Source organism: Vipera ursinii (assembly GCF_947247035.1).
Source record: "Vipera ursinii genome assembly, chromosome: 2".
Classification (NCBI taxonomy): Eukaryota; Metazoa; Chordata; class Lepidosauria; order Squamata; family Viperidae; genus Vipera; species Vipera ursinii.
In genome coordinates, this window is record NC_139513.1 from 119088455 (window position 1) to 120202377 (window position 1113923).

At 40.9% G+C, this 1113923-nt stretch overlaps 22 protein-coding genes, 2 long non-coding RNA genes and 1 pseudogene across 51 annotated transcripts; 13 read left to right on the top strand and 12 right to left on the bottom strand.

Annotated features, from left to right (window-relative positions):
- The first annotated feature begins 10987 nt into the window (after positions 1 to 10987).
- Positions 10988 to 20856, top strand: LOC310634087. The gene is made up of 3 exons (XR_014491153.1): positions 10988 to 11049; positions 13620 to 13762; positions 20795 to 20856. It is a non-coding gene; the product is annotated as an uncharacterized lncRNA (long non-coding RNA).
- A 30939-nt stretch (positions 20857 to 51795) lies between these two features.
- On the bottom strand, positions 51796 to 52852 carry LOC310634022 (small ribosomal subunit protein uS10-like; annotated as a pseudogene). Its single transcript, XR_014494480.1, has 2 exons — positions 52725 to 52852; positions 51796 to 52166 (listed from the first exon to the last, which is right to left on the bottom strand). The product of XR_014494480.1 is annotated as a small ribosomal subunit protein uS10-like (transcript).
- Positions 52853 to 59427: 6575 nt separating this feature from the next.
- GALR2 (galanin receptor 2) lies at positions 59428 to 64021 on the bottom strand (the record flags this gene model as incomplete). Its single annotated transcript, XM_083356587.1, has 2 exons — positions 63657 to 64021; positions 59428 to 60208 (listed from the first exon to the last, which is right to left on the bottom strand). Exons 1-2 carry the CDS (start codon positions 64016 to 64018, stop codon positions 59428 to 59430), a joined length of 1143 nt encoding a protein of 380 aa, XP_083212713.1. The 5' UTR covers positions 64019 to 64021.
- A 9134-nt stretch (positions 64022 to 73155) lies between these two features.
- On the top strand, positions 73156 to 90730 carry SRP68 (signal recognition particle 68). 2 transcript variants are annotated; one of them, XM_083356160.1, is made up of 16 exons: positions 73156 to 73342; positions 74539 to 74605; positions 75509 to 75622; positions 76713 to 76908; positions 77731 to 77813; positions 78064 to 78173; positions 78934 to 79016; positions 80437 to 80577; positions 82701 to 82799; positions 83273 to 83337; positions 83449 to 83608; positions 84158 to 84252; positions 84872 to 85001; positions 85887 to 85962; positions 86843 to 86895; positions 88884 to 90730. In XM_083356160.1, the coding sequence occupies exons 1-16, from the start codon at positions 73189 to 73191 to the stop codon at positions 89109 to 89111; spliced, it is 1854 nt and encodes a 617-aa protein (XP_083212286.1). In that variant the 5' UTR covers positions 73156 to 73188; the 3' UTR covers positions 89112 to 90730. The 2 variants fall into 2 exon arrangements, with proteins under 2 accessions (XP_083212286.1, XP_083212285.1); XM_083356159.1 differs by having other exon boundaries at positions 73181 to 73342; positions 74547 to 74605.
- A 26344-nt stretch (positions 90731 to 117074) lies between these two features.
- On the top strand, positions 117075 to 180376 carry EVPL (envoplakin). Its single transcript, XM_083355401.1, has 22 exons — positions 117075 to 117481; positions 142325 to 142427; positions 145694 to 145848; positions 146007 to 146130; positions 148628 to 148753; positions 150222 to 150260; positions 151445 to 151606; positions 152376 to 152483; positions 160251 to 160346; positions 162231 to 162356; positions 163135 to 163281; positions 163969 to 164123; positions 166356 to 166453; positions 166928 to 167109; positions 168225 to 168403; positions 168587 to 168725; positions 170388 to 170581; positions 172296 to 172446; positions 172992 to 173075; positions 173172 to 173282; positions 174066 to 174158; positions 176581 to 180376. Exons 1-22 carry the CDS (start codon positions 117414 to 117416, stop codon positions 180004 to 180006), a joined length of 6066 nt encoding a protein of 2021 aa, XP_083211527.1. The 5' UTR covers positions 117075 to 117413; the 3' UTR covers positions 180007 to 180376.
- A 2569-nt stretch (positions 180377 to 182945) lies between these two features.
- On the bottom strand, positions 182946 to 200170 carry CDK3 (cyclin dependent kinase 3). The gene is made up of 7 exons (XM_083354943.1): positions 200028 to 200170; positions 198577 to 198654; positions 197799 to 197919; positions 191103 to 191273; positions 188325 to 188426; positions 184735 to 184938; positions 182946 to 184327 (listed from the first exon to the last, which is right to left on the bottom strand). The coding sequence occupies exons 1-7, from the start codon at positions 200153 to 200155 to the stop codon at positions 184208 to 184210; spliced, it is 924 nt and encodes a 307-aa protein (XP_083211069.1). The 5' UTR covers positions 200156 to 200170; the 3' UTR covers positions 182946 to 184207.
- Positions 200171 to 206359: 6189 nt separating this feature from the next.
- On the bottom strand, positions 206360 to 214606 carry TEN1 (TEN1 subunit of CST complex). The gene is made up of 4 exons (XM_083356887.1): positions 214469 to 214606; positions 212822 to 212938; positions 210265 to 210422; positions 206360 to 206598 (listed from the first exon to the last, which is right to left on the bottom strand). Exons 2-4 carry the CDS (start codon positions 212908 to 212910, stop codon positions 206468 to 206470), a joined length of 378 nt encoding a protein of 125 aa, XP_083213013.1. The 5' UTR covers positions 212911 to 212938; positions 214469 to 214606; the 3' UTR covers positions 206360 to 206467.
- Positions 214607 to 214745: 139 nt separating this feature from the next.
- ACOX1 (acyl-CoA oxidase 1) lies at positions 214746 to 254733 on the top strand. Of its 2 annotated transcripts, XR_014491256.1 has the most exons (15): positions 214746 to 214918; positions 216748 to 216904; positions 235262 to 235422; positions 236884 to 236991; positions 237481 to 237600; positions 239235 to 239350; positions 240495 to 240664; positions 241868 to 242030; positions 242892 to 243082; positions 246503 to 246682; positions 250195 to 250300; positions 250396 to 250539; positions 251694 to 251900; positions 253343 to 254169; positions 254201 to 254733. XR_014491256.1 is itself a non-coding variant. In XM_083352985.1 (14 exons), exons 1-14 carry the CDS (start codon positions 214810 to 214812, stop codon positions 253391 to 253393), a joined length of 1983 nt encoding a protein of 660 aa, XP_083209111.1. In that variant the 5' UTR covers positions 214746 to 214809; the 3' UTR covers positions 253394 to 254730. The 2 variants fall into 2 exon arrangements, 1 of the variants encoding a protein (XP_083209111.1); XM_083352985.1 differs by having other exon boundaries at positions 253343 to 254730.
- A 1068-nt stretch (positions 254734 to 255801) lies between these two features.
- Positions 255802 to 306191, top strand: FBF1 (Fas binding factor 1). The gene is made up of 30 exons (XM_083354995.1): positions 255802 to 256189; positions 257803 to 257903; positions 263569 to 263596; positions 265383 to 265424; positions 267367 to 267454; positions 267786 to 267846; positions 268043 to 268093; positions 268575 to 268716; positions 270167 to 270250; positions 272183 to 272299; positions 272397 to 272532; positions 273806 to 273939; positions 275141 to 275243; positions 275327 to 275776; positions 276151 to 276228; positions 277031 to 277128; positions 283191 to 283249; positions 284494 to 284649; positions 286871 to 286971; positions 290675 to 290881; positions 291089 to 291196; positions 291730 to 291869; positions 293299 to 293417; positions 294270 to 294392; positions 297241 to 297426; positions 297845 to 298021; positions 298838 to 298975; positions 300082 to 300220; positions 305133 to 305263; positions 305581 to 306191. Exons 2-30 carry the CDS (start codon positions 257901 to 257903, stop codon positions 305662 to 305664), a joined length of 3483 nt encoding a protein of 1160 aa, XP_083211121.1. The 5' UTR covers positions 255802 to 256189; positions 257803 to 257900; the 3' UTR covers positions 305665 to 306191.
- Positions 306192 to 330160: 23969 nt separating this feature from the next.
- Positions 330161 to 341490, top strand: MRPL38 (mitochondrial ribosomal protein L38). The gene is made up of 9 exons (XM_083353915.1): positions 330161 to 330247; positions 331617 to 331796; positions 332360 to 332494; positions 332589 to 332797; positions 334706 to 334778; positions 336784 to 336829; positions 338738 to 338896; positions 339600 to 339736; positions 341081 to 341490. The coding sequence occupies exons 1-9, from the start codon at positions 330181 to 330183 to the stop codon at positions 341215 to 341217; spliced, it is 1143 nt and encodes a 380-aa protein (XP_083210041.1). The 5' UTR covers positions 330161 to 330180; the 3' UTR covers positions 341218 to 341490.
- A 10054-nt stretch (positions 341491 to 351544) lies between these two features.
- TRIM65 (tripartite motif containing 65) lies at positions 351545 to 372933 on the top strand (the record flags this gene model as incomplete). Its single annotated transcript, XM_083355727.1, has 6 exons — positions 351545 to 352000; positions 354559 to 354654; positions 354901 to 355134; positions 357197 to 357362; positions 358786 to 358869; positions 372038 to 372933. The coding sequence occupies 6 exons, from the start codon at positions 351545 to 351547 to the stop codon at positions 372613 to 372615; spliced, it is 1614 nt and encodes a 537-aa protein (XP_083211853.1). The 3' UTR covers positions 372616 to 372933.
- A 3027-nt stretch (positions 372934 to 375960) lies between these two features.
- Positions 375961 to 400412, top strand: TRIM47 (tripartite motif containing 47). The gene is made up of 7 exons (XM_083356651.1): positions 375961 to 376061; positions 376567 to 377732; positions 387692 to 387787; positions 389601 to 389831; positions 390901 to 391096; positions 395224 to 395298; positions 395783 to 400412. The coding sequence occupies exons 2-7, from the start codon at positions 377067 to 377069 to the stop codon at positions 396406 to 396408; spliced, it is 1890 nt and encodes a 629-aa protein (XP_083212777.1). The 5' UTR covers positions 375961 to 376061; positions 376567 to 377066; the 3' UTR covers positions 396409 to 400412.
- Positions 400413 to 402124: 1712 nt separating this feature from the next.
- WBP2 (WW domain binding protein 2) lies at positions 402125 to 421156 on the top strand. Its single transcript, XM_083353916.1, has 8 exons — positions 402125 to 402523; positions 406177 to 406285; positions 407589 to 407724; positions 412141 to 412233; positions 414030 to 414167; positions 414707 to 414826; positions 417652 to 417728; positions 419079 to 421156. The coding sequence occupies exons 1-8, from the start codon at positions 402465 to 402467 to the stop codon at positions 419130 to 419132; spliced, it is 786 nt and encodes a 261-aa protein (XP_083210042.1). The 5' UTR covers positions 402125 to 402464; the 3' UTR covers positions 419133 to 421156.
- A 22421-nt stretch (positions 421157 to 443577) lies between these two features.
- Positions 443578 to 505907, top strand: UNC13D (unc-13 homolog D; the record flags this gene model as incomplete). Of its 2 annotated transcripts, XM_083353911.1 has the most annotated exons (33): positions 443578 to 443679; positions 456878 to 456910; positions 458812 to 458919; positions 459540 to 459599; positions 462158 to 462224; positions 463260 to 463449; positions 465091 to 465135; positions 466187 to 466255; positions 466420 to 466489; positions 468299 to 468403; positions 469338 to 469430; positions 471289 to 471392; positions 472144 to 472261; positions 472861 to 472985; positions 474913 to 475003; positions 475484 to 475540; positions 476577 to 476674; positions 478681 to 478732; positions 479199 to 479329; positions 479794 to 479914; positions 481225 to 481368; positions 483566 to 483664; positions 483750 to 483956; positions 485281 to 485349; positions 485966 to 486045; positions 490647 to 490752; positions 490854 to 490925; positions 493717 to 493800; positions 496136 to 496256; positions 501501 to 501624; positions 501900 to 502105; positions 504679 to 504826; positions 505078 to 505907. In XM_083353911.1, 32 exons carry the CDS (start codon positions 443578 to 443580, stop codon positions 504783 to 504785), a joined length of 3258 nt encoding a protein of 1085 aa, XP_083210037.1. In that variant the 3' UTR covers positions 504786 to 504826; positions 505078 to 505907. The 2 variants fall into 2 exon arrangements, with proteins under 2 accessions (XP_083210037.1, XP_083210036.1); XM_083353910.1 differs by having other exon boundaries at positions 504679 to 505907.
- On the bottom strand, positions 495364 to 585554 carry UNK (unk zinc finger). 3 transcript variants are annotated; one of them, XM_083353912.1, is made up of 20 exons: positions 585133 to 585554; positions 551395 to 551604; positions 549137 to 549313; positions 547237 to 547367; positions 546985 to 547120; positions 545367 to 545484; positions 543186 to 543270; positions 538755 to 538897; positions 537967 to 538014; positions 537207 to 537407; positions 534793 to 534861; positions 533859 to 534033; positions 531617 to 531718; positions 529257 to 529445; positions 522505 to 522686; positions 520318 to 520575; positions 515365 to 516945; positions 514974 to 515056; positions 500270 to 500427; positions 495364 to 496148 (listed from the first exon to the last, which is right to left on the bottom strand). In XM_083353912.1, the coding sequence occupies exons 1-17, from the start codon at positions 585228 to 585230 to the stop codon at positions 516790 to 516792; spliced, it is 2478 nt and encodes an 825-aa protein (XP_083210038.1). In that variant the 5' UTR covers positions 585231 to 585554; the 3' UTR covers positions 495364 to 496148; positions 500270 to 500427; positions 514974 to 515056; positions 515365 to 516789. The 3 variants fall into 3 exon arrangements, with proteins under 3 accessions (XP_083210038.1, XP_083210039.1, XP_083210040.1); XM_083353913.1 differs by lacking the exon at positions 531617 to 531718 and having other exon boundaries at positions 514974 to 516945; XM_083353914.1 differs by lacking the exons at positions 529257 to 529445; positions 531617 to 531718 and having other exon boundaries at positions 514974 to 516945; positions 522505 to 522602.
- A 4935-nt stretch (positions 585555 to 590489) lies between these two features.
- Positions 590490 to 592533, top strand: H3-3B (H3.3 histone B). Its single transcript, XM_083355728.1, has 4 exons — positions 590490 to 590659; positions 591141 to 591282; positions 591581 to 591734; positions 591834 to 592533. Exons 2-4 carry the CDS (start codon positions 591155 to 591157, stop codon positions 591960 to 591962), a joined length of 411 nt encoding a protein of 136 aa, XP_083211854.1. The 5' UTR covers positions 590490 to 590659; positions 591141 to 591154; the 3' UTR covers positions 591963 to 592533.
- A 514-nt stretch (positions 592534 to 593047) lies between these two features.
- LOC310633584 (uncharacterized protein) lies at positions 593048 to 629800 on the bottom strand. Of its 4 annotated transcripts, none has more exons than XM_083351362.1 (16): positions 629685 to 629800; positions 620782 to 620889; positions 619680 to 619755; positions 618590 to 618743; positions 617325 to 617370; positions 612538 to 612596; positions 612363 to 612398; positions 610397 to 610449; positions 608746 to 608878; positions 606311 to 606507; positions 604175 to 604220; positions 604008 to 604073; positions 596038 to 596097; positions 595783 to 595865; positions 595217 to 595311; positions 593048 to 593306 (listed from the first exon to the last, which is right to left on the bottom strand). In XM_083351362.1, exons 1-16 carry the CDS (start codon positions 629719 to 629721, stop codon positions 593272 to 593274), a joined length of 1284 nt encoding a protein of 427 aa, XP_083207488.1. In that variant the 5' UTR covers positions 629722 to 629800; the 3' UTR covers positions 593048 to 593271. The 4 variants fall into 4 exon arrangements, with proteins under 4 accessions (XP_083207488.1, XP_083207487.1, XP_083207490.1 ...); XM_083351361.1 differs by having other exon boundaries at positions 618590 to 618746; XM_083351364.1 differs by having other exon boundaries at positions 618590 to 618746; positions 620782 to 620827; positions 629685 to 629769.
- Positions 629801 to 632675: 2875 nt separating this feature from the next.
- On the top strand, positions 632676 to 648626 carry GALK1 (galactokinase 1). The gene is made up of 8 exons (XM_083351365.1): positions 632676 to 632953; positions 634897 to 635086; positions 635612 to 635731; positions 638448 to 638583; positions 639600 to 639781; positions 640268 to 640418; positions 641812 to 641974; positions 646969 to 648626. Exons 1-8 carry the CDS (start codon positions 632783 to 632785, stop codon positions 647041 to 647043), a joined length of 1188 nt encoding a protein of 395 aa, XP_083207491.1. The 5' UTR covers positions 632676 to 632782; the 3' UTR covers positions 647044 to 648626.
- Positions 648627 to 648765: 139 nt separating this feature from the next.
- Positions 648766 to 732602, bottom strand: ITGB4 (integrin subunit beta 4). 4 transcript variants are annotated; one of them, XM_083351351.1, is made up of 40 exons: positions 731549 to 732602; positions 704554 to 704726; positions 702968 to 703050; positions 702139 to 702237; positions 701238 to 701442; positions 698665 to 698761; positions 696883 to 697054; positions 695704 to 695967; positions 692844 to 692933; positions 691909 to 692034; positions 690644 to 690808; positions 690383 to 690459; positions 688899 to 689110; positions 687399 to 687502; positions 686735 to 686830; positions 685419 to 685551; positions 683733 to 683843; positions 682257 to 682363; positions 681419 to 681452; positions 679776 to 679961; positions 678105 to 678208; positions 677011 to 677069; positions 676666 to 676689; positions 675475 to 675623; positions 674220 to 674399; positions 673188 to 673336; positions 671414 to 671618; positions 670419 to 670570; positions 668915 to 669095; positions 668027 to 668164; positions 666415 to 666597; positions 665779 to 665910; positions 659909 to 660058; positions 659486 to 659656; positions 657392 to 657544; positions 656278 to 656466; positions 655452 to 655607; positions 655075 to 655239; positions 652267 to 652383; positions 648766 to 650931 (listed from the first exon to the last, which is right to left on the bottom strand). In XM_083351351.1, the coding sequence occupies exons 2-40, from the start codon at positions 704630 to 704632 to the stop codon at positions 650789 to 650791; spliced, it is 5340 nt and encodes a 1779-aa protein (XP_083207477.1). In that variant the 5' UTR covers positions 704633 to 704726; positions 731549 to 732602; the 3' UTR covers positions 648766 to 650788. The 4 variants fall into 4 exon arrangements, with proteins under 4 accessions (XP_083207477.1, XP_083207478.1, XP_083207480.1 ...); XM_083351352.1 differs by having other exon boundaries at positions 731155 to 732602; XM_083351354.1 differs by lacking the exon at positions 659486 to 659656.
- Positions 732603 to 742253: 9651 nt separating this feature from the next.
- SAP30BP (SAP30 binding protein) lies at positions 742254 to 781336 on the bottom strand. Its single transcript, XM_083354134.1, has 11 exons — positions 780407 to 781336; positions 777894 to 778003; positions 775243 to 775290; positions 755157 to 755199; positions 749176 to 749264; positions 748113 to 748204; positions 747066 to 747126; positions 746506 to 746557; positions 746114 to 746172; positions 744764 to 744845; positions 742254 to 743473 (listed from the first exon to the last, which is right to left on the bottom strand). Exons 1-11 carry the CDS (start codon positions 780522 to 780524, stop codon positions 743292 to 743294), a joined length of 936 nt encoding a protein of 311 aa, XP_083210260.1. The 5' UTR covers positions 780525 to 781336; the 3' UTR covers positions 742254 to 743291.
- On the top strand, positions 780804 to 860995 carry RECQL5 (RecQ like helicase 5). 6 transcript variants are annotated; one of them, XM_083354129.1, is made up of 20 exons: positions 780804 to 780994; positions 781790 to 781924; positions 784241 to 784362; positions 784917 to 785435; positions 787870 to 787975; positions 790815 to 790926; positions 791154 to 791316; positions 796535 to 796617; positions 831038 to 831265; positions 832457 to 832553; positions 839524 to 839560; positions 842353 to 842411; positions 846663 to 846736; positions 847815 to 847908; positions 849628 to 849768; positions 850786 to 851432; positions 851774 to 851849; positions 854665 to 854916; positions 856953 to 857025; positions 858812 to 859482. In XM_083354129.1, exons 2-20 carry the CDS (start codon positions 781804 to 781806, stop codon positions 858910 to 858912), a joined length of 3105 nt encoding a protein of 1034 aa, XP_083210255.1. In that variant the 5' UTR covers positions 780804 to 780994; positions 781790 to 781803; the 3' UTR covers positions 858913 to 859482. The 6 variants fall into 6 exon arrangements, 5 of the variants coding, with proteins under 5 accessions (XP_083210255.1, XP_083210254.1, XP_083210253.1 ...); XM_083354128.1 differs by lacking the exon at positions 780804 to 780994 and adding an exon at positions 781302 to 781487; XM_083354127.1 differs by lacking the exon at positions 780804 to 780994 and adding an exon at positions 781457 to 781487 and having other exon boundaries at positions 781718 to 781924.
- Positions 816264 to 828063, bottom strand: LOC310635320. Its single transcript, XR_014491383.1, has 4 exons — positions 827880 to 828063; positions 819554 to 819643; positions 817126 to 817186; positions 816264 to 816481 (listed from the first exon to the last, which is right to left on the bottom strand). It is a non-coding gene; the product is annotated as an uncharacterized lncRNA (long non-coding RNA).
- A 5021-nt stretch (positions 860996 to 866016) lies between the features above and the next one.
- Positions 866017 to 973540, bottom strand: MYO15B (myosin XVB; the record flags this gene model as incomplete). Its single annotated transcript, XM_083351115.1, has 66 exons — positions 866017 to 866426; positions 867231 to 867371; positions 869010 to 869143; positions 872158 to 872288; positions 873114 to 873235; positions 873817 to 873965; positions 875394 to 875484; positions 876245 to 876417; positions 877998 to 878092; positions 878353 to 878520; positions 880023 to 880099; positions 881307 to 881413; positions 882932 to 883004; positions 888368 to 888428; positions 888721 to 888842; positions 889054 to 889214; positions 891113 to 891224; positions 891751 to 891892; positions 892762 to 892880; positions 894141 to 894259; positions 896361 to 896436; positions 897687 to 897746; positions 898822 to 898937; positions 900943 to 901138; positions 902122 to 902194; positions 902542 to 902695; positions 903741 to 903842; positions 904756 to 904852; positions 906706 to 907188; positions 908106 to 908321; positions 910577 to 910638; positions 911076 to 911157; positions 911346 to 911443; positions 911693 to 911787; positions 911887 to 912084; positions 912731 to 912803; positions 913845 to 914023; positions 914618 to 914853; positions 918518 to 918613; positions 919196 to 919326; positions 924162 to 924219; positions 929517 to 929591; positions 938620 to 938713; positions 938907 to 939082; positions 939745 to 939862; positions 940697 to 940821; positions 942210 to 942255; positions 943590 to 943738; positions 944591 to 944668; positions 945895 to 946020; positions 949826 to 949957; positions 950505 to 950600; positions 951523 to 951646; positions 951746 to 951804; positions 954248 to 954361; positions 955844 to 956005; positions 959508 to 959621; positions 960163 to 960226; positions 961652 to 961755; positions 962999 to 963095; positions 966418 to 966492; positions 968206 to 968315; positions 968778 to 968841; positions 969112 to 969173; positions 969720 to 970039; positions 971122 to 973540. 66 exons carry the CDS (start codon positions 973538 to 973540, stop codon positions 866367 to 866369), a joined length of 10341 nt encoding a protein of 3446 aa, XP_083207241.1. The 3' UTR covers positions 866017 to 866366.
- A 19463-nt stretch (positions 973541 to 993003) lies between these two features.
- On the bottom strand, positions 993004 to 1064382 carry LLGL2 (LLGL scribble cell polarity complex component 2). Of its 4 annotated transcripts, XM_083351359.1 has the most exons (27): positions 1064340 to 1064358; positions 1061857 to 1061877; positions 1049189 to 1049292; positions 1037756 to 1037853; positions 1036309 to 1036390; positions 1030516 to 1030634; positions 1029682 to 1029840; positions 1028628 to 1028790; positions 1026566 to 1026698; positions 1023913 to 1023967; positions 1022135 to 1022289; positions 1015831 to 1016048; positions 1013697 to 1013764; positions 1010763 to 1010916; positions 1010527 to 1010631; positions 1007951 to 1008243; positions 1006148 to 1006286; positions 1005766 to 1005910; positions 1004544 to 1004660; positions 1002594 to 1002760; positions 1001411 to 1001672; positions 1000670 to 1000823; positions 999360 to 999406; positions 998339 to 998386; positions 997067 to 997109; positions 996175 to 996236; positions 993004 to 993296 (listed from the first exon to the last, which is right to left on the bottom strand). In XM_083351359.1, the coding sequence occupies exons 3-27, from the start codon at positions 1049261 to 1049263 to the stop codon at positions 993292 to 993294; spliced, it is 3066 nt and encodes a 1021-aa protein (XP_083207485.1). In that variant the 5' UTR covers positions 1049264 to 1049292; positions 1061857 to 1061877; positions 1064340 to 1064358; the 3' UTR covers positions 993004 to 993291. The 4 variants fall into 4 exon arrangements, with proteins under 4 accessions (XP_083207485.1, XP_083207483.1, XP_083207484.1 ...); XM_083351357.1 differs by lacking the exon at positions 1061857 to 1061877 and having other exon boundaries at positions 1064340 to 1064382; XM_083351358.1 differs by lacking the exons at positions 1061857 to 1061877; positions 1064340 to 1064358 and adding an exon at positions 1064088 to 1064159.
- Positions 1064383 to 1072960: 8578 nt separating this feature from the next.
- Positions 1072961 to 1088436, bottom strand: TSEN54 (tRNA splicing endonuclease subunit 54). Of its 8 annotated transcripts, none has more exons than XM_083355402.1 (12): positions 1088337 to 1088436; positions 1086448 to 1086612; positions 1083400 to 1083463; positions 1082559 to 1082642; positions 1080991 to 1081089; positions 1079515 to 1079567; positions 1079179 to 1079274; positions 1076869 to 1077473; positions 1076635 to 1076695; positions 1074734 to 1074859; positions 1073838 to 1074027; positions 1072967 to 1073154 (listed from the first exon to the last, which is right to left on the bottom strand). In XM_083355402.1, exons 1-11 carry the CDS (start codon positions 1088378 to 1088380, stop codon positions 1073877 to 1073879), a joined length of 1548 nt encoding a protein of 515 aa, XP_083211528.1. In that variant the 5' UTR covers positions 1088381 to 1088436; the 3' UTR covers positions 1072967 to 1073154; positions 1073838 to 1073876. The 8 variants fall into 8 exon arrangements, 5 of the variants coding, with proteins under 5 accessions (XP_083211531.1, XP_083211530.1, XP_083211528.1 ...); XM_083355403.1 differs by having other exon boundaries at positions 1072969 to 1073154; positions 1074734 to 1074850; XM_083355405.1 differs by lacking the exon at positions 1074734 to 1074859 and having other exon boundaries at positions 1072961 to 1073154; positions 1073838 to 1073909.
- Between the last annotated feature and the right edge of the window lie 25487 nt (positions 1088437 to 1113923).

Sequence of the window (1113923 nt, forward strand, 5' to 3'; positions counted from 1 at the left end):
AACTGCCGACCTTCTGATCGACAAGCTCAGCGTCCTAACCCACTGAGCCACCGCCACCCAAACTAGGTAGCATCATCAATTGGCTTTTTTTTGATCTGCTCTTTATTCATGTGAAGTTTTATATGGCTTGGACTCAAGATATATGATTGCTCAGACCACTAAGTGCTCATAAAAATGCTTGCTGTAAATATGCCATAAACTGGAACCAACAGTTCTAAATAGTAATTTATATTATTATATATTTTAGTATCTTTATAGGGAAACTATATGTGTTTCTGGTTTGATTGAAACTCCTTGATCCAAGGAATAGGAGATAACAGAGTCAACAGTACTCCTTTTAAAGTTCTCCATTCCCAGATGTTCAAGAGATTCAAAAATAAATATTATGTTAGGTTATTTAATAGCATTCATTGAAGAGATAAAATGTTTCCTAGATATTTCCTATAATGTGGAGTGTTCTCATTTATTTTATTTATTTATTTATTTTATTATATTTGTATACCGCCCTTCTCCCGAAGGACTCAGGGCACATATAAAAATACAGAGTACAAAAATTAAAAAAGAATTAAATAGGAGCCCGAGCTAAAACAATAGAATAATATAAAAATCCACAATAAAAACCCCAACACATCCCCCATCTGGCCAGGCCGGCTTGTTCAAATAGATAGGTCTTCAGACCACGTCGGAAGGAGCGAAGGTCAGATGCCATCCGGAGCTCAACCGGCAGCTGATTCCATAAAGCCGGGGCGCCCACAGAGAAGGCCCTCCCCCTGGGGGCCACCAGCCGACATTCTCTGACCGGTGGCACCCTGAGGAGGCCCTCTCTGTGGGAACGCACAGGGCGGAGGGAAGTTGACGCCGGCAGCAGGTGATCCCCGAGGTACTCTGGATCCATGCCATGTAGGGCCTTGAAAACCATTACCAAAACCTTGAATCTCACCCGGAAGACAACTGGTAGCCAATGCAGCTCACGGAGCAAAGGCGTAACATGGGAGTACCGGGAAACTCCCAAGACAACTCTCGCGGCTGCACTCTGTACCAGCTGGAGCCTCCGAGTGGTCTTCAAGGGAAGCCCCATGTAGAGAGCGTTGCAGTAGTCCAGTCGAGAGGCCACGAGCGCATGAGTGACCGTACACAAGGCATCCCGGTCTAGATAGGGCTGCAACTGCCATACCAGGCGAACCTGGGCGAAAGCCCCCCTAGTCACAGCCACTATATGATCTTCCAAAGTAAGCCGCGAATCTAGGAGGACTCCCAAGTTGCGAGCCCTATCTACGCGGGGTAAAATTGAAAATGGAAATATATCTTCAAGTGGCAAGCTCATATAAGCAGGGCTTTTTTTCTCATAGAACGCTCAGAACGGAGTTCCGGCACCTTTTTTGGATAGAACCTTGTAGGGTAGGCAAGGCATTTTGTATGACATGTATGAGTTCCGGCACCTTTTTCTTTTACAAAAAAAGCACTGCATATAAGTATGGGGAATGTATAGAATCATGCTGGATTCTGAAAACCTGCTTTTAGAAGAACAATCCAGTCAATTGATTTCTCCAAATGGCATCAATGAACACTACTCAGATTGAAGGGGATTTCTAACAGTAAAGTCATCTTATAACCTGAATTTAAGTAAAGAATGTCACATTCTTTTATTTCCTACAGGACACAGAAGGTTCAAACAGTACAAATCAATTGAACCATTTTTATCCTACCTTGTGGCATTAATCTCCCTTGATGATAATCTCCATAAACTGTAATTGGGCTCTTTCAGATACCCAGAATTTTCTCACAAAATAGGCTTTAAAAACACCATCTGGAATTGCTCCCAGTTATCTCCACTTCTTGCAAATTTATCCCTGCATTCAAGTGCTATATTAGTTATATGTAGGGCCATTTCCAGAGAGGGGTAGATGATTCACAGATCAAAGTAAATCAGTCACCAAGCACATGGTGCCATTATCTAATACTATTCTGATAAATCGTAAACGTTCTTGGTCAAAGAAGTTTTCTTTTGTTTCTTGAGAAATCCCATTGTCATAGTAGCAAGTGTCACTGCAGGGGTGTCTGTGTTACCTGTTCTATTGTAGTGGCTAGATATGATAAACGGGACCAAATAAATTACAGCTTAAGGAGTTTTCTTGATTTATCATCACCACAAGCACTCTCATTACTGAAGGTGTGTGCATTTAATGGTCCAGAATGAAGACTAATCGGTTGAAATGTTTCTGTGTTAATCTGTTGTCAAGGAAGAACAAGTTCTGATTGGCTGCAGGCTCAGAAACAAGTAAGCAGCCAATTCACATCTAAGGTCCAGGGATGGTCCAGATCCAAAGCAGCATTCACTCGTGTCAATTCCAGTTGGAAAAGGGTTTTATTAAAAAAGCTTTTGCTACAAAAGAAATACAACCTAACACTTTCTAATTTACGTTTAATATAATTATCCTCTGTCTATCATTTCTATAGGCTATTTCAATCTTCTAAGACAGGGGTGTCAAACTGCTGGCCCGCGGGCCAGACGGGTCATCCAGAAGCCGCGCCCACCCCATTGCCGGCAATGGCAAAACTGTCCCGATACGTTGCGTGACGTCATGTGACGTCACGAGCTTGACATGTCTGTTCTAAGATCTATTTCTAGTCTAGCTTCTTTTTTATAGTTATTTCTTTGGTCTTTTAAGTTCTAACACATGACTTCTAGTTTTTATTGTCTATCTCTGGTTCACTAATATTGTTACTTCATTTTTACTAGTTTCAGCCCTACTTTTTTATTTATTGTCCTAATCTATCAATTCACTCTTCTTATTCCTATAGCTTTCTTGTTTCATGCTCTTTTCTGTCAGTTCTTTTCCCCCCATTTTCTGATGCTTGGAAATGCAGCTCCACTCCTCAGCAGAACTGAAAAGTGAGTGCCCTCCTAAGCATACCCATGAGCCCCAAATCCATTGACGATGTCCATTTTGGTCTCTGAATTCACGGAGATCTAATCCTAACCCTAATTTTTTTTTAAATCCCATTTATATCCCGCCCTTCTCCGAAGACTCAGGGCGGCTTACAATTTAAGCACAAACCAATGTGCTTAGCAATAGCCTTCATTCTATTATATGCCTGCTTATTAGGGCTTTTGCCCCCCCCCAAGCGGCATTATTACAGAGTCAGCTTATTGCCCCCAACAATCTGGGTCCTCAATCTGGTGTAAATGGATTTACACCAATGGAATTTTCCCATGTATTTACCAGGAAATATATATAAGGCACAGTGAAAAAGTGAGTGCCCTAAGCATACCCATGCGCTCCAAATCTGTTGACAATCTCCATATTGGTCTTTGAATGCATGGAGATCTAACCCTAAGGGGATTTGCCACCAATGGGATGTTCCCATGTATTTACCAGGAAATATATGTAAGGCACGATCAAAAAGTGAGTGCCCTAAGCATATCCATGCGCTCCAAATCTGTTGACAATCTCCATATTGGTCTTTGAATGCATGGAGATCTAACCCTAAGGGGATTTGCCACCAATGGGATGTTCCCATGTATTTACCAGGAAATATATGTAAGGCACGATCAAAAAGTGAGTGCCCTAAGCATATCCATGCGCTCCAAATCTGTTGACAATCTCCATATTGGTCTTTGAATTCATGGAGATCTAACGCTAACCCTAAGGGGATTTGCCGCCAATGGGATGTTCCCATGTATTTTCCCAGGAAATGTAGATAAGGGATGTTCGAAAAGTCAGGGCCCTCCTGAGCATATCCATGCCTCCAAGTCCATTAGTGAGGTCCATTTTGCTTTCCAAACTCATGGTGGCATAACCCTAACCCTAAAGTTTTTCCTCCAAGTGGTTTTCCCAATGTATTTTACCAGGAAATGCAGTTAAAGCAGGCTCAAAAAGTCAGTACCCTCCTAAGCATAACCATGCGCTCTGAATCTGTTGACAAGGTACATTTTGCACTCTGAATTCATGGAGATGTACCCCTAACCCTATGCAGTTTTGTCCCCCAATGAGATTTCCCCATGTATTTTATCAGGAAAAGCAGAAAACGCAGGCTCAAAGATTGAGTGACCTCCTAAGCATACCCATGCACTCCAAAACTCTTGGTGGTGTCCATTTCGCTCTACAAATTCAAAGAAACCTAACCTTAAGTGGGTTTTCCCCGCAATGGGATTTTCCCATTTATATTACCAGGAAAGGTAGATAAGGTGGGCTTAAAAGAAATGCACGCTCCTAACCTTTCCAATGGACTCTGAATTTGTTGGTGGTATTCACTTTGCTCTATGAATTCATGGAGATGTAACCCTAACCCTAAGTGGGTTTTCCTGCAAATAGGATTATCCAATGTATTTCACCAGAAAACCTAGATAAGGTAGGCTTGGAAAGTATGTGCCCTCCTAAACATATGCACGAGCTCCGAATCGATTGGTGTTGTCCGTTTTGCTCTACAAATTCAAAGAAACCTAACACTAACCCTCAGTGGCTTTTTCCACCAATGGGATTTTCCCATATACATCACCAGGAATCATAGATAAGGGAAGTTTTAAAAAGTGCACTCTCCTAACCATATATTTCACCAAGAAATGAACAAACGGCAGCGTCAAAAAGATTGCACTCTCCTATTCATACCCATTGGATCCGCATCTGTTTTTTCATCTCCATTTTGCTCTACAAATTCAACAAGACCTAACAACCCTGTGGGTTTTCTCGCCAATGGGATTTTCCCATGTATTTCACCTGGAAACATACAGTAGATAAGGCTGACATAAAAGAGATGCAATCTCCTAACCATTCCTTTGGGCTCCAAATCCGTTGGTGGTATACATTTCACTCAATGAACTCACCAAGAGGTAACCCTAACCCTAAGTGGGTTTTCCCGTCAATGCGATTTTTCCATGTATTTCACCAGGAAACAGAAAAGTCAGGCTAAAAAGAAATTCATGTTCCTAAGCGTTGCCATATGCTCGGAATCGATTGGTGGTGTCCATTTGGCTCTGAATTCACAGAAACCTAACCCAGGTGTTGGCAACTTTAAAGAGCCACTTGGACCCGTTTCCCACTGAAAAGAAAACACTGGAAGCCGCAAAACTCGCTCACAGGGGGAGCTTGATTGAAGAGTTTAATTAAAAAGAAATAGAGGCTGCTGTGCATGAGTTCTCTCTCCCCTCCCTCCCCCTCTCCCTCTCTCTCCCTCCCCCCCTCCCTCTGATCTTCTCACCTGGCAAGATGGCTTCACGCTTTTCTCCAATAAGCTGACACACATTCTTATTGGGGTGGCTCTCTCCTGCCCTTGGTCTGCCAGTCCTCTTCCCCCACTCAGTGTGTGTGTGTGTGTGTGTGTGTGTGTGTGTGAGAGAGAGAGAGAGAGAGAGAGAGAGAGAGAGAGAGAGAGAGAGAGAGAGAGAGAGAGAGAGAGAGAGAGAGAGAGAGAGCTGCTGCTTTCTGCTGCTTCCTGCGGAGACGCAGCAAAGGCAGGAGCCCCGCCAAATAAGCTTGTCAGCTTGTCGGAGAACAGCATAAGGCCACTCTCTTTTTTACACACATACACACGCACACACACACACTCAGAGAGAGAGAGAGAGAGAGAGAGAGAAGGGAAGAATAAGTGCGGAGGAGGACTGGGAGCTGCAGTAGAAGGCTCAAAGAGCCACATGCGGCTCTGGAGCCACAGGTTGCCAACCCATGACCTAACCCTAAACCTAAGTGGGTTTTCCCGCCAATGTGATCTTCCCAGGTATTTCTCCAGGAAACATAGATAAGGCTGACATTAAACAGATGCACGCTTTTAACCATTGCCCTGCGCTCTGAATCCGTTGATGGTGTCCATTTTGCTCTACAAATTCAAGGAGACCTAACCCTAACTCTAAGTGGGTTTTCCCGCCAATGGGATTTACCCATGTATTTTACCAGGAAACGTAGTCAACTCAGACGAAAAAGAAATGCACACTCCTAACCATTGCCCTGCACTCCGAATCCATTGGTCGTGTCCATTTCACTCTATGAATTCAAGGAGACCTAACCGTAACCCTAAGTAGGTTTTCCCGCCAATGCGATTTTCCCCTGTATTTCACCAGGAAACATAGATAAGGCTGACATAAAAGACATGCACTCTCCTAATCATTCCCTTGGGCTCTGAATCCATTGGTGGTGTCCATTTCACTATGAATTCAAGGAGACCTAACCCTAACCCTAAGTGGGTTTTCCCACCAATGGGATTTACCCATGTATTTTACCAGGAAACATAGTCAAGTCAGGGCAATGGTTAGGAGCGTGCATTTCTTTTTAGCCTGACTTGACTATATTTCCTGGTAAAATACATGGGTAAATCCCATTGGTGGAAAAACCCACTGAGGGTTAGGGTTACCTCTCAGTGAGTTCGTAGAGTAAAATGGATACCACCAATGGATTCAGAGCACAGGGCAATGGTTAGGAGCCTGCATCTCTTTAATGTCAGCCTGATTTATATTTCTTGGAGAAATACATGGGAAAATCCCATTGGTGGGAAAACCCACTTAGGTTTAGGGTTAGGTTTCTGTGAATTCACAGAGCCAAATGGACACCACCAATCGATTCGGAGCACAGGGCAATGGTTAGGAACGTGAATTTCTTGTTAGCCTGACTTTTCTATGTTTCCTGGTGAAGTACATGGAAAAATCGCATTGGCGGGAAAACCCACTTAGGGTTAGGGTTAGGTCTCCTTGAATTTTTAGAGCAAAATGGACATCACCAATGGATTCGGAGTGCAGGGCAATGGTTAGGAGCGTGCATTTCTTTTTAGCCTGACTTGACTACATTTCCTGGTAAAATACATGGGTAAAATCCATTGGTGGGAAAACCCACTTAGCGTTAGGGTTACCTCTCAGTGAGTTCATAGAGGGAAATGGATACTGCCCAGGGATTCGGAGCCCAAAGGAATGGTTAGGAGAGTGCATCTCTTCTATGTCAGCCTTATCTATGTTTCCTGGTGAAATACATGGGAAAATCACATTGGCGGGAAAACCCACTTAGGGTTAGGGTTAGGTTTCTGTGAATTCATAGAGCAAAATGGACACCACCAATGGATTCAAAGTGCATGGGTATGTTTAGGAGGGTGCATGTTTTCCGAGGCTGCCTTATCTATGTTTCCTGGTAAAATACATGGGAAAATCCCATTGGCGGGAAAACCCACTTAGGTTAGGGTTAGGTCTCCTTGAGTTCGTAGAGTGAAATGGACACTACATCAATATGTTTTGGAGGGAGAACACTTTCTGAGCCTGCCTTATCTACATTTTCTGGTGAAATACATGGGAAAATCCCTTTGGCAGGAAAACCCTTCTAGGGTTAGGGTTATGTCTGTGTGAATTCATAGAGCGAAGGGGACACCACCAATGGTTTCAGAGCTCATGGGTATGGTTAGGTGGGTGCATACTTTCTGAGTCTGCCTTATCTACATGCCCTGATGAAATTCTTGAGAAAATCCCATTGACAGGAAAACCCACTTAGGGTTAGGGTTAGGTTTCCTTGAATTCATAGAGTGAAATGGACAGCAGCAATGGATTCAGAGTGCATTGGTATGTTTAGGAGGGCACACACTTTCCAAGCCTACCTTATGTACATTTCCTGGTGAAATACATGGGAAAATCCCACTTAGAGGAAAACCCACTTAGGGTTAGGTCTCTGTGAATTTGTATAATGAAATGGAGACCACCAATGGATTCAGAGCACATAAGTATGTTTAGATATGTACATAGTTTCCATGCCTGCCTTATGTACATTTCCTGGCAAAATATATGGGGAAATCCCAGTGGCGGGAAAACCCACTTAGGGTTTAAGGTTATTTCTCTGTGAATTCAAAGATCAAAATGGACAACACCAATAGATTTGGAGTGCATGGGTATGTTTAAGTGGGCACATACTTTCTGATCCTGACTTATCTATGTTTCCTGGTGAAATACATGGGAAAATCCCATTGGCAGGAAAAAAACCACTTAGGGTTAGGGTTAGGTCTCTGTGAATTCGAGGAGTGAAATGCATGAGTATTTTTAGGAGGGCCCATTCTTTCTAAGCCTGCTTTATCTACTTTTCTTGGTGAAATACATGGAAAATCCCTTTGGCGGGAAAAACCCACTTAGGGTTAGGGTTAGGTCTCTGTTAATTTGTAGAGTGTCATGGAAACCACCAAAAGATTCAGAGCCCATGGGAATAGTTAGGGGTGTGCATTTTTTTAAAGCCTTCCTTATCTACGTTTCCTGGTGAAATACATGGGAAAATCCCATTGACGGGAAAACCCACTTACTGTTAGGGTTGCGTGTCCTTGAATTCGTAGAGTGAAATGGACACCGCCAATGGATTTGGAATGCATGACTATGTAACAGAGTGTGCTGACTTTTCAAACTTGCCTTATCTACATTTCTTGGTAAGATACATGGATGAACTCTCCCATTTTCAATTTTTTTGGAAAAACTTCATCTTTATTTCTTAATAAGAATATCCTGTCTCTCTCATTATCTTTATTTCTATTTGTAAATGTGATGCTGTAGGCCTGCTGATACATTTCCTCCTCATCTTTGCTATACTCAACAAAGAATGACTGAAAGCTGAAGTAAAAATAAATTCTGTTGTATAGACCCTCCATAGAAACAATCATATTAAGTCCTCTCTGACATGACAAACCCAATTTATTGACTCAGACAATTTTGCTAAAGTCAACGAGTGCAGTAAATTAACATCTATATAGACCTTGCAGATAATTGAGACTTGTTATACAGTAGTTCTAGCTTTCAACCTGTATACGACCTCTAGCTTTATGCTTTGCTTTATATATTTATTCCAGCCAACTCCTGAATCATAGCTTTGAATATCCTTTTGGACAGGTGAATGCTGATCAAATTGTATGCCCATAATCCCTTTATTGATTCATTACCTGAGTCAATAAAAGTTACCACGGGTATTCTTTTTCTCTCTTTCTTTTAATATATTAGCACTGACCTTTTATTTAAAAAAATAGGTGGAAAGAAGACAAAAGTAAATATAGTACATGGAATTTAATCTAACTATAATTTAGAAGCCAGAAATAGATTTGTAGTGTTGAAATAGATTTGTAGTGTTGTTTGCTTGTTATTTTCAAATATGGTAATACAAACTGCCCAAGCAGTTTACTCTGGGTACAAAATAGTGTTTGGATCCTTTAAACAAAATGATCATGGCCTCTGGAGAGCTAGTTTTGCATTAAATTTTTAAAAAGTTTCTTGCTTTGGCATGAAAGGTTTCTCTGTGAAAAAAAGGACACGAATGGCTGATTCCTAAAGTCAACATTGTATTCCTTACACCAATGTAAGTCTTTTTTTTACAATTTTTAATAGCTTCTAATATCACCTAGATGTAAATAAATCTACTAGCAGAAGATACAGAAGCATTCCCCATGTATGTAAGGGAAAGATTTGATAGATGGAAAAACATGCCAAATTCAATCTGAACATCTGGTTGACTATGCAACAAACCATAATATTATATTCATATGCCACCCAACTCCCAATGATTCTGACCAGTTAATAATAATAATAAATAAATGATGATATAATGGCTGGAAGCATTTATGTACAACATTTACACTTTATGTTCCTATAGAAAATTCTTTAAAAATTTACAAGTTAAAGCTACAATTAAGCATCAAATCAACACTCTATAAAAATAATAACTATGAAATGAATACAAAGCTACCTCCTAGTCTCCAAATAGTTTGGAACAGAGGGAAGAGAAATTATTTAACATATTGGTGAGAAAAAAATATGAGAAACATTTGCTCTTAAACAGACATGACCAGGACACCAGTTCCACGCTGGTAGAGAAGAATGGCCTCATCACATCAAAATAGAACAATGTAACTAGTTCATAAAGCAATCTAGCTTTAACTTGAAAACTAGATTGAAGATGATTTGATGTAGCAAAAGTGCTTTGGAGATATTACTAGTATTACTGGCGTGTTGTTGTTAGTTGCGAAGTCGTGTCCGACCCATCGCGACCCTATGGACAATGTTCCTCCAGGCTTTCCTGTCCTCTACCATCTTCTGGAGTTCATTTAAGCTCACGCCTACTGCTTCAGTGACTCCATCCAGCCACCTCATTCTCTGTAGTCCCCTTCTTCTATTGCCCTGAATCTTTCCCAGCATTAGGCTCTTCTCCAGTGAGTCCTTCCTCCTCATTAGGTGGCCAAAGTATTTGAGTTTTAGCTTCAGGATCTGGGCTTCTAAAGAGCAGTCAGGGTTGATCTCCTCTAGGACTGACCGGTTTGATCGCCTTGCAGTCCAAGGGACTCGCAGGAGTCTTCTCCAGCACCACAGTTCAAAGGCCTCAATTCTTTGGCGCTCAGCCTTTCTTATGGTCCAACTTTCACTGCCATACATTGCAACTGGGAAGACCATAGCCTTGACTGGCGTACTAGATCTCTATTAAATTGGTTTAAATAATTAGCAGTAACTTGTAAAGTATACCAGATGTGAGCCATTGGAAAGTAAAAGCTATTTTTATGTAAAACAAGCAAATTGTGTACATGTAGATGTATAACATTTCAGCTGGATATTAAGCATAAAGGGCATGTTATTCTCCATGGTCCCACTTGATTCCATCTAGATAACTTTCTCCAAGAGGCCTCTTGGGTGCACATGTCGATAGGTACCAGAGTCCTGCTAACAGGAGATGAAACAGAAGAACCAGGCCTAAGAAGATGAAGCAGAAGAGGCTGTCCAAAGTGCTAGAAACAGGTTTGAGTTGTGGTGACTCTTCATCGGTTCCACAGCCTGTTGGCCAAAAGAGAAAAAGGTACCAGGTGAATTTGTGGTTGGCCAAGTCAAAATCGAAGAAGCAGAATTTGAAATCCAGTCAAAACTTACTTGAAGTATTTTGAACTATCATGAGAGAATATTCCACTGCTCCTTGATGAACAGGATTAAAACACATGTTGCATATATTTCATTGCACTGTATGTCATTTCTAATATTTAGATCTGAAAGCTAAGACATTTGGGTCCGATGAACAAAAATAAAAGAAGAGTTGGTTTTGCAAAATTCTTGGTCTAGGAGTTATCCACTTGGTGAGATTGCTTTTGTTTGCTGTTTCTTAGGGTGACTCTCCCACTTATTTTGAAGTTTAAAGAATACAGTATTCTGGCTGGGAACAAGCTGCTAGAGTTACCAGTGCTTTTTTTGTAAAAGAAAAAGGTGCCGGAACTCACACATGTCATACAACCCGCTTTGCCTACCCTACAAGGTTCCATCCAAAAAATGGTGCCGGAACTCCGTTCTGAGCGTTCTATGAGAAAAAAAGCCCTGATAGTTACTATCTTTGCATTTATTGGTGCACCCTGCCTTGTATCATCATAGCGAAGTCTGAGGGAAAGGAATGGACTATCTATTGCTGCCCTATTATTCCAACTACAGCTTCATGGCTCAATTTTAAAGCACCAAATATTAAAATAATTATTCTTAGTTTAAATAATTAAAATAGCCTAAAAACACTTGGTAACTTTCAGGTTTTAAAAAGTCTTTTGATGGTAGACTAATCTCCCACGGGTTTTCATTACAGCCAAGATTTATGTCATTATGCTGAAGCTTCCTCATCACCTTTTTAATGAAATGTTACAGTTTTTTCCCCTTGTAACTTGCCTTTTGTCTTAGGATCCTTTGTATCTTCTAATTGGTAATTTGATGCTGTAGAAGGTGCCTTCTTTTTTGCTTTAAATCCATAATTCAAACAAAGATTTGCATGACCAGCGACCAGCTTCTGCACCAAGATAGTTTCAGTTGTGCTAAGGAATACTAATATGAGAAGGCCAGTGTAGTAATAACCTAAGACATTATTGGAAGAAGGAAGAAGTTAAAGGCATTACTGATGGGTCCTCTCGGCCTTTGCTTTATGTTACTGTGAGAAGTGTGTGCTGAAATTAGGTTAGTACCAATATATAAATGAGCCTTGGTGGAGCAGTGGGCTAATGCCTCCTTAAGTAACACCAGCTGCCTGCAATTAGTGCAGGTTCGCATCCCACCAGGCTCAAGGTTGACTCAGCCTTCCATCCTTCCGAGGTAGGTAAAATGAGGACCCAGATTGTTGGGGGCAATTAAGCTGACTTTGTAATAATGCCGCTTGGGCGGGGGTGTATGAAAGCCCTAATAAGCAGGCATATACATAGAATGAAGGCTACTGCTAAGCTTGTAAGCCGCCCTGAGTCTTCGGAGAAGGGCGGGATATAAATGGAATTAAAATAAAATAAAAATAAATAAATAAAATTCAGATTAGGATGAATGTTAGGGTTCAGGTAAGGGTTCCTTGAGATCTATACTACAGTTAAGTGTGGTGAACAGTAAGAGTTATTTATTTATGAAATTTGTTTGCCATTCATCTCACTGCAAGGTGACTCTGGGCAGCTTACAACATCAAAATAAAATCATGAATATCTGTATACAAATGTGTAAAATCATAGTAAAATACAAATTATGAGTAAAATTAAAGAATGGTGAGGAAAGGAGCAGAATGTACTGCGGGAGAAGGTGGGAATGGTATTAGTCGATCAACCACCTCCAGTGTGATACTTCCCCATTGAGGCACCAATCCAATTGGCCGAGTGAGGTCTTCAGGCTCTTGCGGAAGGTCAGGAGGGTGGGAGACAATTTCACTTCAGAGGGCAAGATGTTCCAAAGGGCCAGGACCACAGCAGAGAAAGCTCTTCTCTTGGACCCCACCAGTTGGGATTCTTTGACTGACAGGATCTGCAGCATGGGGCTGGGTGGGGCAGGCCTGTCCCATAGGGGCAAGATGGTTCCTCAAATAACCTTGACTCTTGCCATGCAGGGCTTTATAGATAATAATCAATAACTTGACTTGCACCTAGAAGCAAACTGGCAGCCAGTGCAGCTCGCAGAACAGTGATATAACATGAGCCATTCTAGGGGTCCCATGCTGCCACATTCTGCGCCAATTGAAGCTTCAGAAGGGCAGCCCCATGGAGAGCACATTGCAGTAGTCCAAGCAGGAGATGACCAGGTCTTGAATCACTCCTGAAACTCCTGATACAGGAAAGGCTATAAGTGTCACACAACCCAAAGTTGTGCAAAAGCTCTTCTAGCTGAGACTCCCACTTGCTCTTCAAGCAAGAGTTTCCCCCAAGTTGCATACCACGTTTGTCTGGGGTAGTGACATCCCTTCCAGAACTGAAGATGTCAAAATCCTGGATCTTGACGCTCCATGCACCCACAGCCATTTAGTCTTCACCCCAATCCAGGCTCCCACAGCCTCCAAGCACCGTGAGAGGGCAAACGACAGCAACACTTGGCTCACCAGGGATGGAGACAAACGTTGAATATCATCTGTATACTGATGATACCTCAACCCATGGGGATAGATGATGTCACCCAGCAGCTTCATGTAGATGTTAAAAAGGAGTGGAGAGAACACCACAGAAAAACGGTCTTGGGCTGGGTCTCCCAATCCCTATTAACACTGATTGGGACCAGCCTTGGATAAAAGAGCCACCCCAGTGCAGGCTGTGCAGGCCAGCCCCAGACCCCATAGTGGGCCAAAAGGATATCATGGTGAACAGTATCGAAGGCTGCTGAGAGGTCAAGGAGAGAAAGGATGATTGCACTTCTTGCATTCTGCTCTTGCCAGAAATCTTCAACAAGCACGACCAATGCTGTTTCCATCCCATAACCGGGTCTGAATCCTGACTGAAAGGGATCCAGATAATCCATTTCATCCAGGCCCTCCTGAAGCTGCCAAGCAACCACCTTTTTATCACCTTCCCTAAAAAGGTATTGCTGTTATCATTAATCTTATCTTTAGATGAATATATTGTCTGGATGTCATTTTAATCTAACTAGACAAAGTGGACAAAACTTTCTGTTTGACATATTTGGGTGAATGGTTTTGGCTTGTTACTTGACAATCTTTTCTGCTCATACAACTTACTGAGCAGAGGATTACAGGAGGATGATTCTGGTAGGGAACCAATGAAAGAAGAATAGAAGACTAGATATGCCAGAAGCAAAGTGATCATGTATGACAGTCTGTCTTGGAGACGGATGAAGAAGCCACAGAGATCCGCTATCTCAACTGCAAGGCTTGGCAATATTGAGGAAAGGAAGACTCGTATTCCTGTATTTTTTAGATTTATCTGAAAAAGAAGCCAGACGTCAGGGTAAAAGGAAGAAATAATTCAAGTTACACCAAAAGTTCATTTGTGGGGCATTGATAAAGCACAGTGCTAAGCCTAAATGTGCTTTGTTTGCTTTGGTTAAACACAGCATGCGAATTCAGCCACTATGGTTGTAAATCATGGATTATGGTTTTGTATGAAATGTACCCACCCAACTATAGTGTTCCTATTTTTATGAGGGTGGGAGGGAGGGAGACTCCCAAGAAATATTCCCATTGTTATTATCCATTTCAAAGGCAAATAGAACCCCTATACGCATCATCAGTCCAATCAGCTAGAAGAAAGAGATCCTAACTGAGATGCCACCAAGGTACTTTTAAAAAATTACAATGCAAGTGATTATTCTTACCATGACCACAAAATAAGGCTTTGCCATATTTCTTCGGCTTGTAATGTTCACATTTGTGATGAGATATTCACGGTTTAAATTCAGAATTTCATTTGCAATGGAGGTGCTGAATTCCAGCTCACTGACTTGAAAGAATAATTTAAAAGAATTTGAAGAAATCACAATCTTATTCATCGTAAGTAAAAAGCTGATATAGTATCTACTAAGTCAACGGTCTGCAACATTGACAACTTTAAGACTTGTGGACTTCAGCTCCCAGAATTCCTCAGCCAGCAATGCTGGTGCCAACTTCTTCCCTAAAAGTTTTTTCTGATACCTTTTTCTGTCTGTTTTTTCTTCCTTTCATTAAGAACAGATATATAGATGAGCTGAGTAAGTTCCAAATATTATAGGTAGAACGATTCAACTCTTTCTAGCTATCTTCTTGCCTGAATACAGGTAGTCCTCAACTTACGACCACAACTGAGCCCAGAATTTATGTTGCTAAGTGAGAAATTTGTTAAATGCATTTTGGCCCATTTTGCAACTTTTCTTGCCGCATTTGTTAAGTGAATCGCTCCAGTTGTTAAATTAGTTACACAGTTGTTAAGCAAATCTGGCTTCCCCATTGACTTTGTTTGTCAGAAAGTCACAAAACGGGATCGCATGACCCTGGGACACTGCAGCTGTCATAAATATGAATCGGTTGACAAGCAGCTGAATTTTGATCATGTGACCCTAGGGGTGCTGAAATGGTCATAAGTCACTTTTTTCAGTGCTGTTGTAACTTCAAACAATTGCTAAACAAACTGTTGTAAGTCAAGGACTACCTGTATAAACCTTGTGCTCAATATCCTGTCAGTGGTGATTGTGCATAAACAGATAAGGTGAACTGGACATTTTGTACAGCAGCTCCATGTAATGATGTTGACAGTGTGGCTAAGTGGACAATATCAGATGGTTTTCATTCACTGGCTTATATATTCAGATTTTTGCATAAATAAATATTACTTTAATATTGCTTATTAAAATTATATGCTTTAATGTGGAAACTGTGCAAATTGACTGAGGAATGTTTATCATCCCCTGTTTTTATACTCAGTGGCAATTGGCAATATTAAGCAGGTCATATCATGAATAATCCTATCAATGTTATCCATAGGGGTACATTGTGCCTTCACAACCAGCCATATCACATTCACCTAAATCAACAACCATCATCCCTAAAAGCTTTAATGTGCAGTGCCAGCAGGAATAAAACATGCAGTCTGTAAAGGACTTTGCTAAATATATCCAAAATTAATTTAAGAAGAAACCATTTGACTTGAGGTTTGAATGGAATTCCGTACAGTGCATGCCAACCAATTTCCTTCTGTTATTTATGTATGAGGACTTTTGCCTACCTTTGCTGTTCAGTGAGAAAAAGCTCAAAAAGCATTGGCTGCTATCTAATGGGTAATAGAAGAGGTCAAAGTTGCAGTTGCTGTCAATGCGAAGAGCAAGTTGAAATTCTGTTTTCCCATCACTGTGAAGAACCACATTAGGGGATTCTACTCTCCATGTTACATCAAACCTTTAAAGAAACATGACAGGAGCAAAAGCTAATGTTCCTTTTCACAATTTTGTGGTTCTCTAAAATGTTAAGAAACATTTTTTCACTTTCAAATGAGAAAACGTGCACTTATTTTCTCATTAAAATTCTCAAACTTCCATTGTTTATTATAGAAAGGTTGGGATTATGTGACTTATAGAAACCAGTTTGGTCTAGTGGTTAGGGTACCAGACTAGAAATCTGGAGACCAGGAGTTCTAATCTGGAGTCCGGACTGGAGGCTAAAACATATGGACAGTATTTCTCTGCCAAGAACAGTTACAAAGAATTACAAGTTATTTAAATCTTGCATAATCCACTGTTATTTTGAAAAGGGGGAAGCTGTGTTAGTAGGAATTGATATAGAGTACCCTTCTGATCCAGAGGCATCCCACAGGGCTGTTCAAAATCTTCTTAATACATTTTAATCCTGAAAGAGACCTATATACAGTAGGAAGCACCATCCTTTATTGCAAATGACAGCTGAGTGGTAATATTGAATAGATTCCTGATTTTAGTCTTCAGGAAACATGTGCCAGATTGTGCCCCTATAGTTGTGGTTTCCTTTATGAGCCATATATGGAGTTTCATGCAATGGAGGCTACTGGCAGATTCAAATGTGAGCTAGATTTAGTCCCAACTAAATCCAACATTCAGTTTTAATAAAGTATAATAAAAATGATCGTGCTTATTACACTCTAAAGTCCTTTCTTCCCTACACTTAGTTTATTTATTTTGTCTCTTAGTGATTCTTGTAAATATGCATTCAAAAGTTAGGAGAGAAAGTGACAATGTATAATATCCTATCCAAATATAAAGGTGAGATTGGATTGGATGAGGTCAACTTTACTAAAACATTAGACACATGGTTCTTGTGATCAAATGCTTACTATTAGCTGCAGTATCATCAGCTGGCTCTTTTACAGGTTGAGTGTTGAAATAGATGTGTCTCTTGTCTAAGTCATCCTACTATGGTATATTATTCCAATGTGTCTGTTATGTTCTCGGTTCAGTGAGACATTGACGAGGCAGAATGGTGAAACAGCAACACGTTTATTCAGTAACAACAGAAGAAGCTCCAACTGCTGCTTAGCTTCTATTTATCCAGTCTGCCGCTAGTCGGTAGCCAATGAGATTAAACGGTAATATGCAAAGTAACGACTCCGGAGACAAGCTGTCTGGAGTTTAACTGTAACGGCTGTTAACCGTTGCACACAGTTTACAAGCAACTTATCTCAATACATAACAGTGTCTTATTATGGACACTGTTATTTTAATGCTACTTACGCTTCTTGAACTGTATAGGATGGAGTCCAGACTGAATTCCAAGGGACAGTGATGGTGCTGAAGGGGAATTCCTGCTCATCCCAAGCCAGCCTTTCATTATACCATGACTGAAAGATTCATTAAGAGAAAATGTTAGTCTTCATTCTCACATTTCCCATTCCCAGCATTGATGATGTTAAAATTTAAGCCACCCTTTTCCAGCTTGGCCACCCTGCAGACATTAGGAAAATCACTTTGTAGCCATTATGTTGAAGTTAGGCCCATAATTAGGATTAAGGTTGAAGGTACGAATGGGGATCAGTTTGTATGGGCAATGAGCGCTCTCTATTCATATTTTAGTAGTTAGCAATGTATGATGGATAAACAGTCATGGACAATCTTTTCAAGGGTGTTAGGATGAAGTTAGTGTTAAGAGAAGAAAAAGTTGAGCAGAAGTCTAAATGCATGATAGATATTGCCTAAGAATCTTAGGCAAGCTTAGTTGCCATGGTTACTTCTCCCATTTCCCAAGGCTAGTGATTTGTGGACCTAAGAGTTTTCTGTAATGAGTTTTCTGCCCATTTTCTCTGCCCAAAATACAGCTCCTAGAATACCCCAGGGGAAAATAAATTATTATTGAACCAGATTGTTTTCAATATACTCTGAAGGAAAGTCGCCAGCATTTTTAATACAGTATTAACCTTGTACAGTATTAACCTTGTGAACTCTAAAGCTTCCTTATTCCATTATATATTCAAGATGGACAGTGATTAATATGTATATGTTACTTATATGGAAAGGTGTAGGTCTATATATATGTTGTATATAGTATGTTTAAATGTGTGTTATGTATATGTACACTTTGAGAGCAAGCAACTAAATTTCATTTTTAATGTGTGCCATTGTGCCCACAGTAACAAATGACAATAAAGGTTATCTACACAAGCTGTTTGAAGATGAGATTTTTAAGAAAGTTGACTATCTGATGGTTAGATAGGAATGAATTCACCTAGAAATGGATGCTGGAAAAAATGCATGGAGTGCACCAAAAATAAATAAATAATTTAAAAACCCAAACATTTAATTCACATTTTTCAGGCTACACTGTCCAGACTACATAAATTAATTTAATTTAATTTAATTTAATTTAATAATTTGATTTCTATACCGCCCTTCTCCCGAAGGACTCAGGGCGGTGAACAGGGCAATACACAATAAAAATCGAATACAAAAATTAAAAAGCCATTAAACATCATGCCCATAAAATCAATACATATTAAAGTTAAAACTAGTTTTAAAAACCCAACCCCATCCCGTCAGACCAGGCCAGCTTGTTCAAAAAAGAATGTTTTGAGATCGCGCCGGAAGGACCGAAGGTCGGGGGCCATCCGGAGCTCAATGGTTCCAAAGGTCTGGCGCGCCCACAGAGAACGCCCTCCCCCTGGGGGCCGCCAATCGGCATTCTTTGATCGGCGGCACCCTGAGGAGGCCCTCTCTGTGGGAGCGCACTGGACGGAGGGACATTGACGCCGGCCGCAGGTGTTGCCATAGGTAATCCGGACCCATGCCATGAAGGGCTTTGTAAGTCATAACTAACACCTTGAACCTCACCCGGAGAGCAACCGGTAGCCAATGCAGCTCACGGAGCAAAGGTGTAACATGGGAGTATCGGGAAACTCCCAAGACAACTCGCGCGGCTGCATTCTGCACCAGTTGGAGTCTCTGAGTGGACCTCAAGGGCAGCCCCATGTAGAGGGCATTACAGTAGTCTAGACGAGAGGTCACGAGCGCATGAGTGACTGTGCGCAAGGCATCCCGGTCTAGATAGGGCCGCAACTGGCGCACCAGGCGAACCTGGGCAAAGGCCACCCTAGTCACAGCTCCAATATGCTCTTCCAAAGAGAGCTGTGAGTCTAGAAGGACCCCCAAGTTGCGGGCCCTATCTACGGGGGGGTAATAGCTCACCCCCCATGGCCAATGATGGAATAATTGGAATTTCCCAGGATGCCGGCACGAACAGCCACTCAGTCTTGTCAGGGTTGAGTCGAAGCCTGTTCCTCCCCATCCAGACCCGGACCGCCTCCAGGCAACGGGACATCATGTCGAGGGCATCGCTGGGGTGGTTTGGGGTCGAAATAAAAAGCTGGGTATCATCAGCATATTGGTGATACCCAACTCCAAAACCACGAATGATCTCACCCAGCGGCTTCATATAGATGTTGAACAGGAGAGGCGAGAGAACCGATCCCTGAGGGACTCCACAAATGAGAGGTCTGAAGGTCGATCTCTGCCCCCCTGCCAACACTGACTGCGAACGTCCCAGAAGGTAAGAGGAGAACCACTGGAGAACTGTGCCTCCCACTCCTAACCCTCTGAGACGTCGCAGCAGGATACCATGGTCGATGGTATCAAAAGCCGCTGAGAGGTCTAAAAGGACTAGGACAGAGGAGCAACCTCTGTCCCGAGCCCGCCAGAGATCATTCACCAGCGCGACCAATGCCGTCTCTGTGCTGTACCCGGGCCTGAAACCCGATTGGTATGGGTCTAGGTAATCAGCTTCATCCAAGAACAAAGGGAGCTGCTGCGCCACCACGCTCTCAACAACCTCAACAATTAGAATGTAGTTACTTTTCAAATTATGCATTTTTCTGAATAATGTGAAGTAATTTTGGGCTAAAAACTGTACACTGCAGGAAAATGTGCTCTTGGTACTTATTATTAGATACATATAAAATTTATCCCAAATGGTTTCTACATCTTCATTTACTCTTTTGTTTATATCTTACATTCCATTGCAATTAGTGATTTGCACATTTACCACGATGCAAGAAAAGAGAAGTAGGATTATCTTTTGTTCAAAGCAGACTTGTACAACATTTTCAAGTTCAAGGTTGCCTGTGGCTTGTGAGCACTGTGCCAAGGACTGGACACAAAAGTGACTGATTCCAAAATAAAGAAGTGGGTGGAGTCAGGACAAAAAACTGTTTCACTTTGCATCCACTCCTCATTTAGAACCTATCTTGATTAGCAACCATTTGCAAATACAACGATAATGAAAAATAGATTGGGCAACCAATGTGTGCACTTATGATCAAATTTTGTGTGTTTGACAACAATGCATGTTGTAGTAAAAGCAACACCGGCATAACTGTTCTAGAAAACTGTATCTGAATGAGACAGCAGCAACCAGGGATCTTCACAGTGACTCTCTCCCCTCTCAGTCATGGGTTCACATAGTGACCATTTCACTTAATGAACTAATTGTGAGGATGGAACAGTTGCTAAATGAGGAGTGGGTGTAATCTAAATGAAATTGACATGAATATAGTTTATCATGCATGGTGTAATTTTTCCTTTCTGTCATATTAAAATTAACAATTTCACAACAACATTTCATGGTTTTTAAACAAATTTTGGATTTTCATGCTGCACACTCTGCTTTAGACCTTCCTTGTATTACTACTACTACTATTACTACAATGACGATGATGACGACAACGATGATGATGCCTTGATTACAAAGAAATAAGCTTTACCTGATTCACAACCAGAACAGATGTGATGGTGTATTTCAAGATGTCCTATTGGAAGAATAATCCATGGTCATTTTACTTCCATTTGTTTATACAAACACATTGCATTTTCTTTTGGAAAATCCATAATAAAATTCAAAATGGAATTGAATGGAATGAAACAGAATGGAATGGAATAATTTTCAAAGACTATGGCTCCAAAAAGAAAAAAAAGCTATTTTTTTAAAAAAAATATTGGCCAAGGTATTGGGTTGTTCAGACATGGTTTTTATTCAGCCAGCAGAAGGTCTTATTTATTCACAATGTGTGTGAACCAGAGTTCATTGCCTGTGTGGCTGCTTCCTTCCCTCAGCAACTGCTCAAAGCAAGAAAAGCCATTTTCCTTTGAAATCTGTGAAATTACTGACATTATTAGGTTTTGGGGAACCTCAGCTGCACTTCTGCAGCTAATACATGTGTTCAAGTTGTTCATTTATATTTCTTCCAAACATATTCCTTGCCACCAATTCTCACAGGTCATATCTCACTATGAAAGTAATATTGCAAAATGTAAGGAATGCAGGAAGGGACATGGCAGTAACCTATCTCTTTGTAGAGTGGGATGAAGGGCTTATTTGACTTCACAGTTGAGGGAGCAGAGAAACTCCAGGGAACTGGGAACAAAGTGCAAACTCAATACCTACCAGCCAGCTTGAAGGCAGTAAAGCCTTCCATTGATGATATATTTATGCTCTTTGCAAGTTATAATATTGACATCACCAAGTTAATTGGGCTAATAATCTCAGAGATCAATAAAAGTATTACATGGATGAGATTTAGGAAATCAATGAGCTGGTAGTCTCTCATAATGCTTTAGCTGTCGAGAGAGAGAGTTTGAGAATGAGAGATACAGACACACACAGAGACACACACAGAGAGAGACAGATATACGGGGGGGGGAGGGAGGAAGGGAGAAGGAGAGATGCAGACAAAACACTCTTTAATTCCCCATTGGAACTAGGAGCAATTTAAACCTATAGTAATCTTGCCCCTATTTCTTTTGGAGCAGATTGCTTAGTTAATGACAATTTACAAACATTTAAATTTTACGATAACATACCACATTTAGCACATTGGACACCACCACTGTGATATTCACTAGAAGGGGCCCATTTCCATTTCTGTGGATCTGATATACAGCATTTGTACCAAATAGTGATTTAAATAGTTTTTCTTCCAAAGAGGCAGAGGAATCTTGCCAGGTTATCTGAACTGAGGCTGCTATAAGCAAAGCACAAAGTGTCCATTTTAGATCAAAGGTCCATACAGTATACTGCAATTCAAACCAATATTAACAGTCGTGTTGAAACTGAGAAAGACTTTCATGTTTAGTTCTCATTAAATCCCATCTCTAAACCAAGTATGGTGGAGGAGGATGGTCACCTTAATACCTAAATAAAATTCAAGAGCCAGTTTGGTTTAGTGGTTAATGCATCAGGCTAGAAACCAAGATACTGTGAATTCTATTCCTACCTCAGGCATGACAGTCATCTAGGTCAGGGGTCCTCAACCCCCAGGCTACAGACCCCTCCCAGTCCAGGGCCTTTTAGGAACCATGGCCACACAGCTGGAGATGAACAAGGGGCAAGTGAGTGAAACCGAAATCATTACACACACACACACACACACACACACACACACACACACACACACACTGTCCATGGAAAAATGATCTTCTATGAAACTGATCCCTGGTGCCAAAAGGTTGGGAACTGCTGATCTAGATAACTTTGGGCCAGTCACTCTCTCTCAGCCCAATCTACCACACAGTATTGTATCTGTGGGGAAAATAGGGAGGAGGGAGGAGAATTAAGTATGACTGCCACCTTGAATTAATTATAAAATTAAAAAGGCAGTAATAAACATACATTCTGGTCAACTGCTATAAAGGAGGGTAAGGCATGTGAGCTCTTTCTCTCTACCTTGATTATCAGAACCATCTGTGACATCAAATGAACTATGTTTAGGATCCAGTAGGGGTTTCATTCCCATCAGAGATATTCTTTTTTTCCCCGTGACCTCATTAATTCTTCATCAAGAGAAAGAATAAATGCTGATTCCAATTCTTCAAACCACAAGTAATTGTATGTACAACTTTGAGGTTTCTGTAGAAACTCCTCCACATTTCTTTTTACTTGCATGTATTCTCTAGGTCCAAATGAGATCATTTTTATTGACCATTCCAAAGTTAAATTTTGCACATTCCTATAAGTTATATAAATGGACAAGAAATCAAACACCTATTATTCTCAAAATAAGGAAAGATATACCCTACCTAGCAACAGGAAAAGATGGGTCATGTTGTTTCTTGCTCCCTTCATTTCTTTTTGCCAGGAGAACAGGCTTTAATGTAATTCCAGATCTTGATGTAAAAATGTTACTGATTTCATTCAGGATTATGAGAATTGTATTCCAGTACACCTTGAAAGCACCAGGTTAGGAATGGATGTTGTAAAATTAGTATGAATTCACAGATCTTTCAGGAAATTTGGATTATCCTTCTCTATGGCATTCCTAGTATGTAAAGGCATGCTCTACATAATAAACATAATAATATGATTATAATATCCATATTATACCCGTATATGCAATTGGCCTAAGATAATCTTGCAAACTGATTGTTACTGATGGTAGAAAATAAGTATATTGCTAAATGTACTAGTAATATGAAGATTCACAGATTAGTTTTACAATTTATTCTGTTCTTTTGGGTAATGAGGTGATAATCTAATAATTGCCTTTCTACTAAAAAAAGTTCCATTTCATACTACATGACCAATTTTAAATCTTAAATTAGTAATACAAAATAGTTTCTGAAGAAGAATGAAATACTTTAAAAGTATGCAGTAAGTCATCAAGAATGCTTATAGCAAAAAATAATTTAGCAGTCAAATAAAGCACCTAATAATTAGCTACAAACATCTCTGAAAAGAATTTTTTAAAAAGGAAAAAAAGGTGAATAAAACATAGATGTTGTATCAATACATTGGAAAGCACAGTAAGCAACTGTAGAATTTTCACTTCGACTTTCTCTATAAAATAAAACTTGAGATATAAACGATCTCATAAGAATATAGCGTAATCAAATGCTTAATCTGTTCCAAGCCTTTCTACCCATAGCAAAGGACACTTCCTAAGTGTGTGGAAAACATTTCAAATTTAACCACTTTACATAAAAATACACAGGTAATTTTTAAAATCTATTTTCACATTGCAAAGTACTTTCTCCACACCACCCTCTAGATAGGTTTTTGTTATTTATATCTGTTTTTTAGTTAACTTCTTATGGACCATCCTCATGCCCAGTTCAAACTTCTGTCATTTGGACAGGCTATCAATCAGTCAGAATAGAGCTGGAAGGGACCTTGGAGGTCTTCTAGTCCAACCCCATGCTCAAGCAAAAGACTCTATACCATTTCAGGTAGGTGGCTGTCCAGTCTTTTCTTTAAAACTTCTAGTGAAGCACTCACAACTTCTGAAGGCAAGCTGTTCCACTGGTTGATTGTTCTCACTGTTAGGAAGTTTCTCCTTAATTTTAGGCCCCTGCACAGTCTTCATGCTCATTTTTGTAACTTTTTATTGCCTTGTTATATAGACAACAAAAGCTGTCGCATTCTGTACATGTGGAATTTCACAGCTAGGAGCCACCAAGGATAACTTGGAATCAATATTGACTGACCAAACCTACCTGGAAAAGATGCCACTATTCGGTGTGGACAGATGGGCAGCTAACAGTTGAATGAAGAGACATTGTGAAAATTACCTATATAGTCTGCCAGGGGTGCCCTTTCAAGGGTGGATTCCAAATCTATCCAATACCCTGGATGTTGTTTTTTTATACCAACAGCTGCCACATTGGTTATTTATTATGAAAAAGACAATGGATGAATCCATGTTTGTTTACTGCAACACCCCCCTCATGATTTGAATTCTCAGCAACACTAACCAAATAAGCCTCATGTTATTGTTTTAAAAATGAAGTCATATATATAGTCAGAAAACATTATATATATATATATATATATATATATATATATATATATATATATATGTATATATATATATGCTACATAAGGAATTCTTTAATTAAAATAATTTGTTTAGTCAAAGCAAAAGGATTCTAGTGAGAAGTAACTGGACCATCAAAATACTTAATCGGTTTGTTTCTTTTCTTTTTTTTTAATGTACAATATTTCTAACTGTTTTTCAAAAAGTCAAAGTGATTCAAAATCAAACAAATCTAACACTCATAAATATTAATAATAGCAACAAAACCAACAGCAGCATTATAACACAGGATGAAGACCCAGAACTAGCAAATTCTTGCTAAGAAAATAGTTTCCATTTAGGAAGGCTGTTGACACCTGTTATTCTGATTAATCAGGATTGTTCTTTTAAACAGAAGACTACTATGTTTACATTCACTGTGCTAAGTTATATTTGTATCTCCAGGTTTACTTCCAAAAAGTTCAAGGCGGTAAAGATAATTCTCACCCACCCATTTTCATAACAACCCTGAGATTAATGGCCCTAAAATCACCAAAGGAATAATATAGATGAACTGAAGTCAATATTTCCCTAGTCTGGTCTGATATTCTAAAAACTATCATATATTGGCTTTGCACACAGCCCAGATCATCTCAGCCTTGACTGATGATGTCCAAACTCGAGCACAGGGAATGTGTCCTGCAAAAAGCTTAGTACAAGCCAAGCACTAACAAGTTAGTACTACTCATTATACTGAATATAACTCAAAGATGTGGTACTGTGTCTCATATCACTGGGAAATAATTGGCAGGATATTCTGCTGCTTTCTTTGTCACAGGAGGCCAATGATAGTTTGCAGTCTAAATGGAACAAATTTCACTGCAAGCTGGCCTACTGTTATTTAGGTCTGGACACTTAAAAGAAAGAATGCTTCCAAATAACCTATGATGCTATTGTATTTCTCACTGTTCAAGGTTTCATCAGATGCCTTTCTAATTATTTAGGAGAGACACAAAGCAGAGTTCATGTATTTGTATTAAATCATCACCTGCAAGCAGGAGAACATCTAAATCATGGGTGTCAAACTTGCCATGTCACGTGACACGTCGCAACGTATCGTGACTTTTTTTTGCATTGTGGGCATGGCCTCCATATGATGCAACCAGCCCATGGGCCGGCAGTTTGACACACCTGATCTAAATAGTTTGCCTTCTTCAAAGAAGTCCTTTCTGGCTTTCTCCGTATTAATACTATCAATTGATATGTCTGTTCGTGGCCTGTTTTTTTAATTAACAACATGAAAAAAAGTTTACAGTAGTTTACTTGGGTTGCTATATCAGTGCTGGAATTATAGCCATTCTCTGTGAGATTTCTATTTCTCCTGCAGTCATTACCACTTAGAGCTAATTTAGTTCTCTCCATCCATCATGAACAAATGGAATTAAGATCAAAGGTAGAAGCAAGAGTTCATCCATTTGCAGGCCTGGCAATTATATTTATGTTCCCGAACACTATGTTGATCTTCCTGAATGCAACCTCCTTGTATGCTTGATAGCAACCTTTCTTTATGGAATATGAAATAGAATGCATTGATGTGGTGTGTTAAATAGCGGGTTCTTTGGTGCAGGAATGATGACGAGTACAGGATAACTCATTGTTTATTATTTGCTGGAACTGCACTGAGGCAAAGGCTGCAACCAGCCGCAATATATAGTCTAGCCCCTAGGCAGCAGCCAATAGGTTTGAATCAACCATTGCTGCCTGGGGATAGCCAATTGCAGCACAGGAGACTGGTAGTCTGGGTTGCTGGACAGCTGTTAGTTGCTCCAGCAACCCACGTAGTGTATCACAAAAGCCCAGTACATAACAAGGTGAACAATTGTTTCATTACAAGGATGGGCATTCTACAGATATAGGTATATAAAGAAACTATAAGACTTTATTTTCTTTTTGTCAAAACTCACCACCACCACCACCACCACCCCTTGTCTATTTCTCAGTCCTTTTACAAATACTTTTGCTGGAACTGATTAGCTGGACAAACAAGAGAACAATCTATGCAGGAAGAGCAGAAAGTTCCTTGGATAGCTCATTTTCTGATTAATCAAGATCTAAACTTCATTGAAAAGAAGTTTTGATGGGGCAAAATATAAAGAGATACAGCTCACCATCTTAAGGGCAAAACAGTTGTTGAAGAACCGTCCATAAATCATTTTGATGTTGTTATCCACAGTGAGGGGTTGGCATTGATTGGAAACACTCCTGAGGAAATGACCTGGGATGGACATTTACTTAGAAGCCATGTGCAATGCAACTTCCCTTATTTTATCATCATGTGTCTGCCATAGAGAAGGGAGGCTTTTAATCTAAACAACCAAACTATTGAGAATCTTTCTTTCTTCCAAGAAGAAATAATTTTTCTCCTGAATAGACATTTAATTAGAGCTCTTTGTGACTTGAAATTTAGTGGAGGTTAGGATTTGATAAGACTCGAAACAGTCAACATAGATCCATTAAAGGTCACCAGTTTTTAAAACATAATCATTAGCATTGTGTTAATTTCCTTTTTTCCCTATTACCTAAGTTATTCTTAACCCAATTTTGAATAATGTTATTACACCACCAAAAACAAACAATCAAACAAATAAAGCAAAAAATAAAAAAATCAGACTCCTGTGTTATACAGATGTCTTGGCAGCAACAGATCCAAACTGGGTCCTTGCCTCACAAACAAGCAATTACAAATTGCTCCATTACTGCCAGGATATGCCCAAAGTACTCCTTGGGATAATTACCACCACTTTGACAACTACTGTCTTACCTCCTACCTTTTTGCTTATTACTTTATTGATCCTTTTTTGAGTTTTCTATGGCATTTCCTGTCCCCAAATGAAGCAGTATGATGGGAATGACCTGAACATTAGCACTCAGTGCAAAGTTAAGCAGAGAGCAATGCATTAACCTCGTTCATTATAGGCAGGCTTATTTCAATAAGTTTGGCTCAGTTTTAGAGAATTCAGCTTCTTTTAAAAAATTATGGGAGGAAAAGGATTTTGGATTGCCAGATACCCACTATTTAAAGGGTTCCCTTTTCCAGAATAGTCTTAAAGATATCCAAATTCTCTCTCTCTCTCTCTCTCTCTCTCTCTCTCTCTCTCTCTCTCTCTCTCTCTCTCTCTCTCTCACACACACACACACACACACACACACACACACACACACACAGACACACACCTCATCTATCATCCATCTAGCTAATCTTATTTCTTTAGGATTCCTTTCTAATCCAGTTTTCTATTCTGTCAGGTACTCAAGATAGCAATTCAAAATAGGATATGATGACTTAACACATTCAGAAAGGGATTTTTTCTGAAAAATATCTCCAATAGCTTGGCAGTCCCAGTTGTAAAAGTATAAAATTTTAATGCATGGGGAATTATCAATCTACATCGAACTTTTCAGCTCACTGACTACCTTTGGAAGTTTCAGATGGTTCATCGGCTCCCAAACATTTATTATATGAAGTTAATTAATAAATACTACAGTACTTTATCTAGGAATACAATGAATAGCAACAATTACAACAAGCAACAATAATGGAAAGTCCCATTCAATTTTCACTTTGGGGAACTCTGATCTATATCAACTTGGCAACTTTTATGTAGAAACCTGATTGTGTGATTTTATTAATCCTCCAGCCCAAAATGCAGATCTAAAATATAACTTGTAATATAAAAAGTGTCTTTTAAAATTGCTTTTACTAGACAACACTGCCACCATCTCATTGGGAGACAAAGTTGTTCTTGAGAGACATGCTTTGAAACTTACACAGGACCGTAGTATAAGAATAAACGAGTATATTCATCGTAAGCCTAAAACTGAGTGACTGTTACCATATTGTCTTCTAATCTAAACCCAGCCTAAAACATAAAATTAGAATGAGGTAGTGTAAAGCCAAGGGCTCTAGGCAAAAGGGGGCAAAACTTGTCCAATGTCTCCTTTTTTAAACACATTGAGATTGCATTTCTGTTATGCAGAACCCTAAACAAATGACAATACAGAACTGAACATAAAACATACACGCTTTTGGACAGGAACATTTTGATCACCAGGAACCAAACTTGTGAATAACCAAAATAAACCTTTTACTATATAAAATTATTTTACATTGCCAGAGTGAGAGATAATTTGATGGCTATAGGTTTTTAAAATTGATTGATTGATTGATTGAAGTTCCCACAGTCACTTGTCCTCTTGGCTGCAGCAGATGGAAACTGATGTCTAAAACAAGGGGAGCCCTCCCCCCAGGTCTTCACACTTGCTCTAGACAGTTCTGAGCAAAGCCCCAGTGCAGAAAGCAGTGGACAAAGACCCTATCTGTGAATGCATCAGGAAAAAAAAATGATTTTCCTACAATTCAGGATGAAAGGTATAGCAGGAAGCAGCAGGTGGGCCAGTGATCCTCCTTCAATCCTAGTATTTTGCTCTGTGTTCAAGAGAAAAGTATGCCTATTAAACTCCAAGGGGGAAGGCATAGTAATTTGGCAGTGAGCCTGTGCAGCTTGATTCTCCACCACCTGTAATTGGATATTAAGCAATGGAGAGAGCATTGATGGCTGGGCTGGTGAGCTGCATTTCAATGCTGTTGTTTTGTGATGGCTTGGTATCCATTGTCCCTATTTCTCCCCAGATTAGCTGAAACTGTTTATCCTAAGAAACAGCTGAGCTCTGGGAAACGTATTCATTTTCCTTAGAGGATGAAAATATGGAAAGAGCTTATGCTGGTTAATGTATTTCCAGTGTCACAAATTACTGTTTCTCAGTACTTAACTGTATCTTAGGTTCAGACACTAATCATTCCTGGATTTGAATGAATAGCCTTAAAGTAGATAGTTCTGTTTTCTGGTCTAGACAGAGTGAGGCTGCTTGGGTCCAAGTTCTGTGTGATGGCAGAAGGTCAGTAAAGAGAGGCTTATTAGAAATGCACTTATTATATATGAAATATTAAAGATTTTGGTTTGCTCCTCATCTTAAGTATTTCATAGATGAATGAATATTCATTTATTCATAACACCTTGTTATGGGTGTTTCCTTCTTCTTTTAAACCCCCTTCTTTATTGTATCCGCAAAAGGACATTATGCTCAGTTCATGCCTTTACATTTTTTACTTGCTGTCAACACAGCCAACAAAATTGGATGTCAGAAGACAAATTAAATATATACTGTAACCATATCTGGGCTGCAAAAATCTGGATGACTGTTAGTGATTCAGAATATTAGAACTTTTTAATGCCAACATTTTCTCTGCCTAGATATGGTTGCCCTACAAATAATAGATGACAACCTCATTTAGGGCTGAAAGCCAACTGTTTTACCTCAGCCAAGACTTTAACATCTTTTTTCCAACTTGGGAATGAAGACAGTTCCAGGAGAAAATCCAAACAACTGATCCAGGCAGGCTGTAGTATATGGAAACAGATGGCTCTTTTTCAAAAGAGGGCAAAACTTGACTTCTAGTGAGGATTCACAGTGAAGTAGATGTCTCTGAAGGAGCGGGGATGACATTACAGTCATACTGATAGCCAGATGGTGACTTCTGGTCATTAAAAATCTCTCCAGAAAAAAGGAAAGATTGCAAGATCATCAACAAGTACTCTGGGCATCTGTTTTTCATGAGTAAACTGCAGGAATAACGATTTTGCAGTTGGCTTGTGAGGTGAGCAGCTGGAAGTCAAGACAGTTCAACTAAGCTCACAGCCACAATGTAGCTTGTATGGACAAAAAGTTTGAAGAGTCTCATTTCTTAATCGCTTTTGGAAATTGTTAATTACTTTTTAGTTGTTAAGAACTTTTGTAATGGCAGGTTTTAGAGCACAGGATGTGTTTTCTTCAATCCTTAGTGAAAAAAGTTTTAAATACAGATTTAAATATTTATTTAAAGATGTTCTTTTTGGAATAAACATCAAAAGCATGATTAAAAATGTTGATTTTGGAAAGCTATAAATGGACTAAGGATCCAGAAGGATTTGAAATAAGATTTTGAAATTAATTGTAATAATCCTTCCCATGGGAAAATGTTTTCAATTCTTTTTTTTAAAAAATGAAGACTTTGAAGGATAGACATTAGATGGAACCAAAAGAAACTAAGATTACAATTAAAAAAAGAAAAAACACTTAAATAGGACCTACTAATACAGAATAAAGCAAAAAAATATTTTAACATTTGAGATACTGAAGGATAGAGGCAGAAGTGCCATTATAGATAGAATTTATTTTAAAAAAGTATTATGGAAGAGGAATAAGTGTTACCGTACAAGACTGAGTCTGCTCTAAATCTGGATTTCAAAATGACAGGCTACAAGAATGACTACTGTATTTTAGAATTGGTTTGTTCTAGACTGCTTTAACTCTCTCAGGTCTATGTTCTGCTCAGAAAATTATCTTCAAACTTACCAAATTTCTTCATTCTTTGCATAGGAGCATCTAGGAACATATTCACATTCTGGTATTACAACAAACATGATAAATTTATTGAAATTTCAGAATGCTTACCTTCAAGTTTGATCATTTATCTTTACCCCCTATTTGTCACTGAGGCATATTTCACTCTTGTTTCAAACTTTTTGTTCCTTAGAACCAGTAACTTCTCCTCTACCAGCATCTATTGATATGGGTTTGTTTGCATGGACAACCTGAAGAAAAAGAGAGCTTCTTCTCCCCTCTTCATCACCAAAGGCTACTTCTGACTTCAATAAAAGGATGCTTCTTTCAAATCAAACACAAATTCTAACTTCATGGAGATGTCCATGCTATTTTTATGTCAACAGTATGGAAATGATTGCCTTCTTCTATAATTTTTTTTAAAAAATTCTCACCATAACTTGCAACCCAGCATAGTCCCTTATTCTACTGTTAGGCACACTGATCTCTGCTCAACTTTTCAACATTAGCTAAGGTGGGATATAGTTAATGGATGCCAAGAAGACATAAGTGCCATTTCAGATTGGGAAATTCCAATGTGGGTTTTTAAAAGGTGGTGTTTCACAATGAAATGCATCTTCTGCTTTTTAAGAAACAAAGTCTGTATAATTTGATAAATCTCTTCAACAGTGCACATCAGTGTTGTGCAACTCCCACAATAAGCACAAATATAAACCCAATGCTTGTATTTCTATCTAATGAAATTCTTATTGTGTAGGTTAATCTTGATGTGTAATTAGCAAATGAATGCCATTGCAGTAGACAGCCAAGATAATCTACAATTTGCTTTTTGTTGAAACAATCAGATTAACAAATCTACATTTGTTGACAAAAGCATCTTGAAGATTTGGAGGGCCTTTCAAGAGTAAGGAGTCAGTCCCCTCCTCTTGCTTCTAGAAAATGAGATTTTCAGCATAAATACAGCTATTTAGCAGAGAGAGAGAGAGAGAGAGAGAGAGAGAGAGAGAGAGAGAGAGAGAGTGAGAGAGAGAGAGAGAGAGAGAGAGAGAGAGAGAGACTAGAGCTTCTCAAAATATTTGAGAATTGTTTTCCATGTATTAATAATAGTGGCTCATTTTTGAGCTATTTCTACCAGGTTATAACTCTGAAAGGGTTATTCATTCCTACTGGAAGCACTGAAAATGATTGTGTGTGGGAGTGTGTGTGTGTGTGTGTGTGTGTGTGTGTGTGTTTATGTATATGTATAATCTCCAGAGTTGTATCTACAGTTAGATGGAAATACGCACACATACACTCACTTCTAGTTTGCCAAAGTAGAACTCAAAATTATAGAAATGTAGAAAGCTGAATATAAAAATACAGCTTTAGAATAGTTACTATAGAGAAATACAGCCAATTATCTGCTTTATTTTATTTAAAATAATTGCATAGTGGCTTTTATTTGCATTCCCATGGCTCTTGTTTGGTTCTCTTTTCTGATACTAGATAGAACAGGAATAGAGACGCATAAAATGGAAAAACTGTGAGAGGGCAGGCAAAGGACCAGGATGGGGAGGGCTTTGAATGAGATGCATCTTAAACCTTCCAGCCTCCTGCTACTTTCCTAACAGAAAAAGGAATCTGTAGGAGCTGCTTGTTGCAATGAGAGGAAGGCAAAAGCCAGCAGGAGAAAGGAAAATGCATTTTTTCCCCTCAGTTCCCATTTCTATCCTGATAGACTGCAGCTCCTGGTGATTATGTGGACTTGTCCTCATAGTTTGCTTGCCATTGCCCTTCAACTTCCCAGTCAAGCCAAGGGCCCTGGGATTTGCCAAATCCTTCTATCTAAGTACAAACAATTCTTCTTTGATCAAAAAAGGAGTTAGCTTTCTTTCTCTGAACCTCCTCATCAAAGAGAATACTAATACTAATACTAATACTAATACTAATACTAATAATAATAATAATAATAATAATAATAATAATAATAATGTTGGAAGGGACCTTGGAGGTCATCTAGTCCAACCCCCTGCTCAGGCAGGAAACCCTATACCATTTCAGACAAGTGGCTGGCCAGTCTCTTCTTAAAAACTTCCAATGTTGGAGCATTCACCGCTTCTGGAGGCAGGTTGTTCCACTGGTTAATTGTTCTAACCGTCAGGAAGTTTCTCCTTAGTTCTAGGTTGCTTCTCTCCTTGATTAGTTTCCAGCCGTTGCTTCTTGTCCTGCTTTCAGGTGCCCTTGGAGAATAGCTTGACTCCCTCTTCTTTGTGGCAGCCCCTGAGATATTGGAACACTGCTATCATGTCACCCCTCGCCCTTCTCTTCGTTAAACTAGACATACACAATTCCAGCAACCGTTCCCTATATGTTTTAGCCTCCAGTCCCCCAATCATCTTTGTTGCTCTTCTCTGTACTCTTTCTAGAGTCTTGAGATCTTTTTTACATCGTGGTGACCAAAACTGGATGCAGTGACTTTCACCTGCCCATGGCCTTAAAACTGCAGAGCTAAACTGCTACTCTGACTTTTGTTGGTCATCAGCCATAGACTGAAAGACACACTTGATGGCTCCAACCCTCTACCTCTCTCCATAATGAGACTGGTTTCTCTTTCATTAGTATACGGTTAATATTAGTAGGAATATGTGGATTCCACAGGATTAACTTGTCAGGATCTTTTAAATGAACTGAAGAATTTATAGGCAAAAGAAAGAGAAGTTAATACAGGTAGTCCTCACTTAACAACCAGTCATTTTAGAACTGTTCGAAAGCTACAATGGCCATGGAATGGGGACTTTATGCTCTGTAAAGTGACCTCAGCAGTCATAAATTGTCAGTGCCCCACCCCCAGTCACATAACTGCATTTTGGGCAGTCAGTTTTATGACTAGTTGTAATGTTCTGTGGTCACATGCTATTTTCTGGCAAAAAAACAGCCATTCAAATGAATGGCTTCACCAAATGACCATAGGGTTCACTTAATGACTTCTGCATTTGCTTAATGACTGCTGTGAAAAAGATCAGAAAATACTTCAGGTCACTTGGGTGTCTTGAATTACAACCTCAATGATGAATCTAGTCTCTACAATAGGAATGAATTATAGCCACCATGGAAGTAGATATAATGTGGATGATTTGGCTAATATATAAAAATACTAATCCTTACTTAAGCTGATTCTCTGGAAGTTGCCAGGAAAGAAGGCTACTACTAAGAGCTGCATATGCTTATCGTGATTTGCTTGTCAGAAACATCTGGAACTGTTGAAGGTTCTACCAGAGAGAAAGGGAAATATACAACTTCAGAAAGAAATTCTCCTTGAAATAGCCTAGAGTGCTACCTTGGACATGTGGCTTGGCATTGTGAAAAATTAATGACAACCTTGATATCTGACTCCATCTTTTTGCCACAGCTGTCTCTTTGTTTTTCATTACTGAGATAAGAAAGACTAGTCAACAGTAGTAAATCAACTATGTGATAGAAGAGATCATGTTTCCTTTGTCTTATTGCTAAACACTGCCAGGCGATTAGAGTAAATTTCCATAAAAATATTTATTGGTGAAAACCTCTCCTGATAGTCTCTATCTGTTTTGCTGGCACTTAAATGCATGTCTGGTCATTGTGCCTGCCCCAAGGGAGGCAAACTAGAACTCAGGAGGAGTTAGTTGAGTCCAAAGGAGCTCAGTTGACTTGTTCCTCTACTAGTTCAATTAGTGGAACTACTAGTTGAGTTCCAGCATTTGTTCCCAAGCAGAACTCCTGAGTCTTGTTCAGCTAGATGCAAACCGTTAGTTACAACTTTGTTTTGACTGTGTCAAGCTGATTGTCTAGCTTCCCCCGCACCCCCGCCCCATCCCCCTTGCACTTCTACTCTTTTTTGCCAGGCTAAAAGCACAGTTCCCCCCATTCCCGGTAATTGATGGGAGCTAGTTCTGCAAAAAAATAGTTGAATAAAGGTATAATAAAAAAAATAAAGTTGGCAGTGAAATTATGGTAAGGCTGTTACAGCTCCGCATCATTCTTAGCAATCTTCTTTTTCAAGCCTTTTGCCATCAAGATCAATGTGAAAGACTTCTCTCAGTGTTATTCAGGGTGATTTTGGTGGTGGCGGCTACCATTTCAAAATGCTCTCCTGCTGATATTTGACAGATTCTTTCTTTTGCCAGAAAAATGAAAGCTTTTGTATTATGGCAGGCTTTTCAGAAGCAACCCTGGTCTTCTTTCTGCCATGTCTAATATGAAAGAAATTTGCTTTTGATTACTTTAGCTAAGTTCACTAGGTTTTCTTTTTTTACTAGTGAACTAATAGTATATTATTCTTGCTTTTAAAAGTGATTTGACATTGTGCTTGTCACAATTTAGTTTTTTCTTGTATTATAGTTGGTCTGACATTCAGCCAGATGTTCAGACTGGATTTGGCATTTTTATCCATTTATCAAGTCCTTCCCAAGAATCTGGGATAGGCAGTTGTTTGAAGGTGTTAAAAATATTGTTGCAGGATGAAAGCTATTCTATGACTTCTAAAGCTGCCTTTTGCAATTGACTGACAGTGATTTTGTCAATGCCGGTGGTATTCAAGTGGTGCACCAGATGTTTTGGAATTGCACCCAAGGTGCCTATTACTATTGGTATTATCTTTGCTTTCTTTTGCCAGATTCTACTTCTATCTGCAGCTCTTTGCATTTTGTGATTTTCTCCAGTTCTTTCTCTTCTATCCTGCTATCTCCAGGTATTGCAACATCCACTAGCAAGACATTTTTGTCATTCTTATCAACAATTGTTAAGGCAGATGTGTTATGTGGCAGCTACTTGTCTGTTTTAATTCTAAAGTCCCAGAGTACCTTAGCTGCTTCATTTTCTATTACATATTCTATTACATATTCTATTATTGCTGCTATATGGATTTCATTGATTGCCAATCAGCTTTTGGCTGCAATTCAAGGTGCTGGTCATCACCTATAAAATTCTTCATGGTGTATGGCCAACGTATCTATGGGGTCACCCATTTCCATTGTTTGTACCCACACAGTATGTCCAGGTAGAGTAGGTGTGTAGAGATGGAGGTCAAGGATATGAAAGTACCGTGGGCAGAAAACTGCCTGCCTTCGTAACTTGTTATCCACATGTCTATGAGGTCATTCCAATTAGCCTTGCCAAGGACTGCAAAGAACTAGTTAGATAAGAGAGACTCTGCCCTGGCTTGGATGTTTCCGATGTTCTCTAAGATTGACTAGGGAGTATACCAATAAACAATGCTTTTGCTGTGCATAATTTCCTGCTTGTTAAAACTGTATAAATACAATAAACTGTGCGTAGGCAGACAGACATATTTGGGACACCCTGCGTTGACTGGTCTCTGAATCCCACATTTGGCGCCCTGAACAGGGACAATAAATCTTTAAAAACAAATCAATAGGGACCTCCCTCCGGGAGAGCAACTTTCAACATATTTACCTTCGTCTGTAATAGACCCCAAGGTGCACCTTTGTCCTATGGGACCTCTCAGAGGTAAGTATGGGTTGCAATCTATCTCAGCAGCAGCAGCAGCAGCAGCAGCATGTAGAGGAACTTACCTTCCTGTTATAAAAGTCAGGGCTTAAAGCACCTGTGGCAGAGATAAAGAAGCTCATAGGACAGATAGGGAAACATTGTCCTTGGTATCCGGAGCGTGGGACGCTCCGTTTACAGGACTGGGTAAAGATAGGGCATACTTTACATCTTGAACCCCGGGCTCCAGTTGAGATATTACATCTATGGCTTCAATGCTGTCAAGCAGTGGAAAAATTTGGCTTTGATACTTTGGCAGGACAGCAATTGATCACAACACCTCCACCTAATTATGATCAAATAAAAATTTTTCCTCCAAAGTTATCTTTAATTGAACCTTCAGCTCCTCATCAAGAGGTTAATTCTTCTGCTTCTTCACAGCCATTGTATACCCCCATGAAGCAAATTTTAGAGGAACAATTAGCAAAAGTGGTGGGGAATGTAGAAGAAATTGCTGACGGGTCTGGTCCCTTTGTTCCAGTTGATGTTCAGATGGTTTTACCAGCTGCTACTTTACAAGGTTCTTACCAAGCATTTGGAAAAGTACCTGTTTCTGGCAAACCTCATCAAACCTTCTCTAACATCAGGCAGAAGGCTACTGAGCCATATCCTGATTTTGTTAACAGATTACAGGATATAGGAACAGCCTTTTATCAAACCAATTTATTTGCAATTTTGTACAACCTGGAATATTGTTCTTACTCATGGGTTACCCTACAATTCCACAGGTCAAGCCATCATGGAACATGCTAATTGGTCCTTTAAGGACTGTTTTCACAAACAAATAAAAAAGGAGGGATCTCGGGTGCCCAATTTGTCGTGGGTAACACAACAGGTTAAAAAAGTTTTATTTATCTTAAATCAGTTGAATGTCTCTATTCATAATTCAACCGCTTATCAGAGACATTTTCAACAGAAAACAAGTTTGCCTCCCCCTCTAGTATATTATTGGGCATTGCCAGACAAAACATGGTTAGGGCCAGTCCCTCTAATTACTTGGGGACAAGGATACGCTGCTGTGCTTGCTCCTACAGGACCTTTGTGGATTCCAGCACATTGCGTCCGCCCAGCTAAGGATGTCGTGGCACCAGTCCCCAAATCTGGTTCCAGAAATGGCCAAAATGACTTTACAGACGGCACAGCGGTCAATACGATCTTGCCAGACCAGCCATCCAGTAACGTGGGGAGATCAAACCCCCGAGAATTTATGCGCTGCCATTTTTGCGGTTTTAACTGTCAATTTCTTAGCCATTATTTGTTTATGCTTGATTATTAATTGTTGCCCTTTAGTGTCAGCAGCTGTCATCTCACCCAAACATTCACTTGAGCAGCGAATGAAGCAAAACCTATGGGTGCAGCTAGCTAACATCACACAAAATGAAGTCTTTTGTTTATCTGAATCATATGACATGGAAAATTTGCTTTCTACATGTCTAATCCCTGTCTGTACTCCTGCAGTAATTCAAAACTTTACTGGCTTGAGCAAATTTCTATTGTATAAAAACTTTAACTATGGGACTATATCTAGTTGGGGGTTGACTGCCTATGATTTACCCCCTGATGTAATTGTTTTGCACACCCCGATAGTAGCAATCCCTGAGAATATAACATGCGCTAAAATAGTTAATTGTACATCTTCAAGTAAAAAAACTCACTATTTTCATATTAGTTCACCTGTTTTAAATTGTACAGCTTTTGAGGAAACTTCCTTTAATTTTGCTCATGTTTGGCTCCTGCAAGGATGGTTTTTTACATGTGGTCAAGAAACTTTTAATTACATTCCTGCTAATATTAGTGAAGCACAGTGTTGTCTCAGCCGGTTGATTCCTGTTTTGCTTTCCAAACAGCAAATTCACTCAAATCGTTTTCGACGAGGAGTCACGCTAGATAGCACCTGTGATTCTGAACCAGCTTTACTTAGTAAAGCAGAATATGTAGCTTTGGCTATATCTATACTGGGTGTGCCAGCGCTTGCTGCTCGCTCTCATCTTAACATTAACGCTGTTGCGTGTAATTTAACAAAAACAATTAATGCTACTTATATAGCTATTTCAGCAATCAACTATGAGCTGCAAGCTTTGCGTAAAGGTATTTTGCAAAATCTTGCTGCTATTGATTATTTGCTTATACGTCAGCATTTGGGGTTGTGAAAGTTTTGAAGGAATGTGTTGTTTCAATCTTTCAGATTAATCATGAACCATACAACACCAGCTCAATATTTTACACAATTTGGCTTCTGATTTGAAAATTGACCCTTTAAAATCTTAGTGGGAGAGCCTTTGGACCTGGCTACCCACAAATTTATTGGGGAATATCCTACGCTATTTAGTCATTATTTGTGCTATTTTGATTGGTGGATGCTGCTTTGTTCAGTGTCTCCCTTCCTTTTGCAGTATATGTATCACAGCATTTTGCCCTAAACCCCCTCCCACACTGCCTCAAAGTCAGGTATATGCCTTGTATAAGCAATTGCAAGGATATTTCTCTCCTGATTATGACTCATCCATTAACCCTTTTTGCAAGTCCTTGGCAAACTAAAAAGAAAAGAGTGAGATGGAGAGATGGAGGTCAAGGATATGAAAGGACCGTGGGCAGAAAACTGCCTGCCTTAGTATCTTGTTATCCACATGTCTATGAGGTCATTCCACTTAGCCTTGCCAAGGACTGCAAAGAACTAGCTAGATAAGAGAGACTCTGCCCTGGCTTGGATGTTTCGGATGTTCTCTAAGATTGACTAGGGAGTACACCAATAAACAATGCTTTTGCTGTGCGTAATTTCCTGCTTGTTAAAACTGTATAAATACAATAAACTGTGCGTAGGCAGACAGACATATTTGGGACACCCTGCATTGACTGGTCTCTGAATCCCACATAGGTGCACTAAAGGTTCTCTCAATTAAATATAACCATCTTGTGGAAGCAAGGAAGCTTGGCTCTTCTGTTGTAGCTACTACAGCATTTCCCCTTCACCACAAGATATGACTGGCACCTAGTCTATGGAATTCCAGAAGGTTTAAGACCTGGATCCATTCCCAGGTCTGGGTTTAATGTGTTAGTGAAGCCCCTGGCATGTTTTTATCACTATGGTTGTAATGTATTGGGATTTTTACTTGAACTGATTCACGTGTCTGTTTGAATGCTGCTTAAGGTTGCTCAATGGTGTATCTGTGTAACGATCACTGACTAAGCCAGACTTGTTGTCTCCAAGAAGATGATTGGATGATTTGGGGTGGGAATGGGTTCCTTTAAACCTATTGGCTGCTACCTAGTGGCCGACTGTATAAGTAGCTGCGCAGCAGCCTCTGTTTCAGTTCTGTTCCTGTTCACCTTAATAAAGCATGTTCCTGTTTGCAACCTTCCGTGTTGCTTATTGACTGCAAAGAACCGGCTACACAACAATGGTTGCTTCTCTTCAGAGGTCTATCCTTTGTTATGCTCTGTTGTTATATTTTTAATTGTATGTTGAAAGTTGTAAGCCTCCCAGAGTCTTGTGGAGTGGGATGGCTACAATGAATTTAAATGATAATAATAATAACCAAAACAACTGGAGTACTACTTGAACATGTTCAGCACTGACAAATTCACCATCAGTCAGTTGCAAAAGCCAGCTTTACTCAGAACAGTTTAAAACATTTGACAATATCTGTAACACCACAAAACATCAACATCTGTCTATCCCAGATCCTTGGGAAGTACTTAATAGCATAAAAATGTCCAGTCTGAACATCTGACTGACTGTGCTATGAACAAAATAACAAGAATACACATGGATATCACAGAAACCTGGCCATAACTTGTGGTATTTCCATCTATACCCTAGGGAGGAAAAATGTTCCAACAATTTCCAAAGATCATTGGAAATCTTCTTGTGCAACACTAATTGACAGCACAGTTGTTGCCACTCAGAGTTTCCTCTGTTGAGATAAGCAACTATAAAAAATAGATAAATAATGTTTCTTGCATGAACAATTGACTGCATGGTTTAACAATAAATGTCTATGAATGTACTGTGTGGCTAACATATGCAGATGAGGAGGATGTGTTTATGAAATGTAGTTGTATTGCCTTGTCTTGAATCATAATTATGGTGGGTTATGTTCAGTTAGAAAAATTAGGACAACTGCACATGTGCTAAGTATATAAGATATGTGATCTTCTAGCCTAGTTCTGTTATACAAATATGCAGATTTTATGCAAAGGTTGGCAGTTGTTGCCAAAATATGGATTATGTCCCTTTGCTATGCATGCTGGGAAGTGCCATTTGTGAGGGAGAAATGAGATAAAAAAATATGTTAATAGTAAGAGAGGACTGTATGCAATTCAAGGGTGACGATGGCAAGAAAGAGACAGCAGGAAAGCAGGTGGTCAGCAAAAGAGAAATCTATTTTAAAATACCTTTATAGACGCTGCTCTGAAGCTAGCACTCTCTTTAAGGTAGTTGTTTCCCTGGATACTAAGAATCAGTACAGGGCCCACTTGTCACCAATTTACCTCAGACTTTCTATTGGCTGCTGATTCCTTTTTATTTAAACCTTAAAGGACTTTAATCAATAGCCTTGGCTTCTGTGTTGCACCCACTTAATACAACTTGGGCTTTGGGTCCTGTTGAGCATGCTTTCTTGCCATCAGGACCTTGATTCTAAATTGATGTATTTTCTGTGAAGTCACAACTAGCCCCCAATTTCCTTCTTTCTGCCATGGTTTATGAGTCAATCTATCTCTGATTCACATGGGGGAAGGGAGCAGGCTAAATGAGACCACGATCCCCTTGACAGATGGCAAAAATCTGCATTGTATATTGGGCCCAGCACCAGTGTGAACCATCCAAATTATCAGAAACACATTTGTATCTCCTTGCCACTTTACTTTAAAAAAATATAAATCAGTATAGTTACAAGGATGAACCCAAAGAGTGAGAAGTGGGGTGGGGGGGAACGGACAGTGTGTCTAGATCTTCCTACACTGGTTTCTGTGGAATTTACACATCTTGCCCATGCTGTCTCACCTTGCAATGGCTATTTGGTAGTTAATCCTGCCACCACTTGCAATCCAGAAAGATCTGCACTATCTGTTGGGCCCATCACCAGTGTGGGCCAACCAGTGCTTCCTAAGTGCAGGAATGGGTGGTATTATGTTGTGGGCTCTGATGAGCAGGAACGAAGACACACAGCTGAGTACAAAGAACTCATTCTTTTATTAAGCTGGAACTGTACTGAGAACTTGAGTGCATCCCACCACAATATATAGCCAGACCCTCTGGAAACAGCCGATCGGATTGAACCCATGCTTACCGCCCAAAGTTGACCAATTGCAGGACCGGAGATGTCCTGTCTGGGTTGCTGGAGAACCATTAGTTCTCCAGCAACACACATGGTGAGGTACCAACAAGCCCAGTACATAACACCCCTCCCCCCTAAGATCAGGCTATAATACCCTTATTAACTTGACAACAGTCAGGGCTTATGAATCACCCCCACAACCAAAATACTAAATACTAATAATAATGCTTGTTAAGCCAAAGCAGTTAGAATGACATTATGCAACCTTTACAGACATGCCTTGTAGTATGGACTACAATGAGATTAAACAATGGGTGAAATAGCTGGTCAATGCAGAATAACTATAAAGAGATAAAACAATGTCTCAGTGAACATGCTAGACCAGGGGTCAGCAACCTGAAACAGTGAAAGAGCCACTCAGAACCGGTTCCCTCACAAAAGGAAAAACTGGGAGCCGCAAAAAAATGTGTGCACATGCGCATACATGCGTGCATGCGCAGAACAGGGTTTGACTGAAGAGTGGAGCCAAGGCGAGATATGCACCTACCCTGCATATTTGAATTGATTGTTTGAACTTTTTTAGTCCCATTTTTTTTTGGACTGCACGTGGCAGAGGACTGGGAGCTGCAGGAGACGGCTGAAAGAGCCGCATGCGGCTCTGGAGCCGCAGGTTGCAGACCTGTGTGCTAGACAGCAGTTACAATTTACCCCCAATTTCTGTAGGTAGTGGTACAATGTCACAGCATTACACATCACTTTATTTTACAATATAGTCCGTAAGATATGCTGGGGGTTTGCGAGGTCTGGAGGAACGCTGTGGAGTTCCAGTCACTTTGTGGTCCACCAGCTTACCCAGTGGGCTGGGTAGACCCATTTCCCCTTGTGCTCCGTTGTCCAGGGGAATGGGAATGCTCTGGCTGGCCTCTCCAGGTTGGCCCACCACAGAGTCAGACTGTTTTGCAGTATAGGCACAGCGGTCACTGAGATTCGGCTGGTTCACCTGGTCAGGGGTCCCATGTTGCACTTCTGAGCTGCCATGTTCCTCCTTGGAATCAAGTTCCACTGAGAGAGGAAAACCCTGGTGGTTCTGGTGTGGGCTGGCTTGGGTGCCAGCCTGAGGACTTCGGGAGGGACTTGTGCCATAGACCTCACTTAGTGACCATTCTGGGAACCTCTTCCTCAGTTGGTCAATGTGTCTTCTGACCAGTTGCCCTCCCTCCAACCCCACTTTGTAAGATAGGGGTCCAGATGGTGAGGTACCAACAAGCCCAGTACATAACAGGTGGCATTATCTTCCAGCCCATTGCAAATACATCCTGCACCTGTGTTTTCTAGTTTCAATTCAAAACAACTGTTTTGTTTTTTCTTTTTGACCTAGGTCATCCCACGCCCTTCAGAGCAGATGGTCTCCAATGCTTTGTTCCATTCTAGGAGCAGCCCCAGCTCTGATTGGCGGCAGTGAATGCCGTGCCCCACTCACCTACAGCAGCTAGTCACTGCCTGGGCAGCCACTAAATTCTGGGCTGCGGGATTGCTGTGTTCTCTGATAGCTGGCCAAGATAAGGAAACATAATGGCAGGGGGGGGAAGGAAGAAGAAAGGATGTGTGTCAGTGTCAAAGCAGAGAATGTGGGAAGGGAACATGAGGGCAGCCATGTGTGCAAACATGGGGAAAGCAAAGGGAATGAAGAAGGACTAGGAAGGAAGGAATAGTTCCTAAAAGAAAAAAGTAGGCATTGGGAGACTTAATCACACTGGCCCTCCCTGTTTGGATGAGAATGGCGTGAAGAAGGAAAACCCAGTCAGTTCTTATGGGAGGTCATGGTCCAGAGTGAGCAGCCTGGTCTCATTGCCAACCTGCTGCAATCTGGACTGAATTTTTTGCGACAGGTTTATGAAACAGCTTGGGAGAAAAGTTGCTGAGGCTTTTGTCTCTGATCTCTTCAAGGAGTGCTACTGAGAAGAAGTTGCATTGCCTTCCCTAACTTTCAATTAAATCCAACTCAAGGTACTGGCTACAATCTTTACATTCTTATTGAATGTAGTATACCTAAAGACCTATTGTAAACAGAAGCTAGCCTATAATTCCTACTAAAATTATAGGGAAAAAATGGGGGATTTCTCTATAGCTGTATGTAAGTTCTAGGAATCCATAGTTAGGGAACCTACCATGTTCCAGTGGTGATGGCCTTCTGCTATATTATAAAAATCTATAATGCTATAGCTGTACTACTGCGAGGAATAATCTTTAAACATCTTTGTGTTAACCAATTGTCCACTTTTGGGGCAAAGGAATGCTTGGATTGTTGGTGTTCAGCTTGCCTTTTTAATATGTTGATATTATTTTTGTACCCTTTTCCCTGCCAAAATAATATCCAAGATAGAAAATAAGCTGTAGGATGTTTACATTAATTTCTTAAGCTAAAGCTTCTATAAATCTCATAAATAACAGTTCTAAATAGAGAAAATTTATTTGGAGAACACCAAGGTTAAAAGCTTCTGACAGACTGAAGTACATAGCCTGAAAAGTAGAAAAATTATCAGAAATACATTTGCAACACTTTGCTCCTTTACTTTTTTTTTTTAATCCCCTAGCTTCAGGGATGAACCCAAAGAGTGAGGTGGTTGATTTCTGTGGAATTTATACACGTTTCCCCTGCCATCACTTACAATCCAGGGAGATGGCACTCTCTCATTTAAACCCAATATATGTGAGAGATAGAACACTTATAATTCAAGCCTTTATTTGCAAGTACAAAGAAAAAAATGTGATAAAAATGGCATTCTATAGTAACAGCTTCTACACCTGGCACTAAGAGAATCCAGGAGACAGGTTTGTTGCCTTTTATTTATGTAAAAATAAGAGTGCAAAGAATTATTATTATTATTATTATTATTATTATTATTATTATTATTATTATTATTATTATTATTAAATAAAAATAAAAAAACTTGGAAGGGACCTTGGAGGTCATCTAGTCCAACCCCCTGCTCAGGCAGGAAACCCTATATCAATGGCTGTCCAGTCTCTTCTTAAAAACTTCCAGTGTTGTAGCATCCACAACTTCTGGAGGCAGGTTGTTCCACTGGTTAATTGTTCTAACTGTAAGGTACACACCTGTCCGGTCACCTGATTGGCCAAGCCGCGCGGCGGGAATTCCTGGACACCGGGTTGGGTGGCCAGGGGCAGCGCGGGAAACCTGAGCCTGCGGGTTGGACAGCGCCGGGCACGCCGGGCATATAAATACCAGCGACGGGGCAGGTAGGGCCAGTTCGGCCACGTGTACTTCAATAAACAAGTTAACAGCAGTCCGTTTCAGCGTGTTCACTCGCCTAACCGACCAGACACAACACTAACTGTCAGGAAGTTTGTCCTTAGTTCTAGGTTGCTTCTCTCCTTGACTAGTTTCCACCCTTTGTTTCTTGCCCTGCCTTTGGGTGCTTTGGAGAATAGCTTGACTCCCTCTTCTTTGTGGCAGCCCCTGAGATATTGGAACACTGCTATCATGTCACCCCTCATCCTTCTCTTCATTAAACTAGACATACCCAATTCCAGCAACCGTTCCCTATATGTTTTAGCCTCCAGTCCCCTAATCATCTTTGTTGCTCTTCTCTGTACTCTTTCTAGAGTCTTAAAAAGACTCTAGAGTCTTTTTTATATCGTGGTGACCAAAACTGGATGCAGTATTCCAAGTGTGGCCTTACCAAAGCATTGTAAAGTGGTATTAATACTTCACGTGATCTTGATTCTATCCCTCTGTTAATGCAGCCCAGCACTGTGTTGGCTTTTTTGGCAGCTGCAGCACACTGCTGGCTCATATTTAAGTGATTATCCACTAGGACTCTGAGATCCCTCTCATAGTTACTACTATTGAGCAAGGTACCCCCTTTAATATACCAGTACATTTGGTTTTTCTTGCCTAAACGTAGAACTTTTTTCACCATTGAATTTCATTTTGTTAGATAGTACCCAGTGTTCAAGTCTGTCCAGATCCTCCTGTATCTTAAGCCTGTCTTCTGGAGTGTTGGCTATTCCTGCCAGCTTGGTGTCATCTGAAAATTTGATGAGTTCCCCATCTATCCCCTCATCCAAACCGTTGATGAAGATGTTGAAGAGCACTGGGCCCAGAACAGAGCCCTGGGGCACCCCACTAGACACTTCCCTCCATGTAGATGCAGTTCCATTGAGGACCACACGCTGAGTACGGCCGGTCAGCCAGGTATGAATCCATCCGGTGATGATGCTGTCTAACCCACATTTTTGTCTTATCAAGTAGTAGGTTGTGATCTACTTTATCAAATGCCTTACTGAAGTCCAAGTAAATTATATCCACAGCATTCCTCTGGTCCACTAATTTTGTCACTTGGTCAAAGAATGCAATAAGATATGATCTGTTTTTGACAAACCCATGTTGGCTTTTGGTAATGACTTTGTTTGCCTCTAGGTGTTTGCTGATTTGTCGCTTGATTATCTTTTCCAGGTATTGAGGTCAGGCTGATAGGTCTATACTTTCCTGGATCCATTTTTTTTCCTTTTTTGAAGATGGGAACTACATCAGCTCTTTTTCAGTGCTCTGGTAGTTCCCTAGTGCTCCAGGATCTTTGAAAAATATAATTCCATGGTTCTGAGATCACATCTGCCAGTTGCTTGAGAACTTTGGGGTGTAATCCATCTGGTCCTGGTGATCTGAACTCATCTAGGCTGGACAGGTTCTCACTTATCATTTTCTTGCCTGTCTTAACTTGTTTTTCTATTCTGTTTTTACAGCACTATTTTTGATAGGTTGGTCTGTTTTTTCCCTTTGTCTAAAGACAGATGCAAAAAACGAGTTAAATATTTCTGCTTTCTCCCTGTTGCTTCTCACCTTCTTGCCACTTTCCCTCACTAATGGACCAATCATTTCCTTAACTTTTTCCTTTTTTTTACATGTTGAAAGAAACTTTTTTGTTATTGTTAACTTTGGTCGCAAGTCTTAGTTCATTTTGAGCCTTAGCTTTCTTCACTTCATCTTTGCAGGCTCGGGCTATTTGCTGATATTCTGACTTAGTTATGTGCCCCTCTTTCCACTTTCTATACTTGTCCTTTTTATCTTTCAATTTGTTAGAGAGTTCTTTATGCAGCCATGGTGATTTCTTTTGAGAGCTGTTATTTTTCCTCTTCGTTGGTATTGTGCTAGACTGGGCTTTTATTATCTCACTTTTCAAAATTTCCCAAGCTTCTTGAGTTGTTTTCCCCTTGAGGATTCTCATCCATGGAATCCTTCTCAAGCCCTCTCTAAGTTTATTGAAATTAGCTCTCTTAAAGTCCAAGACTCTAGTTTGACTGTATTCTATTGCTCGTGCTTCCATAATGTTGAATTCCAATATTGCATAATCACTTCCTCCCAAGGTTCCTGTGGCTTCAACACCTTCTATCATTTCATCTCTGTTAGTGAGAATTAAATCCAATATGGCTAATCCCCTAGTTCCCTTCTCTACCTTTTGGGAGAGAAAGTTGTCTGCTAGGTTTGTCAGGAATCTGTTTGATCTTCCACTTGGTGCAGAGTTTGTCTCCCAGTTTATGTCAGGGTAGTTAAAGTCCCCCATTACTATTGTGATGTGTTTCCTACATACCTTAGTTAGCTGACTAGCAAAAAGTTCATCTACCCCCCCACTTTTATATTGACCCAAATACATTGAAGTTTACAGTTTTCATCATTGTTGTGCTCTATTTCTGTAGAATAAAATAAAAATACAGGATGTTGAACAAGGAGAAGGAGGAGAAGCTTCCCTTCTGCAGAAGAGAGAGTGAGAAGGTGTCTCTTTGTATTACAGGCAGAGGTAAGCATTCTTCCTCAGGAGTATGTGGTTTGTGATAGATGGAGGTGTACTTCTGCCTGACCAATTATTTACTTATGAAATTCTTCATTAGCAGCATTGGTGTGCTGCCAACTCAAGTGACTTTAAGTAATTTACAATATAGAGGATTATACTAAGAGTGCTATCCAAAGCTTTGGAGCCACATGTGCGGCCTTTCTTGTATCCCTCTGTCACCAACCAAATCTCATGAGATAAGTCCATCTTTAGTACCATCAAATGAACATACCCAGAAAGTACCAAAACCAGCATCAAACTGGCAATCTGACTTTAGCAAAATGATATGGAAGGATCCCTTCATTAATGGTATCAAAAGCCCCTCAGGCCATCAGAAAAACCAAACGGTAAAATAAAACTGCCTTTGTTATTTTCCAAGGTCAGCCATTCATCAGGAAAGCTACTGCTCTTTCAACTAGAAATCTGATTGGAAAGCAATAGTAATAATAGCAATAGCACTTAGACTTATATACTGCTTCACAGTACTTTATAGCCCTCTCTACAGAATCAGCATATTGCCCCCAACAATCTGGGTCCTCATTTTACCAACCTCGGAAGGATGGAAGGCTGAATCAAGGGCATTTTTAAAAAAAAGAGATTTATTTTAGACTGCCTTAGATTTGGGATGTCACCATTCTGGATCAGTTTTTATAAAAATGGAATGATGCAAATTGAGTGTTATTTATGCCCCAAAGTGCAGAGTGAATGGTAGAGGATGTGAGGAGCTGAGCTGTTTCTTTCTTTTTTTTATTGAAAAGTTTTACAGTACATTTTAAAACATAAATTGACCCCACCTCCCCCAAAAGCCCACCCTTCCCACCCCCTCCCCCCAACTTCCCCCCACCTCCCGCCCCCAAAAACCCCGCCCTCCCCGCCCCTTCCCCCCTGCCCTGACTTCCCAGAGCTGAATACAGGGTATTGCATCTAACAAACGTAAGCTAGAATATGCTAACTATCTATGAATACACTTTAAGTCCTGTCGCACTTTAACTCCCATTAAGCATAACCAAGTAATAGTACATCTTATTAAATTCTAATACTCACTCATATGCTAAATAAAACTCAGTCCCATATTTATTCTGAATATAATCAATCCATCTTCTCCATTCCGAAATGTATCTTTGTTGCGATTGATCTTTCAAATATGCTGAAATTTTTGCCATTTCTGCCAGGTTCGAAACTTTTAGAGTCCACACTTCCATAGTAGGCAGATCCTCCTTCTTCCAATATTGCGATACCAAAAGTCTCGCTGCCGTTATTAAATTCAACATCACTTTAGTTTCTATAACAGTACAATCTGTAATAATACCCAAGAGAAATAACTGTGGGGAAAGAGCTGAGCTGTTTCTTATGAGCCTTTGTTTTAGGTTTCCCGTGTTTCTATTCCTGCTACTTTTATTTCTGTTCAATTAGTTTACTGACTGATTTGCCCACTATCAAGCTACTTACTCAGCTCGCTGGTCTGGAATGTTCACGGATACCATCTGTATTTAAGGTTCTACATCAGAGATGAGAAATTGGTGTCCCTTCAAAAATAGCTAAACTGGAACTCCCAGCCTTTTTCACCACTGACTATGTGGTTGAGGATTGCTGGTCTAATGTTTCAGCAATTGCTGAAAGACCACTGTTTGCTCATTCCTTTGCTGCATGTTTTTCATATTTCCACACCATACAATTGTCCTGGCTTTTTGCAGGATATTGCTTGCCTTTTAGCTGCCATATCTTTGCTGCTATTTCATCCCAGATGTAGCCAAAGATGCGAACAAAATACAAGACGTATGATCTTTAGACTCTGGGTATAAATTGTATGCAAGGGATTATTTCATTCCAGTTTTATGTAGGCATTGTCCCTTTCAAGCTAACCAAAATGCTTTAGTTCTTGGATCTTTTTAAAATAATTTGCTTTTTTCCATACTGGCTACCATTTCCTGCTTTTATCAAGCAGAGCTGCTTTTAAGCCATAATATACTTGCATTCTGTAAAATAATTTTTAGACTATGAAAAAAACAACCAGATAATATGGTGTGGGTGAAAAAAACAAATTAAGTAATACGTCCTAAACAAACATTTTTTTAATGAGGCAGCAGGAAGAGAGGAAATGTTATTTTCAGTGAGCTGAATATTATGTCAGGATGCTCGAAATAAAATTGTTTCTTTTGAAATGGCTCTGAGCAGCCTAATAGCTAGACAGACATTACAATGATAAAATGGGGACTAATTGGTTATCAGGACTGCAAGCTGGACCAGGTCGACACATTACCCATTCTATTTACACGTGAGCATATTACCCTATGTATTTCAAGAAGACTGGATACAACATAATAATAGATCCATTTTTGTAGGCAACGGGTATGCTTTTCCTCAGTTTTTGCCTTCTTTGCAAACATTACTTAATAATAGAGAACTAGTATGCTCCTCCTGTTATCTGGAAGATCTGATTACAGTATAAGCCCGAACCTCACTGCATTCTGTGGAGCCTTTGGCACTAATTCCATCAACCAGGAGAGTTTACAAAACCCAGAGGGGATGGTCATAAGTCAAGCAGGTTGAAACAGCTTTTAAATATTGACTTCTACTGTAGAACATTTGGTCCAGACAGATAAACATGGAGATCTGTAATGGAACTATTTATGCAATAATAAGGTACGAATCATTCCAGAAGAATGAAGTGGTAGGATTCAGCTGGTTCGCACCAGTTCGGCAGAACCAGTAGGCTAATTTTTTGTTGCCCAGAACCAGAACGGACTTCTGGAAGCAGCATCCACACAGAGAACCAGTTGTTCACATATTTGAATCCCACCACTGTTTAATGTGGAGCATGTGTGCATAGGGGGTACATTTTGAAACTATTGGGCTTTTACGTATGTTGTTTCAAGCAACCAAAACAGGCTTCTTGGACTCAGCTGCAAAACTAGTCCTGCATAAAATAGTCCAGAAGAAATCACTACTAAGGCAAGTGGTGCCTCAAGATAGTGCTGAAGGTCTTGGTCTACGATTGAGGAGATCCAGGTTCTAGCTCCACTATCATCCACAAAAGCACATTGGGTGACTTTGGGCCTGTCACTCTCTCAACCCAGCATGATCAAATAGTAAGAAGGCAAAGTTCCTGAACAAAATAGGGGAATACAGATGTAATGAACACAATAAACAAATATGTGTTCTGATGTAGAAGAACAGGCAGAGGGGTGAGATGGTGACCCTTATCAGACGCCAATATAGTACTGAACTTTAGTTGACTAGATTCTTGAGCAATACATTTTTTGAACTGCATCCTAATATGTGGTCCTGATCACTTGCGCCTGGCCTCTGAACAGACTGTCTACATCACTATAATCTGTCAGGATGATACATACCATGAAAAGATTCATTTTCATGCATTAAAAATATAGAACATAAATGTAATATATTGGCCTTATCTGCTTAAATCATTTGCTTTATGTCTAACTGCTTGCTTAATGGCTGACCTACTTTTATATGTTAGGTAACAGTTGCTGGCTGAGCTAGACTTGCTGTTTCCAGTCTGTTAAGTAGGTTTGGGGCGGGAAATTGCTACTTTAAATCTATTGGTCACCACCTAGAGGCCAACTGTATAAATAGCTGCACAGCAGTTATTAGCTTGCTTCTGTTCTGTTCTGACTCTGAATAAACTTGTTGCTGTTTGAACATCTTGTCTCACTTAATGCCTGCAAGAACCGAATATTTAACAATAAACCAACAATATAACAAAAATATCATACTATTAATTTATTAGATTTTTTATCCCACTTTTATTATTTTTATAAAAAAAAACTTAAACAGCTTTTATTGATAAACATAACAATCATTTAAGCATCAGCAATAGTAACTTCAACTTTCACCCCAGGCTCAATGCTGATAGAAGTTATTTGTTTGACAATCTCTGAAGGCGCTTATGTATACGCATTTGGAAACGATCCCAAGTTTTGGAACCTTCACCACATGGTGTTTTTCTCGTAGTGATTCGCAGAGTCTTAGTAGGCATGCGAACAGGGCCTTTCACTTTTAGTTTTTTTTCTTTAGCACCTCTGATGAGATCTGCACAAACCTTTTCAAGAGACTTCACATTGCGACTTGTCAAAGTAATTCTTATTCGATGAATTGCTACTTCTTGTTCCACAGGGGCCTTCCCAGTATCTTTAAATGCCTTATACTTGGGACAGGAGAGATGCACAGGAAACGCCTAGCTCTGGAAATAAACTTAGCCAGCTTTGGCAGAATTCTAGCATTAGTACGTCTCCAATCTTGGCTATGTTTCAAGACCTCTTGGAAACAGGAAGACATTCAAAAAACTATGAGAAAAAGGTTGAGCTCTAAATTTCCTTTGTACTCCGTCCTCCTTTGTCCGCTTAGTAGTCCGAACCGCCGTATTAGTAAGTACTTATGTAGCCCCTTACTGGATACACTCACAGGGATCTTTCCGTCTGCGCGGAATGGTTGCCTCGGGCAACAAAAGGCAAATATGAATAGCGAACAGAAGACCACTCCCCTCGGCCCTCTCTCTTCCCAAAGAACAGACTGAGCTCTTTCAGTTTCTATCCAGTCAGGAAGCGCCTTTGGGCTGCCAGAGAAAGGCACGAGCCGCCATCGAGCACGACGCAGAGGCGGGCAGGAAAGGAGGAACGTGGCCTAAGAGCTCTCACGGTGCTCGAGTTCGTACATTCCCCCCGCCCCTGTCTCGGCGAGAGGCTCCCTTCCTCCTCACCATAGCTGCCGCGAAGCTTTCCTGACCGACTTAATCCCGGCCGAAGTGAGCACTAGAGGCCGAAGGAACAGCGGTGAGCCAGGAAACAAAGGACAAAACAGCAACAATGACACTCGCCCAAAAGGAAGCATTATTTTTATAAATAATTCAAGGTGCTCCTCCTATTTTCTCCACAACAACTCTGTGAGGTGGGTTGGGATGAGAGAGAGTGACTGGCCCAGCTAGTCACCCAGTCCTAGCTAGCTTTCATGCCTAAGGGGGGACTAAAACTCACAGTCTCCTGTGTTTTAATTAATTTAAAATTATATGCTCTCTACCTTTCAGTGGCTCTGGGTGGTTCAGCAGAATAAAGCAAATAAATTATAATAAAACCAATAAAAGATGACAAGCAAGATGAAGCGAGTGATCTCCCTCTGCCTTTCCAAAGGCCTAGGTGTAAAGCAGTATCTTCCGTTTTGCCACTCCCCGTCGTGGGGTTACGGAACCAACAAGATGGTTCCACCCTAGGCACTTAATGGACCCTGAGTGGTTCCAGGCGGCGCTTGGGTCCCCACCTGCTGCCTTCACTCACAGCTCGGCCGATGCCCTAGTGGAAGCCTGGGAAAAGGCAGCCACAGAGGCACTTGACCGAGTTGTACCCATGCAGCCCCTGACCCGGTGCAGATCCCAGTGGGCTCCATGGTTCTCCACAGAGCTCCGGGAGATGAAGCATCGGAGACGGGGCCTAGAGAGCTGTTGGAGATCCAGCCGGTCTGAATCTGACCGATTGCAACTAAGGTCCTCTATGAGGTCTTATCTCATGGCGATGAGGACGGCAAGATCTAATTACTTTGCTACCCTCATCGCGTCCGCAGATAATCGCTCAGCCGCCCTGTTTAGGGTGACCCGCTCCCTCCTTAATCAGGAGGTGAGGGAGGAACCCTTGCAGGGTCGTGCCAAGGAGTTTAGCCAACATCTGTCGGACAAAATTGCTCGGATCCGGACCAGTTTGGACTCCAACTGGGCAGAGTCTGATGGTGAGGACATGGGCGGTCTTGGTGGTGTTATCTGGGAAGAGTTCGATCCTGTGACTCCGGAAGATGTGGACAGGATCATGGGGAGGCTGAGCTCCACCATGTGTTTATTGGACCCGTGCCCCTCCTGGCTGGTTTATGCAGCTCGGAAGGGGACATGAGGCTGGCTCCAGGCAGTGATAACTGCTTCTTTGAGTGAGGGTAGTTTTCCCGCCGCCTTGAAGGAGGTGGTGGTGAGACCCCTCCTCAAGAAGCCTGCCCTGGACTCGGCTGCTTTAAACAACTATAGACCGGTCTCCCACCTTCGCTTTCTTGCGAAGGTTGTTGAGAGCGTGGTGGCACATCAGCTCCCTTTGTTCCTGGAGGAAGCTGATTATCTGGACCCGTACCAATCGGGCTTCAGGCCTGGGTACAGCATGGAGACGGCATTGGTCGCGCTGGTGAATGATCTTTGGCGGGCTCGGGACAGGGGTTGCTCCTCTGTCCTAGTCCTTTTAGATCTCTCAGCGGCTTTCGATACCATCGACCATGGTATCTTACTGCGGCGTCTCAGGGGGATGGGAGTGGGAGGCACTGTTTCGCAGTGGTTCTCCTCCTACCTCCTGGGACATTCGCAGTCGGTGTTGGCAGGAGGGCAGAGGTTGGCCTCGAGGCCTCTCGTTTGTGGAGTTCCTCAGGGGTCAGTCCTCTCGCCTCTCCTGTTCAACATCTATATGAAGCCACTGGGTGAGATCATTTGTGGTTTTGGGGTCGGGTATCATCAGTATGCTGATGATACCCAGCTTTTCATCTCCACCCCAAACCACCCCAGTGACGCTCTCGATGTGATGTCCCGTTGCCTGGAGGCAGTTCGGGTCTGGATGGGGAGGAACAGGCTTCGGCTCAATCCAGACAAGACTGAGTGGTTGTACGTGCCGGCATCTTGGGAAATTCAGGTTATTCCATCTTTAACCATGGGGGGGGGGTGAGGTATTAACCCCCCCCCCCGTAGATAGGGCTCGCAACGTGCCGGCATCTCGGGAAATTCAGGTTATTCCATCTTTAACCATGGGGGGGGTTGAGGTATTCCCCCCCCCGTAGATAGGGCTCGCAACTTGGGTGTCCTCCTGGATTCACAGCTCTCCCTGGAAGATCATATAGGAGCGGTGACTAGGGGGGGGCTTTGTCCAGGTTCTCCTGGTGCACCAGTTGCGACCCTATCTGGACCAGGATGCCTTGCATACAATCTCTCATGTGCTCATGACCTCTCGTTTAGACTACTGCAATGCTCTCTACATGGGGCTGCCCTTGAGGACCACTCGAAGGCTTCAACTGGTGCAGAATGCGGCCGCGCGAGTTGTGTTGGGGGTCTCCCGATACTCCCATGTAACACCTCTACTCCGCGAGCTGCATTGGCTTCCAGTTGCCCTCTGGGTAAGATTCAAGGTGCTGGTGATGACCTATAAAGCCCTAAATGGCATGGGTCCGGATTACTTACGGGAGCACCTGCTGCCGGCATCAACTTCCCTTCGTCCAGTGCGATCCCACAGAGAGGGCCTCCTCAGGGTGCCGTCGGTCAGAGAGTGTCGGCTGGTGACCCCCAGGGGGAGGGCATTCTCTGTGGGCACGCCAGACCTTTGGAATCATTTACCGCTTGATCTCCGGACGGCTCCTGACCTTTGCTCCTTCCACCGTGACCTGAAAACTCACCTATTTAAACAAGCCGGCCTGGTCTGATGGGTTTGGGGTATTTTAATAGTAATTTTAATTAACTTTTATTGCAATTGGGCTTTTTTATTTAATTCTTATCTTAACTTTTGTATATTGTATTTTTATTGCATTTTATTGCCCTGTACACCGCCCTGAGTCCTTCGGGAGAAGGGCGGTATAGAAATTAAATAAATAAATAAATAAATAAATAAATAAATAAATAAATAAATAAATAAATAATGTAATGTATTGGCTTTAATTGCTGCAATCAGGTGAATGATTGCTTAACTGCTGTATTGTTTGAAATCCAGACTGTTTGTCTCCAGGACTGTTAATGGTGTTTTGGGCGGGAATTGTTACTTTAAATCTATTGGTTGCTGCCTAAAGGCGATCTGTATATATAGCTGTTCAGCAGCCGTTAAGGCTGCTTCTGTTGTTACGAATAAACGTGTTTGCTGTTTCACCACTCTGCCTCGTCAATGCCTAACCGAACCAAGAACCAGTGGCAACGAAGGTGGGACGTGCTGCTTAATGAAGAGAGCCAGAAGTCACTAGGGGGTGAGGCCAGCACCAGAGCCTGGCAGGAACTACATTCTGCAAGCCACGCTGGAGACCACCACGCCCTAAGGATCCGTCCTAGGGCCTGCACAGAAGCCTAGCAGCACAAGGCATTGCGAGCAAGAAACAACTCACCATGGCCAAAGTCAGCAAATTGGAGGAATTTGACATGGTGCATCTTGAGAGGTGGAGTTCTTACATCTTTCATGTCAAGAATTATCTGCTAGCTAACCAGGTTAGCGAAGACGGTTTGAAGGCTGTGACACTCCTGTGCATTTGTGGCCCCACTACGTTCAACATAACTGAGAACCTGGTCGCCCCTGCTCTACTCAAGTCAGCCACCAATGCAGACCTCAAAAAGAAGCTCAAGGACCACTTCAAGCCAAAACTCTCCATCATAGCTTGGAGACATGCATTTGAGCAGCAGGAGCAATAGCCTGGTGAGTCTGCAACTGAGTTCATAGCCACCCTCCAACGGGCGTCTCAGCTTTGCAACTTTGCAGACCTCGAGGAAAGACTGAAGGACTGTTTAGTTTGCGGACTGAGAAACTGAGAGCTCCACCAGAAGCTATTTGTGAAGGATGCTGTCTCTCTCCAAGATGCCTTGAAGGAGGTGATGGCTGCCAAAGCCACCGGAGGGGCTGTTAAAGCCTTGCGGCCCTCCAAGAGCACCCCCAATCCAGAGACCGTCCACCATGAGGACGCAGAATGAGCGGAAGATTCTGACATGGACCTCGAGGTCGATCAGATGCGGAAGCAACCGGAGAGGGGACAGAGGCCAGCTGACAAGGCAGTTTCCTTCCCTCAATGCATGGGCTGCGGAGGCCGTCATAGATGCTCGGAGTGCCAGTTCGAAGCAGCAATGTGCCGGGCATGTGACAAACCAAGCCACATTGCCACCATCTGCAGAGGTCGCCAGAGGGACGGTCCACAAGAAGAAGCATTCAGGAGAGGTACCGGGGCCCCGGGGCAACACAGAGTAGGCTTTTACTCCAGCCAGAGGAGCGTGTTCAGGACTGGTGCCCATCGCCCCCTTAAAGAGAAGCTTAGGCTCAAGGTCAAGCTTCAGGGAGTTCCATGCAACATGGAACTGGACACAGGGGCTGCCCTATCCATAATTTCCCAAGGGACTTTCAAGCACATTTGCAGTCGCAGCGGCAGACAAGTTAAACTCAGACTGGCTAACCTTCTCCTGATGGATTTCCAAAACTCCCGTGTAGCAGTCAAGGGAGAAGCTATGCTCAACATACAGTTCAAGGAGTTTGAGGGTCCACTGGATGTCGTAGTAGTGGAAGGCCAATGCACAAGCCTCATTGGTCTTGACTGGTTTGATGCCTTGGGCATCCAAGTAACTGGCATTCACAGAACACAAGCGGCAGACCTGTCTGCAGTTTGCCAAGAGTTTGCTGATGTCTTCAGCTCAAGTTTAGGGATGTACAAGGATCCTCCTATTGCCCTTCATCTTGATCCTACAGTAGCCCCAATACGGATCAAGCCTCGTAGAGTGCCTTTCGCCCTCTTTCACCTCTATGGGGTGTGGGAGACCCCATAGTCACGCCACTTAAGGCCAATGGTGAGGTGTGCATATGCGTGGATTATAAGTGCACTGTCAACAGGGCACTTTAACAACACCCATATCCAATGCCTGTAGTCAGCCATATCTTGGCGTCACTACAGGAAGGTCGCGTATTCACCAAATTTGATTTGGCACAAGTCTACCACCAACTGCCCGTGGACGAGGCCATGGCAGAAGCTCAGACCATTGTCACCCACAGGGGGGCTTTCAGGGTTAAGCGCCTACAGTTCAGGGTTAGTGTAGCCCCAGGGCTCTTTCAGGAATGATGGAGCACACACTCAAGGGCATTCCAGGGATGCACCCCTATTTCAATGATGTCCTCATAGCAGGGGAGTCAGTGGAGATTTTGGCAGAATGGCTCAAAGCAGTCCTTCAGTGTTTCTGTGAAGCGGGGCTGAAACTAAAAATGGAGAAATGCAAGATTGGGGTAGATTCAACTGAGTTCCTTGGTTTCCGCATTGTTCTGCAACATTGGTCTAAGAGGGATGGAGGAAGAAAATCAGACACAGAAACTTTGATGCCAAACTTGGGTTTAATTGACAAAAACTCAACAAACAGCACTGGCTACAGTGCAACACAATGCCAGAACAGATTATTATGATTGGCTCCAAGGTGTCCAAAGTGACAAGAGGATATCTGAATTTCAGTTTACTGTGCACCAAAGTATACTGAAAATTACCTTGTGTTGAATTGGTGCAAATGACTTTAGAATATTTGCCAGATAATCTGTAATGATGTCTTTATTTAAAAAAATCATCCAGACGTTATGCTGTAGAAGAACCCATTCTTATCCAAACTTGTACTATAAAAATGGGACATGTTAAACAAAATGCCATATAGCATATATAGATATGTATAATGCAATTGTGTATAATTCCAGCTTTGTTTTGTTTTTGCAATCACCAGATGGTCAAAATGCCTTTGTGAATTGCCTTGGTAATTTGAATTTCAGGAAATAAGTATCACAAATGAGTATCATTTTTTAGACAGAATTTTTAAAAAGCACGTTCTCTCCAGTGTTCTTCTTTCAGTCCTTGCCATCAGAACAAAATTGATTTCTTGTAGCCATTACAACAGAAATAGGCCCTGTGGAGAAAATAATCCAGTGCCCCAGGGAAGCCAATTCAACCAACAACAAAGCACATGCTGTACATTGAGAGGCTGTTCTTGTTCTTATTTTACAATGGGTGGGAGGTATATCACCTTACATCATAAATGCTCTTGCGAAATCTAACATGATTAACAGTTCATTTATGTGTACATAAATTTTAATGAGTCCGTGTTGCATGTTCCTAAGAATATTTTATTCTGAGCCTGAGTTTAAGGCCTGAGTACAAACAATATAAGTGTCCATGATAGCTCACCCCACTGTTTCAAAGTCCCTGACCCAAACAGCTTCAATCTCTGGCATAGTTACCTTCCTTGTCTGAAACTCCCAGCATCAAAGATTGAAAAAGATCTGAGAGCCATTTAATCTAATCCCATTCATAGATATAGAATGCTATTATCAGTAACACAGAGTATGCTTGTAGCACTCTGTTAGTCCATATTCCATATTAGGTGGCTGGCTAATCTCTTTAATTAAACACACTGCCAAAAATGTACAAAGCATTCCCTTCAAGTAGCTCCCTACCCATCACTCTTGTGGTCACCTTGGCCACACTATTGCTATTATAGATCTTTTTACAATAGATTAATTATGGCACAGACTTATTTTTGGAACAATAACTAATAACTATATGGAGCATTGGTTGAGCCATCTGTCAATTCTAGGGTTTTTAAATCCCATGTTTTGAAAAATAATCTTTACATTTAAACAATTATAGCAATTATACTTTGATTGGAAGCCACTACTGCAAGAACTATCTTAAGTAATATTGGAAGTGATGAAAGAATTGGTAGGTTTCTCTTGATGACTCAGCTGTTCTGCCTCATTCCATGTCTGAACTGGGATGTGATAGCAGGTGGAAGCTCCTGTATGTACAGGCTCATTGACATCCATTACCTCTGTCAAGTCTGCCTCCAAAGTACTAACAGTGTGGGTCACCTGTGCTACATGAACTTTGTTGGCTACTCTTTTATGCAGAAGGCAACTGAAGATCTTCTTGAATCCCTTCCGGAAATGCTTCGATACCAGGGCATAGACAATAGGATTGACACAGGAATTGGCGTATGAGATTAGGTGAGAGAGGACCCTGAGCACAAAGGTAACATTGTTGAGGGGAAAATAGCCAAACCAAAAGCAAAGGATGACCAAGTGATGGGGCAGCCAACAAAGGCAGAAGAGAACAGTCACAATAATGATCATTCGAGTGACTTTGCGTTTACCTTTCTTACAATCAGACATGATTTTCATGGGATCCACAGATGTCCAGAGATAGCGAATGGTCCTTAAATAGGTGAAGCTGAGAATCAATACTGGGATGACATAGCTGAAGACAAATGTGCAGAGATCCATAATCTTGCGCTGTGACATTTTCCAGATGGGATGACAGACAGTAATGTTGGCAATCTGATACTCCTGGAAGTAGCTGACATATGGTCCAGAGAAGATGAATGAAAGACCCCAGATGAAGCAAATTGCTGTGACAGCATTCCTAGGTGTTCTTAGTTCTCTCGAATGCAAAGGATACCTTATAGCCAAATACCTAGGTAGACAAAAGGAAAGCAAGGAAAAGCTACAATATTGAGGTATGCCAATAGGTGAAGAAAATTCAGAGTTGTAGGCTGCAACTACTTAGATGAGTACAATAGTATTCTGTGAGTATAGAGCCATGGCTGCAGAGCATTTCTCCTGGGAACTGAAAGATGTTCATGTTAGGAGAGATGGTAGCCACATGCATGGAAGGGCAGAGAGTATTAGGGCAAAAAGAAAGGAGGAGGAGACAACTGGGAAGCCTCTTTGCCACTGACACTTCAGGAGTGCTCCATTTTGCTGTATACAAAACAAGTCACAATGATGAATAGATTTCTGGGGGACCATTTCACACAGTGGAAAGGATTTTAACCACTTCTTCAAGCTGGGATCAGGGGAAGCTCTGTCTAGCTAAGTTGCCAATGTTTGGTGATGGAATGTTTTGCAAAGATTTGGCCCAGTCATTGAGAATTAAGCTGAAAAGCATTACACATTCTTCTCCCAACATAGACATACTGTAGATATAGACATTTTCAAGTATAGTTTTTAATATACAGTATTTGGTAGGGAGTTTTGGTTGAAAAGGCTCTCAGCATTAAAAAGAAAAATGGATAATAGCCCACGACCAAGAAACCAAAAGTCACAGAATCTTGTTAATTGAGTTCATTGTTAGGAAAAGAGGTTATAGACTGTTAGAAACTGGATAAATTAGATAACCACATGTTAGCACATACATTGAAATGGAAACTCTGAGATTTGTTTGAATTTCTGTATTACAAAAATTCCTAACAACAACCTAACACCTTTCTCGAGACAGAAGGCTGAATCCGGCTTCCCTATGGGCTTTGCTTGTCAGAAGGTCGCAAAAGGAGATCTCATGACCCCAGACAACTGCAACTGTCATAAATATGAGTCAGTTGCCAAGCATCCAAATTTTGATCATGTGACCATGGGGATGCTGCAATGTTGTAAGTGTGAAAAACAGTTATATCAGTTATAAGTTTTTTTTCAGTACCGTTGTAACTGGGAAAGGTCACTAAATGAACTGCTGTTAGTCAAGGACTAGGTGTGTACGTGTGTGTGAGTGTGTGTGTGTGTGTGTGTGTGTGTAATATCTTGCTCCCTGACAAAACGTATGTGTACACAAATTCATATATCCTAGTACTATTAGCACTGGCCGAGTACCGTGGTACAGAACTATTATGTTCTAGAAAAGAAAGTCCAAAGATCTGAAGGATACCAGAATTGAAGGATGCCAAGAATGAGAAAGCCTACATAGTTGCAGAAACAGCTTGCACTGCCTTCTCCCAGGGTTTTTAATTCTCCAGTCTAATCTACAGTTCTGGGATTTCTTAATGATCTTCCATCAAAGTACTAAAATATGCAACATTACTTAGTCTGTTTGTTTTTTAGATTAGCAAGGTGCTGCCACCAGCTGTGACTTCCATTATTTATATAAAACTATGCTTTCTATTCCATGTGGGGCAGAAACCTCTCAAACTTCCTTAGATATATATATAGCTTCTCGACATTTCTTTTCCTTGCCTTCCTTATTTGGTAAGCATTAGTGTACCCTGCCTAATGTTTGGCAATGTTAGAATTAGTGCCCTGGTCCACATACTAGAAAATTGGTAAATGTAAAAGGCTGTTGAAGTAATCACTTGTGCCCTGTATGTGTGTTTTAAAAATATTTGGTATTTGATTTGGAATAATGGTTTGAATTAACTCTCTGTTCTTTAAAAAAAAAACAACAGTTTTCCGATTATGTTGAAACACAGGCTGTATGCACGTCATTTCCCCAAAAAAGTTTTCTTCATTCTTGAAATCATCTTGACATAATGCATATCCAGAGATATTACATTCACAGGAGAATGGAAAACTCACAACAGTATATAAAAGTATTAGGAAACAACCACAAGTATAAGCAGCATCATAAGCAGTTGAAGAATAATGCAAAATATGGTTTGTCTTCTGTTGCAGACTAACTTGTGTTCTGTTCAGCAATGTGTGTTCTGGTTTAGTGATATGGAATCATGTTATTCTTTAAAAAGAATAAAAAGAATGCATGTTATTCTTTAAAAAGAGCACACTATGATCCTATATCATATTAATTTTACATTCTATTATATTAAATGACTAAGATGCAGCAGTAAAAAACCCAAATAATTTATAGAAGAACTTTTTTCAATTTTCATGGGAATATTTTTAACAATCTGTGAGTAATTTACATATCAAAGAATAAATATATATCACCAGATATATATAAAATCCCTTACTGGAATAAACACTGTCTGTGGAGGTTGCCTGTACCTACATATCTACGTTACACCCCAATAAAGTCAAATGGGACCGGAGCCTAGCAGATGATAGACATTTCATTGTCTACCTTTTCCCAGATATTGAAAACCTTCCCAGAACTCTAATGCTATGTTTTTACTGCATCCGAAAAAATGTCAATATCATTGCTTTTCCATGCCTGACTATGGGGTGCTGAGATTTAGAGAAAGCAGTTTTCCTTAAGGCCAGCAGATGTATTTATAGTCGAGATAAGGCAGAAAGCCAGGATATTATTATACTATATTACTATTATGATATTTATAGTCTATATATACATACTGTACATTTATAATCTATAGAGAGTATTATATTGTGTGTATACACACACATACATGTATACATACACACATACTATAGTACTGTTTGTATTATATTACTATGCTGCAATAGTGAATGAAGTTGAAAAAAATTGGAAGGAGTGAAGAGAGCTGATCTATAAAGTCTCTGAAAGTTGGATGTAATTGAACATATGAATAAGAGAGAGAGCACTATATTTTTCATCAGTTTCCCCACTCAATAGAGGCAGAGATAAAGCTACTCTGTAAATGTTAAGGTCATTTATTCCATATGCATTTTGGTGCTTTGATTTAATGTGTGTAATTTATTTCATCTACTCCATCAGCAAGAAACTGCCTGGATGGTCACACTAGATTGCAAGATTTTACACTAGATGACTGTTAGAATATCATGCTGTTGTTACCTCTTCTGTATAAATGCAGAAAAATAAATTTTAATGAAATAGTTAAACTATTGGGTGTTGTTGATATCATAACTCTACCAATGCACCTGACATTTTGCAAATTAGAGATAACCCCTTCCAAACAAAAATATTGCTTTTGTATAAGAGAGGCACAACATTACAATGTTCCAATAGCCGTCTAATCGCAAAACCTTGCAATATAGTATGGCTGTCCACTTAAACTCATTTAAATTTAAACTCATTTTAAACTGAGCTTTTCAACAGATGCATGTTCTCCCTGCAGGTTACGAGACAAAGTGGGGGAGGTGTTCAGGGAGTCTGGAAAGTTATAATTGTTTGAAAGTTAAAATCGTATAGTAGTTTCCAAAACTACTCCATGACTTTCAAAATTCAGACCTTCTCCCCAGCCCTTCAGTTTACTCACCTGTCTAAGGATACAGTTGTGAGAGTGAAACTGCTGGCATACATGGTCAGATAGATGAAGAAATGCACGGCTTTACACATGAAGGGGCCAAAGATCCAATCATCCAGGCTATAGATGGTGGCCTGGAAGGGCACACAGAAGACAATGAAGCAGAGGTCAGCCACACCTAGATTAAGGATGAAGAGGTTGGTGGTACTGGTCACTTGCCCGTTCCTCAGCAGCACTGCAAGGACTAGAGAGTTGCCCACGGTGCCTATTAGGAAAATCAAAGAGTATACCAAGGGAATGATTACAGAGATCAGCTGCCAAGTGTTGCTCTCACTAACCCAGGAAGAGTTTAGCAGGTTCAGTGATCTGTTCATCTTGGAAGCAAAGTGTCCTCTGGTAGGGAAGAAATGGAATCAAGATGCTTCGGTCTCTGGATCTGCCAGAAATGCTCGAATCACTTACAGCTGCAGACTGCTTTCAGTCAAAACTTGGAAAAGAAAATAACAATTTTCTTCTTAGCAGATATTTTCTGCATGTACTTTTCCATTTATAATCCTGCAGATCAGAGGAACTTCCATTCACTGATGCCAGACCTCTGTCTGCCATCACATATTGTGAAAGCTGTACTTTTTCTTGAAAGCGGATTTCCACTTTGTGCAGTGCTGAAACGCTTTTTAGTTGTCTGCCGTGTCTCTCACAGGAAACCATTCACTGGCAGCCACTCTTGTAGGTGTGCAAGCTAAGACCAAACTTCATGACAGTCGTGCTCACTGCCCATGTTATATTCCCCTCCGAGCCTGTTATATTCAGCCTGTGCTGAATCCTCCTTCATCATATTCATGGGGACAACTAATATATTCAAGACATCCCCTTGTTTCCAGGGAGACAAACAGCCAAAATAAAAGTAATGGTGTCTATGGAAATAGAAGCCCCCCTCCTCTCTCACACACACACAAACGCACACACATCCTCTCTGATCATTTAGGTAGTTGCCCATGTGCTTTAGTTGGAAGGTTTCAGGAAGTTTCCACTGAGAACTTAAAATGCAGTTGAATGAACAGCACAGTCTGGGTAGGTCAGAAACAGAACCTCTTGTGCTGCAAGTTCTCGTCAAAAACATTTCAAGCACCTACTGGGAATGCGATAGTACATTCACTGACAGCTGCCATATAAGGCCAATGTAAATGTTTTGCATACTGTTTTCCTCCAATTCTGACAAATGTTATCGCCAGGGCTTTTTTTCTCATAGAACGCTCAGAACGGAGTTCCGGCACCTTTTTTGGATGGAACCTTGTAGGGTAGGCAAGGTGGGTTGTATGACATGTGTGAGTTCCGGCACCTTTTTCTTTTACAAAAAAAGCACTGGTTATCGCTAAAAACGTGCCTGCACTAACATCAGCAACCAGGAAGCAAGGGATGTATATGCTCAGGACACTGGGTCTGGAGTTCAGAGTTTGAGGAAGGAGCAGGGGCAGTGGAGTAGGCTCAATGTGGAGGGATTCACAGAACTCATAAATTTGCTTGTTTGGTTTTGGCTTAGAGGAATGTGTGAACTTGGCCAATATGATTTGCAGACTAGTAGTCGATTGTGGATGTTGGCTACGGCAAAGAGTTGACTGGAATATAGTTCAGGAGCAGGGAAGCGAGGCGGAAGCTATGAGTGCAGGATTTAGAAGGCAATAGATCTGCATCAGTTTTGCCAGCTCAGAATGTACTTTCCTCCTTGCAGTTTTGTGACCAGGGATATCAGAAATCTACTAGGTTATTCTGTGAAAGGAACTTAAGGATGCTTTAAATTTTGAGACCCCTTCATGGATTACTGCCTTGTCGTGGCGAAGAGGCTTGCGTAATTCAGTGAAGCTATGAGCTATGCCGTGCAGGGCCACCCAAGACGGACAGGTCATAGCAGAGAGTTCTGACAAAACGTGATCCACTGGAGAAGGAAATGGCAACCCACTCCAGTATCTTTGCCATGAAAACCCCATGGACAGTACCAAAAGGCAAAACGATATGACGCTGGAAGATGAGCCCCTCAGGTCGGAAGGCGTCCAATATGCTACTGGGGAAGAGCAGAGGGCTAGTACTAGTAGCGCCAGAAAGAATGAAGCGACTGGGCCAAAGCCGAAAGGACGCTCAGCTGTGGATACGTCTGGTGGTGAAAGGAAAGTCCGATGCTGTAAAGATTTTTTCTCCATAGGAACCTGGAATGTAAGATCCATGAATCAAGGAAAGCTGGACGTGGTCAAACAAGAGATGACAAGACTAAACATCGACATCTTAGGTATCAGTGAACTAAAATGGACAGGAATGGGTGAATTTAATTCAGATGACCATCAGGTATACTACTGCGGGCAAGAATCCCTCAGAAGAAATGGAGTAGCCTTCATAGTCAATAAAAGAGTAGGAAAAGCAATACTGGGATACAATCCTGAAAATGACAGAATGATGTCAGTTCGAATCCAAGGCAAACCATTCAATATCACAGTAGTCCAAGTCTATGCCCCAACCACCGGTGCTGAAGAGGATGAAATTGACCGGTTCTATGAAGCCCTACAGCACCTTATAGAACTAAAACCAAAAAATGATGTCCTTATCATCATGGGGGATTGGAATGCTAAAGTAGGAAGCCAAAAGATAACTGGAATAACAGGCAAGTTTGGCCTTGGAGTACAAAATGAAGCAGGGCACAGGCTGATAGAATTTTGTCAAGAGAATACGATGGTCATAGCAAACACTCTTTTCCAACAACCCAAGAGACGGCTCTACACATGGACATCACCAGACGGTCAACACAGAAATCAGATTGACTATATGCTCTGCAGCCAAAGATGGAGAAGCTCTATACAGTCAGTAAAAACAAGACCAGGAGCTGACTGTGGCTCAGACCATGAGCTTCTCCTTGCAAAGTTTAGGCTTAAATTAAAGAAAGTAGGGAAAAGCGCTAGGCCAGTCAGGTATGAATTAAATCATATCCCTGTTGAATATACAGTAGAGGTGACAAATAGATTTAAGGAATTAGATCTGATAGACAGAATGCTTGAAGAACTATGGACAGAGGTTCGCAACATTGTACAACAGGTAACAACCAAAACCATCCCAAAGAAAAAGAAATGCAAGAAAGCAAAATGGCTGTCTGAGGAAGCTTTGCAAATAGCTGAGGAAAGGAGGGAAGCGAAAGGCAAGGGAGAAAAAGAAAGATACGCCCAATTAAATGCAGAATTCCAAAGAATAGCTAGAAGAGATAAGAATGCCTTCTTAAATGAACAATGCAAAGAAATAGAAGAAAACAATAGAATAGGGAGGACCAGAGATCTTTTCAAGAAAATTGGAGAGATGAAAAGAACGTTTCATGCAAAAATGGGCATGATAAAGGACCAAAATGGCAGGGACCTAACAGAGGCAGAAGAGATTAATAAGAGGTGGCAAAATTACACAGAAGAACTATACAAGAATGAGCTTAACGTCCCTGATAATCACAATGAGGTGGTCACTGACCTCGAGCCAGACATCCTAGAATGTGAAGTGAAGTGGGCCTTAGAAAAGCTGAGCAACAACAAAGCTAGTGGAGGTGACAGTATTCCAGCTGAGCTATTCAAAATCTTAAAAGACGATGCAGTAAAAGTGCCACACTCAATTTGACAGCAAATTTGGAAAACTCAACAGTGGCCACAGGATTGGAAAAGATCAGTTTACATTCCAATTCCAAAGAAAGGCAGTGCCAAAGAATGTTCAAACTATTGCACCATTGCACTCATTTCTCATGCTAGTAAAGTTATGCTTAAAATCCTACAAGCTAGACTCCAGCAGTATGTGGATCGAGAACTACCAGAAGTACAGGCAGGATTTCGAAGAGGCAGAGGAACTAGAGATCAAATTGCTAACATACACTGGATCATGGAGAAAGCTACAGAGTTCCAGAAAAACATCTACTTCTGCTTCATTGACTATGCTAAAGCCTTTGATTGTGTGGATCATAACAAACTGTGGCAAGTCCTTAAAGAGATGGGCATACCAGACCATCTTATTTGTCTCTTGAGAAACGTATATGCGGGCCAAGAAGCAACAGTGAGAACTGGACACGGAACCACTGATTGGTTCAAAATTGGGAAAGGAGTCCGGCAAGGCTGTATACTGTCGCCTTGCCTATTTAACTTATATGCAGAGCACATCATGAGAAAGGCAGGGCTAGATGAATCAAAAGTTGGAATTAAGATTGCCGGAAGAAACATCAACAACCTAAGATATGCAGATGATACCACTCTAATGGCAGAAAGTGAAGAGGAACTAAAGAGCCTCTTGTTGCGAGTGAAGAAGGAGAGTGCAAAACTTGGGTTGAAACTAAACATTCAGAAAACCAAGATCATGGCATCCGGCCCTCTCAATTCCTGGCAAAAAGATGGGGAAGAAATGGAGGTAGTGACAGATTTTATTTTCCTGGGCTCCAAGATCACTGCAGATGGGGACTGTAGCCAAGAAATTAAAAGACGCTTGCTCCTTGGGAGGAAAGCCATGGCAAATCTAGACAGCACACTAAAAAGCAGAGACATCACCCTGTCAACAAAAGTGCGTATAGTCTTCCCAGTTGCAGTGTATGGCAGTGAAAGCTGGACCATAAGAAAGGCTGAGCGCCAAAGAATTGAAGCCTTTGAACTATGGTGCTGGAGAAGACTCCTGCGAGTTCTTTGGACCGCAAGGCGATCAAACCGGTGAGTCCTAGAGGAGATCAACCCTGACTGCTCTTTAGAAGGCCAGATCTTGAAGCTAAAACTCAAATACTTTGGCCACCTAATGAGAAGGAAGGACTCACTGGAGAAGAGCCTAATGCTGGGAAAGATTGAGGGCAACAGAAGAACGGGACGACAGAGAATGAGGTGGCTGGACGGAGTCACTGAAGCAGTAGGCGTGAGCTTAAATGGACTCCAGAAGATGGTAGAGGATAAAAAGGCCTGGAGGAACATTGTCCATAGGGTCGCGATGGGTCGGACACGACTTCACAACTAACAACAACAACAAAATTTTGAGACACTTCAATGTCTCTTTTGGAAGAAGATTCTGACCATTTCTTCCACATATAGTCACTTTTTAAATCCATTTTATGAGTAAGTCTATCTGAGCAACTTGGTGTATCATTAAGGAAGCTTAAATACATCTACAAACTTACTTCAAGGGGATTCTGGTTCATACAGAAAGCAGATTAGGATATTGGTGGAATTGTGGGTAGCATTTTAAAAATTATACTTGTTTTGTATGCATAAAAATAAGTATAATTTTAAACATACAAACCATAGCTCCAGCAATCACTATAATATGTGGAATATCTCCTCCCCGAAGACTCTTTGAAAAGGGCAGGTTTTGATGGCCCTCTGGAATATGGTAGAGATGGAACCTCTTATATCCGTGGAGCAGGATAATCTCCCACAAGAAACCCATGGGGAGTCTGATAATGTTCCCTTTGGGTCGGAGAGTGCAACAAGCCTAGATCTTATCATGATGAAAGAGTCTTAAAGATAACCTATGACGAAGAAGAACTGCTCCGTGGAGCAATTAAGACAGCCTCAAATAAGGCAATATTTCAGTATGCAGGAGTACATGAAACCACACCCCCTCCGCTCCACGGAAAAACCTCTCTCCATGGAACTGGCCCCTGGTGCCCAAAAGATTGGTGACCTCTGCAATAGACTGGCCAGATAACGTCTTGAGAGAGAATGGTTCTGGTTCAGATTTTTGCTTTGGCCATGACACAGATGTATATTACTAGCTCTTATTTCTCTTTATGTCATTCTTTTTACTAAAAGTTTAGTGAAGCCTTTCCCAAGCTAATGTCCTCCAGGTGTACTTACAACAGTATTCAAAATCTCTCTGTTGGCCAGGGATAATGGTAATTATAGATCCAAACATCTAGAAGGCGACATGTTGAGAAAACTGAATAACAATTCCAATTATATTTGATGCTCCTGGAACCCAGCAGGAAAATATGTACCTGCCTTTCGATATAGACACTGTAAAACGTGAAACATGACTAGGAAGGGAGCCATCAGATAAGAAGCATCTCTTTACTCTCATTATCCCAGCAACACAACACTGAGGCTTTGAAGTGATCCACTATGCAGTAAATCATTGGCTTTCTTATTAAAAAGTTCACAATCCAAAAGGTGCTGAATAGCTCATGTATCCTTTCAGGTTAGAGGAAACGGCGTAGGAACCACAGAGGCAGTGTGAGAAAAAAAAGAGAAACAGCATTTTAACAACTTTGATTCATATTATGATGTCCTTCCACAGGCAGAAGAGATGCAAGTGTGCTACCAAGCTCATTTTAAAGAGAAATATCATCCTCCTCCAAATGGGAAATATATCACAGAAAGCAGCGGTTATAACAGAGCAGAAAGTACCATTGAAAGCTGATGTGTGAATGTATTTTACAAGGCAAGACAATATCCCTCCTATCGGCTCAAAAATGATTAAAAATGCTCAGAGAAAGAATATAATCTATAGATGGAAGGGTGAAGAAAATGAACTCGTTGGAGACTGTCTATTTCCCTTCCCATTGTGATCAGCACTGGAGGAAAAAAAGAATTAAGTATCCTTTGGAAAGAAGAGTTGAACTCCAATGGATTAAGCAAGTACACATCCAGTAGCCCAATTCCAAGACTGGTGCATAGTTTCAAATACATCACTTGAAAAGGAGTTTGTGCAAGGAAAGAGCAACCAAAATTATAGGAAATTACAACAGCTGCTTTAAAAGGAATGGGGGGCTTTTTAATTTAGCTGCTTTAGAAGGAAAGGGGGGCTTTTTAACTTAGAACAAAAACAAAGAATATGTGATTCAATACAAATATATTAAACATGTTAGGAACAAAGGGGAGAGAAAACATTTTTCACATTCAGAGTATTAGAATTGGAGATCATTGACTGAAGCTAAATTTTGGGAGATTCAAGCCCAATTGAAAAAAATGTTTTATATAAAGTACAGTTATGCAGTAGAATGACTAGAATTTAATAAAATTAAATTTTAATTAAACAAATCAAGCTTCTTCCCATTCCCTCTTTATTCCATATAAACAAAATCAAAGAAATGAAAGGGTTCCTTAAGGCTATGGAATTCAATCTGCAACTTCATCTTGATGCCCCTCCCTAATACATTTAATAGAGCCCATTATTTTTTAATCTTTAACTGGAATCTGTTCTTTATTACTCCATAGCCTCCTCTCTGCCAGATCAACTTCCTTCTCTGTGTTACATTTTCAGGCACTCAGAAGAATGCTACGATATGTAACTATGCTCACTTTAACTAAGTTAGAAAGCATTGGTTGATGCTGACCTGACCTGAAGGAGAATGCAAAGTTATGCTCTTGGGAATGAAAATTCAAATGAGGAGGTACAGATAGTCTTCGACTTTTGACCCTTGATCAAATAGAAGAAATAGAATAGAAATAGAAAATTCAGGGGCTGTTATGACAGCACTGAACAAGTGGCATCTGTGACCAGTCCTTGGAGTTCCAGTCATCCAACCACCTCCATGACCATGTGATCGTGACATGGGTACAACCTGTTTGCACTTACAACCTACTGCTCTGTCCCGCATCTGTATGATTATCATTTTCAACATTCTCTGCTAGCTTCCATAAAAAGGTAGTGGGGAAGCTGGCAGAAAAGGTCACAAGTCAAAAGTCTCCCATCCCTGTGCATCCTCCTCCAGCTGCTCTGAGCCCCTCTGCACCAGCCACTCACACACCCTCATTGACCCTCACATCTCCCTCACACCTTCATGCATTTTCCACAACCCATGCCTCTTACACACACCCTCACACCCTCCCTGATCCACAGCTCTCATCCACACTTTTGCACCTTCCCCAATTTGCACCTCATGCCCCCTTGAAGACCCCCTCTCACACCCTTATGTACCCCTTTGCTTCCCCCCACCCAATCTGGCAGTAGCCACTTATCTGCCTGCCAGCCTAGAACTTGCAACTTCCTTCTGGTTTCCCCACTGGCTTTGACCATGGAAAGCCAGCAGGAAGTTGCCTCACCTAACACATGTGGCATTCAGTTAACAATAGCAACCAGAACTGCAGGGATTGCCATCTCTAAGCAATACAGTTACAACTGCATCAATTAGCACCAATTAGCAACAGAAATTCCAGGCCCAATTGCCATTGAAATTGGGACTAACAATTGATAAAAAAGACTAACAATTGATTAAAAAGACTATCTGTCTGCTGGGCTTGTCTACTACAAGAGGCTTAGGTTGTTTCAGGAAACATTAACAATTCAATTGTATAATTAAGTTTTAATACAATTTTTATTTGCAGTCTCAGAATTTAGTTTCCTTTTTAATTGGTTAATAACCATAACAAAGTTATTGCATTGTAATATAGCAATTCGATCAGATGTTCTGTTATAAATTAATAAAACAGATGCTTTTGCAGCTGTAATTTTCCAGTGCGAGAACCTCTTTTTGCTACTCTGAGCACCAGGATACAGTATGCAAAAAAATTAATTCCTTCTTTCGGAAAGAATAGAGAACATAAATGAACACAATGCACTAATATCAATTTATTGTATCAGTTTGTACAGCCAGCCCCTCACCAGTTATGTGGCATCAGTGGCTTAACTATTTCACAAATCCTTCACGAAATAAAATGATCGCATCAGTTTTCTTTAAAAATGGAAGAAGCCAACATCTACAGCTAAATCAAATTGATGTGATTTATTAAATAACTCAGACCAAGCATAACTGCTTTGATATTATGATGCATTATTTCAATTTCGAGGCTGTAGACTCCATGGCAATTCTGCTCAGTTTAACAACCACAAAAAAAAAAGCTAAGTCTCGTGCACCTTTACAAGGTTCAACAGGCAAAAAACCTAAGAGCAGTTTTCCATAGGGGAAAAAAAATGAATGGAAAAAAAAATGCAGCGCTGATTTCTTGAATTCCCACCTCCATCAGCCTTATCCTGGTCTGCATGGCTAGTAATTCAACACCTGAAAAACCATAAGCGGCCCAACCCTAATATAAAAGCATTTGCCTCGTTAAAAAAAAACCCAAGTAAGGCGCTCCTTTCAATGGCCGGACTTTTACAGACACTCATTATCTCCGTCTTCCGCGACCCCGGAGCATATCCAGCCTGCGCACGGCCCTCACAAGCATAATTGATGTGTTGCCTTGAAAACAGGGATCTTCAAACTGGGCCTTTTTGTGACTTGTGGACTTCAACTCCCAGAATTCCTCAGCCAGGCACACTGGCTGAGGAATTCTGGGAGTTGAAGTCCACAGGTCAAAATAAGGCCAAGTTTGGAGACCCCTGCTTTAAAACCTCCAATTTATATTCCCTTGCATTTAAACCGGGAGGGGGCCAGGAAGCAAGCCAAATGACGGCACCTACTCCAGAAGCCGATTTTTGAAGCGCATGCGCGGGTCCTCCACCGTCCCGTCAGCCTCAGTGTGTGTGTGGGGGGGGGGGGGGAACTCGTGAGCGTGGCGCTTTCAACACTTTCTATTTCCTGTCCCGTGATGCTTCGTGTCCCAAGCGGAATAGGCGCAAGATGGCGGCTGAGCGGCAGGTGGCCGGGAGCGGTGGCGGCCGTGGTAGCGGTAGTGCTGGTGGCGGCGGCGCTACTTCCATGGCGGCCCTGGAGGATAACAAGGAGAATGAAAAGCCCAAGTCCGGTGACCTCGGAGATAGCCTGGGCCTGGAGAGTATCCTACCGGCGCGCTGGAGGGGAGAGCGCTAATGGGGACGTGTCACTTAAGCCAAAGGGCGAGCCCTTCCCGGGCTTCTGCACAGAGAAATTTCCGAGTTTCGCTTATAATTTCTAACTGGTTTGTCTTCCCGAATTTCGGGTAGTGACGAACGATGTATTTAGCTGACTTTCAAGTGGAGACCTCCCCTTGAAAGTAACGTTGAGGAAATATTAGTCCAGACATATTGGAGGGTAGAGACTTCCCCTGGCTGTGATGTATTACAATTCATTAGTTACAGTGGGAAACTGCATTTCTTTTCTTTCTTTTTCTGTTTTGCAAAACATTGCATGGAATAACTCATTAGCCAAGTTCGGGATATTATAGGTAATAGCTATGCAGACTGTCTCTGATTAGTAAAACAAAGCAACTGGATTTTTAAACAAAACCCATAACTGAAAAGTTACGCTTTGTGTAGGTAGGTTTGTGGAGGAGGCGATATATCAGTTTTTTTGCATGCAGCATGTCAGAAACTTGATGAGTAAGCAATCATATTTCTGTTTATAGATCTTTCATGATAATGTAAAATTTATATAACGGATAAAAGTTTCAAAATCTTATTCACATTTTAGCAGGTGATACAGTTAAATTATGCTGTCCAATTGTAAAATAAAATGCTACACAGAAATAATGTGAACCCGAAATGTAAATTTTGTAAATTTTGTGAATATTCTAATGACAATTAATGTACATCTTTAATTAGTGGACACAGCAATGATAATGTTAATCTGTAATTCTAATTTTTTTTGACTCCCTCAGTGTATAGCTTATCTTTGGATGGTGATTTTGAAGCCAAAATTAGAAATGCATTTATATTAGCTTACCACTGAATTACAGCATGCAATAATTCTGTTAATTTCCAAATCCAGAAGTAAATTATTTTAAAATTGCATCTGGTTTTAAATAACATATCTCAGGGTTGGTAAAATTGTAGCCCTTTTATTCCAAAGCCAAACAGACAACAGAAGCTTGTAGGCTTAGAATATGAATGCAGGAAAACTTTTGTCATCCAGCCAGTTTTCCATTATAATCACGCCCAGAAACAGTTAACTTTTTATGTTTGAACTTCATAAAATAATAAAATTTACAGTATATTTTATGTGATTTAACTGTATAAGATATATTATTGGAAATTTCTTTGACAAGTCTTTTAGTTCTTCAGATTGTTAAAGAATCACAGCAGCAACATGGCCTACGTCATGGTGATTTTCAGAGATACAGGTTAGTATGCAAGAATAATCATGGAAGGTAACAGCTGAACATGAAATGCCTTTGTTTTTATTAATAAAAATGAATACTTATTTCAGTAGTTATAAATGATGCAGCTGATTTTAGAGAAAAAATTAGAAGTAGAATGAGTTAGATACCAATGCTAACTTTTTGGTCTTTAATATCACTCAATCAGGCACACATGAATTTAATAAATAATGGGGTATACTTTTAAATTAAACACGGCTTGGTTGTAGGAAAGTTCTGACCATGTGTTTTGGTTTGGTTTATTTTATTTTTAATTTTTTGTGCCACCCATCTCATTATCAACCAATTTTGTATGTATGTATGACTTGATGTATATGCTCTACATATTTTCTGGTACACAATCATTGGATAAAAGTATATAATTTAGAACATTGTATCCAAGTAGGCTGAGATTTTTTTTTGTAATTCAGGCTTTACCTCATAAATCACTTCCCTGAAAAACCACCTCACCATGTAAGTTGCACCTCTGGCACATGTGCAGTGGTGAAAATTAATGTTCTTCATAAGTCCATATAACTTTGAAGATAAATTTTCTGTAGGTATCATTTCACAATCAATCGAGTAGAATTTAGCTTACAAATTTTTGAAATTTCCAATTTGTCAGTTTTTTCTGTGTCTGCATATTTTACTTTAAGAATTCATATATGACTTGACTTATTTTGCTGTGGTATCTGTCTTCTATGATCGTATCATTTCTGAATAATTTCCTTTTAAGTTTTCTGTTGTTATTTACATTGTCTTATATTTTATAGATTGCAGCAGTGTTTTCCCTGAGACATTTCTTATGGGAGGGTAGGGAAAGTAGATTGGAAGCAAGTATTACTCTGAATAAGAATTAACCATTTATTTTCTCTTCACTCCTTGAAGAGGTTATTGCTCCCGTCGACTAAGGAGGCTCAGAAAAACTCTTAACTTCAAGATGGGAAATAGGCACAAGTTCATGGGGAAAAAAATAACAGAAGAGCTGTTATCTGACAACAGGTACTTGAAGGGTCCATAACTGCAAGATATAAAGGGCTGTATCTAGTACCCTCTTTTTAACCCAGCAGAATGGGTCATGCTGGTTTATCAAATTTCCTTTGCAAATGCCCATTGCCTCTCATATTCCATGAACAGAAAGATCTCTTCCATTCCTTTGCATTGATATCCAACTGTTTAGTTTGTATAGGCTTTTGTTGCCTGAGGAAAACGTAGAACTGTAACAAGCCTCAATTTCTCAGTATAAATTTGGAATGCTAAGATGTAGTCAGGAGGCCTAGCCTCTATTTCTCCTTGAAACTCAACACAGACTTTGTGTTATGCTTGGAGGTCAAGCAAGCTAACCTATTTCTGCTTTCTATTTCTGAGTTGGAGATGGGAATCAGGTCTCTTTTATCTTCTGTCCTCATAGAAAAAGATGAAAGCATCCTGAACAAAAGAGATTAATCAAATTCCAAAATGATATTAAAAATATGAAATGTTGTTAAAATAGTCCAGTGTTCTTGAACACTTGCAGATACAGAAAAGTACAGTTATTTTACAAAGAAAACTATTTTTGTGTTCCTGAAGCAAATCTTAGAAATGATGTTGGTATTTTAAAACATTTTAGTGTGTTTTGAAGTTGCTTTGATTTTATATAATGAGTGTTTCAGTGTCTGTGCTAGTGTGTTAGAATGAAGTATTGAGACTGGTAAATTTTGCCTTTGCAATTAGTGCTACACTATTGTCCAGAATGCATGTCATCTAGATATAGTATCAGAAATACTTTACTTCTAGAATGTTACTGAGGTACATATAAATGTACTGTCAAAATCTTCTATCAACATAATAGATGAGGAAAAGCAAAGTTGATCTTTCCAGGATTGTAAGGATAAAAGACGGCCTATGGAAATGTCTTTCACCAGGAATTCTGAAGAGAGGGTGTGATGTAAATATAATTAATCAGTTGCTAGAAAAGGATTTTGAGATTGGCTTTAAACAAGATGCCGGATTGGGGCAGAAGTACAGGAACAAATATGTCTGTTTGGTAGTTCTGTTGAAATTCTCAAGAGAAATTATAAGTGAATCATTTTTAATTGATCTTATGCCATAGATATTTACTCCTGATTCTTATGGATGCTGAAAGAGCCTGGAGTTATGCAATGCAGCTTAAGCAAGAAGCCAATACAGAACCACGCAAACGTTTTCATTTATTATCTCGCCTACGCAAAGCAGTAAAATATGCTGAGGAACTAGAACACCTCTGTGAAAGTAGCCGGGTAGATGCCAAGACAAAGCTGGAAGCTCAGGTTAGTACTAGCTTTTAAAACCTTCCTAGAAAGGCAGAGAAAATATGCTGTAGTTAGTTTTTTAGTGGACAATTGAATCTAAATTGTAGATGATAAAAGCGCCAATGAAGAATACAGAAAAAATAAAAGACAGGATATACATCAGACCAAGCGTATGAAAAAGGAAAAAATATATAAAAGCAGTGGTTTCTCTTTAAAATACTTTTGGATCCAGTTGACAGTAACATCCACATACACCATATTTTCTTCTTCATCCAATGTTTAATAGCAGGCTCCAGTTAGAGTGCCAGCATCTTTAAAATCAAACAAGAACAATGTAAAACAAGATGGAGCAATGACAAATGTGAAAACACCAGGATGCCCAGAATATTTTTTAAAAAAATAATAATTTAAAAAACTTTTTTTTCTCTCTGTAAGGTACAGAGTAAAAACCAGAAGGGAATAAAATAATGTACCACTCTCCATTTATCTGAAAGGCTCCTCTGTTTTTATAGTGAAGTAAATTTGCCCAGTTGTCATTTATTTCTTTAACAGAATAACTGAAAAGGATATATTCCACCACTACCATTTCCTGTGGAAAAACAATTCATGTAATCTCCATACATTTTCATTTTAGACAGTTTCTGGGGGAAAAATTGTCCAGGTAGTAATAAAATAATTTGAACTCCATGGCACACCTATTTTATGAAAATAAATAGTATACTTATTTGTATTTGATGACGGTATATTTCCTGGTATTTACGGATGGCTATGAGAAAATCCAGATTCAGCAGGCTACCATACAGTTGCACTGCCTATCATCCACCTTCATTTGTCTTATAGGCATATACAGCTTACCTCACAGGTATGCTACGATTTGAGCATCAGGAATGGAAGGCAGCAATGGAGGCTTTCAACAAGTGCAAGTGAGTTTCAATTTTTTTTTAAATTTCTGTGTCCATTGTCTTTTAAATGAACAGATTTTTCCCATTCAGATTCTTCTGGATGTAGATTTTTTTTCTCTTGAACATTTTTAAATCCATGTAATATATTTTGCTTCTGCACAGCCTAATGATGAAGCTTAAATGCTCAGTATTGTTACAGTTACCCCTCAAATAGAAATTGTTTTTAATACCATAAATTACTGACTATTTAGTTTTTACCTTCCTTTTTCAGAACCATTTATGAAAAGCTGGCTAGCGCATTCACAGAGGAGCAGGCAATATTATATAATCAGCGAGTGGAAGAAATCTCTCCAAATATTCGTTATTGTGCTTATAATATTGGTATGTAAATCAAGAAGAAAAATATATTTAAAGAATTTAATAATTATTCTCGTACACACACCCCTATTGGGTAAGCTTCGTATAGCAAACCCCGCTTCTTTCTAGCACTAAAGATACCTAGCTGGGTAATGAAATTTTGTGAAATTCCTGTGAAATTAATGCATTAATTAGACTGAATGCAAAACATTTTTCAGTGTGATATTTATATTAATTTAAGTTCAAGCTTTTTCATACTTTTTGAGAAGAGCATCCAAATGGTGGCAGTTATTAATGGGATTCTTAACATTTTCTCTTCATTTATCCTAAATAAAAAACAACAACACCTTCTTACAAAAGAAAAAAAAACTTTTACGGAAGACTGCTAGGAAACCTTTGTTCACATGTTGGTCTTTTGCTGTAGATTATAGTTTTATTGATTGATTAAATTTGTATGCCAATCCATCTCCCCAAGGTGATTCTTTGATTTGCAGAACCATGTGCAAATGTTTTTAATATACATTGTGGACCAAAACGTTAATACTTGTTTAGATATGCAGCCTTAAATGCATCAATTTGGGTATGCTTTGGCATGAAGTGTAGAGAGCAGCAAACTTCATACTGATACTCTTAATTTCTTGCATATTTCTGCCTGTTTACATATATGCCTTGTGATGCTGCCACCCACTGTGTTGTGAGTTTTCTTGAAGCTTTGCAGTGTGTGTTTATTGTGACAAATTGTGATGGATGACAAGCTAATTTAATTATGCCACTTGTTTCTTAGGTGACCAGTCTGCTATTAGTGAGCTAATGCAAATGAGGCTGAGGACTGGAGGCACTGAAGGGCTTCTTGCTGAAAAACTAGAGGTAATTAATCCTCACACTTTTCCCTTTTGAAAGAATGGCTACGACTGCCCGTTTTTAACTGATATGTCATTTTTCTTTTAAGTAATCTAAAATACAGTGTGAAAAGGTAAAATTTGTCTTACAAAATGATATTTTGAAATTATTTTAAAAATACAGATCTGTTGCAATAGCTAAACTATAACTGGATAGTAAGAGACAAGAAACCTGCAACTCTCAACTGTCACATCAGCAATAGTCAGAGGTGACTAGAATTACAGTTTGGGGAAAAAAATCTACAAGACCACAGATTCTGGTTCTGTGAAGAACAACAAGGAGATGGGAAACCAATAATTACACAATTAATGTTTTCAACCTCTCCTGTAAATCAAATACCATTTATTTAAAACAGTGTTTGGTCTCCCTTGTGGGTGGTTCCACAAACAATATTTCCTTTGTTTCCCCTGATTAATTCATTTGTTTAATCTTAAGAAATCATTTTTTATGTTTAAATGCTATCATTTGTGTGATTTTGCCGTTTTGCACATTATACAAATTTGTAGCAGAAATTTATGCAAACACTGTTGCGTTGGTTTCCAGTGAAGTTTAAAAAGAGGAAGTATTTGGGCTGCAATTGAAAAAGCCAGGTGCTGTACAGTTTAATGTCGCCTTCACATGAGATACAATTTGAGCTAGTGTTCTATCTGCTTGTTGCAACTGCTTATAGAATAGTTTGTCATTTTAAAACTTGTACTGTTGTGAATAATGCATTTTTTATTTTCCACTGCAGTTTCTTGCCAAAAATGTTTTGATAGTGCCCTTCTTAAATTTATTTGTGAGGTTTACACACTCTTGATAGTAATAGTCTCTCCTAGGAGTTTGTCCTGGAAATGCTTTGTAGGTTTGAATGTAGATTGGAGTTGCAAAAAAAAATTGCACTCCACTAAGTATTTTGGGACCATGCTTAAAACTTTTCACTTAAATTCTACATTAGAACTTTGTTTCAAGTAGACACCACCACATGCTTGCAAACTTGCCTTTTTTGTATCTGAGAACACCCAAAGCAAACTTCCAATCCTTCCTCCACTTCAGTGATCATGTTTGCCAAGACGTACCCTGTTGGAAATCTTTGAACGATGTGACTGTGTCCCCCAAGACCTTATGCTTCCCAACAACTCTGACTGATCTTTTCATATTTGCCAAAGTTTTCTTTTTTAATTTTGTATGTGTAAAATCCCTGCGAGTACATGTTTTCCGGTTATTCCCTGTCTCCGTGGTAAGGCTGGCTATGAAATAATCATGATTTGCGATTGCAATAACTTTTAAAGTTAAACTTTCATAGTTTATGGTTGTATATTACTTACTGCATACAGTAGGAAACATGTATTGTGAGAAAAAAATGATTCCCATTAGAGCACCAACCCAAAATTTCCCTGTTTTCTAGTCATTAATCACACAGACTCGAGCAAAGCAGGCAGCCACTATGAGTGAGGTGGAATGGAGGGGAAGAACGGTGCCTGTGAAAATAGACAAAGTGAGAATCTTTCTGTTGGGGTTGGCAGATACTGAAGCAGCTATAACTCAAGTAAGTAAACTCGCCTGAAACTGTGATTTTTTACTCTTAAGCAGGGTCCTGTGGCCATGTGAACTTGGTAGCTAAACCATTATATTCCGATTTCTATACACATATAATTGGTTATATATTTAAATTCATTTATCACTGAATATGGGCAAGAAATCAAGCCAGTTCAGTTTATTTTATTGCTATCATAGAATAGTTGAAAATTAATTCAATTTTTTTTAAAAAAAAAAAACCCTAAATAGGGTGTTGTGAAAACGAGCAGTTTAACAAAAGAAAAAAAAGAACTTGGCTTGTTTGTGTAAAAGACTTTTTAGAAGCTGCTTATTACAGTGACTGCTCCAGGTAACAAAAGTAGTATTAGCTTCATTTAGTGAGAGAGTCAGATTGGTCAAATAGGTAGATAAAATGAATCCAGGCAACTAAAACCTTTGTCTGAAAAGGTGGGTAATGGTTCATGGCAAGAAATAACACAATCAGAATGCAGCTGTCACTTGGCTATACTGTAATGCAGAAAGACTGGAGCATGTCTTACTCCTGTTTTACAGGGACGAGAATAATTGTGAACATCACCCTGGGACATGTGAAAAAAAAAGATTGCTTTTGTGTTTTTCCAAGCAGAAAATTGAAATTCATAAATTCCATATTTAAAAGTATAACAGCTTAAGTTATTTGTTGAAACTCTTAATCTTGTCCAGGAACATTGTACTCAATTCGGATTATTGAGTAATATGCTGTTATTTAATTCTTCTGATATTGTAACTTTTTCGAAGTCTTAATTCATGTACAGTGGTGCAGTTTCTTGCCTGTGACTTGGGAATGAATGAATCAGCAGCATATGCCACAAACTCCTGAATATTTGCTAACTTCCTCGTTCCCTTCAAGATACCTTATGAATAACTACCTTAGAAAAGGAAGATAAATTCATTTTTATATAAGTAAAATAATAAATCTCTACCTCATTTCCGTTTGTTTCAGCATTACTATTCTGGCATTTCCCCTTTACAGTATGAAGTTGAAATGGCCTCACAGGTGGAGCAGTTAAACTAGTCTGACCTGTCTCTGATTATTCAAATTTAGAAAATGTAACCTCCCCTGAGTTCTTTGAAAATTAAGAGACTTATTTTTTAAATGTATTGATCCAGTTAACATTGGAAGGATAACGGTTATACATTAAAAGAATGCTCTTTAAAGCAATTTTTAAAAATAAAATCTATTCTAAAATTGTGAATCTCGTATTTCAGAGTGTTTTCTGGTGATCTGCTCAAAGTAATCAAAATTCTAAATAACTGAACTGTGGAATATATCCAAACACATAATCTTTAAACAGTGGATCTTAAGTAATTTTAATTTGACCAAGTGTTAACGTATTATAAAATGCTAATGAATAGTTAAGGCTGTTCTAACTTTGGGAATGTTTCTTCCCAATCCTAGATTACTAAGCAGAAAAACTATCCACAGAGATCAGTTTCCAGTCTTTAGTCTGTCAAAGAAAATAGCACTGCTGACTTTGAAGGATTGTGGGTTTTTTTTCCCCTGTGGGAGAAAGGAGGGCAAATAAAACTATAGGTTATCAACAACAAAAAGATTCCTGACGGTCTGGTGGAATAAGTTACAGTTTAAGCATTAGAATAGGAACTACATTTCAGAAAATTCCAAAATAAAATGGAATTGAACCAAAATAGAGGGAATTCATAGCGTAACTTATTGAGAGAGAATATGAGATGGGAACACTTTACCCAATAATATATGGTTTTGGGTGTTCTTGGCAATATTCTCCCTGCGCTATTTTATGCCATGATTTTATGAAGTCAAAAGAGGTTGGTTTGTTTATTGGTTCACATTGTTTTAATTTTAGGAAATACTAACAGAATCACTGTGGAAAGGTTTTCTTTTGTCTTTTTGGTAATCTGAAGAGCTCAGTTGTGCCTCTTCTGTTATATCATAGATAAAATGGTAGACTTAATCTCCACCTAGGTAATAAACGTTTCACTGATATTGCATGTAATGCCACATATTTGTAAGGCTCAGATTGCAATTGTTAAAGTAAGTTTTAGCCTCTCTTGATTTCAGGAGAAATGTAGCAGTGATTGAAAAGATTGTATATGTTTCTGTGCTACTTTATTTAGGCAGAAGAAGAAGAGACTAAAGAACATTTGTTTGAGTCTTTACTGAGTGAGTGTCGGGATGCAATTCAAGCTGTTCGCGAAGAGCTGAAGCCAGATCAGGTGGGCCATAAAGTAGAAGGTTTGTGCATATATTTTTTTAAATTCCATTTATATCCTGCCCTTCTCCGAAGACTCAGGGCGGCTTACAAGCTTAGCAGTAGCCTTCATTCTATGTATATGCCTGCTTATTAGGGCTTTCACACACACACCCTAAGCGGCATTATTACAAAGTCAGCTTAATTGCCCCCAACAATCTGGGTCCTCATTTTACCTACCTTGGAAGGATGGAAGGCTGAGTCAACCTTGAGCCTGGTGGGATGCGAACCTGCACTAATTGCAGGCAGCTGGTGTTACTTAAGGAGGCATTAGCCCACTGCTCCCCTTTGGCTAGAAAGGCAGGATATAAATAAAACCATTGCTGAGTCTACCTGAAGAATTATTTGATGGCAGGTCCTACAGGTATCCCACAGTTTTGATTGGATCCAAACATTCTTTTCTAAAATAAATTACACCTAATGTTTTGTTTCCTACAGAAGCAGCGGGATCACTCTTTGGAAATAGACTCTGGAAAAGCCACTAATATTCAGTATCTACACAGGTAAGAGCCTTTCCAGAAATGCATACAAGGCTATTAGCAGCTCTGTATGCATTCAAATGATTTTGAAAGGACTTTTAATAATAATGTGGTTTTTAATACTCTGCTTTCTAGTTACTTGACTTACATCAAGCTGTCTACAGCAATCAAGCGCAATGAGAGCATGGCAAAGGCGCTACAGAAGGCGCTCCTTCGTCAGCAGGGGCCCGAGGAAGATGGCAAGCGTGTTCCTCGACCTCAGGACTTGATACGCCTTTATGACATCATCTTACAGGTAATCATATAAGGAGTGCTTTAGTGGAGAGGAGGGGCTTATGGTTCCAGTTTTATCTTTTACTGGGGGACTGCAAAGTATAGTAGATGGGGGAAAGGTGTGCCATTAAATTGGAGATCAGAGAGGGTGTGCAAATTGGTAGCATCAGAACTTATTTCTCCATTAAAAATACACTGGAGAAGTATTGAAAATAAAGAGGTTTTCTGAAATTTTTGTGACTACTAAATATAATAAGCGTATGCCTTATTTTTAAGAATCACACAGACAGTTGTTTCCTAAATAATTTTAATAATTACAGGTTATTTTTTTGGACAGAGTGTAAAGGGTGTTAACCTTGAAACAAAATTACAGTGTTTAAAAAACACTGTATTTAAAAAATACTCTGGTCATTTCTGTACTATTGTATCAGTTTATAATAATGCTCATTGAAGTAAATGAAATTATTTTTTCACCACTGTCAAATTTATTTCATTGGATAAATATACTGTTAGTGCTTATTTACATTCAAGGGCTTTTTTTTTTGGTCTTCCCATTTTGATCACACTGAAGAATCTGGCAGAATTGCAACAACTTCCTGGCCTAGAAGAAGATAAAAGCTACCTGAAGGAAATAGGAATAAAGACCTTGGTGTATAAGGCTTACCGGTAATTCCCAAACAAACAAATTTACTTGTTCAGTCACAGTTAAGCAATCACAGTCATATAGTGGCTTGGATCCGAACAATACTGTAATGAGTGGCAAGATAAAAGATATTTGTGATATTCCGTGAATGTTTGTCACAGTGCTAGAAGATAGCTCTGCTAATTTTCATTGCCCTGGAGGTGTCATTACAATACATGTACCATAAATAAGGAAGACAGATTCCAGATCATAAAAAAGGAATTTCATAGAAATATATACAAGTATGAAAAACTCTGAATTTCGAGCCACTTTTCTCATTCTGATTTCTTTTTCTAAGCCAGAATTATATGACTTGAAAAGTCCTTTGGCTATTATAATGGATCCAAGATGGAGAACTGAGGAGATAGCAGGACAAGAAACCTAGTAGTGAGTTCAGAATTATAGGAAATGTCCCAATTATTTCTGTAGAAACAACCATTTCATTGTCTCTCCCCTTCCTTGACATAGTTCCTCTAGGCAGTTCAGAGAACAGAATGTAAAGTGAAAAGACTGGATGTGAATAGTTTCAAGAAAATTGTGCTACTTGAGTTAATTGAGCCATAATTTACCAATCTACTTGGTATGGTCTTTTGTTCCTCCTAGGTGCTTTTTCATTGCACAATCATATGTCCTGGTGAAAAAATGGAGTGAAGCTCTTGTTTTGTATGATCGAGTGCTGAAATATGCCACTGAAGTTCAGGCTCAAGCTGGGACTAACAAAAACAATTTAAAGGTAGGAAACCAATTATGAAGTCTGCATTAACATAGTTTTAAAGTGATGTAATAGAGGGCATACAAATAATATAACAACAACAATAAAAAGCTGGAGGGGACCTTGGAGGTCTTCTAGTCCAACCCCCTGCTCAGGCAGGAAACCCTATACCATTTCAGACAAATGGTTGTCCAGTCTCTTCTTAAAAACTTCCAGTGTTGAAGTATTCACAACTTCTGGAGGCAGGTTGTTCCACTGATTAATTGTTCTGACAGTCAGGTAATTTCTCCTTGGTTCTAGGTTGCTTCTCTCCTTGACTAGTTTCCATCCATTGCTTCTTGTCCTGCCTTCAGGTGCTTTGGAGAATAGCTTGGCTCCCTCTTCTTTGTGGCAACCCCTGAGATATTGGAACAGTGCTATCATGTCACCCCTAGTCCTCTTCATTAAATTAGACATACCCAATTCCAGCAACCATTCTTTATATGTCTTAGCCTCCAATCCCCTAATCATATTTGTTGCTCTTCACTGTACTCTTTCTAGAGTCTCAACATCTTTTTTTAAATTGATTATATTCTGCTAACTGTAGTATGTAGTTCTGATTCATTTGTTGAAACAAATAATGACTGATTTGCCTATATAAAATCAAATCATTTGGGTTTGTCTCTAATTAGACAATGTACTTGTGTGTGTGTGAGAGAGAGAGAGAGAGAGAGAATGAGAGAGTAGTTAGTATACCACATATATATGGCAACACAAAATGCCATATGTGTTCAATATTCCTGTCTTTTTATTTTCCCAACAATGAAAAGAAACATTAGCAAATCTAGTTCTGGGAAAAAATGAAAATGAAGGAAAGATGAAACTAATAAGTATATGTCTTTTGTGGAATCGGTCTGAATTATATAGGAGCTACCTGATGTTGAGGATCTGATTACTCAAGTAAATGCAGAAAAATACTCCTTGCAAGCAGCTGCCATATTAGGTGAGTGTGGCTTTCCAAACTCCCACATACACAGTATTCATGGGGAAATGCTTTCAAGATTCAAGAGGCAAGGTGTCCCAACACTTCAGAATGGAAGGCAGGAGTGACTATGAAGGACTTCACTTTTTTTTACATGTAGTTGTATAAAGTCTTTTCCCTTTGACTTTTTAAAGACAATATTGGTTCATAATCTGTTCATCTGTTGCTTTGCTGCATATTCTGTCCATTTCTGTTCATCCTTTCACATCTAAAACTCCTCCTTTCTAACCAGAATTCTGCCACCAAGACAATTAATTTCTGATATTTTTCAGGGTCATAAATACCTCAGACTGAAGGCAAGCTCTTTTTGAAGTCTGACCTTTTCAATCCTTTAATATGTTGCTCCCTGTAAATTTCACCATCGTCAGCCATTCAGAAATTCTGTTTACTCAAATAGGTTGTTTTTTTTACTTTGATGCCAATAGCTTTTTCTCTATAACTTTCCTTTTATCTAAATTAGCATAAGCCTATGCACCTCTTAACATAAGTATGTACAACATACTCAGCCCTGTGTCAGACTTAAATTGTAACCATCCATTCCTTGACCCTTCTCTATAATGTTATACTGTATAGTCTGTCTGTCTAATTTATATGTCCACCTATCTCACAAGAAGCAACCCTGTGTGACATACAACAATATTAAGGAGTGGTTATACAGTTAGATTTCAAATCAAGACAGGGTAAAAATGGGTATTATTACATCATTCACATTTTAAGGAGAAAGATTAAATATAAGTGTTATATAGATAATTTCATTGATTCACACTTTAAAATGTAGCCTTGTTCTGGTTTAATTCCTAATAAATACATTTTCCTCAAGTATTACCTCTGATTCTTTCAGATGCCAGTGACATTCATGAGGCAGAATCTCCATCCCAGGTCAAAGATGGCAAGGTAAGCTAGTTTCTGTATAAGCAAAAAAGCACAATTTCAGAAGAAGCCTAATTTCTTTCTTATGTTATAGTGCATCAACATATAATTTTAATTATGTATATTAGAAATAGGATGACAGAAATCTGTAATTGTTCCTGTTTATTTAGAAAGGTTTCTGGTTTGTTTATTTTTTTGGCATTATTTAATTTTAATTTAATTTATTAATATTTCTATACCGCCCTTCTCCCGAAGGACTCAGGGCGGTGTACAGGGCAAGAATAAAACACAAAGCTACAAAAATTAAAAAGTAATTAAATACATGCCCATAAAAAACAATAAATACATTAATAAAACCCCAATAAAATGATAGTAAAAACCCCACCAATCCCCCCTCAGGCCAGGCCGGCTTGTTCGAACAGGTATGTTTTCAGATCGCGGCGAAAGGAGCGAAGATCAGGCGCCGTCCGGAGCTCAACCGGTAACTGGTTCCATAGCTCCGGGGCGCCCACAGAGAAAGACCTCCCCCTGGGGGCCACCAATCTACATTCTCTGACCGGTGGCACCCTGAGGAGGCCCTCTCTCTGGGAACGCACAGGGCGGAGGGAAGTTGACACCGGCAGCAGGTGTTCCCTGAGGTACTCCGGACCCCTGCCATGTAGGGCTTTAAACACCATGACATAAGATATGAAAGCATGAGTTTGATGGAAAAGAGGCTCAAGAGCAATCAAGAATGAAGAACATTCAGAAGAAGGCAACATAATGCCTGCTTAATTATGCTGCTTTGTTTTTGCAAAGCTAACATTACAGTAATGAAGAAGTAAAAAAATACCCAGAAATGTAGAAAACATTCCTAAACATTAGAGACATCCATGTTTCATGATACGAATCACGAGAGTGTTCTATCTGTGCATTTTCTTTCCTATGCATAGCATAATTTCAGAGAAAAGATTTACAGCATGAGCTTAGCAAAAATCTAGGAGATTTTTTGAATATTGAAGATTTAGGCACATGATATTATAAAAATACTGCATGCAGTGGCTTTTCTATTTTTCCTTTAAGCTAATTGAAGCTGGGGGCAGTCTTGATCAAGACTACTATATGGGGCATGGGAGACTGAAGTTTTCCATCTCCCAGCAATTTCGTTGTGGGGGAGGATGCGCAAGAGAATGGTGCCATGTAGGTTGGCAGGTGCAAAGGGGGCTTGGACAGAGTTATGAAGGTGCATGGCGGTGTGCAAGGGGTATGCCAGTAGCGGGTGCAACAGAAAAACAAAGGGGCAAAGGTGTGTGTGTGTGTAGGTGGAGAAGACTTACTTGCAACTTTCCCTTCAAGCTTTCCCACTGACTTTATAGGGAAGCCGGTAAGGAGGGTTGCAAATGGCAATCGTGATTGTGGGGCGCTCGTAAGTGCAAAAGAGTTGCCAAGCACTCAAATCACAATCACGTATTTGCCAGGCTACTAGGATGGGTGGAGGTCCGAGGACCAGTCATAACCATCATTCGTTCGGTGCCTTTGCAACTTGGAATGATGCTGAACAAATGGTCATAGATTGGGCACCACCTTAATCAGAATTGGGTTTCTTCTTATTTAAAAAAAGAGCAGCTTTGCGGTAGTATTAAATGTATCATATTGCTTATTCCTAATATTAACCGGGTATTAGAAAAGCTTTATATTTACATTTGCTAGCATAATATTTCCACGACAGATTTATTCATATATCCATATTTCAAGGAACTTCATTTCCTTGAATGCATTATCCAGAAAGTGTAAATATTAAATTTCTGTCATTAGACTAGACCTGGGTTTTCCAGCAGTGGCAAGTTCCAGACGTATGGATTTCAACTCTCAGAATTCTCAACTGTAGCCATGCTGGCTGGGGAGTTTAGGAAGTTGAAGTTCATTTATTAGGGAAATGTACAGATTGAGAAACTTTAAACTAGAATGTCAAGTAGCAGACATTGTCCAAATAAACTAATTTTTGTTTCTGTTTACCTCTCTTTTATATCAAGCCACTTTCTGAACGATTTGAGGTTTTCTGCTTGGATCCTTCTCTTGTCAGCAAGCAAGCAAGTCTGGTGCATTTCCCTCCAGAATTCCAGCCAATTCCATGCAAACCTTTATTTTTTGATCTGGCTCTCAACCACGTCACTTTCCCACCCCTGGAAGATAAAGTAGAGCAGAAAGCAAAGAGTGGTCTTACAGGATATATCAAAGGCATCTTTGGATTCCGGAGTTAACCGGGTCTCTTTTCAAGGAGAATGTTTCCTTTGTATTGGGAAATCTGCAACAGGTTCAGACCTTATCTGCTTGAGTCTAAAATCCACATGGGAGGTTTTCAATATTTTTCCAGTATTCTGTCTGTCCATCTGATTAATTAGAAACATTTCAATCTGAGAACATAAAAAATGTGCTCCGTCTCCGGCCTTATCTCACACTGAAGAAAACACCTGGGGTCTGAATTCACTCACGTCTAGTGCCTCAGGCAGGAATAAGTATCCATTTTGTAAGGGTCATTTCTTTTTGTGGCTGATACCACAAATTTAATTTTTAAAAAGCTAACTCAGTCGTCTGGACAAGACACAGCAGAGGGAAACCAAAGGCACAGATTTTTATAGGATTGAACTGCTTCAACCAGAATCTGAAAACTCAGTTAAATTGATCCTTATACTGCCTGCTGGGTTTAATTTTCACTTCTAGCTATGGATTGAAGATCAGAGTTGATAGTTGATAATCCTTATAGTAGATTATACTACAGGTTTTAAAAAATATCCTTATATAATCTTTCCTTTCAAAGGCACCACTTCTCAGGTTCTTAGAGGATCTCCTTTGGACTCTAAAGAGCCTCATTTCAGAAAGTTATTCTCTATTTTTGCATTAATAGCCCCTTTGGTTTTATTTTTCCTCATTCAGTTTATCTGAATTGGCAAATTGGAGAGAGTGCTTATTTTGTATTTTCCACCCTTTCTGAAAATTACACATGGTAGTAATAGTCCACTTTGTGAAAAATTAATAAATGAAGCCACTGGAATCTTAAGCAATAAAGATTTTAGTCAGATATTATGGGGCACTTTTTGTGAGAGCATTTACATGTGCTGTAAGAATTCCAATATCTTAATATCTTTTCCCAAAATAAAACAGAAAAATATCTAGATGCATCTTTCAAACGTGTTCTGTTTCCATGAGCTATATTATTAGTCTTAAAAGTAATTAGTTAGTCTGAAATATTACTTGGATCAGCTAATGTTTAGCTATCTTTTTAGTATTCATACAGCGCTACATTTTTGTCATGCTCCATTCCAGTTTTGCTCTGCTGCTTCTTCGCTTTGTTAAAAACAGTATTAAAATTGGATTATTCAGTTAAGAATGTTCCACAAAAACAGTTTCTCGAGCATTGTGCTAATACACTAGAGAATTATAATTTCCAAACCAAATTGGGTGTAATTATACCAGAATTATTGGAACTGTTTATCTTGTATGAAAAGCTATCACCATTCTCGTTAGGACTTAATTGTGCCACTTCTGTTTTAAAATATGTGTGTGAAATGGAGCCTCTGGTCTGTTGGATGAGTAGAATTTTATAGAAAAAATTTATTGTGGAGGAAAAAGGAAGCAAAAAATATTTTTTACTGTATCAAGTGATTAAATCTGAGATTGAGATGGGGCAGGATAAACTGATAATTTGTCAGTTCTCCTAAAAACTTAAATGGAAATAACAGATTTGACCCAAGTAACTATGGCCCAGTATCATTTTTGGCAATACATCTGTTAGGGTTTTGTTTTGTTTTTTGGTGGATTGTATTTTGATTCAAACTTCCTGTCCTGTTTTTGAATTAAATCCAAGAATTGTATTCTTAAAGGTGCAATCCAATTACTTTTTGTTTACCTCCCACCTCCAAACCTTTGGGTAACTAGTACTCCATTTGTCTCTGCTGCCTTAATTAGTTACAAAATATTTGTTAAGATGTAGCACAAAGTATACTAGAAAGATAGAAAAGAAACTTCCAAACAATAAAGACATATTCTTGCTACAACCCAGTTTTAAACAATTTAAACGGTTCAACTGCATGCTCAGCTTTAATTTGAAGTTTCCTTACTGAAACATTTGAAGAACACCTTTGCGAGTAGTGGATTTTTCCCAGAGAAGTAAACATATGACTGGATTGTTACAATAAAAATGTTTACAGTTACCACGGATGTTGACACCATCCCCACCATCCCCGGCCACATAGCACTCCTCATTAGCACATTGTAGTATGTTATTTCATGTACCTGCCAATAATAGATTGAATCTGGTGTTCTTGAAATATCTGGAATTTTTCCTCGGTGCCTTACATTTGTTGAAGGTCTTCTGCAGGTAGTCCTTGACTTACAACCACAATGGAGCCCAAAATTTCTGTTGCTAAGTGAGAAAGTTGTTAAATTTGCCCAATTTTATAACCCTTCTTGCCACAGTGGTTAAGTGAATAACTGCAGTTCTTAAGTTAGTAACACAGTTCTAAAGTGAATTTGGCTTCCCCATTAACTTTGCTTATCAGGTACAAAAGATGACCCCAGAACACTGCAACTATCATCAATATGTGCCAGTTGCCAAGTGTGAATTTTGGTCATGTGACCATGGGGATACTACAACAGTGATAAGTGTGTAAAATGATCATAGGTCACTTTTTTTCAGTGCTGTTATAACTTCAAGGTGTCACTAAACAAAAAATGGTAAGTCAACTTCCTGTATTTAATTGTCCTGAACTAATATGCTTGCTTACAAGTCCTCACTATAAAACATCTAAGCTCTGTATATATGTAGTGATGAAGAAATGAGGGTTTTTAATGTAGTCTTGTTGAAGGTTGGGATTGGGGGCAGGAAGACTCTCCAAACAGCAATTAACACCCAGAAAGGCAACAATCATATTTATTTGAACATACCACAGTATGAAAGAAAAAAGGGTTACTGTAAAGTGCTTAAAAACCCACACAATAATAAATACTAGAGATTCTATGGAGGAACTACAAGTGTCTAATAAAAGATTTTGTAAAATTATTGATTTTTCCATTGGAAGCTGCAGCTTTAGATCCTTCCAGATAATAGTGGATTCTAGAATTATATGCATTTTTCAGAATTAAATTACCGAATTTGGTCAACAAGCAAATTCCTGGAAATCATAAATTTACTTGCACATCCAGGGTGGCAAATTGAAGTTCAGCTTTTGATATAAAATATCTTGAGTGAAATGTAATCAAAATAATGTCCATGTATACAAATCCTTAGTTGCTAAAATAAACTATTAGCAGGTTGCGTGTGTATGTTAAACAGAATGGGGGAGGGTATCAAGCCCTGGGGCACACCACAGTGGAGCAACTCTAGGCCAGACTTCTGCATTCAACCTCTGCTTCTCCTGCTTAAAGCAGACAGGAAGAACCAGGGAGGTTGATCTTCATAATCAATGCTTCTTTTTAAGAGGGGAGATTGCCACCAGCCTTGAAAGAAGCACTGGTTCACCCACTTCTCAAGGGGTATGCCCTTGGCACACAGACAACAATATTATCTCCTTTATGAAGAAGGTTGTAAAGAACGGGGCAACAATTAAAGAAGTAAATTAATTGGACCGTTAAAGGTAAAGGTTCCCCCGCACATGTGTGCTAGTCGTTTCCGACTCTAGGGGCCGGTGCTCATCTACGTTTCAAAGCTGAAGAGCCAGCGCTTGTCCAAGGACGTCTCTGGTCATGTGGCCGGCATGACTAGACACCAAAGGCGCACGGAACGCTGTTATTTATTTATTTATTTATTGAATTTATATACCGCCCTATTCCCGAAGGACTCAGGGCAGTTCACAGGGCAAGTTAAAAACAATACAAAATGAGAGAATAAAATACAATTAAATTAATACAAGCCCACAAAATTAAGATTGAAATTTAAAATTACTTTAATTTAATTTAATATAATTTAAAATCCCTCAGTCCAGGCCAGACAATTCAAACAACCAAGTTTTTAAGTCCCGGCGAAACGAGCGAAGGTCGGGGGCAGTCCAAAGTTCCATCGGCAGTTCATTCCAAAGGGCGGGCACACCCACAGAGAACGCCCTCCCACTGGGAATGACCCGCTGGCAATCTAACCGGCAGAACCCTAAGGAGGCCCTCCCTGTGGACGCGCACAGGACGATGGGAAGTTGATGCTGGCAGCAGGTGCTCCCTAAGGTAATCCGGACCCATGCCATTTAGGGCTTTATAAGTCATCACCAGCACCTTGAATTGTTACCTTCTCACCGTAGTGGTCCCTATTTTTCTACTTGCATTTTTACGTGCTTTCGAACTGCTAGATTGGCAGAAGCTGGGACGAGTAACAGGCGCTCACTCTGTTACGTGGCACTTGGGATTCAACCCGCCAAACTGCCGACCATTAGCGGGACTAAAATCACACTGATTGCCCTCATAGGTACTTTAAGAAAGTATAGGCCAAGCATAGCATCCTTCAAGCTGCCTATAGGGCAGACATGTCAAACACAAGGCCCGGGGCCCGAATCCGGCCCGCGAAGTGGTTTCATGTGGCCCGCAAAGCCTTCCTGGAAACAGTGAGGGAACGGCCCCCACTGCCTTGGCCCTGGCCCAGAGACCCTCCTTCTGCCAGAGACCTTCAGATCGGTCCCACTCCTGCCCAGGCCCCCATAGGCACCCTTGATGCGAACGATGTAGAGCTGGCCATGCCCACCCAGTAGGCCATAGGCACTCTAGCCATGCCCACCCAGTAGGCCACGCCCACCCTGGCCATACCCACCCGGCCCCTTGAGGGCAACCGCAATACTGATGCGGCCCTCAGTGAAATTGAGTTTGACACCCCTGCTATAGGGCAACGAATTGGAAGGATTGATTTGTGATATGTTTCACTTGATAGAGAGCCTCTAGCCTAGAGAAATATGAAACACTCTTTCAAACTTCAAAACTTACTGAGTGCAGAATGTCAATCTAAAATATTTCAGATAAAAACATGGAATCTAGTTGCTAACAAAACTGCCTGAGTCTATTCCAAACATTTTAGTTGTGCCATGTTATTTCCAGGGGTGGTGGTGGTGGTGATGGGTCTCTTTTTCATCTGTAGTTTAGTAATAAAGCATAGATTCTGATCCTGATCTAAAATTTGAACAGCAAGTTCAGCAAGCTGATATTTAAAGAGATATAAACTTTTTAACTTTTACTGCTTGAAGCATCATTCTTAATGAAAAGTGTTTTTTTTTTACATCTCCCCTGAGTCTTCCGTTCAGTTTTAGAACAGCATCATTACTCACTGCATAGTTCATCTTAACTGTAGTTTTAAATCACTTTTAAAAGTAGCTGTTTTAATAATAAATAACTGATAGTCCAGGGATCTGCAACCTTGACAACTTTAAGACTTGTGGACTTCAGCTCCCAGAATTCCTCAGCCGGCTGAGGAATTCTGGGAGCTGAAGCCCACAAGTCTTAAAGTTGTCAAGGTTGCAGATCCCTGGACTCGGCTATGGTGGTCTGGTTCACACATCACACTAAACGTTAAGAGAAATTAAATGGAACAAAACATCAAATAGCTGGAATGCTGAAAATTCAGCAGGCTATATTTTAGGATAAAATTGCAATAGAATCATCATCTCGGAGTCAAAACTGATATACCACAAAGTCAAACCTGGAAAGCCTGTTTGCTGTGTTGTTATAATTAGAGGCTTACATTTCATTGTGCTTTTTTTCCTGTAAATAATGTTGAGATAAAAGGCTGGATAAATAATTAGCCCTTAGCCCTATTTATATAGCTTTAGTAAATTGGAGGTGTTCTTGTCTCTTCAGATGGCATTTCATACCAAATTATACCTACTGTATTCAGCTTGAATGCATTGCAAAGTCTCATCCTGTTTGGTGTTGGTTATTTAGCTTGGATTAACTAAAATATGCTTCCTACACAATTAAAAGGATACATCAGGAAATTCAGCTTTCTCTGACATTTCTGAGAGCAGCTTAGAGATAATTGCCTACTAGCTACTTGTCTTTTATTTCATATAACAGATAGTCATCCTAGTATTAAGATCTAGCTGAGTATTAAGATCTAGCTGTCCATTTTACTGGAATAATAGTATATCTGTCAATCACAGATACCATTAATAGCAAAGTAATACATATCCACAATAGTTAAGGTTCTGAATACTTTCTCTGCTCCTTATATTAGCTTTTGCTAGATAGCCTAGATAATATAGAGAGAATCTGAACTCTCCATATTTCCATTTAGAAGTGTGGGAGGGATACATATACAGTACTTTGTATATAATAAGACTAGCCCATAATATTTTGCTGCCTGGGCTAAAGAATAAGATGGTTCTCTGTCCTATTCTATGTCTCAGAGTTAAGTTTCTCGGTATTTTTTTCACTGCTAACAATGCAATTTGACCCTTCATGGCACCCTTTCTTTGCCTCATCTATGTGGTGAACTGACTAGATTTCAACCCAACAAAGAGTTGATTCTTCCACTTTGAGTTTATATGGCACCTTCAATAAATGAACTAATAGTGTGCATTCCTCTTTAATCTAATTTCCCTTCAGACTTCTATCTCCCTTTCTTCTCTCAGTTTTTGTATCCATGAAAGGTTCCTGAAGTTTCACACCAAAAAGGAAGGAAAGGCCTGCACAAAACCTAAATTTCTTCTTAACTGAATTAAAACTAATGATGTGCAATTCATCAATACATAATTAATTAATTTGCCTCTTCAGTGGAATTAAAAATGGCACTTTGGCAGGCACTTGTGTAAAACTCAGATGCCAAAGTAAACATTTTTGTAGGAATTGCATTCCACAGAAAGAAGAAGAAGAAGAAGAAGAAGAAGAAGAAGAAGAAGAAGAAGAAGAAGAAGAAGAAGAAGAAGAAGAAGAAGAAGAAGAAGAAGAAGAAGAAGAAGAAGAAGAAGAAGAAGAAGTAGTAGTTGGAAGGGACCTTGGCGGTTATCTAGTCCAACCCTCTGCTCAGGCAGGAAATGCTATACCATTTCAGGTAAATGGCTGTCCAGTCTCCTCTTAAAAACTTCCAGTGTTGGAGCATTCACCACTTCTGGAGGCCGGTTGTTCCACTGGTTAATTGTTGTAACTGTCAGGAAGTTTCTCCTTAGTTCTAGGTTGCTTCTCTCCTTGACTAGTTTCCATCCGTTGCTTCTTCTCCTGCTTTCAGGTGCTTTGGAGAATAGCTTGACTCCCTCTTCTTTGTGGCAGCCCCTGAGATATTGGAACACTGCTATCATGTCACCCCTAGTCCTTCTCTTCGTTAAACTACACATACCCAAATCCAGCAGCCGTTCCTTATATGTTTCAGCCTCCAGTCCCCCAATCATCTTTGTTGCCCTTCTCTGTATTCTTTCTAGAGTCTCAACATCTTTTTTACATCGTGGTGACCAAAAATGGATGCAGTATTCCAGGTGTGGCCTTACCAAGGCATTGTAAAGTGGTATGAGTACTTCACGTGATCTTGATTCTATCCGTCTGTTAATGCAGCCCAGCACTGTGTTGGCTTTTTTGGCAGCTGCAGCACACTGCTGGCTCATATTGAAGTGATTGTCTACTAGGACTCCGAGATCCCTCTCACAGTTACTACTATTGAGCAAGGTACCACCTATACTATACCTGTGCATTTGATTTTTCCTGCCTAAGTGTAGAACCTTACTTTTTTCACCATTGAATTTCATTTTGTTTCATAGCGCCCAGTATTCGAGTCTGTCCAGATCCTCCTGTATTTTAAGCCTATCTTGTGGAATATTAGCTGTTCCTGCCAGCTTGGAGTCGTCTGGAAATTTGATGAGTTCCCCATCTATTCCCATCATCTAAATTGTTGATGAAGATGTTGAAGAGCACTGGGCTCAGAACAGAGCCCTGGGGCACCCCACTACACACTTCCTTCCATGTAGATGCAGTTCCATTGAGGACCACACGCTGAGTACGGCCTGTCAGCCAGCTACGAATCCATCTGGTGGTGATGCTATCTAACCCACATTTTTCTATCTTATCAAGTAGTAGGTTGTGATCTACTTTATCAAATGCCTTACTGAAGTCCAAGTAAATTATATCTACAGAATTCCTCTGGTCCACTAATTTTGTCACTTGGTCAAAGAATGCAATAAGATTTGTCTGGCATAATCTGTTTTTGACAAACCCATGTTGACTTTTACTGATGACTTTGTTCGCATCAAGGTGTTCTCTGATTTGTTGTTTGATTATCTTTTCCAGAATCTTCCCAGGTATTGAGGTCAGGCTGATAGGTCTGTAGTTTCCTGGATCTATTTTTTTCCCTTTTTTGAAGATGGGAACTACATCAGCTCTCTTCCAGTCCTCTGGTAGTTCCCCAGTGCTCCAGGATCTTTGAAAAATATAGTTCAGTGGTTCTGAGATCACGTCTGCCACTTCCTTGTTAATTTATTGCAGGTCCACATTAAAACAGAAAGTTTGCCTGTCTGTGTCTATCTGTCTGTTGCATATGTAGGGCCTGAGTTCATTTTCACTGCTGCTTTCCAGAAAAAAAGGATTCCTCTCAAGTTGGAATAATCAGGAGATGTGAAGACTGCCATTGGAATTTCTCAACACTTGTCCTGCTCTCTCCCTTTCTATTATTTTTACAGTTTTGACATTTGTTCTGGTGTACAAATGTCATGAGGGATGTTCTGCCACCCCACCCCACCTCACCCCACCCCACCTGGGGAAAAGCCCTGCGCCACTTGGGTCAACAGAGGATTGTAGCACTAATTATAGAATGCAACCACCTTCCTTAATTATTTTTTCAAGTAATAAAGTCAGGAAAACAGATTGTATGGAAAAGTACAAAAGAGCAATATATGCCATACAACATGCCCAAACCTCCCCTAAATACATGTAATAGGATGGTTTGTTTTATTTTTATTACATTTATGTCCTGCCTTTCCCCTGGGGACTGAAAGTGACACCCAGATGGGACACCTTCCATTTTAACCTCCACAACAAATCCTCATAAGACAGGCTAGGTTGAGAGGCTGCAATGGGCAAAAGTTACTCAGAGAACACCTTAGACCAATGGAGGGTTTCTGTTCCTTTGTTTTGCCCACCATTAGTCTTAAATTTTCATGCTTAAAATGTTTGTGCTCACCAGATACATAATTGATTGGTCCAGTTTGGCCTAGTGGTTAAGGCACCAGGTTGGAAAGCAGGAGACCATGAATTCAGGTCCCACCTTAGGCATAAAAGCCAGCTGGGTGACATAGAGCCAGTCACTCATTCTCAGCCCATCCTACCTCAAAGGGTTATTACTGTGAGGAAAATAGGAGGAGGAAGGTGGTGTTGGATGTTTGCTGCCTTGAATTTTTTGTAAAAATAATACAGGTGGAATACCAAATCAGTAAGTAAATAAATATCTCTGTGACGATTAAGCCAGAAGTGCATAGATTCATAGAGGTAATCACTGTTCCTAAGCCCAACTTACCTCACAAGGTGGTGGTTGTGGGGAAAACAGGAGGAAGCCATATTAGTAATGTTTGCCACTTTGAGTTACTTATAAAGAAATAAGTAAAGGTAAAGGTTCCCCCGCACATGCGTGCTAGTCGTTTCCGACTCTAGGGGCCGGTGCTCATCTCCGTTTCAAAGCCGAAGAGCCAGCACTTGTCCAAGGACGTCTCCGTGGTCATGTGGCCGGCATGACTAGACGCCAAAGGCGCATGGAACGCTGTTACCTTCCCACCGGAGTGGTCCCTATTTTTCTACTTGCATTTTTACGTGCTTTCGAACTGCTAGGTTGGCAGAAGCTGGGACGAGTAACAGGCGCTCACTCTGTTACGCAGCACTCGGGATTCGACCCGCCAAACTGCCGACCTTCTGATCGACAAGCTCGGGGTCCTAACCCACTGAGCCACCGCGTCCCTAAAGAAATAAAGGCGGGATAAAAATTAAATAAATCAAACTGTCAACCATTAATTGAATGCTCCTGCTCTAAACCTAACCCATTTAATGGGAATAAAAGTATGAAGCAAATTAAATAAGTGGGCAAAAATCAAATTGTGTACAAAATTCACTGGCGGGCAAAAACGTTTTGATGAGGAAAAAAGAAACAACCCAGTTTAGGTGTAAACAAGATCCCAACCAAGCCTCTCGATGACTTCACCACACTAGTTCTTACTCAGTGCAGAAAAAGCCTTGCCAGGGCACGCCCATGGAGGCACTGAGGCTGGGCCTGCTCCTTTTGGTTCTGAAGCATTAGAACGGGAGAAAAATATGTGGCTCACATCCAACGTGTACCTATATTTTTTTCCTGTGTCTACACACAACAGCACCTTCTCTTTGTTGTTTTAGAGAGGGTAAATCACTAGGCATTAAAGACCTTACTCAAAGGGTAGAGCTAGGAGGGTGCAACTGAGGAAAATAAATCATGTTAATATGTCACCAAAGCATCACGATAAAGTTGAATCTTAGATTAATTTACTTGAGAATAAGCAATGACAAACACGGATGGCCTGATTTCTGAATAATACAAAATACGTGATTGAGCTGCAAACAGGCTTGATTTTGACGGAAGGAAATGGAAATTCTAACTTGGGTATTAAGCATCTGCCTTGTTAAAGGGTGTTGGTAAGTTTCACCTCCTTTCTCTTTGTTTCTATTCTGTCGCTCTCATATGGCTCAAAGACAGAGAGATGGAAAGGGTTTGTTGTAATCAATTATTCTTGTGCCTGTTATATTTGTGGATCAATTGTTGCTCCTTATCCCTCCAAAATCCCTCTGGGTTAGTTTTCTCATATTTTGGTAGTGGCAGTGTATGTTGGTGTGTGCGCGCGCACTTATTCTCACTGTTTTGTGCTGATGAATCTTATTTAAGCCAAGAGGGGACCATAAAGTCAAAGAAGAACAGAGATTATTTCTACCTTGGTTGAATCATAATTTTACTGGTCTTGCTGCATATCTTGCACTTTCCGATCTCTATTAACTAATGAACTGATAAAGCATTTATTGAACATTTAGATTTTCTTCTTTGTTAAAAGCCCTCACTTTTTAAAGTTATTTCAGGAAATGCTTCCTACAGCCAGATCCCTAACATTTGAAATATTCAAATGAGACCCTGATTGCTGTTCCACTTTATGGAGAAGCACGGTTGACCTGAACTGGGAGCACAGCCTTTTGTATACTGTAGTAGCTTCCTCTCAGCAACTTTCTCCTGCTGTTTTTCTGAAGGCAATGGAACAATAAAGGAGAATATTTGTAGCTCAGGGTTGAAATGAAGGGTCCTTGGTGCTCTCTGAGCTTGGTTGTTTTCTTGCAGATGTTTCATTACCCAAACTAGGTGACATCATCAATGCTAGATTGAATGGATTTGCTTCAATGAAATCTTCACAGCTTCTGCCTCACCAGATATTGTTCAGGTCCTCCTGTGGCATCCATTGGGACTGCCAGCCAAGCAGAATCTCACATGGCCTTCACCAGACTCACTGCCATACCAGAGGTTTGTGGTCATGGTTATTTGTTTAGATCAAAAATAAATACACAAGGGTCTAATGTCTTTTAAGGTTAAATGGCAGCCTCCAGTATCTTATTTTTGTTTCCTGTAACTTTTGTAGGACCCACATAGATTCTGTTAGCATTCTGAGAAAATAAACATGTTGAGTGACTGTAGTTGAGAACTTGGTTTAGAAATGGCTCTTCCCAGGTAGAAAAAAAAAGCCAGTAATGATAGACACCATTTTGGTGTACTGGAGGAAGAGGTGTGGAGCAAGCTCACCGGCTTGTTTCTCGGTAAATGATTGTTTTCTACAATAATCAAAAATAAAACTGGTCTCCTTTTGCAGAATATAAACATGAACATCCTAGTTTTTATTCATTACCAAGGATTGCCATTCTGGTTTCTTTTAAATAGTGTAATAGGAGGAAGATTCATAAATACCTGAATAGCATTACATTTTGCTTTGTCTTGTGGGAAAATTGCCTCTCATTCTATGCTAGTATAGGAAACTATAATAGATTTCCCATATGATAACATTCTCATTAGTTGTTGTCAGACTTGGTTAAGAAGGAGACTGCATAATTTCTTTTACTTTCTTTTTAATAAGGTTTTTTTTCCATTTTTATATGAAACTGAAAAACAAAATCATTCATGAATCTTACGCTCTCATCAGTAAAACGTACACCACTATTATAACAAAACCTTCACTCTTTGCTGAAGTGTTAATAAGGAAATAGAGAGCTTAGGCCAGCATCACTATTAGAATACTAGCTTCTTTCATTGTTATTGTATTTTTACTGAGAACAAAAAATGAGCTTATGAAGTATTCCTTCCTGTTGCGCTGAGCGACCGATCAGGGTTCCGGCCTCAACTCTTAGAGCCCCGTAACAGGGGTGAGAATTTAGAGGGACCCTCGCAAGGGTGAACACCTTGAATATGGAAGGATTTTGCCCTTTGCCACCGACCCAGTGTGCCGGACGTTCCAACGGTCACACTTGGGAACTGCAATAGCGCAGGAACAGGATCCTAGGACAAACTGAGGCACCAACACAAGTTTGTTCAAGGTGAGAGAGCACAGAGTGCCCGGGGTGGATGGTGTTGCCCCCGAACAGCTTTGCACAGCACTCTTTTATTGAGCCGTTTCATCAGGGAGGGGGAAGTACACTCATGAGGGAGCAACATATGGAAGGTCATAGGAAAACATAACTCATTGCATACAACTGCTAATGAAGAGAGCAAAAGTCATTACATGAAACAATAAAGCATAGCTTATCATATACAAATGCTAACAGAGAAGACAAGAGTTATCACAGGAAGGCATAACTTGAAAGACATAACTTGAAAGGCATAACTTGAAAGGCATAACTTGAAAGGCATAACTTGAAGCAAGGACAATTACAAAAGACAAGTCTTGTTATATACAATTATAAATGAAGCAGGGGACAAAGGTTTATCACTAAAGACAGGACTGTATAACCTTGTATATAATTATAAATGGAGCAGGCAGAGGTTTATCACAGGAATGCAGAACTTTGTAACTTTTAATATAGGAATCAAAAAGGTCTTTTGGGAGTAACTACACCTTCCCTCCACACTTCAATTGTTAAATTAAGACTTCTGGTCCTGAGTACTGTGTAACATGCCTGCCCCCGCTCCAGTGTGTTAAATTGTTATCTAAGGAATCCATGTTTTCTCATTGAGGATAATAATCTTTCCATAGATTTTCTACATATATTAGCCAAAGAAATCCAATTATTTCTAATGTGGGGTTTTTGCACAGCTCTGGGTGAGAGAAAATGAAAGGAGGAAGTAGGCATTAATAAAAGTTCTCATGTTATAAGTTAGCTATTTCGGTGTAGCAAAGTTGGCAAAGGGAATTTGCATCTAATGATTGAAATATGTATTTCAGTTCCATTAAATAATGTTGAAAGAGACATAAAAAATACAATAAAGACTTGTATTCTATCTTCCAAAATATAATAATTCTGATAATAAGAGAGGTATTTAAGGTAAACCACAGTAAACTTTAATCATCTTCCATTTGTTCTGTGGAAAAGCAAGGAACTGGTGGTAGATTGTTAAAGTGTCTTCTCTCTTTTATGGTCCAAATATTTTATAATATCTTATAAAGAGGATTGAACCAGAGACACATTTTGGACCATAAAAATACTAACTAGAACATTTTAAATATTGTACAATTTCATTTTAATTCATATAAACTTTGCTTTGATTAATTGATTCACTTGTTTCTGTGATTTAGAAACTATCCAACTTAGTAAGATTCAGGTAAGTTTACAATGTTAACAACAATGACAATTAACCAGTGGAACAGCTTGCCTCCAGAAATTGTGGGCGCTCCATCACTGGAGATTTTTAAGAAAAGGCTAGAGGGGTAGGCAACCTTGGCTCTTCTATGACAAGTGGACTTCAGGAATTCTGGGAGTTGAAGTCCACGAGTCATAAAAGAGCCAAGGTTGCCTACCTCACAGTCACTTGTCTGAGATGGTATAGGTCAGGGGTAGGCAACCTCGGCTCTTTTATGACTCATGGACTTCAACTCCCAGAATTCCTGAGCCAGCCAGTCATAAAAGAGCCGAGGTTGCCTACCCCTGGTATAGGTTCTCCTGTTTGAGCAGGGGGGCTGGACTAGAATGCCTCCAAGGTCCCTTCCAGCTGTATTCTATTCTGTTCAATAAACACAAAGACTATGTATATCTGGAAAAAACGTACTTTTTCAAATAAAATTCTACAGGGTTCTGAATTCACCTAACTCAAGGCCAGGTGGACTGAACTGAATGTAGTTCATAAGATAGTGCTTTGTGCATTTAATAATTTTGTCTTTAATCACACTGAAAACTGCAATTCAGTGTTATTTTTTAGGTACCTTCTGACACCTATGCTTTTGGGAATTTTAAGCTTTTGGGAATTTTAAGCTGCCAATCTTCTTATTAAACAAAATTCTTACTCCAGAAAACCATATAAAAGCACATTATTATCTGAAGGAAAATGTTCCTAATTGCATATTAGGAGAAACTGCTTCTTAATGTGTGTGGATTTTTACATAAAACTAAATGGATTCCACAGACATCCCTTCCTCCAACTGAACAGATTTTTGTAAGTTAAATTTTGAAAGGCTGATGATAAAAGATTGAATAGATGCAATAAGCAAAATTACTTTATGAATAAATCCTATATTAGGTATTACACATGCAGAAATGTTACAGATTTCCTTATACTGTATATGCAGTGAAATAAGCAGAAGTATGATCTTGATTGATTGCTGAGCCAAACACAAATACATCTGCTGGCCATGCCTTCTAACAACTGAGCATTCAAGATTTAGTGGGAAAAATGCCTCCCAACTCAGAATTTTGTATGACTGTACTTTTGTAATACTTTGGTGGATTTGATAACCCATTGCAACTAGGAAAATATTATAACATATGTTTAGGAAAACATATATAATTTAATTTAATTTAATTTATTAATATTTCTATACCGCCCTTCTCCCGAAGGACTCAGGGCGGTGTACAGGGCAAGAATAAAACACAGAGATTTACAAAAGATAAAAGGTAATTAAATACATGCCCAATTAAAAATACAGTTAATACATACTAAAAAACCCCCAATAAAAATAGTAAAAAACCCCATCAATCCCCCCTCAGGCCAGGCCGGCTTGCTCGAACAAGTAAGTTCTGAATATTTTTTTAATTTTTGGTGCTCAATCTATGAAGAATTTATGGATGCTTTTGCTGATGGGCATCTCTCTCTTTTCAAATCATACTAAACGTTTTTGTGAAAGTAAATACAGAATTTGCTTAGTCTAAAATTGTATAAATATATAGTGTATACTATAGGCAGTAATATCTGAATCTGCTTTTATTTTTCATAAGCTTTTACCTTCTGAAAATGGCCTAAAATTCCCAAACCATCTTAGATTCACTATTATTATTATGCTTCTGCCCATTATATAAAAATATGAAAAAGTGATAGAACAACTGTTAATTTGCTTTTCATTTGAATCAATTTTATTGATTCTTTATTCCCAGCAAACATTCATTAGGAATGTAGAATTTGTTGGAACTAGTCCATACAGGTAGTGTTCAACGTACGGCCACAATTGAGCTCAAAATTTCTATTGATAAACCAGATAGCTGTTAAGTGAATTTTGCCCCATTTTACCACCTTTTTTGCCATAGTTGTTAAGTGAATCACTGCAGTTGTTCAATTAATAACACGGTTGGTAAGTGAAGCTGGCTTCCCCATTGACTTTCCTTGTCAGAGGGTCACCAAACGAGATCACATGACCCCAGGACACTGGAACCATCATAAATATGAGTCAGTTGCCAAGCATCTGAATCTTGATCATGTGACCATGTGGATGCTACAATGTTATGTGTAAAAATGTCCATAAGTCACTTTTTTCAGTGCCGTTGTAACTTCAAACAGTCACTAAATGAACTGCTGTAAGTCAAGGACTACCAGTATTTTCCAAACAAGTTAGCCGTGTGGCTGTAGTTGGAGAGCACTAGGCTGGCAAAAGTCAATTTAGCTAGAACCCAATGTGTACATCTGTAACTCACTCCAACTTTCCACTGCATAGTTAAACAGGATGGAGAAAAGTATTGAACGAGGGAAGTGTATACTTAAGCCATAATATCCTATTCTATAATGTACTGTAGTGTGATTATTGCTTAGTGTTATATAAAAACTAGGCTGCTGTACTTTGAAAACCATGCAGTAGAGCCAAAGTTATGTATTTATTTATTTATTTATTTAGTTATATTTATATACCGCCCTATTCCCTGAGGACTCAGGGCGGTTTACAGGGAATTAAAAATCCAAAATACAAAAATTAAGAACAAATTAAAAAGTATTAAATTAACCCTGTAGTCAGTTAAAAAACCCCAAATTAAAAATTCTTCCTCAGTCTGGGCCCGAGAGCTGAAAAAGCCAGGTCTTCAGGCCCCGGCGGAATGATCGGAGGTCGGGGGCAGTCCTCAGCTCCACCGGCAGCTGGTTCCAGAGGGCAGGCGCTCCCACTGAGAAGGCCCTATGAACTAGGTGACTGCAATTCTCTAGTCTACTGTGTCTATTTCATCTTAAAACATACCATTTTGTTTAATGTATAAATTCAGTCAGTGCTTTGCTTTATTTTTTTAGTTCTACTTTCTTGAGCATCCTGCCTACCTCAATATTAAATACTCAATGTATCAAAACTTTAGGTTTGTGGTAGCCCAGAGGGTACTAACTATAACATTGACAGTCCATGTCATAATGTAACAATGTTAGTTGATCAATGAATCAATTCTCTATTTTAGCAGACGAGAATAAAAACAAGAGCAAAAATTAAAATAAAAACACACAAAGCCAAACAGAAGCAATATAGCAACAGTACCATACATAAAACAGTATGGACAGATAGAAGGTAAGTAGATGGCTGCCAGCATGTACATTGTGAAAGAAGAGAACAGTTGGAAAATTTAGGAGAAATAGCCCAGGACACAGGTCGGCAACCTGCGGCTCCGGAGCCGCATGCGGCTCTTTGAGCCGTCTCTTGCGGCTCCCAGCCGCCCGGTGCGCGCGCACCTCTCCCAACGGGCAGTGGTGCGCGGCTCCCAGCCGCCCGGTGCACGCGCACCTCTTCCAACGGGCAGTGGTGCGCGCGCACCTCTCCAAATGGAGAGTGGCACCGCCCATTTGGAGAGGTGCATGCGCACCTCCCCGAATGGGCGGAGGTGCGCGCGCACCTCCCCAAACCTTTGGAGAGGTGCGCGCGTACCTCCGCGCGAATGGGCAGCGGTGCCGCTCTTTCAGGAAGCCCGCCGCGGCCCGTCTGAAGCTGCCGAAAGCGGCAGCTTAGCAGACGGGCCGCGGCAGCTTCCGCAAAGAGCGGCGCCCCTGCCCATTCCGAGAGGTGCGCGCGCACCTCTCCGAACGACCGGAGGTGCGCGCGTACCTCCGCGCGAATGGGCAGCGGTGCCGCTCTTTCAGGAAGCCCGCCGCGGCCCGTCTGTGAAGCTGCCGAAAGCGGCAGCTTAGCAGACGGGCCGCGGCAGCTTCCGCAAAGAGCGGCGCCCCTGCCCATTCCGAGAGGTGCGCGCGCACCTCTCCGAACGACCGGAGTTGCGCGCGCACCTCCCCAAACCTTTGGGGAGGTGCGCGTGTACCTCCGCGCGAACGGGCAGCGGTGCCGGTTTGGGGAGGTGCGCGCGCACCTCCGGTCGTTCGGAGAGGTGCGCGCGCACCTCTCGGAATGGGCAGGGGCGCCGCTCTTTGCGGAAGCTGCCGCGGCCCGTCTCCTAAGCTGCCGCTTTTGGCAGCTTCACAGACGGGCCGCGGCGGGCTTCCTGAAAGAGCGGCACCGCTGCCCATTCGCGCGGAGGTACGCGCGCACCTCCGGTCGTTCGGAGAGGTGCGCGCGCACGTCTCGGAATGGGCAGGGGCGCCGCTCTTTGAGGAAGCTGCCACGGCCCGTCTGCAAAGCTGCCGAAAGCGGCAGCTTTGCAGACGGGCCGTCGCCATCGGGCAACCGGGAACCGGTTCCATCTCATTTTTTAAAAAATGGCAGCCGCGTGCGTCCGCGCATGCGCAAAAAACCTTTTTGCGCATGCGCGTGCATGGACACACGCACGCGGCTCCCTCTTTTTTTAATTTGTGATGGAACCGGTTCCCAGTGGCTCTTTTTCTTTTTTAGGTTGCCGACCCCTGGCCCAGGAGAACCATCTGCCACTTAAAGCAGCCATTTTCTCCTTCCGTGTGTGTGTGTGTGTGTGTGTGTGTGTGTGTGTGTACACACACATATATATATATAATTGATTTTTATAAAATAACATTCTTTAGCATTTAGCAATAATAACATTGACTCTCACGCTGCTCATGGCATCCCCTCCCCCAGAGCCCACCAAGTCGGATATGTGAAGTTGGCGAGGGTCATGTGCTGGCCACTTCCAGGCGATGGTGCATTTCTTCATTCCTCACAAAGGATGACACTTCCCCAGCTGCGTTTCTTGCCTGTTTTTCTCCCACCACTCTTAAGGAGGAAGAAAGGAAAGAACGAAAGGAAGGAAGAGACAGGGAGGCTCTGAGGGAAGTCCTGCCTTAGTCCTTCCCTGCTGCCCTTTCACCATCCCCTTGCCCCCTCCTCCTGGCCTATCCTATAGCTAAGGAAGCTTTAGATACAAAGCCGGGTCTCCTCACATGGAGAGGGAGTGGGCCTCCCTCTGACTTTGCCCTCATACCCATCATGAGCAACCTGGCTAAGGAGAGCAAGCACAGCAGCAGCAACCTTCAGGAGGCTGGCTCAGGAATTCTGAGAGTTGAAGTCCATGAGTCATAAAAGAGCCGAGGTTGCTGACCCCTGCCCTTGGGGAAGTGGGGCTGGGCTTAGTGCCACGGGTACTTCAAGGCTGGGCTGGGCATTTGACCTCCGTGCCACCGTCCAGCCCCCCCCCCCCCCCCGGCATGGCCTGAGAGGAACAGTGAGGCTCCTCCAGTGGACCATGCCTTGGCACTTGCCCCAGTCCCATCTCCTGCCAGAGACTGTCAGATCTGTCCCATCTCCTGCCCGGGCCCCCATAGGCACCCTTGACACGAACGATGTAGAGCTGGCCATGCCCACCCAGTAGGCCACATGCACTCCAGCCGCGACCACCCAGTAGGCCGCGCCCACCCTGGCCAGATACACCCGGCCACCCGAGGGTAACCGCAATGCTGATGCGGCCTCAATGACATTGAGTTTGACAGCCCTGGTGTACTACATGATTCTATGAAATAGAGTCGTGGTGGCACTATGGTTAGAATGCAGCATTGAGGCTAACTCTGCGTTCCACTGCCAGGAGTTCGATCCTGACCAGCTCAAGGTTGACTCAGTCTTCCATCTTTCAGAAGTTGGTAAAATAATAATAATAATAACAATAATAATAATAATAATAATAATAATAATAATTAGTAGTAGTAGTAGTGGTAGTAGTAGTAGTAGTAGTAGTTGGAAGGGATCTTGGCAGGCACTTGTGTAAAACTCAGATGCCAAAGTAAACATTTTTGTGGGAATCTGCATTCCAGGGAACTTGTGTTAATATAATTAATAATTAATAATAAATAAATAATAATAATAGTAATAATAATAATAATAATAATAATAATAATAACAACAACAACAACAATAACAACAACAACAACCATTTCTGGAGGCTGGTTGTTCCACTGGTTAATTGTTCTAACTGTCAGGAAGTTTCTCCTTAGTTCTAGGTTGCTTCTCTCCTTGACTAGTTTCCATCCGTTGCTTCTTCTCCTGCTTTCAGCTGCTTTGGAGAATAGCTTGACTCCCTCTTCTTTGTGGCAGCCCCTGAGATATTGGAACACTGCTATCATGACACTCCTAGTCCTTCTCTTCGTTAAACCACACATACCGAATCCAGCAGCCGTTCCTTATATGTTTCAGCCTCCAGTCCCCCAATCTTCTTTGTTGCCCTTCTCTGTACTCTTTCTAGAGTCTCAACATCTTTTTTACATCATGGTGACCAAAACTGGATGCAGTATTCCAGGTGTGGCCTTACCAAGGCATTGTAAAGTGGTATTAGTACTTCATGTGATCTTGATTCTATCCCTCTGTTAATGCAGCCTAGCACTGCATTGGCTTTTTTGGCAGCTGCAGCACACTGCTGGCTCATATTGAAGTGATTGTCTACTAGAACACCGAGATCCCTCTCACAGTTACTACTATTGAGCAAGGTACCACCTATACTATACCTGTGCATTTGATTTTTCCTGCCTAATTGTAGAACTTTTTTCACCATTGAATTTCATTTTGTTACATAGCGCCCACACCCAGTATTTGAGTCTATCCAGATCCTCCTGTATTTTAAGCCTATCTTATGGAGTATTGGTGTCATCTGCAAATTTGATGAGTTCCCCATCTATCCCCTCATCCAAATCGTTGATGAAGATGTTGAAGAGCACTGGGCCCAGAACAGAGCCCTGGGGCACCCCACTACACACTTCCTTCCATGTAGATGCAGTTCCATTGAGGACCACATGCTGAGTACGGCCTGTCAGCCAGCTACGAATCCATCTGGTGGTGATGCTATCTAACCCACATTTTTCTATCTTATCAAGTAGTAGGTTGTGATCTACTTTATCAAATGCCTTACTGAAGTCCAAGTAAATTATATCTACAGCATTCCTCTGGTCCACTAATTTTGTCACTTGGTCAAAGAATGCAATAAAGTTTGTCTGGCATGATCTGTTTTTGACAAACCCATGTTGGCTTTTAGTAATGACTTTGTTTGCCTGTTGGTGTTCACTGATTCGTTGTTTGATTATCTTTTCCAGAATCTTCCCAGGTATTGAGGTCAGGCTGATAGGTTTGTAGTTTCCTGGATCTATTTTTTCCCCTTTTTTGAAGATGGGAACTACGTCAGGTCTCTTCCAGTCCTCTGGTAGTTCCCCAGTGCTCCAGGATCTTTGAAAAATATAGTTCAGTGGTTCTGAGATCACGTCTGCCAGTTCCTTGAGAACTTTGGGGTGTAATCCATCTGGTCCTGGTGATTTGAACTCGTCTAGGCTGGACAGGTGCTTGCTTACCATTTTCTTGCCTATCTTAACTTGCGTTTCTATTCTGATTTTTACAGCACTGGTTTTGGTAGGTTGGACTGTTTTTTCCCTTTGTGTAACGACAGATGCAAAAAATGAGTTAAATAGTTTTGCTTTCTCCCTGTTGCTTCTCACCTTCTTGCCACTTTCCCCCACTAATGGACCAATCATTTCCTTAACTTTTTTCTTCTTTTTTATATGTTGAAAGAAGCTTTTTTTGTTATTTTTGACTTTGGTCGCAAGTCTTAGTTCATTTTGAGCCTTAGCTTCCCTCACTTCATCTTTGCAGGCACAGGCTATTTGCTGATATTCTGCCTTAGTTATGTGCCCCACTTTCCACTTCTTATACTTGTCCTTTTTATCTTTCAATTTATCAGAGAGTTCTTTATGCAGCCATGCTGGTTTCTTTTGAGAGCTGTTATTTTTCTTCTTTGTTGGTATTGTGCTAGACTGGGACTTTATTATCTCACTTTTCAAAATTTCCCAACCTTCTTGAGTTGTTTTCCACTTTAGCATTCTCATCCATGGAATTCTTCCCAAGGTCTCTCTAAGTTTATTGAAATTAGCTCTTTTAAAGTCCAAGACTCTAGTTTGGCTGTGTTCTATTGCTTGTGCCTCCAGAATGTTGAATTCCAATATTGCATGATCACTTCCCCCCAAGATTCCTGTGGCTTCGACACTTTCTATCATTTCATCTCTGTTAGTGAGAATTAAATCCAATATGGCTAATCCCCTAGTTCCCTTCTCTACTTTTTGGGAGAGAAAGTTGTCTGCTAGGTTTGTCAGGAATCTTTGATCTTCCACTTGGTGCAGAGTTTGTCTCCCAGTTGATATCAGGGTAATTAAAGTCCCCCATTACTATTGTGATGTGCTTCCTACATACCTACATCTGCATGTTGTCTGGATTCATGTGTTTAAAAAACAATCAGCAATAATTAGTTTCTATTGCTTCCTAATGGTAGCTCTTGCTAGTCATATAAGCTGCAAGGTATAACTTCATTTTACAAAATTTGGCAAGGATCAAAAGAATTGAGTAGAAAGTTATAACCTTTTTCTGGTATCCCACTCTCTAACCAATGAGTTATTTGTAAAAAGAATAAATCCAGAATATAAATAAATAATAAAAGTCTCCTACGGGTTGATGTTAACTTGAAGATGTTGAACTCCTTTAGCCAGGAGTTAAAAGACTTGGTTAAGCTACCATAGGTTATTGGATTAATTTCTTTCTTTCATTAAACCCAGTAAGGGACACCTTCCAATAAGCATGGTCCTAACAAAATGATCCTGCTTTATTTCTTTTATTTTCTTCTTCATCTGTAGGGTTTCCCACTAAAAATGCAAGCCTACAGTTCTCGAAAGGCATTGATTGAATTTGAGAAGACATTCAGAGTACAGCAAATTTAGGTAGACATATCCACTAAGACAGAGGTCTTCAAACTTGGCCCTTTTGTGACTTGCAGACTTCAACTCTGCACGCTGGCTGAGAAATTCTGGGAGTTGAAGTCCACAAGTCATAAAAGGGCCAAGTTTGAAGACCTCTGCACTTAGCAAACTGCTTTCTGATTCTTACATGCCACTAATAAAAACAAGTAAAAATTTATGAAATTATATTTAGACTTGCCCTTTTTTAAAGCAAAACATTTCAGAATATTGCAGTATTTCCTTATCTTTTGCAATAACTAAGTTTAAATACATAGAATGAAGGCTACTGCTAAGCTTGTAAGCCGCCCTGAGTCTTCGGAGAAGGGCGGGATATAAATGGAATTAAAATAAAAAAAAATAATGAAGCTGATAACCAATGTTTATGATTGTTCTTGCTTTTAATCTCTTCCTTTCAAAACCTTCCAATGTTCCTATGTAGATGTATCTACCAGAAATAGACTGTATAGGACCAAGAACTCTTAAAGGCAGGGCATCATATTATGCCGAGAATGGGTAAACAACTGTACTATTCTTGTAAAAACCATAGGTATTCTTTATCCCTTTGTGAGATTTTGAACAGCTTTGCAAAAGGTTTATAATTATAACCACCAAATACAATTGCTACTGGAAACATCATTTCTTATTCCTTTACCAGAAGCCTTCTGTCTTCTTTTGTTCTGCACAATATTTTGTTGCGCTCAGTAGGTGCCTAAAGGGTTTATTTGCAACACCCTCTGTTATTTTTGCCAGATCCTGCTCAACAAGCACAATATAGAATGTTTTCTGCCTAGTATGCATAGAAACTCACTGACATTGCAGTCCTTCCAGTTAGACTACTTGCCCAAATTCCATCAGTAGGTCACTTTTCTTGCCTTTGAAAAGATTCTCTCAGACACTCGTCCCTAAACTGGCACACTGCAGATATGTTGGGCTTGCAAGTATCAGCTGGAAAGAATTTCTGAGCGCCACAGTCTCAACATGCCTGCAAGTGTCAGTTTGGAAAAGGCTGTTGTTGAGTATATTATGTGACTGGCAAATTCTTAGAAATGCCCATTCTGAGCTGTATGCCCACAAAACCCCAGCACTGTTTTTGTATTATCACGCAAGTGTTCTCACTATCATCTTTGCTGCACTCCTACTTTCCCTGAATCCAGACTGTTCTCCATCCAGCTAGCTAATAAAAGGTAAAGGTTCCCCCGCACGTGTGTGCTAGTTGTTTCCGACTCTAGGGGCCGGTGCTCATCTCTGTTTCAAAGCCAAAGAGCCAGCGCTTGTCCGAGGACGTCTCTGTGGTCATGTGGCTGGCATGACTAGACGCCAAAGGCGCACGGAACGCTGTTACCTTCCCACCGGAGTGGTCCCTATTTTTCTACTTGCATTTTTACGTGCTTTCGAACTGCTAGGTTGGCAGAAGCTGGGACGAGTAACAGGCGCTCACTCTGTTACGCGGCACTCGGGATTCAACCCGCCAAACTGTCGACCTTCTGATCGACAAGCTCAGCATCCTAACGCACTGAGCCACCGTGTCCCTTTTAGCTAGCTAATAGTGGGACACAAAAACAATAACTAACTGGTTCCCTGTCCTGTTCATCATTCTTCCCATGATGCATTGGCTTTTTATGGTATGGAAAAGAAAATCACCTCAGTTACTGTGAGGGAGAAATAGAAAACTCTCCCCTCCCCCTCCACACAGTGAAACCAGAAATGACAGAAAAATGAGGGCAATGTGCTATGGGGCCTTGTCTTCAGGGATGGGGACTCTGAGTTGGGAGTGGAACTAAGCAGGAATTATCCCATTGCCTTACATTATATTTGAGGTGTTAACATTCATATCTTAACCATCTCTATGTGGAAAGGCTTCTTCAAGCCCCATGGCGTGAGAAGGAGGTGGGGGAAAATAGATTTTATTTAGGTATTATTTAGTCTCCAGTTTATTGTCTTCTATTGGTTTTTTGGACTATATTGGATCTGGTGCTCTAAGTTGGGCAGTCACTTAGGTGAGAAATGTAATAAATAAATAAAAGCAAGGGAGAAAAGAAAACATTATGAGGAAACAGGGATGCAGGACTGAACCTGGACTGACCCAGCCCTAATGTACCAAAATCCCAACACACTTGAATAAAAAGTGAGTGGTCACAAGCATCATAGCATTTATGGACAGACATTTGTCCAGGATGCAATAAGGTCTCCGAGGGGTTGTATTAGAAGACCTCTATGGTCCCTTCCAGCGCTATGATTCTATGCTCTCACATGCTTTTTAGAAGTATCTTGTTTAAAAAAAAGTTGGAGTAGATTCTATAACTATGAAAGTAGCTTCTTCAGAAACAGATGGGAACAGGCAGCTATATTCAAAATGGATTCTGGCCCTGGTATTAGGTGGGTGTTAATTGTCAGTTCATAAAATACGTTTAAATTTAGCTGACAATCTGAGCCAGTGTGATACAATGAGGTGCAATGAGTTCCCTTTCCCATTGTCTACTCTTTAATAATGTAATCTTCACATTAGTAGTAGGAGTATTTAATGATCACTTCTATGAAACAAAGGTTTAATGTTACAGACGGGATTTTCACTGAATCTGTTCTTTCTTCTAATAAAAGCTAATGCAGACTTTCTAGAGTAGGAACGATTGAATACTCAGGTCAGAAGATGCAATGTATGCCCATGTAGGAACTGGTCCAAGAAAAACTAAAGATTTCTTCATTTTCATTTCATATGCCTATTAGCATCATCTACTAATGGCTGGTTTTCTCTTAAATTGGCATGTAAAAATTGGTTTTGATATCCAAAAATATTGTTAGATCAAGACATAATCACTTCCTATGTTTGTGCTTGTACTGTTCTCCGATGATGAGAAAATTGGAAAAATAATCAAAGAAATATTTGGGAACATTTAACATCATTGAACCATTAAAGCATCTGGTACCCTTCCTCTGGTCTCCAGCTGTGGCCAGATCAGATGGCAAAGAGAAATGCAAAATACATGATATAGGATTTTGTACCTCTCCAACACGTTATTTAAAAAAAATCCTAAGATATGGATGCTTATCATATAATACTGTATCTCATCCTTCTGTAACACAACAAACACAATCTCAATGGCTTTCAGCTACATAGTATTTACTGGAAACTATGGGAACTGAGCCCTAATCTCTAAAAGGCATCAGGTTGGGGTATTATGTTGTATCTGATCTTAAAGAGATGCACTAATACAACATAACTTAAATTTCAAATTTCTCTCTAGTTGTGCCCCAGAAAATGACCCAAAACACACACAAAAACCATTTGAGTTCTATGTTTATTTTTCCTGTGAACGAGGGTCATGCTCTGATATTATTTCTGGCAGGACTTTTCTTTCTACTCAGATTCTTGGCATGTCTTGAATTCAGATGAAAAATGAATTACATTTTTCCTGCACACCCATATCAGTTGTATCACAGATGGCATTGATCACCAAAGCCAAAAGGGGCTTAGCAAACCACTAATGCCAGGGTTGACTAAACTTGCTCCACCTGGAAGGCGGAAAGAAATAGCTAATACAGTTTGCTCACATAGTTGTAAAGAGGAGTGTTAAATCCGTTGAAACCAAAAAGTAGGTCATTGATGGACCTATCTACTATCATATGAAAGTATCATAGGATGCTCTCTCTCTCTCTCTCTCTCTCTCTCTCTCTCTCTCTCTCTCTCTCTCTCTCTCTCTCTCTCTCTCTCTCTCTCTCCCCCCCTCCGTGTGTGTGTGTGTGTGTGTGTGTGTGTGTGTGTGTATTTGGGGAACTTTAGAATGAAGACACTTCAAATCTGGTATCTATGGAGTGAATTCAATATCACTGAATCATTGCTTCTAGCAATCTGTGAAGAAGGCTGCAAGTTGCCAACTCATCTTACTATTGTGCTGTGGGCTGGGGCTGTGTATTCTACAAAACTAGCTTTTCTTTAGATAACACAGGAAGGTCCACAAATGAATGCCCAGCCTCAGTGAATATACTAAATATGTTGGTCTTCCAAATGCATATATTTGGAAGATCAGCAGTAGAAACAATAAATATAAAATAAGATGTCTGACTCCAATGGGATAGATTTGATAAATAGTAATAAATACTATAATGCTATAATGCTGGCCAATATATTTGTTTTATTCTTTATTACCTTCCTATCTCACAACATCCCTGTAAGGCAAATTAAGCTGCTTCACCAAGTGAGTTTTGTGTCTGGGTGAAGACGGGAACTTGACAGCTGCAGAAAGTTTTTGTTTGTTTGTAATTGGACAGACTCTTTTCTGTTACAGAAAGTCAGTAGAAAAAGGATAAATAGTAAAAGAAATCAAGGCATCAATGCTTTTTGCCTGCTGCTCCATAAGAAATCTCAGGGTATATTGTGTTGTTGATGTAATCTAGGCCTGCCTGGGCAATGAATGGTGAAAGTCAACCCCTTTGGCAGACGTGAGTTTGGGAAAGACCAGTCAGGGATGTTACGTGGTGTGTCAGGAGAATGGAGGCAAAGAATATACCTAAGTCAGGAATAAATTCTGTTTAGAGACATCCAAATAATGCAACTGGGGCCACGTAGTCTGTAGAACTCAATTTCCAGTTGTTTCCACATTGCTTCCTTGTGCTGAGCTTTTTGTTAGAGTATAATATGCAGTATGTAGTATGTGTGTGTGTGTGTGTGTGTGTGTTGTGTATTAGTCTATAAAAACTATGCATATACTGTGTATTGCTCTTCAGCCCATTTTAGATTGAAACCAAATAAAGTTTGTTCATAACACACTGAATTCAACTAGTTTGTTGAGGCATTCCATTTCTGAAATTCCTATTGTTGAGCACCATATTTATGTAGAATTCCCTTGGGGCTTGCCAGGAGCTGTGTCTCACCTTTTCAAATATTTTGATAGATGTTCAAAGACCATTAAGTAGGAAGTTGGAATGCTGCAAAACTAAAATCCAATCTCAACATTATAATTTCCAAAAATGTTCCTGAGTTCTATATGGGCCCCATAAATTTTTGTTTACTATATAAAAATGTGGATGGCTACATAAATACTGGAGGGATGACAAGGAGGCCAGAGCCAATAGGGAGCCTCTTTTGCTAATCTGACTTTAGATAAATTCATGTTTGTGACTGGTAATGCCCAGAACTACCAACTTGAGGCTGCAGAAATATGAATGACTCTCAGTAGATAGCAAAGAGACACAGAAAAATATATATATATTGGCACCATATTACCATCTAGTCATCTTCCAAAAATTTATAGCCAAGAGCTGGTAGCTTTACCAACACGGCAGTCACCTTATCAATGAACATGAACAGCCAGTTGGTATGCTATGATCTTCACATTCCTGACAGAGATCATGGTCTAACATAATGTTAAAGGAATATTCCTATCGGGCACTCTAGTAGAACTAAAATATAACCTTTCATTACAACCATAGGTTTCCAATGTGGCTGATATTGTAGCAAATAGATTTATTTCCAAGGCACTGGCTCTTAATTAAGCCTGCTTTATGGAATACTTGCTCCCTATAGGAAAATATTTCCATAATAGATAGCCAAGTATATAATAATGTAGAATATCTCCCTCAACATGATTATATTGCTTGGATAACAAGTGTGTAGGTGGGCTATTCTGTGCATTAGGTATGAGCAGAGCTGCACTTTATTCTTTACTATAGACAAATATCATTTACAATGAGATTAGCCTTTGCAGGCAAAGAAAGGTATTGCAGGAAATGGCTGCTGAAAACCGTGTGAACGTAGCTAGGGAAGTCTCTGCTTGTACAGAGGTACATTTTTCTGAGTACCAGGGTGGGGTCTCCCACTCTCCCTCTGGCTTTTACTCATTCAGTCATAAACTGGTTTTTCTAGTCTTTTTTTTTAGCAAGTTTTCATCACTGCTGTTGAACACCTGCACTCTGGGGAGGAGCCTTCCAGATTCCGCTTTTAACAACGTGCACACCTTCTCAACCTTTCCTGTCAGATCATCTGAACAGGAGCAGCAGGCAGAAAGAGCGACAGCGCACTCAGGCCTCCCGTCGAGACCCTTCCCAATATCAGCTGCAGGGAGTTTCCCAGGATAACGCCGAGATGTTCAAAGGGGCGGGCAAAGGCTCGCCAAGCTCCCCAAACAAAGGGTCCCCCACCAAGCAGTTCAAGTAAGTTGTTGATTCTGGTCATTTTCTTTTTTTGCAGAATTGAATAAGAACCGGTGTTAATATAGTAAACCTAAAGGGAAAACAAGAACTGCAATTGCCTACATATATATCTTCTTTTTTTAAAAAAAACAAAAACAAAAACAAAACTTAAATAATATACTGTAAGGGCTAAGGATTCAGTCTTCTGTCTACTTGTGGGGCATAACCCCACTGAATTCAGTGGGGTTTAGTTATGAAGAGGCATACATAGGATTACATGGAAAGATAGTCACCAAGAGGCTAAGGAAAATCATTTTTCCTGTTTAATAAAAAACAATCCAGGTTGCTTAGATAGATTACAAGGAACAAGTGAAAGTATTATTTGTCTAACAGGACGCCTGAAAACTAAAATCTGTTTTTGCCACTGGTGCAAATAGGCCAAAGTTAAACGAGAATTCTCTTTCTCTCATATCCCCCCATCAGCTTTTCCCAATCCAGTATCCATGCTGGATGGGAATTCTAGGGCTTTAAGACTGGACAACCTTATCGTTTTTTTTCTTTTTCCCATAGAGAAGCTTGTAAAGCAGTCAAGATCTCTAAAGCAAGGAAATCTTAAAAGTGGTACTATGTAACAATGACTGTCCTATGTAGTGGAAGAAAATACGTACAATGGACATACACTAGTTCTATTTTGAAAAGGTTTCCAGACTCCTTATTGTTTGAAATTATATTGGTTACATTTGTTTAATGGCCAGACATTTTTTAAAAAAGGATGTGCATATAGACAGCATGGATTTGGCATTTCAAACACATTTACCCTCTTTTCTATTTTCCATTACTTTAATTCCTACCAATATTTTGTACTAGACATGCACTTTGGAAATATAATCCATCTTTTGGTCATCAGCTAGATTTGGCTGCTTTTTGTTTAGAGAGAGACTAAGAATATTCCAAAAATCATATTGGGAGCTATCAGTGGAATATTGTATTGCCTTTTTACTGGCATCGCTACAACTCTGAGAAGCATGTAATTCTTTTTGCATCATACTAACAGAATAAGTACCTGAAAAAGTGAGGAAAAAATATATTGTCAGAGAGCTATTAATTTGTTAATTTCTCACTTTTCCTTTGGGAGCTCAAATCTTCCTATTTCCACCTCCCCCAACAACAACCTTGTGATGTTGGCTGGACCAAGAGAGAATGAATGAGTCAAAATCACTCAGGATAGTCAACAGTTGGATGTTGGTTAATTGTTTTCGTCTCTACCCAATTGTTCTCTCCATTTTGTCCCTGGTCTGGTGAAAGGTGGCAACTTTATGAGGAACTTAATTGGACCCCAGAAGAAAATTTCATAATGCTAAAAAGTCTAGTAAAAAGTAAAATCTGTCAAATTTAATAATTTTTGATCTTAGATAAATGCATAAGTAACGTTGCACTTTGTGTCTACTGCTTCTTTATGTAGATAGATAATATACCTGAATCTGAAATGTTGTGCAATATCCAGCCTGCTATTTCATATATAGTACAAACACAGTTGATAAAGTATATTATAATTAGCATTAGAATGATTAACTCTCATATTTTTAAAGCAAAAAAACTATGAGAGTTGCAAAGGAAATAGCCAACAGCCAGGAAGTGATTCAGCAATAGGCTAAATCCTGGAATGGGCGAAGTTTAATATGAAAATCTGGTTTTGTTATATCTTCTGAAATGTTGAGAGGAATGGGTATGCTCAATTTACTGAGACCTATTTCCTTTTTGAGAAGAAAAAAATGTTACTTTTGGAAGACACGGCTGCTGAATTCCCAGATGGAGCTGTGCTCATGAAAAGATGTGATTTGTAATCTTGATTGCTTGTACAGTAGATACAGCTGCAAACAGTGTATCCAGGGCTTTTTTCCTCATAGAACGCTCAGAACGGAGTTCCGGCACCTTTTTTGGATGGAACCTTGTAGGGTAGGCAAGGCGGGTTGTATGACATGTGTGAGTTCCGGCACCTTTTTCTTTTACAAAAAAAGCACTGAGTGTATCCATCCCAGATATCAATTCTCAGATATCAATTATCACAGATATCAATTCTCCGTGCTATGGTAGCTTCAGGGTTTGGAGGGGGATTCTGTTTATTTTCTTTCTTAACTATTTTACATTTTTCAAAAATTATGCCTCCCCTGAATTTTTAGATCCCTCCATCTTGTTGAAAGGGAAGTCATTTGGACACAACAGAAGAAGCAGCACTTATAGAAATGACTTTCCTATTATTATGAACATCTTAGACTAGCAACAAAATATTGCAATGATTAGAACATTGCTTGGTTCCATCAGCCACACAGTCTTCCAGGAGATTCTATTCCTCGTTCCCGCCACTCCAGTTTTTGAACTCTTCTCCAAATCATTAAACCCAGAATGTTCAGTCCTTGATGGCTGTACTGTATTAGGAGTTCATTCCTCTGATTTTTGTCCTCTTTAAATTTTCTCATCCATCTGAATTTTGCTTCTTTTCTTCTGAAGTTTGGGGGGAGCAAGAGAAAATGGTGGAAATACTTTGTGACAAAGGAAAACATTTACTGCAGTCTTTCCATTCATTGCCAGCATCTATTTTGCCCTCTTATTATATTGCCTAACTATGGATTTGCTGAATATATTTGCAGCCTAATAATACTTTGAGCTAGTGAAAAGCCTAGAGAAAAGGTTTCCATTCAAATGACAACTGAGAAGAGAGAGAATTCATTAGGTTCTGCTCCAAGGTAGCAGAACTGAGAAATAATTTTGGCTACAGGATTTTGCTTTAATTCTCAAATTATACAATTGAATTCACTGATGTTATGGTATATGGCACCTGCTGCATTTTTATTGGTAGTTTATCCAGAGCATTATGAAGAATGTAATTGTTTACGTGACTTTCTTGAAGCTAATCAGGCGGCTTATCTTGAAGCTAGTTGCAGGTGCAATATTGTTTCTTTACTTTTCTAGATTATACCTCATTTCTGCAATAAATATGCAATATGAAGTATGTAGCCAAAGTGAATGTACAACGTTAGTACTTTGTCAAAAATTAAAACTCTCTCAGCTAAGAGAGTTCCTGAATGTAAATTATGTGGGACTGTTTCATTGCATACTCCTTGTGCAGCATTCTTACATACAGTATTTATCTGAGAATTAGTCCTAGACAGCGTTAACATGGTACTGTGGGCTTCTCAGGAAAAGATATACAGGGGATAAAGAAATCCATGGTGATATTATAAAAACCATGCACCTGAACTAGAAATGTTTCAAGAATTCCACTGATTTGCAGTATATATGCTTGTAATAAACACTGAAAAGGATATGGTTTGTAATCCTGGCTGATGTATGCACGATGTGGGCAAGGGTGTAGCCTTAATGTGCACAATACTTCTGTGCTGCATACTTTCACTAGGAGAGAGTTCTACCATATAGATGGAGGAAGCTGTCTTGTACTTACTGACACTATGGTTATATTCCCTAATCATGTTAATCATACTTGGTTCTCCTTATTGCACAATGTGAATGCAGTAATTGTGGCTTTTAAACCATTATTTTATCACAAAAACTGAGTCAATTAAGAAGAAGAAGCTGCCCAGGATTTCAGCTTGTGAGAAATACTTTTACTAATGATGCTAAGTAGTAAGATTTCATTTTTTTTAACATGTAAAGCACATTCTATTCTAAACTAAAATACAATGGTCCTCAAGAACAGCTATGATAAATTTTATCCACTTTCCTTTATGGACTGTCCTTGAGATGTGGGCTTTCTGATAAAGATCAGCAACGTGGCTTTGTTTTGATAATTTTCTCAGGTAATTTCAATAAACCTGACCCAGATTGAAGAAAGATGTAGAATCATAATCATAATCATCATCATAATAAAGTTTCAAGGGACCTTGGAGGTCATCTAGTCCAACCCCTTGCTCGGGCGGGAAACCCTATACCATTTCAGACAAATGGCTGTCCAGTCTCTTCTTAAAAACATCCAGTGTTGGAGCATTCACCGCTTCTGGAGGCAGGTTGTTCCACTGATTAATTGTTCTGTCAGGAAGTTTTTCCTTAGTTCTAGGTTGCTTCTCTCCTTGATCTCCATCCGTTGCTTCTTGTCCTGCCTTCAGGTGCTTTGGAGAATAGCTTGACTCCCTCTTCTTTGTGGCAGCCCCTGAGTTATTGGAACACTGCTATCATGTCCCCCCTTATTCTTCTCTTCATTAAACTAGACATACCCAATTCCAGCAACCTTTCCTTATATGTTTTAGCCTCCAGTCCTTCTAATCATCTTTGTTGCTCTTTGTACTCTTTCTAGTCTCAACATCTTTTTTACATTGTAGTGACCAAAACTGGATGCAGTATTCCTAGTGTGGCCTTACCAAGGCATCGTAAACTGGTATTAACACTTCAGGTGATCTTGATTCTATCCCTCTGTTAATGCAGCCTAGCACTGTGTTGGCTTTTTTGGCAGCTGCAGCACACAGCTGGCTCATATTTAAGTGATTGTCCACTAGGATTCCAAGATCCCTCTCACAGTAACTACTATTGAGCAAGGTACCACCTATACTATACCTGTGCATTTGGTTTTTCTTGCCTAAATGTAGAACCTTACTTTTTTAACCATTGAAAAAAGTGGCTCTGAGATCACATCTGCCAGTTCCTTAAGAACCTTGGGGTGTAATCCATCTGGTCCTGGTGATTTGAACGGTGCTCACTTACCATTTTCTTGCCTATCTTAACTTGCGTTTCTAATCTGTTTTTTATGGTACTGTTTTTGATAGGTTGGACTGTTTTTTCCCTTTGTGTAACGACAGATGCAAAAAACGAGTTAAATAGTTTTGCTTTCTCTCTGTTGCTTCTCACCTTCTTGCCACTTTCCCCCACTAATGGACCAATCATTTCCTTAACTTTTTTCTTGTTTTTTACATGTTGAAAGAAGCTTTTTTTGTAATTTTTGACTTTGGTCGCAAGCCTTAGTTCATTCTGAGCCTTAACTTTCCTCACTTCATCTTTGTAGGCACAGGCTATTTGCTGATATTCTGCCTTAGTTATGTGCCACTCTTTCCAATTCTTATACTTGTCCTTTTTATCTATCAATTTATCTGAGAGTTATTTATGCAGCCATGCTGGTTTCTTTTGAGAGCTATTATTTTTCTTCTTTGTTGGTATTGTACTAGACTGGGCTTTTATTATCTCATTGAGCTACGATGTAAAGAAACACCTTTGAAAATGTAGAATATCTATATTAACCTGACAATATATTCTTCCTCCTTTACATCTAGATCATCCATAGTTAGATGCTTATGACTTTATATTCAGCTGAGTCTGTATATTCTAAATCTGTTATTTGCTCTTTTGTGTTGTCAGTTGTGTTTTCTTCACCAAAACAAAAGGCAACTAACATGGGTCATGTAGACCAGTGTTTCTCAACCTCAGCAACTATACGATGTGTGGACTTCAACTCTCAGCATTCTGGCTGGGGAATTCTGGGATGTGACTTCCAGGAATCTTAAGGTTGTTGAGGTTGAGAAACACCAGTTTAGATTAACTGGGATTGCCTTCCCAAAACTCCTGTCAAATGTGAGTAAATTCCCAACATATGCAGTGGGCTTTCTGGGAAAATCTGGTTTTTCCTGTTTTACAGTCTATGTAACATGGCTGGGCAGTGCTCTGAATTTATCCACTGTTTTTATTTATTATGCCTGCCTGCTTGCCATGCAGCTCAGGGCAATAAACAAAACAGCCAAGACAGCAAATAAGCTAAAAATGTAGTTTATGCATTCAAACAATTAAGATGGGTTTCTGATTCAGTACCTGATCCTCAAGGCTTTTTAAAAGATCCTCAAGCCTTTTTAAAAGGCAGGCAGGATCAAAGCCAGGGATGTCAGGAAGAATGCTGTTCTGAAAAGTGGCAGAGGAGGCACATTGGCTTGTCCAACAAGATAGAACTGTACTTGAATGATAGAACCCGGAGAAGGTCAACTCAATCAGGTCTTATTGGATGGGCAGAAGAAATAGGAGACCTGTGTTATGAAGAACTTTATAAATGAGAAGCAGCACCTTGGAAGCCCATTGGCAACTAGTGCTGCTTGTATAATAGTGGTATTCCATCAGTGTATGGAAAGGGATATCCATAACTACTCATGCTGCTGCATTCTAGCTATAGCTTGAGTTGTGTTTGAAGGCAGCCCCAGATAGACCACACATCCCAATGGTCCAAAGACAAAAGAGGTGGGTTTGGAGCACACAGGGGGATGCAACTAGTATCTCTTTGCCTCTCTTTAATCTAAGGACATCTTTTCCTAGGATAAAGAGATGAAGGATGACCTCAGGAGATCCTGCTGCTTTAAGGAGCTGCAGAGCAGAGGTCGGTTTGTCCTCTGCATGCTCCGAAATAATGTTTTGCCTTTGAATTTAGGAATGCTGCTCAGATACACTATATGTAATAAGTGAGCCTTGGAGCCTTGGTGGAGCAGTGGGCTAATGCCTCCTTAAGTAACACCAGCTGCCTGCAATTAGTGCAGGTTCGAGTCCAACCAGGCTCAAGGTTGACTCAGCCTTCCATCCTTCCGAGGTAGGTAAAATGAGGACCCAGATTGTTGGGGGCAATTAAGCTGACTTTGTAATAATGCCGCTTAGGGTGTGTGTGAAAGCCGTAATAAGCAGGCATATACATAGAATGAAGGCTATTGCTAAGCACATTGGTTTGTGCTTTAAATTGTAAGCCGCCCTGAGTCTTCGGAGAAGGGCAGGATATAAATGGGATTAAAATAAAATAAAAAAGCCCTTATGCTATATTATGTTTTCTGTGTCCCAATCTTTATGTTCCTGAGATCAGATTTGTTTTAGGAAACTTATTAAGCTCCTCCATATGCAGTCTGATGTGCGAAACATCCTCAGTATGCTTTATTTCTATAGTGTTTACTGTATTACCACCCTCAAGCCCCACCCCACCCCAGCTCAGCATTCATTCAGTAGTTGAGTGTAGAGAATAGGCAGCCCAGCCTGAGATATCAGCTAATCAGCATTCAGTTTCTCTGTTCAAACATGCCACAGTTTACAGTTTCACTCCCTGGCTCTGTTTCTAGAGCTCCGTGAATTCATAAACAGCACAAAGGAAGCAAAGATTTATAAAGAAGCAAAATAGAAAAGTTTCAAGCATCTTCTCCATATGCACAGTCCATGAATTTGTCTTCATGAATTTCAGTCCATTCTTCTATTCATTCACTAAGGTAGTCAGCTATGTGGGAGATGGGACAGGCAAATTGTTTAGAAGACCTGTAGCAAAAGCAGAGAATCCAAACATGGCTTTTTGGCTCATGGTAATCAGAGTTATTGACAGACTGCATTTTTGCTACAAATCTTTCAGGTGTGACACTTAGGTAAGTGTCCCCACTTGGCAGGAGAAACATGAGCTGGTTGACAGGGACCGCAGTGAGTGGTCTGTCCATATATCTGGCATAATACATGTTCAACCACAGCAGAACCAGAGAGAGGATGAAAAAGATATAATTGTATTAGGGTGTTAAAATAAGCATATTTATGATTTCACAGTATGTCGCCACAGCTTTGCAACTGGAGAGATGTGATTGACTTGGGACGGGGTATTTCAAACCATCCATAATAGTTACCAACTGACAGTTATGAACAGAGCACTTTTCCTAAAGCTTAACTCTTTGGGGAGGACAAAACTCCTTGATACAAAAAACAATTGTATAACTAATTGGCATGGAAGCCTTTGTATTGGCTGAAAACATTTAGGAGTAGAGGTGAGAATAAGTACTAATTTGGAAGAAAATAGAAGATTGTAGATAATCTGACATAGGCTGGGCTGATATTGGCTGGCTGCGGTTATTTTACCTTGGTAAGGAAATATAAACAAACAAACATGGTCACTCTTTTAGAAAAACACTGTCCTGAATCCAGTTGGTAGTCATTTCTGCATTTGTTATTCCGGAGAGATGCTTTGAAGCTGTCCTGGCTTGATTTCCTTGTAAGCTCTGGGGAGAGCAAGCATCAGCTTTGTCATGTGCACCAAACAGGAAACATGACCAGATAAGCTAATTCTACTTTATGGTAAAGCTACATTAACCAAACTTTGCAAGTCTGAAAGTACAAATTTCCCATCATTTTCTTCACAGCTTAAAAAACTAGTGAAGGTCTCTTATCTGACCATGCCCTAGGCCAGGGGTAGGCAACCTTGGCTCTTTTATGTCACTTGGACTTCAACTCCCAGCATTCCTGAGCCAGCTATGGAATTGGGAGTTGAAGTCCAAGAGTCATAAAAGAGCCAAGGTTGCCTACCCCTGCCCTAGGCAGCATCACTTTTCTCTATCTCCCAAGGACTTTCCTGCCTACCATTATAGGGAGTGCTTGGGATGGTAGGGAGGATCCAAAGGAGAGGAACCTGAACTTTCCAATTCAGATAGAATAACAAAATAACAGAGTTAGAAGGGACCTTGGAGATCTTCTAGTCCAACCCCCTGCTCAAGTAGGAAACCCTATACCATTCCATACAAATGGTTATCCAATTTCTTCTTTAAAATCTTCAGTGATGGAGCATTCAGATCTTCTAAAAGCAAGCTGTTCCACAGATTGATTGTTCTAACTCTCAGGAGATTTCTACTTAGTTCTAGGTTGCTTTGGTTAGTTTCAAGCCATTGCTTCTTGTCCTGCCTTCAGGTGCTTTGGAGAATAGGTTGACCCCCTCTTCTTTATGACAAACCCGTAGATATTGGAACACTGCTATTATATCACCCCTAGTCCTTCTTTTCATTAAACCTTGTTTCCTAGTTTGATTTCCATTCGGGAACTCCCACAACCAGAAAATGTGTCTCCAGAGGACATGTGGATGGGTTAAATGGTAGGAAACACATGGAGTTGAGGAAGCAGCTATTTTGATAGATTAAAAATATCTAATGCAAATAGACAGGACGAATTATTTAAATAAGAGGAAGAGCTAGCATAAATCCTGCAGAAGAGAGCCCTGCCTCATCAACTATTTAGAACCTTTTGAAATATAAGCCAGCAATATCAGTTGTCTTTATGAATAGTTGGTCTTCCAGACAAGTGATGGTTGTTAGCTCCTGTACCAGAGACTCCTAAGTAAGGAGTGTATGTGACTTCAATTCACTGTACCTTTTCTTCAGTGAGTTCATGAGGACAGATGTGATTTCTTTTGCCCAGATGTTTTTCTTGGAAAGCTAAGTCTGAGGCCTCTCCCTCTAGCATTTGAAATTTCCATAGTGTCCTAGAACAGGGGTCTCCAACCTTTTTCCATGGACCAGCACCGGGCCGTGGCGTGCCAGAAACCAGGCCATGCAAACAAGTGAAGTGGGATGCAGGCAGCATATGAAACTACATCCCCCTCCAGTCTGTGGAAAAACCTTCCTACACGATACTGCTCCCTGGTGCCCAAAAGGTTGGGAGGGTGCTGTCCTAGAACATCCGATATGGCATATGATTTGCTGAGAAATATTGCAGAAACATTTGGATGATGGGCAGCATCCCAGACTCATCAACTGCTGCCAGTTAAATCCAGTGATTTGTAAAAACAGGTAGACTAGCCAAAATAAGTGAGACAGTAATGGCATGTTACTAAATGCTGGACACTATCATAGTTCTGCCTGGCCATCTTAAAAGAAGCACATAGAACTTGTCAATCCTGTGCATTTAGACAGGACTTTTGGTGATGGGGACAGGCCAAAGCCACGAGAACAAGGTTTCTGTGTGAACACAAATTGTTCACTCCCCTCTAATTCCTGTATAGGTTTCTTTTATTAAAAAAAAAAGGTGGGTCAACATAACACAAGGTGACAAGGTGTTATGGTTTCTTGCATACCGTGCCAGGAACAGCAAAGTGTGAACAAGTGTCTTGAAACTGTGACTTTCCTTTGGTTGGTCTATAGAAAGGGACTTCACGAAAGCAAATACCTTTATAGGTTTGTCTCAACATGCCTAAGAAGCAATGTAGAATGACTCATATTCCTTCTAGTTTGGCAGGAAATAACACTGGAATTCTGGGTGGTGCTCAAGTATTTGTTACGATGTCTCCTCCTCATTCCTGGGAGGGGAAAGCTATGAAGCTGAGCAGGAGACAAGCATATTGTGCAATTGACTGAAAAAATGACAAACTAGTTTCTGTTTCCAGGCTGCGGGGGGGCCAATGACCTCGGAGGAGTGGGGTGGGAGAAAAAAAAATCATTACACAGGTGTATAATTTTTTCCCAGCTACCATGTTCCTGTAGTTATTTAAGTGCTAACATTGGATACAAGAAATTGCAGTAATGCAGAAGAAGGAGCAACCTTATGCTCTGGCACTCCAAAGGGTGGAGTGGTAATTGTAGGGTGAAAAATTTCAGTAGTAGAAAGTTTTGAATGTTAATCTTTTTCCACGGTAAAAACAAATCTGCTTTAGGAGGCGGTGTACTCTCTTTTGCCTGACCCATTTGAGCAATGGCTGGGAAGCTATTTTTCAACAGTGTTTTTGCTGCATTCTGCACTATGAATTTGGTATCCAATAGGAGCTGGCCTCCCCTGCCTCCCAAAAAATCTTCCAAAATTATAGCTACCTTTGTATGATATGCTAAAGCATGCCAAGGTTAGGCTTAATATGCTGCCCAAACTTGCAGTCCCAACTTGCCGTAATCACAGTCTGGAATCATAGTTTAGAGCAATGTTTCTCAACATTGGCAAGTTTAAGGTGGGTGGACTTCAACTCCCAGAATTCCTCAACCAGCTTGGGAAAATCCAGTCATCTTAAACTTGCCAAGATTGAGAAAACACTGCATTAGAGTATATTTCTTTTTCTTGACTGTGCTCTCAAAACTGCAATACCAGAAATTAACCCCATAGCTAATCCCATCCCTTCATCCTCTGGAACAGTGGCTCCTAACCTTTTCTATACCCCGCACCCCTAGAACGTTTCTGGTATATTCTCATGCCCCTTACAAAAGTTCGAAATAACGGCAACAAATTATGCACATACACTATAATTTTGAAATTTCTAAATATCGTCTTGCACCCCCGGTTCAGAACCCCTGCTCTAGAAAAGAGGGCTAGATAGCAAGAACAGACCAAATGTGCTGCTATGGTACGTGTAGCTCAAGTAGAACCCTCACCTGTATGGGGTTTTTTTAGGGTGTTCTTGGAAGAGTAAGAAAAAAAAAGTGGGAGACTGCCCAAGAAAGAGTGACATTGTTTACTCATGTATGGGCCTGTTCTGCAAACAAAGTTTATGCATCTATGAACATATGATGTTCCTGAAACATAAAATCTTCCTTTGAAGAACAACATCTAGATTGAATAAAATTAATTAAATAGCATTTTGTTGCAGTATCAACCAATTTTTCTGGAAGGGCTGGTTCATTTCCCTACATATTGCCAACAGTGTTATTTTCACATAATGATTATGTATCAATATCCCTCCTTTCTTTGGAGGATCGTCACACACTTTTCATTCCATAATATTAATTTATTCTAGGATTTGCCATTGCTCTGGTAATGTATGATTAACAAATGAGAGGGCTTAAATTGAATTTTAATTTGAAAGACCAGTCAGCATTTTAGTTGTAATGCCATGAAACTCTTGGTGAATCTCCTGAAGGTTTTGAGCTCTAACTATTTACGATCCCACTGATTTTGAAATGATAGGATGTGTTTTAAGACCTACAACCCCGATATATTGAAAGCTTTTGGTTATTTTCTGGTCTACTTAGAAAGGCTGTGAGTAGAAGGTGCTTCCAGATAACCAGCCTCTTTGTTGACTTAAGGGCCAAACTGGATTTTGCATAGCAAATTAAAGAAAATGCTCCATTGTAGGAAGAATTAAGATTCCTTCTGTAAACTGTATTATGCTATAATATTATGCTATAATTGTGTGGACAAAAAGGACAAGATGGCAGTAGGATCAAAGTTCCACCCATTTTTTATGTGCATCATGGAGCTTCAGTTGTATTATTGTAACTACCATCTTAAGGATTTTTTTGACCACATCCTGTGGAAAGCCCAGTTTCTTATACTTTGTTTTCCATTTTATTATTATGTTATTTATGTTGCAATTAATATCTCCTCAACCTGTAAGTTGCTCTTTTCACATGCTTACACAAGGCTTTTGTAGAATGCCTGGTTCCCAAATGGTTTTAATACACCTGGTGTACGACATTTTACAATTGAGGGTGACAATGGGCACCACTAATATTGATATTAACATGTATTAGTTAATATAAACGGGTATATTTTATCTTACAGTAGTTAAGAGGTTGTACTGTGTGCCTCTGATCTTTAGTTAGTGTTAAAATTTGATGGAAAAAATGCAGTAATAATTAAAATATGGGACTTAACTGTCAGTGAGTCCAGAGTTTTTGAGTTTGTTTGTTTATATTATATCATTCCTGCTCAAAATACAAGTTCACTTTGTTATTGAAAAGTTAATGAAGAAAATGAATGCTGAGGACTTCTAGAGGAGGTATCATGAACAGAAGGTGGCTGGGCAAATGTGGAGTCAACAACCACAGTAAAGGCCAAGGAACTAATGAGTAGACTGGCTCCTTGGAACCTCTCCAGATAAAGAGAGAATGGGAGATCATCCACATGTGCTCTGGACAGCTGCTCCTCATAAGGAGACCATGGGACCATGTTTTCTGAGATACGTAGCACTGGAAAACAGTGCTTGTGACCACAGCAGAAATTTTTAAAGAACACTAAGCTTGCAAACCTCACTTTCTATCCACTTTCAGAAATTGACTATGAATTATCTTAAAACTATTAGAGACCTTTGGAACAACAAGTTTGAAAAATCTTAATTGTGTGAGATTATCTTCAATCATGAACAAAAGAATAATTAATTAAAAGCTTAAGAACTTACAGAATTTGAAATAAATAGAAGAAAATTAAACAAGATTTTGATCTAAGAAATTTGCAAATGAATCCAGATAAATTTGGAATATTGTGTTTTATTGTAAAATAAACACAATATTGTAAAATTTCTTATGAGGGAAAATTATTTTGTCTATCCTGGTAGTTGCAAGTTAATAACAAAAGATAATTGATTGGACTTCTGGTTTGCCGACAGCCGTAAACGGATGCCTGGAGGACAGCTCCTGTCTTCCACGTCCAGATTCGCATCACTGGGGGTCCTAAAAGGACTGAAGAGTCGCCCTTGAGGGGTGTCCAGACAGAAGGGGCTTTTGCAGAAATGTGGGGGGGGCAGCAACCTCCTTGTTAGTGCCTGCATTCCCTTTGCACCAGCGGACGAAAGACTGACCATAGGACCAGCCAGCTCTTAGGCTGCAGACAGCTGAAGTCAAAGCTACCATCAGGCAACATTAAAGCAGCGTGGAAGAGACGAGGGTACGATTCCTCTCTTGTACCTTAATCATCTTCTTTTCACCTAATTAAGCTGCTAAGTACTTTCCCCCCTGTGAAGAGGGAGGGGGAATTTAACGCTCCCTTCAGAAGGCGGTGAACAAACTCAGGGCTGTTTTTTTGGAAACAAAGAAGTTTAAGAAAGAAATAACAAAAGTAAAGAACTCTTAAAGTACTTGGGGGACACCCAGTGGCTAAATTTGAAATTGCAATTCTGACTTTCTCTTTAAAAAAAACAAGAAAATATTTAAGAAAATAAGATAAAGAGTAACTTTGAACATCAGATGTGAAAGCTTACAATGGAAGAGTTTCAAAAACAAATTCATGCTCTGTGGGAAATATCTTACCAAACTTATCAGCTCCTTTCTACAGCTGGCGATGAAATAAGAGCTTTTGGAAAAGAATTAGAAAGTATCTCGATGAAACAAACTCAAATTCAAACTGTGACTACAACTAATATTTTACTGGGACAGAACTTAATAGAAGAAATTGAACAATTAAATACACTGACAGAAGAATTAAATAGTCAACAAATACAGGTTTTTGAAGATGGTGATGGAGAAAATATGAAAGGAAGTTTATTTGAACCAGGACAATTGTACCAAGAGGTGAAAATAATAAGATTTGGTGCTGTTGGCAGATTCTTTAATTCTTCAGTGGTGGAGTTGGGGCGTCCACTTCAATATGAAATAGTAATACAAGAATGCTTTGATGATCCTGAGGCAAAGAAGCATAAAATGGCTTGGCAAAGGAAGAAAGCAAGAATACGATTGAAGAAATATGAACATTTTTAGGAGGCCAAATAGATAATATTAAAGTAGACAGGATGGTACTGGGATTACGAGAATGTTTTGATGAGTAGATAAAAATATTGATTAACTAATAAAAAAATACAAGTGTATGAATATTAACATTGAAATATTGAGTTTTTCTAAATGTTATGGGTTAAGATGTATATATGCTAAAAATGATAGAATATAACTAATATATTTGGATGCAGAGACATGAAGGATGTATTGAATGTTAAAATAGAACAAATTTTGGTTAATTTTTAATATGTGGAAACTATAAATGAGAAATAAGAATATCTTATTGCCCTTCCTCTTTTCTTTTTCTTTTTTCTTTCCTTTTTCCTTTTTTGTTTTTTTTCTTTCTTTTCTTTTTTCTTTTTTTTCTCCTCCTTGTGATTACTATTTTAAATATTGTATAATTGTTATAGATATGGAAATGAGCCCCTTCATGGATTACTGCCTTGTCGTGGCGAAGGGGCTTGCGTAATTCAATGAAGCTATGAGCTATGCCGTGCAGGGCCACCCAAGACGGAAAGGTCATAGCAGAGAGTTCTGACAAAACGTGATCCACTGGAGAAGGAAATGGCAAACCACTCCAGTATCTTTGCCATGAAAACCCTATGGACAGTACCAAAAGGCAAAACGATATGACGCTGGAAGATGAGCCCCTCAGGTCGGAAGGCGTCAAATATGCTACTGGGGAAGAGCAGAGGGCTAGTACTAGTAGCGCCAGAAAGAATGAAGCGACTTGGCCAAAGCCAAAAGGACGCTCAGCTGTGGATATGTCTGGTGGTGAAAGGAAAGTCCGATGCTGTAAAGATTTTTTCTCCATAGGAACCTGGAATGTAAGATCCATGAATCAAGGAAAGCTGGACATGGTCAAACAAGAGATGACAAGACTAAACATCGACATCTTAGGTATCAGCGAACTAAAATGGACAGGAATGGGTGAATTTAATTCAGATGACCATCAGGTATACTACTGCGGGCAAGAATCCCTCAGAAGAAATGGAGTAGCCTTCATAGTCAATAAAAAAATAGGAAAAGCAATACTGGGATACAATCCTCAAAATGACAGAATGATCTCAGTTCGAATCCAAGGCAAACCATTCAATATCACAGTAGTCCAAGTCTATGCCCCAACCACCGATGCTGAAGAGGATGAAATTGACCGGTTCTATGAAGCCCTACAGCACCTTATAGAACTAACATCCAAAAATGATGTCCTTATCATCATGGGGGATTGGAATGCTAAAGTAGGAAGCCAAAAGATAACTGGAATAACAGGCAAGTTTGGCCTTGGAGTACAAAATGAAGCAGGGCACAGGCTGATAGAATTTTGTCAAGAGAATACGATGGTTATAGCAAACACTCTTTTCCAACAACCCAAGAGACGGCTTTACACATGGACATCACCAGACGGTCAACACAGAAATCAGATTGACTATATGCTCTGCAGCCAAAGATGGAGAAGCTCTATACAGTCAGTAAAAACAAGACCAGGAGCTGACTGTGGCTCAGACCATGAGCTTCTTGTTGCAAAGTTTAGGCTTAAATTAAAGAAAGTAGGGAAAAGCGCTAGGCCAGTCAGGTATGAATTAAATCATATCCCTGTTGAATATACAGTAGAGGTGACAAATAGATTTAAGGAATTAGATCTGATAGACAGAGTGCCTGAAGAACTATGGACAGAGGTTCGCAACATTGTACAACAGGTAGCATCCAAAACTATCCCAAAGAAAAAGAAATGCAAGAAAGCAAAATGGCTGTCTGAGGAAGCTTTGCAAATAGCTGAGGAAAGGAGGGAAGTGAAAGGCAAGGGAGAAAAAGAAAGATATGCCCAATTAAATGCAGAATTCCAAAGAATAGCTAGAAGAGATAAGAATGCCTTCTTAAATGAACAATGCAAAAAATAGAAGAAAACAATAGAATAGGGAGGACCAGAGATCTTTTCAAGAAAATTGGAGAGATGAAAGGAACGTTTCATGCAAAAATGGGCATGATAAAGGACCAAAATGGCAGGGACCTAACAGAGGCAGAAGAGATTAAGAAGAGGTGGCAAAATTACACAGAAGAACTATACAAGAATGAGCTTAAAGTCCCTGATAATCACAATGACGTGGTCACTGACCTCGAGCCAGACATCCTAGAATGTGAAGTGAAGTGGGCCTTAGAAAAGCTGAGCAACAACAAAGCTAGTGGAGGTGACAGAATTCCAGCTGAGCTATTCAAAATCTTAAAAGACGATGCAGTAAAAGTGCTACACTCAATTTGCCAGCAAATTTGGAAAACTCAACAGTGGCCACAGGATTGGAAAAGATCAGTTTACATTCCAATTCCAAAGAAAGGCAGTGCCAAAGACTATTCAAACTATCGCACCATTGCACTCATTTCACATGCTAGTAAAGTTATGCTTAAAATTCTACAAGCTAGACTCCAGCCATATGTGGATCGAGAACTACCAGAAGTACAGGCAGGATTTCGAAGAGGTAGAGGAACTAGAGATCAAATTGCTAACATACGCTGGATCATGGAGAAAGCTAGAGAGTTCCAGAAAAACATCTACTTCTGCTTCATTGACTATGCTAAAGCCTTTGATTGTGTGGATCATAACAAACTGTGGCAAGTCCTTAAAGAGATGGGCATACCAGACCATCTTATTTGTCTCTTGAGAAATCTATATGCGGGCCAAGAAGCAACAGTGAGAACTGGACACGGAACCACTGATTGGTTCAAAATTGGGAAAGGAGTCCGGCAAGGCTGTATACTGTCGCCTTGCCTATTTAACTTATATGCAGAGCACATCATGAGAAAGGCAGGGCTAGATGAATCAAAAGTTGGAATTAAGATTGCCGGAAGAAACATCAACAACCTAAGATATGCAGATGATACCACTCTAATGGCAGAAAGTGAAGAGGAACTAAAGAGCCTATTGTTACGAGTGAAGAAGGACAGTGCAAAACTTGGGTTGAAACTAAACATTAAGAAAACCAAGATCATGGCATCCGGCCCTCTCAATTCCTGGCAAAAAGATGGGGAAGAAATGGAGGTAGTGACAGATTTTATTTTCCTGGGCTCCAAGATCACTGCAGATGGGGACTGTAGCCAAGAAATTAAAAGACGCTTGCTCCTTGGGAGGAAAGGCATGGCAAATCTAGACAGCACACTAAAAAGCAGAGACATTACCCTGTCAACAAAAGTGCGTATAGTCAAGGCTATGGTCTTCCCAGTTGCAATGTATGGCAGTGAAAGCTGGACCATAAGAAAGGCTGAGCGCCAAAGAATTGAAGCCTTTTATTGTGTAGTGGGTCCGACGCAAGAGAGACGCCAGCCGGTGTGTGAGTTCAGCTCTTTATTGGAAGGGGAAGTGAACTGAGGAATGAGGGCTACCTGGCCTCCTTATATACCTGGCCAGGTAAGCTAACAGCCAATGGGGTTGGCCCTAGGTTTCCCGCCGAAAGTGTCCAGGCCAATGCCCCCTGAGGGCTGTTGCTATGCAGATGCCTGCATACATAACACCCCTCCCCCCTTAAAGAAGACCCACATAACTATATATATATAACTATAAATATAACTAAATAAATAACAACAACAACACGCAACTACTATAACTATGAGTATATATATAAAAAAAACAGTGGTGTCCTTGTGTGAGGGTCACTTGCACACATAGTCCGACAGGTAGGCTGGTGTCCTGTGTGGACGGGTGGATCGTCTGGGTGTGCTTGGCCCCTGGGCTTGGACCGTGGGTTCCTGAGGCCTTTGTGCAGGGCTGCAAGGAGCCGGCATCAGGAAGTCCTCCTCCTCTGGTCCCTGCCCTGTGACGTCCTCAGCTGGGTTGACCCCTCCTGGAGTGTGGTCCTCCTGTTGATCGTGTGCGTTGAGTTCAGGGACGTGTGTGACGTGCTCAGGGGCATGTGTGACGTGCTCAGGGACTCTTCCTCTGAGCTGATCGATGTGTCGCCTTATGCGTCTGTCCCCCTCCACCCCTACAATGTACGAAAGGGGTCCTGTTTTCCCGACCACTGTCCCCGGAACCCAAGGATGTCCAGCCCCATAGTTCCTTGCCCAGACCAGGTCCCCCAGGTTGAGGACCCTGTGTGTGGATGATGATGGCAATGGTGATGGTAGTGATGCTGGTGGTGATGGTGATGATGGTGATGATGGTGATGTTGCCCTACCGGTTTCGGCTGCTACCCGGTCTGGGTGTAGACGGTCCAGCTTGGTGATGAGGCGCCGTCCCCATCGCAGTTCTGCTGGGCTCTTGCCGGTAGCCACGCATGGTGTTGTGTGTTGGGCTAGTAAAAATTTGGCCAGTCTGTGGTGCCAGTCCCCGCTGATGATGCGCCGGAGTGCGTCTTTGGTCGTCCTTACCATCCGTTCGGCCTGCCCGTTGGTAGATGGATGGAAAGGCGCGGAGGTGGCGTGCCTAATCCAGTTCGCCTTCAAGAACGCCTGGAAATCAGCAGCAGTAAACTGAGGCCCATTATCAGACACAATTACGTCGGGGAGGCCGTGTGTGGCAAAGAGAGCTCTGAGCACCTGGATTGTCCTCCCCGAGGTCATGTTGGGGACAGGGACTACCTCTAACCACTTGGAGTGACTGTCCACCACTACTAAAAATAGTTGACCCTGGAATGGCCCCGCATAGTCAATGTGAATGCGCGACCATGGCGTGTGTGTGGCCTCCCACCGGTGTACTGGTGCATGTGGCACTTCTGGCCTGGATCTCTGGCACGTATAACAGGCCTTGACCCGATCCTCAACCTCCTTGTCCAACCCGGGCCACCAGAGGTAGCTCCTAGCTAGTGCCTTCATCCTGACCACCCCCGGGTGCCCTTCGTGTAAGGAGTCCAATACCCTGGTGCGTAGTGCGGGTGGAATGATGACCCTGCTACCCCAAAGGAGGCACCCTTTGTGTGTGGAGATTTCATCGCGTCTAATGAAATAGGCCTGAAACTCTGGTCCCGGGGATTTGTCCTGCCACCCTGTGCAAACCCATGAGTGCACCCTGCCCATGATGTTGTCTGTGGCTGTGTGGCTGGCAATGTCCTTGGCAAGAACTGGGCACTCGGGTAGTTCCTGCAGGGCTAGGATCTGTGTGGCTGGTGCTGGGTCTGGGTCGTGTGTGTCTAGGGGGAGCCTACTTAGACCGTCTGCGTGGCCCATCTCCTTCCCTGGCTTGTGTACCAGCTTGCAATTGTATGCTGCAAGGAAGATGGACCACCGGAGCATCCTGGGGGACAGAATCTGGGGGGTTTGCCTGTCTGTGGTGAACAGGCCCAGGAGTGGTTTGTGGTCCGTGAAGACAGTGAACTCCCTGCCATATAAGTAATCGTGGAATTTCTTGATTCCTGCCACGATTGCCAGGGCTTCTTTGTCTATTTGGGCGTAGTTTCTTTCTGCTCCAGACAGTGTCCTAGAATAGTATGCTATGGGGACTTGTGCCCCGTTGGGCTCAAGGTGGCTTAGGACAGCGCCCACACCATAAGGGGATGCATCGCAGGCGATACAAATGGGCTTGGACTCGATGAAATGGGTTACTGTGGACTTGTCCGACAGCAATGCCTTCAGGGCCTTGAAGCTCTGATCATGGGTGGCCGTCCAGGCCCATGTTGCCTGTTTGTCTAGCAGCCTGTGGAGCGGTTCAGCGATGGCTGCCTTGTGTGGGAGGAATGTATGGTAGAAATTCAGCAGACCCAGGAATGCCTGAAGCTCTGCTTTGTTCTTGGGTGTGGGTGCTAGTTTGATGGCCCTCACCTTGGATTCTGTGGGGTGGATTCCCCTGGCGTCTACTCTGAACCCCAAAAATTCTGTGGAAGGAACGCCTATGCTGCATTTTTCCTTTTTGAGTTTGACGCCAGCTGTGCGCAGCCTTGCCAGCACTTCCCTAAGCCTCCCTGCCAGTTCCTCTGCTGATGCTCCTGCGATCAGGATGTCATCAAAATAGGGGCAGACTCCTGGAATGCCCTTGAGTGTCTTTTCCATAACCTCCTGGAAAATGCCGGGAGCAACGCTGACTCCAAACTGCAGCCTGTTCACCCGGAACGCCCCCCTATGGGTTACTATGGTTTGGATGTCAGCTGTTTCCCTAGTGACCGTGAGTTGCTGGTACGCCTGTGCAAGATCGAGCCTTGCAAAGATGGCGCCGCCTTGGAGGGAAGCGAGAACGTGGCTGACCGTGGGAACCGGGTAAGCGTGCGGGTTTAGGGCGCGGTTCACCGAGCACTTATAGTAGGCGCAGATCCTTATTTCCCCGTTGGATTTGAGGGGGGTCATGATGGGGGTTTCCCACTCCCCTCCATCTACAGGTTCTAAGATTCCCTGGGCCACCAACTTGTCTAGTTCGCGCTCGATTTTGTGTTTGAGTGCAAACGGGACTCGCCGCGGCCGGACCCTAACGGGGGAGACGTTCGAGTTAAGCTTGAACGATATGGGGGCCCCGGTGTACTTGCCTAATGACCCGTCGAAGACGTCGGCGAACTCCCGGCAAACGGCCTCAACGGAGTCCCCCTGGATCCGATGGATCCCGGATACTGAGATTCCCAGGGCCTCAAACCAGTCCAGCCCGACCAGGCTGGCTCTGCGGCCCTCTACCACTACAACGTCCAGGTGCCCTTCGTGACCCTTAAACCCCACTGAAATGGTGGCCTCCCCCTTCACCTTGACCGGCGAATTCTGAAAATCGGTCAGGGTTAATTTAGTAGGCCGTAATTTAATCCGTTGCTTGGTCCGGCTAATTATGTGGTTAAGGGTCTCATCTGAAATAATCGAGACCGCTGATCCGGAGTCAAGCTCCATGCTACAAGGGACACCTTGCAAACGGATTGTTAATCTAATTTTGGGTTTGAGCAGCCGGTGGCTACCCGTGTGGTTAATGGCCAGCCGGCTCTCGACATAGCCAATTTTTGTTTTGGTGGGGGCCCCAGTACCTTTGAACGGCGGTTCCTCCGGATGCAGCTCGTGGATCTCCTCTCGGGGGCGGCGGCTACGGCAGACGGCGGCTATGTGGCCTGTTTTCTTGCAGGCCCGGCACGTGGCGGACTGGAACTTGCAGAGGCTGCACATGTGGTTCCCACCACACCCTGCGCACCTCTGGGGAACGGCAGTGTTGCTGGGAGGCCTGGGCCTGTCTGGGCGTCTGGCTCACTGGTCGGGGGTCGACTTCCGCTGGAGGTCGATGCTCAGGTCGTCCTCCTCTGTGGCCCCTTGCCGGTGGACGCTGGTTGCCTGGTTGCCGGGCCGGGTTCCCTGGCAGGCTTGGACGGCCCCGCAGGCCGCTTCGTGGGCTAGGATGGCGTCCTCGGCTTCCTGGAGAGAGACCTCCTCTCTTTCGAACAGGCGCTCCTGCAACCGCCTATCGCGTAGGCCGCAAATCAGCCGGTCCCGTAGTCGCTCCTCCAAATTTGTGAACCTGCAAGCGACGGCAGCTTCCCATAGGGCGGCAAGGAAGTCGGCGCCGGTCTTGTCGGGGCGCTGGTCCCTTTTCTCGAATTGTGACCGTGCGGCCACCTTGGAGCGCCGGGGCCTGAAATGTGCGTTGAGCCTGGCCACGAGGTCTCGGTACGCGACGGTGTTGATGGCCTCCTGGGGGAACAGGTTCGCGGCAACTTCCAGCAGCGCTGGTCCCCCAAGGCAGAGCAGGGCGGCCGCCTTTGCACCGTCCTCCGATATCTGATTGAACCGCATGTACAGTTCAACGTGAGCCAGGTAACGGGTCCAGGTTTCGGGGCGGCGGGTCTCGAATTCGCGGGGTTGTCCGGCTCTAGCCATGGCAGCAGTTGGTCGTGGATGTGGCGCTTGGCGTTGCCGGTTCAGCTGGCGGTCGTGGGGGAAAGAAGGAAAAATGCCTTTCCCTTCAGCTCGCGGAGCGTTTCCCCAGTGACTTCAGCTCTTGGTCGGCAGCAATCCCACCTTCGTCGCCACTATTGTGTAGTGGGTCCGACGCAAGAGAGACGCCAGCCGGTGTGTGAGTTCAGCTCTTTATTGGAAGGGGAAGTGAACTGAGGAATGAGGGCTACCTGGCCTCCTTATATACCTGGCCAGGAAAGCTAACAGCCAATGGGGTTGGCCCTAGGTTTCCCACCGAAACTGTCCAGGCCAACGCCCCCTGAGGGCTGTTGCTATGCAGATGCCTGCATACATAACACTTTGAACTATGGTGCTGGAGAAGACTCCTGCGAGTTCCTTGGACTGCAAGGCGATCAAACCGGTCAGTCCTAGAGGAGATCAACCCTGACTGCTCTTTAGAAGGCCAGATCCTGAAGCTAAAACTCAAATACTTTGGCCACCTAATGAGAAGGAAGGACTCACTGGAGAAGAGTCTAATGCTGGGAAAGATTGAGGGCAATAGAAGAAGGGGACGACAGAGAATGAGGTGGCTGGATGGAGTCACTGAAGCAGTAGGCGTGAGCCTAGATGGACTCCAGAAGATGGTAGAGGACAGGAAGGCCTGGAGGAACATTGTCCATAGGGTCGCGATGGGTCGGACATGACTTCGCAACTAACAACAACAATGGAAATGAGATAAATGAGAACTGGATTACACTACTAGATATTGAAGAGAATTGTGTAAAGGAAAAAGAGATTTTTTAGTGATATGAAATTGAGAAATCTTAAAAGTTTTAATTTTTAATATCAATGTAAAATTAAGCTAGAAAAAATAGATAAGGTGTTTGATGTTTTAAAGATGGAATGTTAAAATATGAAATATTAAAAGATTGATGGATATATATTCAAAAAATAAAATAAACTATTAAATGTTTGATGGATAGCAATAAGAAATATGTTAATTTAGATAAGAGATAGTATATATCGAAGAAAAACGAGAGAGGAAGTATTGGTTATAATAATGTGGAGATCCGTAATAATATGTATTTGTTTGAAATGGAAATATTGTAGCTCGGATACCATGTTGCTTCTTAAAGATATTATTGTAAATGTTGGAAAACTAATAAAATATTATAAAAAAAACAACACAAAAGATAATTGATTTTAGGAACTGGACACTAAAAGATTTTAAGCAAACCCCCCCCCCCCAAAAAAAAAACAAGCCGGATGAAAGTTCATACTGTGACTTACAAAACTTACATTGGAGAAACAAAACAAATCACTTCACAAATGTATGGCTCCACATAGGAAAACAAACCCATCAGGACGAGATTCAGCAGTCCATCTGCCTTTGAAAGACAAAGGTCACTCTTTTGAAGACAGCAAAGTCCACATTCTGTACAGAGAGGACTCCTGGTTTGAAAGAGGGGTCAAAGAGGCCATCTACATTAACACTGAACAGTCCTCTCTCAACAGAGGGGGAGGGATATGACACTACCTATCTTCGGTTTACAACACAGTCTTTTCAGCAGTTCCACACCCATTTGCACTATGATGGTACAGATAAGTCCCCAAGTGACCTCAACAACTCTCAGAAAGAGTGCTAATAACCAGATGACTGCAAGGAATCTAAATCCTTCCATCCTCCACCATTCAGTCAAAACTGAAGAAGCTTCTTGGATGAGAAGTGAAGCGTCTTTAAGGAAAAACAAAGTCCAATTGCCTTTGGGGGGGGAAGCAAGTTTGGGTTAATTTAAGGTCACTAACCCTCATAGCTATTTACAAAATTCAATAAGCTCCAACTTTTAACACTATCTCGATCCACCTTAAGTTGCCAACCATTCACCTTCTTGATCAAAGTTCTTCTTTTCAGAGTTCTGGATTTTTAAGACTCCAGTTTCCTTTGCTAGTTCATTAGCCCCTTTGCTAACTCCAGCTTCCTTTGCTAACTCATTTCCACAAGGGAAAGTCATCCTTTGGGAAACAGAGCTGATTCTAACTTTCAGTTTTTATTTATCTCCTTTCTAAAATAGTTTGTTTTGTGGTCTAGATTGTCTTTGTGTCTCTGTGACATGTTCACAGAGAGGCATGGCATCCTGTAACTTATCACAGAGATCATTAGACAAACGTCAGAACATTCTAATTTGAGTTATTAGATTAGACGTCAGGTTTTGGAAGTGGATGTACAGTATCTGTTTGAATAATGTGCATATTAAGGACATAAGAGTGTTAAACATTCTTTCTCTCAAAAGATTTGTGTCTTATTTGTTACTTATTATTTAGTATTTACAGATAGTCCTCAGCTTACAACCACAATTGAAGCCAAAATTTCTGTTGCTAAGCAAGATGTTTATTAAGTGAATTTTGCTCCATTTTACAACTTTTTTGTCACACCTGTTAAGTGAATCACTGCAGTAACACAGTTGTTAAGTGAATCTGGCTTCCCCGTTGACTTTGCTTGTCAGAAGGTCACAAAAGGTGATCACATGACCCCAAGACACTGCAGCCGTCATAAATATGAGTCAGTTGCCAAGTATCCAAATTTAGATTATGTGACCATGGGGATGCTGTAAGGTTGTAAGAGTGAAAAATGGTCATAAGTCACTTTTTTCAGCGCCGTTGTAAATTTTAATGGTCACTAAATGAACTATTTTAAGTCAAAGACTACCTATATTATCAAGTGGTTCATAGGTGAATCTGTACTTCACCACAATATAATTATTAATTGTGGTGATTTTTAATGGAGTCTAATTTTCCAATTCGGGTTCTAATTCTATGGTATACTGAGCAAAATAATTATCAAAAAGAATGTAGCTTCAGTATGAAATTCTGAGTGAAAAATCTGGATCTTTAATCTACCTGATTTCTATATTCTTGTCTGCAGATCATCAAGCAGCAATGATCTAGCAGTGCTCATCTCTCGCATGCAAAAAAATGCTGACCAGGTGGAAAAGGACATCCTCGAAACACAGTCCAAACTTAAGAAGGTAAAATTGGAACTTGAATACAAAAAACATGCTGTAAATTGGCTCAAATGTTTACTGGAGAAAGCTCCAAATAGAGAAGTAAGATCTCATATGCTAGTTGGGCAAATACATAAAATAAATCTAATCAGATACAAGGGGAATATCTGTGTCCTTTATTTTGAAATGACAGAAAATCTGAGTTTCCTGATTAAAATAAAAAATAAAATTAAAAAAAACTAAATTGAACTCATGAAATAGTTTCTTGCAATAAAATGGTCCTATCTTCATTAGAAACTCAAAGAGATCTCCTCTTTGAAACTTCTTTAGTTTTTTCATATTAAACACATTTTTTCATTTTTTATTTATTTGAATTAATTAGCCACCTGTCTTCAGTGGATGCAATAAATGAATGATGTTAAAGAAAGAAAAATAGATACTTTGTGCTTTTTAAAAACTATGTGGAAACCTTTAAGAGATCTGAATGGAGGTGGTCTAATCTTGTGGAGAGGAGTTGATTAATACATATATGAAAGTGAGGGTTGGAGTTAATTGTGAATGAAATGTGTGCCAGAAAGAATGACTTACTTTATCTTTTAAATCAGGGGAAATCAGGGTTTTTCAGAATGTGTTACACAGAATCCTACTGGCCAACCATAGATTCATATATGGAATGCTACCACATGAGAGCTTGATGGGGTTCCATGAGAGACTAAGAGAAAAAAAAACACTTGACCACAGCATTGCTTCTTGATCAAGGATTCTGGGAGTGGAATAAAAAGCTAGAGTTTCCTATATTGTATAGATAATGGAAGAGTATCCTCTATAATGAGTGTGTCAATGGACCTCAAATTACAAATTATGCAACAAAAAATAATATTTATAATGTATTGGACTTCATTATGTTTGTATAGAAAAGAACTGTAAAAAACCCACTTTGTTGAAGATGTAACAAGGATAATGCTTCTTTAAAACATATGTTTCTGCAGTGTCCTACATTTAGACCATGGGGCCTGACTTTGGGTATACCTGGGAGGGGGGGCTATATGCCTATTTGTGTATGTGTCAACGGTGTTAACATTGGATGTTCTTGCTTTGACAACAGATGGAAATGCAGCCATTTTCTCTATGCTTTTAGAATTAGTCGATGCTGGGAGGGGGAATAGGGATGAGAGTCCAGCTAGTCTTAACAATAAAAACTCAGCCGTGGGAACCCAAGGACATTGGGCCCAGAGCTGATAGTGTTTTGGCGGGCTGGAGAGCTGGAGAGAATGCCTGCACTTCAAGCTAATTGGGGAATGTGATTTATGACTGTTTATTGGAGGAGGGAATTATGCTTTGTTACTTTGTATCCAGGGAAGGGTAATTTAGTTCAACTATGTAGTGCCAATACTTTGTTTCTTGAATAAAAGATTCTTTAAGGTAAACAATGCCTCAAAGTTCTTTTGAAGGGTTTCATCTGTTGGAACCATGACATTATGCATATGGAGCAAAAGAGAGTTCAAAATATATATCAAAGGGTAGGGAAATAGTTAAAATTAAAAGAGGGAAGGGCAATCAAAGCAATCTTGATGAAAGTGTTCTGTTGTATGTGAAAAGGACCAAAGAACAACCTTTGTAGAAGGACTGGCAGAGCTTGAGGGCAGAGTGAAAAGGGGGATCAGCCTAGAATTTTTATGTAGCCACAAACAAGCTTAGTCCAACCCTTGAGTGCCATTGACCCTTATCTAACCCCAGACAGGTGCTGTTAGCTGAGAAGATTGCTGTGTATAGGCTTTACCAATAAATCATGTTAATTGAACCTTCATGTGAGGACCTGATATTTCACAGACCTGATCTTTCATACCTGACAGCCTTTGGCAGAGTGAACAGAATTAAACATAAAAATAATTAATTTGGGAAGAAACATTGGAAAGATTATAAGAAACATTTCTTTGATTTCTTTCAACCTGCTTTAAAAAAATTCTATTTCTATTTTATTTTATTTATATTTGTCAATGCTAGTGGGATGTTAGAAAGTGAAACTAAAATGAGTGCTCACACTCACTAGCACTGATGATGTTACCTAGTCAGGTAATGAAACATCTGAAAGCAAACAACCAAGCTCAGAAAGCATCAAGGAGAGCTGACATATTGAATGAGTAAAGTCAGTATTTGGACTTAAGGGAAGCAAGAATGTTTTGCAAGGACAGAGAACTATAATTATGGCTGTTGGAGGAAATTAGAATTACTTTTCCTTTCCTTCTCTCTTATTTCCTGCCCTTAATTTCTTTTGCTGATTACTTTGTGCTGCCTTTTTGCATTTTATATAATGCTGCTATCTGAAAAGGGATATAGTGATGGGTATGTTTGAATGTATGATAACTCTGAGCTTGGAACCAAAATGACTATGACTACCTCATGAAAAAGGGACGCGGTGGCTCAGTGGGTTAGGACGCTGAGCTTGTCGATCAGATGGTCGGGAGTTTGGCGGGTCGAATCCCGAGTGCCGCGTAACAGAGTGAGCGCCTGTTACTCGTCCCAGCTTCTGCCAACCTAGCAGTTCAAAAACACGTAAAAATGCAAGTAGAAAAATAGGGACCACTACGGTGGGAAGGTAACAGCGTTCCGTGCGCCTTTGGCGTCTAGTCATGCCGGCCACATGACCACGGAGATGTCCTCGGACAAGCGCTGGCTCTTCGGCTTTGAAACGGAGATGAGCACCGGCCCCTAGAGTCGGAAACGACTAGCACGCATGTGTGGGGGAAACTTTACCTTTTTAACTCATGAAAATAATTTGTATTTTTTATCTTAAGAGTGTGGGGACAGAAGCTCTATGTTTCATGATGAATGTTGACTTGGTATACTGTATCTCAGTTGCTAATCTAGTTTTACTTGAACCTCTCCCTCCATGTTTCATAGGGGATAACCAAGCACTAGGGAAATACATGCAAGAGTATTCCTAGGTACTTTCCTGAGTATTATCAGGGAACTGAGAATATATGAAACAAGGTTTGCCAAATCAAAACAAGAAATATCTAATTCGGTGTTCAGCCAAAGTTCTTTTTGCCTTAATCTAAGACATTTATTCCATGTGATGAATTCTGTAAATTAATTGTATACTATCTGATAAAAATTGACACGATAAACTATCAGATAAAAGTTATTTACCTGCATTTGTGGAATTAATATCAGAATCAAGAATCACATGCTCAGAATACAGCCTAAAATATCTGCCTTCTAGATGTACAACCACAACTTCCTCTCTTCTGGGAATGAGACTTCTGCACATTACACTTTTCTTGTTGTAGGATGCTATTAATCAACAGCAGAACAAGCCTTTGGAGTTCCAGCAGATAAATGGCAAAAACTTGAAAGAGGCAGAGACACTTTTGAAAGACCTTTTCCTAGATGTAGACAAAGTCAAGCATTTGAAACACCCTCAAGCCTTTGAAATTGAGAAAGAGTAAGTAATGATCTATATTCCATGCAGCTCTCTGAGAAATATTTAGTAAATGCATGGAGACACACTTACATGACAAGCTTCAGATCAAATCTGGACAATTTTTCCTCGAGGAATCCCATTTTCTAATGAAGAAATTCCCTTTTTTCTCTCCTCCCAAGTATTAAGCAGCTCCATGTCCGAATGACACATCAATGTGCAGAATATCGAGAGCTCTATGAAAAATTTACACTTTCTGAAGTTGGTTCCAAAGTGGACTGGGCAAAAATTCTAGAACAAAAACAGGTAAGAATTGTTGCTTGGGTGTGTGGCTTTTCATTTGATCAAGTCAATTTCTTGATTAACAAAATTAATAAAGTTGAATGTGAATTCCAGCTTTACTTGGAGATCACAGCAGAAGAACAAAACCTTTTTATCCTTGCAAGACAAAGATTGTAGTTCATAATACTGGCTTAATAAAAAAATAACCTCAACCAATGCTTATCAGGGCATATGCGCCTTTGACAATGGCACTGATTTGCCCTGGAAATACAATATTTTTTCCAATAATCTTTTATCCAAATTCATGATTAAACCAGGAAATTTGCTTTGTCATAGACAAATCTTTAAGGTAGACCAAGTCATATTGGCCAACTTTACACATTATGGTGGTTTGTTTGATCTTAACTTACTATGTTATATAAACATAGCCAACTGCAGCTTATGAATGAACCACAGTTATGCAAACTATAGTTTAGCTCAATGGGTAAAACAAGTTGTCCTCAAATACTGAAAAACTATTACTAAGCAAAATAAAAATAACCCTGGTTTAATAATTCATGCCAGACCAGGCAGTTGAGGAAATATTATCAAGAACATGCAACTTGACTAGTAATGCAACCTAGCAATTATATTTCAGCCCCCGTGTCTCACCCGTGTCTCACCATCACTGAATGAACTGCAGAAATAGAGATTGTGTATTGTTGTTCAATGCAATTTCTCAGCAAACAAAGTTTTTAAAAGTACAGTAAGAATATCCTTGTTTTTACTTGCTTTCCTATAGCAAAACCTCAGTATCACAGAATCTAGTAACTATTGAGTAATATTGCCTGAAACCCAGAGAAACATCTCAAACCCAGAGCAAGTGAGTGCTCAAAGTGCTTTAACCACAAGCACTAAAAGGCCCTTCCATCTTCATAGCCTAGGGTGGCCTAGAACAGGGGTCCCCAACCCCCAGTCCATGGACCAGTACTGGGCTGTGGCATGCCAGCAACCGGTCCACACAAACAAGCAAAGCCCCATCCGCGGGATGCAGGCAGCACACAAAACCAGTCCCCGGAAAAACCTCTCTCCACAGAATCAGTCCTTGGTGCCCAAAAGGTTGGGGACCTCTGGCATAGAACAGTCACTCTGAGAGTGAGATCGGGGTACCTAAATTTAAGATGCAAGGGACGCGGTGGCTCAGTGGGTTAGGACGCTGAGCTTGTCGATCAGAAGGTCGGCAGTTTGGCGGGTCGAATCCCGAGTGCCGCGTAGCAGAGTGAGCGCCTGTTACTCGTCCCAGCTTCTGCCAACCTAGCAGTTCGAAAGCACGTAAAAATGCAAGTAGAAAAATAGGGACTGCTACGGTGGGAAGGTAACAGCGTTCCGTGCGCCTTTGGCGTCCAGTCATGCCGGCCACGTGACCACGGAGACGTCCTCGGACAAGCGCTGGCTCTTCGGCTTTGAAACGGAGATGAGCACCGGCCCCTAGAGTTGGAAACGACTAGCACGCATGTGCGGGGGAACCTTTACCTTTACCTTTTTTAAATTTAAGATAAAATTAAATTGTTACTCTTTAATTGGAAACAGATCTTTGAAGAGCTATTTGATTTATGTCTTGTTAAAAGATTAAACAACTTAAGGGATGGTACTGTCCCCAAGAGTGCCAATCAACTTTTGTATTAATCATGAATTACTTTTATATGCAGAACTTAACACAATGATTGGGAGAGGGGTAGAGTTCTCCTTTGGTGACTCATAAGTGAGCAGAGAAATAATGTGTTGTTACGAATTCCCTTCCCTTCCCTTCTTCCCAGTGCAACACGAAGTCAAACTTGCTTTCATGATGTTCCTTTCCTAGGTTCTCTAAAAAGGAATAAAATGCATATCGATGGTTCTCTTTTCTAGTGGCCTGAATATTTCTAGTTTTTATTCTGCAGATACCTTTCTTCAAATGTACAGTTTTATAGAGCTCCATATAACATCATCTCCCATTTGTATTAGTATGTTAGTAGGTTATCAGCACAGCTATATTAAGGCCAGGAGGGTTTGCATGTAGCCTCATATTGTTGCTGCCTTGGATATAAACATACTCAACAACTTTATTTGTGTAAGCTTTTAAAATACCAGATTTTCTTCAATACTCATGTCTTTCTTAGAATGTTTTTCTGCCTGTGTTTTCACAGAAATATAATACCGTTGTATCAAATGGGCCAGTTCTGCAAGGTACAGGTTTATCAATAAGAGGAGCTTTTTGGTGAGACAACTACAAAACCTTTCAAAATGGTCCCGTCAGTCTTTGCCTGTCTCACTTCTTCCTATAACCATTTTTCCTGCATCTTTTTCTGGTTTTAAGTGACTTCACTCTCTAACATTTCAGAATAATTTGGCTTGAGTGCTAGCAGCCGCCACAAGTATTAGGAACAACATGGCAATCACTGGGACAAGAGATCAAAGAAATGAGATAGTTTTTTTCTTCTTCTTGCAATTGGATAACTCTAGATATATACAGTGTGATGACTTACTGGTGGGTTTGTTGCAGAAACAAGTCAGTGGAGGGAAATATGGACCTACAATGCCTGAGCTGGAAAAACAAATTGCAGAACACAACATTCTTCAAAAGGAGATAGAAGCATATGGTCTCCAGATCAAAAATCTTCACAGTCTGGTAAGATGGCATATGGTCAGTCTTTTCACTGCAGAGATGAATTATAGTACACGTCTTCCCAATGCTGTGTGGTTGGAGAGTGAGGAATAATTAATGTGATCATTTTAAGCAATATCCAACTTGGAATTCACACACCTTGAAAAATGAACCATTACACGTTTACAAGACTTGTTTAAACAAACCAAATTCTTAACTCCCAGTGGATTTCAGTATTCTAGAATTGATAGTTTTTATGAAGGGGTGAAGTTCCTGTTCTCATTAAATTCACAAGTCTTAATTTGCTAACCTTTAAGGTTAAATACAGTATTTCTCTTGAAAAGTAAATTTCAGAAAGTGAATATTATAATACTATATTATTGTACTCTAGGAGGCAGAACTACACTTGAGAAGGAAAATATATGAAAACATCAGAAGTCTAAGACAACAGACTTGGAACTTGATTCTGCATGCAGAGATATGGTTTTTGTAGCCCAGTAATATGACTGTATTTATTGTGAGCATTTTTATGTTGCATAATCTGGGTGTATTAACAGCAATGATGAAAAAAGAAAAACAAGAAATAAAGCCATAATGGACCACAAGTCCCATCACCACTAGCTAACCCAGTAATTGTCCAAAGCTCAGTAGGGACACTTTGAACTGTAATCTAACACATATGAGAGCATTGGATTTGTGAAGACAAAAGAGGCAGACAATCTGATGCCCTTCAGATGTTTACAGCTCTAAAAGTCTTCATCTTTGGCTCTTTGAAACAAAGTTGAAATTCAAACCATCAGCATTTAAATGGAAATGACTACTTTTTCTTCTTATCCAGCAATACATTCTGAAGTTGCAAGATAAGAAAAATAGGGAACTTTCAAATGATTAATGTTTTAATGTTGTAAGCTGCCAGGAGTCAGTTGTGTGTAAGATGGACAGCCATATAAATTGTTTAACAAAATAAGTAAATAAAATTTGCAGAACTTACGTAGCTGAAAAGGTTTGTTAGAAACTTAGCATGCTGTGAGTCCAGTGCTAAAATGTTCCATTACTGTAATGAATGTTTACATAAAAAGATCTCTGTAATCTTATTGCAATTACAGGCCCTTTAACGATACTTGTACTGCTGCTGTCAGTGAATTATCAGGCAATTGCAGTTTACAGAGTCATAACTAGATTTTAAAAAATGAAATATCTATTCATAGTACTCACTGACAGTCAAATGAAAATTTGATTTTTTTTAGTTAACAGTTCAATTCCTTCAATATATACATGGTAAATATAGACTAAAATATTGACTACATTATAAAGGGATCAGTTTGCTCATGGAAATTTTTTTTAATGAAAAGGTCATACTAAATCCAAATATTATAGTATAAAATTTAATTTAACAGTATGATAAAGCAACATGGTATATTTTTAACACATTATGTAAACCATTAGTATTGGCCCTTTTAAGAATAAAATTGCTTTCACTCTCTCCAAACAGGAAACTGCAGATTTGAAGACTCAATATAAGGACTTGCTGGTAAGAATTTTATTCACTATTATAGGCTATAACTTTTTAAAATTATTGTTAATCTGCTATATCAGATTCCTGCAAGCTATGATTAGAAAATCTGGCTATTAAAGATAGGAGTCATTTGGTTTCGAGACAATGTGATGGACACCTTCCCCAAATGAGTACCGTGATAGACACACCTATATACAAAATGGCTGCCACAGTGGTTATGATTATTTACAATACCTCCATTTAATGGAATATGAACTAACTCATAGGTGCCCTCTTCTATTTCATTGGGACCTTAATCCAAAGAATTTCTGCCAAACAAATGTGATGTTAGAGGCTGCGATTGTGCTTTGCTGTTTCCAGCTTGTTTAATTTAGTAAAATTGAGACAGGAGAGAGAATCTGGTGGATACTAACAGAGGTATCCTGAAAGTATATTGGTGTTTCATCATACAGTATTGCCTACTTCTGATTTGAGGGTTCTTTACAAGAACAAAAAATAAATACAAGCACCAAAGCTGTTGAGTGTTTTCCTGTCCTACACATCCGACACAAAGTTTTGGAGTTGCATCCATTCTAACTAGAGACATGACTTACTGAGAACAGGCCAATCTTATCTCCTGCCCTCACCAAGCAGAGGATCATGAGGTAGCTTGTGTGTGATGCAGGAGAGAATTATTGGACTGTTAGCATAAGAGATCCCAAGAGAGAATTCTTGTAATGGCATGGCTGTTACCTTAGATAGCATTTCCAAAGCTAAAAGCCAGCATGGTGCAGTGTGGGCACAATGTTGGACAAGGAGTAGGGAGACTCAAGTTCTAGTCCACCCTCAGCCATAGAAGCAGGTGGTTGTGGGGAAAATAGGAGGAAGAAATACTTGTCTGCCATCTTGAGTTTCTGAATGAAAATCAGGATAGAAATCTAATTAAATACTAAACATTCAATGGCAGCTGTTCTAGCATTCTCAATAAGGATGTTCTGATATTAAATTAGATGGAAATAATAAAAAAAATACGGCACCCTTTCCCAATGTGGCGTCCTCCAATCTTATTGGACTACCATTCATGAAAACCTCAGACCATAATACCAAGGGCTGTAATGCTTGAGAATGCTAGGACTTCTCATTACAATATCCGGTTGGTGACAACTGGACAACAACAATTAAATGAAATGACAATATTTTTCCTCCCCTCAATCTGACAGAAAGCCTCTATCTGGCGAGGCCAGAGCTTGAATAGCCTCTATACACACCTCCAAGGCTGCATGAAAGAGTTGGCGTATCTCTCAGAACAACAGCAAAAGATCCTGAAGCAGGACTGGAGTGATCAAATGATTGATCCCCAGTCAGTCCGGCGTGAGTATGAGGTAAATGAGAAGTTAGATGTCAAACTCTATTTCTAGATGTGGGAATTCTTAGTTCATGAAATCTGTTAGGAAACATGACATTGCTGCAACATCAATTTCAGATGTGCCCATGGCACATCCCTGCAGATAAACTATGTACGCTTTTGTAGGGAAACCCAGGCAACATTTTCCTCCAGTCATACTGATTTCAACAAAACTTACACATTGTTGAATGTAGAGGAGGTCCTCAGTTAACATCCATTCTTTTAGTGACCAAATTTGTGATGGCACTGAATAAGTGGTACTTATGACTGGTCCTTGAAGCTCCAGCTATTGCAGTGCTTCCAGGTGCTCAGCAGCTGACCCAGATTTCTGTCAGTTGCACCATCATCAGTCACATGTTTGTGATTTACCATGTTCCATGCCACTTTCCTACAAGCAAAGTCAATGGAGAATCTGGCAGGAAGTTAGAAGTCATAGGTGAAAACTGTGATGATTCACTTAACAGCAGTAACCAGGAACAGTCAGAACTACCATCTCCAAGCAGTGTGGTCATGTGACATCATGCTTTATAACCACATTGCTTAGCAATGGAAATTACCATCATGAAGACCATCTATACTTGAATTTCATAGATAAACTGCTACTCTCCTGGCAGGGCTGGGTGGCTTCCAAAGAGGTAAATTGCCGGTCCCCAGTAGTCCATTTGTTTCATGTGGATCATTTGTATCATTCAACTCATTCATTGTGGCCATTTATATTGTATTAACTCTTTCTTCCTTCTCTGCAGGAGTTCAGAAACAATGAGCTTCTTAACCAGGAAGGGTATGTGAATATGCTTCAGGATGATGGAGAACGGATGATTGAACTGAAGCATCCAGCAGTGACCCCAATCCAGGTAAATATCAGAATTCTGAAATCTAAATGACCAGATTCTTTTCATTAATTTGATTATCTGAAGAATATTTGCCCTAACAAAGCTTTTTTTAAAAAAAAAAGAAAAGTAATTTCCTGTTTTCAGATTAAGAAAATTAGATTGGGACCAAAAAATTAATAGCAAAAGGAAAACAAATGCTGCCACCTGTTCTTAATTACAAACATCTTCTAATGAGCAACTGATTTGGGAAAAGATCAAAGGCAAAGAGGAGACACAAATGACTGGCCTCTCAACAGAGCCAATCATATGGACTTTTCTTTTTTCTCCCTCACTTTGTCCTGAGGGAGTGAATGCTGCCAGGCAACAGAGAAAAAGATGCTTCTGAATGAGGGTATAATTGGGGGATTTCTATGAGATGTCCAAATACATTTTTTATCCTTTTTGTAAACCTCTTGGCTTTTTCATTACTAGTTCCACCATTATTCTTTTCAGAGAAATTGAGTGGCTGAATAACTTTATTTTTTTTTACTAATAGCCTAAAATCCATTTGTCTGGAAGAGAGGGAATTTTCCCCCATTGACTCTGTGCAATCAGTATAGAAACTGAAGTTGAAAAGAGGTATTTAGGTATTTCAGCAAGACAATGATCTGAAACAATCTTCCAAATCAAACTATTTGCAGAAAGGAAGATAAAGGATTTTGGAATAGCCTTTCCTATCTCCAGCTTTGAATAGCATTGAAAATCTATGGGGAGATATCAAAGATATAGAACATGCAAGAAGAACTAAAATATTTCTGAGCTAGAAAAGATAAGTTACAAGGAAATTTGGAGAAGAAACAAGGATAGATGGCTAAAGGAAGTGTCTGTAACACCTGCCATGTTATAAAATATTGTTTTAATTCCATATAGGGGTGGTTTCAGCTTTTGTTGATTTATGAACTGAAACATATAATTTGACCAGGGGTGTCTAAACATTATCTGCAATTGTCTCTAATGCTGAAGTACCAAGGAATGCACAGCTAACTATAGAGCTTCCAGAAACACCTGTTAAAGGTGGAGAGGCATTTTGGAATATTAGACAGGACTTAGATATGTTGTGTATGTAAATAGTTAGCAATAAGCCATAGAAGATATTGCAAACACTGTGCAGCTTTGCAAGGTTTAAAGCGGGAAAATAAGGTGCAATCATTGGACGCCACAACCAAGGAGCGGGAAAACAGACAGTTTGTATTGGTTACAGTTCAAACGCTTTCTCTATAAAAGGGTTGCAACATTTGACATTTGACAGTTGACTTTGTGTATTCAATAAACTCGTTCAGTGTTAACCACTCTGAGTCCTCGTCAATTCGAACCAAACAACTGGCGACGAAGGTGGGATTGACAGAAGACCAGAGATTAGGAAGAATTGTCGTGAAGGCGGCAAAGTCTGAGCGAGTCACAGTCAACCGAGCGGCCGCGGCAGAATAGGAAAAAAATTCTCCGAATGGCGCAAATCGGGTCATTGAAGGAATTTGACCCTAACTTCCCCGAAGATTGGGAAGAATATATTGGTCAGGTCGAAGGATTCCTGTTAGTGAACGGAATCACCGACGACCGAAAAAAAGCGGCGGCACTTTTGACAATTTGCGGCACACCGGTCTACAGAGTCGCTGTCGGGCTGTGCCAGCCACAACCAGTCTCCAGCGTGCCCTATGCCGACCTCCTTGCAAAACTAAAGGTGCACTTTACTCCCCGAAGGTCCGAACTTTTTTGGCGGCGCATCTTCGAGAAGAGAAATCAGAGACCGGGGGAATCCATACAGAAATTCGTCGCTGCCGTTAGGGAAGCCGCAGTTCGTTGCAAATACGATAATTTAGAAATTAGGATTCGGGACAGAGTTGTGCTAGGCTTACGCGATGAACAATTACAAAACAGAATAATCGCCAAACCTACTGGCGATTTACAGGAAGTGCTCGACGAACTCCTAACGTATGAGTCTACCGGGTATCGCGACCCCCCCCCGCAGTAGCATGGCGACAGCACCTGAAATTAACCAAGAGGGCTATGTGGACTGCGGGGAGGTGGATCAGCAGTGGGAGGAAGAGATCGCCGAAGTCTCCAGGCGATTTGGGAAGATGGCACCCAGACAACTTAGAAGCGAAGGGCCCGAACCCGGCCGCCGGCAACAACCCGCAACACCGCAGAGACCACCGACCGGGGCACAACGACCGTGGCGGGACACCGCAACCAGACCGCGCGACAACGACACCCAGAACCGATGCGGCAGCTGTGGCGGCAACCATCCCCGCGCTTCCTGCCGATTCCGCACCGCCAAGTGCAGGGCTTGTGGCAAGACCGGCCACATCCAGGCCATCTGCAGAAACCGCGTCCGGGACTCCCGTCTGAATGAAGTCGATGTGTGGCCAGAGGGTAAGGTAACCCCCAATGCTAGTGGCAAGGAGACCCCTAGATCCCGGGCGAAATTTTCAAACCCAGGGGAGGTGGCCCGAGTCAATCGGAAAAGGCAGGGAAGGGGGCACAATTTTCCGGACGGAAAATTAAAAATCACAGTCCTTCTGCAAGGGGTTCCTTGCAGAATGGAAATCGACTCTGGGGCTTCAGTGTCGATAATTTCCACTGAAACCCTGAAAAAAATTGAACAACTAAGTGGAAAAAGAATTCCACTTAGCCCAACAAATATTCAATTAATGGACTTCCAAAAAAGTCCAATAATCGTAAAGGGAAAGACCAGCCTTAGAGTTAATTTTAAGGGATTTAAGGGGGTCTTAGATGTGGTAGTTACGGAGGGGAATAGGACTAGCTTAATAGGGCTTAATTGGTTTCCTGCCCTGGGAATTTGGATAGGGGGAATAAATTCTGTGATTAAAAATAAGACCCTCGAATCCGTCTGCAAAGAATTTGCAGACGTATTCGATGGATCTTTAGGCAAGTACAAAGGGCCCCCCATTAATTTTAACCTAGACCCCTCAGTAAATCCAATCAGGCTAAAGGCCCGGAGGGTACCTTTTGCCTTAAAAGAAAAAATCGAGGCCGAGCTCGACCGGCTTGTAGGCCTCGGAGTTTTAGAACCCGTTGAGGGCGGTTTATGGGAGACGCCGATCGTCACACCCCTCAAACCCAATGGGGATGTGAGGATCTGCGCCGACTATAAAGCGACCCTCAACATTGGAATGAAAAAGCATGCTTACCCGGTCCCGACGGTGAAGCAGGTCCTCGCCACGATCCAGGACGCCGCCATCTTCGCCAAGCTCGACTTGGCGCATGCGTACTTACAGTTGACTGTTTCCAAAGAGGCTGCAGAGGCGCAAACAATTGTTACCCACAAGGGGGCGTTCCGAGTCCACAGACTGCAATTTGGGATTGCAGCTGCTCCAGGCATCTTCCAAGAAGTGATGGAGAGGACCTTAAAGGGCATACCTGGAGTATGCCCTTACTTTGATGATGTCCTAATAGCTGGAAAAGATGAAGGAATGTTAGTAGAGCGGCTGGAACAGGTACTGGGTAGATTTAGAAAGGCTGGATTAAAATTAAAAAAGGAAAAATGTAGCATAGGGGTTAAATCCACTGATTTTTTGGGGTTCAGGATTGACAAAAGCGGGGTCCACCCTACCCCTGAAAAAATTAAAGCAATAAAAGGGGCTCCTGAACCAAGGAACAAGGCTGAGCTACAGGCCTTCCTAGGCTTGGTAAATTTTTATCACACTTTTGTGCCACATAAGGCTGCCATTGCAGAACCACTGCACAGGCTTTTAGATAAGAAGACCCCTTGGCATTGGCAAGACAAGCACAAAGTGAGTTTCCAGACCTTAAAAGATATCCTTTCCAGTAGCTCAACTGTAACCCACTTTATAGAAAATAGACCAATCTACCTGGCGTGCGATGCTTCGCCTTATGGCGTCGGGGCAGTAATCAGCCATTTAGACACCCAGGGAATGCAAAGACCCATTGCTTACTACTCCCGCACACTAACCAAGGCAGAGCGGAACTATGCTCAAATTGACCGGGAAGCTTTAGCCATAGTGGCAGGAGTTAAAAAGTTCCACGACTACCTGTATGGCAGGAACTTTACAATTCTGACAGACCACAAACCCCTGCTGGGACTGTTTACCACAGATAAACAGACTCCCCAAATTATGTCTCCCAGGATGCTGAGATGGTCCATTTTCCTCTCAGCATATTCATTTTCCCTCCAATACCGACCAGGTAAAGACATGGGTCATGCAGACGCTCTTAGCAGATTGCCCCTTAGCACAACAGAGGAGGACCCTGCCCCAGTGGGACAAGTAATGTCCCTACAAGATATTCCTGATCTGCCCCTAACTGCTAAAGACATAGCGGAGGCAACCAATAAGGACCCCATCTTAAGGAGAGTAATGGCCTGGGTCATGAGCGGTTGGCCCAACGCCAACCCAGACGTAAAATACAGTCCATTTTTCCGAAGGAAGGATGAACTATCAGTTCATATGGGTTGCTTACTTTGGGGAACTCGTGTAGTAATCCCAGGAATCCACAAATCAGCTATTCTATTTGAATTGCATGAAGGACACCCTGGAATAGTAAGGATGAAGGCCTTAGCTAGGAGTCACTTGTGGTGGCCAGGATTGGACCAAGACATTGAGGAATGCGTTGCCAATTGCCATCTGTGCCAACGTTCCAGGCCTGAACAACAACACATCCGCACACATAAATGGGAGCTAGCTAGGAATCCTTGGTCCAGGATTCATATTGACTTCGCTGGACCTTTCCAGGGGTTAACGTTCCTTGTAGTGGTCGACAGCTACTCTAGATGGCTAGAAGTAGTACCGGTCAGTTCAGTAACGGCAGGCAGAACAATACAGGCATTAAGGGGCCTCTTTGCCACTCATGGGTTGCCGGATTTAATAGTGTCGGATAACGGGCCACAATTCACATCTATTGAATTTCAGGATTTCCTCAAGGCCAACTCGATTAAGCATAAGACTTCTGCACCCTTCCACCCCTCCACCAACGGATTGGCTGAAAGGAACGTGAGGACCACGAAGGACGCGCTTAAAAGAATTATTCGAGGTGACTGGCATCAGAGACTAGCTGAGTTCTTGTTGGCCCAACACACAACCCCTTGTTCGGCTACAGGGAAAAGTCCAGCTGAAATGAGGTGGGGAAGAAAAATCTTGACCAAGTTGGACAGACTACACCCCGACCGACTCCAACCAAACATTGAATTTGACATTCCTAACAGAACATTTGAAGTGGGGGACTTGATTTGGGCCAGGAACTACGCCCAAGGGGATAAGTGGATTCCTGGGGTGGTAACTGAAATCTTAGGTCCCTTATCATACATCATTGAGGGGGAAGGGAATAGGGTCTGTAAAAGACACATAGACCAGCTGAGGAAAAGATCTAGTGGGTGTGTGCCAGCTGAGGGGGACCAAAGCTCAGTTAGGGCAAACAGTACAGATAACATTAGGCCTGAAAGTGGTGTAGTGGTGGGGCAAGATGACATATTTCCAGATGCCCATCAACAACAATTCAGTCCAATTGATTGGGAAATACCCCTGCGAAGTAGGCCAGTGACAACTGAATCCCAAACACAACCTAATACACAAGGCAGTACATCTGAAGCCAGTAACCCTGAGCCCAGGTCCAGTAGTAACCAGCATAGTAACCAGCAGCCAAGCAGTCAACCAGGAAAAAGGGTCCCTAGCAGCCAAAGTAACAGATACCCTTCTAGAATACATAGGCCACCAAAATACCTAATGGACTTTGTAAAGAAATGACACCAACTGGGGGGTAAGGGGTGTTGTGTATGTAAATAGTTAGCAATAAGCCATAGAAGATATTGCAAACACTGTGCAGCTTTGCAAGGTTTAAAGCGGGAAAATAAGGTGCAATCATTGGACGCCACAACCAAGGAGCGGGAAAACAGACAGTTTGTATTGGTTACAGTTCAAACGCTTTCTCTATAAAAGGGTTGCAACATTTGACATTTGACAGTTGACTTTGTGTATTCAATAAACTCGTTCAGTGTTAACCACTCTGAGTCCTCGTCAATTCGAACCAAACAGATATGTTTTAAATGTTCATACAGAAAAGGGTAAGCAAGCATAAAACTTCTCTCTAGAACTAAATTAAGGAATTTAAGAAATGTTTAACCATAGATGTTGCTTTTAGACATTGAATGTCTCAATGAATTTCTAGATTGAAACAGTATGATCCCCTTCCTTTCCAAAAGATTTGTTTCCAGAAAACTAGAAAGGCTAGATAAGCAATCAAAATGACCAAATAACAACATTCTAACTAGGTTATATAATAAGATCTGAATTTGCCTCAAATCTAAGTTAGTATGCATTCATATGTATTTATGAGCTGTGGTGGCACAGTTGTTAGAATGCAGTATTGCAGTTAATTCTGCCGACTGCCAGCAGTTCAGTCTTGACCAGCTCAAGTTTGATTCACTCTTCCATTCTTCTGAGGTTGGTAAAATGAGGATCCAGATTGTTGATGGCAATATGCTGACTCGGTAAACCGCTTAGAGAGTGCTATAAAGCACTATGAAGCAGTATATACTATAAATCTAAGTGCTATTGCTATCTATTTATTGCTAGTAGCCACCAGGATATAATATTATCTGGTAAATCAGATAATGTAATATAACATACTCTCCCTGAATATCTGTGGACTGTAGGTCTGCTGTACAATTAATGTAACTACTACTGATGAAAATGAAAGAACATACTGTTTGATGTAGAAATAAGGCTAATGGCACACTTTATTAATGACACAGTACTACTGAACAGGTAAGGAATAATAATCTTAAAATTATCCTCTTTATTCATATTTCCAAGTATACAAATTAATACAAATGCACATCAAATAGAGTATCTGTACAGTATTTCCTGGTAATGAAAATCTGAGGTATAATTATTAACAGAATAGGTACAGTATTGGTATTAAACTAATCACAACTTACCATAATTTGAAGAGAATAATCACAGAAAAAGCTAACTATGTCTCCGCACTGTAATTACAGATGAGCATTGAGATTTGTTGCAACAGACTCCTCTTGTTTTTATTATTAATTTATGTTCTGCCTTTATAATTTTTACAAATAACTCAAGGTAGCAAACATATCCAACACACCTTCCTCCTCCTATTTTCCCCATAACAACCCTGTGAGTTGGTCTGAGAGACAGTTACTGACTCAAGGCCACCCAGCTGACTTTCATGGCTAAAGCAGTCTCCTGTTTCTAGCCTGATGCCTTAACCATTAGACTGAATATTGTTCCAAATAAGCAATCTGAGCTTCAATGGGCAAACTATGCTTAAGGAAAAAGATTCCACAGCATTGTAACTATCCCAGTAAAACAGAAATCCTCATAAGAATTTTTGAAAGAATATTGTGTAAACAGAGTCTTGGAAAACGCCATACTTTAGACTGCTATGCAATCTATGGCCCAAGAATGGCTGTAAAAGCAAACAAAGCTTTGGTGGTTGTCTAGGCATGTCACCATCCATCCAGAAGAAAATATTTATATAGATACCTGAGGGTACCTGAGGGTATATTCTTTGCAGACAACAAAATGAAGTGTGCTCCAAAATAGATATTTTGAATATGGCCTTGAATATAGCCAAATTTGAGAGAAAATTTGATAGATGTGTTTTATATTTGATCAGCTATGGTTGTCTGTTGCTGTTAGTCTTTGGAGAAGAAATTAAATTAAAAAATAACAGATATGAGAATTCTATCTATCTATTTATCTACCTACCTACCTACCAACTTATGTATTTATCTATTGTCTATCACTGCAGGCCCATCAGGAAGCCCTGAAGAATGAATGGCAAAATTTTCTCAACTTGTGCATTTGTCAGGAGCACCATCTGAAGAGCATAGAGAATTATAGAAAGGTAAATGGACTTGATGCAAAAGAAGAAAATCAAACACAGCTTGTTTTTTAGTTTGTCAATATCTTTCCTAGAATCCAGTGTCCAGAAATGGACACAATATTCTAGGTTTGGTCTGGAAGAGAGGGGCATTATAACCTCTCTGGCTTAGGCCCGGGGTACTTGCGAGACCACCTGCTGCCAATGTCAACCTCCCATCGCCCAGTTCGCTCCCACAGAGTCGGCCTCCTCAGGGTTCCGTTGGACAGGCAATGCCGGCTGGCAACCCCCAGGGGGAGAGCCTTCTCTGTGGGCGCACCGACCATCTGGAATGAACTGCCTCCGGAGCTGCGGACAGCCCCTGACCTTCGATCCTTCCACCGTGACTTGAAGACATGGTTGTTCCAACAAGTGGGCCCGGACTGACTATGGTTTTTAATTTGGTTTTTATTGTGTCAAATTGTCCCGTATTTCTTATATTCATTGTTTAATTCTTTTTTAATTTTTGTATTTTATGTCTCTTAATTTTTATTGTTGTGAGCCGCCCTGAGTCCTTAGGGAGAAGTGCAGCATATAAATTTAATAAATTCTAATCCTAATCTTGAGTTTGACATAATCCTTCTTTTGAATTTCCCTTTTTTAACAGCTGCATCACACTGCTGTCTCATGTTCAGCTTGTGATCCAACCAGATACCCAGATTATTTTTGTACGAGTTACTGCCCAATATGATACCCTCCATCATATAATGCTACTGTTTCTACCCAAAAGAAGGTCCTTAAATGTATTTGTGTTGAAATTCAGCTTTTTTTGTTTTCTACTTACTATTCAAGCTTGTCAAGATCCTCATAAATATTAATACTTTACATTTGCTATTTCCTCTTTGTCTCATCTGCAAATATTGTCATAGTTTCTAATCCCTTATTTCTGCCATTCTGTCACAGGGTCTACAATAGAACTCTGCAGTATGCTACATAGTAGAGCGACTGAGTTTTGCTCAGTGGTTACTACTGTTCCAAGCCACTTTTTGTATGATGGCAACATTTTGCATTGGATCTCACAGGAGAGTTTGTGAAGGGTTTGCTGAAGTCACAGTATACTTTCCATCATATTCCCATGGTTATCTAAACCAGACATGTCAAACACAAGGCCCGGGGGCCAGATCCGGCCCGTGAAGTGGTTTCATGCGGTCCGCGAAGCCATTCTGGAAACAGTGAGGGAACGGCCCCCACTGCCTTGGCCCTGGCCCAGAGACCCTCCTTCTGCCAGAGACCCACAGATCTGTCCCATTCCTGCCCAGGCCCCCATAGGCACCCTTGATGAGAACGATGCCCACCCAGTAGGCCATACGCACTTTAGCCATGCCCACCCACTAGGCCACGCCCACCCAGGCCACACCCAACCGGCCCCCTGAGGGCAACCGCAATGCTGATGCGGCCCTCAATGAAATTGAGTTTGACACCCCTGATCTAAACTAATCGACCTCAGATAACCTCTCCAGAAGAGCATGCCAAAGAATGGTACTGAGATGTCCAGATAAAAATCAAAATGTTTCACTCTCCCTTTTTTCTTTCTCAATTCTTCCCAAATGACAAATTCAGTTTAAATTCTAAACTCCGGTTGAATTGAGAAGTAACTCGTTTAAAACCAAAACGAACAGATATGCAAAATAACAAGCATGCAACATTGAATTCTTAGAATTGCTAGTACTGATTTAATGATACAGATATCAGACATCTAGTTATGCATTGTAAGTAAAATTAAATAATTCCAACAGGGACTGATATCATGAAGATTATTGGTTTGTTATAATGAGACAAAATGTCTCTGTCCCTGCAAGTCTTCATGGTTAAAGAAGCACTTCTTGATCTGTCTGTTCTTTTGTGTTTTTTTGTTTCTTCTCTCTTTAGTTCTATGATGATGTTGATGCGATGAACCATTTCTTAAACAAAATGAACAATGACCTTGATAACAAATACAGCAAGTTCAATAAAGACAGACTGGGAATAGTGTCTGACTTAATGTGCCATCTGGAGGTGAGAACCCAAGGGAGAACTGAAAGATATCAAGCTCTCATCTTAATAACCTGGAATGAACATGGTTTTGCTGAATTACTATGGCAGGCAAACCCATTTATTTTTTATGGTTTCATCTAAGCTCAGTTAAGTGTAACTCTGCAGGACCAGGAATTATTAACAAAACAAACCCCAAGGAAGGGAAAGGTGGCACCAAGAAAAATTATACCCTATTCAATGGTTGCAGCTGGATCTGCAACACAAAATGGAACAGCGCTTTCACTTCAACTGGTTTGCCCAGTCTTAGCCACTCTACCACGATGCAGAATTATATATAAATTACCATAGGGCCTTGATATATTCACAGCCACATATAAGACAGAAATAGGAATAATATGTGTCTCCCATGCATTTGTTTGAATATGGTAATATGCTTTAAGTAATTAACCCACTAATATTCTCAACATAAGGATTGATCCTTTTATTACTTCAACATATATCAAAGATAATATAACTGGTGTTTCACCAAACCCAACCCACATTCAGCGGCCAGTAAGGCAGCCCTTCATAGAACATCGATTCAAAGGGCTGAAGGGAACTTCAGAGATCCTCTAGTCCAACCCCCTGACCAAGGCTTGCAGAATAAAAGTTTTTTTTTCTATATATAAACTATGGCTGTTGAATTATATTCTCAAAAAAATGTAAAGTATTTTCCCATTATTGGAGAAAAATAACTCTGGCTGCGTACTTTTTCTCAGGTACATACCAGCTCTAATTCTCCACTCTCTTTCTTTTTTAGAATGATGAGAAGACTGTGAAAGAAGTTGAAAAGACCATTGCAGAACTAAAACGAAGGAGTAAAGAGATCAGTCCATTAAAACTGCGAAGAGTCCAATGTTCCCAGCCAATTATAATAGATGCCATTTGTGATTGGGATTTGGGTGAGGTATGAAACATTTTATAATGGGTGATAGAAATTGTTCCATCTGCAACTCTGCTTTGCTAATACATATCTCACTATGTTTTTTTTTAATTCTTGCTTACGACACTTTGGTGGTGGTGCTTTTCAAAAACAGAAGGAGCTGTGAAATACTTTAAAAGGGATACAGTATCATGTGAAATTACAGCATAATGACCTGTCCCTCTGCAAAATATTTAATACAATAATGTCATTCCTTTTTTAGTTTCCATACACTGAAGACTTACCGGTATATAAAGTTAACCAATGGTTACAAAATCGACCTTATAGATTTCCTGGTGGGGTTTGGTTTATTGTTTTTTGTTTTTGGCAGAACAAACTCTTAAATACGGATTAATTAACTAATCTCAGGTTTATTATATAGAAGAACATAGAAACTTGGAAGACCTTAGAACTTTGATTTCTTGCACTGAGATGGATAGCTCTAGGCCCTGAAATAACTCACAAAATAACAATACAGATATAGTGTGCTACAACAGCAAACAGACATGGGTGCACAAAATACTTGTCTTCTAAGAAGATATAAGAGCTCCCCCCCCCCATTCCTGTGATCAAGAGAACAATTCATCTGAAAAAAGTTGAATTTGTACTGCTGCAAAAGTTGAAATCCATCAGAAACCAAAACCCTTTTTTTTTCTACCTCCATTCTTCTAGGTACGGCTCGAAAGAGGTGAAAAGTATACTTTGAACAATAACAGCAAACAAGAAAACTGGGTAGTGCAGAATGCCAAAGAAGAGAGTAAGGTAGCACCTGCTGTTTGTTTCTCCATTCCGCCTCCAGACTTAGAGGCCATAGACAGAATTAATAGGTTAGTACAAAGCTTCTTTGCTCTTTTTTCCTGCAAACATACGGTCTTCCAATGCTTTTTATGAGCAATATAAAGAGCTTCTTTCCTGCATCTTTTTCCTATCCACTCGTTAATTAAAAAAAAAAATTCAAAGATATCCAACAGTACCAAATACTGCTGGTGAATGCAGATATTAAATCTGCATTTGGGAGTTTACCTTGGCTATAGAATGGGAGATTGGGATTAAAAAAAAACCCAGAACTTGGAGTTTCCCAAAGATGCTTTTTCACAAAGCAACTGGACTTTCTTGTTTTTCTTTGCAGACGTTTCGCTTCTCATCCAAGACGTTTATTCAGATCTGACTGGATGGTGGGGTCAGAGCTGAAGAAGCTTCTTGGATGAGAAGCAAAACGTCTGCAAATTAAAAACAAGAAAGTCCAGTTGCCTCGTGAAAAAGCATCTTTGGTGACCTGGATGACTGAGAGTCTCCATAGACAGAACTAGGATATGGAACTGAGTTAGAATATTCCCATCGTAGCATTCTGTTTCATGGCATCTGTGTAATAATAAAGGTAAAGGTAAAGTTTCCCCCGCACATGCGTGCTAGTCGTTTTCAACTCTAGGGTCCGGTGCTCATCTCCGTTTCAAAGCCGAAGAGCCAGCGCTTGTCTGAGGATGTCTCTGTGGTCATGTGGCCGGCATGACTAGACGCCAAAGGCGCACGGAACGCTGTTACCTTCCCACCGTAGTGGTCCCTATTTTTCTACTTGCATTTTTACGTGCTTTCGAACTGCTAGGTTGGCAGAAGCTGGGACAAGTAACAGGCGCTCACTCTGTTACGCGGCATTCGGGATTTGACCCGCCAAACTGCCGACCTTCTGATCGACAAGCTCAGCGTCCTAACCCACTGAGCCACCGCGTCCCTTGTGTAATAATATGCACCCTGAAATATAACCTTGGGCATTTCGCACATGTATAATTTTTTAAATTAAAAAACAACCTGTATTTTTCTCCTTCCTGTTCCCTAAGCACACAAGTATACAAATATCCAAGTAGCAATTAGTGGCTGAGAAAAAAAAATAAGGGAGAAAGTGAAGGGTGCTACCAAAGTGGCGTATATGTATGTGTATGTGTGTGTGTGTGTGTGTGTGTGTGTGTGTGTGTGTTTTACACACATTGTAAAACTGACTACTGTAGTAAGTATTAAGATCAGGTGGGCTGAACTTCTGTCCCATCATCTTGAAAGCTCACAATTTAGCAAACAGAGAAGGAAGAGGAGACATCTCAATCTCTGCTTCCCCTACCCGTCCATCATGCCAAAAGATTAATAATCAATAAAGCATGGCTACCAAGGCAGGTTATCTGGCAGGCTCTGTCCTCTGTGCATCCAGCCGTTCCCACCAATAAACCCTGTAATATCAGGGAATTTGATATACTTTACTCAAAAGCACATGGAAATCATAATCACCCCAAAACACCCTGAAGAATAAAAGCAGTTAGGTGGCCAAAAATAATAATAAAAATCCCCAGAATACAGGTAGTTCTCAGTTTACAATCATTCATTTAATGACCATTCAAGATTAAAACACACGTGGAAAAAAAAGTAATTTATGATCAATCCTAGCATTTACAACTGTTGCAGTAGCCTCAGGGTCCTGTGATTCGCCACTGACCACTTTCCTGGAGGGCTTGCAAGAAACAAAGTTAACGGGGGATTTTCTTAATTACTGCAGTGATTTGCTTAATGACCACAGCATAAAAAAAGTCATAAAAGCGGGCACGACTCACTGAACAACCCCATTGCTTAGCGATAGAGGTTCCAATCCCAAATGTGGTTGCAAATCAAGAACTACCTGTACTGAGTAAAAGTAATATCACACATAAGACATGATAAAGAGTGTGGTGCATTTTATGCTTGAATTGAGATAAGGACTGGTGTAATTTGGCAAAGTAAACAACAATATTGTTTATTTATAAATGATTCTGGAATAGTATGGGAAGAATCTGTTAAAAAAAGGCATTTCTTACAGGGTTCATCAATGCATAAATAGGCCTGTGTCATAAATAGTATGCACTTCCAATTATGGTTGTAATCCATGTACTTCATTATTGGGATGAAAATAGATTCTATTTATTCTTAATCTGTAAGTAGAACCTCTGATTGTGTAGCTTTTCTGACAAGTATCTCCTCTACACAAGTGCTGTAGGAATTCTCTGTGCTGTGAACACTCTTGACCCCTTTGTTGCGCTTAGGCTAGAAGATGAACTGAACACAGTAAAACAGAAGAGAGCTTCAATCCAGGCCACCCTAAAAAGCAGCAACAAGGAATCGGTGAAACCCAGCCATCAAGGTATGGCAGTATTTTAACTGGTTTCTGTTAGGAATATATCACTGTGTAATGATACAGTGTTTATTGGGGTTATTATTTTATTATTTATTATTATGATTTTTATTTCTTTTATGTTATGTTTTTATGTCCTGTAAGCTGCATTGAGTCGCCGTGAGAGAGTAGGCGGCAATATAAATTGTCCAGATAAACAAACAAACAAACAAATAAGAATGCTAAAGTACTCAGGCGTTGCCCCAAAGTCTTCAACCTGACCAGACTGTGTGATGATAGGCTTCTTATAAGGTCACTACTGGAGCAAAAATTCAGAATTTCAGACCTCCCGTGGAAGGATTGATTTTTAAACTGGAGGTGAACATGAAAGAGTTTAGACGCAGCAGTTATTCTGATGGATGAATACGTATGTGATTGAGAAATTCTGCTTAATGTGGAAATTTGATTTAATTTGGACCATACCAACGTTATTTGTCATTCCAGCAGCAATCAGAACCTTCACTGCAATCCAGGATGACTCTGAAGCTGACCATTTGCTCCATAAGCTGAATAAAATTGATAACGATTTGGGGCAAATTAAGATGGACATTTTTAGCCGCACAAGATCTCCACTAAATCACAGTGACCCTATAGAAGATGTTACTCAACGGATCAAACATCAGGAGGCAAGTACTGAAGGAGTTTGACTGCTTACTTGTCTGTGATAGCTCATACTCTCATATTTGTCTAGATACTACCCAAAGCTAAAATATTTATATATTAGGTAAAGGTAAAGGTTCCCCGCACATGCGTGCTAGTTGTTTCCGACTCTAGGGGCCGGTGCTCATCTCCGTTTCAAAGCTGAAGAGCCAGCACTTGTCCAAGGAGATCTCCGTGGTCATGTGGCCGGCATGACCAGATGCCAAAGGCATACAGAACACTGTTACCTTCCCACTATAGTGGTCCCTATTTTTCTACTTGCATTTTTACGTGCTTTCAAACTGCTAGGTTGGCAGAAGCTGAGACGAGTATCAGGCGCTCACTCTGCTACGCGGCACTCGGGATTCGACCTGTCAAACTGCCAACCTTCTGATTGACAAGCTCAGCGTCTTAACCCACTGAGCCACTGCGTCCCTATAACATATTGCATATGTCAAAAAGGAAAGGAGTGCAAGAATTAATGCTCACTGACATGATTGAGTAATAAAGAACAGAGAGAGGCCTTATAATCCAATATTTTTAGTTGTTTGGTTAAGATTAGATTCACATTCTATCGGTTCCCCTACTATTTTGTAGAAGGGATCTTTTCCTGTCTTTTTCTGTTTTTGAATGCTTTAATCAAATGTGTGATTAGCTATACTGTTCATCAGTATCTGTAAATATTATTTTATAGGAAATATTTGCCTTAAACTCTCTTGAACGTGATCAGGAGCCTATTTCTACTAAGTTGGAAAAGTCAAAAGAAGTATAAAAGAAATACAAAAATCAGCATAGATTACCCAGTACTAGAAGGACACACAAAATACAGAATACATTTTGTTTTGTCTTGAGTTGGGAATAAACTACTGCACTGTTGGACTATTTTGGATCAGCTATCATTCTGAAAAACAAAATCCAGAATATACTGATTGTTCCAGGTTTCAGACAAAACATAATATGGAGGCATCCAGGATAGATATTATAAAATAAGACAAAACCGGTGAAGATCATCCCTGTTTCCATCACCTTGCCATACATATAATCATTGCATTCCATTCAATTGAAATGATAGTTCTTCTAAAAAAAATCTTCATTTTATCAGGGAACAAACAGGAGAATTCAGATTATAGGAACAGAGAAAGAAGCTGCTCAGAAAGCATGTGAGACCTATCTTTCAAAGAAGCCTGCTGGTACCTCTGCCTCTCAAATTCCTGTGATGCTCAACAACATCAAGAATAAATACAATGATGTTAAAGTACTCTCCAGGTTATACGATGAAAAGTAAGTAACATCAACAGTATCTTTGGGCCAAGAATCTTTAGCGGTAAAGAAGCAGTATTCTGCAAAATGTTTCTGTACATTTTAGAGTATTACAATTTGGAAGATATAAGGGGAAGAATGTTTTGGTTTATTGCGCTACTGAAGAAAACAGTCTTAAGAGTGAAATTGTCTCCCGCTCCTCAGAGCCAAAGCAAGTATAAACTTGGAAACTCAGATAGAAAACACGGACAGGATCATCAGCACCTTGGAGGCCAAATTATCTCATGATGGTACCGTTCCAGCTTCACCTAATGCACTGCAAGATCGTGCTAATGAACTTCAGGTAAGAGTTGTCTGAAGTCATGGATACCCCATGTGATGATGCTCGTCCATCCCTCCATCCAACCAGTCTCACACTCTTACACTAACAGAATTAGAGCTGATCAACTAAAAGCCCAAATAAAGATCAAACCATTAAGATAAGCTTACTTGTTTGCTTCCTTGCTTGTTTTTCACATTTTTGAACCATCCACCTCCAACAGAGAGGGACTCTGGATGGTATACAATAAAATTATGGAAGAATGTTTTAGGTATGCCACTGTAAGCTCCTGGAGGAAAGATAGGATAGAAATGTTCCTGTTCAATTTGTATGAATAAATTGTAGTTATATGAATAAATTGTAGTTAATGTTGTTATTGCCCAACCCTGTTGTTAATCATTTTCTCCTTTAGTTATGTTCAAAATTAAAATTCTGTATTTAAATTTAAGGGATATTTAGTAGGTCACATACATTCATAAATGATTAAAATGGTATACTGGTTGAGTCTCTTTGCAGTAAGGTTCTTGTGGGAAAGAGTTCTTGATTTGCCAATAGGAGAAACTAGACACAGGCAGAGGGACTGTGCTTGGAGACATTCCCATGGATACCCTGCAATCTCCTGCATCTAATTTTTTAAAGAGTCACTTAAATACATGAATAATATATTAAAAAGAGTAGAATTGGGAAATGAGGATACTGCAAAGAACTGTGTCGTAGCATTTTCTTTTTGTTTACAGATGTACATTTGAGGCCCGGGAAAATCCCAAAGGTATATCTGGCTGCAAAGTGCGTTACAGTTCAGGAAAAAATAAGTTGCCTTCACAAACAGAACCCATCTAGATGGGAGAAGGAAGAAAAGGCGTTGCCAATCATCTTCTGATAAATGGCTGTTTTATGAGCAGCATAACTACCATCATTTATGAAAGACAAGCTCTCCTCCCTCGCCCCACTTGACAGTCATTTAATGAGAACATGCAGATGTGCTCTCAATATTCCAAATATGTCCTTGGCTCAAAAAAAAAACCAAAACAGGTTACTCCTGAGGCGAGGCATTTAGTTCCAGCATCCTGATTATAAACAAAGGAAATTATTATTTTCTCCCACAGAGCCTCTTCCTTATCTCTTTCCGCACTTCATTTTTTAATTCTTCCTTTAGCCTTAGCCACTTTTCTAGGCCGTTTCTCCCCCCACCCGCAACTGAATTTACAGCTGTTTTCTTTTCTTAAAATCCAGTTATTTGTCTAGGCTCTCTTTCCTCTAATAAACCGATTGAAAAGGAAAGCAGGATTGGTTTATTTTATATAAGCTAGAGAGTGATGGATTTTAGAGTTTATAGTTGTTAGTATATGATTGTTTATGATTGTTTTTTTTAGATATATACCTTGTATTTAGCTCTGGGAAGTCAGGGGGGGGGTAGGGGGGAGGGGGGGAAGGAGGGGGGAAGGAGGGTGGGAAGGGGGGGAGTTGGGGGGGGAGGGGGAGGGGGGAGGTGGGGGGGAGGAGGGCAGGGGAAGGGGGGTTTTTTAAAGGAAAACTGTATTTTAAAACTTTTCAATAAAAAAAAAAAAAAGGAAAGCAGATACGATACTTTTGAAGATCAGATGATATGAGTAGTAAACAGTTGCACAAGCATGTATTTATGCCATGTGTAAGTCTCCGTGACACGTGTATCTCTTCCCTTTTTAGACACTGAAACGTGATTTAGTGAAACAGGAGAATTCCTTGCTCAAGTTAAACCGAAGCCTGAAGGATGCAGAGCATAGCTGCAGTGCAGTGCAGAACAATTTTCAAGAATACTGTCCAGATCTGCCCAGGCAGAAAAAGGAGGTCCAGCTTATTAACGATCGGTATCATATCGTTGCTGACCAGCTGGATCAACGGTGAGAAACCCCGCTGACTCTAGTGGTGGAAATGATTAGTATGAATAGTCATCGTTTCATAATTAGCTTTTGTGATACAACATATCTAAAGTTCAGATATGGAATTATGTTTCCCAGAATCTTCTTTTCCCCCAAGACCTCAATCAGCAAAAGGAAATACTGTAAGTATAGCAAATTATTTCCCCCTTTCTGGAGCAAAAGAAAAATGTGAATGGCTAGCAATATGCAACACATTTGGTTTTCGGTCTCTCCCATCTTTTTGGTAACCTGTGCACTGTTAGGAAAGGATGTGTCTGTTTTATTGCTCTACAGCTTCCTCCGTTTCAAAGCAAAATCTTGTTTTAACAATAGAAACAAATACCCCAGCCTCTCATAGATGGACAAAAAGACGTTGTGGCCTGAAATCTGGTGCATCACTGCTGATGAAATGCAAAGATTTAATAGCAACTTACTCTCATAAATTCAAAGAGGAAGATTTTGGAAGCACAAGGCACATTTATCTGAAGCATATGTCTCAATTAGGAGGATAGCTGCTAAATTCACTTAGAAACCTGGACCACCAATCTGCCCATTTCATCAGGTTGGATAGGGTGGGTGCAATCCAGGTCCTTTCCCTCAAATCTAGTGGGACCCAAGAAACATGCCTTTTTAATAGCAGTCCCTGACCTTCAAGACACCTTCCCCTACAAGATCTGGGCTCCAGGTTCCAACCATTTTAGCCTTCCCAAAAGCTGTAAAGAGCTGGCAGTTCCCCCAATCATTGGCATATGGTGAAGTTGGAGCCTGGGTATGTATCACTGTATGTACTGGAGAAGGTTGGTTGAAGCACCAGGCTTTGGCTTTATGGGCAGTCCTCGACTTATGACCACAATAGAGCCCAAAATTTCTGTGGCTAAATGAGACATTTGTTTAAGTGAATTTTGCCCCATTTTACAACCTTTCTTGCCACAGTTGTTAAGTGAATCATTGCAGTGGTTAAGTTACTAACATGGTTGTTAAGTGAATTTGTTTTCCCCATTGCTTGTGATCACAGAATCCCAGCATACTGCAACCATCATAAATATGAGTCAATAACCAAACGTCTGAATTTTGATCACACAACCATACAATGGTCATGTATGAGAAATGGTCGTAAGTCACTTTTTTCAGTGCTATTGTAACTTCAAACAATCACTAAATGAACTGTTGTAAGTCAAGGACTACCTGTACTGTTTTTTGGGTTTTAATTCTTTTAAGCTACAAAGAGTCATGTTACATAATATAGTAGCCTTGTAAGCCTTTTAAATAAAGAAACAAACAAATATATTTGTAAGACAAGCAGATGGTCTTAGCAATATAGAGCTGATAGTTTTTAAGAAACTCCCTTTTCATATTCTCAAGAGATTTCAAAGCTGGATAGGAAATTCTTTTGCAGTTTTTGCTCTTTCTTGAATATTCATACATTGCAAACCATCAGCACCGCCATTAAATAATTTAAAGCAAGAGTTATATACTTCTTCAAGATATTTCCAATAGGGAAATTGATATAAAGATATCAACTGATTACAAAAAATAATCTGTTTTAAAAGCCTTTCTCCATGTATTGTAAAGGCTGAGTTGATGAGTCTCCTATCTTTACTTTTCTGACAATTTCTGGACTTTATTTTTGTAAGTTCTTTTTCTTGAAGTCATCCAAAGAAGTTTGCTACTTAATCTCAGCCCTCTTGCTGTGCAGGGAGAAGACACTTTGGGATACCAGCCTCATTTACCAGCAGTTCCAAAATGCCAATGAGAATTTGATATTCTGGCTCAACAATCTTCCAAAGCACAAGATCAAGACCACAGATGGACTGAGCCAGATTAACTACAAGCTTGAGGCCCAGAAGGTATGAGAACACTGCCCTGTGCTCAAATATAAGGATGGAAGGCACATTCCCATGAGTCATCTTTCCTGGAGGAATTGATGAAAGAGAGATATATATACTTGCGTGCAACATTCACATATGCTTGTTCTTTACTGAGTGACTGCAACAGTAAGCGATAATAGCAATAGCACTTAGACTTATATACTGCTTCAGAGTGTTTTACAGCCCTCTCTAAGCAGTTTACGGAGTCAGAATATGGCCCCCAATAATCTGGGTTCTCATTTTACCCACTGTGGAAGGATGGAAGGCTGAGTCAACATTGAGCCAGTCAGAACCGAACTGCTGGCAATCGGCAGAGCTAGCCTGCAATACTGCATTCTAACCATTGCACCGCCACAGCTCTTGTACTGTAATGTACATGTCTGAAAAATTCACAAGAGCATGGCTATTATAATATATATTGCTTAAAAAGCAATAACCATAGAATTAGTGCTTCAAAAATAGGCAAAAATCTAATTAAGCAATAATCCAACTTATCCTAACTCTCTGTCTCTACTTCTCTACAGAGGCTGGCAGATGAAATCCAGAGTAAAGAATCTGACAAAAATGCAGTGATCAACTTGTCCCGTAATCTGCAGTCTGCCCTCAATGTATGTTTGCGTGGTTCTAAAGTTTCGATTTCCAATTAGCAAACCCATCTATCCTCCTCCAATTATATGACTGGTTGGTATTTATTTAAAAAACAGGATTATGAACTTCAGGCAGGAAAATATCGATCGTCTCTCGATCCTACTTTGACTGCTTCATCGGCCAAGCGTCTCCGGGTGACTCCACTCCAAGAGAGCATTCAGACTCAGGTAAATGACTAAGCCCAAAGCCTGGATTTACTTATAAACAAAAAATACGCTCTTCCTAAATTACCACTTCATGCTCAGGAAACAGTTTTCATAGCGTCAAAGAAGCAGAAGTCCTTATAAGTCACAACTATTTTGAAAAACTATAAACAATTTAGAACATTCAATCTAATATCTGGCAGTTTAAAATATACAATTCAGTGAAATCTGTAATATGCTATTTGAAAAAAGAAAAACGTTTGATAAATTAATGAGGGAAGAATTCAAAACTGGTGTAATTAAATAGGCAAAGTTTATCAGGGAAAATTGGTGGCTAAGACAGTTAGAATTCCATAGTAATAATGTTGTATGTGCTGAAAAATCCTCTGCACCTACATTTTTCTGACACTCACATAAACCACATCTAACATATTGCCAACAAACAGCAGGAAGGCCAAGACATGAAAGATTGGTTGCAGCCTAAATATATTTTGTCATATACTTACCTGGCAGGAAAAAACCTCGTGACCGTGTTGAAATTTATTTCTGAATAAACATGTAAAGGGCTGCATTTTCTGATGTTTCAAAATAAGTAGTTCCTCTCCTGATGAAATAGCATTTTTCTCCAGATTAAATAGCATTTTCTCCACGTTTAATAGCATTTTGCTAACTCCACAGAAAGCTGTTTGCTCAACACTGTGGCCTAGTATTAATATTTAGAAATAAATATTGTACTTTTCTGGGTGTTAGTTATCTTGATACAGGTAATGCGATATCTGAATAATATTTTTGGTTAATTGGCTTTAGGAAAATGATATGACAAAGCTCTATGCAGAGACTATTGCTGAAAACAAACAACAAATCTGCTGGTTGGAATTTGCCAAGAAACTTATGAATAAGGTATGCCTAAATCATTTGAGATGACATCTATAATTCTTAAATATTAGAGCATCTCTTATAAACTAGTGAAAAGAAAGTTCCTTGGTTTCTTTTTTTCTTCAGGATGACAACAGGAAAAGATTGTTATTTTGAATTGCTCTTGCCTCTCTCTATGGAAATGATACAGGAACTATAATTTCCTAATATACTTTACCAAAAAAGGACAGCAACGTTTATATTTTATTTCTTTGAATTCCTAATCACAGTTTCAACATTAATAATAATATCCCATATCTCATTCACCATAACTTTGCTTTTTAATATTTGATCCAGTTTGAAAATGGTTTCTACTTTCAAATAACTTCAGAAAGCAAAACTGCACTTTTTAAAAAGTAATTTAAAAATGGAAACAAATTTCAATTCTACATTTAGTAAGTATAAAAAGCCAAAACATTTTTGAGGACTGGTTTTTTCCAATGAAATAAAATTCACAACCTTCAGGATTTCATCCCATTTGTAGTTCTTCGGTATAACAGTTCATATTTACCATTGCCAGCATATTTTTGTCATTGCCCAAGAATGTTGAAATAAAACTGTGAATAATATTTGGGCAGCACTTTTTCTTAAAAGTTCAAAGTGCTTTGTATTAATAATTTCAGTCATTAAGCCAGTACTGGTATCCCTATGTTATAGGAAAGGGGAGAAGGTCTGAGACATGATTTACCTAAGCTGTATTGACCTTCTGGAAAAGAATGTTAAAACTTCTAAAGTTGCACATTTTATCTTATTGACCATTAGAAATAGGTAGGAAAAACAAGAGACATCTTTGTTTCTCTGATTTTTTTCTGCTCCCTTTTCCCTGATTGGAAGCCTAATACTTAAGAGGGTTTTATTTTGCTTGCTTCCTATTAAAAGAACAGAACAGCCTCCTTTTCCTTACCCCTGTCATATATACAAAAAGGTGTATACGTGATGCAGGCTTTATATCAGAGGATATAATATTTTATAATATTAATATTTTTAATAAGATTCATTTTTTTTAGTACTTAAGTATATGTCCCTATATATTCTTAGATATACTGTATGTTTTGCTAAATACAGACTCCAGTAAATAATCTGAAGGATTCCGTGTAGGGTTTTTTTTAAAGTTTGCTACAAGGGTCTAAAAGGGACGCGGTGGCTCAGTGGGTTAGGACGCTGAGCTTGTCAATCAGATGGTCGGCAGTTTGGCGGGTTGAATCCCGAGTGCTGTGTAACCTGTTACCAGCGCCTGTTACTCATCCCAGCTTCTGCCAACCTAGCAGTTCAAAAGCACATAAAAATGCAAGTAGAAAAATAGGGACCACTACGGTGGGAAGGTAACAGCGTTCCATGCACCTTTGGCGTCTAGTCATGCCAGGCACATGACCATGGAGACGTCCTCAGACAAGCGCTGGCTCTTCGGCTTTGAAACGGAGATGAGCACCACCCCTAGAGTCAGAAATGACTAGCACGCATGTGCGGGGGAACCTTTACCTTTACCTAGAAGGGTCTAGTGAGTTCATGGCTCAGTTAAGCTTTGATTCTTTTTTTTAAATAATATTTTATTAATTTTCCAATTTTACATTTAAGTATTTAAAAAGCAACCTGGTGACTGGGTTAAACAATTGTTCGATAACAAAATCTTTAGTGTAAATCTCAGGTTATAACATCAGATATTTCTTCTTTTTCCAATTTTATTTCTTTTTTGTAGATAAAAACAAGAATTTCCAGTAAAAATAGGAAAACCTTTGGTCCCAAGTTTCAGGAGCATATAAATCCAATTAGATTAAAATTGTTCTTAATGCTCTGATTCCCCTGGGTAGTCAGACGCCGCTATTCTTAGAGGGTAGAAGTTCCCTTCCCTCTCTCCTCACAGAGGGATAGATATTTCAAGTAGCTTTTGCAGGAAAAGAAGATACTTAGGGTAAAGAGAAGATCACATCTCACCCAATTTCATCCACGTTGCTTTCGAAGTACTTGATGGTAAGTTTGACTTTGGCTGTCTGCAGCCTAATGACGGGCCATATTGCTATGGCCGGTCTTTCCTCCGCCAGTTTGGAGGGCTGCCCCAGATCAAGCGGAAGGGCTGCTGCCCTCCCACGATCAAGTGGGGGTCCCCTCCTTGCTCATTGCCCCTTCAGGGCAAGTTTCGACCCTTTCCAGGGTCCCCCAACGAAGGGAAATTGGACGTGGAAGACGGAGCTCGCCTTCCAAGCGGCTGCAGCGGCAAAACAGAAGTCAGTTAAGCTTTGATTCTTAATCCCAGTTTAATCTCACTTTTTGTGGGTTCACTAAATGTTGCCACATACTCCAAGGACCCAGTCATATAGAAGTTTAGGACTGGACATAAATTTCATAGTATTAAGAGTCAAAAATACTTTTTTTTTTGCTTTCTTTCCCCCCCCCTCCTTTCTTTCTGCAGAAAGAAGTAAGTGATGCAGTGCAGGAAATGCATGAACAAACCCAGCAGTCCGAAAACATAGATGAATCAGAAATCCTGAAGTCTCAGCTTAAAGAGGAACAGAGCAAGAAAGCCAATGCGCAGCAAGAACTGGAGGAGCAGAGGAATAAACTTCTGACACTGAAAACCCAACGGCCCATTGAAAGAATTGAGGAGAAAGAAGTAATAGATTATTATAGAGATCCGGTCCTGGAGAGTGATCTTGCTAAAATCTCTAATCAAATTGAGAATGAAAAGAAGAAAAGAGCAGACTTACAGGCAGATATTGAAAAAGTGAATAATACATTCCTTGAAATGGAAAAAGATAGAAGGGTTGTGAAAAGCCAGCTGCTTACAAAAGAAGTTACAAAAACAGAGAAAGATCCAAATCTAAATGCCCAAGCAGCAAGACTCCAAGAAGAAATTAGGTATTTGCGTGATAATTCAACTTCTTCTTCTGAAATTGAACGGCTCCGGAAAGAGTTGTACCTCCTGGAGCAAAAGCAGCAAAACATCCGAGAGAAAGTGGTCGTAAAAGAGGTGGTGACGTTAGAGAAGGATCCAGAAATGCTGAAAGCAATCAGATCACTGCAAATGCAAATTGATGAAGATAGTTTCAAGAAGAAGTCTGTAATGGATACAATAGCAAAAATGAAAAGCAAAATTGAGGAACTTGAGAAGCTGATTGAAGCAACTGAACCCAAAGTCATTGTGAGAGAAATAAAACAAGTGGAACAAGATCCAGAGCTCCTAAAAGAGTCTTCCAGGCTTCAAAAGCTTATCGAAGAGGAGAGGAACAAGAACGTTTCACTGTCAAGTGAACTGACACAGCTGCAGAGCCAATACAGCGCTATGGAGAAACTAAAGCCTAGGGTGGAGATAAAAGAGAGAGTCAATGAGATTTTTCACCTAGACCCAGAAACAGAGGAAGAGATAGCACGCTTGAAGAGAGAAATCCAAGAAATTTCAAGGAAAAGAAAAAGAGTTGATCAGGAGGTAGAGACGGCCTTGACCGAACTGAAAGTCCTTAGATCCCAAGCACCTACTGTGGAGTTTAAAGAAGTCATCCAAGAGGTGTTGAAAACAGAAAGGAGCCCAGAGGTATTGAGAGAAATAGACCGGTTGAAAGAACAGCTAAACAATCTCGTGAATGCAAATGGTCGGTTCCAAGAACAGCTAATCAGATTAGAAGGAGAAAGGGATGAGTGGAAAAGAGAGAGAGCCAAAGTGGAAACCAAGGTTGTTACTAAGGAGGTTGTCCGATATGAGAACGACCCTCTGTTAGAAAAAGAGGCGGAATGTCTTCACCAAGAAGTGCGTAATATATTACAAAAGAGAAGGGCAACTGAAGATGCCATCTACGATCTGCGGAATAAGTACATTCTTCTGGAGAGAAGGAAGCCTGAGGAAAAAGTGGTGGTACAGGAAGTCGTAGTTACTCAGAAAGATGTGAAGCTTAGGGAGGAGCACAACAGGCTGAGCAGGAGTTTAGACGAACAAGTAAGCAACCGGCGAAGGATGGATCATGAGGTCCAATTGCTTCGGGCAGCAGTGGAGGACAAAGAAAAATTGCTGAACTTCCAAGACGACAGAAACAAAAGGCTTGCTCTGGAAAAGGAGATGCGGCAGATCACCTTGAGGATAAAAGAAATTGAAGAAAGCCCAGTTCCGCTTCAAGAAAAAATAATCATGGAGGAAGTAATCAAGGTAGAGAAAGATCCAGTACTTGAGCAATCGAGCACCAATTTGCGAACTGAACTAGATAAGGAGAAAGTTCAAGTACTGAGCCTCCAGAGGGAATGCAAGAACCTTCAAGCCCAGACTGATGTTCTACAAAAGACAAAGTCCCAGGAAAAGACAATATATAAGGAAGTAATCAGAGTAGAAAAAGACAAGGTGCTTGAAAATGAACGAACACGTCTTTGGGATCTGCTAAGCAAAGAACGAGCTGCTCGGCAAAATGCAGAAGAAAGTGTCAGACATCTGAAAGAGAAGATTGAGAGAGCGGAAGGCATGCAATGCACATGGACCAGAGAAGAAGCTGACCTCCAGAAAACTCGGAATGTGACGATGCAAGAAAAAGCCAGTCTTGAAGATGAATTAAGGGAACTAGAAAAACAAAAGCAACAAAAAGCCCTTTTCCTTAGAGAACAGACCAAACTCTTGAGCCAAAGGACCGAAAGTGACAGGCAAAAGAAGATCCAATTTGGCCAGGAGGTTTCTCGTCTGGAATCAGATATACTTATGGAGAAGGATAAAATTTATGAAAAAGAGAGGACTATCCGGGAACTCCAATCCAGAATCAACAGAGAAGAACTGAACAATGAGACTCAGATGAGAGAGACAAACCTCTCTACCAAGATATCTATTCTGGATCCAGAGACTGGTAAAGATATGTCACCCTATGAGGCTTATAAGAGAGGCATGATAGACAGATGTCAGTACATCCATTTGCAAGAACTGGAATGTGATTGGGAAGAAATCACAACTCTGGGGACCAAAGGGGATGTTTCTGTTCTTCTTGACAAAAAGAGTGGAAAACAGTACTCCATTGATGATGCTCTGCAGTTCAAAAGGATTACGAAAGAAGAATACCAACTCTACAAGGAAGGCAAAATCCCTATCTCTGAGTTTGCTCTACTTGTAGCAGGAGAAAGTAAGCAGAATGCATCCCTTTCCATAGGTTCAATCATTTCCAAGTCTCCAATTTCATCTCCTGTTTTTCAACAAAGGCAAAGCTTCTTCTCTTCTGGTCCACAGATGGCTTTCTGTGATGATACTTTTCCTATTGCTGGAGTGTATGACACAACCTATGACAACAAGTACAACATTAAGTCTGCACTTAGCAAGAAATTGGTGGATCCAATGACAGCCCAAAAGCTTTTAGAGGCACAAGCTGCTACTGGAGGCATCGTTGATCTTATCTCAAGAGATCGCTACTCTGTTCACAAAGCCCTTGAGAAAGGGCTGGTTGATAATACTTATATGCAGAGGTTGTTGAATGCTCAGAAGGCTTTCACAGGGATTGAAGACCCTGTCACCAAGAGAAGACTGGCTGTAGGAGAAGCGGTTCAGAAAGGATGGATAACTCTAGATAATGCCTTTCCTTATTTGCAAGTACAACACCTAACTGGAGGACTAATAGATCCTAAGAAAACAGGCCGTATCCCAATATCAGAAGCCATCCAGACAGGCCTGATTAGTAGTGACCTGGCTACATTGCTACAAGATGAATCGAATTATGAAAAAGACCTTGTTGATCCTATCAGCAAAGAGAAGATTCATTATAAGGAGGCCATGGTTCGTTGCCAGAAAGATCCTTCAAGTGGGCTCCTCCTCCTCCCAGCTACCTCTGAAGGATATCAGTCAACAATCCATTCAGCTACTTTGCCCCGCTTCAGGCACTAAGCAAGGCAGTATTATTTTAAATTTGTAAAAAGTCTGAAATGCTTTTAATCCACAAGAGAATTCACTCACTGCCATGTTCAGATGAACCAAGTGTCTGGCAATTATAAATAGCTGTGTACTATATTATACAGCTGGACTTAATTCGTTATACCAAGTTAGCAGCACTTCATAAAGAAGCATTTCCCAAAGTAGAAGGGATCTAATATGGGAGTAGGTACAGAATCTATTTTAGGGAACAAAGGGGTTTTTGAAATAGAAAAAATTTCAAAATGCTTAGGAAATAGCTCCTTCCTGTATAAAGTCTAAAGGGATGTAAGTCACAATACTTGAAGTTTAAAGATCATGCATGCAATAAAAGTTAAAAGACTGACTGCTATCCTGTTATTTTTTTTAAAGAGTTAACAATCCCCTTTCCTATGAAGTATACAGTATAATGCTTCACATATTCCTGAGTCCCTAGCTGGGAACTAGAATTCAGCAACATCTAGAGAACCTTAGATTCTCAATCCTAAAATAACCATAAACTATAGAACTCAAAAAGTAGCAGTGCCAAACATTACATGGAAACATACAGAGAGAATGCACTCTAAGTCTAAGGCAAAACTGTGATAAAAAACAAAACAAATAGCAAATATATTACTATAGAACACACACCAGACATTTGTTCTAACCTTTAGGGTTAGGGTTAGGGTTAGGAAACAGGAAATAAGATTTGTCCCGTGTTTGGGGCCTAGCAAGGTGTTCTAAGTACTTAACAAACACTTAATACATATCTCCCTTGCTTCTCAGCTAACAAAGCGAGAAAGAGCCAGTGGCCTAAAGGTTAGAATAATTGCCTAATGTACAATCGTCCCAGGTTCGAATCTCAGAAGGGTATGGCTGACTGATGAGAACAAATAAGTTTGAAATGATCATATCTGTCTCCAAATTTACATTATATATATATATACATATATACATATATATATATAAACAGCCACATGCTTCTCCCAGAAGAACGAAGCTAAAGCCTGATGATGACGGATGGGATTCCGTCGAAACGTTGCGCCTACACCTTTAGTTCTACGCGGGGAAAAACCCGAAAAACCAAGGATCCATATATATATACATATATACATATATACATATATACATATATACATACATACATACATACATACATACATACATATATATATATACATTATATATATATATATATATATATACATTTTATATATATATATATATATATATATATATATATATATATATATATATATATATATATATATATATATATATATATATATATATAAAATCTTAAGTACTAACTAGTTCTGATCCTATTTAGCCTTTTGAGATTAGCCACACATGGCTAGGTACTGCCACTTACCTGGGCAACAGTCAAGGTTGACTCAGCCTTCCATCCTTCCGAGGTAGGTAAAATGAGGACCCAGATTGTTGGGGGCAATTAAGCTGACTTTGTAATAATGCCGCTTGGGGGTGTGTGTGAAAGCCCTAATAAGAAGGCATATACATAGAATGAAGGCTATTGCTAAGCACATTTGATTTGTGCTTCTTAGATTGTAAGCAACCCTGAGTCTTCGGAGAAGGGCGGGATATAAATGGGATTAATAATAATAAAATAATAATAACTAGACACTGTGCTATGACGTTTTTCACTGCTTTGTTATAGTATATAGTAGTTCACATTCAAAAGAGGGATACTGATTATAATTGCCTTCAAAGTGCCCCTTTTACAGCTATCTTTGATGGTGAGGGTTCTTGGTGCTCACTGAGCTTGCTTGTTTTCTTGCAGACGTTTCATTATCCTAACTAGGTTACATCATCAGTGCTAGTAAGGAGTGCTGTTTGCTGTCAGTTTATATTCTGTTGTCTTGCCTGTCTGTGTGGGTGGGGGCTGTCTTAGGAATTCTTTGGTTGGGCTATTTACTAATGGGTCTGTGGCAGTTTCTTGATTGGGGAATTGCTCACTTGATTGTTGGTCTGAAGTTGGCCTTGGAGTTAATCTATGCTGATCTGATGCTGATTACTGGTGGAGAGGTGCTGGAGTCTTTTTCTCTTTGGGGCTGGTTGATTGTCTCTTTTGCGTGGTCTATAGCAGGGCTTTTCAACCTTTTCACCCATTGTACCACTTTTAGGATATGGCAACATCCGAGTACCACTAGTCGCCTAGCAAGGTGTCAAAACATTTGATGGCCAAAAGAAAAAAAAAAGAAAAAAGTGAAGTACAGGTAGTCCTCGACTTACAACAATTCGCTTAGTGACTGTTCAAACTAACAATGGCACTGGAAAAAGTGCCCCCCCAAGCCACAGCCAAGCAAGACACAGCCGAGCTCTTCCTCCTGTCCAAGGTTTTCATTCTTGTGAGCATTTCTGTTGAGGATTGGCAGTGGGGGAGGGGTGGGGGTGTTTGGTTTTTATTTTCTCCCCCCCCCCCTCTGCTGTGTGCTTGCAGCAGGTTTGGGTCACTTCACATGACCCTGGGACACTGTGACCATCATAAATATGAAGCAGTCCCCAAGCATCTGAATGTAAATCACAAGACCCTGGAGATGCTGCAACATTCCAGCTGATTGGCGCTTCTTCTGGGCTCAGCAGAAGCGCCAGGATCAGCACCGAGCTCCAGCTGGAGCCTTGCGCTGATCCTGGCGCTTCCGCTGAGCTCTGACAGATCCAAAGAAGCACTGATCCTGGCACTTCTGCTGAGCCCTGATAACCCTGCAGCTCTAGCCGTCTCTCACTCAGGCTTGTGGGGTGCTGCCACCGGTTCAGCTCATTCCCCCCCCTGCTACCGCCTTTCTAGGATCATTGCATACCACCTGCCAGGTGCCAATGTACCACAGGTGGTACCCGTACCACTGGTTGAAAAGCCCTGGTCGATAGATGCTATTAATTTTACAACCAATCAAAACTCATTAATGCAAAAGTTACTGAAGCACTTTTTATTTATGTAAACAGGAATATTAACAGCAACATCAGCAATTAATGATAAAATTTCTTAAGCATTAACAGCAATTTTAAAATATAGAAAAGAACTACTGTTGGATGCTAGGTTGCCTTTCTACAAACGCAAAAATAATAATAATAATTACAGTATTTGCATAATGGAACAGAGACGTCTCACTGACTTCTTCCAGATTTTCTTTATCTACTGTAATTTCCTATACTGCTCTCTAAAGTACATTTTAGGGGGCACAAGGGACCATAAGAGGAAACCTGAATCAGTGTAGGGCTTCCCTCTTTCCATCTATATATTGTCAAGGTTCCATCAGAAACCAGAGATTTCAAAGTCTCTACCTTCAACCCATATATTTGGCTAAAATCAACAAATAAAATTTTTCAAGTGTTTATTTATTCGTTTATTTTATATCACACACTAATTCAGATTTTGGCATATGGATTATCAGATTTTGATATTTTTATTTAATTAGAAACTAAAATTCTAATATTACTGAAAACCCAAACTGCAGCTAAAGAAGCCTCTTAATTATTTAATAGTCTAGATCAGGGGTGCCAAACTTGCAACATCACATCACACTTCGCAGCGTATCTTGACTTTTTTGCCATTGCCGGCAATGGGGTGGGTGTGGCAGTTTGACACCCCTGGTCTAGATGACACAAAGTTCTTGTTTTTATGATGGATACACACAGAAAGACACTCAAGCATATCATACTTCAGTGTGTCTCTGTGATATCTAGTTCCCACACACACAAACATACATTTTTTTTAGCATGGTTAATTTTCAATAGTGTTGTGAAATACAGCATGAGTTCATATTAAAAAAAGAAAAATCAACATCACCTAGGCTACTGTAGGATGTGCTAGTCTAATCTAAATAATAATAACCATATCTTGTAACGCTAGTACTTGAACTACAGTAAAGAGTGAATAATATATTACAGAAACTGGATTTAGTTACAACTTTTTTCTCATTCTACTTCTCAGATAGCAAATCATACTGCTCCTTTTCATATACTAAAAACATTAAGCTTTTTCACCTGTTAAAGAAGAACTATCAGTCCTTAGAAGGATCTGTACCATTTACAATTGTCAAAATGTTTGCGTGAATATTAAACTGGGCAAAAGGCCAAGAACATTTTTAATGGTAGTTACAGCTGCTCCTTTGCTGTGTTGTTTAGAATGAGACAATCCCATAGCTATTTCCAGCAAAGCATTAACCAGAACTTCTTGATCTCATGACCCATACTGTTCTACCACACACTGTTTAGCATCCCGTGGAGCTTGCCAGAAATACTGGTGGTTCAAAGCAGCTTTGGCTGAGATTCGCTTGTTGGGATCATACATCAGTAGTTGCTGTAATTTAGAAAAAGAGAAATATGAGCATGCCTCAATCTTTAAATCCTGCCCTTCAATGAAAATTCAAGTAGTCCTGAAACAATCCTTTGCAATCCTCATTTTTGACAAAAAGAACAAAGAGGTTTAAGCTAGTCCATTTCTGCCCTGCTAATTACGGTTATACTTGACTAAATGGGACTTTGGCTCGATCTAGCAAGCTGCCTCGCATATTCTTGTTCATACAAAAGTGAGATCATTTGTCAATGCATGCAGAGAGGTCATAATTCATAGAAATTAGAAATTGCCTTCCTTTGAATTTCAAAAACGTATGTTGGGCACATTTCAATTCTTCTAGTGGACACTTTCCAGTTCTTACCCCCATTATTAAAAAACAACCCTAACCCCTTTACAAGTCTTCTACTCACCAGCAGTAAGTCTCGTCCGTCTTGATCCAAGGTTGGAATGATCACCTTCATGTCTTTCCTTGGCCATTTGGGGAAATTTCCTTTATAGTCAGGAAGATTTGTGACTCCTGGCCACAGTGACTCAGTGGGAGTACCAAGTGTGCGGAAAATCCGGAATAGTTGGTCAATTTCAGAGTCTCCAGGAAACAAGGCTTTTCTAGTCACCTGGACCAAGAAGAAAAAGGTTCATTCACCTGGATCCTTATACATATATGATCTTCATTCTGGGTAACATTACTCTCACCAAATAAAATGTTTCCATTATAAAAAGTCTGGTATATCAGGACAGACCTATCTAATAGCCTATCAAGTATCAATGGGAAAAGAGCAACAGACCTCTACGAGTCTACAACTCTTCCAGTACACTGTTTACAAAATATTCATAAAATTCTTAATTATCAGTTTGATATTCTCTGTCTCTCCTCTGCTCCCTCCACCATCAACTTTGTGACACCACAGCTAGATTTTTTCTAGAAAGACCAAAAGCATTACAGGTGATAAAATTCTGAAAATACTTTAGGATTCTACATTTCAAGAGGAATATCTTAACCCAACACCTATTCTATTCATCGGGACATGTATATTAATACATGAAACTGAATTATACTGAGCTTTTGTAAGCTTTTAGACCTCAGTGTTTTGCATCACAATGGCTGTTTTTGGGGAAGTCAGTCTATCAGTTTCTGAAGCTGCTCTGATTTATTACAAACCAGAGCAGTTAATACTTCCTCTGAACTGAAGTGGTTTTGTAGATCGTGTGTGCAACGTACATGTGAGCCCTTTTGCCTCACATGCCCTGGGCTCAGGTTAGGCATTATTCTTTCCGTGCCTGCATAATGTACTTTGGAGCTAGTCTAATCTAATCCTGCCTCCACTTAGAATTAATTTCCCTCTCCGAAATCCATCCACTATGGCAACATGCAGCTACTGTCAGAGCTATTGGGAAAAGGCCCCACGTGATATAATTGCACTTTCATAATTCATATCGGTTTATAAGTGCAACAGAGGAACAATGGCAAGAGGATCAGAAAACCTTTGAAGAATTTCAGTGGGTTTGTTTAGACTTCTTAGAACCGACCTTCAGTTACAAAGCTCCCGAGATATTTTTGCAAACTAACAAGTGTAACAAATGCATGTGCTGAAAAACACACAGGAGGGATTGTCTCCATTTCAGTAGCTCGGTTTGGGGGAGTGAAATTTAAACAACCTCCTGGGCAAAAATTATGCAGTTTCCCATTGTTCTTTAGTTGGAAATGAGCCATTCAAATAACTTTTTTTTTTAAATTCTGGTTCTATCATTTTCCTGGTTCCGACCACCCAGAAAGAGCCTAGAGCTCTTTTGCCTAAAGCTCTAACTGACCCCTTGTAGAGAGAAGTTTAGAAATTAGATTAAATTATCTTTGGAAACTAATATTTAAGCATAGGCTACATTTATGAACTCCTGCCATTTCAAAATACAGCACTGGAAAAGATGCCAGGAGAAGGACTCTATACACGTTTATTTTGGTATTTAGTAAAATCAAGCTTGTTCTCTTAGACACCAGCAACCTCCAGTGGCTGCTTCTGTACTGTACTCCAGCCTTACGAACGGATGAACAGTGTAGGTAGGCAAAAAGCAAAGAGAAAGATTATGTATGAAGCTTGAGGGAATTTAGTTAGATGCTGAGACTTAAGACTAATGAAGTAAACTAAAGCGTAAACTTTTAATGGTATGCTGGCACATGATACTGAAACATAAGGATTTAGCAGCCGTGGTGATGCAGTGGTTAGAATGAAGTACTGCAGGCAAACTCTGCCCATAACCAGGAGTTCGATCCTGACCAGCTCAAGGTTGACTCAGCCTTCCATCCTTCTGAGGTCAGTAAAATGAGGACCCAGATTGTTGGGGGCAATAGGCTGACTCTGTAAAACCACTGAGTGTGCTATAAAGCACTATGGAGCAGTATATAAGTCTAAGTGCTATTGTTATTGCTTTTGCTGAATTTCCTTTAAATCTTCCTCACCCTTCCTTTTAGCAGTTTACAACTGCTAAAACTAACCACCTCTCTAGGATAGGCGAAGGCAATCCAAAGGCTACTTGTAGTCCCACTGCCATCCTGAAGCTATCCTTGTATTGTTCCATTAGGCTTAATGCATATTGTTTTTCTTTAACTCCTCCAACTAAAGAAAAAAGAAATTCTTCAGTAATACCATGACATCCCTTCGTCCTGTGCACTCCCACAGGGAGGGTCTTCTCAGGGTACCGCCAGTAAAAGATTGCGGGCGGACAACACCCAGGGGGAGGGAATTCTCTGTGGGTGTGCCTGCCCTTTGGAACCAGCTGCCCGTAGAGCTTAGGACTGCCCCTGACCTTCGCTTATTCTGCCGGGACCTGAAGACTTGGCTCTTTGAGCTTTCTGGCCTGGACTGAGAGTATTAATTGGGGTTTTAATTGGATTTTAATTGGGGTTTTATATTTATTCAAGGTCTAAATGTAATTATTTTAACTGTTCTTAATTTTTGTAATTGTTGTATTGTTATTTTAAAAACCTTGTGAACCGCCCTGAGTCCTACGGGAGAAGGGCGGTATATAAGTCTAATAAAGACAAAGATAAGATAAAGATCATCAGACATGGCCTCTGCAACTGCCAGAAGAAAACTGTCCAACCTCAAATTAGGGTTTTAACAATTAGAAACAATAGGAAGAGAAAGCAAGATATGTTTCATGATATCTTTTAGGATGTGCAGTGATGAGGAAAAGGGCATTTTAAAAAAAACACATGGACACTCACAAAGCACTTCTTTGCATATGTATTTTTCATCATTTACCGTATTTTCCAGCGTATAAGATGACTTTTTAACCCATGAAAATCTTCTCAAAAGTTGGGGGGTCGTCTTATACGCCCAGTCGTCTTATACGCCGGAAAATAGTACATAAATCAATCAAGCGCCCCCGTTCTTGCAAAGCAACTTCAAGCCTCCTTAGTCCAGTCCCCCCTCCAACGTGACTCTCCCTTCCCACCCCCAAGAGCCTCTAAGCCCCTTCCCCTCCCCCATGCAAACACCAGACCCCGGGAGCTCTTGCGTTTATTCCAAAGGGTGGGTGGAAGGAAAAGCCCCTTTCGGCTCCGGTGTGGCTGCAAGTCGACGAGCCCGGGAAGGCACGCCCTCCCCTCTCACTGTGGAGGAAACAGGGCAGGCTGGCGTTGGGCGGGAGCCGGCAGGGCAGTCCTGTGCACACGCGCGCTCCCCGGCTGCTAAGGAGTCCTCGGGGAGCCGTGGCAGGCGCCTCACGCCCTTCCCTCTTGAGGCGGCACCGGCGGAGCCATCCGGCGTCAGGCGGGAACCGGCAGGGCTTTGCACCATCTGTATCAGACGGGTCTGAATCGGGCTTGTGTCAGACACTTCGCAACTGGCATGTAAGTATTTTCCGGCGTATAAGACGAAAAATCTTGAAAATCTTCTCAAAAGTCGGGGGTCGTCTTATACGCCCAGTCGTCTTATATGCCGGAAAATACAGTATATTGTGATTATAATGTTTCTCTGAAACAGAAAAAAATGAAGAAAGTTACCATTTCTGCAAAAATACAGCCAATACTCCAGATATCCACAGCTGTTGAGTAATATTTACAACCCAGTAAAATTTCAGGAGCCCGATACCATAAGGTTACCACCTAAAAGGAATCAAATTTAATGGTTTGTTTGATTTATAAGACCTTCTCAGGTTTAATTAAAAATGTTTATTACTGTTGAGCCGTAAGTCCAAAGCACACTGAGTTCTCCAAGTCATTTACTACAAGCTACTTCTATGCAACCTGCTGGAATTTAACATCCTCTATTACTGGTGGTCAGAGAAGCTTTGTATGCCTTGATATTCTCTCTCTTCTACTTTCCCCCTTTACTGCAAAGCACTGCACCTCACAGTAGGAGAAAAAGCAGTATAATGTGGGAGATGGACAGAAACACAGGCCAAAGATCTGGTGGAGGAATAGCCTCAAAAGCCAAAAAAGAAAAAGAAAAAAAACTCTGTCCTGGATCAACCATGTTAGGTGGCTTCAACAGAGATTTCTATCAAATTGATAGATATATTGGGACACACATTTTTTATAACCAAAAATCCAGGAAAGTTCACATCCCAGTTCATATGAAAGTCTTAGAGGCTGCATAGAGCAGGGGTGTCAAACTCAATTTCATTGAGGGCCGCATCAGCATTGCGGTTGCCCTCAGGGGGCCGGGTGGGTATGGCCGGGTGGGCGTGGCCTACTGGGTGGGCGTGGCTAGAGTGCCTATGGCCTACTGGGTGGGCGTGGCCAGTTCTACATCGTTCGCCTCAAGGGTGCCTATGGAGGCCTGGGCAGGAGTGGGACAGATCTGAAGGTCTCTGGCAGAAGGAGGGTCTCTGGGCCAGGGCCAAGGCAGTGGGGGCTGTTCCCTCTCTGTTTCCAGGATGGCTTCGCGGGACACATGAAACCACTTTGCAGGCCGGATCCGGCCCCCGGGCCTTGTGTTTGACATGTCTGGCATAGAGAGTGTAAAAAGACATAAATCATTTCTCTAATTTAACACCTTCCCATTCTAGACTGGTGGAGATTGGCTGTTTTACAAAATTTACCTTTACCCTCCTCCATTTGCAAAATAAGCTTGTCTGCTCTACTCCCTGAAAGGACCCTTGCCTCCTTCATGGTTGCCAAATAACATAATGCAAGTGGTTGAGAAGAATAATGGCCATAACGATCCCAAGGGAATTACTTTTTATTCTTTCCAACCCAATTGAATGTTCGAAGATATTCCACAAAAGAGCTCAGGATCCATCTTCAGGATAACCCTGAAAACAGACTAGAATGGATCCATATTTAATGGAAGGGAAGCCCCCAAAGAAAGATCAAACTCAAAAATCAGCAGAATCTGACCGGAAGCTACACTGGAAAAAAAAAAACAACCATCCCCAGTCCTCCAATGCTGCCAACTGTTCCATTTAACACACTAACACACACACAGAAAGATACACACACACACACACTTCCTTCCCAGTCATAAGATCCAGAGTAGAGGTGCTATAAGGGGTTAGAAAAAACATTCCAGAAGCTGTGCTCTGCACGTTTTCCCTACCTAGCTTATATGAATCTTGATCTAAAATCTCAACTAGGTTGATAGAGCACAATGCAGTTACTTTTGATATGACTTATAAACCATGTTATAAACCATGATTAGTCAAATTCTGGGCTTTTCTCCACTTGTACTTGAACAAAGCATGATGTTGCCTTCATTTCATCCCCAAACCAAACCTGAGACAGTTTAAAATCCCCTTCTAGCATTATTGTTTTTCTCTGCAAGCAGGCAGCAGTTTTACCCTGGGTGAACTCTAACGTACTGCAACAACCATTCTATCTGTTGCACTCAGGTGATCCTTATGGGGCGAGATTATTGCCCTTTCTATACTGGCAGGGGTCCACCCTTTGTCTTATGGCCCCTATACACATCTTCTAGCATCAGTCTGCTTTGGGCAATAGAAGAGCCCAAATCTTTTAAACAGACCTCTCTCTTGTATTCCTCTGGTCTCTGAAATTATTATTATTATTATTATTATTATTATTTATTTAATTTATATACCGCCCTTCTCTCAAGAGACTCAGGGCGGTTAACAGGGCAATACATAAAAAACAGATACAAAAGTTAAAATTAATTAAAACATGATTAAACAATGCCCATAGTACAGATTTAAAATTAACGTCATAATAACAAAACCCACCCCGTCCCATCAGGCCAGGCCCGCTTCCTTAAAAAGATGGGTTTTAAGGTCGCGCCGGAAGGAGCGGAGGTCGGGCGCCATCCGGAGCTCTACCGGAAGATGATTCCATAAGTCCGGTGCGCCCACAGAGAACGCTCTCCCCCTGGGGGCCACCAGTCGGCATTGTCACAACCCTAACATAATTTACTCCTTATGTGTTTAACAAATTCCCCTTTTGTCATACTTAAAAATGAAAAATTAATGGTAAATTTCAAGAGATCCCACCAGGCTCAAGGTTGACTCAGCCTTCCATCCTTCCGAGGTAGGTAAAATGAGGACCCAGATTGTTGGGGGCAATAAGCTGACTTTGTAATAATGCCGCTTGGGGGGGGAAGCCCTAATAAAGCAGGCGTATACATAGAATGAAGGCTATTGCTAAACACATTGATTTGTGCTTCTTAGATTGTAAGCCGCCCTGAGTCTTCGGAGAAGGGCGGGATATAAATGGGATTAAAATAAAAATAAAATAAATAACTCCCACTTTCTTACAAGTACACTTGTCTCTGTGATTTTTTTTCAAGGGCTGACCCAGCAACCTACATAACTGAGAGACAGACATTACCTCATGTGTGTAGGTACGTAGGGGAACTCCAAAAGCTCTAGCTAGGCCAAAATCAGCTAGTTTGATGGCTCCCATTTCATTTATGAGCAAATTCTGTGGCTTCAGGTCTCTGTGGATAACTCTGTGAGAATGGCAGAAGCTTACACCTTGTAACAGTTGGTAAAGATAGCTCTAGAAAGAAAAAAAAAGTTCAGAGAACACATATGAAGAAACTATAAGGGTGACACATCATTTCCTAAGCGAAATATGATGTATCTCAACATTCTGCTACCATATATGTGCTTCCAAAATAGTGACAGCTACTAAGTAATAGCAAAAGGTTAGAATAGAATATATATTTTAAACGTCATGTAATGATTGTCTACGTTTTTGCTAACTAGATATCTTAACCTTAACTAGCAAACAAAATAAACAGATTCCAGGTTAGTACCTTTTTTAGCCCTGGAGAACGACACTATTCCCCTTTTTTAAAAAAAACAACAATTTGGGTGATCTGGAGAAGCACGGTGGACTTGGGCACTGTAATTCTGGGAGGAGGGACTGGAACAAAGCTTTTCCCTCAGTAATCCTATTCAAGCAGAAGAACTGTAATCTTGAATCTTCTCATATGCATCCAGAACAAATGGCAGGTGTTACAACTGCCACATGTATAATACATAAACATTGATCAAATAACTGGTCCAAAGCCTAGGTGCTACAAGCAGAATGTATGTACAAACAAAGGTAAATATACACATCCCAGGATAATGTTGCAGGATCTAATCTGAATCGGTCACCGGGACCAGAGGTTTAGTCTTCCAAGCTTTCAGACTCAGGCTGGAGAGAGACAGAGTTCCCTGAGATGGGCTCCAGCATGAATTTGAAAATTTGGAAAGCTAAAGAGCCTTGGTGGAGCAGTGGGCTAATGCCCACCAAGAGCTTTGGTGGAGCAGTGGGTTAATGCCTCCTTAAGTAACACCAGCTGCCTGCAATTAGTGCAGGTTCGCATCCCACCAGGCTCAAGGTTGACTCAGCCTTCCATCCTTCCAAGGTAGGTAAACCCAGATTGTTGGGGGCAATTAAGCAGACTTTGTAATAATGCCGCTTGGGGTGTGTGTGTGAAAGCCCTAATAAGCAGGTATATACATAGAATGAAGGCTACTGCTAAGCTTGTAAGCCGCCTGAGTCTTCAGAGAAGGGCGGGATATAAATGGAATTAAAATAAAATAAAAAAATAAATAAATATCTGGTCCTGGTGAATGGCTCAGATTGGATCCTGCATTATATGTGTACCTTTGCATCAGAGCCGACTACCGGCAACTGCCTGGACAAATCTCTGCGGTTTTCTTGGCAAGATTTTGGAAGTGGTTTGCTGTTGCCTGCTTCCTAGTGCAGAGTGAGAGGGATGGCTCAAGATCATGAATCTGACTTTAGGCAGGACTAGAATTCACCATCTCCTAGTTTTTAACTTAGTGCTTCTGTACCAAGATATAATATTCCACATTGAGAATTACGTATAATTTGAATGAAGACCATGTTATAGGCTTTTCAAATATTATATGAATATCAACATTCTAGGGCCCTTTTCCTTTAATAACAGCTTCAAGGTAACATTTTGTATTTAAAAACAACAACAACAGTATGAGATAAAACTGTTTAATACTTTTGCCCAGCTGCTACTTTTGCAATGCCAGATCATTTCCTGAAATCTTTTTTTCCCTTCACAGTTAAAAATGAATTTCTAAACATGGGTTGAGAAATCCATGTAGATTTGAAAGGAGATGTAATTGGAAGAGCAATCTCAGCAGGAAGGATAAAGATTAAGTATTTAATTCTTCCCATAACAACCTCATAACTGCTACCAAAGCTAGGTTTTCTATCAAGAGCCAGAGCAAAAAAGAATAAATTATATGTCAAAGATTTTGCAACACTTCAGGTAAGAGGAAGTGGGAACCTTTTTGACCACAAGAATCACATAGTCAGTTAGGAGCCACAAGCAACCAGGGGCACATAGTCAACTCTATGAGGTAGATCAAATCAGAAAAATAAAACCATAGGCATACTAGAACTATACTTTATTGAGCCAGGCTATGGTAACAGAATCTTGCAAGTCCACCTGTGTTTTCCCTCCCCTCCCCAGGGCACGGATCGGCAACCCGCGGCTCTGGAGCCGCATGTGGCTCTTTCAGCCTTCTACTGCGGTTCCCAGTTCTCCGCCATTTGCAGAGAGAGAGAGACAGAGACAGAGGCACTTGCGCCTCCCTTCTCTCTCTCTCTCTTTCTCTCTCTCTTTCTCTCTCCGATCTTCTGCTCACCTGGCCAGCTGGCCTCACACTGTTCTCCGATAAGTTGACAAGCTTATTGGGCGGACTCCCTGCCCTTGCTGTGTCTCCGCAGGAAGCAGCAGAAATCAGAAAGCAGCAGCTCTCTCTTCTCTCTCTCTCTCTCTCTCTCTCTCTCTCTCTCTCTCTCTCTCTCTCTCTCTCTCTCTCTCTCTCTCTCTCTCTCTCTCTCACACACACACACACACACAAAAAAAAACACACTTTTACTTAGTTAGTGGGCTAAGAGGACTGGGCAGACCAAGGGCAGGAGAGAGCCAGCCCAATAAGAACGTGTGTCAGCTTGTCGGAGAACAGTGTGAGGCCAGCTGGCCAGGTGAGCAGAAGATCGGAGAGAGGGAGAGGGGGTGGAGAGGAACGAGAGAGAGGGAGAGGAAAGAGAAGAGAGAAAGAGAGGGAGAGAAACGGAAAGGAAAGAGAAAGAGAGAGGGGGAGAGAGAGAAAAAGAGAGAGAGGAGAGGGGGAGAGGAAAGAGAAGAGAGAAAGAGAAAGAGAAAGGGGGAGAGAGAGAGAAAAAGAGGGAGAGAGGGGGACAGGAAACAGAGAAAGAGAGGAAACAGAAAGAGAAAGAGAGAGGGGGAGAGGAAAGAGAGAGAGAAAGAGACAGAGGGAGAGGGAGAAAGAAAGAGAGGGAGGAAGGGAGAGGAAAGAGAGAGAGAAAGGAAGAGAGAAGGAGAGGGGGAGAGGAAAGAGAAGAGAGGGAGAGGGAGAGGAAAGAGAGGGGGAGAGAGAGAAAGAGAGAGGGAGAGAAAGAGAGAGAAAGAGGAAGAGGAAGAGGAAGAAAAAGAGGGAGAGGAGAGAGAGAAAGAAAAGGGGGGAGAGAGAAACAGAGATGGGGAGAGAGAGAAAAAGAGAGGGAGAGAGAGGGAGAGAAAGAGAGGTGGGACAGGAAAGAGAGAGAGAGAGGAAACAGAAAGAGAAAGAGAGAGGGGGAGATGAAAGAGAGAGAGAAAGAGACAGAGGGAGAGGGAGAGGGAGAAAGAAAGAGAGAGAGGAAAGAGAGAGAAAAGGGGAGAGAAGGAGAGGGGGAGAGGAAAGAAGAAAGAGAGGGAGAGGAAAAGAGGGAGAGGAAAGAGAGAGAGAAGGATGGGGAGAGGAAAGAAGAGAGAAAGGGAGAGGGAGAGAAAGAGAGAGAGGGAGAGGAAAGAAAAAGAGGGGGGGGAGAGAGAAAAAGAGAGAGGGAGAGGGGGGACAGGAAAGAGAGAGAGAAAGAGACAGAGAGGGAGAAAGAGAAAGAGGGAGAGGAAAGAAAGAGAGAAAGAGAGAGAGGAGAGGGGGAGAGAGAGAAAAAGAAAGAGAGAGGGAGGGAGAGAAAGAGAAAGAAAGGGGGAGAGAGAAAAAGAGAGAGGGAGAGAGAGGGGGGACAGGAAAGAGAGAGAAAGAGAGAGAGGAAACAAAGAGAAAGAGAGAGGGGAGAGGAAAGAGAGAGAAAGAGACACAGAGAGAGGGAGAAAGAAAGAGAGGGAGAGGAAAGAGAAAGGGGGGGAGAGAAGGAGAGGGGAGGAAAGAGAAGAGATAAAGAGAGAGGGAGAGAAAGAGAAAGAGGGAGAGGAAAGAGAGAGAGAGAGAGAAGGAGAGGGGAGAGGAAAGAAAAGAAAGAGGGAGAGAAAGAGGGAGAGGGAGAGGAAAGAGAGAGAGAGAGAAAGAGAGAGAGGGAGAGAAAGAGAAAAAGAGAGAAAGAGAGAGAGGAAGAGAAAGAGGGAAAGGGAGAGGAAAGAGAAAGAGAGAGGGAGAGAAAGAAAAAGAGAGGAAGAGAGAGGAAGAGAAAGAGGGAGAGGAAAGAGAAAGAGAGGGGGGAGAGAAAAGAGAGATGGGGAGAGAGAAAAAAAGAGGGAGAGGGGGGACAGGAAAGAGAGAAAGAAAGAGGGAGAGGGAGAGAGAAAGAGAGAGAGGGAAAGGAAAGAGAGAGAGAGAGAGAGAAAGAGATAGAGGGAGAGGAAAGAGAGAAAAAGAGAGAGAGAGAATATGAATATATGTTGTCCTTACCGGACTTTTAGTAAAGAATGTTTAATGATATATACCGTATTTTTCGGACCATAAGACGCACCGGACCATAAGACGCACCCAGTTTTTAGAGCAGGAAAACAAGAAAAAAAAATATTCTGAACCAAATAGTACCAATATACTAAAACAGGGCTTTTCAACCTTTTCATCCATTGTACCACTTTTAGGACAAGGCAATGTCCAAGTACCACCAGTCACCCAGCAAGGTGTCAAAAACCTGACACCCCCCCCCAAAAAAAGGAAAAAAAATGATACAGGTAGTCCTTGACTTACAATGATTCACTTAATGACTGTTCAAAGTTACGACAGCACTGAAAAAAGTGACTTATGACCATTTTTCACACTTATGACCGTTGCAGCATCCCCAGGGTCATGTGATTTACATTCGGATGCTTGGCAATTTATTCATATTTATGATGGTCACATTGTTCCAGGGTCATGTGATCGCCTTTTGCAACCTTCTGAGAAGCAAAGTTAGTGGGGAAACCAGATACACTTAACAATCATGTTACTAATTTAATTTCTCTCTCTCCTTCTCTTTCTCTCCCTCTCTATTTTTCTCTTTCCCTCTATTTCTCCCTTTCTCTCTCTCCCTCTATTTCCCTCCCTTTCTTTCTCCTTCTCTCTCCCTTTCTCTCTTTCTCTCCCTCTTTCCCTCTCCCTCTATTTCTCTCCCTCTCTCTCTCTTTCTCTCCCTCCCTATTTCTTTCTCCTTCTCTCTCTCCCTTTCTCTCTCTTTCTCTCTCTTCCTCCCTGTCCCATTGTCCCTTCTGTCTTTCCTTCCTTCCTTTCTTCCTTCCCTCCCTCTTTGTCCTTCCCTCTCCGTGTTAGAGCAGTACCCGCAGAGGCGGCCCTGCAGCCCGGCTTTCTCTTCCAGAAAGCAAGCTGAAACAGAGCTAGGGAGATTGCCAGAAATGCGAATCGGCCGATCTCGCGCTCCTGCAAACTCCCTCGCTCGGTTTCAGCTTCCCTTGCTACAAGAGAAAGCAGGCTGAAACGAGGCAGATTGCAGCAGCGCGAGATCAGCCGATTCGCATTCCTGGCAATCTCCCTCACTCCGTTTCAGCCTGCTTTCTCTTGTAGCAAGGGAAGCTGAAACCGAGCGACGGAGAATGCAGGAGCGTGAGATCGGCGTTTCTCAGCACGTGCCGATTCGTGCTCCTGACAATCTCCCTTGCTTTCCACTTGCGGAGGTTGGGGCTGGCCATACGGATCACCTTCGGAAGATAAGATGCACCCTCGTTTCCCCCCCCCCACTTTGGGGGGGAAAAAGTGCGTCTTATGGTCCGAAAAATACGGTATATTGATTTTTTTAATTAAGAGATAAGGTATGGGGATAATTATGCTGTATATAAAGATGGTAGATAAGCTAATAAAATTGTTTTCACCTGTTGGGATGAAGGAGAAAGGTTTTTTCCCCCTCTTTCTCCTGCATAAAAAATTGTTTTCTTTGTAGTAGTTCATTGATTTCATAAATGCAACACACTATAGTTTTTTTACACATAGCATAAAGGTAAAAAAAAGGATATATGCAGTGTTATCTTCATTTTAGATGTCAAAAGGGTTTTTTGGCTCCCAATGTTTTCTTTTCTGTGAGAAACGGGTCCAAGTGGCTCTTTGAGTGTTTAAGGTTGCCAACCCCTGCCCCAGGAGTTGTGCGGGGTGTGTGTCAGCCAGTCTGTCTTTTTTTAACATTTTCCTGCCTCCCTGAGCACAATGCACAGGTCTGTACCTGTTGTTGTCTTAATGGCTTCTGGGTGGTTTCTCCAAGATTATCTCCCTTCCTACAACCATATATATATATATATATATATATATATATATATATATATATATATATATATATATATATATATACCTAAACATACACATACACATACATATACATAATCACCACCACCCCTCCCATCTTCTTTTTTCTCTTCCTTAGCTGAACAGCTTTCCTGCAGCTTCCAAGACATCTAATTATATAGCTGGCAGGGTGCTATGACATTCCTAGGAACGTGACAATCATTTTATTTTTGGCAGGCAGACAGAAAGTACTGTTGACTGCAATGGGCCAGAGAGAAGATTGTTGGTGTATATGAGTTGTAAACTGAACATCCATGTTGCAAAGGAACAATCTGAAAATAGTTTGAAAATGTGCTAGCCAGTGGTGGGATTCAAACGTGTGAACAACCGGTTCTCTGCGTGGATGCCACTTCTGGAAGTCCGTTCTGGGCCTGGGCAACAAAAAATTAGTTACCGGTTCTGCCGAACTGGTGTGAACTGTCTGAATCCCACCACTGGTGCTAGCTAATTGTCAGAGAGCGATAAAGGATAGTTCTTCAGGTTGGAGCCTGTGAGGGAGGGTATTTGAGTCACTTGCTACCTTGACTAAGCTTAGAGAAAGCTCTCCTGTACGTGATGAATCCATGTACTTTTTAAGATCTTGATTCAAATATTCAAAGACTAAGTATAGTTTCTTCTGATTATGTACTACATCAAGGAGCCTGAAAAAAAAATTAAACCCAGTGACTTCAGTATTTAGATTTAGATAAAATATGTAAGCATGATTATTGCAAGCTCTTCAATGCAGCAGCAGCAGAAGAATCAGTGTAGTAGGGTGCCTTAAGATTAGGGAAAATCCAATTTGATATCTTTATATGAAACTCACTGGGTGACATGTGTCAATTCTCCCACCTCTCAAAGAGTTTTTATCATTGATGTTACGATTGCTTGCCACCTAGAGTCACTTTTTTGAGATGAACAGCTATAGAAATTGAACAAATAAATATAGATAAACAAATAACAACAAAGGAAAATTGTGCAAGCCAATCTGAATTCTTTGGAGGCAGGGGATAATATCGCAATACACAAACTATTGAGTTAAACTTCTAAGGGCTAGGCTAGGGTCAGTGGTGGGATTCAAATAGGTGAACAACCGGTTCTCTGTGTGGATGCCGCTTCCGGAAGTCCATTCAGGGCCCGGGCAACAAAAAAATTAGCTACCAGTTCTGCCGAAGTGGTGCGAACCAGCTGAATCCCACCACTGGTTAGGGTCTGTATTTATATATGAATAAATACAATATAGGAATTGTTATCTGTGAAAATACTTGATATTCATAGAATATATCCTGGCAGATATAAAGACCAGTAGCTTTTCTTACCTCACTATATTTGGGTGTTTCAATTCTTTTAACAGTGAGATTTCTCTGATTGCCGTACTAGGTACTCCTTCTGTCTCCCTGTGGGGAAAAAACATCTTATGATGAAGCAATCCCAATTTTTCCAAGGAATGTTTTGGGCAGGATAGTTCATCATCATTATCTTCTATGAATTGCTTATGGGGATTGTCACATAATCACAATTCTATTTATGAATTTAATTAAAGCTATAACTACTCTCAATCTACAAATTCCCACCTGTCAAGATGAACCATCACCCCGTAAGTTTAAAAACCAGGGGACCTAGCAAGTAATGGATTACTTCTGTGGATGCACAGAGCTGTTATTGAGGGGCTTAGAAGCCAAAGCAAGATAGAATTTAATTTTGCAAACTTCAGAAGCTTTTGAAGTCCCTGTCACATATTAAGAGTGATTATGGTCAGGTTATTAATTATCAATTATTGATGCATTGCTTGAAGCAGCCATACTTTTATAAAATTAATGTCAGGGATGAGAAACATTTTTCAAGTTTAACATTTGGCATTACTGTGCACATCCTGATAGAGAATATTTGTTCCCTAACTGAAATGATCCAGAGAGACCGTTCCTTCAGATAGGTATCCCATTTATTCCACTACTATGAATCTGACATACAGGACATGGTATAAGAGAATATAATACAGTTCCTCACTGAAAATAAATAAGCCCAAATATGTCTAGTGCCTGGATAGGATATTTGGGGACCTTTCTAACAAAAGATAGGATATCAATAGTGTTATGTATATATAGTATGTACATAAACGATGTTACACAGAGATAGCCACTGACACCACCAGGTGGCAGGGCAGTCTTTGGCGGGAAATCCGGACAATGGGATTGGTTCCAAGTATACCTGGCTGGGTATATAAGAGAGGCAGTTGCCCCTTTGTTTGCCAAGTCTGTGCTTCATCAATAAAGAATGTTATGCTGAACCCTGTTGTCCTGCGTCGTCCATCTTGGCCATGCGGTCCAGAGCCCACTACTTAACAAATAGTTTGAGATGCTCCTGGTTTCTGATACAATTTCTCTATCTGGCCACGTTGTTTCTCAAAGGGAAAAGTGAGCATGCAGAGCTGCCACTTTGAAAATTGTGAAAACCAAATGATTATATTCATATATCCAGTTTGAGCCTAAATTCATCATAGCTTATGCTCCTGAGATACTTGTTATTATATTGTTAGGGATACCTTAAAATATACTTGATCTGGAATCTGTTAGGAAAGTCATATTATCACTATGGAAAAAATTCTAACCAAGGTCTTCAAGAAGAGTTTTTAGAAATCCACATTTCCCTCATCCCGAACATGTTTCAAGAAACACCAAAACATTTTCCAAAATGCTATTTGAAAATCAGTTTAAGAGTAGCAGATTTAGGAGTAACCTCATGAACTAATAGTTTAGGATTTAGTACTTACGAATCAAGTCGGATCTTCTTCAGAGCAACTAATTGGCCTGTTTGCTTGTTTCTTGCTTTATACACAACTCCATAGGTGCCCTCCCCAATCTTCTCTACTTTCTGGAATACATCTTGGAATGTGTCCATTTTTTGCTTTCTGACTTGGTGCTATAAAATTTACTCAGATGTTTAGCAATAATACAACTTACCATTTTTATACATCTCAATATTATACATGCTGTTATTATTTTTTATCTCCTACAAAACCAACTTTGTAAATTTGCATGAACGTTATTTAAAAGCCTCTCTTAACAACATCTTTAGAATAGACTACCATATTTTTTCTTACATTTTAGCTTCTTTTAGTAAAGTTGGTTTGTACAATGTTTAATTTCTGCAACATTTATTGTGTCATTTGAACTTGTTTTTTGTTCACCAAAATTTTTTTGCCTGCCAGTAAGTTTCATGCACCAATTCATTATGTCCATTTATTTTGGCTGTCTTGCACTCTTTCCGCCCTCACAAATAGGTTAGGGTTAATGAATGATGATTGACCTCTGCCAATTTATGTACTCACATCATGATCATAACTAACGATTACATCCATGATGGGAAAAACATTTTCAGATATGAAATTTTAACACCAAAGTGAACAAGAACTACCCACATTGAATTACTTTAATAAAGGTGGGATAAAAATCTAACAGATAAATTTGTACTAACCAGTCCAACTCCAACAAAATATCTTGATTCTATATAATTAACAAAGACCTATTCAGGCCAAAACATTTAGCACAGCTTATGTCTCTTTCTATTTCCCTCTCACTTCCCATCCACCTGAGTCTAGGTGCCCAAAGCTAGATAAGTTACTCTGGAACACGAGACAGAAAATCTAACTTCTCTGACAATAAAAATAAAATTAGCAATTGAGTGTCTCATAGTGGCCTCCACATTCTGCCTACAGTAATTGGCTGGCCTATCTTTAGGTGGGCCACCTAATGGATATACTGAACTTGCTCCAAAGCTTTCAAGAAGAGTTATGACTCATTCTAATAAAATAAGCAAGACTAAAAGACAATAATTTGTATAAGCAAACTAGGTGAATTTCATCAGCTAGCTTCTCCCAAACCATAGGGGTTTCTAGGTTTCAAGTATTCATTCCCTCTCAGTCTGCTAGTAAAGAACCAATGTTCCACTAATATGTCGGGGGGAAAGAGTCATGAGTTTGTCTATGGACCTGGCCATCCTTTTAGGCAAGAACACAGCATCTGAAAGTTATCGCTCCTGAATTCCCTAAAGATTCCCCACTGTTGGCTGGCTGGGGAACTCTAATCCAGCATATATACACAACAAGAGGCTGGGGAGTAATCCTCTGAAGATGGTAGAAAACATTATCTCATCACCAGTAGGAGAGTAAAACACCCTTCCCACAGATTCTACATAAGAATTGGAAGGTGATGGAGAAAAATCTGCAAGAGACAACTTCTAAATTTACTTTCATTCTGTTTATATTTTCCTCTCCCTTCGCACTTGCCCTTCAGAGACAAGATGAGATTTATTTTTTCTATTCAGGTGTGATGACACAGACTACATCTGTCTCTGAAACCTATTATAGGTTTCCAAGGTCAGGTCAAGCATGCATGGACATGTCCAATAGCATTCCATGGGCAAGATCCTGAACAGAGAAAATAGGGTGCAATTATAATTGAGCAACAAGGAATTAAAGGAGTATAAGGTGTTAGGTTACAAATCAATTATAAAAAAGCTAAAGTTTAAAATAGACTTTCTATGTACCTGTTAAATGAACCATGACTTCAGCTTGCTCCAAATGCTGAACTTCCTCTAATAGAGATTATTTATTTATTTATTTATTTATTTATTTATTTATTTATTTGATTTATATACCGTCCTTCTCCCGAAGGACTCAGGGATACATTAGTTAAATAATTTTAAAACCCAAATCCATCAGGCCAGGCCGGCTTGTTCGAATAGATAAGTTTTTAGATCACGCCGGAAGGAGCGAAGGTCGGGGGCCATCCGGAGTTCAGCTGGTAAGCGGTTCCAAAGGATTGGTGCACCCACAGAGATTAGATGTTATTATGTACAGGTAGTTCTCGACTTACAACCATTCATTCTGTGATGGTTCGAATTTACAACAGCACTGAAAAGAGTGACTTGTGACAAGTTTTTCACACTTACAAATGTTGCAGCGTTCCTATGGTCACATGATCAAAATTTGAATAAAGAACTTGAAAAAAATTGGAATTTGATATTATGCTGAGAGCAGCAAGAATACGCACAAAAATAGAAGGATATTTTGATTCCCACAATGGACAAATAGCTGCAAAAATTGAGTTAGCAGAGATGGCTAAATTGCCACCTTTGATTAAAGAATACAATTAATTTTATTGATATTTAACTTTTGGACTTTGTGACTGAAGTGAAAAAAATGAAACTTTGACTTTGAGTTTTGCTGATTAGATAGATCTGTTATAGAAATGGCTTGTATATATTATCATTTAAAAGTTGAGGCTGTACATTATTATCTTATTTTACTGGGCCAAAGAGTCAATGCCTTTTCTTTTCTCCCTTATCTTATACTTTTTCCTCTTCCCATTTTTCTCCCGTTTTTTGCATTTCATTTATCTTCATATTTCTGTATTTTATATTATGATAAATACATAATAAAAATATGAATATTCAGAAAAGCTTTTTGGACATAATAAGGTCACATGAATGAGACAGGATGAAATACACTAGAAAAGGAATTGCTTTCTCATGGTATTCCAAACACATAATACCATGTAACATGTACTAGAATTCTAGATTGCCATATATAGTTATTTCACTCTGCATGCTGTATCTTTCCCTTCTTCCTTTCATATTATACAATAAAAATACAAAATGATTTTAAAATGATCAAAATGTGAACACCTGGCAACTGGCATGTATTTATGATGGTTGCAGGGTCCCGGAGTCATGTCACCACAAGCAAAGTCAGCGGGGAAGCCAAATCCACTTAACAAACTATCTTAAGAACTGCCGCGATTTACTTAACAACTGTGGTAAAAAAAGATCATAAAATGAGGCAAAGCTCACTTAACAACTATCTTGTTTAGCAATAGAAATTTGGGGCTTAATTGTGGTCGTAAGTCGAGGATTACCTATACTTGCTAATTAATAGCTGCTATATTTAAAACTGGCTATGCTCAGCAGAATTGTTTAATTCTTCTATAAAACCACATGCCACTTCCTCTTTCCTTGGGTTGCAAAATGGCCTGCCCAGCCCCACCCCCAAGGCTGATTTGCAACCAAGACAGGCATGAAAAAATCCTCTTTATCCCAAAAGGAGGGACCTCATGGCCAAAAGATAGGACGATGGTTGTTTGAGGAGAAATCTTCAGGGAAAGCTACTATTTTCAAGCCTCTTTGAAAGCTTTCAAGAGGCACTTCCTCTTAAGAGAAGGAACACCTAAACCCGATTGATTTCTCTCCTCAGCGGTTCAAAGCTACAGCTACCCTCAAGTTTCCTGACACAAACTACAGTTGATACTTCCAAGAATTAGCTTTATGAGAGTTCTCTGGAATGTAGTTTTGAAAGAGACGCATTTATCTCCTAATCCGAGAAGGCCTCAGGCCAAACCTTGAACAACAAAAACTAGAATAGTCGCCACTGGCCAACCAGTCACACCTTCGCACACACCCGTGTGCTCTGATGAATCACCGTTGCTAAAACTGGTCATTCCTGTGTAAAAGTCCTGCTCTCCTCGAGAGGCCTCTCACCTGTTGATCCAACCTCCCATTAGCCTCCATGACCTCCTTCTTGCTGAACCACGGACTACCCAAAGGATCAAAACTCACCCTGCTTCTGCACCACCAGAGGGAGACAAGAGAGTGTGAATTGACACCAGGCTAGGCTGGGGAGGCCCTTGATTCTGAACCTTCCCCTCAAATAGCCTTCTCTGTGGGCGCCCCGGCTTTATGGAATCAGCTGCCGGTTGAGCTCCGGATGGCACCTGACCTTCGCTCCTTCCGAAGCGGTCTGAAGACCTACCTATTTGAGCAAGCCAGCCTGGCCTGATGGGGGATGTGCTGGGGTTTTTATTGGGGATTTTTGTATTATTCTACTGTTTTTAGCTCGGGCTCTTATTTAATTCTTTTTTAATTTTTGTATTCTGTATTTTTTATGTGCCCTGTTCACCGCCCTGAGTCCTTCGGGAGAAGGGCGGTATACAAATATAATAAATGAAATGAAATAGCAGACTTTAAACACCCTCTGAAGCAGAATGTAGAAAGTCAGGGGGAACACTAAGTACAGGGCGAACTTTATGATGCTTGGAATATACCGTAAGTCATGAAGCATTTCCGTGTATAGACTGTAAATTTCTCAGAGACAAAAACAGAGATGGTATCCTTGCCTCACCAGAGTTCTAGTTGATCTAGTTCTCCTGATTTATTTTTTCCCCTTCAGCTATATAAACTAAAAAAAGAAAGAAAAAGAAAACAACCAGTCCTGTGAAGAGAGAATTATACATCAAGGTAGGTCTGGTGCAGGATGCAGGCTAAATAAGCAACGCATTTCTCCCAGCACGTTCCTATGCCCAAACAGTTTACATTTTGGGGAAAAAATATTATTATTTTGTATATATAAAATGGCATGCCAGGCAGGAAAAGCAAGCATATCCCTCCAAACCAAGATCGTTTTTGAAGTTGTAGGAGTTCTTTCGGGCAGGGAAACAGTTTATGCTACTATAATTAATTCAGTATTTGAATCATTTCAACCAACCAACTTCAGACTATATTTATCAACTATTTTTATATCCCACAATGACACATCTCAAGAGATGAGCCATTCAACATAAGCAGCACTTGTTAAAGTTAACTGTTATAACTTTTTCATGATTTATTTAATTACATCAAACTAGTTAACAGAAAAGTAAGTCTACACACAATGTTAACAATATAAGGTAGCTTCAAGATAAAAAAAATAAATAGGAAAAAGCCTTTGTGTGGTAAATCTGCCAGACCAGATACTAATTGGTTAATTTCTTAATTGTTGTTAAACTATGCATTTCAACAATATATTATTAACAATAAGATGTAGATTTTGAGTAATGATTCTTTTAACTATCCTATGTGATAGGTAACTAGATAGTGAGACATTTAGGACTTGTGTATTTAGCCAAGAGGCAAGCAGTGCTGCTTCTAACAACATCTGATATTATGAAGTCTTGTCTTATCAAACCAACCCCCTAGTCATTCTCAAGGGCACTCTCATAAAGCATACATTTAAAAACTCTACCTTGGAGTTTATTAGAGCATGAGTTATTATGGACAAGTTAACTCTATCCAGATATAAACATAGTTGGAAAATTCAGCTACAGATGTGGAAACGTATTCAATAGAAACGAGACCCTTCACACTATGAGTCTGCTTTCTCATGATCAATGTCCAGCTCATATAAAGGACCAATATCACTGATTCAAGATCCAGGCATCATTTCTGACCAACAAATTGGATTTTATTCAACCTGTTTTTCTACCTGCAAACACATACTGTACAGTTCCATCTGATCCTCATGAAAATGTTAAAGTAGATGCCATTAGCACATTGATAGCAGCTACCTAAAGCCTAATGATCACATCTACAGTATGACATAAATATAAACCCAGGCAACAAGACAGATCTTACTAGGAATCTATAATACAAATTGAAGACCAAAGAAAAGGTTCCTTTTATTACTTTCTAGAATCAGCATTTTAAGTTTTATTTCAGGCTGAAATTAAGCTGCTCTTTAAAACAGACTTACATGGAATTGATAAGGGGGGAGGTTGGTTCTGCAGAAATTTTTCAAATCCAGACAGACAGACAGACAGATATTCATCAGGCATTTTATTCGATAGCCTTTATTTCACAGTTGTGATATATTCTGAAATTTGTACAATGGAAGATTAAGGTGTTCAATAACTTCAGGAAAGCAAGGAAGTTGTATTGTTACAAAGGGAAATGGAAAAGGGGGGCATTCCAAGCCTGCAAAAACACTTATTTCTATCAACAAAATTAGAAGTAAAAGCCATTTCCCTCACAAGCCACCAACTGTTGGTTTCTTTGGCATATTAAGAAAATTCTTTGCTTTCAGACAAGCTGAAGAATCAAGCTTTTGTAATTTCCAAAAATCATCTTCCAAAATAAAGATTTCTATTAGTCCTTTCCATGCTGTATTGTTTGTATAGGTTTCTAAATAGAGTTATGTATAAGATTCACAGTCTAATACAGAGATCACTTCTGGAACACAAGATATAAACTGCATCCTCAGAGTCTAAAACTTTGTATCAAACCAATTTTAAGTAAGTATTCACAAAGCAATATAATCTCCAACAAAACCAGGAGTAAAGGCAAGAATATATAGAACAGCAAATTTTCTGCTCAAAAATAAATTCTGCCTGGAGCATAGTACTATCATATGCTTCCTTCCTGATCTTTCCTTCTCTCCTGAAAATATTTTCTCTGTTCCTCAATGGCTTTTTCCAACAATTGAAGATTTATTCCTTCTACACATGTAAATACACGAGCCTTTAGAATCATTTCACCTGCAATAGAAAAATGAATAAGTAAATAAATCACCACTTTTTGAATTAAAGGATCTCTTTAAAAAATTCCATAGTTGATAATGCAATTAAAACAAAATGTTCCCCCAAATCATACAATGTGGCAGTCGCACTCTTTATTACTTAAAGCACTTTATTTTGTAATATATATTTTATACAGCTTCTTCTTAAAAACCATCTCTAAGTGGTTTACCAAATGAAAAATACACAATTAGACCCAATTAATTGAAAGCAATAGGTGGTTAAAAAAGGTGGTGGGAGAGAAAATTCATATGTACAAGACCTAGATGATGAGACAAGTCTTCAAAGGGGGCCTAACAACTACTATTTTGCAAAGTGCAGGTGACAGTGATTTCAGAGTGCATAAACAGTGAGGAATAAACTTTTAAAGTGGAGAGTAGATCCAAAGAGATCTAAACCTATGCCATATACACCAGTCATTCTGTTTTCTCTGTTCTTTTCTCCTCTTTGGGAAACTATATTCAAAGCAATATATGCAATTCTTTCTGCATCCATGCAAATATTCATGGAGTTCATAGAAGAAACTTAACCAACAATGTGCATATAGTGGAAAGCCTCACCCAACTAGAATATGTACACAATCAGAACCGCAAATGACAAATATGCCTGTACTACTTGTTCCAAGTTACAATAAATCAGTTTTATACTCATACGGGATATTTCTCATTTGACCTTTGAGCAGACATTCAGTGTCACAAGATATGTGAAAAGCAGTGACTTTTCTTCTTCTTTTTTAATCCTCCAAATTAAGCTCTTCAATAACAATTGACATAATATGAGGCTATGTACAGCAAGTAGAAAGGCACTGTTCATTTTTGAAAACTTATTATTTATAAAATTTATTGGCCAGCCCATCTGTAGCATAGATATTATATTTTTCCAGCATTCCAAAGAACTTCCTAATATGCCATTAACCAAATTGTATACCTGCTGCTTTTACATTGAATAGTGGTGCTGGACTTCCAGGGAAGAAATGGTGGACCAAAGAGAGCTCCATGAAAAGTAGAGCTGATAATCTCAGTAAAATGAAGAGCTGGCAAGTAGACCTGCTCTTTGATAATTCCTCTCCAAACAAGGAAATCACCCACAAGCGCTCAAGACATTTGCTTGTCTTGAGGGGACTGCAAGACAGCAGTTTCCAGCAGGTTTAATTCCTTGAAAGACTAGGGCCGGGGCAGGCAACGTCGGCTCTTTTATGACTCATGGACTTCAACTCCCAGAATTCCCAAGCCAGCCAAGCTGGCTCAGGAATTCTGGGAGTTGAAGTCCATGAGTCATAAAAGAGCCGAGGTTGCCTACCCCTGGACTAGAGAATAGCCATCTTCTTCAAATCACACTTGGAACTTTCCAAAGGATACTGTTTCGCATATTTCTTTTTCTAATCACTTTCAGAAATTGCTTGTCAACTGCTTTGGACTGACAACTCTGAATGCATTGGGTGAGTTTCCATCAATCATTTATGGAAGAAGTTTTAAATACAAGTTTAAGCACCGAAAGTGGTTTTTTTTAATAATAAAGGGTGAGTAGAACTTTGATTTTAAAAAGTCACAAAAGAAACTAAGGGCCCAGAGAAATTTAAAACAAGATCTTTTGAAATTTCTTTTTCCTTGTGGAAAAATGCTTTTGTTTTGAAATTTTTTTTTAAAAAAAATGATAGAATGGGATTTTGAAGTAGGACATTAGAGTGAATTAGAAAGAACTAAATATTATAATTAAAGAACATTGATACTTAACTTACAAATACAGAATGAAGCAAAATACTTTAATTTGGATAAATATAATTTGTTATATTTTAAGAGGTAGTAAATTTCCTTTGTATATTTTTTTATTTTTCTTTCTTTTCTTTCTATTTTTTCTCCTTCTTTAGTTTTATTAGTTTTTATTATCACATTTTAATAAAATTACTGTATAAAGAAGAAAGTGGCATGGAAGAAGCCCTTTGCAGGACAGGCAAAATATTTTAACCTTTCCCATCTTTTTCTTTCCATATTTCCCTCTGATTCTCCCACCTGAGTTTTTAAAACAGGTCTACAAAAGAAAGGTCTCAAATCCCAATCAGAACAGAAATAAGCAAGTAGGGCAGGGGTAGGCAACCTCGGCAATTTTATGACTCATGGAGTTGAAGTCCATGAGTCATAAAAGAGCCGAGGTTGCCTACCCCTGAAGTAGGGGAAATAAAGAAAAAATTCAGGTGCTTTGCCTAAACATTGTCTATTGAAAGTCACACTGTTAAACGTAATCATACAATCCCCCAGGAAGAAAGGGGAATTATTCAGATCAACATCAATATCTCACCAGCAGAACAAGGTAGGACATACCTGGCAGATATAATCTGTGTGAGTTGAAAGTATTGTAATCATGAATACGCTTCCACTATTAATATATGAAGATGTGCCCTTCCCGAGGCTCAGAAGAACTTTGCTACTCAACCATGAACATATGAAGATATACCTTGCCCCTGAGACCTCAGAAGCAGAACTCTGCTACTCAACAATTCTCCTCTAAAGTATTTGGTGCTACTGCAACCTTCCAATTTCACAGAAAAATATTGAAATCTTTGTTGCTCATGTTTCTGGGCAGATGATAGTGTGATGAAGCCCAGCTTTGTTTAGCCCAATCTTTTTAAAATCTCCTGAGCTTTCCAAGGTAGCTATCTATTCCTACCTCAGTATTTCCCTACCAGCACCCTTTTGTGAATAAAGAAAAGATGTCTTAGTAGGAACTCCGACATTAACTGTTGCACTAATGGTTCTTCTCTTAGAATTCCTGGCTTAGGAAGGAGTAGAACTACCATAGCACAATGCCCTCCATTCCCAAAACAGTATTATTCTGGATTACCTGCAAGTTTTGGGAATGGAGGGCATTGTGCTATGGTAGTTCTACTCCTTCCTAAGCCAGGGATTCTAATTGGCGATTATGAAGAAGTCCAGTCCTTGGGCACTCCAGTATGGGTTGCCCTCAATCTCATTTCTCTGGATAGGGAGAAACAGACTGACACAACCACAGTAAGACTGAGAAACTTAATAGCCTAGTAATTCTGGGATTATCTCAACATTATCTCTGGCTGGGGTAGGGCCTCTACTACAATGGCAGACCCAGAATCTGCATCTTTTTTCCTTATTATAAAGAACCTATCACAGTAGCATCCTTTACGTTTAGCTACCCTTAAGTATAAATTAGGGATGCGGTGGCTCAGTGGGTTAGGACACTGAGCTTGTTGATCAGATGGTTGGCAGTTTGGCGGGTCGAATCCCAAGTGCCGCGTAGCAAAGTGAGCGCCTGTTACTCGTCCCAGCTTCTGCCAACCTAGCAGTTAGAAAGCACGTAGGGACCACTACGGTGGGAAGGTAACAGTGTTCCATGCGCCTTTGGCGTCTAGTCATGCCGGCCACATGACCACGGAGATGTCCTCGGACAAGCGCTGGCTCTTCGGCTTTGAAACGGAGATGAGCACCGGCCCCTAGAGTTGAAAACTACTAGCACGCATATGCGGGGGAACCTTTACCTTCACCTTAAGTATAAATTGGCTTATTTTTTGCTCTCTGAAACCTTAAGAATGGTTCTATTTGTTCATATTTATTTGGAGACCTTTTGGTCCCATAGAATTAAAAAATCAGATATCCTTACCGTCCTTGAATTCAGTTTCCCCCAGAACAATATACAAAGACCCAAGCTGAGCCTGAAAGGGTTCTACAAACTTTGTGCAAACTTGAATACAGTGCTGATCAGATGCATGCTGAGCTGTTAAGATGGCTTGGGAAATGGCCATATCATAAGAGTGAAGTCTGAAAGAAAGTTTCAGATATTGATAATAATTAAGATACACATATTCATTTCCAGAATACTGATAATATCATGTACATATCATGGAGTTGGGGGCAGAAATATTAATTCATAACAAATAATATAGTAGTTAAAAAGATGTTTTAGGCATTTTTTTATTACAGTAAGACAAACAGAAAGGTCAAACAATGTATGACAGAAATAGAATATGTAAAACAACCTACATAATATTTGGAAAAAGGTTTATTTGCAAGTTATTGGTCTAAACTGAAGACAAGTTTATTGGTCTAAATTTGAAAGGGAATGCAGTCCAAATGCAATAACATTTTTTGCTGTTGTTGTCACTACGTTGTGTCCGACTCTTCGCAACCCCATGGACCTTAGCACACCATAGGCCAATAACATTGCAATAACACTGACTAGAATTAAATCTCTAAGCTAAATCCGTACCATGTGCTAAATAAAATTGAATCATGCCACTGTTGTGGCCCCGACCCCCGCACCTGTCTTAACCGAGGATGAGGACTCTGAGGACGTTGGGGAGGAACTGGCAAGGCCTCTCTCTCTGGGGCCCTCCTCTCTGGCAAGGCCTCCGTCTCCATCGGGAGGCCGAGAGGAGCAACCGGTGCTTGAACAGCTGCAGCAGTCTAGCGAAGATGAGTCATGGCTAGACCCTCGAGAAAGACGCAGGGCCAAGCGTCTTTAGCAATGTAGGTTGGGAAGGAGGGTTCAGGGAGTAGCTGAGTCATTGAGCCACACCCATTGAGCCACACCCCATAAGGTATATAGGGGGTGTGGCTGCGCTCAGAACTTTGTGACAAACAATAGTTTCAACAACTTCAGGTCATGTCTTTGGGAACTCTGCTTCTTGTTTGAAATCTTGGTCTGCATTCTTGGCAACGCTTCTGTACATCTGCTAATGAACTCTTTGCTTGGACGTTATTTCATTTCAGTTGAGGTTTGAGGTAACCAGCTTATGTTGCTGCTAAGACCTTATCAGTAGGCAATTCATTAAAGCCTGTAGCATTAACTCTTGCCAGTCGTGCCTGCTTGTCTGTCTGTGCTCCGGGAGGGGGGAACAGAACAGCCACATTATAGCTCAGTGTAAACTACAAACCCAGCTGAGTACAGTATAGTTATTAACCTATGTTAAAGAAAATACCGGTCTAATGTTTTGGCCATTACAAAGAATGCCATTCTTTTAAATGGTCTTTATTTCTTTCCTTTCAAATCCCTATTCAGAAAAGGAAGAGTCAACTCTTCAATTGTTTAAGATAAGAGAATCTATTTTTTCTAATTTACCAACACCTAACATACTGATAACTCCACAATATTAGCCCAACAACACTAAGGCATACACACACCCATGCATGCACAAACACACACACACACACAAACACAGTCTGCTAAAATGTAAAAATTCCCTTCTCACCCTTATGGGTGGTATCCATCTTCCTCAATCTCAGGAGTTTGGGGGTTCTGGGCAATGTCTTAGCTGTTTGCCGCACTGCACTTTTCTGGACAGAGAGTTCTAATGTCATTCCTGGGATCTTTTGGAGTACTCACAATTCTGAGTACTCCCACCACCACTGGGACCACTTTATTTTTCAGTTCCTCCTTCAGGCCCTGGCACTTCTCCAGTTTCTCAAACTCTTTCTTCCTGATGTTGCTGACCCTTGGCACTTCTATGTCTAACACCACTGCTGTCTTCTGGTCCTTCCTCTACAATGTCTGGATGATTGGCCAGTACCTGCCTGTCTGTCTAAACCTGGAAGTCCCATAGGATCTTATCTTTCTTATTCTCTGCAACTTTTTGTGGGATCTCCCATCTAGACTTATGAGGGTCTGACCCATATTTTGTACAGATGTTCTTGTACACAATGCCAGTGTCAAGCCTGATTTGCTCTCACTTTTCGCTCGCAGCCAGACAACGGAAATTAGGAATAATTGGAATGTATGGATGGCTGGGAGGAAGTTAAGCAATTCATGTGCACCCTCTGTGGCCTGGAGTATCTAGACACCTCAAGGTTGAACAATGAGAGCCTTCTGAGCAGAGCAGACTGGATATCCAATCATCTTTGATTTGGACTCTCTACCACAAGTAGAGAAGATGGTAGAGGACAGGAAAGCCTGGAGGAACATTGTCCATAGGGTCACGATGGGTCGGACACGACTTCGCAACTAACAACAACAACAACCACAAGTTATCTATTAATTGAAAGGAAAAAACCAACCATTTCCCAATGATGGCAGGAAATCAGATCAATGACATTGTCTCAGATAGTAATTACAGAGAGCACAAACAGATGTCACAATTATGGAGTATATAAGCAGATACTGTATTGATCAAATTAAAGAAAAACAGATGATCAAATTAAAAAAAATAGACCTACACACTGACCTGCCATATGTTCTCAAGGCTTTCCCTTCTGGTACTGAAGTAGAGTTTATTTCCCAAGGAAAGTGATATGTTCCAGCATCTGGAAGCATTGTGTAGAATGGCTTGCAAAAGCAGATCCTATTGTCAAATAAGATTAAGATTAAAGAACTTTCTATTTTCAGAGATCTCAAATATTTTTCTGCTCTGAATATTTATCCTGCTGTAAAGCACCTTTCCGTTCCATTATGCTAGACAGCTAAGCATCCCCTTTACTAAAATATCAGTTTAATCACAAACTATAATTTAATAACCCTAATCAACCATTATGGACTTTCTGCTACTTTTCTGGGGCTACTGGATTCCATTACTTTTTGATTTTCCCCGATTCCCAGTTTTCTTGTTCTCCTCGGCTTTTCCTTTTCCAAGTCTGGCTGGCTAAGAAAAGAGAATCCTGCTTGATATGCCATAAATTCTAACAATAGCCAGCCTGAAACCTAATTGTACTCTTAACTTTAAGAACCAGTTTGGTCTAATAGTTAAGGCACCAGGCTAGAAAACAGGAAACCAAGAGTTCGAGTCCAGCCTTAGCCATGAAAGCCAGCTGGGTGACTTTGGTTCAGTCACTCTCTCAGCCCAACCCAAGTCACAGGGTTGTTGCTGTGGGGAAAATAGGAAGCTGTGTTAGATACGTTCACCTCCTTTGAGATATCTGTAAAAATAATAAAGGCAGGATACAAATAAATAACTAAGTAAACAAACGCATACCAGCGGCGGGGAAGTTTAACTTTAGTTCCCCCGAGTTAATCTTTTGTTTACAATCTGGAAAGTTACAAATACTCTTCCCACAGATATTTTTCTGTAAATAATAATAATAATAATGATGATGATGATGATGGAAGGGACCTTGGAGGTCATCTAGTCCAACCCCCTGCTAAGGCAGGAAACCCTATACCATTTCAGACAAATGGCTGGCCAGTCTCTTAAAAACTTCCAGTGTTGGAGCATTCACCACTTCTGGAAGCAGGTTGTTCCACTGGTTAATTGTTCTAACTGTCAGGAAGTTTCTTCTTAGTTCTAGGTTGCTTCTTTACTTGACTAGTTTCCATCCGTTGCTTCTTGTCCTGCTTTCAGGTGCTTTGGAGAATAGCTTGACTCCCTCTTCTTTGTGGCAGCCCTTGAGGTATTGGAACACTGCTGTCATGTCACCCCTCACCCTTCTCTTCATTAAACTACACATACCCAATTCCAGCAACCGTTCCCTATATGTTTTAGCCTCCAGTCCCCCAATCATCTCTGTTGCTCTTCTCTGTACTCTTTCTAGAGCACAGGTAGGCAACCTCGGCTCTTTTATGACTCATGGACTTCAACTCCCAGAATTCCTGAGCCAGCCAAGCTGGCTCAGGAATTCTGGGAGTTGAAGTCCATGAGTCATAAAAGAGCCGAGGTTGCCTACCCCTGTTCTAGAGTCTCGACATCTTTTTTTTTTACATCGTGGTGACCAAAACTGGCTAACCAGCAGGTACACAACGCGATGCGCGCACCAAGCGAAACTTTCGGGTGGCAATCCTGACTAGCTCAGATTGCGCGCCAACAGATACCTGGCCTGAAAACAACGTGCCAAATCCAGCAACCAATGCCCTGGTTTCACAAGGACGCCCGGATGCATACCTCTAGGACATGGAACGTCGATGGTTGCAAATGAAATATCTGCATAAAACCGAATGGCTTCTTACCCCCTCCCCCACCCGACCCCGCGCCACCCCAGTTTCCTCCTAGCGATGGAAAAACCTCCCGGCTCGACCCGACGCCTCCCTACTGGAAGCGCCGCATGCAAGAGGGAAGCCTCCGTCGAGTCACGCGGATTGCTAAGCGGTCTCCTATTGGGCTTCCGAGTCGTCACGGGGCGGGGCGGCGGGGCGGCGGGGCGGGGCTAGGCTACCTTTCGCCTGGAGCGGAGTCAGCCGGCGGTTGTGTCCTGGGCTGGCAGCGGAGGGGTCGCGGCCGTGAAGATGAACGCGGATCTGCGGAAGGAGCGAGCGGCGGCTTCTTTCAAGACGGAGCTGCTAACCAACCTCTTGGACGGGGATGCCGAGCGGACCCTGCGCCGCAAGAAAATCGGTGAGAGCGGGCGGGTTGGGACGCGGAGACAGCCGCAGCCCTTGTGGAGGCGGCAGCTGCAAATGCGGCTCGTCGCCCTTCGACTACTTTACCGTCCTGTTACCCATGAAAAAGTGTACGTTTGCATCTGGACAAACATCGCCTTGAAAGGGGGGGGAGCGCCTTCTTTCCCCCCCCAATTTTGGGATGGCGCTCGCAAGCGGTGTCTCGGGAGGGCATTTTAGAAAGAGGCATTCCCACCCAGGTAGCAAAAAGGAAAAAAAAAAAGTTACACAAGATGTGTTGGTATGCCTAAAGCCTCTATTTACTTGATGCCTATTTAATGCCTTAAATTTAGGATTAATCTAACTAGGACGCAAGTAGATGTTTGGCTTTAGGCTTCACTCCACACTCATGGTGAGATCAGATTTCAACCATAAATCTTCCCTAAGCAGTACCAAGTTTTTTTTAAAATAGGAAAGCTAAAGGGATTAACATAGCACAGGGAATTCCACAGCTGAAAGATGCTGTGAGAAGAGATGGCTTTTAAGAATAAAGTAGTTGCTATATCCTGCTGTCAGACTTTCCTTTTTTGTACTCAATTAATCAATCTGTATCGTCTTAAATATGAGAAACAATGACATGCTTGAAATCCTCACCAAATAAAAGCATAGGCATTTTTTTTCTATGGCAATCTTCATTTCCCCCTCTACAGATAGGAAAGTAACTGATTTGTACTAGTTGTGCTTTTGTAGATTTTGTGAATACAGCTTTATGTTAATTATGATCTGGATTAAATTATAAAAGTGGTTACCAGAATGATAACTGCAGCTAAGAATATTAAAATGTATTTCTAACAGATTTGTTTAAATAAGAAATATCATCTTATTTAGCAGGATATATTCTTTTTTTTTTAATTGAAAAGTTTTAAGATACAATTTTCCTTTAAAAAACCCCCCTTCCCCCTCCCTCCTCCCCCCCTACCTCCCCCCCTCCCTCCTCCCCCCCTACCTCCCCCCCTCCCCCCCCACTTCCCAGAGCTAAATACAAGGTATATATATATAAAAAAAGCAAACATAAACAACCATATACTAACAACTATAAATTCTAAAATCCATCACTCTCTAGCTTATATAGGATAAAACAAACCTTAGCAATATTAAATATGTATAAAAAACTAAAATAAAAAAAGAAACACTATCTAGCTTATATAGGATAAAACAAACCTTAATAGTATTAAATATATATTAAAAACAAAAAGAAAAAAAGAAAAAAAAACCCCAAGATAGAAAGAGAAAAAGAAAAAGAAAAAAAAGGAAAAAAGAGTTATTCAAATACTACATAATACTTCTCAACCCTATACTTATCCTAAATAGACTCCATCCATTTTGTCCATTCCATGATATAACGTTCTTACAGATAATCTTTCAAATTAACCAAAATCTTCGCCACCTCAACCAGATCAGAAAACTTTAAAGTCAACTCTTCTATAATCGGCCGTTCCTCTTCCAGTGCCACATCTATAATTATTCCAAACAAAAAAAAAGATTGCGAACAAAACTTTAACCTCCATTTGAGAATCTTCTGTATATTCCACCAAACTTTAATCCAAAAAAAGCTCACCCTTTCCACAAAACCACCACATATAAAAATATATTGCGTCTACACCCAAACCTTTTCCCACCTCCCATACTTGACTATAAATACGTCGTAGAAATTCCATAGACTTCTGCAAATCCTGCTATTTTCTCTTCTTAGATCGTTTTGCAGCAGCACGTGTCACCCTCTGTTCTATAGATATATTCTTATATCTTTTTGAAAATAACAATAAATATTTCTTCTTCCCATAGAAGCTATTGTTGAAAAGGAAAGCTTCAACCATGAAGATGTAAATTTCCTCTCTCGCAGCCAACGCTATGAAGTAGCTATCAAAAAGAGTGCTTTTATGGTGGTGAAATTGAGAGAATTGGGGATTGCAGACCCCGAGGAGATCTACTGGTTTAAAAGGTACTTGTGTTCATTATTGGGTACATAAAAGGCTTAATATTCGTCCTATAAAACTAAGGGATGGTCATGCTTAATTTCAAAAGACCCTTACATGGGACTTTTAAATATACTCACTAGAAGGACCCAGATTGTTGGGGGCAATAAGCTGACTTTGTAATAATGCCGCTGGGGGGGAGAGAAAGCCCTAATAAGCAGGCATATACATAGAATGAAGGCTACTGCTAAGCACATTGATTTGTGCTTTAGATTGTAAGCCGCCCTGAGTCTTCGGAGAAGGGCGGGATATAAATGGGATTAAAAAAAAAAGTCTTCAATTAGCAAAGCTTCCCTAAACATAGTTTTCTGGATAGCCTATGCAATCTCAGTTCCCTTTATTGTAACAGTGGGAACTAGATATATATACTGTAGCATTCATGAAGGCTAGGAACATTGTTGCATTTTAACCAGGCAAGATAATGTTTTCTCTTAAAGTACTTATGTCAGCTAAGGACATGATACATTCACATTAACAGTTTTCTAGCTTGTTTTCTTTCGTTTTTGTTTGCTTCCCTTTATGTGGTGTCACAGAAAACATCCAATGTTGAAATAGTCTTGCTACTTCAAGCTTGTTGATTTTCCATTCCTCTCTGGTAGAGAGCCAGTAAAAGTAACCACTGAAATGAGATAATGGAGAGATCATGTTGGAAACTTTTCATCCGGTTCTGAACTTAGCCCTAACTGCTGATGTTTGAACCCTTGGTTTAATAATTATTTGAAAAAAGTCATTGCATTGCATTCAGCCATGTTCAAGAACAAACATTTTTCAATGGGTGAAGCACTTCTTTCACTGAAATTGCAGCAGTCATACTATATGTACGTGATAGACAGATAGTGAGTTTTCCCCTCTATAAATTTGGGGCAGGAAACTTCTGTATACCAGAAAATGCTGTTGGAAATAAAGTTCTGCTACTTAAAGCATGACTACTGGAAGCATGAATGCCTTTGAATGCTGGCATGATATGGAAGGAGGGGGATCCATTTTCCAGCTGGCAGGATTAATTAATTCTTCTCTGTAGTGCTTGTACTGGTTTATTGCAGATGCTGATTCCTCTTGCAGAAGTGAACAAGAGGAAAGTGACTTTAAAGAGAAAAATATTGATAATCCCCTATTTTCTCTATAGGTAATCTCAACTGAAAGCCACTTGTTTAGTGACTGTTTTAAATTACAAAGACATTGAAAAAGAGACTTACAATCAATCTTCTCTCTTATGACTGTGACAATAACTCTCTAGTCACATGATCAGAATTTGGCTGCTGGGCAATTGGCCTGTATTTGCAAATGTAGCAGAGGCCTGAGGTAGTGTGATCTTGCCAGCCAATTTCCAACAAGCAAAGTCAATGGGGGGAGCCAGATATGCTTAACGACCACATGATTCACTTAGCAACCACAGTGATTCACTTAACCATGGCAAAAAAGAGATGATAAAATCTGGCGTGACTCATTTAAGCACCTTGCTTAGAAATAGAAATTCTGGTCCCATTTATGATTATAAGTTAGGGATTACCTCTATGGCTTACCCAGTGTTGGCTGGGCTGAACAGATCTATCCCCAGATAACAGTAGTCTATGTGGATTTTTTCTGGGAATAATTTACAGGTGTTCCTCGAATTATGACCACAATCAAGCCCAAAATTTCTGTTGCTAAGCAAGACAGTTAAGTGAGTTTTGCCCCCATTTTGTGACCTTTCTTGCCATAGTCGTTAAGTGAATTAGTGCAATTAATTGAGTAACACGGTTGTTAAGTGAATCTGGCTTCCCCATTGACTTTGCTTGTCAGAAGGTTGCAAAAAAAGTGATCACCTAACCCTGGGACACTGCAACCGTCATAAATATGAACCATTTGCCAAGTGTCTGAATTTTGTTCACATGACCATGGGGATACTGCAATGGTTTTAAATGTGAAAAGTGGTCACCTTTTTCAGGGCCGTGAAACTTTGAATGGTCACTAAATGAACTGTCGAGGACTACTTGTACTTTAGCTGAGTTTACTGCAAGTTGTATGCATGCTGAGTCAATATTTTGTCTCTGTTGATTGTATGTACATTCAAGAAGTGGGGGGGGGGCAATATGTGCAAATGGGATAAATTTACAAAATTATTTTACAAACAATCTTGTTAGTATTTTTTTAGTACATATACTGTTACTAATATCACTTTTTATGTTTTTATTTTTATTGAAAAGTTTTAAAATACATTTTATAATAACATAAACTCCCTCCCCTCCCCTTACCCTCCCTTACCCTCCCCTCCCCCCCACTTCCCAGAGAGTATTAAACTTTACATACTTAAGCTAAAATATGCTACCTAACTAAAAAAAACATATTAAATTCTATCGCGCTTTAACTCCCCTTAAACATAACTAAATTACTAACCAATAATGAATAATAATACAGCGTATAAAACTAATGCTTATTCAAATACTAAATGAAACTTTTTAGTCCCATATTTATTCTGAATATATTCAATCCATCTTCTCCATTCCACAATATATCTCTGTTGCGATTGTTCTTTCAAATATGCTGAAATCTTTGCCATTTCCCGCCAGGTTGGAAATCACTTATTTTTATTTTGTGTTGCCTTTTTTTTGTTATGTTCCCCCTGATTAATGCTTGTGTTCACATAATGCACAGTGACCTAAAGGTCAGTGCACACATTTATTGTCGGAAGAAAAACAGTTTTTAAGGTTGGTTTCGGTGAGAGCTTTCTCCCGTTTATAACAAGGATGAAAAGATGGGTGTCATCTTGGATTCTTCCTCTGTTTATAATCTTTCTTTTTGTGAAGGGATAGGTTTGTTATTATGTTGCAATGCAATCATAACTCAGTTCTTTGATGCAACTACTAGTTTCCAAAAGGCAAACAGCTCTTTTGATATCAAGCAGCAATCTTTGTAGCGAGCAGTACTGTTCCAAAGGATTAAATAGTTTCATTTTGTGCCTATTGGGGTTCTCATAAAATGCCAGGTTGCTGAGCAGTGCAAAACATAGGAATCATATGATTCTACAGAAAGATCTGCACTGACTGTGAATTGCCTTCTGGGCACAATTTATATCCTGATATTGATCTTTAAATCCTTAAATGGTTTCATTATTTGGGGAACTGGCTTGTCTACTAAGAAACTGCCTGGTTATTTGGATCAGCAGGAGAAGCCCTGTTGAACATAACTTGCTGTCAGAGGATAATCTGTCTGCTGGGAGGGGGGGAGGGGGAAGAACTTTCTTCTGTATGGTTCTCAGGCTAATGAATGTTACTGTAGGATAGTGTGTTTGGCTCCCACTTTTCTGGTTTAAAGAAAAATAACAAAGCCATATTTCTTTCAATCCTTAATTGACTTTAATTGAATTAGTGGTCTTGTTAATTTTCCAAAGCTGCCTTGTGAACTTATACGAAGAAAGATGGGACATGAGCAAGACAAAGGAGGAGTGTTCTGTTTATCTGTCTATTGAGCAAATTCTGTTGCTGGCATAGCTGTCAACTTTTTAGTGCCAGCAAAACTGAGTGCGGCATTTAGTGAGCTCCATTCTTTTAGCATTCATAGCCTTCTGATCTAGACTATCACTCTATTTCTTAATTTCACATTTAGGTTTACCTTACACCAGACATGTCAAACACAAGGCCCGGGGGCCGGATCCGGCCCGCAAAGTGGTTTCATGCGGCCCGCAAAGCCATCCTGGAAACAGTGAGGGAACCGCCCCCACTGCCTTGGACCTGGCCCAGAGACCCTCCTCCTGCCAGAGACCCCCAGATCTGTCCCACTCCTGCCCAGGCCCCCATAGGCACCCTCGATGCAAACGATGTAGAGCTGGCCATGCTCACCCAGTAGGCCATACGCACTTTAGCCACGCCCACCCAGTAGGCCACGCCCACCCAGGCCACACCCACCTGGCCCCCTGAGGGCAACCGCAATGCTGATGCGGCCCTCAGTGAAACTGAGTTTGACACCCCTGCCTTACACTCTCCTACATTTTTCTAAATGTAAGGTGGAAGCTAATTAGTTGAAGGAGTGAGATGCTATTCCTTTTATCTGTGGGTTGAAATGGCATAATAAACAGGCTCTTGTTGAAAGATAAGTAGAATATGAATAGATAACCGGGTTATCTTTTCTTGGGTAAAAAAAAATTTTCTTACGAATAGACAAATCTTGTTGCTATTTATTTTTATGCAGGGCATGTCCCTGGAAATTTGTGGCAGGGGCTCAGGATTTAGGTTTTGATGCTAGAATTATTTTGCCTTATAGAAATGGCTTGAAATATGAACTGTAAAGCAAAAAAATTTTTTTTTTGTCTTTACTGCACTGAAAAAAGTAGGAAACCACTTTCTCTCTCTCTCTCTCATTGCGCTTCTTTCTGTCTTTTCATTTTTGAATTTTTGTTTTTTCTTGTATTTTTATCTCACAGTGAAACATAACAAAAAAATTTTTTTTTAAAAAAAAAAAAAAGAATTATTTGCCAATTAGTTGTTAATTGCCCTGTGTTCCTGGAGTAGAAGTGTTGCTGCACATTAATAGTTTCTTCCGTATTTTACCGTGGTGTTCCTTAATAACAAATACTGATAGGATAGAACAGGAGCAAAGTTTGTCAATACTGTGGGTCCTTCTGGCACTGGACCTGCCCATGTACTGTTGGTAACAGGAAATTGGATTACATCCAGCAAAGTAGTAATTACTGTGTTTTTAAGGAAAAAAATTTTGTAAATTTTGTAAACTTTTTTGTTCCAGCAGGCTGGCCTGGCATGATAGCGTTAATTGGGGTCCCAGTTTGTGTTCATTAGTGTTTCTTATTATTTTATTGTTCGGTCTGTATACTTCTTCCTTCCTCTGTACACCGCCCCGAGTCCCTCGGGAGAAGGGCGGTTTATAAAAACTAATAAATAAATAAATAAATAAATAAATAAATAAATAAATAAATAAATAAATAAAATCATGTTATTCTGTCTGTAAAAGGGATGCTCAATTTCATCATCTTTAAGATCCATGGGTTTCAACTCAGAATTCCCCAGCTATCATGCAGAAGCTCCTACAACTTCAAGCTAATCAGATTGAGAAACACTGGCGTACAAGTACACGTATACACACACACACACACACACACACACGCCACGTGATCATGTGTACAGCTAGCCTAACAGGTTTTGTGATCAGAAGCTATATTAAGAGAATTACTAGTTAAATGGCTCCAGTGTTGCAGCACAATATAGAGCAGATATGATTTTTAAAATCTGTACAAAGGTTGTGTGGCTAAGTCCCATGTTGAGCCCACTGATTTAGGAAATTAGTACACAGCTTCTCAGGAGATTATATACCTGCGCCCTTTCACACCAAGATAAAGTGGATGGCTAGTAAATGACTTTGCAGGCTTTGTTGTTACAGTCATCTGTTGTTACATATGAGGCAAAAAAAAAAGATTTTGGCTATCGCATTACAAGATCTTCAAGTTATTCCCACAGAAGCTAAACTACCACGCTGGTTTTGTACAAAGCATTGTAAATGAGTGGGTGGCTTGATTTTTTAAAAAAAAGTTCTGTTCGATCAGAATAAGTGAGAAAGAAATATATTCGTAACAAACTTATGTGTGCATGAATACACTTTCTTGCAATGAAAATTCATCTTAGAAAAATTTAAAGAAACAGCAAGTGGAAAGAAAAGTCCCCAGTTTTACAAAATTGTGACAGTTGTTTTAATTGCCTGCAAGAGTTCTTGATTCCCTTCAGAAAAACCTCAGTACTGAATGTCAAGAGCTGCTCAGCAGAATAAGTGAAATGCCGATAATTATTCTGATAATTGGTCCAAATGCCAACTGTGAATTTGATGTTGTCCAGTGCTGTTCTTAATTCCATTTGTTCTTGCAACTGTTGGAAAGTACTCACACTTTAATATTCTTGCTGGATATTTGAATTTAACCAGGGTCCTTGTTAAAGGCTGTGCTTCTGAGCATATGCAGAGCACTACAAGTGATTACCCTTGTAATCAAGTGATTAAGTCGCAATAGAACCTATTCCAAAACGTACAGATATCCTCAACTTACAATTGAGCCCAAAATTTCAGTTACTAAGTGAATTTTGCCCCATTTTATGACCTTTCTTGCCACAGTTGTTAATCACTGTAGTTTTTAAGTTAGTAACACACTTGTTAAGAGAATCTGGCTTCCCCATTGACTTCACCTGTCAGAAGGTTGCAAAAGGAGATCACCTGACCCCAGGACACTGCAACCATCATAAATATGAGTCAGTTGCCAATTGTCTGAATTTTGATCATGTGGCCCCAGGGAAGCTGCAATGGTCATAAGATTGAAAAATGGTCATAAGTCACTTTTTCAGTACTGTTGTAACTTTGAATGGTCACTAAATGAACTGTTGCAAGTCGAAGACACAATTGTCTTGGATGCGTATACAGCTTAGCCCAGACATGTCAAACACAAGGCCCGGGGGCCGGATCCGGCCGGTGAAGTGGTTTCATGAGGCCCGCGAAGCCATCCTGGAAACAGTGAGGGAACGGCCCCTGCTGCCTTGGCCCTGACCCAGAGACCCTCCTTCCGCCAGAGACCCTCAAATCAGTCCCACTCCTGCCCAGGCCCCCATAGGCACCCTCGATGCAAACGATGTAGAGCTGGCCACGCCCACCCAGTAGGCCATATGCACTCTAGCCATGCCCACCCAGTAGGCCACGCCCACCCTGGCTACACCCACCCGGCCCCCTGAGGGCAACCGCAATGCTGATGCGGCCCTCAATGAAATTGAGTTTGACACCCCTGGAGCCTTAGCCCAACAATCAACAAATGCTAATTGACATTAATTACAATTTATCAAAAAATATAATAGGAAAGCCTCACTTCTAATTAAACCATATCTCGAAGAGAGAGAAAGACTAGAAAGAGAGGAAAAGGACATTTCCTGCCTCTTAAATCCATAATAGGCCAGGTAGATACAGGGCCAATATCTAAAGAATATTCTCCTTTATCTAATTCTTAACCTTGTCAAAAGGCTCATAGGTACAAAAGATGATACAAGCTCCAGCCATTCTAATCAAGATGGACTGAAGATGATTTACATATATGTAATAAACAGGAAAAAAGTAATCTTGAAAAATGTAGTGGTAACTCTTGCTGGTTCCTCAAGAAGGCTAAACATAATAGATTTGCATCAAATCATTTTTAAAAAAAATTGGGGAATGGCTTGAACACAATGGGATTTGTATTGAGTTAGTTGTAATTATGGAAGACATCCAAATTGGCACTCCTATTTTTGTAGGTCATAAGTATAAACACCTCTCTAGACGTGTATATGCATGTGCATATTTATTGAAGCTGTTAAAAAACATGTTTGATATACTTTCCACCCATCACTTGAATATGTTGTTTATCTGATTAAATCCAGAATTTAATTTGACACCTTAATCTTGAATTCCATGCCTCTTTCTCCAAGGATTTAGAAACCACTTAGGAACTGTATGTACCTCCTGAACAAACCAAAAGTGTCCAAGCTATATTATGCAACAAAAATGATTCCATGGCTGCTATAAGTCACGATACGGAATTTACAACAACCTGTTGAAATGTGCCCATTCCCCACTTTCGTCAATCTTGTCCTCATCTACACTACTGCATTTTACTAGCCCTCCTGCTCAGTTTTCTCCGCTCACCAAGGATTCTCAGTTCTCACTTGTCTGTTTTGGGGCATCTCCCTTTTGTGATTCATCAAGGCCTGGAGAAACCTTGTAGAGAAACCTATTTGTTTATGTACAGGCAATGTTGTTTTGAAATCCTGTATTCATGACTTACCAGTATTCATGGTTACTTAAACATCCTTCTTTCCTTCTCTCAGAAACTACACAGTTGACAAAGCTTAGTTGAAATTATCATAACAGTGGCTGCATCATGTTGCAGCATATCCTTTATTTTGACCCACTATGTGGGTCAACTGTGGTGAATGGCTTTGTTTTGTGTATAATTGAGGTCATTGCAAGTATTTAAATGATATGGCTGTCCATAGCTTACTGGGAGTAACAGAAACAGCTTAAATACTGTTTTTGGGAATTCTGATTAGGATTTGGATAAGATGGTTGTCAGGAAATAGGCTGTAGACTAGGTTGAGAAGAGGGCTGAGGCAGTACCCAGAAAACTACATGGATGTGATGCTTTCCTAGCATCATTTCTAGTATCAAAACTGAAAGAATTAAAAGAAGCAACATCCACCTACTTGTCTGTATACAATTGGAGCAAGGGCCCTTTGGCCCTTGGAGTAATGGATGTGTCCTGATCTGCCATCTCTCTCTCCTCCCCCAGAACAGCCATGGACAAATACATGGCACCCATTGATGTGCACTTCGTCATGTTTATGCCTACTTTACAGAGCCAGTGCACAGATGCTCAGAAAAAGAAGTGGCTGCCCCTGGCCTCCCGCTTCCAGATAATCAGCACCTACATTCAGATGGAATTGGGGCACGGTTAGTTCTTTTCAGAAATATATGGGTATTCCAATACAGTATTATTCAACAACAACAACTTTATTGATTAGCCCTTGGGCCATATCAAAGTGCAAAGTTCCAGCAACAAACCATCACCAAAACCTGATAAAAGCAATCCAAAATGGAATTTGATAAAATACAATTTAAAATGGAATTAAAATAAAATACAATTTAAGATGAAATAGTAATAAAATACAAATTTAATATATAGATAAAATATGATAACATTATATTTCGGAGTCGCCCTTGCAATCTACCCCAATCAGTCCCACATATGTAGATCTTAAACGGATCATTTTGTTTAAATACTGTGCTATGTTAAATGTTATTTTCAAGTTCTGACTGGACATAAGATAAGTTATTTTGATATGGGGATCCCAATGGGTCATTCGTTTGGTATATAGACCAAGATACCTGTCTCTCACCCTCTTATACAGACAACAGTCAAATAGGATGTGAGCCAGGTCCTCTACCTCTACCGCTCCGCAAATGCAGAGACGCTCATTGTACGGTATAGCATGAAATCTCCCATATCTGACCATTGTATCAAGCTGTTCAAATCTCGCTCTCGTAAATATCTCCCTAAGATGTTTTGGGAGTTGTAACTTCAAATAACTGTCCACTTGAAAAGTACATTTGTATTTACTCAGCCATTTCAAGTTACCCACCTTACTAAGGATAGCTATATCAGTTTGTGCTTCTATATCCTTAATTCTTTGGGCAACTCTTTTTTTAGATTGTTCTCCTGTTACGCAAGAAACAGGAAGGCCACAGCTTCTTACAAAATTTGTTAGTTTGGTGATCCAGGAGATTTGTGATTGTAGTTTTATTTGTTCTAGTAGGCATAATTTGGGGAGTCTATCAGTCTCCATTTCATTAACTTTGCACCAGTAGTTATAAGCTCTAATTTTAGATAATGCCTGAATTGTATGAATTCCCAATTCAGCTCTAACTGCTGCAGCAGATGTTCTTGGATCTACACCCAAAATACATCTCAGATGCTGGGACTGTGTTTGTTCTAAAACTGTGGTTGAATAAAGACCCCAAATTTCTGCTCCATACAAGAGCATTGTTGTAACCTTAGCCTTATAAACCTTGAGTAATGGAGCTAGGGACCCTGGGTAACTATGGTTCTTTAGTTTGAGCAATAAGTTCAAATGGGCTTTTGCTCTAAATGTACTCCGTTGATGATGGCAGGCCCAAGATCCAGTCTTGGAAAAAGTTACTCCCAAATATACAAAGGTATTAACCTGCTCAATTGGTTCACCATCTAATTGCCACATGTCTCTGATGGTTTCTTCCAAACACCATTATTTTCGATTTGGATTTGCTAATGATTAGGGAGTTATCCTGGCAATAAGAGTTGAATCTTCTTAATAGCCTACGTAATCCTACTTGTGAGTATGATAATAAAATCATATCATCAGCATAAAGCAAGCTGTTACAGTAAGTGTTTAGGATCATCGGCATGTGTACCATGGTATCCTTCATTAACCCTGGCAAGTCATTGATGTATAAATTAAATAATAATGGGGCCAGGATACACCCTTGCCTTATCCCTTTATTTGTGTGAATCCTGTTAGTCAGGGCCCCATTAACCCCATACCGCACCCTCAAACAGGTACTTGTGTAAAGGGCTTTAATCAAGGCCAGGAGTCTGGGTTCTATTTTAAGAGATGTCAATTTACTCCATAGTACGTCTCTATTTACCATATCAAATGCTGCTGTAAGGTCTATAAAAGCAGCAAACAGGGGTCTCCTCTTATAGGCATATTTGGCAATTAGATGGTTCAAGACAAAGCAGTTATCAATAGTAGATCTGTTTTGTCTAAAACCTGCTTGTTCCTCTGTGAGGATGTTGTTTTCCTCTACCCAGATTTCAATTCTGTTCAAAAGGTACCTAGCATATATTTTTGCTACAATGTCAATCAGGCTGATAGGCCTATAATTACTAGGATCCTTTTTATTCCCTTTTTTATATATGGGGACAACTATTGCCATCTTCCACCCATCTGGTATATGGCAGGTGTTATTTATGTGTGTAAAAAGACCTGCTAATACAGGGCCCCACCAGTTGGGAAATTTCTTAAATAATTCTGCTGGTAAAAAAATCCTCGCCTGGGGCTTTATTGCTCTTTAAGCTTTTAATGATGGATTGTATCTCATTTTCTGAGACTGGTGGCCAAGGGGGGAGAGTTCTAGGATTTACCAAATCACTGTTTAAAAATAATTTCTTTACCGGTTCGGTGGGGGCAAACAAGCACTGATAATAATTCTCCCAGTCCGCAGCAGAGATTGGTATGTCAAATACAAATCTCCGTTCCTTCAGGATATCTGCTACAGAGTGCCAAAATAATACTGAATTATGACTTCTGGCAGCCAACTCAAGTTCTGACCAGATTGAAATGGCAAAATGTTTTTTATTTAATGTTATAGTTTTATTATATTCCCTTCTTGTGTGCAGCATCTTAGCTTGTATATGGGCAGTAGGATTTCTCTGGGCAAGCCTCATGGCTGCCTTCAATTTCTTTTTCTGTCGCTGGCAATCAGGATCAAACCAGCAAGGTCTACCCACTTGGGCTCTTTTTGTAGTAGGTTTAGCTATTAGGTGCTTCTTCAGTATGTTACAAAGATTGGAGAATGCATTGAAGGCTGACATCCAGTCAGTAGTAGATGACTGTATTGTTCTAGCCCACTTAGTAGCATTCTCTGTTTTAAGGCATTCTAATATTGCCTTAGTATCAACTTTGGCCCAAATTAACCTTTTATTTTGGGTCACCTCTACCTTTTTGGTGAGCCATCTGTCAGCCATGTTATATGGTCTTAAATCTGAGCGGCCTCGCAATGTCACACTTACAGGCTGATGGTCGCTATTGTCGCTAAGGTGTACTGTGACCTCTGAGAAGAGGTCAGCCTTATCTCTAGACACACAAAAGAGATCCAGTACACTACTTGAATTGGCTGAGTGGTATGTATAAGGGTATGTATAATTCTTGTCCTTACCTCCCAAAATTTGGAGATTACCCTTAAAAATTAAGGAGACTAGGAGCAGGCCAGCGGCATTACTTTTACAGTCTCTTGAGAGCCACTGAGGATGGTTATCAAAGAACTCCCCTGGGATTCCCTTCTTCTGGGCAAGCTCATACAGAGAGGACCCAGTCTAGCGTTCAGATCTCCTAATAATACCACTATGGACTGAGGGTACAGTATAGATATATCTTCTAAGATAACTTCCAAGCCCATCCAACATTCCAAATTATAGTGCTGGGATGTGCTTGGAGGAATGTACACATTTACCAATATTAACTCAAACTGGTCATATTCAAATTTGACAGCTAGAAAGTATGGATACTTATCTTCATTATATAATTTCTCCCCTTGCCATTGCAACTCTTGCTTTATAAGAATGCATAGCCCACCAGAGGGTCTCCCTTTGTTCTTTGTTTTTAGGGCTGGGGAGGCCCATCCCTGAAAGCCTGGCAATTGTACTGGTTCATCCACTTCGGTTAGCCAGGTTTCTTGAAAGGCTATTACGTCAAATCTAGAGAGAAAGCTCATTAGTCCACTATCAACCATCCCTTTCCAGCCAGCTATGTTCCAGGTCATCAACTGTATGGGGTTCTCAGAGGCAAGGTGGTCTGACTTGGTTGATTGGCTAGATGGTAGAAATTCCAGATGTCAACTTGGCATTGGAGCTGGGTCAATATCATCTAAGCTTCCCATATAAACACAGTTGTTGTGAGGTTCGATATTTCTCCTCATGGGTTGCAGAACTTGCTGTTGCTCCTCTACATCTCGGCCGCCAGCGTGCCTCTGCTCTTGCTCCAAGAATGATCCTTTTTCCAATGGGCAGGTACTCTGGCTTAAGTCTATAAATGTAGATTTATGTCCATTTTTGGAGGGGCAGCTCTGAACTCTCCTGAATGCAGCGTCCAAGGCGTCTCTGGGGAGGGAGTCTAGGATGATGCTGTAGGAAAAGCCACTTGTTTTACTTTCTGGTGTGCAGTCAGCTCGCTCTCCTACGGCACACCTTGGGAAGTGCCCAATTTTTCACACAACATTTTTAGTGTAATTCTCAGCCATCAAAATTTGCTTGTCTGGGCTATAAATTATCACACTGAGCATTTCTACCTAAAATTGATTTCATTCTTTTCTCCTATTTGTAGATGACAAGTATCCGATCATGCTATTTTCTTGTCTTTTTAATACTATTTTAAAATTGTTTATCACCGTTCTACAAAACTGCTACAGATATTTGAAAATTATATATGGTTTTGGCTTTAGTGCAAATGCCATACAGTCTCTTGGTAACCTAATACCAATGATTTATATACATAGTTGTTCCACATTCATTAGTAACGAGGACACCTTAGTTGCCATTTTATACATCCTGAGATAATTATAATAAAGAATAATTTGGAATTTTGGTTAAACAGTGGTCTTTGCTACTGTACAATATTGGTAGCAAGCATAATAATATTTCCACAGTAAGTTTGCTATTTTATATTTAATAAGTGCAATATTTTATCATGGGCCTTAGAATTATGGACACCTGGGATAAACATTTTATTCGTTTACTGATAACCTTTTCCATCTCCTTATTATAAAATGAGCTGGATGCAAAAGTTTGCAAATCCACTGGTTGCTCTCGAGTCCCTTTCAACATCTACTGTCACACCAGCTCAAAACGGGGGAGATTTCAGCATCTCTGTCTCTCTTTTGTTTCATACCACTACTTTTGTGAGCAAAGATTTTGTCAGCAAAGGGCTGTGTACTGCTTCACAACTGAAGAGCATAAAGCCTGTGAAGATAAATAACTCCTCAGTTATTTGGATTACTTTGGATTACAATTAATTATTTCAGTCCACATGACAATAAACCTATAAACCAGGCCATTATTATCCCCATGTTGCTGATGGCATGCTTAAGAGACCATCTGGAGACTTCATGATAGATTTCCATCAAGGATGACTTGGCACAGTAATCCATATAGTACAAGTACTGTAACAAGTTAAAGATGCCCCATACTGAAGGCTATCTTGAAAAGGATGCTGGCTTAAGAATACCATAATACACTGTAAAATGTAATCACCTTGATTATATATATTTAAAAAGCCCATTGTACTTGAATGTGCTTATTGGATTATGATTAGGAAGCATGTTTTGCTGACTTGGGGAGCTTTTGGTAATGGTTTTTCTCTTTATAAACATTTGTACAAACGTTGCTGATTCAAAGCACCTGTCAGGACCCACCCCAAACCACGTCTTAGGAAGACAAAATTTTTGGAGTCAAATCTATTCCAAAAAGAATCTTTACTATGACATGCTTGGTTGTAGGAATACGAGACAGGACTTAATATTATTCCACGAACTAAACCCTTATGAAGAGTTCCCGGTTTAACCCCCCTTAGCCCCATTTGGTCAGTCCCCCATCCTTTATCTCGTATCATCCCTCTCGTGGGAAAAAGGAACTTAGGACCTTTCATGTTTATTGCTCTCTTCCATGACACAAGCCAGATGCTAGCCCCCCCCTTTTGTTTCCCCAGTTCAAAAGGCTTCTCCTTTCCTTTGAAGTGCCTAATACTGGCTCAATACACATCCAGTCTCTTCTCTTCGGGAGATGGCAGAATCCATGGAAAAATGTTTGAAACATTCCATTTATGAATATGATATAAATGGATTCTGACAGTCCGCTCTCCTTAGAAAAAAGATGTGTCCATCTGTAGGGGAAGAAAAGAAAAGAAAAGAAAAAAAACATATGTAAATGTTAACTCGGTTTGTTTGGATATTCTGTATGAAATCTCTTAAGCAGCTTTGGTGCTTTAACGTGGCGTTTGCTGACCCATTCATTTTCTGAGGAGGGGAGGTGTTTCCAAGCCACTAAATATTGGGTTGTTCCATGATGTTTCCTGGAATCCAGAATTTCTTTCACCTCAAAATGTTGTTCCCCTTCCACCATGATGGGAGGTGATGGTGATAGAATTTTTGTTCGTAGGGGAGATTGTTGTTCTCTCTTTATTAGACTGCAGTGAAAGATTGGGTGTATTCATCTAAGATTTTTAGGCAGTCCTAATTCAACTGTTACTGGGTTTATGATTCTTTTAATTGGAAAAGGTCCAATGTATTTTGGTCCTAGTTTTTTACAGGGTTGGAGAGACTTAAAGTATTTTGTAGACAGATATACCATCTCTCCCACCTTGAACGGTGTGGGATCGGCCCTTTTCTTGTCTGCCTGTGTCTTGTGTGCTAATCTAGCCTCTGTTAATGCTATTCTGACAATAAGCCAGGTGTATTGTAACTGAGCAATCCATTCCTTTAGTTCTGGAATTACCGGTTCTTTTGGGGTTAGATCAGGTATGGGGTTGAAGCTCTGGCCTGTGGCTACTTGAAAAGGAGTGTAACCTGTGCTGGAGTGAATTGCGTTGTTATATGTCACTTCTGCAAAAGGCACTAGGTCCGACCAGTCCGACTGTTGGAAACTTATATAACATCTTAAATATTGTTCAAGTACTGTGTTAGACTGTTCCGATTGGCCATTCCCCTGAGGATAATGACTAGATGTCAGTCCTTGTGTAGTTCCTAACAGAAACTTTGCAACGCCCCCTCATCATTTTCCTGTAGTAATACGGCTCCGACTGCTACGTCGCTCGCATCTGCCTGTATTACAAAAGGTTTGTTGGGATCTGGGTGTTTAAGTACAGGTTCCGCAGAAAAGAGTCTCTTTAGCCTCTCAAATGCTGCTTGACATTCCATTGACCATTTTAGAGGCTGGCTGGGTTTCACGGGTGACCCCCCCCCTTCGTTTTCAACAAATGTGTGAGGGGCATGGCTATTTGGCCAAATGCGGGGATGAATTGGCGGTAGAAATTTGCAAACCCCAGGAAACTTTGCAATTGCTTCCGTGTGCAGGGGGGTGCCCACTCTAGTACTGCCCTGACCTTCTCAGGGTCCATTTCGATGCCCTCTGGAGATATGCGATATCCCAGGTAGTCGTTTTTTTCCTGATGGAATTCACACTTCGATAATTTAGCATATAAATGGGCAGCTCGCAACTTTTTCAGCACTCCTCTGACTAGTTTGATATGTTCCTCTTTGGTTTCTGTGAAGATAAGGATGTCATCGAGGTAAACCAGGACCCCCTTATATAGGTGCTCTCTTAGCACGTCATTAATTGCCTAAAGACTGCGGGGGGGCCTTGCAGTCCGAATGGCAATACTTTGAATTGATAGCACCCCATTGGGCAGTTGAATGCAGTCTTCCATTCGTCTCCTTCCTTAATCCTAATATGGTATTATGCTTCCCTCAGGTCTGGTTTGGTAAAAATCCTTCCTTTCGATAGGTGGGATAGCATATCCTTCATTAGGGGAAGGGGGTACAGATTACATTCACTAATTGTATTCAGATTCCGGTAATCCACGCACAAGTGGAAAGAACCATCTTTCTTCTCCCTGAATAGAACCGGGGCGGCCACTTTGGGTTTGGCAGGCTCAATAAATCCTCTTTCTAAGTTTTTCTTTATGAATCTTTCCATTTCTGCCACTTCCCTTGTGCTCGTGGCATACATCCTGGGTTTTGGGAGTTTTTCCCCAGGTTTGAATTCTATGGTGCAGTCTGTGGGGCAGTGGGGGGGAAGCTCATCTGCTCTTTCCTCACTGAAAACCTCAGCCAGGTCCCTGTATTCCTCCGGTATCTCTGGTAACCCCGTCTCTTTCCCCACTGCTGCTGTTTCCTCCCTCTGGGTTGGGGGGGTGTTTGGGGGTTTTACATTTTCTTGTTCCCCTTTTGGGAAGTTGAGTTCTGCTGTCGTCCAGTTTATCCCGGGTTCCATTTCTTCAGCCATTCCAGTCCTAAAATCATTGGGCATTCCATGCCTGGGGCCACTATAAACGTTATGTCTTCCTCATGAGATCCCAGGGACATGTGGAGTGGTAGAGTGGCTAAGGTAGCTGGTCCCCCCCTGCTATAGACCCATCTAATTGACTGAAGGAGATTGGTTGTTTTAGCCTTCTCACTGGGATGCTCAGTTCCTCCACCAGTGTTGGGCTGATGAGGCAGCGGATGCAGCCAGAGTCTATCAGAGCCTTTATTTCAATGGTTTTAGGTACAGAAGAAGCTAATATAGTCACTGTCTTAAGTATGGGTGGAAGAGGTCCACTTACCAATGGTTCTCCCTCTGAGTTGTCTTCCGAGGTGTCCACCGCCCCTGCGGTGTAGGCCGGAGTCCAATCCCAGGTTTTGGCAGGAATTGTGGACTCTACAGCCTCTGTCCCCTTCATGGAAGATTCTTTTGGGTTGCCTTGAGACTTCCCCAGCTTTTTGGAAGATGATGCCTCTGTTTTGCGTGGAGGGGCTTTCGAACGACATTCTGCAGCACGGTGGCCCTCTCTCCTGCAATTGAAACATCCCTTTGATTTTTTAGCCGTGGCCGGTGGGTTTTCCCCCTCACATGTTTGCTCGAGTGGCAGGCGGCCCCATGGTTTTCCTCTGTGTTGTCTCTTTAATAGGTCTATTTCCACTTCCTCTGCCAGGACATACCAGTCATCGAGATGGTAGGGGTCTTGTCGAGGCAGGCAAGCGTCATACAGATCGTAGTTTAGACCGTCTTTGAAATGGCTGAGGAGGATGTCTTCTGGCCAGTTCAGCTTGCTGGCGATGGCTCGGAATTCTTGGGTATATTCGGCCACTGTTCTCCTGCCCTGCCTCACCGTTTTGATTCTCTCCCGGGCCTTCCGGTCAGCCAAAGGGTCCTCGAATCGTCGCCTCAAGGATGACATGAATCGGTTGAAGTCGTTGAGTTCTGGGGCGTTGGAGTCATGCAGGTTCACCACCCAGTCTGCAGCCGTCTCGTCCAGGGCAGATTGCACAATTCGGATGCGCGTTTTGTCACTGGGGATGTCCCGTCCGTACTCTTCCATGTAGCTGAGGACTTGGGTTAGGAAAAATCCCAGTCGTGATGGCTCCCCCTTGAACTTTGCTTCCAGGGGCGGGAATCTTTGACTGGAGCGTTGTCTGCGCCGCAGAGTGTATCGCTCCTCATCTCGATCCCCGTCTGTGGTCTGGGGGTTGTACCACTGAGTCAGCGACTCTTGTTCCATTGGACAGCCCTGGGGTTTCAGGTGTTGGATCCCTTCCGTTACCCCTCCAGTTGCGACCCCAGGTGTTGTGTCGGTTGCGGTTTCCAGCTCTCTCCTCCCTTAGTGAGCTCAGGGTTGTTTTCATCAAATCAATAGCTTTTTCCAAAATCCGCTCTTCCTCACTGGCGTGCAGGGAGTTCTCCATCTCTTGTTTCCATTCCGGTTGGTGGTCGCTCCGTCTCAGGGTCACTTCTCCCAAAGCCTTTTCCCACTCACTTTTCCTTCCAACGCCCATCGACCACCGGGGTTTTCGTTCGTGCTGCTCTGCCATTTGTAATGTAGACTGGCTTTGAATAAAAGCTTTTGAGTAATTTCCCTCCAAATTTGAATTGGATAAAGTTTTATTGCTTTGATTTTATTGTGGAACATGGTTAACTGATTTGTTCCTTTTTCAATTTTATGTACAGAAGCTAATATTTATATTCTCTGTTTATTTTCAATATGTTTCCAGGGAACACAAGAACTCACTAGAATTTCTAGAATAATATTGCTTTTTATTAATCACCTGAAACCAGTCCTCCTTTTGTGATCAAACAGAGTATCCTCTGTCCTTTGGATTGATGTAGGGTTCTGTAACTCTGGGAAAAGAAAGGTGCTTTGATAAATATGCTTGCTTCATTCTGATTTATCACATTTATGTCTTCCCTCTCCGATCTGCACCTCTAATCTCACCTGCTTCCATCTAAAATACCCGTTCACATTCCCTTCCCTGGCATTTCTTTACAGCTGCCTTCATCAAGGACGGCCTGAGCCTTTGGACCTCCACCTGGGCATGTTCCTGACCACATTACTAACCCAGGCAACCGAAGAACAGCAGAATCGCTTCTTCATGCCTGCTTGGAACTTGGAGATCATTGGCACATATGCCCAGACAGAAATGGGACATGGTACAGTACTTTCCAGTCTTATATCACAGGGTAGAGTAGCTTTTGCAAAAGGTATAGGCTCTGTTTCTTGATAGCCCCTAGGACCTAGGTCATTTTGGCTGTTCAGTTGACAGCAAGACATGCTTCCCCTCCTAAGAAAAAGAAGCTTGACAGATAGATAGAGAGGCAGAGGTTTCTGATGATACAAAGACAGCTTATTTGTTTAAAAAATGCCATTGCCAAAGAGTCAAAGCACATCTTCCCTTGGTTTCTGAATGCCTTATGGTTGGCATACATGAAAACATCATTCTAATTACACAAAAATGTTTTTGTGCTTTGGAAAGAAAGTAAACCCAAAGAACAATTAGCAAATGCTCCTGAGCAAGAGTTATGTAACTTCTGTCAAGTTAAAGTACCTTTTAAAAACAACTTCAGCAGAAGTATCTTTCCTACTGGCCCTCACTAATTCGGTCATTAATTTTTACATTCATAAATTTTCTGGGAAACATCTTGGCTTCTCAGTCATTTTTATTACCTTTAAATAAAAAAATACCTTTTACAGGACCACTTGGAATAATTTCTCTTCCATAGCCTTTTCTGCACCTTCTGATGTACTTCTGAAGTTAACAGTTCTGTCAATTTTATGAAAGGGAGACACTGAAGATGAATATGATAGACCAGCAACATGTCTAAATCTAACTTTTGCAATAGAGCCATACTTGTACATTCAAGAGAAGGATACACTACAATCAGGGCTTTTTTTCTCATAGAATGCTCAGAACGGAGTTCCGGCACCTTTTTTGGATGGAACCTTGTAGGGTAGGCAAGGCTGGTTATATGACATGTGTGAGTTCTGGCACCTTTTTCTTTTACAAAAAAAGCACTGACTACAATCAAAAGAAGGATATCCTGGGAGCTTCCCATCTTGCTCCAGAACTGGTTCATGTTTTGAAAAAAATGCTGAAGACACATTAAATGTCTTTCATTCTAAAAAAAAAAAAGGGACTCGGTGGCTCAGTGGGTTAGGACACTGAGCTTGTCAATCAGAAGGTCAGCTGTTTGGCGGGTCGAATCCCGAGTGCCGCGTAACAGAGTGAGCGCCTGTTACTCGTCCCAGCTTCTGCCAACCTAGCAGTTCGAAAGCACGTAAAAATGCAAGTAGAAAAATAGGGACCACTACGGTGGGAAGGTAACAGCGTTCTGTGCCCCTTTGGCGTCTAGTCATGCTGGCCACATGACCACGGAGACGTCCTCGGACAAGCGCTGGCTCTTCGGCTTTGAAACGGAGATGAACACCGGCCCCTAGAGTCAGAACGACTAGCACGCATGTGTGGGGGAACCTTTACCTTTTAAATGTACATTTGCAGGCAGTTTTCTTATTTGCACTGCTCAGCTTTGCATTGCTAATGAAATTTGTTGAAATAAATCTAATTATGTACATTATGTGCAACTGTTGAAATAAGATTTGCTACCTGCCTACAGGAACCCATCTCCGAGGACTGGAAACCACAGCCACCTATGATCCTGCTACCCAGGAATTCATCCTTAACAGCCCAACTGTGACTTCTATTAAGTGGTGGCCAGGTGGATGTAAGTGAATTATTACACGATTAAAGTTAAAGGAAGAGCTGTTTTTTCCTGCAGACTTTTAAAATGTGGAGTCAATTAACTCTTGATATGTTTTGAAATATAACTTTGGCTGTGTAATATTTTTGACCATTCTATACTATAGACATATGAGTAAAAAAAAATCTGGTTTCTGTTTTAGAGCTAAGCCTTACATTCAACAGAATAAAATGTAACATTGGTTTTATTAGCCTTATATAATATAAATAGAGAGAAGTAAATGTTTCCGTTTCACTAGTTCTACATATTCCTTATTTAGCGATTCTGCATATTCTTTATTCCTTCTATTTCATTTCAGTTTGGGAGTAAAAGGAAGTGCTTTTACATTATAAAACCTACAACAGTCTATTTTCTGTATTATTATTTTAGTGGTCAAACATGTGCACAGTATGCTTCTTGGACTGTACAAATAAGCTTCCATTTGCTAAGTTGTCTTTTTTCCCCTTCTTGCAGTGGGCAAGACATCAAACTATGCCATTGTTTTGGCTCAGCTTTATACGCAAAACAAATGTCATGGGTTACACGCTTTCATTGTGCCTCTACGCCAGTTGGGAACCCATGAACCACTGCCAGGTACTGTATTAAGTCTGTCACCTACTAGGTTGCTACCCTTTCTCAACTAGAGTTGTGTGACAGACTGGTAGGGATTCCTTGAGAGATTGTGATTTTAAAGACAATGTTTTCTTTTTTAACTTTGTGCTTACAGTTGTGAGAATTTTTACACATCATGATTCACCTGCTGGCCTTGCTGTTGTAACCCTTGCAGATTGTGTAGCTTAGAAGTGAATAGCATTTAAAAGTTTTCATGGTTTTTGCCATTCTTATACAGAGGTTCCCTGAGATCTGAAAAATATTTCAAGGGTTCCTCCCGGGTTAAAAAAAAAAGGTGGAGAAAGTCTGCTCAAGTGAATATTTAGCATATTAGCCGCCATATTAATGAATCACAAACTCCATATTGAAACAATATGAGATGTCCACCTGGAAACATTTGGCACCACAAATCTTCAAGGCCTACATCATGTTGGGAAAAACTCAATGTAAGGAAGTAATTGCAGTCCTCACCTTAGTGAGATAAAAGAAGCAGTGTTCATAAGAAAGCAAAATACACATATAGTGCTATAGTTTTTCAATTCCATCTTAAAGCATACCAGGAAACAAGGAAAATTGTTTTTTCTAGTTAAAATGATTAATTGTACATAGTAAAATGCTTTAAAAACTCTGACTTATAATTAATGATGTTACCAAGTTAGATATACTTTTTTAAGAGCAACACAAAATTTTCCTTAAAGCATGTTATTAGCATTACAAGAATACCGGTAGTAGTTTGTAAAGAATATGGAACTTGAAACTACCATGTTATTATTTTTAAAAGGGGGAAATGTTGCTAAACAGAATCCATTTTTACAAATATATTAATTTTTGTTCCAAAAGACGCATTAGGGCTTATTTTTCAGCTAGGTCTTATTTTCGGGGACATAGGGACATGTGTCTGTCTGGCTCATGATCTTAACGGGGACTTATTTTTGGGATGGGACTTATATCACGAGCTTCCTGAAAAACCATGCTACGGCTTATTTCCCAGTTGGGTCTTATTTTCGGGGAAACATAATTAGATTTAATTTCTCATAATTCAAGTAACATTAAAATTCCCTAAATGTGTGTATTAGCCGATGCTGTAGTGATATAAAGTTGTAGGTCCTTTTGCATTTGATGTCAAGAACTTTGAATCTAAGTGCATTATGTTGGAACTCATAGCAGATGCATCTGGATAGAATGGAAGTCTTCCTCTACATTGATGAATGGGCAAAGTTTGAACTCACCCCTAATTGAAAAATCACAGCCAAAACAACTTATTTAAATATTGCCAGAGTAAAAAAGAACATTATTAAAATTTGTGAACTTAATATCACTTTGTTTTCAAGATGGGAACAAAATGGGAACACCAATGCTTTAGCGAAAAAAAGAAAATAAAGCTATATCTATGTATCACTACAAAGGAAATGAACATTTTTGCAACTGTGGCCTTAAAGTCTTAGTTTCACTTCACAGTTTTGGAATTTGCATCTTTGGTGCTCCCACCATTTAGCACTTTGAACTACTAGATGTTGGAAAAAAGGATACTTTATGAACATCCCCCCACCATTCAGTTACATATTAAAAATATTATTAAGAACCAGGCAAATGTCTTTGGCTTATTCTGTTTGTAGGCATCACCATTGGTGACATTGGCCCAAAATTTGGTTATGATGAAATGGATAATGGCTACTTAAAAATGGATAACTTCCGTATCCCCCGGGAAAATATGCTAATGAAATATGCCAAGGTAAACAGTGGATCTTGTTTTGTTTTTGCTATTTATCTATGCCAGCTGTTCAGACAGCTTGAGAGAGAAACTATTCAAAGTCAAGGCTTCACATTCTCAGGAGGTAATTGATCATCTAATAGTCAAAAGCAATCCCCAAGTTTGTGTTAAAGCAGACATGTCAAACACAAGGCCCGGGGGCCGGATCCGGCCCGCAAAGTGGTTTCATGCGGCCCGCGAAGCCATCCTGGAAACAGTGAGGGAACCGCCCCCACTGCCTTGGCCCTGGCCCAGAGACCCTCCTCCTGCCAGAGACCCTCAGATCTGTCCCACTCCTGCCCAGGCCCCCATAGGCACCCTCGATGCAAACGATGTAGAGCTGGCCATGCTCACCCAGTAGGCCATACGCACTTTAGCCACGCCCACCCAGTAGGCCACGCCCACCCAGGCCACACCCACCTGGCCCCCTGAGGGCAACCGCAATGCTGATGCGGCCCTCAATGAAACTGAGTTTGACACCCCTGTGTTAAAGAAAGAACCATCAGAGGTAAAATCCAGCTGTATCTCATTTGTCTGGGAGTTCTGTTGGCTCTCTCACTACCAGCTCTTGAATTCAGCTTCTGGAAGTGTGTTCAAGAATGTTTGTTGCAGTTTATGGTAATAGAGGAGGAAGAATCTTTGTCAAATGAAGGCAGTAAATGGGCCGGCAGGGTGACTGTTAATGTCATCCACATAAGGAATGTTAATAACATGTTAACTATCTGGTCTTCCTTTTCATAAATTTACTAGCCATCTCTATTATTTAACTACCTTACTGTTGTTTATTAATTTTGTATATGAAACTGCTTAGATAATATGACCTAGTTAGCTGGAGAATGATGTCATTGGCTTCACAACATGTGCCAAGCAAGAGACAATTAGGGAAATAGATTTATGGAAGTTTGTTAATTTTAAATTACTTACCTGTTGCTTCATGTCAGTGATGTCCAAAACATTCATTTGTAACACCAATGAGTAGAAATAATTGTAAAATGCTAATATTTTTGAATAGGGGACCTAACAAGAAATTTTTAGTGGATCCAGTGACACAGTACAATCTTGGTTTTTATCATCTTACAAACTTTGTGGACAAACCCTTTCCACCTTCACTGCTTTATTTTACTAGGTTGAGCCCGATGGCACATATGTGAAGCCTCTCAATGCCAAGCTGACGTATGGGACCATGGTATTCATCCGTTCAATTATCGTTGGAGACGCCGCTCACAGTTTAGCCAGAGCTTGTACAATTGCCATCCGCTATAGTGCTGTGAGACATCAGTCTGAGTTAAAGCCCGGGTAAGAAGCTTGTAATAATATCCCCAAGGTCAGTTTTCGTAATGCCATAACAATTGGCAAATCTCTCTGCCACCTTGCCTGGAGCAGTTTTGCCCATGAAAAAAAAATCTGTGTGTGCATGACCTCTTTTAAAAAAAAAAGTTTGACTTACAAAACAAGTTTTCTTGGGAAGTGCCGTTGACAAGAACAGTGTAGAAAAGCCCAGCAATGACCTTGGAGAAGATGTGCGGGATCCGTTAGCAAAATTTGAGCTCGAGGAAAACCATTTAAGCACAAGAAACAGACTTGTCTTGCCTTTGGTGTAATAGGAAGGAGGGAGAAAACCCAGTCAGACCTCCAAGGGTCCTAGTATATCTTCTCGGGTCTATTTCTTGACCTGACTTACCTCGAACATCTAACAAGCAGAATTTGCTGGCAAATTTTGCAAACCAATTTTAACATCCAATGTGAATTTTGTGAGTCAGAAAAATAGTTACTTTGTAAAAAGAAAATACTAATTTCTCTCTCTCCCCCCCGAAAAAAATCTACTACCTCCCGCTCATTTGTGTCATTTTGACTACACGCAGTTGAATCAGAGCTGTCGTCAGGACTAGCCCTATATTTGGAACCATTGTTATTGGGGATCTGCCAATTTGTGATGATGCAAAATGGGCCAGGAGATGGTAAACAGTTGCAACCATAGTATAAACTGTAATTCTTGAGCCAGGAATAAGATTGTCCCAGAACTGCAGTCATTTGTTCACAATTGCCATTAAATTAATGTCCTAAACTATTTCACTATTTATATATTTTTTCCCATTCCCTCCCCCTTTTGGACTTCTCTCCTGTATTTTGCTAGTTACTTAACCTCTTTCGTATTTTGAAAAAATAAGAAATAATTTTATTGGCCACGTATTGGACCAAGCCAAGATCACTTTTACAAGTAAATATGTTTGTACTTTGAATGTACAGAATATACCCTTAGGATAGTGTAAGTCTTTGGGTTTTCCCCCCTTTTCTAAGGTATTAAATCATAGTGTTATAGTCAGTGCTTTTTTTGTAAAAGAAAAAGGTGCCGGAACTCACACATGTCATACAACCCGCCTTGCCTACTCTACAAGGTTCCATCCAAAAAAGGTGACGGAACTCCGTTCTGAGCGTTCTATGAGAAAAAAAGCCCTGGTTATAGTGCTTTAGTCCTCTCTTTTATTTGCTTTGTTCCAGGGAACCAGAACCTCAGATTTTGGATTATCAGACCCAGCAGTACAAGCTCTTTCCTCTCCTAGCAACAGCATATGCTTTCCATTTTGTGGGTTCATATATGAGAGATACATATCATCGCATCTCTGGGAACATCCAGGATGGAGACTTGAGTGAACTGCCAGAGGTGGGGCTCATGGTCTTACAGAACACTGAATCTTGCCATTGACAACTATATGGCTTAGTTCGTTCTTTCAAGACAATGGAATAAAGATAATTCCTGGGAAGAAACAGAATCAGAAAAAAGGGAGAGGGGGGCTATAAGTATCACAGATAAATTCTTAGAAGTGACTGATACTGTCTCAATTTAAATCCCTTTTTCTTCCTCACCTATTTAGAACACCTTTGTGGAATGTTTTCGTAATGAGAATGAATGAGATGGATAAGCTCACAACTGGGATTAGGGCCACAAGATGACTTTTGTAACCTCACTGTTTAGACCAGCAAATCAAATCATTAAAAATATGTATTGGGTTCCACTTCTGGTATTCTAGTCATTTAAGTTATTATTATTTACAAAAGCTTGATAATGGCACCTAAATTCTGATTTGGACTGCCCTGCAAATTTTTGTAAGCCTTTGTCCTTTGTGAATGTTACATGCATACATATGTACATACAAAGCTCAGTGTCATGCATTCCGAGTTCGGCAGCTATAAAAATGATTTAATAAATGTAACACTGGTGTAAATCGAAAAGTAGACATGACAGACTATGGGATGGAATTCTTATGATTTGCTATGCTGACTTGAGGTTCGAAGATTTTAAAAAATCTAGATAGAACAGTGTGCTTTACGACTTGACAGAATGTCCCCTCTTCCTGGAGTTTTAAAATCTCTAGGAAGAATTTTGATCTTGAAGATAATCTGGATGACCATTCTTAACTTCTTCTCTCTTCCATCCCCACCAAAAATTCAGGAAGATAGAATGTAGTGACAGGACAAATCTGGAAGAAATAATTACTTTGTTCTTAATTACTTTCTTTCTCAGTTGCATGCACTGTCTGCAGGGCTCAAGGCATTCAGTTCCTGGACTGCCAACGCTGGCATTGAGGAATGTCGAATGGCATGTGGGGGACATGGCTACTCCCGCTGCAGTGGTTTGCCTGATATTTATGTCAACTTCACTCCTGCTTGCACTTATGAAGGGGAGAACACTGTGATGATGTTGCAAACTGCCCGGTGAGTCTTACCACTTATTGTTAAGTGGTCTTTTTGCATGTCTTTTTGCATGTCTTTCTATCATCTTTGTCATTTTTTTCATGTCTCTTAGTGAATGACTGAATCTCATCACTGGTGCTTATCACCCTTCAACAGCCCTGGGTGGCATTTATTATTAATTAATCAAAGTTAATGTACCTTGCTAATTAACTCTTTCATTCCTGTTTTGGCCTGACTCAACGCTTATCCACAGGATATAGTCAACTTATGACAGCTCATTATTTGTGCAAATTATTCAAATTGCTAATAAAGAATTTTGGGAGGCTGAGATGATCATTTCGAACTCTTTATGTTCTCATCAGTCAGTCATACCCTTTATCTGAGATTCAGGAAGTTAAAACAACTGCCTAATATATAATCAGCCCAGGTTCGAATCTCAGATAAAGGGTATGACTGACTGATGAGAACATAAAGAGTTCGAAATGATCATCTCAGCCTCCCAAAATTCTTTATTAGCAATTTGAATTTGGGAAGAATACTGCTCCAGAGACCAGGTGCAATGATATAAACACATCTGGCATCTATAGTAGTGGCCAAAATTATGGAAACTGTTTGGAAAAAGTGTATAGTAGAAATGCCACCTTTGGTTAAGTTTCCACCAATTTTTCTTCTAATTTCTTTATAACTGTAGCCTTGTGCACTTAATAATACTATTTTACATCACTTTCTGGGCAACCAGTCAACTCTCTGCACCATTACTTTAATTTTATTACGTTTTACAAGCTCACTAAATGAAAGGGGAAAAAACCCCAACCAACTTAATAGCGATCACATAACACACTGACAAATGTCCTCCTCTCAGCTTCAGTACATGACATCAATAACTGAATCCTACTGTGATCTGCTTGGCTCTCTAAACACTCATGCTCATTGGCTACAATCAGATGAAGGAAAGCTACCTGATATCAACCTAAGCAAGTTGTGCTTCCTTTTTCTGGTTATTTGGCTATAACTTTTCACAGAATACAGTACAGATAATTGAACAAACTATGTTGTGTTACATTCTTGATGAAATTATCTTTCCATTGATATATAATTTTATGGTACTACTCCCCCCAAAAAGTGGTGTTATTAGCCATCAAACCTCAAAAATACACTTTTCCCAAAAGGTTTCCACAATTTTGGCCACTACTATAAATATGAACAACATATGGAATTTATTCTTATGTTGTCTTAATAAGAGATAACTCAAAGTCCATTTTTAAAAATCTTGAAACTCAAGCAGTAAAGTAAAACAAAATATCTCCACCTACACCAGATGGAGTCAGGTGGATGAGTCTGTCTAGAGCAGACATGTCAAACACAAGGCCAGTGGGCCACATCTGGCCCATGATTGGCCGATATTTGGCCCCCAGGGAATGCCCTGGAGATAGTGAGGGAATGGCCTTCACCTCCCTGGCCCCAGCCCCGCCCAGCCTGGCAGACCCCAAGGCTTGCACATAGGCGGTGAGTGCATCCAGCAGCAGGGGCTGCATAGCCCGCTGTGAATACCAGACCAGCGCTCCAGCAGCAGCGCTGCAGTGGCACCGGCAGTAGTGTTGGGGGGGCATGTGATGCGGACCACCGGACATGCCTACTCTGTCCCATCTTTTTGTTTGGAGAGCAGGTCGCCACTGGTCATCTCCTCAGCCCCCTCGAGGGTCTTGCCCTTGGCCCACAGATGGAGCACATTCCCCTCATGCACCTTGGTACCTGCCACGGCCACCAGCCACTCGCACAGGTCCATTAGGCCGCCACTCAGAGCTTTAGGCCCACCCAGCATGAAAGAGGCAAAGCGGTCGGCTAGGAAGCCCCGAGTAGAGATGGTAGAGCATGCCCAGGGCCTGCAGGCAAAAGGCCACCCCAAGCGGGAAAGCTCGATCGCCATCGGTGCCATGGCCACCCAGGCCCAGCACAGATGGAGAGGCACACCATCCTACTGGGACTGGGAGGCCATGGCACTGATGGGGATACAACTTTCCCCGCTCAGGGTGGCCTTTTGCTTGCTGGGCATGCTCTACCATCTCTACTTGCAGCTTCCTAGCTGGCTGTTTCATCTCCTTTGTGCTGGGCGGGCCTGCTGCTCCAGGTAGCAGCAACAGACTAACAGACCTGCACGAGCTGGCGGCGGCGGCCTGAGGCAGGGCCAAGGTGCGTCAGGTGCATGAGGGGAACAGGCTCCATGCACGGGCCAAGGGCAAGATCTGCCAGGGGGCCGAGGAGATCACCAGCAATGACCTGCTCTCCAACCGCAAGCAAAAACAGATGGGACTGCGGAACATCAGAGTGTGCCGATCGACGGGCCGGCAGGCTGTGGCTGCTGACGGACACCATTGGCCTCCATGTGCTTGCTGGCCTCTGTGTGTGGGGGCCGATGGTGTCAAGCTGCAAGAAGGAAGAAACATAGTAACTTGAGCCTCTGCTGAAGATACTATTTTAATAGCCCAAAATGCAAAGGATATGCAAGATGTACTAATAAAAAGTCAAGGAACATGGTGGAAAAAAAACCAGGACTACAATTATATGAAAGAAGACCAAACTAATGACAACAGGCTGAACAACCGCTCTTAGAATGATAATCAAGATATCAAAATGGTACACAGCTTCTGTCTTTTAGGGTCAACCATCAACAGTAAAGGAACAAGCAATCAAGAAGTATGCCCCAGATTAGCACATGGTAGAGCAGTCATTAAAGGCTTGGAAAAGATATTCAGATGCATGTCTATATCTACAAAGATCAGAATTGTGCAAGCAGGGGTATTCCCTGTCACACCCTATGGAAGTGAAAGTTGGACTTTTGCTTGAAGCAGGTTGGGAAAAATGTTGAAGTTTTTAAATGTTGGTGTTGGAGAGGATTCCTGAGAACACCATGGACAGCCAAGAAAATAAACATGTGGATCATGAACAAATGAACCCAGAGTTCTCATTTGAGAAACTAATTATCAGGCTCAAATTACCCTAATTCAGATATATTATGTGAAGACCCAGTTCTCTAGAGTAGGCTCTAATTCTAGGTGGGAGATGAAAGAAAAGAGAAGAGTGTGACCAGCAGCAAAGCAGATGGGCTTATAGTGGCAATGCATGCATTATTGGAAGATCCGAAAGGAGGAGGTTGGGGCATAATGTCATGGGGGGAAAAATATGTGGTCACTAAAAATCGACACAGATTTGATGGCACATAAATCAGTCAATGTATGAAATATTCTGGTTAAGTGTAGCTGTCTGATCCTGTCGTGTGTTTTATAGTCTGAACTGACACAAGCTACATTAGTTATTGACACCTTTTTTACCTTCCTAAATTTATCCCATATGTGTTCTTTGAAATAATAGTGCAGCTGTTGATGAAAATTATAAGGTGATTTACTGCCTTATGACATGAAATCATTTTGTTTTGCATTTTAGATTCCTTGTCAAAAGTTATACCCAAGTTAGTTCTGGACAATTAGTTAGTGGCATCATGTCTTACCTGAATGACCTATCAGGACAGCATATTCAGCCCCAGCACGTGGCTGCTAGACCCACGACTCTGCATATCAACAATCCTTCCAGTTTCGTGGAGGCATATAAATTGAGAGCTTCAAGGTAAGTCATTATAAAAGGTTATAAAATTTCTCAGCATAATTTCAGACTGCTCACCTTGTCTAATTTTTATTAACCAAACCGCTCCCTTGGCTACTTCATTCCAACCATTTCATATCCAGCTGATTTGATCTGGATGGGATTTGGCAATTGCCGCTAATGTGGTCTTACATGGTTCAAATAATGGACCTGGCTCTAACTGACGAATGCGAGATGCTAATTGACAACTACCAGAAATATGTATCGGGGTGTAGCAACCGTATGTTGCTACGGCAGAACCTGCCAGAACATTGCAGGTTTGAGAGGAAGACAAGGCAGAAGGCAGCCATAAGTATTAATGAAGTGCCAGACTGCTCAGTAATTAATCTTTCATGGAACGGTTTGAAATGGACCCTACAGTAGATGGAACACTGTTAAGAAAGATTTGATTAGAAGAGCATGATTTGGAGCTCGGTTATCTCAAAAATTGATCAACGGAAAATCTCTTTAAACACACTACTACTGACCCAGAAAATAAGAGTCAAATCCTTTTTTCATAGTCTTCTAAAAAAAGGGGGGGGGCAGTGCTGCCTAATAGATTCCAGCATTCCTGCTTTTGTTTCAGAGCAATGGGACTAAGACTACTTGTGTACAGTTATATCCTGGGATCACTTTTGACCAAGGTCAAATGCAATGGCTTCCGTACTGTGAACTAATATGTAGCTGAAATTGCGAAGGGAGAAAGTATTATTATGTTCAATCAAGTTGTAACACAAATTAAATTAATACTGTATCACCCTTTGACTTTGGATTTTGCTGATTAGATAAGTTTGTTATAGAAACAAATTTATCTAATCCCCACCTGCCTCCTCTGCTCACAGCTCGGCAGATGCCTTAGTGGAAGCCTGGGAAAGGACGGCCACGGAGGCACTTGACCGAGTTGTACCCTTGCGGCCCCTGACCCGGCGCAGATCCCAGTGGGCTCCATGGTTCCCCCCGGAACTCTGGGAGATGAAGCGTCGGAGACGGGGCCTAGAGAGCGGTTGGAGGTCCAGCCGATCTGAATCCGACCGATTGCGACTAAGAACCCATATTAGGTCTTATCTCGCAGCGATAAAGGTGGCGAGGTCTAACTACTTCGCTGCCCTCATCACGTCCGCAGATAATCGCCCGGCCGCCCTGTTTAGGGTGACCCGCTCCCTCCTTAATCAGGAGGTGAGTGAGGAACCCTTGCAGGGGCGTGCCAAGTTTAGTCAACATCTGTCGGACAAAATCACTCGGATTCGGACCGGTCTGGATTCCGACTGGGCAGAGTCGGACGATCAGGACACGGGTGGTCTTGTCAATGTTACCTGGGAGGAGTTCGATCCTGTAACTCTGGAGGAAGTGGACAGGATTATGGGGAGGCTGAGCTCCACCACATGTTTATTGGACCCGTGCCCTTCCTGGCTGGTTTATGCAGCCCGGGAGGGAACACGAGGCTGGTTCCAGGCGGTTATCTCTGCCTCTTTGAGTGAGGGTAGTTTCCCCACCACCTTGAAAGAGGCAGTGGTGAGACCTCTCCTCAAGAAGCTTGCCTTGGACCCGGCTGTGTTAAATAACTTTCGTCCGGTCTCCAACCTTCGCTTTCTTGCGAAGGTTGTTGAGAGTGTGGTGGCGCATCAGCTCCCTCTGGTCCTGGATGAAGCGGATTATCTAGACCCGTACCAATCGGGCTTCAGGCCCGGGTACAGCACGGAGACGGCATTGGTCGTGCTGGTGAATGATCTCTGGAGGGCTCGGGACAGGGGATATTCCTCTGTCCTAGTCCTATTAGACCTCTCAGCGGCTTTCGATACCATCGACCATGGTATCCTGCTGCGGTGCCTCAGGGGATTGGGAGTGGGAGGCACAGTTCTTCAGTGGTTCTCCTATCTCCTGGGACGCTCGCAGTCGGTGTTGGCAGGGGGGCAGAGGTCGACCGCGAGGCCTCTCGTTTGTGGAGCTCCTCAGGGGTCGGTCCTCTCGCCTTTCCTGTTCAACATCTACATGAAACCGCTGGGTGAGATCATTCGTGGCTTTGGAGTTGGGTATCATCAGTATGCTGATGATACCCAGCTTTTCATTTTGACCCCAAACCACCCCAGTGATGCCCTCGACGTGATGTCCCGTTGCCTGGAGGCGGTCCGGGTCTGGATGGGGAGGAACAGGCTTCGACTCAACCCTGACAAGACTGAGTGGCTGTGCGTACCGGCATCTCGGGATATTCAGGATATCCCACCCCTCTCTATGGGGGGTGAGTTATTACCCCCTGTAGATAGGGCTCACAACTTGGGAGTCCTCCTAGATTCACAGCTTTCCCTAGAAGACCATATAGTAGCTGTGACTAGGGGGGCCTTCACCCAGGTCCGCCTGGTGCGCCAGTTGCGGCCCTATCTAGACCGGGATGCCTTACGTACGGTCACTCATGCGCTCGTGACCTCTTATCTTGACTACTGCAACGCTCTCTACATGGGGCTACCCTTGAAGACCACTCGGAGGCTCCAACTGGTACAGAATGCAGCCGCAAGAGTTGTGTTGGGAGTTTCCCGACACTCCCATGTCACACCTTTGCTCCGCGTGCTGCATTGGCTTCCAGTTGTCTTCCGGGTGAGGTTCAAGGTGTTAGTAATGACCTACAAAGCCCTACATGGCATGGGTCCGGAATACCTTGGGGAGCACCTGCGGCTGGCGTCAACTTCCCTCCGCCCAGTACGCTCCCACAGAGAGGGCCTCCTCAGGGTGCCACCGGTCAAAGAATGCCGACTGGTGGCCCCCAGGGGAGGGCGTTCTCTGTGGGCGCACCGGATTTATGGAACCATCTTCCAGTCGAGCTCCGGATGGTGCCTGATCTCTGCTCCTTCCGGCGCGATCTTAAAACCCACCTTTTTGAACAAGCTGGCCTGGCCTGATGGGATGGGGTTGGGTTTTATAAATTGGTCTTAACTTTTAATCTGTACTAATTTATTACGGGCATTGCTGTTTAATTACTTTTTAATAATTTTTAATTTTTGTATCTTGTTTTTATTATGTATTGCCCTGTTCACCGCCCTGAGTCCTTCGGGAGAAGGGCGGTATACAAATTAAATAAATAATAAATAAATAAATAAATAAATAAATAAATAAATAAATAAATAAATAAACTTCAAAGGCCTTGGTTTCATTCATTAGGATCAACTGACAGCAATATTAAAAGTGGTATCTTGGCCAAAATAATGAGACTGTCTTTCATTTAACGATATTTGAAAATATGGGGCAAAACCTACATTGACCGCTTTGTGAGAGAATGGAAATTATTATTGTTCATCTTACAGAGTAGGAATAAAGGCCAAAGATCACTAGGAGTAAAAGCTGAATTGAGTTTAGATTTTAAATCTTCGGCTTTGTCAACCATCAGAAATTTGAGGCTATGGCTATTTATCACTGCCATATCAATTTTCAGATGTTACTACCCGAGTGTGATTTATGGCCTCAATTCCAAGTATAATAAATTGTGCTCCTGTTTTTCTACAATACAGGATGGTTGAATTTGCAGCAAAAAATTTACAGGCTGAACTGACCCGTTGGAAAAGCAAAGAAGATGCTTGGAACCGGACTTCAATTGATCTAGTACGAGCATCTGAGGTCAGTGGCACCATAGAATATGGTAGATACTCTTGGATTGTTGTTGGATTTTACGACACTTGAAGTCACTTCAGTCTGTCATCTAACTTTTTCAGGCACACTGTCATTATGTGGTGGTCAAACTGTTTACAGCGAAGCTGTCAGAAATTGGCGACCCAGATGTCCATGCTGTCATGAACAATTTGTGTTTACTGTATGCTCTGTGTGGGATTATAAAGAACTCTGGAGACTTTCTACAGGTGGGTAAATAATTTCTACTTTGAACTGAATGGTTCTGTGAGAAAGAGAATCTAGTTGAGATCTGAATTAATCAGACCTGGAAGGAAAAAGTGAGAAATCTTGTGATATTTATTTATTTATTTTATTTAATACTATTTCTATACCGCCCTTCTCCCGAAGGACTCAGGGCGGTGAACAGGGCAAGAATAAAAATACAGATTACAAAAGTTAAAACAAGATTAAATAAATGCCCACATACTAAAATACATCTTTAAAACTCAATAAAATAACCATAACAAACCCCCCCCCCCAATCCCTTCATCAGGCCAGGCGGGCTTGTTCAAAAAAGTATGTTTTTAGCTCGCGGCGAAAGGAGCGAAGGTCGGGCGCCGTCCGGAGCTCAACCGGTAGCTGATTCCATAGCTCCGGGGCGCCCACAGAGAAGGCTCTCCCCCTGGGGGCCACCAGTCAACATTCTCTGACCGGTGGCACCCTGAGGAGGCCCTCTCTGTGGGAACGCACAGGGCGGAGGGAAGTCGATGCCGGCAGCAGGTGTTCCCTCAGGTACTCCGGATAGTATAATTTGACAACAAAGATAAAGTTAGATTAGCATGGATAAAACACAGACATTCTAAGTTGGGTTTGGAGTATATTTTTGCCATACAAAGCAAGCATTTATGGAATGTAAATAAACATTGTAGGCAGTATTTTACCCTTTGGGAATTGCAGTGTCTAAATTGAAAATATTGTGCTGAAATGACATGTTCAGCCCTCCAAAATTAAATTAAAATGACATAAAAACTGTAAATGATTGAATTCTTACCATTTCTTACCAAAGCTCATAGGATAACTGCCAAACATTTCACAGTGATATCACTGATGCTTTGCTAAATCTGGATCTTCTTAAAATTGGGAGCAGGAAGGTATTTTATGTGAGATCATGCTAAAAGGTTTGGTAGATGAACATTAACCACAATAATAGTAATTTTATTCTTAAGAAAAGCAATACCATTTTTTTAATACAGGCAATACCCATTTGCAATCTTAATTGTTCATCTAGAATTAAAGTCCAGGTCAGATTTGTTTACTGGAAATATCAGCTTTTATATTAATTCTCCCTAAACACTCGTGAGATGTAGAACTCTGACTGTTCTGAACTTTTCTTTTTGCTTAGGGAGGCATTTTGACAGAGGCCCAGCTAATTCAAGTGAACATGCGTATAAAAGAACTCTTGGCTCTTATCCGTCCTAATGCAGTAGCTCTGGTGGATTCCTTTGATTTCTCTGATTCTATGCTTGGATCTGTGCTTGGCCGATATGATGGTAACATATATGAAAATATGTTTGAATGGTCAAAGAAGTCACCATTAAATAAAACACAGGTAAGTAATTGCTTTTGTCAACCAGATACTAAAGGCTCATAAGACATATTTTAAGTATTCAATCTATGAGTATTCTGTCAGCTACAGCCTGACGTGTACAAAGGTGCTGAATGAATAGTGGTAATGGCTGGTCCTCAAAGTTCCAGCCATCCAAGAACCCCCTCGGCAGCCAGCTCGCACTTACGACCAGTTGCAGTATCCCGTGATCACATGATCGCCATTTTCAACCTTCTCTGCCAGCTTCCTCAGAAAGTCAATGGGGAAGCTGGCAGGGAAGCTTGCAAACCACTGGGGTAAGTCTTCCCAGTCATATACTCTCCTCCAACATCTCTGACTCCACACCGGCCATTCCCACAGACCTGCCCTAAGCATCACTGCCTCTTCCCTGACACTCATGCACTTTCTGCATTCTCTCCAAACCTTGCCCCACCTCCCTCGCACCCTCCTCCACCCAGCAGCATCCATTTACCTGCCTGCCAGGCTTCGTGTAAGCCACCTGGGACTTGCAACTTCTTGCTGGTTTCCCCACTGACTTATAGCTGTGGGAAGCCAGCAGGAACTTGCCTTGCCTAATAACCATGAAATTCAGTTAACCATAATAACAGGACTATAGGAATTTGCCATCTCTAAACAATGCAATTGTATTTTAATGTATTTTACAACTGCATTGCTTAATGCCAGAAATTCCAGTCTCAATAGATGTTGCAAGTCAAGGATTACCTGTAGCATTAAAAAGCGATTATTGGCTAATATTTTTAAAATGCATAGATTTAAAAATCAGTTCAGAAATATGTATAGTTTATGAACCTGTAGATGTATAGAAATGATCATCTGCAGAATCATAAACTATTATTTTATGAAGTTATGGAAATATATTATGATTCTGTGCTCTTTCCTTAGGAGGAATTCCTGTTGTAACTTATTTTGCTCTAATGGGGAACTAGTTTGCAGAAGCCAGGATTGCTATATCGAAAATGATGGCAAAGAGAATACGTGCTTATACTGATCTATAACTTCATAAACTGATCATCCAAGAATAGCAATAAAAATTACTATATGCTCTTTTCGCCAATGATAAAAACAGTTCATTTTATGTAATTTTTGAATACTGGTATAATTTTTCCTGGTTATGGGATACTTAATAGCAACTAAAGCTATCTTAATAAGGAAGCTACTATACTACTATAGTCTACTACTACTATAATCTACTTTTTCTGCCAAAATATTAGAGAATGCTAGACATTATTCTTTCTGTTAGTAGAAATTGATTTGATGCTATTATTTTTCACTAGATATGGTGTTATTCTTAATGGCAATTGCACATGTATAGCTGAACTCACTAAAGTAGCAGTCCAGTGTGCAATTGGGAAATACATTGTCCTAGTAAGGTGAGGTATGGTTTGTCTTTAAAATTAATGTCCCCTCTTATTTTTTTCCTCTAGGTCCATGAATCTTTCCACAAACACCTGAAGCCATTGCAAGCTAAACTGTGATAATATTTGTTTGGTTTTGAATGTACTTTAGTTTCTTGAAATAACATAATTTGCCCTGTGAACATCTGAAGCACTTGGCAAATCCAAATAGCCATGATATAGTAATTGTAGACTTCTCACTTTTTTAAAAAAACAAAACAATTAAATATTGAATGAATTAGAGCAAGGAAACAGTGATAAAAATGCAATTTTAATTATGTTCAGAAACTATCCTTTTTAATGAATCAGAAAAGCTTTATAGATTGGTGTAAAAGGATCAGTCTGAGCCTTTTAAGCATCTGCAGAAACTGTATTATCTATAGCAGGTTTTTCACTACTAAGTAGTTCTAGAAGGCAGTTGTTGAGTAGAAGCAACATCTCTGGAAGCTCTTTTAAAAATGGTCTTGCACATTTTTTAAGCATTAATGCCATCTTAAGAGGTGGTTGGTGTCAAATGGATGATTGCCTTATGGGTACAATCTGTCCTAATAAGTGTCATTCTTAATGTTTGTGTACAGTTTCACTTTCTGCATTCCAAATGGCATGCACATACTCTATATTACATTTCCAATAAAACTGTCTGTAGCACACAGGCAAGATCTCTCTCAAGCCGGAAAATTGAATGGGAAAATGTCAGAAGACCCATTCCATAGCACTATTGTCATTTGCAAAGCCGCTGGGGATGGAATATCTTTGTTCCACACAAACTGTAAAGAATATTTAAGATTCCTATGCCTGGTTTTGCTCATAAGCTTTTTAAATGGTGGAACATGGATGAGAAGAGTCCAGACTGATGGGCCCATCAGCCTACAGTCTGGCTCTCAGAAGGCTACAGAGAACAGGTTACCATATTAAAGGATCTCAGCTCTAGATTACTGTTAGCAGGCTAACATTTTAGCATTGTGTAGAATTTTATTGTGTGAAATTACCATGACAAAATTGCAGCAGATAGGATGGATTCAGCTTCAGTAACAAATCAAGACTTGGATCACAAACCAAGGAATTTCATAACATTGGAGAGTTGATTTCTTAGATATGTATCCCTGTTCAAGAGCTAAAGGTGCTCTAATACTGCAAATGTTGAGCAAGAAAAATATTACATATTACAACTGAAATAAAAACTTTATAATTTAAATGTGCTAACTATTGATATATCTAATATAGCTGTACTTAATAGACTGGATTTCTGTATACAATACTGACTGGAAATGAAAAACTGCAATAAAAGACTATTTGGCATCTTGTGAAGAATATGTGGTGTACTTAATAAACTAATTTTCAAACAGTAAAATGTACTTTTCTGAGTGTTTGCTAAGCCATCTGCTCATTCCTACTAATAGTTTTTGATGTGTAATTTTCATTAAGCTAAAGATCACAGGAAAAATGGCTTCTCAGAAACAAGCCTGCAAAGAAGGCAGGCCTGGGGACATGATAAAAAATTAATTTTAAGTGGAAGGTTTTTCCCTGGAGGTGAATGAGGTCCTATGGAAGTTGCAAGAGATAACCGTATGAGGCTTTCTAATTTGGGAAGAAAAGGATAAGTAGATGAAGCAACGGACGTTGGATACAGATATGGCACATAATTTTCACAGATTTTTTTTAAAATTCCATTTATATCCCGCCCTTCTCCGAAGACTCAGGGCGGCTTACAAGCTTAGCAGTAGCCTTCATTCTATGTATATGCCTGCTTATTAGGGCTTTCACACACACCCCAAGCGGAAAGTGTCGCCACCAGCTTCACTTATTTAGGGAAATTCAGCAACTGGGCAATATTAGAAGCTGCAAGAAAGAAAATTGTGGTACTGATTCTTTTAGCTTTCTTTTGAAGGGGTTAATGGCATTTGGAATAATTTGCAAAAATTGCCTGTATGAAAGGCCGGGATGTAAGAAAGGCCAGCGTCTAACTGGCCATCGCCGTCATCCTTCGCCTCTCCTTGGGGGGGAAAAAAAGGCGCAGTCAGAGGCGTGTAGTTTTTGCCCTGGATCACCAGTCCTCACGGGCCCTTCTGAAAGCCGATCCTGCACCCGTCAATTAAGTATAACAGCAACTTAGCGACATGTCGCCGACAGGCGGTGAGAAGGATGAAACTGCCTACGGTTCGGCTCTTGCTGACCACTGGATTATCCAGGAATAACAACCTCGCAAATTTTAGGCAAGTTACGTTTTCCAGAAACACCATCCCGCAATAGCCCGGCATATCCAGCTCTGCGCATAGTTCCCGGGGAGAAGCCCGGTGTTTCCTGTTTCGTCAGTGCCGGAAAGCACACGGACGGACTGAGTTAGGCGGGAGTCGGTCAATCTGCGTTTCCTAAAATGCTTTGCAGCAGTTGTGGGGGAAGAGCGAGGAATTCCGTGGTTTGATAAGTTGATGGCCAGCCTGGGAGACACGTGGTAGGCTGTTCCTTCCTTTTCAAAGGAGAAGATGGGAAACTGCATAGGGGAAACCGGGTGTGTGTGTGTGTGTTATTGTCTAAGAAGCTCTAAGTGGCTCGTAACCAGAGGACTAGAAAGTTGATTCTTCTCTGTGCCGGGAGAGTGTGTGTAGCGGATGCTGATTGGCTACTATGGTAACTGAGTTGCGTTCCAGTAAACAACAGTGAAGGCGGTCGGTAGAAGGGGAGCGTTAAGTGGATCACAACGCCTTGATTCTGTACACATTGTGGCTTCCGGCATCTTGAGTGGAGACGTAACTAAGAACCTTAATCAGCATGAATGGCTTGACATACAGCCTGCTACACAACCTGCTAATTTGCAGTGTGGTTGGTTAGGATGGAATTGTGTGAATCCCGTTAGTGAATCGCTTTCTGCAAACGCAGGTAATTGGATTCATTTAGTAAGCCACCGGTTAGGGTGTTGAGTATATACAGCTACAGTGAACTCTTTGTGGTTCTGTGTTTATATTGTGGGTTACTTAAGATGTAGGTAAGATCTTCTTGACAAAATTCAGTTTCTGATGATTTCTTCGACACATCCATGTGGATTTCTTGGCAACAATTAGGATGAGATTTGTCCCTGTTATGTCTTGGACTTTCTGGCCTGGTTCTGTGATCATTAATTTTGTTAACAGATTCCTAGTGTTCCTCACTGATAGATCTCTCTGATTAAAGAGATTTACATAATATAACTGCCCAGAGTCCCGGAAGAAATATATGCATTTCATGAAATAGTAAAATAGTGTAAGATAATTTTATATTTAGGAATAATTCCTTCTCCCAACTCCACTTTCAGAGATTGAAAGCAGGGCCACACTTCTATTGGCAATATCTATGCTCTCAATTTCAGTGGTCTGTTTTGTTCATAATTGTACATTAGCCTTCCCCAAACTGGAGCCTCTAAGTGGCTGGATGATTGTAAGGACTGAGGTCCCACACACTTGGAGGTCACTAATTAAGAAAAATTGTGACAAACTGTCAGAATGAAATAAAACATCAGAGGCAACTTGCTGATCTGATGATAGTCACATGCTGTTAGAGATTTATGTAGTATATTAGCTAAGGAAGCTCTCTTTGCTCTAGTGTAGTTGGACTAGATGATGGGAATTTGTAGAGCTTAAAATTTTGGACCCTAATCTATTGGATTTAAAAGCTCTGAAGTTTGTATAAACTATGTGAAACTGGGTGCTAGTGGGAAGCTCACAAGCTGAGTTTGCACAACAAACAGAACTGTAAACAACATAGCCACATTTTAGCCTGTTGTGTTATCCAAACCCAATAAGTTAGGGTAGTTTATGACTGATGCAAAGTCAGGATTAATTAAATTATTAATCATTAAATTATTAATCACATTGAATGTTATGCAAATAGCCATTGTGGGATCTCACAATGAAGTTGGAAGGGACCTTGGAGGTCATCTAGTCCAACCCCCTGCTCGGGCAGGAAACCCTATACCATTTCAGACAAATGGCTGTCCAGTCTCTTCTTAAAAACTTCCAGTGTTGGAGCATTCACCACTTCTGGAGGCAGGTTGTTCCACTGGTTAGTTGTTCTAACTGTCAGGAAGTTTCTCCTTAGTTTTAGGTTGCTTCTCTCCTTGACTAGTTTCTATCCATTGCTTCTTGTCCTGCTTTCAGGTGCTTTGGAGAATAGCCTGACTCCCTCTTCCTTGTGGCAGCCCCTGAGATATTGGAACACTGCTATCACACTACCAGGGGTAGGCAACATTGGCTCTTTCATGACTCGTGGACTTCAACTCCCAGAATTCCTGAGTCAACTATGCTCAGGAATTCTGGGAGTTGAAATCCACAAGTCATGAAAGAGCCAAGGTTGCCTACCCCTGTTAGGCTATAATGTGGTCAGTTGTTTAATGGATCAGTGTGTCTAACAAATACATAGGGCCTGCTGCAAGACTGAAATGTTGCTATATGGTTATAAATATCAGTTAAGATTTTTTAAAATTCTGAATAAATTGTATCTTTATTTTGCATATTAAGAAAGGCTGGAGAAATTGTTGATCAATATATGTCTATACATGAAGAAAACGTGAGAAAATCACTTGCAAGAGATACAGCATGCCACTGGAGACCATGAAATGGTAAGAATGATCATAGTGTTCATTTTCGTTTGTGGAGTCCCTCACGGGTCGGTCCTCTCTCCCCTCTTGTTCAACATATATATGAAGCCGCTGGGCGAGATCATTCGTGATTTCGGGGTGGGGTATCATCAGTATGCTAATGATACCCAACTTTTTCTTTCCACCCCGAACCACCCCAGTGATGCCCTCGACGTGATGTCCTGTTGCCTGGAGGCGGTCTGGGTTTGGATGGGGAGAAACAGGCTTCGTCTCAATCCTGCCAAGACTGAGTGGCTGTTCATACCGGCATCTCGGGTTAACCAGTTTGTTCCATGGTTAATGATGGGGGGTGAGGTGTTACCCCCCGTTGATAGGGCTCGCAACTTGGGCGTCCTCCTGGATTCATGGCTCAGTTTTGAAGATCATATAGGAGCCGTGGTCAGGGGGGCTTTTGCCCAGGTTCGCCTGGTGCGCCAGTTGCGGCCCTGTCTGGACCGAGATGCCCTACACACAGTCACCCATGCGCTCCTGACCTCCCAGCTAGACTACTGCAACGCTCTCTACATGGGGCTGCCCTTGAGGACCACTCGGAGGCTTCAGCTGGTGCAGAATACAGCCGCGCGAGTTGTGATGGGAGTTCCCCGATACTCCTGTGTAACACCTCTTCTCCGCGAGCTGCATTGGCTTCCAGTTGCCCTCCGGGTGAGATTCAAGGTGCTGGTGATGACCTATAAAGCCCTAAATGGCTTGGGTCCGGATTATCTGAGGGAACACCTGCTGCCGACATTAACTCCCCATCATCCGGTGTGCTCCCACAGGGAGGGCCTTCTTAGGGTACCGCCGGTGAAGGATTGCTGGCGGGTGACTCCCAGAGGGAGGGCCTTCTCTGTGGGTGCGCCTGCCCTTTGGAACCAACTTCCTATGGAACGTAGGACTGTCCCCGACGTCCGTTCATTTCGCCGGGACCTAAAAACTTGGCTCTTTGAGCTGTCAGGCCTAGACTGAGGGGTTTTTAATTGGGTTTTAAAGTTTTAACTTTTGGGCTTAAATTTAATTAATTGTTTTAAATTTATTTTAACTTTTGTATTGTATGGTTTTAATTGCCCTGTAAACCACCCTGAGTCCTATGGGAATAGCACGGTATATACGTCAGATAGATAGATAGATAGATAGATAGATAGATAGATAGATAGATAGATAGATAGATAGATAGATAGATAGATAGATTCTGTTGGATCATAGGCATACAGGTCCTTGTATAGCAGCTACCCCTTCAGTGACTGTTCAGAGTTGCGACAGCCCTGAAGAAATGGTGCTTACAATCACTCCTGGAAATTCTGGCGGTCACAGTACCCCACGATCACATGATTGTGATATGGGTACTTGGCTGCACTGCCCTTCAGTTACATGAGGTCGCTATTTGTGATCCTTCCACAAGCAAAGTCCATGGGGAAGCTGGCAGGAAAGGCTGCAAGTCTCTTCTGCCCAGCAGCAGCTACCCCTAGGCCCAAAATTGCTCCCATGCACCACTGCTACTATCTGTACACCCCTTCCACTTGGCACTTGCCTGCTTGCCAGCCTGCTTGCCAAGTGCCTGAAACTTCCGTTTCAACATTAATACATCCTCTCATGTCACTACATTCAAGTATATTAGTTACATTCTATCATTCTTAACATATATACGTCTTAATCCATATCATTTAAAGAACTCAATATTTCAATGTTAGTATTCATACATCTGTGTTTTATTTTTATTTTTTTAATTAGTATTTTTATCTACTCATCAAAACAATCTCTCGTAATCCAAGTACAATCCTGTCTATTTTGGTATTATCTATTTCAGGCCTCTTAAAAATGTCCATATTTCTTCAATCTTATTCTTGCTTTCTTCCTTTGCCATGTCATTTTTTGCTTCTTTGCCTCAGGGTCATCAAAGCATTCTTGTGTTGTTATATCATATTGAAGTGGCCCTCCAGTCTCCACTTTTGAAGGATTAAGGAGTCTGTTAACAGCACCAAATCATCTCATTATTTTCACCTCTTGATATAATTGTCCTGATCTGAATAAATTTTTTCCACCTGTTTCCCATTATAATCTTCAAAAGTCTGTATTTGTTGAATATTTAATTCTTCTGCCAATGTATTTGATTGTTCAATTTCTTCTGTTAAGTTCTGTCCCAATAAAATATTAGTTGTAGTCACAGTTTGAGTTTGTTTCTTCCAGATGCTTTCTAATTCTTTCCCAAAAGCTCCTATTTCATTGCCAGCTGTAGAAAGGAACTGATAAGTTTGGTAAGATATTTCCCACATAGCATAGATTTGTTTTTGAAACTCTTCCATAGTGAAGTTTCACATCTGGTGTTCAAGGTTAATCTTATCTTGTTTTTCTTAAATATTTTCTTGATTTTTTTTAAAGAGAAAGTCAGATTGCAATTTCAGGTTTAGCCACTGGGTGTCTCCCAAGTACTTTGAAAGTTCTTTCTTTTAGTCCATTTCTTTTTTCAACTTTTTTTAAAAAACACCCCTGGGCTTGCTCGTCACTTATTTGAAGGGAGGGTTGAATTGCCCCCTCCCTCTCCACAGGGGGGAAGGTACTTAGCAGCTTATTTAGGTGAAAAGTAGAAGATTAAGGTATAAGAGAGGAATCTTACCCCCGTCTCTTCCACGCTGCTTTAATGTTGCCTGATGGTAAGTTTGACTTTGGCTGTCTGCAGCCTAGTGTTCTGTACCAGCCTACTACCGGCCCTGCAGATAAGGCAGGGACAACCCCTTTACAAGAAGGCAAGAGGCTGGAACTAAGCCTGCCAAATTTATGGACACAAAAGCAAACAGAACAAAAACAAGACACGAACCATGAAACAGGAGCTATTCAAACAGTTGCCTTCAGCAAACCAGCCCTCCCACGCATTCCCCTTTTAAACAGTTCAGGGTGTGGCTTCTCTCTGCCTCCTTCCGAGGTGCCCCATTGCCTTCCTCTGTTTACTCCTGATTGACTGCCTCCTGCATCAGGCGTCCTTGAACAGGGCCAGCTGTTGGTCATCTTCATCCACGCTGTCAGGCTCACACAGCTGGGTCTGCGTTGTAACCAGGTGGGACAGGCCTGGCTGAGGGCTCTCATCAGCAACCTCTCCAACACCGTCAGCAACCTCTCCAACACCCCCCTCCTCCTCCTCTGAATCGTCTGACCCAACTGCCGAACCCACAGGCTGACCCTGAATCACAACACCTAGTAACTGGCCATATTACTATGGCCAGTCTTTCGTTTGCCAGTATGAAGGGAATGCAGACACTAGCGGGGGGGGGGGGTTTGTGGCTCCCCCACGTTTCTGCAAAAGCCCCTTCTATCTGGTCACCCCTCCAAGGCAGCTCTTCGGCCCTTTTAGGACCCCCCAGCAATGCGAAACTGGTCATGGAAGACGAGAGCCATCCTCCAGACGTCTATGTCAGCTGGTTTGGCAAACCGGAAGTTGCCAAGTGCCTGAAACTTATAGTACCTGTTGGCTTCCCTGCTGACTTTGGTTGTTGGAATCTGGCAGAAAGTTGTAAGGAGATACTTGTTGAACAATCCATGATCCTTACTTAATGATGGCAGTGGGACTTGCCAGGATTGCCAATGTTAAACAATGCAGTCACACTGCATTTTAGAAATCAAGCATGATGTAATGTGACTACGTCACTTAGCGTTCCCAATACAAATTACTGTTATTAAGTGAGGACTACTCGTAATGTAGAATGGCCTACTTTATGTTTCAGCCAATTTAACCATCAAGAAAACAGGAACTCCAAGTATCTATCCAAGCATGTCTCTTTAGGGCAAATTGGGTAATACAAACTTTCCCAGAGGTTATTAGACTACACATATCGTATTAAACTGTTTGTTAGAACTGATAAGATATCAAATTCAGCAATTGTTGGTGGGTCTCATACTGTCCATTCAGAGGGAGGTGACCTCATGTGCTCAGAAAGAGTCTAATTAAGAGGTATCATACTTGGAGTTCATCCTGCATTTTCACCCCTCATTCTAACTCTCTTCCCATGAAATCCTTACTCAGCTTAGGCTCAAATCCTTACTCAAAATCCCTACTCAACCCAACTCATGAGCAACTGAAGCTCACGAATACTTCAGTGAAATTGTTCATATCAGTTTTTTAAATCAATATAACTAATAACCATGCTTTCCTCTATATTCCCCATTAGAGTACAGTAAGTCAAGAGATAAGAGGATGAAATATGTGGAAAATATATTCAATAGGTGAACAAACAGATCCCTTAGATTGCATCAGTTCTTAATTGTTTTGAAATCAAATTCACTGTAGTCTCTTTTTTTCAGCAATATCTTGGAATCAATCCATCAAACATTTTCCTGTTTATCCATTACAAGGATCACTGTATTTGTGTAGCATAGAATTTCTCATGAATCAAAATGATTTGTTAGCTATCTTGTTAGCAATTGTCAGGGGTAGGCAACCTCAACTCTTTTATGACTCATGGACTTCAACTCCCAGAATTCCTGAGTCAACATAGCTGACTCAGGAATTCTGGGAGTTGAAGTCCATGAGTCATAAAAGAGCCGAGGTTGCCTACCTGTGGCAATTGTCATGGTACATGACAATGACCTTGAGGGGCGAGGGGGACTGATGTTGCCTAGAAAATGAGTAGACAAAAGACAGAGGAATCCCCTCAGGCTTAACAGTCAGAAGATGAAATTCTCTTATCTGATCATTTCCCAGGTAGCATCTCTTCCCCTCATCCCTCAAGGTCATTGTTAGATACCTTTACAACAATAGATGGAATTTGGAACTCCATATTTGATTGAATTTATCTTATAAAAGTTGTTCACTGATGCCAGAAGAAACAAAAATTGGAAGGTAGAAAAAAGACTAAACTTCAGACATGCTGACAATATCATTTCGGTTGCTGGAAATGAGGAAGACTTAAGGAATCTGTTGTTAAAGTGAAAGTAAGCTGTCCTATTGCTCAACACTGAAAAAAATTGTACAAATCTGCTAACCGCTTGTATTAAGTAATGCAAGCTGCTGAAAAAGCTAGCCAAAGCAATAACACACATTATCTTCCTAGATTCAAGAATCTACAGGGGTGGTGACTGTCTCCATGAAATAGGGACACCTGCTTCTTGGAGGAAATGCTGACAAATCTAGGCAAAATTTTAAAGTATAGATCGTCCATTTGGTCACGAAGAGTTGGAAGCAAGAGAACAATATCAAAAGTAGCCTTTTGGGCAACCTCCAGATGTCTTGGCCATCAAATAGCCATTGTGGGATCTCACAATGAAGTTGAAAGGGACCTTGGAGGTCATCTAGTCCAACCCCCTGCTCAGGCAGGAAACCCTATACCATTTCAGACAGAAGAGTATCTTGATGTTTTTGGAAAGTACCAGAGTGAGATACTTTCATTGGTGAAGCAGAATTGTATATTGTATCTTTTTTCAAGGTAAAATGTATTCACATTAGAATAAATAAAATCTAATGTAAATGTAGGTAAACTGATCTGGATTAAATACAAATTACTATAAAGTAGAAGTCAGTTCAAGGTTTGTAAGAGGGAAAACCAAAGGTACATAATTCTTCATTCTTGTATATGTTTACTTCCAAACATAATCCAAGTTTGGCAATTTGCTCTCTTTGCTTTCATTTTTTTAACCAAATATTTATCATTTTTTTCTTTAGGCAACAAAACACAAGAAAAGTTTAAGAAGTAAGTGCATTTGTGTTTCTATTTTCTTAGGATCCATTAGATATTAACCTCACAGGTTGCTCCAATGGGTCCTGCACTATTTGAAGCCAGTTTCAAGAGATCATTTCAAGAGTAGCTTTGAGGCTCCCATTCCTGTGCCTCCCAGTAAGATCAATTGGGTTAACTGGATGAAAGATAGCCATTTCTCAATAGTAATTACGTAATAAAAATAGCACTATCTTCCTGGTGAGTTGTGTTTCCAAATAGACTAATAAAACATGCAACGTTTTTTTGTTTCTTAGCAATATTTTAACCGATGCATTTAATTAAATTCTTCTAGTTATCATTAAGATCAAAGGTGATCCATAGGAGACGCTGTACTAAATCATTTTTGAGAAATGAAAGCCACAGTAGGCAGGACCATATTATGCTTATGAGCAGGGATAGATGGCAAAAACTGTGGACTTTCTTTGCTTTTTTTTTTAAAAAAACCTAAATTAAACTAAATTTAGGACTTGCGCTACAATGTTCAAATGTTTCGTGCCTCAAAATGTCAGAAAATGGTGCCACCAATTTGTAGCAGTTGTGCTTGGAAGAGACTCTAGCTCCAGAAGGGGCTTTGAAGGATATGGGGCAGTAATTGCTCTCTTGTTATTTTCATCTCTATGGCAAAGTGCTTGTTGTGCCATGTTTTGATTTGATGAGTCTTATGGAATTACATGAGAGCTAGTTTAGTGATTAAAGCACTACGCTGTCGTGAGTTCTAGTCCCACCAGTCTCTCTTTGCCAGCCGTAGCAAGAAGGCAAAGGCAAACCACTTCCCAAAATGCTGCCATAAGAACTATACAGACAGTCCTCGACTTACAACAGTTTATTTAGTAATCATTCAAAGCTACAACCGCATTGAAAAAAATGACTTATGACCATTTTTCATACTTACGACTGTTGCAGCATCCCCATGGTCACATGATCAAAATTCAGATGCTTGGCAACTGACTCATGATGGTCAATGTGTCCCAGTGTCACGTGATCAACTTTTGCAATCTTCTGACAAGCAATGTCAATGGGGAAGCCAGATTCAGTTAACAACCATGTTACTAACTGAACATCTTCACTTAACAATTGTGGCAAGAAAGGTCATACAATGGAGCAAAACTCACTTAACTGTCTTGCTTAGCAACAGAAATGTTGGGCTCAATTGTGGTCATAAGTCAAGGACTACCTGTGTTGACTTCTCTAGGCACTTGCCTGGAGTGAAAACTTGACTCAAAGGCACAAAAGAAAGCACTTTCTATTATGTATGCTTTGTTATAAACAGTGCTTTTTTTGTAAAAAAAAAAAAAAAAGGTGCCGGAACTCACACACGTCATACAACCCACCTTGCCTACCCTACAAGGTTCCATCCAAAAAAGGTGCCGGAACTCCGTTCTGGGCGTTCTATGAGGAAAAAAGCCCTGGTTATAAACATTTTGATTTGAACAGCATCCTATAGTATACTTATTTTAGATATGTGACATAAAACAAGAGAGTTGAAAAAGAAGCTGAGGGCTTAAATTTATGCTCTCTAGGACACATTTTCCTTATGAGAGCCTTGTTTTTCAGCACTTCCTTGCCAAATCCAGTTGGAACCATTGGAACATTCTGTAATGTACTCTGTAGTTATTTCATTTGGCTCCATTCTCTCTAAATGATTTCCATGTGACTTATTCACAACTGCTGTCTGGGATCTTCCTTAAAGATACAATTTTGAACTTGCTTCAGCTGTTGCAGAAATTTTTGACTCATTCCTTTGTACTGTTTGTTCTAGGTTCCATTGATGATGTCCTTGGTGATCTCCTTGGTGATGATGGTAAAGTGGAAGAAAAATATATAATAGGAGCTTGTGCACGAAGAAGTAGTTTCAAATGCTCTGTTCCATATGCCTTCCCCTCTTTCTTTAGAGTTTGGGTGGAGGCTAGTGGAAAGCATGCCATGTCTACATTGATTTATCAGAGGAATTCTGTGTTTTGATAATGACTTTCTCAGTCTTGTCTGCTTTCACAAATAATTTTGTACAAGTGGTATAAAATCCAATTCCATTTCTAATTTGGAGATTTCAGTTTCACACAGCTCCAATCAGCATGGCTACGAAGTTATAATTCAGGGGTGTCAAACTCAATTTCATTGAGGGCCGCATCAGCATTGCGGTTGCCCTCAGGGGGCCTGGTGGGTATGGCCTGGGTGGGCATGGCCTACTGGGTGGGTGTGGCTAGAGTGCATATGGCCTACTGGGTGGGCATGGCCAGCTCTACATCGTTCGCATCAAGGGTGCCTATGGGGGCCTGGGCAGGAGTGGGACAGATCTGAGGGTCTCTGGCAGAAGGAGGGTCTCTGGGCCAGGGCCAAGGCAGTGGGGGCCATTCCTTCACTGTTTCCAGGATGGCTTCGCGGGCCACATGAAACCACTTCGCGGGCTGCATCCGGCTGCCGGGCCTTGTGTTTGACATGTCTGTTATAATTTATTCATTAATTTAAAAGATTTATATTGTCACCCACCTCATGCACCATAACTCTGGGTGGCTTTCAGTAACATTCAAAAATATCAAAACACAAAATAAAGCCATATCACACAACCAAGCCACCATAACATTCTGATCCCAAATATACATGTGCTGGGCTCAGTTCCCATCTTCGTCCGATACCTGGTCCAAATCCATGTCTTAAGTGCATTATAACATTTGGCTTTGTAATCAAGAGTTGAAACCACATCATTTAAAAACGATGCTACCTTTGTGCTAAACCAAAATTTAACACTATCTACATCGGGAAAAGAAGCTTTTGCAAAACCACACACTCCCACTTTTTCTCACTATTTTACTACAGACAAGAGGAAGAATAAACCAGGACTTGGTTTCACTCTTTGGATTGTTATGTGCAAACATGATATGTAATTTAAAATGAAGTGTCTTGTTCAGATGACCCTTATTTAATAATCGAATGGGTCATTTAAGCTGTAGTCCACATAACCATAAATGTCTGCTGTCATAAATTGCTTCGGGAAAAGGAAAGAAGAGAGGGGCTATATAACTCCAGGGTTTCTCATAAACTTCTATTTATGCATGAATTCTAAATCAGCATATAGGATTATATGCATAGTTTTTGACTGGCTGAGTTCATACAACAGGCTGAATCCTAATGTGGTTTATTTGGTTCTGGCTTATTGTGATGAATTTGATGGCTATGACATGTTCAAACCATGGTTAAAAATACATTTTGTATGATGGGACCCAAATTGTGTTCTTTTTGTTCCAGCAGTTACTGTGTTACCAGCGTTGTTTTTAATATGGTCTGTTAATATAGTTCTATGGGCATACTGTCTTTAATTTTGTAAACTATCTTGAGTGCTATTCTAGGGAAAACATGTAGTTTACATGTTTCTGAATGTACATTTGTACATCACCTACTTAATAGCAGCTATGCAATGAGACAAATATTGAGGTATAGCTAGGGGTACTTATGAACTCCTTCCTTACCTTTTTGGAGCCCAATAATTTACTAATTAACATATTAGAATAATTCCTCTACTTGCTGTTCTTCAGTTTTTCATCTTGAGAAGTAGTTTGGTCTATGACTAAAATTTCATAGGAACAAGTCATCTCGAAACAGTTCTCTCCATACTGAGTCTGTTTTTAAATCATGTAAGTTTACTCTGTCTCTACTTTGCTGAGAATACCCATTGACTAAAATGCATCTCTTAGAGCAAAGGATACAACCTGTACTTAAATGTCTACATCTTCATCTCTCATTTTAAGATGATATTCCTGCTAATTCAGGCAAACCTGCATCCTTTGGCAGAACAGATGGGAAAGCCAGAGAAATGGTGCCACGGGTCAGCAGAAAGTACGTAATGGCATTGTACTTTGATATTGAGCATATCCAGGTTACAGAATGATGGTGGGACTGACTAAAGGAGTCTTTTGAACTTATTACTACTACCAGAATTATTATTTTTCTCTCCTCTTTAACATTTCTTGGCTGTGAACTGCAAATGTTCCTGGATCTTTCCTAAGCTGAACTGCTTATAAAATTCTTCTAAGCTGAAATGAATTTTGGTAACTCCTCCTTGGTCAAAATGTCTGAGTGATCTAGGGACTTTTGATAAAACTTTTAACAAGTGGCGTTTTGAGGCAGGATCCATTCTTCCCCTCAATCTTTTCCTCTGTATTTTCAGGAGCCTTCTGGATGATGATTTCTTTAGCAAAATGGCTATGGAGGAAGGGGCAGATGTAGAGGTGAGAATATATAACAGTCCAGGTTCTTTGTTTGGTAAATCTGTGCCTGATGGATTACTAGTTGTAGCTAGTAATGATGAGCAATGAATTCTGCTCAGTATGCCCAGATTATTGTCTTAAATGATTGTTGCAGTATTTATTTATTTAACATTTTTCCATTGAAGCCTCATCTATTACTTATTTGTTCATTTCTCAGGAGCCTGATATCTCAGATGTGGATCCAGAAGCTCTTCTAGAGACCTTGAAGGTAAACTAAAGGATATATCTTACAGTGTATAACACCCCTCCCCCCCCCCCCCCGATTTTACTATGTCTTGCAAATGATGCAAAAACGCTGAGTGCACTCATCAAGAAATGGTTTGTTTGTTTTCAGTTTAGCATTATGTGCAAATGGGAGGTAGGAGTGGGATGGGATAGGAAACCATGATTTGCTGGTATAATGAGCACAGCTCTTGCACAGCATGCTTTGTGAATATTTGCTTATTGTTTGCTGAAATGTTTTTAGTTTAGCTTTGTGTCTCTTTCATGTTTTTGAACCAGTTAACAAAGGTGCAAAAGATATGCAGCTAAAAATGGACGTAATAGAATCTGTCTTGCCCAAAGAAGCCATAGTCATTGTATTCATCAGAAAGCCAGACCCTAACATATTTCTGACATGTTAAGTGAGCTATTGTTAAATCATGAACTAGCATACACAAAACATCAATTTAGGTTTTCTCTCTTGTCAGGATATGGATGAGATGGAAGCTGATATTTTGGGCATTAAAAAAAAAAGCGCCAAGTCTCCTCAGAAAGCTGCTAAAGGTATAGGAACAGCAGAGCCTTCGGCTGAGGCAGCAAAAACTAAGACAACAACCAACATAGAAAGAGGTGAGTGTTCTTGCCTTTTGAATCAGTTTTCAAAATGACCGTGATGTCCCGGGACACAATTGTTAATGTATAGACACTATTTTAGATTTAGATTTTATTAGATTTATATACCGCCCTTTTCCCGTAGGACTCAGGGCGGTTTACAGGTATTTAAAACATCAATACAAAAATTAAAAAACAATTAAAAAAGATTAAACTCAGTCCCCGAATAGAAATATAAAAACCCCAATTAAAACTCTCAGCCTGGGCCGGAAAGCTCAAAGAGCCAGGTCTTCAGGTCCCGGCAAAATGAATGAAGGTCGGGGGCAGTCCTAAGCTCCACGGGCAGCTGGTTCCAAAGGGCAGGCGCCCCCACAGAGAAGGCCCTCCCCCTGGGTGTTGTCTGCCGGCAGTCTTTTACCGGCGGCACCCTGAGAAGGCCCTCCCTGTGGGAGCGCACAGGATGAAGGGAACCTGATGCCGTTTCCAGTCTGAACTATTAAAATAGGTATTTTTAGTGGTACTTCTTTTTCCATCTTTTTGTCCTTGATGCAATACGTGTGATAAACATTTTACCCTCATACATTCAACACTAATGCATAAAACCCAGCTGGCACTGTGAAACTGAAATGGGAATACCTTAAAGCTCACCAGGCTGAACTCCTTGAGCAAAATCTGGACATAAATGAGACAAAACTGAATAACATGAGTTTATTGTCTCCTGTTAGTTCCGTAGAGACTGCTAAGGGGCTCTTGATATTTAAAGGGCACTTCTGTGCTATACCCTGGCACCAAGAAAGGTGACCCTCAAAAAAAAAAAAGGCCTTGTATCGATCTAGAAAAGGATCATAGTAGAAAAGCTGCTGCACCTGTGAGGACTATGGCGTGCTTTGGAATAAAACAAAAAGTTGCATAAGAGCACGCAGAGGCTCTCGTATAGCACCTCTCCGCAAATCTATAAAGAGGGTCTGTCTTTTCCTGAGATGGTGTGGCTGTGATTGTCTTCTGCATTTGTAGCTTGATACTGGAAACACGTTTGGTTTAAGGCAGCAGTCCTCAAACTTTGCAGCTTGGTGGCCTAGCTTGGGGGTGGGGAAAGGGGAAACGGACGCTGTGCATGTGAGTGCTCACTGGCCCACTGCTGGTGCAAGTCAAGCTGCAGGCGCACATGTATGCAGAATTATCGCAACATTGTGAATTCTGTAGATTTGCCTTGCCAAGTTTGTGTTGGACTCCATTGGCCATGGCAGCTTGGAATAAAATATCTGAAAGGTATTGAGTTCCTTTATATAGTTCATAAATCTCCGATTAAATCAGCTGTTCTTTAATCAGTGATTCTTTAAATCAGAAAGATTTATATTGATTCAGGGCTTCTTGTTATGTAAGACCTGAAAATTGGTGACAATATCTATTATGCCTTTATTTTATATATTTTTTTTAAAAAAAACAACCCTATAATCTTTATATTCAGGAGACCCTGTAAGTGAAGTCAGTAAGGTTCTTGGTTCTGTTCCCTCTGCTTCCAAACAACTGAAACAACGGCTCTCCCTTGAAGGTAGGAGTCTGCATAGAATATATTTCTAAATTTAATTTGAACACAAAGTGAATTTGGAAACACCAGACCTTTATGTGGCAATATTTATATCTGACCAACAACCAGCCCAACTCTGAACTTTTGTTGCTATAAATGTCTATTAAATTCAGAAAGCATAGATAATATTACCCCAATACGAACATTCTCTGCCTGGGGCTTTCTAAATATATTGAATTGCAATCTCACATATTGATTCTGTTCTTTCTTCATTTTCCACCTCCCCCCTCTATTAAATGTGGTGCAGTCCATGAAATCTCCTCCCCCCCTTCTCTCTCTCCCTTTCTCAAATGCCCCCTATACACACACCAATACACATCCATGCACAGACACTATCTAGCACAGGAGCAGTACAGGTAGTCCTTAACTTTCAACAGTTCATTTAGTAACCATTCAAAGTTAACAACAGCACTGAAAAAAGTGACTTATGAATTACCATTTTTCACACTTCGGGCCATGGCAGCATCCCTGTGATCACATGATCAAAATTCAGACACTTGGCAACTGACTCATGCAGTGACCATTGCAGTGTCCCAGCGTCAGATGATTCCCCTTTTGTAACCTTCTCACAAACAAAGTCAACGGAGAAGACAGATTCACTTAACCACCGTGTTACTAACTGAATAACTGCAGTGATTCACTTAACAACTGTGGCCAGAAAGGTCGTAAAATGGGGCAAAACTCACTTAAGAAATGTTTTGCTTAGCACCAGAAATTTTGGGCTCAATTGTGGTTGTAAGTCGAGGACTACCTGTACTGTGTTCTGGAAAGCATAGAATAAAACAGAAGGTCACAGATTGCCCACCCCAGTTGCAAATGAAAGGGGCACCCTTCCTCTGATGGGTGATGATAATTGGTGATTTATCATGGTGATGAAAGCAAGAAGGATTTGTACTTTGCTTTAATATCTCTTGCAGAAGGATAGAATGAATTGCTTGTGTATAAAATCATGATCTCCCCATAATATAGTGGGGGGGAAACCTGAATTTTATTGTGGTACATTACAGATAGTTTTTGGTTAATGACTACTTGTTCAGCGGCTATTTGAAGTTATAATGAGTAATACTTAAGACCAGTCATCAAAGTTCTGGCGATTCCAGTTCCTCTGCGGTCACATAATTACAATCTGGGCATTTGGGGATAAATCTCCCCTGCCCTGCCACAGCCATTCCCAATCCAGCTACACTCCTGCCACACCTCACCAGCCTCTCCTACACCTTGCAGCAGCCATCCCAAGTCCTCACTGAGGTCCTGCACTCTGCAGCAGTCACCCCAAGCCCCATCAGCCTTGTGTTGTGCCAGCCCCTTGCACACCTTCCTGCAATAGCCACACTAAACTACACTGATGCCATGCCACACCGGCCCTTCAAGCACACTTCTGCACACAGCAGCAGCCACTTGCCAGCACACTAGTTTATCTTCTTAAGATTTAGAACTTCCTTCCAATTTCCTTTCTGATTTTGCTTGTTGGAAGCCAGCAGGAAGTTGTGAGGAGGTCCTTGCTTAATAACCCGTGATCCTTGCTTACTGGCAATACGGTGTGCCAGGATTCCTGTGGCTAAGCAAAGCAGTTGTGTGACATCACACTGTAAATTGCTTTACTGAGCAATAGAGATTCCTGTCCCAATTGCAAATGTTAACCAAGGACTACTGTATTTTACTAAAAATCATTTTGTAGTAGCTTCCTTAAACTAGTGAATTGTCTTAATGTATAAGTACCCTAAGAGTATTATGCTGAGTTAACCCTCAAGGTGGTTTGAATTTGGGCCTAATAAATAGGGAAATTTCTGGACTATAAAATCTCCTAATCATAAACCAGCTATTTTCATTTTCTTCAGCTCTGCTTATTCTGAAATTATTGCTCTCCTGAAGTTCATCGATATGTCCTTCTTCTAGATGTAGATGATCCTTTGGCTGGCCTTCTGTCTGAGGACGAAGAGACCCCAGTGAAACAAGCGCATTCCTCTGTCACCAAAACTACTCCACAAAACAGTGGAACCCCTAATGAGAAAGGTAAAATATGGTTCCAGAACGGTGTTGCTTGAGACTTCTTTGTCTTCTATAAACTGTGGGAAACTTGTCCATGTATTGGATACATCTCTACCCACAGTTCATGGCCACGCTGTTGCTCCTGACCAAAAACGAGAGGAATTAACGTTTGAAGATGATGGAGATGATCTTATGGATGCTCTGGGGTTTGGTGAAACCTCGAAGGCAGAAGTGAAATCTGGCAGGAGGAGTGAAGAGTAAGCTAGACCATTAGGCTTAGATTAAATAGAATTTGCCGCTTTTTAATGAGCTTTACATGTTTGTTTTTAATTGTTAACCACCTTGAATGCCTTGTACGTAGAAAAGGAAAGCAGGCATTTAAAAAACTAAGGAGTCTCTGTTCAAAATATTTTGTAGAGCATTTTTAATTGCTAGTTTTATTGCACGTCATCCAAAATCACTTTGTGTGAAGTGGGTGGTCATTTGCATTTGACAAATGATAAAATAAAATGAGCTGCTAATATCTTGATATTACTGGATATGCAAAATGCTACAATAGTTTCACAGTAGGAGTAAATTAAAATATCTTTCTCTAATTGGCATGGCCAAAAGCCTGGGAAATCTGCCAACTGCATTTCCATTAAATATGAAGGTCAGCTGAATGAAAAAGGATGAATTACAAGCCAATTCATACTATTACCATTGATTTTATTGTACTATCTGCAGCATAACAGAAGGACCAATTAATTAAGAATTAACTAACCTCCTTAAGAAAATTCCAATTGTTGATTATATCACTTAACAACCATTTGTTTAGAGACTGTTCAAAGTTAGTGCTGAAAAAAGTGGCTTATAACTAGTCCTTCTATATACAACCATCCCAGCATCTTTGCAGTCACTTGGTTGCCACTTGGGCTCTTGGCAACCATGTCACATTTATAATAGTCACAGCATCCCATAGTCACATGACTGCCATCAATGACTTTCCCAGCTGGCTTCTGATGAGCAACATCAATGGGGAAACTGGCGGGAAGTTGTAAGTTGTCACATGATGTCTCACTCAATGACTGCTGGTGATTTACTTAACAGCTGCAACTGGGGCTGCTAGAACTACCATTGCTAAGTGGGTCAATCATGATGTTCTGCTTAACAACTGATTCGCTTAGTGACAAGAGTTGCCAGTTCCAATTAAAGTCATACACTACCTGTATACCAAACAATGCCACAGATCAGTCCTACTTAGGAGGAAAAAGAAGAAAATTTTCCAGTGTAGTCTGTAGATTGCCTCTAACCTCTTATTTGGTATAGAGGGATCAAGACAGACTTTTATGGATTTCTGGAAACTGCCACCAAGTGTTCTAGTTTCTTAGCATCAAGCAGAAAGCACCTACTGTATTCGTTTTCAGTCTGCTGTTTGTCAGCCATGAAGTAAAAGCTGGGATACAAAGTACAAATGCTGAGAAAAGCCATTCTCCTTCTGTCATCCTCACTTTAATTCATAATCAAGTTTGGTTATGATTTTTATTAAAGAAAAGAATCTCGTCCTGCACAAGCAAGGCAAGATGAATTGCTGGATCTAGGAACAGCAAAAAAACTGCTAGAGCGACCAAGAACAGGGGAACCCAAAGAATTCAGGCTGGATAAGAAATATCAGAAGCAGACAGGTAAGAGTGATAGAGACCACCATTATACAAACAGTAGTCTTACTTTTTTGTGGAAGTATTTACGGTGTTATTTATCTGCATAAGAAATCTGGAGGAGTGTCTTTTGTTTGAAAAAAGGGGGAAATGATTACCTCATGTGTTTGCTTGATGTTTTACTGGGAGCTCATACATAATGCAAAAAACATTTAGCTGTTTTGGTGGATCAAGAACATTGAAGAACTTCTCCTTGATTCAGATTGAAAAATAATTCTGTGTTTTGCCCTCTTTCCCTTTTTGTTTTGTTTTTGTTCCCAACCTTTGGATGGTTTTATAGAGAACTTTAAAAATGAATTTTTCTCTGACTCTGAAATAAAAATAGGAGATCATAGGGCTAGAAGGGACCTTGGAGGACTTCCAGTCCAACCCGCTACCCAAGGCAGGACCTTATTTTTTTTTTAAAATTCCATTTATATCCCGCCCTTCTCCGAAGACTCAGGGCGGCTTACAAGCTTAGCAGTAGCTATAGTTTTAGTTTTGCTTATATCTTGCATAGTTGTCATTGAAAGATCCATTTTCTGGGTATGAGTTTCTACTTCTAGAAATTGCCATAAGGGATATGGTTGAACAAATCTGGTACTCTTCTGCTATATAATGCCTGTGACATGAGTGAAAGGCCTAACTGATGTACTACCTTGCAACTTGAATACTAAATTTTACTTAACATAAAGCCAGCTATATTACATAAGGCAGAAAATCTGATGCCATCTGAAATATTACCCTCAAGAGTTAGCCTTTTAAAATCATTAGAAATCTTAAGATTCATCTGTTCATTTGAATGTCGTGTTTTTGTCATTTATGATTTCCAAGCCCCCAAGGCACATGCTTAGGTTATGAATAAGTAATTATCTTCTACTAAAAGTTTTAAATCAGGATTAAACCTCCAAGATTTTAGAGATGTCTAATCCTACCCGGAAAAGTTTCCAAAGATTGAATCTGAGACCTTTTACCCCAAATGTATGAGCTCTTCTTTTTATCCCCTTATTTAAGAATTGGACTGATATCCCAGTGGGGGATTTACAATCTCCACATTATATTTTATCTTCTGTTTAGACCTGTGTTTGTTTGGGCTTCAGTCTGGAGACTCTAAAATTTACAACAACAGCATGAAAGTGGTGTGGTTTCTTTCTTTTCTTTTTTTAAATATCTTAATGCCATTATATAGATAAGGAAGATGCTCTGGGAGATGACTTCACCTTTGGTGCCTACCAGCCTACTATGGCCTCAACTCCAGAGGGACAGAAGTTGAGACGACGGCAGTCTGTCCGGTAATAGTAGGCCAGGTTACCTTTTGATTTTGATCCCCATAAGGCTCTCTTTAAATTTATTTGACCTGGCAAAACTCTTGTAGGTTTTCCTCTGAGAACCTCAGTGACCTGCAAACAGAACAGAGATCAAAGCCTTCCCCTTCAGCATCTAACAGTCCCATACGCAACAAGTCCGGGGCTGACTGGCTGGGGCTGAAAGATGAAGATAGTGACTTGCTACCATCATTCCCACTCAAAGAACCTAGCAAAAGCAGTGCAAAAGGAACCACACCGGATATGCCATCATTTCCTTCAGAAGCTAAGTCTCCTCCTCCTCCTCCTTCTCCTCCTCCTCCTCCACCTACCACTACCCAGGGTCATTTGAGAACCAAACAAGTTATTGAAGAAGTCATTCAGAAGAAAAAAACAGCCGAGGATGATGCCGATACTTGGCTGAATAATGTGTTGTCTAAAAAAAAATCTCAGGCACAGGAGAAAATGAAGAAGAGATCCAGTTCCTTAGATGTTCAGACACATGGGGATCATCCCACCAGGTAAGAGTAGAGAGCTTTTCATTCGTCCGCTTAACATTTTTCAAATCCTGTAAATGAAAAATCTCATTTGCTGTCAAAGGCTGTCAATTACTTTCACAGTCTAAAATAGATTCAATATATCAAGTTGTATATTCCATGTGGGTACTTATGGGAAATCAACCATTAGTGTTTGACGTGTGGTTCTCCTTCATGACAAATCTTGTAGCTTATACTGGAGGAGTAAAAAAAATAGTTTCTTTAATGCAGGTTTCCACATCTTGGTGCTCTCCACATGTATTAGACTGATTTATGGAATTCCCATTCAAGGTAGCCAGATCTTTGCTTTAATTAACACATGAAAATTTCATTTCTCTTTTTTTTTCTTTTTTTATCAGCCAACAGGTAATCTCCACTCAAGAACAACATCGATCTGCTGCCACATCAGATAAACCTGCCAGATTGGAAGAACTGGAGTAAGAACTTGCATGATAGTTTTTCAAAGACACCTGATTCAGTGTTTCTCAACCTCAGCAACTTGAAAAAAAAAATTTTTTTAATTCCATTTATATTCCGCCCTTCTCCGAAGACTCAGGGCGGCTTACAAGCTTAGCAGTAGCCTTCATTCTATGTATATGCCTGCTTATTAGGGCTTTCACACACACACACACACCCCAAGCGGCATTATTACAAAGTCAGCTTAATTGCCCCCAACAATCTGGGTCCTCATTTTACCTACCTCGGAAGGATGGAAGGCTGAGTCAACCTTGAGCCTGGTGGGATGCGAACCTGCACTAACTGCAGGCAGCAGGTGTTACTTAAGGAGGCATTAGCCCACTGCTCCACCAAGGCTTCAACTCCCAGAATTCTGCAGTATATTGGTGGAAGGGAGCCTTCACACTAGGGCATACTGGGAGTTGAAGTATACACATCTTAATGTTGCTGAGGTTGAGAAATGCTGATCTAACTGACCAAGTGGGAAACAGAATGCTGGATCAAATACGTATCAGATGTTTGGCTAAATCTGGCAGAACCGTCATTATTTAGCCTTCACCTTTATCGGAGCACTGATGGTGGAAGGGCAAAGACAGGAATACTTTCCCCTCTTTACCCAAAAGGCATTTGGCTCTGGCATCAAAATCATAGGGAACTCCACCACCTGTCGACTACATTATTTTCATGGGCTTCAGATGATTATTTTCACAGCCCTTATTCCAAAAATGAGAAGCTGCATTTGATTCCTGCCTAATTAACCTTACCATCCTCTGCTTATTTCAGGTCCTTTGTTCCTTGGGAAAGAGCTCAGCAACAAAGTGCTCCTACTTTTCCATCTGATTCCAGGAAAGGGACTCCCTTTGGAGATACAATTTCAAGAGGTAAGATTCAAGCTCCAGCCAAACTACCCAAGAAATGTGCATTCACATTACAGCGGAGTTATCGCTGATAGCGGCATCTAATAATTTTATAACTTGGTCTGTTCTACAGGCTTGTTTTCAAGGCAAGCTGCTTAATTTTCATTGTGGGGGGAAGGGGGGGGGAAACAATGGTAGAAACATTTCAAGCTTGGGCTGCCCAAAACAACACAATATGAGAACTGTTAGATTCTGTAACAGAGCGAGATGCAAACATCCTGATTTTATCTTCATTTCTTTCTTTGTTACTAATCAGTTCCTTTGGGTTAGAAGTGCATAATCTATTCCACCCCTCCATTCCCCAGTTATTTATTTATTTATTTGATTTGATTTGTATACCGCCCTTCTCCCTAAGGACTCAGGGCGGTGAACAGTGACATAAATATCAAAAATGTACAAATATAGAAATTGAAAATAAGTTAAACCCTAATGCCCAAATGCAGAAGTTCCTGAAAATCTTACGATTAGTCCCCAAATTCTCTCTAAATTTTGCCAAAAAATTGTACATTTAAGTGAAACATGATTAAACACAGGGAAACTAGATTACATTTGCAGTTAAATCTTTATTTTTTAATCCTCCATTTCCTATTATTGGAACAGAGCCTCGTTTAGTATAATGACACTTGGCTCGAAAACTTATCTCTGCTTTAGATCTACTTCAGACTCATTCCAGCCATTCTCTTTGAACTCTGTCATTCAGGGTGTGTCACTGTACTATTGTACCTGGCCTTTCCAATAATCCTCATTCCTTCCTGCTTTTAGAAAAACTTTGGAAGGCATTCTTGGTTCAGTATAACAGGGAAGAGGGAGTTTTTATACTGCCAAGAGTTTTTATACTGCCAAGAGAGCTGCAGGAGGAGGAGCTATGATCCAGGGATGTTGCTGAAGGGAGCAGGCCAAATCTTACAGCCTCTTTAAAATGCATTGATGTACAGGTAGTCCTCAACTTACAACAATTTGTTTAGTGACCGCTCAAACTTATAATGGCACTGCAAAAAATGTGATTTATGCATTTTTCAGAGTTACGAGCTTTGCGGCATCCCCACGATCACATGATCAAAATTCAGACACTTGACAACTGACTCACGCTGTGACAACTGTAGTGTCCCGGTGTTAGATTCAGATGCTGGGCATCTGGTTCACTTGACAACCGGGTTACTACCTTATCAGCTGCAATGATTCACTTAACAGCTACGTCAAGAAAAGTCATAACATGGGACAAAACTCACTTATCAAATGTCTCGCGTAACAACAGAAGTTTGGGGGGGGGTCAGTACTGGTCGTTAAGCTGAGGACTGTAGTAGCATTTAAGCAAAATAGATGTGTTAAGCACGTTGGAGGATTGATGCACCTCTTACTTGAGAGCTTTGTTTTACAAAAAAAGTAGCCTTTGTTGTTGTTGACTTGCTGCCAAATAGGTTGCTCAATCTTAGCTGGTCCACAATTGGAAGATGGAATGAGAAGGTCCATGCATGGTATATTGATTGTCCTGCCCCCGCCCCCGCTCTGCAGTACAAGAAAACAGTGTTTTTTAGTTTCTTCCATCTGTTACTCATCTGTTAAGTTCTCTTCTCCATTCCATGCATCTATTGCCTAATTTAGAACTTATAGGTTGAATATCGAAGAGGGTGTACACAGGAAAAGATGCCAGGATGGCTATCATTTATAAATGTTTCTTAACATGATCCCTATGATTACAGCATCAGAGTGATTTCTTCTATAGCTCCAGTGGTGAGCCAAAACAGTAGGGGGGAAATTCCATGGAACTGATTCAGAAAGTGTTTACTGAGCATGTCTTTTAGCCCTTCAGCTTCTCCCTCTCCCTCAATTGCTTGTTTTAGTCACCAGCAAAGACAGGTTACTTACTTACTTACTTACTTACTTACTTACTCACTCACTTACTCACTCATTCATTCATTCATTCATTTATTGAATTTCTATACCGCCCTTCTCCTGAAGGACTCAGGGCGGTGTATAGGGCAATAAAAGCATTACATACAAAAGTTAAAATAAAATTAAATTAATTAAGCCCTAACAATAAATAATTAAAAATACCCCAAACCCTTAAACCAGGCCGGCCTGTTCAAATAAATAGGTTTTCAGATCACGGCGGAAAGAGCGAAGGTCGGGAGCCATCCGGAGCTCAACCGGTAATTGATTCCACAGGGCAGGCGCGCCCACAGAGAATGCTCTCCCCCTGGGGGCCGCAAGCCGACACTCTCTGATCGGAGGCACCCTGAGGAGGCCCTCTCTGTGGGAGCGCACAGGACTAAGGGAAGATGACGCCAGCAGCAGGTGCTCCTGTAAGTAATCCAGACCCATGCCATTTAGGGCTTTATACGTAATCACCATATTCATGAGGATTAAGTGTCTCTTGCACTGAGTACCTAGCTAAGACAAAAGAGGGAAATAATTATCTAATTGTGCTTAGAGCAGGAAGTTTGTGATCTCACAACTTGTTATTGTAATGTTATTAAAAATTACAATTACAATGATAAAAAATAATACGTACCCCCACAAAAAATAAAAGAATGGTAGGAAAAAATAGGAGGTGCAGAAAAAGGAAAAGCAGAAGGAAAAGTAGAAAAGAAAAAAAGAAAAGAAAAATATAGGAAAATAAATAAATGATCTCTTCTTCCCATGTCTCATATTTTAGCTATAATCAAATCTTTAAAGCCTTGACATTTAAGTCCTGATGTCAACAGAATTCCGTCAAGGACTAGCAGATATCTCTTTTAACCTTGATCAAATGCAGGTAGTTCTCAACTTACAACCATTCATTTAGTGACTGTTCAAAGTTACAGTAGCAGTGAAAAAAGTGCCTTATCACTGTTTTTCACCCTTGCGACCATTGCAGCATCCCTATGTTCATATGATCAAACATTGGATGCTTGGCAGCTGACACATATTTATGATGGTTGCTGTGTTCTGGGATCATGTGATCACTTTTTGTGACCTTCTGACAAGCAAAGTTAATGAGGAAGGCAGATTCACTTAACTGTGTTACTAACTTAACAATTGTAGTCTTTCTTTTAAACATAGTCTATTCATAGAGGCAGATAACTCTTAAAATTGTTCATTGTTCAAAAATGTCCTTCATTATGTCCAATGTTAAGATATCTTACTCCATTCTGTATTGGTAAGTTAAAACTAAGCATTTTTCTCCTTTTAATTGAAATCTTTAGTTCCTTCTAGTGTCGCACCCTGTTTTTTTTAAGAATTCAAAACAAAAGCATTTTCCCAAGGGAAGGATTGTTATAATTTAATATAAATTTAATAAACCTGAACCTATAATTTGATAAATTAGACCACAACCTACTGCTTGATAAGATAGAAAAATGTGATTTAGACAGCACCACCACCAGATGGATTCGTAGCTGGCTGACCGGCCATACTCAGTGTGTAATCCTCAATGGAACTGCATTTACATGGAGTTCTAGGCCCAGTGCTCTTCAACATCTTCATCAATGATTTAGATGAAGGGATAGATGGGGAACTCATCAAATGTGCAGACACCAAGCTGGCAGGAATAGTCAACACTCCAGAAGATAGGCTTAAGATACAGAAAGATCTTGACAGACTTGAACATTGGATGCTATCTAACAAAATGAAATTCAATGGTGAAAAAGTAAGGCTCTACATTTAGGCAAAAAAACCCACATGCACAGATATAGTATAGGTGGTACCTTGCTCAATAGTAGCAACTGTGAGAGGGATCTCGGAGTCCTAGTGGACAATCACTTAACTATGAGCCAGCAGTGTGCTGCAGCTGCCAAAAAAGCCAACACAGTTCTAGCCTGCATGAACAGAGGGATAGAATCAAGATCACATGAAGTGTTAATACCAGTTTACAATGCCTTGTAAGGCATGCTTGGAATACTGCATCCAATTTTGGTCACCACGAAGTAAAAAAGACGTTGAGACTCTAGAAAGAGTACAGAGAAGAGCAACAAAGATGATTGGGGGACTGGAGGCTAAAACACAGGGAATGGTTACTGGAATTGGATATGTCTAGTTTAATGAAAAGAAGGATGAGGGGGGACATGATAGCAGTGTTCCAATATCTCAGGGGTTGTCACAAAGAAGAGGGAGTCAAGCTATTCTCCAAAGCACCTGAAGGCAGGTCAAGAAGCAGTGGATGGAAACTAATCAAAGAGAGAAGCAACCTAGAACTAAGGAGAAATTTCATGACAGTACAGAACAATTAATCAGTGAAACAACTTACATCCATAAGTTGTGAATGCTCCAACACTGGAAGTTTTTAAGAAGAGACTGGACAGCCATTTGTCTGAAATGGTATAGGGCAGGGGTGTTAAACTCACAACATCATGTGACGTGTTGTGACATATCGTTTTTTCCATTAGGATAGGTGCGGTTTCAGCATGACGCATCCGGCCCATGGACCGGCAGTTTGACACCCCTGGTATAGGGTTTCCTGCCTGAGCAGGGGGTTGGACTAGATCAGGGCTTTTTAACCAGTGGTATGGGTACCACCTGTGGTACATTGGCACCTGGCAGGTGGTACACGACCATCCTAGAAAAGTAGTAGCGGGGGAGGGGAATGAGCTGAACCGGTGGCAGCACTGCACAAGCCTGAGCAAGAGATGGCTAGAGCTGCAGGGCTGTCAGGGCTCAGCAGAAGTGCCAGGATCAGCGATTATTCGGGGCTATTAGGGCTCAGTGAAAGTACCAGGATCAGCGCCAGGCTCCAGCTAGAGCTCGGCACTGATCCCGGTGCTTCTGCTGAGCCCAGAAAAAGCAGTGATCAGCCGGAATGTTGCAGCATCTCCAGGGTCTTGTGATTTACATTCAGATGCTTGGCAACTGATTCATATTTATGACGGTCACAGTGTCCCAGGGTCATGTGAAGTGACCAAAACCTGCTGCAACCACCTAGCAGATGGGGGGAATAAAAACCAACCACCCCACCCCACCCCCGCTGCCAATCCTCAACAGAAATGCTCACAACAATGAAAACCTTGGACAGGAGGAAGAGCACCGCCGGGCAGGCAGGCAGGTGTCTTGCTCAGCTGTGGCTTGGGGGGGGGGAATTTTTTCAGTAACATTGTAACTTCGAACAGTCATTAAGCGAACTGTTGTAAGTCAAGGACTACCTGTACTTCATCACTTTTTTCCTTTTTTTTTGTTATCAAGTTTTTGACACCTTGCTAGACAACTGGTGGTACTTGGATGTTGCCATATCCTAAAAGTGGTACAATGGGTGAAAAGGTTGAAAAGCCCTGGACTAGATGACCTCCAAGATCCCTTCCAACTTTATTATTAATTAAATCCAAAATGAAATCCATCTGGATTTTTAGTCTATTTATAACTTTCCAAAAACAAAGTTCTATTCAACCTTTTGCTATTTATTAAAAAAAAACAACCAGTCCTTAAACTTGTACTTAAAGCTTGTTTTGCTAAGGATTGAAGATTCCTTCAGTGTTCTCAGACTTGATGTTGCCAAGATTCCTAATAGCTAAAAAGCAATTAACAAGCAATTTCCAAAGGTGATTAGAAAACAAGTACGTTAATCCAGTGTCTTTTTGATGGCTGAATGTCTATTCCCTCAACTCCCAGAACTCTAAAGCTGCCTCGGAGTACAGTCTTGCATTCTCCTTGCAAGGTGCAACCATCTAGAAAACCTGTGGGCAATCTTAAATCTTTTCCTTATCCAGGGAGGAATTACAAAGAGCTGCACTATTGGCTCCACTTTTAGCAAAGCTGTTATCTCACAATTTTGCAACAGTAAACAGGAAGAACTAGCTAGCTTGTCAAAGCAGCCTCTCTTTTAGGTGTTAATCCCAAAATGCAAGTCAATTACAGGATACCAGACACAGTGGTTGCTATGCAGGAACTGCAGGAAATAGTATGAAGTCCACAGGTAACTACAGTGTCTTAGTTCTTAAATCTGAGAAATAACAGTGGGTGTTATGGGCACTTAAGATCAATATTTTCTCCCTTCTTCTCTGAAATGGTAAACCTAAATTGGTTACTACAGCTGATTTTTTTTGTGTCTTGGATTTCAGCATCTGCAACTTTTTGGCAAGGACATCAAGAAACCCCTAAGGTTCCTATTCATTCCCAGGTGGGTGTGGAGTAATACACTCATTTTAAATAAGGAATATCAGCAGGAATGATAAATTAGTATATCTATTTAGCATCTGGTTATCTGGAGCAGGTAGATAATGGTGCTTCCTGGACTTTGTGAATTCATTCTTTTTTTTCTTTTTCTTTTTTTTGCCTATGTTGAAGAAGAAACATTTGTCCAGAGTCCAAATAATAACTTAAAAGGGGTGTTTTTTTTCTCTTCCACTTATAAGAATCAGTTGAAGCATATGTTTGTATTAATAAATGCTCTCAATTTTTTTTTCTAGCCCAGTGGGAACTTTCGTAGCTTCCTGACTGAAATAATTTCACACAGTAATCTACCTGTGGTGATTATATGTATCCAGGAAAAGGAATTCCTATTTTTCTCGTATAATTCACTACTTGAACTGTTTTATGTAGATCAGATGTGTCAAACACAAGGCCCGGGGGCCGGATCCGGCCCGCGAAGTGGTTTCATGCGGCCCCCAAAGCCATCCTGGAAAGAGTGAGGGAACGGCCCCCACTGCCTTGGCCCTGGCCCAGAGACCCTCCTCCTGCCAGAGACCCTCAGATCTGTCCCACTCCTGCCCAGGCCCCCATAGGCACCCTTGATGCCAACAATGTAGAGCTGGCCACGCCCACCCAGTAGGCCATACGCACTCTAGCCACGCCCACCCAGTAGGCCACGCCCACCCAGGCCATACCCACCCAGCCCCCTGAGGGCAACCGCAATGCTGATGCGGCCCTCAATGAAATTGAGTTTGACACCCCTGATGTAGATGAAGATTTACTGCTGTGTATGTTTATTTAGGATGCACAGCTCTGTGGATTAGTGGGCAGAAAGGTGCTTTGGAATGATAGGTACTCACATCAAGCCAGCACCTGCATCAAGCCAATACCCAAGCAGCTACAGGTGTGGACAAAGGTGCACTAGGTTTAAAGCTGCAGACCCATTCACTGTTTTGCTTGTGAATGCGCAATGCTATACAGCCCTTCAGTTTATGGTCTTGAAGTATTTACGTTGCTTATAAAAAGGTATCATAGCACTTGGTACCCAAGATGCCACACCCAACTTCCCTTTATTAAAACCCGTGAAATGAGTAAAGAACTTTGTGCAAGTTTTCAGATTTTCCAGAAACCTTTATGAAATTGGTAATTGATAAAGCTGAATGGAGAAGGACGCATACCTTTTAAAAAGTACGCTGGCTATTTAAAGCTATGACATTCTTCATTCTTTCTTAGGCTCTGATCTCGGAGCCCCATCTCCTGAGCTCAGCTAATAATGCTGACTATGAAAAAAGAATGGCAGGAGTGCAGGTGCAGTTCCGAGAGACCCTGGAAACCTATCAGGCTGAGCTTCTGAGTGCCCAGACTCGCCTCATTGAGCTTGAAATTCAGGTAAGGGCATTGTGCAAATAACAGAGTAAGAGACTTGAAGGGACCTTGGAGGTTTTCTACCAACCCTCTCCTCAAGCAGAAAACCCTATACCATTTCAGACAAATTGTTGTCCAGTCTTCTTCTTAAAAACTTCCAGTGTTGGAGCATTCACAACTTCTGGAGGCAGGTTGTTCCACTGATTAATTGTTCTGACTGTCAGGAAATTTCTCCTTAGTTCTATTTTATTTGATTGGATAAAGGACTAGACCTATAATTGAGAAGCTCTTCCAATAGTTAAGAGTAATAGAGAGCAAGGACAGGACTCTCATGCACACATACCACATTCTTCCTACAACCAGACTTCCATTCTCACGTATGCCTCCATAACCATAATGCTATGCATGGTCACAACTACGTAAAGGTAAAGGTTCCCCCGCACATGCGTGCTAGTCGTTTCCGACTCTAGGGGCCGGTGCTCATCTTTGTTTCAAAGCCGAAGAGCCAGCGCTTGTCCGAAGAAGTCTCCGTGGTCATGTGGCCGGCATGACTAGACGCCAAAGGCGCACGGAATGCTGTTACCTTCCCACTGTAGTGGTCCCTATTTTTCTACTTGCATTTTTACGTGCTTTTGAACTGCTAGGTTGGCAGAAGCTGGGATGAGTAACAGGCACTCACTCTGTTACTTGGCACTCGGGATTCGACCTGCCAAACTGCCGACCTTCTGATCGACAAGCTTAGCGTCCTCTTTTTTCAAGTATCTACGCATATACATATCTCACACTTGTCTGCAAGAAGAGATTTTAATTACCTCCCTTAGAATGATATGGTAGGGAAATGTCTATGGAGATTCTCAGTCATCCAGGTCATAGTTATCCTAATGGTGCTTTTTCACAAGGCAACTGGACTGTCTTATTTTTCTTTCAAGACGTTTCACTTCTCATCCAAGAAGCTTCTTCAGCTCTAACTGGATGTGGGGAATGGAAGGATTTATACTCCTTGCAGACAGCTGGTCATTTGCATTCTTTTAGAGAATTGTTGAGGCCACCTGGAGGTTTATTTATGTCATCAGGGTCATCTGAGTAGTGCAAATGGGTGTGGAGCCTTCTTGGAACTGCTGAAAGGACTGTGTTGTAAACTGGGATAGATGATGTTGTATCCCTTTTGAGAGAGGGCTGTTCAGTTTTGACATAGATGGCCTCTTTGACCCCTCTTTCAAACCCACAGTCCTCTGTCCAAAATGTGGACTTTGCTGTCTTCGAAAGCGTGGCCTTTATCTTTTAAATGAGAACAAACACATGAGGACAAGCAGTCCATCTACATTTAAAAGACAAAGTCCACTCTTTCGAAAACTGGAAAGTCCACATTTTGGACAGAAAGGACCGCTGGTTTGAAAGAGGGGTCAAAGAGGCCATTTATGTCAAAATTGAACAGCTCTCTGTCAACAGAGGAGGAGGGATATGGCATCATCCATCTCCAGTCCACAACACAGTCCTTTCAGCAGTTCCAAAATGGCTCCACACCCATGTTTATTTATTTATTTATTTCGATTTATATACCTCCCTTTTCCCGAGGGACTCAGGGCGGTTTACAGGGCAAATTAAAACAGTACAATATATACAAGTTAAAATAAAATTAAATAGTGGTCTGTCAGCTGCCAGCAGAGGTAGCAGCAGAGTCAGATGAGGAGAGGGAGCGGGAGGGGGAGCCTGGGTCAACTTCGGAGCCTTTGGAAGGCTCTGAAGAGGAATCAGAATCAGAGGCAGATGCAGAGCCGGGGCCCTCTGTCTGCTCCCAGGCATAGAGGCCGTTGTCTTTGGGGCCTGAGCTGAGTGAAGGGGAGGAAGAGATGGGGCCCGTCCCAGATGCGCGCACACATAGAGAGGAGAAGAGAGAAACAGAAGGCAAGTTGGCTTTCAGGAAAAAGAAGAAGTAGACGCTAGCCAGCCTCTCCCTGGCTGGGAAATAAATAGTAGGGGTTTGGGAGTGGATGAGAAATGAAATGTCTCCAAAGAAAAACAAGAAAGTTCACTTGCCTCATGAAAAAGCACCTTCGGGATTAGATAGGGAACAGGTTTTGCCTCCTCCTCTTTTCACAGTTCTTATCAAGAATATGTTATACTACAATTGTGTTTATTCCACATTGTGACCTTCCTTCCTTCCTTCCTTCCTTCCTTCCTTCCTTCCTTCCTTCCTTCCTTCTTTCCCTTTAAAAATAACTTTATTAAAAAAAAAACATTTCAGGTAAGGCGACTTGAACTGGAGAAGAATCAGCACAAACTCTTGCTGGAAAGTCTGCAACAGCGTCACCAGGAGGACTTGGAACTTATTGAGAATGCACACAGGTAGAAATAGGGGAACCACTGGAGGTTCCGGTTTCAGACCAGGTTACAGCACAGAAATGGCATTGGTTGCACTGGTAGATGATCTCTGGCGGACCCAGGACAGGGGTTGCCCCTCTGTCCTGGTCCTACTTGACCTCTCAGCGGCTTTTGATACCATCGACCATGGTATCCTGCTGCGACGGCTCGAGGCGTTGGGAGTGGGAGGCACTGTTTTACGGTGGTTCTCCTCCTACCTCTTCAGCCGTTCGTAGTGGCAGGGGGGGCAGAGATCTACCCCGAGGCCCCTTGTGGGATACCCCAGGGGTCGGTTCTCTCCCCCCTCCTTTTTAACATCTATATGAAGCCGCTGGGTGAGATCATCCGTGGCTTTGGGGTGAGATATCACCAATATGCCGATGATACCCAGTTGTTTATCTCCACCCCGAGCCAATCCAGTGATGCCCTTGACGTGATGTCCCGGTGCCTGGAGGCGGTGCGGGTCTGGATGGGAAGGAACAGGCTCAGGCTAAACTCCTCCAAGACCGAGTGGCTGTGGATACCGGCATCTTGTATTGTCCAACATGTTCCATCTCTTTTGATGGGGGGGGAGCTATTGCCCTCCTCAGAAAGGGCCTGCAACTTGGGTGTCCTCCTGGATTCACGGCTTAGTTTGGAGGATCATCTAACTGCTGTGACCAGGGGGGCCTTTGCACAGTTTCGCCTGGTGCGCCAGTTGTGCCCCTTTTTGGACCGAAATGCCCTATGCACGGTCAACCACGCCCTTGTCACTTCTCGCCTGGATTACTGCAATGCTCTCTACATTGGGCTGCCCTTGAAGTGCACCCGGAGGCTTCAACTGGTGCAAAATGTGGCCACGTGGGTGCTTATCGAGATACTCCCATGTTACACCACTCCTGCGCGAGCTGCATTGGCTTCCAGTTGCCCTCCGGGTGCGATTCAAGGTGCTGGCAATTACCTTTAAAGCCCTACATGGCTTAGGCCCGGGGTACTTGCGAGACCACCTGCTGCCAATGTCAGCCTCCCATCGCCCGGTTCGCTCCCACAGAGTCGGCCTCCTCAGGGTTCCGTCGGCCAGGCAATGCCGGCTGGCGACCCCGAGGGGGAGAGCTTTCTCTGTGGGCGCGCCAACCATCTGGAATGAACTGCCTCCGGAACTGCAGACGGCCCCTGATCTTCGATCCTTCCGCCGTGACCTCAAGACATGGCTGTTCCAACAAGCAGGCCTGGACTGATCATGGTTTTTAAATTTGGTTTTTATCGGCTTAAATTGTCCTTTATTTCTTTGTTTTGTTTAATTCTTTTTTAATCTTTGTATTCTATGTTTTTTAGTTTTTTATTGTTGTGAGCCGCCCTGAGACCTTAGGGAGAAGGGCGGCATGTTTTTTTTAATCCCATTTATATCCCGCCCTTCTCCGAAGACTCAGGGCGGCTTACAATCTAAGCACAAAATAATAATAATAATAATAATAATAATAATAATAATAATAATAATAATAATAATAATAATAATAATAATAATAATAATAATAATACAGGGAGTGCAGAATTATTAGGCAAGTTGTATTTTTGAGGATTAATTTTATTATTGAACAACAACCATGTTCTCAATGAACCCAAAAAACTCATTAATATCAAAGCTGAATATTTTTGGAAGTAGTTTTTAGTTTGTTTTTAGTTATAGCTATTTTAGGGGGATATCTGTGTGTGCAGGTGACTATTACTGTGCATAATTATTAGGCAACTTAACAAAAAACAAATATATACCCATTTCAATTATTTATTTTTACCAGTGAAACCAATATAACATCTCAACATTCACAAATATACATTTCTGACATTCAAAAACATAACAAAAACAAATCAGTGACCAATATAGCCACCTTTCTTTGCAAGGACACTCAAAAGCCTGCCATCCATGGATTCTGTCAGTGTTTTGATCTGTTCACCATCAACATTGCGTGCAGCAGCAACCACAGCCTCCCAGACACTGTTCAGAGAGGTGTACTGTTTTCCCTCCTTGTAAATCTCACATTTGATGATGGACCACAGGTTCTCAATGGGGTTCAGATCAGGTGAACAAGGAGGCCATGTCATTAGATTTCCTTCTTTTATACCCTTTCTTGCCAGCCACGCTGTGGAGTACTTGGACGCGTGTGATGGAGCATTGTCCTGCATGAAAATCATGTTTTTCTTGAAGGATGCAGACTTCTTCCTGTACCACTGCTTGAAGAAGGTGTCTTCCAGAAACTGGCAGTAGGACTGGGAGTTGAGCTTGACTCCATCCTCAACCTGAAAAGGCCCCACAAGCTCATCTTTGATGATACCAGCCCAAACCAGTACTCCACCTCCACCTTGCTGGCGTCTGAGTCGGACTGGAGCTCTCTGCCCTTTACCAATCCAGCCACGGGCCCATCCATCTGGCCCATCAAGACTCACTCTCATTTCATCAGTCCATAAAACCTTAGAAAAATCAGTCTTGAGATATTTCTTGGCCCAGTCTTGACATTTCAGCTTGTGTGTCTTGTTCAGTGGTGGTCGTCTTTCAGCCTTTCTTACCTTGGCCATGTCTCTGAGTATTGCACACCTTGTGCTTTTGGGCACTCCAGTGATGTTGCAGCTCTGAAATATGGCCAAACTGGTGGCAAGTGGCATCTTGGCAGCTGCACGCTTGACTTTTCTCAGTTCATGGGCAGTTATTTTGCGCCTTGGTTTCTCCACACGCTTCTTGCAACCCTGTTGACTATTTTGAATGAAACGCTTGATTGTTCGATGATCACGCTTCAGAAGCTTTGCAATTTTAAGAGTGCTGCATCCCTCTGCAAGATATCTCACTATTTTTGACTTTTCTGAGCCTGTCAAGTCCTTCTTTTGACCCATTTTGCCAAAGGAAAGGAAGTTGCCTAATAATTATGCACACCTGATACAGGGTGTTGATGTCATTAGACCACACCCCTTCTCATTACAGAGATGCACATCACCTAATATGCTTAATTGGTAGTAGGCTTTCGAGCCTATACAGCTTGGAGTAAGACAACATGCATAAAGAGGATGATGTGGTCAAAATACTCATTTGCCTAATAATTCTGCACTCCCTGTAATAATAATAATACTCTGAATTTCAGTATTATCTGACTCAGCTAAGGTTATATTGATCTGGATTCCTGCTTCCAAATTCTCAGGGATATTTAGGGAATTCTGTCTGCGTCTTATTTCCTAGGGTCAGGGTTCTTTATTGAAATGCTTTAATTATATCCTTTCATTGTTGTTTCCAAACAGCATGGGTATTTTGGAGCAAGTGGAAAAGCTAACATGAAAATTTGTAAAACTACAGCATTAAGAGAGAAACAGCAGCAGATAAAATATACATAAAATATACATAAAAAGTTATTTCTTTTACTCTCTTTATCTTCATTTTCCAACCTGGTACCATCTTAATCTATTCAGGCTCAATTCCTGAAATTTTCTGCTAGCTTAGGCAAAGAAATTGTGGTTTACATATGTTTAGATAATACCACTTTTGGGAAGGGCAAGGGAAACACAAATGTAAACTAACATGAAGAGCACAGTTTTCAAAAATGAAACCAGCTCCTAGATCATACCAGCTGCTTTTACCTGTAGATATGATAATCAGAAAATATTTCCGGCTGCCCAAAAATATGTTGCATTCTTCCCCTCTCCCCAACTCTGCCAACTGGGGAGCTAGGAACCGTGTGAAGGTGGTTGAGGACTCATATCGTCAGCGTGAGGATCGTCTCCGGCAAGAAAATCAAGAGTTGGCTGCACAATATCTGTCTCGCTGTCAGGGTGCAGAGCAGGCGAAATCAGAGATGTTAGCCCAGCATCAGCGTCGACTGACTGAGCTAGAGCAGGAAAAGGCCAAGGAAATTGATCGCCTACAGGAGCTTCAGCGGTAACATTGTGGGGAAGATGATGAAAGAAATTTTCTTAGACTTTGAAACTGATGGTGCTTTTCAGAAGCATAAGTCAAACATGTAAGCTTGTTTTGTTTGACAGATCTGAAGCCGACTCTCCACAGATGTAGGCAAGCTTTGTGTCCATACTGAAATAAATTGAGAAACAATGTTTTCTTTTTTTATGGCCCTTTTGACTTTTGCAGTATGTCCATCCTGGAAATGCGCAAGGATTATGGAGAGCAATTACAACGGTTGAAACAACTGAAGACTCAGGAGATTGATGCAGTGACCAGTGCCACTTCTTACACCAGGTAGCAGGAGCTAATTGCCCTAAAGAATTAGAGCATTGGAACTTTTATTCAGTAGTAAGGAGCATAAATAGCTGTACTGAGTAGTCAAAGCACATTTGGTAAGCAGAATCAACTCCACAGTTCGCTTCTCTGGTTTACAGTGCTGCTATGAAAGAAAAAGGATGAGGTGTGCCTATAGCTCCATCCACGGACATGTGCAGTCCATATTAGAGGTCTGAGCAAAATACTAGAGTTTTAAGGCTGTATTAAAAGGGATTCAAATTAATAGTCTGGCAACAATGGCCAGAAATGCCATATGGGCAACTTGGATACAGAAAACTGCAGATAGATGAATCACTAAAATGCAGAGGCCTACAGCTCAAAAATAGAGTCATGTATGAGTCCAGGTCACCAGTAGGGATTTGGTCCATATCCAGTGGAATAAAATAATGTATACATCTTATTAATGTTGAAGGTAACTTTAGATTTCCATCTTTTGTTATAAGAAGTCAGTAAAAAAAACATGGAAATGATTGTCTGGTTGTCTCTTGCAGGTCTTTGAATGGCATTATAGACCAAATGGAGAAGTTCTCCAGCAACCTGAATGATCTTGCCAGTAAGGTGGAAGCCACTCACCATACTACCCACCAAGGTCTTGAGATGGGAGCTCGCCAAAGAGATGAACGGCTTAGAGGTATGTGCCTTTTGATGCTTGGGACCCACATACAACTTGCTCTAGAATAAAACCTGTTCTTGGACAGCCTACTTCCATCATGTAATTGCAATACAAAAGAAAATATTTATTGTCTGTATTGTAGATAAATGATGGATTTTTTAATGTCATAGACTAGGTTATAGTGTTTTAATACACCATTACTTAGTTGTAAATAGTTTTAAATTTAAGCAGGAAATGGAGCAGCAGAATATAAATCACCAAATGGTGCAGTAAATTCATGGTGCAGTAATTACAAAGCGCAGTAAATTCAGTTCACATTACTAAAAATCTAATCTATATAATGCATAAACAAACCCAAATTTTGGATGTGGTGCCAATCCATATATTAAATTGTAGTTTTAAGAGTCGTGTCCAGTCTGAGTTGATACTTGTGTCGGATTTGCTTTTAAGCTATCAAGTTATTCCAAACACTGAAGAATCTTTCCACATCTTGGTCAGCCATTCTTCTTTTGAAGGGATGAGGCCACCTTTTTAGTAAGGTGACATCACTTCAAGGGGAATAAAGCTCCATTCCCCAAGCCCGGTTTCTATCAGCTGGGGGGGGTCCAATAGGACCGAAAGTTGTCCCGTAGAGGCGACTGGCCAAAGCGTGAAACTTTGTAGATTGCGGGCCAGCAGTAGCTGACTCGCTTGATCCAAAGTAGCTCTCGGGATCGGCAGCAAAAAAGGCTGACTGCACCCATGTGGTCAGCCAGAAGCAGCTGCTCATTGGAGACAACTAATACTAACAAGCGGAAAGCAAAACAGCTGATCCGGGTGAGAGTACTTTCCTTACCTTTCTACAAGCAAAAAATACTGCTTCTGGAAAAAAGCACTCAAAAGCAAGAAATCCACAAGCTTTAGGGAGGGGGGATTTTTTGCTCTACCCCTCCCTCCTGGACTATAAGCGGCGGTTTAAGCTTTGGGGAAATTAAAACTGACTTAATATTGTGAAGTTAATTGAGGGGGGAAAAGAAGGATAATTTGGGAAACTTGCATTTATAAACCTTTTTTTTTATTATTCCTTGTTTGGAAACCATTGCATTTTAACTTTTTAAAGTTTGGTGGGAATGGACTTCTAGTGCATGTAGTGGCAAAAAGAAGAACTACATTTAACCTTTTTTAAAAAAATCTTACTAAGTTGTTTTGACTGGAGTAGCGTAGGGGTATTATGGGTTAAGAAGGGTGGGATAGGGTAGGGTAGGGTAGGATAAGGGCTATTCTCTAGAAATGCCTCATGGTTTGTCTAGCCTCCACAGATGATCGTGACAACTTTTTTGAAAATCAGTGCAGATGTCTTACTTCAAAAATTGGGCAATTTTGAGTTTGATCCAAAAAAAAAAGTTCTGCCTACTACCCCCTGTGGCTGAAAAACGGTACTACTTCTTTCCTTGTCCTAATCTGACAGTTTTGCAAGACTGTTTGAACCGGCAGCAGAGAGACATGGAAGGTGAACGAGGCCGGCTACAAGAGGTTATTTCTAAGATGGAGGCCAGGCTAAACGAGCAAACCCGGCTTTTGGAACAGGTGAGCTGGTGCTAAACCGATCCATGGTTGGTATCAGTGGTGAGAATGTGAGAATTGAGTTGGAAGAGAGAGAAAAAGGGGATGTATATTTTCATTCCCCAAATAACATATGCATTGAAGGAACCTTTTAGGACTGCTCAGACTTAGCATTTCAATTTTTTAAAAATATTTACTGTGACAGAGATCAGAAACAGAGATTGACTAGTTGCCATATCTGGTCACTGTCCCTTCAAGATAAGAGTCAGAATGGAATTAGGTGAAGTGAAATTTCTCTCTAAGGACTGGCAGGTCTCTTCCCCTCAGTCAGGGAATCTGAATACTTCCTGGGAAGATCAATATAGGGAAAGGACAGATGACGTGCAGCTAAGTTTGTGTATTGGGAACACTGGTGTTTGCAGATCTGCCCAGACTGTGCAAGCTAATGTTACTCTTGACCAAGAGAACATTGATAAGGAAGGTTATCTTCTTAGTATTAAGGTCAAGGTTTTTTATTATTAATATTATTACAGGTCATCAAGTTGTTTTCGACTCCTAACATCCATATAAACAGATTTTCTCAATTGCACATGCTGGGTTTAAACAGTATATCTTGCAGTTTTAAATGGTGTTTCCAGTAGCAGAATAAATTTAGACTGGAGATAATTCAGAACAATTAATTAGACACATAGGAAATGTTTCTCTTTTGGATAAGTACTGCCTCTGTGACACAGAAGGGCTTCAAAAGGAAATCCCAGTTGGGTTTGGGGTGACTTAGCCTAATTGTGCTTGCCTTTCCTACTTGTTTCACAAGCTATCTTGCTTGGAGGTGGATTAAGCCTTTCAGGAGCTGATGAGTGTCTTCTTCTGCCTTAGGAACGTTGGAGGGTCACCACTGAACAAGCCAAAGTGGAATCTTTGCAGCACTCACTCGAGGAACAGAGAAGAGTCATGACCCAGCAACTAACCATGGAGAGGGAAGAGTTAGAGAGGGCAAAGGTTAGAAGTGCTCGTGTTGTTTGAGTGATTAATGAGCATGTTGTGAAGTGAGGACTAAATGCAACTGGGTATATGCCATTTACTGAATTATACTAAAAGGAGGAATCTGATGATCTCATCTACTTTTTATTCTCCTATACAGTTGCAAAAAAAAGTATGTGAACCCTTTGGGATTATGTGGAGTTTTGCATGAATTGGCCATAAAATGTGCTCTAAACGTCATGTAAGTCACAACAATAGAAAAACACAGTCTGCTTAAAATAATACTACACAAACATTAGCTGTTATCATGTTTTAATTGAACATAAGATGGAAACATTCACAGTGCAGGGTGGAAAAAGTATGTGAACCCCTAGCCTAATGACTTCTCCAAGAGCTAATTGGAGCCAGGAGTGAGCCAACCTTGACTCCAACCAGCGTGATGATATTGGATGTGTTGCTGACAGCTGTCCTGCCCTTTAAAAACACACACCTGTTTTGGGTTTACTGGTCTCAAGAAGCACTGTCTGATGTGAACCATGCCTCCCAGAAAAGAGCTCTCAGAAGACCTACGATCAAGAATTGTTGACTTGCATGAAGCTGGAAAGGGCTACAAAAGTATCTCCAAAAGCCTTGATGTTCATGTGTCCGTGGCAAGACAGACTGTCTACAAATGGAGAAAGTTTAGCACTGTTGCTACTCTCCCTAGGCGTGGTCGTCCTGTAAAAATGACTGCAAGAGCACAGCGCATAATGCTTAATGAGGTAAAGAAGAATCCTAGAGTGTCAGCTAAAGACCTACAGAAATCTCTGGCACATGCTAACATTTTTGTTGACACATCTACAATAAGGAAAACATTAAACAAGAATGGAATACATGGGAGGACACCACGGAGGAAGCTATTGCTGTCCAAAAAAAATATTGCAGCACGTTTGAAGTTTGCAAAAGAGCACCTGGATGTTCCACAGCACTACTGGCAAAATATACTGTGGACAGATGAAACCAAAATTGAGTTGTTTGGGAAAAACACACAACACTATGTGTGGAGAAAAAAAGGCACAGCACACCAACATCAAAACCTTATACCCACTGTAAAACATGGCGGAGGGAGCATCATGGTTTGGGGCTGCTTTGCTGCCTCAGGGCCTGGACGGATTGTTGTCATTGATGGGAAAATGAATTCCAGAGTTTATCAGGACATTTTGCAGGAAAACGTACGACCATCTGTCCGCCAACTGAAGCTCCGCAGAGGATGGGTGATGCAACAGGACAATGACCCACAGCATACAAGTAATTCAACAAAACAATGGCTTCAACGGAACAGAATAGGCCTTCTGGAGTGGCCCAGTCAGAGTCCTGACCTCAACCCGATTGAAATGCTGTGGCATGACCTTAAGAGAGTGATTCACACCAGACATCCCAAGAATATTGCTACACTGAAACAGTTTTGTGCAGAGGAGTGGTCCAAAATTACTCCAGATCGTTGTGCAGGTCTGATCTGCAACTACAGGAAACGTTTGGTTGAGGTTATTGCTGCCAAAGGAGGGTCAACCTGTTATTAAGTCCAAAGGTTCACATACTTTTTTCACCCTGCACTGTTAATGTTTCCATCTTATGTTCAATTAAAACATGACAACAGCTAATGTTTGTGTAGTATTATTTTAAGCAGACTGTGTTTTTCTATTGTTGTGACTTACATGACGTTTAGAGCGCATTTTATGGTCAATTCATGCAAAACTCCATGTAATCCCAAAGGGTTCACATACTTTTTCTTGCAACTGTATTTTCCTCACTGCTTTTCTGATTTTTTCTTAATTGCTTTTACTGCATAAGGAAAAACTGACTAATTCTACAATAACTTTTATAATGCTTTATAATACTAGAATCCATCCATCTGTAACCATATTGTAAATGCATATATTCTGTACAGGAACTCAGAAGAGCAATAGCTATGTTTCCATGTACTTCCATTTATATTTTAGCTATTCCTCCACTTATAAGAGACATTTTATAATGGAAGCAGAGAAGATTTCAAATAGAATTCATATTCTGTTTCAAGGACAAAAAAGTACTTTGCTTTCAAAGGCACTATGAGGAAAAATTCAAGATATATCAACTAAACCAAGTTAAGCAGGGGTGTCAAACTGCCGGCCCATGGGCCAGATGCGCCATGCAAAAGCCGCGCCGACCCCATTGCCAGCAATGGCAAAACCGTCCTGATACTTTGCGGGATATCACGTGACATCGCGAGTTTGACATGTCTGAAGAAGACCAACAATCTTTTTAAAGTGGCTATAACAAGCCTATGGTGAGCTGCCCATGGGAAGAGGGGGTTGATTTATTCTCCATAGCACCTTAGGTCAGGATAAGAAGCAATGGGAGAAAGCTAATCAGAGGGAGATCCAATGTGGAAATTAGGATAAATTTGCTGACAGTGAGAACTATTAGTTAGTGAAATGGCTTGCTTCCTGCAATAATGCTCCATTGCTGGGGGGTTTTGGAAAAACTTTGGACAACCATTTGTCCAGAATGGAATAACGACTTCTGCCTTTCAGCAGGGGGTTGGACTAGAACAGCAGCCTCCAACCTTTTGGGCACCCGGGACTGGTTCCATGGAGAGAGGCTTTTCCACAGACCAGAAGGGGCGTGGTTTTGTGTGCTGCCTGCATCCCAGATGAGGCCCTGCTTGTTTGCACAGCCCAGTTTCTGGCATGCCACAGCCCGGTTTTCGGTCCATGCACCGGGGGTTGGGGACCCCTGGAGTAGAAGGTCCATCCAGCCTTATGATTCTATGATGTTTGCTTTGATTTTCCTTTTAGTGCTGTCAAAACAACACTGATTTCCTTGTCTTCCTGTTCCTTGTTCCCAGAATGCTTTGCTTGAGGAACAGAAAGCAGTCATGCAGAAATGTGCCGAGGAGCGCCGTAAACTGGCGGCAGAATGGTCAGAGCTGCACATCCAACAGAGGCTGAGCAAAGAACGCTCAGAGAGGGAGGTTGACCGGGCTCTGCAAATTGACTCCCAGAGAGAAGGGGCCATCATGAGCCTAGCAAAGGTAAAGGGCTAGAGTCTTGGTTCTTTTAGTTCTTGGCTGTCTTTTTACTGGGCAATCTGGGAAGAGTCTAGAAGAATATCTGGTCACTGAACCAGTGGTTAGATTGCAGTTATAACCATTTATGATTGTCATGGAAATGGAAACAAAGGGTTAAGTAAAAAGGTCAATTCTCAAAAAAGACCTTTTCTTATATGATGTAGGTCAGGGATAGGCAACCTTGGCTCTTTTATGACTCGTGGACTTCAACTCCCAGAGTCAGCCATGCTGACTCAGGAATTCTGGGAGTTGAAGTCCACGAGTCATAAAAGAGCCAAGGTTGCCTACCCCTGATATACAGTAGGTGAATTAAATATAGAATTAAAAACAGAAATATAAAATAGCAAATCTGTAAGACTACTTTTCCCCCTCCTCCTCTTAGGAACAAGCAGACCTGAAGATCAAATCCAGTGAGTTGAGGACCAGGGAGGAGCAGCTGGTGAGGGATCGAGAGCTTCTAGAGCAGGAGAAGCAGGAGCTGAGACTGGAGAAGGAAAGAGTTAATGCTGCAGCTTTGCATGTCAAACAGAGGGCAGACGAAATCAATAGCATGAGCAAGGTAGAGAAACTGCCTTCCTACATCTGCTATTCAAGGTAGAAAAGCTGATATAACTGAATAAAGTCTAGACTAGATATCCTGGAAATTTCATATCCTGGCACTTCTGGATGGTATCAGATAAAAGAAGGCTGGACTGTGTCACAGAAGCCAAAAAAAGCCCTTGGGCAGCAGAAAGTCTTTAAAGAATATGTAACATGCTCCTCCGGTCACAACTTGCCGCTGGTTTCTTACATTCCAGCTCCATTTTTAACAATAATTTGTAGACTAATACATAATGGCAGGTTCATACTCAGTTAAGCAATTCTGTGTGGCTATATAGACGCGGTGGCTCAGTGGGTTAGGATGCTGAGCTTGTCGATCAGAAGGTCGGCAGTTTGGCGGGTCGAATCCCGAGTGCTGCGTAACAGAGTGAGCGCCTGTTACTCGTCCCAGCTTCTGCCAACCTAGCAGTTCGAAAGCACGTAAAAATACAAGTAGAAAAATAGGGACCACTACAGTGTGAAGGTAACAGCGTTCCGTGCGCCTTTGGCGTCTAGTCATGCCGGCCACATGACCACAGAGACGTCCTCGGACAAGCGCTGGCTCTTCGGCTTTGAAACGGAGATGAGCACCGGCCCCTAGAGTCGGAAACGACTAGCACGCATGTGCGGGGGAACCTTTACCTTTACCTTTATATAGCACACACCAAACCACAAGCGATCAATTATTTAGCATACTGCGTTAATGCAATTATATCGGGTTAAATTCTAAGGCAGAAACAGGTTTTAAGACTGTAGCTGAGATCAAATCCTGAGTCTTCCTCCTTATGCCGTAAAGCTATCCTCCCACAAGTACGAAGAAGGAGAGAAAGCCCTGATGGAGGCAAAGAAGGTGGAATCTGAACATCAGGCCAGACTCCAGACTTTGCAGCAGCAAATGGAACGGCTCAGACAGCAGGAGGAACATTTGCATCAGGTCATCTTTCGTAACCTAGGGAAATGTCTTGTTCCTATGTACTATTTTTTTACTATTTATTAATGTTTATTTTTTAATTTTTAATTCTGCTATTATTTATCTGGTCATCTAAAAGAAGAAATTTTTAAAGTAGAGCAATCTTTATTAAGGCTTCTTTTAGATGACCAAATACTTAAAAACAATTAAAAATACAATTAGCATATTAAACCAATGTTTGAAAATAAAGGATATCCAAATATTGACATGTGTGCCTCAGAGTACAAAAATCAGATAATCTAGTTTTATTGAATGGAAATAGTTCGCGCTGTTTTAGTTTGTGTTGCATTTCAGTTGCATGGCTATATAAATTGATTTAATAAAATAATAATAAAACAGATCAGCTCATTGTAAAATTGTAGCGTGCATGAAATCAAGATAAGCAACAGTATGCCTAGATTTAAGAGGTATATAGGCACAGTATTTTTAAAATCCTTTTCTTACTTCACAAATTAATTTGCCTCCAGTTTTAACAAGTGTGCTGTCATCAGAATGGAGTTGAGGTGTCCTCCAAATGCTTTTATTAAAAAAAATGTGTACCTGAATTATTACGAGTATATCACATAATTTACGTTCTGTGGAACTCTGAATGCTTAGAGAAGTAAGGTGAGATCAGAAGGCTTCCTCCCAAAATTAGAAGTGATGAATAGCAAACAGAAGACACCATATATACCTGGTCTCAAGTTATGATGGGTTTTAATAGTTGATACCAGCCTCTTAAACTGCCTAGAAAGTCAATAGATCATCAGCGCAAAGAGCAGTAGCTTTTAATAACTTCTAGTTCACAGTCTGAAACATAATCTCACCAAAAAGGGCTTAAGGTTTCAGAAGTATAGATACTGCTGGTCACACTGCAGCTTTCCAAAATGGACCATCTTGCACATCTGAATAAATTGTCCTTGAGCAAGAGTGGACTCCAGAGCTCTTCCCAAATTAGAAGATTTCAGTCTATTTTGATAATCTAGGAAATTATGGCAAATTTAAAAATGGTCTGCTCAGCCTGAGATGGTTGAGGTATGATACATCAGTATTTACTGCTACAATATTTTTCTTCCTTCGCGATGAGTCAGGACCGCCTCAGTTTGTCGCATCAGAGAAGGCAGCTTGAACAGCTCCGGATGGAACTTCCAAGCAACCCATGGGCATTTCATAATATGCCTCAGGTGCCATTACCAGGAACTCCTGACAAAATAAACTCCAGTGTACATTGTAAGTACCTGCAGAGCCATTTGGGGTGGGTGGGCATTCTTGATAGGCAAAATAAAGGAAAAGGATAAAATTCTAGTCTCTGTATTTTCAAGTGCTTTAATATGTAAATTAACTGAAAGGACAGAGGGCATTAATTCATGCATTATTTAAATAGTAGATCTTGGAGCACAGATTTGAGTTTCTTCCACACAAAGTGGTCCTGGCACTCCGTAACACTGGCCCTCAAAATACAGAGGAGTGTCTGACAGTAAGCTGATAGGAAAAATTTAGTTAAATGTTGCTTCATTATATTTTTTTAAAAAGTAACCAAAGAGCAAAATAAAAAGAAACAGAGTTCCACAACTTGTTTCATTGTTCCATTGCCCCTTTGATCTATACCAGGGCTTTTCAACCAGTGGTACGGATACCACCTGTGGTACATTGGCACCTGGCAAGTGGTACATGATCATCGTAGAAAAGTGGTAGCAGGGGAGGGGAATGAGCTGAACCGGTGGCAGCACTGCACAAGCCTGAGCAAGAGATGGCTGGAGCTGCAGGGCTGTCAGGGCTCAGCAAAAGCGCCAGGATCAGCACCAGGCTCCAGCTGGAGCTCGGCGCTGATCGTGGCACTTCTGCTAAGCCCAGAAGAAGCGCCGATCAGCTAGAATGTTGCAGCATCTCCAGGGTCTTGTGATTTACATTCAGATGCTTGGCAATTGATTCATATTTATGACGGTCACAGTGTCCCAGGGTCATGTGAAGTGACCAAAACCTGCTGCAACCACGCAGCATATGGGGGGGGGAATAGAAACCAAACACCCCCCACCCCACCCCCACTGCCAATCCTCAATAGAAATGCTCACAACAATGAAAACCTCTGACAGGAGGAAGAGCGCCGCCGGCTGGGCAGGCAGGTGTCTTGCTCGGCTGTGGCTTGGGGGGCACTTTTTTCAGTGTCATTGTAACTTCGAACAGTTATTAAGCGAACTGTTGTAAGTCGAGGACTACCTGTATTTCATCACTTTTTTCCTTTTTTTTTTTTTTGGTCATCAAGTTTTTGACACCTTGCTAGGCGACTGGTGGTACTCGGATGTTGCCATATCCTAAAAGTGGTACCATGGGTGAAAAGGTTGAAAAGCTCTGATCTATATAAGCATCTGGGACAGGACCGTTGTGAGAGGACGGCCCTGGACTGGCTACTAACCCCCTGCTGGTGTGAGAGACCAGCAGAGGAGATTCCTGTTTACCCAGCAATACTGCCCTTATCCATCCCAGGCTGGATCTCATGGCTAAGGGAGAGGACAGTCATGGGCTCTTGCCTGGACCGGCTCAGGTGAGAGCAGAGCCAAATCGGCAGACTACTGGATGAAGACATGTTCCGGATTAAATGTTTTACCATCTTAATTAACACTTTAACATCTTATTAACATCTGTCCCCATTTGTGAATAACGGCTTACACGGACATGATTATTATTTTATGGCTCGACTACAATACTCCAGATTGGACTTGTACGCCCTCAGGGGGGCTTTCCCCTCCTGCATACGACCAGCCTCCTTTTCTATCATTTCCCTTGATGACGGGCCCAATTGTTGGGACCCCGAGAGGTGGCTGGGCTTAACTAGGGGCCTCTGGTGGAAATGCATTAAGAGGCCCCTGATACATTTTTTAGCTGGGTATTTTAAGGGATTAGGGAAGGGAAAGAATAGGATGGGGAGAGAATTTTTAATTAGTACTCAGTCTGGGCCTAAGACGGGTCCCGGCGGGATAGGGTTGAGGGGAGAAGCTGCTGGTTCTGTGTGTACTGGGGTGGGGCTTCAAATCCCCACAACGATAGGGAATGGCAGCAGATGTGTGCACGGAGGGCCGTATCGACATCCGGGATCGCACCCCCGCTGCTTGCGAGCGGTGACATGCTCCCACCCTCCAATTAGCACCCTTTTGCCCGGTGGTGAGGGTGATCAGGCCCCTGAGCTCAGGCTGGTTTACCTTAATGCCAGGTCCGTTGTCAATAAGGCTCCCCTCATTCGAGACTTGATCGAGGAGGAACGCACGGATCTGGCATGCATTACGGAAACCTGGTTGGGCTCAGAGGAAGGAGTCCCTCTGATTGAGTTATGCCCCCCAGGTTTCCGTGTGCTACACCAACCACGGGCTCAGGGTAGGGGCAGTGGGGTGGCGGTGGTTATCAGGGAGACTTTATGTCCGCGGGAGACCACTATTGTCTAGATTGGTGGGAGTGAGTCCCTCCTCCTGAGATGTGGTTCTTGGGTTCAGATGGGCTTGTTGCTTACATACCTGGCGCCCAGCTGTGTGGCAACAGCTCTGCCCGAGCTGCTTGGGGTTGGCGGTGGAGTTCCCCAGACTCATAGTGCTGGGTGACTTCAACCTACCTTCCCTGGGAGGGTCATCGGAGCTAGCCCGGGAGTTCATGGCCTCCATGACGACCATGGACCTGACCCAGGTAATTCAAGGCCCGACTCATATGGGGGGGTCACACTCTCGACCTGGTGTTCCTGTCTGGACAATGGTTGGATGATTTGGGAGGGGGTTTACCGGTTGTTACTCCCCTGTCATGGTCCGACCATCATCTCCTACGACTGGTCTTCCATTATGCCACCCCCCGCTGCTGGGCGGCGGAACCAACAAGATGGTTCCGCCCCAGGTGCCTAATGGACCCTGAACGGTTCCAGATGGCACTTGGGTCTATACCTATCGCCCTCACTCACAGCCCAGCTGATGTCTTGGTGGATGCCTGGGAAAGGGCGGCCACTGAGGCACTCAACTGTGTTGTACCCTTGCGACCTCTGACCCGACGCAGATCCCGTTGGGCTCCATGGTTTTCTGTGGAGCTCCGGGAGATGAAACGTCGGAGACGGGGTCTAGAGAGCAGTTGGAGGTCCAGCCGTTCCGAATCTGACTGATTGCAGTTAAGAACCTTTATAAGGTCTTATCTTGCTGCGATGAGGACGGCGAGGGCTAACTACTTCGCCACCCTCATCGCATCTGCAGATAATCGCCCGGCCGCCTTGTTTAGGGTGACTCGCTCCCTTCTTAACCAGGAGATGAGGGAGGATCCCTTACAGGGACGGGCCAAGGAGTTTAGTCATCATCTGACGGACAAAATTGCTCAGATCCGGGCCGGTTTGGACTCTGACTGGGTAGAGTCTGACGTAGAGGAATCGGACGGTCTTGAGCATGTTATCTGGACTGAGTTTGATCCTGTTTCCCCTGATGATGTGGACAGGATCATGGGGACGCTGAGCCCCACCACTTGTTTGTTGGATCCATGCCCCTCCTGGCTGGTTTATGCGGCTCGGGAGAGGACATGAGACTGGTTCCAGGCAGTAATAACTGCTTCTTTGAAGGAGGGTGTCTTCCCCGCCTTGAAGGAGGCAGTGGTGAGACCACTCCTCAAAAAGCCTGCCCTGGACCCAGCTGTTTTAAATAACTATCGTCCAGTCTCCAACCTTCGCTTTTTGGCGAAGGTTGTTGAGAGCGTGGTGGCACATCAGCTTCCTCTGTTCCTGGAGGAAACTGATTATCTGGACCTGTACCAATCGGGTTTCAGGCCCGGGCACAGCATGGAGACGGCACTGGTCGCGCTGGTGAATGATCTCTGGCGGGCTCGGGACAGGGGTTGCTCCTCTGTCCTAGTCCTATTAGATCTCTCAGCGGCTTTCGATACCATCGACCATGGTATCCTACTGCAACGTCTCAGGGGGCTGGGAGTGGGAGGCACCGTTTTACGGTGGTTCTCCTATCTCCTGGGCTGCTCGCAGTCGGTGTTGACGGGAGGGCAGAGATCCACCCCAAGGCCTCTCGCTTGTGGAGTCCCTCAGGGGTCGGTTCTCTCGCCCCTCCTGTTCAACATCTATATGAAGCCGCTGGACAAGGTCATTCGTGGTTTCAGGGTGGGGTATCATCAGTACGCTGATGATACCCAACTTTTTTTCTCCACCCCAAACCAACCCAGCGATGCCCTCGCCGTGATGTCCCGTTGCCTGGAGGCGGTCCAGGTCTGGATGGGGAGAAACAGGCTTCGTCTCAATCCTGCCAAGACTGAGTGGCTTTGCGTACCGGCATCTCGGGCTAACCAAACTATTCCACCTTTAATGATAGGGGGTGAGGTGTTACACCCCGTTGATAAGGCTCGCAACTTAGGCATCCTCCTGGACTCACGGCTCAATTTTGAAGATCATATACGAACCGTGACCAGGGGAGCTTTTGCCCAGGTTCGCCTGGTCCACCAGTTGCGACCCTACCTGGACCGAGATGCCCTACGCACAGTCACTCATGCGCTCATGACCTCCCGTTTAGACTATTGCAATGCTCTCTACATGGGGCTGCCCTTGAGAACCATTCGGAGACTACAACTGGTGCAGAATGCGGCCGCACAAGTTGTGATGGGGGTTTCCCGATACTCCCATGTAACACCTCTACTCCGTGAGCTGCATTGGCTTCCGGTTGCCCTCCGGGTGAGATTCAAAGTACTGGTGATGACCTATAAAGCCCTAAATGGCTTGGGTCCGGGATATTTGAGGGAACACCTGCTGCCAGCATCAAGTTCCCTTCGTCCAGTGCGCTCGCAGAGGGAGGGTCTTCTCAGGGTGACACCCAGGGAGAGTGCCTTTTCTGTGGGTGCGCCTACCATCTGGAACCAGCTGCCTGTGGAGCTCAGGACTGCCCCTGACCTACGCTCATTCCGCCGGGACCTGAAGACTTGGCTCTTTGAGCTCTCTGACCCAGGCTGAAAATTTTAACTGGGGTTTTATTTTCAGGGATAATTTAATCTTTTAATTCTCTTTTAACTTTGTATTTTATATTGATATGATTTTAAAATGCCCTGTAAACCGCCCTGAGTCCTTCGGAAAAGGGCGGTATATAAATCTAATAAAATCTAAATACCATATCTAACTTGTTTTTCTTCCCAGATTTGCCTCTTCCAGTTACTGTTCCACCTAAAGTCAACCCTGAAAACACCAGAGCTACTCAAGGATTTCCAAGATCAGACCCAGCAGATTTATATGCCAAATTGGTGCTGCACAAAATTACAGCTGAACGAGTAAGATTACATTGTCCAGCTTTCAGTCTACTATGAATTGAGAATATTAACATCTGTCCTGAGGTTATAATTTTACAGTTATGCAACATTATTGTTCTCTTTAGCTTTAATTTCATCTAATTTTATTTAACTCTTTTTCGGGTAAAATTATTATCTGAAGAAGAGCTCAGTGTAATTCAAAGTTTGCATGAAACTTCAAGTTAAGGAAATGGGAAGGACAGTGAAATTCTGATGCCTGGTCATGAAGCTTACATGTTTTTGGTTCACTTTTGAACCTTTTCTCCATTTTCATTCCTGTTTTTGTTTTTTTCTAACAGGATCATGATTTCTTGGAAGAAGAGCAGTTCTTTTTAGAAACTTTGAAGACAACTTCCTGTAAGACTTCCTTTCAATCAGCATGAGAGAGGATCAGTCCTAAAGATAGCTGTGCCAAGATTCACACTTACTCCAAATAAAACTGTTAACACTTTGAATGGCTGGCTTGAAATCAAGCATATAAATAACTGCGAAATTCAACTTTGGCAGGAGCTACAGTTTGTCAGGGACGCGGTGGCTCAGTGGGTTAGGACACTGAGCTTGTCGATCAGAAGGCCGGCAGTTTGGCGGGTTGAAACCCGAGTGCTGCGTGACAGAGTGAGCGCCTGTTACTCGTCCCAGCTTCTGCCAACCTAGCAGTTCGAAAGCACGTAAAAATGCAAGTAGAAAAATAGGGACCACTACGGTGGGAAGGTAACGGCGTTCCATGCGCCTTTGGCGTCTAGTCATGCCGGCCACATGACCACGGAGACGTCCTCGGACAAGCGCTGGCTCTTCGGCTTTGAAACAGAGATGAGCACCGGCCCCTAGAGTCGAAAACGACTAGCACGCATGTGCAGGGGAACCTTTACCTTTACCTTTACAGTTTGTAAAATAAATATTTTTAAATGTTTCCTTACACTACCACTATTGGTAGATCAACAGTTTTGTGTTTGGCTGAAACTCTTTGAAGAATGGTCCTTCAGAGCAGTGGTCTGCCTTTGATCACATTGCATATCCCCAATGTATTTTCACATCACCTTTGTCTCTTGTAATAATTTATTTGTTTATTGCATATATATCCTGCCACAATGTGATACCTTTCAGCAGCTCACATAATGTAAGACACTGAGATTGCTCCAAAGTACTACAACTACTACTGAGAAGACTTGAGAAGCAGTGTCTCCTGGTTTCTACTCCCCTCCTATCCCAGAATCATGGGACTACAAGGATTTTCTTCGTACATGATCTAGCAGGTCAGGCTGATTCAGGTTGGAGTAGGCAATCCAGAGTGTAGAGACGTATGGAGTTTAACCGTGAAGGAGCACTACAAGAACCTTTATTTAAATATTTAGCCCCAGGAAAGAAGAGAGTCTCAGAAAAACTGCAGGATAACTCTGACTTGATTCTCTTTACTATTAGACAAATTAGTGGGAAACTCAAGCTTTTGATGTTCTGTTGTTATACCCTGCAACAAAAGAATTCTAATAGTCCTTGTGATGTCTGTTTCCTCACCTGCCCTATCTTGATGGACTGACATCCATCTTCAAAACTTCTCCACACTTTCAGAGAAACATCAAACTTTGCCTTGGATTGTGGGATGGCATTCTCAGGGCACCCCTTTATCTGCAGAACAACTTACTGAAGCCTTATTACAACCAATAAAGGAGAATATTTGAGCTCAGGGTTGAAATGAGAGGTCCTTGGTGTTCTCGGAGTTGGTTGTTTTCTTACAAACATTTCATTACCCACTCTGATGATGTTACCTAGTTTAGGTAATGAAATTTCTGCAAGAAAACAACCAAGCTCAGAGAGCACCAAGCACTATTACAACATTAATAAGGGGATATACAAATATCTCTGAATGATGCCACGGTTCAGTTGGCATATTTGTGACAATGCTTACTTCAATCAAAAGCAGTTCAGCCCAACTAATATTTCTTCACTCATAGGAGTTTGCTGATGCTGAGAAGCCTGGAAAGTTTACGGAAGATCAACCAGCAGAATTTCCTGTAGATCATTCCAGGGTGACCTTTGTTCCAAGTCTCCTGAAATGAAGAGCTGTGTGTCTCATTGAAGGCTGTGATACTTTGCTGGATAATTACCAGAACTTCCTGCAAAGATTGACTTGCATCTCACAATCTGATTAGGAGAGCAATAGCAAATGAAGAGATGCACAAACTGAAGTAGAGCAAGTGCTGACTTCATGAATCTACATTGGATTTTTAATTGTATGCCAGATATGAGGGATGGACTGATCTTGCTATGCCCAGTTTCAAGAAGCATTTGCTGATGAACTGAATGATGAATTATTGAGACAAGACATGCAAGAACTGTTCTTATGTGTATCAATCAGTGGGTGATTATGGGAGTTGAGGTGTGGGGAAAATAAGGGAGGAGGAATTTACCATTTCTCTTCACCCCCTACTCCACCTTATGGCCTCCTTGGGCGTCAAGATTGAAGAACCATGCAAATAGGAATAGTAAATAGTCTGCATCAAAGAAACAGAAGAGATTTTGGTTTGTGTTTCTGTGGTAGAAACTCAGGACACCTCAGGAACCGTAGGCCATATAGCAAGCAAGTGCCCAAATCACTCCAGAGCATCTTATTCAGGAAACTGCCATTCTCAAGAGATTGATGGGGGTCCTCAGACAATTAAAAATTGCTGAGGCATCTGAGAAAAGGGAGATGCTTTTATCACACTTTCAGGCACAGAAATAAAAATTCCTGTTCGCTGAGATTTGGGCTCAATTGTTTAAATAGCTGAGACATTCCTTAGCAACTGATAATAAACCATATAGAATTATTTGCACTTAATGATGTTGCAGCTTTTTTCATCTGCCTGGGCATTGATTGAAAACTCATTATCCAAATGTCTCCTGGGAACAACAATTTCTGTACCATTTCAAAAATTCTCTCTCTCTCTCTCTCTCTCTCTCCAGCACAAAACTTTTAATTGCCCCTCTCCACCCCACCCCCAGAAAAACACAGAATATTCCGATGTTTTTGCAGAGGAAGAAGCAGCTGCATTTCCCTCATCATACTACAATCTGAAGAATTCACCCTTCCTCCTCACTTGCATCTGTGTCCTTTATTTTTTGTCACAAAAAAGAAAAAAATATTTGAGACCTGCTCCTGATTATACATAAGGTGACCAATCATCCTCCTTTAGGGAGGACAGTCCTTTTGTAAGTTCTGTCCTCTCTCAAAAAGTGTCCTCCTACATGTCCTCCTTTTCGATATTTGAAGACTAATCTGTAAATCCCCTTCATGGATTACTGCCTTGTCGTGGTGAAGGGGCTTGCGTAATTCAATGAAGCAATGAGCTATGCCGTGCAGGGCCACCCAAGATGGAAAGGTCATAGCAGACAGTTCTGACAAAACGTGATCCACTGGAGAAGGAAATGGCAACCCACTCCAGTATCTTTGCCATGAAAACCCCATGGACAGTACCAAAAGGCAAAAAGATATAACGCTGGAAGATGAGCCCCTCAGGTCGGAAGGCGTCCAATATGCTACTGGGGAAGAGCAGAGGGCTAGTACTAGTAGCACCAGAAAGAATGAAGCGACTGGGCCAAAGCAAAAGGACGCTCAGCTGTGGATGTGTTTGGTGGTGAAAGGAAAGTCCGATGCTGTAAAGATTTTTTCTCCATAGGAACCTGGAATGTAAGATCCATGAATCAAGGAAAGCTGGACGTGGTCAAAAAAGAAATGACAAGACTGAATATCGACATGCAAGTGCTTGAAAGGCTTCAGCGGTCTCTATAGCCCCCACCCCTCTCCCGGCTGCCCTCCAGTTCCTCTGAGCATATGCAGAGTGGCTTTGCTTTCCGGCCCTGTCACTTCCGTGGAGCTGAGCGACAATATTGTTTCCTTTTTTTTTCCAAGATGGCGGCGGCTGCAGCCTGAGCTCTGTGTGCTCTGCAACAGGCTTCACATGGGTCGGTCGGGGATGACATGGTAGGCCGATTTAAGGGGGAGTTGGACACAGAGACAATCTGCCAGGCGCTGTTTTTGGTGGCGCTGAGCCTTCCCTCCCCCTTTGGATAGCGGCGCCTGCCTACCGGCCTGGAGATCAATCGTGGTTAGGCCTTGTTATCTGGGATTTGCAGATGGACGCTGAAGTTGCTGCAGCCTCCCTCCATTTATTGCAGGCTCCCTTCGCTGTTTTCTCGCCGTGGACACTCCCCGCTTGTCGGAGGGGCGGCGGCGATGATAGGACGAGCCAGGGATTCGGTCTGGAGTCAGGATTAATATCAGCTGGCAGGCGCCATTTTCGGCGGCGCAGAGCCCTCCCTCTCCCCCTGAATGGCGGCGGTGGTTTCCCAGCCTGGAAATTGGCCATGGCTTTGCCCTGCCGCCGTGGATTTGTTGGTGGATGCCTGGATTTGGGGATGGAAATGCCTTCTTCTCGCCGTTGTACTGTGGGCCCCCTCCCTCTGTTTGGAGGAATAGGGATGACCCGACTCGTAAGATCTGATGGGAGTAAAACAACTTGAAGGCCGTCTGCAGCCTGAACTATCGTTAGATCAGCTGCCGGGTGTTTGTAGGTGGGGATGCCTTTGCCCCCCCCGGAATGGCAGTAGTGGCCAGCGGCCCGAAGATCGGCCGTGGCCTGGCCCTCCTCCTTGTGCTGGTTGGCAGGTACTACTATGGCCCGAAGATAGGTTACGCTTTAATGCCCGGTTGGGGTTAACACTTCCCATTAATATTCCGGATTGGACCTGGGACTGGACCGTGGTGGGAGGACGGTCTTGGATTGGTCATCGACCACCCCACTGGTGTGGGAGACCAGTTGGGGTAGGCTTGCCCCGGGATTCCTTACTCTGTCCACGCCAAGCTGGATTCCTCAACCGTAGTGAGAGGACGGTTGGGGTTTCTTTTCTGATTACCACCTCAGGTGAGAGCTGAGCTGGACTAGTGGACTGAGGTACACTTACCGGACCTAATATCATTGATCCACCCATTATTAATATTAGCCCTATGTGGACATTCTTATTATTGTATGGTTCGCCTGCATTACTCTGGAGCCGATTTGTATGCCCTCAGAGGGGTTCCTCCCTCCTGGGTTCAACCTGCTACCTTTTTCTGCACTCCCCTTAATGACGGGCCCAATTGTTGGGACCCCGAGAGGTGGCTGGGCTTAGACAGGGGCCTCGGGTGGAGATGTATTAAGAGGCCCCTGATATATTTTAGCCAGTTATTTTAAAAGGTTAGGGAGGGTGAGGGTGGGGAGGGAATTATTAACCGGCACTCAGTCTGGGCCGGTTAGGGGTCCTGGCGGCACGGGGTTTGGGATGGAGGCTGCTGGTTCTGGATGTGTTGGGGTGGGGTTTCAAATCCCCATGACGATAGGGAATGGCAGCAGGTGTTTGCACGGAGGGCCGTATCAACATCTGGGATCGCACCCCCACTGTCTCCGAGCGGTGGCACGCTCCGACCCTCCGGTTAGCACCCTTTTGCCCGGGGGTGAGGGTGTTCAGGCCCCTGAGCTCAGGCTGGTTTACCTTAATGCCAGATCCATTGTTAATAAGGCTCCCCTCGTTCGTGACTTGATCGAGGAGGAACGCGCGGATCTGGCATGCATTACGGAAACTTGGTTGGGCTCAGAGGGAGGGGTCTTTCTGATCGAGTTATGCCCCCCAGGTTTCTGTGTGCTACACCGGCCACAGGCTCAGGGTAGGGGTGGTGGGGTGGCGGTGGTTATTAGGGAGACTTTATGTCCGCGGGAGACCACCATTGTCCAGATTGGCGGGAGTGAGTCCCTCCTCCTGAGATGTGGCCCTCGGGTTCAGATGGGTTTGTTGCTCACATACTGTTGTGATTCAGGGTCAGCCTGTGGGTTCAGCAGTTGGGTCGGACGATTCAGAGGAGGAGGAGGGGGGTGTTGGAGAGTGAGGGAGATAGGTATAGACCCAAGCGCCATCTGGAACCGTTCAGGGTTCATTAGGCGCCTGGGGCAGAACCATCTGGTCAGTTCCGCAGCCCAGCGGTAGGGGGTGGCATAATGGAAGACCAGCCGCAGGAGATGATGATCGGATCATGACAGGGGAACAACGACCGGTGAACCCCCTCCCAAATCATCCAACCACTGTCCAGACAGGAACACCAGGTCGAGAGTGTGACCCCCCCCATGAGTCGGGCCTTGAATTACCTGGGTCAGGTCCATGGCCGTCATAGAAGCTATGAACTCCCGGGCTAACTCCGACGACCCTCCCAGGGAAGGCAGGTTGTGATTCAGGGTCAGCCTGTGGGTTCAGCAGTTGGGTCGGACGATTCAGAGGAGGAGGAGGGGGGTGTTGGAGAGGTTGCTAAGGGTGTTGGAGAGCTTGCTGATGAGAGCCCTCAGCCAGGCCCCTCCCACCTGGTTACGATGCAGACCCAGCTGTGTGAGCCTGACAGCATGGATGAAGATGACCCACAGCTGGCCCTGTTCAAGGACGCCTGATGCAGGAGGCAGTCAATCAGGAGTAAACAGAGGAAGGCAATGGGGCACCTCGGAAGGAGGCAGAGAGAAGCCACGCCCTGAACTGTTTAAAAGGGGAATGCGTGGGAGGGCTGGTTTGCTGAAGGCAACTGTTTGAATAGCTCCTGTTTCATGGTTCGTGTTTGCTCTCTTTGCTCTGTTTGCTCTGTTTTATGTTAATAAATTTGGCAGGCTTAGTTCCAGCCTCTTGCCTTCTTGTAAAAGGGGTTGTCCCTGCCTTTTCTGCAGGGCCTGTAGCAGGCTGGTACAGAACACATACCTGACGCCCAGCTGTGTGGCAACAGCTCTGCCTGAGCTGCTCGACACCCTCTCAGGGTTGGCGGTGGAGTTCCCCAGGCTGATAGTACTGGGTGACTTCAACCTGCCTTCCCTGGGAGGGTCGTCGGAGTTAGCCTGGGAGTTCATAGCTTCTATGACGGCCATGGACCTGACCCAGGTAATTCAAGGCCCGATTCGTCGGGGGTCACACTCTCGACCTGGTGTTCCTGTCTGGACAGTGGTTGGATGATTTGGGAGGGGGTTCACCGGTCGTTGTTCCCCTGTCATGATCCGATCATCATCTCCTGCGGCTGGTCTTCCATTATGCCACCCCCCACCGCTGGGCTACGGAACCAACCAGATGGTTCTGCCCCAGGCGCCTAATGGACCCTGAACGGTTCCAGATGGCGCTTGGGTCTATACCAGGGGTCGGCAACCGGAAAAAGGCAAAGAGCCACTCAGAACCGGTTCCGTCACAAACACAAAAAAGTGGGAGCCGCAAAATGTGCGTGCGCGTGCATGCACGCACGCGCATGCGCAAAACAAGGCAAAACGTGCACCAGCCCTGCCCCCCATCCACCTCCAGTATGGATGGCTCTGCCAAAAGAAAAGCAGCCGAAGCAAGCCTCCCATTGAGAGAATGGGGCGGCGGAGGCTTGCAAAACGGCGGATCCAGCCTCTGCCGGCGGCTTGCAAAACGGCGGATTGAGCCTCTGCCGGCAGACACGCTTGCAGAATGGCGGATCGAGCCTCCGCCGTTCTGCAAGCCTCCGCCGCCGGCAGAGGCTCGATCCGCCGTTCTGCAAGCCTCCGCTGCCGGCAGAGGCTGGATCCGCCGTTTTGCAAGCCTCCACCGCCCCATTCTCTCAATGGGAGGCTTGCTTCGGCTGCTTTTCTTTTGGCAGAGCCATCCATACTGGAGGTGGATGGGGGCAGGGCTGTGCGCGCTTCCCCCCCTTCCCTCTCGTCGCCGGGGCTGTGCGCGCTTCCCCCCCTTCCCTCTCGTCGCCGGGGCTGTGCGCGCTTCCCCACCTTCCCTCTCGTCGCCGGGGCTGTTCGCGCTTCCCCCCCTTCCCTCTCGTCGCCGGGGCTGTGCGCGCTTCCCCACCTTCCCTCTCGTCGCCGGGGCTTGCAAAACGGCGGATCGAGCCTCTGCCGGCAGACACGCTTGCAGAACGGCGGATCGAGCCTCTGCCTTCTATTCAGCTCTGGGAAGTGAGGGGGAGGGAGGGGGAGTTTGGGGGGGAGGGGGAGCTCCACGGTGCAAAAATAAAGCCCTGCCGCTCTTTGCGTTGCTTGCCCGACTGGCTGTCACGGGACCACACGGATCGCCTCGCTCCCACCGGCAGCTGATTCCTTCGAGTTTGGTCTCGAGCGATTTTGCATTTTCTCCAGTGCTGAAAGCCACTCGGGGAACTTGAGTTACCAGCTCCCCGATCGCTCCACCCTCATCTTCTCTTCGTTCCCGCTTCCCCTTCCGAAGGTTCCTCTCGCCGTCCGTGACTAAAGTCCCACTCCCACGCCCCGCGGCAGGTTGGATCCCCCCCAACTATCTTGAGTACCTACAGCCCCGCGCTGCCCTCCCCCGGGCCACCGCAGCTGGAGAGGATGGCTCTGAAGTTAGATATTTCGCCCGTAAGTCGCAGAGGGACCCCGGGTGTTCATAATTGATCCATAAAAACCTAATACCAAATAAAAGTAGGATACATCAATAAAAAGATCCAATTTGATTTTCCCCCCGCCACACACACACACACACACACACACACACACGTTGGAGATCCTCCGGCGTGGCTTGGGCACCCAGAGGCTCCCGCTGCCCCCTTTTCTCCACCGGGCGAGAGAGGCAAAACGTGCACCAGCGGATCCAGCCTCTGCCGGCGGCTTGCAAAACGGCGGATCGAGCCTCTGCCGGCAGACACGCTTGGAGAATGGCGGATCGAGCCTCTGCTGGCGGCAGAGGCTCGATCCGCCGTTCTGCAAGCGTGTCTGCCGGCAGAGGCTGGATCCGCCGTTTTGCAAGCCGCCGGCAGAGGCTGGATCCACCGTTTTGCAAGCCGCCGGCAGAGGCTGGATCCGCCGTTTTGCAAGCCCCGGCGACGAGAGGGAAGGTGGGGAAGCGCGCACAGCCCCGGCGACGAGGAGCCAACGGGGGGCGGGCGGGCGAAGCGCGGCTTTCGCTCAGCGGGGCTCTCAGCCCCGGCGACGAGGAGCCAACGGGGAGGGCGGGCGGGCGAAGTGCGGCTTTCGCTCGGCGGGGCTCTCAGCCCCGGCGACGAGGAGCCAACGGGGGAGGCGGGCGGGCGGGCGAAGCGCGGCTTTCGCTCGGCGGGGCTCTCAGCCCCGGCGATGAGGAGCCAAAGGGGGAGGCGGGCGGGCGGGCGAAGCGCGGCTTTCGCTTGCCGGGGCTCTCAGCCCCGGCGACGAGGAGCCAACGGGGGAGGCGGGCGGGCGAAGCGTGGCTTTCGCTTGCCGGGGCTCTCAGCCCCGGCGACGAGGAGCCAACGGGGAGGGCGGGCGGGCGAAGTGCGGCTTTCGCTCGGCGGGGCTCTCAGCCCCGGCGACGAGGAGCCAAAGGGGGAGGCGGGCGGGCGGGCGAAGTGCGGCTTTCGCTTGCCGGGGCTCTCAGCCCCGGCGATGAGGAGCCAATGGGGGAGGCGGGCCGGCGGGCGAAGCGCGGCTTTCGCTCGGCGGGGCTCTCAGCCCCGGCGACGAGGAGCCAACGGGGAGGGCGGGCGGGCGAAGTGCGGCTTTCGCTCGGCGGGGCTCTCAGCCCCGGCGACGAGGAGCCAACGGGGGAGGCGGGCGGGTGGGCGAAGCGCGGCTTTCGCTCGGCGGGGCTCTCAGCCCCGGCGACGAGCCAACGGGGAGGGCGGGCGGGCGAAATGCGGCTTTCGCTCGGCGGGGCTCTCAGCCCCGGCGACGAGGAGCCAAAGGGGGAGGCGGGCGGGCGGGCGAAGTGCGGCTTTCGCTTGCCGGGGCTCTCAGCCCCGGCGACGAGGAGCCAACGGGGGGGCGGGCGGGCGAAGCGTGCCTTCTTGCTCGTCGGGGCTGCTAGCCCCGGCGACGAGAGGGAACGGGGGGGGAAAGAAGCAGATCTACTTACGTTTTACTTCTTCCTCTCTTCCTCCACTCTGCCAGTAAAAAAACAAAGGTTTGTGGGCGGTCCCACAAACCAACCAATCAATTTAAACTTTTCAAGTTTTTTTGTGAGAAGTTTAAATTGATTAAGTTTTTTTAGTACCATTTTTTTTTCAAGAGGGAGGAGGCCTGGGAGCCGCATGGGCTGGCTCAAAGAGCCGCATGCGGCTCCGGAGCCGCGGGTTGCCGACCTGTGGTCTATACCTATCTCCCTCACTCACAGTCCACTTGATGCCTTGGTTGATGCCTGGGAAAGGGCGGTCACTGAGGCACTCAACTGTGTTGTACCCTTGTGACCTCTGACCTGGCGCAGATCCCGTTCGGCTCTATGGTTTTCTGCAGAGCTCTGGGTGATGAAGCGTCGGAGACGGGGTCTAGAGAGCGGTTGGAGGTCCAGCTGTTCCAAATCTGAGCGATTGCAGCTAAGAACCTTTATAAGGTCTTATCTTGCTGCGATGAGGACTGCGAGGGCTAACTACTTCACCGTCCTCATCGCATCTGCAGATAATTGCCCAGCCGCCCTGTTTAGGGTGACTCGCTCCCTCCTTAATCAGGAGGTGAGAGAGGAGCCCTTGCAGGGGCAGGCCGAGGAGTTTAGTCATCATCTGACGGACAAAACCGCTCAGATCCGGGCCAGTTTGGACTCTAACTGGGCAGAGTCTGATGTGGAGGAATTGGATGGTCTTGAGCATGTTATCTGGACTGAGTTCAACCCTGTTTCCCCTGATGATGTGGACAGGATTATGGGGAGGCTGAGTTCCACCACCTGTTTATTGGACCCATGTCCCTCTTGGCTGATTTATGCGGCTCGGGAGGAAACACGAAGCTGGTTCCAGGCAGTCTGCCTCTCTCTATCTGCCTCTCTGAGTGAGGGTGTCTTCCCCGCCGCTTTGAAGGAGGCGGTGGTGAGGCCCCTTCTCAAGAAGCCTGCCCTGGACCCAGCGATTTTAAAGAACTATCGTCCTGTCTCCAACCTTCGCTTTTTGGCGAAGGTTGTTGAGAGCGTGGTGTTCTGTACCAGCCTGCTACCGGCCTTGCAGAAAAGGGAACCCCTTTACAGACGGCAAGAGGCTGGAATACGTCTGCCAAATTTATTACAAAAACAAACAAAACATGACCAAGATACCGGAGCTTTGAAACACTATCTGAGCGGTTGCTTTCAGCAAACCAGCCCTCCCCACACAAGTCCTTTATAAAGAGTTCAGGGCGTGGCTTCTCTATCCCTCCCGAGAAGCCCCATTGCCTTCCTCTGTTTACTCCTACTTGACTGCCTCCTGCGTCGGGCGTCCTTGAACAGGGCCAGCTGTGGGTCATCTTCATCCACGCTGTCAGGCTCACACAGCTGGGTCTCCACCAGGTGAGAGGGGCCTGGCTGGGGGCTCTGCGGAGCCTCAAAGCCATCATCAGCAAGTTCTTCAACACCCCCCTCCTCCCCCTCATCTGAGTCATCCGACCCAACTGCCGAACCCACAGGCTGACCCTGAATCACAACACGTGGTGGCGCATCAGCTTCCTCTGTTCCTGGAGGAAACTGATTATCTAGACCCATACCAATCGAGTTTCAGGCCCGGGTACAGCATGGAGACGGCATTGGTCGCACTGGTGAATGATCTCTGGCAGGCTTGGGACAGGAGTTGCTCCTCTGTCCTAGTTCTATTAGATCTCTCAGCGTCTTTTGATACCATCGACCATGGTATCCTATTGCGGCGTCTCAGGGGGTTGGGAGTGGGAGACACTGTCTTGCAGTGGTTCTCCTCCTATCTCCTGGGCCATTCGCAATTGGTGTTGATGGGAGGGCAGAGGTCTGCCCTGAGGCCTCTCATTTGTGGAGTTCCTCAGGGGTCGGTTCTCTCTCCCCTCCTGTTCAACATCTATATGAAGCCGCTGGGTGAGATCATTCATGGTTGTGGGGTGGGGTATCATCAGTATGCTGATGATACCCAACTTTTTCTCTCCAACTCAAACCAACCCAGTGATGCCCTCGCCGTGATGTCCCGTTGCCTGGAGGTGGTCCAGGTCTGGATGGGGAGAAACAGGCTTCGTCTCAATCCTGCCAAGACTGAGTGGCTGTGCATACCGGTATCTCGGACTAACCAGTCTATTCCACTTTTAATGATGGGGGGTGAGGTGTTACCCCCCTGTCGATAGGGCTCACAACTTGGGCGTCCTCCTGGATTCATGGCTCAGTTTTGAAGACCATATAGGAGCTGTGACCAGGGGGGCCTTTGCCCAGGTTCGCCTGGTGTGCCAGTTGCGGCCCTACCTGGACCGAGATGCCCTATGCACAGTCACTCATGCGCTCGTGACCTCCTGATTGGACTACTGCAACGCTCTCTACATGGGGCTGCCCTTGGGGACCACCCAGAGGCTTCAGCTGGTGCAGAATGCAGCCGCGCGGGTTGTGATGGGGGTTTCCCGATACTCCCATGTAACACCTCTGCTCCGCGAGCTGCATTGGTTTCCGGTTGCCCTCCGGGTGAGATTCAAGGTGCTGGTGATGACCTATAAAGCCCTAAATGGCTTGGGTCCGGGATATCTGTGGGAACACCTGCTGCCGGCATCAAGCTCCCTTCGTCCTGTGCACTCCCACAGGGAGGGTCTTCTCAGGGTACCTCTGTTAAAAGATTGCCGGCGGACAATACCCAGGGGGAGGGCCTTCTCTGTGGGTGCGCCTGCCCTTTGGAATCAGCTGCCTGTAGAGCTTAGGACTGCCCCTGACCTTTGCTCATTCCGCCGGGACCTGAAGACCTGGCTCTTTGAGCTCTCTGACCTGGACTGAGAATATTAATTGGGATTTTAATTGTATTTTAACTGGGGTTTTATTTCAAGGTCAATATAATCTTTTTTATTGATTTTAAGTTTTGTAATTTGTTGTATTGTTTTTAAAAACCTTGTGAACCGCCCTGAGTCCTACGGGAGAAGGGCGGTATATAAATCGAATAAATAAATAAATAAATAAATAAATAAATAAATAAATCTTAGGTATCAGCGAACTAAAATGGACAGGAATGGGTGAATATAATTCAGATGACCATCAGGTATACTACTGCGAGCAAGAATCCCTCAGAAGAAATGGAGTAGCCTTCATAGTCAATAAAAGAGTAGGAAAAGCAATACTGGGATACAATTCTCATAATGACAGAATGATCTCAGTTCGAATCCAAGGCAAACCATTCAATATCACAGTAGTCCAAGTCTGTGCCCCAACCACTGGTGCTGAAGAGGATGAAATTGACCAGTTCTATGATGTCCTTATCATCATGGTGGATTTGAATGCTAAAGTAGGAAGCCAAAAGATAACTGGAATGATGTTATATACTTAGTGTTATAGGTTAACCTGACAGATCAGCCAGGCATCAGCTGTGTAACGCCCGGCAACAACAGGTGGCATCAAACTCCCATCCTATTGGTCAGGCCATTCTGGCAGGACCCTTTAAGGATGTGGATTGGCCGCCGGTTTGCTGGCAACAGTATTTAAAGGAGCTTAGCTGTGGAGAGTCTGTCTGTTCCAACCACAAATAAAGCTGAGTTGCTGACCCGCTGTCCTGTCATCTGTTCCTGATCGGTCTAACTACGATACATAACAGTGGCGACGAGGGTGGGATCCTGCTTTTAGAGCTGAAGCACTAGCTGAGTCACTAGAGCTGAAGCGCGAGCGAACCGCGGGAAAGGAGGGGAAGAGAAAATTCTCCCAACTAATTCCTTCCCGTCAAAAGCAGTAACCGGACCAGAACAGAATGACCCAAATCGGACACATCCGTGAGTTTGATGTCCGCTACCTGGGACACTGGGAGTCACACCTGGGACAAGTCAAGGGGTATCTCCTAGTGAATCAAATCATGGAAGATAAGTTGAAGGCAGCGGCGTTGCTATGCATCAGCGGGCCAGCCGTGTATGACGTGGCTGTCGGGCTATGCATCCCAGATCCTGTCACAGCACTACCCTACGCTGACCTCGTCAGCAAATTGAGTCAGCATTTCATGCCGAAGAAATCCGAAATTTATTGGCGACTTAAATTTATCCAGAGGAACCAGCTCCCCAGAGAATCAGCAATGGATTTCGTAGCTGCTGTTCGACAAGCCGCCCAAATGTGCAGATTCCCCGACCTGGAAGATCGGATTCGGAACAGAATCGTGTTCAGCCTGAGTGACAATCACCTCCAACAAAAAATAATCACGAAACCAACCCTGAGCATGTCAGAAGTCATCAACAAAATAATGGCTCAAGAGGCGAATAATGAAAAGAACGCGCTCCGACACAGTAATAATCCGAGTGGCTCCGTGCATCAGGAGAATGTTGCGGACAGTGGAGAGGGAGAACCAGCCAACGAGGCAGAGATCGATGCCATTCTCCAGAGGCTGGAGAAATTCATGAACCGTTGTGACCACGTCCCGACGCAGAAGAAGCCGGTAGGGGCCAACAAAAACCCGAGAGTCCTGAGCCGCAATCCAAGTGGAAACAGCCAAAATTGTGCCAGCTGCAGGGGCAACCACCCCAGAGCATCCTGCCGGTTCCGCGGTGCCAGATTCCACGCATGTGGTAAAACCGGCCACATCCAAACCGTATGCTGAGCCTGAAACCGTGACAACTTAAATGATATTGATGAGCAGCCTGCAGGTACCAGTAACCCCCTTGAGCCCCCAGGGACCCAGGCACCCTCAGTCATAGAAAATTTGGAAGTGGCATGCCAGTCAGCAATCCACCCCCTGCTCAAACCAAAAATCCAAATTACAGTCAGTGTGGAAGGAATCCCTTGCCAAATGGAAGTGGATTCTGGATCACCTGTTTCCTTAATCTCATTAGAGACCTATTCGTTAATTTGCTGTAAGAGCAGGCGGCGGATTTGCATAAAACCAACCAAAATGAGACTAACGGACTTCCAACATTCCCCGATAAAATTAAGAGGACAGGCCACTGTGTTAGTCAAGTATAAGGGATTCCAGGGTCAGCTAGAAGTACTGATCACAGAGGGAAAAAGGACTAATTTAGTAGGCCTAGATTGGTTCGAGGCCCTGGGCATATGGCTGGGGGGAGTAAACAGTGTCCAAACGAGTAGCCTAGAATCCATCTGTAGCGAATTCACAGACGTGTTCAGGTTGGGTGGGAAAATACACGGGCCCCCCGATAAAATTAAGACTAAATCCTGAAGTCCTGCCCATTAGGATTAAAGCTAGGAGGGTCCCGTTCGCTTTAAAAGAAAAAAATTGAAAGCAAACTAGATAAATTAGTTAGTCAGGGAATTCTGGAACCCGTAGAAGGGGGGGAATGGGAAACTCCTATTGTCACCCCCCTCAAACCTAATGGTAAAATAAGAATTTGTGTGGATTATAAGGCCTTGGTAAACCGGGCCTTGAATCTGCATGCTTACCCAGTCCCCTCGGTGAAACACGTCCTCTCAGCAATACAGTCCGGCGCCATCTTTGCGAAGCTCGATTTGGTGCAGGCGTACCAGCAAATTCCGGTTACCCACGAAACAGCTGAAATTCAAACTATTGTCACACACAAGGGAGCCTTTCGAGTGAATCGTTTACAATTTGGAATCGCTGTAGCTCCTGGAATATTCCAGGAGATAATGGAAAAAACACTCAAAGGTATCCCTAGTGTGTGCCCTTACTTTGATGACGTGCTTATAGCCGGAGAATCAGAGACAGAGTTAGCTGACAGGTTGAGAGCAGTATTAAACAGATTCCGGAAGGCCGGTTTGAAATTGCAGAAAGAAAAGTGCTGTATTGGGGTAACCTCAACAGAATTTTTAGGTTTCAGAATAGATGCACAGGGCATCCACCCCACTGACTCTAAAGTTAGAGCTATTAAGATGGCCCCAACCCCTAAGAACAGGGCAGAATTACAGGCATTCCTAGGATTGATTAATTTCTACCTCTCATTTTTACCCCACAAGGCAACTATTGCAGAACCTTTGCATAGGTTGCTGGACAAAAACGCCCCTTGGAAATGGTCCACAATGCATAACAATAGTTTCAAAACCCTGAAGCTGTTGCTCTCTAGGAATTCAGCTGTTACACATTTTATAGAAAGGAAACCCTTATGCCTAGCGTGCGATGCCTCACCTTATGGCGTGGGCACGGTACTCAGTCATTTGGAAGAGACAGGGGAGCAAAAGCCAATTGCTTTTTACTTCATGACACTTACACAAGCAGAGAGGAACTATGCTCAGATTGATAAGGAGGCGTTAGCCCTCGTGGCAGGGGTTAAAAAGTTCCACGACTACCTGTATGGTAGGAAATTCACCATCTTTACTGATCACAAACCCCTGTTGGGATTATTCACAACCAACAAAGCAACACCACAAATCCTATCCCCCAGGGTTTTACGATGGTCTGTATTCCTGTCTGTCTATTCATATGACTTGAGATATAAACCTGGGAAGGAGATGGGCCATGCGGACACATTAAGCAGACTGCCCCTGTCAGTTATTGAGCCAGCCCCAGCCCCGGCCAGTAACGTCATTGCCATTCAGGAGCTCCCTGACTCCCCGCTCCAAGCTAAGGATATAGCAAGCAGCACAGCTGTTGATAAAATTTTGAGCAGGGTATCAGCATGGGTAGCCTCTGGGTGGCAAGCACAAAGCCCAGGGAAGGACTTCCAACCATACTTTGCCAGGAGAAACGAACTGTCTTCACATAAAGGGTGTCTCTTATGGGGTAGTAGGGTCATAGTCCCTGACAAACTAAGAACTAAAGTTCTAGAGGCGTTACATGAAGGGCACCCCGGTATTGTCAGGATGAAAGCCCTGGCCCATAGCTATGTCTGGTGGGCGGGCCTCGACAAGGAAATTGAATGGCAGGTTGCAGGATGCTATCAGTGTCAAAAATCCAGACCCGAACAACCTCACTCCCCTGTGCATAAATGGGAACCAACATATGCACCATGGTCAAGAATCCATATTGACTATGCAGGCCCCTTCCAGGGTCACCTTTTTCTCATAGGGGTGGACAGTTATTCTAAATGGTTGGAGGTAGTGCCTGTGTCTAGCATGACCACGTCCAAAACTATGCAGGTGCTTAGGGGGCTCTTTGCAACGCATGGCCTACCTGATGTCATTGTGTCAGACAATGGCCCACAATTTAAATCTGCTGATTTTCAGGCTTTCATCAGGGCCAACTTGATTAGGCACATCACATCTGCCCCTTTCCACCCGGAGACTAACGGCCTTGCTGAACGAATGGTAAGATCAACAAAAGACGCCCTGAAGCGAATTATCATCGGGGACTGGCACCAGAGACTGGCACAATTCCTACTGAGTCAACATACCACTCCGTCCACAGCCACCGGCAAAAGCCCAGCTTTTGGGGCCGACGCCTCATTACTAAACTGGACAGACTGCACCCTGACCGTGTGGCGGCGGAAGGGGGGGGCAGCACAAGACCGTGAGGGAGCTGGCAGTGGGGGACCATGTGTGGGCCAGGAATTACGCCACAGGGGACTTCTGGGTACAAGGGGTGGTGATTGATAAAACAGGGCCATTGTCTTATATCAGGGGTCGGCAACCTAAAAAAGAAAAAGAGCCACTGGGAACCGGTTCCATCACAAATTAAAAAAAGAGGGAGCCGCGTGCGTGTGTCCATGCACGCGCATGCGCAAAAAGGTTTTTTGCGCATGCGCGGACGCACGCGGCTGCCATTTTTAAAAAAATGAGATGGAACCGGTTCCCGGTTGCCCGATGACGACGGCCCGTCTGCAAAGCTGCCGCTTTCGGCAGCTTTGCAGACGGGCCGTGGCAGCTTCCGCAAAGAGCGGCGCCCCTGCCCATTCCGAGAGGTGCGCGCGCACCTCTCCGAACGACCGGAGGTGCGCGCGTACCTCCGCGCGAATGGGCAGCGGTGCCGCTCTTTCAGGAAGCCCGCCGCGGCCCGTCTGTGAAGCTGCCGAAAGCGGCAGCTTAGCAAACGGGCCGCGGCAGCTTCCGCAAAGAGCGGCACCCCTGCCCATTCCGAGAGGTGCGCGCGCACCTCTCCGAACGACCGGAGTTGCGCGCGCACCTCCCCAAACCTTTGGGGAGGTGCGCGCGTACCTCCGTGCGAAGGGGCAGCAGCGCCGCTCTTTCAGGAAGCTGCCGAAAGCGAAGGGGCAGCGGCGCCGCTCTTTCAGGAAGCTGCCGAAAGCGGCAGCTTCCTGAAAGAGCGGCACCGCTGCCCGTTCGCGCGGAGGTACGCGCGCACCTCCCCAAAGGTTTGGGGAGGTGCGCGCGCACCTCCGGTCGTTCAACGGGCAGTGGTGCGCGCGCACCGGGCGGCTGGGAGCCGCAAGAGACGGCTCAAAGAGCCGCATGCGGCTCCGGAGCCGCAGGTTGCCGACCTGTGTCTTATATCATTGAGGGGGAAGGGGGCCGACAGGTTAGAAGGCACTTAGATCAGTTGAGGAAACAGGCCCCAGAAAACCAACAAGGGGAAGTGACCAGTGACAGATGGTCAACATCATGCCCTGCAGTCACCCTATCACCTGAAAGACCCCCATATGTGCATATGCCAACCACGCTTATCAGGGAGAGGCCAGAGACCTTTTCGGCATCACAGAACCCGGGGAACCAGCTGAGGGACTCCAATCCCAGACAGGGGGATGGAGGGGAAGAACCTAGCCGGTCTCCAGACAGGGTGGAGCTGCCATTAAGACGTTCCAGCAGAACTCGCAAGCCCCCAGCGTATCTGCAAGACTTCGTAAGGTCATAGGTCACCTACAGTGGCAAGACTGTGAGCCAAGTTGAATATTGTTATTGTTCTTGTTTGGGTGGGGAAAGGGGTGTTATATACTTAGTGTTATATGTTAACCTGACAGATCAGCCAGGCATCAGCTGTGTAACACCCAGCAACAACAGGTGGCATCAAACTCCCATCCTATTGGTCAGGCCGTTCTGGCGGGACCCTTTAAAGATGTGGATTGGCCGCCGGTTTGCTGGCAACAGTATTTAAAGGAGCTGAGCTGTGGAGAGTCTGTCTGTTCCAACCACAAATAAAGCTGAGTTGCTGACCCGCTGTCCTGTCATCTGTTCCTGATCGGTCTAACTACGATACATAACACTTATCATCATGGGGGATTGGAATGCTAAAGTAGGAAGCCAAAAGATAACTGGAATAACAGGCAAGTTTGGCCTTGGAGTACAAAATGAAGCAGGGCACAGGCTGATAGAATTTTGTCAAGAGAATACAATGGTGATAGTAAGCACTCTTTTCCAACAACCCAAGAGACAGCTCTACACATGGACATCACCAGACGGTCAACACAGAAATCAGATTGACTATGTGCTCTGCAGCCAAAGATGGAGAAGCTCTATACAGTCAGTAAAAACAAGACCAGGAGCTGACTGTGGCTCAGACCATGAGCTTCTCATTGTAAAGTTTAGGCTTAAACTGAAGACAGCAGGGAAAAGCACTAGACCACTCAGGTATGAATTAAATCATATCCCTGTTGAATATACAGTAAGAGGTGACAAATACATTTAAGGAATTAGATCTGATAGACAGAGTGCCTGAAGAACTATGGACAGGGGTTCGCCACATTGTACAAGAGGTAGCAACTAAAACCATCCCAAAGAAAAAGAAATGCAAGAAAGCAAAATGGCTGTCTGAGGAAGCTTTGCAAATAGCTGAGGAAAGGAGGGAAGTGAAAGGCAAGGGAGAAAAAGAAAGATACACCCAACTGAATGCAGAATTCCAGAGAATAGCTAGAAGAGATAAGAATGCCTTCTTAAATGAACAGTGCAAAGAAATAGAAGAAAACAATAGAATAGGGAGGACCAGAGATCTCTTCAAGAAAATTGGAGAGATGAAGGGAACGTTTGATGCAAAAATGGGCATGATAAAGGACCAAAATGGCAGGGACCTAACAGAAGCAGAAGAGATTAAGAAGAGGTGGCAAAATTACACAGAAGAACTATACAAGAACGAGCTTAACATCCCTGATAACCACGATGAGGTGGTCACTGACCTCGAGCCAGACATCCTAGAATGTGAAGTGGACCTTAGAAAAACTGAGCAACAACAAAGCTAGTGGAGGTGACAGTATTCCAGCTGAGCTATTCAAAATCTTAAAAGACGATGCAATAAAAGTGCTACATTCAATTTGCCAGCAAATTTGGAAAACTCAACAGTGGAAAAGATCAGTTTACATTCCAATTCCAAAGAAAGGCAGTGCCAAAGAATGTTCAAACTATCGCACCATTGCACTCATTTCTCATGCTAGCTGTTCTGTACCAGCCTGCTACCGGCCCTGCAGAAAAGGCAGGGACAACCCCTTTTACAAGAAGGCAAGAGGCTGGAATTACGCCTGCCAAATTTATTGCTACAAAAACAAATAGAACAAAACACGAACCAAGAAACAGGAGCTTTTCAAGCGGTTGCCTTCAGCAAACCAGACCTCCCACACATTCCCCCTTAAATACAGTTCAGGGCATGGCTTCTCTCTGCCTCCTTCCGAGGAGCCCCATTGCCTTCCTCTGTTTACTCCTGATTGACTGCCTCCTGCGTCGGGCGCCCTTGAACAGGGCCAGCTGTGGGTCATCTTCATCCACGCTGTCAGGCTCACACAGCTGGGTCTGCGTCGTGACCAGGTGAGAGGGGCCTGGCTGAGGGCTCTCATCAAGCTGTCCAACCCCCTCAGCAAGCTCTTCAACACCCCCCTCCTCCTCCTCCTCTGAGTCATCCGACCCAACTGCCGAACCCACAGGCTGACCCTGAATCACAACACTAGCAAAGTTATGCTTAAAATCCTACAAGCTAGACTCCAGCAGTATGTGGATCAAGAACTACCAGAAGTACAGGCAGGATTTCGAAGAGGCAGAGGAACTAGAGATCAAATTGCCAACATATGCTGGATCATGGAGAAAGCTAGGGAGTTCCAGAAAAACATCTACTTTTGCTTCATTGACTATGCTAAAGCCTTTGATTGTGTGGATCACAACCAACTGTGGCAAGTTCTTAAAGAGATGGGCATACCAGACCATCTTATTTGTCTCTTGAGAAACCTATATGCAGGTCAAGAAGCAACAGTGAGAACTGGACACAGAACCACTGATTGGTTCAAAATTGGGAAAGGAGTCCGGCAAGGCTGTATACTGTCGCCCTACCTATTTAACTTATATGCAGAGCACATCATGAGAAAGGCAGGGCTAGATGAATCAAAAGTTGGAATTAAGATTGCCGGGAGAAATATCAACAATCTAAGATATGCAGATGATACCACTCTAATGACAGAAAGTGAAGAGGAACTAAAGAGCCTCTTGTTGCAGGTGAAGAAGGAGAGTGCAAAAGTTGGGTTGAAACTTAACATTAAGAAAACCAAGATCATGGCATCTGGCCCTCTCAATTCCTGGCAAATAGATGGGGGAAAAATGGAGGTAGTGACAGATTTTATTTTCCTGGGCTCCAAGATCACTGCAGATGGGGACTGTAGCCAAAATATTAAAAGACGCTTGCTCCTAGGGAGGAAAGCCATGGCAAATCTAGACAGCACACTAAAAAGCAGAGACATCACCCTGTCAACAAAAGTGCGTATAGTCAAGGCTATGGTCTTCCCAGTTGCAATGTATGGCAGTGAAAGCTGGACCATAAGAAAGGCTGAGCGCCAAAGAATTGAGGCCGTTGAACTATGGTGCTGGAGAAGACTCCTGCGAGTCCCTTGGACTGCAAGGCGATCAAACTGGTCAGTCCTAGAGGAGATCAACCCTGACTGCTCTTTAGTAGGCCAGATCCTGAAGCTAAAACTCAAATACTTTGGCCACCTAATGAGAAGGAAAGGCTCACTGGAGAAGAGCCTAATGCTGGGAAAAATCGAGGGCAATAGAAGAAGGGGATGACAGAGAATGAGGTGGCTGGATGGAGTCACTGAAGCAGTAGGCGTGAGCTTAACTAGACTCCAGAAAATGGTAGAGGACAGGAAGGTCTGGAGGAACATTGTCCATGGGGTCGTGATGGGTCGGACATGACTTTGCAGCTAATCTCTGTATTCGATCGATGCCGATCTGATCCGTTGCGTGTGATGTGACGTATTTGTATTTGACATGATGATTCGTCAAGGATCGGTACAGTGCAGCGAGACACGATTATGAGACGTATGCACTCTGCACAGGAGAATTGTTTTGAGAGAGTGCGCAATGTGCAAGTGGCTTTGTTTACTTCTTACCAAAACATGACACGGCACACATGCACGCATTAGACTCACTTCTTTCTCAGTGAATATTCAATCATACACAGGTGAGCACAATAATTCACATTTTATTAATTCATTATCTATTTAATAATTTCCAAATATGTATAATTTTATTTACAAGTTTATTCGCTTATGTTATTGTTTCAGTTTTAATAATTAATTTTATTTATTCATAATGAATGTGCTTGCAACGTTCGTGTAGCTCTATATTTTATTTTTAATTTTAAATTTCATTTAGGGATGGAAAAATCAAAAAAGAGGAAATGCCATTTCAATAATAAATTGAATAAGGAAGTTGTTGCACTAACAGCTGATAATACAAACCCAAATTTTGGTGGGCGAAGATGCAAAGGGGTGAATAATGTATATGTAAAATTACAAGATTTACTCCAAAAGAAAATACTAGGAATAGGTTGTAATGCACATATTTTGTCAAATTCAATCAACACGGCATCATGTGCCATGCCAATTGATGTAGAAGTAATAATAACCACAATTTATTTGTATTTTAGACATTTTACCATTTGTGTGGCTATTTTAAAACAATTTTGTGAAGAAGCGAATGTTCAATACAAAAAACTTTTAGGATATTCAGAGGTTAGATGGCTTGCTCTAACACCTGCTATAGAGCATGTTCTACAATTATTTGAGCCTCTTTGTTCATATTTTTTAAGTTTAGACAAATGTCCTAAAATCCTGGAATCGTTTTTCAATAATGAAATATCTGAGATATTAATGTATTTTGTACATAATCAAGCATCTATTTTTCACAAAGCGATTCAAAGGATTGAAGGTGAACACATTTCAGCTACAGAAGTTAGTCTTATTTTGAATGACTTTATCCTTCAATTTAAAACTTGATTTGAAGAAAAATTTCTTCCTTTAGTTATAAAAAGAAAATTGTCAGACTTAGAGGAATCAAATCCAGGCATAACGGAAAAGTTTATCAATGAAGCGCAGAATTTTTACCAAATATGTTTTCAATATATCGAAGAATGGTCTGAAACAAACATCACAGGAAATAACAGTTTTCAATTGTGTTTTTTGACTTCATCGCAAGTATATTGGACAGATATTGAATCTTGTGTTGAGTTTTTATCTAAAGAAATGCCAGACATTAAAATAGACAATTGTCTCTTTGAAGAAATTAGAAGACTGAATGTATTTTTAAATTCTGAAAAATTAATACAATGGGAAAGTAAACACATTGAAATTGATTAAAGATGAGTGGAAATAGTCAGCCATTTCAAAAATGAACATATTCCATGTGAAAATTTATTTATTCTTGTTCAATTTACCTTGTGCTGCCCTGGAACTAATGCAGCAGTTGAAAGGGTTTTTCCAATTGCTAATGATTTTTGGAAAAGTCAGAAATCAAGATTGAATGTTGATACTCTAGCTGCAGCACTTGCCATAAAATTCAATATGAAGGATATTTCTGGTTCAGATATTTCCAATATATTGTTAGAAGATGATAAATTGACAAAAATATTCATTCAATGGAAAACTACTCATTTAAATAATTAATAGGCATGTAAGCATAATTACAATGAAGGGATTTTATTATACTTAAGGTTGATGTTAGTAATATTGATATTAGTAGTGATACTTTCTAATCATCTTTGTTTATGTGCAAGCAGCTTTGTAGGTGCTTTATATTGGGAAATTAGTTATATAAAAGCAAATGTTTCATGCTTTAGGTACAGGTGATTGCTTACATGAAAAGAGCATGGTAAGAGGAGGGGGGAAAAGGAGTTATGGTGGAACCTGAGTTGTTGTATATGAGTCATCATCTTGGAATTATTTTTCTGTACCTTTTGGTTCCTAGTACCAAACCAGATCTCTTTGTTCTGGAAAGGTATAAAAGGTGGAAGACATCTTTCCTGGTTGTTGCCTTCATCTCTCTACCAGCCACTAAGAGAGATGTGGCCACCCAACTCTATTTTGATGAAAATAAAAGTTGTTTGCTTGCTGAAACCTCAGCTCAGGAGTTTCTTTTGGCTCTTTTAAATTCCTGAGTAATGCTGGGGCAATTGTGAGGCTAAGTGTAAAACCTTACACAATATAAAATGTTATTGTTACAAATGTTTTTATTATGCATTTATCATATTATAATGTATTCTGTATTATTGTTGCAATAAATGTTTCTTTTATTTACGATATTTTTTCTTCTTCTATTTATTTGTGTCCTCCTTCGCATTGTAAAAAACCTTATTATACATAGACTTATTAACTATGTATTGACCATTCAGGATGTTTCCCACTGTTTTTATTTCAGATCTGCTGAATTACCTTCAGAAGGCAGGTTTTTTTTTAAATTGTAGACGAGTCTACAATTTAATCAGAATGAAAGAGGACCGTGGATATTTAACTGCCTTGTTTAGCGCCACCGAGGGCGTCAGTTTGACTTGTTCATTACATTATAATTATAAAAGTTATACTCTTATCGTGGTCCTTACCTCTCCAACAAAGTAACAAAGTTGTCATATAAAAATTATAAAAGAATAAAACTAATTATTACAGGGGGTTTTCTGTATGTGTTTATACATTTGTTCATTTTGCTCGACTGGCAATCTTCATTTTAATCAAGTGATCATGTACATTTACTGTATTATAGTCTCAGTGAAAAGTCAGCTAATTTTAAAGAAATTAAACACGACTTATTATACTATACGCTTTTATGAATCGAGAAATGAAGCGAGCGCTGAGAAGAATTCTTGAAAGAATTAAAATATTTTTTAAAAGCCTTTGCGGGCACTCGAAGAAACAACTTCACCATGACGTCATTCCTATGCGCCGAAAGTGCGCTGATGGACCCTTTCCAAGAGAGGGAACCTGAGAACTTGCACAAAAATGGCGGCGCCCGTTCTAAACGCCGCCCTGCGCAGATTCCGGAGGAGCAGAGGGTTTAGTACTACTGGTGGGTGACGCTAGAACGGAAGGGGAAATTGAGATATTTTTTCGGTGATCTTTCAGCGCCTGGTGGAACTGGCTTCCCCACGTTCATTTTGCATTTTAGAAGTCCACGTTTGACCATTCCTCCTGTTAAGTTTGGTTTCGTTATATTCCAGTGCATCCCTGTGTCTGGAATATTGCTATCACCTTTATGGGTGTTTTGTTGAAAGACCCCAGGAATGGTGGTTTCTTCATTTAGAATTTATAAAGGATGGATTTAAGTTTTTCTGCAAGTATAGTATGCATCTTAACTTGTAAAGTTCTGCTAAGTTTTCGTTCTCTGGGCTGCAGATAACCGGACAATCATACAATAATAGACTATCGAGACTGAAAATATTTTGGTAGATGGGGTTAAACTGTGCACCAGCGGTGCACATCTCTGCTGTTCATTTGTTGATCATTTTTCATGTTTCTGTGCAAGAAATTTGCTTTCGAAGGTGGATCCTTAAAACTGTAGCATTTTTTAAAATGCAGTCAGTTTAATAAAGGCTAGAGAGGTGTTGGATACATGAGGGCCAAGGCATTTCTTCAAAATCACAAGAACATTGCTCTCAACTTGTATAAAGAGATTGGTTATGCATGTATCACTTTTTCATTCTGTAAAATGTTTATGAACAATACCCACAAAGGACTGATCCCAGTTTGAAGGGAACACTAGTTATTTGTGCTCATTTATGGTATTAATAATTGTGCATTTGTTTTGCATTCAGTATTTGGAAGCTAACATAAAACAGGTTATTAACATTGGCCAGTAGTATTGGTGCCCTTTTATGTGTGTAAGCATTGTATTGATTTTGATTGCAGCTAAAATACTTCGTTTTGAGTAGTTAAAATTACTTATTCTGTGATCACTCATTGTGTAAATTTCCAATAAACTAAATGTAGATACAGATATAAATGTATCTAATCTTCATTTTAGAAGAAGAGTGCAGTTGCTAACTGTTCTGTTTTTAAAAGTCATCTTGGAAATAGCTTTTATACTTTTGCAAATGGAGAGATAGAAAAACTGATGGTATGTTTTGGTGCTATATTCTATTTATTTCATACAATTCACAGATAAATGTAGAAATGAGTGTCATGATCCAGTGTTTGATTCTTTCACTTTTTTTCATACTGTGTTTAGGTCTAACAATTTAAACATGTAAATTAAATGTAAATTTTAATTTAATTATCTGGTTTTGCAGTCTTTTCTTCATTTTGCTCCTGTTTCCATTCTGGGATGGTTACATTTGAATAGGAGAAGCCCAAATAAAGATCTAGCCTACTGTGTTTTGATCCAACAAGATAATTTGTTACACAAATACAATTTATTTTGTTTTGTGTTTTTGTTTTAGCTGTCCTCTGCAAACTGGGTGTACCTCTGGGACCAATGCCTAATGAAGATATTGATGTTAGTAACTTGGAAGCACTGGAAAAGTATCGTGTTTTCACTCGTTATTTCAAGGTAGCAGAAAAAGAGAATAAAAAAACTCCTTGGTGGCGAACATATAAGAAACACATCACTCCAGAGGAAGGTATTAACCACGGAGGAGCACAAAAGCCTAGCCCAGTTTTTTTTCCCCCTCCAGTAGCTTTGATTAAATAGTTTAACATTTTTCCCAAGGGCATAATGCATTTTGTATACTTATAAATTTTATTGACCATGATAAAACATATTTTTGAATAAACATAATGAATTGGATGGTAACATTCAATTCTATTAAGAAAGTGATCAGGAAAGTATAAACAAAATAAAGTTGATGATTTGGCTTTTGTAATTATATCTTAAAAGTAAAACAGAACAATTGTTTCAGTTCAAAGAGCAAAGCATCTTTACTGGAAAAATGCACCAATTTGTTCCCTCTTTAACTTGTAATGAATTCTGCTACTATTAAGAGTTCTGTAAATCAGAGATTCCAAGTCTACAACAGCCACTTTCTACATAAGATAGAAAATAGTTATTTTCACTTTTAAGGTATGCTATTTAAACAAGTTTGATTCTGCCCAATTTTTCAAATAGTTGTGGATTGTCCATCAGTAAACTGTATAGAAAACTGCAAGATTTATTTTCCATAATCTCTTTTCTTTTAAATCTTAGATGAAGAGGCAAAGATCGACATTGGTCTGCCCAGTCTTGCATTATCACGGAAAAATATATATAAAGAGAGAAAGGCTTTTAGGAAGCAAAATTTAACTAATCCAGAACTGGAAAAGGCATCCTGGCTCAAAACATGTATGTTAGTAACCGTTCTCCCAACATTTATTTCCTTTGCATTCACAAGAGTTTATCCACTTTGTTTACCTAACTATTTTGTTTCTGCTTGCAGTGCAGATTCCTCTAGATGATGTCAGAGCTGAATGGGAAAGAACCAGTGGCCCATATCACAAGCAACGATTAGCAGAACACTATGGACTGTACCGGGACTTGTTTGATAATGCCCTGTTTGTTCCTAGAGTGCTTCTAAAAGTGGAATATAACCAGGATGAGGATTATGTTATGCCAGTTTATTATGGAAATGTGGTTACTCCCACAGAGGTATTATACCAAAAGTAGGAGCTTTGAGATAAAGTACATGCTTTTTTGGTTTTGGTTTATCTGCTGCTCATGTATTAGGTATAAGACACTAAAGTAATTTTCCTGGAACGTTTCACAAAATTGTGTCATTACTGTAAACATGTGAATAGTTATATGTTCTCTATGTATTAATATAGTGCTCTGCCAGCAGAATACCCACCTTGCAGGGCTACAGCTGTTAGGGTTAACCTGAATGAAATCAGATTCACTATAAGTTAATTCTACAATATAACATCTAGTAAATAGGAATAATTATAATCAAAGATACCTCTAGTGCTCTCTTTGTCAGATTAACTACAGGTAATCCTTACTTAGACAGCACACTAAAAAGCAGAGACATCACCCTGTCAACAAAAGTGCGTATAGTCAAGGCTATGGTCTTCCCAGTTGCAATGTATGGCAGTGAAAGCTGGACCATAAGAAAGGCTGAGCGCCAAAGAATTGAAGCCTTTGAACTATGGTGCTGGAAAAGACTCCTGTGAGTCCCTTGGACTGCAAGGCAATCAAACCGGTCAGTCCTAGAGGAGATCAACCCTGACTGCTCTTTAGAAGGCCAGATCCTGAAGCTAAAACTCAAATACTTTGGCCACCTAATGAGAAGGAAGGACTCACTGGACAAGAGCCTAATGCTGGGAAAGATTGAGGGCAATAGAAGAAGGGGACGACAGAGAATGAGGTGGCTGGATGGAGTCACTGAAGCAGTAGGCGTGAGCTTAAATGGACTCCAGAAGATGGTAGAGGACAGGAAAGCCTGGAGGAACATTGTCCATAGGGTCGCGATGGGTGGGACGACTTCGCAACTAACAACAACAACAAATCCTTACTTAATGACCACTTGTTCAGCAACTGTTCAAAGTTACAACAATGCTGAGAAAGGGGACTTATAACTGATCCTAGAGGATGTGGCTGCCACAATTACATAATCACAATTTGGGCACTTGGCAACCATCATTGATTTACAATAGTCACTATGTCCTGCAGGCATGTGTTCACCTGGAGCAGTTTTCAACTAAAATGCTGAAAATCAGCAATGAATTATTTTGTGCAGGAAAAAAAGTATCAGTTGCACCAGAAAAGCATGAGTAAGGCAGAAACTACCATCATCTATTAAATGTCTGGGACCATAAGATGCTCTTAACCTATCACATAATCATGGCAAAAGATGCTTCAACTACTGACCCTCAACCTTACTTGTAAATTTTGCATGGGCTAGACTAATCTTACAGAATTAGATAGCTTTTTGCAATACTATAGGTGTTTGGGTGAGATTTATGTTACCAGTTAACAGCAGTATGATCTTTTTTATTGTCCACAGTGTCCCCCAAATTCATGCAGTAAGGAAATTTGTCTTTGGACCAGTTATTTTCTCCTATTTGTAACCTAAAATGGAAGAAAAGGAGTGTGTAAATCATCAGGATTGTTATTGTATACATCCTGGGTTGAAAATAATCAAATTCCCCAAACAACTTGAAATATACTTTCTATCCACTTGCGTGATATAATGGGGACGTCACTACATTTCCTTGTGCAATTCATGGCTCCCAAAATTTGTCCCCACTCCCTATTTTTTTCACTATCGCATCTTCCTTTTAACTCCCAAGGTTCCTTGAGAATGTTAGTTTTGATTGTCCATGCTGCAGTCATCAAGAAATGACATAAATGTCCGTTGACTGATGTGAAAGTTGTGAACAGCCAGGAGAGCAAGTATAATTTAAGAACACAAATTATTGTTATTTCAACTACGAAACCACTCAACTCCTCAGCGACTCTGGATAGCTTACAATTAAAGTTGTAATTCTTTATTCAGGACTATGGTGGGGAGTGGGAGAATAAGCTATTTAATACTCATTTTCATATTTTCCTGTTTAGGCTTTTAATCCTCCTGAAATCTCATTTGAAGCAGATGAAGGAACACTTTGGACTTTGTTGCTCACCAATCTAGGTAAGTGCCATTATGATAGGAATACTTTCTTAGTATGATAGGATTTCATAACAGTTGGAAAAGATTTTCCATTGCATATTTTGAACTTCTGAATAAAATCCAGTTGCTGCAGCAGAAGCAGACACTTTAAGTGAAAACGTCTGTAGAGAAAAAAATCAGAAATCTTGTAAGTAAGAAAAACTTCCTAGATCGGGGTTCCTCAAAGTGGCTAATATTGACCCACAGAGTCAATGGGACTATTCAGAGAGTTGATAAATGGCTGGGGATCAATAGCAGATTAAATGGTCAAAGATCAATTGGGGGTCAATCTTTTGAGGTTTCTGTAGAGTTCCATTCCAGTCTCTAGTCCTGAATTTGAGGTGCAGCAAGACAATGTTACCCAGGGTTGAATGGTAAGTTGCTGGCGAGAGCAACCATGAGTTGTCTCTTCTACTATGGTTCATTGCATAGTCAGCTAGATGTTTAGACTGGATTTGGTATGCAAATGGTGGCGAATATCTGTAGCTCAGGTGTAGAATGAAGGTGAAGGTTCATTCTCCGAACTTGTGGGTTGGTTTCTGAATGTTTCATTACAGGCTAGGTAACATCTTCAGTGGAGTTTAGGGGATGTTGGTGTCAGTGTTCTGTTTATAAGGGCTTCAGGTGTGGGTGTGTCAAGTGAGGGTCTTGGGATAGGTCAGGTATGAGTCATCAGTGAGAGGCTTGTGATAGGGAGGTTACTTCAGGTCAGGGTCATTGGAAGGTGAATTGCTGACGGGAAGGGGAGGCTGGTTGAGGATTGGTTGAGGGTTGGTACCGTCTCTGGTTGGCTATGTGGTTGATTTGGATTCTGAGGAGTTTGTAGGCTGGTTGTAGGTTGATGTATCTGTTGTTGGAATTGCTTGTGGAGTGCCAGTACATTGACAGAACACTGACACTGACATCCCCTAAACTCTGCTGAAGATGTTACCTAGCTTGGTAACAAAACGTTTGGAAACCAACCCACAAGCTTGGATTTGGTATTTTTATCCACCTATCGAGACCTTCGCAAGGACCTGGGATAGGCAGATGTTGTTTGATGGTGTTAAATGTGTCTATTATTATTGTTTGTAGTATTAAAGTACCTATTAATTTATTTTTATATAATGTTTGGGAGTCGATGAACAATTTTGAAAATGTATGAAGGGTTGTTGAGGTGAAGCGTTTGGGGATCCCTGGCCTAGATCTTTGTTCAATTTAATTTAGATAATTCTTGCTTTTGTAAGGTAGACTGGGCATTTAAAAGGAAGATTTTGCAAGTTCTAGATGGCTTTTTTTGTCCCTAGCCTTTATTTAAGGCTTGTAGATGTTGTGAGCAACATAAAAGAAGGCTGCAATTTTTTTCCCAAAGCTGATAAAAGTTCCACTACTATCCAAACTCAATTGCTGCTTTGCCTGTCCAGGTCCATTGTAGGCTTTTGCTGAAATATTGCCTGCCAGATCTGGCAACCCCAATGAGTTATAGATTAAAATAAAAATGTTCACAGTAAATAGCTATATTCATTTAATTAATTAATCTATATGTCACCCATCCCACTATCTTAGTGATTCTGGGAAGTTTATAATCTAGTCTAACCTCAACCCCATTTTCTAGTCATTTTTGGCATCAGAATATGAGGACTCCTCATTAAAGAGATCAAGCAATAGTTAGAAAAGTTTTGCTATTTTTAAATATTTTATTATAATTTAATTGTAGTTTTGAAATTGGTAAGTGACTTAAGGATTAAAATGTGGCACAGATGTATCAGAACTGGAGGAGGGTTATTTTGTCAAATGTTCTTTATATAATATTGTGCAACTTTTATCACTAAGTTTTTTTAAAAAAAGCCATTGTAAAACTTTGCTATAGTAGCATGAAAAATGGAACTGTTGTAATAAAAAAGAAAAAAAAACCCTGAATATGCTACAGCCAAAACAGTACAATAAAGACAAACTTTGTAAGATGAGTTGTATATTCACTGGGTTTTTGTATACCTTGTTTGTACAGATGGACACCTGTTTGATGGCAATTTGGAGTATGTCCATTGGCTGGTGTGAGTATTAGCACTGTACAGAATACAGAATAACAGAGTTGAAAGGGACCTTGGAGGTCTTCTATTCCAACCCCCTGCACTGTGGGTATCATTTTCATATTCAAAGGAAATCTGGAACAAAACCTCAAAATTTAGCTACCAATATAATATCACGCTAATTTTCCTGATCCACCCATAATGATAGAATCATAGAATGTATGGATTAGATGGGATCTTAGTCTAGCCCAGGGGTAGGCAACCTTGGCCCTTTTATGACTCGTGGACTTCAACTCCCAGAAGTCATAAAAGAGCCAAGGGTGCCTACCCCTGGGCTAGCCTATTCTACTGCTCAGTGTACAGTCTACTACTGTTATGGCAACCCCAATAGATGGCCTTCAAGCCAACAGACTCCACTGTCTTCTGTTGATGGAACAGCTTATGCTATTAGAAATGTGCCCTTGATGACCATCTGAAATGTACTCCTTTTTCATTTAAAATTATTCTTTCTTGCCCTGGAACATGTTTGACCACCTCTGCTCTGTGTTCTATAAGGCAAGTACTTGGAGCCATTAGTTTTTAAATAAATGTCTTATGATCTCAATGGTCCAAAGCTAAGAAAAGAGTGGATATTGGTTCTTTGGCTGTTTCTACTTTTGACAAGCCAGTATATTTGCCAAATGTGATAATAACTGGACCATTCTAACCAGCCAAGGAAGATACAACTGAAATCCCCTATTGTCTCTTTCATCTATTTAATTTCTATCCAATATTCTACTTAGTATAAGGCAATTATAAATTATTTACTACAATACCAAAGTAACACCTAATTCAATAATGCCACAAGATTATATATGAGTGATTTATTTTCCCTCAAGGCAAAAGGGGGACAAGAATATATGGAACTAGAAAACTAAAAAGATGGTGTGTATTGCAAACGTATTAGAAGGAACGAAGCCCAGTGCCTTCCAAATTCTTAAACTCAGCCTTCCCCAGACAGGATACTTTCTGAATCTGAGGCTTTCAAATCTCAGAATTCTTTGCCCAGTGTGGCCACAGCAAAGAATTTAGGGCCATGGTGGCAAACCTATGGCACGCGTGCCAGAGGTGGCACACAGAGCCCTTTCTGTGGGCACATGCACCATTGCCCCAGTCCTAGGCCTTCAGCTGGGTTTTATAAAATCTTTTCGCCTTAGGCTTCTGCCGCCATGAGCAAAAAAAAAAAAAGATTCAATCAATCAATTTCAACTTCTCACAGGAAAAAAAAAAGATCTCGCAAAGTTGGAATTGATTGATTGAACTTTTTAATCCCAACCAGTCTGCCATTACCACCGCAGCCATGCCCACCCAATGGGCCACGCCCACCCAATGGGCCACGCCCACCCGGCACCCGATGATACATAATTGGGTTTTGGGTTGTAGTTTGGGCACTCGGTCTCTAAAAGGTTCGCCATCACTGATCTAGGGAATTTAAAGCCATACATCTTAAAAGTTGGTGGAAAGCTGTCTGACCTTCAGTAAACTTTATAGTTTTGAATTGTCTAATCAGGAATTCTTGTGAATTTGACAGAACCCTGAGGATTGCACTGATTTCTGAGACATGTCCTGTAATGTAATACTGGTTAGATCAGAGATGAGATCCTTGGAATCCAACAGCAGTCTACCTGGTAAACTTAAAAGACCTTGAGGGATGTGCTCAGGGTTTCCCCAGGGCTGTACACTGCCCAGATAAATCGCTAGCAGCTTTTGCCAACTAGCAAGCCAGTTTTGCAAGGGAGCTTGCTAACCTTTATTACTACCCTCATTGGAATAGCTCCAACTTCCCCAAGATAAACACTAGTTCTATCCTTTGGTGGCTGTTGAACGAATTCCTTGTTTGTTCAGGGGAATAATGTCAGGCAAACATGTTTGGATCCTGTTTTCTATCAACAGGGGAAACATTCCAGGCAACCAAATAGAGGCAGGGCAAGAAATCTGCCATTATTTCCCTGCATTTCCAGCCAGAGGAACGGGATACCATCGCTACGTCTTCCTTCTATTCCAACAGAACCAGCCAATTGATTTTACTGAAGATGTGCGGCCAACACCATGGTAACTCTTCATATTTTCCATATAATGATGAAAGAAGATTGCACTGGGATATTACCTCTTATCTCGGGTGATGGCAGATTTATGAAGGAAAACTGAACAGTTGAAGATATTTTTAATATTAAAAATAAACAGTTAATATTTCAGCAGGCAAACCAAAAAAACTTGAAAACAAGCACAACTAGCTAAATGGCTTTAAATGTTGAAACCTTTTTATTGGACAGTAGTCTGTACATACAACTTGTTGGGCTGCTGCTTTGGGTAGAAATCAGCATATGGCCTATAGTATTAAGTAACTCTGGGGTCTTGCAGTGAGATGCCCACAGATAGAGTGGGGTAGAGGTGTTGGGTGTCCACTAAGCTCTATTTTTTCAAATGGCTGCACAATGAATGTACAATGGAAGGCAGAGGGAACACAGTCAAAATATATCTGCTTATGGGAGGCTGATGAATAGGAGAACTGGATACAATTCTCTCATTCCAGAAACCTCATGTTCAATATTTAAACCAGTTTTAAATTGTTTTTTTTTTTCACTTTCACTCACATTAAATTATAATTACTAGGGGGAAAACATAGTACTCAACACATAGCACATCTATATTGTCATTTTAAGAGTTCAGAAATTGATGTTTGAACAGGGGGATAGTAATAGATGAAGAGATTACAAAAGGCAAACCCACTGCATTTGCATTTCCGTCTCTTCAGTCACAGCCTCAAGATGAGAACCTTCAAAACATTTGACTTCTACAAGAAGCATCAGAGTGATATGACACCAGCAGGACTGGTGTTTTTCCAATGCGAGTGGGATACTTCTGTCACAAACGTCTTTTATGAGCTTCTTAGTAAGTAATGGACCACATGTAAAATATCTACAATTTTGCATTTTTTTAGGGTTGAAATGAAATATTGGGACAGGCTTAAACTTTGTTATCCCAAAAAAACAAAACAAAACCCATTATATGAGGTGGGGGTGGAATGTAAGCTGTAGTTTAAACCCAAAATTGATAGAAACCGGAACCTTCCTCTTCAAAAATTCCTTGATAAGTCATTTTTATAGAGCCTGTTTCTTGTAATTGTCACTGACATAGTATGGATTTTTCCACCTGGGTTAAGTCATACTTCTTTCTATTGTTAGGTTTCATCTTTAAATCTCTTTCCTCTGGTTTATGTTCAGTTGTCTGTTTTATCTGCTCGCTCTCTATTTTTATTTTCTGAGAGTTTTTTTGTTGTAAAGTTAAATTGGAGATGTATTCATTTATATTTTCAAAGTTATTTTTAATTTCCTCGTGGTTTGAGATCATTGTTCTTTGAATTAGTTGCAACATAGCATACATCTCCTTCTGGAGAGTATTTGTTTTTTTCTTGGTATATTCTTTCTGCAAATCTCTGGTTTCCCATGATAGCCAAAAATTAGGGTTTTCCTTTCTCTGCAAACAGCTTTAGAGTCACAGTTCAGTAGATATTTATAATCCAGAAAGGTCAATTTTTTTCTAAAGGCTATAATTCTTGCTTTGTAGGTAACCCAAAATGTTTTTTTATCACAGCTGTTCTCTGTTACTAAAGCATTGAAGGTCACAAAGACAAGTTATCTTTTCCTGGGCTTTGCCAGTTCCTGTATTGGAGCAACCACTATTGTATATTTTCATCCACCACTAGATGTCAGCACCAATTCGTTTTTCAGTTTTCAAAAAAACACAGTTGTCTTCTGTTTTCATGATTTAAAAAGAAAATCTTAACAAATTCCACCAATTTCAAACTTATCCAGATTTAGGTCTTATATTCATTTCATTTCAGTATATTTCTGTCCCCCATAAAAAGTTTTAATTCACCGCTTCCTCCTGTAGGAGAGTAGGGCAAAGATCCCCCTCCTTCTCACTTTCGGAGGCTTTTTGATTCTTAGGTTGTTTTTTCCCCCAGGAAATCAATTATCAAGTAGAAGAGAGAAAATTAACCACAATCTGGACATAGATTTATAATTATTGAATTCACTTGTTTTCACTTCACTAGGAAGGGAAGGAAGCATATGCTTTTTCGGGCCACAGTGAAAATACTGCAAATCATGACAGATAAAAGATAGAAAAATGATGAACCGTTAATTGGTCAACCTTGATATAAGAATCTAAAAATCAGAACTTGTTTTGTTTGTAATTTTTGAGAAGTGCTAACGTTCTCTTTTCTTTTTAAAGACATGAAGGAACCAGTGTTTGACTTTGTTCGGCCACCCAAATATCATCCCCCCCAGAAGAAATATCCACACCGTCAACCTCTGAGGTACCTGGACAGGTACAGGGACAGTGATGAACCCACCTACGGCATTTACTGAAGAAACAGGCTTCTTTCCATAGGAGACCTGAACAGAATAATTTGTGTGTCTGGTCCAAAAAACAGAAGTCCATAAAATATAATTGAAAGTGACCCAGCTTACCTTATTCTTATCACCTATTTGGAAGAAAACCCAGTTTCCATCTCTCTTGTGTATGTGTGTCACAGACTTTGTTATTATTATTTTTCCAGTATTTGATCAAATATTTTCATTTGAATAAAATCAGGCAATACATTACACGTTACAAAGTGTTCGATTGCCACAGAACCTGGACTATGCATTCTCTTTCATATTAAAAAAGAAAAGCATGATTTCAAAATATTTGAAACCAGTTTCATGGGAAGAAGCACATGGAATTCACTTGCAGACTAAGGTTGCTGGGATTGTCTTGCATAGATGCAGGCAGCACAAATCCTCTATTTCCAGTGTGCTTGCATTGAAGCCTCCAACTAAGAGTGTTGTCCTCTGAGCCAGTCTTGACTACTGATGACTAAACAAGTCCCTGCAGTTTTCTTGACAAGATTTTCAGAATTGGTTTATCACTGCCTTTTCCCCAATATTAAGCGTGACCTAACTGACTTTGGGCCTACGACAGGATGAAAAAACAGTCTTCGGGTTTCTAGCCAAATGCCTTAACCACCATACCAGACTGTCCCTCAGGTCCTAACTATGATTACAATTGATAATTTTTCAGGCAATCTTCAAGGGTGGCGAGTTACGTTTTTTGATTGTTTTTATATTGGGTTTTTATTCCTTGTAACCACCTGGAGTCACTGAGTGAGTTGGGCAGCCATATAGAGCCATTAAAAATAACTACTAACATGTTTCTGAATGTAAATGCTATTGGAAACTTACTTGAAATCATACCCTTAGAATTTAATTAAGGATGAGACATATCGCAGGAACAGCTTTACACAGCAATTCTAAGAAAATATATGGCAATATTTGGAGGAAAATGTATTCCATTATTTACTTTTAACTTAAATTTGTAAAATGTTACACTTACGTATTTATACTTTTTAAAAAGTCCTTAATGATTTTGTTACTCTCCTAGCAGTTAACAAATAAATAAGATGACTTGGAATGCGCTTAAAAGCTCCAGCCTTATCCATCTGTACATCCATAACACCATTCCAGTCCCCCATAAAAATAAAAGATTTATAATCCAACTGGGTAAGCTTTGTATAAAGTAAACTAAAAAAGTCAGCCTGTTGTTGTTGTTGATTAGGGGCATACAGTCCAACTAGAAGCGTCTTTTTGCCTTCTAGCAACAAGTCTATCAGTACGTATCTTCCATGCTTATCTGCTTCAATTAAATCCGCTGTTATGGCACTTTTAATATAAACAACCACTCCATTTTTCTTATTCATTGCAGAGGCAACAAAATGCGTACCCAGTCTTGAGTTCAATAAAAACTTTTGGTCCATAGCCCTAATATGCGTTTCTTGCAAACATATAACATCTATCTTAAATTGTTTTAAATATTGAAAAACCTTCTTTCTCTTCTGTGGTGAATTTAGTCCATTAACGTTCCAAGTCAAAAATTTAGTTGCCATGCATATCCTCCCAAAGCTCTTGAAGCACTGCTTTAATAGGACTATCTTCTTTAGGCCGTGCTCCTCCCACTGCTTTGCTATGAGTACGTTGTGAAGATTCTGAAGACTTTTGCTGGTCTTGTTCTTTTATTTTCTTTGCTCTTTTTAAAGCAGCACGCGTTACCCTTTGCTCTCTAGGATCATCCAAAGAGGTTGTAGCTTGATCTCCTCCAGCACCATTTTCCTCAGTTTCATCCTCTTGATGTTCTCCTTCTCCTCCTTCTCCAGATCCCTTTGCAGCTTCCAGAAGTGTTAATGGGGTTGCTTTTAAAACAGTATTGTAGAAATCACGCGCTTGCTTCACAGTAATCAACCGGTACCTTTTGCCTTCATACATCACCATCAGCCCGTCTGGAATCTCCCATCTGAACCTTATGTCTCGCTGCTTGAGCTCTTGCACAAGAAATGTAAAGTCCTTCCTTCTCCTCAAAATCTTTGGAGGGATCTCTTTTAAAACCAAGACTTCTTGATCAGCAATCACAACTTTAGCATCATAGGCAGCTTGTATAACTTCATCTCTGATTTCTCTTTTTGTGAAGTAAACCACCACATCTCTAGGCAACTTTCTCTGTCTGGCAATCCATGAGTTTACACGGAACACTTTATCCATAGCTGCGCTTATTTCAGATGCTGGCTGATTCAATACCACTTCAAAAGCCTCAGAAACCAGCTGCTTTAAATCTTCCTTAATGTTCTCTTTTAAACCTCTGATTCTAACAGCAAACTGCATCTGGTAATATTGGGCAAGGCTTAACTCCCTTTCCATTTTGTCTCTTAAATTTTCATTCTCCCGTACTTTAACTTCTAATATTTCATTCTTTTGAGTCAAATCATGCAATTTTTCATCTAAATCTTCCACACATTCCGCCACTTTATGCACTGAGGACAAAATGTCTACCTTCATCACGCTGAGCTTCTGTTCCATCCTCTCTTCCATTCTCTCCTCCAGTTTCTCCAATTTCTCCTCCATCTGTGCAAATTTATCAGCCATTGATTGATTAATTGACTCCAAAAGTACCTGGGCATGTTTATCCAAAGCATCTCGTAAGTCCTTCGGTGTCAGTACATCAGGAGGGTGCAACGCCTGTAATGATGATTGTTGCACCGGAGAAGATCCACCACTCCGAAGAGTTTTAGGGGGAGGTTTAGCCGCCATCTTTTACTTTTCAATTATGACGCACTTTCACTTAAAGTTTAAAAAGTCCATCAAGCTCGAGAGTATAATAAAATAATCCTCTTCACCTTTTCCTCTTGTACCGCTCTGCCTGCTCCTTTAATCCATAGTCCTTTCTTCAGGCAGGGGTGGTCGCAGACGCCTGGCTCTGCTCCAAGAAGTCCGGAGCAGAGACGCCAGCCAGCTGGGAGCAACCCAGGCTTCGGGGGAGTTCAATCCTTCAGCCGCCCAAGCTCCAAGCTCAGGCAGCCCCGGAGAACTCTACCCCTACCTGGGGCCTCACCCCCTCCTCTTCTCCCGAGGAGGGGGCTTCAAATTCGCCCGAACAGCTGATCGGCGCTGTTTCGGGCGAAAAAACAACAGCTGAGCCGCGGGCAGCCCGGGAAGGCTGTCTCCGTCGCCGCGGAGCCACCGGAATCTTTTTTTGAAATGAAGGATGACTTGGAATTGCGAGATATCTGGCGCGAGAGACACTTGCAGGAAAAGGATTATACTTTTTATTCTGATAGACATAAATCTTTTTCGAGGATTGATTTTATTTTGGTGACTAATGACTTTTTTTTGAGGACTAAAAAGGTGAAGATTTGTGCAAGAACTATCTCTGATCATAGTCCAGTGTGGTTAGAGATTGATAAGGAGAAAAGAGACAGGCGCTCGTGGCGCGTAAATGAGAATTTGTTTAGAAATCAGAGAAATGTGGAAGAAAGCAAACAGCGGATGAAGGATTTTTTTGAAACTAATATGAACAAAGGTACTTCTATGGACATGGTGTGGGATGCTAGCAAGGCATACATGAGAGGGGTGTTGATATATATGAACAACAAACATAGACGTGCTGTGGAAGCTAGGAGGAAAGAACTGGAGAATGAAATAAAGGAAAAAGAAAAGGCTTTGATTTTGAATTCAGAGGATGTGAAGACTAAGGAGGCTATTAAATTGTTAAGAGGACAATTTGATAAATTAATGGCTGACCAAGTGGCAACCAATCTGCGGTTTGCCAGGCATAACACTTTTTGTAACGCTAATAAACCAGGCAGATGGTTAGCTTATAGATTGAGGAAAAAACAAAGGGCTTCTAATATAGACAAGATTGAGCATAAAGGAAGGGTTGTGTTTCAACAGGACCTTATCAAGGACGCTTTTGTGGATTTTTATTCTAAATTATATGCTAAGGAGAAAATTAATGAAAAAGACATTGATATATATTTGGAAAATGCTAGCATCCCGGTTCTTACGCAAGTACAAAAAGAAGGGATTAATCAACTGATCACAGAAGAAGAAATTTTTACAGCAATTAAGGAATTGAAGGTGGATAAAGCACCAGGTACGGATGGCTTGACTGCGGCCTATTATAAAAATTTACAATTAGAAATGATAAAACCGTTAAAGGAACTGTTCCAGACAATCCAGAGGGGGGGAAAGGTGCCACCGTCTTGGAGAACAGCTTTTATCTCTTTGATTCCGAAGGAAGACCAAGATGCTACTCAAGTTAAAAATTATAGACCGATATCGCTTTTAAACACAGATTACAAGATATTTGCTAAGGTTTTGGCTAATAGACTGATGAGGGTTCTGCAACAGGTGATTCATGGGGATCAAACAGGGTTTATTAGTGGTAGGCAAATGAAAAATAATGTGAGGCATATAGAGTTAGAGTTTTTGGAAAGGAACAACCAGATTGCTGCGGTGCTAATTGTTTTAGATGCTGAAAAAGCTTTTGATCAATTGAATTGGAAATTTTTGTTGAAAGTTTTAGATAAAATGGATTTTGGGGAAAATTTTTTACAACCGATTAGGGCATTATATCAAAAACAAACTGCCCGAATTATAGTTAATAATAGCTTGACAGAAGCATGTAATATTGAGAAGGGCACAAGGCAAGGGTGTCCGTTATCGCCCTTGTTATTTGTGTTAACATTAGAGATATTATTGGTTAAAATTCGGAATTCGGAAAAAATTAAGGGGATTCAAATTGGAGATCAGGACTACAGATTGAGAGCATTCGCAGACGATCTGGTTGTTACAGTGACCCAGCCAGAGAACTCTGTTGTGGACCTGATGGAGATAATAACACAATATGGGAAGGTTTCTGGATTTAAGGTTAATGTACAAAAAACAAAAATTTTGGCCAAAAATATGACAACATCGCAAAAGGCCCTTTTAGAAGGATTAACTGGATTTGAGATTGTTAAAAGGGTTAAATATTTGGGGGTGATTTTGTCGCCCTCTAATACAAAGCTATATAAAAATAATTATGAAAAATTATGGGGGAAAATTCAAAAAGAATTGGAGAGCTGGAAAAAATTGCAATTGTCTTTGTTGGGACGGATTGCAGCAGTAAAAATGAATGTCCTGCCTAAATTTTTATTTTTATTTCAAATGATACCGATTCTTAAGAAAGATTCTAATCTGGAGGAATGGCAGCGAGGTATCAATAAATTTGTGTGGGCAGGGAAAAAACCACGAGTTAAACTTAAGATTATGCAGGATACTCGTGAGAGAGGTGGCCTTAAATTGCCTAATTTTAAATTATATTATGAAGCTGCTGCATTAGTAGGAATAAGTGACTGGATTAATTTGACGCAAGGGAGGTTATTAAATCTTGAGGGCCACGATTTGTTGTTTGGCTGGCATGCATATTTGTTGTATGATAAGAAGGTAGACAACGTGTTTAGGGTGCATATTTTAAGACAGGCATTGCTGAGAGTTTGGAAGAAGTATAGACATAAGTTAAGTTGCAAGATACCATTGTGGGCAATTCCAAAACACGCAATAGAAAATATACATGCTGGCTTCAAACATGATTTGACTACGTACAAGGAGATTCTCAGTTTGGAAAGAAACGTTTGGTGTTTGAAATCATATAGCCTCTTGCGAGAAGAGAAGGTTGTTCAAAATTGGTTTCAATATACTCAGTTACGGGCCAGGTGGAAAGAAGACCAGAAAAATGGATTTACAATGACTGATGAAAATTTGATAAAGCAAATTAGGAATCAGGGACCAGCACATATCAAACGGATATATCTTGCATTGATAGAGATTGACTCAGAAACAGAGCTTGTTAAGGATTGTATGATAAAATGGGCCCAAAATATCCAGGAAGTCATCACAATGGACACGTGGGAAAAGATTTGGGTGAGGAACGTAAAATTTACACAAGCTCAAAATTTAAGAGAGAATTTTTACAAAATGTTTTATAGATGGCATTTACATCCTAAAAAGCTTGCAAGTATGTATCCGAATTATCAGCCTAAATGTTGGAGGTGCGGTGATGAAGATGCAACATATTTTCACATATGGTGGACTTGTAAAAAGGTTAAGGCTTTTTGGATAAAAGTCTGGTGGAACATGCAGAAGATTTTTAAACAGAGGTTAAAGTTTTGTCCGCAATTTTTTTTGTTGGGAATAATTACAGATGCCACAGTTGTGGACACCAAGTTGATGTTGAATTTAATTACGGCGGCAAGACTTTTGATAGGCCAATATTGGAAGAAAGAGGAACTGCCGACCATAGAGGAGTGGACTTTAAAGGTTTCCGACCTGGCAGAGATGGCGAAGATTTCGGCCTATTTGAAAGATCATTCGCAAGAACGCTATATTATGGAATGGAGAAAATGGATTGATTTTATCCAGAACAAGTATAGGGTTAAGAAGTTTTATGTAGCATTTGAATAAGTCCTCTTTCGTTTTTTTTTTCTTTTATTATCTTAGTTTCTTTTTATATATATTCAATATTATTATTATTTGTTTTATCTTATATAAGCTAGAGAGTGATGGATTTTAGAGTTTATAATTGTTAGTATATGATTGTTTATGATTGCTTTTTATATATATACCTTGTATTTAGCTCTGGAAAGTCGGGGGGGGGGAGGGGGGAGGGGGGGAGGTAGGGAGGGGGGAGGAGGGAGGGGGAAGGGGGGATTCTTAAAGGAAAACTGTATTTTAAAACTTTTCAATAAAAAAACACAAATAAATAAGATGTATTGTGTTAGTCTTTTCTCTTTTTTATAAGTTCTAGTGACCTTTTCTAACTTAGGACTGATGAACTATGAAGCCCAAAATTTAAATAATTTTCAAAAAGTTAGCCAAGGTCTCTGAGAGAAGAATACTGAGGATCCTTTGTAGGAGTTTTTTTATTTTTTATTGATTTTTTAATCCCATTTATATTTTTTATATTTTTTTAATTCCATTTATATCCCGCCCGTCTCCGAAGACTCAGGGTGGCTTACAATTTAAGCACAAACCAATGTGCTTAGCAATAGCCAGGGCTTTTTTTCTCATAGAACGCTCAGAACGGAGTTCCGGCACCTTTTTTGGATGGAACCTTGTAGGGTAGGCAAGGCGGGTTGTATGACACGTGAGTTCCGGCACCTTTTTCTTTTACAAAAAAAGCACTGGCAATAGCCTTCATTCTATGTATATGCCTGCTTATTAGGGCTTTCGCCCCCCCCCCAAGCAGCATTATTACAAAGTCAGCTTATTGCCCTCAACAATCTGGGTCCTCATTTTACCTACCTCGGAAGGATGGAAGGCTGAGTCAACCTTGAACCTGCACTAATTTAATTTAATTTATTAATATTTGCAGGCAGCTGGTGTTACTTAAGGAGGCATTAGCCCACTGCTCCACCAAGAGTAATTTTTTAAAATTATCTTTTGATACTTGCAAAAGTTACTGCCTCTAAACTACTGTTCTAGTAAGTTCAGGGGCTAAGCAAGCATTGCCGTTTTTTCTGCTTCTACAGGGGATTAGAATTGTGATATCTTGAACTTTTTATTCAATGGGGTATGGATAGACCTGTGGTTTAATTATGAGAAAAATGAAAAACACCTATTTTTGTAGCCAATCTGTGTTTGACCCACACTAAAGGATAAAACAGCAACCAAGTAAATACTATGTATTGCCATTATTTCTCATTTGTGCTTGTGTCTGCTTAAGTATCCCAGAATTGTAAAAATGGGGAAGATTTAGTTTCTGATCTGGCCATTCTTGTTGGAACTCAGTGATTCAGATGCTATTGCCATCACTACATTGAAGTCAGCTCAGTTCTAGGAAAGACTTAAACCAGAAGTCTTCAGCAAAGTTTTAACTCATGGAGATTAGTCCAAATGATCACTATGGGTCGGGTGTTGATCTTTGGAAACTTATACAGATAACTGCTACAGAAACAAACAAGCCTTTACATAATAGCCAACAAAACATACTGGCAAAGGTTCTAGCTAAAAAATTCCATTGGATTAACATGTTTAAGACTGGGCAGGACCTGGACCACGAAAACGTATTTAGGAAAATTGTCCCATAGTCCAGTCATCACAACTGAACAGTCGTACTGGGATCAAACCCTGAATAATGAACATAATGTAGCTTGTTTGATTTTGGTTTAAGGTATTATGAGGCCAGCCATTCTGGTTTATGTGCCTGGGATTATGGTTTAGCACAATGTGTGATCCCAGCCAATTATGGATGATTCAACAAATCATAGTTAGAAATCATGACTTAGCCTCTGTGGGACAAGAATCAAGGAATGACTTGTGGTCAGAGCCATGGGGAATTGACTAGTGCAGTGATGGCGAACCTTTTAGACACAAAAATGCCCAAAAACTGCCCTGCCCCACCACCCACCTGGCTGCAGGGCCACCTACCGCCTCCACAGCCTGCTGCAAATTGCCCAGGCAGCCCTGCAGTGTCGTGGCGGCCATGCTCTCCGCCCACGCCCCGCAGCATCATCTGCGTGTGACGGGGTGCAAGGGTGGAGTCTTGGCCCGGCTGCCCGGCTGCCATGCCCTTGGCTGTGCTGCTCTGCATGGGCCATGTTCGGGGTGACTCTCCTCCAGGGGGGCTGCTGGTGCGGAGGGGGCCCGGGGGGGAGGCGGGGCTGGGGTGACAGTGCACATGCCCACAGAGAGGGCTCTGAGTGCCGCCTCTGGCACATATGCCATAGGTTCACCACCACTGGACTAGCCTGTAACTGAAAGCAAGTGTTGGACTCCAGAAATGTAGAAATGCGTTTAAAGTTTATTCTCCCCTTTAGCATTCTGGGACAGGTTAGGCCAGGGGTAGGCAACCTTGGCTCTTTTATGACTCATGGACTTCAACTCCCAGAATTCCTGAGCCAGCTGGCTCAGGAATTCTGGGAGTTGAAGTCCATGAGTCATAAAAGAGCCAAGGTTGCCTACCCCTGGGTTAGGCAAACAAAATCTGACTCTTCGGAAATTTAGCCAGGCAGACGTAAGAACGCAGAAAAACATTCAAAATGTCATGCCAAACTCCGGAGCTTTCTCTGTTTTCTTTCTAGCAGCACCTTCCTTGGCTAGGCTCTGGTTCCCTTTTGCCTCTCTTGACTGCAGCTTGAGGCACCAGCTCTCTTCTCTGGGAAAGCAGTGACTTTTGCCAAAAGCAAGCAGTGTAAAAAGGTTTTGTGTGTGCCTGCAAAATGCCTGCAAAAGATGAACATCCACCTTTTCCCATCTCCTCTACATCTTCTGCTTCATCAGAGTGGCCTTTATGCTCAGCAGGCATTGAGTCTGCCAAAACTTTCCAATCTGAGATTAGGAGGTTTAATCACAAGGAGGCTGGAGCCCCCCCCACCTCCCCAGTACGGTTTTTGAGCTAATTTGATTTTGAAAAGACTTTGAAAGACATTGATCCTGAGCCATCTCTGGTTGTAACTCGGAAGCCTGCAGGTTTGTTTTTTTTCCAGATCAAGGGCTACTTGTACTATAAAAAGCAATAAAAAGGCCTGGGTGATAACTAGAGTTGGTGTTTCATTTACGCTTAGTTAAAAAATACAGTTAACATTATGCTCCAATCATGTATTTCCTCTTATGACCATTAAAGATTACAATTTGTTATCAACATTTAGAAGCCTCATGAGTTCAGCCAAGCCTTTAGAACAGACATGTCAAACACAAGGCCCCGGGGGCCAGATCCAGCCTGCGAAGTGGTTTCATGTGGCCCACAAAGCCATCCTGGAAACAGTGAGGGAATGGCCCCCACTGCCTTGGCATTTACTCTGGTCCCATCTCCTTCTTCCAGAGACCCTCAGATCTATCCCACTCCTGCCCAGGCCCCCCATAGGCATCCTTGATGCAACGATGTTGAGCTGGCCACGCCCACCCAGTAGGCCATACGCACTCTAGCCACGCCCACCCAGTCCCCTGAGGGCAACTGCAATGCTGATGTGGCCCTCAATGAAATTGAGTTTGACACCCCTGCTTTAGAAGCTGTAGGTGACCTCAGATGGTGCACCTTCAGAGTAAATAATAAAGCTCAAGTTAACTAATGAAACATCAAAATTGATAGCACTGGCCTAAAGGTTGTTTGAAATAAGGAGAAAATTCAAACCCAAAGCTTGGGGTTTTTTCACTTAGAAAAAGGCTAATGCATTTAATATTAGGGCATCTGTGATTACCTTAAATGCTGTATTGTACTGTGTAAACTACAAATACCTTCTGTCCCTTTAAGGCTTACTCTTTCTACATTCAGGACCGCCCCTTAGGGAGCATTTTGGGTTGTGAGTGTATTAGTTTCTCTTTCTCTTTATGTGCTTCCTGGGGGGAAATGGCTTCCTCTGGATCTCAGAAGCTGGAAGAAAAGTTAATATGTTGCATTTGTCTGGAGATGTTTACCACCCCTGTGACTGTGCCTTGTGGACACAGTTTTTGTGAGAAGTGCATCAGCAGCCACTGGGACAACGAAGAACAAGGATTAAATGGTGAGAAGACTTGCACTTGCCCTGAATGCAGAACATGCTTTACAGAGAGACCCAAACTTAGCAAAACTGTCCAGCTTGAAAGCCTGGTAGAGCTGCTGAAACTGGAAGAAGTGTCCCCAGGGATCCCAGAAGCGGAGATGAGGAAGGCAGCTGATTCTCCAGCAAGGAAATGCCACGGCCATGGCCGGCCCTTGGAGCTTTACTGTGTAACTGAGAAGCGCTGCATCTGCTGTGTGTGCACCGTAAGAAGCTGCCAAAAGCACAAGAGGGCTCTCTTCGAAGAGGGACGGAAAGCTCAAGAAGTAAGCAGGGTGGCAGAATCAAAACTAGCGGCTGGTGGGCTAATAGAATTCATCCTATAGCTTATACAGCCCAAATTTACAGAGGCTAAGACGTGTCTAGTGCTAAATGGAACTGGGCATGGTTTTCTCTGAACAGATAGTCCTCAACTTATGACCATTTGTTCAGCAAATGTACAAGTTACGGTGGTGTGGAACAAAGGGACTTGGGACTGGTGGCTAAAGTTACAATGCAGTGCTCCCAAGGTCACGTGATCAAAATTGGGTGCTTGGCAGTGTGCCCACATTTACAACCATAAGGACACTTCAACTTCCCCGTCTATCTCCCCTCCCCCATGCTTTTTTGGCTCCCTGTACTTTATGGCAGGGGTCCCCAACCTGTAGGCTGCAGCCCACTACTGGGCCGTGGCCTAATCGCCACCAGGCCGCATGAGTGGCTGGTCAGTGCGCACATCTGTGCGCACACTACCCCCTCACGAGAGGGTCATCGCATGCATTGCGGGCGATCACAGCCCCACTCAAACAAGAATTGTGGACGGTTGCGGCCCCACTTGGGTCAATGTTGTGGGCACTTGTCTCACTTGCACGAACCTCATTGTGGGCACTTGCAGTTGCACAAGTGTCATCGCAGTCATTCAAGGTCCCACTCACGTAAGCGTTGTTACGAGCAGTCTTGACCTGACTCGCGTAAGCCTCATTGTGGGTGCTTTCAGCCTCACTTGCACAAGTGTTGTTGCATGTGTTCAAGGTCCCACTCACGCAAGCATTACCACGAACAAAATCATCCCCTCTTTCCCTCCTCTCACCCCCGTTCTTGGCTGCCAACCCGGAAAGATTGAGAAACTCTGCTCTATGGCTCCTGCTACCTTAGCTGACCTTCACATCTTCTTGGCCGTGCTGTTAAGCAAGTGTGCACACCCTGTCCCTTTTGCTGGCTACACAAGACTTTCTTCCCCAGGTTGCACACAGTGATTTCCTCTCAAGAACTGGGGAAAATGATCTCACGTGGCAATAGCGAACAGCCAGCATGAACATGCCTTGTCAGCATCAGGAGTAAGATGATGGCGAAGGTCCATGGGACAGCAGAGTGCACTGTGGCATGGGCAACTGTGGCTCAGCTTGGGCTGGGCTTCATGCTGCAAAAAGGCTGGGGCTGAGGTTCCCATTGCACTGTGGGTCAGGAGCTGCAGGGAGCCACAGCATGCATGGTTCTAGAGTTGCTTGCTGCCTTACAAGATAGGGCCAGGGCAACCACAAGGGCAGAGATGTGGGGGGGATAGGTAGATGGGGGTAATTGAAGGGGAGGCGGTCCCTTATCTTGAATGAACACAGATCAGGGCTGGGAGAGACCAAATCCTAAATGGCTTGGATAGGGGTAGGTCGTTGGTTAACAACCAATGGAATTTAGTTGATGATGATAATAATGCCAGGACTACTGTTGCTAAGCAACATAGTCATATAATATAAATCAAGGACTATATGTATATATGCATATATTTGTATGAACCAGAGCATGTTGGCATGCTCTGATTTTCAAATATAGTCACCCATTGCACCTCCAATTAAGATTTCTAAACTGGGATATGTCCATAGATCCCACTATGGTAAGAATGCATATTGGTCTTCTTAGGTATAGGTTTCCCTTCTTTTCTGCCCAGTAACACTAAGGTTCCATATTGGTGTTATAGTAAAGAGAATAACGTCCCTGCTAAATGCCACATTTGCCTCAAATGCAACCAAGCAATTATACTAATGTAACAGAACTAATAAGCTTAACAGTTAATAGTTTCTGATGTGCCTTAAGGTACAAGTCCAACATCTCATGAAATTATATTTCCTATATACCGGTATATATTTACTTCAAAGTATTGATAATCTATTCTGGCCCCAAAACACGCTGCAAGCTAACAACAAAACAGGGTTAAAAATCAAAATATAAGGAATAAGAATAAATAATACAACAGCCAAATCTGATCACTGTCCACAGTCAACTCAGGCCAAAGGCACATTGGAATAATACTGTACTGCTTTACAGTAATTGTTTTCCGAGATTGAATAATAGGGCTCTTGGGCCTCTGAGGAAGAGGATTCTACATTGCAGGGGTAACCACAGAGAAGGTCTGTTGTCTGGTCCACAAATCATGTACAATTTGAAATGGGTAATGGTTATGCTTTGATGCTATCTCACAAGAGAGATGATGCTGAAGGTCTTGCTAAATCCAAACTATTACCATGGTTCAATATAAATGTGAGCGAACCCAATTGGCCCATATACCATCACATTTTTCTTGAGCCCATTGCTCTTTCTGAAGCGGATAAGCAGTTCCAGGATCTTGGTCATCTTGTTTCAACAATGGCAGCAAGGTGATATTATTAGCGTAGAGCTGTGGGACCTTTGCAAAGGATTACGTGGGTAATACTTTGGTGTATTTCCTTAGTTATTCCTTCCAATGTGAATAGACCAACGTGAATATGCCAAGTGAAGTATTCTCTATAGGGCTGGAAGGATCAAGGAAAGTATGAAACAATTGCCCATTTGAACTTCTAGTCTCCTTTGACAGGAGTCAATCAAGGAAACCTTGGAAGAAAAACGGAAAGCGGCAGAAAGCATTGCAGCAGAAATACAGAAACTGGAGCAGCAGATGAACCATGTTAAAGTGAGTCCTGTGGAAATAGTTTGTGCTTCGGCAGTGTTTAATCGCTCTTGTGGCAGCTGCTGAATAAACAGAGGTGGTCATTTCCTCCTCATTACTAGCTTGTGTCCACAAAGTAAAGGTCAGTACCCCTTCCATTGTCTTCCCTCCGCATTTTATTTTATTGCCATATGGTGCTTTAAGAAAAGTGGAGAGAGACATTAACTGCTATGAGGATAACTTGATGTTTTGAATGTTGGCTTCCTACAGGTTTTCTCAATGAAGTTCAAATCAGGAATTTTGCAAAAGTTTGATCATCTCGTGGAAACCCTAGAAGAATGCAAGAAGAAGGTGCTGAAGAAGGCAACAAGTGAGCATGCTGCTTTGCTAAAGCAAATGCAGGAGAACCAGAATTGCCTACAGCATCATTTGGAGACTGTCACACAATACAGCAGGACAGCGGAAAGGCTGCTGAGCTGTGCGGATGATATCGTGTTTCTTGAAGTGGGTAAAAAAAAAAATGTGTCTCTGTGCATTGGGAGAACATTGCTATCATTGTATGCTTAATACAGTTTCTTTGCCAGAACGTACAATTAGGATCAGAGTATCAAAAGCCAGAGGCCCCCAGTGTGCAACCAGATATTTCGAAATAGAGGACAGATCAGGAATGTGGAGAAGTAATAGACAGAATTCTTCCTGACATGTGAGGTTGCTCCAAATCCTTAAGAAAATGAAACTTTATTAATAAATCTCCCAACACTGTTGGAAGGGTTAGACTAAAGTAAAATGGTAGCAACTGAATAATGGTTTATCCTCCTACAGAAACTTTTGCATGAGCCTTCCTTCCTTCCTTCCTTCCTTCCTTCCTTCCTTCCTTCCTTCCTTCCTTCCTTCCCTTCCCTTCCCTCCCTCCCTCCCTCCCTCCCTCCCCCCCCCTCTTTCTTTTCCATTGGGACCACCACTGCTAGTTTATGCAATATTCTTTCAACTTCGATTTTTAGATTTTAATCATTTTGTGATCTTCTCCAATTAGGGTAGGATAGGATAGGATAGGATAGAATAGAATAGAATAGAATAGAATAGAATAGAATAGAATAGAATAGAATAGAATAGAATAGAATAGAATAGAATAGAATAGAATAGAATAGAATAGAATAGAATTGCAAGGTCTTCTAATCCAGCTCCTTGCTCAAGAAGGAGAACCTATACCATCTCAAGACAGGTGATTGTCTAGTCTCTTCTTAAAAATCTCCAGTGATGGAGTGCTCACAATTTCTTTGCCTTCTGTTCTTCTATCTTCTGGTATTGCCATATCAATTATCCATATGTCTTTTTTTTCAACCACATTAAATCTGGTGTGTTATGCACCAAGATTTTATCAGTTTGTATTTAGAAATCCCACAATGTTTTAACCTGCTCATTTTTGGCTATTTTTTTTCAACTATATGTTCCCACCAATTTTTTTATTGCTGGCAAGTGATAATTTTTACAGATGTTCCAGTGAATCATTTTGGCGACTGTGTTATGTAATTTATAGCCAGCTTGCGTGTTCTTTTTGCACAGCTGAGTATATGATCTACTATTGGTTGGTCACCAGAGGTTTACATTGGATTTGGCAATTTTGTCCACGTATTGAGGATCTGAGATAGGCAGATTTGTTGTTTAATAATGTTATAGGTGTCATCACAGGATGTAAGTTGTTCTAAGTGAAGATGCCTTTTGCAATTGACTGATGAAGATTTGTCAATGCTGCTGGTGTTTAGTGGTGTTCCAGATGTTTTAGAATTGCGCCCAAGGTTTCTATTCCTATTAGTATTATTTTACTTTCTTTTGCCACAGTTGTTCTACTCCTATTTACAGATCTTTATATTTTATGATTTTCTCCAGTTCTTTCTCTTCTATTCTGCTATTACTTTGTCTGTTTCATAATCACACCAGTTCTTATTTACAGGCAAATTTATTTTATTTTTCATTTTATTTATTAAACTTATATGCTGCCCATCTTGCCAGAGGCAGCTTACAAACATTGGATAAAATGCAGAATAAGATATTTTTTTTAAAAAATGAATTAAAATGAAACTAAGATATTGTTGCTACATTGTTGTGCTGTGGTTTATAGTCAATCTGTGAGATCCTCTTACAGCTGCTAACCAGGTGATCCATGGTTTATTCAATTTCTTTGCAAAGTTGGCATTTGCTATCTGTTGCTGTCTTCTCAATTCTGGTTTTATATGCATTTGTTCTTAAGGCTTGATCTTGTGTAGCCAGAATTACGTAGATTCTATCTTTTGCTTCAAATTTCCTGCTCCTAGGTATTACCAGATCTTGTTTTATCTGCTTTGACTGTAAGGATGTTTTTGTTTTATGTACTGGCTGTGTAATACTTTGCCTTGCCATATCTCTTTTCTATTCTTCGTTTGGTCTTTCTTGTAAAGTAGTTTGTTTTCCTTAATATTCAATAAGCCTTCATGGTGTAGCTTCAATGCATCTTCTTCACTGTGCTCTTGCTATTTTTTAAATTATCCATCTTTGCACTAGCAGAATAATTATTTTCTATTTTTTGCAGGAGCAACATCTCCTCTCTCCACCTAGTAAATTGGAAGGTCCTCCAGTCATTCAATTTGATTTGGATAACAGTGAAGATACCGTCACCAAGTTCTTCACTGAATTCTTCAGGGTTCTGGAGGAACTTCAGTCAAATCTTTTGAATCCACAAATGGCTGGCAGAAAAAGTAATTATCAAGCTGTTTTATGGGCAATGAAAAAATCGGGTCACACTTGACAGGTCAATTTCCTAGCAGATATATATAAGAATCTGGTAGCACTTTTTTTAAAAATTTCAGTCTAGCCATACTATGCATCCAATGAAGTGATTTGTGGCTCAGAAAAGCTCATGCCTTTGAATAAAATGTGTTAGCTGGAAAAGGTTAGCTACCAGATTTCTCCTTATTTTGTGCTGCTTTAGACTAACATGGCTTTCCTCCAAAGTCTGGCAGGTGCACGAAGTATATTACAATAAAGTAATATACTTTAAAGTAATATACTTTACAAAGATGTAAAGAGGTTGGGTGAATTCAAGGAGTGGAATGTGTGCCTTACATGTGACTTAAGCATCTTTTCCCCTTTACGTTTCATTGAAAAAGAAAACACTGGACATTTTGATATGTTTGGATTGGTAAAGGAGAGAAATGAGCACCTTTACTCCTAAACTCTTTATGTCTTCACCCTACAAGAACAGAATATGATTTTTTAGCTCTGCTCATTTAGTTCTCTCCAGCTCTATACTGGAGGCTGCAAAGGGAGCATCAGAAGAGCTGCATAGGGCACATGCACTACAGCTGTGAAAAAACGAATTTTGAATATAATTGTTTGCGTTAGAGGATAATACTGTAAGAATAATAGGGAAATTATTCTTGTTTCAATTAGCCTATTCAAAGAAAGTCAATTTTGTATAGTAAGAATGATTTAAATGGATGCCCACTCCCCACAATAGTCTGCAAAGTCCAGATCGCCTAAAAGATTTTTAAAATGTGTTTTCACAAAGAAGATGTAATTCAGAGATAGCAACTCACCAAGATTTGTCACTTTAAAAAAAATCTGTAGTAACTTTCAAATTCATACATTTCTTCCCTTTTCATTTTCAGTATCAAACAGATCAACGTTTCTGTTCTTTTTCTTGAGTGATTAATATAATCAAAGATGGGATATTCCTGAGTGTCCTTATTTATTTCAAGTTGGTTGCTGTTCAAAGCTACAAGCATGTATATAGGGCTGAATGGCTTTTACAGGTGTTATTTAATCATTAGAATTTTTTTTACTTTTTTTTCCCTTCTAACTATTTTCCCACAAGTGCAGGGTCTACTTTTTTTCCCCCTGGATCAACCAAGCGTTGATCCAATGGTCGCAACAGAAATTAACTAACCAACTTGTTGCCCGAGCCTGATGTTGTGGGCTGAGAAAGAGTGACTGGGCCAAAGTTGCCCATTTTTCTTTCATGTCTAGGGTAGGACTTGAACTCGCAGTCTTCTGGGGTCTAGTCTTAACTACCAGGCCAAACAGTCTTTTCTGTTATTTTGAATAGTTATAGATAGAAATTTTTTGAAGTTTGCTTTCTTCGTGCTGTTGAATTTTTCTTCTCTGTATTGCATTCTGCAGTCAGACGTGAGCCCAAAGTATTTGTGAAGAGGACGCCTGGGCTTTGTCTTTCAGAGAATGAATTAAGGACAAAGCTTCTAAAGGGTAAGAAAATGGGCTAATAAGTGGGGTCTCATTCTTCAATGTACACAAAGATGTCTCCTACTGATCCTGCTTCAACAGCGAATGCACTCTTTTCTTCCAGTAATTTTAGTTACGTTCCTAAAAGGAATTTATATAGTTCCCAAAAGATTTAAGAGTGGGACAGCAATAAAATGTTATACAAGATACAGCCCCCTCTCTTTTGAAAGAAGAAAAACAAACTCTTTATTTACTCCACGTGGTAGAATGGTGACCACAGTGGCTGAATTTGCTGCTCCCTGTTCATGGAAGAGGTTACTTATGCGAATAAGGCTCTTCTTTGTATGTGTAAAGCATGTTAATTCTGGGGGGAAAAAACCTCGGAAAAAGATCTCACACTCCTTTCCTACGGGAAAACCTGCTCCCTCAATACAAAAAGGCTGCTTGTCTCAGTGATAACGAGACCGCACAAAATAGATGACAAACAGCAACCTAGTGGAGGAACAAAATGTTTTCACAATAACAGGTCAAGAACATATTACTAACTACCAGGAGGTTTTAGGTCCCCTATTCTGTTTTCTCTTGGCTTCACTCTTTGAATATATTCTCTGTGCTTATATATCTTTTTGTATGAGTGTGAAATAAACTCCACAATTTCCCTATAAACTCTCTGTTGCCCAAGCATTATCTGGGTCAGTTGCCTTAATAGTTATTCGAGATAAGAGTTCAAAGGTGCTCAAGACGGATGGGACAAGTACCATGGAGGACACTTTTGCATCACTCCCTGCTCCCTTATTCTGGATGGAAGAGTTTGCAATCTACCCAGCCCTTAGCCATGAAAGCCAGCTGAGTGACCTTGAGCCAGTCACTCACTCGTTACAGCCCATCTCATGTTGTTGTTGTGGGGAAAAATAGGACAAGGGTGTCTTGAATATGTTTGCTGCTTTGAGTTATTTGTAAAAATAATAAAGGGAGATATAAATAATCAAATAAATAAAATTCCTAGACCTGGGAGCCAAACTTTACTGAACAGCCCTGATACAAGTAAATATATATCTGTGGGTTTCTCTCTTCCATGTGTTTACAACATTTCCCTGCTTACGGATATTGTATGAGGGTTAGATATTTTTCTATAAATTGGAAAAATGGAAAATCACTTATTTCTTTGATAGCTGAATCCTATACAGGCAGTTCTCAACTTCATTGACTCCAGAATTATGGTTCTAAGTCGTGCCAGTCATTAAGCAGGTCATGTGGCAGTAGTTGTTAAGCAAACCCATTGTCCATATTGGGCATTTTTGCAGGAAACTGGAAGTAAATATTGTAAATAGCAGTCAGGTGACTACAGAATGCTGCAAACAGCCATAAATGTGGGCCAATTGTTGAATGCCTGAAATGCAATCATGTGACCATAGGTGGGTGGGATGTCCAACAGGACTTTGAATCCAGGTCATAGCACCATTTTTTTTGCTCCATCGTAACTTCTAATGGTTGTCAAGGAACCGGTCATAAGTCGAGGACTACCTGTACGTAAGTTGTGATGAATTCAGTGGGACTTCCCAGTGAAGAATGGCCTGCAGAGTGAAGAATGTGATAAAAAAGAATGTTTGGGATAAATTCCCTAGGCTTGATAAGAGATGTTTTTGAAATCTGTTCTTAATGACATCCTCTTCTTTATCAAAAGGACACAAGTTTATCTTTTTATTTTTCACTTGTTATTAAGGAAAGAGCCAGAGCATAGTCTTGTTGCTCAATATATTACCCAACAAATTCCACATGAAGAAAACCTATTTACTTTATCCACTTTTATCAGTCACTATAATTAAATTTGTGTGAACTGCCAATTGCATAATTCTTCTGAATGCAGTATTGTACAATATGCTGATTTTCAGGATACAAGTTTCATACAAATAAGTTTCAGAAAGAGAGGACATGAGTCAGCAGGTGTTGCAGAAAATACCACAGGCAACAAGAGAAACAGGAAAAACTGCAGAATACCAGTAGGCAACTGAAAAGCTGTACAAATGCTGGTCTTCATTCACACAATATGCTAAGATGGACTATATTTGGCCAGTTAGTGCAGCATGTGTTGTAAACTCAGTTAGCATGTTCAGTTTATGGCTTACTGTGTTGGGTACTCCCATGCAATTAGGTTAATTCAAAAAACTACTGAATTCTGTTAACTACGAATTAGCAGCCCAAAGTTTGGATTTAAATATTCTGTTGCACAAACAGAATGCAACTTCAACATAACGCTAGTTATAACATGTCCACTGTAAAAACATTTGGAGGGCCTCACATTTGTCTGAAGCAAATTTCTCAAAATTAGTTTGGGGTAGGAATTCTTCCTTTTAACAGTGTCATTTTATGATCCAAACTCTAATCTTTAATTTCTGCATTTTCAATGACAATATTCTTTTGGGTCTGATGCTTTTAAAATCAATTTTTTTCAATTTAGTAGGCATATGAAAAAAGCACTGTAATCTATAAGCTATGTTGCCTTGTTTTGAAGATGAAACAATATTTGGAAGAGTTTGCCTGTTCTAGAAAAAATAAATTTGCCTGTTCTTGGATGAAATGAAACATGTAATAGTTTTAAATGTTCTGGACATAGAAAAAAGAAGGATCCAAGAAAAGCTTTCTTGTCTGTAACAGTCAGGACTAGATGGCAGCAGAAAACACAATACACTCTAAAATGTTGCTGCCATCTAGTTGTAATGCAGGGTTTTGCAATCCAGATCTTGTAGCCTTGGCCCTAGTGTTCCTGAAATTTGCCTTGGAAGTAGAGGTGTTCTAAGTAAAGATTCAGGCTGTCTTTGTTAACCTCTCACAGCAAACAACAAACCATTCAGTCAATTACTTTCTGTGGTATCGGAGGATATTCTGAGAGAACAGAACAGAAATAGATCCACTGTCCAGAAGAGGGACTCCTTCCTAGAAAATGCAAAAAGTTTTCCTCTGCCGCAGAAATCAGAAATGCATATTGAATGTACATTAGGGTTAGAGTTACTTTTATAATACTGTATCAAGTAGTGCAGAGAACAAAAAATATGCTTATGAGTCATGCACACACCGCCGACAATAACCAATGGCGTACTGACGAACATCCTATTCCCAGGATGGTGGGGAACGGCAGAAGGTGCACAAACAGAGGGCCGTATCGTCACCGGGAGTGTCATCTCCGCTCTGTACAAACGGTGAGACGCTCCGACCCTCTGTACTTCCCCGGAGGACCCGGGAGCGAAGGTGTGCAGCCTCCTATGCTAAGGCTGGTCTACCTGAATGCCAGGTCCGTAGCTAACAAGGCACACCTTGTTCGTGACCTAGTGGAGAGCGAGCACGCGGACCTGGCTTGCATCACGGAAACCTGGCTGGGCCAAGAGGGTGGTGTCCCTCTGGTTGACCTCTGCCCGCCAGGTTTCCAGGTGCTGCACCAGCCTCGGACCCATGGGAGGGGCGGGGGAGTGGCAGTTATCATCAGGGAATCCCTTAGCCCGCGAGAGACCACCGTCCCTCAGATGGTCGGGTGTGAGTCTCTCCTACTGAGATATGGCCCGGGGGCACAGTTGGGCCTGCTGCTGGCATACCTACCACCTAATCGTGCAGCAGCAGCCCTGCCCGAGCTACTCAATGTCCTCTCAGGGTTAGTGGTTGAATTCCCAAAACTCATGGTCTTGGGCGACTTTAACCTACCGTCCCTGGGAGGATCGTCCGATCTGGCTCGGGAGTTCATGGCTTCCATGGCGGCCATGGACCTGTCGCAAATAATTTCTGGACTGACTCATGAGAGAGGCCACACCCCAGACTTGGTGTTCTTGTCTGGACGGTGGCGCGATGATATCGGTGGGGGTGCCACGACTGTCACGCCCCTGTCATGGACCGATCATCACCTCCTGCGGCTAGACTTCCCCTTTGCCACCCCCCGCCGTGGATGCGCGGTGCCAACCAGATGGTACCGCCCTAGGCGCCTAATGGACCCTGATAGGTTCCAGGCAGCGCTTGGGGACGCACATGCACTCCCTGCTCACAGCTCGGCGGATGCCTTAGTGGAAGCCTGGGAAAAGGCAGCCACGGAGGCTCTGGACCGAGTTGTACCCTTGTGGCCTCTGACCCGGCGCAGATCCCAGCGAGCCCCATGGTTCACCGCGGAGCTCCGGGAGATGAAGCGTCGGAGACGGGGCCTAGAGAGCCGTTGGAAATCCAGTCGATCCGAATCCGACCGATTGCGATTAAGAAGCCTCACCAGGTCTTATCTCGCTGCGATAAGGGTGGCAAAATCCAACTACTTTTCCACCCTCATCGCGTCCGCAGATAATCGCCCGGCTGCCTTGTTCAGGGTGACTCGCTCCCTACTGAACCAAGAGGTGAGGGAGGAACCCTTGCAGGGTCGAGCCGAGGAATTCGGTCAATATCTGCTGGATAAAATTGCTCGGATTCGAACCGGCCTGGACTCCAACTGGGCTGAGCTGGAAGAACAAGGCATGGACAGTCTTGTCGACGTCATCTGGGAGGAATTTGATCCTGTGACTCCTAAGGAAGTGGACAGGATTATGAGGAGGTTGAGCTCCTCCACATGCTTACTGGACCCGTGCCCTTCCTGGCTGGCATATGCAGCTCGAGAGGGGACACGAGGCTGGTTCCTGGTGGTCATCTCCGCTTCTCTGAGTGAGGGTCACTTCCCCACCGCCTTGAAGGAGGCGGTGGTGAGACCTCTCCTCAAGAAGCCCACCTTGGACCCATCCTCATTGAATAACTTTCGTCCAGTCTCCAATCTTCGCTTCCTTGCGAAGGTTGTTGAGAGCGTGGTGGCGCACCAACTCCCTCAGATCCTGGATGAAGCGGTTTATCTAGACCCGTACCAATCGGGCTTCAGGCCGGGCTACAGCACGGAGACGGCATTGGTCGCTCTGATAAATGATCTCTGGAGAGCCCGGGACAGGGGCCATTCCTCTGTCCTAGTCTTATTAGACCTCTCGGCGGCTTTCGATACCATCGACCATGGTATCTTGCTGCGACGCCTCAGGGGACTGGGAGTGGGAGGCACGGTTCTGCGTTGGTTCTCCTCCTTTCTCCAGGGTCGCTCGCAGTCGGTGCTGGCAGGGGGACAGAGGTCGACCCCGAGGCCTCTCGCTTGCGGAGTCCCTCAGGGGTCGGTCCTCTCGCCTCTCCTGTTCAACATCTACATGAAGCCGCTGGGCGAGATCATTCGCAGCTTTGGAGTAGGGTACCATCAGTATGCTGATGACACCCAGCTTTTCATCTCAACTCCAAACAACATCAGTGATGCCCTCGACGTGATGTCCCGCTGCCTGAAAGCGGTCCGGGAATGGATGGGGAGGAACAGGCTTCAACTGAACCCGGACAAGACTGAATGGCTGTACGTACCGGCAAGCCAGGATACTCAGAACATCCCATCCCTTAACATCGGGGACAAGTTACTACCCCCTGTTGATAGGGCCCGCAACCTGGGTGTCCTCCTCGACTCGCAGCTCTCCCTGGAAGATCACATAGGAGCTGTGACCAAGGGGGCCTTCTCCCGGGTTCGACTAGTTCGCCAATTACGGCCTTATCTGGACCTGGATGCCTTACGTACAGTCACCCATGCTCTTGTGACCTCTCGCCTAGACTACTGTAACGCTCTCTACATGGGGCTGCCCTTGAGATCCACTCGGAAGCTTCAACTGGTGCAAAGTGCAGGGGCACGGACACTCTTGGGAGCCTCCCGATACTCCCATATCACACCTCTCCTCCGTGCGCTGCACTGGCTTCCAGTTGCCTTCCGTGTGAAGTTCAAGGTGCTAACAATGACATACAAAGCCCTACATGGCATGGGTCCGGACTACCTACGGGAGCACCTTCTGCCAATGTCAGCACCCCACCGTCCTGTGCGCTCCCACAGAGAGGGCCTCCTCAGGGTGCCACCGCTCAAGGAATGTCGGCTGGTGGCCCCCAGGGGGAGGGCATTCTCAGTGGGTGCGCCAGCCCTCTGGAACAGCTTACCAACCGAAATCCGGATGGCCCCCGACCTCCGCACCTTCCGGCGCGACTTAAAAACTTACCTGTTCCAGCAGTCCGGCCTGGCCTGATAGCTCGAATTGGGGTCCCAGTTTGTTTTTTACTATTGTTTTTTCACTATTGTTCATTCTGTATACCTACCTTATTCTGTACACCGCCCCGAGTCCCTCAGGAGAAGGGCGGTTTATAAAAACAAACAAATAAATAAATAAATAAATATTAAACCTACAGAACTACAGATGATCTCTAGCAAAAAGGTTGAAACAAGCAAGTTCAATCACACCTTTGTAACAAATGCACCATAGATTGCACTATCTTTGCATAAGAGCACTTTTAAAATGTATTTATCTTAACAAATTTTAGAAATATAGAAATAAATACAATACCACTGGCCACACATGAAAGTTTGTTGGCTATGGCAGTGGGTTTAAGGGAAGATAAGGAACTATGGGAGAAATGTCCCAAAGGTGCTTTTCTAAAGGCAAACTTGTTTTTTTTCCTTGAAAATGTTTCACTTCTCCTCCAAGAAGCTTCTGAGTGAATAGTGAATAGTCAGAACTGAAGAAACCTTTTGGGTGAAAAGTGAAACATTTTCAAGGGGAAAAAAAATCAAGAAAGTCCAATTGCCTTTTGAAAAGCACCTTTGGGACAACTGTGACCTAGTCTAGAGCAGACATGTCAAACTTGCAACGTCACATGACATTGTGTGACGTATCGGGACAGTTTTGCCATTGCCAGCAATGGGGTGGGTGCGGCTTCCGGATGATGCATCCGGCCTACAGGCCGTCAGTTTGACACCCCTGCTCTAGAGAATGGGGCAAGGGACTAATCCTTCACCTCCCTCATGTAGCAGGTCAGAAAAGTCCAATATGCGGGGGGGATGACTTAAATAAAATGGATTATTTCACCAGGACAGTGTTCAAGAGTGAGTGACAGTTTGTCATCATGTCCCTTGTCCTGTAGAACACTCATTCAGGACATTGATTGATGAGTAAAAGACTTATAATCAAGTACCAAGCCTTGGCAGACCTTGGCCATTGCCTCAAATAGTAGTAGACCCATTCCCTCACTTTCCTCTGAGAAGCTTGGTTGATATAGGACACAGCCTTGTGCACTACTCTTTGAACCAATAGGCACTCATCCCGGAAAGACAAAGCGCAAAGCATACTGTCTCAAATTAAGATTGGAGCATTTGGGCCTACTAAGAAAAATCCTAGGCCAGTTACTGCTGTTACAGGAGTGGGTGTGTGTGTGGGGGGTGTTCAATGGATGGCCCTAGTCCTGTCCTCCATTTGGGCTATTTACACTGTCAGTGGCCCTCTGTACCAGAAGAGATTGTCAGTTATGAACAATAATTCCCTACACCTTTGGGTCACAGAGAGAGAGAGAGAGAGAAAAGAAATGATTCTTTGGAACTTAACAGTTCAGCCCAGGGGTCGGCAACCTAAAAAAGAAAAAGAGCCACTGGGAACCGGTTCCATCACAAATTAAAAAAAGAGGGAGCCGCGTGCGTGTGTCCATGCACGCGCATGCGCAAAAAGGTTTTTTGCGCATGCGCGGACGCACGCGGCTGCCATTTTTTAAAAAATGAGATGGAACCGGTTCCCGGTTGCCTGATGGCGACGGCCCGTCTGCAAAGCTGCCGCTTTCGGCAGCTTTGCAGACGGGCCGTGGCAGCTTCCGCAAAGAGCGGCGCCCCTGCCCATTCCGAGAGGTGCGCGCGCACCTCTCCGAACGACCGGAGGTGCGCGTGTACCTCCGCGCGAATGGGCAGCGGTGCCGCTCTTTCAGGAAGCCCGCCGCGGCCCGTCTGTGAAGCTGCCGAAAGCGGCAGCTTAGCAGACGGGCCGCGGCAGCTTCCGCAAAGAGCGGCGCCCCTGCCCATTCCGAGAGGTGCGTGCGCACCTCTCCGAACGACCGGAGTTGCGCGCGCACCTCCCCAAAGGTTTGGGGAGGTGCGCGCGCACCTCCGGTCGTTCGGAGAGGTGCGCGCGCACCTCTCGGAATGGGCAGGGGCGCCGCTCTTTGCGGAAGCTGCCGCGGCCCGTCTGCTAAGCTGCCGCTTTCGGCAGCTTCACAGACGGGCCGCGGCGGGCTTCCTGAAAGAGCGGCACCGCTGCCCATTCGCGCGGAGGTACGCGCGCACCTCCGGTCGTTCGGAGAGGTGCGCGCGCACCTCTCGGAATGGGCAGGGGCGCCGCTCTTTGCGGAAGCTGCCGCGGCCCTTCTGCTAAGCTGCCGCTTTCGGCAGCTTCACAGACGGGCCGCGGCGGGCTTCCTGAAAGAGCGGCACCGCTGCCCATTCGCGCAGAGGTACGCGCGCACCTCTCCAAAGGTTTGGGGAGGTGCGCGCGCACCTCCGCCCATTCGGGGAGGTGCGCGTGCACCTCTCCAAACGGGCGGTGCCACTCTCCATTTGGAGAGGTGCGCGCGCACCACTGCCCGTTGGAAGAGGTGCGCGCGCACCGGGCGGCTGGGAGCCGCAAGAGACGGCTCAAAGAGCCGCATGCGGCTCCGGAGCCGCAGGTTGCCGACCTGTGGTTCAGCCCCTCAAGTCCAATGTAAAGTTGGATGGCTGTTTCTGCCATCCTTGGAGTGCAGCTGCTCCTGGAGGTAGCAAAGGACTCCTCCAAGAAAGAAATCGGGGAGGAACTTGGTTCAACATACAGCTGTTTCTGAGCTTGATGTTTTTTGCAAAGATGAAAACAAGTCACGTCTTATCCTTTGTAACTGAATGGGAAGATCTTGGTATGTAGGTAGGAATACAGTGGCTTTGAAGGGGCAATGCTGCATCACGCTTTCCAGATTTCCTTAGTTTATGTAATTTATTCCCATCTTTTTTAAAAAAATCAAAGTCTGTATCATTAAGTTAAAAAAATGTAGTTGTATCTCCCTGACTGCAGAGATGTGTGTACATTACATAACCCAGCAAATAGATTGCCCTACAATAATGTTGTCTATGGTACATCCAGCCAAAGTTATTTTACTGAACGTTGATTGCACACTCACCATTCTTGGTTGTTTCTAGTTCACCTGGTTGATAAGGCTCCATTTACAGTATAGGCCCCTCTCATAGTTGATAGAGACAATTGTGACATCAGTGTAGGTAGGCTGAAATATGTTTATATTTCTTTTTTTATTTTCTCATTCTAATTTTAAAGTTCCTGCTTTTAATGAGACTGTATGCAGATTAACACACAAGGAACCAGTTAATTAAATCTCTAATTTATAAGTTGAATCTAATTTTCCATAATATAGAGGCAGTCATTCATCTTCTTTGGCAAAATGAAAACTAATCAAAATGGAAAGCCATAGCTGTTTCTCACAGAGGTGTTTGTTTTCAGTAACTAACAACAATGAATACAGGATAATCTGTGATGTGTATATGTCTATTTCCTGGGTTTGGGCTTCTGGTTTGTATCTCTAGGGAAATAATTATCTCATAAATCATATTTAGGCAGAATGCTAAGCAAAGGAATCCTGAATTGCCAGCAAGAACAGACACCCTTTATCATGGCATAGATTTCAAAAAGACTATGGTGAGCTCTTCAGCTAGGAATAATCCTTGGCCCTGAAGCTAGTTTTCAGTTTTCATTAACCATATCCTGGGAACCAAGAGACTATCTGAGTTCTGCCTTAGGCACAAAATCAACTGGGTGACCTTGGGCCAGTCCCTTTCTCTTAGCCCTAGGGAAAAAGCAGGGACAAACTACTTCTAAAAAGGTTGCCAAGGAAACTTATCCAGGAGTGAAGATTGATAGGAACTTATCCAGGAGGGACTCATCCAGGAGTCAAGATTGAGCAAAAGATGTAAAATTATTATTATTATTATTATTATTATTATTATTATTATTATTATTATTATTATTATTATTATTATTACTTTCCTACTTATTACAGCATGTAATGGGTTTAGTATTTTCCAACCCTAAAAAGTTATTTTTTCCTAGAATCCAGATTAAAGACTCCACATCTAAAAACAATGGTAACTTGTGACACTAATAAACATGAAGCAAAATTACATTACATCAGGGGTGTCAAACTGCCGGCCCGTGGGCCGGACGCATCATCCGGAAGCCGCACCTACCCCATTGCCAGCAATGGCAAAACTTCCGATACATTGTGCAACGTCACGTGACGTCTTTTTTTTTATTGAAAAGTTTTATCATACATTTTATCTTTAACAACCCCCCCTACCCCTCCCCTATCCTCCCTCCTTACCCCTCCCCCCTCCCCCCCCACTTCCCAGAGCTAAGTACAAGGTATAAAAGACAAAAAAAAGAATCATAAACAACCATATGCTAACAACCGTAAACTCTAAAATCTATCACTCTCTAGCTCATATAGGATAACTACAAACACTATTAATATAAAATATATAAAAAAGAGAAAAAAAAAGAGAAAAGAAGGGAAGGCTTATTCAAATGCTACATGAAACTTTTTAGTCCCATATTTGTTCTGGATATACTCAATCCATTTGTCCCATATTTGTTCTGGATATACTCAATCCATTCCTCTTAACAGTTTAATTTCATTCTCCAATTCTTTCCTCCTAGCTTCCACAGCACATCTATGTTTATTATTCATATATATCAACACCCCTCTCATATAGGCCTTGCTAGCATCCCAAACCATGTCCATAGAGGTGCCCTTATTCATATTAATTTCTAAAAAAAAAAACCCTTCATCCGCTGTTTACATTCTTCCACATTTCTCTAGTTTCTAAACAAATTCTCATTTACGCGCCACGAGCGCCTATCTCTATTCTCCTTATTAATCTCTAGCCAAACTGGGCTATAATCAAAAATAGTTCTTGCACATATCTTCACCTTCTTAATCCTTGAGAAAAAGTCATTAGTCAACAAAATAAAATCGATCCGGAAAAAAGATTGATGTCTGTCAGAAAAAAAAAAAGTATAATCCTTTTCATGCGAATGTCTTTCACGCCAAATATCTCACAGTTCCAAGTCATCCTTCATTTCAAAAAAAGATTTAGGCAGTCTAACATGACTTGGGACGCGCTTAAAAGCTCCAGCCTTGTCCATCTGTACATCCAAAACACCATTCCAATCCCCCATAAAAATAAAAAATTTATAATCCAACTGGGTATACTTTGTATGAAATAAACTAAAAAAGTCAGCTTGTTGTTGATTAGCACTCCATTAATATTGAAAAACTTTCTTCCTCTTCTGTGGTAAATTTAATCCATTAACGTTCCAAGTTAAAAATTTAATTGCCATGCATATCATCCCAAAGCTCTTGAAGCACTGCTTAAATAGGACTATCTTTTTTAGGCCGTACTCCTCCCACTGCTTGGCTGTGAGTACATTTTGGAAATTCCATAGACTTCTGCTGACCTTATTCTTTTAATTTTTTTTTGATCGTTTTAAAGCAGCACGCGTCTCCCTCTGCTCTCTAAAATCATCCAAAGAAGTTGTGGCTTGATCTCCTCCAGCACCATTCTCCTCTGTCTGTCCATCTTCAGCCTCTTGGTGTTCTCCTTCTCCAGATCCCTTTGCAGCTTCCAGAAGTGATAGTGGGGTTGCTTTTAAAACGTTATTATAAAAATCACGCGCCTGCATCACAGTGGCCAAACGGTGCCTTTTACCTTCATGCATCACCATCAACCCAACTGGAATCTCCCATCTGAACCTTATATCTCGTTGCTTGAGCTCTTGCACTAAAAATGTAAAATCCTTCCTTCTCCTTAAAATCTTTGGAGGAATTTCTTTTAGAACCAAAACTTCTTGATCAGCAATCACAACTTTAGTACCATAGGCAGCTTGAATAACTTCATCTCTAATTTCCCTCTTTGCAAAATAAACCACCACATCTCTAGGTAACTTTCTCTGTCTAGCAATCCATGAATTCACACGAAACACTTTATCCATGCCTCCCTTTATTTCAGATGCTGGCTGAGTCAATACTACTTCCAGAGCCTTAGAAATCAGCTGCTTTAGGTCTTCCTTAATATTCTCTTTTAAACCTCTGATTCTAACAGCATACTGCATCTGGAAATATTGAGCAAGACTCAGTTCTCTGTCCATTTTGTCTCTTAAATCTTCATTCTCCAGTACTTTTGCTTCTAATATGGCATTCTTTTGAGTCAAATCTTCCACTTTTTCATCCAAATCTTCCACACATTCAGCCACTCTATACACTGAAGACAAAATGTCTACCTTCATCACTCTGAACTTCTCTTCCATCCTCTCTTCTATTCTCTCCTCCAATTTCTCCAATTTCTCCTCCATCTTTGCAAATTTATCACCCATTGTTTCCAGAATTACCTGGGCATATTTTTCAAGAGCATCTTGTAAATCCTTCGGTGTCAATACATCAGGAAGAAGCAACGCTTGCAATGATGACTGTTGCATCGGAGAAGTTCCAGCACTCCAAAGAGCTTTTGGGGGAGGTTTAACCGCCATCTTTACTTTCACTTACTACGCACTTTCACTTTTAAATTTATAAAATCCATTAAGCTAGAAAGCAGCAATAAAAGTCCTCTTCACCTTTTCCTCCTGTACCGCTCTGCCTGCTCCTTTTATTCCATGGTCTTTCCTTCTGGCAGGGGTGGTCGCAAACGCCTGGCTCCGCTCCAGAAATCGCGGAGCAGAGACGCTGACCAGCTGGGAGCAACCCAGGCTACGGGGGAGTTCGATCCTTCAGCCGCCCAAGCTTTAAGCTCAGGCAGCCCCGGAGAACTCAACCCCTACCTGGGGGCTCACCCCCTCCTCTTCTCCCGAGGAGGGGGCTTCAAATCCACCCGAACAGCTGATCGACGCTGTTTCGGGTGGAAATAACACAGCTGAGCCGCGGGCAGCCCGCAAGGGCTGTCTCCGGCGCCGCGCCGCCACCGGAAGTCAATGGCAAAACTTCCGATACATTGTGCGACGTCACGTGACGTCTTGAGTTTGATATGTCTGCATTACATCTAGAGTTTAGAAAATACAGAATAACGAAAAAGGATCTGTTCAACAACACAACTCCTGACTTTTAAAATTAACCATTACTTTAATAATATATCATCCTGCTGTATAACATGTTTTGATGTGTAACGTGCTTTCCTTCAATGAACGTGCAGAATGGAAAATATTCCAGAAAGGAGGTAAATTGGTGCTTAAAGATTCTTGAGTTTTGCTTTTTTTTTCCTAATATGTTACCATTGTCACTCCCGCAGATCAGCAGAATTTGACATTTGATCCGGTCACAGCCAACAAATACCTGCAGATATCTGATAATAATCAGAAGGCAAGTCATCCCCAAGGTTTTCAAAAGCCAAAGCCAAATGACCCTCAAAGGTTTGAGCCATGGCAAGTCTTGTGTACTCAGAACTTCAGCCAAGGCAGTCACTACTGGGAAGTAGAGTTATCTGACCACTCCGTCATTGTTGGCGTAGCTTGCCAAACATTCACCAGATTGAAACAGGCTCATCAGAAGTTTACCATTGGGTTGGATAAACTCTCCTGGGGCCTGCATATCCAAGAAGACAGCTACGTGGCTTGGTACAACAACAAGTCTACGAAGATAAAAGAACCTCTGTGCAAATTCATTGGAGTTCTATTGGAGTGCGATCAAGGAACGATATCCTTTTACAGCATAGACAATAATATGAAATGCCTTCATGTTTTTCATGCCACCTTTACAGAGCCTCTGGTTCCAATTTTCTGGCTTTGTGAAGGTACAGCCCTGACTCTTTGCCAAAGGCCACCCAACCAGATTGTAACTGTTGAGAAGTCACCTGATTTACAAGTATAGGCAAAGACTGCCGCTATGGAAAAACTTTGAGTAAGCAAATAATTCTGGAACATTGAAAAAAAAAATTAAGCTACTTGGCTGTAGAAGAGACAATTCTTTTCTGTTTTTATTCTCTTGTGAATTCTAGGTACAGATGTAATTACTGTAGATGTTTATACAACAAGGTATCTGATGCATGTGTTTTTGAAGCTGCATAAAGCTTCTGACAAGCTACAAAATTAAGAAATGAATAGCAATAAAGAAGTAGTGTAAACATAATTAACTTTTAATTGGGAAATTGTCATAGCCAACAAAGAATCAAGTTGGGCAGAAAGAAAATGTACAGTAGTGTTTGCCCTGGACAGATCACTATTCACAAGCATTCTGCAGTCACTTCATTGTGAAGGTATATTGTGAAACAGTTAAGTACATATATAGTTTCTCATATGGGTAACCGGATAATAACAAGTTCTTCAGAATTCATATTCCGGAAAGCAATTTTTAAAATTTATTTTTGTAACCTTTTTCCTATTAGAAGAGACTACAGTCTTTAAAAAGATCAACAAGATCTTTGAATGGAAAACAGAATTATAAAAATGCAAGCATTAATGTTTTATTTTTTTTAAAAAAAGCAGCTTAAAGGAAATCTAGATCTAAAGCAGGTTTTATTCCATTTTTCTAAGTTTGTGAAAATTTGCAGGGAAAGAAAGCTTATTTTTCAGTGGAGAAAATTATGACATAAGTATAACTAGCATTACAGGTTCTTGTTATGTTTATTATCTGTGCATACAAAAGGAAAGTTGGAATGATGTTATGTAATGATCCTCAGAACTGTCCATTACCACCCCAAACCATGTCTTAGGAAAACAAAAACTCTTGGAGTCAGTTCTAGTCCAAAAGGAATTTTTACTAGGACATGCTTCGTTGTGGAAATACAAGACAGGACTTAGTATTGTTTTACAAATTGAAACTCTATAAAGGGATCCCGGTTCAACCCCCCCTTCCCTCAACCCCATTTGGTCAGCCCCCGTCATTTTACTTCGTGTCATCCCTTTCCTGGGAAAAAAGGAACTTTGAATCTTTATGGTTATTGCCTTCTTCCTCTACAGAATAAACGAAGACACAGGCCAGTGCCTTCTTCTCTAACCCTCCCTTTTGTTCCCCCAGTTCAGGGGTCGGCAACCTAAAAAAGAAAAAGAGCCACTGGGAACCGGTTCCATCACAAATTAAAAAAAGAGGGAGCCGCGTGCGTGTGTCCATGCACGCGCATGCGCAAAAAGGTTTTTTTGCGCATGCGCGGACGCACGCGGCTGCCATTTTTTTAAAAATGAGATGGAACCGGTTCCCGGTTGCCCGATGGCGACGGCCCGTCTGCAAAGCTGCCGCTTTCGGCAGCTTTGCAGACGGGCCGTGGCAGCTTCCTCAAAGAGCGGCGCCCCTGCCCATTCCGAGAGGTGCGCGCGCACCTCTCCGAACGACCGGAGGTGCGCGTGTACCTCCGCGCGAATGGGCAGCGGTGCCGCTCTTTCAGGAAGCCCGCCGCGGCCCGTCTGTGAAGCTGCCGAAAGCGGCAGCTTAGCAGACGGGCCGCGGCAGCTTCCTCAAAGAGCGGCGCCCCTGCCCATTCCGAGAGGTGCGCGCGCACCTCTCCGAACGACCAGAGGTGCGCGCGTACCTCCGCGCGAATTGGCAGCGGTGCCGCTCTTTCAGGAAGCCCGCCACGGCCCGTCTGTGAAGCTGCCGAAAGCGGCAGCTTAGCAGACGGGCCGCGGCAGCTTCCTCAAAGAGTGGCGCCCCTGCCCATTCCGAGAGGTGCGCACGCACCTCTCCGAACGACCGGAGGTGCGCGCGTACCTCCGCGCGAATGGGCAGCGGTGCCGCTCTTTCAGGAAGCCCGCCGCGGCCCGTCTGTGAGGCTGCCGAAAGCGGCAGCTTAGCAGACGGGCCGCGGCAGCTTCCTCAAAGAGCGGCGCCCCTGCCCATTCCGAGAGGTGCGCGCGCACCTCTCCGAACGACCGGAGGTGCGCGCGTACCTCCGCGCGAACGGGCAGCGGTGCCGCTCTTTCAGGAAGCTGCCACTTTCGGCAGCTTCCTCAAAGAGCGGCGCCGCTGCCCCTTCGCACGGAGGTATGCGCGCACCTCCCTCAAAGAGTGGCACCGCTGCCCATTCGCGCGGAGGTACGCGCGCACCTCTCCAAAGGTTTGGGGAGGTGCGCGCGCACCTCCGCCCATTCGGGGAGGTGCGCGTGCACCTCTCCAAACGGGCGGTGCCACTCTCCATTTGGAGAGGTGCGCGCGCACCACTGCCCGTTGGAAGAGGTGCGCGCGCACCGGGCGGCTGGTTCCCTTGGTCTTTGAAATAACCTAAGGCAGGCTGAATCCACATGCGTTCCTCCTTCCTGGGGAGATGACAGAATCCATGGGGGGGGGAAACAATGTTTTAAACATACATTTATGAATGTGATATAAATGGATTCTGACATATATCTTAGAAAATTGAACAGGATAGGACCATATTTGGTATGTGTCTGTGGGAGGGAGATGAGGGCTGAAGAGAAACTGGAAAAAGAAAGATCAAAGTTGAAACTGAGTCAGATCTGGCTAGAGATTTGGGGGAAAAGATCCAGGAAAAATAATTCTTTCAGTCAATCTGTATGGGAATGGCAGGAGGCAGTTGCTCAGCTTGCTGTCAATTCCTCCATTCTAAGCACCTCTCCATGCAATTCAAGAAGAGGCCATTAGTAGAGAGTTAGGAAGAATTCCAGAAATCATGCTATGTATTCTTCCTCTACCTAGTAGTCTTTAAGTCATGCCTCCTGCAAGTTGCTACCTCTCAAATACCCTAATAATGAAGCCATCTGTCCATTCATTAGCATGGAAAAGGAACAGCATCATTGGAACTGAAGGATCTTCCACCAACAGCCATTTTGCTACAGAGCTCTTGATGACATATGCTAATTTCTTGGCAGTGTGGTTTTAAATGTCAACAGGTATCTCCACTATTACAAACCCATCCAATTATGCAAAATCCAATGTTACCAGCTTGTAAAAGACTTACTACTGAGGAGTGGCTCCAAATATTTATTCCTGCCCTCAGTTTAATAATAGTGGTCACAGATTGCTTAAAAACAGAAGGGAAAGAATAATGCATTTCAGCTTTGTTTTGAGAAACCAGCACTAGGTGACGCTGGCCAGATGACAGAAACTGCCTTTTCAAGCTTTCACCTGTGCATCTTCTTTCCCAGGGAATAAAATCAATTCATGGGCGCTTTGAAGAAATTAAGAACACCTAATTTGCGCAGCAATTGGATGGCTGAACATGTCAGTTGTATAAATATGGTCCAAAATAGCCAGGTTTCGTGTTTTAAAAAAACACACGTTAAAACAGAAATTTAACTGCAGGAAAACCGGGAGCGGAAGGGGAGGAATCTGTCAGCAATTCATTACTCCTAATACCCCTGCTAAGTGTTATGTTGTTGTTAGTTGCGAAGTCGTGTCTGACCCATTGCGACCCTATGGACAATGTTCCTCCAGGCTTTCCTGTCCTCTACCATCTTCTGGAGTCCATTTAAGCTCACACCTACTGCTTCAGTGACTCCATCCAGCCACCTCATTCTCTGTCCCATTCTTCTATTTCCCTCAATCTTTCCCAGCATTAGGCTCTTCTCCAGTGAGTCCTTCCTTCTCATTAGATGGCCAAAGTATTTGAGTTTGAGCTTCAGGATCTGGCCTTCTAAAGAGCAGTCAGGGTTGATCTCCTGTAGGACTGACCGGTTTGATCGCCTTGCAGTCCAAGGGACTCACAGGAGTCTTCTCCAGCACCATAGTTCAAAGGCCTCAATTCTTTGGCGCTCAGCCTTTCTTATGGTCCAGCTTTCACTGCCATACATTGCAACTGGGAAGACCATAGCCTTGACTATACGCACTTTTGTTGACAGGGTGATGTCTCTGCTTTTTAGTGTCCTGTCTAAGTGTTATATCACCCGGCTATCAGCTGCTGCAATGGACGGGACTCGAGGGGAGTAAAATGACGCGATGGCGTCCCGTTTGGAAAATTCGACGGCGGCGCGGAGGCGGGAACGGTCGGCTTCCCAAGTTCCGAAACCCCCCGGGGATTGTTTCACAATTACTCCCACATTTTTAACTATAGAGTACGAAGGGCGGGGGGAAAAGAAAAAAAAAATTGGCGCGCACCTCGAGGAGCGGCGCTTTTATTTTTCCTTCTCACCGAGGCGGGCGAATAAAAGCCGGCGCTGCTGCCTCTGGTCTCGAGTCGCCCCTTTATAGAGAAACTCCGCGCACGGAAGCGGGCCCCTCGCCAGCCTTTTGGGGGCTGGCCGCGGCTGCCCGTCGTCGCCCCGAGCTCCCGATGGGCGGAGTTGGCGCTTCCAGCCCCCCAGCCCTGCCCTGCCTCGGGGGAAAGAGGCCAAGCCAGCGTCGCGCTCTTCGTCTGCTAGCCTGACTTCAGCAGCATGGACGCGGGCTCTGGCCCCATTAGCTTCTCTCCCAACTTCCAGGAAGGTCCTTTCGCTTGCCCCATTTGCCTAGACGCTCTGAAGGACCCGGTCACCACTCCTTGCGGCCACAACTTCTGCTTGGAGTGCATCGGGGCTCACAGGCATCACCCCGGGGCCGTTCCAGGAGCCGGAGGACCGAGTGCCTCCCGCTGCCCCCTCTGCCAGGAATCTTTCCCAGCCGACCTCCCGCTCCGTAAGAACCACACCCTGGCGGAATTGTTGCAGCTCCGACAGCCCTCGCCGAGCAATCCGGGCCTGGCTATGGCACCCGAGGAAACGCCGGAGCCGTGCGCTCCGGGCAACGGCGATGGCCAGATCGAGGAGGTGCTTTGCGACTTCTGCACCGATGGCGAGAGGGCTGAAGCGGCCAAGTCGTGCTTGGTGTGCTTGGCGTCCTTCTGCACCCCGCACTTGCAGCCTCATCTGAAAAGCCCGGCTTTCCAAAGCCACCGGCTGGTTCCGCCCTTGCGGCGCATCGAGGAGAGCCTCTGTAAGTTGCACCTCAAGCCCTTGGAGAGCTTTTGCCGGACCGACCGCAGCTGCATCTGCCAGCTCTGCAGGACCCAGGAGCATCGGAGCCACGAGGTGGTGGCCGTGGAGGTGGAGCAGGAACACGTGGAGGTGGGTAGGGCTGCCGTCGAGGTACAAAGGGGCTGCTTTGTGCACTCTTGAGTCCAGAGGAGCGACGAAGGGCGCAACCTGGACGGGGCCGGTGGAACAAAGCCTAAGTCAGGGGTCTTCAAACTTGGCCCTTTTATGACTTGTGGACTTCAACTCCCAGAATTCCTCAGCCAGCTTTGCTGGCTGAGGAATTCTGGGAGTTGAAGTCCACAAGTCATAAAAGGGCCAAGTTTGAAGACCCCTGCTAAGCTTTCGCTCGCAATTTCCAGCCTCAGAATAAACACGCTGGCGGCGTGTTGAACGTGTTAGGATTTAGAGGAAAGGAGTGGGGACAGGGGGAAAAAAATACAGATTGGAAAGCAGGAGTTGGGGAAGGCGAGAATCCGCAGTGGAAGGGGACTGCAAAAAACAACCTGCCTCGAAGTCCACCTGATGCTCGTTCAGCCAAAGAGGAACGAAAGGTAGTTTGCAGATGGTCAGAAGCGCATTTCTGCTGCTTAGTTTTTAAGCGAAGAAACGTTTAACGATTAATGTTTTACCTACCAAAGTTTAGGGATTTTGAGGAAGGCTGTAGTTGTTCTAGGAGAGATGGTTGGGAGAAGTTTGTGGTTAAGTGTGTGAAAAAGAGGGATGGGGTTCCTGGCTGCTTGGGAGCTTTTCTGTTGGATAAAAAAATGGGAAAGCATTCTGCTCAGTTTTGGAACCCAAACAGGTCCTGGATGAAATTGACCCCGTCCCTTTATTTTTCATTATATAAGGCTGACCAGACAGAGAATCTTTTATCCAATAGATAATGGGATAGAGTTAGATTTAGATACTGAGACTAATATTGGGTGCAGGATCCTGCTTAATGTAGGCAGCTGATTTAATTAAGGTAAAGATTCTCTTCAACCTGATTTCCAAGTGTGCTCGGTCCAAACCCACCAGAATGGAAATCCTGGGAATAGCAATTCCCACTTGAATGCAGGGCTCCAAATTAGGGAAATCTGGTTTACAAAATTGACTGTTACCAAGGAACCACAAGTTGAACAGAGTAAAAGAGAAAGGGGAAGGGAGAAATCAAAGGACATTTTATATTTTTGGGGCTCACCAAAAATCTGCTACGACATATGGCATCCCTTTTGCTGGTCTGAGACAACTGTAAATGGGAATGAATGAGCTTCATGAGAACCATAATTCCACTCATTGCAAATTAATTCTTGGAGTGACTATCACATGATTCTTGATAGTCATTATATACATAACTTAAGAGAGAAGTAAGGTTTGGGGTAAAAGTTCTGGGGAATTACATATCTGGCATGTTGAAAGGGGTACAAGGAACATTTGGCATCATGAAGGAACTATCTCAAATTAGAGCAGATTTTTTGTTTTTATTTTAATTTGAAATGGTCAAATGAGTAATCCTTGATTTATGACCAATCACTTAATGACCATTTGAAGTTACAGCACACCCCCGAAAAGCTACCTATAATCTGGTTTTGAAATTAAAGTCATTGCAGAATCCCCACGGTTCCTTGAACAAAATTTTGGGCGGATTCTCTCTTATGTCCAACTACAGAGATACTGCATTGCCCCTTCATCCATCTTTCCCTTCTCCCCCCCATCCTATTTAGCACATTCATTAAAAAAAACTCCCAGCTCTTTAGATTAACCAAGAATGTAGCTTTATTGAAAAATCCATCTAGGTACTGCAGAAGCAAAGTCAGTTCTGGGATTTTTCCCATGAAAACCCACATAGGTAACTCCCTTTTTCCCTCCGGGCCACCCACAGTTCATAGTTCACCAATTGAGTTCAGTTTTTTTGCTCTGGGAAAAGCTGTCTGTTTCGGTCAAAACATGCTTCATCACTTGGCCTCATTAGATAACATCTTCCGGCAACAGACAGTTCACTTGCATTCCATAGCTTCCCTCTACTCTTAGGTATTCCCTTCTCTGTTTGGCAAAGCTGCGGGCAAAAGCAGCTACAGGCAACTATGGAGTCAAATCAGGTTTGACATACACCCCAATCCTGCCCCTATCCTCCAGCTCCCTGCAGGCCTTGAGCCTGCTTCCCACCACACTGAGTCCCATACCACTCCTGTCACTGATTGCTCACTTCTGTACAGTATATTGGTTAATAGTTGATATTCAGATGGCTTGTCTAAATGTTTTATAATTGCAAGATTGAGTATGGGTCAGTCAGTTTATAATTTTTCAATTTTCTGTTTTGCTTATTGCTATTTATGCTTTTCTGGGGCAGGGTTTGTAAATTATTTCAATATATTTTTAATAACTTAAAATAAATGAAAGTGGTTAAACTTTTAAGGCAAAGTGTAAACTAAAGAAGGAAGCAGGTGCTCTCATCATCCCCCCCTGCCCCCAACATGCTGCCCAAGGATAGTGAGCTGTAATGCAACAAACTGGGAGGTCATCCATGAAGGAATTCTGCTATGAAGGCATAGGAGAAGCATGATGGTAGGCACAAAATATGATGGAAGACTCTCTTGCTCACCTGTGCATGGGAAGTACAGCATGATGTTAAAGTTGTTGTAGATTACCTGTGTATGACAACGGAGCGCAGGTGACCTAAACAGTTGCTAGTAGAATGGCCAAAGCTAATTATGAAAGAGGTGGAGTGCAGCTAGGGATTTGCAAAGAAAAACAGTTTTGTGAGCTACTGGGCCCACTTGGAATTTTGAGAATGTCATGGCTATCCCTGTAAAAATGCCCAAGCAGGGTAAGGGGAGCTAATTCACAAAATAATTCCTATTAGAGTCATGAATAGTTACTATATATACTGCAAATTATTCTTGCTTACCTTAGATTTGTTCCTTGGCATATTTCCAAAAAAACCAAAACCCTAGACTCTGGGCATTGAGCTGCAGTATTTTATTTTCTAAGAAAAGAACAAGGTATGTATAGCCTAAAAAAGAGAAGGCCAATGGAAGAAATGACAGCAGTCTTCTAATGCAAAAAAGGCTGTCACAAGGAATAGGGGGTAGCTGTGTTCTCCATAGAGTCCAATGATAGGGCAGAACTAATGTCCAAACAATTTAATTTAATTTAATTTAATTTATTAATATTTCTATACCGCCCTTCTCCCGAAGGACTCAGGGCAGTGTACAGGGCAAGAATAAAACACAGAAATTTACAAAAAAAAAAGATATGCCCAATTAAAAAGACATGCCCAATTAAAAATACAATTAATACATAGTAAAAAACCCCCAATAAAAATAATAAAAAACCCCACCAATCCCCCCTCAGGCCAGGCCAGCTTGCTCGAACAAGTATGTTTTCAGATCATTTACAAATAAAGATCCAAACTCAACATAAGGGTTTTCCTAACTTGAAGAGTGATTAATCAATATAAAAGCGTGCTTCCTGAAGTCAAGGGATGGGGATCCACCATGGAGTTTTTCAGGCAAAGGTTGGACATCTGTTTGATTGGGATGGTCTGAGGGTTCTTGCTTCCAAGCTGCAGTTTAGACTCAAGAATGCCCGGGTCCATTCCAACCCTACATGGCTTTCAAAGTTTATGGTGCCTTTGAAGGGCCTGAAAGCGTTCTTGGGAATCAGTATGCTGCTGGAGACTTTTGCTTTGCAGCATGTGGGCTTCCCATTTTAAAATTAAAATGAGTTTTTTTTAAAAAAAATACCTAGCAAGCACCCAGGGGGACTTAGATACCTGTGATCACATGTTTTAAGACTGCAGTCTTTGGGGATTTTTATTAGATTATTCAGTGGCAGGAATAATTTTTGTGTAGGGCAAAAGCAACTGCACGCTAACTTATATGGAAATATTTGCAGTCACAGAGCCTTGGGTTTGGCCCTGTGCAAGGTAGTTAATGATGAATGGGAAAACCATGTTTGGGAGGGAAAAGCCTCTGAGTTCTGAACTGCAGCCAGACAAGTAAATACAAAAGTCACAATGACTGGAACAAATTGGGGGGGGGGGGAATTGGGTGTAGTCAATTTTCCTCTGAAGTGAAATTTTGCAGTATTATTTTCCATTTAAAATAGTGCTGAATTTACTAACCTGTAAGGGAATAAATAGGATTCTAAGACCGGGCTGTGAATGGATTTGTAAAGATACGCATCCATTTATATACATTGAAAAAATATGAATAAAAATTCCAAAACTGACTTGACATAGAAAAGAAATATTACACATAGGAACTAGCCATCTGATGTCAGTCACAACCATTGTAGTGTTTTTTTTTATTATGCTGCTAATTCCATTAAACTTTTCCCCAGCTGTGCAAGCAATTCTGTACAGATCAACCTGTTGAATTTCAATTTAGAGAAAAGGCATGCTTGGTGGATATTTGCATTAAACTAGGGAAATAATATCTATTTCACACAGACTAATCTTGAATCACATGTCTGTTTTATTAGAAAGTAGGGGATGTTGCAAAAGAATATCACCTTAATGCAGAAAGAATTCGATTAGGTGATAAAGGTGTGAAAATGGCTTCTAGAGAGAGGGTGGGGAAGAGCTTCAAAATCTAAAAAGTGTTAGAATATTGTCTAAAACGTTTGGAATGTATATAACTGGATTAAGCCATACAAGGGACAGGAACAATTTGGAAAAGGAAGGACTTCCCAGGAGGTAACGACTACCAAGTTAATCAGGGAAAAGAACTGTTAGGATTGTAGTACCATAAGAACTGCAGTTTTAAATATCATATTGATCACCTTAAGCCAGACCTGTCAAACACAAGGCCCGGGGGGGCAGATCCGGCCCGCGAAGTGGTTTTATGCGGCCCACGAAGCCATCCTGGAAACAGTGAGGGAACGGCCCGCACTGCCTTGGTCCTGGCCCAGAGACCCTCCTCCTGCCAGAGACCCTCAGATCTGTCCCACTCCTGCCCAGGCCCCCATAGGCACCCTTGATGCGAACGATGTAGAGCTGGCCACGCCCACCCAGTAGGCCACACCCACCCAGGCCATGCCCACACAGTAGGCCACGCCCACCCTGGCCATACCCACCCGGCCCCCTGAGGGCAACCGCAATGCTGATGTGGCCCTCAATGAAATTGAGTTTGACACCCCTGCCTTAAGCGGTAATCTATGGCTTTTGGTTATTTCCAAGAATAAATCATTAGATGCAAGTTTAGATGATAGTCTGCGTTATGCTAGTTAAGCCACCCACAATCAAGTTTGTTTAGCATCCTGTGAATACCCAGCCATGAAATGATAAAGAGATCAGTCCAGAGCGCCTTTTTGAGGTCACATCCTAGTTTTGGGGTGGATTTGGTGGAGAACAATCAGGAAAAGCATACAAAGGTGATCTTCCTCAGGAAGGAAAAAGAGAGGTTGATTACTTAGCTTTCAGCAGTCCTCGGTAGAAAGAATTGTTTGGGGATTAAGAGAAGCCAGAAATTAGTGTTTCAAACTATCAGAAAGGTCTTTCTAGTGCAAAGACTGATGTTTATTTGAATTTCTGGTGATTTGTGCCTGGCTTGCCAAACCATACACATAAAAGTAATCTATGTTGCTTGGATTTGGAAAGAAAGTGAAGAAAACAAGGAGCAGGGAAGCCACAGCTTGTGATTAATTCCATCTGATGCTAATTGGGTCCAGCCTAGTCTGATAGCTTTACTTCAGTGTGATGGCAGTAGGAGTTTATTCCTTCCCTTGTAGCTCTTTCCCACAGTGTTTCAATCCAGGTCCTTTATTTCCGTTGGCTTTTCTCCCAGATTCCAGTCCTTGGTCCGTTTGTCTTTCAGATTGCACTACTGGCGTTATTTTTTTCAGACACTCCCCGTCCCAGATGGCTCTGACTAAACTCCTGTCGGTTTTAGTTTAAATCATTCTAAAGTGTTACTCGGGAAATCCCATTTCCAAACATTCTGTGGGTGTGCTGGACTACTTTGGAAGGATTGCTAAACTTGGAAAGGTTTTTAGGGAGTAATTTCACAAGTCATTAAAACAAAGAATGCACTAAGAGGGAATCAGGGAATCAAGTGTTGGTGAATTTCTCAATTGGCCACACCTAGGTACCAGTATGGTGTAGTGGTTAAGTATTGGATTAGGAGTGGAGAGACCCAGTTCATCATCAGCCACAGAAACTGGGTGATTTGGGGTTAGTCATGCTCTCGGCCCAACCTACCTCCTAATGGAGGAGAAGGATACCTCCACTAGTGTATTTGTTGTTGTTGTTGTTAGTTGCGAAGTCGTGTCCGACCCATCACAACCTCATGGACAATGTTCCTCCAGGCCTTCCTGTCCTCTACCACCTTCTGGAGTCCATTTAAGCTCACACCTACTGCTTCAGTGACTCCATCCAGCCACCTCATTCTCTGTCGTCCCCTTCTTCTGTTGCCCTCAATCTTTCCCAGCATTAGGCTCTTCTCCAGTGAGTCATTCCTTCTCATTAGGTGGCCAAAGTATTTGAGTTTCAACTTCAGGGTCTGGCCTTCTAAAGAGCAGTCAGGGTTGATCTCTAGGACAGACCGGTTTGAACCTCTTGCAGTCCAAGGGACTCGCGGGAATCTTCTCCAGCACCATAGTTTGAAGGCCTCAATTCTTTGGCGCTCAGCCTTTCTTATGGTCCAACTTTCACTGCCATACATTGCAACTGGGAAGACCATAGCCTTGACTATACGCACTTTTGTTGGCAGGGTGATGTGTCTGCTTTTTAGTATGCTGTCTAGATTTTCCATAGGTTTCCTCCCCAGGAGCAAGTGTCTTTTAATTTCTTGGCTGTAGTCCCCATCTACAGTGATCTTGGAGCCCAGGAAAATAAAATCTGTCACTACCTCCATTTCTTCCCCATCTATTTGCCAGGAATTGAGAGGGCCGGATGCCATGATCTTATATATATTACGCTGAGCTTTTGTACAAAAGGCAGGATTGTAAAAGTGATTAATATAATTTCAAGGGGTTATATTATACACACTGACACCTTCCAGCATCCTTGGAAGGTGAAAGTATTCCTGCACAGAGACGGAAATCACTATAACCTTTATAATAGAAACAGGCAGTCATAGATATAGAGAGAAGAACATTTGTTTCATCGCTTCTAATGTATGTCATTGCCTTCTACTTTATTGGATGCCCAGATGAATTTGCTCATCCGGCAGACTAGCTCAAACGTTGGGAATTGTGCTCCAAAAATGTAAGGACATGATAGGAAGGGTATGATACCAGATTGAGAACCCAGATTGTTGGGGGCAATATGCTGACTCTGTAAACCACTTAGAGAGGGCTGTAAAGCACTGTAAAGCAATATATATATAAGTCCAAGTGCTATTGATATACTTGAAAAATCAATCATCAGCGCTTTTTTTATAATAAGCTTATAGCTGAAGAGATTGCTGAAGGCTGTAGCAAATGCCTGTGGTTATCATAGTATTGGTGAAAAAGAACCCCAGTGGGTAATGCCATGACACAAATTATACAGCTATGATATGTACTACTATGATAACTAGGATTTTCCAGGGCCCAGGGTTTTTTCTAGTTTTTTGGGAAGATTGAGAATTTTAAACTCTGTTTAAAATCTTCATTTTATACTTCATTTCCACTTCAGATAAAAGAAACTTGCAAGAAGGCAGGCAAAGGGAGAGAATTCAGGTGTGATGTGGTTAGTACTTCTGCTACTGCTTGGCTACCACTGAGACAAACATGACTAGATTATTACTCTAATGGTATCTAGAAACTGAATAGTTGATTGTCCTTGAACAAGGAGGAACAGTAATTCAGAATTTATATTTGGTTAACTCTCAGACACTGTATAATCTCTTGCTATGCTGCCTTCTCAGAAGAGATTTTTTCTTTGTTTTTGATTCTCATATTTGTCTGATAAATTGCCTACTTATATTTTCTGCATCCCTGATTCCGTTCAGATAAATTTTCCAAAAGAGGCTGGATTCTTCCAGCCTACCCTGAGCAAGCTAATAGTTCAGTGGTATTGTATATCTTTGACATGTAGACGTTCTTGGGTTCATTAACCAGCAGCTCTAATTATAGAAACATGAGTTGCAATGCATGGAAAGTCTTTGGCATGAGGTTATGAAAAGCCATTTTTAATCATGGTAGGCATTACTGGAGTAGGTGGACCATTTCTTAGTTAAAATAAAATAGTCTTTTGTATCCTAGACATCAATTCTTTTTCCTAAGCCAGCGAGCCATAAATTGCCTCCAGCTCTGAAACCAAAGCATTCTGAAGCTGATGAATGAAAAGGAACATATCTATTAATTGTTTTCTCGCGGGAATAAAATGTTATCGCTCCTGGTGGAACAGACGAAGCAAAGGTCTTCCTGTTTGGCAAAAATAGATGGCTTTTGGCTCAAAATCAGAGATGACTGCATTTGGAAAGGCTTAAATAAGTTGTCTTAGTTTAAACATAAATCTGAAATAGAATTTGGTAGTTTATGAGTGAGTATAAGATACATATAAAACATACAGAATTCTCCCTAAGAGAACTGCTACCTGTTTGGCTACCCACTACAGGTGGCAGCACCTGCTAATCCTGGCTGATGTTGAAAAGTAAAACAAGGGACAGATTTAGGATTTGGATGGGAAATCACCAGGAAATCCCAGGACTGAACAGAAAATCCAGTGGCAAGATACAGTCCTTGTTATTTCCAAGAAATGCATAATTGAATTTGATCCCCAGGAAGTTTTATCTTCATGCAAGACCAGTATCAAGCAAACATGACCTTTTCCCCTGCACTGTTTTAATGATAGCAGCAAAATATTTTCTAGGCATTGTAGTTAGCATATATCACTAAGGAGCACATTGGTCACCGATCTGGGAAACAGTTGTGTTTTCAGAATCTGTTTAAGAAAAGGGCAGCCTGGGGTGCTTTACCATTTAATCTCTTTCTTTTCCTCTCCTGGCTTTGTTTTAAGAGATCAGTGGGTTATTATGGCATCAGCAGATAAGCTTTCTTCCTACCACTCTAATTTCCTTGTTTTTTAAATAAGAAAAAGGGTGTTGATTCATTCTGACCTGGTTCTTTCTTGATAATGCAACAATTGTTCTTTTCAGGGCAGCCCACTCCGTCTGGTCTTTATCTCTGTCCAGGTCTGGTGTTTATCTCAGTCTAGCACATGGTCTCATGGAGTAGAAGAGGTCTAAATGCAGCACTTGTTCCTTTCAATTCCAATCAGAATATAACAAATACTGAGTGATAAAGAAAGAGGAAATGTAGCCTGGTTTACAGGCCTTGTAAGGGACGTGGTGGCTCAGTGGGTTAGGACGCTGAGCTTGTCGATCAGAAGATTGGCAGTTTGGCGGGTCGAATCCCGAGTGCCACGTAGCAGAGTGAGCGCCTGTTACTCATCCCAGCTTCTGCCAACTTAGCAGTTCGAAAGCACGTAAAAATGCAAGTAGAAAAATAGGGACCACTACGGTGGGAAGGTAACAGCGTTCCATGTGCCTTTGGCGTCTAGTCATGCCGGCCACATGACCATGGAGACGTCCTCGGACAAGCGCTGGCTCTTCAGCTTTGAAACAGAGATGAGCACCAGCCCCTAGAGTTGGAAGCGACTAGCACACATATGCGGGGGGGGGGACCTTTACAGGCCTTGTAGGGAGGAGAGCGATGCTTTTTGCCCAAGTAATTCATGACGATCACGATTCCAACTCTAAATCGACTCCATGTATTTTGAGTTGCTTACCAGGCAGAGGGTTTGTTTTATGTTTGTATTAAAAACAAATGAAGATTGAGAAAGAGAGCTTTAGAGCACTTGGTTGTGTATATAAGCAATAATAAGGGCTTTAGAAAGAGAAAAGGATGAGACACAATGGAAAATGCAATCCTACATCTGATCTCTGACTGCATCTTGCACCTCCAGGTAAATGGATTTATTTTAATCTTTAGAAAAACAGGACAGTTATAAAATATATGTGTGTAGTTGTGATGATTGAACTATAAATGTCAATTTCTATACAAATTGTGGAAAAATAATTGTGAAATGTAAATTTCTATAAAGTTGAGATTCTGACTCTCCTTTTTTTCCTGCCTGAAAGGCTCAGAGGCCAAAAATCCTGAACAATATTGAAAATCAGCTGGATGAACTGGGAGCCGCAATAGCGCAGATGAAGAGGATGGTGGACCTCATCAAAGTATTTCACCATATTTATTTTATCCCCAGTAAAAAGCAAAATGTTGAACCTTCCTCTGAAACCTTTCCCTTCCACAGGCTTTCTTCCCTTTATTGTCTGTTGTTAAGAGGTAACAAAAATAGGCCATCCTTCCCCTCAGGAAGGGGGCAACTATCAGGATGCTAGAGACCAAAGTCCCAACATATCTGGAAAATCTGAGGGATGTTGTCTTTAAGAAGTATCCACTTGGGGATTATATGTCTCTTCTATAATTTTCTGTATTAACTAATTTGCATATTAATAAACAACAATTGTACTGCTCCACCATTTCTTATGCAAATGTTTTCCTGAGAACTAAATTACAAATGCAACAGAATCACATGAGGTTTCTTTCCCTGAATAACAGATAGTGACAATGTTTAATGTTTGATCCCTGGAGTTGGGACCCCATATCCATAGAAAAGTAGTAGTACTGTAGGGCAAAGATAAAGTTCATGGATAACTTTCATGACAGGGAAAAAGCTTCCTTATTTTATGAAATGTAGTAAGAAATGTACTGTGCCTTAGAAATTGCAAAACGCTACAATTTTGTGAAAATTCCCTCAATTTGGGAATTGAATGTTCCTGATAATTCCAGAACATTCCATTCCCAAATTGCTACTTTTTGCAGTATTTTTAGAACAGCCATGGTTGGGTTTTTTTATTTCTTCCAGTTTCTTAGTCATAATTAAGACATGGGGAGTACTCTCTTATCCCTCTCTTCTTTTTTCAGCATTTACATTCCACTTTAATGCTAGTTTTAAGTTTTCTGCAGCAATATGATCAGCCTGTAAAGAGAACAGCACAGTAAATTGAATTAGGAAAAATGATTAAAATGAGTGATGGAAAAGAAGTGTGTGAGTCTGAAGGACAAGGAAAGAAATGAAACACACAAAGACCTTAGCTGAACTCAGTTTGCCAAGAGATACAGCCCTAAATGAATTTTTAGAAAACTTTTAAGGAGCAGCTTTTATTACAAAAATTCGGAGACAAGCAGCTTATGTTTTTCTTTTCCAGCATGTTCTCATGAAACCCCCCTGTTTTAGGGGAAAAAAACTCCTTCATCCAATAGGTATCTTTTTAAGAACCAAGTTAGTGGGTGAGATTGGAAAAGCAAAGGTGACTTCATGGGTTACATACAACCCTCCGTCACTCCATCTGCTGCTAATGGCATCTGAAGATCATTTGTCTTACATTTGGCAGCAGAATAGCTGAATTTCAACTGTTTGTCTCCCCTCTCCCTTTTTCCCTGTTCAGGAAATGTGCCCTCATTCCTACCCACATAAACTTCCCCAAATGAACCACATGTATAAAAATTGGCAATTTTGCCATACTTTTCTCTGATTAGGAAAGCTGAATAAGGATAGGAAGCTTTCTGTTCCCATTCCCGTCTTTAACTTGCTTGAAAGCTCTAAAAAAACAGTCACCAAATCTTCAGCCCTGCTTCTCCTGGATCATTGCTGTACCAGTGGAAGGCCTTTTGGAACCTTCAGCTACTGGAAGGCTGAATTACTTCCCCTGATTCTTTGTAATAACCAAACCTGAGTGCAGAGTTTGGGAGGAAGGATAAAACTTGTTGGTTGCCTACTCGCCCCATAGTTGTTAGTAAAAAAAAAAAGATTCTTTCTTTTGATGGTTTCCATATTGTATTTTCTCAGGCTATTTCTTGAATGTAGGGTTGACGTGATAATCCATTTGTTCTTGTTTCGGAAAGGAGCTTGGTTTATTTACATTTTAGGCAATGATAATATGACAAAAGATTTTTATTGGAATAAATCCCTCTTTATTTTTTAAGGCTACTGCTCAGAAGGAGAAGGAAAAGGTCAGCAGTCTCTTTGCTGAGGCCACCAAGGTCCTGGCAACATTTAAGAAGGAAGTGCTTAGTTTCATTGAGGTAGATGAAAGAGCTATGCTGGGCAGAGCGAGGGAGGAACTGCAGCATAAAGAAGAGCGACGTGCCCTGCTGATGGAACACAAGCGGAACCTGGAGAAAGTCTCCAGCATGGACACCATCACTTTCCTGCAGGTGTGCTCCAAGAATTATTGTTGTAGGTGAATCAGCTGCCAGCAGAGAGACAGAATAGGCTTCATTATCTCTTCTCCACCTGGGCAAGACTACAAACATCCAGGATCCAGTAGCTCTCCCTAGAGAAGGTCAGCAGTAACTTTGGAGCTCCTGCTCAAGCGCCAGCTCCATATCCCTATCTATCTGCACAGTACAAATGTGTTTGGTTGGTACCTAAAAAGATCATTGTGTGAAATAGCATCCAAGTGTCTCCATCAATATAGTCATAGGGCAGCAACAGCTGTGTGCATTTGTCTTATATAAAGGGCTAGTGAAAAAGGATGCTACCATGTTTTCCCAAAAATAAGACCCAATCTTATATATTTTTTTGCCTCCAAAAGAGGCATTAGGTCTTATTTCGGGGGATATATTATTTTTTTCTCAATACCTGTCAACGCCTCGCGGTGGTGGCACAAACAGCCCCGTCCAGGAGCTGTGTTGTGGCTGCTGCCCTATGTGGGCGGCGGCCACACAGCTTCTGGATGGGGCTGTCAATGCCACCATTATGAGGCACGACAGGTGTCGGGCGTCATAGTCCTGGCTACGGGGTTTCTTCGCACAGTAAGTGATGGTGGGGTGTGTGGGACAGTTCCCCCTGCCTCCCCCCACCTTGTGTCTAGCAACTGGGCAGTCAGCTCCTCAGGCTCTTAAGTAGAGCTTCTGTTTGGGGTAGGGCTTACATTAGGCCCATCCCCCAAAATCAAATTAGGTCATATTTTTGGGGAAATACAGTGTGCTTAATAATTTGCATCTACCAGGGGGTGGTTCCATACGAGTGCATGAGTGTGCCCCTGCATTGGCGTTTGCTTTATTGTCCCACCACTTGTCTGCTTTTTATTCATCCAAGATCACATGATCTGTCCCATCAAGATCTGTGCCAGTAGTTACAGCCAGTAGAGCTGTGTATACTTCTTCTTCCCTCCACTCTAACTCCTGTCACACTTTATTGAGTGTTAGTGACTTGAGAAGAGCTGCATCTGCTGCATAGACCTTGTAGTCAAACAATTGCTTGTTTGTTTTTCTTGACCAGGAATTCCAGGCATTAAAAATAGCAGCTGAGGAAAAAAACTGTGCATGTACAGACTTCCCCAGAGAGCTCAGTTTTATTAAATCCAGTCAGGCCGTGTTTGCTATGAAGGAGCTGCTGGGAAATATTTGCAAGAACCAATGGGACCAACTGTCAGGGAAGAGTGAGAATGGACCTTTTCTTCATGGGATACCAGAAGGTTTGTAATTTATTGGTTTATTGAATATTTATAATCACCTATCTTATAGTGGAAGAAGCCCTCCCTTTGTGTTCCATGCTGAGATCTAGACAGAATTCTTATCCTTCAAGAGTTGCCCTTCAACTGAAGTATCAGATCTTTATGTGGCTGTGGAATAGGAGCTCTGTGTCAGCAGTGGAGCCTGGCATCCATTCACTGAGTCTGTCCATTATGCTAAGCCAGCGGTCACCAACCTTTGTGGTTTGGCGGCCTGGCTGCGGGGGTGGGAGGGGAATTGGGTCGCGTGAGCAGTGGCCCGGTGCACATGCATGAGTAGCTTGAGTTTCATGAATGGTAGGCCAGCCTTCATGTGCTGGCCTGCTGCTCATGCACAGAGCTGTGCATGTGTGTGCCAGCCCGCCACTCACATGGCCAGTTCCAAATAGGCCAAGGCCCAGAGGTTGAAGACCCCTGTGCTAAGCCACAGTATGGTTTGTTCAATTTATTTATTTTATTTTATTATTTATTAATTTAATTTATATACCGCCCTTCTCCCAGGGGACTCAGGGCGGTGAACAGGGCAATACATAAAAACTAATTACAAAAATTAAAATTATTAAAACGTGATTAAACAATGCCCATAGAATTAATACAATTTAAAATTGAAGTTCATTTATAAAAATCCCACCCCGTCCCATCAGGCCAGGCCAGCTTGTTTAAAGAGATGGGTTTTAAGATCACGCCGGAAGGAGCGGAGATCGGGCGCCATCCGGAGCTCGACAGGAAGATGGTTCCATAAATCCGGTGCACCCACAGAGAACGCCCTCCCCCTGGGGGCCACCAGTCGGCATTCTTTGACCGGTGGCACCCTGAGGAGGCCCTCTCTGTGGGAGCGTACTGGGCGGAGGGAAGTTGACGCCGGCTGCAGGTGCTCCCCAAGGTATTCCGGACCCATGCCATGAAGGGCTTTGTAGGTCATTACCAACACCTTGAACCTCACCTGGAAGACAACTGGAAGCCAATGCAGCTCGCGGAGCAAAGGTGTGACATGGGAGTATCGGGAAACTCCCAGTACAACTCTCGCGGCTGCATTCTGTACCAGTTGGAGCCTCCGAGTGGTCTTCAAGGGTAGCCCCATGTAGAGAGCGTTGCAGTAATCAAGACGAGAGGTCACGAGCGCATGAGTGACCGTACGTAAGGCATCCCGGTCTAGATAGGGCCGCAACTGGCGCACCAGGCGAACCTGGGCGAAGGCCCCCCTAGTCACAGCTACAATATGGTCTTCTAAGGAGAGCTGTGAATCTAGGAGGACTCCCAAGTTGCGAGCCCTATCTACAGGAGGTAATGACTCACCCCCCATAGTGAGGGGTGGGATATCCTGAATATCCCGAGATGCCGGTACGCACAGCCACTCAGTCTTGTCAGGGTTGAGTCGAAGCCTGTTCCTCCCCATCCAGACCCGGACCGCCTCCAGGCACCGGGACATCACGTCGAGGGCATCACTGGGGTGGTTTGGGGTCGAAATGAAAATTTGGCTTAGTTCATTGGGTTTGCCTGTTTAATTCATGGCTTATTCAGCACACTATGATAAAGTATTAATAATACTTGACCTAAGATGTCAGTTTTGTTGTTCTCTACATGTAAGCCTTAGAAGGTCTGTAAACTGTTGTCACTGTGAGGTTTTTGTTTCTTTCCTTTCATGCAAGTTTTCAGAGTTTCATATTTATAGCTTTCATATTACTCTGATTTTTTTCCAAAAGTACTAATTCTTTTTCATGTGCAACAGAGGCATGCAAGCTTTGCTTTTTATGGTAAACCATTCTGTGGAGTTTTGATAAGTCTTTATTTTAGAACTTAGATGGAGGAGGATAGTCAAATCCATTGGGAGCAATTTATCTTTCTAAGTCCCTTGTGGCACTATAGAAGGGGCACAAAAACAGTTTTGAGTTAGCATTTGTGATTAGCAGATCAAAATTGCTGACTTTTCAAAGTGAAAAGAAGCAAGAACAGGCACCATTTAAAAGTGTTGTGAAGAGGTGCAACTGACAAAATTGCAAGATAGGAAGAATCTAAGTGGCCTTAGTTATTTAGGCTTTTAATAGCACTCATCTGTTTCAAAAATGACGCAAATATATAAACAGGCAACAAACAGACATCACTAGGTGTGGTTACTGGTGGTTTGGGAACCATATCCAAAGCTGGTGTCCTTGAATAACAGAATAGAGAAAGCTTTTTTATTTGTTAGGGTTTTTTTTTATTTTGAGACTCTTATCCTGACAGATTCAAAGCTCATGTTGCTTGTTCAGTTGAAGATAAAGATTGCTGGCTCATTTCTAAGTTTGAAATCTCAGTTGTTTGTGTTTTCTTTCTACAGCTCTTTAAAACATTATTAAATTAGAGCTGTTCCACATCTTTCAGCCACTGGCAGGGAAGTTTGGATTTTAATTGTAATTAATGAATGCTTATCTTCTGTAGGGAATTAAATAGAAATACCTAAAAGAACTGCCAGAGCTTTTTACGGTATATATTGTCACCTCGCCATCTTGACAGCATTATTACATTTCCCCCTTCCTTTAGGTAGAACTGCAGATAGTCCTCAAGTTACAACCACAGTTGACCATAAAATTTATGCTGATAAGTAAAACATTTGTTAAGTGAGGTTTGCCCATTTTTATGACATTTTTTTGCCACAGTTGTTAAGTGAATCACTGCAGGGTTTAAGTTAGTAACACGGTTGTTAAGTAAATCTGTCTTCCTGATTGACTTTGCTTGTCAGAAGGTCTCAAGAGGGGATCATGTGACCCCAGAACACTGCAACTGTCATAAATATGAACCAGTTGCCAAGAATCTGAATTTTGATCACATGACCATGTAATCACCCACATTCCATGAAGAAGGAAAATAAAATGTTTGCATTCCTCTCCCCACCCCACCCATATCTTTACATCATGTTTTGTACATTTGTTTGATCACATGCAAAACAAAAATGGAAATGGATTTTATGAAAAATCATTTTTCTCTTTGAGAGATCTGCTTGGGCCAATAAGCAAAAAGCAGGGTGAGGCAGTTTGTTTTCTGCAAATGGTAAAAACAGTTTCCATGCAAACTCCACAGAGCCTGTGTCAGCCCTTGGATGTAGGCCAAGTCAGGAAATAGCAGCACAAGAAATAAGTAGCTCTCCACTCTATTGGTAAACTGTAGGCTATATTAATAGACACTTGAAAACCTGACATTTCTCATCCCCTCTCCCTTATACCAAAGAGAGTCAAAGTGGGACCGTGTTGCATTTTTCTCTTGTCTTTCCCAGGGTAAGGTCATGCTTACCTAATACTTGCCACATATCTTATTCAAGACCTCCCCATACTCCTCTATACTTGTTAGTTCTCAAAAAACAAACCAGGTTCGCAATTCTTTTAGCTGCTAGAGATCACATGGAACATGGAATATGGAGATTTTCCTATAAATACTCTAGAGTTTTTTTGATTCTGCCAAAGTCTTGGCAGTGACCCACAGAGTCCTTTGAAAATTGGCTCCACGCTTATTCCCAGTCCAAAAAAGTTGTGGATTTTATATAGAAAGGGACAAGTGCTTATAGAATCAAGGAAAACTTGCCAGCTTAACTTGAGTTTCCTGCTGGTGTCCCTGACTGTAGTATGTGAGTTATACAGAGTTCACAATACAGTGTTAGAATTGGGATCTCATGTTAACTTATATGACTGTTCTCCTCTGATGCTTTATCAGCTTAAAAATGTTTCAGGATCCAATCTGGGTCAGTCACCGGGACCAGAGGTTTAGTCTTCCGAGCTTTCGGATTCATGCTGGAGCCCATCTTCAGGGAACTTCTATCTCACCAGAAAGTGAATTTCACTGACCCAGATTACATCTTGCAACGTTATCCTGGGACACGTATATTTGCCTTCATTTATGTGTTTTATGTAGCAGGAGATTTTTAAGCCTATATATGTTCTGTGAAGATCACAAAATGTAAGGCATAAGGTATGCCATCTGGCTGAATATCAATTTGCCTTCCTCTAAAACCAGGAAGTAGTTACTGCTTTGGGACAAAAGGCTTCTTTATGGTGATGATATTTTCAATTCTGTCTGCAATGTTGACAGTATATATTGATGACAAATTCTTCTTTTCACAGTGACAATTGAACCACAGGTTTCAGAAAGGAGGATCAATCCTGCCAGTTTGGAATCACGAGATTATTTTCTCAAATGTAAGGACATTCTATTTTCTGAATTGTTCTTGGTTTCGTGCATTTTTTGTTGGCTGATAGATTGAAACATCATACAAAACTCTAAGCAGAGGTGTCTGCAGAGATATATCTTTATTTAACTTTTTGGCATTATAGCTTTTATATAATGTTTAAAGGTACCGGTATGTTTTTAATTGTTACCTAGTTTTGTTTTATTTGCTGATTTTTAGTGTAAACCGCTTTGAGATGTCTAAATGGGAAGTAGTATATGAATATTTTAAATACAGTAACTAGCATTTTAAAATAAATGCTCCTGCCACTCTGAAAATGCAACATCCTCTTCAAATATTAAATATGGATTCCTAAACATCCCTTTGGTAATTCAAGATTAATCAAGCCATGGCTTAGTATGAGAACACTGCTTTTTTTGGGGGAGGGCGTATGCTTATGCCATGTGTCTTGCTTGTTTATCATTTTCAAGCTTTATATATTTGCTTTTGTACAGCTGCATTCATCATTGACTTGGACAGTGATACTGCTGACAAGTTCATCCAACTCTTTGGGACAAAGGGGGCTAAGCGTGTGCTGAATCCCATTGCTTATCCTGAGACTTCAACCAGGTTCATCAACTGTGAGCAAGTCCTGGGCGAGAATCTGATAAACCGTGGCAACTATTACTGGGAAGTGGAGATCATAGATGGTTGGGTGAGCATTGGAGTAATCACTGAAGACTTCAATCCCCAGGAGTCGTATGACCAGGGCCGCCTAGGCAGGAATGAGAAGTCATGCTGTCTGCAGTGGAACGGCCAGAATTATGTTGCGTGGTTTGGCGGATTTGACTGTGTTATACAGCAGCCATTTTTTCATACTATTGGGGTGTACTTGGAGTATTCAGAGAAAGTGCTGACGTTCTATGGAGTCAAAGATTCTAAGATGACTTGTCTCCAGCAGTTCAAAGTGGCTCGTTTCAAAAAGGGACATTTTGACCCTTTCCAGAATAAGATCAACCACCAGTTTCCAGCACTGTTCACGCACAACCTCAAGCCAGCCTTTTTTCTCGAAAGCGTAGATGCTCACATGCAGCTCGGGCCTTTGAAGAAAGACTGTGTTTCAGTACTTAAGCGGCGATAATTTGGTCTATGCATGACCAAGAATAAAGAATTTGACAAGTAGAAATTTTGTGACATGTCTGCTGGAGCACTGTGTCATCTTTCTGAGTTAGTGTTGACGAATTAATCATACTTGTTACTGCACTTTTTTACTTATTTGATAAGTATCAAAGCTTAAAAAAGCACTTTCCAGCAAAACATTTTTTTTCTCTTGGACATAATTAGGGATCATTTACAAAGGGCTTGATCTAAAGCAAAAGGCATCTCCATTTCATCTATATGAACCAGTGGTATCTCCAGAGACTGCTGTGTCACAAGAAATACATGGATAAATAATCAACAAAATCATGGAAACCCATCTTCACAATGTGTCTCTAGGTGAATACTGCTCTTCCACTGCATTTGGAAAAAAAAACTGGAGAAAACAGTGGTCAACTGTTACATCATAGCAAATGAGATATATAAACAAATATATCTTTGTTTTGGATTATAATAGCAAGAAAAATATTACGGGGCTGTGGGGAGCTTTAGTTGACTCTTAGCTTAAATCTAAATTCTAGTCTAAATATTAGAAATATAACTTTGAAATTAAATGGAGCATCTGTGGCTGTGTGTCAGCCCCAGTAGTTAGACCAGTTCAAGAAATGAACTCCAAAGGAAGGATAAATTTTTTACTGAGATCGGCTACAATAATTGAGGCAAGTTTGATTGTAATATACCATCACCTCTTTGTAGTTCAGTGAATTAGGGTGCCATTTGCCTGAGCAGCTTCCAAATGTTATTTCCTTGTTTTGGATGTTCCTGTCACTTTTGTTTAGATAATACTGTGTATATTGTGCTTTAATGCTATATATGCCTGTTTATTAATATTGGGTTAAAAAGTGTACAAAGTAAAAACCGAGTTGCAAATCTGAACATGAGGTACTAAAGAGATGAGTACCTGCACAAGAGAGCAGAACGTTTAAACACTGGGTTGCAAGTTTTCTTTACAAGCATCTTACAAGCACAGAAATATTATAAAAATGGAGATTCAGTGGCTCTCTAGAGTCACTGGCTCGTTGAATCTGATGGGAACTGAGACTTATCAGCCTCTGAAGGACTGTGGGTTCCTACTTCTATGATATATTCTGCTTTTCTTAGCTGTATTTTGAATACAGATCCATGGAAGTACAATGGAAGATAGACCCTTGGTTAAGATGGAGAATGGGGATTGAACTTTCATGTATAACAAGGATACAAGTGTATAAAATCCATTCTTTCCAAATATACTAAGAGGACACTGTAAACATTTATAAATTTATAATTTAGTCATGCTGATAGAATACAGGTGTGGTGAGGAAATTCTAGCTGCTATTGTTAAAAAAATATTTCAAGTTAACCTATGGGGAGACCCAAGTTTTTCCTTAGGCTTAGGCTTTTTAAAAATAGTTTTATGGCTTTTTAAAGATTGTTTTGTTTAGAATGAGATTGACAGTTGAGTCTGAATAAACCATCCATTGGATTCCTTTCTTTCTAGAAGATTATAGGCTGTGAGTATAATGTAAATTATGACTGAACAGGGAGAAAAATTAGAGACAGATTTTATTTTGCAGTCACAGCATAATTTTGTTCTTCAAAGCATTAATCCAATGCTAGTCCACTTCAATAATTTCATGATCTCAGGATTACATTGTTACAACAGGGTTTCGCAGTATTAATCAGAACATTATTTGTCTCCCAAATGTGTTTTGTTTACAAAATACATTCCATTATATTCTGTATCTAAGGTGGAAGTATAGTAGATTTGATTAATTATGAAATTAATTTAATAAGAGCATTTTCTTTGCTGCTGGTCCTTACTGAAATATTCTTGCCTTTCATTAAAAAAAATGTGAGGCCTTATAGTTTGTGTGTCCTACTGAAAGCCCTGGAACAGTCCTGAAATACACATGTTCTTTTTTTTTCAAAGAAAGTTTTCATCTTTCTGTAAAGGAAAAATGATACATATATGATGTACGTATTGAATTACACGCTGGAATTTAGTATCTTAAATTTATACCCAATTAATTAGTGTTAGGAAGGTTACAGGGATTAATAAAATACATCACTGGTGTTGGAATTTGTAAGATGTAATTTACTCTACTTTGAAATTAGGGCTTCTAAAGTATTTAAAGATGGTTAGTTAATAAAATAGATGGAACCATCACTGCAGGATTGAGAAAGGGGTACTCAGGATGGTTGAGAAGATCTCATTGTCCCTAACAGGATAGAAGGCACAGTTCTGTGAGGAGAGGATCTACATGCAGATGATCCCAGCTAGGGAAGGTAGACACGTTCCTTCATTTTTATAATGCAGCTATTGTAAGGGGGGGAGGGACTATAGTTTGTGATTTACTGAACAACTGGTTGAAGGCAGCAATGCACACTTAATTTTTTGGGAGAAGTAGTTTGTTCAATTGGATTCAAACACTACCAAAATGTAGAATTGTGTCATGTGTATGACTGGGACAGGATTTTCTTTTTTCAAAAACATTCAGGATGAGAATTGAATTTTTTTAATGCATTAAGGTGATTTAAAGTGTAGGGGTTTTTTTGAGTCATCTGTTTCAGCTTCTCAGGAAACTACATCATATTTTATCAGTCATGCTGCCAAGTTTGATAATATAGAGGGAGCTTCAAATGTTATGAAAAGGAAATATGGAAGCTAGACACCAGGGAGAGGCTGCAGACTGGAAATTCCTTTATATTCCTGTTTAAAGATTAACAATACAAAACTTTAAGGCATGGAAGCATTTATGATCACATGATAATTATTCTTACACCATCAAATACAGCAGGTATTCTAAGTTTTCAGAACGATCCAGCATAAATCTTGTTAGAATCTGGTTAAAAATTATTTCTAGCTCTCATTTATTACATTCTGGTCTTGCCTAATTATTCTTCCACATCTAATAAGGTTTCATTTGTACACAAGGTTCTCAGAGCATTTAGTTTGGAAGAAAGCTTTGGAAAAAATGTGTTTTATCCACCGCTGGGCCAGCCAGGAAATTTTGTTATAAAAATCTATGGCATAAACCACAATAAACTGGAATTAAAAATAGTTCACAAAACCACAAAAAGATCTTTTTATTTATTTTGTTTTGGCAGTATATGTGCCTGTTCTGTGTGGCAAAGACTAAAAGTCAAGCTTGTCTAACAGTTCCATGTGCTTTCTGCTACCTTTATGTGGCCTTCAGATTTAATCCATTTTATTGGAAAAAAACACATACTGTAATGTTGAAGGAGGATGAAATGAAACACTGAGCGAGTTAATTCTGGTGTTTGAGAAAACAAAATCTGGTTAATGATATCTGATGGTTCAAAATCACACAGATAGCTAAAAGGGCAGACTCAAAATCATAAGTTGTTCTCTTTCCATTCACACTAATAATTAATGGTTAACTTAATGCCCTCCCCAAAGCATTGTAGCAGCAAATGGGAGAGGAGGACATTATTTGATTATTCTTGTTGGCATCATGACAAGAGTAAAGCCGAATGGATTCTCTGTATATGCTCTTGAGCTTCTCGTATAAGCACGTATGTTTTATACACAATGAGAACAGCAGAGAAGTTATGTTCCCATTATATAATGCATTTTTTTAAGAATTGGAGAGATCCATAGGAGTGGAGTAATGGCAAATGACAAAACGTATAATTTGCAGATGCCATGAGTTACCTTCAGATATTAGAAGCTGATTTAGGTTAACACTTGCATAATATAACCAGGTACATTGGTCATCATCACTTTCACTGATAATCACTATTGGTTCTTGAATTTGCTTGTTTTTTCCTTCACTATTCAATCATTTTCCCACTTTTCAGCTGAAAACCTATTTTTTAATGTATCTAGGAAAATTAAGTTGCATTATTGTATAACCATTTAGTAAAGAGTGATAATTTGGAAATGGTTTGGAAAGTGCAAAAAGTGCAAACTTATTTTAATATATTAAAATATATTTTAATAATATATTTAATATTGAGGTTTTATTGTATTTTATAAACAATAAAATGTACATAAAATAGATTTTATGTATGTAAATCTTCCCTTGAATTACTGAATGAAATTCAAAATAGACTAGAAGGCTTATACAATAATTGTTAAGCCTTTAAGGTACCACAAATTAGTTTTCACTGTGAGCTGCCCCACTAAGAATAATAGGAACTTCCTGACAATGGGAAAATTATCTGCCTCCACATTCTTTCTGTTAAGTGTCAGAAAGATAACAGACTTTTTGCCTCTTGCCTGCTCGTTATAGACAAGTCAGAAGAAAGTCAACCTGGTTGTATAAAAAGAAGGATGTGGCATCAATGCCAAATTATTGTTCATATGGATGGAGGGCCCCTTTAAGGAAGAGCACAAATATGTATAAGAGTTAAAGTGAAAATCATTATTCATGTGACTAAGCAAATATGTATGAGTGACAAACTACACAGTATTATATAAACCACAGAATAGGTTCTGAAATGAAATAGAACAAGCAAAGCTGAAATAAATACACATTTTTACTTGAGCCCTGAGAGCATCTGGCAATTAAAAAAAATACAAAACAAAAATTAAAAGGTATACATTAAAATTAAAAAAGCATTAATTAGAAGAGTTTGGTTAGAGATGCATTTGGGCAGGGGTAGCCAATTAATTTTCCCAAGAGATATTGTAAGAAACAGACTGTTGTGGATGGCTGAATTAATATGGCTCTGAAGATGTGTGGGTATGCATGCACACACGTTAAAAAGTCACCTTCAAAATGGTGGCACTTATATTTGATCTCTAATTTTTGACTGACCTCATGCAGGCTGGAAAGGAGCAGCCAAAGGGGAGGATGTGGTCCAGGGGCCTTAAAATGATCTGAGCTGCTTTTATAATGGAAGAAAAAAGGCATTTTACTGCCTAGGAGCAACACAAGAATAAACCCTCTTCTATATGTCGGATACTGTTGAATGAGACTCAGACAAAAGGACATCAGAAAATTTCTCTTGCAGCTCTTACTGGCTAGAGCTAAACGTCCTAGCACAAGGGTAGGCAACCTCGGCTCTTTTATGACTCATGGACTTCAACTCCCAGAATTCCTGAGTCAGCATAGCTGACTCAGGAATTCTGGGAGTTGAAGTCCATGAGTCATAAGAGCCGAGGTTGCCTATCCCTGTCCTAGCATAATCAGCAGTCTCTGAGAATCAGATTGCAAGCCATTTAACCTTCAACTGTGCCTGTGTAACAGAAATACGTTTAGTACTCACTCAATATTCTCCAGAAGGAACAGGAGTTGCAAGGCGACCTATCTTTATAAATGTGTCTAGAAACAAGTTGCCTTCAGGCAACTTCCATTATGTCCCTACGTTCTTGACTTTTATTTTTGCAAGTTCTTATGAGAGTTGCCATTAATACTTTTCTGCAGAAATCCAAGAAGGACCCACGCAGCAAAACAGGCAAGAGTGGCCCCAAGTGCACCAGGGATAGGTTTAATGAATAGAAATAAGTAGTATGTGAAGTTAGCACTATCAGAATCTGAAACTTATATCTAATTAGCAAAACCTTAAGAGACTAGCATTTTGTAACTTTAAACTTTATTCCAACATTACACTTTTGCGTTTAACTAAAGCAGGGGTAGGCAACCTCGGCTCTTTTATGACTCATGGACTTCAACTCCCAGAATTCCTGAGCCAGCCAAGCTGGCTCAGGAATTCTGGGAGTGGAAGTCCATGAGTCATAAAAGAGCCGAGGTTGCCTACCCCTGAACTAAAGCATCAACTATTATGAACAGAATCCAGTGTTTTTATCCAATGTCATATATACAGACAAGAACTTCACCCTTCCCACTTTTCCGCAAGTTTTAGCGGTCGAAAGCAACCTTTCCACCAACGAACTACATTTCCCATCATGCCTTGGCATCGCCCCGTTGCTTTACTCCTCTTCCGGTTTGGTTCGTTGCCTAGACTAGAGCTCCTCTAAGCCGGAAGTCGCTCGCAGAACTTGCGTAGAGCCGCTTTACTAACGGCTAGCTTCTGAGCATCTCAGTCCAGCGGGTGCCAGGTGAAAAAGTCAGCAGCAGTTGCTTACCGGCCATGGCGCTGAACAGGAACCATTCGGAGGGAGGCGGCGTCATTGTCAATAACAGCGAAAGGTACTGGGGGGCGGTGTTTGCAGCTCGTGGGGTCCGGTCTGAGCGTACTGCGTCAGCGGCTCTTCCCCCTGTTACCCCCCCCCCCGATTCCCGGGGCCCCGCCCTTTCGCAGATGCCCCGCCTCCAGGGGCGGAGAGAGAAAGTTCGTCGTCGCAGTCCGCCCGCTCAGCGCTCTCTTCTTTTCTTGCCTTTTCTACGTCGGGCGTCTCGTTCGATCCTTGCTGTCATAAATAATCTTTAGCGTACTATCCTCTTTTTTTTATTAAAGAGTTTTACAAAAACAAAATTTTACAATATATCCCCAAATCCCTCCCACCCCAAACCCACCCACTTCCCCCCCACACTTCCCCGAGCTAAATACAGGCGTACTATCCTCTTTTTTTTTGTTATGCTGCAATATGGTCATTTTCCTGGAAATTTCTTAGCTTTGGTGCGGCTGAAGGCATAGTAAGATGAAAACAAAATTAGCTAGCTAAGAGTGGAAAAAAAACGACTAAGAATTGTGTGTAATAGAACTTGTCCTGAGCTTAACATATTTTCCTAAATATCCCCAGCTTGTAAGATTTCGAAAAGAGCGTTTCTTTTTTGTTTCCAAGGATTTTAATTTATTGCCTCATTTAATAATAATAATAATAATAATAATAATAATAATAATAATAATAATAATAATAATAATAATAATAATAATAATAATAATTTTATTTATATACCACCCTTCTCCCGAAGGACTCAGGGCGGTGAACAGGGCAGATATATCAAAAATACAAAAATACAAAAGTTAAAAGAAAATTAAACATATGCCCAGCTAAAAACAATAAATACAAATATTAAAAATGAGATAAAAACCCAACCCATCCCCCTTCAGGCCAGGCCGGCTTGTTCAAATAAGAATGTCTTCAGATCGCGATGGAAGATGAAGATACTTTGAAATAACTAAGATTTCTTTCTTCTTCCCTGTGGCTTAGCAGGATGATATTACTGGTAATAAATATCAATAATATCGATACCTTTTTTCCATGGTTGTCAGTATGCTCAAATCTGAGCAGTTGGCAAGTCAATAGATGCAAGCCAGCTCAAGAATAAGCTTAAAAATCACAGTTTCCACACACTCTTTGTAGAAAGAAGCTGGAAGGAATAACAGTTGGGGCCAACAAGGACAGATTTGGGAGAATAAATAGTAAAATTCAGAAAACAAATGAGAATAAAAGTTGGAACATTGCAAGTGGACGTAGGTGGCAATACTCCATTTGTAAATGTAACATTAAGGGGAACAGGAATTACAGGTAGTCCTCGACTTACATCAGTTCATTTAGTGATCATTCAAAGTTACGACAGCCCTGAAAAAAGTGACTTATGACCATTTTTCACACTTATGACCATGGCAGCATCGCCATGGTCATGTGATTTACATTTGGATGCTTAACTGGTACATATTTATGACTCTTGCAGTGTCCCGGGGTCAGGTGATCAACTTTTGTTACCTTCTGACCAACAAGGTCAATGGAGAAGCCAGTTTCAATTAACAACAGCATTACTAATTTAACTGCAGTGATTTATTAATAAGCATGGCAAGAAAAGTTGTAAAATGGGGAAAAACTCACTTAACAAATTTCTCACTTAGCATCATAAATCTTGGGCTCAGTTGTGTTGGTAAGTCAAGGACTACCTGTACAGAATATATAGCAGTTCCGTATTTCAGATTTGGAAAGTTGCCACAGGTAAATAATCCAAATTACTTAGTAATTTCTCCTTTATTCCAGCCTGTCATAGCTACTTCTTATATATTTATAACTTTATTTATTGTACTTATATATTGCTGAATCAGCACAGACTCGTGGAATTTTATAAAACAATCAACAAATACATCCATAACAGAAAAGAAATTCCATATTTATGCAAATAAATCGAAACAACCAATATACAAACGAAAGTATAAATTATGATAAATGCAAAAAATCCAAACAAAATCAAATTAATAGCAACAATAACTCAAAATAATATAACTATAGATGGAAATTTTGGCAAAGTTCCAATTTTGGTAGCTTCCTAAAGGTCAGAAGAAATGAAAGAAGCTTTAATTCAAAGGGGAGGGTATTTCATAAGGCTGCATCATCAGCTGAGAAACTGTGACACTTGGCTTCCATTCCCTTTTCTTCACAAAATAAATAAGATGATTTCTCCACTTCTACATGCTTCAGTGGCTTTTTACATTCCATATGGCATTTGTTGAATTTTCCCAAGGACTTAAATTGATACTGGGTTCTTATCTCGTCAGACTGAAAATTAATTTCCAGTACTACTTTTGTTATTTGCAGTTTATATATTGCGAATGTTAATGTTGGAAAGAATATCCTCAAAAAGAGCATCATATATATTTCCACAATAGGAGAGAACTTATGCCGTAAGTGTCTTCTAATAATTTTGCCCAGTGCAAACTATCAGAAGGCTTCTTGATGTCATGTTAGTATTATGAAACAATATAATCTACCACCATGTCAACTCTTCTCATCTGAATATGCTTTTGCCACTTCTTGTTCTTCCTTTGTCGAAAAAGCAGTTGCATTTAGAAGTGGCAGGCTATATTGAAATCCGTCACATTGCAAAGTTTTCTATATTTGTTTCTTCACTGGAAGTAGTGAAAGAGCATATAAAAATGAAAATATGACTTCAGCATTAAAAGATAATAAATGCTCAGGCTGAGGTCTGATTTTAACACCAGCGAAGATTATAGAGTGATGGTACACGAAGAGAGTACCAGTTTTGTTGCTGCAGAGCTTAGGAACATGTACTGAGGAAGGCTGATAGGAACTTTTTCTGTCCATCCTGTGGAAAAGTAGAAGACTAGGAGAACTGACAACGTGTCTCAGTTCAGGATGCACAAAATACATGCATTGAAGTAACAGTCCTATCCAAGTGGCAGATGGAATAGTTTGATATTGCTGCCACAGTATTAAAACTGGGTGGAATAAATAAAGTAGTCATTTTACTGAATTATGCCATTTCATATATAGTAGCTTGAGCTGTGTTAAGAATGCTGCCTTTGGCAACCCTCGTGCTGAGTAAAGTTGGCTCATTTTTTTGGTGATGGTTTTCATGTACATGTTTTTCAACCAAATGGGTTGCTGACAACCTCACTGATAATCATTGTGTGCCTGTTTGTATTTAGTAATCTACAGGTTGCCTTTGTTGAAATATTGTGCCAGTGATGTTAAAGCTTATATTATCCGTCTTAGATGTAAAACAGGGGTGTCAAACTCAATTTCATTGAGGGCCGCATCAGCATTGCGGTTGCCCTTAGGGGGCCGGGTGGGTGTGGCCAGGGTGGGCGTGGCCTACTGGGTGGGTGTGGCTAGAGTGCGTATGGCCTACTGGATGGGCATGGCCAGCTCTACATTGTTGGCATCAAGGCTGCCTATGGGGGCCTGGGCAGGAGTGGGACAGATCTGGGGGTCTCTGGAGGAAGGAGGGTCTCTGGGCCAGGGCCAAGGCAGTGGGGGCCGTTCCCTCACTGTTTCCAGGATGGCTTTGCGGGCCGCATAAAACCACTTCGCGGGCCGGATCCGGTCCCCAGGCCTTGTGTTTGACATGTCTGATGTAAAAGAATTTCTAGGAAGTAAATCTTAGTATCTGTTGTCTGTTTTCTTTGAGTATAGCATCTTGATGAATTACGAGCACATTGAAATGACATTCCATGATATGGAACATACGCCAGAGGCATTTAAAGGGACCAAGAAAGGCAGTGTCTTCATGACTCCGTATCGAGTAAGTCAGCAATGTGTATTTGTTTACATGCCCGCTTGGAAAGAGAAAAAGATCCTAAAACTCCTGATAGTTATCTCTTTCTATCTATACCTTCTTTATTCTGGTTTAGCTATATTGAGGTGGGAGAATACATATGGATGTAGTCCCTTCTGGGTCATTGCATTTAATCTTTGTATTAATGTGGCTGACATTTGGAATTAGCATTTTTATGCTTGGTAAGTCCAAAAGCCAAATGAAAAGGAGCATAAAATGAGTTGAACTGTAAAATAGGAGCGGCAAAGGTGGTAACTGTAAGGCCGGCCTTATCCTTTCTTCTCCTTTTCTGTCCCATAATTTGAAGTTCAGATCTTCTAGACAACATGAAGCAATGGCTGAGGGCTTACAAAAAAGATTTGGGCTTGTAACAGATGGCATGATTTTGCAGTGCCCTTATCCCTTGAAGCTTTATGATGAGTTGAGTTTTCATTTCCAGTGGCTAGTTTTGAGTATTCTCAGTTGCAGTATGGAGCAATAGTAGAATTATGATGGTGGAGCAAGCTGGAGCTAATAAAAAGAGGTGATAAAATAGCTGAATTGCTTCAGTAACTTGAAAGTACATGGGCAGTGGGTATTTCAAGCACTTTGGATAAGAGCTCAGGTGGTATAGTGGTTAAGTACAGTATTGCAGGCAAACTCTGCTCACAGCCAGAAGTTCACCCTGATGGGGCTCAAGGTTGACTCAACCTTCCATCCTTCCCAGGTTGGTAAAATGAGGACCCAGATTGTAGGGAGCAATATGCAAATAATGCTTCAATGTTGTAAACTTCCCATAGAGTGCTATAAAGCAGAGGTCCCCATTTGAGCACCAAGGACCGGTTCCGTGGAGAGAGGTTTTTCTGTGGAGCGGAGCGGTTGTGGTTTCATGTACTGCCTGCATCTTGTGGATGGGGCTTTGCTTCTTTGCGTGGCCCGGTTTCTGGCATGCCGCAGCCCGGTGCCAGTCCATGAAACAGGGTTTAGGGACCCCTGCTATAAAGCAGTATGGGCAGTATATAAGCCTAAATGCTATTGCTATTGCTATTTGATTAATACTGTACATCAATTGAGCATCTTGAGAATTTAAAAGCTATCTAGAAATAGATTAATATTGCTGCTTCATAGTATCAATCGAATAAATTGTTGGTTCCTATTTTCCTAAGATTTTGGAAGCACTAACTGAAACATTAGTTATATCATTTGAGATTAGTTAGTGTGTAGCAATGAAATCTAGTGTTTTGTTTTTCTGATTCTAAGCATTAAAAATCTGTATTCATTTTGCCTGCAGGTTATTTTTGTATCTAAGGGAAAAGATGCAATGCAGTCTTTCATGATGCCCTTTTATTTAATGAAAGAATGTGAAATTAAGCAACCCGTGTTTGGAGCAAATTATATCAAAGGCGTCATAAAAGCAGAGGCAGGAGGTAAGTACCCCTATGTTTTTGGCATTTGATTTATGTTGTTCTTACAAAAATCAATCCACAAATCATTGGGATTATTCTGCTCCGTCATCTTTGCAATGAACTCTGAATTCATCTTAATTTACTTACAAAAAATAACAAATGAGTTGTGAGTACTGTAATTAATTTATTCTAGTGAAATGTTTAGAATCATTATGCATTGTAATAACAGATGTGGGTGACATATTCAGAGGGCGAACATAGAGAACATGGAGGGTGAACATGCTGTGGACATAGTATACTTGGACTTCAGTAAGGTATTTGACAAAGTAGAGCATAACTTACTTGGTAAGATAGAAAAATGTGGGATAGACAGCATCACCACCAGATGGATTCATATCTGGATTCATTCAAAGTGCAGTCCTCAATGGAACTTACATGGAGGTGTGTAGTGGGGTACCCCAAGTTTCTGTCTTAAACCCAGTATTCTTCAACATCTTCATAAACTATTTAGAAGAGGATATAGAAGAGGAATGGATCACATTTGCAGGCAACACCAAGCTAGGAAGAATAGCCAATACTTTAGAAGATAGGCTCAAGAGCTAGAAAGATCCTGACAGATTTGAACACTGTGCCCTATCAAAAAAAATGCAGATAACTAGTGAGAAAATTAAGGTTTTGTACTTAGGCAACAAAAATCAAATGCACAGGTATAGAATAGGTTGTACATGGCTCAACAGTATTAATTGTGAGACAGAACTAGGAGTCCTAGTGGACACTCACTTAAATATGAGCCATAGGAACTGGGTATGTCTAGTCCAGGGGCAGGCAACCTCGGCTCTTTTATGACTCATGGACTTCAACTCCCAGAATTCCTGAGTCAGCATAGCTGACTCAGGAATTCTGGGAGTTGAAGTCCATGAGTCATAAAAGAGCCGAGGTTGCCTACCCCTGGTCTAGTCTAACAAAAGGACTAGAGGTATGATAGCAAGCTTCCAAAATTTGAGAGGCTGCTACAAAGAAGAGGGGGGGGCAACCTATTACCAAAGCACCTGAGACAAGAAGTAATGGATGGAAACTTATCAAAGAGAGAAGCAACCTAGAACCAAGGAAAACTTTCCTGACAGTGAGAACAATTAATCAATGAAACGGCTTGCCTTCAGAAGTTCTGGGTGCTCCATTATTAGATTTTAAGAAGAGGTTGGACAGCCATGTGTCTGGAATGCTATAGGATCTTCTGTTTGGGCAAGGGGCTGTACTAGAAGACATCCAAGGTCCCTTCCAACTCTTATTATTCTGAATATTCGTCTTGATACTTTACTTATAATGAAAGACCAAATAAGCATGTTTGTCTCGAGTCATGATGAAACCAAATCATCTATGCCAGCGGCTCCCAACCTTTTCTATACCCCACACCCCTGGAGTGCTTCTGATACATTCTCGCACCCCTTACAAAAGTCTGAAATAACGGCAACAAATTATGCATATACACTTTAATTTTGAAAAGCCTAGTTTTCGCAACCCCTGGAATTTCATCTCGCACCCCCAGGGGATGCGAGCACCCCTGGTTGGGAACCCCTGTTCTGTGCTAAAGAAGAGAATGGTTTTCCATAGTACCTGAGTTGATGGGAGGGATACCTCCAAGATCAGCAGTATTGTTCCCATTCAATTCCCTGACTCTGGTCTCATCCTGCTAATAATAATAATAATTTTGGGAAACTCCAGTACTCCTTGCTTACACAAAGTATAAGATATGCATTCTTATTTTATATTTCAAATTTTGTTTTATTTTAATTTTGACCTTTTTAATTTTGACTTTTACCTTAAATCAGGCATGTCAAACTCATGACGTCATCTGACGTCGCAGGACGTATTGGAACTTTTCCCCCATTCCCGGCAATGGGGTGGGCGGGGTTTCAGCATGAGACATCCGGCCCGCGGGCCAGCAGTTTGACCTGCCTGTCTTAAATCGAGAATGGATTTCCCTTCCATGATCTGTTTTCCCCTCCTCCCCCCACCCCACCCCCTCACTATTGCTCAACTAGAAGCTCAACTAGAAGTATTAGGAAAAAAATCATAATACAGAGCATGGAAACTTTTAAAGAGTTTAATAAAAACTGATGAAAACATCAACCACCTCACTGTCTATTTTCATTAAGTATGGTGAAGCAAGATGTCACAAAAATGGATCTCGACTTTTTTATTTCTTATAGTAAAGCTAAATCAGACACTATTTCATCTGTTTAGGTAAAATGGCTTTTGACAAGCAGCATTCTGAGATCCCACAGTGGTCAGTTAATCTATAGCAGGATTCTTATCTCGGTTGCTTTTTGATGGCTGTGCATTTCTGTTTGATTGCAGGTTTCATATTTAATTGACTTGAAAGCTCTTGAGCAGTTTTTTCCCTCTATGAAGTATGTCTTAGCAGAAGAATGGAATATGACAGTGTCCATTTCTGCCATTTTATATTGTATTAAAAGAGCCGAGAGCCTTACGTCTGAGTGATGCTCAGTATCTGTCTGCTTCAAATATCCAATCTGTCAATCTAGCTGGGAGATAAAGGATCTTTTAAAGTGTCTGATTATATTGATTATATCTTTTCAGTATTTTACTTTTAGGATGGTGTTTTGGCAATGATTTGGGGCTGGTGAGCACATTTGGATTTTTGAAAACATACTATAAGTGTATACTGTTAGAAAATGGCTACAATAGAGGAGATATGGCTACTGAAAACTGGCTGTCTGTGTGGTTGTGACTACTCACATACACCTGTTTACCAGGAGGCAAAATAATTCATTGTATCAGCATATTTCTTATCCCCCCGATACACTTGTGCCTTTTTATGGACAGGTAGGCATACTTCCAAACCCAGCACTTGGCCTCAGTTACTACCCCTTTATATATGGAATACAAAGATGTTGTTAATAATGATAACAGCAGAAACTGAAGTTTTGCTCTTCAGTATGCGCACTTCCCATTTAGTTTCTTTTAACTGAAATGCACATTGGATGTTTGGATATGTGGATATCCAGGATATGTGCACATGGTCCTCCGTGGGTATCACACTGTTTTCCATATATAGGGGTTGAAGTCAACTAAATAATTCAGAAACGTACTTTTACCATGATTTTTACGTGATCAAGGGCTGAAACATAGTCGCCTTTTCTGGAAGTTCCCAAATTTAAACGACTACAGCCATGTTGATGATATGTTTTAGTGGTCTGTTTCCAGTCCTGCAACTCTAAATTGTTCCTATATAATCCATATAATTTTTAGCCCAGATACAATCCTATTTCTTATTTAATTTCACTTCATATGGTTGCCATTCTAGATTGATTTATGGTTATCTGAAGAGTAGTTGTAAAGATGTTTTAACAAATCAAATTTGCCCTGGCTTGCTCAGAACAAATTTAATCTGTGTAATGTTATTGTTTGCAAATTGTTGTTGTTGTTTTTCTTTCCTGGCCTTTGATGACTCTTGAAGGCACAGATCTTTTTTGTTGTTTAAAATCCATCTCCTTGTAACATTAGTGTCACACCACTTTGCACATATATAGTATTCAATTACACTTTCACACTTTGCTCAACCATTATAGAAAAAAGATTTCAATTTTCCCTGCCATTAAACATATATTTATTATATTTATATTTATTAAATTTTTATACCGCCTTTCTCCCGAAGGACTCAGGGCGGTGTACAGGGCAATAAATATTAAAAAACAAAGTACAAAAGTTAAAAAACAATTACATAATTATGCCTGATATATACAATAATAAAACCATGTTAAAAACCCAACCCCAAACCCATCAAACCAGGCCGGATTGCTCAAATAAGTAAGTTTTTAGATCCCGCCGGAAGGAGCGAAGGTCGGGGGCCATCCGGAGCTCAACCAGCAAGCGGTTCCACAGGTCAGAGATAAGAACAATTATATTCACAAATGATTAGAATCAGCTAGGTCTCAGATTTTATTATCTAAATAAAAAATATATATATTTCTGGCTCCACAGTTTGAAAGTGTGTATCTGCTCTTAAAAGTAGCAACACGCAGAGAGCATGTTGGTGCAGTGATTAAATGCTGGCCTTGAAAGCAGGAAAATTCTCTCTTCTAGTCCCACCTTAGCCATGAAAGCCGGTTGGGGTGATTTTGGACCAACTCACCTCACTGGATTGTTATTATGAAGAAAATACAGGAGTATTAGGTAGATGCACCACCTTGAGCTCTATATTGTCTAAAACAAAACTGGGCTAAAATGAGGAGAAAAAGAGAACATGGCCCTCATTTTCTAAAGCTGCTTTTTACTCTAAAAGACTTAGGCTGAAACGTAATGGAAAGATGATAGAGGAAGAGCCTTATAAGGATTTCAGGAACCTTACAAGATAAACCTGGTAGTAGACAAACTTATTTTGCTTTTTCCACCTATCTGATCTTATTTTACTAGGTGGTTGGGAAGGATCCACAACGTTCAAAATGACATTCTCAGCTGGAGGTGCCATTGAGTTTGGACAGCGTATGTTGCAAGTAGCATCTCAAGGTATTTATAACAGAAGTAGAACTGCTAAGGGCTGGTGAGAGAGAAATCTGGGTGTGCCTTGGTGAAGAGTTGAAAATGTGTTTCAGATTAGGATACGTACCTGGATTACTTAAAATAGTTGAGGGAATTTAAAACTCATTACAAAATAAAGGCTTATTTTGGTATTCCTATCTCACAATTACTCTTTTCATCACGAGAACACCAATAGATACATTTACTCTTGGCTTAGCACTTAACAACGGAAGTCTTATTGAGTGCTGTTAATGCAGGTGGTCCTCACTTAAAAGAGGCAATTCTCATTCAGTGACTATTTGAAGTTGTGATGGCCTTTAAAAAAGCTACTTACCCATCTTCCAAGTTATGACTGTGGTACCCCACCTCCCTTTCCACTTCCATCACGTAAATTTCATTTTGTGTGCTTGGCAACTGGCTCACATTTACGATTAGTTGCAGCATCCTGTGGCCCTGCGACTGTGAAGTTGCAATGTTTTATTTTTCTGTTTTTCAGCAAAAAAACCCCCAGCCATTGGGTTCATTTAATGACCACATACAGTAGTTTGCTTATCAGCTGTAGTGATATAATGGTTTTATAATGACCATCATAAAAATGGTTGTAAAATCGAGCCAGGTCATGTGATGACCCACTTAACAACTGCAACAACTTATGACCAAAATTCCAGGCTCAGCTGTGGTCAGAAGTCAAGGACCACCTGTGTCTGTTATTCCATAAGCCTATGGATCATCAGTTGGGGGTTCTGTTTTCAGATCTCCTTTATGCTAAGGCAGGGGTGTCAAGCTGCCGGCCCACGGGCCAAATGCGTCACACGGAAGCCGTGCCCACCCCAGCTCCGGCAAGGAGAAAAAGTAACCGTTCGTCGCGACACGTCATGCGACGTGAGTTTGACACCCCTGTGCTTAAGGGAAGAATTATAGCCTTCCTTTTCACTCACCTTTGCAATGAACCCCTCCTTTCCCCTGGCCTCTCCTGCTGCCTCTGAACTCTTTCTAGTACCAAATTGACTTTCATGAGACAGAGAAAAGTTTCATTTCTCCGGTGTCCTGTTTTCCTCCACTAACTAGTTCAATGCTGGACTTAGGCAGTTCTGCTTGGCCTATTTTTCTGCATTTGTAGTCTGGTTTTATCTGTTAGAGCCTTTAAACGGAAGGCCAGAACCGTGTTACGCTGCTATCAGCTTCATTTTTTGTTGCTGTACCAGGCTTCACAAATTCAGTTGTCAACATGGAAAAAGAAGTGAAAGAACTAAAGAATATAGCATAACTATGGGTAATCCTTGATTTAACAACTACAATTGAGACCACAGTTTAGATTACTAAACAAGGCAGGTGCATGACCTTCTTTTGCAGTGAATCATGCAGTCATTAAGTGAGTCCAGTTTTCCTCATTGACTTTGCTTGTCAGAAGCCAGCTGAGAAGGTTGCAAACGGTGATTACATCACCGCAGGATGATAAATACATGTCAGTTGCCAAGCGCCCACAGGATGCTGTGACGGTCGTAAGTGTCAGGATTGGTTGTAAGTCACTTTTGTCAGTGCCATTGTGACTTCAAACGACCTCTAAATGAATGGTTGTAAGTTCAGGACTATCTGCGTAAGAGTTCTAGAGGAGACTCAAGACCTGTAATTACTGATATTGCTAATTGTTGATTTAATTGGCACTGTAATCTCAGTGAGCTTCATGTGTGCCATTGTCCTGTGGAAGTGGGTTCTGGCTGTTGTATTCCTGAAACGCTTCCTGTCAGCTTGGTTGAATTAACTCACTCATCTTTGTTTTCTAGCTTCAAGAGGGGAAGTTCCCAATGGAGCCTATGGTTACTCATACATGCCGAATGGGGGCTATACCTTCCCACCACTTGCTACCAATGGGATGTATCCTCCTCCTCCTTCAGGATACCCTTATCCACCACCACCACTTGGTGAGTTTTGAAAGTAAATGAAGGCAGCTTTTAATTAATGTTTTATTTAGAAATATGGTAGGGAAAGGCAATAAGATTCACTTTTTCATCCTGTTTTCATCCTATTTTCAATGGTCACCCAAATGGGCAACTCCCTTGTTAAGTGTAAGCAAGTCTTGTTTTGTGTATACAAGAACTTACTTTCAGTTATTGCAAAGTTTCTACTGAGGAATATATGGTTCATTCTCATCTCAATACTTCTCCATACCTTTTATAGGTTGATTAAAGTTTTCAGATCCACGTCATCACAAGGGAGCCAATCTGGATAAGCTGGAAGCAGTTGTCATGGTCAGAAATATTTCTGAAATAGCTCTGATTGCATCATGAGCTATATTGTGATATAACCTATCAGTTTCTGAATTCCTCTTTTTTAAAAATAAATCGGGCTCTTTAAAATACCTAAAAAGGTCAGTTTGAGAACAAGCATTCCAGTGATTCTCTGGTTTGACTCAGCTAATTGTTTTTGCAGTGCTTTACTCTGTCTTTTTCCATTGTCCTAGAATTGTATCCTGGTCCACCAATGGATGGTGCTATGGGATACATGCAGCTTCCTCCTCCTCCCTATCCTGGGCCTATGGAACCACCTGCTGCTGGCCCAGATCTTCCCACCACTCCGGCAGGTAAAGATGCTTGCCCAAAGGCCAAGATAGGAAATTTTCTGAAAAATGATAAAATGGCCCAAAGCCTTTGAATCAGGGTTCACATATGTAACCTTTCTGACTTGTGCCTGGCCAGAATGTTGGTATACTATTTCAGCGTTTCCCAACCTTAGGAACTTGAAGATGCGTGGACTTCAACTCCCAGAATTCCCCAGCCAGCTATGCTGGCTGGGGAATTCTGGGAGTTGAAGTCCACGCATCTTCAAGTTCCTAAGGTTGGGAAACGCTGTACTATTTGTTATTCCCAACCAGCACGTTTTGAAGGCATCAGATTGGGAAAGGCTGTGCTAGGCTTAGCAAACCGTATTAGCATTTGTTTTGTTTATAAAACCCATTTAAAAGAAAATATATTTTGGAAAGCCACTCTGTAGAGATCTAATTTTAACTCAGGTGGCTAATTTCTAACAATGGCTCAGTTGAAGCTCTATTAATCTCCTTTGTAGGACCTCAAACTAATTCTGTTTATAAAGGAATTGCCTTTTGTTATTGCCAAGCTTTGCAAATCCAGTTCATAAAGTTAGTGATACCCCATGTATCACTAACAAAAAGGTAAAACATCCAGCAAATTTCACCATACATAAACCCAGGAAGGGCTGAGTTTTCAGTAGAGATGGCAGGCAATTAGTTTCTACATAGACAGAATAACAGCACAAGTTTTATTTACATGACTTTTTAAACATGTTTTTAATTAATTGATATAAAATAAAAATAATAAACCACATAGTTATCAAAAAGAAAGAATAAGAAAAAAATATACAAGAAAAAGAAATTCATGCAGGGCATATATTCCTATGTATATATGTATATAAAGTGTGCCAAAAGTCATGCCTCCATGACAGTTTATTATATAAATTACATTACATGCTTGAATTGGTTCCTTTTTCTCCTAAACTGTTCCTTATTCATTTGACACCATATTATAATCTTGTCCAACAGCACAGACTAGGAATTTTTAACGAATATTACAAATCAAAGAGGAAACTTTCACTATATAATGTTTATTATTAGCAAAGAACTAGAGAGAGAAAATTTTAGAGGCAAATCCAGTACCTGGTGCTGGAGTCAGTGTTTGGCCACAGACATGTTATTGTTGTAGAGTGACAGTATGTCAGAGGGTATAATCTTCCTCTTGTGCACACAAACTTGAGATCTGCCTGGAGAAGAAGGGAATCAGGAAAGACTTCAGCTTTTTATCCTGCCTATAGCTTTTTAAAATGTCTAGTTTTTTAGAATAGTAAGCATCACAGTTCTGGCAACATACCCCTGCAGTAGGTCTGAGTTGAATACTGAGCAGGACTATATAACGAAATATAGAATAGTGCTCTGTTTGCTATTGGAAGTAGGTAGAAACAAGCTCTTTTTAGCTAAACAGAATAATCCTATTATGTGATTAAGGGACAGTAGACTTTCTGTTCTTATGCTGCATTTAGGGAAGAATTGAGAATTGAGTTAAATACTGTAAGTGGATGACTTAAATACTGTAAGTGGTGCTAAAGTAATATTCCATCTTTGAAGCAAGAATTGGATGAGACAAACTGCTGCCTTGTTTTAGCCTTGTCCTTTGAATAACTGTTCTGTTCCAGCCTACTACCAGCCCTGCAGAAAAGGCAGGGACAACCCCTTTACAAAAGGCAAAAGGCTGGAAGTAAGCCCGCCAAATTTATTTACACAAAACAGATCCAAAACAGAGCAAACTGAGCAAAACAAAATACGAACCACTAAAACAGGAGCTATTCAAACGGTTGCCTTCAGCAAACCAGCCCTCCCACACATTCCCCTTTTAAACAGTTCAAGGCGTGGCTTCTCTCTGCCTCCTTCCGAGGTGCCCCATTGCCTTCCTCTGTTTACTCCTGATTGACTGCCTCCTGCGTCGGGCGTCTTTGAACAGGGCCAGCTGTGGGTCATGTTCATCCACGCTGTCAGGCTCACACAGCTGGGTCTGCGTAGTAACCAGATGGGAGGGGCCTGGCTGAGAGCTCTGCGAAGCCTCAGAACTGTCCTCTGCAGGCTCTCCAAACCCCTCCTCCTCCTCCTCCTCCTCTGAATCGTCCGACCCAACTGCCGAACCCATAGGCTGACCCTGAATCACAACAGCCAGGGGTGTCAAACTCGCAACATCACGTGATGTGTTGCCACGTATTGCAGCTTTTCCCCCATTGCCAGAGCTAGGTTGGGCGTGCAGTTTGACACCCCTGCTTTAGCGGATTTCACAGAATTTGAATAGCTGATTGCATTCCTCTAGGAAAGAACATATGGCAGCTTTGGGTGAAAATGGTAAAGAGAATTACAACAGGGATTATACATTGTATTAAACAACGGTGTGATCTGTTTGGTTTGATCTAGCACAGCATAATGACAATGATTTGTACATTCAGATTGAATGCTAATTTCCAGTTTAATAGTTATCAATCAGAGATACATACGATATATAAGGTTTTTTTCTTGAATAAACCAGAACTACTTAGATTCCTACCACGTGCTAAGCGTAAATTACGGTTTACAAGTCATAATATGCATAATATTCAGGCAATAGGTTAAACCAAAAGAAAACAAATCATTTTATTCAGCAGCTGAATACAATATGCATACCCAACTCTTATTTCCTATTTGAATCTATGCAACCCATCCTTACACAATTGTAGGATGCTCGGGTGCCATGTGTTTTTAATTGGTATACTGTATGTTTTATCTGTTTTTATTGTAAGCCACCCAGGAGTCACAAGTGTGAGATGGGCAGCTATATAAATCGATTAAATAATAAACACCAGTACTTTTTTTTTTTGCAGCTGAAGCTAAGGCTGCAGAAGCTGCTGCCAGTGCATATTACAACCCAGGGAACCCTCATAATGTCTACATGCCCATGGTAACTTTCAAAAATATATTTAGAGCAAGTGTTAAGCAAGCGTGTCTCTTGGTTGCAGCTCAAAACTTCCACATGTCCTTTCTCTGAAAGCACCTAACACACGCTGCTTTCTCTTTTCTTCTTTTTTCGTTCTGCCTTTAACCTTGGCGGGTTATTGTTTTGGGGGGCTTTTTGCATTTCCCCATCCCAATGATAGTTCCTCTTCTCTGTAAATTTTTCTAGATGTTTGCCTATGTATCCCCCACTTCTTCTTTTCTGTATTCCAGCCTTCTCTACTTCCTTCTTTCCGATTTCTCAGCTGCAGCTTCGTTGGCTTTCTGCCCAATCTACTGTCTATATTTGTTTGTGGAGGACATAAATATATATTTGCTCAGATCTTTAAAGAAAGGGCTGGGGAATGAGGGAGATACAGGTGGTGATTAGGCGTATATAGTTTTAACAGGTGGATGTTTTACAGAAATTATATTTTTCCCGTAATTTATCTACTTAATTTTAATAAATAAGATTATATCGCAGAGACTTTATAAGGGGAATTGATTTGCTTTTGGGAAAAATCCAGTGCCACAATGCTTTTGCCTTTGCTGTACCTCTCGTGGACATGAACAGCCCTTAACACAAACTTGATTGACAGTGTTTGTGGGTGCCATCTTTTCTTTCATCAAGGAACTCACAGCAACTTTGAAAGGATTCCCAAGGGCTCTTCTACCCAGGCACTAACTCAACCTAAATTTCTTAGTTGGCTGCAATGTATCCCCTCAGACCATATCCAAGGGCCCTTTATCATGTATGTCCATATTGCCTCGCACGTGCGTGCTAGTTGTTTCCAACTCTAGGGGCCGGTGCTCATCTCCGTTTCAAAGCCGAAGAGCCAGCGCTCATCCGAGGATGTCTCCGTGGTCATGTGGCCGGCATGACTAGACGCCAAAGGCGCACGGAACGCTGTTACCTTCCCACCGTAGTGGTCCCTATTTTTCTACTTGCATTTTTTACGTGCTTTCGAACTGCTAGGTTGGCAGAAGCTGGGACAAGTATATTGCTGTCTATTACAAGAACACTTAGCACCTGAGCCTAATTATTAGGGAGCCATATTTATTTATTTAACACTGCCCGACTCCAGTAAGGCAAGAATACATGGCATAAAAAGTGCCTCAGATATGACAAAAAACAAGCTTTTTAAAATTACATGATAGTACAAGAGAAATCTCCCTGTCAGTTCAAGAACATGCTTCATGCAGCATAGGTCTAATTTATATATTGTTATATATATAAAGCTTACAACAGTGTTCTGCAATTGAAATATGTGTAATAATAAACTGAAGTTGTTGTTTTTTCCCCTCTCAAACATTTTAGGACCAGCCTCCTCCACCTCCTTACTTTCCTCCAGAGGACAAGAAAACCCAGTAGAAAAACATCATCACATGTTGCATCTTTTATTGCCATATGGCTAAATATTGATTAGGGATATGACAATATTGTCTCCCCCCCAGTACATGTATCTGTCATGGACCAAAATGATAGATATATGTGCCAGTAGGAAAGTGTTTCTAACATTTTTCTGGATTGGTAATGCTCAGACACTAAATATTTTGTTCTCCTCTGTATGATATAACAAAGAATTCTTTTCCCCATCCCACATTTTAATTGTCCCAGAGAACATTCTTTCTCGAAGAAAGACTACTTCAGCTGAAACTCATCAACAACTATTGAATTTGGTAGATGTTGATATTTTAGGTGCTGCCCAGCTCATTCACCGTGAAGCTTCAGAAGAACATTATCTCTGTGATCTTTTGATTGGTTCTTCGTTGCATGAACCCTGCCATCCTATGATTAAGGACGTTCACTGATCTTCTGACAAATTTAACGGCATGTATTAGACATTTGATTCTACTTGGACAATGGAATTTTCTGCCATTTCTTCTACAAGGTGCATGGCACAAACACTTCACACTACGGACAGTCTTGTCTATCCCTTTAATACCTTGGCTCTTTCAGTTTTACAGTGACAAAGTGGTGGCTGTGTAGTTTTAGCCAGGAAAGCATCTTTACCTCTATAGTTGAACAGGGTAGTTGATTTGACCAAATGGCTGATCATCCTAGTAGTAGGCGATATGGTTTCTAAGAAAGAAGATAGTCATATATAAGCCTATTTATGTGTTTAATTATTGCCTAGATATTATTCCTTTTATTTTGAGTGTATTGCAGCTTGAAGGAACAGATTTTTTTTATTGTTTTCAGCCATCACTCACTATGTGTGGTGAACATCAGATTATCTCTCAGTTCAATAACTCTTTGCTTTAACTTGACAAATTCAAAGGCTTTGCTAAAAAAAGAAAGGTCAAAGATCAAAGGGTTTGTGCATTTTCTCTTTCCTCAAGTACAATTCTTATCGCAAAATATCATACACAAATCACAATAAAGCAAAATTCTTTTCTGGAAACAAAATGGGGGAGGGGGAGGTAAGCGGTAGGATTTTAGGAATTTTCTATGGCAGTAGGTCTAGATGTATGGCTTCCGAACATTCTGGAAACTTACCAGAACACTTGAAATCCTAGTGCTGGCATCCCCTCATCTGTCTGAATCATGAGAATCTACTCTTAATTCTTTAACATTGAATCTGATTTAATGCTGAAATGAAATAGATGCAAAACTATTTAAAACTACTGTCCTTGATAATAAAAATACTTGAAATTGCCATTTCCAGTACTACTTTGGACCTTCTTTCACTGTTGGCTTCAGTCCAAGTTCTATGTAGTGCTTGAAACAACGCCCGTTATTTCCAACTCTGCTCTCTCCCGCTTGACAGTAGATACAAATTGCTTCCTGACTTTTGCTACAGATTGTCCTGGGGCAAAACACAGCATCTGGTAAAGAGAGCACAGCCGAATAGGATGGTCTTTCTGCATGCTTCTGCAATGCTTAGTTTTTGCTTCCCTGACTTAGCACAAATATTTTGCTATTACTAAAATTTGTGAACAAGCAAGCTTATTTATGACCCATTTGCATTACTCTGAACACGGCTACATGTCTGTAGACTTGAGAAACAGCCATCTCAGTTCAGGTTGGAAGTATTGCAGCATAAAAATTCAGATGCTTTTTCAGCAAAAGTGTTCCAGCGCTCTTTCCTCTAGAAACTGAAACACCGTTTAACTGATAACTAGGTTTGCAGACTGACTATAGCCTATTATAGGTTTCTTTGGTACAGTATGGTTTTTGCAAATGGTTTCTAACTGACCTATAATATACTTAAAAAGCCATGCATTTTTTCCCTAGATTTGCTATTTAAATGAAAGTGATGTAACAAAATTGTTATATTAAAAATCAGTATGTATTTTGGAAATTTTTTTGTTAAATTGGATGTGAAATGGCTCTCTTGAATGTGAGGCTGTCTTTTGATTTGCTGAGACTATGAAATAAAATACATGACATCACATTGCTTTGGTTCAGTGGGTCAACATATTGAAAAAAGTGCTTTATGAACTGTTTCAACACTTACGACTGTTGTAGCATCCCCCTGGTCACTTCATCAAAATTCATTTGGCAACTGGCGTGTATTTATGATAGTTGCACTGTCCTAGGATTGTGTGATCACCAATTGCAACCTTCTCAACCAGCTTCTGACAAGTCAATGGAGGAAGCCAGATTTGCTTAACAACTGCATGATTCGCTTAGCGAAAGCAAAAAAGGTTGTAAAATGGTGCAAAAGTTACTTAACAGCTGCTTTGCTTATCAACAGAAGCAACTTTAAGATGGGTGAATTTCAATTCTTTGAATGTTTAGCAATGGCCATGCTTAGGAAATTCTGGGACTTTATTTTTAATCTTTATCAGATGCCACTCATCTCAGAGTTCGAGGTGGTTCTGAGTGGCTTATAATAAAATATATGGAAGCAACAATTATATTAAAAAATAATTAAAATTACAGAAGATTAAAACAAGCTGAAAACTATGGGTTTAGACTGGAGAGGTGGGTGTTGGCTTGTCTTCTAGTCGAATTAAAGTTGCTGAGGTTGGAAAATACTGACCTTTGGTTATCCTCTCCATGAAGGAAGGGAACTTGTGGCAATAAATGTTGCTGAATTACAGTCCTCAAGTTTCCCTTACTATTAGCCATGTTGGCTGTGAGGATTTGGAGAATCACAGGATCCCTGCCCTTGTGTCTAGCAGACATAAATGCAATTATTTTATAGTAGGCTTTGCTTATAAATAGTCACATGATCAACTTACTCTCCACTTGCCTTGCTGCTTGTCACTTTCACAGCAATTATGTTGGTTCTTCCTAAAACATCACTGCAGGAGGAAAGGTGTGTTAGTTTTTGGTGGCAAAAAATGTAGAGGAGCCTGATAGCACTTTTTCCAACAAACCCATTTTATTGAAAGGCATAGGCCAGGGGTCTTCAAACTTGGCCCTTTTATGACTTGTGGACTTCAACTCCCAGAATTCCTCAGCCAGGCATGCTGGCTGAGGAATTCCACAAGTTATAAAAGGGCCAAGTTTGAAGACCCCTGGCGCACATTTTCATGAGCTTGTAGTTCCCTTCTTTGGGAACCATGGGACCAACTTGGCACCTCCTAGGTACTGGTTTCATCCGTCTGGTTTGCACAGTGACCATAGAGTGACCTCTGCATTTGCTTCAGAGAAAGGAAAGGGTTCCTGTTGATAATGCTCACAGAGGGGGCTACGCACTGCCCATAAAGCACTTAACCTGAAGCCGTGCGTTGGCCAAACATTTCCATGGCATGGCTCTTTGAATTCATTCCCTGGTATGAGTCATGTGACATTTGCTGCAGTACACTTTAGGGTTGGTGGCCTATAAGCCTATGTAAGCACTAGTAAAGCCAAATTGTTCCTCCTGAGGCTGCTGATTGCCAACACTAACAACTGTTGTTACTGGTTCTGCCATCATGTAAGTGGGATAAGCAATGGCATACACACCCAAGGAGATGAGAAGCATCAGCAATACATCCAGAAAGATAATGTCAAGATTGTACAAGACTCTTACCTCTAGTTAATTTTAAGATAAGATAATGTTTATTGTCATTTTTTTTACTGTGGGCACAATGGCACACATCAAAAATGAAATTTAGTTGCCCGCTCTCAAAGTGAAACACATGACACACACCTAAAACATACTATAAACAACATATGTATAGACCCACACCCCTACATATACATAACAATAAATATTAAATGCTGTCCATCTTGAAGGAGGAAGCCTGAGAGTTCACAAAGTTAATGCAGTATGGAATGAAACTATGGTTGAATCTGGGTGTTCTGCTACGAATACCATGAAGTCTCCTCCCTGAATGTAACAAGGAAAACAGGTTGTGAAGAAGATGAGTAGTGTCCCAGATAATCTTACGGACCCTGTTCAAACAACGCTTCTGTGCTATGTCCTGGATGGGAGGGAGGGAACTGCCAAAGATCTTTTCAGCCATCCTCACACTCTCTGCACCGCCTTCCTGTCTGAAGCAGTGATGCTTCCAAACCAGACAATGATGCTGTATGACAGGATGCTCTCGATCGTCCCCCTGTAGAAAGTGGTCAGAACGGGAAGGAAGATGATAATTGATCCATAATTAATTCAGTTTTGGGGGTTCACATAATAATTAAATAATTCCATAACTTGCATTCATACAAGCTAGGCTGAAATGTAGTGCAACTACAGACACTGAATTTGCGTAACATTAAATGTGCACTTATGAGACACAAACTAGGCAACTACCGTATGTATTAACCTAGTTAATTGTGCAAACCTAGACAATTTTTGGAATCTGGCATCAGTTGTATTTTGAAAAGCGATGGCTTTGGTAGCAGTGTTTTCACTGCTGGGACCTTTTGCAAAACTTGTATGGCTAAAAGAAACACCTTCTCAATGCAAAGTAAAGAAACTTGCAGTTTACTTGGGGTATTTAGAGCCAAGTTTAGACGATTCCACAAGTTTTATTTACATACACACGCAACACGAACATGTCTCCTCCCTACCAATAATCTCAGAGGGATTTTTATTGGTGTAGGTAGGGTTGCCTTTGTTCTTCCCTCATAGCATTTTGCCCAACCCTTTACAATAAAACAAGTCAATAAAGATCTACAGCTGTCAACCTCTCCTGCTTAAGAGGGAAAGGCACTTGATGCAGAACGAAGGTGAGTTTTGTCTTTCCCTTTCTTTCTACCCTGCCTGCTTCTGTTACTAAGAGCGCAGACTTTAAGCAGGGAGATTGTCCCTAACGGGCGGATGCAGTGAAAAGAGAGCAGAGCTTATGGGCACAGGCTGCTTGGGTGAGGCAGCTAGAGAAGGGCGGGATGCGTTTCAGTTTGACGAGCAAAGAGAAGATTACTTAACCCAGATGGTCAGATTAAATCAGCATGTGCCCTAGGTTTCCACAGAAATGCTAGTGCTTGGGGGCGGGGGTGGGGACAGCATGATGCCAGCCTCTCTAGGCAAATGAGTTTATATACGTTTTAGTCCTCTTCAGAAGTATCTCAAAATGTACTTTTAAAAGCAGGTTGCTTCAGTGTATCAAATGATAGAACGTTATAGACACATTTCTAAACATATTTCTTGTCAAATAAGACATGATATTAATATTTCCTTATGACAGATTGATTATGACCGTTTAATGGTTTTGTTTTGTTTTTTTTAGAAAATTGTTCCTGGACATCCCTTTATTTCCTGTGGCTTGAATAGGGGACAAAGGCTTTTAACATACATTGTGCGATAAAATCAGTGCACTCGTACATCGTATTGTGGCGTAGTTCACAGAATATGCTAAGCCATAAACGGACAAACTACATTTGGCTAAGTTGGTCATTTATATACATGCAGCCTGTAAACTGAATGTTTACAGTTAATAATTGGTCTCTTTCTTGCTATCTTTCATTTCTCTTTGATATTATTGCTGTGTCAAATTCACCTCAACCAAGGCTATGTCTGTATTACTATAAATTAATAAGTAGTATTAATATTATAAATGCTGTGAATACAAAACTATTATATTTAATGCTAACACAGGATAAATTTTCCTTTATAGACTGTGGTCCATGAAAGTTTACAGATTAATCCAATCCAGACCTGGTTTATATAATGCATTAAACCTTAATGTACCTAGTTTGTTTTCTGTTCTTGACCTTGAAGTCAGTGAAATAATCAAATTATTGGTACTTAGTCTTCATATAAAAGTCCATATCTGAGAATGACTGGTTGCAATCAGTATTATTTTCCCTTTATAGCAGAGAGGGAAATTAATTGACAGAACTGAATATTCTTCCATGCTATAGGATGTATCTTACTTTTGATTATACTCTTGCATGGGTATGATACCGTATATCCCAAGCTTATGATCATCTTGGATACCAGCTTAATTTTCTATTAGGAAGTTCTACATTTTTATTTGGTTCATGATTAGATTAGATTTCACCAAAAGTGATTTTTATTGTGGTGTGAACTACAAATTATAAGCCTCTTTCTGCCATGTTAAAAGTACAGAACCCCTCTCTGGAAAAATACTGATAACCAGAGAGCAGTCCTTCCCCCCCCCCCAACAGCCACTGGCAGCTATTTTTCCTGTGAATAATGGAGCTTCCACAGTTACAAATTCTCAATCTGTGAAAACATAAAACTTCTTGGGACTTGCTGTTTTTGGATTTTGAAAATACTAATTCTAATAAAAAAGTTTGCTAACCACCAAGAAAAAAAAACCTTGTGGGTATTTTAAAATGGATGAATTTACCTGAAATTGTTTACTTTGACTGATAGTGGCTTTCCAGAGGGTTATTTCCCCCCCCCGAAATGGAAAATACCAGAAATTTGGGTAGAGAGTTATCTAAGTGCAGTGGAATCAAAGGTTTCACAATTAAACATATGGATTTTCCCCTGTTGTTCTTTAAATAAGACTTCTGTAATACATTTTTGATAACCCTTTGTTTCAACATTTTCATCTGGAAAAATCTTGACTGAATTTTGAGTAAGAATTGAATTACTGAATTCATGTGACCCTGACTTGAACGCTAGTGTTTTATTTCAGCAGAGCTACCATATTTGCACTTTACATTTTGGTATATCTTTGTTGCCATCTAGCTCCCACCTGGATTTTTACCACCAAGATATTAGCTCTAATTTTAGCTCTAATTTTAGCTAAATTAGCTCTAATTTTAGATATACCAGTCCTCAAAGCAGGACCAGACAGAACCAAGAAAAGCCTGAAATTGTTGAGACAAAAAAAAAAGAAAATTAGAAATAGGCATGTTTGTTGGAATTATGGATTTGGAGCTGATCATATTGTTATTTATTGTTGCAGATCTTTAAAAATTATTTTCATGTGCTGTAGGTCACCCAGAGTCACTATGGAGAGGTAGGTGGCCATACGAATTGAATGAATGAATGAATAAATAAATACTGTACATTCTGAATCAGTAGGCAACTATACATTAGATTTGATTAGCAAATCACATCCCAGTTTTGGTTACTGGTTATCATCAGGTATTTGGGATGCACGCTGTGGGTATTTACAAGTGAATGTGTGTGTGGGGGGGTTGCCCATTGATCACAGGGTTGCCAATTGGGACATAATCTCTAAATGGAGAAGTCAGTGTGGCATCCCTCAGGCTGAGGGGTATAGTCCTAGACAGCTGCCCGTTTGCTTTCATAAAATGGGAAAGCTTCCTCTTTGAAAACCAGAAAAGACCTGATCAGCCTCTGCCCGGGAAATGTATTTTGATATAAACAGTACGGGGCCAATAAAATTAAGCATCCTTCTGGCAACAGGACAAGCTGTTATTTGCTTGGTTTTGGTCACATGAATGTAGCTGCCGGTGCTTGCTTTTTTTTGCAAACTCATACTTTGAATTTGGAGGTCTAATCTCCAATTTCTCCCAAAAACATTAAAGCACTCAACGATTTGGAAAATGCGCCAGGCAGCTACCTTAAATTAACGTTTTAAGTTTCTTTTTCTTTCTCTTTATTTCCCCCCCCCCTCTTTTGCTAGGATTCAAGAGGAGACCAAATGACGGACAACTGATTTGCATTAGTTCATTTCTTGGCTTCTAGCAGTAACCGAAACTGCACAGGATCGTAATTGGTGGGCTGCTGGCAAAATCCGAGGGCAAACTTCCTGACAAGAAAGATGACTAGCTGTCTGTTTTATAATAATCAACTGATAACAAAATAAGCAACTGATGTATGTTTCCGCCTTCCACAGAATGGGATTATATGATCTTTAGCGAGCCGCCAACCAGTCCTACCAGTCCTGCAGGCAAACGGGCAGCGCTTAGTTTAATGTGTCAGAGAAGCGGTTGCTGCTTGCAAAAATGCTTGGATAGATCCCTGTAATTTTTTTTTAGGTAAGTATCAACTAACTTGGTAATTGGAGAGGATTATTTTTGTGGGTTACTTTTGTAATTACTCAACTTATTTGGATATTTCTAGAGAGATGGATGAATGCCTGGAAAGAGGGGAGAAAAACTTTCTCCTATTACGTGAGCTAATAACGGTCAGAGTTGTAGAATCAAGTTCCGAATAGAATAGAGCTGGAAGGGACCTCGGAGGTCTTCTATTCCAGCCCCCTGCTCAAGCAGGAGACCCTGGCCTATATCATTTCAGATAAGTGGCTGTCCGGTCTAGGTGATGCATTAGTTAGAATCCTCTTTCACATATACCTTGCATGTATCACCTGAGGGAAAAGAGAATCAGGCAGCTTATCATGGGTAACAAATCACTTTCACATAGTAGCAACTGCAGCGGTAACAAGTTAAACCTGTTGACTGATCTGGTCTGGGAAAATGTGCATTCCTAGAGTATTTGTCTTGGGTGGGGGGGTCTCTCTAGAACAACTACAGAATGGTCAGTTTCAGAAGGTGGGCAGGGAATGAACAGAGCAACCCTTTTCCCCTGGCTTTCCAGAAGTCAGAGTACAAACCAATCTTCTGCAGTCACATGCAGTTTAGCAGCTGTACGGCTTCTCTGGCTCTCATGGAGATGGAAGATCTTGAGCACAATGGTAACTGAAAGCTAGTCTACTGTGTCGGGGCAAAAGCCTGAGGTTTGGAAGATGTATGGTCTTCAAGAATTGGAGGAAGAGTCTCTGGATCCTTAAGGATTATGTGCAAGAACAAGCTAAAGGGAAGCCAAATATTCTGTTATATATGGAAAGAGTTCTACTGTTGTTGTCAAGTTTCCGACGTATGGGTATTGAATGTTATTGCTTGACAGTTGTTCTATAATGATGATGATGATGATGATGATGATGATGATGATGATGATGATGATGATGATATGTCAGAAGGGATCTTGGAGGTCTTCTAGTCCAAACCCCTGCTCAGGCAGGAAAACCCATACCATTTCAGACAAATGGTTTTCCAGTTTCCTGTGAACGTTGGTGCATTCACAGCTTCTGGAGGCAGGTTGTTCCACTGATTAATTGTTCTAACTGTCAGGAAATTTCTCCTTAGTTCTAGGTTGCTTCTCTCTTTGGTTAGTTTCCATCCGTTGCTTCTGCAGGATTGGTAGCAACTAAAATACAATTGCCATCTGTTTTGTTTCAACATGGTTGCTTACGCTACATAATGGCTGCAATTTGGTTTTTACAGACTATTCAACCAAGAAAGGAGGGTAGTACTAAGCAATATCTTATAGGCCTGGCTTGTGTGTGTGCACGCGCTCGTACATACACACACACACACACACACACACACACACACACACATTTTTAAATTGATCTTGACTCTTGGTGACTACATGGAGAAGTCCCTGCAGCTTTCTTCACAACATTTGCAGAAGTGGTTTGCCCTCCCTTCCTTCCTGGGGTTGAGAGAGAGTGACTGGCCCAAGGTTACCCTGCTGGCTTTGTGCCCAAGACGGGACTAGAACTCACAGTCTCTTACCATAGTTTCTACTCAGTGTCAGTAACTGCTATACCAGTCTGGCTCTGTACAGGTTAGATAATGTCTAAAGAAATAATTACACATCTTCACATTCCGGGGCTTTTGAGAGAAGATTCGGGGGAGATTTGCCTATCACTCTTCCTATTTTCTCATCTGCAAGAGAGGTCTGTCCATATGATGTTTTGGGAAGCTATCACTCTGATTTTCTGTTCTGTATTCCTGCAAATGGGCAGGATGAATAATAGCGCTGTATTGTGAAAGCATGGAGATTCTAAGTAGGCAAGGAATTAATTAGCCCAGCCTTCTGTCTCAATCATACTCAATCCTAGTATTAGGTTTTTTCTCTCTTTTTTTTTTGGGGGGGGGGGAGAGCATAATTTAAACTGTTTTAAATCTGCCTAGAAATCATGCATTGTGATTTTTTTAGCAGTATAAGTTTGGAAACTGCCAATGGATTAATTACATATTTCCAATCCCATTTTTTACTCCTGTATTTATCTTTGGCAAGCCTTGTTCTAAGTGAATTGGGCCAGGTGCAATCTATCAAATAACAGACAAAATAGTTTTCCCAAGGCTCAAAAAAACAAAGGTAGAACATTATATATTTTTTTCTAGACTTCTTTTTGATCCAATGTTCCAAGCTGAATAATGCTGTTTTATTCCAGCTAAAATTTAGCATAGAAATAGTTTTTCTCCAGTTTTCTCAGACCAAACCTCCTAATTGGTCCTCTTTACACCAAATTAAGTGTTCAGATAGGATCAGTCCTTCCCCCAATCTTTGAAGGAGACCAGTTGGCTCCTGGATCTTCATAAAAGAAGAAATTGAAATTGGCTTAAAGAAGAAAGCCATTCCAATAAATGTATTTTAATTTAAATACAAATATGCATCAGATCCACGAGTCTGAAACAGGGCAAAAACTGAGTTATAGGTGACAAATACGGTGTGGAGAAAAATTCAGGCTTACTTATCTTCCTCTTCATTGACACTTTAGCATTTTCATACACTTTAATATTATAGTATATTTTATATCATTTTATTGTAGCATTGTTTTTTTGTGCTGTTAAATTATGTTACCATAACTTAGTAGAATAGTCTCCCTGAACTATATGATTAGCAGCTGTTAGCTTGGTTTAAAGATGGTAGAGGACAGGAAGGCCTGGAGGAACGTCGTCCATAGGGTCGCAATGGGTCGGACACGACTTCGCACCTAACAACAACAGCTTGGTTTACTGTTATTATTAGTCAGTGATCTGCAAACTGAACTTTCCATACACACACAACAAACAAACGGGCTATGATGTAAATAAGCTTGGGAGACAGAAGAGCAGCAACCTGAGTAATGGTCTGACAAAGTAGTTTCTCAGCCCACAGAAGGAATGGGGGGATGGAAAAAGCATCTCAAGGGACCTTCCTCAATTCTCTGAAAAATAAAGGTAAGGGAGGAGAGAAACACTTTCAAACTTGCATGATTCTGTTCCTGTGGCCTTGCAATAAAGGTATTGTTTGTATTTCTATTTTAGTTTTCTGTTTAGACTACCTTGAAGGGTGGGCATCCAGACCCAGAAATTAGAACAGCTGGCTAGCTATTGTAAATATGTTTATTGGATACATATGTTAAACACTGTTTTATTCTTCATTTTTTTGTTTCTTCTTCTCAAAGTCATACTTCCTTCAAATGGAAAGAATTTTAAGCCAAGTTTCCAGCTCTTGAAAGTAGCGGTTTCACCTGAGCCTCTATATTTACAATGAACGACCACCATAAAGGTGGCTAATAATATATAAATCAACCCAATTCATTTCAAAATTAGACATACCCTGAAATTATACACTGTTTGGTTTTATAGTAATGAGTAATATGGCTTTCAGGAGATGGGATATACTGTAGCTCCCTTTGAAGATGTAGTGAAGCAGTGAAAAACGTTTTGATTTCTTATAAATGGCTTTTCTTCAACAACTGCTGTTTATTGTGAAATGAGGTGATTTTGGTTTTTACACTGCAAAGTTTTTCCTTGAGTATCATTGACATTTGCGTAATTATCACATTTAACTCACCGCCCCCACACCAGCCCTCTAGCTTTGGGCTATAAAGAAGTGAATCATTTTGAAAAATTTCCCATGACTGAGAATATACAAAGCCAAATTCTTCTATTTCTAGGTAACTATTTTTAGAAAAATCTTAAGAAAATTCAGATCTTCAGGACAATCAACACAAGCGAGGTAAGCCAAATTTTGTGTAAACCCCATAAGTTTTTCAAAAAATCAGGTTATTGTAGTATAAAAAAGGATTCTTCTTAATAGTGCATATAAGAGGTTCCAAAATCTATGCAGGGTGTTATAACAATAATTATGCCAGCAAGGAAATATTATTAATGGATGGTAGAATTATAAAAAAATGTCAAAGCTCTTGGCTCTGTCAGGTAGAGATGGGGCTTTTCAGCAGCGGATTGATGAATTTAGGAAAGGTATCATAGTACCCATGTTCAAATGTCTTTAAACTCATTTGCATATTTTTGCTAATCCCACATGTGAGCAGGAATCTGCCCTGAGCAATGATTAATAAAGTATCATAGGTAATATATAGTAACTACAGTATAACAGGTTTATATGCAGGAAATGCATGATGGAGATGAGCAAAGCCAATCAACTAGCTAGCTACAGATAATCCTAAATTTTTGACCACAATTAAGCCCAAAATTTCTGTTGTTAAGCAAGACAGTTGTTAAATGAGTTTTGCTCCGTTTTACAACCTTTTCTGCCATTGTTGTTAAGTGAATCACTGCAGTTGTTAAATTAGTAACATAGTTGTTAAGTGAATCTGGTTTCCCAATTGACTTTGTTTGTAAGAAGGTCACAAAAAGTGATCATGTGGCCCTAGGATGCTGCAACTGTCATAAATGGGAGTCAGTTGCCAAGCGTCTGAAAATTTGGTCATGTGATACTGCAACGGTTATAAGTGTGAAAAATGGTCTTAAGTCACTTTTTCAGTGCCATTGTAATTTGAATGGTCACTAGACAAACTGTTATAAGTCGAGGACTACCTGTACATTAGGAAGAGAATCTGAGAGCATGTGTTCTGTAATTATGTAAGCCTGGGAGAAAAAAAAAGAAGGAATTGACTTGAGATTAGCACTCTTTTGGACAAAAAGCAGACAAAGTGACAAAATGAGTCCCAGAGGAAATCTTTAACTCTCTATATCACATTGTCCCCTTGTGGTCAGTAAATCATGTAGTGCTAAAGCGTCATTGCCAACAGATTCCTCCCTGCAATCAGTGCAGTGCAATATAATGAAGGTGTATATAATAGTTCGGTCAGCAGTTTGGCGGGTCGAATCCCGAGTGCCGCGTAACAGTGTGAGTGCTGGTTACTCATCCCAGCTTCTGCCAACCTAGCAGTTCGAAAGCACGTAAAAATGCAAGTAGGAAAATAGGGACCACTACAGTGGGAAGGTAACAGCGTTCTGTGCACCTTTGGCATCTAGTCATGCCGGCCACATGACCACGGAGACGTCCTCGGACAAGCGCTGGCTCTTCGGCTTTGAAACGGAGATGAGCACCGGAAACAACTAGCACGCATGTGCGGGGGAACCTTTACCTTTACCTTTATATAATAGTTGGCTCAACATATCTCCAGGGAACACAAGTTTAGGCCTAATCTTTGTCCCTAGGCAGACAAATCAGAATGAGTGAGCACTCTTCAGCAGCTGAATGCCTTTTATTCACTTTTGTTGCTCATTTGCATGTGTCTTTGGTCAGTGGGGCACTCGAGTGAGAAAACAGAAGCTGCAAAAGCCAAGGGGCTACAGTAAAGCCTGAGCTGGTAGCGGAAAATGTGTTGACTTGTGACATGGTCTGTGCCTAGACAAACTAGCACCTGGTGTTAATGTTTAATATGAACATGTGTCCAACAGACACCATATTGCAAAGGCAATGTATAAATGCACACCAGAAATATTGACGCCAGAAACAAAGGGATGCAAAGAAGCTAAAGAACACTAATCCAGTCTCCAGATGTTAAAGACAGAGAGAAAGCTTCTCATAAACAGAGGTTGTGCCACAGATTTGAGAGAAATGGTGCTCAGATATCCTGAAAGGAAGTGGATGAAAGAGATTAACTGCCTCCAAATAAGCACGCAAACAGATTCTGTTTGTATACAGAAGGTTGTAAGAATTAGTATCAAATATGTTCTCTGGATACTTGATGGCTTGCTATTTATTGTTTGGAAACTTGTGCATAATGAGACCAGCATCATTTGTTTTGCTTATGCATGCACACATGGGTGTGTGTGTGTGTGTGTGTGTGTGTGTGTGTGTGCGTGTGTGTGTGTAGGAATGCATCTATGTACATATTGCAATTGTTTTTCCTCAAAAGGAATCAGACCTATGTCCACTGGATGACAAGCTGTGGATGCAAATGTGAGAAAATGTTTTGCCTCTCTTACCAACATGGTGTAGGTCTGATCCTGGGGCACATACATGGGCTTGGTTAAACTGTTGTTCCCGAACTACCAAACCATCATTTCTGATGTTTCATGTCCCAGAGAAGTGGTTCTTAAACTGGGGTAATTTGGGCATATCCTGGAGGTAATGAAGCAATTGCAATTGCTTGTTTGGGAGTAAAGGATCCAGTTTAGGATTGCTGCTGCTGAAACAGTTTTTCAATAACCAAGTCTGGTTGTTGTTTGTGTGTGTGTGTGTGTGTGTGTGTGTGTGTGTGTGTGTGTGTGTGTAGGTAATGATATTATTTGAGACTGAGAAAAGGGTTCTTAGTTCAAACAATTTATCCTAGAAAACCTCAGGAAATCATAGACACCCTCCCCCCCCCCAAAGTGGCCAAAAATTGGCCAGTTGCAAGCCAGCTTCTTGATGGACATGCCTGTCAGATTGTGAGGAAAAACCTCAAGAACCTGGTTGAAATCATCTGGATCCAGAGGCCCAGCCCTGTGGAGATCATGGATGATCATCACTCACATTTGGACCATGAAATGCTCTGACCATGACAAAGGGATGGTGATAGTATTCTCACATTGAGATCATACAGCAACTACTCTGAAGTGGAAATAGGGTCTAATCTCTGTGTATCAGATCAGTGATTATCTTAATAGGCTCATGGTTATCATGGAGACCATAAACTCTTGTACTCTACTAAACTGAGCCCCCAAAGTATGGAGGTTGAAGTCATTCAACACCAACAAACAGGGATTTGACCACCAACCCAGTGACCAGATGCAGGAATGGTGTGTCAATTATCCTCATAACCATATATACCATGTATTAAGAGATGAACTGAAGACCATATGGCCCTAATAGAGATAGGTTACTGCCTTGTTCTAATATACTGATTTTTATATGCTTTCATCCCAGGAGAAATAAAAGATCATATAAGGTTGCTTAATCATACAAAGATCTAAATTTCACAGGCCCATTTTAATTTGCCAATTGCATATTGCCTCAATAACACATTCCTGTAGATTTTTATTGTTAGTTTCATGCAGAGGTCCTCTGAGAGCTACAGAGCTGTAGATCATTACTAAGAAAGGAGGAAATAAAAAGGGAAACAAAGAAATTCCTTTGCCCAGTGTGATCAAGAACATCAAAGCATGTTTAATGTTTAATTAATGTTTAAAAGAAAAGTTGGTGCTACAGTATGTTCTAAATAACTTTGAAGGGAAAGGAGGTGTATACTGGATATTTGAAACAATATTAATTACAGGGTATGTGTTTCTTTTTCAAAGATAAACCAAGATGGTAACAACTAGAATTTCCAAATGCAATGCTTTAAATTGCTTTAAATTGTATTAACAACTTAAAGCACTGCATTAAGGCAAAAGCCTAATAGGTCTCCAACCTTTTGAGCACCAGGGACCGGTTCCATGGAGAGAGGTTTTTCTGTGGATCAGAGGAGTCCTGGTTTCATGTACTGCCTGCACCCTGCGGATGTGGCTTTGCTTGTTTGCAGGGACCGGTTCCTGGCATGCCGCGGCACAGTGCTGATCCATGGACCGGAGATTGGGGACCCCTAGTATAGTTGACTCATGTCGAGCAAGGAAGTCCCAGTTTGTTCTGGCTCAGGTAGGCAGCCTCTAGAACTTGAAAGAAGAGCCCTTTGGGGTTACAGGAGCCTTCTCAGTTCTTGTCTCATGTTTCCTACTTTTTGAACAGAGAATGAGTTCATTCTTAACTGATAACATGTTAAATCTACTATTCTATGGGTGGTTGTTATTTTCTTCTTCTCTCTCTGCTCTTTGATATCCTATCATGCATGTGGAAGTCCTATATTGCAAAATCCACAGGAGAGGAAATGGAGGTAGCTCACCTGCCAAAGTCAGGATGGTCATAGAGTTGAGATGCCTCAAGCAGGACATGTTTATTCACTTGCCTTTTGCAGGTGCTTGATTGCTGTTATGTGATGGTAGATGATGCCAATGTGCACACACCACCAATGCTTAGCTTTAATTACCTGCCCCGAGGCCTCCAGTCAGCTGACTTTCCAGATTTGCATGAACATCTTCTCTTTTTTTCAGTCCTCTTTATTTATTGTTGCATGTATTATTGTGGCCCAGAGTCCCTCAGTAGTGATGTCCTATACATTTAATAAATTTGTTTTCTCTTGAGAGCTGAAGGCCATTTACATGGATCTTCCTTTCATACTCTGCAATGACACTGGATGTAGGTTGGACTGAGAGAGTCACCTTGTAAGCTTTATAATTGAGTAAAAAGTTGAACCTGGATTGTCTGGGTCCAAATGCCCTCATTACCAAACTACACGTCACTCTTATTTCTCCCAGACTTTCACAGCATTTGTTTTTGGCTATATTCTAGTGGCCACCACCACCAAGGACCCCTGTTCATCTTTGGCAAGGTTTGCTAGTTGTTTGTTGAGGTTGTAGGAATTGTGTACTTAAGGAGAAAAAAGAGCTCTAGCAGTCAGCAAGACAAAATAGAAAGAAGAAATCCCAAGCCAAACAAATAATGAGAGGAATAGCAGCAGCCTTCTCAATCTGTCTAGATGATTACGAGTCCCAGCATTCTTAGCTAGAATGACTGGAGTTGTTTAGTTAGTAGTGAACCTTGTTTGAGAAAAAAAAATAGCAGTGTTAAAAGATTTTAGAGAACAGGAGGGGGAAGTTTGCACTGCTGACAGTACAAATAGATCTTTCTTTCCCTTTTTGCAGCCCTCAAAGGTCTGCTCACTATGGAGGCTAAAAACCGACAACTCCATTTCTTTTCATTTTGAGAGGAGAAAGGAATGAAAATTGTGGTGGTCACCTTAAAATATGTGCCAGTTAAGAAAAACAAATATTCCCTCCCCAGTTCCCCCCAAATTCAGTGTACGTTGTATGTGTGATAAGGCCGCATCTATTATTCAGCCTTTTTCTCCATGTTAAGGCTGCCTCTTGACCACCCAAAGCCTCTTCACATGTTTTAGCAAGACAAAAATCAGATTTGAGATCTAAGCCAAAACATGTTGTTTTTCTTTCTTGGTGAAGAAAAGACAGGCATGTTTGACCCTATCTTCATCTGTTTCAATTTCTGAGAGAATGTGCTGGTTTGGGACAGAGTAGGCCTTTCTCTTCTTGTAGGTCTGTATCACCTCAGTGCTTATCAGCGAAGCCTTTTCATGCCACAAGCAAATTGCATCATGTCAAGCCTGTCTGGAAAATAACTAGTCAGTTTTGCAATTGCCAGGTTTCCTCTGGGAAAACTGTTATGTACTGGGCTTTTGGTACCACACCACGTGCGTTGCAGGAGAACTAACGGGCCTGCAATTGGTCAGCCTCAGGCAGCAAGCGCGGGTTCAATCTTATTGGTTGCTACCATAGGGCTTGGCTATATATTGGGGCTGGGAGCAGCCCAAACCCTTGTACAGTTCCAGCTTGAATAAAAGAATGAGTTTCTCTGTACTTAGCTGTGTGTCTTCATTCCTGCTCACCAGAGCCCACGACTTAACAGTGGCGACGAGGATGGGATCCTGCTTCACCGCCTAAAGGGCTGAAATTCATGAGGGGTTGGCATTACACACTGGAGGGAAGAGGCATCTTCCCTCCCCCTCTCTAGGCCGGCTAGTAAAGCTACACTAGCGGCCGTGTGCTCAGCGGACGCATTCCCTGAGCCTAAGCAGGATCCAAGAATGCAGGAATCGAGGAAGATGCCGAAGGTCAGCAAACTCACAGAGTTCAATGTAAAGCATCCAGAAGAATGGCCGTCTTACCTCTCGCAAGTGGAGAACTATCTATGAGCAAACCAGATTACAGAGGAAGGCCTAAAAGCTGCCACGTTGCTGTGCATGTGTGGGCCAGTGACTTTTGACCTAGCAGAAAATCTTTTCGTGCCAACGCCCATTGAAGCGGTATCGTTTGCAGACCTTAAAAAGCAGCTGACCGGGCATTTTCAGCCCAAGATGTTGAAGATGGCGTGGCATTTTAAATTTGACCAAAGAGTGCAACTTCCCGGAGAGACAGCTTCAGAGTTTATCGCGGGCCTAAGGCAGGCCACACGCCTTTCCAAGTTCTCGAATTTAGAGGAACGACTGAGAGACCGACTCGTCTGTGGCCTTAGAGACAGAACCCTACAGCAGAGACTGTTTGCCAGACCCAATCTCACATTCGCCGAGGCACAGGATGAGGTCATGGCTGACGAAGCAGCCGGAGGTGCAGTGCAAACAGTGCAGCCCACCAAATCTTCAAAAGTAGAAGATTCCGTCCATCTCGAGGTCACCAAATGCATTGTAGAATTGTCAGAAGACCAAGAACTCGAAATAAACAAGCTCCAAAGGCAGCCAAACGCGCAAAACCGCAGCAACCACCAACGAGAGAACGATTACAAGGCAATTCTCTTACCTAGATGTAAGGGGTGCGGAGGCAACCATTTCCGTGCCAATTGCAGTGCCCGACAGAGAGACAGACCACCGAAACACCAGTCAGAGGAACCGACTAGGAGAGGTACTGGGGCCCAGGGTCCAGTTAGTGTGGGGTTCTTCAGAAGCCAGAGAAGCATTTGCCTCACCAGAGCTCATCGCCCCCTTAAGCCTAAACTCAAGCTCTCGGTAGAGGTACAAGGAGTTCCATGGAGAGCCTTGGTGGAGCAGTGGGCTAATGCCTCCTTAAGTAACACCAGCTGCCTGCAATTAGTGCAGGTTCAAGGTTGACTCAGCCTTCCATCCTTCCGAGGTAGGTAAAATGAGGACCCAGATTGTTGGGGGCAATTAAGCTGACTTTGTAATAATGCCGCTTGGGGTGTGTGTGAAAGCCCTAATAAGCAGGCATATACATAGAATGAAGGCTACTGCTAAGCTTGTAAGCCGCCCTGAGTCTTCGGAGAAGGGCGGGATATAAATGGAATTAAAAATAATAAAAAAAATGTAAGATGGAGTTGGACTCCGGCTCGGCGGTATCGATCATCTCGCATGACACGTTCAACTTTGTGTGCAGACGCAGTAACCATTGGGCTAAACTAAGGCCCTCAGATATTATTTTAACAGATTTTCAGAATGCTCACGTTAAAGTTAAGGGTGAAGCCACCTTATTGGTAAAATTTAAAGGGTTTTGGGTGCACCTGGATGCCATAGTAGTAGAGGGCCAAAGAACAAGTCTTATTGGACTTGATTGGTTTGAGGCTTTGGGCATTCAAATTACAGGCATTAACCGGACACAGACAGCAGACCTCATGACTGTTTGCAAGGAATATGCGGATGTTTTTGAGTCAAAACTGGGAACTTATACTGGCCCGCCAATTTCTTTTAAATTAGATCCAAACGTTGTACCAATTAGGGTTAAGCCTCGCAGGGTCCCCTTTGCCCTAAAACACAAAATCGATTCCAAAATCGATAAGTTGGTATAACAGGGCGTATTGCAGCCTGTTGATGGGGGGAAGTGGGAAACTCCTATTGTCACCCCACTAAAGTCCAATGGGGAAGTTTGCATTTGCGCAGACTATAAATGCACATTAAATAAGGCCCTCAATCAACATGCGTACCCGCTTCCTGTAGTCAGCCATATTCTAGCCTCCTTGCAAGGGGGAACCATTTTTGCTAAACTTGATTTAGCACAGGCCTATCAGCAATTGCCGGTTGACGAGGCCACAGCCGTGGCTCAAACAATAGTAACTCACAGAGGGGCATTCAAAGTCAAACACTTGCAGTTTGGAGTCAGTGTTGCACTGGGTATTTTCCAAGAGATTATGGAAGGCACACTTAAGGATATTCAGGATGTCTGCCCCTATTTTGATGATGTTCTCATTGACAGGGAATCCCCAGAAGTATTGGCCAATAGGCTCAGGGCTGTTTTGCAAAGGCTCCATGATGCGGGCCTCAAATTAAAGAAAAACAAATGTATTGGGGTCTCATCAATGGAATTCTTGGGGTTCCGTATCGATGCTAGTGGAATTCAAAAGTGAAGGCCATCAAAATGGCTCCTAGGCCAAAATCAAAAGGAGAGCTGCAAGCATTTTTGGGCCTCATGAATTTTTATCACACATTCCTACCTCATAAGGCTGCAATAGCAGAGCCCCTCCACAGGCTACTTGATAAAAAAGCCCCTTGGAAATGGACTAACTTACATGAAAAAAGTTTCCAGGATCTCAAAGCCCTTCTTTCAGAAAAGTCCACTGTAACTCATTACATTGAGTCTAAACCTGTATGTCTTGCATGTGATGTATCTCCCTATGGGTGGGGGCAGTCTTAAGCCACATAGAGAAGAATGGGAAACAGGTTCCTATTGTGTTTTATTCTAGGACTTTATCTTCTGCTGAGCGCAATTATGCACAGATTGATAAAGAAACCTTGGCCATAGTGGCTGGAGTTAAGAAATTTCATGATTATTTATATGGCAGGGATTTCACTGTTTACACTGACCACAAACCCCTTTTGGGGTTATTCACAACAGATAAGCAAACTCCCCACATACTATCTCCAAGAATGCTGAGATGGTCTATATTTTTGTCTGCATACAATTTTAAGTTAATTCACAAACCTGGGAAGGAAATGGGCCATGTAGATGGCCTCAGCAGACTACCACTGCCACTAATGGATCCTGATCCAGCTCCTGCTGCTAAAATATTGTCCATTCAGGACTTACCTGAGTATCCCCTCCACGCAGGGGATATTGCTGCTGAAACTGCCACAGATAAAATTCTGAGCAGAGTACTGTCATGGGTATACACGGGCTGGTTGGAAAAAAGTCCAGGCTCTGAATTTCAAAGTTATTTTGTCAGGAGACATGAGTTGTCTGCACACAAGGGCTGCATTTTATGGGGCAACAGAGTCATTATCCCCACTTCATTGAGGGGCAGAGTCTTACAATCTTTACATGAAGGCCATCCAAGCATTGTGCGAATGAAAGCCTTAGCTAGAAGCTACCTTTGGTGGCCTGGCCTGGATAAGGCTGTAGAAGATCAAGTTCATGGTTGCTATACCTGCCAGCAATCTAGGCCTGAAATGCCTCAGGCCCCAGTTCACAGGTGGGAAGAAACACATACTCCCTGGTCCAGGGTTCATATAGACTACGCTGGGCCTTTTCAAGGACAGCTTTTCATGGTAGTAGTGGATAGCCAGTCAAAATGGCTGGAAGTAGTTCCAGTCCCTAATATGACTACTGCTAGGACCATCCAGGTGCTGAGAAAACTCTTTGCTACATATGGGTTGCCTGATGTTTTGGTTTCTGATAATGGGGCTCAATTCACTGCTGCTGAGTTTTGGGCTTTTCTGAGAGCTAACCTCATCAGACATGCTATGTCTGCACCATTTCACCCTTCTTCGAATGGACAAGCCGAACGCATGGTGAGGACAACAAAAGAGGCACTCAAGCGCATTATCACAGGTGACTGGCATCATAGATTGGCAGATTTTTTGCTCTGTCAGCATTCTACACCCTGCACGGCTACAGGTAAAAGTCCTGCTGAGCTTCGTTGGGGAAGGCGTTTAATTACTAAACTGGACAGGTTGCATCCAGACAGAGTGGCATCCAAAGCCTCTAGACCAGAGGTGTCAAGCTCAGTTTCATTAAGGGCCACATCAGCATTGTGGTTGCCCTCAGGGGGCCGGGTGGGTATGGCCAGGGTGGGCATGGCCTACTGGGTGGGCGTGGCTAGAGTGTGTGTGGCCTACTGGGTGGGCATGGCCAGCTCTACATTGTTCGCATCAAGGGTGCCTATGGGGGCCTGGGCAGGAGTGGGACAGATCTGAGGGTCTCTGGCAGAAGGAGGGTCTCTGGGACAGGGCCAAGGCAGAGGGGGCCGTTCCCTCACTGTTTCCAGGATGGCTTCGCGAGACACATGAAACCACTTCGCGGGCCGGATCCGGCCCCCGGGCCTTGTGTTTGACATGTCTGCTCTAGACCAAAACCCCCGTGGGGGCTGCAAATGGGTGATTGGGTTTGGGACAGAAACTATGGGCCTGGAAATTTGTGGGTTCCTGGTCAGGTGACCAAGGCATCCGGACCCCTATCTTACGAAGTGGGGTTGGAGGGAGGGCGACTGGTCAGAAGACACATCGATCAACTTAGGAAGAGGTTTCCAGAATGGTCACTAAGTGAGGACTATGGCATAGGTCCCTCCTGAAGTCCTCAAACTGGCACCCAAGCCAGCCCACACCAGAACCACCAGGGTTTTCCCTTCTCAGCTGAAGTTGATTCCGAGGAAGAACCAGGAAGCTCGGAAATGAAACATCGGACCCCTGACCAGGCAAACCAACCGAATCTCAGCAACCGTTGTGCCTACTCTGCAGAACAGACTGACTCTGGGGTGGGCCAACCTGGTGAGGCCAGCCAGAGTGTTTCAATTCCCCTGGAAGATGAAGCACAAAGGGACATGGATCTACCCAGCCCACCAGGTAAGCTGGTAGACCACAAAGTGAGTGGAACTCCAAGGCATTCCTCCAGGCCACACAAACCTCCAGCATATCTTACAGACTATATTGTAAAATAAAGTGATGTATAGTGTTGTGACAATTGTAGCACTACCTACAGAAATTGGGGGCATTTTGTAACTGTTGGCAAGCATGTTCATTGAGACGTTTTCACCTCTTTGTAGTCCTTACTGCATTGACAAGCCATTTAGCTGTTGTTAAATCTTATTGTAGTCCATACTACAAGGGAACGTCTGTAAAGGTCACGTAATGTCATTCTAACTACCTTGAATTAACAAGCATTATTTTTTTATTTTTTGTTTTGTTATTATGTATTTTGGTTGTTGGGAGTGAATCATAAGTCTTGACTATTGTCAAGTTATTTAAGGGGATTATAGCCTGATCTTAGGAGGGAGGGGTGTGTTATGTACTGGGCTTTTGGTACCACACCACGTGCGTTGCTGGAGAACTAATGGTTCTCCAGCAACCCAGACAGGCCATCTCCAGGCCTGCAATTGGTCAGCCTCAGGCGGCAAGCGCGGGTTCAATCTTATTGGTTGCTACCATAGGGCTTGGCTATATATTGGGGCTGGGAGCGGCCCAAGCCCTTGTACAGTTCCAGCTTGAATAAAAGAATGAGTTTCTCTGTACTCAGCTGTGTGTCTTCATTCCTGCTCACCAGAGCCCACGACTTAACAGAAACCACCACAAAAAAAAAGAATGATCATTACTTCAACCTGATGTCGAAAGAAAAATCTTCATCAGGGTCCAGTCCAAGCTGGGAATAAACAAAATGGAGACTGCTTTAGAAAGAAGGTTGCAGTTTATTGAAGAGGAGAGCCAGACAGAAAGATGGCTCTGGGAAAAACTGACTATATGTAGTTGGGAGTGGTGGGTTTTTCTACCTTCTGGGGCTTTTGAAGTTGTTTCCTGTTCCTGTTTGAGGCTTTGTATTTCCTGTGTCACGCACTTTGACCTGAATCTGATTGTGTGCTTTTGATACTTGTGGATTAATCCTATTATGTTTCCTGTCCTTAGAATTTGGGTGGGGGTATGTATATTTTAGGTGTCTATGTCTTCCTAATCTTCAATTTCTAGCTGGAAGGCTCCAACCTTTCTGAAAGGATTATTGAATTTGCATTTCTAAAAGCTGGCCTCTGCCTAGTTTCTGCTTGGGGGAGGGGGCTAGGGCTGGTTTCTGGGGGCTGGTTTCTATCTTTTTTAAGATCTTCTCCATTATTCCTTTGGGGAAATATCTTCTGCCTTTTTAATATTTCCCAAAATATTTCTTTCTTTGGATTCTTCCCACATGATCTCGAGAAGACCACCATTTATGGAACTTGCTCTGCTCCTGAACTTTATTTCAAAGCTGAAGTTTTCTGTGGATTACATATGCTGGAGAATTAGTTTCAAGATAACATAACAGTATTACATCACCCAGGTATAAAAGGTGCTTGGTCTGGTTAGACTCTGGCACTGCTCTCTTAGAAACCATAGTTGTCCTTTCTACTTGGGGCAATGTGAGTTGCAAATTTATATTAATCTGTTTAGAGCAGTGTTTCTCAACCTGGGAAACTTTAAGGTGTGTAGACTTCAGCTCCCAGAATTACCAAGCTAGCATGGATGGTTAGGGAATCCTGGGAGTTGAAGTCCATCTTAAAGTTGCCAAGGTTGAGAAACATTGGTCTAGAGCAAGGGTCTTCAAACTTGGCCCTTTTATGACTTGTGGACTTCAACTCCCAGAATTCCTCAGCCAGGCATGCTAGCTGAGGAATTCTGGGACTTGAAGTCCACAGATCATAAAAGGGCCAAGTTTGAAGACCCCTGCTCTAGAGAGTTTGCATCCAGATTTAGCTCCAAGGAATTGTGACTACCGAGAAGCCATCAGAGGAGGACAAGTAATTTTTTAGGGTATATTCAGCATTGGGTAGAGGACTCCATGTTTAGAGAATTGCAAGGTATGAGCTGAGAAACAGAGCCCTGCTTCAATTTCCGTTTGTTGCTACAATGGTCAGAGTGATAAAAGAGTGTGGTTTCCTCTTCAGCATGTGAGAGCCAAGGGGAGCCTCAAGCTAGGAAAGGCAGATTTCTGACTTTGTGGGTCAGTCTCTGCCTGAAAACATGACCATGTTCTGATGGCATCCTCCACTCAGCTTATCCCTTCCCCAGTCCATCCCAGCATGGAGCCTGAGAGTGAGACCCCAATGATGGGAATACCCCAAGAAGACAGCAGAAACGTAGGTGGTGCTGCTTAACTCTGACCGGCCTTTTTTTTCTTTCTTTCTTTCTCTTTCACATTCTGCTTTAATTTGAAAATAAGCTGAAACCTTTTGGAGTGCATTAGATACCATAATGATTTTAAGCTGCTTTCTTGGTTTGACCTCTGAAATAGTATACAACAGTCTGCGGAGGTGGCTATGCTCTTGACTTGCCAAACACTACTTAGTAAGGCTCAGAACAGAATGAGGACCTGCTCCTATACTGTAGCCTTGCTGGTTCCTATCGAGAGAGGGACTTAATTATTTTTTCTTTTTGCAAAAAGAAACAACATGCAAACCTGAATGTTGAAAATGTGATCAATCCAGACAACTATGGAAAAGAATAACAGAGCTGGAAGTGACTTTGGAGGTCTTTTAGCTTAACCTCTTGCTCAAGCAGGAGACCCTATACCAGGGGTAGGCAACCTCGGCTCTTTTATGACTCATGGACTTCAACTCCCAGAATTCCTGAGCCAGCCAAGCTGGCTCAGGAATTCTGGGAGTTGAAGTCCATGAGTCATAAAAGAGCCGAGGTTGCCTACCCCTGCCCTATACCATTCAGACAAATAGTTGTCCAGTCTCTTCTTAAAAATGTACAGTGTTGGAGCTCCCACAACTTCTAGAAGCAAGTTATTCCACTGATTAATTGTTCTGTCTCCTTAATTCTAGGTAAGTTCTCTCCTTGATTAGTTTCCGTCCGTTGCTTCTTATTCTGCCTTCAGGTGCTTTGGAGAATAGGTTGATCCCTTAGATATTGGAACACTGCTATCCTGTCCTGAAAATGTTGGCTAAGTAGATTCACACTCCATTGTATTTTGTATTTATATTGTTAACCATTATTAAACATTTTCTGAGTATGGAATTCCTCTCACTAGCTAACTTCCTCAATGACTCTGATAAATAAATAGTGACTAACTTGCCCAGGGCCTTGCTAGTTACTCTCATCTTAGTTTGCACATTGCTCTACATTATGGTTTAACTGTGATGTATCATGTAAACCATAAAGGGATTAGAGAGCATGGCTCTTAAGCAGTAAGCCATAATTTGCAAGCCACAGTAGTCAATTCACACAAAATAGTAACTATAATCAAACCACATTCTATATTTGTATGACATCTGAACTCTGTGTTCATCAAACAATTTTATGGTCAGCCTATCTGATCATCATTCCTTTAAACTACTGATTTCTGAGGTGGGAAAGATAGAAATTGGAAGACTAGCTTTAATTCAAAATTGGGCTTTTACGGTAACTATTATTCAGAAAGTAAAACATAATCTGGTAGGGCACTAAGAGTCCATAATCTTCTTCTCAGTCTCCCTCATTGTCTTAATTACAGAAGTAGCAAATGTATTGCTGCACTTTCTATCTTTTGCATAATGTAGGGCAAAGCCAAAATCTCCTTCCCATTTTCAAGCTATTTTTTCCCAACCTCGTGATAGCAATAGCCTTGCTCATATTTTCTTGCAACAAACTCAACTGTGTAAGTTTGCTTAAAATAAATCTTCACTCATTGTGGAGGTGTTAAGGCACTTCTGCTTCTAAATAAAACCACACTTAAATTCACACTTCAGTAGATTCCATGGAATGCCTCAAGAGCCTTATAATAATATTGATTGTTAAAGAAACATGCTTGAAAACATTAAAAAGTTTTGGAGAAGGTAAGGAGCATACAGGGATGATGAAGCCATTTTTTTGTAGTTCTGTCTCTTAAACTGGAGGTAGAATTAAGAGACAGCTTCATCTCTTGATCGCAATTGTAGAGAAGTAGAATTAGACACCACCCCCCTTAGTTGGTTCTTAAACCTGACTAATATGAACATATAGTGTGAGATGCTGGAAAATGTAGTTCAGTTGCATCTGATGGGACGCAGGTTCCACTTCCTACTTTAGCGTGGAGTTTAAAGGAACAAACTAGGGTAATTTTTGATAGATGGAGTATACAGGTTAGATGTAAGAAGACATTGCACAGCCCTGTTGTTGTCTTTCAGTGGCAGTATTAATCCTGGCTTGATTTGTAGAGGAAGAAAGTTGTCTGATTTGACTTGTGAGTGCAAATCCTGAAGAATGTGAATAGGGGCAAATTGCTCATCACAGATGACAGCATCTAACTGATATCAACTGATTCAGAAAAAAAACAACACCAAATCGGAGTCTGAGATGGTGAATACTTGAATGGGAGATGTTTTAAGAGATTGCCTAGACTGGGAGATTAATGCATCCCAAAAGAAAGCCCAGGCAACCCACTTGTTACCAAGACAACCATGCGGCTTTATCCATGTGGTCACCAAGAGTTAAGCTAGAAGTACTCTACCTTTTTGAATTCTCCTCACTCAGTCAAACCTCATCCCCACCTTGTTTTGTAAATTTGGTGGGGTCAGTGTATTACAGATAGTCCTCACTTAATGGTGATAATTAGAATGAAGGTAATTGGGACCAGAATTTCCATTGGTAAGTGATGTGGGGGGTAAAGTGCAACATCATGTGACCACCTCACTTAGCAATGGCAATCCCAGGTGTCCTCTGTTGCCATTATAAAGCAAATCACCACAGGGCATTAAGTGAGGCTCACATGTGATCACCACCTTTGACTTCCTGCTGGCTTCTTTATTGACTTTGGTTATGGGAAGCTTACACAGAAGAACTATACAAGAATGAGCTTAATGTCCCAGATAATCACAATGAGGTGGTCACTGACCTCGAGCCAGACATCCTAGAATGTGAGGTGAAGTGGGCCTTAGAAAAGCTGAGCAACAACAAAGCTAGTGGAGGTGACAGTATTCCAGCTGAGCTATTCAAAATCTTAAAAGACAGTGCAGTAAAAGTGCTACACTCAATTTGCCAGCAAATTTGGAAAACTCAACAGTGGCCACAGGATTGGAAAAGATCAGTTTACATTCCAATTCCAAAGAAAGGCAGTGCCAAAGAATGTTCAAACTATCGCACCATTGCACTCATTTCTCATGCTAGTAAAGTCATGCTTAAAATCCTACAAGCTAGACTTCAGCAGTATGTGGATCGAGAACTACCAGAAGTACAGGCAGGATTTCGAAGAGGCAGAGGAACCAGAGATCAAATTGCCAACATACGCTGGATCATGGAGAAAGCTAGGGAGTTCCAGAAAAACATCTACTTCTGCTTCATTGACTATGCTAAAGCCTTTGATTGTGTGGATCATAACAAACTGTGGCAAGTTCTTAAAGAGATGGGAGTACCAGACCATCTTATTTGTCTCTTGAGAAACCTATATGCGGGTCAAGAAGCAACAGTGAGAACTGGACACGGAACCACTGATTGGTTCAAAATTGGGAAAGGAGTCCGACAAGGCTGTATACTGTCGCCCTGCCTATTTAACTTATATGCAGAGCACATCATGAGAAAGGCAGGGCTAGATGAATCAAAAGTTGGAATTAAGATTGCCGGAAGAAATATCAACAACCTAAGATACGCAGATGATACCACTCTAATGGCAGAAAGTGAAGAAGAACTAAAGAGCCTCTTGTTGCGGGTGAAGAAGGAGAGTGCAAAAGTTGGGTTGAAACTTAACATTAAGAAAACCAAGATCATGGCATCTGGCCCTCTCAATTCTTGGCAAATAGATGGGGAAGAAATGGAGGTAGTGACAGATTTTATTTTCCTGGGCTCCAAGATCACTGCAGATGGGGACTGTAGCCAAGAAATTAAAAGACGCTTGCTCCTGGGGAGGAAAGCCATGGCAAATCTAGACAGCACACTAAAAAGCAGAGACATCACCCTGTCAACAAAAGTGCGTATAGTCAAGGCTATGGTCTTCCCAGTTGCAATGTATGGCAGTGAAAGTTGGACCATAAGAAAGGCTGAGCGCCAAAGAATTGAGGCCTTTGAACTATGGTGCTGGAGAAGACTCCTGCGAGTCCCTTGGACTGCAAGGCGATCAAACCGGTCAGTCCTAGAGGAGATCAATCCTGACTGCTCTTTAGAAGGCCAGATCCTTAAGCTAAAACTCAAATACTTTGGCCACCTAATGAGAAGGAAGGACTCACTGGAGAAGAGCCTAATGCTGGGAAAGATCGAGGGCAATAGAAGAAGGGGACGACAGAGAATGAGGTGGCTGGATGGAGTCACTGAAGCAGTAGGTGTGAGCTTAAATGGACTCCAGAAGATGGTAGAAGACAGGAAGGCCTGGAGGAATGTTGTCCATAGGGTCGCGATGGGTCGGACACGACTTCGCAGCTAACAACAACAACAACAACAACAATGGGAAGCTCTCATGATGCTGTGACACAGGAAATGCTGTGACAATAGTAATTTTGAGGACCAGTCATAACAACTTATGTATAATGCTGTTATAATTTTAAATGGTCACTGAATGGTCACTAAGCAAGGACTACCTATAATAGTTACAAAATAAATTCTAATACTTACTGTGGCAAGTAGAGTGGGAGGTTTCTGCTTTTTCAGGGGTGGGGTGGACAAATTTAGTTAAAATAGGGCTTGGGTTATTTGGCTATAAAAGAATGCAAAATCCAGTATTATTTGCAGGACCCATTTTTGGAGGGACCCATGTGCAGCTAATAGCAATATTTATAGGAGAGGTTTGAACTATGAGGGGAGGCACACACCAAACATGTTTTGTCCTATTAATTCACAGAATTTCTTTTTTATTAGTCTTCATGACTAAATATCAGCTCTTAAAGCTGCTTGTTGTAGCTGACGATTCTTGTAGCTAAATGTAACTCCTGTCCTGAGTTTTTGTGTGTTTATTTTTTGCCCAACAACTTTACTCTGCAAGTTGTAGAATGCAGTGCAATGGATTATATTTGTAAATTCCCCATCTTGTGGGCCCTCTGGGCAATTTTTCCAGTACCTGCAGATGAATGCCTTAAGACTGTCTGCAATAAATATTTATTTCTAGAATTTCTTGTCTGGTGATTTATAAAAAATAAAAGTATTCTTTTGTCTTACATATTATGTCTCAAAACCTTGTAGCTCTGACAGCAGATGAGGTACAAGTTAACCCAATCCAATTTTAACGTGATTCTGATATACAGTTACTAACTCTAGATCTGTCTTGGAATATAACCTCTGGTTTTAACTGTCTGCTAAATATGCCCAAGATATCCCATATTTGGTTCTGCACATGGAGCCCCACTCTTAAGGACCAGGATGCAACCTCAGAAAATGAGGTCACATTTAACATCCCAGCAAACCAAGTGCTGGTAGAAAGTAGCGAATAGTATGTTTTGAGAATAAGTGTTTCTCAAAATATAAAAAATGTCTATAAAAGTAGGCTTTTGCACACTGTTTTATATGGAAATGAAAGTTGAATATGTTAGAACACAGGTCGGCAACCCGCGGCTCCGGAGCCGCATGTGGCTCTTTGAGCCGGCCCATGCGGCTCCCAGGCCTCCTCCCTCTTGAAAAAAAAAATGGTACTAAAAAAACTTAATCAATTTAAACTTCTCACAAAAAAACTTGAAAAGTTTAAATTGATTGGTTGGTTTGTGGGACCACCCACAAACCATTTGTGGGCTACCCACAAACCTTTGTTTTTTTACTGGCAGAGTGGAGGAAGAGAGGAAGAAGTAAAACGTAAGTAGATCTGCTTCTTCCCCCCCCCCCCGTTCCCTCTCGTCGCCGGGGCTAGCAGCCCCGACGAGCAAGAAGGCGCGCTTCGCCCCCCCCGCCCCCCCCGTTGGCTCCTCGTCGCTGGGGCTGAGAGCCCCGGCAAGCGAAAGCCGCGCTTCGCCCGCCCGCCCGCCCCCCCGTTGGCTCCTCGTCGGCAGTGCTGAGAGCCCCGCCAAGTGAAAGCCGCGCTTCGCCCGCCCGCCCCCCATTGGCTCCTCTTCGGCGGTGCTGAGAGCCCCGCCGAGTGAAAGCCGCGCTTTGCCCGCCCGCCCCCTCCCCGTTGGCTCCTCTTCGGCGGTGCTGAGAGCCCCGCCGAGCGAAAGCCGCGCTTCGCCCGCCCGCCCCCCGTTGGCTCCTCTTCGGCGGTGCTGAGAGCCCCGGCAAGCGAAAGCCGCGCTTCGCCCGCCCGCCCCCTCCCCGTTGGCTCCTCTTCGGCGGTGCTGAGAGCCCCGCCGAGCGAAAGCCGCGCTTCGCCCGCCCGCCCCCTCCCCGTTGGCTCCTCGTCGCCGGGGCTGAGAGCCCCGCCAAGTGAAAGCCGCGCTTCGCCCGCCCCCTCCCCGTTGGCTCCTCGTCGCCGGGGCTGAGAGCCCCGCCAAGTGAAAGCCGCGCTTCGCCCGCCCCCCCGTTGGCTCCTCGTCGCCGGGGCTGAGAGCCCCGCCAAGTGAAAGCCGCGCTTCACCCGCCCCCTACCCACAAACCTTTGTTTTTTTACTGGCAGAGTGGAGGAAGAGAGGAAGAAGTAAAACGTAAGTAGATCTGCTTCTTCCCCCCCCCCCCCGTTCCCTCTCGTCGCCGGGGCTAGCAGCCCCGACGAGCAAGAAGGCGCGCTTCGCCCCCCCGCCCCCCCGTTGGCTCCTCGTCGCTGGGGCTGAGAGCCCCGGCAAGCGAAAGCCGCGCTTCGCCCGCCCGCCCGCCCCCCCGTTGGCTCCTCGTCGGCAGTGCTGAGAGCCCCGCCAAGTGAAAGCCGCGCTTCGCCCGCCCGCCCCCCATTGGCTCCTCTTCGGCGGTGCTGAGAGCCCCGCCGAGTGAAAGCCGCGCTTTGCCCGCCCGCCCCCTCCCCGTTGGCTCCTCTTCGGCGGTGCTGAGAGCCCCGCCGAGTGAAAGCCGCGCTTCGCCCGCCCGCCCCCCGTTGGCTCCTCTTCGGCGGTGCTGAGAGCCCCGGCAAGCGAAAGCCGCGCTTCGCCCGCCCGCCCCCTCCCCGTTGGCTCCTCTTCGGCGGTGCTGAGAGCCCCGCCGAGCGAAAGCCGCGCTTCGCCCGCCCGCCCCCTCCCCGTTGGCTCCTCGTCGCCGGGGCTGAGAGCCCCGCCAAGTGAAAGCCGCGCTTCGCCCGCCCCCTCCCCGTTGGCTCCTCGTCGCCGGGGCTGAGAGCCCCGCCAAGTGAAAGCCGCGCTTCGCCCGCCCCCCCGTTGGCTCCTCGTCGCCGGGGCTGAGAGCCCCGCCAAGTGAAAGCCGCGCTTCACCCGCCCCCTCCCCGTTGGCTCCTCGTCGCTGGGGCTGAGAGCCCCGGCAAGCGAAAGCCGCGCTTCGCCCGCCCGCCCGCCCCCCCCGTTGGCTCCTCGTCGGCAGTGCTGAGAGCCCCGCCAAGTGAAAGCCGCGCTTCGCCCGCCCGCCCCCCATTGGCTCCTCTTCGGCGGTGCTGAGAGCCCCGCCGAGTGAAAGCCGCGCTTTGCCCGCCCGCCCCCTCCCCGTTGGCTCCTCTTCGGCGGTGCTGAGAGCCCCGCCGAGTGAAAGCCGCGCTTCGCCCGCCCGCCCCCCGTTGGCTCCTCTTCGGCGGTGCTGAGCCCCGGCAAGCGAAAGCCGCGCTTTGCCCGCCCGCCCCCTCCCCGTTGGCTCCTCTTCGGCGGTGCTGAGAGCCCCGGCAAGCGAAAGCCGCGCTTCGCCCGCCCCCCCGTTGGCTCCTCGTCGCCGGGGCTGAGAGCCCCGCCAAGTGAAAGCCGCGCTTCGCCCGCCCCCTCCCCGTTGGCTCCTCGTCGCCGGGGCTGAGAGCCCCGGCAAGCGAAAGCCGCGCTTCGCCCGCCCGCCCGCCCCCCCGTTGGCTCCTCGTCGGCGGTGCTGAGAGCCCCGCCGAGCGAAAGCCGCGCTTCGCCCGCCCGCCCCCTCCCCGTTGGCTCCTCGTCGCCGGGGCTGAGAGCCCCGCCGAGCGAAAGCCGCGCTTCGCCCGCCCGCCCCCTCCCCGTTGGCTCCTCGTCGCCGGGGCTGAGAGCCCCGCCGAGCGAAAGCCGCGCTTCGCCCGCCCGCCCCCTCCCCGTTGGCTCCTCGTCGCCGGGGCTGAGAGCCCCGCCAAGTGAAAGCTGCGCTTCACCCGCCCCCTCCCCGTTGGCTCCTCGTCGCCGGGGCTGAGAGCCCCGCCAAGTGAAAGCTGCGCTTCACCCGCCCCCTCCCCGTTGGCTCCTCGTCGCCGGGGCTGAGAGCCCCGCCAAGTGAAAGCCACGCTTCGCCCGCCCCCTCCCCGTTGGCTCCTCGTCGCCGGGGCTGAGAGCCCCGCCAAGTGAAAGCCGCGCTTCGCCCGCCCCCTCCCCGTTGGCTCCTCGTCGCCGGGGCTGAGAGCCCCGCCAAGTGAAAGCCGCGCTTCGCCCGCCCCCTCCCCGTTGGCTCCTCGTCGCCGGGGCTGAGAGCCCCGCCAAGCGAAAGCCGCACTTCGCCCGCCCCCTCCCCGTTGGCTCCTCGTCGCCGGGGCTGAGAGCCCCGGCAAGCGAAAGCCGCGCTTCGCCCGCCCCCCCCGTTGGCTCCTCGTCGCCGGGGCTGAGAGCCCCGCCAAGTGAAAGCCGCGCTTCGCCCGCCCCCTCCCCGTTGGCTCCTCGTCGACGGGGCTGAGAGCCCCGGCAAGCGAAAGCCGCGCTTCGCCCGCCCGCCCGCCCCCCCGTTGGCTCCTCGTCGGCGGTGCTGAGAGCCCCGCCGAGCGAAAGCCGCGCTTCGCCCGCTTGCCCCCTCCCCGTTGGCTCCTCGTCGCCGGGGCTGAGAGCCCCGGCAAGCGAAAGCTGCGCTTCGCCCGCCCGCCCCCTCCCCGTTGGCTCCTCGTCGCCGGGGCTGAGAGCCCCGGCAAGCGAAAGCCGCGCTTCGCCCGCCCGCCCCCTCCCCGTTGGCTCCTCTTCGGCGGTGCTGAGAGCCCCGGCAAGCGAAAGCCGCGCTTCACCCGCCCCCCCCGTTGGCTCCTCATCGCCGGGGCTGAGAGCCCCACCGAGCGAAAGCCGCGCTTCGCCCGCCCGCCCCCCCGTTGCCTCCTCGTTGCCGGGGCTGTGCGCGCTTCCCCACCTTCCCTCTCGGCGCCAGGGCTGTGCGCACTTCCGCACCTTCCCTCTCGTCGCCGGGGCTTGCAAAACGGCGGATCGAGCCTCTGCCGGCAGACACGCTTGCAGAACGGCGGATCGAGCCTCTGCCGCCAGCAGAGGCTCGATCCGCCATTCTCCAAGCGTGTCTGCCGGCAGAGGCTCGATCCGCCGTTTTGCAAGCCGCCGGCAGAGGCTGGATCCGCCGTTTTGCAAGCCCCGGCGACGAGAGGGAAGGTGGGGAAGCGCGCACAGCCCCGGCGACGAGAGGGAAGGTGGGGAAGCGCGCACAGCCCCGGCGACGAGAGGGAAGGGGGGGAAGCGCGCACAGCCCCGGCGACGAGAGGGAAGGGGGGGAAGCGCGCACAGCCCCGGCGACGAGAGGGAAGGGGGGGAAGCGCGCACAGCCCCGGCGACGAGAGGGAAGGGGGGGAAGCGCGCACAGCCCCGGCGACGAGAGGGAAGGGGGGGAAGCGCGCACAGCCCCGGCGACGAGAGGGAAGGGGGGGAAGCGCGCACAGCCCTGCCCCCATCCACCTCCAGTATGGATGGCTCTGCCAAAAGAAAAGCAGCCGAAGCAAGCCTCCCATTGAGAGAATGGGGCGGCGGAGGCTTGCAAAACGGCGGATCCAGCCTCTGCCGGCAGCGGAGGCTTGCAGAACGGCGGATCGGGCCTCTGCCGGCGGCGGAAGCTTGCAGAACGGCGGATCGAGCCTCTGCCGGCGGCGGAGGCTTGCAGAACGGCGGATCGAGCCTCTGCCAGCGGCAGAGGCTGGATCCGCGCTCTGCAAGCCTCTGCCGCCGGCAGAGGCTCGATCCGCCATTCTGCAAGCGTGTCTGCCGGCAGAGGCTCGATCCGCCGTTTTGCAAGCCGCCGGCAGAGGCTGGATCCGCCGTTTTGCAAGCCTCCGCCGCCCCATTCTCTCAATGGGAGGCTTGCTTCGGCTGCTTTTCTTTTGGCAGAGCCATCCATACTGGAGGTGGATGGGGGCAGGGCTTGTGCACGTTTTGCCTTGTTTTGCGCATGCGCGTGCCTGCATGCACGCGCGCGCACATTTTGCGGCTCCCACTTTTTTGTGTTTGTGACGGAACCGGTTCTGAGTGGCTCTTTGCCTTTTTCCGGTTGCCGACCCCTGTGTTAGAAGAAACAGAAAAATGAGCTGAGCACATGGTGTGACCAGCTTCATCCATATCAGGACTTCAGATACAGATAGAGAGAAAGTACTCAATGGAGCTCAAACTTAGAATTTCAACTCAGAGTTCTACACTTTAAATCAGACATGTCAAACACAAGGCCCGGGGGCTGGATCCGGCCCACGAAGTGGTTTTATGCGGCCTGCGAAGCCATCCTGGAAACAGTGAGGGAACGGCCCCCACTGCCTTGGCCCTGGCCCAGAGACCCTCCTTCCTCCAGAGACCCCCAGATCTGTCCCACTCCTGCCCAGGCCCCCATAGGCACCCTTGATGCCAACAATGTAGAGCTGGCGATGCCCATCCAGTAGGCCATACGCACTCTAGCCACACCCACCCAGTAGGCCACGCCCACCCTGGCCACACCCACCCGGCCCCCTAAGGGCAACCGCAATGCTGATGCAGCCCTCAATGAAATTGAGTTTGACACCCCTGCTTTAAATGATTATATACATATGCTTTCATTTAACAAGCAATACAAGTCCTTTGCAGCTGCAGGAAGGGATATTTAGAAATTACTATCAGAATAGTCAATCTACTTTCCTTTAAGTTCCTATATTATGACATTCCACCATGTCTGAGTCCCAATAAAGGGTGTAGAAGTCATATGAAACCCTGTACAGGGAGACATGCTATAATGTCACACCTGTATCTCTATTCTCTGAAACTTTAAAGGAAGGTGGACTATACTATTCTGATAACACTTAAGACATACAAGACAGTGGTTAGGAATAATGGGGCATTAAATGAAAGTGGACTGAAGGCAAAAGAATGAAGGGAGTATGTGGAGATGGTTTGTTCAAAATAGTTAGTGATCTTTTCTATTATGTAATTAAGAATTGGTGCATTGAAAGTTTAATTTAATTTAATTTAATAATATTTCTATACCGCCCTTCTCCCTGAGGACTCAGGGCGGTTCACAGGGCAAAAGTGAGATACAAAATACAAACATTAAAAAGAAATTAAATAATTGCCCAAGTTAAAACAATTAATATACAATTATAAAACCCCAAAGATAAAATTAAGAATGCAAAAAATAAAAAACCCCACCAATCCCCATCAGGCTAGGCCGGCTTGTACAAACAAAAACGTCTTGAGATCGCGACGAAAGGAGCGAAGATTGGGCGCCATCCGGAGCGCTACCGGTAACTGATTCCACAGCTCCGGAGCGCCCACAGAGAAGGATCTCCCCCTGGGGGCCACCAATCGACATTCTCTGATCGGTGGCACCCTGAGGAGGCCCTCTCTGTGGGAACGCACAGGGCGCAGGGAGCTTGATGCCGGCAGCAGATGTTCCCTGAGGTACTCCGGCCCCATGCCATGGAGGGTACCTTGAATCTCACCCGGAAGGCAACCGGTAACCAATGCAGCTCACGGAGCAAAGGTGTAACGTGGGAGTATCGGGAGACTCCCAACACAACTCTCGCGGCTGCATTCTGTACCAGTTGGAGCTTCCGGGTGGTCCTCAAGGGCAGCCCCATGTAGAGAGCGTTGCAATAGTCCAGACGAGAGGCCACGAGTGCATGAGTGACCGTGCATAAATCATCCCGGCTAAGATAGGGCCGCAACTGGCGCACCAGGCGAACCTGGGCGAAAGCCCCCCTAGTCACAGCTCCTATATGGTCTTCCAAGGTGAGCCGTGAATCTAGGAGGACTCCCAAGTTGCGAGCCCTATCTACGGGGGGTAATAATTCACCCCCCATAGCAAGAGGTGGAATGTCCGAATAAACCAAGCCACTCAGTCTTGTCGGGGTTGAGTTGAAGTCTGTTCCTCCCCATCCAGTTGTGGTTGATTTCATCAAAAACAGAGAAATTTAATAAAAGGCAATATAGGGTGATACTGTATGGAGAGGTATAATAAATGAAGTGAGTTTAAAATAAAGTTAGCCACTTTTTCTATTATGTATTTAAATTTCTTTGCTTGCTAGTTCTGAATCCTCTTCTGAACATTATATAATGCTGTTTATTTGGTCATGGAATATGATGATTATGTATGTATTTTTAATGTATGTATTCAAAACATTTTTATGTTACTTTTCATTATGAACAGTCCTAAGCCATACATTTGGGGTGTGAAATTCCAGAAGATTCAATTATTGAATCATATTGTTTACATTAAATTAGCGTAAAGAAAGTATCAGTTTATCTGTTAGCAATAGCTAAAATAGCTATGTGTTCACAGCTGTTGAATTAGGTATGTATAAAGGATATATAGTATATATAACATGGTGTTCCTGAGGAGAAAGTTGTGTAGAATATGTTCCCCTAAGATAGATATTTGTAGTACTTAAGCAGTACCAAGCCTAATGCATTTGCTTCAATAATTTAATATAAAATGTATAAAGTGAGCCTTTGCTATTTTTGGTATATCAGTGTTAAAAATTAGTAAATGCAAAACTAAATTTCAAGAAAACTTGAGGGATTGATTTAAAATAATGCTAATATCCATCATTAAATCAGGCTTCTTGGTGATATAAAGTAAACTGTTCTACATCTATATCAGGGGTGTCAAACTCAATTTCATTGAGGGCCACATCAGCATTGCGGTTGCCCTCAGGGGGCTGGGGGAGGTATGGCCAGGGTGGGCGTGGCCTACTGGGTGGGCGTGGCCAGCTCTACATCGTTCGCATCAAGGGTGCCTATGGGGGCCTGGGCAGGAGTGGGACAGATCTGAGGGTCTCTGGCAGAAGGAGGGTCTCTGGGCCAGGGCCAAGGCAGTGGGGGCCGTTCCCTCACTGTTTCCAGGATGGCTTCGTGGGCCACATGAAACCACTTCGCGGGCCGCATCCGGCCCCCGGGCCTTGTGTTTGACATGTCTGATCTATATGATAGATATAACAAATAAATAAAACCACCAATATTTTAAAATGTATGGTAAATAAGCAATGCCTTAACCTGGTATCTGAAAGCCAGCAATTGATTCCGGTGTACAATTCGGATGTAAAAGACTTCTCATTTACACCCACAAGATGTGCTACTGATAAAGGAGTATGAACAGGTTGGTAATGGGAAGTGGCATTTCTTCCTTTGCACCAAAAAACTATTACACTATAGGCGTGTTAAAAACTGAATTTACAGCAGATCAAGTGAAATTGTTTTTTTTCCCTTTCTGTAGATGGATCTCTCCCATAAATTATCGAAGAGACAGGTGAGAATCTCATTCATTAATGAACATAAGATGTATTCTGCGGAATCAGAGAAAAGATCAAAAGTAGCCCTTGGCCTACAGACAAACTGGGCCCCAAATTTCCCTGGCTAAGCAAGGCAGTTGTTAACTGAGCTTTGCTTTTTAAATGAATCTGGCTTCCCTCACTGACTTTACTTGTTGGAAGTCAGCTGGGAAGGTTACAAATGGTGGTCACACATGGGACACAAATGGGACACCGCAACTGTCATAAATACATACCTGTTGCCGAATACCTGAAATTTGATTATGTGACCATGGGGATGCTGCAATGGTTATAAGTGTGAAAAGCAGTCAAAAGTCCTTTTTCTTCAGTGCCGTTATAATTTTGAATGGTCACTAAATCATGCTGACCTTTTTCAGTTCAGGCTGTCCTGCCAGTTTCAGCTCCTAATGAAAACATTTGATTAGAATTATTTGCTCCTTTAGAAAAGAAAGGCTGTACTGTATTCGAATCTCTAGAGTCTAAATGTTCTGTGCAAGCACCTAGTTTCCACTGTGTGAAATGCAATATAAAGCAAACCAGCATTATTATAAAATTAGTCTGGTTCAATAAGCAGCCGCCCCACCCCAAAACAATTTGGCAGGTTTAAATGAAAGAATGCCTAGCAAGTACCATATTAAATATAGGCGATCTGGCCTCTCAGTCACTGTCCTCCCACTCCCTTCTGCCTAATGACCTCATATGGTATTTCTCCACTCTGCTTGCTGCTGGGGATTTAGAAAGCATGTGGGGTTGGCTTGCGATGGTAACCTTTGGGAGGGGCGAACCTAGAGAATTTTTTTTATTTTTTATTTATTTTAATTCCATTTATATCCCGCCCTTCTCCGAAGACTCAGGGCGGCTTACAAGCTTAGCAGTAGCCTTCATTCTATGTATATGCCTGCTTATTAGGGCTTTCACACCTCCCCCAAGCGGCATTATTACAAAGTCAGCTTAATTGCCCCCAACAATCTGGGTCCTCATTTTACCTACCTCGGAAGGATGGAAGGCTGAGTCAATCTTGAGCCTCCCCTTATGTCCCCTTATGTCCTCCCCTTATGTCCTCCCCTACATCCCTGGTGGGCACAATCAGCACAGAAGGCAACAATGCACGCTGCAATTGTATCAACGGAATCAAAAGCTCTTTAGTACGTTCCTTCTTTTCAGCACAACTAATTAGAGATACCCATCACTGATGAACACAGTTCTTCCCAACAAATGAACAAAGGCAGGTTATCTTGTTAGTAATTCAGTTCATGATTTATTAATCAAGTAGGTACCAAAAGTTGCCTTGTAGTGCCTTGATTCAGGAAAGATTTCCTAATGTGGAAAAGATAGTAAAAGGAGCAGCAGACAAAGAGGGGCAAATAAAATAGTTAACTATAGAAGAGAGAATCTCTTCCAGTCTACCTACCTATTGTTACACACTTCTCATGATTTTCTCTCCCACTCCCCACCCCTTTCATTTCCTAATCTAAGTGTATTGGATTCTGATCAGCTAGTTTTCGTCCATCTTGCCACAGACTATTGCTACAATTTAGAAGACAAATAGAGGAGTCTAGTTTTCCCTGGGCGGCTCTTATATTTTTATTCGTCAGGCATGTTTTGAATTTCTGCTGGACTTTGACACATCATTGTTTTAGTAGTCTGTTTAGCCTGCTGTTGTACTCCCACATGCTCATGCTTTTAGATGGACTCTTTAATTTTTTTTTCTTGTTTACTTATCTCTTTACTTTCCTTCTTTTTTTTCTTCCTAAATTTGTATTGCTTTTAAATTGTACAAAATATTTGCAAACTGTAAAATAGTTTGCAACCCTGCTAATCCAAATTATGCTGATTTGATTCTGATCTGTTTTTAATTTTTGTTTAATCGTTGTTGCAGCTCACCCTGCTGTACGAAGAGGTCCTTTACACCATTCTCCATCGTGTGGGCCAAGTGGAACAGAATCATGTTTCTGATTCAGATGAGCTCTATGAATATGTGCAAAAGGTTGGGTTAAAGAAACAAATTCATGTATCTTCTTATTCAGTGCTTTTTTTGTAAAAGAAAAAGGTGCCAGAAGTCACATGTGTCATATAACCCACCTTGCCTAGCCTACAAGGTTCCATCCAAAAAAGGTGCCGGAACTCCGTTCTGAGCGTCCTATGAGAAAAAAAGCCCTGTAATCTTATTCATCTTCAAGGCTTTAGGCTGCACTTAAGACTACATTCTTTTCTTTCTTCTTCAGTGTATGTGTTTTCTCTCTCTCCAAGTGCTAATGAAACAAATAGCTGCTCTCTGCAGTATGGTACTGTAACTATGTTGGTAGGCAGGATGCTCCATGGCTCTGTTTTTCTCCCTTCCTGTCTTCCTCTCCCCCCCCCCCCCGCCCCCCACGCACCCATCACCCTGTCTTTGGGCTTCTTGCCAAAGGTTTGAATAGATTAGAAACCAAGGGCTTTTAAAATTACGAGGAAGATATGACTTCAGGATACAGAATATTAATCCCCTGTTAAAAGAAACTCATGTTCTATTGTGTGTTTGATTTTACTTTGGGGGGCTTTCCTATTTTGGGTAATATTGAAATCATACTCTCACTCTGAAAATTTTGTTTCTGACATCCAAATCAGGCCTTCAGTATTGATCCAGGAGAGCATCAAATTATATTACAGAGGGTCAAAGAGCTAGAGGTAAGATCTAACTCCAATTTTCCATTCACTCGTTGGTTGTTATTATGGAATTGTTCTATTTATTTAGTTGCAAAGTGTTTTCAAGTATGTTTTGTTGTTTAAATTCCAGATTAGTTTTAATTATTCATGTTATGATTATTCATCATTAGACTTTCTCATTTTAATGATTATATCAACTTTGACATTCCAGATCTTATTCCCATGGTGGTGAACCTGTGGCACGCGTGCCACAGATGGCACACAGAGCTGTCTCTGTTAGCATGCATGACGTCGCCCCAATTCTAGGCCTTCAGCTGGGTTTTATAAAACCTTTTTGTTTTAGGCCTCCGTCATCGTGTGCATAAAAAAATGGCGACGTCCATGTTGCTCTATGAGTTCATGATGACCTAACCCTAACCCTAAGTGGAATTTTCCTCTAATGGGATTTTCCCATGTATTTTACCAGGAAACATAGGGCAGGCTAGAAAAGTTAGTGCCCTCCTAAACATACCAAAGAACTCCGAGCTTGTTGGCAATGTCCATTTTGCTCCCTGAGTTCATGGTGACCTAACCCTCACCCTAAGTGGAATTTTCCTCCAATGAGATTTTCCCATGTATTTTGCCAGGAAACATAGATAGGGCAGCCGAGAAAAGTAAGTGCCCTCCTAACCATACCCAAGCACTCTGAGTTTGCTGGCAATGTCCATTTTCCTCTATGAGTTCATGGTGACCTAACCCTAAGTGGAATTTTCCTCCAATGGGATTTCCCCATGTATTTTACCAGGAAACATAGATAGGGCAGCCTAGAAAAATAAGTGCCCTCCTAACCATACCCAAGCACTCCGAGTTTGTTGGCAATGTACATTTTGCTGTATGAGTTCATAGTGACCTAACCCTACCCTAAAGAGCCTCTTGTTGCGAGTGAAGAAGGAGAGTGCAAAAGTTTGGTTGAAACTAAACATTAAGAAAACCAAGATCATGGCATCTGGCCCTCTTTATTCCTGTCAAATAGATGGGGAAGAAAGGGAGGTAGTGACAGATTTTATTTTCCTGGACTCCAAGATCACCACAGACAGGGACTGCAGCCAAGAAATTAAAAGACACTTGCTCCTGGGGAGGAAAGCCATGGCAAATCTAGACAGCACACTAAAAAGCAGAGACATCACCCTGCCAACAAAAGTGTGTATAGTCAAGGCTATGGTCTTCCCAGTTGCACTGTATGGCTGTGAAAGTTGGACCATAAGAAAGGCTGAGCACCAAAGAATTGAAGTCTTTAAATTATGGTGCTGGAGAAGACTCCTGTGAGTCCCTTGGACTGCAAGGCGATCAAACCGGTCAATACTAGAGGAGATCAACCCTGACTGCTTTTTAAAAGGCTAGATCCTGAAGTTGAAACTCAAATACTTTGGCCACTGAATAAGAAGGAAGGACTCACTGGAGAAGAGCCTAATGCTGGGAAAGGTTGAGGGCAAGAGAAGAAGGGGATGACAGAGAATGAGGTGGCTGAATGGAGTCACTGAAGCAGTAGGTGTGAGCCTAAATGGACTCCAGAAGATGGTAGAGGACAGGAAGGCATGGAGGAATGTTGTACATGGGGTCACGATGGGTCAGACACGATTTCGCAACTAACAACAACAACCCTAACCCTAAGTGGAATTTTCCACCTAGGGGATTTTCCCATGTATTTTACCAGGAAACATAGATAGGGCAGCCTAGAAAGGTAAGTGCCCTCCTAACCATACCCAAGCACTCCAAGTTTGTTGGCAATGTCCATTTTGCTGTATGAGTTCATGGTGACCTAACTCTAACCCTAAGTGGAATTTTCATCCAATGGGATTTTCCCATGTATTTTACCAGGAAACATAGGGCAGCCTAGAAAAGTAAGTGTTTAGTTAATTTATTTTGGGGCTGTTTATTTAATTTTTTAAACTTTTGTATTGTTGTTTTTATTGTTGTTAGCCGCCCTGAGTCCTTCGGGAGATAGGGCGGCATATAAGTCCCAAAAATAAACAAACAAACAAACAAATAAATAAATAAATAAGTGCGCTCCTAACCATACCCAAGCACTCTGAGTTTGTTGGCAATATCCATTTTGCTGTATGAGTTCATGGTGATCTAACCCTAACCCTAAGTCCATGGTGGCGAACCTATGGGACGCATGGCACAGGTCGCATGCAAGCCCTCTCTGTGGGCATCTGCACCGTCGCCCCAGTTCTAGGCCTTCAGCTGGCTTTTATAAAACCTTTTCGCTTTAGGTCTCTGCCGCTGTGTGCAAAAAAAAAGTTTCAATCAATCAATCAATTTCAACTTCTTGCAGGAAAAAAAAAGATCTCGCAAAGTTGGAATTAATTGATTGAACATTTTAGTTTCACCCAGTCTGCCGTTACCACTGCAGCTACACCCACCCAATGGGCCACATCCACCCAGTGGGCCACGCTCACCTGGCACCCAATGATATATAAGTGAGTTTTGGGTCGCAGTTTGGGCACTCGGTCTCTAAAAGCTTCGCCATGATTGTCCTATTGTGTTCACCTGCTAACTAGTTCCTCATGTTAAGATCTTCTCTTTTTGTTTTTCAGAGGCCAATTTTTTGTCTGAAAGCCACGGTGAAGCAAGCCAAAAATATTCTGGGTAAAGATGTCAGTGGTGAGTTGAAAAAAATATACCACAGCTCAAAAGAGAGAGAGAGGGGGGAGAATTCAACTGTCCATTTAGTTTCAACATTTTGAAGGAACTTGTTGAGGGAAGATACTACCGTACATGAGCTGTCTGCTAGGAAGGGAAATTTAAATCCTTTTGTTTCTTGCATGTTCATGGACATTTTCTGCCTTCTGACAAGTTGAGTTAAGATGTGGCCACTAATCTTAAGGAATCGTTGACATGTATCAGGCATATTCCTAAATGGAACGCAGTACAAAATTTCATATAATGCCACTTGGGAGAAACAAATTCAGAGAGACAGAGACAGAGACAGAGAGAGAGAGAGAGACTACAGATGACAGAGAGACAGAGAGAGAGAGAGAGACACAAACAGAGAGATATAGTACTATGCTATTAAAACAATACTAACGAATATAAAATTTCAAGTCTGGAGGAAGGATGCTTTTCTGCCTGTACTGTTATATCACCTTCTACAAATTGTTCCCCGCAAGGCAGCCTACTATTTTAGTTGGAGAGCATAAGGGAAAGGCTTATGCTTTGGACAGTTTGCTTATAGTTCTCAAGGTAATCCTAAACAACACTTTGATTGGGTTGATATCTGTTAAGCCTTGCCTTGTTTGAATCATGGTTCCTGAACTTAGTTCACACACAGCACAATTAAGCCATAATATAACAGTGGGCCATCTTTTGTTGCCTGAAATATTTAGAGGAGGCTGAGTGTAATTATCAGAAGAAAGAGGAAGCAGACGATGATCCCTCCGATTAAAAGAAGTTGCCTGCGTGGTGTAAATTAATTGACGGTGGAAAATGAATGAAGCAAAGTAATGCAACATTTTCCACCCCACCCCCCTTGGATTTCCAGGGATAGTGGAAAATAATGATCACGAACAATATCAAGACTAATAGTGGAATGGGGAAAGAAAAGTTTAGAGGACTTCTGCCATAGTTCTGCTACTCATTATAAAACCTTAACATAGCACATGACCCCTGCGCATTTTAAAATTCCTTCTTTGTTTTCAGGACTAAGTGACCCATACTGCCTCCTAGGGATAGAAAAGAAAATCCAGGGCCCTTCAGGCCTTGTTTCTCCTCATCAGAACAAAAGGCGATCTAAGGGTGTGGTGAAGCACCTGCTGCCAGAGGACCAGACCCATCGCACGCAAGTCATCCATCAGACATTAAATCCAGTGTGGGATGAAACCTTCATTCTGTATGTCCCATCTCTTTAGCGTATTTAATTTGTGTTGGCCTTAACAGAAAATTGGACTTATTAGAAAATGAAACTTAAAGATAATTTCTAAAGCTGGAAAATGGTGTAATACTATATCCAGGAAATGGTCTTGATTGACTATTGGGGGGGAAAAAAATCAGGTGAGAGAGATGAACAGGTGGTTGTTTGAAGCTAAAAACCCAGCAAGAGTTTGCCATAAGGCAAATAGCATCTGATAGCTTTTTTTATGGCCAAGGCCTGAGAGAGGTGAGGCCTTGGTGGGTTACAGTACAGATATTGGAAAGGTGTAATCACACTGCTAGACCTCTTCCTGTACAATAGCCATTGATTTTAAGCTAGTAGCATAGGGTGGCCCGTAAGCCTTCGGATCAGTGTTTTTCAATCCTGGCAACTTTAACTTCTCCATGCTAGCTGGAGAATTCTGGGAGTTGAAGTCCACATATCTTAAAGTTGCCATGGGTGAAAAATACTGCTCCAGATGGATTGGACTCCATTTTCTGGGAGTCATAATTTGAGGTATCTTAGAGAACGTAGGTTGGGAAAGTTTGGTATGGTTGGTTTTTAAGATCAGTTGCTAACCTTTCATTTCTATCATTAGCTACGAAAGAGGTTGGTGAACTGAATCTATGCTTCTCATTCATTTTTTGTTCATATAATTATGTTCATATTTGCTGACCATCATCTCTATATGCCTATTCATCTACTAGTAAAAGTAAAGGTTCCCCCGCACATGCGTGCTAGTTGTTTCCGACTCTAGGGGCTGGTGCTCATCTCTGTTTCAAAGCCAAAGAGCCAGCACTTGTCCAAGGACGTCTCCGTGGTCATGTGGCCTGCATGACTAGACGCCAAAGGTGCACGGAACGCTGTTACCTTCCCACCGTAGTGGTCCCTATTTTTCTACTTGCATTTTTTATGCGCTTTCGAACTGCTAGGTTGGCAGAAGCTGGGACGAGTAACAGGCGCTCACTCTGTTACGCGGCACTCGGGACTCGACCCTCCAAACTGCCGACCTTCTAATCGACAAGCTCAGCGTCCTAACGCACTGAGCCACCGCGTCCCTATTCATCTACTAGCTCCACCCAAATGCACTTTTCTTATCACTTAGCGGAAAAGGACCCTGATGTACATCTATATGCGGATGTAGTCCTTTTACATTGGCTCAGTGAATGGATAATTGTTCCTGCTGGCATGTGAGAGTGGGTGGGTCTAGCTCACGGGTCAGCAACCTGAAACAGTGAAAGAGCCACTCGGAACCGGTTACCTCACAAAAGGAAAAACTGGGAGCCGCAAAAAATGTGTGCACATGCGCATACATGCGTGCATGTGCAGAACAGGGTTTGACTGAAGAGTGGAGCCAAGGCGAGATATGCACCTACCCTGCATATTTGAATTGATTGGTTGAACTTTTTTAGTCCCACTTTTTTTTTTTTTGGACTGCACATGGCAGAGGACTGGGAGCCACAAGTGATGGCTGAAAGAGCCGCATGCGGCTCCGGAGCCGCGGGTTGCAGACCTGTGGTCTAGCTCTATTTTATCTATCCTTGCAGGTAAGGGGATTGTGTACACCTTCCCACTCCAGTGTTCCTTTGTATTGGTCATGTTTTTAACTGTTTCTTTCAGGGAGTTTGAAGATATAGAAAACACTGAATTCCAGCTAGATATCTGGTAAGCAGAACTGGCTCTTCATCCCTACTGAATTGCACTGTATCTCATTGAAATTTGAGGACAAGTGTTCCAAAGGAAGCCAGAAAGGTGATAGATTCATCAGGCAAACTCAGTCCAACATAATGAGGGGGTAGCAGCAGACCACGTAGGGATGACCAGAGTGGAGCATATGCAGCCTGACTGAGCTTCCAGTGCATGTGTGCATCCACGAGCATAAGGCCACGGTTCATGAAGGGGTTGGGAAGGATTTTATCAACCAGGCAGGCTCTTCATTCTTTCTCTGGTTATTTAATGATTTGCACAAGATAAAAGTATATAAACATACTTTTCAGATAACAGTGATTGGTTTGATATTTCATCCTGTGTCAGACTCAAAGCAAACACTATAGTGCCCCAGAACTGTCAGTCATCTAAAAAAAATGCTTAATGTGAATAAATCCTTTTCTGAGTAAGCGGAACCTCTCACTACATTTCTTTCATGCTATGTCTCAAACAAGGAAATTCTTAAGGGAACTAAGAATTGTGCCTAGATGAACATTTACCGTAATATTCCTGTAGGCTAAGAGCCATAAAGTGAGCGAGGCTATCACAGATGTCAGTAAAGTAATAGTTGTGGAGGAGGGGCTCTCTTTATTTTTCTTATATGTCAACTATAGTTTGTTTCCCATCTGAAAATACCAACTGTGCTGTCGTTTTTCAAAAATTACTCAGAAGAGGTTCTAAGGTCTTCAAAAAGGGGCAGGGGATTATTATGGGCTGCAAACTGTTCACTTTTAAACATCTCTGAGGGGTTGGAACCTCCCCTAAGTAAGCAAAATAAGAGCAGGTTATTTTAAGTCCAGATATTGCTCTTCTCCACCTTTAGAAGAAGTGCCAGCTCGGGGACAGATCATTTTGGAGAAAGTAGATATCTAGGTGGCTTCTGAGAGTCAACCCCCACTTGATGGCATATAATCAAACAATTGCTCTTTTTGCTTGATTTTTTTTCTTTCTGTTTCCTGGAGGTCTTGAAAAGGAGTATCATGGCATATTTTTATTTGCTTTCTTTTAGGGATTTTGATGCTGTTGAACCTGTACGGCAGAAACTGGAAGAACTGAGTGACCTCCGTGGCCTGAAGAGGTTTGGGCTGATAATGAGCTTTTTGTATACAAAATTCTGTTAATTACATAATTCAGCTGATAAGACTAAACAAAACATTTAAATAAGGCAGCATATTTTGTTTCTCTTTGGTACAAGAGAAATGTTCCATCATCTTTGTCCTTGTTTTGCTTTTTCCTACTCAGAATTATTAAGGACGCTCGTAAAAATAAAGGACAAGATGATTTCCTGGGGAATGTGGTCATTCGTCTGCAGGTAAGAAAGGGAATAGCATGTTGCCAGAATAATGCTGGGACACACACACACACACACACACACACACACACACCACCTTGATCTTGGACAGATAAGTATTTCTTTAGCTCTGATCTATCTAAGCCCTTAGACAGCAACATAAATGCCATTAAATAAAAAGGTAAACTGAAATGTCAAGTGAAGTGTGGCTTTTATGTGACATGAAACAAGTTGGTAGCGGAATATGTCACCTTGCTCTAAATAAATCTGAGACTCCTTTTACAAACACTAGACCTGATGAAAATGCTGTAAGAAAACAATAGATTTTGCTGGAATAATCAGAAAAAATATTGTAAAGGCCTATATTGCAGCCCTCGGTGTCAATTTCTATTTGGTCCCTGGATAGTATATGACCAGGGTTTATGAGAATTTGAGTGGCTCTATAAAGATCTTCAGCTATGCCAACTACAACTTAATTCAAGAACAGATTTATCTTTCCTAGCTAGATGCCATACAGATGTCCCAGCTAGCATCAGAATTGTGGAGTTGGTTCAATATATCTGGAGTGCAATAAATTGGGGAGGCAGGAAACCAAAATGTGTGCTTGTTACCAGGGAATATTCCTGAAGAACCTTCTCAGGGTCTGTACTCATGAATCAGTTGAAGCCATTAATTCTTGCACTGAAATTCAATTACAATACAATGAGGTAAAATAGGTGGATCCATTTGAGTGATTCCTCTTGCTTGCTCAATTTCTTAATTTCTAAATTAATTGAGACACTGCATTTCCTGATGAAAGTAAGGTAGTCCTCAACTTACAACAGTTCATTTAAAGTTACCATTAAAAGTTACGACAGCACTGAAAAAAGCGACATGATCATTTTTCACATTTACAATCTTTGAAGCATCCCCGTGATCATTTATTTATTTATTTGATTTATATACCGCCCTTCTCCCGAAGGACTCAGGGCGGTGTACAGGGCAATAAATATCAAAAATACAAGATACAAAAGTTAAAAAAAATTAAATAATTGTGCCCGATGCAATAAATTAATTAAAATCAATATTAAAACCCCAAACCCATCAGACCAGGCCGACTTGTTCGAATAAATAAGTTTTTAGATCACAGGGGAAGGAGCGGAGGTCGGGAGCCATCCGGAGCTCAACCAGTAAGCGGTTCCAAAGGTCTGGCGCGCCCACAGAGAGCGCCCTCCCCCTGGGGGTCACCAGTCGACATTCTCTGACCGGTGGCACCCTGAGGAGGCCCTCTCTGTGGGAGCGCACAGGACGAAGGGAAGTTGACGCTGGCAGCAGGTGCTCCCGTAGGTAATCTGGACCCATGCCATGTAGGGCTTTATAGGTCATCACCCGCACCTTGAATCTCACCCGGAGGGCAACTGGAAGCCAATGCAGCTCACAGAGCAGAGGTGAAACATGGGAGTATCGGGAGACCCCCAACAAATCTCGCGCGGCTGCATGTGATCAAAATTCAGATGCTTGGCAACTGGTTCATGCCTATGACCGTTGCTGTGTCCCAAGGTCACGTGATTCCCTTTGGCAACCTTTTTCACAAGCAAAAATCAATGGGGAAGTCAGATGCACATAATTTGTCAGCTGCAGTGATTCACTTAATAACTGTGGCAACAAAGGTCGTAAAATGGGGGCAAAACTCACTTAACAAATATCTCAACAACAGAGATTTTTTTTGCTCAGTTGTGGTCATAAGTTGAGGACTGCATGTAGAACCATTTTATGGAAAAGCAGTAGAAATGGAGAAACTGCACTTTTAAGAAGTAATGTGGTTCCTGACTTTTCACCTCACTTGTGTAGGACCTGCGTTGCCGGGAGGATTGCTGGTACAGGCTGGAACCTCGCACTGATACTTACCCCAACCGAGGACATTGCCACCTGCAGTTTCTTTTGGTACATAAGAAGGTAGGAATGAGAGGAATCAATTTCCCATTACGGAAAGAAAGTGTACTTCATAAATTTTTATTTAAACAGTTTTGACTCATTTAAATTTTAAGACCTGTTCAATACAGTTGCCTTCGTTTGCTGCAATCTTTGAGACAAGGTTGGCCTGTCATTGAGATAGGACGGGATCTTTTTTTCCTTGTAGGGAACTGGTTGGGAAACACTTCCCCCCCTTCTTCACAAAGAGAGAAGACACTCAGATACTGTATTCTAAATTGCTGTTCTGATGTGACGTTTTATGACTTTAAGGGCCAATTAAAACTGTATTGATGAAAGATTGATTTATGGATTTGGAGCCTGCTTTAGCTTATGTTTTGGAGAAAGATAAATACATCGTACACTAATTTATTTATATTTATATTTATATTTATATTTATATTTATATTTATATTTATATTTATATTTATATTTATATTTATATTTATATTTATATTTATATTTATATTTATATTTATATTTATATTTATATTTATATTTATATTCCGCCCTTTCCCGAAGGACTCAGGGCGGTTTACAGGGTATTTAAAAGAAAATCCAAACAAAAGTTAAAACAATTTAAAAAGATTAAATGAAACCCTGAGAGAAAATAAAAACCCCAGTTAAAATTAAAAATTCTCAGCCTGGGCCAGAGAGCTCGAAGAGCCAGGTCTTCAGGTCCCGGCGGAATGAACGGAGGTCGGGGGCGGTCCTCAGCTCCGCTGGCAGCTGGTTCCAAAGGGCAGGCGCACCCACTGAGAAGGCCCTATCCCTGGGTGTTACCCGCCGGCAATCTTTAATGCATCAAGGACTTATTGTTACCATCTTTAAATTTTCAATGATATGTGTTTTCTGTATATGTAAGTATTCTAATATCTTCTAAGAGCTGGATCCGTGTATTTTTTTTAAAAAAAATCAGAGAGCTACTTCGGCCAGCAAGACACTACCAAATCACACAGTTCATCGGCAACTTCTTCAGCAGATTGTTTCATATGAGATTCTTCAGTACCAGGTAAATAGATATACAAGAAACTGTTAAGTGGAATATGACAGAGTGACATATAATCAGCTGTTCTCTGTAAGACGTGGACTCCACATAGCAGTCAGTTCATCTGACTTGTTTGCTCTTTTCAGCTCTTCTCTGAAGTCAAGACTCAAATTTGGTTTGAAGCCCAAGCTCTGCCCTCAGTTGAAATCTCAAGAAAACTTATGGCAAAATTTCAGGACTGTAAATTGATTCATACACCTGAAAGATATTGTAGAAACTTTACTCTGAGTTGATGAAGTTGTATCCGTTCCATGGATGACCAATTGCAAAGCAGATTCCTACAATCTTGGAATGGCACGATAGATCTTTCCTATTTGAATCCTAGCGGCTTTCTCGAGAGTGATTAAATTGCTGTTATGCAGAGGGCATGTATTACTTGCTCTCCCATTTTTGGAGCCAAAGATTCAGAGTTGGAAGGTATCTTACAAACTATCTAGTCCAACATGCTGCTCAATGCAAGATCCACTAGAACATTTCTAACAGATGACCACCCACCCTTTGTAAGAAGGCCTTCAGAGAATGAGAATTCACCACTTCATGTGGCAGTCTGTTCCAGACATTTAGCTTGAATCTACTTCCCATGTAGTTTTAACCTGTTGGTTCTGGTCCTGTTTTCTGGGGCAGTAGGAAAATAAGGCCACTTCTTCTTTGTCGACCATTAAGTTATTTGAAAATATTTTTCGTGACTCATTTCAGGAGTTTCTTCTATGGGCTAAATAGACTCAGATCCTTGTTCTGGACCTGCTCCCTTGGGGGGAAAATAGGTTTACTCCCCTTGCTTTGTTACGACAGATGATTCCTGTCATATCTCCCCCTTAGCTATCTTTTCTGTAGGCTAAATATTTTTTATTTTTTATTTATTTTAATTCCATTTATATCCCGCCCTTCTCCGAAGGCTCAGGGTGGCTTACAAGCTTAGCAGTAGCCTTCATTCAATGTATATGCCTGCTTATTAGGGCTTTCACACACACCCCAAGCGGCATTATTACAAAGTCAGCTTAATTGCCCCCAACAATCTGGGTCCTCATTTTACCTACCTCGGAAGGATGGAAGGCTGAGTCAACCTTGAGCCTGGTGCGATGCGAACCTGCACTAATTGCAGGCAGCTGGTGTTACTTAAGGAGGCATTAGCCCACTGCTCCACCAAGGCTCTTTTAAATATACTCTGATCCTTTATCTGTTCCTCTTAGGGCTTGGTTCCAGACCCTTCACCATTTGAGTCACTCTCCTGTGAACTTGCTCCTGTTTATTGATATTCTTTTTTGGTGCAGAGAACTGGACACACTATTCCAAGTGTAATCAGTGTGGAATGAATTACATCCTGTAAGCTCACGTCTATTCTCCTGTTAATGCACCCTGCATAGCAGTTGCCTCAAAGTGCTGGCTCATGTTTAACTGTAATACTGCCAGTCCAGTTCTCTCCTATCCTATCCCTGTGCCTTTCATTTCTCCTGCAGAGATGCCAGATTTTACACGTCTACCTGTTACATTGCATCCCATTCATTTCTGTCCACTATACTAGCCTATCCACATCCTGTTGAATCTTCTCCCTTTCCGCTAAAATATCAGTCGCTCCCCCCCCCGCCAGCTATCTATCTATCCTGATCATTTCCTCCAAGCTGAAATGGAGCCGTTTACTCTTTAGTCAATTAAAAATGATAGGTAAATGGGGATTGCATTGAACTAAGTTTCAGAAGAAAGAAAGACCTGGACATAATACGGGTAATTGTTGTATTTGCAAAACTGTGAAGCAATGGATATGCTGCCTTTCCGCCCCCATCTGATGTCATAGAGAGCCGTTCATTGTTCTCTTTCACTGCAGGCTGGCAGCACTTCCTGGGATGGAGAGTTAAGCAAATATGCCAGTACTATCCTGTATCTACATGCTACTCAAAAAGACATTTCGGATTTCCACCAAGACTTGGTGTAAATATCACCTGCATGCTTCCTTCCCCCCCCCCCCCAGGGAACATTCTGGAAACCAAAAGTTCCTGGCACGTTCTGTCCACCCACCCCCTTAAAAAAAGGTTGGGAGGGTTGCGAAGTGAATCTGTCTTCCCCTTTGTCCTTGCTTGTCAGAAGACTGCACGAGGTGATCACAGGACCTCGGGACACTGCAACCGTTATAAATGTGAACCCGTTGTCAAGCATCCAAATGTAAATCAGGTGACCACTGGGGATGCTGCAACAGTCATTTTTTTATTTTTATTTTTATTTTAATTCCATTTATATCCCGCCCTTCTCCGAAGACTCAGGGCGGCTTACAAGCTTAGCAGTAGCCTTCATTCTATGTATATGCCTGCTTATTAGGGCTTTCACACACACCCCAAGCGGCATTATTACAAAGTCAGCTTAATTGCCCCCAACAATCTGGGTCCTCATTTTACCTACCTCGGAAGGATGGAAGGCTGAGTCAACCTTGAGCCTGGTGGGACTCGAACCTGCACTAATTGCAGGCAGCTGGTGTTACTTAAGGAGGCATTAGCTGAAAAAGGGTCATAAGTTTTCAGTGCCATTGTAACTTTGAACGGGCATTAAAGGAAACTGTTGCAAGTCAGGGGCTACCTGTAGTTTGTTTAGGCCACTTAATATGAGATTCTTTTGTTTCTAATTGTAATTTTAGCAGGTTTTTTTCCCTTGGGCATTCAATGCTGCTTTCCTTCCCTTGTTAACCTAGGCATTGGCTGGCTTACAGCAAGCTCTATCAGTTCTTGGAGTTCAACAGCAGCTGCCTGCTCCACCAGATTACCAGCATAGAATATCAATGGTTTCAAGGCCGATTACGATCTGAGCAGGTAAGAAAGGAAGAGCTGGGGAGCTACAGACAGTCCTCGACTTATAACAGTTCACTTAGTGACTGTTTGAAGTTGCAACGGCACTGGAAAAAGTGACTTATGACCATTTCCCACACTTAAGACTGTGTTGCAGCATCCCCGCTGGTCATATGATTTACATGATCACCTTTTTCGACCTTCTTGTAAGAAAAGTCAGTGGGCAAACCAGATTCGCTTAACAACCATGTTACAAACTCAACAACTGCAACGATTCGCTTAACAAATGTGGCAAGAAAAGTCATAAAATAGGGCAAAACTCACCGAACAAGTTTCTCGCTTAGCAGCATAAATTTTGGGCTCAATTGTGGTCGTAAGTCGAGGACTACCTCTTATAGGGCTGGTGGAACATTCCCTGTCCAGCTAAAGACATCCTTGGTTCTAACATCAGACACGTATCCATTATGTGAGTTGTATAGTTTTGCAGTGCCCGTCCAAGAAACAGGATTGAAATAGATCTCTCTTAGCATAATATTAGTAGATCATGATCTTGAAATGATACAGATATTGCCAAGCAGAACTAAGTCTTCTTACATCTACGGCATGTTGATTACTTCCTGCAGACAGCTGAACTGGCAGACTCTTTCCAGTCCTTACTCAACTATGGGATTTCTCTGCTTCAAAGGTTCCGGATCGTCTTCCCACTCTCCTCACCCAAATCGACACAGAGACTGCAGTCACTGCTTAGGTGAGCTATTAGAAACCTTCCGGGATCCACATAGTCAGAAGGAAAACTACCAATATTTTTCAAGCATGGATATTCTCTCACTAGCATTACTGTTTAGTTGACATAAATCACGAATCATGATTTACATTCGATATACTGATACTATATTTCAGACATGTCAAACACAAGGCCCGGGGGCCGGATCCGGCCCGCGAAGTGGTTTCATGTGGCCCGCGAAGCCATCTTGGAAACATTGAGGGAACGGCCCCCACTGCCTTGGCCCTGGCCCAGAGACCCTCCTCCTGCCAGAGACCCTCAGATCTGTCCCACTCCTGCCCAGGCCCCCATAGGCACCCTTCATGCGAACGATGTAGAGCTGGCCATGCCCACCCATTAGGCCATACGCACTCTAGCCATGCCCACCCAGTAGGCCACGCCCACCCTAGCCATACCCACCCGGCCCCCTGAGGGCAACCGCAGTGCTGATGCGGCCCTCAATGAAATTGAGTTTGACACCCCTGCTATATTTCCTTCACATAACACCTAAGACTTTGTAAACCTAATGCATTTATTATGATAGAAGCTTTCACAAACCAAAGCTTGTGACTTATGGACTGATTCCCCCAAATAGTACCAAGAGATAGAAACGTATCCATCGCTTGGCACTTGTCAAGACCCCTGCAGGGACTACTTTTTTATTATATTAGTGGAAATAGTGAACGGAAAGCAAGCATGAAACAAAACAAAGCATCGGTCTCATTGGTCTGGATTTTGGTATTCTGTGCAAGATCAGTTCTAAACCTCCAGTCATATTAGCAGTCTTCCCTACCTCTGTCTTGTCTGAATGAAAGTCACGTTTGGTGATCCCTGTCTTCCAAGAACCACTTTAAAATATGTGTTCAACAGTTCTGCCAGTTCTGCCAGTGAGACTAGAAGATGGAAAGAGAAAGAGCCTGATCTCTCCTTGAGCATCAGGAAAAGAGAGAAGGCTGAAACACATAAGAAGTAGAGCAAAAGTCTCTCCACAGCGCTTCCTGGAAGTGTTTACTACAGAAAAGATGAGACCTATTATAATGATGTAGACTAAAGGGTAGAGAGAATGGCCTTGAAGGACAGAAGGAAGAACCTCAGGCAGGCAGGCAATGATCAGATAAGAGAGTCTTGAGCCTGGATAAAGATAATAACTTAAGAAAATCTCTCAGATAAACGTCTATGAAGATTCTCAGACATCCAGGTCATGGTTGTCCCAAAGGTGCTTTTTTCACGAGGCAACTGGACTTTTTTGGGTTTTTTTGAAGATGTTTTGCTTCTCATCCAAGAAGCTTCTTCAGGTCTCCACCATCCAGCCAGAGCTGAAGAAGCTTCTTAGATGAGAAGTGAAACGTCTTCAAAGAAAAACAAGAAAGTCCAGTTGCCTTGTGAAAAAAAGCACCTTTGGAACTCTGAGATAAACTCATCCCAGTTTACACGGAGATAAAGTAAGGGAGAGAGGAACTACAGTCAGACTTTCACTGTCAGATTCTGTTACTGTAGTTATTACAATAAAAGTAGTCTTGGCCTACCTGTCATTAGTTTCTTAGTTTGGTCTATGTTGTAAGGGCTGACAAATATTCACCTCCATGTCATTGGAAATCAGGCTGCTGTTTGATCTCTTTATAATATATCCTAAAGAAAGGGATTGAACAACAATGTTGGGGTCAACAGGAATATAGGAAGCTGCTTTATATGGGGACACTGATATTTCTTAGTATTGTTCTGTGCTGTTTATCAACAAATGTTTGGGTCTTTAGCTCTCCCTACAGTTGTCAGTGAATGGATTCAGGATCTTTGCATTTGAGACTGATTAAAAAAAAATGGTGGCATCTTTTTCATGTGGGACGTGAAAAAGAGAAACAAAACTTTTCTCTGAATTGCATTGGATTTCAGCCATGATTTTTCATCTTCACAGGGTTTTGGTCCAAATGTGTAAAATGAAAGCCTTCAAAGAACTTTGTACTCCGACTCCTGATCTTGAAGAAATGGTAACAGAGGCACTTAAGGTAAAAAGCCATCTTGTTATCTTTGTGCTGTTTTTTCTCAGCCCTACAGTTTTGCTCTTAGTGCTTTTTGAGATCTCGAAGGGACAGGTAAAAAGAAACAGTTTTAAATTTTGTTTCTTTGTCAAAATCCATCACCTGGGTTTACACATGGTTCTCTTTATGGAGAAATGCACAGTTCTATTTTTCTTCAGCTACAGTTTATATTTCGCAGAATGCTCAAAATCTAGCTGTGATCTCAGACCCTCTATTCTTGGACCTCTGTCAAGTTACACAGTGTGTGTGTGTGTGTGTGTGTGTGTACACACACACACACACACACACACAGAGAGAGAGAGAGAGAGAGAGAGAGAGAGAGAGAGAGAGAGAGAGAGAGAGAGAGAGAGATGTCTAATGTCTGCCTTTGTGTGTGTGTTTGTTTTAATATGCAGACAAGCATAGGGAGGGCTATTGTGGAACTTATTCTCTTGTTTATTTTCTCAGGCTGGAACAGCAGAGTGGTTTTACATGAAGAAGCAACACTTGAAGCCAATGATAAAGGTAGGTCTTCATGACATTCTAGTAGAGTTTATGTTAGAATCTTCTAGGGATTGTTGAATTGTGTTTCCTATTGATTCTAGAAAGGCATACCATTAGCATTTGCAAAATGTCTGCTAGCCCAGCCAGGATAAAAATGCTCCTGTATTATATTATGTATAATATGCACAATCTATATGCACAATCTATCGTATTAATTTTTACAACAATTTTGGATAAAGACCATGGCAACATTTTCCTCCCAAACACCCAGATATGGCTGCTGTAGCTTGACCTTAGATAAGGAATTAAGTTTGTCAAAATCAAGACATAACTGCTACTTGTGTCCCCCTCATACATGTACATGAGCACATGTTATCATGAATATGCAACTGTATAGATATTTCCTAGAGTTATGAAGCATACTTAGCAGTCCTGAACTATATTCTCACTGAAAGGGGAGAAAAACCATAGTTGTTTTAACAGTTAGTTGGAAAGCAACTCTGCAGAGTAAATGACAGAAACTTTATTTTACAGCACTGTGTTACAAAAGAATAAAAAGACTAATAAGAGTATCAATCCCTTGTATGTGAAATGGCATATAATTCCTAATGTCAATAACAGAGAAAAAGCTTGGTCGAACTAGCATTTCTTGCTCACTTAATTAGAAGAGGATCCAGGTACCGTAATTTGGCTCTAATCCCCACCCTCCATTGCCATTTAAGCCTCTTGATAGCCTTTAGTATTCTTGCTCTTCCTACTTTTCTCAGAACATGAAGCTTGAAGTTATGTCAGAATGATGTCACCTGAAATCGAGAACTCCATTTTTGGACCAGGCCTTTCTGTAACATGGAAAATCAGTTTGTACTTGCTCAGGACGCCACTGAGTAAATTAAACCAACTTCTCTAACACCAAGAATTACTAACAGCCTCTTCTTGCCCTGGAGAAATAGTATACAAATCTAGGAGAAGTTCATTAGTCTGAAAGTGTCTTTGTTCTGGGGAAAAACAAATGTCATTATAGCTCTCTGCTCGTGTTTCTCTTTTTTTCTATCCATAGACTATGGAGGAATGTGGCAAAGCTCTGGTCTGTCTTCTTCTGGAGGTGAATGCAGATCTCCAAGAGTGTCACAAAACCTGGAACAAATATTTCATCAGGCAAGTCCCTGAAGGAAATTTTTCCTTCATTCCCAGCTTTGGCCAATTGGTCCCAAACTGCTTCTTCAAATGTTTATGTAGCTTCTAAAGCCACAGAGAGTTGCTACCAAAGTGAGTGGCTGAATCCAGATCACAGAAGTGATAAAAGAACAAGCTTGTGTTGCTAGCTGCGAAGTCGTGTCTGACCCATCGTGACCCCATGGACAATGTTCCTCCAGGCCTTCCTGTCCTCTACCATCTTCTGGAGTCCATTTAAGCTCACGCCTACTGCTTCAGTGCCTCCATCCATCTATCTCATTCTCTGTTGTCCCCTTCTTCTATTGCCCTCAATTTTCCCCAGCATTAGGCTCTTCTTCCTTCTCATTAGGTGGCCAAAGTATTTGAGTTTTAGCTTAAGGATCTGGCCTTCTAAAGAGCAGTCAGGGTTGATCTCCTCTAGGACTGACTGGTTTGTTTGCCTTGCAGTCCAAGGGACTCACAGGAGTCTTCTCCAGCACCAGAGTTCAAAGGCCTCAATTCTAAGAACAAGCTTAGCAAGTAAAAAATTCCATTCTAGTGATATGGTTGCTTGCTAGTTCTTCCCAGAGGATCTGGATGCTGTGAATTTCGGTTATTTAAATGAATGCAGGTTTTAATACATGTGCCTGTTGGGCTTAAAGAAAGGAAGAAATAATAAAACTGGTTAGGTCAGACCTCTGTGCAGTATTTACTGTACTAGAAATTTTCTTGTGGTTGGTTAGAGTATTTCCCTGCTTAGCAACTATTTTTTATGGGTGGATTATTTTAATGCTGGCATTGAGAAGACAAACCTCTAGGTCTCTTCTTATCCTCCCAAGTAGGCTTGTCAGCAAGTCAAAGTTTCAACTTCCTGGTTGTCTTCATTGTTGCCAGTTATGAGAGTTCAGCTAACAATACTGAGAATGCTGGTTCTGGGTTGCCTCTGGGCTGTTATAGTAACTAATCTGTTATATGTGGATGCATCAAGTAAATTATTTATTATTTATTTATTTATTTATTAATTTAATTTATATACCGCCCTTCTCCCAGGGGACTCAGGGCGGTGAACAGGGCAATACATAAAAACTAGATACAAAAATTAAAATTGTTAAAACATGATTAAACAATGCCCATAAAATTAATACAAATTTAAAATTAAAGTCGTTTATAAAAATCCCACCCCGTCCCATCAGGCCAGGCCAGCTTGTTTAAAATTAGTGCTGTTAGCTTTAAATACGAGGGCAATTCTGAAATAAGACTGTTTGGTTATCAATGAAAGACACTCGCAGATACAGAATTTTTATTATACACATTAGAATACTACAACATTGCATTACTTGTCATAATGTCTTACAAGGTTTGAAATTCCTTAGTAATAGTTGCTCGGTGCCAGATCTGGGCTATGGGGAAGGGTGATCAAAAACATTGCAGATACAGAAATTTATTATACACATTAGAAAACTATAACATTACATTACTTTTCAACATAATCGCCATTCAGATTGAGGCACTTGTCATCAAGTCTTGCAAGAATTGAAATTCCTTAGTAGCAGTCACTCGGCGTCAAATCTGTAGGGGGGCTGATCAAAAACATCCCAACGGAACTGCTTCAAAAGTTCTTGGGTGCGTCTAGTGGTGCGCAGGCAAGCATTATCCTGAACCAACATCACACTGGAAGTGGTGCCATAGAAAATCCTGCCAAATGTGAAGATGCCAAAGGAGTACTGCTAGTGAAGTTCATGGAGAGTGGTTTGACCATCAGTTCAGATGTCTACTGTGAAATGTTATGAAAACTCAGACTAGCCATCCATAGCAAGCGTTGGGGCATGCTAACTTTTGGTGTGGTGTTGGCATAATGTGTATAATAAAAGTTCTGTATCTGCGAGTGTCTGTCATTGATAACCAAACGGAGGTTTATTTCCAAATTGCTTTCGTACATAATGATAAACCTAGCAGATAAAACCCATGAGCAGATTTCTGACCGTGTCTTCCTCCTTCCGTCAATACAGCACCATGAGGCTAGATCTCTTCTCAATTGCATATCTTAAAATGCAGGAACTGGTGAGTAGTTGTTTCACTGCTTTGTGTCAAAGAGGACCTCAGGCTTATATCCTATAGCAAGTTCAGAAGATACTGTGGTAAATGACTAGTGGAAGAATAAGCCAATTACTTTAGAATGTCTGAGGCAGCTTTCTCCAATAGTGATGCCGTGTGGGCTTACAGAATTCTCAGCAATGGTTATATATTGGCTGGAGAATTCTAGAAGCTAAATCTATATATCTGGAGTACACCCGGAGTGAGGGAAAGAACAGGAACTCGTCTTTGAATTAGCCACTCTAATCAGTGGTGAGGATTCATCAGTTTCACTTTGATGATGAAACTAATTCCTGAGCCAGTTTTTGCAGATTTCTACTCAGGACCGACTAGTGGTATCTTTCTGGTTCAGTTTCAGTGTATCAACTCAAAATGTGTAATGTCCAATCCAAAAACCTGATCCATTATACTTTTTTTTTTAACGCTCCTGCAGGTTTCTTGTTATGTCAAAGAGCAGCTGAGCAAGATTGACAGCGGCATGTCCCAAATAACAGCAGAAAGCCTTTTCCAACTTTATCTCAGCATGAAGGAGTTCTATCACATGAAGGATTTTGTGTGCAGCAGGTGTTTATCTCCGCAGAGAGCAACACTTGGCCTTCAGTCTTTAGGCTGTTTTATACATTATGGCGGTTGTTCTGAGATTCCTCTTATAATGTATTGTTATCACTGAATCATCAGTGCCAAAACTAGGGCTTGATTTGAGTGCTTCACTAAAAAAATGTGGTTTGTTTGGGTTTGAGTTAGCGTGAGTTGCAAGCCCAGATTAAGCATAGTGCGCTGTATAGACTAAGTAATTATGATTCATTTGGTAAAATACTGTTAAACAAGCAAAGGTTTAGCATGTTGTATGAACAATTCTGTAGATGAATTGATGACTGTTTATAAGCAATGCTGGTTTATTGAGACAGGTTTGTGATTGGTCACCACCACAAAAATATCCTCTAGAATAAAACTAAGTCAAATGTTTGGGTAATAAGAAGGACTAGTTCCTCATGAGATTTCAATCCTCTTCTGTTTTGTATTTCCAGGGATACCCCTCTTGCATTGACTGGGTTCCACCTATGGTTTAAAGAAGCCATTCCCTTGTGGCTACAGAAGACCTACACAATAGCTCTAGAAAGGACCCAAAGAGCCACCCAAGTGGACCAGGTAATCCCACCCAGAAAGGAAAGCTTTGCTCAATTGTTTTTATTTCCTTGTTTTTCCTGGATAAGGTTTTTCTACTTTCATACACTTAATTGTTGATGGATAATATGTAGCACTTTCATATCAGCCCCTGATACTACCATCACTTAATTTTGTTTGTGGATTAACAAATGAAAGTTGTGAACTACATTGTGTGTATAATTTTTGGCAAATAAGCAGGTATCTTAATATGAATTATTTGCTAACATACCTTAATCCAGTCTGACACCTGTGGTTGGCAATTATGGAATTATCTGAATCTGAGTAATTATCCAGCAATGAATTCAGCAATTTGAGTTTACATCAGATCCATGTAAGATTCATTGAGCTTATATCAGGTCCCTTGAACTAGTTGCTGTTCACATAGGTGGCACAAGCTAATAATTTTATAATGCTTTCACAATGCCTATGTTGTTCAGATAAAGACACACTGCTACTTTGGTTAAGAGAACAGATGTTCATTCTTATGAGATATTTTTAAAATTTTTTTTTGCTTAACTCAGATAATTGTCAATGATTGTTTCTATTCTTTTATCTTGGGGATTTTCAAATGACAAAAGAAAAGATGACATGTTGTTTAATACAATGTATATTAGTAGAAGGTAAAAAAAGTGTAGAGAGAAATCTTAAGATCTTGGGGAAAAGACAAAATGCACAACTTTAACAATGGGCAGTGCAGGATATAAGAAAGAGACAGAAACAAGGAATCAGAAATGGCCAACATTTTCTAGAATGTCTTGAAAATTTATTTCCTTTATCTTTTTCATCCCATTGAAACCCACTGAGAAGAAAACCAATAGTACTAGCTCCAGGCTAGGACACTCTGGGATCTACAACTGCCTCCAACACACTTCCACAACACCATTTTGGGAGTTCTTACTACTCATGAAAATACTGTAGGTGTAGGAGGTATCCCTAGATCCCAGAATGCTTTTCCCATGAACATACCAGAGGCCTTTGCAGCAGAGATGTTATCCTTTCAGGCATCTCTGCACAGAATTGCTATACAACATTTCTAAAAACAAAACAAAACACTCCAAAAGTTTGATTGCTCCAGACTTACTCCAGATGTACTGAGCAAATTGTAGATACGATGTTCTGGGTCAAGTAATTGGAAGAAATTTGGGTGTTAAAATCCCATTGTCTGACTCTAGGATATTCAGGGTCCAAAAAACTCCAATCCAAGCCAAAAGCTCATCCTGTAACATTCCAGATTAAATTCTGACCCTAATAATCTGATGTTGTTCCCTTTCTCTGGTTTCATTTCTGTTCAGTTGACACCACTGGGAGACCTGAATAAACACAGTACATCCATTGTTGACCTGTCCACTTGTTATGCTCAGATGGTGAAGACCTGGCAACAGCTGGATTGGCCTGATCCTGAGGAGGCCTTTATGATCATGGTGAAATTTGTCGAGGTATGTGTAGAATAAGGAAGCTCAGATCATTCTAATCCGTGCCAGAAATCACTTCTATCTCACTGTTTATTAATCTGCAGTGGTTTAAAGAAAAATCGGTGTAAAAATCACACTGGAAAGTTGCAGATTGTACAAATACAATGTGCCATACAACTTTTAAAGCAATTTGGATAAATGAGATCACCTTGAAAAGTTTAAGGCTGAAGACTATATGGGAAGTTGAAAAGATTACTGTAAGTGTGACCCCCTCTGTGTCAAATTCATGTCTCTCCTATTAGTCAAGATTCTCCCATGAGAGAATGTGCAGTTTGATCCAGATGGTGATAAATTTATCCATGAGTGAGAGGATGAACTTGCCTGCACTTAAGGAGACAGTGGTGGTCCCTTCCTTTAGAAATCATCACTGGGTCCAATGATATTGAACAATTATCAGCCTGTCTTCAGTAGGAGGAAGGTGGTTGGACTGAAGGTACAGAAGGCTCTGGACCATGTGGATTATCTGTATCCTTTTCTGTCAGGTTTCAAATCTGGTTATAGTGCTGAAGCATCATTGATACTGCTTGTGGATTATCCCTGGCAAAAGTGAATTGTAGTAGTTGGACTGCCCTTTATCTGTGTTCAACTTTCAGTACTATCAATCATGGTATCCTTCTTCATTGGCTCATTGCGGTGGTTCTTTCTTTCGAGTCACTTGCAATTAGTATTGGAGGGAGAGGTTTTGGTCCAAAGCCTCTGCTTTGTGGGATTCCTCAGGTGGTACTCATTTCCCTTCTATTTAACACTTACGTGAAGCTGCTGTGTGAGATCCTCCATTGGCACAGGATTAGTTTGCTGATGATGCCTAGTTATAGATCTCTGCCCCTGACTGATTATCTGAGACCACTAAGATTCTTCCTCTGTATTTGGAAGCTGTGGGAATTGGAAGAGGAGAACAGGTTTAAGCTCAATGTAACGAAGCCTAATGGTTGTGGGTTTTAGATCTGGGTACTTGAGATCTAGGTACTTGCCATCATTGTTTCTGAATGGGGTGGAATTGGTTGCAATTGGAGCAACTTCTGGACTCTCAACGTGTCCAAAGAACAGATTAAATCTGTGATTAGGAGTGTCTTTGCAGAAAACCAGTCTGTGTGCCAATTGCACCTCTTCCTAGATTGGGAGGCCTTGTTCATGGTCACTTACACCTTAGTCATCTCTTCTCCAAATTACTGCAATATGCTGTACGTAGGGTTTGCTTTTGAAAACTTCTTGGAATTTGCAGCTGTTCCTGAATACAATGGCAGAAGTAGTTATGGGTGCAATTCAGTATGACCCTGTAATACCACTACGTTGTGAGCTATGTTGGCTCTGTCAAAGGCTTCTGGGTGCATTTCAAAGTGTAGGTTTTTACCTACAAAACTTTTCACGGTACAGAGTTGAGTTATTTGCAGAATTGCTTGTCTTCAGTTATTTCTGCTTGTCTCACAAGAGACAGCAGAGTAGGATTAGATGACCATTAGATATTAGAAAGAAGGAAGAATTGGTTTTGCAATCAAGATGTCATTAATATGCCTTTTACCATGCTTTCCAAAAAATTGTATTATTCTACTGAATATTATGATTGTGCTCAAAATCTTCTAAAATACTAGTAATAAGTTTTCCTTCCAGGGCCCATGTACTGCACAGGGAAGAGATCATTGGAATTATATTTAATTAAAGACTCTTAATATATTCAGGGAATGTGCCGATGAAGCAATGACAAAAAAGTTATGTTATTTGTCCTTCACTTTGCTTCCTTTTTCACTGAAGAACAAAAGGCAAATTTGTTTTCTTAGAGGAAAAAAAAGACTCTGTGCAGTTGCAGCATTAGAAGATTAGAACCTCTGAATTTAGAACCTGCTACATTCCAGTTGTATGACTCAGTCATCACTGATGCTTCCTTACAGTAGAGTCAATTGTGCTTGATTACACTGTACATTGTAGGACCAAAGACAGTCAAGTGTCCTTGAAGGATGCAGCGAAGCCTACCTACGGCATTGACTGATCAGCAGTGCTTTTTTTGTAAAAGAAAAAGGTGCCGGAACTCACACATGTCATACAACCCACTTTGCCTACCCTACAAGGTTCCATCCCAAAAAGGTGCCAGAACTCCGTTCTGAGCGTTCTATGAGAAAAAAAGCCCTGCTGATCAGTAACAGTTTTCTCTTTTCTGACTTCTTAGGACGTGTGTAAAATTGCTCTGATGTACTGTCAGATGATCAAAGGAAGGGCAGAGGCATTGTCTTCCAATCAAAGTGAGGCAGGACAAGCAGCAAACAGGGTAAGTGGTAGAGCCAGATTTGGGCTACAAGAAACAAGGCTGGACGCAAGGATTGACCAGATTCTACCTTCCTCCCATCCTTCAGCTCTGTGTTGTGGTGAACAACATTGAACAGCTCCGTATGATGATCCTGAAGCTGCCCAAACAGCTGGACTGGGCACGCTTGGAACAGAACGCCGGACCTGTCATTACCCCCGAGCAGATCCAGCACACGCTTCATCATCAGCTTCAGGCTTCTATTTCCTGCCTCAACAATGAGATCCGAGGAGTGGTGCAGACTCTGGCAATCAAAGTAACCTCACAGGCTCAGGGTTCCTCTTTTCCTCCAGCAGCATTAAGGGGTCAGGGGACGAGCGTGACTAGAACGGTGAAAGTCCAGTGGCAAAGTGTCATCCCGCATTTGTTTGGTCTGCTTCATAATCGGGAACCACTGGCTCTTCAGAGACAAAACTCACTGAGTTTTTATGCCTCTGAGAAGCAGGGGTCGGTGCTATCGGAATGACAGACGGTGGGAAAAACATGAATGCCAAAACCAAAGGCACTTACTTGCGTAAAAAAACCAAAACACAGCATGATTGCTTCATTTTGGGGGTCGGGAGGAGGGAATTAATGGCCAGAGCTGGTCATTGTTAGCATTCTCTGCGTGCTAAATGTTCAAGGAGCCCATCAGCCACTGATGCCCTTTCCTACCTTATTCCATTCCCTCCTTTACCCATTACAGATCTTTAGGCTTTTACACTACAGGTAGTCCTTGACTTATAACCATTTGTTTAGTGACCGTTCGAAGTTACAGCGGCACTGAAAAAAGTGACTTATGACCATTGATCACGCTTATGACCGTTGCAGCAACCCTATGGTCACTTGATCAAAATTTGGGTGCTTAGCGACTGGCATATATTTAGGATGGTTGCACTAGTCTGGAGTCACCTGATCACCCTTTGTAACTTTCCCAAATGCCATCTGACAAGCAAAGTCAATGGGGAAAGGCAGATTTGCCCAATGAACGCATGATTCATTTAACAGCTGCAGTGATTTGCTTAACAACTGTGGCAAAAAGAAGGCATAAAATGGGGCAAAACTGTTTGCTTAGCAACAGAAATTTTGGGCTCCGTTGTGATTGCAATTCGAGGACTATCTGTACGAGAATGTTTCATACAAGTTTCTGAATTCCCCAGCCTGTTGTACACGAAACTCAGTCCTATAGAAGAAATTCTGTCTGTCAAGGTATATGTGATGTGTGACAATGGCATTGGTCAGAACAGAGAGAAAACCCATATCTTCTATCTTAAATGTTCAAGGAGTTTAAATGTGTAAAATATGAATGGCCCAGCCTTAGGTTGTTCCCACAAAAATCTCTAAGATGCAGTATGGAATGCCTGAAATGATGTAGATATGAATGGCCTAGATTACAGGGGTAGGCAACCTCGGCTCTTTTATGACTCGTGGACTTCAACTCCCAGAATTCCTGGCTCAGGAATTCTGGGAGTTGAAGTCCACGAGTCATAAAAGAGCCGAGGTTGCCTACCCCTGGCCTAGAACTTTTAATATTTATACAGTATTATGTTTCCCCTTAATGGCATTAAAAGCATGGGGTTTTTTTCCTTTTTTCTTGACAGATGGATGCTAGAATTGCTCAACATATCCAGGAACTATCTGTTTGCAGTGACACTAATAACCCAGAAGATGTGAGTATTTAATTGATCGCTAAATACTGTATGTATCACTTTTTTCCTCTTGGTTTCTTCCTATATTAACTATTTTGGGGTGATTCACAAAAAGCCATAACTGTAACCAATATGCTACTCACATCTGTATCTACTTCTCTGTTCTCTCTCCACAAAATATTATTATTTTAAAGATATCCCATATTGACCCTCTTTTATCTTCCTGGCTTTCAATCAGGTTACATATGGGGGAGAATCTGGTAATGCACTGCTAAGAATCCAGACTTGGAAAACCTATATATTCCACCTATATATTCTGTGAAAAGGAGTTAAACAGTGTTCTACACTGCAACCATTTAAAAATGGTTTAAAAATATTTGTTGGAAGTTTCCCCAAAATTCTAGACTTTCATAACAGGATAATTGCACAATAAATATCTCGATCTGAAAGCATCCTGGATGAATTTGGGTCAGTAATCAGCATAGAATCAACTTAAAATGTTATGCTGGTGATGTTGTACTTTGTATTTCTTGTGTCATGTTCCTTGAAAGTTTCATATGTAACAATTTAGTTTCATAGCTGATAAATGTTATTTCCCGTCACTTAATTTTTGTATATCTTTTTCTGCCTCTTCTAGTGCATCACACCTTTAATGAGATTCTTGGAGTATGAGCTTCAGTATCTAAACATGAACCTTGTCCAGGAAAATTTTAACAGGTAAAGCAGGATGCTGGCATGGTGAGAATCTTTTATTCAACTACATAAAAAGCAATGTGTGGTTGCCCAGCTATTGGTGAACTCCTACTCCAATCAGCCACAGACAACATGGTGGTGTTAAGGAATGATGAGAGCTATATTCCAGCAATACAATCAGAACCACATGTTATGTGTTCTTAGACTAAAAGGATTTCACATAAGGAGGAAAATGGCTTTTGCAGAGATGTCTTGCCATGTTCTGAATTAGGGATCATAGTTGGCACTAGCTAGGGATCTGCAGAAGGAAGAGCAAGGCTCTTATCTCTCTTAAGCCACAGTTTGGTGTAATTGGTCTACTATTCAAAAATAACAAATGTTGGGGAAAAGGGAGAAGGAAAGCATCTGAACAAGCCATAACAATTGAGGTCATCCAACCGAAGAAAGAGCCAGCTTGTGGAAATCAGGGTAAAGCACAGGAGGAATAGGATCAAAGGATAAGAGAGGAAAAAAAAGAGAACTCTGATTTCTAAATTGATAGATAGTACATTAGGAAATCATTGGTAGGATCCAAAAACCATCGTAGATGAAGAAGGCATTAACTGTGTTTATTTAGGACATGATGGCCATTCTCCACATGTTCTGATGTTCCCTTCTTTATCTATGCATCCTTGTCTCTGGGGCTTTTTAGGATGCGATGGGCATGAGAAACAAAATTAGGCAAAATGGAAAAGACATAAAGCTTCCTTGAGTCAAGACCAGCTCTTGGTGACCCCCTTAGCAACAATGTCTTTGGATGCATGTGTTTCTTTTCCTTTTCTTTCTCTGGTTCCTTCTTCTAATGTAAGTTTACCAAGTCAGTCACCCAGAATTGTTGGGAGTTGGGCATCCCTTAAATTCAATAAAGACTTTAATTAAATAAAAGAGTGCTTTTGAATTCTTCGGTGTAAATTCTCAGTGTAACCTAAAGCCATTGTATGTCTTAATGGTGTCCTGTTGAAAGGGACAACTACTAACCAAGTCTAGCCTTGTTTGGTTTTTTGAGATGAGCAAATGTTGGCTAGGTACTAGCATTTGCTGTGAATGGAATACAGGAAAAGAGAAGTATAAATATTGTAAATGGTTAAAACAAAGTACTGGCATCTTATTTTGTCCTTTGAATATTAATGTCCCTTTTCTGTGATTACTTTTCCTCTGGGTTTAGAATAATTGATACTCTTTCATGGCCCACTAAATATCTGCATGTTTTATTTTTAATATCAGTCTTTTGGTTGTCTTATGCAGTGGCGTAGCGTGGGTTGTCAGCACCCGGGGCAAGGCAAGTAATTTGCGCCCCCTAACCTGTGGATTTTAGCACTCGAGTCTCTTCCACTAGCTCAGGAATTCTGGGAGTTGAAGTCCATGAGTCATAAAAGAGCCAAGGTTGCCTACCCCTGAGTTAGGTTCAAGGCAAAAAAGGGTCTCTGGAGAAGAGGGAAAATGCTAGTTTAAAACTGAAACAAGGCAACTTTAAGGTGCCTCAGCTGTGATTTAGGATGAGACAAAGAGAGGACATGGCGTTGAAAATGGTTAATGGGGCATGTTTGTTCCACTCTTAGTGGACGTCAGGATAAACCCCACGAGAGAATGACCTTACAACAGATGTGAATAGGCTTGGACTACGTTTGTAGATTGAGTGCATACATCACATGGAGCGATGATGGGCTTCATCAAGATTTATGATCCCACAATTTGCTAGTTTTCTCCATCTTGTCCTAAACCCTGGATACCAACCACGGTTTATGGCTTAGCATGTGGCGTGGGGTTGACCCAACATGTTAGGCGACAAACAATGACTTCCAACTTACAATGCCTCAGCTTCCCAAGGTTATTCCAAAGCCGGAAAAGCCAACCAACCCACCCTGCAGCTTTGCCTGCTTAGGCTGAACCCCAGGAATTCATACTTGCTGCGGCGCCCGACCTATTTTCTGCCCAGACGCTGCTTATCCAAGCCAAGCCGCCTCCTTCTCTTTGGCACCTCACCCCAAAGATTCGCCGGCCTGGCTGGAAACTCTCGCTGCTGGCGACGTGTGTGTGGGGGGGCGGTCCCGATCGCCTCCTGCAGGGGGAACCGAGTGGCCGCAGAGAGTCAATACAGCAGGAGGAGGAGGAGGAGCAGCAGCAGCAAGCAGCCGCAGGTGCGGCGGCTGCAGTTGTTACCTGACTGCCAGTCAGTCTGACGTAAGGGAATTGAGCTTTACCTGTTGGTTTAGCATCCTGCCAGCAAAAGTTTCAGTCATTCAAAGTCAGCGGACCAGGCTGGGTGCCGAAGACTTAGGAGCAGACAGAAGGGAGAAAGTTGGGAACTTTAACTGAGTTTCCGAGTGAGGTACTATCATTCCTTCTCTTTGTACCTTTATCCACATCCATAACAATAAGAGAGTTGGAAGGGACCTTGGAGGTCTTCTAGTCCAACCCCCTGCTCAAGCAGGAGACCCTATACAATTTGAGTAGTCTCCTCTTAAAAACTTCCAGTGATGGAGCAGCCACGATTTCTGGTGGCAAGCTGTTCCACTGGTTAATTAATTGTCCTCACTGTCAGGAAGTTTCTCCTTAATTCCAGGATGTTTCTCTCCTTGATTAGTTTCCATCTATTGTTTCTTGTCCTGCCTTCTGGTGCTTTGGATGTATAAGTTCACACACACACACACACACACCATTCTTTGCTGTCATGTCACCCCAATGATACGTTTTGTTTGCCATTAGGGTGCTGTGTGAATGTGGTCTTTAAATAAACCGCTGTTTATTAAATAAAACAGTTTTTTTAAAAAAAAAACAAAACAAACCCCCTTTAAATAAAAGGGAAAGTCTGTAGCTTGGGAGTTTGGAAAGAGAAATGTTTTGACACAGTTAATGTGTGTTTCTGTGATGTTCACGAAGCCCCGGTTGAATGACATGAAACGAATCCCAGTTTATGGCCAATTTGGGGAAGGTGGCATCTGAGCGCTCGTTTTCCCCGCACCGGGTCCGGTCAAATTCACACACTCTTGAGCCAATCGAACGCATCCTTGTCTTTTAATCCAGTTCGCGCTCCAGAAACTGAGATTGAAGGCAGAAGAAGAGTTCAAGCTTTTAATGGGGGGGGGGCGAGGGCTGCTTTTCTGCATTCCAGCAGGACAGGATTTATTTTTATTTTTATTTTTTTATTTTTTTTAAAAAGCGCCTTTTGCAGAACAGAGACAGCACGGGCGCGCCCACAAACACACACACACACGCACACGCACCCGACCACGTCCTCTCGCCCCCAAAGTCTGCATGCATGGTTGGATCGGCAACCTGCCGACGCAGCTTTCGTTCCAGAGCAGGGACCCCCGGAGAGACGCTGCAGCGATCCTCCCCCCGCGTGAAATCCACCCTCTTTCAAGCCCCGCCGCGCCCCCCCCACCTTTGGCAACCCCGGGAGCGCCTTGGGAGAGCCTCCGCAGCGGAGCCCCGGGCTTGCAGGAGGGCCGCGCTCTGTGCACGCTCAAGAGCCGCCTTCTCCTTTGCGGGGGGGGGGAGGAGGGAGAGAAGGCTTCCGTCCAGCGCCGGAGCGAAGGCGGAGCGGCCCGAAGGAGGAGTCACGCTGTGTGGTTGTGTGTTTGTGTGTGTGTGTGTGTGTGGCGCGCCGTGGGGCATCAGGCCCTTCCCGGCTGGGGCTCCGGTGCCTTCGCCCTGCCGGATCCCGGCGCCGTCGAGCGCGCCCCCCCCGAAGTTGCGGCCGGTGCAGCCGGCCCCCCCTGCACCCCCCACGCTATGCCACTGGTCTTATGTTGTATTCCTGTGGAATATTTCTTAAACCTCTATGAATTAGAAACTTGGTAAACTGTTGGTTTGCTGCCTTATCTTCTTTAGTATCCATTTGCCCCCAATTAATCCTTCTTGAGACCGTGTGTGTGTGTGTGTGTGTGTGTGTGTGTGTGTGTTAGAATATAGGTGGATCAATGGGTGTGAATTAGGGAGGAGGGATGTAATTTAATTACTGTAGTTTTTTTTTAAATGCAAACTTTTGATATCACGTTTGAACCAACGCACACTGACATTTAGCTATCTTTCCAAAGTCATTCTTTAAATTTTGCAGAGCAATTTATTTATGAAAATGTTCTGCAGAAATGAGAACACTGGTTGCAAAATCTGCCCTCATTAGATAAAACTGTAAACCAAAGTCATGCGTTTGAAGAAATGGATCCTGCCAAAATTATACACTTCTCAACACAAAGTGAAGAAAATAGTTCAAATAGAGTGGGATAAATGGAACTTTAAAATGCGATGAAGATAAAACAATGTAGACAGATCTTTAAATATTAGAAATTGAGAAAAAGTTAAATTTATAATCCACTCATCCTTAATTTGAGCAGCTTCGGTCTGGCTCCAGAGTCAAATGTATTAGGCCAGGGGTAGACAACCTTGGCTCTTTTATGACTTGTGGACTTCAACTCCCAGAATTCCTGAGTCAGCATGGCTGACTCGGGAATTCTGGGAGTTGAAGTCCACAAGTCATAAAAGAGCCAAGGTTGCTTACCCCGATACTCAGCAAAGCCTTAGTAAAAATGCCTTGTCTAGCAATCTGTTGTACAACTCTACTTCTTGTGGTTCTTCCCAAACAGTCTTCTGGAGCTTCTGTGGAATCACACCTTGGACTTGCTAAAAGATGCTACAAAACACCAAGTTGGAAAATTGGACTACTTTAGGAAATTCCAATTTGCCCTCCAGGTACTTAGGGGGTGTAAAGTGAAACTAAGGAGGGAGGGCGTGACTGATGCTGTGCTCCAGCGTCCTGCCGCTTTCTCTCTTTCTCTCCGTCTCTCCCACAGAGCTTGGAATTTTGCTTTCACGGAGAAGGCTGTGGACTATCCAAAGAGGCCCTTCGCACGCCAGCTTTTATAGTAAGCTGCTGCAACCCTTGCTACCCTTATAACGAGCCTGTACAACTTGCATCAGGAGAAAGAGCCACATCGATAGATTTAAAATCTTTCTGGCCCCCAAACAGTGGTGGGATTCAGCCGGTTCGCATCACTTCAGCACAACCGGTAGCTAGTTGTTTTTTTTTTTTGCCCAGGCTCAGAATGGACTTCTGGAAGCAGCACCCACACAGAGAACTGGTTGTTCTCATATTTGAATCCCACCACTGCCCCCAAAGTAATGCGGTAGCCGGCATGCCGACCAGCTGTTTGGTGGCTTAGCGAAACAGGGGCAACCCTGGAACTGGCAGCAGCAATGAGACTTGGAGGCGTTCTGCAGTGTGCCTTTCAATCCAGCAAAGTGGTGGTGGTGAATTTATTACTTTAAAAAAAAAAACGCCAATGAGCCATATGGGCACAGGTCGGCAACCTGCGGCTCCCAGCCGCCCAGTGCGCGCGCACCTCTTCCAACGGGCAGTGGTGCGCGCGCACCTCTCCAAATGGAGAGTGGCACCGCCCGTTTGGAGAGGTGCACGCGCACCTCCCCGAATGGGCGGAGGTGTGCGCGCACCTCCCCAAACCTTTGGGGAGGTGCGCGCGTACCTCCGCGCGAAGGGGCAGCGGTGCCGCTCTTTCAGGAAGCTGCCGCAGCCCGTCTGTGAAGCTGCCGAAAGCGGCAGCTTAGCAGACGGGCCGCGGCAGCTTCCTCAAAGAGCGGCGCCCCTGCCCATTCCGAGAGGTGCGCGCGCACCTCTCCGAACGACCGGAGGTGCGTGCGTACCTCCGCGCGAATGGGCAGCGGTGCCGCTCTTTCAGGAAGCTGCCGCGGCCCGTCTGTGAAGCTGCCGAAAGCGGCAGCTTAGCAGACGGGCTGCGGCAGCTTCCTCAAAGAGCGGCGCCCCTGCCCATTCCGAGAGGTGCGCGCGCACCTCTCGGAATGGGCAGGGGCGCCTCTCTTTTTGAGGAAGCTGAGACGGGCCGCGGCAGCTTCCTCAAAGAGCGGCACCGCTGCCCATTCGCGCGGAGGTACGCGCGCACCTCCGGTCGTTCGGAGAGGTGCGCGCGCACCTCTCGGAATGGGCAGGGGCGCCGCTCTTTGAGGAAGCTGCCACGGCCCGACTGCAAAGCTGCCGAAAGCGGCAGCTTTGCAGACGGGCCGTCGCCATCGGGCAACCGGGAACCGGTTTCATCTCATTTTTTTAAAAATGGCAGCCGTGTGCGTCCGCGCATGCGCAAAAAACCTTTTTGCGCATGCGCGTGCATGGACACACGCACGCGGCTCCCTCTTTTTTAAATTTGTGATGGAACCGGTTCCCAGTGGCTCTTTTTCTTTTTTAGGTTGCCGACCCCTGCATATGGGGCTGCTTGGCCGGCCACATGTTGTACAGGCCTGCTTTACAGAAAAAACTTCAGAGCCATAGGTACTCTAAGCATGCACAAACATGGCTTTACATATCTAAATACATTAAGAAAATAGCACATAACCTACCTTTTCTATCCATTCCTGCATCAACCTACCTTTGCCTACAAAACCCCTGCATGAACGTCCCATATGTTTCCCTGCTGACTCACATAACATTAGCGTCTAAGAACCACAAATACTGCATCTGTTAGCCAGACATAAACAGGTTTTGTGGTTTTTTTTAAATGCAGATTATGACTGATGCAAATGTTGCCCACCTGTGTTGTGGTATCATATGTGCTGCCCCGTCAGAATATCCATCCTGTTCAAACTAAGGGCCTAGTTCACATGTGAAGTGGAAGGAAAGCTTTTGTGCGTTTTGAAGAGGCCACTTCATTTTAAATAGTGTTTAAGCCAGCGGTAATCATCTGTGAATGGAGCAGGGAGGTCATTTGTACTGTTCTCTTGTAGCCGTTGGTTGAAATTATCAAAATCACTGAGTGAAAGTATTCTCTTCACTCTGACGTTAAACATAAACATGCTGATAAAATTGGCTCTAGATCAGGGGGTCCCAAACTCTTCAGCTCATTGACCTCTTCATGAAGTTTCAGATTGTCCATCAAACCCCCAAAGATTTACTATATGAAAATAATTTAATAAACTCTACTTTAACTAATAGGGTACCTGTCTGGTATAGTAGTTAAGACAGGGGTATCAAACTCAATTTCATTGAGGGCCGCATCAGCATTGTGGTTGCCCTCAGGGGGCCAGGTGGGTGTGGCCAGGGTGGGCGTGGCCTACTGCATGGGCGTGGCTAGAGTGCAAATGGCCTACTGGGTGGGCATGGCCAGCTCCACATCATTCGCATCAAGGGTGCCTATGGGGGGCTGGGCAGGAGTGGGACAGATCTGAGGGTCTCTGGCAGGAGGAGGGTCTCTGGGCCAGGGCCAAGGCAGTGGGGGCCGTTCCCTCACTGTTTCCAGGATGGCTTCGCGGGCCACATGAAACCACTTCGTGGGCCGGATCTGGCCCCCGGGCCTTGTGTTTGACATGTCTGAGTTAAGACATCAGGGTAGAGACTGGGAGATTATAAATTCTAGTCCAGCCTTAGGCATGAAGCCAGCTGGGGCCAGACCTTGGGCCAATCATTCTATCTCAGCCCTAGGAAGAAGGAATTACTAAAAGGGCTATGCATTCAACTGCAATTTTGTGTGTGGCCTGACATTGGACAAACAAGATCACAGTGTCAAAAGTGTCTAGTGTAGCAGCACTTCCTATCTGGGAAAGCTTCCATTTTTATTTCTCTCTCTTACTCATGTATTAATTATTTTATTCATAGTCTGGTGTTTCTGCTGAAACTAATTTCTCTCACAGGCTCTGGAGAAAGAGTTGGATCTTTGCTCCTCCACCAGCAGAAAACTTATTGAAAAGTATTTCAGTGCTCGAATCCAGCAGCAGGTGAGGCCAATCCTAGCTCCTGTTTAATAATATGATAATAGCAATAATAATAGCACTTAGATTTACAGCACTCTCTGAGCTGTTTACAGAGTCAGTATATTGCCCCTGACAATTTGGGTCCTCATTTTCCTGGCCTCGGAAGGATGGGAGGCCGAGTCAACCTTGAGCCGGTCAGGATCGAACTCCTGGTGTGTGGGCAGAATTAGTCTGCAATATTCCATTCTAACCACTGCACCATTATAGGTCCTTTTTATTTGTTCTTTCCTTTTGCTCATCTTATTGAGTTCAGTTGTTGATACAGCCATGACTATTGACTTACAGCATGGTAAACGATCTTTTGATAAATGGGGCAGCACTTACTTTTTTTTTTAGAAAGTGGGAGGACTGCACTTATAGAAACTGGGGCAGGAGTTGTTGCTTTCTCTGGGTTTGGCAAGGTAGGCTGGGAGTAGTTTGTTTTTAAAACATGCTGAAAATTCTTGTAGAGTTTATACATTAGTTGTTATTGATGTCTTACCTTTAACTAGTGGTAAGCCATACCTAAGGGATGCGGTGGCTCAGTGGGTTAGGACACTGAGCTTGTCGATCAGAAGGTCGGCAGTTTGGCGGGTCGAATCCCGAGTGCCGCGTAACAGAGTGAGCGTCTGTTACTCGTCCCAGCTTCTGCCAACCTAGCAGTTCGAAAGCACGCGAAAATGCAAGTAGAAAAATAGGGACCACTACGGTGGGAAGGTAACAGCGTTCTGTGCGCCTTTGGCGTCTAGTCATGCTGGCCACATGACCACGGAGACGTCTTCGGACAAGTGCTGGCTCTTCGGTTTTGAAACGGAGATGAGCACCGGCCCCTAGAGTCGGAAACGACTAGCACGCACGTGCGGGGGAACCTTTACCTTTACCTTTACCTAAGCCATACCTCCAATTTTCAGAATGATGTGCAGCAGACTCACACACAAGCAGAGACAAAAGTTAAGGTAACCACAATTGATGTTGGAACTTCAGGCTATCTACCACTGATTTACAGCTTCAAATTTGAAGTGTTAGAATTGGCCAGAATCACCAAGGGACAGAGCTGGTATTTGAAATTTCCATGAGAATTTCTTTCTTTCTTTTAGTTGTATTGTTTCCTATTCAAGCTTAGTATACTGAAGCATCACAATCAGAGTGATAAAAATTCTGCCATGATACTGGTAGAAACAATTTAGGCATTTGCTCCTGCTATATTTCCCAGTGAAGAAAATACTAACATTGAACAAAGTCCACTAGCACAGGGGTCCCCAACCCCTGGTCCGTGGACCAGTACCGGGCCGCAGCATGCCAGCAAACAAGCAAAGCCCCATCCGTGGGATGCAGGCAGCACACAAAACCACACACTCTCTGGTCCGTGGAAAAACCTCTCTCCATGGAACCGGTCCCTAGTGCCAAAAAGGTTGGAGACCTCTGCACTAGCATACGTTTTCCCACCCTTGTTAGTTTAACTTTGGGGGGGAAACTAAGTAAAATTATATGAAAGTGGTGATTGTTGTGTTAGAAAATATCTTATCAGGAAGACATGCTTAACAAGACTGTCAACAAAATGAAATTTATTTGCAATTTAAAAATTGTTATTGGGCAGTTTCTGTTAATGTGTAAATTAAGAGAAGATGCACACATTTTCAAATATATATGAAAAAACTGCACTTTTTTATGCAATTAGTTGCATAGATCAGAAGAAACTACTATCAAACAGTATTTACAATCTGAGATACAGCAGTGGTTCAGGCTTCTTAAAATGTGATCACTATATTTAAAAACCACAGCGCTGTTTGATTTTTAAAAAACACCCACATGATCAGTGGCAGATGTTAAATATTTTTGTAGAAAATACATTATTTTTTTATTACTATTCAGGATGGAATTAAAATCTACCCACCACAATTGATAATGGTCTGAAAGAAAAACATGCACACATTGCTATATAGAAAAGGGAAAATACCTATTTAAGCAAAATGAAGTTTGGACAATGTGACCTTCCAGATATCACATTCCCTCATCGTAGTCCCTGCTGGCTATAAATAATGGATGCTGGAATTTAACCCTTTGATAATCAGCTAGCCAGAGAGGAATTAAGCCACCCAATGATCAATCATTTTAATATGGGAAATTATGCAGTTTAATTATTTTATTCATTATTTAGGAACAGGTAATATGAGTTATAAAACTGTATAATGCAATGGTATCAGACTTTCTGATTTTGGATAGATGGTTTATCTTCTGGCTTCCTTAATACTTTGGCCTTTTTATCTTTGACAGCACATCATCATTTTCTCTGACAGTTTTTCTCTTGTTCTTCTCTTAGGAAGAGGCCACTCCTGAAAAATATGGTGCTGTGACTATCAAAGCTTTTTACCGTCATTCAGAACAAAAACTGTACATTGAAGTACTCAATGCGGTTAATCTTCTTCCCATGGACTCGAATGGTAAGAGAACTTTTGGGCTAAATTGCTGAATAATTTGAAATATATTGTTAGCCTCATTAGTGTGGGGCATGAAATTGATCCTTGCTTGCACTGTTGAGTTTGTTGTTGTTAGCTGCGAAGTCGTGTCCGACTCATCGCGACCCTATGGACAACGTTCCTCCAGGCCTTCCTGTCTTCCACCATCTTCTGGAGTCCATTTAAACTCACGCCTACTGCTTCAGTGACTCCATCCAGCCACCTCATTCTCTGTTGTCCCCTTCTTCTATTGCCCTCAATCTTTCCCAGCATTAGGCTCTTCTCCAGTGAGTCCTTCTTTCTCATTAGGTGGCCAAAGTATTTGAGTTTTAGCTTCAAGATCTGGCCTTCTAAAGAGCAGTCAGGGTTGATCTCCTCTAGTACTGACCGGTTTGATCGCCTTGCAGTCCAAGGGACTCGCAGGAGTCTTCTCCTGCACCACAGTTCAAAGGCCTCAATTCTTTGGCGCTCAGGCTTTCTTATGGTCCAACTTTCACTGCCATACATTGCAACTGGGAAGACCATAGCCTTGACTATACGCACTTTTGTCGACAGGGTGATGTCTCTGCTTTTTAGTGTGCTGTCTAGATTTGCCATGGCTTTCCTCCCCAGGAGCAAGCGTCTTTTAATTTCTTGGCTACAGTCCCCATCTGCAGTGATCTTGGAGCCCAGGAAAACAAAATATGTCACTACCTCCATTTCTTCCCCATCTATTTGCCAGGAATTGAGAGGGCCAGATGCCATGATCTTGGTTTTCTTAATGTTAAGTTTCAACCCAACTTTTGCACTCTCCTTCTTCACCCGCAACAAGAGGCTCTTTAGTTCTTCTTCACTTTCTGCCATTAGAGTAGTATCATCTGCGTATCTTAGGTTGTTGATATTTCTTCCAGCAATCTTAATTCCAACTATTGATTCATCTAGCCCTGCCTTTCTCATGATGTGCTCTGCATATAAGTTAAATAGGCACGGCGACAGTATACAGCCTTGCCAGTCTCCTTTCCCAATTTTGAACCAATCAGTGGTTCCGTGTCCAGTTCTCACTGTTGCTTCTTGACCCGCATATAGGTTTCTCAAGAGACAAATAAGATGGTCTGGTACTCCCATCTCTTTAAGAACTTGCCACAGTTTGTTATGATCCACACAATCAAAGGCTTTAGCATAGTCAATGAAGCAGAATTAGATGTTTTTCTGGAACTCCCTAGCTTTCTCCATGATCCAGTGTATGTTGGCAATTTGATCTCTAGTTCCTCTGCCTCTTCGAAATCCTGCCTGTACTTCTGGTAGTTCTCGATCCACATACTGCTGAAGTCTAGCTTGTAGGATTTTAAGCATGACTTTACTAGCATGAGAAATGAGTGCAATGGTGCGATAGTTTGAACATTCTTTGGCACTGCCTTTCTTTGGAATTGGAATGTAAACTGATCTTTTCCAATCCTGTGGCCACTGTTGAGTTTTCCAAATTTGCTGGCAAATTGAGTGTAGCACTTTTACTGCACTGTCTTTTAAGATTTTGAATAGCTCAGCTGAAATACTGTCACCTCCACTAGCTTTGTTGTTGCTCAGCTTTTCTAAGGCCCACTTCACTTCACATTCTAGGATGTCTGGCTCGAGGTCAGTGACCACCTCATTGTGATTATCAGGGACGTTAAGCTCATTCTTGTATAGTTCTTCTGTGTAATTTTGCCACCTCTTCTTAATCTCTTCACCCTCTGTTAGGTCCCTGCCATTTTGGTCCTTTATCATGCCCATTTTTGCATGGAATGTTCCCTTCATCTCTCCAATTTTCTTGAAAAGATCTCTGGTCCTCCCTATTCTATTGTTTTCTTCTATTTCTTTGCACTGTTCATTTAAGAAGGCATTCTTATCTCTTCTAGCTATTCTCTGGAATTCTGCATTCAATTGGGCATATCTATGTTTTTCTCCCTTGTCTTTCGCTTTCCTCCTTTCCTCAGCTATTTGCAAAGCTTCCTCAGACAGCCATTTTGCTTTCTTGCATTTCTTTTTCTTTGGGATGGTTTTGGTTGCTACCTGTTGTACAATGTCGCGAACCTCTGTCCATAGTTCTTCAGGCACTCTGTCTATCAGATCTAATTCCTTAAATCTATTTGTCACCTCTACTGTATATTCAACAGGGATATGATTTAATTCATACCTGAGTGGCCTAGTGCTTTTCCCTACTTTCTTCAGTTTAAGCCTAAACTTTGCAAGGAGAAGCTCATGGTCTGAGCCACAGTCAGCTCCTGGTCTTGTTTTTACCGACTGTATAGAGCTTCTCCATCTTTGGCTGCAGAGCATATAGTCAATCTGATTTCTGTGTTGACCGTCTGGTGATGTCCATGTGTAGAGCCGTCTCTTGGGTTGTTGGAAAAGAGTGTTTGCTATGACCATCGTATTCTCTTGACAAAATTCTATCAGCCTGTGCCCTGCTTCATTTTGTACTCCAAGGCCAAACTTGCCTGTTATTCCAGTTATCTTTTGGCTTCCTACTTTAGCATTCCAATCCCCCATGATGATAAGGACATCATTTTTTGGTGTTAGTTCTATAAGGTGCTGTAGGGCTTCATAGAACCGGTCAATTTCATCCTCTTCAGCACTGGTGGTTGGGGCATAGACTTGGACTACTGTGATATTGAATGGTTTCCCTTGGATTCGAACTGAGATCATTCTGTCATTTTGAGGATTGTATCCCAGTATTGATTTTCCTACTCTTTTATTGACTATGAAGGCTACTCCATTTCTTCTGAGGGATTCTTGCCCGCAGTAGTATACCTGATGGTCATCTGAATTAAATTCACCCATTCCTGTCCATTTTAGTTCGCTAATACCTAAGATGTCGATGTTCAGTCTTGACATCTCTTGTTTGACCACGTCCAGCTTTCCTTGATTCATGGATCTTACATTCCAGGTTCCTATGGAGAAAAAATCTTTACAGCATCGGACTTTCCTTTCACCACCAGACACATCCACAGCTGAGCGTCCTTTCGGCTTTGGCCCAGTCACTTCATTCTTTCTGGCGCTACTAGTACTAGCCCTCTGCTCTTCCCCAGTAGCATATTGGACGCCTTCCGACCTGAGGGGCTCATCTTCCAGCATCATATCGTTTTGCCTTTTGGTACTGTCCATAGGGTTTTCATGGCAAAGATACTGGAGTGGGTTGCCATTTCCTTCTCCAGTGGATCACGTTTTGTCAGAACTCTCAGCTATGACCTGTCCGTCTTGGGTGGCCCTGCACGGCATAGCTCATAGCTTCATTGAATTACGCAAGCCCCTTCGCCACGACAAGGCAGTAATCCATGAAGGGGATGAGTTTAGAGATACACTTATCTAGCATATTGCTGTTTAGTTTTGAGTGTAGCCACCTATTGACATTTATGGACAGACTTGATTCAAATGGAACTGATTTTACTGTAGAATCTAGCCACAGGCTAAGAATTCAAAGACAGCAAAACTAGCTTTTAATTTTCTAGGATCACGTTAATCTGTTCTGCAGAGAATACCCCCACTCAGTCTAGACCATATATTTTATGAATGAACTGTCACATCCTTCTGTACTGTTATGTTTTGTTATATAGAAATAATAAAAAATGGTTATTACAAGGGTGCATGTGTGGTGGAGGTTGGTATACTATTCCTAGGTTTTTTGTCAGTGTCAATTTGCACAGCATATTGCTCTGTGCAAACACATACTGTAGATTTTCTCCTCTGCTGTGGCATTCTAGCCAGCAAGGAGCTGGATGTGTTAGCCATTGTCAGAGCACAAATGCAGTATTTTACCTTTCCCAATAAAATCAGTACTGGAGAAAATCAAGGAAAGTTTTAAAAATGAATGTTCAACGCATCCCTATCTCAGTCAATCTTAGCCACTAAAAATCAAAGGCGGTTCTATCTGATAAGCCACCTCCAACATTTTATTTCTTAACTGTAGATGTGTCTATTCTAAGGATGTCAATACACACAGTTAGGGAACGATGCCAAGATGTCAAAAGTCCTGTTGGTGCCTTCTTAAGTGGAGAAAAGAATGGGCTGCCTGCATTTCATTTAGCTCTCCAGAAGAGGAGGATGTTGACCGAGTGATGCTGAAACTCTGCAAATAGTACAGTGGCTGTGCTTGTCTTTTTAAAAAGCTGCTATGAATCACACTTTGTGCTCCAGGAGCCTGGAATAATAATAATAATAAATAATAATAATAATAATAATAATAATAATAATAATTAATAATGAAAAAGATCAAAAGGGGAAAAAAAGATCATGAAGGAAAAGAGGATTCGGTTATTTGAAAATACAGAGTTTAGCAATACAGCACATACAAGTTTCCCCAACCTCACATCCAGATATCTTGGCACTGCAATGAAGATAATTTTCCCCTGGCATAGCAGAAGACAGGAAATTGCAGTTCTCAATATTTGGGGAACATCAGGTTGTGAAGTATGTATGTAACGTTCAGGACTGTCATTATTAGTTAACAGGAGTGAGAAAGAACTTCCCCCGAATCCTTGATTTAGATGTTAGAGGATTGTTGCATATCAACAGTCAGCCCTACTCAAGAGTGACCAATAGAATGACTCAGAAAACAGTAGCTCCATCTACTCCATATCATACAGGAAAGGACTGGAAAAGAAAGTGATGCTTGATATCTGCAGATCCCTCACATCCTGTCATAAACTGTTTCAACTTCTCCCCTCAGGGTGCCAGTACAGGGCATTGCATGCCAAAACAACTAGACACAAAGACAGTTTTTTCCCCCCATGCCATCACTCTGCTAAAATATAGTTCCCATAGCACTGTCTATGCCTACAGATATCTAACCATGTACTAGGATTGTATTACTACCGGTATTATCCTTCTCTTCTTTCCTATTACCTACTCCTGTTGATATCTTATGACTATAACTTTGTTGGTTGTGTTTTATGATGTATTATTTATCACTTGTTGCTTGTGTGTATGCTGAAAGCATATGCTCCAGAAACAAATTCCTTGGTTGTCCAATCATATTTGACCAATAAAGAACTATTCCATTCCATTGAACTCAGTTTACAAACATTCTAATAAAACTGAACAATATAAGAACTTCACCTACTTATGTCCTAACCTTGTGTATTACAAGATGTTGAATACTAAGTGAATGTGGCTTACTTTGGAGGCTTTTTTGAGAAACAAATGTTCATGATAGATGAATAGATTTTGAATTATTTTCCTGTTACTTCTACACCTTCTCCTCCCCCAATATAGGCTTAAGTGACCCCTTCATCGAACTCACTCTGGAGCCACATCATGAGTTCCCTGAGATTGCAACACGGACAACTGAGTGCATAAAGAACAATCTCAACCCTTTGTTTGATGAAGCCTTTGAGTTGTATGTATGAAGAGCCACTCCTCTTTCCTGTACTATAGCCATCTTCCAAGATTACACAGCTATCCTACTTAGAGCATGAATTTAATATGTTCCTCATCTTCCTTTGGGTGACATGTTGTAGAGATCACGGTTGTATTGTAAGAAAACTGCCTATGAGGTTGACCTCTGTTCCCCATTGGGGGTGGAGGTGGTGATAATATATTAAGTTGTCTTATTTCTATTTGAAGACTTGAGGTATCATGACTTCACCATTGGCACATGGGTTTTCCCTACAGTTTGGTTCCTCCAGAAAAATGCCAGCAAGATGGAGCATGTCTGCTGCTTACAGTGTTTGACTATGACACCTTGGGAAAAAATGACCTGGAAGGAGAAGCTTTCCTCCCACTCTGCAGGGTCTTGGGAGTGAATGAGCCTGAAGAGTCAATCAACCCATCCAGAGTACCACAGATCCGTTTATCTTTAATTCATCCGGGAACTGCTGGTAACTATCTCTCTCGTCCTTCACGCTATCCTCTGGAACAAAAACATTCTGCTTAAGAATCCATCTCAAACAGGATCAAAGAACAATTTTATTTATTCTGTTGCACAAACCAGAATATTCATTATATTATTTATGTTTTGCTACAGAAAGGGAGAGAAGGTCGTGAATTAAAATAGAAGTTATAGCATGTTAAATTGAGGAATTAATTCATTAGTCATTTTAATCTAGCTGGTGGCTCTTTTACCTTTGTCAGGCAATGATATAGATTTGCATGAAATATCTTTTGTTTTGAAAATTCCATTAAAAAATGGGTAAGGTAAATGTCCTTCTAAAATCATATAGGATGCTACATTTATAACTATAAAATGTAGAATAGCAATTGGAGATGTACACTATCAAAAAAAGAAGAAATATCAGATGAATTTCTTGCCCACAAACATCTTACTGTACCACTTCTCTCAAGTAATTGTGAAGGTGGAAAAGAAACTGGCTGTAATATTTCAATATACTTCCAGGATTTTTTATACTACTACTAAATATTGAAATACTGAAATATTGAAAAGTGACATAGCATCAAGAGCCGCATGTGTTTTGTATGTTCTGAGTAACCTGTTGCAATGATGAGATGAAACCTTAGAAAAGTTTGGCTTATAATGTCTTTAAGGAAGGTAGAGTTAAGAAAATTCTGTTGGCCTGCTTTTAATCTGTTTTGCTGAAAATGGACTTATTTGCTCTTGTTCTTCTTCCATCCACAGGGAAATTACCAGTACATGCAATTCTCTTTTCATTAATGGGTTAAAACTTGATTTAAGCTTTGCATTATTAAACTGAGAGTGGATATTTTCTGAAGATTTCAGTAGATACCAGGTTTTAAATTCTTAGCACACCATGGGCTTGGAAAGATAAGCTGATTACCTATTGCCTCAGCAATTGCAAAAACAGTTTAGTAGCAGATAAAGTGATTTCCCATTGGTAGGGATCGGGATTTCATCTCTCCCTACTCCTCTGGCCATGCTTTGTGAGTCTTGTGCCCACCACCTACTTCTCCTCAATTGCTCTAGGGGGTCAGTTTTGCTGCTCTTTCTATATAGCGAGCACATTTTCTTCTGTTGGCTGAGCACTGAAGATGTGCTGAGTAGTGTAAGGATGAAGCACATGATGAAATGAAGTGAGGATTAAGGCTTCCACTGGCATTTAGGGAAAGATAAACTCGGGGCATTTTGCAAAAACGATTCCAAATTGCTGATTACTGTATTTTTTTTCTTTCTTAGCTCTTTCCTTCTTATCCAAGTGACTGTTACAAATCCCAGCCGGTATCACTGGTTGCTTTTGAATTTTCTTAAGGTTCATAGAAAAAGTACAGATTTCCTATGGTTCTTGATTCTATGCATTTTAAGTTCCTTGCACTAAAGACATTAGATTAGCAATGAAATCTCACTTTATCCACTCCTTTAAAAATGTACTTTAAGATTCTCCCAAGCTGAAACATAGATTAATTCAAGACTAAAGGGGATCAGAAGAAAATGTTTAGGGCTAGAGGAGGAAATCAAAACAACTTCTTTTAAAGAAAACTGTGCCTTGTTTGTTATATGTATTATTCACTAATGTCCATTATTTTAATACACTTTTTTCCACCACTAAGTATTTCTAGTTTTTACTTCTACAGAAGTTTTTTCCCCAAATTATACCTCTCAATTTTTGTGATTGATAACCATGTAGCATATATGCTTTCACAAGGAACCGAGCATCCCCAATCAAAACAAATTGCACAAAAGTTATATTACTTTCAAAGACTTTTCCATAGGAAGTAGAGAAAAAGCAGGCAAACAGATACAGTACACATACAAATAGAAATTTGTAGTGAGTTAGGCATAATACCGAAGACCAAATTGAGCAATGTCCTCCTCTTGGGAATGCACGGAAGAAGCCAAGTCATTTTTGCACACAGAATCATAGGGCTGGCAGAGACCTTGGAGGTCTTCTTCTCCAACCCAAGGCAGGAAACCTTATACCATTCCAGATAAATGGTTGTCCAATTTTTTTCTTGAAAACCTCCAGGAATGGTACACGGACAATTCCGTGAGACAAGCTGTTGCATTGACTAGTTCTTCTCACTGCCAGGAAATTCCTCTGATGAGCTTTCACACAGTTTCTTGTCCTGCCTCAGGCACTTCGGAAAGTATACCCCCTTTTCCCCAGGACAACCCTTCAAGGTACTGAAAGGGGACTATCATGTCAGACCTAAGTGTTCTCTTCATTAGGGAAGACATACCTAGTTCCCTTAGATGTTCATTGTACAGTTTAGCCTCCGGGCCCTTTTTCATCTTCGTTGCTCTACTCTGCCCTTTTTCTAAGGCCTCAGCATCTTTTTTTATCATGGTATACAATAAAAATTCTATTGTGAAAGCCTTGCTCAGAAGCATCTAGACAGCTTCTCTGTTGACAGCTGGGTAATGAACAATGGAACTTTGTTTGGCAGGAAACTGACTTTGTACTAATTTTCTGAGAAAAGCATACTAATATAGCAGTACTGCTGTACCTCCATGAAATGCATATCATCTGTTCTCTCTTAGGCAATGATATCCTGAAGCTCCTGGGGACCCGGAAAGGAGACAAGGAAGCACAGGCCTTTGTGAAGCTACGCAGACAAAGAGCAAAGTATTCCAAGGAGCTGGCATGATGCAGTCAAGCAAAATGGGTTAAAGCACAGGTTGAAGCAAGGTACAGCAGAAGTTCTGCTACCATGGCAACAGCTGATCATACGGGAGTGTAGGAAGCCATGAGGCTCTTGTTCTTCCTCCTGTTGGCTTTGATGCAACAAACCAGACACTGGAGGCTCTTTTATCTGTGCAGATTGAAACTGCCGGTTGTGTATCAATGAACAACTGATGTATTTTCATCTAAGAGACAATAATAGGAAGGAGCCATGCCACCCAGCCCACTCCCCACTCCATGTTCTTTCTTTGCTGCAGGAGTTTGGAAAGTACGAAAAGATGGGGAATGTCGGAACCCGCTGCAGGCTGTCGTAAGCTGATCTATGCTCGTCATTATGTGTGCAATGCAGCTCTGCTGGGAAGAACCAGGCTGCTTGAGTAGTGAAGCTTGTGACGAGCCTCTTGAGGACCTTCTGCAGGAAATTTTTATTCTGGGCTCCAGATGGCATGGGAAAGGGGCTCACGAGGGAAAGAAAATAAACATTTTGGAGGAAGAAAAAAAATGGGTGTGTTATCTATCCTGTTACAAAATCTGGGACTGCCTTCTGCTAAAGCAGCTTGATTTAAAAAAAAACCACCTGAAAAACTGCTGGTAACAGTTCCCAGGTCTCTTTATATCCAGGGTACCGTTTTCATAATTGCAGAGGCAACTCAGCAAAGTCTGAAAAACCCTTGCGGTTGGTTGAAAGCAATGGATGAATTAATAATCATTGTACAATCCTCTCCTCTACCAACTGTGCTGTTCTTGCTATAGCTGTAAGCTAGTTTTCTCTTAGGGGATCACTGAGGCCGGAGATGACATGTGTTACAAAAGCAGAATTTCGGAGGACGAGGGCAACAAAATGTCTTTGCTTCCACAGCATGAAGAAAAAGTCATGCTGCTGTGAATTAGTCTCAGGTAAATAAATTCAGGGGCATGAAAGAAAACAAGTAATGTTTCAGAAATACATTTCAGTTTTTTCAAAGTTTATAATTTTTCTGTGCCAGGACCCGTGTTTCCATGACAATATTACAGCTTCATGTGCTCTTCCTTCTGAGAGATCCCATTTTCATGCCCCAGTGTCCAAAGTTAAACAAGGTTTCCATTTTTTTAAAAAAAGAAAATTACTAAATAGACTAAGGTTCTCAGCTGTTTTTTCCCCTCTCCCATCAGAAACAGCAAGACTACAAAATGATTAAATAAAACTAGGGCACACTGTTTCACCATGTGAGAAAGGAATCTTTAGGAAGAAGCGGGGGAAGGGAGAGTTCAAAGCCTCATGATGGCTGCTTCAAGTATGTTAAAGCCCTCATACTTCAAAGATTTTTCACAGGATTAGAAAACAGCATTGCATATTTGTAGCCTTAGGTCCACTTCTCTTTATTCTCTCCACAAGAGTGTAGATGTGGCTACTCAGACCTGAAATGCATTTAAGGGTATTTAAACATTCCTACCTATAATTAGAGCACATTTTTCACTAATAAGATTCAGGCAGGTTAAAATGTATTGCTCTAAACCACTTATCTATGAAGTCACAGAAAGGCACTGGAGGCAGATTTGCTTCCAGAAAGACTTGCTGCCTAAATCGCTACAGATGCAACCAGAGCAGATGTTACTATTTTTCTGGGAATTGGCATAGCCTAGCAGGCCTCTTCTGATTCGCAGGCGAGCATAAGTGTAGAGAGCACAGCTGGGCCTCAGGGTTCATACCGCTTAAGAGTCAACCCCTTACTTGCTAAATCTGCTCCTCATAAATAAATCTGCTTTCAAGCTAGTCACAGCTGTGCATTGCAGATGTGCCTTCCATAACTCATATGCTGTGTGAAATGCTTACCTTTAGCTGGTCACTATCCCAAGTTTACCTGTAAATATAGCGTGTTCCTGCTACTTAGTATTTTTCTGCCATCGGTAAGACAGTGATTGTACTGATAGTATTTTTGCCAACTGGGACATCCTTACTTAAAAGTTCAATCAGCATCAATAGCTCTAAAACAAGTGTTATCATACCAGGGGTTTTATTTTCCATTTCCTTTTAAAATATAAGACATGTACCCCAGGGGATCATTGTTTCAGAGAGATTTCCTTATTTAAATGAGAAACAGATTACCAAGGGTGGGCAAAAAAGCAGTGGGAGCAGCAGCAACTTCTGATTTCTGCCAGCTTCCCCACTGAGTCTCTTGAGGAAATCTGGCAGAGAGCAGAGAGCACCAGAAATCTTTAATCTCTTCCCTACCTAGTAGGCAGATAATGGCTGTTGCTGGGTGGAGGAGGGAGTGAGGGATTGTGAGATTGGCTGGGAAACTGTCACAGAATATTGGAAATGAAGATCGCATGACCACAGTAGCAACCAGTAGCACTGGAACAGCCAAAACTTCCCCAAATTTCATTCCCTTAGAAGTCATGGGTCCCAGATTTTGGATGCATTCTGTAAGTAAGCTCATTTGGGGTATCTTGGTTCAAGAATTGCCCAAAATGCACCATTTTGCCCAGTTAAACATATAATGGATTTTAGTAGGATATAGATGGATTCATTGAATTGCAACCCATTGCATTATCAACTTTGGCATGCCTTTCACTGCTGCAGACCTATTTCCAAGAGACTTGCTATTATTTATTATATGTGTCGTATGAAAAGTTAGGAATCTCCCTAGCCTTGATGTGATTCAACTTAAGCTTAATATGATTTCATTTCAATTCAGCTGTCTGTTTACCTTGCATAGAGAAATCAATTTCAGGCTGCTTTGATTTAAACCACCATTCTGAATAATTCGGTGTCCTCCAAAACAATGGTGCATTCCAGATAATTTAAGAATAAATTAAATCAGCTGTCAAATATAGTACTGTACCTCTTACTGACTGAAAATATTATCAATATGTGTAACTGCTATGTCATCTTTAAACAATTACCGATTCCTAAGAAAGACAGCTTTCTAATTCATGAATGCTTGGTTTATACAGGAGTCCTTACAGGGCAAAAAGGTCAAAAATATTTTGAAAAGCCAATTGTTAGATGTCTAAATGGGGAGAAAAATTCTAATGAACAGAAATTTTCCTAAGTCAAAGAAGTGATGCTAATAATATGGTTCCATCTATAGATTGACCTGCCATGGATTTAATCCTAGCTGACTTTTAGGCTATCAAGCTGATCATTTGTCCTCTCTGCAGCAATTCCTTTAAAAAATTAATGCAACACCCAGTGCAGGTGATTTTAGGAATAAACGATTTTTGCCAAAACATCAGCATTTTCAGCTTAGTTTTGGAAGGGGAAAGCATGGGAGAGATGGAAAATTTCCTTCTCTTCTGCTCCCCCCACCAAGAATTTGCCAGAGTTTTGGGAAGACTTGAAATAAGAACTTTGCTCCTCTAAGAGCTTGACTATCTCATTTTCACAACCACTTTGAACCAATGATTTCCCTTTTTTTAAAGGTCAGTTGAATTTCTTTTCCTCAGCCTTATAACCTCCAGAGTGTTGGGATTACAAGTTCCAGAAACATCAGGAAACACAATCATGCCAGATGGGTGTAGTGGTTAAGGCAGTAGGCTAGAAATCAGGAGACTGTAAGTTCTAGTCCTGCCTTAGGCATTAAAGTCAACTGGCTGACTTTGGGACAGTACTTGCTGTCAGACCAACCTGCTTCACAAGATTGCTGTTGTGGGAAAAAGGAGGAAGGAATATTAGGTATGTTTGCCACCTCAAGTTACTTATAAAGTAATAAAGGCAGAAGAAATAGAAATCTAATAAATGAATGAATTCTCCCTATCATTTGCAATGGCACTAAGCAAAGGTTAAGGACCAAAAAGATTGATATCCAGCTTCTTAAGAAATGGAGTCAATACAGTCCTGCTTCTTTCACCTTGAGAATTTACTTTAAAAATTGCAATTGCTCAGTAGGAAATAAAGCAAAGTCATGGTACTCTGACCTGCTGTAGTCCTAGCTCTGAGAATGTGAAACTACTATAGAAACAACTCAATAATTTCATGCTAATTCTATAGTGTCTTGTGGTATTTTTGATTGGCCCTCTCCTGAGCTATCCACCTTACAAACCCTATTCCATGAGCTATATTTACTAATGCAGAGTGAACATCCCACAGTCCAATTAGCCACCATCTATTCTTAGCCTTGTATGAAATGGGACCATATTGAGCCAAAGATGAGCACCTTAAAATATCATCACACCAAGGAAGACAAACCAGAGTCATTACAGACAGAAATAAAATACAATCTGCAAATACAAATATCATTATGGACTGTATTTCAATCCAAATGACTGTACTGCACCTAATTTACTGACTCGGAAGTTACCTACGATTTATCCTGCTATCAATAAATCTCAGTATGATTAAATTTATGATTGCTGAATTTCCATGATGGTGCCTCCAGTTTTAAATCGCCAATCTTAAAATTAGCAGAATTATTTAAGTAAGAATTGTCCAGCTCATATGAAGAGACAGATATTACAGTACAGTAATCGGTTTATTAAACAGACCTGCCTTTTTTTTTTCAAAAGTGATGGGAAGATAGATGGGATACCAGTTTGGAATGAAGAAATGTGAAAAATTCCTAGCTAATATTATTAGCAGACTTCTCCACTATTTACAGTTGGATGTTGAAAAGCTGCTTGAGTAAACTTCCAGAAAGCCAGCATCTCCACTCACCATTCTGAGTCCTTCATGCTAAGTCTTCAACAGCCGGCAATTGTGTCATCTTCAGCCATTACAAAGATTCACTAGAGTCAACTAGTGAATGGGAGTGCCAAAATTGCTGCCCCTATCCATACTCTCATTTTATGGCAGGGCAAAAAATGGGGAAAAAGCCAAAGCCATTGCTATTGGACCAATTTCAACCAAAGACCTGCCTGAAGGCACGAAGCTGCTACAATGAAGCCCAAAACCAACCCACTCCTAAACCTAAATAACTTCTAATGTCTCAAACAGCAAAATTTAAATGTGTAATTTGAGATTTTAGGCAGTTGGATGAAAGAAAATCAGTTTGCCTACTTATTACTGAATCTGCTGCACTCTGGGTGCAGTACCAAAGTTATTACTGTGTGAAGAAAACAAAAGAGGTACTCACTACAAAGCACCAAGGAGGAAGACTTTTTTAGATCTAGAATTGTTTTCCCTGTGGACTCTTTAGAAATGGGAATACTGGCAGTAACGACTATTTTTTTTTTAGAATGAGAATTTAGGATTTGAGAAAAAGCCCAAGTCTCTTTTAATTTTGTATTTATACCATAAACATATTTTTTAGAAAACATCCTAAAATCCTATCGTCTGTATTATACAGAATGGGGAATGAATTATAGAATACAATATTAACTCATTTTAGCATATGAATACAATATTAACTCATTTTACTGTACACTGTCTTCAGAATTCTCCAAAACCGTATTATGGTTTCCATAGTATCAAAAACTAAAAAGGTGATAGGTAGGTTTCTTAGCATACAACCCACAAAATACTCTTCAGCCACAAGCTCTGTCAGGCTTTGCCATCACTTACTATCTTTTTACTTCTGTGAAGTTTGAATAGAAAAAAATCGTTCTAGTGAGATACTTTATCAATGATGTGCAGGGAATTGTTCCTTACTTCCCTAACCCTTCTAAACATGAAGTAAATATTCTCTTAAAATCCAAGTGACACCACAAGTACATTCTAATACAGACGAACATGTGCACAAACAAAATGGCTACCTTTTTTTTCTTAGCAAAAAAATAAAAAAATTTATTGTCTTCTAAAAAATCCATCCTGCCTTTGGAAATTGTGACATAAGATTGCATTTTGTTTCAGCTCCACATGCAAATTCACTTTGCCAAGAAAGTGTGTCTAAAATTAGGTTTCTGGACAGCCAAACACACATATATACAGAGTACGAGAAAGAACAATAGCTGAAATCACAGTTCCGCATTACAGTCTATAATAATGTAATGAAACACCACATTGTACACACCATCTATTATTATTATCTTTTGGCTGATTTTTACACAGATAGGAATGGCTCTCCATCCACCAGCCACCCTCCCAGCCATGGAAAATCCAAGGAAAGAGACTGGTCAAGAAGCGCCACCAAAAATACTGCAGTGTGTAGTTTTTAAGAATTTATATTGTATTATTTACATTCTGTTTAAAACACTGGAAGCTACAAAGTGGGGAAGCCCCATAGAGATTTTTGATCCATAGTTACCATATTTGAGGAACACTTCACTTATAATACTTTTCACCAGAAACATCTATGTTCTCATTGCATTACTCCAAAGGTTGATATATTGGGGGGGGGGAGGGAATTAAAAGACTCCCTCACGCACACTGGTCATAAAAAGAAGAAATGTATTTCCTATATTTAGGAAATAGTTGCAAGACTTCTATGTGGAATCTTTCTTCTGCTCTGTCTTTATGAATTAACTGTGATTTAATAAAACAAGGTGACCCACATTAGCTTTGAGCTTGTGTGTTTCTCTTCTACTTTTGAGTTTTGACTAATTACATTTTTGTATTATGTCTAAATACGAATCTGCAGTTAACCTTAGTGAAAAAAATAACTAGTTTCTCAAACTATGTTTTAATGATGGTTTGTTTCCATTAATCACAATTAACACTAAAGGTAGTTGTAGAAGTTCAAACAGCACAGCAAGCTGTTGAGTGTTTCAAACGGATGTAGATGAGTTCAACTTCCTTTTCATAGTTGCGCTGGACAAGAGGAAGAGGAGAGGGTATGCACCCCCTGGATTTATTAAACCATGGATGAATTGCAACATTGAACATGGGCAAGGGGACCACTATTTCTTCTTTTGGAGCCCAGCAGATGGGGAGCAATGCTTGACTGAAAGGTGCAATCCCTCACCCTCACGAAACGATTCATCTTGAAAGGAAGAAACACATGTGGGCACTTAGAGGCTTCCCTTCAATTAATCAATTACCCTCTACCTCCTATAGTAGGTTTACTGATCTCTCTGAATAATACAATATTCATTTTTCTCATATCCAGAGCAAGACAAAAATGTCTAGTTTGGATTGGTGAATAGTATTAATAGCTGGACCTCCAACTCCATAAGACCTTTGGAGAGCGGAAATGCATTACATTTTTCTAGTAAAGACTTTGCTCAAAAAACCAGAGTTGGGAGACGAGAGGCTTTATGCTCAACTGTGTGGGGAATTCCATAATCCAAACACAATTCCTTCAGCATTTTATTAGGGTTGATTTACTCACGAACCCAATTTTTGACAGGCAGAAACTATAGAATCTGTTGGTTTAAAAGAGAGGAACTGCGCAGATCCTCTAATGGACAATTGCTGGCAGGATAGAGCAGAATTGCTCTCAAGCACCCCAGTAAACAAAACTGCCTATACAGAAATTTAATACAGAATTAAATCTTTAAAAAACAGAGAAGCCATTTTTGCTTTTCCACTTGATAACTAATAAAACATTCACATTTCAGGTATTTCATTTTCAATATTAAAATTCATAGAAATCTAGCATCTTATTTTAAAAAAGTGCTTTTTAAAAGAGTGGGATAGAGATATATTTGTCCTTCTGATTCCCGGGTTTAGATAAAACCAATCTACTGTTATATTCTCTTGCCCATGTATAATACTGATATCTATGAGGCAGGTGAAAGGGACATAATTGGATAAGAATCTGTTAAGCTATTTATAAGAATGGGGAAATTTTCAAATTTTCTTGTATTCTTTGGTCCTTCAAAATAAGACAGACAGAGTAGGTTGTGGCATGCATGTAAATAGCCAGCTTCACACACAATTTCTTTTTCACATTTCACCAGCAATTTGCTAATGGAGTTGGGGATAGGAATTGGGTAATCAATAATATTGTATAGAGTTGTCAGTTCTTGGGAAAAGATTTTTTTTAAAAAAAAAAACACCTAAATTTAAGTGACACCAAGTGTATTGGTGATACATTTCCCAAAGGATTCTGCTAAATTTAATAAAGCTATGGCAATTCAGGGTAAATCAGATCATCCCACAAAGTCAACAATTCACTATGGACAATCACATAGAAAGGCAGAGGAAGCAATAAAACACAATGTTTACAAAAGTAAGTGTTACAAATCAGTCACCACCAGAGCATCTGCAAATGGCTGCAATTCTGTATAAACACTATAGACCCGATTCAAAGATTTTATTTCCTATTATTTTTAAATTAGTTACCAAAATAGTTTAGTACATTTCCAGCAGAGTATTATTCCCCATAATTTAAATGTATGTGTATCTGTATGTATTTTTTTTAAAAAAATGTTCACATATTTTAAACAAACAAGCTTTCTTTAAGACTGAAGCATGTTTCCTGACCAGGGAGACCAGGGATGCCTCATGGCACAGACATTCAAAGGCTATAACCAAAAACAACACAGCTACAAGAATCAGCCAGCAGTGTCTCTCCATACATAAAAAAGCCAATTAAGTGTTTTTTTTTAAAAAATGAAGAAAACAACAGATACTAGTACAACATACACATTGAAAAAAGCAGTTTTATCAAACATAAAAGTTAATTAAAAAAACCTAACCAGAGCTGCACTTTTGAGATTATCTGGGAATGCATATTTAACCCCCCCAAATATAGAAGGGCGGAATTAAGGAAGCAAATCTAATGTACTTGAATTACATATGGAAAAACTATCTTGATGGTGAATGGCTGGATCCCTCTTATGAAGACAAGAGTTTCCAGTGCTTTTTCAGGTTAGGGAAAAGTGGGTCAACTACTGCAAACAAAGCAAAGACTGGTGAGCAAGGGAGTAAGATTAAAATCTAAATATTACACTTTTACACATTAAACAACTCCCAGTGCAAAGTGGCAGATTAGAGTCCTTCTAGACTGGACTGTTGCTTTTTATTGTCTGGAAGCTGTCGCGCTGTCTGAATAAGAACAAACTGCAGTGAGAGCTCTACCACTCAGGGACAGTAGGACAACACATTCACTGGATACAAGTTTTAAAACAGAAATATTCCAAACCATAAATTTCAATGAAAGTCAGTTGGATTTAGGCCCCAATAGCATTATTTAGAACTTAACACACATAATTGAACTATCAACATAATCAGTGAGTTGATGCTCCTTTGTGAAACACTCTGGGGAGAGTGCAAAGGAATTCTCAAAGGAAGTGATTCGCTGGTGCTGCAATCTGAAGCACATTTACTAAGAAGCAAGTTCCAGTGAGTTCAGTTGGGCTAAATTCTGTGTAAACATGCTTAGAATTACTCCATGGTTGTTTTTTTTTTAAAAAAAACTGATTTTAATAAGTTTTTAACTCATGCTGGCCCACAAAAGCATGAGAAATAAATGACTACACCTGCAAACCCAGCTGACTGTTGCCTGGGACTCAAGACAGTTAGTTACTGTCCATCTGTTTTAACAACAAGCCAAACTTACCTATTCCTCTGGACTGGATGCACTGCATCCAGAAAGTGGATGATAAGAATGGTCATTTCAGTCTAAGACAAAGGATTGCCCATATTGTCTGCTTTATATAGTTCTCTAGTAAGTCCATGCCAAGCAACATGCTTAGAGATTCAGACATTTTAGTCATTTGGGGATGATATACACCATCTTCATTGAAGTTGTTGGATGGCAGGTACTCAGCCAAGAAGGGAATTTGCACTTACATCAAGTTAACCAGGGAAGTTAATGATGATGCTAAACAAGAGCAAAGTTAGGAGAAACTTTGTGAAGAAAAGCAGAGCAGTAGGAAGGAAAACATTTCTCATTGGCGGTATAAATGCCAAAATAGAAGTGCAGGAGAGTAAAGAACCATCTCCTCTCCTCTCTGGAATCATTCTTTGGATTCTCCAAACACAGGGTATCTCCTGTGCAGGCTCAACAAATATTCCCATCCCCAAGAAAATGGTCACAAGAAGGTGACTAAGTGAAGCATGGGGTTAACATAATTGATCCCTGAAGAACACCTAATGTAGATGCTCAAGGAAAGCTTAGAAACTTCAAAGAAATAAGAAAATTTCCTAGTAATAAGGAAAAAGGAATGTATTTTGGAACTGAAGCAGTGTGGATTCTGAGCACAACTTTCCCTTCTCTTTCTCTTACATGTGGTGAAATGTGGCCTTGTGGTATTCATGATAAATCTATCACAAGAAATTAAAGTGGATTAAGAACTTTAACTCCTAAACAGCTAACTAATCTCAAGGGAGGATATTATGACATCTTACATTCTTCATCAATTTTTATCCCGCACTGTTGTATTCATCACTTCTAGCTATTTTCAGTATGAAACATTTTGAGAACTTGCATCCTGCAACCAAACACATACAAGGGCTTCTAAGCATTTGCAAAACTGTCTTTTTTCTGTTCCCCCCCCCCACTACAATCTCTGTATTTCTGCAGAAATTATTAGTTTAACGAATCCAAGTTTAGTTCATTTTGCAACTCTTAACAAGTCCTCAGCTATGCTATGTAAACTTTATCAGATGCTTTCTTGTATTAAATGTGGATAAAGATAGGAAAAGAAACCACTTTGCCTTATGATAGGCAGATATAAATATAGAAAGTAACTATCTTCTCTATGACATTCTGCCTATGTTTGTGTTGGTGATAACTTACCAACAATATGAAGTGCTGCACAGTTCAGGAAAGGTGATTTTGTGCTGCAAATCTGCATATTCCCGATTTCTGAATGCACGAAGAGCCATCCTTCTCTGAACTATAGAATAGTTTGCTTTTAAATACAACACTTGTAAGGGCATCATTCATAGATAAGAATGATAAAGGAAATGTGTTGACTTGTTTCTTTCTACTGACAAGAAACACCAAGTATTCAATACTAAACAAGTTGGATAACCAAGCCAAGCACAGCCCACTATGTATTGCAATCTGTAATTTGATTTTTTTTAACCAGAATGCTCAATTTCTGCAGGTAAGCAAAAGCTAGGAAATTTAATGGGTTGTAATTTGTTTGGTGAGTTACAAACGTCTTAGACAGACCAAAAAGAACTCTGATTCTGAAGCGCTTCTCCACTTCCATGATAATGCAGATTACAAATTAGAACTTTACTCTTTACAAAGTCCCACTCAAACGTTTCTCAAAGTCTTACTGCAGAGTAATGGTGATGACAAAAAGTATCTTAACATTGGCCTTACCTCTACAGTGTTTTTTTGTGTTTTTATTCCTTGGACAGGATTAAAGAAGTATGCAAAATGACTTTCAAAAAAGGAACCTTTGGTTTTCCAAGAGACAAGTCAAGAAACTTTCACAATACTGGAGGCCACAAGAATGCAGAATAATTGAGGCTCATAAGCAGGGACTACTGACGGGCACGGGTAAGGTTATTATGGCTGCACAGAGCCTGTGAAAGCAGCGTTTCGGAAAGCACACCGCAAGAAGAAAGCACTGCTCTTCCAATTGTTAAAGCAAATTAATCTTTTGCAAGATTTACCCAGAAGCTTTGAAAGCCATTCCTGAAGTGAACATTGCAAAAGCTGCTTTAGCAATTCAAAGAAAGATGTCTTGCCTTTTGGGGGCATTGCAAAAGAGTTGCTTCAAAGGCTTTGCACACCTGTAATGGTTGTGATACAAATAAAAATACTAAATACTATAAGATGAAATGAAGACATGAATTGAAAATTGATTTCTATCTTTTCTCTTCCCCAAAGTCCAATCCTTCATCCGCCCTCTAAATATCTCTCCAGAAAAGGTTAAAAAAAGATTACTTCCTAAATAAAAAAGGGCGGGAGGAGAAACAGATTTTGCAAATGGCTCTTTGATCTATATTAAAAAACTGCTCTAAAAGTCCCTAATGAGTTAGAATTAATGGGACTGTGGGGATGGGGAGCAGGGATCCTTTAAATGGGAGATGCAAAGTATTTAAAAAGTGCTCTGCAACTAATATTTTGTTTTTATGTGTGTGTGTGTGCATACGTACATATATACACACACTTTCACACACAGATATATATAGACATATATATATATATCTGAGAAAAGTTTAAAAATTCTATGTGATATGCTAAACAAATGTCCTAGTACAGTCACGATTGGAGAGCAAGTGGCCTGTTGGGATGGCAGATGGGACATTCACCCTCCTCGGCACAGGTTTCACACAGCACAGTGTGTTGGCATGGTAGTACCACCCGGTTTTCTTCCTGGCACTTGAGGCATTTCACCGACTGCATTTGAAACACTGCCTGAAAAGAGAAGAAGCGGGGTGGGAGAAAGGAGAAGCAAGGGGGATTGTTAGTAAAACAGAATGGACCTCAAGGACAACTGTTCTACGCTCAATAGGCAACTACTGAAGGAGCAGTCCAAGGGGCTGGGGGAGGGGGATTTAAAAGAGAAGGACATTTCATTAGCCCATTCTTCTATGTACCAGTCCAGTCTCGTACTCCTCTAACTGAAGTAGATACCGTATTTTCCGGCGTATAAGATAACTTTTTAACCCATGAAAATCACCTCAAAAGTTGGGGGGTCGTCTTATACGCCCAGTCGTCTTATACGTCGGAAAATCAGTGGGTGGCGTCTGGTGGGAGCTGGCAGGGCAGTCCTGCGCACACGCGCACTCCCCGGCTGCCTCAAGAGGGAAGAGCGTAGGACGGGAGCCGGCAGGGAAGTCCTGCACACGCGCGCGCACGCAGGACTTCCCTGCCGGCTCCCGTCCGACGCTGTTCCCTCTTGAGGCAGCTGCTGCCTCAAGAGGGAAGAGCGTCGGATGGGAGCCGGCAGGGAAGTCCTGCACACGCGCGCGCACGCAGGACTTCCCTGCCGGCTCCCGTCCGACGCTGTTCCCTCTTGAGGCAGCTGCTGCCTCAAGAGGGAAGAGATGCTCTTCCCTCTTGAGGCAGCAGCTGCCTCAGAGGGAAGAGCGTCGGACGGGAGCCGGCAGGGAAGTCCTGCTCCTGTCCGATGCTGCGCTTCTGCCGGGCGGTGCTGGCCGAGATGAGCCAGCAGGCAGCCGCTGTGAGCGCGGCGCTGAGGGGCAGCGGCAGGACGGCCTAGCGCCTGCAGGACGGCCAGCAGCCCCATGCGCAGCAGCAGCCACTGGCTCAGTAACAGGTCCGAGCGCAGGAGCCGCACCGCCAGGCTGCCCAGGAAAAGCAGCCACACCGAGAGGCTACACGCCCAGTCCAGCTCCATGAGGGGCAGGGCGGGAAGCCGGCTGGGAAGAGGGACTGAGAGCCCGAGCCGAGCGCGCCTCGGCTGACGGTGAGAGGGAAGCGGCACATGAAAAAGAGGCTGCGGGCGGAGCTGCCCCGCCCTGCGCCGAATGGGAGAAGTTCAAGGCCTGGGGGGGGGGAAGCAGGAGGGGCGCTGGCCGTGGCGGGGTGGCGGTTGCCCTCCGGCGCTGCCTGCCGCCCAGGAAACGCTGCGCCTCGGGCCAGTCGGGCCTTCGCCTCCTCTACGATGGACAGGGAGGGCAGGGCATGTAAGTATTTTCCGGCGTATAAGACAAAAAACCTTGAAAAACTTCTTAAAAGTAGGGGGGTCGTCTTATACACCGGGTCATCTTATATGCCGGAAAATACGGTAACCTTCTTCTTCATCTTCCTTCTTCTCTATCCTCTTTCAAGAATTTATTTTGCAGCTTAGCAGAGCTGTCAAATAAATGGGACTAACCCCTTTATCCAGGAAACTGTTAGATGAAAAATGGTCCGGTCTGGAACCATAAAGAATATGAGGGATGGGCAATCCATAGCCACTTTGGCAATCCATCATAACCCCTAAAATAAGGTAAAAATGGCTGGGTTTGTATGATGCAGTTTTTGCTTCATTTGGGGAGCTTTCTGCTGTCTGAGTGAAAGCGCGCACGCGCGTGCACACACACGGTTAAATGTCACCACTGGAAAGCCACCAGCAGCTTGGGAGACTGAGTTACTACTCCATGATGCAGAATAGGTTACCAACTACTGCCAAGCATAAAAGCAGACTGGCAGACTGTTTTTAATCAACAGATGACTGAATTTATCCTCATCCTCCTCAACTCCAAACAAAATGAACTAAAGGCTGAGGGGAAGCTCATGCAAAAAAAATGTATAATGTATCTTTTGACTATTTACAGTTTGGGGTGAAAGAGGTTCATAACTTTTCCCATGATTTTCCTACAGTATTTGCATTAACTAGACACTACACATTACTAAAATATAATATAACTGGAGAATTTTTTTGTAAGGATAATATTTTTTCCTTTTTAAACTATTATGACCAAATTTCCTTTTTTTGCCTTTAGTCTCTTAAAATAATGGCAGAGAGAAACCAAATAATTGGTTTCTCTCTGCCATTAGAGAGAAGATTTTAATCATTGCAGGTAGTCCTTGACTTATGACCATAATTGAACCTGGAATTAGAGACTTAAGTTGTTGCAGTTGTAAGTCGAGGCATCATGGGACTGTTCTTTTTACAAGGGTTGTAAGCAAACACTGCCATTATGAAATGAACATGGTGATTGTTAAGTGAATCCATTTTCTCCAATAAGCATTTTCGTTGGCACCAAGAAGTCAGAAACCAACCAAAAATGGCATAAAGGCGAACCAGTTGCCAAGTGCCCAAAATGCAATCAGGTTGTAACTCCAGAAATGTGTTGTAAGTAGTTTACAGGAGGTCCATCTTAACTTTGAACAATAGTTAAATAACATGTCATAAACTGAGGACTTCCTGTACTTGAGCCTGTTTTCAAGGTAAAAGGACTTTGATCTGAAGAGCAACTTCCTTGTATTTTGTTATGCCTGAAGAAAACCCCACCCCCAATTCTCTCTTCTGCTGAGAAGAGCTGCCTCCTGATAAAAAATCTTCTACTACCGTGTTTCCCCGAAAGTAAGGCCTACCCTGAAAATAAGCCTTAGCTTGATTTTGTGGGTGGGGGTGGGCCTAATATAAGCCCTACCCCCAAAATAAGTGTTTTGCGGAGAGGCACACACCTAAAAATCAAGCTAGGATGGGGGTAGAGGTGTGGAGCTGCTCCACACACCCCACACTCACTTACCTTGCAGCCAGGCCTCTCCTCACTGGTCCACTTCTTCCGCAGCATCTTTTGCAGCCAGGCCTGCATTTTTCAGTCACAGGCCTTTCCAGAAGGCCACTGCAGCTGAGAACCAAATGGTTCACCTGGTTCACCTTTATGCCATTTCCAGCCTTCCACAGTCACATCAACCATGATTGAATCCATAGCTCAGTTCTGCAAGACCTCCGCAGCCAAGAACTGAACTATGGATTGAATCCATAGCTCGGTACTCGGCTGCAGTGGCCTTCTGGAAAGGCCTGACTGCAAAATGCAGGCTGGAATGCAGCTGCAGAATGAAGCTGCTCCTTCGGTCAGAAGTGGACTGGCTGGGAGGGACTGTCCGTGCCGGAGGTGAGTATAAAAGACATCCCCTGAAAATAAGACCTTGTGCCTCTTTTGGAGGCAAAAAAAAAGGAAGAAGACCCAGTCTTATTTTTGGGGAAACATGTATTCCTTCCAGAAAAATATGGCCCAACATTTAAACTTCATTGTTTATTTGACTTATTAAAAATCCATCACGAGTTAAATGTGAAGTAAAACCTCCATACCTCCATTTCAAACTCACCTTATCAACTCTTTCTAAATTGGCACGCAACTGTTTTTGGAGATTATAGAGTATGGACAAGGAGAGATTATCTAAATCAGAGAATGAGCGCAGAAATTGGGGGTCCTGGCCAGTATGGATCTGCTCGATTTCTTCCTGGAGTTTCTTGACTTGCAGTTCCAAGTTCTCTCTCTGCTCCCGGGCAAGCTCACATTCTAGGGTTGCTGTACTAGCACGATCATTAGCTTCCTCTGCTTCTTTTTTCCATGCATCACAGGCCTGTGCACCCAAAGTAAAATAATATTAGTAGCTTCTCTTAATCATTTCACATGAGAAAAAAAATAGCTATTTCTAGCCATTTGTACGCTGGGGACAGAATTCTGTCACATCCTATGCCTATCCTTTCTGAAATATCCTTTCAAATACCTTGTATGCAGATCAATTTTCCTATCTGTACAAATTCCTGCAAAGCAAACCCATTCAGACGTGAACATTATCAGATAAATACAGGGCATGTTTCTAAGAAAATCTGCTGAGCAAAATATCAGCAGGAGAAGCACATTTAAGTCTGCTTTTTTTGTCTTACAAGTGTAGACACATCAATTGGTTTTGAGCTTGGCCAGCACTTCAAACCACTTTTAGAATAAGTGCTCCATTTGCGTCTGCTCATTAGGGGGATAGTAATTGCTCAGAGGTGAGCAGATTCAGATCTTTTTCTGAATCTATGTATTGTTCAAGTGTTACCCTTTATTTGGGTAACACAAAACAATAAATTAAAGGCACTTCAGTTCAAAATTGCAGTTGATTACTTCCAGGACTTAGTGGAAGTAAGGTAGTCCTCAATTTATGACTGCCATTGGGACCAGAAATTTGATCACTATGGGGTCGTTAAGCAAGTCATCACATGACCAGACCATTTTCACTGTGCATTAAGCAAATCACCTGATCATTAAATGAATCATGCTGTTCTTAAATGAATCTGGCTTCCCCCACTGATTTGGTTGTCAGAAGCTGGCTGAGAAGGTCACCAACCACTATTATGAGAACACAGGATGTTGCAACAGTCATAAATGTCATTCAGTTATCAAGTGCCCAAATTCTGATTATGTGATAGTAGTGGTGGTGTGGTAGTAGTAATTTTGAAGATGGGTCGTAAGTCACTTTTTTCAGAGCCATCGTAACTCTGAACCATCATTAAACAAATGGTTAAGGACTACCTGTATGACTATATATCTATATCTCACTTAAAGAACTGGTCAGACTCCTGTAATGCTAAATTAAGACTACCTTACAACACCTTCTGGAAATAATCTAACAACAGGATATGACTTTGAGGATGCAACTCCACTATGCTGCAACTATGGTTTGACAATTCCAAGAGAATCAATGGTGCTATACTCTCTGCATCCAGTTCCCCAAAAGGTTATCTACCAAAATTAGCAAAGCAGCCTTAGTTTCATCACCTATCTATAAGCCAAATAATTCAAATAATCAATATTAGCTGATGTTTCTAGAGGAGTTGCAACCTCATACCCTCTTATTCCCCTAGGTCAAGAATAGTAATATCACTCGCTGCATCAGTGAGATGGGCAGCATAAGAATTTAACAAATAAATAAAATAAATAGTATATTGGAGACTGTGAAGGAAAAGAGAATATCATTTTAGAGATGATATTCTATCATTTTAGTTAAGCTGCATGAAACCTTTAGGCAGATGAATCCAAATTCAGATTAGAAAAGCAACCCGCAGCCCACTACTGGGCTTTGAGCCATTCAGAACTGGGTTGCGGAAGTGGCGGGTGAGTGTGCATGCACACCCCCACTTGCGCAAGCAGCAGGCAAATGTGTCCATGCATGCTCCATTTACGGAACCATCCCCTCTCCCCCTCCCCCATCAGTCCGCAAAGCTGGAAATGTTGGGGAACTCTGTCACAGAGGAACTCAAGAATGTTTGTGCTGAGCATCACAACTTGAAATCTACTCCTCTGCACACCTAAGATATCCGTCTTTTTCTTTGTCCATCAGTGAAAAGATCTGTGGCGAGTTTACATTACAAAATCAATTAGGCCAGCTGAGCTTCTGTCTACTATCTTAGATCCCAAATTACTCATTACTCTACGGTTGCCATCAATGCTTTAGGAAACCAACAAACCAAACACACACAAACACACATACACACACACGCATACACCCTGCCAACCACACTACCTGTTTGGCTTGTTTCCAAGAATCTTCCCACTGTTTTATCGTGGTGTTAGCTTCGTCTAATTCTTGCCGCAACCTGGCCAGCTCAGCAGCACCTGGACCTGACAGAAATGCAGGTGAAGTACTGGGTGAAAAACTTCCTGAAGCAAAATGCTCCCATATGCTGCTGTTCATTCCATTTAAACCTGTTTCATGTGGAGATAAGAAAAACATGTTATTTCACATTTCTTTTTCTTGTCCCAAACTATTTTTTTTGAAAACTAGAATAAAATGCTGCCAGTTTTTACTGGGCAATACTGCATTTGAAAACCGTTTGGAGGGATATGCACTGTCAGTCTGCATGTATTTGCACTGATAGCAAAAAAGAACGGCAGCTGACAATCTTGTGCAAATGATGCGCAGAAGCAGTTTTGTAGCACACTTAATCCACAAATGTAGTGTAGATAGATACAGGATGCATTACCTAGTGCAGATTCACACAGAGCACGTGAGGAACGAATATACCATAAACTCTCGGTAAAGGCTTAGGTTTCAAGGAATAGCATAGATGCTTAAGAACAAAATGAAACAGTCACCCACTATTTCATACTTTGTTAATATCTTTAGGACGACATTTGATGTCATATTAAGATAGATATCTTTAGAATTCTGGCATGATCTGCTGTCTTTTACCTGGCCACTCCTAATTGGCTACTCTTGCTAGTAGGAACAGTTAAAGAAAGTCACTGAGATCCATCCATTAAATTCCAATTGAAAATTCTGACTTGTTTAGCTGTAAAGAAGCCAGAATCATAACATATAACAAACTATGGTTGATAACTCTGTCTTATTAGGAAAGAAATAAAGACACCTCAGATCACACATTAAGGAAATGAGAGATGGAAGAATCAGAGTTTGTTTAGCTGCTCCTAAGGGCAGAAGCCAAGTTAAAGTAGAAAGCATCAGCATACGGTTAGTTCATGATGCAACCAGAAGTCTAAAAATTTGAATCTGAATATGTGTTGGCACTTATTCAAATTTTCTCTACCCATTTAATTTTGAAAATACACTCAACACACTCTTCTTAGTATTACATCCACTATATCACAGTATCTTCCTTTTCAGTTCAAATACACAATTGCTAATAGACCAAAGTTCCCTCTGGATATTTCATGGAAAAATTATAATAGAGTATATTAAACTATAGTAATGTTATTTCTGTTGTGTTGTTATTTAGCATCAGTCAATTTAAAATAATGTACAGAGTGCCCTAAACTAGATCCTCAAATGTTAATTTGAGAAATCTTTTCATCACAACAGACCAATGTGTCTTTAGATAAAGCACTGGAATGAGGCACAGAATCTGCTATTAAGGGAAAAAGATACACCACCCACTATATTTTATAGTATTTAAAGTGTGACTGTAAAAATCCATTATCACACAGAGATACTTCTGAGAGAGCAAGGACTGGCTAATTTGCTCTGCTGAGAGACATTGGTTTGTTGTTGAAAATGATATAAAGTAGGCTTCTGGATCTATTCCATTTAAGTCACAGCATACAACCATTCTGTATCTGGTGGAGATATAATGAGGGGAAAAATTATTTGAACCCCTGTTGATTTTGTACGCTTGCCCACTGACAAAGAAATCATCAGTCTATAATTTTAATGGTAGGTTTATTTTAACAGTGAGAGACAGAATAACAACAAAAAATCCAGAAAAAACATTTCAAAAAAGTTATAAATTGATTTGCATTTTAAAGAGTGAAATAAGTATTTGATCCCCTATCAACCAAGTCAGATTTTTGCCTCCCAGGTGTCTTTTATACAGGTAACTCCCTCTTAAAGGGAGTGCTCTAATCTCAGCTTGTTACCTGTATAAAAGACACCTGTCCACAGAAGCAATCAATCAATCACATTCCAAACTCTCCACCATGGCCAAGACCAAAGAGCTGTCCAAGGATGTCAGGGACCAACACAAGGCTGGAATGGGCTAGAAGACTATTGCCAAGCAACTTGGTTAGGAGGTGACAACAGTTGGTGCGATTATTCGCAAATAGAAGAAACACAAAATAACTGTCGATCTCCCTCAGTCTGGGGCTCCATGCAAGATCTCACCTCGTGGAGTTTCAATGATCACATGATTGGTGAGGAATCAGCCCAGAACTACATGGGAGGATCTTGTCAATGATCATAAGGCAGCTGGGACCATACTCATCAAGAAAACAATTGGTAACACATTACGCCATGAAGGACTGAAATCCTGCAGCATCCGCAAGGTCCCCTTGCTCAAGAAAGCACATGTATAGGCCCAGCTGAAGTTTGCCAATGAACATCTGAATGATTCAGAGGAGAACTGGGTGAAGTGTTGTGGTCAGGTGAGATCAAAATTGAGCTCTTTGGCATCAACTCAACTCACTGTGTTTGGAGGAGGAGGAATGCTGCCTATGACCCCAAGAACACCATCCCCACCGTCAAACATGGAGGTAGCAACATTATGCTTTGGGGGGGTGTTTTCTGCTAAGGGGACAGGACAACTTCACCGCATCAAAGCGAGGATGGATGGGGTCATGCACTTGTCAAATTCTGGGCAAGAACCTTCTTCCTTCAGCCAGGGCATTGAAAATGGGTCATGGTTAGGTATTCCAGCATGGCAATGACCCAAAGCACACGGCCAAGGCAACAAAGGAGTGGCTCAAGAAGAAGCACATTAAGGTCCTGGAGTGGCCTAGCCAGACATTAATCCCATAGAAAATCTGTGGAGGGAGCTGAAGGCTCAAGCTGTCAAACATCAGCCTCAATATCTTAATGACTTGGAGAGGATCTGCAAAGAGGAGTGGGACAAAATCCCTCCTGAGATGGGTTCAAACGTGGTGGCCAACTACAAGAAACATCTGACCTCTGTGATTGCCAACAAGGGTTTTGCCATCAAGTACTAAGTCATGTTGTGCGAAGGGGTCAAATACTTATTTCACTCATTAAAATGCAAATCAATTTATAACTTTTTTGAAATGAGTTTTTCTGGATTTTTTTGTTGTTATTCTGTCTCTCACTGTTAAAATTAACCTACCATTAAAATTATAGACTGATCATTTCTTTGTCAGTGGGCAAACGTACAAAATCAGCAGGGGATCAAATATTTTCCCCATCACTGTGAACTAATTCTCTTCTGCTATCTGCCAGAGATCACGCAGGAAAATGGAAGGTTACGAGTGAAGTATTTAGCTTTAGAAAATAAGGGTGATCCAGCAAGTATGCAGAACCACGGAGACCCCTTCCTCTAATAAGGAAGAATCTATTTCTTACCAAACATTTGCTCTGATAAGGAAACATGCTGTAAATCAAATGAGTTTTTGTAGGTATCTCTCTGCGTTAGGCATCATATGAAAATGTTTTTTCCCCACACAGAATTTAAATTATTGTTTACTTTTAATTTAAGTCTGCTGAAGCTGCACTATAAAAAGCATGGCTATAGTTTTGTAATAAAAAGGCCACAACAGAATTGCCAAATCCAAGGCACACAACATTGCAGAACTCAAGAACCCAAAGCATAAAGAAATATGCTTTATAACAAAATTTCCTTCTTAAAAGTCTACATATTTTAGGACATTCATCATGTTGATTTGCTATCATGTTACTGCTGACACTGAATTTGTAAGCATGAAAGCTGTTTATGTTTTTGGCAGGAACAAAAATTCTAGAGTAAAATTAATCATTGAAGATAATCTTTTCCTCTGTCCGTTAGCTTTATGCAGCCCCATTCATGAGATGCCTCTTACAGTGCAATCCTTACATGTCAGTTTAGAATTCAATTCCATTTTAATTAAATTAGGACCTACCTCAGGTCAGTGTGTATACAACTGCAATAAGAATAGCTCATATGCTCATTGCTGGAGATCCCTGCATGTATGCAATAACGGATGATGCAAACTGAGCACAGATATATGATATATACGTGCACCCCTTTCATGGAAAAGTGTTTTTCTGAACTGGGTATAATGACCTTATAGCAAAATGAATGCAGTTGCATTACTGTATAAGGAATTCTGGGAAATGAATGTTTGAGTATTGATTTCAGAGAAATACATTTGTTTAGTAATATATTTGTTCAATCATATCCTAAATTTTCTGTCTTTTCTTAAACAATGGGGTGCATCTGTCTTTTCTGCATCATCTCTTATAATCTGCCTGATCTGCCATCCCTAGTTACTAAAGTGTGTAAATTGTACGGTGCTGAAAATCAAGTGTTGCAATATATGGAGCATGAGTTTGTTCGAAGTAAATGATTACAAATGTGACAGACATGTATGACTGAACATGTGAAAACATATGACAGATTTTAAGGTCTCTTCACCCCACCCTCAAAACAACATTCCTGCCTTATTCCTTTATCAATTCTTAATTTTTAATCAATTCTTAATCTTTAATTCATATATCTTACCTATTGTGGAATAAAAATCGGTCACGTAGAGGACATTAGGTAAATATTGGTTTGTGGATATAAAACATTAGACTAATTTAGTAAACTGAAACCAATAAGCTATCCACAACTCCTTTGCTGATTTTAATGAATGGGTTTACAGAATGACTACATCTGACTCTGATTGATTAAATAGAATTAAAAAGATATAGTTCCCATCAAATCAAACTCAGTTCCTGGTGATTATATGGATATGCCTGTGTTGTCTCCTTGGTAACATAAAGAACTGGTTTACTATTGTTTTCTTCTGGGATGTTTCTTCAATTTCTCAGTCTAACATACATAGTATATATAATTGTAATAGAAGCAACACGTCGCTCAAATTTGCAAAGCACGCTACAGTTATTAGCACTTCCTTCATTAAACACAAAACGTGTCCCAAGGCCTCATTTTAATGCCAGAGTTCAGTGTTAGAACATCTGATCAAATAATGAATGCTTCTATGCATACTTATGTAAGATAAACACAAAAATAATACAGATGCTGCTTTGAAATTGACATATAAAGAGAAATATTTTGTTCAGGTGCTGTCAGAATACCGTATTTGCTTATAGGAATCATATTTGTAAATGAAAGCAATGTAGCTTTCACAAGTTTATTCTGAGTGAATTAAAAGCTGATAGCTAATGACATTTCATATTTGTACAGTTTTTTTTAATAAATTATTAATATACATATCAGTAACCAATTTCACCCTGTTTGGGACTCATTAAATATATATTGCCCCAGATCTTCCTATGGAGTTCAAACACTCAGTCAAGAATTGAAGTATGGAATTCAGGGGAACTGAACTGCTGTTCACATACTTGCTGAACTTTTATATTCAGTCTGTGGAATACTGTAGGTCTACTTGCATATCTGAAATTTACTTTTGTTGCAATCTGAAATCACCGATCCCAGTTAAATCAGAAGTGAGTTCACAGGCTCAGCCTTTTCTCTGAAATCCATGCCCAATTAGTAATTATCCTTTATTATTAGTCTCCTACAGTACAGGCCATGCTTGACTTTCAACAATTGGGATCAGAATTTAGGTTGCTAAGCGAGGCAATTGTTAAGTGAATCATTTATTTATTTATTTATTTTATTACATTTATATACCGCCCTTTCCCGAAGGACTCAGGGCAGTTTACAGGGTGATTAAAAAACAAAGATACAAAAGTTAAAAACAGATTTAAAAAAATTATATTTGTCCCTGCATAAGTAAAACCCCAGTTAAAATTAAGATTAAAGCTAAAATTAGAATTCTCAGCCTGGGTCAGAGAGCTCGAAGAGCCAGGTCTTCAGGTCCCGGCGGAATGAACGGAGGTCGGGGGCAGTCCTCAGCTCCACTGGCAGCTGGTTCCAAAGGGCAGGCGCACCCACTGAGAAGGCCCTATCCCTGGGTGTCGTCCGCCGGCAATCTCTTACCGGTGGCACCCTGAGAAGACCCTCCCTGTGGGAGCGCACTGGACAAAGGGAACTTGATGCCGGCAGCAGGTGTTCCCTCAGATATCCCGGACCCAAGCCACCAGCACCTTGAATCTCACCCGGAGGGCAACCGGGAGCCAATGCAGCTCGCGGAGTAGAGGTGTTACATGGGAGTATCGGGAAACCCCCATCACAACTCGCGCGGCCGCATTCTGCACCAGCTGAAGCCTCCGAGTGGTCCTCAAGGGCAGCCCCATGTAGAGAGCGTTGCAGTAGTCTAAACGGGAGGTCACGAGCGCATGCCAGACTTTATGACCTTTTTTGCACAAACATTAAGTGAATCACAGCAGTGGTTGTGTGAACCATGTCATCGTTAAGGGAATCCAGCTTCCCGCCCTGACTTTGCTTATTAGAAGCCAGCTGGGAAGATTGCAAATGGCAATCACACGACCCTGGGACAATGCAGTCATCACAGAACAGGTCAGTTGCCAATTGCCCACATTTTGATTACGTGACGGGAGGAGAGGCTGCAATAGTTCTAAGTATGAGGACTGCTTGTAAGTCACTTTTTTTCAGTGCCATTATAACTCTGAACGTAGGTTAAACGAATTGTTGTTAAGTCGAGGATTACCTGTACTAAATTTATTTGATTCATTCTTCCTCTGCAACACAGTCCTGTTCAAAAAAGTCAAATCCTTATAACTGACCTTAGATCTAATGAATCTTTTCTGATTTTACAGAGACTGGGCAAATACATTATGTTAGATGGCAACAAAAAACGTGAACATTCAAATGAAAGTTAATTTTTTTAAAAAAGGAAAATACTTACATGGCATAAGACAGTGAACATGTTAACAGATATACTCTCATGCTTACATTGGGCATTTACCTAATGATCCATGAGAAGCTGATGTCCCCAGGAAAGTATTTTCTGATTGGCTTAAGTGTCCCTGGGACTGATGGAGGAAATGCGATGATAAGCTGACCGGTGGAGAAGGAGAGGCAGAGTGAAAGGAGGCAGAACTTCCAAGGGACCCAGGGATATTTACAGGAGCAGAACTTTGCAGCAAACTCCCACCTGGACAAAGAACACACAGAAAGTATGGGAATGCAGAAGCCATGAATTATGAGTGGAAGCACAGCACAGGAATTTGAACAGCAGGTGTTTGCTTCACTCTCTGCACCAGTAAAAGGATGGGTGAATCCAGAATATTCCTCTAATCTATACCTTTCTACGCCTTCAGAGCTGGTATTATAAGAATTGTCCCTATGGCCAAGGAAGGTTAAAAAGTTAACTACTGAATGTTAGCTGCAAAACACTGGGAGCCAGGGTTAGGATTAGAGTTAAGAATCAGAAGTTCTCCAGTACACAAAGGACAGCTTTCAATCTAAGAGAGAGTTAAGATAGCTGGTTTTCAATGCTGGTAGCTCCATAATAACACTATTTATATACATGTTTAAATTAATTTTCTACTATCCCCATTATTTGTTAGTGCAAGAAACTACATTTCTACGACAACTATAGTATCTAGTAATGATTATCATGATTGTATATAATAATGAGAATATAATTATGATTTATACTTTTTTCCCCAGAAGATATGTGTTCATCAAATCATATAAGATTAAGAAGTACATTTTTCAAGGACAGTCATTTGAATTAAATGGCGTCTCCACTTTTTACAGACTGTGCCAAAGATATTCTGGCAAGCTGAACCTCCCATTCCATAGTAAGGATAAAAGTTTGTTAAGAGACAGCAAATGGGACAGAGTTCTGTATTCAGGCACTGTGCCAAAGGGAAAAAAATGGAGCTTAATTTCTACATGCAGAAACACACTCATTAAGATGTTGTAGCAGAAGAGATCAGTAAACTGGTGGCACAGCAATTATTTATGCTTCATCTACAAGAAAGGGAGCAGGGTAAATCACCTTCTCATTTAGCTAGAGGACTCCCAGTTGCATGGCACAGAAAAGAAATCAGACTCACTAGTCCATGAAAGTTGTTAGTGTTGCAAGAATATTTTTTTCTCAGTTTTAATAATGTTTGAGAACACATAGCACTGCCTGTGAAAGCTTCAAATTAAAGGGACTCCTACGTGGCACAGAACTTCCCATCCTTCTTTTACCCTAAAAGTTGCAACTATAGATCAACCAACATGTTCTTCCGGCCATGGTATACTGAGCTGGCTTGCATGACAACAGAGTTTTCTGATAATCTGAAAAACCAATTTCTCAGTCATATATATGAGACTAAAGAAGATGCTGCTTATGGGAACAAGGCCTAACCGTAAAGGAAAAACAGCACTGGGCCACATTCTCCATATTTATTTCCAAACTGATCTTAGCCCAAACCAATATGGGCATAGTAGCATTTCTGCCCAATGGTTTTATGTTGAATACTGTCTCCTCAAAGTAGAATCAATTGTTGAGAAAGCAGACCTGAAAATATGCTGGGTACATGGTAGGCTAATTCTAATTTGCACAGCTACTCAAATCGGAAGCAACAACACTAAAAACAGGATATGCTGAAATAAAACTATGCGTTGATGAAAGACAGTTGCAAACTGTTTTGCAATAGAAAAAACATCTGATACCAAGGTGGTTTAAGCTAATGGATGTGCCTTTAAAAAAAGTGTAGTGGCAGCAGTGAGCAAGGCACTTACCAATTTGCACACAGTTTCAGTTCACAAAGAAAAGTTTTGTCAATTACTAATGGGGTATGTACACTTAGAATATAGCAAGGTTGCATAGACTATATTCACTTGAAAACAAGACATGGGGCAAAAAAAAAAGAAGACACTGGTTTGAAATGACCACATACAAGGGATGAGATACACAAGCGGTAGTTTGTCAATGTGTGGCGACATGCCTTGCCATGATCCTGTGACAGCAGAACAGTGATACCAATCCAATTTGTTTCCTACTGTTTAAACCGATTCCCCCCCCCTTCTTCCATGATAGTCTTGTGTCAGAATTTTGTGAACGTTTAGTGTGCCACTGTTAAGATATTGTAAAGCAAAATAAGCCATGCCTATCTCGTAAACATAATTGGGACATCAGAAACCAGTGAAAGATATTTCCAATTTGCTAACCAATGAGGGTCCTTTGGCTCTAAGGTCTCCCATTGGCTGTTAACCAATATGTCATGTAAGGGCTGGTTCTGAGAGCTTGCTAGGCTGCTTCAGCCAGCTGATAGGGCAAACCCTGCTTGGCAGAAGATCAAAGAAAGCTCTGTTGCTTTCATGTACCTATCATGATGCCACTCGTGTGGGGCACCGAGCTGCTGTCAAATGTCTTCTCCAGGGCAGCCACTCCGAATTCGTTCAGGTCCAGGTCATCCAAGGCAGACTCTGCCAGACAGAGGCACCAATTATATATTACAAAAAGGACCAACAACTTCAAGGAAAAGGGAAGTCCAAAGAGTTCACAAAGAGATGTCACTGCTCTGGACTGGAGAATCGACAATGCAAGGCTGCCATTAGTTGTTTAAATGAATCAGCTTTCAATATTGTTTCCTATTGCCTGATTTGAATCCTAGGTCTTTCAGCATCAGGCTGATCCCATAGATTGACACTGGAAATAACAGCAATGCAAAACAGATCTCCCTGCACACCTGCTGTACAGCTTGACCTTGGGTAGAAGTACATCCAGGGTTGGCTTTAATAACAGGTGCCCGTCCCAGTCACCTGGCAACCTAGGTGTCCATGATGCATAGTGGTTGGAATTCACTATTCCCATAGTTAGGAATTCCACTGTGGAGAGCAACTTGGATTGCAATTAATGACAGAGGAGATGACAATAGGAATGAGGTGCAAGTATGACAGTGCAAAGAAGGGAAGTGTGTATGGCAGTAATATAAGAGGTTGTGTGTAGGGGGGGGAAGGGGAAAATGAATGAGCATATCCCATGAAACAGGCTGTAGCCAGCAGTGGCCCAATAATGAGCCAGCCATGTAGCACGGACACTGCCAGTTGGGGATGAGATGGAGCAAACCTGCACAGGATCATCCCTGGGGGTATTCCTAGCCAATGTATTATGTCTTGTCAAGTGTTGTCTCATAAAGCATCACATGGGTTGTGCTCTATTCATGACATTCTTGTGGTTTCAGAAAGGTAAGACTATAATATAAATAATAAACAATTTTAGATGCTGAAAATGGATGTTCCCCTCACCCTCCTGCATAGTTTATCTTCAGTTTCGAAGTATTGCCTAGAACAGACATGTCAAACTTGTGACGTCGCGCAACATATTGGGACGGTTTTGCCATTGCCGGCAATGGGGTGGGCGCGGCTTCCGCATGACGCATCCGGCCTCTGGGCCGGCAGTTTGACACCCCTGGCCTAGAAGGTTACTTCTTGAGCATTTAGAAAGCAATAAAAGAATTTCAGATTTCCTCAGCAATTTCCTATTAGAAAATGTAAGAAAGTACCCATCTAGAATTAAGAAACATATCCCCCCACCCCAACAGATCCTTCATAAGTGTTTTAATTTAGTGGCAAGAGTTGTCTCTTTTATTTGTATCATTCCAGGCCTGTAACAGAACATCAACAGTTAATAAAAATGGTAACAGATTACCTGGAAAATAAGAGACGTGTATCAAACAATGCTAAATATCAATAATAATAATAGTCAATTGCAAAAGGCTTTACTCAGAACAGCATACATCCTGCAATGATATCTTTAATATTATAAAATAATATTTGCCTCTCCTAGGTCCTTGGGAAGGACTCAATGGGCAAAAATGCCAAATCCACTTTAAAAATCTGGTTGACTGTGCAATCAACCATAAAAATAACAATAATACATTAAAAAAGAGAGAAATGCCCATCCTTGTACAATCCGCACTTGTAAAAACCTGCATTTGAAATGTTTTGTTATTGCTATCATGAATGGAAATGTTCATCTTTTTAATATTTATAAAACAGCTGCTCAGTAACAGATTATACATGCCACATGACTGAATTTTTAGTGGATTGGCCCACACAAAGGTACACTGAGCCAATTGGGTGACTTATGAGTTTAGAAAATATAGGATAAGATGAAGAACATCAAACAAGATCTACACACACAGAAACACAGAGATTTAGGAGCAATCATGATCTTTCATTGACTATCCTGCTGCATTGTCTGCTCTAGCAAAAACAGCAGAGCCATGTCACAATCCAATAAGTTTATTGTGGTATAAAAACTTATACCACAATAAATTTATTAGCCTTTAAGAAAATAAAGGACTCCATTCCTTGTGGTTTTTGCCATATTTTTTTTTACAGAATTCAGCTATGGGAGCTGTTATGTAAGATTGTTCTATAATTTAATTTATGAAATATGAAAGAGTTCCTATTAAATGCAAGTCATCAGCCAAGTCACAAAGCAATAAAGCATAATTTCTACTGTAAGTCCTCTAAATAAAACAACCAAAAGGCCTCCCACCCATAATGGATATTCTTCTTCTGGATTCCCTGCACCATCAATGTGCATAGGCAGTATTACCTATCACGGATTCCACAGTGTCACTAGTTGGGTAGAAAGGAAGGGCATTGGCATTCATGCCTGGTACACTGCTGGTGCCTGCTGGGCTTGGTGGTGTTGCTGCCAAACTAGAAGTAATGCTAGAGGAGATGCTAGATGTCAGTGGGCTGCCAACTGGAAGAATCCCTAATATATCCTGAAAGAGGAAAATACATTCATGTATTGATTATTGAAAATACACTTATGTCTTCCTATGATGCAACAGAATGTTCGAAAAGAAGTAATGATCTATTGTCATAAATAAGTATTTCTTCCTAACATTTATATCTCACCCTTCAATTCTAAGGTACACTCATTGGTTCTTAGCATTTAATACAACACAACACAACACAACACAATAAAGAAAGACTCTTTGGGACTCTTTTAGAACAGAATAACAGAGTTGGAAGGGACCTTGGGTGTCTTCTAGTCCAATCTCCTGCTCAAGCAGGAAACCACGTAACATTTCAAAGGGTTGTCCAATCTTGTTAAAAACCTCTAGTGTCGGAGCCCCCACAACTTCTGGAGGCAAATCGTTCCACTGATTAACTGTTAATAGTTCCTGTATATTGTCAGCTGCGTCACATCACCAAGTTATGTAATTCATGATGACTGTGTGTAATCTTGCCATTGAAAAATCAAAGGAGGCTTAAACTAAAGAAGATTTGTAAGCTGCAGTGAACCTTCCTCTAATAATTTATCTAGTTCAAAAAATTCTGGCTTTATACTTTTCTATTCACACCAACTTCAATTTTTTTTTAAATCTGAAAGATACCAGACTGATTCTTAAACACTTAGGAGAGTGTCAATATCCTTTCAACTCCAGTTAGCTTTCCACATATTCCACCAATTGAAATCTACACATGAGACTATATGAACCTCTAGAAACTAAACAGCATCCTCTGGAGTAACATACCTGCTTGGGTTGTAACAGAGGTTGTTCTTGGGTTCTGTGTTCCATGGAATGGGATTTGATTTTTGCCTGCTGCAGTAAGAAGAAGGGGGAAAAAACCCAATAAATATTACAGAAATTATCAACTTCTTCAGATGTTTACAGCACTTCCTCTCTTATTTTGTCACTTTTGGTAACTTCAGGTTCCACAAAGAAAAGGGCTAGAGTGCTTCATGTAAGGGACTCCTGAAACTAGCAATTGAAAGATATTGTACCAACATTTTCTCTTTTCTTTAACATCTATTTTTTAAAAAAAAAAACTAGAAGAGATGGGATAAATGATAGGAAAATACAAGGGGATAACAAGTTGAAAACAATGTTGTTTGTATACTTTAAAACATTCTGTAAAGGAGAAGGAAAATCTGGATATGCTATGCATAAAGATACAAATTACTTTAGAAACAGTATGATTTACTTCAAAGTAAACAGTGTTTCCTTTGCATGGATAATACAGGCTAATACTACTGTATTATCAATGAAATGGCTTGAGGTATGGCCATAATTGTTGAAGAAAAAACAGTTCATTTAATTGAAAACAATTAATAGGAACCACTGAGTCATTATTATAATCTGGTGTAGCGCTGATAACTATATATCAACAGAAGTACAAAGAGGATTTGCCTGCAGCAGGAGTCTTCAAACTTGGCCATTTTATGACTTGTGGACTTCAACCCCCTGAATTCCTCAGCCAGGCATGCTGTCATAAAAGGGCCAGGTTTGAAGACCCGTGCTATATGCCATATGTTGCTTTGAATTTCTGACAAAATAATTTAACTGAAATAATTGACACATGCTGGATAGAATAAAGTCTTTAATTCTGTAACATTGGGTTTAGTGTACACGTAAAATCAAAGACAAGTCTCAGGACAAAAAAAAAGAACTTTTAAGGAAATACTGAATCTACAGGTAGTCCTTGTTTAGTGACCTTAGGACTGGCAATTCTGACACTAAGTATAACTTCATGTGACTGCAACAAGCTTATAATCTCACTTTGCTAAGTGAATAAACATGGTTATTAAGTAAAACATTACATAACTGCAGCTTACAATTTTATTTCCACCTTCTCTATGACATTTACTTGTTGCAAGTCAGTTAGGAAGCTCACAAATAGCACTGTGATTATCATAAATGCGAGGACTGGTTGCAAAGCTATTTTTTTCACCATTGTAACTTCAAATGGTCATTAAATGAGGCAGTCAGTAAGCAAGAATTATCTATATTATGAATAAATTCTCATTTGCTTATCTAAGAAATTAATTTATATTTCCATAATTTTTACTTTGGTACAGTTTATGAATCATTTCTGAAGCTTCCAAGTCTAACTCACACTAAATAGAGCAAATATAATATTTATTCTGAGTGTCTCCTATCCCAGACTTCCAATTCTTCTGAGATTTGTTTTTCTCTAAAATACAAAACCTTTCCAGCAGTGTCATTATCTCTTCCTCAAAAGCCTCTTTATACTTGCTTGTATTTACTTATGTTTTCATGACCTGCACCTCTTGGATTCCCACAATACTATACAGAGATCCATGAGACGAACTTTGCAACAATTATATATGCATTACTTGACTGCATGTCAGCTCTAAAACCAATCTACATAAGTTAGTACTGTTATAGCAATCAGCAATGCAGAGGCAGGGAGGTGTTTGCCACACCACTTTCTCAATGCCTGGATACACTTCAAAGGAATGTATGCCTTTCAATTCATTCATCATAGTCATTTTCTAACAATGACGATACTACGCTTATGTGGAATGTAAAGGCTTTCTATTTATGGAATACAAGAGGTATTCCAAGGAAGTAAAAAGCATTCTGTAAGACATCTCTTCATTTTGCAGTGCATCCAACTTGCAATAGAACAAAAACTAATATTAATGTACCTTTATAAAATTAGGATGGATATCAGAATAAATATGGTACTAAAAAGTTCCATTTAGCTTATGAGTAGATTTTAGAGGGATATTGTTATTGGTACTTTGTATGTAGTTATGTTAAAGGGGAGTTAAAGCACATTATGAATTTGGTTAATTGTATATTATGCATAATTTTTATTTAGAATATGATTATTATAACTATAATCCTGTATTTAGCTCTGGGAAGTGGGGGGGAAGTGGGTGGGTTTGGGGTGGGGGGGATTTGGGGATATATTGTAAAATCTTGTTTTTGTAAAACTCTTTAATAAAAAAAAATAGGATGGATAGGCAGATCCCAAGGGATTTATTGGCAGATGTTAAGGCACCCACAGGCACTACACATCTAGCATGAAGTATCAACAATTGGTTCCAGAGCTAATATATTGTTGATATATCATATCATTAATGATAACAATTCATCATACATACATCTGATATCCTTTTCTAGTATTTTAGACCTACCTGGCATTTGAAATTCTTTAGGTACTCTGCTCCAACCAGGTCTTCCCGCTCAAATCCAGGTGCCTTCTTATAGCTACTTGCACTAGTTACTGAATCTGTGGGAAAACCAATGCTTTCCAAACTATGGGGTTTTCCAATTGCACCAGGAGGGGATCCACATAAATTAGATGGGCTTCCAAGACTGCTATTTCTACAGAGAATCTAACAGAAACAGGAAGAAAAGAAGATAACTTGTGTATCAGATTATAACACTCTCTACCTATGTACCACACCTGGTAGTACACTTCTAAAATCTAAGTTGTTAAATTCAACCAGGTGATTGAAATATACAAAGCCACAATTGAATAAAAGTCAGAATAATTATATTTTGCCTCAGTCTTAGAAATATTGAGCATTTCTTTTTCAACATAGCCATATTGTTAAAGATGAGAATATCTTCACTGCAGTTTTGATTGTTCTCCGTAGTTCATATGCCGTAACAGCTTTCTGTGACTTTCAGAGATCCAAATACTGCATCAACTGCCACAATCTCAATATATCATACGAATTTCTAATGCAAAATCAAGTACATTTCTTACTGTAAATTGATGCTTTCATATTTAAAGTAGTTTGGAATTCTCACAGCGGAAAAAGTAAACCCACGAAATATGTCCTGCTTCTGCTTCAGAGAACAGGCAATTTGGAGATGCTTATCACAATAATGGAGCGAACACGTTCCCCAATTCAAAATAATGCCTCTTCCCCTAGAGAGAATACTTACTGTAGCAGAAGTAGGGCTAGTTGGTAGAGTTCCTGGTTTATTCCATACCTACAGTGCAAAGATAAGTGAAACATATCATATGTGACATGGGCTACAGATTTCTGGGAGACACACAGGTTTACTTGCTTGGACATATTTTTAATTAAAATAAGCTTTATTTTTTTCTGTCAGCTATATTACATATACAGTATGTGTCACATTACAATACAAATTTGGACTGAGATAGGTGTAAGATCTCATGCAGTATTATAACCTACTCTTCAAAATCCCCCAAAGTGAAAACTTATGCTTGGTAGTAGCAATTCCGCTTCTAAGAATTGGTTGGATTTATTAAATTGAAAAGTGGCAAGATTCTGTTGAACTAGAACTAACGTATAATTTGTGCAATTTAAATGCTACAAAGATGCTGAAGCTAGCTCTGAACCTGTAATCCTAAACTTTATCTATGACAGGTGTATCCAACTTGTGGGCCATGAGCCACATGCAGCTCTAGACAGCTAATAATGCGGCCTCACAAGATCATAAACTTTTAAGATTGTGTGCTATTTATATACAGTACTATATTATATGTTTCATTTGCATCCCAAGATAATTCCGCTTCACTCAGTGTGGCCCAGGCAAGCCAAAAGGTTGGACACCCATGATGTAGGAGCAGTTGCCATTATTCACAAAGACAAGCTCAAGCTTTTGGGATCAAAAAAAGGGTCAGCAATGTTCTTTAAGAACTTATTTAGAGAGAACTGCAGTATCACATGCTCAGTGAGGAATTATGTAACAATTTCACATACATTGCTAAGGTCTGGGGCTTGTGGACTAGAAGGGCTGACAGGAACAGAATCGCCTGCTGCTGAGGGCATGTACATTACAGGGCCAGTTTGCGTTGGGCTAGAGACAGCAGATGTTGGCTGTAAATCTTCACTAAGTGGAGGTTCTATAAGAAACAGAACAAAACAAACCACACGATAAATGCAGTTACAAAAATGGTTTCACAAACAACCCTATAAGAGCAAAGGTTAAACAATGTCCAGCACCAGTTCTAAGGGCTAATCTTCCAGCTGCAGCAATCTACAAACCACTATGGAAAAACAAGAAGGCATCGTAAGACTAAGGCAGAGAATGGAACAGCTTCCTTTGTTTCTATACCGCCAGTCTTAAAGAATAGCAGATACATATTCATAGTAGCTGTTTCAATTAGGCTTTATTGCTGCCCTAGTTTATTACACTTAAGATTATTTATTCAACTACCGTATATACTTGAGTATAAGCCGACTCGAGTATAAGCCGAGACCCCTAATTTTACCCCCAAAAACTGGAAAAAGTTCTTGACTCAAGTATAAGCCGAGGCTGGGATCCGCCCGAGTGGCTTTCAGCACTGGAGAAAATGCAAAATCGCTCGAGACCAAACTCGAAGGAATCAGCTGCCGGTGGGAGCGAGGCGATCCGTGCGGTCCCGTGACAGCCAGTCGGGCAAGCAACGTGAAGAGCGGCAGGGCTTTATTTTTGCACCGTGGAGCTCCCCCTCCCCCTCCCCCTCCTCCCAAACTCCCCCTCTCTCCCCCTTCCCCCCACTTCCCAGAGCTGAATACAGGGTATTAACCGGCGGCGGAGGCTTGCAGAATGGTGGATCGAGCCTCTGTTGCCGGCGGCTGGATCCGCGCTCCGCAAGCCTCTGCTGCCGGTGGAGGCTGGATCCGTGCTCCACAAGCCTCTGCCGCCGGCTGGATTCGCGCTCCGCAAGCCTCTGCCGCCGGCGGAGGCTGGATCCGCGCTCCACAAGCCTCTGCCACCGGCGGAGGCTGGATCCGTGCTCCACAAGCCTCTGCCGCCGGCTGGATCCGCGCCCTGCCACCGGCAGAGGCTTGCGGAGCGCGGATCCAGCCTCCGCCGGCGGCAGAGGCTTGCGGAGCGCGGATCCAGTGGGGGGGAAAAGCCCTTTAGCAGGATTTGCCTGCATGCCGGCGGAGGCTGGATCCGCGCTCCGCAAGCCTCTGCCGCCGGCGGAGGCTGGATCCGTGCTCCACAAGCCTCTGCCGCCGGCTGGATCCGCGCCCTGCCGCCGGCAGAGGCTTGCGGAGCGCGGATCCAGCCTCCGCCGGCGGCAGAGGCTTGCGGAGCGCGGATCCAGCCTCTGCCGCCGGCGGAGGTCTAGGGGTAGTAGGGGGGGGCTCGTGGACATAGATGGGCTCACGTGGAAGCCAAGCAGCCCTCCCAAATCTGGGCTTCTGGACGGAGCAGCCGGTGGTGCGTTTCAAAAAGCAGAAAAGTTGGATTTTGAACATTTCAGAGGCCGTGGGTCAAGCAGGCTACGCTTCCCCGGGCGCTGCAATGGCACCCGTATTCCCCGGCGAGTTTTCCCTACCTGGCCCCTGCAGAATCGTGGCGGCGCCCCTGGAGAAGCCTACCCCGAGGCTGCGGCCGATTTTTACTTCTCCAGGCCTCTGCCGCCCGTTTCTGTCTGACACACACACACACACACGCACGCACGAGGGGGAGAAACAACGCTCTAGGCGGCAGAGGCCTGGAGAAGGAAAAATCGGCCGCAGCCTCGGGTAGGCTTCTCCAGGGGCGCCGCCGCGATTCTGCAGGGGCCAGGTAGGGAAAACTCGGCGGGGAAAACGAGTGCCGTTGCAGCGCCCAGCGAGTTTAAAAGCAGCGGGTGCAGATGCCTGAACAAAAGAGGAAACTCGGTTGAACTCTTCATCTCCCTGTCTGCCTTATCTGGTCTTTCAAGAGGAGGGTATTCCTTTCACTTCTTGAACTTTCCCAAAGACTTGCAAACTTTTCCAACCATTATTTCCAAGGATCTTTGATTTTTATTTTTCCCCTTGCAACCTAGAGGAAAAGGAAGGTGAGCTGTTGATCTAAGTTTCTCTCTTCTTCCTTTGTAATTAAACTGGAAGTTTTACGTGTGGAAGGGGTAATCTGATTTTTCCTTCTCCAGGCCTCTGCCGCCCAGAGCGTTGTTTCTCCCCCTCGTGCATGCGTGTGTGTGTGTGTGTCAGACAGAAACGGGCGGCAGAGGCCTGGAGAAGGAAAAATCGTCCGCAGCCTCGGGGTAGGCTTCTCCAGGGGCGCCGCCACGATTCTGCGGGGGCCAGGTAGGGAAAACTCGCCGGGGAAAACGGGTGCCGTTGCAGCGCCCGGGGAAGCGTAGCCTGCTTGACCCATGGCCTCTGAAATGTTCAAAATCCAACTTTTCTGCTTTTTGAAACGCACCACCGGCTGCTCCGTCCAGAAGCCCAGATTCGGGAGGGCTGCTTGGCTTCCACTTGAGCCCATCTATGTCCGCGAGCCCCCCCCCCACTACCCCTAGACCTCAGCCTCGGTCCCCTGTCTGACCCGGAGGAGTATTTTTTTAAAAAAAACTTCCATCGGGATTTGTTCCTGGAGTTTAAATCCTTGCAGTCCGAAGCAAGAGAGAAAGCCGCGACCTCCTCCTGCGGGAGATTCTCTGCCGGCTCCGAAGAGCTCGACCACCAACGCCGGGGCGGCAGAGGCTTGCAGGGCTGGCAGAGGTGGCGGCAGTCCAGCGTTGTTTCTCCCCCTCGTGCTCCCCCTCGTGCGTGTGTGTGTGTGTGTGTGTGTGTGTGTGTGTGTCAGACCCGCAGGAATGGCTAGTAAAGGTGGCGGCAGTCCGGCATTTGCGTTTCTCTGTGTGTCAAGCCCCGTGGGCTCGACACACAGGAAGGGGGGGAATGCCGGAATGCCGCTTCCCTACCAGCAATTCCCGTGGGTCTGACACACACACGCACGCACGAGGGGGAGAAACAACGCTGGACTGCCGCCAGCTCTGCAAGGCTCTGCCGCTCCCTTCTCTCAGCAGCCTGTTCCGAACGAAGGGACAGTTCTTTTTTTTTTGTTCACTGGAGTATAAGCCGAAGTGGGTTTTTTCAGCCCGAAAAGTGGGCTGAAAAATTCGGCTTATACTCAAGTATATACGGTATATTCCACCTTTCTCACTAAATGGCCTTCAAGACGACTACTAATAAAATGTAAACATTTTAAATAATCATTAACTAAATCAGATTGAAAAGGTCTGACTTTAATATAAAAACAGCTTCATACTGAAATAAAAAGGTAATCAACCCTGAAATTATGTATGTTTTCAAAAATTAGACAGTTTTATTTATGACCAAATAATAATTGATCTTTCAATGGGGACATAACATGACCACAGAACTGGTTACCAGTTAGTAAACTGTTTATTTCTTTTTGAGTTTAAAAATAGTTGAAACCTCAAAACACAAGCCCTATCTGTCGTTCTTTCATGAGACCTTGGCTTTGCATATATTACACCATAGCTTGTTTGAAAAGGCCGACAAACTTTATCCTACTCTCAGTACAAAAGGTTGACAGGAAGAGGCCTAATCTGAAAATCATGGATGTACAATATTTTGAAATTCTGGCATATGGGGTGTACAAAAAGCGATGCACATTTAGGAGTGGAAAAAAAAACATCCATGTCTATGATGGCAAGTAGGTGTTCAGGGAGTAACCTCTTGAAGGTTTGTGCTTCTGTTCCAGGTTTTTCTGTCTCAAGCGATTATCCTTGTTAAAAAGGAAAGAAAAAAAACCCAGACAATATAAACAGTGACTGAATAATAATATCTGGATGCTCTAGGCCAGGGGTAGGCAACCTCAGCTCTTTTATGACTGTTGAAGTCCATGAGTCATAAAAGAGTCGAGGTTGCCTACCCCTGCTCTAGGCATTTCTAAAAGCAACTGTGGATATGTTCATTGTGGGGAAGCAGTCAGTGTCAAAAGTTTTTTTAAAAAATTGCACTTTTTTCTTCATCATGCCCTTGTTTTATAGTTGAAGGAAGAGCATGACAAACAATATAGCAAAAAAAACTGTCCCCTTTTGTTCCATCAGAATTAGATCATACCAATAGCAAATTACAACTTGAAAATAAGTAGTACACAGTAGCATTCACAGTATCTTTAACTAAGCCACTGGGTGTCACTTCTGCTTTGAGAACAAAGCGCAGGGCTATCAACCATTTCTAAAAAAATATATGCAGTTTGACATAAAATTCACTATATATTATTTTCGGGGGTTTCCCCCCCCCTATGTGACTAATTATGGGGGAGGAAGGAAGTTTGGTTGCTTAAAATTCTACTTGCCTTGTTTAATACAACAAGCAATGTTGTACTCTAAACAACACTCAGAATAACATTCAGTAGACAGATTATTGCTACATAAAGAGAAGACCACCTACGTTCTACATGTGCAAAGGCACAAAAGGGTCCCCTGGGACAGCTGCCAGACTGCTGCATATCATTACATTTTGTTGATTTGTAGATCTGGGAAAAATACAAATAAAAAGAAAGTTGGGACAAGATGAAGCTGCTCAAACTCAGCTGCTTATGATGTTAGAAAGAGAGAAATGTATTAAGAAGTACAATAGATAGTTTGACGTTTCGGTTGCACATTAAATGTAGACTGAATAAATCTGTGGAGATTGAGGCTACGTTGGGTCTTTGAAGAGCATGCTGGGATGGGCAGCATCCCCCCCCAAAAAATAGTTAGATCTAAAACAAATATAATTTTAATTTCATATAATTTAATTAACTCAGTCAGTTAGATATGGATAATATGACTCCAATAATTTGTCCTGCCTGCCGTTCCAAAAAAGAACCAGTAGTAGTGTAATGGTTTAAGGCCCCAGGCTAGAAACTGAATGACTGTGAGTTCTAGTCTAATTAGTTCTAGCTAATTGGGTGATCGTGGAGCAGTCACTCTCCCTCAGCTCTAAGAAGCTGGCAATGGCAAACTACTTCTAAAAATATTGCTAGGAAAATTGCAGGGATTTATCCAGGCAGTCTCCAGGAACCAAAGACTAATTTGGAGGCAAAAAAAAAAATCATTCTAAAAATAGAAATTCGAGGATTCCGGTGGACTGAGGGCTGCATCTAATCCTGAACCTCAGCCTATGCTTGGAATTAATATCTGCAGAATTGTACTTTAGATCTTTAAAGAACTATTTCCAGTGAGGCACACATATACATAACAAATGGGCAGAATTATAGCATAATCTATTCTTATTCACACAGAACCTCTAACGGCTTACCCTTAAATGTGCATATAGGACTGTAGTATTAATTATCTTTGCAATTTACTCAAAGATTCTCCCATCAAATGGAGCTATCCAGGAACCCTACTTCAGTTTAGGCAATGCATTTTCAGCAAAAGAAGTAATTCGGAAGAAAACGTTTCAACTACATGGAAATCAATCCAGAGGCACTGCCCCACCAATTGCTAGCCACATCCTCCTGGCACTTCCACATATGGCTTTGGCACAGTTCCTATACGTCACTATGATCCCATGCCATCTTCCTTCCGGGACAGCTGAGCGGATTATTTTTTGACTCCTTGTGAGACATTTCACACCACAAACTTTGTTTTCAATTGCTGGAATTTTGTGGCCTTTGGAAAGCTGTTTTCCATCAGCCAAACTTTGCTTCAATCTGCCTTGTCCTCCTTAACTTGGAATCCTCTAGTACATTTCAGAAGCCCCCTGATCAGAAAGCCCAATCTTAAATCTTTCTAGTGAGTTTCTAAGCAATTTCACAATCTCTAAACAACAGAAAGGCTTGTAAACAAGATGCACTAGATTTGCATTTTATATATTATTGCATCTATACATTATAATTCCAAACACACAATAAAACATTCATATATAAAACAGAACAAAATTAAAATCAAAACCCAACTCATTGTAGGGGGCCTCATTTCATAGCCTGGGAAGCACACAAGAGAAAACTTTTCCCTGACAGTAAAGCCTCTGTATCTTCATGAGGTTACAGAACACCTCAGTCTCGGAGTCTAGCTTTCTTCTCCTTAACCAAAGTGTTTCCTTATTAAGAGCGCCTCCGTCTTCTGGATTTAACTTCAGTTTGTTCTCTGTCATCATGCAGTCTATTATCAAAATGAGCAAACTTCAAAGAGACCGACTGCATCTTGGAATTAGAAGGTAGAGAGCAATTGAGCAGGTTGTCATCAGTGGAGCAAGTTGTCATCCACACATTCCTGCTGTGATGAGTTCCTTCTGGAGTTTCGTGTAGCTTTAAACAGCACAGGAGGACAAGCCAAGTCCTATGGGGCACTATACACCAGCATCCTAGGAGGTCAACCCATAGTTCCCCCCCGCTGCACCTTCTGGCAAGAAGGACCAAAACTGCTGCAGAGCAGTGTTTCCAAGGCCCAATTTTGCCAGGTGCTATCCAAAGCCATCAAGAAGACAGACAGATGTATTCCCTCAACTAGTTTCTGGTGTAAATCATCTTCCGAGACAACCAAAACAGTAATTAGCCTGAGTATTGTGTAGTTTATCATCTTCAGTAAATTGTGTCATCTCTGCATTTATCTATGTAGATGACCAACAAGGAAGAGTCTTTACCTCTGGGTGAAACTGTTGCTCTGTGCGGGTGTGACAGTACTGGCATGCATCTCCATTGTCACACTTACTAGGATCTCCCCACTCATCTCCATGTTTCACGCTAGGGCATGGGGAGGATCTGTAGCGATAAGTAGAAAAAGAACGAGTTAGAAAGTCATATAATTTTTGAGCCAAACAGAGAAACCGTATCTACAATAGTTGTATAGCTTAATTTCTGACACTGAGTACCTTTAATGTTTGCTAGTCTTCCTCAAGAAGGACAAATTGCATTTTATCAAACAACGCTAATACAAATCACTTCTATTTAATTCAAATTGGTCAAGGACAAGTAGATTATAGTGCTTAACGTTTAGAAAAGGAAAGCTTGTGGCAGCAGGAACATAAGCAGAGGAGATAAATAACTGCTAATCAGCATATGATTAGAAAATATGTTTTTTCTTGAAATACACTTCTCAGAAAGGTGCTGCTTCAAAAAGTCTTCACTCTGAGGCCATTCGGTTTCCAGTATTCATGAGGAAACAATATTCTGAACATCATAACAGAACAGCTGCATCTCAGTAAGTATTCCCTGATTAATTCTTAGAATATAACTCCATTTTTTTAAAAAAAAATTCCATTTATATCCCGCCCTTCTCCGAAGACTCAGGGTGGCTTACAAGCTTAGCAGTAGCCTTCATTCTATGTATATGCCTGCTTATTAGGGCTTTCACACCCCCCCCAAGTGGCATTATTACAAAGTCAGCTTAATTGCCCCCAACAATCTGGGTCCTCATTTTACCTACCTCCGAAGGATGGAAGGCTGAGTCAATGTGGCAATAGGCTGAAAACTACAATATGAGAAATCCCCTCATACTACAGAAAGCCACCAACTTATATGCAAACTTATTTTGCAACAAGGATTACCGTATATACTTGAGTATAAGCCGACTCGAGTATAAGCCGAGACCCCCAATTTCACCCCCAAAAACTGGGAAAAATTGTTGACTCAAGTATAAGCCGATCCGCCGTTCTGCAAGCCTCCGCCACCGGCGGAGGCTGGATCCGCGCTCTGCAAGGCTGCTTCTTTCCGCAGCGGAAAGAAGCAGGCAGGCTGCTTCTTTCCGCTGCGGAAAGAAGCAGGCAGGCAGGGTGCGGAGGTCCGGAGACCTGCCGACGTTTGGGGAGGTTTGCGCGCGCACCTCCCCAAACTTCGTCAGGTCTCCGGACGGCGGTGGCTTGGGAGAGGTGCGCGCGATCCCGGAAGCACCAAAGCCTCGGCCGCGCACAAGTCCTCGGTAAGTTTTTTTTGTTGACTGGAGTATAAGCCAAAGTGGAATTTTTCAGCCCAAAAAGTGGGCTGAAAAATTCGGCTTATACTCAAGTATATACGGTATTTTCTTTTTCATGCTGACATCGTAATAGAGCGCAACAGGCTTAAAGCACACGCACCCTAACCCTTACTTATGGTAGCATTTACACCGATGTAATTCTGATCTCGTGAATTAACTACTTAATGTGAAATACTATCTTCCCACCATGATTGATGTATTTATTACACTGAGATTAGAGTAAAGTTACTATCCAAACGAAGGAAACGTCAAGTCTTGGCCCTTTAGAACCAGGTTTTGAAGCACTGTACCTGTATTTGTGTTTTCTAGGGCTCCTTCTTCTATCTTTGCTATTATGATAATAAGGGCAGGCATAACCTTGGCGACAGAGGCGTGGGGGCTTCTTACATTGTTCTGTTTTGTAGTTTCCCAAAACGTAAGTTGTGTCTGTGAATATAAGTATGATTAATTAATTAAAATCCTAAGCACACTTATTTCTATGCAAGGCTGCTTTTTTTAAGCCTAATTGGATTCAGTTCTGTGTCAAACCCCAAGGAACTTACCTTGCCACCTTGGCTCTTCACTGAGTATTTTCTCTATCATAGCATGGCTAGCGGCAACTGCAGACTGACCTTCTATGCCACTTTCTGATGTGGTCTGACCATTCTGCAAAGCTTCCATGGCCTGAAGCTCCCTTAGGGAACATAGATAAATTAGCAATATGCAGGTACAGATACTTAAAGAAAAACATATGTGCCTATCGGCTTTTTGAAAAAAAAATCTTTCTAATAATATTGAGAATCCTACTAAAAGCTGGGATAAAAGGCAGCCCAGGGGGAAAAAAAACCCCACCATCACCAAAATTTCAATGGAAAAGGGTGTGATTTGCAGAGCTTATAGTTCTTAACTGTTTCCCCTGATTTTATTTTCTCCCCTTGGGTATCTCCTCTCCCTCAGATCCCAGATGTCTGTTGGCTGCATCATGGAAGAAACAGTTGGATGAAGAGAATGAAAAAGGGTTAAGCATTTCTTCACAGATTAGAGATGCATGGGGGAGAAATGCTTAACCCTTTGGTTATTTGGTAATTTGGCTTCATTTACACATCTGCCTCAACCTAGTGCCAAAATGGTGTGCTGTTTGTTGAGTGTACTGTATATTCTTACCATGGAGCTTCTCTCTCAATGCGAACCTGTTGTTCTGGGGGGAAAAATGATGTTTTCCAATGGAAAACACATTACAATTTCCTACACATGCCTTAGGGCAGGGGTCCACAACCCCCGGTCCGTGGACCAGTACCGGGCCGCGGCATGCCAGCAACGGGTCTGCACAAACGAGCAAAGCCCCATCCACAGGATGCAGGCATCACACAAAACCACACCCCCTCCGGTCCACGGAAAAACCTCTCTCCACATAACTGGTCCCTGGTGTCCAAAAGGTTTGGGACCTCTGCCTTAGAGGTCTATAGCTCCATGGCCATTTTAAATTCGGCTGTTAAGAGAAAACAAAACAGGCGAAGCAATCAAAGCTGTTTTTTTCTTTTTTTAGGCTCAGGTAGTAACATATTCCATGAAGTTGCTATTCCTACTAGTAACCTCCACTGCTTAGTTTTTCTCCTCTCCAGTATCCAAGAGAAGAGGAAAAACTGCAGACAGTATGTCTCTTCCAGTAGGTGTAAAGACCTCTTGGAAAGGAAAAAAATCTAGAGAGACAGAGTTCCTCTGCCCTCTCTGCTCCACTCCCCTTTCCTGCACTCTCTCTTACCTCCAAGCTGCTTTTTATAGCAGTCCGCAACAGCCACAGAACTCCCTTCATGAGGGCAGAAACTTTGCTGCTCTCATTTTGAAGGTGCAGCAAGAAGGAAGCAGTGGTTTCTTGATCTGTATGTGTTCTTTCCCATCTCGAGAATGCGAGGAAAGCACACCAGGGGTGTGGGAAAAGCCCTACAACTCCCAGACCAGCACCTACTATGAGTTATCTAATTTGGCCATTACATATACTTTAGGTTGCTTACATTGTTTTTACAAATCCACCATTGCTTTTACTTTCTTTTGGTTGAAAGTTGATTCTTGTCAGGCATCTACAAAAGTATTTGCCTCAGAAAGAGGCTCAATATCTCTCTAGCTAACTTGCTATCACACCTATAGTCAGTGGAATGGTTGGATTTTATCTAAATTCTGTGATGTGGCACACCTTGGTTTGTATTAATTCCATTCACAATAGCCATTTTCATAAGGGTCTTTACCTAAAGTAATGGCCAAAGTCACCTTTCAATGCATAACAGTCCAAAAAGCACCTTTATTAGAATACTTGGATTAAACATCTTTTCTTAAAGAGACAGAGAAAAAAATCTAACGCAATCAATCTTCTAATGTTGACAAACTTCCAATTGATTAGCATTTTACATTCCAGGATTTCCATTTAGATTCAGCAAGTAAATATCACAGAATTTATTCCCTACCAACCTAATATCATAAACTGGAGAACGTAGGTCATGTGGCCCATGAGCAAAAGCACAATGAAGGCCATTCTTGGTGCAATTCCCTTTTGAATCCGTCTCATGGATGCAGATTCCAGTTTTGTAGTAGCGCAGATGATATCTCCGTTCTGTATCACCGGTAGTTCTATGCAGGAATGGACACCTAAGGGGGGGGGGGGAAGAAAGAGGTCACAGAAATTTAAAATCTCAAACATGCTTTCTAACAAAAAAAAATTCAAAATCCTTTTAGATGAACAGTCAACAGGGTTGAGAAATCCAGCATTTTTCCTTCTGAAAATAATTCCATTTGTAAATTAAGGACATGCAGTAAAACCTCGATAGTTGACCACCTCGTTACATTGACCACCTCCCTAAGTTAACCTAATTTTCATACACCAGACACACACTATATGTACACAATAGAAAGCCAATCTTCCTATATTGACCACCTCTGTAAGTTGTATCTTGGCAATCTGGACCTTGATAAATTACTCTCTATAACTTGACCAGCTGAGTCCGGTCTGCACCAAGGGCAAGAAAAGTGAAATGCAGAATTGGTAATAATGAATCTCTTTCAAGACGATTATCAAAGAATACAATATTTTTGACTTTGATTCGGCAGTAAAGACGATGACATCTTTAACGCTGACGAGTGTGGACTCTTTTTCAAGGCGATGCCTGACAGGAGCCTCATTGGGAGGGGTGACAAATGTAGGAGTGGAAAATTTTCTAAAGAACTTTTTAAGAGTTCTGCTGTGTGCTAGCTTAACTGGAGAGAAGCTCTATTTAAGGAGTGGACTGAGAAATGAAGAAGAAGAAATGGTCCATTCTCCTTGTAGTGGGCAATTGTCCTAGCCATCCCAAAGTGAACCATCTTACAAACATGAAACTGAATTTTTTTCCTCGAAACACTTCATCAAAAATTCAGCTGTTTGACCAAGGCATAATCAAAACATTCAAAATGCATTACTGAACCTAGCTTCTGCAGTGGGTCACTGCTAAAACACAAACCTATGGTCTGTTTGCTGAAGCAAAACCCTGACCCAGAAGCAATTTTCCAATCAGTATTGACTGAGGTACAACACCATGGAAAAGTGCTGGAAGCAACTGACAAACAGAAGAATTAAGTGAGGAGGACACAGAAATTGCAGATTCTGGGTATCCCCGAAAATAAGACCGGACTTTTTTTTTTCCCCTCCAAGAGGCACCAGGTCTTATTTTCGGGGTAGGCACTAACAGACTCAGCTGGTCCACTTCTTCTGGGGTTGAAGTTCTGCAGCTGCATTCGGGGCTGCATTTTGCAGTCAGGCCTTTCCAGAAGGCCTAAGCAGCTGAGTACCGAGCTATGGATTCAATCCATACCTTGGTACTCGGCTGCTGAGGTCTTGAAGAACCGAGGTATGGATTGAATCCATAGCTCAATTCTTGGCTGCACAGGCCTTCCGGAAAGCCCTGTGACTGAGAAATATAGGCCTGGCTGCAAAAGAGACCTCAGAAGAAGACGTGGCCTGGCAAGGAGAGGCCTGGCTATAAAGTAAGTGGGTGCAGGGCAGGTGGGGCAGCTCCACACCCCCATCCCTGCCCTAGCTTGATTTTTAGTTGTGTGCTTCGCCCCAAAACTAGGGCTTATTTTTGGGATAGGGCTTATATTAGGCCCAGTCCCCAAAATCAAACTAGGGCTTATTGTTGGTGTAGGCCTTACTTTCACGAAAACATGGTAGTCATTTTCCGCAGAAAAATGCCCAGGTATGCTGAGTGGTATAGAGAGAAACAGACTAAAATTGACTTTTTTTTTCCAGAAAAAATGATCACACTTTTATTTTGTGTAATACAGTATTGTATGAATGATTTTCCTGTACTTTCATTATGTATGTTTCTGTATGATATTCTATAATAAAAGCTATACAATAAAATGAGGCATGTATACATATTAGTATAGTTGTTCCATATGTTGACCACTTTCATTTAGTCTCTTGAGTGGTCAACTTTCAGAGGTTTTACTGTATATAAGGATACAATCCTCTAAACAATTACTTTATGATAAATCTCATTAATTTTTCTAGAATTACTCCAGAGCACAAAACTTTGAAATAAAGCCTTGACTTTGGGAGGAATCACAGCTTTTCCCATATTCTTGATAAGCTCTTCTGCAAGATTTTAAAAGCTGAATTGATGAATTTTCCTCTGTTAATGCAGGCTGGACTTTCCATCAGGTCAAATAAGAGACAGCCTTGAGTAACTTACTCATCTCCTTCAGGGCAGATCCCTGTGGTCTCATCATATTTGGTGCAGTAAATGTCAGGACTGTAGTTAAAGGTGCCATCCCGACGGCGGATAGATCGGCGGCGACGCTGGTTAACAAAGTGCCAATGGAAACACGTATAGGGCCTGTGCTGAGTACATTTGTGCTGCACAAACAGGGGACACTGCTCTGTGCGGAATTCCTTCAGGTATCTGCAAAGAGAAAGAGACTGGTTTGAGTTACAGCCAGAGAGCTCAACTGAATCCCACAACAGATTCACACCAAATCATTCTGCCCTTCTTGTTTTAAGTTTGAAATTTAAATATATTCACAAAAAAGCTGGGCAAACATATGGCAGGTGTGAATAAATTATTTATTCTCTTCTTAGCAATCAAAACTTCTTCCCCAATTTGGTGTATTTCCATTTGCCTTTTACTTCCCACAAGGAAACCAGTTGAGTTGAGCAACAAAACACTCAATTTAATTTCTACATTCTTGGATCTTGTTTCAAATGAGTTAAATTAGATTACCATCTTTGTGGCAGCTGCATGCTGTCAAATGGATATCAGAGCAAAAGAATCAAGAGATAAAGAAAAGGCAGATAGTTTATACAAACTTTCTGCATTAATTACTAATAAGTCTACAGTCTAAAGAAGTGGGAACTTTCACTGTATGAGAAGTGTAAGGAAAGGCATCAAGTATTTCTATCAGTTGAAGTTCTCACTGTCCTCCTAATGCTCAGGAGTATATTTTGCAGGTGCAGAAAAGAAGATGCCAGCAATGTAAACGCTGAGCATTTACTTTGGTGCCAGTGTTGAGTAGGGCATTCTGCAAACTGCCTGCCCTACCCTAGCTCAAGAATATGAAATGAGATTCAGAAGAAAGCAAGAAGATATTTTGATTTATTATAAGGAAAGGTAGATTAATTTTTAAAAACTACATGATAATGCTAGAAAAGGAAACTTCTGTGCCTGCTTTCATATTTCATTTGATATTCGTTTGTTAACCCCTGTTGCTTTCAGGCCTTTCCACTTACATTATGTAGTTTTGCTGGAAGGCAGTGAAGAAACTAGAGAAGTAAGAACTGATCCGAATGAGGTAGATGGCCCATAGCCTGAAATTCCATCTTATTTTAAGCCTCACAGGGAATCCCACACTTTTAGCAGAATGCCCGTATTTTAGACACAGTTCTATACAATTTTGCTTTGACAGGAATACATCTTTGTTCACTCAAAAACATTTTGATTTTCTTAGGAAACTGGGCAGGTTATTTAAAAAAAACAAAGTGTAAAACAATTGAAGAGGAGGCATTGCTTCAATGTTTATTAACATAACGTAAACTGAAGAATGTAAAAGCTCGAGTCCGTCTGCACTATTCTGATTCAATAATTCTGGATTCTCAAACACTTCTTATTAACACATGGCTTTTAAATGAATACAATTTAATTGCAAGCACTAAAAGGTTACAGATAGTCCTCGACTTAAGTCTATTCATTCAACGACAGGTCAAAGTTACAGCAGTACTGAAAAAGTGGGCTTAATGACTATTCCTTGAAATTCCAGCCATCACAAGTCATGCGATTGCGCACTCAGATGCTTGGCTCACGATTACATCGCAGCGAGCCACATCGTGTGATTGCCATTTGCCATCTTCCCATCTAGCTTCCCACAAGCAAAATCAATGGGAAAGCCAGCAGGGTAGTTTGCAAGTTGCCCTAGCAAGTTGCTCCCGCTGCTTTCTCTCCTGGTACTTCATAGCAACCCCGTCCATCCACACTCCATAGTGTACGTGTGCCTGCAGCACCACCTTGCTCTCCTGAATCCTTTGCTGACCCACGTGAGGTCACACCCAGCAGACTCTGCTGTCCCACCTGAGCCTCTGCCAGCCCCCCCCTGCAGCTTCTGCTGACCTGCCCGTGCTCTCTAGGGCCTGCCTGCAGCACCTCCACCTCTCCCATGGCACCTGCACCCTACCGCTGCTTTTTCCCCCACTAAACGGAGACGAGGTCTAGAGAGTGGTTGGAGATCCAGCCGATCCGAATCCGACCGATTGCAGTTAAGAACCTTTATAAGGTCTTATCTTGCGGCGATAAGAACGGCGAAGTCTAACTACTTTGCCGCCCTTGTCGCATCCGCAGATAATCGCCCAGCTGCCCTGTTTAGGGTGACTCGCTCCCTCCTTAACCAGGAGGTGAGAGAGGATCCCTTGCAGGGACGAGCCGAGGAGTTTAGTCATCATCTGGCGGACAAAATCGCTCGGATCCGGACCGGCCTGGACTCTGACTGGGCAGAGTCAGATGTGGAGGAATCAGGCGGTCTTGAGCATGTTATCTGGACTGAGTTCGACCCTGTTTCCCCTGATGATGTGGACAGGATCATGGGGAGACTGAGCTCCACCACCTGTTTGTTGGATCCGTGCCCCTCCTGGCTAGCTTATGCGGCTCGGGAGGGAACACGAGGCTGGTTCCATGCAGTAATAACTGCTTCTTTGAAGGAGGGTGTCTTCCCTGCCGCCCTGAAGGAGGCGGTGGTGAGACCCCTCCTCAAGAAGCCTGCTTTGGACCCGGCTGTTTTAAACAACTATCGTCCAGTCTCCAACCTTCGCTTTCTGGCGAAGGTTGTTGAGAGTGTGGTGGCGCATCAGCTCCCTCTGTTCCTGGAGGAAACTGATTATCTGGACCCGTACCAATCGGGTTTCAGGCCCGGACACAGCACGGAGACGGCATTGGTCGCGCTGGTGAATGATCTCTGGAGGGCTAGGGACAGGGGTTGCTCCTCTGTCCTGGTCCTATTAGATCTCTCAGCGGCTTTCGATACCATCGACCATGGTATCCTGCTGCGGCGTCTCAGGGGGTTGGGAGTGGGAGGCACCGTTCTACGGTGGTTCTCCTCCTACCTCCAGGGCCGCTCGCAGTCGGTGTTGACAGGAGGGCAGAGATCCGCCCCGAGGTCTCTCATTTGTGGAGTTCCTCAGGGGTCGGTTCTCTCGCCTCTCCTGTTCAACATCTACATGAAGCCGCTGGGCGAGATCATTCGTGGTTTTGGGGTGGGGTATCACCAGTACGCTGATGATACCCAACTTTTTCTTTCCACCCCGAACCAACCCAGTGATGCCCTCTCCGTGATGTCCCGGTGCCTGGAGGCGGTTCAGGTCTGGATGGGGAGAAACAGGCTTCGTCTCAATCCCGCCAAGACTGAGTGGCTGTGCATATCGGCGTCTCGGGTTAACCATGTTATTCCACCTCTAACGATGGGGGGTGAGGTGTTGCCCCCCGTTGATAGGGCTCGCAACTTGGGCGTCCTCCTGGATTCACGGCTCAATTTTGAAGATCATATAGGAGCCGTGACCAGGGGGGCTTTTGCACAGGTTCGCCTGGTGCGCCAGTTGCGTCCCTATTTGGACCGAGACGCCCTACGCACAGTCACTCATGCGCTTGTGACCTCCCGTTTGGACTACTGTAACGCTCTGTACATGGGGCTGCCCTTGAAGACCACTCGGAGGCTTCAACTGGTGCAGAATGCGGCCGCGCGAGTTGTAATGGGGGTTTCCCGATACTCCCATGTAACACCTCTACTCCGCGAGCTGCATTGGCTTCCGGTTGCCCTCCGGGTGAAATTCAAGGTGCTGGTTATCACCTATAAAGCCCTACATGGCCTGGGTCCGGGTTATTTGAGGGAACACCTGCTGCCGGCATCAAACGCCATTCGCCCAGTGCGCTCCCACAGGGAGGGTCTGCTCAGGGTTCCGCCGGTGAGAGATTGCCGGCGGGTGACACCCAGGGATAGGGCCTTCTCGGTGGGAGCGCCTGCCCTCTGGAACCAGCTGCCGGTGGAGCTGAGGACTGCCCCCGACCTCCAATCATTCCGCCGGGGCCTGAAGACCTGGCTCTTCGAGCTCTCGGGCCCAGACTGAGGAGGAAATTTTAATTTGGGGTTTTTTAACTGACTACAGGGTTAATTTAATATTTTTTAATTGGGTTTTTAATTTTTGTATTTTGGATTTTTAATTCCCTGTAAACCGCCCTGAGTCCTCAGGGAATAGGGCGGTATATAAATATATAACTAAATAAACAACCCACACAAGCTGGGGTTATGACAGCAACTGGGAGTGCCAGGATTGCTGTCATTAAGCGATGCAGTCACATGATGTTGTGCTTTACAACTGCTGTTGTAACTCAAGGATTACCTGTACTGTCAAAAATCAAGGGCTTTCTGAATGTACAGAGTTCTATAAACAGTTTTGTCTGCTCAACACAAGGGAACAGTTTTGTTTTTGAACATTTGGCTGCAGTCTGATATTCCACATTCATTATTCACCACCAGAATTAGAACATCTTTATTTGCAATGGTTTTTTATCAATACTAAATACATGTTTTTTTTAAAAGCATCTAAAATATTGCTTGAACTAAAGTAGGGAAACAAGCAAGCATATTGCAGTATTTACATCATGTAATAATTTATACTACCTTTATTGCAAATGAAAAATAATTCTTACATCAGCAACCTATTCCCAAAGGATTAACAAACTTTACATAGGAACAGCCAGTCAATAAAGCTCAACAGTGCAAATTAAGCTTGGACATCATCATCATGATCCAGGTCTAAATTTAAATAAGAAATAATGTATGTGTAAATATGGACATAACTAGAGGCATTACAAGATATGTTCACGGATGAGCTACTTCGTCCTAGAGTAAATAAATTAGTTAGTAAGGCTCCAAACCCCACCCAAATAAGACAACTTCCTTTAGACTCTTGATATGATTAAACATAACCAAATTATAAATCACAAAGCTAGTATGCCATTTCATATAATCAAATGACATAGCTTTAGCAAATGTGAACAGGAAAAAGGAAAATAATGTCAAACTATGTATCAGGTAAACTGCTTTCTATAGAAATCTAAACAAGATGTATGCAGTATTTGCAGAACTGTTCCATGTTTCTATATTCTAGTAGAACTATAGAGGCTCTTTGTTACAGGAGATTCATGGCAGAAGTAAGCAAGTGAGGAAAATAAGATCTCAGATTATAATGTTTTCCTTGCTGGTGCGCATATCTGGTTACAAATCTTTGTTCATTATTTATTCCATTATTTTAAAGTAGTAGATAAATATTTCAGTATGTTGTTTCTGAAGATACATGGCTTTATTAATTATTACATTTATATCCCTTACAATATATTAACGTTGGTGTTTAATGTCTGGGTTTTCATACTGCACTAGACCATGGTTTGTTAAGCTAGCTGAAGTGGCCTGAATTGCAAATAAACTTAGAAAATAAACTAGGAATGCATAACATATAGCTATCTGGGGACAACACTTAATTAACTTCTGAGGCAAAGCTGCAGTAAGATAGTTATATAAAGAAAGCAGAACCGCTTTCTGAATGAGAGTAGAAACGGGATTATTATTTTTTTGCCTGGAATTGGGATGGGGGTAATTGTAAAGCTTCTACTACAGTTCTTGCATACTTTTTGCCTCAAAATAGAGTGAGCTACCAATTTTTTGCAATTAAAGAGGGAAAAGAGTTTTCAGGACCACAAAGTAACAGCATTTCCAAATTGTATAAAGGCCTCATATTGTACTTTATGACAGGAATAAACATACCAGTGGCCGGGTCTACCCATTACTCTTAACCAAACAAAACAAACTTCATTATGGCTTAGTGCAATATACCACAACATTTAAAACAAGACTGTGGTCCTGCCTTTGATTTGGAAATGCAACTTCTGCTTGTTTGACTCAACAGTTTGAATACGGTATATTACCGTATATACTTGAGTATGAGCCGAATTTTTCAGCCCACTTTTTGGGCTGAAAAATTCCACTTCGGCTTATACTCCAGTCAACAAAAAAACTTACCGAGGACTTGTGCGCGGCCGAGGCTTTGGTGCTTCCGGGATCGCGCGCACCTCTCCCAAGCCACCGCCGTCCGAGACCTGCCGAAGTTTGGGGAGGTTTGGGGAGGTGCGCGCGCACCTCCCCAAACCTCGGCAGGTCTCCGTTCCTCCGCGCCCTGCCTGCCTGCTTCTTTCCGCAGCGGAAAGAAGCAGGCAGGCAGGGCGCAGAGGAACGGAGACCTGCCGACGTTTGGGGAGGTTTGGGCGCCTCCCCAAACCTCCCCAAACGTTGGCAGGTCTCCGTTCCTCCTGCAGACGTTTGGGGAGGTTTGGGCGCCTCCCCAAACCTCCCCAGGTCTCCGTTCCTCCTGCCGACGTTTGGGGAGGTTTGGGCGCCTCCCCAAACCTCCCCAGGTCTCCGTTCCTCCGCGCAGCCCTGCTGACGTTTGGGGAGGTTTGGGCGCCTCCCCAAACCTCCCCAGGTCTCCGTTCCTCCTGCCGACGTTTGGGGAGGTTTGGGCGCCTCCCCAAACCTCCCCAGGTCTCCGTTCCTCCTGCCGACGTTTGGGGAGGTTTGGGGAGGCGCCCAAACCTCCCCAAACGTCGGCAGGTCTGCGCGGAGGAACGGAGACCTGGGGAGGTTTGGGGAGGCGCCCAAACCTCCCCAAACTTCGGCAGGAGGAACGGAGACCTGGGGAGGTTTGGGGAGGCGCCCAAACCTCCCCAAACGTCGGCAGGAGGAACGGAGACCTGCCGACGTTTGGGGAGGTTTGGGGAGGCGCCCAAACCTCCCCAAACTTCGGAAGGAGGAACGGAGACCTGGGGAGGTTTGGGGAGGCGCCCAAACCTCCCCAAACATCGGCAGGTCTGCGCGGAGGAACGGAGACCTGGGGAGGTTTGGGGAGGCGCCCAAACCTCCCCAAACTTCGGCAGGTCTGCGCGGAGGAACGGAGACCTGGGGAGGTTTGGGGAGGCGCCCAAACCTCCCCAAACGTCGGCAGGAGGAACGGAGACCTGGGGAGGTTTGGGGAGGCGCCCAAACCTCCCCAAACTTCGGCAGGAGGAACGGAGACCTGGGGAGGTTTGGGGAGGCGCGCAAACCTCCCCAAACGTCGGCAGGTCTGCGCGGAGGAACGGAGACCTGGGGAGGTTTGGGGAAGCGCCCAAACCTCCCCAAACGTCGGCAGGTCTGCGCGGAGGAACGGAGACCTGGGGAGGTTTGGGGAGGCGCCCAAACCTCCCCAAACGTCGGCAGGTCTGCACGGAGGAACGGAGACCTGCCGACGTTTGGGGAGGTTTGGGGAGGCGCCCAAACCTCCCCAAACGTCGGCAGGAGGAACGGAGACCACGCGCAAGTCCTCGGTAAGCTCCGGGCGGTCACTTGCTTCGCGTCTCCTGAGGGAAGGGGGGGCGACTGGAACGGGCGTGTTTCCTCGCCTGCTGGGCGCCGCGATTTGCCCGGGGAACGCGCGGGCCCCGAATGGCAGCGTGGAGTGAGGAAGCGGACAGCCAGGGCTTCCCCGAGAGCCGCGGCCACACAGGGTATTCCTGTGTATTCAGGCTTGCAAAATGGCGGATCCAGCCTCCGCCGGCGGCGGAGGCTTGCAGAATGGCGGATCGGCTTATACTCGAGTCAACAACTTTTCCCAGTTTTTGGGGGTGAAATTGGGGTCTCGGCTTATACTCGAGTCGGCTTATACTCAAGTATATACGGTAATTTATTTTTAATTCAGGTAACTGAGCAATCTCTCTATTTAAGATTTATCTCCCAGTCTGATGGTCTAGTACTGGAATTCTAGAGTCTGGAATATGGAAATTTTCAGTCTGTATTTTAAGTAACTGAAAGTGAAATGAGTTTGATTTTCTTCATTTTCATATTTTGTGAATGCACCTGTGGGTGCACTTCATTTCTCCCTTAAAAATAATAACCAAACAAAGTGACAAGGCCTAGAATCACTAAGAGTTGTGTAATAATTTGTGTAATAATTTCAAGTGTAAAAGATTGTCCCCAAAGTAGCTATTTCTTCATCACAGTTTAAAGCTGCCATCAGGATGAATGTGTAATAGAATGTGTTATAGAAGTATCATGATAATTTGTTACAAGTCTATGTGTAAACCTGAAATTTATTTATATATGGGAAGAATCTACATTACATTTCTCAATATATTTCTAAGGCTTTTTCATACATATACATTTTACACAACTTTTTTTTCTTAAACTACAACTTGATCATATAAAAGGTAAAGGTAAAGTTTCCCCCGCACATGTGTGCTAGTCATTTCCGACTCTAGGGGCTGGTGCTCATCTCTGTTTCAAAGCCAAAGAGCCAGCGCTTGTCCGAGGACGTCTCCGTGGTCATGTGGCCGCCATGACTAGACGCCAAAGGTGCACGGAAGGCTGTAGTGGTCCCTATTTTTCTACTTGCATTTTTACGTGCTTTCGAACTGCTAGGTTGGCAGAAGCTGGGACAAGTAACAGGCGCTCACTCTGTTACGTGGCACTCGGGATTCGACCCGCCAAACTGCCGACCTTCTGATCGACAAGCTTAGCATCCTAACCCACTGAGCCACTGCGTCCCTCCTTGATCATATAAGCACGGTATAAAATATTTATACTACGTTTGCTCAGAATCAATTTAAGCAGTTTTTAAAAGCATCGTGGATACATAAAATGTAGCTTCTAATAGAAGAAGAAATGATATCATTTTTAATTGTCCCATCTTGCTAAATTAGTCATAAATAGTAAAACTTGCATAGCAATTTCAGGTCAGTAACTGCTTTTTTAAGTAGCCCGGGAGAGAAAAACCTGAACTGTGGGTCTGCCTCAGAGAATAAATCATAAAAGTCATCAAGTCTTCTACAGGAGGACTTGGGTCTTGTGCTTGACTTTTTATCAAAATCTTTCTAGTAATTTGCTTTATCTAACAAGCAAATATGTAGGTTAGGAAGAAAAAAGAATAAGTCTTCTGATGGCATGAAGACTGCTGAAAACAGACAAATCTCTAACAAGGTAGGAAAACGCCTAGATAGCAGCTCAAGGACAGCTTGAGACATTTGCTTTCAGTAAGAACCAAAATATTTTACTTTTTTGTAGAACATGGTGATAAGGAGAAACAAGTACATTCACTTGGTTGTGTGACCAACTTCAAAGAAAATACAGTAACTGGAAGTACCCTTTTACAAGGCGAACATTACTTGTGAATATGACAAGAGTGAAATACAACCTTGACAAGAGGATCATTAACATGCACCTTTATAGTAGTAACCAATGGCCATATCCATTCTCAACAAAATATAAATCTACCGTAACTAAAATACCAGACTAGGAAGATAAAATTCCAAGTGTTAATTGCTTCTGAACCAATGTTAAGTCTTATAAAAAAACAATTCAGAAGGCTGAAAAATCTACCCTTAATACCTCTTTCATTAGAAAAATTGATTCTAAGTTTTCAATGTGCAAATAGCCACAATAATCTAATTCTACTCCTTTATGTTTGAGATTCTAGTATCTTGGTTAAATGGAAATGTCAATATTAGCTACCCTTCTGAAGCCTGGCTTAGTACTGATAATCTGCCGAAACAACATATTGACCAAATTCCTCTTCATCAATGCATTTCATTCAGCTTTAACTTCCATTAGTAATAATGGAATGTCACTATAATGTAATAGTTAGTGTTGGATTAGAACTACTGAGATCCAGACTCAAATCCACTTTTACAAAAGGGAAATTCACTGTGTGATTTTAGGTCTGTCAGTCTCAGCCCAACATACTGCAGAAGCTTGCTTTCGTGAAGATAAATGGAGTTCCCCATGTAAGCTGTTTTAAGATCTTGAAAGAAAGGTAAGATATAAAAATGTTAGTGCCTTTGAGTTAGACTGGACTTTTATGATTGCCTGAAATGAGTCTCTACATTTTTATTGCAAAATTTTCAGAAGTGATTTGCCACTGCCTTCTACTTAGGGCTGAAAAAGAATAAGTGGCTCAAGGTCATCCAGTTGACTTTGTGCCCAAAGGAGGACTAGAATTCACAGTTCCACAGCTCCAGTTTTCAAACTGGGTCTCCAAAAATAAAAATATAACAAGGCAAAATACAACAAGAACAAGCAGATTCCAATTTCCCATTGGTTGAACCTTTCAGCTTGGAAAGTATGAATCTGTATTAAGCTTCGGCATCTTCCTCTTACTTTTTCTGATATATAATTTCATAAAAAATACTATTCTCATATTCTGTTCCACCTAAGTAAACATCTGTGAACTAAGCACCCAAAGCAAATTGGCATCTTCATCTAAGTAACTGAATGCTAATTCTTCCACCTCCCTTTTTGTATTAAAAAATCATCTTGCCTAGCACTGATTACAAGCCATTATTTTATTCCCAAAGAAAAGGCCTTTTTAAATAGCTATCTGAACCATTCAAAGCTTCACAACTTAATTTTGTGGAAACCCAAACCAACAAATGACTAGGTAAGACAAAAGTTGAAATAATACAAATATTCCATTCTAGAATAACTAGATAAAGAGAACCCAATTAAACAAGTGAGTCAAAAATATTATACTTGTTCATTTATTGGCTGGAGGAAAATGATCCAAAGTTACATATCTGTGTGTGGAAAAGTATGTAAATTCAAAGCTTATCAGTTCATTTGAAGGGAAAATTAAAGTCAGGGGCTTCAACCAATGAGATTATAATCAGGAATGTGGGAAGTCCTGCCTTATTTAAAGAACAGAGTTCTGGGTATTCACTACCAAAGTCTGATCTTCACAACACAGCTATGCGATAGTTTGTCATAGCTTCTACAACGGAGGTTTCTGAGGATCCTTGAAAGATAGTTGTCCTTAAATTATGGACTAAAAATATATTAATTCAAAATTTTTTAAAAAACTAAACTACAACTGAAAGGTACAATTGAGGTTTTTCTTTGGGGACTCACAGAGTAGAACTAGAAGTCATGGAATATAGTTTTAAATATGACAACTGCACCATGATTATCATAATCTCATAATGGAAAGTTTTAACATTACCCACAAGGAAGAATGGTTGGTAAAAATTATGGAACTTGCAGAGATGGCTAAATTAACTTCTTAATTATGAAACAAAAAAATGCATTTATGAATTGTGGTTTTGATATATAGAAAAAATGTATAATAGAAAAAAGTGAGCTTTTTTGTAATCATTGAATAAGAGATAACTTTGTAATCATACATCTATTTGCTGCAAAGGAAATGAGAAGATTCTTTTATTTCTTTTTATCATTTCTTTCTGCACATTTATCCTTTCTTCTCTTAGTTCTCTTTATTCTGTATTTGAGTTACTTTTTGCATAACCTTTAAAATTTTAATAAAATTTATATGAAGACAAAAGACAATTGTTGATGCTTACCAGGCTGGACAAGATTACAAAATTATTTCCAAAGATTTTGAACCACATCAACCCTGTCGAGCAGTTGCATATAAATGGAGGCAATTCAATACCATTATTATCTTTCTCAGGAATGGTCAACCAATCAAAATCACATCAAGAGCAAGTTCTATAATGTTCTGGGAAGTCTCAAAGAACCTCAGAGTAATGTCTAAAGAACTAAAGGCCTTAGTGGCGAATGTCGGTGTTCATGACACCACCATCATGAGAAAACTGAATTAACAACTTATTGCCTAGGAGGATTGCAGGAGAAAGTCACTACTTTCCAAAAACAGACCACTGTTGCCTGCCTACAGTTCATGAAACATCACATGATGTCAGAAAGCTATTGGAAGAATGTTCTATGGATGGATGAAACCAAAACAGAACTTTTTGGTTTGAATGAATTCATACATATGCATTCTTACTAAAAAAAACTTTATCCCATCTGTGAAACATGGGGGTGGCAATACCATGGTTTGTCCTGCTTTGCTGCCTCTGTACCAGGACAGGTTGCCATTATTGTTGGAACAATGAATTCAGAATTGTATCAACAAATTCTACAGGAATATATCAGGGTATCTGTTCAAAGAGCTGAAGCTCAAGAGAAAAGAGGTCAAGCAACAAAGCAATCATCCAAAGCACACGTCACATGACCAAAGAATGATTAAAGCAAAAGAAAGTTAATGTTTTGAAAAAGTCCAAACCCTATAGAAATGTTGTGGAAGGACCAGAAGACTATAGTGCTATGGCCAAGTTCTAAAAGCAGCATCCCACACCATAGCCCACACTGCCTACCAGTTTAACGCTAATAGCAAATGCCTATATGGAAAACCAAAACAAAGCTGGCAGGACAAATTAACTGGGACATGAAAATTATCCAGTTGAACCTGGTTGCTACACCTGATCTTGTGAAATGGCATTTGTTGATCCACAAAGCAGACCTGAGGAACGCTAGAATGAAGATTGTACTGAAGTGGTAGAAATATGTAGGTTAGTGATATGTTTTTGCAGCTAGCCAGCAATACTAAAATCATAGTTCTATTTTTCTCTACGTTTGCTTTATGTTTGCCTAATTCCTGGTCTTTCTACCCCAAAGGTCAATGCCTTAAATTTTAGAGAACTCAGAATTTTATGTTCTATATTTCAAAGGATTGGCAGTCACTTATCCTCTTAGATACTTCTCCCTTTCTGTCCACAGAATCTCACTCTGTATGTAACCCTAATTTTAGACACAGATGGCCTTTTATCTGAATTCCACTGGAATGAGACCACTTCCAGTGATGCAAATCAGAATCAAGAGAGCAAATTCTTAGCTAACAAAAATTCTATATAAAACTACATACAAAGAACATGGGTCAGCTACAATCTTCCAACTGATGTTTTTTTTTAAATTCTATCTTAAGCTTTATTTCAAATGTATTTCAATGTTATCTTTATTTACCAATTTAAGAAATGTACTTCACCAATGTTTCCTTGACATATCATCGTAAGAACAATTATTATAATATTTAGCATGTAACATTTCAGTTTAAGGTGGCAATTAAGGTAATGTAATTACCTACATTTCATTTTAGAAGTGTTTTAATATAAAATCCAAGATAGATGTTTGTCACTTGAGAGCAACTGTTTTTAGGGTGGTAACTATAAAAGTGATAGAAAATAATTCTTTTATATCTTAAAGGATCTTTTCAATCTACTAGATAGTTTGAGAAAATACAGATACAGCATAAAGTTGATGTTAAAATTAGAACTGTTAATATAACAACTTAGAAAATTTTTGGTAAAACCATATTTGAACTACTGCATTCAGTTCTGTATATTTTTTATTGGTATTGTAGAGTTCAAAAAGATGCAAAAATGAATAAAGATAATCAAAGGGCTCTTATATTACAAAAGGTTATAACACTGAGGGATGCTTTAAAAGAAAAGGAATTATATGTTAAATAAAATTATATATGCATTTTCTTTTCTTTTCCTAGAATCTGGTGCATACGGTTAAATACAATAGTAGTTTTAGATCACAATAAAGGGAGCACTGCATCATGCTCCTTCAACTACTGAATTTTGTACAAGACAGAGTGATGGCTTTAAAGATCATGAGACAAAATTGTGGAAGACTATTAATGGTTTAGTAGCTACCATTCAAGTAGGTATATAGTCTTCGGAGAAGGGCGGGATATAAATGGAATAAAATAAAATAAATGGAATTAAAATAAAAAATATATTAATTTCAGTTTTGAAGATACTACTTCTCTCTGCTCATGAACATGTGAAGAATGTTTTTGTGTTCATACCCACAGGCTTCTAATTAGTCTGCAAATACTTTGTTGGTCCCAGCTGAAAAAGATCACTACAGTTTCACATTATGTACTCAACCTTTTCTTCACCGTGAACCCCTTTTAAATACCTTTTGTGGCCACAAACTATGGCCAACGACTCCCAAGACTTAACTGAAGATTTAAATTATAACATTTCTTCAAGCCTTTGCAGACCCCCTGTGACGATGGACCACAGGTTGAGAACCAGTGACTTAGAACAGGGGTGTCAAACTCAATTTCATTGAGGGCCGCATCAGCATTGCAGTTGCCCTCAGGGGGCCGGGTGGGTATGGCCTGGGTGGGCGTGGCCTACTGGGTGGGCATGGCTAGAGTGCGTATGGCCTACTGGGTGGGCGTGGCCAGCTCTACATCGTTCGCATCGAGGGTGCCTATGGGGGCCTGGGCAGGAGTGGGACAGATCTGGGGGTCTCTGGCAGAAGGAGGTTCTCTGGGCCAGGACCAAGGCAGCGGGGGCCGTTCCCTCACTGTTTCCAGGATGGCTTCGCGGGCCACATGAAACCACTTCGCGGGCCGCATCTGGCCCCCGGGCCTTGTGTTTGACATGCCTGACTTAGAATATTGGAATTTGACCTTATTGGTACTCAATGACTTTCATAACAATGACTTAAATAGCAAAAATGATCTATAATAAAAATTCGGCTTAGCAGGGTTCTCTAACGCTTCAACAGTCACTAAACAAGCGAGATTTGTACTAATAATGCCTCTTCTGAGAAGCAAATTCCAAACTACTAGGCCACCATCAAAAGAACATGCCTCTTACTGAATGTCAGACCCTCTTGCAATTCTGGGAAGAATTCCATTTAATAAACAAAGAAATAAATAAATGTGGGCATTATTCAAAACAAACAAACAAAGGCATTATTCATCTGTTTAGCCAGGGAGCTGTTATTATTTTAAAATAAATTCTTAAAATATAACACTATCCATCTTTTAAGTAACCTGACATTCTAGCCATCCTGCCCTAATTTCAAGTTAATATTGAAACGCCTCTGTTAACATTACACCTGCATTTACTTTTTTATTGGTGCAGGAACAAAAGAGGGAAAAATACCCCTATGATTATTTCAAGCAATACCAAATGGTATTCTGAATATTAGTTATCTCCAGAAAACAGAAGAATTTGCTTCGATCATAATACAATACTACAAGATTGGTATGGAAAATTATATGACAGACTCATGTAACAATTACCTGACAAGTTTTGCAATGAAAAATTCACCAGAATACCTGTATCTCCCCCAGCAAAAAGACATTTGAAAAGTGATGTTTTAAGCAGCCTTCTCTTACCTCTACCACAGCTTCACTCACAGCTTTCAGTGGTTGCTCTTCAAAAAACAAAAGCAAAGACAAGTCAGGATCCTGACAGAGACACTTCATGTGGTGTTCCTCATTTGGCCATAGTTCTGAATTTTTATCTCCTCCCTACTTTGTTGGTTCAGATTTCAAGAGAAAAAAATTCAGGAAACTGAAATACCTAGTAATAACTAACTGAAGGGAAGAGCTGGTATTTAACAGAAACTCTTAGTAATACAGAGCTCGCTGCTACCTCAGTAACATGAAGTGTAATACTTTTCTTTCAAGCATCTCAGAAGTATTTGCCCTAAGAACACATAGTTCAAATGATGTATTTTTTGACTGGATTAATAAATTGCCTGTCTTAATCTTGGATTTGATTATTTAAAATTATGACTTTAACATTTACAATTTTAAGAAGTGGATAGTCTTCAGCTACTTAGTAGAATATGCCCAGTAAGTATATATTTACAAACAACAAAGTATAAAATATATCGAATAATTTTACCAATTTAGGAGACAAGAAACAATATTAAAAATGTGGCAATGAAAAAAAATTGTATTTTACTTTAATTTAATATCTACAACAATTTTATCCTATGGTTTAGGTATCTATGTAGCTTTCAGGGAAGTGTTTTGTAAGCAAGTCCGGTTGAAAAATAGAAGTATATAGAGATCTCAAGATAAGCCCCAAAACATATTTTCAGTACCAGGACATAATTCAGAGCTTCAAAACAATAATGAGGAACAACTCATAGATACAATACTAAAACACATGTGCATTACTCAAAATAAAAAAAATATATATTTAAAGTTAATGTTCTTCTTAGTAAAGCAAGTTTCTGTCCATTCATGCAAAACATTTTCAGGTTCGGCATCCAGGAGCAGCAACCTTTAAGTGGCAAGTGCTTTCAAAGGATAGCATGAGTAATAAAAATAAAAATGTTTAAACATCAAAGACTTAAAGTAGCATATAAAGTACACATAAAGTTCTAAAGCTGTTCAGTCATTGGGAGGTATATACATTTATATTCTACTAAATGGGTGAAACAGTGAACCATAGGGCAACACTTTTTGAACTTTTGATTCATCAAATGTAGCAATGCATTCAAAATCTGGGAATCATGACTGTTGTGCAACTGACATTTGGCAAATTTTTATAAAACATTTTATAATATAAATATGATCATGGAGCAGTTTATCACATAGAGGTAATCTTCGACTTACAACCATTCATTTTACTGACCATTCAAAGTTACAATAGCACTGAAAAAAGTGATTGATGACAATTTTCAGACTTATGACCATTGCATTTAACTTCTCCAGTGATTCGATTAACAACTGTGGCAAAAAAGATCATAAAATAAGATGCAAGTCAACAACTGCCTCGCTTAGCAATATAAATTTTGGGCTCAATTGTGGGCATAAGCCAAGGACTACCTGTAAAGCAAAACAAAATAAAATGATTCCTGTGCTGATGTTTCACTGTTCAACATGGGCTATTTTCAAGGTAGATACATCTCTGAATCTATCCCAGTTTTTCCAATGAAGGTAGTACATTAGAAACTCTGTCAATGCCTTCAACAATGACAGAGCTTCCAATGTACTGCTTCGGATAAAGAAATATCTCTGAAAGGATGATCCAACAACAACAACAAAACAGGACAATAAAAGAAGCAGCATGAAGAATATATTTTTAAGTTATTGTAATTCATGACAGAAAAACATTCAATTCACACTAGAAAATCTCCTGGAAATTTAGCACATTAATTGCATTTAATGAAAATGTTTTAGTGCAAATTGTTTTGGGAAAACCCACATCAGTGGTTGATAGTTTACCCTCTTAACCTTCTTAATACGGTAGTAGCAATATTAGTAATACTGCAACTGGGAATAGAAAAAATGTTTTGATACCCTGGTCTGCTAATTACTAGAAAAACAGCTATAATAAAAAAAGAGCAGGCGGTAATGCAATTCTATCAGAAAACTAGAAATAAACATATTAAATGCAGAACATAACATGTGCTAAAATGAGGGAGATAGGCTGTTCAGAAATGTGAAAAATAAAAATAAAACTATATGCATGTGTATGTATGTGTGTATGTGTGTGTATATATATATATATATATATATAATGTTTTCTGAGGTTTTCGTGGGTGCTTGTATGTAGATCTTTGGTCATTCGGGTTTTTCCCCACGTAGAATTGGAGGTATCAGGGCAACGTTTCGACGAAATCTCATCCGTCATCCTCAGGCTGGTGGCTTCAGCTTCGTTCTTCTGGGAGAAGTGTGCCCTGATACCTCCAATTCTACGTGGAGAAAAAACCCGAATGACCAAAGATCGATCGATCGATCGATCTATCTATCTATCTATCTATCTATCTATCTATCTATCTATCTATCTATCTATCTATCCATCTACACATACACACATACAGTATAATGAACTGCATTTTCTTCTCACAGAATTCCATTTAATTATGCATCTTCTTAATGTTATTCTAAAGATACATACAGTTAAGTAAATAACTCACATTTGAATTGCAATTGAAAAAACCATTGTTTTCACTCTCATTGAAACAATCTCTTTGTAGTTCTGAAACACAAAACCAACTGCTGTTTAACTAACATCCAAGTCCGAATCAAAGTCTTCACAATTACAACATATGTTTGTAATCACCTCAATTATCAGAAAGACTGAATGAAGAAGAAACAATGTCTTATAATAGTGGTACCGAAGAGAATTTTTGAGACTACTTTGGATGGCAAGTACAAATCATTCAATATTAGGTGAAGTAAAACCAGACCAGTCACTGAAAGGAGTAATAACGAAGCTAAAGCTTAACTATTTCAGACCCATAATGCAGAAGCAAGAGTTAATGGAGAAGAATCTGAGTTTGGAAAAATCTAAAGCAATCAAAAACAAGGCCAGTAGAATATATGATCGCTGAATAGTATCACTGATATCATTAGCATATATTTACAAGAACTCAAAGCAGAGGTTACTGACAGATAATCCTGGTGAACTGCTTTCATGAAGAATAAGAAAGGAGTAAACAACAGCCTTCAACTTAATTCATTATATGCCTTTAGTCTAAAACTTTACTTTCCTCTACAATGTGAGGCAGGCACATATATGTACACAGAACTACTTTATGTGTAAGATAAAGCAAATTGCCTTATTGACAGAGAAGTAATTTTTGCAGACAGCACATAATTTTCTTCAGTTCTGCATTCACAAAACGAGTCTATCAGTTTCACAATGTTTAATGAAGGTAGACATTTCATAGCAAGTTGATGCTCAGCAAATTTCTTCTAAAAAAAAACAACTTGCTGGCAAGCACTTGGGAACTACTTTTCTAACAGCGTTAACTATAAGGTACCTGTAACCATTGGCAAAATACCCCAGGATAACACAATCTTTTATCCACTGAACAGAGGACCTAGAGACTTGCTTCCCAGCACTGCCAAACATAATATGTGATTTTAAAAAGCTCTTTATCCCTTTATAGTTAAGAGTTGTTTATGTTTAAGATTCAGTTAAATAAACATTGTGATGCACATTTCACTTATTTCAAAATCTCTCCTTAGGATGATGGGGATTTGCTCAGAAAACCAGATAAAACTCTTTTTTCTTTTTCTGGCTCATGTGACAATTATCTTAGAGAGGAAAAAAGGGCCAGGTCTTAGTAGTACTTGTCTATAAATTAAAGCCACAAAAGCTTTTCCTGATAGATGGAACTGAGAGTTCCCCTACTCTTCTTGCTTAAGTAACCACTAAGAAAGCAAGTCACTATTTTAACAAGAGCTTCCTATTAAAGGAAGCCAAAAGGAAGCCACAGGTAGTCCTCACTTAATAACCTTTCATTCAGTAACTGTTTGAAGTTGATCAGTCTGCAAAGATATGGCTATTGTAGCATCCACACAGTTACATGATCAAAATACAGGCATCTGCCTGTATTTATAACTACAGTGTGCACTTCAACTCCCCCCATTCACCTAACTTCCCCTTAATCTCTGCCACTACCTACTACTGCCTTCCCCAGCTAACTTTTACTGTAATTTCTTCTTACCACTGGCCCGGGATAAAGGAATTGAGTGAGGGCACAGCCTCAGGATACAAGCCCTGATCACGGCTGAGTAGTGGAGCTCATCTGCCACTGAGAACTTGCTGGGCCAAGTCAGGGAGTAGGCAGCAGGATGGAGCCAGTAAAGTTGGCAGGTAACAGTATCAGGCTAGAAAATATTAGAAAACTATTTCTAAAGAGTTTGAACTCTATCACTCCACCATCAGTTAGATTATGTACAAATGGAGAAAATTCAACACCATTGGTACCCTTTTTAGAATGACTGACCAACCAAGCTCACACAAACAGCCTGACATGCAATACTCCAGCAGGTCTCAAGAATCCCAGTGTAATATGTCAGCACTAATTCACCATCAGGAGAACCCTGTATAACAATGGTATATGTAGCATGGTTCCAAGGAGAAAGACACTACAGGTAGTCTTCAACTTATAAGCATTTATTTAATGAACATTCTAAGTTACACTGGAAAAAGTAACTAACAACTGGTCATTTGTTGCAGCATCCCCATGGTCATGTGTTTAAAATTCAGGCACTTGGCAACTGGCCTGTATTTATGATAATTTCATTGTCCTGGAATCATGTATTGGCTTTTTGCGAACTTCTCAGCCAGTTTCTGACAAGCAAAGTTAATGGGGGGTAGCTGGATTCACTTAATGACCACATGATTCACTTCCTAATTGCAGTGATTCACCTAACCATAGCAAAAAGGGCCATAAAATAGGATGCAACTCAATTAACTGCCTTGAGTAGAAACTGAAGTTCTGATCCGAATTGTGTCGTAAGACGAGAGCTACTACGTATGCAAAGTGCAGGGCAATGCCTCTCTCATCAGCAAAGACCAGTGGAATACCAGATGAATTTTCGCTGATCCTGGCAATTGCAAGTGGAAAGCCACAGGCTTTAATTTGTTTAATCTCTGGGAAGGGGCCAGTAAACTTTGAATCAATTTTTGGGAGCTCTTGCAGATGTAAAAAAAAAAACCTGTAGAAAGTTACACCAAATCCTTCTGCAATTTTAGCCCCCTCTTATCTGTGTGCATCTGCTACATTTTAGTGGACAGTCATGCTATTTCTAGTTGCTCCTTTAAGAGGCATTGGACCACTTGCCTGTTATGCAGAAATCCAAGATGTGGGGAATTGCATTTATGAGTGGTAGAGGGGAACGGAAAGTTGTCTTAAATGGGGACATACTGGAAAAAATGTACTGTTGTAAGCAAATTCTGCAAGGGATAGAATTTCAATCCAGTTGTGTTGTTGATAGGAAATGTAGCATCTTAAAATATTGCTGCAACAATGGGGTAATTTTCTCAGTTTCTCCATTTAATGCATGTATGGCAAATAAAGGTTAATATTTAATGTGGAAAAGGTCCTTCCAAAATTTGGATGTCAACTGACTTCCTCTGTCCAAAATGATGTGATTGACCAGTCCTCTATACCTAAACCTATGGTTCAAAACAAGCTAAACTATTTCCTGGGTTGGTTGAAGGCTCTTGAAAGGAATGAAATAGGTCACTTTCATAACTACCAAATTGTTGGTCAGTACCTGCATTGGGGTAAGTTGGTAATAAAATCTAGTGATCTGTTGTTCCAGGGCCATGACAGAATCTTTCAAAGTTGCAGCATGCCAGATGGCTTTCTAGGGATTGGTTTTGCTCTACAGCAGATATGACAAGAAGAAACACAATGCTTAACATCTGCTATTACCCTTAGACACAAGAAGCCCCTAAGGACTTGATGGAGTTTTAAACACCTCCCTCCCATTGTCCTGCTGTTTTGTTGTTGTGACAGTGTTGTAGTACTTGTTGTCTTAGAGGAAGGGGAGTGTACAAACAACCGTTGTGTAACAGCTGCCCTTCCCATGCAGTAAAAGATGAAAAACTGTCAAGGTTGTCCATTCAAGCCCTAACATATAGAACCTGCTGCTGCTATGCTCTAATTCAGACATGTCAAACACAAGGCCCGGGGGCCAGATCCGGCCCGCGAAGTGGTTTCATGCGGCCCGCAAAGCCATCCTGGAAACAGTGAGGGAACGGCCCCCACTGCCTTGGCCCTGGTCCAGAGACCCTCCTTCTGCCAGAGACCCTCAGACCTGTCCCACTCCTGCCCAGGCACCCATAGGCACCCTTGATGCAAACGATGTAGAGCTGGCCATGCCCACCCAGTAGGCCATATGCACTCTAGCCACGCCCACCCAGTAGGCCACGCCCACCCAGGCCATGCCCACCTGGCCCCCTGAGGACAACTGCAATGCTGATGCGGCCCTCAATGAAATTGAGTTTGACACCCCTGCTCTAATCTGTCTTAAGAGATCAAAAGTCTATTTGATATAGACTTCTATTTGAAGTCTATATTTCCAGAAGCCATCTCCATTGTGGGAAATCAGTTTTCACTGCAACCAATTCCTTGTTGAAAATATCATGGTTCATTTCTGCTGGGAGAAGAATCCCACAGAAAAGGCACCCGGCAGTAGATTTGACCCCCACCCCACTTTTTTCCTCTCTTTGAAGTGTATCTGCTCCTATTATCACATCTGAAGTGACAGTCTGAACTATGAATGGATGAATAAGATCTGGGTGCCTTATAACAGAGGTCCCCAACCTTTTGGGCACCAGGGACCAGTTCTGTGAAGAAAGGTTTTTCCATGGACTGGAGAGTGCTTGGTTTTGTGTGCTGCCTGCATACCATGGATGGGGCTTTGCTTGTTTTGTGTGGACCGGTTGCTGGCATGTCGTGGCCTGGTACCAGTCCACAGACTGGGGGTTGAGGACCCCTACCTTAGAAGAAGCTGTGAAACAAAAAGTTCTTTTAACTCTTGAAATGCCTTCTGTTCTCGAATAGTTTACAAGAATTCCCAACCCCTTTTAAAAAGTTGAGATAGTGGTTTTATATAGTCAGCAAAATTAGGAATGAACTTCCAGTATAAATTAGCAAAGCCCAGAAAACACTGCACATCTATTCTATATTTATACATGTGTTGTACCTTTACAAGATCCATTTCTATGCTTTCAGTTGAGATCCTATACCCCAAATATTCTAATTGAGGCAGGTCAAATGCACACCAACTTGGCAAAAAGCTTGTTCTCACAGAGCCTTTGTAGGATGTTTCGACATGCAACTCCTGCGAGGGATTTTCAGAATAAACCAAGATCCTTATGGTTTCTTCCCTGTTTCAAATGTTCCAGCTTGCTATCATTACACAATATTGAACCAAGTCTTCCAAATTATCTGAGGTGTCTTGCCCATCAGTTCATTTCTCAGGTCTTCAGCAAGCCCTTCTCTAAACTGGTCTCTCAGAGAGAAAGAGCTTTCCATCCCATGTCGTTGCATCCCACATCTCTGGCAAATAATTTAAAATCTAAAACGAATAAACTCATTCTCCTCTGTCCTTTCTTAATTCGCTGTGAGTCTTCATACTGGATCTTCAAAGTACGAGGGCAATTCGGAAATAAAACTCTGTTTGAGCATGTACAAGAAACAAGTGGGTATAGCAACACCCGTCCTATGGCGCCATGTGCAGTTCAGTAGGCAGTGAGGAGTGGAAGAAGGTTGTGTTGCAGCTGACTCAGCCGCTAGGTCAATTGAAAATGAATCCTGCTATAGAAAATCCCACCAAATGTGAAGTGCATGCAATACGATTCCTGTGTGCGAAAAAATGTTCGGCAGTGCGAGTCATCACGAACTGTGTAATGTTTATGGATCAAACATGATGAATGATGTTGTACGCCAATCATGTCATATGTTTAAAGATGGATGTACTGACGTGCACAATGAGGGAAGAAGTGGCTGCCCGTCTATATTCAGCGATGAACTCGTGCAGGAAATTGACAAAAAGGTCCGTGAAGTCTGTCGGTTCACGATATCTGCACTTTCTTTTCGCTTTCCCAAAATTTCTCAGACTATTTTGTATGACAGTGACTTAAAAAAATTGGGATACCACAAGTTCTGTGCCGAGCGACTACCACTTCTTCAGGAACCTGAAACAGTGGCTTGTGTCACACCGTTTGACGATGACAGCGCGCTTCATGATGGTGTTTCAGGGTAGTTTCATTCCCAGGCAGGAGATTTTTTTGCAGAAGTAATTTCAAACCTTGTAAGACATTATGATAAGGGCCTCAATTTGAATGGCGATTATGTCAAAAATTAATGTAATGTTGTAGTTTTCTAATGTGTATAATAAAAGTTCTGTATCTGCGAGTGTCTGTCACTGGTAACCAAATGGAGATTTATTTTCAAATTACCCTTGTATCTTTTGAACTTTTGCATGAAGTCTTGGTAATTGTCCAGCAGCAGGTTGTTGCCCTTCAATGATCAGTATGGCTCATTTAGCTGCTCCTTCCATTAGCAAACTTAGCACAAAAGTTATCTTGCTCCAATTTGTGGGAAATTCCGCTGGTTCTGCCAACCACAAACAGTTCATACTGAGTAAATTTGGTTCTAGCTGTTGTTAGCTGCATCATAGCACTATGTAAATTGGTAATTTGTATATCCACTTGCTGCTGATGTTGTAACAGAATTCAGCTAAACAATGTGCTTGGCAGATTACTAAAGACCAAAGTGTCTCTCTCTCTCTCTGTGTGTGTGTGTGTGTGTGTGTGTGTGTGGTCTTCTGTCTCTAAAAAGAGAGGAGGGGATCTGCAAGACTGATATCAAACCTTCAAGGTAGCCCAGACAAGAAATCAAAACCATGACTATGAATACTACCTTTACTACAGGTAGTTCATGACTTAATTAAGCCCAACATGTCTGTCGTTAAGCAAGACACTGTTAAGTGAATTTTGCCCCATTTTATGACCTTTTATGATACTGCAATGCTCATAAGTGTGAAAAACGGTCATAAGTCACTTTTTTCAGTGCCGCTGCATCTTCAACAGTTACAACAGTTTTGTAAATAACTTCTTTATTCACTCCTACTTCCGCATACATTTATAGCAGAAAAGCAGAATTTACACCACTGTATTTCTTTCTCTTATAAGCCAGTTGTTTAAATGAGAAGTTCTGCTGGGTCTAGCACAATGATCCATTTCAATTCACAAGAAATATGTATTTCTACTTCCAATCTCAGCCAATGTCAATGTATACATGGTTGTACTTTGACAATAAAGGTTCATTCTACATTCATTCAACATAATATTGAAGAATGCTTCTATATATTAGTCAAAATTGCACTAAACAAATGTCAATACTACCTTAGTCTCAAGATATAATATGTAAACAATGTTGACTTAATATAAAACTTAACTATTACAGAATAGTACATACCGGCATGTCAGGATATTCAGAGTATCCCATCCCTTAATATTGGGGGCGAGTTACTGCCCCCCGTAGATAGGGCTCGCAACCTGGGTGTCCTCCTAGATTCACAGCTCTCCTTAGAAGATCACATAGGAGCTGTGACTAGGGGGGCTTTCACTCAGGTTCGTCCTTTGCGCCAGCTACGACCCTATCTGGACCTGGATGCCTTACATACAATCACCCATGCACTTGTGACCTCTCGTCTTGACTACTGCAACGCTCTTTACATGGGGCTGCCCTTGAGAATCACTCGGAAGCTTCAGCTGGTACAGAGTGCAGCTGCACGGACGCTTTTGGGGGCTCCCCGATACTCCCATATTACACCTCTGCTTCGTGAGCTGCACTGGCTTCCAGTTGCCTTCCGGGTGAAATTCAAGGTGCTAGTGATGACATACAAAGCCCTACATGGCATGGGTCCGGATTACCTACGGGAGCACCTACTGCCAGCGTCAACACCCCTCCGTCCGGTGCGCTCTCACAGAGAGGGCCTCCTCAGGGTGCCACTGGTCAGAGAATGCCGGCTGGTGACCCCCAGGGGGAGAGCATTCTCGGTGGGTGCGCCAATCCTCTGGAACTGCTTACCAGCCGAAATCCGGATGGCCCCCGACCTTCGCACCTTTCGGCGAGATTTAAAAACCTATCTATTCCAGCAAGCCGGCCTGGCCTGATAGATTTGGGGTTTTATTTGTAGATCTGGGGTTTTATTTGTTTTATTGTTGGTTTATTGTATACTTACTTTGCTCTGTACACCGCCCTGAGTCCTCCGGGAGAAGGGCGGTATATAAAACGAATAAATAAATAAATAAATAAATAATTCCAATAGTTTACGGTAACTAAAATCTAAGTCTGAGTCCTGCAGTCTAAAATGCAATCGAGATAATTAAAACAAAAGGATCTCGCAGGAAAACGTCTATTGGACAGTAATCTTGAAATACGTAATTTGAATATAATTATTTTATTCCAGTGCCAGCAAAACCATGCATATGAAGCATTTTGACCTACATGTACAATGGGAAAATTAAACCTATGTGCAGAAATGGGACTAAATGTGTAAGATTGTCACTGTCATCCCTTGTAGATAATAATATAAATATTATATTTACTCTGACCAGCTGCGCTCATTATTTCCTAGATAAAGGGAAATATATTAAGGTCAAAATCTGAAAGGAAACCATGCTGAATTAATAATTCCTACCTAAACATCATTGTTTGGTGACCCTAATGTTTTGCTAGTAGACTTTTTATTCATGGGGCTTTGGAGTCACTAGAAATAGGAGCCCAGCAACATTCCAATATTCATAAATAATTCAGTTTATCTTAATTTGAATGCAATCTTTGCCAGACTAAGGATGTGGCCCATCCCCTCCTCCCATCCCCATTGTTTGGAAATTTCCATAGTTTCTGGGATTATCCAGTAACATAGGAACCTCAGATTTCAGAAATTGTTGGGGGGGATGTCTTTTAATCCAAACCTAACAGTAAGCAACATACACTAAGGTAACCACCTGCTTCTTCTAGTTTAAGATTATAGTTAAACTTAGACAATTGGTGAAACAATAGAGCTAGTACAGAGGATTATCTCAGTTTCCTACACTGAGCTATCCAAAATTCTGATGTGCTTTATTTTGCAACTAGGCAGTAGTTCCGGCCTTCATTTCAAGTTACCTTCCTTGAGATACTTGTAGTGTACCAATACTTGGTACTGTACTATACCAAGTCAGACATGGGTCATTCCTATTTATATAGAGAGGTTGCATTTTTGTTTTCTCCTATCTCCATGCACCAAAAATAATAACTTTACCTTAATGATTATCAGGGTATCAACAATACATCAAAATAGCCCTTACAGAATCCCCCTAACATTAGGGGGAAAATATCTACTTTTTATATGGCTAAAAAATTGCATACAATTTCAGTGTTCTTGTATGAGATCTCAGGAGATCTTACAGGAAAAAATATAACCAAACTTGGTGATCTCGTGATATTTCACACATTTAAATAGAGACAATTTTTAAGAACTCAAAGCCTGAAAATATTCCAAGATCTTGCTTTGCATCCTTGAAAATCTGCTCCATAAGACTAGAAATTAAGGTTGACTAGAACAGCGTAAGTCTTAAAAAGTAACAAAGAAAGCTCCAGAGCGAAGATAAATCTATGAACATTGCCTCACACCTTGCACCTCTTTGCAGAAAGCCTTTTCTGGTGGAATGAGCTCTTTTTTTCACAAAATACTAAGTAGGACTCAAGCCATTAGCAGAAATCTAGCTAAAGTAGTAGTGAAATCTTTAGTTGCTTACGTTGTTAAATCTCTGTGCTACTAAGTGTTTAGATATAAAGTGAAATTTTCTTTTGACTGTATCACCAGGAAGCATACATATCATGTCAGTAAATCTTTAACACAATAAGAATTTTATTTAAAAAACCCCAAAAACAAATACTGTTACTACATTAAACAAAATTATTTGTTGGCTAATTCATTAATAGCTTCCTTATGATCAACCAAACTACCACAATAAGCATGCCCACTTTCAAATTCTCCACAATTCAGTACAGTATTTGTACTTTACTACAGTAAAGACAATTATTCTGTCTGGTTTTTGTTTGTTTTTAGAAAAAAAGTTGGGGAACTATACACTGCACAGAGTAATAAGTAAATATACAACCTACCCAGGAGAAAGAAAGCAGAAAGGATTTTATCAAATATATCATTTTGCCTGAGGAAATGTTCTGAAGAACATAAACTCTGAGCACTCTTGCACAGTATTTTGGTTCATCCCACTATAACTCTTTTGTAACTATAGACTTCAAATACATAATGAAAATATCATCATTTTCATCTTGCTACCATTTATAGTTTATCCCATCAAAAGTTTTTCCAGTCTCCATTCTTTGATAAAAGTGACTAAGCTAGCAGACCAGCAAAATGCTGTGGACGTAGTATACTTAGATTTCAGTAAGGCATTTGATAAAGTAGACCACAACCTACTCCTTGGTAAGCTAGAAAAAGGTGGAATAGACATCATCACCAGATGGATCTGTAGCTGGCTGGCAAACCGTACTCAATGAGTAATCCTCAATGGCACCACATCCACATGGACAGAAGCAAGCAGTGGGGTACCACAAGGCTCCATCTTAGGCCCAGTACTCTTCAATATCTTCATCAATGACACAGATGAGGTAATTGAAGGAGAACTCATCAAATTTGCAGATGACACCAAACTGACAGGAGTAGGCAATACCCCAGAAGACAAACTCAGGATCCAAAAAGATCTTGACCAACTTGAACAATGGGCCCTATCCAACAAAATGAGTTTCAATGTAGAAAAAAGCAAAGTTTTACATTTAGGCAGGAAAAATCAAAGGTACAAGTGCAGATTGGGCGAGACCTGGCTCAAAAACAGTAACTGTGAAAGGGACCTTGGAGTCCTAGTGGACGATCACTTCACTATGAGCCAGCAGTGTACAGCAGCAACCCAAAAAGCTAATACAATCCTGGGTTGTATAAACAGAGGCATAGAATCAAGATCATGCAAAGTATTAGTACCGCTTTATAAAACCCTAGTAAGACCACAGCTGGAATACTGCAGCCAATTTTGGTCACCATATCCCAAAAAAGATGTTGAGAGTTTGGAAAAAATTCAGAGAAGAGCAACTAAGATGGTTAAAGGCCTGGAGACTAAAACATATGAAGAACGGCTGCGGGACTTGGGTTTCGCTAGTCTAAAGAAAAAAAGAAAGAGGGGAGACATGATAGCAGTATTCCAGTATTTCAGGGGCTGCCACAAGGAAGAGGGGGGGTGACATTGTTCACCAGAGCACCAGAGGGAAGGAGGAGAAACAATGGATGGAAACTCATCAAAGAGAGACGCAACCTGGAATTAAGGAGAAACTTCCTGACAGAGAGGACAATCAACCAGTGGAACAGCTTGCCTCCAGAAATTGTGGGCGCTCCATCACTGGAGATTTTTAAGAAGAGGCCAGACAATCACTTGTCTTGAGATGGAATAGGGGGTGGACTAGAAGACCTTCAAGGTCCCTTCCATCTCTATTCTATTCTTATACAAACTTTTTTTTACATAAACCTGCTCTGTGGATTACAAATGAGTCAATGGCCAACTGATGCACAGATTCCATTTCACAACTATGCAGAATACACCATGATTGTTGGATCATCATAAAGCTGCATGTACCCTTCTGGTTTAAATGTTGTGATCTCTTTAAAGTACAGTTCACAATGGAATAGCTGTTTCTGATTCTCTACAAACTAGTATATCACAATAAGAACATGCAATCCACAACCATTTCTTAGCTAATAAACTATAGTTTAATGAATCATGAAGTGTATATTAGACCACATGACATTATAGCAGAATTCAATTTCCTACGAAGCTTAACATTTATGTAAAGAGAGGAAAAAAGCTATTTCTAATACTTGCAATGTGAAGGTGCTCTTGAAAATAGGCAGCTAAAATTCAAGAAAACTCAGATTCAAAATAGGAACTATGACCCTATTTACAAGTGGCTAGGACATAAGTGCATTCCAGTACTCTGTTTTTCTCCACAATCTGGAACAGTAAAACTACTTTTTCAATAGCAAACAAGATAAAATTATGTTAAATAAAATCAGTTTAATTATTGGTTTCTTTTTCAAAACACTTAACATTCATAATATCCTACCCTTACTTTCAGGAAAAAAAATTGAGATGAAAAAGGAGCTTTCTTTATACTCACCAAAAGACCTTTATATACAAGTAAGATCTACATTAAACAGGAACACTGTTTTATCATAAGAAGTCTAGTCCAGGTAAAAATAAGAACCCATGACATTACATTAACAATCATTGACAGCAGGGGTACCAAACTGCTGGCCCACAGGCTGGATGCATCACGCCAAAACCGCACCTACCCAACTGCCGGCAATGGAAAAAAAAGTTGCAATATGTCGCAACACATCACATGACATCATGAGTTTGACACCCGTGATTTACAGCATTTCATTTGTGTGCACTATTGGCTTCCTTCTTGATTAGAAGTGTGGTTTGAACCTGGTTTCCAATTATTTTATGTATTTAGTATGCTTTGCAAAATAGCACAATTATCTTGTAATTACAAATAAGATACGATTTGCCTAAAGTCAGAAAGAAAAAAAGCCAACTACACATAAAAAAGGAGTCTGAATCTTGACTTAGTGGACTTATGCACTGTAAGTTTAAATTTATGACTTAAAGGTTCATAGCTCAGAAGTATTTTTCGTACAAGAAACACCACTGTCTACATATTTAAATTACATGTATACACAGTTTCAGCATTACTAGATCCTTCATGACTGTTCCCCCCCCATTCTCACTATTTCAATACAGTATTAAAATTCTTAAAAAAAGAAAAGTCCTTTTTTTTTTGTCTAGTTAAAATCAGTCCAAGGAGGATAGTAGCTATGGGCAGCATTCTACTTACATTATCTTGTTTTTAAATACAGTAAACTACAAATAAAACAATTCCACACATTTTCTTATTTTGAAATCTAAAATCCTTTCAATTTTCACCTCTGAAAGCCTTAACGAAATATGCAACAGCCTGACAGTTAAATGCAAATTATACTGAAGCTGTAGATCAGCATATTTGCACTCAACTTTAAATATAATCTTAATCAAAATACTGCATTAGGTATGTAGATATCAGGCTAGCTAGCTATTATCTTGTATCTGGCTTGAGGAAAACAAGTTTTGAAGTTTTTCTTTATAAGGACATTCTTCCCTCAATAGTATGCATCTTGCATATTCATAATTATTTCACAACTGAAAGTTTCTACTTTAAAAATATAGAGAATAACAAAAATTAGAAATCAGTAATAGTCTTAAGTAAATGGCATATGACAGCCAGTTCCGTAATTTGATTAAGGCACCAGGCTATAAACTTGAAGACTGTGAATCCAAGTATCACAAAAACAGCTGGGTGACCAGCCACTCTCTCTCATCCTAGGAAGCAGGCAATTCAAAACCATTTTCAAAAAAACAAAAACCCTTTCTAAAAAACCCTGAAGGGACTAGGTCAGGCAGTCACCAGGAATCAGCACACAGCTACACGCACAAATTTGGTACATTAACTGAATTTCTTATTTAAGATTGGTATCATTCACACTGTAATGCTGTATGTAATAATTCATAAATATTCCTATAAGAAACACTGTCAAAACAAGTATCCCACACACACGGACATATTTTATGCCTATAATAATATGCCTCAGCAGCATTTGGACAGAAGCATAAGGGAAAAATTGCAGCAACACTACATTGGTATGGTATGGAAGGGACAGAAGACACATCCTGTGTTTGCAAAAACACAAGCAAAATATAAATTGTTACATTTGTGAAAGCAAATACATCTGCTGCATCAAAGCCAGAATCTGTTGCATTTGAAAGTGTGATCCATATGTATATAAATATCTGAAAAAGCTACCTAAAACTATTAATTACACACTTTCCATACATGTGTCCAATTGGTTATATATTAGTCTCCCACCCTCCTGCTCTTAATCCTGAAGTTCCTTATATACTTCCAACATTTGCTATAGATTTTCTCCCAAATTTCTAGAACTCTTCTGGAAGACACTGGGATGAATAAGAACCCATTATGATACACATGTTATTCCACTAGAAGATCCACATAATTGGATTTAGTGCTATGAGCTCCTTACAACATCACACAATTTGTCAAAGCTAATTTTAACAAAAAGTTCAGTTTTAATTTGTACATTTGCAAACAGTACATTAAATAACAGTAACAGAATCCAGCAGAGACATCACCCTGTCAACAAAAGTGTGTATAGTCAAGGCTATGGTCTTCCCAGTTGCAATGTATGGCAGTGAAAGCTGGACCATAAGAAAGGCTGAGCGCCAAAGCATTGAGGCCTTTGAACTATGGTGCTGGAGAAGACTCCTGCGAGTTCCTTGGACTGCAAGGCGATCAAACCGGTCAGTCCTAGAGGAGATCAACCCTGACTGCTCTTTAGAAGGCCAGATCCTGAAGCTAAAACTCAAATACTTTGGCCACCTAATGAGAAGGAAGGACTCACTGGAGAAGAGCCTAATGCTGGGAAAGATTGAGGGCAATAGAAGAAGGGGACGACAGAGAATGAGGTGGCTGGATGGAGTCACTGAAGCAGTAGGCGTGAGCTTAGATGGACTCCAGAAGATGGTAGAGGACAGGAAGGCCTGGAGGAACATTGTCCATAGGGTCGCGATGGGTCGGACACGACTTCGCAACTAACAACAACAACAGAATCCAGCATAAACACATTAAAAATAAAATAAATATTCATTGCTGTGAACCAGATTGTTACCAGCTCATGGCTATTCTTTTTTGTTTTCTTAAACATATTTACTTCACTGTTTATGGTATTTTTGTGAAATAAACTGAGTGAAATTCAATCAGATTTTTTCATTGATATTTTAATTAGTGAAAGCAAGGAGAGTTTTTCTTTTTTATAGCTCCTCATATATACCAGTGTCATCTCTGTGTAATTCTCCCAATATCCCAATACATTTTGAGAATACAAAGGAAAGTGATGGGAACCAGGAAAAAAACCTGCTAACACAATATTTACTTTTATTATAAATCCAATTTGCATGCTGTCTGATAATCACATGCATGATCTCTATTAACAATTCAAAATTGTGATTATGTACAGCAGGTACATGAGATTAATTATAGAAAGACTTCCTGTTTTGCAATTAAGGACAATCTCAATCATTTATACAGCCTGAAACTAAGTAATTATTGCATCATCCTGTTACACACACAGTATTGCATGTATTTAAGTTTTCTATTATGCTTTTACTAGGTTTGAGACATTAGCAGCACAACTGACCTGAATAACCCTGCACAATTAGGCTAAGACCCATTTTAGTCTACTTTCTGCTTCTCACAGCCTCCAACCAGAAGCCTTTAGGATGCTCACAATTATGACATGGAGTTCTTCATATTCTTTTTCCATCACATCCAGCTGTTATTTGGTGGCATGGTGCCCTCATGGAGATAACATTATAAATAGCTTTTGAACGTCCCTCATAAATTTATTTACTCCTTTCAAAGCCATCTGAATCAGTGGCCATCACATAGTAATGAATTCCTCAGATTAATGTGGAACAGGTTATATATGATCAATTCCTTGCAAAACAAGTTTTGCCTGATACAATAAAATAGATGTAGGAATAGGTGTTGCTAGTACAGTAATTATTTTAATTATTAATTATTATTAATTATTCCAATTATTATTCTAATTACTACAGTAATTATTGTCACTAATAATGTATTTACAAGGTCCCAAAGTAGCACAGTATTTACCAACAGATCTAAAATACCTGTACCTGCTACAGCAACTGCTCTCAGATATACGAAATTATTAGGAATTCTGAACAGAAGAGGGCAACCTATAAATATAAGAGACAACTTATTCTAATACTCAATGAAACTCTTTATATTGTTGCTATTAAAATATTTTCTATGAACAGTATTTATTTATGCTTGTTACTTTGCAAAGACCATCTATTTTAACAAGCTGAATTATTCCTCATGATATGCCATGGGATTCAGAATTCCTTAAGGAACTACCGTTCCAGTGGATTCAAACCAAAAAAAAAAAACAAAAGACAAAACCCACCTCAGTGCAGTTCCATTTATACTTTAAGTTTTAATTTGTAGGCTTGGCCAGAAACACCACCCCCTCTAATGACAACCATCAGCAAGAGAAAATGGCGAGGAAAAAGTCACAGTACTTTTGTATAGTGTTTCACTTAGGATGCTCTTGATTCCACGAGACAGACCATTAGTACAGAAAAGACCCGTTATTAAGATTGGTGACAGACATCCCAATTTTCCCCACCAGGACCCTCGGGATCATGAACTTTCTGACTAGCCGAGAATTTCATTTTACAAAAATGACTTTTGTTAACCGTTCGGCCATAAAAGCGTCCCCTTTGGCTAACGTGAGGCAGTGGATTAGCCAATTAGAGAGGGGGAAAAAAAAGAGGGTGACGGCGAAAAAGAAGGGGATTCTCAAGGGGCAGAAACGAGACGGACACCCCCCCCCCCGCCACCCAAAGACCAACGGAGGAGCAGAGGACCCGTAGGGCGAACGCATCGCAACGCATCATGGGCACTGCGCGCCTCTGCCTGTGGGGTGTGTTTGTGTTTATGGGGCGGTTAGGTGCGCGCGCCCGCGCGCGCCCGCCAGCACCAAAAGCGCGATGGGGTGTCCGCTCCTTCCCCGCCCCCTCCCACAGCCGAAATTCCTCCGGCCCAGGCCGACCACAACCGGTTTCAGCCGGTTCCGGGCGGGCCGTTTGTTTCCGTGCGCGCGTGCCGCACGCTGCCCGCTGACGTCAGGCGTGTGTGGCGCGCGGGCGGGCGCCGGGGTGCGGCGGCGGCGGGAGCGGCGGGAGCAGCAGCAGTAAGAAGCGGCTGCGGGTGTTCTCGCTACGTACGTGTAGTGCTGCGGCTTCTCGGGCTGCGCTTGGAGGGCGCTGGCCGGCGCCACCGGCCCGGTCGCAGGAGGCCCGGTCCCTACCGGGCCCTTCGACATGCTCCTGCCCTCTGCTCCCTCCTCCGCCGCCCGCTACCACCGAGGAGGAGAGCTTTATTATTCACTCTGCGCGGTCCGCACGGAGACCGCAATGCGCAGGCGCTGCCGCCGCCATTACCGCCCCGGGTTACCCAAAGCATGCTGGGGCTTGTAGTCCCGGTGATGGCGGGAAATCCCCCTTTTCTTCTACTAGGCTTCCGGCCCTTGAAACTACAAGTACAGAGGGGCTCTGCGCTTGCTGTCCCGGATATTGTAATAGCGCAGGGATTTATAGGAGTAGTAGTTAGAAGCAATCGGTCCATGGATTGCTCTCGAGAAAATGTAAGCAGGGTTGCTGTTTCGTCAGCTACGGATCGTTTAATTGCATCTTCCCACCCCACCCCACCCCAATTATTTCCATTTCTCGATGTTAGCATTATTAATTTGGAAGTAAATGTCGCTAGATGCTGTAAGGTTTCCTACTGAGTGTGAATTAAGAGTGCAATGTACCGTAGGTGGTTATGTTAAATGATGATGGATAGGCTGTCATACTAAAATTATTGCAAATTCGTTAGGGATTATTAAGGACCAGTCCAATTTATTAAAAAAAACAGGCTAGGTATTATCTTTTCTTTGGATAATACATTGGTATTCCAACACAGAGACAGCGCCCTCAAAATTATCTCACGTCTACAAATTATGTATGTTACAATAAAAACAAGAGGGATTGTTGATCCTAAAGCAATAGTTTAATTTGATAAACTTGAGTTGTTAAAGTAGATAACTCTAATACTGTATTCTGATCTATCAAGTATTTTGCCATAACAAAAGTATCACAAGACTTGCTGATAATATAAGTTAGCCATACCTTGACAAATTTCTGCCACAACAATATTTCATCTTTGTTGTAACATGTCATGACAGTATTTGATTACTCATATGGTTATTCACAGAAAAATCTATGTGGTTGCAGAGTAAACAATGACTTGATGGCATTTAATCATATGGTTATACTTTACGTATCAAATTCTTTACAATTCTTACTTTGTCCCTATAGTTCAGGCATGAGTCAAAACATTTTCCAATAAGCATGTAATACCATGTTATTTGTATACTACCACGGTCCATCCGTGTTTTTTGAAAGTAAGTCCTGGCATATGCATTGAGTTTAAATTATGCATTTATTTGAGATCTCAGACAGATATTTTGTTTCATGGACATTGATGTATTTTTCCCTTAAATAGATATTTTGTTTGGTTTGTTTCTAAAGCATACATTTTTAGGATTAAACCATTTTCTAACATCTAAGCAAGACTTTTGATATTCTTTCTTAGTTCTTTAGCATCTTTAGTAATTTAAACTGTATTCTTTAAGTTAATTATCACAGTCAAGCTTTCTTTAGTGTATTTCTCCAGATCATTAGGTTAAGGAAAGCTGATCATCATACTTAATCTCATCCTATTTAATCTTTATTGGAGTTGGAGAAATTAATTGTTCACATATAATGCTAAACCATAGTATTTGTTTGGAGCCAGCCACTATTGTTTGTAAACTACTTTTGGCCATTATGTATAAATCAGTATTATTCTTAGCAAGTTATATATAATGTAAAACAATTGTAGTTTATTTGATAAGTAAACCTAGGCAATAGTGCTGTTATCTAGGATAACTATTATCTAGGATCATGGAAATATTGTAGATATTTATTTACTGAATTTCTATTCTATACTGATGAATTGTACACTTACTGTGGTTTATAATGTAATTAGAACAATACATTCAAGGTGCTGGTAATGACCTATAAAGCTCTAAATGGCTTGGGTCTGGATTATCTAAGGCAGGGGTGTCAAACTCAATTTCATTGAGGGCCGCATCAGCATTGTGGTTGCCCTCAGGGGGCCGGGTGGGCGTGGCCTACTGGGTGGGCGTGGCTAGAGTGCGTATGGCCTACTGGGTGGGCATGGCCAGCTCTACATCGTTCGCATCAAGGGTGCCTGGGCAGGAGTGGGACAGATCTGAGGGTCTCTGGCAGGAGGAGGGTCTCTGGGCCAGGGCCAAGGCAGAGGGGGCCGTTCCCTCACTGTTTCCAGGATGGCTTCGCGGGCCGCATGAAACCACTTTGCGGGCCGGATCCGGCCCCCGGGCCTTGTGTTTGACATGTCTGATCTAAGGGAACACCTGCTGCCGGCATCAACTTCCCATCGTCCTGTGCGCTCCCACAGGGAGGGCCTTCTTAGGGTACCGCCGGTCAAGGAATGCCGGCGGGTTATTCCCAGGGGAAGGGCGTTCTCTGTGGGCGCGCCGGCCCTTTGGAACCAACTTCCCACGGAGCTTAGGACTGCCCCCGACCTTCGCTCATTTCTCAGGGACTTGAAAACTTGGTTTTTTGAGCTGTCTGGCCCAGACTGAGGGGTTTTAATTATTTATTAATGGGGTTTTAGTTTAAATTCAGGGACTTAATTTAATCTTAGTTTTAATCGATTTTAACTTTGTATGTTATGTATTTTTAATTTTTCTCTGTAAACCGCCCTGAGTCCTACGGGAATAGGGTGGTATACAAGTTTAAATAATAAATAAATAAATACATAGTAAGAAGCCAATAATTAATAAATCCAAATGAGAAAAAAGTAAGAAACATTGTCATACAGTATTTAAAAAGATAAAACACGTTGGATACTATCAACATAGGTAGCTTAAGTACCAAAGGACCCTTGATTCCATGTTTATTGCTTTACAGAACAATGCTAATGTTTTTGTCAGTCTGTAACTAAGAAATGTTGCCTGTGAGCCTCTAGTTATCTCATCTTTCGTGGTGGAGATAAATAATTTTTGCTGTTGAAATGAGTACGTTGGCTGCAATGGATTCCGCCTAGAGAAATCAATTCTGAATGCACCTATGAGCCAAACTGTAGAAGATTTCAAAGGTCAAATGAACTGCATTTGGAAATCTATTGGCAACCAGTGCAGCATTTACATTATTGATGTGATATGTTTGAAGCAGTTCTTGACTGCCAGGTACATAGCTAGCTGGATTTTGCAGTAATTTCAGTTTTCAGAGATAGTCCCAGGCAGAAGATATTGCAGTATCTTATGATGATGATGAGAGCATGAGTACCATTTCCAGGTTCTTTCATCATAAATATGAACACGGCACACCAGTCAAATCTAGTCGAACAATAATTCCTGATATAGATAGAACATAACAACTACCATCACATCAACTAGTAAGCTCTCTGTTAGCTTCTTATTTATTATATTTGTGGAACAACCAAAGTACAAATTCATAACAGCTACCAAGGTATTTCGTGAAACAGCAGAAGGGCATGCATAATTATTTGAAGCCAATACGGGACATCACAAACTGATTAGTACTCTTCTCCATGATGATTATCTCATTATTTTAAAAAATCAAATTATTTTCTATTGTACTCAAATATTAGTGGTAGAGGATGAATGAAGCAGGCATGTAACATTCTTTTGTTGAATGTTGTTGGGATCTATGAGCATAGGGTTATGGTTTGGCTGGATAGAATTGTTTTATCCGAATAAGAATTTTAATGTTACAAATTAAATTGGTATAGTGGAAAACCTCATCTCTTTCTCACAAACATTGCCCAGATGTTCCACTATTTAATTCACCTGTTGCTAAAGTCACATTTAATCGAAAAACACTGCAGAAATGGCAAGGGTTTAAAATTTTAATTAGATGGGATAAAGAACTATTCATTATATATCTTACATTACACTGATTGATCAGATTTATCACAACAAAATGAAAAATTAAAATGGTCCTATAAATAAAGAATAGATAATTCATAAGAGCATCTGGAAGGTTATAGGTTGCCTGTGCTGGTTCTATAATAATGTATGTTGCTTAAAACGAATTAATTGTATTTATCTACAATTAAAAATGTAATTATGGTTGATATTGTTTTATCCCATATCTAGTACTTTGTAAACTGACAGTATATTGTCAGTATACTTATATTCTGTATGTGAATGGAAATAAGATTGTTAATTATATCCATTTTTTTTCTAACTTCAAATCTGATTGTACAAGAGTACCTATTCTTTTTTTAAAAAAATCTGGCTGATTGTGCATTACAAATATGTTTTGTGGAGAGGCATTCTCACTTTAGTAATAATTCCAAAACAAATAAAATTGTGAATTCATTGACAGGATACCAGTAATTTCTTTTCTGCTTTGTTAACCTAATTTAAAAATAACATAATTATTAATTTGTACCCAGGTCCTTTTACGTGGTTAGAAATTAGCCATAGGATCCATAAATGCTACATAATTACATTTCTAAAAATATAGTTTTGAGTTCTAATAGTTACATGCATGTATTTATGTATGACAGGTCCAAAATCATCCAGAAAGCTTTCATGGTTAAGGTAGAACTAGAATCCATGGTCTCCCGGTTTCTAGCTGGTGCCTTACCCGCGGCTAGACCAAACTTGTCAAATTTAACTTGGTGTGCATTTTATATCTAAAATACACTATCAACGTTGTACTTTACATGCAACGGCCAACTGTCATTCTAGAATCTAGATTCTTTGTAATCAAATTGACATCAGTTTTTTTGTCATTTTACATTTTGTAAATATACAGCATGCCATTATACATGGTTATTTGATCATGAAAACTAGACAATAGTCTGTTAGTTTTGCTAATAGAATATATCATATAAACCAGTTCTATGTTTCATGTTATTTCTTTAAGAATGAATTAAGAAACTTTGGTATATGTTATTATGTTAAAAGTATTAGGTAAATGAAATGAAAAATTGTGGTTTGTGTACTGCTTATAACTGAACTTTATGAATGTTCCTTATTTATTGGTAACATAAACTTTGAAAAATGAAATTTGATATGGCAAATGAACGTCAAGTATAGTCAACTACGTCCTCCTACCTCTGCTACCATTTCACATTCCCTTCGTATTTGCCAGGCTGTGTTGTCTCTAATTTGCCCTCCCCATTGAGTCCAGGACACTCAGAACGGGCTGCTTTTCTTCTCCCATTGACTTTCCATTGTAGAGCTTTGCAACAAAAAGTAGGATCCAAACCATGTTTTCTACTGTCCAATCAGAATCACCAGCTTCACGGCAGTTGTAATTGGTTTGCTCCAGCCCACGATAGCCAATCGGCGCGCACCTTTAACAACCAATCGGGTTTCGAGCTTTTATCCAATCGCGTGTGGGATGCGGGGAAACAGCCTTTGTATCAGTTAACGTCATGGCGCCGGCGAAAGTAGATGCCAATAGCCCCGCGCGTTGCGTGTGTGTATTGTGACGTCGTGACGTTTAAGGTTCCCTCCCTCTATAAAGGCAGCATCCCAGCAGAGGGAGGAGACAGTTAAGGTTTCTTCGAAGGGGGGTGCAGCGCGTACCGTTCGTGTACTTACAGCGGAAGTGTTTTTTCGAAAAGGATTCGTTCCTGAAAGAGGTGAGTTTCGGCTGGGAGCGAGAGGGGACAATGAGACCGGGGAAAAGAAAGAGGGTTCCCGTGCTTTGGGGGAGCAAATTTTGCGACAAATGGGGGGAGGAAGATGTGGAAGGCCGCTTTGTTCTGGGTCCTCTGCTAAGGGAGGGCCGGAGGCTTAATGTCGGCGGGTAGTTATCGGTGCTGGGAACGAAGTCGGGCTTCCTCTCCGGCGTCGCGCGTGGGCAAACAGGAGAGAGAGCAGCTCCTGGCGTTGCGCCGCGCGGGCTGAACCGCCTTGGCCCTGTGCCCGCACGGAGGACGACTCCGACATCTGCCGCTGCCCTTCCCCTCCCGCCAAGGCGCTTCCGTCTCGGGGAAGATGAGCGCGAATAAGATGGGTGGACGTTGAAGTGCCGGAAAGCCTACTTAAGTCCGGATCGACGTTCGGGAATCTTGAGAAAGCTGCCGTGTCACCCATCGCGTTTATTATTTTCCCTTGCAGAAGAGTAAAGAAAAATGGCCCGTACCAAGCAGACTGCCCGTAAATCCACTGGTGGCAAAGCTCCACGTAAACAGCTGGCTACTAAAGCTGCTCGAAAAAGCGCCCCCTCTACTGGTGGAGTCAAGAAACCTCATCGCTACAGGTAATAAGACAAAACAATCCTGGAACGTGTATTTTAGGACAACAGCCAAAACTGATCTGTGGAAATAAAAGGATTGGAAGGGAGTGGTGCATGTTGTAACAAAGTTAGCTTCGGTTACTGTGATTTTTGCGTTAAGCCTTGCTTTAACTATAAATGTCAGGCTGTTGGTGCCCAGTCTGTAGTGTATTTTTGCGTATTTTTACTTTGTCGAAACTATTTTGAAAGACATCTACTTAGAAACTTCCTGGAATTGTTATATTCTATGAACAGATTGCCTTACTTTTTCTTTCATCTTCAGACCTGGTACTGTGGCACTGCGTGAGATTCGCCGTTACCAAAAGTCAACAGAACTTTTGATTCGCAAACTTCCATTTCAGAGGCTCGTAAGGGAGATTGCCCAAGATTTCAAGACAGACTTAAGGTTCCAGAGTGCAGCCATTGGTGCACTGCAGGTATGAACCTATTTGAGTACTGCTATTGTATGTGGGGAAAGGAATAATGTGTCCCTATAGGCTAATGTCTAACCAATATCTTTTTTATCTTTCATGTAGGAGGCTAGTGAAGCCTATCTGGTGGGTCTGTTTGAAGACACAAATCTCTGTGCCATCCATGCCAAGAGAGTTACCATTATGCCCAAAGACATCCAGTTGGCTCGTAGGATACGGGGAGAGAGGGCTTAAAAAGGAAGCAGTTTTTATGGTGTTTTGTAGTAAATTCTGTAAAATACTTTGGTTTCAATTTGTGACTTTTTTTGTATGAAATTGTTTATAATATGTTACATTTGTACTTAAAGTCATTCCATCTTTCACTCAGGATGAATGCTAACAGTGACTGTTCACATAAAACTCAGTGATGTGAGCCCTGTTGCTCAATAGTGACAAGTTGCTAATATGCAGAAGGGATGGGTGATCTTTCTTGCTTTTCATGCATGTTTCTGTATGTTAATGACTTGTTGGGTAGCTAAAATTGTAAGGTACTAGAATTGATATAAATGTGTACAGGGTCCTTTTGCAATAAAACTGGTTATAACTTGATTCAAGTGTTTAACAATTGGGGCTGTTAAGTCTGACCATACATCACTGTGACAGAATGTGGACTTTCTGAGGGATAAAATACAAATCTTAACCACAGTGTAACTTACAGTTTCCTAAAAACGTAAACCTGGCAGCTATAGAATACACTATGTGCATTTATAATAGCTATTTTATATATTGTAGTGTCAACATTTTTAAATTAAATGTTTTACATTCACATGAGTCCTGTCATTGTTGTGGAAAAATAGCATTTCTACTTGGGTTTATGCTTAAATCAAGTTGAGCATGTTTATGCTTTGTATTTATCCCCAATTGCAGTAAGTTTCCAGCAATTATGTAACAAGTCATGAATAATCTTTCTGATATGTTTTCAGAATAATATAGGAACTAGGAAATGCTACTCAAGCTCTTAGCTCACAAAATTATTTCAGCCTTGTTTCTAGACTAATTAGGTGATTCATGGAAATGAAACCAGGTAGGAGGAGTCCAGCTTTCTGTGCTGCCTCTTAAAAAAATAAGCTGTTCCAGGTATTTCAACCCATATGAAAATATAAATTTACAGATTGTTTTAAGAATTTGCCCTACTTGTTGGGTAACCCATAATGGGTATTTTAAATTTAATGAAAATTGCAAAGTTGTCTGCTGAGAAACTGCCGAGTTATTTGACTTGTTCCATCAAACTGGTCTTGTTTTCGGCGTAGATATGCTACCTTATGCAAATGACATATTGCTTCAGCTTGATTTTATTCCACTTTGAAAATTGACACGTAAACATTTGAAAAAAGCATTTCCATTTATGTAGAACAATTACATCTGGACAGAATTTTAATCTGTACCAAGTGACTCCATAATCCAAGAGTTGACCCATCAAGATACCACTGATTGATATTAGACTTTAGCAGGCCATTGAGGCTCCAAAAGTAGATAGAAGCCCAGCGGCAGAGCATCACATCTGTCAGACAAACCACTCTGTATGTTTAAATCCAGCAGCTAAAGAAACAAACACAGTTTGTAATGTCCTGAATATTTTTTTGATACATCACAGATAGCTTATTGCTATATTCATAAATACTTTCATGCTAGATGTGTAGTTGATAGCATTGTGTGTGGTGGCACAGTGGTTAGAATGCAGTACTGCAGCTACTTCTGGCTGCCAGCATTTTGATTCTCACTGGCTCAAGGTTGACTCAGCCTTACATCCTTCATAGGTCAGTAAAATGAGGACCCAGATTGTTGGGGACAATAGGCTGACTAAACCACTGTGAAGCGGCATATAAGTCATGCTAAGTGCTATTGCTGAAGAACCTTATCTAAAATATATTTTGGATTTTAGTTCTAGGGATGTTTAGTCCAAAAATGAATGAAACAAATGGGATACAAGTTTGGAAATCCTCAGACATCAAATATTACAAGACTATATTATGTTACTATGCTGCCTTGGTCTACTTTTTTATTTCTTAAGCCATTACCCCTTTATTGATATCAAAGTAACACCAGCTGCCTGCAATTATTGCAGGTTCGCATCCCACCAGGCTCAAGGTTGACTCAGCCTTCCATCCTTCTGAGGTAGGTAAAACGAGGACCCAGATTTTTTGGGGCAATAAGCTGACTTTGTAATAATGCCGCTTGGGGGTGGGGGGCGAAAACCCTAATAAGCAGGCATATACATAGAATGAAGGCTATTGCTAAGCACATTTGATTTGTGCTTAGATTGTAAGCCGCCATGAGTCTTCGGAGAAGGGCGGGATATAAGTACGCTCACACAGAGAAGGCCTCCTCAGGGTACCGTCAGCTAGGCAATGTCGGTTGGCGACCCCCAGGGGGAAGGCCTTCTCTGTGGGAGTGCCAGCCCTATGGAATCAGCTCCCCCCTGAGCTTCGGATGGCCCAAAACCTCCAATTTATTTATTTATTTATTTATTAGTTTTTATAAACCGCCCTTCTCCCGAGGGACTCGGGGCGGTGTACAGAGGAAGGAAGGTATACAGATCGAACAATAAAGATAATAAGAAACACTAATGAACACAAACTGGGACCCCAATTAACGCTATCATGCCAGGCCAGCCTGCTGAAACAGGAAAGTTTTTAAGTCGCGACGGAAGGTACGGAGGTCAGGGGCCATCCGGATTTCTGTTGGTAAGGTGTTCCAGAGGGCTGGCGCACCCACTGAGAATGCCCTCCCCCTGGGGGCCACCAGCCGACATTCCTTGAGCGGTGGCACCCTGAGGAGGCCCTCTCTGTGGGAGCGCACAGGACGGTGGGGTGCTGACATCGGCAGAAGGTGCTCCCGAAGGTAGTCCGGACCCATGCCATGTAGGGCTTTGTAAGTCATCGTTAGCACCTTGAACTTCACACGGAAGGCAGCCGGAAGCCAGTGCAGCGCACGGAGGAGAGGCCTCAAAACACTCCTGTTCCACCAGGCTGACCTGGACTGACAGGCATTTTAATTAATTTATATTTAGAATTTTTAATTTATTTTTTAAATTCTCTAATTTTAATTTATTGCACAGAAGTTCTCAATTTTATTTTTATCTTGATTTCTGTACTTATTATATGTTTTGTTGTTAGCCACCCTGAGTCCTTCGGGAGATAGGGCGGGATATAAATCCCATCAATAAATAAATAAATAAATATAAATGGGATTAAAATAAAAAATAAAAATAAAGTGATATCAAAGAACTATGAGCTTTATACTGTATATACTTGGGACATAACTGGGTCGCCTTAGCAGAATTTCATTAATACAACAGGACTCTGCCCATCCCAACCCATGTATTCTGGAGATAAGTGGAAGGAAAATGCTAAGAGGTAAAGCTATACTTCAGTATAGAGTAATACAGAAACCTTAATAGAATACAATAGTCTTTACTACAACACGTATTCCAAAATAATATTCCTTACCAATCCGTTTGATGATTTCCTCACTTTCCTCTTCAGAATTTGATTCAAAAACTAGGCAATCAAAAGTGCAATCTTCTCGAGAGTCAGGTGAAGCTCTATAAAGTAAAGATGGTAACTTTAGATATGCAATACTTTAAAGATAGCATATGACTAATCACCCATATATATATAGCATTCCTCTAATGGTCTAAGTGACAAACCAGGCTATCAATAAAATGAATTACTTGGTTCTTTCATGTAGGTAACCCAATTCATCTTGGATATAAGCTAGTTTATCAACAATCCAATGTATTGAAGATAACATTCTATGTGGAAGGGAATATTTAATCACACAAACTTTGGTAGAACATGCTAATCAGCATGATTCACAAAGTCTAATAAGGAATTCCTTAAGATTCCTATATTGTTAGTAAAGGACACACTGAAGCATTTGAATTTAATTGACGGATACTCCCTACACTAAAAATTACTACCACCACCACTACTACTATATAATTAATGGGACTGGTAAATATGGTCCTGAAATGTCACCATGTGTATAGAAGGTTTTTCAAAATAAAACTTACAAGCTACAAAAAGCAAATAAATTATTGCTATCCAGACGGCGTCCCACGCAGGAAATGTCTCTATAAGAATAACGGAAAAGAACCTGAAAATGGCAACAATTCTCAGTTAAGACAAAATAAAGATTAGATCTACAATTAAAAATAACAAACATTTCCAGTGTCTATTTTAAGTGTATTGCCCTGATTATAAAAAGTAAATGCAATAAATTATTGAGAGGGCATGATCAAGCACAATCAGCAAACAAACATTCTAACCTTTGAAGTTGTTTTGTGTTGAACAATTACTTCAGTTTCTTTGACATCAAATAAGATTTCCTGAGGAAATAATATTACAACTGTTAATAATGGTATTAAATGACAAAGTGTCCCTAACAGAAACTTAAAATTGGACCTGCTATGTTTACAATTTTCTTTTCCTGTTTTTTCCTTCCACCCAGACAACATCATAGCAACATAGCTTCACTTTACAGATCAGTGAATTTACCACTTAGAGAGCCAATGCAATCATTTCTGCAGGTATCTGAAAAAACCAATGAAAACCAATCCTTTCAACGTTTCATTAATGTAGCAGTACGACTTTAAACAGTTCTATCTACCGGTATATGTAATGTATAGCAGTTTCAGTTATTACATATTAAACCGTGGCAACCTTAGTCAAAGATAGTGATGAAGTTCAACCTATTGGCTTCACTTTACCTTTCGACCGGATATAGAGCAAAATGTTCTCATTAGGCCTTTAAAAACCATCCTGATGCACCCGAGAGAGCTATTATTTATTAATATTTCAGCTAAACAACAGCAACACGTAGACTGGAAAAATGTCTTTTTATGCCTGCTCAGTGGTATTAATAGGCACCTGATCACATTTCTGCCATATCTCTAAGATGGCAGAGCAAGAATTGAATGTTTGTGTTGCATTTGTTATTTAGATCATTAAAAAAACACACAGGCAAGTGAGCAACTTGCATTGCCATAGCTATAATATTTGGGTGAGACAAGTTGAACAAGCCAGTCCAGATTAACACTGGCTGCCAAAGCCAGCCATAACTTAAATTACAAGTAAACCAGGAACAGGCAATTTAGCATCTTTAGATGTTTGGGGTACATTTCCACCATGATAAACACTGGCTGGGATAATATAAACATATTCTACTTATTAAAGTTCCGCAGTTCTTTCTGATAGCAGAAAAATCTTCAAGATTACATATATTTGATGGATTTGGCCATGTAGCACTGCCAGACTAATCTAATTTATGTTTCTTAGAACATTTCAAAACCAGGGAAAAAAGGAATACTGAATGAAAACAGGGATACAGTTAGTCCTCAACTTGCGATGGGTCTCTTAGCAATATTTCAAATCATGACAGACACCTCCCCCCCGAAAATACTTACAATCCAGTTCCAAAGTTCTAATGGCAGTCTTCTCCAACCCCGTCAAATAACTGCATTTTGAGAGCTTGGTAACCAGCCTGCATTTATGTCTGCAGCATCCCATGGTCACATAACCACAATTTACAACATGTTTGGCCAAAATTGGTGTTTATTTCTAATTTCGGGCAAAAAAATATCCCATAGTGAACAATGGGCTCATTTAACAACCACAGCATTTGCTTTATGACTGCAACATCCACTTTAGGACTGAGGAATTCACTTTATGACCACTGTGTTCACTTAACAACTGCTGGGTTCTCTTAGTGACCACCACAAAAAAGGCTGTAAAATTGGGCTTGGTCACATGATGATTCATTTTAAGACCATCACAACTTACAGCCGTAATGGGTAGGCGCCATCACAGTTGTGATTTGAGAGCTTGTTGTTAGCTGCAAAATCGTGTCCGACCTATCGCGACCCCATGGACAACGTTCCTCCAGGCCTTCCTGTCCTCTACCATCTTCTGAAGTCCATTTAGGCTCACGCCTACTGCTTCAGTGACTCCATCCAGCCACCTCATTCTCTGTCGTCCCATTCTTCTCTTGCCCTCAATCTTTCCCAGCATTAGGCGCTTCTCCAGTGAGTCCTTCCTTCTCATTAGGTGGCCAAAGTATTTGAGTTTCAACTTCAGGATCTGGCATTTAAAGAGCAGTCAGGGTTGATCTCCTCTAGAACTGACTGGTTTGATTACCTTGCAGTCTAAGGGACTCGTAGGAGACTTCTCCAGCATCATAGTTCAAAGGCCTAAATTCTTTGGCTCTCAGCCTTTCTTATGGTCCAGCTTTCACAGCCATACAACTGGTAAGACCATAACCTTGACTATACACACTTTTGTTGACAGGGTGATGTCTCTGCTTTTTAGTGTGCTGTCTAGATTTGCCATGGCTTTCCTCCCCAGGAGCAAGTGTCTTTTAATTTCTTGGCTACAGTCCCCATCTGCAGTGATCTTGGAGTCCAGGAAAATAAAATCTGTCACTACCTCCATTTCTTCCCCATCTATTTGCCAGGAATTGAGAGGGATGGATGCCATGATCTTGGGTTTCTTAATGTAAAGTTTCAACCCAACTTTTACACTCTCCTTCTTCACCCGCAACAAGAGGCTCTTTAGTTCCTCTTCACTTTCTGCCATTAGAGTGGTATCATCTGCATATCTTAGATTGTTGGTATTTCTCCCAGCAATCTTAATTCCAACTTTTGATTCATCTAGCCCTGCCTTTCTCATGATGTGCTCTGCATATACAGTATGTTTATTTAGCGTATGGCTGGTCACACACAGTATGATAAACAGGCAGGGTGAGAGTATACAGCCTTGCTGTACTCTTCCCAATTTTGAACCAGTCAGTGGTTCCGTGTCCAGTTCTCACTGTTGCTTCTTGGCCTGCATATAGGTTTCTCAAGAGACAAATAAGATGGTCTGGTACTCCCATCTCTTTAAGAACCTGCCACAGTTGGTTGTGATCCACACAATCAAAGGCTTTAGCATAGTCAATGAAGCAGAAGTAGATGTTTTTCTGGAACTCTCTAGCTTTCTCCATGATCCAGCTTATGTTGGCAATTTGATCTCTAGTTCCTCTGCCTCTTCGAAATCCTGCCTGTACTTCTGGTAGTTTTCGATCCACATACTGCTGGAGTCTAGCTTGTAGGATTTTAAGCATAACTTTACTAGCATGTGAAATGAGTGCAATGGTGCGATAGTTTGAACATTCTTTGGCACTGCCTTTCTTTGGAATTGGAATGTAAACTGATCTTTTCCAATCCCGTGGCCACTTTTGAGCTTTCCAAATTTGCTGGCAAATTGAGTGTAGCACTTTTACTGCATCATCTTTTAAGATTTTGAATAGCTCAGCTAGAATACTGTCACCTCCACTGGCTTTATTGTTGCTCAGTTTTTCTAAGGCCCACTTCACATTCTAGGATGTCTGGCTCGAGGTCAGTGACCTCCTCATTGTGGTTATCAGGGTCATTAAGCTCGTTCTTGTATAGTTCTTCTGTGTAATTTTGCCACCTCTTTTTAATCTCTTCTGCCTGTTAGGTCCCTGCCATTGTGGTCCTTTATCATGCCCATTTTTGCATGAAACGTTCCCTTCATCTCTCCGATTTTCTTGGAAGAGATCTCTGGTCCTCCCTATTCTATTGTTTTCTTCTATTTGTTTGCACTGTTCATTTAAGAAGGCATTCTTATCTCTTCTAGCTATTCTCTGGAATTCTGCATTCAATTGGGTGTATTTTTCTTTTTCTCGCTTGCCTTTCGCTTCCCTCCTTTCCTCAGCTATTTGCAAAGCTTCCTCAGACAGACATTTTGCTTTCTTGCATTTCTTCTTCTTTGGGGTGGTTTTAGTTGCTACCTCTTGTACAATGTTGCGAACCTCCGTCCATAATTCTTCAGGCACTCTGTCTATCAGATATAATTCCTTAAATCTATTTGTCGCCTCTACTGTATATTCATCAGGGATATGATTTAGTTCATACATTAGGGGGCTAGTGCTTTTCCCTACTTTCTTCAGTTTAAGCCTAAATTTTGCAACGAGAAGCTCATGGTCTGAGCCACACTCAGCTCCTGGTCTTGTTTTTACTGACTGTATAGAGCTTCTCCATCTTTGGCTGCACAGCACATAGTCAATCTGATTTCTGTGTTGACCGTCCATGTGTAGAGCCATCTCTTGGGTTGTTGGAAAAGAGTGTTTGCTATGAGCATCGTATTCTCTTGACAAAATTCTGTCAGCCTGTGTCCTGCTTCATTTTGTACTCCAAGGCCAAATTTGCCTGTTATTCCGTTCTGTTATTCTGTTATCTTTTGGCTTCCTACTTTAACATTCCAATCCCCCATGATGATAAGGATATCATTTTTTGGTGTTAGTTCTATAAGGTGCTGTAGGGCTTCATGGAAAAGGTCAATTTCATCCTCTTCAGCACCGGTGGTTGGGGCATAGACTTGGACTATTGTGATATTGAATGGTTTGCCTTGGATTTGAACTGAGATCATTCTGTCATTTTGGGGATTGTATCCCAGTATTGCTTTTCCTACTCTTTTACTGACTATGAAGGCTACTCCATTTCTTCTGAGGGATTCTTGCCCGCAGTAGTATACCTGATGGTCATCTGAATTAAATTCACCCATTCCTTTCCATTTTAGTTTGCTGATTCCTAAGATGTCGATGTTCAGTCTTGTCATCTCTTGTTTGACCAGCTTGCCTTGATTCATGGATCTTACATTCCAGGTTCCTATGTTGAAAAAAATCTTTGCAGCATCGGACTTTCCTTTCAGCACCAAATACATCCACAGCTGAACGTCCTTTCGGCTTTGGCCCAGTCGCTTCATTCTTTCTGGCGCTACTAGTACTAGCCCTCTGCTCTTCCCCAGTAGCATATTGGACGCCTTCCGACCTGAGGGGCTCATCTTCCAGCGTCATATCGTTTTGCCTTTTGGTACTGTCCATAGGGTTTTCATGGCAAAGATACTGAAGTAGTAGTAGTAGCCATTTCCTTCTCCAGTGGATCACGTTTTGTCAGAACTCTCTGCTATGACCTGTCCATCTTGGGTGGCCCTGCACGGCATAGCTCATAGCTTCACTGAATTACGCAAGCCCCTTCGCCACGACAAGGCAGTAATCCATGAAGGAGGATTTGAGAGCTAGCTCTATGAAAATCATTCCATGCATGTACTGCCCTAGACCAGCCAGAGGTGAGCAGTCTGTGCCCTGTCTCAAGCCCAGATGTTTTTTTCCAGGCATGAACCTGATAACATGCACATTCTGGAAGATGTGTTCAGGGATGAAAGCAGCAGGAAAGGAAAGATAAGGTGCTGGGAAGATTATGGAAAAGAGGGGCAGCTGGATGACAGTGTCTAATGGTAAAGAAAAAAGAGAGAGGGGCAAAGTGCACAGTGAAGAAAGTCAGGTGAAGATGGGGAGAGGGGCAGGTTGGGTATGCTGTACTGGATTCAAATATGGCAGCAGCTGCATGGTTATAAAGGGAGGAAAGAAATTGGAAATATCAGCAGATGGGAGATTGCACAGTTTGTAAGAGAAGAGAGGAGAGGGACATCAGGTTTCTCCTATTCATCTCATAGGACCTTTTTATTTTCTCGGACTTCTGGGAGAAGTATGGCAAACTGAAGACAGCTCTGCAAAAGTAGAACAGATGATCATGGCAAAGATCAAACAAATTGTGACTAGACTGGTTCCTGAGAACCTCCTCTTCCTCCTCCTCCAGATAAAGAGCAGATGAGCAATCGCCACATGTGTTCCTGATGGCTGTAACCTGTGTGAGAGATCACAGGGCAGCAATTTTCTGCAGGTTTGAGCATTGGGAGATGAGGGGATTAGCCATCTTGCTTGCAACCATGTCAGAGGCTTTTAAAGTATACAGTCAGGCTCATGGGGTAAACCAAGTAAGACTCGCAACCTGATGAGCTAATTCTATTTTATTGTGCAGGTGGTCCTCGACTTATAATGTTTCATTCAGCGACTGTATGACATTACATCATTGCTGAATGAAAAGACTTCATGACACCTGTCCAAAGTTATGGCACCCCCAAGGTCACATGAACTAAATTTGGGAATTTGGCAATCTGCCTGCCCTTACCAAGTGACAGCAGGGACGCCCACTGGGTCCCACACCCTACTCTTCACCTCCACCACCCCATCACAGCTCATTTACCTTTTCCATAGATCCCCTATGGAGATCATATTTGAGAAGAGATCCAACTGCTCTGCCCTTCAGCCTCTCTATAAAGTAGGGAGGCCACATGGCACTGTCCTGGGATCAGGCACCATTTCAGAGCAGGCATAGTTCATTGTGACCACTCCCAAAATGGCGCCTGCTTCTGGGATGGTGCCACACAGCATCTGTGTTGGAGGTTCACACTGTGGATTGATTGCTTCCAGAAGATACACAGAAAAGGTGACTGAGCTATGACAGGAGTGTGGGGAGGCAAGTGTGGAACCCAGCAGAATGCCAAAGCCTGTGGCAACCCAGTGGGGCAGGAAGCAGAGCATGGAGTTCCTCAGGGGATGGAAAAGGCCTTGGGAGGCCCAGGGCAAGCCATGCCTGAGCTGGGGAGGTGCTGCAGTGTAGGCTTGGGCCTGTGATAGGTCACCCAGGGCCTTCCCCATCCCTGAAGCCCCCCAAACTACTTAATGACCACAACTGACATAGCAGGAATTGGGGTCATTAAGCAAGGCAATCACATGGGCAACTCACTTAATTACCATCATAACTTGCTAATAGGCAAGGTCTATTACAGTCGTAAGTCGAGTACTACTTCTAAAGCTACATTAACAGACTCTTGCAAGTACAATCTTCCCCACCATCTCCTTTACAGCCAAAGACAGTAGGAAGGGTCTCTTCTGAAGCTCTTACCCCACCCACTATCCAGTTGCAGGCTGTCTCTTATTTGACTGTTCCCTTAGCAGCATCCCTTGGCACAATCTCCAAAGGTCTTTTCCACCATGCCTTCACATCGCCCTCCCTTCAGACTCCTCACCTTTTCATAACTTCACAGAGGAAACTGATTGTGAGCTGTGAGTTGGGTCACTCCCCTCTTCTGCTGGTAATTCCCAACAGTTCACATGATCTCCTGAAACTCATCTGTGCTTGTAGAGGTGATTGCTACCCCTCCACAAGGAATCTATTGGACTCCCCGTCTCACATCTGGTATGCCTGATGAGGAAGGAGCTGTATCATTTCCCACGTTCCCTACTTGGGTCACTCACTCACTCATTCATATATTTCACACTACTTAACTGACCATCTTCATTCCTCCCTTTTGCTATCCCTGAGGCACCCACCACCTCATAGAAAAATCTACTGTTCCTCTTGGTTAGTGGCAAATTCCTGCAAGGACAGTAGTTGTGAAAGATAGTACTTGTTAGAGAATTGGTAATGAAAGCAGTGTACCAATTGAGGCACCTCCATGTCCACTGTTGCCTCCCATGATTTCCTAATGTGAAATTACCTACAATATAAAGGCCTGGCAATAGAGGATGAAGTATGGGGGTCACCTTAATCCATTATAACTTTCATTCTTTTTTAAAAAATGATATGTGGAAGAAAATCGGCCTTTGTGAACTGTCTATCTGCAGAATAGAAATAATTGATTACTGTAACAAATCCGTTCCAGAAGATGAAGAGAGCTGAAGTCAATTGGAAAAGTATGGATGATCAAGAAGAAATTCACTTACATGAAGATGAGTTGCTAAAAGTATTGGGCTGAACTCACCATCATGCAACAGAATAGAATCCATAACTGAGCTTCAGTAGGACCAACTTCCCCCTATTGGCTTAAATATTTTCATGCCTTCATGAACTATTTCTCAATGAAAAAAATGGTGTTCATTCAGTAAATGTGTTGCAAAATGGGCATTTGTCTATATCTGCCTGAAACAGTGGATTTCTATTAGTTCTAATCTACAAAATTCTGATACCTGATTTACTTCTCATCCATGACTTAAATGGCACTTCTCAAAGCATTTCCTATTAAAAACAAAAGTTCAGCCACGTTCTGTCTTTAACTCAGAGACCTAAGGATTACAGAATTTGTTACACAGAAAAAATGTTTTTATCTAAAATATAAGCCTTATCACCTGTGCTGTTTTCTCATTTCAAATAACCCTATCATCTAAATTCCTATTGACTTTATTAATTAAATTATCAAGACTGCCATCACAATGGGCTGTAGTGATCAACATTCAGTTGGCTTCTTTATTTAAAAAGCATAATTTAAAATAATGATTTAAGAGGAAAAGAAAGTAGTTTGATAAACATTCATCTCTTATTCCCAGCGTGAATCTTACCTGCTGTGGGAAATGTTTATCTAACACCATGGGTATGCCTACGTCTAATATCTCTTTGCCTCCATACTGGAAAAGAAATCAAGAGGTGAGGGAAAAAAAGTGAGAAAAATGCAGAGGACTACTGAAAACTGAACAAACCCCTTTTCTCTTTAGAAACATAGTCTCACCTTCCCTACATTGGCCTGGCCTACATACCGCAGATTGTACAGGAGTCTATGGAGAAATGAGATTAAACAATTACGGTAGTTCAAGAAATCCGTGTACAGTTTCTTTATTTTCACAATCAAGATGTGAAAAAGTTCCAAAAGCAAAGTGAAATTCTTTGCCTTCACAGAAGCTAGGACTGAGGAGCTATGCTTGTTTCCCCAGCCTCTCGTTTCAGTAGTCCTTACCAACAGCAGAAGAAGAGTAGTTCTACTAGTAAGTAGACAGTAGTTCTATCATTTCTCATTAATCATGCAGTCAAATGGTCTTAGCATCATCAAGACAGAAACCCAAAGCCCTGTTTTCTCTAAGAAGGACATATATATATATATGTTAATAGGACTCCTCTTATATTGAACAGTTAAGGTAAAACATATAAATACAGATGATAATTAATTAATTAATTAATTAATTAATTTTATTTGTATACCGCCCTTCTCCCGAAGGACTCAGGGCGGTGAACAGGGCAATACATGTTAAAAACAGAATACAAAAATTAAAAAAAGATTAAACAAGTGCCCAGAACTCTTAAATAGATTAAAACGCATTTAAAAGTAATAAAAACCCAACCCCCTCCCATCAGGCCAGGCCAGCTTGTTCAAAAAGATACGTCTTTAATAACTATTAAATAATAAAAACAGCAAAAACAATATAGTGGATAACTACTAAAAACTGTTAAAAAAATGAATGGCGTCTGATATTATGGGAGCACTTTTGCCCAGCCTGAATCATATACACTCAAATAATGAGAGAAAGAGAGTATTCAATAATCCAAAATATTGCTGAGATATGAACTCAAATCTCTGAAGTCCAGGAAATGATCTGTTGAGATTCTCCAGTCTTTTGCTTCAGAGCATCCACCTACATGGACAGCTCTGCTCTCCTACCTAGCTTTCATGGACTATTTCAGGAAGGGAGGTGCATTCCACTAAATTAAGTTTGTATATTTCCAGGTAAAAAATATTTATTTAGTATTCAACTTGCAATTCCCAGGATTCACAACTGCGTCCCCAACACTTCCAGAGAGCTGGGCTATAATCATCACCAGCAAATTTATACTAGGCAGCTGAGTAAAACCTAGATGGCACGCCACACGTGTGACTGAGAAATGCAAACCTGCATTATTAGTTTTCTCTATAATAATAGATGAAAATGGTGAATGGAAGAAGTTGATCTATCCCAGTTTGGGATACGTTATATAGAGAATAAGCTATATAAACACGCCTGTGCCATTCATATTCCACAATGCAAAACATTTCCCTTCCACTGAATCTTGTACTTCCAGAAGGAGAGCAGGAGGAAGATCTCCTTTACACCATAAGGGCGCTAAAGCAGCAGCTTGTATATGAGAACAGGCTGAAAAAAATTGTTTTAAGCAATAGAACAGAATTTCCTAGGCTGGTTTGACCATTAGCTGGCTATTCTCCAACATTTACTAGTGCTTCCAGGACTTCCCTGTCACAGTTGATACAGCTTTAGAAGAGAACAATTCGCATATGTCTTCTCTCAATCTAATTCTCTTTTTGCACTCAAAAGAAATTGTGTACGTGGTCTTACAAACGCCACAAGGCATTACTTTGCTCTGCCTACGGCAAGTGATAGCACAAAGAAATCTGAACCTGAATATAAGTGGTCCACCTCAATTAAAGACTGTTTTCCACCTTTACTCCAAATCTACTACCTTTATTGTAACAGGTAGCCAAACCATGAGTCATACCACCCATAGGGAAAACCCACTCGTAAAACTAAAGATTCCCCACAGCACTCTTCTAATGCATCTACAATCCGCTGATGATTCAGTTCAGGGAACCTATAACTCTATGTTTTCTATAGCCACCAGGTTGTGAGATCTGCTGGACTTCTGTTTCGGGAGGGATATTCAAAAGTATGTGTGTCCCCCACCCTTTGTCTGACATTTGAAAGAGGCTGGCTCCCTTCCAGGATTGCCTCTCAGACTAGAGACTGCAAACTGCAACAGCTGAAGGATCGGTGGGTTAGATTTGGGGGAACGACCTATGCACCCAACCAGCGGTGATAAGGTAGGACTTGTGAAAATCTGCCACACTTTTGTTTTCATAATAGTCCTGAGCAGCCACTACCTGCCTCCTTGCAATCTTCGCTCCTCATTCTCTTCTTTAGGTTTGTGCTCATGCTGGAGTTGGAAGCTGGGAATTTTTTCTCTGAGAACTTTTAGATAGGGCAACAGTGGCTTGTACATTCCTCCATCGTGCCATTTCCACCGGATTAGGTGAAAGCTTAGTGGCTTGCCTTTCAGCTTCTGCAGTACTGAACCAGCCTGCAATGAACAGATAAATGGATGATCAGCAAGAGCCTCCTAACATCACCCATTAGTTATTCCCCGTCCTTGTAATAAATCTGGATCCAGGGAAAGCTGATCTAAATGGTCACTCTGGTTACTACTAGTATATGTCAGTGAAGCTTAACTTATTGTGTATTTTTCCTAGTGATTAGAAATCGTAGCACAGTATCTCAGTTATTATCTCAGAGCATATAAGAGTTAACATGTCCTTCACTAGCATATTCTTATTATGGTGAATCCCACAGTCAACAGATGTTTAGATTGGATTTGGCATTTTTATTCACCTATTGAGTCCTTCTCAAGGACCTGGTATAGGCAGATACTGTTATTTAATTATATGAAAGGTACTGTCACAGCATCTGTACTGTTCCAAATAAAACTGCCTTTTGCAATTTACCAATGAGTATTATTATATATGCAACATGAAATCACAGCTGCCAGTTTGTTAGTTGGTGTCAGCGTCCATACACATTACATTCTTCCCAATAAGCTAGGATGTTGTACAGTAACGTATTAGTATAGAATGTATGGTGATCCAAACCATGTGACGTTTCATAACTAACGGGTGAAAATTTTGTCAACACACACAGTTTCTATGTGGCATGCAAGATCTTTTAGTGTGGCACCTGTGTGCCAGTAAGAACTGGGATTACTATGGCCAGTTTATGCCATAATCTTTCCATTTAGATTTTTCAGATTTTGATACTTTGTGTTCTTTTCCAATGGTGCATTTTAACATGCACCAAAGATTATTATTTTATGCCACCTTTTTCATGTATAAATCAAGATGGAAAACATATTAATAGTTCTGCCTCCCACCCCATAACAATAACTCTGTGAGGTGGGTTAGGCTGAGAGAGATTGACTGATTCAAAGTCACCCACTTGGCTTTCACAACTAAGAGAGGCCTAGCACCTTCAACACTACGTCAAAACTGGCTCTGTAATATAATATGTGGATCACTTAACAGATTCTTCATTAAAATGTTGTAGTGTGGAGTGTTTCAGTTCCTATTACCTTCCAGGAAGCTCATTCACATTTTTTATCCTTTCCCTTTCTCCATCACCTTTCTTTCTCAGGATCTGTCAGCATTCTAGATTCATCCACTGTATATCCTTGTTGGCCTGTTTTAGAGTGTCCTTCCCTGATAATAGTTTTTGTTTCTAAAGACTTTTGTTTTTAATACTTCTACAAATAGTGAAGTCCCACCAAATGTATCATTGTCTCTTTTAAAATGGGAAGATGCTGTTTTGCCTACATATAGTTATTATACTCAAACAATTGAAACTGGCTCTTAGTAAAAAAAAATTGCAACAAGGCGTGACCATACCTCCTAAGAGAAGCTTATATATATATATATTTTAACTTTACAAAATTGTACAAAACCATTTGAGAGTGATAGGTACTTCAGACAAGATCGGATGATTTTTTTTTATCTTCTCTTCCTTTAAAAAGTTCTAGAGATGACATGTTCTTTATCCACACTTCATTTTAATTGTTATTTGTTATGTTTTGTAATGCTAAGGACCATTATTCCAAAGTGTTCTTTGGCTGTGACAGGTGCCCTCTCTCTTTTTTCCCCTTATTTTTTTACATACTGTATAAAACAGACTTGGTCCTTATGCCTCAGCAGACTGTTCCTGAGATAAGAGTAGAAATGAATCATCTGTTCTGAGGAAGATAAGGTAGACTAAATAGTCATCTGTGCATTGACACTAAGCATCACTGTTCCAAGTAAGCCACCCATTCTTCTTCATGATCTCCATGCAACAGACATATAAGTTTGTATCTGAACATTCTATGTTGACTCTCATAGAAGATCATCTTCTGGAGGGATAATATGGAAGGGGAGGGGAGGGGAAAGTATGCTAATAGTGGGGTACTGTTTTAACTCTTTAGTCCTTGAATAAACCATTAATATCCAAAATTTACATTTCTGAAATCTTAAATAATAATCCTAAGTAGAAATCTCATAAAAATAAAAAGGATTTGAAAAACCTGCTACGTTTTCTTTCCCAAACTTTCTACATCTGTCCCACCTTGACTTTTCATCTTGATCTCCAGGTCAAACCCAAGAATTTTTGTTCAGTACATTTCCCATAGCAACAATGCCCAACCACATCTCTTCCATTTCTTTTCAGGTCAAAGTAGCAGACAATACACCAACTTTCCCTCTTCCATCTCCAGGGATCAGGATGTTCCTCCCTCTCATACCTGTCCATTGCATGCATTCCTTAGTGAAGATCCATTTATCTCATCAATGACATCTCCAACTAGTACTACCTCATCCACTTCTGCCTGGCTCTTTGGAAGCACTTCTATTATGAAAATCCGTCCATTTAAATACCTGATATAAAAAAGGAAAAAAACAGAACTATCCTTCAAGAATTGGATTGTTAGAAACTGCAACAAAAGAAGAGAGGGGAAAATAATGAGGTTGGGGACAGGACATTAGGAAAATAATACACCAATTAGTCACAAAACACACGTAAAAGACCAAGAGAGTTCCACCCAGAGGCCAATGATGCAGGTGGTCCAGCAACATACAAAATCTTATCCTTCTTCCAAACCTGGATATTTTGGTAAACTGAAGCATGTTACAAAATGTTAGCAAGAGGGGAAAAGGAAACCTTATTAAAAAATACCTGTGCATCAACAACTGTTAGTGGACACGTGGCAGAGAAACCAGATCTTGTAGAGCAGGTTTTGTTTGAATGGTTTAGACTACACTTCCATCTGGCCAGCAAAGCTAGTGCCAAGGCATGATGGGAGCTGCAGATTAAAATACCCTGAAATTGTACTGGAAATTACCTTATGATGAAGATCTGATGTCAGATGGGGTTTAGGAAAAGGAATGGAAATGGAAAGTTGGTATGATATATGTGCTGAATTAATTGAGGAGGGCCCAGTTCAAATGTCTAGCTTTTTGAGACCACCTGCTGATGGAAATTCATTAAGTTGATATATTGCAAAGAGGTTCATTTGTGAAGATATAAACCCTATAGACCTTTTATGTCTTTCAGAAATAGTTAAAAATACTGTATCATTAATTTTGAGCAGAGAAGCAAAACTTTGGAAGGAAATGTCTTCCTGCCCATAATTTTTTTGTTTAGCTCACCCACCACTAAGTTCAAAATACCACATATGAAGTTACATTGGGAAGGGGTCAGAAGTTATGATTTGGAGGAGGTAATTTACATACAAGAAACATATTACGTACTCCTTTCCCATCTTTTTTCTTAAATTTGTTTCCAAATTTGTTTCTTCTTTTATATAATGTCCAAGCTTTACAATGGGCAAATATATCTGACAGATAAATTGCAAGAACAAAATGCTGAACAACTTATACTGGTTTAATAAACTGCTGTTTTTAACAGAAACTGAGTATATATTCTTCAATTATATAAAAACAGAATTTACTGATGGATGCAGAGTTTAGCCAAGCCAATATAGTAGTACCTAGCCCAATTATATTCTCCTGAGAAAGTTTTCCAACCTCAGTTTCTATGATTTGGTGAACTTTTACCCAAGTAGTTTTTTTTCATATCCCTTTTCAGCAATATCCACTGAAATCTCAGAGGTTGAGCAGAATACCAATCCAGAATACATTTGGATTGGATTGGCTTAGTGAACTATTATGATTTCTAAACCATAGTTTATTATGTCATAGTTTGATATGAATCCAGATACTGTGATTTACTCAGTTAAGTACAATTAAAAATCATAGCTTGGTATGATCTATGAATCCAGCAATTATTTTATTGTTTGGATCTTAGTATTAACTTTCATTTTTGATTTAAATATTAAACATGGCTACTAAAACCAAGGGTCAGAAAATGATATATGGAACTGCCAAATATCTTACCTCAGCACCATTCCCAATTCTCGGCAGGGAACAGTTTCATAAGTCTGGCACACCTGGAAAGCACAATTTGTCAGTAACACATTTGAAGAAATTCTGTCATCAAGCTAATCAACCATTGACAAAAACGGAACATTTTGCTTCCATTAGGGCTTCTACATACATCCATTCTTATGTAGCTTCTATTAGGTGGGATGAAGTATGAAGGCTGGCAAGGTAATTTATTTATTTATCAGATTTCTGCCTGCCCGTCTCACTTCAGTGACTCTGGGCACTTTACGAGCAACATCATAAAATAATACAAAAATGTGACTAAAAAAGCACAGTTAAGCTCTGGGTGTCCAGAGTGAAAGATAAATGCCTACTCACTCTGGGTGGTGAGTTTATTCTTCCATAAGGCGACAATAAAGTTTGGGAAATATTTTGTGCAAGATACTGGTGCACAGAATATAATTATGATCTTTAGTAGAAGAAATGCATGAACGTAAGAAATTAGGTTTATTGTACACTTGATTTTGAGAAACAGTACAACAAAATGATAACCTTCCATTTGAAATGTTCTATATAAAGTTGACAGTTGTTGAGCGTGATAACTGTTGTACATAAGTTGTAAATAAGGCATGCACAAAGATAAATGGAATGCTTAGCAAAAGATCTAAAATTGAGGAAGTGGTAAGTGGAAGTGGTAAGATAAGGACATATGACGTTTCCTTTGCTGCTTACTTGCTGCATAAGATTTGCAGAACGGTGATGTCAGAGGTGTGTTGATTGGGATATACACTTTTTATGCACAGGATGCCATATTGTTACTTAAGAACTTGAATGATATGCAGAAAATTTAAAATAAAGCTGTATATGCACAAGCCATATAGATTCCAAAATTAATGTTAATACTAATGGAATTAATGTAATGAAGATAGCTGTATTTGATAGAAAAAACTGAGTCAAGGATTTCAAGTTACATACAAATGGCGAATACTACAGTAAATCAATGATTTGTATACCTATCATGTTTATGGGGAAATTATATGTATCTTTCTATGTGCATAAGCAGATGAAACGGACTTTATAAAGGTCCCCGAAGCCTTGAAATGTCCATTTATTCACAAAGGAAAAAACAGAATTGCAGTTATAGGGTGAAATAATAGCATTAATTGTAGGGAAAGCAGAATTTTAAGGCAGATTAAGTTTCATCACAACTTGAATTAAATTATCCCAATTTTGAGAATTAAGAGGACAAACCAATCATAGCATGTCTGTATGTTGCTCCCAGCACCACTCACAATTAGTCACGCTATAGGTGTTGTAAGAAGTCATAATTATGCAAATGCAGAAGCTTATCTTGATTTAATGCACTAAATCAAGCACAGTTTAGAAACATACTGGGTCAGCCTGAGGCTCAATTTTCGTCTTACTATAGTATCTTTTCTTCCACAAAAGAGTATAAACATGTTTATAACAGATACAATTTAAGAACAATTATCAAACTGACAGCCTATTTCCATGATCCAGCAAAAATCAGAGCTCTAAACCTTTAGATATAGTTGAAACACTGAAAAGACAAATCTTAAAATTTCAACAAAAACATACATAACAGAGAGAAGTACTGTTTGAACTTGAGGCTCAAATTCATACAACATGTGTTTCTTTGTAACTGAGGTTGGATGCATGATTAGAAAGCACATTAAAAGCTCATTATCAAATTCAAAAACATGCCCCAAATGCAGATTTCTAAGAGTTCCGTGCCCCTGTCACCAGTTCTGTGTAAGATAGTATGAAAATTTAATTCCAGCCCCAAAGATGAAATGCCAGTTTGGCCTTCCACTCATGAAAATATTAAGGCTCGCATGATCAGTAAAAAAGAGAACAGCAGAATATTATGACTTATAAATCAGGACAGGAGAATTAATGTATATAATTAATTATATAATAGGAGGCATCAAAGAAAGAAAAATTAAACATCTCTTACCGGAAGTTGCCAGCTTTCATCCAAAAAACTGGAATTCTGCAAACAGAAATTCAACAATCTATGACACCCATAATTAGAGATTAAACTGAAAGGCTGAAAAGCAGCAAGAATATCAACAAATCCATCATAAGAAAGATACAAAAAAACCATGATCCAAAGCTATCAACTACTGTACCTGCAAATCTAAGGAGAAATTCATTTCTGTAACCACCAACATCATGGAAAAGAAAGGCTCTTGAAAGCAAAAAAAAAATAAAAAAATAAAAATAAGATTTTAGGTCATTACCCAAACACTGACCAGCACTAATTTATTAGAATGTCATAGAAATGTTTATGGGGGCACAACAAATGGACATTTTGTTGCAGTGAGATTCAGACTTCCCAAGATAACATTCAAGCAAATGTCAAACACAGGCAGGATTATAAACTAGCAAAATTTACTTTAATCTCAAATCAGAAGGCAAGCACATTAAAACCAAGGCTGAGGAGGAGGAAACATATATCCATACCCATAACGCTATGTACTTTCAGAACAAGTGCCTTCACATAAACTGCTGAAAGGGGTAAACTATAGTTAAGCCAAGGAAATCAAGGCCTGAGATAAGAAAAGGAAATAAAGCTACATCTAATTTTCATCAGCATTGTTCACTATTCCTCTCTCTCTATATATTTCTGTTCTTATTTCTACCACATCCATACGCTATTTCATACACTGACATTGATGTTCATGATTGTGGCCCCTTTCTTTCAGAAGAGCTTCTCAGTTCCTTCCAACCACAACTTTTGCTCTTCCTTTCCTCTCAATCCTTCAAATATTTTAAATACTGTAGTCCCAATTCATTCATTCAGCCTATATTTTATTTATTAAATTTATAGCAATAGCACTTAGACTTATATACTGCCCCATAGGGCTTTACAGCCCTCTCTAAGCAGTTTACAGAGTCAGCCTATTGCCCCCAGCAATTTGGGTCCTCATTTTACAGACATCAGAAGGATGGAAGGCTGAGTCAACCATGTGCCAGTCAGAATCAAACTCCTGGCAGTGAACAGTGAATTAGCCTGCAGTACTGCGTTCTAACCACTGCGCCACCATGGCTCCTTTTATCTTGCTATAGGGAGCAAATCTGGGTGGCTATGTTACCAAGTCACCACAACATACTTTTTATTGGTACAGATCACTTTTTGTATTCTCTGTAACAATATTTTAGCACTTATTCATTCTTGACTAACCCCTTGTTTTACCACACAGTCCTTAAGTTTCCTCTCCCACTGCATTCAGTTTATTTCTGTTTTGTCCTAACATACTCAACTTTCACTTGGGTATGCAACTTTCACTTGCATATAAAAATCAGACAGAAACATGCTCTTATAAACCTTTTTGTTTTTCCATCATTCATTTCTCACAATAGAACTCATACTGCCCTCCGCTTTTCAACCTGCATTTATTTATCATAAAGTTTCTCCATTCGCTTATCGGTCTCTTTTATACATTTTGCCAGGTATAAAAATTCCTCTACTTGTTCTTGTTTTTTTCTCATTTATTCTCCACTCAATCTTCCCTGTTAAATATAACTCCTTTGATTTATTAAGTTTCAGATACATTCCATTTGTAGAGTCACTCAGGTTTACAGAACATTCACTTCAAATCATTTGGGAGCCCAGCAAACAACATAGCATTGTTTTCATAGAAGAGTATAGGAACATTCAGGTTCTCAACAAATTTCCAATATTGCCACAAGCACCTGGAGGGCATCTGCAGGGAGTTTGTGGATGTCTTCGACGAATGGTTGGGGAAGTACACCGGGCCCCCGATTTCTTTTAAATTAAACCCCCTAGTCCCACCAGTCAGGATGAAGGCGAGGAGAGTTCCCTTTGCGCTCAAGCATAAGATTGAGCAGGAATTGGATAAGTTAGTGGAACAGGGGGTGCTGAAGCCGGTAGATGGGGCGGACTGGGAGACCCCCATAGTTACCCCGTTAAAGGCAAATGGGGACATTAGAATCTGTGCAGATTATAAGGGGACAATTAACCGGGCGTTAAGGGCGCATTCGTACCCGGTTCCCGCCGTAAGCAGCTTCCTGGCGTCCCTGCAAGGTGGGGCGGTATTCGCGAAATTAGATCTTGCCCAGGCTTATCAGCAGCTGCCGGTAGACCCCGAGGCAGCAAGGGCCCAGACCATCATCACCCACAAAGGGGCGTTCCGGGTAAACCGACTGCAATTCGGGGTGAGCGTAGCTCCGGGGATTTTCCAGGAAGTCATGGAAAAAACGCTAAAGGGGATCCCCGGGGGTTTGCCCGTATTTTGACGACGTCCTTATAGCAGCCAGCTCGGAGGACGTCCTGGCATCACGGCTAAGAGCGGTACTCGGTCGTTTTAGGGATGTGGGTCTAAGACTGAAAAGGGACAAGTGTAAAATTGGGGTTACGGAGACAGAGTTTCTGGGATTCAGGATAGACGCGCAGGGCATCCACCCGTCAGCCTCCAAGGTGAGGGCTATCAAGGAAGCCCCAATTCCCAAAAACAAAGCGGAACTGCAAGCGTTCCTTGGTCTCTTAAATTTTTATCATACATTCCTGCCGCACAAGGCGACCATCGCGGAGCCCTTGCACAGGCTCCTGGACAAACAAACACCCTGGGACTGGACTGCCACACACACAAGCGCGTTCAGGACCCTTAAGAACATGCTAGTCGGGGACGCAACGGTCACTCACTTCAGGGAGGACCAGCCCATCTGCCTAGCGTGCGATGCATCCCCTTATGGGGCTGCAGAAAACAGGAAGAAAATAGGAAATGGGAAAGCAAAAAGAATGAATAAGGCTATTCAAGAGATACAAAATGGAGAGTAATTAAAACCAAATATTTGTTCTTCTTTAAATATAACACAATAACAAAAGGCCATGAACATTTTTCTGGATTGGACTTTTTCCAGAGACCTGGCAAAATTTAAGTTACAGGTAGTCCTCAACTTACGACCATAATTGAGCCCAAAATTTATCGTGTTAAATGAGACATTTGTTAAGTGAATTTTGTCCCATTTTACGACCTTTCTAGCCACAGTTTTTAAGTGAATCATTGCATTTCTTAAGTTAGTAACAAGATTGTTAAGTGAATCTGGCTTCCCCCATTGACTTTATTTGCAAAAGGGGATCACATGACCCCAGGACAGTGCAACGGTCATAAATATGAGTCATCTGCCAAGCATCTTAATTTTGATCATGTGACCATGTGAATGCTACAACAGTTATAAGTGTGAAAAATTGACACATTTTTCCAGTGCTTCTTTTGCAAAAACAAAAAAATGTGCCAGAACTCACACGTCATACAACCCGCTTTGCCTACCCTATAAGGTTCTATCCAAAAAAGGTGCCAGAACTCCGTTCTGGGCGTTCTGTGACAAAAAAGCCCTGTTTTTTTCAATGCCATTGTAACTTTGTACTAAATGAGCTGTTTGTAAGATTACGACTACCTGTATTTATATTTTAAAAAACTATTACAATAAAAGCTGTCAACCTTCTGGGCATAAAAGTATGTGCAAATTCATGAGCTAGGTGAAATTAATTAATTTTCAAAGGGCAATGGTGTTGTACAAGTAGTCCTCAACTTATGATCATTCATTTAACAACAATTCAAAGTTACAACAGCCTTGGAAAAAGTGATTTACAACCCATCCTTGCCCTTACAACTATAGGTAGTCCTTGACTTACAACAGTTTGTTTAGTGACCATTCAAAGTTATACCACTTAAAAAAGTGACTTATGACCCTTTTTCGCACTTACAACCATTGCAGCATCCCCATGATCACCTGATCAAAATTCAGACACCTGGCAACTGATTCATATTTATGACGTTTGCAGCATTGTGGTCATGTAAATCACCTTTTGTAACCTTCTGACAAGCAAAGTCAATGGGGAAGCCAGATTCACTTAACAGCCATGTTACTAACTTAAAAACTGTAATGATTCACTTAACAACCGTGGCAAGAAAGGTCATAAAATGGGGCAAAATTCACTCAGCAAATGTTTCATTTAGCAATATAAATTTTGGGCTCAATTGAGAACTACGGTACCTATATTGCACCTCTCCCTCAGTTATGTGATTACAAATCAGGTACTTGGTAACCGGGTCACATTAAAATTGGTTGTGGTATCCTACCTCCATTGAAAACAGCTGAGGATACACATCTTGGTAACAGGTGACTCCTATTGCCCATTAAAATAGATTTTAATAGATTTTTCTACCAGAAAGAACTATCATGAAAGAAACAGTGGGAAATTGGGAAGGACCACATTGTTTGAATTTTCTTCCCCGCTCCCAAGAGAGTCTGTAAATAAAGCAGGGCAATTGCATAATAAGAGCTGCACACCAAATGAATCATATCATATTTTTTTAAAAATTAAAATTATGATTGCAAACTTTTTAGGTCAGGAGTAGAAAACCTGCAGCCTCAGGGCTTCAATTCTCTTTTTTTGTAGCTTTAATAACCCATTCTTTGCTAGGATTGTTGGAAATTAATGGCACAGCTTCATGCCAAGTTGAAGTAGGCAGAGCAGGGGTGTCAAACTGCTGGCCCGTGGGCCAGTTGCATCATGCAGAGGCCATGCCCACCCCAGCTCTGGCAATGTGAAAAAAGTTGCAATATGTTGCGACACATCATGTGACACGGCGAGGTAGAAGGAGATGAAAACTACAGTGTAAACCTGAAAATAGGTATATCATGCTTAAAGCAAAAAAGACATCCATGAAAGGCCACTTTTACCAAAATACATCTGGTGGGACTTCCACTTTATGGCCCTTTACTCTTGAAAAATGTCAAGGCTGCCTTTGGCCTTCAAAGGATGGTCCATTGTTTTATGGGCTAAAATTCACTCCCTCAGTTAATGTCTAAAGTTGTTATACAGTACAATGATGTATTCAAGGAGGCGTCTTGAGATGGTAGCATAATGATAAGAACAGAATCTTACCTGAAAATTCTTCATTGCTCAGGATGGATGTTATTGAATCGTAACACTGAAATCAGATTATAAAAACATACAGTACACTAAGAATAATTTAAATAAGCTGAAAAATATATGTGTATCATAATGCGAGATAATGAGTACAAATCAAGCAAGAAGCATACCGTAAATTTGAAACCTGACATGGTAAATGTAGAATATTGGAAAACTGTCAAGATGTCAAAATAGTAACCCACTCCATTTTTCTGCTAAAAAACAAAGCGCAATTGGACATTTCCAGTCAGAACAATGTCAACACGATATTGCAACATGAGCTTCCCATTAAGAAAGTATCCAATGTGCTATCAGAAAAAAGCAGAGGACAAGTACAAGGCACACTGGTCCTTTGATGTAATTAAAATTCAAGTGATGTCTGACTGCAGCTGTGCCTGGGAGGGAAAGCAAAGATCTGTGGGGCAAAGATACCTACACCATTTGTGCATGGAATGGCAGAACATAAAGCAAAACAAACTAGATGTTAGCAGACCTGAAATGTCAAAGTGAAACACTGACATTTTGGAAATGAACAAACTGAAATGAACTGAAATGGCTCATTTTGTATCGAGGAAGCACCATATCTTTGTAGACTAGGGGTGTCAAACTGCCGGCCCGTGAGCCCGTTGCATTATGTGGAGGCTGCGCCCAACCTAGCTCTGGCAATGCGAAAAAAGTTGCGTTATGTTGCAACATGTCACATGATGCAGCAAGTTTGACACCCGTGTTGTAGACAAAAAAAAAGATATGCAAAATAGCTGTTATAATTAAGAAAAGCATGTCAAAGTCAGTATTCAGATGCAACACCAAAATGATAGACTTAGTTAGAATCATAGAATCATAAGGCTAGAAGGGACTTTGGAGGTCTTCCAATTGAGCCCCTGACCTTGGATTGTTGAAGTCCAAGGCAAGTCAATCAATGTTACAATGATACAAATCTATTCTCCAACCACATAAACCTTGATGACATCCCCCCTCCTCCCCCAAATCATACTAATTATAGGAGACAAGAATTTCAACATTGGAATCATAGATTCCAACATTGGATCCAGTCATGTGCTGGCTTGCTTTACAACCACATTGACCCACAACAGAAATTATAGTTCCAATTGTGTTCATAAATTGAAGACTGCCTGTATCTAGTGTTCAAGGATAGGCCTCAAGCAAAAAGACAAAGACACAAAACAAAGTATGGTAATTATTCAAATTATCTTAATTCCTTTGGATTATGTAATCACCTCAAGCAGCCTGGGAGTTCTGATGAGCTGCTGAACAGCAACTGCTAATAATTTCCCATTCAAAGCCAGACGCAGGAAGTACCGCCCTCTTCCTTGAGCTGTCAGCACCTTCTCACAAGAACTCGTTTTCTCAATCATCATGGACAGAAGGGTTCTACTAAAAGTGGAAAGGTTCTTGTTACCACAGTCTCTGCTATTGAGTATTTTTAAATGTTGTTTCAATAGTGTTAAAATAGGTGCAAAATAATACAGGCAGTCCTCTCTTAACGATGGCAATTGAGATATCGCAACTTGCTGTGTGATGCAGTTGTAAAACATGACATCACATGACCATGTCTACTTACAATAGCAGTTGAGGCAATTCCAATTGCCATCATTAGGCAAATCCTGCACAGTTGCAGTGTCCTGTGGTCACGTGATTGCCATTTGTGATCTCCTGCCAGCTTCCCCATTGACTTGGTTTGTCGGAATCCAGCAGTGAAGATTCCAAATGGTGATCATGTGACTCTGGGATGCCACAACTGTCATAACTGCAAGCAGTTGCCAAGCACCAAAATTGGGATCATGTGACTGTAGGGATTCTGCACTATGAGGAGTAGTCGTAAGTCCTCTTATTCAACTTTGAATGGTCGCTGAACAAGTGGTCACTGAATGAGGATTACTTGTATGTGCCTTCCATGAATCCTTTCTCTGAAGCAAGTCAGAGATTTTAGAAACTGTGAATTCCTCACAAAAAGAAAATATTTCACCCTACTGTTCATTAAAATTATGTTGAAACTTATAAAATAACAAAAGAACACAATTTCTCCATGCCTAATTCAAAAGCAATCATGGGTACAGTGTCAGTGAAACCGGTAACAAGTATGAGAGGTATTACGTTAGAGCATCTCTGACTTGCCATTTCCTACTTTTTCAATGTGGGACTACAACTCATATTATTTCCAGCTGACGTGAGATTTCATTGGATATGAATGATAGAAGGAAATCAAGTCTGGGAACCTTGAATTAAAATTGCAAGAGTGAGAGAACAAAATCCAATATTCTGAGTTCCCGTTTACAGCATCATCAAAGGCTGCAAGAGACCACCCACCTGTGGTGGGTCTCCCGCTGTGGAAGCTGCTCTAACCAGTGCCAATAGTCCTTCCTCTTGAATCCCAGGACTGGCTCTGAAGTGGGCAAAAGACATTGTTTAGCAAGAACGGTAAGATTGAGAGATGATTATATCCCTTACCTCTCAGCATATGACTTTTTATCATCTGATGAGAGAGAGCCATTTTAGCAGACCTACAATTAGATGCTACCTTGGGTTCAGAGTGCTTTTGCAGAGAATGACCTGGTTCTATTTTGTACACACATCAATGTTTTGTGCCTTCCCCAATTGTAAAAAAGTGTTTTATTATTTAAAAACAATTTGGGGGGGTGTCTTTTGCACAAACTACAATTCGATTACCCATATTTATATATCCTTGAAACCTGCAAGACGTGAACTTTATAAATGTTACATGCAAGCTGCCATGATGCAACAGTTTCCTAATGGTGCCATATCCTTCAGAAACCATACTTTACAGAACTGTTACGGTCTGAATCCTGAAGAAGAGTATTGAATCAATAATACATAGATTAAATATGTAAAATACCTAGAAAAAAATCCTGATCTGAATTTTGGCTGGCTGAGGAATTCTGAGAGCTGAAATCCACAAGTCTTAAAGTTACCACATTTGGAGACTCCTGGTCCAAAGGATGACTTCTTATATCCTTCCTAATTCGTTACTAATTCACTACCTTATAGCAGTGGTGGGATTCAAATATGTGAACAACCAGTTCTCTGTGTGGATACTGCTTCCAGAAGTCCATTCTGGGCCTGGGCAACAAAAAATTAGCTACCGGTTCTGCCAAAGTGGTGCAAACTGGCTGAATCCCACCACTGCCTTATAGCTTTTCTAATCCATTAGTGGAATAAACCATGCTCATAGCCAGTGGTTGCTAAGGCCCAATGTACAATAATTTGGTATTGCTCATGCTAGTCAGACTCTATACTGAGGCAAATATTTTTAGATCTAGGCTTTCCTTTTTGATTTCAAGAAATATCTTTTCTCGTTAGCATGACTTTCTGTAAATCAGGCCTTCAAAACCAACAAACTTTTCAAGTGTACTTCTCAATATTAAGCTATGGAGCAAAGAACATTACTCACGCTTTAATCCTTTCCGAAGAATCATTTCCAGGATCTCACAAAATGACTGTAAATGAGGACAGGTATCTGTGTAAGGACTATTGCTTTCCTGAAAGTTGAGAATGCACACTGCAAGAAAATAGAATTTATAAAACTGCATTTTGAATGCAGACTGCAGTAACAGGAGTTAAAATAGCTGTAGAAAAAAAATCCTTTTTTGAAAATACAGTATTGTATATGTTGATTTTGGGGTCAAATCTTTTTTCCTCATTTTATAGAGTAAAAATGTTAATACATTATCTCAATTATTTAGAATTATTTAAAAACCCATTCGTTCTCCTCAATGTGATGGCTTCACTGAACTCTGACACTGGGGATAAAAAGAGATCTCTTAAACCAGACTGAAAGTTTAGGCAATTTTATAGATGATAAGGTGCAGAAATGTCATGTTGTCCCCATCAGCAATTTAGGCATAGCAAATGAGAAACAAGTAAACTTGAAATAAATTACAACATACAGCAAATCAAGCAATCATATGTTTATTTTGAAGAAAGAATTTGCAGTTTCCAGTTTCCAAACCTTAACTGCTGGCTGTAAACACATGGGAAATCAATAGATTAAAGCAGATTAAACAGATTAAATCAAGTGATTTGTCTATTTAAATTGTGCTGGACACACCTACTTAGATGCAATTCTCATTACACTCAATAAGGCTCAATTTTTCTGAGGAAGCAGGTATAGGATTTTACTTCCTTGTCTCTTTCTGCTTTAATTTCATTAGTAAGAGCATATCCATTGGAAATGTTCTAAGGTGGCTGACTTCCCTTTTAATTGCATTTGCACACACAGACTAATTCATGATATTTGCTGTTTTTGTAAAATGCTTTTGCTACTTTGGAGCTACAAAAGCAAGCAAGAAATATTTAATATAAATAAGAATTTGTGCAAAAAGTCATCAACCATAGGCCTGATGGTGCAAATATTGACTGTTCCTTTGAATGCAAGTTCCACCTATTAAACTCATTGACCATTTTAGGAAAGAGTTCTTCCTGCTATTTTTTGTTTACTAAATGGAATAACAGTACTGCATAACAGATCCTGTGTCCTTTTCCCTCTGTCAATAAAAATGATGACTGTGTACTTATTTGAATATTTATAACAATTATCTCACCTTCTGCCAAAATGTTCAACATGCTACAATGTGGTACATGTGGTTATACAGAGTTATCATATCTGGGCTGCCAAAATCTGGACCATTACTAGACGGTAGCAGAGAAATATACAGTAGAAGACTAATTCTTTGCTGCTATCTAATGATCATTCTGATTTCTGCACTCTTCAAAACAACACTGCAAGGAACACCCAGCTGGTAAATAGTTTAAGATTGCAAAGAAAGTCCACTGAATATACAACTGAAACTCATTAATATAATCCCAACTGCTTAGTATTCAGTTTCTTATATGAAATGAATTTGCAGGAACAAACTATAATGCCTGGCTATATATAAAATGTTGAGCTAACATGGGTTCACTTTATGAGTAATTCTTAACATTTATATCAATCAATCACCCTATATCAATTAGCTTAGGCTCCATTACTGTCACTGTCATCAATCAGTTGTGTCCGACCCTTGGCAACTCTATGCATCAACACTCTCCATGCTCCTCTGTCTCGCACTCCCTCTTTCAGATCCACCGTGGTCATCCTGGTGTCATCCTTTATAGGGTCCAGCCAATGGATACTAAGGTGGCCCCTTCTCCTTTTTCCGCTGATCGCTTCCAACTTGACTGATTTTTTTGAGTGAGTCAGCTAGCATGACATGGCCAAAATATGACAGTCCTTGTTTCGTGATCTTGGCTTCAGGTAATATCTTTGGCGAGGTTCGGTCTAGGTAGAGTTTAAAGTCCAGGAAGATGAATTCCTTCACTATTTCAATGGTCTCACTGTTGATCTACAATCTGACCTGTATGTTCCCCGCAGTTGTCATTATCTTTGTTTTCTTGATGTTAAGGTCAATTCAAAATTTTCACTTTCATTTTTGAGTCTCAAGAGTCAAAGCCACTCCAGATCCTTCTTGTTTTCCACGAGCAATGGTAGATTCCTCCAAATGTGCATTTCTCAAAATTATTATAACTAGATCCTTCATAATGGAAATTAAAAGTCCACTTTATCCCCTATCACCATCATTTATATTCTTCTAGGCACTGTTGTTACACTTATCATTTCCTATAATCAAGTAATCAAGGCCCAGCTAGATTACTTCTAAGTCCCTCCAGTGGTATACATACTACTTACTGAGAACCATCTGGGCTAGATGTTAGTGCAGTGTATTGTATGAACCCAACCTATGTGGTTAAGTTTATTTATCAAATTTAGAAACTACCCATCTCCCTCACAGAACAATTCTGGGTGGTGTACAAATAAAATATTAAAACATCAAAACTGAATATAAAAAAATTAAAATAGAGGCAAGGATAGCAAAATGTAACATTAAAAGGTAAATAAAAGTGGGGGTGGGGAGGGCCTTCAGGGCACTAACCAGCCCATGGTTTTGTCTCCTTTGTGAGCCCTAAATGAGATGGCAGAGCCAGGTCTTTAGATATTTTTGAAAAGCCAGAAGGATTGGGGCCTGCTTGCCTCTGGGGATGGGGGGAAAGAATATTTCAAAAGGCAGTGGGCAACAGCAAAGGGTATTCTTCCTGGACCCTGCCAGTTGGAATTCTTTAACTGACGAGGTCCGCAGCATAAATTGCCTGCCTGACCAGGCGGGATGGTCTGATGTGAAGGGGCAAAGATGGTTCCATAAGTAATTTGGTCCCATGCCATGTAGAGTTTTAAATGTCATAATCGGCACCTTGAATTGGATCTGGAAGCAAACTGTCACCCAATGCGGTTTTGTATCAGCTGAAGCTTCCGGGTACTTTTCAAGTATAGACTCATGTAGAGCACATTGCAATAGTCCAGAGCATGAGAGACCGAATGAGAGATGGCCAGGGCATGAATGACCAAGAGGCAAGCTTCCCTATCCACGAAACGGCATTACTGATATACAACATGAAGCTGAAGAAAAGCGCTTCTAGCTCCGGAGCTACGAAGTTATCCACCAACAGACTATGCTAGCATTCACCGGACTCTCTCTCCTCCTGCGACCTACCCGGAGCTGGATGATGACCCCCTGAGATCCTGATCACTGTGAGAGGGTGACCATGTTCTCAGGAGCCACTACTTCAGCTCTGTGGTCGTGATATGCAGTTGTTCCTACCAGCTCGTCCTTTACTCCTATTTCCACCTCTGATGGCTTACACCAGAAGTGAGCTACTTGCCCTGAGAGCTTCCCCACTCTCTCAGAGATGGCCATCAGACCTACGCCGCCGTTTCCTTAATGACGGGTCCTGGGACCCCGAGAGGTGGCATGGCGCCAAGAAGAGGCTCTTGGGTTTTCTTTTAAAATTTTTTGAAGGGTTAGGGAGGGGGGAGGGTCAGGCCCAGCAAATCGAGGGGAAGATCCCACCGGACCTGTCTCAGCCTAAGTTGGCCAATGGTCGCGGCAATATGAGGGCCAAGGAGAGTCTTGTAAACCAGGGGGACGGGACAGGGATACCGATCCCCACAGTAATTGGGAATGGCAGCAGATGGAGGAGCAGAGGGTCATATCGTATTCTGAGATCACGCCCACGCTATCTTCTTGCTGTGGCGCGCTCTGACCCTCTGGCTCCCGCTTGCTGCCCTGGGGAAGAGGGAGGTCTGACTCCTGAGCTCAGGCTGATCTATTTTAATGCCAGGTCTGTTGTGAATAAAGCTCCCCTCATCCATGACTTGATCGAGGAGGAAGGCGCAGACCTGGCATGCATCACGGAAACCTGGCTGGGCCCAGAGGGAGGGGTCCCTCTGACTGATTTATCCCCTCCAGGTTTCCGTGTGCTACATCAACCTCGAGCTCAGGGTAGGGGAGGTGGCGTGGCGATCGTTATCAGAGAGACCCTCCATCCGCGGGAGGCCACTGCCCCTCAGATAGACGGATGTGAATCCCTCCTCTTAAGGTGGGGTCCTGGTGGTCAGTTGGGCCTACTTCTGGTATACCTCTCTCCAAGCTGCACAGCAACGGTTCTACCCAAGCTACCTGACGCCATCTCAGGATTGGCGGTCGAATTTCCAAAGCTTATGGTACTGGGAGACTTTAATCTACCTTCCCTGGGCAGTGCATCAGAAGTGGCCCGAGAGTTCATGGCCTCCATGACGGCCATGGACCTTACTCAAATTACTCAGGACCCAACTCACGAGGGAGGAAACATGCCGGATCTAATTTTTGTCTCTGGGCAGTGGCTAAATGGGCTGGGTGGGGTTACTCCAACATCACAACCCCTTTCATGGACAGACCACTACCTCCTGCGGTTGGGCCTCCGTCACGTCACCCCCCGATGTCAGGAAGCGGAACCGACCAGGTGGTTCCGCCCCAGGCGCCTGATGGACCCAGATAAATTCCAGATGGCGCTTGGACCGATTCCCACCTCCCTCTCCCACAACCCGGTCGAGTCCTTAGTTAATGCCTGGCAACAGGCTGCTTCGGAGGCGCTCGACCGCGTTGTCCCTTTGCGGCCTCTGACCCGGCGCAAGTCCCGACTCGCTCCTTGGTTCTCCAAGGACCTGCGGGAGATGAAGCGCCAGAGAAGGGGCCTAGAGAGCATTTGGAGAGCCAGTCGGTCTGAGTCTGACCGAACACAGTTAAGATCCTTTTCTAGATCCTATCTTGTGGCAATGAGGGTGGCAAAGCGCGCCTACTTCACCACCCTCATTGCGTCCGCAGATAATCGCCCGGCCGCCCTATTTAGAGTGGTCCGCTCCCTTTTAAGTCAAGAGACGGGAGAGGACCCCCTACATGGACGGGCTGAGGAATTTAGTAAATATCTGGTGGACAAAATTGCTCAGATTCGGGCTGGTCTGGACTCTGACTGGGCAGTATCTAACGAGAGGAAATCGATGAAGTTGGCCAAGTACATCTGGGAAGAGTTCGATCCTGTGACTCCGGATGAAGTGGACAAGATCATGGGGAAACTAAGTGCCGCCACATGTTTGTTGGACCCGTGTCCCTCCTGGCTAGTCTATGCTTCTCGGGAGGTTACACGAGGCTGGCTCCTAGCAGTTATCAATGCCTCACTGAGTGAAGGGTACTTCCCTGCTGCCTTGAAAGAGGCGGTGGTAAGGCCCCTCCTCAAGAAACCGGCACTGGACCCAGCTGTTTTAAACAACTTCCGTCCTGTCTCCAACCTTCGCTTCCTTGCGAAGGTCGTTGAGAGTGTGGTGGCGCGACAGCTCCCTTTGAACCTGGAGGAAGCTGAATATCTAGATCCGTACCAATCGGGTTTCAGACCGGGGCACAGCACGGAGACGGCATTGGTCGCGCTGGTGAATGATCTCTGGCGGGCCCGAGATAGAGGTTATTCTTCTGTCCTGGTCCTATTAGATCTATCAGCGGCTTTTGATACCATCGACCATGGTATCTTACTGCGTCGTCTTGAGGGGCTGGGAGTGGGAGGCACCGTTCTGCGTTGGTTCTCCTCCTACCTCTCGGACCGTTCGCAGACGGTGTTGGCAGGAGGGCAGAGGTCAAGCCCTAGGCCTCTTAATTGTGGAGTGCCTCAGGGTTCGGTGCTCTCGCCCCTCCTGTTCAACATCTATATGAAGCCGCTGGGAGAGATCATCCGTAGCTTCGGGGTGAAATATCATCAATATGCTGATGATACCCAGCTATTCATCTCCACCCCGAACCAACCCAGTGATGCCCTTGATGTGATGTCCCGTTGTCTGGAAGCGGTACAGATTTGGATGGGAGAAAACAGGCTTCGACTCAACCCGGCCAAGACTGAGTGGCTGTACATACCGTCATCTCGTTTAGTCCAAGAGGTTCCATCTCTGACTATAGGAGGAGAGATGTTACCTCCCATTGATAAAGCACGCAATCTGGGCGTCCTCCTAGATTCACGACTCAGTTTTGAAGATCACATTGGAACCGTGGCTAGGGGGGCATTTGCCCAGATTCGTCTTATATACCAATTGCGCCCCTTTTTGGACCGAGATGCCCTACGTACAGTCACCCACGCACTCGTTACCTCCCGTATTGATTACTGTAATGCTCTCTACATGGGGCTGCCCTTGAAGACCACCCGGAGGCTTCAGCTGGTGCAGAATGCAGCTGCACGGGTTGTGATGGGAGCTTCCCGATACTCCCATATTACACCCCTCCTGCGTGAGCTGCATTGGCTACCAGTTGCCCTCCGGGTGAGATTTAAGGTGCTGGTACTTACCTTTAAAGCCCTACATGGCTTAGGTCCGGGATACTTGCAGGACCATCTGCTGCCGGGAACAAATTCCCATCGTCCAGTACGCTCACACAGAGAAGGCCTCCTCAGGGTACCGTCAGCTAGGCAATGTCGGCTGGCGACCCCCAGGGGGAGGGCCTTCTCTGTGGGAGCACCAACCCTATGGAATCAGCTCCCCCCTGAGCTTCGGATAGCCCAAAACCTCCAATCCTTTCGCCGCGGCCTCAAAACACACCTGTTCCACCAAGCTGACCTAGACTGACAGGCATTTTAATTAATTTATATTTAGTATTTTTAATTCATTTTAAAATTCTCTAATTTTTTATTGCACTGATGTTCTCAATTTTCATTTTATCTTGATTTATGTACTTATTATATGTTTTATTGTGAGCCGCCCTGAGTCCTTCAGGAGATAGGGCGGGATATAAATCCCATCAATAAATAAATAAATAAATAAATAAATGCAACCTGCTCTTCAAACAGGAGCTGTGAGTCCAGGAGGTCCCCCAAAAAACAAGTTCATGGTTTGTGTTGTCAGACCATAGGTTAATTCAGTACCGTAAACCATGGTTCAAAACCATGGTTTAGTGTGTTATGTGAATGCAGGCAAAAAAATAAAAATCGCAATAATACATAGAATGAAGGCTATTGCTAAGCACATTGATTTGTGCTTTAGATTGTAAGCCGCCCTGAGTCTTCGGAGAAGGGCGGGATATAAATGAGATGAAAAAAAAATCCTATACAAGTCTACTGAAGTAAATCCCACTCTGTTCCATGTCATTTATGTCCAGGTAGGGACGTGCAAAACTAGTTTAAAGAAAAAGGATAAGGAAACCCACAGGACAAATCATTAAATGAGGAAGAAATAACTTACAATCAAAGTCATCATTTTAAACAATCCCCAGTATGTCACTGCAAAAAATAGGTATATGGGGAGATCTGTAATCTATGAAGGTTTTATGCCTTGAGACAAAAACTAAACATAATTATACATATTGTTCATACAAGTAAGAGCAACTACAGAAATTAAGGCGTAGTATTTTTTCTTGGTAATGGTTGCATATATTTCTTACAAGATATTGATAGGAAATTAAATTGTTAGCTTCACATGATTTCAGACCTTAGAAAAGTTCATGTTATGTCACGCAAACCAATTTATACTAGTGTGATTCAAGAAAAAAAAAGATAAAACATAGTTCTTCTAGGAAAAAAATACTTTATCCTCTGTGTTTGCACACTTAGGCTACAATCCTATCTGATTTACTTTGGGAAAAATTCTATAGAATATAAGAGGGTTTACTGCAGTTTTTTTCTTTTCCTTTGCAGAAAAGGAGCAGTGAGTATCTGCACATTTTTTTCTCTCTGGGCTAGTCCAGTAACTATCTAGTTAGGAAAAAAAAAGAGATTTTGGCTGGAAAAAAAAAAACAATGTTTGTGGCTTGACAAAAAATACAATCCCCTAGTTTCTTACCGATGGTCATCAAAACCCAGCAGGAAATAGCATTTTAAAAAGTAGAGGGTGACATGAAGACAACAATAAGAAATTACTCTAATTACTCCATGCACATTTTTGTCCTTGGGCATCAAAAATGGCTACAGCTATGGACAGAACATTAAATGAAGTAACCCAATATGACAACTAAAAATATTTTTAGCTAAGCTGGACACTGGAGGTGATGTTTCTTACCTGCATATCTATACAGTAGTAACAAAGTAGTAGACATGTCAAACACAAGGCCCGGGGGCCGGATCCGGCCCGCAAAGTGGTTTCATGCGGCCCGCGAAGCCATCCTGGAAACAGTGAGGGAACGGCCCCCACTGCCTTGGCCCTGGCCCAGAGACCCTCCTTCTGCCAGAGACCCTCAGATCTGTCCCACTCCTGCCCAGGCCCCCATAGGCACCCTCGATGCGAACGATGTAGAGCTGGCCACGCCCACCCAGCAGGCCATACACACTCTAGCCATGCCCACCCAGTAGGCCACGCCCACCCAGGCCACACCCACCCGGCCCCCTGAGGGCAACTGCAATGCTGATGCGGCCCTCAATGAAATTGAGTTTGACACCCCTGAAGTAGTAGCAAACATGAAATTGTCTCTTCATTGTATCCCCATGTATGAAGGACACCTGTCCATCTACCATGATCTTGTCAAGTTTTCATGACTGGGTGAACATATTACTGGGGGGGGGGGAGAGAGCCCTGGAATTGAGTATAAAATGTCCCAACCCCAGCATTTATCCTGCACGCTTTGCTTGGACTTCTGGTGAGCAGTTTCCCCATTCCATCCCCTTCTTAACTGGAATCTGAAAATCCAATCTTAAATATTGCCACAAATGAGATAAAGAGTTCTGTAATCCCTTGAACGTGGGGAGGGGAGAACACGTGTCCGGTTAGGCGGTACCAACGTTCTAGCAAAGAACCAACTGCTTTCACCTGACACCTCTACAGGGCATTTCTTCTCCATGACAACTGGGTGACTATCAGCGAGCCCCGCTCCATTTAAGCCCCAGACGTTACGTAAGACGGCTACTCGGCTCTCTCCAACACTTCGTTTTTCAAACACCCCTTCTTCGCACGACCCGTCACGAGTCTCTCTTTCCCTCGCTCACCTTTCAGAGCGCCCAGGAGCGGCTCTTTCCCACTCATCCTACTTTGCTTTGCTCCGCTCTGCCTTCCCCAGACTCCGGCTCAGCCCAGCGTCCCAGCCGCAAGCCCCCGCTCCCGCTCCCGCCTCCGCCCGATGGAAACTGTCCGCGAGGGTGTTTCTTCGTCAAACACCCGGCGGCGGGCAAAATTCTGGAAGGTACCATTTCTCCGGCGGGGGTGTATGTGTGAAAGAGAAGGGAAGCGGTTTTCGGGCCGGCTCAGTCGAACTTGCCAGGGTTTGGAGAGAGGTGAAAATGAGCCCCAAAGTTCCGTGTGTATCCTTCCCGGATATAATTAATGTCGTTAGACCTTCCGGGATAACTAATTGTTCTCCCATCCCTTTCGCCTGTGTCCGACGTTGATGTTTTGCCCCGCCGCTGGTCGCCAGGAATCAGTTGCGCGATGAAATTTATTTACGGTATTTATTTATTTATTAATGGGACTTATATCCCGCCCTATCTCCCGAAGGACTCAGGGCGGCTAACAACAATAATATACAATAAATACAGAAATTAAGATAAAATTAAAATGAAAGGCCTCTGTGCAATAAATTAAAATTAAAAATAAATTAAAAATTGTAAACATAATTAAAATCCCTGTCAGTCCAGGTCTCCTTAATACGGCGCTAAAACTGAGAGCCCAGACAAGGGGCAAAATTTACTAACCGACGTTGGCTCATTTCGAAAGCTGAGAAAAGGTCTAACCTGGACCAGAATGCCCGAGGAATCCTTGAATGGGAAACCACCAGGAAATTCAAGATTGTAAGCAGGGTCAGCTCAAGGGTCTGTGGTGCCCCTAAGCCACAAGTTTTCCTTTTTTAGAATGAGTCAGAAGGAAAAGCAGCATTGGCAATGTCCCCTAAATTTTGGCAGCTAAGCCAGTGCCTACCTGGCCTTAACCTAAAGCTGGCCCTGGATGTAAAGCAGAATAGGAAGCGGAAGAAACAACTTTGAAGCTGGCAAGGGTAAATCTGACTTTTTTAAAACAAACAAACCCTGCATGGGTGTGTCCATGAAGTCAGCAGACACCAAACTTCATTGAATATTTTACAATGTTGTCTTTGAATGTAGCTCTTTTGAGGCCAACTGTTTTCAATCAGTCACAAATTCTAGAATGGAATAAGAGAAGTACAGGAAGGAGGCCACCAACAGCAGTTTTTAACCCCAGTGAGTGCTTGCTGCCACGTACACAACATAAGTTGCCTGCCAGGTTTGGCAGGTTTTTCTTCATAGCAATAAAAATTCTACAGAGGTTAACTAGGCATCTAACTATACTACTGAGTGCAATCAGATTATTTCCTAGTTCACAAATGTTCTCTTTTTTAATTGTATTTTGAGAGTTGAGTGCTATGGCACCTTGCTTGTCTGTGATGGTTTTAATTCTCTAGAATTCCATATCTTCTATGTTACTGTTAACTCCCCAAGATTCTATTGCATAATTTTATAAATCTTTTAGAAGATAGTATCAACATCTGTAAAGACAAGGGAGATGGAAACAGTCATGGAGAAACAAGGAAAATCTTACCCCCAAATCTTCAAATTCAGAAGGAAGTTCCAAACTCAAATTGGTATGTGAAAGAACACCAATAAATAGATAGTAACTGATTCAAAGATCAAACAAAGAAGAAACATACTGAAATTCTATATATTAGGAATGTCAACATCCAAGATACCCTAGAACAGCCCAGTGCCGATCCTCGGTCTGTGCGGGCTGCAGCGTGCCAGAAACTGGTCCACAGAAACACGTGAAGCCCCATCCATGGGATGCAGGCCGCACACCAAACCATGTCCCCCCAGTCCACGGAAAAACCTCTCTCCACAGAACCAGTCCCTGGTGCTCAAAGGTTTGGGGGGCACTGCCTTAAAAATAACATGAACTTGTCCTACTATCATAAAAAGTGTTGAATATTGGTGTTGGAGAAAACATTTGGAATACCACAGATAGACAAGAAAATAAACAAATGGATCATAAAACAAATCAGTCCATAATTTGCATTCAAAGCACAAATGAGTAGGCCCAAATTATCACATTTTGGACCCAATACAGGAAGACTCGGTTCCCTTGAAAAGTCTCTTGTGATGGGAAGCTGGAAAGAGGGCAAAGAGACTCAATTACAATGGTGGTTTGTGTCTAAGAGCCGTTTTGAGGACAGATCATTCTGGAGAAGATCTATTGTATTTATTTTTTTATGTTTTTATTTTTATTTTTATTCCATTTATATCCCGCCCTTCTCCAAAGACTCAGGGCGGCTTACAAACTTAGCAGTAGCCTTCATTCTATGTATATGCCTGCTTATTAGGGCTTTCACACCCCTCCCAAGCGGCATTATTACAAAGTCAGCTTAATTGCCCCCAACAATCTGGGTCCTCATTTTACCTACCTCGGAAGGATGGAAGGCTGAGTCAACCTTGAGCCTGGTGGGACTCGAACCTGCACTAACTGCAGGCAGCTGGTATAAGGAGGCATTAGCCCACTGCTCCAACAAGGCTCTTTACTGATTAGTAAGAAAGAGTACTGACTTAATGATGCATACATCAAATGATTTTGCAAATTCTGAAAGCATTTTCTGCTCAGGTTATTAGGCAGTTAACTTGAACTTTAAGGAGTTCAAGATATTACTGTTAGTTAATTAGTAATCAGTACAGAGGCTTTTGTTTTCTTTGCACTTTTGTTTTATTTATGCTCCAACCTTCAAAGAACATTAACTTAGAAATAACCAGTCATTACTTTCGCAAACTACAGCAAAGCCTCTTTTTGTTTTTTTGGTAGATTTGCACTTTCGTTCCCTCAGTACCAGGACGCTACTTTGCAGCGGAGAGGTTCTGAAAGCGAAGACAAGATTTGAAGTTACACCAGCGACCCCTACAGGACACATAGGAGCTGTGCTGGCGGAGGAACGAGCCGGACGCCCGACAAAAGGCACGTCGAGAGGGCGGGCCTTGATCAGAACGCGGATGCTGGAAGCGAGAGCAGTCGCGCGTCTGCGCAGATCACCGGTTCGCTCTTTCGGGGGACGGTAGTTTTAATCCTCGAGCCTGCAACTTGCAAGTGGATCGGGATCATGGCAAAAGAAAGAGAATCCAACCCAGTGAGGTCGCTACTAGCAGCCGCTCGGGAAGTGTACAAAAGGGTTTATGGCGAGGAAGATCCTAAAATTGCAGTGTCGGCGCCCGGAAGGGTAAATTTGATCGGAGAGCACACCGATTACAATCAAGGTTTCGTGCTGCCTATGGTAAGGAAGCAATGCGGTGCAGAAAAATCAGATAACTTCGGCTGTGCTTCTTCCAGTTTTATGGGGATTTTCCAAAGACATCTCGTGAAATTCCTTCTTGTTGACTTCATCGATGTAGAGGAGGAGAATAAAAAAGCCGTGTCTCCCATTAAGATACTAATGTTGTTCCTAACTATGGAAATGCCGGGATTTAAAGAGATTATTTTTTGTCAATGGTAGGCGAAGCTGCTGAAGACTACGCTTGAAGATTTGACTCCTTTCAGGAATATTTTTTGATCTTTTCCACGTCCAGCAGAGTTAAGCCTGGTTGGATTGCGCAAACGTGGAGTTAAATATTCACTAAATATAAAATAGAAAATGTTAAGCTATTTTTTTCAAGCTATGCTTTCATTGCCCTTGTCTTAGTTCCCTGACATAGTAATAAATTCAAAGGCAAATAATGTTCCTTAAAAAGTTGAATTTTATCTCTAAACATTATGATTTCCTGTTGCAAAATTTTTACTGGATGAAGAAATATTTTTAAAAATTTAGCAATAAATAAAGTTCCGGAGTGTGAAAATGCTGTTCTGACAACATCCTAAGATATTCACTGAACCTAATTTCATGAAATAACTCCCAAACCTTTGGGCTAGGTTTGCACAGCACATTCTATTAGAATGTAGTTTTATTGTTTATAGCTTTCTACAGTATAATTTGCTATACTCTATATATGAAGTGGTTTCTTTTTTTCCCTTTTACTGAATCTGTTTGCGTCTAGAAATGGTTCTTAAGACTTATGCCTCCATTACAAGTTAAAGGGACAGTTAAATTTTGGAATGCCACATTAATATCCTGCTAAAAATCTACTCTTAAATCCCAAAATATCTTTGATCACCCTCTCCCAACGGAAAGTATGCTTTCTAAAGAAGTTATACTCTTTCTATGTCTGTGGACCATAGGCTTGGAAGTACTTTCCAGAACTTATTATGGGAAGGTCCTACTTCAGTCCATTAGACATATTGAACTATAATGCCCATTGGATAATAAAAATCTCACCCGGATCCTAAAGAAGTAATTGCATATTCTCTGTTCCTCTATGGGGCTTCATTTTACATTGTAAGCCACTTATTTCTTTGTATTGTACAAGATATCCTGTACAGTGATGGCAATTTATGAACATTTGAATAACAATAGACTCCATCCAGTTTGATGGAAGCAGATATCTCTATGTGTGCTGTAAGATTCCCTCTGCCTCTCCAAACTCATTTTCCTACCATTTTTTGCAGCTCTGATTTGAGGATATCTGATAGGCGGAGCTGGACACCATTTTGCAATAATATCAACATTGTTTGAAAATAATAGTTTGACAAAAAGCTGATCCATAATTTATGTAACTAAATTAATCCAAATGCCTTGGTTCATTGAACACACTGAACCCCAGACTCATCATACTGGCTGAGTTTGCATAATATCAAGCCATAGATTAGTCAGGTGTGATGTGTGAAGTCAGCAATTGTATATTTTGGGAAACATGTTTTTATACAAATCAGTTAATAGGCATATTCAAAGTTTTTAAGAACTATATTGGAGAGATCGGTACAAATCAAAGGATTTTCTTCATTATAATAATTATCCGTAGTGACCAAATTAAAAATCTCAAAGAGTCATTCTTCTTCATCTACCACTCCTAATCATATTCCTCATCCTCATGTCTATTCATTCTTGTACTCCTTTGCATTTGTAAGGGGGAAATACCATGCAAAAAGGGTTTTCCAGAAACTTTGCCCATCTTTTTTATTCAGTTACAGCACGCATGCCATACCTGTTGTATTCCAGATATTGTAGAACCACAATCCTTAGCACTCCTAGCCTGTTGCGGGGGACACTGGGAGTTGTAGTTCATCAACTGCTGGAAGACTAGATGATTTTCCACTGCTGCCCTATACAGTGCTCTCTTCCTTCAGGCCATACAGATGAGAACAGTAGTAGTTGGAAGTCCAAGGGAAGATGGAATAATATCCATAACTACAACTGCAGAGGAAGCGGAAGACCCTAAAACTGTGCACTTTCCAGTTCCAAGGGAAGATGATTCCTTGAAACCTGGAGAACCTCGCTGGGCTAATTATGTAAAAGGGGTTATCCAGCATTATAAAGGTAAGATCCAAAATCAGTCAAAGATCGAGGTTATTACATTGGCTGTTGGGATATCCATAACGAGGGAGTAAAGAAAGTTTAGATAGCAGCTATAACCATGCAGTCAAAACTGCCCTTTCCCCAAGTGAGCCCTCCCACAACAAACTTCTCTTTGGCAAGAATGAAAGACTATAACATAACATTATTTAATAGGGAGATTGAAATATTCCCTATCCCCTCACTCTGAGTAGGTCTTTAGGAAGATTTTCCTGCTATATCCATCTAATGGGGTGCTAGCCATGTAACCCATTAAATGGGTTCCCATCATCCACAAAGCCGAGATAGCAGTGGGATAGGCAATTCCAGCCACTGTGTCTTTGACCCCAAAGAAGTGTAGCTCTTTACTTAAAGCATCTTTCCGAAACCTTGACAGATTTTTAGTTAAATGTGATGCTCTTCAGAATAGTTAAATTATAGATCATTTGTGGGATGTGCCTTGAATTATGTTTTTTTTTCTCCCTGTGCTGTTTTTCTGTTTCATTGTAGCTGGCCCTCTCCCAGGCTTTGATGTTGTGATAGAGAGTAATGTACCAATAGGTGGTGGTCTCTCAAGTTCAGCCTCTTTAGAAGTGGCTGTGTACACCTTCCTGCAGCAGCTCTCTTCTGGTAAGACTTATACTATGCCTGTGATGAAACAGCAGATTACTTGCATTTTCCTTAAAGCAAGTGAAGTACTAACTGGATACATCATAGGAAGGAAGGAATTAATTGTTCTTTTCCTTCTTTTCCATCACTTTAACTTGCCCCACCAACAACTGCCGCTCTTCTTTCAATCGATCCCTCTCACAAGTTCTCTTTCTTTCTTTCTTTCTTTCTTTCTTTCTTTCTTTCTTTCTTTCTTTCTTTCTTTCTCCTTTCTTTCTTTCTTTCTTTCTTTCTTTCTTTCTTTCTTTCTTTCTTTCTTTCTTTCTTTCTTTCTCTCTCCCTCCCTCCCTCCCTCCCTCCCTCCCTTCCTTCCTTCCTTTCAACTTCGAGAGGGAAGGATTGAAATAAGAGGCAGTTGATGGTGGGGCAAGTTAAAGTGATGGAAAAAAACAACAACCACGAAAGAAAAAGAGAAGCTCGTGTGATTTAAATCATTCTTTAAATAAACATACAAGGTGCATTTTGGTTTTCATATCTACTGTGTTTTCCATCAGTTCAGGGTTATTGTTAATGTTTTAGCCAACTAATCTTGAGTTAATGCAGGGGTGTCAAACTCAATTTCATTGAGGGCCGCATCAGCATTGCGGTTGCCCTCAGGGGGCCGGGTGGGTGTGGCCAGGGTGGGCGTGGCCTACTGGGTGGGCGTGGCTAGAGTGCGTATGGCCTACTGGGTGGGCATGGCCAGCTCTACATCGTTCGCATCAAGGGTGCCTATAGGGGCCTGGGCAGGAGTGGAACAGATCTGAGGGTCTCTGGCAGGAGGAGGGTCTCTGGGCCAGGGCCAAGGCAGTGGGGACCGTTCCCTCACTGTTTCCAGGATGGCTTCGCGGGCCGCATGAAACCACTTCGCAGGCCAGATCTGGCCCCCGGGCCTTGTGTTTGATATGTCTGAGTTAATGAGAGAGAGAGGGGGAACATAAAGCTTTATTTCCCAAACCCAGACCTTAACCTACCAGGAAAAGAATGTAAAAGAATTCTTACCATTTAGGGTGCCAACAGTGACGTTTGAAATATATTTATTTATTCTCAAAATAACTATAGAAAAATATTAGAACAAAGAAAATTGGTTTCAACACATCCAGCATGATTGGGAATTCTGAGACAGAAAATGACCCATCTGGAGAACATCCATGTTGGGGAAGGCTAGGGACTGAGATGTAAAATGCAGACATTGAAATGGAAGCAAAGAATGTTTCCTGCCTTTCTTTGCTGCCATCAACCAATTCCAGATTTTTGCAGTAGCCCTTTAGAAGGCTGGTCTGAGGTATATTTTTCAACCTGAAATTTCTGCTTCCTTTTTGACTTCTTTAGCTAAATGAGACAGGTTGACCACAGCTCAAGAACTTTTGTAGATATGTGTTGCAATCTCTGGCAACTCCAAACTGTTGGGGAATACTCTGCCAAATTAGAAAGCTGCTACCACTCATGGAACAACTCACCAGGCTAGATGGAGAAAGACTGACCTGTATAGGTTCTGGTGTTCTCTTTTTCAAGCACCTCCATGGTCACTGTTAAAAACAAAATAGTGAATTAGAATTTAGTTAGTGGATGACCCTCTAAGGCAGGGGAGTCAAACTGCCGGCCCACGGGCCGGATGCATCACGTGGAAGCCATGCCCACCCAGCTCTGGCAAGGGGAAAAAAGTCGAGATACATCGTGACACATCACGTGATGCGTCGAGTTTGACACCCCTGCATCATTTACAAAGCATAGCAGCTGAATTCAAACAACATATCAAGGATTCTTGGAGAGCAACTATCCCTGTTGGGAGGAGGGTTCAAGCATCAAATAAGCCTGGATTCACTATATAAACATAAGAGGGATAGGTGTGATCTCCCCAAATGCCTTAGAGCAGGGGTAGGCAACCTTGGTTATTTTATGACTCATGGACTTCAACTCCCAGAATTCCTGAGCCAGCTGGCTCAGGAATTCTGGGAATTTTTTTTATTTGGATTTATATACCGCCCCTCTCCGAAAGGACTCGGGGCAGTGTACAGGGCAATTAAAACACTATAAACAACACATAATGTATAAAAATTAAAATGAGATTAAATCAAATAGCCCTAAACAATAAACACATACTAAAATTTAAAGTTTTTAAAATTTAAAATCTAAAATCCAAGTCCCTCAGTCCAGGCCGGCAAGTTCAAATAGCCAAGTCTTCAGGTCGCGGCGAAACGAGTGAAGGTCGGGAGCCATCCGGAGCTCAACCGGAAGCTGATTCCAGAAGGCAGGCGCGCCCACAGAGAATGCTCTGCCCCTGGGGGCCGCCAGTCGACATTCCCTGACCAACAGCACCCTGAGGAGGCCCTCTCTGTGGGAGCGCACAGGGCGATGGGAAGTTAAAGTTGAAGTTGAAGTCCATGAGTCATAAAAGAGCCAAGGTTGCCTACCCCTGCCTTAGAGCTGTATTTGCTCATTTCCAGATGAGATCTGCCACTCGGGAGATTCCTGTGTAATAGGCAGAGAACAATTGGCTGAATTTCTTGGCCATGCCCATTCTGAAGAGCTCAAATCCTGGAAAACAAGCACTAGAAGGCTGCATCTTTTATACATCTTCATGTTTTGGCTTGTTTTGATATATATGAATATCAATTTTTTATATATTTCCCCCTCTCTCCTTTATATGGAAATAAAGTACTAAACTGTCAGTGGATATTTTTCTTCCTTGGTACAGATGACAGAGATCCAGTTACTAAGGCACTGGTGTGCCAGAAAGCAGAACACACCTTTGCAATGATGCCTTGTGGTATCATGGACCAATTTATCTCCGTGATGGGGAAAGAAGGACATGCCTTGCTGATAGACTGCAGGTCAGAATGTGGCAATAGTCATTCTCTTGTAACTTCTTCCATCTATGTAGAGAGATCACGTCTCCACAGCTCAGTTATCTCATCTAACTAGGCTCACAGTATTCAAAGAGAAGAAGGATGATGTTGCTCTGTAAAAAAAACAAAAACTTCCTGTAAAGTATTTGTGGAATAAAATTCTCAAAGGGCATTCAGATAACCCTTCCGCCTTAAGCACTGGGTGAGTTGCTGAGGATGGGGATAGAGCTAAATCCTACCTATAAAGCTATAGAGCTAAATCTTACCTATAAAGCCCTACATGGCTTAGGCCCGGGATATTTACAGGACCGTCTGCTGCCAGAAACGACTTCCCATCACCCTGTGCGCTCACACAGAGAGGGTCTCCTCAGGGTGCCGTTGGCCAAACAATGTCAGCTGGCGACCCCCAGGGGGAGGGCCTTCTTTGTTGGGGCGCCTGCCCTTTGGAATCAGCTCCCCCGAGAACTTCGGATGGCCCCAGATCTCCGGTCCTTTCGTCGCGACCTAAAGACATACTTTTTCAAACTGGCCAACCTGGACTGAAGATGGGGGTTTTAATTTTGTTTTAATTATTGGTTTTAGTGGGGCTTTATAAATTTAATCTCTTTTAATATTTGTATTATTGTTGTTTTATTGTTGTTAGCCGCCCTGAGTCCTTCGGGAGATAGGGCGGCATATAAGTCCCATAATTAAATTAAATTAAATTAAATATTCTTTAAGTTGATGTCTAAGGTCCAATTTTCAATGATTGTATGAATATTTTTATAGAATATTAGAAATTGTTAGAATATAACACATACCGAACTCATGTCCATTTTAGAATTTAGAAAGCAGATTTAAAGTTTAAAGCATTGAATTTGTAAAGTTGTTTTATGTGGGCAGTGCACTTTGGTTTATAATGACAGCTCATTTCGGTATTTCTTAATGTATAAGTAACTAAACCCAGCAACCACCTTTAGCATCATTTCATGTGGTCTAGTTATGTCTTCTTGTTATTCAAGATCCTTGGAAACTCGCCTGGTCCCTTTGACTGACCCAGACTTAGTTGTTCTCATCACCAACTCCAATGTACGACATACTTTGACAGGCAGCGAGTATCCCACACGTCGACGACAGTGCGAAGAGGCAGCCAAGTTGCTGGGAAAGGCAAGCCTGAGAGAAGCCACCATGTCAGACTTAGAGGGTAAACATTATTTGGAAAGGGGGGGGGCATGTCAGCCTCCAGCCTTCAGAACATCTGAAGTTTTATATCTCTGTTTCAGTGCAAAAGGAGTTGAAACGGAGAGAGGGAATTTACATACTGGGCATATAGGTCGTCCTGCTCCTATAGCACAATTGGGACTCATAACTCAATCATTAAGCAAAGCCATTGCTAAGAGAAACAGTGACTGGGCTTATGATTTTACTTCAGCTTGCCTTTTGCTTTCCAGACCTGCAAAAGTCATAAATGCTAGGATGGATTGTAAAGTTACTGTTCCGTGACTTTCCTTAATTGCAGATGGTCATTGTACAAGAAAATTCCTTGTACGTGAGGACTACTACCTGTACTGTCATACAGGAGGTGACAGAGTGCACATTAGAAGCTCAAAACTTCCCACTTGGGGATCATTTTTAACCTTTCAGCCCTAACTGAATCTTCTTTCATTTTGTTTTTCTCGTCTCTCTCCAGAGTCCAGGAACCTCCTGAGTAAGGAGATGTACAGGCGAGCCAGGCATGTGATTGGAGAGATTGAACGGACGACTAGGGCAGCCGAGGCTCTGGAGGCCAGGAATTATAAGAGGTTTGGAGAGCTGATGGTAGAGAGCCACAATTCCTTACGGTAAGGCAACAGTCTGAAGCTGATATACAACGTAGGTTATTCCTTTTGTATTTTTTTTTAAAATAACATTTACAGTATCAAAGGGCCATTTTTGGGTTTCCACGTAAAGATTTTCCTGTATGTATGTAGACTGGATGTACGTGTACACCAAAGCTATTTACTGCAGAAGATCAAAACACCGTACAGGTAGTCCTCGACTTACAATGGTTCACTTAGTGACCATTCAAAGTTACAATGGCACTGAAAAAAGTGACTTATGACCATTTTTCACACTTATGACTGCTGCAGCATCCCCATGGTCACGTGATTTACATTCGGGTGCTTGACAAATGACTCAAATTTATCTGGGTCAACTGATCCTCTTTTGCAAACCTTCTGACAAGCAAAGCCAATAGGGAAACCAGATTCCCTTAACAACCGTGTTACTAATTTAACAACTGCAGTGATTCACTTAACAAGTGTAGCAAGAAAGGTTGCAGAATGGGGCAAAACTCATTTAACAAATTTCTCACTTAGCAACATAAACCTTGGGCTCAATTGTAGTCATAAGTTGAGGACTACCACTATTGTACATCTATTGCATCTCTTTGATTTCACAGAATTAAGAACACCTTAATGTAGACCTACTACTTTTTATTCCTCTTACATTCCAAATTACTGTTGTTTGTGTATCATCAGAGGGACCCATAAAAAACAATCTGTCATGCCTTTAGCCAGCTAAGGTATATTTTTAAATAAGATAGAGAAAGTGTAGACTAGGTTGTCAGCCTTAATTATATTTGTTCCACATGGGACATTTCTTCCTAAGAGTAAATGAAGTCAGTTTGGCGCATCATATTCTTTTCCATATCCCATCAACAAAGATCTGCATGCAGTGTAATGACATAGTTTGTCTGTTGCAAATGATGCACTTTAATGCAGGGGTGGGCAATTAATTGTCCAAGAGGCTACATGAGAAATTGAGACTATTGTGGAGGGCTGAACCAAGAGGGCTGTGAAGGTGCATAGGCACAAACACATGTACAAAAATAAATTGTAAAAAAAAGGTCACCTTCAGAATGAAAGCGATCAGTGGTATTGCATGCCTAGTGTACACTTATTTACATTTGATTTCTAATTTCTGATTGATCTCATGCGGGCCGGACAGGGACAGCCAAAGAGGTGGATGTGGCCCAAGGCCGCGAAATGCCCAGCTCGACTTTAATGTATCCCAAGGTGAGAACTGGGTACTTCTGTAACATCAACCCATGTCTATCATTATATTGATTAGATCTTCTGTAACTCCTAACCTTCCCCCCTCCCTTGTGCATAGCTTCTTTCCTTCCTTATAGTAATTTACAAGGGTTTTTTCACATTTTTGTTTAAAAATCACTTATTTTTTTCCTTCCATCAGGGATGACTATGAAGTTAGTTGTCCAGAATTAGATGAGCTGGTAGCTGCTGCCATGGAAGTTCCTGGAGTGTATGGTAGCAGAATGACTGGTGGTGGTTTTGGAGGTTGCACTGTAACTCTTCTTGAATCTGGAGCTGCAGAAAAAGTTCTGGAACATATCAAGGTATGTGGGGAATCGGGCTATAAGAACAGACTGCTGGTTCAGCTCTCTAGTTTACAGCAGAGATGAGCAGAATTTTAACATCAGATTTTCTTCTTGGATTCTACGTTTAGCTCTTCTAGATACAAAGCACTCTCTTTGGGGATAGATATATGTTAGAATAAAGGCTGTAATTGATGAGTGAAACTATTTTTGATATCAGAAATTCCAATATGTTCATCAATACATTTCATTCGTGAATTCAGTCCTATTTTTCTGCCTGGCTGTCTTTTGTGGTCTAATTCCTCACTGTAAATCTTAAGAACAAAATTTTATGAATCTAAACTTATATCCCGAAGGGATATATAGGGTATTGGTTTAGGGGTATCAGTGATATAAGGTATAAGACCGAAATAAAACATGAGGTTTATGCTGTGAAAATGGCTGTGTTCACAATCAAGCTGCTAAGCCAATAGGAGGTCTCTTTGGGCCTGGCATGTTATATGGACCCAGCTACAGCAACTTATAAAACATGATTTGTGTCTTAGTATAATGGGTGATCCAGGTCAGTAGCCACTATTCTTTTTCAATCAGACTATGATGGCACATTGGTTAGAATGCAGTATTGCAGACTAATTCTGCCCAGAGCCAGGAGTTTGATCCTGACTGGGATCAAGCTTGACTCAGACTTCCATCCTTCTGAGGTCAGTAAAATGAGGACCCAGATTATTGGAGATAATATGCTGACGTTGTAAACTGCACAGATTGTGCTGTGGACTGTGGGTATATAAATCTAAGTGCTATTGCTGTTGCTATGACTAAGTAAGACATAACTTATGTTAGGCTAACATCTTGCCCTATGAGCAAATATTTTATTTGTTACAAAATCAAATGGTTTTATTAATTTTATTTAAATCAGCTAGTAGATTTGGACAAGTGCTTTTGGATTGTTAAGATTGTTAAGATTACTATTATTTCCAAAATTTAGATATTCAAAAATTTGCTTTAGAAAAATGATACATAACTAAAGTGATGAATTTAACAACAAATTTCATGTCCCAGCAGTCCAATTTAATCCACTGAAATGATATACCATCATCCAGAAAGTTTTGCTTAAAGATAAAACATATTCTTACTAAAATTCAAACAATGCTCTCTATAATTCTTGACACAAAGAATAAGAATAAGTTACCTTGTTCTTAGAAATGGAATTGACCTGTTTGCAAGTTGACAGTTTGCCGGAATACAGGTGTTACATTTTGAAAAAAGAATCTAAATAAGAGGAATTGTTTCTTGATTACAGGCACTAGTGATTTTATTAATAATACTGCAGTTGGAAAACAATATCAGAACATTTTCCACTAAGGTCAGATTCACCAAAGCAGAAGTCATTTATCATTTTACTATGTTTTTTATAATTAGTTTTATTTAATTTGTAGTCTTCGATAGATAATCTTTATTATCATTTTTATTGTGGGCACACTGGCACATTTTCAAAATGATATTCTGTTGCCTGCTCTCAAAAGTGTACGCATACATAACACACATATAAACATGCTATATACAACCTACACCCTTACATATACATATGCACTCTTACATATAAATACAATACAGCCGAACAGAACTGCTATTAAGTAGAAAAGCTTCCAGCATCTGTGTTATGCTGCAAATCTAGGTTGCACACAGCATGGATGAGTGCATAAAACATTGTTTTATTTTGAACATGAAACAAAGTTTTGTATCCTGGAAGTTTTGCTGAACCATTTTGGATCAATTATGGTTTAACACACAAACACAAAAGAAGGAACATCTAAAATGTTTGTGTTGTTTAAAGTTTCAATCTGAAACAAACCTTGTAGGATCCCAGAATTATTTTAAGGAGTGAATATAGCCAGTGTGGTGTGCAAAGCCTCCTCTCTTGTCTCCTCTTCCACATAGCATATGCACTGGCCTGTCTTTCCCTCCATCTTCTCAGCACCTTGCCTGCCTCTTTCTGCCTTCCATCAGCCACAACCTGCCACCTGCCTATGTGCCTGCTTATTCCTGAGATGATCCCAGCAGGAAGAAACAGGCTTCAAACATATCCTTCTGGATCCTGAATTCCCAGCATCTTCCTTTCCTCCTTTGCCTGACTGTCTCCAGCCACTGATAATAATGTCACACCCTCTACCTGCCTCCCTTTCTCTCTCAGATTCTGCTGTACCATGCACCATGTTCCCACACACCAGCATTAAGGAAAACACAAGTCAATCTTGGATTCCCCCCCCTTCTTGCTGCCCATTGTAAACCACATTTGTCCAGAACTACCACATTTCATACTGGAATGAAACACCCTAATTTTGTTCTGTACATAGACCAGAACCTCCTGCGTGCATGGAATATTTTTTAGATCCCTAATGTAACGACATTAATTGTGAAGGAAGCATTTCTATGTCTTTAGAGGAATGAAGTAGAAAGTGTCTGTGTGTGAGAAAGAAAGATTTTAACAGCATTTAGCATGGATAGATGAATTTAGTTCTGAGGAGAAAAGTCTGTGCTGGGGAGCATAGAAACTATCTTGGTCCAACCGATGCTTATCTTCCCACGGTTTCTTTGTTAAGAACTGTTTCTTTCTGTTGCTATTAGAACTGTTGTTGTTTGGATGATAATAATAATAATAATAATAATAATAATAATAATAATAATAATAATAATAATAATAATAATAATAATAATAATAAGAAGAAGAAGAAGAAGAAGAAGAAGAAGAAGAAGAAGAAGAAGAAGTTGGAAGGGACCTTGGAGGTCATCTAGTCCAACCCCCTGCTCAGGCAGGAAACCTTATACCATTTCAGGCAAATGGTATAGACTTCAGTTCAGACACAGGCAATCTGTTGCCTTCTGGGTGTCTAATTCCTTGACATTGGCAGTTTTGCCTACAGCAGATACAGGGAGTGCAGAATTATTAGGCAAATGAGTATTTTGACCACATCATCCTCTTTATGCATGTTGTCTTACTCCAAGCTGTATAGGCTCGAAAGCCTACTACCAATTAAGCATATTAGGTGATGTGCATCTCTGTAATGAGAAGGGGTGTGGTCTAATGACATCAACACCCTGTATCAGGTGTGCATAATTATTAGGCAACTTCCTTTCCTTTGGCAAAATGGGTCAAAAGAAGGACTTGACAGGCTCAGAAAAGTCAAAAATAGTGAGATATCTTGCAGAGGGATGCAGCACTCTTAAAATTGCAAAGCTTCTGAAGCGTGATCATCGAACAATCAAGCGTTTCATTCAAAATAGTCAACAGGGTCGCAAGAAGCGTGTGGAGAAACCAAGGCGCAAAATAACTGCCCATGAACTGAGAAAAGTCAAGCGTGCAGCTGCCAAGATGCCACTTGCCACCAGTTTGGCCATATTTCAGAGCTGCAACATCACTGGAGTGCCCAAAAGCACAAGGTGTGCAATACTCAGAGACATGGCCAAGGTAAGAAAGGCTGAAAGACGACCACCACTGAACAAGACACACAAGCTGAAACGTCAAGACTGGGCCAAGAAATATCTCAAGACTGATTTTTCTAAGGTTTTATGGACTGATGAAATGAGAGTGAGTCTTGATGGGCCAGATGGATGGGCCCGTGGCTGGATTGGTAAAGGGCAGAGAGCTCCAGTCCGACTCAGACGCCAGCAAGGTGGAGGTGGAGTACTGGTTTGGGCTGGTATCATCAAAGATGAGCTTGTGGGGCCTTTTCGGGTTGAGGATGGAGTCAAGCTCAACTCCCAGTCCTACTGCCAGTTTCTGGAAGACACCTTCTTCAAGCAGTGGTACAGGAAGAAGTCTGCATCCTTCAAGAAAAACATGATTTTCATGCAGGACAATGCTCCATCACACGCGTCCAAGTACTCCACAGCGTGGCTGGCAAGAAAGGGTATAAAAGAAGGAAATCTAATGACATGGCCTCCTTGTTCACCTGATCTGAACCCCATTGAGAACCTGTGGTCCATCATCAAATGTGAGATTTACAAGGAGGGAAAACAGTACACCTCTCTGAACAGTGTCTGGGAGGCTGTGGTTGCTGCTGCACGCAATGTTGATGGTGAACAGATCAAAACACTGACAGAATCCATGGATGGCAGGCTTTTGAGTGTCCTTGCAAAGAAAGGTGGCTATATTGGTCACTGATTTGTTTTTGTTATGTTTTTGAATGTCAGAAATGTATATTTGTGAATGTTGAGATGTTATATTGGTTTCACTGGTAAAAATAAATAATTGAAATGGGTATATATTTGTTTTTTGTTAAGTTGCCTAATAATTATGCACAGTAATAGTCACCTGCACACACAGATATCCCCCTAAAATAGCTATAACTAAAAACAAACTAAAAACTACTTCCAAAAATATTCAGCTTTGATATTAATGAGTTTTTTGGGTTCATTGAGAACATGGTTGTTGTTCAATAATAAAATTAATCCTCAAAAATACAACTTGCCTAATAATTCTGCACTCCCTGTAGAAGACCAGAACATTTGGAAAAAACCAGGTTGTCCATTCCTGGCTTAAACGTCCATTATCAGCATATGTTTTCTGTTGCTAAATTTGCTGTTTGAGCAAACTCATATGCTTGCTGATAATGTCTTTGGTTTTTTTCCCCTCCCTTCAGTTGTGTCTGATTATTGGAGACTGCTTGAACAAGTCTTTGCAGTTTTCTTGGCATGGTTTTTCAGAAGTGGTTTATCCTTGTTTGCTTCGTGGGTCCGAAAGTGAGTAGCCCAAGGTCACCCAGCTGGCTTTGTGCCTAAGGCAGTACGGGAACATTATAGTCTCCCACTTTCTGGCCTGATGCCTTAACCACTACGCCAAAATGGTTCTTGTTTTCGGTTTACCTCTTAAGAATTGTCGTCTGACTGATATAAAGCCATCCATTATGCCCCAAGTCAAATTTCCACATTTGTGAACTCCGCCCCTCCCCGATATATTTTGTGTCCCTTGATCATTCAGATACTTGCATATCATGTTTTTTGCTTTTATCAATTAGGACAAATACAGCAGGACAGCGACATTCTATTTTACAAAACCCGCTGATGGATCTAAAGTGCACCTCCTGTATTGAAAGCTCTCCTGCCTGGTCTGTAGGATTCACTGCTGTACTAAGAAAAGCATGACACTTTGGGACAGCCTCCCTGGACATTAGCTTGGAGCAAAGACTTGACTTCTTCCATAAAAGGGAGCATCAGTCACAAATCAGTGAAGTCGTTGAAAAACTGTGTGCGCACACAGATGTTTGTTTCTTTCGACCAAGAGCCCCAAAAGGATTTTTTTGTTTCCTTTACAAGACAGTTTGGGGCACAAAATTTCCTTTTCACAGTGCTTTTTTTGTAAAAGTAAAAGGTGCCAGAACTCACACATGTCATACAACCCGCCTTGCCTACACTACAAGGTTCCATCCAAAAAAGGTGCCGGAACTCCATTCTGAGCGTTCTATGACAAAAAAAGCCCTGCCTTTTCAGTGAAACACCGTGATGAGTTTGACTAAATAGTCCTTGATTTCTGCATACAATTTTCTATGAGAAGTTCCTTCAGCAATCTGGATGGAAATACTGGGGCTGAGAAAATCTGGCATAAACTCCACAGCTCCAAAGCAATTCCCTTTTTAATCTTCCTAATGGAAATAGGCTTTCTCCTTTACATTGTGCTCTAAATATTGCTTCTATTCTTTCCCATTAATGAGCCATCTTCCAGAAGTGAATTATCCACTAAGCATCTCTTGAATAGAGTCACTTTGCGATGAGTTTCTCCGTTTCATTCCATATTATCATTTGTTAATTACAAGGACAGGCTGGTGTGAGATAATACCCTCAACCCATGTAATTGGTATAGCTAAGTGTTGTGGTAGAAAGTGACAACTGTAGTCAGTCACAGTGAAGTCAAAATAAAACAGGCATCATGTCTATGAGATGATGTGATGGTGTAATTGCATCATGACTTCTGATGCAAAGTTGTGTCATTTGTATGATGCCATGATGCATGTATCTTTTGTCTCCCCTCCCTCTGCCCAAACTCTGATCCAATGGACATACTAATCTAAATTAAGTAAAATTTGCAATAATGATAACCTTTCTCGCAATAGAATGTATGATTGTCACCTTAAAGTAATTGGCTATGCTGCCTTGTATGAAACCTTCATGTGGTTAATTGGCTTTCATTTTAGCATGATATTGATCCAGCCATGATTTGTAAACCTCAGTTTATTATACCAATGTTATGCATAAGCACAGTGTTAAACACAGTGTTAAACACATCATGGATTAGTAATGTGTAAGCCCAGCCAATACCCGTTTAACATCAACTGTTCATTAACCAGATTTTAAATTATCAAATACCTAGCCTGTGTTATTATGTAAAGCTTAGTGTTTGGTGCAGCCATTATATCCCAACAGTACTATTCCAACTGTATGTTTTGCAATGGCAACACTTGCATTAAAAATGAGCTTCAGCTGGGCACTTAAATGTATTCACAAAAATCATTCAATTATTCTTCACATATATCTCAACTACTAAACAGATGCATACTTAACTTTTTCCTAATAATATTTTTAAAGACAGATAGCATTGCTATTAATGCTAATCATTAATGCTAATCTTGAGTATCTTATCCTTTCAGTTCTGGCCATTTTAGTAATATCTTCAGTAGAAGTTATATATTTTGCTTTTATTGCCTAAGCCTATCGAGGTTTAGGTCTGTATAAGATCTGTATCATTGCCCTCATTAGCAATCAAGGGTTTGTTGTTTTTACACATAGCATATTTGGAAATTTAAAAAAACCAGCTGTGATCATAGAGAAAATGTTTATTAAGTGCAATACAAAGCCATCTGGTCCAAAGCACCATCTGTCAGATCTCTGAAATACTGAAACTGCATATGTACTAAATTCCATCAACCTCTCCAAGCTGTAATAATCTACAAACATGTAATTTACATTATAATGTGTTCTTCATTATACATCAGTGAAAGCATAGGATGCTTTTAAAACTTGTATTTAGAATGATTATGTTACTAAAATATGGCCGATAGATACCTCCAGGGACTCTTTGGATTATACCAAGATGTATGGCTCTTATGATGAGGGAAAAGTTTATTAATCGGTAGTAAGAATTTGCAAGAAACTGGAAATCGTATCAGAAAAAGAAATGGGACACTCTGGAGATAAAAATTCATGCAGCTTTTCCTAGGAAGAAATTATTTGGAACTCCCTTACAAAGGATCCAGGAAATCAATATTCCTGTTGAATATTAAAGAAATCTCATCCTTTTAAAAGACAGTCTGGGAACTTTAACAATATGATTCACAGCACTGAATATGGGATTCTAAGAGCTCAAGATTGATATATTTTACCTGAATGGCCCAGCTGCATTACTCTTCCTAATGACATTGATAAGCAAATGTTCAGTTTCAAGAAATGTTATGTCCATCTGTTCTGAGCATCACACACACAACTATGGGGCACCTTCAAGCCAGTTAGAGTTACCCACTCCTTGCGTGATGATTGGTTCTGATGAATAAACTCATGTAGATCAGGGCTCTCCAAACTTGTCAACTTTAAGACTTGTGGACTTCAACTCCAAGAATTTCTCAGCCAGCATAGAGTTGAAGTCTACAAGTCTTAAAGCTGAAAAGTTTGGGGACCCCTGATTTAGATGGATAAGCTGCCACATTTGTATTTGGACTTTCTGATTGAAAAATTCCTGGGCAGCTTCTGAAAAATGCAACCACAGCCCTAATGTTAATTTTAATTTCAGTTTGTTTCCAGATGGATGGGTCTTAGGATTGTTTCCCCCAAAAAACACCATGACATGATTCTATCATTGTCAGTTTAGCAGTTTTTATATGGTTAAAAAAACAAAGAGTGAGCAAGTAGTAGGAAAATGCACGGAAAACAATGATATTTGGACTATGACTGAGGCTTTTGTAAATGCACCATGAGTCTCATTCAAAAGTAACTAAATTGTTGGCTAAAAGAAACTCAGTTTATTTTGAGGGCTTCCTCTGTAAAGATATTAATTGTCCATAACAAAAGTTGCCTTAATTGCCCCCATGTTGTATCAGGAATTTTTTTGGAAAAGGGTTTACAAGTAGTTCTTATTTTAGCAATCACAACTGGGACCAGCAACTTAGTCCTTAAGTGAAGCAGTTGCTAAGTGAAACTATCTATTCTTGTGCTCTTGCTTCAGCTGTCCTTTGCTTTATAAGGTCATAAATATGAGTATTGGTCATAAAAATTACTTTTTCATCACTGTTGCAACTGAAAATGGTTGCTAAACAAGGCAGTTGTTAAACAAGGACTACCTGCATTTATTTTAGCAACCTTACGTTATAAAATAGGCAACAGTACTGCACAGCAGGGGATTGTACTTACCATACATACAACAATTGGACTAATTCCTCTGCATTGCAAGAAATGTATGTGAGAAACAGGATGTTATCATGCTCAGAAGAAAAAAAACAGGATGATCTTAACGTCAACAAAGAGGAAGCGATCCAGTTAAAATATGCAAAGTTAAAAGGAATGGTCTGAGGTAAAGAGCAGCAAAGCAGAGACTCATGACTTGGACTCAAAAGTAGAACTAGACAAGAGAATTTCATAACCAAGTGTTCTGCTAAAAGCTCCTTTCAGAAGATGCTAGGTTACCAGCTAGGCTGTGTGCAGATACCACCTGGTGGTATTTCAAAAGCAATGGCCAGTGAGTGGCTTTTGGGGCTAGTGGAACACAGAGAATGCCATCTGCTTCCATCTGAAAGATGGCCCCAGAACCTTTTGTTGAAATTTGAGCGTCTTTTTGGCAGTTTCCTTCTGGACTTAAGCTTCATAGAATTGTCTCTCTGTCTGTCTGGAGAATGTCCCACTATTGCTGGACATTGTGCTGGTGATGTATTCTTTGGTGATCTGTTTGGTAAGGGTGCCGCCACTTTCCACTCGCTGAGTAGTCATCAGCATCCCATCTGAAATGAGGGAACCAAATAAAGATTGCATAAACAGCAACTTCCCCGTGGCTAGATTTGCAGATCATACTTAAAGCATAACATTGACTGTTTGGGTTTTGTTGCGCATGTGATGTAAACCCAAATATATTCTGGTTTATAAAAGTGCATTTTGCAAATCCTGCAAATTCTTTATTCACTAAACTGTCATTAAATGATGGGTTATGCAGGTTTAATCTGCGTATGTGCATAAACACATGGCCATGCATATGTGAAAGCTTACATACTTTATTTTTTCTTTTGTAATCACTAAGCATCACTTTTACGACTTCGGCTCCCGCACTGGGATCTATTTAGGAACACCCTGGAGCCATTTATCTGATACCTCCTGGACCTGTTTAGACACTTGGGAAAGAGTTAAACCCCCTCAGAGGTAGTAAATATCCCAGCCCTTCCTGAAGTCATGTTTCTGATATCGTCTAAAACAGAGGTCCCCAACCTTTTGGGCACCAGGGACCGGTTCCGTGGAGAGAGGTTTTTCCATGGACTGGAGGGTGGGTGGTTTTGTGTGCTGCCTGCATCCTGCAGATGGGGCTTTGCTTCTTTGTGTGGACAGATTGCTGGCATGCCGTGGCCCAATACCAGCCCATGGACCAGAGGTTGGGGACCCCTGGTCTAAAAGACCACCTTCCTGTGAAATCATAACTAAAAAATTTTAGGGTGCAGCTGCAGGCACTCAATACTGTTTGTGTGATTAATTTAATCCTTTCCAAAGTGCCTGAATCGTGTTGGGGTGCTGGTGCTAGTGTGCTTTAAGTAGAAGCTGAGTTCTCTTGATAATATTGGGCAGAAGTCTCCATATAATTTTTGTACCAAAAAAACACAATTATTTAATTTAGAAATAACTGCTCTGGTCTTAGCAGTGATAGGAGATTTTCCTCAGATAATGAAAAGAATACAGTACCATTCAGTAAAGCTATGTATGAAAAGGCCTGTTCTTCCATCTTTTGGGAGGGGAATCTATTATTATTATTATTATTATTATTATTATTATTATTATTATTATTATTATTATTATTATTATTATTATTATTTTGAAGTAGATTGGAAGACACGGAAAGAGGCATAAAGGGCCACATTCTCTTAACGTCAACATAACCATAACTTCAGGAGTAGACTGGATTAACTATTTCTGAGTAAAGATTTAAACCTTCTCTTTGTGATCCCAGAGTAGAGATTCAGGTTTGTTATCCTCTCGGATGAACCCCAGATACTATTCATTAACACTGTCCCAAAGATCTCAGCGAGGTCATTGAAAATCAAGGCACCCCCTATTTCCATCATTCCCTTTTTTACCTGCATATAAAGGATCCAGTAGGGAGTGAGTGATGCTCGTTTGGGTGCTGTATTCTGTCGGGAGATTGAATACTTCCTCCCTGGTGAATTGATGTGTTCCATATTGAGAGAATACTCCTGAAGCAGAAAGGATTGGGGGTGGGGAGGAAATGTAATTCAGTGCTTGGATATTTAATTCTCATTCCATCTAATGTTATAAAAAATGACTCTGAGAAAAAACACAGGAAGGTGGTGTCTAAAGCAAAACATTTGTTTTCACATAGCCATACAAAGCTCTATTCTTTCAAAGACCAAGATGACAAAAATTTCTGTTACTTTAGTTCCAACTAATCTTCCTAAATATTCAGTTCATTTATTATTTCTCATTTATCATCTGTCTCCCACTGAATTAAAATGGGGGATGGCAACAGCTTCAAAAGCAGAAACTTGTAAAAAATAATTTGCATTACCATGAAGATCAGTTTTCTACTCAGTAAGAAAACATAATTTAGATTATTTAAAAAGTCCACCCACACATGATGTTGAGGAAAAACTGATTTACTGTTCAGGATGCTATCTACTCCCATATATTACATTTACACAAATTGGGTTATGAGAACCCAACTTTGACACATCCATATTACCCTAACTTTGGGTTTTGGATGCCTTACCCACTGTTCTTTAAGAACACAATCACGTGAGCATTTTTTTTATTTCAAAAGACTTATTTTTAATTTCAAAAAACTACAAAAACCCATGGAGTCCTGAGACCAAACTTTCCCATACATCTAAGTATCACCTTACTGGATTCCAGCCTCGTCCTATCCAATGCTTGTGGCAAGAGCCAGCATTTCCAGAGCTTCTAGAACAGGGGTATGAAACTCGCAACATCACATGACGTGTTGCGACGTATCACATTTTTTTCCCCATGGCTGGCAGCGGGGTGGGCGCGGTTTCGCCATGACGCATCCATCCCGCAGGCCGGCAGTTTGACACCCCTGTTCTAGAAGTTAAGGAGTACGGGGGCCTGCTGGATCTCTGGGAAAAGGGCGTTCCACAATACAAGGGCAGCTGCAGAGAAGGCATAATTCCTAGGCCCCACCACAGAACAACATTTAAGGAAAGCAACCGGAAGTATGCTTATCTCTATTTGTCCTTCTGATCTCCAGCCCAAAGCTAAGGCCATTGAATTTTGGGTTTTTCACACCTGACTGGACTGTGCAGTGGCGTAGCGTGGTGGGTGCAGGGGGGGCCGGCCGCACCAGGCGCAACATCTGGGGGGGCGCGCTCACACTCGCAGCTCTCTGCCCCTGCCTGGCTCACTCACTCTCTGTCACTGCAGTGCTGGCTGTGCGAATCCGATCCGAGCCGCCGGGTCGCTGCCCACTGTGGAGGGGGGGGGTGCCAGGCATGCGGGTTAGGGGGCGCAAATTACTTGCCTTGCCCCGGGTGCTGACAACCCACGCTACGCCACTGGGCCTGTGCAGTGTTTTACATCTTTTCTGGAAACCAGCTTTGTTACAAGTGCAATCTTCAGAACTTCAGAGATTACTGTGATGGCTCAGTTTCTAATGACCACTTCTTACTAGTTCCTAGTGACACCAGTGACATAGAGTCCTAGTGGATAATTACTTAAACGTGAGTCAGCAGCATACGGCAGTAGCCAAAAAAGCCAACACAATCCTAACTTGCATTAACAGAGGGATAGAATCAGGATCGTGTGAAGTAGTAGTACTGCTTTATAAAGCCTTAGTAAGACCACACTTAAGAATACAGCATTCAGTATTTGGATCCTGCATTCAGTATTTTGGTCATAAAAAAGACGTAGAGGTCTGGAAAATGTGCAGAAAAGGGGGCTGAAGGCTGAAACATGAACAGTTGCAGAGATTAGGTTTGTCTAGTGCAGGGGTAGGCAACCTCGGCTCTTTTATGACTCATGGACTTCAACTCCCTGAGCTTGGCTCAGGAATTCTGGGAGTTGAAGTCCATGAGTCATAAAAGAGCCGAGGTTGCCTACCCCTGGTCTAGTGAAAAGAAGGAGTAGGGGTGACATGTTAGCAGTATTCCAATATTTAAGGGGCTGTCACAAAAAAGGGGGGGGGGCTCAACCTATTCTCCAAAGCACCTGAAGGCAGGACAAGAAGCAACAGATGGAAACTAATCAAGGAGAGAAGCAACCTAGAACTAAGGAGAAATTTCCTAAAGTGAGAACAATTAACTAGTGGAACAGCTTGCCTTCAGAATAGCTTGCCTCTGACTCCATCACTGGAGGCTTTTAAGAAGAAACTCGACAACCACTTGTCTGGAATCATATAGGGCAGGGGTAGGCAACCTTAGCTCTTTTATGGCTCGTGGACTTCAACACCCAGAATTCCTGAGCCAGCCATGCTGAGGGGAAAGGGAGAGGTTTCCAAGCTGAGCCACGCTGGCTCAAGAATTCTGGGAGTTGAAGTCCACGAGTCATAAAAGAGCCAAGGTTGCCTACCCCTGGTATAGGGTCTCCTGCTTGTGCAGGGGGTGGACTAAAAGACCTCTAAGGTTCCTTCCAACTCTGTTATTCTGTTATCCTGCTCTCTTCCAGTTGCTGGCAATTTGCCTTCGTGGCCATTTCAGGTTAGGCAGCAGGAGTAATCAGGCACCACTCATTTGCCCATGGAACACCAGACAAGAGCAGAGCCAGCACTGGTTATTCCTATAATTTGTACTTTACAGTATGAAAGGAAAGAGGAACTGAAATTTTGTATTTTTTTTATACCTTGGTTGACAATGTGCCCTTAACAGCACACCAAGAAGAACAGATGACAGAAGTACTTTGGCGCCAAAGCATACCTGCGTCTTGAGATTCAATGGTGATAATGCCCTCTCTTTCAGGGCCAAAGCCTTGAGTGGTCTTGGCTTGCACTTTGAACTTATATGGAACATTTTCACTCAGGTAAGGCACTGTGAGGGTGGTCTCTGGATTATCCCCCTCCACATAGATAGTCCTGGGTTCCCCTGAGCAGACAAAAATAAAAACAACAGGAAGCTTAAGGAATAATACATACCCACCCATCCCCTCCTCTTCCCAGATGCTTCATTTCAGGTGATTTTGGTTACTTTATGCAACCTGGGGCTGTCCTGCTCTCTTCTATAAATTGGGAAATGCTATGCTTTAGCTGGGGAAGCGCTGCAACTGAAGTGGGATGTGTTTCCAAAGGCTAACATACCTCCACCTTGCAGGGTCTCACAAGTGACCATGTAGCCCAGAATTAAGCCATTGGGTTGGCGGGGTCTCTCCCAGCTTAGCTGAAGTGAGTCTGGACTCAGGGCTGTGAATACGAGAGGCCCTGGGGCACTGGGAGTGCTCAGGGTAAATGGTGACCCTATCAAATAGAGAAGAATGATCAGAGTCCTGTTAAAGAGAAAATCAAACCAGCAGCAAGCAGAGGCACAAGCAGAAGTTCAAAGATTTAGAACTGTAAAGCATTTGAGCTTTTCATATATCTTACACATTTGTTGCTTTGTTGAATCAAGAAAACTAACCCAATTAAACTTGAAATCTACAGGAACTAAAATACTCAAGATTCAGTATAATAGTGGATGAATGTAGGATTGGCACTGGGGAAGCCCAGATTCAAGTCCTTACTGAAGTTGACTTCTCTCTCTCTCTCTCTCTCTCTCTCTCTCTCTCTCTCTCTCTCTCTCTCTCTCTCTCTCTGTCTCTCTCTCTCTCTCTCTCTCTCTCTCTCTCTCTCTCTCTCTCTCTGTCTCTCTCTCTGTCTCTCTCTCTCTGTCTCTCTCTCTCTCTCTCTCTCTCTCACTTTCCTTCCCCCTCTCTCCCTCTCTCCCTAACCTATCTTAATTTTAAGAGGAGATGACAGTCCCATTTCCCAAAAGAAAGATGGAATATGAATAAAGACTACATGGATTGTTTTCATGCAGAGTAAGCACAGATCTACTTCAAACCTCTTTTCCAAAAAGTGCAGCTCAAAAATCAACATTTGGAAAAGTAGTAGCATATCTATGAGATTATAAACACTTCAAAACAGTTACCTGGCACAGGACTGAGAGGCCTGCGTGGATCCACTTGTGATTCAATAGTTATCACACCTTCTCTTTCTGGACCCCATCCCTCATCACTTTGGGCCTTTACTTTGAAGACATAGGAGTGGTTAGGTAATAGATCATCGACCACCACAGAGTTTTGCATTGGACTGGGAATTGTAAGTCGTTTTATTTCGCCTAAGAAATAGGAGAAAAAACAGCTGTCAATCCCACAAACTAAGATGATCAAAATTGCAGTTTCTATTGGCAGAATAGGCACTGCTAGTGAATGCAGTAGGCTGAATGCTACAAGTCACACCTTGAGGCAACCATGTGTATAATCTTCACAGATGATCAATGCCCTTCATTTTATGATGCTTCAAAAGAAAAACTGCATCCTTGTTGCTTTTCTTTCGTAACATGTTATCTCAGAGAAAATGAAAAGAAAACTAAACCTATCAATTCTGCCTGTGGATTATTTGGGAATTAAGGATTTTACACATTTTGAATTTAGTGTTTTCATCAGGACCCAAATTCACATTATCCCAGTGGTGGGATTCAGCCAATTCACACCGGTTCAATAGAACTGGTAGCTCATTTTTTGTTGACTTCGGCAAACCAGCTGAAGCTCTAGCCCAGAACAGACATCTGGAAGTACATGGATGCTGCTTCCGGAAGTCCATTCTGGGCCTTGGAGGCCCAGGCCCAGAACAGACTTCCGGAAGTGGCGTCCACACAAAGAATCGGTTGTTCACGTATTTGAATCCCACCACTGCATTACCCCTATTCCAGTCAAACAGCTGTCTTCTAATAGATCCTTGGATCATATATTAGGAAACAATATTTATTTGTTTATCAAATTTAGAAACTGTCCATTCCCTTACAGAGGGTTTATGAGGTTTCTGCCCCTGCTATGGTGTGTGGCAACATCTGTAAAACATCAGGACCGGAAAATCTGAGCAGTTTAGAAACAAACCCCAGTAATACCATTTTGGTGGGGGGGAGGGGTGCTCCATGTTACAAACCATGTTCTGATCACTCTAGAATGGTGCCTTTTGACAAAACAGGATTTTAGGTATATATTTCCAAATCCCACTTTCACCACAGAGAGAGCTTCACTGACCTCCATTGAGAAGCTGGTATTGCACACTGTATCCTTGTACTTCTTTATCACAGTGGGGTTCCTGCCAGCTGACTTTCAGGGAGGTTGGACCCAGGGCAGAGAACACCAAGCGAGTAGGAGTGTCCGGAACATTCAGAAGCTGCATTCTAGAATCTGAGGCAGACCAGAAAATAGCAGGATTAGATTTCAAGGCAGGGAAAGGACCAAATGCAGTTTTCCACATCAGAATGAGGCCTGAAGAAATGAGGGGAACAGCATGGCTGAAGAATCATTGGGCACTGAATGAGAAGAGTATCTTGCCTGCGTTACCTGATAACATGCAGCAGGAAAAGAAGAGGAGATTTAGGTTTGTCAGGGAAGCAATTTTTCTTGTCCCCAGGTCCTAGATCCCCAGGGCATGGCAAGGTTCCAGCTGGAGGTTAGATTAAACACCCACCCAGACAAACCAGGGCCTAGTGACCAGAACTTCATGGACATCTTCAGAGTGAGTGGCCTGGCCTTCTGAGGCTGAGGAGAACAAAATGCACTCTGGACCGTACGTTTTGTAGAACTTTTGCTACTCTCTAAGCCTGGTTGTTTGCTTGCAGACATTTCATTACCCAACTAGATAACATCATTAATGTGAGTGAGTGGGGTTTTTGCTATCTTTTTATAAATAGTAGCTTGCTTTGACAGTTTGGATGGGGGTGTAATTTCCTCCTTGGTGGTTCCTTGATTAGAACATCATTTTTTGCCTGATTGTTTGTCTTGTGTTAATCCCTGCTTATCCAAATATGGGCTGTTGGAGGGAATGTATTCTAGTCTTTTCGTTTCATTCCTAAGCTTTTTATTGCAGGTTTTTTTTGAGCAGTACATAAATATGGTTTATTTCTGTATGTCTACTCATGGCTGATTTGTCTGAATGTCCTAGGAATTCCTTAGCATTTTTCAATTTGGCTTGGTTTATGAAGTTAACAATTTCCCAGTTCAAAGTGAGAAACTGAGTTGGCTGTATTGTGAGATTAAGGAGTTGTCTATGGAGATTCTCAGTCATCCAGGTCATAGTTGTCCCAAAGGTGCTTTTTCAAGAGGCAACTGAACTTTGTTTTTTCTTGAAGATGTTTCGCTTCTCATCCAAGAAATGTAAGATTAAGGAATTCTTGTTGTGTCTTTCCACTGCTAGTTAGTGTTTCTGAATGTGCTCTGCGAGTCTTCTGCCTGTCTAGCCTACAAAGTGGCTTTTACAGTCCTTACGTTGTTGTTGTAAATGACTCTTGCCTTTTCTTTTCTGTTTGTTTTGCCTGTTATTCCGAATGGGAAGGGAACAATTAAATATAGTCATAATGGTAGTTGTTCTGCACCCTTGAGAAGTGGAAGACAAAATTATATAGCAACTGTTATTTGAACTGCAGCAATTCCTAGAATGTCTCCATCAGGAGACATTGCTTTCCATGCAAGCTTGAGCCAACCCACCAACCTTTGCTCATCTTCTTGTATCTAGGCAGAGCAGTCAGGAGGGAAAAAGCTCCTAAAGCATTTTGCTTTCTCCTTAAAAGATTAGACTCATCTGGCCAGACAACCCCTTCCTTTTGTGGAATAAGAAGTTTCCCTCTTTTCCAAATATTTATTTTCGATGCAAGCAAGGTTCTTTCCTTTCTACTGAGGTCTAGGTAGTTTCAAAACCAGAGGGAATAGCTGTAATTATAAGGTTGTGAGCTATAGTAAATGTAAGCCATGAACCTCAGCAACTCCTTAAACTATATAAATATGCTTTAAAAGGAACATATTGCAATATTTGCCTGTTGCAGTCTGGGCAAATGGACATGGAGACACAGAAGAATTGCAGATTGCTAAGGATACTGCCTGAGCACTAACTCCTTTGAGTATGTAATATAATAATTGAAGTGATGTAGTTAGAACATGAAAGTCATCAAAGTCAAAGAGATGGAAGGTTAGAAGGCAGACCAAATTAGCACATGCACCCAAGCAGGTCTACAAGCAAAGCCACTTGAAGGAACTTAACATGAATAAATTAGCAGTTTATGAGATTTAATCACTGTAGCTGGATCAAACAGCCTTTGCAGATGATCAGCCATGCTATGCCATTTGTTGTACCTAGGTATTTGGAAATCCAAGAAGGCCCATCAGTCATGGCTATAGAATCCCGAGCATCACTGCTGTCAGAGTAACCCATCACATTTGCCCTCCTAAAGCCCACATCCTGTGGGATCTGGGGTATCCTTCTAGTTTCTTCATATATGGGAGAGAAAACATTCTTGGATGGGTCTAAAGGACATGCCAAAACAGAGAGAAAGAAAGACACACCATTGAGAGTACCAGAAAAGATTGCAGCACCAACACCAGGCACAGTGACCGAAGGAATAGCCTGAGAAAAAAGGAATATTTTTTCCCCTATCTAATGCTAACTGGTATGAGAGACTAAGTGAGAGAGAAAGAGCTCAACTAACTGAAATCTCCTTCTGATAGAACACTGAACATTCTAAATCACTAACAGATTAACACACATTAGTCACCTACCATGTCCAGACACCGTGGTATACTCTCTTGTTAGCGATGAGTTTCCGATCACTCTTCTCTCGTGGTATACATGTGGACTTAGATGATTTCGGGTTAAACTTCCACTACCAGCAGGGAAGGCAATATCCAGTCGTCCATTCATCAGATGTTCTGGAAATTATTCAATTTGCTGCAGTTAACATCTATAACCAATGACTATGGAAATGCATCTCAGCCAAGTTAGTTGAGATTTGACATAAAGTTATGAGATTTGACATAAAGTTATCTTAGAATGCTTGGGCTCACAGTCTGTACTAATAATGTGGTTTAATTTTTATTTAGTGAACTCAAACACTACAGTTCATATATCAAGATTCATGGTAGCATGCTGTATTAAGTCAGCCAACTGTGGTTACATTAACCAATCCATGTTTAAACAAAATAAATGGCTCAGTAAGATATGTGAATTCAAAGTTTCTAGTATCAAAATGTAACCAAGTGCCTCCAATAATATTGACTTCAGTTGTATTATTCCCAACCAAATATGTCGCTGCAGATTAATGGGATTCAAAGCTAAAGACATCTGAAGAGCATCAGTTTGGGAAACATTGACCTCAGCTTTATTCTGCTCCTTATCTATAAAGTGCATTTGGGGGCTCCATAAGAATCAACATCCCTTGTGTCACATCAGTTAAACCTACATTGCACAAAGAAACATCATTATCAGAATTAAACAAATTGAAAGAACCAATAGTATTAGAGCAGGGGTTAGTTAGGTCAGAAGGTGGCTTCATGAATGCCAGATGATGTACCAAATACTAAAGGACATTATATTCAATAATGCTATAATTGTTTGAAGAAGAAAATGTTATCACTACTTTAATCCACTTTAAAACAAGCAATCATAAGTTCCAGGTTCTTGGAAAAGACAAGATATGACTATAATTGCTAGCAATTTTAGAGCATTCATTAAGTTCCTGTAGAACTAATATACTCAAATATTTGTCTGAATAATTAGAGACCCTTCATATTCAGAGGTATTATATATAAAGGAACCAGATATTAATAGCACATACTCTGGCTGGTCATCTCTTTTTTCTGTTTTCAAGATCTTCAATCAGTTCTGCTAACCACTATTGGAAATAATGAGGGCAAGATGGAGAGACATTCTTAAATGAATTACAGCAAATGCTCAGGGGAAGGCATTAGCAGACAACACTATTTTCTTAAGCTAATGTGATTTAAATGGGGGGAGGGGACTTCAAAAAGTTGCTGGGGGTGTTCTTTAGAGATGAATGCCAGCAATGGAAAAGGTTGAAGGAAAGAATGGGTGGCACCATCCAGTCTATCTTCTGACCACCTTTCCCCCCTTTTTTCCACTTCTTCTACCTGATAGGAGTAGGAACTCTTATTAGATGTCTGAATTGATGGTTTGCAGAGGATTTTTGAAATTAGCATATGAGTTACATGAAGGGCAGACATAGGCAACAATTCTCTCTTTGCACTTCCATTCTGTTTCATTCAATTCCATAGCACCGACTTTGGAGTTAATAACCGATCACAAGCAGATTCCATTACAAATGCTAATTGTATCGTGCCAATAACGTGCTTGTAGCTTGTAGAAGGGTAGCTTGAATAAATTATATTCCAAGGCCCTGGACTAGGACGAGACATCATGGTTACTGGGAGGGAAGAAGGTGGCCATCCTTCACCTGGTTGGGGCTGGGAAGTCCCACTCCTTGGTAGGCTGCCGCTGGTTGCATCACTGTCCACTAGCTCAGAGGGGGTGCTACCCTCATGGAGGAAACTCTCTGTGTCCGAGGAAAAGCAACTGCTGTCCGAGTAACGAGGGATCAGTTCTACTGGGAGCCTCCAGGTGACGTGACGAAGGTCCAGCTCGTCCCCCAGCAGCTGCACATATTTCCACCGAGAGCCTTTTGGAACAAGTGAAGGACTTGGCGTTGGCACAATTGGAAGAGTGCAGGAAGCGCCATGAGGGGTACACAGCAGCTGGTCCATCACCTGCAAGCTGCCTGCAATCCTGCCTTAGTGTCTCATAGCAGCACTTTAGAGGAAAACACAATATTCAAGGACTCTTGTTGCCCTGAAAGGATTCTGCCACATATGCACTGTATTTGTGCTCAAAGTGGAGACCTGAGCAGGATCCATAAGGCTCACTCTCTGATTCTTACCAATAATAGCAGAATTATGACATCCCATCTTTTTTTAAAAAAGCGTCTAGTATCAGCAGATCATAGGACTGGAGGTGACCTCCCTTTACCCTCTACATTTAATAAATGCAATGTTGGGTGATAATTTTTTTTAAAAAAATCACAGTTAGGTATAAAGTCAAATTAGCCACGAACTAGAGCAATACTACTAGGGAAGTAATCTGGATATCTCTGAAGCAAGATATGCAGCAACAGGGAGCAAGAGCTAGTTTCTCAAACTGCCTTATTTGCACTAAGTTCCTCATTAAGCCTTAGCTGTCATCAGATACAGGTAGTCTTCAACTCACAACCATTAGTTTAGTGAGCAAAGTTACAACAGTATTGAAAAAAGTGACATGTCCATATTTCACACTTACAACTGTAGCAGCGTCCCTGTGGTCACCGATCAAAATTCAGATGCTTGGCAACTGACCTGTATTTATGATGGTTGCAGTGTTCTGGGGTCGTACCATCACCTTTTCTGACCTTCTGACAAAGTCAATGGGGAAGCCAGATTTGCTCAACAACCATGTGGCTTAATTAACAACTGCAGTGATTTGCTTAACAATTATGGCAAGGAAAGTCATAAAATGGGGGCAAAACTCACTTAACGACTGTTTTGCTTAGCAACAGAAATTTTGGGCTCAACTGTGGTTGTAAGTCAAGGACCGCCTGTATTGATTTTTGTATAGCAGGACCCCAAAATCTATGTATGTCCCATGCAGAGTCACCTGAAAAAAGTTTCACGGAGTTAATTCAGTAGGATATACTTCCAAATATGCATGTATAAAGACTTCAGTGTAAAGAATAGAAGGGGGAAATCATTTTCAAACTTTCTGTATGATATCAATAGCTTATACAAATGGCCATAACCGTACAGCAGCTGAATCATGCTGCATTCAGTTGCGGTTACGCCCAAATAAATCCATCTATGCATTACCGCAACCTCAAAATCACATTACTGTATTATCCTTATCATGTATCTACACACAAACACACACACACACACACACACACACACACAGCAGAACCAAAGCATTGGTTTATAGAATAAAAGATCAGAGCATCACTGTGCTTGCTGAAGCATTTTTTTTTTCAAATTGCAAAATTACATACAAATAGTTGACTTATGACTGCAGTTGGGACCAGGATTTCATTACAAGTAAGTGAGTCACATCCAACTTCAATCCTTTTTTGCCATGAATATTAAGTGAATCACCGCAATTGTTAAGAGAATCACATGCTTGTTAAGCAAACCCCGGCTTCCCCCATTGACTTTGCTTGTCGGAAGCCAGTTGGGAAGGTTACAAATGGTGAGGACCCTGCAACCAGTGGTGGGATTCAAATATGTGAACAACCGGTTCTCTGTGTGGCTGCTGCTTCCGGAAGTCTATTCTGGGCTTGGGCAACAAAAAATTAGCTACCGGTTCTGCCGAAGTGGTGCGAACTGGCTGAATCCCATCACTGGATGCAACCATTGTAAATACAATTCAGTTGCCAAGCACCAGAATTTTGATTACATGACCGTGGGGATCTGTGACAAATTTAAGTGCAAGGAATGGAGACAAGTCATTTTTTTCAGTCCCATTGTATCTTTGAAAGGTCATTAAACAAATGGTTGTCAAGTTGAGCTCTAGCTGTAAAATGATCAGTTTCTTTACAATCCTTGAGCTGTATGGAAATTAGTGTATCCACCCCTCTAGTAATCAGTGTTCAATGTCAGAAAACTATAATTGTGCCTTGTGGATGGGCTAAAGGGGCAGTTTCATTTCAGCTCAAGACAATGCAGTTTTCTAATATCTGTAGTATCTGGAGTGGTTTATTCTCAAATATGCATACACTGAACAAGTCTAATTAAGAGATAAGTGAAGTGGAGCCAGCTACTTCATGGAAGATTATTTCCAAAGCTGAATATAAATAAGGCTGAGGGAACAGCTAAAATGGGAAGGAATGGCCAAGGTAATGCTTGGGAGAACTATCACTCTGCAGCAGACAATGTCCAGAAAGAACAAATTCTTTAGTTTAAGGAGAGCCAGACTAGGGTGGGGTGGGGGGGGGGAGACACAGGTCTCTATTCTTTGAAAAGGAAACAGGAAATTTTGCTATTTGACCTTTGAAAACAGATAATTCAGCATCGTTACATATGCTTAACACATCCTAATGTGGGGAACTATTTTAAGATAACATCACTGATTATTTTAAAAGATAATTATTAGAATATTTTATTATATGTTACCAACAAGATCTTTTGTTTTAAAAAATGCACAATATTTCCATGATCTGCATTCCTATGGAATCCATAGATATAAGCATTATGTCTGTCCTTGTTCAAAAGACTCAAAAAATCTTTTATGTCAAGGAATAGAGAGGGGTAATTTCCAGAAGTATGCTTTGGTCACGGGGAAAAAAAAAGACTAAGGATTGGAACTAAATGCTGAATCAAAACCAAATGCAAAATACAATATACTTGAATCTTGAAATAAATCATATGCCTAAATACAACAACTTATGAACTGGTTCTCATGTATGCATTGTTTACCTAACCCTCTAAAAGGCAAGATTTTGAAATGATGGGCAGTATCCTTTTCTATCTACTACCCAGGTTGTAGACTACAGGTTGTAGACTATGTTACTAGACTACAGGGTCCCATGGCTTAAATGGCATGGATTGATGGGATTAAGAACTGATTTACCAACAGAAGCCCCTCACCTCTGATGTAGAGAATGGGATATGGTTGTTAGTCTTTTTGTCCTGGTTTAAATTATTATTGGTTTTGGAAGGCATATTTTTGTTTTTTGGATTTGTACTACCTCAGTGACTGATAGGGGTTAACCAGGAAACAGGAAACTAAAAAAACAACCCTAAAAATGATGAAATAATTAGTTGGCATAATTATTCCCAGTTATCCCTAAGCTGAAACTTTCATTCTCGAAAAACAGATGGCAAAGGCATTCTAACAAGTCCAGAGATCTAACGGTGGACTTGTGCCATGATTTTGGGGTTAGATAGAAGCGATAATTTGCTATTTCGCTACTTTAGAGGAAAATCCATGAAATGCAGGTACAAAAACAATTTACAGTCCTGTTTTGCTATCAGGGGTTGATAAACCATCAAACAGAAAATTTGCACTTCAAAAGTATGTGTATGGATATTCAGAACTATGAAACCTCCGCACAAAACATTCCTCAGATTTTTTTTTAGAGAGTCTAATAGATTCCAAGGAAAAGCACAGGTCAAGTCCAGCATCTTAATTTCTACATGGACCAACCAGATGCCTCCTGATGCATATAAGTGCCTGGATTATCGCACTCTGGAATTTATGTATGTTTGTATGTATGTATGTATGTATGTATGTATGTATGTATGTATAGAAGGTACTTTTAAGGCTGTTAAATAGGTTGGACCTGATAGCCTAAATGGTTTCTTTGGACTTCTTGTTTCTACTTTTCTTGCCTTGACATTTTCTTGTAGAATTTCTGGAAGCAATAATACTCGCTGTTTCTTAAGGTATGTTTGCTTCTAAATAATAGGAAAAAATATTTGCTAACTTGTTAACATGGCGCTCTGTGTGTTCAAGTTGTTTTGTTATTGCTCTGGTATATACATTTTCTCTTATATCTATACATCCTAAAAAAATGACCATCAAAATTTTTTGCAAGCTATAATGAAGCATACTGTACCAGAGTCATCTGAGACACTGGGGTGCTTGCTACCAGCTGGTGAACGCAGTACATCTGTGCTGTACATTAGATAGCTGTCATAGTCTTCTCTTCCTTGTGCATCAATTATTGGTGCATCAGGAATGATAGGAACTACAAAAAGAAAGAAAAGAAAAGAAAGGAAAAAGAAAGAGAGAGAGAGAGAATATGAGTTAGATTTTTGGTACATTCAAGCATAATGAATCCCAATTTTATATCAAGACACTCTTTGATCTAGTACTTTGATCTAATATCAGACAGTTTCACTATGTTGGTGTTGAAGCGCTTTGATTTAAAAAAAATATGCAAGTTAGGATAACAATTCTGGAACGTGGTCGAATAGTGTGATATATTTAGCATATACCACTAAAAGTAAGAATATTAATAAACAGTTTGATCCCTTTTATCAGTGGTGTCACATTAAATACAAAATATATGCCACAATATATAGTTCTCTAAATGTAGCCTATAACACTAATTGTATAATACCTATACAACAGAAGCACAAATTCAAAGGAATGTCTCTTAACAATGCTGCATTAGTTCACGTCCAGAACAAAAATTCTGTATTGCAGCAACTTGACCATACACATTTGGAGTGCTATGATAAAAACTCACTGGACATAGGGCGTTTTGGCTGTGTAGCCAAGTTAATAGTAGCTTCTCTTTCTGGCCCCCATCCAGCTCCATTCTTGGCCTTCACTGTATAGCGGTAAGGCTGTGATTCCCGTAAATTTTCAATCAGAAGCATCCGCTTCTTCGAGCCCTCGACCAAGACTTTCTTTACAGGGCCAACGGGTCCTGCAAAATAGAAATATTTTGGTAAGTTTGGTAAGTTTTCCTTATCATAGGTTGATTTGAACTCTCAGCACCGGGACTTGTTTCTTGCCTTTTCATCACCGTGTCACTGTATTCACAGTGATTTCTGGTTATATAATATACAATATGGCTCAGTGGTCCAACTCTAGTATAATATGTGTATGTGCATGATAAGAGTACTTTATGAGAGTGGAATAGCCTTCTACTTCTTATACATGAGAAACTACAGCAAAATCCATTGCTTCCTATCTGAAGATAAAAAAGTATCCAACAGGAGAGAATGGAAATGTGTACTGTGCAGTGGGTAGCTATCCTTATCTTTATAATAATTAGATTTTTATCCCACCCTTCTTTTTCATACATTTGGTCATCTCAAAGCAGTAAATATATGTAATACTCTTGCCTCCTATTTTCCCAATAGTGTAACAATCCTATGAAGCGTGTTAGGCTGCGAGAGAGTGACTGGCCCAAGGTTGCTCAGTCAGTTTTCCTGCTTACGGGAGGACTAGAACTCACGGTACCCTGGTTTTTAGGCCAGTCCTTTCACTACTGCATCAAATGGGCTCTCAGTGTTGTAGTGGATTGGCAAAATCAATCTAATGACCTCTTTTCAATAGGCAAAGGGGTTTTATGTGAAGAAATAAGCACCAGGGTAGAGCAGCCAATATATCCTGTCAAACTGTATCTTACCTGTATCTTACAAAATTGGATACCCGGAAGTACCAGCAAGAACAGTGCTTTTCCCCCCCCCCTAATTGGATTGAGCCAAAAATCTCTTTGTAAAGCAAAAATTTGAACAGTAAATTTACAGAGAGGAGATAACATTGAATGATGGAAGTCTAGGCACTGTGGGGACTATCAAATAGTGTGGAAACAGTTGAAGGTATGGAGTGAAAGACAAAGACAAAACACCAGGAATGCTGTAAAACATGGGCTGCAAAATAAACTGCATAAGACTGGAGGATCCAATCTAGGTTGGTCACCTTCCAAACTTTTGGACTCATGCTGGAGCTCATCCTCAGGGAACTTCATTCTAGCCTCTCTAGCGGTGACCAACCCAAATTGGATTCTACAACATGATTCTGGGACACATATATTCAACTTCATTCATGTAATAAGACTGTTCAATAAGAAGTCTAAGCAAGAGAAGCAAAGTCAAGCTTCACACACAGCGCAACCAAGTGTATCCAACCTGGGGAGAGATGGGTGTGTGTTATACTTCGTATCATCGCCATCTGGGGGGTTTTATAGTCTGCAGCTTGGATTAAAGTTTTGATATCACAGATTTCAAGAGCAATAGCCCCCAATGATGTCTTCTAAATGCATGCAACTGACATACTACCATGAAGATATTGAACCGGTTAGCCAGGATACATGATTTTTAAGGATAGCCCACAGAATTCATGCTTACTGTTTTCCTCGTTGACGAGTCCATAGCTGACCTCATAAGCTGTGATCATGCCATTTGTTTCTGCAGGCTCAGCCCAACTTAGCTGCGTCACGGTGGAGGAGACGACGTTGAAAGCCAAGCGCCCAGGCTCACTGGGAACTACAGAGATGAAATGCAGAAACAATTCTGTAATAACTAACATACGGTATAGGAATGTCTGAATGCCTTTGAAGCTGGAAATAGCACAAAAGCTATATAATACAGTAATTTTAAATCAGGTGCCTTAAAAAACAACCAAGTCCTTAATTTAGGACCATTTTCCACGAACTGGTCCTTATGGGAATTCTAAAGTTACAATGTGAAGTTTGATGTATACGTGTATATTAGTTTTAGGTATTAGTTAAAAAGAAGCAACAGACATAGAAAGAGCCACACAGAAGATTGGTTCAGTAATGGTAAACAATAACAAAAGAAATTGTGATGGGGATTCCACATTCATCTTATCCCAGGAACCTAGGAAAACAACCAGGTTTTTAATGATTGTCTGAATGTCATTTGGATGAGAGCCATATGGGTCTCTAGGGGTGATGACATTCCAGAGGGCAAGTACTGTAACAGTGACAGCTGTTCCTGGGTCCTGTAAAATGGCAAAGTTTTATTGTTGAGACCTGAAACACACCAGCTCTGTCTGATGTCCCTGGATGGGCAGAAATAGTTAGATTTTAACTCCAGGTTAAAAGTCTGGATGCCTCAACATAATCTTCCTGACCAGAGCCCTGTTTTGAGCTTCTCTATCCAATTCATCTGAATATGATTCATGAACATGCTGACGCTTGATGGATTAGGCTTGCAGAATGGAGTCCTTAGATGGCTCATTTTTCAATCAAACTCTGTGGGATGCAACCTTACCTTCCTCAAGTGTCCGACAGTGGACCACCTTAGAATAAAGCCCTTCACCCAAAGCGTTATAGGCACAGGACTGCATTTCATAATCACAGTAGGGGTACAGATTGGTCAGCTCAGCCGAAGGTACTTTGGAATCAAGCAGATGAGCCTCGGATTCGGGATCTCCTTGGATCCAATATTTCACCTGCAGTCCAAAGAGAAAGACTTTTCCTTTTAAAACTTTCCATAAGTGGCCAAGAAGCATTTACCATCACATAATTAAAAGATAAAGAAGGAAAACTGTCATTCAAAAATGTTACTATCCCTTAAACGAGTAGAATAAGCCAGAGCGTTGTAATGCAATGCCATAATTTTACAAGATGTTCTTTTTATCCAGTGCTTTAAAACGTAGTAAACCTAGCCTTTACATTTTCAGAGTCATAATCCTAGAGTCAGGCCTGGAAGGTTAGGATGCACATTCCTTAAATTATTATAGTAATCTGTAAGACTGCTTTCGCTTGTTTTTATAAAAAAGGGAGTCACCAAATCAATTCAGAATACAATCTATGGTGAGATACTGACTTGTTCATTTACGACTACTGTATGTTGAATAATGTACAGGCCTAACAGGCACTGCTTATTCTGATCCTTCCAACATTCTGCTTTTCCCCACATTACTCAGTGGCAGCTTCTACAACCTGACATCGCCCAGATATGCTAGGATTGCAATTACCACAATTCCCAAGGATTTAATCTAAATATCTTGGGGCCACCACACTGGAGAAGAGTTAAGGCTTGCATATCTTTAATAGCTTGGAGCCACACTTAATGTTTTGGTAAATATGGAGTTTTAGTTGATTTTAAATCCAGATTAAGATATATCAGAACTTATGTTGCAGTTTTGTTTGTTTCTCATGTCAAAATGATGTGACACTATGCCTCTGATACTGTATAAATAGTATAACATTGAAAATACTGAAGGGCATTTTTTAAAAAATGGAATCATAAGTTAGTATCAATAGTGTTAATAGTGATGTTTGCTTCTACAGATAAATCACATGCAAAAGATGTTATGGAAGAAATAGGAAACGAGGAAAAAGTTTTATTTCACAAGACAGAGATGGCATTGAAAATGGATCTACAAATTACTGAAAATGTATAGTTGATGCTCAGTATAACATTAGTAAAAGATGAACCACACTAAAGTACATTGAGGTTTCATGAGATAAAAAAGTATAAATTATTGAGCTTATAAATACCTTTAAAAAAATAAAATAGAATAACATAGCACCCTAAACTAATATAGAGAAGTATTTAATTTCTGACTTCCCCCTGCTTTGTACTCCTACTTGCAATACTTATTGGCATAAACTTTAGGAAGCATATCCTAGAGTGTTAGTATTTTCCTTGCTTGTATAGCAGTGCATTGTTATGCATGAGCCCTGACTTTAGCGCATGGGACAAACAAGAGTGTGCTTCCCTCCATACACAACAGTCTTGCATGTTTTCATTGCTTTACTTTCCATACCTTGTATCCTGCTGGTTTGCCTGGAGGGGGCAACCAATTGAAGCGGATCTTTCTAGAGTTTAAGGCTTGGGCATTTGGATTAAGAGGTGCTGCAAGAATGCCTCTAGGAGAATATGGAAACTGAACCTCTGATGATATCTCATGCACATTTTCTGGAAGGAGAAAAAAGGTAGAGGAAATTACACTACTTTGTAAACAACTTGGGATAATAAGAGTTAAGAGGTATTAAACACAGGCCACATTCTCGGGGCTGATGTCTCTCAAGGATGCTAGACGATCCATTTAGCCTAATAAAAGGTTGTTGCTAATTCTTTTCTGCTTTTTGAACAATATTTAACATTCTGAGACTGTTTACACAGAAGCAACATAGTTCACATAAGAAAAATACACCTCAATATATGTTTTGATGATGAAATATGTGTATCCTGTAAGGGAGGTTGTGCAAAGTTATTTGGCACAGTGAAGAATCAATTGGAATAATAAAATGATACATGTAGACATCTATTGCAAGGTAATATATTGGTCATAATATATCATACTATATGTCATACATTTAGATAAACTCCGCAAAGCAAAAATAAAACAGGTAATTATAAAAATTATTGTAGTAACACTTTTATGGGATTACATTAGTAGAATTATTTGTATAATTGTATTCCTATTACATCAAATAATAGGTAAAACGATATCACTAAAATAGTCAAAATTATGACTGGATATACATGATACAGCAGATCTGGCTGAAACTCAAAGCAACATTGAACAAATAGGATCTAACTGTTCAGTTACCACACTGATAATTTATGAATGAGAGTATACTTTCTGGGAATCACGTTATATCAAGTTTCTTAATCTTAAATACTGAAGTCTCAATGGTTGCGTTTGCCAGAGCCTAGGTAATCAAGAAGTCTAAAAGTCTATACAATACAGCACAATAGGCAAATGATACTTAGACATCAAAATGAGAATTGTCATCAGAAATGAAAGTAGCTCACCTGGATCAACAATTGTCACTATGGTTTGAGGGTATTTGCCAACTTTTGCCCCAAACCTGGGGTTGATGAGATCTACTGCAAATTGTTTCAGCTGCTGGTTCCGAAGGAGGGTATCAATCTCTGTCAACTCCATCAATTTGACTTGCATTTCCTTCTGCTTCTCTCCAGGCAGGAAGATTAGATCACCTTCCGTAAAAACATAATCCTGGAAAGGTAAAGAGAGAACACCCTGAACCAGATACTACTTTTAGATTAAAGTATTGAAACATTCATATCCCATCCTTTTGATCCAAAGGCACCACTCAGAGCAACTTACAACATTTTAGAAGATGGCCTGCACCTTGCACCATACAAAGGTATAGATACATATTTTAAAAGTTCTGTACTATGTAATCATTTCCATACTTTATCTATCAGAACCAGAATTGCATTTCACCAATGTATATTTCACTCATTCTTTGAGAAAGAAGAACAAAATCTATATTGACATCTGTAATACTATTGATTATCCACAAAGTAGCTACAAAGAAATGAGGATATGTTAGGGGGGCTTGTGAATATGCCCAGTGGGCTGATAATGGACTGAAAGCAACGCCAGCAACTTCTTATTCCTACTGTAACTTGTTCCTCTCCTCCCTTGGCTATAGAAAGAAGATGGTGTAAGAGCTCAACTACAGTAAAGGCGAAATGTTTACTGTATAAATTCTCCCTAACTCAAACCACTGTCTCGGAGAACTTTTTAAGCTTTCGTCCCAATCTTTTCCTTCACAAAATTACTGTGCCCCCTGTTTCCCTGAAGCTTAAAAATTCAACTGGCGGGGATGAAAGACCATTTTTTTCTAAGACTTCCCTAAGACAGCCTCCTTCCTCTGAATACATTGGTCTCAATTGTGCCCCAAGCTAAACAAAGAAAAAGCAAAAGCAAAAACACTAAAGGCGCACTGCATTTTATCAAACAATGTTTAGTCTGCAGTTTTATGCTGCAAGAACTGCTAGTTTATCCAAGATTTCCCCATTATTATTATGACATTACCCTTAATTCAGATAGACAGCCTAAGGAGTCCCAGCAATGGAAAGATAAGTTGCATAATAAACAATATATAATGCAGTAAACAAAAAGTCTACAAAGACTAATGAAAAACCACATCATATCAAATTAACTAAACTATAACCAAACCAAGAAGGTGTCAAGATCCAAGTGTCCTCTAGAAGAGTTCTGGATGATTAGGGGTGGAGCCAACAGAACCAGAGTGGGAGGTTGTTTCAAAGAACCCTCTCAGCCACTGAAAAGAATGACTGTTGAATTTCTAGCCCCCTTCAATTCCCTAAAATGGATTTTTTTCCTCAGGCATAACAAACTAGCCAGGCTAATTTCAGTGGGAAAATGTGGTTGTGCAGATAATTACCTCCCAAGCCATGTACTAGGTTAATACCAGGACATCCAAAAGCCTGTTGGCAACCCCAATGCAGGGTCCACAGAGCTAATCTAATATGGCCGGAATACTTGCAGATTTGTCAATCAGCCTTGAGATCATATTTTATTGCTTCCTGCTCTCCTCACAGCTTTATATGCGCAGTAACAGAGAGATAACAAGTATTGCTGTACCCATTTGAAAAGCTGAAGCTGATGTTTGCTTTTCTAAGTGATGTTCAGGATTTCATGCTTTTTCTAGAAGTTCCCTCTTTTATGCAGAGGGCTACAATATGACCATGCAGTTGCCAAAAGTTTTTGTGGGACAGTTATGAGAACTCTTAGTTTTCACAGAGTGCTTACTTTGCCTTGCTGAGCTGTGAGATCTCGGGTCCTGTATGTTATCTGGGATTTTCCCTTCTCCAATATTTCTCGAACCACAGGGATCTTAGCGAGCTGGTCAAAGCGGCTGTATGAATACACTGGCTCCAGGAAGCTAATGATGCTATTTGCTGAAGAGATACATAGATAATATGTTAACAATCTTAATCATCTAATAAAATAATGGTTTCATCTAGGCACTATTCAGACATACTGTTACATTAACAAGCAGGAAATACTACTTATAGCCCCCATTTCTAAGCTAGAGAACGAGATCCACACTTTAATATTCCTGCAACTAGTTTCTTGATACTTTGCATAGCCTAAGTTGGCAGCCAAGTTCAGAATGTTTTTTTTTAGTAGCATCCCCAATATTAACAGATACAGTATGTGTGTGCCTACCCTCTAAATGGATTTTGCTATGTCTTTCACCATTTTCATCCCTCCCTAAATGAAAATGAGACTTGGAATACCATAAGCATCTGTTGCCAGAGAAAAATGGAAAACACGTTTATCACCAGTGATACTGCAAGCAGATCTACTCTTTTCATATAGCTATAATGATAATCTGTGACCTCCTTAAAGGCTTGCAAGTATCTCCTAAACCCACTTATGGCAGAAATCAGCTTGACATTGGGGGAGACTTGGGAAATTTTCAAAAGATGAAATGAATGCCTTAAATATTTGCAAGGCTTAGGGCACTAATTCTACTTTTTAAAGTTCCCCCAATCCATTTACACCAACCTTTGAACTTTCCCTTTCAGGATGTGCCCTGAAGAGTTTGAAGGTGCTCTAAGTGTCACAAAAGGAGTTCTTCCACCTCTTCCTTATATTATATACTGTAGATAGGACACTTGATTTTTCAGGGAACCAAAAAGTTTTCTGACTGCCCATTAGAACAGAAGACTTTTTCCAGGAATGTGCTACATTTCACTGTGGTAAATTACAGAAAGCCCAGCCAGAGGTGATTGTATGACAAACATTTAACTTCCCCACTGCACGCTATCATACAACCTTGCTCTTTTATTATGGTGATGTTGACCTGGCGACGACCAAATTGCGCAGTGCCCACAGGAATATCAACAGCATCTACTTGCAGCTGTTTTTCATCATCATCCTCTTCCCTGATGAAGAGGGGAACCCGAACATCCACCAGCTCTACCCCTTCCTGAAACTCAATCAGGCCGTGGGCATCTGGAGTTTGGATGGAGGCAAAGGAAAGAAGAAGGATTAGCTCACAACTGGAAAGCACTCCCTTTAAAACAATACGGCTTGGGTTCTTGCTATATAGTTACTCTTCCTTTCTACATAATACAGGACCGGTCTAGATGGCAATATGTTCCTCTTCCTGAATATGCATCATCACCATTTATTCCAGGAGTGGGCAACAGTTATTTTCCTAGATGTTGCTGAGCTGCAATTCCTAGTATTTGTCACATTGGCCATGCAGGCCAGGACTGTTGGGAACTGAAGCTCAGCAACATTTAAAGGCTACAATTTAGCACCACTTGGATTTATCTTGACGTTTCGTCTGTCACTGAATATTTTTTCAGGAAAGGAAAACAGAATAAGACCACCGTGTCATGTGACTAGAAATGGCAGAGTCTTGTTTCTGGAATCGCCCCTAGCCTTCAGTGCAATTGTCAGTCTGCGTTAGGCTGTGCAGGTAGTACCTTGACTTACAACCATTCACTTAGTGAATGCTTAAAGTCGCACTGAAAAAAGTGACTTATGACCATTTTCACTCTTATGATTGTTGTGGCATCCCCATGGTCACGTGATCAAAATTCAGATGCTCAGCAACCGACTCACATTTATGACGGTTGCAGTGTCCTGGGGTCGCAGGATCCCCTTTTGTAAACTTCTGACAGGCAAAGTCAGTGGGGAAGTCAGATTCACTTAAGAGCCGTGTTGCTACCTTAACAAGTGCAGCGACTCACTCAACGACTGTGAAAAGGAAGGTTGTAAAATGGGGCAAAATTCACTTAACAGCTGTCTTGCTTAGGAATGGAAATGTTGGGCTCAGTCGTCAGATGAGGACTATCTGTATCATATCACTGCTGATGACGGTCATAAAAACACAAGAACTGTGCCATGCGTGAAAGAAAACGATTCCCTCCCAAAATCTCCCTGGCAGATGGGCTCCCTTGAAGAGAAAGAACTAGGCCTGGGGGAGCATTCCATCATAGAAGGCTCCCCCCCCCACCTTCCATCAGTCTGAAATGGAGCAGCTCAAACGCTAAAACTAAAGGAAGGAGGAGGCTCCTACCTTGCTCAGCGATCACGGTGTAGTAGCCGGGCGACACTTTTAATTCATTGAAACCTCCTTGTGAGACATGCTTCTCTGTTACTTTGATAATTTCATTCTTGGCTGAGCGGGGAGCTGGGAGCACCGTGTCCACAATTGTGTGCTCTTGCCTGGAAAGGAGGGAAAAACATCAGGTTCGTGCTTTTGTTCTACCCCTGCCAATCAGAGGCATACTGACATGTGGCCACGTATGAGGAAGTATGGCAGTGAAGCCCCTGGTGTCATACAAGAGGGGAAAAAAATCATGCCCAAATCTCTCTGCCACCCCAGCATGAGCTGTAGCAAGATGCATCCATTGCCCACAAATGCTCACACAAATTTATAACTGCTCATTCACAGACAATGCTGATCTAAAATACTTCTAGCCTTCCGCAGCTAAGGAATTAATACTGGGTGGCTCCCGCTAGCTCCACACTGAAAAAGTGGCATCTGCAGGGGATTGAAAGGACAGATAACATGTGGCACCAAAGAGATAACGTGGGCTTCTACAGTTTATCTGGTCACACTTCCTGGCAGCCTATTAATGGCTGTATGTCTGTCTTCAAACACTTCAGGCTAGAGTCAGATCCAAAGACTCAGGGAGGAATCTCTCAGTGGAAATGTCTGTCTACAACAGCCAGCATAATCTAAGTGCAGCTCTTATAGGTAGTCCTCAGTTAACAGTGGAATTAGTACTGGAATTGCTGTCACCAAGTGATGCGGTCATAAAGTGGGACAGCATGTGACCACAATGCTTAGCAATGGCAATTCTGGCAGTCCCACCATTGTTCAGCAAGGATGTCACATGACCACAACTTCCAACTTCCTGCCAGCTTCCCCACTGAGTTTGTTTAAGGGAAGCTGGCAGGGGATGTTGGATATCGGGTAACCGCAGGGATGCTGCAACTGTCAAAACTTCGAAGACTGGTCCTAAATGCTACTTGTTCATCTCTGTCCTAAGTAGGAATGGACACTGAATAAACTGACATAAGATGAGGACTACATTGGAATGTAATTAATGGAATGCAGAGAAAAAGACCAGCAGTGATAATGTTAAATAACAACATCCTATTTTCCGGAAGGTAGGCAAAAACTGTTGCAGCAAAGCGCAGCAGTGGAAATTATTTCTAAGTAGACCTGGAAGTTAGCACAGAAATGAATGGTTTTGTTTACCTTTTTCCAGCATTTGGCTGAATCCTGGGGAGAAAACAGATAAAATTAATAAATAACAAGGATTTAATCAAAAGAATATCAAGAACCTTAATGACTGACAGACCAAATCAGTATCCTGTACACTTTACACAGTTATTGTTGTAGCATTGGAAAGCTGGTCAGAGGGAAAATTAAATTAAATACTACCTCCTCATTCTAGGAAAAAAGACAGTCTTCTCAGCCAAAGAGATATTCTCTCATTACAACAGTTCCCTACTACTCATCTATCATCATCTATTTCCTGTTAAAAAATAATGTGTTGATTGAGATTTCATTCTTTCTTCCCACGCAGAGTTATGCTCTCACCTGAATTTTGTCTGCTGGAACTTTTGGACACCTGGGATTACCCTGTACACCTCATTCAGCTGTGAAGAGCAAGAGAGAGTCATTAGACCAGATCCTCAAGAGAACTAGCCCAATCCCCAATCCCCCATCCCATTCACGTTGGAGGCACCATATAAGGATTAGGATTACCCAGTGACATCACTGTTTCCTGGAGGTTGCCCGTGAGGGCTCCTTTGATGTTCCCATAAAGGAGCTGGAGCAAATGACAGGAGCTCACCCCACCACCCAGCAATACTCAAGTCTTGAACATCAGCTTGCTAACTTCCAACCAAGTGTCCTAACTACCCCAATAATCATCAAACTGGTACACAAGGACTGCCACAGCTCCTCAGGTGTTCAGTCAAATATTGGTGTTAAAGGCATTAGACCAGTGATGGCAAACATTTTAGAGACCGAGTGCCCAAACCGCAACCCAAAACCCACTTATGTATCATCGAGTGCCGGGTGGGCATGGCCCATTGGGTAGGCGTGGCTGCGGTGGTAACAGCAGACTGGGTGGGACCAAAAAGTTCAATCAATCAATTCCAACTTTGCGAGATCTTTTTTTCCCCCGCAAGAAGTTGAAATTGATTGATTGAACCTTTTTTTTTTTTGCACACGGCGGTGGAGGCCTAAAGCGAAAATGTTTTATAAAACCCAACTGAAGGCCTAGGACTGGGGCGACGGCGCACATGCCCACAGAGAGGTTCGCCACCACGGCTTTAGGCCCTTCATCTTCTGCCCTTCACTTGATTTATATTCAGACATCACATCCACAACAGAAGTTGTATCAATATTCAAATCCAAGGAAAGAAGCCTTGCACTAGGTTCAATATCTGTGCCTCCTCAGCAAGCAATCTGCATGACGGAGGGTTTGGGGAGGAGTCTTTGGTTTATATCTTGTCCTGACTAGCTGGTCATGTTCGGTGTAGACTTAGGGTCTGTCCAAAACTACCTCACCCACCTGCCGGAACTATGTTGAAGATAAAAAGAGGAGCAAGTTGTACAGATATACACATACACCCATTTTATAACAAGGGAGAGTTAAAAATAAAACAAATACCCCTACTTCTTACATTTTCCTCCACCTCTTTCTGCACGTGCTCATGTTCACGGCTATCCAGTTTTGCAAGATTTTGGGTGTAGAGCCGTGTCAATCTGAGAGAGAGCCCATGAGGAACTGGAAATAAGGAAATTAATCCATCAGAATTTGCAGCTGCCAATCAAGCAATGAGCACAGCGAATTAATACAGAAATATAATGGGAAATAATGATATGGTTCAGCCACAGAGTTTATTTTACACATACCATGTAAACAGTGATTAGAATTCTTAGGCACCTATAATCTTGACACAGAGTTTTGCTGGACTTCAAAAATTAGAAACTACATCATAGTCTTACATTAGTTACACAGTGATTCCTTCTCTGCTTCCAAGATAACTGCAGGTAAGAGGAATGATAGGAATTTTTAACAGATCTATCAGCATCTTCAGATCAGAAATTCCAAAGACAGCCCCAAAATTAAACTTACATAAAACATATAGGTTTGTGGTGCAGTTACATCTAAAAAAACCTAATGCAATTGTACTAATGGTCATGAAATATGAATACCATCTCAAAAAACAAGTAGGAGATTTATTTATTTATTTATTTATGAAGCAGCCTTGTATTAAATCCTTTTCTGTTCAGGCAGCTCTATGGAAAAAGGTAGCTTACAAGCTACCAGTATCTCAGGTTTGAAAATGTGGATAGAGACCATGACTTGTGGGTAAACATCAGGGGTGTCAAACCTGCAATATCACATGATGTGTCATGACTTTTTTTCCATTGCCGGCAATGGGGTGGGCGCAGCTTTGGCATGACGCACCCGGCCCGTGGGCCGGCAGTTTGACACCCCTGGTGTACAGGAAGGACGTGGCTTATTATGCCTATTCATTCTGTGACTGTTCAAAGTTAAGGCAGCACTGAAAAAAATGGAGGCACAGCCAGGCTCCGATATTCCAGCCAACACAATATGCTTGCAGTCACATAGCTGTGAACTGGGTGTTCCAGTGCCCAGCTTATGATTATCACATTGCAGGAAACTGCAGTCATACATCACCATTTGTGACCTTCTTGCCCGCTTTCCACAAGCAAAGCCCCAGAAGGAAGGTTGTACGTTGGTCAAGTAAGTTGCTCCTGCTTTTTTTACTTGCCCATAGTAACCCCCGTGCCCATGCACAGCTTCCACAGCTTCATTCCAGGCCCTTTCCTGGCTCCTGTGACTCATACAAAGCCTCTGTTGCCCTTCCCAATTCATGCAGTTCACTGCACCAGTTCTCTGTGGCCTGCACCAGCCTTTGCATGCCCTCCTTTGGCCCCCTGCTCCTTACTTGGAATGCCCACCTCTTCCTGCTTAACAACCCATCCATCTTGGGATTATGATGGCAACCAGAATTGCCCGGGACTGCTGTCATTAAGCAATGTGAATGTGTGATGTTGTACTTTTCAACCACATTGCTCAACAACTTTAATCCTAGTCTCAATTGCCATTGTAACTAAGGACTACCTGGGTCCTAAAGCCAGCAGTTCCTCACATACTTTGGAAAGCTTTAGATGGGCGAGACTACATGACTGCCTAGATATTTGAATCAGGTTTCAAACCAGATACTGAAGAAGTAACTATCACACTATTGTCACCATTAACTTTAGGAATAAACTATGTTCCATCCGGACTCTCTTTTCCGCCTTGTAAAATGAGCACTTACTGATATCTTTGGGATTGAGGGCGAATGATGAGTAGTCTTGCTTGTGCACATTGTTTCTGATCTTCCAGTGGACTATGTCTGTCCCTTTCAAATTACCGCTGCGCACCATTGGAGTGTCCAGGTGATCTGATGCCATCAGACTCTGTCTGAGCAGATAGTGGTCCTCCTTGAAACCAACCATACGACCTTCAGAGAGGGAAAGAAAGTTAGTATTTGTACTTCAGGACCTTGGATCTAACTTTACATCTTTTTAATATGTTAAACAGAATAAATAAACTACTTTTGTCAAAGGAGAAACACCTTGCTTACATTGTAGCATGATTTTCCTTTCCCTTTTCCCAGGTAGACCTAATTCTAATTAGTAACCGGTGCTCAGATTGGTGGCAATAAACTTAGTATTGTTAATTATTAGATTGGCCATCCATGACTTGAATTCCTAATTCTGTCCCTCATTACTGTTATGTCTTACATCTACTTTACATCATATATTTTAGCATGTGTTCATAATGTATATTAAAGAATCATAATACTATTCTAAAGTTTCAATTCACCACATGAAGTTTTATGTTTCCTTACATTCTCTAAATACTGTATAAGGGATTATTTTCTCTCTGCTATTCAGAGAGTTAAATGCATAGGTCTTGATCCAGGTTTTCCCAAAAATGAAGAGCTTCAGAGAACAGTGCTTAAAAAGTCCTAATCTTCTTAGGACAGCTACTGCTTAACTGGATATAGCTTGGTAGAATTAGACAGATAATTACTAAGCTGATTTAAATAATAGGCAGCTTGTATTAAACCTCAGCTGCTAGGTTGTTTTCCCCAACATACTAGCCTTCTCTGAATATAATATAGGTAGTTCTCAACTTATAACCACAATTAGGACCAGATTTTCCATTGTTAGATAAGGCTAAGGGAGATGTGCCCAATTTTTCAACCCTTTTTGCCATGGTTACATGAACCACGGTGGTTGTTAAGTGAATCATATGATCATTAAATGAATCCAGTATCCCCCCCCCAACCAATTGACTTTGCTTGTCAGAAGGCAGCTGGGAAGGTTGTAAATACAGGTAGTCCTCAACTTACAACCACAACTGAGCCCAAAATTTATGTTGCTAAGTGAGAACCTTGGTGAGTTTTGCCCCATTTTACAACTTTTCTTGCCACATTTGTTAAGTGAATCCCTGCAGTTGTTAAATTAGTAACATGCTTGTTAAGGGAACCTGGTTTCCCCATTGAATTTGGTTTTCAGAAGATTACAAAAGGGGACCACACGACTCTGGGACACTGCAACCGTCATAAATGTGAATCAGTTGTCAAGCGTCACTTTTTTCAGTGCTGTTGTAACTTCGAACAATCACTAAACAAACCGTTGTAAGTCGAGGAGTACCTGTACTGATCCCATGACCTCATATAAATAGATGACAATTGCAAGTGCCTACATTTTGATCACATGACCATGGGAGGCCACAATGGTTGTAAGCATGGATACTGTTGTAAAGTCAATCTTTTTGATGCTGTTGTAATTTTGAATGGTTGCTAAATAAATGGTTGTAAGTTAAGGACTGCCTATATTGCTTTCTTTCAGTCTTGATCTAAGCACATCACCCTGATGCTATTATCACCCGTAAATTCAAAAGATGTACCTCGTGCACAACAGGGTAGCAACGCCAAACATCTCTAGATGTCAAACAAAAAACAACAAAACAAAAAACAGAAAAAATGTTGAATGGGCTTTAATGAAAAGTGCAAAAAATAAATTCACTGGCAGGAGAATAGACCTCTCAGCTTGTTGCACTTGTTTAAGTGGATGATACAAAATACATTGTTAAGGAGGATGATAGAGCAAACACAGGCTGCCTCCACTTAAAAACACCCATGAAGCGCAACAAGAGAAGCATATCAACCTGGTTTATATGGCACAGGCACTGAACTAATAGATAAGCCTAATATGACCTTGACCACTTTGAATCAATGATGTAACTGATTATGGCAGTGCATCCTACAAATGCCTTTTCTGCATGCTTATTTCTCAGGTACTTCTCGATATAACTAGTGGTAAAGGATCACTGGCTCTCTTTCTCCATTCATTTTCATTTGCTCCTTGGCATTGATGTTGCAAGGCCATTGTTTCTTTATCTTTCCCACACCCCAATGCCTTCCAATATATTCCACTCCTAATTCCCAATCATTTCAGCGTAAAACAAAATATCTCAAATACATTGGAGAAAAGTGCTCTTTTAAAATACTTGAAGTTGAAGAAAGCTAGATCTAGAACAAAAATAATTGTCACCACTTAGTCAATATGGAGAAGACAGAAAATGTAATTTACATTGACCTCTAATTTCTACATGATCTGAGAGAATATTTTAAAAATCTTCAGATTGTGAGAGAAATGAGTTACAGGTTAGATTAAAAACACGACGCCAAAGCCCCCCTGCCTGTTTTTCCTTTGTTACTACAGGTTAGAAAGATAAATTTTACCTTGCAACAAACACAGTATTTCCAGCATAGGAGAAGCAGCAACCCCAGGAGTAATATCAGAAAAATGAGTAGGGGTATAAGCCAAAGAAAACTTCCTGGTGGACACTCTACATATAATGACAACAAATAAAAAAACATGTTCCAAACAAATCAAGAGACCAAAGGAAGCAACGTTATCTTTTATTTTCCTGGTTAGGGAAGAGAAGATGCTATAACTCAGTGGCAGAACACATGCATTGCATGTAAAAATTCTGCACCGGCATCTCTAGATAGAGGTAGCCAACTGAAAACTTTTAGAATTCCTGCCAGTTCATGAAGATCAGGCTTCCAGAGCCCAGATTTCAACTCCAAAAGAGTTGGATTACAATCTCACCATCAAGATAATGCATAGTGATGTTGTGTGCAGACAATACAGTTTGTAATCTAAAATTTCTGGAGAGATTAATTCAGAGCAGCAGAGTTTAGACTAATTGAGTTGACTTTATTTATTGAAACTTCAGGAGCCACTGGAAGTTGAGTGATGGCAACTGGGCATATTTTCTTGTTGGTTTGAGACGTTTTGCTGCCCATCCAAGGTTGATGCAGGAATAGGAAAAGACAGTAAGAAAAGTGACAGACTACAGGAATCACCTATGCTTCAACCTAGTTGGTACATTTCAGTGACTCCCTGTCTTCTTACTTGCTCAGACTGAAGAAGCTGCTTGGATGGCCAGCACAATCTCTCAAACCAACAAGAAAATAAGTCCAGCTGCCATCACTCTGCTGTCAGACAACTCTACCTGAATCGTCATTGACATCCAGGAGCCATTAATGACTGCAGAAACAAACTTGAAATGAAAGAAACGCTTCCCTGCAAACACCCTTTGAATCAAGGGGTTTGTTTCCAGGATCAGAAGTCAACTGAGATGTCTTCTTCACATAAAGTCCACTCCTGGTCACTTCAAGCTTTCCTTGTTTCAGCAGCCCAATTTATTTATTTTTTAAAAAATAGTTTGTTGTTGCTCTTTCTAAAAGGTGAAGTTAGGCATCTTTGCCAATCAATTATAGAAAACTATTAGTAAATCCTGATCTACCATGATGCAACCCCATTGGTGTGAACAAGAAAATACTGACCAACAGAGTTTCAAGAACAAATGAAAAACTAGTTTACAGTGCCTATTGAAATCTAAATAATAGACCTTCTAATTTATTCCACCTGCTACATTTTGGGAACCCACTCTGTCAGAAATTCTGTTTTATATAAAGCACCACAGAGCAAACAAAGAGTACAGTCACCATGTGCTTAACTGTTCGACTATTATACCATAACAGGAAACAGGAAACTCTCCTCAGAACCAAAAGAAACCATAGGTTGTAACCATAGATGCACACTAAGCACTGCCATCTACTGGCTGAATAGTTCTGTAGTTGTTGCAACACAAAATACATTCTAACATGTATTCCAACATACTCTCTTTATAGAAAGTTAATATTTACCTTTCTTCTTTTGCACAAGAACAGTATTGTTCTGTGATTGATTGGTGTCTTCTTCCCTAGTGTAACGGTAAATGCAATCATCTTCCTCATCTTGGAAGCTACAAACTCGATCTGCAGATTAAAAAGAAAATCAGATGTAATATTGCCAATTTATGTTGGAAATTCTACTGTTGGCAACAGAAAAGGGAGAAGTTCTTATTTTTCCATTTGAGGCCATTCCAAACAAGCACCTTCAGGGTTTGAGTAATTCAATTTTCCAACAGTAAGGGGAAAGAAGCTATCTTAATTTCAAAAGCCTGAATCAACAAGAAGGAACTAAGTTCCAGGACTTTCAATGCAGCTCATCCAAATGTGGATAATTCAACCAACTATATATCGTTGTCATGTAATAAATTACATTAGAATATCTGCAATATGTATATAGTCATGATGCAACTTGATGCAACAGCATGTTTAGATGTGTCTGTGCAAAAGGAAAAGAGGAAAGCTAATTAGTGTGGTATAGCATTTCATGGCTGTATCCTTAGTCTTTGCCCAGTTTATTGGGGGTATAAAAAAACAGTCTTACCAGTAATCACCGATCATTTTCTTATAAGCAGATTATAGTACATTACAATGCTACCCAACCATTACTGTGACAACAAATCATTAATGAAAATAATGTACATTAGATGCCACTGTGAGATACTATAAATCACTAGTGAGGTAAGATCCACTGAGCAGCATGTTTCCACTAAAATGTGATATATTCACATAATAAGGAAACAGATTTAAACAGCTTATCTTTGCCAACCATCGTCTTGCAACTGCAATTGTGATATAATGAATATGCTGTGTAACATTGGGAATCTGTTCATTCTTCAATGTTGCATACATGAAAATAGGAACATCCCTGGATTCTTCCTGCCTTCCCCATCCATAATAGATTGCTTTGCTTTTAATCAATATTTTGCATGCTACCAGATATGGATGACAAAGCATACCTTTTTAATTTTGACTATACTGTATTTTAGAAAAACATAATTAAATATATGCTGCTATCAAATTTCAAAAGAAGGGTGAAGTGTATGTAGGTTTATACCTTACTTGGTGATTTACTGTCTGGGTACATGTCTTTACATGCATGCCCATTAAAGATCAGATGCACTCATACCCAAGATATTTTACTCCTAGGTTTTGGTTCTCAGAAACAAGAGCTGATGGTACAGCAACCAGAACAACTCACACCATTTTAATAAGTTTTTCCCAAAAGGTAAATTTGAGACAAAACAGGGACAGTAAAAAAAATAGATAACTAAAAACATGGAATGCCTTTTAGAACAAAGAAGACTAGGAGTGCCAACTGTTTTACATCAGGGATGGGCAATTCATTTTCCCAACCGGTCACATGAGAAACTGGGACTATTGTGGAGGGGCAAACTAAGAGAACTATGAAGATGCATAGGCATACATGCATGCACATACATATTTTTTTTAAAAAAATAGCAATAGCCTTCAAAATAAAAGCAATCCACATGGGATGAACTGGGACAGCCAAAGGGCCAGATGTGGCCTGGGGACCATGAAATGCCCAGGTCTGGCTTACATTATTATCCCTTTTCCCCCATCCATCAAATTCCGCAGTGCAATGTGGAATGTTTCATTTGCATTTGACGATTAAACTGGGCAGTTGAAGAGCTACGCTACCTTGATTCAATTCATCCACCAGCTTTATCTTGAACTGGCACTTTGAACATTTCTGTCCCTTCTTCTCTCCAGTGTGCCAAACCTGACACTGGACACAACTTCGGAATTCTTCCTCACATACCTGCTGGAAAGCCTAGACACGAGGGAGAAAGCATGAGAAGACAGACAAAACCTTCAGTTCTAGATTAATGATGAGCACCAATAGATAATGAGGGCTGGAGAGGTGGATATTTATTTATTAAATTGATTTGCTGCCCACCTCACTTCGAAGCGACTCTGGGCAGCTTACAGCATTCAGAACATCCCATGGATATCACATAGAAAGTATCAGAAAGGACAGTACATGCCCCAAACAAGGAATATTCTTATCATGTGAGATGCAGTCTTGTGAATGAAGCCAGTGGAGAAGAAGGGGTGAGTGAGGGAACCTCCCATAGAAAAAGAAACGCCATCCTGATTGGGAACTGGCAGACAGAAGATAAAGCCTTCTGCAAAAAGCAAGGTTTCCCAAGCAATCGAACAGGGAATTTGATTCTGCTGGGGAATTAATAATGTGAACTTCTATTCTTATGTATATTAAAATACGCCTTGTATCGCTGAGATGCCTCCTTCAAAAACAACTAAACCCCAGTAAACATCGGCAACCTTAGTTTCTCACTACTCAAAAGTAAGCTGCATAGTTTATCCTAGCAAATCATGCATATTTGCTTTGCCACTTCTGTAGGTATTCTTTAAATTTTATTGTTCTGATTGATTGTTTGATTAATTGATAGGAACAGTTATTCCTGGATTCGGGAAGAGTTAATATTGACAGATGAAGAAAGAGAGTGCGCTTGTGTGGCTATATTTGTACAAGCTTATATTTGCATAATGGATGCTTTCAACAACATAATTGCATTATGAAAAGGCAAGGTGATTCAGATAAAGGAACATAAATAATACATTCTTGTACCAACTGTTATGTATTGGGCTCAAATGTAATACCATGTGGGTAGCTGGAGCAGCTAACGGCTCTCCAGCAACCCAGACTACAAGTCTCCAGTGCTGCTATTGGCTGTCCCTAGGCAGCAATGGTTGCTTCAAACCTATTGGCTGCCGCCTAGGGGCTAGACTATAAATTGCAGCTAGTTACAGCTCAGTTCTCAGTTCACATTCTGCAAGCAATAAACCATGAGTTTGCCTGAACTCACTTGTCTCACCTTCTTTCCTGTGCCAAAGAACCTGCTACACAACACCAACTTTTCCTAGTACAATATAGCAACAGTATTAATAGTCATAGTCCTTTGCTTAACAAATGTGCTCTTTCATGCACTTACCAAGGATCCAGTTTCACAGGTGGGACCAGTATGGGCAGTGGGGTTATCACAGAGGCATCTACCACATTCACATCTTCCTCGTCCGTTACAAATCAGCTACAAGAGAACAAAGTAACTGTTCAGCTTTTTCTTCACTGCATACATGGAGGCAACAGATCCAGTGGTGAGATTCAGCCGGTTTGCACCAGTTCGGCAGAAGCGGCACCTAATTTTTTGTTGCCCAGGCCCAAAAGGAACAGAGAACCAGTTGTTCACCTATTTGAATCCCACCACTGAACAGATGGCTTTACCTGAGCTTAGAGACAGATCTCTTTCCATTATCAGGGAACATTTGAAAGAGAGAGGGAAAGACCATTCTTCTGCCTGTTTTTATCCAAGGATCACAGATTATACAAGCAGCAATAAGATCAACTGTCAAGCTGGCCATACCTCACTAGAGATCTAATCTAATGATCCCTTTTAAGCTGAATTGACAATACTGGATTCCATCTCCAATTTATTAACTTTGTAATAACTATATATTGGCAGATTTTCACACGGATTACCATATTAAACACTTTCTGCATCCAACACGGGATTAGGGTGGGCTGGGGTGGGCAGCCAATATTTTCTTTTCTTTTTGTGACCTCTTCTGATAGATTTTCTGGATGGACAATTTACTCACCCCATTGCTGCTGACACAAGTTTCATTGCTTGTGGGACATTCACAGCCGGGGCCTTCCCAACCAGCTTCACATGAACACTGGCCCATGTAGCAATGTCCCCGGTCTGTAGAGAGACAGGTAGCATCACCACAAAGACATTGAGAGCCAACTTACTTACATAGCAGGTCTATTTTTATGTTTCTATTTTTAATGAAGTCTTAACTCATCTATTAGCGGTATGGAGGCAGTTCCCAAAGAAATATGGTACATATCTTTACAGCTAAGCTAAGCAAAGGTGATAAGAATGCATGAATAAAACATTTTTCCCCCTTTGTGTTTGCTTTTGTGCGTGTGCCTGACGCATTCTAAAAAGCCCTCAAAGAAAACATATGGACATTCAAAACACTTCTGCACACAACTAGAGATTCAGTTTGAAGAAGAACACAACTGGGGCCAACTGTCTATTTGCTATAATTATATCTCAATTTTCTTCTAATAAGTTAAAGCAATATGCATAGAGTCATTCCTTACACAAATGGGGAAGATTTATCTAAGTCTGTGGTGGCAAACCTATGACACGTGTGCCACAGGTGGCACACAGAGCTCTCTCTGTGGGCACATGCGCCATCGCCCCAGTCCTAGGTCTTCAGCTGGGTTTTATAAAATCTTCTTGCTTTAGGTGTCCGCCACCGTGTGCAAAAAAAAAAAGTTTCAATCAATCAATTTTGACTTCTCGCGGGGAAAAAAAGATCTTGCAAAGTTAGAATTGATTGATTGAATTTTTTAGTCCCACCCAATCTGCCATTACCACCGCAGCCACGCCCACTCAATTGGCCATGCCCACCCAATTGGCCACTCCCAATCAATGGCCCACACTCACCCAATGGGCCACGCCCATCAGGCACCCTACGATACATAAGTAGGTTTTGGGTTGCAGTTTGGGCACTCGGTCTCTAAAAGGTTTGCCATCACTGATCTAAGTGATCACTGAGAGTTGACAATGTTTTAATGGCACATAATCAATTAATCATTCCTAACTTGTGAGATAGGATGAATTGAATGAAAATAACTAGCTGGGCGGGCGGGGGGGAATTCTAAAGTGACTGAACTCTGCCCAGCTTGCATTTTTGCAATCCCTATTAGAATTCTGGTATTTCCTCTTATTAATATTTTCTTTTAGTTGCATGCTTCATAAATAATATAACATGTGGTTTGACATGGAAAAAAAAGATTACTGCCACTAGAAATCTCCAGTTATTCTAAACTTTATCACTGTAACACCTTGTCTGAGCAAGCCATTCTGAATCTTTATCAACAATGGGACATGCCCTCAAAATTAGTCTTCTTCAACTTCTTCCAGGGGTGAGGGACTCCAATACCACCAGAGACCCCCAAATTGACCAAAGCTACTCCAGTATTCCTGATTCACTTAAGAATTGTCTGGTAGTAGTTCACAAGGCTGTATCTGAATGAACAGAGGGCAGAGTGTGCAACATTTTGCCCCCCCCCCAAAGATTTACCATTGCAGAGGAATCCAGAAGTGCGGGGACACTGCAAGTTGTCAAATTCACAAAACTTTCCATCATAACGCTGGGTGAGATCTTCAGAATAACACTGACAAGTCCCACAAAGGCATTCGCCTTTGCCAGAACAGGGTTCTTCATCTCCAGATCGTATGCAGGCTGAAGTATCAGTAAAGGAGGAAGTTGAGCAATTACACAGGTCCCCCCGCCTGTCAAAGAGAGAGGAAGTCAAGTGTGAGAATAGCCACCAGATGCACAGATATAACATCTTGTACAGCTAATTAGAAGCCCAAGTGATTTAGGGTATTTGACTATTAATAGGGTCTGGTTTCATTTTTGACGAATAGCATAAAGTGCTTTATAAATTGCTCTATTTGTTACAGTTACTGTCCTTAGCTGTCATCATTTGATTAGTTTCACTCTTATGTGGGGCATAGGTAGCTTATATATAGTTTTTTCTCCCCCCTTATGTTCAATGGTGTCCAGTTCTTAGAGACTATCCAGACATGTCTCTGCAGTTTTTTGGCAAAGTTTTTCAGAATTGGTTTGCCATTGCCTCCTTCTTAGGGCTGAGAGAAAGTAACTGACCCAAGGTTACCTAGCTGGCTTCATACCTAAGGCAAGACTAGAACTCACAGTCTCCCGGTTTACAGTGTGATCCCCTAGCCACTACAACAAACGTGGCTATCATATAGTATTTACTCCACATAGTTAATCTTCTATATGTGTTCAAACATTTACTGGGATGTGAATTCACATACCTGATATACAGTATAGACTGGGATATAGACTGGAACTTAGACTGGCCCCCTATCCTTCTGGCCTTTAGGAAAGGTAAGGCACTGCCACCGTCCTTTAGTGTCAAGTGGTAGCATTGCGCCTTTCCAAAGATTATATTAAATGGAATGTACGTATTACTTGCATTAACCTGTGTTTGGAATAGTGTAATAATGTTTTTAGGATGGTTGAATATTTTTGTTTATATTTTTTATTGTTCTCTCTGTTATTTTTAATAGTTGTGAGCCACCAATTATATAAATCTACATACGTTTATATAAAATATAAATATTAAAACATAATTTTAAAATATATGAATATAAATATATATGTGGACACTATCTAAAGTATGGGGGGGAACTTTCCGAGGGGCAAGAAAAGAATTGACCCTGTTTTTTTTTATCCCATTTATATCCCGCCCTTCTCCGAAGACTCAGGGCGGCTTACAATCTAAGAAGCACAAATCAATGTGCTTAGCAATAGCCTTCATTCTATGTATATGCCTGCTTATTAGGGCTTTCGGGGGGCCCCAAGCGGCATTTTTACAAAGTCAGTTTATTGCCCCCAACAATCTGGGACCCTGTTATCAGTTTCTCCATTTCATCTACACTTCTTGTTCTTGGAGAAGAAAGGCATCAACTTTCTGGTAGAGGAAAGACAATGGGCCCCACGCCGAAAAAAAACCTAATTGTGATACTACTTACCAGCCTGGATCGCACACACATTGTCCACAGACAAAATTCCCATTGTAAGTGCACTTTGGTGATCTAACTTCCTGATTCTGCAAACAAGCAAGAAGACATTACTGGACCTCATTCCAGACACATAACATCCTTTAATCTTACAATTTCTATTAGTAAAAATTGCTCAGAACAAGATTAATTTTCTCGTATCACATATTTCTTGAATCACAGGTCTAGAACAATTCTTGGAACTGCTAATCAAAGAGGAGGAAAAGAACGTACCTTTTCACAGGAGCAGGTATCACAGAGAATTGAGGCATCAATCTCCATTTTGTCACTGAAAGAGGGAGACTTAACGTAGATGATACCTTTCCGTTCCTTCTCTGGGAGATCACAGACATGCTTGTTATCAGAGTGATTAGTTTTCAAATGCACATTGAAAGTTTTCTGGAGAGAAGAGAGAAGCCTGTACTTTTTCTGGATTCGTTTAGAAAAAGAAGCAATTTTATCCACAAATTTGGGAACTGAAAGACTAGAGATAGATCTATTGGGGTTCTTGAGGTCCACTGGGTGTTTTGTTTACAACTGCACAGTTCTTTATTTCTGGCCTGGCTCATTGAGGACCAATGGGAACTAAAATCCAAAGTGACTAGTGGGTTCTTTCCTCCTGAATTAGGTCAAAAGCTGAATGGATAGTAAGACGGAAATAAGATTTTCTTCTCTTGAGTTTGAAAAGAGGATGCAAGAAGGGCAGGCTTCCAAAGCTACTCATACTAACTGCTTTGCCTCCCGATCCCTCAAGCAAAGCTAGGATGGAGTTACAACAATCCTATAAAAGACAAAGATGATCTGGGATTTGGGACACTACTCTTCTTGATCGAAACAGCCAATTACCAACACTATTAAGCCTACTGGCATGGCATTGAAGCTGGGTTTGTTTACTGCCACAGTCATTATGGAATAAGTTTGATTTATATTCTATCAGAAATTAACGCAAATCCAAAATCTTCAATATATATCTTCAGGGATCAACCGGTTACATCAGTGGCTCAACCTGAGATGATGATATGAGAGACATCGACTGTTCTTATTTGTGTACAGCCAGAGGGAGCTCTTTTGAGCAGGGATATCCTCAGCAGCAGGAATGGGCACAGTTACCATGATGCTACACCAGTAGAGATATGCTTTTGTTGGTTTTGTTTTTTTAAATGTTCAGATTTCTGATGTGGAATTTGCTGATTCAGTTATCCCAGATTTACTGGAAAGTGCAACACGCGTTTAGTATACGTGGGATTTGGGAGCAAATTGCACTTTGAATCTGTCAATGAATTTTGGCAGTGCAATCTTGAAATGCTGCCAAAAAAAAAAGTGGTTCAGGAACTGCTGTAGCTCCCAGTTTTTCTTCTGTTGCTTTAAGTTATGCAAATTTCTGATCTCGGAGAAGGGCCCCTTAGCCAAAGGATCTAAATGCCTTTCCAAAATCAAGATTTTTTTTTGTTTTTAACTGTAAATCATTAAGAGATAGAAATGCAAAATAGAAAGCTTACCAATACACCTCGAACAATATGGAATGAACCAGACTCTATATTTTCACTTTTTAAGGGTAATATTTCAATTTTCATGGCTTTTGGGATACTATTGTGAGTTCGAACGGTCAACTTGGAACGAATGCTCTGGAGAAAAAGATAAAAAGAAAACATACAGAACTGGAATGGATTCGGTCCACTGATTTCATAATTTGAGTTACTGCAGTTGATCAACAGTATCCAACCATAGCACAGGGATATATCAGGAAATGCCTTGCCAAGCATGATTCTGACCATTTGGTGAGAACATTGAGAGAGGGCCTCCTCTGGTCCCTCTGTTATAGGAGGTTAATGGGACTAAACCAGGACACAGATCTTCACAGTGGTGGCCCCCACTTTATGGAACATGCTTCCCTGAAGGTATAATTGGTCCTTCCCCTCTGTAAGTTTAGGAAGGCCCTCATTACAAGCTTATTTCAGTAGAATGTTTTAGTACACATTTATATTATTTCTGTTTCTGTTCCTTAATTAGTATTTGTAATTCAGATTTTGGGGAAGGAGATAGCCATGTTATATTCATTTGCTCATATAAACTATCCAGAGTTATGCAGATTGAGGTGGTTTATAAATATTGTTATTAATTATCATTTAAAAACTGAATGGGAGTTTATCTGTCCTTTAATCCCCACCAATCCCTCTGAATGCAACTAAGAGCCTACATTTATTGTACAACTCCACAGGCCACCCTTTTTGAGATACACAGTTTTTACACCCCTGATTTATATCATCCAATTGCCACCTGTCTGGAAATACTTTACGAATTGGCTGAAATTAAAGCTGCTTCAAGAAAGAATTGTAAGAATGAAATGTGAGTGAGTAAATCATTTATGGGGAATTATAAGAAAATTGTGTTATCCCAAAAAGTTACAGCATAAAATACCAGAATTGCTTCTTACCTCAAAAGCCGAACGGAGCAATTCCACAATGTTAGAAGAATCTTCTTGAAGCCTCCCAATTTCAGACGTTTCAAAATATTTGTGCAGTTTCTGATAAAAAAATACTATTTATTTATTATAATATAATAATTTAATATTGTAAGCACAAAATAGATAAAACAGGGAAGGAAAAATATTAAGAAAACCAAGCACATAGAAGAGTTATTCTTATTGTTCTATTGTTATTATGGCTAACTGCAGAGAAAGACAAATCACCGGTTGCAATGCTGCAAAAATTTCCTATGATTTCTTTCCCTGGATTCAAATGTAATACTTTCCTTTAGCCTTTACTGAAGTGTGCAAATATAATGGCCTGTCCTTTTAAAGTAAATGACACAAAAAAACCCATTGGGTAGACTCTGTTCACCTTCATTCCAACATCCTTTTAATAAGAGTTTGATATCTGAATAAAATTCCCCCAATTCACTTTGAAGGAGCACATAGAAGAAGAAAAGACTGGTTTAGACACATGCAATGGTGGAATTCAGCCGGTTCGCACCAGTTCTGCAGAACCAGTAGCTAATTTTTTGTTGCCCAGGCCCAGAACAGACTTCCGGAAGTGGCATCCACACAGAGAACTAGTTGTTCGCATATTTGAATCCCACCACTGGACACATGTACAGTACAATAGGAAGGCTGGGGTATTTAGCCTTTTCCCTAGGCTTTTTCATTATCTAAGAAACTACTAGTTGCTTTACAAAAAGAAGAGATATTTTTCCAAATCACACCTTTGTTTTCTTTCCTACAAATAAAACGTAGTACAACATGATTGAGAATGAGAAAGTGGAGCAGAAGAAAGAGGTAAAGATATTCTCCCTGATATTTCAGCAGAAAAAAACCCTAAAAACATTGTCCATGGTGTAATATATCGGGTTCTTCGTGCAGGAAAGAAGATGAAGTGGGTGATTTCAACAGAACTCATGGTTTATTGCTTACAGCAGGGGTGTCAAACTCAATTTCATTGAGGACCGCATCAGCATTGCGGTTGCCCTCAAGGGGGCAGGTGGGTGTGGCCTGGGTGGGTGTGGCCTACTGGGTGGGTGTGGCTAGAGTGCGTATGGCCTACTGGGTGGACGTGGCCAGCTCTACATCGTTCACATCAAGGGTGCCTATGGGGGCCTGGGCAGGAGTGGGACAGATCTGAGGGTCTCTGGCAGAAGGAGGGTCTCTGGGCCAGGGCCAAGGCAGTGGGGGCTGTTCCCTCACTGTTTCCAGGATGGCTTCGCGGGCCACATGAAACCACTTCGCGGGCCAGATCCGGCCCCCGGGCCTTGTGTTTGACATATCTGGCTTACAGGATCTGAACTGAGAATAGTGCTGCAGCTTGCAGCAATTTATAGCCTGGCCCCTAGGCGGCAGCCAATAGATTTAAAGTAACCCATTGCTTCCTAGGGGCAGCCAATAGCAGGACTGGAGACCTGGAGTCTGGTTTGCTGGAGAGCCGTTAGCTCCTCCAGCTATCCACATGGTGCTACAATTGAGCTCAATACACAACACATGGTTTAAAGAAAGTGAATGGAAGGATATTGTTCAAAGAGGCAAACTAGGCTTAAATCTACTGGCATAAATATCTTTTTTTCAGTCCAAAAAGCAATAAAACAAAAGGTTTAATCACCATAGGATGGAGGTGATAGAAGCAGACCAATCTTAGATGTCATAACATAATACAATTTTGGCCTATCTATGGGTCAAGAGTTATGAGGTAAAAGACGAGATATCTTTGAGTTACCTCTAACATGAATTATTTAGCTAGCAGCTGGGTGTCTCCACTGCACTGCAAAAAGCAGATTGAATAGTAGCTTTGGGAAATCAGATACAAGGATATTTCATTTCCCAATCCAGTGTCTACATATATATTCTTCAGATATATACAGGCGGTCCTTGAATTACAACCATTTCAATGGCACTGAAAAAAGTGGCTTATGACCGTTTTTTCACAATTATGACCTTGCAGCATCCCCATAGTCATGTGATCAAAATTTGGACGCTTGGCAACTGGCATGTATTTATGATGGTTGCAGTGCCCTGTGGTCATGTGATCACCTTTTGCAAACTTCTGACAGGCAAAGTCAATGGGGAAACCAGATTCACTTTTAAGTTACTAATTTAACAACCACAGTGGTTCACTTAACAACTGTGACAAGAAAAGTTGTAAAATGGGGCAAAACTCACTTAACGGTCTTGCCTCAGCAACAGAAAATTTGGGCCCAATTCTGGTCATAAGTCAGGGACTACCTATACCCGAAGTTAGGCATTCAGCTGCTATACTGACATACATCTAAACCAGACATGTCAAACTCGCGATGTCACATGACATCATGCAACGTATCAGAACTTTTTCCCCATTGCGAGCAATGAGGTGGGTGTGTTTTCCTTGTGACGCATCCAGCCCGCGGACCGGCAGTTTGACACCCCTGATCTAAACTATTAAAATTCAGCCTGCCCCTTCCTGAGTTCCTGCAAGCAATCTTCAATTTCCTGGCCTACAAAACTAGCAGGGATCAGCCTACTCCTTTCTCACAAAATTAATTAGTGATTTCTCAGGTGATTTTCTGGATGCCAGGAAAAATGGACAAGGCTCCTTTCTAACTCTGTAGGGACAAATGGAAAGAATTTCTAATGAAGAATTACTAGGGGTTTTTTATGTTTTAATTCCAAATCTTCCCACAGGAAGCAAACTCAGCTTCTTGCCTTAGGAATAAATAGGTGAGCTAGCTCCCTTGCTGGGCAAATATCTATAGGCCAATCCAAATAGTATCACGGGTTGTTCCTTTATACTCCCAAGTTCCCATCTTTTTTCCTGCTTAATGGCATTTTTTACCTCATAGTAATCATAGGAGTGGTTGGTGACCGCAAAAATAGGGATGATGTTACTCAGCCTCAGCAGGCGCTCAAGGGTAGATACAGAGGGGTAATCCTGCTTGGTATCAAAGGTGTAAGTCCCTGCTTGATTCAGGTGGCATTTTTCATCATTCTTTCTCAGGATTCCAGCAAGGACGTTGGCGCCATCAGCTTCGTAATGGAAAGCTGACTCAGTGGAGAAGACCAGGAGGTGAGTACTGTCATTCCGCCATCCAATATTCTCCTGCAGGAATAAGGAAAGTCTGAGATGTAGAGTGGAGGTGGGTAAATCACAGCCCTAAGCCTCATTTTGGCAGCTTCTGCCATCCTGAATCGGGTTTCTAAATTTGATGGGAAACTACTGAATCCCAGCAGGACAATGTTTTGCATATTTTCAGTAGAAAATAAGGGTAGCGCGCATAACTGTTAACCAATCCCCCCACCCCAAATCATCAAAAATAAAAAAAGCAAAAGTGTCCAGTTTTACTTTCCCAAGTGATATTCGTAATGTATAATCCCCATAAAAAAGGTAAAAATTAAAGTGTGCTTTCTCCATGTGCCAAGAGAAATCGAGTAAAGTGGGAATAGCTGCCAGAAACCCAGAAAGGCCTTTCGTGATGATTTTTGAGAAATAAGTTATTCCAGGAATATTAGTAACCACTTGCTATGTCTTTCAAATAAAGCTTACATCAAGGTTAATTGAGAAAAATAACAGTTATAGATTTGGAATTTCATCCTTATCTTGTCTCCTCAGCAATGAACTCTTCAGCTCCCTAAATTTACAAATGTTATTAGGCACTAGACAGTTTGTTTTTCCCCTGACCTTCATAAAAGTTTAGTTGGTCATAATATAATATCCTAACTGCAGGTAGAAGCTGATAATAGCAGAATTTGATAACAGCAACAGTCTCCGGGGGAGATGAGTGGTTCGAAAATGTGAAAAATAAGTAAATAAAACAAACAGTCTCCACAATATCTAACTCCAAAGCTCGCCCATTTTCTTATCAAAGTGCAAACAAAGCTGTCTGTGGATTTTTAAAGCAAAAATTTGGCCTAGATTTTCCTACTGCTCTCCCACTTTGGTATGCAATTAAGATAGTTTTTACCCTTTATAGAGATCCACTATATCTATGCCATCTTCAATATTCTCTCTGTTTACCTTGCAAACAGCTGTTTGCAATATAGCATCAAAGCCACCTTCCGGAGCATCCAAGTTCCCTGATATACGTTCCTTCATCAATTCCTGGCTGAATTTATTAATATCATTGGTTAGACGGATGACGTTCTTAAAAGAGAAAGGCGGGTCGGCATTAAACCAAGGTTCCCGCAATCTGAAAGCAAAAGGACAGACAATTTTAATTGGTAACTACTACCAACCTAATTATCCGAAATCCTAAACAAGGATCCTTTGTACAAACAGCTTCTTGTTTACCACAATATTTAATGCAATGAATTTGAGCATAACAGTTTCTATTTAAATAGTAAAAAAGAGATTGCATTTAAATCTCACATTAAAACAAATTCAGCTTTGTCATCTGCAGCACAATATACAAGCTAGCCATTGTTATTTGTTAACTAGGCTTTAAGGTTTAACACAATATAGGCACCTGCCCAAAGAACCAATGAGCTATAAGAATAAGCTGTGAGAAGCAAACATTTTATAGTAGTAGAAGACAATGAGGCTTAACATTGCTACTGCTTGTGTATGTATCCTACTTCTGAGTAGTGAGATATTGGAGCACCAATTCATACACTGAGTTCAGTTTCTCAGAATGGTGCCATTTCTTCCTGTTATTTTTGTTTGATAACACATGATAATACATTTTTATATTATAAGGTTATAACATAACACAAATACACACATATGAGTGAGCAAATGCACACAGAGGCTAAAATGAAGGGTTCTTAACCTTCACATTCCTGTTCCTTTTCCAATTGCTAGAAAATTCCATACAATATCACAGGATTTCTTTAAGAGAGCAGACTTGGTTCTCTGTGTATTTTCTTCAGTTGCACCTCAAAGTGATGAAAAAAACAACTACCCCAAACAAGAGTCCCTTTCTACAAATGGATGAGTCATCAATTAGTTATCGGACTTGCTTGGGCAAGATTGAGCCAAATTACCAAAACTGTCTATTCATGGGGCCATTAAAATACTGCTATATGCCCATTTGTGAGATGTTTAGAAGCATAAGTTTAAAGGTAAAGGTAAAGGTTCCCCCGCACATGCGTGCTAGTCGTTTCCGACTCTAGGGGCCAGTGCTCATCTCCGCTTCAAAGCCAAAGAGCCAGCGCTTGTCCGAGGATGTCTCTGTGGTCATGTGGCTGGCATGACTAGACGCCAAAGGCGCACGGAACGCTGTTACCTTCCCACCGTAGCGTTCCCTATTTTTCTACTTGCATTTTTGATGTGCTTTCGAACTGCTAGGTTGGCAGAAGCTGGGACGAGTAACAGGCGCTCACTCTATTACGCGGCACTCGGGATTCGACCCGCCAAACTGCCAACCATCTGATCGACAAGCTCAGCGTCCTAACCCACTGAGCTACCGCGTCCCTTAGCATAAGTTTAGGGTAGCTTTAATGAAGCTATATTCACTGAGACCTTTATAAGCTTCTTAAAAAGGATATTAAACAGAAGTTTTGTTGAGGGATTAACCAAACCGATCCTTAATCCATAGAACGAAATGGATTCAATTGACGAATTGATGGCAGAATTAAAAACAAAAGAATTCTAAGTGAGAGCAGAACTATCAACAGTGTTTTAATTGATATCTACAAGATTTGTATATATGTAGAATATTGCAAGAACATAAGAAAGCACTGCCTGAGGAAGAAACATGGGACTAGATGATCACAGATTAGATAAAAGCCTTAATTTTTTTTAAAAAAATCCATGGATCCTGAAGAGTTCATTTCCAATGGATCCATCACTACTACTCACCTTGTGGGCCTCATGTCTGTCTGTGGTGCTGTAACTTTGTCCACAAATTTGCCAAAACCAATAGTATAGTCATCCGTCAGCTCCCTCAAGAAATTTGCTGGCAGGATAGAAGAAAGAAAGGAAGAAAGGAGGAAAATATTTGGGAACTTTAGATTAAATTTTATAATCCCATGATGGAGTTCAGTTACTATAAATATTATGTAGAGTTAGACGTGAAATCATTCACTCCATGAACCAATTAAAATTTACAGCAAACCTGAGAGATGTTTATGACCATGTAGAGAAAACACCAATGTATTACAAAGGAACCTTAACGCAATTTGAATATAGATTCTTGGTTTTTTTAATTATTTATTAGTATTATGGTAATAAGAGCCAGTCTGGTATAATAGTTAAGGCACTAGGCTAGAAACAGGGAAACCATCAGTTCTAATTCCACTTTAGGCACAAAGCCAGCGGGTAACTTTGGGTAGTCACTAGTCCTACTTAAAAAAAATATTGCCAAGAAAACTGAAGGGACTAGCTTACGCAGTCAATGACTTGAAGATGCCAAAATAATAATAAGAGTAAGAAAGTCTTGTTCATTAATACTGCTATACCATCAGGTAATGTTAGGATTGAGACAAGGCAATACTGCAAAATACTAGGACTTGTAGATAGAAGTTAATACATATGGAGAAAGAAATACAGTACTGTAATTGTGATTTGAGCTCTTGGAACAATACCTAAAGGTTCCTCTCAATATTTGGAAATTTTGAATTTATCAGACTTGAACATTTTAATTTTATAAAAATAAAATACGCTGCTTGGAACAGCCCACATCCTCAGATGCTAACTTAATCATTCTTAGGTCCTTGGTTAGAAGATGAATTACTACGTTTTCACCATTCTTTGTGAATTTAATTGTAGGTTACCCAGGTAAGTTTAAATCTCTCTCTCTCTAGCTTTACATCCTAATTATCATAGGATATCCTAAATGCACTCATTTTAATCATAGAAAACAACTGTGAAGAGGCTTTATGTTTTAAAGTTCCTATTCTTTTAAAACATTGGGCTTAATGCATTTATCCTTGACCCATCAAAAGTTAAACCTATGTATAAACTATTCACTTTAATCTCTCTATTTCTTCCTCTTATAGTTTTCTTCCACCTCTCAGCCCCTAAATCCTCTAAATCAGGAGTAAATTCCCTTTTCGTGCTTTTTGTACTTTCCTGATACTACATAAACAAAAGCAAGAACATGGTTTTTCATATCTATCAACTTTGTTCTGATGATGTGTGTGTGTGTATATAGATAGATATATAGATATATAGATATATAGATATATAGATATATAGATATAGATATAGATATAGATATAGATATAGATATAGATATAGATATAGATATAGATATAGTAAAAGGTAAAGGTTCCCCCGCACGTGCGTGCTAGTCGTTTCCGACTCTAGGGGCCGGTGCTCATCTCCGTTTCAAAGCCGAAGAGCCAGCGCTTGTCCGAGGATGTCTCCGTGGTCATGTGGCCAGCATGACTAGACACCAGAGGCGCACGGAATGCTGTTACCTTCCCACCGGAGTGGTCCCTATTTTTCTACTTGCATTTTTACGTGCTTTCGAACTGCTAGGTTGGCAGAAGCTGGGACGAGTAACAGGCGCTCACTCTGCTACACGGCACTTGGGATTCGACCCGCCAAACTGCCGACCTTCTGATCGACATGCTCAGCATCCTACCCCACTGAGCCAACGCGTCCCTATATATATATATATATATATATAATGTTTCAAATTAGCTTGGTTGCTGTCACGGGCAAAGAATCAGGACCATTTGTAAGATTGCAGCATAGAAGATTTATCCAAGCATATACATAAGATAAATACTTTGGCCACCTAATGAGAAGGAAGGACTCACTAGAGAAGAGCCTAATGTTGGGAAAGATTGAGGGCAATAGAAGAAGGGACGACAGAGAATGAGGTGGCTGGATGGAGTCACTGAAGCAGTTGGCATGAGCTTAAATGGACTCCAGAAGATGGTAGAGGACAGGAAGGCCTGGAGGAACATTGTCCATGGGGTCGCGATGGGTTGGACATGACTTCACAGCTAACAACAACATACATAACAATTTGGTCAACTAAAGTTCAAAGCTAAATTGATGCCAGATAATGGTCAATGGAATACAGGAAGGACTGCACTTGGATCTCTTGTAGGAACGCAAATACTTTAAACTGATGATGTATTTAACTCCCCCTTCCAGCTCTGACCCATCTTCTATTGTTGCCTAGCAGCCATTATCTAACCTAAGCATCGAATGTGAGGACCACCATGATGAGAAACAACTGACGAGAATCAAGTGAAGCCGTTAAAATGGGAATAGATCTTAGTCTCACATTCCATGCTGAAGCTGGAATAGATCAAGTTTCCAAGAAAAAAAAGCCAGCTTTTAACTGCCACATATATAATCCACCTGCTAATCTTAGATTTTGCTTCCCTCCTTTGCCAACGTCCTTGAAAAATTGCAGATAATTAACCGACAAGTGTCTCAGACTGCTTTCAAAATGAGATGGTTTAATCTCTCACCAAGGTTCTGACCCATTTGTTTCAGGTTGTCCAAGTCATCAGACATGGAATATGAAAAATCCATAAGAATGTAGAGGTCCACAGGAGATTCAGCGGGCTCAAACACCTTCATGACAATGTTTACTTCATCACCCGGTCTCAGTTTGAGTGATATGTGCTGGGGAGATACTTGTGCTTTCTTCAAAGATGTATCAATTTGGAAATCCTGCCAGGGAAGATATCAGTAATACATAATGGGGGATCCTGAAAAGATTTAGAGAAGACTATCACAGCAGATTGGTTGAATGTACTGATTCCCAAGATAATATTACAGTACCCCCTATGAGTATAAAGGTAGTCCTCAACTTACATCCATTTGTTTAGTGACCGTTCAATGTTACAATGGCACTGAAAAAAGTGACTTATGACTGGTTTTCACGCTTATGTCAGTTGCAGTATCCCCATGGTCACATGATCAAAATTTAAGTGTTTGTCAACTGGCATGTACTTATGACAGCTGCACTGTCCTGAGAGTCATGTGATCACAATTTGTAACCTTCCCAGCAGGCTTCCAACAAGTAAAGTCAATGGGAGAAATCAGATTTGCTTAGCAATCACATGTTTCACTTAATAACTGTGGTGATTCACTTAACAACAATGAAGCAAAACCTATTTAACTATTGCCTTGCTTAGCAACAGAAATTTTGGGCTCAACTGTGGTTGTAAGTGAAGGACCACCTATAAATGGTTGCAGTAAATGAATAAAACATTCTAACTAATTAGAAATTACTTCATTGAGAATAGCTACTTAAGTTGATTTTTTCTGACAAATTTTGCATTGGGCTGTTCTGGAAGATTATTCAGGTATATATTAATTTTCTTATGTTCATGTCCAGCATTCTTTCACTGTACCTCTACTCACCCTTGTCTTTAATAACTCTCCAGACTTCAGTTTTATGTTGTTTTGGCAGCCATAGCTCCTTAGATTATCTTCAAAATCGCAACGGATGCCTTTAAAGTTCTGGTATGAGAATAATTATAGTAAAGTATGCTTAGAAATTAGGCTCAAAATCAAATTGTCTTTAGGAACTCACCTTCTGCCTTAATATTAGGCTAAGGTTAGAATTAGTGGCTCACTGAAAAATTCTAACTCACTCCTACTGAATTTAAAGATCCCGATCTTTTTTGGCCTTGTGAAGATGTTATGTTGTAGCTATTATCACAAAGTGGCTGTTATTGTGGCACCAAGTAGGTAACCAGGCAATCCCTCCAACCCCCAAACTGATTGAGTTCTCAGCCTCCAAATACAATTTATTTGAACTGTGGTTTGTTTGTTTTGCTCCAATAGGACACAAATTTCAAAGAAGGCATGCCCATAGAAAATAAAATTATTTTTCTTATTAACCATGTAGACCTCCTGGAGGAAACTTCAGTGAGGCTGGGAATACTTTACAGTCTAGAGCCCTCCCCCTCAGTGTTTCTGAGGCGTACTAGTGAGGCAATCAAATCACTATAAAAGCATCTGTGGGTTTCTTTTTGTTAACATGTTCTTTTATTGTTTTTAATGGGTTTCGTTGGTTCTTAAAACTGAGAAACAACTCAGGAAGTCCATGTTGTTAGCCTGAAGGTGGAGGGAATAACTCGTAAAATAAATAGATCAATGTCAAATGTTGAATGGACAGGGGTTATGGCCAAATTTCAGTGTCCTAATTCACATCGTCCTATACTCAATACCTGTGAAAAGGTTTTACCTCATCTGTGCAAAAAGTACAGTTGCTGCTCACTCGGATGCATTCAGTGCAGCTTTTTGCCCTAGAAGCCACACAGCGGTTAACTAGAGAACAAACAAAGAAACAAATAGGTTAGAACAAAATGGTCTAGAAATAGGCAAAGTTCTAAAATGTGGTCATCATTCTCTTTCAAACTTGCAATGTCAATGTTTTTTTAACCAGGATTTGATATTGTTCCCAGGAGCTCTCATTGATGGTGATTATGATTATGATGATTATGATCATTGTTGAATTTCCAAGTGTAAAATTCATAGAATTTCATGGTGCCCACACTGACCTTTCATACAATTGGATATGAGGCTTTAGCCATTTTTGCATTTTAACATTTAATCTTAAATGTTAATCCTTTAATTCTTATTTACTTTTAAGAGTATATAATTCCCATTTAGGAGTGCCATTGATTTTATGATGCCGGCAGAGGCATGCTTCCAAACTGCAAATGGCCTGGATTGGGAAGGATCATAATACATTCATTGTTACATTAATTTACTTCTAGATTCTGCACATTAAGAGAGCATTGCTTCATTACAAATCCTCTAACAGACTTTAAAGGAATATATTGAAAAGGAAGCTGTTTATTTTGTTCTATATAATGTCTCTTCTCAAGACTTAATTGCAAGAACAATTTAATGGCAACAGAAACAGCATTCAGAAATTATTATGATCTGTAAAGTTCAATTGATTCAGTATTTCAGTTACTGATCTCAAGAAAAATACATTAGAACTGAACGCAATAGTAAAGGTAAAGGTAAAGGTTCCCCCGCACATGCGTGCTAGTCGTTTCCGACTCTAGGGGCCGGTGCTCATCTCCGTTTCATAGCCGAAGAGCCAGCGCTTGTCCGAGGACGTCTCCGTGGTCATGTGGCCGGCATGACTAGACGCCAAAGGCGCACGGAACGCTGTTACCTTCCCACTGTAGTGGTCCCTATTTTTCTACTTGCATTTTTACATGCTTTTGAACTGCTAGGTGGGCAGAAGCTGGGACGAGTAACAGGCGCTCACTCCGCTACGCGGCACTCGGGATTCGACCCGCCAAACTGCCGACCTTCCGATCGACAAGTTCAGCGTCCTAACCCACTGAGCCACCGCGTCCCTTTAGCAATAGTAAAAAAGGCTTATTAAACTATTCTGGAAGATCAAGTTACAATGGATGTTAGTTGGGCTTGCAATATCCACATGATTAGATTCTCACCGTTTTGGCAGTGTGCTAGACACAACCAAAAAATGGCAAAGCAATTCATTGGTTCTTAAGGGGTTTGACTTTTTCCTGGTCTAAAATAATGTCATTACCCTCACAAAAAAAAGACTCTTGTTTTACACAAGTGTCTCAGCAGCAACAATCCCAAACTTGATCCTTGACTCCCAAACAAGCAATTACAAATTGCTCCATTATCCCAAGGGGCCAAATTATCTCCTTGGAGGTAGTTAATCTTAGCCTAAGAACCAATGGTATAGTATAGACCGTCTTATTTGAAAACAAAGGGATATTTTAGGAATGTTTAGGGAGTAAAAGAAAGCGAAATCAAGAATGTACTTTTTGAACTTACTTTTCTTTCCTTGGCTTAAGATAAAAAGCAGGGAGAACAGAAGCAGTTGGAACCACATCCTTCCAAAGAGCTTGCCCATTCTTCCTGAAATACCATAGACTGTGGAGTCAGCAGTAATTCAGTTCAATCTCATCTGATAGTTCTTGAATTCCTTTAATGCAGCCTTCTGTAATCTGGAAGATGTAATTCCAACACTGTTGGGAGCCATCAGATTAGGGAAGGGTTATAGAGAACAACCACATGTTTCTTACCACTGCTGTTTGGAAGATAGGAAATTCCCTGCTGCAGACACGAGAGACCTCAGAATAACCTGAGATAACCAGCAATATTATGTAGCTGAATTAACATCTAATTCCTGAGTAGCCATGAACTGGCAACCAGAAATTACCTCATGGTTAATATATACACTAAAAATTAAGTTTGTCTTTGATCAAATGTGAAGTATCGTGCTTGAAAAATTTACGGATTCGTGTCTGTTTATAAGAGGAGGTGGAAAGTTTTAAAGTCCCAAATCTGAATCTTTGGAAATTCTACTTAACTTCTGAGATTTTGCCAGGCTTTGCTTTTGCACTTTCCAACTACTCTTCACAGGCACAAAATATAAGAAACTTGCTTGGAGGCGAGAAAGAGATGGGTGGGAAGGGATATAGATTCCATGTTCAGTATAAACCAGCCTGTGTGGAGCAATGCAGCACCAGTTCATATGATCTTTTGATATTCAAAGAAGGTAACTGAATCAGAGCATCTATCTAACACTGAAGGAACAATGGCCAGATATTTTGTACAGAAAGGCACAGATCTCATACTCATGCATGATGAAGCATCCTCACTGGTCACATTAGTAAACTTGCAAATAGTTTGCTCATATAGTGCTCACTGCTCACGTAGTGAACTTTCAAGTAGTTTATACATCCTTTCTCTGGTAGTTTTGTGTATTGATGAGGAAAACCATTTCAAGAACGCATTTTCAAAAATGACTATGCATCATTAGCTTGTGCTAAAAAAACATAGAACATATATTCACAAAGGAGGAGATTTATGGAGGAGATTTATTTATGGCTCTGGCCTTCTGTCTTAATTAGCATAGTGGCATTATAAGCCAAAGGAACCCAAATGCAGAACTTCTAGCACTCCAGCATTAGAAGTTGAAAGGGAATGGAGGTATTTATCCATGGCAAGCACAGTGGCAGAAAAAAAAAGAAGCCCACCATTGAGTAAAGATATGGACCTAAGTGTAATGTATTGGGCCTTTTACTTGAACTGTTTTCAGGTGTCTTTGAATGCTGCTTCAGATTGCTTAATTAGGGTGTCTGTGTAACGGTCGCTGGCTGCCCAGACATGCAGTCTCCAGGATGATCATTGGTTGGGCCTGGGGTGGGAATAGGTTCCTTCAAACCTATTGGCCACCACCTAGTGGCCAACCATATAAGTAGTTGTGTAGAAGCCTCTGTTCTCAGTTCTGTTCCTGTTACTACAATAAAGCAATGCTCCTGTTTGAACCCTCTCGTCTCGCCTCCTGCTTCCAAGAAACCCACTACACAACACTAAGAATGAAAGATGAGGTGCTTGGTCACAAGCCAGGAGACAAGCACTAATTGGCTGATAATTCTCAATGCTCAGCTTCTCTGTGGCTTGCAAATATGTAAACATATCCATGATCAGAGTGCCCTGATGTTCAGTAGATCTGAAAAGAGTTAAAATAGCCCACGTTGGACTTTTCATTTAAGTAACCATTTCCCAGCCTTGGGAAATTCCCGATGTGTGTGGACTTTTTTTTATCAATGGCATGCTGGGCAGGAAATTTGAGGCACTGAAGCGGCTTCTGGAAATCTCTGTTGTTCTTTGCATGAATTCCAGATAATAATGATAAGATTACTCTAGTAACTCACCATAACAATAAAATAATTCCTCACTGTGCACTGACAGATTTTGATTACAAAACAACTACAGTACCAATCCATGCCTCAGATAATACCATGAGTTAATTGGCCATGTTTAAGAGAGAGAGAATAAATTGGGTGCTTGGTTGTGGAACTCTCAAATTATGGTTCTCACACTCAGAACAGGACACTGATGGAAGTATTTTGCTTTTATCCCAGAATGTTTTGGGAATGCTTCCTATGTTCATGCTTGTTTCCCCCACTGTAATCACACCAGCAAAAAAAAATGCTAGGTCTATAAGTAGGACTTTGACATAGCCCAAAGTCTTTGCTTTGGAGAAGATCTACAAGCAAGGCTAAAGGTTCTTCTTTTTTGCCGCATGGCTGTTAGCACTTCTGAATGGACATGTGCCTGTTTGTACTGTCCCAAGGCCATGCAAAGCTTTTCTTACATTGCATCAGCAATGATTGTAGCTAGGGAAGAGATGGATTGTTCAGGATTCTTCATAAAACGCATCTCAAATATAAAACCAGCACGTCAGAAAAACAGATTCAACTGAGTTTGTATACCTAACATGCTGCATTTCTCTGGACAAAGACATAATGTATGAGATAATGTTAAAATAACAATTCACTTGTTCCAGAAGGCAGTAGCCTTATTGTATTCCACTGGCCCCAAGTACTTGCTTAAAGTTCTGTTTCAGTTTAATAAGGTAGGCTTGTAAATTTATTACAGAAGAAGATTTGCAAGAGTTGTTGAATTTTCAAACCAGAATTAGAATATGTTGCATGTCATAAAAAAGAGCCTTGGTGGAGCAGTGGGCTAATGCCTCCTTAAGTAACACCAGCTGCCTGCAATTCGTGCAGGTTCGCATCCCACCAGGCTCAAGGTTGACTCAGCCTTCCATCCTTCCGAGGTAGGTAAAATGAGGACCCAGATTGTTGGGGGCAATTAAGCTGACTTTGTAATAATGCCGCTTGGGGTGTGTGTGAAAGCCCTAATAAGCAGGCATATACATAGAATGAAGGCTACTGCTAAGCTTGTAAGCCGCCCTGAGTCTTCGGAGAAGGGCGGGATATAAATGGAATTAAAATAAAAAATAAAAAATATTGTCCCGGAGCAGTTACAAATCTTAATTTAACTTCTATATTTATAGAAGTTCTATAATATATACATAGAATGAAGGCTACTGCTAAGTTTGTAAGCCGCCCTGAGTCTTCGGAGAAGGGCGGGATATAAATGGAATTTAAAAATATATATATAAATAATATAGTTTAGGAACTCCAATGAACTTGCTCAAATAAAAAAACAAATCTGAAGAAATAATCTTTGGAGAGAAAACTATTCAGAATACCAAGGATGTACCAAATTCCCTAGCATTAAACCTTGAAACCTCTGTTATGTACACATACCACTGATATGTGGGTGATCTGCAGCAATCAGCCTCTCGTGCCAGTAGTTCAAAATGTGCATCCCTCTGCACACATGACTTACGATTCACTGCCAAAACAAGCACCTCTTTTTCCTGAGTTTGGGACTTTCTAGGCTAATAAAAATTAGAGAAGAAGAAAAACAAGATACGCGTCCAAATAGCCCCCTCCTGTCAGCTATTTCCTATTGTGCTAACAATTTCCAGCAGCTATTAAAGAATGCTAGGTGGGGCCATGGAAAATGGCCAGCCTCCATAGGAAACTCTCGTCTGGGGAGAGCGAGGTGGGTGTCTGTAAACTTGCAAGCTCACATCCTCACAGGGTCTTTCTTTCTTTCTTTCTTTCTTTCTTTCTTTCTTTCTTTCTTTCTTTCTTTCTTTCTTTCTTTCTTTCTTTCTTTCTTTCTTTCTTTCCTTTCCTTTCCTTTCCTTTCCTTTTCTTTTTTCTTTCTTTGAGGACTTGTTTATGGAACTGTTACATGGAATGCTAAACTGTTTTAAATTAAGACACGTTTAAATTGTTCTCACCTTACAAATATTGTGGCTTGGACAGAGAATTTCACTGAGGTTCAAGGTGCTGGTTCTTTCCTATAAAGCCCTACATGGCTTAGGCCCGGGATATTTACAGGACTGTCTGCTGCCAGGAACGACTTCCCATCGCCCTGTGCACTCACACAGAGAGGGTCTCCTCAGGGTGCCGTCGGCCAGACAATGTTGGCTGGCGACCCCCAGGGGGAGGGCCTTCTCTGTTGGGGTGCCTGCCCTTTGGAATCAGCTCCCCCGAGAACTTTGAATGGCCCCAGATCTCTGGTCCTTTCGTCGTGACCTAAAGACATACCTTTTCCAACTGGCCAACCTGGATTGAAGACGGGGGTTTTAATTTTGTTTTAATTTTTATTGGTTTTTAGTGGGGCTTTGTAAATTTAATCTCTTTTAATATTTGTATTTGTTGTTTTATTGTTGTTAGCCGCCCTGAGTCCTTCGGGAGATAGGGCGGCATATAAGTCCCATAATTAAATTAAATTAAATTAAATGTCTGCAAAAAACACAAGCAAGTTCAGAGAACACTAAGGACCCCACATACATAGTACTACTCCAACTGTTTTCACCAACAACTCTCTGGCTTTTTCACTGGAAATGGTCTAAATTGGTCTCCAATTCTAGTGCAGTATTTTAGCCATTGTACTGCATTGGTTGTCTTTCCATGCAAATATTTGGAAAGTATTTCATCCAGGGAGAAAAAAAAATCTCTAACAGAAAAAATAGTGGGAATGTGAACCTGCTTGATTCACCCATACATGGGCTTAGTCGTGCTACGGAGTGCATAGAGCAGGGGTGTCAAACTCAATTTCATTGAGGGCTACATCAGCATTGCGGTTGCCCTCAGGGGGCCGGGTGGGTATGGCCTGGGTGGGCATGGCCTGGGTGGGCGTGGCCAGCTCTACATCGTTCACATCAAGGGTGCCTATGGGGGCCTGAGCAGGAGTGGAACAGATCTGAGGGTCTCTGGGCCAGGGCCAAGGCAGTGGGAGCCGTTCCCTCACTGTTTCCAGGATGGCTTCATGGGCCACATGAAACCACTTCGCGGGCCGGATCCGGCCCCCGGGCCTTGTGTTTGACATGTCTGGCATAGAGCAAACACAGTGTTCACAAACACACACACATATATCTGCTCTATCTCCTGCATTAAAGCACAATATTAACAACTATGCCTGTAGAATAAACTGCAGTAGCTAAGACTCAAATATATTATTAAGTTATAAACGATGATCTCCATAGCAAAGCGGCTGGAACCACACATTAGGCTTGGCAAAAGTCAGATCTGTTTTCCTTTAGTGTGATGCCTGAATAAATCATGAATCTATTCAAACTGGGATTTGAATCCAGATAACACCCTGGAGTCAAACACACCATTCCAACGATTAATATTTTCCAGAACTCATTTAAGCACATTAAACATTTATGAAGCGTGCTGTAAAATTGTGCCATAAAATGAATGCGTTCTGTGCCATTTTTTAAAATAAAGTCCATAAAGCTGTTATGATTGTAGGAAATGACTTGGTGGTGCTACATGGGCTGGTGGTGAATGCAGGAGATGGTTTTAGTCACCCTCCTAGCCCTGCAGATAAATAAAGAGTTGCCACACAGGCAACTAGCCCCAGGATCAATGAGCAGCTTCTGTACAACTGGAAGCTGAGCCAGCAAAGTGTTTAAAGTGTTGGACCAGCCTACTTCAGCCCTAAAAGCTCACCAGGTGACTTTGGACGCTGCCTTGCCCAACCTCCCTCAGTCATAAAATAGCTGCCGTGGAGATAATAATAAGGGAAATCCCCAATAAGTCACCTTGAGAGGGCAGGATAAATCTAACTACATCAGTGGGTCTAGTGGGGCCATCAGCTGCCTATCTGGCCTCTCATGTGCAAGGCTCCAGCAGCCACTTTATGGTCATCAGTATTATTGATAGTATTATTGTACTATTAAAACAAACAGCTACATTTCTATCTGCATTGTCCCAAAGGTGCTTTTTCAGCAGGCAACTGGACTTCCTTGTTCAAGAATGTCCAGTTGCCTCCTGAAAAAGCACTTTTGGGACAACTGTGACCTGGATATACTTAGAATCTCCATAGACACTCTACCTGCATGGTTTTTGGTAATGATATTTTTGTCTGAGCTGTGCTGCATTCATAGAGACTCAAATTATCTGTGTCAGGTATGCATATACTTTTAATTTTTTTTTTAGAGAACAACTCCTGTACTTTAAAAGAGAACGAGCTCAGCATGATGGGTTCCCTCATGTTCTGGAAACGTGATGAAGTCTTCCCACCTAGCAGTCGTAAACAGTAGTTGTAGTGGCCTGTATGATTACTGATTGTCCATGGAGATAAATAGGATTAACGTCTTCATGCAAGAGCCCGCATCCAGCAGGGGCTCATGTCTGGTTCTACATAATGAATTATTCTGACATGTCAATACAGTGCAGAAATCTTTGTGGCTGCAGCTAAGTATAAATTTGTGCTATTGGAGTATGTGTGATAATTTAACTACATGCCCAAGTGTGGTTAGGCTAGCAGTGTCTATTACATCCTTAGAGAGATGAAAATATGAAGCTAATCTATGGTTTAGTTGTACCTCAACAGAAGAATGAATCATGTTTCAGCCACTGAGATTGGCAAAACTGAAAATTGTTAATCTAGTTTGGATTATTTCCTTGTCTTCTGCAGAGGTGGGGAGCGGGTGAACAAGGAAACTGTAATTAGCATTTTTGCAGCTTGGCAAGACTTGTCTGTAACTAAAACTAAATATTTTATATAGCAAAGCTACATAATAACAGACCACTTTCAGTGTCCAATTTATTTCCTGCCTTTTCTTGAGGAGCTGTCAGCCCTTTAAGGTAGGCCAGCTTAGGAAATAGACACCCCAAGAAATATCAGAATTCAACTCTCTTGATATGGGCTATATAGTAACAGAATTTTAAAAGTCTTGACAGCATTTTCCTATACTGAAGAAAGTCAGACCAGAGGAACTTTGACTTTCTTTCCCCTGTTTTCCTGTTTTCTCAGGCTAAGCTCATGGGCTCCTAAATTTTCTAATTTCCTGCTGGATATTTTCTTCCAGCTCCTCTCTGCACTCCTCTGCAAGAGCTCAAAACAAATCGGGATCTCCTTGATGTAAGTTGGGCTGAGAGTGTGTGACTGGACCAAAGTCACCCTATGAGATTCGTGGTTGGGGGTAAATTTAAAATTTAAAATCTCCCCAGTCTGGTTCTATACCACATAGACTCCCTACTTTGCATTCCATTGCCATCTTTGGGAAGATTGTTTACCCTTCTGCAATAGAATGTTATTGATGGTGACATTATCCATTACCACTGTCTTGCTGCCCAGTACTCACAATGTCTGTATTTGGTCACTTGGAGATTGCAATTTATTTCCTCTGGTTCCAGTGGGACAGGAGAGATTCAGCATTTCCAACCAACTTCTTTCTATCATGACTGTCCTACTGTAATAGGCTTGCCTATATATATATATATCCATTTCAAAGCTGAAGAGCCAGTGCTTGTCCGAGGAGGTCTCTGTGGTCATGTGGTCATGACTAGACGCCAAAGGAGCACAGAACACTGTTACCTTCCCACCGTAGTGGTCCCTATTTACACACACACACACACACACACACACACACACACACACACACATATATATGTGTGTGTGTGTGTGTGTGTGTGTGTGTGTGTGTCATATGTTAACTCTTAGATTACCTTGCTAGGCCCCAAACATGGGGCAAATCTTTATTTCCTGTTTTCAGCCTTATCTCAAAGGCCATCGAACAGGCTGTAGTCACACCGGACAGTTCATATATTTGTGTAAATTACTAACAAAGAATTTAGGGAGGCTGATATGCATTTCGGACTCATTAGTCCTCATCAGTCAGTCATACCCTTCTGAGATTCGAACCTGGGTTGCTTGCACGTTAGGCAGTGTTTTTACTTCTTGAGCCACAGGTTCTCTCTCGCTTTGTTAGCCTTTTTGCAAGGGGAGAAATATGTGTCATAGGTTAACTCTTAGATTACCTTGCTAGGCCCCAAACATGGGGCAAATCTTTATTTCCTGTTTTCAGCCTTATCTCAAAGGCCATCGAACAGGCTGTAGTCACACCGGACAGTTCATATATTTGTGTAAATTACTAACAAAGAATTTAGGGAGGCTGATATGCATTTCGGACTCATTAGTCCTCATCAGTCAGTCATACCCTTCTGAGATTCGAATATGTCAAATGTTAACTATTTAGATTACCTTGCTAGGCCCCAAACATGGGGCAAATCTTTATTTCCTGTTTTCAGCCTATCTTGAAGGCCATCGAACAGGCAGTAGTCACACCGGACAGCTCAATGTCAGAAGGGTATGGCTGACTGATGAAAACTAATAAGTTAGAAATGCATTTCAGTCTCCCTATATTGAATTTGGGAAAGTAGAAAGGAAGCCAATTACCATTATAGCTAATGGGCAAGGCTGAATGGGGAAATCTTGGAATTCACCTAATGCATAATTTTTACATTAGTGGGGTTACAACGGAAGTGTATTTATTTTCCTCAGAGACCAGTTGTCGAGAGGCTGTCCCCTTCTATAATTTCACCAAGAATTTCCCCAGTAATTCCCATATTTATTTAATATTTCAACTTTTATCTCGCCTTTTTTTGTAGGAGCTCAAGGCAGCCTTTGTAGAGGACATCCTTCATTTTATCCCATAAGCATAGGCATCTGAGTGGAGGGTGGGGGATGAAGCAGGGGTGAATGGGTGAAAATTACTAACATGAGCTGTGACGTTGCATCTCACAGCCTAACTTTGTGCACTTCTTCTGGCAATGTGGCACATAAGGGGGCAGAATTTGTATCACGAGTTTGCAAATGGTGCAATATTTTGATAAAAGTAATTGATTGCTGTGGATTTTTCTGCCCTCCACAACAATCCCATGAAACAGATAGTGCTTATGTTATTCTGTCAGCTGTTTGGTCAAATGGAAGCTTGAACATAGGTCTTCCTGGTCACAGTTCATAACCTTAATCGTCATGTCTCTCTGGCTACCTTAGGATCCAATGAAATGGCTAGCCAGTTTAGAGATGGGTTAAGGATGCTGCATTACAGTATGAGGATCCGGTTACATATGAATGTGAAAGGATCCTTCAGAAGATAGTGATAGGGCCACCTCTTGGGCTGAGCAGCAGCCCTTTGAGATGGATAAGGAGCAATTTGGAAGTAAGTAATGACTGCTTCGTGTTGTAAATCCACAACAAACAATTATCATCATGGATATAGAAAACCTCCAGATCTTAGTACTTGATGCTAAACAACAATTTTGCTGCTCAATAGGACAAAGAAGTCTTCTATTCTTCTTCACAATCTTCAGTGATTAGGGCCGGTAGGATCATGGTTGAAGGTACTTGACATCCACAGTTCAGTGACTAAACACATGGACCACCTCTGCCAGAAATTCTTGATAGCTCTTGGAAGAGGATATTTGGATCCCCTATCCATATTAGATATTGCTTGATTTCCTTTTCTTTCATCTTTTAAGGCTATGTGCACTGCATGCAGGTTTGCTAGACCAGAGCAATCAATCTAGGCAACTGGGGTTACAGCAACCATAAGCTTCTTCCTCTGATCAGGGTGGGCTGGGTCGATGGGAACTGAAGCCCAAAATATCTAGATGACTCTTACTCGAAAGATCCTGAAGGTACTGTAGTGGCTTTAAAGTGCATTCCTCCAGTTTGTGAGGCGCGCTCCCCTCCCTTGCTATTATTTGCTTGCCCAGTAGCCAGTCTCTCTTCTGGCTTAACAATGAATGATGAGGTCCTTATAGTTCTAACTGAAGGGTAGCATTTGGTGGCTGCACCTCTTTTCCCATTAGTGTTCCCACTCATACCTGCCAGATGGGAAAAATAACCATCAAACATTTTCGTTAACACTCTGATGTGATTGGGTTTGGCATAGGAAGCTATGAATGGGAACCCTGGCATTCCCTCCTCCACCTGAAAGTATCCAAGCCATGCCAACATCTGAACTATCATAACTGAAAGTCAATAAATGCCCTGTGCTCCCTAGCCCCAGTCCCTGACCATGCCACCATCATGCATGCTGACAAAACATCAGAAATTGTTTGTAGAGCAATGTTCGTGCTGAAGAAGATGGAAACACCACTTTAACATATTGGGATTGGCTAACTACAAAATTAGGTAACCTCAGCTAGCTGCTGAAATTTATTGTTTATTTATTACATTTTTATCCTGCCTTTATTATCTTATAAGTAACTCAAGGTGGCAAAGATACATAATACTCCTTCCTCCTCCTCCTCTTTTTCCCCACAACAACCGCCATGTGAGGTGAGTTGGGCAGAGAGAAAACGACTGGGCCAAAGTCACCCAGCTAGCTTTCATGACTAAGGCAAGTTTAGAACTTACTACTTCCTGGTTTCTAGGCCAATATCTTAACCATTACACTAATGCTGACAATGTCATGAAGATGTGTTACTACAGCATGGTTAATAAGGCACCTTTGAGCCAGGCTCAGGAAGGCACATAGATGAGCCGTTAATTCAATATAATGCAGTATAAAAAGTGATATTGAATACATATAACTAAAGTTAGTTTAGATCAATCTTCTTACTGCTGGAGAAGAAGGTCAGTCAGAGTAAGGACCTGTTTGTAGGATATGATGTAGGGAAAAAGGAAAATAACAACATGAATGGCACATGTCTAGGAGGAGATTATGGAAGGCTGGCAGCATTCTTGCTTGGAAACTAAGCACATCTACATATACATTCTGAGGCTGCGTAGATATTTATTCTTTATCTTAAAAGAGTGTAGTACCTTTTAAGAGCATTGGTGGAGCAGTGGGCTAATGCCTCCTTAAGTAACACCAGCTGCCTGCAATTCGTGCAGGTTCGCATCCCACCAGGCTCAAGGTTGACTCAGCCTTCCATCCTTCCGAGGTAGGTAAAATGAGGACCCAGATTGTTGGGGGCAATTAAGCTGACTTTGTAATAATGCCGCTTGGGGTGTGTGTGAAAGCCCTAATAAGCAGGCATATACATAGAATGAAGGCTACTGCTAAGCTTGTAAGCCGCCCTGAGTCTTCGGAGAAGGGCGGGATATAAATGGAATTTTTTAAAAAATAGTACAATCTGGGAAACACGGTTATTATGGGAAAGGGAAAGCAAGTGCAAAACACGAGAAGGAGTCTTCCTTGACTATCTAAGTACAGTTTGGACTTCTTCCACATTGTGCAAATCTTGTTAATAATAATTGATTTTAAGGGGAGAGATCGGCAATGCTTAATAAATGTCAATGCTAACACAAAACATGTTGCAAAGTTGTATGTGTGAATCAAATCAATATTTGATTTAGTTAGTTCATCAATATTTAATTCAGTCTCTCCTCCAGATAGAAAGTTTCAGTGTCCTCCTGTAACTTTCCGTATGCCCTGCAACCATAGCAACACAAATTATTACACCAGCTCATCTAGAGGGCACCCAGTTGGAAAAGCTGTGTTACTCTAGTGTACCCTCTTCTAAGATGCCAGTTACGCAGTTCATGTGTGTACGATGGTCACTTAAAAATAGAACAACAGACCACAGATTTCAAGTCCAGACATGCCTACAGATGTACATTTCTCAGAGATATAAAAGCTGCACAAAAGAATGATCAGGGCTTATGGCATTCTATGATAAGCCTCTAGCTTTGGTCTGACCCCACAGAGCTCCTTAAAGCATCTGATGAATTGACCCCATGCTAAAAGGTCTGGATAGATTGACCCAGCTTTTATTTCAAGAAGAGCCTCTGCCACAAAATTCCATCCATACAAAAACAGAATCTGCCTTTATCACTCCATCAAGAACAGTTAAGGAAGGTGGGTTTAGCCCCTAGATAATTTCTAAATTGTTAGCTAGATGCAGCATTTATAATTGTCCATAACTGAGCATGAAGAGGCTAGCTTTCACTTCTTCCCCACTTTCTTTAAAAATAAAAATAAGTGTTGGGGGGGGGGGACGGACGGACAACAAAACAGGAACAAAGAACAGTCTGTTTATGAACCCAGAACCAAACAGCAGAACAAAACCATCTCTCTCCAACCAGCCTTTCTTAATAAACCCCTTTTTGTATCTATTGATTTGGGTTCTTTAATAGAAGGAGGCTCTCTGGAGTAAGAACTCTACAGCTGGACCATCTAAGGAGAGTGAAGAGGTTCAGCCTGACTAGTAGCAGCTCATAGGGATTATCTCCCATTGGGAATACTTGAGCCTGACAGGGAAGTTTTTTTAATTTATCTCCCCCTCCCCCCACAATCCTGGTTTGTACCAGTATACCGGTATATCTCCGTATTTTGCCTTCCTAAAGTCTGCAGAATCATATATTGAAGATCTTTCCATTCTCTGTCTGCACTTACAGAGTACTTTTATGATTTTAACCCATTAGAACAGACATGTCAAACATAAGGCCCAGGGGCCGGATCTGGCCCGTGAAGTGGTTTCATGTGGCCCGCGAAGCCATCCTGGAAACAGTGAGGGAACGGCCCACACTGCCTTGGCCCTGGCCCAGAGACCCTCCTTCTGCCAGAGACCCTCAGATCTGTCCCACTCCTGACCAGGCCCCATAGGCACCCTTGATGCGAATGATGTAGAGCTGGCCACGCCCACCCAGTAGGCCATATGCACTCTAGCCACACCCACCCAGTAGGCCACGCCCACCCTGGCCATACCCACCCGGCCCCCTGAGGGCAACCGCAATGCTGATGCGGCCCTCAATGAAATTGAGTTTGACACCCCTGCATTAGAACAACACCTGAGGGTGGATCAGTAGGCGGAAAAGCACCCAAATGTAATATATCTGGCCCTTCTATGGATAAGACGATTCAAGAGGCCACTATATAGCTACAGCTTAAGAGTGCCAATGCACACAGCCTTTCCCTATTGACACCAGAGCATGGGATTTATTTTCCCCTTTTGTGATGGATGTCCCTTTATGATGCTGTCTTCTTGTCATCCCCAGCCCACACCTGCCACAGCCACAAATGGCCCTTAGCTGTGCTGGAATGTGCAACTTGGAAAATTAGTGGATTGGAGTTTTGGCAATGCAGAGCTTTCTTAGAATAGACTGCCCAGTCCTGAGCTGGAGGGTAGAGGGGAAAAGGTTCAGGATAGCCACCCGGCATTGTCCTTGGGCTTCAGCCTGACGTTAGCTGTCCTGTTGTTAAATTTTCCTCTTAAGCTAACAACATCCTGTGGCATCTTCAAGATGAGTTAAAGATGATACACTTTGGTATTGGCATCAAGATCCCCCCCCCCCCCGGATCCATATGCGATACCGGGCTATTGGGCTTGGCAGCTGCCTTTCAAACTGAATGCTTTGGTAAACTCCCTACTTCCCCAGCCTGAAAAATCACCTTGGCCAAGAGGCTTCAGGTACTTCTATTTTGACAGATGGCTAAACCTCTAAGTCTGGTCATGTGCAGTTGAAATCAAAACACCACTATTCAGGGGCAGACCAGAACAAGCACTAAAAGGGCACAATAGGAGTTGGCAGTAGAAGGAGCAAATGCTATGCTAGTATATTTTTCTGCTGCCTCAAGGTTGGGTGGAGATGACTTTACCTGAGCTGTACAGTATGCCCTCAGTTCCAGATATAACCTGCAGGCCTACATAGAGATTTGCGTCTCAGATCACTGCAAAGTCCACACCTTTCAACTCTGCTAATGATGCTGCTGACGGAGCAGTTACGTGGGTAATCTTTCAGGAATATAATTTAGGTACAAAACACTAACAACTACATGGCATGGTGCCAGTTTTTGGTCTGAGGCCTTTGAGTCCGGAGACAGTCTTAGAGGAATGCATTTGTGTTAGATAGTCAACTCAAATTTGGTAATAGTAAATTACATGTACTGTGGTGGAAAAAGTAATCAAATGCCATAAATTCACTGGAAGAGGAGAGCTATAATATATAAAATAGTCACTTCAGATAGTTCAAGAATGAAGTTAACCATCTAGTTATAAGATAAAGGTAGCGGTAGTTAGAAAGTCAAATAATCTGTAAGCCTCCAGAAGGAAGGAAGGGAGGGAGGGAGGGAGGGAGGAAGGAAGGAAGGAAGGAAGGAAGGAAGGAAGGAAGGAAGGAAGGAAGGAAGGAAGGAAGGAAGGAAGGAATAGAGTCTAGTATCTGCCAATATTTTTGAACTTGTTATTGGAAATTGCTCAGCAGTAGCACAGCTACATATCCTGACAACCACGACAGGCATTAACTTTTGCTTTGCGTTACACAACAAAGTTATCCTTGCAAATGCTTTAGAATCTTGACATTCTTATTTAACATTCCAAAAAGATGGAAAACATGAAAAAAGTGTGAATCCCTTTATTTAATCTAAAGGTAATCCATGCACTTGTAGATTTGTTTGTTTAATATAATGGCCTGTACTTCAAACACTGCTGAAAATGGCAGCTTGAGGAAAACAACAAATAACTTTTCATAGGCTAATTAAATAACTGCACTCAATGAGCCTTGAATTGTCCTTATTAGTCCTTCATATAGTTATCTCCAGAATAACATCAGGAAACTTTGGCACAAGTTCTGGCTTCATTTGATGCCTAGTTCATTCTGAAGTAGTCAGAAAATCAAAATCAATGCACAGTGCTCATCTCCGTTTCAAAGCCGAAGAGCCAGCGCTTGTCTGAGGACGTCTCCGTGGTCATGTGGCCGGCATGACTAGACGCCAAAGGTGCACAGAACGCTGTTACCTTCCCACCGTAGTGGTCCCTATTTTTCTACTTACATTTTTACATGCTTTTGAACTGCTAGGTTGGCAGAAGCTGGGACGAGTAACAGGTGCTCACTCTGTTATGCAGCACTCGGGATTCGACCCGCCAAACTGTCAACCATCTGATCGACAAGCTCAGCGTCCTAACCCACTGAGCCACCGCGTCCCTCAATGCACATAGTGTATCATAGTTATTAGTGCTGGCATAAGGATATGTGGCATCCAGAGACCATATTGTCTGATGTCTACTCTACTCTACTCTACTCTGCTCTACTCTATTCTATATCAAAAACTGCCAAGCCTCAATGCAAAAATATAGTACCTAAGATCCTGTATTAATAATACTAAAGGTTGATTCGTTAAAGATAGAATAAATGTAAACGAAATTTCTTGTGGTCTTTCTTTTCAGAAGGAGGGACGGCATTGGCATTCCTTAAGCTTTGGCACTCTAACCTATTCAGCTTTGGTCTAAAGCTAGGAGGGAAATCATATCTTCATGGTAGCCTTCCAAATATGTGCAGTTATGCAGCTGGGGCTAATCGCCATAAGTCGTACAACATTCATGTGATCCTAACCCATTACTGCGATATTTTTCTCTCACTACACAGTTATGTGTCTTTCTATCTTGCAGTATGACACCTTGGGGAAAATGCCTGTAAAATCATAAGTGCCTTCCATACAAGGATTTGGTGCAGCTCTTGGATCAGTACCCCACACTCTTGTGACTCCACACCACCATCAGCAGATTTAGTTGTGGCTCCTCAGCTCAGCACAAATCACACACTTTCTATTTGGCAGGTTGTGAGCCTGGCGCTCTGCAGTGCTTGGTAGAGGGCCATTTCCCCATTAGTAGGAATTATCTCTGCCAATCCCCGCCCCTCTGCAGCTTTCCTTCTTTCTTGTTCATCTGCCATTGCTCCACAATGTGTTTATACCACACTTCAGTTAAAGCAAAGAGGTAGATTTGCGACTAGTGACATTATTTTCCTCCCATAAAAATAAAGGAAGAAAAGGAAGGTTAGGACTAGCTAGAGACTGAATTTTGCACTTCTCCCTCTGGTGTGTTGCGAGAGTGCTCGTCAGTATGTTTTGACTTCCCTTCTGGGACATGGGAATGCTATGCAAAGAGGGGGAAAGTTATGATTATCCTTTATTTCCTCTCTTCAATGATGCTAGTAATGAGTTATGATTTGAGAGTGGAGGAGCCTAAGTTTCAATGTGTTATTTAGTTCTGGGCTAATAGCCCGAGCTGAAAAAATCCAGATGACCTTTAGATGGGAACCAAGAGTTAGAGTTTTAGGAATCATCTTGCTGGTTGCCCTGCATATTTTGCAGATTGACGGAGTAGTCCTAATCTATCTGTGTGAAAAATGATGCCATCTCTCTACTGCAGGGGTGTCAAACTCAATTTCATTGAGGGCCGCATCAGCATTGTGGTTGCCCTCAGGGGGCCGGGTGGGTATGGCCAGGGTGGGCGTGGCCTACTGGGTGGGCATGGCTAGAGTGCATATGGCCTACTGGGTGGGCGTGGCCAGCTCTACATCGTTTACATCAAGGGTGCCTATGGAGGCCTGGGCAGGAGTGGGACACATCTGAGGGTCTCTGGCAGAAGGAGGGTCTCTGGGCCAGGGCCAAGGCAGTGGAGGACGTTCCCTCACTTTTTCCAGGATGCCTTCGTGGGCCACATGAAACCACTTCGCGGGCCGGATCCGGCCCCCGGGCCTTGTGTTTGACATGTCTGCTCTACTGCCTCCCTAGAATATGCATTCTTACAGGAGGGTGTGCAATTAATGTGATTTTGTATGGTGTTTTGTTTTGTTTTGTTTTTAAAAAAAAGGAACCTAATAAAATGACGCATGTGATTTTCCTTATATCTGCAATACCGAACCTAGTTGCTATAAAGGAAAAGAATAAAATCATTTATGGTCTGCATAACACATTTCTATTGCAGTGATGTCACTAATCATGGTTCTGTGGCATTTGCCATGCATGGGGCAATAGCCCCATGGCAAGATGGGGACAAATAAATTTAACAAACAAATAAATACATTTGATCAAGGTATAAATTCAGTGGATACTCTGTTCTTTAGCACATTCCAGTCCATGGCCACTGAATGTGAAAAACAAAACAAAACAAAAAACACAAAGCAACAGCTCAATAACCAGTGCCCTGAAGACAGAAGTTCCACTACTGGTTATCCCAAAGCATACAATGCTACCTTCCAGCTGTATAAAGTAGTGAAGTAAGTCATCCACAATAAAAAAAAAACCTTTACTAAATATTTCAGAAATCATTAATTGATGCTAAATAGGAGTGATTTTATAAGTGTGCCCACGTAGTGAAATTTCTGTAGGTAAAGGGGGTGGTGAACATTAGGTGTGATCCAAGGCCAGCTTTTGATACAATTAAAATGGTCAGAGCAATATACTTTGTAAACAGTTGTTAAACAAAAAGTCTACACCGGTGTGCCCAGCTGAACGTAAATGGCTATGGATACATTTTTCCCCCTGTAATTAGGGAAACAGAACTAGCATCTGGACGACACTGTAGTGGAGATACCTCCTTTGCATGCAGAACATCCCAAGTCAAGTGCTGGAAAGTATCTTCTGAACACTACGGATGATAGGTAGGCAACTTGTGGCCTTCTAATATTGTTGAACCACAACTTCCAATATCTGCCACCGTTGGCCTACTTTACCTAGGCCTGTGAGAGGGTGACATTCATCAACACTTGGAGAACTACAAGTTCCCAGAGTTTCCACCATGGACACACTACAAGTTCCCACCATTGCCACATTTTCAGTTCCCAGACCATTTTCAGCAGCAAACTGAACTGGAGGCATTGTCGGAGACTAAAATAATACAAAATGCAACTCAGTCTGAAAAATTTTTGCCAGCCTATGCTTTAGATTGATTATCTTCTAACCTAGGGTTGGATACCCATGTGGCAGCCCTCTGACCACATTCTTCTGGTTCTGAGAGTCCCTAAGTTCATGCTGCCATGATTTGATGATAAATTGACTATTTCTCTTTGCATAGTTTTTGGTTTGTTTTTAGGAAAGTTAAAAGACTTATATCAAAACCTTTTAGATGTGTAAAATCTAGAATAGGGATCTCCAAACTTGGCAATTTTACGATTTGTGGACTTCAAATCCCAGAACAACCAGGAAAACAAAATCAAAGAAAAGAAGAAGAAAACACGTAAGGAATTATATGCCTTCTCCAATTTCTTTTCCCTTATTTGCCTGCTTGTCTGGGGGATCCTTTGTTAATTTTTCCATCTTGTATGTTTAAGCTTTTGTACTCTGACAGCTGTTCCAACTTGTATGTTTCTGCAAAATGAACTTTTCAACGTGCTGGGCAAGAATCAGTCAGCATTACAACAAGGGAGTGATACAACAGCTCTTTTGTTACGCCCAGATCCCAGAAGCTATGAAAGGACTCAGTGTCAGCACACTTTCTTTCCCACCCTGTCTGTCTTTGGGCATATTTTTTTTTGTCTTTTGTAGCTCTGCTAGGCTGTTGGACAACAGTTTTGCACATGCATCCCCCTTGAAATTTGTATCCTGAAGGCCAAATTGCTACTGGCTTCATTCTTAGGCACTTAAAAGTGGCATAGAGCTTATGAAATGTAAGATCTCTCCATGGTCGGTATGGTTAACACCCAGATTTATCTCTTGTTTCAGGGTTTGATTAAAAAAAATGAATGCTACCTTCTTCTCCCTCTGATATCAGTTCCTGGCACTCTTGAAACTTCAAAAAAGGCAAAAAGGTTATGATATTTAAGTCAGTGATAGGCCTGAGAGATGTTACAAACTAGGAGGGTTATGTCACGTTTCGGCAGCTGGGATGACATTTTCTGAGTTTTCCTGTTTGGGGAAGCTCTTTTTAATTGTGATAATTTTGTTTTAGGGTTTACACCATTTTGCCGTTTGTTTCCTGCCTTAACATGGTAGAAAACCTCAACACTGATTTTTATTTTTGGTGAAGAGTTCAAGACAAAAAAACTCAAAAGCTGCACTGTACTCCTAGGATTGCAGGTTGCCCACACCTGATTTAAACAAACAGTAAAACTACACATCCAAAAATATATGGTTTCCTTTCTAAAAGCTAGATAGATGGCGGAAGAGTAATGTATCTTTTTATCCACATACGTACCTATCACATTATTCACTTTTAGCATAAACAATAATGTACAAAGTGTAGGAAAGGAATGAGTAATCAATAAAATAAATTTAAAGTTTAAAATAAAATGAAAGTAAAAGAAACGCAGTAATTTAGAATATACCACTACCATTCACTATCTTTTTCCATATCTTTCTCCTTAGAAAACCGCATCTGCAGCAACACTGGAAGGGCAAGCTACTGTATATAAAGAGGAAGCAAAGCCCACAGTCACTAGTGCTGATAATATTACCTAGATGGGTAAAGAAATGTCAGCAAGCAAACAACCAAGCTCAGAGAGCACCAACAACACCATAGATCACCTATAGGCCACAAACAGGTAGTGGGCCATGGCCCATAGGTTGTGGACCCCTGACTATTTCATGGCTGGTATCTGATGAATAGTGTTGGGTTTCAGAATTTATGACCATGGTTGGGTTTCAGAATTTATTGAAAAGTTTTAAAATACAGTTTTCCTTTAAAAAAAACCCTTCCCCCTCCCTGCTCCCCCCCTACCTCCCCCCAACCTCCCTCCCTCCCCCCCTCCCTCCCCCCCCCGACTTCCCAGAGCTAAATACAAGGTATATATATATAAAAAGGCAATCATAAACAACCATATACTAACAACTATAAATTCTAAAATCCATCACTCTCTAGCTTATATAGGATAAGAAAAAAAAAAACGAAAGAAGACTTATTCGAATGCTACATAAAACTTCTTAACCCTATACTTGTTCTGGATAAACTCAATCCATTTTCTCCATTCCATAATATAACGTTCTTGCGAATGATCTTTCAAATAGGCCGAAATCTTCGCCATCTCTGCCAGGTCGGAAACCTTTAAAGTCCACTCTTCTATGGTCGGCAGTTCCTCTTTCTTCCAATATTGGCCTATCAAAAGTCTTGCCGCCGTAATTAAGTTCAACATCAGCTTGGTGTCCACAACTGTAGCGTCTGCAATTATTCCCAACAAAAAAAGTTGCGGACAAAACTTTATCCTCTGTTTAAAAATCTTCTGCATATTCCACCAGACTTTTATCCAAAAAGCTTTAACCTTCTTACATGTCCACCATATGTGAAAATATGTTGCATCTTCATCACCACACCTCCAACATTTAGGCTGATAATTCGGATACATACTTGCAAGCTTTTTAGGATCTAGATGCCATCTATAAAACATTTTGTAAAAGTTCTCTCTTAGATTTTGAGCTTGAGTAAATTTTACGTTCCTCACCCAAATCTTTTCCCATGTGTCCATTGTAATAACTTCCTGGATATTTTGGGCCCATTTTATCATACAATCCTTAACAAGCTCTGTTTCCGAGTCAATCTCTATCAATGCAAGATATATCCGTTTAATATGTGCTGGTCCCTGATTTCTAATCTGCTTTATCAGATTTTCATCAGTCATTGTAAATCCATTTTTCTGGTCTTCTTTCCACCTGGCCCGTAATTGAATATATTGAAACCAAGTTTGAACAACCTTCTCTTCTCGCAAGAGGCTATATGATTTCAAACACCAAACATTCCTTTCCAGGCTTAAAATTTCCTTGTACGTAGTCACATCATGTTTGAAACCAGCATGTATATTTTCTATTGCGTGTTTTGGAATTGCCCACAATGGTATCTTGCTGCTTAGCTTATGTCTATACTTCTTCCAAACTCTCAGCAATGCCTGTCTTAAAATATGCATCCTAAACACAGTATCTACCTTCTTGTCATACAACAAATATGCATGCCAGCCAAACAACAAATCGTGGCCCTCAAGATTTAATAACCTCAATTGCGTCAAATTAATCCAATCGCTTATTCCTACTAATGCAGCAGCTTCATAATATAATTTAAAATTAGGCAATTTAAGGCCACCTCTCTCGCGAGTATCCTGCATAATCTTAAGTTTAACTCGTGGCTTTTTCCCTGCCCACACAAATTTATTGATACCACGCTGCCATTCCTCCAAGTTAGAATCTTTCTTAAGAATCGGTATCATTTGAAACAAAAATAAAAATTTGGGCAGGACATTCATTTTCACTGCTGCAATCCGTCCCAACAAAGACAATTGCAATTTTTGCCAACTCTCCAATTCTTTTTGAATTTTCCCCCATAGTTTTTCATAATTATTTTTATATAGCTTTGTATTAGAGGGCGACAAAATCACCCCCAGATATTTAACCCTTTTAACAATCTCAAATCCAGTTAATCCTTCTAAGAGAGCCTTCTGTGAAACTGTCATATTTCTAGCCAAAATTTTAGTTTTCTGTGTATTTACCTTAAATCCAGAAACCTTCCCATATTGTGTTATTATCTCCATCAGGTCCACAACAGAGTTCTCTGGCTGGGTCACTGTAACAACCAGATCATCTGCAAATGCTCTCAATCTATAGTCCTGATCTCCAACTTGTATCCCCTTAATTTTTTCCGAGTTCCGAATCTTAACCAATAGTATCTCTAATGTTAACACAAATAACAAGGGCGATAACGGACACCCTTGCCTTGTGCCCTTCTCAATATTACATGCTGCTGTCAGGCTATTGTTAACTATGATTCGGGCAGTTTGTTTTTGATATAATGCCCTAATCGGCTGTAAAAAATTTTCCCCAAAATCCATTTTATCTAAAACTTTCAACAAAAATTGCCAATTCAATTGATCAAAGGCCTTTTCAGCATCTAAAAAGATTAGCGCTGCAGAGATCTGGTTGTGCCTTTCCAAAAACTCTAACACATCAACTATATGTCTCACATTATTTTTCATTTGCCTACCACTAATAAACCCCGTTTGATCCCCATGAATCACCTGTTGCAGAACCCTCATCAGTCTATTAGCCAAAACCTTAGCAAATATCTTATAATCTGTATTTAAAAGCGATATCGGTCTGTAATTTTTAACTTGAGTAGCATCCTGGTCTTCCTTCGGAATCAAAGAGATAAAAGCTGTTCTCCAAGACGGTGGCACCTTTCCCCCCCTCTGAATTGTCTGAAACAGTTCCTTTAACGGCTTTATCATCTCAAATTGTAAATTTTTATAATAGGCCGCAGTCAAGCCATCCGTGCCTGGCGCTTTATCCACCTTCAGTTCCTTAATTGCTGTAAGAATTTCTTCTTCTGTAATCAGTTGATTAATCCCCTCTTTTTGTACTTGCGTAAGAACCGGGATGCTAGCATTCTCCAAGTATATATCAATATCTTTTACAATAATTTCCTCTTTAGTATATAATTTCGAATAAAAATCCACAAAAGCATCCTTAATAAGATTCTGTTGAAACACAACCGTTCCTTTATACTCAATCTTATCTATATTAGAGGCCCTTTGTTTTTTCCTCAGTCTATAAGCTAACCATCTGCCTGGTTTATTAGCGTTGCAAAAAGTATTGTGCCTAGCAAACCGCAGATTGGTTGCCACTTGATCTGCCATTAATTTATCAAATTGTCCTCTTAGCAGTCTAATAGCCTCCTTATGACCATGGTCACTAAACTCTGAAGCACAACATCGCTCAACAGACCTCCTACTATTCCCTACTTTTCTACCAATATTTAATAATTTTCAAATGTTTCCATCCATTTGATCTTTAATAAACATTCTACCATGCATCTACTCTAATTTTTGCCATCAATATATAGTTTGCAGCCATTCACTCAATTGTCTGGGCCAAAAACAATTACCTTGATTTTTTACTACATTAATTTTCAGAACTATTTTACAGAATTGATCGCATCCTTTCATTTAACATTTGCTGCAAATCTTTTGGGTTCTCAGCCAACAAGGAGGCACTGTCTTGCATACTAAAGTGTATGCACATTTGTGTCCCCTAATAACTTTGCACGATGCCTTTTGTGCCTACCCATAAACAGACAAACAAACAAGGGGACATCATGCATTTATTCCAGTGTTAAACCATTTGCTAGGCATTTCCTTTATTCTCATGCATGCTTCACTCCCATCATACACTACTGTTAGGAACAAACAATGAAACTAAGTCCATGAGAAGACATGGAGTTGAATTGAATACAATTGTTCAACATTTATCCACCAAAAAACTTGTCAAAGGCTTGGATGCTTTCAGACATAGGGCAAGATATCTCCTACCTATTTTGTTACTTTCTTAAAGCTTCTGTTTAAATCCAATCAACTTCACCATCCAGTATATGGAAAGACATGGAATGATAACATGTTCCTGTACAAATTTGTCTTTGAGAGGAGGGGGAAAAAAAGACACAAGAAGATGGTGCAACACCTGGCAACATTTGAAGTCATTTCAGCTCTTGCATCAAAAGCCTTGGCAGATGGAAAATGTAAGGAAAAAGATCAGCATTTGAAACAGAGGTCAATAGGACAGTCACCTCAAAGGAGGAAGTACCGTATAGCAGAGGGAGGGAGGGAGGGAGGGAGAAAGAGAAAAATAAAAAAAGTTATAATGACCTAGAGAACATTTTGCAGCTAAAAAGAGAAAATTTTTAAAAAAGAGATAATCCACTTGCAAGATACAAATAGAGGTTTCTGATGTACATAGAGACAATATTACAAATGGCACAAGAGGCAGGGACAGACAAAGACTGCCAAAAGGTCAGGATGCAACTTAGCATTGTACCATCTCTTTTTTAAAAAAATTTTTAAAAAATCTTATTTTGGAACACAAAAGAAATTGTGAGTTCCTATGTAGTAGGTATGTTATGACTTCAGGATGTTATGTTATGTTATGTTATGTTATGTTATGTTTATGTTATGTTATGTTATGTTATGTTATGTTATGTTATGTTATGTTATGTTATGTTATGTTATGTTATGTTATGTTATGTTATGTTATGTTATGACTTCAGGATGCAAGTAGAGTGAGTCTGCACGAAACCACTGGCAGCACAGGTCATACTACACTTCAGAATGGAAATGTGTATGCTGCCCAGATGGGTGGCCATATAAAAGCAATCAATCAATCAATCAATCAATCAATCAATCAATCAATCCCCAAGGAAATTATTTCCAGACAAAGACATCGGAACAAGAAGTCCATACCAATGTTCTTCCACAATTACAAAGGCGTTATTGCATCAAAGTCCTATCAGAAGATGATCCTGGACAGTATACAACTGAAGCTCACAAGGCAGTGGATCATGAAGCATGCAATTCTTTACTATCATAGTAACCACGAGGAGACCAACACAGAATTTTTTAATTCTTAAAAGCAACATCAATCCATCAAATTATGATTATTGAAATAGAAACAACACCAAGTCTTAAAACTACCAGAAAACCAAAAATGGTTAGAAACAATAAATATATAAATGATAAATATATAGGAAGGATAGGTAATCTAATAGATGATTTAAAAGGCAGATACCTTGAACAGCCTGGGTGAATAGGCCTGTCCTCAGTTTATCAACCTGAAGACAGCATGGGGATGGCACTGAGAAGGCCCTGCTCATGGCCACTGCACTGAAAAAGAAATCCAGCAGGGGGACTACAAATAAACTTCTTCTTTTATAGCATGGATTTTATAGCATAAATTGGGTAAAATTAGGGAAGACATACTTGAGATATATTTCCCTCTTCCATTCCTTTATGCAAAGAATATGCAAAAAAATTATTAGATCCTAAATGTTCCAGATATTGAGATGTTCCAGATCTCCTGTCATCAAATTCCTACTGCCACTCTTTTAGAATATTACTTCACTTAGATAACCATTTTTGACAAATTCCAAATTCTAATGAGGCATGAATGGGCATTCCAGTACCACACATGGCCCAAATAGGTGGAAGAGTATTGATAGAACAACAATAACCAAGCTCAGAGAGCACCAAGATTCCCACACGGAAGAGTATATTGAAAACAAACATAAATTAGTCTATACAAGGTGAAACACTGAGAGAAATAAATATCTCGTTTGTCTACAAAGCAATAAAAGCACAGTTCCCCCAAACAGTCTTTCCATTTGACAATTCTCGTTTTCCTTCCTTCTCCAGTAGCTAATGAATACACTTCCATGACCAGCCTTCTCATCATAAATAAAGCTAAAAATTACATATTTTCTAAAAGACTATTTTTGCAGATTTTGTTATGACTGCAGTTCAGCTTGATGTAGTGTTTAATGGACAGAAGGAAATGCTAGGACTCAAGTTTGCATACAAAGTAGGTATCAATTAGAGACACGAGGCAACTCTTGTTTCCTTTGTTGCATTCCTCTGTTGTCATAGATGTCACATCACAGATAATACTTTAAGTATGGCTGTTGTAAAATGCTATGCTCTAACTATATACAGTAAAACCCAGTACAGCTCTTTTCTTTATCAGAAACATCTTTTGATTTGTCTTGTATTGCTAAACTGTAAAGGAGTCAGCAACCTATTTGAGTCTTGTCTTTCTGTGGTTGAGATATTCCCTCCTTCCCAAATTACCAAAATGTATGACATTTTGACAACTTTTATATGGGGGAGAACTCAGGAACAGTTCTGGGAGATCTGAAATGTGACCTATTGCCATGGCTGCTGTTTTTCCAATAATTTATAGAGATATAATCAATTGGCATTGCAGACAATACATTGGTAGTTTTTCCGTTAGAGAAAAATTGATATCTACGGTAATATTGCAAACAAGAACAAATGTTGGTAGCTAGCTGAATCCTTCCTCAGCTAACATCCAAGGTGTCTCTCTAACCTGAAAGTGAGCTTAGTGGTAAAGAGAAATACACTATGAATATGTTCTTAAATTCACTTTTTAATTCGCAGTCATCCATATTATAGTTGAGCTCTAGATCTGGCTAGAAGTTTTGGAGCTGATCTTTAGTGACTTCCTTATATGCAGACTAATCTCATATCTGCCCATCATCCTATAACCTCACTTTTATCCGTCCTTCTTCCAGATCTGCTGCTTTATCTATTTTAAACTACTTCTCACATTCAAACAATCCATCCAAATGATCTTAAATCTCATGCACGCTGTTAATCTACTTAGCTTCCTCATTCTTACGCCTTTCCTAAATACATTAACGTCCGAAATCAGGACAAGTACATTCTTTTTGATTATCCATTATGTTATTCTCAATTAAACAGCAATCAAATCAGAACGGGGCTTAAGAGAAATAAAAATGGCATGTGAATCCATGTCTAGAGCCTTAAACATTGATAACACATTGAAAATACCCAATCTCTTATCTTCGAACTGCTAGGAGAGTTACTGTAGTCCTTCCTCTCCCCCACCCTGGTTCTTCTCCACTTTTAACAAATTGAACAAATGGCACGACAAGTTGGAACTGATTAATTAGGGAAAACTGTTTCTCACTGTACTGCCATGCCAAGTTCAGCTTTACTGCCCCAGTGTCTGCTTGCTATGAAGTTGTTAAAAACCCAAGAATATTGTGAAGGGGAAATGTTAACATCCTCACTCAGGGAAAGTTCACCTTTCTTCTTCCCTGTAATTTCCTAATGTACTCTGGAAATGTACACACAGAGAAAGAGAAATTGCACGGGTATGTGGATGCAAAGGAATTACATGACTAGCCTGGTTAATTCAGATAAAAAGGAGTCTCCCAGCAAGAGAGCGAGTGGGGGGGGGGAAACGGTCTGTTTTGCGGCATCAAACTGGCTGATCAAGAACTTGTGCCAAGTTCAAACTGCAACGAGGGCAACTTACAGTCTAACTTTAAAGTAGAAAAAAAAGCACAGAACTACCTTAACTGTTCTGTCTGCTTGCTTACCTGTGCATGAAGCCCTGTGTTTCTTTTCACTTTTCTCTCTGATTAATCATTACATATATTTTTTTTAAAAAAAAGTAATATAAATAAACAAATAATCAAAAATAAATGCAGGGACTGAGAACAAAAAGATTGTGCCACAAACCTCATTCATGCTGGGTCCATTTCAAAGTCCAAATCCTGTGCAACAATCCAAAGAACAGTCACCCACACATCCAGCCAACAACTTCCTCAGTGACAAGGGATGTACGTGTGTGCGTGCGGTGTGCATATGTGTGTGTGTGTGTGTGTGTGTGTGTGTGTTTGGGGGGAGAGAGAGAGAGAGAGAGAGAGGCTCGTTTCATTGCTGCATTGTCATTTTCAAATGTAAGGTTGGCTTATCCTGACTCCCCCTGGCTCTTCCTCTCCTCCCACTTTTGCATAGTCCAGTTTTATTTCAGATGAAAAGTTGAAATGAGGAAGGAAGGAAGGAAGGAAGGAAGGAAGGAAGGAAGGAAGGAAGGAAGGAAGGAAGGAAGGGGCTCATCAATTTGACCCACCTCTTCAAGCCTCCTGGTTGCTTCTGATGCAGGATTGTCTCACACCTTTCCACCCCCTTCACCTTTTTGTGGCTGCTGCCACCGTTGGTTTTTTTGTTTGTTTTTTTTTAGAACTCCCTCAGGCTTGTTTTTCTTTTCTCCAGGAAGAGTTCCTAGTAGCAGCACCTATAGCTGTTAGGCAAGTAAAGTCGGAAAGAAGTAGTTTTCTCTTTATCTCAGGTGTGATTAGGTGTGTTGTATGCATGCAGGGGAGGTTACCTGTGACTCAGGTCTGTCTGGCATTCCTGCGCATTATGCACACCTGCGTGGGCAAGAACAGCCCGCATAGCCAAATCTCTTCTCCATTTCTTCCCAGTATTTTTTTTTGAGGTTCCCACCCACAGGAAAAGGGTGGATGCTAAGCATCGAGACATAGCCCAACCCAACTCTACTTGTGCAACAGAAAGGTTTGCTCGACAGTAAGGATATGAAAACAAACCTCTTTGCTTTTAAGGTGCCCCAGGACAAATTCTTCTAGTTCCTTAATATTTCATTGGCATTCTGTTGCTGAAAGAAAGATTGCTGGATGGCTTTTGAAGTTCATTTTCCAATTCATTCTCTCTCTCTCTCTCTCTCTCTCTCTCTCTCTCTCTCTCTCTCTCTCTCTCTCTATCTATCTATCTATCTATCTATCTATCTATCTTTCCTTACAAATTCCCAGTGCTACCGAAGCAAGATGGTTTTTCTTTTCTGTTATTTGTATCCAAGGACCACCCTCTGAGAAAAGGTCACCAAAAGCTGTAGCAGAATCAACAGTCTCCAATGTTCTGCTTCCTCCACAGCCGGAGTAAAGCTTGATGGCTAGGCATCCTCTTTTTTGTATATCTAGTGGGTGAAAGGGCAGCAAAGATGTATGCAGTCTCTTGATTCAGTCTACCGTATTCTTGGACCAAAACCGTGATCCATCCAGTTTCCCAGTGTTTGCAGACTTCATGTGACTAACTTGCTGAATTGCTTGCCTTAACTTGCTGTTAAGGCAGTTGATGGCTGGCTCCCTTGGATACAATTCTAGCCTTGTAAGACCAAATTCTAGGAACCTTAAGATGACAACAGATTCCTTTCCTTAAAAAGCCAGCTCTGTTCAAAGTTGGGAATCCCAAGTCTCTCCGTGTGGTCTAATGTAGGGCAAGCACTTCCCCTTCTTCTATCACACCCTCTAAAATCACAAGATCTAAAGCAGTCGGCAAAAACAAAACAAAACAAGAAAGATAGCAAAAGGTTTCCTTCTGCCCTGTCACTTTGTTGGTGGAGGTGTTCTCTTTGTGTGGTAATGTTGTGCCACCAGCAGGAACTCATTAATAGCATATATTCGCACCAAACTCATAAATCTGAAATGACTATGCTGTAGATAAGCCTCTGCACATCCAGTATCTTACATCAAAGTTAGTCACAATTGCTCACCATCCCTACCCTAATGGGACAGCCGTTAAAGTTCAAAGTAGCGTTAATTATATGTAGTTCTTCCTAATGACGTACCTAAAGGAACCATAGATATTCAAATCTTCACTAGAAAAAGAGCGCTGGAAGGGAAAATAAGAGAACTTGATCTTTTCCCTTTTGCTGATTTTCATTTGGAAATCGTATTTCCAGCTGTGTTGAACTCAAGGAGGGAAAGGACATTGGTAACCCTCTGATTTCAGGGAAACCACTCTCCAGGGATGTCAATCTATTCAAAAGTCTCTACTGAGTCAAAAATTAAGAAAACGAAGAATATCACCGCACTGAAGATCAATTGAGACTCTAGAAAGAGTACAGAGAAGAGCAACAAAGATGATCAGGGGATTGGAGGCTAAAACATATAGGGAACAGCTGCTGGAATTGGGTATGTGTAGTTTAACGAAGAGAAGGACCAGGGGTGACAAGATAGCAGTGTTCCAATACCTCAAGGGCTGCCACAAAGAAGAGGGAGCCAAGCTATTCTCCAAAGCGTCCGAAAGCAGGACAAGAAGCAACAGATGGAAACTAATCAAGGAGAGAAGCAACCTAGAACTAAGGAGAAACTTCCTGACAGTTAGAACAATTAACCAGTGAAACAACCTGCCTCCAGAAGCTGTGGATGCTCCAACACTGGAAGTTTTTAAGAAGAGACTGGACAGCCATTTGTCTGAAATGGTATAAGGCAGACATGTCAAACACAAGGCCCGGGGGCCGGATCCGGCTCGCGAAGTGGTTTCATGTGGCCCGCGAAGCCATCCTGGAAACAGTGAGGGAACGGCTCCCACTGCCTTGGCCCTGGCCCAGAGACCCTCCTTCTGCCAGAGACCCTCAGATCTGTCCCACTCCTGCCCAGGCCCCCATAGGCACCCTTGATGCGAACGATGTAGAGCTGGCCATGCCCACCCAGTAGGCCATATGCACTCTAGCCACACCCACCCAGTAGGCCACGCCCACCCTGGCCATACCCACCCGGCCCTCTGAGGGCAACTGCAATGCTGATGCGGCCCTCAATGAAATTGAGTTTGACACCCCTGGTATAAGGTTTCCTGCCTGAGCAGGGGGTTAGACTAGATGACCTCCAAGGTCCCCTTCCAACATCATCATCATCATCATCGTTGTTGTTGTTGTTTGTTGTTATTTTTGTTTATTATTATTATTATTATTATTATTATTATTATTATTATTATTATTATTATTATTATTATTATTAAACACCTGACTAAGAAACTGAACAAACAGATCTATTTCATTTTGGTCACTTAGATAGCAGATTTTGCTTTAGTAAAAAAAACCTCATATTTAACATTATTATTAAGTTGATATGTAATATTTTCCCAAGATCCTATCTAGGATGTTATAATCCAGGAAACTCATCCTTTGGTTCCTTCCCCTTCTGAAGCAAAGCCTTCCTTCCTTCCTTCCTTCCTTCCTTCCTTCCTTCCTTCCTTCCTTCCTTCCTTCCTTCCTTCCTTCCTTCCTTCCTTCCTTCCTGCTTGCCTGCCTGCCTGCCTGCCTGCCTGCCTGCCTGCTTCTTGCCTCCCTACCCCTGCTCATATACTTGCTGCCTTTCCCGCTCTTGGGTTGGTAGAAGATAACGCCACAGCCACATTATTCTAGCCCAGGTGTCTCCAACCTCTGGTCCGTAGACTAGTACCAGGCTGCGGCATGCCAGCAACCAGTCCGCACAAACAAGGAAAGCCCCATCCACAAGATGCAAAACCACGCCCCCTCTGGTCTGTGGAAAAACCTCTCTCCACATAACCTTTTGGGCACCTCTGTTCTAGCCCATCTTCCCTGCCTGGCCAAGTAATCCTCTCTGCTGCTCATTCAGACAGCCTTCAGCCTTGCCTCCAAATCAGTGCCCACCACAGAGTATAAAAGGGGGCAGAAGTTTACAAAGGCTGGCTAGCACTGCTGGGGGGGGGGAGGGCGGGAATTGGGTCCCCAGGTTCATGGCTTGGCTAATAAGTCCTGCTTCAGGAAGTCTGCTTGGTTTAGTTGAGGAAACCTGGTGAGGCTGCTCTGAGTGTTTCTGGTGACCCAGTCTGCATGTTGGTGCAGCACTCAGGGCTTTGATCTTGTTAGGTGGTGTCTTCAGCTCTTACAAAAGCTGTTGCTGCAGGCTGCAGAAAAGGACTCAGAGAACTGCATGCAGCCTAAGGCTGCAGATTGGAGATCCCTGGTTTTAAATTGCCTCCTCCATGCAATTCTGTGCTATGATTTTAAGATCCGGGCTGCTTAGAGCAGGGCTTTTCAACCTTTTCACCCATTGTACCACTTTTAGGATATGGCAACATCCAAGTACCACCAGTCACCTAGCAAGGTTCCAAAAACTTGATGACCAAAAAAAAAAAGGAAAAAAATGATGAAGTACAGGTAGTCCTCAACTTACAACAGTTCGCTTGATGACTGTTTGAAGTTACAATGGCACTGGAGAAAGTGCCCCCCAAGCCACAGCTGAGCAAGACACCTGCCTGCCCAGCGGCACTCTTCCTCCTGTCTGAGGTTTTCATTTTTTTTTAATCCCATTTATATCCCGCCCTTCTCCGAAGACTCAGGGCGGCTTACAATCTAAAGCACAAATCAATGTGCTTAGCAGTAGCCTTCATTATATGTATATGCCTGCTTATTAGGGCTTTCGCCCCCCCCCCAAGCGGCATTATTACAAAGTCAGCTTAATTGCCCCCAACAATCTGGGTCCTCATTTTACCTACCTCGGAAGGATGGAAGGCTGAGTCAACCTTGAGCCTGGTGGGACTCGAACCTGCACTAATGGCAGGCATTGTTGTGAGCATTTCTGTTGAGGATTGGCAGCGGGGGTGGGATGGGGGGAGTTTGATTTTTATTCACCCTCCCCATCTTCTGGGTGGTTGCAGCAGGTTTTGGTCACTTCACATGACCCTGGGACACTGTGACCGTCATAAATATGAATCAGTCGCCAAGCATCTGAATGTAAATCACAAGACCTTGGAGATGCTGCAACATTCCAGCTGATCGGCGCTGCTTCTGGGCTCAGCAGAAGTGCCAGGATCAGCGTCGAGCTCCAGCTGGAGCCTGGTACCAATCCTTGCATTTCCATTGAGCCCTGACAGCCCCAAAGAAGCGCTGATCCTGGCACTTCTGCTGAGCCCTGACAGCCCTGCAGCTCCAACCGTCTCTCGCTCAGGCTTGTGTGCTGCTGCCACCGGTTCAGCTCATTTCCTTCTCCCACTACCACTTTTCTAGGATGGTTGCGTACCACCTGCCAGGTGCCAATGTACCACAGGTGGTACCCGTACCACTGGTTGAAAAGCCCTGGCTTAGAGTCATTTGGCTCCAAGTTATGGAGTCAAATAGATTTCTGGCCATTTCTCTCTGCAGAAAAAAAGAAAGGGGGGAGGGAAAGGACTTCCTTTTTCAGAACTTGTGAATCAGAAAGGATTTTGTTGCACTGGATAGTTTCAGCACTTGGTGCAGAATGCGGCCGCGCGAGTTGTAATGGGGGTCTCCCGATACTCCCATGTAACACCTCTACTCCGCGAGCTGCATTGGCTTCCGGTTGCCCTCCGGGTGAAATTCAAGGTGCTGGTTATCACCTATAAAGCCCTACATGGCCTGGGTCCGGGATATCTGAGGGAACACCTGCTGCCGGCATCAAGTTCCCTTCGTCCACTGCGCTCCCACAGGGAGGGTCTTCTCAGGGTGCCACCGGTAAGAGATTGCCAGCGGGTGACACCCAGGGATAGGGCCTTCTCAGTGGGAGCGCCTGCCCTCTGGAACCAGCTGTCGGTGGAGCTGAGGACTGCCCCCGACCTCCGATCATTCCGCCGGGGCCTGAAGACCTGGCTCTTTGAGCTCTCGGGCCCAGGCTGAGGAGAAATTTATTTTAATTGGGGTTTTTAATAGTACAGGGTCAGTTTAATATTTTTTAATTTGGTTTTTAACTTTTGTATGGTGGATTTTTTTAATTCCCTGTAAACCGCCCTGAGTCCTCAGGGAAAGGGCGGTATATAAATGTAACTAAATAAAATAAAATAAATAAATAAATAAATTAGGGCGCTCCGTCACACACAAAGAAAGGACACCCATCCTTGCATCTATTTCAGGCATTATTTTCATTAGCCAGCTTAATAAAGTAACAGTTTGCAAGCTGTGGAAGTAGGATTCTATTTGTACAATCCAAGCAGCCCTCGACTTGCGATCGCAATTGAACCCAAAATTTATGTTGTTGAGATATTTGTGAAGTGAATTTTGTCCCATTTTACGACCTTTCTAGCCACAGCTGCTAAGTGAGTCATTGCAGCTGTTAAGTTGGTAACACAGTGGTTAAGTGAATTTGGCTTCCCCTTTGACTTTACTTATCAGAAAGTCGCAAAAGAGAATCACAAGACCCAGGACCCTGCAACCGTCATAAATATGAACCAGTTTCCAAGAATTCGAATTTTGATCATGGGGATGCTGCAACGGTCATCGGTGTAAAAAATCGTCATGTTACTTTTTTTTAGTGCCGTTGTAACTTTAAACGGTCACTAAATGAACTGCTGTAAGTTGAGGACTACCTGTATTGTTTAAGCTTAATCAATCTGAAGTCAGGGACCGATCCCACATAATGAAAGAGAAATGGAAGGTTTTAAAAAAAATATATCAAAAGTCTGCGAACTTTTGGATCCAAAGGAGACTTATGTAGCACTTGTTGGCAACTCATTAGAGCAAATGGGTTTTTTTCCCCCCTGGGAATCACACTATAGCTATGATCCAGCTATTTTAAAGAGTTGCTGAGAAGTGCTATGTGAAGCCCTCCGAACTTTTGCCTTCCTGCTCTGAAACAAAGAACAAGAGAAGCTGAGGTAGTAGAAAATACTTTGTGTAGTGGGTATTCAAAAAAACAACAACACCCAATCACATCAGCTTAACATTTGTTTGATAAATAGCAATTTTCATCTGGCCATATTCTTTGTAGAGCTGCAGAAGGGCTGCTCATATGCCTAGTGGCCTTGATAGCCAAGGAGGCAAGCATGGGCAGGAACTTATAAAAGATGGACCCATATTTATGGAAATCATTCCTAAGAGATAATTACCTCTCTCCTTATTTTCTTTTAGATCCTTTAAACATTTTGAAAGTTTTTAATTTTCTAGTTCTTAACGGTTGGGTTTTTAGTTTTTATGACGAGTGGCTAAGACAAAATGAGTTGATGTCTTAATTGCTCCTGTTTTAATGCTTTGGGTGTTTTTTAAATGGTAACTTCAATGTGACATTGGCATAACCTATCATTTTAAGTTTCTTCCAAAGTTAGCAAGGGTTGAAAGCAAAATACCCAGTAATTCTTCAGTAAGCCAGCAGCAGGTAATATTGAGTTGTATAACCTCAAAGGTGATAGGACACAGTAGCCAGGTGGCTTGAACAGGCACGCTCACATCTAATCATAGTCTGTATAGTTAATGTGTCATCCAAATGTAATCCTAGCATTAGCCCTGCCAGTGTCCTTTACCAAGAATAAGTGGTCATAGGCCCCTGCCTGAAAGGGTTTACAATCTAGAGATGAGAACAAAGTAAGCAGCAGCATCCAGAAAAACATACTATCCTTATAAAGGTAAAGGTTCCCCCGCACATGCGTGCTAGTCGTTTCCGACTCTAGGGACCGGTGCTCATCTCTGTTTCAAAGCCGAAGAGCCAGCGCTTGTCCGAGGACGTCTCCGTGGTCATGTGGCCGGCATGACTAGACGCCAAAGGCACCGTAGTGGTCCCTGTTTTTCTACTTGCATTTTTTATGTGCTTTTGAACTGCTAGGTTGGCAGAAGCTGGGACGAGTAACAGGCGCTCACTCTGTTACGTGGCACTCGGGATTTGACCTGCCAAATTGCCGACCTTCTGATTGACAAGCTCAGCGTCCTAACCCACTGAGCCACCACGTCCCTTACGATCCTTATAATTATACATAAAAAGGGTGATTTATAGTAGAAATTTGTAGGGTGTCAAATTTGGTGAGGAAGATGAGTTATCATAAAAAGGCAATCTACCAACTACCAAGATGCACCGGAAGGGGTTTTTGTTCTCCAAGATTGAGGACCCAGATTGTTGGGAGCAATAAGCTGACTTTGTAATAATGCCGCTTGGGTGCCCCCCGAAAGCCCTAATAAGCAGGCATATACATAGAATGAAGGCTATTGCTAAGCACATTGATTTGTGCTTCTTAGATTGTAAGCCGCCCTGAGTCTTCGGAGAAGGGCGGGATATAAATGGGATTAAAAAAAAAAGAAAACATTTCTCAATTTCAGCCACTTCAGTCCTGGACTACTATCTTACAGATAGCCTTGCTGGTTAGGGATTCTGGGAGTCATAATCTCAAAACAATTGAAATACAGCAGCCCAAAGTGGTAGAAGGTTGCTTTAAGCAGTGTCCACAAAAAAGGCTGCTCCCAGAACTTTATATGGATGTCCTATCTTGGTTCAAACAAAACAGTGCAGTTCTGAGATTTTAGACCAGGGTCTCCAAACTTGGCAATTTTAAGACTTGTGGACTTCAATTCCCAGAATTCCCCAGCCAGTATGGGAGTTGAAGTCCACAAGTGGAGTCCTAGGGGACAATCACTTAAATATGAGCCAACAGTGCGCGGCAGCAGCCCAAAAAGTCAATGCAACCCTAGGCTGCATTAATAGAGGGATGGAATCAAGGTCACGTGAAGTTCTAGTACCACTTTACAAAGCCTTAGTAAGATCACACTTGGAATACTGCATCACCACAATACCAAAAAAAAATATGTTGAGACTCTGGAAAGAGTGCAGACAAAAGAAACAAAAATGATTAGGGGGCTGGAGGCTGAAATGTATGAAAAACAGTTACAAGAATTGGGTATGTCTAGTCCCATGACAAGAAAAACTAGGGGGCACATGATAGCACTGATCCAATATTTAAGGGGCTTCTACGAAGATGAGGGGGTCAAACTATTTTCCAAAGCACCAAAAGGCAAGACAAGAAACAATAGTTGGAAACTAACCAAGGAGAAAAGCAATTAGAACTAAGGAGAAACTTCCTAATAGTGAGAGCAATTAACCAATGGAATAGCTTGCCTTCAGAGGTTGTGAATGCTCCAACACTGAAGGCTTTCAAAAGACCTCCGAGGTCCCTTCCAACTCTATTGTTCTATGTTCTAACTCTTAAAGTTTGTAAGTTTGGAGAACCCTGTTCTAGACCACTGTAGAAGTATTTTAGGAATGATTTGGCCTGGCCATAATACTTCTTCAGGAAATCCAAACAGTTGCAACTATCTGAATCAAGTTATGTGAGTCACTAGAGAATAGGAGACAACACTCTCCCACAAACAGAAGCACTCAAAGTGGGGGAAAGGGAAGCACCCCAGAGCAGGCCTCTATGAGCTTTTTCTACTGGTTAAAACTCTGCAACTTCCATGTTGTTCTGAATTTTGCTCTGAGGTCCATGGGAGTGCTGTACCCATGAGTATTAATTTTTTTAAAAAAATTCTTTATTAAATTTATTATTTAAAACATTGGACACGGTACAAACGGACTGACATACCTTCTTGTCTACAATATTCATATATGTATATATACACATAAAATACACTTAAGATACATATCGATTACGGTATATATAATACAATACTTAGAACAATCAACCAATCTATAAATTCTAAGAGACCATCCTTTTGTTCCCGCCAAAAACAAAATTTATTCCAAATTTTGTATTAATTTTTATGTAAGTTTATGTCAAGTTCTTTCTGAAGAAAAGCAGAATCTCTCTCTCTCCCTCAGCAAAATGAATTCATTCCAGACCAACCCGTTGCTAACTGTATACAAAGGAGTGGTTTAAAATTGGCAGAGAAAGGAACATAAACGTTTTTGAAGTTTGCAGAGTTGGACACTGAGGGATGACCAGGGCAATCAGTGCATAAAAACAAGTTCACGGATGAGGAGGGACTCCCTCAATAACTTTTTGATTTAATCTCCAAGAACATTACATTGATGTCAGTGGAGACAAGAGAATAGGGGAAAACTTGCAGAATTGTACAAAGTCTCTATTTTCCCCCCAAAAAAACCTTGAACTATACCGATTGAAATAGGATGGTAGTTATTGCAACAGCGGTTATATGTACTGTACTTACTCTTCTTCGTACCCTCATAAAAACAAAGACGGTTCATCCTGAGTTGCTGAGGTAGCTTATATACCATTTTTTTTTTGAAATGTGCTAGGGTTAATCAAGTTCCAGCATGTATCATTGCAGTCAGGAGAGGCATTTTTCTCCTCCAATGATGGTAATATAAAACACACATTATTTCAATGTTTCTTTTTGATACTTACAATTTCAATGTGTTTCAATAGTGGGTGCATCTGAAAAAAACTGCTTTTTTCTTTGCACCCCATTCATTTTTCTTGACACTTTTATGCGCTTCCTCTTCCCCCTCGTTGCAGGCTGCCAGGGAAAGGATCAAGAGCTTTTGCTAGAAGTCTGAACTAATTGTATGCCAGCTTGTAGAGCAAACAGATAAATCTTTACAGAAAAAGTAAAATAAAATAAAAAAAAAACCCGGGATGGTTAAAAGAAATAAGATTTGAAAATAGGGACCGATTAAGGTAAATTTAAAAGCAATCTACAGCAGGCAATCTCAGAACTGTTAAGATTAAAGCCTATCCCGGCATAATTACTGGAAAGCAGAAACTAACTGTAGAGTTTTTGAGCCTACATAATTTTGCCTGAGCACAGCACGGACAAAAGTATTTATTGATATACTACTAAAACTCTTGTATCTGTAATACACCATAAATAATGAAAAATAAAAAGGAACCTTGTGCAAATAAATACTCTGTCTCAAGGTGCAGTGAGGGCCTTCAGTGTCAAAGGTTCTAGAAGGGAATTAGAAAAGGATTATGTTAACAAGAGCTATTTGCTGTAATGTCAAGGATGCACTCTCTAAATTCTACTAATTATTATTACAAGCTAATAATAGTTGCTAAGGAATTTGGGCAGAAAGGTATACTAATCATGTGTGGCTTGCATGAAAGATTTCAAGGAGATGCAAATGGTTGAAGAAAAAAACAGATGGTTGGACTAAAGGGGGCCCTTTATTCTCCTATAAGTATTTTAAATTTATAGCATTAAGCTGATTTTTGTTGGAATGAAGAAAATCTGGCTGAACACTTTCATCTGTGCTGCTCCCCCTCCCCTTGAATTTCAAGACCAATGAAATTCAACATTCACCGAATGTTATCAGGTGTATAATTGACAGCTACAATGTAAAACAAATGACAGCAATACAAATAAGACACATTTTCAAGTTTTTTTTATATTCCAACATTTAAGTCAAACCAGTAAGAAAGCTTATACAAATTTAAAATAGCATTTTTTAAATTACAGTAGTGAAAATGGCATTATTATACAATTATGTAGTTTGAAAGTAGGGAACACAGGTAGTGGTTCAGAGCATTTACTTCTGAAACTGCCTAACTGCCCCCAAAATGGCATGGTTTGTGAGGAGGGTCAGCATTGTCCAGAGAGAGAACAGAATGTTCTGGAAGTCTCTGGAAAATTCTGTTCTGATATCAGTAAGTTATATACATCTCTATTTGGAACCTTACTATCACACATACACAAAAGACATCTAAAATGTTTATGTCACCATATTTGATTTTTTGTTCACATAAACCTTCCTATTAGTTGCATTCAGATCTGCACAAAGATTCCCTAAAGACAGGAAGGGCTACTAATATGAAGTCTCAATCTTCAAAATGTTCCAATTCCTGATTTGTGACATTTAATCTAAATGGATTGCATGGGATAACTCATCTTAATCCATATGATGACCTCCATGAAACTGAATTGTCATGTACTTTTTTTCTTCTTAAATTTTTGAGGAGTATTGAATCTTGCTTATAATTCTTGGAGGCAAACAGAACAAAAAATGTTACCAAATGGTCCAATGCAGTACAGTTTTTCTTCTAAAAGCTTCTTAAAGAGCTTCACACTCCATGAAGGTCCTAAGACAGTGACAATTGTAATACAGTTTTCAATGAAGTATAACATTGACATAGTGACACTGCATTGCACACAATACTTTAAGAAGCAGTTAAAGCAAAGCCCAAGAGCTTTTTTTTCACAGAAAATTCCATTATAAATAGGACGGTCCACTCAACTTTTTCCTATTTGCAAACAGTCTTTCATTTCCACATCAGGAAAAGACTGTCCCTCTGTATTTCAAAGACAGTGATTTTGTGTCAGTCAAATCTGAGAAAGAAAGCTTCAGTCACTCAACCAGTTTTCTTTACTGTGCTTGTCACTGTTTTGCCTTTTTCACTATAGTGCCAACAGCTGAAATGACTGTTGTTTTGGATCCACTTGCACTGGTAGTTACAGTTACAACAGCTGGCAATGTTGCAGTGGTTGTGAGAATGGTGGGCTGAGCTATTGTTGTCACAGGAATGGCAGAATCCCATTTGCTTTTCCTCTTCTGTGCATCTGTATATTGAAAGAAGCATGAATTTTAGCAGTCTTGGTTAGTTAAAATTCTCCTTATCGCAAATTTACTTTCCCCCAAAAGTAAAAAATGCTTTTAAAGTCATCCCATCCCACCTCAAAATGCTGTTGGGGAAATCATTAATCTCAAATGAGTTTTCCAATTCAATGACATTATGCTCACATTTGAGACTAACAAATGATTACTACAAGTTTGCATGGAGACTCTGTTGATGGAAACCTTACTTATTTATTCATTGGGTGGTGAACTATTAAAAACCCATAAAGAATATTAATAGGGGGAAACGTGCATCATCACCCAAAGCAACAATACGTATTAAATGGGCACATCAGCAACACATCCCGCAGCCTGGGGCCAATGGCCAGTTTTTGAAAAATGTGTAAAGGCTTGCAGGGTCAGAGCAACCCAATCCCTGGGGTTCCAGGAGGCAGGCACAACAGAAAAGATGCACCTTCTGGAACCCCTCGGATGACAGTGCTTAATAGCTAGGACACAAAGCACATCCGCTGTGTCAGATCTTATGAGGCAGGCAAAAATAATAGGATAGAGGCGATCTCTCAGACGGCCAGGCCTGAGTGATCACGAGAAGGAACTTGGAGTCCAGGAAAGGGTAGAACTTGTAGCACAGCAGATGAATCTGTGAAGGCCATGAACCTGTAGAAGACCCTCTGGTCCACAGTTGTCATGAGGTAATTGGGCAGAGGCTATGAAATCCAGGAAGACTCCCACATTGTATGCCAGTCTTGAACAAGACTATGTAGACCAGACATGTCAAACACAAGGCCCGGGGGCCAGATCAGGCCCGCGAAGTGGTTTCATGCGGCCCGCGAAGCCATCCTGGAAACAGTGAGGGAACGGCCCCCACTGCCTTGGCCCTGGCCCAGAGACCCTCCTTCCGCCAGAGACCCTCAGATCTGTCCCACTCCTGCCCAGGCCCCCATAGGCACCCTTGATGCGAACGATGTAGACCTGGCCATGCCCACCCAGTAGGCCATACGTACTCTAGCCACGCCCACCCAGTAGGCCACACCCACCCTGGCCATACCCACCCAGCCCCCTGAGGGCAACCACAATGCTGATGCGGCCCTCAATGAAATTGAGTTTGATACCCCTGATGTAGACTAAACAGCCTCCAGACAATGAACATAGCAGCATCACTTGGTTGACCAGTGGTCAAGATGCACAATGTTGAAGGAGTGGTGGACAAATGAGAAAGCAGGCCTTCATCAAATAAGGAAGAACAAAAATTCAAACCCAGGCTTGTCACTTACCTCCACCCGCAGTGCTAGCTGTTGTGGTGGTTGTAGAGGGAGCATTTGTTGTCCCTTTCTTAGTGCCTGTTACAAATTCAATCTAGAGAAGAAAAAAACGAAGGGCCATTATACTCTGTGCTTCTGATTTTTATCCAAAGGAATTAAGAACATGCCAAAACAAATGGTTAAAAAGACATCTGTGCTCCTGTGTTCTTAATTCTGACAGGATCACAGAGATTCAGTGAATGAGCAGTCAGCTATTTACCAAGAAATAATAATGATTTTTCTTCATGAATAGCAGACAAGAGGGGGTCTCCTCCATTTTCCATCTTATTCAAGTACTACCTCTCTTAATTAGAATAAAGGAGTTTAAAACAATTAATTAGAACTTCATACTATTTAACAGTAAAAACATAAGGAAATTAGAACTTCTAGAATGCATGTCTCTACATGCATAACCTTAACAATTTGCATTAACAATGGCAACTCAGTAGCTGGGAAAAATCCCAACAATCTCATCATACTTCAAGAACTGCAAGATCATTGCAGGAAGGAGGCAAATTGTAGAATTATGCAATTATACTACAATGCAAGGGACAATTTGAATGGCTGTGACAGAAACAAAAGCCTCAATGTGCTACTGAGAAACCCTTACTTATATCTTATTAACTATTTGGATAATATACACTAAATCCAGGCCTTTACTAGTTAAGGCCTGTTTACTACTAGGTTCTACAGGAAGGAGATCAGGTTGGTTCTGAGGTAAACAATTCCTTAACACCACTGTTTTTTCAAGATAGATACACACAAACACATAGTCCTCTACTTACAGCACAATTGAGCCCCAAATATCTGTTGTTAAGTGAGACATTTGTTAAATGAGTTTTGCAACTTTTCTTGACGTAGTTAAGTTAGTAACACGGTTATAAATGAATCTGGTTTCCCCACTGACTTTGCTTGTCAGAAGGTCACAAAAGGGGATCATGTGACCCTGGGACACTGCAACCATCATAAATATGAGTCAGTTGCCAAACGTCTGAATTTTGATCACATGAGCATGGGGATGCTGTAAGTGTGAAAAACACATCAGTCACTTTTTAGTGCCATTGTAACTTCAGATGGTCACTAAATGAACTGTTTTAAGTTGAGGACCACCTGTGCACACACATAAATTAAAGTGCTGTGTTATTGGGAATAGAAACATTATTACTTCTCATCCTTATCTATGCTTTTGGAATACTTAAAATATCTGTCATGGCTGTTCAAGAAAAGAATGTCTAATTTGCTTAATTTAATTAACTGCAATCAAAGTGCAAACTGGGAATGCGACACTTTTAATTTTTTTACATTCCAAAATGTAACTGATACCTTTGTTCGCTCTTTCTTGGCCTTTTCTAGTTTGTCCATTTCTATTTTTTGAGCTTTTGCTGAAAAGAGAGCCACAACAACAGTAAACACATGCAACAGATTCAAATAAGTGGGTCAAAGAAGTAATATCTCAAACAATACTTTCAGCATCTAACCCTATCTAATAAAAACATTTATTCCCCAGATTACAGAATATTGCAAGTTTCCTCTAATTCAGTTAAAGGGGATATAAAAGCCATAACTAATGCTTTGAGCGCTTTAAAAAGAGAGAGAGAGAGAGAGAGAGAGAGAGAGAGCATATAAAGACAAATGCATTATTTTAACCACATATTCTCCCCATTTGGCTAGGACTTAGAAACCTAGAGAAAGTACAAAAGAAAAATCTTCAATACCTAGTGCCTCGTAATATGAATCTTCAGACCAGCCATGAGGATCAAACATATCCTAAAATAAGACAGAAAAAAGCCCTGTTACATATGTCGATTTTATATTACGCAATACTTAAAAGAAAAGGAACCCCCTGACTTCACATCCTAGTTAAACGTAGATTATCATAAACCATTTATAGACATATTAAAGAGATAAAAACTAGAATCATTCTGTCATAGAAGATAGTGCTTTTTATCTTGCCTTTTTTGTATATAACTCAAAACAGTGAATGTATTGAATTGTGCCATGACAGTGGGAATTACAATGGACCACAAATTCTGGGAAGCAATGGTTCTAAAGCTTGATCTTTATTTTTTTTTGTCCTTGCCATAAGAAAAGTAATTCATAATAATGGCAGAATAGTGAAGATGGTACCTGTTTTGTGTGATACAATATATCAGACACATATCCTATAATTGCTCCAATTTGGCAATACTCCTTTTTTTTTCTCAAGCCAACAGAAGATAACCAACAGAAGATCTACAAAAACCTGTGATCAATCCAGTCTTTTAAATCTACTTACCTTTGGATAATTAGTGCCAAGTTCATCAATTGCACAAAACTGGATCAGCTTCTCATAGATGCTGAAACAAAGCATTGCAACATATTACTTCCATTACTTCTTGTCCAGTTTCAAGTCACTGAATAGTTTCTGGCTTGGAGTAAACCAGCGTGTGTGTGTTAAGACATATTTAGGCTCAAAATTGATACTGGATTATATTAGTTATATTATTTTCGGAAAGCTTTCATAAAAATCTAGAATGTCCAAATTTATTTCTCAGAGATCAGTGGGACAAAGGGAAGGGGGGGATCAAGGCTGAAAATTCCCACTACTACACAATGTTACCTACTATTGCCCTTCCACTTCTACCAATGAAATGTTCCAAATCTCCTGCCTACAAAACCCACAGCGAACCATTTAACTGAACTTGGGGGGGGGGGGGGGGAATGATTAAGAATGAGCCATCAATCCTTTGCAGGAAATGGTATGTCAGAATACAAAATGTTCACATGGCTTGCTTAAAATCTCCGTAGAGCGGGTGTGTCCAATCTTTTGGCTTTCCTGGGCCACACTGCGTGAAGAGGAATTGTCTTGGGCCACATATAAATAAGTCTCCTTAAAAAAAATATTTTTATTATGATCTTGTGAGGCTCCATTAACTAGCTGTCAACCTACTCCCAGTTTGTACATGCCTATTATAGAGGATATTTTTGGTGGGGAGGGCGGGAGAACCCAAGCATCAACCAGTTTGCCTATTTTCATCAAGCTTAAAGAATGTATTTTACACAGAAAGGTAATTCTTGTCATCTTTAGCCGGTTCCAGAAACAAAAACTATCTTCTCTTCAGTCCAATCCCAACTCATGAAGAGTCCACAGATATTCCCTGAGTGGTAGGTAGTACAGTATATATTTCTGGACTCCGGGTCTTCACTGTTGCATATCAATGTGAGAGTTGGAGTTTACAAGTGTCAATATTACAATCGCAGAAAAGCCCTTGTATGAACATTTGGCATTCACTCAAGTTTTGAGCTCGGTGACCTAGAAATGTGCTCCCAGACTACTTCTTACCTGGGGTTTCGGAACTCTTTTTTCCTTTGAATAATCAGATTCATGTCCATGCCTTCCTTGATTTTCCTTTCAAATAGCTTCTGTATTTTATCCTAAAGGTCAAATATAAGAGGAGAAGCAAAGCTATGATAATAGTCAGGCATATAGCATTGAAAGAGAAGGTAAATTGAGACTTTTCCTCTTAAAGAGCAAACGATGAGGGATACAGAACTTAGTACTTGCCAGATGTTTTGAATTAAAGCCCAGATATTCTTGGAAGACAGGGTCAATGGCTCTCAAGCTGTTGCTGAACTAGAGCTCCTAGCATCCTCTCATAATTGGCTGTATTAGCTAGTGCTACTTTGGGTTTGTGTTCAATAGTGTCTGAAGGGTCAGATTCCTCAACCCTGCTTTAATCACACTGCAACAATATAATATTCACAATCTATTTTGTGTGAACTAGACTGTTCTTGTACAGATAGATGGTTGTACTTTAAAAAAAAATTAAAGAGAGTAGCTATAATTATGCATGGTCACACTTTAACCACGAAATTTGGTTGAAACTAAGGAAATGAGTGCTTAGGCTGTAAAAAATATAGATCTAGAGCTGGGCACATCTGAAAACACAAAAAACTCCTTAATATGTGTGAAAGGTCTCTTAAGAGTTCAGGTACAACAGCTTCTCTTGAAAGGAAAAGAATCAGATACCATGATACGCAAACACAAGCATTCCTCCCACTTCAAAGAGTGTTCTTCAGAATCCCATACCAATAAGTTGTTGTTTTAGATATTGTTAGTGATTTCAGCCCCCTTGTGTTAAAAAATAAACAGGATGAATATGTGAGCGTCAAGTGACAACTAACAGCATCATTTGGCTTAATAATAATCCTGTTAGACAGGATCTCTTTACAATTATAAAGCTATTATAATAGGAGTGAATATGAAAGAAAATGTGCTTGGTTAGACCTTCATCCAAGACTCCTGAAACAGATATTTTTTGCAGAATCTCAGATTAAGATGGTGATTAAATACAGAAGATCTTAGTGATTACAAAGAAGAAGAAAAAAATCAAGGACAACCTTACCTGTAAGTGGTTGGAACATCTGCCTTGTGGTTCTTGGGGGATTTTGATCTCATCAGGTGACATGTTCCTTACCCGCTCGGAGAAGGAAGCTAGGAAGAAAGAAGCCATCAGAATGAGAAGTTTTAGCAAATTAAGCTTATTTGTAAAAGTTGCATTGTGATTATTAACAGTAGATAATCCAAACAAGTAAGTGCCTCCTAAAATCTGAGAAGCAAGTTAACTGATAAACAAGCATGCATACAATACACTTCTCTTTGTATATTCTGAACTATAATTTTCACAATCTCCAACCACTTCCTACTGGCCACTTTGGCTAGAGTTGATAGAAGCTGCAGTTCACGCTAACTGAATATTTTCAGGGATCAGGACTACTGGTGTTGTTATATAGCCAAAATTTCCATTTCACCACCTTTAATTTTGTAAGCTGCCCGCAGTCATCCAATTCATTAAATTTGTTAAACAAACAAACAAACAAACAAAAAAAAACTTCAATATGAGAGATCTTCAATTTAGAAGGTTTTTTTCCCCACATATAGGCAAACTATTTGTATTTTTTCCCCTAGGTCATTTGTTAATCAAGGGTGTGATTATTGGACTAAAATTTGAGAGCCTCAACATGCTACAAGATGCTTGTTGATGTTCTTCATTTAAAACACATTGCAAAAGGCATAATCTGATAAATATTAAGCAAGCTATTGGCAAAGGAGAGGACTGGAGACACAGAACATCTTACAGGAACAGAAAAATGGCTGCTTTTCTAAGTGTATTATTCCAAGGCAACATTGGGTACTGCACTCCAGTTCTCCCCTCGGCATGAGGCTCTGCCTCTGGTCTGAAAAATTCATTTGTGAACAAATGTTTCTGCTGAATTTTCAATTGTTACTATGAAGAACATAATAGGGTGGGGCAGTTCATGGAAAAGAACAAAACCTCTTTTCATTAGTTTTGACCATTTTAATACTAATCTTTGAACCTCCTCTGGTAGACTGCATCTTTATTACCTTTATCTGCCGTCTGTGAAACAAATACACCTAAGTAAAGGTAAAGCCACAAATCTGTGTGTAGCTTACTAAGAGTGACTCTCAGCCAGGCCTCTGTTGTGATATATAGGTAATACATTCTTCTGAATTTTTGTTCTACTGACAAGCTTTGGAAATTTGTTGAAGACGCTGTAATTGGAGCTTTTCTTCTAGGATGGTAGGCAGGGCTGAATTCTCCAGCAGTCACAAGTGACAAAGAAATGTTCTTTGACATTTCCAGAGAATGCGTTTTTATGAGAAAAGAAACCTTGCCAACATCTCCAGAGAAACGCACACTGGTTTCAGAACCTCCCGACAACAAGCTACAGACTTGCTTCAGATTGCAGCTACTGCTGCGAGGGCTGGGTGATTTGTTTTTAATTAAGAACTGCACTTCGGTAGGGGCAGGGGAGGCAAAAAGCAAAACACGAAAGATATTTATTGATCTTGCAGATTAGACAAGAGTCCCAACACCTGGGACAAGATGAGGGTGGGTTTTGTTTTTTTTTTCCAATTGCGTAAGGGCAAAATCCTGAATATATTACTTAGCCTAAACTGAAATCAATGGAGAATGGAGAACTTAAGTGTATATTTACTGTGTGCCACCTGTAAACAAAAAGTTTTGGATTTATCTAAAACTTCTCCTTACTACCATTTTACAATAAAAAAATATATGAAGAAGACATGCTCAGACAAATCACATAGAAACAGCATGCTGCTTGGAGAGCGACGTAATCAAATAGCAAATACACAGAAGATAATAATTCTCAATTATGGTGTGTTCTATGCTAATTTTCTAATGGCTGCCTAAAGCCACTCTAGGTGCTCCATGGCCCAATGGGAGACTTGATGTCAAATTTTTCTGTATCAGATTAGCACAATAGCTAACATATTGTACTAATCCTTTAAGCGAAAGACAATCAAAGAGAGAAAAGCAATTAGTGGGGTAGGGAAAGCCTCTGTATGGGTATTTAAATCAACTGGATACTTAAGCTTGAGATTAGTACAGTATACAGAAAGAAGAAAACAAAGGGTAATTACATCTGGTATTTTCACTACAGTATCTTTCCTTTGAAAAGGAGCACAATGCCAGGATACAACGGTAGACATTTATGCATTCTTCCTTATGTGATTTTGGCAAAGGTGGAATTTTACTTTTGTTTTAAGCCCAATCAGTGACACTGGGCTGCAACTCCTGCCAGGGTGTGTCCCCTCGCTGCTTTCCAGACTAAAGAATACTGCATTGGGAATCCAGGATGTTGACTCTAGATATGACTCACCACTATGAGCACAACCTGCACTTTTGTAAAAGAAATAATTATCCATACCTCGCAGCTATGGTTTTGACAAAAGGTTTGACTAAGGCAATGCAAGCCACTTTAATAAGCTGGGACTTGACTGGAATTAGAAATGTATCAAGAAATAGTTCAACATCAGCCGTAAAAGAAATCTGCTTCGTCCAGGGTTTTTTTTTAACCCACGTACTGCATAGATGTGCTTTATTGGCAGAAAATCACCTAACATTAGAGAATCTTTTCTAGGGGCTGAAGCACCAGGCTAGAAGCTGGGAGACCTTGAGTTTTAGCCTCATCTAAGCCCAAGACCAGCTGAGTGACTTTGACCAGTCACTCTCTTTCTCTCAGCCTTAAAGAAGCAGGCCATGGTAAAACACTTCCAAAACCTTGCTAAGAAAACTTCAGCAACTTGCCAAGGCAGTCGCCAGGAGTCAAGACTGATTCAAAGACACAAAACCTCCCCTGCTCTTAAAAGAACTCTACGGAGCTGTATCATTTGTATTTCTCCACACCAAGAGCCTTCATTGCCTTATTGGGACAGGTAGCCCTGAACTTACGACCACAACCAAATCCAAAATTTCCGTTTCTGAGAGAGGCAGTTATTAGGCTTTGACCCATTTTATGACTTAATTATTGCCACAGATGTTAAGTGAATCACTGCAGTTGTTAAATTAATAACACGGTTGTAAAGCTTTCAAATTTTGATCATCTGACCATGGAGATGCTGCAATGGTCATACGTGTGAAAACTGGCCTTCAGACATTTTTTTCGGTGCCACAGAAACTTTGAACAGACGCTTAATGAATGGCTGCTACCTATACTTCTGCCACATATCAACAGGATGCAGTTTCTCCTCAAATCAACTACAGATCTTTCCTTGTGCCTCACGGGGAAATTACATTATGCATTTACAATATTTTCCGAAAACGAGTTTTTCATTAGTTTTCAAGCTTTCCCTCTAACGGATGGATGAGTACAATGAATAAGGTTTACAGCAACCATTTGAAATGGATGGTTTCCTCAGAGAAAGCCTTTCTGTCTAGCAACCCACTCGTTATTTATTTCAATCAAAGGATTGTCAGAAAATTAAAACCATTCAATAAAAAAAATAGAAACAATCAATAGTTCCATTTTTAATAATTTACTAAAGCAAAGTAAGGTTGATTATTTTTGCATGTCATCCTTTATAGCAGACTACCAGAAATTCTGCAACGTGACTTGTAGAAAAGGCTTCACCATTATCCAGGTCTGTGCTCTAAAGTGTGATTGTATTGCCTGCATCTTATCTCTACAAAGCAAAAGAAGAACAGGGTGTGTTTTCACTTCTGTATCAAAACTTCCCAACCATTTTATGAATTGCTAAACATGATAGCATAAAATGGCTGCAAACTAGGACAAGGCAATCTAGGTAAAGTCAATCATAATACGATTCCTAAAAAGATTCTGTAAATCATTGCATCAATATATTATAGAAATGTAACTCTCACTTTACAGAAGGCACGCAACAAGACTGAAACTTGCCTTTTGCTTCATGGAGTAGGAGCTGCCCATGTCCAAGACAAAGCAAGCCAATTAGTAAAGGTAAAGGGTAAAGGTTCCCCCGCACATGCGTGCTAGTCGTTTCCGACTCTAGGGGCCGGTGCTCATCTCCGTTTCAAAGCCGAAGAGCCAGTGCTTGTCCGAGGACGTCTCCGTGGTCATGTGGCCAGCATGACTAGACGCCAAAGGCGCACGGAACGCTATTACCTTCCCACCGTAGTGGTCCCTATTTTTCTACTTACATTGACCATGCTACAGTCTAATGTGTTGGGCTCTAATCTCCATCATTGTCATTTCTCAATGACTCTGGTGCCTGGAAGATGGCATTTAAGCCAGCAGTTCATTTCATATATGTACATTAAAGTGTAGGTGTATGTGTGTTTGTATGTATATATGTATATGGTTGGAAGAGTAATTAAGGGGGGGGAAACTAGTTCATTATAGTGTTCATTAAGTGGGGTTGGAATGGATTGGTATGATATAGACTGAAGTCTCTGGGTTAGCCACAGACTTCAGTGGATAGTTTTTGAATGCCCATCTTCCCTCAGAGCAATCTACCTTACAGGATTGCTATGTAAGGTGTAAAATAAGTAGGAATCATCATGTAAGCTGCCTTGAGCAGTATGGGTATCTGCATAAAAAAAACAACCTGCAAAGCCTGACTGTAGTGAAATCATAAGAAGGCAGAGGTAGAACAGAAGCCTAAACATTTAATTTTTGAAGGAAACATGCTCAAGCTTGTAAAAGGAAAATACAAGAGTATTCTGCATCTCTCGCGTGTTGAAATGGTTTCCTGCTTTAGCTACATTGCAAAATTATGCTTATATCTAAGTTTTTAATAAGTAATATTAAAAAGTAATAAGTAGGTGCTAAAAAAACGGGGGTCAGCCACTCATTTGCAAAATGGAATTGTCTATCTATTTATGCCTGGCTGAAGTACTGCACCTAAGTGTTCAATGTGCAGAAAAATTTTTCCGGAAACAACAGGGAAGTAATGAACTTTAAACTGGCATTCTCTTCAGTCCAGGATTGTCTTAATCTCATGCAAAGCAGAGCAGGTTTTCTTACTTTCTGGCGGCAGCAAAACAGACATATCGCGAGCATCAATGTGCCAATCAATCATACATTTTGCAACGGAAATACAGTTAACTAACTCATTCAGGGATACACAATGAAAACAACATATTTTAATATTAATTCTTGATAACGTTCCTTTCCCAATTCTTGTATACCACCTTAATAACACTGGGGCATTTTTGCAAGCACTAAAATAAAATTTCAATATTGTACCCATTATTTCCCCTAAACTATGGATAACTGTTTGGGTCTTTGATTCCTGCATCAGGAAGAAGCATAAATTCATTTATAGAAAGAAATCTGTGGGACCAGGAAACCACTGAAGAGATTTGGATTATTTTTTTGCTAAGCACATTGATTTGTGCTTTAAATTGTAAGCCGCCCTGAGTCTTCGGAGAAGGGTGGGATATAAATGGGATTAAAAAAAAAAGCAAGCAACTTTTCCCGGCAATATCCTCAGTGTCACTCAAGGATATAAAATGGATTCATTTAATAATTAAAGAGAAAACAAACAAAGTGGGTGGAAATGACTGCATGTTCTTCTGTAGTTGGGCCAAAAAAAAAGATCCCTGCTATAGATTATGATGTAGATGGGCAGGATAACCATTGCCCTCTATAGCCATTTGAGGGAAAGGAGGAATATTTGGAATGAATGGGAAAGGACAAGCATGAAAAAGAAACAATTGCATAAGAAAAATGAGAATGATAGCTGCCAGAGGTATAATTCTTACACAAAGGAGGAAAGTAACTGGTTGTGAAGAGGTATGAATAAGCATGCACTTGAGCAGACTCAAGCAAATAAGAAGAAACATTGAGTAGACAGAAAAAAGGTCACAGGGAAGAGAAAGGAGTCCATTAAGTACTGTTCTTTTACTATACACGGCCATCTTGCAAAAGTTAAGCCCAGACTATAATGCCTTTCTTCTTTCACCTCTATCCACTGGCCTCGTCTGGTTTTATAGTGAGGACAGAATTGCATGAAAATTCAAAATAGCATTAACTGTTCAAGAAAAACAAGGTGAGGAAAAATAATATTTTTTACAATACTTACCAACTAACTCCTGGGGATCCCTCTTTTCCAGTTCTGAAAAGTCCTAAGTACAAGCAAAAAAGAAAAAAAAAAGGATTAGCAAAAATACCTGTATGGTATTCAGGATTTGTAAACACCTGAATGTACAGTATTTATTACCCAAGTCTACGCAATAAATTGCTACTCCGAGGTTCACAATACAGATGCTTAGCATGTGCAACCAAGAGCCTAAATTTGGAACAAAAAAAGAGTATACCTCAAATGAACTGTAGAAAATCAGAATCAACCATATTCCCAATGTATCTTTTTTGTTTTTTTACAATTTTTTATAATTGAATGCCTTAACTGTTATTCCAGTAATATCTTTGAACTTTGATACAATTTATGTTGCTGTTAGGCCAGCGCCAAATTTGTTGTTTGAAATGAAACAATAAAAGGGGGAACCAAAGAGCTTGAAAAGTATCTTTCCAAATTGGGGGAATGAGGTGCTCAAATTGCAGGGTACGATGCTGCACAATGCAGCAAAGCAGCTTAACCTTATGTACATGCTCACATGGTCTGAGGTGATGGTACTTGACAGGAAGGTGATTTGGGATTATGGTGAATAGCTCAATGAGTTCAATAACCCAAGGCCTGGTTGCTCTAAAAAAGGAAAGTCCCATTATGAGAATCCTTAGGAGCGAAGTATAAAAACTAGCAGACATGATGAAATATTGTTTTGATCTTCTGATCTCCTCACCCCAAAAAGAAGCAGAAGTGGATAAAATCCTCAAAAGTAAGAACTTTTGAAGGAAGATTATGGTAATGGGTTTCTTTTAGGCTTAAGGAAAGGGCAAGTAAAAGAGATATGACTGTCTCAATATCAGTTGTGCATGATTATGGAGAAATGAATAAAGACACTTTTTGCCTCCCTCATAATGTAAACATTCATGAGATATCCAATACCAATCAATGCAGCAGTTGAATACAGATAAAAGGGGGAGGGAAACTATTTCTGACAAGCAAAACAATGGAATTCACCGACATGTATGATACAGTTAGCAGGAAGAATATATATTCTTATTATTATATGGGAAACATGTGATAGTTTAGGTTTTTGTGTTCATGCTTGGCTTGTGTTACGATAGGTGTGTCTGCTTACCATGAGAAAAAAAAATCCATTGGATTAGTGCTCACGAATGAGACTAATTTCAACCTCAAAAGTTAATAATTGGCAGATTCTTCTCCCAATGCTGAAATCATTATTGAGAAAAAAAAATTTCACACATTTTTGTAAGCAAGACCGTACAGATATGAACTTGAATGTATTTGAAGAGATACAGGACTTCCGGCCTTACAACTGATTAGATTCAGCTGATAGTGTAACAGCAGTACGGTGTTATAGCAGCTCTATGTTTACAAATGGAAGAATTTACTCAGAACTCTCCTGAATTATTAAGTGCAAAATATGAGAAAGTACTACTACCAGGAGGAAGGGTGCAAGGGACATGAAGAAAAATGGCAAGCATAAAAAACACAAATTCTTCTTAAATTAGACACCGGGAGCAGTAGCAAGTCTTTTGTAATTTGTCAAGACTTTGCCTTAATATCGACGGTATGCCTAACACTGCACTGATACTACTCATTCAAATGAGAAACACTGCCCATTTGTTGCCTTAGCAATATGACTGCCACAAATACTACTATTTCTATTTTGCGTGGGCATAGCAGGGGATTTTGTTTTAGAAGGCCAACATTCAGTGAGTTACTTTGGAAATTGGCTCTACAAAATCCATAATGTCAACATAAAGGTAAAGGTAAAGGTTCCCCCGCACACGCGTGCTAGTCGTTTCCGACTTTAGGGGCTGGTGCTCATCTCCGTTTCAAAGCCGAAGAGCCAGCGCTTGTCCGAGGACGTCTCCGTGGTCATGTGGCCGGCATGACTGGACGCCAAAGGCGCACGGAACGCTATTACCTTCCCACCGGAGTGGTCCCTATTTTTCTACTTGCATTTTTACGTGCTTTCAAACTGCTAGGTTGGCAGAAGCTGGGACGAGTAACAGGTGCTTACTCTGTTACACGGCACTCAGGATTCAACCCGCCAGACTGCTGACCTTCTGATCGACAAGCTCAGCGTCCTAATCCACTGAGCCACCGCGTCCCTATAATGTCAACATAACCTTTTCTAAAAAACCTCTAAGGGATTAAGACCTTTTCTCAATCACTAAAGATAGTTAAATAGCTTTATATAGTGTTTTTTTTTCCTAAAAGAAAGTTTTATCATTAGAAAAATGTTTGTCATAAATAGGAAGAATAGTTAGTTTTCCTTCATTCCTTCCTTCGCCAAGCAGCAACTTTTTGCCTCAGCAAACACCGTCTGCTTTATTTCTCCATGCAACTGTGTACAATTAATGATGCACATTCAAATTCTGCACTAAAGTCAAATGTTAAGATGTCAAACTGCATATTTAAAGCTGACCCTATGCTGAAATTCCAGTTACAAAGCCAATTTTCAAAATAAAGGCAGGGGTAATAATAAAGGCTAGAAGACATAAAATCCAGGAGATTTTACATTGAATCTAGGAAAGTTTAAAATGTATTACCTAAATCAGCAGGCCAAAAACTGCTTTAAAAATCAACTAATACTATGGGCAATGTTAACTTCTTAAAACAAGTAATGGCAACATCATTTTAAAAGAAGCATTTCCTTTTCACGCTCATAGAGCTATGGATTCCTCTTAGAAAGTGCCTGTATTATCTAAGCATGAATTTTGCATCCCGAGCATTTTCAAAAACAAAAAAAGGGGGGAAGAGTCTGCAATCATGTCAGCTGGAGCCTGACTACCCATCTCCATATTGTAAAACAAGATCTAACATATCAAGTATGTTTTGATTAATTGTTCGCACTTATAACTGAAGACTGCCTGGACAAGTCCCTGCAGTTTTTTGACAAGGCTTTTTAGAAGTGGTTTTCCATTGCCTCCTTCCCGGAGCTGAGAGAAAATGACTAGCGCAAGGTGATCAAGCTGGCTTTGTGCCCAAGACAGGACTAGAACTTGTGGTCTCCATGTTTCTAGCCTGATGCCTTAAGACTACACAAAACTGGCTGTCCCAATAAGAAACTATTCCTATTCTATTCAAACGGAAAGAACAATTACAAGGCAGTTATCATTATCCTCTATTGTTCTCATCGTAGCTAAGTATACATTCCTGTGTACAAAGGCTAATGGAAAAAAAAAATTAAAAAAAATTAACGATCCCATCAGAAACAGACTGTTCTGGGAATCTCACAAACAAGGCAGGAAAATAAGCTTTTTTTCCTCCCTCCTGTGTTTGCTGGAAGCCAGAAGGGCACTAGGATGAACATAGGTTCTAGTCCAGGGGTGTCAAACTCAATTTCATTGAGGGCCGCATCAGCATTGCGGTTGCCCTCAGGGGGCCGGGTGGGTGTGGCCTGGGTGGGCGTGGCCTACTGGATGGGCATGGCTAAAGTGTGTATGGCCTACTGGGTGGGCGTGGCCAGCTCTACATCGTTCGCATCAAGGGTGCCTATGGGGGCCTGGGCAGGAGTGGGACAGATCTGAGGGTCTGTGGGCCAGGGCCAAGGCAGTGGGGGCCGTTTCCTCACTGTTTCCAGGATGGCTTCACGGGCCGCATGAAACCACTTCACAGGCCGGATCCGGCCCCCGGGCCTTGTGTTTGACATGTCTGTTCTAGTCTATTCTCAAATACAATACCATAGGTAGAAATTCTTAACTACTGATTCAACCAATGAGTATGTCTTTTTGCCAGGAAATACACCAAAGAGAATCCTTCAAGATAAACGTAGCGAGTGGAATTTGCATCCTTTGGCAAAAAGGTTCAATTTCACTCTCTAACTTTCTTGGGCAACAGCTTAGCTGTGTGGAAATCCCTCCTGGCTCCCATTTCCTTATATAAGAATGAGTAAGAAGATATACTGTTCTCCCTTTAGGCAAGGTTTGCATTCTCTGATGTTGTAAACTTACTGAGCAACAGCTTCTTTAATTTTTTATGAGGCTGCCAAAAGAAAAAGGCAACTGCAATCACATTAAGGGCTATTTTGTTCTAACAGCACTCTTCTAGATTGAATTTAGTACTACAATGCTCTGCCACACAAAGTTTGTGTCTTGTGTTTCTTACCCACTACAGGTACAGTCCTCACACACCTCCAGTTGGAGATCTCATGCCAATTTAACCGAAAGCAGAGCTGCTTGAGTTTTAGGCCTACTTTCAATCTGAAAATGTTGTAATAATAATAGTCATGATTTTGGAAGATCACCAGTGTAGTCTTTTGAAAAGACTAAATAAAAGCATCCCGTTCACTGAGTTAATTTGAATGATACACAAGAACAAATCTAAGATCTACTTGGCCACAATGCCCTTCTCCTTCCAGTAAAAGTGTTAGACTTTGGTCAATGTGCAAAGCTATAGAAATAAACCCATTTCAAACAATAATTTACAAAGTTAATTAATACAAACAACTGACCTTAATAAATTAGGGTATCAAAATTAACATTTTGAAATTTGCAAGATCCTCCTGCCTGCACTTAATCTAAAAAAGAAACTTCTACTCTACAAGATCCAATCTAAGTTGGTCACTGGGACCAGAAGTTTAGTCTTCTGAGCTTTCAGATTTGTGCTGGAGCCCATCCTCAGGGAACTTCTCTCTACTAGAATGTGTGTTTTGGGCTATTCTATGTGTCATATTTAGGGATGCGGTGGCTCAGTGGGTTAGGACGTTGAGCTTGTCGATCAGAAGGTCGGCAGTTTGGTGGGTCGAATCCTAAGTGCCGCGTAACAGAGTGAGCGCCTGTTACTCGTCCCAGCTTCTGCCAACCTAGCAGTTCTAAAGCACGTAAAAATGCAAGTAGAAAAATAGGGACCACTACGGTGGGAAGGTAACACCGTTCCGTGCACCTTTGGCGTCTAATCATGCCGGCCACATGACCACGGAGACGACCTCGGACAAGTGCTGGCTCTTCGGCTTTGAAACGGAGATGAGCACCAGCCCCTAGAGTTGGAAACGACTAGCACGCATGTGCGGGGGAACCTTTACCTTATGTGTCATATTTATCTGGTGCCATCCTATAAGTTGATTGGTGTGGTGATGGCCGGGGATTGGCTGTTGTTTCCTTGTGCTGCCAAGTCTTTTTCTACTCTGTCTAGGGAGATTCTCAATCATCCATGTTATGATAGTCCCAAAGGTGCTTTTCCAAAAGGCAACTAACTTTCTTGCTTTTTCCCCTTGAAAACATCTGCTTCTCACCCAAGAAGCTTCTTCAGTTCTACTCTCTTCCTCAAAGCTCTGCCTGAAGTATATGGAAATCCAGGAACAAGGAAAGCAAACCTTACACCTGTGGCAATCCACTATGTACAAACATTATGTACCCCAATACATTTTTAAGAATGTATTTAAAAACACTACTACTGTACACCAAATATTTCTTTCAGTGTTTGGACTGGTTCCTATATCTTTTCATATTTTAAAGGAAAAACATATGGACTCATTCGGTTAAATCTGACCAATAGAAAATTACAAGAAACAGATACATTTCGCCTCCAGTTGGACCAGTAACCTCCTTTAATTAAAATATAGGTAAAGGTAAAGGTTCCCCCGCACATGCGTGCTAGTCGTTTCTGACTCTAGGGGCCAGTGCTCATCTCCGTTTCAAAGCCGAAGAGCCAGCGCTTGTCTGAGGATGTCTCTGTGGTCATGTGGCCGGCATGACTAGACGCCAAAGGCGCACGGAACGCTGTTACCTTCCCACCGTAGTGGTCCCTATTTTTCTACTTGCATTTTGACGTGCTTTCGAACTGCTAGGTTGGCAGAAGCTGGGACGAGTAACAGGCGCTCACTCTGCTACGCGGCACTCGGGATTCGACCCGCCAAACTGCCGACCTTCTGATCGACAAGCTCAGCGTCCTAACCCACTGAGCCACCGCGTCCCTAGAATTAAAATACAGCAGCAGCCAAAACATGGGACTAAAACTTAGAACTAAATGTAGCCTTTGGAGATTTGAAACATATCAAAACCATTAGTTACATAAAGAATACAAGGTCCTGCAAAATAAAATTAACCTTCCATGTTGCCCAAAGGATATGAATTCTACTGACAGTGAAGAATACCAGGTGTTTCAAGACTGTACTAGTCCAAACCACAGCCTGTTATTATAAGATTAAATCACTATCACTGTCAAGTACACCTTTGGGAAAGCCAGCGTACACAGCTTTCAGTTTCATTTCAGAAGTTTAAACATTCATTGCATAGATTTCAATGACAAAGAGACACAATAACCAATCAAAAGTAGATCAAAAGTCACCACTGGCAAACCGGCTTTGGCACTTCAAATGTGCTCTAGAGGTAGCATTTTCAATGTGGATTTTATATAAAGTTTCCCAAGCCACAGGACCCTCTTAGATTTTTCCCACACCCTCTTTCTTGAGACGAAATCAAAAATTGATTTGAAATCAACGAAGACTGAAAAAAAGGGAGTTTCTGGCTAAGAGGAATATCTTCTGGCAAAAAAGTAATATTCTACACATACGCAGAGTCTGGAAATTGTTAGAGCAGGTGCTTTTCTGATAGCTTATAGATGCTAAATGGGATTTTTTTTTCCAGGATAGTCACTATGTACTTTCAGATCTTTCTGATAAAAGGATATTTGGCCCTCTTTATATGATAGTGACGTTCTTCCGATTCAATTCTATAAACCCAGTGATTCATCATTAGTAATATGACTGAGATTTTATGCTGCAATAAAAAAACTGGCTGCTCTTCTGGAGACTGGTGAGTAACATGATAGCTTTTTAATTTTTTAGATTTCCTTTATCAGTTATCGGTTAGATAGGTGTATTTTACAGATACTGGTTTTTAATATCCTAAATTCAGATGTGGTACCTTCTAGGTAGGGAGGGAAGAAATAAACGGAAGAAACAGAATACAAATGAATAATTTCTGACTATTAGGCTGGTAGGAATTTGTTTCCAGTCTAGGAAACAGCTTTTGATGAATATAACAAAAAGTGGAGAAGATGGATTGATTACATTCAGAATAAATATGGGACTAAAAAGTTTCATTTAGCATATGAATATTAGAATTTAAATAAGATGCATTGTTATTTAGCTATGTTTAATGGGAGTTAAAGTGTGATAGGATTTAAAGTGTATTTATAGATAGTTAGCATATTTTAGCTCAAGCTTGTTAGATGCAATACCCTGTATTCAGCTCTGGGAAGTCGGGGGGGGGGGGGAGGGAAGGGTGGGTTTATGGGGAGGGGGTTCAATTTATGTTTAAAATGTACTGTAAAACTTTTTAATAAAAAAGTGCCCTCTCTTACATAGCATGCTATGCATAACTCCATCAAACCTGTATCTCTGTACCACAACTTATATAATTCAACATGGCCCTGGCAACTTCAAAATCAGATCTTCTGCACCTAAACCTGGATCCATTCTAAAGATTAGTTATGGTTTTAAAAAAATTTCTATGTAGCTTTTTGGTTAACAATCAACGTTATGTGAGAGAAAAACTGCAAGACATTCATGATTATGCCTATATCACTGGAGAAAAAAAATTCTTCTCGCTAAATAAAAATGTTACCACCAGACTAGGCACCTGACTTATATTAGGATAAAACTTTCAACAGGAACACAAGTAAATATATGGCTGTCTATACTGCATACATTATAGATGTGGAAGAATATATCCTTACCAGTTTCTCTGCTGACTAAATACTGTAAATGCTTCTGAGTTTGGAGTATGGGGGAGCCTAGTCTCATCCCTCCATGCCAGGGCTTTTTAACCTGTTTCTGCCATGAAGCCTTTTAGAATCTGGTGAAATCTCCAGTTTTCTTTTCAGAAAATAATATTTACATGCATGAAATATAGATTACATTACAAAGGATATCAATTATGCTCCTATGCATTTATCAAAATATTGAACAATAACAAATATGATATACAGCAATACATAAGCTTCTTTATTATCCATTGCATCAATAACAATACCCTTTTCTAGGGTATAATAATTTTAGACCATGAGAGTAATGGAAGCTAACTAACTTTTTTCAGGTCTAAGGGTCATTGCCTACATACCTTATTGATCAGAAAGCTAAATTTTGATTCAGTTTAGTGAAAACAAAATTGTAATTTTTTTTCCTCCATGCAAGTTCACAGCTTTGTAAATTTTGTCTGTGGACTCAGGTTAAGAACCCACAGTCTACATGAACTGGAGAAATGGACCAAGAAACTCCATATACAATACGGTCTTGATGGTAGTACATAATGTTTAAGCAGCTCTTTACTTGGTTGCCACTCACAAGCAGCTATTTATAAAGCTACCCAGGTAGTAAGACTGTTAAAAAGAAGATACACTGGCACACAGTCTTCAAAATCTTAAAAACAGCGTATACTGCAAAAGCCTAAAGCATTTTAGGAATGGCCCACTTAAGTGGCAGCCCCTTGTCAGTCAAGGCTGATTTTAAAAAGTAAAGCAAGGTTGGATCTGATTAGGATTTGCATTAATCACCGCTAAGAGATCCTGAGGTTAGAGTGGGAAGTCAAAAAGTAACTCAGAAGAATGCAACTGCAAACCAGTTTTATACTGTTGTCAGAAAACAACGTGGATGTGTCCATAAACCCATCAATTTTCACGCTCAATATGAAAGGAACTTTTAATCAAGTTTCTCCTGCACATTCCAAGCCTAAACATCTACTTGAATTCAAGGGGGGGGGGAAATCACATTGAAGATCTAAGTTACATGGCAGATTCATTTTATGAAACCTATTGGTATACAGAAGCTTCCAACGCGTTACATAGATCTCAATGTACTTGAAGCTATAGTAGAATACTGTACTTTTTTCTTTGCCCAACAATGGTGGTGGTGAGGTGGTGGAACGCTAGGGAAATAAAACCTTTAAAAATATTTCCTATGGGTGTATCCTGTTTGCCAGCTTTGTGACAAGGCTCCAGGCCAAATGCCAAATTTAAGATAGTATGTTAAATTTGTTTGAAAGATTATGGCTCAGTGGAAACAGAACAGGATATGCTAAACAAATTTAGTGAACCATTTTATTTCTTAAATGCTACTCTCTAACATCATCATAGTACAAAAGCAAGAAAATGTTACTCCTGCTTTTATTTTTAACGTGTATTATCAATATTGTGCAAATCCACAGCACTGAAATAGTTGGCTCCCAATTAAGCCAACAAGATCTGGCAAAAGATGATTGGCTATTGAAAGATTTTAAAAACAGGGATTCCTAATATTAATTCAGCGATAATAAATGATAAATCCAGTCCTGTCATGAATACATTTTACTACAAAGAAATTCACTGGTCAAGAAGGTATGATGGAAACTGTTTTCACAGATTATGGCAAATGTTTCAACAACAGTTCATTTAGTGACTGTTCGAAGTTATAACGGCACTGAAAAAAGTGACTTATGACCATTTTTCGTATGTTGTAGCATCACTGTGGTCATGCGATCAAAATTCAGATGCTTGGCGACTGACTCATATTTATGACAGTTGCAGTGTCCCAGGGTCAGGTGATGATTACCTTTTGCGACCTTCTAACAAGCAAAGCCAGTGGGGAAGCCAGATTCACTTAATAACTCTGCTACTAACACCTGCAGTGTTTCACTTAACAACTGTGGCAAGAAAAGTCGTAAAATGAGGCAAAACTCACTTAACAACTATCTTGCTTAACAACAGAAATGTTGACCTCAATTGCGATTGTAAGTTGAGAACTACCTGCCCACACATACCTTTTCAAAACAAGAGTTGTATTTTTTAGTGTACAACCTGAAATATTGGCACCAAGCATGAACTAGCCCAGGGGTAGGCAACCTTGCCTCTTTTATGACTCGTGGACTTCGACTCCCAGAATTCCCGAGCCAGCTTGGTTGCCTACCCCTGAACTAGCCAAATCAGCAAAGCTTGTGGGATAACCACTAACCCTGACTAATAATTCAGAACAAGGGATAATAAGTCCTGAATGTTTAAGACTGCTGCATACTCTAGTAAAGGTTTCTTTACACCTTTACCCAGTAAACTTTTTCCTTCGTTGCTTTTGTTTTGTTGAACATAAAATCTGGGGAAGGATACAGTCAACAGTAGCTCAATATTGTGTTTAATTGCTCAATATTTTATAATGTTTAAATGAACCCAGGACGTATACTATCATTAACACATTAGTTCTATTTTGTGAATGACTGTTAGGAACAAAACTAGTTAAGAATGGTAGATTTCAACTGTTCCTAGGCCACGGTTAGGGCCAAAATTCTTTAGAGTTTTCCAGTATCTGCTAGCTTCAGTAAGATGCTAGGGATGCACTGCACACTCTCCAGAACGAATAAGGTAAAGGTAAAGGTTCCCCGGCACATGCATGCTAGTCGTTTCCAACTCTAGGGGCCGGTGCTCATCTCTGTTTCGAAGCCGAAGAGCCAGCGCTTGTCCAAGGACATCTCCGTGGTCATGTGGCCGGCATGACTAGACGCCAAAGGCGCACGGAACGGTGTTACCTTCCCACCGTAGTGGTCCCTATTTTTCTACTTGCATTTTTACGTGCTTTCAAACTGCTAGGTTGGCAGAAGCTGGGACGAGTAACAGGCGCTCACTCTGTTACAGAACGAATACCCACTCCCTAATCTGCAGCTGTATTTGGACAGCTACTGAAAACTACTATTTCTGACTGGAAAAAAAACAACAGGAAAAAGGCACTTTTCTGTACACATTTAAGAAACTCATGGCAGAAAGAAAGCCTATTAGTAGGTTTGAATATGAGAATTCCCTCCCCTCCTCTCCACAAATGCTTAAAATACTACAAATGTTCAGGTCAGCCAAGTAGGTGCCGTAGATTTTGTTTCACACAAGCGAATTTGCACAAGTGAATTTAAAGCTGTTTACCAAGCAATAGATTGGGAAAATACCCTCAGGCTAACTCTTTCTAATTAATTCAGAAAATTAGCTGGAACATTGTCTAAATGACCAGAGATGTGGAACCATTCACATTTGACAAGAGTTAGACAGGCAGATTTTTTTAAAAGGAATGATAAGTCAAGGAGCAGCAAGGAAGCATCAGTTTGCGCATCTAAGTTGTTAGATTTGTCAGGGGAGGATAATAATGTAATGTAATAATGTAAGCCAATGCAAACAAAAACACCATTTCTCGTTTGGAAGCCACACCACACCCATGTCAGCAATTTGTGGTATTCAGGACTAAAGGAGTCAGGAGGTTGTTCTAGCTTGTATTTGCTGCTAAGGAAGGACCAAGCAGGCATGTAAGAGACATGCCTTATCCTCTAAAAAGTACAGAAAAACAGTTTTAAAAAAAAGAACCTACAAACCCCCAGGAAAAACAATTCCTTGCTTCCTTTTATAGTATAAAGATTTGAGGAGGAAAGGACAATTATATTGAAGGGACACTGGAGAACCTCTTCTTATGATTAATACTTTAATGCCGGATGAAATTATACTATCTATGGTAGGTGACTATATAGCTTCTACTAAGGTACAGGCAGTTGCTAAGCAAAACATTTGTTAAATGAATTTTGCCCCATTTTACGACCTTTCTTGCCACAGTCGTTAAGGGAATCCCTCCAGTTATTCAGTTAATAACATGGTTGTTAAGTGAATCTGGCTTCCCCATTGTCATTGCTTATAAGGAGGTCACAAAAGGTGATTGCTAAGCGAGGACTGCTTGCATTAGAATGATATTGAACTTCACTCCTTTTTTAGTTCAACAACAAGAAAAAATATGAATAAAGACTGGAACATAAACACAGTCCTTCCGATAACAGATCTAGGTCCAATGTATGCATAAGTTCATACCTGACAGAAAATCTGGTTATACAAAATATTCTCTTTAAAAAAGGAAGCAATTCTCAGAAAGTAAAATGTGCATTTTATCTTAGTATTTGGGAAAAATCTTTTCATGGTATAATTGTATGGCTTCTCTGCTGTTTAAAGTGATACTTAACAGGAAGTGTGCTTTTGAAATAGCTATTTATTTCTGATTCTGTTAATCAAACAAGTTTCTGGAAAGTTAAGAAAAGCCTCCACAAAGAGAGGGAGTTTTGGGGATGGCCATATCTCAGTTCCTACAGAAAGTCTGAATCAATCTCCTTTTTAGTGAAATTCTTAAGGATGAGTTTTAAAATATACTATCTTTCTATAAATTTGTCTAGCTAAGCATTATTTCATTCTTAAATTTCACTGGGCAGGGTGGTTCAGCTATATAAAAAAGGAGAAATATATCAACTATATTTTGCACATATTTTGCAATGTCAATTAAAGAGAGGCTATACCTTTGGTATAGCATAAAGTCTGTATACAAGAGGTCCTAGGGCAGTGATGGAGAACCTTTTAGAGACCGAGTGCCCAAACTGCAACCCAAAACCCACTTATGTATCGTTGGGTGCCGGGTGGGTGTGGCCCATTGGGTGGGTGTGGCCCATTGGCTGGATGTGGCTCATTGGGTGGGCGTGGCTGCAGTGGTAACGGCAGATTGGGTGGGACTAAAAAGTTCAATCAATCAATTCCAACTTTCTGAGATCTTGTTTTTCCCCATGAGAAGTTGAAATTGATTGATTGATTGAACTTTTTTTTTTTTTTTTGCACAGGGCGGCAGAGGCCTAAAGTGAAAAGGTTTTATAAAACCCAGCTGAAAGGCCTAGGACTGGGGCGATGGCACGCGTGCCCACAGAGAGGGCTCTGCGTGCCAGCTGTGACACACGTGCCATAGGTTCGCCACCACGGGCCTAGGGTTATTTCCTAGCCTCTCTAGACAAAGATAGGAAACACTCCTACCAAGGACCCTGAAAGCTACCACTATTATTGCATGCAACATCAGATGAAATGAGCCAATGGTATGATTTTGTATAATGAAGCACTATACTTCATGAATTTGACAAAGAAACAATGTGTGGCAATGTATGGAAATGGAAAAAAGGACAGTTAGTACAGACCCTTATTTGGATTCTTTATTTTTTATGTAAAATACAAGATGTATATTAGGGATAGATTGCTCTAGAATTAGCTCATAATTCGGAGACTGAAGATTTTCAATAGACTCCGAATCACCTGACCAGAAAGAAAATAGAATTCATGATACAGTAGTTGGTAGATAGTAAACAAACATTTAGACTTTGCCACTCATAAAGCAATCATTAACATGTACAAAGAGAAATGCTAAGAATCTTACTTGGAACCACACACATTCCACTGTAAACTGAAGACTCTTATAATCTCTTCTACAAAGCCTGCAATTTCCCTTAACTAATATTTCCATTGGAGTTACTTGACGGTTATTTTAAAGAAAGTATTCAGAGCTAGAAGTAGGAACTTTTAATGAAAACATGGCTTCATCAAACAAGATACCACTGTATAACAAATGTAACAAGATATTGCAACATTTTATATATGAAATTATTGAGAATCCATGTCAAAGGGAAGAGGCAAGAGATTTTAGTGTCCAAGACTACATCCATCTCCTCAAAATTTAACAGTTATTAGTCAAACAGGCTTTCAGGCAAATATTAACTATTAACCAATAATTAAATTAGTCTGAATGGCTACAGTTATTCCAAACTTTTTCATTTAGATTCAACATGGTCACAAGCACCATGATGCTTTTGTTGGACGCCAGGTAGCTAAAAATGTTGAATGTTTTTGCATGTGTATCATTTGTAAATCATATACAAGAAAAAAATATATCAACGCTGCAGATCTTTACAATTCACGTAGAGATATTCCACAGTGCTAACACCAAAGAATAAATTGGATCAAGGGTATAATAATAAATAAATGTAACTTCTTAAAAGGCTGAAAATCATGGCTAGGGACTCATGTTTTGCTTTGTAAATGCGTGTTCTTTTAAGCCAGGTTTCCAACCTGATAATATTCTCAATAAATAATTAAAAGGGAAGTAGCAGGGGATTCTACTGTAGGCACTCCTTATGAATTGTTAAAGGTGGGTATTGAAATGTGTCCATGGCATGACTCTACGGATGAATGTTCTTATGTGACATCAGACTAGCCCTCATGGATAAAATTAATCATTCGCCTGGGAACGCTCCCTGAAAAGCTTAAGCAGAAGAGTTAGTCATACAGTGTTTATTACCTATTGTACTACTCTATATTCATAAATATATGATTACTATTCAAAATTCTTTCCAGACTGGTAATAACATCAAAGCTACAAGGATTGTGAATTGTTAAAAACAACTGTTATTTACATGATTATTTTTACATCAGTGTTGTAAAATAAAAGCCATTCTTTTAAAAGCTGTCCTCAATTGCAGCTAGCCTAGCCCTGGAGCTAAGGAGAAAATTGCTACTTGACATCCATGTTTGAACTGATAAAGCTGACTTGGACACGCTGTTCTGTTATTCAGCATGAGTATGAAAAACTTTTAAAAGGTGTCTTTTGTAAAAAGAAAAAGAAGAACAGCCTCCAGAAAGAGAAAAAAAGTAGTTTTAAAAATGGCACTGAAATCTACTAGGGCAGGCTGTTACAAATATACATATATAGCAACAGCAATTCAAGAAGTATTTATTGAAACAAGTTCCCCAAATCACAATCCATCAAAAAAGTTTCGGACTTCAACGTAATTTTGAGAAGGGTAATTTGACAAGTTTTCTGCCCAGAGTTGCCTCAAACTGCAAGATGGGTGACAGATAAATTAAACAAATAAATAAAGTCTGGCTGAAATCTTGAAGCTTACACCTCTGCATGGAAAAATGACAATCTTTATGATGCACTGCTGAAAAGAGTTCAATTTGAACTCAGAATGGCATAGGACAGGGATAGGCAACCTTGGCTCTTTTATGACTTGTGGACTTCAACTCCCAGAATTCCTGAGCCAGCAAATTAAACATGAATAAAGTATCAGAAATACATGTGTCCAAAAGAATTTTTTCTGTAGTACATTTTATAAAACTCAAATTTTAAAACACAGTTATAAATACTAGTGTTACTTCAGTTATGTCTTTTTCTCAAAAACATAAATTACCGTAACAATTTATTTTACTTACTCTTTAATATATTTTTGTCCTGCTTCTCCACTCAAAAGCAGTATTGAAACAAAACAATATATAATAAAACAGATTAGAATAATGTAAAACACACACAGTAAAAAGTGGGAAAAGAAAACAAAGCAGAATCAAATCAGCCAGCATTCATATATATAAAGCCTGGATTTTGATGTTACTTGGTTCAATATAAATTTCAGAAATTTCAAAAAGAAGTATCTTTATAACTTTTAAAATATTTTTGGAAAACAGAAATGTATGCCTATCTGAATAGAGAAAATTGCTAAGTCTACATTTCAAAAATTCAGTTGGGATGTTCTTTATCCACTAGGCTTCTTTATACTGTTATATTTGAGTCAGTAATAAGACTGGTCAAATTATTAACCTGGGTTTGTCGGTTGAGTCACACAGTTGATACAGCCTGATATAATGAAATCAGAGGATTAGAAAAATTAGTGAAGAAATACTGCCACTACATGGACAACACAGTTAATTAACAACACAGTTTTTAATTAACTTTGAAGTCCCAGATGTTTTAGATGCTGACAGGCATACATTTGGAAAGAAGCATAGCTTTAGGATGCTTTAAAACACTCCACAAGTATTTTCCTAAGTAAACAAATAAGCCAAATAAATATATCATATATAAATAGAAGAGAGAGAAAACATCTAATCAACATCACAATAAGACATCTATTTCTTACTTATTATATATAAATCCTCTTTTCCTTCCTGAAGTTCAGTAGTTCCTCCTCCTATTTTGTCCCACAACAAAAAAACCAACATCTTAACAATTGTATCACACTGGTTCTCTGTGATATCAATTATAATGGACATATTTTTAGATGTACGTGATTTCTTCAGGGTTCAGTTTAAAATACTTGAGTATGTGAAGCAATATTTTAACTTCAACCAAGTGACAGTAAGGAAACAGATGAAATTTGTCCAAAATACATTATAATGCCTTCTTCCAGCAGGCTTATACATGCCTCTGATGTGTTACATATGTATATGGTTGGACCACAGTTTATATTCCACATTTATATACATTTATATTTAGTAGATATATTTACAGATCACTCCAGCAGGACTGATCTGTAGCTATACATTTAAGTGTTACATATGTGCTGAGAAATTAAAAATTGATCCAAAAACTAGCAATATACGAAAATTCTCATCCACTAACATTCCAATGAATTAACCTCACACTCTGTTTGCCATAGTAGAAAGGTACATTTTAGAAAGATCCTCGTGACATTACCTTCATCTCAGCCCCATCTCACTGCTGAGGCATCCTATAGTTGTTCCACTTGGGAAGTGACCTTTTCCTTCTTTTCCTGACACAAAACTTGCTATTCAAGACAATTTACCTAAGCCCGGGAATAAACAGGGATACAGGTAGTCCTTGATGTAGGACCACATTGTGGCCCAAAATTTCCATTGCTAAGTGAAACAGACGTTAACGTTGAGTTTTGCCCCATTTTACGACCCTTGTTGCCAGACTTAAGTGAATCACTGCACTTAAGTTAGTAACCAGGTGGGATTCTTGGTGCTCTCTGACTTTGTTTTCTTGCAGACATTTTGTTACTCAAACTAGGTAACAAAACGTGATGATGTCACCTCGTTTGGGTAATGAAACCTCTGCAAGAAAACAAGCAAGCTCAGAGAGCACCAAGGACCTCTCATGTCAATCCTGAGCTACAAATGTTCTCCTTTATTGGTAACATGGTGTTAAGCGAATCTGGCTTCCTCATTTGACTTTTCTTGTCAGAAGGCTGCAAAACGGAACGCTGCAACCGTCATAAATATGAGCCAGTTGCCGAGTATCCGAAGTTTGATCGTGTGACCATGAGGACGCTGTAACAGTTCAAAGTGTGAAAAATAGTCATAAGTTACCTTTTTCCCCCCCCAATGACTAAATGAGTCACTAAACGAACTGTTGTAAATCGAGGACTACCTGTAGCAATCTGCTTAGCTGCGGTGGGCCTGGATTGTCTTCTGCGAAAAGGCTGTCTCCCGGCCTAGTTCCTTGACATGACAGCGATGCATGCGGGTGCTACCTGGCCTATTTTTTATACTAGAATACACTGGCATATAAAGCTCCCAGGAGATCAGCTAGCTGAATCTTGGATCTTGGACTTGGGAGATTGTAAAATACAGAAAGTATGAAACACACACGCAAACACAGTGATCAAAGGAGAGATGGGAGAGAGAAGAAACTTTCTGCCTTACCGAAAAGGTTTTATGTGGAAAACTGGCAGGAGAGAAAGGAAGGAACGTTCTGTAGACTTTGTAGTACTGGCATCCCCCTAGTACAGGGGTAGGCAACCTTGGCTCTTTTATGACTCAAGGACTTCAACTCCCAGAATTCCTGAGACAGCGTGGCTCAGCTTGGAAACCTCTCCCTTTCCCCTCAGCGTGGCTGGCTCAGGAATTCTGGGAGTTGAAGTCCACGAGTCATAAAAAAGAGCCAAGGTTGCCTACCCCTGCCCTAGTAGTTGGGCTTCACTGCTTTATATTTCAAATCAGCTCTACCAGTTACTCGGATTGGGGCTGGGAGATGGGGACTGCTGAACGCAGAAGATTATGTACCAATTACTTTGGTAGATGGACCCATATTAACGCAGGTGGACACTACATGGCAGCATCTATGAAACAGTCTCACGGGACTAGCAATCTCCCTCTCTCTGTGAACCTTTCAGATTCTCTTGAACTATTTTAACAGGCTCTGGCTGCAAGAGAAAAATCTGCTTGTCACCTTACATATCCATAAAGCAGTGTTATTATGCATGCGTATAATCCTATCTATCATTTAATAGGTGCTGAACAAATGGTGGTTATGACTGGTCTTTGAATTCCAGCCATCTCGGCACACCCCCCCCATGGTCACGTGATCACAATCTGGGTGCTTGGCAAGTCGTTTGCACTTATGACCGGTTGCCAAGCGCCCTACAATCACATGATCATCATTTGCAATATTCCCTCTGCTGGCTTCTACCAAAGGTCCGTGGGGAAGACAGCAGGGAAGATTGCAAATTGATGGGGTAAGTTTCTGCCACTCCCTCTGTGCCCACCCTGCAGTGGTCACTTGCACACCAAAGCACCCACTCCAACCCTTGCGGTGCCTCCCTCATATTCTCGAACCCAATCCACAACCCCATGCACCATGCACTATTATATGGAAAGGGACATTACTGGAACATTGCCACAGGCCTAAATATTTAGAGGTCACTCTAGATAGGGCTCTAACATATAAGCAGCACTGTACCAACACTAAACTGAAGGTCAGTGGACAAAAGAACATCCTCTGGAAATTAATAAGCTCTACCTGTGGTGCCAAACCAAGGATCCTTAAGACAACAGCTCTAGCTCTTCCCACTCAGCAGGCGAACACACTTGCCCAGTCTGGTCTAAATCAGCGCATGGTTGGAAAGTAGATGCTGCTCTGAATGAAGCCAGCAGAATTATTACTGGATGCCTTAAACCTCAATATAAAATCTACCACCTAGCTGACATTGCCCCGCCTGCTGTTTGCAGAGAAGCAGCAGCATAGAGACTCAAATCATCAATATCCATTCAACACCCTCTCTATGGCCTACAACCAGCTCAACAGAGACTAAAATCCAGGAAAAGCTTCCATAGGTTGACAGAAGACTTTGAAGAATTTGAAAGCAGAGCGGACCAATGGAAAACTACAAAGAACCAACATTGGATGGAACCAGTGGATGAACTGGGTCCTGGGTCTGACGAAAGCTGGGAATTATGGAAATCATTGAAAGAGACTGCGCAAAATCCACAGACTCTCCAAACAAATGGGGTTATCTGGTTGCTTCTGCTCTTTGCAATTGTGGTGACATGCACACACACACACACACACACACACACACAAACCTGCTCTTTGTGCCCCGACCATGACAGAACCCAATTAATGTTGCTAGTTTCTAGGCAAGATCTGTTTAATTTGTACATATTTTAATTTTGTATTTTACAGTTTAAATGTTAGGTTATACAGACACCTTATTTTACTTGCGACGCTTCTGACATGAACACACACACAAACCCCATGCACTTTCCCTGACCCATACAATGCTCCTCACTTACTCTCTCATACCCTTCCCAACCAGCACCTCTCACACACTCCTTGCACCTTCCCCAACCTGCACAACAACTCTCACACACCTCTTGCACTATGGGGTACCTCTCTTGCAACTCTTGCAGTCTCCCGGGCTCTCTCTCACAACTCCGCCATTGAATACATCCCTCTCCAATCCTCCTTATCACCCCTTTGCTTCTTTCCCCACCTTCCTGTAGGCCTGGTACTTGTAATTTCCTACCAGTTTCCCCACTAACTTTGGTTATGGGAAGCCCAGTGGGAAGTCATCTCACCCGATGACCGTGGGACTTAGTTAACAACAGCAACTGGGACTGCAGAGATTGCTGGTGCGATGTGGTCATGCGTCACTTTTATTGATTGAAGTTCTGTTATCGTAAATTGAGGAATACATATGCGGTCTTATTTTTAACAACCGCAAATTAATCTCAAGCACAACATGAACGTCACCAATCACACGAAAGATGAAAATTTGGAAACTGATTCTTAATGCAATCCCCTGAAACACATACAACTCCTTTTCAGACATCTGCATTGTTTCTGACCATTAGTGTTAAGAGTCCATACAAGGCATAATATTCCATTTCCTAATAATTAGCCAATCTCTGATACGGAAGATTAACTTAGTTACTCATATGTACTTTGTGGAAGGAGAAGTGTCATGAGTCTATGGTAGGATCAAAGTTAGAAGTCTGGTAGCACTTTTTTTTTTGGACTAACCATAGTTGCATCTGATGAACCGAGCTGTAGTTCACAAAATCTTACATCTTTTAATAAAAATCTGTTAGTGTGAAAAGGTGCTCTTCTGAGTCCTCCTGACTTTTGTATCCATCTCAGGAGCCATCTCCCATTCCCCAAACAAGTTAGCTTGTCAAGAATAGAAGATACAGATGACTAACTAAATCACACTATTACGCTTTGCAGTGTATTCCCATCCCATCCCAATACTCTTCTAAATACCTTCAGATCATCAGCCTCAGGTTTTTCAGTCTCTGAATCGTCATCTTCCTATAAGACAAAGAATGTACAGAATTAAGCTTTAAATTGTCAGCAAGTTCTTGCATATTTGGCAAGGGACTTGCACTAAATAGCCTAATTTTGCTTTTTAATTCAGCTAGGTTGCTCTCTCAACTTCTTTCTCAAACCCTGTTAAATAGCCATTCAAGGAAAAGAAGGTATAAATAAGTTAAGTTTACTTCTAAGAAGCCAAGGTAGATTCTAAGAACCCACACAATGCTGGATTTCTTTTTTCTTAAAAGGCATTAAAAGTCAGCAGCTAGGATACATTTTATCAGTTGATAAATTTTTTTTGCTAATTTTATTCTAATAAATAAAGCAGGTCACATTAGGCAAACATGAGGACAACTAGCCGTGTTCCCACTTAATAACATATAGAATCTTTGATTCTAGAGCCTCCAAAACAAAGTTTCAAGATGATATAATATGCATTTGTAAGAAAACAATTGAAAATGTTGGATAAAATGGAATGTGGTGCCTTCTGAGCTTGATGGTTTTCTTGCATACAATGGAACGAATGGACCAAAGACTAGCATATAACTACTACCATAGCACTGTATTATCAATCAATAGCACGCCCCAGGTTTTTCATTGCTAAAGAATGGCCCTGAAATTCCGTAATGCATCTAGTTTGGAGTTCAACAATAGGTTACAGCCTCCACATTTATTATCACATTCACTGTATCTTTCTGAAACTGAAGTTGTTATCCAGGTTTCCCACCTAGATTCTACTTTAGGTACTTATTTCAAACTCAACATGAGATTAAATACTGAATTATCACAGATATAGGAATGCCCACAATAAAAAAGATCACCTAATTCTTTTGCCACCATATTATGAAGAAATTATAAAAATTGTAAATATGGTTTCTTCAATATAAAGACTGAAATTATGGATACCATTATTTAAAGTTAAGCTTAAAAGAATTTACAAAGATAAATAGCATTATGTCATAATTTAAATTTTAATTTATAGCTGCATGAAACATTAATATTGGGAACATATGTGGTAGAATTTTGGGATGAGGTACCAATATTATATTATTAATACACTGTTCTCCCTTTTATTGCTACCATCTGATCTAAGAGAAATGGCAGTAATCCTGAGCAGGTGTCCTGGATGTATCTTAATTAAGACAATAGTATACAGTAATAACCATCTGCATGAGGGGCTATCAAAATAAGCAGGATGGTAGATAGGGTGTGGCATTGCTGATTTTGAGCAAGTGTACTGATGTATGCAGACAAGTGGGATTTGCATTGTGATTTTCAAATCTTTGTATTGTGATGTTCAAATAGACCCCCATCTGCAGATGCTTTTGATAGCACTTGTAGGTTTTGCCAATCAGTGCAGAGATATACAATCTCACTTAGATGAACTGTGCTCCATTTATGAACTTATTCTGAGGTATTCATGCAATAGCATTATCCTGAATATTGGATGTTATCAGCTATAAAGCAAGTTATTATTTTTTTTGAAAAATGGATTTCCCCCGCTTTAAATATCTTTGGGATTTATTCACATGGAAGGATGCTTCTTGAAATAAAAATTAAGTAGTTGGTCAAAGTATATGAGCAATATACTTATCCTACTACTCAGATTAGAGTAGACCTCTTCTCAAGAGGTCATCCATGCATGGCATATTAAATTTCATTTTAAGAAAGAATCAAAAGTATTTTCAGGCCACTTATTTATAAAAATTATATATCTAAATTATAGGTATTTGGAGATAATGCAAAACTGAATATACACGTAAGAAAAGTTATAGGAAAATGTTGCCTCCTTCAAACTAGAAAAATATGTAGGAATTCTCATTTACAACCCCAGTTGAAAGGATAATCCATTATAAGAGAAAAACATGTTTGGAAAATGCCACAGTATCTTGGTAAAAAATTATCATTTGAAACTCTGGCAATTTTAAAATACTATTTGAAGACTACTTTTAATTAATCAATTTATAGAGCTGCCTAACTCACAACTGCAACTCTTTTAGATTAAAAGCAAGAATACACCAAACCCATCCAAAGTGTTTAAAAAAAACAAACCACATCTCATACTAATCAAATGTTCACAGAATGAGCTCATCTAACATCCTGGCCAAAGAAGGGAATATTTGTAAAAAAAATGGAACAGAGTAGAGAAGCTACATTTTAAAAGCTTTGCAGGAATAATCAGCTCAAGCAATGCATGGGGGTAGAAGAAATAACAATGTATTGGCTACTATCGTAAAATCATGTTATAGGTATTTTTTTATCAATTTATGTATTTTTTTTACTTTTAGATTTTAGAATATAGAAATTTACTTCTAGAATATAGAATATAGAAATGTCAAGTGTACATCAACTATAAAATGGATCATTTTATGTTTACATTAAGATTTGATCTTGCAAACAAAAAGGCATTGCCACTGAAGGAAGTTAGGAATAACAGGCTTTTCCATTTTATTTAAGCATTCCTCTAGCAATTCTGTGATAACTTCGAAAACAATATATGTAAACAAAAGAAACAAAGAAGGCACAAAACGTTAACATTCCTATATTGCTCTAGTGAAACCTGCAATCCAGGTTTGATTGCTATATAACAAAATACCTACTGACTGTCTGCTGTTTTCGTCATCGTCTTCATCATAACCATCCTCTTCTCCTTCCATTTTACTGAAGTCGTCTTCTCCATAGCTTTCTGACACCAAGCCACCTTTTTCTTCTAGGCCATCCAACGAAGGAAGAAAATGGTTAATAGTCATTTTGCAATCCGGCAGAAGATTGATACTGTTGTACAAATCACATATATAAATACACCTGCTGAAATAAACAACTCTGCTAAACAAGGAATATGATCTTTTACTTAAATAACTTTTCTTCAGCCCCTCTACCATAAGTTCTTTCTTGTTAACTGTCCAATAAAATACTAAGCATTAGTCTTACAATGTTTTGCACATACCATGGCACTTAAAGGTGCGTGAACTTGTTTAAATATACAATTTTCCTGCAAAAATATAACCTAAAACATAGTCTGTTCTCCATATAGATAAAGCTAGAGAACCCAATTAAACAAATGACTCCAAACATTGTAATTCATTTATTTACTGAGGAATGCTACAGACTTGTACAGTGGCTAAAGTAAATGACCCTGTAGGATTATCAATCCATTTGAAGGGGGAAATTAAGAGTCAGGGGTTTCAATCAATGGGAGGATAATCAGGTGTGAGTGTAGATGGTTTGCCTTATTTAAAGAATAGAATTCCGAGTATTCCCTTTCAGTCTGATCTTTGCAATAGGAAAGTGTGTTATGGTTCAAACAAAGATTTTTTTGAGCATCTCCTGTTGATTCTTACCAGGCTTGAAAATGTTACAAAACTATTTCCAAAGAGTTTGGATTTTATCAATTCATTCTCAGGCAGACTGTGTGCAAATAGGGATAATTCAACAACACTGTTACCCTCACCAGGAGTGGTTGACCAACCACGATCATACAAAAGACAAGGTGTGTAATACTTCAAGAAGTCTCAAAGAAGCCCAGAGTAACAGAGTAAAAGGAACTAAAGGCCTTTTTTGCATTGGTGAATGTCAGTGTTTGTGAAACCATCATCAGGAAAACACTGAACAATGGTGTACCTGGCAGGATTGCAAGGAGAAAGCCATTACTCTCCAAACGAAGAAAATTGTTGTCCATCTACCATTTGTGAAAGACCATGCAGATAAACCAGAAGGCAACTGGAAGAATATTCTGTGCATAGATGAAACCAAAATAGAAATTTCTGACTTCAATGAAAAACATTAGGTTTGGTGAAAGAAAAACACTGCATTTCAGCATAAGAATTTTATCCCATATGTGAAATGTGGTGGTGGTAGTATCATCTTTTGGGCCAAGACAGCTTGCCATCATTGATGGAACTATGAATTCTGAACTGTGCTAGCAAATTCTACAGGAAAATATCAATGTATCAATCTGTGAATAGAAACTCAAAAGAAATGGGTCATGCAACAAGGCAATGATCCAAAATGCACAATTTGTATGACCAAAGAACACTTAAAGTAAAAGAAAGTTAATATGTTTATTATTAATAATTAATATAATTAATATAATTTAATTATTAATATAATAATAATTCTATCTATCCTGTTTGCCATCGTTCACTCCCTAGAGACTAAAATGGACAATGTGAAATTTGAGCGGGCCCGAACAAGGAGTATATATCGGAGGTGGTGACCCTTTGAGAGCTGTAATGCAACGAAATTTCATTTTGATGTATGCCGATTGGTGTACATTCAAAGTGACAATAAAGTTATCATCATCATGTTGTAGAAGGACAATTCATGGGAATAAGCCCACCAACTTCCCTGAATTGAAGCTCCCCCATAAGAAGGAATGGCCTAAAATTCCTCCAAGCCAATATGCAGGACTGATCAGTGGTTACCAGAAACTTTTAGTTGCAATTATTGCTGCCCCAAGGTATGTGTGTGGGATGTGTGAGACATCAGTTATTGAAAGCAAAGATTCACACTTGCTACACACAGGTATGCAGTTCTGGATCCTTTTTCCCAATAAATAATTGAATATAATGTTTTGACTCACATGTTTAATTGGGTTCTCTTTATCCAGGTTTAGGATTGATGGGGAGAACAGATCACCTTTTAGGTCTTTTAAGCACCATTGTATATACAAAACACACCAAGTCAAATGTCTGATATTTTATCTAACTAGTACGGTATGGTAGAACTCACACTGAAGAGGATGAAGAAAGCAGTCACTTTAAATAACTATTGGGTTAAAGTTAATTAACAGCGTAGCCAAGTAAAAAGGCGCTTCATATTTTCAAAAAGGCACCTTTTCCCATAACCATCTGCCCACAACGCCCATCAAGCCAAGAATACAGGGGCTACAAACACTTCCAGGAAACGGAGGCTGGAGGGAGGAGAAAGCTTCAACAAGGCCATTTAACATATCTTCCCTGAACACAACTCTAAGCCAAAGCCAACCAACCGTACAATGCATCAGCACACCCAGCAGGCAGATTGGGAGTTATCCCGATCAGGTTCCAAAGAAGAAACGAGGCATGGCGTCTTATTAAACCCAACCAAACCGCCCCACCCCCCAAGGCCTCACCCGTCCCTCCTCCTCGATCGCTCCCGGCGCCGCCGGCCTCGCTATCAGACTCGGGCTCGGAATCTTCCGCATAAACCGCCAAGGAAGATAGAACGCTTTTTTTCGCCGCCGCCGCCATCTTCCTTTTCGAACTCAGTTGAATTCTCTTCCGGCGCAAGTAAATGGCGTCAGCGAAGCGCTCGCCGGAACTACCTTCGTTCTTTTCGGGACCGCGATAGCTGCGGACTAATTTTCCCAAGGCATCTCTTCGCTCAAAGTGGAGGAATTCGTGTAACTGCTGGGTCTCGCTGGAAACAGACGAAACGAAGAGCCTTTTCCCCTCAAAGTCCCGGCTCTTCAACGGCCTCTTACGTCATCAACTCGCGCTGAAGCGGTGCCGAAGTGCCTGATGCTGCCGGAACATGAAGCCGTCTGAATTAACCGGGATTCTGGCAGCGGCTGCGCCTGCCCTGTGAGGCCTATGGCTCAAGAATATAGTTTCAGAGAGCTGAGAAGGAAGAAAGTTTCATAGTTTGTGGGTGCACTAAAATGTTGCCCCGCGGGGCCGCGGTCTCGAGTTTCGGTTTCGGCTTTCCTCAGATGGAAAAGGTTGGAATGGCTTTACCTGGAGATTATTTGTATCCCGCCGATTTTTAATCTCTTTTCTACGGACGAGGATCTGAACGTTTCGTCGTACTTCTTAAACCTGCTAGAGATTTTCTCTGGCAGATCTGCGTCAGAAAGTAATTTTAAGAAAAGTGATAATAAGAAAGTCAGGAAATTTAAATTGGTCTCGGAGTTAGGTGTCGGTTAAATAGCAATTTGTTCTCCAAGCCCATCTTTTCCGAAGGTGAAATATTATATCGTGCGAAATTAAAAGATGCGTTTTGTGGAGCGTTTTCTGAAGGCTAACCTAAAAAAGCTAAGCAGAGTTGGCTTAGTACTTGCATGAACACCACTGATTTGTCCCAAAATTATTGCCTAAACTGGGAATAAGAAAAACATCCTGAAGCACACCTAATTCCCTGTTGCTTGGAAAATCGAATGGCATTGAGCTCCACGTGAAGGAAACGAAGGTTGGGACGCAGGGAAGAAGTAGTAGGTATAAAATAGTAATCTGCATTCCGAAAAAGCAAGAAAATAGTTCAATTTCTTGTGCCTAGGTTCTTTTAGTCTCTGGATTATAATCTAATGTACTTACAGCTTTGCTTCTTCTATTGGATAATGAATAGCAAGAACTCTTGTATTTTACTAAATCGGAGAATGGTGATGGTTGTGTAAAAACCATACAGAAGATAGTATTATTGAAATAAATCTGTTATGCCTATACAGGTGATGATTTGCAAGAAAAGAAAATAATTGCATGAAGGTCCCCTCTTTACCTCTATTTTGAATTATTCCTAGTATTGGCTTTTAAGATGAGTAGCAGTTCTTCCTCAAGATTGGAAGATAGAGTTCTGCAAACTCTGACAAAAGTTTTTGGATTTAACTCTTTCAAGACTTCATTGCAAGGAAGTGCAACTATGACTGTGGTAAAAGGTAAACTGCAAGAACTTTTTATGATCGTATAAAATATTTTAAACATGTCATTCAAAGATTCCCAGCTTCCCAAAATATGGCAAGTATAACATTCTATTCCCTGTAACAATAAGAGAAAAACATACAGTGAAAAAGCTGTGAATATTATAAAAGACTTTTTTCTACTGCTGAAAATACATAAAAGTCTTTTAGGTTCATTATTTCATTTATTACAATTGGAGATTTTCCTAGACTATCTCTTAAAATGAATAATTGATGTTGGCCAAATCCATAGTAAAATTGATTTATCTGGGAATAAACTCCATTAAACAGACTGTTTTCCAAGGAAATGAATTGTCACTTCCAAAGGTTATGCTAGCTGAGAAGTCATGTAAATGTATTACAAACCTAATACATTTAGAGCAGGCATGTCAAACTCATGAGGTCGCGCGATGTATTGCAACTTTTTCCCCATTGCCAGCAATGGGGTGGGCGCAGTTTTGATGTCACAGATCCAGCCTGCGGGCCACCAATTTGATATGTATGATTTAGAGAATGCTTGGCTGATTTTACATAAATTTGGATGATGCTGACTTAAGCTTTGTAAACTGAGATGTGATTTACTACAATCTATACTAAAAGTTTTCAGTTAACAGTAATTTCCCAATACATCCAAACTGAATAGCTATGGACTGGAGTCAGATTTGGTCACCTAGAATGGAAATCAAATCAAATAAATCAAATAGAACTGTACAGGTAATCCTCAACCTATGGCCACATTGAGCCCAAAATTTATGATGTTAAGAGAAAAAATTGTAAGTACTTTTTGCCCCATTTTACATCTTTTCTTGCCGCATTTGTTAAGTGAAACATTGAAGTTAAATTAGTAACAGAGTTGTTAAGTAAATCTGGATTCCCCGTTGTCTTTGCTTGTCAGAAGGTTGCAACAACCGGTTCTCTCTGTGGATGCCGCTTCCGGAAGTCCATTCTGGGCCTGGGCAACAAAAAATTAGCTACCATTTCTGTCCAACTGTGCGAACTGGCTGAATCCCACCACTGCATGGGATGCCTATGAAATTATTTAAATTTAACTGGAACTATGACATCTGCATATAATAAATTACTTTTACAAGAAAAGAACTCATTGTTTAAAAAGCCCTGCATGCATGCACACTATCAGCTCTCAGATTTTTGGCACAGCTTGCTCTTTTGGTGTTGCAGCTGCAGGGCAAATGGAAGATGGAGCAGAGGGTCATGGTGAGGAGAACAAGCTCTTTGCAGCTGTTCCTTTTCTGGGTGACGGATGGGACTGGATTTCTATTTGGTTTAATTCCAGATACGCTGGGAGAACCAGAGATGCTGGGTTTCCCAGCCAATAGCACAGGACTACTGTTGGCTTGTTGGATTAAGGTGAAACAATTCATTTTTTGGATCAGAACAGGTAGTCCTCAACTTACAACAGTTCACTTAATGACCATTTGAAGTTACAATGGTACTGAAAAAAGTGACATGACTATTTTTCACACTTACAACCATTGCAGCATGCCTGATCGATTTATATTTGGATGCTTGACAGCTGGTTCATATTTATGACGGTTGCAGTGTCATTTCTGCCTGGACTAAACATTCCCAGAAAGAAATCAGGCAGGAGAGCCAATTTGGTTAAATGGTTAAGATGCTGGCCTAGAAACCAGGAGATTGTGAGCTGTAGTCCTGCCTTAGACATCAAAGCTGTGGGCAGTGGTGGGATTCAGCCAGTTCGCACCACTTCGGCAGAACTGGTAGCTAATTTTTGTTGCCCAGGCCCAGAATGGACTTCCGGAAGCGGCATCCACAGAGAGAACCAGTTGTTCACATAGTTGAATCCCACCACTGATTCCATGTTAGAGTGAAACTCATGGACACATTTCAGCAACATCAATGATTTAAGACATATTCATTGCTACGGGGCTTTGTGGCCTCTTGATGGCCAATTTAGAGCCCCATTTAAATAATATCTGGGTATATAATACCAGAATCCATCTACTCATTAAACTTAACCTGTGGTACCTTTTTTCTGAACTCAGCCTGGAAAAAAATGGATTCTTTCAGTGAATAGCAGAAAGTCAAGCTCACACTGATCTAAAGCATTTCTTCTAAATCATTTTCATAGTACACCTAGCTTTAATATGTTTTACTACAGGGTATTGCCTCAGTACTGTTGTGCTTTTATGGATATATGTAAGATTTGATATCTTATGCATAGCCTGAGAAAAAATTGTTCTGGTCTTCAAAACAGAATCTGGAGACACTTGTAATAAAAAAAGAACTTTGAACATTTTGTTGTTGCTTTTGCAGGGGACAAGGATGCATTTATATGTATGCCAACAGGAGCAGGGAAATCCCTGTGTTATCAGCTTCCAGCAGTTTTGGCAACAGGCATTACTATAGTGATTTCGCCATTAATTTCACTTATTCAGGTAATTTCTACAATTATGTGAAAGAAGAAATATGCTTTAAATAGAAAAGATGTTTTAAAATCTGCCTTTTCCAAAGAGTTTGTTTGCTTAATTCAGATCAATAACTACAGGTTATTGTATAATTCAGTCTCATAAGTGAAAGTAATTGGAAGTTCTGGAATTAGCATTATTCTTTGGCCTTCAGGTATTACTATAGTGAGATTATATATGTAATTGTTCTGAGTTATCTTTTTGTATCAAACTTTTGAGGTGTTTAGAGGTTTCATGTAAACAAATATTCAAGGAATATTTGGTACCATGTTGGATGATACTCATTGTCATCTTTCTTTAATCAGCTTGTTTAATTAGAGGCAAATCAAATATTGTATGTAATGTCAACCATTTTAATTTAAAGAATACTCAAGGAGCTAAAATTAAAAAAAAAACATCTCATGTATAGTAGTAAATGGGTTTGAAAATTCTAAATATAGTTAAGATTATCATAAATGTCTTCATATTGCAGCAGTTTGCTGGTCAGATTCTTTCTGTAAAACTACCTTTCTCTTTTCTCGTAGGATCAAGTAGATCATTTGCTCTCTCTCAAAGTCAGAGTGAGCTCTTTTAATTCCAAGATGTCCGCTCAGGAGAGAAAAGCCATCCTTGCTGACTTGACAAGTGACCACCCTAAGATAAAGCTGCTGTACATCACTCCAGAGATGGCAGCTTCTGCTTCTTTTCGGCCCTCCTTGGAGCGTCTAATATCTCAAAAACTTATTTCTTACTTGGTGGTTGATGAAGCTCACTGTGTTTCCCAGTGGGGGCATGACTTCAGGCCAGACTATCTGCATCTTGGCTCCCTGCGTTGTCGCATGCCCAATATACCATGCCTGGCCCTGACAGCCACAGCTACGAAGCAAGTTCAGGAAGATATTATAGCCCTGCTGAAGCTAAAGCAGCCTGTGGCTACTTTTAGGACGCCTTGCTTCAGGCCCAATCTATTCTATGATGTGCAGTATAAAGACCTTTTAGCAGATCCCTATGAAAATCTGAAGGATTTCTGTCTGAAGTCTCTTGGACGGCAAAATGAATTAGGGGTGAGTGAAATCTCTTTTTTTTTAAAAAAAAAAAGTTATTTGTGGTTTATTGGTCTTAGGTAACCAGGTGCAGCTAACATGATAAGACAAAATTTGGATTGAATCATATTTCCTTTGCTACTTGTTTAGAGAGATGAACTCCCTGACGGAACATACATGAGACATCATATGCATCTATTAGATAATTTTTCCAGATAAAAATTAGGAACTTAGTTGGGGAAATATACATGTAGCTTCATGGATCATACCAATATTTAGTAGGTTCAAAAGTATATAGTTCATTCAAAAGTATGCTCAGGAATTATTTCTGAGTAGACATGCATAGGATAATTCTATTGAAGTGGCTTCCCCCCCCCCAGAAAAACAAATAATAGAGTAGTATTACAGAAATAATAATTATTTACAGGTAGTCATCGATAGTTCATTTAGTAATGGTTCAAAGTTACAGCGGCATTGAAAAAAGTGACTTATGACCATTTTTCACACAACCTTTGTAGCATCCCCGTGATCATGTGATCAAAATTCAGATGTTTGGCAACTGGTTCATACTTATGACCGTTGCTGTGTCCCGGGGGGGGCATGTGATCCCCTTTTGCGACCTTCTGGCAAACAAAGTCAATGGGGAAGCCAGATTCACTCCACAACTGGGTTCCTAACTTATCAACTGTAGTGATTCACTTAACACATTTTGCAAAATTTACTTAGCAACTGTCTCACTTAGCAACAGAAATTTTGGACTCAGTTGTGGTTGTAAGTCGAGGATTACCTCTGTGTCCAGGAAAGGAAGCTGTGATCCTCTGAATTTTATTCAGTGCTAAATCTCAACAGCCCTCAGCATTGCCCACATTAACTGAAGCTATTGGAAGAGTTTATTTCGCAGCGTATGGAGAACCATAATCCCACTCTTGCAAAATTACTTATAAATATGCATGAATAAAGGAGGGATATAAATAAATAAGTACATAGGTGATACCGTATGTATCCAAAAGCTTCAAAAGAAAGAATCCAAATTCTTCAGATTTAATTTAGCAAGTATGAATTTTTCAACAACACGTTTGAATTCTTGATCAGTTTAACGGAGTCAGATCAGAGCAAAAGGGACAGTACATGACAATGCAGGTTATGTAAATATTATATAGGAATATAAGATTACATAAATTTACATGTTTTGTAGAATCCTAGCTTATTTTAGAGTAAATATAACTTGTGTCACCACATGGGAAATAAAATAAATATAATATTAATTTATTCTTTTCCCCATAAGATGACACAGGTTGTACAGTCTATTGATTTTTTTAAAAAAAGAAAGCTATGGTTATTTTTTAAGAGTCAGTGAGGCATTGGGGTTACGCTGTTGATCCCAGGTTCGTATCCAGGATCAGTCGTAGACATTCTTGGGCCATTCACTGTTTCTTAACCCAGTATGCCCCACAGAAGACATCAGACAAAAAGATGCTATGTATGTTATCTTGAGCTCCCAGAGGAAAAGCAGGATATAAGAATATATATACTAAAAAAATAAATACTAAATTTAAAAAAGTTGTGTTTTACAAGCTGGGCAGCCAAATAAATCTTTGAAATAAATAAACATCTAAAAAAACCTTTTGAAGTTACAACTCTCAGTTTCTCTGCATATGTGTAAATTTATAGATCTGTAGTTCAGACTGCAAGATCAATTTAAAGGCACGTCACCTTTAGTCGGCAGTACTTTTGTCTGTTTATTTAAAATATTTGTATGCAGTGGTTGTCTTCAAGGACTAAGGATAAATACCATTTATTTAGTCTTGTTATAACTTTGAATGGTCACTGAATGAATCTTTAGATCTGTAGTTTAGAAAACTTAGGTATTTCTAGAAACCCCTTCGGTCACATTTGGCATCACTGAAGGTTGCCAAACTTTCTATTAAAGTCGACATAAGAACGAAAGAGGGAAGAATGGTTTATGTGAGGTAATAGAGAGGAAAGAATATTGCCATAGAGAGAACTGAGAATTGACCTTTTATAATGAGGAGTGGGGAACTATGGCCCTTTTATGACTTCTGGACTTTGACTCCCAGAATTGCTGGGAGTTGGAAGTCCACAAATAATCAAGCGACCATAGTTATCCACCTCTGATCTACATTGATTGCTGGAGTCAGAGAACATAAATATTGTCCACCGGTAGTCTTTTTGGGCTTGACTGTTCATTGTACCTGATACTGTTCAGACTTTTGTATAAGTTCTGCTTCTATTTGGAAGTAGGAAAATCAAAAGGTTCACGAGAAAATGAACATTTAAAGTCATATGTTGGCATCTGTATAAAATATGTCAAGTGTTAACCCTAAGCCAAGCCTATGAAACCTTCTCTTAGTACCCCATATCTGTAGCTTAAGTGTTTATTGTTGCATTTCCGTATGATGCTAATGTTAGCTTCCTTCTCTTTTCTTCTGTGCAGGGGTATCCTGGCTGTGGAATTATCTACTGCAGGATGAGAGATGCTTGTGAGCAAGTGTCTATTCAGCTAAGCAATAGGGGAGTAAAAGCCAAGGCATATCACGCAGGTAATGCAAACTCTGTTTCTTTCCACTCCAAGCAATTCTTTAGTGTGAAAAAAACCACAACAACGTTTCTTAGCCTTTGTTGTTGTTAGCTGCGAAGTTGTGTCCAACCCATCGCGACCCTATGGACAACGTTCCTTCAGGCCTTCCTGTCCTCTACCATCTTCTGGAGTCCATTTAAGCTCACGCCTACTACTTCAGTGACTCCATCCAGCCACCTCATTCTCTGTCGTCCCCTTCTTCTATTGCCCTCAACCTTTCCCAGCATTAGGCTCTTCTCCAGTGAGTCCTTCCTTCTCATTAGGTGGCGAAAGTATTTGAGTTTTAGCTTCAGGATCTGGCCTTCTAAAGAGCAGTCAGGGTTGATCTCCTCTAGGACTGACCGGTTTGATCGCCTTGCAGTCCAAGGGACTCGCAGGAGTCTTCTCCAGCACCATAGTTCAAAGGCCTCAATTCTTTGGCGCTCAGCCTTTTTTATGGTCCAACTTTCACAGCCATACATTGCAACTGGGAAGACCATAGCATTGACTATACACACTTTTGTTGACAGGGTGATTTCTCTGCTTTTTAGTGTGCTGTCTAGATTTGTCATGGCTTTCCTCCCCAGGAGCAAGCGTCTTTTAATTTCTTGGCTGTAGTCCCCGTCTGCAGTGACCTTGGAGCCCAGGAAAATAAAATCTGTCACTACCTCTATTTCTTCCCCATCTATTTGCCAGGAATTGAGAGGGCCGGATGCCATGATCTTGGTTTTCTTAATGTTAAGTTTCAATCCAAGTTTTGCACTCTCCTTCTTCACCCGCAACAAGAGGCTCTTTAGTTCTTCTTCACTTTCTGCCATTAGAGTGGTATCATCTGCTCTTAGAGTGGTATCATCTTAGCCTCTATTCTGGTGTTAAAAAGGACTAGTCATAAAATGCAGAAACCACTAATTCTGATTCTTCTCTCCCTGCTTTTTAAGTCTTTTGGCAACATTCACACAACACATTTTCTGAGTAGAGTCCTTCCCAAGACAAAGATACTACTCACTGCATTAAAATTAATAAATGAAGGTTTTTAATGATTTTATCGTCTATATGGTCCAGTCTTACTATCTGAGGTCTGCCTTTCTTCGTGAATGTTGGGGACTAAATCTTGTTGATTCTAGTGTACAGTAGTCCTCAACATATAACAGTTTGTATAATGACCAAAGTTACAATGGTATTGAAAAAAGTGAATTCTGACCATTTTTCATACTTATTCAGATTGTAGCAGCCCCATGATCACTTGACCAAAATTTGGATGCTTGGCAACTGGTTCGTATTTATAATGGTTGCAGTGTCCCAGGGTCATGTGATCCCTTTTGCGACAAGCAGTGTCCATGGAGAAGCCAGATTCACTGTTGCTAATTTAACAACTGCTGTGATTCACTTAACAAATGTGGTAAGAAATGTCGTAAAATGGGGCAAAAGTCACTTAACAAATGTCTCACTTAGCAACAGAAATTTTGGGATCAATTCTGGTCATAAGTCAAAGTCTACCTATATCTTAAGGGGAGGGCAACAGTTTGGGAGTGAGGACTGCCCTGGATAGGATAGTCATCTCTGCAAGGGACAGGCTCAAGATTTTCAGAATCTGTATTAGCTGCCTCTAAAAGGGGTAAGAAATGCCCTGCTCACATTAGGTGAGGTGCCCAAAGTGAGGTTTGAGCTTGGAGATTGGAATAGTCATTTTCAGTCTGGCTTCTAAAAGAGCTTAAATGTCTACAATATTATATATATCAGCAGATGTACAAAAATGGGGCAGTTAGAAACCCAATAGTTCTTTTTTCTATCTCTTTTTAAAATTATTATTTTTAAAATATTTTAATTCATTTTAGATGTGCATTGCTTACCTATTTTTTTCTTTGATTAACACACACACATAGTGCACAGTGAAGACTTTAACATTAAGTAATCAACTCAAGACTGAAATTTTATTTTACAAGGGATATTTGGATGCAGTCTGTAGCATTTTCTTTTTTCTAATATTGTATTCAATTTTGGATGAAAACATTGAATAACATGCTCATAATATCAGTATCCTAAATTGTAATTAATACCGATATATTTCTTTTTCTCTTCTTTATTTCTATTACTCTGAGTTATCTAAACAATAGAATGTCAATAATGTTCATTAATATTATATGAATAATGGTGTATCAGAACAGTGTATCAAGATTTACAACAGTATAACAAGCGGGGGGGGAAACAAGGTGAACAAAAACCACAGCAATGGAATGCTATCACCCTATATTTAATAACATTTAATTTGAATGTTAATATTGTTCTTAATATTAGTCACCTTATGGTTACAGGGTCTATTTGTTTTTACACAGTGCTTGCCTATTGCATACATGAAGCTATATCAGTATATGATGTGATTAGGGTATTTTGTTTAGCAGCCAGCTTATTGCAGAGGTCAAACTGATCAGAGCTAAGAGGGAGTGACTGGCACAAAGTTGCTGGCCTCTGTGCCTAAGGGAGGGCTAAAACGTGGGTCTTCCTGCTCCAGGTCCAACTCCTTAACCACTACACCAAGTTAACTAATATTTCTTACTGCGCTTGACGTGTTGCCCTCTCTATGTAAACTTTTTTCTGAAGTGGGATTTTTTTTAAAAAAAAAGAATGCCCAGATATAGTACCTGCTCTTCTACTTCGTTTCCTGAGATAAAGGTGAGTCAGATTTGATGGCCCATCTACAGTCTATAAGATGCTGTTCCAACATGTATTTCATGACATATAAATGTAAGAAAAGATGAATAAATGGCTGGATAAAGACAAAGCCTGCTGATATTATACTATTGTCCTTTGTTTTTTTCTTTAAGGGCTGAAGCTGGTAGAGCGAACCTCAATTCAAAATGAATGGATGGAGGAAAAATTTCCAGTTATTGTTGCTACTATCAGTTTTGGAATGGGAGTTGACAAACCCAATGTCAGGTGCGTGCAAAATGATCACTGAGAAACTAAACGAACTGTTTGTGCTTTCAATATCAGGAAATATACTGTATGTCTTTGTTTCTTTTTATTTAGGGACGGGAGAAAAAAAAGCAATTGTAAACTGGCCTAAATTTATTGTTGTGGTTATATTGGCCTTTAATATGGACGTATTTTGAGACTTTTAGATGAAGCCCATGTAAAGAGTTTTATTGGTTTACATCATGCAGATTTGTTGCACACTGGAATATTTCAAAATCGATGGCTGCATATTACCAAGAATCAGGAAGGGCAGGGAGAGATGGGAATCCATCAAGCTGTCGCCTTTATTACTCTCAAACTGATAGAGAACAAATCTGCTTTCTCATCAGGAAAGAAATTACTACGCTTCAGGTAGGGGCCTTGTGTGGTATGGCCTAAGTGATTTTTATCTTTGCCAAATCAGCTCATAATTAATAATCTTTCATTTACTCTGTGCTATACTTCACATTTCAATGCTCACAAAAGCAAGTTTAATTTTGTATTTGAATAAGGTAAGATACATCTTAATATGTATTTTACTGCTTCCACTTTGTGAAGGAGACATGTTATGTTCATTAATATGCAGACAGATTATTACTAGTAACTTGCAAGCTACATCAAAAATAAGGAAGCATTCTCAAACTTACCGTTGACTCTTTTTATATACCTCTTCTATTCTACTCACATGTAATACGTTGCAACCCATAATGGGTTTTTTTGAGGTACAAAATTTCCATATTGTACAGGCTCTGTCTCTTGATACCACTATTGTCCATATTCCCTCCAAAATCAGATTGTTGCCTTTTTTAGCAATGATCTCACCAGTTGTAATTTATTCCTTATTCTGCACTTGAATGTAGACAGCATCTTTCTTTTTTTTTTTACAAATTTTATTGATTTTCTAATATTACATTCACATATTTGAAAAGCAACATGGTGACTGAGTAGTAATAATTCAGTTACATGCAGATATCATTAGTACAGATTTCAGATTGCTGCCATAAACATTTCCTCTATTTTTCCCTTATTTGTAAATTAAAAGACAAGTTTTATCTTATCAATCACATAGAAAATAACTTTCTTACATATATCCATAGTTTTTATTTTACACATATTCTAGTTGTTTTAACATACAATCTTTTAGACAATCAATGACCTAATAGATTTTTCAGTTTTAATTTCCACTAATATTTATTTATTTATTTATTTATTGAATTTTTATACCGCCCTTCTCCCGAAGGACTCAGGGTGGTGTACAGGGCAATAAATAGCAACATACAAAATACAAAAGTTAAAAAAGATTAAATAATTATGCCCGATATAATACAATAGTTAGAAGCTATGTTAAAACCCAAACCCAAACCCCAAACCCATCAGACCAGGCCGGCTTGTTCAAATAAATAGGTTTTTAGATCGCGTCGGAAGGAGCGAAGGTCGGGGGCCATCCAGAGCTCAACCGGCAAGCGGTTCCACAGGTCTGGCACGCCCACAGAGAATGCCCTCCCCCTGGGGGCCACCAGTCGACATTCTCTGATCGGAGGCACCCTGAGGAGGCCCTCTATTTAGATTTAACATTTGATATTTATCATTCCCAAGATTTTTAATATACTCTCAATTCATCACCATTCCTCACAAAATCTAATATTCAAAATACACATCCCATCTACTTAACTTCTTACCCTCTGTGTCAACAAATTAAGGATACAATATGATATCCTTCCTTTTTGCTACTTTTCAGTTTTTGGTTTTTTTAAGTAGTAATCAAAATTTCTTTTTATTTCAGTATTTAATACTTCCTCTCTCTTTCTCTTTGTATCTGCTGTCTCTTGTTTAAACTAATAATTTTCATTTTTTAACATTCCATATAGACCTATTTATTACTTTCAACAATAAGTTTTTAGCTTATCTACATTATTCATCTTTACATGACCTTTATGCACAAATCAATATTCAAATTAGCTATTAGTAATTTATACTGCTAAATTTTAATGATCAAAATTTTTTCTTTATCTCAGTTCATAACAATGTCTTGTGTTCAACATGCACATCTTATCTATTTTAAGTACATTCTGTTTTAGATTTCAATAAGATGGTCGAAACTCCATTCTTCTTGAGTCTTATTCTGGCTTTTTTCCTTTGCCAAATCATCTTCCATATCCTTGTTTTTGGGTCATCGAACCAATCTCCTTGTAATATCATGTATATTAATTGATATTGGCAAAACCATGTGGTCGCCATTTTTTTGAGAGGACTTGTAGATCTAGTAGGTCATCTCTTTATTCTTCCATATCAACGTGGTTGTTCTGAATTGTTTATCTTCTCATCCAACTGTCCTCTAGTTCCTTCTGAGTTGTATAAGAAACATTTTTCTTTTTTCAAGTTGTCAATGTCTTTTCTGGATTTTCAAATGTCAATATTTGTTGAATAGTAGATTCTTCTGTCATAGTATTTGAATGTTTTATTTTTTATTTTGTATAGATGAATCTTTAGTTGTAGTCAAAGTTTGGGCTTTCATATCTGGGCTGTCTTCTTGTTCCTTCCCATAGCCTCTTAGTTTTTCATTGGTTGTGGTAAGAGTTTGAATTAGTGTTTTCAACATAGTGAGAATTTGTTGATCTTCATCCATAAGGAAATTTTGTTCCTGGTCTTCTTCCATATTGGTATTTTAGACTAAAGGCTTTACACTTAGAAAATCCAAAAGAGATAAAAAATCTTTTTTTCCCTCTAGGTAGGGAACACAGAGCCTTTCACAGCTGTTGTTTCAAAATTCTCAAGGTTATATATTTTATCTATTTCCCTGGGCAGTCCCAGGTCCCTTCTAAAGTTTCCCTTTGAGTCCCAAAGTTATTTTAATCTTTTCAGTTTTTCTTTTTCTTTATAAGAAAAAACCCAGATTTCCAACAGTAGATAATGAAAAATAAAAAATGTTTCAGTCCACATGCTTTGAGAATTAAAGTTCCAATTGGGATTCAGTTACTTTTTCAACATTTAAAACGCCCCTGGGTATTTAGTCCCCGCTCTTTCGGGAGGGAGGGCTAAAGTCCCCCTTCCCTCACTGCAGGGGGAAGAATGCTTAGCAGCTTAAGGAGGTACAGAAAACAATTAGGGTGTAAAAGTCTCACCCAGTCTCTTCCACGCTGCTTTAAGTGTTGTCTGGTGGAAAATGTGACTTCAGCTGTTCACAGCCTAGGGACGAGCCATAATGGCCGGTCCTTTCGTCTACCAGTTTGGAGGGATCACCAGGTCTAACGGGTGAGTTGCAGCTCTCCTGCGATCCAGCGAGCGCCCCTCCTTGCTGGTCGCTTCTTCGGGGTGACTTTCGGCCCTTTTCAGGGGTCCCTAGTGATGCAAAACTGGATGGGGGAAAGACAGCAACTCTCCCAGCTGTTCATAGTGGCTGTGTGACAAACTGGAAGTCTGTAGACGGCACTTTTCACCTTTAAGTTCTATCAGTTCCTTCAATAAACTAGTCCAGAGGTAGGCAACCTTGGCTCTTTTATGACTCATGGACTTCAACTCCCAGAATAATTCTGAGAGTTGAAGTCCATGAGTCATAAAAGAGCCAAGGTTGCCTACCCCTGAACTAGTCCTTCAGTTGTTGCACAGAGTAGGGTCTAGGAGTTTGATGTTTTTTTGCAACTTGGCAAGTTCCCCACATTTTGCTATACCTAAGATACCCATGATCTCACACACTTAAAGGAGGTAAGGGCTTAATATCCCACCCCATTATAATGTTACACTCTGTTTTCTTATCTATATTTCAGTTGTTCATACATACCTCCCCAGTCATTTTGTGAATTTAACAAAATACTAGATGCTGGTAACCTAGTTTACAAACATTTCCCATCAGTAATTATGCTGTTGACTTTTTGTCCAAATAGAATTATTTTGTAAGCTCAAAGACACAAATAAAAATCAGAACCATCCAGCTTCTCTAATATTCTGTTTGCAATCTGTATAATTGTTTTAAGTTGGCATAAGACAGGTACTCTTGCCAATAATACTTTCAATTCATTTAAATACATCTTATATACCGGCATCCAGCTTCTGCCAACCTAGCAGTTAGAAAGCACGTAAAAATGCAAGTAGAAAAATAGGGACCACTACGGTGGGAAGGTAACAGCGTTCTGTGCGCCTTTGGCGTCTAGTCATGCCGGCCACATGACCACGGAGACGTCCTGGGCCAAGCGCTGACTCTTCGGCTTTGAAACGGAGATGAGCACCGGCCCCTAGAGTCGGAAACGACTAGCATGCGTGTGCGGGGGAACCTTTACCTTTACTAAAAATTGCTGAAGGTTTATTCTTTGGGTTTGGCATGCTAACAATAGCTTCAGTCTTGATTTTAAACCAAATCAGTCTATGTCAATTTTCAACTTTTGCCTATTTAACTTCAGATTTCTTTCTTCACACCATTCCAGAACCTTGTTCCTGTTTATCCTGATCCTATATCAATATATCTTCAATGAACAATACATTTTCTAAACTTTCCAGAATTTGTAGCTCAGTAGAGTTTCATATACTTCTGAAGCTGAAGAGATATCAAATGGTAAATGCTTGAATTGGTACCTTCCAAAAGGTACATTGACTCTACACAACTTAGACCATGGGTTTCAAACTGTCGGCCACGGGCCGGTTTCAACATACTAAAGCCATGCCCACCCCATTGCCCACAATGCAAAAAGGGTCGCAGTATGTCGTGACACGTGACGTGGCGAGTTTGACACCCATGACTTAGACTGTCATCTAACTGAATTTTCCAGAAATCATGGCTTGATTTAGGACAACAGACATTTGGTCTCCCACTAAATTAGTTGCATAATTGCCCAATCTGGCAAGAATAAGCTAAAAAAATTATGGAGGAATTAATACCTCCCCTTTGTTTCCTTGTTAACATTCTTTTGTGATGTACAGTGATCTTCAGATTTCTCAACATTTACAGGTTCTGCTTATCAGACTACTTATCTTCAGATTAGAATGCATTAAAGATTTATGTTATTTCCTCCCTAGCAACATGCATAATGAAGCTGCCTGTGGTTTCTCATTCTTTTTATTGGCTCTACTTCCCAAACAATAAAGCTCAAATACTGCCTTGTTCCCATCTTCTCCAGGTTTTTTGTACATTTCCCCAAAAAACATATCTGTAGGCTACTGCTGGTCCATGGCTATATGGTATTATCCATTTTTTTCTCTTGCTTTCTTACATATGTTTTATTCCTTAGCACAACAGACAGAAAATACACAGAAAGACAAATTCAAATATGGAGATGGGTTCTACCCTTGCAAAAGTAAAGAGCCACATGCACACACATCTGGCTCCTCTTATTTACTCACAAGTAATATGTTACAGTTGATGATAATACTGAGGGGAAAAAATGTGAGAAAGCTTATTTGCTGCATTCTTATATGAAGGAGAATTATACCCAGAAAGATTATGGTTTCAAATTACTGCAATACTTTTACAGGATTTCAATAAAATGCATGTTTGGTTGCAGCATCATTATACACCTAAAGCTAATGTGACATTATTGTGAATAAATGGTGTTCTGAATTCAGGACGTAGATTTATTTATTCAGTTTTACGTTTCCTCAGGAGAAACGAGGTTCCTTGAAGGAGTCTGATAAAGCTGTGATGAAAGACTTTGAGGCTATGGTCGCCTTCTCTGAAAATCTTGTGTAAGTATGGATGGGTACTCAGATGGGTTGGTAAATGTCTATTGGCCTTTGGAGGCTCTTTTGCTACAGATATATATGTATGTGTATAGATAGATAGATAGATAGATAGATAGATAGATAGATAGATAGATAGATAGATAGATAGATGGATGGATGGATGGATGGATGGATGGATAGATAGATAGATAGAGTGGTAATTTTATTATTTGATAAGATGGGCAGGGCTAAAGTGGGGCTAGTAGCACAAGAGTCCTATGTTCTTTCAGTTTTTTCTTCAGAAGATCTGTGGGAAACCTGCCTCCTCTATTACCATTTTTGGGGACCTTCTCTTCTTTGAAAAAAAAGGTGTGAAGCCTAACAGCTTGAGGATGAAAAATTAAATAGGACGCTTCATGGTTACTGATGTTCTTATGTAAAATAGGAGCTGGAATATTCAGTAATTAGTGTAGAAATTACAACCTGTGCAAAAATAGGTTCTATATTTAAAATAAATTGTGCTGTTGGAGTCATGAGGAACTTACTTTTGCAAGCAAGACAGTAATGTATAGGTGCTAAATATAGGAAAATATAGGTTTATGTAGTCTAGTGTGCCATTGCTGGATTTCTAGAGGGCATTTAATGTATTATAACACAGATAGATGCCAAGCAATAATAGGCAGGACTGTAGCTCGTGTGGGTAGAGAAGAGATATTTTCTTACATAGTTTTGGTGGCTGTAATTGAAGGTTGAGGGCTGTAATAAAGAGGTTCAAAAGCTCTCTCTGGATATGTACCTTCATTCAGCTAAAGAAACATGATCAGTGATATCAAATATTTAACAAATTGCAGTCATTTACAGAGCGCTAGTTTGTTACCTTCATCCATATTATGGTAGAATAAGAATAAAAACTCAAGATTTTGTGTTTATATGGTTGTATTTGCACAGTTATTTTGGCAATTGTTTGAGCTTGCCATTGGTTTGTTCCAGGATTTCTTTTTCAGCTTTCCAATCTAGCCTACAACTTCAAGTTTCAATAGAAAAGAATGTATGTAGCTTGAAGTTGAACTATGGAGTCCTAGGTGCTCTGTAAGCTTGCTTATTGGCTTGCAGATGTTTCATTATCAAATAGGTAAATCATCAGTGCTCAAACAGTGACACAGATGACATTAGGTAATGACTTGTTGCAAGCAACAACCAAATTCAAAGACCCTCAAGAACTCCACAGTTTCCAGTTTCCTAGTAGTTTTCCATCCAAATGCTGACCAAGTTTTACACTGTTTTGCTTTTTTCAAGATCAGCCCAAGTTGCCTAAATGATGGTAACTGTTGTGGTAGAATAAGGCTACAAGAAGCTAATAAAATTTTGTTTACATGATTCTTCCATAACTCTTGTTGCTCATGGGTACTACAGTGTCCTTTCATATACTACTTGCATTCCAGCGTTGAATAAGAATTGTAAGATGAGCTGATCTATTCTGAAATAAATTTGTGTGTGTGTGGGGGGGTGTGTGTGGCTACCTAAATCTTGGAATAGTGGTGGTTTATTTGTAAACCTATTGGAGTTTCATATATTTTGTATGTTTTCTTCCAGGGCTTAAGGTAGAATATGATTCTGTATTCACTTTACCTTTTTTTAAAGATAGGTTAAAATAAAAGTAGGAAACACAATATCTGGGCAACATTGCTCAATAATCTGGGGCCGATTATAGACTTGATATCCCTGGTTTTAGTTAGGTGTTATGCTTACTCTGCCACACTGCTTGAAAGGAATAGATTTTTCATACACACGTAGAAAAGACAATTGAAAAAAAAAAGCTTTTTCATATGCTGTACATGTAGAAAAGACAATATAAAGCAAATTGTCCTTCGGGGACTTGGACTGACTCTTAGCTAAGTACTTTTCATTAATTAAGAGCAAATCTGAACCAGCAGCTTCCTGTATGTGTACTTCGCACCTGTTAGGAACACTTTGAAGCAACTTCATCTTTTCCTAGGGCCACACACAGCTGCCTTCTACAGCTGGCAGGCAAACCCAGGAAAATTCACATTTGGCTTAAAGTATTTTTGGCAGTTGGTACAAGTATCTTCATCTGTGGCTCAAGTGACATATCTTTTGAATTGTTGCCCAACCCTCGTTTTTTATGGCAGTTGCCTGAATTCAGGTGAGAATGGAGATTACCCTCATAACAGATGCTTTATCTTATCTCTGACTGCTTCGGGTCAGTTTTTTTCTTCTATTCTTGAGTGGTTCTAGGTTACATATTGGTTGGGGTAATATTGGATATGTAGATTTGGGTACATATTGAATGAGTGGCAATTGAAGTCCATTAGAATGAGAAGGTTTTCATTGTTTCTTACGGAAATCCTAACCATAATGCCTTCAAATTGTTGGTGAAAATTTTCATGAAATCAGTCAGATGTAGCATCCAAGTACCCATGGAAGGTAAGCCATCATGTGCATGTAGGAATTTGTACTTATGTTGTATGAAAAAATATTACAGCATATCTACTTGGACAACAGAGTAAATTGTATAAAGGGATAGGGATAGTCTTTATTTTAAATAACAATTTGATTTTTTTCTGGTTCATAACATTGATTTTAGATGTAACAAATGCTGTAAACAGACCGTCAGGTCCTTTCACACTTAAAAATTTTGCTAGGAAAAAAAAGTAGATGATCTTCAGAAAAATTAGACATAATCTGAAGTATTGTATTAAAACTGGCCTTTTGAATGATTAAATGTAGATTTCTGAGATCACAGCTATTTATTGTTCAGGTTTCCATTGCTAACAGACACCATCTTTGAATCAAAGAGACAACAGAAACATGGTTGCTTAACACAAACTTCACTTGGAGTCAGGCCCTCAGACAGTAGCTGGTTTTGTGCTTTAGCAGCATCAGTTTCTTCTCTGATACATTCATTTCTAAACTCAAAAGATAATCAGCAAGAAGAAGAAGCTCATTCTGCTACTCAGTCACTCTAGTTCCAATTCCGTAAAGGCAAGTGATCTGATGATTTACTCAGAACTTAGCTTCTTTCTTTGAGTTGAGCAGCAGCCAAAGATCACAGCAAACAAAATGAGGACAATGATGATAGTGAAGAATGAAACCATAACCACCAGTCCCCCAAGAACCCAATCATCCGTTAAAATCCGAGTTTTCATATCTTCTAGAAATTGAAAAGCTTCTTGCTTTGCATTTGCCATTGTCTCCAGGCCCTGAAGAATGCAGGAAATGAAATGTGTATGTACACTTATTTAATTGACAGTGCTTTAAAAAAAATTCTCCAGTCAAAAGTTATTTCCAGGCTAGCAGTTCTCAAACAATACAGGTAGTCCTTGACTTTTGACCAGTTGCTTAACAACTGTTCAAAGTTACAATAGACATCAGGCTACTTATGATCCAGATTCTAACTTCCAGCAGTCAAAGCCCCTCATTGTTATGTGACCATACTTTGGGCGCTTAGCAACATGGCCGCTTTTCCAGCCATTTACAGGTTCCTGCAGTCACATGACTGCATTTTACAATGGTTTTTGCCAAAAAAAATAGCACTTCCAGTTTTCAGCAAAACCATGCCGTACCAAACAACGGGTTTGCTTAATGATTGCAATGTTCGCTTAACAACTGCAGAATTTGCACTTATAGCCACAGTGTTCATTTAACGACCGTTGCAAAAAATGTTGTAAAATCGGGTCAGTCATGTGACTGGTCTATTTTGCAACCATTGCAACTTGCGACCATAATGGGCAGGCTCTGTTACGGTCATGTATCAGGGACTACCTGTAGAAGTGCTTGGAGATGGCTCTAGGAGTAAGGTCACTAGATACTATTCCCCACAACAAAGAGAAGCAGAAATGGTTAAATTGTTTTTTTTTTATCCAAAGAAGAGAATATATTTAATTTTGGAAATTGCTTCTGTATTTTGGGCTTGCAGTGGGGAAAAAAAATATATGAAACTTTGATTTTGTTTTTGTTGGTTAGATAGGTTTGTTGCTATAGAAATGGCTAGTATATACTGTTGTGTAAAATAAAAAGTTGAGGTTATAATATTGTTATGTTCTACTGTGCTGAAGAGAGTTGGAAGTCTGTGCCTTTTTTTTCTTTTCCCCTGCCGCCGCCCCCCCCCCTCCCCCAGTTTCCTATTACTTTTAAAAAATTCTCTTTGTATATTATACTTTGATAAACTAATAAAAAAATATATGGGGAAAAATGAAATAAGATTACTCAATAGAGGTAGTTCTTGACTTACAACCAAAATTGGGGCTGGAATTTTGTTTGTTGAACCAAACAGTTATTAAGCAAGATGCCCATGCAACCCCTTTGCTCAGTGGCCGCATTCTGGGCTCTCCCAGTTGCAGTCAATAAGTGATTCCATGGGTCGTTAACTGAAGTGCAGAGTGCCTCGTGGTGGGGAAGATATATTGCCTACCAGCGCATGAAAATTAGCGGCAGGCTGGGAGGCCCTTGCCTTCATGCCACTCGGTTACACCTGGGAGGCCCAGGTCCTCTCCCCACACTAGGGTCTGCATATCTTTGCATTCTTCTGCAGCTACGGACAAGTGCACCCAGCCCATGCAAGGCACAACCTTCCTACCAGAGCCTCCTCATGCCATTCTGCAAGTGGGCTCCATTCTCGCGATGGTTTGGAAGGCTCCTTCGGCAAATCACATAATTTGGAGGAGGACCTTCTGAATGACTGCAAGAATGATCACATTTGCTAGGCTAGGAAGGCTAGAAAGCTAGCAAATATTGTCATTCTGAAGGCCTGTCATGTTTTGCCAACAGTCTCCTTCTGACAGCCAGGATATTTAACTTTATTACTTGTAACATTCCCAGTTAAGCTGCTGAACATGTTACGCCATAATATTGTGGTGATCACAACATACCGTAAATGTTAAAATAGACTAAGGAAAAAATGAATTGAAGTAGTGTTCTGATTGCTTCCTAATATGGGCATGTCTGATATAGACTGGCAAAAGTTGATAGGCTGCTAATAAAACTCTGCTACTATTTGAACATAACGTGAACCCAGGCTAATTGGTATTTCACATTGCACTAAGCAATAATGTGGTTTGTTTTTGGCTTAACCCATCCAATTCTGGTTTACTCAAAAGAACATGTTTAAACCAACTATGACTTAGTATAAATCAGGCATCGTGATGTGTACTAGGATGTGTGGACAATCCAGCTACTTTTTACCTTTCCTGCAATTAACAATAGTGATATTGCTGGGCATAATTTTTTCTGCGTCTGATAAATGTTAGTATTCTACCTTTCAAATGGAAATTTCTCATATTTAGCACTTAACTTTTTAAGTGACATGGCTAATTATCTTAGTGTGAAATGTCACACTAAGCAACATTTTAAAGCTACTTTCACCTTTAAAGTAATTCCCCCAATTTGTTTTTATTGAAAGAATATATGAATTATGCATTGAATCAGCAAATGTAAAGTGAACTGATTAAAGACTGAAAATTAAACATTAGCTGGATTCAGCCTGTTTATAACTAGTCTTGCTTTCCAAATTTTGCCTTAAATCTGGTTTGGAATGAGAAGGGGCAAGGAAAATGTAAATAATAGGGACAAATTCAGTTTGAATGTTTGAAATGTTGCCATTTATCTGCACATTAGTAACTCCATTTACCTGAAGCATCCTTATAGCACTACACATTTTATTTTGAAAGGATCTTTTATTTATTACTACATTCAGCCAGACTAATACAGATAGAAGCAAGAAAAAACTTTTCTAAAAATTCATCTGTAAGCCTTCAGGACTTTTTGTAATCCCAGAAGCACTTCCTATAAAATGATGACAACTTTGCCAACAGCAATTGCCTCAGGTCCCAAATAAAACAGCTATTTAGTTGTAAATACAAAAGCAAAAGAATGACTCTCTTCTTACCTTTGTGTAGATTTTTTCTCTGCTGTATGTGATTTCCTTCTGTGGAAATCTATCAAATGCACTCTTGTCTGCTAGAAGACCTTATTTCACATGTGAATTACGAATACAGAATATCTAATATAGGTATTTATTCTTTAGTAAATCATTAACACACCGACAGATTATTTCTCCTCCAGTACAGAAGTTTCTAGGGGACAGGTGTATCTGCAATTCTGTTATGAATACTGATGAATTAATTTTCACCATGATTAATCCACCTCCAAAACTGAGTAGAACTTGTCATAAGTACAAAAAAAAAGCACTCTGGAAAATTTTCTAATTTGCTGGGAATTTTTTCCCCCCCATTTTCCTATTTGCTGGGAAATAAATTTTGGTCCGGGGCTATCTATTTTTATATGCATTATAAAGATAGGTATAATAAAAGTGGTATTTGCAGTAAAGATTCTGGATGAGAATGGAGAGACGCAAGCTCAGTGTTGTTTACTTCTAAGCAAAAGACTCCTAGATGCTTAAACTAAGGACTCCCCTAGTGCAGGGGTGTCAAACTCCCAGCCCAGAAGCCACACCCACCCCATTGCCGGCAATGGCAAAGCTGTCCCAATACGTTGCGTGATGTCATGTGACATCACGAGTTTGACATGTCTGTCCTAGTGAGTCCTTTAATCACTTTTAGTATTTGGATTTTGCAACTACTCCAGATCTCTTTTCTCTTACAGTGAGACAAAGGTTTGTTCAGTATTTTCAGCCCACCCACACCAAAAGATTATATATCACTACAGTACAGGTAGTCCTCGACCTACAACTACAACTGAGCCCAAAATTTCTTTGCTAAATGAGACAGGTTAAGTGAATTTTGCCCTATTTTACAACCTTTCTTACCGCAGTTGTTAAATGAATCACTTGCAGTCGTTAAGTAGGTAACACAATGGTTAAGTGAATCTGGCTTCCCCAGTGACTTTGCACGTCAGAAGGTCGTAAAAGAGGATCACATGACCTCCTGGGAACACTGCAACTGTCATAAATATGAACTAGTTGCCAAGCATCCGAATTTTGATCATGTGACTCTAGGGATGCTGCAACGGTCATGTGAAAAACGGTCACACGTCACGTTTTCCCAGTGATGCTGTAACTCATTAACTGTTGCAAGTAGAAGATTATATTGGTGGATTTACTTTTAGTCTCTTTGCTAGGTATTTGCAAGGGTCCATTTACTATTGCTGGAGTATCTGACTTTTTGGATGAAGTTTCTTTTCTGCACAATTCTTGATAATTCAAAAGTATAATTAGGAGTGGCTTTTGATTTTATTTTTATAAAACTATACAGTATTCCACATACTTTATGGCACTCAGGGAAAATTCTGCTGTCTATTCTTTTGCATTTATTAAATTAGCCTAAAGACGAATAAAACTTTGGTAATTGAAAATCTGGGCATGTAAGGCTGTAGTTTCTATTTAAAGCTACATTAGAATACAATATATGTGAGTAAAATGTTAATATAGAAATATTGGATAGAGTTATGGAAGCTAATCTTAGGGGGGAAAATCTGTATTTGGGAATTTGCATTCTTGAAAAATGGTAGCTTTATCTTTTTGAAGGGGTTCTACCTCTAGCAAGAAAATGTTTGCTTTATTTTTCATCTAAAGTCATTATAAAATTTCATACATAGCTGCCTTCTTGAGCAGGCAATTGTTCTTTATATTCTATGAAGAATATGGCAGTAATTTAGCTTTTGATGCTGAATGACTTTCATAATTTCATGTTAAGAGCAATAAATATTTTACAGATGTTTAAAGCCAAAACAGTAATCGTCCCAAAATGAGGATGTGAATAATGACAAAAGTACAGACTAGGCTTTTCTTTTAGAAACAAAGTATTAGTTGTTTTACATGCTTTCACTGAAGATCTGCGAAACTAGTATTTTTAAAAAGGTGCTTATTTTTTTTTCATTGCAAGGCCTTTCTCAATACAACGCATACTTTTGCTCCTTTCCCCTCCCCCTGAAATCTCTTAATAGTTTTGTGAGAAAAGTAGATGTGTCCAATAAAAGGGTTCAGTATTTTCTCCTGGAAGACTTCCTCCCTAATCCCTAAAAACAATTATTTGTGTCCACCATTGGCTTCAGTTTCTTCGAATCCAGCATTTTTTCCAGTGTAATACTTGGTTTAAATTTATTATAGTATTAATGGAGATTTGGGATATTATACAGGGTTTTTTTCTGTAGCGCCCCGTCATTGTATTGTTGGAAAAGCTGGATAATGATTTAGTATGGGATCATTTTGCATGACTGACTGGTTCTCTCCAGTCTGGCAGCTGGACAATTATAAAAAAGCAGCCACGTTTGAAATCAAGTTAATCTTTGGTGTCTCTGTGGTTGGTGAAGCTGTTATCTTATTCCTGTCATTTGTACAAGGGAGTGACTTCTGAAACAGTGCGCACCCAGAATAAATATACTGGAGGCTTTTCATCACACTTCATAGCATATAGAAATAGAACTTGCTGGCAGATGTTGCTGAAATGCAGCTCTCATCTTTACTTATGTTGATTGAGGTTCTTCCCAATTATAGTTCTAAATATCTAGGCCACCTTGGCTCTTTTATGACTCATGGACTTGAAATCCACGAATCATAAAAGAGCTGAGGTTGCCTACCCCTGATCTAGGCCATATGTTTCTTATCCTTCCACTAAGAAAAACAATTCCAGTTGTACCTTAATGCAGCAACACTGCATGACAACTCGGTTGGATGCTTGATAAATTTGGTTTTGCAACTTGCCCGGGACTGCAGAAATTAGAAAGAATTACCGTAAATATTTGCAGGCACAACATATAACTGGTGCATTGCTCTAAGCTTGAGTCAAAAAGGTGTACAGTTATAATTGAGGTATGGCATATATATATTCAGAAGGGACGCGGTGGCTCAGTGGGTTAGGATGCTGAGCTTGTCGATCAGAAGGTCAGCAGTTTGGCGGGTCGAATCCCAAGTGCCACATAACAGAGTGAGCACCTGTTACTCGTCCCAGCTTCTGCCAACCTAGCAGTTCGAAAGCACATAAAAATGCAAGTAGAAAAATAGGGACCACTACGGTGGGAAGGTAACAGCGTTCCGTGCGCCTTTGGCGTCTAGTTATGCCGGCCACATGACCACGGAGATGTCCTCGGACAAGCGCTGGCTCTTCGGCTTTGAAACGGAGATGAGCACCGGCCCCTAGAGTCGGAAACGACTAGCACGCATGTGCGGGGGAACCTTTACCTTTATATATATATATTCAGCATATTTAAACAGAATAAGGGTTTATTAATCTAGATTATTCAAAAATGTGGATTCATGGGATATTATTAGTTATCTATGAGATTTTGTATTGTGATAATAGGTAACCAACCCTATATCACCTTAAATTCAGAGTCGAACCACTTTGTGGTAAACAAGATAGTTAGCTTACTACTACAATAGGAGTCTTAGCAGTCTTCCTGGGGGTGATGACAGATATAGTCCAATACCTCTAAAGGACAGCAGAGATACTGTTATCCACCACCAACTTTTCTATTTCCACTTACACAGGTCAAGGGCCACTGTTTCTCTTTTGTGCACATGTAACCCCCTTTGAAATCGACTGAAGCAGAAACTGTCTCTTTGGAAAGGGACAGTTGTAAGCTGTAGCTGGGTAATTCATTCTTGGTTATGTTTTTGCTGTACCATTTAGCATAATGCTGTTCTCCAGCTGTTGCATACATTTCCTGAATTAAACCTGCTTTTACAGTACTCTGTCTGATCTCTCTGTGTATAATAAATTCACCTTAAAACCCAGGCTCCCAATGAAGGGAGCAAAGGATTAAACTGCGAACCTCAGTGAATGGTTGGAAGAGTTCCTGTTACCATGCCTCTTCCTTGATTACAGTCCAAAAGTTGCCTTTTTCCTCCTTTGGTATATTTTAATTGCCTTAAAAATAACATGAACCCACCACAACCAGGGGTAGGCAACCTTGGCTCTTTTATGACTCATGGACTTCAACTCCCAGAATTCCTGAGCCAGCTGGCTCAGGAATTCTGGGAGTTGAAGTCCATGAGTCATAAAAGAGCCAAGGTTGCCTACCCCTGCACCACAACTATAAATTATTCACAAGATTATTCACAGAGGACATGTATAAATCTTAAGCCCAACATAAATTTGAGTGATTCTTTTTCTTCCCTTTTTTTTTTGAGTTAAGGATTTGTCATATACAAAGTTTAAACAGAAGACACCAAACCATTAAAAAGGCAGTAATTTTTAAAGACAAGGAATAATACAGCATTCTGAGCATTATCGTATCCTTTCGGCTTTCCTTGGGTATACAGCCGCTACAGCAAATGTGCCCTCTTTGACAGTTGTTTATTCTTTTATTAAGTTGGGAAGGAAGAATAGAGAATTTGTTGCTGCTTTTCTTTGCTGTCTCTGAACTGGTTTGTCAGCTTCAAGCCTGAATGAACGTTTTCTGAATGAATGACTTGCTTAGCTATCATGTCTCTGGTTAACTTAGCTTTAAATGGCTGAGCGGACTTCATTCTGCTGAATGCTTGCAGGTATCTTGATCTTTCTGGGGCTTCCTCAGCTGTAATGTGGAAATGAAATCTGGTCTAACTTTCCTCTGCAAGTTTGCCCAGATTTTAAAAATTGTATTGTCCTGATAGGTTGAGAGAGAGAAATATTGCAAGTGGTGCATCTTCAACATATCAAAAGCCTTGTCATAAAACAGAGTCCTCCTGTGTTCAGGTTCAATCTCTTTTTCCTTCTCTCTCTCTCTCTCTTTGTCTCTTATTTTATCTCCTCATTTACCGTTATGTTCCATGGACTGGTATGCCATGTTGGAGTCATTCCAAGTCTTTCCCCAACTTCAGTGTTCTTTTTTTAAATTCAGTTTTATAAATCATCCGCGGGCTGAACCTCAATCCTTTTGGCCTTTTCTTTTGGTTTTCCATCGTAAAAGCAGCTGCAGCAAAAGCTGCAAGCTACGATCATCATTGAAAGCATCGTAACTGAAAGGTGAAAGGAGACAAAGAGTATTGGCTTTGGAAATGGACCAGAAATGAGAACCAGCCCAGCCCCGCTACTCAATGAGTGTAGCAGAGGTAGTCCAGATGTACGGTAGCTTCGGAAAGTAATTTCTGAGATTGCTTATAATGCCAACAAAATACTAGCTGGTAAGAATTATTACATTCGATATTCACATTATAAATTGGGGCTTAGTGTTTTTAATTGTTGAGCTTCTTTGGCTTAAAGATGTTCTTGGGCTTTCTGCCACATTCATTGCGGAAATGTGGAAGGAGAGGTAGGTATAGCTGAATACCTGGTGCAGAAAAAGCCTAAGCAAGGTGTTGGGTTTGTGCACATCCCACCCTTCTCCTTCTATATAGACATGAGGAGAATTTTAGTGGATTAAGCTTCACTTCCCACAAACCCTGGGTTTTCCTCTTCCCTTTTGCCGCTGCAATAAATCTTCTCCGGGCCACAAAGAAGGGGAGGAATAGACTCAACAACTTGCTTAGGTTTGTTCAGGCTAGTCTGCCAGCCTCTCCTTTGTACACTTTTAACTTATTCTTCAGCTGCTTTTATTTACGGTTATGTTCCTAAAAATTAATGGGCCTTAATTAAATGTTCATTTGTTCTGTGAACTCTTTTACTCCTCCTGATCTAGTTTAGAGCTGGTTCAAATATGCACTTGTTATTAGAATATTTCAGAAGTAAATACGTTCCATGGAAATATAATCACAGACATTTCATATTGCTCCACACAGTCTGCTTTCTAATGCTTTTTACACTGATAAATGCCCAGTTATAAACATGTATACTTCAGTATAATGTTGAGATACGCATGTTTACAATTACAGGTAGTCTTTGCTTAGTGGCCACAATTGGGACCGGGAATCTTGTCATTAAGCAAAGCAGTTGCTAAGTGAAACCATTTTAATGATCTTAGTTCAGCTTTCCTTTGCTTTACAAACCAGCAAACATCATAAATGAGAGGTCTGGTTGTAAAGTCACTTTTTTGCTACTCTTGTAACTATTAATAGTCATTAAACAAGGACTATCTGTGCTTAGTGTTTATAACCTGGAACAAAAATGATGCTAGCACAGTTTTTAAATCAGAAGCCTTATTCTCATAATACTTATTTTGTTGATTGACCATGCTGATTTGGAATAGTAGGCATTGTAGCCCTGCATATCTGAAGCCAACCAGTTCAAAAAGCTTGGCTTAAATATTGTATACGTGTTACCATATTGAAAAGCTTTGCTGTATAGCACTATACATAAAAACTTTAGACTATCCCATTCTAAATTAAAGCATTTAATTCCTTCTGAACTTTATACTCTTTAACAAATCAGAAAAGATTTAAATTACAGGATAAGCTTATGAAACAGCGCTATTTAGAGCTCCTATCAAACATGATAGCTGAGCCCAGATCTGTTGCAAGCATCAGGAAGTTGGATACTTACCGATGAATAAGATAATAATAAAAAAACAGACAATCTCCAGTGGGTCAGCTTTGGGTAGTCTCTGGAGCTTAAGCCATAATTTGTAACCAATAGCGTTGAGCTCGTTCTGAAACTCTTTGAAGGACATTCTGCCGTTCTCAGTCCACACCTTGCAGCACTGGGGCACAGAGAGGAAGGTAGAAAATGTGTTGTGCTTTAGTTTCAGCTTGTGAATGCCAGGAAAAAGACCTGCCTTTTATTTGAAGCCAGCAAAAAGCAGGATCATTAACAAAACAAGTTTAGCCGGGCTGTGCCCCAGGATTTTCAGACAGCTGTTTGGATGAAGGTTGTCCAAAGTTATCGAAACATAAAAATACATTGAAAGCAATCAAATGCTAATTTGCATTTGCCACATTTTAGAGTTGTGGCACGAGTGTAGCATCTCCTTGTATAGAGTCCAAGCAATTAATCATGGGCATATGTGTTTATTTAAAGTATGTGTGTTGTCTATTCATAGTACATTATCAATGGTTTGTTCTATTGACAGCACACTGACAGTTAAGGAGGGCTTTATAATTCACTTGCTGACTTTTCTTGATCTTCCATTGAGAAAATAATCTGTTAGTGCTCCAGTTACTTCCCTCTCAAAGTAAAGCAAGCTTAGAGCAAATCCAGCCTGAAGTGCATCATATTGCCTTTCACATAGTAAATGAGGTTCTAAGTTCTATGTTCCATTCCACTAAGAAGTATTTGTTTCTGTTCCAGAGTTGTTGGGGTTCTATCTGGTACATTCCAAAACCCTCACTATTTCATTCTGAATGCTCTGTTCAGTGCTATTTTATAGTATAATTCAGATTACCGTAGATATATTCTAAAATATAGCACAGAAATTATGAAGGCATATACTACCAGAAAATAATAAGAAAGGGACCACAAAGAAAACACCTGTTACAGTTTCATTCTTTTTGACCTAGCTACCAGTTTGTTGTGAGCTACGTATTGCCTTAAAGCTGTTGAAAAATGACAATGTAATAGCGTGTAATATAATTAAAATCTCAGGGGAACTCCTTAACCTAAGGAATTAGACTAGCTCCAATTATAGTATTAGTGACATTTAACTTGGAAATGGATTCTGGCTACAGATGGTGGGGTGGATCAGGCAGTTTGAGAAAATCACCCTATCATTTGGGCAGGGTGATTCACAGTGTCCATTTACAAATCAAAGATGATGCTCCTGGCATCTCAACATCGTGTTATTTTTACCTGGGGAAATATAGGCATATTTTTAAATGGGTGGTTACATGGAAGTCCAGAGATGTAGTTTTGAATAAAGAAAATGCTTAACACCAGTGCTTTCAAATGAGACTGAAGGAAGATTGGTGGATGCTGAAGCAGGTGTCCATAAAATAAATTGCCTATAGACATCTCATAGCCTACATTTATATTTATGGGAGGTTCTTGTTATGTTATACCTTGTATTGTTTATTTTTTATTTTAAATGATAAATGATAAATGCATGTGGTCATATACTCTCTGTGTTGGCAGAATTATGGGAATTAAATTCATAAATACCTAAAATCTTTCAAGATTGAATCAATAATTGCTAGCATTATGTCAAAATAATCCTGATTTTTTCTTGTATATCATGAATTAGAGGATTATTATCTAAGCAAGATATTTAATTTAATAGCTGAAACAGTAAAGTGAATAATGGGCCAGAACTCACGGTGGTAGTTGATTGGTTGGAGAGCACAAGCTCCTGAATGATACAATCTATGTTATGATTGGTTGCTGGATATAAAAAGGAAGTTTCCCCTTTTCCCGCCTTTTTTCTTCTGCGTGCTCTGTATGCTGATCTGTGATTTACCTCATGATATAGTGATGTGATTTACCTCATGATATAGTGATGTGCCTGGCTATCTTATTTGCTGTAAATATAGATGTTAAATATATTTATTTATATAAAATTACAGCATCTCTGACTCCATTTGGACACCTGCTGCACAATTCCCTGACATATTATGGGTCCAGAAGCATCCAGAAACAACAGTAAAAATTTCTCTGAGGTAGGGCTTAGAGAAAGGTTGAGGATTATTGGCTTGTAAAGACATCACAGTGCTATCTGTTACAGGAATGGGAGGAGGATTTCCTTTGGCTCATCTTAATAGGACAAATTATCTCTCATAGAGCCTAAAATTGCAGATGTTTCTGTGTAGGGAGGATTTGTGGACAACTGTAAGCAATCCTCCAGCAGATCTCAATGAGGAACAGCAAAATCTAAATGAAAAAGCATTAGCCAGAATTCTTTTGTGCTTGGAAGATAGTTGACTCAGCCTTCCATCCTTCCGAGGTAGGTAAAATGAGGACCCAGATTGTTGGGGGCAATTAAGCTGACTTTGTAATAATGCCGCTTGGGGGGGGGGGCAAAGCCCTAATAAGCAGGCATATACATAGAATGAAGGCTATTGCTAAGCACATTGGTTTGTGCTTAAAATTGTAAGACGCCCTGAGTCTTCGGAGAAGGGCGGGATATAAATGGGATTAAATAATAAATAAATAGTCAGGTAATACATGTGCGTGGGCTTATATCTAGGGAATGCTGGCTTGCCTTACGCTGAATTTTATGTCAGGGAGATGGCATGCAGCAAAGTAACTCTCACCAGAAAACTTTAGAGAGCAAGGCTACAGTTTGGAAAAACTGTCAGATCACCTCCAGTTCATGAGGAAAAACTTCCTCAAATTAGAAGAACAAGGAATGGTGTTTTCAGAAGCGCACAAAGTGTATGTTTTGCTGAGCTACCTTGATGATACGTGGGACATATTGGTAGCAAGCCTTGAGTACATAAATGAGCATGATTTAACTGAGTTATGTAACCGGGAGGCTTTTGGAAGAAGAACAGAAAAGATTAGAAAGAAACAAAATGATATTAATATACAGCTCAGTCAAAATGAGCGCATTCCAGAGAGATAAAAAGGTGTGAAAGTCTGTTTAGTAAAACACTGCTTTGCATGTAGATTCACTCAACATATCCAGAGATATTGCCCAGTAAGAAGATTAAAAGAAAAAAACAGGAGAGAAACGGCACAACAGAAGAAGGAAGACACACAGGTTTCTGTGGTGAAGGCAAAAAACAAAGGCATTAAAGATATTTAGTTGTTGGACAGTGGGGCAAGTGAGCGTATAGTAATAATGGATCCTTCCTAGACATCCTAATCAGCAAGGACCACAAAACATTTTTCTAGTCTGGGACCAGTTGCTCAGGAATATGTGAGCCTGGCAAATGGTAATAATTCTTTTGGACAGGAGCACAGAACAGTATATGTACCATGTTTGGTAAGTCGTTTGATAAGGTTTTATGTGTATCAGATTTAGATCACAAAAAAGTGATAGGAAATCTGACAGGATTTTTCAGTTAGTACATGCTGATTTAATTGACCTTTTATCTCCATCAATGGGAGGGGCCAAATTTGCTTTGGTAATTGATGATTTCTCAAGATATGGGTTTTATTATTTACTAGAATGCAAAAGAGAAGTTTTTCAACAATTTAAGCAGTGGGTAATGTTTGTAGAGAGGAGTGTGTCTCTTGCTGAGTGTGTCTTGCTTAGAGAATGAAGGGTATGATGTAATTTTTGTAAAGCGTACATGCAAAGTCCTAAGGAATAACAGGTTGCATGCACAAGGTTTGAAACTGAAGTATTTATATGATTTGTACCACAAGGAAAAAAGTGACAGTGTGCAAACAATAATTTCTAATGAACCAAAGCATAATGGGTGTGCATATTTATTACACAGAAGACTGGGTCACGCAAGTTTTAAAGTATTACAGAAAATGCCTGACTTGGCTATAGGTTTTAATGTAAAAGATTGTGACAACTATTTGGATTGTGTTATTTGCAAAGAGGCCAGATTGAAAGTATACCATGTTAGCAAAAAAAGTGATAGGAAATCTGACTTCCGGTTTTGTGCAGTAGCAACCAGTCACAGGCTTGGGGCAAGCCTTCTAACCCAACAGGAGAAAGGCTGGCCGTACTGCATTGGCCAGCCCAAGCTACTAGCAACCAAAGTCCAAAAGTACTAATCAGCACAACTGTGAACAGCAGTGGTTGAAACTGGGTGAGGAATTCAATGTTCTCTTTTCTATTCTATATTTAATTTCCTGGAAAAGATCCTCAAGAAACAAAATAGCTCTGAAAGGGAAGGAGGGGGATTTCTGCCCCATCCTTATACTAACGGAAGTGGCGAATTAATCTTTTTATGGAGGATCAAACTATATGGAAATGAAATAAATATAAAACCTGAAAGAACATATCAAGAAAATATTAATACTCCACAGGAGGAGATATATAGTATACTGCAACTAATTCAGACAACAATGACTTTAAACTGCAAAGAAATCCAAAATAACTTTAAAAATATAAATCAATCTATTTCCACGTTAACTCTACAACAAAAAAATTCCCAGAAAACCACAACAGAGAAGGAGCAGATAAAACAGATAAATGGATATAGAATTGAGAATAGAGACTTAAAGATGGAACTTAACAAAACAAGGAAACATGATTTAATCCTAGTGGGGGGGGGGGGGGGGAAATCACAAGAATTGGAAAAAAACAACTTATCCCTTAATACTACAAAATTAATCTGAGGACAAGAAAAGATTGGATAAAATGGACTGTATTGATGTCAGGAAAGCAAATGATAAGAGAAGCAGAGAGAAAGAAAAAGAAAAAGATTTTCAACAAACATGGAAAGGCAGAAGTCCCGTACAAAAACACTTCACTTGATTTACTTTTTATAAATACAATAACATTTACGAACATACGGAAAAAAACTTTTTATTCAGCAAAATACATTGATTAAGAAAGATACTGGGCAAAGCAAAAAGACTAAAGTGGAAACCAAGAAAATAGATGATGGGACTTACCAGAGAGAATATTTAAAAAGTAACATTTGTTTGAATATGGTTAAAGAAATAGAAAGGATTTACTGTTCTAAGAAGGATAAATTCCCTAAATAATATAGTATGCTTTCCCCCCTTTTTTATTCTTTTTCTTGATTTGAGTAATATAAAAAAGTTGAATTGACTTAGATAAAGGAAATGTTTTAGATATTTAAATGTGATTGAATTTAAGAAAATTATAGGATAAAAAATGTTTTGATTAAGAGTTAAAGGACTAGATGACTAGATGTATTAAATGGAATATTTAAAGATTAAACATATTTTTAATTATGGTTAAAAAGAATAAGAAATTTTGGAAACAAATATATATTAGCTTAGGAGGGATATATATTTTAAGTAGCATGTTATTTTTTATGTTTCTTTACTCTTGCTCTCCTTTCTTTTTTTTCCACTGTTTTGTCTATTCCTTAAGAAATGTAAAAGTGTGAGATGGTTCATATAGAAAAAGTAGAGTTAAATTTTTAAATGTAATTAATTTTTGAGAAAAACTTAACCAGTAAGAATACCTAGAATTTGGTGGGAGAAACAAATTAAAATAAGGACTGTAACAGGATTTATGATAAGGCAACCAATATGATTGTATAGAAAAGAAATATTACATTGATGTGATTATTATTTTTAGGAATATTGGGAAAAATTACATATTGTTATCTATCAAAATAATACGAATTGTATTAAGAAGATATTTTGGGAAAAGAGGAAATCAACTAAAACCACTATGTGGATTATGGATTATAGAAATCAATTGTTAGTAATTGTTTTACAAATGTAAACCCGGATAACACACTGTTCACCAATTATTAAGTGATTTATGTTTTTAAAAAAATCAATAAAATATATTACCAAAAAAAATTGATAGGAAATCTGACAGGATTTTTCAGTTAGTACATGCTGATTTAATTGACCTTTTATCTCCATCAATGGGAGGGGCCAAATTTGCTTTGGTAATTGATGATTTCTCAAGATATGGGTTTTATTATTTACTAGAATGCAAAAGAGAAGTTTTTCAACAATTTAAGCAGTGGGTAATGTTTGTAGAGAGGAGATATAATCAAAGGGTATGTCAACCTCAGACAGAGGAACAGAGTTCATGTCTAACATATTTCAGCAGTGGCTGAGAAAGAAAGGCATAATTCATAGAAGAATGAACCCCTACACTTCGGCAGAGAATAGAGTTGCTGAATGCAGGAATGGTGTGTTATACTATTAATGAAACTATTAATGAAACTCCATATTACATGTTATATAAAAGACAAGCATCCTTGGCACATTTAAGAATCTTTAGCGGCGATGCTTGGGTGCACATTCCCTAGACAATTGGAAGGAAAGAACAACCAAAGGCAAGGAAAATGAAATGTATAAGTTATCAATCAGGATCAGTGGTATATAGATTTACAGATGGACCTAAAAATGTTATTATCTCACAGTCTGCAAATTTTACAGAACATAAGAATTGGGAAAAGGTACATGCCAGTAGTGAAATTTTAATGCCTCTTAGTCAGAGGTCTCCAGTGAATTCACAAAGGCAAGTTAAACAGGAATCCGAGAGTAGCTTGGGGTCTGTGTATAGCTCAGAGGAATATTTGGAGAGTGAGATTCCAGTGAAACAGGAACAGTTACCCCAAAAGGTATGAAAGAGCAAATAAAGGTGTTCCATCATAAAGATTCACAGTTGCGGAGGTAAAAGTATGTAACATCTTTTATGAGCCCCCAAATTAAGAGGAAGTATTAAATTTATCTCTGGCAGAACAAAAGAAATGGAAAGAGGCTATAGATAAAGAAATGTTGTATATGCAAAAACATAAAGTTTTCATTCCAGTGAGGTTACCAGAGGGAGAAAAAGCTGTTGGGTGAAGATGGGTGTATAAAAAGAAACTTTTGATGAATGATGAAGTACAGTATAAAGCAACGAGACTGGTTAGGAATTAAAGGAATACTATGTTATTTAAAAGGAAACATGGATTTTGGATTACATTTGCAACCATCAAATGAATTTGAATTGAAATGTTTTGTAGACAGTGATTGGTCTAATGATGTACAAAATAGAAAGTCAGTGTCAGGATTTGTTGTAATGTTTGAAAAACAGACTAGCTGATTGGAAATCTAGAAAACAGATTTCAATTGCCATTTCCACAGCTGAGGCGGAATTCATAGCATTGTCAGAATTGTGTTTAGAGTTAACATGGTACATACAATTGTTAAAGCATTTGGATATTGAAGTGAAAGGACCTATACTAGTATTTGAAGATAACACAACATATATACAAATGGCAACAGGTGAGAGAGTAAAAACCACAACCAAGCATGTTGACATAAAATATAAATAATAATAATAATAAAAAAATAAAAAAAATATTGTAATGTCAGAGAAGCAGTGAAAGAAAATATAATAGACTTAATTTATTGTCCATCAGAAAACAATTTAGCTGATGTCGTGATAAAGCCATTGAATATACAGAGGAACAAAGATCTTGTGAAACAACTTGGTTTAAATGCTGTCCAGCTATAAATTGGAGATATTTTCTATACGGTGCTATTGTTTAGTCGTTTCTGTTTTCTATGCTGTTTTTTGACTGAAATCAAGAAGAAGGAATGAGAATGAAACACGGTACTTAGGTTTTATCACTTTAATCTTATATTTTATATTCATACTCTATCAAGAGGTACAATGAGGGACACGATGGCAAGTATTCTCTGTGTGGGATGCCCTCCTTCAGTAAAGCCTGCCCCGCCTGGTGAGGATTCCTCCCGTGCTGCTTCCAAGGGGCTTGTAAAAACCTGATCTATTAGGCAGATCAGTCCAGATAACAAATTGCTGCTTTTTCTCAAAAATAAGTATTAATTGTTGCACTCTGCACAGTTTTTCTTTCTTTCTGCAGATGTACAGAATATTTTTTTTCATTCTGGACATTAATCGTGTTAACGTTACAAGGCTACGTTGGTTCTGGGAGTTCTCTCAGTGCATAAAATATCAGTTTGTATCTCTGTTAATTGTCACAAGGATTGGTGTTTAGATAAGCAAAGTTAAGAAATGGGATAGCAGGGATCCTAGAAGTGCTCTTTATTGTCGTAGGACCTAGTAGCAGAGTCTTGAGAGCCTCTTAAGAGTTTCTCTGTTCCACATATATTAATCTTAAACAAAATGAAAACCGAGTTAATTTAGAACTCCATTCTCACACTTTTTACATTTTCACAGTTGAGCTGCTGTTTCGCCTACCTTAAGATTTAATTGGTCCCTTCCCCTTCTCAAGTCTTGCCAAGACCAGGTTTATATCATGCTTAAAGTGAGGTGGAAAAAAAATTGGTTAAAAATTAGAATTAGGATATTTGTTCCATGCAATAGTAATGAGTAATGTCTAAAGAATACCAGATATTTATGAAACAAAACAAAAAAATGATATTTTTATGAAGGCACAGTATAGATGTTACAATAAGAAAGTCATAGATCAGGCATGAAATGATATTAAAATGTCAGAGGAAAAATGTGTATAATCAGCATATGATTTTAATGCATGTTCATTGGAATTAAGCTCTGAAGCTGTTACAGAAGCAAACTATGTGAAATTAAGTTTCAGAGCTAATGTTGGAATGGCTTTGGCAATTGTGAAATTAAGTTTCAGAGCTAACGTTGGAATGGCTTTGGCAATTTTGTAAAAGGCAAGGAATCATTTTGTAAAAAGGCAAGACAAATTTTGAATGCCCGCAGGCGAAAGAAAACCATTCATGAAATTTTTTTAAAAGCTCATTGATTCTGAAGGTATCATACTCCAACTATTTGTAGGCCAACATGAGTAGTTGCAGGTAGTCCTCGGCTTATGATCACAATTGGGTGCAAAATTTTAGTTGCTAAGCAAGGCATCTTGTTAAGTGAGTTGCAACCCATTTTACAACTTTTTGCACAGGTAAGTGAATCACTGCAGGTGTTAAGTGAATTATGCAGTCATTAAGCAAAATCTGGTCTTCCTGCATTGATCTGGCTTGTAAGTTGGCTGGGAAGGTTGCAATTAGTGATCACATGACCCCATGATGGTGCAACTGTGATAAATACATGCCAATTGCCAAGTGCCCAAATATTGATCACATGACCGTGAAAACCAGTCATAAGTCATTTTTTTCCATTGCCGTTATAACTTCAAACAGTCACTAATCAAACAGTTGTAAGTCAAAGACTACCTATATTTCTAGCATTAACTCTCCAAGTATACTCAGACTTTCAAATGTGAAATGTCAATTTTAGGTCAAAAGCAAACTTAAGGATTTGAATTGGGAAAAATCTAATCAATTTTTTAGGATTTAGTATGAGAAAGTAAAAAGTGTATCCTTGCAAGGCTTAGGAAAAATTTGGGACATATGATAAATAATGTTGGCTTGTGGGATTGCAAGTAAAGGAGACTTTATTGTTTCCTAAATTGTACATATTAATATTTTTAGATGTAGACTTCCTTTGCAAAGCCTATTTTTATATGTAGATTTCCATTGCAGTACCTATTAAGCAATGAAAAAATGCTAGACTAACACAGTGAACTGCATATAAAGCATATTCTGGAAATGGATAATTTAATAACAAGTTCAGAATTCTGCATTAGATTTCCTTTTATAAATTATGGTTTGGAATTTGGAGCTCCTCTCATTCTCCACTTGGATGCAGCTTTTAAAGCCAAAATTATGGATTTATTTGCTTATTCCAAGCAAAATACATAATAAGCACTATTATGCAGTATTGTATACCATTTCATTAATAAACAATTCTCCATAGAAAAATCCAGCCACTATAAAAATGAACTGTTCTTAAGCTAGATTTATTCTCTTTGAATGCCATTTTCCTCAGTGAAATGCAATAACAGGTCAGCTCATACGAACATTCATTACAATGCGAAGCAATCTTGATATTTTATTTACATAATGGTATGCTATAGTAATATTTTTAAACTTGTTTTTCCTGTATGATTTCCTGTCAGGTGGTAATGAATTGCAGATAGATATGTAGGTATCCTCAGCCTTTAGGTTGCTTCTCTCTAAACCCTGATGATGGAGCACACATCTTTCTCCAGAATATGTCTATGGAAGGAAGACATTCTTCAGAAGTTCACGATCCTTGACAGCAGCGTATTGATCCTAAGACTCCACTAAGTGAAATACACTATTTTGTGCAGAGCCCCCTCATCAACTTAATGTCATCTGCTCTACCTTTGTTTCATAGAGGCACTACTGGTTTGAGTGGGCAGTCCTACAGGTGTCCAGGTGCCTTAGGTTGAAAACAATGCCCTAAATGGTACCTGAAAACCAGTAGGTAACCAAGGCAAGCTCTGGAAAACCAAGTGTTGTATTTTATCAAATCCAGGAGGCCAGAAGTTATAAGTCACTGTATTTTGAACTAATTTCTGAATAGCCTTTAAACACTGCCCCAAATGGAGCACCTCACAGTAGTCTAACTGGGTAGTGATAAAGTAGTGAGTTACTGTACTGTAGCCAGGTTCTTCTGTCCCAGGCTCAAGGCATAGCTGGCACACAAGACCTTCTGGCAACAGCGTCCATCTGCTATTCTAGCAGGAGCTGCAAATCCACAAGGACCCCAAGTGGTGAGCCTGTTCTCTGCCAAGTATTGCTTGCCCATTTAGGAGGCAACAACAGCAACTCTGACTTACTTGGGTTCAGCTTCAGTGTGCTCACTCCCAACAAGACCTTGATTGCCTCCAGACACCAGGCAAGAATGACAACAGCATCTCCCTCGCAACCTGGGATGGTGATATACAGTTGGTTATCATGAGAGCTCAGGTATTCCTTGCTTTATGACCATTTGTTCAGCGACCATTCAGGGCTTACCATATAGCACTCTATGATTGTGGAAGTGATGGGGCTGAGATAAAGGCTTGAGTGTAGTTCAGGTTGCTGGTTATCACCATTAAAACTATATGGCATGGGACCTGGTTATTTGTGGGGTTGTCTTTACCTAAGATTGTCCATCTGTCTCACTAGATCAAATTGAATGGCCATGCATCAGATCCCTTCTCTGAAATCTTGCCATCTCCAAATTCCATCATTGCACATTTTTTTCATATTTTTGTTGGATAATATCAAGTAAAGAATAACATCTTCTACTCTCCTCCACTTTCTGAAGGAGAAAATTGGTGTCAAGTTATAAATTTCATGCAAGGTCCATGGTTGACATGGTTTTCTCTTCCAACAGAAGTTGGGGCAGTTAAACTGCTCCATCATTATTATTACTGTATCTTTTTGAAAGATGTACAGTTTGTTTTTGTAAAGTATTATCCAAATTCCTTGGTTAGGAATAGAGGTACCAATAACAATATGATTTTGTTAATGAAGCCACTTATTTTAATCCAGATGCTCTCTATTTTCAGTTAGACTGCTGATCTAACTGATGCAGTTATTTTTTTCATACACAGGGCAACTCCCCCTGTTTTATTACTACAGGTAATCCCCAAGTTACGAGCATTCACTTAATGCTTGTTCAAAGCTACATGATGAGCGCCCCCTAGTGCTTACGAGCAAGTCCCGAAGTTATGAATATTGCAGCACCACGGCATTCGTTCGCACTTATGAGTGATAGCAGTGGCTCTGCAACATTCACCCTGGTTATTCTCTCCCTCCCCACCCCTGCACCGGGTCTCCCTAAGCACCAGGCCTGCAAAACTCACCCTGCAAAGATTGAGATCCTTTGCTTTCTTGGCTGCTCCAAGCCTTTGGTGCATTTGCACAGAATGGAGGCCTAAAGTAATGCAAGATCACGCAAGATCAGTGGGGCAAGATCTCACATAACTGAACTTCCGTGATCTCATGGTACTTTAGGCCTCTGTTCTCTGCAACAGAGAATGGAACGGAAGCTGGGGGATGCTCCCATGTGCCTCCCGATGCTGGATCGGGGGTCCGAAGGCCTTTTCTAGGCCACTGCGGCTCGGATCTGAAGCCGGGGAATGCTTGCATGCCCAGCTGCAGCCTGAGCCATGCTCTGGAGGCCTTTTCCAGGCCGCACCTGCCCAAATTTGAGGCTGGGGAACAGTTCTGCGTCCCCCGCCTGTGGCCCGATCTGGGCTTTGGAGGCCTTTTCCAGGCCACTTCAGCCCAGATTTGTGGCTGGGGAATGCTTCCGCGCCACCCCCGCAGCCCGATCCGGGCTCTGCAGGCTTTTCCAGGTCACTGCCGCCTGGATTTAAGGCTGGGGAATGCTTCCATGGCTGCCACAGCCCCGAACTGGACTCAGTAGGACTTTTCCAGGCCGTTCCTGCCCAGATTTGAGACTGGGGAACACTTCTGTGCCCCCCGCCTGATCTCGGCTTCAGAGGCCTTTTCCAGGCTGCTCCCGCCCAGATTTGAGGTTGGGAAACATTTCTGCGTTCCCCCCCGGTGGCCCAATCCAAGCTTTGGAGGCCTTTTCCAGGCCCAATAGGGCTGCAAGGGGGCTGCGGAAACGTCCCCCAGCCTGAGATCCGGGTGGTGGCAGTAGCCTGGAAAAGGCCTCTGAAACCTGGATCGGGCCATGTGCGGGGGGCCGCGGAAGTGTTCCTCAGCCTTAGATCTGGGCGGCAGCAGGAACCACAGCAGAGAGGAGACAGATTTTTTCCAGGTGAGTCCGGCAGGGAGGGGGAAGCATGCGGTATCTCAGTGGGTTGGGGAGGCCTTGGGGGCCTGTTCCATCACTAGGCCCTCTATGGCCTTCCCCATCCTGAGATGCCTCATGTTCGCTTAACATGCGTTTTAATGAGCAAGGGAATAATCTCGTTCGAGGTACGAGATTTACTCTACAAGTTTTCAAGTTATGAGTGTAATGGGCAGACTCCATTACACTTGTAACTCGAATACTACCTGTATGGGAAAAATCTTCAACCTATAGCATGAGAAGAATATGACTGAAGTTCTTGTTAAGGAGGCTATAATAACTTCTTGTAATGATTAGCATAGTGCATTTATAGCCATCTGTGAATTAGGACACCAGTACTTATACTGTCTTTGTGTTTGTTGAAAAAAAAGTATAGTTGGTTAGCTATACTTTTCCTAGTTCTACCCAAACATCAGAAGGCCATGAATAGAATAATTCTCCTTCACACGGAATGCAATATTTTGAGAGCACTGATTGGAACAAGTAATTAAGTTTAATTTGGCACTTTTAAAAATTTATTTGAAGCTTTAGCACTGGCATTTTTTGCCTAACTGCCAAATGGCAATTTCTGTATGTGTCCTGTGAAATAGAAATGGGCAGGAGTAGAAATTTTTCAACAGACTGAGCGATCTGGATAATTGAATGATCTAGATAATTATAGTGATTTTCTTCGACTAAAATAAAGCTATGTAGTTTACCAAGTTTAATTACTGTCCAATCTGGATTTTATTTAGCTGTATTGTTCTCTGGATGTTCAGTCTGGCATTTGGCTGCCTTTGCCAGCAAAATATGCATAGGCCTCCACTACATGGGGGAAAATAGTTTCTCTAGGAGGATGATCCCATCAAAGGCTCTTATATGTGCTTGTTAGTTTATATGTTTATTCTTGGCTTATAATTTTATCCCCACAACTACCAATACAGAACTGATTTTCTCAAATTCTCCTTCGCTCTGCATTTTCTTCTAACTTGCAGAAAGACATGAACTCTCTGAGAACTGCAAACCCCTCTCATTGAACTGAGTAGCTGGCATGTGGGATGAAGCATGGTGTTTTTTTCCTATTATATTTATTCCACAAAAAAGTAAGGCAAGTTTTTCATTCAGGCATATATACATCCCCTTTCTATGCTGCCAAAAATCCAAAGAGAGGAAACTGATTAGGGGAAGATGAGTGTCTTTCTCTAAGCCACAGAATTAGTGGCTCCTAGTGGAATCTAAGAGTGACGTTCTTTTATTAAATAATTGGATGTGGGAAATGCATTGTTCATTTCCTCGCCTTATGTGCAGGAACCCAACACGGTCTGACTAGCTTAAAAGAGCCTTTTTTAAATGTACTCCTTTGAACAAAGCTTGTCTGTTTTAGGGAGTGGTTTGAGAGTGGGTCCCTGTTTGGGAAAATAAGGAAAGCTCTTTTAATTAGCAAAAATTTGTACAATGTTTTTTTATCTGTTTTTGTATGCACATATTCCAGAATGCCTTAATAACTTGCCTTAATAACCTGAATTAGGGGATTATTATTATTGCTGCTTTTGATTCTTCAGGAAGCAGCACTGGATAACAAATCAGCAGGTTGTGGTCATCTGCATACATTCAGATATTTACTGGGGTGTTTCTACTATGACCTGAGAGTGCTTTACCCATTTTTTTGAAGCAGGGGTGTCAAACTGCCAGCCCGCAGGCCAGTTGTATCATATGGGGGCTGTGGCCACCCCAGCTCCGGCAATGCAAAAAAAGTCACGATACGTTGCGACACATCACATGATGCGGTGAGTTTGACACCTGTGTTTTAAAGTGCTGTCTCTTAAAGTGAGTACAATGATACAGATATTCAGGAAGTGGCCAGTGTTATTTTCACAAAAGGGATCAAGTCCAAATACTTACAGAAATAAAGGAAAATACCTTTTGGTATTAATGTTTCATCTAGATATTGTTCAAAGTTTTTGTCAAGTGAATGATACTTTGCTAGCCTTTTGCTGTGCCTAGCCCTGGCAAAAGCTATTTGGTAGTTGTGTTTAAGAGCAGCAATTTAAAATGTGGGGACTCCAGCTTGTTGGCAGAAGAATTCTGGGAGTTGAGATCCACCTATCTTAAAAGTTGCTGAGGCTGAAAAATACCACTTTAGAAGACTTAGAGGCCTCTTTACTACATGACAGCTGGCAATGCAAGCAAGGGCTCTTAGGTTGAGACATGTGTTTTAAATTGCATGTTTCCTTTTAGCTGCTGCATACATTTCTGGCCAAATGTTGAATGCTTTTCTTTTCTTTTGGCCACAGAATGTTGGACTGTTTTTCCTCCCTGTCTTTTAGCCTTCTCTGGAATCTTCTTTTTTATTAAGCCTTCTTTCCATTCTCTGTTTTCAGCTAACAGCAGCAAGAGGTTTTGCTAGAGAAAGACAGTAGTATTTTTCCTACTTAATTAAAAATTTAATAGTAATTGTAATTGTCACCTCCTCCTTGCTGAATGTTCTAAATGCATTGCATAACAGCTTACAAAAAAGAAAGAAAGATCACCCTAAGATCAGTTGGATCTACACTGAACCTGAATTTGTATCAAACGTTTAAGGTGAATTAGGGAATTCTGGAAAAGGTCCTATTGTGGAGTATTTAGCTTGAGCCTTCTTTTCATCAAGACTGTAGACTTATTTGAAACTTTATGTTGTATTGTCACCCAGAAGTGATTGTAGAGCCATTACACTAGTAGTAGTTTGACCTAATTAGCTTCATGTACAAAGAGAAAAAAAGGATTTGGTTAATTTTTATCTCCACCAAAAGTAACTAAAGTATTTCACTAAGGCAAGTCCTTACTGAAGCAAACCTGCTTTCTGATGTGTTTGAGCAAATTCTCTGTCTTTAAGCATAGAGACCTTATGTGGTTAAAATGATCCTCTCTACAATGTCTGAGTCCTGTAACAGTATTATTTAATTATTTCTTATGTTGTCACATACCCTATAACCAAGAGTCAGAAGGTTTGAGACTATGAGTTATCCCATATTTCACAGTTAACTAAACTAGGATCAAGGGTAATAATAGAGTTTTAAACCTCTGATTTATTGGCTATGTTGCTGCATAGTTAGAAAAAGCTAATACAAAAGATAGTGTTGTGTTTTGGAAGCCTATATTGCCAACACCCAAAATGAGGAAAAACTTTAAATTTTAGTTCTAGATTTTCATGGAAGAACAATTAACAACTGGAAAATTTATTCAGAAAAATGTAGAAGCAATAATGGCAAGTAATTTAAATGACTGATCTGTGCAGATGGAATTATTTATTATTTTGTACCCCACTTTATTATTTTTGCAAATAATTCAAGATGGCAAATATATCCAGCATGCCATCCTCCTCGTATTTTCCCCACAACAGTAATCCATTCAAATTTAGCTGACAGAAAAGGATTTCTAAGGACAAAACTGACTCACAGAAATCTGTCTAAAGATTAAGATATTCCTCAAAGATTTTTCCATTGGCCTCTGTCCTTTTGGAAATGAAAGGAATATTAACTAGAGACACGGGCTTTTCTTCTTGTGAGAGTTTGCCATCGAAATGTTTTGTATTGATGCAAAAAACAGGTTTTGTAGGCCTAATAAGTTTCTCGGATTTTTAAATTTTAGCTTGTTCCAATTCTACTATATTAGTTTAACTTTGCCTTTATTATATTTATCATTAACATCTTTAAATGGAAGGATGATATATAATGTTAATATAATATATTTATATTATGTATAATATATATTGAATTATATATAATATAAATAACATAAAGGACTGTTTCACAATCCAGTTGAACATTGCACATCTCAATTTTGGTTTTCTTCTGTATTGTTCCTAACTAAATGTAGTCTGACAACTGTTGCCTCTGTTTTTATAGACTTCTGGATCTGTTTGGTTTGTTTGGGGCTGCTGTTACAAACTATCTTGAAACTACAGCTAATGTCAAATTCCTAAGAAGGTCTTTCTTTTTTTAAATTTCTGCAGCTTAGCTGCCCTGGGCCTCTCATTTTTTAAAATTAATTTCCCTATAACACTTTAGATCGTAGAGAAAATTACTATTTCTCAATTACATTTTCAAAATCAGTTTTGGAAGTCCTCAAACTAGGATTCAGATTATGTATAGTTAGTCTTCTGCCACAGCCGACTATTAATTTTTTAAACAATAACTGCTGTCTAGGTCAGGGGTAGGCAACCTCGGCTCTTTTATGACTCATGGACTTCAACTCCCAGAATTCCTGAGTCAGCCATGCTGGCTCAGGAATTCTGGGAGTTGAAGTCCATGAGTCATAAAAGTGCTGAGGTTGCCTACCCCTGGTCTAGGTGCTTAAAATCTATAGTTGAAGAGTGAAAATTGTGCTAGTTGTTGGTATTAGCTGGAAGTTGATATGTGCTGGTGAAGCCAGGCTTGGATGTATCCTGATAGAAAATATCAAATTGTACCTCAGTGTTCCTTTATAAAAAAACATTTTTCTTTCTTTTAGATAAGCCGCCTCAATTTTCTCACAATTTGTTTTCTTGGGCAAAAGCTCTTCAGATTCAAAGCTCTCTTTAAATCTTTTAAAGATGATAACCTGTTTCAGTTAAAATAATTATGTATGTTATGGTATCTTGAAGGGTAACAAATGTATTGGAACATTTGCTTTTGTAGGTTAGAGGTCCCTGTATGTATTTATTTAGAAAATGTGTATGCTGCCAACTACATTGATGTCTTTGGCCAACTTACAGGATGCAAATAATAACATACTAACCACATTTGTTACACACAAAATATAAAATAAGCTTCAAAAGCTGTAATTTTAAAAAAATATTTAGACATCTTTTACATGAAGAAATGTAGTATATGTATAACCCTAAAAATAGGAATAAGGGAAAAAATCAATTTATATTATTAGATCAAGCCCATCAATGCATGTCTGGCCTCTTTCAAATACAGATCTTTCTTAGTGAACAGTAAAATTGTCATTTAGGTGATGCTAGCTGAGTAGCCACATTGTTAGCACAGGGTAAATGTGAGAACAGCCATATTTGTTATTATACAGTAGTCTGCCAAGATTTCTTTCGGTCAAATTTACTGTGGAATTTATCAGAGCTTTGGGCTGGTCTTATTTTGAAGCTTTTTGGAGGAATCTTACAGATTATCCACAATGTTTGGAATGTCATCCTACAGGCTTCTGGGAGTTGCCCTTTTATTGCTTTGGTTTTTTTCTTACACAGAAATTTGCCAATCCAGAAAGGTTAGCGACAGGAGTATTGGCGGATGAGTATCGGCAGATATGTCATGCTTTTGAATATGCAGATAGGCAAAACATTAATATTGCTGCTCATTTTGGAACTGAATTTGTTCCTTATTGTACCTCCATGAGGTAGCCCATTGTGACTATGTCACTAATAGATCCAGTTACTTTTTTCCAAATACCTGCATTACTCAAACACCACACTTAACCTAGCCAGTGCTTCCTAATAAATAAGCTCAGATTTCCATTAAAATACCAGCCTGTTCTGAAACTATGTTCTGCTTGGCTATGCATGCTTCATAAGAAGGGTTTCCGTCCTCAAACAAGCACAGCGTCTCTGCTATTTGTTAGAGCAGTCCTAACCTGAGAAAAAGATAGTCACCATTCTAAAGAATATTACTAAATGTAACGCAATATGAGCAGCTGAAACTTTTTCCTTTACATTGTCTACACAACAGTAATAATAAATTACACATCAACATAAATTCACATAGAACTCCTTGATAACTGACTTTGTTCAGAGGTTTTTATGCAGCTGTTCCCTTCTGTCACTGCTGGAGAGTGAAGTGAAAACATATAAATTTTGATATTATTCTCCTACTTGGTACAATGACAATTTCAGCGAGTCAAATTTCAGTGGTTGTGCACTGAAGACGAAGATTTCACCCTTTCAGAAAAAAAAGTGCTGCAATAATGATTGGCAGCTTCCAAAGTATTCCTTCAACATCTAAAGCTGATTGTCTGAAAATGCCATGTAAACGGAGACTGGGAAATTCCAGAAAATATTTTCTAAATTCTTGTTTCTAGTAGTAGTTTGGTTTGTTTTAGGATAATGCATGCATTTCAAACTAACAAGGAGTAAATGCTACTTTTAATCTTGCATAAATGACTGTGGGTGCTCCAGTAGTAGTGGCTATTTTTCCTGTTACCCATTTAAGTTCTCGCTGCTGAGTTTCTGAGAAATAAGAATACAAGTGAACGTGCAGAAACTGATCTGTTAACATGCTTTTCCTGCAGCGCAACTTTGCCAGCCTAGCAAAAAGCTTTTGTCTCGCCACCCAGCACTCCCCTGCCCCGGTGTGTCCTTTCTACACACTTTCCTCTGGCAAGCTCCATTTACATATACTTACTATACAACTGTAAGTTGAACAGATCAGTCTTCGTCTGTGATTCTACTTGAGAAGAACTTTTCTGCAGTGGTGTTGAAGAACTTTCTGTTTTCTTGTCCTTTCATATCAGCTCCCATTGCATTTTTGATTCTCAACGCGTGCGTATCTCCTTCCTCTGTTTCTCTTATCCCTGTTACTGACAGCCAGCTGCTTTCTCTGCCTGCGTGTGCGTGCGTGCCTGCGTGCGTGCTGGCACTCTCTCTTTTTGTTGTTAGTAATCCTGGAGATGTAAAGTTTCATATTACATGCTCACCAAGAAGGGGGGGAAAAACACAACTGGAGTCTCACTATTGCCACAAGGTTCCCCGAATGAGGAGTTGTTGCAACTTTTTGTGTAACTCTTGATCGCTTCTGAGAAATTTCCTCAGCTCTCTTCTCTCGCCGTCTGGGTAACTCTCTCGAGTTCTTTTCCACACCGCTGGAGACTGCTGATTTTGTGACTGGCGTTAGAAAAAGAACGACTTGCCCTTAGTAAAATCAACAGAATGGAAGAGATAACTGAAAGGCTCTTCCTCCAGAGCAGGATACATGAAGATCTTTGCAGCCTCATTTTTTTCCTGTGAAATACCCCATGAAAAAGAATCAAAAGACCCAATTTATGCAGAGAGAGAGAGAGAGAGAGAGAGAGAGAGAGAGAGAGAGAGAGAGAGAGAGAGAGAGAGAGAGAGAGAGATTCCATGTATTGAGTGGCTTCTTTGATCTTTTTCTTCTTCTCCTCCTCCTCTTCCTCTCCCTCCTCCTCCCTCCCCCCCAACCCCTGCCTCAATCTAACACTTTGTACAGAGTTTTTTGCCCTAAGGTCATGAATAAAGTATTCCAAAGGAAACTGCTCTGACTATTCTAAGACAGACCATCAGCCCCTTCTAGCCAAGAAACCAACTGGCAACTTGGGCAGTACTTGTAACTCTGCCAGAGATTGACCTTTTGAATTGAATCTGTAACTCCCTTGCCTCCACCACTAATTAAAAACATTGCCTGCATTTTTATTAGCTGGTATCATTTTAAAGATGAGAACATGGTTTTAGTTGCACATACTGAGTTCTTCTCTGTTACCTTGGAAGCCCTGTAGGAGTGCTAATAATTAAACAACGAAAGTTGCTCTCCTGGCGTAACCAAGTTATATTTTGTTCTTTGCCTTTTCTGGAGAGAGAGAAAAAAATGGGACTGCCAAAGACTCTTAGCATTTCCAGCTGGGTAATGCTAGCAATTGCTAGAAGGGCATGAAGAAAAAAATTCAACCGGATAATCTTTCATTGGTTGTGAAAAGAGGCTTTCTTTTAGCCCAAGAACAGTGTGAGTCAGTGTCACTTTGCAGAACTGATAAGGGTAGCTTTGTGGCATTTTTTTCCCTTCCACATCCTAATTTTTTTATATTCGGGGATTTCAAATCAACAACTGAGTATCTGATACAGATACAGCTTTCTCAACCTGGTGGGTACTATGTTGTCCTGTCTTAGCATAAACAGGTGTTTGTTTTATCTGTCCATTCGCTGAAATAGTCCTGACTCTTAGAAAGTTTTACTCCCTCCTCCTTAGAATTCAGTGGGGAAATGCCTCAAAAGGCTTTTTTTTTTAATGCCACAAAAATACTCTGCTACCATGGTTCATATCTTTCCAACATAAGCCTGTCTTCAAATGGGAGATGTTTTTGGTTTTCATATTATTTGGAATAAGGAAAAGCGCCAGTGCTTAGAAATATTGTAAGTGAACTATATATTTATATTTATATTTATTTGATTTATATGCCGCCCTTCTCCCGAAGGACTCAGGGTGGTGTACAGGGCAATAAATACCAAAAATGCAAGATACAAAAATTAAAAACAAATTAAACAATTGTGCCCGATACAATAAATTAGTTAAAATCTATAATTAAAACCCCAAACCCATCAGACCAGGCCGGCTTGTTCGAATAAATAAGTTTTTAGATCACGTCGGAAGGAGCGGAGGTCGGGAGCCATCCGGAGCTCAACCGGTAAACAGTTCCAAAGGTCTGGCGCGCCCACAGAGAACGCCCTCCCCCTGGGGGTCACCAGTCGACATTCTCTGACCGGTGGCACCCTGAGGAGGCCCTCTCTGTGGGAGCGCACTGGACGGAGGGAAGTTGACGCCGGCCGCAGGTGCTCCCGTAGGTAATCCGAACTCCTAGGATATTGTACCTATCATAAGAAATATAAGAACTTATCAGTTCTAGCAGAAATGAGAAACTGGTGTTCGCCTTTTACTACATTTCTTAATGGACATGCTGTGTAATAAACACGAGGCTACAAAAGAATATTTTAAATCAGTGCATGGATAAAATAAACCCTACATTTTTTGGGTAATGAAGAATGAGGCAAAATATATCTTCAGTGTATGTGTTTATAACCGCGTTTGTGATGTGCTTGGAAATTAATATGCTAGGAAAAGAATTTTTGAAAGTCTCTATTAAATAGTAATTTCCACCTCATGAAGAGCCTGTGCTAAATGGCAAGGATGGAAAGGAAAATGTTGGTTCATTGGCATTTGTCCTGTTTGGGGTTTTTTAATGTTGTGAACAGAAATAGTTTGTCCTTCTCCCAAAGGTATCTTTTAGCCCAGTCAACAAGGACTGCTTTTTATTGACCTTTTATGGTCTGTACAGACAGTTCCATTCATCCAGCCAGTTAGATGGTTACTGTGACATGAACAGTACACAGCACGTTTTTCCACTTGACACTCTGCCCAACAACTTTCATAAAAACATATATGGAGGGAAAGGTTAATATGAACCAACCCTAAAACAAGACCTCGGTGTAATTTTAAATGCCTGTGGTTTCGATGTGTTATAACTGCCTTTATAATTTCTGGTTAGAGATTAGTGGGAGAGGTTGTCAACATATCGTTAAAGTTACCAGACTCTATACTCAAATAATCTCAAAATAGAATGCTAGCATTTTTCAGTGGTCTAGAAAACATAGGAAACAAATAATGCTCTTTGTGTCACTGTGTCCTTATCCTGTGGGTATTTTTTAATTTGGCCACCTTCAGAAAGCCTCTGGACCTTCCAAACCACTGTAAGAAAAGTGTTTTCTCTGTTTCCTTCCCTCCCCCCCCAAAAAAAAACATCTAACATTGCTTCTTTTGTCTTGTTTGCCTGTTAGTTGTCGTCATGCTGCCATAGCCAACTACTTTGGAGATGATGTTCCTCAATGTAACAAAAGCTGTGATTACTGTAAGAATCCAGCAGCAGTGAAGAAGCAAGTGGAAGCATTACAGCATAGTACCAAAAGTTGGAGTAGAACCTATATTGGGCCTTCTGCTTCATCTTGGAATGCCTATGACCCTGAGCTGTATGGAGGAGGAAAGCGAGGCTGTGGTGGCTTTGAAAGGTAGGTCTGCATTAACTAATTGGGAAGAGGCATTTTTGTGGCCAGTGTTGTTAGTGACAAATAAGAACTGCTCTTCTTTTTCCCTTCCCCTCTTTTTGGTGACTTAGAGTATTCTCCTGACTAAGGAGGACAAAAGTTGTGAGATTTTTTTTCTGCATAAACAGACTAAAGTGATGATCTCAAAAACCACAGTTTCTTTCATGAATTCGTCATTTCAGTATAGATTGCACAATTATTCTTTGAAGCTCAGTTTGAAAGTCAAAAGGATCAAGAATAAGGAGAATAAGAAATATGTATGGTTTAAAATTGGTATAGAAATGCTTTTACACGTTTAAATATAGTTATGCAATTCTCTTAATACCAATATTAAACTGGATCTCAGAATGCATTGAGTTGTGCAAACCTGTTGCAAGTAAAAGCTGCTGTTCTCTCTTGTGGGGCTGCACAATTATTCTGCCTTTTTGTATTTCCTTACTTAAGGGAAGGCTGCAGGCTCTTAAAAACAAAATAGGGAGAAGGAACATGTCCACGTGTGGGATAGGACCCTCTTGCTCATGCTTCCCAAATTGACTTTACATTATCCTCAAAAATGCTCAGGAAAAAATGACAGTTTCTTAGAACAATCTGCCAACTCTTGCTGGTAAAAAAAATAATTTCATAATTTTTGTTGGAAAATTAACCATACATTCGGCATCACTTTCTTCCTGTGAGTGAGAATGAAAGCCAAGTGTATCTTAACAGCTTACTCTAATATTTGTTTTTAATCTTTGCAGCACACTAAATGAAAGTTAAGGGCATTTTTGTAGATTACATAGTTATACAAAATTGTTTCCATTATATTGGTGCTGGGGCAGGCAGTATGTGACCTTCTAGAGATGTTGTTACAATGCAGATCCTATCAACCTTCATCCGTTGTCATGCTGGCTAAGTTCGTGGAATTCTAAATAGGCTTGAAATTTAGCATGTTGCCCATTATAGTTGATTCAACAAATGCAATTAGTAACCTTATTTACATGAACAAAAGACATTTTACTCTGTAGTAAAACTACAATCTTGTTTATGCAACGGTCCACAATTTTGATGCTTAATCCTAATGCCTAGAATATTGGCCTTTGATCCTAATTTAAAATTTGATATAATTTTACATGATTTTCCTGTTCAACTTCCAACTCTTTCTGAGTTACTATTTAGATATGATGAAGATACCAGGAGTGTGGGTGAAGTTAATGAGGACAACCAGAAAAAGGAATGGAACATTTTCTATAAAAAACAGATGAAGTTGCGCAGGGTAAGTGGAAGGGCTTTCTTTTCTTTTATAATATTTTATTAGTTTTCCAATATTTACAATAATATTTTTAAGAAGCAACTTGGTATCCAAGTTACAATATTTCCATTTCAAACAAATACATATTATTACAGATCTCCACATAATTATAACCAATACTTCCTCTCTCTTTTTTCTTCTATATATACTATCTCTTATCTAAATTAACATATTTCTTATTGCTATCATCAATCATTTAATAGTTTATTTTATTTTATTTTTTGAATATATATCCATCAATCTTTTAGTATATTTCATATTTTAACATTCCATCTTTAAAACATCTAACACCTTATCTATTTTTTCTAGCTTAATTTTACATTGATATTAAAATTAAAATGTTTAAGTTTTCTCAATTTCATATCACTAAAAAATCTCTCTTTCCTTTATACAATTCTCTTCAATATCTAGTAATGTAATGCAGTTCTCATTCATTTCATTTCCATATCTATAACAATTATACAATAGTAGTATAAAGTAGTATAAATAGTAGTATAAAGTAGTATAAAGGTCGGCAGTTTGGCGGGTCGAATCCCGAGTGCCGCGTAACAGAGTGAGCGCCTGTTACTCGTCCCAGCTTCTGCCCACCTAGCAGTTCGAAAGCACGTAAAAATGCAAGTAGAAAAATAGGGACCACTACGGTGGGAAGGTAACAGTGTTCCGTGTGCCTTTGGCGTCTAGTCATGCCGGCCACATGACCACGGAGACGTCCTCGGACAAACGCTGGCTCTTCGGCTATGAAACGGAGATGAGCACCGGCCCCTAGAGTCGGAAACGACTAGCACGCATGTGCGGGGGAACCTTTACCTTTTTAGTATATAGTAGTATAGTAGTAGTCATTAAAATACAAATCACAAGGAGGAGAATAAAAAAAAAAGAGAGAAGAATGAAAAGAAAAAAAGGAAAGGAAAAAGAAAAGAGGAGGACAATAAAATATTCTTATTTCTCATTTATAGTTTCCACATATTAAAAATTAACCAAACTTTGTTCCATTTTAACATTCAATACATCTTTCATGTCTCTGCATCCAAATATATTACTTATATTCTATCATTTTTAGCATATTTACATCTTAACCCAAATCATTTAGAAAAACTCAATATTTCAATGTTAATATTCATACATTTGTATTTTATTTTTTTATTTTTATTATTTTTCATTAGTTAATCAATATTTTTATCTACTCATCAAAACATTCTTGTAATCCCAGTACCATCCTGTCTATTTTAATATTATCTATTTGGCCTCTTTAAAATGTTCATATTTCTTCAATCTTGTTCTTGCTTTCTTCCTTTGCCATGCCATTTTACGCTTCTTTGCCTCAGGGTCATCAAAGAATTCTTGTATTACTATATCATATTGAAGTGGACCCCCAGACTCCACCATTGAAGAATTAAAGAATCTGCCAACAGTACCAAATCTTATTATTTTCACCTCTTGGTACAATTGTCCTGGTCCAAATAAACTTCCTTCCATATTTTCTCCATCACCATCTTCAAAAACCTGTATTTGTTGACTATTTAATTCTTCTGTCAGTGTATTTAATTGTTCAATTTCTTCTATTAAGTTCTGTCCCAGTAAAATATTAGTTGTAGTCACAGTTATTTGTAGTCACAGATATTTTCTAATTCTTTCCCAAAAGCTCTTATTTCATCGCCAGCTGTAGCAAGGAGCTGATAAGTTTGGTAGGATATTTCCCACAGAGCATGAATTTGTTTTGGAAACTCTTCCATTGTAAGCTTTCACATCTGATGTTCAAGGTTTCTCTTTATCTTATTTTCTTAAATATTTTCTTGGTTGTTTTTTTTAAAGAGAAAGTCAGAATTGCAATTTCAAATTTAGCCACTGGGTGTCCCCCCAAAACTTTAAGAGTTCTTTTCTTTTGTTATTTCTTTCTTAAACGTTCTTTGTTTCAAAAAAAAAAACACCCCTGAGTTTGTTTGCCGCCTTCCGAAGGGAGGGTTAAATTCCCCCTCCCTCTCCACAGGGGGGAAAGTACTTAGCAGCTTAATTAGGTGAAAAGAAGATGATTAAGGTACAACAGAGGAATCTTACCCTCGTCTCTTCCACGCTGCTTTAATGTTGCCTGATGTTAGCTTTGACTTCGGCTGTCTGCAGCCTAGGAGCTGGCCATATTCCTATGGTCAGTCTTTCGTCCGCCGGTACAAAGGGAATGCAGGCACTAATGAGGGGATTGCTGCCCCCCCCCGCGTTTCTGCAAAAGCCCCTTCTGTCTGGACACCCCTCCAGGGCGACTCTTCGGTCCTTTTAGGACCCCCCCCCAGCGATGCGAATCTGGATGTGGAAGACGGGAGCCGTCCTCCAGGCATCCATTAATGGCTGTCAGCAAACCGGAAGCCGGAAGGGCTTTCTATAGAAGATAGAGGCTCACCTATACATGTTTGGATTGGGTATGCCATGCAGTCCTGACATGTTTCCTAAATAAGTCACACTGAGTTAAACTGAACTTACTCCCCAAAAAATAAGACTTCAGACTTGATCTAAAATATTAAGACTAAACCTTGTACAAATACAATAGAAAGAAACTCATTCAGTTGCTTTAAAAACTGGATATTATTCTCTGTTACTAAGAGAATCATATTTTGAGGGTAGATTTAGTGCTTCGTCACAGATATATGCATCCTTTTGGTGACCGGAGGCTGCATAGCACGTGGGTGAGAGGTGTCCAAAATAGGTAGAACCATGTAGGAGTGGGATTTTGTCTTTATTTTGTTTTGTTTTTAAATTGAAATAGTTGAGAATTGTTTCAGGACTTAGAGTAGAAACAGCAGGCATCAAAGAGAGTAGTTTATATTTAAAAATCAAAGATTAAAATGGGCAAGATTTTAGACAATATTTGATAAAACCACAGAAATCTTGTGACTGAGGCCATTTCACAATAATTATTTTTACTTACCGGTACTTTATTTGCTTTTTTCTAATGTACTGTATCTACAGATTAAAGATCAGTTAAATCGATTAAATTTCAATGTACTTTTTGTAAATATATAATTAAGAGTCTCTTAGGGGAACCACCATTCTTGGATTGCCAGCCCTTGCACTACATTTTCATGCATTTCCTATTTCAAAATAGTGGGAAACCTTGCCACTGAGTTTTGACAGCATAGTGAGAATTGTTTAATTTTATTTATTCATTTATACCCTGCCTTTCTTATTTTTATAAATAACTCAAGGCAGTGAACATATGTAATACTCCTTCCTCCTATTCTTCCCACAACAACAACCCTGTGAGGTGGGTTGAGCTGAGAAAGTAAATGGCCCAAAGCCACTCAGCTGGCTTTCATGCCTAATGGGGAACTCGAACTTACAATCTTCAAATTTCTAGCCTGGTACCTTAACCCAGGGCTTTTTTTCTCATAGAACGCTTTTTGCAAAAAAAAACAACAAAAAAAAAAGCTTTTGCACAAGCTGTGCTGCTATTGGCTTAAGCCTATTGCAGGCTTTGCTCTTTCATGACTCATGGACTTCAACTCCCAGAATTCCTTAGTCAGCTATTCTATTGGCTTTTGGAAGCCAATAGAAATTGCTGCTGAGCTTGCCAAAAGACCCGGCAGGCAAATGTTGCAGAGGCAAGTTGCAGCGAAGGCAGGAATTTTGCACTCCTCCCTGCTCCCCAACTATACTATCTCAACTAGGTAAGTAAGATATTATTTGCAAATAGGATATCCAAGTATGACTCAAGGAAAATTTCCCTGCATGGAGGGAGAAGTGGTTTGTTTCACTTTGTTTTACTTTTCAAATTGCTGTAGGGAAGAAATGATGATTAGAAAAAGGCAGGAAGTTATTTTTATTAGGAAGAATTCATTTATCCCATGCTAGATCTTTGGGAGCTTAATACCACCAGCACAGAACATTTGCTTTTCTGAAACTTCATTCAAATTCAATTCCTGATAGGGGCATATGAAAAAAAATGTTATTTATTAAATTTATATGCTGACTATCTCACCAGGATGACTCTGAAGTCAAGGAGAGGGCTTGCAACTTCTGTTTGTAGTTATCCACATTTCTGCACACTGAGATAATCGGCCATTGTACAGATACAGAGCCTATCATGCTTTTATATTTATATGGAACAGATACCTGAAATTTTTGGAATGTGTAAAAAATTTGAACCAGCCCAGCAACTCACTTCCCATTGTGTGTGTATATAGAAAGTAAACCCTGAAATAGATTTGGAAAGAGCAAGGACTTTGATTAAATGGAAATGTTGCTAAGCAACTCAACAGTTCTAACTGTTGAGTTAATTTGCAGCTGTTTCTGCTGTTTTCTTTTTATGTGCTTATGATTTTACATCACATTTTAAAATCAGCCAAATTGAATAGGAATAAGATTGTGACTGAAAGAATACTAATTCTGAAATATAGTAAATATCTTTAACAAGTAACGTTAAATTTAGCTTTAGTGTAATTTGCTTGTTTACTGTAGCTAAAACTGGAAATTATATTTCTAAAGCATTAGTTTGGATCATTGGAAAGAAAAAAAGATTTAATATTTATGATTCAAAAATATAAATATGTGAGAAACATGCTTTTAAAGACCTTTGCAGCTTGTTCTCATATATACCCTGCCACAAAGGAATAACTAAAATTATGAAATTTAGAATCTACCAAGCTTCCCTCCCATGGACAGAAGACAATCCATGGGAAACGTGAATCTGTAATCCATAGCTTTAGCAGCAATAATATCTAATTATGCTATGTATATTTAAGTTAGCCAAGCCCTGGAGCAGTGGTAGCAATCTTCTATCACAGTGGCAAGCCCTTTAAGATTATATATTGTTAATCATATAAGTGAAGAAATGAGGAAAACTGTGGTTAAAGAAATTGTTTTATCCAATAATAAAATTTCATTGATAATTGATGAATCAACCACAATAAGCAAAAAAACTACCCTCATAGTATTTGTTCTGTGCTGTATCGAAGGTATGGGAATGAATTCACCACTAAATTTGTTTTTGGACTTGGTAGAACTTGAAAAAGTAACAGCAGAAGGAATATTTGATTCCTTATTCCAATGTCTTTACTCTTATGGGATGACAGAAGGTTATTTGAAAAAATATTTTATTTCTCTGGCATGCGATGGCACCGCTGTGATGATGGGATGTAAAAGTGGAGTGAAAAAAATGCTGTCAGAATGTTTTCCTTCTATTATAGTTTGGCATTGTGCTAATCACAGACTAGAATTATCAGTAGGTGATGCTGCCAAGGAAACTTCAGGAATAAATAGTTTCCAATCATTTATTGATAAACTGTATGACATATACCATGCTTCACCAAAGAATAGCAGAGAGTTGCATTCATGTGCAGAATTACTGGGGACTGAGGTGCTGAAAATTGGAAGAACTTTAAGTACCCGATGGGTGTCATCTAGTTTGCCTACAGTTTTGGCTGTATGGAATAATTTTGAATTCCTTGTGTATCATTTTGAACAAGCAATGCATGATCCTACAAGAGATAAAAATGATAAATGCACTTATGATGGCTTGAAAAGAAAAATAACATCTACAGAATTTTTATTGGACCTAGGATTGATGTGTGACGCTCTCCAAGAATTGTCAGATTTAAGTTTGGGTCTACAGGACCGCAACATCGACTTGTATAAGGCAAATAAGAAAATTAAAATACTGGTACAAGTTTTTGAAGAAAGAAGACAGAACTTTGGGCCCTATTATAAATGTGCTGTTGCTGTTGTAAATGATCTTCGCCTTCGTGGAGTTTTACTTCACAAAAGAGATTCAAAAAAGGATCCTCCTATTGACCCAAGTATATTTTATACAAAATTGAAAGAGCCAATTGAAAAAAGATTACTTCATAGCAAAGACGATGAGTTGGCGTATTGGTCTCGCGTACTTGATCAAAAACATTGGCCTGAAGATGTTAATACTCAACTGACATTTGGAGAAGTGGAAATTAGAAACTTATCAATCAGACTGCAACTAAATGAAAGAGAAATGATTTGTGGATTCTCGAAAAGACATATCCAGAAAAACTGTTGCATTTGATACGGACTCTGAATACCATTCCTATGTCTTCAAATGAATGTGAACGTGGGTTTTCACAGATGAATCTAATTGCCACCCCAACAAGAGCTTCGTTAAAGACCAAGACAATTTCAGCACTTTTGTTCATCAAACTTGTTGAGACTTTTCAATCCTTCAAAGTACGTTGATCTGTGGTTACTCAGAGGACGACATTCGGCCATATATACTAAGCAAGGAAAGGAGTCAAGAAGATTTGCCAGACAAGAATTGTACAAAAGTTTGGAATTTTCTATGAACATTTGCCTTAAAATACAATAAATTAAATGTATGTTAAGAATTGAATATATAATTGTTTAATTATATAAATAAATAAATAAAATTATATAAATAAAAGATTAACAAGATGAGAGTTCTGGCACCTTTTTTTTAGAAAAAAAGCCCTGCCTTAAGCCATAAGGCCAAACACAGATCTCAACTCAGGGGTAAGTAGAATAGGATTTCTTCAACTGCGAGACTGCAATTTTAAATTATTTCTGTTTCTAACCATTTTCTTGTTTTCTATATGACTAGAATATTATCTAGTAATATTCATCCAAAATTTACTTGCACAGGTCAGAAAATGTAGGATGAAGATACTGTAGATGTTAAATTTAACAGATCTCTACTTTAACCAGCTAAAAATAAATTACCGTAATTGTCAAATGCATTAGAGGACTCTCCAGTTATTAACCCTTATGCTGTTTAGCAAAGAATTAACCATATTTGGTTTAAAATATTTTTTAACTATTTAAATACATTGATTTTTTTGAGTTTAAGTTTCATATCCTTAGTTAAGTTTTAGCATGCAACATTGTAAAAAACATTTCCTATGGTCATTTTAAATGTGTTGTTTCTGTTTAATCTCTTTAATTTTCTTCTTTTTTATATCCTTAGAGCAAAGAATCTGAAAATGATAACTTTGTTCCTCCAGGTAAAAATTATTTCAAATATCAGTGTTGGATAAAGTTCTCATGGGTGTTTCTGAAGAGTTGACAGTAATTACAGCCTATATATAGTTTAGCCCGTAAGATAGAGGGATTCAGCTACAGCAGCAATGGGTGCTATATTGGAAGATCTGAAGGATCAGGTGGGGATACTGTGTCCAGGAGAAAATTTGTCCATGTGGTCATTAACAATTGATTTCAGCTTGGGGACAGATAATCAGTCAATGCTTTAGCCTGCATAAACCCTAGTGTGAGAGCTAATTTGGTAGAGTTAGAAGCAAATAACTGAAAATAGATGGTAGTTTACAGTAATGTAGAACAGGTGAGAACTGTTCATCCTGCTCAAAAGAGAGATGCTTCCAGTCTCTTATTACACAGATAGAAGAAAAAGGTGCAAGGATTTGGACTTTGATTTCATTATAAATGGGAGTTTGCATTTTATACATAGTAGTTGCTGGAATTCTTCTTAGTTTTTCTGTTTACTGTAGGCCTGCATCATTTATAGCAGGCATGTCCAACGTCCGGCCCGCGGGCCATTTGCGGCCCGCGGGGCGGATTAATATGGCCCTCGGACAGCCCTCCCTGCTCTATGTAAATGCGGCCCTCCCTTCTGAGAGGGCCGCATCCTGGCGTCACCGCCCAAACCTGGAAGACGAGCGGCGCAGGCGCGACGCCCCCAACCTCCACTGCAGAATCTGTCTCCTTCCCCTCATTGGGCTTTCATTCAGTTCACCATCCATAGCCAGAAAATCAGCCTATCTCTGCCTCTCCCCCCCACACACACACGATACTCTGCTTTTTCCACCGCCTGCGGGAGAAAGTTTTATGCTCCGTTAAGGACACAACTGGATGCTCATCTGTTCGTAAAAGAAATCATGAGAACCACCATAAAAAAACACCCCCTCCCCCGAGAGAAAGAGAGAGGCTCACGTCGGCACTTGTTGCCCTTTGAAGATCAGACTGGAGAGGAGCCAAAACAGATTATATTTGGTCTGCGAAGGTTTCCGATGCTTTTGTGAAGCTCAAGTGGATGCGAGTCCTTTTTATGCAGCCCGTTTAGTTTCGGTTTCTGCTTTGCACCGATTCCTGCAAGTCAGGCGTGTTCGGAAATCAGCCCAGGTTGCAAAAGGCGGCTTTTCTACCCAGAACCTTAACTCTAAATCCCACCCTGGATGCTTCAGGCAACTTCCAGAGGCCACCTGTGGAAACTCTGCAGCCTCTCTTAAAATGGGGCATTGCAAATCAAAACGGTTTCTGGTTTTATAAATACCCGCTGGTCGTCTGAATGGGGAGTTCTTTCTTTCTTTCTCTTTCTTTCTTTCTTTCTTTCTTTCTTTCTTTCTTTCTTTCTTTTCTTCTTTCTTTCTTTCTTTCTTTCTTTCTTTCTTTCTTTCTTTCTTTCTTTCTTTCTTTCTTTCTTTCTTTCTTTCTTTCTTTCTTTCTCTTCTTGATCTCTGAATGTTTCACATCCATTTCTGGCAGGGATCAAGTCAGTTGCCTGCACTTTTTTCAATTCCACTTTAGCTAAGTGATTGGCAACTTTTTCTCATGAAATTAGAAAGAGAGATTAGGTGGGATGTGACTAGATTCAGCCCTCCGTCCCCTACCTTTCTTTTTTAAAAGTGACTTGTGGCGGGGGGGGAAATGATGAATTCTGTAAGTTTCCAGATGATACACAACTGGATGGGTAAAATTCTAAATCAGATTCCACATTCAAAACCAACTTGAGAGGGTAGGAGAAAAGATGTTAATGTTTTGAATTGTTTTAATGGTTTTTACTGTTTTTTGTTTTAAAATGTTTTGAAGATTTTAATTGTAATACCAGTAAATGTTTTTGAATTGTGAGCCGCATTTAATTGCAATTGTTCAAAGAATGTTCGGAAAAATGTTCGGCCCTCCAGCATGTTCACTTCATCCAATCTGGCCCTCTTTGAAAAAAGTTTGGACACCCCTGATTTATAGCTTTAAAATTTACCACCAGAAGATTGCTTAATGGATATTAGTATGCTGTTTGCTCTTTGTATATGACATTACTAAGCCCAGATAGTATAATCACCTGTGAAGAGCTTCTTGCTAAAGCATTTGGATTTAAACCCAACTGTGGCAAAAATAGCTAAATCAGACTTTCACTAGAACTTTGCTGCTTTCTCGGTGCCAAATACCATTCTGGAAATCTGTGATAAATATAGGTGGCGCTTGGGCATTATGTAAATGAGTTTCAGAGCTATCTCATTATGAGTAAGATGACATACAAGACAGCATAATCAATTCTCTGACTTAGGTGGCACTTAATGACATGGAGAGAGAAAAAAATAAAAGCTGCCTCTCCTTTAATTGGCCTCAGAATGGCTTTTATGCGATTGAAAATTTCAGATATAACTAAAAACATGTAAGCAAAACAAAGCATAATAAATAGTAGGTAAATATCAGCAAAATGATACACTTGCATTATGATCTACCCCAAAAGATGAAATAACTGGCAGATTTCCAGATCGCTAATAAGATGGATCTTCATCACATGCATCAGCCAACAGGATATAAGCCAGGAACACCCAGCACCTTAGAGAGTCACATGAATTCTTCCAGTGTAAGGATAGCATATGCTGGGAGAGGAAGTTTAAAAAAAATCTAGTCATGGATTGGTGAAGTAACAAAACACACGGGTATACAGAAAGAGTTCTGTTCTGCAATCTGATACAGTTATAGTTCCCATCTGTAAAAAGTTTGGCAACATATTAGAAATTGTTAACTTAGCTTCTATATTTACTCCTTTTGATAGATAGTGATTGTCCCTTGAAGGATGCAGCCAGTAGGAAAATTGCTAGAATTACAGTAAAGGTAAGTGGAATTTTTTCCAAGACAGGTTATTTTAGTACAGTCTACTTATTATTTGTTGTCAACTGATCTAAGTTGTGATATTCAAATTGAAGACTAACTGAAGAAAAATATAGACAGATATGTTTCCTGGGTAAAGTCAAGATCAATCAAAATTTAGGTGGAGCCACCCCTTCACTCTTTAAAGCACTCTGTGAGCAGTTTACAGAGTTATCATATTGTGCCCCCAACAGTCTGGGTCCTTATTTTACCAACCTGGGAAGGATGGAAGGCTGAGTCAACCTTGAGCCGGTCAGGATCGAACTCCTGACAGTGAGCAGAGTCAGCCTGCAATAATACCACATTCTAACTGCTGTGCCACCAGATGCGCTCATACATGGAATTTTGAAAGCAAGAGAGAGAGATTTTAATATTAGATCTTAATAATGTAGAAAGATTTCTAAAAGTTATTTTGGATTACTTTGTTTACTACTAGTGGAACAAATCTCTTCATTCAGCTTTAAAAAAAATCTGCGCGCTGTTCACCTGAATATTCACGTTGTGATGAGGGTTCAGGTCCCTTTCTTTCTTTCATTGCTTCTTCCACATCCAGACCTAAAGAACCATAGCAGCTCTTTGCCCCAGCTTTCACGTAGTGAAGTTCAGTTCATTCTGAACTACTTGTCTCCAATATGATGTAACATTTCACACACAGGTATTGATTTATAGCTTTGAAATGTCTTCATGATTATTTTTTTATTAGTACCTGTGCTTTATTTCAACTTTATGAATGGTCTAGAAACCATTCTGTAACCACCACAAAATAAAAAGTCCAGGGTGTGCTTTAAATGAGGACCCAGATTGTTGGGGGCAATTAAGCTGACTTTGTAATAATGCCGCTTGGGGGTGTGTGTGAAAGCCCTAATAAGCAGGCATATACATAGAATGAAGGCTACTGCTAAGCTTGTAAGCCGCCCTGAGTCTTCGGAGAAGAGCGGGATATAAATGGAATTAAAATAAAAAAAATAAAAAAAATAAATGTATTTTCAGAGTCCCGCTAATAATTTTGTATTTCTTTTTCTGATTTTTTTAAAAAAAACTTCTTAGCTGTTTATAGTTTAGTTTATAGTTTATTTGATTTATATACCGCCCTTCTCCTTGGTAGGGACTCAGGGCGGTTCACAGGGCATATATAAAAAGAAAGACAATACAAAAATTAAAAAAGGATTAAACCCATGCCCAATTAAAAACAGTAATACAAATTTAAAAAACAATTAAAAACCCATAATCCCCCATCAGGCCAGACCAGCTAATTCGAACAGGTGGGTCTTCAGGCCCCGACGGAAAGTTCGGAGGTCTGGTGCCATCCGGAGCTCCACCGGCAGTTGATTCCATAATGCCGGAGCACCCACAGAGAAGGCCCTCCCCCTGGGGGCCACCAGTCGACATTCCCTGACTGGCGGCACCCTGAGGAGGCCCTCTCTGTGGGAACGCACAGGGCGGAGGGGAGTCGATGCCGGCAGCAGGTGGTCCCTGAGGTATCCCGGACCCATGCCATGTAGGGCCTTAAAGATCGTAACCAACACCTTGAACCTCACCCGAAAGACAACTGGTAACCAATGCAGCTCGCGGAGCAAAGGTGTAACATGGGAGTACCGGGAAACTCCCAAGACAACTCTCGCGGCCGCATTCTGTACCAGTTGGAGCCTCCGAGTGGTCTTCAAGGGAAGCCCCATGTAGAGAGCATTACAGTAGTCAAGGCGAGAGGTCACGAGCGCATGAGTGACCGTACACAGGGCATCCCGGTTCAGATAGGGCCGCAACTGGCGCACCAGGCGAACCTGGGCGAAAGCCCCCCCTAGTCACGGCCACTATATGATCTTCCAGGGTAAGCCGTGAATCTAGGAGGACTCCCAAGTTGCGAGCCCTATCCACGGGGGGTAAGAGCTCACCCCCCATAGAAAGAGATGGAACATTTTGAATGTCCCGGGATGCCGGAATGCACAGCCACTCAGTCTTGTCAGGGTTGAGTTGAAGTCTGTTCCTCCCCATCCAGACCCGAACCGCCTCCAGGCAACGGGACATCACGGCGAGGGCATCACTGGGGTGGTTTGGGGTCGAAAAGAAAAGTTGGGTATCATCGGCATACTGATGATACCCAACTCCAAAACCACGAATGATCTCACCCAGCGGTTTCATATAGATGTTGAACAGGAGAGGCGAGAGAACCGACCCCTGCGGAACTCCACAAACGAGAGACCTAGGGGCCGATCTCTGCCCCCCTGCCAACACCGACTGCGAGCGTCCCAGGAGATAGGAGGAGAACCACTGAAGAACTGTGCCTCCCACTCCCAATCCCCTGAGACGCCGCAGCAAGATACCATGGTCGATGGTATCGAAAGCCGCTGAGAGGTCTAATAGGACTAGGACAGAGGAATATCCCCTATCCCGCGCCCTCCAGAGATCATTCACCAGAGCGACCAATGCCGTCTCCGTGCTGTACCCAGGCCTGAAACCCGATTGGTAGGGGTCCAGATAATCCGCTTCATCCAGGACCAGAGGGAGCTGATGCGCCACCACACTCTCAACAACCTTCGCAAGAAAGCGAAGGTTGGAGACTGGACGAAAGTTGTTCAAAACGGCTGGGTCCAGGGCAGGCTTCTTGAGGAGAGGTCTCACCACCGCCTCCTTCAAGACGGTGGGGAAATAACCCTCACTCAGAGAAGCAGATATAACCGCCTGGAGCCAGCCTCGTGTCCTCTCCCTAGCTGCATAAACCAGCCAGGAAGGGCACGGGTCCAACAAACATGTGGAGGAGCTCAGCCTCCTCATAATCCTGTCCACTTCATCAGGGGTCACAGAATCAAACTCTTCCCAGATAACATTGACAAGACCGCCCGTGTCCTGATCGCCTGACTCTGCCCAGCTGGAGTCCAAACCGGTCCGAATCCGAGCGATTTTATCCGACAGATGTTGACTAAATTCCTCGGCACGACCTTGCAAGGGATCCTCCCTCACCTCCTGATTAAGAAGTGAGCGAGTCACCCTAAACAAGGCGGCCGGGCGATTATCTGCGGACGCGATGAGGGTGGAGAAGTAATTACACCTCGCCACCCTCATCGCTGCGAGATAAGACCTAATATAGGTTCTTAACCGCAACCGGTCGGGTTCGGATCGGCTAGACCTCCAGCAGCTCTCTAGGCCCCGTTTCCGACGCTTCATCTCCCGGAGCTCCGCGGAAAACCATGGAGCTTGCTGGGATCTGCGCCGGGTCAGGGGCCGCAAGGGTACAACCCGGTCAAGTGCCTCAGCGGCTGCCCTTTCCCAGGCTTCCACTAAGGCATCAGCCGAGCTGTGAGCAGTGGAGGCAGGTGGGGACCCCAGCGCCGCTTGGAATCTATCAGGATCCATTAAGCGTCTGGGGCGGTACCATCTAATTGGCTCCGTACCCCCACGGCGGGGGGTGGCAAAGCGGAAGACCAGCCGCAGGAGATGATGATCGGTCCATGACAGGGGCATAATAAATGGAGAGCCCCCACCTAGATCATCCAACCACCGTCTAGATAAAAAAAATCAGGTCAAGGGTGTGGCCTCCCTCATGAGTTGGCTCTGAAATTACTTGCGTCAGGTCCATGGCCGCCATGGAAGCCATGAACTCCCGAGCTAGCTCAGATGAACCTCCCAGGGATGGTAGATTGAAGTCTCCCAAAACTATAAGATTGGGAAACTCAACCACCAAACCCGAGAGGATATCGAGCAGCTCGGGCAGGGCTGCCGCTGTGCGACTAGGCGAAATGGACACCAGCAGCAAGCCCAACTGCGCCCCAGGACCAAATCTCATAAAGAGAGACTCACACCCGACTATCTGAGGAACGGATAGTTTAGACTATGATATAGACTTCTCCAGTCCTTATCATCCCAACTCTATGAAACCTTTTTATTTATGCCCTAAAACATGTTTTAAAAAATCAGTTAGTAATGATATTGCAATTTGTCATAAGTACCCTGATTTCATTGAGTACACCAAACGGTTATTGTATTGGGCTTTTTCTTACTTCGTTTTAGGCCTGGGTTAATCTTTTTAAAGAAAAAGCTTAATAAGCAAAAAAGTAGGGTTTGGCTATAATGCTGTAAGCCCAACTCCTGGAACAATTATTGGGGTAGCAGGACAGATAGCATCCCGCTGCACATACATTAAGTTACACATTTGGCAAGGATGATACCTTTTCCCACCACAACTGGAACACACTTCCATATGTCAACTTTTTATTTTAGGCTCGAGAACACTGCCTTTGGATGCTGGAAGAAGCATTGGTCACCAACCGGCAAGCAGCGTCAGTCACAGATAGGTAAATCTAATCCAATTTGGTGGAAGAGTCCCAGAGCCCTCTTTGGATCCTTTTTCCTCCCTGCTCCACTCAGACTAAATTAAGGGCACAGAAGCAGACCAAATATAAGAGCTCTCTACTCCATAGAAGAGCTGCTATGTGTAAAGTTGCCGGCTGTTCCGTGTAGTTACATCGAACCTTTCCTTCCTGGCCCTTGCAAGGGACACATCCAGGTGAAATTTTTGGATAGGGAAGGAACTACTACTCACTTGTGTAGGTCCTGCACCGATATTGAATTAGATGGAATTGAATCTAACTGATATGTTTAAATATGATCTATTGGCAAAATGTTTTCCAGATTTCCTATTAGCCTTTAAAAGAGCTAAGGAAACAAATAACTTCTGTGGGGATTTCAGATGTGTGTGGGTTTTTTTTTTGTTCTATTACTATTGCTATTTTTGTTCTAAAATTGCCCTGGGATTTGTTTTATCTTGCTGAAAGACAGTCTAAAAATGATTAAACTTGCATACTACTGCCATATTTTGAACCATGCAAAATTTGCTTAAGTCAAATGTCATCATGCTTCAAGGTAAAGCTCTAAATATGCACATTGTTAGGGGTGACTGTTTTGGTTCTCCAACAAATCCCATTATTGGAACCAAAGTAGGCAGTTATGAGGTCCTTCTTGTATTACTGGGTAAACTTACATGACTGTGATTATCTTGAGTGACCCACATATATTTGCATATTTTCTTCTGTGATCTAAATAGTGCAATTCCCTCTGTCCCCACCAGAGGGTAGCAATGTAGCATGAAAATACAGCATACTGCAAAAAGAAATGGGTTAGAGGTACTTGCTCAATAAACTAGAAATATTTGAAGGAAAAGTATAACTTTTATTGTTATTGTTTCTTGTCTCCTCATTTGGGGAAGAATAGTCAATTGCCATCAGTATTTTTGCACTCAGGTAATAATTTGGAACTGCCAACTGTCAGTGTGGATTGTGCAGTGACACCTCTTATAAGAAAACACGGAGCATGTCCTTTGCATTTGGAGAAATGCCTTCAGCCACCGCTGCTCAAACTATGGGTCTGTTTTAGTTCAGGTCTTCTAACATGCGCTGTAGAGATGGAATATGAAGCTTTCCGGACCAATAAGATGGCAAACCTATACAAAGCATCAGTTCTAAAGAAGGTAATAATAAACAGTTGTGGAGATTAACACTGTGGGCCAGAGTTCTCTCTGATAGCTGGATTTCTTGAAACCTATGGTCATAAAGGAAAAAGGTTGTGTATTTATTGCTGACTTACTGGAAAATGCTGTTATCATTCCAATAACACCGTGTAGATCTTTAACTTCAACAGAATGCAGATTCAGTAACAATCATATTTGTAGCAGTTTTTAGATCAACCTTTGGATCACAGTTGAATATCTTCTCAAGAACGTATGCTTTGAAATTAAAATCTGCAGTTGTCAGCAATACAGCTGTCCCTCGTTCATTTCTGAACAACCATTCTTTAAAAAAACTGTATGGTTGCAGCAACAGAATAAAACTTCACAAAGGAATAAAGGGGGGGGGAACCCCTGCTTTTTCTGAAAAGGTTGGCAGGGCCTTCTAGTTGAATGAAAGTAGGTAAGTGGCTTGGGATATCTAGAAAAAATGCATCCCTTCAGCAGCTGAAGGCGTAGTCCCTTTTGCTTGCTTTGGAAGCCATTCTCTAACTCTAAAATGGAGACTTGCACAGCTTTCCCTGTGGGTGGCTGTATAAGAACCTGATGTGTAAATAAGTGTCAGTTTCAGTGGCAAAAGCTTCCTTTCAGATGTAGAAAAGGAACACTGTTGTCCAAAAATTACTAACAGTTGTAGATTCAGTTTCTAGCATTCCTCCGTAATTTCCAGAGTCTCACTTCATTGCAGATTAGTATAAATAAGTGGCTTGAAAGACAGGTGCCTGCCTAAAGGTCTGCTGCCTTCTCCTTGAAATTGCCTCACTCTCAGAAGGTGATGCTAGAGGCCCTGTCCCAACTATGGATTGCCCTTTCTTGCATTGATTGTTTGGCACTACACTGGAGTTTTAAGCACAACGCGAACTTTATCCCGTAATTCACTGATCGCTATTGTTTTTAAGATTTTACCCTTTCCTTTGTTAATTTCTCACGTTCCTATATTTAAGCCTTGGATAGGCTCTGCATTTAAAAGTGGGGTGCATCTCCTTTGAATGAATCATAGTAAAGTAAGAACTTTATTTTTTGACAAAATAGGAAAAAAAAGTCCTTGCTATCTGTGCTCAAGACATTTGAATGAGAGTTCAGACAAGGGAAGAATAGCTGAAATAATACCCTGTTAATCCAGGTTAGGTTATTAAGAACCTGATCAGGAATGATGATAATGCTACATTAATTGATTTGAATAAGAAAAGCCTAATTCCTCAATATTTCCTTACATGGATTTCCTGCTTGTTGCTACTACAGATAGTCCTTGCTTAACATCCACTCATTCAGCAACCATTTGAACTTATGACAGTGCTGAACGAGTGATAGTTATGACTGATCCTTATACTTAGGTCAGTTGCAGTATCCCACAATAACAGGATCACCATTTTCAACCTTCTTTCCTGACTTCCTACAAGAAAGTCAATGGGGAAGCCAGCAGGAAGTCACATGTAGTTGACCACGTGAGGTCCTTGCTTCACACCCAGAATGATTTGCTTAATAATGGCAACCAGAAGTGCCAAACGTACTGTCACATAGAAGTGCAGTGATATGACTTTGCACTTTATGACTGCGTCAGTTAGCAGTGGAAATTCTGATGCTGGTTACTATTTATACTAAATGAGAACTAGTATTTTGAAGCAAACACGGTACAGTACCAGAGACGGAATCCTCTTTACTCTGTCCCTTTTTTCAATAAAGGTCACAGAAATTAACAAAGCTTCCAAAAATGGGGAATTGTATGCTATACCAGACTTGGGAATCAGTGACAACCCCAAGATGAAAGGTGAACCAACTGCTACACATGATGATGTATTCTGTCAAGCATCCAAAGTGAATACTGTAAGTGCTGTGAACGTTTTGTTTATAATTCATTATTGGGTAGGTGCTTTTGCAACAGATTTTGTCTGATGCATAATTTCCTTGAGCTTTCAGAGATCTCTTGTTATGTTTGTCACGTATGAAAAAAATATCTATCCATATACTACTACAATTCTCTTTCTTGTAACCTTGAACTGGGTGAAATGGTACACCCATAGGGCAAAACATCTTGAAACAAAGCAGCTCAAATGGGCTAACTTTTAGAATGCATCCAAAGTCTGGGATCCATGATTCCCATAGAGCTGAAACTTGGCAAATTTTACACAACATTTTATGATATAAAAATTAACATCAAGCAGTGTATGACATAATCCAAAATGTCATAACACATTTCCTGGGCTGATGTTTGACTGTGTTCAACACTTCAGCATGGGCTATTTCAAGGCAGATACGTATCTCTGAATGTATCCCAACTTTTCCAGCGAAGGAAGTACGTTATTTCTGTCGTTAAAGGCATTGAGAAATCTAATAAGGAAATAACTCTGCAAGGATGACACAAAGGGAGTCACATGTTGTCCAATATACTACTATTTAAATTCTCCTGTTTGTCTGTGTGTAACTTTAACTGGCTAAAATTGTGCGTCATATGGCAACCATTCTTGAACCAAAATATCCTAAATGGGATAACTTACAGAGTAAATCCAAAACCCATGATTCCCCTGAAATTGAAATTTGGCAAATTTCCTAAAACATTTTATGGCCTAATAGAAAATATAAAACATTCCCTCTGGTCCTGATATTTGACCAGGCTCCACAGTTCAACCTGGACTATTTTCAAGGCAGATTCCTCTCTGAATATTTCCCTGAATTTTTAAAAAGGTTTTCTAGTGAAGGCAGTATATTAGAAGCTCTGCATGCATTGTAAGTAAGGAAATAAATAAATAAATAGCTCAAATGGTTGTGCTTTTGATTTCAAATATTCATAGGCCAATTGAAATGTTTTAGAAATGTAACTGTTTTTTCATCTCTTTCCCCAAGTTCAAACCCAAGAGAACGGGGATTGGATTTCGAAGGGTGTCTGGCATGTTCCAGTCTGCTTCAGAGGTTCTGTCGGCCAAGGAAGGAGATGAGGTTAATGTTGTAAAAGAGGAAATTGGTTCAGACCGGAAAGAGGACGGTGGCTGTGGTCCCAAGCCTTTGGATATGGGTGACTTTCCTGAGGATAAGGAGGAAGCAAGCAACAAAATATGCAAAAACGGTGGTGAATCCCCTGAACAAAAGGGAGAGTGTGATACTGCTGAGGCTGTTACCTCCTTGGCGGTTAGTCTTGAAAAGAGAAAACCTACTAAGAAGCAGTTGCTGTTGGCAGAAGCGGCTAGGAAAGAATCTCAGAACATCTCCAAATTCTTCTCCATCCCCAAAGCAGGATGTAAAGCCAAGGCTTCAGAAATTGATTTGGCAGAAGAGAAAATCAACTGTCTCAATGAGCTGCCTCAGTTTCCCTCCCGAAGAGCGTGTGAAGAGAAAGCTGAACCTAAGGAAACGGCGACTGTCTTTAAAGAAGAACTAACGAGTTTGTCCCCCCAAAAAGAGCAGGAATCCAAAAATATAGAAAATCTGTCTTTGAGCAGTCAAACATTAGGGAGAGAGTCCTCTTGCTCGGGATCAAGTCTTGAAAAACCAAAGTGAGATATGTTTTTCTTTGCCTCTCAATTATTACCTTTCTGAAGTTAGGATGGACAGTGGGCAGTTTAATGCAAGCAATGATTCAACTATAGTTTCTCCAGCCAAAGTTGCTAAATTCAAGCAATTGAATTTAAGCTTGTTGCTTATCCTGAGAGTTGTCACAGATTGTATGGGTACAATTGAGGGTAAAAAAGCTAAACCTTAGCCTGAAATTGAACAGAAGGACAGCTCAGTGTGTAGATATTGGAGGTCTGAGTGTAGGCTAATTTCAGGCATTTCTTTTGTCTCCACAATGAGGTTATTCTTAGAAGACGTATTTGTTATCCTTTTTTTCTTGAAGGGCTGAATCTGTGGTTGAAGAAGATATGACCAATGATTGTGAAAATTTTAATGGAAAAAGACCAGGATCAGCTGAGGTGAGTTATATTTTATTCAAATTATCTTGTCTGTTTGTCCATCCATACAGAAACACACACACACAGAGAGAGAGAGAGAGAGAGAGAGAGAGAGAGAGAGAGAGAGAGAGAGAGAGAGAGAGAGAGAGAGAGAGAGAAGCGGGGGTGGAAGAAAGAGAGAGAGATAGCTGCAAAGAGAGGCATACGAAGGGATGGCCCTGAGATTTGATGACAGGAATATAGGCGTGAAGGAATAGGAAGTAGCAAGTGAGATGAGTTCTGTTTGCCTGAACTAATTCCCAAATGACATTTGCAGCGAGGCCAACTAAGATTCAGGTGGCAATTTAATAAATTGATAAATACATGATGCTTCATCCGATATAGGAACACTTGACTCTTGAAATACAATGAGAAAAGAGAGGTCAGTTTTTTTCTTTATAGAATTTGTCTCCAGTGCTAACTACCAAATGGCAGTAACATTAATTAAGCCTGGCTGGCTTAATAAATTAACTTAATTAGCCATGCATCTGAAGTACATGAATGGGTAGGGAAAGAGAGAGAGACTGTATATACATATACAAAAAATAAAAATAAAACACGCAGCAGCCAGAAAAGTAATAAAAATAGCCATCAACACAAACATGATCTTGAGTGGGTTGCCTCTAGATCAGGGGTGTCAAACTGCCGGCCCGCGGGCTGGACGAGTCACGAGAAAACCGCGCCCACCCCGTTGCCTTGAATGGGGAAAAAGCTCCGCGACGTCACGTAACATCGTGAGTTTGACACCCCTGCTCTAGAGTTTAATGCTAACGGTATATTGGTTTTATTGCATTGCATTTTAGTGATGCACAAATCTGTGTTAACATCATACTTGGGAACTGACATACTTTTGGTTATTTTTGACTGTTCCTTTTTTAATGTGTAATTAGTGTTCATTTATTTTTCTCAAACAAAGACTGTCCTTTTTAGGTCACGTAAATAGCAGAAAGTGGGCAATGGCTAATATGGCGTAGCTTGCATTAGAAGATATGTAGACAAACAACCCTTTATTAGTCTTGCTGCTTTTGTTTGGCCCAAGTTAAAGCAAAGGATCAAACAGAGTAGAGGAAGAGATTAGCACTGAAGATGTGCTTGTTAATTTGTGTTCCTGGATATCTGTTTGATCCTTTGCTTCAGTCTATTAATGAGGATAGAACTAGGCTTCAGAAAAATCATGATAATTTCCCTTGACGCGCGTATATCTTTGAGGTGCTGATGCATCTTGATTGAGAAATGTAAATAACAAAGGAATATTCTGTTACAGTGCTTTTGGGTCTGCCAATTTTTTATCTCCAGAAGCGTTCACTATCTCGGAAAGGTTTCCACTGTACCTTTTACGTATAAAACTTATTCAACAAAATATGACTGAGTTACTTCCAAAAGAAACTAGAACTAAAAAAGCTGTCACACTTTTTTGATAGGGACCTTCCTGATTCACTATATAATGAACATTCGTATATCAGTAAGTGGAAACATTAGATATTTCAAAAATATAAAGGGATCTTTTAAATATAAGAAACTTATTTTTGTGAACCTGCTTCCAGGCAATGAATTTCATATTGCTTCTTGTTGTATCCGTCAGTGTTACTGGGTTTTTTTTTTTAGATCTGCCATTTGGTTTGGGCTGAACAATTAAGCCAAGCAAATCTTGTCATAACTATAGAGAATTAGTTAATTACCCAATTAACTTAAATAATTAAAACTAAGCTGAAATACTGTTAAAATGAAAGTGTTCTGACATTCCTTAGAGCAGGGGTTGGCAACCTTGGCTCTTTTATGACTCCTGGACTTCAACTCCCAAAATTCCTGAGCCAGCATGGCTCAGCTTGGAAACCTATCCCTTTTCCCTCAGCATGGCTGGCTCAGGATTTCTGGGAGTTGAAGTCCACAAGTCATAAAAAAGAGCCAAGATTGCCTATCCCTGCCTTAGAGTGTTGTTTTTTTTAAGTGATAAGGAAACCCTTTCCACGTGATTAACATGTTTCAGGTTCATTTAAGATTAGCCTCATTGGGAGTGAGCTACATTGCTTGAGAAAGATTGGAGAAAGTAATGCTGCGGTAACTGCAATTGATAGTCTGTATTGGGATATGTGTGTCAGTTGAAATTCTCTTCCAGTTCCATTTTGAACTTACAGTATAAGAGCAATGATTTCTTAGCTTTCAAGGAGGTAAGGAGCAGAATGTGAGTTCATCACAGCTATCTCCCTGCCGAGTTTGTGAATCCATGAAATCATCCCCCCTCTTTGCCCTCTGTGACTTTTGCACATCCATATATGCCAGCACACAAAAAGATACTATATTAGGTTCTAGAGTTGCAAGTTGTTACGGAGAGACACCTTGTTCTACGCTGGAATACAGTTGGAGAAGAAGTCACGTCCAATTTTCTTTTACAACAGTGATAAATACAAATGAAAATTAACCTCTTACTCTGTGGTTATGGCATTACTTAACATTTTCTATAACCTTTTTTTTTGCACTTTTGGTTTTGACTTTTTCTTATGTTCCCCCCTACCCCCGTCTTTATTTTAAATACTGAATTAGTTCTTGCTATTTTCCATATTTTTCCCTTTGAATCTTTAATAAAGACACCCAAAAAAAGGAATAAGGTGTTTTTTTTCCCTTTCTGCTTCTTGAATTAAGAAATCAGATCACATTATCTTCTCTGACGCATGCAGTGTCAAGGGTTTAAATTGTAAATCATATAGACAAAAAATAGGTGTTTCTTGTATTTCAGGAAGGCTGCTTAGGTTTAGCCATGTAAAGTTGCTTTAAAGGATTTCTATTTCTGCCTTTCCAGGACCTGGAGAGCCCTGCTGAAAAGAGGCTACGGATGATGAACAAGTCCACCATTTTGTCACAGTCAGAGGGGAAAGCTGTTGGGCTGGCAAAAAAGAAAGTCACTTTTGATCCAAATTTATCACAGGTTGACAAAGAAGGGACCGCAAGAGTCATCCAGCCACCTTCAAAAACATTGTCGCTTAAGGAAACAGCAGATATTGTTGTAAAATATTTGACTCCTTTCTACAAAAGTGGGAGATTTGCATCTAAGGTGGGTTATGAGCTATTTATTTCCCCCCTCCTGTGTTTGATTTATGTTTCCCTATCAGTTATAGCCTCTATGGTGACACAAAAGTTAGATACGAAATTAAATGCTGTTGCAGATAATATCTAAGGAAATGCATGGGAAATAAAAATTTCCACAGTAGTATCGGTCCTTTGTAGGATGGGGATGGGACATTGCTGGACAGAGCTAATTTTTTTCCTGCCACTGCATTCCAGTGAAATAAGCACAGTACTTTCAAACAACAATTGCATGTATTTAACTTGCCTTATTTATGAGCAGACAACACTATCCTCCACTTGTAATTTTTCTATCTTTCCCCATCTCTTCCATCAACTTCTAACAAAACCCATTCAGGGAGAATAATGTAAAATAGCAGCAGTGTTTTGGGGCAGGTAAGTAGTAGTACCGTAGGTAGGGATGTGCAAACTGTGACATCGCAAAATGTTCCACCCTAGAACAAAACATTTTCCCTGATCCAGAACTGATCTGACCTCAAAATGGGCTTCTCCAAATACTTCACCAGCAGTTTAACAAATTGGAACCCTGTTGAGTGGCTTGTTGCGAGTCAGAGCTCTCCCATCCCAGGGCTGAAGTGGCCACTTCGAGGCCAGAGCAGTTCAGGAGAGGGATGTTTTGCACATCATCACTTAGCAGCCCACCGTCTGGAAGCGCCTTCTCGGTTGTAGTTTTCATTCATTGTGGAACATACGTGTAAGTTGGCAGTGATTCCTCTTCAAGACATTGCTGTCTGCATGAGCCTCTGTTACATTCAGTCCAGCTATTCTTCTGATCCTATTTCGGGGTGACTGTGCATTTATTGAGAATGGTAACTTCACTAGAGCTGCTTTGCTTTCTTACCAGGGCAAAAATGTTGAATTCTAAACTTGCCATTCTACCACAAGGATAAAGAGCTGCAGTAATGCCCAGTTGGAGTTGGCCCAGATTACTTCAGCACAATCTATTGGATAGGGAACAACTTATTTATTGCTTGCTTATTCATTTAAAATGTGCAAAATGCTGATATATTCAGTGATATCTCCCTTAGACTCAATCTAGCATGGAACAAAGCAAAGTACAAACATCAAGCATCTGTTTTATTTCCAAGAATGCTTCTGGAGTCTGGTATAATTCCTAGAAAATTAAAAATGGCGGGTGACTTAACCCGGTGCTTTGTAGATATGCCTACCTAACTCTTCAGGGGGGAAAAAGGCAAAGATAAATTAAGTAGTAGAAAAAACTGTGAAAGTTTTGAGTGGTTGGCAGGAAGCAACTTCTTCATTAAGGGGAGTCATTGTATAAAACAGATTCTCAAAATTAAAAATCCAAATCCCTTGTAGATCCGTGGATCTAATACTATTATACCCTTATATTGGTAATTATAATATAAGCATCTAACCCAGGCCTGGGCATTTTATGGCCCCTGGGCCACATTCAGCCTTTGGCTGTCCCTGTCCAGCCCATGTGAGGTCAGTTGGAACTTAGAAAGCAAATGTAAATAAGCCTGCCGCAGGGGGCAGGAGACAAAGCCAGGTCAGGTCCACTCTGTGCAGTCTCCCTGCGTTCCTTCAGTCAGCTGGCAGCCGCAGTGGGAGAAGGGGTGGCCAAGGAGAGACAGTACTGTTTTGCTCCTGCTCCTTAAATGGAGCAATCGGAGGAGTTGAGGTGATGGAGTTTGAAGACATCAAATCAGGTTACATCAGTTTGGCTCTTCACTGCAGTCCCACTTTCTCCTATGGTCCCTTTGGAAAATGAATTGCCCATCCCTGATCTACAAGAACCTGGATTTGATTTGAGTTTCACAGCCTTGACTGCCTTGCAATGTCTAATCGTTTGCACATGCACCTTGCATTTAAATCACAGATAGCATGTTCCCTATTGTATGATTAAACAGAGCACCTGATTATGAGGCTGCCCAGCTAGGAATCAATTACTTTGTCTGGCATAGAAACACAACAGTTAGATGTTAATGAGGGAATCACATTCCACTCTGCTTATTCTGCTCTCTTATCTCTGCCTGGCAGGATTTGTTCAAGGGATTTGCCCGACACCTCTCTCATTTGTTGGCTGCAGACAAAAGCAGTTTCCGCAAAACAGGTGAGAGCAACCAAATAAGGGATGGGGTGAAGGAATGTCTTGTACTTTGTCCTTCTTATTTTGCAAAATTGTTGACTCTAATTTTCAGCTCTTTGGGTATGTGGGGATAGTTAAGCTTGGATTTGGTAGGCTGTGGTTGTCTCTGAGTGTTTGCTGTCCGAAGGGGATCGCTATCCGTTCTATCCGTCACAGCCATTGCTCTTGTCATTGAACGTGTTCTCATACCGAAGGATCTTGATGGTTGCTCTTCCTCTTTCTCACGTTCTGTGGTGTGGGGTCGTTGTGTAGCTATGCAATCCTGATCCTGGTTTGGCGGTGTGCCCTGTAAGTGTTCGCGTTGTCTGCGTTCACGTTGTCCGTGCCATTCCTTTTCCCAATTCCTAAGGGCTTGGTATGCAGGGGGGAGGTCTATATGACGGTTGATTGAGAGGTGGTCGGAATACCAGGCTTCTTTGAACAATCGCCCACCCTTGGTGTTGTCAAGGGCGATCGAAGGTGTGATTGTATGTGGCCATGTGTGCCCACACCTGTGAATGTTGTTCCTGTCTTTTGATCGCAAGCTCATGTTCATGTATCCTAGTCCTCAGCCATTTTGCAGTCTCCCCAATATAATTATAGTGGCAGTTCTCACATGCCATCTTATATACGACTGAGAACTTCTCTTCATTGGGGAGCGGATCTTTTGGGCGCACGACACGACTACGCAAGGTCTGATCAGGTTTGTGGGCAACACTGACTTTATAGGGGGCCAGTATGTACGCCGTGGCTTCGGATACACTATGAATGTAAAGCAGTGTTATCCGCGCCATCAAGATGTTTTTCTGCTGGTTACGGACAGGTTCACATGGTTTGCTATATTGCCTGATGAAATTTAGTGGATATCCATTGCAGATGCGGTAAAGATGGCACCTTTCCTCCTTTTTCGCTTTGTGCGTGCTGCAGTGCGTATCCACTCGCTTGAAAAGGGTTCTAATAGAGCTAACTTTGTGAGTCATGGGATGATTGCCCTTGTCCATATGGGTGGGTTTACGGTAGATGGATGTGCAGAGGGAGCCATCTGATTGACAGCTAATCAGCACATCCAGGAAGGCCAGAGCTCCGTTGGCTTCTTCCTCTGCCGTAAAGCGAATACCAGGGTCGATGGAATTAAGCTCACCCATAAACCTATCTTTGTCCTGCTTCTTGACGACCACAAACGTGTCGTCCACATATCTCACCCAAACTTTGGGGCAATATGTGGACATCACCCAGGTCTCCAATTGTTGCAGGACCACCTCAGCAATGACTCCGTAGATCAGGGACCCCATGGGGGTACCCTTCACCTGTTCATAAGTGATGTCTTGAAACGTGAGCAACCATCAAGATCCTTCGGTATGAGAACACGTGCAATGACAAGAGCAATGGCTATGACTGGTAGAATGGATAGCGATCCCCTTCGGACAGCAAACACTCAGAGACAATCGCAGCCTACCAAAAAGAGTGCGAGCCGGCTCGAGAAAATACAGCCAATAGAAACGAACAGACCGGTTACTTTCAGTAACCGAAGATTGTTTTCTGTACTTCTTGATCACCATTAGCTCAAGCTTAATGTTACCTCAGCCATTTTCTCACCGCATTCCATGCCCTACCAGATATTCTTCTCCTATTGATCGTATTTTGCAGACACCCTTTGAGCCAGTAGGCACAATTTGTATTTGGCAATTAACGTACCTGCGTATGAGAGGAGTGATAAGTAAATTGTGATTGAGAACGTCACTATCTCAGGTGCCACTTTCCCTGTTTGCAGTGAAAGAAGAAGCGCAGAGGCTGATCAAGTCGTTTTTCAAAAGACGGGACAAGTGTGAAAATGAAACAGACTGGCAAGAGCTGACCCCTTTGGAAACGTGACTCACGAAAGGCCCCGCTTTGCTTTGCTGGTTGTGACAGGAGACTGTCCCTCCACGTTTGCGCTGTAACTATTAACGCTTTGTAACCATGCAATGGGGAAGCGGAGGGAGAGAGAGAGAGAGGTGCCGGGGTTAAGGATTTTATCTGCACAACAGATTTTCTCTGGGGAAGAAGAAGAAGAAGAAGAAGAAAAAAAGTCACGTCGCTGTCAGGTTTTGAGTGCGGCCCACTTTCCTCCTTCTAGCAAGTATGAGTGAACTGAATTTTATTATTTCGCTAGGCATATGATTGTGACTGGAGAGTCTCCAGTCTTTTAATACAGATTTCACTGGCAGCTGCCTTAAATAGAAGACAATGCATTTGCTTCAGTCAGGGTTTCTTTGCGGTGAGAGTAAGGTGTTAGAGAGCACTCTGGGAAAGAGCAGCTAATTTATAACTGGGAGGAAACCCAGAAGGGTTATTTTGGCCAAAGCTCCCTAGATTTCTGTTCTTTTATGGTGTCGACATGTTTCTTTTATTCCAAAAGTATTCCCTTGCACCAGAATATTTTTTTAAAAAAATATATAAAAAGCTCATAAACTGTAACAAAATGTGCTGAGTTGACTGGGCAGCCGTACTGACAGTATTTTCCCTGAGTTGGTAATATAACAACAAATTAAATGCAGCAAATTAAGGGCATAGCAGCCAGTACTAATTAAACACATGCAGTGCTTTGTTTTTTTAAGAGCTGTTTAGGGAGGAATGTGGGCAAGAAACGTTTTTGATCCTTAAGCTTTTGATCCTACGTTATTTTTGTTCCCAGTTGCTGCTCCTCCTCTCCTATGAAGTTCCAATTGCGCCATTAAGGGATTCTGTCTTCCTTCTGCGACCTGTCAGTATTTGCTACCTGTACTTCAGGGACCCCCTGTCAGCTGCCCTGATAGGTACTGGTGTCCAGGTTCCTTCATCTCTCACCAGTATGACCAGGGTCTTTTCTGGCTGAGAATGATGGAAGTTATGTCTTTCAGCTTGGTTTGGGAAGAGAGTTCTGATACGTTATTTTTAAGGAGGGAATTAATATTGTGTCTTGCTTCTGTTATTAGTTGGCAGGTCTTCCTTTATCCAAGAGAGACTAATCACACCTGTTATGGTTGGAAGTGTCTAGTTAGAAGCAGATTTTTCTTTTCATAAAACCTCAGGAATAAAGGTCAATGCCCCCCCCTTTCCCAAAGATTCTGTTCTTCGATATTAATCGAATGGAAATAAATGCCTGATATATTTAAGGAAAATTGCCATTTGCAGTATCAGTGCACATCGCTCTAAAATTATGCGGTCGTAATATTTTACGTTGCATTTTTATTTTTGCATATGGAGTAAATTCTGGACCCTTACAGAAGATCATTATTCACAAACATTTTCAGTGGATTCTTGCAAGGCTGTTACACAGATTATTTGTATGGTGAGGAGCTGTAACATTATTGGAGACCCTTGGATTTGCCACACTATAAACATGGGTTTGTTCTATTAAAATAGTTTTAGGTAAATAATGTAAAATTAGCACTTTAAAATACGAAAAATGTGAGATATTTATCAACTACTGTAGCAGTCTCCAATTCCCACCTTGAAGTTGAGGTGCTTCAAATATTTTTTTTTCCAGGCAAGGAAAAAAAAATGTTTACAGTCTGCTCACATTCCCTACCGTAAGTAGAGAAATAAATGTGCATTTGAAAGAAATGAACTAATTCTTTTCACATGTCACATACTTTAAAGCCATACTACTGGACTGTGCCTCCCATCTAGACCTAACTAGTAACTCAGTATTATGGCAAAGTGACCCAGAGCTTATAAGGAAAATGCTGCTTTAATGATATTTAAGAGGAACTGGATATATTTGGGGAATCTTGGTTAAAATAGTAGTTTTTATCATTGTGGTTTTTTGACCTGTGCCTTAGATCTGTCCCTAGAGAAGCCACTGATCTTTCTGATGATGAGAGCTCGTAGACAAAGGCAGAACTGTGGAAGAGATCTTCAAATTAGCTTCTGGTGAGGAAATAGGCTTTGTAACTTAAAGGTACATGGCAAGCTGCTAATAAAATTAATGTTAAAGATGTTACCCTTGTGGCTTTGATTTATTTAGAACAAGACTTTGTGTGTCTGGTAAAGTTAATCTGCGACTACTTAGCATAGTCTGTGAACTAAGAGAATTTCCAAATGGGAACCATTCTGCATTCCATATAAAATGCACACAATTGTTTTGTGTTCAACAGCTGAGCTGATTTATTTCTAACTGCAAGTGTATCTTAAACGACACAACAAATTTTCCCACTTGCAACCTACCAAATGTCCAGGTGGGCTGATCGATTTGATTATTTGTTTATATCAATTTTTTACATAGAATAAAAGGCTAATCAAAAGAAAAAAAAGGAAACAGGAACAGAAAGAAAAAAAGTACAAGAAATGAAAAAGAAAGATTTTGTACCATATACAAAATCAGTCTGTCGTGAATCTTTTCTCACTCACTGTCCTCAAGTACCAATGAACGGAATTCTAGTTTCTTTGCAGCGTTAGTCTTTAAATTCTTTGTACCAGGTGTGAATTTGTGTGCAAAAGTTCTTAGCTTTTTCACAAGTTCGCCATGATAAAATGTTCCCCCATACTTTTTACATTTCCAGCACTGATTTGAAATGCCTTCATATTTTTTAAAAATTTATTTAGTGTCATATACCAACAATACTTTTTATAAAAAAAATATCTCTTAAATTATACAATGTAATAAATTATCCACAGTCTCTCCCAAGTGTCCATCTCAACTGTATCCAAAGTTAATAGCCCATTTTGTCATATAGTCTTTAATCTGTTCTTCTGTTTCAAATTTTATCAAATGTTTATACATTTTTGTGATTGCAAATTCAACATTTGTACATAATTCAGTTTCATTTTTTTTGCCTTTCAATTCAGATAGTCTCTTTATCCATATTAAACCTTTCTTTTGACTGTGCACATGGAAACCATGGAAAGCTATGTCCTTTTGCAGTTTCCATAAACAAGTGAGCTATTGCCTGTTACTAGGGAAATGGCTTTCCTCTCTCTTCTTTGATTAAGCCATAGTCCCACCCACCCCTTTTGCAGAAATTCAGCAGCTGTAGAGCAAATGTTCTTAAACTAATCAACAGCTGGTGCCTCGGACGTTTTGCACCTGATCACAGCAATGACTGTTCGGCTGGGGTGGGCAAAGCCCTGGGCAAGCACCCAGAACTAAAAATATGGATTCGGGGCCACCAACTATGCACTGTTCTTTGTGCCCTCCTGCAGGATGGAAGACCTGAGTGGCTCATGCTAGACTTTGAAGTTGGTGGCAGTGAAGACCATTAGTTAACTTTAAACTGCTTTTGAAAAATCAGGGAGTAGAAATTGTAATGATGTGAAGATGTCCTTGATTATCCAAGGATTAATAATAATTCTTTGACCAAGTGACAAAACTAGTGGATCAGAGTAATGCTGTGGATATAATTTACTTGGCCTTCAGTAAGGCATTTGATAAAGTAGATCACAACCTACTACTTGATAAGATAGGAAAATGTGGGTTAGACAGCATCACCACCAGATGGATTCGTAGCTGGCTGACCGGCCCTATTCACCGTGTGGTCCTCAATGGAACTGCATCTACATGGAAGGAAGCGTGTAGTGGGTTGCCCCAGGGCTCTGTTCTGGGCACAGTGCTCTTCCACATCTTCATCAATGATTTGGACGAGGGGATAGATGGGGAACTCATCAAATTGGCAGACGACACCAAGATGGCAGGAATAGCCAACACTCCAGAAGACAGGCTTAAGATACAGGAGGAACTGGACAGATTTGAACACTGGGCGCTATCTAACAAAATGAAATTCAATGGTGAAAAAAGTAAGGTTCTACATTTAGGCAAGAAAAACCAAAAGCACAGGTATAGTATAGGGGGTACCTTGCTCACAAGTAGTAACTGTGAGAGGGATCTCAGAGTCCTAGTGGACCATCACTTAAATATGAGCCAGCTGTGTGCTGCAGCTGCCAAAAAAGCCAACACAGTGCTAGGCTGCATTAACAGAGGGATAGAATCAAGATCAGGTGAAGTATTAATACCACTTTACAATGCCTTGGTAAGGCCACACTTGGAATACCGCATCCAGTTTTGGTCACCACGAAGTAAAAAAGACGTTGAGACTCTAGAAAGAGTACAGAGAAGAGCAACAAAGATGATTAGGGGACTGGAGGCTAAAACATATAGGGAACGGTTGCTGGAATTGGGTATGTCTAGTTTAATGAAGAGAAGGACGAGGGGTGACATGATAGCAGTGTTCCAATATCTCAGGGGCTGCCACAAAGAAGAGGGAGTCAAGCTACTCTCCAAAGCGCCCAAAGGCAGGACAAGAAGCAACGGATGGAAACTAATCAAGGAGAGAAGCAACCTAGAACTAAGGAGAAACTTCCTGACAGAACAATTAACCAGTGGAACAGCCTGCCTCCAGAAGTTGTGAATGCTCCAACACTGGATGTTTTTAAGAAGAGATTGGACAGCCATTTGTCCAAAATGGTATAGGGTTTCCTGCCTGTGCAGGGGTTGGACTAGATGACCTCCAAGGTCCCTTCCAACTTTATTATTATTATTATTATTATTATTATTATTATTATTATTATTATTATTATTATTATTATTATTATTATTATTATATTATTTTATTATTATATTATTATATTATTATTATTATTATTATTATTATTATTATTATTATTATTATTATTATTATATTGTTATGCATAGTTTAAGAGAGAGGCCCCCAACCTTTTGTGCAGCAGGGACCAATTCCGTGGTGAGAGGTTTTTCCACGGACCGGATGATGTGTGGTTTTGTGTGCTGCCTGTATCTTGCAGATGGGACTTTGCTTGTTTGTGCAGACCGGTTGCTGGCATGCCGCAGACCGGTACAGATCTACTGACTGGGAGTTTGGGACCCTTGGTTTAAGAAATGCATATTCCTTTCTTGTTTATTTGCAAGAACATTCTGATTAAATGAAACTAGCAAACAGCAACAAAAATATCAAAAGTTCAAAGCCAGATTAAGACCCTAAAAAGAGGCAGGGAAAAATTAGACCTTTGATTTTAAATCTCCTCTCAATCAGTTGCATGATCCTGGTTTCTTCTGGAATGAGGGAGAAAAAAATGTCTCTATTTTTGCTTTTTATAAAGTGTGTGCAGTTTTATCCATCTCTATCATTTCCCACATTTTCTAAACTAAACATCAACAAGATATTTGGACAGAGAACATTACTGTATTGATACAAATATCTAACTAGACAATCTCTTATTCTAAATTAAACATAGCATAGCCAATATTTAAGTTTAGTAACATATACAATCTACAATCAATCCAATTATCCAATTAGTAATTCAAAAATACTTTCATCATTATCAAACAAGATTTTAAAAATAATTTCTAGTTTAAAAATAAACCTAAACAAAATCTTAAGATGAACAAAATATTTAATTTCAGCATCTCTCAATTCATTTTTCCAAATCCAGTTTTTCATTACCATTTTTATCTTTGTTTCATCTCTGTCCATTGTTACCTAATAAAAAGTCCTTAAAAAATTCCCATATTTCCTCCATTCTATTCATCAATCACAACAAAAGTTCCTAACCTCAATTATACACCCATCTTTACATACATTAAATCACAAGTTCACCATAAATGTCATTCCTTAAATTCACATATTTACCCATAATCAAAATGAATATTATACCCCAGTTTTAGAAGTTTAATCTCAACTCTCTATCAATTAAAAAATATACCTGTACCTTAACTATAGCCATCATTAATACATAAATCTCTACTAAAATTTATTTTCTCATCTAAGCTCTCTTTATCAAATATATGTATGCACATCCTTTTCTTTTTACAGTTGTGTTATTATTAACCCAACATTTCTTTAAGCAAAAATAATTTACTCAGCATAATCAATAAAAAAAATTAGAGGCCGTCTTATTATGTATCTGTAACCAACCTTCATTATTATATAGCCCCAAAATAACTTATAAGTCTATATGTAACATATTTTCTCTTCCCAACATATGCCTCCTATTTCCTCCAATTCCTAATTTATAATCTCCAGGCTGTTGTTGAACATGCATTTCTTTCTGTTTCTGTTAAATTTTGATCAAAATATAGTACATTTCCAGTTTGAAAATCAATAATCCTTGACAAAATATAGTTTGATCTATGAAATACAGTGTTTGCTTGGTGTACATCTAGTAAAATAAAATGTTCCTGTCTTTTTCTCAAGCTCCACCTAGAGGTTTCTTTCAAAATAGTTATATTTAGATTTTCAGCTTTTAATCTTAAATCAAATGAAAATGATCATAAGAAAACTTGTTTCTGTATTTTTTTCTTTCCATAGACAACAGTCACTTAAGATGTATTTATAAGGTGTCCTTCCTTAATTTTAATTTCCATTTTATCTTTTATTTGTTTATGTTCCACAGGGATCATGTATAATTTATTATCCAGTAATTTTTGAGTTCTCTCAAACTTAACTTCTGTGAACTAACCTCTCTAAAAATGTGGTGTGGTTTCCTTCTCCCCTCCCCTCCCCCCCATCGTATTAAATAGCACACTCTAGTGGCCAAGAGAAGAATTGCAAATTATGTTTTCTCCGAGAAAGGGGGAAGCAGGCACAGAGAGCTCTTCCAATTACATTCATTGATCGATTCAAACCAAAATTAGAAAGGAAAAGAATGCAGCTTCAAATATCACAGGTACAGATTGTTCAAATTTACATTTTCAGCCTTCAACAAAAAAGCAGTTTAGCCCCTCCCCCAAAGAGTTTAAAAATCCAAAATAGTGTCTTCTTGTTCTATAAGCTCAATTCCAAATTCGATGAGTTTCAAAGCAGTTGAATACCAAGGTACTATATTGTAGGGGTGTTTATGTGTATGATAACTGTTTCAGGAAAGAATTTTAATGATTTGTATTTTTATTGTTCTGGAACATTTAGACAATTTCGATACAAATACAGTAAATGGATATCAGAGAGGAATAATCTTATCTAACATAGCAGCTCTTGTGTATTGGAACACAACTTTAATGCCATCTATACTTGTATTACAATATAAGTTTTCTCTGTGGTCAAAAGAATGAGAACCAGCAATGCTGTTGTAAATATTCAGTTAGATGATCCACCAAAAGATACTTCAAAGCAGCTAATGGTACATTTGTATGGCTTGGAAGTTGAGAAGCTGCTTTTGCTGTCTGCAAGTTTTAAGGGCTGGAAGTGATGCAGGAACGAAGATAGGAGAATGGTGAATAGTGGTCCAAATGAATGACGTTTCCATAGCTCACATCTACTTGGGAGAAAGCACTTGGCAAGTAAACACATCAAAAGAGTATGGGCATTTTTGGAGTACTGGCAAAAGATATTGCAGCCAACTTCTCTTGTTTGTCACTAAGCCTGGGAATCCGATTTGTTACCGAAGATTGTAATTAAATGAAATAATGCTTTAGCCTGTCAAAAAAGAGAAAGCGGTAGGAAATGGGTTTTTTTTCCTATTCAGACATGCAGTTTCCCCTTCCAAAGCAAAGTCTGAAAATAACTTCTATCAAACCTTCCATATAATTCTCTTTGTGCCTGTACAAACACAGCATATAATTTTTGAGGTAACGTAATGTTCTTCCTTCATTTTTTTAAAAAAAGAAAGAAATCATTTGAGTGCTTTAGAGCCATAATCAGATCCATCAGAATTTTATCTACTCTCCTAAGTCCATCAACTGCTTTTTGCTTGGTTATCTACCCTTGACCAAAGATTGGTACCCTCCTTCTATCTGGGAACACACAGCTTCAAGAGAGATGCACATGGAGCAGTGAGAGAGGAACGGGACACCCACCTAGCCAGCCTGGCAATCTATGGGGTGACAGATGTCGCAGCCAGATCACCCTCACAGAACACTGAGGTAAGCAAGCAAGCAAGCCAAAAATAAATAAAGGCTATTGGCAGGCACAGTATTCTCCCTTTCTCTTAAAGCTAGAACAACCCCATTTTCCCCAAATATATACACTGAAAGCTGATGTTGCAAACCAGTGGGGTTTTTTTACGCTGCAAAGCCACAGCTGCAGCAGCTGTGGCTTTGCAGCGTAAAAAAACCCACTGGTTTGCAACATCAGCTTTCAGTGTATATATTTGGGGAAAATGGGGTTGTTCTGTACTGTATCTATGCTATGCTACCTTTGGCTATGGTTTTAGAAAAAAAGATGGCAGTGCAATAAACATTTAGAATATTTCTTTAAAAAGATGGCACGATTGATGTGTACCTGTTGTAATTCAAACCAGATTGTCTTGGGATTTTCTGTTGAGCCATAGTTGATTTCTACGCCTGGAAGGCCAGCTGTGCTGACTGGGCGTAAGGTTTTCATCCGTACTATCTGGTTCAGTGGAATGATGATCTGATTGCTCTGGACATGAGGAAAGACAAGCATAGTGGACACTGCAGAATCGGTCATCTTTTTCATCCTTTAATATTCCATTTCACCTTCACTCGGCTCCCATTAAAGGGCAATGTTCTCAGTGAAGGCCATAATTACATGTCGAGATGTTGTGAATAATTTTTAAAAGTGGAACCCAGGCATGTTAGTTGTCCAGTTCTGTATGTGTGGGGGTTAAAATACATCAGTAAAGTTCCATTGGGGGGACTGAATATGGGCAGTAGAATTCAGATAATGTGAACACAGAAAGTTGCTATCCTCACAGAATTGTGTTTTGACAATTTTGGTATGAAAGATTTGACCTAAAACTATAAATGGTTTTACTAGGCTTGTAAGGTGCTCCAGTTGTTACCAGCCCTGAGTGGCTAATATACAAACAAGGATAAAACATGAAGCAGAACAAACACTTATGGCAATAATTTTATTTATTTATTTTAATTCCATTTATATCCCGCCTTTCTCCGAAGACTCAGGGCGGCTTACAAGCTTAGCAGTAGCCTTCATTCTATGTATATGCCTGCTTATTAGGGCTTTCACACACACCCCAAGCGGCATTATTACAAAGTCAGCTTATTGCCCCCAACAATATGGGTCCTCATTTTACCTACCTGGGAAGGATGGAAGGCTGAGTCAACCTTGAGCCTGGTGGGACTCGAACCTGCACTAATTGCAGGCAGCTGGTGTTACTTAAGGAGGCATTAGCCCACTGCTCCACCAAGGCTCTAATAATGTAGTACAGGCAGTTCTCAACTTGCAACCATTTGCTCAGTGACCATTCAAAGTTACAACAGCACTGAAAAAAGTGACTTATGACTGATTTTCACACTTAATGACCGTTGGAGCCATCCCCATGGTCAGTGATCAAAATTTAGGCCCTTGGCAACTAGCACGTATTTATGACAGTTGTACTGTCCCAGTGTCAGGCAATCATCATTTGTCACCTACGCAACCAGCTTGTGACAAGTCAATGGGGGAAAGCCAGATTTGTTCAACAACTGCATGATTCACTTAACAACTGTAGTGATTTGCTTAACTGTGCAAAGATCATAAAATGAGGTGCAACTCATTTAACAACTGTCCCACTTAATTAACAGTGGAAATTTTGGGCTCAACTGTGGTCCTAAGTCAAGGACTATCTTCTTCATGCACCAGGGAGCCTTAGCATTCGCTTAAAAAGAGATCGTCCTTGTAACATATCAGCCGGCAAGACTAATGAAATGGCTAGGTTGTATTGGCTTTTTAAAATCTCAGCATGGCTGATGTTAGTAACCAAATGTTGTTGGGAATAAAGAATAGAAATATCTTCTGACCAAGTCAGGCCAAGGAAAGGCTGATATCCTTGAAAGAGCCGGGAAGCAACGTCCTGACTTGAGATTTTTTTTTTAATCCCATTTATATCCCGCCCTTCTCCAAAGACTCAGGGCAGCTTACAATCTAAGAAGCACAAATCAATGTGCTTAGCAATAGCCTTCATTCTATGTATATGCCTGCTTATTAGGGCTTTCGGGGGGGGGCAAGCGGCATTTTTACAAAGTCAGCTTATTGCCCCCAACAATCTATTTAAGTTCCAGTGTTTCATCCATTGTGACATTTCTGTTAGAATCTTACCTGGGTTTTTCTGCTCATTACAACAATCTCCTCCTCCTTCACTCCTACAATGCAAGGTGAGGTGATATCTGGGGCACTGATCCTCTCTACAGAGAAAACATTATAGCCAAAGAGCGGCAGCTGAATCACATGTTCTGCAAGAAGAGAAACGACAGGAATGTCATGTCAGAGTCGCCAAAACCACACCAGCTGTGCATCTTTTCCAGGGCAAGTTGCCATCTCTGTGGAAGCAAGATCGTGGCTCAAAGCCAAGCCATTGAAGCTGTGGCACTTTCAAAGCTGCCCAAACCTCCAGATCCAAGCATTTTGCATACCCAACAATGCTTGCAGTTGTGGTTGGACATCTACTGACATATGATTCCCTGCCTGCACATCATCCCAAGTGGACAATTACAGCAGCCTCTATTTTCATGATAGCAACAGACAAGGCTACAGCTACTTTTCATGATCCTAAGGAGGTTTGCCTTTTGAGGGATTATATTTCTGTGCTTTTGTTAGCTCCACTAACTACCAAATCAACAAATCAACTCCACAAAAGGGCTAAAATATCTTTTATTGAGATTGTAACAGAACCTTGTAAGCCTGTGATGTATCGATTCTTTTCTTATAGTTCAATGAATTAGGAAGTTGTCTGTGAGCTGCTTCTAAATGTTATCTGGCTGTTCTGAATTTAAAACATTTTTTTTATCCCTTGTTGCCTTGGCAATGGAACTTGCATATCTCTGTCAAAGCAATTTTCCTCACTCTCTCTTGTTGATCCATATAATCCTTGCCTCTGGCCTATATATAAAAATGAATATTTATACAAGGGTCCTTTCACAGACCACAATTGTTGCTATATGTTTGGAGAAAATGGGTTTACGCATGTTGGTTAGCTGTGCAAGTAAATCTGGAAAGCTTTGTAATAATGTCTTGAACAGATTTAAAATAGAGAACTGCCCACAACTTGCCCCATATAATGAGCGGGAGATCTGACGAAGTCTGACGAAGAGGATATGGGCGGCCTTGTCGATTTAATCTGGGAAGAGTTCGATCCTGTGACTCCTGAAGAAGTGGACAAGATCATGGGGAAGCTGAGCTCCACCACGTGTTTGTTGGACCTGTGCCCCTCCTGGCTGACTTATGCAGCCCGGGATGGGACACGAGGCTGGCTCCAGGCAGTGATTACTGCCTCTTTGAGTCAGGGTAGTTTTCCCGCCGCCTTGAAGGAGGCGGTGGTGAGACCCCTCCTCAAGAAGCCTGCCTTGGACCCAGCAATTTTAAACAACTATCGTCCGGTCTCCAACCTTCGCTTTTTGGCGAAGGTTGTTGAGAGCGTGGTGGTGCAGCAGCTCCCTTTGTTCTTGGATGAAACTGACTACCTAGACCCGTACCAATCGGGTTTCAGGCCCGGGTACAGCACGGAGACGGCATTGGTCGCGCTGGTGAATGATCTCCGGCGGACTCGGGACAGAGGCTGCTCCTCTGTCCTAGTCCTTTTAGACCTCTCAGCGGCTTTTGATACCATCGACCATGGTATCCTGCTGCGACGTCTCAGGAGATTAGGAGTGGGAGGCACGGTTCTCCAGTGGTTCTCCTCTTACCTTCTGGGACGTTCGCAGTCGGTGTTGGCAGGGGGGCAGAGATCGACCTTGAGACCTCTCATTTGTGGAGTTCCTCAGGGATCGGTTCTCTCACCTCTCCTGTTCAACATCTATATGAAGCCGCTGGGTGAGATCATTCGTGGTTTTGGAGTTGGGTATCATCAATATGCTGATGATACCCAGCTCTTTATTTCGACACCAAACCACCCCAGTGATGCCCTCGACGTGATGTCCCGTTGCCTGCAGGCGGTCCGGGTCTGGATGGGGAGGAACAGGCTTCGACTCAACCCTGACAAGACTGAGTGGCTGTTCGTGCCGGCATCCCGGGAAATTCCGATTATTCCATCATTGGCCATGGGGGGTGAGCTATTATCCCCCATAGATAGGGCCTGCAACTTGGGGGTCCTTCTAGATTCACAGCTCTCTTTGGAAGAGCATATTGGAGCTGTGACTAGGGGGGCCTTTGCCCAGGTTCGCCTGGTGCGCCAGTTGCGGCCCTATCTAGACCGGGATGCCTTGCGCACAGTCACTCATGCGCTCGTTACCTCTCGTCTAGACTACTGTAATGCTCTCTACATGGGGCTGCCCTTGAGGTCCACCCGGAGACTCCAGCTGGTGCAGAATGCAGCCGCGCGAGTTGTCTTGGGAGTTTCCCAATACTCCCATGTTACACCTTTGCTCCGCGAGCTGCATTGGCTACCGGTTGCTCTCCGGGTGAGGTTCAAGGTGTTAGTGATGACTTACAAAGCCCTTCATGGCATGGGTCCGGATTACCTACGGCAACACCTGCGGCCGGCGTCAACTTCCCTCCGTCCAGTGCGCTCCCACAGAGAGGGCCTCCTCAGGGTGCCGCCGATCAAAGAATGCCGGTTGGTGACCCCCAGGGGGAGAGCGTTCTCTGTGGGCGCGCCAGACCTCTGGAACCGCTTACCGGTTGAGCTCCGGATGGCCCCCGACCTTCGCTCCTTCCGGCGCAATCTCAAAACTTTCTTTTTCGAACAAGCTGGCCTGGTCTGACGGGATGGGGTTGGGTTTTTTTTATAAATAGCTTTAATTTTAATATGTATTAATTTTATGGGCATAATGTTTAATGGCTTTTAATTTTTGTATTCTATTTTTATTGTGTATTGCCCTGTTCACCGCCCTGAGTCCTTCGGGAGAAGGGCGGTATACAAATTAAAAAATTAAATTAAATTAAATTAAATTAAATTAAATTAAATTAAATTAAATTAAATTAAATTAAATTAAATTAAATCCTTGGCGGTCATCTATGCATGCACAGCTTTGGCAACAATATACAACTTATATGCATATAGAAATGAGATGATGTAGCAAGAAAGCCATCCCAAAATCTTGCCTATTGCAAGAATCTAGCCTACTTTGAGGATAATTATACAATGCATGTAGATGTACAATGTACACACAACTTTGGAGGAAATTAGGTATAAAAAAAATAAAACATTCCCTTCAAATCCCACGCTACCACGTTCAAAACATATTTCAGGTAGCAGCATAACACCAGAACAAAGGTTAAGATGTTTATCAAATGCAGCTGTTGAACTCACCAATAAAGCGTATTTGTGCCTGCAGTGGCTCACATGGTTCTGTTGTCTCCAGTTGATAAGCCATGGCAATTTCAACAATGTCTGGGCTCATGTGGTTGATTGAAACAGGGATGTAATTCTTCAGTTCCTCGCTATTGAAATAAATAGGAAATATGGACTTGACCATAAACTAAAATTAGAGAGTATTCAGAAAAACCCTTCCGTGCCTGGGGAAGAAGTACGGAGGATTTCTTGCCATTATTCTCAAGGTGAGCTAGAAAAAACCTCATGCATGAATGCCAAGGGTTAGTGTGCAGTTTGCAATTCTATGAATAAATACTGTAGGTATGGAAGAATTGATCTGGATAGAGCAGGGGTGTCAAACTGGTGGCCCGCAGGCCAGATATATCACACGCAGGCCACGTCCGCAAAAGCAAAAAACGTATGATTATGTCAAGTGACACGATCGAGTTTGACACCTGTGGAATAGAGCATCAGGTTCCTATGTAAAAGCAAGGGAGCTTAACTGGCTGCTGTTAAGAGTCACTGAGGGAGATGGGCAGTTTTTAAATTATACAAATACGCATACACCTATACATACTCTTGTCTGAGGCTCTTGTTTTTGTGTATGGTAATTTTTTCATTTTATGTGTGCTTTTTTGAAAATGGATTAAAAGAAAGCTACTCTAGGTTTTGGAGAGGAAGGGAAATTATACAATATAATTTGGGGTGTTGCAAGGCTCTGTTGAGTATGCTAACAGAGGGTGTCAGCTTCTGTAAAGAACTGCTTGAATGGGAAACACATAGAGGGTCCTGGCAGTGACTCACTTCCTTAATACTATGGGTCTAAGCACACCATCTTTTCCCACTTTGGGGCCGCTGCTTAGACTGCACCAATCAGTAAACAAACAACCTAGTCTACATTCTATTCTGAATTGATGTTCCTTCCTCCATTCCAATATTGTAGAAAGCCTTACCTTGTAGGGACCGATGTAGCTCCTCTGGCCCAGTGCTGAAGCAAAGCCAAGGTGCCCAGCTGCTGCCCAAGTCTGCTGGTGTGCTGCAACGGCAGTGATCCTGTCATATAATTCTGCAAGACCTAGAAATAAATAACCCAGAAGAGAGTTTGCTTTGTACTTCTCCATAGTAGGCTTTTAAAGCTGGCATCACTGAAGGAACATTCATTTATTTATTTATTTATTTATTTATTTATTTATTTATTTATTTATTTATTTATTTATTTATTATTTAGATTTATTTGTAATTGCACAGGTTCTGCAATTCCTAGCATTATCCTGTGATAACAACAACAACCACAAGTTTAATAACTAAGTAAATACAACAAATTCAACTCAGTGGGAATAGGAATTTATCATGTACTTCTAGCCAATGCATGAGTCACCTTCCATAAAAATTAGTCAGCCACCCTTTGTATTATTATCAAAATCATCATCATAATCATCACCCTCCATCTTCTCCAGGAGTTCTACAAGGCATCCAAGGAGACCTGTGTTAATTTTATCCCCACAACAACCCACTGAACTACTTTGGGCAGAAAGTGACTGACACTCACTCAATCCCTCTGTGTTTGGATAGCCAAGTCCTAGTCCAGACCTTAACCATAATCCCATACCAGCTTCTTACAGTCTTACTAACAGTGCAATACTTTTCCTTTCATACCTGGTTATAATGAATGTTGATGTAGGCCTCATTATCAAGGTGCAAAGGAATCTTCCAAGTGATCCTACAGAAATTTAGTCCTATTGAACTTTCTTCTAACAAATAGTCGTGGACATATTCCTCCTGGTGCAAAGGCCTTATCATTTTGCCTGCATAGGATAAAAAATGATGATCACGCCATCCCCATCCAAAGCACTGAGCTCAGAGGCAAATATTTTAAATCTTTCCCCCAATCCAGGTAGTCCTCAGCTTACGACCACAATTGAGCCCAAAATTTCTGTTGCTGTAAGTGAAACAGTTGTTAAGTGAGCTCTGGCCTATTTTACAATCTTTCTTGCCACAGTTGTTAAGTTAGTCACACAGTTGTTAAGTGAATTTGGCTTCTCCCCTGTCTTTACTTGTCAGACATAATCCCAGGACACTGCAACCGTCATCAATATGAGTCAGTTGCCAAGCGTCTGAATTTTGATGACGTGACCATGGGGATGATTCAGCGGTCATAAGTGTGAAAAACAGTCATAAGTCAAATTATCACACATATTAAACTCATCCAGCTTGTCTGTCAATTTTCACCGAACAATAGCATAGCTTATCAGACTTCACCAAGATGGAAACATTTTTTTCCTATCTCAATCTTTCCATCTTCGTCTCATAAAACATTTAAACTTTTTTTCAAAATTAGTTGTTCCATACAGACACCAAAAAGAAAATGGTCATGACAGAAGGAGAATATATATTTGGCATCATTTGAAAGCAAAACATGACATCTACAAGCCTTGAGAAATTACTACACCCTCTTTGAGTTCTATGGTTTTATGTACAGTATCAGGACATAGTAAAAATCGCCTGGTCCTAAAGCAGTGCTTAAAAATAGTTAAATACAACCTCAGATGAACAAGGCATGAGATATTACACCATGCCATTATTTATTTTACAAAAAGAAAGGCAAAATGGAGAAGCCATATCATGTGTTGTTTTCCATCTAAGATTGTATTTAACTACTTTTAAGAACTGCTTAAAAGTAGGGACGCGGTGGCTCAGTGGGTTAGGACACTGAGCTTGTTGATCAGAAGGTTGGCAGTTTAGCAGTTCGAATCCCGAGTGCCGCGTAACAGAGTGAGCGCCTGTTACTCGTCCCAGCTTCTGCCAACCTAGCAGTTCGAAAGCACGTAAAAAATGCAAGTAGAAAAATAGGGACCACTACGGTGGGAAGGTAACAGCGTTCCGTGCGCCTTTGGCATCTAGTCATGCCGGCCACATGACCACGGAGACATCCTCAAACAAGCGCTGGCTCTTCGGCTTTGAAACAGAGATGAGCACCGGCCCCTAGAGTCGGAAACGACTAGCACGCATGTGAGGGGGAACCTTTACCTTTACCTTTATGTCAATCAATGCTATGTCCTGATATGTAAAACTATAGAACTCAAAAGAGGGTTTACTTTCTTTCTCACATAACCCCAGAGAACTAGGACCCTGGCAGTAGAAGTCCATGGGAAGGAGGAAGCTGCATCAGAATGAATCTCCACATTCAACAGATTTCACATATTGAAGTTGACTATCGTCCACACTACACTTGCCTTTGCTGGCTAGGATGGCAAATTCTTGGATCTCCTTCAACTCGGTAACTCCTATGTGCTTACAGATTTCCTTTAACACGTCTGCTGTAACCTACAATCAGAAAAAAAAATCGGCTACTTCAGCGTGTGCAAATTGCTTTGGACAAATGTGGTCTGACAAATGAAGTCTGGAAGGAAGGAGGGCTTCAAAGGCAAGGGCCATCTTGAACTCAGTATCTTTCATTTTAAAAATCAGAAGGTGTAAGGGAGATAGACAAGTGAGATTTAGGTTTTGTTTAATTCCATTACTTTTTTAAAAAAAAAACTTTTTGTTATGGGAACAACCACAGATACAAAAAAAAAAAACCCCACACATTTGAGAAACAGTGGGTGAAACAAGCCCTCTCAGTTTTCAGAAAGATGATCTGGATTCAATCAGAATAGAGCTGGAAGGGACCTTGGAGGTCTTCTAGACCAACCCTCTGCTCAAGCAAGAGACCCTATACCATTTCAGACAGATGGCTAGGAAGTTTCTCCTTAAATCCAGGTTGCTTCTCTCCTTGATTACTTTGCATCCATTGTTTCTTGTCTTGCCTTCTGGTGCTTTGGAAAATAAGTTGACCCCTTCCGCTTTGTGGCAGCCCCTTAAATACTGGAATACTGCTATCATGTCCCCTTTAGTCCTCCTTTCTCTAGACTAGCCGTACTCAATTCCTGCGACCGTCCTTCATATGTCAAGCAAGAGAGAATTTAGCATTATTACGAGTTTTAATCTAAAGTATGATCGTGTCTATACCTCTCAGCAAGCAGGTTACAAAGCTTTGCCCAAATCCAAAAAAGAAGGGAGAAATTTGAAGGGATCCCTAATGTGCCATATTGATATTACAAAGGAAGGAACACAGCCCAATGGAGTATATGTTGTCTGCTGTGACTCCCAAGTTCAGGCCGTTCTCATCAACAATTTTATCTGCTTTATTTTTAATCCAGGGATGCAAACTACTGTTGCCAAGCTCCCTTAACCTTCCCTCTCCCGCTCCCCAAAAGGCTAGAAAAATATTACAGGTAGAGTTCATGTAATAAGACACAAGAACTTCAAAAAAGTAAAACTGAGTAACCAAAGATGCAGATTGGCTTCTTAGATGTCTGTATCAAAACTGCTTTTCAGATGTCCTCAGTAAGGCAGTAAGGCAACATCAACATTAATTAAAAAAAAGAAAGAAAAAAAGTACTCCACAATATGCTGTTTAATGGACTAAACAGGAACTTACATCAAATGTCTTAATCCTTGCATTATAGTGCAGACCTCCAGGTAAGAGGATTGATATCCGGCGGAAACAGTGGCCCTTCTGACAATAGGAAAGCAAGAATCAGTACAGTAGAGGCATTTTGTGTTCCTAATTGAAAGCCAATTCCTGGCAAAATTGAGCACTTTTGAAATAGAATTAAGAAATAGAATTTCAGTGCAGGTAGTCTGCAATTTACATTGATTCATTTAGCAACAATTCAAAGTTACAAGGGCACCAAAAAAAGTGACTTACAACAGATCCTCACATGACGGTCACAGCATCCCTACAGTCATGTCAGAATTCAGGTACTTGGCAATCGGTAAAATCTGGCATTGTTCAATTAACAACCACCTTGCTTAGCAACAGAAATTCTGGTCCCTATTATCATAATTCAAAGACTACCTGTATTTTTTGTCCTTCAAATCAATGGAACTTGAAGCTACGTTTTGGTTTAACATTTGATTAAAAAGATAATTTTGATGAAAGCAAATATATATGTGAGCAATTTGAGCTAGTCTTACTCCTAATGCTAGTCTCCTTAGCATTAATAAGTAAAAAAATTGATTTCTGGGCCATTTCTGTAATCACATATATGATTATGATTCATATAGCAGGTATGGATCTGTTTTCCTTCAAATATTGTTATAACATCTATTATTCCAGATACATTGTTTCACATAACGCATGTTTTATCTTAGATGTCTTCCCTTATAACTGCTTGTAATGATCTCAAAGAAGAATTTATTTGAACAACATATTCTTCCAGCTTAATTCTTCAAAACTTCTTAATGGACACCAAGGATGTACATGAAATTTATAAATATATGTGTGCAAATGATGTGACCTATCAAAACAGGTTTTGTCATTGCATAAGTCCACTATTTGCCTCTAAAAATTCATCATGCCAAAGTCTACTTTTACAAATAGTCAAAAATACAGGAAAATTGTGCCCCAAAATAATGAATCTTGGGGTAGTTGTGCTCTTCAAGTGATGCTGCCAGAGGATGAAGGTGGTCAAAATATTAAATTCTAAAACATTTGGATGATTTGGCATAATTCTGGACATCAGGCCTCCCTAAATAGGCAATACTACCGTAAGCAGCACACACAAACCTTTGCTCAAAAAGCCTGTTTTCTCACATATCAAATTGCCTTCCATCCTGACCTTCATAAATCATATTTATGCAAATGATTCAACCTCAAGATGCACATTAAAAAGCTGTTCCATTTCCAGTATTTGCTTTGTTTTATCTCTTTTCTGCTTTTCTGCCTGGGAGATTTGCATCAGCACTCAAGCGGAAGACACTCCCACCTTGACCCATATCTGCTTTTCATTTACCAAAAATGCATTCATCTCTGCCAAAAAGGGCAAGTGTTTTCGGCCTCCATAGGTAATCAGTTTCCTCAGGTTGATCTGGCAATCCTTGGCTATTCCTGGGGATTAAAAAAGACACAAGGTTGAGCATACGACGTAGGAAGTGTGGCTGACATTTAAAGAGGCTTCTGCCAAAATAGAATTAGTTGCTGGAACTCATTCATGAGTTCCCCACCTACATTCCCCACACAGGACTGAGGGTTGGCTGTTGACTAGTAAAAGGATGTCAAGGGACATACAGAAATGAAGGTTTGGTGGTGGATAGACTGCGAGCATGGAAAAAGTCCACCAAATTCTTCCCAACTAATGAATTCAAAACTGCTCTTCCAGTGAATAGGAGAAGACGTGTGGTGTACCTGAGCAGTGGTGGATACTATCATAGCAGATCTGCTGTAAAAACCCAGTGATGTAAGGCCTCAAGGTACTGGATGGGAGGAAGTATCCGGTCAAAAGGCTGAGGAGCCGCCAGCCATACTGACAACTGTCCCTGGAACAAAAAGTAAGAAAAAGAGAGAAGAGAACGCTGAGGAGAAATAAATGAGAAGAAAGTGGAAAACGAAAAGGTACAAAGAAGCAAATTTGAGGTGGGAAATGTGAAAACAGCTAGGTTAGCCCCCAAATAGCCATATCACAATTTTAAAAACACCAATGAACCCACCCCCACCCCCATAACTCCCTGCCTTCCAAAAAAATGGAAATGAGGATGTGATCATCAAAAGATTGCCCAACCAAAAAAAACCAAAAACCTAAACCCAAGATCTGGGAAGACCTTTCTATAGGACGGCTGTAGTATCTTTAAAAAGAAACCTATGAGATAAGATATTTGTACTCTTGAAGTTAAAACTAGGACAACCCCACATTTATCTGGAGCAGCTTCCTATCACTGTTTAGCCTATATAATACTCTGTAGAACTTTGTAAGAATAAAAGAAAATGTGAACCAAACATATAACAAGATAACATAAATTATCTGTCAATTCCCAAAAGGGAGTCCATCAGACTAATGAGTCACTGCTCCTATCTTTGTTTGTTTCCTTTCTATCTTTCTATCTATCTATCTATCTATCTATCTATCTATCTATCTATCTATCTATCTATCTATCTATTTATCTATCTATCTATTGCATTTATATCCCATTGGAATCCAATGACTCTCTACAGCTTACATCACTTACAAGATAGGCAAAATATTAAAAATACCATGTTATGATTAAAAATGTACTAATAAAATCACACTAATAAAATCCTAAACCAAAAGGCACTATACTACCAAAGCAAAATACTACAAAAATAAATAATTGGAGTCAAAGTTGGACTGGTGCATAAACTCAGTTAAGACATTCTCTGATATCTGTTCTCTTTTAAACCTTTTTCTCAGAGACAGCAACGAGGGGCCAGCCTGAGATCCCTTTAGAGTAGACATGTCAAACACAAGGCCCGGGGGCAAGATCCGGCCCACGAAGTGGTTTCATGTGGCCCGCGAAGCCATCCTGGAAACAGTGAGGGAACGGCCTCCACTGCCTTGGCCCTGGCCCAGAGACCCTCCTCCTGCCAGAGACCCTCAGATCTGTCCCACTCCTGCCCAGGCCCCCACCCTTGATGCGAACGATGTAGAGCTGGCCACGCCCACCCAGTAGGCCATACGCACTCTAGCCACACCCACCCTGGTGATGTGGCCCTCAATGAAATTGAGTTTGACACCCCTGCTTTAGAGTCTATTCAGAGCACTGGAACCACTACGGAGAAGCAGCAGCTTCTGATGTTGGTTCCCTTGACTTCTTGGCACTCTGGGGCAATGAGGAGTTTCTTATTAAATGAACCAGAACTTTGGGCTGATACCAATAGGAGGAGATACTCCTCCAAGTGACCAGGTGCCACACCATAAAGTTTTTTTTTTAAAGTTAAAACCAACACTTTCAATATTTGTCAGGAATCGATCAGCAACCCATGCAAGGTGTGAAGAATCAGCGTTATGTTCTCTGGTGCTTACAGATTAGGGTTCTCGGTGATTTGCTTGATAACCTGGCAATAAACTTCATCATGCAGAGTCTTCTTCTCTTTGCACAACTATAAAAGCGAAGGGGAAAAATGTGAAGGATTTAGTTTCCTCTTTTCTTGTAGGCCACATGGGAGGCACTAAGATTACCCCGATCTGAGAAACATTGGAATATTAATTATTCTGCAATGGTCACTAATTGTACTTTGCAATCCTGAGCCCCCAAGGTTGGAGTGCTATCTTGCACTTTCATTGGAATCTGAGGTCAGATTGAGGTCAGTATCTTGCGATAATCTGCATTGTGGTTGATAAGAATATATGAAAAAGCCTTTGGTTCTGATGAAGAACCCAGAAAGCAGGACTTCCTATTCCCCTTAGCCCATTTTTGTGCTGGATGAGAGCATTATTGCTTTAGCAAATAGAAATTGGAGGACAAAGGGGCAGGTTTTGTGTGCCACAGAAAAGGAATCAGCAATGAATTCACTGCTGAACTCAGAGCAGAAGTTCAGACCTTCTCAGCAACTTTAACAAAAAGGTCCCAAGGCAACAGAACTAGCTTACCATAGTTCGAAGTAAACAGACCAAAGTACAGTACATATAAACTCATTAGTGATAAGAACTCATATTCTGAAATGACTCTTTGAGAACTTTTAACGTCTTTCCTTTCCTAATACTTTTGCTTCCCTTCCCTCTTCCTATTTCCTACTTTATCCTTATTGTCAGCTGTATATACAGTATTGCTTCCTCTTGATATCTTTCATCTAGGACTGATATTTTGCAAATTCTTAAAGTGTGCATATATATCTATATCTATATCTATATCTATATCTCTCTATCTCTATCTATCTATCTATCTATCTATCTATATCTATATCTATCTATATCTATATCTATATCTATATCTATATCTATATCTATATCTATCTATCTATCTATTTATCTATCTATCTATCTATCTATCTATCTATCATCTATCTATATCTCTATCTATCTATATCTATATCTATATCTATCTCTATCTATCTCTATCTCTATCTATCTATCTATCTATCTATCTATCTATCTATCTATCTATCTATCTATCTATCTATCTATCTATCTATTAATTTAAGGTAAAAGTTCCCGGAGTTTGCCAAGGTGAATACAAAGGGGAAATAAGCATCACAAAATCAATCTCCTTTCAAGGCTATCAATGTTCCTTCAGCAGAAATATGATGTCCTTCCAGGTCTCATTCGAGTCACTTTTATCTATACAAATCCATTACAAGAGCCACAAACCTGAAGGATTTCATAGATATAATCCATCTTATCTTCTTTCTTGAGGCCTGGCTGGTCTCCCATGAACCTCATCAGAGCTTCAAAATAAAAATCAGCATTGATCTTAACTGAATAAGTAAAATATAGGGTTATGGCACTGATTCCTAAGAAGAGATTCAGGGGCCTCTGTTTTGGTCTGTATTATCACATCAAACACAAACAGTACAATATCATCTAAATTTATCTTCCAGTTAGAAAACAGAAACTGCCAATGAATTTTTTAAGGGGATGATTCAAAGTAAGAATTAGCAATATAATTTTTGTGAACATCTGTTGATCCCTGATTATATGCAATAAAATAAAACTATAGACTCAAATGCACGTGATTTCACTGTTCTTGTAAAAGATCTTTGAAAATTCTCAGAAAATGTGGGACAGGAGATGCATAAGCACTACCTCATAAGATCTTGCAGTGCTGTCTAGTGTCCAAAACAATTCCTGATTCTTACTTCAGAATGTGCAACTATTTTTTTAAAGGGAGGTGGGTGGGAATCAAGCGTTGCATTTATTTATTTATTTATTTATTTATTTATTTATTTACTTACTTACTTACTTACTTACTTACTTACTTACTTACTTACTTATTTATTTATTTATTTATTTATTTATTTATTTATTTGAATTTATATACCGCCCTATTCCCGAAGGACTCAGGGCGGTTTACAGGGCAATTAAAACAGTACAAAAAAGAATAAAATGGAATTAAATTAGTACAGGCCCCCAATTCCTAATAACAATAAAATTAAAATTTTAAAATTAATTTAATATAATTTAATATAATTTAATTAAATACTTTAAAATTTAAAATCCCTCAGTCCAGGCCAGACAATTCGAACAACCAGGTTTTTAAGTCCCAGCGAAAAGACCGAAGGTCGGGGACAGTCCGAAGCTCCATTGGCAGTTCATTCCAAAGGGTGGGCGCACTCACAGAGAATGCCCTCCACCTGGGAATCACCCGCCGGCAATCTCTAACCGGCGGAACCCTAAAGAGGCCCTCCCTGTGGGCGCGCACAGGACGATGGGAGACTGATGCTGATAGCAGGTGCTCCCTAAGGTAATCCGGGCCCATGCCATTTAGGGCTTTATAGGTCATCACCAGCACCTTGAATCTCACCCGGAGGGCAACTGGAAGCCAATGCAGCTTGCCGAGAAGAGGTGTTACATGAGAGTATCGAGACACTCCCATGAGAAAAATGTTTCTAATTCCAACAGCATTTAAAATGTCTCTGCATAACCAAAACCCTTTTTACAGGTTGAGTGTCTAATATAAGTATTAGAATGCATCCCCTTCTCACATTTCATTGTAAGATGATGACTAACTGCTAATCCTTTCTCTCCTATCTCTATATCATTCTTCTTTTATTTACCATATTGTCAGCTGGAAAAGGTTTAAAGAATTCAAAAGCAAACATATATGGAAGTTGTTCTGCTGAAAAAATATAGTCCTAATAGTTGATTTTCAGAGAGCTAGTAAAAGTAGAAATGTTCTCAGTACCTTTCCTGAATTCATAGCTAAATTAAATAAAAGTTTAATCAGTGCTCTAGCAATAGAGTACCCATCACTTCACTAATGGACCATTACGTACTCAAAAAATTTCCTGTAGCCAAGTTATTCAACTCATCATCAGAATGAAACAGGAGAGCTTCCCGGATCGGTACCTACAAAGTCAGAAGGCAGAGATTCAACAGAGGCAGTGGATTCTAAAAAAAGATGAGCAGAAAATGATGAGTGTCATTTTTGCTCAATGAAACTTAATATGTGACTAAGCAACACTTTTTTATTTTTTGGTCAATTTACACAAGAATAACTCATGGGGAGGGGGCACATTTTACACCTAATGCTGGATGGGATCAGAGCCAAAAATGAGTAAAGCACCCAACTAGCTTTTTTTTATTACACCTATTTTTCCCCCCTCTATCTCACCTTCCCTTTATTTTGTCTTTCCTCCTTACAGAACAGGCTCATATAGTGAAAGGATCACATCTACAAAACGTTTGGATTGATTCCTTGGAAAAGACCTGTGCACCTTTGTCAAGGGCAGTATGTAGTTCTAGGGTAAAGGTAAAGGTAAAGGTTCCCCCGCACATGCGTGCTAGTCGTTTCCAACTCTAGGGGCCGGTGCTCATCTCCGTTTCAAAGCCGAAGAGCCAGCGCTCATCCAAGGACGTCTCCGTGGTCATGTGGCCGGCATGACTAGACGCCAAAGGCGCACGGAACGCTGTTACCTTCCCACCGTAGTGGTCCCTATTTTTCTACTTGCATTTTTACGTGCTTTCGAACTGCTAGGTTGGCAGAAGCTGGGACGAGTAACAGGCGCTCACTCTGTTACACGGCACTCGGGATTCGACCCGCCAAACTGCCGACCTTCTGATCAACAAGCTCAGCGTCCTAACCCACTGAGCCACCGCGTCCCTAGTTTTAGGGTAGTCATGCCTAATTGAAAGAGTGGGGAACTTGGTCCTTAAGTGGCATGTTGGAGCATTCTACACAAAGTGGGTCTCTGTGAGTAGGAGCAGAAGAAAAAAATAAATTCAACTGAATCTAGCTTTCGTTTTAATTCAGATTTCATGTAATTACATGAAATATGAATACTTAATATGAATAATTCCCACATATTTCATAATGTTTCCTGTAGTAGCAAAAGTGTAGTTTGATAGTAATTGTTGGAGGGGTGGCAGGAGCCATGCTATAGCTCCAGGGGTAGCTTCCAGGACTTGGGTTCAGGTTGCATATTCAGGTATGGAAAATAAAACTTCTATCAATTAGAGAAAAGAGAATATCTACATTTATTGCTGACTGCAAACCCCTTACAGACTTCTTGCAGAAAACAAAACAACCCCCCCCCAAACTTATGATTTATAGTTTTGATTATTAGACAGGATATAGATAAGCGCTGGCTCTTCGGCTTTGAAACGGAAACGAGCACCGGCCCCTAGAGTCGGAAACGACTAGCACGCATGTGCGGGTGAACCTTTACCTTTACCTTTATAGATTAGATGAAGAAGACTTTTGTAACTTTAGAGAAAGAAGCAAATTTGGAATTGTACTTCTAACTGCTGTAATGAAGATGGGCAGTGACTTCTTTGTGTCTTCTCCCCTTTCTCTCCTGGTTTGATTTTTCCTTTCTTGCCTTTTTAACTTTCTCTTTGATTGCTTTTTCTTTTTTTACTTTCTCATGTTGTGTTAATTTGTACTCGTTTTTATCTCCTTTTTTAAGAACTTTTAATACAAATATTTAAAAAAAAACAACCCTAAGACTTCTGCCCCTTACCCATCTTTTAACTTTCTATGCCCCAAATGACAAAGAGGAGGTGGAACCCAGACTGGAGGGTTCCTCCTGATTTACCTTTGTATGCTGAACCAAGAGAGCGGGGTCCATCAGTTCAACTCCCGTGCCCTTCCATCCTAGCCTAGCAGAAACACAAAATGGGGATTTTGTTACCTACAAAATGAACCATGGGAAGCCACAGGGGATGCTCCAACCTTTAGCATGTGCTCATTCCTGGCTTCAACTTTTGCTCAGTGGAAACACATACAATGATTTGCAGAAGGCCTCAGGTTCTACCCCTCACTGTTCCAGATTAGTTACTTGTGTTTTACCAAGCCCTCCACCCCCACCCGCCAAAAAAACCCCAGCATATGTGAAGAGTTTTCGGCAGAGACTCTAGACCAGGGGTCTTCAAACTTGGCCCTTTTATGACTTGTGGACTTCAACTCCCAGAATTCCTCAGGCAGCGTGGCTGGCTGAGGAATTCTGGGAGTTGAAGTCCACAAGTCATAAAAGGGCCAAGTTTGAAGGGCCCCGCTCTAGAATTAAAAGAGGAGGGTTCTTTATAAAATCAAATATAACAACTGAAATCATAGGCTACCATTAGCTGTGTTTCGCTTAGCAGAGTATGTTGAACAATCAACATTGTTGGACTCACAAAACAAGCTATGCTAACACCTTTGTAAGGAACATGTCAATCATACGCAGCTTGACATGCTAGAAAGCAGCCATCTGTGCTCATGATTTTTGAAGTATGGTCTATATGAGCTCTAATCGATTTGCAAAGCAATAACTTAATCTATGCTAAAGGGCTAACACAATTCCCAGTACATCTTTAGACCCAAACATCTTTAAATTAAAAACTTTTAACATTTGGCATAAAATACTCAGTAGAAATGATCAGCCGCATACATGTTTCTCCACCCTGAAAGAATAAATAGGGCATGTAAAAAATAAGAAGCTTTGTTGGGAAGGTGATGGAAGTCCATCTATGCGATAGATTTATGTGACTATAAGTACAGTACTTGGTACCTTCTCTATTTTTATTTTAATGATGCAGCTTCAGTGTTTTTATTATATTGAATACGGTTTTAATAGGCTTTGTGCTCCATTCAGGTTTTCTTGCTAATGAAGCTCAGGAGGTGTTAAACAATTAAGGACTTCTGAGCAAGCTCAGTGTTAAAGTCGCAATCATTTCATTATTTTCTTTTGTGTGCTGAAGACAGGAAAACCCACTCCCGACTCTTAAGGACAAAAACAAAATGACAAAAACAATCATGTGCTTTGCATCTTGAGCTCCATACATCTTTACCTTACTATCAATCCTTGAAATGGTTGACAGCTTATTCTCAATCCTTCTTTGCTAAATAATACTTACTTGATATGTCTGCCAGGAGTAACTGGTCTTGTGACAGTTAATCTTTCCATTTATCCAACTCACCTGATTCTGCCTTTGTGAAATGATAAAGCTCTAAAATTAATTATTATTAATTAATAATTTAATGCATTTAAATTAACATTTGTTTATTTAATTAAATTATTAATTGAATTATTAATATTGCTAGACACTCAGTAAGACTAATTCTATGAGCTTTTATGAAAATTTGGGATTCTGAAATACCTTGCTCTCTAACAGCACAGGCTTAACTGATCAATGTAAATAGCCTCTTAAATTAATTGGAACTCAGAAATAATACAATAGCTCTTATATAACTGTGACCAGTGTCTCACCAGCATTAACTAAACCTGAACTAGTTAAGTGAACTGGCAGCTGTGCCAATCTAAAATCCTCTAGCAAGGCTCTGGAAACATGGTTTCTTCTATCTGAAAAACAAGTTTTGGTTTGTCCCACTTAGGAAAATGCCATCACCTGTTAATGAGGAAATGTAATTATGTAAGGTATCTTAAGCTTTCTGAAGTGAAATATAAAATAAAATGATCAATATGGTTTCAGAGCAGATCACATCACTTTTTATTTTATAAACCTGCAATGAAGACAAAAGCTATAGTACCGATGAAGCTATTCACAGAGAAGACTTCAAAGCATCCTTAAAACTAGAACAGGTGTGCTGGAAGGAAAAAGAATACACAAAGCCATTTGAAATTCAAAATCCCCATTTCAAGTAAGAAACACCCTGCTTCAAATTCAAAAATAGCTGCTTTGCTTGGAACAGGGGTGTTTTGAGATTCCAAAACCCTTAAAACATCCTCTTTGATATATCACGACAAAGGATTTCAAAGACTCAGGCTCACTTCTGAGGGGATCATATCTAGAAAATACTATCTTACTAATCATGATAAGTATTCAAAATCTCTGCATGAGTCAAAGAGGAAGACATCCCTTTAGATATGCTTTAAGTCCCTCAATAGTCTGGGATTTGGTCTTATCAGCAGAGATGCTTCCTCTCAGATTGAGATAACACCTGACAATCTGTTTCTTAGCTCCATGAACCTCAGTGCACTGTTTATTTAAAACGTCCACATACTTTTTTCAACATTTAATTCTTTATTGACATATATTTTAAATATGTAAAGGTGATTATAACAAATCAAACATTAAACGAAACATTGCAGATTAAATAAATACACACTAAAAAGAACTGATTACAGCACATCAAGAGTGATTTCACTAAACAAAATGGTGGAAAAAGAATTACATTTAGACGGCGATTGGGAATTAACAGGATGAAGCATAATAATTTATGGAGAATACACCTGGGTGTGTGTTTGCTGTGGATGCGTGCACAGAAATGAAATATAAAAATATTTATTTTGAGATAAATCATGAGGAGAGGAGAGGGGAGGGAAGAGGAGAGGAGGAGAGATGCTTCTTTAGCGTATAATTACTTGGTGGCTATAATGGATGGCAATTTTGTACACAGCCAGTATTTTCCATATATTATAAAAATATGGAAGTTCATTGGGACGTTTTTCCAGAATTACCCAGTTATTTCTAATCAGTAAATTAGCAAAATTTCAGCTGGCCAAGCAAAGAAGATTTTTGTCACATGCTTCTAAACCTTTGAACCAGGGCTTTTTTTTTTGGTCATAGAACGCTCAGAATGGAGTTCCGGCACCTTTTTTGGATGGAACCTTGTAGGGTAGGCAAGGTGGGTTGTATGACATGTGTGAGTTCTGGCACCTTTTTCTTTTACAAAAAAAAGCACTGCTTTGAACTGAAAAGCATTCTTGCCACAAAAGATTTCCAGTACAGTTGATGAATCAGAAGTGGTCTTGGGAAAAATATATCTGAGCAGCTAAGAATCGATGTAGCTTCTCTGATCATTCTGACAGCACAGTAATGTCTTCCAAATAGATCACTGGCCCGTTCAAAACTCTGGTCCCACTCTATCTCTGGGATAGGAAATCTTTTTCAGGAGAAGGATCAGAAGGCTATTTTATATGACTGATTGAATTTATCTACCCTGGACAGTGTAGTAGTTGATCCCAGTTGCCAGTTGGATAGGAAAAAAGTGCCTTGTTTGCAAGTAATAGAACAACAGCTCAGTTTCTTCAAGATACAGTATCTGGAGAGGAATAAAGGTGCTAGAAGTATTCTTTCCTTTGTATGTTCTTTTTTTAGCTGGCTGATACCTTCATTTTTCCACAGTGTGTATTATTAATGAAAATGTAGTTCAGAATTGCAATGTCTGAGGCACTACTGAAGGTTCAAACTACTTTTATGTGCCTTAAGACTCTGAGAAACAAAAGAGCCCAAAAGTATATATAAGGAAAAGGTTTGGAGAAAAAAACCTGTGCCCAAATAAACTTGACAGTGGTAAGCAAAGGGTTTTCCACAAGGTGCAGATCCTCCCTGCATTGATAAAGGAATGAGAAGCACAGTCCCAGATTATTATTCACTGGTCTGTTTAACCTATTTGTACACCATCTTTTCATTAAAACAAGAAATTAATTAACATCACCTAGCTAACGTCTGAATATTTGCACACAACACGTATGAACAAGGTTACAACCATCAAACGAAGAATCTTTTCCCATGCTGGTGACCACGTAAGAAATACATAGGGGGCCCCAGCTAGCAATTAAACTGAAACAGTAGATTGCAATAGTATATGTTTAAAGGGGTTTTGCTACAGAATACCTACATGAATTGGGCTTCTCGGAAATGTGCCATCGCAAACTCCGTCATAGTGTAGTGGCAAATATCAAGAGAGTTTACAGGTGTGCTAGGCCTGGTAACTTCTGACTCTGTGCTGGGGGCAGAGTTCTGAAGAGATAGAAAATCAGTCATCAGAGAACTGGTACTCTTGGTAGTGGGGAAAAAAATCATCCTGTGATATTCATATTCCATCTCTTGCGTAGTCTTCTTCATATTCTGCAGTCTCTGCGGATGGTTTGCATTTCTTCATCAACAACATGGTCTCCTCCCTTCACTTTCTTGCTTGACTAATCCCCTTGGTCTCTGCTTGAACCCTCACCTCCTTGTTAGCTATTCTCTCCTGTGTGTTTTTCTTCCAGCCTGTTCGGACTTCTTCATGTTGATTCATGTGGAGGTTGAGGTAATCAGGAGCTGCCACAACCTGCACCATTCCAGAAGGGAAAAGGCCAGAGCGTCCACCAATAGAGCCAAACTGCCAACCTGAACAGAAAAGACTGAAATTAGGCTTGCCAACTTTAACTTACCTGGTCTTTAGATTCAGTCACAGTTTGTTCCATATAGCACCCACCTTGTGAACTCTCAAGTTTCCTCTTTCTGCCATGTTTTCAAAATGGATAGTGATAGCTGATGAGAACAAAGCAGCTTGAAATAGCTATACCAGTCTCCCTTTAATTCTTTGTTAGCAATCCAAATTTAATATAAAAATGATTGTCGCAGTAGCAACTGCTCCCTGTGGATGGCCCTAGTTTGGGCTGATACAGGCAAAAGATTTCTTCTCCCCATATTTGGGTCGACAGGGTGCATAAAAAATACTCAAGACATACGTACATATACATACATACATATATATATGTGTGTGTGTGTGTGTATGTATACAATATATGGCATGTGTGTATGTGTATGTGTAGGGGGGCTTTCGCCCAGGTTCGCCTGGTGCACCAGTTGCGGCCCTATCTGGACCGGGATGCCCTGTGCACGGTCACTCATGCGCTCGTGACCTCTCGCCTTGACTACTGTAACGCTCTCTACATGGGGCTTCCCTTGAAGACCACTCGGAGGCTCCAGCTGGTACAGAATGCGGCCGCGAGAGTTGTCTTGGGAGTTTCCCGGTACTCCCATGTTACACCTTTGCTCCGCGAGCTGCATTGGCTACCGGTTGTCTTCCGGGTGAGGTTCAAGGTCTTGGTTATGATCTTCAAGTCCTTACATGGCATGGGGCCGGGTTACCTCAGGGACCACCTGCTGCCGGCGTCAACTCCCCTCCGCCCTGTGCGTTCCCACAGAGAGGGCCTCCTCAGGGTGCCTCCGGTCAGAGAATGCCGGCTGGTGGCCCCCAGGGGGAGGGCCTTCTCTGTGGGTGCTCCGGCACTTTGGAATCAACTGCCGGTGGAGCTCCGGATGACATCAGACCTCCGAACCTTCCGTCGCGGCCTGAAGACCCATTTATTCGAATTAGCTGGTCTGGCCTGATGGGGGAATATGGGTTTTTAAAATAGTTGTTTTTATTATTGTATTATTGTTTTTATTTGGGCATTGGTTTAATCTTATTTTAACTTTTGTATCGTAATTATATATGCCCTGTGAACCGCCCTGAGTCCCCAGGGAGAAGGGCGGTATATAAATTAAATAAAACCTAAACCTAAACCTATTTATGTGTATAAATGGTGTATGTATGTATGTAAGCGTGTGTATATATATGATATATATATGTGTGTTATGTATGTATATGGGTAGACATATGGGTAGATATATACTTCTTTTGAGAGCATTGTTCATTTTTAACGTGGGCCAGTGTGCTCGTAGTAAAAAATGACAATAAAAGTTATCTTATCTTTGCAGCTTATTTCCCATAGGGGAGTCTCTCTCCAATCCTGAATATGCTACTGCTTTGTGAGTTTGAAACTCCCCAGAATTCTTTAATCAGCATAGCTATTGAGAACTGTGTCACTCAAATTAGCTAACCAATGTTCTTGTCTGACCGAAGCAATAATGTGTGTGTGTGTGTGTGTGTGTGTGTGTGTGTGTGTGTGTGTGTGTTGACATTGTGGACTCTTAGTATTAGTTACTTGGGGCTGGACGATTTCACAGAATTGAGTTCCTGATGGTCAAGCACCTTGCTAAGGATTCAGTAATGTCTAAGGACTCTTTCAACAAATGCAGACATATTTGAATTTGAAACACCCTGTTTTGAGCTTGAAAGTGTGAGACAGCAGGGCAAGAGATATTGCGTGTGTGAGCTCAGAAGGAGATAAGAGATCTGTTTTGAACATGACATTCTAAAATGCTCAAAACCATGCACTATAGTTGGCAGCTGTTTCACTCTTGATAAGGGATATTTTGAGGTTGAAAGAGGATACATTGGATTCAATCTTTCTTACCTGGCTCCAGTCCCTTCATGGGAAGTAGTCGAATGAAGTCACCTTTCTTGAAATTTAAGAGGCTCTTGTCATCTGTGACATAGTTACGCATGGCAATGACATAGTTGGAATCCTTTTGGAAGGATGAGAGAGGAAAAACAGAGGTAAGGGGTTGAAATTACAGGTAGTCGTTGACTTACAACAGTTCATTTAGTGACTGTTCAAAATTACGGCACTGAAAAAAAGTGACTTGTGACCTATTTTCACACTTACAACCATTACAGCATCCCCATGATCATGTGATCAAAATTCAGATGCTTGGCAACTGGTTCACACTTACGACCGTTGCTCTGTCCCAAGGTCATGTGATCACCTTTTACAACCTTTTGACAAGCAAAATCAATGGGGAGGCCAGATTCACTTCACAACCACATTACTAACTTATCAACTACAATGATTCACTTAACAACGGTTAGGTCATAAAATGGGGCAAAGCTCACTTAACATGAGAAATTTTGGACTCAGTTGTGGTCATAAGTCAAGGACTATTAGTATTTGGGTAAATAAGTTGACGTTAAAATATTTGCCTTTGAGCTCAGTGCTTTTACATGGGGTACCTGTACAATCCCTCATGACTTGCACAATGATCTTGTTCTTACCTGTTTCAATTCTTTCAGGAAGATTTCCACTGTAGCCTTGATCTGCTGAGCTTTTTGTGAATGAAGTATGAGCTGCTCATTCTTCAGAGACAACTGAAGGACATTCCGACTGATCAGCTCCAAAGAAAGGACATCTGCATAACTGGAAAAAAAAAGAGAACATGAATTCCCTGGCTTGTTTGGCTTTCATCTTTGGCTTAGTTCTTTTGCAGCTACTTTACTAAGCCTACTGGGATAGTTTTTGTTAGGACATGCCTTCTGAACTCTCAAAAGATACCTGAAGTTATAATAAATCTACTAGCACAAAAAGTACTACAACAAAGGTCATCTACTCTCCCCTTTTATCAAGTTATAAACCTGTGCTTGTTGATCTCTCTAATCTGCACCCAGTGCAATCTAGACCAGGTGGTGCTGCAGCAAAAAAAAAGCAGGTTGAATAACTCAAAATGATTCAGACAAGTGAATCAAGCATGAATTGAATGAGAAGATCAAAGCAGAGCAAAACTTGTTTTATTTTGTATTTTAATGGGAATTTGGGAACATTCAAGATTTTTTTAATTGAATACCTATAGTTGTACGTATGTATGTTGTTTTGGTTTATCAAACTAAACTATCTAAAGTTTATCAAATAGTTAAGTAATGCAGAGGACTAAAATAGGTCCTGCTCACCAGCATGAAATCAAGGAATAAAAAAAGGACTGGAAAAAAGAAATGAAATGCTTCAGTATAGTTATAAAAAGTCATATGATTTCAGATGTCTGTTGGGAATTGATGTGCAGTGCAAAATCAGGTCATAAAGGAGGGTTTTTTTTTTTGCCAAGCAGAGTCAGTTGATGTTCTCCAATGTGCAGCCAACTCACCTGCATTAATTGCTGTAACCACACTCAGCCTCTACGTATATCTTTGCCAGGGAGCCTAGAGTGGGTTCGTGGTATTCTACTGCCAAGGAGGCAATGGCCTCCCTCATGAATTTAGCAAACAGTTCTATGCATGGATTTTGTTGCCTCTCACCTGAAGTTGCAAAGGATCTTCAGATGTTCAGGACTGAAACTGGCTTCTTTGGATTTCTTCAACAGCTGCAGACCCCGGTGAGAAACTCCCAGTATTTGGACATCACTTCCATTTTCTCCCTATTAGGAAGGGAACAGACAGCAGCCACAAAATGGTTGACAAAATGTTCCCATGGTTTGCTCAGGCAGCAGGCAAACTTTTTGTGAGAGGGGGATATTGTGTAGTGGGTCCGACGCAAGGAAGAGACGCCAGCCGGTGTGTGAGTTCAGCTCTTTATTGGAGGTGGGTAGCGAACTGGGGAATGAGGGTTACCTGGCCTCCTTAAATACCTAGCCAGGTAAGCTGACAGCCAATGGGGGTGGCCCTAGGTTTCCCGCCGAAACTGGGTTTCCCGCCAAAACCGTTCAGGCCAACGCCCCCTGGTGGCTGTTGCTATGCAGGTGCCTGCATACATAACAGGGGAGCAGTTGCTTTAGTGGACAATCTGAAGAGTCGGCCTCTTTGGACTAGATGTTTGATGGATGAAAATTACAGCTTCGTGCTTTGTTTCAGGCCACTGGGCCAAAAGAAAGAGGAACACAAAAGAAGCAGGCCGGGTCTATCCTTGACAAATTATTCCCCCGAAAACACTACCCTTAGGACAAAAACAAAAACAAAAAACCTTACATATTTTCATTCTGAGTTTTGCAGTTTTACCCATCCAGATTAAATGAGATGATGGGACAAGAAAAAAACTCCCGGTGAAGAAAAAAAAATTTAGCTTATCTGGCTTGGCTCAGCATTACAGGGAAATCCAACCGATAATGCTTTAGTCTATAAACTATACTTAAACAAAGTAGAGTTTAGCATAAGGGGGTGAATCCAATTAAATAATAAAAATGACAGGCAGTGTGGTGTAGTGGCTAAAGTGCTGGGCTAAAGACCTTGATGTCTGGTCCTCTCTTAGGCAAGGAAGCCAGGTGGGTGACTGGGCCAGTCATTCTCTGTCACTCTGGCCCATATCACAAAGTTCTTGTGAGGAAATTAGGAGGTAGGAGTGTTAGGTATGAACGCTGCCTTGAGATGAGAAAAAAATATATAGGGCAACAAACAAATAGTAGTATGTTCTGGAGATTGGCTTAAACATGATAGCTGAAAACTTCCTGGTGTGCTAAAGCTTTCTCACACAGTCTATCTAGTCAAGGTCAGTTTTTCAACCATGTCAGCCTTCATTGCACAGGCAACCTCTATGGGGCAGAGATCCTGGTTCAGAGGGCTGCCCTATAACCTATATTACCCATAACAGCTGAAGCCCTGCGGGGAAAGAAACCCCTGAATCTTAGTGGAAGGATGGTAACAGAAGTGTCAAGTTATGGAAGGCTGAGGTAGGGCTAACTTACTTTTACTGGGAAAAGGCGAGAGAAATAGCTGGCCCAGTTATCACGAGCAGCCACCACAATTCTTTTCTTGATCCCTTCTTCTGTGATGGAGCTGACATCCATGCCCACGTGGAATTCGGCTGATGGCAACAATACAAAGGAAAAGTTTAGTCAGCAGGCTCAGGCTAGGGATCATTTCCCCTGATGGAAGCAAGCCTCAGAGATGACGCCAGTTAGCACACTTTAGGAAGCACATCAAAGAGTGCGCTGTTTCTAAGGGCAACCTGCAAGCAGGGATCTGATGTTCTGCAGCCAGCATTAGACAGCCTTCTGTTGCAGTTGGTCATAGTCCCTTAAAGGTAAAGGTAAAGGTTCCCCCGCACATGCATGCTAGTCGTTTCCGACTCTAGGGGCCGGTGCACATCTCCGTTTCAAAGCCGAAGAGCCAGCGCTTGTCCGAGGACGTCTCCGTGGTCATGTGGCCGGCATGACTAGATGCCAAAGGCGCACGGAACGCTGTTACCTTCCCACCGTAGTGGTCCCTATTTTTCTACATGCATGTTTACGTGCTTTCGAACTGCTAGGTTGGCAGAAGCTGGGATGAGTAACAGGCACTCACTCTGTTACGCGGCACTCGGGATTCGACCCGCCAAACTGCCGACCTTCTGATCGACAAGCTCAGCGTCCTAACCCACTGAGCCACCGCGTCCCTATCATAGTCCCTTAATTTGCATCAAATAGATTGTTTTAATCATCTAAAACATTTGATTATATGGGGAATTTGTGGTTTGGGGATGGCAATGGCACTTGAGAATCTCTCCTCCTTTTTGAATAAGAGTCCATCAGAATCTGGAACAGGAGGCAAGGTCCAGCAGAAGGAAACAAGCTAAGGCTTGTGCGTGTGAAAGTTAGCAATTTTGTGGCCGAAGGGAGAAGAAAGAAATGCAAGGTTCTAAGTGAAACAGTGGGTGCAACTCCAGAGGGCTACCCATACTGTTTCCTGAAGTTCATCCTGCCATTTAGAAGTGCATGTTTGCTTCCGCTGATCTTTGCAGGAAAAGCAAATAAACATTTCAAAACTCTAGTGCAAATTCACCTCAAAGAAACAAATCCTGATAGCACTGCTCTAAGACATTTTGTCTTTTGGGAAAAAGTAGGCGTGCACAACAAGGCTTTATCCTGTATACTGTAACTGGAGTGAGATTAGGTTGGATCGAGTAAGTTTGGTTATGTGCATGTAAAGTGGGTAGCAGGAAGCACCCTGGATTGTTATACTTGTGCACCAGCATTTCTTTGGGTTATGCACAGCAATGCTACCTCTTCCCAACCTCTCTGGAGTGGGGGTGCTGAAGAATGATTTGCGGGGAGGAGATTGTATTGCCCAAGAAAAACATAATGCCACGTTGCCATGCCCAGAAAGCAGTTAGATTGGCACCTGAATTTTCTCTTGATGGAAGTGATACAGAGTACTAATGCTCTCCAAGGTACCCAAAGGAACAGGCTATATCCTGGGGTGGAGAATAACCTATGTGCCAGTGGCAGTTCTGTCTTCCAAAGGAAGGGAGCAGTTGGGTTGCCTCTTGTTATTGAATGGAAGGAGAGCCCTGAACATCTGGACTTTGGGAGTGAACAGGAATTCATCTGACACATTGCTGCTAATTATTTCAGTCCCTAAACCCAGTTATCACTGAGTGAGGAACATTTAGGTAAAGGTTCCCCCGCACATGCGTGCTAGTCGTTTCCGACTCTCTGGCCGGTGCTCATCTCCGTTTCAAAGCCGAAGAGCCAGCGCTTGTCCCAGGACATCTCCGTGGTCATGTGGCCGGCATTACTACACGCCAAAGGCGCATGGAACGCTGTTACCTTCCCACCGTAGTGGTCCCTATTTTTCTACATGCATTTTTACGTGCTTTCGAACTGCTAGGTTGGCAGAAGCTGGGACGAGTAACAGGCGCTCACTCTGTTACGTGGCACTCGGGATTCGACCCGCCAAACTGCCAACCTTCTGATTGACAAGCTTAGCGTCCTAACCCACTGAGCCACCGCGTCCCTTGAGGAACATTTAGAAGGGCTTATATTTCTTAGCAGGAGAATCGTAGTGGGATCAGTAACAGATCGTGAGGGCAGAACATGATCAAACTTATAACAGTTCCCATAACTCTAATGAATAAAAGAATGCAAGATAATTCTTCAATTTTAGATATTTGGGGACCAGGAAGAACACATGACTGGCTTCCTTACCTAACAGGTCTTTCATTTTGCGCCTCTCCTCTTTGGAAATTCGAATGCATGACTCAGAGTAAGTATCTCTCAAGATCTGGGAAGGGACAAAAATGGATTTCAGTTTGAACTCATAACAGTTATAATGCAAGTGTCAAGCTTTGAGACAAGAGTATATGGAGTAAATTAGATACAGACAGTCTGCGACTTACAACAGTTCATTTAGTGACCATCCAAAGTTACAATGGCACTGAAAAAATTGACTTAAGACCATTTTTCAAGCTTACGAACTTTGTAGCATCCACATGAGACTGTGTGATCAAAATCCAGATAGTTGGCAACTGGTTCATACTTATGACCAATTCTGTGTCCCGGGGGGGAGTGTCATGTGATCCACTTTTGTGACCTTCTGACAACCAAAGTCAATGGGGAAGCCAGATTCACTTCACAACTGTCTTGCTAACTTAACAGCAGTGATTCACTTAACAACTGTGGCAAGAAAGATTGTAAAAACGGGGCAAAACATTTTAAATGAATCGTCATCATCAGGCTAGTGGTTTCTGCTTCCTTCTTCTGGGAGAAGTATGTACTTCTGGGAGAAGTATGTACTTCTCCCAGAAGAAGGAAGCAGAAACCACTAGCCTGATGATGACGGATGGGATTTCGTCGAAACGTTGCGCCTACACCTTTAGTTCTACGCGGGGGAAAACCCGAAAAACCAAGGATCCATATATATATATATATATATATATATATATATATATATATATATATATATATATATATATATATATATATATATATATATATATATATATTCTTTAATCCCATTTATATCCCGCCCTTCTCCGAAGACTCAGGGCGGTTTACAATCTAAAGCACAAATCAATGTGCTTAGCAATAGCCTTCATTCTATGTATATGCCTGCTTATTAGGGCTTTTGCTCACCCCCCAAGCGGCATTTTTACAAAGTCAGCTTATTGCCCCCAACAATCTGGGTCCTCATTTTACCTACCTCAGAAGGACGGAAGGCTGAGTCAACCTTGAGCCTGGTGGGACTCAAACCTGCACTAATTGCAGGCAGCTGGTGTTACTTAAGGAGGCATTAGCCCACTGCTCCACCAAGGCTCTTTGATTCTTTGATATTCTTGACATAGTGAAGAAAAAAGATAAAAGATGGAGTCCTTGATGCGGAGGCTGATGACCAAAAGAAAAGTGAGTCTCTCTTATCTTTCATGCACACATATGTGTTCTCTCTCCCTCTCCCTCTCTCTCTCTCTCTCACACACACACACACTCACCACACAAGCACAAACACACACAGATAAACACACACAAAATACTTACCTGGTCACATAACAAATTCAAGCAGTAAGGATGACTAAAATTTTCCCTGGGATAAAAAACCTATTGAGGAAGAGATCCAACACAAAGTTATTTTCGCACATGCAAGAATAAAATCATGACTCAAAATAGCAAGTGATTGTATACAAATCAGGCATGTCAAACTGCCGGCCCGTGGGCCGGACACGTCATCCTGAAACTGTGCCCACCCCATTGCCGGCAATGGAGGAAAAGTCGCAATAAGTCGTGTGACGTCACGTGACGTCATGAGTTTAATATATTCATCCAGTTCACTGAGTGAAGACAACATATATGTCATTTTGGGGGGAAATAGTGGCTTATCAACACAAAACTCTGTCCTGGCATAGGAAAAGTAATTGAAGACATCCTTTCCTTTTGAATGCTGCTCTTCTCCAGCCAGCCATACAATCAGACATGTTGGTGCTAACCAATCTATATTAATCTCCACCACAGTGAGTGGCTTATTATATGCTTTCACACTGTAATTTAAAAAGCTTCCATTTTTTTTCATTTATGATTTATTATTCTTATTTATCAAGTTTATTGGCCACCCATCTTAACACAGGGTAACTCTTTTGCCATCATCCTAGCCTCATTTTTTTAGATTTTTTCTTAAAATCCCACCTTTATTCTTTTTATAAATAACTCAAGGTGGCAAATACACAAAATGCTTCCTCCTCCTCCTATTGTCCCCACCACAACAATCCTGTGAGGTAGGTTGGACTGAGAGAGAGTGACTGGCCCTAGGTCACCCAGCTGGCTTTCATGCCCAAGGCAGGACTAGAACTCACAGTCTCCTGGTTTGTAGCCCAGAGCCTTACCACTACACCCATCTCAACCCTGCACAACTGATGACTACTCATGATACAATAATCCATGTGCAGCCGTCCCAGATTTCATATTAACCCTAAACATAATATCCATAATAAGCATACAGGACAGAAGGCATTGAAATTATCCAAACACAGTTTGCAGAATGGGAGCTGCAAGAGGATTAGCCACTAAGTCTCCAAACTGTGGGAGATGTTGTCACTACAGATGGACATGCTGAAGTCAGAGATGCTAATTTTAATAACTAAGCATGACGGGAATGCAAGGAGGTAGGACCATGGCACACCTCTTTCCGCAGGAAGAGTTTCCAGGTAGGATTAGCATAGGAGAAGCTGACACTAGCAGAAAGATTGAAGAGCTGGGTTTTGACATTAGTGTCTTCCAACACTGTCTTAGCTGAATCTAAATGTGAAAGAAACAGAAAAAAGAAGGAAATGTAGTATTCTAGGTATGTATAGGTTATTTTTTTTAAGTTATCCTCAAAGCAACTAAGAAAATTTTGAAATATCTCTGAAATGTTCTTGATCCATCTCCTCTTAAAATGGGATCTGAGTAAATATTCTGACTACAGACTACCATCCTCACAATATCTATTTAAAACTGTAAAGCAAAACTAATTATGGAGCAATAAACTGTTCTTTGCTATAATAAATGCATAGATTGCCCTCCAATGAAAGGCACCCAATGTAATAATTCAAAGTAATAAAGGAAAAAATGAGTAAACTGGGGAAAAAAACACCAATAACTGTAAGCTATGATCTAGCCAAGAGACTGAGGCAGCCTTTCCAGATTATTATACATAGAGTTTTGTCAGAATCTCAGTCAGGGAGACAACAATTGGTGAGAATAGGAGCTGTGAACCATTAGCACAGGAGTCTTCAATCTTGGCCCTTTTATGACTTGTGGACTTCAACTCCCAGAATTCCTCAGCCAGGCATGGTGTGGCTGAGGAATTCTGGGAGTTGAAGTCCACAAGTCATAAAAGGGCCAAGTTTGAAGGCCCCTGCATAAGCATCTGGAGATCTCTAGTTAAGAACAGCTGCATTAAGTTGAATAGTTAAGGCAGATGAGCTATGCAGAGTTAAGGTAGATGAGCTATGCAGAGAAAGCCATGTGAATTTAAAAGTTATATTAAAAAGAGCGGAAGAAGCTTCTTGGATGAGAAGCGAATGTCTTCAAAGAAAAAAACAAGAAAGTTCAGCTGCCTCTTGAAAAACCACCTTTGGACAACCATGACCTGGATGACTGAGAATCTCTATAGACATTATATTAAAAAGGAGTATTATGATCTAGTGGAATACTTTGTTTCTGTTCACCATTGCCATCTAAATATTGTCTGATGCTTTTAGAACATTTAGATCAGCATTCGAATAGCAATAGCAACAGCCCTTAAACTTACATACTGTTTCATAATGCTTTACTACACTCTCTAAGCGGTTTACAGAGTTAGCATATTGTGCCCCCAACAATCTGGGTCCTTGTTTTACCAACCTGAGAAGGATGGAAAGCTGAGTCAACCTTGAGCCCTGTCAAGCTCGAACTCCTGGCTGTGGGCAGAGTTAGCCTGCAATACTGCATTCTAACCACTGCACCACCATGGCTTTCAAATGCTTTCAAAATAACATATTCATACTGCGGATCCCATCAGTCAATGAATTTCAGCTGGCAGGACCCAAGAGAAGAGTCTTCTCTGCCATGGATCCTGCCCTTTGAAATATATTACCCACTAAGATGAGATTGGATCCCACCCTCCTGACTTTTCGTAAGAGCCTTATGACCAGGCTCTGGTAGATGGCTTGGGGACCCAATAAGGGAGCTTCATACTGGAAGTGGTTGACTAATTAAAAGCTAATCCCCCCCCCCCAATCCCAATGTATCCAGGTCCCTCCTTTGCCATCTTGTGTTCGTGATTTTAATTTATCTACTTTGTCATTGTACATCTGATGATTTTAATATTTTTATGCTGTAAGCTGCCCAGAGTTGTTTAACATGAGATGGGCAGCAAATACATTTTATAATAAACAAACAAACAAACAAACAAACAAACAAACAAACAAACAATATTCAACCTTTTTTTTGCTCCTGATACAATATTATAGAAACTCAAAAAGTGAACTAAAATATTTTGTGGAAATGACAAATTCCAAATAGCTACAGATTTGCTTCTGTGCTATAAAAATAGGTTACAGTACTTATGAAGCACAATGAAGACTAGACTCTATTGCACAGTTTAAGCAACATTAGCTAAAACTTGCTTAGTTTTATAAAAGAAATGTATCCAGAGTTACACCCAAAATGCTTACCACATTTTCCCCAGGAAAAACACTCCGCCTGTAAAGATGGCTGCTTCCTAATTTACAGTGGATGTGCCAGACAAAGTCTACAGGATCAGAGAGGCTTTACTTACCTATTGTGCCCATTGTTTCACCTGTGACAGAATCTGGAGGAAATGAAGGTGGTGGGGGTGGCCCAGGAGGGGGAGGAGGAAGCACTGAGCCATGATGACTAAAAATATTTGTGAGCGCCAGTTGTTTTTCTTTGATGGTATTGGAGGGTTTAACTGGTGGTGAAGGTGGTGGCGGTTTAATTTTTTCAGAGGAGACCTGGGATGGGGAAGAAGAAAGGAAGAGTAAGGGCTCAGTTCAGCCATGGCAATGTTACTCACATAGGATTAGCGTCTCATTCACATCACAGAGCTAGCAAGTTAGTCTTTGACAACAAAGTGTCAAATATAGTATAATATAGTATAATATAATATAATATAATATAATATAATATAATATAATATAATATAATAATAATAATAATAATATAATACAATATAATATAATATAATAATATAATACAATACAATACAATACAATATAATATAAAATAATATAATATAATATAATATAATATAATAATATAATATAATAATATAATAATATAATATAATAATATAATATAATAATATATGATAATAATATATGATAATATAATATAATATAATAATATATAATAATATAATGTAATGTAATATAATAATATAATGTAAGCTGGAAGCTTTCTGGCAGAAATCTTCTAAGTTACTGAAGACAATTGTCATTTAATTTGTTCATTTAATTTGATAGATTTCTATACATGGACCCATTAGGATGATTTAAATGGTGCAAACTTTATAAATGCCATAACAATTTATTAGTAGTGGTAGATAGATTTTAACAGCATCTAAATAGAGTTAGTAGTGCCTTGTGTATAGGTCAAATCATGGTGTCTCTTGGTTGAGACTATCAAAATTATTTTCAGAAGATTGAGTTCCATCCAGAGAACAGACAGAACATTTCCAAAGATGCTGACTGAGTGGAGATAACTACAGCCATATAGTCAGGTGTTATTTTCATACGTTATGAAAATTAGTTTTATTTTCCCTTTGGTGGCAGATATAGATTTGTCTGATTTTTATCCATAGGCTGGGCAAAGAAAAAGTGAATTATTCAAAGCTTCCCAATGAGTACTATGAGCTGACTGGAAATTTAAGCCTGCAAATTTTGATAGGACATTTCCTTCTGCACACTAGATTGAAAGTAGCCCATCAAACACTCACCAGCCCTAGAGTCTCCAGTTTTGCCAGAGCTTCATCCTGTGGCTCACATTTTGTAGGAGATTTAGGGATGTCTCTGCAATTAAACAAAAACCAGCTAAGATGACCTGTGGTGTGGACCACCATGGATTGTGCACAACAAAAGACCTAACCTTAGAGACTTTGTTTATAGAAATTCTCTTACATACATAGATACAAAAGCTCCATGGCTGTTCCCACTCTAGGAAGGGAATCCTGTGACAAGATGGTTAATCACTTATGCAAGAAATGTCCAGTATTTGGAGACAAATATTTTGTCAACTACACATTAACACACTTTCCCTCTTCCCTCAAATTGAGAAGTTCTAGGGATGGCCTGAATTTTTTCTTCCTGCAACTTTAACCATCAAGGGAGATCTTTGATCAACTTGACACTTTTCTTACCTAGCAGGCACGAAGGGTTTTGGTGGTGGGACTGGACGCTTCTTGTGGTTTTTAATAATCTTCCGTATCTCCTGGCTTGGTTCAGGTTGTTCAGGCTTCGTATTCTGGAATTTCCTCTCCTGATAATTCTCCAGTTGTGTAGGAAGTGGCAAATCTGAAGCAAAGAATTAAGAGTATGTTTTTCTTTTTTTTAAGTTACAACCCTACTAAACTTCTACACACACACACACACACACAAATACTGTTTTGGTATTCACCAATAGTTTCTAAACAGCTACTTTCCAATCTCTTACACAAAGTTCTTGCTTTCTTCATCCTGTGTGTGTGTCTAAGAAACTAGAATGGGCAGTGAGATGAACAGCAAAAACCAACTGTTTCAGAATAGAAAAGTTGAAGGAACAGGATGCAAAAGCAACCCCAGGTTGCTTGGATAGAATGCTATATAGATCTGTTGAATGGATGGATGGATGGATGGATGGATGGATGGATGAACAAACATGTCACCATCTCTTTATTCTGTGCCCTAACCATAGCCATTTCTGCAGAGATTAATATGAAGGAAGCCATTTGGGGTGCAGAATCATACTCTCATGCTGCAGTGTGAAAGACGAATAGAAAATAGAAGGTTAATGTAAAAAAATCATGGGACTGTCCTGCAGTTTGCTTAGTTCAAAGAGCGGTTGACATCTACCTGATGTCTTCTTCCATGCATTAATGTTTTGGCATTGTTATTTCTTTATCGTATCTGATAAAATCAGGGAAAATCTTTATCATATCTTATAAAATCACCAAGATTAATATCAGACCAACAATCAAGAAGTAAACAATACCTCCACCAAGAAACTGCCAAACAAGCCAACAGCAAACAGCCCAACCAAAGAATCTCCAAGACTACCCCCCCCCCCCAACACTGACAGGGCAAGCCATTAGAATAGAAACAGAGCAAACCTCGCTCCTCGCTAGCACTGATGATGTTACCTAGTTTGGCTAATGAAACGTCTGCAAAAAACATCAACAACCAAGCTCAGAGAGCACCAAGGACCCCTCAAAATCAGCTATTGTCCACACAAAAATCTGCTGCAACAAATATGTCATTCCCTAGACTGGTAGCAGCACCTTATAAGAATCAAACTGTTGCAAGTCTCATGCATGAGCTTTTTGCAGTATTCAGATGCTGATTAGCAGTGGCCACACCTTACCTGAATTTGATTCTTGGTTGGCACCTGGGTCCTCTGATTTTTCTTTTGTTCTACGATATTTTGAAGAGGAATTTACTTTCTTCAGTGGAATTGTTTCAATTCCTATATACAAGAAGAGGTTCAGGCATTGATCAATGTTTTGTTCTAACATCGGTCTAAGCAAAATCTGCAAGAAGCCAGACTTTCAGAGGCTGCAAGGGACTTAGAGACTGATACAGCTAAACTTTACTGTACAGGTAGTCCTCAACGTACGACCACAATGAAGCCCAACATTTCTGTTGCCAAGTGAGGCATTTGTTAAGTGAATTTGGCCCCATATTATGGCCTTTCTTGCCACCGTTGTTAAATACATCATTACAGTTGTTAAGTTAGTAACACAGTTGTTAAGTGAACCTGGCTTCTCCATTGACTTTGCTTGTCAGAAAGTTGTAAAAGGGGATCTCATGACCCTGGGACATTGCAGCGGTCATAAATATGAACCGGTTGCCAAGCGTCTGCATTTTGATCATGTGACCATGGGGATGCTGCAATGGTCATAAGTGTGAAAAATGGTCACAGGTCATTTTTCCCAGTGCCATTGTAACTTCAAATGGTCAGTAAATGAACTGTTGTAACACTACCTGTACACAGGGGGAAAGAACTGCATGGAGACATAGATGCCACTACAACAAAGGACGACTTTAGCAAATCAAAATTTTGATTATTCTAAACCATGTAAAATATATTAGGAAATATGACTGGAAAATATTTTTTCTCTCCTAAAATCCTAATAGTCAGACAATGGAGGCACAATGCTGGCTTGTCATTCACAGTCCTCATCCTGTTCCTGTTATCAATATTAATTTCTATTTGGAGAACTGAAAAGTCTAATTATATCCCAAGAATTCATTCTTATTCTTACAAAACACACTTTACTTGGAAGTAAGTATGAGAAGGCTGCAACAAAGATTTTGTGGCATTAGTATAAAAAAATGAAAACATGACATTCTGAGAAGGACACTGGCTTATAACTCACCCATTCTCTGGAAGAACTCGACTTTCTTTTGAAAAGTCCCCTGAGAGAGAGAATCCACTCTAATGTCTACAGGCACATCACCTTCCAAGATGTGGATCTAGGACATATACCAGAAGGTGTGTTACCATTTGGATTGTGTCCTTGATCTATTCTTTAGAGAAATAGCTAAACTGTAGAATTGAAATAAATTTCTAGATCCACTTTTCCCAATCCCAGATGAGTAATAAAAACACTCATGGAAAGCATTTGATCAAAACACATTAGCAACACTGAAGGGAAAAAATAAGATATTGTCTCCTCTAATACTTTCTAGTCCTGACGGAGATTTCATTAAACTTTCTTCGAGGAGTCGATTTTTCCACATTACTACCATTTCATCCTCAGAAGAATCTTAAGCTCCAAGGGAGACGTGGCTGAGCATCTTTCTCTAAGCAAATGGATCCTTTTCGTGGCAATTTTGTCACCTACCAAAAATCAAGCCTATTTTTTACAATTAGAAAATGTGGTGGCCAACCTAAGTCTATGAGCGTAAGTAACAAAATAATCTTCTATTAAGGAAAATCCCTCAGGATATAAAACAAGTCTATGGAGATTCTCGGTCATCCAAGTCATGGTTGTCCCAAAGGTGCTTTTCCAAAAGGCAACTGGACTTTGTTTTTACTTGAAGATGTTTCACTTCTTCATCCAAGAAGCTTCTTGCAAGAACTGGGCATAGCTAGTCTAGTGAAGAGAAGGACCAGGGGTGAAATGATAGCAGTGTTCCAATATTTGAGGGGCTGTCACAGAGATGAGGGGGGACAATCTATTTTCCAAACCACACAAAGGTCACACAAGGAACAATGGATAGAAACTGATCAAGGAGAGATTCAACCTAGAAATAAGGAGAATTTTTCTGACAGTGAGAACAATCAACCAATGGAACAGCTTGCCTTCAAAGGTTGTGGGTGCTTCATCACTGGAAGCTTTCAAGAAGAGACTGGACAGCCACTTCTCAGAAATGGTATAGGGTCTCCTGCTTGAGCTGGGGGAGTTGGGCTAGACAACTTACAAGGTACCTGCCAATTCTGTTATTCTGTATTCTTCAGTTCAGTTCAAAACAATACAAATTAAAAGAAGATTTTATTCTAGCCTTTTCTCAGTTACTTTTATGGTACATTTTATGTATTTGCATATTTTAGTGTACTTATGGTTAGCTCAAAGATTAAATGGTAGAATTTAATGCGGGCTTATTTTTAGAAAATGGATTTTACCTGGTCCCCTGTTGTTTGTAAGATTTGGGGCAAGTCTTTTAAGTTAAGAGCAAATATAATGGCAGAAATCTTGAACTTCATTTTATTTATTTCATTTAAATTTATTAGCCACCTAACTCCAAGGGACTCTGAGCAGCAATCTCTCTCCTTTCTTCTTTTTTCTCTTTAAACCTTGGGAGCTGGGCAGAAATATTTTTTTCCCTTATGAAAGTCTAATCAACATTTTGTCCCATAGCATTTGATCAAGTCAGCAAGCAGAGGGAGATATGAATTATGGACCAAAATACAAAGGGTAATGACAAGATATTTATTCAGTCCATTTGTTTTCTTTTCCAGTTCTACAACGTATGTAATTTTTAACTATATGACTAGTTGAATTATTTAATATAGGCTGATAAATAGCCAGAAATTTAAAGAACTGAATATAGTTAATCCTATAGGGTCAACTGTAGAATTAACACCCTAACTTTCAAATCTACGCTCGGATATAAAACTTTGGCAGACAACTAAGATGAGATGACCTTATCTATGAATTCTGAGTTTCTTGGAATTCAAATACAACAAATATATATCTAGATGATGTCACGTACTACGCTCCATAAAATGAAGTGATAGGATTCTTTCCCTCTCTTCCATCAGGCAGGAATACTATCATGGAGTACAATCCAGAAAAAAAAATTCTATAAGGGATACTCAGTACCGGTGATCGTGGTGGATGTGGAGAAGAAGAATCTTGTATCGGTCTTGAAGATTCAGAAGGCTGTTCCTTTGTTGATACCTTTCCTGTTCTTGAAAGTTCAGGAGACCTTGTGAGAAGTAAAGTTTCCTTTGGGCTTGAAGGTTCAGGTGACTGGCTCTTTGGGGATATTCGTCTTGACCTTGAAGCTTCAGATGATCTCTTCCTTGGTGACACTCGTCTTGATCTTGAAGCTTCGGATGAGCTTTCTGATGATGACGATCGCCTTTGTCTTAAACGTTCAGGTGCCCTCCTCTTTGGTGATGCTCGTCTTGGCCTTGACAATTTAGGTGAACTGTGTGGTGAGGCTTGTCTTTGCCTTGAATATTCATGTGATCTATGTGAAAATAATTGGTCCGAGTGTGAATTCTCAGGAGATCTATACTTCTGTTGCCGCTGCTGATCCTGTTCTGAAATTTTCATGGCTTGAAGTGTCATCTGTTGAGCCTACAAAATCAAATTCATATTTTGTTGCTGCTCATTTACTTTGCGCATTTATATCCACCAACATTCAGATCTCAGATTACTTTTAATCACTAGCTGAACTATGATTGCAACTCTGATGTTTTAAAAATTTCCCTTTTTCTTGTGTCTCTCCATGGGTTTCTTCTCTCTATTTATTATTCTCTAATATCCTGCACCTTGCTCTTAAGCAAAGCTTAACACTAACGCAATGAATACAGTAGTCCTTGACGTAAGGCCACAATTGAGCCCCAAATTTATGTTGTTGTTAAGTGAGTCTGGCTCCATTTTACGACCTTACATGTCACAGTTGTTAAGTGAATCATTGCAGCTGATAAGTTAGTAACCAGTTGTTAAGTGAATCTGGCTTTCCCAGTGACTTTGCTTGTCAGACGGTCACAAAAGAGGACCACATGAACTTGGTACACAGCAACGGTCATAAATATGAAGCAGTTGCCAGGCATCTGGATTTTGATCATGTGACCATGGGGATGCTACAAAGGTCATAACTGAAAAAGTCACATTTTTAGTGCCATTGTAACTTTCAATGGTCACTAAATGAACTGTTGTAAGTCAAGGACTACCTGTAAATATGATACCACTGGTATAGCTTTAATTCAGGAATGCACTCATTTGTATATTTCAATCATGCACAAATTTGGCAAAAAAACCTCAACCCCTCCCATGAAGCACTTTCTCTCTATTGAACTCATTCCTTAGTATTAGATGCTCAATCATAACTTGACCTTTTGATGCCTTACATTGCACAATAAATTATTTCTTCAGATTGTTGTGGGAACTGGCAAAGTAGGCATGACTCACAGCCAAGACCCTTCCCAATTCACAGCCAAGACAATTCATGCAATTCTTGCATACTTTTTCATTCTAACCCTGTCACATACCAGATATAGGGCTTGCTGGTTGATGACAGATTGTTGCTGTGCTGCTGCCTGGTTGGGATCCACTGTTGGCATCATGGGCTGAGTCATCATCATGGCTAAAAGAAAAAGAAAAAAAGAGAGAGAGAGAGAGAGGGAGAGAGAGAGAGAGAGAAGGAGATGGTTACATGGAATCACAATGCAGATGGTCAACATCCTCCTACTGTGTGTCCCCACAAGCTGTTAAATTCATAGCAATTCTTCAGTAAGCTAACCTCTACCTGGATGAAGAATGTATAAAATGTGTATGTTTTCCAAAGTCCATTGGAGTTGGAGGTGGAGGTAATAAATTCAAATAAAAGGTTTAAAAGATGACTGTTTTCCTAGGGGAATTATCACTGCCAGAGGATAAGAATGGAGAAATTAATATTATAGCTGGATGAAAAGCAAGCTGTGCTTCTTCTTATAGTGTTTATAGCAATAGTTAAGCAGAAAGCCACCGAACCAATCCAAACTATGGGACAATGGTAACAACCGTGCAGAAGTGCTACAGGTTGTGTCTGACTTACATTACCAAAGCTCTTGCTGTACCCCTAATGGCAGATTGGCAGAATGGTTCAGGTGTGATGACCAGGTGACCTGACCAGCATGACTTATGACCATAATTCCAGGCTCAGTTATGATCATAAGTCTGCCAGAGGATGTTTATCCATTGACAGACTATCATGGACTATGATAAATGAGAAGCATAGCCCAATTAAAGAAAATTAACACATATGTACATCTAATCTTTATTTATGTTATATTGCAGCCTGGGGATGGATTTAAGCACATCTCAAATTATTAAAAATTATTTGCAAATAAAACCTTATTTTTAAATAGTCACACTCATAATCATGCAATTATAATAAAAGGAACTAGTAGAAAAGAATGGATAGACGGCAATGCTTTAAACACTCACAATGTGATCATTTAATACTGAAAAATCTAAAATTGTTAGGATTATTGTGGGCTTCTGCCAGGGACTGGTTGTTTTTTTTCTCCGCTGGGTTTCATCCCATCTGTGCCCTCAAGTCATTGTGTTCTTGTTACCTGGCATTCCCGGCATGGTGGCTGGCATCATTCCTCCCATAACTGGCATAGATGGAAACGCTGGCATGGTCATCATTCCAGGGTAACCTGATGGATGGAGAGAAGAGAGTCTGGCTTGTTCCCGTGAAACTAACGACCAATTCTTGCTCCCTATTTTGGGTTGCACAAACCTGGACGACTGCTAGATTTCAATAATAGGCTATCCTTGCGTTTGTCTGGAGTTTTGCAGCCCAGATCTGACGGCCCTAAATAAAATTCACTTGAGGTTCTGTTCATATCCGTGATAGGGAAAATCCTCCTGTTTTCAATTAAGAGTGCATTTTAAATACTGTACTAAGGGGCATGCAATACAGGTAATCCTCGATTTATGACCACAATTGAGCCCAAAATTTCTTTTGCTAAATGAAGCATTTGTTAAATCAATTTTGCTCCACTTTATGACCTTCCCTGCCAAGATGTTAAGTGAATGATTGTTGAGTTAGTAACAGGGTTGTTAAGTGAATCTGACTTCCCCACTGACTTTACTTGTCAGAAGGTCACAAAATGGGGATTGCATGTTTCCAGGACACGGCAACCGTCATAAATACAAGTAAGTTGCCAACCACCTGAATTTTGATCAGGTGATCATGGGGGCTGCCATAACAGTCATAAGTGTGAAAAACAATCACAAGTGACTTTTTTCAGTGCCGTTGTAACTTTAAATGAACTGCTGTAAGTTGAGGAATACCTGGAGAGATACAACAGTGGGATTTCATCCCCCATTATATCGTGCAACGTGATATGAGTCAAAGAGACTGCTGACTCACTGAATAAAGACAGTGTGGAAAACAGCAACAAAGGAATTGTATATTTCTCAATATGAAGCTCCTATCTAAGCTGTTGGTTGTAGAAGATGCTTGTTTAATCAAATTTCAAGGCTGTCCAACTCTTTGACAACTCTGGGAGGCTTACAGATAAAAGAAAAACAATACATACCAAAAGAGATCCTGGCAGACTTAGAAGACCATAACACCCAGCCACCACAAACTACCCAAACTGAAGGCGGCACCCAAGGCCTGGAAGGCCAAAGCGACTTTTAGTAGTTCCCTAACCATCATTAAGAGTGGGAGTTGCTTTAATCTCGGGGGTGGGGGAGTAGGCACTGTAACAGAGTAAGCACATGTCTTGACTCTCGTAGGATGGCACTGTTAGAGTGATGGGACCTGGAGTGCACCCACACCCTGTCTGATCATACCAGATGAACAGAAACAACTGGAGAAAAGGGGCCCCTCAGAAAACTAGCCCTTATGCCACAAAAGACTTTAAGGGTGACAAGCAGCACCTTGAATTGCACCTGGAAGCCAAACAGGAACCAGTGCAGCTTGCAAAGCAATGGTGGTGGTGGGGTGTCATGTGAGTCTCACACAACGTCTCTCATCATGGCTCATGAGGCTGCATTTTGGATCAGCTGTAGCTTCTGGATGGTCTTTAAGGGAAGCCCTTATTATTCATTGTATTTTATAATACTGACATATTGTTAGTTATGTTATTGTTATGTATGTTTACCTCTGTTTTACCTTTGTAAAGGATACATGCAGTTGTAAATGCATTTGATAATATGAGCATTGTAACGTTTTTAGTGTTTCCCCCTATAAAGGAATTACCGCATCTGAAGCATACAGAATTCTATACAACAGTTTTTAGAGATTTTTCATGTTGTCCTTGTACAGTGGTTGGGGGGAACCCACCCCACACACACACCTTTAAAAAAAAACCTCCCTAGTTGCAGGGAGAAATATTTAGGCCAATAATCGTCATCCCGGCAGGGTGAATAAGTAGTCTTGGTTCCAGAATTGCTAAAAAAAGAGAACATCCGCAGAAGCCACCACCTATCCTACCTCCTCCTCATGTTCTAACTCGCACCTGAATAGACTCCCTGGTTCATAGGTCCAATTTTCCCACCTCCTTTCATACGACCAGTCAGGTTTGCCTCACTTTCCATATCCTGCAGGGGAAAAAAACAAACCCAACATTTAGTTTCAACCCTAGGTACTCCTGGAGATCATGTCTCTAAACGTGTGGCGAAGAGGCAGTGATCACAACCAACACCACATTTCTGTTCTCAGTGCCCTCTGGTATCAGAAAATGGTGCATGAGGAAGAGCAGAAAACTTAAAAAAAAATTAAGACTTACTGACATATGAGGTCTGGAGCCAGCATATAACAGGGGTTTAAAGAGACCATCCACATAGTGATCCAATTCTCTAGAGGGAGTTGGACTATCCATGATGTCTAATTCGGGAGCGGGAGGAGGAGGGGGGGATAAAATCCTTGTTAATCAAAGAAATACAACTCCTGTCACTCTCGTTTACCATCCCTTGCTCGTTTTCTTGACCTATCCTCAATGCATTGGTTGAGTATCTCTCCCTCCCCTCCCAGATCCAAATACGGGGAGCTTTAATGGCTTCAAGGGTGCAAAGGTCAAATAGTCGCCGGCATTCTCAGATGCCTTTGAACTCCTGACCTGAGACGGAAACTCACCTGGATGGACTGCCTTGTCAAACATGGGAGGCAGGGCAGGTGGGGGGAAAGAAGGGGCCTTAAAGGTTGGTGCAGGAGGGATATCCAAGGACATCCTATCAAAAAAGAAATAGAGTGTGGTCTCAAAAGCAGCAATTTCTGGGGATACAAAAGAGAGGTTGTTGAGTACAGGAGGTAATGAGGCAGTCACTTACCTATTTGGAGAGTTATTTTGAGAGTAGCTCACATCCCTTTCAGGGATAATAGGATAATGAGAGGAGGACTGAGAAGGGCAATTTACTTCCTCCATTTCACCAATGAGATCCAAGACAAAGTCACAGCCTGCTAAGTCCTGCCACTTGTTGCCTGTTAACATCGATACGGACCATCCACGAGGGAATGCATCCAGACCCCTGAGATCAACAAAGAGAGGAGACATAGTGTCACAGGAGGTAGCAGAGGATGCTAAGAAGCAGTGAAAAGGACCAGGAAGATGGTATGATGTGGGAACAGGGAGGGAAAAAATCATACGTTCCTCCTCCAGTTTCTGCACTATTTCTTATGTGCTGGTTAACATCTCACATAAACCATATGCATAAGAATATCATAAAATGCCCTAGAAAAGCTAACAGATTTCGGGCCTCCTTTGAGGCATCATAGGTCTATGCAACTGAGATAGAGTTGGGCTTTATGGTCCTGCAAATTAATGAATAAGGCAAAAGAATATCAAATCTCTCGCTACAGAAAAGTCACCACTGAATAACTAATATGGGCCACTGAATTCAGAGGACTGTTTCAAGAGTAAATGAAACAAACATTATCATTTTCCTTCAAAATTCTGCTTTTCCTAAGCCGCTGAACTCTCTTGCAATGGCTTAAAAGTAATAAAGGTTAGTTCTGTAGACCATTTGGATGAGGAACAGGAGATCTCTGTTGGAGACCAGAAATTCTATCAAAGAATATAGTCTTTAGCTTTGGTGGATATGTAAAAACAACTAACTGGTTTGTTTGTTTTTTTAAAAAAGAGGCAAATCCCAATTTATCTTGCCTTTAGATTACCTTGAGTTCAGGATCCAGCCTGCATATTGCTCTCCTGTGGTCCAAGATTCTACTTCTGCTGAAATCCTCTCCTCTAAACCAAAGAAAAAGAGAGTTTAAAAACCATGAATATAACCTTTAAGAAAATCTTGCTCTACTGTAGAGTGTGTACCCTCTAGTCATATTTCTTTCCTATTCTCCCCACCCTCCGAAAACACATTGTTTTGCATATATGTTGAATTCTGCAAGGTTCGATTTTTCTGGACACTCTCTTGTAAGTACTCAGGATGCCATCCTGATAACTGAAACGACTGCCAAAAGTGAATGGGCATGCCAGGTTGCAGTGTGAGCAGCTCACTGTAGGGACAATGCGAGATTGAGAACTTAATGTTATGTATTTCTTCAGAAATATCGTAAGCTCTACTTAGAAGCCTCCATACCACCATGTTTTTATTCCCCAAATCCTCAATTTTAAAAGATACAGCAGGCCAAGGTCTGTTCTCAGCCCCTGGGTTTCTGGTTTTGCTCTCATGCTAGCATTGCACTATAAATTGCAGTGGGACAGCAAAACCCTGTCTCTCTGTAGACCCAAAGGAAAATAATGGAACATTTTGTAGGAGGGTTTGTTGTCCCAGCAGTCTTGCTGATCAGACTAGAATCTTTGGAACAGAGAGATTCACTACGTTCCACGAACAGTGTCAGAGTCCACTTGTTTACTCCCGTAAACATAAAGTGAGACAAGAAACAACGGATGGCAACTAATCAAGGAAAGAACCAGTCTGGATTTAAGGAGAATCTTCCTAACAGTGAGGACAATTAACCAGTGGAACAGCTTCAGCCTTCAGAAGTTGTGGGTGCTCCATCATTAAGAAGAGACTGGACAGCCACTTGTCTGGAATGGTATAAGGCAGGGGAAGGCAACCTCGGCTCTTTTATGACTCATGGACTTCAACTCCCAGAATTCCTGAGTCAGCTGACTCAGGAATTCTGGGAGTTGAAGTCCATGAGTCATAAAAGAGCCGAGGTTGCCTACCCCTGGTATAGGGTCTCCTGCTTGGACTAGATGACCTCCAAGGTCCCTTTCAGCTCTATTCTGATTGACTGACTGAGTGCTGAATAAGAAAGCGATGATTACCTTTATAAGTGCAGACCTCCAGGACCATCTTGCCTTTCCTCTGATTGGCAGTCCACTCCAGGTGGGTGGGAGGGAAACTCCGGGACAGCTCCAAGCAACTCTCTGTTTGCTTCATTGAGGTCAAGAGTTTGCGCTGGCACATTCCATTGTAACCCTCCAGACCATGATCTGACACAAACCTACATCCCGGAAAGTGAAGAGCCTTTAGCAACTACTACTCTTATTTCAATGCTTGTTCTGTACCAGCCTGCTACCGGCCCTGCAGCAAAAGCAGGGACAACCCCTTTACAAACGGCAAGAGGCTGCCAAATTTATTAACATAAAACAGAGCAAGACAAGACACCAACCATGAAACAGGAGCTATGAAACAGGAACTATCCAAGCGGTTGCCTTCAGCAAACCAGCCCTCCCACACATTCCCCTTAAATACAGTTCAGGGCGTGGCCTCTCTCTGCCTCCTTCCAAGGAGCCCCATTGCCTTCCTCTGTTTACTCCTGATTGACTGCCTCCTGCGTCGGGCGTCCTTGAACAGGGCCAGCTGTGGGTCATCTTCATCCACGCTGTCAGGCTCACACAGCTGGGTCTCCGTCGTGACCAGGTGGGAGGGGCCTGGCTGAGGGCTCTGCGGAGCCTCAAAGCCATCATCAGCAAGCTCTTCAACACCCCCCTCCTCCTCCTCTGAGTCGTCCGACCCAACTGCCGAACCCACAGGCTGACCCTGAATCACAACAATGCTGCCCGAAACCCAGGGAGGAAAAAGGCCCACTTCTTACTTCAGCAGAGGCTTCTCCAGAGTCGGTGAAGGTGTGAAGGCACTCAGGAGGGTAGCCATCAATACCCAGCCTTGTTGGCATTGCTCCAGATCTGGGTTTTTCCACAGCTGGGTGGCCACTTGGCTCAGCAGCTCATTGCGTAACGGGAGGCTGGCCAGTCCCTGGCTTGCTATGTAGTTTCCTAGAAGCTGTTCATGGACGCCCTGCAAATCCCCATCACTGATGAATCGCAAAATCTGCAGCAAGAGGAGGGGATGTACAATTAAAAAAAAACAAGGGGCGTCAGATATGGATAGAAAAAATCAGGATAATCTCATCTTTGACCCCTTGCAAGACATCAGGGCTAGGTTATCCCCTGGGCACAAGGGTCTGGGACTTCCAAAATTCAAAGAAAGTGATAGCACACATTCCCCATCTATTTTATAGAGGTTATGATTACGCTGTGGAACCTACACGTTGGACAGAATGCAAGCACAGAATCAATTTATAGTTCTACTTTGGCAGGCTATAATTCTGAAAATGTCCAGAAATGTCAGTCTTTCCTGAAAATATAATTCCCCCTCTCCATCACGAAATCTAAACTGGAGATGCCAGGAACTGAACCTGAGATGATCTACATACTAAAATGTGAGTTCTGCCAGTGAGCTATGACTTCTGGAGATTATTTTCTCTTTCTATCCATGCTAGTGAAGTAGGTTTATTTTTCTTATTGCAGCTGACTAAGAAATACAGTAGGAGGTAAAGAGATACATTAATTGCTAGGAATTTAGGATCAGAGTGCTGTTCCCATTCTTTCTTCCCTCTTCCTATCCTCAAAGTACTACCTGTAATATCTCTAGGCACAAGCAACAGTAAAAGGTGGTTTTCCTTCTTTTCATAAAAAAAAATCCAATTAAAAGTTTTAAAAGAAAATTAGTATAATTAACAATGAGTAGAAACACGTTTTCTTCTCCCAAGATCATAAAACGATGACATATGTAGCCATATAACATAAACACATAATAATGTATTAACTGCATTGTTCCTGAACATCCTTATCTTATCTCTGCCTCTTTGATTGACATCACACCCAAGTAATGAAACACTTTCTGTACTAGCCCAGTAGATAAGAACAGAAACCTGAGGGCAGATAAGGACTACCTAATATGTTTTTAAAGGCCATATAAAGCACATACCATAGTATCTCGAGACTGAAGGATGCCAATGAAGATGAAAGTTTCTGGACAGGGTCGTTTATCAAATTTCTAATGATGATAGTTTCTCAATCATAGGTTGTTTGAGCCTTTAGGCACAGTTCTAAACATAATTTAGATATCAGATCACAAGTAATCCTGTGGTCTCTGTACAAAAAAAGATTCTACATAACAGGGAGGAAATTGTGAAAACAGACGAGAGGCAAGACTTTGTCGGGAATACCCAAAGAAGCTGCATAGGGCAGAAGAAACTGGATTATTATTTTTTTATTTCTCTCCCTGCTCCTACTGTCCCATTCTTTTCACCAATGACTCCATGCTGCACTGAGCAGTAGGAAGAAGGGAGGATTGGCGAACAGCCATGTGTATCTGAGAAGATGTCTGACTAAAGAAGATGGGGCTCAGATACTTGTACAGGGCCCAGTTTAGGCACAAACAAACTTCTTTCTTGTTATTCTTAATTGCTGAAAACTTTTTTTTTCTAAATTCCACTATAAGCCATTGAATTACAAATCTTAACGTCTAGAAGATTTTGGGCCTGATCTGGTCATCCAGAATTTCCTTTCTCGGAAGCTACTTAAAATAGGAATAGCCAACACCCCAGAAGACAGGCTTAAGATACAGGAGGATCTGGACAGACTTGAACACTGGGCGCTATCTAACAACATGAAATTCAATGGTGAAAAAAGTAAGGTTCTACATTTAGGCATGAAAAACCAAATGTACAGGTATAGTATAGGGGATACCCGGCTCACAAGTAGTAAGTGTGAGAGGGATCTCGGAGTCCTAGTGGACAATCACTTAAATATGAGCCAGCAGTGTGCTGCAGCTGCCAAAAAAGCCAACACAGTGCTAGGCTGCATTAACAGAGGGATAGAATCAAGATCATGTGAAGTATTAATACCACTTTGCAATGTCTTGGTAAGGCCACACTTGGAATACTGCATCTAGTTTTGGTCACCACGATGTAAAAAAGATGTTGAGACTCTAGAAAGAGTACAGAGAAGATGATTAGGGGACTGGAGGCTAAAACATATAAGGAACGGTTGCTGGAATTGTTTATGTCTAGTTTAACAAGAGAAGGATGAGGGTGGACATGATAGCAGTGTTCCAATATCTCAGGGGCTGCCACAAAGAGGAGGGAGTCAAGCTATTTTCCAAAGCACCTGAAGGCAGGAGAAGAAGCAACGGATGAAAACTAATGAAGGAGAGAAGCAACCTAGAACTAAGGAGAAACTTCCTGACAGTTGGAACAATTAACCAGTGGAACAACCTTCCTCCAGAAGCGGTGAATGCTCCAACACTGGGAGTTTTTAAGAAGAGACTGGACAGCCATTTGTCCGAGGTGGTATAGGGTTTCCTGCCTGAGCAGGGGGTTGGACTAGATGACCTCCAAGGTCCCTTCCAACATCATCATCATCATCATCATCATCATCATCATCATATTATTATTATTATTATTATTATTATTATTATTATTATTATTATTATTATTATTATTATTATTATTATCCTTCTGTTACATGAACAGGAGTAAAAGCCTGGAAAGGCCTTGAGGTTCCTGGAAGCTCCCTCTAACCTAAAATAGTCCCTCTAACCTCAAGAGTCTTTGTAAGTTTAGTTTGTTAAATCTGTGCCTTCATGCACAAACCATGCACTGATTTAAACTGAATTTGATTTGATTTTTTTGATCAAGCCAGGGAAGTAGTTTTTCCCATGGGTCAGTTAGATGGGCAAAGACAATAGCATGACTATTATACAGCTTGAAAGAAGGGGATGAAGAAGGGATGAAGATTTATCCATTGAGGTAAAGCATGGAGTCCCATATATGTAAGGATTGGGTACCATATTTACTTCCAAAATATATTATTTTTTAAAACTGACAGTTTATCCCAGCTCATGCAGTTGGGGGTAGAGAGTTCTTTTGGATATATATTGCAAAAGTTTAAAAAGCTAGACACGCTGGTCCATGAAAATGTAACTTAAGTTGCTAGTCTGAATAATATTTTTAAAGGGAATAGCCAAATGCTATAAGGTGAGAAACTACAAAAAGCAAAGGATGGGGAAAGAAATGAATAGCAGACGTCTGCACCATTAGATTTGCACTTTGCACTTTCTTTGAAAATAAAGATTGCAGATTACAAGAACAGCCCCCATCAGTCGTTAAATTACACCTATCATCATGGGCGAAAAATAAAATAAAAAGTTTAAATTCTCATTTTTGAAAACATGAAAAGAGACATAACTCTGTTGTTTTTTTCTTGCTCTGAGCACAAACTTTGCACAAAATCCTGCAGTTGCAAATGATTGGGTTCTCACGGTGCCTTGGACCAGAAATAAACCAAGAATTTCAATTGTTTGTGTTGTGCAGACAAAAATAAAAGAGGGTCAGCTGTGTAAATCATGCGAACACAGTTTAAACTTTTTGATTAAGAAGAATGCAAAGTCAAGGGCAGGGATAGGCAACCTTGGCTCTTTTATGACTTGTGGACTTCTGGGAGTTGAAGTCCACGAGTCATAAAAGAGCCAAGGTTGCCCATCCCTGGTCAAGGTGAAAGAGGACAGCTAGTGGAGAAAATGAGAATGACATTCCACCATGAATCACCGTCATCTCTCAAGACCTGTTTACATTTCTGGGGGAGGGGGGGAAACATTGCCTATTTCTAGCTAGATCTGCCGGTTCAGCTGCTGCTTTGTTTCTTCTTACCAGCTTGTTGAGCTGTAGAGCTTGTTGCCTGTACTCAGTCTGGAGTTGGGTCAAAGGCTCTTTCAGGGGCTGTCCAAGGGCTGGAAAACTCACAACCTACAAAGGACCAAAGATAGACAGGTGGAGGGAGTGTGGCACTACCAGCATTTAGGTCATTAAAAAAAATGTCACGTGCGTCCATTCGATGTATGTATTTATTTGTAGCCCGCCTTTATTATCTTTACAAATAATCATATCCCACGCACTTTCCTATTCCTATTTTCCCCACAACAACAACAACCACCCTGTGAGGTGGGTTGAGCTAAGAGAGAGTGACTGGCCCAAAGTCACCCAGTTGTCTTTCATGGCTAAGGCTAAGGGAGTTGAACTCACGGTCTCCTGCTTTCTAGCCTGGCGTCATAACCATTAGACCAAATCGGTATTTTTAGCACTAGCATTTGTTGGCAAATGGGCAAGCATGAGCTTAAAGGACCTTTTACATATATGTAACGACAGCCACAGCCAAGGGAAAGGGAAGGCGTTTAGACACCCGGTAGGCTGGAAGATGAGATGACAATGCTGCAGCCCACCTCGCTCACATGACCCGCTTTGTCCATCCAACAGACAAGAAAGGATCCTAAGGATAGTTCTGGTCATAAGGAAATCGGGGGAACCCGTTTACTGACTGTGCAGTCTTACCTGGAAGTGATTTTTGACAAATGTAGAGAAGGGAAAGTTGTTTATATCAGGAGGGAGAGAGAAGGTAGCCTTGGCTTTGACTTCTGGAAGGGACACCTCAGTGACTTGGTTATCCTGAGCGCGATTATGATCTAAAAAAAGATGGAAAAGGGACAAGTTAAAAGTTCTTCCTCCTGTGACAAGAAGTGAAAAGTTATTTTCAGTGCAGGGGTATGCCCGAGTATTTTCCCTGGCAACAATGCAATATAAATCTCCCATAAACTGCTATGCAGGTTCTGAGGTTTTGCTTGATTAAAAAAAAATACAGGAAACCGGAAGTTGCCTTCAAGCATTATGTTTTTATTCAGCTGAACAAAGACGGGCTACTCTAAAAAAGAAAAAAAGCCCCAAATATCAGAAGCGCCTTATTTTTATACCTTCTTTGATTACATAAGCAATTCGCCCAGCAAAGCTGACACACATAAGATAAAAGACTTCGCCCTTTAAGGCTGGCACACTGTAGATAAGAAGGAAGAAAGCGGAAGTAGCTAAAAATTTCCCTTTTGGGTGTTCCCCCAAGACACCATATGTTCCCTTTTGGGTGGGTTAGGATATTGGGTGTTTCCTTTGCTGTCCTTTTATGACCTTGCATTCATGGTTCTGCAAGTGGCCATCTGCACCTATTCACAATTGATACTGTCCCCTAAGTCTGGGTCAACAAAACTTTGCTGCCGTGACCAATGCTTACATGTATGAACATAACATGTTGCAGTCAACAGGCTCCAGGAATAAGCAGACTGGCCATCTCAACCTAGTGGGGGGGGACTTCTTCACATGTATGGACTTCAATTCCCAGAATTCATTAGCACCATTGCAATTGCAGAGAATTTAGGGAATGGAAGTCCACCAACATAAAGGAGACTGATAAGGATGTGCAGAGTACCTCTTGAGCTAACAAGAGGTTGCACAGAAAAAGAGGATACTGAGAGTAGTCAAGTTTACGCATCAACCACACAGATACACTGAGGTGTGTAAAAAAAGTTTTACTTGTGGAATAATACAATAGCACAGTCCAAGAAAAAATCAGTCCAGGTCATACATGAGTAAAGAGATGATAGCAAGGATTATCAAATACAGAGTCTTCTTACCAGTCCGTAAGTCAAAACACAGTTCTTCAGGTTTAGCAAACAGTAGCAAACCCACAAACCACAATAATCAGCAAGTAACAGCAAACGTAACAGAGAGAATAACAGAGAGAAAGAAGCTATGTCTCTAGCTCCCTCTTATGGCCGTTGGAAAAACAGTGTTGGCCAATCATCACACATTTAAAGTGATACAATACAGTTTCTATTACAACAATACAGTCATAGTTTATATATATTGCCAACCCATCCAGTTAGGCCATAGTCATCTACCTAACACAGATCAAGCTGAGAAAGGTTGTATTACACAGTGATGTTTCCAAATTCCTTTTGGTTGTCAAAATGTTATCTGGCTGAGCTAGAATTCTTATTAGCTTTGTCCTGTTCATTCTTGCAGGGTTACCATTTTGCTTAACAGTGTCACATGCTTATAGATGCTAATTATTTCAGAGGATTTTTTTTTCCAGCCAAGGAACTTTGCTCACTGACTTTGCCCACAAAATTATTTTTCCCCAATCCAACAGTAACTGAAGTCCAAATTAAATGGGCTTTATAGATGACTGCTACAAAATATGAAGAGGCTGCTCACGCACTCAATGATATTTTTGTGAACAAGGTTTCCATGTAATTGCATAAAATCCTTGGCTTACAACCATTTGTTTAATGAGCATTCAACACCATTCATTACACCTTTACTTATGACCGGACATTGTACTTATGACTGTTAACATTTTACATGGTCATGTGATCAAAATATGTGCATTTGGCATATATTTATGATAGTTGCAGCATCTAAGGGTCATGTGATCACTACAGGCAACCTTTCCAGACGATTTCAAACAAGCCAAATTAATGAGGGTAAACTGGATTCACTTAACAACCGTGTTATTCACTTACTACAGGGGTCTTCAAACTTGGCAACTTTAAGACTTGTGGATTTCAACTCCCAGAATTCCTCAGCCAGCCCTTGCTGGCTGAGGAATTCTGGGACTTGAAGTCCACAAATCTTAAAGTTGCCAAGTTTGAAGACCCCTGACTTAGCAACTGCATTGATTCACTTAACAAATGTGACAAAAAGGGTTATAAAATCAGGGGTGATTCACTTTACAATTGCCTTGCTTGGAGAGGGAAATTCTGGCCACAGTTGTGATCATAAGCTGAGGACTATCTACTGTGATTTTTACTATTTCATTGCAACTTATGAGTTCAGGAACAACTGCAGTGTATATGATGAATAATATTTCAGTTCCCTAGAGAGAAAGATATGTCCTGTAATGTTGGCTGTTTCCTGCTGTGGCTTTCTTCAAGAAATTGCTCTTGTTTATCCATTTCTGTTTATGGATCTGCAAATGTTTACCATTTAAAACTCAGAAAACAACAAATTGTTGCCCAATGGGAGGGGCATAGGAAATGTTGGTTTTGGCTGGCCATCTGCCTCTGTTTTTACTCTTCTCTCACATGTCCATTTTGCAGTGGGAGAGAGACAACTAGCCAAAATCTAGGACAACAATAAAACTATTCCTGAGAGCAATAGGAAGAAAGGAAGAAGATGCTACAGCTCTTTGGCTTCAAGGAGCAAGGAGACAGGATGAGGCAAGAGCGCCCCCCAGTGGAAAATCACCATCATGTATCTCCAAGGGGGATACTGAAAAACTGCCTTCGGACTTTACTCCCTCTGGCCTCTGGAGCATAAACAGAGGTGAGGTAATTGATTGCCATTTCCTCATAATTTTTGTGAAATAAATTGATCTATAAAAGGCGTATAGATATTCTTCTTTCCCCCTTTAATGCTTCCTAGGGCTTAATAATGATTTACAATAGTATTTGTGAGAAGTGCCAAAGAAGATTATTGTATCCAGGAATTATCCCTAGAGAACAATGCTTGAGATATTATCTGCAAAAGGTCTGATGCTCCATAGATCCTTTTCCCCAGTTCAGAATCAGTGTGTGGACTGGAGGCAATATTTTGTATAGGATAGCATTATATTTCAAAGGTGTGCCTATTCATGCACACCATCCAACATAAGAATGAAAAACCAGATGCCCCAACTGTGACTGTCTTTGCATGACTTATGTGCATATACATGTCTTGATATGTTTAAGCTTAAGAAGAGCAAGCAGTATTCCAGGTGTGATTTCAACATTAGAAATGAAGTATTAGAGACTTCTTTTGAAAAAGTTAACATTTCTTTTAAGTCAAGTTTATCCCCCAGAGACTGACTGATTGACTGACTGACTTACTTACTTACTTATGATTTGTTTGCTACCTATCTTGTTGCAAGGCACCTCCAGGCAGCTTACAATTTTGGCAGCAGTTTGTTATTATCTGGTTCCAGGATGTTTTTCAACGTCCCAGTCTAGCCTATAGTCTTGGAATTCTCCCATGGTCATGCCATCTAAATATTAACAAAGTCCCACTATTCTTAGTTCCCAAGCTTAAACAAGGTGTCCAAGTGCTGAGACATGAAGACATATTAAGTATTTGCTAAAAAGCTGGTTTTAGTCTGTGCAATTTGAATGTAGAACAAACACTTTAAAAAGAATAGATGTTGCATTAAACAAGCCATCACTGTATACATGTTGGTTAGGTGTCATTTAGTCAGGCTTGATTTTGGTGACTTTAGGGACAAATGCTCACCACTCTAACCTGCCACTAGAAATAATTCATAGTCCCAATAAAGGAGAGTATTTGTAGCTCAGGGTTGAAATGAAGGGTCCTTGGTGCTCTCTGAGCTTGGTTGTTTTCTGGCAGACATTTCATTATCTGATGATGTTACCTAGTTTGGATAATGAAATGTTTGCAAGAAAACAATCAAGCTCAGAGACCACCAAGGACCCCTCAATGCATAGCCCCTCCAAAGGCATTCCGATGATTTGTTTGACATCATATCTGCTCTTCTGTTTCTATCTTCTTTCCAATGCACAATAATTTTTCCTGGTGATATGCTGGCAATACTTCACAAACATCTGTGAGTTTGTGGTTGTTGATCACAAAAGCATCTACTCCTTTTTGGGATCCAAAATGGATTGATTGTTCTCCTTGAAATCCACAGTATACTTAATTATCATCTCCACATTTATAATCCAATGTTTATTTTCTTGCTCTCATCTTTTCTCAGAGTAAAGATTTCATGACCCACATATTATTACCAGAAATATCATTGTTTTAATCATTCCACTGAGATCCTTCATGTCCTTGTCTAAGTTTGTCATTGTCTTCTATAGGATTAAGTTCCTTCTTATTTCTCTAGTTACTAGAGAAATAAGAAGGAACTTAATAAGAAGTTAATAACTTAATAAGTTACTAGTAGGCTCTTCATCTTTATTCTTGAACCAAGAAAACCAAAAGTATCAGTTTAACACCTTCACAATCAATTGTAAATTCACCACTGTATACGGTAGATAGTCCTTAACTAATAGCTGTTAATCACAGTTCAAATTTACCACAGCCTTGGAACAAGTGACTTACAACCTGCACTTGCACTTATCACTGTCACACATCCCCATGGTCATGTGACTGCAATCTGGGCACCTGGCAACCAGTTTTCATTTACAACTGGCCACACATTGAATACACATGTATCTTGGGGATTGTCAAATTAAGTCCAACCTTTAAATACTTTTCTAAATTTAAAATGTACTGTAATATCAGAAATCACATTATCAAATAAAAATAACCTCACTTGGATCTGAAGTACTTAGAAAATATTCAAGCAGTTGGAGAACTGCAGGAAAGTACTGGGGGATCTTTAGCTTTATTTTAAACCTGTTCTTTGGAAGTGAACTGAAAACGTTCCGCAGGTGAAGGACACGGTCTTAATTCAAATGCAAGGCATTCTACTCACCCTGCGCCAAGTGGAGGAGAGCTGCAAGCTCAGCAGGAATTTCGAGCCGTCGGACATCCTAAGGGGAAGAAATAACAACAAAGGCATTTTGTTGGTTTAATTCCTTTCCTCATGTAAAATGCAGTTCATTTGATTAAAAAAAACTAAAACCCTCGCTTTTGTAATAAGCATATATAAATAAATCATAAATCCGATTCATGGGGAAACCATTAACAATTTTTTTTTAAAAAAATCATCAACTATTAGGCAATAGTTTGCTGGCATGATGCATAGAATTGTGTATGTATTCTTAAAGAAAGGAGGAAAAGAGGCACCTGCCTTACGAGATTTATTTTTGTAGGTTGCCAAATGTCCCAGAAAAAGCACCTTGTCAAGCTTCAGTCAATTTAGCTTCTTCTAATAACTGCTTTTTTCCTGGTTACTTACTGAATTTTCCATATATTTTGGATTTATGGCTCATAAAACTTTTTTTTAGCGATTTAAAGTTATTTTTACAATCCTAAGCCACGATGTTGACAGTTGCAACATTCGGCATCATATGAGCTGTTGAGCGAACAGGTTCCTGTAATAATCCAGCCCCACAGATGGTAGACTGCTGATCAGATCAATTGATCACTTCTAAATTGAAGCAGTGTAAGCAGAGGTGGATCTGAGCTGTCTCTACTGCATTATGTGTTACTGATGTTTTTATCTCTATTTCTTTTTTTTTTATTGAAAAGTTTTAAAATACAATTTTCCTTTGAAAAACCCCCCTCCCCCTCTCCCTCCTCCCTCCCCTGCCTCCCACCCCTCTACTTCCCCTCCTCCCCCCCTCCCCCCCCCCGACTTCCCAGAGCAAAATACAAGGTATATATCTAAAAAGCAATCATAAACAATCATATACTAACAATTATAAACTCTAAAATCCATCACTCTCTAGCTTATATAGAGTAAACCAATCCTTAACAATACTAAATATGTATAAAGAACTAAAATAAAAGAAAACTAGCATCATTCCCATCTATGTTCTTCCACAATTCACTATTACCTAGACATATTCTCACTTACACATCACAAGCACCTATCCCTATTAACCTCTCTAGCCAAAATAGGCTATAATAGATAGTTCTTACACAAATTAACCCGCATTAACCCACAAAACTTTCTTCCTCTTCCTCTGTAGTAAATTGTCCATTAATTCCAAATTGAACATTCTGTTACCATACATATCATCCCAAAACTCTTAAAAACACAACTACCACTTGACTATAAGTATATTGTGGAAGTTCCATAGATTTCTACTGGTCTTATTTTTTAATCTTTTTTGAGCGTTTTAAGGCAGCACGCGTCACCCTCTGTTCTCTAGGATCATCCAAAAGAGTTGCAGCTTGATCTCCTCCTGTACCCTTCTCGTCTATCTGTCCATCTTCATCCTCTTGATGTTCTCCTTCTCCAGATCCCTCTGCAGCTTCCAGAAGTGTTGATGGGGTTGCTTTTAAAACATTGTTGTAAAAATCATGCGCTTGCTTCACAGTACCCAAACAGTACCTTTTGCCATCATACATGAAGCTCAACCCAGCTGGGATCTCCCATCTGAACCTTATATCTCTTTGCTTGAGCTCTTGCACAAGAAATATAAAGTCCTTCCTTCTCTTTAAAATCTTTGGAGGAATTTCTTTTAGAACCAAAACTTCTTGACCAGCAATCACAACTTTAGTATCATAGGCAGCTTGTATAACTTCATCTCTAATTTCCCTTTTTACAAAATAAACCACCACATCTCTAGGCAACTTTCTCTGCTTAGCAATCCACGAATTCACACGAAACACTTTGTCCATGCCTTGTTTTATTTCAGATGCTGGATGGTTCAATACCCCCTCAAAAGCCTCAGAAACCAGCTGCTTTAAATCTTCCTTAATATTCTCTTTTAGGCCTCTAATTCTAACAGCAAACTGCATCTGGTAAAATTGAGCCAAACTCTGTTCGCTATCCATTTTGTCTTTTAAATCTTCAATTTCCAATACTTTTGCTTCTAATATAGCATTCTTTTGAGTCAAGTCTTCCACTTGATCATCCAGCACCTCCACACATTTAGCTACTTTATGCACTGAGGACAAAATGTCTACCTTCATCTCTCTAAGTTTCTGCTCCATCCTTTCTTCCATTCTCTGCTCCAATTTCTCCAATTTCTCCTCCATCTGTGCAAATTTAACACCCATTGACTCCAAAATTAACTGGGTATGTTTTTCAAGATCCTTCGATGTCAATACATCAGGAGAATGCAACGCCTGCAGTAATGATTGTTGTTGCACCGGAGAATTTCCAGCACTCCGAAAAGTTCTAGGGGGAGGTTTAGCCGCCATCTTTTACTTACAATTGTGACGCACTTTCACTTTAAGTTTTAAGCATAGTCCATCAAGCTTGAGAGTAAAATAAAATAATCCTCTTCATCTCTCCACCTTTTCCTCTTGTACCGCTCTGCCTGCTCCTTTAAATCATAGTCCTTTCTTCAGGCAGGGATGGTTCGCAGACGCCTGGCTCTGCTCCAGGAAGTTCGGAGCAGAGACGACGGCCAGCTGGGAGCAACCCAGGCTTCGGGGGAGTTCGATCCTTCAGCCGCCCAAGCTCAAAGCTCAGGCGGCCTCGGAGAACTCTACCCCTACCTGGGGCCTCACCCCCTCCTCTTCTCCCGAGGAGGGGGCTTCAATTTCGCCCGAACAGCTGATCGGCGCTGTTTCGGGCGAAAAAACAAACAGCTGAGCCGCGGGCAGCCAGGGGAGGCTGTCTTCGGCGCCGCGCCGCCAGCGGAAGTCCATCTCTATTTCTATCACAGGAAGGATGCAAACAGGAGATAGTGCCTTATAGACCGAAGCACCTGAAGGCAGGACAAGAAGCAATGGATGGAAATTAATTAAGGAGAGAACCAACCTAGAACTAAGGAGAAATTTCCTGACACTTGAATAATTAGTTGGTAGAATGACTTGCTCCAAAAGTTGTGGGTGCTCTAAAACTGGAGGTTTTTAAGAGGAGATTGGACAACCATTTGTCTGGAATGAAACAGGGTTTGCTTCTTGAGCAGGGGTTTGGACTAGAAGGCTTCCAAGACTTCCAACTCCGTTATTCTGTTACCTTCTCTTTGCTCTTGTAAGGAGTGAAAATGACTGTCCAATTAAAGCTTACTTGGGTAGCTCTGCTTAAAGCAGTCTTTATCTTCCTGTTAAATACTAAAGACATTACAAATCCATTCACAAATCAGATCAGGGTACAATGACTAATATGCAACTTAGTACAGAGCATGTTAATTCATACTGTTGGCACCGTAAAGTTGTAAAATACATTCCATTTCCTTGTGGCTACACACGGCTAAGAGAGCCATTTTGGTGTAGTGGTTAAAGCACCAGAATAGAAACCAGGAAATGGTGTGTTCTAGCCCTGCTTTAGGCACAAAGCCAGCTGGATGACCAGATCCTCCCTCTCCGCTCTAGAAAGAAGCCAATGGCAAAATTTTTGCAAGGAAACTGCAGGGACTAGCACAGGCAGTCACCAGAAGTCAAAAAAACGACTCAAAGGCGCACGCGTATACACACACACTGCTAATATTTGCTCAAGGGAAGAATATTTTATTGCATCACGTCAACACAACACTTGCTGGAATGATACAATGATAGTCTGAAATAACTTGCCAGCTCTTAGAACAAGAGTTCTGCTGACATGCTTCTCACTCATCAGCACGTATGTTATTGCATTCTGCAATAATTGCAGGTTTTTTTTCCAATCCCATTTATATCCCGCCCTTCTCCGAAGACTCAGGGCGGCTTACAATCTAAAGCACAAATCAATGTGCTTAGCAATAGCCTTCATTCTATGTATATGCCTGCTTATTAGGGCTTTCGGGGGGGCCCCAGGCGGCATTATTACAAAGTCAGCTTATTGCCCCCAACAATCTGGGTCCTCATTTTGAATGCCAAGGCATTTCCAAGGATAGTGCACTTCAGTAATTCAAGTGCAAGGTGATCAGAGTATGAACTATTGCCAAAGCATCTTACTCCCAAAACAGCTGCATTTGTCAATGTTATGTTACATTAATCTGTGGGCAAGTCATGTCAAGATATCTTATCCAATATAAAATCGATCCACTCAGAAGGTCTGCAATGAAAGGGAACAACCATGGATTAAAGCCTTGGCTCTTTCTATGTGTCTTGATATTTTATACATATACAAAGGAGTGAGGCTTCAATATGTGGTTGTGTCCACCAGTTGGACAAACCCCTTGCACAAGCAGTAAATTACTAAACTGCTCCTACAAGAAAAATTAATGAGGAATAGGATATACTATATACTATAGTATGCCATACTATAACAACATAAACATATATTTGTTTCTATCCTTTGTGTTTTTAAACAATAATCTACAGAGCTTAAGATCAAAATCTGATTATTACAATTATGATAAGAGCATTTAACTGACAGAAAATCTCTTAAAATTCAGATTTTAGTACTTTGGCTAATCTCCAAAGTTACTTAACAGAGAGTGGATAAAGTATTTTGGAAGTGGGCCCTAAACTCAGCCTCACAGTTTGGAAAGTAAAAAAGACAATTTAGAGCCTCCAGTCCACCTCTCCCTGAGGGCATCTACCCATTCTGCCATTTTGCCAGATAGTCTATAGAACATACATGTTCCGGGTCCCTTCCCTTAAATATTGCCATGTAGAGGGACCTAGAAAATGTTTCTTTTCCATGACAGCCTTGGGATACTCCACCCCTAAAGATCTAACAGACCCCCATGCCCTCCTTGCCTTCTAGACACTCTTGAATTGCTGGCTCACCCCTTAAGGCCTGGGATCAGATGAAGTCAGAGCTGGAAGGTAATGGCACTGGCTTCGTTGAAGGAGAGTGGTTGTGGGGCGAGGTTTTTATTTCTGCCCTTGGGTTTTTTGTTTTTTGTTTTGCTTTTATTGTTTTATGATATTTAATTGTATATAATTGTTGTGAGCCACCTTGAACTGTGTTTTTAACGGATGGCCATACAAGTCAAACAAATAATTGTCTTTGCATGCTAAGTACCATCATGCATAGAAATTGGAAATACCAAGAGAGAGAGAGAGAGAGAGAGAGAGAGAGAGAGAGAGAGAGAGAGGGAGGGAGGGAGGGAGGGAGGGAGGGAGGGAGGGAGGGAGGGAGGGAGGGAGGGAGAGAGAGAGAGAGAGAGAGAGAGAGAGAGAGAGAGAGAGAGAGAGAGAGAGAGAGAGAGAGAGAATGTTTGCTCTTCGTGTTTGCTCTTCGGCAGATGATCCAGCAATGCACAATAATAAATGTATGCATGTAGAGTTTTGGGTGTTGTCTGATGACATCCTGTACTTTATGAACTTAACCTACCATTTTCAGGCAACTCCTGCTCCCTTCAGTACTTTTGATCAGTGCCTTGTTTCTCTGCTTTCTGTCTTCAGACCTCTGGAACAAGGAGAGTTAAACAAAAAACAGTATGCATGATCAAGCTAGACTCTTTCAAAAAAAAACCATAACATTATGAAAAAGAGAAATAAACTCTTTGTTTTTTGTAAATTATATAGATTTATATTGCAGCATATACATTTATTCCATTTTCCATAACCTTATTTCCTCTCTTCCCTCACCCTGGCTTGTCTTCCAAATTGCTTTTACTTTCACAATTAGCAATATGTGCACTCTTACTTTAGTACTGTTGTGACAATGCTGTATGTATACATCCACCACCCTTATCCATAGAATTTTAATCCACATACAAATAAATCTTCCTAGCAACATCGGCAATCTTCCTAGCAATGTCGGCTTGTGGCGCCCAGGGGGAGGGCATTCTCAGTGGGTGCGCCAGCCCTCTGGAACTGCTTACCAACTGAAATCCGGATGGCCCCCGACCTCCGCACCTTCCGGCGCGACTTAAAGACTTACCTATTCCAGCAGTCCGGCTTGGCCTGATAGCTCTGATAGCTCTAATTGGGGTCCCAGTTTGTTTTGTTTTGATTATTGTTTTTCAATACTGTTTCATTTTGTTGCCTATCTTACTCTGTACACCGCCCCGAGTCCCTCGGGAGAAGGGCGGTTTATAAAAACAAACAAACAAATAAATAAATAAATACCGTAAACATCTTTATTCATTAAAAGCGAGCACCCAGTTCAAAAAAGAAGTGGATCTCTTCCTCAAAGACTGTTCAGGGGGAAAGTATAACAGGAGTAGGAGCTACCATCAGCTGGATTGTATGCTTCAGTTGACATTTGATGCAGGAGGGGTGAACTTTTGGTCCTATAGATGAATTGTTGAATTCCAGCTCCCAATAGCCCAATAGGGCTAGCATGGCCGTGGGACTGTGGTCCCAAGAATAACTCAGTCCAATATATTCTAATCCTTCTCACTGAAGTAAAGATAGACTGGAACAATACTCTACTTTATGGTAATTTCTGTAAACCTGAACTATAATGTTTTGCTTCCTCCCCCTTATACTTAATTTAGAAGGCTAAGTATGATTTAAAGATCATTTGGACATATTAAAGTGATTCTTACTGTAGCCATTCTAGGTTCAGGTTCACATGGAAGCCTGAACAAAGTTATGGTTGCTTTAATTAGTAACAAGGACTGCTATGTTTGGGTAAAATCAGTGCTGGGATTCAAATATGTGAACAGCCAGTTCTCTGTGTGGATGCTGCTTCCAGAAGTCCATTCTGGGCCTGGGCAACAAAAAATTAGCTATCAGTTCTGTTATGTACTGGGCTCATAGTAATACCACGTGGGTTGCTGGAGCAGCTAACGGCTCTCCAGCAACCCAGACTACAAGTCTCCAGCGCTGCAATTGGCTATCCCTAGGCGGCAGTGGTTGCTTCAAACCGATTGGCTGCTGCCTAGGGGATAGACTATATATTGCGGCTAGTTGCAGCCATTTGCTCAGTACAGATTCTGCATGAAATAAAATATGAGTTTCCCTGTACTCAGCTACCTCGTCTTCATTCCTGCGCCAAAAAACCCACTATTTAACACTGGAGACGAGGGCGGGATCCTGCTTCATTAAAAAAGAGTTGAAGTCTGGAGGGGAAAGGCATTTCCCCCTCCCCCTCTCAAGGTCGTCTAGCAAGCTACGCGACCTTGTGCTCAGTGGACTCATTCCCTGACCCTGGAAAGCAGGATTCGGAAAGAAACGCAGGAACCAGCAAAGAAAGAATGCCGAAGGTCGGGAAACTTTGAGAATTTGACGTGAAGCACCCGGAGGAATGGCCATCATATTTATCCCAGGTAGAGAACTACTTCAGGGCTAATCAGATCGCGGAAGAAGGACTGAAGGCCGCAACGCTACTCTGTGTGTGCAGCCCAGCAACCTTTGATTTGGCTGAGAACCTTTTCGCGCTGACACCGATTGAAGCGGTCTCCTACGCAGACCTCAAAAAGAAGCTAACCGGACATTTTCAGCCCAAGATGTCTGAAATGGCTTGGCGGTTCAAGTTTGATCAAAGAGTGCAGCAACCTGGTGAATCAGCTTCAGAGTTCATAGCGGCCCTGAGGCAGGCCACACGCCTTTGCAAATTTTCAAATTTAGAAGAGTGACTACGAGACCAGCTCGTCTGCAGCCTACGAGACAGAACGCTTCAGCAGAGACTCCTTGCTAGACCAAACTTAACATTTTTTGAAGCACAAGACGAAGTGATGGCCGACGAAGCCACCGGGGGCGCAGTTCAAACAGTACAGCCCGCCAAAACGACAAAGTTTGTAGAAACTGTCCACCTTGAGGACACCAAATGCACCGATGAATTGTCTGAGGAAGAAGAGCCTGAAATCAACAGACTCCAAAAGCAACCCAACGCACAACACCACAACAGCCAGCAGCAAGAGGACAATTACAAGGCAGTTCTCTTACCGAGATGTAAGGGGTGCGGTGGCAACCATTTTCGTGCCAATTGCAGATTCTGATCAGCCACGTGCAGAGCTTGCGGAAGGACAGGCCACATTGCAGTGGTTTGCAGAGCCCAACAGAGAGACCGGCCACCCAAACACCAGTCAGAAGAACTGACTAGGAGAGGTACTGGGGCCCAGGGTCCAGTTAGTGTGGGGTTTTTCAGAAGCTGTAGAAGCGTGTTCCACACCGGGGCTCGACGCCCCCTCAAACCCAAACTTAACCTCATGGTAGAGCTACAAGGAGTTCCATGTAAGATGGAATTGGACTCTGGCTCTGCAGTCTCAATTATTTCTCAAGACACTTTTAACTTCGTGTGTAAGTGCAGTAACAATTGGGCCAAACTAAGACCCTCAGATATAATCCTGACTGATTTTGAAAATGCTCACGTTAAAGTTAAGGGAGAAGCCACTTTGATGGTAAAATTTAAGGGGTTTGGGGGGCACCTGGATGTAATAGTAGTAGGAGGCCAGAGAACGAGTCTCATTGGACTCGATTGGTTTGATACCTTAGGTATTCAGATTGCTAGTATAAACTGGACACAAACTGCAGACCTTGCGTCAGTATGCGAGGACTATGCAGATGTTTTTGATTCAACCCTAGGAACATACACAAGCCCGCCTATCTCATTTAAGCTAGATCCCAACGTAGTTCCAATCAGAGTTAAGCCTCGTAGGGTCCCCTTTGCCTTAAAACATACAATTGATTCAGAAATTGATAAGCTTGTAGAACAGAGTGTATTATAGTCTGTTGATGGTGGGGAGTTGGAAACTCCTATAGTCACTCCACTTAAAGCCAATGGGGAAATTCGCATTTGCACTGACTATAAATGCACTCTAAATAAACCCCTCAAGCAACACGCTTACCTGGTCCCAGTAGTCAACCACATTTTAGCCTCCTTGCAAGGGGGTACTATTTTTGCTAAACTTGATTTAGCACAGGCCTATCAGCAATTTCCGGTTGATGAGGCCACAGCAGCGGCTCAGGTGATTGTGACTCACAGGGGGGCTTTCAAAGTTAAACGCTTACAGTTTAGTCTTGCACCGGGCTTTTTCCAGGGAATCATGGAGCGTACACTTAAAGGTATTCAGGGCATCTGCCCTTATTTTGATGATGTTCTCATTGCAGGGAAATCCTCAGAAGTGTTAGTCAGTAGGCACAGGGCTGTTTTGCAGAGGCTTCACGAAGCAGGCCTCAAATTTAAAAAAAGCAAGTGTAGTATTGGGGTTCCTTCAACAGAATTCCTGGGTTTCTGAATTGATGCTAACGGCATTCACCCGGCTGATTCTAAAGTGAAGGCCATTAAAATGGCTCCTAGGCCCAAATCCAAAGGAGAGCTACAAGCATTCTTGGGCCGCCTAAACTCCTACCACACATTTCTACCTCATTAGGCCGCACTAGCAGAGCCCCTTCACAGGCTTCCTAGATAAGAAAGCTCCATGGAAATAGACTAACTTACATGAAAAACGTTTCCAGGACTTAAAAGCACTATTGTTAGAAAAGTCCACTGTAACTCATTACAAAGAGTCTAAACCACTATGTCTTGCATGTGATGCATCTCCCTATGGGGTGGGGGCAGTTTTAAGCCACATAGAAAAAAATGGAACACAGGTTCCTATAGCATTTTACTCAAGGACATTGTCCTCTGCTGAGCTCAACTATGCTCAGATTAACAAAGAGGCCCTAGCCATTGTTGCTGGAATTTAAAAAAATCCATTACTATTTATATGGCAGGGACTTCACGGTCTTTACAGACCACAAACCTCTGTTGGGACTTTTCACAACAGACAAACAAACCCCCCCACACACATACTTTCTCCAAGAATGCTGACATGGTCTATTTTTTATCTGCATACACTTTTAAATTGATTCACAAACTGGGCAAAGAAATGGACCGTGCTGATGGCCTCAGCAGACTACCACTGCCACTAATGGAACCAGATCTGGCTCCAGCTGCTAGAATACTGCCCATATAGGACATACCTGAATTTCCCCTCCATACGGGGGACATTGCTGCTGAAACTGCCACAGATAAAATACTTAGTAGAGTATTGTCATGGGTATACATGGGCTGGTTGGATAAAAGCCCAGGTTCTGAATTTCAGAACTGTTTTGTCAGAAGGCATGAGTTATCTGCCCACAAGGGGTGCATTTTATGGGGAAACAATAATTCCCACTTCCCTAAGAAACAGGGTTTTACAGTCATTACATGAAGGCCATCCAGGCATTGTCAGAAAGAAAGCTTTAGCTAGAAGCTACCTTTGGTGGCCTGGCCTTGATAAGGACATTGAGGCACAAGTCCATGGTTGTTATACATGCCAGCAATCTAGGCCTGAAATGCCACAGGCTCCAATTCACAGGTGGGAGGAAACGCACACTCCATGGTCTAGGATTCACATAGACTACGCTGGGCCCTTTCAGGGACAACTCTTCCTTATAGTAGTGGATAGCCACTCCAAATGGCTGGAAGTAATTCCAGTTCCTAACATGACTACTGCTAGGACCATCCAAGTGCTGAGAAAACACTTTGCCACACATGGGTTGCCAGATGTCTTAGTTTCAGACAATGGGGCTCAATTCACTGCTGCTGAATTTCAGGCGTTCCTTAGAGCTAATCTCATCAGACATGCAACGTCTGCACCTTTTCATCCATCTTCTAATGGTCAAGCTGAATGCATGGTGAGGACAATGAAGGAATCACTCAAGCACATTGTCACAGGTGATTGGCAGATTTTCTACTCTGCCAGCATTCTACACCTTGCACTGCTACAGGCAAAAGTCCTGCAGAACTACGTTGGGGGAGGCGTTTGATTACTAAACTGGACAGGTTGCATCCAGAGAGAGTGGCATCCGAAGCCTCTCGACCAAAACCCCCAAGGGGGCTGTACATGGGCGATTGGGTTTGGGCCAGGAACTATGGTCATGGGAATCTGTGGGTTCTTGGTCAAATTACTAAAGCATCTGGACCTGTCTTATGAAGTGGGGTTGGAGGGAGGGCGAGTTGTCACACGACACATTGATCAGCTCAGGAAGCGGTTTCCAGAACGGCCACTAAATGAGGACTGCATCATAAGTCCCTCCCAAGGTCCTCAAACTTGCGGCCAAGCCAGTCCTCACATGGACTCTCAGAACTTTTCCTTCATAACTGAGGTGGAACCAGAGGGAGAAGTGGGGAGTCCTGGAATGCAACATGGATCCCCTGAAGGAGCAAGCCATCCAAACTTCAGCAACCGCTGCGCCTACTCTGCTGATCAGTCTGACTCTGGGGTGGGCCAACCTGGAGAGGCCAGCCAGAGAGTATCTAATCCCCCTGACTCAGGAGCACAAAGGGGCACAAGTCTACCCAGCCCACTGGGTAAGCTGGTAGACCACAAAGTGATTGGGACTCCGAGACGTTCCACTAGGGCACAAAAGCCTCCATCATATCTTGCAGATTACGTTTGAGCTATAATATTGTTGTATTGCTGTATGCCACTATACTACAGAAACTAGTGCTATGTTTGGAAGGCAGAATTTATCTGCTACTGTTCTGATCCACCAATAGTCCTTGCACAGTTGTCACAAAATGCTTATGACCCCAAATCATTAATTTACCTAATTTTGAGGAGGGAATTTTAAATCGCTGTTAAATCGCCTGCACGTTTTCTAAGAATGAAATGTGTGTTAAAACTTTTCAGGCTAACACAACAACTATCTACCTACTTGATTTACAAAATACAACCTTAAAAATGATTGTCCATCAAAGCTAGCCTCCTGTCTCCTACAATATCTGGTATATGAAGCTCCTGGAAGTTTTAAATGCTCAAAGTATATATACATACATATATACATATACATATACATATACATATAACATACATACACACACACACACAGTGGGTTAGGACGCTGAGCTTGTTGATCAGATGGTCGGCAGTTTGGCGGGTTGAATCCCGAGTGCCACGTAACAGAGTGAGCGCCTGTTAATCATCCCAGCTTCTGCCAACCTAGCAGTTCGAAAGCACGTAAAAATGCAAGTAGAAAAATAGGGACCACTACGGTGGGAAGGTAACAGCGTTCTGTGCGCCTTTGGCGTCTAGTCACGCCGGCCACATGACCACAGAGACGTCCTCGGACAAGCACTGGCTCTTTGGCTTTGAAACGGAGATGAGCACCAGCCCCTAGAGTTGGAAACGACTAGCATGCATGTGCGGGGGAACCTTTACCTTTACAGACACACACACACACACACACACACACACCTATACAGAATACTTTGCTCATTACCATTAAATCCCAAGCTCTGTTTATTCACTAGTAACTGAATTAACATAATATTATAATTGATGTATGTAACTGCAACTGCCAGTTTAACTCAGAAGCGGTATTCATTTCATCTGTCTCCTCTACTATTCAAGCACCTGAAGAGGATGACTGAAAATATTTTAACTAGTTCTGGAAAAGACGCATCGTGTTTCTTTTTCCTCCAAAGAGTGATGGATTGAACTACAATAATCAGCTCCTCCCTGGCTTTGTCTTTTCTGTTTATAAACCCATGTTCCCCAAAGGTACTTACCAGTTTTGCTGTTAAGTGATATATTGAGTATTTTTCCTCTTCTTCCCCACAGCCTGGTTTTTGAGTGGCAGTTAACAGATACAACTAGCTGCCTGGTTAAGACTTAAAAGAGTGCTAAAGTCCACCCAACGCAGTATCAATAGGAGGAAAATGAACAGGGAGGGCCTGCGACACTAATAGTGAACTTTGAGACCTTTTATTGTAATTCTCCCATAAAAATCTCTATGTCATACACTAAACACAGAGGGTAGGGGTGGGGAAGTAAAGGGTAGAACTTTGCTTTGTTCCTAGCACAGAATCACAGGGAGCCATTAAAAGAGGGAACAATAGGTGCAGAACACACACCTAGGCTAGGAACTGAAGTTAAAACTCCAGAACAAGCTAGGCCTGCAGTGGACATTTTCTTGGGACCTTTTCTGGCAAATATTGCATTTTGTTTAATTATATCCATATATTAACTGATCAATGGAAGAACAGATTCTTCCTTCTCCCTGCCTTCCCCTGTTTACTTTGGGGAGTGGGGGGCGGGAATCCCTGAAAGACTGTGAAAGGCATTCATAAAAGAGAGAAATCTGAAAGAAAAATCCACTCACATAATACGGTATGTAATTTAATGCCACAGCTTTGAATTATACAACAATACCTGAGAATATCAGTCAATTTTTTGCCAGGTCTCTCTCTCTCTCTCTTTTTTAAAAATTAATTTCGTACACTTCCTGACTCCCAGTGACTTTTACTAGAAGTAGTCATCTCAAGGGAAAAGGGAAATAAAGATTGGTTTCTTATGCTAACTTTGCACTTTTGCCCCATGTATCAGGTGTGCACCTTTGATTTAAACCAAGGTTATCTATACTTGATTAAAAGCCCAAAGTAACAGAATCACAGTTCAGAAGTTTCATTTAGCATACAACTTCCCAAGAAGCCCACCTAGTAAAGTGTTCCAATGTTAAGTTCCAAGGATGTCATTTTATAATCATAATATGCACACTCTAAAAGTTATTCAAGTACTGATTGTTTATGTACAGACGATGATGTGTGTGTGTGTGTGTGTGTGTGTGTGTGTGTGTGTGTATATATATATATGTATGTATGTATGTATGTATGTATGTATGTATATGTATATTGTTTTGCAACGCCCATCTGGACCTATCAACTATACACAACTTGGGATCTTTTCACCACAGAATGCTAACGATATAGATAAGGTAGTGGCATATTCTGGCAACATTTGGGAGGATGGGAAAGAGCGATTCCTTTATCTATCCTATTCCCCATAATGCTCCCCTGCAGAATGTTTCTCCTGCTCACAGCAAAGTTTTATTGCTTCCTTCTATTAAAAGAGCTTTTTTGTGACAGAGAAAATAAAGGTAGCATATAAAATGGAGGCTGCACCCCTCTGAGACCCTTCCTTGTCTTTTGGACATGACCAGATCAAACCCAGCTCCTGCCTTTGCCTAATCCTATCAGATACAACTGATCCTCCCTTTGCCAGGCCCCCAGACCAAGCCTGCTGCAATCCCATCTAAGACAAAGAATAAAAGCATCCACTCCAGCCCATAGCACAAGGGCAGCCTTAACAAAGAAATTGCAACACAGTGAAACTTCAAGGTCCACCATCAATCAGAGACATTCCTCTGATTATTACCTTAAAATTCATTTCCTTAACAATGGGCTTCCCCTAAATGGTGCCCTCCTGAAAGGGCTTAAAAACAGAAGTAACCGCAAGTAGGAGCAGGACCTGACTGACTTCCCCAAAAAACAGCCAACAAATCAGATTCCTAGTATTTCCTACCTGCACCCCTCTAATTTCTATAAAAATCTTGTAAAATGTTGTCCAGGATTCCTCTTTTAGGTAAGTTGGGCTCTAACAAGTGTTGAATAAATGGCCGCTTATTTGCCCTCAGGATTGTTCTCTTTCTTCTGAATTTTACTCGCTGGTGATAATGTGGCCCATCAGGAAGTGGGTTATCTTAAACTTTCCCCAACTCGTTGCCCATAATTTTGTTACCTTGCCTTCCCTCATTTTGTGAACCAGCTTCCCAGAAAGAAGTACGGCCACCCCAAAGTGTAGCAGAGTTTTCCTGTGTCTTTGGTATCGTTTTCTGAAGGTTACAAAGAAAGGGTAAAGTTAGAAAACAAAATGTAAGTGTGGGACTTTAAAAACCTCTGTTGGGTAAAGCTGCTATAACTCATTGGTGTCAGTAAATCTACCAGCTGACATCAAAAGTCAATGGAATTTCCTCCAATATTAGGAGTATTGTATGAGCCACACCTGCTTGATTATTGTTTCCTGACCTTGCCAGATAACCTCGGAAGTGAGCCTGGATCACTGTGATCTTCTGCCTGAAGGCCTGAAACTGCCGATGGTGGATGAGCCCTCGGAGATAGCGCTGGAGGGTGACAATGGCCCATGTCAACTTTTTATTTCGCTCCTTCTCTAGCATCTGCCATGTCTTTTCTTTCAAGAACACCTGAAACAGTAGCCAAAAGCTATTGTTTGGGGGCAAAAAAAATGGGAGGTTACCTAACACATAGGTAACTTTCACACCCTCACTGTCTTGTCTAACACAAGTGATAAACAAGGGAAAGAAGAAGTTGTTGAATTAATTTTAACAATCTTTATTCCACTCATGAAGTACGATGACTCTTAGGACATCAAAATATTTAACTGTATTCATGTTCAAGGCATCTACATTTTACCAGTTTGATTAATGATTCACCTTGATCGTCAAGGACAGTGAAAGAAATAGAATGCAATAAAACAATAAAAATATATTTAATAGCTCTTTGTTCAACTAATAATCTTTTACCAGTAGTCTAAGAGTCAAAATAAGTGAGACAATAAGGTGTTGAACAGATGACTAGTCTCACAATTATGTTTCCATATGCAATATGTAAAAAAAATTCTTGAGAGAAAAATGGATGCCACTGTGCCCAGGAACAGAATGAGAATCCAAATGGGAACCTGGGAAAAGCTTTTTCGATAAAGCAGCATACTAAAATATGACCATGAGGCTCATTCTAAATTTTGGCAATAGGTAAGGAAGTATCAATTCAGGACAAGTCAGTGAAATTAATATCCATATTTGAGCTTTCTAAAGCCAAACAGTAAGCAGGCACTTAGACAATCTACCTTGGTGATTCCAATCTGATAAAGCTTTGAGATATCTCCCACCACATGTGAAAGCACGGCAGCACAGCCATCTCTCTTCTGCAAGCAGCTGGGACCTTGAGCAGCCAGAACTCCATACCTGAGACACACAAAGGAGGATAATGCTCACTTTGCAAATTACTCTAGTCTCCCAAGATATATTCAGAGAAAGTAAAAATAAATCCCAGCACTTCAGAGGCACATATTTCTTATCTGACCACTGCTTGGCTGTGGCTGTTCCTCCTCCTGCCTCTCAAGGATATTCCCACAAACCACTGCAGATGTTTACTTTAAGTGTCTGAGAGAATCCTTCCATATCTTGGAGAGGGATGGTGGGGCCCCTCCAATTAAGATAATTAAAGGTAAAGGAAAGTATATCATTTGCAGGAGTAACTTGTTAAGTTGTTTTCTTGCCTAGAAATAGCCATTCTGCCTTATTCTCTGGACTGCAGGTGCTGCTGCTACTGCTGCTAAATGTCAGGTCAATGAATAATAAGATTTCTCTCTCATGTTGGCTGAGAGAGAAATCTCTATCTGCCCTGCAGATTCACTAGCAGGCTTCAGATTCTACTAGTATATTACCCATTCTGCTTCTCTGAACTGACAAAGGTGGTCTTGAACCTGACTTTCCTGGCTGGGACCCAAGTAGCAGAAGCAAAGCCTTTTTTCAAAGCTAGGCAAATACTTTTTATTCTCCCAGATCATTTAACAAGATGCTAAAGTGGCTCTGATAGTTTAACCTTTTCATTGCTGTTTTTAGTCTCTATTCTGATCTCATTGCTTATTATTTTGTGTATTATATTCCAATATGTTAGGCAATATTTTTTAAGTTGAATTTTTACTAGAAGTTACTTCAAAAAAGATTGAAATGGAAGTAGAATGTAAATGCTTTAAATAAATTATTATGTGCTGATACAGCAAAGAGAAGGAATACCTAGTTAGGAAGTGGTGGAATGAGAGGCGGATAGGATAGCCTCCTTTGTGGAGGCAAATGGCTTCTAGAATCCCCAAATGTCTCAATTGACAAGCCACGAATTCTGTATCAAAGATGTCTGGCACCTAGGATCAACATGCAAAAGAAGAATGGATCAAAGACAGAAAATACAGCTGAAAAAGTTCAGTACATCAATAGTTACCCACTGTGCATCTACAAATTGCAACTCTTCAATTTTTATAAAATAATATATGTAGCTGGGGTCAAAATGAGGGGTCCTTGGTGCTTGAGCTTGGTTGTTTTCTTGCAGATGTTTCATTACCCAAACTGGGTAACACTCTCAGTGCACTGACGGACCCCTCATTTTATAAAAGAAAATACACAGTCAGCTATCTAAACTGATTATGTTTGGAACAGAACCAAGTGTTCTATTCCAAAAGTCCATGATACACATGGGAAAAAAGAGGATTGTTTTAAAGTGAAAAATATTTCACAATGTCAAGGAACTAGGCTAAGACACACGACTTGCTCTTCCACTGGACATGTTCAAGGCATCAGGGAACTAAGTCATCCGATCTCCTCATTTGGCTTACCTCTGTGCATCAAGGTTGGTCAGGAAGTAGACACTGTTTCAGCCCTCACAATAGTGGCAAGGCTGAGAAAGCATTTCCTGCCATTTCTCCTGCTATGGTCTCTGTCTGTCTGTCTGTCTGTCTGTCTGTCTGTCTGTCTGTCTGTCTCTCTCTCTCTCTCTCTCTCTCTCTCTCTCTCTCTGTAGCAGCTGGTAGGGAAAGGATGATTTTAAAAATGCTTTCTGTAGATTGGATAATCATTCCTTTTGTAAGTACTTCACCTCTCTTATAACTGCGTAAGAGGGGCTACTTTAGTCTAAAAAGAGCTGTTCACACTAAAACTAACTCCTTTTTGGGTTAGCTGCTAGCTTAACTGAGCTGCAGTGTTCACAACGCACACTACCTTTCCCAGGTAAGCATAAACTTTAATTTATGTTAATGTTAATTTAATGTTTCCTTGTGTTCTCCGAGAAGCTGATGTCTCATTGTGTAATGGTTATTTCCTTACTTCTCTCTTGCTAATGCCATTAAGAAAACACACTTCACTGGATGAATGAGATGCAGATACAGTATATGAGGCTGAAAGCATTGTATAAACTTCTGAGTGAGCAAAATGCTTTGTCTGTTACTTTTTGTCTGCAATTTTGTGCAACAGCCAAGTCCTGCTACACATATTGGCTGGCATTTGCAGTTGTTCTTGGTTGCTGCTTGTTAAAAAAAAGTAAGTTTCTAGCTTTAAGAAAGAACTCAAATACTCAGGTGCAAATTTCCCTTGGTTTTGATTGAGTGGCTCTTTATAAATGAAATAGTGCTGCTATCTCTTCCTATACTTCCAAGGTTTATTTCTTTGTTTTCTTGTCACAAATATTCAATTCTTTCCCTTTAGAAGTGCCTGACAACCACCTCAGTTCCAGTTCTGCAAAAAGAAATCACTTTCTTACCTTTTTGGAATTGGGTTTGATGCACTGAACAAAGAATACATGGCTCCTGTAAGGTATATGGGGGCGGGGGGGGAAGGGAAACAATGGAAAATCAAACACTATTTTCTGATCTGACAGTCAAAGCTTAGGAGAGCTATTATAAAGATGGAAGAGGAAAATATTGTTAAAATAGACACAGATTGACTTTTGAATTTACTTTGACTCAGTAACAAATTAAAATTGTTTCACTGCTATGAACGAATGTTGAAGAATGTATCTCACATTTTCATGGTATTAAGATGATGTTAGGTACAATATTTATTAAAAGACTTTTTTTAAAAAATAAAGTCATTAATGAATGGAATGAGATAAATGGCTCTAGTCTGGGCAGTCTAGGCAGTCACTACTACTCATGCCAGATACAGAAAATTATTCTAGTTAGCTAGAAGTGATAGGAATTAAACCATCTTTCCTTTGTTTATTTTAAAGTTAAGTGTCCTCCAAGTCAAGCTTTATTCCTGCTTACATCATTGACAGATCTATAACGGAGTTGGGGCAACATTCAGCTGTTAATATCCTCCTGCTTTCTTTAAGGATATATTTTAAACTTCCTAATTCTAGCCTATAGCACTGGGATTTTCCTGATGGCCTCCTATTAGAATAGTAATAAAATTAAATCCACCTTAGCTTTTTCTCCTATTCCAATCACATAATCTGCCAATGATCCCGAGATTATTTGAAGAATTTCTGGGATAATGTATGAGGAAGTTTCTAGATACAGTATATCTCCTGCAAATATGTCCATCTGACATAACACAAATTATAGTTTTAACATATGCTGAAACAACAAATTGTACGTTTATCTTTAAAATTATCACCCATGTATATTTGTGATTAGATTCTCTTTCAGTTATTGGATACTATTTTAACCTATCCTCATACTCACCCACAGGGAGGGTCTTCTCAGGGTACCGCCGGTAAAAGATTGCCGGCGGACAATCTTTTACCGGCGGGGGAGGGCCTTCTCTGTGGGTGCGCCTGCCCTTTGGAACCAGCTGCCTGTAGAGCTTAGGACTGCCCCTGACCTTCGCTCATTCCGCCGGGACCTGAAGACCTGGCTCTTTGAGCTTTCTGGCCTGGACTGAGAATATTAATTGGGATTTTAATTGTATTTTAATTGGGGTTTTATCTCAAGGTCAATATAATCTTTTTAATTGATTTTAAGTTTTGTAATTTGTAGTATTGTTTTTAAAAACCTTGTGAACCGCCCTGAGTCCTATGGGAAAAGGGCGGTATATAAATCTAATAATTAATAAATAAATAAATAAGTACTCACATTCCAAACATAGATATGGTAACATAGGCACAGGAAAAGGCAACTATATAATTATATTTCCTTACCTGCCTAATTTAGCAATGAGATCTTGTAAAGATTGCTGAAATCTAGATACTAATGTAGATGCTTGATGTTTTAGCCTTTGGACTCTACATTTTGACTCTTTCTGGTTGACCTGCTGTCCCCTGACATTCTGGAAAAGACTGGAGACCAGCTTCAGAGAAGACAAGGAAAGAATCAAAGACACCCCTCATTAAAATAACATCAAAATATGAATGAAAAGTTAGCAAAAAGGCGTGTTTCAATTCCCCCAAGACCTGAAAGAGGCACGTTTTGAACTTCAATAAGAGAATGGATGGGAGTATAAAACATTATGTCATGGAGTCTGCTACAAGTTCTATACCCTCCAAAGTGGATCATGTCAATGAGCAGACTGTTCCAAGATCCAAATATTCCATGAGAGGATATTGCAACAGAAGAGAATATCTATCTCTGTCATTGATGATGTTACTTAGTTTGGTAATGAAACATCTGTAAGCAAATAACCAAGCTCAGAGAGCACCAAGGACTCCACATGAAAAGATTTTCTGCATTCCCCTCTACTATATCTTGTCCGCAATTCCACTGCATCCCATGCATGAATGTTTTTATTTATTTATTTATTTATTATTTTAATTCCATTTATATCCCGCCCTTCTCCGAAGACTCAGGGCGGCTTTACAAAGTTAGCAGTAGCCTTCATTCTATGTATATGCCTGCTTATTAGGGCTTTCACACCCCTCCCAAGCGGCATTATTACAAAGTCAGCTTAATTGCCCCCAACAATCTGGGTCCTCATTTTACCTGCCTCGGAAGGATGGAAGGCTGAGTCAACTTTGAGCCTGGTGGGACGCGAACCTGCACTAATTGCAGGCAGCTGGTGTTACTTAAGGAGGCATTAGCCCACTGCTCCACCAAGGCTCTGTTTGATTATAGAATATTGCCTGAACAATAAATACATTAATGAAATGAATGAAAAATAAGCACATACCAATAGAACACAGTAACCTAACCCCATTCACTATACCTTAAGATGGCTGTGTGAAAAAATGTCCAGGACTTCTGGGCGTAACTGATCATGATTTTTATTCAGAAACTTGTGAACCTGAAAAGCCAGAATTTATATCATCCTCATAGTCAGTTCTTGTTCGTGGTTTTTAATTTATTTAATGTGAGACTGGTAACTTCAACGGATTTACCCAGGCAGTACAATCTATTGAACACAAAGAAGCTTATGTCTAGGAAGATGTGTTCTGGATTACACTGTGGCTATCCTGCAATATATGTTTCTCTTATCCATTTCCAGACTTCTTCCAAGATGGTTCTTACCTCACTGTTTTACACAAAAGAGTCAGCCACAATGACTAAAGCAAGCTGCAGCTAATTAGGGTTCTTCCTACAAATGAGATCTCTTACAGGGATTGAGAATATATTAGCCACTAAAGCAGTGATTTTTTTTTGTAAAAGAAAAAGGTGCCGGAATTCACACATGTCATACAACCCGCCTTGCCTACCCTACAAGGTTCCATCCAAAAAAGGTGCCGGAACTCCGTTCTGAGCGTTCTATGAGAAAAAAAGCCCTGCACTAAAGTGTAAACTAAATTTAGATCCTGATTGTTTTATCTTATCAAACCAAAATTAAACATTCAACCTGATTTCAAATTTGAATTGGGGAAAAGAAAGGCAAGAGTCTAGATGCAAAAATTCCTCAAATTTCTACCATCAGTAAGTTCTTGACAGCTATAGTGCTGTCCTTAACAAATAATGATCTTAACAAATAAAATTGAACAGTATACAAACATTTGTTCCTAATCAGAAAACTAAAATTCTCAGCAATTCTGGCTTACTGTTTTGCCTGTATTATTTTGAAAATTAAAATCCTGCTTCTATTTTCACCTGTAAAGTACACCATTTGGACACCCATAATAATGTTAGACTTTAGTTTTTAGTTTGCCTTTAAAAAAAAAGTTTTCATTTTTGCAGAGAACCATTTCAAACCATGGTCCTAATGTGTTATAAGGACATTAAGAAAGGACTTTTAAAAGAAACAGGACGCTTGTGAGCTAACATTAGGGTTATATGTCCAATTTGGAGAATCAAGCCAGCATGGGAAAAAAATGCCATTAGCAGATTCATTTTCTTAGTTATTTATTGGAAACTGACAGCTAGGAATGCTGTAATTAAGATTCCTTCCCTTATAATATCTACCTCACTTTGTTGATGAAACCAACACCATTTGTCCCACTTAATAATTAAAATTCTGTCATTCCCCCAGTTTACATTCAGACACATGAAATCAGGAATGTTTGAAGTTGAAGCTTCTCGATGTACCTGGTAAGTAACTGGTCCTGCATAATGTTGTACAGTGAAGATGGGCAAAGGCAGATTTGGCTTGACATAACACCGATTACTGGCATGGTGGTAATGGCACTTCTGTAGGAAGGTATGGTCTGTAGCCTGGATAAGAGATTAAACTTCTAGGCACAAAACACTAAGAGTCAGCAATGACATCCATGCTATCCTTTAGAAGGAAGTGGAAGCTTTATAGAGCCACACCCACAAATGCAACCAAATGCTGTAATATTTCTGAATATACAAGAGATTATTTCTTAGTCCTGGGTTTATACTGTTCTCATTATAATATACATTACTATACCTTTGTAAAGCAAAGGCATATCTTGCTCTAGAACAGGGGTATCAAACTGCTGGCGTGCGCCAGATGCATCATAGTGAAACTGCACCCACCCGATTGCCGACAATGGCAAAAAAGTCGTGATGCGTCGTGACACGTCACATGACATTGCAAGTTTGACACCCCTGCTCTAGAAGCCAGTCTAGGTAGCCTTCCTACCTAGTTATTTATTTAGCAAATAAAAATGAGTAAGGGCCAGGTATGGCTGTAAAGGAGATGGCAATAGAGCTGATAGTACTTTTCTTAGGTGACTAGTTGAATAGAAAGTACTCAGCTCTTCCTGGAATTAATAAAAGTATTGAAATATCATAATCCAGTAGGAATGGGATGAATGAACATCCTTATGACATAAACATCCTTATAAGAAAAGTGGGAAGGACTTTGAATCTCTATCTAAGCTTTGACCATTATTGTGGTTGTTTTGGTGCCTTCAAGTTAGTGTTAACTCCTGCGACTGCCTGGACAATTGCCTATAGTTTTCTTGGCAACATTTTTTGGAAATAGTTTGCCATGGCCTGCTTCCTGTGGATGAGAGAGAAGGACTGGCTTAAGGTCATCCACCTGATTTTGTATCAAGGGTGGGACTCACAGTTTCCTGGTTTCCAGCCTGGTGCCTTATCCACTACACCAAAGTGGCTCTTTGGTTTTGAGTAACTGATGAAAAATATATCCAGTAAGATCCTTACTTGTCCAAAATCATAACAATAGTTGTGGATGTAATTAAGAACAATTTCAGCTAGTTGAATTTATACACCCGTATCAAAATGGTTTTTTACCAAAGAGACAAATTAAAAATAACTTAAGAGTGATAATAGATGTATTGGAATACTATGAGCTACATCCGGGGAAACAAATGGCATTAATATTTTTAGACGCTCAAAAAGCATTTGATAATCTTTCATGGCAATTTATGTTTCATCAATTACAAATAATGGACTTTGGACAGAATTTTATAAATATGGTAAAAACAATATATAATAAACAAACAACCAAAGTGATTGTGAATGGAGATTGCACTGAGAGCTTTGAAATAAGGAAAGGCACAAGGCAAGGATGCCCTCTATCCCCCGTTATTCATTTTCACTTTGGAAGTTTTAAATTGAAATATAAGACAAGATACAGAGATTAGAGGGTTGGGGATAAAGGGTGAAGCATATAAACTACAAGCATTTGCTGATGATTTAGTATTTATTTTGGAAGAACCCTTGGAGATGATCCCAAAATTGTGGGGGAAAATAGAACAATATGGTGAAATAGCAGGATTAAAAATAAATAAAGAGAAAACCAAGATAATAGTTAAGAATCTTACGGATAAGCAAAAAAGCTGAATTTCAGAAGTAACAGAGGTACAGATAGTGAAAAAGGTAAAATACTTGGGTATATATTTATCAGCTAAGTGCTCAACAATAAAAGAAGATAATTATACAAGGTTATTGAAACAAATAAAGCTAGACTTAGAAAAGTGGAAGAATTTAAAATTGTCATTATTAGGAAGAATTGCTACAGTTAAAATGAACATATTGCCTAAGATTTTATTTTTGTTTCAAACAATTCCAATAAAACCTGGGAATTTTTTTTCCCAAGAGTTGAATTCATTAATTTTGAAGTTTGTATGGCAAGGAAAGAAAGCTAGAATAAAGATGAAAACCTTGCAAGATACTAAGGAAAATGGAGGCTTTGGCCTACCTGAGTGGGCTTTGTATTATCAAGCATCTGTATTAACATGGGTGAAAGAATGGATAATGCTTAGGAACAAAAGGTTGTTGTACTTGGAGGGACATGACTTACAATTGGGGTGGTATGCTTTTATGTGGTATGGTAAAAACAAAATTCATAAGTATTTTCAAAGTATTAGAAATGCTTTGATAACAGAACGGGGAAAAATTAAAATGAAAATATACCGGTATGTAAAAATTCCAGCTTCAACAATTGAAGCTTTTTCACACACCAATTTGTTAGATTTTGGAAAAACCTGGACATATAGAGATATTTTAAATACTGATGGGACATTAAAATCAAAACAAAAGCTGGAAAATCAGGGTATCAACATGTCATGGTGGATACGCTTACAAATAAAAAGTAGATATGAAAAAGATATGAAACTGTATGGATTCTATAAAGATCAAACTTTATTTGATAAGATATTATTAACTTCTGATGAGAAATTAAGAAAATGTATAATTTTTTGTTAATTTTAGAGATGGAAAGTGAACAAACTAAAGAGACAATGATAAGGTGGGCGAAAAACTTTGGTTATAATATAGAATTAGAAAAATGGCAAGAATTATGGGAGAGAAATTACAAATTGACAATGTCAACTGCGTATAAAGAAAATCTTTATAAAATGTTTTATAGATGGCACTTGCCTCCAGCAAGGTTAGCAAAAATGTTTAAAAATGTATCAGGTAAATGTTGGAAATGTAAACATAATTTAGGTACGTATTATCATATCTGGTGGACATGTGACAAAGGCCTATTGGAAAAAAATACATGCTTGGCTAGAAAAAATATTAGGAGAACATGTAGTATTTAATCCTGAATTTTTTTTACTAGGCACAGTACCAGAAAAGATTAATAAGAAAAATCTATATTTGGTTTTACGTATTATAACTGCAGCAAGAATAAGTTATGCGCAATGCTGGAAGAATGAACAAATACCTTCAGAAGAAGAAGTAATAAAAAAGATACTGGAATGCGCGGAGATGGACAGATTAACTATGAGGCTGAAAGATAAAGAAGAAACAGAATACTACCAAAGCTGGAATTTATTCTACAAATGGCTAGAAGAGAGAACCAAAGAGTAAGACTTGATTATGTATTAGCGTTATCTGAACCCAGATCACACGCTGTTTGAAAAATTAACATGTATGTAGAGGAAAAAAATAATAAAAAGCATATATATATATATATGTATGTATATATATATATATATATATATATATATATATATATAACAATTTCAGCTGCCAGTTTTAACAGTGTCAACTTTTAATCTTTTTGCTGTCAGCTATTTTTGAGAATTGGGATATATCTTCAGAATAATCCTAATGCTTAGGGAAATGTAGTTCTGTTTAGTTCTATTTAACATCATCAGGTTTCTGTCAGAAAACAAATTGCTGTTTAGATTTCCATGTTAATTTTATTAAATCTGGGAATATGAGAAGTTTATTATGAGATTGATTATAAATTCTTATATGCATATGCCTTTATTCATGACATGTAACCATGGGAGGAAAAAAATGAAGCTTTCCAGATGCTATTTGTGCATAGTTGCTTCATTATGCCCATAACTTGCTTATAAAATATGGCTATAACATATTCTCATAGTAACAAAAACATGCATAATTTTGTAAAGAAAATGCAAAATCCAGAGATGGGTACTGTAATGCCTTCAATGGGATTAAGCAAAATGCAAGAGTGTAAAGATTCTGGAGTTTTCCTGAACTTGTCATCTGGCCATCTGGATCCAAAATGAGGAATAAGATATACAGCAAAACAGAAGGGTCATTCTACAGAAGTCTTCTACATTCCAAATGCAAGGAGGAACATGAACCTTAATAAAGTCCTGACCTGTGACAGGAGAGTTTGCTCGTCCAGGATTTGCAAGATCCCATGGGGTTTTGCGGCTACCAGATCCAGGCACAATTCAGAAGGCCTCTTGGACACAGGACTCCAGAGGAGATTTTCTTGGGTATACTCCTCCTAGTAGTCAGAGATCATCCAAGTAAAATCCCACTGACATGCAAAATTCTCATAATTCTAAGTAAGGTCTTAATCAATGTGTTGGTGTCCCCCAGGGCAAGTACAAAACCATGCAGATCACAGACATGTTTGCATAAGTGTTGCAAAATTTAGAAAATATACAGTAGAATACGACCCAGGTAGGAGATTTTGCCCATGGTGGGCAGCATGAAAGGATGCAAACGAGATTCATGTTTTATACATTTATATGCTAGATTTGCAGCCTGCCTACTTTCCAGGAGCTTCAGGTAACATGCACTGGATTCTCTCCAACTTCTTTCTCCCAGGAATCCTGAAGAATCGGTTGGGCTGACAACATCATCCAATGAGCTCAGGGTAGGCTTGAATCTTGGTCTCCCCACTCCTAACAGAAGACCTTAACCCTATACCACACTTCCCTTTGCATAGGGCAGGAACAACTACACCAATCTGCCTCTGTAAAAGCTGACATTTTCTTTTGTGCCTTTATGTAATTGTGCACTCACATATTCCTAATTGTGTCTCTTACCTCCTCTTGGGTGACAACTATCTGATGGAAGAAGTGCTGAAGATGTTCATTGGCAAAATTAATGCATAGCTGTTCCAGGCTATTCATCCCAAGATTCTGCAGAGGGAGGGAGGGAGGGAGGGAGGGAGGGAGGGAGGGAGGGAGGAAAACCTTTCACTTCTAATTCAAGAACTTGCATACAAAGTTCTATGCACTTAGTAATCGTGTACTAGGGTCACTCCCCAAATGATGTGTAGGGATGGGACAAAAACTGAAGTTGACTTCATCTCATTTATGTTTACTTGAAATTAAATACATGTAATATTATTTTCCAATCACCTATTGTGTTTAAGGAGTTTCCCTTTGTCAACATTAAGACTTACAAATTGATAAAATAATACACTCCAACTTTTTGGAGTGGGCACATGCGTAGGACCACATAGCCTTGAATTAAGCATCTTTGCAATTAGGCCCCGCTGCCTGGACAGACTTCAAATGCTGAGAATTGAAATTGTTATTGTTCCTTCACAACAACACAATTTTGATTAAGGTTAAAATATTTACAAATATCTGGATTTTTCTCCTCTGCAGGGAAGCTATGAGTCATCTCCTTATTAAACTGGAGAGATGGAGAGACTGGCTCTTTTACATTTCAGCTTTCTTTATTGGAAATAAGGAGGAGCCACAACACCTTGGGGAACTTTCCCCCACCTAAAATCATGAACTAAGGTGTGATAGCAAGTCCATACATGCCCTGATATGCAAGGTAGCTGAAAAAAAAAGCAAGGTCTGTTCACTACTGCATTCGAGTTCCATTCAAGAGCCAGAGTGCATTTGCAGCTATTGGCTGCAAGGTTAAGATATTTTCACCTGATCCTTTTCATCATAGACAGTATGCCTGGCCTTGGCTTTACAAACCTCCACTGAGCAAAGTGCTTCAGGTAGGTCTTCATCAACATTTTCACCTATCCAAGTAGAGGGCAGACCACAAGCTAACCACCACCCCCATCAAAATCATATGTTATACGTAGAAAGTGACCTCAAATCCATGCATGTCAACAATGCCAACAGTGCTGTCCATTTCCAAGGGAGCCAGCCACTCATTGATTTTCATCAGCAGCCAATCGAACAGCTGAGAGTACAGAAGTTTGGCTATAGAATCCCTGAATAAGGAGGAAAGGGGGAGAAAGGAGGGAAACAAGGCAAGGATTAGTATCTGGATGAAATGTTTAAGGTGTCAGAGAAAGAAAGAAAAATCTCACCTGGCATCTATAGCACTTTCTACTGACAATGGACTAAGTATCTGGTCATAATGTGTTTCCTAGGGAAAAAAAAGAGTACTGAATTTGATATGATTTATCACATAGTAGAATTCATAGGGTTGAAGTGAGGGAAGCATTTACCAACAGGCTGAAAAATAGCTTTTATCCGTGGGCTGTTAGGCTTTTAAATGGGACATAATCTCTGTGAACTTATGCAGAATTGACTTGGGAGGCCGGTGTGTGGTGTAGTTGGTTCACATGGTGTGGTAGGATGGAGGGTTTGTTGTCACTGTGTGTTGGAGGGGAGAGAGCACGGGGGGAGGCTCAGCTAATCTCAATGTACACATGTTGTACTTTGACAATAAAGGTTTTATTATTTTATTATTTATTATTATTTAGGCAGCGAACTCCAATCCCCTGATCAGTCCAGGATTCCAGATCAAGGTATCCTTGACAGATGGCTGTCTAAGTTGTGCTCAAAGACCTCCAATAAAAGGGAGCTTACTGCATCTCAGAGTAATCGATTCTACTGTTAAGCTGCTATTAGTAACCGTCAAGTTGGTGTCCGGTAAGAACATCCATTAGGGTGACAGAGAAACTTTAAGTTTCATTATTCTTCAAAGTATGTTCACATCTTTCCTCTTAAAAGATATTAATATAAATTGTGCATTCCTTTGATCATCTGGTTTTGGAAATAGATAAAAAGACCTGCACATTACAAATATCTTGATACTCAAAACTCTTTGCCAGATTAGCACTAGTTATTATAGTAGGATAGAATCTGTCTCTGTCTCTGTCTCTCTCTGTCTCTCTCTCTCTCTCTCTCTCTCTCTCTCAAGGTATGCAATAAAATGCAAGCTCTACCTGAGAAATCTATATAGTTAAAAATACTTCTGTTTTGTTTATATCACCAAAGCAACGTAGACATAAAAATAACATACAGGATAAAACCAACCAATCATTTAGTAGTGTCCTGATAACCTTCCGAGAACTCATGAGACGTGAAAAAGGGAATCTGCAAGCTAAGCATCTATTCTATATTTCTGAACTGTGAAATGCCTATGAAGGCCACTGAATAACTTCCTCAGTCTTCTTCAGGCCATTGACCAGATTCGGGCAAATACTGATCTCTGGTTATATTTCAAATGTAATAGGAGACAATAGTTTAATAAAAAAAATGGCACAGCTTTCCTTCTCCTTCACCAAAACTCTGCCTCCCTTTCAAATTAAATGAAGGATTTATAAAAACTTCTAAACTTATACACAGCGATTTTGCAAGGAGACTTATCTGTAACATCTACCGAGCCATCTATTCTTGCCAGAGAATTCCTTTTCCACAATGGTGAGGGAGACTTGAAAACAGACACGTGAAATTGCCCTTGTGCTACATATCTTACTATCATCTTCTTAACAAGTAAGAATTCATTCTGCGTTCAGTACATACACCCTTGTGCTTCTACCACTGGCAAACTGAAGCAAATGACTTTTGATTAAAACTATCCTCTCTTCTGAGTGTAATATGGAGCATCCAATTAGTATGTCAATTTATACTCATTGCTGACAAAAGCAAGAGAGAAGCTTTTGCGAGCAACATGTGAGTGAATGGGAGACATGATAGCAGTATTCCAGTACTCGAGGGGCTGCCATAAAGAAGAGGGGGTCACATTATTTACCAAAGCACCAGAGGGCAGGACAAGAAACAAAGGTTGTAAACTGAACAAAGAGAGAAGCAACCTAGAACTAAGGAGAAACTTCCTGACAGTGAGGACAATTAACCAGTGGAACAGCTTGCCTCCCGAAATTGTGGGCACTCCATCACTGGAGATTTTTAAGAAGAGGCTAGACAGTCACTTCTCTGGGATTGTATAGGTTCTCCTGCTTGAGGGGTAGGGGGTGGACTAGAAGACCTCCAAGGTCCCTTCCAGCTCTATTCTATTCTAAGTGAGAGGCTTTTGCTAGCAAAGGGTGAGGAGGGAGGGGTGGCGAGAAAAGGGTGAGAGAAAAAGGGAGAAGTGAGGGAGAGAAGGGAAAACGAAAAGAAAAGGCTTTGACTTCTGAGTTCCACTGTTGCAGTAGGAAGGAAGCATTAACATTGAACCTCAACTTTTTACTTTCCCATATTATAAACTAGCCATTTCTATAACAACAAATGAATCTAACCAGTAAAGCTCCCCCCCCCCTTTTTTTTTAGTCATCAAGTTTTTGACACCTTGCTAAGCACTGGTGGTACTGGAATACTGTCATGTCCTAAAAGTGGTACAATGTGTGAAAAGGTTGAAAAGCCCTGCTCTACAGCAATGTTTCTCAACTTTAGAATTTTAAGATGTGTGGCCAGAATCCCCAGCCAGCAAGGGAATGCTGGCAGTTGATGGCCACACATTTTACAATGAAGGCCAGCTGAAGGTCACACATCTTAAATTTGCCAAAGCTGAGAAACATGGCTCGACAGAGAGCCCAGTGCAAAGTAGTGAGACACGGGTAAGAGGGGTAAATGATACTCACAGTGACCCGATGAGTGATAGCTCTCTGAAGAAGATCTGCTGAAACATGCAGCAGTTTGGCAACAATCTGGATTTCCGTTTCACTGGGGATGACCACAAGCTCAAAGGATTCTTTCTAAGTAACAAAAGAATGCATGTGTGTGTATGTGTGTGTGTGTGTGTGTTCGCCTGTGCATGGAATAAATAATAAAATGGAATGGAATGGAATGGAATGGAATGGAATGGAATGGAATGGAATAGAATAGAATAGAATAGAATAGAATAGAATAGAATAGAATAGAATAGAATAGAATAGAATAGAATAGAATAGAATAGAATAGAATAGAATAGAATAGAATAGAATAGAATAGAATTCTTTATTGGCCAAGTGTGATTGGACATACAAGGAATTTGTCTCACATATAAACAGCAAGTTAATAGGTCATAGGCAGTGGTGGGATTCAAATATGAACAACCAGTTCTCTATGTGGATGCCACTTCCAGAAGTCCATTCTGGGCCTGGGCAATAAAAAAATAGCTACCGGTTTGTGCCAAAGTGGTGTGAACTGGCTGAATCCCAGCATTGGTCATAGCTCATAAATTAATCATAAGTTACAAACAATTGATAACCCATAAGAAACCAATAGGAGGAGATAGTAGGAAAGATGAGAAGATGAGAAAAGATGAGAAGTGAGACAATGGGAATTAAGTGTTCAGCAGAATGGTGGCACAGAGGAAACAAACTATCTTTATGTTGTCATGGCATGCAATGCTGTATAGTGGCATCCTGAGGGGAAAAGTTGTGTCCAAGATGTGAGGGGTCAGTAAATATTTTCTCAGCCCTCCTTCTGGTTTGTGCAGTGTACAGATCCTCAATGGAAGGCAGGCTGGTTGCGATTGTTCTTTCTGCAGTCCTAACTATCCGTTGAAGTCTGTACCTATCCTGTTTGGTTGCTGTGCCAAAACAGAAAGTTATTGAGGTACAAACAACAGACTCAATAATTCCCCTGTAGACCAGCAGATCCTTGGGCAATCCAAGCTTTCTGAGTTGACACAGGAAGAACATTCTTTGTTGTCCCTTTAATTATGGTTCTGATGTTAGGTGTCCATTTCAAGTCCTTGGAGATAATACAACCTAGAACCTTGAAGGTCTCTACTGTTGATACTGTGTTGCCTAATATTGTTAAGAGGTGGTACAACAGGAGAGCTTCTTCTAAAATCTACTATCATCTCTACAGTTTAAAGAGCGTTCAGCTCCAGATAAGGACATTGGAAGAGTGTATATAGGCACTTCGTGCCAAAATGTAGTAATTAATCCATATCATTGGTGTAATAGTAACATTCACTATGCAATTATATGAACATATTTTATTATTTAGTGTTTGATATTTCTTGCTTTGTTGTATACCATTCAGGGTTCATAAGAGGTTGCTCACAAATACTGTAAGTAAATAGCTAAACTAGTCTAAGGATAGCACATCTTATTAGTCTAATATGAATAGCAGTTCATGTACCTCCTTTTAGGAGAAAAAAGGGGGCCCAATGCAGGGAATGGATGGGACATTAGACTCAAGCAGCATCATGAAGACTGCCTGAAATTAACAAGAAGGTAACATACCTCAAAAGAAGTAAAGCAGATATTTCCTAATTGCAGGATTACAGCAAGGACTGCCCAGATGGAAGTCAGCTGGTCTTCAGAAAGGCCAATTATCTGGAGGGCTTTAATCAGGACCAGAAAATCTTGATCATCGTGTTTCCCTGAAACCTTGCATGTCCTACCCTGGAAGAGTCAACACAAACATCTTGTTAATTATTAACTTGAATCATGAATATTTTTAAGATATTTCCTAGCTCTGCCTATTTTTTTTGTTTTTGGCCAGTAGACACTTGGAAGTGGAGGCCCTGGCACACCATTTATGGGACCAAAATTGTTTTCAGCCTAAAAGAGTTGAGCACCTTCGTCCCAGATAGAAGAAAAGCTATTATTATTATTATTATTATTATTATTATTATTATTATTATTATTATTATTATTATTATTATTATTATTATTAATAATAATAATAATAATAATAATAATAATAATAATAATAATAATAATAAGAAGAAGAAGAAGAAGAAGAAGAAGAAGAAGAAGAAGAAGAAGAGAGCATCAGGATCCTATGTAAAAGCAAGGGAGCTTAACTGCCTGCTGTTAAGTAACTGAGGGAGATAGGCAGTTTTTAAATTATACAAATACGCATACACCTATACATACTCTTGTCTGAGGCTCTTGTTTTTGTGTATGGTAAATTTTTCATTTTATGTGTGCTTTTTTGAAAATGGATTAAAAGAAAGCTACTCTAGGTTTTGGAGAGGAAGGGAAATTATACAATATAATTTGGGGTGTTGCAAGGCTCTGTTGAGTATGCTAACAGAGGGTGTCAGCTTCTGTAAAGAACTGCTTGAATGGAAAACACATAGAGGGTCCTGGCAGTGACTCATTTCCTTAATACTATAGGTCTAAGCACACCATCTTTTCCCACTTTGGGGGCCGCTGCTTAGACTGCACCAATCAGTAAACAAACAAACATAATAATAATAATAATAATAATAATAATAATAATAATAATAATAATAATAATAATAATAATAATAATAAATAAATAATAATAATAATAAGAAGAAGAAGAAGTAGTAGTAGTAGTAGTAGTAGTAGCAGTAGTTGGAAGGGACCTTGGAGGTCATCTAGTCTAACCCCCTGCTCAGGCAGGAAACCCTATACCATTTCAGACAAATGGCTGGCCAGTCTCTTCTTAAAAACTTCCAGTGTTGAAGCATTCACCACTTCTGGAGGCAGGTTGTTCCACTGATTAATTGTTGTATCTGTCAGGAAGTTTCTCCTTAGTTCTAGGTTGCTTCTCTCCTTGACTAGTTTCCATCCGTTGCTTCTTGTCCTGCTTTCAGGTGCTTTGGAGAATAGCTTGACTCCCTCTTCTTTGTGGCAGCCCCTGAAATATTGGAACACTGCTATCATGTCACCCCCTCACCCTTCTCTTCATTCAACTACACATACCCAATTCCAGCAACCGTTCCCTATATGTTTTAGCCTCCAGCCCCCCAATCATCTTTGTTGCTCTTCTCTGTACCCTTTCTAGAGTCTCGACATCTTTTTTACATCGTGGTGACCAAAACTGGATGCAGTATTCCAGGTGTGGCCTTACCAAGGCATTGTAAAGTGGTATTAGTCAGTCAGAGATAGAAATCTTGGTTCATTTAATTGCCATTGTATCTGGTGAATAGTAAGAGATGATCATCAGACTTTATTGGACTTCAGAATTCATCAAAAACTGACTGAAACTGAAAAACATGTGGTGTGAACCTTTCTATTCTTAGAAACTGTAGTCTGATAGAAGTACTAAGAATTCCTCACAACAGAGAATGGTTATTACTCATCTTTATTTTAGAAAAATCTGCTCCAGTATTTAAATACTCCTCTTACCATGACTGACTCTGTTACCTATTTGTTGGATAGTTTTCAATATGCAATAAAGTTCAAAGTATACCGTTCAAAATTACAACAATGCTGAAAAAGATGACTAATGACTGGTCCTTGCACTTACAGCCATCACAGTATCCTCATGGTCACATGATCAAAATTTAGGCGCTTGGCAATTGGCATGTATTTATGATGACTGCTGCATTCTGGGGTCATCTGATCAGTAAGGCTCTACATTTAGGCAAGAAAAATCAAATGCACAGGTACAGTATAGGTCAGGGGTAGGCAACCTCGGCTCTTTTATGACTCATGGACTTCAACTCCCAGAATTCCTGAGTCAGCTATGCATGAGTCATAAAAGAGCCGAGGCTGCCTATCTCTGGTAGAGGTGGTACCTTGCTCAATAGTAGTAACTGTGAGAGGGATCTCAGAGTTCTAGTGGACAATCACTTAATTATGAGCCAGCAGTGTGCTGCAGCTGCCAAAAAAGCCAACACAGTGCTAGGCTGCATTAACAGAGGGATAGAATCAAGATCACATGAAGTATTAATACCATTTTACAAGGCCTTGGTAAGGCCACACTTGGAACACTGCATCCAGTTTTGGTCACCACGATGTAAAAAAGATGTTGAGACTCTAGAAAGAGTAAAGAGAAGAGCAACAAAGATGATTAGGGGACTGTAGGCTAAAATATATGAAGAACAGTTGCTAGAATTGTTTATGACTAGTTTATTTATTTTATTTTTTATTTTAATTCCATTTATATCCCGCCCTTCTCCGAAGACTCAGGGCGGCTTACAAGCTTAGCAGTTTAATGAATAGAAGGACGAGAGTGGACATGATAGCAGTCTTCCAATACCTCAAGGGCTGCCACAAAGAAGAGGGAGTCAAGCTATTCTCCAAAGCACCTGAAGGCAGGACAAGAAGGAATGGATGGAAACTAATCAAGGAGAGAAGCAATCTAGAACTAAGGAGACATTTCCTGACAGTTGGAACAATTAATCAGTAGAACAGCCTGCCTCCAGAAGTTGTGAATGCTCCAACACTGAAAATTTTTAAGAAGAGACTGGACAACCATTTGTCTGAAATGGTATAGGGTTTCCTGCATGAGCAGGGGGTTGGACTAGAAGACCTCCAAGGTCCCTTCCAACTCTTTTATTATCATTATCATTATCACCACCATTTGTGACTTTCCCAGCAAGTTTCTGACATGCAAAGTCAACGGGGAAGCCAGTTATAATTACTGACCATGTGATTCATTTAACATACATGGTCATTTGTTTAACAACCACAGCAAAAAGTAATAAAATCAGGCATGACTCATTTAATGACCACCTCACTTAACGACAGAGGTTCCGGTCCCAATTGTGGTCATAAGTTGAGGGCCACCTGTAATGTTTTTATGGGATGGGGAAAGGACCGCAATGGATCGTTTTTCCATGTGTGGCAGGAATTAAGATTTTCTATTTTTTATGGGATGTGGAGGATTATATGTACTTGTGTATTATGTGGACACTAATATATATATATATATATATATATATATATATATATATATATATATATAGAGAGAGAGAGAGAGAGAGAGAGAGAGAGAGAGAGAGAGAGAGACTATTTTCCACTGTTTTACTATATTCTGTCCCACACAGTGATAAGAAAATTTAGCAGTGCAATCAAAAGAGCTTTGGAGGCCATTAAAAAAAATAACCTCAGGAGCTCATTTCTTCTATTCTTGATGTACAGTAATGCAAGGACAAGTCCTGTTATGACTGAATCACATCTCTGAAGTCATCTGTTTACTTGCCTGGTTGAGATAAAAGTAAGTCTCTGGCTCTTGCAAATACAGTTCTTCTTTCTGTTCTCTTGACAGGCCAGCCAACAGCTCATAAAATACGTGAAAGCTCCTCTCACCACACCCCTTGAAAAGAAAAAGGAAAGGAAAAAGGAAAGGAAAGAGGCTTAAAAGCAACCTATCTTCAGCCTGCTACTCACCAGGAATTGCCCAATACACGTGGAAGGTGCCAGAGTAGGGGGAGAATCTCTTAGGGAACGCTGCCAAGAGCCGTGCAATTTAAAAGCATCTCTGTGAAGTTGAGGATCAAAACCTGATTAACTGAGCCTCTCTAGAGCTGGTAGTAGGAAATCAATCTGTCCCCTTCACAGGATTTCACAGGAATTCTAGATAATTCCACTTATAGCCCTCTCGTCTTTTCTATCTTTTCTGCTGCCACCAAAATAAGAACAAAGGAAAAGAAAGGGGGGAATGCAGAAGAGCTCCACAAGAGCTTTTATTTGATGATGGGAAGGTGAATATATTCCACGATTATCATTATTATTATTTAGCCAAACATGATCCACTGCATGGATTTATCACACAATTAGGATTCTTTGGTATATAATTATGCGATGTATACACATAACCATCTGTGGTCTGATACACATAGATGTTTGAGGCTTACCTGGAAAACAACTCTAGATTTTTCCAAAAGGTACTGAGAGATCGAAGTACCCACAATGAAGCCACTATAAGGAAGAATATTATTATAAAGAGTCATTTTATGTGAATGAAGGTCAAATGTTGCAGGATCCAATCTGAGTCAGTTACTGGAACCAAAGGTTTAATTCTTCCAAACTTTTGGGCTCGTGCTGGAGCCCATGATCAGGGAACTCCTCTCTCTCCAGAATATGAAGTTTGGAAGAGTAAACCATTAGTCCCAGTGACCGACTCAGATTGGATCCTGCAGTCATTTTATTCTCATCCTGACCGTAGACTTTATACATGAAATCAAGAAGAGGAAGTAATACCTAGCAAAAATCTAAGAGTCATTATGAGAGGTCTTCGCTACTATATTTAAATTTACTTCCAAAATCAATACTGGAATCTCAAAACAGAAAGAATTTAGACCCTCCTTCTCTGGTTTACATATAACACTGGCTAAAACCATTGGTGGGATTCAAATACCTGAATAACCAGTTCTCTGCGTGGATTAAGGCCTGGGCCTCCGAGGCCTAGAACAGACTTCTAAAAGTGGCATCCACGCACTTTCAGCAGGCTGTTCTAGGCCTAGGAGGCCTCCTACAGGCTTCCAAGGCCTAGAACGGACTTCTGGAAGCAGTGTGCATTCAGCCGGTTCTCCAAACTCAACAAACTTTAGCTACCATTTCTGCCCAACTATTGCGAATTGGCTGAATCCCATCAGTGGCTAAAACATTGTGATTTGGCATTATGTGTGATCTTAGCCAATGAATTCAGCATCAATCAACTTTCAAGAGATGGCACCTGGAGATTATTGTATAGCTTGATAGTTCAATACAAGCTTTAGTGGTTCTGTCATCCAGTGGTGGGGGAAAAAAGTCCTTTCCATGGTTTAGTTAGATTTTTACCATTTAAGTGTCAATAAACAGATTGGGTTTGCACACTGTGCTAAATGATAATATAATTGATTTGGGATTAACCTGCTATATGAACTAAACCACATTTATTCCCGAAATCATAACAAACTAAAGATGGGTCAACTCTGTGAATGCCTCTTTGACACTTTGAAGTAGAGAGCATGATATTAACAGCAATTTAATCTTCCCCATAATAAAGAGAGGCTTGAATAGTAGCCCCAGCTTCTGACAGACACAGTTCTCAATCATGGAAGCTTAGTTAAGCTATTAGATCAGGGGTCTTCAAACTTGGCCCTTTTTTTTACTTGTGGACTTCAATTCCCAGAATTCCTCAGCCAGGCATGCTGGCTGAGGAATTCTGGGAGTTGAAGTCCACAAGTCATAAAAGAGCCAAGTTTGAAGACCCCTGTATTAGATTATAATAAATTGATCCATCATAAATTGATTTAGTTACTGGCTAAAACAATAAGCATATGTTTCAGAGGGATAGTTGAAGCCACTAAACTTTAAGGCAGGAATATGCCCATCTGAATGTCTTTTTCTACTGGTACTCACTGTCTCAAGTAGAAGTGCAACAATTTCCCCAAACGGCTGGAGTTCTCATGCAGGACAGTCTTTGCATTTCCAAAACTTTCTAGGATGGGGAGCACATTGGATGGCTATAAAGGTAAGATAAATACTATTGTTTTTATTTAACATGACTGCAATTTAATAAAATGAAATTAATGGAACTCTTGTATGAGTTTTAATTAATAGGACAAATGCACTTATTGAGGTGGGCCAGCACCCAGAGACAGGATATGCAGATATAATCAGCCATAGCTAAAGGTTTGCTGGCTTCACAATAAGCAGGGGTGTGTTGCTAGGTTTTGTTACAGCTTTCTGTCCATCCTGTCCATTCTTCCCCCCCCCCCCCCCAATAATTGTTCCTTCTCACTGAAGCCAAAGAGATTTTACAGAAAGAATGAATGAGCAGGTTCAGGATCCTACAGGACCAACCCAAAGCATACCCTAAAATGTCCTATTTGACTCTTAGCATAATGACAGATCAACAGGGGTAACTGAGCCACCAAAGCAATAAACCTCAATTCCCAGCTCACTTTGTTCTCTCACTTCACAGATCTCCATTTCTACCTGCAGAGAGAGAGAGATCTGCAGTAACTTACAGATACTTAGCAGCCCCCCACAGGAATTTCAGACTGCTCTCTAATTGATCAATTAAATTTGCATAAATTGGTGACTAAGCACCTGTCACTGAGGTCAGATCATAGTAGTGTTTAAACATAAGCTAACAATGAGCAGGGACTGAGTTACTTGCATTTTGTGGACTCTCTGAGGTTGGTGGTTTTCTTCCAGATGTTTCAATACCAAACTCAGTAATATCATCAGTGCTAAACACTTAATCTCTGTTTATCTAGGTTTTGATTGCTGGCCAGCTGGTGATTTGGTTGTTTTGTTTCCTTTCTAGCTTTTTGATTGTCTCTTTTGAATGGTATGTAGATGCTGTTTATCTCTACATGCCTATCTGTTGATTCCTCTGAGTGCCAGGCTTTTAAGATTAACACCAAGATTACTTCTAGACCAACAATCAAGAAGTAAACAATACCCCAATCAAGAAATTACCAATTCAGACAAACAAGCTAACAGTAAGCAGCAGCCTAATCAATGAGCTATCAAGAACACTCCCACCAACACTCACAAGTCAAGCTGCTACATATAAATAGGGAACAAGCCCTACTCCCTTCTGGCACTGATGATGTTACTTAGCTTTGTAATGAAATGTCTGCAAGAAAGCAACCAAGCCCAGAGAACACCAAGGACTCCACAGTTCATCCCTGAGCTATAAACTCTTCTATCATTACTTGCATATTGTTCTATCATGATAATGGTAGACCATCATACTTGCTTTCCTCCATGGCATTCTTGCTGTTGGTATAGCCTAGACAAGTATAAGATAATAACTTTGACAGCTTCACTCTTCCCTGAGCCACTCTGTCCACTGCAGCAGAAAACATTTCAAAAGAAAAATTCAGTTCTGATCAGCATTTTTATCAGACCACCTTGATGTAATAGAAAAGGGTTTGTTTATATTTTTATTCATTAGAACACATTGCCTAGTTGAGATCTTTAAGATTCACACGTGTATATATACATAAGGGATACAGCAATAAAACAAAAGTATTAAATCATTCCAGCTAGCAAAAAGCACATTAAATACTTTATTTATTTATTTATTTATTTTATTACATTTATATACCGCCCTTTCCCGAAGGACTCAGGGCGGTTTACAGGGTAATTAAAAACCAAGATACAAAAGTTAAAAACAAGTTTAAAAAGAAATTATATTTGTCCCTGTATAAATAAAACCCCAGTTAAAATAAGATTAATCCTCAGCCTGGGCCAGAGAGCTCGAAGAGCCAGGTCTTCAGGTCCCGGCGGAATGAACGGAGGTCGGGGGCAGTCCTCAGCTCCACTGGCAGCTGGTTCCAAAGGGCAGGCGCCCCCACTGAGAAGGCCCTGTCCCTGGGTGTCGTCCGCCGGCAATATCTTACTGGTGGCACCCTGAGAAGACCCTCCCTGTGGGAGCGCACTGGACGAAGGGAACTTGATGCCGGCAGCAGGTGTTCCCTCAGATATCCCGGACCCAAGCCATTTAGGGCTTTATAGGTCATCACCAGCACCTTGAATCTCACCCGGAGGGCAACCGGAAGCCAATGCAGCTCGTGGAGTAGAGGTGTTACATGGGAGTATCGGGAGACCCCCATCACAACTTGCGCGGCCGCATTCTGCACCAGCTGAAGCCTCCGAGTGGTTCTCAAGGGCAGCCCCATGTAGAGAGCGTTGCAGTAGTCTAAACGGGAGGTCACGAGCGCATGAGTGACTGTGCGTAGGGCATCTCGGTCCAGATAGGGTCGCAACTGACGCACCAGGCGAACCTGGGCAAAAGCCCCCCTGGTCACGGCTCCTATATGGTCTTCAAAATTGAGTCGTGAATCCAGGAGGACGCCCAAGTTGCGAGCCCTATCAACGGGGGGTAACACCTCACCCCCCATCGTTAGAGATGGAATAGTCTGGTTGACCTGAGATGCCGATATGCACAGCCACTCAGTCTTGGCGGGATTGAGACGAAGCCTGTTTCTCCCCATCCAGACCTGGACCACCTCCAGGCACCGGGACATCACGGCGAGGGCATCGCTGGGTTGGTTTGGGGTGGAAAGAAAAAGTTGGGTATCATCAGCGTACTGATGATACCCCACCCCGAAACCACGAATGATCTCACCCAGCGGCTTCATATAGAGGTTGAACAGGAGGGGCGAGAGAACCGACCCCTGAGGAACTCTACAAATGAGAGGCCTCGGGGCGGATCTCTGCCCTCCCGTCAACACCGACTGCGAACGGCCCAGGAGATAGGAGAACCACCGTAAAACGGTGCCTCCCACTCCCAACCCCCTGAGACGCCGCATTAGGATACCATGGTCGATGGTATCAAAAGCCGCTGAGAGATCTAATAGGACCAGGACAGAGGAGCAACCCCTGTCCCGAGCCCTCCAGAGATCATTCACCAGCGCGACCAATGCCGTCTCCGTGCTGTATCCGGGCCTGAAACCCGATTGGTACGGGTCCAGATAATCAGTTTCCTCCAGGAACAGAGGAAGCTGATGCGCCACCACACTCTCAACAACCTTTGCCAAAAAGCGAAGGTTGGAGACTGGACGATAGTTATTTAAAACAGCCGGGTCCAGGGCAGGCTTCTTGAGGAGGGGTCTCACCACCACCTCCTTCAAGGCGGCAGGGAAGACACCCTCCTTCAAAGAAGCAGTTATTACTGCATGGAACCAGCCTCGTGTCCCCTCCCGGGCCGCATAAGCTAGCCAGGAGGGGCACGGATCCAGCAAACAGGTGGTGGTGCTCAGCCTCCCCATGATCCTGTCCACATCATCAGGGGAAACAGGATCGAACTCAGTCCAGATAACATGCTCAAGACCGTCCGATTCCTCCACATCAGACTCTGCCCAGTCAGAGTCCAGACTTTATAAAAATAAAATAATCCATATACTACTTCAGAATAATTGGGAGTTGAAATAATACATCTTTCCAGCAAAGTGGTTTGGTTGCATCTATTGTTCTAGCCTAGCATGTTATAAAAATGCAGTACAATAAATTAGCATGATTTATAGAGTAATTCTCTAAATTCCTTCCTTATAATATAAATTATGCTAATTTTACCAAAGAAATACCATATACTTTTGAATTAATACTGTAACAATGAAAGTATATGGACTCTTCAGCCGAAGTTAGGATAATCTTATTTGGATATTGTGTTCCTCCTACCCTATTTAAAATGCATCTATGGGGTCTTTGGTTTGAGGTCTGGGACTCACGGTTCTAGCCTGACTTAAATCAATCAGAAGAACATACATTCAAACATTCTGAAGTTACCAAATACACATTTTGGTAAAAGATCTGACAAAATTGAAATGTACATATGAATCATTAGAACCACTAAACAGCCAATCACAAACTGCATCAGCGACTCTTTTCCAACATTTCCATTATATTGCTTTTCCCAGGGGCGCTGTGCCATTGTGACAATCGCGAGGGATCGGGAAGAAAGCCCTTGGAGATAGGCCCATGGCCAGAGAGAGCAGGGGGGGGGGAAGCTTTGCCCCGCCATTTCCACCACCAGCCTTCTCCAAAAGATCACAAGAACCAACCCCATACAAAAAAAAAGGAAACTCAGTCCTGCACCTGAAGTTCTTTTGTTGGGGACAGTTAAAACTTTCCCTAACCAAGAGATTTAAGCATTGCTCTTTTTTGGCTTTTTTTTGACTGATGTCAACTCACTATTGTTTCAAAGTACCATCATTATAAAAATGTCAGTCTTTTAAGAATAATTGGTTTCTCCAAAAAAAAGGATATCTGTATATCTTGTATATCTTCTGACTAAAAGCCCTCAGTAGGTAGGTAAGGGGATTTAGATAGGATGCAGAACACAAAGCCAAATCATTTCTGCCTTTCCTTTTGGCCAAACCAACTGGCTTAGTGAGGCCAGTGAGGTGACTTAATCCTCTGGCCTTCTACCCCAAACACCTCCAGATTAGCTGCCCAAACTACAAAGTCCTAAAGAAAAGAGAAAGTTGGAGGAAGAGATGAAAACAGAAATAACTTCCCTGAGAAGCCTGGATACATGAAGTAAAGGGGACAGGCAACAGGAATCCCCAGAAATCTCCTCGGTTAATTTGCATTTATTCAAGATAACGAGGAAATATCAAACAGAGAAAAATATGAAGTTATCTTGACAAAGGTACCTTTACTTTTACCTGATAACAATACACTGTTCTTTCTCTGAGCTCTGAGAGAAGGCATACGCCATTTCCGTTATAGCGAAGATGTGTCTGGAAAGCCACAAAGAAACAAAACACATCTTTTTAATATACCCACCAAACTTCCAACTCTGCTGTGCAATGTTACCTCAGTGTTATTTGTTTCAGAAATAAAACATACCTACATGTGTATTCTTACCACCTTAGCCTTCAGTAAAAGAAATAAAAAAAGTCTGCAGAAACTGAAATGAACATTGGAAGGGAAACATACTAAAAATCAATTCCCAAGCCAAAGACACAAAGGCTGCAACCCTAGAGAGCTACCTGGATGAAATCTTTGGTACACAATGGAGCTTCTTTCCGGGTGAGCATATATAGAGCCGTGCTTGCTAAAGAATCTACTAAAAAGATTCTTAGTAATATTATTTTGGGGATACTTTTTCTGATTAGATGTTCAATGTTCTTAACTTTGACATGTTTTTTTGTTGTTAGCTGCGAAGTCGTGTCTGACCCATCACGACCCTATGGACAACGTTCCTCCAGGCCTTCCTGTCCTCTAGAACTTTGACATAGCCACAGCCGAAGATGTAATGTCTACAACTCAAACAAAACTTATGTTCTTAGTTTTTCTTCAGCAGAATATCATTTCGCCCACTATTGTCAAACCTGATGCCTACCAGTTTGGAAGTGAAACTGGACCACATCAAAATAAGGTGCTCCAGGTACAAAGAACTATAATTGTAAAGTAATGATACACTTTAAAAAACAAAAAACTAATCCTATGCACTAAATGTTGTGGATGCAGAAATAAGAACATCTGAGAACTGTATGTCTCTTTGTCTAGTGGAAATATTGGTAAGTTCTTTAATTCAAAGGCCTTCTGTCTTGGATGCTACTTGTTGTCCAGTACATCAGGGTAGAACTTTGGGCTTCTAGGGCTGCAGACCCTGTAACAACTGCTCTGACTCATCCCAATGGCAAATAAATGAAGAATATAATCTAACAACCATCATGAGTCCATTAATATGAAAGGGAGGGCATCAGCGAAACCTCTAGTTCTAAAGCCCAGGATGACATAATTGTATCATCCCTACTGCGATAGTAAATCATAGCTACAGATTTCTCTATTGCTTCTGTGGCTGACTCTTATTTATGACGATTGCAGTGTCACGGGAGCATATGATCACCTTTTGGGGAAGCCAGATTCACTTAACGATCATGTTACTAATAACAACCACAGTGATTCACTCAACAGCTGTGGCAAGAAAGGTTGCAAAATGGAGCAAAACTCAGTTAACAACTGTCTCACTTAGCAACAGAAATGTTGGGCTCAATTGTGGTTGTAAGGTGAGGACTACCTGGAATTTGCAGAGATCAGCAAGAACTCCTGATTTCCAACCCTTTATCTATAGAGGCATAATTTTCCCCCAAATTAGGTTGTTAAAATATCAAGGAAAAAATACCATGTCCGGTGATAATGAACACACTGTTTTGTTTAGTTCCAAACATGGTTTTAGTCAGAAGAAAGTATTCTAAGATCCTAAGGGACAATAAAAATTTAACTAATTTAAATTGAATGATACATTTACAGGATGTAAATTATGTACTTAACTTATATAGTGCCATCTTTGGCACTATAACCCTATTTGGCTCACAGAACAGCAATAAAAAAAAGTTTAAACACAATATGAATTCCCAGAGCCCAGCGTGAACACTTCTCCATACATCCCAACTGTATCCCAACAAAAACCCCAAATAAAAGAGGAATTAAAAATACAGACATACGGGGCATTTCTAGAAAGCATTCCTTTCTGGTACTGGATGATCACATCTTCTGAATAAAGATTGAGAGCCTTGAATGGATTCACACAGATCAAAATATGACGAACGTAGGTCTGGGAAGAAACAGAATATGACTTTATTATATTTATGCTCATTAGCTTAGCTGGCATGTCAACAAATAGTTCCATTTCTCTTGTTGAGCATAGGCTTTGCATGAAAGATCTCCCAAGTTCAATCTGTAGAACAGGGGTGTCAAACTGCTGGCCCGCACGCTGGATGCGTCACGATGAAGCCGCGTCCACTCCATTGCCCGCAATGGTAAAAGGTCCCGATACGTTGCGCGACATCATGTGACGTTGCAAGTTTGACATGTCTGCTCTAGAAGACCAGGAAGAGCTAGAAGAGATCCTCTGAAGAGCTATTACAAGACAGCTACTTTTCTTCTATTGTTTATTCAAGATGATTATGGATCTTCATAGACAACACATTCCCTTCCCACACCCCATCTTTCAAACACATGCAACAATCAGAGATATTGCCACCAATCATAGATTTTTAAAAAGTAATGGTCATACATAGATAACATCTTGATGGAATCTCTTCTTCAGGCACAACAACACTGAGCTTTCACAGACTTCCCTAAGAAGAAACAGAAATATTGTAGTTATTCTTAATATTCATGTACCTAGCTTTTATTAACCCCAAACTAGAGTCAGGTGAAAATATGATTAGTCTTTGAAATAAATAATGATATGTTTTCATTTCCAGTGATGGACAAGTTTCAGAATGTAGAGTTCCATTGTGTTTTAAGAACTGCTTCCCTAATACTTTGGAGAGGAAATCAATGATAGGCCAGAAAAAGGGCACTGCAAGGGATGTTCTGCAAATAATTACCCGTGTTTTACTTACTCCAGCCTGGAAAGGTCTTCCGTCTTTTCTAATTCAGTGTAACAATATCCATCTTTATATACCTGGAAGAATATGACCAAGATATTTCTAAGAGTTATATGTAGCATCATTTTAAACAATTATCACCCATAATGATCCTTTGTTCACGTGGCTAACCACAATGCAAGTGCTTTATAAAAACAGTTTTAACTACAAGTGTGTGTAAGATAAGATAGTGGATCTGTGATTGCAGATACATTTGCATATATAAGGTGGTATATCCTTCAGCCAAACATCAAATTCTGAGGAAGCATGGAATGATTTGAACTGGATTTGTATTGACCTAAAAAGGAAACAGATGGGTCTGAACTTATATTATTCCAGTTATAGGCTGAGCAAAGCTCTGGAAGTGTTTCCCTTGACTTTTAAGCAAACCAGTCTATACCTCAAGTCAGACCACTCTGTTTCTGAAATGACTACTTCTGCTGCTGTGGATCAGGCAGTTTCTATAAGCCTCTCTAGACCTAGGTTCATATTTGGGTAGCCTAAGAAAGAAGTCTTTAGAAACAAGGGCAAACTAGTGCCAGTAGACTGAATAACCGTGTAAGAGATTTTTCTATGTTCCTAACCTGTTTCTGGGCCATGTCCTTCTGAAGAATATCTTCAGTGACATCTTCTGCCTCCCATCTTTCCAAGAGTGATTTTTTTGATTTATGAGACTGGACTGGGCCATTCTCTTTATATAAAGTCCACTTGCTTAGGTTCTCAATGGTAAGCCATGGAAGTAACGTTTCAGAATTCAACCAAGTTGTAGGGTCACATGTAAGAGGTTGATGCTGAGTCCAGTGTACTTGCTCCGTGGTTTCTGGTTCAGTTCTCTGAATGAGGTCTCCCATATCTTCTTCCTCAAAGTGCCTGGGAGAAGAGCCCTGCAACATTTTCTCTTCCACTAAAAGAGAAGTAATAGCTGTAACAATGACTATTACTTATATTTCAAGATATACGAGTCTGGGGTGTCTACTTAAACCCTAGGTCCTTCCAAAAACACTACAGAGATATCACAATATGGATGTCTTAAAAAATGGGAACATACTGCTTGGTGCATTATTTTCCCTCTCAGATTTTACTTCAAATTTTTAAACAATGATGCATCCTTGGAAAGAAGTTTGCCTTTTGATTTGGTGATATCTAATTCCTGCTAAAATTAAAAGAATAATTGCAGAATGATTCTAAATCGTAACTGTAAATACCACAAAGAAAAAAGTATTTTCTAGAAAAGAGAATGGGGTAGATAATCTCCTTTAACAATGTCACATTTGAACTTTGTTACTAATGTACAGTACGTATTTTGGAGAACAGTGAAGATCCTGCATATTGGACAGTCCATTAATTTGTGTGTTGTTTATTTCAATGTACAACATTTTTTTATTCATAGTACTGCAGAAGGGAAGAATATAATCAACATGTGAAATGGACTCAGCATGACTAAAACAAGAGTAGAGCAGAGAACTGGGAATCATCTCCTGATAAATTTAGATTCTAAGAACCAAGAACATGTGTAGCCTTTAGTGAAAACATGGAATTATATAGTAGGTGAGCCCAGAAAGAGAATGCACTGGGAATCTATACTTGGAAAAAGAGGACACAGAAAAAATATTTAGAAAATAACCAATTGTACATGTTTGACTTCAAAGTCTTCACATGCCACAAATTTTTTTCATTTACTTTAGATAGAATAGAATTCTTTATTGGCCAAGTGTGATTTGACACAAAGGAATTTGTTTCCAGTGCATAGCCTCTCAGTGTAAGTCATAGGCCATAAATCATAAGATACAATTGATAAATCATAATATACCAACAGGAGAAGGGAATAGGAAAGATGAGAGGTGAGAAAGATGAGAACATGAGGAGAATAAGAAGATGACAAGGATAGTAGCAATACAAGCTACTACATGGGTAAATATCTTCAGACACAAGATTGTAGGAGTTAGATATTTAGCAGAGTGATGGATTTCACATGATTGGACTTACTTAGTATGGGTTCATCAGCTTGAAAACTGCAAGGAAATCCTTGAGTATTTCTTCTCTCCTTATTTCTAAAGATTCCGTGAGAAACATTTTTTGAATTCACTAATTGGTGAACCTGGGGAAATACAATGGCAAACTTATTCTCAGTAATATGATTCTTCTCTTCCTCAGATAATTCATTGGACTTCATCCGTGAAAAAATAGCTTCCTTGAAGAGATCATTTGAAGTCCTTCCTTCTTGCTCATCCTTTTCTATTAATGTCTCTTCATTTGAAATTTGATCACAATTTGATGAAGAACAAGAATATTCGTTGATATCCAAATCCTTTCTCCTGTGTTGTCTTATTGAAGTCTTATTACACTTCTTGGCCAGCTCAGCTAAATTAACGATTCTGATGGTCATTCTTCTCCTGAATCCATATGGATTGCTGCTCCTCATCCTCTTACCAAACCTCTTAGAGAACCATCCTGAGATGCCAATTGCACGCACTACCTTTAAGAAACGATGTTTCAAGCTTGCTTTTGTGTGAGGTTTCTGTCTAAGCCAATGGGTTACTTTTTTAAATGCTGAAAATGATTGTAGCGATTTGTGTCTTGGTGGCTTAAATATTAATTGTTTTTCACCAGTAGTTTGTTCCCATGCAATCTCCTCTTTTCTGCCCAGAGTCTGGTGTGAAATCTTTTTGACCTTTCCTATTTTTTTCCCATCTGCATCTTTCTTCTCAGCAGAACATTCTTTCACTTTAGATCTCGAAAGTGTTTTATTTTTCCTTGTACTTTTTTCTAAATGGATATTTTCAGTTTCCTCCAATTCAGAACCAATTTCTGTTTCCTTTCTGGGAGAAAAAAGCTTGCTAATCGCCAACAGCTTGGTTTTAGCATGTTGGCTGTCTAACTTCAGCAGAATTTGAGGCTGAGAATTTGGGTGAGTATATCTTTTAGCCAGCAAGGCTACTCCATCTACCCTTGTTCGACCTGCTTGGTTTGACTGCTCTTCTAAATGGGAGCTTTGTTTGGTTGCATCAAATTTATTAGGAGCTTGACTTCTACATTTTACCAATTGTGAAGATGTGCTTTGAATGCTGGCCATTTGGTCACTGGCACTTGAATTTTCTTCTACGATGGTGCTCTCTTCTAGGGACTTACTCAAGCTAACATTATGGAACTCCGATCTTGTCACGTCAAGAAGTGCTGTTACCTGGTTCATGCCACTTTCCCCCCCAATGCTACTTATCACATTTACAGTATCTTCACTTCCACATCTATTTTCCTCATAGTTAGACTCTTCTTCACCCCTTCCATATTCTGGTGGATGCCCATGGTTCCAAGAATCTCTCTCATCTTCAGTGTGGCTTCTACTGTAGTTTTCTGGGCTGCTTTCATCATCGTTTTGCTCATGGCTATCACCCAGTGGAGCTATTCCTGTTACTGAGCTTCTATGCTTCCTCTTTATTTTCTCATCTCTCTTAAAATAATTCCCTTTAGTTTGAAACTCTTTTTTCTTCTTTTTGATCTCAGGCTTTTCTTCCCTTTGCCTAATTGTTTTCTGAGACCTCCGATAACTTCTTCTTTCTGTAAAAGCTGGTTGCCGCTTCTCACCCAAATTATCTTCCAATAAGCTTCTCTCCTCTGTTGATTTGAACGTGGCCTTGCCTGTCCCTTTATTTCCGCTTCTTTGCTTCCACCTGCATTCCTCTTGGGAGTCCAAACATGATGAATCTTCTGAATTCACAGGACTTCCTTTGGAAAACGTTTTGGCTGATTTCTTAGCCTTTGTTGCTTTGCCTTCCTTGTTTTTTCTGTTGCACCTCTTACCGCTGTTAGCGTGAGCCACCCATTTAGATTGTTTTCCAGTTTTATTATAATTTCTTCTTTGGCATGACTCTTGCTTCCAAGAGAAGTCTTCCTCACTTTCTGTTCTGAAAGATTCTGCATCAGGAGCAGTTTCGTAGTTTCCTGCTTGCCCTTTATCTTCCTTTTTCAATGTGTATTTTTCATGGTCTTCAACGCCTCTTGGTTTGACAATGATGTTGTGTAGTTGTTCTGAACTCTGATATTCCGGTCTCTGGCTCCTTCCTTTAGTCTTCTCTCCCAAATAGGTTATTGGTTCTCCGTAGCTTCTCTCTGAATGGCCCTCTCTACTTTGTCTCTCTTCTTTTATTTCTTTGAAGCCGCTCCTTCTTTCTCCCTTTAGCTTTGTCAAATCTTTCTCACTCTTCGTCAGGCTTTGTAGGGAAAGACCATCCCCATCTTTATCAGAGAACCTATTATCAGAATTAATTTCTTCATTGCTCTTTCTTTTCTTCAGTCTTTTCTTCTGCCTCTTAAATTCTTCAGCATGCTTTTTCTTTTTCTGGGAAGGATGGCTGGAGTTCTTTTTTCTGCATGTTTTTTGTTCTGCCTTAGATTGAGAAGGTGCCATTTTTCTTTATTTGTGAGCACATCTGTGAGGGGGGGGAAGAGAGAAATGCCATTTCTATGTCCAACTGTTTGCAAATAACCAGTGCTTTTTTTGTAAAAGAAAAAGGTGCCGGAACTCACACGTGTTATACAACCCGCCTTGCCTACCCTACAAGGTTTCATCCAAAAAAAGGTGCCGGAACTCCGTTCTGAGCGTTCAATGAGAAAAAAAAGCCCTGCAAATAACAATCCTGATATGCAATGCAACACACTTACAGGTAAGATGACCAATTTCTGTATTATCTGAGGTCATTGGTTTGTGCTGAAATTGTAAGCCGCCCTGAGTCTTCGGAGAAGGGCGGGATATAAATGGGATTAAAATTTTAAAAAAAAATTCGGTCCTCCAGGATTTTATGGACTTGTCAGCCCATCCAACAGTTGTTTTACTTTACATATCAAAACACTAAGGACATCGAAGTTTTATTATTCCAACACATCTATGATATTGCAACCAAATCTTGCGCAAAATATTACAAAGAAATGAAGAAGTTATTTGTATCTTTATATCTTACACCTGGACTTTAAATACAATTTCTTTTCTCTCTGCATTGAGATTGAGGACAATGTTTGTGCTGCTCCTGAATGAAAGAACTGGGAACATTCAACTGTTCAAATGTAATTCAAATGCAGACCTAGGAGAAAGGATGGATCCTATGCAGTTTATGATAATAATATGATAAAAATGGCGGTGCCTTGCTTGGCTGCGGCTGCTTCAGCTCTCAAAAGTGTGGGGGTTAGGGAGGGAAATGAATATAGTATGTTTAGGTGTGTCTCATGTATGTGTTTCACTTTGAGAACAGGCAACTAAATTTCATTTTTGATGTGTGCCGTTGTGCCCACAGTAAAAAAATGATAATAAAGGTTATCTTATCTCAATGTCCAAAATTACAGTTTCTGCTTATGTCAAATAAATTAAACAACCTGGGAGCTGCACCAATGCATTGTTTCATTAGAAGGAAAGATGCAAAACTAAGGTAGATGCTCACTGAGCACAGAATGTAATTAAACTGTTTAATTTTTCTCATATGCTAAGCAGCTGCAAATACTTTCTTTTACTTCTCCTTAAGAAAATGCAGCAATCCTATTCCATGGAAATTGAAAAGAATTGGGTTCTAAAATTAAACAATCAGTGTTGTGCCCCCAGCAATAATTGTGTCAAAGTCTGCTAATAAGGAGTATGTGAAAAATATTATTGGCTATGACAAAGAAAACTCTGTATTTGGTCTGATATTGATTTAGATAAGGTTTCAATTTTTTTTAGCTAGAATAATTGAGATTTCTTACAAAACTGGTGATATATATAACTGCTAGCTTTGGGCTGCACTAAACATTTGCATTGTAACAAATAAAATTCAGACATGCAGATAGTCCTATTTGTCTATCTTACATTAATAAAAGCTACTCCAATAAAATTTGGTAGATTATCCTTCATCCCAAATGGATGGTGTTACCACAACAATAACATTTTATTAACTCATGATTTAAACCCCTATTTTCAGAGATTTAAAAATGTTTTCATTCCAATTAAAAGTTGTTTTATCTTAATATCAAAATATTGAAAAAGCAAGCAGATATTTTTTTTCACTTGTTCTTACTTACCTGTCTACTCTGATTTCATTTATGGAATTAGTTGTGATGAGATTAGCAGAACTCACACTTTTGCAATACTAAGCAAACCATGTTCCTTATTTCTCTAATAACCAGTAGAGGCCCTTTCCAATATTTATAAGCATATCCACTTTGATAGCAAACTTTGGTTGAACTAGGAAGTCTATGCAGTGAGGAACAGAAGGATGAAGGGAAGCTACTATCAATAATTCAAGATTCTTTTCAACCAACAATGGCACCAGGTGGCTAGCAGTCCTCCAGGAAAATAGAACCAATGAGTTTTGATTGAATGTAGAGGACATGCCAGATTCAGACATAGTGGCAAAAAACCCCAAACCCCAACCCTGTAGATTTTACATCGGAATTAACTCTGGGAATCATTATGGCTGCATTTTTAATTTATTGTTCCAGATTGTGACGTGGATTTAAAGCTGGATTTTCTTAAATAATTTTGCGTATTAAAAAGAAAACAATGACAAAGAATCCCACAGCATTTGAAAAGCTAATGAATCAATTACGGTACAAACTTTTATTTGCCAGTACAAATGTATTGCTAGGCAGAGAGAGAAGGAAAAGAGTCAAGTGAACTTCAGCAAAAGAGATTTCCTAAAGTGGAGAGAATAGGGTGTGTGTGGGGGGGGGGGAACCCTCATCAAATGGTAGAAGATCCAATTAAGGCTGATGTGCCCCTATCCCAGCTAATAATAGTAAGGTAAAAAAAACTGTAATTGTTTCTAATTACTTTCTGCAGCCACTCTAAGCCTGAGAATGTTAAATCTGCATATCAATTGAAAGCCAGCAACTTTCGGCTGGGGCCTTTTCTTTTTCTGGTGAAGCCTTGTAGGTGGGTGGGTTCAACAAAATTCAGTCCCAATATTTTGGCAATCATTGGGCTAAACGAGAGCAGAGAAGAGTACATACAATTAGACCATCAAATTGTATCAGAGTTACTGATCCTAATGTTATGGCTCTTGCTTTATGTAACTTGCTTGGAAGATGGGGAGATATACCTGTACTTTGAGAAACACTGGTTTCCTTGGGTTCTGCTTGATGCAGGGCAGCTTCGAAAGGGAACCAAGAGCAAGAGGGGGTGAGCCATGCAAAAAAGGCAATGGAGTATCCACACCTCTTGTCTATGCGCAAGAAGGCAGCTGGCTTTACCTTTAGCACTGATGAAGAATTGGCAAGTTGTTCTTCTCTCTCGCCCCCTCCTCCATTACCGTACTTGTGGTTGCACGGTGTGACTATTTGTTAATGGTGTCCCACCTGAAACTTAATTGACAATCTCTCCCAAACACTCATCTGATGTATTATCTAGATCAGGGGTAGGCAAGCTTGGCTCTTTTATGACTCGTGGACTTCAACTCCCAGAATTCCTGAGCCAGTCATGCTGAGGGGAAAGGGAGAGGTTTCCATGCTGAGCCATGCTGGCTCAGGAATTCTGGGAGTTGAAGTCCACCAGTCATAAAAGATCCAAGGTTGCCTACCCGTGATCTAGATACACAAAGAAAATGCTACCCTCCCCTTCCATCTATACATATTTATTTCCACCTTTTTTCCCCATCCCAGTTGCTGAGGAAATCACCTTTTCTTTTTTTGTAGACCGTGGATTAGAGGAGGAGGGGGGGGCTTCTTACCTACACAGTAATAAAGCCCCCTTTGTTGCCCCATGCCTACCCATTCACCACTCACAATCACCCTTATCAGGAAAACTCAGGTGCTGGCGGGAGATCCATAGAATGAACATCAGTTTTAAGTAGCACATGCTCATCCGGGTTTTTGCAAGCTAGTTTGTTCGGCCTGCCTAGGGGCGATGGAAAGAGTCAAGAGGGAAGAGCTTGAGGCGGCGTTAACGTGCTTCTTATCTATTGTTAAAAAAGAAAAAAGGCAGCTTGATCCTGCACCCCCGCAAGGTCGTTAAGATAAGACCTGGATGCTAGCCCTTCTTTGCATGTTGGGTGGGGCCTGAATCTCTCCCTCGGCCCGTAAGAGGTTACTTAGTTAACATCCACTTACGTTGGGGGGGGGGGCGGTGGCGAGAGGAGAGAAATCTCCAAAAAGCCGATCTTGATTTACACTTTTTCCTCCCACCGGTTTCCAAACCAGATAGACTTCGCTTTTCCCGAGAGCTCGTTCCCCCGAGTCTGAACGTTTGGAAAGAAACAGAGGTTAGTTCGGGTTTTCATGGTTTCCCCCCCTCGTGTGTAGATTTCTTGTAATGAATCCCAATTTGGCCCATAAAAGTCGAAGGCATCTCAATTCGAAGTATCTCTCTCTCATTTCCCGTTTGATCCGTCTCGCCCGCTTCTTTCTCAAGGCCAGACGCTGCCAGGGGGGGGGGGGGGGAAAGCCTGCAAAAGAAGAGGCCAAGGGGATAGTTTGGGGGAGGCGGGGAGGGCTGCTCCTTCCCCTCCCCACCACCACCACTCATCCCTTCCTGGGTTGAATTGAGACTTATTCCCTAATGCCCTGGTTTCTTCGGAAGCGGCCCGGGGTGCCTTTTTGGCAAAAGATCCTGCTACGGCCACATTGGCGCGTTGATTTCCACCTTTCGATGTGTGGAGTCTCCTTGTGTTTTTTTTTTTTTTGAATGCCCCTTTGAAAAATAATTGAATCAGTCAAATCAGTGGGTTTCCCCCCCCCACTCCACTTTTTGGGACCGGGTGTTTCCCAGATCCAGCCTCAACGCCTTTTTTTAAAAGTTTCCAACGGGTGCAGCCTGCCCTACGTGGGCTCAGGAGCACGGGGTGGGTAGGAAGGTGGTTTTCTTGCACGACTAAGAAAAAGATCCAGGGGATCCCGTGTCAGCTTCCTCTTTTCCAAGGCCAAGACAGGGCCCAGCTGGACGAACCTTCCTCCCCCTCCGACTCACAAGATTTTGCTTAAACCAGATTTAGAGGTAGCACCGAATGGCGGGGTCGGTATAAAAATGTCTTGTGTTGGGGGAATCGCTCAGGATCGCTTGGCAGAAGAAGAGCCGGCATTCATTCCTTCGCCCTTGCTAGGTGAAGTAACCGGCAGTGAGTCGCGGTGTTGCGACTTCGCTTGGTTTACGGGACAGGTTCAAGCCTGCAACCCCAATTCACGCGCTCTTTTCAACGAAAGGGTGCTACACAACTCAGTTGCGAAGGGGGAACTCGTCTGCCAGGGCCCCGCGACGGCCTGAGCGCCAAATACATTTTGGCGTCGGCTATTGGGAGAAAGAACGGACGTGGACGTGACTGTGACTCCTTTTCGTGGGCAATTTAAATTGGATCGAACCCTCCGGAGTGGCGTTTAACCCAGTTGTTGAGTCTAATTATGAAAGTCCTCAGGACGCTGTTGTAAATGCGTGGCATAGCTGGTTTAATTTGGATACTGTAGTGTATATGCAGTTTTACAGATACAATAACGGAAAGGGGTGCTTTCCCCCCCCCCAGACTAAAGCAGAAAAATAACCAGAATCTTGCAGTTGTTCTATCTTGTTTTGCTACCACTATACGGTGGAACAGGAGAGATGGTGATAGGCTATGAATTCTATTTATGAAGGCCACCAAGATAACAGATTCTAGGAAGAAAGAGGGGGGGGGAAACCTGCTATTCCTTGTGGTATTCAAATTCCACTTTGAAGCAGCATTGTATTCAGCACCAGGGGATGAAATGGATTTTCAAGTCCACTCTAACCCACCTACGATATCAAATATGACCAGGTTAGGCCATAAACTTGCTAACTTCAAAAACCCCATCTCATCACATTCTTAGTTACTCATCTAGTATCATCCAGAGGTGGCTAACTAACCATCCAGGGATTGACCAAGTGGACTGTTGTTTTAAGGAATTTGCCTTGAAAAGTCAGCACTGAAGTTCGGGAATCTTGCAAAAATGAATACCCATCATGGAAATCAACTATATATTTTTAAAAAAATTGACCTAAACCTCTACACCAGGGGTCCCCAACCCCCCCCCCCCCCCCCGTCTGTGGACCAGTACTGGGCTACAGCATGCCAGCTGGGCAAAGCAGGATGCAGGAAGCAGACAACCATGTGCTCTCTGGAAAAAACTTCTCCACAGAACTGGTCCCTGGTGCCCAAAAGGTTGGGGACCTTTGCTCTACGAATGCCAATGCATTCTGGAATGCCATTTTTAATATGAGAGCGAATTGGGGAGATATGAAGAATAACCTCTGCAAAATTACCTCCATACCTCTTTCCCCTCTTGGTCTATAGGTTATATTTTAGAGATATTTCTATTAATAATAATTTGAAACTTAAGCAGAATGACATCGTTTTCTTTAAAGCAGTTGTTGAAGACAGCTCCCACCTTCACATTAACAGAATGAAAGGCATAGATTTCATGCAGCTAGATCTTTGCAAATACAGTATTGAGGTGAGATATAAAATAAGAGTTTATATTTACTTTCCCTTGACAGGGCCAAAATCCCTTTAATGACTGCAAATTTTGCCTGTTCTGGATCCCATTGATAAAATGATGAGACCTAGCCTTGCCTCTTATGACACCTGGCCTCTTGAGCAACATACCCTACCCCCAAGATTCATACAGCCCACCTACTCTGACCTTATTTAAACAAATCTTTAAAACTTGGCTCTATCCCCAGGACTTTGGCTATAGTAGAAGATTAATCCCTTGGATGATTATGCTTTTTTTCTTAAACGATTGTTGTCTTTTTCCACTTTTTTGATGGGATTTTTTAGTCTTTTTGTCACGCTCTTATTGTTCTATTTTGTAAGTCTTCCGGTGCTGTAACTAATTGGGTGGCCTATAAATTTCATAAGCAAATAAATACATTAAATATTTGGTTTCTTTGTGCCAACAGAAAGCAGTGATTCCAGTGATGATTTTCAGCCTGCTGTGTAATTAAAGATACAAGTGTCTCAGAAGAAAACACTTTTGGAGAATGGAAGGTAATAAAATAATATGAAACCGATAGTCTACAAATACACACTTCTAGCAGGAGGCAAAATAAAATTTAATTTAATTTAATTTTTAATTTATTAATATTTCTATACCGCCCTTCTCCCTGAGGACTCAGGGCGGTGTACAGGGCAAGAATAAAACACAGAAATGTACAAAAATTAAAAGATAATTAAATGCATGCCCGATTAAAATACAATTAATACATAGTAAAAACCCCAATAAAAATGATAAAAAACCCCACCAATCCCCCTCATGCCAGGCCGGCTTGCTCGAACAAGTATGTTTTCAGATCACGGCGAAAGGAGCGCAGATCGGGCGCCGTCCGGAGCTCAACCGGTAACTGGTTCCATAGCTCCGGGGCGCCCACAGAGAAGGATCTCCCCCTGGGGGCCACGAGACGGCATTCTCTGACCGGTGGCACCCTGAGGAGGCCCTCTCTGTGGGAACGCACAGGGCGCAGGGAGCTTGATGCCAGCAGCAGATGTTCCCTGAGGTACTCCGGCCCCATGCCATGGAGGGCTTTGAACACCATTACTAGCACCTTGAATCTCACCCGGAAGACAACTGGCAACCAATGCAGCTCACGGAGCAGAGGTGTCACATGGGAGTATCGGGAGACTCCCAACACAACTCTCGCGGCTGCATTCTGTACCAGCTGGAGCCTCCGGGTGGTCCTCAAGGGAAGCCCCATGTAGAGAGCGTTGCAGTAGTCTAGACGAGAGGTCACGAGCGCGTGAGTGACCGTGCATAAATCATCCCGGCTTAGATAGGGCCGCAACTGGCGCACCAGGCGAACCTGGGCGAAAGCCCCCCTAGTCACGGCCACCATGTGATCTTCCAAGGTAAGCCGCGAATCTAGGAGGACTCCCAAGTTGCGAGCCCTATCTACGGGGGGTAATAATTCACCCCCCATAGAAAGAGATGGAATATCCGAATGGACCCGGGATGAAGGTATGCAAAGCCACTCGGTCTTGTCGGGGTTGAGTCGAAGTCTGTTCCTCCCCATCCAGACCCGAACCGCCTCCAGGCAACGGGACATCACATTGAGGGCATCACTGGGGTGGTTTGGGGTAGAAAGAAAAAGCTGGGTATCATCAGCATACTGATGATACCCAACTCCAAAGCCACGAATGATCTCACCCAGCGGTTTCATATAGATGTTGAACAGGAGAGGCGAGAGGACCGACCCCTGAGGAACTCCACAAACGAGAGACCTCGCGGTCGACCTCTGCCCTCCTGTCAACACCGACTGCGAGCGTCCCTGGAGATAGGAGGAGAACCACTGTAATACCGTGCCTCCCACTCCCAATCCCCTGAGACGCCGCAGCAGGATACCATGGTCGATGGTATCGAAAGCCGCTGGGAGGTCTAATAGGACTAGAACAGAGGAATGACCCCTGTCCCGAGCCCTCCAGAGATCATTCACCAGCGCGACCAATGCCGTCTCCGTGCTGTGCCCGGGCCTGAAACCTGATTGGTACGGGTCTAGATAATCCGCTTCATCCAGGACCAAAGGGAGCTGATGCGCCACCACACTCTCAACAACCTTCGCAAGAAAGCGAAGGTTGGAGACCGGACGAAAGTTGTTCAATACATCTGGGTCCAAGGCAGGCTTCTTGAGGAGGGGCCTCACCACCGCCTCTTTCAAGACGGCAGGGAAGCTACCCTCACTCAAAGAAGCTGATATAACTGCCTGGAACCAGGTGCATGTCCTCTCCCGGGCTGCATAAACCAGCCAGGAAGGGCACGGGTCCAATAAACATGTGGTGGAGCTCAGTCTCCCCATAATCCTGTCCACTTCCTCCGGAGTCACAGAATCAAACTCCTCCCAAATGATATCGACAAGACCACCCGCGTCCTGATCGCCAGACTCTGCCCAGTCGGAGTCCAAACCGGTCCGAATCCAAGTGATTTTGTCCAACAGATAATTGTTAAACTCCTCGGCACGACCCTGCAAGGGTTCCTCCCTCACCTCCTGATTAAGGAGGGAGCGAGTCACCCTAAACAGGGCGGCCGGGCGATTATCTGCGGACGCGATAAGGGTAGCGAAGTGATTGGACCTCGCCACCCTTATCGCAGCGAGATAAGACCTAATATGGGTTCTTAGTTGCAATCGGTCGGATTCGGATCGGCTGGACCTCCAACCGCTCTCTAGGCCCCGTCTCCGGCGCTTCATCTCCCGGAGCTCCGCGGAGAACCATGGGGCTCGACGGGATCTGCATCGGGTCAGGGGCCGCAAGGGTACAACTCGGTCAAGAGCCTCAGTGGCTGCCCTTTCCCAAGCTTCCACTAAGGCATCTGCCGAGCTGTGAGTGGGGGAGGCAGGTGGGGACCCCAGCGCTGCCTGGAATCTCGCGGAATCCATTAAGCGTCTGGGGCGCTTGTTGACTCTTCAACAGGAAATGGTTTTGTTTAGCAGATGCATGCTTTTACATTCTTTTGGAGAAAAAGGACCATTTCTAAAAATACATTTCAATAAAGCCCACACTAGCCAAATTGGAAAGTTGTAAGCTTCATTAACTTTTTATGTGCCAGGCTACAGGAAAGTATTTCGGTATCCTAATTTAATACTAAAACTAATACCGTTTTAGTGCTTCCATTTTCTCTTAAAAAAAACCCGAGGATTATTCTTCTATATCTTACTTTGCCATTGAGCAGTTCAAGGCAGTACACTTGATTGGTTCTCCCCCTAATTATTTTAATATTAATTTTACAAGCATTCCAAGGACAATTTCTTTTTTTTTTTTTATTGAAAAGTTTTATAAAATACAATTTTCCTTTAAAAAAAACCCCCTTCCCCCTCCCTCCTCCCCTCCCTACCTCCCCCCTATCTCCCCCCCTCCCCCTCCCCCTCCTCCCTCCCCTACCTCCCCCCCTCCACTTCCCCTCCTCCCCCCTCCCCCCCCCCCGACTTCCCAGAGCAAAATACAAGGTATATATCTAAAAGGCAATCATAAACAATCATATACTAACAATTATAAACTCTAAAATCCATCACTCTCTAGCTTGTATATAGTAAACCAATCCTTAATAATACTAAATATATATAAAAAAAACTAAAATAAAAGAAAACTAGCATCATTCCCATCTATGTTCTTCCACAATTCACTATTACCTTAACATATTCTCATTTGCACATTAATAAATAGTTCTTACACAAATTAACCCACATTAACCCACAAAACTTTCTTCCTCTTCCTCTGTAGTAAGTTGTCCATTAATTCCAAATTAAAAAAAAAAATCTATTACCATACATAGCATCCCAAAACTTTTTTTTTTTTTAAAAAAAAACACAACTACCACTTAGCTATAAATATTTTGTGGAAGTTCCATAGATTTCTACTAGTCTTATTTTTTTTTCTTTTTTGAGCGTTTTAAGGCAGCACGCGTCACCCTCTGTTCTCTAAGATCATCCAAAAGAGTTGCAGCTTGAACTCCTCCTGTACCCTTCTCGTCTATCTGTGCATCTTCATCCTCTTGATGTTCTCCTTCTCCAGATCCCTCTGCAGCTTCCAGAAGTGTTGATGGGGTTACTTCCAAGACATTATTATAAAAATCATGCGCTTGCTTCACATTACTCAAACAGTATCTTTTGCCATCATACATGAAGCTCAACCCAACTGGGATCTCCCATCTGAACCTTATATCTCTTTGCTTGAGCTCTTCCACAAGAAATATAAAATCCTTCCTTCTCTTCAAAATCTTTGGAGGAATTTCTTTTAAAACCAAAACTTGTTGACCAGCAATCACAACTTTGGTATCGTAGGCAGCTTGTATAACTTCATCTCTAATTTCCCTTTTTACGAAATAAACCACCACATCTCTAGGCAACTTTCTCTGTTTAGCAATCCACGAATTCACACGGAACACTTTGTCCATACCTTGTTTTAATTCAGATGCTGGATGGTTCAATACTCCCTCAAAAGCCTCAGAAACCAGCTGCTTTAAATCTTCCTTAATATCCTCTTTTAGGCCTCTAATTCTCACAGCAAACTGCATCTGGTAAAATTGGGCCAAACTCTGTTCACTGTCAATTTTGTCTTTTAAATCTTCAATTTCCAATACTTTTGCTTCTAATAAAGCATTCTTTTGAATCAAGTCTTGCACTTGATCATCCAGCACCTCCACACATTTAGCAACTTTTTGCACTGAGGACAAAATGTCTACCTTCATTTCTCTAAGTTTCTGTTCCATCCTTTCTTCCATTCTCTGCTCCAATTTCTCCAATTTCTCCTCCATCTGTAGAAATTTAACACCCATTGACTCCAAAATTAACTGGGTATGTTTTTCAAGATCCTTCGATGTCAATACATCAGGAGAATGCAACGCCTGCAGCAATGATTGTTGTTGCACCGGAGAATTTCCAGCACTCCGAAAAGTTCTAGGGGGAGGTTTAGCCGCCATCTTTTACTTACAATTGTGACGCACTTTCACTTTAAGTTTTAAACAAAGTCCATCAAGCTTGAGAGTAAAATAAAATCTTCTTCATCTCTTCATCTTTCCCTCTTGTACTGCTCTGCCTGGTCTTTCCCTTTCATAGTCTCTCCTTCAAGCAGGGATGGTCGCAGACGCCTGGCTCTGCTCCATAAAGTCCGGAGCAGAGATGCTGGTCAGCTGGGAGCAGCCCAGGCTACGGGGGAGTTCAATCCTTCGGCCGCCCAAGCTCCAAGCTCAGGCGGCCCCGGAGAACTCAACCCCCACCTGGGGGCTCACCCCCTCCTCTTCTCCCGAGGAGGGGGCTTCAGATTCGCCCGAACAGCTGATCGGCGCTGTTTCGGGCGAAAAAGCACCAGCTGAGCCGCGGGCAGCCCGGGAAGGCTCCCTCCGTCGCCGCGGAGCCACCGGAAGTCCAAGCATTCCAAGGACAATTTCTGTCATTACTACTTCTTCTCCTTCTCCTCCTCCTCCTCTTCTCTGCCTCCGCCTTCTTCCCCTTCCCCATTCTCCTCCTTTCTTTTCCTTAGTGTTTCAATTTACATTGTAATTTTCCATTTTTAAAGTGGAAAGCATCCTTGCTTTGTAAAAAATCATTGATGCAGAAATAGCAGAAAGTATTCACACCACTGTGCACTGTAAAATATGGGTGTATTGCTAATAACGATGTATTACCTTTTTGTGGTTTGGAGAATCCTAAAAGCTGGGTGAGCATTATCTTTCTGTGGTAGAATTCCTGGGGTTTTAAGACCAAGGGCACATCTGCACATCCCACTGAAATCCTGCCAGATTGTTTTAATACTTTTATTAATAATTACAATTAAAAAGAACTATAAAGGATAAAAAGAAATGCAGAATAGGAAAAATAGTAAACTAGAAAATAAAATAACATATAGTAAAGAAAAGAATAACTTGTCCTTCAACACTTCTATAAACAATTTTAGTAACTTTTCATCATCTTTTAAAAGTGATTTCTTTCCATATCTCATCTCTTGTCTATAAGGTAAAGGTAAAGGTTCCCCCACACATGCGTGCTAGTCGTTTCCGACTCTAGGGGCCGGTGCTCATCTCCGTTTCAAAGCCGAAGAGCCAGCGTTTGTCCGAGGACGTCTCCGTGGTCATGTGGCCGGCATGACTAGACGCCAAAGGCGCACGGGATGCTGTTATCTTCCCACCATAGTGGTCCCTATTTTTCTACTTGCATTTTTACATGCTTTCGAACTGCTAGGTTGGCAGAAGCTGGGACAAGTAACAGGTGCTCACTCTGTTACGTGGCACTCGGGATTCGACCCGCCAAACTGCCGACCTTCCGATCAACAAGCTCAGCGTCCTAACCCACTGAGCCACCGCGTCCCATCTTGTCTATAAACAAACCCTTAAAACCTCATCATTTCAGTCCTGGTCAACAAAAGATTGTTAAGGGTTGTTAGAAATGACAGCATACCTATTTGATCAAATAAATCAAATTTGTATTTCTTCCTTTTAATGATTTGAATCCTGACCCCTCAAATAATGTCCAAGAATTTTATTTCTTTTCATTTATAATTGTTCCTTCTCACAAAATTCTTCAAAGCTTTAACAATTCCCTTTCACAATTTCAATATTGGAAAGTTATCCAGGTCACTCTTTCGGTTTATTTGTATATCCCTTTCAATTATTAATATATCAGCTGGTTTCATTTACATGCCCAGTGTAGCATCTTTTTCCATATCATTCTTCTAATCTGGCCTGTCATTTTAAAATCCATTTTCCGATAATTTTCAGTCTTGTCTGATAAAATTGATTTCTCTTCCATAGCTTCTTTTAAACACAATCAAAAGTTAAAATTAGCTTCTAGGTCCGTTGTTCAAAAATATCCTTCGGTATGTCCAATGTTAAAATAGTTTGCTCCATTCTAATTATTATAGGTGTTATTCTCTTTTAATTGTAATCTTTAGTTCCTTCTAGTTCTGTCTAGTGTACAAATTTCAAAATCCCATCCTATCATGTTGCAGACATTTTCATGAGTTCTCCTGATTGGGAGAGGAATTATGAAGAGCTGGTCTATTTGCCAGGTCTTCTTCATTGTGCCACTGTCATTACCATTTTCACCATTTTCCCCCTGGAAGTCAAATCCTGTCAGGTTTCTTTTAATTAGTGTTGTGGTCAGCATATGAATTTTGATAATACTTGGTTGAAAGAAAATTGTGGGAACAGGCATGAAAAGGATAGATTCAAGAAAAGCAGCGTTGCTGCTCAGCTCAAGACATTATGTGCATGAATTAATTACTGAGCTGGCTTGGATAATTTACGCATATTAAAGTAGATATTATTGAATTGATATAACATTATTATTTGAGCTGGCTTGGATAATTTACGCATATTAAAGTAGATATTATTGAATTGATATAACATTATTATTGTCTTCGCTCCATATTCTAATTTTGCATCCTGATTGGATTAAGTATGAGATACATCTCTCTATACTTTTCATGAAAAAATGGGTATTAATTAGCCAGGAAAATGTAGATGAAGTGGCAGAACCTGGGGGAGAGTTAAAAGAGGGATCAGCCTAGAATCCCTACATAGCCATGGACTAAGTTCAGTCCCCCTTAAAATCAGTTGATACTGATCTAATTCCAAGCAGGTGCTAACCATTAGTTGAAAAGATTCCTGTGAATAAGCTTTTTAGCAATAAATTAATTTAATTGGATCTTCATGTGTAGACTTGGTCTTTCCTTTCTGACAAAAATGTTGTTTCATAATTTTACAGTTTCAGTCAGGTAGCTAATTTTAGTCAGCTAATAAATTAGAAGCCAAGTGGGTTATTGACCAGGGTGTGACATTTGATTTATATCCCTTTTGTTTAGTAACCATAGTTTCTGAAACCCAACTGCAAGTGAATCAGTGCTGTCTCCACCCACACAGAGCCCCCACTTTGGTTACCCAGCAGCTTTTGAATTATCTCCCCAATTTGCTTCTGTGCTCCAGGAGATTGTTACTGCTTTGAAAAGGAAAGAAAATTCATATCCAATCTCTTCCTCCTCAAAAGAAACTGGAGACGATTTGCTAAAATATTCATGCCCAGGAAGAGAAAACCAGAGCAATTAAAGGGCACAAATTTAGAAAACCTGTTCCCTTATATGTCACAGATCCCTGTTGCCTAATAGTTGGTTAGTCAGTCAGGCTCAGGGCACAGATGCTGTTGTAAAGGAAGTGCTGGCTCCTCCTGGATCCCCAGGAGTGTCATAGATCAGAGAATTAGGCTGCTCTTTTAAAAAAAACAACTCTTCAATTGTGTCCAATTCTCAGATTGGATAAGTCCCTGTAATTTTCTTGGCAAGTTTTTTTCCAGAAGTGATTTGCCATTGCCATTTTCCTAGGGCTAAGAGAAAATGACTGGCTCATATTACCCAGTTGGCTTTGTGCCTAGGGCAGGGCTGGAACTCCCAGTTGCTAGCCTGATGCCTTGACCACTACACCTAACTGGCTCTTCTTACACCAAATGATATTTGGACAGAAAGGTGCAAGCAAAATATTTATATTGCAGGTTGCCTACCCCACTACCCTGCAGGTTGCCTACCCCACTACCCTGCAGTTTTTTCTGGCAAGATTTGCCCTTGTCTCCTCCTTAAGGCTGGTGAGAGCCTCTGGTCCAAAGTCACCCAGCTGGTTTTGTGCCTAAGGCAGGACTGGAACTGATGGTCCACTGTTTTCTAGCCTGGTACCTTAATCACTGTACCACATTTGGAAGACCCAAATTTATAGAGCTGTTAATGGGATTTGTTTAAAGGGCTTCTTATTTATTAGATTTCTATGAAGGGGAAGAATGAAATAGCCCATCTGATTATACAAATATCACCTTGTCTAAAATCATGAAAAGGTTCACAAAGTTCAAAGATCAAAGCAAAAAAAAAAGTCTAGATGCAGAACGTGCACATTTACTGTAGAAGGGAAGCAAAAAAAAATTGAAAGGGCTTTGCTTTAAAAATAAATAAAAGGAAGCCAGCAGCGTTTTCTCCTGCCCTCTAGTGGTCACCGGATTTTTGCAGGGCAGATCTGGTTGCTTAATCAAGACTAGCGTATGAATGCAATTAACATTGCAACTGCCTATGATATTAGAAGGATCTTATATTTGAAAAGGCTTGGTAAGCAAGGTCTCTCCAAAAGATCTATACATTGCCTCCTTGCTCCTTTATATCAAATCCAAAAGTCAGTAGAATCTGAGGATGGGATTATGACCTCCCATTCTGTTTGATGCAATGGGATCAGGCAAGTGATATACCATTTTCCCCAATCTGGTAACCTCCTGCTTTGGATTTCCCACAGTTCACTGCCAGCACGGCATTTGATAGAAGTCCAGTATGTCAAGAGGGCAGCATATCGGGTGTGGCTTTTGCAAGATTCAGGTCTCTCTTCTGTGTGAGCAGCCATAGGAGGACTATGACAGTGTATATAATTGGAAAGGAAAACAATTTAGATTTCTTAGGTGCATTGTTGCACTGTAAATCAGTGTTTCTCAACCTTGGCAGCTTGAAGATGTTGTGGACTTCAATTTCAAGAATTCCCCAGCCAGCATGCTGGCTGGGGAATTCTAGCAATTAAAGCCCACACATCTTTAAGCAGCCAAGGCTGAAAAAAACTGCTTGTAAACACATACAAGATATTCAAGGTTTCCCAGCTGCAGCTTTGGTTAGGGATAGATTCCATGTAAAAAGTGCATCCTGGCCCAAATTAACTGATCATTTGTTCCATATTATTGACTTCAGAATGCTTATGACCTTGGAAAGTTTGGATCTTTGTCCCAACTGCTACAGCTTCCATGGCTTAGGCCATGAAGCTTACTCCAGGCCTGTGAGATCTAGAATGTGTGTTGCCAGGCAACACTACAGCTATTCCTACATCAATTAGAGACCTGGAGGTGAGGGAAAATACTAGAAGTACCAACCTTTAGCAAATTACATATTAGAAAGCTCTTTTCATTGATTTTCACTTCTGTCTCAATCTTTAAATCTCAGAAACTCTTATGGAGGCAGCAGCCACAAAAGATAAGATGGCCGTGCATCCCAATGTCACAGAAAAGCCAAAATCTTGCAGGGAGAAGTTTCTTCAAGCATGGAATGAAAAGCTGAAACTCCAGCCATGTCCCATATTGTATTCTCAAACAGTAGCATCTCAATCGGCAGTTGATATTTCTGTCCAGGAAAAGCAGACAACGAACAAGGCCCTGTCAGATTTACAAACAAGGGCCTCATTGCAACACAACGAAAACGCTGTTTACTTTGTGAAAGTAATGTCTCTTAGTCCAGAGCAAATGCATCCAACTCCTGGGGCTGTATGTGTAGGTGAACACTGCCCACTGCAAGATGCTGTGGCATCTCAGCATAGCAGCTGTGATGTTACAGACAAGAATGTGCCAAGTGGATCCATGACGAGTGTTGAAGAGGAACTCCTACAGATTTGCGTTTCTGATTTACTGATGGAGTCTCCAGCACGGAAGAGGCCTAGATTGCTGCCACCTCACCGAAAGATGCATGTGGAGGTGTGGAAGAAAGAGGCATCACCACCACTGCAGAAACATGCAAGAAATCCAGTCCCGTTGGCATACAATCACCTGGTAGATACCATGTCAATGACCAATCTTGCTGACCTTCCTGAAGTGGAGTCTTTTTATCGCAGATTTAATCCTAAATTAAAACCAAGTTGTGATAGGAAGAACAGTCCAATCCATTCAGGTGCCGAGGGCTTTTTGCTTGCCAGGAACACAGATGTTTCTACCTCCCAAGAGGCTGGTGGAAAAACTGCCAAGCAACATCAGCAACTGAGTTTGAACAGAAGTTCTCTCTTACCTAATCTTATGGTGGCAAACATAGAATCTATGAATTTCTCTCAAAATGTCCACCTGCCACCAAAGAAACGATACTGTCATGGCTGCCTCTAAAAGACTTACAATTAAGTTGACTGCATGTTTTGCTAGATGTGCCTAAGACCAAAGCTTTTTAACAAATCTTCCAAATGATAAATAAAATGTATATATTAGCTATTTTACAGTGCTTGGTGTAAGATTTTACTTTTGTATTTTTGAAATAAATTTTTTAAAAATATATAATTGAAATTGTGTTTCAGTAATTCTTAGTAGCTTTAGAAATAGGATATTATTTATTTTCTCCCTTTTCTACCTGTCAAAACAGATACTTTGAAAAACACTTCTATCCACAGTGTGGCTCCATCAGCAGTGAAGTTGGATGGTCCATTTTTACACGCACACCCACAGGAATTATTTCAGAGTATGAGGGATATTGTAGAAAGGTAGGATGTTACTACTTTGTGTATATAGCATGTGATACAACTACACATTTGTCCATTGTTGTGGGTGTGCAATTGATCTTTTTTCTAAGTTTGGTCAGGAAAAGGATCTTGTATTCTACAATTAGAACATGTAAAATGTCCCTTATACCTGCTTAATTCTGTAGTAGCTCATGTTTTCAGGCTGTAGTCTGAGGCCCAGGAATTCTAGGAGACTGAGTACAAATCAGACGCTGTACCCTTAAGATTTTCAGCCTTTCACTTTGTTTCATTTGAGAAACATTGTTTTCTAGAGAGAGGAGCAGTGGCACATATTTTTCACAATGGATATAAGAAAAAAATGAATATATTTGCCTATGATTTCAAATCCCTCTCTTAAATTGCTTTTCATCAGCTAACATTCAGCTTTGGTATTACTTGAATTTTATTTTTATTATTTTAATAGTTCCAGTCCCTACTCCCTATGCAGGAACCGCCATATAAAGAGGGCTGAAATAGTCCCTAGGAATTCTGGGAAACAAAATAGTCTTGGAAAGAGGCAAATTCCGCTCCGATTCACCAGGCTACAAACAAGAGGGGAGGAAAAGCACAATTAGACTTGCAAGAGTGACAGTAGCCCTTTGAAGTAGACAAAGACTACAACTATATTTCATTGAAATAGGTTATAACAAAATCTTGAGCAAGACTAGTTGTTAGTTATTTGATGAGGTGTTTATTAAAGTTGATTGGACCACAGGAAATTGGAATCACTTTGTCTTCTACCTCAGATTGTAATTTAGCAGTGATGGCAAAAGTTTTTGGCTTGACATGTCAACATTTCAGAAATGCCTAACTTGACACTGTTGGCATGTCACACACTGTCCTGAAACTAAAGAGAAACAATTCTTTACATGTTCATTTATTTTAAAAAATACAGTCCAACTGTGCATGATCTCCAGGATCTGCTGTGCGTGGCTTACTTCCAGACAATGTTTTCTTTGTTCACAAGTCCCTGTGGCCTACCTGAGGCTGCTCACACAAGATTTTCATTCTTGGAAGTGGCTTCAAAGAATGATCTTTCATGGCCTCTGCAGCCTCGGAAAAGCATACCCCATTCCCAAACAATTTTTAGAGGATCGAGGCTGCATAAGAGCATGGCCTTCTCACGTGACCTCTGCAACCTCCGACTATCACAGAATGGGGTGGGAACACAAGAATAGTTGCTGGGTGTTGGTATATACTAGCATGTCCCAGAGTATTGTGGCATGTTACCTTTGACAGACTTGTCCTAGAATCACCATCACTGTCCTAGAGAAGCAGTATATTATATAATCCTTTGCACAGAACTCAGAAGTAAAATTAACTGACAAAGATCCAGTTAGGATAGTTATGTGGAACTTACTGGTTTAGATTTACTTTCAATGGATTGTAATAACGGCTCACAATTACATAGAAAAAATGCATTAATGATTGTAATGAAAACTTGTTTAGGGGCTATTTTTGGCCTACAGCATCTCTTCAAAGTGAGAAGGATACTTTAAAATATACAGTGTGTGGAGAAATTGCCTATATAAAAAGGATTTGCAAAACTACTTGTGAAGGAATGATCTTGATGATTTTAAGTCTAAAGTTAAAAGGATAGCAAAACATGGGGGGGAAATCAAGCATTTAGAATTTATAGATATTCTAAACATTTCAGAGACTGTAAAATAAAGATAGTATCACAAAATGTCTTGGCCACAAGAAAAAAAATAAAGGTACTGTTTTATTTCAAGAAAAATTAATGTAGTGTTCCCATACAAATCAAGTTAAATTTGATTAGTTTGCTCACATCTGAACAGCTACAAAAATAATCTACTCAGTCTGCCAAACCATTTAACAGTACTGTAATACGACAAAAACTTCATTGGAGCAGCCACAGGGATTTAAAGTGACATATATTATTTCAATCATTTTTTTTTAAAAAAGCACACTTCTAAAATATGCCTCTATTAAACACCCATTATTATTTTAAAAATGTACAAAAAATAATCTTAGTGGAAACAGTACTTATTCTTAAAAGTCTGCTTCCAAAACAGTAATTTTTATAATTTAAAACCCATCCCAGTACATATATATCCATCCCAGTACATATATATATATATATATATATATATATATATATATATATATATATATATATATATATATATATATATATATATATATATATGAAATAAATTGTGCAAACACTTGAAAAATTGCAAAACACAGATCCAGAGGCATAAAAAGGAAGAGACTAGAGTGGTTCCAGCCTCTTCACCAGGTGGATAACTCAAAATAGGTACGAGCTTCAGGTGAGGCACAATAAGGAAAAGGATGCAGCCCTTCAATTTTATCCGAAGACCTGGCCAGGGGATGATTCTCAGCCCTGACGATGGTGTACCTATGAACGTAGTGTTATGGCACTCCTTTTAAATGCCCAGACCTCACAAACGACACGCCAAGGCACAATCATTCTGTTGGAAAGAAAAAAGCAGTTACTCCACATAACTCAAAAGACTTAACGTATTCAACTTACAGCAGTCTTTGCCAACCTAGTACAATAACCAGATGTGATGGATTGGAGGTTCCATGATTTCTAGCTAGTTTATACAGTCAGTTGACTAATGAAACACTGAATTGATTTGAGCCAGTGCAAGTACTGACCACTCAAGTGAATAACTCTGGATACTGTGGTCTTAGCACATCTAATTAGCTTGGGCCAGGCAGTGAATTTAATATCTGTAGATTTTAAAGAGCTGGGACAGAAATAATCTATATACTACTTGCTGGTATTTCCCCCTAGCTCAAATTCTGTATCAGCGACACCCTTTAACTGGTGTTTGATTCATCCAGTAGCTTCTAATTGGACTGAGATAGTAAGAAAGTCCAAGAAATGCCAACCCTGTCTCTCCTGCAGCTCCTGCTAGAAGTGTTAGGCCTTTCTGAGAAAGAAGCCAAGTTATTCTTCCTAGAAGGAAAAAAAGAGGGCCAAAGCGCTCTCTTAGTATGTTGGGTTTTGTAGTAAACTCTGGCTAGGTTCCCAGTAGTCTGTCTTACAGGTAGAAAAAGAATATAGGAGGAAAATGAGAAATAAATCCTCATCATTCATTTGAAGAGAAATAAGAGTCTGGGAAAAAATACTGAATGGTCTTTTTGACAACCATAATGTCAAGAATTGTCATGACAAGGCTGTCTTTTCAAGAGCAAAACAGGTTTTAAGAACAGCCTGTTCTTGTCCTGGATAAAACAAGATTAAGGTTTCCATCAAGATATCAGGACATAGTAACAGGACAAGGACTTAAAAAAAATAATCTGTGACTTTGTTGCTGTATATACTGACTGCAGCAAGAATTCTTTATGCATAAAAATGGAAAGATACATTAATCCCCACAATGAAAGAATGGAAGGAGAAACTGATGGAGCTAACAGAGATCGCTGAATCAAATGCTTTGAAAAATACGTCCAGTTTTGTTTCTACTTGGAAACTGCTTCTAGACTGAAGACAGAGAGTGGGGGAAAAAATGAAATTTTGGCTTTAGGATTTGCCGATTAGGCACATCTTTTGTTATAGAAATGGCTAGTATATTAAATATAAAAAAGGCGAGGCTGTACCTTATTATTTTTATTCTGCTACTCTGAGCAAAGTTGGAAGTTAACACATTTTTCTTCTTTTTCTCCCTACCCTACATGTCTCTCTTCCCCCTTTTTTCTTTTCCCATTTTCCCCACTGTCTTTATTTTCATTTGTATATATATTATGAAAATTTAATAAATGTTTTTTTTACAAAAAGATCAGGAAAACAACCCAGGCTTTCAATGTAGCAAGGTAAGTTGGTGCCCAGATTTTTCTCCACTCTGTGCAGGGGCATTATAACTGAAAAGGCAGCTGGATGTGAGGCCCAGACTGTTGAAATTTTCTCTGGCATAAAGATTGCTCTGGAGATGCACATATATTCCTTAGTGGGAAGAATAACCACATTTTTTCAGCTTTGTAAGATAATTATTTATTTTTATAACTTTTTGCAATATACAGCAAAGGAGTGGCTTTAGAGTTTAAATGCTAATGCTTCAGAAAACTGGTTTAAAGGAAGACTTTGAAACTAATCAGAAAGATCCTTTTCTGAAGGAGAAGTCTGTTTTGTTTACATTTCAGTGCAAAGCAAGACTCTGAAGGTCTATTACTAGAACACATGATAGGAAACATTTAACGTGTGGGCATATGAAGTCCTTGAGCTTTTTAACTCTTTACTGGAACTAAACGTTGCTACTGAAAATGAGCAAACTCCTTTGAAGACAATAGACTGGACTGCAAGGTGGGCTCATTAAAACTTACAAATTACAAAAATGAGATGGAAATGCTGGATTTACAAGTAGGAATTGGATGATCATTTAAAAATCAAAAAGGGCATACAAACAATGTACCTTAAGAGCAATGTGAACTATTCTTTTAAATAGAAATGTAAGAGATTTATTGGAGTTAACTTCATAGAAATTGCAAATGGACTTGGATAAAGATAAGAACTTCAAGAGAAGAAGCAAAGAGACTATACGAAAATGAGGTAGAATTTTATCTGTGGGACCTAAAGATGGCTGGGAGAAGTAAGGAAAAAAAAATCCTACAAAATTGGTTTATTTGACTGTAGTTAAATAATGATTTGCTATCTTTGGTGATATTTCATGGTTATCTGGTTTGGAAATGTTCAATTTGTAATATTTATGTTATCATTTTTAGATATGTAAAGGGGTTATTTCTGATAATGTTTAATAGCTTTCAATTTTATTATTCTTAATGTTTGTTAAGAGAATATAGTATAAATGGAAAGGGGTTTTATATTTGTTATTTTTTTATTTTGACTGGACCTTTATTGATCAATAAGGAGAGCTGAAGATTTAGAGATCCTGCAGTTTAGAGATGAGTTTATAGACAATGGGATGAAGTATAGAAAGAAAATGTGCATCCGATTAAGAGACAGTCATAAATTGTTAATGTTGAATATGTTTGCTATGGATGAAGAGGAAGAATTCTTTTTCTTACTATCTTGGGGGGATTTTTTCCCTTACTTTTCACACTTTCTTTTTTATATATTTTTTGTATTAAGTTTGTTAGTTTTATTAATTTTAATAACCATGATGAAATTATTGGGAAAAATTCAAACTAGATGCAATTCTAGTTTGCTAACATTCTCCACCTTCACAGAAACTAGTCATTTTCTATTCAAGCTAAAGGGGGGAAAAATTTATAAGACTGTTCAGCAGTCTCAAATAAAGAGTGGGAAGCAACACATTTTTGTAACGAGCCGTAGTTTATTATGTTTCAATACCTACTACAAGTAAAAATATAAAGTCAACTTACCTCCTCCATTACTTAACGGATGCCCTACTTGGATTCTTCCTGAACTTCTATTATAGTGACTCCTACCAAAACAAAAACAAACAAAAAATGAAAAACAGGAGATTATGAGATAGCCAGTTTATGTCATATCATTTTCATATTCAGTATATAGTGGCAGTTTCTTTCCAAACCAAACATACGCGCAAGTAATACATTGCAACAGTATTTCATGGATCTTTGAGTCAGAAAAAGCAGCTGTGTCTACGGAGACACTCTCCATCGTCCAGGTCACGGGTGACTGATTATCTCTTATCCGAGAAGCAAAACATTTTCAAAGAGAAAAACCAAGGAAGTCCAGCTGCCTTTTGGAAAGGCACCTTTGGGAGAAAAAACAGCTAGCTGTCTTTCTAAAAAGAGCTCTCTCTCCAATGTTACAAATTGAATTCATTGGAAAATTAAAAACCAAATCCATACAATGCCAATCAACTTTCAGTTTTTGTTCTAACTGGATACACACACACACAATAGGGATATATCATACACACATGCAACTTTCCATTTCTAAGCAAATTTATTTACTACTTAAGAAAGACACTCTCCTCAAAAATGAAACAAGTTTCATACTCTAGCCATCGAAAGGAAGATTTAGTTTATAAGTCTTAAAAAATGACTTATTACAACTGAAAAGCTCTTCATAAAACCAAAAATACACGCATCCCATCCAAATTGGCCAAAGGCTGTGTAATTAGAATCCGAATGGTAACATCCCTCTTCCTTCAGAATATTTTATCTCCAAAAATACCAAAAAATATTATAGATCTCTCCTGTGCTATTTCCATTACTATATCTGAACTCGTGACCAACCAAATTAATTCCTTAATGGTCATCACAAGTATGGGTGTATCATACTCACCCTCTCCCACCTTCCAGAGTGCTTTGGATTTCCTTCAGAACATCTGAAAGGAGAGAGAAAAATGAGTTGTGAGAAACATAGGTGCCTTCATCATCGTAACCTGGAAGAAATATAGAAACAACTAATCTACTTATAAGTGAATGAAACATTCTGGAGCTGTAGAATGCTTTGTACACTGAGACCTCTCTCAAACTGTTTTGTTAGGCAGGTTATCATTATCCATTTCACAGATGTAGTATTGACCATTCCTTGGTGGAGCAGTGGGCTAATGCCTCCTTAAGTAACACCAGCTGCCTGCAATTAGTGCAGGTTCGAGTCCCACCAGGCTCAAGGTTGACTCAGCCTTCCATCCTTCCGAGGTAGGTAAAATGAGGACCCAGATTGTTGGGGGCAATTAAGCTGACTTTGTAAAAATGCCGCTTGGGGTGTGTGTGAAAGCCCTAATAAGCAGGCATATACATAGAATGAAGGCTATTGTGAAGCACATTGATTTGTGCTTCTTAGATTGTAAGCCGCCCTGAGTCTTCGGAGAAGGGTGGGATATAAATCGGATTTAAAAAAAATAAAAAATAAAAACAGACATATAGTAAATGTGGTTTTTAACCATATATTAGCAATTGAATTATAAATGACAGCTGGAAACTATGTAAAAGCATTGAAGAGTACACACCACACATAACAGGCCAGCTATGCTAAATAATGCCTGTTAGTCCTCTCAGATATATTACAAATAGTCCTTGATTTACAACAGTTCATTTAGTGACCATTCAAAGTTACAATGGCACTGAAAAAAGTGACTTAGGACCATTTTTCACACTTGAGATTTTGTAGTAGCCCCATGATCGTATGATCAAAATTCAGATGCTTGGCAACTGGTTCATATTTATGACTGCTGCTGTGTCCCAAGGTCATGTGATCACCATTTGCACAAGCAAAGTCAATGGAGAAACCAGATTCACTTAACAACCAGGTGATTAACTTGTCAACTGCAGTGATTCACTTAACAACTGTGGCAAGAAAGGTTGTAAATGGGACAAAACTCCCTTAACAATTATCTCACTTAACAATGGAAATTTTGGCCTCAATTACTATCGTAAGTCGAGGACTGCCTGTATTAAGTCTGATCTATTAAACACTTAAAATATACAAGTCAAAAAGAAATCTATTGAAGTTAGATGTCTTTGGGTGGAAAAACAAGTAGTTGAAAGTGCATTAGTAAAAACATTCAGGATAATTCCCACCAAAAGTCCATTTCACAAGCCTTTTTCTTACTCTCATCATTGAGGAGGGCGTGTTCCATCAGCCTACCAGTCATTCTTTCTAAAAAAAATCATATTAATATTAAAGCAAGTAATTCTCACAGTCTAGAAACAAATAGGACTTTGAGTGTAAATGCATCAACAACAGAGAAAGAAAAAACAAATGTTTTAAAAGTTATTAAAATGGCTGACGGGTCCTTAAATCTACTGAATAACTTAGGCCATGACTTACTTCTGCATTCAAAAACCCGGTTTCGAAATTCAAAACTACCATAAAGTGACTGCAATGATCCAGATTTGAAAGGGGCAGGTGATTCAGACATTGCATGGACATGGACGTTAGCACCTGTTAATTAACTGTTAATTAACTATTACTAACAGTTACATTAGTGGTAGTATTAGCTGTTATGCTTTAATGGTTCCGTTTATTCTTGCAAGAGTTAAACAAAACAGCATTTGGCTGTAATAAAAATAAGGTAAATCAACTGCTTGAACATAATGATGAATTGGTCATAGGAATGGGAAGGAGTAAAAAAAATATCTATTGCCCCATTTATTTCCAGACCAAAAGATGCTAGGTTTTTGGATTTATTTAAATGCCCCTAGAGCGGTGTTTCTCAAACCTGACAACTTTAAAATATGGCAACTCAAATCTGACAACTTTAAGAATTCCCCAGATAGTTGTAGAGTTTATTTAAATAACCAAAAATTAACTCTTAGTTAAGAAGGCATGTGTATGTAAGGGGGGGTGTGGTGTTAGGTGTGTCTATGCACGCAGATGGGGGACGTTTCTGATAAATTCTATAAACTGTTTTCTTCCTTGCTGTTTCAGCTCTTTCTTGTGTGGGGGAGGGGATTTTCATGAAGCTTTCCAAAATGTTTTATAAATATTTTGGCTATTTTTTTTTGCAAGTGTAGTACCCAGTTGTGTATGGATTGCCAATACAATCCATACTATGGGATACAAAATGATCCCATCGTTTTCTATGATAGACCCAAAAGCAACTGAGTTCTAAGCACCATAGTTTACTTACCATCACCACCAGGTTCACCAGAGGTTTGTCTTGGTTCCCTAATATTGCTTCAAAAAAGGAAAAGAGGCAGTGAGACAAACAGTTCAATAATTCTGGCTTAGAATAGCAGCACTCTTTAGTCCTCACATTACAGCAAGCCATGTTTTATTTGAGTCTCATCCAGTCTTCCATTACCACTGCAGCTACGCCCACCCAATGGGCCACGCCCACCCAATGGGCCACGCCCACCCAATGGGCCACGCCCACCCAATGGGCCACACCCACCCGGCACCCAACAATACATAAGTGAGTTTTAGGTTGCAGTTTGGGCACTTGGTCTCTAAAAGGTTCCCCATCATTGACCTAAAACATTCCCCTAGAGGGGAACACATTGGTTTCACAGATAGATTTATATTCTATCCATTTTACAAGAGTTAGGAATCTCAGGCTTTATTTGCCCAGAAATACACAACTAAGCAGGCTAAGGTTATTGAAAAGTGATACACAGATAGTCCTCAGTTAATCACCAGCCCCAAAGTTCTGGCACTCCTGCTGTTACATGATCAATTTAGGTGCTTTGCAACAGGTTCACACTTAGGGGGGGGGGAGTTGCAGCATCCTGGAGTCATGTAATCATGATTTGCAACCTTCCCTGCCAGCTTCCCACAAGCAAAGTCTTCCCTGACAGGGAAGGACTCAAATTGCTTGGGTAAATTCCCCCCCCCCCGCTGCCATCCATACACCCTCCCCAAGCTCCTCTAGGGTGTGGCACGTGTTGCCAGCTACCCACACTCCTTGTGAGGGGGTGCTCACTTAAATGACCCTCAATCCTTGCTTGATGCCATAGGGACTTCAGGGATTGCTATTGCTAAGTGATATGATCATATGGTGCCTCACTCACTGCTTAGCAATGGAAAATTCCAGTCCCAATTGCTGTCCTAACTCGGGGAGCTGCTTGTACTGGTAAACTCTATAAATCAGTTGATTGGGCATCAAGGGACAAGCAGACGCACTGATGGGTTATGCTCATAAAAAGAGAGCAAAGAACAACATCTATTCAAATGTATCACATCAGAAAATGGATCTCTTTTGGACATAGGTCTTCCCATAGTTTTGTGAATTATACATTCCAAAAATTATACCAACACGAATGCATGGGCAATATTATCCCGGTATTGTTCACCAATGGCCAGACTCCCTAGGCGGGATTTGAGTTCTTCAATGCAAGACTATTAAAATATCATCCATACTGTCAAATAAGTTAGTTACACTTTGTAAGTGTTACAAAATGGACTGTTGACTTGACTGACAGAAACTCTGACAAGACATACTTCGATTTCTTTGAAGTCTTTTCTGTGCCAGATGTGCTGTGCCCGTGGCAGTTTTCTCTTTTTTCCAATGCATTCATAAGACATCGAGGTTCAACCAGCCACTTTGGTGAAAGGGAAAATCTTTCAAATTCTGATGGGGAAATGAGATAGAATCCTGCAGGGAATGATGGAGAAATGGCCAGTTGAACAGGGACAGATATTAGGCAAAGGGGTCTTCTTTCCTAAAGTCCTACCTATGCACATTCTCCCTTTTAAACAGATTAACATACATGGAAGCTATGAATGTACACTTATTTGGAAATAGGTGCACCTGAGACTTAAATTCAGAATATACGGAGCAGACTACTACATGATCAATGTCCAGTGTCACATCTGAACTAATTCGATTGATTTTATAACTGAATATCCCAATGAAGTATCTAGCCGTTTTTGAATGAGTATGTTAAAAAAAAAAGTCCCAAGGATGAAAAATTGCAACTAGGATATGGATACTGATTCCTTGGGTTGTTACCTCACAAAGACACTTTTGTGCAAATATTAAAGTAGAGAGCACTTTTTTTAGTAGACCAATTTAAATTTGGGTTTCAGTGCAAAAGGAGACGATTCTTCCCCCTTTCCCCAACCCAGTCTTCTTCCTTAGCCTTCCAAGTATCCAAGAATGTGCGAGGCATCAGTTCAAAGGTTTCAAAGTCCTAGCTAGCGCACCAAAGTGTAGCAACTCACGGATGACCCTCATATTACCTTGTCCATATCGGGTGAACACACATGAAGCAATGCCACTCACATCCTCCTTGCGAATGCAGGGATAACGAGCTTGGGTTTTAAGTGAAGGCAGAGAGATAATCTGGATGTCTCCCTGGTTTGTCAGAACAGCCAAGTCATTCTCACTATGCTCCGTCTTAGCGCTGATGAAGTTGGCAACAGCCACCTTCCGCACCCTGGAACCTTCCAGAGCTGTAAGTTTCAGCTTCAATTTGGAGACCACTTTGGGTAATGTGAAAACCTGCCAACATGAACAAATTCTATCATTTCCTTCCTTGGTGGAAGAGTTACATCAAAGCTTCCACTAGTCAACCTGTAATGAGAAAAGTGCAGTATTCCCCCTCCTTCGCTAGCAAATGAGCCTGTGTTGTTGTTTTTTTGAAAGCAGTGAGAAAAGCTATGATTTTCTGCCTCAAGCTACAGAAAGCAATTAATGAATTTTCTACAGGGCCAGGATTTGCCTCTCACTACTTGCTAATATCTTTCTACATACAAAATCAGAAAATGGGGTATACGTTGTTATTGGCAGGGCCCCAGAATAGTCTTCAATTTGAGCCTACTGGGTTCTTTTTAAGGGAGCCAGCAAATCAGATAAATATAAATTGGGAAAAGTTGCCGAGTGAAGAGCTAGTAATGATGAAACAACGTTCAGGTATTCTGTAGTTGGGGGAGGGAGGGTTAAGTCCACTAGCTCTGTTTGTATTCCTGTCTTTTCAAATAATTGTTCTCTTCAACTTCCAGAAGCAGAAGGAAATTACCCACAGCACAGGTCCTCCTATATTAATGGAGACGCTGCTCAATTTAGGGTCCCAATTTTCCATCCATTCTCTAAAATTCTTTTGGGTGATGGTGGAATGAAGATAATGATGACTCAACTATTCTTCCACCTGTGTAGAAGTCATACATGTGGAGAATGCATGACGAGCGAACAAGGTAAAATTGGGAATTTCTGCCACGTGCAAATCAACCTTCCTAATTTACAGGCTGATTGTTCAACTCTGGGCAGCCTTGTTTAGTAATACATGCCACTGAATGTCTCTTGAAAGCAAGGAAGAGACAAGGAAGTAAGTCTGTATTTCCAGAAGTCCTCTGAACACTGCATTCCAAAAAGCATAAGACAATCACACATGTACAAAACCACACATACAGGGAACCCTGTTACCTTAAGTTGTTCTTCAGACACTACAAGAAGCTGATGACAACCTTGCATGTTGGGACTTTTGGAGAGATCATGAGCTACTTCAAGTGGTTCAGGAAGAGGAGTACTTTGGCCATCCAGAATAATAATGCCAATAACTGGAGCTCTATGCATTAGCTGGATCTCTTTGGCTAAAGAAAGGAGAAGAGAAAATACACACGGCAATAAGGTGAGTTCTAGATCCAAGACATCGGTGAAAAAGCTGCTTTGCTTTGGGATCTGTTTTTTTTGTTTGTGTTTCTTTTGATTTTCCTTTATTATTTTTATGGTATTTATATTGTTATTATTACTACTCCCTAGTCTATGGTGCTGCTTTCTAAGCTGCTTTTTATGTAGCTTTAGCTTTTTATAATTGGTTTAGCTCATGGCTTATTAAAACTGTAGTTGTCAGGTTTTATATTAGGGGGAAAAGTCATTCTTTAGCTAAGCTGATTAATTTCCTGGTAGAACACAGCTCCCTTGTTTTGCATGCATTGTTACTACCTTAATGATTTCACCATGACTCAGATGAAATTCAAGAAGAGCCAATGTGGCTTTAGATTATGAATGGAAAGACTTGGGTTTCAAATTTTTAATTTCCTTGTCTAGTTACTTTCTCACAATCATACTTCCCTCACAGGCAATTGCAAAAGTAAGAAATAGGAGTAGACAAATATATACTGCTCTGAGCTCCATATTAGAAAGATAAGATAATTGTAATAAAAATGCAAGAATTAAAAATTAATAAATGGGCAAAACCTTAAAGCTTGGACAATTGCTCAGCACCGATAAATAGCATATAATATTCAAAGGGGAACTACTGGATAATTTTCTCTGAAAATCATCATCAAGAAATAGATTATATACTCAGCTTGTGCAATTAAGATTGCACAAACTGATTACAAACAAAGACATAACACCAAAATGTTATGTCAAAATGACTTACTGAACACCTGTAAAAATATGATGTATCATTAATGAAAAATTGGTGGGAACATAGAGCTGAAAAAGTAGCTGAAAATGAATAGGTTAAAATATGTGGGATTTTCGAATACAGATAATAAAAGTCTTGACTCACAACACATCAGATATGATTATGGTTAAAAAGAAGAAGTTTGATAATATCAGGGGCTAATGAGGGACTCCTGTTACTCTCTGAGCTCGTTTTTTTTGCAGATGTTTCATTACCCAAACTAGGTAACATCATCAGTGCCACCTGAGTGGGATTTTATACTCAACTCTGGCACCGACAGCCCCACCCGGCCGGCCTACTTCTTCTGACCGAAGGAGCAGCTTCATTCTGCAGCTGCATTCGGGCCTGCATTTTGCAGTCAGGCCTTTCTGGAAGGCCTATGCAGCCAAGTACTGAGCTATGGATTCAATCCTTAGCTCGGTTCTCGGCTGCAGTGGCCTTCCGGAAAGACCTGTGACTGAGAAATGCAGGCCTGGCTGCAGAAAATGCCACAGAAGAAGTGGGCTAGCGAGGAGAGGCCTGGCTGCAAGGTCAGTGGGCGCGGGATGCATGGGGCAGCTAACCCTAACACCACCTTGATTTTTAGGTGTGTGCCTAAAATGTTTGTGCACACACATTTTAGGTGTGTGCCTTGCCCCAAAACGTATTTTTGGGGTAGGGCTTATATTAGGCCCACCCCTAAAAATCAAGCTAGGGCTTATTTTCAGCGTAGGCCTTACTTTCAGGAAAACAAGGTAAATACTACACAAATCATCAGAGACTGCACATCCATTCACCAAATATCTAAGGGCTGGTAAAATACCCACCAAAGTAGTTTTCTGATTTTCTGTTACACAGTGAGCTCATCACCCTCAAGGGCATTTATCACGTATGAAAATGTCATGTTAGCTCTTTACGGTAGAATGGATAAGATCATCACATCCATCAGCCCTAAATGCAGTTCATCAGTGTGTCTCACTCACCCTGCTCGGCTCTCACAGGCTCATCCATTCTTCTCTCTGCTGGAGGAATGCGCAGGCAGAAAGCATACACTGTGCCCCCATTAGTACCTGCCCACAAAGAAGGGCTGTGCCGAGAACCTGAAAAGGAGTAACAGAACTCAAAAGTGCCACTTGAGTAGCAAGTGATGAAAAACAATGGTGGTTTTTTTTGTTCACACTGGGCTCAAATCTCCAATGTAAGTACAGAACTTCTCTGACTCAGTCCAGTCCAGTCCAGCTCAAAGACACATTGGGCTATTAATTTAATTCTTTTTAATTCTATTTTTTATCTTAATTTTATATTGTCTTTTAAATATTTAATAGCCCAACTAAATGCTTTCTTAAAAAATCTTTACATTCTTAGCATTTGTCACAATGTGAAGAGAACTGAAAAAATGGAGACAATTATGAGCCTGGACCAGAATCTGTACATTCAAACAGCCCTAATGAATCAGATAAACATGTGCTTAATCCAGTATTTTCTTTTAGCATCTGTTGTCCAACAACTCTAATTCATGCACCTCTGAATCCAAGAGGTAGCATTTTCTTCTGTATAGTAGGTTGCTATGGGGAAAGCCATCATGTAGCCCTTTTTTTCACATAGCATGTTGCTTGTAAAACTATATATACAAACATTCCATTTTTTTTCACTGAATTAAAACAGCGCAAAACTTGATGGCCACAAATGCCTTCCTCATCAAAGCAAATATTCTTTTTCATTGTGATTTATTATTCAGCTTCTAAAAAATTGCTCTAGAAATTCTGCATCTTGAATAAATGGCAAACATTGAACAGTGTGCTTACTCCAGGTGATTTAATATTTAGTGCACGGATGTATGTGCATGGATGAATGTGTACATGTTGCTGTTTAGATTCATTTAGATTCATTCATTCATTTAGTATTCTTTTAACCAATATTTTCTGATCCAAAACTAACAAACATGTTGAAATACTTGGAAGAGTCACTTTCTAAAACCTTTATATAGAGGAGAGCATATTTCATTAATGTCAGAAAACGTAACTGTTTCCGACCAATTGTAGTGACCAGTTATAAAGACTCAAGTGACCCATGCATTCATGTGTGTTTTGCAGGCATTGGTGGAGAGTTAGATTTTAACCAATGATGACCAGGAAGTGATAAATGCTCTCTAATAACCATTATTTGTTCTCTGAGCAGAGACAGATGGCAAGTCTTCTTACTTACTGTCTCTTAGGAAGGTGTCAGCAAAATATAAGGTGCGCACGAAGCCCGTGAAAGAGTCCTCTGCTGATCGTGCTTCAATCTTTCGTTGGACTGGAGCTAACTCAATTTCTTGTAATGCATCACGGTTATGCCTGGAAATTCCCTCCTGCATTGTCCCATGGGGAAAAAAAATGGGTAACCATTGAATATCCACTTTTACTAATCTAATAGTTGAGAAAAAACACATAGAGTCCTTATGTAAAAGACTCAATCGGGTCTTACAAAATTCTTTTCTCCTTACAATGTCTACTTCCACGTAAGGAAGTAGGGAAGGCAATATCAAGATTCACCAATGACCTGTCATTTAAAAAAAGGGTTACGACTATGTGATGCATTGTCTCACCTGGGCAGTTGGCCGCTTCTGAGTTGACACTCTGCTCCTTCGTATCCTGCGGAAGGACTGACGGAGAGACTTCTTTAAGGACTTCACCCTGGAAAGCGGGCCTTCTAAGGCCAGCTGATCATTAGGATGGAGGGTGCACCTAGAACGAAGCCAGTAGCATTTGCTCTAATATCAGGGCATTAGGACAATTTTTTTTCATTCAAAATTCTAAACTGTGCACTTGATAAATACTTCTCTATGCCAAAATTGGCTATTCTTTAGAACCAACATGCTGGGAAAATATTGGAAGCCCTTCTCTCAGTCAACACAATTGATTAGTTTCTATGCCATACTGACCTGGTGTTTTAAAATTATATAGCTGCTTAATATGGATGAAAACTAATCAAGAAGAGAAGCAAGCTGGAATTAAGAAGAAACTTCCTAAGAGACAATGAGGACAATGTGAGGACAATTAACCAATGGAATCTCCAAGGTCACTTCCAGCTCTATTCTGATTGATTGATTTATAGTAGCTTCAGATAAATTATCTTATCCTTCCAATGGAACACGTGTCTTAAATTCATAAAGAATCCTCCTCTCTCAACACCTCGCCACCTAGCAATCTCTGATAGACAGGAGGGCTTTGCTTTTGTTTTGCCAGAGAAACAGCTAGAAGCAGCATAGTTTCCACTTATTCTGCTGTGTTCTAGAATGGCATTAACCCTCTTCTCCCTTAGTCAGGACTGGCACCCATGTGGTACATTTTGTATCTATGTTGCATCTGAACTATTTGGAGCTTAAGCTTTTTTGTAGGATCTAGGAGTACAGGATTCTTCTCCATAGCTTGCCCAGAGAATTCCATCTCACTACACAGAAGTACTCTTGATACTTCTCCTATTATTCTTCAGGTGCCAAGTACAAATTACAACTAATTTAATGGACAACAAGGAGGATAATAATTTACCTAAATCAGAAGTGAGCAATGTTTTGATGGCTACTACAGTTAGTCCTCAGCTTACAATCACAATTGAGCCCAAAATTCATGTTGCTAAGGGACCGATTTGTTAAGTGAGTTTTGCCCCATTTTATAACTTTTCTTGCCACATTCGTTAAATGAATCACTGCAGTTGTTAAAATAGTAACATAGTTGTTAAGTGAAATCCGGTTTCCCCATTGATTTTGCTTATCAGAAGGTTTGCAAAAGAGGATCACATGACTTCGGAACACTGCAACCGCCATGAATATGAGTCAGTTGACAAGCATCCAAATATAAATCACATGACCCTGGGGATGCATCAACTGTCAGAAGTGTGAAAAATGGTCATAAGTCACTGTTTCCAGTGCCATTGTAGCTTTGAACGGTCACTAAATGAAGTCAAGGACTAACCTGTAGTCACATTTAAGTTTGGGGAAGCTAAGATTGAAGCAGGTAGAACAATGCTAACCAGGCAAGGCTGCATAGTGCCCATTTATGATAGCAACAGGATAATAAGTGGGTTTTGTGGGATGGGCTTTTTGTTTTCACAGTTATGTTAAACTTCTAAGTCTTACTTCTCACCTCCAAATTAAAAGCAGCCATACTGCTGCTATATGGTAGCGCAGCTCAAAAGAGCTCCAGCAATGTGAAAAACTGGGACTCGGTGACCAAACCATTCCCTGCCTGGGTTAGATTTCATTGCAAAAACCACCAGCTCATTATGTAAAAAAAAATAGTAAAACCAGAATTGAAAACATACAGTGCTCCAGAAAAGCTTTAGAAGCTATATACCAAGTGTGTCACATAAGCCCTCTCTTAAATATCTTCTTCCCCAGAAAGTAACTTACTTCACAAAAACCAGCCGCTTCTGCTGATGGTCAAACAGCCCAAATCCATGGCTTGTACCAAAGGCCACAAGTTTCCATTCTGAATGAAGGGCCAGTGATGTGACGACTGCTGGAGGCTGACACTGGACCAAGACAAATGGCTGAAAGCCTGGCTCAAACCGGACAGGCCCATCCCTAGTTTTCAGGCGTTCATGACCCTTCCACTTGTAGCCTTCCTGGTCCTGGAGAAAATCTGCTTCTGCGTGATCAATCCCTTGTTCTGCTTCTTCGTCATTCAGTTCCATGACCAGGACCTTCAGAGGGTGATAGTTTTCATTCAGAGCTGCCCTGTGAAAGCTCAATACTGCAAATCCCACATTATATATACTTCCTCCTTTGAGCTTTTCCCAGCGCAAAACAATTCACCATTTCATTTATTTTTGTTTTGTTTTCGTTTTCCTCTGTAGGGGCAGGGAATTCCAACCATCGCATTTATTTTGGGACATAATCCAACAAAAGGATGTTGCTTTAACACCCAAAGAGTCCAAATAGAATAGAAGCAAGATGTAAGTCTTTTCTGGTAGTAAAGAGGCTGTTAACATCTTGTTTATGCACATGAAGCTTTTAGGGGAACACTTACAATACTATGACCAATAAGAACAAGAAAAACAGCTAAACATTTGGAAAATTATGCTTTTGTAAGCTCTGTGTAAGATGTCTAGGATTTTGTCCAGCAGTGCAACAGGAGATTTTTACATGTATAGAGAATGCCACTCCAGCTGCTTGTTGGTATTCACTTTATGGCAGCCTTTAAAAACAGTAGAAGAACAATCATTTGTAAAATTACTTGAGCATGACAAGCTGCTACCTTCACGTTTGTGGAGACTGGGCCAAGGGCTAACCATCAAAAAACACCATTTGGCAAATCAGTACAAATGCTTCTTGCAGTCAATGCCTAAATAACTCTAGAGCAGGGGTAGGCAACCTCTCTGCTCTAGAGCCATGGTGGCACAGTGGTTAGAATGCAGTACTGCAGGCTACTTCTGCTGACTGCCAGATGCCTGCAGTTCAACTCTCATTGGCTCAAGGATGACTCAGCCGTCTATCCTTCCGAGGTCGGTAAACTGAGGACCCAGATTGTTGGGGGCAATTAAGCTGACTCTGTAAACCTCCTAGGGAGGGCTGTAAAGCACTGTGAAGTGGTATATAAATCTCAGTGCTTTTGCTACTGCTATCAGTTTTAAAAATCCTTCCAACAGGAATCTAGTTTATGCAATATATTTCAATCAAAATCCAACAGAGACATTAAAAGCAAATTTGTATCTATGGGAACGCACTTCAGAACAAAATAGATGCATATGTGATTTACTTGTAATAACTGGCCTTCCCTGCTCAAATATGTAGTAGAATGACACATCATTTACACACCAAGTACATCTAACTGTATGTCTGCACTGGGCTGGTTAACTCTGCAAGTTGCACCGGTTGCTAGTTAGCTTCTTGGTGCAACTCAAGGTGTTGGTTATAATCTATAAAGCCCTACGTGATAGAGCCTAGTTGATGCATTCTGGATTTCTTTCAAAAAAGGCCATCTACTGGTTACTTGATATTTTACTTGCCATCTCCTATGTTGTCTGCCCTAGTTGATCTCCTCTGGATTTCTCTAATTCAAAAATGCCACCTACTGGCATCGTGGAAGTGTTCCTCCACTCTCATGGTGCCTGCACTCCGGAAGGAGGTTCCCCTGAAAATTCTCATCCTGATTGTGCTCTGGGCTCGAGTCTTTTCCCACATTTTGGGCTAGTCTGGATGGAGCCTCTTGTTGAGTGTATGATTTATGTGTTGCTAGTTGGATTCACCATCATGTTTCAGGTTTTTATTCTGACTGTATACTTGTTATTTATTTCATTATTTTGGCTTTAGTGATGGTCAGCAGGTACTGGGGGTTACAGAGGGAGCAGCAATGGAGTGCAAAGCAGTCAAAAAGGCAGAGAAGTGGGGGAGAGAGGTGTGTGTGTGTGGGGGGGCAGCTGAAAAGGATATGAGCATGGCAGGACAGGAGAAGTGAGAGTTCCTGCCCTAACAATGGCATAGTCTTAGCCTAATGAACTGCAACCAGGACTACCAAAACTGCTGTTGCTAAGCGATCCGGTCATGTAATATTTCATCTAATAACTGCTTTGTTTAGTAATGGATATTCTGGTCTCTGTTGGGGTCATTAAGTGAGGATTACTTGTAATTGTAGCTGTATTAGGGGACACCACATGTTGAGTAAATAGCAAAACTTGTGCATTGCACGCAGAAGGACTGCTGAGAAGATTTGGCTTGCTAGAGTATGGAAATTATTTCCCCATTGTGCAGTGAAGAGACCATTGTCCGTGAACCCACTTTTCAGCCAGAACCAGCAAAAAAAAGGACACAGTAACTGAGCAGGAATGGATTGCATCCAATTCCCACAATTCTGAAATTGTTAGGATAAGAGAAACAATCTAACAGCTCGGTCTAATTAAGGATAATTGTATTGCAGTGTGAAAGCCCAGGTCTCTAAGCTACAACAGCCCATCCAAATCCATTTGATATATTAATCCCATTAGTACCTGTCCTGCTGTCCCTGCTACAGCTAAATAGCCACTGTATTTGCATAAGAAGATCTTCTGGATCCCAAGTCTGGGGTCATCGCTGTAAGGGTCAAAGGATCCAACCTAATGCAGCAGAGAAAGAAGCAACAGATACCACCTGAGCACAAAAATACAGCATATAGTTGCAAAGAGCACTTCTTTGAAAGTAGAGAAGAGAGAGCAAGCTTTGGCTTCAGGAGGTGCAGGCTGCTTACCTTGCGCAGTGGAGGCCATTCATCCTCTCCCAGCTGGTTCATATTGTCATTGAGATCTGAATCAGTGAGAAACACCTTCACTGTGGTCAGTTTATACAGGAGGTTCAGACACACACCAGATGCATTCCAGAAGCGCACTGTGCCGTCCTCGTGCCTGAGCCCAAAGCAGAAAGGCAGGTTATACCAGAATCACTCCCTGATTTCTAAGCAAGAGAGATGCTGAATGACTGGCTGCTCCTTAATCGAGGCTAGCCTGGTAGAAGCGTGTTAGTCAATACATACTAAGTATTAATGAAAACAGTAAGAAGCTGAATTTCCTCTTGTTATTTCATGGAGGCTTACAAGACTTTAATGCCAAATACCCTTTCCACACTGATCTCGCTGCATGCACCTCAAAGCAGTTCTGGCAAAATACTTTCCCTACCTGGCCTCTCCAGACAATTTAGACTTCAGTTCCATAATCTCTAGTCAGCATGCTAACTAGCAATCTGTGTCACTGCAGGTCAAGACCACTTGGAGGTCATCAGACTGGGAAAGAATGTCATCAAGTGCACACTGAGTGTGTGTGTGTGTGTATATATATATTGCTCAAAAATATATATATTGCTCAAAAAATAAAGGGAACACTTAAACAACACAATGTACTGTATTTAATAGTAGGATGTCTTATCTTGTGTTCCCTTTATTTTTTTGAGCAAAATATTCTTCTTTTTGCACTAGGCAATATATATATATATCTATATACTGTCGCCCTGCCTATTTAACTTATATGCAGAGCACATCATGAGAAAGGCAGGGCTAGATGAATCAAAAGTTGGAATTAAGATTGCCGGAAGAAATATCAACAACCTAAGATACGCAGATGATACCACTCTAATGGCAGAAAGTGAAGAAGAACTAAAGAGCCTCTTGTTGCGGGTGAAGAAGGAGAGTGCAAAACTTGGGTTGAAACTTAACATTAAGAAAACCAAGATCATGGCATCTGGCCCTCTCAATTCCTGGCAAATAGATGGGGAAGAAATGGAAGTAGTGACAGATTTTATTTTCCTGGGCTCCAAGATCACTGCAGATGGGGACTGTAGCCAAGAAATTAAAAGACGCTTGCTCCTGGGGAGAAAAGCCATGGCAAATCTAGACAGCACACTAAAAAGCAGAGACATCACCCTGTCAACAAAAGTGCGTATAGTCAAGGCTATGGTCTTCCCAGTTGCAATGTATGGCAGTGAAAGTTGGACCATAAGAAAGGCTGAGCGCCAAAGAATTGAGGCCTTTGAACTGTGGTGCTGGAGAAGACTCCTGCGAGTCCCTTGGACTGCAAGGCGATCAAACCGGTCAGTCCTAGAGGAGATCAATCCTGACTGCTCTTTAGAAGGCCAGATCCTGAAGCTAAAACTCAAATACTTTGGCCACCTAATGAGAAGGAAGGACTCACTGGAGAAGAGCCTAATGCTGGGAAAGATCGAGGGCAATAGAAGAAGGGGACGACAGAGAATGAGGTGGCTGGATGGAGTCACTGAAGCAGTAGGCATGAGCTTAAATGGACTCCAGAAGATGGTAGAGGACAGGAAGGCCTGGAGGAACGTTGTCCATAGGGTCGCGATGGGTCGGACACGACTTCGCAGCTAACAACAACAAATATATATCTATATAAACCTATACAGAGTTGATCTTTCCATTGCCTAGTGCAAAAAGAAGACGACCTACCTTGGTCACATCTTGGTCATATCAGACTGGAGGTGCCTGGCAGCAAGTCTTTTGAGGACACTTGCCGGCACCCCTTGGTTAGTTCACCCGAACACTAAAAAGTAGGGCAGCTATGTTCTATCCATATTTGTTTCTACCAGTTCTGAAGTATATTAAGAAATATTTACCTGGAAAGGGGCTTTTCTTTCCAATGAGCATTCTAAAGTAGCTTCTCTTTCATTGCTCAAGTTAGTAAATCAAATATAAAAGGAATAAATTGCCGTAAACAATTGAATGTTTGTCAGTCCACTTTTGGCCTACTAGTCTTGGCCTATCCTTCCCCACCATGGTTACTACTCTGTCTAATCATTACACAGCTCTTAAAATAATTAGTGCCTGGAGTTATCAGTCCTCCTCTCTCCAGTTCTCCACTTTCATTTCTTAAATTACAGCTACAAAATTCTTGAACTCTTTGTTACCCTCCAGATTTATGTAGGATAGTTACAGGAGACCTATGTAAACCACAGCTATTTTTTTTAAAAAATGAATGCGGCTGTTAAAATGTTGGTATTACACATGTGTATGTATGCACAGAAATACATACTGCATGCACACGCAAGTGAGATCAAACAGAGAATTTTTTTTGCGGGATAAGGACTGATCTGTTCCCATTTTACTGCTTACAGCAGTACATCAGAAATGGATTTGTATTCTAATTAAGTGAGGTTAAGTGAGGTTTGGTGAAGAAGCATCATATTCCAGAAACAGCAGCCGTAATTATTCCAGAGCATCAGTACTATTTGGATACCATACGTCAACTCCTGCATGCAAATCTCTCTCTTTAACTTAACTGGCAAAGTGTCTGGATCTTTAAGTCACAATCTTACCAGGAATTTACACAAGAATCCTGAACATCCTTTGAGAACATTTTTGTCTCTTTTTGAAATTCCAGATAGAAAAAGCAGCCAAATGAGGCTACTTAATGTGCAGAGCACGCAGGATTAGATCACCTGTAGCATCCTAGCTCACTTGTTTACTTATATGTTAAAAGGTCAAAGTCAGTTTAAAGCCTGTAATACTAAATGGTCATTTCCAAAATGATTGGCATCTCATTTACTGCTGCAAAGGTTATGGCCCTCACTTTCTATTGACTGCTTGTTGCAGACTAAGCAGAGGGGAATGAGGCAGTGATGAGTTATTGTTTCTACAGGAGTAAAAAAGCCAAGGGTGAATTTGCATGCTTATACCTACCCAGTGAGCAGTAAATCCCGCTGGGGAGGATCTGGAGCCTTGCTGATACCCCCATTAATTGGCCAAGGCTGGGAAAAGGGAAAAGAGAAATTGTGGGAGGAGAGTTCACAAATGTTATGGGCAGCGATATATCTACAGAATAAAAGACTTGGTAGCAGAAAGCAATTAAAAACCATCAACCAGTTGTTTATCTGAAATGACTCCATGCATGTATGATTGCGTGCGCTCATGTACAATTTTTTCCATGTGAGCATGGACTGGGGCTGAACACAAACCCCATCAATACATGTTCAGAATCTCCCTTCTCCTATGCTATACAAATGTCTTCATAACAGGGTTGCTGTTATACAGGACCAAGGAACATGGATATGACAAGAGATCAGTAACAGCAGGTAGGGATGGTTCATGCAACCCATTATGCATCTTCCAGGCTGGCAGCAAATCTTATCTTTCACACTCTTGAGTGCTAATGAAATCTGACCCAGTTTTTGAGCTCTGCCAATTGACAGGACGACATCTTTCCATAAATTTCAGAAAGATACACTTCCCTGATTTGCTTGAAATAGAAATAGAAATTTAACCTGAAATTTTAAAAATCCTATAAGCATGTAACTATACAATTGGGCAAGATTTAATATAATTATAGGATCCGGTTACCTTTCGCTAAAAAGGAAGATTAAGCTTCACTGCATGACATACAAGAGTGGCATACAAAAAAGCAAAGGAATCACTACAGATAGTCTGGACTTACAAACCATTTAGTGACCATTTGAAGTTACAACGGCATTGAAAAAAGTGACATGATCTTTTTTCACACTTACAACCATTGCAGCATATCCATGGTCACATGATCAAAATTCAGACACTCGGCAACTGATCCATATTTATGATGGTCGCAGTGTCCCTGGGGTCATGTGATCACCTTTTGCGACCTTGTGACCAGCAAAGCCAATGAGGAAGCCAGATTCACTTAACAACCGTTACTAACTTAACACCTGCACTGATTCACTCAATAGCTGTGGCAAGAAAGGTCGCAAAATGGGGCAAAATTCACTTAACCACTGTCTTGTTTAGCAATGAAAATGTTGGGTTCAATTGTGGTTATAAGTCAAGGACTAGTGGGAAAACTATCTTTCCACATAACAACAAACTCTTGGATAGTTTTGTGGCTAAAATTATCCACTAATAATTTCATTAGTGAGTGACGCAATATTTTGGCATTGATTTGGGGAAACTATGGAGAAGGCCAAATGAAGCACCTGTCTCTGTCCTTATTTCCAGGAATACTGCAGCAAGCCCCCCCCCCAAAAAAAATAATGCAGCTGCTTTAATGAGTAGCAGATAAGTGCTGGATACAAGCTTCTGCTACATTATATTAGTACTAGCAAAGAGTACTTTATCACCATGGAAAAATTATTCACAATCACTAATTCAACTTATACTCTTATTTGTCCCCTAATGTCAATCAAGTAGGTTCCATACAATGTAACAAATGGAACTGGTGCTGAGACTGCCATTTCCCCCTTTGCTCCTATATTGTTCTGTACCAGCCTGCTACCGGCCCTGCAGAAAAGGCAGGGACAACCCCTTTTACAAGAAGGCAAGAGGCTGGAATGAATTGATACAAAAACAAACAAGACACGAACCAAGAAACAGGAGCTTTTCAAGCGGTTGCCTTCAGCAAACCAGCCCTCCCACGCATTCCCCTTTTATACAGTTTAGGGTGTGGCTTCTCTCTGCCTCCTTCCGAGGTGCCCCATTGCCTTCCTCTGTTTACTCCTGATTGACTGCCTCCTGCGTCAGGCGTCCTTGAACAGGGCCAGCTGTGGGTCATCTTCATCCACGCTGTCAGGCTCACACAGCTGGGTCTCCGTCGTGACCAGGTGGGAGGGGCCTGGCTGAGGGCTCTCATCAGCAAGTTCTTCAACACCCCCCTCCTCCTCCTCTGAGTCGTCCGACCCAACTGCCGAACCCACAAGCTGACCCTGAATCACAACATATATTTCCTTAGAAGTAGGAATACTTTGTACCTCCGAAGTCTTATTTGAGGTCATTCAAAATCCAGGAGAAAAACAATCACAATCTGCATCTACTTCAAATCCATCCCTATTTCACTAGGATATGCAAGCCATACCATCTTAGAAAACTGAACGTTCTGCTTGTTCCCAGCATTGATGATCCTTTCCCACAATTTTAGAGGAATGTTGGAGACATGGTGAGAACATGTGATGGCCGAGCAGTGGAGAGATGCAAGATACGGAGGTTGGATAGATGGCCAGCCAGGAGACTTCAGGTCTATTACTACGAGTTCTTCTTCTGCCAATACCAGCATGGCAGAAGGGTCATCAAACTCTGCAGGAGAGAGGATCATTCATTTCACAGAAGGGTGCACAAACTCAAAATGCTAGTAACAAGGTTTATCTAGGTTAAAGGTTCGGCAAGAATCAAGTATTTAATATTGAGTTAGGGGAATCTCACATTTTTATGTTGTAAATTTCTAGGTGTCATTTTTGTAAAATCTAGGAACATATAAACACAATAAAGCCTAAGAGATAAAAGTGAGTATTTGCAGTTTTCCTAAACATTCTAAAGTGGCATCAGACTGCACTTTTATGGAAGGGAACTTCATAGCACTGGAGCCGCTGCCAAAAAATCCATGACCTTTATAACTGAAGGCAACTTTCTGTCCAACTTTCTGAAGGCATACTCAAAAGCCCTTTATCAGAGGAACATAGTTCCCAGGTAACTATTTAAACAGGAAGTCTTTCCAAAACATTTAGGGATTTTAATGACATTTGAGCAAAAACCTACTGGGAACCAACATGGCTTAGTTATTACATGCTCAGACTTGAATCCCGTTGACAGCTTGGCTGATTTTTCAAGGGCATCCATCCTTTCACCAAATGGATTACAACAGTCCAATCAGGTGGCACAAACCCATGGATATTGGTAGCTAGATCAGATCTTTCCAGGAAGGGACATAAATAAATCATAACTAGAGCAACAACAAAAAAAGTCCCTTCTGAAAGGCTGAGCTCTTTCCCAGCCACCAAACTCTTTCATTTGTCTAGATTCAGTTTTAACCTGCAACACCTTATCCAGTCCATAATCTGGCCCCAGGGACAGTTTGAACTTAGGCCAATTCGGTAAATTTCAGGTGCTTAAAATATATCAACTTAGCTAGTGATGAGAATTGTTATCTGGAGAATAAGAATTGTGTGATAGCTTTGACACTACTTCTACTGGAGAACTTGTTAATTTGCTTTTGGAAAAGAAAATGCAGATAAGCGAGCATTAAATTTCATTTAAAACACATAGTATTAAAACTGAAGTTAGCAACACAGATTCTTCCCTGTGAACACTATACACACATTTCTGTAAAGCACTATTAAGTGTAAGTGCTATTGCTATTAAGTGGATTAAGTGTAAGTGCTATTGCTATTTCCATTCCGAAGAGTCTCAGCGGGTACTTTCAGCTAATGCATCATTACAATTTTATATTACAGCAGCTTACAGTAGATCCTGAAAGATCAGAAAATTTGTTATCCAAGTATTAGTCATAGCCTATGCTGCTCCAAAATGTCAAATCTTTAAAAATATCTAAAATTTTATATTTAACAACCTCATCACATGCAACTTTAAACTGTCGCATGATCTATATGTAAAAAAATAAGTAGCAACATTTAAATTAATAAAAAGTTAATTAAGGGTGTCCATATTTAATTCCAGGCAGAATTTGATTCATTTTTAAAAGCATTATTTTAAAAAAGGGAATGGATTCTTCCTTCTTTCCATTAAAAAAATTCTTTAAATCACATATTTGTGTAACATAATAGATACGAAGATGTAAACGGATTAACAAATAAAACAGATAATGATGAACTAAAACTGCAATTTATTGGAAAGAGTAAGTTACACTTAAAACAGGAAAAAATTTTGGCTAGGATTGTAATCTCCATTTAAACATGTGGCAGCATCTATAACATAATTTCAAGTAAAATTACCATTAAACATTTTCCTATTAGATCTCATCAATCAATACAGTAATTATAGTACTGTCTGAAGTCTGACCAAAAAACAGTTCTATATTTAAGGATGGAAAGCAAAATAAGAGCCTTCTGGAACAACCAAATGGCTTGTTCCTGGGTGTTGATGATACATGCCTACTTTTGCTTTCATGAAATGTACTAATAAGGATGTGCAAAATGTTCTATGCATAATTGTTGTTCTGGGAAGTAACTGCTGGTTTCATGCCCAAATCACCTGCACTCTATCTGAGTGAAGCCATGCCAACCTCTCTCTTAACACTTCCCCCATGCTGCCTCTCCTTAGGCCCCAGCCCCTCCCCGGGCACCCTCCCCATTTCCATCCCCCTTCAGCTCCTGTAATTCCTGCTTTCACACCTTCTCACTCCAAGAGGACCATGTCCCACGTCTTGTGCCTCCTAGACAAAGAGGCAGATGTTCGACCAACCGCTTCTTATCAGTCAGAGTTAGGATTTCAACCCCACATCAATGTATCCTCCAATCAGACAGGGTTGTGGTTGCCTCTGCCAACCCTGCCCCCTTCCCACAAAACAGAACTAAGATGGAGATGTCGCTTCAGGCCATGGTGCTGGACATGACTCGCACAGCAGATGAATCTGCCTGGTTAGGAGCTGTTTTTCTGGGCAGCCAAATCTCAACCAGAGATATGTGGTGTTATGTCTCTTCCTTGCGTCGGACCCACTACATTACATGTGGGTTCACAGGAGATGGTGAGTTCTTCTGGTTTCTATGCCAAGCTGACGTCTGTCTGTCTGTCTGTCTGTCTGTCTGTCTATAGCCCACATCATCATTGTTCCACCTTAGGCAAAAAGTGGCCCAAGAAAACACCCCTGCAAAATGCTTTGTAAGCTACTATCACTGCAATGTAAACTTTGCTAAGCACTACTGATAACATTCCTTCCTTAGGCGTTGCTAAGCCAAAGTACAAAGCCATCTGAAATGGCCACATCTGGTGGTACATTTCAGGCAGAAAACACTGTGTAAAAATGTACAATTCAAAAACAGAGTGCTGTTTCTCCACAGAAGCATTTCTTGGAAAAGAGAGATAGAAACTCTCCACTCATACCGTTTCCTAATTGGCAGAGTAGCCATCCTGTTTGTACACTCTCCCCAACCACCTGTTTTTTCCGAAACAATCCCAACGGAGCAAAGCCCAGACCCTAAATAAACAGAAGAGCTTCCCAACACCAGGCGTGCAATTATAGGAGTATTACTCATTGACAGTGAGTGACCGAAGGGCTCAAAGTGCTGTGCAGAACAAACAGTTAAGTAAGATTGGCTAAGGCTTCGGAAAGCAGCCACTGCAAGCCACAGAAACCTCAGATGACTGAACAATTTCCTGGATTAAGCAGGCAAGTTCCGGTTTACATTGCAATTCCTGTGGTTTGTGCCAGCAGCTTGTCAGCAAAGCACAGTCACTAGGACCCTGAACTTCCAAGGGACTGAGGTTGTGCTGCTTCTCTTTGGCAGCAACGCTGAAGAAAGCTGAGCTCAATGCTTATGGGGTTTTTTCCCTCTCTCCCTCCACCCCCCCAAGGAACAGGAATGCAGCATAGCATTAACAGCTCCTTCTGTCTGGAAGCGACTGAAGCAAAGCCAAGGATGGAGCAAGACCAAGATAAGGAGAAGCCCAGAGCTTCACATGAAGAAAGCTTACTCATTTGCAGATACTTAAGATAGGCTTCCCAAGTAGTAGAGTCTCCAGTGCTGCCTGGTAGATTAGGAGTCAAAGCTTTGAGGAAAGAACCAGATGGCTTAAATCCAAAGGACATTTTGGCCCTTTCACCTTGAAGTCTGTTTCTCATTATTTCCCAGCAATCACCAATACAAGAAACACGTCTAATTTCCTTCCTGCTCTAAACTATTTGTTCGTACAATTAAATGTCCCAGATAGTAATGAAGAGTAACAAATCTTTGGTTTATTGATGCAAATCAGAAAAAGATGTGAACGTTATGAAACAGTTCCTGCATTTCAATAAAGTAAGGTTTGTTTCAGACTGTTATATCACTATATTGTAAAATCAATTTCCCCCAACATTTTATATTTTAATAATAATAATAATAAACCTTTATTGTCAAAGTACAACATGTGTACATTGAGATTAGCTGAGCCTCCCCCCATGCTCCCTCCCCCCAACACACAGTGACAACAAACCCTCCATCCTACCACACCATGTGAACCAACTACACCACACACCGGCCTCCCAAGTCAATTCTGCATAAGTTCACAGAGATTATATCCCATTCAAAAGCCTAACAGCCCACGGATAAAAGCTGTTTTTTAGCCTGTTGGTACGGCTGGCTATACTCCAATATCTCCTACCCGATGGTAGGAGAGTAAAGAGATACCGTCCAGGGTGTGAGTCATCCCTGAGAATCTTCCTCACTCTTCCAAGGCAATGAGCCCTGGCGATGTCATCCAGTGGTGTCAGGGAACAGCCCACAATGTCTTGTGCTGTGCTCACCACCCTCTGTAATACTTTCCTGTCCGCGGCTGTCAGACCAGCATACCAAACCACAATACCATACGAGAGGACACTCTCTATAGTAGACCAGTAAAAGAGGGTCATTAGCCGTTGTTCTACCCTGTTCTTCTGCAAGACCCTAAGAAAGTGAAGCCTCTGTTGGGCCTTTCTAGCCACCTGGGTTGTGTTAACTTTCCAGGTGAGATCTTCACAGAGGTAGACTCCCAGAAATTTAAAGGAGGAAACTCTCTCCACACAGTCCTCCCCGATGTAAAGTGGGGCAGGTTCCTCCTTTTTTCTCCGGAAGTCTAACACCATCTCTTTCGTCTTGCCGATGTTTAGGTGCAAGTTGTTGTTACAACACCATATGGATAGTTTTTGTACCTCCGCCCTGTATGCTGTCTCATCCCCACCTGTAATAAGACCCACCACAGTTGTATCATCAGCGAACTTGATTATCGCAGTGGATGGGTCAGATGATACACAATCATATGTGTATAAAGAGTACAGGTAGGGGCTAAGCACACAGCCCTGTGGCGTGCTGGTGCAAAGCTTCAGGGAGGTGGACAAAGCAGACCCGACCCTCACTGTTTGTAACCGGTTCCTAAGAAAGTCTTGAATCCAATCGCAGATGGCGGGGGAGAATTTCAAGTCAGTCAGCTTGATGAGAATGCTCAGCAGAATGGTGTTGAAAGCCAAGCTGTAGTCAACAAAAAGCATCCTGACGTAACTTCCAGGTTTCTCGAGATGACTTGCTACAGAGTGTAAAGCAGTAGCTATGGCATCGTCTGTCGACCTATTTCCCCTGTAGGCAAATTGATGTTTATCAAAGTCCAGTGGGAGGCATGTCCTAAGATGTTGGAGAACCAATCTTTCGAAGCATTTCATGACTACAGACGTCAATGCAACAGGTCTGTAGCCATTCAGGCACTCAACTGCAGTTTTCTTGGGGACTGGGACAATGGTAGCTGCCTTCAAGCACGATGGTACACATGCCGTTTGCAAGGAGATGTTAAAAATCCTCGTCAGGACCCCTGCAAATTGGTCGGCACAATTCCTGACCACTATCCCCAGCACCCCATCTGGGCCTGCGGCTTTGCTGGGATTCACAGCCTTCAATACAGCTCTCACTTGGTGTTCACACAGGGTGAGTGGCTGAGAGTCAGAAGGCCGGCCAGCAGAGGCTACGGGATCTGGTCTTTTAACCTCGTAGCGGGCGAAGAAGATATTCAGCTCCTCAGCCAACGAGGCATCGGTGTTTGCCATGCTCCTCGTGCTGCCCTCTTTAAAATACTATTTAAATATCTAATACAGTTTGTGTATTTAATTCAAGCTCATGGAGTAAGATCAGTGCGTAATATATGTGAAATATACTACAAGAAAACAAAGAATTTGATGATAGCAACCTACAACAAAACCACTGACAGATTATAGAACATTTCTACCTACTGTACTGTATGAAATAAAGGGCTGGATATAAAACAGTAAATGAAAATGAAAGTGCTTGAGTGAACAACAGTGTCCCTACCTTGGCATCTAAATATTTGCAAAAGAGATGATAGGGGTAACTTCACAAAAGAATATTCCAACAAATCCAGAGCACACCACATAAAATTATTTGCAAAAGGAAGTGATACTTGGGCAGAATGTGCCTCTGCAACAAAGGTATTTGGAGCAGGGTATCAGGAACACATTTTGAGCTATGGGCAAGTTAATCATCGTTTCAGTCTTTAAAAACTTACGTGGCTTAGGGTTTAAATGTAATTGAACTTAAAAATGAACAGGCAAGCAGATCAGTTCTTCTAAGCTGAATACAGAGGAATGCCGTGACAAGGGAACAAACCACTCAGGAATCTAATTAGTGAATTAGTCTTCTAGAGTCCAGAAATGACACTGCATTAGATCGCTATTTCAGCTTTCTACATACCTGCGAATGGTTCAGCACTGGCAATGACAAAGAAGTCTATCACCCGTGATGTGAAGTCAAAGGCAATCTGCCGACTGCCATGAACAACCGTAATGCTATGCCGGTCACCGTAGCTGGCTCGAGGCATCCCTCCTTGGAATATGAGGTAAGGGAGCCTTAAAAGAAAAACAGATAATATTCTGAGTCTTCACTTTAATAGCATTTCATAGCTAGAATTTAAAAAAAACGGCCTTACTGAAATCTCTCCATCTTTAGAATTAGCTCCTTGAAGGAAGTCACTAGCGAGGGATAAGCAAAGCGTGCAGTACAAGAAAAACATTGTAAGCCCTGAATAGTGGTGCTTGTATCTTAGTCATGGAACAGCCTTGCAGCCGAGATTCTCTAGGGATCTTTAACTTTTCAGCCTTGCAGTGGGGTTGTGAAAACTTGCCTATTCCTCTAAGCATTGGGCTAGAATGGAGGTTGAGCTGTGAGGAAGATTGATCTGGAAGGGTACTTTGGTTTTTAATATGTTTTTATGTATTGTTGTGAGTTGCTTAGAGTCATCATGTGAGAGGCAGCCACAGTATATAACTCTTGTAAATAAGTAAATTTACTTATATATGCATATGCGAAATTGTCAGTCCTCCCTAGTAAACCAGACCAGAAACATGACTAGATGACCTAATTCTAATTTTAAGGTAAGGCTACATATATGGTGGACGCGGTGGCTCAGTGGGTTAGGACGCTGAGCTTGTTGAACAGAAGGTCGGCAGTTTGGCGGGCCGAATCCCAAGTGCCGCGTAACAGAGTGAGCGCCTGTTACTCTTCCCAGCTTCTGCCAACCTAGCAGTTCGAAAGCACGTAAAAATGCAAGTAGGAAAATAGGGACCACTCCGGTGGGAAGGTAACAGCGTTCCGTGCGCCTTTGGCGTCTAGTCATGCCGGCCACGTGACCACGGAGACGTCCTCGGACAAGCGCTGGCTCTTCGGCTTTGAAACGGAGATGAGCACCAGTCCCTAGAGTCGGAAACGACTAGCATGCATGTGCGGGGGAACCTTTACCTTTTACATATATGGTAAGGCTACAAGTCTGAAAATACAAATCTCACTATCACTTTTGATGGCCTTATCAATTCAGGCAGGTCCTTTCTAAGTTTCTTTCTCTGGCTGTTAAGCACTGGGGGCCCCTCCTTCTTTTGCCTGGTTGTTCCCAAGGCAGTATCTCTTCCCCGTATCCCTCAAGGCAAATTCCCACATACCTACCATTACAGAAATGGACACTGCTTTTCCAAAGCCCCATTAAAGAGAAGCCATTCCTTAGGGTGGCAAATTATTGTGGACTTTCTCTCCTCAGGGTTCTTTGATAGAGTCTTGACTTTCCTTCTATCATTTTCAGTGGTACTTAAGATTCTTCTATCTAACCTTTAGCTGTCATTTCTATCCATTGTATTTTCTACTGTTCTCATTCTGGCTTTCACTGAATGATATGAAATATGGATATATGCTTATAGAATTTTATAATTACAGGATAATTGTTTATGGTTAGGTGAGAAGGTAAGCCTGCAGCAAAAGGCGGATTACAAACTTGGTACGCAAGGACACAACATCAATTCAAATTGCCTAAAGGCAGGCAGCAACATTTTGTCTCGTAAGTCCATACAGATCTTTATTATACGCAGAAAAGAACACATGGCTGTTACTTAACCAGTTGCAGGTTCCCAGGAATAGCCTCTCTTGTTACTAAAATGTCACTTTATATACAGACCACGTGCAACATTGTCAGCCATAATACTCACCCATTCTTTGTTGTTAGCCAGTAAATCTTTGAAATAGCCTTACAAGGGAAGGGACCTACAACAGAATATTTACAAAGATTGTACCATTTATTAAATATATTTTTGTATTGCAAAATTAACAAATAGTTTTAGTAAACCTGACACAACATGGTAACATCTCTGTGCATAACTACTCTTCATATAAGTTGCACAGTCAGACAGCTTCACCAACTAATTATGCAGACCAACGTACACTTAAGATTGCCTTTTCATACATCTATTATGACATGAAGGATAAAAGGAAAAGCTAATCCAGTTTCATCTATTTTCTGGTAAAAAAACAGCTACTGTAATTCCAACGGCTAAAAAACCCCTGCCATCCCTATATATCTCCAGAAGGTTTATTAATATTGTTGGAATTAGTATTGCTGTTAGACATCTAATTGTCTAGCAATTCAGATAATTTATTTTCCATGATTTAGCTGTCTATTGTTTTAATATGAGTACTGTTTTAATATGAGTGCTTCTTTTGATACAAGTTTTAGTCTCTGGTTGTAGAATCATTCAGATAAACACTTAAATTTGACCATGACTCTGGAAGAGGTGGACAGGATCATGAGGAGGCTGAGTTCCACCACGTGTTTATTGGACCCGTGCCCCTCCTGGCTGGTATATGCAGCTCGGGAGGGGACACAAGGCTGGCTCCAGGCAGTAATAACTGCTTCTTTGAGGGAGGGTAGCTTCCCTGCCGCCTTAAAGGAGGCGGTGGTGAGGCCCTTCCTCAAGAAGCCTGCCCTGGACCCGGCTATTTTGAACAACTATCATCCGGTCTCCAACCTTCGCTTTCTAGCGAAGGTTGTTGAGAGTGTGGTGGCACATCAGCTCCCTCTGTTCCTGGAGGAAGCAGATTATCTGGACCCCTACCAATCGGGTTTTAGGCCCGGGTACAAAACGGAGACGGCATTGGTCGTGCTGGTGAATGATCTCTGGCGGGCTCGGGACAGGGGTTGTTCCTCTGTCCTAGTCCTATTAGATCTCTCAGCAGCTTTTGATAACATTGACCATGGTATCTTACTGCGGCGCCTCAGGGGGTTGGGAGTGGGTGGCACTGTTTTACAGTGGTTCTCCTCCTACCTCCTGGGTCGTTCGCAGTCGGTGTTGGCAGGGGGGCAGAGGTCGGCCTTGAGGCCTCTCGTTTGTGGAGTTCCTCAGGGGTCGGTCCTCTCGCCCCTCCTGTTCAACATCTATATGAAGTCGCTGGGTGAGATCATTTGTGGTTTTGGGGTGGGGTATCATCAGTATGCTGATGATACCCAACTTTTTATTTCTACCCCAAATCAACCCAGTGATGCCCTCGCCGTGATGTCCCGTTGCCCAGAGGCAGTGAGGGCCTGGATGGGGAGGAACAGGCTTTGTCTTAATCCCGACAAGACCGAGTGGCTGTACATACCGGCATCTCGGGTTACCCAGTTTATTCCATCTTTAATGATGGGGGGGTGAGGTGTTACCCCCGTAGATAGGGCTCGCAACTTGGGCGTCCTCCTTGATTCACAGCTCAGTTTAGAAGATCATATAGGAGCTGTGACCAGGGGGGCTTTTGCCCAGGTTCGCCTGGTGCACCAGTTGCGGCCCTATTTGGACCGAGATGCCCTACGTACAGTCACTCATGCGCTCGTGACCGCTCGGATAGACTACTGCAATGCTCTCTACTTGGGGCTGCCCTTGAGGACCACTCGGAGGCTCCAACTGGTGCAGAATGTGGCCGCGCGAGTTGTGATGGGGGTCTCCCGATACTCCCATATAACACCTCTGCTCTGCGAGCTGCATTGGCTTCCAGTTGCCCTCCGGGTGAGATTCAAGGTGCTGGTGATCACCTATCAAGCCCTAAATGGCATGGGTCCGGATTATTTACGGGAGCACCTTCTGCCGGCGTCAACTTCTCATCATCCTGTGCGCTCCCACAGAGAGGGCCTCCTCAGGGTGCCGTCGGCCAGGGAATGCCGACTGGCCGCCCCCAGGGGGAGAGCATTCTCTGTGGGCGCGCCTGCCCTCTGGAACCAGCTCCCTGTTGAGCTCCGGATGGCTCCCGACCTTCGCTCGTTTTGCCACGACCTGAAAACTTGGTTATTTGAGCTTGCTGGCCTGGACTGAGGGTTTAGGATTTTAAATTTTTAGAATGTGATTTACTTGTTGGGGCTCATTTAATTTAATTTATTTTTAACTTTGTATATTGTGTTTTAACTGCCCTGTACACCGCCCCGAGTCCTTCGGGAGAAGGGTGGTATATAAATCCAAATAAATAAATAAATAAATAAATAAATAAATAAATAAATAAATAAATAAATAAATAAATAAATAAATAAATCCCTGAGGCAATTAATCGTGGCACTGTTTTATTATATCACTTGAGGAAGCTCTAGAAACATGAATCAAAGCTCTAAAGAAGATCTACGCAATATATTGTCATGTGATTGGTCAGATACTAAATAATACTCTTGCTTTTTACATCCATATATGATATTTAAACCAAACAGGCCTTCTTAGAATGGGTCCAGAGTTTCTAAAACCAAGCTTTGAATTTATTAAATTTATATGCCAGCAAAGGCGACTTCCAATAAAATCAGAATCAAAGTTGCTACCAAAGGCATATCTTCCCAGTTTCCCTCATACTAACCGTAATGTACTTTGCTTTCCAAAGGCTCTGGCTGCCTATCATCACTTGAAATGGGCCACTGTGTATAGCTCCCATCATAATGGCAACTGATGATATGATGGCCATCCCTCATCCAGAAGAGATTTTCTAGTTGCTAGAGAAAAACAAAGAGACACATCCTGAAGTAGCAACAGGATTGATTTGCTCACAATGTCTGTATTTAAAACATAATCACTTAATTCTCCAGCTTTTATTTTGAACCCTTACAGAAATATCATGTGCTGGAAACTTAACAGTTGATTAAGTTGTTAGCTGGATCTTCTCTCCTGAAGCTAATGCTTTGAAGTAGGCCACAGACTAATAGGAAGCTCTGCCTCTGGTCTGCCTCTTCCCTTTTAGATACCATCGGTCTGAACTGGCCAGATCCAGGCTGTGGTGATGTTGTCACAGTGTACCAGACTGTGCATTTTCTCACCAGAACAAAGGTGGAGAGCATATACCAGTCTAGACCCATGAAAGCCATAGCACATTCATTCATCTTCAAATCAGAAAAGTGTGGTTTATCTGAGTGGCACACCAGAGGTCACACATCCAAAAACAAGTGGAGCCAGGACAAAAGCTAAACCAAATGTAATTTAAATAGTTAATGTGATTGCTGCTGATAGATTTAATCGTTTCTTCTGTTTACACATGGCCAGTGCACACTTTTGGAGAGAAGCCACACCCACCGTTTTGTGGAAAGGTTGGGTGTTCTTTTTCAAACTGAACTAGCACATGTGATTTTCTAATGAAAAAATTCAATATTCTCATCTAGGAGAGTACATATGTGATAATGTGGAAATAGTGCTGTCAATCTTCTTCACTTTTATGGTATAAACGACAGATCAGGCCAACAAAGAAAGTTCAACAGAGCGTTCAAAAGGCTCCCTCCACAGCACGTTCTCCCATCTCCTCAGAGGGCCTATGGCCTCTTGGTTTCTCGATTAACCCTGTCAGTGTAAAGCTTGTCTTTTCAAGTTGCACTCCGGACTGTTCAGTCATACTGTTATTCTAACCGGCAATCTGAGCATTTTAATATGCTGTTGGAAAATGTTAATGAAGAATACGAATTCATATTCCAGGGGCCACAGATCTTGAGGGTTATCTATATGTTAATAAACTGGTATAATAAAACTCTGATAGCAGGGTTTTTTTTTGGTTTGTTTTCATGTTTCAGATGGGGGTAATGAAAGATCCATTTCCTATTCTCTATCTTAGAAAGGAGGATGCTGAAAGGATAAATTGCACAAAAAAATGCATTTTCTTTGCAACACATTTCACCTCTCTCTTGCCCTCCTGGTTAAAAAAAATGTGCAAGGGCCTCATAATAATTGCTAGACACAAGGCGTTATCAATGTCCAAGCAGATTTCCTTGCTTTTTGTTCTGGACAGAGTTTCTATGACTTTGCCCATATTTTACAGTAAACTATAGTTTATTCAAGGGACGCTCAGTGGGTTAGGATGCTGAGCTTGTCGATCAGAAGGTCGGCAGTTTGGCGGGTCAAATCCTGAGTGCAGCATAACAGAGTGAGCGCCTGTTACTCGTCCCAGCTTCTGCCAACCTAGCAGTTCGAAAGCATGTAAAAATGCAAGTAGAAAAATAGGGACCACTACGGTGGGAAGGTAACAGCATTCCGTGCACCTTTGGCGTCCAGTCATGCCGGCCACATGACCATGGAGATGTCCTCGGACAAGCGCTGGCTCTTCGGCTTTGAAATGGAGATGAGCACCGGCCCCTAGAGTCGGAAACGTGCGGGGGAAGCTTTACCTTTACCTTTATAGTTTATTCATGGTTTGAATCTTTATTACAGTCACTGACCAATCCATTTAATCCTAGCCTATTAAAGTAAAATCTGTCAGGGCCACACTAAGCCTAAAGAGTAGTTTACAAAAAAAACCAAAAAACGGTCTTATGAAATTTACTAAGCTAAATTCAAACCAACCACATTTTGGCTTATCAATTTGGATGAACGTAAAACTGTAACTTGCTATGTAAGCTAAGGAAACAGGACCTTTTTTCAGAACTTCCAGAATTCACGAGTACCTGATTGCCAAGTAAATGGTGTGTTGCTTTCTTATTTATCAAATCCCAGAGAACAACGAGGCCCCTGCTATAACCAATCAAAATCTGATTGGGATTCCGAGGATGTTCCCGTAATACTTCTACCAATTCCAGTGACCTCCTGTTCCAATAATCTTCTGGCACTCTGTGAGGAAACACAAATGGAGCCATTATTGTGCAAGCAAAAGAAAGAAACTTAAAATTTGCAAAGAAACAGTTGCACATATGGTAGGGCTCCACCTACCTCTGCACCATCATAAGGCCAAGCACGTGGCTTCTTGCCAGTGCCTCTGCTTTCAGCCCAGAACAGACCAAGCTTTTTCACCAGCGGGCTTCCAGGCCAATTGTTGAAAGTGTGTGTGTAGGGGGGGAGGGCGGGGGGGCAGGGCTTCATGTTCCAGAGAAACACTTCTATTTCTAAGCTCACGCTTTGCTTGAGTGCAACATACTTAGGTAATCCAATTCAGTCTATTTTTTCATGGGGCGTCTTTAAGGAAACAAAATGGTACCTTGACCTATCTGAACAGTGTGGTCACAACAGAAATCTTTTAAGTGGTTATGCTGTGGAAGCTGAACCTTGAAACATGTGAATTGCCTAGGTTATTCAAGACTGGACAAACTCTGTATTTTCATAGGCCACCCCAAATGTTGCTCTTTCTCTGGCTTTAGGGCTTGCTGCCACCTTTCTCAGAAGGAGGCCTCAGCAGAGATTTGGAACATTTGCATCCCAACAACTCTCTGCCTACTCACATAAGGAGCCTATCCAGATTAGGTGAGAAATGAAACCTCTCTGGAGGACATACATGGGATCCCACTAACCAACTTGCTCAAACTGAAGAAGCTTAGATAAGCAGCAAAACATTTCGTACTGACAAGATGTCCCGTTGCTATGACTTAACTTCCAGACATCTTGTATGACAGACAGGTTGGTATGTTGATCGAGACTTGTAGAGTCTATACCCATCTATGGTCATATTTATAAACAGGGCAAAATCTCAGAAACGTCATAGATAACAATTTCAGTGTCTGACATCACCTTTGTAATACTTCTTCTGGACTGATGGTCTGGTCTTCTAGCACCCTGAAGGATGGAAGCTCTACCACAAACACATTACCACTTTCAGTACCAAGATACAGAAGTTCTTGAGAAGAATGTGCCAAGATTGCTGTTATTTGGGTAGCACTTGGAGGGGAGCTAGAGGCAGAGAAAAACAAAGAAAAAAAATGTTTTAAGATTCAGGCGAATGAACTTTATATTGCAGGCAACATTCATGTAGCACCATATGAAGTAAAAAAATGATCCAAAATCTATTTGGAAGAATTCAGAAAGGACTACCAAAGACAAGTCATTAATATTCTAACTCCAGAATCTCGTGGCAGAGAAACATGTGTGAAACTGAAAATGTTATATGGTTTATGAACAGATAAACTTGTGAGAACTGAATTTTAGTCCCTTCTGCTTGACAATGCTAGATTTACTAGCATCTATTGATACTTGTTAATATTTCCTCCTTCACCATTATCCTAAAATCTATACTAAACTTTTGCCATTGTTTTAATTACAGTAATTTAGGCTAAGTTCAGACACTGGACCATCCTCTGATTCTCTTGCTGAAACACAGTTGACCTTTGGTTCAGATGAAATAACAAATTAAGTTTCCTCAAATAAAGCGAAGAAGAAAACTAGATTTACAAAAGATGAAGCATACCACAATTCTCCATACCACAAAAAGCAGATTACTTAAGAGTGCAAAGAACCTTTAAAGTTTGTATTTGCTTGAAACACCAACGGTGAAGAATTTACTGTATGTCAAGCATGTTGACTTTCTTAGCAGTCCAGATGTGCTAGGATTGGAGGTATCCTAATTACCCAGGAGGCCCACGGAGTGTGAAATGTCTTTCCTCCTGAAGCTCTGATGTACCATGATGGGAATGTTTCAGGGTCCATAAATGCAGGCTGTTATCATCCAATAAGGTCACTAAGCGGCACTGAAAATTATCAAGAGGAACAGAGATAAAGCAACCTTTATTACCTGCAGTAGCACATCAAAAACTGAGCTATTGTTTTAAGATACAATCCATGACTAAGCTGAAATAAAATTCCCATCTGGGATGGGACAAAGTTATATACAAACAGATTTGTTACAGAATCTCCACTTTAGAAGTCTATTCCAAGATAGTAGCCAAGAGCAACAACCAGGATAACAGATAAATGCTCACATATTTTATAGAAGTTGACAGCTTATTTCAGCACATATGCTATACATACCAAGCACAGGAACCCCTTTTAAGACAAGATCTATTCTATAAAAAAACCAGTCTGGCCTCTAAAAGCCATAAGGGACAGGACAACATAGGAATTGGCTGGCGGATGAGATGGGGAGGGGGATGGCTACGTGGGGGTGTGCTATGTGTGAAATAGCCATTGAACAGAATGCAGATAGTCCTCGACTTACAACTATAATTAAGCCCAGAATTATGGTTATCCCTGGAGTTGCTAAATAGATCACGTGGCCAGACCTGATTTTATAACTTTTTTTGCCATAGTCATTAAGCGAACCCCCACAATTGCTAAGCAAACACCATGGCCATTAAGCAAATGCTATGGTTGTTAAGCATATCAATTTACTCAAAATGGATTTTTGTAAATGCTGGAAACTGGCAAAAAAGTAGAAAATCATAGTCACGTGACCATAAGATGCAAACAAACATAAAGGTGAGCTGGTTGCCAAGTGCCTAAAATGCTACTGCATGACCACAGGGTATGTTTGTGTATACAGCTACTAGTAAAATCTGACAGGATATTAACACCCTAATTTTACTTCTTAGTTTGAAAAAAATCAATAAATCCACTTTGCTGTTGAATTCCAGCTGTTTGATCTTGGGGGTACCAAGAGCTGCCATTAAAAAAAGGGAGGTAATACTTTGAAAGATGTATCACAAAACTTATAAATTGCTCACACTGGTGTATAAATAAAATAAAGATAAATAAAAAATATACAAGGCCTTAAGAAAAAATCTATATCAAAGCAGACCAAACAATTTGCACGTTTGCGCATTTCAGAATATAAATAATCTTACCAACATTCACCCAATTTGATACGTGGTATCTACTTAGAACATTGATTCTAAAGTGGTTAACCAGAAAAAAAAAATATCTACAATACAGTACATTTGCAGTCAACTGACAAGTATTATACAGTACTAAATGTTATCACAAAGTCATATTTAACTGCTTTTCACATAGGGAATATATTCTGGACATTCGGGACACACTTGATATCTAACATGCTGGAAGAGAAATGGCCCGAACAGGAAGTTACTTTCAGTTCTAATGAGTAATGTACAATGACTTAATCACATATATCAAATGAACCTGAATTTATTAGTTCTTATTAAGAGTGTGCCTCTTTGGTTCATATATTTGTTCAGCAACATGGGACTACTCTGCCTTCTCCAACTGTATTTTTTTGTATTACTTTCTGTGTTTGGAAGCCACTTTCTGTGTTTGGAAGCCACTTCCCTCATCTATTTCACCTTAATATAAATTCATTAACGTGGTATTATAAACTTGTAGAAATGTGTAGAAATACTTGTAGAAATATTTTTTACTTGGGTAGTAGGTGGTTGTGGTGGTTCTGCTGATGATGTTACCTAGCCTGGTGATGAAATGTTCCAAAACTAAGCAACAAGCTTGGAGAACAAACCACCACCAACCATAAACTTTGATCCTGCATGATGTTGTCAAACCTACTCCAATAATATTCCATTTCTTGTATTGCCTTAAGATTCTGTCCATCAAGCCTAAGCAGTCCAAGCTATTTCTGGGCTTTTCATAGTGTTACACAACAGCAAGTACTTAAGACAAACTGTGTTTTAGGTCAGTTAACCCAAAGTTACCTGAGCTACCTGCCTCCAGGGATAAATTTTACCTAGCTGATAATCTGAATTCCTGATGTCTGAATTAAACACAAACCCTTTTTGAAGTGAGCATTTTTAAATCTGCCTTTTTCACTTCTGCATTCTTTGGATATGTTAATTTTTTAAAGTGGTGTGCTCCGGTCTATTTGTTAATGCCCAACCCTCAAGGTTGACTCAGCCTTCCATCCTTCCGAGGTAGGTAAAATGAGGACCCAGATTGTTGGGGGCAATTAAGCTGACTTTGTAATAATGCCGCTTGGGGTGTGTGTGAAAGCCCTAATAAGCAGCCATATACATAGAATGAAGGCTACTGCTAAGCTTGTAAGCCGCCCTGAGTCTTCGGAGAAGGGCGGGATATAAATGGAATTAAAATAAAAAATAAAATAAAATATTCACTATTTAGATTTAAAATTAAATATACTGAACACCAAACTGACACTCAGCAGAGCATACCAGTTTTCCTATAGCTATTTCCTGATTGAATGGAATATACCAGTGATGGCGAACCTTTTAGAGACCGAGTGCCCAAACTGCAGCCAAAACTCACTTATTTATCTCCAGGGGCTGGATGGGCGTGGCCCACTGGGTGGGCGTGGCTGCAGTGGTCACAGCAGACTGGGTGGGTGTGGCCAAGGTGAGTGTGGCCACCTCGATGTTGCTTGTGGTGGGGGCTAGGGAGGACTGGGGGAGTTCCAGGGGTTCTCTGGTGGGTGGGGCAGCTGGGTGAACCGGTTGTTAAAATTATTTGAAACCCACCACTGGTCACTTTCAAAGGCCATGTGCTTGCTCGCTTGCTGCCCACCATCGCTTCCAAAGGCTGCTCACTCACTCTTCTGCCAAAATCTGTTCCTTTTATAGGTTCCTTTCTTCCTGCCCAGCTCTCACAGCTGTTCCCGGACTCTGCATGCATGGAGAGGGGGAGGGGAGCAGCCCGGGCCCACATCCCTCTGTCTGGGCGAAGGCGTGCGTGCCCACAGAGAGGGCTCTGAGTGCCACCTCTAGCATGCGTGCCAGAGGTTCGCCACCACTGGAATATACAAATGGAATATAAAAAAAGTACTGCAAAATGCAGGATCTTAATATGAAAATGTTGAAGGAAATTACATGATATATAGAGCTCTTTGCTTTCTTTTTGTATTCCTAGGTGAGTACATGTGCAGCCATGCACATTCTGAATCACCCTTTGAATTCAGATCAGTGCATAGCCCTGGTATTTAGCCTTTTTAAATGTTTAGCTCTTGCCTTCCAATCTGCTATTCTCCAAACACAAAGGTTAAAAAAGAGATAAACTTCATATTAGTGCTAATAGTTGCTTTTTTAATAAAAAAAATCCTGCAGGACATTTCAGGCTGCAAGTTATTGGGGAAAACTGTTTACGTCATTTCCTTCTCCCACAAACACATAGCCCCAATCCAGAGGGGGGGTCCCATAGGGAAAATAAGAGGGCTGTGCTCTTCTTTGTCTAATCATACGTCTGATATACAGATAAAGGTAAAGGTTCCCCCGCACATGCGTGCTAGTTGTTTCCAACTATAGGGGCCGGTGCTCATCTCCATTTCAAAGCGCTTGTCCAAGGACATTTCCGTGGTCATGTGGCCGGCATGACTAGACGCCAAAGGCGCACGGAACGCTGTTGCCTTCCCACCGTAGTGTTCCCTATTTTTCTACTTGCATTTTTACGTGCTTTCAAACTGCTAGGTTGGCAGAAGCTGGGATGAGTAACAGGCACTCACTCTGCTACGTGGCACTTGGGATTTGACCCGCCAAACTGCCGATCTTCTGATCGACAAGCTCAGCGTCCTAACCCACTGAGCCACCGCGTCCCTTTTGATATACAGATAGTCCTTGGTTAATATTGCTTAACAAAGGTAATCATGGCAGTCCTCATTGCTGTCATTAACTGACTCCCACAAATTGTTAAGTGAGGACCCACCCTGATCCAAACCATTCACGCCCTGGTCCCTCCCAGCCCCAAGCCTTGATAAGGTAAGGGACTGCCTGCTCTGTCTCCTCTTGAACTCCACCCACGTGCCTCTCTTCCCACTCCATGCTGCTCTTTTGGCTGCCTGCTGACCCACTTCTAACTGCCCCTGCCACTCAGCCCTGATGCCACAGCACTCACCAGTACAATACTGGCCTGGGTCTTCTTTCAGACTGGTGCAGAGTTTTTCTCACATCCCTTCCAGGGCCTCCATTCTGCCCCACCCAGGGTCTTCTTTCACAAAAAAGCCAGACATATGAAAGTAGGGCTGACTGCATTGGCATAAAAGGACCCGGAAGCTGGGGCCTTCTTTCATGCACCAGACTTCTTTGGCAAAAACAAGTCCTGGGTGGAATATGAAGGGAAAGACTGTCTGGCATGCAGCAACCCTGCGTGGGGCACAAGAGAAAGGCCCGACTGCACCAATGTGAAAGAAAGTGGTGTGAAGGAAGATCACAACTGGTGGAATACTGGTGTGCATTGCAACGGGTCTAGACCAGGACAGCTGGTGGCAATGGGTAACCAGATAGCCATAACAGGGTCCACAAGAGCCTTGGTGGAGCGGTGGGCTAATGCCTCCTTAAGGCTGAAGGCCTAGAACTGGGGTGACAGTGCACGTGCCCACAGAGAGGGCTCTGCGTGTCACCTGTGGCACGTGTGCCATAGGTTTGCCACCACGGTTCTAGGTCCATGGTGGCGAACCTATGGCATGCGTGCCACAGGTGGCACGCAGAGCCCTCTTTGTGGGCAGACACACCGTCGCCCCAGTCCTAGGCCTTCAGCTGGGTTTTATAAAACCTTTTTGCTTTAGGCCTCCACCACCGTGTGCAAAAAAAAAAAAAAAGGTTCAATCAAATCAATCAATTTCAACTTCTCGTGGGAAAGAGCCTTGGTGGAGCAGTGGGCTAATGCCTCCTTAAGTAACACCAGCTGCCTGCAATTAGTGCAGGTTCGCATCCCACCAGGCTCAAGGTTGACTCAGCCTTCCATCCTTCCGAGGTAGGTAAAATGAGGACCCAGATTGTTGGGGGCAATAAGCTGACTTTGTAAAAATGCCGCTTGGGGGGGGGGGGAAAGCCCTAATAAGCAGGCATATACATAGAATGAAGGCTATTGCTAAGCACATTTGATGTGTGCTTAGATTGTAAGCCGCCCTGAGTCTTCGGAGAAGGGCAGGATATAAATGGGATTAAAATAAATAAATAAATAAATAAATAAAATAACTCTGGGTGGGCCTGAATTCTATTCACGTGACCACACAGACACTACAACGGCCAGAGCTTCGAGGACTGGACATAAGTCCATTCATTCGGTGTTATCATAACTTAGTTTTATTTATTAATTCAATTGATAAGGAAGGGAGTCTGAATCATCTTCAGGATATCTAAATGGAATGAACAGGAGACAGGACAGTTCATGTTTCTCAAAGCCTTCCTCCCAGTAACTGCATCAAGCAGTGTTGGATATGTCAGGAAGATGGCAACAAAACGTTAAGGAAGATGACAACAAAGCTGGAATCCTCCGCTCTGACAGGTTCTGCTGGAGCTGAGATCCAAAATCAAAGTCTTCCTTTAAATATATAGGATTGGGGAGCTCGGAATAAAATGAACATCAGTTCATAGTACTCCAGGAATCATACTGAGTTACCAGCTACATCAATGCTATGTAGCAAGTCACATTAAAAACACTTTCATTTTAATACTGAGTACTTGCGTTATTATCTCCAAGGAAGTCAGATTTGGTTGCATCAGTTTTACTCACCTGTTCAGGAATGAAATGTATCTGCATGACGGTGTTGGTCTCTTCATGTAAGCCCATGAATTCCACTCCTGGAGCACCATAACTGAACTGCCATTGAGGTCAATAGCGCTGAAGTAGACATATATTACAACTGACATCTTGAATGAACAATTAGTTATATTTTAGGACAACGGTCATTCTTTTTTGTGTTGTATCTAGAATTAGGTTGATTACACTTCTTCTAATAACATTTTTATATGTTTGAGCTGAGGACTATTTCCATTAATCTGAAGAGAAGATAGCAGAAGTATAGCAATTTACTCCTTGATTTACATGAGATCCTGGAGTAAAGTACCCTGAGCGCTGAAGGAAAGATGACTTATAAACCTAACAAATACACTAAAATGGAAAAGGGTTTTTTCAAAGCCTTTCCTGATACTTTCTAACAAGTTTTTAAGATTTATGTTTTTGACGGGCTTGATCACATATGCACCTTTTTTTAAAGAATTGAGCAGGATGGAATGACTGACACCTGTTTATTCCCAAGGAGGGTCCTGTTTCAATCCACAAAGCCAGCTATGCAGACGATCCAATCATACAAACAATTTCCAAATGAGGAGCCAATTAAAATGACAATTATGTGGGAAAGCATTCAGATTCTTGGCCATCCATTTCCTCCACTCTTCTATATTTAACCAGGTTCATGCCACAGGGATAAGCATTGTATTTTAGATATTGAGGCTAAACGAAAGAGAAGCAATTTTAAAGCAGTCTTTTTTAAAAAATTTCAATCTCCAAACAAGAACTGCCACTTTCCATTCCCCATGAGAGAAACTAGCTTAACATGGCACAACCCGAGCTCCCAGGACTCCACTCTGAAATGATTAGGTTATCCTGGTTCAAGTCTTAACCCCATTTCAAAGACAACTGACTTAAAGCAAGCTAGCATTTTTCCATCCTACTCTCCCAACCCATTATTCTGCAATACAGCGATAACCTTAGTACCATTCATGTTCACGATTACACTTTATATGATGAGGAAGAACAAGAACAGCAAGTACAATTTGAATTCTGATTCTATCCACTCTCGCCTGCTGGTAGGGAACAGAAAGAGTGAACAGAACCGGGAAATCTCTTCTGCATTTAGGAAGACCAAATATTTTAACTGAGCTATTATTTTTATAGTCTAATCATTTAGATAATGTGCAGAATTTTTTGAATGAAGTTCTTTCTACAGACTAAAAATGAGGGCTGTGCAGTGCTTTGCTTAAAGTTTTTAAAAATGCTTTATACACAGTCCCTAGAAAAGGCACAGTTACTTTAGGGAATTATAGATATGTACTATTTCTGGGTTCCATAGCATCTTTGGGGATTCTAGTCTAAAGCATTGTATCTATTAAGTGTGCAACTAACCTACTTTCTCCCCTAAAACTGATTCAAAGGCAGAAATAAACAACTGAAAGGATACATTTTGATGGCTCCTGCCCGGGTCCCAATAGCCATAAGGTGGAAGGAAGCACTGTAGCCCAGGGCACTTGGCTGATGAGGAAAACCATGTTCAACCGTCTGATGGAAAAGGAAAAGATGAACCAGCAATCTACATTATACATGAAGACAAAAAGCTATGCAAAAAGCGAACCTACATAAGAACAAATTTCATCATAATATCCGGACTCAAGCAATATAATATTGAAATAAAGTACTTCTTCAGACAAATCTTACAAAACCAGAGGTCTGCCTTAATCACTCTTAAAGACATTATAGAAGAATTTCCTCTGGAATAATAGCTCAGAAATACAGTTTAAAATCCTTTTACTGTAAAATACTGGTAGCATTCATCCAGACGAGGCATGAGTAAAATCACTCTTGAGAACCTTTATTTCCGGAATTTCCATATTTAGCTTGTCAATGTTAATTTTAACAAATTATTTTCTATGTGCTATAGGATTTTCTACAGTGGAGACCTAGCAATCCTCCACAGCACTGCCTTTACTCTGTAAATATATCAGACCACAAAAACATGCATCCTATGGCCTTATATAGCTAGACCTTTGGCCCATATAGGTATCATTAATCTTAAAAACAGCATTCCAAAGTACAAGCAAAGCAATTTCAGAAGCAAAGCAGGCAAACAAAATATGTAGGAAAACATATAACCTGGTTTGAACATTGCTCTAATCCAGTTTACCCTACCCATAAGCCAAAAGGATTGTATTAACAGAACATCTACGCTATCAAGCATGGTTTACCAGCCAGAGTTTGTAATAAAAAAAAAAACTGGATATGCACAAACATGTAAAACATACTTTCTCTTTTGCATTTACAAGAATCAGTGATTCTTCAGGCATAGATATACTGTATATGTTAAGGGAAGAGAGAGGTCTTGCCGTTTTCAATGTTGAAAATGTCATCTGATCTTTCTTCCATCCATTGGCAGCCCTCTACTTAGGAGCAAATACACAAACTGTGGTGAAAGATTTTTAGAATAAGGGTTTGAATCAAGCCCCATTATGGCCAAGATGCTGAGAACTTTTGGGAACATATTTCTATACTATGAAACTGAGCAATAACGATGTCTGGTTGACAGAGTCATCAACATTAACAATCTGGGAAATATACAAACTCCAGAACTATTTATTTACTGTAATGATTAGTGTAAGGCATAAATAGATGGGATCAGCAGATAATCTTGGTGAAGGAGACAATTGTGTCTTTTTTATTCTTAATGCCAGAAATATGACACAAATGACAAAATTTATGAAGTTCAGCTTCAAATCAGTCACATTTCTGATTTGATAAAAACCTAAAACTACAGCATGATCAGCATTATCCAAACTTAATTCTTCCAAAATATGAATGTAACTAGGACTGTGCAGAATAAAACTATTCTCTGGTGACACATGTCATGGATCCAATCCCTTACATCTTATGTATACAGAATTAATATCTGCAGGTGGGAGAGGTTTCCAGCTTAGCTGAAACACCACTGGGTACCATTTCAGGGGTTTTTTCCAAACGGGATATACAGGGAGTGCAGAATTATTAGGCAAGTTGTATTTTTGAGGATTAATTTTATTATTGAACAACAACCATGTTCTCAATGAACCCAAAAAACTCATTAATATCAAAGCTGAATATTTTTGGAAGTAGTTTTTAGTTTGTTTTTAGTTATAGCTATTTTAGGGGGATATCTGTGTGTGCAGGTGACTATTACTGTGCATAATTATTAGGCAACTTAACAAAAAACAAATATATACCCATTTCAATTATTTATTTTTACCAGTGAAACCAATATAACATCTCAACATTCACAAATATACATTTCTGACATTCAAAAACATAACAAAAACAAATCAGTGACCAATATAGCCACCTTTCTTTGCAAGGACACTCAAAAGCCTGCCATCCATGGATTCTGTCAGTGTTTTGATCTGTTCACCATCAACATTGCGTGCAGCAGCAACCACAGCCTCCCAGACACTGTTCAGAGAGGTGTACTGTTTTCCCTCCTTGTAAATCTCACATTTGATGATGGACCACAGGTTCTCAATGGGGTTCAGATCAGGTGAACAAGGAGGCCATGTCATTAGATTTCCTTCTTTTATACCCTTTCTTGCCAGCCACGCTGTGGAGTACTTGGACGCGTGTGATGGAGCATTGTCCTGCATGAAAATCATGTTTTTCTTGAAGGATGCAGACTTCTTCCTGTACCACTGCTTGAAGAAGGTGTCTTCCAGAAACTGGCAGTAGGACTGGGAGTTGAGCTTGACTCCATCCTCAACCCGAAAAGGCCCCACAAGCTCATCTTTGATGATACCAGCCCAAACCAGTACTCCACCTCCACCTTGCTGGCATCTGAGTCGGACTGGAGCTCTCTGCCCTTTACCAATCCAGCCACGGGCCCATCCATCTGGCCCATCAAGACTCACTCTCATTTCATCAGTCCATAAAACCTTAGAAAAATCAGTCTTGAGATATTTCTTGGCCCAGTCTTGACGTTTCAGCTTGTGTGTCTTGTTCAGTGGTGGTCGTCTTTCAGCCTTTCTTACCTTGGCCATGTCTCTGAGTATTGCACACCTTGTGCTTTTGGGCACTCCAGTGATGTTGCAGCTCTGAAATATGGCCAAACTGGTGGCAAGTGGCATCTTGGCAGCTGCACGCTTGACTTTTCTCAGTTCATGGGCAGTTATTTTGCGCCTTGGTTTCTCCACACGCTTCTTGTGACCCTGTTGACTAATTTGAATGAAACGCTTGATTGTTCGATGATCACGCTTCAGAAGCTTTGCAATTTTAAGAGTGCTGCATCCCTCTGCAAGATATCTCACTATTTTTGACTTTTCTGAGCCTGTCAAGTCCTTCTTTTGACCCATTTTGCCAAAGGAAAGGAAGTTGCCTAATAATTATGCACACCTGATACAGGGTGTTGATGTCATTAGACCACACCCCTTCTCATTACAGAGATGCACATCACCTAATATGCTTAATTGGTAGTAGGCTTTCGAGCCTATACAGCTTGGAGTAAGACAACATGCATAAAGAGGATGATGTGGTCAAAATACTCATTTGCCTAATAATTCTGCACTCCCTGTATGGGGTACAATAGAAAGCCAAGTATCCTTCAAGAATTACTTGCAATAATTGGCTGTCTGAAAAGAGGCAGATAAAAAACCTGTGTATGTACAAATACCGAAGTGTCTCTCCAAGGTCCCTACAGGTAGTCCTTGAGTTATGACCATAATGGAGCCTGCCCATTATGGGTATAAGTCATAATGGTTATAAAACAGATCAGTCACGTGGCCGACCCAATTTTATTATATTTTCTGTGGCGGTCATTAAATGAATGCAGAAGTTGTAAAACAAAGGCAGCATGGGCACCGTGATACTTTTATGCAATGTCTCATAATAACAACAACAACAATGTTGGAAGAGACCTTGGAGGTCTTCTAGTCCAACCCCTTGCTTAGGCAGGAAACCCTATACCAGTGGTGTCAAACTCGCAACATCACGTGACGTGTCATGACGTATCGCAACTTTTTTTCCATTCCCAGCAATGGGGGGCGCAGTTTTGGCATGATGCGGGCCAACAGTTTGACACTCCTGCTCTATACCATTTCAGACAAATGTCTGTCCAGTCTCTTCTTAAAAACTTCCAGTGTTGGAGCATTCACTGCTTCTGGAGGCAGGTCGTTCCACTGGTTAATTGTTCTGTCAGGAAATTTCTCCTTAGTTCTAGGTTGCTGATAGAAAATCTGGATTTAAATTAAAACATTCAGTTTGCATGTTTTTGGTGGGTTTTTTTTAAAGTTTGATTTGGAAAACTTCCAGGATGTCCTTATCCTTAACTGAAAGGTTGCTTGTTGGAAAGAACACTCATAGTTTGAACTCGCACTTAGCTATGCCGATTGCATAGAATGGCAGAAATGAAAAATCACTTTTCTTACGTTTCCTTATACGATGGAGCACTAGTAAGCTACATATACACTGAAAGCAGCAACACCTCAATCCTGATTATACATTGCAAATAGAGGTACAGAACATTAAAAAACACTGGTCACTTTTGTATTCTCTGTCTCTCTTCATCTTTTTGTATTCTGTTTAATAAATCATCCCTGGCTGAAAACTGATAAACTTTTATTTTATGAACATTGATTACATAACTGAAGCAAATAAGCTTATGAGTTTTATCAAAGCATCTTGTTCAAATACACTCGGCTACTATGAATTCAATGGACATTACTCAGCCTTTATTATCTGCAAGTACACCTATTTTAAGCCCCATATTTAAGAAAAAAACATGTTAATGTGTTGAGTCCACATAGCGTATTACAGTGGTCCGTCCCCAACCTTTGTGGCTTGGTGGCCTGGCTGGAGGGTGGAGATGGGAATTGGGCCATGTGAACTGGGTCGGCGCTCATGCGTGCATGCACACACAGCCCTTGTGCAAGCTGCCAGCCGATGCACATACACAGTCGACTTGCGCAGTCGACCTCCGTTCATTCCGCCGGGGCCTGAAGACCTGGCTCTTCGAGCTCTCTGGCCCAGGCTGAGGATTAATTTATTTTAATTGGGGTTTTATTTATACAGGGATAAATTTAATCTTTTTTAAACTTGGTTTTTAACTTTTGTATTTTTGTTTTTAATTACCCTGTAAACCGCCCTGAGTCCTCCGGGAAAGGGCGGTATATAAATGTAATAATAAAATAAAAAATAAACTGGTGGGCCGGGGCACACATGAAAGAGTACCCACCAGCCCACTCCTCATGCAAGTTGAGTTGCGCACACGCGCTTGCTCCAGCCAGCCACTCGTGTGGCCCAATTCCGAATAGGCCACGGCCTGGCAATGGGCCGTGGCCCAGGGGTTGGGGACCCCTGGCCTACTACACAAGTGGAAACCTTTCAAGAGATTTTATTTCCACTGATTTTACCAGCCTGAGCAACACACGTTGTTTGAGAGCCCACCCAACCCTCAGGAAAGTATATTTAGCTGTGTAGGAAAGAATATCTTTATTTATAGTGCTTTGCTTTCAGTTTAGTCACAATTAGCTACATTTCATAGCATTCCAACTCTTTGTAGCACAACCAACATGGCCACTGACAAATGAAATTTATTTGGGCATAAAAGCAAAAACATTCAGGTTTTGTAAAAAAACAAAACAAAACTAAGACAGTTGCACCTTAGAACATAAAGTACAGTACCAGTAGGGGACAGAAGCAGCTACACCTGGAGTGGGTGTGGAAGGAAAGAGAACAATGAAACCGTAGTGGAGAGCAAACAAACATACACACAGAAAGAAGCCAACTCAGTTTTGCTGACTGATTACGAGCCATCAAGTTGGCTTTTATTTAGGGAAAGTATAGTTTATTCTCAGAACATGGAACTCCATATTGGGTTGTTTGTCATGGGAGGGGCCAACTTTCAGACAAGTGAAAGGATTTTCTCCCAAGTTTCAGTCAAAAGTGACACTATCATTTTATAACCCTGAAACAAGCTGCTTTCTGAATCTGCCCTTAGACATACAGCAGATCAAATCTTAGCAACTGCTCTGCCACCACACAAGCCTGTGTTTACCCCCAGTGAACAAAGCAGGCTGGAAGACCTACCAGCTTAAAGAACCCTACTCAGGTATGAACCAAGTGGATTGCTTCCAGGTAGGTAAAACACAGGTGAAACCAGCCCGTCTGGCAGCTGAACTTGGCTGATTAGCTAACTTCACAATTGAGGACATGTCTGGCCCTGCAGAATTTTACAACATGCCATACCAAGAAGAGGGAATTAAATTTCACACTGTGCTACTCATTGGACTGAGAATTTTTGTAAGATAGAACCACAGGTGTTCTTAGTATCCCCAAGTGACAGCTGCTTATGTTGCTGGGAAACATGTACTTATACATGAACAAGGCACCCTCTGGTTAGGAGAGAAATGCAGCCTCCCTCCCTCGGACCACATGCTGCAACAACACCACAGATACACCATACTAACAGGATAATCCCTTTCAGTTGCGTATCTGCTTTTGGCCTTGCCTGGGGGGAATGCCTGAGTGAACAGATCAATGTTCCATTCTTTTAAAGATATGTCTGACCATAATGTGGACATGCATACAAGAAGGAAAAATTCAAGAGCAGCAAAATGAGGAAAAACACTCAAAATAAACAAGCTATGAGACAGAATCTTTAAAAAAAAAACTAACAGTCAAATTCAAAAGACAGCACTTGTTTAAAAAATGTTTTATATTACTCTGGAAAGACTTAAAACAATTCAAACAGAACTCAATTGTTGTTATAGTCTTACATTTGCTTCACTTTCGTTTTGAGACAGATTAGATCAGGAAAGCCCCACCCACGGGATGCAGGTAGCACACAAAACCACGCACCCTCCGATCCATGGAAAATCTTTTTTCCACCTAACCGGACCCTGGTGCCCAAAAGGTTGGGGACCCCTGGATTAGATTATTTCAAGAAGAAAAATGTTTTAATGAAGCTAGAGATACCCCAAATATCTGGATTTGTAATAGTTTGAGGCTGAAAGCTCAGTTGCTCAAAGTTTGAAGTTCACCGTTCTGACTATACTGGAAGTATTGTGTAATAAAACAGCTCCAGGCTGAACTTGAAAAGGGGTCTCTTTTTGAGTTTGGGAGAGGGAGGACTATTTCAAGTGTTCAACGCTTCTACACTAACCAGACCAAAATTCTTCAAACTCTAAAATGTTTTACATATCCTTAAAAGCTTGAGTGAAAACTAATTAGGGAGAGCTGCCGTAGGGTGTGCCTGCAGCTTTTGGGGAATCAGTCAGTGGATTCTCTCTCCACCCCATCCCACAGTGCAACCTTGTTCATGTACTTGAAACTCACTCCTCTAATACTCTTTGTTTATGATGCAGCTTTTCAGGGAGGAAAACATTTTCTTTTAGATTAAGAATACTGATATTTGAATTTTACATACTGAAAATACAAACGATATCTGTGGTTTAGACCCAGTTTTCCAGGCAAATAGAAATCCCAAGCTGAATATTCCCAGTAGCTTTGGGATTTTGTTTATTTATTTGCCAAAAGCACAATACTCACAACACCAAGGAGAAAGACTCGAAAAGCTGGTTTGCTTTGGGTAATCTTTAAAGCAAAGACTGAGCTGTAGGCATTATATGTTTGCAGCTAAGTGTAATATGTAACTGAAGCAGTTTGAAATAAAAATTGGGATGCTGCATGGCCTCTAGAAATAAAAAATGGACTTGCAGAAGTCCTTGGAAAATGTGACATTTTAGCAAGGTTTTTTAAAAAAAGAATTGATATTTAGCCGCTTTTAAGATGTGTTATTTAAAGTAAATCAAGAAGAGAATGAATGGATGAAGAAGCTATCAAAGTGTTCACAAAATTAATGCTAAATGGAGCCACCCAGAGTGATTTGCTGAGGTGGGCAGCTATAGAAATCGGATAAATAAGTACAGGTAGTCCTCAATTGAATCCAAAATTTGTGTTGCTAAATGAGACATTTGTTAAGTGATTTTTCCTCATTTTAGGACCTTTTGTGCAACAGTTAAGTGAATCACTGAAGTTAAGTTAGTAACATAGTTGTTAAATGAATCTGGCTTCCCCATTGAGTTTGCTTGTCAGAGATTGCAAAAGATGATCCCATGACCCTAGGACACGCAATCATCATGAGTCAATTGCCAGGCATCTAAATTTTGATCACATGATGATGGAGATGGAGATTATTTGGTTTTAATGACAGGTTTCCTTTTCTTCTCTTTTCTTTTTTTTCCTCACTGCCCAGAGTTAAACTGTTTTGAGATGGCTGGCCATATAAATATTGCAAGTAACTAAATAACCAGATACATCAATAAATTCATTGTTTCATTGTGGTTATCTAGTGAATAAGCAATGTGTTAATTTAGTAGCTACATTTCTACTGCACATTTAAACATTCTAAGGCTTTCCATGCACCATTGCGCCATATAAAATACAGCAGGCAATCTTTTTATGGCTCTTAAAATGCAATCAAAGTAATGTGCAGCTAAGAAGAGTTTCCATGTAAAATAGGCATGACAAACCTTGTGGAGTGAATAGCTCACCTAAAATTGCACAAATCACGCTGCTCAAAATCAGTATTTTGGTATCCAATGTCAATGGTGCAATCTTGAGGTTTTTGAAGACCATAAAAATGGGATTCAGGCTACCTGAGATTTGGTTCTAAGCTCCCTATTCTAGTGTAGGACAAAATCTATACTATGCCTGTACAGATAGCCCTCAACTTACAACTATTCGTTTAGTGCAGGGGTAGGCAACCTTGGCTCTTCTATGACTCGTGGACTTCAACTCCCAGAATTCTGCAAATTGAAGTCCACGAGTCATAAAAGAGCCAAGGTTGCCTACCCTTGTTTTAGTGAATGGTTACAACCATTTGAAGTTACAACAGCACTGAAAAAGTGACTTATTGACTGTTTTTCAGACTGATGACCGTTGCAGCATCCCTATGTGCTCACGTGATCAAAATCTGGATGCTTGGCAACTGGCTCATATTTATGGCAGTTAAGTGTCCTGGGGTCATGTGATCATCTTTTGTGAACTTCTGACAAGCAAAGTCAATGAAGAAGTAGATTCACTAACTTAACAACTGCATTAATTCACTTAAAACTATGGCAAGAAAGGGTGTAAAATGCAGCGAAACTCACTTGAAAAACTATCTCACTTAGCAGTGGAACTGTTGGGCTCCAACATTATGTAATTATGTGATGATATACAGTAGATTAATAAATATTTAACAATGCAGTTGAGTTCAATACTGCAAAATTTTAACCTTAACTTTAAAAGAACCTTCCAGAATGTAGCCGTATTTCCAATGATTCTTTATTTCATGGACATTATTAAAGAAAGATTTCCTGGGTTGACTACAATTTAATGTTTTAAAATAAATTATTGCATCCATAAATCTGATTGCTTTGTGAAATTTATATAGCAGGCTTTTTTTTTTCTACCCTGGGCCAATTCACCACAAATCACACCAATCAGAGGCTAAACATGTAAGTTAAAAATACTACCTTTCATGATTTAAGAGAGAGAGAAGGGTCAGGGATGGATACTTCCTGCACTCCAGTTTATATTTAGTAAATGAAACCTAAGTGTGTAAACCAACTGCAAAATGAGAATCTGGTTATCTGAATCTGAATATCAAAATTATATTTTCAAATTAAATCATTTTGGTGGCTTATCTTTAACATGGAATTCCATGCATGAACAACTGAATCTGCAGTTCTCCAGTTCACTATGAAGAAGTATGGCAATTAAATGCCTTAATTTATCATTCCTAAAGTAAAATAATGACAAGGCCAGAACATAAGCTCTGTGTTGCTCTCCGCATGGTGTGGATTACAATCCATTTTCCCTATTAAAACAGCTGACTGTCCTCTGAGTAGGAATGAGAGAAAGTCTCTCTGGAGACCAGCAGGGGAGGGAATACAATCACGAATTACTTCAGCTTTCTACAACTGATTTTTGAGTAGCACTGCTTAGTTACAGAAATCTGGGGAAGTAAAACACTGAAGCTATCCCAGTGCCTCATAGCATTTGTAAGAGGTGTGCTAACCTATTTTAAGGTTTCCATGCAAGACTGGCCATAATTCAGTATTGTAAATCAAGTCCTATTTCTTTTCCCTCAGTTGCTATATATCTGCTCTCTTTTTCATGACTGTTAAGTCAGAGAAAGTGACATTTTTACAGATTTACACAAAAATTAAGCACCAGTAGAATATGTAAACACCACAAAAACACTCCACCTTTTACTTCTTCCAGATACAGTTAACCACCTCTTAGCAATAGCACTTAGACTTATATACCGCTTTACAGTGCTTTACAGCCCTCTCTAAGTGGTTTACAGAGTCAGCATACATTAGCCCCCAATAATCTGGATCCTCATTTTACTGACCTCAGAAAGATGGGAGGCTAAGTTCAACCTTGAGCTGCTCAGAATTGAACTCCTGGCAGTCGGCAGAATTAGTCTGTAATACTTCATTCAAACCACTGCACCACTCTTTTTAGCCACCACAACTGGGACCAGCAACCCTATTGCTAAATGCTGTGGTCACAACGTGAAACATCACATGAACCCAACTTGCAATCTTACTTCCCTATTTTAAATTCTACTTGTCATGCACTGTAATGGTGATGAGCATCTGACTGTGGAACACTGCAATGGTCATAAGCAGCATCACTTGCAAAGTGATAGTGACCACATGACTGTGGGATGCTGAGATGGTCACAAATGTGAAGATTAGTCATAAAGCTATTTTTTTTATGCCATCGTACCTTTGAATGGTTGTTAAAGGACTACCTGTTGTTTACTGCGCTGTTTGTGATGTTGAATTCAAAGCAGGTTTCAGAAGGTAGAGAAACTTATTTTCAGTTAACAGAAATCTATTTAGAGCAGACATGTCAAACACAAGGCCCGGGGGCCGGATCTGGCCCGCAAAGTGGTTTCATGCGGCCCACAAAGCCATCCTGGAAACAGTGAGGGAACGGCCTCTGCTGCCTTGGCCCTGGCCCAGAAACCCTCCTCCTGCCAGAGACCCTCAGATCTGTCCCACTCCTGCCCGGGCCCCCATAGGCACCTTTGATGCGAACGATGTAGAGCTGGCCATGCCCACCCAGTAGGCCATACGCACTCTAGCCACACCCACCCAGTAGGACACGCCCACCCTGGCCATACCCACCCGGCCCCCTGAGGGCAACCGCGATGCTGATGCGGCCCTCAATGAAATTGAGTTTAACACCCCTGGTGTAGAGTTACTTTAATAGCCATATCAGTATTAGCTTTTCAGATTTTTTACTAAATAATCATACCAACTGCTTTCATTTTTAAAAATAAAATTTAACACTCCTACTCGCACTGAAAGGGTACATACAAGCCTATGAATTGCACGCTGCCCTTTGCTTATTTAAAAACAGTACTATATCCAAACCACAATAGCTGCCATGTGCTTCCACAGAGGGAACATATTGCCGGAGAAAAAGACTTTGTGTCTTAAAAATTATAACTGAAAAGTATGAGTTCTAAATGGCCATCTGGAATTCAGGAAACCATCTGCAAGTTTAAGACATGAAAATATCAAAAAAATCTATTGTCTCAGTAGTAGCATAGGTCCAGTACAAGGTGAAGATTGATTAAATTTTATACCACCAACTCCCAACAACTCTGGGAGGTTTTATCAGACACTTTTGTATTTCATGCTATGTTCTAAGCTATGCCAAAAATCAAGTATGATTATGGGCAAACTGCATTTGGAAGAGTCATAGGGTTAAAGAGTCCCATCTCTTCCATGCTTCAATTCATCTGAATCAGCAATGAAACATGAAATGTGAAAAGGTTCTGTACTTGTTTCCTCTTAGATCTTATTCGAGCTCCGCAACATACCTTGTTAAACTGAAAGAGGTCACGCTTGAGCCTCTCTCTTACGGTATCATGTCCAGGCCTCAAAAATCTTCTCATTTTCCTCTTTAATCACGAGGCACCAAAAGCTGTAGAGAAGGCAAAAATATCTTTAAAGACACTTGGATATCAGCTACATAAAATGGGCTTAGATAGAAATAAAAGTGAAAATTCCAATATTGCAGAAGAGAATATCTGCAGCTCAGGGCTGAACTGTGGAGTTCTTGATGCTCTCTGAGCTTGTTTGCTTGCAGACTTTTCAACATCCAAATAGGTAACATCATCAGCTTGAGGCAGTGTAGGTAGCAAAACTGATTCTTAGTATTGATGTTGTTACCAAATTGTCTGCAAGCAAACAGCCAAGCTTAGGGACTACTAAGAATTCCACACAATGAAACCAGGTTATCTTGCCTCTTTAAACTAGTAAAAAAGAGATTACACTACACATCAGAGGTTAAGACCAGCAGGTTATTTAAAAGGTCTTCAATGTCCCAGAATGGGTAATTAGTACTAGTATCTCCTGTCACAGCAAATTCAGATTTATTGAATATGGGAGAAATTAATTGTGGGCATTGGTCCATACACCCACATACACATATACACCACCTCATTTTAAAAGGCCTAGCTATGTACCATATCAAATATGCTGCCATAAGACTATAACAAATACCATTCTGTTAACTGGTTCTCTTTACCAGGAGACTAGCTTTAAAAATTGTTCAGCTCCAACTTAAAAGATCAACTATTACTTCGGAAATATTAGAACAAAGCAATCTATTGGATACCAATCAAACGGGCTGGTCTCACAAAGGCCCCTCAAATTAGGCCTTATAACAGACATGTCAAACACAGATCCGGCCCGCGAAGTGGTTTCATGCGGCCCGCAAAGCCATCCTGGAAACAGTGAGGGAACGGCCCCCACTGCCTTGGCCCTGGCCCAGAGACCCTCCTTCTGCCAGAGACCCTCAGATCTGTCCCACTCCTGCCCAGGCCCCCATAGGCACCCTTGATGGGAACGATGTAGAGCTGGCCACGCCCACCCAGTAGGCCATACACACTCTAGCCACGCCCACCCAGTAGGCCACGTCCACCCTGGCCATACCCACCCGGCCCCCTCAGGGCAACCGCAATGCTGATGTGGCCCTCAATGAAATTGAGTTTGACACCCCTGCCTTATAAGTTGATATGTGAAAGGCAAGTCCCAGTGGAGAAAGGTGATCCTCCAAGTAAACTGAGTGGAGATTAGGACTGAATTAATCTCAGGGATGGCAATCAATGTGACACTGTATAACAAATCTCAACTGACTTTGGAATTGCACATACCGATAATGCTGACATAGCCAAGACCTATTCCACAAATCGTACAACAACCTGTAACACCACCTGTCGAGCAAGCTCTCACAGAAAGATCTAAAATCCACAATACCGTTTCTAATGTTATATCAATCAAGTAAATTAAAAGGATATCATGGTTAATAGCATATTCAAGTCTCTGAAAGACCCATCAGAATATATGCATTTTTTAATCTATTCCTCAGTGTAAGTCATATCAATACAACCTAAACAATTTACATGTAGAACACAGGCCTGAAACCAGATTGCATGTGAATCTTTTCACCATTATTTTTTATCCTTTTAATGGGTATTATGCTGAAGATGGCCTTGACCGAGTTGAAGATGGCAGGATCATAATAGGTATTTATTTTTGCAAAGGAATATCAAATTTAAGCTGTATAGACAAAGAGGACCCACAGCCACAGTTTTATGATTTGTTTATACTTGGCCTAGAAACCTTATGTGAAATTCTGTTCCAATAGAAGGAGTAAAGTTCTATTAAAATTATATTTTAGAATTGCAGCCACTGTTGAAGAGAAACAAGTAGAAAGCAAGGTTTCCTTAAATGAGATGTTGAAGACAATAAATAAAAAGATATGCAACTCCAAATAACTATTTTTACGAAAACACAGGAAAGCTCAAAGCAAAAAGCGGCAAAGCAATAAATAAGGACTTTTTAAAAACTAAAAAACAACGATCTATCCAGAAAAAGAAATTATTCTGAGTCAGTGCAATTTATAGTCCAGAGTTCATTTGCCTTCATTTGCAAAAAAAAAAAAAAATCTGGGGAAAGTTTATGACCATAAAGGAAGGGCAATTTAAAAGGAGAAGGCTGAGAAATCGAAGGTTACCTCCTCAAAGGTAAGATGTGCAGGAACATAATAGTCAGATGAAGGGCATTGTGGATTGAGCAAAACAAAAAGAAACCTTTGAGCCATACATCTGTACAAACCGAGAATCAGCTTCCTCATTCACAGTGTTTTGCATTCAGATTAACAGTGTTGCAGAATATAGAATAACAGAGTTGGAAAGGACCTTGGAGGTCCTCTAGTCCAACCCCCTATATGCAATCAGGAGACCTTATGCCAGACATGTCAAACACAAGGCCCGGGGGCCGGATTCGGCTCACGAAGTGGTTTCATGTGGCCCGCGAAGCCATCCTGGAAACAGTGAGGGAACGGCCCCCACTGCCTTGGCCCTGGCCCAGAGACCCTCCTTCTGCCAGAGACCCTCAGATCTGTCCCACTCCTGCCCAGGCCTCCATAGGCACCCTTGATGCAAACGATGTAGAGCTGGCCATGCCCACCCAGTAGGCCATATGCACTCTAGCCACGCCCACCCAGTAGGCCATATGCACTCTAGCCACGCCCACCCAGTAGGCCCCGCCCACCCTGGCCATACCCACCCGGCCCCTTGAGGGCAACCGCGATGCTGATGCGGCCCTCAGTGAAATTGAGTTTGATACCCCTGCCTTATGCCATTCCGAACAAATGGCTGTCCAATCTTTTGTTAAAATCCTCTAGGGATGAAGCACCCACAGCTTCTGAAGGCCAGCGGTTATACTGGTTAATTATTATCATAGGAAATTTCTCCTTAGTTCTAGGTTGGACTTCTCCTGGATAAGCTTCCATCCGTTATTTCTTGTCCTGCCTTCAGGTGCTTTATTTATTTTATTTATTTATTTGATTTATATACCGCCCTTCTCCCGAAGGACTCAGGGCGGTGTACAGGGCAATAAAAATAAGAATACAGGATACAAGATTTAAAATTAAATGATTGTGCCCGATGCAGTAAGTTAGTTAAAAACAATGTTAAAACCCCAAACCCATCAGGACCAGGCCGGCTTGTTCGAATAGATAAGTTTTTAGATCACGCCGGAAGGAGCGAAGGTCGGGGGCCATCCGGAGTTCAGCCGGTAAGCGGTTCCAAAGGACTGGCGCGCCCACCGAGACTAGAGAGGTTAACTGCGCCCCTCAAATATTGGAAGACTGTACTCCTAGTCCTTCTCTTTGTTAAACTAGACTTACTCGGTTCTTGAAACCATTAATTCCTGATGCTATTTGTACCACGGTGCTTGAATTATTTGTACTTCAACTGGGATTCTCAATTCTTCAATCAAAATAGAAAAGGGCCCTAAAGAGAGAAAGTAATGAGATTTATTTTGCAGTCTGCTACCACTTTTAGCAGGGGGGGGGGTTGGTAGCTGGATATGCTTCAGACATGCTGGACCTCAACTCTCACAAGTGCACTGATGGGAATTATGGAAATTCAAGCTAAATCAAAACAATTAACACCAAAACACTGACTGTTGCCAATGTACATTCATCATAGAAATCATCCCAATTTCTTTGAAGATGCACACCTGTTCTTTTGCTTGCAATATCTAGGAATAATGCATCTTTAATCAAAAGACTTTGATTTTAAATGATAAATTTATGAAAGTAAGTCTTCCTATAATAAAGCATTTGGCTGAGCTATAAGTCTTCCATATCATTTAAAAAACGAAAATCTCCCGGATCAAAACAATCCTGTAAGAACACATGTTCTTCTGTCAAGAAATAAATGAGACCATGGTCTATGTTCACAAAGAAAGCTGTAGAATTTAATTTTTATTTATATATCACATTTAGAAACTACCCATCTTCCTCACAGAGGAACTTTGAGCAGTGTGGAGTAGGCATAAAAGGTACAAGCGTTATAAAAGGCAATTAAAACAGAATTCTGCAAATCTGGTTCTATGTGAATACAGTATCTATGTTGATCTTTTGCAGCAAACACCGTGAGGAGTGCTACAAGAGTCTAATATATAATTTGTTTGAGATTTAACATACTTTTGTGAGAATTTTAAAATTGGATTATTCACATTTAAGCACTAGTTTTCCATAAGATCTTTACTCTAGTACAAATAAGCCACGCAGAACAATCTCAAATGTAAATAAAGTTAGTAACTACTCACAGACAAAAGTATGATATTAATTATGAAACTATAAGAACTAAAAAACTTATTCTGACTTACTTCCATTTGAAATTTTTGGACTGCATGGGAATAATGTAGCAGCTACAGTATTCATTACTTCATTACATAAAGTATATCATTACTTTGTGCTTATGTAAACAAGTGGGCTTATTGTCCCCACATTCCTACCATCCATTTGTCATGTCATAAATTCATAAAGGACAAAGTGAGAGTCCTGACAATATCAGTTGATTTTTACATCTGATTTGATTAGTTCTCTAAATCTAAGAAGAATATTAGACATCTTGTGTAATGTTTTAGGATTAAGCTAACGTTTTAAAACCTAGCCTAGAGTCTTGCACAAAGTGGAATTATCTTCCACTTCAACAAACTGTTTATATGCATCAATCTATATTATTGTGTAGCTTCTAACGTTCAACTAATTGAGATATTAATTTGAGTAAAAAAATAGCAAGATTTGCAATAACTTGATAGGATGAGAAGGTCTAATTACAATAAGTAAAAAACAAATGGGAAGGGCTGTGTCCAACTCTGTACCTAGCACAAAAAGAAAAAAAAGTGGAAGTAATAACCACAGTGAAAAGCTGATAAAGATGTTGCTTGAACAAATAACCTTTGCCCTTCATTATTATGAATAAGTAACAGAAAGGCTTTCCAAGGTTGTTACATCTGGTGCATAACAAAATGTCCTGGTTCAGTCCTGAGCACATTTCCCTTAAAAGCAAGACCCATAAATGTATACAGATGAAACAGGATACGTTTAACTCAATTTACACAGAGAAAATTACTCTGTTCACAGGGCACACATTTATTTCTCTCTGCAATGCAACACCCTCAACACTAAGAAGATTAAAGTCCGGTCACCCCCAGTCTTCTCCTCCTTAGCAGACTGCTCCTCCTTTTAAATATTATTGTGGGAGGGAAATGCTGCCACTTCAAAGGCATTCTTAAACTAATTCTTTACTCCTGAGTGATGTTCTTTGAATTCAGTTTGGCTTTATCTTATCATCCCAGTTTGCATATTGTTTTATGCATAACAGAACAATTAACAGTACCGCATGTGGTCGAATTCCTACAGTGATACAATTTTTTTTTTAAAAAGGTAGAGTTATACACCTGATTGATAGAGGAGCTACGCATAATTGAGCCAACTGCCAAATTCACAGCCAGAGGCATACTAAGAGCGAACATTTTTACTGAATGAATTTAACAGTTGTTCTTCAGACTTTCAAAGCAGCTTAAAAGAAGATATAAAATGACAACCAATAACATGACAACCAATTTAGTAAAGTAAAACAGAAGAGGAAAAAAAACCCTTCCATAAAATCAACATAGGACTAAAAGCTAACAGGGAGAAGAGCTAAGCAGTGTTATACAGCTTAAGAAAAAAATCTTTACCTGGCATTAAACTTGGAATTATATTATTGTAGACTTGTTTTCTGAATTAGAGCATAATAATTTTTATGACATGTTACTTCTATGGCGTTTATTTTAAAGTTGTCATTTTAATGATTTGTTATTTAGCGTAATAATCCTTCTATTCAACCTACCGGTAATCTTACTTCCTTTATATATTTGTTCTGCACTTTCATCTTCATTCTATCCGTATCTCAGAAACTCAGCACAGGCCATTCACTTTTTTATTCAGTCCATGTTCATTCAGCACCCCTTCATTCTCCACCCTAGTTCTTCTCGTTTTATCATACACATTCCCAGTGCATTCCACACCTGATATAATCAACTCATATTTCCATTTACTGCAATAAAATATGCAGAGGCAAGCAAAGATACAAAACCATTTCTACTTATTTTGACCCTTATTCTTTGCAACAGACCATATGCAATCAATAACCTTTCTACTATTGTAGTTGTCTTAAAATGTCTCTAATTGTGTTTCCATCTTCACTAGGCATTATACTAAGTCCCAAAAGTGTTTTTTCCAAAAGGCAACCGGACTTTGTTTTTCCTTGAAGATGTTTCACTTCTCATCCAAGAAGCTTCTTCAGTTCTTCTTGGATGAGAAGTGAAACATCTTCAAGGAAAAACATAGTCCAGTTGCCTTTTGAAAAAGCACTTTTGAGATAACCATAACTTGGATGACCAAGAATCCCCATAGACACTTATACTAAGATAGCCGAATTCATCTCCTTCCTGTAGTTTTTGACTATTTTTATATAACATGCAATTATTCATTTCATTTTTCCTGTCAAATGCAACCATTTCAGTTTCAATACCTACAGGGAGTGCAGAATTATTAGGCAAATGAGTATTTTGACCACATCATCCTCTTTATGCATGTTGTCTTACTCCAAGCTGTATAGGCTCGAAAGCCTACTACCAATTAAGCATATTAGGTGATGTGCATCTCTGTAATGAGAAGGGGTGTGGTCTAATGACATCAACACCCTGTATCAGGTGTGCATAATTATTAGGCAACTTCCTTTCCTTTGGCAAAATGGGTCAAAAGAAGGACTTGACAGGCTCAGAAAAGTCAAAAATAGTGAGATATCTTGCAGAGGGATGCAGCACTCTTAAAATTGCAAAGCTTCTGAAGCGTGATCATCGAACAATCAAGCGTTTCATTCAAAATAGTCAACAGGGTCGCAAGAAGCGTGTGGAGAAACCAAGGCGCAAAATAACTGCCCATGAACTGAGAAAAGTCAAGCGTGCAGCTGCCAAGATGCCACTTGCCACCAGTTTGGCCATATTTCAGAGCTGCAACATCACTGGAGTGCCCAAAAGCACAAGGTGTGCAATACTCAGAGACATGGCCAAGGTAAGAAAGGCTGAAAGACGACCACCACTGAACAAGACACACAAGCTGAAACGTCAAGACTGGGCCAAGAAATATCTCAAGACTGATTTTTCTAAGGTTTTATGGACTGATGAAATGAGAGTGAGTCTTGATGGGCCAGATGGATGGGCCCGTGGCTGGATTGGTAAAGGGCAGAGAGCTCCAGTCCGACTCAGACGCCAGCAAGGTGGAGGTGGAGTACTGGTTTGGGCTGGTATCATCAAAGATGAGCTTGTGGGGCCTTTTCGGGTTGAGGATGGAGTCAAGCTCAACTCCCAGTCCTACTGCCAGTTTCTGGAAGACACCTTCTTCAAGCAGTGGTACAGGAAGAAGTCTGCATCCTTCAAGAAAAACATGATTTTCATGCAGGACAATGCTCCATCACACGCGTCCAAGTACTCCACAGCGTGGCTGGCAAGAAAGGGTATAAAAGCAGGAAATCTAATGACATGGCCTCCTTGTTCACCTGATCTGAACCCCATTGAGAACCTGTGGTCCATCATCAAATGTGAGATTTACAAGGAGGGAAAACAGTACACCTCTCTGAACAGTGTCTGGGAGGCTGTGGTTGCTGCTGCACGCAATGTTGATGGTGAACAGATCAAAACACTGACAGAATCCATGGATGGCAGGCTTTTGAGTGTCCTTGCAAAGAAAGGTGGCTATATTGGTCACTGATTTGTTTTTGTTATGTTTTTGAATGTCAGAAATGTATATTTGTGAATGTTGAGATGTTATATTGGTTTCACTGGTAAAAATAAATAATTGAAATGGGTATATATTTGTTTTTTGTTAAGTTGCCTAATAATTATGCACAGTAATAGTCACCTGCACACACAGATATCCCCCTAAAATAGCTATAACTAAAAACAAACTAAAAACTACTTCCAAAAATATTCAGCTTTGATATTAATGAGTTTTTTGGGTTCATTGAGAACATGGTTGTTGTTCAATAATAAAATTAATCCTCAAAAATACAACTTGCCTAATAATTCTGCACTCCCTGTATATTTTTAGAACCATGCTCTTCCTTACAGTATCAAGTCCAACATTCACCAGAAATAAGTCTCAGCTAATGACAAAACTACCTAAAGATTTTACGATAAAATGGCAGATCTTATAAACACATGTGGGAGTTCAATTACCTGTAGCATGGAAATATTGCGCCCCCCACCAAAAAAAACACAATTAAACTATGGCCCTGTTGGAACATATTCTGGCTATGTTTCCACACAAAACCCCTTAGTCTTAGTTAACGATGACTGATTAAACAAATCACAGTAATTAGTTTGTACATCATACTAAACCATAATGATTCATTCACACATCACACTGTCAAAATCAAGCAAGCTGTCTTTTTTATTCTAATTTTATTCTAATTTACAATAGTCAGCCAACTCTTTTGTTTGAGATACAGAAGTGACATAAATTGTTGGCTTCTATGTATAAACCAGGACTTAGCTCAATCAATAAATTTTAAAATAAGGAACACAGGAACATATATAGCTTGTCCATATGGATTTAATTTATACAGGTGGATTGTTTAGTAACTTCCAGCTCACAAATGTTTGATGCCATTTAAAAAGAAACACAAGCTGCGCAATTAAGACAGCTCACTCTCAAATGTCATTTCTGCCTGGACTAAACATTCCCAGAAAGAAATCAGGCAGGAGAGCCAATTTGGTTAAATGGTTAAGGTGCTGGCCTAGAAACCAGGAGATTGTGAGCTGTAGTCCTGCCTTAGACCAGGGCTTTTCAACCTTTTCACCCATTGTACCACTTTTAGGATATGGCAACATCCGAGTACCACCAGTTGCCTAGCAAGGTGTCAAAAACTTGGATAACCAAAAAAAAGGGAAAAAAGTGATGAAGTACAGGTAGTCCTCAACTTACAAGAGTACACTTAGTGACTGTTCGAAGTTACAATGGCACTGAAAAAAGTGCCCCCCAAGCCACAGCCGAGCAAGACACCTGCCTGACCACCTGGCGGCGCTCTTCCTCCTGTCCAAGGTTTTCATTGTTGGGAGCATTTCTGTTGAGGATTGGCAGCAGGGGTGGTGGTGTTTGGTTTTAATTCCCCCCCCCTGCTGGGTGGTTGCAGCAGGTTTTGGTCACTTCACATGACCCTGGGACACTGTGATTGTCATAAATATGAATCAGTTGCCAAGCATTTGAATATAAATCACAAGATTTATATGCTGCAACATTCCAGCTGATCGGTGCTTCTTCTGGGCTCAACAGAAGCACCAGGATCAGCGCTGAGCTCCAGCTGGAGCCTGGTGCTGATCCTGGCGCTTCCACTGAGCCCTGACGCTCCAGCCGTCTCTCGCTCGCGCTGCTGCCACCAGTTCAGCTCATTCCCCTGCTACCACTTTTTTAGGATGGTTGCATACCACCTGCCAGATGCCAATGCACCACAGGCGGTACTCATACCACTGGTTGAAAAGCCGTGCTTTAGACATCAAAGCTGTGGGCAGTGGTGGGATTCAGCCAGTTCGCACCACTTCAGCAGAACTGGTAGCTAATTTTTTGTTGCCCAGGCCCAGAATGGACTTCCGGAAGTGGCATCCACACAAAGAACCGGTTGTTCACATATTTGAATCTCACCACTGGCTGTGGGGTAACTCTAAGCCAGTCACACTCTTTCAGCCCAATCCTCACAGGGTTGATTTTGCATGTTTGTCATCTTGAATGTATAAAAATGAGATATAAATAAAACAAAGCAAGAGAAAGGTAATGTGCATTTATTTAAAAGTATCTCTGCAATTTCAGCACTAAAATTTAGTTTCCGAAAGCTTTTTGTGCCAAGCTCCCACTTACATGTTTATTTTTAACTAAAAGCCCAGACTTAAATAGTATACAGATTTATGAAAGCCTAAAGAAATACATACTGTTTAAATTCAGTATAAAGCCAATTATAAATATAACTCAAAACAGAATATTATTACACTTATTTGAAACCATGACAATATTCTAGGACTCCTAATATAGTTTTCTGAAAAGTTTGTCTTTATGAAGATGTCATTATTCTTTACAAAATGTGTTTCCATTTTCTGTAGTAGTCTGAAAAAAAATCATGTTTAAAACCAACTTATTAGAAATTAATGTTCAGCACCAGGAATTGCAAGGCCAAATGTAACTGAAACGTACTAGTTAACATGTTACATAGTATATGCAAATCTTCAAAAATCAATAATTACTAGGAAGTAAATAGAAGCTAATTTGGTGAAATGTACTTCTGAGTAAGGAAGATTAGGATTTTGAAAAACCAAATATTCCCCCCTCAACACATATCAGGAAACACTTCTGCTATACATGCACAAACCAGTTTTTCTAGATCATGCTCATTAAAAAACAATAATCATCTAAGTTTCAGAAACTACCAGCCTGATTTCAAGTTCCTCACGTAACAAAATACTGAAATGGATAGTCATTCAAATATGCACAGAATATTAATTTATGAAGCTTTACAGTAAAATTGAGATTTGATAACCTGTTATTATTCCTCATGACTAACAAACCCCAAACAATCTTCTACATATTTCTATAGCCTATCAGAAACTTAATTCCCTTAAAAAATTTAAAATAACTGAATAGAAATGATACAGCAAGTGGAACAAAAAAAGCAGAACAGTTGATTGGCAGTCAAAAATCAGAATGATCAAAGTAATAAAGATGAAAACAAACTAAAGTCTAAGATTCAATATGATACAGAAAGTACAATATTAAGTGTTGAACTAATTCAGGACATTTAAAAATATAGAATTGGAATGTTATAAAACTACGGTAAATCAAACATATTTGCAAAGTTAGAGGAGCCAAGATTAGCTTTCTTGCCAAATATACAGATTCCCAGGCAGTATCTTATAGATGGAAACCCTGATGAGCAATTAACAAAAGAAAAATATTGTCCAAGACATTATGTCAACATTTATGAAGCTCTGAATGAACACAAATAGCAAAACTTTAAAGTGTTCGGGTATGTAGTCAGGGTTCACACATCACTAAGACTTTTCTTCAACCATAATTTATTTGAATCAGCGACTGCAGTTATCTAACTTTCTAATTAAAAATTATGGATTTCAAAGCATAATGATAATGTTCACACAATATTAACTACTGTAACTGCTTCTACAGCAGGCATGTCAAACTCGCAATGTCATGTGACGTCGCACGACGTATCGCGACTTTTTCCCCATTCCGGCAATGGGGGGGACACGGTTTGATGCATCCGGCCCGCGGGCCAGCAGTTTGACATGCCTAATCTACAGTGTTTTGTAACAAGATAACAACGAATATAATAAACACAAGACTCTCAAGCTACCACTGAACAAGGGCTGAAAAGATTTAGATTCAAATTGATTGCATAGTAAATCATTTGATAAATTATGCCATACATCTATCATCCAGTGCAAAGCAGTTTCATTTTATGCTGCAAACTACCATTTTCATTCACTTCTGTGCTACACATAGTTATTTATGCAGTGTTGAATAGCTAATTTATTTGCTAATCCCACCTGAAGAGCTAAAAGGGGCTTGCCTAGTCTAAAGAAAAGAAGAAATAGGGGTGAGGTGATAGCAGTGAGGAGCTGCCACAAAGCAGAGGGGATCAAACTATTCTCCAAAGCACCAGAGGGCAGGACAAGAAACAATGGTTGGAAACTAATCAGAGAAGCAACCTGGAATTAAGGAGAAACTTCCTGACAGTGAGGACAATTAACAAGTGGAACAGCTTGCCTCCAGAAATTGTGGGCACTCCATCACTGGAGGTTTTTAAGAAGAGATTGGACGGTCACTTGCCTGAGATGCTATAGGTTCTCCTGTTTGAGCAGGGGGCTGGACTAGATGACCTCCAAGGTACCTTCCAGCTCAATTCTATTTTATTCCAAATAGCAAATGTCACACATAAGCTTTGCTGGTGTCAAGCAAAGGTAAATAATATTTTTTTCTTTTAATTTTTTTATTTATAGGGCTTAGTGGCCACTCCAAACAGAACCAACTCCAAGCAGCATACAATTTTCCTTTTTGAAAATCAGGATAAAAACACATAATGATCAATAATCACTCAAGGAAAACCATGAACACACCAATTATAAAGTACATAGTCTGAGGATCACTGCCAACTGATTATTATTAAAATAGTGTAGCTGCTAGAATCCACCTGCAGAATAACCAAATATTATCATTTAAGTTTACTAACTCAAGTTGACTCAGCCTTCCATCCTTCCAAGGTCTGTAAAATGAGGACTCAAATTGTTAGAGGCAATATGCTGACTCTGTAAACCACTTAGAGAGTGCTATGAAGCACTATGAAGCTGTATATAAATCTAATTGCTATTGCTATTCCCTGTGGGCTGGACTCATTTTTAAGCATTGCATTCAGGCGTCATTGATCTGCATATAAAAACACAATTATCCAAATGTGTGCATATAATACATAAAACAAACATACAACATGTTTACCAGTGTTTAACCACAGGAAACTACAAGAATAGGCTCAAGTTCTTAATAAATATAAAAGGGAGTTTTAAGTAAGAACAAATGTACCTGTTTCATCATGAAAAATGTCTGCAAAAAAGAGGCAGAGGGTGGGATAAGAGAATTAAACCCATACATAAGCCAATGCACTATTGTTTGAATGTAGAAATAAAACCTGATAAATGCTCAGGTAAATATCTTTGTGTTTGATGTAAAAATAAACTGGAGTATTTTAAAGGGTTCGAGTATCTACTAAATCAGCCCACTTTGGTTGGGAAAAAAACCAGGACAACTTTTCCCAGCTTACAATGCAGTTAACTTTTCAAGTGTGCCATTGGCTACTCTTTTATGGTTTTGAAAAATGTAGACTGTCAGGTCACTGGGATTCCCGGCAAGCAGGGGGTCAGGTAGAATTGACGTTCATTATCTCATTTGCTTAGAAGATGATATTCAACAGACCAATCTCTTTAAGTGGGAAATTTTATTAGTTTATATTGACAAAGACTACAAAGGGGATTCAGTTTCTCTTAAACTTTATTGGCAGAAGCATTCACTGTGTCAAGCTTCTTTAAGCAAAGTTTCACAAATAGGTCTAAATTTGATCTAATTCTAGATCCTTAAACAAAAGTAATCTAATTCCACACCTAGGTCCATACAGCTACATGTAGTCTTCGACTTACAACAATTGAGCTACCATTTTTGTTGCTAAGTGAAACATTTCTTAAATGATTTTTGCCCCATTTTAGGATCTTTTCTGTCACAGTTTTAAGTCAGAGGTCCCCAACCTTTTGGAAACCAGGGATCGGTTCCGTGGAGAGAGGTTTTTCTGTGGATCAAAGGATGTGTGGTTTTATATGCTGCCTGCATCCCACGGATGGGGCTTTGCTTGTTTGTGTGGATCCCTGTTTTAAGTGAATTGCTGCAGTTGTTAACTTAGTAACATGATTGTTAAGTGAATCTGGCTTCCCCATTGAATTTTCTTGCAGGAAGGTCACAAAAGGTGATCACATGACCCTGGGACACTGCAACAATCATAAATATGAGTCAGTTGCCAAGCATCGGAATTTTGATCATGTGACTATGGGGATACTGCAATGGTCATTAAGTGTGAAACACAGTCATAAGAAAATTTTTCAATGCAGTTGCAACTTTAAGCAGTCACTAAATGTACTGTTGTAAGTCGAGGACTACCTGTATAGCATGGTTTTTTTTTTAAACCAGTTATAATTGGTTAGGCTCACTCAATATACTAAGCTGTAAACCTAACAGATCACACTACAGTTGAATGCAGTGTGACCTGCTTGGCAATAATGGGACAACTTTATGTTACTATTAGATTTATATTCCACCTTTATTTTTGTACAACTCAAGGTGGCATATATATATAATATTCAGCTTAAGAAAACTTTATCATACATGTACAAGACTCATTTAAAAAATACCTGTATTGGCCCCAAGGCACAATACTTTGTCTCGACCTAGATTGCTTGCATTAAAACCTCAATCTCCACACCGATCTGGCTTTTTTTTTCCCCTTTAGGTTTCCTTGTTTTTCTTTGTTATGTTTGTTCCATGAAATACAGCCCTCTCTACATACACCAAGAGCAGACACTTAATTCTCAAAGGAAGGGAAACAGAAAGCAAGAATGATCTGGGCAGCTCTTATAAGAATCACCTCAAAACACGTAGTAACAGGAGAAAAGCAACCCCCACCCCACCCCGTCCCAAAATACTGAGCAGCTCATTGTTTTGCTTTTTAGCCTACGGTCTCCACCTGTAAGACAACTAGTTTCAAGTTAAAGCATTCCTGAAATACCATCCACCTTATTCCACACATTAAAAGGCGCAAGAAGCCCCAGGGCCAGTGGTGTCTTTAGGACGGCCAAAGACCCTGAGAAATTTGAACCAGCCTAATCTAGGTTCAAGTTTCCCACACCTCTCCCTCCCCAGGACAGCGCTTGTAGCAGGTTTATTGACTTATATTAAATTTATACAGCACCCATCTCGCAATGCAAGGCAATTCTGGGCCGGCTTATTCAAGGGCCACCCGCACCCCCCCCCCAATACCCTGGCCAAGCCAAACCCTTCCACCCTAAAGGCTCCCAATTCACCCGCTAAACATCTACGGGCTCCCGCCCCGCAGGGAAAACACCCCGCCCGATACCTACCCTTCCCTGTTCCAGCCTCCACCCGCTCTTCCCACTACCGCGCCTATTCTCCTGAAGCCCTTGCAGGAGCGCGGCTTCAGACCGACTTGCAAGTTGTCTCGCCCGCTTTCCTCCCACCTCAGCGGAGCTCACCTTTCGGCAACGAAGTCAGCGCCCTTCAGCGCCACTCCCCCACATCCGTCCAAGCGCAGCCTCTTCGCTTCCTTTCCTCTCCTCCCTCCTCCCCACAACCCTCCGAGCCTCCTCACCTGTCGGCCCCTTCCCGTCCCTCGCCGCCCCGTTCCCCGAAGTGGGGCACCCGCCCAGCCCCACTTGTCCTACCTAACCCTTCCAGGCCGCTCGCTCGCGCGCGCGCTCCCGCCCGCGCGCGCTAAGCCACCTTACCCTGCAAGCAACCACAACTCCTCCTCGCGCCGCCCCGGCCGCCTCTCCTTCCTGGATACCTCCGGGAGGGGCGTGCCCACCCCTATGCAAATGAGAGCGGGGGCGTGGTTCGCCCGGCGCCTTTCTTTCAAGCCCCCCCCCCTGACACCCCGACCCCCGACGCGGGTCGTGAATAATTCATTTTCCTCACCGCTTTTAACTATCCCGGCCAATCGGGAAGCGGCGAGCCTCGTTCTCGCTTCGCCTGCAACCAATAGAAACTAATCAAGGTCGGCCGCGGAGGGGGTGGAAATCACGGCGAGAGTGCCGTAGACTACGTTGGATCTGCTTTCTGAATGGCTTTTTGTAATGAGCCTTGGCCACGCCCCATATCCGCCGCGTTCTGGGCGTACCTTTTTCCGGCGGTGAAGACGGTGTAGCAGCCGGGTACAAAGGGCCCTTGAACGCAGCCCGGGAGGTTCTTGTAGTCAGTGAGGTCACTTACGGCTGATTCTAGAATGCGAGGATGCGTTGAACTGCTTAAAAGCGGAGCTCGATTTGATCAGGTTGCATTTCTTTCCATCCGGATCTTCGGCTGCGGCTTTCAAGCGCAAGTGAAGTCGGGATGTATACCGGCTCGCAATTTGGAAGCAAGCATCCGTAGATTCCGGAGGGGAAAAAGGCATTGCCTCTTGCCTTGTAAGTACGGTGGCAGCAAAAAACATGGAAGTCGAGCTTTATTCCTTGAAACTGATGCTTTCATTCACATTCTCAGTTTAGCTTTTGTTCAGCCCAATGAGTTTGGGCCAGTGTTCTGCCTCTCCCCTTCTGTGTAATTAAAGGCAATAAGTATTGATTTATTGAGCTCTTCCTGGCCACTCGTGGTAAGCACATCATGATAGAATTGATGGTCCTTAACGTTTCCTTGAATTAATGTGTCTATTTCCATTTACAAGCCATGGTTATTTTCCATGTATGGCAAAATAGTGAGCTACGGCTATTAGCTTTTCATCTACATGTGTGTATGCCTATAGAAGAATGTATGGGATGAACATATATAATACTCCTACCTATTTTCTTCTAGGTGAAAATCCCATAAAAGGGCTGGAAGAGAAAGGAGCTGGTCACCCATCCAGCTTCCTTCCTAAGGAAGACCTAAACTGGTGGTTTCTAGGCCAGCTCCTTCAGCACTACATTAAACTGGCTTCATCAATATTTATAATTTTTGAAAGTATAGCTTTATCCAGTCAGAAGTAAGAACTAGATTGCTGTGTTTAGGGCTAGGCTCCAGGTCTTCAAAAATGAAAATGGTATTCCTTAAATAAATGCCTAGGAGTTGTGATTGTTTTTGGTTTTTTTAAAATGTGATTAGTAGTCATGCAGTAACATTCTGAATACTGTATTCTATATTTTAAACAGTATTTCCTAATGTTACTATTTCTAGTTTTGCATTACAGTATGTAATCACACTCATTGTTCTTATTCCTTTATGTGGAAATTTACAATACAAAGCAAACCATCTGGCACATGGATTTCTTCTAAGACATAAGTATTGTTGCTTATTTGTGTCAGAAGCATCACAATTAAAATAAGGCATATCATATGACATAACATTTAAAATATAAAATACAAGATTAAAATATGTACAAATTAAATAGATCTTGCCCAGAAACCAGCAATATTAATTGCATTCTGTCGCACTGCCATGAAGTCCTCAAGTTAACAAGCTGGATTTGCTGATTTTTCTCAATTATGCAAAGCTAATCAGCCCTCACTATGCCCTAATGCCCTAAAGCATAGAAGTTGAATTGTGCTCCATGAAGACACTAGAAAAGCATGAAAAGAAAAATGAGCAAACATTTAGTATTTAGTAAACAGTATCAGCTGAATATTGGCAGTGAGTTGAATTTAATCCCTGGGAATTGCCTGTCTTTCTTTTGCTGGTGGTTTTTCAACAAACATTTTTGCTTGATTAGAAAATACTGAAACTGGCCCAAATTACTACCTTTTTGTGACACTACAGTATGGAATATATGATTACGTAGTGTACAACTGGAAAGTCCAGCATTGTAAAATAAACAGAGCCTTGGTGGAGCAGTGGGCTAATGCCTCCTTAAGTAACACCAGCTGCCTGCAATTAGTGTAGGTTCGAGTCCCACCAGGCTCAAGGTTGACTCAGCCTTCCATCCTTCCAAGGTAGGTAAAATGAGGACCCAGATTGTTGGGGGCAATAAGCTGACTTTGTAATAATGCCGCTTGGGGTGTGTGTGAAAGCCCTAATAAGCAGGCATATACATAGAATGAAGGCTACTGCTAAGCTTGTAAGCCGCCCTGAGTCTTCGGAGAAGGGCGGGATATAAATGGAATTAAAATTAAAAAAAAATAAAAAATATGTAGTTTTTGTGCTTCAAGGAGTACAAACTGCCTTAGAGCAGTCATTCTGTCACCAAATTAACAATAACAAATTCAGATTTATAAGCCATCATGATGTAAGTAAATCCTGCTGGACTGGCTGCAACAAATTGCACTATATAGAGGTAGTCTTCAAATTATAAGAGTTTACTTATTGACTGCTCAAAGTTAGAACAGCATTTAAAAAACAGCAACTTATGACCATTTCTAACCCTTAGGACCGCTGCAGCAGCCTTATGGTCACATGATCAAAATTTGGACTCTTGGCAACTGGCTTGTATTTATGATGTTTGCACTGTCCTGAGGTCATGTGATCACTTTTGCGACCTTCTGACAAGCAAAATCAGTGGGGAAGCCAGATTCACTTAACCACCGTGTTACTAAATAACTTCATAACTTGCTTAATAACTGTGGCAAGAAAAGTTGTAAAACGGCAAAATTTATTTAAAGCTGTTCCGCTTAACAAAGTTACAATGGCACTGAAAAAAATGTTTTACGACCCATTTTTCACCCTTACGACCCTTGTAGAATCTCCATGATTACGTCATCAAAATTCCGGCGCTTGGCAATGGGCCTGAGTTTATGAGAGTTGCAGGGTCCCAGGCCAGTGATCACCAATTGTAACCTAACCAGCTGGCTTCCAACAAGCCAAGTCAATGAAGAAAGCCAGATTCAGTTAATGACTGTACAACTGCAGTGATTCTCTTAACAACTGTGGCAAAGATCACAAAATGGGGCAAATCTCACTTAACAACTGCTTTGCTTAGCAACAGAAATTTTGGGCTCAATTGTGGTTGTAAATTGAGGACCACCTGTATAAAGATAATTCTGCATTTTTGTACTGTTGTCAAGAAGCCAATCCCTGATCAACTCAAGATTATTTTTGAAAAGTAAGAAAGCATATTCAAGTGCAAAAAGCGAGTTCTCTCTTTTTTCATTATTTTATTCTGAAAATGAACTGCTAAATAAGGCTTTTGGGAACAATTCATTAGGTGAAAATGACAGCTCTCTACTCCTTGCATGGGAACAAGTCTTAGGTGATTAATAGGACGCTGAGCTTGTCGATCAGAAGGTCGGCAGTTTGGCGGGTCGAATCCCGAGTGCTGCGTAACAGAGTGAGCGCCTGTTACTCGTCCCAGCTTCTGCCAACCTATCAGTTCGAAAGCACATAAAAATGCAAGTAGAAAAATAGGGACCACTACGGTGGGAAGGTAACAGCGTTCCGTGCGCCTTTGGCGTCTAGTCATGCCGGCCACATGACCACGGAGACGTCCTCGGACAAGCGCTGGCTCTTCGGCTTTGAAACGGAGATGAGCACCGGCCCCTAGAGTCGGAAACGACTAGCACGCATGTGCGGGGGAACCTTTACCTTTACCTTTTATGTGATTAAAGAGATATAGGTAGCACTCAAGTTACGATCATAATGTAGCCTGCCCAACACAGTTATAACTCATGAAAGTTGTAAGGCGGGTCAGTCATGTGACTGACCTCACTTTATGACCTTTTTTGCAGTGATTGTTAAGCAAACAAAGTGTGCAAAACTTGTATCGATCAGCTGACTGTGGGACCCTGCAGATGGTCATAAATGTGGCCCAGGTGCCAAGTGCCAAAAGTGTGATCGTGTGACTGCTGGGAAAGGGGTGACTGTCAGTACTTTGAATCTGGATTGTAAGTACTGCACCAAGTAAGTCCATCAGAACTTCCAACAGTCTTGAGGAAGTAAGTCCAACAGAACTTGAGGACTACCTGAATGTATAAAGCTACACCTACCTCAAGAGCTACATACATTTGCTACATGTTAATCATCCTGTCCATTCTCCCTGCTGGTCTTTTTTTAGCACATCATGATCTCACCTCTAAAAATAAGTATCTCCAACTGGATGCTCTCCAATCCATCTGGAAGGCAATAGGCTGAATAAATCTTCTATTACCTATGTTTTCAGTTCCACCTGGCACCCAGCTGTGTGGCAACAGCCCTGCCCGAGCTGCTCGACACTCTCTCAGGGTTGGCGGTGGAGTTCCCCAGGCTTATGGTACTGGGTGACTTCAACCTGCCTTCACTGGGTCGTCTGAGTTGGCTCGGGAGTTCATGGCTTCCATGACAGCCATGGGCCTGACCCAAGTAATTCAGGGCCCGACTCATGCGGGGGTCACACTCTCGACCTGGTGTTCCTGTCCGGACAGTGGTTGGATGATCTAGGAGGGGGTTCACCGGTCATTGTTCCCCTGTCATGGTCCGACCATTATCTCCTGCGGCTGGTCTTCCGTTATGCTGGTGGTTCCAGGTGGTTCCGCCCCAGGCGCCTAATGGACCCGGAACGGTTCCAGATGGCGCTTGGGTCTATACCCATCGCCCTCACCCACAGCCCAGTTGAAGCCTTGGTTGATGCCTGGGATAAGGCAGCCGCTGAGGCACTCGACTGTGTTGTACCCTTGCGACCCCTGACCCGGCGCAGATCCCATTGGGCGCCATGGTTTTCTGTGGAGCTCCGGGAGATGAAGCGTCGGAGACGGGGTCTAGAGAGCTGTTGGAGATCCACCCGATCCGAATCTGACCGATTGCAGTTAAGAACCTTTATAAGGTCTTATCTTGCGGCGATGAGGACGGCGAAGGCTAATTACTTCGCTGCCCTTATCGCGTCCGCAGATAATCGCCCGGCCGCCCTGTTTAGGGTGACTCCCTTCTTAACCAGGAGGTGAGGGAGGATCCCTTGCAGGGGTGGGCCGAGGAGTTTAGTCATCATCTGACGGACAAAATCGCTCAGATCCGGGCCGGTTTGGACTCTGACTGGGCAGAGTCTGACGTGGAGGAATCGGACGGTCTTGAGCATGTTATCTGGACTGAGTTCGATCCTGTTTCCCCTGATGATGTGGACAGGATGAGGAGGAGGCTGAGCTCCACCACCTGTTTGTTGGACCCGTGCCCCTCCTGGCTGGTTTATGCGGCTCGGGAGGAGACACGAGGCTGGTTCCAGGCAGTAATAACTGCTTCCTTGAAGGAGGGTGTCTTCCCCGCCTCCCTGAAGGAGGCGGTGGTGAGACCCCTCCTCAAGAAGCCTGCCCTGGACCCAGCTGTTTTGAATAACTATCGCCCGGTCTCCAACCTCCGCTTTCTGGCGAAGGTTGTTGAGAGCGTGGTGGCCCATCAGCTTCCTCTGTTCCTGGATGAAACTGATTATCTGGACCCGTACCAATTGGGTTTCAGGCCTGGGCACAGCACGGAGACGGCATTGGTCGCGCTGGTGAATGATCTCTGGCGGGCTCGGGACAGGGGTTGTTCCTCTGTCCTAGTCCTATTAGACCTCTCAGCGGCTTTCGGTACCATTGACCATGGTATCCTACTGCGGCGTCTCAGGGGGTTGGGAGTGGGAGGCACTGTTTTGCGGTGGTTCTCCTCCTATCTCCTGGGCCGCTCGCAGTCGGTGTTGATGGGAGGGCAGAGGTCCACCCCGAGGCCTCTTGTTTGTGGAGTTCCTCAGGGGTCAGTTCTCTCGCCTCTCCTATTCAACATCTATATGAAGCCGCTGGGCGAGATCATTCGTGGTTTTGGGGTGGGGTATCATCAGTACGCTGATGATACCCAACTTTTTTTCTCCACCCCAAACCAACCCAGCGATGCCCTCGCCGTGATGTCCCGTTGCCTGGAAGCGGTCCGGGTCTGGATGGGGAGAAACAGGTTTCGTCTCAATCCTGCCAAGACTGAGTGGCTGTGCATACCGGCATCTCGGCTCAACCAGACTATTCCATCTCTAACGATGGGAGGGTGAGGTGTTACCCCCCGTTGATAGGGCTCGCAACTTGGGCGTCCTCCTAGATTCGCAGCTCACTTTTGAAGACCATATAGGAGCTGTGACCAGGGGGGCTTTTGCCCAGGTTCACCTGGTGCGCCAGTTGCGACACTACCTGGACCGAGATGCCCTACGCACAGTCACTCATGCGCTCGTGACCTCCCGTTTAGACAACTGCAACGCTCTCTAGATGGGGCTGCCCTTGAGGACCACCCGGAGGCTTCAGCTGGTGCAGAATGCAGCCGCGCGAGTCGTGATGGGGGTCTCCCGATACTCCCATGTAACACCTCTACTCCGCGAGCTGCATTGGCTTCCAGTTGCCCTTCGGGTGAGATTCAAGGTGCTGGTGATGACCTATAAAGCCCTAAATGGCATGGGTCTGGGATATTTGAGGGAACACCTGCTGCCTGCATCAAGTTCCCTTCGTCCAGTGCGCTCCCACAGGGAGGGTCTCCTCAGGGTGCTGCCGGTTAAAGACTGCCGGCGGGTAACACCCAGGGGTAGGGCCTTCTCGGTGCGCCTGCCCTGTGGAACCAGCTGCCTGCGGAGCTTAGGACTGCCCCCAACCTCTGTTCATTCCGCCGGGACCTGAAGACCTGGCTCTTCAAGCTCTCTGGCCCAGGCTGAGAATTTTTTAATTTTAATTTTAACTGGGTTTTAATTTTCTCAGGGTTCTATTTAATCTTTTTTAATTTGTTTTAACGTTTGTATTGACTTTCTTTTAAATGCCCTGTAAACCGCCCTGAGTCCTTCGGGAAAGGGCGGTATATAAATCTAAATAAATAAATAAATAAATAAATAAATTAAATAAATAAAGTTCATACTCTCAGCATTCTGTATAGGTACTCTTTGACATAAGTCCCCAATTGAGCCCAAAATTTCTGTTGCTAAGTTAGACATTTGTTAAAGTGAGTTTTGTCCCATTTTACAACCTTTATTGCCATAGGTGTTAAGTGAATCAGTGTGGTTGTTAAGTTAGTAACATGGTTGTTAAGTAAATCTGGCTTCCCCATTGACTTTCCTTGCCACAAAGTCGCAAAGGGTGATCACGTGACCCCAGGACACTGCCGCCATCATTAATGAGTCATTTGCCAAGCATCCGCCTTTTGATCTCATGACCTTGAGGATGTGACAATGGTTGTAAATGTGAAAAATGTTCATACATTTTTCAATGCTGTAACTTTGAATGGTCACTAAATGAATGTTGTAAGTCGAGAACGACCTGTTTTGAATTAACTCATTGCTGAGATTCACATTACCCGTTGCAAGAGACTGGACAGCCATTTGTCTGAAATGGTACAGGGTTTCCTGCCTGAGCAGGGGGTTGGACTAGATGATTTGAAGCTCAAATCTGGAGCAACTCCACATGAACGCAACCTAAACCTCATCTCCAGTCCACACCATCCAAACAATGAGGGTTTCTTGCAGAATGTCAGAGAGCAACTGTTTACAGAAGACAAGCCTTTAAATATTGGCTTCCACAAGACACGAGACAATGTCGGTACAGATCCTTTTTATGTAGAAGCCAATCCACCGAGAGCTGTATGCACGATGGCTTTCTCCTAGTCCAGGGGTGTCAAACTAGCAACGTCACGTGACGTGTTGTGATGTATCGCACCTTTTTTACCATTGCCGGCAATGGGGAAGACGCAGTTTCGCTATGATGCATCTGGCCCGCGGGCTGGCAGTTTGACACCCCTGTATCTAGTCAAATTCATGCAAATGCACCAGGAGGCTGCTAACGCTTGATTGACATGGGGCCATTTTGTCTCTTGACAAATATGCAGTGCTTATTATAACTATAGAAAATTGCTGACAGTAGCAATTATAAACCACCACCAAAGAAGAAAGTCTCAAGATACATGCGCTCTATATCAGTAATCCATGCTTCTGATCACCATCCAACTGGATGACTGGAATTTCAGTTCTGCATGGAATTTCTTTGAAGAAGACCCAGAAGCTCTGGTTGGCACAATATGCAGCAGATGGGCTTTTAGTGGGACAATTCCGGCAGTGTAGAATTATATCTATATTAAATTCATTGCATCGGTCACCAAGATTTCCAGTGAAATTCAAAGTACTGGTTCTTTTATTTAAAGGCCTACACTGCAGAACTTAGCTATATCGCACAACACCTTGCCAGAGCCAGTTCAGGTGTCTGGTCCAGAGGGTCTACTAAAACAAAATACATGAGATATGATTCTTCTCTGATAACCCCCAAAAATAGCCTCCTGCCCAGAAGAATGTACAAGTCCCATTTTTCAGAAACAGCTCAATGAGTATTTGATTGATTGTTGTTGATTGTTAATAATACAAATAGTTTTGCTCTTTGGTGATGGGCATTTTTTTAAATGTTCATATTTGTTGCTCCTCTAGGACTGGGAGAGATTATAACCACCATAAATATTTACAAATGTATATTTCTATGCATGTATTGCATACATCATTCATTTTGCCAAAAAAAGATGTCACTGTACATGAAATCTTTTAAAATTCTGTTAATACAAATTTTATTGCTTTTGCTTCTAAACTAAAGTAATTGAAAACTCAAAACAATTTTTCTGCAATTTCTATGTAAAAATCCTCATTTTCTTAAACAACAAAATATTCAATGCCTTTTTTCGTAGTAGCAGGATCTGCAGAAAAAAAAACATAGCCAAGAATGTAAAGTAAACTTGGTAATATGAACCGTCTTAAATTGCATCTAGAAGTGATGCTAGAAAGCAAAAGCAGTCCATAGACTTCCACTAACCAAATACTAAGTAAATTAGATAAATCTCTTAGAGCTGCAAATAGAAATTAAGTATTGATATAATTCCATTGATTCTGTACAAATTATGCATTTGGTAGCCTCCAAATTTTCTTGTAGAAAAGGTAACAAATGACCTATATATCCAGCTATTCTCATACGTTCCATGTTTGGGTCTGGAACTGAAGATTACTAAGAAAAATATTTATTTTTGTCTTTGCAATTTGGTGAATCATGAAAGTAGCTTCCAACTTTTAGATTCAGCTGATGCCAGAATATATTTTGGGACTCTGCCTAGGCTCAAATTCGTAAATTGTTCCAGAAAGATTGGCAGAAAGGTTAGCTTGGGTAGTAGCAAACTTAAAAACAGAGAATTTGTGGATTAAAAGAATAAAATAATTGTGTTGCTAATCAGAAGAGATTTTGTTTGAACAGTTTTTTTTAAACTTTTTAGGCTCTTGTTATATATAGAATATGTGTCCTCTCGGAGCACAGTACTATTAGTCAGAACTCTGGATGATATCCTACTGAACAATGTCAAACCCTGAGTAATCTTTTGTTTCAACATACCCATTTATAAAACTGCTTTTCCAAATGATACTACCAATATCAGGGGTAAATGTCAATTGGCAATCTGAACTCCTTAAAAGAAAAGAAAGTGAGATTTCCGTTGTCAACTAGAGCAAACACCACTGGAACATCTCCACTTTGATAAGATAGTTGCTTGACAATCTTCAGAGATGGGACCTGCTCGTCAAAACTGGGGAAAAAAGAAAAGAAAAAGAAGCCAACTTTTTTTTTCTATTTGGTAATATATTTTAAAGAGTCACAGCATAAAAAGTATTACTCTGTCTGGGGAGAACACTGCTGTTCCAATGAAATAGAGATCTATTTATTTATTTTTTTAAAAAGAGCTTCAGGTTCCCCATGGTGAGAGCAAGAGCTCCAATAACAGCCAGTACTTAGGTCCAATAACCAGAGGATCTAGTTTCAGGATGGATTGGGATCCGAAATCCTAAATCTGTTTGAGCAGCCATACAACTACCTCAACCGTTTACCGGTTGAGCTCCGGATGGCTCCCGACCTTCGCTCCTTCCGACGCGACCTAAAAACCTATCTGTTTGAACAATCCGGTCTGGTCTGACGGGTTCTGTTTTAATTATTGTTTTAATGTAACTTATCTTCTGCATTTGGGCATTAGGGTTTAACTTATTTTCAATTTCTGTATTTGTACATTTTTGATATTTATGTCACTGTTCACCGCCCTGAGTCCTTGGGGAGAAGGGCGGTATACAAATCAAATCAAATCAAATCAAATCAAATAAATAAATAAATAAATAAATAGGCGTGCCACAAACAGGACAACTGCTACCTCTCTTCCTCTTTTCCCATCAACCCAAACAGGACAAGCCATGTAAACACATGAGCAAAATCTACAACGGATTTAGATTACAAGCACGTAGTACCTTTGAACGTACATCCGGACGTAAGGCTTCCCAGGATCATTCTTTTTAAAAGTTGAAGCTCCATCAGCAGGATACACATCAAAATCTATTTTTAGCTCCGATGAACCATTCTGTAATCTGTGGAGGTTAATCATTAGTTTAAAAATTCAGATGTTCTTTGATATACCAAAAGAGGAGAAAGGGGGGGAAAATGTTCAGGTATAGCAATTCCGAGCAGAAATTATAATGAGCATTCTCCCTATACTTTTAGCAACCGCGGAAGTCTCAAAACAGTTAATGCCGAAAGTTGGTGGCACAACATCTCACTATTTAAGCCAGAAAGCACATGAAAACTATAGCATAGGTTGTGTGCTGGGTTTTTTTTTCATATTAAGAAATCCTTACCAGAACTTCCCCAAATAATACAACTTTCCATTACTGTGGTCAACGCTGTAAAAATCCTTTTGTTAGGACTGGGTTGGATGAAGGTGCTTCCTCCTTGAGGGCAGTATGATGGTGAATTGGTTAAGTCCTTTGCCGTGTATACTTTCAGTTGTGTTTGTTTAGAAGAGTTATTTACCAGATGTTTTACCCTATGATGCAAGCTGTCACTTACTGAGGCAGCATATAAATTGACAATAATAAATTGCCACAGCTGTCAGATTTCTCAAAATGTTACTTTAAGACCTCATCCATTAAAAAATGATCCCTGAGGGCAGTTGGATAATCCATACTGGACATGAACAGGTTGGCAAAGAAAGGAAAGTAGCAGGATGGCATATCTGATTGAGGATTACATTTCAAAATGGAGTGGAATTATATAGCAAGCGGTGGAGCAAATGGTGGAAAAAATTATATCCCTTCTCCACAAACACTCAATGTTTGCAATACAGAGGATCCCATGGGCTTGTTGTAATGTCCAAAAAAAAAGCAGATAGCAATTGCACACTGAATGACTAATGTAACATGATCCTCAACTTCACTTCCCAGGCATATACCGTAATTATAGTAAAGAGCAAACTGCCTCCTTAAACTGGAAAGCATTTGCATTAAGAGAAAGACCAAAACTCAGTGAGATAAATTTTAAGATTCCAAGTATCTCTATCACTTATAGCTTAAGGGCAAGAGGATTTCCTAGAAACTATTACGTGCTGAAAAAAATTAAAGCAGACTTCCTCAACTTCATATTCTTATTTGCTTGGGGACAATGGCAATTTGGCTCCAACCTATCTGGAGAATACAAAGTTTGCACAGCAAAGTATGCATATTTGAATCTGATACTTATTTACTTTTATCAGCATTTAGTTAAAAGAACTGCAATTCAACAGTTAACACTTTAGAAGACAATAAAAATTTATTGCGGTGCACCGCATGAAACACTTTCAAAATTGGTTGGCATTGTTGGGTCACTTGCACTGCACAGAGACGTAGGGGACTTCAGGTTAAGTGCTGGCCTTTCAAGTAACGCTTCTGACATGGTACAATTTGTAATGCTATGCATGCTGGGAAAATGATTTGGAAGAAGTCCTTTGGATCACACATGAACACAGCACATTGCTGCTACTCATTAAAGCAGCTGGATTCTTCGGGATCCTGTGCAACCCTGAAAAATGCTGCTGCAATCAATAGCAGAGAGATGTCACACTCATATAGGGGCAAAACCGCTATTTCCAGAACATTTTCTTAGTGTAAACAGCCCTAATGATTTGTAATGCTTTGAAGTAAACATCCCAGGTATATACTATATGAGAAGAGCCTCTGACCCTCCAGAAGTTGTTAAACCTGAACTGCCAGAGCTCTAGCTAACAGGGTGTTATAGAGGGCTACAGGTTCTGCATCCTGCTCAATATGACTGTTGCTCATACCTGCAATTACTGGGAGAGATTAAAAGCATTTAGCTCATTTTCTGGTTGGATACTTACTGAAATGCTTCCTCCAGTAAGTGTGAGGGTTGGAAAACACTGATCTGTCGAAGGATGTCAGCTAGAGGGAAGGGAAGAGAAGAGATTTGGATTAGGGTCTTCATAAAACATTGCCTCTGCCACCAAGCCAGCTATTCTGGCATTCGGAAATACCCATCACCTTCAACAAGGGCATGTGCATCCTTCTTCAGAGAACAAAGCAGACCTTTCTCTCTCTTTCAGAAGCCACGATACCTGTGGAAAGTCCTTGGCTTGGTTTCAAAAGTGGGGTGACTGTCCCTACGCAGAGATCTACCCGGCCACTCCTCTCTCTCAGAAGTGCCTTGTACTCTTGCCAGGTGGTGCAATGCCGGACTTCGGCATCCTCATTGACGCTGATTTTGTATCTGCTCTCCCACTTCAGCTGCTCCTGTTCCTTGCGAGTCAACCTCTCCTGTTTCTGGTTGAGCCGCCTGCGCCAACAGCTTGCATCGATTGCCCGTGCTGTTACGTTCTCTGGGAGGAGCCTCTTATCGGGATCTGGCAGGAAGACTTGAGGGCAATCGGCACCCATGTTAGGAAAATCAATGGAGGTGAAATTCCACCTGGATGCGCAGATATCACTGTGGCTTTCCCCAAAGGCCTTCCTACGTGTCTCTTTGTAGTCTTGAGCACAGGTGGGCAATTCACCGCATTCGCTTGTGACACTTGAAGATGGGACTAATTCAATATTTGCAGGTTTCGGATCCGGTGGCTTTATTGTTGGCTTCGGTGAGCCACCTGATGCAGTAGAACTGGAACTAGCATGATGGATCTTGGCCTTTTTAGGTGACGGTTCTTGGGCTTTCTTCTCTTGTAATCTTATGAAACAGAAAATGATAAAAATATGGGCACAGATTATCTTTTACTATCACAGAATTACTCACAACATTCTATTCATAAACTGTCTTTCATCCAAAAGGATGCAAGTAATTATACCGCATTTACTTTTAATCATTTTTTTTCAACCAATAGTTCAGTCCATTAAAAAAACCTCTAGACATTTAAAATACTCAAGCAACTCCTTAGTTGCTGGATCAAACTGGAGATTTAGAGGGACAGCTTTTGTTTGATCGGTGTGAACCAATGAGAGGCAACATACAAGTTTAATAAAGTATTAATAGTTTAATTTCTTAACAGTTTAGCAAACTAGCAATATATCAGTTGAATTCTGAACCACTTAAAGCGTCTTTAACTATTTTTGAGGACAGCCCCATGATATTAAACATTCCTAGAGCATAAATTCACCATAGCAAGGCCATCCCTGTTCAGGAAACAGCATTGCTATGTGCCAGAAAAAAACTGCTAAGTGTTGATCTGAATCTTATTGAAATTGTGGACTAAGAAGTATCTAATGCCATGTGCCTGCTTCTTCAGTGGGTGTGTGATCTCATCCAGAATACATCAAGCACCAAATTTTTAAACCTGGAAACCACCTGTTTACAATAAAGTTTCCATCTTCTTGAGACTTTAACTTACTTGTCCTCATTTATCCCACTGCCAAATCCAGTGATTTAGCATCTCCAGGCCCTCACTTGATTAAGATAACCCAGAGAAACAAAACTTGGTGTTCACGACATAATGATGACCTTACTTCAAAGTACTGAATGACTGCCCTCAAAATGACTGCTGACCTCATATGTGCTTAAAATGGCAACACAATGATCCCACCAGCGTGTCACTGAAACAGTTACTCCTTATTCCTTTTTTTTAAAAAAAGTGAGCAAGTCACACAGGTGTGTCTTGCAATGCATTCTTCTTACTAACTGTAGCTGATCTTTCTTTTTTAAAAAATCAGGGATCAGGAATCTATGATCCTTGGGTACTCCCACTACAGGTAGTCCTTGACGTACGACTGTAATGGAGCCTCCCCATCATGGTCATAACTTGGGACAGTCCTAAATAGGTTCACCTACATGACTGACCAAATTTTGTAATCTTTTTTTGCAGTGGTCATTAAGTGAATCTGGAGTTGTTAAGCGAATCGATGGTTCACTATGGGCATGGTTTTGCCAAAAAAAAACCCAAAATAAATGCCAGTTTTTGGCAAAAACATTGTAGAATGCCATCGTGTGACCACAGAACATTGCTAACCTCATAAATCTGGACCAGCTGATACAAGAACCTGAAGCATGGTCATGTGATCGCAGGAGGGGCACAATTTTTGGAACTTCAGATTGAAGACAAAAGTACCCCCCAAGAGGTCTATTGTAGCCTCAAATGGTTTCTAGGCAATGGGTTGTAAGTTGAGGACTATCTTTGTTGGGAGAACCTGTACATCACACTATCACCCAAGTTCTCTGGGGCTGCTATAAATTATGTTCAGCAGTAACTGGAGAGCTACTGGCTCGCTACCTAGTTTAAAGTAAAACTTTCTTTTCATTAGAGCAAGAGACAAAGGTGAAGACAAGAACAAAAGCAGATGCATTTCTCAGTGCTTAACTCCATGCCCACCGTGGGCTAGCTTGTCAAGGCCATCATTCCCACTGCCCACATTCGCCACTATTGCAAACCACATGCTTTTACCCGGGGCTGGAGCATCTCCTTTTGTGGCTTCCTCTCTCCTTGCTTTGGTAGTGGCTATCCAGATTCAGCTGCCTTTCGTAAGGTGTTGGAACAGTGCTGTAAAAGACAGATTCCCCACCCACCCAAAAAAGAGTGATAGATCAAAACAATCAGTTCAGAGACAGTGACAAGTCACACTAGGAAAGTGGAGACGCAAAAGACTGAAAGACAAAATGCAATCATCTCGAGCAGTAGGGTTATTGAGAGGGGAGAAGAGGGAGCAACCATGCAAAAGTTAAAGAGATGCATAATGAACAGACTGCCAGGAGAGAGAGAAAACAGTTGTCAAACAATTACCTGGAATGGAATCTCAAAACGATGTAACCCAGTCGCTTCAAGTGGCTATATACCTTACAATAGGGATGAAATGTAAGGAGTTCACATGAGAAAGGACATGGACTCTACATTCTTTAGAGATTCAATTATCAAACTCTTTTTTTTAATCTGAACTATGTGTGAATGAAAGTCACCTTCCTATTGGTAGGTGGTTCACACATACAGTGACTACCATATACACATTCAGGAGGATCTGTAGATGCTCCCAGTTTTTAACAAGGTGTATCTATAGCAAAGAGGCATTTAAGTAGCCATTTGTCATGCAAACAAAACTTTGAATACCTTAAAATCAAGTATACAAAATCAATTTAACAATTTAACCTGCAGCCTTCACAAATCACAAAAAATTAAGGCTGCAATTTCCACACCAGAAGGCAGCTGTGGCAAACTATTTCCATAAGGCTGCCAAGTCAACATGAACATATCCATGTAGTTACTAGGAGTTGAGCCCCATTCCAGGGAAACTTTACTTTTTAACTTTCCAAGTAAACATATAGGATTTCAATGCAAAAGTGACGGGGTCTCAAAGCAACAATTTGATACTAGGGTGGTCAACATACTGCAGCATTTCTAAAATCTTAACCAAGATCGCTCTTTTCAATAGAGCACATCGTTTTTTCTTTTTCATCTAAAGAAGATCACAATAATTTTAACTAAGGACATTTTTGACAACCTAGGTCTCTAAGAATTCTAATCAACATAGAAACTGAATAAGCTTAAGAGCATCATAGAAATGTTTCACTGATATATGCTGGTTTTTCCAAACAAACCACCCCTTAAAAATAAGAGATTATATGATAATAAGATATTACAACAGCATAATTTAGCATTTGCATAGATGGAGGCATGAAAAATTATTAACAAGTTACATTTTAAATTATTAATAAGTTAAATGGGCTGTTTTTCATTCAGCCATCAAGTCCATTGGCAAGCTGATAAAGCTAAGGACACTTGTCTGAATTCTGCACCTTGAGCCTAATACTGTATATGCTCAAGCCATAGAGCAATATCTAGACTATATTGCAACTTGAAGTATTTAAGCAAGTGCCCATTACTGAGGTTTCAGAGGTAGGACTAGAAACAAGTTTTTTAACAAGTACAGTGATTCCTCTTTTCACTCTACTCCACTTTTTAGGGAATACCATCAAAATATCATACTGAAGTGTAGTATTATCCTTGTGAAAATAAAGCTGAACAGCAGCATTCATCTTCTCTAACTCAGCTACTGAAGTTTAGGCTCACTACTAAAGCACTGTATAAGCAGTTAACCTCAAACTTCAATGGAATATCCTCACATGCCCTTTCATGTCAACTGAACTGTACAATTAATTGTGATAATATAATTACAGCAGTATTGCCTGCTTTGAAATTCAATGCTTCTTTTAAATTGCCAATTTTTACTTCTGTAGAAGTTGAGTTCCAAATTTTGAAATGCACCTGGTATTTCAGTAGGCTGATCAACTTTGGAGACAGCAGATTCTCGTATGCTTCCTGGATTGACAAAGGCAGGTCTTTGTGAAACAACTGAAGGGATCCCTGTAAGAAAAAAATATCTTTAAATGTTCAGGAATTATGCAGACCTGCCATTGTGGTGACAGCCTCCCTGGGGTCTGAAGAGCTACACCAACTTGCCCATTTTGCCAAAGGGAGAACTTTGAGTCAATTGGATGTCAGTAGAGATACTTGTGTAACAATGGTCACTGGGGCTAGAATTTCTGTCACTAAATGATAGTTATAAAGTATGATGTATTGTGACAGCATCGCTTAGCGATGGCAATTCCAGCAGTCCCCATTTCTGTTGTTAAATGAGGATTGCGGATTAAGGGAGGATCTTACATGATCACAACTTGTGACTTTCTGCTAGCTTCCATCAAACAAAGTCAATGACGAAGCAAGTAGGAAGTTGCAATTCTTCATCATGACAAGCCTTTCCTTAGGTGGCTTGCAAGCCATTTAGCAGGCAGATGTGTGAGTCTGTAGCCTGACACAAATAAGGCCCGGGGGTGGGGGGGCAGTTGCAGTGCAAGCATGGGTGGGGGTGGGGGTGGGGGTAGAAGCATGTCTTCTCAGGAGAAAAAGCTTGAAAAAGCTTGCGACCCTACCCTGGCTTCAAAATTGATTTTGGTTGTGGGAAGCCAGCATCCCAGGTTGTAAACAGTGTTTACATGACCATTGGATGTTGCAACCATAATAAATATGAGTCAGTTATCAAGTGCCTCAGTCATGATCATCTGACCACGGCGGTGCTAATACAGCCACAACTTTGAGGATTGGTTTTAAGTAACACTTGTTCAGTACTTTGAACAACTGCTGAATGAGTGGGTTGCTAACTTGTAATCTCAAGATACAAGAATTGGTTTCACAGTACAATACGGCTTATAGAATGATCACACAGAGTGATCACACAGAATGGGCCATTTGGGGGCCAAATTCTGTAAATAAAACAACAACTGCAATGAGAATACTGGAGCAGTTTTCACGATACTCAGTTCCAAGAACTGTACACTGGTATTTATAAACTCATGTACATCTGTATGTTTCAAATAGATGTGCTTTCTGCAGAAGAAACTAATAGTGCAATATCAGGGACTGGGAGATGGGAACATTTCCTGCAAGTCTGCTCATCCCAATCTACATGTTCACAAGAAGGGTCTGAAATGAAGATGTGGCGTTTATTCAGAAGACCTTCTGTGTAATCCTGACTGCACAGGATTCTCAATCATATGGGGATTGCAACCACTTTTAATAATATGGTTACACTCTCATTTCAGATGTTCCCATTAGTATGAAGTTAAGACAGAGAGCTAACTCCCCTAATCAGATTTCTTCCTTAACTCCTGAAAAAGTATTATAGGGCTGTAGTCACTCTAAGCATCCTTGCTACCTAATCCTGTTAACTTTCTTTCTTAATTTATATGATTATTCTATGGCAAAATTTAACAGAACAGGGGAGACCCTTAAATACACAAAACTGTTTCATAAGCTTGTGGATGTGATATACTCACACATTCCAGGAGATACAAGGCTTCTTCTGGAAGCAGGCACTGCTTTCCATGCTGTGTAAAACCCATGGTATGCCAGAATTTCCCCTGATGGCAACAACAAGCAATGTTAATTTAGGAGATCAATCCCAACCTCTATTAACATTTCAAAAAGAACAAAATAAGCCCAGGATTGTTGGAGTGTTCTAGGAGCCTTTCACTTCATGATTCAGTCAGAGCGTCTCCATCTGAATTAAGACTGTATTTCATCCTTGTGCAAAAGGATTGAATTACAATTAGGGAACATAAAATCCCAGAACTTTTCATGTCTCAATGCACCCTATTGTGTGTGTCCACAGAAGGTTAGCCTGATGTGCAGTTCTCTCAAGTCAGAGCTTGAATGATTAGAGGTGAGACAATAAGAAGTATTCAATATCCTTGTCTTTCAAAACAGTTGTTTTTTAGACCACTATGGAGGACAGGAAATAAATGAACAGTAAGACTTAACAGATTTCATTTGCTCATCCCATATCTTGTTTACCCTCGTATCACCTTCCAAGAATCATAGCTGGTTCCAATACAAAACAGTGCCAAGACAAGCATCGCAAATACAGTTTTTATTTTGAGCAATTTGATGAAACATTATTTTGAGCAATTTGATGAAACATTATTTTGAGCAATTTGATGAAACATTATTCAGTGGCAATGTCATACTATGAAAACTGAAATCAACCCTACTATATCTGGCTCTGATCTGAAAAAAAGTCCCTGGCTACTGGTAGGTGGTGCTCTGACACAGAAGCTGGTAACAGTAAGTTATTTAAAAGAGAAGGAATGACAGCATGTAAAAGATAGTAAAACTTACTGCAGGGGATTTCAGTTCCACAATGCCTTCCTGGGGCTTCCACTCAGCCTTCACCAAACTTCCCCTATAAAGGAAATTTAAAAAGAAGAGTCTCTATTTGTTCAAGCACAAGATTTACATCCTCTTAAAATAGGTCCAGAGCAGCTCCAGAATTAGTATGCATAAACACAAAGCAGATTATATATAGAATCAAGATCATGCGAAGTATTATTACTGCTTTATAAAACCCTAGTATAGACCACACCTGGAATACTGCAGCCAATTTTGGGAGTTTGGAAAAACTTCAGAGAAGAGTAATTAAGATGATCAGAGGCCTGGAGACTAAAACATATGAAGAACGGCTACAGGACATGGGTTTGGCTAGTCTAAAGAAAAGGAAGAAATAGGGGAGACATGAGAGCAGTGTTCCAGTATCTGAGGGGCTGCCACAAGGCAGAGGGGGCCAGGTTGTTCACCAAAGCACCAGAGGAAAGGATGAGAAACAATGGTTGGAAGTGATCAAAGAGAGAAGCAACCTGGAATTAAGGAGAAACTGCCTGATAGTGAGGACAATCAACCAGTGGAACAGCTTCCCCCCATAAATTATGGGCGCTCCATCACTGAAGATTTTTAAGAAGAAACTAGATATTCACCTGTCTGTGACGGTATAGGTTCTCCTGCTTGAGCAGCGGGCTGGACTAGAAGACCTCCAAGGTTCTGTTCTACTCTACTCTACTCTACTCTACTCTACTCTACTCTACTCTACTCTACTCTACTCTACAGTTGAACCTTTTCCCAAAAAATCCATTTCCTACCAGCACAAAACAGTTACTCTTGCCTCTAGGATTTTAAATAAGTTAACCTATTGTGAAAGTGAAGTTGGGATTGCTTTCTGTGCTTTGGAAAAGCAGCTGCAGCCAGGCAGATATGCTTCCCACCCCCACCCCCCTCATACCGTCATACTTTCACTTTACTCACAAGCATCTAAGCCAGATACCGTATGTCAAACACAAGGCCCGGGGGCCGGATCCGGCCCATGAAGTGGTTTCATGCGGCCCGCAAAGCCATCCTGAAAACAGTGAGGGAACGGCCCCCACTGCCTTGGCCCTGGCCCAGAGACCCTCCTTCTGCCAGAGACCCTCAGATCTCTCCCACTCCTGCCCACGCCCCCATAGTCACCTGGCCACGCCCACCCAGTAGGCCATACGCACTCTGGCCATGCCCACCCAGTAGGCCACGCCCACCCAGGCCACACCCACCCGGCCCCTTGAGGGCAACTGCAATGCTGATGCGGCCCTCGATGAAATTGAGTTTGACACCCCTGATCTAAGCCAATGTTGCAGTTTTGCCTGTGATAATTGAGCCACTCCCTGGTGTTTTCAAGGATGTGCTGACGTCCAAAGGCAGCATCACTCCACCTCAGGGCCTTGGCTTAGAAAAGCAAATGCTAAGTCAGAGTGGAGAGGGGTATAAGAGGAAAGGTGATAGCAAATGGCTATAGAGGGGAAATGGTGGCATGAGATTGGCTGCTATTAGGGGCTGGTAAGAGGATTTTTGTTCAACTGCCAGGACCACAAGCTACTGTATATCGCGGTGGGAGCCCTGTTTAGAGCTTTGCCTGGAGCTTGGCAGCAACTAGAAAAGGAGTAACCACACTGAAACAGCACCCCATCCCAACCAGGGCAATAACTTTTGGAAAAAGGCAAAAGGTTGCATGCTACTTTATAGACCTGGAAACTTTTTTTTTAAAAAAAAGAGTGTTAAAAGACTCAGTATAGAGTATTAAAAACATGTAGCCACAGCAACTTGCAAGTCCTAGATGGGTAGAGCTGACCCAGGGCAGTAGCTTGTTGTTTGGGAAGGTCTGTGCTGAAATAAAAGCATCGTGTGTAGATTTGCTATGCTGTGATGTGTCCATTCCTTGGAAAACAAAAAACCCTCAACCCAATTTCATTATGAAATAGACTCTCAGAAAACCTTACAAAAGTGCTCCATGGCCCCTTATATGGCATTGGTTTACTTTGGGGTAGATATCGTGAAACAGAGAAGCATCTTCCCATATATCTGATCGGCAGCTTTCCCAAGCAATGACATTTTCACAAGAGGTTTTTTTGCAAATGTCTGTAACCAGATTCATAACAAGAGAAGTGGCCTCTTAGACAAACCCTAGGCACTTGGATTTTTAAAGGAAAACATTCCTCTTCCCTTTTTTATGTAGATCAGACATGTCAAACACCAGGCCCGGGGACCGGATCCGGCCTGCGAAGTGGTTTCATGTGGCCCACGAAGCCATCCTGGAAACAGTGAGGGAACGGCCCCCACTGCCTTGGCCCTGGCCCAGAGACCCTCCTTCTGCCAGAGACCTTCAGATCTGTCCCACTCCTGCCCAGGCCCCCATAGGCACCCTTGATGCGAACGCTGTAGAGCTGGCCATACCCACCCAGCAGACCATACGCACTCTAGCCACACCACCCAGTAAGCCATGCCCACCCTGGCCATACCCACCCGGCCCCCTGAGGGCAACTGCAATGCTGATGTGGCCCTCAATGAAATTGAGTTTGACACCCCTGATGTAGATCAACAAAACAACAAAAGCAGTCAGTGCCATTTTCAATTTAAAAACCTGGCTCAAATATATCCAGACTCTAGAACAGGGGTCCCCAACCCCTGGGCTGTGGACCAGCACCAGGCCACGGCATGCCAGAAACTGGGCCACGCAAACAAGCAAAGCCCCATCTGTGTGATGCAGGCAGTACATGAAACCACACCCCGTTCAGTCCACAGAAAAACCTCTCTCCTCAGAACTGGTCCCTGGTGTCCAAAAGGTTGGGGACCTCTGCTCTAGATGTAACTGAAATTGTGAAACAACCGTCTTTTCAGTTATTTAGCTAAGAACTGTGTATTTGAGAACTGTCTGAAACACTCCAGTTTGTTGGCTCAAGAAATGTTTTTCCCTTTTCTGTTAACAGTCCTTTGTGTAAAACTGGTAAAGCTAAAAACATACAACACAAAACATTTTAAATTAATTGTTAGTTGAGTACTTTAATTCTAAGCATAATTCATACATACAATCGCACAACACGTTCCTCCTCCAAAAGTTGCCAGTGTTCTTTCCGACATTGGTGCAGCTTTGATTCTTGTTCTTCTGATCCATCGGGAATGAAATCTTTCTGACCAAGTGAGCGCTGGGGGATCTTGTGATCACGTGTTCGAGCTGCCAGCAATTCTGCTGGGCTTCATGGGGGGAAGAATTGGGGGAGAGAGAAGGTAAGAATAATCACCTAAATATTCAATTTCTCCATGATGGACTCCTCCAAATAAGGTGGCAGATCAGACTGCGAGTCTATTTAGCCAGCACTATTTCCTATCAATAACCAATTCCAGCAATTGCTATGATCCACTTCCTTTTACTCTTCCTAAATATCCTACCGTTCAACTTCCCCACATAACCGCAGGTTTCAGTGTGAAGATAATTTATTTTTACATTGTTAAGTGTACAACCAGCGTTTCTCCATCTTGGCAACTTTGAAACATTTCCCAGTTGCCATACTTAAAGTTGTGAAGGTGGAAAAATGCTGGCATATACACTTCTAATCTTTTCTCTAAATTAAAAACTTTAAAACTTTCATCCTTTTAAGGAGAATCAACTGTCGGCTCCTACACCAGTCTACATGTGTACCCTTTCTGCCAAAATGCCCACCTTACATGGCTCTTTTGCTAATTTTTGTGAAATCCCTTTGGAATTCTTTTTTTAAAGGTAGTCCTCAGCTTACAGCCACCATTGAGCCCAATATTTGTTGTTAAGTGAGGAATTTGTTGAGTTTTGCCCCACGTTATGACTTTATTTGCCAAATTTGTTAAGTGAATCACTGTGGTTGTTAAATTAGTAACACAGTTGTGAAGTGAATCTGGCTTCCCCACTGACTTTGCTTGTCAGGTCACCAAAGGGGATCACATGACTCCAGGACCCTGCAACCATCATAAATGTGAGTTAGTTGTTAAGCAACTGAATGTAAATCATGTGACGATGGGGATGTTACAATGGTTGTGTGAAAAATGGCCATAAGCCACTCTTTTCAGTGCCATTCTAACTTCGAATAGTCACTAAACGATCTGTTGTAAGTCAAGGACTACCTGTATTTAACTTTCTTAAAAGCCATTTACTGTTTAAAATACTTTTAGTTTAATTCCTTTCACTACAAGCCAAAGAGACACAAGGGATCATGAAATAAATTCAGGTTTGTTGTGATGCTCTTATTTCTTTCCATTTTTAGCATGTATACCAGGGGTCTTCAAACTTGGCCCTTTTATGACTTGTGGACTTCAACTCCCAGAATTCCTCAGCCAGCAAAACTGGCTGAGGAATTCTGGGAGTTGAAGTCCACAAGTCATAAAAGGGCCAAGTTTGAAGACCCCCGATGTATCTCTTAACACGTGCGTACACACCGACCTCTCTCTCCGCCTGCAATATATTATCCTCTTCCTCATCAATCCCTACAAGAGAAGCAGGCCCGTGAAGGCCAGGCAATTGTAATTACTCGAAAAAGGAACGAGAGCTATACAAATAAAGTCGTTTCTAGGGCGGAACCAGCTGAGCAAACCGAATTGGATGCGCACGACCCACTAAAAAAAAAGCAGTTGGCGAGTTTGTAAGGTCCGCGTCGTGTCGTGAGAACGTAGCCTCAATTTCCTCCCTGCCTGGTTGAAACCACTGGTCCTGCATCGCGTGTGCAAGCAGGCTTCCCGGAGCCAAATTCCTGGCTTGTGGATGTCAGAACGGCCCGGGAGGGGGAGGGGCTGCCCACCCGGAGCCGCACATGGCAAAGGCGCCGGAGGGAGAAGCGAACGCCCGGCCTTCCAGCACTTCCGGCCTTCTCTCCAGCCACCCATCCCCTTTCCCGGGGAGGGAGGCGGCTCCTCTAATCTCGCTCACACGTTCTTCCCTCCCTTGCAGATACCTGAGTAAGCGGCGTCCAGCCGGAGATTCTTCTCCGGCCTCCATGGTTTTAGGTGCCAGTCGAATCCCCTGCTTCGAACTTCCGCTGTTGCCCGCCTTGCCTGCTGGGTCCTAGTGCCGTTATGAATCAGGCTTCCGAGCCCGCGGCTCAGAATGGCCGGAGGTTCGGCGCGGTTGAAAGCAATTCGTCGTCTCGGAGAAGGATGCCGAGCGGGCGCTATCAGCGGGATAACTACGTTTCTCATCCTAATTCTGTTTCAGATGGAATTCCCATCCGTCCGTTCATCCAGCCAAACGTTAAGTACAGAATAGTTGCGGCGCATAAAGGAAGTGCCATCACACAGATGTGGAGGAGCTGAAAAGGACTAGGGGTGACTTGATAGCAGTGTTCCATCTGAGAAGCTGCCACAAAGAAGAGGGGATCAACCTATTCTCCAAAGCATCTGAAGGCAGGACAAATGGCTGGAAACTAATCAAGGAGAGATCCAATCAAGAACAAGAAGAACTTTTCTGACAGAACAATTAATCAGTGGAACGGCTTGCCTCCAGAAATCGTGGGTGCTCCATCACTGGAGGTTTTTAAGAAGAGATTGGACGGCCGTTTGTCTGAAATAGTATAGCTATAGCATTTCCTGAGGGAGCAGGGGGTTGGACTAGAAGACCTCCAAGGTCCCTTTCAACTCTTTTATTCTGTTAATCCATAGCTAGGGCATCTTTTAAACTTAGGCTCTGAGTTTGACTAAGTCTAATGAAAAGAAGGACTAGGGATGACATGTGTTCCAATATTTGAGGGGCTGCCACAAAAAGGAAGGGGACAACTTATTTTCCAAAGCACCAGAAGGCAAGACAAGAACAATGGATAGAAACTAATCAAGGAGAGAATCAACCTAGAACTAAGGAGAAATTTCCTAACACTGAGAACAATTAACCAGTGGAACATCTTGCCTTCAGAAGTTGTGGCTGCTCCCATCACTTTCAAGAAGAGACTGGACAGTCATTTGTCTGAAATGTATAGGTCTCCTGCTTGACCAGGGGGTTAGATTCATTAGAAGACCTCCAAGGTCACTTCCAACTTTGTTATTCTGTTATTATTAATTGCAAAGTCCAGCCAGATTGAACTGTCAAATTCTATCGATAATTGCCCTAGAATTGGAAAGCAGATGCCTCTGGCCTCATCCCTCAAACAAAGGAGCAAGAACTGCTATTAAGACCAGAAGAACTGCAAGAGAAGAACAACCTGGACTAAACTAAACTTCCAACATATTATTTCCAAGCATAAAAGAAGTGATGTCTCCTCTTTACCATTCATTCCTCCTTACTTGTGTACAATATCTTGCCTTTCTTGATTGCAATCCTCAGGGTAAGCCTAGTCTGTCTTTTAATTGGCATGAGAATTATTAGTGGCTAGAAACCCCTTATTGCTGAAAAAAAGAGAAGAATGAATTTGTGATTTATGGATTTTGAGGTTAGATTGGTTAGCTTATGAAAAGAAAATCATGATGTAACCTTAAAGAGACGGGATAAAATACTTATATCTATAACTGCCAGGGCTTTTTTGTCATAGAACGCTCAGAACGGAGTTCCGGCACCTTTTTTGGATGGAACCTTGTAGGGTAGGCAAGGCAGGCTGTATGACATGTGTGAGTTCCGGCACCTTTTTCTTTTACAAAAAAAAGCACTGATAACTGCTGTCATGAAGATAAAAATCTGCTTCTTTAGAATCTTTTTCTATATTTTGTTTTTTGCTTTTTTATTACTTTTCTTTATTCCTTAATTCAAAATTTGTACTTTTTTTAATTCTGTTGAAAACATATTCAATAAAAATTGTTTTAAAGATTAAAAGACTTTCAGCATTTTATATTTTTTATCCCACCTTTATTATTTTTATAAATAACTCAAGGCAGCAAACATATGTAATACTCTTTCCTCCCCCTGTTTTCCCCACAGCAACAATCCTGTGAGGTGGGCTGGGCTAAGAGAGAGTTGCTTAAAGTCACCCAGCCGGCTTTCTTGCCTAAAGCAGGATTAGAACTCCATTTCCGGTTTCTAGCCTGATGCTTTAACCACTAGACCACTGTTTCTATATTTTAGGTCACCTTAAGTATATTTAGAAACTAAAAGAGATTGAGGGATGTGCCTAGTATATTTTGTGTTTCCATACAGGATGGAAAACTAATGGAAAAAAGAACCCTGAGGAGAAATCAGAGTCATGTAACCTGGTTGCTTTTGGCTAGGTTGCTGTTTTTCAGGATTTACAGGCAATGCTTGCAAAAATCCAGATGACCACTATATGGTAATTAAGACTATGTTTTTCCTCTGTGTTCTTGTTTTTTATCCAGAAGTCATTAGATGTTTGCAGAGTATATATGGTAACCTTAATGCTTTGAAACTGGTCATACCCAGCATAGGACATTTTATGAACAAATTAGTTGTTTCCATTAGTTGTGACCTAGACTGCAGCACAGTACGATCTCCAAATTCTGGATATGTCCATGGGCTCAACCCCCCCTCCCCTAACCAAAGTAACCTTTTAATAATTTATCCCTGAGATCATTTTCCTCACAGGGAGGAAAGACCTATTAGGGCAGCCTGGCCCAGGTGCCTTATGGATCCCTGGGGTTTTCAGGGGATGCTGGGAGAATGTTCTGGACTGGAGAATAATAGCCCAAACAACAATTTTTGCTGAACTTAGATTAATAAACTTTATTAGGAAATCGTTGTAGAGCATAATAACAGAATCTTGAAAACCTGTCCATTTCCAAATATACTGTCCATTTCTTTAAGCCATAGCATAGATCATTGTTTAATTCAATGAATTTTGGTTCTAGTTCTTGTCCAATTATACTGTAGAATGACTCTGGAACAATTTATTTGAAGTTTGAAGAAGTGAAACCCAGTTCAGTACCATTATAAATGTTCAGACAAGGGCTCTCTGCTGGTGGAGGTGAAAAAGTTAAGATGGCACAATTTCAAACATGCCCTTTTTTAAAACGTATCACGTGTAAAAACAGAGCAGAGCTTTGATCACACAGTTGTGGCCGCAACTTCTTTTTTTTAACACCATGAGGATTCCTGTGGAAATGAAAACTTTGTTCACGTGTGTTAGAAGAATGTATTTCCTAGTCCAGGGATTTTCAACCTTTTCATCCATTGTACCACTTTTAGGGTATGGCAACATCCGAGTACCACCAGTCGCCTAGCAAGGTGTCAAAAACTTGATGACAAAAAAAAGGAAAAAAGTGATGAAGTACAGGTAGTCCTCGACTTACAACAGTTCGCTTAGTGACTATTCAAATTTACAATGGCACTGAAAAAAGTGCCCTCCAAGCCACCGCCAAGCAAGACACCTGCCTGCCTGCCCAGTGGCTCTCTTCCTCCTGTCTGAGGTTTTCATTGTTGTGGGCAATTCTGTTGAGGATTGGCAGCGGGGATTGGGTGGGGGAGTTTGGTTTTATTCCCCCCATCTGCTTGGTATTTGGTTTTTATTCCTCCCATCTGCTGGGTGGTTGCAGCAGGTTTTGGTCACTTCAGCTGATCGGTGCTTCTTCTGGGCTCAGCAGAAGCACCAGGATCAGCACCGAGCTACAGCTGGAGCTGAGCCCTGCAGCTCCATCCATCCTTTGCTCAGGCTTGTGCAGTGCTGCCACCAGTTCAGCTCATTCCCCTCCCCTGCTACCACTTTATTAGGATGGTCATGTACCACCTGCCAGGTGCCAATGTACCACAGGTGGTACCCGTACCACTGGTTGAAAAGCCCTGTCCTAGTCAAGTTTTTCGTGAGTTTAAAAAGACAGTTTGAGAATAGCTGGAGATTGCCTCAAAACCAAATTATTGTTTCAAAGTAATCTCTTAACCCTATCAATAAGATGAATATATTTGCAAAGCAAATAGTAAGTTACTTACTTGCAAATTATTGTTTATACCTGTTAATGATAGCTGTACCCTTGTCAATTATCCAAATTCATGCAAGTTCATTTAACATGCTGTTCATTCCAAGGCTTTCACTTTTTGTTCCACTTGCTATATTTGTAACAGTAGCTATATCAATCCAGTATCTGTAGAAGTATCCTCATATCTCGATATAAGCTGGTAAAGATTATCCTATCAGTTTACCTTAATTCAACAGAAATAATCACTGTTTAATTTATCCAAGGCAGATAGTTGTTTATATTAATTCATAGAATAAGGCCAAGGAGATATTCCCTGTAAGAAATGTAAAGAACAGGATGAAAAAAAACTAGCAGACATCAGTTATTGATGAACCACATAAATAATTCTCTCAGTTATCAAGGGATTGAATCCTGTAATAATTCTCAGGTTTATTTCAGCTGAGAATTAATTTAGGCAAGCTATATTCAGCTATTTGAATATAAACTCTGCCAATGTGTTTCATCCCACATTCAGACTTTGGCTTGAATGTCTATAGAGTGGAAACTCATACATAATTACCTTTCTGTGCTTCCTCTTGTATTTAAGAAGACTTCCCTTTTATACATATTTGGATCAATAATTGAATTTGCCTCTAACAATGCCTGACATCCTGAAACTGAAAGCTAAGCTAGATGGGAAGGTAGTAGCTATTTCTTCTCATTCACTCGTGTCTCAGATGCAGCGGAGGTGGAGAAGAGAGAGGTTTCCACCCCAACTTAAAAGAAAAAAAAGGGCTCAGTTCAGATGTTAACTGCTGAATTCTCTCTCTGTAGAGAAAAGAGTCAGAAGCATAGAAAGAAATCAGGATCTTCAATGTGCAGGCAGGTGAAATCCATTTGGGAGTAAATCATTGACTTTCTTTGTGCATTTTGAAGGCTGTAACCATAAGATGATGAATAATGGCCATGAGCAAGAATCTGTTATTCATTTGCAGGAAAAGGATCTTGACAGCTTTCAATAGAGGAGCCCAGAAAGCAGTGTAGACTTACATGAATATTTCCATTCTTCCTTTCAGGTGCTTTTGGCTGATTTTCAAAGCATAATCTCAGAACTGATTAGCTGGAACAGCAGTGAATTTGTTCTCCTTTGCCCTCCTTTTGTTACTATTTGTATTAAACCCAGCCTTGAAAAGTTGATAACATTCTTTCAGGATACAGGGTAGTTTGACAAATAAACTTAACACACTGAAGAAGTGTGAAAAAGCCTGTCACTGATGGTGCCCTAATTAGGACACTTTGATGAAAATGGAGAGAAACATTGCTTTTTTTTTTGCTTTTTTGGGGGGAGTGTCTTCAAGTAAGTTTTTAATTTCTGAATAAGCCCCAGCAATTTTCTTAGCAAAGATTTGCATTGCCTCCTTCCTAGGGCTGAGTCAGAGCAAGTGGTTCAATCACCAGTTGACTTTGGGCCAAAGGAGGATTAAAACTCAGGGCCTCCCAGTTTTTAACCTGATGCCTTAACCCAGACATGTCAAACACAAGGCCCGGGGGCCGGATCCGGCCCGCGAAGTGGTTTCATGTGGCCCGCAAAGCCATCCTGGAAACAGTGAGGGAATGGCCCCCTCTGCCTTGGCCCTGGCCCAGAGACCCTCCTCCTGCCAGAGACCCTCAGATCTGTCCCACTCCTGCCCAGGCCCCCATAGGCAGCCTTGATGCGAACAATGTAGAGCTAGCCACGCCCACCCAGTAGGCCATACGCACTCTAGCCACACCCACCCAGGCCACACCCACCCGGCCTCCTGAGGGCAACCACAATGCTGATGCGGTCCTCAATGAAATTGAGTTTGACACCCCTGCCTTAACCACTTCACCACACTGGCTTGTCTTGACTCCTTGACAGGTATGGGGAAAAATGCCACTATCTGGATACAGGGAGACATCCATCAAGGATTCTAAAAAGATGATACCTAATGCAGGTAGTCCTCGACTTAAACAATAGTTCATTTAATAACCATTCAAAGTTACAATGGCGCAGAAAAACTGGCTAACCTTGGAAGCCCAATGCCCTCCTGTGGGGCCTTTATCCCAACTACTAACATAAGCATGGGTCACACTTCCGCTGGTTATGTATGGGATGAGCAGGCAAAGGAATTCTATCTTCTTGAGGAAGAATTCTGGTTAATGTCTATGGAGATTCTGAGTCATGGTTGTTCCAAAGGTGTTTTTTTCAGTTGGAACTGAAGAAATTTCTTGGATGAGAAGTGAAACATCTTCAAGGAAAAACAAAGTCCTGTTGCCTTTTGGAAAAGCACCTTTGGTACAATTCTGGGGTCAGTCCAATAAGATTCGTTGCACGCACAACAGAAGCCTATACACATATGTATTTGTACAAAGCAGGGGTAGGCAACCTTGGCTCTTTTATGACTCGTGGACTTCAACTCCCAGAATTCCTGAGCCAGCATGCTGGCTCAGGAATTCTGGGAGTTGAAGTCCACGAGTCATAAAAGAGCCAAGGTTGCCTACCCCTGGTACAAAGGATCATAGTACGTATCAACTAAATATGGAATTGGAAGATAGGAATTGTGATATACAGTGAAATGCCCTTATTTTAATCTTTGACAGAACGCATAACTGATATGTGGAGATAATTAATAGATGGGAGACCCATGTGCGTACATTCCCAGTTTCAGGCATTTAGCATCCCTACATGTATCCAAGCATAGGTATCTGCAGTTTGAGGACCTGGAAGTAACAAAACCATGTATAAAAATGTCACAATGTACACACACTGTCACTTACATCTTTGGCAACTGTGACACAAGTACAAAAGGGCAGAGCTTTTAATGACGACACAATGCATGTTTTGGACTTTTGACTTTAAGGTTAAGACTTTAAGGACTTTAAGGTTAAGAATCCACACCAAGGTATCTAAGGATGATTTCTGTCCTATATTATAATTAGTTTCAAAGTCTTTAGGCCTATGTCTAAGTTTTAGCTCATAAGGCATCAGAAAGGGCTGCAGGAGACTAACTTTTAATCTGGAAAGAGCACTGTGCTGGCAGATGGATCACCCTGGCAATGAGAAATCTTACACAGAGCTCTTGAAAACAAGGCATCCATTTCAGTTATCATTACTGCTGCTAAATTTGCTTTTACATAAATTAGCATAGGCTTTTTAGGCTGATCCGTTGTTTTTTTTAAAAAAAATAAAAAGTGTCAACTGAAAAATATCAAAGGAAAGTCAGAACATCCGCCTGAAGCTTCATTGCTTTTTGATATGCATCACAATGCCCCTAAAATGGAGCCAGGCTTCATCTGCCACTGTTGCATCGCCTTTTTGCCTTTTTCAGCTGCCCACCCCAGGTGCCCTAGCCTAGCCTAGGGGGTTCTTCCTGCGCTGGACATAACTTCGTCCGCCTCGTCTCTAGTGGCTCAGAGACATCTTAAGTCCTCGTCTTACTCTTACTAGGAGGCCATCTATTTCAAGAGGGCGGGGCCGGGACTTGGGATGGTTCAAAACAACAACAACAAAAACAACAACAACAAAACTTTCTGTCCTATGAAAGACGCGCGACCTGCGAGAACAAAGTGTGCCTCCTGCACACCCAAACTGCGATCGATTCGTTCGCTTCCGCTCGAGAACACAACGTGTACGAAGGCAGAACCTGCGCAAGCAGAGGGCGCCGTTCTGCTCCGCTGACATCCAGACGGGGCACGGACGGGCTTACGGCATAAGTGGGCAACTTCTTCCTCGGGGTCCTGCAAGCAGATTTGCTGCATCTCGGCAACCCACCAGTCGGCTGATTGGGCGCCTGCCAGGAGCAATCGCGCGCTCCCCTTTCCCCTATACGCTGGATGCCATGGAAACAGATTAAGACTTGTTTGCATTCACGACACCCAATGTACTGGCTGCCCTTACATGATCTTCTTTGTTACCGACTTTCCTCTTCTACCTATATTGTAACAGCAAATCCTGTTCTGCAAGTGACTGAAGGCTAACTGCAGTAATTAGCTAATAGCTAAATGGAGCTCCCGATATACTTTAAAAACAAAGGCAGACACATATCTTCCCCCCCCCCCAGAAATACAGTAGTAGAATCAGTACTCTAATTATTAGCCTTAAAATTCAAATCATTTGGTAGAGTTAAGTTCTACTCAGCTGGGTTGTTTCTTCTTCACCTGTATTTCCTTCTCCTGCTTTGAGAGGGTCCCTGAAGAAGACCTGGTCAGTCACAGGAAAAGGTTTTTTTATTTTATTTTTATTTATTTATTTATTTATTTTAATTCCATTTATATCCCGCCCTTCTCCGAAGACTCAGGGCGGCTTACAAGCTTAGCAGTAGCCTTCATTCTATGTATATGCCTGCTTATTAGGGCTTTCACACACACCCCAAGTGGCATTATTACAAAGTCAGCTTAATTGCCCCCAACAATCTGGGTCCTCATTTTACCTACCTTGGAAGGATGGAAGGCTGAGTCAACCTTGAGCCTGGTGGGACTCGAACCTGCACTAATTGCAGGCAGCTGGTGTTACTTAAGGAGGCATTAGCCCACTGCTCCACCAAGGCTTGCATGTTTCCATAGCTTATCAAGGTCTTCTCAAGCAATGGTGCTTCCCATTTGGCTTTTTAAAATTGCACTTTGCCCAATGGTGGGATTCAAATATGTGAACAACCAGTTCTGTCTGTGGATGCCGCTTCCGGAAGTCCATTCTGGGCCTGGGCAACAAAAAAAATTATCTACCAGTTCTGCCAAACTGCGAACTGGCTGAATCCCACCACTGAATTTGCCCCATTTTATTCGGTAGGGAAAGAGTACATGGTGATTCAATGGGAGCTCACGCCACTAAGGTTTATTTAAACCTTGCAATTTGCCCCCATTTTACTTGGTAGGGAAAGAGTACAGTGTGATCCAGTGGCAGCTCACGCCACTAAAATTTATTTAAACTTTTGCTGAAGGGCTGATGAGACACTTCCTTCTCCAAAAGACAGGCAGAAAGCGGAGAAAAGCAGAGGAGAAAGAAAGAAAGAAAGAAAGAAAGAAAGAAAGAAAGAAAGAAAGAAAGAAAGAAAGAAAGGAAGGAAGGAAGGAAGGAAGGAAGGAAGGAAGGAAGGAAGGAAGGAAGGAAGGAAGGAAGGTAATGGTTGGAGTAAGAAAAGGGAAAGGAAAGGAACTATTAGCATAGGGTTAGCCCTGCAAGGTAGGGCTTATGCAGAATTGACTTGGGAGGCCAGTGTGTGGTGTAGTTGGTTCACATGGTGTAGTAAGATGGAGGGTTTGTTGTCACTGTGTGTTGGGGGGGTGGGAGCACAAAGGGAGGCTCAGCTAATCTCAATGTACACATAGTTGTACTTTGACAATAAAGGTTCATTTCATTTCAAACAGGAAGGTGCACTATCTCTTTATTGTTAGACTGCATTAACCAAATCTTGCAAGATTAAAAGTATTTTCCCCTCCTTTCCTTTTACTCTGGAAAACTAGAGAGGGTCCTTTCTGTTTCCCATCCCCTCCCTCTTGTGAGCTGAGACCGCGTGTCCAATCTGTGGCTCTCCCTCCTGTCTACCAAGGACATTCCCACATCGCATTACGCATACATAGAAGAGCAGCCCTCATGAAATGTCCACTGTAAATAAAATACAGCTTATATCTTACCCTAATTCTTCATATTATTACTAACATTCATATAATGTGCATATATTCCCATGTTGGCATTCCTATCATGGTATTATTCAGGTTGTATTTTTAATAAACAACTGTAAATAAGAGACAATTTGGTATTCCACCCACGCACCTAAGATACTATGTTACTCAGAAAAAAAGCTAATAAAAGAGAAGATAACGTGTCTGTAAGAACTCTACAGTTTATCATCTTGGAGTGAGATTTTAAATTACATTTATTTGTCCCTAAAATACGTTTAGAGAGACTTATGCCACTTGTGATCAACTAAACTCAGTTCTGTCACACATGATTAGCACAGTAAAACAATCAAGCCAGGGAGTTTTCTCTCAGCTTTGTGAAGCTGATTAGATCAATCATCTACTTTCAGATTTTTGATTAAATTGATTTGGAAGATGATGGGGAAAGGAAGGGCTCTTGATCTCTGTTTTCTTCAAAGTACTAATGGGCAGGCAATGGTTGATTTTTTAAAAAATACACATCAAATCTGTAAGCACAAAAAAACATGACTTGATCCTATGTAAATTTTCAGACAAAAAATAGGGCAGAAAGGAGATTAAGGAAAAAGCAAACACAATAGCCACTGGAACCTACAACTACAGTTGCAGGTTACGCAAAACCATAATTTCCCGCAATTTGCATTTAAAATCACAGTGTAAACTTCTTGCAGGGAAACGTGGTCTTCCAGACTCAACTGTCAAGGTAGTTGGTGCCATCAGACTCCTGTCAGTCCTAGTTCAACAAAGTATATTGGTTTCATTTATGTGTTGTATCTCCCAGTTTCCCATACTTCACTATAAATGACTAAAACTTAATTGTTTTGTATTTCTTCCCACTATATGAAGGTTCTTTGGAAAATCAGTCATTTGACTATAACTTGCCTCTGCCCCTTTCCAGTAAATAGGTAAATTTATTTCCCTGCTTATGCTCAGAGTATTCAAAATTCAGCAAATACGGTATAGACTGGCTGTTTTTTATTTAGTGAAATATACCGTAATTGTGTTTTAGAAAACTCTTGCCCTTTCACTCAGAACTACTAAGAACATTTGAAGATTGTTGTTGTCTACTTCCTTTAATACAAGGGATTTATTTCAGTGTTATAATATTTTATTAAGTGCAATAGGTTCTCTTAACCGAAAATATTTGGAGGATGATCTGGGATTTGAACTTGATTAACTTCATTGCGATTCTTTGTGACACACAATTCCTTTTTAATCTTTTTTTAGTAAAGAATCAGAATTGGGCATAAATGTAATCAGTTGGTATTGTAGTATTATACTCTGCTAAAATCACATCAAATTAATTTTAATTGTACTAAACTGTAATGATACAGTTGTAAATAATTTTGCATATATTACCATATTCCATCATTCCTTTGGGTGAAAGATGTTAAAGGAAGTGAGAACATCACCAATCAAACATATCCTGCTATTGCTATCCAGTTTCCCAAATGCATATCAGTCAACACAGCATATGAAATTGACTCAATTTCTATTGTTAGATGCCAGGTTTCTTGTTGCAAGATACGGGAAAAGTAAAATAATCCACTGGTATATAAAAAAAGGACAGACAGAAAATGCTTCAACTGAAAACCTGAGAGAAATTTAATTTAATTTAATTTTAATAATTTAATTTGTATACCGCCCTTCTCCCGAAGGACTCAGGGCAGTGAACAGGGCAATACATAATAAAAAACAGAATACAAAAATTAAAAAGCCATTAAACCATTATGCCCATAAAATTAATACATATTAAAATTAAAACTATTTATAAAAACCCAACCCCATCCCGTCAGACCAGGCCAGCTTGTTTGAAAAAGAAGGTTTTGAGATCGCGCCGGAAGGAGCGAAGGTCGGGGGCCATCCGGAGCTCAACCAGTAAGCGGTTCCAAAGGTCTGGTGCGCCCACAGAGAACGCTCTCCCCCTGGGGGCCACCAATCGGCATTCTTTGATCGGCGGCACCGTGAGGAGGCCCTCTCTGTGGGAGCGCACTGGACGGAGGGAAGTTGACGCCGGCCGCAGGTGTTGCCGTAGGTAATCCGGACCCATGCCATGAAGGGCTTTGTAAGTCATCACTAACACCTTGAACTTCACCCGTAGAGCAACCGGTAACCAATGCAGCTCGTGGAGCAAAGGTGTAACATGGGAGTATCGGGAAACCCCCAAGACAACTCGCGCGGCTGCATTCTGCACCAGTTGAAGTCTCCAGGTGGACCTCAAGGGCAGCCCCATGTAGAGAGCATTACAGTAGTCTAGACGAGAGGTCACGAGCGCATGAGTGACTGTACGCAAGGCATCCCGGTCTAGATAGGGTCGCAACTGGCGCACCAGGCGAACCTGGGCAAAGGCCCCCCTAGTCACAGCTCCAATATGCTCTTCCAAAGAGAGCTGTGAATCTAGAAGGACCCCCAAGTTGCGAGCCCTATCTACGGGGGGTAATAACTCACCCCCCATGGCCAGAGATGGAATAATCGGAATTTCCCGGGATGCCGGCACGAACAGCCACTCAGTCTTGTCAGGGTTGAGTCGAAGCCTGTTCCTCCCCATCCAGACCCACAATATGTGTTTATGTGTGTTGGTATACATGTCTATGTACATGGCATGTGTATGCATATATCCACATCATACACAGAGAGAGAGACACACACAGAGAGACACATATGCACAAGAATGATATATTTTGATTTTGCAAAAAATAAAAATGAAAGCAAACTATTGCTCCCAAGGAGCCGTCCATATGGAAGAGGTTTTGGTAACAACATGCCCTCAACTGCTGGGAAATCCTTCCTGCCATCGCTACATAGCAATGAACATTGTATTATTGACCCAGCTGGTTTCCTACATTCCTATTTTTCCCCCTTGATAGGAAAAGAGCCATGTTGGTCTATGGCAGGAAAAAAAACAGTAATCTGGTAATCTCTTTTCTGTCTAATAAATGTTATTAAAGGCCTAAGCTTTCATGAGCTGCAGCTCAATCTGATAAAGTCAGCCACAGCTCATGAAAGCTCATGCCTTTTAATAAAATGTGTTAGGCAGGGAAGAGGTATTACCAAGACACATGTTTTCCCCAGGAAACTTTCCTTAAAAAACCCCCAGCAACTGATTATTATCTCTATCCTCTCAGCTTTTCTGTAGAGACAGTTTTTTATTGCTCATTTTATGTTTATTACAGCTTAGATGAGTCGATGTCTTTAATTTAAATTATTTAAATGATATAGGATGGTTCTGTGTAGCATGCTTGAAAAGTCAGCCTCCCACCTCTTTCTAGAGGCTTGTCTTACAACATTCTAATTCACTGACACATCTCTTTGCTCGAGAAATGAATGGTTATTTTCCTTAATCAAATGTTTCAATACCTACCCAGCAATAGTCTTTAGCAGCAATAAAACCAATACAGATAACAATGTTTCTCCCTTAAGAGACCAGCTAACAATCTTGCTTTTCATCTACAGGAAATTAGGATAGAGGAATGACAGGAGAGATGAATGCCAATGCTTCCTTGTTTGTTTGTTTTTGTGTGTGTGTGTGAAGCTCATTGTGTCTCTGTGTGAAGCATTGCTTTTCTTTTTTTTAAGGAGAGGAAAGTACATTTCATACGAATAAGAAAGTGATGGAAGGGGAGTGGGGAGAGAAAATAGCATTGTAAACTCATCAGAGCAAAGAACACAGGAAGAAAATAAATGCTTGTGAATGAGTGAATCTGAAGCAGGGGGAATGTGTTGGCTTAGTTCATACATTTTACTGAAAAAAACAGTTTGCTAGGCAGTGGCTTAATATATTGTGCAGACACAGGCATTTGTGGTTTATTCCATGGATCATAGTCAGATGAACCAGGGCTTAGGCATAACATGTGAATTGAATCATTGCCATTTTTTTTTCACCTGAATGGACAGAACTATGTGTTGCTTGGGTTTTCTGCAGTGGAAAGCCTCTTCTTTAAAGAGAATTAAAACTGGTCATTTTGGACATCTTATAAACGGAGAGCAAATGCAATGCATTATTGCAACACTAGGTGGCTCTCACAGTAGCCACAGAAAGGAAGATTATGATTCCAGATCTTTTGAGAGTTTGATGCCTGTTGAAATTGGTGGAATTTACCATTTTCACCTAACATGCACAGGTAGTCTTCGACTTATGACCACTATTGAGCCGAAAATTTCTATTGGTAAGCAAGGCAGTTGCTAAGTGAGTTTTACTCCATTTTGTGATCTTCTTTGCCAGAATTGTTGAAATGAATAATGCAGTCATTAAGTGAATCTGGCTTTCTTCATTGATTTTGCTTGTTGGAAGCCAGCTGGTTAGGTTACAAGTGGTGATCATTGGCCCGGGACCCTGCAACTCTCATAAACACGGGCCCATTGCCAAGTGCCAGAATTTTGATCATCTGACCATGGAGATGCTACAAGGGTCATAAGGGTGAAAAATGGATCATAAAACACTCTTTTCCAGTGCCATTGTAACTTTATATCGGTCACTAAACAAATGGTTGCAAGTTGAGGACTAACTGTATGCAGTCAGTCTTGTTTTAATCAGGGATTATTAAAAAGAAATCGATTGAATTCATGGAATATACTAATCTGCAAACAACCAAAGTGCAGGAGCCCTGGTGGCGCAGTGGTTAGAATGCATTATTGCAGGCTAATTCTGCCCACCGCCAGGAGTTCAAACCTGATGGGCTCAAGGTTGACTCAGCCTTCCTTCCTTCCAAGATCAGTAAAATGAGGACCCAGTTTGTTGAGGGGAATACGCTGACATTTGTAAATCGCTTAGAGAGTGCTATAAAGCACTATGGAGCAGAATATGAGTCACTGTTATTGCTATTATGGCTTGGCAAAATCAATCAGAGAATGCACATGCGAACGCCCCTTAAGGTTTCAAAAACTATACCGTGATGAAGACATATCTCAGTGGAAGATATGCGCTCCCTTTGCTCCCATTCATGCACATTTGCCACGCACATCTTAATAAGAAGATTGTTTGCTCTATTTTTTTAAAAAAGATTCAGGCATCCCACTGGCATAAAATGAGAGCAGGACTCTCAGTGGAACTTATTTCTGAATATAGGATTTTTCTGTGAAACATGCCTTCTTGGAGATAACGTCCTTCTTCCTTAAATGTTACTCGCCCTCATACGTAGGCTATGAGAACTTGTTTTGCCAGCATTGAGCTCAAGTAATGTGCCAATGGTCCTAGAGGAGAGGAGAGGAGCTTGTTTTCTTGCACTAAATCATTGCACAGATCATTTGGGGGTTAGCTGACTAGGTTTATGAACCCAGCCATTGCAATTTGGAAATTATAATTTATATCTTAGCAGATACTGTAAACCTATTGTTATTTAATGAACCACAGGTTAAATAAGTTTTAGTGTCTTGGCATCATACATGTACTTGGCCAGATGATATTCTACCTTAACATTTCTCTTTAATGCTTGAACACAGCTCGCTACAAAGCAAAAAAAAAAATGCACTAAAGAAACACGGAAGCCCAAAAATGACTCTGGTAAAAGGAATAAACCATCCGGAGTGAGGGCTGAAGAAATTCAAGAGAATATTTTAAAAGGAAAATAGTGCTATGTTCTCTTCTGGAGACCCACACCACTTTACAGCCAGAATAAAAACTGCCCAACTTTAAAAATGTGTAGAGCTCTTGAAAATGTCAGCATTGCTGTTCAACAAATAATGTATTTCTTACAAGGATCCTAGAGTACCAAAGGAAGGGAGCAAAACCAATCAGAGTCCTCTCATTTGTTCATTCATCAATTGCTAAAGTAGGAGCTCCAAACCCTTGTATGAGAAAACAACACAGCCTGAGAATATAGTTTTTAGGGAAATGTAACAACACCAGGAGCAGAGAAATGGTGAACAGGTGAACAATTATCAATTTTTAAAATACATTCCTATTTTTCAGAGAGGCCATACTTTACAGTATTCTTTCTATCATCACAACACGGCCTATTGTTTTGACAGCCAACCGGTAGAAAAGATCCATCCCACTGCTCTGCAAAAGAGACTCTTGTAACTGAATGGTTGTGTCCTTTTCTAGAACAGAAGTACTATATTTTGCTATCTCCAACCTAGATCTTATTTCCTCTTCCGAAGATCAGTGAATTTCCATAAGCCTATGTTTGGGACTTTGCCTCCATCACCACTTAGTTTCCCCCACCCCCTTAATTATTCTCTTTTCCTTCTTCTGAAAATCTTGTAGATCCCTTAAATGTACTGATTTTTTTCTACCCTGAATTTGAAGAGTACCCTTTTTGGCAATTTTAATGTCTTTTGTTGGATATTGCTGCCATCTGGGACAGCAAACAGAAATTGTTTCTATGTTCCTGTGGAATGGATGAGACATCCTGAACACTAAACTCTTTGGCTGCCAGTTCAGTTGAGTGTTGTAAATTCAATTCTCTCGTGTTTCTGAGTAATCTTTGTCTCATTCTTAAAGCACATCATAAGAGGAGCTATAAATCTGAGTGATTTCACAGTGATTGGTGACAAATTATTATTTTCCTATTGATCCTTTACAGAACATTTGTTATGGAGATTTGAAGCACAATGAGAGTTTGTTTATTGGTGCCAGTCAGCTCTTGTAAATTACAACTCTTCTGATTAGCCAATCACTTTCTCCTGTACCTTCAATTAAAATGCAACTACATGGCCATCACGCTTCTGTTTAGCTAATCCCCCTTTTCTCCAAGTTCAATTAAATTGTAATTATATGGCCATACATGTAATTCCACTCCAATTGACAAAGATTGTTTGTGATATAGGATAGTGTAATCTCAACCTCAGCTGCTTTAAAATGTGCAGACTTGAACTCCGCAGCATGGGGTGGGGAAGTCTGGGAGTTGAAGTCCACACATCTTAAATTTGCTGAATTTGAGGAACACTGATCCAGGAGCTCTCTTGGGATCAAGAATGGGGAGAAAAAATATCAAAGATATATATATATATATTTAAAAAGTTTCTATTTATAAAGGAGAGAATTTAAGATCTTAGGTTCCTGGAGGACTGTCTTATGGGGTTCATCAATGGGCGAGTCCATATTCTACTAACCATTTCGCAGCAAAACTCTACAGAAGAGTCAAGATAGGCTAAAGTCAACAAAAGGAATGTGTTTCAAAAGGAACATAAAGGCCTACACTTAGATCAAAACAATGTCTCTCTCTTGTTAAAGTTTCACCATACAAATATCCTGCAGAGGCTTCAATGATGGATGAATTTCCTTTAATCACACACATGCAGGCTTCTCTTTAAGGATTGGGACACCTGGAAATCCATTCTAAACTCTCAGATTTACATGTGGGCTTCAGTACAATACAAAGAACAATTAAAAAAAACCACTGACCTCTGTTTAACTGCAAACGGAGCTTCTACTGCTCTTCTTGGGAGGAACTGGATGCTTTGATCTCTTCTTAGCTTTCATCTTGCTCTTTTCAGACTTGTATTATCCTGTGTTTCTGGACAAGGGCTCCTTTAGTTTCGCTGTTCATCTTTCCAAGGCCAATCACCTTGTCTACATGTAATATTCTATCCAATTATTTCCACATCAAACCATCTTATTACTAGTTCATATTGTCAGATTATTGCAGTAATTATGTGCCATTTAGTTCAGCAGTGAAGGATATCTGGAGCAGTAGAGAAACTGCTATTAAAAATAAAAGATTATGATGGAGTAACTTTATGGTAATGCGCTGTAATACACATAAATCCTGACATCTGTCTCCTGAGCTTGTAGTTACTTACAGTCTAGATTTAATGTTCTTGTCTTGATTTTCTGCCCCAAATCCCCCTTTGAGGGATAGAAGTGGGGCAGATAACTACTCTTTTGTCTCTTTCTTCTAACCCCAAAATGGCGTTTTAAATGATAACAAAGAATACCAAGAAAAAAGTATGAGACATAACAAGATGAAGAGGGATTAGTCTCACCTAGAGTTTTTTGAGAGGCAACTGCTTGATTGAGAAGATTTGGGCCACCATTAGAAGGTGATTTGCCTTTTCTAAATTTATGTTAAAGTTATTTTTATTATGGGATAAACAATTGAACTGTCATCTTACAACCAAAGTTGTATTCTTGTGCCTATTTTTCTGGAAATAATCTACAATGAACACAGAGAAATTTACTTCCAGGTAAATTCGGAGTTGATGAAAATGAAATGGTTTCACAGAGTTCACACAACACAGTGAATCACAAAGTAGCTAACCGTATTTCAAATTATTGTGTTGTATAAATCTACTTCATGCAATTAGGTCATAGTTCAGTGTAACTTGTGAACCGAGCATATTGGGTTAATGAAGTTAACCACAGTTATGTTAACCATGGAGAAATTGTTGTGTAAGCACAATCATTAGAATGTTTAATATTCTCGAAGAGTTGAATGTTTCTAGGGATATTACTGAATGTTAGAAGTTAAACAGAATAGTGGTGTGTACATACCAGAAGTGGAACATTCTAGCCCCTTTCTCTTCCCATTTTGAGTATTACTGGATGAAGTGATCAGGGAAATAGTTTGCAGACTTTAAAAATCCAACAAAAGATACAGTCTTATTCATTTATGTCTTAAACATGTTCACTTGAAAAAAAAGGTATTATATTCCATAGACACATAGTAATTTCAAGTACACATACATAAAATGAAGCTGACAGGAATTGAAGTTCTTATATTTTACCCAGTCAGGCTGATCCCTTGTCTCTACTTCAAAATTAGCTCTGTGAAAAACAACAGGATTTACTTGCAGCAAAATATGTTGACGCCTGCAGATTTTCTGTTTGTGTTAGAATACATTTGAAAGTTATGTGGCTGCATAAATATGAAAATAATGGAATACAACAATCATTGCAAAAAGGTAAAATCAAACTACAGAAAATGTTCTTTCCTACAGCTGTGTGTCTTCATTATGAATAATTCACTCAGTATTCTGCTGTTTTGTGTATAATCATGTGTCAAACCACTTTACTGAGTGATTTACAGCAAAGAAGTTAATGACAAGGGAAGAATCAGTTTCCATTTCTAACTTAAATGAGGTAAAAAAAATATTCTTGTATACCTTCTCCTGTGCCAGACAGAGGAAGATCACCATGTGTGACCAAATATATACAGGGATCTTAGTTTCAAAGCACGGTTTTGCTGGCCCACGAACTTGGGGGGAAGAAGAGAGGTTTGGAATGCAGACTTCAAAGATTAAGAAGCCAGACCGTGAGACTCAAGGACGTTACACCAGATGTCTGGTCAGGCCTAGAGATGCCTTCTCATAAAAATAGTTTTCTTCTTGATTGGGCAACATGACCTGACCCAGAGGGAGGAAAGAGAATTCAATGCTTTTACTATATGGGTTTGGGAGGGGTCTTGCCAGAGCTGGTTTTGCTTTCATCAATGCTGAAGTGATGTACTAGTTTTACATTAAGAGATCAGAATGTCTCAAAGGTGTTTGCTTGGTTGGGTTCGTCAGCTGGAACCTTGATACTTAGAGTACATTGTATGCTTCCATGGGACAAGCAAGATATTTTTAAAAAACAAAAACAAAAAACAAATGTGAGGTTTTGTTCCTGGATATAAGTTATTTGCATCCATTATTTCCAGCAAAAAGCTAAAGAGAAGAAGATCAAACAGCAGGATATTTAGAATAGGGTAAAACATTAAAGCAAGCTATTTATTCTTGATTTTTTTTCCTTTTGGAAAAAGGAAAGCCATGAAGGCCTTGAGAAAGGCCATCATTGCTTTGAGCTTAACCAGCCATTCTTCTGATATGGATATGTCAGAGTCTTTCCACTTTTGTGCATATAATAGTTTTGGGGGAATAATCACATATAATAATCTTCCATGTCTATTTTCTAATTGACTGCCCATTAATCCCAGCAGGAAAAGTTCTAGTTTCAGTTGAATGTTGATGTTTAAAATTCTTTGCATCATTTTATATATTTGAACTCAGAAATTTCTGGATTTTTTAAAAAGTTCACCAGTCATGATAAAATGATCATTCATGTTGTTCATATTTCCAACATAAATCTGAAGTACCTCTCCACATTCTAGACATCTTTTCTGGACTTCATATACCAATGGCACATCATTTTTAAAAAGTCTCCTTTACGTTGTAGCATAATGTAAATTTAAGTCCTTTTAACCACATATTTTCCCACTGTTTCATCAGTATATTGTATCCAAACTTGTTAGCCATTTTGTCATATAGTCTTTCACTTGTTCTTCTGTTTCAAATTTCAATAAAAGTTTATACATTTTAGTAATGACATCATCATTTATATACAGTTCATCTTCAAAGTCTGTCTTCTGCCATTCAAAGCTTTATTTTATGTACAAGATTTTTCTAAACCAGGAATGATGAGTTCTGCTCAGGACAAAACTTTGTGGGTGGAAAGCCCCGAAAGCAGTGGAGATTGATTCTGCACAATCTTTATTAACCTTTCATAATGTCATAATGGTGGGACTGATGGATTATGATGCTGAATGATGATCTGATCTCTTATAGCAGGGGTCTCAACTTTGCAATGTCACGTGACATGTCGCAATATATCGTGACTTTTTTTTCCATTGCTGGCAATGGGGTAGGTGTGCTTTCAGCATGATGCATCTGGCCCATGGGCCAGCAGTTTGACACCCCGTCTTATAGTGTTATGATTCAGGTTCAGCCTGTGGGTTCGGCAGTTGGGTCGGACGACTCAGAGGAGGAGGAGGGGGGTGTTGAAGAGCTTGCTGATGATGGCCTTGAGGCTCCGCAGAGCCCTCAGCCAGGCCCCTCCCACCTGGTCACGACGGAGACCCAGCTGTGTGAGCCTGACAGCGTGGATGAAGATGACCCACAGCTGGCCCTGTTCAAGGACGCCCGACGCAGGAGGCAGTCAATCAGGAGTAAACAGAGGAAGGCAATGGGGCACCTCGGAAGGAGGCAGAGAGAGGCCACGCCCTGAACTGTATTTAAGGGGAATGTGTGGGAGGGCTGGTTTGCTGAAGGCAACCGCTTGGATAGTTCCTGTTTCATAGCTCCTGTTTCATGGTTGGTGTCTTGTCTTGCTCTGTTTTATGTTAATAAATTTGGCAGGCTTTATTCCAGCCTCTTGCCGTTTGTAAAGGGGTTGTCCCTGCTTTTGCTGCAGGGCCAGTAGCAGGCTGGTACAGAACATATAGCATGATTCCCTTAAGAGAAAAAAGCACTATGGCTAAACATTTGAAGGCAGTCAATTATATAATAAACAATATAATAGAAATATAATAATAGAAGAATGTAATAGAAAAATCTGCTGACATATTTATTGGCCAAAAAGAGAGGATTCTACAACAAAGGAATTTCTTGCATTTATGTGTGTGTGTGTGTGTGTGTGTGTGTGTGTGTGTGTGTGTGAAGTTCTCCAGCTGCTGATTTCAGAGTGTATTGCAGCCAAATTGTAACTAGAGGAAATGGCATAACCTCCTGGCTGGAGAAATCTTGACAGCACAGTTTCAGTTGGTGAGCTATGAAATGGAATTCTGACATACAATTTGATGTGACTGGAAATTAATTGGGTTTGGGAATTTTTTCGCAGATTTTTTTTTTCTCCTACTGTTACTATAACGCTGTGGATGGTAATTAAAACAGGGGGTTTCAAGGTTTTTCAGGCCATGGGACCTGTTAGTTAATTTTAAGAAATCCTGAAATCTATGATCCAGAGGCCAAGATTGAATGATAGACAATTAGCTATGTATGATTTCCCCTCCCTTCCCCCTGGTCTGTCAAAGAACACCTTCAAGTTGTTAAGGAATCTAAGATTCCACAGAACACAGAAACATGATACAAAACAAAGGGCCCTCAGATACAAAGAATTCTGTTGCTCTTGCAGGTGTGTGATCAAGAAAAAGAAGTTTTCAGATTCCTTTCCTAATCTCACAGGAGGGGGCGGGGAAGGATATAAATGAAACTCAGAATCAATGCCCAAGCAATTTTCAGCCACTTAATGCCTCTTATTATGGCATCTCCGACTCTTATTCACCTGTCTATTCAATTTGCTTCTGTTCGGATCACTCCATAGTGCTCTACGCTTACGCTAATTATTTAAATGACATAAATGGTACTTGGCTAGTTTTTGAGTAATGATCTCTTGCTTTGCTATTCTTTTTTCTTTTAAAGAACATTCCTCTTGGATGTCACAGTATGATTTTAAGTCAGCAATAGACATAATTAAATAGCATGATCTTTAATGCAAGTGGACACAGAAGTGTAATTTTTACAGAGGCCACAGCATGTAATTTTGGAATGAGGGACAGAATATTTAATGTTGAAATCCAACACTATGCATTTCCCCAAGCTATCTGTCAGTATGATAGAAATGATAACGTACCACAACAAAAAATAAATGATTTTATCTAGATCCCTAGATAAAACTGAAGCCTTCTTTAGCTAGTGGTGAGTATAACTTCACTTATTGCAGACTTTGCCCTACTGGGCCTGCCACATTTGGATATTTTCATGTTCATTCTGCTGGCTCTGAGTTTCTGTCCTAAAGACCAGCTCCAATGGCACTCATTAATGTAAGATTTGGTGCACAGTTTGCTTAGACACAAAGTTCCATTTCACACTTCTCTTGTCATTCACTCAGACACTTAGCCCACCCTGTATCATATATTATTTTTTAAATTTATCTGCTCCTATTGGCTGTAATAGTTTCAAATACATAACACATGCTTAAAGTTAAAAAAACAGAAAAAATATAAAATATAATACATTTTGTGTTTTACACTTTTTTTGGTTATTATTTTAGAAGCAATACTTTTATATATATATATATATATATATATATATATATATATATATATATATATATATATATATATATATATATATATATATATATATATATATATATATATCACATTTCATCTAGAAGCATATTCTTTAATGCAGAAGCAGGAGCAGCACTTGTTTCCCCCAAGAGTGTTTGGAAGTCCAAAAAGAGTTGAGGTGCTTTAATCTGGAGTTAACCTAGCCGAGAGTCAAGCAGAAAGATCCAGTATTAGAGGGGAATCCTAACATATGTATGGATTATGAAATGTGACTGCTCTGCTAAGGAAGTTTTTTTATTGAAAAGTTTTAAAATACATTTTTAAAAACATAAACTCCCTCCCTCCCCCCCCCCACACTTTCCCCCCTTCCCCTCCCCCCTGAATTCCCAGAGCTGAATACAGGGTATAAACTTTAACCAACTTAAGCAAAAATATGCTAACCAACTAAAAAAAGACACTTTAAATTCTATCACACTTTAACTCCTCTTAACATAACTAAATAACTAAATAACAATAACTAATTAATAATACATCATATAACACTACTTATTCATATACTAAATGAAACTTTCTAGTCCCATATTTATTCTGAATATAATCGATCCATCTTCTCCATTCCAAAATGTATCTCTGTTGCGAGTGTTCTTTCAAATATGCTGAAATCTTTGCCATTTCCGCCAGGTTTGAAACTTTTAAAGTCCACTCTTCTATAGTAGGCAGTTCCTCCTTCTTCCAATATTGCACTACCAAAAGTCTCACTGCTGTAATTAAATTTAACATCAATTTAATATCTATAACAGTACAATCTGTAATAATACCCAACAGAAATAACTGTGGAGAAAACCTTATCTTTTTCTTAAATATCTTCTGCATATTTACAAGTCCACCATATATGATAATAGGTTGCATCATCACAACCACACCTCCAACATTTAGGCTGATAATTCGGATACATACATGCTAATTTTTTAGGAACTAAATGCCATCTATAAAACATTTTATAAAAATTCTCTCTTAAAATGCAAACTGCCAGCCCCTGAAAGGCCACTAAAATGTCCTCTCGTATTTCTTTATTCTTCTCATTATTAAGTTCAGATATTTGCTGAGATTGATTTTTTAAAGCATCTTGTAAATCTTTTAATGTTAATGCAGGTGCAGGTACCGCAGGGGGTGGCATCAGTGCCTCTAATGAAGAATGTTGAACTGGTGACGCACCAGTACTTCTAGGAGCAGAAGCTTTAGCTGATTTAGAGGCCATTTTGACACCCAATTAATCTTCGTTGCGCACTTTCACTTTTCCACTCAGCTTGCAACTTTGTTTCTCCCTTGTTAAATACACAAATCCTTAAGTGCACTTTTAAACCAATTTCAAATATTTTGCGCAGAATGACTTTAAAAAAACCGATTTCTTCCTTCTCAGTCTTTATATTTTATAATATATTCCTTGTCTTTTTATTTTTCACTAACAATTCACTCCTGCGCCATCTTTCTTCCTTTCTTTTAGTATAAACCGGAGTTAAAGATCATATACTTGCTGTTTCAAAATTCTCCTGCACAGCTCTGCCTGCATCCAAGTAATCCAAAATACAATGTTGATTGCAGGGATGGTTGCAGCGTCCTGCTCTGTTCCAAAGCCTTGGAACAGAGGAGTCCCCGAGTCCAGAGCTAATTCAGGCTACGGGGGGGGGGCTCTTCACCCTTCAACCCCCAGAATAACAATTCTAGGGGTCTAGGGGAGCTCTACCTCTACCTGAATGCTCCCCCTCCCCTCTTTTCCCAAGGGGGGGGGGTTTCTGAACCGCAAAACAGCTGATTGTCGCTGTTTTCACGGTTCAACGGAGAACAATGGGGCTGACGGTCGGAACGGCCGCCATCGACGGAGCCTTGCCACCCGGAAGTAACTGCTAAGGAAGTTTTGAAGCGAAATAATGCTGAGATTGTTTAGAGTCATAGTTCTGTAAAAAGCCGTCTGTTGTTTCATTCTCTCTATGGGCAGCAGATTTTCTTCCTATATTCTTGATTCCATTTCCAGTTGCATTTCAATACAAGCATTTTTGAGCAGGTGGAGGCCATATGATGATCATTATTAAGCTGCAACAAATGCCCCTTGGTCAAAATATGCCAAAAGCAAACATCTAGATTCTGAAATCTTGAAAGTTACTGAGGATTATGAAAAGGTCAATACATTTATGAGTGCTGGGAGAAAAGACTGGTGCTAAGCAACCGCGCTATTCTTCACAAAGAATCATGATCAATTCACGTGCCTTGTGTTAATATTGGCTGTTGAAAAGTCAGCTCAGCAGTCAATTTTGTGATTGCTGCAATTTATATCAGCAGGCAGAGAAACTTAAGAGATTTTGGAACTTTCTTCACTATTGTGCTATGTATTCTCTCTCTCTTTTTGTCTTGACACAAAACAATGGTGTCATAAAATTTAATGTCCCCATTGCCAATCTTTATGCTGCTTTTGTTGCAAAGCTCTGCAAAATGGTACTATCAAGTCTTCCAGTCACTCTTAACGCAGGGGTGAGGAATTAATTTTCCCAAGAGGCCACGTAAGAAACTGGGATTGTTGTGGAGGGCTGCTGCCCTTGCCCCCTGCCACCCCTTGCCACCCCTTGCCACCACCATGGGCCGGACAGGAACAGACAAAGGGATAGTTGGGGTCTGAAGGCTGTATATTGCCCAGGCCTGTTCTAAGGTGGGTTTTGTTTTTCCTTATGGCTTTGCTGCCATCTTAAAACAATCGGAACCCTACTCCAGGCCCCGAGTTAACATGGTTCTTCTATAAGAACAGTTACATTCTCTTCTTGCTGTCAAGGCTCTCTTCTTCTGATGGAATGCAATGTAACCCAGTGTGTTGCTTTTATTTTAGACTGTTGCTTCTAGCTTCCTTCTCAACTGGATTATCTATTCCAGTATTCTGAAGTTTTCCTCTCCCCCTCCCCCTCCCCCCACTGCTGTATACATTTTCACAGTCCTAATTTGTGATATGTAAAGGAGATTTGTGCCATTCCTCAACATAATTTTATGTCTGAAGCAAAAGTTCGAAGCAAAAGATTGGCTTCAATAAATTGCAAACGCATTTTCTGATTTAACTGAGAGGAAGAGAGGGAGGAAAATAAAGTAATTCCACAAGATTTAATAAGAACGTTTCCATATGAATAGGTGAAGAATTCCTTCATTTTTCCCTCTTCCAAGTCTGAATGTTGATTTCACACATCATCAGGTTTAGTCTATAAAGATAGTGACATTTCAATGCTTATTGCCTAGGAT

Coding starts and splice junctions, on each gene's coding strand:
- CDK3 (XM_083354943.1), bottom strand. CDS start 200,155: ATGGACACATTCCAAGATGTATTCCAGAAAGTAGAGAAGATTGGGGAG. Junction 198,655..200,027: donor AAGAAGATCCGACTTGATTC/GTAAGTACTAAA, acceptor TTTTCCCCACAG/GGAGACAGAAGGAGTACCTA. Junction 188,427..191,102: donor TACGTACCTACACACATGAG/GTAATGTCTGTC, acceptor GATTCCTTTTAG/GTGGTAACCTTATGGTATCG.
- TRIM47 (XM_083356651.1), top strand. CDS start 377,067: ATGGACGCGGGCTCTGGCCCCATTAGCTTCTCTCCCAACTTCCAGGAA. Junction 377,733..387,691: donor TGGAGCAGGAACACGTGGAG/GTGGGTAGGGCT, acceptor CCTGCCTGAAAG/GCTCAGAGGCCAAAAATCCT. Junction 395,299..395,782: donor ACGAGATTATTTTCTCAAAT/GTAAGGACATTC, acceptor GCTTTTGTACAG/CTGCATTCATCATTGACTTG.
- LLGL2 (XM_083351357.1), bottom strand. CDS start 1,049,263: ATGAGAAGATTTTTGAGGCCTGGACATGATACCGTAAGAGAGAGGCTC. Junction 1,013,765..1,015,830: donor ACGTTCAGTTTTCTAAGATG/GTATGGCTTGCA, acceptor CCCTTTTCCCAG/CCTTGGCCAATTAATGGGGG. Junction 1,004,661..1,005,765: donor TGACACCTTCCTAAGAGACA/GTAAGTAAGAAG, acceptor ACTCCTTTTCAG/GTTCTCGGCACAGCCCTTCT.
- ACOX1 (XM_083352985.1), top strand. CDS start 214,810: ATGAACGCGGATCTGCGGAAGGAGCGAGCGGCGGCTTCTTTCAAGACG. Junction 235,423..236,883: donor CCAGACAGAAATGGGACATG/GTACAGTACTTT, acceptor ACCTGCCTACAG/GAACCCATCTCCGAGGACTG. Junction 242,031..242,891: donor ACTTGAGTGAACTGCCAGAG/GTGGGGCTCATG, acceptor TTTCTTTCTCAG/TTGCATGCACTGTCTGCAGG.
- FBF1 (XM_083354995.1), top strand. Junction 272,300..272,396: donor TGGAACCCCTAATGAGAAAG/GTAAAATATGGT, acceptor CTCTACCCACAG/TTCATGGCCACGCTGTTGCT. Junction 300,221..305,132: donor AATAAACTCCAGTGTACATT/GTAAGTACCTGC, acceptor TTTTCTTCCCAG/ATTTGCCTCTTCCAGTTACT.
- SAP30BP (XM_083354134.1), bottom strand. CDS start 780,524: ATGGCGGCGGCGGCGAAAAAAAGCGTTCTATCTTCCTTGGCGGTTTAT. Junction 775,291..777,893: donor ACGAAAACAGCAGACAGTCA/GTAGGTATTTTG, acceptor TTTGTCTTATAG/GAAGATGACGATTCAGAGAC. Junction 744,846..746,113: donor CCAAGAAAGAGCGAACAAAG/GTATCAGTTACA, acceptor TTTCTTCTCTAG/ATTGAATTTGTAACAGGCAC.
- GALK1 (XM_083351365.1), top strand. CDS start 632,783: ATGGCAAAAGAAAGAGAATCCAACCCAGTGAGGTCGCTACTAGCAGCC. Junction 638,584..639,599: donor GCCTTGCTGATAGACTGCAG/GTCAGAATGTGG, acceptor TTGTTATTCAAG/ATCCTTGGAAACTCGCCTGG. Junction 640,419..641,811: donor GAGAGCCACAATTCCTTACG/GTAAGGCAACAG, acceptor TCCTTCCATCAG/GGATGACTATGAAGTTAGTT.
- ITGB4 (XM_083351351.1), bottom strand. CDS start 704,632: ATGGGCAAGCTCTTTGGAAGGATGTGGTTCCAACTGCTTCTGTTCTCC. Junction 673,337..674,219: donor CACCATAATAAAAGAGCAAG/GTTGTATGATAG, acceptor GTATCTCTTCAG/CAAATAGCATCATTAGCTTC. Junction 657,545..659,485: donor TTGGATTTCCAAATACCTAG/GTACAACAAATG, acceptor GGTCTGCCTCAG/ATTCTAGAATGCAGCTTCTG.
- WBP2 (XM_083353916.1), top strand. CDS start 402,465: ATGGCGCTGAACAGGAACCATTCGGAGGGAGGCGGCGTCATTGTCAAT. Junction 406,286..407,588: donor TCTTCATGACTCCGTATCGA/GTAAGTCAGCAA, acceptor TTTTGCCTGCAG/GTTATTTTTGTATCTAAGGG. Junction 414,827..417,651: donor TCTTCCCACCACTCCGGCAG/GTAAAGATGCTT, acceptor TTTTTTTTGCAG/CTGAAGCTAAGGCTGCAGAA.
- MRPL38 (XM_083353915.1), top strand. CDS start 330,181: ATGGCGGCGCCCGTTCTAAACGCCGCCCTGCGCAGATTCCGGAGGAGC. Junction 331,797..332,359: donor ACACATCACTCCAGAGGAAG/GTATTAACCACG, acceptor TTTAAATCTTAG/ATGAAGAGGCAAAGATCGAC. Junction 334,779..336,783: donor TTTGTTGCTCACCAATCTAG/GTAAGTGCCATT, acceptor TTGTTTGTACAG/ATGGACACCTGTTTGATGGC.
- UNK (XM_083353912.1), bottom strand. CDS start 585,230: ATGTCGAAGGGCCCGGTAGGGACCGGGCCTCCTGCGACCGGGCCGGTG. Junction 547,121..547,236: donor TGAAGAGCCAAGGTGGCAAG/GTAAGTTCCTTG, acceptor TTATATTCACAG/ACACAACTTACGTTTTGGGA. Junction 543,271..545,366: donor AGCAACAGTTTCACCCAGAG/GTAAAGACTCTT, acceptor TATTTTTCCCAG/ATCTACAAATCAACAAAATG.
- TEN1 (XM_083356887.1), bottom strand. CDS start 212,910: ATGCTTCCAGATGCTGGAACATATCACTTTCCTTGGGAAATAAACTCT. Junction 210,423..212,821: donor GCCTTGAGAACATATGGCAG/GTCAGTGTGTAG, acceptor ACTTTCTTTCAG/ACTTCACTCTTATGATATGG. Junction 206,599..210,264: donor GGAAACTGAATTCAAGGACG/GTAAGGATATCT, acceptor TTTCTATTGCAG/GTGAAATGATTCTAAAGGCT.
- SRP68 (XM_083356160.1), top strand. CDS start 73,189: ATGGCGGCTGAGCGGCAGGTGGCCGGGAGCGGTGGCGGCCGTGGTAGC. Junction 79,017..80,436: donor TTCTTGCTGAAAAACTAGAG/GTAATTAATCCT, acceptor CCTGTTTTCTAG/TCATTAATCACACAGACTCG. Junction 83,609..84,157: donor TTTATGACATCATCTTACAG/GTAATCATATAA, acceptor ATCACACTGAAG/AATCTGGCAGAATTGCAACA.
- RECQL5 (XM_083354129.1), top strand. CDS start 781,804: ATGAGTAGCAGTTCTTCCTCAAGATTGGAAGATAGAGTTCTGCAAACT. Junction 784,363..784,916: donor CATTAATTTCACTTATTCAG/GTAATTTCTACA, acceptor CTTTTCTCGTAG/GATCAAGTAGATCATTTGCT. Junction 851,850..854,664: donor AAAGACCAGGATCAGCTGAG/GTGAGTTATATT, acceptor CTGCCTTTCCAG/GACCTGGAGAGCCCTGCTGA.
- EVPL (XM_083355401.1), top strand. CDS start 117,414: ATGTTCAAAGGGGCGGGCAAAGGCTCGCCAAGCTCCCCAAACAAAGGG. Junction 167,110..168,224: donor AACGGATCAAACATCAGGAG/GCAAGTACTGAA, acceptor TCATTTTATCAG/GGAACAAACAGGAGAATTCA. Junction 172,447..172,991: donor ACAAGCTTGAGGCCCAGAAG/GTATGAGAACAC, acceptor ACTTCTCTACAG/AGGCTGGCAGATGAAATCCA.
- H3-3B (XM_083355728.1), top strand. CDS start 591,155: ATGGCCCGTACCAAGCAGACTGCCCGTAAATCCACTGGTGGCAAAGCT. Junction 591,283..591,580: donor AAGAAACCTCATCGCTACAG/GTAATAAGACAA, acceptor TTTCATCTTCAG/ACCTGGTACTGTGGCACTGC. Junction 591,735..591,833: donor CAGCCATTGGTGCACTGCAG/GTATGAACCTAT, acceptor TCTTTCATGTAG/GAGGCTAGTGAAGCCTATCT.
- TSEN54 (XM_083355402.1), bottom strand. CDS start 1,088,380: ATGGAGGCCGGAGAAGAATCTCCGGCTGGACGCCGCTTACTCAG. Junction 1,082,643..1,083,399: donor TGGAACTGAAATCCCCTGCA/GTAAGTTTTACT, acceptor TGTTGCCATCAG/GGGAAATTCTGGCATACCAT. Junction 1,074,028..1,074,733: donor GTCCGGATGTACGTTCAAAG/GTACTACGTGCT, acceptor TTTTTTCCCCAG/TTTTGACGAGCAGGTCCCAT.
- LOC310633584 (XM_083351361.1), bottom strand. CDS start 629,721: ATGAGTGGGAAAGAGCCGCTCCTGGGCGCTCTGAAAG. Junction 604,221..606,310: donor CGAAGATTGCAAGGAGGCAG/GTAGTGGCTGCT, acceptor ATTTCTCCATAG/ACTCCTGTACAATCTGCGGT. Junction 595,866..596,037: donor AACACAAAACAACTTCAAAG/GTTAGAATGTTT, acceptor TGCCATTTTCAG/GTTCTTTTCCGTTATTCTTA.